Below are 1,153,433 nucleotides of genomic sequence, written 5' to 3'. Positions count from 1 at the left end.
AATAAGCTTAATATCACACGCTTTGAAAATACTACTCAAAATTATACAACAAAGACTAACAAAGAAGGCTGAAGAGTATATTGGCAATGACCAGTTTGGATTCAGGAAACAAAAGGGAACAAGAGAAGCAATCCTAGCTCTAAGAACAGTTATCGAAAGAAGATTTGAGAAGAATCAAAATACTCTGATAGTCTTTCTTGACTTGGAGAAAGCCTTCGATAATATTGACTGGAATTAAATGTTTCGCCTCCTAAAAACAATAAAGATAGATTGGAAAGATATCCTTTCCTTTAAATATATTTGAAGTCTTATCACGGAAGATGGAAAAAACCAATCAGATATTAAAGCATGAATAATCTTAGCCCAAAGAGCATTCTACAATAGAAGAAACATTTTAACCATTAAAAGACTTAGCATCCAGCTCAAAAAAAGGCTGGTCAAAACATACACATGGAGCATTGCATTATATGGTTGTGAGGCCTGGGCGCTAATAAAAGAAGACATCAAAAAGTTGGAGGCATTTGAATTTTGGTGCTGGAGAAAGATGATGAAAATTAGTTGGACAGAAAGGAAGGTAATGAAGAAGTTCTAAATATAGTTCCTGAAGAGCAGTCACTAATGAACCATCAATAAGAGAAGAAAACGCCTAATTGGACACCATCTGAGGCATGGGGGACTGATTACAGAAATAATGGAGGGACTGTAGAGGGGAAAGAGGCCACGAAGCAGACCAAAAATTTCACATATAAATAACATAATGATGCTAACTGGCACTAAGAGTTATGAAGAGATAAAAATGAATTCATAGACAGAATGTTCTGATGTGCTGCTATAATTGCCAATCTTCGGATTGATGCACTAAAATGTTCTCTTGCTAATCGTTAAATGATAAACAACATTCTTCACCTGCATAAACTTTGAATGTAACTATATAAATCCCAATGCCCTTATACAACGTGCCAAAATTATAAGAAATATTCTGTCCAACATCGCTAATTAAAAAATTTGAGGTGCATGATAAGAAATATTAGCAACCTTTGAATAAAAGCCAAAAGGCTATTTTTCTGGCAACCTTAATAATAATGAAGGGGATACAAATCCTTTGATGTTTATCTGCCAGTAAGCGAAACTCTAAGAACTAGGACTAAGATCTATGAGTTTCCTACCGTAAAGCTATCGGCAAATCCAAGTGTAAGTAACCACTTAGTAGTACAACACCAAGGCAACTCGTATCAAAGGTGGAGCAAGCTCCCTCACTATCCTTGATATTTTCTCATAATGTGAAAACACAGCCCCTAGGGGATGTAATACTGTAATTACATTATGAGGAGAGGTCACCACCCAGACCGGTTTCAACCTTTTTTGAGGTCTCATCAGTGAGCAGGTAGACCTGGAAGATAACAAGGTTTAAGTGAAAAGAACTTGCATACCTTCACTATACGAATGCCATAAAGGTGTGCTTGTATATTAAAACATAGAATAACACTTGGTAGTACAACATTTACATTGTTTACATTATGAGAAAATATCAAGGATAGTGAGGGAGTTTGCTCCCCCTTTGATACGATTTGCCTTGGTGTTGTACTACCAAGTGGTTACTTACACTTGGATTTGCCGATAGTTTTTCGGTATGAAACTCCTAGATCTTAGTCCTAGTTCTTAGAGTTTCGCTTACTGGCAGATAAACATCAAAGGATTTGTATCCCCTTCATTATTAGCAACCTTTGTTTAACTGTTGGTAATAAACAAACTTCTATTGCAATAATTAGCAGTTTTTTTTATTTTATATTTTGCCGAGTTGATATCATCGTTTACTGTTGACCAGAACTGAATTTTTTTTTGTAGGAATTTCCTCGATATCATCCAACTTTATGTAAGTTAAAGAGAAGAATTTCTACATTCCATTAATATCGATTCTTGGAAAAAAAAAAAAAACTAATTACAAAGACGAATAGCTTGTATCTATTAATCAAAAACTGCATATATTAAATAGTATATATATATATATAAAGTAATTCAATTATAGTCTAATGAAAATTTAGTTATGAGACTGCATTGCGTTTAATCTCTTTGAGAAGGCGTTCATTTAAAGCAAAACGTGCTCATTCATGCACTCAAAAGAAGTGCGTAAAACATATTGGATGAAATGAACACTTTTGAACTTGATGAAATTCTTTTTTGAAATGTCGCTACCATAACGATAATGGTTATATTTATTATGATTTTTTGTCCTTTTTTTATTTAGAGCATGTGGACAAAACCCTCCCGTCATAAATCATTTGCCTTCCCAGAAATTACTCCCACTCATAAATCATTTTAGTAATCATTCTTCTCTGGAAGAGCATTTTCAAAGGCTTCATAATAAGAAGTGATTCACTGCTGGGGATTCCGAAGAAATTTCGCGAGGATTTGATTTGATTATGATCTTTCAGGTTGTCAAAAAAGTAAAATAAAAAAATAACGTTCATGCTTTATATTCATCTGTATTTTAATTTCATCTTACTTTTAAGTATGTAATTCGCGAATTACAAAAAAAAAAAAAAGTGCAGTTTGAAGGAACAAAAAGTGGTTTGTAGGCAGAGATCAATATTCACGGATCCCAGAACTTTCTAAGTAAACCTAGAACTGCTTCATTCTAATGGCACTTGAGCAAAGCCAATAATGATGTTACAAAAAACATTCTCATTGAAGTGAATAACAGTTAAAAACAATTGCAACCGAGAAAAGTCTTTATTCCATGCGTTTCAGGACTCTGTTTAATATTTCACGTCTAAACCAAGTAAGCTTTCCAAGGTCGACATTACTGATTACTGCTGAAACACCAGTCTACCTCTTAAAGCCACTTGATTTCCGCAAATTGTGATCATGCCAAACACGACTAATATTAAGAGGTCCGCTCAAGATACTGGAAAGTATATTTACCATTATTTACCGTAACATCTTACCTGTCATCTTAACAACGTGAAATGCTCCGACTAAACTCGCCTCCATAAGGATGAACCACTGTTGAAATTAGACGAAAAGCGCATGCACGGCCCCACCCTCCGTCCCACTGCTGATGCAGTCGGGTGGTGCCGTCAGCGACATAATATACCCTCTCTGAGATAGAAGTGATGCTCCAAACAGACGCTCGCCATGTAGACGGAAGTAGTGGCAGCGTTCGTAGTGTGGGTGTAGTTAGGTCCCTTCGTCGTTATCTGTGTCGACTGTCTACTCGGTTTTGTTTTGTCCATGTGAAATTCGCATCATAGTTCCGGACCCAACCAGTAAGTAACGGCATCCATCTTTCTTCCATTTTATTCTATTTTTTTTTTACTTCCTTTCCGTTTTCTTTTCGAAAATAAATGATGACTGGAAACCCCCATGCGAAGTTGAGGACATTAACTTCGAAGTTGATTTAGAACTCTTTTTTTTTCTGTTGTAATAATACAGCGAAGGTTTAGCAAAGAAATTTTCTTCCCGCGCTGAATGATTTATTTCTGCAAAACTTCACTCGTCTCGTCACAATATCTTATGTAATTGTAGAGTTGCTCCATCCAAATTATGTAATAGTTAACGAGTATGGCAAAGGATAGCTTCCATTGTCGTATAGCTAGCATAACGTTTAGTTGGATATGTTTATTTGCTTTATGAGGGTAATCGTTCGGCTTAGAGTCGCCTGGGATGCAATCAAAATCACGCGGGACGATGGAACCACATGGGTACGTTGATGAAGTCCTGCCACAGACGTATAGGCTGTTTTCTCGGTGACAGCAGGAAATGCTCTATTCGCACGTGATTAACTCGCAGTCTTCTGCATTTTATGGCAGATTACATTTCATTAAGACGAATATTCCTTTTCTAAAATGAGTTCCTTGCAACATTTTCTTAGCGTTCTCATATATGTGAATGAAGTGTTGATATATAGAACGTGAACCCACATAAAATTCGTCCAACGTATAGAAAGCATCATCAATAATGAAAGTTGGAAAGTAACAAGAGGACGTTAAGTATTGATAAATTAATCAGTTTTAGAATTTCATCTGCATTCATTTTGAAATGAATTTGATTTTCAGTAATTCGACGGATATCTACTGAGACTTATGAACAAACCAGAAAAATGAAACTTAATAGTTAAGATCTTGGCGTTTCGTGGTGAAGATTTAAAAATATTATGATGAGGACTTAAAGTACACGCATTTAAAATAGACCAGTTTCGACAACCCCTCTATATATGTAATCACCATTAAAAAGTTCAGTGACATCAAAAAGAAATCTCCACTGAAAACTGATATAAGAATAACACTTTTGTTTCTCTCCTTGAGGCAGAAGTTGGTATTGGCTACTTGATCAGGTTTTTTCTTTAATAATCTCACTAGAATTTTAAAATATTAATGAAAGCGTATTCCAAAGAGATACTCTGCAACATGAGGTAATCAGACATGTTCTTGTTAAAAAAAAAATGAAGAAGAGTCATTTTTCAATTCTTTTAATTTTTTTTCTTCAATCAAAATCTTTAGAAAACCACAGCACAAATCAAATGAATAACACTCTGATATTATTAGATTCTTCCAAAGCAGATTACCAACATAGAAACCATTTAAATTTTGGAACATATAATAGACGATCGATTGGTGGGTTGCAAAGGCGAGTGACTTTTTTCCGATACACATCAGAGGATGGTGTGTAGAGGATTAGAGTGCGAAGGTAACGAGTGGGATGCACAGGGTTCCGTCACTACTGTTTAACCTTTATAGTTAGTGGAGTTTGGGGTGGACAAGCTGTTTGCCGATAATACAAAATGACGAACGTTATGAGCATTATTAAGTGTTATGCAGAAGGATGATTTGAGCGCCTCTAGTGATGGGGATACCAATTCAATGTAAAGTTTGGGAACTCCAGCGGAAGTGGCATTTTTCTTAATGGAAACTCGGATTTTCCATCACAAAATAACCAAACCAACCAGAAGAGCACTCAGTTTACCGACATTATACTGGCTTGCCTTAGTTGCTTCGGCTGTAATTCCAAAATAACAATAATGGTGGCATTTTAATGATATCGAATTAGAGGAGGAAAGAAATCTTGGAACGATCGTTCACTCACTACCTTTGTCAATACATACGGCACAAAGATAGTGAGAAAGATGCAGGAAATTAGCGTAGTGATGAGATAGGCATTGATAGGTCGAGAAAGAAGCGATAGTTCCGTTGTGTTAAGGCCTTGATTAGGGTGCACACGTGGGCTAGTGTGCATTGATTTGATATTCAGGGATGATAAGGGAGCCAAGGTTCCGAGCCAATAACAAAGATCGGTGTTGCGAAGTCAATGAAAAGGATAGATCGAAGAAATGTACGCTAGGAAGTTGACAAGTAGGAGAAGAGTAACATTATGGAGACATAAAAATGGTTGAGAGACTGGGGAAGGCCATGAAAATTGTATGAAGACAGATTGTACCCACCACGTCTGATCGCGTGAGAGATTCCGATTTTTTGCATGGAAAGCGGGAATGAATGAAATGCATGGCTGGAGACACTTTCGAAGCAGCTTGACAGTGTGAATATCAAGTTTTATATCTCCTAGGGAACCTTTCATTCCAAATGATGATAGTAGTAATCGTTTTGTGCATATTATTCCTTCGTTTTATTTTCTTTTTTATTTAAATTTTTCTCTTTTTACTTTCCGTTACCTATTGAGAATACGAAAATTAAAAAAAAAATTAAATATTATATATAACCTTGTTTTTAGTACTTTGGTTTACAATACTTTTATTTTCAGTACTTTTGTTTCTAGTTTTGACTGTCTGGTTGGCCGTGTGGATAGCAAACTCGCTTTAACCGCGGATTTAAATTTTGACTCGAATGTTTGTGAATGTCTTTAGGCTGGCGATGAATTTTTCTCGTCTGGTATGAGACCATCACCTGGTTTATTGGAGGCCTGAAGTGACATGAATAAGCACGGTCTCTACAGCAGGCTTTCCGGATTAAGAAAAATAAATAAATATAAATAAATAAACTTTATTCCCTCTATGGTACTAATAAACTATAGGTTAATACCTTTCTTGGGCGGAATTCGCATAAAAAATAAATAATTAAAAAAACAACTTGGTGATGATGATGCTTTTCATAGTGTTGGATTTGCAGAAAAAAGGTAATTTCAAGTTCGATTCTAATCACCGACTAGCGGAATTTTTCAGCTGATTTTGGAGTTCATCGATTTTTGAATGTCTTGTTTTTTCTCCACAAAAGGCACGCGTTTTTTAATCTCCAATTCAACACGATCACGGACGCACTGTACGCATACGTACAGTGCATACGCGTACATGCAAATTAAATACTACGTCGGAATAGAAATATCGGTTGTTGCTATTATAGGAATATCTGGAAATACATTTAGTGTCTGCGATGGTGATAATGTCGAGTCCGTTTGCCTAAAACAAGTTCGGTCTCAAAATGCTTCTTTGGGGATGATGCGCATTCGAGGATTTTTTGCTCGTCTTCATTATTGTAGACTGGGAGAAAGCAACATTAAGATATATTTACGAATGTATAAAAATCAAGGTAATATTAAAAAAAAGTAAAAAAAATCTCAAATTATGTTTTCTGAAAAGCAAAGGGATCCTCAGCAGCTCCGTCAATTTCGGCGATGCCGTTTGGTTGGAATACCTGGGTTCGAATCTCGTCTAGGACGCTAAGAAACTTTATCAGGACTTTCCTGTTCAAGGAGAGTTAGCCGGTGTCATACGTCGATGATGGTCCCCTCCTTCCGAAACTCGGGTTTTTCATTCTGCAAAACAGGGAAACCGGCCAGAAGAACACGCGCAGTTGATAGCCATAATACACATACAGACAGGATTAACCTCCCAGTCTGTGGTGGCTTGGCAAGCCATGGATGCCCACGCCTGGTTTTTTGAATATTTTGTCTTGGTGATATAAAATACTTTTTATCGCTGTAAATCCACGCTTCTTATAAGGGGGGAAAAATGAACTTAAATGTACGCAATAGGCAGATTTTATGAACAGTATAGTACGGTAAAAGATGCACCAGATTTTAAGTGTGCTTCTTTGATATGCATTTACAATGTCTTGCGTTGTCGACAATCAAAAGAGCTATCCTACATAAAACATAAATTAGTAAACGTTAGGTAAACTAATACAAATACATAAAATTCTTCATAAAAGAAGCAAATGGCATCAAACACCAGTAAATTGAATTCTCGATTGTTTTTCTCCTTATGCTTAGTTATCCCTGGGAAAAGAGTCTAATTCACCCGTCTATGGTTCAGCAGGTTTCAGAGGCTTTTCTTATTGTAAGAATGTTTCACAAAACCAATGCCAAATCTATAGAAACAAAAGCTGCTCTACCCGAATTCAACATTCACAACTCATTCAATAACTGACAGAAGAAGTGAACTATTTGCGTTACTAACCAAGCTTCAAATTTTTTTATGGTGACTAGAATGACTTTGCCTAGTCCCATGGGAAAAATACCTCTTAGTTGGAAAAACTGGGTTTCAATGTTCAAGAAAGGGAAATATTTCTTTGCCTTTTAAACTTCAGCGATATTAACCAATAATCAGAAGTCAATGATTTTTATTTTCTTTAGGTGTCCGTTTGGTGGATGAACAACCGGACTTGTTCTTCCGACACCTAAACATTTCATCTAAGAATACGCAATTTTATTTTATTTTTTTCTGCTAGCAGAACGCTCTTTAACCTACAGGCTACGGATTCGCTCTCACCACGGACGTGGATGTCTTCAGGCAATTTTCATCCCAAGTGAGACAGACCTTGCTTAATGGCGGCCTGAAACGTCTGATCTCCGGAGGATTAGGGTTGGGGCTTATTCATTTAATTCACCGCAGTCCATTTTTCGAAACACACATACACACACGCGCGCGCGTGCTATGAGATTTGACAACAAAAATTCTTATGCATCTTTTTAAATGTAACATCATTTTAAAAATGCTTTTTCAATCATTTTTAAAAATATCCTGACAATAAATTTCTTGGCCAATAAATCTTGTTTTTTTTTTTTTAATTTTCCATTTTTATCCCTCATGGTGTTCAAAAATAAACTTTATTCATAGACCAGGCAGTGATTAGCGATCTCAAAATAGAAGCGCTTGAGAGTATTCACCTTCGGTGAAGACTAGAAGTGACTTCTCACAGGTGAACGATCCTACGTGGCTTTATCTGGTTGGCAGAACGAAAACAACCAATCGATATTCGATAAAAAAAAAAAAAAAAAAAAAAAACAGACGTCAGAGCTAGTTAGGGGAATTCATTTGCCACTGAATGAGTTGTAACAATATATTCCGAGTTTTAATTCTCTAATTTTGAATATTTTAATGAAGCGAAGAATGGCGATCAGGAAAGATGAAGAAACCTTGGCGAGTACACAGATGATCGCTCTTGTCGAAACTCTGCGAAAAGTAATGCTTAAGAAAAAGGCCAAACGAGATATTTTATATATCGTCAGACTTTTTTATATTTTATATATATAATGACATGTCCCGTCGAATTTGGTATATAAAAAAAAACAATAAATTATTTTATTACCGGACAGGAATTTCATTTCTTTTTCTCTTCTCCCCTGTTTTAAAGGGCGAAAACATATGAAGTTCTGTCGATTTTTGTTTTTAATATTAAGTTACACAACAGAACTCATAACAACACATCAAAGCAAAGAAGGAAACTGTTGAGATGTTTCTTGAACAGTTGGAACTTGCAGTCTTTGATTAGCACAATGAGAGGAAGTCTGTTCCAAAGTACAAGAGAAAGATGAGAAGTTGGTTCGAAAGCTGGACAGTAAATGGATGCTAATCAACAGGTGCTCGTGTTTTCATAGGCTTAAGAGGAAAGCGCTCGAATTATAGCGGTTTGTTTCCCCTTATATTATTAAAATAAGGGGAAGCAAAGCGACGACTTTCTTCCAATAGAGAAATGAGAAGACTGTATTTTAGAAGCATGGGGATTGACAAGGTTGTCCTCATTTCTTGAAGAGTAACAAGAAGATCGCATTTAAGGCAGATCTTAATGTTCGAATATTGCAATATTTGGATAATTACAGCAAAACTATGGATAGAATTTGAGGTCATTATTATAGTATAGGATAAAGAGCGTGGGCGAAACTACGAAGCATGGGGTACGTTGGCATTGATCCGCGAATCGAAAACGACAAGAAATGTGTGATCTCCCAGTTACAAATGGCTGAAGACAGAACACTGGATAAGTGTGGTCTATTAATTATGGGCGAAGTCGAGGTGGTGAAATGAGATTAACTCCAATTGGTCACAGCAGATGGAGCATCTCAACCATCATATGGTTCTGGCACTTCTATATGGATACACTTCGCATCTATGTTTTTATTGACGCCTTTACACTATGGCCTGTACAGTGGTTAAAATACGTTACATAATAATAAAGGCATTCCAAGTGAAAAGTGAAATCAGTTGCATATTTTTTTTTTTGTATTTTGATGGCAGTTAGTAATTTTGTTACCATAACATTTAAATGGAAGAAGTAAAAAACATTTAAGATTTTTTTTCAGTAATTCTCCTAATCGCGGGTTATTTTTATTATTCGGTGGATCCACAGAATTTGCATAATTTCTGATGTTTACTGCCATTTTAATTCTTGAGAAGTGTCCCTTTCTTTAATTCTTTATTTGTATTTTCAGACAAACAAATTTTTTTTTCAAGGTGGCAGCCACTTACTTCAGGTGTTGCTAGTGTTTTTTTTTTTTTTTAACCACTCTAGTTGAATCTTAAGACCTGCAGAATAAAGTGCAAACCCTGGAATGAGGCGTTTATTCTATAAAGAAACTACTTCAAAATTTAAAAAAAAAAAAAAAATGAACGGCTGATACTGAGCCATAAAAAGTTATTATGAGGGAAAGATAAAATAAAAAGTTGAATTTTTAATAAGCCATACTCTTGATGGGTAGCTATAAAGCAAAATTGGTCCCATTTTGTTATTTCCATCACTTCTGCCGAGATCGTTTTGGTGTGGCATCTTCCAGCGTATTGAAAAATTATTAACAAATTATATGTTGAGAGTTTTTAGGTGTCGCCACCATTAATATAAATATAGAACAAAACGTTATTATATATATATCAGTAACTTTGCTATGCAGGCAATGTAATTTCATATCGATGGGATTTGCAAAGAAGAGGAGCACTGCAGTTTGAAGTATTTAAAAAAAAAATTGTTTTAATTTAACAATTTTACTCAGCTAGGTAATAAAAATACTCACATTTCAATTGTAAGTTATTTTTCCGAAGGATTATGACCTTCTTGTGAATTTTAATGGCCATTCTATAACAAATCAGTTTAACTTAAAATAATTATCAGACGCAATCATTCAGTGGTGGTAAAAATAGCTTTGGGGCGCGAGTGACTGCAACAATTTCAAAAGTCTCTCGAAGCAGAACAGCTTTGCACATCGACCCAGTTGCGATGCATTCTTCTGTTGCTCATTTTCTCGGCTTTTCCCAATCCTTTTTTTAAGTAGTTTGCTCTCACGTTCAATGTCTTCACTGGATACAAAGAAAGAATGTTACACTACTCATAGAACAGAATTCGAACATGGTTTGGGGTGAAAATATGTGATTTTCAGTGGTCTTTTTCACGTTTACCTTTATGACCAACAATTAAACGGCGTCACCAGTATGGTTCATCCCATGAATTCTTGCCACGTGTCGTAGCAAAAATGCTCTGGGAATAAACCAAAATCACCTTTGTGGTTAGTCAGGTTAACAAAGGTTTTTCTGTTTTCTTATGCCGAGCAGGAGAGCCATTACTATACTAATAATATATTATATAATCTGGTATGTCAAATCCAATCAACGAAAGAAATAGTGAACTTCGAATTCAATAGAAAAATAACCTTTTTTTTTTTTTTACTGCACAGACACTTCTACGGATCACATCACTCAACTGCTTTCAACAAACTGCAATGTGGTAACTTTTTCCCTTAATTTCAATTATCCAATCAAGTGAGAGGGTTGTTGAGGAAGAATTCTCTACTCTGCAAACCATCGAACGAAATGAAATCGTTCAACGGATTTCGATCAAATTTGGAAAATCGTTGTGGTATGGGAAGCAACGTTATTTTTTATTTGACTTCTATTCGACTCAGCAGGAGCGCTCTGCAAATTTGCTATTCATACTAGGAACAAAATTTGTTACTTACTGAAAGAACGCACACAGACACGCGTGCAGATGCCACGTGTCTCTTATTTTACTTAACATTCCGCGACAATATCAACACAATCTCTCGCTCACAAATCAGAAGGAGCATTTTTAGGGAATGGATTCCTTTCTAAACTGATACAGAAATTTTGTCAGCTTTAGATGGTAGGAGAGTTGGATATCAATGCCTCAGAAGACATCGCTAATATTAAGTATTTGCCTTAATATTTTTAATGATTTTATTTATTTACTTATTTTTGTTACATACATACTAACTGGAATTTATGCAGATATCCATCTACAGATGGGCTGATTTTGAATATCCACAAGAGATAAGTCTCTTGCGCTTGAAATTTGTTTCCTCGAGAAAAAAAAAAAAAAATTTCCACTGAGTGACTTTTTTATAATTTATTGAAAAGGTCCAACTAAAAATTCAGAATGACACTTATGCTTTGGGAATCTGCCATCGAGCTTTAGTTGTATTTGTTTGACAAGTGAAGTTGTTCTTTTATTATTATTATTTCAAGTAATAATTAGACCTCTTCATATTAATAATACGAAATACGAAACTGTCCAAACCCTACATTTGGTTTCAATGCACCTCATAAATGAACCTCATAGATTCTTTATTGCCATCAGGCAATATTGATTACCTGAATCAAAATGGCTTAAATTGCCTTTAGGCCACGTGTTACATTTTCTCCAGTCTATGCCAAAGGAAGACCACCCACGTAACAAATGGGAATGCGGTACAAAAATCTCTTTAACACACACGTGTATGCACGCACGCGCGGAACGTATCGAGAGAGAGAGAAATGAGCAAAGAATACCAGAAGACCACAAGAATACACAAGAAATTAAATAACTGAATGTGTAACAACTATTGTGTTATGAAGAACTAAGCAAGTCCTGTTATCTCAATCCCAACAGCCTGCACGTTCGATTATTAAACCTCTCTCATTTGTAACACGAAGTTTTGTGAAATAATTTCTAAGCAATTGATGTTCTCGGGAAAGGCATTTCTTAAAAGATAATGACACACAGACACGCTCAGGTATCTACACATACACACAGACAGACAGACAAATAGCCTGCAGAAGTAATCGATATTTAACCATTAAAAAGGAAGTTACTTGAACTGAAGCGCCCTCTCACATGTGAGACAGCTGGTAAAATAAAGTGGCAATTACTGGACGTTCACCTCGTGTCAACCAAAAATGATGTTTTAGGGAATAGCATCCTTAGGACGCTCCTGCCTTCTTTATTTTAACTGGCAGGTAATCAAAAATAAATTGCAGCTCTGAGAAGACAATGACCATGGGTAATGCATAAATGGAAATTTAAGAAAACAGCGGTGTATAATTTAAAACCTTTAACTGGTCCGCGACTTGACGAGCTCAGTTTTACCTCTGACAATGGGCTACTAAAGTGAAAACACTACAAAGGGGGGGGGGGTCTGAAAAGTTCTGATAAACACGCAGAACAAAAACGATATTAAAGCAACTGATATAACCACAAGAAAGAACATATCTTAAAACCCTTTAATCCCATGTTTCATCAAACTGTAATAATTTGTTCTTTTTCTTTTAGAATATATGAGATGACATATGGTTCTACCTCAGTTCGTTCACGGTGATTATCACAACTTTTCAACACACCCTCGTAAAATGAAATACGAACTTGTTCCTAAAGGAGGGCAACCTTTCCATTTATTGCATTAAAATACCGAAGCAGTTGGTTCCAAAATCATAAAGACGATTTTTGAAGAATTTGTTACTTACTGAAACATGTTGTAATCTCTGCAATAACCTCTACCATTTCTTTCAATGAATGCTGAATTCCACTTCTTCAAACTTTAAAAAAGTTACTGGTAAATACCACTCTAATTATCAGACCTTGCTTTAAAAATATATTTAGTATTCGAATTTCCAAGTATTGTATTTAGGAAAATTTGTAATTTATTTGCTTCTGAAGTTCATAAACAATTCAGACGTCGAAATCTTCAATGTCCCTCGATGTGTACAGCCTGTGGTTTCGTTGATCACTGTCGTTGACCACTCGACACTGGCATCTAATTTGCCACAAATACGTGGTTCATCCTTTCATTCAGTCGCACTTTATGAAAGAAAAATATTCGACTTAGAATATAAATAATAATCTGCATGATTGGGATCAAATGCCATGTCACCGTGGTATTGAATTCGGTTCAATCATAAACAAACAATTAGTGTGTTCAGCCAATCGATGAGTACAGATAAAGTGACAAATTATAACCTTCCCATGTGAAGGATGTCAACTTTTTTTTTCACAGAAATTCTACCTTTAAATATATCTGCATCTTAGTTCAAATTTCTTTCATACCATAAGAATGCGTTTAAAGACAGAAAGGAAGATTTCCTCCGGGGATCATCTTTCTCCGTGTTGTTGTTAGTTTATTTGAGTTATGCACACACACAGAGAGAGAGAGAAAGAGAGAGAGAGAGAGAGAGATCTAGAAACTTAACTCATTTGCATACCAAAATTCATAATAGTTATAATATTCTTTCAGGAAAAGATATTATCAGTGTATTCTGATAATATCTTTTATCTGAAGATGTTTCTCCGAAGTTAGAACAGGGTTTCAGCAGATGTTTGGATTTCGCTTCCGTCAAACGAATATTTGACCAGTTGCCTGCTGAATAAACCACCAGGATTTATTTTAACACTCAGTGAGACATCTTAATGTTAACAGACTCTTATTCATTATCAGGGCCATGTTCATGGGTGTGTGAACTGTGCGGTAGCACAGGGCCCCGCGCCAATTGAAAAAAAGAAAATCAATTAATTTTTTTAAATTATTATATGAATTAATATTGTAATTATTATATAAAAATATTCTTATATAGAAAAATATATTTATATAATTTTACAATCAACTATTGTTATAGTAAGCGAAATATTTGTATGTATTTTCTTGGTAAAATAAATACCGAATTTTTCATGAAAATATATTAAAATTATACTGATAACGGCGCTTCGTTCTTTCGTTGGCACTGCACCGTTTTTAAGATCAAAGGAAACGCAGAAGCATTGTTTGACGCGTTTGGTCAAACAATGAGTACTGAAGATCCTAAAACTGAGACACCAGAGGAAGGTGAACTATTTACTATTGATGATCCAGCAACATGGCCCAAAATTTTGAACAACGCAACACTAGCACAAATTGTACAACTTGGTCCACCGTCTCCTCTGACTGAAAATGATTTCCCAAAAGATGACAACAGATGTTTTTCCACAGCTCACTATGTTAGGACAATTACAAACGAAGAGAAGCAAAACAGAAGATGGCTTGTATATTCAAACTCTTCCAACACTATTTTTTGTTTCTGTTACAAATTATTTTCTTCTGATGAAAATTTTTTATCTATTAATGGCTTTTCTGACTGGCGACATGTAAGTGAAAGATTAAAGTCGCACGAACGAAATCCAGTTTGTATGTGTTCATGGACACAAATGGAATCTAATTTAAAAAATCACAATACAATTGATCTGGCAAATCAAAATGTCATAAAATTTGTAGCAGAACGGTTAAGAAATGTTTTAAGACGAATAGTAGCAGCAATTCTTTATTTATCCGAACATAATTTAGCTTTTAGAGGTAATTTTGATACTTTGTACACAGCCCATAATGGTAATTTTTTTGTAATCATAGAATTAATTGCAGAATTTGATCCACTTTTAAAAGATCATAATGCGATGTTTGGGGAAAATAATTATAGTCTTCTTCCTAACATGGAATTTAGGCCAAGTGGCCTGTTCCGGTCTCATGCCATCTCTTTCTTGGTCTTCCGATTCTTCTTTTCCCACTTATTTTGTATCTGTATAATATTTTTGGTAGTCTGCTGTTGTCCATTCGATTTTAATGTTCTAGCCATTTTTGTTTATACTGTCTTATGTAGTAATTAATTGGTTTTATTTTCAGGGATGGTAAGATTTCTTCATTTGTTTTGTGGTCCCACTTGGTATATCCAGCTGTTTTTCTGAGGAACTTCATTTCTGCTGTTTGAATTCGTTTTCCATCTTTCCTTTTCATGGTCCATGTTTCGCTTCTGTACAGTAGAGTTGGTTTTGACAAGACATTATATAGTCTGATTCTAGTGTGATTTTGTACCAGGGATGGCTTAAATATATTATTTATTATGCCATTTACTTTGACAAAGTTTGATATTTTAGTGTCTGTCTTTTTCTTCTTCGTATGATAGATCACATCCCAAGTATCTGAAAGTGTTTACTTGTTCTAGTATTTTATCATCTAGCACTATTTTACTTCTTATTGGCTTTTGTTTTTTTTTTGTGGATATTGTCATATTATATTGCTTTGAGATGTCATTTAATGATTTTAATGATCTTTGTAAGTCATCTTCTGATGTAGCTAATACTATTTGATCATCTGCAAATAGTAGTGTATCTATCTTCATTCGCGGGGTCATTTGTATGCCAAATGGGTTATGCTGTTTCTAGATTGTTAATATTTCATTTATATATATATATTGAAAAGCAGAGGTGAGGGAGTGCATCCTTGTCGTACTCCTCTTGATACATCTTTCCATTCTGAGGTGTGTTCTAATTTAACTGCTATTTTATTTCCTGTCTATATTTCTTGAATAGATTGTAAAAGTTGGTTCGGTATGTTTAAATCGGTTAATATTTTAAACAATTTTTGTCTACTAATTTTGTCAAAAGCTTTTTCATAATCAATAAAGGCCACGTGTGTTTCTTTTTGAAATTGTCTTCTCTTTTCTATTAATAATTTTAAAGTAAAAATTGGATCTATGCAGGATCGGCCTTTTCGGAAACCATTTTGTTCTTCTAGTAATTTGTCTTCTACAATGCTGCTTAGCTTCTCTTTTAATATTCCTGCATATATTTTATATCCTGTATTCAGCAGGCTAATTCCCCTATAATTATTGCAATTGTCTTTATTTCCTTTTTTATAGATTGGGATAACCAGTGCTTTTTTCCAAGAGTGAGGGTTTTTTCCCGGACGTCCAAACTATATTAAAAAATTTCAGAAGTCTTTCATTAAATTTTTCACCTGCATTTTTGTATAGTTGTATATTTATATTGTCTTCTCCTGGCGTTTTACTATTTTTCATCTTCTTTATTATATTTTTCAGTTCTAACCTTGTGATATTTTCTATTAGGTCATTCTTTGTCTTATAAAATTTTAATTCATTGTTCTCATCTGTCCAGAGATTTTGGAAATAGGTCACCCATTTTTCTAAATCTATTATTTGTATTTTTATCTTTTCTTTTATTTCTTTATTCTTGTATTTTATTACTTCATAGGTTTTGGGTTGTGGCTTAAATAAATCCTTTTCTAGTTCTGTTATGAAATTGTTCCATCTTTCTCTATGTTTTTTCCTTACTTCTCGTTTTGCAATTGCACTATTTCTTTTATACTCTATTTCTGCTTCTATTGTTTTGGAATTTAGCCATTTCTGGTAACTCTCCTTTTTGGTTTTTATTATATTTTCTATTTCTTTGTTCCAGTCTCGTAGTCCTCTTTTTCTAATCCATTTGTGCTTTATTCCTAAAGTTTCTGTTGCTGCTTTTGTGAGAATTTGTTTCAAAATTTCCCGTTCATCTTCCATGTCACATGATTCATGTGTGGTTTCTGTTTTTAAGTTTGTGCATTTTTGATATTGTAGTCTAACTTGAGGATCCTGTAATGAAGAAATTTTGTAGCTTTAATTTTGGTTAGAATTTTCAATTTTATGTGTTTTTAGCCACTTTGGTTTAAAACGAATATTTGCTGATACCATATAATGATCAGAGTTTAATTCAAAACCTCGATATGCTCTTCTAAAATTAACTCCGCTAATTTAAAATTTGTGATAACGTAGTCAATTACTGATTTGTATCCTTTTGCTGACCAAGTATATTTATGTATTTCCTTGTGTTTAAATACGGAATTCATTATTCTCATATTATTATAAATGACAAAATTATAGGTAAGAAACAAAATTCGTATCTATCACCCATTGCTCAAAATGAATTAATTGTTGATATGGGAACCAAAATTCAACAGATATTGTAAATATGATACGACAGGCAAAGTACTATTCAATAATTCTCGATTGTACTCCTTATGTTAGTCATCAGGAGCAAATTTCAGTAATGTTTAGATTTTTACATATATTTGAAGCAGATATTGAAATTCGTGAACACTTTTTGACGTTTTTAACAACTACTGGTAAAGGTATATATGAAAATATAAAATCACTTTTGAATAAATTAAATCTTAAATTGTCAGATTGTAGAGGGCAAGGGTATAATAACGGAGCGAATATAAAAGGAGTATATAAGGGAGTCCGTCCTTACATTTTAAATGAAAACGAAAAGACATTTTATACTCCTTGCACCTGTCATAATTTAAATTTTATTTTAGGGAATGTCGCAAAATCATCAATTATAGCAATAAACTTTTTTAATGTTATACAAAAAATACATGTATTATTTGCTGCCTCAACTTCACGTTGGGATATATTAAAGAAATTTGTTAAACAATTAACTCCAAAACCGTTATGTGATACAAGATGGGAATGTAGAATAGAATCAGTTAGAGATAATACTATCAAAGTAGAAGTGGTTTCAATGTATGAACAAATAAATTCATTTGAGTTTATTCTAAGCCTTGTAATTTGGTATGAGCTTTTGTCTCAAAAGTTAATTTAGTAAGTAAAGTATTACAAAATGCAAAAATTCCCATAGACGTAGCAACTAAGCATATTAAAGAGTTAGTGCTGTACTTTGAAGAGCAGAGAATATCAAGATTTGATAGCTGTTTTGAGATTGCTAAATAACTGTTCAAATCTATGAGAAATTAAATTTAAAGAAAGTCCAGTACGTCGAAGAAAAGTATTTTTTGATTATGAAACGCCTGATGAATCACACATAGGTGATAAGAAAGATAATTTTAGGATAAATTTCTTTTTTTTTTTTTTTGTAATTTTAGATACTGCTCTACAATCTGTCAAAAAAAAATTGAATTGTATGAAATTCACAAAAAATCATTTGGATTTCTTTATGATATGAAATTAATAAGAAAAATGACAGAAAAAAAAATGAATTAAAATTTTGCTGCAAACAGCTGTATCAAAAATTAAATAGTGATATTGATGAATCTGAATTTTACAATGAATTAATCATTTTAGAAATACTGTTCCAGAAGATGCACCCATTAATATTTTAAAATTCATAATTGCAAATAATTTGTCGGATATTTATCCAAATATTACTACGACATTTAAAATATTATGGACCAATCCAGTTACGGTGGACTGGTCCATAATATCTGCAAATAGAAAGCATCAGCAGAAAGGTCATTTTTCAAATTAAAATTAATAAAAACCAATTTGCGATCTTCTATGTCTCAAGAACGTTTGTCTTCCCTGGCAATAATATCTATAGAGCATGAAATTGCAAAACATTTGAATTTTGATAGCGTTATAAATGATTTTATTGATAAGCGCATTAGGTTAAATAAAATTTAATATATTAAGATTTCTTTTAAATCTTATAAGTTGTTATGCTTATATTTCATTCGTTATAGTAAAAATGGATATTTTTTTCATATTTTTATATTACTATTTATATTATTAAATAAATCATTGTTCTGGCGTATTTATATGATAATGTGTACTTACATAATAAAATAATATATCATGTACATACAAACACATTTTTTTTTACTAATTTTTTCCCTTTACTTAAATTGATGCTAAAGAGCATACTTGTTTATTTATGTGCATAAATATTTTTCATATTTGATTTAATTAATTAATTAAGAAGATATTCTTCCATTTAAAATTTCCATAAATGTTACTAACTTTCAGGGGCCCCGCTTTTCCATTTCGCACAGGGCCCCGCAAAATGTAGAAATGGACCAGTCTAGTATGTACGCACGCAAGCGCATCTCTTCCCCAGACATGTCTAATTACGTGGACTGTTTTCCCACTATCACATAATCCTCCTCTCCCCCCCCAGTCCAAAGAGAGAGAGAGAGAGAGAGAGAGACAGAGAGAAAGAGAAATATCAAGAATAACGTTTAAGCCGCAACTGTAAATGATGTGATGTTCTTAGTCATAATTAATCTCTAATGGAAAACAAAACGAGTTCGCTTTCTAACCAACAGACTTGGGTTCAAATTCCACTGCGACGTGGATTCTTGTGAATGTCTTTAGGCAGTAGATGAATTTCATCACTCGGTTTGAAACCACCCTGATTATCGAAAATCATTATTGAAGTGACACGGGAAGAAAAAAAAATCCATGTTTGATACTAATCGTTGACCATCCGTGGTACTAATGTATGATATGTTTACCACCTTTCACGGGTGAATTCACTTTAAAAAAATATATCAAATCCAGATACGAATTGTGGATATAAAAAGTGAGACGAGCCAGTCCTAATATCTGCACAACATTGCATTGCAAATCCGCTGTTTCCGGTATACTAGCAAGGAACGAAGTTTGTCTGATGAACTGGAATTCATGATTAATGAATCAGAAAATCTGGTTTCTGTTAAGGAAATTTACAATTAGAAACCACGGAACAGATCGTTCAATTGATTAGTCTATTGACAAGCTTCGTTTCCTTCCTGGTGTACCCAAAACAGCTGATTAGCGACATGACGTTGTGTGGATATTATGGCTACTCCCTTACTTTTGAACTCATTTTAGTCTGAATGGTCGTTTCTCACACGAGGTGCACTGATCAGCATCTGGACGGCATTGTGCACACGACACACTCGTTAACGTGACTGAAGTCATCAATTATTGCAATCGATGGCGTTTCCCCAGGAGAGACCGAAGATGAGTATCGTGTAACCCTAAAGAAGAGAAATTATGTCAAGGTTTACTCTGTGTGTGTGTGTGTGTGTGTGTGTGTGTGTGTGTGTGTGTGTGTGTGTGTGTGTGTGTGTGTGTGTGTGTGTGTGTGTGCGCGCGCGCGTGCGTGCGTTAAAGATAGCGAGAATAGCTAAATGACAATAATTGAGCAATTTCACACAAACATATAAACATTCGTTCGACATAAATTCCTTCGACTTTAATTCTGGTAATGAATTACTTCAAGAATCATTTTCTTTTTGAATTAAATAATAATAATAATCATTTAGAGAGGTTGAATGTTCTAAACAACGCTTGTATAAGTTTTTATTTATTTTATTTAATTATTATTTTATTTTCTATTGATATAACAAGACATAGAGGCAAGAGGGGTGCACTGTAAATAACTTTAGTTCCATATACTAGAAGCAGGGTGTGGTTTACTCATTCATAAAATTCCTGCTATTATAAAATTCAACACGCATTTTTATTTTTCATCAGTAGACAGTGAAGCAAGTCGTACCATATCCACAGTTTTCCTCTACTTGGCAGTTTTGTCTCACATACAAATATCTATATCACGGGATTCAACTCTACATTGCAAACCCGCTCAACAAACGAACCGATTTTTATTTCTGGGTGTGAGATAACGCCCTGCTTATTGGGGACCTGAAGTGGAAAACACTCCATGTTTGATCAAAGCAGGGCTTGCATAACCATGAGCACAACTACAGTACTAACATGTAATAAGTTTACGACTCATGGATAAGAATGAAAAAAAAATTGTTTTTGAGTTCCGATTTACCATTTCAACCTATCAATTTGATATTTGCAAAAATTTCCAGAACAGCACACGCGCGCGCACACACACACGCACACACACACACACACACACACACACACACACACACACACACACACACACACACACACACACACACACACACACACGTGTTATTTTATTTTTTCGAATACTACCCACGAAAAATTATATAGTTGTCGTACATTAATAACATAGGTTCGCTAAGGAATAGAACAATACGGGAACCGTTCTCTAGAAACTAAACAAGAAATACTTTCAAGACAACTTAGGCTTTCGATAATGCAGAGTGGTAAGTAGGCAAGTAAGGCAATGAAATTATTTTACCTTCCGAAGATATTGATGAACATTCATGTTCACTATAGGACTCGAATTCTACACTTAGGGTTGGAGTCGGGCACACTATCTACTTCACGAACCAGGCCGGCCTGACTCACCGGAATAGGATGAATAAAATAGTGTTGTCCCGCAACTTTCCCATCATACAGTTCGAGATGATGAACTGGGCAACGAAAATGTTAAAAAAAAAATATTTTTTTAAATCATTAACTCCTACAGTACTGTGATACCGCAGAAGATATCGCATACTACATGATGACGGTGATTCGTATATTTAAATCTAATTCTCATATCTGAAAGTTAAATATAAAACATGACTTTTAAAAAATTCATTTTATATACTTAAGTTTGAAGTATATGACATTATTATTATTATTCCTGGATATAAAATTCAGTTCAACTAAGCTTAAGGTAAATAAAACCGCGGTTATATTTTAATGTTTAATAACTAGAATTGGACGTTCTGAGGAGGGGGAGGAGTAATAGTCTCTCTAGAAAATCTGGATACGCAATAAGTAAGCCAAGTCAGGTCAATCGCATTTTGTTTTGTTAACCTTTATTAAGTTTTTCATGAACATTTTGAACTTATATAACCTAGTTCCTTTATTTTTTATAATAATCAATTCATTATAAGTAAAAATTCCTCACCGATGTATGGTAGAAACGTTTCTCTCACGAGGAGACGCTATTTTTATTCTAAAGGTACTCGCAAAATCAAACAAACAAACAAAGAAAAAGCCTGCTTGAATTTAAAAGTCAACTGCTACTATATTAGGATTCACTAATCTATATTTCTATGTGTACTTCAGCTGTTTTGGCTTTCTCTTACTGTAGTCAGAGAGAAAGAGATGAAGTGTTCTGCCTTTTATTCAAGGATTGCTACATCACGATGACAAAAAAGATTAAAATGGTCCACGCCTGTTCTCTAGTTGATGCGAAACTAGCTAATTCCATCAGGTCGGAAATAGCATCCATCCATTAGCTGTGTGCAATGACTATTGTTTATAGGATGATATACGGTTCCTATGTGACAGACTGTCCACGCCCACACGAAAATAGCTTGCCCACCAGGAACCTTGTGAGTGACAGCAAAAAGGATAGCACCGTTTTGGTGATAGAACGTCAGATATCTATAACACTGTTGTAAACAAGGACTAATTTTAGCTTAAAGCCAATTTAATATTATATTATTTTATTTTATTTAATCGCATCCTCTCATTTTTATCCTTCATTTCAAAAATATTAAATTAAAATTCTCAAATTTAGTTGTCCATTGACAGTATTTCAAGCGGGATATCCTCGAATTGGTGACTCATTCACATTTTGCTAATCAGAGCAGATTTCAATAGAGAATGTTTTATTTCATTCATCAGAAATTAATTATATGCAAGGCAACCCACTTTATTATTGTTATGCAGAACAAAAAGCACTTTCGGACAAAACCCGACTCCACGTACAGTGAATTCCTGCGGCATATTTCTTTCAGACTCCAGGGCGCTATGGATGAGGAACCAGATGATGAAGATCTGGAAGCCTTTCTCCGAAGCAGCTTAGGTGAAAGGAGAAGAAGCAGATGGGGGAGACAGTCCCTGAGGAGACCTTCTTCACCCTTTCTGTCCGAGGCCAGCAGGAGACGTCGGCTGTCCTCCTTCACAACGTCATCAGGAGAGTGAGTTTAGTTTCAGTCATTAATATTTTTCAGTAATATAACAGCATATTTTCCAATTTTCAATATAATGCAGATGAATTTTTAGAAAGATAAAAAATAGCAAATCTTTATACAGTGGTTCTCTGTTGTAAAGCCGTCTCATACAATGTACTACAATTTAATATTATGTTACATATGAAACTTAATAAGATAATAAAAATAATAAATCAGCTAAGGCCATTTTTGTTCCCGTATAAGCGGTAGGCGAGGTCGTTTTAGCCCTATCTAACTTTTGAAGACTGAGTGGGCAGTTAAATCTCCACTGGTAGCCAATCAGAGATAGCTGGCCCAAGGCTATCACTAATTAATCGCTACGCAGTGAGGAAGGCCATCTCGTAGTCCCTAACCCTAAAACTATATTTTTCACGTCTCAAAATAGTATGGGTTTGAAGGCCGATTTTCTTGAGTTTACGGGACGAAAAACCCGCTTGTCCGTGCCAGAGATCGACTAATTCGGGAACCGGTCGGAAAAAAGGGTCAGAAAAATTTCCTCTAGTCAACAGATTTGAACCATCAAGCCTTCCTTCGTGCGGTCAAGCGCCTTAGAGTGCAAAGCCACTTCTACTGAGCTACACAGGCTCTTAAAAGATAATTTAATAAGATAATTTAATATTAAAATTAAAATAAGAACTGTACAAACTATTGCATTTGTCATTCTAGAAGGCGTCTTCTTTATATCGTAGCAGGCATTTTATTGATGAGTCCTCTACTGCAGTGCTTCCCAAACTTCTGGATGTCAGGGCCCCCCTTTGCAAATTAAAATATTTCACGGCCCCACTCGAAAAAAAATCGTAATAGAGAGATATATTATTATAATATTTATTGTATTTATATTCAATACAAAACATACACAGCGAATATTGCAAAAATCAAATGCATATAATACATTTTTTGCTTCTTACCGTTTGGTTCTGAAGACGATGCGGGCTGTTCTGGTAAAATATGAAATACTGTCCTTTTTTTTAGTCTGTTTCTGCTTCTGATTGTTCACGGGATTTTTTTTATTATTTTTATTTTTTATCAACCACTTATCCATCTCAGGGTTAAAGTTTTTAACATAGAATAGATCAAATAATATCACCACTTACCGATACTGGCACACCACAGAGTGATAACATGAAATTAGTGAATATTACCTGAATAAGGGAATCCCCGGACAAGGAACATTTTTCTCTTTTGTGACTTTTCTCCCTTTACGGTAATTAAGCCTAACGTGAAACAGACAGCAAAGGCAAGTTATTGAAACGTGCATATGATTGGTGCGGTATTAACAAAAGATCGCGCAACCGAAAGATAAAAGCATAGCTGACAATTGAGTTGAAAAGCTAACTCTCTTCAACCGAATTCCATATGTGAAACTGCCATAACATTCATTATATATATATATATATATATATATATATATATATATATATATATATATATATATATATATATATATATATATATATATATATATTGAATAAAATTGAATAAAACAATAAAATTGAACCGAACACGTTCGGTTCAATTTTATTGCTGCCTTGGGAAATCGAACTCACACACATCTAATTAATAACAATAGTTTTTAGTTAGATACTGTGTTTGCCCATGCAACATATGGTTTTGTTTCAGTCTATATATACAGCATAGTTTCTGTATGAGGGGACATGTGATGATTCATTACTTAGTGTGTTTTTATCCCAGTTGTCTCTAATTGCACTATTTGTTGAGAAATATATTACACAGACTGCTCATACCTTATTCACTGGCATAATAAAAGTACTTGTTTTTATTGCCTCTGCAGTATAGTGGCTGTTAGGGGGCGTTGTTTACCACTGCAAGCGATTTACTATCTTCCCACATGAACCTGTTTAAGCTTTTTTTCATGTGTGAAGTATATGCGAAACTTTTATTGGTAACAGAAAACTAGCTCGGATGACACTGATAATATAAAACGCGTTTTGATATGTATATAAAGTCAATATCAACAGTCCCTGATTCGGAACGCGTGATGAAAGGAACAGGAAGATTTGGAGCTTCCCTGGAAAGCATTCGAAGTAAATACAATTAACCACTGCTTTGAAACGAAACATATGAATAAGCAATATTTACTAATATTCGTTAAGCGCCGAAATACGCAGGAACCAAAGTTTGTGAACCAACATCAATGTGTGAATTTTTGCATTAAAATATAAAAAATAACAAAAAAGAAATAATAAATAATAAAAGTTAAATACGTTTCTTTTAAAATAAAAAAAATCTACTTAGTCTTAAAACATTTTAAATTTGTTTTCATTATTTCACGCCCCCCCCTCAACAAAACCTACGGCCCCCCAAGGGGGCCGCGGCCCACAGTTTGGGAAGCGCTGCTCTACTGCATAACAGGGCGCCGTCGTGGTTACGCATTTCAAAAATAAACCAGTCTGAGTTCTATGTTGATGCGATTATTACATCTTAGCAGTGTAGATGTAATCATTAAAACAGTGCTCATTTCTTTTTCTTTTTTTTAAATCGTGAATACACGCAAGAGAAGCTTTCTTTAACAGGAAAATAAACTGCAGGTTGTTGCTATGTTGCTGGAGGTAAAACATTTTCTCATTTGGACTATGATTTTGGGAGGGATGATTAAAAAACAATAAGAGGAAGAACATTAAAATATTCATTACAACTTTTTATAATAAGCATTTCTACGTTTTTAAAATATGTTTTATTAATTCAATTCATTTCAAAGTTACTAACAAGATTCATTTCATAACTTTAAGTTGTATTAATGAAAAAAAAGCATGCTCTTCGTTTTGATTACTATTTCACTGAAATTTAAGATATTTTATTTTGATTCCTATGGCGAGACCTCCCACACATTCGTCACTGGAATCAAGAATATTTTTTCTTAAATAATACGTATTTCGTAACTAGACTAAGAAAAAAGAACGAATGCTTTATTTGTTTATTGAAGAACTGAGGTTTCTGATGTCACCTATCTTGTTGAGTGAGAGAATTCTTTCAGTCTTTCGTTACAGCCCTTAATGGTTTCTTTGACTCGAAACCTCTGTAGAGAAGCAGTCGGAAGAATAATATTTACCCTTTGGTAGACCTGGTTTCGAATTTCGCCAAATAAGAAGCGAGGAATATTTTCCAGATCTTTTCATTCTACCACTGCTGAGTTATCTGGTCTCAGCAGTGGTAGAAGGATTTTGTTGTTGTTGTTTCCCAGAAAGTTAGGTTTCCTCTTCCGGCTGGAGAATGGAAGCAGTTCGTGGCCTTAACCACCGCACAACTAATTGAGCATATCAGTATTGACTTCGAAAAAAATATTTAATAATTTGTTGAATTTTTAGAAGTACATCTATTGTTTATTAATGCAGCTCTTTATAGTGATAAATATGTGAGGTTTCTGAATCATGTGGTAGCACTACAAATATATTTTTTAATGTTTGTTTTCAAATGAAAACATTAATAGACAAATATCTAGTTTTCACTTTTTTGTTATGAAGAATATTATTATTATTATTATTATTATTATTATTAAAAAATATTATTATTGCACATCTCCAAGGAGTCCCAAGACTCATCGAGGGAGGGCACCTACTCTACAACTCTCTGTCTCCACCACTCAATCCACCAACATCATCTACACCAACGCCATCTACTGTCTATCACATTTTTATATTTTTAGGTTTTGATGGAAGAGTTTGCTTCAAAAAATAAGACAGCAAGCGCTCTCATGCGAGGGAGTTTATTCTAATACAGGTACATGTATAACGACAGAAGTCGACTTTGATACACTTTTTGGCACAATCATGGTCATCCTTATGATATCCGTATCAAATGTCTTTCCATTGTCATTGGATGCAAATCTCCTGCTAGCTAGTGTTCCTTCAGTGAGGCAAAGAAATTTAATTCGCTGTGTGTGAGATCAGGACCTTACAGTGGATGATCCAGTGTTGCAGCGTAGCAGGGGGTGTTCAACCCGTCGATCGCGGAGCGATTTTTGGTCGATCTCTTGTACATTCCTCCTTACTTACAAATTTAATTAAAACTGAAAACATAATATTTTATTTATCATTATTTTGTATTATTTTTAATTCGCTTTAAGTGTATTGCTATTGCTTATTTATTTTTTGTTAAAATTGTCAAATCAGTAATTTTCTTATAAGTCCGGCTAAATGAATTAATTTGGATCAGTGGAAGTCAAACAGCGAGCCGAGTGAATACGATTATAAGCAAAGTGTAAAAACCCGATTGTAGCTTAAATATTAAATATTACAAAGCACATTACATCGATTTTTTACTTAGGTTAACTCCCATGGAATATAGTAAAAAAATAAACTTTGTCTCGGTATAGTTTGTATTAGATGTTTTTGTAAATAACTCTTTTGAAGCTAACTGTATATACTGCTTTAATGAGAATATGTTACAGTGTTAAAAACAAAGGCAATGTTTTTAACACGCCGAAGCTGTACATGGCGGCATTAGAAAGATTGTTATTGAAACTTGTATGTATGAGAAAGGCTTGCAGGCTCTAAGTGTAAACATCTCCGAAGTCAGTCAGAAAGAGTTCAAACAACTTTCCGATGGCCGGCAACTTACAATCAAAAGAAAGCGGAGGAGAACAAAAGGCGTGCCGAACTTGAAACTTAAGATGAAAGACTCATACCGATTCTTTGGGGGTAGCCAAACTTCATGCGAGGGCTCAGAGGAGGCCTAATAAAATGGGACTGAAGCAAGCAGAAGGGGTTCCGGTTCCAGAATTGCTGTCAGAGAGGAGGGCCCCCCGGTCCAGAGTCGCCGTCAGAGAGACTGCCCGGATCCACGTTGCCTGAGAGAGGAGTTCCCCGCTTCCAGAAAGAAGCTTCTCGGTTCTAGAAGTAGTCGCTAGAGAGAGAGACTACTTTTAGGCCGCAGACAAGATTTCAAATTGTAGAAAGGAAGAGTTCCAATTGCTGAAGAAAAGTTTCCAGGCCAGGTTAGTGTCAGACGTTCACCAGTGTGTTGCGTTTTCATTACAATTTGATGAATCAAACGACTTCACTGATTTTGCTCAGTTAATGGTATTTATTCGCGTGGTATTTCAAGATTATTCAAGTAAAGAAGAACTTTTGAAAATTATAACATTATTGGGAAAGACTAGGGGAGAAGACATTATTTCGGCATTTGATGAATTTGAGAAACAACACAAACTTCCGCTTTTTAAACTTGTGTCTATTACTACTGATGGTGCTCCTGCAATGATAGGTAATAAATCAGGATTCATTTCATTATGTAAAAACGATGACAAATATCCAGCTATTTTAACCTACCACTGTATTATTCACCCACAAGTACTGTGTAGTAAAAGATTAAACACAAAAGATGTTTTGGATATTACATTTAAAATTGTAAATTCTGTTCGAGGAAAGGCCCTGCAACAGCGGTTATTTAAATTACAGGCCGATGATGATAGGGAACTTCTGTTGTACAATAATGTTCGCTGTCTCAGCACAAGTCAATTTTTTGAAAGATTTCTTGTATTAATTAACGATATAAAAATTTTTCTTGATGAAAAAGGAGATATTTATCCCCAATTGAGTGATAAAAGATGGTTGTTACACTTATCATTTTAGTAGATTTCTGTACGAAATTAAGCAATTTAAATTTAGAGTTACAAGGTAGAGATAAAAATTTAATTGACATGCTAAGTTCAATAAAAACTTTCCAACAATACTTACTTTTATTAAAGAAAAATATAAATGACCTCGAATTTAGACATCTCCCATATTTAAATTTTTTTGAACAAAATCAAGAAATGCTTCGCTATGATTTAAAAGAATTTATTCGTGAAATAGAATTAGTTGAGGAAGAAATAAATTCAAGATTTAAAGATTTTAATAAAACTGAAATGATTGTATCTTTTATCAATAATCCATTTCAAGAAAACTTGAACATCTCAGAAATTTCAAATAAAATTAGTGGGCTGTTTGATATAAACCAAGCTGAAGTAGAACTCGAGATAATAAACATTCAGATTAGTTTACATTTAAAATCAATAAACAATGAAGTCATTTGGAAGTCTGCACATGAAAAATTCCCAATATTAACTGATATTGCGCGAAAACTTCTGTCGTGTTTCGGATCGACATACTTGTCAGAATCCGCTTTTTCAAATATGACCGTCATAAAAAATCAATTAAGAAACCAATTACAAATGATCATTTGGATGATTGTCTGCGATTGGCCACTTCTTCATATCAACTTGACTATGAAAATATTGCAAGGTCCAAACAATGCCAAATTTCACGTTAACTTTTTTCTTTTTTTAATCGACCAGCATTTCCTGCAACTTGTGAGTTTGTAATCCATCTGTTGTTTTTTCTAACTTTGGTTTTCCAAAATAGAGAAATAAATATTTTATTCCAATATATTTGTTTTTTTTGCTGTATTAAAATATTTGTTGTATTAAAATAATTAAACGTGATAAATACATTTTAAATACCCAAATAAATTTGTTAGTCGTGTATTTTTTTTAGTTGTTTATTTTTAGTTGTTTATTTGTGCGTAATCAGATATCAGGTTGGGGGAACGTGATCTACATAAGAGAGTAGATCGCCGAATAACTTTTAATAGAAAAGTAGTAAAAAAGGTTGAACAGCACTGATCTATAGCATCCGGCATGCAGTCAACGTAATTATGAAGGCATTATGAATGTACATTGTTCTGGGGCAGTGTTATTCAGTTTAATACTTCCATCTTCTCTTGTGAAAATATCTGTGCATGCACCAAATATTATGGAATTGCATGGGAGTCCGATTGCTGTCCAACTTTAATATCTCCTCTGTAGATAGCAAAGATACCAACCTAAATCACGGTGTTTTTTTTTTACCGTGATATGGCAGAGGGTATTTGCTGCTATTATCCCATTTTGGAAATGTGTTCGTATATTTTTAAAACATAATCTATGTTTGTAAACAAGAATCTGTTTAAAAAATATAATATACATTTTTAACTGAATATTAATAATCCGTAAAGTAACATTCTATTCATCATTACTGTTTCTGTTATAAAAAAATCTCGTTTGTCATTTTCACCAAGAAATGAGAAATTTTGCCCACAATGATGTGTTTACTTAAAGCACCGATTTCGTTGAAACTCGATCTGCCGGTAAGTACAACCATTGCATCCAAGTTGTTTTCTCTAGAGCAACATGTGACCATGCGAGTAATCAACTTCATCATCGTCGACACAGTAATTAACCGTTAGTGAAAGCTAATTAGCCTTGACAGGCGGCGTCCATTCGAGGGTCATAAACGTTGTTTATCGCACAGATATGTAGCTGACTTGTTTGCGAAATTGTACTTTTACACTTCGTCAGCAGAGGGCAGCAGCTGACAGCAACGGAATGCATTGAATTTGTGAATGTTATTGAAAATGTGAATGAATCTAGACTCGACGTGCAGGATTCGTTATATTCAAATCCATTTTCTCATCATCATCATAAATGGAATTTGTATATCATTCGTTCTTCGCTTTCAGACCGGGCGTAACAGCAATTTCTGTTCCCTCTTCTTTTTCTCTACAAGCGTTTATTGTTGGGTAACTTGCTTCCATTGTAATCACCGTACTCTTATCCTCATTAGCATTTCCGTTGTGTTTTCTGTTCTCAAGCATTCCTTTGACTCGCGGTATTCACGTGTTCAGACACGTCTATCTCATTAAATATCCCATCAAATATCTATATCTTTCTTATAGATCTCTTTTAATTTTTCCACATAGCTCGGAACCCTTGGAGTCCACCATGTCCGACACCGGCTTGATCCGCCTCTGGATCTTTGAATTTTATTTCAAGCTTCGTGATCTTCATTGGTATTAAAATGTCTTAAATAAGCAAGTTCACCTTGTCATACTTTGTTAAGTGAACGCACTTTTTGACTGATTTTTTTAGTAAGTTTCAGTTCAAAATATCTTTCTGTCTGATCACACTAGTTTATAGCTGATTCCATCCACTCCCAGCAAAAAAAAATAAAAATAAAATCAGAATTCGTTGTATTATAATATCAGCGCATTTATGAAGGCTCTCGTAACCGCTTTTATTTTATAATAGCTTTTATACAATCAGAACAGTTTGTCTTCTGATTGCATAACGTTTTTTTTATTTATTTATTATTATTATTTTTTTTTTTTTTTTTATGGAAATGATGTTCGCAGCAATGTTAGATGCTATTGCTGCACATGGGAAATAGCAGTAGAGATAAGAAATGAAAATCGAGGAGAAATCGACGAAAAATGGGAGAGGAAAAATCTAACATTCAGTTAACCGCAACTCCACAGAGAAATAAAAAGCAATAAATCAACAATCACCTTTCGAATGCAATGAGGAACCATCATCACGTGAGCTTTGCTGGCAGATTAACAATCCCAATTCGCATTCAAATAATTCAGTTTTAAAAACACTCATTTCAGACAAATCCGAAGCGAACAAGTTTACGGTAATTGCCTTTGAACGTTAAAAGTGTTTCCACCTCTGCGCCCTTCATTTCTGCTCGTAAGGGAGATGAATGAATGTGGCGGAGTTGAAAACACGTTTGACCTTCAAAGGCATTACTACAAAATCATTCCTGTCGGATTTGTTTCTTCGAGTGTAATTCATTTCGCAACTTGCTTCCTGGAATACGAACGCGTTCTGGGAGATGTGAAAAACCGACTGACAACAGTAGCGATGCTTATTAGCATATGTGGCTGTCTCGTAGGGAGCATCGCCGAATGCCCGTCCTCTTCTAAATCGTGTTTTCTTGTAAAACGCTACTAGAAAATTTAAGGTCGAGTGTGTTTCTGCATATTTGCAGAAATCAAATGAGCAATCAACGCTTTCATTTGACGAGATAAGGAGGTGAAAAAGAACTTGTTAATATCGAAATAAAAATAGTGATTTATAACTTGCTTTTAAGAATAGTTTACTAGGAATGCATCAGCTTATCTAAGGGAAAAGTCAGAGGGGGGAAAATGCTAATATGAAGGAGGGGAAAGAATGAGCACAATTTGTCACGGGTGTTGAGTTCCAGAGGTTCCCACATTTATTTTCTTTCTTTCTTCTTCTTATTAATAATGTTATTCTTTCTTTTTTTTTTTTTAAGATTTTGTTTCTCCGATTCAATTCTCAAGTTATTCCATCGCTAAAAAGATAAGTAGGTTGCTATTCCCCCCCCTCCAGAAACTCGAGTTTTTAATGCTATATTTGTAAAAATCAAGTTAAAAACAGTTACAAACAACAATACAAGTGTTTGCGTTTAGAGTCACGAATTGGCCCCAGTTCTCTCTCTCTCTCTCTTTGTTTTCTTAAAATCCTTAATTCATTGACAGCGTGAACTCACTATCAATGAAAGCTTGAAGGATGAAAACTGGCTGCAGACCTGCTTTCAGAAAAGTGAGTTAAATTAGGCTGAAGGAAGTTTCGCCTACTTCCTTTAGGGAATATCACGTGTTAGAGGTTTTTTTTTGTTTTTTGCTATCTTTTATTACGTGACACCTCTATAAAATTGAAGGACTCATCGCTAGGGAGGGCGCTCTTACACCATACAACCTACCGTTAAATCGCTCCGCAGTACTCAATCCATTCACATCGACCATCCAGTTTGTAGGTGGGCGGTGGATGCGAATGGATGAAACAACATCCATGCACACTAAGCCATCTATTGTTGCCCATTGAAAATTCTGCGTTTCGGAGGGAAAACCCTCCCAAACTTCGGGGAAAGCAATGGTGAACTACGTGTAAAAATCTCACCAGGAATGCTTTATGGGCAATGCGTACAAAGTCACGTACGGTTGGAAACGACGGAAAGGGAAAATCAGTCACTCAGTATCACCGGAGATAAAAGCACGTGTAAACTTCGTCAAGGCGTTTATGAAACACCTTGGGTTTGCAAATGGAAATGATGCACAAAATAAAGCCCACGTGAGCGCCAAAATCTTAAGTTCACTCTTGATAACTTCAGCAGCAATATTCCAAAGATAAATTCCTTTACTTTAGTGAACAAAAGGAAAAAAAAAAAAAGAAAGAAAGAAAATGCCATCCATAAAGTGCCTCACTAACAAGTCTTCTTGAAAGTTGACTACATCATCAGATTTTTGAAATACAGCAGAGGCTGAATTATTACTTTTAGTTAGTAAAATAGTTCTCGTTAACAGCCACAGAAAAATGCTAAACGTTTTCCATGTTTAGATGCTTCTTAGCACAGGGCCTTTGTTAAGGGATCTTAGGTAATGCCCTTTGCTACGCTCTCGCTCCACTTCCGAGCACATATTTTCACCTAGGTGACTTTAACGTGTTTCTTTTTAGATTAATATTATTTGTCTTGTTTCACCATCGCTCCTACTATTCTGGGATAAGTATATTTAAATAATGCAACAGGCCTGTTCTTTAATCGAACGAATGTGTTAAACAAAGGGAGTAGAGGAATACAATCGAGTGTTTTAAGAGTTCATCCCTGCATGACATCGCCACGCCGAATGCGGTGAATCTATATTTTATGAAACAACTAATTTATATTAATTAGTTAAATACATATAACCAAGAAAATATAAGAAAACGAAAATCTAAATAAAGAAAGTTTGTACAAAAAACAATGGCATTTTTCTTCTTCTTCTTCTTCTTCTTCTTCTTCTTCTTCTTCTTCTTATTATTATTATTATTATTATTATTATTATTATTACCAATACAAAATAAGTGGAAAAAGAAGAATCGGAAGACCAAGAAAGAGATGGCATGAGACCGGAACAGGCCACATGGCCTAAATTCCATGTTAGGAAGAAGAAGGGAGAAGAAGATTATCATTACCAATAGTACTAGTAGTATATAGCACAAGTATATATAACGTACGTCTCTTTTGTATGAAATATGCCTAACACATTTTGAGTTGTACAGCAGTGCATCCCGGATTACGTGATTGACTGGTTGGTAGATGGCAAGGAAGCCTTTGTGGAGTACTCAGCGTATGAATGTTTCTAAGTTTTATCCGAATAGCCATCCTCAAATTGAATTTTATTGCACCGTGTGTAAAATGGAGATCAAATGTTGTAATTCACAGTATTTCTCAACAAACCACAATAACTATATATTTTTTGTAGTATTTTAAACACATTAACATTCAACTAAGTTTTTCTTAATTAAAAGTGGGAAAATTGTATAATGCAGATAGTCAAAACTTTAAAAAATGATCTGCACATACAAATGAAGTGAACTTATTATATGAATTTATCGAACAAAAGAATTTTTGTTCGATAAATTCATAAATTTAAATTACTAATATTATTAGACATCTTGTGTAAGATACTTTGTATGCTGATGCTGCCTCTGAATTTTGCGTTTACAACAAACGAACGACTCGTATTCAAAATAGCAGAATGCGCAAACAGAGAACAACAAAGAAAACATAAACCAAATAAAGGGATGGTGTCAAGACTAAAAAAAAAATAATAATAATAAATAAAATGGAAATAAAATAAAAACAGACAAAGAAAATAAAATAAGAAAAAATAAAGGACAAAAAAAATGAAAGAAAAAAAGAAAAGAAACAAGAAAAGAAAGCGAAAAAAAATAAAAAGTACTCGTGACGTTGGCATAAAAACAACGCCTTTCTGTACTAAATAAGCTTGTCATGAAAATGCTCATGCATTTTTAAAAGTACGTCATAAACGAAGTGGATAGACAGATACATTTAATGAAGGAAGGGTGGAGATGAAAGACGAAGACCTTGGAATACAAACGAAACTATGGCTGAGATGACACCGAGCATGAATAGACGTTTTCAGAATCCAATAAGAACTAAGTGACATGGCAGAGATCGCAACATTCGGGGGGGGGGGGATGGTCCCATTGGTTGTTTCTTATTTAGTAGCTGCCACTCAATACATCGGTGCAGCATCCGTTCACAACAGCTTCGATATTTTGCCTTTACCATCTTCGTCATGATTTTCTTTTCTTTTTTTTTTCACCATTTATAATTTTTTTTTTTTTACTTTGCTCGTTGCTTTGCATTGAGACGCCTGTCGTCCCACTCTCCAAGAGCTTTTCCTCTCCCTCTCTCTCTCTCTCTCTCTCTCTCTCTCTGCTTTTGCCATCAATAATGGAGAACACAGGGAGCTTAGCGGCGCCCCACCCAATTCGGGACTGCGCACGCTCGCATTCGAGCATGCCGCTCGTGCAGATTCGTGTAACCACACCCACGGCTCCGCAGTTTCAATGCTGAGAAACGCTGCCTGAGACGAGGGGAAAACCTCCTCGTCACCAGTATCCGTCTACGCCCTGCCACTTATAACGGCTAAGCGGATGTTCGGCGGAACAGCACAGACTCGACTGCTTCACGGGGGAGCCAGTCGCAGCCGTCTTTATTTCGAACGAATGCTCCCGCTGTTAGCATAATCGTGACACGATCGGGAACAGATTTCCCTTAATTTGAACAAAGGTCTGCGTGCAACTGCGCTCGGAAAAAATGCCGCTTAATAAAAAACGTGTTCTCTCTCCTCCCACGGCCCCCATGTTCACCTGCGGGCGAATGCGTAAATAATGGAGGGAACGTTAGTGGCGAAGCAACAGTTACTTTGCCGGTAAACTGAGCTTATTTTGTCAAAGTAGAATCACAGGCCCGCTTTCCTTTGCAAAATATACTTTTCCAAATGACTTTTACTTTAACAGGAAACCGAAACGATATCGTCATGTTTATTATTACGATATTTCAAACAATAGATTCGGCGCGTGCTGTTCATTCCACAGTGCAAAACCGGCCGCTTGGTTCGGATATTTTCCATACGGAAAGAACGTATGGAATTGTTTGGACAAGCCCCATACTTTTTTTATTTCTTTATTACGATTTCTGCTGTGCTGACAATGCGAAGCATTTAACGTTCAACCAAATATTCAAGAAAAGAAGGCAGAGAATACGTAACTACTCATAAGCAGAAAGAGAGTTCGTGGCGGGAATATGTTATTATGTTTATTTTCTTTAATGAAGACAATACAATTTAAAAAAATAAAGCAGATCTAGTTTTTCTCTTCGGATAGAAATAGCAAATTTGAAGGTTTAAATAACATAACTAAAAAGAAGGAAATTTTAGATTTATTTATTATAATTACGGCTATTTTGCCTGCTTCAGTTTAGGAGTGCCCCTGTTTAAATGTCATTGGCTATTTACTCATGGGTTCTTAGGGCATTGTAGATGTGAATTTACCAAAAAGTATATGTAGCATAAGGAAGAGAAATTTCCACGTACCTTTTTCTGGGTGTTGCGGCTTTTCTTCTTTCTGCGATGTCCGAAAACTACTGAGTGTGTGGAGGGGGGGCGAGGCAAGTTGGGAGAATTAAATTAGAAAAACCCGGATTTTTTTTCCAGTAATATATGTATAAACATATATATTATACTACTATATTATATAGGGTGGGGAAAAAGATGAAAGGGTTGATTTTTTATATAGGGAAGGGGGAAAAGGGGATTGACGGGGTGCGCACCGTTTCGACTAATTCTTGGTCGTCATCTGAACACACTGGGGAAGTGGATGCGTTGTCAGGTCGGGTAGGTGCTTCTGCTTTTGAAGTGTTTGTGTTACCGCCTATTGGTCGGGGTTGTGACCTCAATTTTATGTTGTGAAGCTTCCAAACCTCGGAGATTATGTAGGGCCTGTGGACGTTGATAGAGTTCGCGTCACATTTATGGCTATTGTTTCCGATATTCTTAGCATTGTTTCATTGTCTTGTCTGTCTACTATGATGGCCTTGTCGATCTGCGGAGTATGTTTTTGTTCAAGGGCGTGAACAGCTATTTCCGTTTTTCCTGTGCTTTGTATTCGGTTTTTCTTTTTGATGTTACGTTTTTTAGTGTTTAAATGTTCCGGAATAGGGATGTTACAATCACGGAAGTGTTCTTGTAGTTTTGCCCATAAAGACCTGATGGTGGAACCTGTGTAGGTGATATCACAGTCTTTTTGGCAGGGAAATTTATAGACTACATTGTGCTGTTCAAATATTTCTTTCTGTGTGTGAGGTTTGGTGGATTTTAGGAGATTTGCCAGTTTTTGGTTTGTGGTGAATACCAATTTGTAGTCAGTATGTTTGAAGATGTATTTATAAGCTTCGTATGTGTTTTGGGTGTATGGTAGTTTGATAATTTTTTGTGCTGGGAAGTTCGTTTTGGTACTTGGGTTGTTTGGCGGTTTTTTCGCAACTATCCTACACAACTGATTAACTACGCAAACAAGAGAAGGTTTTTGAAACTCAGGGGCTACACTGAGTGTCGAGTCTTCAAAATCAAAATTCGACTCATCAGAATTCAAGGAGAACCGGCCTACCAGTCCAGAACTCAGGGGAGGTTGGGCTCCAGGGGGGGGGGAGGAGCCCCTTTTGAATATTCGACACTCAGGGGCTACCCAGAGTGTCGAGTCATCAAAATTCGAGTCATTAGAATTCAAAGAGAACCGGCCTACCAGTCCTGAACTGAGGGGAGGGTTGTGCGCCGTACGCGCGAGGGGGCAGAGCCCCCTACCTAGTACACACACACACACACACACACACACACACACACACACACACACAGTCATCCCTCGACCTACGTCCATTCGAAAGATACGTCCGTGATCCCATAAAGGCATAAATAACATTTTCCACTATACTTTCGAACAAGACGCAAGCGAGCGTAAAGTAAAAAGGTTTTTATTTAGCAACAATGCTAAATTCAGCGGCAACCTCCGTTGATTTTGTGTTTGAAAAATATGTAATTTCTGTATTTATCGTTAAAAATGTCGCGATATTTTGTGCAACATGGCCCCTACACGCCCAATTAAAAAACTTAGCGAAAAATCACAGAAAAAGAGGCGAGCAGTTGATATATATATATATATATATATATATATATATATATATATATATATATATATATATATATATATATATATATATATATATATCATCATCATCATCATCATCATACGTATCAAGGATTTAGGCCTAGTATGGCCTGTTCCGGCCTTAGAAGTCATCGTTGAATCGTTTAAGAGGACGTCCTGGTTTTCTTTTTCCTAATGGCTTGTACTTTAAGGCTTGTTTTGGTAATCTTTCTGTTTTCATTCTTTGAACGTGTTCCATCCATTTATGTTTATATTTTTTAATTTTTTCTATTACTGGTTCTTGGTTTAATTCTTTCATAATATCTTCGTTTCTTTTGTGATCAAATAGGGTATACTTTGCAGTTTTTCTCATAAACTTCATTTATATATATATATATATATATATATATATATATATATATATATATATATATATATCAGTAATTGGAAAAGCTACTTCCATCATTCATAGAGGACCTGAACCAAAAGCGCATACCTCTTAGCACTATGACCATAACCGCTAAGGCACTAAATCTCTTCAACATGTTGAAGGAGAAAGCAGAATCCGATTACGACTACGAATTCAACGCTTCTTCCGGTTGGTTCATGAGATTCAAGCAGCATTTTGTACTTCAAAATGTGAAAATATATCCGTAAGTTCCGATGAGAAGGCTGCCAAGGAGTTTGTGGAGAAATTTGATAAAATTATTACGGAGGAATATTATTTGCCACAGCAAATATTTAATATGGATGAGACCTTCTTGTTTCGGAAAGAAAATGCTAGACCGGGCAATTTATCCATAATAAGCTAAATCTATGCCTGCTTTCAAAGTTCTTAAAGACCATTTACGATTCAGTTAGGAGATATGTGGCTGGATATTAACTGAAACCATTTGTGATATGGCACAGTGAGAATCCACGAGCCTTCAAACACATTAGGAAACATACTCTTCCAGTTCATTATCGGAGCAATATGCGGTGGGTGACTCAAAAAATCTTTGTGGAGGCCTTAATCAACTGTAATGCGAGTGAAATGAAAAGCTATTGTGTGAAAGAAATTGTAGAATTTAAAATTTTATTAATTCTAGATAATGCTCTAGGTCTTATTTCGGTGATCTTCATCAGGGTCAAGGTCATGTTTCTCCCTCCAAACACTACTTCATTGATCCAGCAGATGGATCAGTGATTTCTAGTAGTGTTTAAGGTTTATTATCTACGGAGAACTTTTTCGCAAGCTTTTTCTGCTAATGAACGACCAGACAATCTGAATCTCGAAGTGAATGATGACAACATAGTTCAACTCATAGAAAATGCCCCTGAAGAGTTGACCAATGAAGAATTGGTCATGTTGCAAAAGAGGAAGAACAAGAAAAGGAAGAGTGAAAAGAAAAACAAGAAGACGTAGTTAAACAATTCGCAGCGAAGGGTCGTGCAGAAATGTTCTCTGCAGTTAGATGCTCTCAAAATGGCTAAAGACATGGACCCCCAATGTTGAACGCGATACTTATTAGTAGAAAGGAAAATGCATGATGAGTTTGTTTGCTATAAACAAATTTATGGTGAAAAGAGAAATAAGCAAAGCACACTGGGCATTTTCATCAAAAAAAAAAAACAAAGGTTACACCAGAAGAGCCACAGCCTGGTCCTTCCTTTAGGGAACGTAACGAAGATGTGATTGTGGAGGAAGATTTGGATGATTATTCTCCTGTCAGTAACGCACAGTAAAGTTTTGTAACAAGGTTTTAAAACTTAAAATGAATTTCAAAACTTAAAATTTATACTTATTACTGTTAAGTCCCTAACCCCTATAACTCTGTTGATTTAATGTATCGACTTACGTCCGAACCGACACGTCCTGCCTGGTGGAACGGAACCTGGACTTAAGTCGAGGGATGACTGTATATATATATATATATATATAATATTCATCGAAGCTTGAATTGCTTCCTCAGACTTAAGAAAGGGCTGGTTATATTCCACTAATTCGAGCCCTACCCAAGGGCCTATGAGTTGTGGAAATACTTTCTGAAAATGAAAGCTGTGCCGACCAAAGCGGCCTTTTGCAGCTGCCCAATTTTTAATCCATCTAACTCGAGTGCTTCTAGATGTTCTTTCAATGTTTTAGGGATGGCGCCTAAAGCACCTATTATTATGGGAACAACTTTCGTTTTCTTTTGCCAGATTCGTTCAACTTCGACTTGCAAATCGCGATACTTTGTAATTTTTTCAGTTTCTTTGTCGTCAATCCGACTATCACCTGATGCTGATATTTCGATAAACTGAACACCCTTGGTTTCACTTTTTTCAACCACTTTTTTCAAGCTTTTGTCAGTCTGGATTTTGAAATCCCAGAGTATTATTTTAGCTTTTTCATTCTCAACCACTTTCTGGTGAACTTTATGCTTCCAATAGTCTTTAGATACCAAGTCTGGCACTGGAGGGCTATATGGTAGCCCTCCAGTGGCAGACTTAAGGAACAAATAAGTGATATTTTGAGTAAACATTGATGAATTTGCATATTATTTACATAGTATTGTTTAATTTTAGTATTTTAGCGAGTCTGGGTGATTTTTGTGTGTTTTTCGAGTATTTTAATAAGTAAATTGATAGATCAATTATCTGTGCACATGGCTCCCATAAAGAGGAATACAAAAGATGGCGTTCATGTCGCCATATTTGTCTAAAAATCTTAACTTAGAGGATTTGATTCAGTGTACCGTTTGCGAAATGTATGCATTGAGGAGAGCGGTTGGAGTCTGGTTAAACAACGATAGTGGAGTGAATGTGTGCAAAAAGTGTAAAAAATGCGAGGATTTAAAGAGTGCTTCAGGTCGTGTGAGTGATATCGTTGATGAAAGTGAGAATCTAGATAACAGTGATATTCGTGGTATGAATGGTGATATTTGCGAGGTAGTACCTGATAGCTGTGAGAGTGGCGTTGAAAGTGAGAATGAAGGTAAACATACAGAACGATTGAATGAATCATCGGAGAATAAAAATGATGACACTGACGCAATGAGTGAGATCGCTTTATTACGCGGAGCGATACATAAGGTAAATCGGCAGCTGGAGCATTGGCAAAAATGTTTGCCAAGCGTACCGACTAATAATCGGCAAAAGTATGATAGAAAAAATAAGGGTATGATAGTGAGTGTAAACAAAATGAAAACGCGTGTGTTGTATGGAGATTCGTTAGTAAGAGGTGTGTTAGTGGAGAGTTTAACAAAAACGTACCAACCCGGTGCGAACGGTAAGAATGTAAGCGAGTCAATTAGAATGCAAAAGCAGCGGGTGAATGGTGGTGGCAGGTACAAATGATTTGAAAGGAAACAAAAAGCTATCAGTGAGGATGCGAAGGAATTGCTTGAGGTAGCAAAAGAGAAGGGTGAGAGAGTTAGGATGGTGAGTCTGTTGCTGCGGTATGACAGTTAAGAGTATAGAAGGAGGGCCATAATTGCTAATGACTTTATGCGAGAATTATGTTTGATGAGTGGTGTGGAATTTGTGGATGTGTGGAATGAGTTCGATGGGCGAAAGGATTTATATAAAATGGATGGATTACATTTGAATGGATTTGGTGTACGGATACTTGAAAAGGTGTTGTCGAACGTTGTTCAAGTGAATGTGCAGAACCAGGGAAACTAGAGTTATTAAGGGGGGGGGTAGATATGCAGATTTTAGGGAGACAGTTGAGTACGTGAATATGCCCAAGCGAGTAGGAAAGACCACGCATCAGAATGAGATAGTTAGTATAAGGCATCAAAATAGGGATGGGACAAATAGGCTTCTGCAATTCATGTATACAAATGCCAGAAGTATTAGGAACAAGAAGGAAGAATTTTTGGCCTTGGTTGGCACTTCCAGACCACAGGTTATTGGCATTAGTGAAACATGGCTGACAGAAGATGACACAACTAGTGGCATTGAATGTGAGGGGTATGGTGTGTTCAGGAGTGACAGGGAGAATAAAATGGGGGGGAGGAGTGTTATTGATGAAAGCTGATGAGCTACAGCCATGAAGAATAGAAGTGGAACTGCAGGATAGAGAAAAGAGCACATTTGAGGCCATTTGGTGTGAGATTGAAACTAGTAGAACTGAATATACAGTTGGGTGCTGCTATAGACCAGGTGATGGAATAGATGGTGGAGATAGTATGCATAAGCAAATAGAAGAAATGAGTGGAAGGAGGGTAAGTATTATGGGAGATTTCAACATGGTAACATTGATTGGAAGGAGGAGAGGACACATGGGAGGAAGGAATTGGATTTTATGCGGTTATTAAGGGATAACTATCTGCGACAGCATGTAATGGAAAATACTAGGGGTCAGAGAGTTGACCTGGTAATTGCATCTGAGGATTTGGCTGTAACGAATATGACCACGTTGCCACCAATTGGTGAGAGTTATTATAGGGTCTTGACTTGGGAGGTGGCTAAAGGTGTGGAATTTACAATTAAGACCGGGTACATGTGGAATTATAGAGCTGGTAAGTATGACAAGCTTAGGAGCGTGATTGGATCAGTGCCTTGGCATATAAAACTGCAAGGGCTAGAAGTTGACAGTGCATGGGAGGCGGTTAAGAAGTGTCTGCATGAGGCAATGGCTGACTGTATACCTAGAGTCCGAATAATAAATCAAGTAGGGGTTAAATGGATGAATAACACCATTAAGCTTGAGCTGCAAAAAAAGAAACAACTATGGAGGGAATTTAAGGAGAAAGGTGACCGACAGGCACATGAACGGTATAAAGCGCAGGCCAGAAGGGTGACGAGTGTGGCAAGAAAAGCAAAAAAGGATTACGAAAGAACATTGGCCATGCAGGCTAAAGACAATCCTAAACAGTTTTTTCGATATGTTGCAAGTAAAAGAAAAAATGTATATGGCAGAATGATTTTAAAGAATGCCGATGGTAGGGAGGTAACTGAATCAGTTGATATAGTTGAATTACTGAGCCAGCACTTTGCAAGAATATATCTTCCAGGTGGTGACATTGCAGAAATGAATGAACCAATGGATTATAAGGGAATTGTAGTGAATGAAGTGGAGGTGAGTAGTCTATTGCAAAACCTCAATGTCAATACAGCTGTGGGATTGGATGGTATACCAGCTCATGTCGTACGTGAAGCGGCTAAAGAATTGTCAGTACCCTTGACCATTTTGTTTAATTTGAGTCTCGGGTCTGGGTTAGTCCCGAGGGTGGAAAGAGGGGAAAATAGTTCCACTGCATAAAGGAGGTTCCAAGACTGCTGTTGTAAATTACTGACCGATTAGCATTTCAGGAATCGTTGTCAAGGTCTTGGAGAAATTAGTCAAGAGAAGAATACAGGATTGGATAGATGATAATGGGATACTGTATGGGGGTCAACATGGTTTTGTGAAGGGTAGATCATGCCTCAGTAACTTGCTCACGTTTTATAACACAGTGACGGCTGAACTGGATAAGGGTAATGGGTTTACAGTGATTCTACTGGACCTTGCCAAGGCCTTTGACAGAATACCACATGGAACTCTAATCAGTAAACTGGAGCAGATGGGGATGGATATAGGGTTGGTGAGATGAATAAGAGGGTGGCTGATGGACAGATACCAGAGAGTGGTTTATTCAGGAGTGGAGTCCAAAAGAAGGCTTGTAACAAGTGGTGTGCCGCAGGGTTCTGTTCTTGGACTACTACTTTTCAATTTGTTCATTAACGATATAGGAAAGGACCTGAGAGGAAGTGTTCACTTGTTTGCTGATGATGCAAAGTTGGGTGGAGCAATTATGAGTGCACAGGATGTCAAAATTTTGCAGGATTATTTGGATACTTTGGAGGACTGGACTAGAGAAAATGGATGTCAATTTAATGTGGCTAAGTGTAAGGTTATGCATTTTGGAGTGAAAAGATTAGCAGCAGTATATCACATTGGTGGAACCGTACTCCAGGAGATTGATGAGGCCAGGGATTTGGGAGTGTTGGTGGATAGGGAGTTGAAGTTTAGGAGGCACTTGGTTGCTGAAAAATACTTTAACAAGCAGAGACAAACAGGTTATTGTTCCTCTGTATTGAGCCTTGATAAGACCCCATCTAGACTACTGTGCCCAGATTTGGGCACCAGGGTTTCTTCTTGATGGGGAGGAGGAGAGAATTCAGAGAAGAGTGACCAAGATGATAGCAGGTCTATGGAATGAACCTTATGAGAACAGGTTGAAGATTTGTGGGTTGCAAAAATTGGTTGATAGGCGGAAAAGGAGTGATATGATTGAGACATTCAAATTACTGAAGGGTTTCTATAGGATTAATCCAGAAGATATTTTTGAGAATAGGGTTGGTGGTGGGAGGACTAGGTCCATACATGGAAGCTGGGCAAGAATGTGATTAGCAGGAATGTTAGAGCTAGGTTTTTTACTTGGAGAGTGATGAATGAGTGGAATAAGCTACCAGAGTCTGTTGTGGGTGCTATGACTGTGAATGAGTTCAAGGCGAGGTATGATAGATACTGTGTGAATGTCAAATAGTTGTTCTTGACATGATGTTAGGACCTCCCTCGATGAGTCTGTCGACTCCTTGCAGTTGCCCGAAATAATAATAATAATAATAATAATAATAATAATAATAATAATAATAATAATAATAATAATAATAATACTTTAAATCCATACTTTTTTTACATAAATAGCAGTGGATTATCTTAGCTACGTTATCATACCTTTTACTGTATTCAATTTGTGCGATTTTGCTGCATCCACTTATAATGTAGTCTACCGTTTCTTCCTTTTCTTTGCACAATCTACATTTGCTGTCTTCTGGAATTTTTTGTATTTTTGCCTTCATAACGTTGGTTTTAATGGCCTGTTCTTGTTCTGCAAAAATTACCGATTCTGTTTCTTTCTTTAGTGCTCCATTTCTCAAACATTGCCAGGTCAAGTTGCTGTCAGCGCTGTCCTCTATGCTGTGAAGGTATTTTCCATGCAATGCCTTATTTTTCCATCTTTCAGTTCTCACTTTTACTTGGTTGGTTTTGTATTCCAATTTTGTCTCCATGGGTTTAAATAAACACGCTTTCCTTACCTCAATTAGAAATTTTCCTTTGTTTGCTGTAGATAATCATTCAAATTTCGTTTTCTTTTTCAATAACTTGCTTCAAATAATCCTCTACCTCCTTTTTTGCGTGATAGATAGAGCCTATCAACGTCACTGCGAGGATTGAGGGCATGGTGCATTGTCATTAATTTTCGAGTTTTTCGGTCTAAATCTTCCATCTCTAGCTGGGTCCATTCAACAATGATTGCTAAATATCTCAGAACAGGTGTGGCCCAGGTATTAATTGCTTTTATCAAATTTCCAGCATTAAGCATTGACTTAAGGAGTTTTCTTAATCGTCTTGTGTGTTCTGCTCTAGTTCTTTCTTTGATCTTATTGTGCAGAATTTGTGATTCTTCTAAAATTCCCAAATATTTTTGCGCAGTTTGATAACCATGAGCAGTTTTATTTAAAATTCTAGTTAAGGGGATTAATGACAATATGAACAATAGAGGAGATAATGAGTCTCCTTGAAAGATACCCTTTTTATGTTTACCTCTCCAATTTCTTCTCTATTCATAACTAATGTTGTTTTCCAGTTTTTCATGCTGAATTGCAAACATTTTTGTACGTTTTCACTAATACCGAATAGTTCTGTGCATTTTAAAATCCAACTATGAGGCACCGAATCAAACACTTTTTTATAATCTATCCAAGCCATATGAAGGTTGGTTTTTCTACGTTTGCAATTTTTCAGAATCATTTTATCAATCAGCAATTGGTCTTTTGTGCCTCTTGAATTTTTGCTATTACCTTTTTGATCAATTGGGAAAAGAGAATTTGCTTTAAGATAGCTGTATATTTTATCAGCTAGTATGCCTGTGAGTAGCTTAAAAATTGTTGGCAAGCAGGTTATTGGTCGGACGTTTCTGGGTTTGGACCTTTTTCTTTATCCTTTATGATCAAAAACGTTTTCCCTGCTGTGAGCCACTCTTCTTTGCTTTTTCCTTCTAGAACATCAAAAAATTGGTTAGCCAGTCTTTCGTGTAAGCCTGTTAGATATTTCAACCAGTAGCCATGTAATTCATCCTTCCTGGGTGTTGACCAATTTTTTTATCTTTTTATATATATAATCCAGATACTGTGCTGTATCTACGAAAAAATGTGGAACTTTTTCCAGCCATTTCAGGCCTCCTGCTGGTTAAAGAACCGGCAAACATAGTTGGATATGTTTATTCAATCTTGGACCAAACTTGCAAGTTGGCTCAGTTCGCTGCATCGATTCCAATTTTCTATCAATTCCTGAGATATTCGTTATATGAATTTATTGAGTTATACATTCAAACGTATCTTTACACACACACACACACACACACACACACACACACACACACACACACACACACACACACACACACACACACACACACACACACACACACACACACACACACACACACACACACACACACAAAATGTAAAAGGTTGTTTTAAATCACCAGAATCTTCACTAATAACGTATTGGCTGACAATACCACGTGATATTCATATGTTAACTTCTCTAAATAGCTCTCCCTTGTAGTTTTATAAATCTAAAGATCGTTTGCAGCAAAGACGAAAAAAAATAGTTCACATGAATGTATGTTCTGTTCCTTCCGATATTAGCTGTATAATTTTTTCCCTTCATGGATAAAAAGAAAAGAAGCAACCTTTTCTCTGAATATCTACAGAAATAATCTGTATGTGGCTAGGATTAACATTAGGCCAAAATCCCTGAGAATCTTTTGTCTGGAGGTTTAACATGAAACCTCGAAAACGTTGCCAAAAGACCACGCAAGCATTCGTTTACAGCATGAAATGTCAATATAATATTCTGGTTAAGACATCGTCCTTTTTTTTTTTTTTTTGGCACGAATGACCAACGAGATACAAATTGAATACAGATTTAACGCAATGAACGATTTCTCTGTTGGGAACATCACTGATATTGTTTTTCAGGGGAAAGACTTATAAACAGTATCGCTGTAATTTAGTTCTGGAAAATATTCAGATCGTTTCATTATCACATCTACGAGATGATGTTTATTGGGAGCTGGAAGAGTATGATTAATACGAACTCCACGTATAATGGAAAGCAGTCGGTGATTTAACTCGTGCCTTCCTTCACATTACCACAACTTTTCGAGTTCTTTATGATAAGAAGCAAATCAACAAAGCGATGCAGCAAATATTTTATCAGAATGTTGTACTTTAAAATCGTCCTTTGTCTTACATTGAACTATTATATGAGAAATCAAATGAAACAAGTAGGAAGTTAACTCATCTGATCTCCGAAGTTGCAGGTTCGATTCCTGACGTGGGCATGGATGTTTGTGACGAATTCTCACTGGTGTGTGACCCGATTGCTCTGCTTATCGCAGTGCCGAATAGCTCAGAAAAGTTTTGGTCTCTGAAGCCGCATTACGGTACTAATGTACTACAGGTTTTCAACCTTTTGTGGGTGAGAGGTTAATAAATAAAATAAAATAAATAAATAAATGACATTATTTTGAAAAGATATTTTGGATCTTCGTACCCGAGATTCAATAAATTCTGGTGTCATCTAATTGACGCATTTTTGTTATGCGATGTTACATAACACAGCGATATGTAATATCACTACTATTTGTCTAAGGTTACTTTATTTATTAACTCCTTTGTAGCCGCGCCTTTGTGATTCTGTTTAGAGTGTTGTATTAAAAATAACCTTTCGGTTACACAATGAGATCAGAATGCTTCTTTGACCTTCAGTTTTATCGCAACACATACACTTTGTATATCCCTTGTTTATTACCCAAATGTCAGATGTCGTCGAAATAATTATGAACACCAGTTAGAATTTCGAAAGTAATTAATAGTGGGGTCCTGTTTATATGAAGTGCGCAACACCTTCTGTAGGCGTTTCTGGTCACACCTAACTAATCTCGAGGGTGGGGTTTGACTTCTGTTTTCATCATATGGAAAACTGACAAAGCATTTCACAATAACTAATGAAATTCTTCAGGAAAACGCCGTGTAGCTTCCATAATCTTATTTTTTTTAATTCACATAACAGGGGAGTTTAAAAGTTCGCACATGCTACCACTAAGGAAATTGGTTACAAGGAGGAGCTTCTGATTTGACTATTTATAGAAAATTACGGTCATTATTTATGGCACCTTCATTAGATATGTTGATTAAGCAGAGATCGAGTGAAAGAGAACAGTTGCTAACTACGGCAAATCCTAAAATAAATACTTTCACAAATTAGTACGAAAAGTAAATTTACAAGACGCAACCCGCCTCGTGGTAAATTGCTGGAGGAATCCCAATGGAATTCGTGGTATGAATGTAAAAGTCGTTTTGGGTAAATTGAAAGTTTTGGTGATGTATTAGACATGTCCAAAAATGACAGAAATAATGCGATTTCTGCTTTATTTCTGTCATGTTTATATATTCACCTGCATGCAAACACAGATGACTTGATAACGAAGTGGAAACCTATAATAAATCCAGGAATAAACATTTATCAGCATACAATAAATGCAGGGCTCAGATGACCAAGTAATTATACAAAAATCAGAAGACCTTCAAATAACTTTTTGCTATTTCCATCTATCTATCTATCCTTCTCGTCCGTCCTAGGACGGGTTGATTACCCTTCTAATGAGGGGGTTACCGAAGTATTAATGCAGCCGGTTCGCCACTCCTCTGCTGCATCCCCTAAGGGCGATGTTCATGACTGTAATCCGTGTGTGTTCACGGGGGTCTGCTTGTGGAATGATAAACCCCAAACTTGGGAGAAAAACCCTGCTGTCCACGCCCAAGACCGGCTAACTTGGCTATGGCTGAGGAAGATGCTTGAACTCCTCAGGTCGTCGACGGGAATCGAACCTAGGACACTCCTTCCCCACGCATATGGTTGCGAAGAGCAAAGCCACTAGGATAACCGCGCGGACTTTTTTCTGTTTACTAACGAAATGGTGAATAAAACTTATTCATTTCATTAAAGAAAACTATGGCATTGTGGGGTAAATATCATGTGAACAAAAACGGTAATTGAAAACTAATCTTTAGGATAAGTAACACATTTTCAACATTTAGGATGTGGTATAATAGTAGATGTAGATGATGATGATGATGATGATGATGATGATGGAGTAAATAATCAATTACATAGTTTTCAAGCAACAAGTATCTAGCTTGACTGTTGTAAACAGATAACTGTTGCAAGCTACTGGCATCAGATCCATAGACACTATTCTGACAAAAGTGGGACACCTCACGTGCCATGCAAATTTCGGATGCTACCACATCATACGGGTGCTACTACAGGGAGTATCTGCGTAAGTCTGGTAATAATGTGCTGCATGTTTTGCATACCACGTTCAGCTGAACTGACAGACTTCCGACGTGGGATGGTCACGGTTGCTTATGTCATTCATAGAAGGAGAGTTGATGGTACTACCCCAGCAGGAAAATGCCCTGGGGGGGGGTCTGACACTCACTGACCGAGATCGATGAGCTCTGTCTCGGAATGTTCGAGCATCCCCCGCACCTCATTAGCAGCGGACCTCGTAGTCAACCTGGAAAATGCTGCGGGGACATCTGCCAGCATTAGGACTGTCTTCAGAGCTGCATGTCTTAGGTTACCATAAAGCTGCCACAAAAAAGCCACACATCACCCTCCCTCCCTCCCTCCCTCCCTCAACGCCAAACAGCATTTGCACTGGTGTCTTTCACATCATTCCTGGATCATTCGTGGATAATTGAAAAAGGTTCTGTGGAGCGAGGAGTCATGCTTCCAAATATCTCACTCTGAGTCGTGTTTGGATCTGGAGATTTCCCGGGGAACGGTTCCTGCAGGACTACATAATTCCAACTGTCAAGTTTGGTGGAGGCCCGGTAATAGTATGGGGGTGTTTCAGTTGGATGGGGTTTGTTCCATTGGTGGATGTACCCAAAACAATTACGTCAGATGGCTACCTGCAACTTCATGCTGCCGGCGCTGTGGAAGTACTTTGGCAGTGACCTTTGTATGTTTCGGCATGACGATGCTCCAAGCCATACCGCACTGCGTGTCTGAGACTGGTTTCCACAAAGTAAAGTTGAAGTGTTAGACTGGCCTGCTCAGAGTTTAGACCTTAATCCATCGAGCATCTGTGGGACGAATCAGAACGCCGAATTCGCTCCAGACCGCAGCAGCCGCCATCAGCATCAACAATAGAGGTAATTTTTGCACGAGGAATGGAAGGATATTCCTGTTGCGACGTATCAGAAATTGGTTGAAAGCGTGCCCCCGAAGAGTAGATGTTGCCCCATTCAGTACTAGAAATGTAACTGAAACCCATTTTTTTTACCATACCTTGGTGTCCAAATACTTTTGTCAACATAGTGTATTCACGAAATTGTATTGGTAACACTAATAAAGCACTTAAGTAGTGTTACCAATTCACAGATGTGAAAAAACAAAACACAAAAAACCCGTCTCGACAAGTTAGTTACAGGATAAAACAAAAATCAATAAGCCTCCAGTGTACGTAATACGACCAATTATGTCACTCTCAGCCCAATTAAAATAACTGTGCTCAACTACCGTGAAATTATCACGAGTTAAAAGAGGAGGACTACAAATACTTTGAAGAAACCACTCGTCTTATATATCTTTTGTGATTTGATAGCCAGATTCTTCTGGCTTGACGCTTTTTTACACGTGAGGGTGAATGATGGTTTATCACCGTATTTTCCGCGTGATGCTGTTGGAAGCATTCTCAAGTTCTCTCATGCGCTATTCTTACTCTGCACTTGACGACCAGTCAGCGATGGTAAAATCTGATTACAGTTTTGTTTATGGAAACACATCGCTTTTTTTTTTTCGTGAAAAATATACTTTACATTCTATAAACAAATAAAACTTCGAGGTTAGATAATACCACATTCTTAAATATCAGTCTCCCGATCCTTTTCTATTAAGGGAACAGTTTTCCTAGTTGACTTCAGTTCCGGAAAAACACCTTGCAGGTATTTCTAGGAAGAGATTCCTCTTCTTAAAATAACCTTAATCTAAAATTTCCATGAATATTTCAGGTAAAGGTATTCTTTTAGTTCAACAACTATCATATAATACGAAACAGTATTCACACATTTAATGCCGAACAGTTTTGTCCAAGAACCACCGATTCTGTTGAGATAAATAATAAGAAGAAAGATGTTACATGTGGGCGATTTTTTGTTTTACAACAAGTTTAGGAGAAAGTGAGAGAATTATAAATTAGCTCGGATCCCATCTGCCCGTGTTACATTCAGCGACCTGTTACTGCTAATTAATTTGGCTTCTTGATACCTAATTAATGTTCCTGTAAGGCTTTTAGTCCTATCTGCATAGTATAATGTGATTCTCATTACGAGTGTTCTTCTGTCCGATTCGTCTGTTTTGTGAGAAGAAATATCGGAGTTTCCGGACGGAAGAACCCTGACGCCGCCGCATGAGATCGGCAATCTCACCTTCATTTAAAAATCGCTGATAAAGGTTCTTCGCGTTCTAGACGGGATTCGAACCCAGCTCTTTCCAACCAAAGGACTACGTCAAAATTGAGCTACGAAGGCTCCGTTTATTTTAGGGTAAATTCTTAAACTTCCCAATATTACCGACCTTTCACATGCAGAGAATTTTAACAAAGCTAACAAGCACGCGAGAAAAAGGGTACACGTGATTATTATTTTTATTTTTTTATTATTATTATTGGAAATTCCATTGGTGCTACTGAATGGCCTACTTTTGCCTTAGGTGGGGCATTTTTCGTCGCGCGGAAGATGAGAATACGGCCGTTAGTTATTAAGTTGATTAAAGTGAAAACACGTGACACTGGCTGACATCATTGTCACGCGAGTGAAAGGAGAGTTTGGAAACGCGCGCGGGTATTAAAAGTATTTACAATGTACCGTTAACTCTAATAACATTTCAGTAATAGCACGACTGGTTTATGATCACGAGATGAACAACAATAGGAACACACAAAACACGATTGATGACACGTGATGATACTTTTATTTGTGTACCTTATTGTCATGTAGAGCACTCAGTTCACTTAGCGGGGCTTCCATTAGAGTAATTTCCGATGACAACAATAATGCGTCTAAATGTCTTCTCCTAAGGGAGATTAATAATCCACCCTATTTCTCTCTTTTATTATTATTATTCCTTTGTTGTGTTTACTTGTATGTAGCCTTAGGAATTCTTATACATTTTACCATAAAACCGTTTTATGAGGCCATTGACTCAAGGGGTTGTCCGACAGTAGAATGCATTTAAAATTCCTGAAACGTTTCGTGGACCCGAAAATATAAGCTTCAGATCCGTGAGCATTTAATGGGTGCGTGCACCGAGAAATTTCAAATGTGTTCTTTCTGTTGCTCATAGGCAAGTTGCATCTCCTTTAGGTGAGCCATCTTCATCTCTTCTTCTTCTTCTTCTTCTGTCTTTTTGATTTATCTTCATCTCTTCTGCCTTTCTGATCTTCATGCGTCTTCTATCTTTATCTCTACTGATTCCCATCATGCACCTTTATGATTCTTACTCTTTTGATATTTATTCCGTTCAAATTGTTGTCAGGATGTCATCTTTCTATATTTCATCCAGTCTGTTTTTGGAGAACTCTTTACGTGTTGCATGTTATGATTATTTAAAGAGCTTGATATCTTGGCTTTTTTTTTTTTCAACGAGGTTCTTGGAAAGTTTCTCAATGAAATTTGTAAGGAATTTCTTTCCTTTTTTTTATGTCAAAATCTAGCTCATCTGTTTCTAGTATGTTATCTGCATTCTTCGAGCTCGTATAAATAGATTTCATTTTGTATCTGCATTATGCTACACCCTTACTCTGCTGTGAACCGTGGATATTGTACATTGCCCTCCAAGTAGCTTCTGACAAGCAGTGCATGTAAAGTACATATTATTAATATTATTATTATTTTTTATTATTGCGTGACATTTCTAAGGAGTCCATGGACTCATTGAGGGATATTTCCCTGGCATCCCCAGCAAGCGATGCAATCTCAGGGATGTGCTGGTAAATTTTAACAACCGGCTCGCTATGGAGAAAAAAAAAAAAAAAAAAAAAACAGCTCGTCTGTATCAAATTCTGCTTCAAAGTGAAAAAAAAAAAAAAAAAAACCTGTTACAGAAATTTTCGAAAGGTTTAACTCGCTTTTGGAAAAAAAAATTATTAAATAGTTAGTCAAAGGAAAGGAAATAACTAACTAGAGAGATTTTGATTATTTGTCGGAGGTTAAAAGTAATTGATATCTATCTGCTTTTTTGAGGGGGGGGGGAATCTTGTAATTGTGCATTATGAATTGGTTTCCCATGTTGTAAAGCAATTGTAAAGACGGGAAGATGTTCGGTTAAAACCACCTGAGAAGTGCTTTTATTAAAGATCAATTTCTCCACCATAGTAATGCTCCCGCTCACTTTGCATTCGCCATGTAGGAATTTTTGATCCAAAACTAGAAGAACTGCTGTACTGTGCACTCTCGTCATTTCGTTCAGTGCAGCACAGTAATCTAGATTACAGTGCAGCACAGTAATCTAGTTCGTTGTTTATTTTCTTTGAGGTCCCCATGGCAGTACTGAAGGGTGGGGCAAGTGATAATAGCATCACGACGTGGAAAACGCGAACTATATTTTTCGAGATTCAAACGTATCGGAATTTTTCAAATGTTCTTTACAATGGAGAGAATTATAATTTAATGATAATTATATTATAAGTTCCCTGCATGAAGTCTCAAGAGAACTTCATCGAGATCAGAGGGGAGGGGAATGGACAGATTTCCTTATCTTGCAAGAAAAAATACAACCGGTGTTCTTCAACCGCTAATTACTTCATCCATCAAAGTTCATGATCTGCGCATGACATCCATAAATTCATCAACATTTAAAAAAAAACACGAATAATCCAAAATGCAATACAGTATTTCTTCTTCTTTTAAACTTCTATTAAAAATCAGTAGGAGTGTTGATTAGGAAATAAGTTTCGCTGTTATGAAATGAATAAAAAATGCCAAGTGAAAGGTCACCGTTAAAAGGAACACGCTTTTTACACATTTCACGATATTCGTGTAAGAAGTTGAGAGAGTAACATCGCACAAAAAAGTTTTTTCTTTTGAAGTCGATCGACCCAAACTGTGGCTCCGTTCAGCTGTAGAGAGTTGGCACGTTTGTTGTTCAGAACGATCCGAATAACTTCGTCGCTAATTGGTTACTTTCACTTTCTGTGGGTAGCACTTTGTTATTCGTACTTTCTGCGGAAACCTCTCATTCTGTAATTTCAATGCGTCACAATCCCACTTCATTCTAAATTACCACGAAAATGAATCAACTGCTGTTTTGTCTACCTTCCAGGAACAATGTGCTATCACGTGACCAAAAAAAAACTGTTTCGAAAGAAAGGGCCATTTCATCTTAGCGATTCTGTAAAATGCGTGGTCTTTTGACATCGTTTTCCCTTCCTCCACCGCGCACATCATCAAATTGTCTTCTAGGACGATTTAATAATAGATTAGCAAAGTGTGGACGCACATACAGAGGTGTCTGCTACTTTCTCGCGAAGGCAGGGTCATCCCACTCATGTAACAGGGCGTGGTTGACAACGGCGGAATAGATGGACGCCGACGTTGCGTTCTAAGTCCAGTAATCGCGAAACGTGGTCACAAGGTGACAACACTGCCCGCCTTTTATGTGTCCCGTAAATTATTGAAATGTCTCTGCTATCGGTGCCATCTGTGGGATTAATTGTCATCGACTTTCTTCATCTCGTTAGTGACGCTACTGTTGGTCACCGTGCGTCACACTTGATGACATCTCGCGGTCCTTGAGACGAAATGCGAGCTTTTAATGGGTGCAAAATATTCGTGATTTTTTGAGAGGAACTTCATAGACAAGCCAATCATAATTCTGCGTTCAGGCTGTGGAAAATGTTGGGGCTCATACATTTCACGAAAGTGGATGCGTTGCCTTTTGCACTATTTTGAACCAACACAACGGTCTTCCTTCTGATACTCTCACTCTATTGTTTTAGAACTGCCGTTAGAGGAAATCCTACCAGAATAATCAATAAATAAATGAAATTCATTATAAAAATAAATAAATGCCGTACAATGTGCTTGTAAATGGTCGCAAAATTCATTGAGAAGTGCTGTTTTGATAACAAATATCCCCTGGCACTTGTGGGATTGTTTGACACCAGTGCTTTGATAAGTATGCATCGTTCAGGATTAAATAACTGCCATAATGCTCGATTATTTTCTTCGTCCGCACGGTTAACCTTGTGGCTATGCACTTCGCAACCATATGCCTGGGGAAGGAGCGTCCTAGGTTCGATTCCGGTGACGCGAGGAACTTAAGGAATCTTCCTCAGCCATAGTCCAGTTAGCAGGTCTTGGGCGTGGACAGCAGAATTTTACCCCAGTTTAGCTGGGGTTTTTCATCCAGCAAGCAGGCAAACCAGCCCCGTGAACACACACAAATTAGAGTCAGGAATACTTAACCCCCATGAGGGGGGGGGCTCAACTCGCCCCAGTAGGGACGGAGGAGAAAAGGAAGGAAACTCCACACGAATAAATAAATAAATAAATTATTTTCTTCAAGTACACATCAGCACTTGATACAAATCTTGACTTAAAATAATAATCGCCGATTATTGACAGTAAAAATAAAAATTAAAATAATATTATTCCTTGAGGGTTATGGATGCATTTCATCCATTGGAATTGTAATGGAGCACACAGCGTAAGGAACCGCAGTGTTTATGATGTTTTGTAAGTGTTTCTTCTTGTATATCTCATGAAGGGAAACTGACTCTACCTTTGTTCAACGACTATATTAGTGAATGACATCTTCGTTCTGGTTCAATACCTCATTCTCTCCTTTACCGAGAGAAACTCTATCAGTGTTGGACCATTTGGTTTTATTTTCTCTGTTTATTTTTTTATTTTTTTGCTTCAAGCAGGTGTTTCCCTTCGCTCAACCCTTTATATAATGGCCTGAAGGAGATCTTTTTTCCAATTATGCGTGTTGGAAGAAAGAGGTTTCTGATGGCAACATCTTTGTCACGAAACAAGCGACAAAATGGGTAATCGTTTGCCACTCCGACAATGCCCCAAATATAGTTGATTACAGCGATGGCCATTTATTATTCATTGAGATTTATCGTTTTGTTGGATGGAGTTAAAGTAATGGATTGCGTTATGGATAAAACCAAAATCGTAACTTTGCCGATCATTCGTTCACGTCTCGAAATATCTGGAACTGTGAAATAAGCAGGATTGGAAATCCAAGGCTTCTCACGAATGAAAAGTATTTTAAATTTAGATGTTGGGTCACCTTTCCCCCCCTCTAAATATACCATCTAAATGACGGGGAATTGATTTATTACTCTCTCTCTCTCTCTCTCTCTCTCTCTCTGAATTAAATATTAAACTTTTTGAAAAAAACAGGAAATATTATAAAGTATTTTTCAAAATTATTTTTGGGAGCTTAAAATGCATAACGGGAATAGAAATATTTAGAATGATTAGCATCATCCAGAATTGCAGTTCCCAACTTGATCAAATATTAGAGCGTCGCTATATTCTAGAGTAGGAGTTCTCAACTTGTGGTAAGGTTATTATCCCTTGGGGGTACGTGGTAAATTTTTTTGGGGATACGCCGTGCAACTCTACCTTAGCAAGATCACCCCGACCATTGACGAACTGTGCAAGCGTAAATAAGCGCAGCCATCTCACTGATTACCCAGTAAAATGTTTATAATTTTATAAGATTTGTTAAATTGTTTATGCCACTCTTCGTGTATGTAATTTATGAACAGAAAATTGAATGCGTGTACGTTTTATTTTATTCCCATTGTCATACTAGAACTATAGTTTTATCAATCTACACAAGGGGTACGCCAGTTACGTACACATTTCCAGGGGGGTTCGTGAAGCATAAAAGTTTGAGAACCACTGTTCTAGAGAATAAACTGAAATATTTTTCAATTCAGTTAAAACCTTCATTAAGGGAGAAAGTGGTAAAACACACACACACACACACACACACACACACACACAGATAGACAAGTGGGCTCAGACGCGAACGGACGTGCCTGAAATCGCTCTTGCTTTTACCTTGATTTGTGCGGTATCTAACAGAATAACTGGATCTATCTGGTATCGACTGATAGCTTGTACAGTGATCTATCTAACAGTGAGTAATTTACTCTGTAGTTTCACACTTATAAGCGCGTATGAGTGAATTTTATTCTCTCTTTACGGACTGAATACTGCTGTTCTGATTGTATCTATCGTTCAGCTACCCTCAAAACAACGACCCGTGCATAATAGCATTAGCTGCTACCCTCCCAACTGCTACCACTGGAAACCGAATTCAATGGAAGCGTCCGTTCTAGGAACAAGCAGGAAAACTGTAAGTGCATTTTTCTCGAACTTTGTACATTAGAAAAGTTAGCTGTTCAATAGGAAGATATAATACTACAAGTTCGAGTAATATTAAAATGGCGGCACGGGACGAATTAGAATTCGAAAAAGCCCTAGATTTGCTGCGTAACGTAGCTAAAGTAAGCGGCAATTTAAGGAACGATTTAAAAAAGGACATACTAATGGCAGTGAGTGAATTAACAAAGGTTTTCAATAAAATGAAAAACGAAACTAAAGTATCATTAGAATTTTCACACTTAATTTCAGAACATCACTTTGATGCGAACAGCGAAAAACAGCTCAGCTTAGACAAAACGCTAGCCATTTGGGCATCGGCACAAAGCGATATAGACTTCCTTGCTTCTGCACTCTCATCAGGTCTGAAAAAATCCAGCGATAAAACACTCAGAACCACCAAGGAGCTAAACATCGATGGAAGAAAATCAGTACCGCGGTGGAACGACGAACTAACAGGCCTAAGAAAACGTGTCAACGCACTCAGACGATTATACCAAAGAACATACAATAACCAAGATTTAAGAGAGAACAGAAGACAGAACTACTATAAAGCCAAATACAGCTATCAGCCCAAAATTACAAACGCGAAAACAGAATCATGGAAAACATTTTGTGCAGTTTCAACCGTATCAAATCCTTGGAATTTCATATATAAATTAGCAGCAAGCAAGAACAAGGCAACACCTATACTATCAACTGTCAAGAAAACAGACGGCACCTACACTAAAAAAAAGTTACTTAGCAGAAACTGCAGCTATTATGATAGAGAAGTTTATTCCCGATGACGATGAATCAACAGATGAAGAAATCCACAAAACTTACAGACAAAGAATGGAAACAGATACAGACTTTCCTGACGACGACTCATTTGCAACTTGTGAAATCGAGTCAATATTAAGATCAATGGATCCAAGAAAAACTCCCGGAGAAGACGGAATAAGCAGCGACATACTCCTAACGAGTTTCTCGAATTCCCCGAATTCATAACAACAGTTTACAACAAATGCCTAAAAAGAGGACGATTTCCTTCGATATGGAAACACTCAAATAGTATACCTATAATCAAACCAAGAAAAGAAATATCCGACGAAATTAACAAATACAGACCAATCAGCCTCATAAACGTCGCTGGCAAGGTACTAGAAAAACTGCTAATAAACCGAATAATGCACCACGTCTACTCAAGAAACTTATTAAGCAGCAATCAATACGCATTCAGACCTCAGTCCAGCACAGTAGACTCAATTATGGAGGTTAGAGAGTTCGCAGAAGATATTCTACAGAAAAAAAAACGTACTACTGATCTCACTCAATGTGCAAGGAGCCTTCGATGCTGCGTGGTGGCCAGCCATAATCAATCAATTAATAGATTTAAAATGCCCTAAAAACTTACTCTACCTTACAAAAAATTATTTTTCAGACAGAAGAGCAACTATGACACTAAAATCACAACTGTAACTAAAAAAGTTCCTGCTGTGGGCCAGGTTTCTGGAACATCCAGTACGACTCACTTTTAAGACTTCCTGTCACTGCTGAAACAAAAGGCATAGCCTTCGCCGATGATAATGATTCGGGGACGCGCCGGCTTACAGTTAGAAGTAACGGTCAACGAAGAACTCTTTAAAATTGCAGAGTGGGCACGCGAGAAGAAAGTGACCTTCAATAGCACCAAGTCTAAAGTGCTCCACATCTCACGAAACAAATCAAAAGAACCTGTAACAGTCTTCTTAAACGGAGGAGTTCTCAAGGTAGCCAGTGAGCTAAAATATCTAGGAGTCAACAGACGAAAAATTCACCTTCAATAAGCACATCTCATATGTTGCTGAAAAAAGCTTACAAATAGTAAACTTCCTAGCTAAGTTGGCAAGGATTAAGTGGGGATTAGACCAACGAGCACTAAAAACGATATATACCGGTGCTATACTACCAGCGATATCTTATGCTGCACCTGCCTGGAAACATACACTAAAATCAAAGATAAACAGACAAAATCGGAACAGAGTTTAACGCCTTATAGCCATATACGTACAATTAAAGGATACAGGACAATATCTTTCGAGACAGCTTGCGTTATTGCAGCTCTAACCCCGATCTGCCTGAAAATACAAGAATTATCTGTTATATATGAAGTCACTTCCGGAAGATATATCGAAAGTTACAACATCGATCCATATTGCTACGAAAGTCCTCTTCACTACAGTAGGTGGCCTCGCCCAGCAAAGAGAACATGTATTAAAGAGAAGGAAAGCTCTGAAAGTGACGAATTGCAAATATTCACTGATGGAAGCAAAACCGAAAGGAACGTCGGTTGTTCCTTCACTGCATACAACAGACAGGCCATTATACAAGAACGCTGCTCTAGACTGCATCCTCTCTGTTCCAACAACCAAGCAGAACAACTTGCTATAGTTCATTCACTTACATAGCATCAAGAATTAGAACTCAACACCTCTCAGCAAAAGACGGCAACAATTTACAGTGACAGTAGCAGAACAACCATATTGCATTAATAGAACAGACAAGAAAACTGGTTCGATATCTCACTCTAGAATAGGTTCCCAAACTTTTTCGGGCCACCGCCCACTTTGCAAGACATAAATTTTGTAACGCCCCCCATTATAACAGTTTTCCTCGTTCAAGCCGTTTGATATTTTTGACGTAAATAGCAACTGATGATACATTACTGCTTATGCCGTTAAATTTTTAAAAAGAATATGTGCTTCATCTTGAACACAGTTATTGCTATACCGATTTTGGTGAAACGTAGCCCATATGCAAAGATTGTAAAATGTATGCTCGAATAACATTATGCACAGTTTCATACAATGGTTTAAATATGAAAATGTGGAATACAATTAAGAGATTGCATTGCATTAGTAAGAATCTTATTCTAATAATTAAAACACCATCAAATGTATTAGATGGTTTACTTCGAACTTACAAAGTAAAAATACAAAGAAAAAATAACAAATTAATGTGAAGGATGAGCCTGGTGCATTTTTAAAAGTTTGTTAATATCGGGTTCAACTTTCGTTAAAAAAGTCGTAAATCTCCATGCTCAGTTATATGCAATCAGTTCCTTTTCTTAGATAGTAAATTCACTACAGCACTAAACCCACGCTCAGCCAAATAAGAAGATGGAAATGCAATTAAAAATTTCTGCACTATTTCCCATGATCCAGGGTACAGTGTCGGTATTGACTTTTGAAGCCAGAACTCTTGGTATCTAGTTTTGAATTTTATTTTTAGTTCTTCATTTGTTGTGAGTTCTATGAGTTCCACTTCTGAATTTGATGATCCTGCTGTGCTTACATGTGAGAAAGGATCTAGAACCCAATTTGGTATATTCATGTTTAGAATATCCTTGAATCGCTCATTGAAATCAGCATTGAGAACCTCCAAGTGTTGGCAGTATGTAAGTAAATCTTCCTTTTTGAGAGACACTGCTGATAAATTTGAAAAGTGGCTATATTCCCCTCGGCCCATATTCCGCTTGAACAGAAGTTTCCCTACAAAAGCAGCAATAACGTTTTTACTTCAATTCAGTTCATCACCTTGTAGTTGTAGATTGACTTCATTAAATACTTTATAGAGGTATGTCAAATAAGCGATGTCATTTTTGGATGTAATCAGGTTGGCCCGCAATCCGTCGTCTCTGTTTTCTAGGAACTCTAGTACTGAATCAAACAAATTGTAAAATCGATTCAGACAAATACCTTTTGAAAGCCAGCGAACTTCTGTGTGAAGCAGCAAACGATTGAAATCTTCATCGTTTTCACTACAAAGTTGGTTAAACAATCTGTCACTCAATGAATTGCTTCTAATCTTGTTGACTACTCTGATAACGTACGGAGTGACGTGTGCAGGCGTTCGCTTAAATTTTTCGCAACCAAATGTTGACGATGAAGAACACAATGTATAGCGAGCACATTTGGTACTGCTCGTTTCAAATGCGCTATGAAACCTTGTGGCGCCCTGTCATTGCTGGAGCACCATCAGTAGCAGGAGACAAAATATTACGAATAGGAATGTCTTTCTCTTGAAAAAACTTATTCATGATATTAAACATAGATTCTCCCTTTGTATCCGCTTCCAAGTTTTTATCAAATAATAATTCTTGACAAACTTTTTCTTCTTTTATGAATCGTACTTATGATAAGAGTAGTGGTTCATTATTTGGGAGAGTTGATTCATCGAGTTGAATGGAAAATTGGCATGGACCGCCTGAACGACCCCAAATGCTTCTGATCCCACTATAGCCCCCTCCCCCCCCCAGAAGGCTTCAGCACCCGCTGGGGGGGCTGGAACCTATGCTCTAGAGGGATGGGAAATCAAGTTCTGCTGGGTGAAAGCGCTTAGTGGAACAGCAGGAAACGATAAAGCGGATCAGTTGGCTGAAGAAGCAGAGAGAAACGAACGGCTAGAAACAAGTTACGAGAAATTCTCGAAATCTGCAATAAAAACACTTGCAGAAGAGAAAAGCCTAGACATGTGGGAAGAAGAATGGAAAACATCAAAAAAAACGGATCAACAACAAAAGAATTCTTTCCTAGCATCGGAAGCAGACTCTGGCTGAAAAGACACGCCATTTCTCCAGGTTTAACCACGCTACTAACGAGACACGGAAAACTAAGACACTGTCTACACAGATTCCATATCCTGGAATCACCATTATGCATCTGAAGTCCACACCTTCAAGAGACTATTGACCACATACTTTACGACTGTCAGCTATTGGACTCCATCCGGATGCCCCTAATACAACACGTCATCACTTCCGGAGACAAGTGGCCATATGTCAAGACACAGACTAATCGAAAACTATTACATAGAATTAATTAAATTTGCTAATAAAATCGACTTCCAATTCATGTGATCTAACATAAATACTGATATTATGTGAATTATACTGTATAGTGTTAATATATGTATATATAAAAATATACAGTATGTAAATATGAAAATGAATACAAAAATATAAATAGAAATGATAATCAGTACTTATAAGCTATACATGTAATATAAGCAATGTAATGCAATGGAGCACGTAGGAATAAATTATCTCCTGGTAGGGTTACTATTGGGAGGAAAACGCAAAAACACACACACACACACACACTGGGTGATTTCTTCCGGGAATAAGATGCAACTATATTCTGATACTATTGAAATTCATTACATTATCGACATCCTACTTGAGAACGGTGGTGAGATTAATTTTTAAGACATTATGATTAAACTGTTTAAATTGTACGTCTAACCACACGATAGAGTGGCAAAACAGCTCCGTGCCATATTTGGATGACGACTACAGATATCAAACATACAAATTTATTGTTTTAATACTGACCATATGTAATGCGTACAAACATCTTACATTCTTTGTCTACCAGATTCGCTAGCAAACTGCCTAGCGTTTTCAAGGCATTGACGGAAAAGCATAAAAACTAGTAAATGCAAATTGAAAGGAACATAAAAACGTTGTAAACAATCTAGTAGCTAAGGTTACACGTTCGCGTGACAGAGACTGAGAGGACTTATTGTTCTTATTCATTATCACGCATGCGTGTTTGTTGTAAACGCGTAATGTGATTACTGGCTGGCTGTAGTTCAGATGGATTTAGAGAGAGGATCAGGTTTTTCCACGAATTGTTCACAATAGTACCCTGATTTCTGTTGAGGTTTCCGCGGTTATTAACACTATTGCGGCTTCCTTGAATAAACGATGTCTGTAGTCGTCATCCAGATATGGCATGGAGCTGTTTTGCCACTCTATCGTGTGGTTAGACGTACAGAAATGATGTGCTAAGCCGGAAGAAATACTTCTGTTGTGGTTTACATCACCAACATGTTCTTTTTGTCTGATCTCTAAACTCCGTGAAGTTTGTCCGATGTAAGCCACAGGAGACCACAGGAGCAAGGAATGTAATATACTCCTGGATATTTGTAGAATGGCACCTTATCTTTCTGGGATCCTAAAACCTGTCTGATGCTGGTGGTTGGTTTGAAGATCACTCTGATGTTATAGGCTCTTAGTATTCTGGCTATTTGATAAGAAATTGACCTGATGAAAGGGATCACTACAGTAGAAATGTGCTGGGAGCTTGATTCTTCTTGTCTGAGATTGTCACCGTATACATATTTTTTGATGTTCGGAGGATATCCATTTTGTGATAATGTGTTGGTTATTAGTGAGAGGACAAATTTCACGGAGTTTAGAGATCAGACAAAAGAACATGTTGGTGATGTAAACCACAACAGAAGTATTTCTTCCGGCTTAGCACATCATTTCTGTACGTCTAATAGAGTAGCAAAACAGCTCCATGCCTTATTTGGATGACTACTACAGACATCGTTTATTCAACGAAGCCACAATGGTGTTAATAACCGACAGAAACCTCAACAGAAATCAGGGTACTATTCTGAACGGTTCGTGGAAAAACCTTATCCTCTCTCTTAATCAAGCTGAACTACAGCTAGCCAGTAATCACATTACGCGTTTATAACAAACACGCATGCGTGATAATGAATAAGAACAATAAGTCCTCTATGTCAAACGAACGTGTAACCTTAGCTACTAGATTGTTTACAACGTTTTTGGTCAGTATTAAAACAATAAGCTTGTAAGTTTAGACATTATTATTATTATTATTATTATTATTATTATTATTATTATTATTATTATTATTAACATCACACCTCCAAGGACTCATCGAAGGAGAGTATTCTGTTCTACTACGTATAGCTCACTGTATCCACTACTTACTTAATCCATCAACTACAACTACACACAATGCCATATACTGTCCAGCACCAAGAGTATTTTTGTTCTGTAGTTTGCGTTTGTTCTGGCTGATTTGCTTGGGATAAAAAATGAGTTTTTGGCAGGAAAAAAAACTCTGCTACCTCCGTATGAAATCGGTTAATTCACTTTGAATTGAAACGTCCATATAAGCGTTCCTTTCGTCACGACGGAAATCAAACCTCAGGTCTTTTCCAGCTCGAAGGGCGCGATGTACCTTCGTTCTTCCAATCGCGTTACGAATGCGTTTTATTAGTTATGGAAGATCTTGAAACTTAAGTCACCTGGTTACAACAAGGGTTCTCAAATGAAGAAGAGGAATGAAGACTATGTCCAGCAACACTATTCTAGGATTTAAAGTAAAAAAGACATAGTTATTGATGCATAGGATGAAGATCGTGGTGAAGATCTCTTTCCTACACTGAGATATTCCAGCAGTGATAAAGAAATCTGATGGAACGAAGCCATCTATCGCGACATGCAATGAACAGTCAGAGTGGAACTCCAACTACGAAGAGCAAGAGCGACCATAAGATGGTAGTTGGGTAACAAAACATCAACGCTAGAGACGATCGGATGCCTTGGAAATATCAAGAGTGATGACATGAGTTTCTCGAAGTTTTTTTTAAGATATGAAAAGAGAAAGACGCTGGGATAGGAAAGAATAACAACAAAAAATAAGTAATTAGAAATATAAACGCGTATTTATTGTACTGGCTTGTTATAAAATGGGTCAACTCTCATTAAAGTGACTTGAATTTCATAATATGAGATGCAAGTCACATTTTCTCATTACAAAATTTTAAAGCGCACGAATTTCAGCTGGTCCTGTTGGCCGAGTGCGCAGCGTATTGGTGTTCCAACCAAAACGTGGCATTTCGAATTTCGCCGATCATCGATGTTTTGTGAAGGTTTTGAGGTGGTTGATGGATTCCCTAGTCCTACGTTTCGCCGTTCTTACTGGAAGGCTTGAAAAAAGCTTGATGTTTAATCTCTGAAGAAGGGTTTATGGATTATCTGAGCTTCTTAGCCTGTCCACGGTATTTCTACCAATACACGCAAAATGGAGTTTCTCTTATTTGTTTTCTTCTGTGATTTACTTCTCCAGCATTTCTTCGAAGTGATCTTGGTGTTATTATTTCTTGCTAGCGAGACAGCGATTTCCATCGACGAGGGAGAGGTGACTGAGGAAGAGATTCGTGAAAACATGAGAATGAACAAGCAAATAATCGAAACCATCAAGCAGCAGCCCTGGAGGATGAAGAAAAAGTACAAAATTCTAAGGTGGGTACTGTGAACGTTTCTTACTTTCCAAAGACTTTATAAATACAACCTAAAGTGCTCTCTAGAAAATCTGTCCTCTTCATAACTACTCGACAATGCAAATTTTCAAATATTCTGAGCATGCTTTGTTCAAAATGTGTACGATATAAAAAACAATCAAATGTGAGTGTGGTTTTTGTCCCAATAAGTTGAGGAGGGAAACGAAGCGAAAGTCTTAAGAATGTTTGAAATTTTCTGAGCAGTTACACAATGTTCCGATGATCTTTATCATCTATAAAATGAGTACGCACTCCATGTTTGTGTGACACACACACACACACACACACACACACACACACACACACACACACACACACACACACACACACACACACACACACACACACACACACACACACACACACACACACACACACACACACACACACACACACACACTATCAAGTATGTTTTTAATTCAAAATGAATTCAGTTTTTTTTTCTTTTAAATTAAAATCTTTAAAGTTTTGAATTAAACGTTTATATATATCAGACTTCTGTTCTGAATTAGTGTAACACAAATGTTATTTTAATATATTTCTTTATTGGAATGAGATTTTTCTTTATCTGTTGAAAATTTTCCATTTAAAATTAAATTGCTGAGGCGTACGTTAACTATTAGTTTTACTATTTCGTTAACGTTATCTAAATATCTAATTTCATTCGCTTATGCATTATTGCTTTCTATGTCTTCAGACGAGCCAAAACGTACGTTAAAAAGCACGAGGGTGAGTTAGCCCAGAGCAAGAAATCAAAAGACATTCTGGCAAAGTACAGAATCCTGTGGAGTAGGGTAAGATTTATTTATTTATTTTTCTATTTATATTTATCCAGTACAGAAAGAGATTCGTCGTAAATTTATTTCGTCATCCCAATATTCTTATTCGGTATTATTCCACGGTTCGTCGTAGTTAAAAATTCAAAGGTGCATGCACGGCAACGTTCAATTTCATTGAGACATTGAAATTTTAATTCCCCTGAATTTTTATAAAAGTGTGTTAATTTTCTCTTACACAAAGAATTTGAATTATACAATATCACTTTCTGTTGATTTTGTATTTTCGTTTATTTCATTTGTTTTATTTTTTTTTAAATACGAATAGGAGAAATCGGTTTCTCCTTTTCGTAAAGTAATCCGTTGTAGAATGGATAGAATTTTGTATGCTTTTTTTAAGGATTAAAAGTCTCCACTGATAAAAATGAAACACAGTCCCCAACTGGAAATCTGCTCTGTTTAGTACCGTTATTACCAGATAATTCAATTCTTATACGATAAATAAGTCATCCAGAAACAATGCTGAAAGAATCGCGTCTTAAAACATGGATTCTGCTTTTATCAAAGTGGTTTTTGTTTCATTAAATATCGTGCATTTCATTATTTCGGAATAAAATTAAGTTATTTAATTATATTATCTCAGAATCATTTAAGATGCTTTCCAAACCTGTAAGCAATTATTTAGGTTTAAAAAAATCGATAGGTACCTACCTGAGTAGCTTCATGGCAACGACCATGACGCAATCAACGAAACAAGAACCTTATACGTTCGAAATGTCCAGCAGATAGTAAAGGAATGATTTTCTATGCCATTTTCACTTGGTTTCAGAGTTAATCGATAAGCGATGCAGATAAGTAAGTAGGATTTCTTCCCCCTCCTCCGAATCCAGAAAAAAGCTAGTGGAACTCACATGATTTTTCGCAATAGTTAGGGTTAAGAAAACAAGATGGCGTCAGATGTCTGTTGTATCCGAGTGTGCTTTCGTCCGTGCACGTTGATCAGCGATTGCACTAATCTTCTGCTAGTGACAAACCTGGAAATCCGATGCTAACCAATTTTCAAAGCGTGGGCTAAAGTGTACTTACCATTGAGGGATACTAATAACAAAAAAATGTTTGGGGAATTTATTTATTGCTTTTATTTATTGAAAATTCAAAGTCGTTATAAAATCTTAAATATTTTAATTATATGATGCTTTTCTAATAAAAAGAAAACAGGATTCTACTTAACTAATTCGGTAACGAACAGTGATACCCTGTGATCTGGATTCGAATTTTGTCATTGAAAAACCTTCATTCTTTGGGGTGTAATTCAAAGCGACGAAACCTTCCAGACCAAACTGACTGTTGCAGATGTTGGATATATTTTTTATTTTATTATTTTTATTTTTTTATTTCACTTGATAAAATATACATTAGAAGATAGGTGACAAGGACTAGTTACATATTATAAGTATATATCTTACAGAGAAAGAAAGATTTTCCTTTTGGATATAAAATAGGAAACGCAATAAACGAATCAACATATAATTCAGTTTCACTCTTAGTTATCTTTCAGCTGAAGTTTCAGCTCGTCTGCAATCCAGAAGAGGGTGCCAGTTGGATTCCACTCCTCTATGAATTTCGCAACAGTTCTTGTTTCTTTGTAGTAATCAAGTTCCAATGAAAGCCTGCTTTGTACTTTCCGACGTTGGCTATACATGAGGGTTTGTTCCGATTCAGTGACGGATGGGTGCTGGTTATTCTTGTGTGTTTTAGGTAGAAGCTGTAGATGACGGCCTTGGCGCAGATGAAGAGGAAATTGCATATTCTGTGTCTGTTTTCTTCTGTGTGGGCTAAATTCCAGTAGTCGTCTTGGCTGTGTGCGTAGTTACAGGTGCTAGAGGCTGTATTCAGGGCGTAGGCGATTCATCGCTTTGTTTGCGGGACAGGTTAGATATGGGTGTGCCAAAGTACCTGAAACTTCGCAGAATAGACACAGATCCTTTTCTCTGGACTGAAATTTTTAGAGCCTAGAAGGGGTTGGCAAGATGTTATGCCATAGTCTCCACTATATATCGGAATCTGGTTTGGCACACTTCGATTTAGATGGAAGATCCCACTGAAAGTGCAGCCTTGTAGATGAGAGGGTTAAGAATGAATATAAAAAGGACGAAGTTGGAGGCACTGACATGAGGAAGTGGTATATATTTCTTGTAGTTGGAGGGAAGAATTGGAAGTGAGGCTTGAGATGATACAAGATGAAATATCATCTCCGAGCAGTTTCTAGAAGGAATACGAATTCTCTGAGGTGTAGCAATATCTGGATAGGCTTTTATAATAGCAGCTTGCATCTGTTGATCTTACTTTTTTCATTCCTGCCAGTTCCATGTAAGGAAAAGAAAGGGCTGGACAGTTGCGAGACTTGTTATGCTTCTGTTCGAAAATGGTCGTTCTGTAAATACAGCTGGCTCTGTTGATCCTGTCACTGTGTGATGAAGTTCCCTGTTTTTCCACCTCTGTAGAGCATCTCTGTAAAAATGAGATAGTTTAGGAGGAGATGGTGCAGGACTGGCCATTCGGAGGATTGTAGACAGTGTAAGTCCTCTGGTGGATGATTTCGTGATGTAATCGAAGGTGGTTACATAAGTATGATTGCGCTAAAGTGTCTTTAGGAGGAGGATTATCCTGAAAGATCTAATCTTGTTTTCAAGGGAAATCAGGCCTTGACCTCCCTTACTGAGTGGCTTGCAGAGTTCAGGGTATGTGTATGGATATCTCAATAGATAATCAGATAGATAAATGGATTTATATATGTTTTTCAGTTCTAGTTTTTAGATTTCAATTTTTAGTTTTTTTTAGTACTTTTTAAGTTCTAATCTGGAGAAGCTCAGTGACGTAACAAGAATTTTTCGGTTTTCCGGCATCGCAGGGTTTCTCGGAATGGCAGATATGCCACTGAAGAAATTCCTTTTTGCCTGAAGATATGGTAATTGAAAACTCATTAAGTGATTAAAATGAATGTATTTATTTAATGTATTTCAATAAAAAAATTTGTTTTTACTTGCCATCGCTGGTACTTGGATCACTGGACCAAGAAACCTTCAAACGGACAGTTGGTGTTCATTTGTCCTTCATTACGTGCATACCAAATTTCCTTCCCACTACTAGTGCATGCATACACAATGCTAGAATCATCTGTAAGCTTCTGAATAGAAATTTTTCTTACCTGAAATACAGGGTGTTCGGGATAAATTTGACAGTTTCGTAAGGAAAAAGAAAATCTTCTTTGTATCTATTAAATTTAATGAATTGACAAAAAAACATTACAGGCAGAGTTAATTACAATACTATCAATAAGATTTACTCAAAATAACCACCATTAGCATCGATCACAGCTTCAATTCTGCTTCGGAACCTCGAACAAGCTGATGCTACAGTCTCCCTGGGAAGGGCCGCAAAAACTGTTTTAATTTTATCCATTAACTGGGCTTTTGTATTACTGGAAGTGCGATTGGTGTCTTTTTCAACTGCGCCCCATACAAAATAATCCATGGGGTTAAGGTCTGGGGAGTTTGGAGGCCAAACATTTGGACTGGTGAAGTCGTAGAAATTTTCAGACAACCATTTTTGACTTTTCCCAGAGGTGTGGCAAGGGGCCGAATCCTGCTGCCATACATACGGCCTACCATTGGCTACCCTTGTTATCCAGGGCTTGACTACAGTTAGCAACTCCACGAACAAAGCCCGAATTCCAATGCCAGGGTTCTTCAACACCTGTTCCTGCAGATTTGCGAGGAATTCTGCTGTACGAACGCAATCAGATCGTCTGCTAGGGATCTTTCTTCTTGCTACATCCTCGTAGTCACCATTGCAAGTCTCTAGTTCATGCCTGATTGTTTTTACTGTATTCAGGGAGCATTGGGCAGCAGTCGTAATATCCTTATTTTGATGGCGGGCACGAAACATCATGATACAAGTTATTCTCTTCCATGATTCAGGTGGGTTCCAGCTATCCATCCTTTCTGACATCTTGTATATGAATGAAGAAGGGTCCAAACTTTTAAATGAAGAGAAGTGTGTGTTAATACATGTAACTTACGGAAAAATATAATTAATTATAAATATGTCAAATTTATCCCGAACACCCTGTAAATCAAGTACTAAATTAAGTCTCTCCCTCTTATTTGCAGGAACATCGCAATTCATTACAAGTGCGATGTCTTGCTTTCTTCAGTTGTTCATTCAAATCTCTAAACGAGAACGAACACACACACTGCAACAGGAACTGATCTAGCTACAAATCAAAAACGGTTTAGCTAAACACTTTATTATGTAACAGGCACTTCTTTAAACAGAAAAACACATTTAATTGCTATATCGATTAAATAAAAACCCACTAAAATCCATGGAGTGTTTCTGAAGTCACCAAAGGCACTCCAGAATGCAACTTTCAACCATTTAAATGGATTAATAACGAATTCCATTTGATCTTCGGCATTCACAGCAACTCAAGAAACTCATTCAACAGGAACAACAACAACATAAATGAATAATATCGTACTATTTTGACACTTCATGCAGTGTTTTATTTATTTATTTGTTTATTTCATATTTATTCATTTATTTATTTATTTGTTTATTTCGTATTTATTTACTTATTTTTATTTATTTATTATTTAATTATGTATTTATTTTCCCCAGAAACTTCATACCTGAGTTCTCTTGTACGTTAATATCGTTAGCCCAGAGGAGTTCCAAGGTATTCGGCATAAAAATAAAACTATTAGCATTAAATTGAGGACACACACTTTTTTATGGGTTGTATATCTGCAAATAATAATAATAATAATAATAATAATAATAATAATAAAATGTAAAACATATTATAAAGTGACTATATATGCATTTAAAACATAAGGAATTTTATTATAAAATAAACTGGGTTTTATTTTAGTCGTAAATACATAAGCTTAATGAAGAATTAGAAATTCTAACAACTTGTTCGCAACAATTCACAGAAATTCATACACAAATTCTATAATTCTGCTCCACAGCAAAATCCCGACATTCGTTACAGGACTTCAGTTTCCTTTCCTTTTATTGATAAACGTTCTGTGAAGATCACTAGCTCCTCCAAGCCTATAACATCAGGGTGGCTTTCAAGCCCATTTTAACTATATTGCGTTTCTTGCTTTCGCCACAATCCCTTCTACAAACAACTGGGAAGGGGGTCTATAATATTCCATGGTCGTGTGGTCTTTCGTACATAGGACAGACATCTAGAAGGTTTGAGATAAGACAGAAAGAACTCATTGGAGTCGTCAACAGAGAAGTCAACTCGAGCCTGGCTTTTCATGATTACACATACATACAACACTGAGTTGAATAAGAGCTCCATGACTTCCATAAAAGATAAGTTTATTGCTCTCAACACAAAAGAATCTACTGTGGCCATCTTTTCACAAGACACACTTAATAGAAACCAAGAATTAATCCTGTGTGATATTTGGAAATCGCTCATCAGATCTATCCGTACATGAGACCAATTTTTCAGCTAACTATCCGCACACAATGCTGAACGATAGCTAACTCAAGCCACCTCCCAGTTTCGTTTTCAGCTTCTATTGTAACTGTTCCTACATGGTTTGTCTTTTTACTAATGTTTTAGTTCACGTTTGCCTTTATTGTATTTATTTATATATAGTTTTAAACCCAGGAGAATCCACGAGTATTAGTGCCGAATCCAGTCGGTTTTATTATTTGTATATATTTACGACCAAAATAAAACCCGGTTTATTTAATTTTATAATTATACTTATGGAAAGTCGAAAAAAACTTAATCACCATTAAAATATTAATAGCTAAATCACTGATTTAAAGGAAAGTAGCTTAATTTTGGTTTTATAAGGATATTTAGTTTATTTTAAAATAAAAATGTTTTATTTCAAGTTTTTAATAATCGATATACTTTTCACACACTTATATTATTACTCTAGTTTTACTTTATTAGAATAAAATAAAAGAAATCATCTGTTTTAGGGATGGAATAGGTTCAAAAGGGAGGTAGCCAATTTTATGGTGTCCCTAACTCCATGGGAAATGAGGATCAAACGAATTGAAAGTAAGTTCTTATTTTGATATTGAAAACTGTGAGTTATGTAAAAAAAACTCATCACTTTACCAGATTGCTGTGTTTTGTCCTAAGATAATTTTATTAGCACGTTATTAGGAAAAAAATATTTATAAAAATGAATTTTGTTGTAGCACAATGCATCACTATTTTTTACGGATTCTACTTTTCTATAATAACAAGACGTTTTGTTTTAAGTTGAAGTGCTCCTTATTGTAGCATTATCTGCAAAATAAGACTTCAACTAATCATTTTTCATTAATCTTTAATCATGCATAGAGAACCTCCATAAGCAACCTTTTTCCAATCGAGGGGAGCAGGGATAGTGCTCCTCTCGATTGGAAAAGATCTGAGTTCGATTCTCATCATAAGAAGAAGAATCTTTATATGAACTAATGATGAGGTTTTCTTCTCCCCGAAGCTCGAGTTTTTTCATATCGCATACTGGTTAATCGATCAAATAACACAAGTAGTTAACAGATAAAAATACCCTGTTGGTGGGAGATAGACGGTATAATCTATAGATAGTAGTGTATTAAATATCACCCTGTATATATATATATATATATATATATATATATATATGTATATAAGAGATAGTCGGATTGACGACAAAGAAACTGAAAAAAATACAAAGTATTGCGATTTGCAAATCGAAGTTGAACGAATCTGGCAGAAGAAAACGAAAGTTGTTCCCATAATAATAGGTGCTTTAGGCGCCATCCCTAAAACATTGAAAAAACATCTAGAAGCACTCTAGTTAGATGGATTAAAAATTGGGCAGATGCAAAAGGCCGCTTTGTTCGGCACAGCTTTCATTTTCAGAAAGTATTTCCACAACTCATAGGCCCTTGGGTAGGGCTTGAATTAGTGGAATATAACCAGCCTTTTCTTAAGACTGAGGAAGCAAATCAAGCTTTGATGAATATTATATATATATATATATATATATATATATATATATATATATATATATATATATATATATATACAAGGTGATCAAAATTAAGGATCGAAATGCTGCGAAACTTTGCAGAAATGTATTATACGTCATGCGGAAGCGAATCTGAGAAGAAAAAAGTAGTTCCAAAATTTACCACCAAAGCTTTGTAATAATAAAATTATGCAACTCGGCAGGTGTTATGAGGGTCTAAAAAGATGGACACTGGATTTTTCCTTTCATTCTGGTTGTTAATACTGTCCACAATGGTGCCACTAACCATTCCCCAACGACCTTTGTTCGTGAAGCTGTTCTACCTAAACAACAGCAACGTTCTTGCTGCACTCCGCGAATTTCGTCACCTGAACAAATGTCGACGAGATCCACTATCTTCATGTACGCTGTTACGAATGATTAGAAACGGGATCGTTGGGAATCAGACCACCTGGCAGAGGTCGTAAACCAATCAGTTCACAACAAGTGAATGAAAATGCCACTGCCGTTGTGGAGCAGATCATCGATAACAGCGTTGGTTCCTGCAGTGCACGTGCTGTATTAAGACAGATGGATATGCCTTACACAAGTCTCTGGAAAACTCTACTGAAGATTCTGCATTTCTATTCATTTAAGATAACCCTGACACAGGACTTTGAAATCAACTGACATTCGCTTTAACATTCCTTGCTGGGGTGGAGTTGGAGGCTACGTGGTCGTAGATGATTTTGTGGGGCGGTGAGCCTCTCTTTTACCTGAACAGAGCTGTGAATACCCACAATTGCCGGGTATGGGTTACTGAAAACCCGCATGCAATCCAACAAATTCCTTTGCATTCACCCCAAGTTACTGTCTGGTGCGGGTTTACAGCTTCGTTTTATCATTGGACCATTTCTTCTTCGAGGACGTTTATCAGTCAGGTCCTGTGACTTGCTCAGTACCTGCCGAGAGGTATCACGATATGATAAACAATATTTTTGTGCTACAGCTACAACAGTTCCTGTTCATGGATGGAGTCATTTTCATGCAGAATGGGGTCCACACATCGGTTGGTCAGTAGGAGGTTCTTCGAGACGAGAACATTTCACGGAAGCAGAGTGATCAGCCGTGCTTTTCCCAATGCATGGTCGCCTTGCTCACCTGATCTGGTTCCCTGTGACGCCTGACTAGGGGGATTTCTCAAATACAGGTTTTATCGGGATCACCCAGATAACTTGTCAGCGCTGACAGACAGCATAACGAAGCATGTGCGCAACATCAGCCCTGACCAACTGCGTTAGGCCGTTGAACACACCGTGCACAGAAGGCAGTTTGTGGCACACCACGAAGGGCAGCACAGCTCGTGAATGCAAAATGGAAGTGAATAAAAAGGTGTTATTTATTCTCGTGCCGCTTTTCTCCTTCTTACTAACAGAAAAAATTACTATATCTACATTCGATACATCACACAATGAGCCCTGGTGGTGAATTTGGAACTACTTTTTTCCCTCAGATATCGCTTCCACATGATGCACGATGTATTCCTGTAAAGTTTTGCAGCATTTGGATCACTGGATGGTGCTCCAAGGTCTTAAAGACGGATGCTTTAATTTTGACCACCGTGTGTGTGTGTGTGTGTGTGTGTGTGTGTGCGTGCGTGTGTGTGTGTGTGTGTGTGTCCGCGCACACACACAAAGGCTTATTAACCGAAGTACTTTGCTTCATATCTAATTTATTATGTGTAAACCAATACTGATAGTATATCTAAGGTCTGTTTGTGAGGGGAAACATTACCTTTGGCAGAGAGCAACTAAATCAGTGCTCACAAAAATCGGCATGTGAACCCATATGTGCTAGGAAATCACCACAGTTTGACTGAGTCGATAATTCCTTGTAGCCTTTTGAATGTTGCATGCCTTATACTGTATATATATTTTGTACACAATGTCTCCTTCTCTCTTTCTCATCACTCGATATTTTGTTAGAAAAATATTATTACCATTATTTTTAGCGTAAATAATACGTCATTAGCAGGTCTCCCCTCCCCCTCCAGACTAAGGCACTCAAAAGATTGCATTAATTTGGTAAGAAATATTCTAATGATGAATTGGAATTCTGTAACGAACTTCTGCTGAGCCAAAACAATTACTTAATCGAAGCTAACCAAGTTGTTTTCACTCGCTCAACTTTTCATTAAATTATTATTATTATTATTATTATTATTATTATTATTATTATTATATGTTACCTTGGGGTGAAGAGGTGAATTTTATCGTACAGCGTGAGACCATCTTCCGATTTATGGATGATGGCGTAAAAGTTTGATGTTTGGGTTTGAATGTAGGATTTCTAGATTATGTAAAAAATAAGTAAAAATAACAAGAATCCCCTGTGCCCACCTACAGCAATCACGGACTAGGATTGGAAGTCACATTAAAAAATATCGGTATGTTCAACAGGGCTGGTATCTTATTTAATCGTCTTTTTATGATAATCCTGTTGAAGAACCTGAACTAGACAAAGATGGGGAAAAAGCGTTTAATTTGTGTTTTACTTTTTTTTTTTTTTGAATGTTTACGAACAGACCAACATTATACCATTTGAGCTTCCGAAACCAAACATCGCGGAATTCAATGGATTCAATTCGTGTTGGGTTGCCTTCCGCTGAGGAAACACCCAACTTCTAGAATGAGAAATCCTGTTACTCCTGTATGAGGTGAGGTGACAATTCACGTTGTCTCCCACCTTATTCCTCTCATCTCAGACGGACTTCGACCTCCAGTCTTTTCCACACAAAAAGTGCTGCTCGTCACCCGAGAGCGCTGCTCAGGTGAGGTCCAACCAAATCACTAAAGAGCGGTTGTAACCTCAATAAAGCGAGTCTCTCACTAAAAGTATTAATTAAAAAAAAGCTTTCAAATTTTCCATGTTCGGTCTTATAGTCGCGGTGCAAAACGATAATCTGCTCAAACGTAATCGATATTTTTCTAAAGTTTTACCATCTATTCTTATTCAATTATACTAAGTTTTTTTTTTAGATGATCATAGTGAACTTGTATGAGAGATTAATAATATTCACTTATTGATTTTTTTCTTTCCAGGTCATTTTGGCTCGGTAGTGGCTTCTTACTTTACTTTTCTCCGTTGGGTGTTCTGGATTAACTGTTTCATTTCTGCTTTCGTGTGCTGCTTCCTAATGGTGCCAGAAGTTAGTATCTCTTTTTTTTTAATTATATGTATCGTTTTCGGTTATTCTGGTTACTTCTAGAACCCATGGTTATGATTTTAAAACGGTAAGGTTATTATATTTGACACAAACAGCCCCGAACGAAAATGATCGGAGAACCCAAACAAAAGCACTGCTTGCGAAATACTTCAATAAAGTGTGTTTTTGTAAAGCACGCGAAGTACTTTTGTAGCTCTTCGGAGAGGAGGGATGATTTCGGTGCGTTCTTCTCTGTCGAAACACACGCTGCGCAGTTAACACTGGGAGTTAATTTTCATTTCCGATTATAATAAGAGAAATTCAAATATTCGTCTTGTGTAAAAACTTTTGCTTAGAAGTTCGAGGTGCAAATTGTGACTCGCATATCTTATGTAATTTCAAATTTCCGTACAACTAAGGATGTGTCAACCGCATGTGTCTTCTTCGAGGGAAAAGACATCCCGACTAATTCCACACTGCTCTCCGTAGAGTCTCTGTAAAAGACATTTTGAACCCTTCGCTGAATTCAAACATACAAAATGCTTTCAAATAACAAGCATTCCTTCTACAGAAATTGTAATTTTAAGACGTGGCATTAGAAATTGAAATGATGTAATACTGATCTTTTCTGTCGTACTTTGGCGTGATTGCCATTGTAGGCTATCTACAGTACAGAACGATAACTATCTACGATGAGAAATGCACGATAGGTTTTCAAACTTCCGATCATGGGTTCGAATTAAAATATATTTACACATTTCCCAGTAAATAAAAATATAATAAAACGTAAAATGAATTAGTACATCATTAATTCCGAACAGGCTTGCATCAACCTGTTCCAGCAGCTTGATTTTCACGAGTAATAGTGCATGTGAAATAGATGCTACAACGCATGCTCAATGAGATTTTATTTGAATATGATGATCGAAAGGGATGAATGAATTGAAGTCAGTAGAAATATTCTGGAAATAACATGGTATTAATCATGCTTTAGGTGTTCCAAGTCTCTGTGTGTGTGTGGGGGGGGGGATGTGATCATATGTTGACGCATCTGATAAAATCCTTAGAAATAGCATGGGAAAGAAATGCGATCATTATCATATGTTGGAGCACCAGATGCTTCGAGGGACTGTAGCATTCTCCATCAGTGGAGGATGACAAATGCAATCCCTTTAGAATAAAACATCATCCTCTATGATCGCCTGAATTATCATCACAAGAAAAATTAAACAACCGTATTGCGGTTGTCATATTTTTCCGTTTCAATTACGGACTAACAAGATAAACTTGGATGCAGTCTTAAGCTCAGTTCGTTATTGTAATCAGATTTTTATTTTTATTTTTTATTTTTTTATTCTGAACTCCCGGCTGTGCTACTGACAATTGTTCCAAAGCACATCGCGATGCTTGAAATGAGGGCTTTCATAGTTCCCTGAAGGTTTATGCAAGCTAGTTTCATAATCCTTTTTCTAGTTTTCTTATCGAGCTGGAATTCTTCTTTTGATCACGTGGGACCAGAAGGATAAGACTCATCAACAACTGCATCTGCTCTTAGTTACATTTGCTGTGCAGCAATTGATGTAAGATTCGGTAATGAATGCCTAGAATATAGCGAGCAGGTCATTCTGTATAAGTTAAAAGTAATTCACGCGTCAAATTGATCATTTGCAATTTATGATTAAGAATAACTATTTGACGCAATTTAAAAAAAAAAAGGTCATTAGCTTCTGTTCTGAAATGGTAAAAGTACAAGAGATTGAATGGTTCCATCTGCTAATCTAATATCCACGTGCACATCTGAATGGTTTGCCATTTGATATACCTAATGGATTGTTTTGTGTATGTTAAATGATTATGTTCGTAACGTTTAAATTCCATTTAGGAAAATTCTCTCACCCAAAATCAATATTGCTACTGATTTTCTGGTTTGCATTTCTTGTTTAATCATAGATATAGTTTTTCTTACATAACTCTTAATTCAAAGTAGGACTATTAGATTTTCAATAGTTATAAAAATTGTTGTTGTCTGTCTCTTTGGTATTTCATATAATAAATAAGAAAAAATACTTATAATCAGGTGCTCAGGGGTGATGAAGATCCTGTTGGAATGAGGAAAGAACTAGAGAGCGAAGAACAAGACAGTGCCCTCAATTTACAGGCTATTTGGGATTTTGAGGTGAGTTTTGTACTTGCATCTCGGTTGGTGCAAATGTATTAGAATTCGAGATTTTACTTTCAGATAGTGAACTGTAGTTCTCTTCCGGTACACAAACGATATAAATATTTATGCACCATAAAAATATACTCAATCGTGTCACTCATTGAAAATATACGAATAAATTTTGTCACTCAGAAATCAATTCACATTCATCCTTTCATATTATTTTCGAACATTCTTAATTTATCTTTGAAGAAAATTACACTTAAGTACTTTTATAGTTCAGTGGTCATTACTTTAGTATCCACAGTAACTCGTCTACCAAATTAAATAGACAGTAATAAATACATCTTGAACCAGAGTTGTCTTTATGTTCTTCCGGGTAGCTTGGCCATTATTGAATTAAAAGAGATTCAAATGATTCAAGGTTTTATGGTCTTCAAAATGTCGCTCTTTAAGGTTATTGCTAACTGTTTTGCTCTTATTTCTAGGGTTACCTTAAATATTCACCAATATTTTATGGATACTACAGTGATAGAGAGAAGACAGAAGAAGGTTATCGACTCCCTTTAGCATATTTTCTCACCTCACTAAGTGTATATATATTCAGTTTCTTTGCTATTTTGAGAAGGTAAGGTCACATGACTGTAAAACCGTTGCATTAATTTTGATTCTGTAGATAATTTGCTATAGAATAACTGTTTCAGGTGTTATAATAATTAAACAAAAATAAAAGCAATTGAAATGAGTGCGCTGTAAAAAGCATGAATCTCTTATGAATTTCTCGTTGAGTTTATGTTTACTTCCATCTAGTTTAATATTGCTCGCACTTTGCAGAGAAAACTGTTCGTCTGATTGCTTTATTCCAGAATGGCTGAAAATGCCAGAATGAGTAAACTCTCCGAGAAGGACGACGAATGCACGTTTGCGTGGAAGCTCTTTACAGGATGGGATTACATGATCGGCAATCCAGAAACAGCCTATAATAAAGTGGCCTCTCTAGTGATGGGGTTCAAAGTAAGTGCGCATTAATGAAATCTGTATAATATGAACAATACTTATTGACTTCGAGTGTTTATCGTTTCTAAGTGGTGTATACTTAAGTAACATGTTCATTGAACTTATCGCAAAGAACATCTGTTAAAATGCAAAAATGTTAACAAGTAACATTATTGAATTACCTCATCAAGTACGTATCGCAGATTGACATCTCTTCAAACTGGTTATGACACACGTGGGGAAATTGGTTATTATTTTTTTTTTCATGTAGGATGACTGGATCATTTGTATATGAAGTGACGTATAAGTAGGAACACGCAGTCCACGTAGTACATGAACGGAACTTCATTTGAATCAAAGCACGATTTCCATTCATAGGTGCATCTACTTTTGCGATGTACTCCAAAAGGTAATTCAGGTATCGGTTACAGCGTGATATCAGTGAGTCCTGTAGTAGCTTAGAAATCCTGGTCATGTGCTCCAAACACTGTCAACCGTTTCGATGAATTGTGCAATCTACTTGAAACCAGCGATTATGAAATACTTCTTAAAGATGACAAAAAAAAGATGATACTTCCTAAAGACCAAGGTATATGTGCGTGTGGGAGGGGATGTTTGTAATGTTCCCATTCAAATTCAGTAAAACGTTTACACCAGTGTTCAGGAAAAAAAAGGCCCAAAAATCCACTTTAAGTATATATTGCGCTGTAATAAATGTCTTCACCGACATGAGTAATTGGAAAAGTAGCCTACGTGTTTGAGTCCCATGTATACACGTATGTCTGCATAGTCTTGTTTCAAACAATGTTTAGTTAGTGCAATATTAATTGTTTTGATAATAAAATTTAATTTAAACATTTCACTTTCTTGATCCAGTTAAATTTTAACTTGTTGATTCTGATCTCTTTAGTTCCTTTGTGAACTTGGGAATGATACGATAGAAATAATTTAAATATTTTATTTTATGTTGGGATTATAATTACTGCGTTATATGAGAAAATAAGCAATTTCGTGAATAGAGAAAAATATGCAGACAAGAAGCTAACCGAAAAACAAAATCATGAACGATGAAATAGCCTTTGGTTTCGAAATGATATTTTGCATCACTAAGAATTCGGTTTCTTATTCAATCTTTGAATTTTGTTTTCTCCGAAGCCTTGTGAAGTGAGAATTGAACGCGTTGAAGGAAAATTAACTTGTGTTTCTTTGGCGTTTTACATCAATGCATCGATCAGTATTGTCTTGACTTTTGAACTCAGACGTCTTGGATCGACTCCGTGTTTCCTCCTCGAATATGAGGTTTACAATTTCTTAACGTAACGGTGGTTGTCTTATAAAGTTTGCAGAAAAGTACTGATGCACACACAAGTTAATTAGTCTTATGCGCAAATATTTTTTTTTCCATCAAGGTTACGCCATAGATCAAACTGTCTACAGAACCCACTCTCTCCGATGCCTTCGAGATTTAGCTCATCAGAAAGGACCTCACAAATGATGTTTTGATGCTTGGCTTTCCGCTGTTATTTTCCGAGGACAATGCCTAATGTCACACAGTCTTCAATGTCCAGGAATTCTTAGTCCAGCATAGCATCCCTGCAAATCCACTGTTTACTTTCTACATCTGGCTACTTGCGGCCTAATCATTTGTCTCCGAGGTTAAAAAAGCAACACGATTTATCGACATCGCAAATATACAACTAAATACTAAATACAGCGCAGTAGCTGTGCTGTATTCAGTTGGCTGCCATTTCTAAACAGGCGTACTGGTGGTGCATTCAACAGCGGAAAGATTGCAGGAATAACCAGTCAGAAGGATCGAAGGAGATAACCCAAAGCAACCTGCGCATACTTTAATATCCTTACACAAAAATTGTATATTTTTGATCTGTACATCGTAATACCGATACGCTTTTATGCTGTTCCTTATACAAATCAATTCTTCTGAAAGGCCTTCGCTTACAATGCACATCGCACTGTACTGATTTACTTGGCGTTATTTAAATTTCTGGTATAATTCTGGAAGAATTAAGTAATCTGAGCGATATTCTGGTTTCCGAAATCAGACAATATGTCGTTGAGAATTAAAGTTGAAATTGTTTATATTCCATGCAGATTCTCCTACTCAAAAATAAATAAATAAATAAACTAAGTTTACTTTTATTAGAAGCTATTTAAGGATACAAGCGAATTCTTCCAGTACAGTATAGTTTTGGCTTTTTTGGTGTTCTCGTATGAACTATACTACACACAAATATGGCTCACTTCTTGTTACTCTGTACAACTCGCATCTCTGTTATTTGTATAGTAAGCCAAACGCTAATTGAAGCTCCTTATCTGCACAATCGATATAATGTAATACCTTAAAATACCAATGGGAACATAAACAAATTTGTATTTGAAACAAATGTATTTATGTTCCTGTTGATTGAGACATTGGAAACATTGATTTGCAATCAATAATTAGAACAGTAATTGCAAAATTAAAATGTATTCGAATTACCTAGAAGCACTTTTTTAATGCCGAAATTAAATTATATTTATAGGAAGCCATCCTAGAAGAAAGGGAAAAAAAGAAGGAAACCCGAAGGTGAGTTTAGTTCACATCAAAACAGCCAATCATTCCTTGGGGTGACTTTTTCTTTGAGGCAACTTTCTGGACACGGTTTCAAGCACTGCTTTTTAAAGTGCATACACGTTTCCTTGGTTAGCTTATCTTATGTTGAAATGATTTTATTTTAGAAAAGGCATCTTCTTATAGGCATCAAGACAATAATCATTGTATTGGAATAAAACAGTTGTCAAAATTATTCTGACTTGAATCTCTCTCTCTCTCTCTCTCTCTGTACTATATTTAGGTTGGGTTGTTTGTAATAAACAAACAACGTTTGTTTATTACAGATATGTTTGTAATAAACAAATTCGAGGGCTCTGAGGCTTTTTATTATGTCTGTTAATTGAGTGCGCTTTTGTGGGACTTTGCCTGCTTTGTGGACTGAAACACTGGAGTTTCGGGGAGTGCTGGTGAGCAGCGAATTATTTTTGGTTTTTATTATGAACGGTCTTTGTAAAACATGTGAATCTGGGTGACTTAGTCACTTCTCTTTGATTCATCCAGGTTTACGGTGTAGACATGGGTCGCAGTTTCCTTTCTTCTTAGAAACTCGCTTTTTTCATTGCGCTGAACACACAAACTTACCTCTCGGTACGTAATGATAGACATAATATACAATTGCTCAAAAATCATGGAGTCTTCGCTATTTTTACGGTAGGACATTTACTGTTCATTGGACAAAAATTTGGATCGAATCACGTTTAGAACACAGTGAACATGTTTATAAGGGATTATTAAGTGAAGTTAGGTGGAAGGGTCGTTCATACAAGTCACCTTAAATCTTCAAAAGCAATTAACAGACAAGTTGCAAAATGTGGAGCCAAATATTCTTAGTTGCTTTAGTTGTAGGTCCAACTAATCATTCGCTCGAATAGCCTCGGTGTAAAATAACACTAATCTAACTTTAATTTAAACCTTAAACCTTTAGCGTATAAACAGTCCCAAGTTTCAAGATAATTCCTGAAATCACAGCGCTCAAGAACCCGCAAAGCGATACCAAGAAATCTGATTGCGTACCTCAACTAATTCGGTAATAATGACCATATCATATCACCGAATTAGTTGAGTTTCCTCCTACGTCCATGAAGAATTCCGCCACAGATTTCTGACCAATTTTGTTCCTTCTTGAAAACAGAAAAAAAAACAATTGAAGGATAACAATATACTTAGCTTCACCGATATTGCAATAGGATGAACGGCATATAAAATCCAGCAACATTAATTTAGTTTTTCTTACTGTAAAGTATGGAATGTCGCTTATGGTAATCATTTCTCTTTCTGCTCTTCTATTTCAGCTGGAAACTCATCGGGGTTCGTGTAGCTGCCAATTTTTTTGTGCTCATCCTCCTCGCCTCAAGTGCATACGCTGTAGTTTTAGTCGTCGAAAGGTCCCAAATGCCAGAAGCAGAGAATTCGTGGTATAGACAGAATGAGGTAAATATCGCCGAAAATATCCAAGAATTGCTTTCAAATACTGACGAGCAAAACTGAGTGAAAGTAGCAGATTGTGCGATTAGTTCGAACCATTCTCAAACCGTCACGAACAGCAATCCCATATTTATTTGAATTAAAATTACTACTTCATGTATGCCATACCTAATCAAAGGTCATCAGTCGGAACGGTTGCATTGAACTATTCCGACTTTCCTCTGAAGATGAAACTCCGGTGCTGTCTACGGCACCAAATAATGAAAGATGCTAAATATTTGCATTCTTTTAAATATTGTAGAGCTTTTTTAAAGAATCTATACGTTATATATATATTCTTCAACTCTGACTTCTGGTTTGAAACTCATGTATAAGTTAAGATGTTACAACCGTTTTCTCCTCTTACCAAATGAGTTTGATGAGATCCTCATTACGTTCCCGTGATTTTTCGACTATTTGTCGTCAGTTAAAAACCTGATCTTTTGGCCGCGGTATCCTTTTTGTTCTTCACCAATTTTGCCTTCAACAATTTATCTTAACTTTCCCTCGAATATATTTAAAACACCTTGGCTCAAAAAATGAAAATAGACTTTCCTCTATAATTTTCATTTGCTGTTTTAATGACTTTTTTTTTTTTTTTTTTGATAAATCGGTATGACGAAGAAGCTCTCTCAGCTGCAGTCATAATGGAATTCGGCGTTGTGACTCCAAGCATTCCATTATGCAATGTAGAAGTTTATAATAGAATAGAAAACTTTATAACTTAATACCAGAATTTTCAGCATTTCAATAGATAATATGCGACTGGAAATATCAAATATGATCTACTGCAGCTGCCTTCCAAAATTACAGGCTTCTGATTCCCCCCCCCCCCTTAAGTATCGATGCATACCCCTGATTTCATTTCTGCTTGAGTTTCAATGGATTGTTTGTTACTTTATTTAATATCTTTTCCAAAGTAATTAATTACTCCAGGTATTCAAGATGGCTTTATCTTCAGTTTTTATATACCTTTATGGTCTTGGGCTTCTTTTGTGATATTTTTTCTTCCATTTCTAAGCTTTCTTAATAATCTCCAAAACATTCGGGCACCTTTGTGGTATTTATTTTTTATATCCAATGTATTTCAAATTAAAGTACCCCTATTCAGAGCAATCTGTAGACAGAACCAGTAGAAGAAATACCCTCAGACTTGGTGGGTGTTCTAACCAGATCATGGGGAAAGATTTGAACGATGAAAAAATTAGTTCGAAATGGCTGATAGGGGAAATATGGCGTTGTGTGGGCAAATTTTGTAGGCCACATGAGCAGTAAGGGGTATAAATGGAGGAGCAAAACGTACTTTAGAGTAATTCGTCTGCGCAATGGGTCTCACTCATCCTGAACGTACCTTGCTTGTGAAGTATTTCTATAGAAATGGGGAAAATAATGCAGTAGCACTTCGCTGCTGGGCCCAAGCAGCGTCACCGAGACGCTGCTTCGACCCAGCCGACACCGTAATCGTGTACCACTGTCAACAGCTCATCATCGGGCATGCAGGCGAAGGGCTGAATTTAAAGGACAAATCTTTCCACCTTCTTATGACATAGACTATCGTTCGAATCAGGTCCTAGGGGGAATTCGAAATGAATTTGAGTCTTTTTTCCAGCCAAAAGACTTCGACCAAAACGACAAGCTTTCCACGGGTACTTTTTAAGTGATTTCTACTTTTCATGAACTATTTATTTAAAATCTTGTTCGCCCATGGATTTCGTGATCTACCTGTTTTTGCTACAACTTCGTAGCTTCCTACAAAAGTCACTTAACGTTTTCTTCAGAACTTGACTTTAGACATTTTTCTTCTCAATGACGTCTTCATTTTGAAATATGTACACACACACACACAGTAACACCCACCTTACAACTTATATATATAATTAGATACTATTATTAATTATTTGACAGCATACATACTTATCAAATACCTCTTAGATACAATATGTAACTGCAATTTTATTGTTTTCTTAATTGAATCAGATGTAATAAAACAGTAGTACTAGATCTTGTTTTAAATTGCTTAGAAAAAGCCAAACTACTATAGTTGTTTTATATTTTTTTCCCAACCAGGTAACGCTGGTGATTTCCATGATATCCATTCTGTTCCCAAACTTATTCGACCTTATTGGTATCGCAGAGCGTTATCATCCCCGAGTTCAGCTACGATGGCAACTAGCGAGGTAAGATTGTTTATTACCAGAGATTACTTCAATTGTCCAGACTTCTTTCGTCGATCAAAACAATTAAAGAAAGCAGTTACGGGCTAAGATTTAGATAATCTTGGAACCTTGCTCCAAACAGAAAACTTCCTCGAGCTACTTTCAGCCTTTAATAAGCTGAGGATCATGAAAATCAAATATTACCTGAAAACATTTCAAGGTGTTAAGTGGTAACCATAGCTAATGAGTTAGAAAACAAGAACGATCATGCACCGACCAATCAGAATGCAAATCTGTACTTAGATACTTTTGCCTATTTTCTGTTAGAAAAAAAAACAAAGAGATAAAATAGTATTGGGGATGAGAATAGGAGAACTTTACATCTCATCTTATTGATTTACTAATAAATGGGAGAGATTATCCTTACCTTCTCTACTTAAAGGATCCTTTTTTTTTCTCTCATTAAGCATCAAAATATGAAATCAGACATCCAACTGGAGAGTCGAATGCAAAACCTTCGTTTGGTCCTCAGCATGCTTTTATCCGGTGCTCCATAGGAGACGTGATGTTATGACATTGAAATTAATAAATAGGATCACTTTCCCTCAGTCGCTAGGCTGTCAGCGCATCGGGGCGTCCGCTCGGTGGTGGATGGGGGGGGGGGGGGATGATTGGGTGGCACTACTTTGTAGGCCTCCTGGCTAAGTCCATGAGACCCGCTAACCAATAACAGCTGCGGTCCTCCATTCATATTGGGGGTTGGATGGTTCTGGCGGTCCATTCCGTAAAAAAACGCCGCTATGTAAAGCATCATGTCTAAACAGAAAAGAAAAAAGCCCGGGTAGTCTCAATATGCCCGGAACGGTGGTGTCAGGCCCTGCGGTATCGTCAGTCCGTGACTGCTATAGAGAAACTGAACGCAGAAATTGCTTGAATATTGCTACTCGGAATGTAAGAGGATTGAATAAATACGGGAAATTGGCTAATGTCATGAGAGAGAGATTGAATATTAGTATACTAGGAATAAGTGAAACTTTTTGGAAAGGATCATCAGATTTTGAGTCGAAACTTCCAAATGGCAAGATGTATAAAATATATTATACGTCAGGTGGTGAAATATCAAGAAGAGGTGTAGCGTTTATTATAGAGAAGAAAACTAATAAAAACATTATCCATCTCATCAAAAAATCAGATGGAGTAATGGCAATTCTAGTGAGGTCTAAACCTAGAGATATGCTGATCATTCAAATATATGCTCTTACAGGACAGAATGAGGGAGCAGAAATAGATATCATGTATGATGAAATAGAATGGTGTATAAAGGAAGTCGGAGGCAAGAAAGATCGAATTATTTGTGCTATGGGTGATTGGAATGCAAAAGTCGGATCACATAGAACACCTACACACGTGGGTCCATTTGGACTCGGAACTCGAAATGAGAGAGAACAAAAACTGATTGATTTCTGTAACAAGCACAGTCTCATCACAACTTACACTTATTTTGAGCAAAAAACAACGGCAAGATGCACATGGGAAAGTCCAGATCGAAGATAGAAAAAATCAATTAGACTATATTGTGATCGGTAAACGCTACTTCAATGGAAGACGGAACTCAAAGGTGATGCCAAGTGCTCACTGTGGATCTGATCATAGACTGGTCTTAATGAAGATGAATATCTTCATTAAGACCAGTGAAAACAATAAAATTTAAAGAAGTCAACCCCTAAAATGAGATCTGTAGATGATACAAACTCCGATATTAAAATCAAAATTTAAAGAAAATATTTCAGAACTGCTGTCTGCACAGTTGCAAAACGAAAATGAACCCTCTCAGTGGAATAGACTACAAGCAGCTATCATAACATCTGCTAAAAACCACATCAACAAACAATGGATAACACAAGAAGTAATCAACCTTATCGATGAAAGAAGAACATGGAAAAGAGGAGCAAATGAAAAAGAAAGGTTAAGATATAAAACTTTGGATAAAATAATCAAACATTTAGGTAAAAGATTGAAAGAAAACTGGATGAATAGGCAGTGCACTGAGATAGAAGAACTATAAAATAGGAACAAAACCAGAGGAGCATTCCTGAAAGTGAAAGAACTTAATGGAAAAGCAAAACGTACACAGTCTAATAACATCAAGGACAAAGATGGAAACATACTCCTTGATAAGGAAAAGATAACTGGAAGATTGGTGGAGTACTTATCAGACCTCTATGATGATTCACGATAGATGATTCACGATACCCTAAGCTAAACGTAACAACAGATACCACTCTACAAACAAGAAAGTAGATAGAATACGTAATTGAGAATCTTCCTAATAATAAATCCTCTGGGTGCGATAATATCCCAGTTGAGCTGCTGAAAGCTTTGACTGGCTATAATAACAACTTTTTAGGAATCCATTCAGGACATCTATAAAACAATAGAATTACTTGAGGGTTTTACAACATCTATCTGCATACCAATTCCAAAGAAAAATAATGCACAAAATTGCGAGTATTACAGAACTGTGAGCCTAATATCCCATGCATCTAAAAGTATTTTAACCATTGTTAACAAACAAATTGAAAGATCCTTAATAGGTGAATTGAGTGAACAACAGAAAGGCTTCAGAAGCGGAATGGGAACCATTAATGCTATCCTGGAACTAAAAAAACTAATAGAAAGATCACCTGAAAGAAATGGGAATATTTACATATACTTCATAGACCTTTCCGAAAGCCTTTGACCGGGTAAAATAATAAAATTTTCAATATATTAGATAAATTAGACATAGAAGGTCATGCACTTAAGATTATAAAAATGATTTACACCAAAGAGAAAATGCAGCTGTTTAACTCTGAAGCTTCTGAAGTGAAAATAAAAAGAGGAGTTAGACAAGGTTGTATCCTTTCACGAAATCTATTTAATATCTATAGTGAGACAGCGATGAAAAAGACTGAAAAAGACTGAAAACAAAAAATAGAAATTAGTATCAATGACATAAAATACAACAATCTTAGATATGCTGATGATACCATTCTAATAGCAGAAAACAGAAACAAGTTAATCAAATTACTGCAGCTGCTAATTGAAGAAGGTAAAGAATTTGGATTAGATATTAATGCAAAAAAAAAGACCAAATTTATGAAAATCTCAAAAGAAAGCAGATCCGAGCCAGAAATATTCATAAACAATATGAAAATTGAACATACAACAGAATACAAATATTTAGGCACCTACTTTACTGCAGATGGGAAGCAAGATAAAGAAATAAAAATAAGAACAGCCATAGCTAAAGATGCATTCTGGAAAAATAATGATCTGCTCAGAAGTTCTGTGTGTATCGAGACAAAGAAAATAATGATAAGAACATTAGTGTGGCCAATTTTCACATATGGAAGTGAGACCTGGATATTCAAGAGGAGGGTAAGGCAACAGATAATGGCCTTTGAAATGTGGTGCTATAGGAGAACTCTGAAAATCCCATGGACAGAACATGTGACAAATACAGATGACCTACAGAGAATGAGAACACGGAGATCTTTATTACAGGAAATGATCCAGAGAAAGATGAGATTGGCAGGACATGTACTGAGAGGTTCAGCAGGACAGAGGATACTAACAGCTTTAGAAGGAAAAATTATGGGAAAAGGACCAAGAGGCAAAAAACGAAGGACATGGCTTGAAGATATAAGATCATGGACAGAATCACATGGCTATGCAGAAACAAAAAGGAGGAAAGCCACCAACAGAGAGTGGTGGAAGGACATGGTGCTGCACCCCCCCCCCCCTCACTGAGGAAGCTACATGAAGAAGATCACTTACCACAATTAATTATTTCAAACTCAGTTCAAGGGATTAAGAAGATTTAAATATATTCATCGTAAAACTGTTACTTCTTCTTAATAATCATAAATGGTAAAATAGTACATCGCTGTTATGCGCATTATACACTGTATAAATGTAATAAACAATATTCAAATATTCTAGCATGGAGAACACTTTCCTTGGCTGCAACAGAATCTCTTGAATCACTTGAGATATCAACTTGCAAATGCAAATCACGTTCACGTTGTTGTTTTCATTAAAAGAAAGTGTGGTTGCTTAAAATGTAATTTTTTTCCTTGATGTTGATTAGATACATATCATCTTTATTTGTTTTTATTTTATGTTTTTTATATAATTGAAAAAAATCAATTACAAATGGATCTCGCCAAAAGCATAGACACCTATTGGATTCTTGCTATCCGCCCGTAAGCTAGTTATTTCAGGACTCTTGTTGGATGAATTTTGTTGACATTTGGTTTTTATAATCTTTACAAACATTCGTCATCCGTAGGAAGTTTGTGTCATTTTTGAGAGCACAAAAGAACAAAAGTGTCAAAATTATTTACGGCTCTGACTCTTCTCCGGCTGTTTGGAATTCAATAAAATTTTATTTCAATTTAGACAGAATTGATTTCGATTTTAAAGGAATTATTTTTAGTAGCGAAATTTGCAAACTCACAACAATACCTGGACTGGCTGGATTTGAGATTTCTATCGAAATTTATAGCAAAATTCTCAACGAAATTATATGTCGCGGTTAAATAGCCCAAAACGGACAGACATATCGCAAACGTGGCTTTTAATTTTGACACACACACACACACACACACAGTGGATTTGTCGTACCAAAGTAGCACCATTCCATACCTAGCTTATTATAGACTGAATAGCAATTCCTTTTTTAATTTTAAAGCTCGCTTTTGTCCAAATATCTAATGCAATATTAATCTAGAAGACAAAGCATTAAAAATAAAACTTGCAAAAACTAAAAAATAAAGGAAAACATAAAAATAAATAAAATAAAATGAAAAGGTATATTTGTCTGGAACATAGAAGTTTATTACTTTTATTGGCCTGCTTATTGAGGTAATACTCTTCATTCGGGATGATCACTCTAAAATTGACATTTAGATCGCATTTCTAGAAAGAAAATAGTATCGTCAACTTGAACTTCAACGTCGATTCTAAGAATATCGTCAGGTGCCATCGTTTCCGCCCTATAAATAAAAGAAAGGATGGAACGAACTTTCCACACCTACTACATGTGACTTGTGACACGCCGACAAATACATCAAAACTAATAACAGCGAACAACAACAAGTTCAAAGACACCTGTCCCCAATCGTGCAAACGTGCTCGATCAGATTTATCATTTGCACAAAGGGAACAAAGACGTCGGCTTCGAAGACAACTAGAAGAAAAACGTCAGATGGTGACAACAGTTGGATCATCGACTACAGACAAGATAAACTGCTGAAAAAACCAAGTGACGCCACTAGCAGCCCCCATGGAGACCAGCATGCAAGCACCGCATAGGAAATGTGCAAGACCCATGCGGTCCAACATATGACTAACAAAACCCTACACATCCACTTCACCAACATCCGTAGCTTAAACTCCAACCTGAATAGTGTCCACTACCACCTTCAGTCTACCAAACCCCAACTACCCTTTCTGGCAGAAACTCAAATCTCACCTCCCCCAACACTATTTATCTCAACCTTTCAAACTACTCACTCTTTAACAACTTTCGTCTCAAGGGTGGTGCCAGCACATACATCTGCTCTGACATACCTTGCCAGAGAGCACCCGACCTAGAATCACCTAACTTTGACCTTCTTTGGTTGAAAATATCCCTTCCCCACTCAGTCAAATTCATTTGCTGTCTCTATTGCTCCCCCCAACACAACCAACCACCCTGAGCTCTTTAATTTCCTCTCCTTAAAAATTGACCTTCTCCAATCCCACTTCCCCAACAGTGAAATTATCCTCCTAGGAGATTTTAATGTCCACAACGCTAGCTGGCTTTCCTGCTCCAGTTGTACAGATCTTGCATACAGAGATGTCGAAACATTTGCCATCACTAACGACCTTACACAACTTGTTCAGATGCCAACCAGAATACCAGATAATCCAAACCTCTCCTCAAACACCCTAGATCGCTTCCTCACCAATGACCCTTCCAAATACACAGTGAAAGTAGTGAGCCCCCCCTGGGTAATTCAGACTACAATCTAGTGCTCATCTCCTCCCCCATGCAACAACGCTTACATAGACACTCCCATACTAGACTAGTTTAGGATTGTAACAGTGCCAAGTGGGACAGCCTCCACAACTTCTATACCACATTCCCGTGGTTGGACTATTGCTTCTGGCCTTCCAACCCAAACATATGCACTGAACTTATGACCAAAGTAATTCTCACCAGCATGGAAACATACATTTCACACAGCACTCTGAACTGCCATTCCCTAACAAAACCCTGGTTCTCCAAAAGATCTGAACATCAGATGAAACACCAGACATACCATAACTGGCTGAAATCAAAAAACCTCATCTCCCTTTAGAACTTATACCGAAGCCCAAAATAGATGAAAAATTACAATAAATGCTTCCAAAACAGAGTTCGAAAGAGCAAAAAGCAGGAAACTAGCAGCCTGTACAAATGGCAGCCAAGTCTTTTGATCTCTCACCAAAGCAATTGGCTGTAACTTCTGCCCAACACTGTTCCTGCCCATACCCTACCCAGATGGCTGTATTGCATCATCACCCACAGAAAAAGCCAATCTTCTAGCTTCACACTTTGCTTCCAATGCATGCATAAGTGATCATAGTAAATGTCCCCCAACCATTCCAGACACCCAGCATACAATGTCCCTATATCCTTTTGCCAGGATGAGATCAGAAAAATACTGTCCAAATTAGACACACAAAAAAAGTCTCCTGGCCCTGATGGCATTCCCCCAGTTGTCAGGAAAGTTTGTGCACTAGAATTGACTCATATCCTATGTCGCCTATATATACTCTCTTACTCCACTGGAATCTGTACCACAAACTGGAAATTTTCCTATATTCAGCCCATTCCCAAGAAGGGTGACAAGTCACTGCCGTCCAACTACCGGCCTATCTTGCTCGCCTCAATCCTATCTAAAGTAATGGAAAAAATCATCGATTCCCAACTCTTACACTACCTTGAAGTTACCACCTAATAAACGACGGCCAGTATAGATTATGTCGCTGCCGATCAACAGGAGATCTGCTCACGTGTGTCACCCATCTCTGGACAAATGCCGTGGAGAAGTGTGGCGAATCTCAAGTAATTGCACTTGATATCTCCAAAGTCTTTGACCAGGTCTGGCACAAAGGCTTACTAAGCAAACTGCCATCATTTGGTCTGACCCAGGAGTTGGATTGCCGCTGAACGCACACTGTACATGATGGTGGACGGCTCCCTATCCTCTCACCATTCAATTAATGCTGGGTTTTCACAAGGTTCTGTCCTCTCACCAACCCTCTTCCTGCTATATATCAACGACCTACTTCAGCTGACCTCCAACCCAATACACAGTTTTGCAGACGACAACACATTGCACTCCTCGCTTTCATTTGATAAACCCTACCCTACACAAGTCACCTCAACCTACAGAACATCAACCACCACCCTCAATTCTGATCTCCAAGCCATCCTGCAATGGGGTTAAGATAACCTCGTCAATTTCAATGCTAATAAAACCCAGTTCTGTCCTATTTCCCATAAAAAGAATCATTTTTTCCCAGTATCCTTTTTGACGATATCCAAATTTCCAGACAGCTTGAGATCCCTCTCCTCTGAATCATCCTCACATCAAACCTCTCCTGGCATAAACACATCACAAGCATTGCATCCTCAGCTTCCAAACGCCTAGGATTTCTCTTTCACTCAAGACGTTACTTCACCTCTAAACAACTGTTAACATTATACAAATCACAAATCCGCCCAGCTATTGAATACTGCTCCAACATATGGGGTGGAGCCCCTAAAAGCTCCCTCAAAATGCTTGACTCAATGCAGAGGAGAGAGCAATTAGCCTTATTAATGACCCATCCCTTACCAACCCCCCCCCCACTTTCACACAGACGTATGATTTCTGCAGTATGTATATTCTACAAATATTTCCATTGGAAATGCTCATCTGAAATAGCATCAATAATTCCTCCACTCAGTACTAAGCTCGCTGGAACACGTGCAGTTTCTTCCCCACATCCCTTCACAGTACACCTAGAAACAAACAGAGCAAATTTCTTTTCCTCCTCCTTCATCCCTGCAACTGCTGCACTGTGGAACAGTCTCCGACCTGCTGCGTTTCCCATGGAATACAATCTACCGTCATTTAAATCAAATGTAATCCTCCTCTCCCAACCCACTACGCATACACAATGTGCTCTAGGTTAATCAACCAACCTCTTGTGTTGGGCACAACATAAAAAAAGAACTCCGGTGTTATTTGTTATTGCATTTAAGACACTTATTGATAACTTACTGTTATTGATTTAGGCTTTAGATATTTCTTCTTATTTTAGGCACACAGAAGATTTATATGTTCGTCATTTCTCAAACGATGCGGGTGTTTTCACTTACTGTGAGAATATTTTGATGATCGGATAAACGGGCAGTCATGATGAGTGGATGGCACGGAATGAGCTAAGGAAAAGGCACTCACTTAAAAAGCATTTTGTACAATTCTTTTTCGTATCCAGGACGAGAACTTTCTTGTGTTCCATTTGCTATTTGTGTGTGTGTGTGTGTGTGTGTGTGTGTGTGTGTGTGTGTGTGTGTGTGTGTGTGTGTGTGTGTGTGTGTGTGTGTGTGTGTGTGTGTGTGTGTGTGTGTGTGTGTGTGTGTGAGAGAGAGAGAGAGAGAGAGAGAGAGAGAGATGAACATACATGCAAAGACTGGCAGATTGCGTGCTCGCTGAGATAAAAGAGATTACTTCCTTTGAATTTGAATGAAAATGGAAAATAGCTTTTGATACATTTTTATATATGAAACTTGACGTAGATTCGTCAGCGAGATTTTGAATTTCACATTTAGCTCTCTTTAACTAATACCATCATCATCATCGTCATGATAATGACGATATATTTACTCTGAGTGAAGTAGGAATTTTACTCACTTAAACCTAATAACAGACATAAAGCATAGACTTTATTTTTGATTTTTTATGATATGTCAAACCTAAAGCAACAGTAGTTTATCTGTGATGCATATCAATCTCCGAAATAAAAAGATGGCCTCTTTCGTATGCACACTAAGATTACCAATTGGCTTGAGAAGAAATGACAGCTGCACTGTAAATGAAAAGTGATGCTATGCTTGAGACAGAAATTGTTGAGAAAAGCTAATTACATGGATACTGGGATTGACCGAGGCTGTCTCCAGAACGTTTGTAGGAATGATGTGCGAGTGAGAGAGACCATAGCTTCTTTGCTTGGAGACGATCAGTGGAACCCATAATTTGATGAGTGACGCAGACGGTAGATCAAGTTTAAGACTCAGTATGACGGACATTCCTATTGTGCATATCAATGAATATGAGTCTTTCACTTAGGGGGGGGGTATTTCTAATACTGTTACCACCATCGCCACTAATGATAATCGGAAGATTAATTTTTTATTTTGTGATGTTCTTATTTTACCATTTGCTAAACCTTCTTGGAATCTTAATGAACATCTCGAAATATTCCATGGTTCCGATAAACCACCAGACGCTTCGAGATTTTAGCGATTCATTATTGATTTTTCTCACGGTAGACAAGCCAAACGTGCAGAATTAGCACTAAAAGGATTGAAATTTGTTTCTATAATTGATATCGCTTCTACCAAGAGTATGGATACAGAGATCTTACAAATTATTAGAAGATGGATACATCAACTAATTGCCACGTTATTCGCTCACTTTTTTAATCGATTAATAGTAATTATTAAATGAATTATGTGCGAGTTAATGTGAACAGCAAGCTCGTCCTTGTTTGAAAAATCGTGAAGGTTATTTTATACAAAAAAATAAATAAAAAGCTTTCCCTGTTACACTTTATTTTATTCCTGCATAGTTCTTGGGTAGAATTCAATTTATGCTCTTCTTTCTTTGCTAAAACTACTTACTTCGTTTGATTTATTATTTTAATCTATTCGTTTCAGGATACTGTTACTCTACCTCTTAAATCTCTACACTCTCATCTTCGCTCTGTTCGATAAAGTCGATAAAATGGTGAGGAACGTTCTAATAATTTTTGTTATATATGAAGTTAATAAAGATGTAAACTAAGCATGTATGTTCAATCTATGATTCAAATAAAAATATCAATTAGATTAACCTTCAGAAAGATGCTTTGATTTATGCTATTCACTTTATTCAAAATCTCTTGTTTTTTTCAATGCTGGCAAAATAAGATTGTGATAGACAAAAATCGAACGAAAAAAAATATTGATGGAAGACCCTGTGCTGATACGTTGTGAAGAGATATACGAATTAATATGATTTTTTATTTAAAACATAGATCACTAATAAAATTATTTATTAATAAATACAGTTAACTAATGATAAATCACGTGCATAAATATATAATATAATGCGTTACTAAATTGGTATGATTTGTATGTATTCACGACATACTTTCCTGCTTTGAATTCATTAATAATTATTCTAATCTGGAAACATCTCAATGTCGCTGAGTTTTCAAAATAAGCAAAGTCTAGACTTAAAGGTCATTCTGGATTTTATTTTATTTTTTAGACCATTTGGAAATCTTTCTGATCTGTTTTCAAGATTTAAAATAGATTCTGTTAGTATAAATTCAAAGCTTTTACATTCACTGTGTTGACTAGTTATGTTAATGTCAAGATTAATAAAGAACTTGAATTGATGACTTTTCCGTGAAGATCCCGAAATAGGACAAGGAAAGTATTTTTAACACGGCGAACCAAGACAAGTTTTATGAGGTGCTTATTTTTTCTATTCGAGATTGAGTGTGCACGGTAACTGTTTGTATCATGCACTACCATATGTATAACAGCGGTTCTTAAAGACTGGCAAAGAAAGAGTAATGACGTAGAAATACTAGCTGTTCTCCACGTTATGTTACAGTTCTTTTATGATAATCTCGTACGGGAGAGGTTGGTAAACCTGCAGTAGTCTGTAACCCAGCAAAACAGCTAAAACTGATTAAACAGAATGCCCACATTAGCATGAAAATATATGCAAATCGGATTACACTCTTTGATATAATCTCTTATGTTGTTCAACGGGAGATTTCGACATATGGCTTGCAAGATTATTATAACTCACTCATAATATTGAGTGAAAACAAATTTTAGAGACATAACGGATAGCCAGTTAGAAAAAAAAACAAACAGACAAATTAGAAATAAAAAAGAAAAACTAAATTACTGTCTTCATCCTCATTTTACCAAATTCCATATGGGTAAAGCATATTCGCTTAATGCACTTTCATTTTACGCAAATCTTATTAAAAAGCTCACGAGATTAAGTTAAACAAGAAGTCGACACAACTGCAGTCAAGAAATATTTCAAACCGTACGATCCTTAGTTGCTTAATAAGTTACAGAAATGATGCGACGTACATTTTAAGATGACCAGTCCAATTGAAGGCAGAAACATTTGCTTTATTTTTTATTACTTCAAATGCGGTATTCACTTTCTTGCTTTGTCGACACCAAGTAAGAACAAATAATTCGGATTACTAAAGCTTAAAATCATTCTTATCCCAATATTCGTTATCCGAACGAATCTATTCCACTTAGGCTCACCATATTCTGCAACTGCAGAAACAAGGCCTGTCTAGGTAGGAATTTCCAAAGGCGATGAAGTCATCGATGTGTGGCTGTCAGTCGGGTGTGGCTGATTGGATGAAATTTGCGAGTTTCCTGGAGGAAAAACCTAGTTATATCCGTATGAGACCAGATAACTCACTTTTTGTCGAAAAACACCTTATAAACGTTTTCTGTGTCCTGAAAGGGATTCGAACCAGAGGATAACGTAGATATCGGCAGGAATGAATACGGGATTCTTTCACGAACCGTACTTGTAATTCGAAATGGCTAACCTTACCCTGACAGTGGTGTTTCAAGAATGCAAGAATACTTCATATTCACTCTCTGAACATTATAACTAACCAGGAGTGTAATAATAATAATAATAATAATAATAATAATAAAACATTCTACTAATATTCCATGGCGTACTTCACGAATGTGTTTATTTATCGAATCCAAAAGAGCAAAATAATCAGAAGAAGATTTAATTGCTGTTCAATTACAGTTATTGTCGTGTTCAGATATCACGCACGTGCTGCGTTGTTTTCATCTGTTCCGCCGTAAATTTCAGGCTTTTTTATGTAGGCTGACCCACATAAAAAATCCTAAACCAAAGCACGTTTAGTATAAATCCCGTATTTGCTCCACTGGTTCGGAATCCTGATATTTCTTTAAACTTACGAATATACATTTCATTTAATCCATTGTATTCTTTTCATTCCTCACATAATTTGCTGTTTCTCGCTCGTAGTGCGTAAAGCCAGGTCCTATTTACGTGATTTTCGTTTCTCGATTTCCTTAACCTGCTCTTCCATTCGTATTTCTCAAGAAAATTCCTGTTTATCCGACGTAACATGCACCACACACGCAGAATATCTTAAATACAGTGTGGAAAGAAAAAAAAAAAAACTTACTAAGTAACTACAACGATATATGGCATGGAGTAAACAGGTTTATTAACAAAGAAATACACATGATGAACCCACAACTGTTGGTGGAATCTTGGCCGAATAAAGCATTAACGATGGCAGATTGCGTGCTAGAAACGGACACCTTGTCTTTCAAGACAGGCTTCGTAGTGCATGGGAAGGTTCTCTGTCGTCTTGGAGAACAAGGGTACGGACATCTGCTGGACATATCGCGTAATTTTATCGCTTAGTTCGTCGAGGTTTGAAGGCGGGTTAATATCATTCCTTCAACACACCCCAAATGAAGGCATCGAGCGATGTGGGATCAGCAGAACGTGAAGGGTACTGGAATCCCAGTACTCCCGGAATGAGGACACCATTGCTTGGGACACGGGCCCGGAATCGTAGGCTTTGACCCTTTGCCCTTCCAACTCCGTATCAACGAAAATAATGCTCAAAAATAAACGTCTTTCCTTCCAATTGTAATGGCGTAGACTCTACACGTGCTCTTCTATTAACCTGCCTGCAGTCGAACGGCATATCTCATAGCATTTGTGCTGAAAGGGGGCGTCGAAGTTCAGTACTTTTTTTTTTTTTGCGCCACCATACTGTACATCTTCTGAGATGGGTGGGTGAGGTTGCTTAGGAGATGTTAATATACCAGTGGAAGTTTTCTGCACTGGTATGAAAGCTACTTTGGCATCGTACGGTTTCAACACCACAGCTATTTCACATCCAGTGTTCTTGATAGAAGGTAGTGACTGCACCGTTTTGTTCATGTTTTTTTTTGTTTGTATATTTATGGAATCGTTGGGTGTTTATTATAGAATATTCTATTAACGGCTTTTTTTTGTCCAAGCCATCTCCCCCCCCCCCCCCAAGACTCCATTCATAATCCATTTCTCGTTCCTTTTCTTTCTCGCCTTTTGTTTGTTGTTACAGCAGCAGCTCTGTCTTCAAGAGCTTTTATATCTGATTTCTGAACAGGGGGACGGTAAGAAGTCATAGCTGAGATTATTTCCTGTATATTAACATCCGCATCTGTTTTTCGCGGTGAGTCAGAGACTAACACATTAAGGAATGGAATTTAACTTAAATTAAGAAATTTAAACTTTTCTTTTTAACTTATTACTTTAATTTCCTTTTTAACTTAAATTAAGAAATTTAAGTATACATATAATGAAATCGTTTGAGTTCTTGATGCAATTGTTTTGCCCACGTAGGTATTTGTTGAGTGTTCAGCTAGGTAATATGTTGGAGACCGTCTTCCATATACAAATAGTCTTAAAGGAACCTTGCTTATAAATTTTGGGAGAACTATAGATCATCGAGATAATAGGATATTCGATGTTAGTTAATTTAGAACATGATTTATATAAAATAAGACCCAATGTATATAAGATTTTGAAACACTTAAATGCAGATACCAAAGAAAACATAAAATCAAACACTGAATTGAAATTAGAAGAATTTCTAAATTACTACACAGAACTGTGGACAGACAAATATTTTAAAAAAGACAACTGGCAAACAATTAACGAAAATGAAAAGGAAATAACTGAAGAAGAATTAGAAATCAGCCTGAAAGAAACAAGAAACGGAAAATCACCTGGAGAAGATAAGCTAGGTTCAGAACTATATAAATATGCAGGAACAAGATTCAAAGGAAGACTCTTATTATTTTTAAATAAAATTTACTCAACTGGTATCCCCCCCCCCCAATAGAATGGAAAAAAGCAATTGTGATTCCTATCTTTAAGAAAGGTAATAGAGATGACCCTAAAAACTATAGAGGTATCAGTATACTAAATTCATGTTACGAAATATACAGCAGAATCTTAAATAACAAAATAATGAAATATTCCGAAAACTTTATTCTAGAGGTACAAAATGGATTTAGAAAAGGACGATCATGTATTAGACCCAGCCTTCTGCCTAAAATTAATAATAGAGAAAAGAAGAGAATATAATTTAGAAACACATATTGCATTTATTGACTTTGAAAAAGCATTTGACAGTTAAAAGAAACATATTATTTAACATATTAAAAGAAAGACAAATACTAAATAATATCCTAAAAGCTGTCACAAGTATATATGAAAATAATCAAATACCAATAAGATTAAATCATGAGCTATCATGTACAAAAGAGATAAACCAAGGGGTCCGACAGGGATGTCCCCTCTCAGCAACTCTTTTTAATATCTACTTAAATGAAATAATAATAAAATGGAATAAAATTTACATCAAGGAATTAAACTTTCTCCTACGGTAAACTTAAACACTCTCCTCTTTGCAGACGACCAAATAATAATTACAAATTCTGAAGATAACTTACAGAAAGCTATTTTAAATCTAAATGAGATATCCAAAGATTATGGTATGATAATATCAACAGAAAAATCAAAAACTATGGCCTTTAAAGGATAAGATCCAGCAATAACTAAAATAGTAATAGATAACAAGATCTTAGAACAGGTGAATTCATTTAACTATCTAGGATGTATGATCACATATGAAAATGAAAAAGATATAAACATAAAAATTGCAAAATATTTAAAAATAACAGGAGTAATTAACTCTATATTTAAACCAAACCTAGTTCAAAAACAAACCAGACTAAAAGTATACAATACATTAGCCCTACCGGTCTTAATGTATGGAAGCGAAATCTGGACAATAAAACAAAAAGACAAACAAAGATTAACAACAGCAGAAATGAAGTTTATGAGAAAAACTGCAAAGTATACCCTATTTGATCACAAAAGAAACGAAGATATTATGAAAGAATTAAACCAAGAACCAGTAATTGAAAAAATTAAAAAATATAAACATAGATGGATGGAACACGTTCAAAGAATGAAAACAGAAAGATTACCAAAACAAGCCTTAAAGTACAAGTCATTAGGAAAAAGAAAACCAGGACGTCCTCTTAAACGATTCAACGATGCCTTCTAAGGCCGGAACAGGCCATACTAGGCCTAAATCCTTGATACGTATGATGTTAGTTGATCATTGATTTCCTTAGGATACTTACACAGGTCCTTGATAAAATCATCCGTTTAACTGTAGGTAAACCAAGTAAGGTCATTTTCCAAACGTCTGTAGGTGTCGTTGTCTCTTAGTAGGTCTATCGTCTTGTTTCCATAATCATGATCATAACCTAAAATAATGCGGTAGCATTGCTTTGTTGGCCTTCATTATCAAAATGTCGTCAGTATTGTTAATGTGGTTGAGGTGTTGGATAATGTTTATGGACGAGAGGAAAGTTAGGGTCCCGGGTAATGTTTTATGCTTAAAATTAATTAAAATTGCTGCTGTTTTTATGGAGATTATGCCACCTATGTTTCTGCGAAATCTATGCAAACCTATTTCGATAATCACCATTATTTTACCTTTGGTGTGTTATTAGGGGTTATAGCGAAACTGAACTCAGTGAAAAAAAAATACCGTTCAGGTTGAAGGCGAAGATTAGTTGACGACGACTTTGTCAAATGAGCAAACTTGTTTAGATTTTCTGAATTAGTTTCCTTTCGCAAATTGAATTGTTTCCCATTCATCTCCAATGACTTTAATAAATTTGATCTGTCAAACCAAGTCCCGAAATCCTGACTATAGCTCATCGGAAGATGTGAATAATAAGAATATAACCGGATATCACTAACAACAACTGCAGAAGTTTGCTGTCTTTTGTTTAAGTGTTGCCAAAGGAAGAAAAAAGCAATGTGTTAATTTTTTACTTCACTTAATTATACAACTATTCAATGGCATTCCAATACTTAATATTGTTTTCTTTTGGTTTCAGACAACTGCCCTTGTGGAAATAGGAATTAATATCACCACTAAGGCGCAAATGACGGAAGACACAATAATAGTCAACGCGTCATCCTCAAAGCCCTCATCACTGTTATCGAGCTTAAATTTGGTGCTGGCTCAGGAGTCCCTTGTGATGAGACCCACTGCCGTCCCCACAGACTCTGATTTTCAAAACTGTACTTTCATCATAGTTCAGAATTGCACCCTCGCTTTTTTAAGTACCACTCTGGATAGCACTTCGTCAGTAAATGCCACAGACATTCTGGACGCTCTCAACACTCCTTTTGTTTCGATGTCCCCGACCACCATCCACCCGAGTACCGATGGTATGGACCAAGAAGCCGGGTACGACTCCATATTCTGGAGTATCATGAATCTCACTGCATATGGGGTAGCGAATTGGACAGCATTTGCAGGGGGTCCTCACGGTGCTTTCCCTCCTGTGATTTTAAATAATTTCTCGTCCGTTTTGGACACAATTCACAACATTCCATGGGACGCTACGTTCGACTACAGCGACGAATTAGCAGATGTGTTCGGAGATTTCAGCTCCACGTTTCGGACGGTTTTTGGTAACGATACGACAGAGACGCCCCCTTTCTTAATTAGTCTGAGTACCGTGAGCACGTGGTTGGCGAACGGAACCAGGACTACAAATGATTCTACCGAAGGCTACACAGATGCAGATACCACCGCGACTGAGATTCCAGACGAAGACTGCACCGTGATTATTCCAGTATGTCCTACAACCACCCTGTACGGCACAGACCCATGGACTACGGATACACCGCCATGGATGTACGATGAAAATGGGACACTTTCCACCACCACCGACTTGGATGGTGTTAACGGTACTGCCACGGGTACAATGCCAGATAACGAAACGGGTACAGTTTGTGTGGGACCAGATTGTCCTGCTGTAATAAAGGTCACTACAGAACCTCCCTGTCCCCTGAGATGTAGGGATCCTACTAAACGACTTCCTCCCCCGAGCATTGAAGAATTGATTAATGCGGATGAGGCCACCAAGGAAAGGTTGAGGAAATTATGCTGGGAAACGATGTTTGGACAGGTGAGTAAAAGACTTCGTGTCCATGAATACTTTCCTGATTTTTTCGACTTCATAAGAGAAAAAACGAGCGCGCGCGCGCGTGTGTGTGTGCGTGTGTGTGTGTGTGTGTGTAGGAGTCAATAGGAATTCTCTATAAGGTGATTAATGGTGTGTGTATCGTTCCTTGCAGAACATTTGCATGAAGTGAGAACCATTCCAAGAAGAAGTCAATAACACACACACACACACACACACACACACACACACACACACACACACACACACACACACACACACACACACACACACACACACACCTCATTCCTTCAGCATAGTTTCTTTGTTCATGGACAAAAGTTTACGAGATAAACACGAAAACACAAATATTGAAGAATGAGAATCATTTCTTTATCCAACCAACATTTTCTTCACAAGCTTTACTATAACGCTCGAATGTTTCCTGTACAAAATCCGTTCAAGCTACAACACTTTTGTATGGACTTTGGTTCTCTTTTGCATAAAAACCGTTTACAAAATAGGATGAATTAGCCTGCAAAAATGAACGATATTACGATTTTGGCAGAAATATTTCTGCACACAGCAAAAAACGACTTCTGTTTAAACTTCAAGAGCAGTCAGAATATCATTCAATAGACAAAGTTGCAAAAAATAATTCGTTTATTTTTACATCAGTCCTTATCGTTTTGCGCTTACTCCTAGACCCACCCGTACTATACAGGATTTTAAAACCGGACCCGACGGAATAGGATGGTTAGTCCTCATTCCCGTAGTGTCCTGTGTTTGTATATAGCGTTGTTCTTCTGGTCTAGCCCTGTTAAGACTTCGTCCTAAAGGGCATTCGAAGCCACGTACGCTTACGTACTTGCTGCAGAAAAGTATTCGAAACCACCCGAGTGTTTCAAAAACTTCGAATAACTCGTCGCTCGCCTAGGAACGATTACAGATGTTACTCCCTCCTGGGTAGACGTTCCAGAATATAGAGAGAGAATGGCAGTTAGTTTCTATGATGAATTTGAAGGTGTCGATTTCGTCCTTAACGGTGTTTTGACTCCTCCTACCGCTCTGAAGTTTCCTCGGTTCCCAGTGCTTTCCACATCCCTTGCAGCTTAACATGGTGCGTTACTCGTTTCTAATCCACCGCGTGCATTTCCACTGGTTCTGCAACTAAAGAATGTAACACGAATATGTAAAGCAAATTATCGTTTTCTGTACTCCAACGCCCATTCCTTTTTTCGCTTTTCCACTGCCGGGGAACAATCGCAGATTATTTCAGGCAGTGAAGAGCTGTTTGAAAGAGAGCTTTGATATTTATATTAAATGCCGGCCTGCCGCTGTAGCGGACAGTATCTTGGTGAGGTTGAATCTTACTGCGATATAAACGTTCGTGAAAGTTTTTAAGTATGTTAACTGACTTTCATTGCCCACGAGCCACTTTGCTTAGGGGAGGTGGGAAGTAGCCTGAATATTTTCTATATTTGGCCTCTAGGGCACTTTCTGATTATCTCACTCTTAATAACGCGTTATATTAATGAACTATAGTTTTAAAACCTTTCGTGAGCGGGTAGATTATACATAAAATATTTTTTAACGCGGTGTCATCACTTAGCATCGGTTTACAATCAGTATTTGTAACCAAAATTAGGGAAAAAAAGTGAAAGAGCAGAAGCCGTGTAAAATTTGACTGAAGAAATATGGGGGAATGCATAATGGAAGGAACCCAAACAGAATGCGTGTGTGTGTGTGTGTGTGTGTGTGTGTGTGTGTGTGTGTGTGTGTGAGAGAGAGAGAGAGAGAGAGAGAGAGATTTTGCTTTATACAGGTACGTACTATATTGAAATAAAAACGGTATTTGTGAAATGGCTATTTTTTCCTAATTCCATAAAATATTCATAGAAGACTCAAAATTGTGGAGAAAATTTACAACCCCATTGAAAACACAATATTTTAGGAGCTGGTGAAGTTGACCGTGATGGATCTTGTAATGACTGTGATCACCACCATCCTCATGGATTTTCTGAGAGCGTTATTCGTTCGTTACGTCAACAACTGCTGGTGCTGGGACCTAGAAAAGAATTTTGTAAGTTTCACTTTTTTAAATTGTCATAATGACATTTTAATCCTGCTTTTAATAATACATCTCATGCGGAAGCAGAGCGCTTAGTGCAAATATCAGTTATATGATATGTAACATCTTAAGTAGTTCTCAATTGTATTAAGTTTAAGATTTTTCAAGGACATACTTTTCCGATTAATTTTAATTACTGTTTCAAAAACCCTCTATCAAATATGCCTTCCGTTTTTAAGTAAAATGGCAAATGCAATGGCAAACTCTGCCTGAATGGCACTGATACATTAATATCGAAGCCTCCTCCAGAGGTATAAATTCCCATTCCTCTGGTTTTAAGAGATGGGGGGGGGGGGTCTGAACAATTTTAAACATCTTTGAAACCGCTCAAGTGAGTGCTTTCAAAGAACTCATACATACATACATTAAGCGGTAATCTAAAATGAAAATAAATCCCTATAATATCATGCCAGATATCTCTGAAGTTTCCATTATGCATATCTGATAGAAATATGTTATTATTGCAGCCTGGATACGGAGATTTCAAAATTGCTGAAAATATTCTCCATTTAGTTAACAATCAAGGAATGATCTGGTAAGTACGGTAATCCGTCTCTCTCTCTCTCTCTCTCTCTCTCTCTTTTTCTCTCTGTATATTCTGCCGTTGATTTGCCTTCGCTTAGTGCACATACACTTGGCATTGTAGCATGACAGTTATTATCGCAGTTGTGTGCTATGATACGAAATACGCTGTTTATATTCGACATTATTACTCTCTAAATATTCTTAGAATTGCTAGAATGTAGGATTACATTTTTATTTCATTTTAGGATGGGAATGTTCTTTTCTCCGGGACTGCCAGCTATAAACACCGTCAAATTATGCATCATGGTGTATATTCGGAGTTGGGCCGTACTCACCTGCAACATCCCTCATGAAACTGTATTCAGAGCATCCCGTTCCAACAATTTCTACTACGCTCTCTTGCTGATCATGCTCTTCCTATGTACTTTACCCGTAGGATATGCCGTAGTTTGGCTCGAACCATCTTGGCACTGCGGCCCATTCAGGTAAGAACTTCTCAGATTGTTTCACAGAGCGAAATGTGATCATTTAAATTTGTTAATCTACCAATTATACTGCAGATGTGATTTCTTTTCGAAGGAATTATTTAATTTATTTATTTTTTAAAAAAGTAATATCACAAGACTATTTCAATCTAATAATCATTTATTATTTTAAAGAATATCACTTCGGTATTAGTTCCGAAATTAAAGAAAAATAAAACCACTTTTTCCAAGCTCGTTTTTCATCTTCTGCAGCGGATACGAACGCATTTATAAAGTGTTTACAAGTTACGTCGAGGAGTCACTTCCTTCTTGGATGAACAACATCGTGGAATACTTAACATCTCCAGCAGTGGTAATCCCTCTTCTGCTCTTATTAATGTGAGTAGAACGCCACCTATGTACTATTTCCATAACGTTTCTTAACTTAATTCTGGACTTTTATTATCATTAACAAGAGCTCTTATTGTATAATATGTTCATTAATTTCCGATGAATTCCAAGTAATTCCAAGTGACGTTTTTTGTAAATATCACGCAGCATCTGAAGTTTACATTACGTCACTTTAAAAAATGTTAAAATAATAATATGTTCAATATTGCATTCAAACGGCTTGAATCATTTTCAAGGACAGAAATTGCAGGTCATTTCAAACATTAACAACAGCGTAATTAAAAAAGAAAGACGCAAGACCGATAAAAAACAAAACAAAAAATCTCTTCGGCTCAAGAAGAATGTAACAGAAATTGAACTATTCGGTAATAATTTTATTTTTTACACATAAAAATTTCCGAAATTAAGTTTAGGCCTAACGAAGAAAGGCCATAAGAATAAGGAATATATTTTACAAATGGTGGTTAACCTTTGAGAACATTCTCTAATTAAATTCTTTTACTTAGCGTATTCCATGTAATTGATCTCGTGTAAGAAGTTCGAAGGATCTTCTGAAGGACCCACAGGTGTGCACTTAAGAAGCTAAAAATAACCTTCAAGGACTGCAGATCAAAGCATTTCGGAAAGCCAGAATAAAATATGCAATCTTTTCAACCGACGGGAGAAAATGTCATATTCAATCATTGGGTGCATAAAATGGTGACGTAGGGGGGAAAACATGCCTCTAGACATCTTCTGAGCAAAATGTGGCTCTCTCAAGGAAATGCTGCCTTCATATTTAAGGAAGGTATTCCAAACAGGTTTTTTGCAATATAATATGAATACGTTTGGGTCGCGTTGTGAATGGGGAAGGGAGGAGGGGGCAAACATAGCGTAACTCATGAAGAGGAACGTGATTTATGTTCTAATTCAACAAACAAAATCTAAATATGGAAATCACACCTTGTATTGGCAGTTCTTTACTGACCTTTGGAAACAAAGCGACATCACCTGCAATTACTGTTACTTAGTTATCCACATCCATATAGTAATGACGTTCAGCTGACGTATATTCAAGCGACAACCTTTTTTTATTCCAATTGGTACAAATTGAGGATTGCAATATTTCAGAATCGAAAAAGCGATGTATTATGGAGAAGAAACTTAATGTTTTAAATGACACCCAAATACTTGACTCGCTCACAGACGGCAATAATTTTGAATAAGCAAGAAATGAAACTGGGTTAGAACTATACAAAATGCGTTTGTTTCTAGGAATAGAAATGCATCGCAAAATGAATGAGACACAGAGAATGCCGTTCTTGCTAATAATACAACTCCTCTTCCTACCATCTATTCCAAATAAGTATTTATTTGTAATGAAATTAGATCATGCGGAAATAATTATGGTTTAATTATTGCCCCATAAGGGGCAATCATCTTGATTGTAAGGGAAGCAGCACTCCCATGGATCAGACCCCTAGCTGGGTCTATCTCCTCTCCTTCTACTACTTTGAGGAATCCACTTACTTTAATCTTTCCTAGCCTTATTAGCCAAGTCTTCTTATTTTATGACCCCTATGCTATTAGAGTACTCGAGGGCCATGGGGTCTTTTCATTTCTGACCTTACAACTATGCCCTCTCTATAAACCTTACTGTAATTCTTCTATAATCTACTCTTTCCGCCTTCAATATACCCTATTCCTACTATGGATTTAAATTCGGAAGAAAGCTAGTTCAGAAGCTTTAAGGTAGCAGCCCTACCACTGAACTATTCCATCGTCAGGCTAGTCCCCTGACATGGAGAACATAATTCTACTAGTAAGCTGACAGAAAAAGATAATCGGATTGAATCTATAGAAAACGACACTAGAATGGAAAAGGTAAAACAAAAATGGAAATGACAAAATATAATATACATAACAAACTGGAATGTAAGAGGAATAGCATAAAAAGAAATAGAATTAGAGCAATTATTAAATGAAAGAAATTTTAAAATAGCAGTAATCACTGAAACAAAATAGAAATTAAAAGGAACCATGAGAAGTGAAAATTTTAATGTGATATACAGTGGAGTCGACAGAGACCAAAGAGCACAAGCAGAAGTCATAATTTGGATTCATAACTCCCTTTCAAAACAGTTAAAACATTATAAATTATGGAATGAAAGAATAATAGAATCTGGAATAAAATATTGTTAAATAGAGGTTATTTAACAATAATTGGTTTATATCCCCCAGAAGAAGGAAGAGAACAGGATAATATTGATTTTTATAATAAGCTACAAAACATATATAATAAAATAAATAAAAATAATTACGTAATTTTGGCAAGGAGACTTAAATGCAAGAATTGGAAACACGAAAATTAATAATAATATAGGAATATATGGAGAACATACTCTAAACAGGAATCATAAAAAAATGATTGACTTTGTAGTTTATAATAACCTAAAAATAATGAATTCCTTCTATAAACATAAAGACATACATAAATATATTTGGGCAGCAAGAGGATGGAAATCAATATTAGATTACTTTATACTAAATGAAAAGACATCAAAATTTTCACTAGATGTTAGAGTTCACAGAGGATAGGAAATAAGCAGTGACCACTTCCTTGTTAAAATAAAATTAAGATTACCACCTAAATGGCTACAAGTAACAAGAACAGAAAGAAAAATTGAAACATTTGTTTATAAAACTAGACTATTGAATGACACAAATGTACAATGGCTATATGAACAAAGAATTAACCAATATCAAGACAAAATAAAACAAAATGAAGAAATAGAAATAGAATGGCTTAATATAAAAACGATACTAAATGCAGCAGCAAATGAAAGCTTAGGAAAGACCAAAAAATTCTATAAAAGGAAAAAACTGAAGATCTGGGATGATACAATGAAAGAAATAATCAAAAAGAAAAAAGAAGCCTATCACAAATGGTTAAGCAGTAAAAGATTAGCAGATGAAATAGAATATAAAAGAATAAGAGCCATAGCTAAAAGAGAAGTCAGAAAAAGACATAGAGAATCATGGAATAAATTTGTTTCTAATTTAGAACATGATTTATATAAAATAAGACCCAATGTATATAAGATTTTGAAACACTTAAATGCAGATACCAAAGAAAACATAAAATCAAACACTGAATTGAATTAGAAGAATTTCTAAATTACTACACAGAATTGTGGACAGACAAATATTTTAAAAAAGACAACTGGCAAACAATTAATGAAAATGAAAAGGAAATAACTAAAGAAGAATTAGAAATCAGCCTGAAAGAAACAAGAAACGGAAAATCACCTGGAGAAGATAAGCTAGGTTCAGAACTATATAAATATGCAGGAACAAGATTCAAAGGAAGACTCTTATTATTTTTAAATAAAATTTATTCAACTGGTATCCCCCCCCCCAATAGAATGGAAAAAAGCAATTGTGATTCCTATCTTTAAAAAAGATAATAGAGATGACCCTAAAAACTATAGAGGTATCAGTATACTAAATTCATGTTACAAAATATATAGCAGAATCTTAAATAACAAACTAATGAAATATTCCGAAAACTTTATTTTAGAAGTACAGAATGGATTTAGAAAAGGACGATCATGTATAGACCCGTCCTTTTGCCTAAAATTAATAATAGAGAAAAGAAGAGAATACAATTTAGAAACACATATTGCATTTATTGACTTTGAAAAAGCATTTGACAAAGTTAAAAGAAACATATTATTTAACATGTTAAAAGAAAGACAAATACCAAATAATATCCTAATAGCTATCACAAGTATATATGAAAATAACCAAATACAAATAAGATTAAATCATGATCTATCATATACGAGAGAGATAAACCAAGAGGTCCGACAGGGATGTCCCCTCTCAGCAACTCTTTTTAATATCTACTTAAATTAAATAATAATAAAATGGAATAAAATTTTACATCAAGGAATTAAACTTTCTCCTGCAGTAAACTTAAACACCCTCCTCTTTGCCGACGACCAAATAATAATTACAAATTCTGAAGATAAACTACAGAAAGCTATTTTAAATCTAAATGAGATATCCAAAGATTATGGTATGATAATATCAACAGAAAAATCAAAAACTATGGCCTTTAAAGGATAAGATCCAGCAATAACTAAAATAGTAATAGATAACAAGATCTTAGAACAGGTGAATTCATTTAACTATCTAGGATGTACGATCACATATGAAAATGAAAAAGATATAAACGTAAAAATTGCAAAATATTTAAAAATAATAGGTGTAATTAACCTATATTTAAACCAAACCTAGTTCAAAAACAAACCAGGCTAAAAGTATACAATACATTAGCCCTACCAGTCTTAATGTATGGAAGCGAAATCTGGACAATAAAACAAAAAGACAAACAAAGATTAACAACAGCAGAAATGAAGTTTATGAGAAAAACTGCAAAGTATACCCTATTTGATCACAAAAGAAACGAAGAAATTATGAAAGAATTAAACCAAGAACCAGTAATTGAAAAAATTAAAAAAAATAGAAACACAAATGGATGGAACACGTTCAAAGAATGAAAACAGAAAGATTACCAAAACAAGCCTTAAAGTACAAGCCATTAGGAAAAAGAAAACCAGGACGTCCTCTTAAACGATTCAGCGATGACTTCTAAGGCCGGAACAGGCCATGCTAGGCCTAAATCCTTGATATGCATGATGATGATGATGATGTGATGATGATGAATTATGGTTTGATTTTTTATTAAATCACAGGCGTCTTCGATAAATTCATTTCAATGCTTCTTAAGATTAAATAAACTTCACTTAAATCTCTTCTCTGTTTAATAAATTCATCAAATTGCAAGTAACCAACCGACTTTCATAACTATCACCATAAAAACTCTCTACACACGTGATCAATTCAATCTTCTCTGAATAACTTCGATTTTCTTGGCATCAATTAAAATTCTCAGTGAGCAAACCTCGGAGCCAAAATCCAAGCCTGACTAAGGAAGTGACCTTCGCAACGATATTAAAACTCCCTTTCTCATACACGGGAAGCATATTTCAATTAAACCTAAAACTGCCGAGCTTTACTGGGATCCTCCACAGCTCAGTCGGTATCGATGATGCCGTTTGTTTGGAAAGACATAAGAGTCCTAATCCCGTCTAGGATGTAAAGTTTTCTAAGGGATTTTCGTCTGAATGTGTCGGTGGTAGCCTATCGGGTAGTAGGGTTTTTCTCCCGGAAACTACGTTTGCCTGTTTTGCAGGATGAAAAAATCAATTTTCCGGGAGGAAAAAACCTAAGAATACACAAAATTAACAGATATCCACTGGTCTCATAGCCCGAGTTGTTACGGCCGTAAATCGGAAACAAGTGGCATTTAGTAGCTGTCTTACCAATAATATTCCTCAACTTAAATTCCTTGTCAATCAAAAGACCAAAACAACTTTTTCTCCCTGAAGCCTGCCAGTCAACGCATTTCTTCACATTCGGTTTTCTTCACAACAAATCTTTGAAGACCGTTCTGCAAAGAAGTGAGTAATTTACTTGGTGCAGGAAACCACAGAAACTCGTTAATGGGTCCTCGTGTGGAGTCTTTATTTCATTACGTTCGCAAATATGAAAAATTGGTATTAAGCGGAAAAGATTTCTATTTCTTAAGTGGAGAAGATTTATACGAAAAATAAGTGACTTAATTATTTTAATCCACCAACACGTCAGGTCATTATTGGTGGTCTAACATGAAACGATTCACAGTTAAACCTTTTCGTTAACATCTGCGCGTAATTGGGTTCACAGAATGAATTAATGGAAAACTGAGTTTCAGCAATAGAAATCAGCGCGGAATGTAAAAGAAGGAACACGAAAACGTTTCTTTTTTTAAACAGAAACAAGCTTCAGAAAATTGAAGCCCAATCTCCGGATACATGCATATCCAATGCTGTTCAGTTTTGTTTTTTTTTATCTATTCGATTTGATTTTGGCTTTCCTGATATATCGAATAAGGACAGACGAGTATTACAATTGGTTTCTCACTTAATTTACTCATTTAGGCTTTAAGAATTCGCATACAATAATGTTTTAATGAAGTCAAGCATGCTCTTCATTTAATTGTGTTTTATTTTCACAGCCTTGTCATTTACTATCTTGTTTCCATGACTGGATCTTTGCGTGAGTCGAACAATGATTTGAAGATGCAACTCAGAAGGGTAAGTAGGAGGGATAGTTTTATAAAGAAAGTACATTCGGTGCTGCTGAATTTAAAGAGTACTGAATTCACAGGGTAGTTTCTTCGAAGAACGAATAAACAATCTTATATAAAGTTTTCTCGCATAAATAAATCATTCGAAAAGATATTTCGTTATGGCAGCGAACAATTACAATATTAATGTAGCGAGGAATCACTGTTAGTTAAACAATTAAGTAAATCTACATAAAATATCTTGCATTAAATACGACTCAAAAGACGGCATTTATTCTGATTACAAACTGACGGCTTATAATTGGATACAAAAAATCAAAAACACTTTTATTTACCAGAGGAGGTTCTCAAAACGTAAATGATGTACATATGAAGGAAGTATTAGTTGTGGGGTATAACTAAGGAACTAAAATTATTTTGTAAAAAAATCTGTTCTGTTTCTTAGCTAGAGGAACGGCTGTCCTTACAGACTAAATATGGAACTTGACGAGCGTTATTAAGCAGCTTACTTTAGCTTTATTTTAGTCTTTAGAGGAAGAAATATGCTTAAAAAGGGAATATTTCACCATCTGAATAAAGGTTGGTCGATTGGTAGATCCTCTGCTACTAATGGCTCAGTTAAGTAAGTTTGAGCGCGGTTAGTAGTTGGAAGGGGGACAATCGTTCGATGCTGTCGGCACACTCTCCCTCGATGAGTCTTTGGACTCCCTGGAGGTGTCAAAATAATAATAATAATCCTCTGATTTTCTAATATGACCGATTGTAATGCATGTGCCTTATATTTTATAAAAATATTATAAAAGCGAAATTATTATCGTAAATAGTAAACCCCAAATCTTCAGATAAAAAGTAAATATCACTCTCTATTTTCATTGAAATTCTTTTTTCATAATTTTTTTAAAATTTAAAACAAGTGTATTACATTGCTGGGCGTCCTTTTCCATGTAATTTAATAATAATTATATGAAGACATTTATTGCAACTATTAAAAGGACTAACCTCGAAAACTGCCGCTGAATTATTTGCAATTTATTCTTAATAGGAAAAGAATGAAGATAAAGAAAAAGAAAAAGTCGAATTTACGAAAGCCAAGGAAGGTAAATGTGAAAGATTTCTTATAAGGTTATTTAAAATATGCGTGCTAAGATTTTTGATGTTCCAAGAAGACGGAAGTATAAGTAATAGGCACAAAATAAGCTTTAATTCATACACTGCTTCTCGAATTTACATTTCAGAGTACTCCTTGCTGTAATTCACAAATAGGAAAAGCAGAATTCACACATCCCTTCATATATCGAGGATAACCCGTATACCGCTAAGAGAACATGCTTTGATTTATAGTGACCGTGTCTGCTCCTTTCTCTTTTTTTTTAAATAATTAATTTTGAAATACCGTTAATTTTCCGATTTCATGGAAATTTTTCATATAGGAGATGATAAAAAATATTGGATGTTAAGAACGTGTTCAAAATTATTTATGTTGAAATATTTATTCACCATTTCAATTTTTGTTTGCTAAGGAAATGTATAATGATAGAGAATACATCCTTAACGTTAGGGAGAAAAACTCCTAAATTTGAGACTGACTCTCTCGATGCAGCTTATTACTTTATGAGAACTATGGAATTTCCCTTCATTCTTCCAGTTTCAAGTGTTTCCTTCCTATCGATCATACGAATCGTGCTGGAATTATTATATCCAATATTACTCCAACGTTTTTCTACACTTATTTACATTTCCCATATGAGAGACAGGCACGAAGAATCTAATTTCAAATACAGTAAATAAACGACATGCATACTTGTTAAATCCATAAAAATCTAAGCAACTGCAAGGCCAACGAGGCAAAGGGTGGCAAACACCATCGAAAACAACAATGGATGATTACAGAATGGCATCCAGTTCTAGAAATCAGAGTTTATTAATTAAAACGAGGATATTGTTTAAAGTAGGACTGAAAATAGGACAGAAATAATGATTAAAGTGTATTTTGACCAGTTAGTGAAATAAATAGATTTAACAGAAAAAAAATCAAATTTGCTGCTGACTGCAGTAATTTTTTTGTAATAATTCTAATGATCTAACATCAGCAATCAATAGGGTTACGGCTACGTACAAGTACCGAATGCATTTTATAAAATCCATCTCATGTCATAAAAATGGTCACTGTATCATTAGATCATCCATTTGCGTAATATTATAAAGAAAGATTTGAGCTTTAAAAAAAAAGTCGTTTGCAAGTATTAAAATAGTCACATTGGTGTAACACATTTGATTTTCAAATATCAATTTTAATATAAGTAATATGCTATGTCTTGTCGAATTGTAATGTTATTAATAATTGACACTTGCATAATAGTTTTTGATGTATAAATTGTGATAATGATTCAGGAAATGTTGATTTTCCTCCTTGCTGTTAACAGTTGAAAAAGCCGTTTACTATGATTGCACTGCTTTGATGTTTCAAAGATTTGCACATGGGGAAGATACTCATAAGTAAATGGACACCTGAGCAAAAACATTAAATTAATTTTATAACCTACGATGATTTAAATTACAAAATATGTTTTTATTTTATTTATTTTTATTTTTTTTGAGGTCCCTTTGTTTCATCTGAAATGTAATAACGTTCGCAACGGCAATTGATTGGGAGTGGAGCTGCAGGCTGTCCATTTACTCGTGACATACTTATTTGTAACAAGCATTCTGATTACTTCCTTCTAGTCTGACTCGCTTCTTCTTTTCTCTTTTCTGTGCACATAAGCTATCATTCGTGTTGCTTGTATTGTCTGTGTTTAGTGTGTTCAGCTTTTCCTCTTCTGTCTATTGCGGTGTCCAGCTGGCATGGCACATTAATGTTAAGTTTGGTATGAAAGTACAAAACTGTTATGTCTCTAGGCCAATCTACTGAAGGAGATAACACCGATGGTCCTTCCACCGGCAAGTGGACGTCGGCCAGAAAGGTCCTACCAATCCTACCGAACAAATTTCGTTCCTGGAATCACGTGAATGGAGACGAAGAACGAGACGGCTCCCACAACGGGTCCCTATCCGAGACGGGTGACGGTTGTAAGTGGCTCCATTTTCTAGTTGCACGAGATGGTGTCTGGTGAATCTATGTGTGTACCAATTATGTACCAAAAAGATGTTCAACCACGATGTTCAGTATAGTCTTAATATTTGCAGCATTTCTTATTAAAATCACTGAAGCATCTTCATGCGTTGCAGAGAGGTTGGGCTATTAACATCAAAGAATAACACGAGAAATTCGTATTAATTGGGCGATAATTGTAGTCACTATACAAATCATGTATATATTTACAGAGCTGATTATCTAAAATAATCCAGTATATTGATTTGAATATGCTTTTTTTCGTTTCAGACTGATGATATTTTTCGAGTAGTTTGCTCATTAATAACAAGAATTGTCATAAATCGAAATCAATTCTCGTGAGGTTCAAGCAACAATCCTGCTTCTGGATATGCAGAATTCTTATAAATTTTACTGCTCTACCCTCTATCGAGTACCCTCTGACGCGTAAATTACTACGTCAAACTGTTTAATTGCCAAAATAATAAGCTATACTAAATCAAGCCAATCTTTGTTCAAGGTGTCGGTACGAATTCTTTGCTAGAAGAAAAAAGTTGAAAATTAAAACCAGACTGCCTCCGCATATCACTGTTCATAAAGATGCCGGACGCCGCACCGTACTAACACTACAATGTGTGGTGTTAGTTACCCTTGAAATAAGAAACTATGTTTATTACAACACGGTCGATGCAGATAAGTTTGCAAATAAAAAAACAATGACACGAAAGATGTCTCCTCTTTGCAAGTATAATATTAAAATTCAGATTTGACGGTGATCTGTTTTGCATCACTGCACCTCAAAGTGAAAGAATGATATATCTGGCGATGTGTCCTCAGGCTCCTTAGAGGTGTTTTATACTGCTACTACTTTTTAAGCACTTTATTATGTCTTGCATACATATAATAATTACATTATAAAATTGCAATATTTAAAAATTCTAAAAATTACATTTTTTTTAACAGTAATAGCATTTTATTTATCCTCATACAGAGTATTTACATTTATACAATAAAGCGTGCTATTACATTTTCTGTCCAGTACAAAATGTAGAGTACAGTGATTTTTTTAAATATAAATGTACATAATTTTTTATTCAATATCAATATCGTAGCTTATTATTATACAGCCTATTTACATATACACAATTTTTTTAATATCAGTATCTTCATTATTGTTATACACCTTACTGACTGTTTTGTTACATAATCTGCAGTCTTTGATTATAAGGATTACGTGTGGATGAGTGAGGTATATTAATCCCACCTACTTCGAAGCTTGGTTAGCTTTTATGAAGAGAGTAGGATTTAGCCTTCATTATTTGTGTTGTTGCTGCTGTTTATGCATGGGATGTAGGCATTGGATGTTAGTGATTTGCGATGTGTATATTAGTGTTAATCGTTTCTTAATTTTGTTGGTATATTTTCCAGAGTTCGTTTTTTAATGTTCTGTAGTTATCTACGTGTTTTAACTTTCTTGGTAGGTTGTTGAGTTGCGTGGGTATCTGATGTGATCTCACAAAAGAACCGTATGAGTTGTTGAAGGGTGTGGGGATGTAGAGAGTTGTTGTAGGTCGTGTTATACGATATGTGTTTCTGTTGTTTCGATAGGTGATGTTGAAGTAATTCTTGTTAATGTCAAGTAGTGTTTCAGGGTTTTAATGCTTATGATTCTGTGTATAGCCATGTGCTTGTCGGATATTGGTTGTTGCGTGTAAGGTGTCCAGATCACTGTTGACACAATTTTCCTATGTAATATTTCTAATTTTGTTAGGTGGTTGTTTGATGTGTTTGCATAGACTTTATACCGTATCTGAGTAGGGATTCGCAGATACCGTGATATGGGAGTTTTTTTTATGTTGGATGGAATAATGTCTTTAACTTGGAAGAGTTTTGCTGCGATGGTCCGGAGTTTGGTATGTAGGTATTCTATATGTTTTGTCTTTAAGGTGGCAATCTATGTAGAGACCAAGATATTTTGCATGTGTTACAGGTTTGATTTCGAGATATTGGGTTTTTTTTTGTTGTTAATGTAGCGGTGTGTGTCACAGTGTATCGGTAGTTTTGCGGGGGCGCATGATTCTTGGGTTGTGTATTATCAACATCTGTGTTTTGGTGGAAGTATGTTGTGATTTCATTTAGGTCTTGTTGTGCTTTGCAGAGAGTTGTGTTAATGTTTGTGTGGATTGCTAGTAGTGCAGTGTCATCTGCGTATTGAAATATTTGACTTCTTATGGATATGTTATGAACATCGTTAATGTATATGTTGAATAGAGTGGGTGATAATATGGCGCCTTAAGGGACACCGTGTTTTACTTGTATACTCCGACTGTGACATGTACCTATTTTTGTTACTTGTGTTCTGTTTGAGAGGTAGTTCCTGAACCATGTGTGCAGTGTTCCTCTTATACCTATTGAGTATAGTTTGGTGAGTAGTATGTCATGTTCAAGTGTGTCAAGTGGTTAAGTCAAGCAATATAAGGACGGTGCACTTGTTTTTCTCGAGAGCTTTGTTTATTGCGTCGGCGATGTGTTCTGATAATGTGGTGGTGCTTTTTGTTTTCTGAAAACCGTATTGGTTTTGTGAGATGATGTTGAACTTCTGTAAAGAGTTCTGTAGTCTGGTGTGTGTGTGTGTGTGTGTGTGTGTGTGTGTGTGTGTGTGTGTGTGTGTGTGTGTGTGTGTGTGTGTGTGTGTGTGTGTGTGTGTGTGTGTGTGTGTGTGTGTGTGTGTGTGTGTGTGTGTGTGTGTGTGTGTGTGTGTGTGTGTGTGTGTGTGTGCGTGCGTGCGCGCGCCCGTGCGCTCGTTGCTACAAGTTTTTTAACGCCGCAGCCATGTAATGTGGCTCGCGACTATCATGTACATTGCGCAAGTTCCATATAGAGACTTTTGTTTATCCAAAAAGTTTCTATTCCGAAAAAGAAAAGTATTATCGTGATGAAGTATTTTTCGTGTCAGAGAAATTAACATTTATTTTGGTCATAATCCGATTGGAGACATGAATATCATGTCTGCATTCCGAATCTTTCTCTTCGGAATACTGCAAATGGACTAAGGCTTTATCCTAATTTGATTTCAAGGATTGGGATATTGGGAGTCATTTTAATCCGAATTGTTCTGTTTATTCTTTCATCTTTTCCAGGCAGAATCCAATAGAGCCAAATTCTTTAATCCATACTCTAACACAAAGGAAAGAAAATATGTTTCTGTGATAAGTGATTTTCATTTGTTTGTGCGAGAGTCTGTTATTAGAACGAGTCTGAAGTGGCTTGGAAACGTTCTTTCTTGTGGAGAGGACTTTGGATTATGAAACCGAACCAATAGTATGGGGTGGGATCATCGTTATTCTTTTTCTCTTTCTCTCTGTGTGTGGAGACTTGGATAGGTGTGGGCGCGCATGCGCATGTACTTAAAAACATATACAGAAACATCTCTGTAAATTTATATAAGTTTTATATTCTTTTATTTTATACGAAACTCCAGAGAGCAAATAAACTATCTTTAAGCTTCGTGATCTCATATTTCATGGGCTGATTTCCATTTGTAAGAAAATGCTTTTTAAAATCTTGTAATTATTCTTGTTATAAATCAATGCATCCATAAATAAGAGACGAGAAATAACCATCAGTGATTTCTGTGATGGAAAAACGGGGATAAAACTTCTTAACAAAATAAAATAGCAGCGCTAAAAATACCGGCAAAGTTATTTATATATAGGAATCAGCATATGCCTTTGTATTTCGAAGCGTTTGCATCTTTCAATATCACCACCAGAGGGCTCTCTACATCCCAGTTTATTATATTTCCAAATGGGTAGCTCGAGAGAGAATTATTTGACAAATAAAATTTTACCACTTTGTTTTAAAGCTTTGAAATTTATCTCTTTTGAATTTATGTTATAAAAGCGTAGATCCTGCATGCAGGTGTAACTGCTATTCGTTGTATCTACTCAATCTGAAGTGTAGATGAATAGAATCTTTTGAATAATGAATATGCATCGGAGGCTAAATGACAAGGTAATAACTCTCCAGCTTAAAAGTTTTCCCCACTGGTTAGTGATTCAAATTTGAATCACTTACCAGAAGAACCAGAAGAATGGCAAACCTATCGGTTTGTAGGGCTTGACAAAAAAATAATCTTTCTAAAACAGCATCATTACTCATCGAGTAGATGAAAACACAATAACATGCCCCCAATATCGGTGCCGTAGTTAAGGTGTGAACTAGTTAGCGAATAAATTTATTAACACTTCGAAGCCTTGACTAGCACATTTTATTTCTAACTGAAACATATTAGCTCTTCGGTATTTAGATACCGGAGATGTCCAAATTTTGTTGTTATTCGGTTTATTAATAACATTACCATTTCATTTTTATTCGTTCTATTAAGAAAATTACATATTACCATTATGTTTACTAACCTCCGCAGATAAATAAACACACACCGAAGACTGAATACGACATTGATAATTGCAGATGTATTACTTGGTTCGTTCAATTACATACTTCTAAATGAGTTTCTTTTTAGTTAATTCGTCATTTTCTTATCATATAGACAAGAAGGTTGTGCAATATGACATGACATCAGAAAATGGACGAGAGGAGGAAAAGATGGAAGACCAAGATGATTCGACCAGCACAAAACACTCAAAAGAACAAAAGAAAAAGTAAGTACCCCAGTGACCCTTTGCTTTCCCAGTATGTCTTCGACGTTAAATCTTTTCTGTTAACATCGTATTAATTATTTATTCATCTTAATGGAAAATTATCGAAAAAATTTACAAAGATCACAAATTCCAAACTTTATTCCCCCCCCCTGCTAAAATTCTCCACCTCAAGTAGCTCTATTTCCTGAATATGCGAAATATACAATTAAGCCTTTTTGTTCTTTCTTAGCAACAAAAAAATCGAAAAGTTAAAGACTTTTAAGGATGGGAATAATAAGCCGCTTCTAAGGCAGCTTGAAACTCAAAGGTAACTTTCAAGGAATCTGTGTGTTTGGTAGATCTCCTTTATGTAGATGTAAAAGCGTTTTCAATAACATTACGAGTGAGTGATTATTATTGCTTATTTTTATGTGGGGTAGGAACATAGTCTCAAAAAAAAAAAAAAAAAAGTCGGTTTCTTTAGAAAATAATCTTTTTACATACGGTGATGTCGTTTCCCTGCAATACTGGAGTGCATCTGGAGAAACATACTTGATTCTATGAAATGTACGTCAACGTGAACCTCTCCGTGCAAGTATGTTAAAAGCAAAGGGAAAAGTGCGCTTACAAGAGCCACTTTAGTCATGTAAAACGTTAGTATTATTGAACATCGCTAAATTATTATGGAAATGTAAAATATGAGAATTCATATTTAACATATCGATAGTGAATCTTTCCTTTCATCTTAAGCAAATCCAGTAAGTCTTTCTATGCGAAGGGTTCACTGCAAATTCTTAAGGGAACACCGGAGCGCTAATGTTACGTCAAATTCATTTTGAAAGCAGAGGAAAGATTGCTAAACGTTGGCATCGTTCTAGCATGGAAGAAAACTTGAGGAAGTTATTTGTCTGTAAGCCCACTGTTGCTTTCCTTCACTTCACACTTAGGAAGAGATTCTTATTGTCTGATTGCTGGAAGTTCATAAATCTTAGCCTAAGTGTTAATTGCATTTATAACACGACTGTTCCAATATGGGACATAATACGACGTCCAATGTCCAATATAGGACAACAGACGTCGAAAAGTAAAGACTTTCATTTAAAAAAAGTTTATTTAACAAAGTAATCTCGGATACTTTTCTTAGCTCGGGGTCTTAGTGCTTGTCGTTTAGCATTTTTATCTCATAACGATGATGTAGGAACCGACTTCCAAAATCATAGGAAACTTTTTATTGCTTATTTTTATTTTTATTTGCAGATAAAATGTACGGCGATAAATATGCAACTTAACCCGTTGTAAATGGCACCAGTTCCTACTCGTGAACAAACACAGGAACACGAGACAACGCAGATATCCCCATTTATGCTGACTGAAAACAGAGCCCACAAAGTGTGAATGAAATTTTCAAACGCCTGACTCAAGTTGTAACGAAAAAACGAATTGAACTAAACCGACGTTTGTGTTTTCCTATAAGAATATTATATACGACTGTTTAATATTCCTTTACGTCATTTTTATCTTACCAAAAATAAGTATGGCTTTAGAAGGATATGAATAGCAAAAACAGTTTCTTCTTCTGTTATCTTACGAGGTTTTAGTTTGATATCACCTGATAATAGTAACGAAGTAACGGTTAAGGCTAATTACCTAAAATGGGACATTTCAAAATACAAAATAAAATTTTACATCTATTTTCTTCCTGCTTTTTGTAAGTCATCCTTTTAAAACACGCTCTTTTATATATACAACCCCCTTGTTCTCTTTCCAATTACATACTACTTGTATTCTTTGTAACAGACCTCAGAAACCACTTCCAAAATCTGTGGAGATGTTAAGGAAAGGAGAAAGTTTGGAAAAGAAGCGAAGATCAAGAAGAGACAGCTCGACAGGAAGCGGGGAAGTTCCCGTTATAACCATCAGCCAGATATCGGAAAAAGCAGGCAAAGGTAGAACTTTTGAAACTATTAACACTTTAATTGATCAGAAAAAAAATACTCGCCAGACATTCCGTGAAACGTCTCGTTTCTATTCAACAGATAAGATTTCAATGCATGTTTACTGAGAATTTAATTTGCTTTGATTAGGTTTGCATCGCAACATGAACACTCCAGAGAAAAAAAGCTTCCTACACTTCTTTAAAATAATTTTTCGACTTTTGTTTCCCAATTTGTCTTCTCGAACAGCAGAAATAAAAAATAAAATAAAAACATAAACGATTAAAACAAATAAAGTTTTATGTATTTATTTTTGTACACGCAGCGTGCACTTTTGGCCTGAGTTGTGTTAATGGGAAAATCGACACCATTCGCTTGCTTAGGATTCGAGGCAGCGTGGAAGATTAAGTGCAATGCAGGTTATTTTTCATAAGGCCAGCTGTAAACTTGACCGTTTTTTTTTTCAGAAATAATTTTCGAAATCCCAGTGAGACATACCTCCCTGGAAGTTTAAACTCCGTTAAGTTAATTCAACTTCAGTTGAAATTCATTTAATTTTAGGGTTTAAGTCCTTGTCATAATTGCTGATGTGGACAAAGTCAACAAGCATTTCATTTCTCCGAGCGGAATTCGTCAAGTTTTTGATCAGTAATTCTCTTGAACCTGAGATCACGCAACTTCCTGTCGTAAACATTTGAACTCCGTCTTCGTGTTTCGTCGAGGGGTTTTAGACAAAGAAGGAAGAGTTATAACTACGAAGACTACGCATGGACTATAACTATGCATTCCTATATTTGTTGGTTGTTTCTTTCTATCAATTTTCGTGGTATTCCTGATTTTCTAACTATTGCGTTAACCACACTTTTCTACTTCTCCACGATGCAGTCTAAGGTTAACTGGAAACACTTACCATTCTAGTCCAGCTTGTTTGAAACTTCATACGAACTTTGGTTTTAATGATATAACTCTGACGTTCATCCTGTTTTAGTCCATCCAATAGACTAAAAAGAATTGCAAGATTATGTACAGCTCCATTCCGTGCGTATCTATAATTTTTCTTTCCTTCTTTGCATTTACAAGTTTCTCTGGTGAATTATTTCGAGGATGTGCTTCCATGTGGTGGCTGTTTCAAGAGAGTCGCATTTGCATAATACCATTCAATCAACATAATAAAAATGGCGTAAAGTTATTTCGATTGTAATCGCGGACGTTACGATTTCCAAAGGCAAGCTGTTGGTGTTGTGATGCCGCTAGACTGAGGCAATGAAGCAAACATCCTATTGCAACTGCATGCTTTCGTTTTGAGCAGGATTGGCCTTTTCCGAGAAGGAAAACCCTACTACCCTGTGATGCGTTTTGTAAGCCAACCAAAGTCTTCATTAAAATAAATGCTTTCGATTTCATTTCTCACCTTTTCCCATCCATTTCATTCCCATTATGATATTTATTATGTTCCAAACTGTTCAAGCATGCTATTTTTATATTACCGGAGATATTATTGTATATGTAGACATATAAGACGATATATGTAGTTTTTTAAAAAAAGGCTAAATTAGGGGTCGTCTTATACTCGTGGTATAAAATCTGAACCTTAGAATTCGGTGATGGAAAACACCTATACGGAACATTGCTTCAGAAAATTATGAAGCGATCCTCTCGTTCCTGCAGCAACGTACTGGTGTCGTGATGTTGGGTTACGCGCTTCTACTGCCTTCTAATATGCTTTTGGTATGCTAATATACTAATGTATTAGTACGTTTTATGCATAAATATTTGTATTTAATAAATTTATTCCGTATCGCAGCTATGTAGGTTGATTTGTTATTAGTCGATATAAAATAAAAAGTACTGGCTTCCCAAATGGACAGTCCAACCAGTTAACATGCCCTATTGACTTCGTGCTACACGTGACCTGAAATACCGTTTATTCTCTTTCTAGATTCTCCGAAGAGCAAAGAGAAGAAAGAAAAATTTAGAAAGAAATCGGATTCAAAATCATCTGTCGATCTTCAGAAAACAAAGAGTGGAAAATTTGCCTCCAGCACATCTGGAAGCGAAGGGGATAATGGGATGGATCTCCTCGACCCTGGTACAGAAGACGACAATGAACTCTCTAAAGAAGATGATCGAAAGTCCATTTCGACTCTTCAGATGGCGTCCGGGTCACCTTCGACGCTTCGTTTAGAAACCATAAACCTACAGGATCTGGCTGGGTCATTTAAAGATGCCGATGCCAGCTCCAGCGGAAGCCAAGAAGGTGCTTCAAGGAGCAGCACCAAAACTCGCTCTGAGCTTACGGAAAACGAAACGAAAGAACAGACCGAGCTGGATGATCTTAGCCGTCCAGGAACAAGCTATGATGGATATCGACACGATCGTGGCTCGGAAGATACTCTTGATGATGACGTCAAGAAAAAAACTACTTTACCGATAGGAAAGGCAAAAAAAAGCAAACAGGACACGAGCGCTAAAGCCATGCGTCAGTCGTCTTTCCAACGGTCGCAAGCAGTTGGGGAGAGCAGCAGTGGGAGCCTGGATTCGGGGACCGAGAAGCAGTCCCCTGCGGAAGAAGAGGGAAAGTAAGTGAAAATTTTACCTTACATGTAAATATATTTTCGCCACTCGGTGTGGGACGAACCTTCCTCCTAATACACAGGAGGTTGACGCGTCTACAAAACCTACACCATGTTTGGTCTATAGAGCTTGATTTCGAATTGTGTAACCTTCATCCTGTCCACGTATTAAATAGATGGTGGGTTTACAATTTCGTGGTTGAGAATGATCTTCATATAATCTAGCTGATACTGGTAATGGACAAAACATGGAAAAAGTGACACGTTTCGATTAATATGGTGTCGCACAGTGTGAGCATCTAGTACAGTCTGTTTTCTTCGAGAAAGAGACTCTGTCAGTGCTTGGAACTCAAAGGAGGATTTTACACCATTCGTCCGACAGAAACTGGAGCAACTCGCCTTTGTCCTTTGGAGGTGGAAAATTTAGCCCGAGAGCTCGCTCCAAAATGTCACATAAATGTTCTGTAGGATTTAAGTCTGACAATTGGGATGACCATGGCAGACAGGACACCTCACCTTCATGTTCCGCGAACCACTGGGTGGCCACATTTGCTCAATGAAAGCATTATCCTGTTGAAACGTGGCTGTCTGCGTAGGAGAAAAGTGCCAACCTGGGATGAATGATTGAAAGATAACGTGCAGCATCCACTTTGCCTTCCAATGCAACACGTGGACCCAAGTCATTCTAAGAGAATGCATCCCAGACCATTACAGAACCATTAAAAGCTTTCACAGTCGGCTGGTAAGCTTCCTTCAGCTAACTCCACACACACACACATATTCTGCAGCAAAAAGTGTGAACGTGAATTCATCGGACCTTATCACATCTTTCCACTCTTCGAACCATTGGACGAGACAACGTGGTTTATGGGAGCGATCAAAAGCTTGTGTCATGCAACCCGACCTCGACTATCTAATTCTGTGTAGTTCCCGATGCAGGATCTTTTTGTTAAGAAGAGTTTCTTATGACCGGTGTTGAATTTTTCACACAATTGTTCAACAGTAGCCCGCACATTTTTTGTGGTACAGCGCAATAATGCCCAAACTTCCCTTTTTTGTAGTAAGCGCTTTCTTCCACAGTTGCATTTCGCTGATCCTGTCGACTGCCATGCTGATATAATCTTAGAGACTGTTCCTCAGCTAACATGTGTAATTTCAGCTGTTCTGGTCACAGATGCACTTGTCAGCCTGGCTCCAACAATCACGCCATTTTCAAAGTCACTGAGGTCCTCTCTGGATTCCATTCTAACATACAATAAGCTGCCAAGCCTCCGTTTTTATACACATGTCCTTAGCAGTGGTGTAGCTAGAGCTTTTGCCGCCCGGGGCGGTCCCTGAGTTTGTCGCCCTCTCAATACACACCAAAAATATACTACAAAAAGTCAAAACGACGTATGGGGAAATAAAAAATTAAAACACTATATTTATTTTTGAAGTAAAACTTTAATTTCTAAAATGTTATTTTTCTTGCTTTTCTGTTAGCAAAATCGTCGATGACATTGGCGAAGTCTATTTCATAGTAATGGAGGTAATTCATAAACAATTTTAATTTAGAAAAACTCCTTTCGCAACTAGCAACACTTACAGCAATTGTGAGGAAAATTCGCAGTAGGATTACAGTATTTGGAAATGAGTTCTCGAGACTATTTTAGAATTAAGTACAAAAGTTCAAAAAGGTTCGAAGTGCCGCCTGGGGAGGACCTCCCCTCCACCCCTCCCCTCTAGCTACGCCTCTGGTTCTTAGGAATGTTGGGAGCATATTTGTATATCGACTGCATCTGGGTTTGGTGCATCTTAGACGCTCCATAGCAACTACCGATAGATCGGTGTTTCCATTTTTTGTCCATTACCTTGTATATTATGCAAAATGAGACCATTCTGCCTGAGTCTATAACGAACATTTGCAGTGTTCATTTTCATGTAAAATAGCAATAGTTATAGCAATAGCAATCGTATACATAGTAGTCAGTTTGTCTGTTGGTAGGGGGAGGTGGAAGAAAGTGATTCAAGTTTTGATGTAAATTGTTGCATTTGAAGTAATCGCCTATCTATTTAGGAATGAAGCTCAATATTGCTTATTTTTGCTTTATTACCAAAATCAAGTACTTTGACCCTATGACAAATAAATCTGAAAAAATATCCATAACTTATTTTGTAAATTTGATTTATATATATCATGATGAGAACGGTATTAATAGTATACTTCTTTTAACACTAGATGGCATCACAAGTTCATTTTTGGAATGTGAATAGTTCAATGTTTTCTTTCAGAGAACCGTAGAAATATTAAATATTTGGGTGATTTTAAAATGTTCTTTTTTATTGTATTCTGTTTCAAATCGGGTTACTTAAAATTTAACTACAATAAGAAATACGGCAGAGACATTGTAAAAGAACTGAAAATGACATTTGAAGGGTGATACTTAACACCCGAACATATCACTGCTTGACCCAACTATTTGCTCGTTAATTGTTTAATAAATATAATACTTGTTTAGTTATTCGGTTTAGTTTCAATGAAAATCTGCTTAATAGAATATTAAGCATCTGCGTATGAGGACCGGATCACTCCCTTTCCTTTGACAAGCCCTCGTAAAGGTTTCTTCTTTAACCAACTTTCAGTCCATTTTGCGAAAAAGATTCTCATAAAATCAATAGGGACACAAATGGAGCCATTGACATCAAATCATACGGGTGAATTAAAATAAACAAATACGTATGATTGCGATAATAGAAACTTTTCGTAGCACGTGCTTGAGATATTTCAGTTCAGCAAAGCGGCAACATGCTCATCCAGGCTCAAAACTTTCAAATTTTATTGATAAAATTCGAGAACTAGTCTTGAGCTTGATGGGTTCTCGACAGTAACTGCCGTATGTAAAAATGCATCCGAACAGAGTAATTTATAATCGGTTATAATTAATGATTTACTTAAGGATCTGTGATGCAGGTGGAGCTCTTCTTTAAGAGCTCCACCTACATCACATTTCGGAATTATTCTTCTGGAAGAATAATTCCGAAACTACCTAGACGAGCTGAAGCTAGACTTGTCCATACGTTTTTGGTGGAAATCAGTGCAGCAGAAGCATCTAAAAAGCAAAATAGTTTTGAACAAAAATTAGCGACAGAAACAAAAAAGATTTTTGTATCTAATTCCGTCTCTAATCATATACTATGAGAATTTCTGAATGTTCATCCCTCAAGACAAGAATAAAAACTGATCGGAGAAGACAAAAAAATGATTGCAGATAAAGAGAAAGAATGAATCATCCTATCATACAGTTCATTACATTTCTATGACCGAAACATGTGTAGCATATTATTATTTTTTAATGTATCATCTCAGTCTGGTATGTGTAAACAGGACAGTGCAAACCCTATTATTATTATTATTATTATTATTATTATTAAGAGAGACCTCCAGGGAGTCACAGACTCATCGAGGGAGGCCACATACTACACGCACCAGCTATCATACTTATTCTTGAATTCATTCACACTGCTTTCACTCACGACATCCAATGGCAATCCATTCCAATCACGCACCACCCTCTGAGAGAAAAAACTAGCCCTCACACCCTTCATTCTCGGCATCCAAGGATGCCTTCTCGTCTTTTTCCCACCCTCCATAAATTGAAAAATTCCATCAATTGAAATCCTGTATGACCCAATCATATCACCCCTCTTTCTCCTGTTTGATAGTGTCTGCAGTCTACAAATTCTCAATCTGTCTTCATAATCAGTATTCCACAATCCTGATATCATTTTTAACACTCTCCTTTGTACTCTCTCCAGTATATCAGAATCACAACGGAAACCAGGAAACAGACCTGCGCACAATAGTCCAAGTGAGGTCTTATCAAGGCCTTGTAAAGAGACAAAGTAACATCCTTATCTTTACATGTGAACGTTCGTTTCAGCATTGCAATTATCTTTTGAGTACTTGCAATCTTTGCCACATGGTCCCTAAACTTCAACTTCTTATCTATTAACACTCCAAGATCCCTAGCCTCATCAGTTTCTTCTACCATAATCCCACCAATATAATACGACATTGGATATCTAATCAGTCCGAAGTGAATGACTTTGCATTTACTGACATTGAACTGACACCCATTTTCCCATGCTCACAATTTCATTCTGCAAAAACTGCATATCAGCAGCATTCTTGATTACCCTACCTATCTTTGCATCATCGGCAAATAACTGTATGTCGCTTGTCAAATCCTTCCCAATATCATTAATGTACAGATTGAATAACAGTGGACCAAGCACTGATCTTTGTGGTACACCACGTATTCTGTCAAACGCCTTAGCAAAATCCAAAAGTATCATGGTGTATCCATTCCCTTGTCTAGTTCAATGGTAAACATTGTTATAGAATGTGAGAAATTTGCTAAAAAAACAATCGTCAGATATTCAACAACCATCTCTTTTAAATTCAGGGTACCAAGAGATTATACACTTAGCTTAATCCTTTGAACCATGTGTAAGCAAACAACGTTTGCGCCTGAAGTTTTTTCAGGACTGGGGCAACTCGTGGTAAAGGTGGTATATGATTTCATGTCGCTTGCCTTAGAATCCCATAATGCAAAGCACATCTCCTTGCAGACATGTATAATGGTATGCATATGGGAAGAGTCACACTTTCTGTAGAATTCCATAATGCATAGCATTATACATGTCTGCAAGAATATGTGCTTTCCATTATGGGATACTAAGGCAAGTGAGGTGAAATCACTAGCTTCTATATACGAGTTGCCCCAGTCCTGAAAATGGTTCAGTTGCAAACTTTGTTTGCTTACACTTGGATAAAGGATTAAACCAAGAATATAATTTCTTGGCATCTTTAATTTATAGTATAACCAAGTGGAAAAACTTCCATCAACTATCTGCTTTATTTTCTGTTACCTTATTCTCTGTAGAATCTCCTGCACAACAACATTCTGTGCCTATGGCTTTACTCCTCGGGCTAGTTCCTCTTCACATGGAATCCCTGTATTGAACTGCTCAGAATTCTCACTTAATTAAGTTAGAGGGCGGTAATTCGTGTCCACAATTCATAAAAAGTCACGGGAATTCAAATGGAACATAATAACACATTCTTCTCCCTGCTTGAACTAAAAGTTCGGACAGGAGAAACATTTTCCTGTCTATTTTCGTCTTATTTTGTCAAACCATCTGCGTACCTTTAATGAATATTATCCCATGTCATTGCATGGAAGGTATGCGTCACACAAGGATTAGTTTCCTTTCTGCTTCATTTTATTTAAGTCATTTTTATAGATATAGGAAGGTTCTAACTGGTCAGTAAGGATGGTTGTGATGGGTGGAAAGTACTGGGTTCGAACTCTGTATAGAACGCGAATAATCGTTAAAAGGGCTTTTCAACTTTTAAGAGTTAAAAAGGTTTAGTTTCATTGAAACTAAACTGCTGGTCACGGCTGGTCTTGCATACAGATTGTAAGGGTTTTTTTCGCCTCTAAGAAACACGCATTTTTTTCCATCCCACAAAATGTTTAGAATAACACACGCAATTGAGAGACATAAAACTCTTCTAAAAGGATTTTATCGAAACATACTGAACCTGAGACTTATATTTTTATAAAGTGAGTAATTTATACCTTCTGATCTTTTGATTTACAGGTATTATATAAAATCTATAACAGTCCTAATACATTTTGGATTATAAAATGGAAATGCACTTGGTTTTATGGTCGTTCGTGATAGCAGATAAGAAAATAATGGATGAATCCTCGTGGCTAGAAACACGGGAAACAACAAATTAACGCCTTGTAAATTTTAATCCATCCTCTCGAAAGTTTTTAAAAAAAGAAGTCAGAAAAAGCTAATAAATGGTATTGAATCTTATTCTGTTAAAATAACAGAGACTTTATTATGGCAACGTACAATTTTTGATTAAACCAATGAGACGTAGAAAACGAAAATTCGTGCAATAATTTTTATCAGAGTTTTTATTTACGAATGAGGTCTGTCCATCCGATCCTTTATGGCGCTCTACTGGTTTTATGATGCTAGACCGCCAAGAAGAAAGACCATTGTAGGTTCGATTCTGGTGAATGACCAGAGAAACTCTTTCTGGACTGTTTTTTAGCATTTCTCAACCTTTTAGCGCTTGTCGGTTTTCTCCCCAAGGGAACTCTGTTTAACTCTGTTTAACTCTGAAACACACAAAATTCATCTTAGAATTCATGCCGTTTTGGACAACAATATTTATTATGATTTAGGATCATGAAATGGAGGCAGTTATCTGCTCTACCCTCGTCCCGAACCGCTAAAATTATTAGAAGCCGTGAGTTCAACTTCTGGTGATGAATAAGAGAGAGGAGGAGATTAGTTGCTGACACCGATTCCTAAAAGTTAATCAGCTCTACCCTTCGCTACCCTTCGGAGAATAAAAATATGTTAGAGCAGAGTATGCTTGTTACTGCATTATTTTTGAAGTGGGTTGTGAATTCGTTAATTTAAAACGTGAGTTAGAATATTAAATTGCTTTAACCACATAAACGATATCTACGATTCGGCTTCACCTGTAGTGAAAATATGGAAGCTTTCATGTGTTCGGCACAAAACCTTCAACTCAAAAATGCACAAATCAAAAGGGAAAACCAGTTTTTTTTTTCAGTGTCACATGGGATGTCCTTTTTATTAGGAATCTTTTACAGCTGTTCTTTGTCTTAAGAATAATTAAACTCAAACGCTTAGAGGATGATAGATGCAGATTGAAGATTTAAAGTGTAAATATGCGACAACTATAACGAACAATAGACTGTGAGATGTTATAGATGAGATTTTCCAACTCATAATTGGGGTCAATCCTATTACGGAAGTCATAATATTCCACTTGCGACTTTTCGATGTAATTTTCGTGAGGTCAGCTGAGATGGTGAAAAGGCAACTGTGTCTCTATATTAGAAGATCTTGTTTGCATGCTTCTATAAACGACTCTTTGTGGAAGTTTTTTTTTTCGTGTACGTATTTAGATTGCAATACTCAATAAAGTTAAAGCTGCTTCTCTGCATCTGAGTTTTAAAGAATATGTAAATGATCAAGCCGGCTATTTAGTACATTCTTACGATATATTTGAGAGAAATGGATAATTAAAATTTCGTTTAAAAAAACGTTTGGGAAAAACCAATGCGGATATTAAGGCAATGTGGTAAGAAATACTTAATCGTGGAGGGGAAAAAACACATTCTTTTATTTGAATTGTCATAAAAGTAAAAGAAAAACAATTCAACGGTCACTAACATCTTTCATTATTCTATGGATTTTTGAATTTGATATTTTTCTTTCTTTCTTTTACCTCTGCTTTTTAGAAAAGCATCGATCCAGAGGCTAGACACAGATTCCTTATGAACTGGAAAGGTAAGCCAAATGGATGTCGTGTTAATGGATGTGTAAAGTGATGTGGATTTTTGATGTGAATTGTTACGTAACACACTACTTTTATATTAATCCAGACATGGGCAACCTTTCCTAGTTCGGGGGCCAAATTATCATTCTATCTCCGAGTCAAGGGCCGGACCAAATTATTAAATAAAATAAATTAATATTAAATGAATTAAAACAAGTCGCTACTTCATATTTCATTTATTTATAATATAATGCTTTGGTATAAATCTCTACAAATATTTTATAATATAATGAACGATATAACATTTAATGTGAAGATTGGCCTTGTACTTCAACTACGAGACTATCAATATTGACGTTAATATTACTTAAGGATAATCGCATAGAATTTTCGAGGTTTTCGTCCGTTATTCTTGTCCGAATTTTTGATTTATTGTATTTCATCCTCGGAAAAAACTGTTCACACATATATGTGCTGCCGAAAAGACAAATGATTTTTCTTGAAAAGGCGCGTAAATTTGTGTATTTTTCTTCCACCAAATAAACTTTATAAAACTCCGTCAAAGCAATGTTGTTAAATTGTGATTTTAGCACTAATTTCGCCTGAAGCTCAATAAGTTCCATCTGTAAGTTTTCTGGCACATTATTTACATCAGCATCCATAGGACGAGCAAATTAGTGAATGTGGAGTCTTTGTTTTTGAAGTCGGCAAACCTTGTATCAAATTGCTCTATTAGTGCCTTCAATTCATCTCCATAACAATTATAAAGGGATATTTTTCTGAGTTGCCAGAGTAGGAAAATGATAACAATTTTTAGCTCTTATCTGACTTTCCAACAATCTTAGTTTATTACAAAAAGCTTTGACATCTCCATGCAGTTCATGAACCAATTGTCCTTGTTTTTGCAATTTAAGATTCAGTTCGTTTAGGTATCCGGTGACATCTACAAGGAATGCTAAATCACACACCCACTCATCATCTTTTACTTGGTTAATTGTGTTTCCTTTTATGTCCATAAAGTCTGCAATGTCTTGTCTCAGATCATAAAATCTTTTTAACATTTTACCTTTACTCAACCACCTCAGTTCACAATAATAAGACACATCTTCATAATCCGAAAATAGGTCTGCCAAATACTCCTTAAATTGGCGGTGATTAAGTGCACATGACTTAATAAAGTTATTACTGGCTACTACAACTTCCATAGCATTTGTGAATTTAATCGATTTTGCACACAGATTTTGTTGGTGGATAATGCAGTGAAAATTTGTTAAATTTTCCGGATGGATCTGTAGTTCTATTGCTCTTTCATGAACTATTCCAATAAATCCCTTCTGTGCACCAACCATTGCAGGGGCTCCATCAGTGCATATGCCAGATAGTGAACTCCATTTAAGCCCAAATCTCTCGAAGACTGTGTTGACTGTTTCAAATATATTTTCACCGCTAGTTGTTCCTTTTAACGGCCGAGCGCCAATAATTCTTCTGTGATGTTGAAATCCCATCAACTCCTCGAATAAATATTGCTAGTTGTGCTGTATCGGGGGCATCGGTGCTGTCATCCAAAGCAATTGGAAATGCTTCCAATCTAGAAATCTTCCCTTTTAAACTTTTTTGATATCATCAGCCATAATTTCTATCCGTCGGACAACAATACATCTCGACAAACGAATATTCTCGAAGTCTTTTTTCTTTTCAGGACATATTATACTTGCAACATCAAGCAGACATGCTTTGATAAATTCTCCTTCATTAAATGACTTAGAATGCTTAGTGATTTTTTCGCTTACCACAAAGCTGGCTTTGACAATGCTGTGGTGCTGCGTTCTTTGCTTGTTGAACATTTGCTGCTGGGTATCCAAGTTCTTCTTCTTCAACTTCAACTTCTGTATTTCATCTTTTCGTAGTTGTCCATCAATTTTTGGGTGATCCGCATGTCTCGAAGTAAAGTGTCTCTTCAAGTTGTATTCTTTGTTGACCGATACGGATTTGTTGCACAGCAAACATACAGGCAAACCTTTATTCCGAATAAAATAATAGTCCCCATCTAGTTGTCTTGAAATTGACGATTCTCTGCATCCACTTTTCTTTTTTTTTTTTGCAATAACCCCTTGACATTGTCCCAAATTTATAAGCGATATTCAGAACTATCAAACAAAACTGTCTTCTACACTGCAGGCACTGAACAGAACACAACATCAACGCAGGCACCAAACAGAACATAACATCAATGCAGGTACTAAACAAAGCACAACACCAACGCAAGTACCGAAATGACACGTTGTAACACGTTCACACAGCCGCTAGTCAAAGTGAGAAAGAGACCTTGGTTGGAGAAAACATAGTGTGTTTTGCGCAAGTCATATGACGTCAGCTTAAGGTGAGTTAGTAGAACACACCATGTTTTCTCACACCATGAATCAGACGAACTTCGCTGAAATAGATTAGGGCCGGATCAAAAGAAGTAGAGGGCCGGATTCGGGCCGGAGGTTGCCCATATGTGTATTAATCCCACATATGATAGGTTGCAATGCCTTAAGCACATCAGTGCCGCGTGGTGGAAGTGTACCACATTAATAGCGTTAATTGTTCACAATCCTCGTCATGTGTGAGGAAGTTAATAAACAGTGATAGCAAAAGCTCGATGTAATGTGAAAATTCCGTTGACTTCACTAATAGCTCAGATTATTATATAATTTGGTTGGCACAAATAATAATTGTTTATTTTTCGCCTCATTAAAAGGTGCAATGAAGAAGTTTGCACCTTTTACATTTATATGGACAGAAATTTCGTCCATATCAAACTCATGTTATAAAGCTTAACTCTACGATTTTTTCTGAAATATATCTAAAGATATTTTCATAAGTCAGAGATTATCATTTAAATAAGCAATTTGCAAATTTGAAAGAATCTAGTCTAATAAAAGTGTAATTCTGCAAGTGTTAGAAGCTGACTTCAAGCCATTCCAACCATTTTCCGAGTGTGTTTTTTTTCTTTCATGAATTATAAATATATTAAGAAATGGTCAAATTCAGATAAGTCTGCTGTGATAAATTTGAAAAAGCTGATAAGTCTGCTAAGTTTCAGATAAATCAGATCAATAACCTTGAACTGTGCACTATTTGTTAAGCCTTTTTTCCACAATCAACTGATGAACTCTTTACCATATTGTTTCTTCAATTTTATTTTCCAGGAATACGTAATCTATCAACTCACCGAAGTCCTTATCTTGATGACATGGTGTTCGGGGTAACTCAACTACCGTCCTCCAACATGACGCTGATCGACTGCCTGCCCCACCCATGGAGTGCTGAGGATAGTCTTTGATTCCTGCGCCACTTCACAATTTCTACGATCAAAGAGAACGTTTAGGGATAGACTTTTATACTGACAACTCTCAAGTTTACAGCCCACCTGAAGCAGCTTTCTCTTCCATTATTCTACTTTACTGCAGCCTTTAAAGACTAGATTCGATTCTAAGCCCGCAACACCAGCAATCAGTACGGTTTTTCGTTGTTGAAATCGGAATTCAAATTCCAGAAAAGTAAGAGTTCGCTAATTTTATCACTTTGCAAGCGAGTTCCAAATATATTTTGATGAAAGATACTCTATTTGAACACTCGCTGTTTATCTTACGGAGTTAAACTTACTTCCCACTCACCCGTAGCAAGAGACCACCATCACCAATCTGCGCTTTCTCTTGTAAATAATTTGATGTTCCGTTTTCGTCTGGAAGTGATCCCACTTTGTGTATCTCCTCGCCGCATCCACCAGTGTCACACAGGATCGGTCAACAAAGCGGAAACGTCAATCTGAAATGATCGGTGTAGTTGGAAATATGGACGTGCGATACAATCGGAAGTATTCGGTTATGACGTCATTCAAAATATCTAATAACGAAAAATATGTTAATTATGAATTCATTTAGAATATGCTAATTATAGAAAATTCAGATGACGTTGAATTCGCGTAGTTAGCATAATTAAGATTAATAGCAGATGATTAAAGAACCAAGATGGTTTTGATGATGACATAAATAGGTGAACCTGAAAAATCCAATTTTAATTCATTTTTACTTAACAACAAAATGTCAGCAGTTTTCACCTTCTGTGCACACTCCAAAACAGTCTTTTGAATCTTCTCTGATGGTATTCGAAACAATATTAAACTAGGTAGAATGTGTTTCCCTTGGCACAGACTTTCTCTTTGTCTAAACACGACGCTGCATCGTATTTGCTGCAGACGTTTAGTGCTGCGATCGGTTGCAAGAGGTTCATTTAATAGCGAAACAGGAGAACCCTGATTTCATATTAGAATATTAAATCAGCGTCCTCTTAACAAATCAGACTTTCCAACGAGATTATTAGATAAAATTCATGAATCCCGGATGTTATATATCACCAGTTCCAATTCTCTACCAAAACATTAATTCGAAATGTAATCTTTAATAATTGTAAGAAACAATACCTTTTAGTCAGTGCCTTTAAAAACGGGAAATAAATGCTACATTTTATAATAAAAATCATAATTGATAAGTGCGCAACCAACCGGAGAATCTTGGAAGTACATTTTTCTGTATAATAAAACATTTTTTAGCAGGATGTGACGTTGTTCTGTATTTTCACAGTACTAATATCCTGCTTGCGTATACTAGATACAAACGTATTTACGTTACATGACGTATATTATCAATAAATTGTGCTACAAAATAGGTATAACGTTATACGATGTGTTAGTAATTTAATAATAATGACTTAAGACACAAAAATTAGAACCGAAATATTAGCAGTGCTACATTTTCAGAGTCGCATCTAAAAGCACAGTTTGATATTAAAAGTTAAAAGTTTTGTTGTGGAATCAGTGACTAAAATCGCGCTCGTGTGAATCATAGGTGTGCACTGCATGTAGCGAAACTGAACAGAGACAGTATGATTTCATTAGGAGTGTTATGAGGCAAGGTAACAAGCAATAATACATACTGACATGTCTTTCTTAAGGAATAGGCAGCATTGGGTAGTGGATAATAGGATGTTTCCTTTAATCAGCTTTATAAGACACACATCCTTGTTCTGAGTGCGATTTGTCTCAACATTTTCTGTCCTTGTCTTTTAAGATGAAGGAATGTGTTATTTTTTGTGTTATCTTTACCTGAAGAGCACAATCACCTTCAATAGTTCTTGAAAAAAATGAAAAATCCTCAATATTACAGATTTCACCAAGACAAGCTCTACGACACGAGGTAGTCAAAACGTTTTTGTTTTGACTCGCATTTGCATTTTAATCGCTTCCATCGGTTCAAGTTCATTGATTTCTTTTAATAAATACTTATGACGGAAACAAAAGCTAGGTGTCGGGAATCTACCATCCTATTATCCACTATCCACAATTAGATAACTTAATTCTCATTTTGCTTTACCATTCTTCGCTTGGAACGAAAAATAATGCACGAATCAAGAACTTCTTTAAGCTGTTTACTATGATCTACACAATATTCTTTCCTCGACTCTTATATGCAAGTCTTCCAGAACACGTGCACCCCCTTAGAACAAATATTCCGATGTTTTCTTACAGAATGTATAAGAAAAAAATAACACATTTTGAAAAGAAGGGGGCGATTTTTATCATTATACACACAACACTAGAAGTGAGGTCAATAAATTGTATTTGATATTAAGGGAGTTGAGGAAGGAATGTTTTACGCTGACATCCTTTCTGATCAAACATTTTAGGCAAGGCTTAAACATCTATTTTTATCTGCATTTGACCACGTCTTAAGTACTATTCTGCCTTTTTTGTATTCTCCTCACAAAAGCATTTTACGTAGAGGAGATTTCTTAGAGATGCGTGTCCTTATTTGACAGCATTCTCGTGAAATCAATTCACAACAGTCTCAACAGCTGCGATTCCTTGACACTATTAAGACGCCTTGACTCTCGGCTAATCCTGTGTGACACTGACTTGTTTATTTAGTTGTCTTACTTATTGCTTCCTTCACGTCAGTCGTGTTGGGTAACGCTCTCTCATCTCGTGGACTGCATGTAGATTTCGGTAAACCTTTTTTTTTGCCGCGAGATGTCATGCACCTGATTTGGTGTGGTGCTCACGACCCACCACTAAAATGATTAATCTTTCTCTCTCTCACACACAGACAAGTTTTTCATTGACTCCCTTTGTGTTTATCTCTATTTCAAATAAATAAAATTCTTGTAAAAGTCTGTTTGATTATTTCACATGATGCGACATGCTTTGAAAGTGAAAACTCCATACTGTACTGTCCGTGGTGCTCATAACACATTATAACTGACTGAATCTGCAGGCGCTGAACTTAATTATTAATGGCTTCTTAATTATAAAGACAAGAAGCATGTTTGCTTCTTCAGCTTGACCCATCCCTATAAAGCTTTTTTTTTTGTTTCGTTAAAAACAAAAGGTATGTAAGTGAGAGGAGTTTTCTTCCTTAGTTTTGTTCATAACTAATTAACTTCGTGTATATTAATGGGATTATCAGTTTCGAGATATGAAAAATTTAGCATATTACACTACGACTCATTTAGTGGGCGGTAGATGGCGCTGGGAATGGTGGGTTGGGTTCAATAGCGTGTACTCATGTGAATAAGCACTCAGATTCCTTGTAGGTGCCACGTCTCATATGACGTTCAAGTGGTTGATGATGTCTTACGAGATGAAAGACAGAAAAGTTTGTAAAAAGTTTACAATTTATAACTTTCAGACAACCAAACCAAAAAGCTATTATTAAATGATATAAAATTATACAAATGCAAATTATTTGTGTTTAGGGCATTCCTTACTTTTTTCACCTAATTTTTTTCTACAGTTCGGTGGTAATTTAAATTCTATCTTAACGTTAAATTCAACTGTCGGTTATTTTACGCCAAGACAGAGCTCGAATCTTTTCCTCCACGTGACTTCGGTTCATTGATTGGCTCGTAATGGAAAAATCTTGTACTTGATGAATTCAACAAGAACTAAAATGCTTCGTCCACGAAAAAACGGAAATAAAAATGTGAGGAATGAAAGATGGATCTCTCTTAAGCACATTTTAAACGAAACTCTATGAGAAGTATTCTATTTTCTTCTCCCCCCCCACAAGGCAGTCCCGCATTTAGTGTGATTGAGAAGAAGAGAGAGAGAGAGAGAGAGGTTGAGAACATAACGATGATTCCTATTAAAGACATTCTTCTCCGTTCTCACAAAAACCAGACTTTGCTTTAAGCGAATTGCAGTGATGGCCGATTGTGATTGTTTCGGATGAGGCAACTGAGGCTGTGGAGCCAGTGGATTACAGCAAGTGTTTACTGGCCGTTTTATCTATTTTGCGGGATGAAAAAAGAATTCTAGTGACGCTTTTTTCATGTTTCTCAAAATTATCTGTTATATTCCATCTACCAGTCCATCTACACGCAAGTTATTCCTCTATTTTAATTGAAATGAATTATTTTGAAATTCAGTAGAAGCGATCAAATACAAAATATTTGGTTTGCCATATTTTGTCACTAGAAATAATGCGACTGAAATCACTCGACACATTTTAACGCAGAGTAGAAATATCCAATTCTACTAAATGGCATTCAGCCAGAAATATTAGATCAGTTCGCACCTGATGGATTTCTGTTCAGAAAACGCGCCCCTCATTATCAAGGTCATGTTTCAATATGTCCGCGCGGTTAGCCTGGTGCCTGTGCGCTTCGCAACCGTATGCCTGGGAAAGAAGTATCCTGGGCTCGATTCCCGTCGACGACGTGAGGAGCTGAAGGATCTTCCTCAGCCATAGCGAAGTTAGCCAGTGTTGGGCGTGGACAGCAGGGTTTTCCCCCCAGTTTATCTAGTGTTTTTCATCCCGCAAAGCAGGCAAACCGGCCTTGAGAACTCAACATTACGGACATAGGATACACCGGGGCGTAGGGCTGACCACCTTATCCTGTGAACGGTCTGTGGTTTAATGATTAATAAACTCTCGACACCGCAAGGTAAAAGAGGGAAAGGAAGACGAGATGAGATGATTCAATACGAAGATATGCAAAAATCCACATGAAGAGAAGACTTTGGAAATAAGACAAGTCTCACACTGATTATGTTATGAGCGATGGCGATATCTTCACGTTGTTTTAGGACACAGGAGGTTCGTAAGGAGTTGTAAAATAAAAAGTGTTCACCATTAATTTTGAACGGGACGATCACAACTCACATCAATTGCTTAGCGTCTCAAAAAAAGAACAAATATACTACTAACAGTTCCTCCAACACGTACATCGATGGAGAGAGAGAGAGCAGCGTCCTCTTACACAGGTCAAGATGCTAGTTTTCCACCGAAGAGCAATAACATGTTTTTATAGCTTCACCGATAAAGGCGCATTCCTACTGTGGGGGACTTCACCCCATGGGGACAGCGCTGTATGAACCGATATATTTGGGGAATTCAGAAAAAAAAAAACTTTTCATAAGAACTGCGTAACTCATTCATGATAGAAGGATACAAATTCATTATTTCGCGCACATTTTTGAGTATCTCGTTTTAGGATTAGGTTTGCGCGTGATGAAGGACGAAAGGTTTTAAAGAACTTCGCAAAAATTTTAAGTAAATATTTTACAGCACTCGCAATAGAGAATATTCAGATGGTATCGGGGGAAGCAAGTACAGAATAGTAGATTTGGAACTTTTTGTATGTCACTCTCTCTCTCTCTCTCTCTCTCTCTCTCTGCATGTCTGTGCCACGTAAAATGAGGAAAACCTCGTCAATAGTAAAGTACAACAGAAACTCCCAAGATGTTCTTTCTCTATCTAGTTTGTAGTATTTCAACGAATTATTCAAAAATTAATTTTGAAGATTTTTTGCATACTACTGGCTGATCGATCCCATTATGAAAAATGATACGCACACCAACACTAAGCAAACACTCTAACTAATAGGTAAATTTTATTGCACAAAAACAAGTTGTTAAAATATCCAGTACAACAATAATTTATTTCAACAAGGATTCTACTATGGAGGTCTCATTCAAAAACGAGGTACTAAGGAGGAGAAGATACCTCCAGGGTCTTCAAAAATTGCCCAAACCTTAAAATGATAAAATCATATCAAATGGAGGAAGCAACCCTATCATCTTATACCAGGAAGGGTTGTGGGTTAGAATTACCAGAGGTGAGAAGAACTGTGCTGAATGAGGACCAAAGTAACTAAACTGTGATACCAGTTTATCATGTGTATTAATTGCACGTGTTCTTTGGTCGGTCTGCTTGTTTTGCCGGAGGAAAAATTTAAACGTCCTGTAGTAATTATTCCTTTCACTTTCGTACAAAATCACCTAATTCTTCCTTCAGTGGAAAATTTCTTCGAAATGTTATTTTCTTCATAAAAGGCAATGGAATATGACCAAACCAAATGGCAGGTGAGCCTTTAATCCTTTACCAGGGTGCAACTCCTTCCCTTCGATGCTCCTGAGTCTTTCGCATCTGGATGATGCCATTGCAAAGAAATTACTCCAATCATTTAAATTATCTTTATCTTCAGCGATCATATCATGTTTATCACCTTCTTCGATTCCTTTTGCAATACTCTTTTCTCGAATTTTCTCTAAGTTTTTGCAATACTGTAAAGTAAAGATCCCAAGAAATTATATAGTTGGTTTAATCCTTTATCCAAGTGTAAGCAAATAAGGTTTGCACCTGAAGTATTTTCAGGGCAACTCGTATATAGAAGTTGATGACTTCACATCACTTGCCTTAGTATCCCATAATGCAAAGCACATATCCTTACGAGTATGTATAATCCTATGCATTATGGGAAGGGCCACTATCCAGACCAGTTTCGACCTTTATTGAGGTCTCATCAGTGGGAACTAGACACAAAGGTGATACCAAGTTTGGAGTAATGTAGAAGTCTCAGGCGCAAACTTGACTGCTTACACTTGAATAATGGATTCAACCAAGTATATAATTTCTTGGTATCTTTAATTTATAATATAACCAAGTGAAAAACTTTCAACAACTATCTGTCTCTAATCCAGAGAATTTTAAAAATAAAATGTGACGCCTTTTGGAAACTCGTCTATGAAAAATATGACTTTTGCATTACTTCAACCTTGGTATCACCTCTGGGTCTAGCTCCTACTGATGTGTTTTTGTGTGCGGAAGTGTTGTGGCAAGGCTGTAGCCAATGAAGTTTTAACTGAGGCTCGAGTATTGCTGTTTCCAGGTCTGGCTCTCAAGGATGTGCTTTTGCGCAGAAGGGGCGGTGCTTTCTCTGAGATATGAGCGGCTGTGCTTGGGGGTAGGGTTTTTACCTGTCTCTGAGTGGGGCCCCCGCTGAGATTATGGCCCTGCTCGGTGGTGGGTGAGTCTGATAATGAGCGGGAGCCAATTTCTTCTGAGGTAAATGACCACTCAGGTCGCTCAATGTTGGGTGATCGCAGGAGTTTTTGGAGCTGTAATCCCGCACTTAAACAGGGAAACCGGTTGGTGGTTTGATTCCGGGGGAGCAGAGTTTTTGCTTCATTAAGATCTTGGGGGGCTTTTGAGCATCCAGAATTTGGATCTGTTGGGGTGGCGTGTATTAGGGCTTCCTTGGCTGATGCTTTTCCTGGAATGTGAGCGTTCTGCTTGGTGGTAGGGGAGCCTGTCACTGAGCAGAACCACCGCTGAGCTAAATGATCACTCAGGTCGCTCATTGTTAGGTCATCTGAGTGATCTCCGAGGTTTTTGAAGAGGTAACCCCGCACTTAAACAGGGAACCCGGTCTCAGTAGTGACCCTTCCTATAATGAATAGCATTGTACATGTCCGCAAGGATACGTGTTTTGCATTATGGGATACCAAGGCTAATGATGTGAAGTCATTCCACCTTTACTGCGAGTTGCCCCAGTCCCGAAAATGGTTCTGGAGCAAACTTGTTTGCTTAATAAAGGATTAAACCAAGTATATAATTTTTGGCATCTTTAATTTATAGTATAACCAAGTGAAAAAACTTTTTGGAATACTCTTCAGCATATTTTGTTACCTTCCTGATGTTTATTTTCTTCATTCTTACAAAAGACTTCCAAAGCGTTTGGTTTTGATAATTTTATACACAGTGCTTCCCTTTCTTATATGTCTCTTTATTCTCCTAGATAACAAGACGACTATCGATACGTTACTCTCCTTGAGAGTAATCTCTTTAACTTCCTGAGTCCAGCTTGGAGTTTTGATTTTTCGATCCATGACGACAACCTCACTGCATGTCTCTGGCCGAAACAGTCCACATGTTTTCTTCGTGATCTTGATCTGCATCGAACTCCAAGGTTGGGCTCTTGTTTTCGACCTCTTTCATTTTTTTTTCTTGAATGATGTTTGTTTATTTGAGCCTGCAGTTCATCTCTGAAACTCGCTTAGTTTTTCTTCTTTTCAATATGACATTCCACGTGATTACTTCGTATTTTTTCCAATAATCTGGATCTTCTTGTGCTCTTGAACCAGCATGACGACATCACCAAGGAGGCTTTCTTATAAATCGTGTCTTCTCTTCATGTGAATTTGCGTACATCTTTGAGTTGCAACATGCTGTTAGTAATGAATAACAACATCTCTTGAACAGAAATCCGAAAGGTACTTTCCTGTCAACAATAATTATAACTAATTAGCTTTATTGTTTTCTAAACATTTTCCCAACATTTGCATATATTTTGTAATGATATCCTATTCTATTGTTTAAATGTTCAACAAGGAAGAACTTTTCGGTTTTTTTCCTTCTTTAATGATTTCCCCCCCCCCCCCCCCTTCATTACGGTTCCGTCATATAAACGTCGTCTTCTAATATGGAAGAACTTTCGCAATAAGTTGCCTACCGATAAACTGCATGCGGGTGAAAAGTACACAGCAAAATGTTTAATATATTTCTATTGTTTTGAACTATTACTTCCCTTGAATGAATTATTGTTATTTTTACACTTGTCGGTATCGTTAATTCAGCGATATGGTTAGGAAATGTATCATCACAACAGCCTTCATAGGTGCGTTAGAAACTGTACTATAATCAACGTATTGGGATCATGATGCAATTGATTAAATTATGACTAATCAGGATATAAATTCCCCGATCATTTGGCACAAGTTCATTTTCAGTAAAAATTTTAAAAATTTCTCGATATTCGAATTTTCATGTAGCTTATCCATTTACGTCTACAGTACCATCGATATGTTGGTTATTAAATAACCAACTCAGTATTTGTGGAATTTCAAAAAATAGACTAACGGGTGGGATATTTGCACCAATAAGTAGTCGAGAGTATTTTTAACAATAATCACTCGAAAGTAAACGACGAGGTTACGCATGAGCTACATATTTATTTAAGCAATTTCCTTATAGTCCTTATAAGGACTGGCTTAAAGGGGCGAAGCAAGAATGCTTTTCATCTTCCGCGTTATCTGTAGAGGACAGTGTAGGGATAAGGTGTTATTGAGCAATTAAAGCTCTGATCATGGCAGGAGGGTAACAGCAATAGCCGAGCCTCAGTTAGAGCTTCACTGGCTACAGCATTGCCATCCATTACCCTCCAAGGGTATTGGATTGAATGAATCAATCATCGCATCTCACGGTCGATTGATTTATTCCTCCTTAAGCAATTTTTACTAATGAAATGAAATTTAAGAAGTATTGTGTAAAAAAATAAATGGTGTATAAATATAATTCTAAAATATTCAAAGAAATTAGAAACATCAAGAACTTTTCTATTTCACTTAACTCATAATTAAAGTTTAATCAGATTTATTAGATTATAAAACGGTGTTTAACGGAAACCATTTTATTATATGGAAAATTAAGAATTGAAGAGCAAATTGCCTCGGTCAACTTTCTTCATCGGCCAGGATAGCTAACGTCGTTTCAAACATCTCTTAAGAAACACTACTGCAAAACATTACACTCAACGTTAAGTAGTTTCGTCAAAAAAAACTCTAAACAGCGCATTTGGAGACTCATGTGAATGTATAATAATCATTTCTAAACAAACCTCGTTTTGCAGTTACAAAGTTTCTCAAGTCCGACCCACTTATTAATCTCAGATTTAAAAATCGCAGGAACCCTGAAGTATATTGACTTGTAAAAGAAGGTTATTAGCTCTTAATTAGAGCAAAGGTTAACTATTTTGATTACGCATAAAAGAAAAAAGACGCAACCAGAAAAGCATCTCTGAATACTTCCCTGTTTTAATGAGAGCTGACAGAAAAGAAAAGAGATGAAAGGTGTACTCTTTTCCACACCACCTCGGAGGTAGAGTACCAGGCGCGCTTTTTTTTTAACGTGGTATCCCCGGTAGGCCTAATCCACGTGATAATTTTAAACATTTGTCAATTTATTTTGTGACAGAAGAGCTAAATATCGTTTTTCATATCAAGAAAAAAATGATATTATTAATATAAAGACTGATCCTTGGAGTGCAGCGGTGGTCACCTTAAATCATGGAGACTCACATTCCCCAACACCACTTTTTGATGTTGTTACGCAGCCATCCTCTTATCCAAACGGTCATTTTTATTCCAATTCCAGATATCGTCCACTCATACAACAGCCACGAGTGCGTAATCCTGTCAAAAGCTTTCGTCGAGTGGAAACTTCTCGTGGTGTAACCGTTCGCCTAGTCCAGTGTTTCTCAACGTGAGGAGTACGCCCCACAGGGGAGCAATTTGAATATTTTGGGGGGCAATTAGAAAATGTACATGCACATATTTATATTATACTTTATCAGAACTTGGCTGACTATTATGCTAGGGGGGGGGCATCAAGATCAGGTGGGACATGATCCATAAAACGTTGAGAAACACTGGCCTAGTCTAAATCAGCCGTGATGTTATTATATAATGCGAGAAAATTACGAGCACAAAATTTCTGTCAGCCAGATTCTGTATGTGGTCTCTTACCAACTTTTTCGAAATCTTCACCGCCGCTCCAGAGATTTTTTATATCGATTATTCGACGTCTTTTTACCACTCTTGTGCATCGTGATTCTTCTTATTACTATTCTCATTACGTGACGCCTCTAAGGAGACCAAGACCTCATCGCAGGAGGGCGCTGTATACTACTGTGCTACACGCACACACACACACACACACACACACACGTCCCACCGTGTTCCCTACTATTTAATTCTTCAACTACACACAGCGACACTGCTACTACCATTAACGCTATCCACAGTCCATCATCACCAACAGCAATTTTTTTTCCTGTAAATTGTGTGTGTGTTCTCGTGGCCAATTTTCCTGTTCGACCGATGAAAAATCCGAGTTTCTGGGGAAAAAAATCGAAGTGCGCATAGGAGCACTTCCATTATACTATTATTCTTATTATTATTTGACACCTTCAGGGAGTCCAAAGACTCATCGAGGGAGAGTGTGCCAACAGCATCGAACGATTGGACCCCTTCCAACTACTAATCGCGCTCAAACTTACTTAACTGAGCCATTAGTAGCAGAGGCTCTACCAATCGACCAACCTTTTATACTGTACCTGTTCAGTAAACTGAAACGCCAATGCTGTGGAGTTTGCGTGCGTGCGTTTAGATAATTCTAAACAACCATCAAAGTATAGAAATTCCTTGTGATCAGGTGATATTATCAAGTAGGTAAAATAGCCTACAAAGAGTAATATTTATGTTAGACATTATTGAAAAATAAACACCAATAAAGGAATAAAAAATCCAATAGTAATGAAACGATAGTCTTAATGAGAATTCAGTTCTTACTTCAGATATGAAAGATTATATGAGAGTGAACGTAATAAAGAAAACAAAATTGAATCTTAAGGCTTGATAAACAGGGTTGTTAATCAAAATGTAGCACAAAACAAATCGTATTTCAAGATATGGTTTCGCATTTTTCAGTGTCACATCACAATAGAGAAGAAAACATTCTCAAACAGTATACCCATGAAATAATATATTTCTGAGAAATTAAATTTACAACAACTACAAAATATATCGCAGTTAATTAAATTTTTTTGGAAAAACAGGATCCGTTCCAGCTCTAAAATAAAAATATAACTTTTTCCAATACAGAAAATAATTTGCAAAAATGAATTCGAATATCATAACTAAAATATCGCACCAAACGTATTCATAAAAATGTTCATTAATTTATCATCACAACAGATTATTTTTTAATATAAATTCGTTAATCATATGAAGGCCAAATTAATATTAGAAGTTATTTAACAAAGTCTACTCTCCTATATTCATTGCCTATTCTTAAGAGATACAAATTATATTCATATTATTACTGCCAAAGAAGAATCGCATTGGGCTACACTTCATCACATAAACACGAAAAAACCTTTCAATGTAGATTCGAAATGGACCAATAAATGCAGCGCCCATTTTCATTACCTCTCTATAGAAATCTTCTTCCTCAAAAATAGATTGAGATCGTTGAGGAAGAATATTTAATATGGATTAAGATATTTGATACGTGTCTACCATTCATCGAAGTGAGATCGTAAGCATTTTTTTTTAATCGATTGTAAACGAACTCGCTCTCATGCTGCAGGATAAACATCAACAGAATGCAAGGAATCATCTTGGTGCTAAAGAGCTGGCGTTATTTCACGAGCACATATTTAGTGCGCTATCATTGGGACTCATCTCCACTAGGCTAAGCAGACATCTTCTGGAGGAGAAGGGGGAGAATAGGGGTGATGGAGTTAGGTGGGGGAGCATTGCAGGGAAGACCTCTGTCACCCTCTTGACGACCTTTACACTTCCACCACCTAATGATATTTTCCCCCTATCTCAGCAATTTCGGACATATGAGTGAGAGAAATAGTCACATGGTCTAACATCAAAAACACTTTTTGAGGATAAAATACTTAACATAATAAGGACAAATAATATAGAATACCCTTCGAGCCACAGAGATAAGATTTGCCCTATGATGTCTCAAAGTAAGATAATCTCACATCAACATCATATCCGACAGCTTGTAGAAACATGCCCATGAATCATCTGCACGAAAGTTTCATTTTGTAGTTATGGCAATTCGTTCAACCCCCTGTAGCTATCGTATTGAGTTGTGGTGATTGGTATCCAGGAAAGTAAAGTAAAATAATGGGTGAACCACAAAAGTCGTTGTAATTTTCTTTCTTCAGGAAAATAGCATGAGACAAAACTCTTCACCTAGCTCTAAAAGGATGGAACCGATTATTATTTTAGAAGAAACATACATTGTGATGTATTATTCAGGACCACTTGGGAAAAGTTATGCAGGAAGTGGTCTGATATCCTTGGCTACTTGCAAAGAAGAGTTGACTACGAGATAGACCTCAGTGATTGTTATATTCTGAAATGCCAAGATGGGGAACTAATACTTGATGATACAGGAGCTGGTGGAAGTAAAGTTTTTTCTATTAGTTGTGAAGAAGCTGACAGATTTTCACCAAAAATGTGCAACATTGATAATCATTTACTATTTTTGGAAACTGAATTACCAGCTATTCGTATCATGGGGAAAATTATCACTAATCATTTAAATTCATCAATGGTAAAATTAGACTTTCCAGATTTTATCCAATTCGATAAAGAGTCTTTATTTTGGAACATTTATGAACATTTTACAAAAACTTTGTGTATATTTGCTGACAAAAGAATACACAGAATGTTTAGGGAGGCATGGTGTCATTTCGAGACTGACACAATATCAAATGTATGGAAGTGTCGTTATCATGGTATCTGATTTAAAAATTCTTTTGCATGACCAGCTATTTTGATGTAATGTAACCAAGAAACAGTGAGTAACAAAAATTTTATTCATTGAACTCTTTGGAAAATATTAAGAGTCAAAATTAAATATTGTGAAATATTTTTAGGTAATTACATGTTTCGAATTTTTCTCAGTGAATATACTTGTAAATAGTATTTCAGCAAAATAAAATATGCATTTGTAAACTTAAATGAACAAAGATATGTACTTTTGTTGTTGTGTTTTTCCACAGTGAATTTTTTACTCAGTTATTCTGATTAGAACTTGATATTTAAATCCACAACTTTATATCTCAATGCAATTCTGTTTAATTATTTTTAAAAAAAATCACAACTGTGAAATTAATGCCAGGAATTGGAAAAAAAGTGTTGGAAACTGATATCCATGTATTGATTATTTTAGAAATTGTCTAATGCTACCCATTGACATTGTTTGAGTTATCTGAAAACAATTCGTTCACATAATCGAAAATCCGAACTGTTAGAATTTGGTTGTTTAACAGAGAGATAGCAGATAATTAACCCAAAACATGACTTTAACTCTTAAAGTTTGGTATAGAAAAAATGCTTGTACTCTCCAGATAACACATATACAAATTTTACCTTTCCCCACACAAAGTAAGATAAAAACACACCAACAGTATATCCAGCACCATGTGAAAACATATCGTTGAGTCATCTGCACAAAAGGTTCATTTATGAAGGAACGGTCAGGGTAGGGCATGGTAAGTGTAAACAGTACCATAAGAAAATACCATAGAGTCGAGTGACTTTGGATTTAAGGTAATCGTTCATCCACTGCAGTTGCTGTTTTGTGTTGTGGTGTTTTGTGTTTGGTAATGTAAAAATAATGGGTGAGCCACAAATTCTTTGAAAGTTTCTTTGTGAAAAGTTCTAATTGTTTAGAATTTTGTAACAGAAAGTTAACATAAAATATACGATCAGAGCTAATAATCAGTGAAATAATAATAATAAATAACTATTTATTTGTGGTGCCATATGAAGTGATCTAAGAAGAAGAATAAAGGAAAACGTTTATGAAAAATCGACAGTGGGTGAAAAATACGAATTTTCAGTTATCATTGGGATAATTGATTGCCAATTTCTCTTGAATAAGAGTTCAAATTTATTTCCTAAAGAAATTTGTATTTCTGATGGAATTATTGTAAGATATGCATTGACAAAATCACCTTGTAGTTGGAAAGAATTACCTGAAAGAGTTAAAAAACAGAATTCTTGGTTAATAAAATATAACGATCAGCTGAAGTGGAAAATTCATTCACTATCTCTGGACAAACTAAGAAATAGGATGATAGAATCAACATGAAAATATCAAATATTATTCACCAAAGGAAGAGAAAAATCAAAAACATTAACGAGGTAAATAGGGAGGCCTGTTCTTGATTTAAATGAAATCAGATACCCAAAACGTGAAAACATAACGTGTACTTTTAAATGCATTTGGAAACATAACGAAAGATTCTGTGCTTTTAATAATTCTGAGAAGTATATGTATTGGTTTCAAAAAAATAAATATGCAACCCTTAATTTTACTATAGTAATAAATTCCCAACGATCACCAAATAAAAAATTAACTTTCAGATGAGAGTCACATTGTCAAAAACCACATGATGGCAATTCCACAACCATGGGAAGAAACTTTGATGTATTTTTCAATTTATTTATTTTCTGTATGTCAGATTCAGTAAATACACTTTGTAAATAATATTTCATTCAAATAAAATGTGTAAATTTAAATGAACAAATTGGGTGTCATTGATGTGTTATACAAATTTAAGTAAGACCATAACATTTTTTTCCTTGTGAAAATTCATGCCACAAAGTAACAAGAGACTTTTTTTGACTCAGTGAATTAAAAGTCTTATTTGTTCATGCAAGCCCTCAAATATTTCATGAAACTGCCAACTCTTGGAACCAAAAGGAAAAATCGGATATTAAATTAATAGCCAGAATTTTAGTGGAGAAGATTTCTCCTGAAAAGTTACAATACTGTAAGAATTTGGCTATTTTACAGAGCCATTTGTTAATAATATTACAGTGAAATAAAAGGTAACATAGAAATTAACAAAGTATATATTACAGAGCTAATATTCATTTGAGATAATAAGAAATAACTTTATTTGTTGTGCTGGCAAAAGAAATTTCTAAAAGAAAATGCAACGGTGAGTTCAAAACCATGTTTGTGGCATATCCATTACTTAAAATTACTAATGCTAAAGAAAAAAAAAATAAAATAAATAAATTTCAGTTACAGAAATAGGTTAAGAGCACAAGGAATTGCAGGTAAAATTAATAGTCAATATTGGTTTTAAAAAAATAAATGTAAGCATTAATTTACTACGGCAATAATTTCCCACAGGAACGAAGAATGAATACTTTTAGGATGTGTCATCACAATCATGTGAATGCTAAACACTTAGTCATATTTAAGTATTTGAGAAACATCCAAACTTGGGAAAATGATACCTTTTGAACAATACAGCAATTTACGGATGGCACTCACATCATCTTCATGAAAGACCCATTTGAAGAAAACCGCAGTTTATAGTAACCATTCTCTGGGGGGATGTTGCTCATGACTATAACATAGCATCTATGGACTGAAATCTAAAGGAAGAAGTACTCAACTATTTCGGGTTACAGTATTTACAGAAATTTCGTTCTTTGTGGTTTTTGTGTTTGTGTTGTGGTGTGGATATAAAATTCAACTATTTTGATTTTTTTTTAATATTCGTATTTAGAAGAGCCATTCTGGGAAACTGTAAGTAATTTTAAATTATCATTAGAATTTCTAGAATACATACAAAAGGTTTTGCAATTGATTTAACTGTCCGTTTATTTTAATTTATTTATTTTAAAATGGCGTAGAGACACCAGCAAATAATTAAATTATTCAGAAAGCTTGAAATACTGTCACCGTGTAAACTTAAAAAAATCAGCATTGAGAGAGAGGAAACAACTGATAGCTGGCGGATATATATGTCACCAAAAGACAGGTGTTGTGAATATATGTTAGCCCCAGTAACCTATAATGAAAAGTCAACTGCATTTTGAGACCTGTGTTTGTGTTCTGTGCTATGAATATATGTTTAAAATCAACAATTTGGAATATTCAGAAAAGCATAGTACCAAGATGTTCCCATTCTGGAAAGAAATGTAAGTTAATTTTTTTTAACTTAAACATAAGGTCGCTTGGTGTCACACGGATTAGATCGTCGGCTTGTCGAGAGCTCCTGAAAAGATTAGTATTATTTTGTGTTAACATTAGATATTTTACTAGAAATTTAAGTAGTATTGTTTGCTTTTTGTTTCTTGGTGTATCTGTGCAATTTTGGCGTGTTTTCTGTTATTTTAATTATTATTTTTAAGCAAAGATAGTGTACACATGGCAGCGATAAACAAAAAAATGGCGGCCAGGTCGCCATGTTTGTTTAAGAGTTGATGTAAACGAATTTATGCAATGTGCTGTCTGTGAGATGTATGCCTTGCGAAGAGCGGTAGCAGTCTGGTTAGAAAGTGATAGTGGAGTTAATATGTGTAGAAAGTGTAAAGAGAATGAGGACTTCAAGCGTGTTTCGTAGACGCGCTTACTAGAGAAGTAAGAGGTGTACTAGAGAATTGCGTGGTAGTGCCAGATAGGTGTGAGAGCGTCGCTGAAAGTGTAAATGAAGGTAGAAACACAGAAAGAATGGATGATCTGATCGATAATGAAAATGGTGAGATAAATGCGAGTAGCGAAATTGCCCGTTTGAATGGCGCGATAGACAGAGCCAAAAGACAACTGGAGCATATGGAAAAATGTGTGTTGAACGTACCAACAAATAACCGGCGGAAGTCTGTGACGGCAAATAATAGAATGTTCGTAAACGTCAATAAAATGAAGGAGCGAGTGCTGTATGGAGATTCGCTATTAAGAGGCGTAATAATTGAGAGTTTAACGAAGTCGTACCAGCCGGGTGCGAACATAAAGGACGTCAGCGAATCTATTCGACTGCAAAAACAGAGGGTGAAAGAGATGATAATCGTGGCAGGAATGAATGATTTGAAAGAGGACAAAATGGAAATGATAGAGGATGTGAGGGAGTTGTTTGAGGTAGCAAAAGAGAAGAGTGAGAGAGTTAGGATGGTGAGTATCTTACCGCGGTATGACAGCGAAGTGTTTAGAAGGAGGGCCATAATTGCCAATGACTTTATGCATGGGTTATGCATGGAGAGTGGTGTAGAATTTGTGGATGTGTGGAATGAGTTCGATGGACGAAAGGACTTATATAAGATAGATGGGTTACATTTGAATGGAGTTGGTGAACGGAGACTTGAAAGAGTGTTGATGAATGATGTGGAAGTGGATGTACAGACTCAGGGAAACTAGATTTATTAAGAGGGGGGAGTAGATATGCAGACTTTAGGGGGGGAAGTTAAGTGTATGAATGAGTATATTATGCCCGGGCGAGTACGACGGACAACAAATCAGAATGGGATAGTTAGTATAAGGCATCAAAGTAGGGATGGGACAAATGGGCTTCTGCGATTCATGTACACTAATGCCAGGAGTATTAGGAACAAGAAGGAAGAGTTTTTGGCCATGGTTGGCACTTCCAGGCCACAGGTTGTCGGTATTAGTGAAACATGGCTGACAGAAGATGATAAAGCTAGTGGGATTGAATGCGATGGGTATAGCGTGTTCAGGAGTGACAGGGTGAATAAAAAGGGGGAGGAGTGTTATTGATGATAGCTGATGAGCTTCAGCCAAGGAGTATAGAAGTTGAACTGCAGGATGGGTAAAAAGCACATTTGAGGCTGTTTGGTGTGAGATAGAATCTAGCAGAACAAAACATACAATTGGGTGCTGCTATAGACTGGGTGATGGAGTGGATGGTGGGGATAGTATGCATAAGCAAATAGAAGAAATGAGTGGAAGGAGGGTAATTATTATGGGTGATTTCAATTATGGTAACATTGACTGGAAAGAGGAGAGGGCACATGGGAGGAAGGAATTGGATTTTATGCAGTTATTAAGGGACAACTATCTACGGCAACATGTATTGGAAAATACCAGGGGCAGAGAGTGCTGGACCTAGTAATTGCAACTGAGAATGTAGCTGTAACGAACATGACCATGTTGCCACCAATTGGTGAGAGTGACCATAAGGTCATGACTTGGGAGGTGGCTAAAGGAGTCGAATTTACAATTAAGACAGGGTACATGTGGAACTACCAGGCTGGTAAGTATGACAAGCTTAGGTGTGTGCTTTGCTCAATGCCATGGCATGTAAAACTGCAAGGGCTGGATGTTGATAGTGCATGGGAGGTGGTTAAGAACTGTTTGCAGGAGGCAATGGTTGACTGTATACCAAGAGTCCGAATAATAAATCAGGTAGGGGTTAAATGGATGAATAACACTATTAAGCTTGAGCTGCAAAAAAAGAAACAATTGTGGAGGGAATTTAAGGAGAATGGTGACCATCAGGTGCAGGAACAGTATAAAGCTCAGGCCAGGATGGTAACAAGGGTGGTAAGAAAAGCAAAAGCAGATTACGAAAGGAAATTGGCCATGCAGGCTAAAGAGAATCCCAGACAGTTTTTTCAATATGTTGCAAGTAAAAGGAAAAATGCTCATGGTAGAATGATCTTAAAAAATGCTGAGGGTAGGGAGGTAACCGAATCAGTCGATGTTGTGGAATTACTGAGCGATCACTTTGCAAGAGTATATCATCCAGGTGGTGACTTTGCGGAAATGGAAGAACCAACAGCTTATACTGGAATTGTGATGAATGAAGTAGAGGTAACTAGTCTATTACAGAACCTCAATGTCAATATATTTGTGGGATTGGATGGTATACCAGCTCGTGTCGTACGTGAAGCGGCCAAAGAATTGTCAGTGCCCTTGACCATTTTGTTTAATTTGAGCCTCAGGACTGGGTCAGTCCCAAGGGGGTGGAAAGAGGGGAAAATAGTTCCACTGCACAAAGGTGGTTCCAAGGCAGCTGTTGAAAATTACCGGCCAATCAGCATAACAGGAATCATTATCAAGGTCTTAGAGAAAATAGTCAAGAGGAAAATACAAGATTGGATAGAAGAAAATGGGATACTGTATCGGGGACAGCATGGTTTTGTGAAGGGTAGGTCATGCCTCAGTAACTTGCTCACGTATTATAACACAGTGACGGCTGAACTGGATAAGGGTAATGGGTTTACAGTGATTCAACTGGACCTTGCTAAGGCCTTTGACAAGATACCACATGGAATTCTAATCAGTAAATTGCAGCATATGGGAATGGACATAGGGTTGGTGAGATGGATAGGAGGGGGGTTGACGGAGAGATATCAGAGAGTGGTTTACTCAGGAGTAGAGTCCACAAGACGGCCAGTGACTAGTGGTGTGCCACAAGGATCTGTTCTTGGACCACTGCTGTTTAATTTGTTCATAAATGATATAGGAAAGGATCTGAGAGGAACAGTTCATTTGTTTGCGGATGATGCGAAGTTGGGTAGGGCAATAGTGAATGCAGATGACATCAAAATTTTGCAGGATGATTTGGATAGATTGGAGGTCTGGGCTAGGGAGAATGGATGTCAATTTAATGTGGCAAAATGTAAGGTTATGCATTTTGGGGTGAAAAGATTGGAGGCAGTTTACTGCATTGGTGGAACCGTGCTCCAGGAAATTGATGAGGCACGAGATTTAGGAGTGTTGGTGGATAAGGAATTGAAATTTAGGGGACACATTGCAAAAGTGGCCAAATCAGCTCATCAAATCACTTGGTTGCTGAAGAATACGTTGACAAGCAGAGACAAGCAGGTTATTGTTCCTCTGTATCGAGTCTTCATAAGACCCCATCTTGACTACTGTGCTCAGATTTGGTCACCTAGGTTTCTTCTTGATGGGGAGGAGGTGGAGAGGATCCAGAAGCGAGTGACCAAGATGATAGCAGGTCTGTGGAATGAACCGTATGAGAACAGGTTGAGGATTTGTGGGTTGCAAAAATTGGTTGATAGGCGGAGGAGGGGAGATATGATTGAGACATTCAAATTACTGAAGGGTTTCTATAAAATTAATTCAGAAGATATTTTTGAGAACAGGGCTGGTTGTGGGAGGACTAGGGGACATCCATGGAAACTGGGCAAAAGTGTGGTTAGTAAAGGTGTCAGAGCTGGGTTCTTTACTTTTAGAGTAGTGAATGAGTGGAATGCGCTCCCTGAGTCTGTGGTGGATGCTGTGACAGTGAATGAGTTTAAGGCGAGGTATGATAGATACTGTATGAATGTCGAATAGTTGTGATGAATATGATTTGGGGCCTCCCTCGATGAGTCTAATGACTCCCTGGAGTTGCCCGTAATAATAATAATAATAACAATTGATAATTGTAATTTCAATAATCACTGCTTGTATGTTTCGGTAAGCGCAATTCTAATACTGAATAGTTTTTATGCATTCGTGATATCTGTAAATTCCTATTTCCGCATATTGCATTGTAAATAATATCTGTGAAATAAATATGTAAACTTAAAAGAACAAACATGATGTGTTATGTATGTTTAAGTAAGATCACTTTCGAAATCGCCGTGAATTCGCACACGATTTGATTATCTATTTATTTATTGAACTTTAAGATCTTAATTTTAGACAAATCAAAATATTCGGATGAATTATGAATAATGTATGAATTTGAATTAGAATTTGAATATAGAAGAAAATACAGATGAGCTATGGGAAAAAAGTGTTTGTTTGTTTGACAGACACCAGTATATAATTAAATTATTCAGAAAAGCTCAAAAGACTGCCGCCATCATGACTTACTCTAAGAATTCCCACCCTTTTAACAGGAGAGAAATACCCCATAATGTATTGGAAATTAGTAAACCCATCTATAGACAACCAAACAAAACATGACGACAATGTCGGATGTGTGTCACCCTGGGAAAATTCCAAGATATCTTATCTCAAAAACATCGCCCACAATTCCATAGCCAAACTAAAACACCATGTGATATCACAGAGAGACATATGTTACCCAGAAATTTCCAAACACATAATCACGATTCTTATCTCTAAATATCACCCACAAGGCAATAAAAGAACCCAAAACACCACGTGATGTCCCTGACAGACGAGGGCCCCAGCGAAATTCCCAACATTCCAAAATCTATAATAACAAACATCCACGTCACGATTCCTTATCTTATCTTGATCTTGATATTGTCAGAAGTGTCCCACCAATCACAATTCCTTATCCACTAATATATCTCCCTTTCCCATTCAAAACAATAACGTCACTCATTTACAACTAACAAATGACGTAACTTATCTACATCTCATAACAACACCCACCCACATCACAATTCCTTATCTTATCTTGATCTTGTTCAGAGTGCCTACCCTACTACTCGTATGGTTTTAAATGTGTTCACGTAGTATAGATATTTTAGACTGGGAAGCGAAATTCCCTTTTGGTTAGTTTTAAGTTTTAGGTATCCTTTCCTAGTTTCATGCTTCCTATTGTTCCAGAAAAGATCCATTAGTGGGTTAAGTTGATTTTCTTGAACTTCTGTTATGTTCGTTACGTTAATCGCAAGCATGAGCACTGGGGTGATGATTATTTTTAATATAATATAGCTCTAACGAAGAATGACAAATAACTGGTCTTAAAAGGCTTTAATTTTCCGTTACAGGAGTCCTGTAGTTTCGGACTGGCCAGAAAAGGGACGCCAAGTACTATAAGAGGATGTACTAGCGGAGTTAAACCATATGGAAGACTCGTTAGGTGGAAATTTCCAAATATTTTAATTTTTGTTTTTGTTGCGTTTACGTGTAGACCACTGATCGTGCTGAATTGCTGCAATATGCCAAAGTAGATGCAGACAGAATCAATCTCGTGGCGTTGGAACTACACCATCAGCATATGCCACAATCTTGCTCTGTCTCGAGACTAGAGGTGACGGTATTCCTCTGACTGCGGGAGAGTAATCTATTTTTTTTTGAGGAAGGGTTCCAAAGCTAGTGAAAAAAGTAGGGGGCTTAGCAGGCAGCCCTGCCTTACTCCTTTTTTCATACGAATCGGTTTCGAAATAAATCCGTTTATAGCTACGTAGGTGGAGGCTTCTGAGTAAATATTTTTGATTATTTTGCGCAGCCCAGGTCCCACCTCACTTTTTTGAAGGACGTGATGCAAGTAGCCGTGCCTAACACAATCAAATGCTTTTTCCAGATCAGTTGAGAGACGTGCAAGTGGATATTCCTTGTTTTTGGCGAGACGGGTGAGATCCAGGAGGAAAAGGAGATTTAGTTCCATTGATCTACGCGGAACGCCATAAACGTGCGGCCTAGTTATGACATTCTGGATGCCTAATTTAATGCGGGCAGAGATAATTTTTGTGAAAATTAGGGAAATTAGTTGCCAGCTATTTACTAAAGTGCGATTTCGGTCATTTTTTGGAATATGCGAAAACAGGGAAACCTCATTCTACCGGGGAAAATTTGCTACTTCCAGCTATGAAAGATGTGGTAAAAACTATGTCTGGCAACAAGTTACTAAAAGATGTTGATTTGACTCCTCTTTCAATGACACTGTAGGTCGCAGAATTAATGAATATTCATTAATAATGAATAATTAATGAATACAGAAATAATGAATAGCAGGAACGTAGAATCTCAGTTAAGCGAAAGAGTTTAGAAGAGCTGTTATTATGTATTACAAATAATCAAGAGTGCTGATGTTACAGATGATGCGCAGTTAATATGCTACGTAAGATATGCGCATGATAACAACATTCATGACGATATTCTGTTTTGTAGAACTTTGCCATCCCGAACCACTGGAGAAGAAATATTTCACACTCTCAATAATTACATAATACACAAAGGGATCCAGCGGGGAAAATGCATGGGCTTCTGTTCGGATGGAGCTCGCGCCCTTACAGGCAAGCATAGTGGGGTTGTTTCTGTGGTCAAGGAAGTGGCTCCGGATATGAATTGGGTACATTGTTTCGTGCAGAGGAAAGCGTTAGCCTCCAAAGGAATGCCACCAAAATTTAAAACTGTGCTATATAACGTTGTAAAGCTAGTTAATTTTATTAAAGCTCGACCGTTAAATAACAGGTTATTTTCAGTACTCTGCGACGAAATGGGCAGTGAATATATATTAATACAACTTTTGTTTCACTCCGAAATTCGCTACTAACAAGGTCATTTCAATTAAGGCACGAAGTTTTATTATTTATAAATGAACGTAATTCTGATTTTGCATCACAACTTGTTGACGAAGCATGGTTATCAACACTGTCGTGGACATTTTTTTGAAATTAAATGAACTAAATCTCTCCCTTCAGAGAAATTCTTTAATTGTTCTTGATGCCAACAACAAAATAAAGGCATTCGAGGGAAAAAAAAACTGGTTTTATGAATTAATTATGTAAAAGACAGACAATTTTCCCCTTTCCGACATTGGAATCCTTTTTAGTGGAAAATGATATTTTTGGTGATTCTGAGTTTCTGGAAAGGGTTTGTGACCACCTCAAAAATCTGAAACGGAATTTTGAAACATATTTTCCGAATAACTTGTATAAGAAATTTCTGTGGGTTCGCGATCCATTTCAGACTTGCAGTCATGAGAATGACCTTTCGTTATCGAAAAAAGAACAGTTAATTGAGCTTTCAATTGACAGTGGGCTTAAAATGCAATTTCGTGATCTTGGTTTGGCTCGATTTTGGATCTCGCCTTCAGTGAGGAGTGAATTTCTCGAATTATCTGCATAAGCATTGAAAAGCATTATGTAGTTCTCTACAACCTATCTTTGTAAGAAAAGATTTTCATCGCTCCTTCAAATAAAAACAAAATACAGAAATCGTGTTCGTGTGTGTGCCGATCTTCGACTGAATTTGACCCATATTAAGCCCGATATCCAGCAACTCTGGAATGGCCGAGAAGCTCATCCATCTCATTAAAAGTAAGTAGTAAAATAATTAGATCATATTATTTATTTGTTTAATAAAAATTAAAATATTGTTCATTGATGATACACTTTTAATCGTTTACTTCCAATTTAATTAATTATGTTTCCATATGTATTCAAAACATGCTTTTAGATTTATTATGTTATAAATGGCACAGTTTTTCCGAAATGTTAGTAATTCCTACTTAGGTTTTTAAAAAAATTACGAAAAGTCAAAAGGACGTATAGGGAAATAAATTAAAAACACTATGTTTATTTTTGAAGTAAACTTTAATTCCAACATTCTAAAATTTTTTTTCTTGCTTTTCTGTTAGCAAAATCGTCGATGACATTGTCTATTTCATCACTCATTGCTGTTTTATAGACAGTATGGCAAGATTTCTTAAACTCGAAAAAGTGCCGCCTAGAGCGGATCGCCCCTCCCCCTCTCCCAGCTATGCCTCTGTAACTTAGTGGTCCGTAGAATTGTTTTCAGCATTTTACTGGTCCTTGGCCTTAGAAAGGTTGAGAAACGCTGCTCTGTACGGTTCCAATCACCCGCTACGATTAACTGTTGCGTCCCCAATAGATACTGTTCTAAAGAGGAAAAAAAACATTTCGCGTGAGGACTATTGGGCGCATACATTGTGAGAAACCGAGTTGTTCGACCCCTGTACTTCCAGTCAATGGACACTAGACGTCCAATAGCATCCTTTTGTATGTTAAAAAAATCCTCCCAGAATGGGGGGAAAATAATTATCTCCGCTTCCCTCGAATGGAAATCCCCAAAACACCAATAGCTGTTGACCGGGAGCTTCTCGAGAAGTTCTCCACGTCCCAATGTTTATAAAAATGTGCTTCGGGTATGCAAAGTACATTCATTAAAATAAGTCTCCAGACAGCCCTTTGCACAAGAGGACTGCGAAATAATCCCTTAACATTAAGAGTGGAAACTCGAAATTCTAGTTGGTTATTCATGGTTTAGAAAAAATGGTGTAAAATGTAGCCCTTCGCTAACTGAGTTAATGTGCTCTACAGGGCTAATATTTCCTGTTCACTCAGGTTTGCGGCCGCATTGGAAAATTTCTTAAACTGTTCAGGAGTGGCTGTTTTTAGGTCCCGTACGTTAAGGGGCCCCCATTCAAAGCCCATGCTATTCACAGAGGAGTCGCCCCTCCTGGAAACCTGGAACACGAGCTATCCTAATTTATCTATTGCTGTTAGCAGTTTTTCCAGCGTCACTGAAGATCCTTAAACGATCTTATGACGATTGGTGCACCTTTAACGCTGTGCTTGGTGGTGTTGCTCTTTTCTTTTTCATTCTGATGAGGTTGGGTTAATTTTTTATGCTTCTTCATGCTCTGAGATGTTGTCAGGGAAGAGCACAGATTTGATTTCTTTGTATCTTGCCTTTCATTGTCCCCTGGCCTCTTTCGTTGTGACACTTGGGATTTCCGTATCTTCTTCTATTCTATTTTCTAGTTTTTTTCTGCGACCTGGGTGATAAGGGCATCTTTATTTGTGTTACGCTTCTTGATCTTTCCCAACGATGTTTTCGTGAAGGCGATTTCGCTTTCTGCTGTGTCGCCTTTCATGGTGGTGCCTGAAGAACTGGAACTTCTTCCTAAGCTTTTTGTGGCGGAATTTTCCACTGTTGTAGATAAAATAGGCTTCATAGCACGCCCACTCTTTCAGCATGGGTTCTGTGTGGGCAGGCGTCCACCTTATGATCATTATTACCACATTTGAAGCAGAATGATGAACACTGTTCCAGTGCATGCCCTGTTGCCACGTAGTTTCTATATTTATTTCTCGAGCAATCTGCCCCAGATGTTCGTATGACCCTCATCTGAATCACTGTCTTCTGACTCCAGGATAATTAACAACTACCATGACAAAACCTATAAACACGAAGTTGGGGACAGGTGTTTTCATTTCGATTGTAAATATTACTTTCCGGATTTCCTGTCAGAGTTGTTCATGTCATTCGACATTTTAATATCGCGAACGACACCCCACTTCGAAAATACCTTGCGAATAACTTCGTCACTATTTTCGATATATTCGAGTGGGAATCTGTCAATTTTTACTGTTCGAATGAACTGGGAAATTTATTTCACCATCACATTCAAACCCTTCTAAGAAGCTTATCTCTGGTTTGGAAATCTTTAAGCACAATCTGATGTCTTTACTCCGCACATGGAGTAAAACCGTATATTTCGAGAGCCTACGCTTGTTACCAAAGTTTTCCATCTTTTGGTATCTCCTTCAAATCCGAGCGTTTTAAGTCTCGGCAGAAGAGACTTTAAAAAACTAAAAAGACGATTAAAGAAAGATTTCAGAAAACTCAGGCGTTTTCCCTTGATTGCTGAGAATTCAAACAAATCCCGTAGACTAAATGTCTACCAGCAGAAGAAATCCCGCACTGCCTTAATGGTAGTGCCAGCAAATAGAAGCGAGTTTGAGATCCGGGATGAATCAACCTTCAAACCGCCAAGCGTTCCTCGTCAGCAGAAATCTCCTACGAGAAGCGGAAGACGGACACAAGGCGCGGAACTAGAACCAGTTAAACCAAGATAATGCAAAGTAAACAATCTTACCAAACCAGGCTGTTGCCTCATTTAAAGGAAAACTTGACCTCGAACAGATACTACGATCTTTTCATACCGGGTCGTAGACTCTTCGGCAGGAAAACTGGATTTCGAACAGATACGACACTATTGATCTTAGCCAAAAGGCCGAGAATCGATCGGCTTACTGTTCGATGATGATTGTTAAATTAAACTTTGTCCATCGAATAACATCAGAAATGATCTCGAATTGAGCTGCTTCTATTTGAAGGAAGTTTATGTAAAACTACAATTGGTAAGACATGAGTATTATTTGTTTTATAAAATTAAAGAACTACTTAATACATTTCAATCCTATAAATAATTTAATAAGAGTTTTGTAAAAATTTTAAGAACATTTGGAAATATTATTCCTTTTTCGCAACTGAGACCACATGTTTAATAAACAATAAAAAATAAAAGAGTAAAAAACGAGACAAGTTTCGTTCGTCGTAGGACTTTCCTCATCAGGGGTAATGCTGTATAAAAGTTGCACACAACAACCAAATTAAATAGTCAATTAGATGTCTTTTTTTTGACTGTTCATTAATTGAGAACCCGAATACAAATTGATACGTTCGTTACTGTATGTTAGTTGGAACAATGCTAGTTGTCACGTTCTGTGGCTCACGCGTGTTGTATCCGAGGCAGTTAAATTTTTGAGGAAGGCAGACCAGATTTGATGTAAAATCAAGCCTTAATTTTTATTGCATTGTATTTCGTGTGTGTGTGTGTGTGTGTGTGTGTGTGTGTGTGTGTGTGTGTGTGTGTGTGTGTGTGTGTGTGTGTGTGTGTGTGTGTGTGTGTGTGTGTGTGTGTGAGAGAGAGAGAGAGAGAGAGAGAGATACCTATCTGTGAAGATATCCAGAAACCTCACTTAGGGTTCCGAGTGAGGTCGACTTGACAAATTATAAACAACTTCTTCCTGATAACGAAACAAAAAGTCTAAAAATATACGAGTCTGAAAAAAGCCTGAATATTCTTGTTGAAAATATAAGCTGAGCAAAAAATTACTCTGATATCTGGAGATATTTCCAGGATGAGAAAGAGACAGATGATTTTTTTTTTTTTTTTTGGCTAGATGGGTGAAGAAAGAATGCTTTCATATTCCCCGTTATCTGTAGAAGAAAATTTATGGATGGGGTAATACAGAGCTATAAGCTCTGATCATGGCAGGAGGGTAACAGCATAGCCTCAGTGAAAACTTCATTGGCTACAGCACTGCCATCCATTACCCTCTCTGGGTACCCATTTTAGTAGCCTTGTACGACATGCATGGGCTGATATGTAAGTAAAGCTTCTTTAAAAATTAGAACGATCTCTAGATCACTCCACAGTGGCCAAGAGATCACCACTGAGAAGAACCTCTCATATTCCAGGGAAAAGCGTCTACCGACGAGGCCCCTCACGGGCCACGCTGGAGAACACCCTCCTCAGAGACTGAAAATGCTCTCCCAGGACAAACCCCCCGAAATCAAGCCCCACTCATCGGGAGCAAAATTCCGGAAGAAACCTGAGAGAGCAAAACTCAGCGTCTATTTCAGTCGCCTCTTACGACACGCATAGGTTCCGTTGGGCTATTCTTTCTCGGTCACCACACGGGGTAGAGCTCTGATCATGGCAAGATATTTCTAGGCGATTATTTAAAGGAAGTTTATGTAAGACGACAGTTGGAAAGATATGATTATAATTTTTATAAAATTTATTTTTATAGTTTTTTAAATTATTTAAAGAAAATTATAAATACTTAATAAATTTCAATCCTCTAAATAATTTAATAAGAGTTTATAAAAATTTTAAGAAAAATTTGAAAATATTGCATTTCATTTATTCTTAATTTGTTTTTTTATCACTTTCGCATTGAATTGAACATCAAATTGCCATTTTTACCACAAGTTTTGTTCTTTTCTCACTAATGTGAATTCTGTTATTATTATTATTATATTGTTTTTGTTGATTTAAAAAAATAAATAAATAAAAGCCTATTGCTAAAAGAACACTTTCGAGCAATGGACAACCAGTACAAAATTCAAGATTTTTAAATGATTTCTCCAAATAGAATGAAAAAAAATGTCTGCAATCTTTTTCATATAATATAAGCATGCGCGATTGTATTACTTAAAAGGTACATTTTGATGTTTTAACTCTAAACCACCTACTCATACGGAAAGTCTTAAGTTCGAACCACGCATCCGGAACTTTGATTAAGTCCTTTCTGGGGCATTTTCTTCTCTATTTTGGGACCACGGATCAAGCTGGTCCTCGCGCAGAGATTGTGCCCGAGTGGTATTATCCGCTATGTAATTACATTAAAACGTTTATGGCAGATGGTATAAACGTTCTTCAATTAAAATCACAAAAGTTATCCTCGGAGTTTTTTCAGCTTTCTAGATATGACACTCCGCATCTGGGAACAAATGAGGAGGTATTATTAACAACATCAAAAATAGTGGGGACAACCATTTCACCGGGCCTGGAGGATAGCCTATGGGCATCTTCCAGTGAAGTGGGTAAAGTCGCGATGCAGACCCGGACCGTGCGATCCGTTCTGTGACGTTTGCCAGAACGTTTAAAAGGTGGGACATTTCTTCTACTTCTGATCCCCCGCTCAGCATATCTGGCAAAGACTCAGTAATGTACTAGGCATCCCAATGGTGACCTTTACGGAGATCTTGTATTTACAGTTCCCGCTATCTGTTAGAAAATTGCAGAAATCTAAATTTTCCCAGTAAATTGCTGAAATACCACATCTGGAAAGTGAGAAAAAAATCCCAGATAAGGGACGAAAATAGAAGATACGAGAGAGTTCTCAGTGGGTTTTATTTTTACTTGCGTGGGTTCTCGGCACAAGAGAACTACATGCTAGGGGATGGAAGGTTGTTCAACAAATGGTGCAAGCCACCTATTATCTGTTTCATGCCAGGTTTTCCCCCCCCCCCCCATTTTTCTGTTCATTTGGTTCTCTAATCAATGGTCTTCCTGATCGCTTTGCCCCTTTTGTTTATTTATTTTGAATAATTCATGTTTATTTTTCATTTTTAGCATTTTTAGGACAGGTGTGAGAGTGATGTTCCAAGGACCTTTTAGCCACAATCTCACGGTCATATAGCTAAATTGGTCGACTGAAGCCTCTTTTGGAACCTTCTACTGTCATACTGTACCTTTTGACCTCTTCCGCCTCTCACTACTTGCTGACCCTCAGCACTCTTTTATACTATAAAGGCTGATGATGAGAGACATGAACTCCCAAAATATATGAGCCATTCTTGCCAGCAAATCGTGTTTTCCTAAGATTAAGGATCGCAGTGATGATAATGTAAGGATGCAAAGCGTCAGGGTGAAAGCGATGCTTACTTTGGCAGGTACAAATTATTAATAGTGGACAAGTCTTGTATGCGAAAAGATATGAAAGAGTCGCTTGATGTATGCGAAAAAGAAGCGCGAGGAAGTAAATGTTGCGAGTCTGTTACTAAGGCGTGATTAGAAGCTCAGTGAAGAAAAGCAATGATCGCGATGAGTCACCTGAAGATTGCACAGGAGGTATGGCGTGGACTTGTAGAGTGACTTTGATGGAAGGAAGGATTTATAGAAAGAGGATGTCTTCAGTCTAAATGGATTTGGTGTTAGGAGTCTTGAAAAAGTGTTGTTTAGTAAGAATTCCGAAGTGCAAAGTCAGGGAAAGTAGAATGCAAGTGAGTGTTGTAAAATGTAGCGCCACAGACACTTAACTCTATTGCGCTAAGCAACACAAGATGTAAAGAAGGTTGTGAGGTTAAGGGGAGGGGGGTTTGCAGTTTAATTTTACTAATGCCACAAGTAATCGAAATAAGGGTGAGGAATTTTTGACATTGGCTTGCCACACACTTGCCCAAAGTGATGTGCATCAGTGAGATTTGGCTGACCGAAGATCATTTAGTCGTAGAAAATAATGCAAAGTGTCTCCAAAGAGGACAGAAAGAACAGGATGGGGAAGAGGGGGGGGTTCTAATAAGATCGGACGAATTGAAGCCAAAAAATGTAGAAGTGCATCAGGAACGCGGAGGGAAGTTCGTTCGAACTTCCCTCTACGTTCCTGATGATCTACGTGTGAGTAGACGCGAAAAGACGAAATGTGCAATTGGCTGCTGCCATAATTCAGTGGTCGTACAGGAGGATGTAAATGGACATATTAGCATGATGAGTGCAGGTTGAGTAATTATTATGGGGATTTCAACGATGGGGACGTAGATTGGGAGAAGGAATAGTCACAGAGAGGCAAGAAAATAGAATTATGCATCTGCTGAGAGATAATTAACTGCATCAGATCAGAGCATCGGCGAAATTAACACTTTCCAATCTACAGGACTCTTTAACGAAATATCCACGATTTCCTTATTCTAAATAACTCCGTCTATCGCTAGTACTTATAAAACAAAGCTGCACCATAAATTATATCAGTATTATTAGTAAAATATTGGGGGGGGGGGGATGACTTATCTTTCAGCAATACGAACCAACGACGTTCACCAAATATCCTCGATCTCAAAAGCGTGATTAGTTCTTTCTCCTTTTCAGCACATCCTGTTGCTCCACTATTAAATAACATCCATTTCATTAGTAATTCTGATCCTTCTAGCAAAGGGGTCAACCTAATTTCATATAATTTTCGTCCTATTCAAAACATACAAAAGTAAACTCAGAAAAAATAAAACGAATTATGGGTTAACTGAACATTTGACTCAAAAGTCGCTCAGAGTTCTCATTCTACGACTTCATTTGTCTGTTCGAAAGTCTATTTGATTCAGAAATTGTAGAAAGATTTGAGAAATACTGAAAGGGAGTTGTTTTATAATCGAAATTATTTTGCCACTAAAAATGTTAGAAATATTTTCCGGAAATCATGGCAGGAAATGGTGAGAAATAATTTAAAGTGATTTCGTGAATTGAAGAAAAAACCACAAACAATAATGTGAAATCCATACGAATGAGGGTAAATATTTTTCAATAAATTTTAAACAAAATTATAAATAACTTTAATACAAAGAACTATTTAAGCTTAAATAAGTTTAAGAATTAAAACTTTTATTAAAATTTGTTATAGATTAATACACCTATTTAGAAATCGAAGAGATGTTTTATAACTATCTGTAGTGAGAAGTCATTTCGAGAGACTTCTCTTCTCCTCTAGGGTCATAGATGGCATTTCGTTGATGACGGTTGTGGATTTTCTTCTAGATAGAACGTGTTAATCAAATATGAGATATGAGAAACTTTGGTTTTGTAGTGTAGCAGCTAGATTAACTAACAGAGACGTGATTAAAGTTATTCAATTACGGATTATACTGTATTTAAGAACAGCAGCAAAGGTAAGTGGATTGTAATTGCAACGAGGGCGATTCGTTAGGCCTAACATCCGTTAGAATCGCCATTGTTAGCACAACTATTTCAGATCCACATATTTGCAGGAATTACTTGCATTTATACGCAAATCGTTAATGATGAATGTGTTAGATTTGGACGCCCTCTGGATGAAGAGCCAGCGCTTATTCTTGTAAATAAACTTCAAAGAAAGTTTAAGCTCAAATGGCTATCAAACGATAGATCCCGACATCATTATAGACTCTCTAGGTAAAGGACTGGCATTCAGCTTCACAAAGAAACTCCTTAAGAAGTTCGAGCTTGAATGACCCGGCTTCCTAAATTTTTACCCTTTACCCGAGACTGATGAAGATCAAAATTAAGACGCTCCTCAAATGGAGGAAAAATTAAATCTAGTAAACTCGGACTCTACTCATTCAGATTAAGGAGAGACGCACGCGCGCAAAAAACGCAAAACTCTCGCCTCGGAGTCAGCAAAGGAAAATGTCAGGGATGAAGATGCCCCAACACAGATTCCTCTGCCTTCACCAATGAAAAGGTGCCGCCAGTCATTCTTAGGGAAAAGCAGAGATGGACAGCCTTAAGAACCACCATGGCCAACCTGCAGATAAATTACTCCACTGCCAAGAACACAGAGGAGGGCATCAAAATTCAGCCCGCTACAGTGACTGACTATAGACATTTAACCAAGGAGTTGGATGTAAGAGGTATATATTACCATACCTTCACACTTACCTCGGAAAAAAATTTAAAAGTGGTACTCCGAGGAGTATCTGAAGACATTGAAAACAGCTGAAATAGCTGCTGACCTCAACATGCAAAATCTGCCTCCCATAAAGTTCAGCAGAATGTACAGATCAAACAAGACCCCTATGCCTCTGGTATTGGTGGAAATACACAATATCTATAAAAATATTTATAACTTGAAGAAAATCTGTGGGCTTAAGGTCTCACTGGAGCCACTTAGGAAGAGGGCCTCTTCTGGGCAGTGCCATAGATGCCAAAAATTTGGTCATGCCCAGAAGTTGTGCAAAGCTCAATACAGATGTTTAAAATGTGGTGACACCCACCCCCACACATACCTGCTCCAAGCCAAAAACCATTCCGGCTAAGTGCGCTAATTGTGGTGATCCCCACCCTGCAAATTACAGAGGGTGCATTTGCCACCCAAAAAACAGGCAAAGTGAGTTAATCAGTCAATCTACCTTATTATCAGAAACGAGAGCCCCAGAAGCTCAAGTTCTTCAGGCTCCTATTAGTTTGAACAAGATGACAGGTGTTCACCCACCATCAACTGAGCCCCCCCCCCCTCAAGAAAATAAATCTTCAACACCAAACAAGAACATATGCTGACGTAGTCCGCCCCAAAAAAGCAGTCCATGACCAGAATATGCCAAATCCACATTCAAATATAACAGACATCATCACCTCTTCTCTTGTTAATATGTTACAGGATTTCAGTAATAACGCAAATCCATCACTAAGCACTACAAAAAGTTTCTTGCAGCAAACACAGTCCATTTTATCTGCACTCTCCAATGCATAGGAAAAAATTTACCCCAGATTCTCTAATGATTATTGCATGGAATGCCAACTGCCTTAAAAATAAAATACTAGAAGTGCAGGAATTCAATGACAAATATAATCCGCATATATTATTAATTAATGAAACTCATCTGAGACCTGCTGACAATCGTAAATTCAAAGGATATCAACTTTACAGGAATGATAGGCTGGATTACAGAGGTGGTGGTACAGCCATCCTCATCAAAAATCACATCAATCATTCATGCTGTAGCCATTCCTACAACCACTAATCTCGAAGTCACAGGTATCAATGTCATCAGAAACTCTGCGGAAACATAAAAATCTATGCTGCTTATAACCCACCATCAAAAACATTGCTGACCACAGATCTGGATGCTATCCTCGGAGTTAAACTACCGGTTATTATCGCCGGAGATTTAAACGCAAAACATCACGCCTGGAGCAGTAAGTCTATAAATAGGAATGGCCGCATCCTCTTTAACTACACAAGCTCAAATTGCCCAGTTGTGGCTGTCCCCTCAGTGCCAACTCACCACAGTTCCACTGGCTCATCCGACGTCTTGGATATAGCTGTCCTTCAGAATGTCAACCTGCAGTACACCCTGGAATCATTGATTGCATTATCATCAGACCACAATCCTATTCTGCTCCAACTGGATTATCAGAGGGGACTTCCCCCTTCGCCTCACACTTCATTCCCTGGGAAAAACTATCCAAAATGCTTCCAAACTACATTGATCCCGTCCCTCATATTAATTCCAAGGAAGAAATTGATTCTGCAGTCAATAAACTTACTGATCAAATCAACACAGCCATAGCATCTGTCACCTCAAATTCAATTGCTTTCAAGCCTAAACGACTACCAGATGACATAATGAACCTAATCAGGGAAAAAAAATAAAGCAAGAAAAAGATACCACAACACCAGAGCACCCGAAGACAAGAAATATCTCAACAAAATGAACAGTGCAGTGAGAGATGCACTTAAAGTCCACACAAACAAATTATGGGAAGACAAATTAGCCTCCATATCACATGGTGATCAAACCGTCTGGAAGTTCCTCAGAAACATCAAAAACAAAAACAAATCTCTTCCTCCTCTCAAATCTGACCTGAACATTGTTTACACAGATGCAGAAAAAGCCGAAATTATAGCTAAAAATTTAGAAAAACAGTGTTCTTCATACAATAATCTAAATTTCAATCATATTTACAAAGTCCACCGCAACGTCAGACACGTGTTAAAACTGCCTGATACTTGTACCAGCCAACTCACACCTACTTCCCCAGCTGAAATTTATGACATTATAAAGAATTTAAAGAATAAAAAAGCTCCAGGGCCTGACGGCATATCCAACAAAGTTATTAAACTTCTACCCCGAAAGGGTAGAAGTTTAATAACTTACATATCTTACAACAATAATAAATGCCATGTTCAGGTTTAAGTACTTCCGCTCTGCATGGAAGTTGGCAGACGTAGTTCCTATATACAAGCCTGGAAAGGATCCTCAGCAGCCTCAAAGTTATCGTCCCATAAGTCTGATTTCTAATTTGGGCAAAATAGCAGGAAAAAGCTATCCTTTCCAGAATTCAACTTTCAGTAAAAAAATTAAACATCCTTCCTTCAGAACAGTTTGGTTTTCGGCAGTTTCACAGTACCGCCCAACAAATTCATAGACTAATCGAATTCGTTATCACAAGTTACAATTGGCACCAATACACTGGAGCAGTTTTTCTTTACTTAGAAAAGGCGATCGACAAATCATGGCACTTTGGACTACTATACAAGTTGATTTAGCTGGCATTCCATTAGATCTAGTCCAAATTATAAAGTCATTTCTTAGTGACGGACGAATGCAAGTCAAACTAAATGATATATTATCTACTCAGCGACGCATCTTAGCAGGAGTGCCTCAAGGGTCCCTACAGGCACCGATACTTTTCACGATTTACATGGCGGACATTCCGCACAATCCGATGTCATCCATCATTGCCCTATACGCAGACGACACAGCTACACTAACCAAATCTATTAAACCGCACCTTGTCACCAAGAAACTTCAAGAAAACCTGCAGAGATTAGAGCACTGGTTCTCGGAATGGAGATTACAAGTAAACCCTCAGAAGAGTATCGCCATGCTCTTCACTAAAAACTCAATATCTCCCAAAGATGACATCTTCCTATTTAATATCAAGATTCCCTGGAAAGCAGAAGCCAAATATCTGGGTGTACTGCTGGACAGAAAACTAACTTTCAGTTCACATATAAAAGCCTCATGTACAAAAGCATGAAGTCATTGCACAGCCTTACCCGCTTATCAATAGGAATAGCAAGCTGGATACCAAAATAAAACTGCTCCTTCATCAGTTGATGATTCGACCCATTATTACTTATGCGTCCCCAGCCTGGAGCCACACCTCAAGTACAAATATCCTCAAACTACAGAGAGTGCAAAAAAAATGTCTCCGCATGATCTTAAACGCACCATGGTACGTCAGAAATGTCCAACTTCACCGGGATACAAATATCCCCTACATCTATTCTTTCCTGCATTCTTCAGCAGTAAAGTTCTTCTCAGCATTCTCTTCACATCCAAATGAATTAGTGCAACAAGCAGCAAATTATGATGAAACTGACTTCTCAAAATACAGGAGACCCAAAGCCATCCTACTTCCAAATGAAGATCTTTAAATCGCACCCACTCAGGCAGAGCACTTAGCTCATAAACTTTTCCTCACACAGCAACCTTATCAGATAGCAGGGATTATAAAAGCATTTTGCTTCGCCCTTATAGTCAGCAACGTCTTGCGTCTTGCAGTTCTGAGATTTTTTGATTTCATTATCAAAAAACGCTATCAAAAAGATGAATTTCTACTTCATTTAACTTGTAAATACGATTTGTACATAAAATATAATTGCATTTATACAATTATATTTTATGTACTTTGTGTTTCTTAAAATGTATATGTGTTTCTTAAAATACAATCTTTTAATTTGTAATTAAAAGAAAGTTAGAAGAAAGAGAGAGAAGACAGCGTTTTTGTGTAATTCTAACTCGAATCGCAATTTTACTCGAGCGATGTCAGTTTGTGCGTAACAATGCAAATCACAACTTCCCGCAAGATTTACAATCTCGCCATCTAGCGAGAAAACACAGAAGTAGCGGAGTTGTTTTGGTTTGCGATGGAAAGAGAAATGCTAACATTATTACAGTATAACAATATCGTATTATATATAATATTTTCTTAAATCTGTTACGATGTCGACATTATTATGTGAAGGAATACAATCAAATACACAATGAAAATATTCAAATTCCTCAGGAGATAGAATATCCGGGATTTAAATCAAAATACCTGAAATTTCTCATTTCTATTCTATCTTTTATATATTTAACGTACCAGAAAAGTTACCGGGAAAGATTAGTTACCGTGGATATTTCCTTTCTTTGGTCCAGACAGATATGCGTCCTGAAGTGTAAGACAGTCTTCGAGTGTCTCTGGAAGGGCTGCGTATTGACTGCAATGAAATATGATGAATTATGGTTCCCACTCGCAATAACAATCCCGGAACTTTAATTATCTGTTGATTGATTGTTAAAGCACCTTGTTAAACTAGAAATAGCGTCATTATTACCCACAAATCACAGAAACCGAAATAATCAATGCCTAAACACTATCAATAAACAGAACCAAACAAAATAAACAGTATGCGTATATATTAGAACAATAAATAGAGGGGGGGGGAAATAAACGATATCATATTGACGCAATCAACAGAAACAGCAGGAGAAGGAGAACGCATAAAGAAAGTATAAATTTCGGAACAAATGGACGACTTAAAAGTCACTAAACGGGAAAAAGAAATGCTGTTTTTATTTAAGTTAAGGGATATTATATCCTATAGTGTTTCACAACTAAAAACTGTTTTTTTTTAGATTGCAAAATGATTTCCAAAGCGAATGCAAGCATGTCGCGTATTAAACCACCTCAGAATAAACCAGTAAGATCCGTTAACATATCAAAAAACATAAAATATTATTTAAAAAAAAAAAAACTAATAAGCAAACTGATCTTTTTAAGATTATCCTTAAGCTTCTTCTTCTTCTTCTTCCTCTGCGCGTTTTTCCCGCTTCCATTGCAGGGTCCACGTGTTACGTAGATACGACGATTGTTAGTACAAACCCCAGCCGGCCTGCCGCTGAGGGGGAAATGTATTTTTTGACTGTAGCAGCGTGTGTTCACGGGGCCGGTTTGCCTGTTTACGGGATGAAAAACCCCAGATAAACTGGGGAAAAAACCCCGCTGTCCACGCCCAAGACCGGCTAACTAATCTTTGACGGGAATCGAACCTGGGACACTCCTTCCCCAGGCATATGGCATTTAAGATTATCCTTAAGCAATAAATATTAATTTTAATAACTGACGCTAATCATTCTTGTTACGATTGCTACATCACGATCCACGCATGCGTAAAAACTTCAACAGAACATAATACAATTAAGACAAAGCAAAATTAACCAACACATCACTTCGGCACTCCATAAGGGTATCGAATCTTGGATGCGCTTTTAATGTATAAATCACGTGTACAGAAATTAATCATTACATTTGCAATAGTTATACTAATGATAATAACCAAGCTAAAACCAAGTATAATATTCGCAATAAGCAAGAAACAGCAACAAAACGCGAATTTAAGACGGATTCATTCGAAATGCTGGAATTTTTAAGGAGCATTAATAAAGCAAATAAAGCAGCCATCCTACCCATTCTTCGATCATCTCTCTCTCTCTCTCTCTCTCTCTCTCTCTCTCTCTCTCTCTCTCTCTCTCTCTCTCTCTCTCTCTCTGCTTCAATAGATGTTTTATGGGGCATTGTACATTCATCCGAATCAAAGAAACGTTTTGTAATATATCAAAACAAATTACTTTGTTTTGATATATTTATTTCACAAGGTGTATCATTAGTCGCAAGTAGAACGACCACTTGGCAATAGAGTAGCTGCTCACCTGAGGATGCTGCAGCCAGAGCGATTTTACGTTGGCTCCTCAACTTAGCTAATAGCAAATTTAGTAAAAATGTTTTCCCAGAGTGCCGCCTGGAGCACCCAAGAAAAACAGTTTCGCTGATTGATTTCCACAGCTTGTTAACACATTGTGAAAAACTTCATCTTAATCGGAAGTTAGTGATTGCTCGTGCCGACAATAAATCCCGAAGTTCATTGAAATTGTACGCGGTTTCCCGAATTAACTGCGTATACCTAGAGGCAAAGGTATCGGAAGACCGAAATCTTTAACACTTTGTTAAGTCATTTATTGACTTAACAATTGATCGAAGTCTCATTAATGCCGCATTACACATTGCTTCATTAAGCCGAGCCTGAGAATCAATCGAACTTTTTTGGCGTGATATATCTTCCGAAAAATGATTTTTATAAATTGTCCGCAGCGATCGAGGGTCAGTCATGGTGCAGCGAACCAACATTACCGCTAACTAAAGGAGCAAAGATGACAGTAAGTTTGAAATCGCCGAGACAATCGGACCAGTGAGAATCATCTTCTATCAAATTCAAAGCTTATATATATATATATATATATATATATATATAAATTGTTATATATAGTAATGTTATATAAAAGTTATATATATATATATATATCCGAGTGAAAAAAAAAACCCCGACCTCCGTATGAGACCAGCTAATTCACCTTTAGTCGAAAGAGAGCAGCTAAAGGTTCCTCGCGTCATGGACGGGAATCAAACCCAGTCGTTCCGACCAAAGGGCTTCGTCTATATCGACAATAACAATAATAATAATAATAATATATTTATTCATAATACATATAGCCATACATTCGATATATATATATTTTTTTAATTTTTCATTAAAGCGTTTATTTATTTATTTTAATGAAGTTGTATTGATTTATTATTCTTTCTATTGATCCCAGTTGAAGTGTAATGTCTGAGCTTCTGTTCTCGAAGCTTTCATTAAACTTAACTGAAGAGGACATCGGTTAGTTATTGCTTATTGGTTTGATTGCTGTGTTGGAAGTAGACTGACGCTCGATAGCTTTGGTATTGATCACAACCTTAAGATATGAAATTCATCCACATCATATTAGGAATGCCGCGATGATTTGAAGTACTCCAACGTGATGCGTTGTAGTACTGAAAATCCTGAAATACTACTACTACTACTACTACTACTACTACTACTAATAATAATAATAATAATAATAATAATAATAATAATAAACAATTTCCTGATATGCACTCTCAATGTTATCTTCGGTCAGGTGCTTTATTTCTAGCCCAACTCTCAGATCCACAACTTAAAATTGGTTTGAACATTTTACAAACTGCTAGTTTGGTGTTTTCTCTCATTTCTTATTCCGTATAAATTTATTCAGTTGGTTTCCCCTTTCCAAGAACATTATTCATTCTGCTGTCTATTTCCAAGTTTAATTCGCCATCATCACTAAAATCTGTGCCTAAATAATAGTAATAATAATAATAATAAACAGAATCAGAGACCTCTCCGAAACACAAGCCTTTAACTGAAGTACTTATTCATTGCGAAGTGTGTGAACTTGTTCAAAAAAAAAAAAAAAGATCTGAAGTCCTCTTATATAAACAAATAAATAAATAAAAACTGTTTTTCAAAGATGTTCTGCTAAGTCCTGTACGACTTAGCATAAGTGTTCTGCTAAGGTAGTACAGGACACTAGAAGTGTTAAAACATTACCACTTCTCGTGATTGCGAAAATGTTCTTCAACGTACGACTTAGCGTCAGTATAAAGCTTATGGCTTTTCAGATAGTTAAATTTAGAAGAATAAATAGCAAAATTTCTTCTAAATTTACGAATGACTAACTCGAGATTTATGTAATCTTATTAAATTGGTATCCATAACAGCTTATTATGATATAAAAGACAAAATTTTCAAAATAATCAAACTGTTCGCAAGGTGACAACACGACATTTTAATCCGAAGTACGTAGGTGACGCATGTTCCTGTGATATTTTGAAAGATTCTCCAATTTACGTATATTTATGTACACTGTGGAGTTCGCATATTTATGGAAAGGCAGAGGGGGTAAGAGAACGAAATAATACGAAATTGTAATAGGAACAGTCATCACCGCTGCAAGCAATCTTCAATTATTCGGGAATTCAATTGCATTTCGAAATCGCGTAGAATAGAAGTTAAGCGCTTACTGCGTATAATCTTCGTCTTCATTTTCAGCATCTACGAAATCTTTTCTTTTACTTTATTTTTTTATCAAGAACGCTTTAAGTTACCTTGCAGAATAATCTCAGCAGTTGAAGCAAATGCTCAACAATTAATCCAAAAAACGAAATTTCTGTAATGAAATACTTACAATTGAATGCGTTGTTTTGGTGTTCAGCGTATTGTTGACGAGATTTTGGCGGTTATGTTCAGATAATTGTTCCACCTGAATTCAAATTCTTAACAACAGCCACATTTCATTAGAGGAAGCCATGTTAAGACACAACATTTTGATTCCTAGTTCAATAACAACGAGTGCATTTTATTTTATTTTTTTTCACGATTTTCAGTAGAAATTTTTTTTGTTTGTAATTTTTCACTCATTAAAGGGTAGATATCTTTTGTAAAAATAAAAAAAGTACGTTTAAAAAATTAAAATATTGCGAAAAAATAGGAAAAATAGCCTTAAAAATTAATTTAAAAAAATAATTTGTGAAAATATAACCGTACAAGCAAATTAACCATTACCATTATGGGTGAAGCACTAGTGCGTTTCATATTCCCCTTTATCTGTGATGAGAGTTGTTTGGGAATGGGAGGTTTGTGAGCAATTAAGCTCGCCCTCTGAGGGCAGTTGTGTTAGCTATATTCAGTTGAGAGAAGAATAGCCATTGGTCTTTTGTGTTTGGTAGTAATTAGCTTCATTGTAATTGACAGCTTGTGCGATCAGTGGGCTTGAATGTAAACTTGACTTCACGAAGAATTTTTCTGCAAGATCATGAAGAAGGGAGGAGATGTATGGAGTGCCAGTTTCTCGGTGAATCTGTGAATTTCTGACGAACCACAATGCATCCAGGATCATCGTAAGGCATTTGTTTTGGATTCTCTGCAATTTCGAAATGTTTGATCTTGAAGTGTGACTCCATGCTGGTGAGGTGTAGGTAATGACTGGACGTATTACCATTCGGTAAAGAAGCAATTTATTATGTAGGTTCAATTTGCTCTTGCGGTTGATCAATGGGTAGAGCTGTGCTATTGCTTTGGAAGATTTGGAGCCAATGAGATTGATGTGCTTCTTAAAAATGGGTTTCTTATCCATTAATACCCCACGTTATTTGGTCTCTGATTACCATGGGATCTTATGATCAGAGAGCAGGATGTCTTCTTTATTGCAGACCTTTCTTCTTGAAAACAACATGGCTGAGCTTTTGAGGGTGTTCACTTGAATCCTCCAGTTGGTGAACCAGTTTGCTAGCTCATTGATACTTCCTTGGAGTCTGGTGGGGGCTGAGCGATCTTGCTAGAAGAGCAGTGTCGTCGGCATAAAGGGCTGTAGTGGTTGTTCTTGAAATGAGAGGAATATCTGCCATGTAAGTTGTGAAAAGTATTGGGGCCAGGAGAGAACCCTGAGGTACTCCCGCCAGAATTTTGCGCCTTGATGACACAATTCCGTTGAGTTTTACTTGCATGTATCTTTCACTATATGAGTTTCACTAGTTTAATTGGGATATTGTTTTCAATTAGTTTGAAGATAAGGCCTTGATGCCAGATCTTATCAAAGGCCTTAGCAACATCTAAAAATACAGCTGCAGTGTGAAGGTGCCAGTTAAAACCATGGGTGAGATGTTATGTTATTCGGTGAATTTGTTGTACTGTGTTGTGAGCTTTCGAAACCCAAATTGCTCATTTGGGATTATTTTCTGTTTGTCCACTGCTGATTGTAGTCTTTATAGGATGACCTTTTCTGTTACTTTGCCAAGACAGGAAAGAAGACTGATGTAGCTTTGGGGAAGTTGTGGGTATTACCAGGTTTTTTCAGATGTAGGTTCAATTTGCGACAAAATGTGTAAATGTCAGCGATTTTTCAATCTGTGGGAAAGTACTGGAATCTTAAAATGGAATTGGTAATATTAACTAGATGAATTATGGCTTTCCGTGGGAGTAGCTTTATTATTCTATTGGTAATGCCCTCAGAGCTGGGAGCCTTTTTGTTCTTCAGATGGGAAATAATAATTATTATTTCTGTTGGAGATGTGAGGGGTGATGGTTTCTGAATCATCCTTAGGCTGATTTAATGCATTTCTAACTTTACGATGAACTTTGTAAATGAGATTGATATTTAAGTTTACGTAAGTTGGGCTGCATTGATTTTCCAGATTGTCAATTAGGGCTTCTATTTTTTCTTCATCTGAGTGTGCAATTCCAAGATTGGTCTTCAAAGGAGGAAGGGGTTGTCTTTTGGTACGAAGAGATTTTACAAATTTCCACATGGAGTTATCTTCTAGGTTGATTTCCATGAGTTTGGATTTCCATTTGGAATTCCTGTGCATCTGGAGGGCTTCTCGAACCTGTCTGTTCACAGTGTTTAAGGTTGTTTTGTCCTGCGGGGCTCTAGTATTGTGATATCGCTTTCTGGCTTTATTTTTGGCCCTAATCAGGTCCATTATCTCTTCTGGGATCCAGTTGGGAGCGTGAAAGACAGCAGTTTGAGTGACTGATGCTATTGCTGTGTTGATTTGCCTAGTTAAATTGCTTACAGCTTGGTCTGTTTCTTCTTTTTTTACATCGGGGGCGGACCGATGTGGACTGGGAAAACCTTAGAGAGCTTGTCCCATGGTAAGAAAGAATGATGGGGAGAGAGCTGATCTTGAAGTCCTAGCCTGAGCAGGATGGGATTATGATCTGATATGGTATTGATATTTTATGTTTCTGAGGATAACTGTGTCTAATACATCAGAACTTCCTGATGGGCTGTAGTGGGCGGGCTCAGTGGGTCCAGTTACTACTGATGAGTTGAGTGATGTGTAGTTGAATAATGTACGGCATTTGGAGTTGATTGACGAACTGAACCAGTCCGTATGTTTGGAGTTTAGGTCTCCTGCTGTAATTATGGAATCCGTGGAGCCGAGGATGGAGTCTAAGTCTGCTGTCAATAGTGGAATGCTTGGAGGATTGTACGCTGCATAGATTTTGAGTTTGCCTGCGTTATTAGTGTGCACCTCCACACCTGTCACCTCAAGGTTTAGAGTTTTGGGGGGTTGGTCAACGAGTTGTGGCTCAAATAATTTTTAATAAAAATAGCTGTGCCGCCTCCACTAAAGTTAAGTCTATCTGTCCTATATAAAATATAACCTCTTAGTTTTGGATTGTTTGATGGTCTGAGGTGGGATTCACTGATCAAGATTATGTCTGGATTGTATCTTTTTGAGAATTCTTGCAGCTCGAGAATTTTATTTGTTAAGCCATTGGCATTCCATGCTGTTATCATGAGGAAATTCGGTTTAAAATTTTTAAACATTATAGAGAGCTGTTAATATGGATTGGGTTTCTAGATAGAATCTCTTTCTGGAAGATGGTGAGGTGCTTGCTTTGCTGAATTCATGCAGTATTGTTGCAAGTGACGAGGTTAAAGTGGATGTGAGTTTAGAGCTTGTTTGCTCTTGCGATGAAGGAGTCTGGGTTCTTACCGCTTCCGCATATGATTTGGACATGGACGAAGGTCGAGTGCCTTCCTGTGCTGCCGAATGTGAGGTATTATGATCTGGAGGGTGACCTGTTTGGTTGTTTGTGTCATTGCTTGGAGGAGCATGGTTCGTTCTTGTTGATCTACGGTTTTTTGGATGGAAAAGACGTCCCTTGTAATTAGCGGGATGTGGTCCTCTACAATTGGCACAGCAGGCAGGTGTGGATCTGGGCTTGGTGCAGGAGTTAGTTTGGTGACCCTTACCGCATTTTAGGCATCTGTAGGCAGTTCTGCACAGTTGTTGGAAGTGCCCGAACCTCTGGCATCTGTGGCACTGCCCTGCAGATGCCTTCTTCCTTAGAGGTTCGGTTGTAATTTTAAGCTTACAAATGTCAGTAACTCATGGATTCTTTTTTGTGTATTGGAGATTTCGACCAACACCAGCGGCATTGGTGTTTTATCTGTCCTCAGCATCCTACTCACTTTGATTGGGGTCAATCCTTGACTGATGAGGTCAGCTGTGATCTCATCAGTTGTGATGCCCTCAGCCACTCCTCTTAGAACCACTTTTAAGTTCTTCTCGCTTGCTGGTGCAAAGGTGTGGAAGGGCATTTTAGAGTTGTCCAGCATTTTCATCATCATGCGATAATCTGTGACAGTGGTAGGATGAATCTTTACACCCTCTTCAGTAATTCTTGCCCAGGAGAAATTGATATTTTGTTCCCCTAGGGATCTTGAGACTGAGGTCCATTTATCTTTATCTCGAAGGATAACTGGAGGGACCTTTTCTTTTCTATCTTGGATGACCTGATTTTCGTGAGTTGTTACATCATCTTCCATTCCATCTTCCGATGTTCTGCGTCTTTTATTAGATTTTTCCTCCTGTGAACAATCGAACTGTCGGGAAGTCTTTGTAAGTGGAACAGGTGTAATGTCCTCTTCGATGTCCAAATCATCGTCTTCGATGTCATTTACTGAAGAGATTCAAGCAACCAGGATAATCCGTTTCAAATTTCTTTGGAATGAATTTGAGAATGTTAAGTGGGAATATCTTTGTTTAATGTTGAATGACGTCCTTGATATCTTTTACATTCTCCATCCTTGTGTACAATGAAGGAATATCCCGATGTCTTTTTCCTGACGATCTAGGCTGGTCTATTAACAAATCCCTTAGACTCACGCAAGAGTCTACCAGCTAAGCAATGTGCAATCACAAAAATAGTCAAAAGGAAGAAAGCTTACCTCTAAATATATCTTTCTGAAGTCCCAACAATATCACACTCGTAATCAATTCACTAATTAACCGTACAAGCAAATTCAAAGCAACATTCTCATATATTGACTTCTTAATGAATACTAAAAAGGATGTTTTACTATTTCTAAGAGAATTTTCAGAAATTCTAAATTTAGATCAAAATCTTTAAGACTTTTAACGTTTCTCTATTTTATATTAGTAATTATTGACGATTGATAATATTACTTTCAAAATAATGATTTATATTGATGAATAAATTGCAGAATGACAGAGCACTTGAGGGGTTAACCCACGATTTCCAAAATGTTTAAATATTAAAATTTTGCTTTACAATTTTTTTCTGAACTTTCTTATAACTTTAACTAAAAGAGCTCACGTGTTGATAAACGTGAACGAGATTAAAAAAAAAAGTGAAAAGGATCCTTTAGTATGTCGATATTTCAATATTCTCTTCAAAAACTAAATTCTGCAGATTTTTTTTTTCAGTTTTCTTCATAATGTTATTTAAAAAAAATAATAATAATAAAAACGTTATCAGTGGGGTACCATCCAGACGCATAGATTCTTCACTTGTGCACAGACAGCGTCGAAGTTCCGATGAATGGAATTCTTTGCATACACACACACACCAAAGTCAGATTGTGTCACGAACAGGACGATTTCATACCCAGAAAACAAGCTGGCTACATTCTGCTCACTGTAGATGCCCACAGAGATAATCCTTGTCGTGATTTACTTCAGAATAGTTTAGTTCCGATTGCTAACTGCGGGCAGTTGAGTCCTTAGCCACTCTCGTCGTAGAATAACTCGACTGCAGTTTGACAAGTTGCTAAAAGTACCACGGAGTTGGAGCTACGATCCACAGAAAGTTCTCATTTCTTCCCCGCAAATATAAAACTGACTTTCAGCACATCTGATTACATTCTGATATGAGTAAGGATTTCCACATTTGTTGGAGTTCATGCCACTGCCGCTCTTGATGGGCAAATCCTCTAGCGAAAGGCCTTCTATAATAATAACAATAATAAATTTACTTATAGAGCACAGATAAAAAAATACCTGCAGTTCGATTATGTGCATCCAGCTTCAGAATAATTAGAAGACTCTGCAGTAAAACTTTTATACCTCGATTTGAGTATTTTTGCTTGAATATTATTTACTTCAAGGCCTGTGTAGCTCAGTGGAAGTGGGGCGTGCATCTTCAGCGCTAGGCCGCCCGAAGATAGACTTAGGTTCAAGTCTAGTCGCCTACTGGAGGAACTTTTTCGAAGCCTTTTTCGACCGGTTCCCGAGTTAGTCGATCTCTGGCATGGGCAAGCTGGTTTTTCATCCTATAAACTCAAGAAAATCGACCGTAGAACCCACATTAATTCAGACAGTAACACATCCTGTTAGGGTTAGGTACCAAGAGATGGCAGCACTTGCTTGCCGGTCTCTTCGTCGGTCTATTAGTGATAATGCTGGCCCGTGAGTATTAGTGATAGTCACGGGCCAGCTAACTCTGATTGGCTACCAGTGGAGATTGAACTGCCCACTCAGTCTCCAAAAGCTAGACAGGCCTATAAAGGCCTCGCCTACTCCCCCTAAGGGAATAAAAGGGCGTTAGCTTATGATTATTTACTCCACCTGCCGTTCCACATTCCGGGTTCGTGACGGCTTTTCTTGCACCCCTTACTGAATGAATTCCTCATGAATATCTTCTAACACCTTCTGTCACTTTTGTTTCCTTTAGGGGCCTTTTAGAGTAGTAACTCCAGACACAGAATAATTTTACCTTCAGCTTTCATCTGGCCTTCGTCATCTATGATTCGTTTCTTACTTTCTTCCACTTTTAAGCTCCTTCGGTACCCAATAATAGTTTGCCACCTACCTAAGAACATAGAAAGAGCGAATGCAAGAGTCAAGCATATTAATACGAAACCGGCTTTCGCATCACCATCTTAAAATCCTAGAAATATTTCATGAAGATGTGACGTCATTAATAGTAAACGTGACGCGAAAACCGAATAAAGTTATATCGTAATATAAGGGAGACCGGAAAGTAATCAACTACATTTTTAATATAAATTTTGTTAAAGAACAAATTAACATTATTCAATTCTGTAATCGCCATCGTTAATTATAACTTTGTTCCAACGATGCACTAAGTTTAGAATTCCTTTTTTGAAAAAAGTTTTTTCTTCGGAGGCAAAAAATGATATCAAACTCCTTTGGACATCATCTTGCAAACGGAAGGTTTTATTTCTTATGCTGTGTTCTAAGGACCTGGATAAGTGATAGTCACTAGGGGCAATATCCGGCAAATATGGAGGATGTGGTAGAAGTTCTCATCCTAACTGCCTAATTTTTTCTAGAGTCATTCTTGCAGAATGTGGTTTTGCATTATCTTGCTGCAAAATTATCCCTTTTCGATTGACAAGCGCAGGACGTTTGATTAACAATGCTTGATGTAGTCGCTCTAATTGTTCACAGTAGATGGCTGCTGTGATAGTCTTACCTTGTTCCATGAGTTCGTAATGAATAATTCCACGAATATCCCACCAAACGCACAACAGAACCTTTTGTGGATGAAGTCCATCTTTAGGTGTTGGAATTGAGTTTGATTTGGAGAAAGCCACTGTTTTTTGCGTTTATTATTCTTATACAGCATCCACTTTTCGTCACCAGTTACGACTCGTTCCAAAAAGGGGTCATTTTTTTGTCTGGTCAATAATGAATTTCAAATCGCCCGTCTCTGTGCTTTATTGTTTTCCGACAGTTCATGCAGTACCCATACACCCTGTTTAAGAACCTTGCAACTCTTGTGTAACTGCTCTCGGAGAGTTGACCATGATGAATTAAGTTTCTCTGCTAATTCTTGTATGGTTCACTTTGGATCTGATTCAACGAGAGTCTTAAGAGCATCGTCATCTAGAGTAAGAGGTCTTCCAGATCGAGGACGATCAGAGAGAGAGAGATCAGAACTTTTTTCTGCAAATCTCCTAAACCGTCGCTGACATTTGTTAACCTTCAATACGTCTCTATAAGTTGAGCAAATGATTTTGGTAGTCTCATGATTTTTATTACCCAAATGATTTTTATTTAAATATTAGTAATGCTAATATTTAAATAAAAATCAAATTTAATAATTATGTGTTATTTAAGAAAAAACAATCGGCTAAAAATGACCTATTAAAAATAATTGATTACTTTCTGGTCCCCCTTATATAGTTAAGCATATGATTCAACGCTTTTCATTTTGTAATTTGTAAAGAATTCAGATTGATATTTGAATTCGTATCCATTCTGAACAACTGCATTTGATTATCGCAACTTTTATGGGTGCTATGTCTAAAGGAAATTCATGGAATTTATTCTTACAAATACTCTTTTAATTTAAAGTACGCTCAACGATACCTAACAGCCACATTGAATTACAATAAGAAATCTGTATATAAACCTACATTACCATGACGTTATCGAAGAATGTTTGGCAAATTAGAGATACCAAGAAAATATATACTTGGCTTGATCCATTATCCAAGTGTAAACAAACAAAGTTTGCACCTGAAGTTTTTTTAGGACTGGGGCAACTTTTTCTAATCCAGAGTATTTTAATAATAAGGTGAGACACCGTTTGGCAACTCGTATAGGTAAATATGACTTCTCCACTGCTTCCACCTTGGTATCACCACCTCTGGGTCTGGCTCCCACTGATGAGACCTCAATAAAGGTCGAAACTAGTCTGGGTAGTGGCCCTTCCCTTAATGCATATAATTATACATGTCCGCAAGGAGATGTGCTTTGCATTATGGGAGATACTGAGACAAGGAGTGATGAGAACTTGATCCACCTTTACCATGAGTTGCCTTAGTCCTGAAGATACTTCATGTGCAAACTTTGTTTGCTTACGCTTGGATAAAGGATTAAACTAAGAATATAATTTCTTTGACATCTTTAATTTATAATATAACCGAGTGAAAAACTTTCAACAATGTTTGACAAACTTCACTTCACACTCAAATAAATTCAGGCATCTCATGAATCACAACACTGTGAACTTCTTTGGGTGATGGAATGAGTCCTTGACTCTTCATCCCTTATTTAAGTCCTTGATTGTAGAGGAGAGCTTAGAGTGGGTATTTTACCCGCTCCTTGTGAGCATTTTGCGTAATTTCGGCTTTCTTTTGCGATGAATCTGTAGCGAAGTAGGTTTTCTATTGTGTTTATCCATTGAGGATTGCTGAGAATAGTAACGGAGTAAGGATGATGTCCTTGGCTTCTTGAGAAGGGGTTGGTTTGTCGAAGTTCTGATAGCATTGTTCCGATGCAGCTTGTTAAATTTGACAGGTCAGGTTCACTGGAATTTTGGGGGAAGTTTGATAATGGTATGGGGAATTGGAGATAAGTTGGTCTTAGCATAGCTGCGACTGCATAAGATTTTCTGCTTGTTGTGGAGGTCGTGGCTTGTATGGTGTTCTATGTTCTTGTGGAGTTTACTGATATGGGGGTTGTCTTTTGGTTATGTGGGAATGCAGTACAGACGCTGCAGTTTGCGGGAGTGGACCTCCGCAGTTTGCACACTTTGCTGGTTGTGTGCGTGGTTTTTGGCATTCAGTCGTTGCATGTTTGTGTCACCGCATTTAACGCATCGGTAATCTGCTTTGAAAGAGCGTTGTGAATGGCCAAACTTTTGGCAGCGACGACAATGCGTCGTTATTGACTTGTATTTTAATGATTCATTCTTTATAACTAAGACACAAATAGTTTGGAGATCGTAGATGTGTTTCTACCAGTACCAGGGGTGTGGTGTTTTGTCGGCTCTGTGCATGCGGCCGACTTTAACAGATCTAAAACCTCTGTTTTGGAGGTCTGATGTGATTTCATCTAATCTAATTGATTTTGTTATTCCTCTGAGCGCAACTTTAAGGTTCTTCTCACTATTGAGTGCAAATGTGTGGTACGATAGGTTGCTATTATTATCCAGTAATTTGGTTAGTTTTCTGTAATCGGGGAAGTTTTTGGCTGGATGAGAATTCGCTCTTCTGTTTAGGTGGCTTTCGTGAATGTTATTTCTAATGTTCGGAAAGAAGTGACAACGGATGTCCAGTGATTTTTATCTCTTGGGATGACTGGGGGTATTCTTTCTTCTGAATTTGTATTATTATCCATTTCCACGGGTTTGGGTGTGTCTCTGGAAATGGAAATTTTCCTTTTTTTTATTTAAAAATAAAACCTAATTGGAATTCCTCCTGTGTGTCAGCTGCATCCGATATAAGGTGGGCATTGGTTTGGAATTTTGTCGTATCCTCAGGGTTTAGTGACTGGTCTGAGCCCGAGCTGGCGTTTAACGCTGTCACATTCTCGTGGTTTCGGTCTTCCGGACTGTCTTCTGTGACGACTGTGGGGGGAAATCTCATAGAGCTTTATTTTTCCTGGCCAGTTATTATTAAGTACTTCCCCTAATCTGATGAACTCGATATACACGTCTTCGAATTTCGTTTCATCGATTAGTTTTTCCGTCTATCAGTTTGTTATTTGTTAAGACTAAAACGTTTCCTTACCTGCGCCAGTCGTAGCTGCACTTTTAATGCGATTCATAATTTAATCCACCAACCACTCTGAGTCAACCACTAATCCACCAACCATGAATCACAACACTTATAAGGACTGGCCTAAAGGGACGAAGCAAGATTGCTTTTCATATTCCCCATTGTCTGTAGAGGACAGTGTAAGGATAAGGTGTTATTGAGCAATTAAAGATCTGATCATGGGAAGAGGGTAACAGCAATAGCCGAGCCTCAGTTAGAACTTCATTGGCTACAGCATTGCCATCCATTACCCTCCCTGGGTAACAATTTTAGTCGCCTCGTACGACATGCATTAGCTACATTGGTGCTATCCTTATCCCGGCAACCACACGGGGAAAGCCTTCTCTACACACACAGCAACAGCCCATATATATTACTTCTATAACTATTTAAAAAAGGTGTATTAATATTATTCAGAAATTATTCTTAACATTTCCATAAAGCTTAATGTTTTTAATAAAATTAGATTCATATTAAAATCTAATATATGATTCCTAATAACCATTATTATTATCAAAAGGAATGATTTTTCCAAATGATGTATTACACGAAAGCAGAAAGAGAGAGAGAGAGAGAGAGAGAGATGACCATAATTTAGTATTTGCGAAACGTCAGTATAAGTTAAGCCACTGAAAATTGCTGATCATCTGTTGGAAAAACATCTTCAGCATAAGGATTTAGGGAGAGAATTCCAAGTATGGTTTCTACATAGATACAAAGATAACAGCGCTTGTTGCTGCCTCTGCTCCCAGAAATCAGCCCGACCCCCAATTCGCATTGGAGGATATTCCATACGAAGTCCTGGAATTTGACCAGCTTCTAACAATATTCCGAAAAGTCGTCCTGATGCTAAACACAAAATGACTCGGTAGAGTCCAACTTCACAAGATCCTGCAGTACTTACCGGAATACATCCCCCCCCCCGCGGCTCCCCTTCCGGCACCTCACAAAGCGACCCTCGAAGCCACAAATCAGCAACCGAAGCCCTTCCCTCGGACACCTGGAAGAATTCCATGCAATCAGAAGAAACAAGAAACCAAAACAAAACATTCGGCACAGAACCTGAAGTACCAATGAACACACCTAACTCGAACAAGGAGCGCATCCCCCCCCCCTCCGTAGTTCTCCGAGCGAAGGAACAATGGGCAACAGTTACAGACATCATGAAAAGCATAGACATCAAATTCTCTTCAGCCAAATACCACAATGAAGAAGTCCACATCCAGCTGGAAAAAGCAACAGACTCCCCCAAGCTCACTAAACATCTGGACGCCCTTGAAATCCCAACCACACCTTTCAGCTAAAGAGCGAGAAAAACCTAAAAGTAGTACTGAGGAGAATCATCGAATCAATAACAACAAAGTAGATCGAAAGAGCAAGGCCTATAGAACACATATGTCTCCCGTATGAACAGAGCCGACAAACGTCCCATGCGACTAGTCCTCGTGGAAATCAGCAAGCAGAAGCGAGAGATCTACGATGTAAAAAACCTTTTGCCATCTGGTAATCAAAACTGAACCCCCCCGGGGGAAAGCATCATCAGGCCAAAGCCACCACTGCCTAAAATACGGCAATGCACAAAAACTCCGGAATACAGATGCGTCAAGTGCGGAGTCAAGGACCCAACATGCTCCAAACCGCACTCGCTAAATTCCCAACTGTGGTGGTCCGCATCCGGCGACGAACTACAAAGGCTGCGCACACCACCCCGATCAATCTGAAGAAGACGAGAGAAGCGGAAACTCCATCAGCGCAGAAGGGAACGACGCGTGCCGAAGCAAACAACCCGATACAGGCGACAGCACCCACACCCTAAGCTGCGGAGGTCACCGGAAAAGCTGTGACGCCCGAACTCATCCGTAACAGCGAAACACAAACGTCCAAAAGCTGCTCTACCCCACAGCCCACACAGGGCGAGCCAGGGATTCACTAACCCTTCCTCTACAGAATTAACTCCCAAGCGATAAAGGGATTAAAATCCAAGGAAACGAGATCCACCTAGCCAGAACAGTCACTTGGTCAGGTGATAACAAGGGTCGCCAATTATATTTTTGATGGACGAATCGTTTTCCTAATTTTTTTGCGGTCTTAACAACGATTAGGAAAGTGAAGTTATATAATAAGGGTATTCGGAAGTTTTTCTCGAATATTTTATTATTGTAGTAGAAATTTCAGTTTTGTTTAATTTAGATCATCTCTTGTAGTACCAGAAAAGGGGTACGTTTTGCATGTTTTCAAATCTAATATGGACTTGAACAATCTACTTCAGAATTTAGATCGTCAACAGGCTTTGAAATTGTTCATGAAATTCATTCACTTATCTCGCGATAAATGGTCTGGATATCTCAATTTATACACCACAACATAAAATATAGAATGCCATGAAAGCTACTCAGATAATGAAAATATTAATTTAAAAATCTTAATTTAAGCTCCTCAGTTAGAATCTCGGGAAGAGCATGTAAATAAAAAGAGAGAAAAATGGAAATTATTGCCACGGTAAAAGACAAAAAAGATAAGGGTGCTAATACACTGATGGCCAAAAGCTAAGAACGAACTACATTTTTTCCGTGTATACGAAAAGAAATTCATGACTGCAGCCAAATGTGGACATAAATTATTGCCAGCATACAAATGAATTAGATTACACAGAAATGTGTTCTAAATTTCGTACAAATTAAATAGCGATACATTTTGACAAAAGTTACAAATTTCTTAAGGATGTAGTTAAGAAATTAATGTACGGTGCTTGCAGAAAACTATGCGGAGAGATATTTCGGTATGGAATATGTTCACCTCGAACTGCGATGCAGCCCTCACAACGTCCTACCAAGCTCGGCACCAAGCGATTCCGGAGTTCTTGTGGCAAACTGATCCACTCCTCCTACAGAGCAAGAATAACGCCTTCTTTGTTTTCTGGAGGGGAATTTCTAGCAGCAGTGAGTCTCTCTATTGCATCCCCCCAAACTATTCTATGGGGTTGAGATCTAGGGAGCGTACTAGCCACTCGATTTTATCAATTTCCTCGGTCTCCAAAGGTTTCTCCACTGCTCGCATGCGATATGTTGTCATTCATAAAAATGAATTCTTCGCCTACAGTACCACGGAACGATCGAACATGACGTTGAAATTCGTTGCAATATCGTTCGCTATTCATAGTTCCTTTTTCCAGCACTTGTAGCTGGGTGCGTCCATTAAGCATAATACCTCTCCACACCATGACCCCAGCAACGCCATATCTATTGTCTAGAATCGTGACCAAAACTGCTCTCATTTGTAAAGAGTGCATCAGCCCCACCCGTGTCCTGTCCAATTTTTATGGATACAACTCCATTGAAAGCGCTCTACAATGAGCTGTGGATGAAGGGATGCAGACCGCAGTCCTTCAGGCGTATTGCCACAGTTTTTCGAGCTATTCGCGTAGCTGTGCTTGAGCGGTGCCGACTTGCAAGATTACATTTTGCTGTTAAAACTAAAAATTTGTCTTCATGCAGAGCGAGGGCAACTTCTTAGCAAACATCTGGAACACATTCCATTGGTTTGTAATGCTGTCCACAGTCTGGATACAACGCTGTGTGAGATTCCAAACTCTCTGCCAATATCAGTAATTCTGAGGGCTTCTTCAAGCTTTCCACTAATGCGAAATCATCTCAATGATGTCTTTGAGACATACCTAGATGACATCCAAGGTTGTTGCAACTTTCTTCCTTCACGAAAAGCCTTCCTTCAAACACAATTCACCTTAACGTAGCCTTTGCCTTTTATCCTGTTGAGTGATACCATGTGACCCATTTGCGCGCGATTCAAAAATCTGAATGTGCACTCGCTTTCTACTCAAAACCGTCAGTTACATAAATTTCCAAAAGCAGATTCGTCTAAATTTTCGGTTTTAATCTTTAGAAGTAGCGTTCGTCCTTAGGTTTTGGACACAAGCGTACTCGTACTGTCGACCAAAGTTCTTCCAATCATTTTACGTGATAAAATTGTTGGACAAAAGATCTGTCATCAAAGAACAAAAAATTAAGTTTTAATGGACAAAAAACAATACTAACGAGGGTATCAGAATACAACCGACTACAGTTTCAGATTATCGCAATCTGACCAAGACTCTTAACAATTTAAAACTTCTTCATTACACTTTTCACAGCAGCCAGAAGAAGTTGTTTTAAGAGACGATACAAAACCAATTTCAACAGAAAAGGTACCTTCAGACCTAATTAACTCTATCGAGAAACGAGTTTCGAGAAACGTCCAGGGCCACTTGTTTGAGTTGAGATTAGCAGAAACCGAAGAGAAATATGGACATCACATCAATGTGCGGTCTTTCTATCGCTCCCCAGCTTCCAGCCGGATGCTCTTAATACAACACGTCATCGCTTCCGGAGACAAGTGGCCAGTGCCAAAACAGAGACTTATCCAAACGTATTATTCAAAATTAATTAAATTTGCCAATAATCCAGTGGTTGTAATCTAACATAAATTACTGATATTGTATGAATTATATAGTGTAAATATATGTATATATAAAAATATAAAATAAATATGGATGCAAAAGTCGGAATATGTACATCTAGATGTAAAAATATAAATGTCCATATGAATATTGATACAAAAATGTAAATGTAAATCAGTGCTTGGAAGCTGCGTGTAATATATCCATTGTACGCAACGGGGCATGGAGGAATAAATTACCTCCTGGTAGAGTCTACTCCAGTGCTTCCCAAACTTCTAGATGTCAGGGCCCCCTTTGCAAAAATTAAAATATTTCACGGCCCCCCTCGAAAAAAAATCGTAATAGAGAGATATATTATTATAATATTTATTGTATTTATATTCAATACAAAACATACGCAGCGAATATTGCAAAAATCAAATGCATATTTTTTGCCTCTTACCGTTTGGTTCTGAAGACGATGCGGGCTGTTCTGGTAAAGTATGAAATATTGTCCTTTTTTTTTTTGTCTGTTTCTGCTTCTGATTGTTCACGGGATTTTTTTTTTATTTTTTTATTTTTTATCAGCCACTTATCCATCTCTGGGTTAAAGTTTTTAACGTATAATAGATCAAATAATATCACACTTATCGATACTGGCACACCACACACACTGATAACATGAAATTACTGAATATTACCTGAATAAGAGAATCCCGGACCAGGAACATTTTTCTCTTTTGTGACTTTTCTCCCTTTACGGTAATTAAGCCTAACGCAAAACAGACAGCAAAGGTAGGTTATTAAAACGTGCATATGATTGGTGCGGTATTAACAAAAGATCGCACAGCCGAAAGATTAAAGCATAGCTGACAATTGAGTTGAAATGCTAACTCTCTTCAACCGAATTCCATATGTGAAACTGCCATAACATTCATTATATATATATATATATATTACTTAGTTTTAACACTTTTACGAATTTTAACACGTTCGGTTGAATTTTACTGCTGCCTTGGGAAATCGAACTCAAGGCAGCAATAAAATTAATAACAATAGTTTTTAGTTAGATACTGTGTTTGTCGGTGCAACATATGGTTTTGTTTCGGTCTATACAGCATAGTTTCTGTATGAGGGGACATGTGATTCATTAATTAGTGTGTTTTTATCCCAGTTGTCTCGAATTGCACTATTTGTTGAGAAATATATTACTCAGACTCCTCATACCTTATTCACTGGCATAATAAAAGTACTTGTTTTTATTGCCTCTGCAGTGTAGTGGTTGTTAGGGAGGGGTGTTGTTTACCACTGCAAGCGAGTTACTATCTCCCCACATGAACTTGTTTAAGCTTTTTTTCATGTGTGAAGTATATGCGAAACTTTTATTGGTAACAGAAAACTAGCGCGGATGACACTGATAATATAAAATGAGTTTTGATATGTATATAAAGTCAATATCAACAGTCCCTGATAACGAACGCGTGATGAAAGGGACAGGAAGATTTGGAGCTTCCCTGGAAAGCATTCGAAGTAAATACAATTAACCACTGCTTTGAAATGAAACATATGAATAAACAATATTTACTAATATTCATTAAGCGCCGAAATACGCAGGAAGCAAAGTTTGTGAACCAACACCAATGTGTGAATTTTTGCATTAAAATATAAAAAATGACAAAAAAGAAATAATAAATAATAAAAGTTAAATACGTTTCTTTTAAAATAAAAAAAAATCTACTTAGTCTTAAAACATTTTAAATTTGTTTTCATTATTTCACGGCCCCCCTTAACAAAACCTACGGCCCCAAAGGGGGTCGCGGCCCACAGTTTGGGAAGCGCTGGTCTAAAACACACACACGCAAAGCAGCTCTGCCATCCATCTTATCATGTTTTGTCTCTCTCAAATTTTGCCTTTCATTTGGTCAGAGAAATTAACAATTCCAGAAAACATTTTTCATTTCAGTCAAACCCACTCTTTAAAGAATAAAATGCGATTTAAAAATATTAATCGAAATTACTTTTCTTAATACTCTTTACTTACGACATCGTGTGACCGTCGCTAGTTTCCCCTGCTTAGTTTAGTAACTGATGAAGTAATGACTGTGCTGAGTTTAAAAAAGAAAATCAAACTCGTACATCAGGAGGATTTTCGGAATGCACCAAGCCAAGAAATATTCGAAGTTATAACTGCGAACTGGACTTCGCAAATGGGGAGTTTGGTGCATCTCACTATTAGTGAGTAGTTTAGAGTGATGTGAAAACGGTAATATGAAGGACTAATCATGATCGTAATGGAGCTGCAGTCGTAATCAAAGATGGCTTAAAACTAGGTCGTCTAACTTGTTTTAAAGAGGTAAAGCGCGGCTGAGTTATGCCTTATTTCGGTCCTCTTCGTTCAATCTCCACCGAGATCTGCTAAGGGATTTCTAGCTTCAAATATATTTCAGTCGTTCTTTTATAAAGTTCGTCTGTCTGACTATAATGCGGTATCAGGGTCTGAGCATTAGATGGCCGAACAGGCTGTCGATGAACCTTGCCTAGGATAAAGGTGGACCGAAGTGTGTTGAGGATCGTACGTTTTACATACAAAGATAACGCAATAAGTTAATTATTGCTTTGCGTTCAGGAGAAACGCTACTATAAGTTTAATGTAATCTAACGAGTATCTTGCAATGTATTCGATGTGTATCCTGGAGGAGGCATAAATGCTCAGTATTTGGAACCCACAGTAGCCTTTATTGTGTTACTCGATATTCATATTAATCCGTCAAATGCTCCTCTGGAATTATTCAAGTGGAGGAAAATCCAAAAAACTGAAAATTTCGCATTACGAACTCGAGCATTCTTACGAACATTCGGATTAAATATGAAGCGTCTATTCGCAAACTGCGAAAAATGCAATTTCAAAAGAAAGAGAGCGAAAAAATCCATCACAATGAGTAGAATGCACTTTGTTAGTCGTGAAAATATCTTTACTTGTCACAGTTAGAACTTTGTTAGTCACACACAATAAAAATATGGGAAAGAGTAATTGAAGGAAGGATATGGCGTGAAACGAAAATTGGTGAGGCGCAGTTTGGATTTATGCCAGGAAGAGGGACAATGGATGCGATATTTGCGCTAAGGCGATTGATGGAGAAATATAGAGAGATGCAGGTGGATCTGCACATGGTGTTTATAGACCTGGAAAAGGCATACGACAGAGTGGCCAGGCAGGAGGTATGGAGGTGTATGAGGGAGAAGGGGGGGTGTCGGAGAAGTTCGTGAGGTTGGTGAAGGAGATGTATGAGGGAACAGAAACTCAGGTCAGGTCTAGTGTCGGCATGACAGAAGGGTTCCCCATTGTCGTAGGGCTACACCAAGGGTCAGTTCTGAGCCCCTACCTCTTTGACCTGGTCATGGATGTACTAGTGGAGGATGTCAAGAAGGAGGCACCATGGAGCATGCTGTTTGCCGATGACATTGTTCTATGCCCGGGGTCGGCAACCTTTTGAGTCGGAAGAGTCAAAAATTACAATTTACAAAATTTCAAAGTTTTTAAAGAGCCACAAAATTTTAAAAAATTTTTAAAGAGCCACAAGATCTTATTGTCTTCAAGGCATTTTTGCACGGCATTCGCTATATCTTCCCCTCTAGTTTGTCCTCCCGAGAGCGGTAGCAATCCTAGAAGTTCTTCTTTTGGACCTTGGGAAGACGTATACCTGACAAAAAGGGCAACTTGTGCCGTGTCTTTTATGTCGCAAGACTCATCTATAGCAAGTGATAAGGCAGAAGAAGGTTGAATATCTTCCACCTGCAAATATGTTACATTTGAAGACATTTTAGCTATTCTATCTTGTACTGTTTTAGCGGATACGAGAAGCTGGGCATAATGAAATATAATTTATCAAAAAACATTTCACAACGATATTTCCCCATTAAAAATACCTACCTAAATAAAATAAATAATTCTCTAATAATTTAATTATTAAAATAAATAATTTAGACCCGAAACACTGTTTGTCTCACTCTCTCACGTACTGATTGACTATAAGTACATAGTTTCGTCGCATCTGTGGTCGCCTCCCGTGTGCGGTGATCGCCGACTGGCACGAACGGACTTGTCAGAACGTGTTTATCACGGCGCAGTCTGCACATTTTAGTTTTTTTTTTTAATTTTGGCAAATATTAGATACTTAGTTTACGAGTAAAGGTGTTATGCCCAGCTATGCCGAAATCAATGAAAATTGCCAAACATATAAACTTCCGAGAGCTTCCGACGGACTGACGACAGTGACGATGCGTGTCACGGGGGAGGGGTGCGGTGAAAAGCGAGTACAAGTGGCTGAGAGATAGAATCGGTGCCTAATCCTCGTTAATCGATTCAGAACGATTTTTAATTATTTTTTTTTTTGATAAAATAAATAATATTTGCGTATGGAACTAAAGAGCCGCAGCTTCACATCCAAAGAGCCGCATGTGACTCGCGAGCCGCAGGTTGCCGACCCCTGTTCTATGCGAATCATCCCGAGAGAAGCTTGAAAATATCCTGGAAGAGTGGAGAAAGGCATTGGAGGAGAGCGGCATGAAAATTAACCGGGTGAAGACTGAATATATGTCAACGGGGAGTGACGAGGATATCGTCATACGACTCCAGGGTGAAAGGCTAATTTCAGGGAAGAAATTCAAGTACCTTGGGTCGGTTGTCGAGAGGAATGGTGACCTGGATGAGGAAATAACATGGGGTTGGATGAATTGGAGGAAGATGAGCGGGGTCCTGTGCGACAAGAGAGTGAGTTGTAAGAGGAAAGGAAAGCTCTATAAGATGATGGTGAGGCCGGCGATGCTCCATGGTGCGGAGACGTGGCCTATAACCAAGGCACAGAAGAGGAAGATGGAGGTAGCGGAGATGCGGATGTTGAGATGGATGAGTGGTGTGACAAAGAAGGACAGGATAAGGAATGACTACATCAGAGGGACGGTTAAGGTGGGACCAATTGGCAAGAAGATACAAGAAAGTAGGCCGAGGTGGTTTGGACATGTTGAGAGGAAGGGTGAGGAGTATGTTGGTAAACGAGGGGAGTATATGGAGTTGGAAGGAAGGAGGAAAAGAGGCAGGCCCAAGCTCAGGTGGAGGGATAAGATGACAGAGGATCTTAGGGAGAAAGGATGGAGTCCGAAGGATGCCCTGGACCGGAGAACTTGGAATAGGAAGGTTAAAGATTGGTGCGCCGACCCCGTTTAACATGGGTAAAGGCAGAGTGAAAGAAGAAGAAGTTAGAACTTATGGTCGTTAACTGCGTGATAACGCAGTTACCACGCAGTTAACTAAAAGTATAAGTTATGAGTATAAGTTAACGACTATAAGTCGTTAACTTATAGTCGTTAACGTTAAATGCGTGGTTTTAACTTCGACGACTCGATTTATTTGGCTTTTTCTGAGTGATAATTTTTGCCCTTTCAAGAGGATCTGAAGTGGATTTGCGATATCTTGATCATACAGAGAACTAGGAGGATATCCTTTTGTGCTACGATTTGTGACTTGATCTCTTAATTGGGAATTTATATTTCCGCACTCATGTTCATCCTGATACACAACTTATAAGGAGTTTTTCTAAGTCATTCCTTTCTGGTTTGCCTTCCTCAATTCCGCAGCCTCTTTTTTGCACTCGAAGCAATTTTAACCGCGAATGAAGATAAAAGTGAAATTATTCGTTTGGGGGGGGGGCGTTACTGTTCTCTTCAGTTCAGCTACATTCTTAAGATTTTGACTCCTCCTCCTCCTCCTCCTCCTCCTCCTCCTCCTCTCTCTCTCTCTCTCTCTCTCTCTCTCGTGTGTGTGTATGTGAGTGCAGTTCGGTATTGGGCAAAATAATTGTGGCATTATTACGTGATTGTTCTTTAATATAATATATTTTAGCAAACGAATATACTTAATAAACGTTAGCAATAAAATTATTATGTTTACTAACGTTAAAGCGCTGATTTCCATAAAGAATTTGAAAGGTGTCTTTTTGTACCGTAGTCTCGGAGAAAAGCTTCGCACTTTCTCGGTCGGCACACAGTGAGACGGAGCAATTAGAGCCTGTAGATGTGTATCAGGGAAAGCCCTGAAGTCTACACGATAACTTAAGAACCGAGGAAATAAGGGATTTCGTTTCTTCTTTAATGTGCTTTTGTCGAGGGCTAAGAAGTATGGCGAGTACTTCTTAAACTCGCTCCGAAGGACAAGAATCCTTCTGAATTGAAAAGCGGTTCTAGAATGCATGTGTTATCATATACGTTGGTACTGTTCGTTTTTTTTCTTATCAAACAAAAATAATACTTAATGTAAGAAGGTTTCATAACAGCGGTCATGCAAGTGGATTGGTTTCAATCTCGCATTAGATTCAATAGCAATGAATAAACGTTGAATAATGGAGCTGCAAAAAGTATATAATTTGCTTATTATTAATATGAACCTTTAACGCACATTCTCAAATATTTTACAATGATACATTTAAAGAATAAAAAAGGTCATCCAAAGTTAAGATGATCCATGCATAAAAACATTGGTTTGTTATATCTTTTGGCTCAACTACTTGTTTGTAAATCGTTCAAGAGATGGCAGCACCGTCCATTTTTGTGGTTCTTGGAACTGTTCGTTATGTAGACCGGAGAAGGCCATTCTTTTTAATCAAAGACATGCCAATGAAGTTATTTGCTTCCTAATAAAGCTTTAGAGATATTTCCAGGAGACCTTTTTCTCTTTTAAAATGAAGTAAGACACATTTGTAATCTGAAATTATATAAAATTGAAGATGAGAATTACAAAAGAAAGAATTTTCCTTATTGTGTTGCAAGTAAGATTCATGTAGGTGTTGCGGAAACCAGGTTTTATTTTAAGAAAAATAGTTGAGAAATCATGGCAATATAACAAGGATCTCAATTTCACTTCGGTATATATTGAGGAAGGATATGGTAAAGCGTCATGCAAAAAAAAAAAAAAAAACTGTTCAAAGCCCTAATGTATGGAACTGGCAGAGATTTTCATTCAGAAAATTCGTGTTTACAAACCTTTCAAAAAGATGAATGTGCCAGAGAATGTACGCGATTCGTAGACATAATAAACCTTGGCTTATTGTTTAGGCTTTAATTCTAAACAATAACAAAAATAACAACACTAAAAATGGAACGGCATAAAGAACAACATTAAATTCGCATTTATGTCGCAACTTGGAAGCTTGAATTGAATCATGTACAGGAAGACGAATCAGGCGTGAGTCAGGCGTGGTGTTAGTAAGCTGATTTATATTGTGCAAACTAAAGTCGTGAGCACCGTCTATTATGTCTGTCAATTACGTCGATTTACTAGCAGGTTGGTTCTGCTTTTCGTAAGGAGAATAAAAACCGAGATTTCAGAAGGCAAAAAACAAACCTAATTCCATAATTCCACTATGGAACCAGCTAACTCACATCCAATTGAAAATCCTTCTTACGTATTCCTCGTTTCCTAAGCGGATGTGAACCCGGGTTTTTTAAAGATCTTGTCCCTGTGATGGTCTCTCGCATTATGTTAAAAAAGCAGTGCAAAGCTATTTATCCATCTGCGCTATTCATCCATATTTATAATCCATATCTTGAAAGTTATCCTAATCTTCCCATAAAAAATTGAATTTATTAAGCTCGGTTTATCGATGATGTTATCCTCTTAAATAAATTCACTATACATCTTCAAGACTCTAAACATCTGCTGTAACAAACATGGAATGCAAATCAGCAATAATAAAAAAAAAACGATGAAAACAGACAGTAAAAAAACAACAACATGGATGAGTTTTCCATGGTTAAAAATAAACTCTTTAAGCTATTAGGAATTTAATTTTCAGCAGAAACATCAAAACAAATATAGAAATATATAATGGAATAAGAAAGCGCTTTGGTGAGAGGTCGCTGGAATCAGTTACATACAACAAAAAGAGAAATCAACCAGAAGATCGAGCTACTAGTAGAGAATCCAATGTTCACTTATTTTAAGTTATGGAAGATGAGCTAGAAATAAGACAGTTAATCAAACCACGAGATAAAAGTGCATTAGGGAAGTAAACAGAGAGCAGAATTATAAAAACGAAGATATTTGAAAGGAACTTGAAGTACTTACTGTTCAAAAATGAGTAAACAAGGTCGGTAGCAACTGAGAAGATAAAAGCTTACCATAGAGTATGAGCTGACCAAATTGGAGGCTTGAGAAATAGTTGGTCAATTTGAAAGAAAACTGTCGATGGGTAACTGATGACTCTTAATTGCGTTGGATCGTTATATTATCTCTAACAGTCCTAATGTATAATGATGGATATTAGTTTAAAAACATTCTAATAGATGGCAGGACCTGCTATACAGGACTCTGTGGATAATGTTTAAATTTTGATTATGCAGCAATTATACCATACTGCAATCTATCGTTTTGAAGGATTCAGTCGTGAAAACGAACATGGGGAAATCCATGAGAGCATCAAAGCAGCGTCAAATTAGATGCATTTTCAAATACAGCATTCAGATACCAAACATTCTCTCAATTTTGTTTTAATAGACTCGATATAGTTTTATATTCCTTCGAGGGAAAAAAAAAGATTGCCATCTCCCTTCTTTTAGCAACGGGTCCACACTTCGACAGCAACAAGGAGAGAAATGTTTATTTGGGTAACATACGTGGGAAAACAGGCAAGTTGCTCACTCCGTTCATTTCCTTTTAGCATGGATGACAAGGCTGTGGGAAAAAAACTGAAGATATGATCAGATGTCTAACTTCCAAAATAAATAAATAAATAAAACAAAATAAAATTTTAAAAAATTGATTCTTGTATTTTTACTAGACATTCTCACCACTTCTAACATCGCCATGGTGACAGTTTAGACGCCACTGTAACCTGAGCAACGCAACGGAAATGATGTCATTCACGCGGTGGCATACGAAAATTGATAAAATGCATCACATGATACACCAAAGAGTAGAAAAATTGTGCAACTTAAACCTAACACGATTAGAAGTTTTTTGGCGCAATAAAAAGTTTTTAATTGCGTCACAGTTGGATAGTCAGAAGAACACAGTGCCTTTTTATATGCATCCCATTCACGGTGCATTTAATACCTTTATTATAAATCGGTGACTTTGTTCTATAAACCAAACATTGAGCTTTTCAAGCCACTTCCGGTTTCCAGTAAGCAGGGTGGTAGGAACACCAAATCGTTCTAACCAAACTGGAGGTTGGAGAGATTTGGATTTTTTTTATTATTATTATTCGTGTGGGGTTACCCCGTTCCTCGACTTCCCCTTAGGACTAGTTGAGCCCTCCAAATGAGGGATAAGTACTACATCCTATGTAGCCTGTGTGTTCACGTGGACGGTTTGCCTGCTTTGGGGGATGAAAAACCCCAGATAAACTGCGGAAAAAACCCTGTTGTCCACGCTCAAGACCGACTAACTTGGCTATGGCTGAGGAATATCCTTAAGCTTCTCACGTCGTCGACGAGAATCGTTCCCAGGCATATGGTTGCGAAGCGCATTGCCACTAGGCTAACCACGCGGACGACGGTTTGGATTATTCAGTACAAATGAGGGAAACAGTCGAAGAACAAGTATAATACAATCAATACAATGGTATGACTATAATAAGGCAGCTAAGGTATAATGCCTTAGCTGCTGTGTGCTTCGAGCAACTGCACCGAGTTTGTTTTAGTTTTGCAGCCCAACCATAATATGACACGTAACCATTTTGAGTAAGGCTGAGTGGTGATCGAATAACCTGGAGAAATTAAGAACCCCGGAAAATTTATAATACAAAAGCAAAGCAGATGCGACATGATGATCGCCTTCCAGTTAAGGATTGCCGAAACCAAATCAAGTAAACGTGGGATGATCTTGTCGGATTACGTTTCTGTCCAACTAAACCTAAGAGTGGCCGTGATTTGTCCTATTTTCTGGAAAGTCACGGCGACAGGGATTTTATTTTTATGACCTGGTAATGGTCGAAAACTTCTACAACGCGTTACGTAATTGTACTAAGGTAATTGTTCTCAAATACAATCCATCTAAGAAGAACTTGCGGATGTCGAGATTATTAAAGAATATTTAAGAAGGCTCGGGAAGAGTGGCTTAAAGATATGTGTTGACATAACAATTAAAGTCACATCTTAGACACCAAATCCTAAGTAAATGAACAAATGATTGACCAAAAGCGAAAACATCGTGCCTCATTACACGATGGATGTTTCTCGAAATAAAGAAATTTAAAGAAGCAAAAAATTCTAGATTCATGATCTTTTGATAAAAGTACGCACTAACAATAGTAATAATTATGAATGAGAAAATCATTAATTATTAGTATTTGTGTTTGAAAAGTGCCTTCTTCATTTCACTCATCAACTAACACCTGACTAACACCTCGGCGGCATACTTTTTCTACACACAGCGTTGTCGTGTCAAAGTCACAGTCCTGAATAACAGTTTCGTTTTTAATCAAACGGTTGCTTATCATCCTTCCAGTTTAAAAAATGTTAAAGGATCGTCGACTCGGAAAAGAAATCGTCAACAAATCCTTGTGATCTTTATTATTATTTTTTTAAAGTATTATCCCATAGTATTATTACACCAGATCATAGAGGTTAAGTTCATGTATTTTATACAGCACCTTTTCTGGGTTGTTATAGAGTTCACATTTGGAAATATTCATACAGTTTAGCAAATGCATTGGTGATGCTTCCTCGATGTTACAGATTTTGCAGATGGGGAAGACTTTTATGCCATTGCTAAACTTGATTGGTCCTGGGTGGCCGGTCTTGAGGCGAGAGATCATGGTAGTGGCACTGCGATTAAACTTGGAGTTGAGGGTAGCTCCTGGATTTTCTGCTGAGTACCAGTGGTGAATCATGTACTGGAGAATTGTTATTTTTATGTTTTCTTTTTGGGTGGTTTTAAAAAGATCGAAATCTGTGGTATCACTTGATGTTGCGGCCATTTTTGCTACTTCATCTGCAGTTTCGTTTCCCTTTAATCCCACATGGGATGGAATCCATTGGAAAATTATTTCGAAATCCTTATGTAGTTTGTTTATGTTTTTTGCTATCTCTCTAAGTATTTCTTGATGGCTAGTGTAGCAGTTCTTAATAGCTTGAAGGCTGCTAAGGAATCTGTGAAACATACAAACTCCTTCGGGTTTTGTTTGTCCAAATATTGCAGTGCTGTGTTAATGGCTATTAATTCTGCTAGTTGTTTTTAGTTCTATATTATGAGAGCCATAGATGAGTATGTCACTCCCAGAATTGCCATTTGGATTTTTGGCGCCATCTGTGTAGATCTTTATTGAATCAGATCCATATTCCATTATTTTTGAAAGAGCTAATGATCTCAAGATTTCAGGGTTTTCTAGGCTTTTTTTTTCTTCTCATGTTTCCCTATTTCAGAGTTGATAACTATATTTTTTCTGTCTTGATTTGCAGGAAATGCTGGGTAATTGGCTATTTTTTTTTGGACAATCCAAGGGAATTTTATTTTCTATGATTTCATGCATTGTTCATTTTTTTCTTTATTTTGTTTGTTGGTTTCCAGTTTTCAAAAAGTTCACTTGTTCTATGATGTGCAAGGTTGGCTCTTTTTTCTACAAATTTGGTAAGATTTTCTTGCCACCTAAGTTTTAAAGGAACAAGGTTGGATTCGAATTCATCTATTTTTCCAGGAGTTGTATTCCTTAGTCCACATATGATTTTAGCTGCATTTTTCTGAATTTTTATAAGCTTGGCTAAACTGGTTCGTGATGTTTTCATCCAGATAGGCGAAGCATATTCCATTACGGGACGGATAATAGAGGTGTATGTGACTTTTAAGGTTTTAGCATCGGCTCTCCACTCTTTACCTGAGATACTTTTCATGATATTTAGTCTTCTTTTTGCTATGACTGCAACATTGTTGATATGTTTATTGAAGCTTAGCGATGGATCCGGAGTAACCCCAAGGTATTTGGGGTTTTCATTAAATGTAATTAGTTGACTGTTTAGCTTAATCTTTGGTCTCCACTTTTTGAGGTGGTTATTAATAGTAAAAACACAGATTTCTGATTTAGTAGGGTTAAGTTTGATTTTTTGGTTTTCACAGTATGTAGATAAACTTTCAATGGCTTTGTTTAAGTGACCTTCTGCTGTTTCTGGGTTGTTGTAAGCTGAGAATAGGACCAAAACATCAGCAAACATAGCTATCTTTGTTTCTTTATTTATATTTTTATCTAAGTCATTTAAGTAGATGGAAAAAAGGAGTGGGCTCAAAATACTACCTTGAGGGAGTCCCTGTCTTATTTTCACTTTCTTGGAAAAGGTATTATTTATTCTAACTGAAATTGTTCAATATCCTAGAAAGTCATAGATCCAGTTAAGAACTTTCCCTTCTATTCGAATATGACAAAGTTTGGAAAAGAGTTTCTGCCTCCACACCTTGTCAAAGGCATTGCTAAAATCTATAAAAGCTGAAATTGTGGATTTGGTAGGTTTGGTCTGGAAGTTATCTTGAATTGTCTGAGTTAAGTAGAAAAGTTGATCAGTTGTTGAGTGATTTCTTCTAAAGGCAGCCTGAAAATGTGGTAGTATACTATTTTTGTTAAGATAGTAATTCAAACGTTGGAGTATCATTTTTTCCATCAATGTGCCTGGAATTGAAGTCAGTGAAATTCTTGCGGTTTGTTAGGCTTTAAGATTGGCATGATTGTGGCTGTCTTCCAGTCTTTTGGAACTTTTCCTTGCTTTATGCTATTGTTGTATAGGCGAAGTAGCCAATCTAGGGCTAGGGAAGGAAGATGTTTGATCATAATTCCTTGTATGTTATCTGATCCACACGATTCATTTATATCTAATCTCTCCAAGGCGTCTCCCAATTCAAAGATTGTAAATGGATCCCAGAATAGTTTGTGTTTATATTTTGGGGAATTTGCAGCGTTTTTCTGCTGTCGAGGCTGTTTTTGATATTTGATGATATTTCCAATTACCATCTCTAGTTTGCTTATATTTTGAAAATGAAAGGCCAAGGTATTTGCGATCTCCCTGTCTCTAATTTTGATATTTCCATCTGGATCTTTTAGCATGTTAGTCTCACTTGCCCTTGGTAGTTCTCTTTGTAAATTAGCAGTCAGTTTCCAAAGTTTGGTATCTGGAAGTGTTTGGATTTAAGTTGTGGCAAAATTCTTGCCACCTAGTTCTTTGTAATATATTATATTTTTGTTTAATTTCGGCATTTATCTTGTTGTACTCGATCCTGGTTTCTGGAGAGCTTCCAATAAATATTCTTCCAAGTTACGTAGTCTTTGTCTGTCATCATGGTATGTGTGATCTTTCAGCATTTTACTTACTTCCTCTTTGTATTTCTCCCGGTTTGCCTTCTGGAAGTTCCAATGCTATTTTCTTTTTTGGGTGGGTCTAATCATTTTTGGGTTCAGATTGATTTGTCGTGAAGATCTGGAGACACCGCAGTAATATCTTGGGCATCTTTTGTACCATAAGAATGAGACAAATAAGTAGGTTCTCCACTGTGGAGAGTTATTAGTCCTGTTTCATCTAAGAAATTACTTAGGTTTTCTCCTCTTGGGTTTATTTCCTCAGAACCATAACAGGTGTTTGCTATTCATGTCTCTTAGTAAGATAATGGAGTTTTCTTCAATGAGATGGGATAGGTTGGAAAGATTTGGTCCGGGTTTGTTAGAAGGACGATACCAATTGAATGTGTTTAATTGCCTTTTACTTGGTTTCAGTATTTGGATTCCTTGTATTTCAGTTCCTTCTGATACTATGTCTAACTCAACAACTTTATATGACAAGTTTCGGATTAGTGTCAGAAGCTATTTTGGTCCGTAGGCCTATCTTGTCTTATGATTTCAGAGTTTTTAATGTTTAGTCTGTTGGTTTGTCGAAGTTTGGTTTCCTGGATGCAGATAATATCAGCATCATGTTTGTCAGCTAATAGTAATAGTTCATTTATATTTTCTTTGCTTGCTGCAGTAACGATACCATTTAAATTACATTGGATGAGATTAATATTTCTTGTAATCGGTGGAATGATTTGCTCATTTCTCAACTCTGACATCATTTCCAAATCAAGAGTCGCGTCGGCTTCTCCGTACGCGGTAGCATAAGTATAATCACTGAAATTTGTCTCCATGACGGGAAAAAGATTAAAAAAAAATGTAATTGAAATCAAAATAGAGGATTAATCTTATTCTTCATAGTTTGGCATAATATCGATCAAATTCTAGAACTCGCGGAACGAAACTGCATCCACTGCTCTCATTCTGTACAGGGAAGAAGAAGAAAAGAAAAAAAAAACATCGTCCGAAATGCAGTGTCAAATAGTTGCAACACCCTTAACGATCGGAGGTTGCGTCAGACGCATTTTTTCCCGAAAGACTTATGCAATCATTTAAATGTGTGTAATTATGGATGGAAACAAAGATCGTAAACTATCTGGTGACCTAGTTTGCGCCTGTCCGAAATGAATCAACTGCTTCTTCCTTAAAACTTCTTCTTTGCCTGCTGGATACGTTCATGAGGGATTCGCATCAACACCGATCGAGCGTTTTTCATTCAAAATAAGAACTGGAATGTGTACGTCATACACGTAGTCGTACTCTAAGCTAAATGTGAAAACCAAAATGATTTTTTTAGTGCAGTCCTCTTTTTACAATTCAACGCTTCACATTTCGAAATAGTAAACATGTCTGATGTCACTTTCATTAGAGAGGTGACGTCATCGTAAAATGCTTTAATGTGAGAAATGAAAATGGCACGCTTAAGATTACCACACATCTAAAAAAAACTGAGAGGACCTTCAGTGCACAACGTAAGCCATTTCCACGTAACGAACTTGTGCTATTATATTTTAACCTCGTCATTTCTGTTTGGAACCACGGGGATTGTCTCAATTACCTTGGGAACGAATAGACAACGTCACATCAGAAGTCGCATTTTCTTTCCGTACACGTACTTCGAGTCAAAGAAATTGGAGCACGTTTTAATTCCGGACAGGTCCTTCGGGGGGTAACACTCACGTATGTTACTCATTTTTCGTGGCCGTTCTCTCTTCGATTTCTCCGCTGAGAAACCGAACCAAGTGCGATTTAAAAACATTACAATGGGGTTAAATGAAGGGGTTAATATATGGAAATACTGGCCCAAAAGGGAAGTTCTTAAGCTGGTCCCTGTTCTACGTTCACTTGGAAAGCATACTCTTATTCCACATTTCATTATTTTGCATCTTTTAAATCCAAGTTCTCATTATTTTCTCAGCCTCCTCCAAATTTCGCTCCTATCGCAGACAAATCGCCCCTTCATAGAAGCACGTTCATAATCCGCACCCTGTACTCAAGCACTTTACGAAAGCTAACCTTACATTACAGAAATTTATTCGTTATTGATAAAACAAAACTATATCACGAGAGATAGATAGATAGATAGATAGATAGATAGAGAGAGAGAGAGAGAGAGAGAGAGAGAGAGATTATTTCTTTAGTTTCAGGACATCAAGTTTCTTTATGCCCTGAAAGTATGCATTGGACGAAAGGATAGCACATCACTACTAAAATAATAGCAAGCGAATCTCGATTTACAACCTTCTGTACCTCAAGTTACTGCAGAAAGAAGGGGGGGGGTTCAAATAAAGTTAGGAGCTTTCAATATGGGATGGATATTCAATTGAGTTTATTACGAGGAGGACACGTTTGGGTTGGAAAGTTCTCGATTGTAATCCCGTCTAAGACGCATCAAGCATTTGTAAGGGCGTTTTTTTTTTTTTTTTTTTTTTTTTTTTTTTTTATTCAAGTACTTTTGTCGATCTTATATGCAGCCGGGGGGGGGTCACCTGGAAACTCGGTTTTTACTTCTGTAAAACACGCGAATTTGCACGAGTCAACATACAGACAATTACAGTACAACAGCCTTAGTTAATATGGGATGATGAATCCAATATTATCAACGGTTTCGGAACTGATAATTTGGTGAATTGACCAGAATTGGAAAAAATGAAATTGCTCTTTATTTTCAAATGATGAATCCAAGAAGAGCTCCATCGAATTCTTTGTAGTTTTTTTAAATTATTATTATTATTATTATTATTATTATTATTAGCAAAAATAAAAGCAAAAATAAAAGCAAAAATAAAAGCAAAAATTGTAAAATATACATAACTTACTGTTATACTATAAATGCTGTTAAAAAATGTAACCTGATCCAATTGCAAACTATAAATGACCATCCATAGTAGCGCAATTTTGAATACAAAAAACGGAAAATTTGTTTGAAATTCACTGTAAAAATAATATATGTAATATGCGTATATATGTAAATGTTCTGTAAGATGATAAATCAAACGTTATTACAGAATAAAAAAAAAATAATAATAAAATAATAATAATTTTTTATTTATTTTTTTTTTTTATTGTTCTTTCAAATATTTACATATGTACAATGATCATCTATTCAGTATATTATTTTACAAGGTTCAGCACTTTGTGCTACATATAATGAGATATTTAAATAGTAATGATGATAACAGTTTTTTTTTATATAACAATCATAATAATAATTTACAATTATATTGTTCAGAGTTACATAAGTTGTATAATATTACATGTTGTGGTTTACTTTTTTTTTTTTTTTTTTTCAAGTTTGAAAAGGTGTGATTATACAACAGTATTTGCACATATGCAATCTGAATATTATGTGTCCTTATTTTCACAAACATACGGTGTAAACTCATGATTTACTTTTAAAATAATTTTTTTTTACATCGCATACATTTGTTACAGTTATTATATACATTACATACATTTGTTACAATTATTATATACATTACATTCATTTGTTTACATATGATATATTACTTACATTTGTTTACATGTGATATTTACATTACGTACATTGGTTTACATATAATACATACATTGGTTTACATATAATACATACATTGGTTTTCTTGTGATACGTACATTACATGCATTTGGTTACGTATGATACATCTTGGATGAGAACTAATTTTTGTTTCCTTTCATCCTCGAAGCTTAAATGTAAGCTTATCTGAGGATGACACCAGTTGGTTATTATATATATATATATATATTTTTTTTTTTGCTGTGTTAGGATGCTGCGGAATCTATGATTGAGAAATTCGCGCGCGCACGCACGCACGCACGCACGCACGCGCGCGCGCACGCACGCACACACACACACACACACACACACACACACACACACACACACACACACACACACACACACACACACACACACACACAATAAATTGGAATGTATTGATGCGTCGCTGAACTGGAAGCCTGAGCGAATATATTGTGTTTCATTAAGTTTGTATGGTATTTTGGGTGCGGGTTTCTTGTTCGTAGTATGTCCTTAGAGCTCTTTTCAGGCTATTGTAGTTTGTAATGTTTCTATATTCAAAAGGTAATTTGTTTATCATGTCTGGGATGTAGAAGTTTCGCGTGGCCTTTCCGTAGTGATTATTGTATTTATATGTGATATAATTAGTAGTCTGAGGTCTTGTTATACGGTATGTATTTCTAACTGTCCTGTAGTTGGCATCGAAATAATGTTTTAGCAAGGCTGCATAGTGACATAAATGTTTTGCTGTCAGTATTTTGTGTTCTACCATTGCAATGTTTATAAGGTCGTGATTTTCTCTTTGTTCCCAAAAGATCAGTTTTTTTCATTTTGTATTGTAGCGACATTAATCTATTTAATTTGTAGGGTTCACAGAAAGCATACGTTGTAATCGCGTATCTTAGTATATTTTGGCATAGTGCTTTGTATATTAGTGTTTTTAGGCGTATGGGAACTATGCCTTTTAATCTGTAGAGTTTGCCACTTATTGTTCGGAGTTTGTTGTGTAGATGGTTTATGAGGCTATTCCAGTTCGTATCTGCATCGAGGTAAATTCCAAGGTATCGTATTGTTTCAACCTGAGTGATTGTAGTGGTTTTGCTGTTCTGTGTGTTTTTTGTGTTGGAAAGTGGATGTTGGATGGTTATATATTTGTTATCAACTGGTCGAGTCAGTGGATTTCTGAATATCATTAATTTTGTCTTTTCTGAGTTTAAGTGTATGGAGTTTTTCGTGAGCCAGTCTATGATCAGATGTTGCATATTTGTTTAATAATAATAATTGTTTAATAATAATAATAATAATAATAATAATAAGACCGCCAGGGAGTCAGGGGCTCATCGAGGGAGGCCACATACTACACGCACCAGCTTGAATTCATTCACACTGCTTGCATACAAGTTTTAAAAGAGGTATACTGCGAGTAGACATATCGATACAAAATTAATAACGGAAAAAACTCACGTAGAAAGATTATTTAATAGTATAATTTTCGCTTGTGTGTCACAGGCATCTTCAGTACATTAAGCGCAAATTAAACACTAACTGACAATTCCAAAAATCGCCACCTAAGTAGCTGGTGTAAGATAACTCAAAAGGTCAATAAATTTCCTAAAAAAAAATCAATACAATAAAAAAGTTAGGGAAGATTAGCTGATTTGCAAAGTACTACTCCCATAAAGGGGATTGACGTAAGCCGTCGGATCTGTTTAAGTTAGGAGAATGAAGTAGAGTTCCACATGTTTCTTTATAAAGGCGTTCCATGAGAAACTGACTTTTGTGAAGAACTCTTGTCTTTCTCCAATGAACTCCGTGTCTAGTGAAGATGGCATGTTCAGAAAGTCCAGACTTTTCAGGTTTAAAGTATTCAATATAAGATTGGTGTTCTTCTAGCCGAATAGAGGCAGATCTTCCCGTTTGTCAGAAATAAGATAATCCACAAGAGCACGGAATCTGGCAGACACCTGGATGATTAAGATGTGGAAGCTTGTCCTTAGGAGAAGTGAGAAAGGTGGAGATTTTTCTAAACCGTCGAAAAGCAACAAAAATATTCAATCATCCAGGTGTCTACCGGAACCGTGCTCTTGTAGATTACCTTATTTCGGTCAAACGGGAAGATCTGCCTCTATTCGGCTAGAAGAACACCAATCTTATATTGAATACTTTAAACCTGAAAAGTCTGGACTTTCAGAACATGCCATCTTCACTAGACACGGAGTTCATTGGAGAAAGACAAGAGTTCTTCACAAAAGTCAGTTTCTCATGGAACGCCTTTATAAAGAAGCATGTGAAACTCTACTTCATTCTCCTAACTTAAACAGATCCGACGGCTTACGTCTATCCCCTTTATGGCAGATAGTACTTTACAAATCAGCTAATCTTTCCTAACTTTTTATTGTATTGATTTTTTTTAGGAAATTTATTGACCTTTTGAGTTATCTTACACCAGGTACATAGGTGGCGCTTTTTGGAATTGTCAGTTATTGTTTAATTTGAGCTTAAAATGTACTGAAGATGCCTGTGACACACAGGCGAAAATTATACTATTAAATAATCTTTCTACGTGAATTTTTTCCATTATTAATTTTGCTTGCATCCACAACATCCAATGGCAATCCATTCCAATCACGCACCACCCTCTGAGAGAAAAAAACCAAAAAGTTAAAGCACAATAATTTCTACTTGAATAAGAACTGAAGGATTGTTCATTGAAAAGCACTTCGTTTCAAATGAGACACTGGATTTGCGAAAAGATTCCACAATCTACCTAGAAACGAGACTGAACCAATTATTGATATTTTTAATCCTTCAGGTGTCAGAGGAGTCGCCGTGTAACAGGGATCGAATAGCCTCGAATTCAAAACTCCAAAATTATATTCAACATAATTCAAGAGGAAGAATTCGTCTTTTCTGCTATTTTGACATTTTTCTGGATTTTCAAAAGTTGGCGGCTCTTTTTGGTGTGTTATCCACGCCACTGACATGCGTCACCACTGCAGGAATGGAGAAACTTATTGAAGGCCAGAAGTGGCTTGAAAAGTTCCATATTTGGTCTTCAGAGCAAATTTTCTTTCCGGATTATTTGGTCCACTCGCGGCAAAAATGCACATCACCACCTTCAGTGAGAGTAATGTACGTCTCTTTCTCTGATACTTCCATTCAATAATAATAATAATAATTACTCAACACAGGTGCACATAAGAAGTACCTTCCTGTCACTTCAAAAAAAATATAAGAAAGTATTTTTCAAATAATCATGCGGAAGTTTCTGTGGTTAAGAAGTTCAATCGAATCATTCCGGTTTTGTGACCACATTTTTATTTAAAAAGACTATTTTTTAAACTAAACAAGTGCTAAAAAACAAACTCGACGTTTCGTTAGTCGTCAGACTAACATCTTCAGGGGTAAAGAGAACTAACAGTTAAAAGCACAAATTACAAGAAATTCCGGAAAATATTTGTTGGTATTATGAACATCAAAAAAGTTCGTTAAAAAACCGAATAACAGATCTATTCTATACAAACTTTCTATCCAACCGTTAATGCGTGTTAGCTGGAAACGATGCTATTTGATGTCGCGTTCTGTGGTTCACTCTGTCCGAGGTCTGAACTGGGTAAATGTTTAATAAACGCTGACCAAACTTAATGTAAAATCAAGCCTTGATTTTTGTTGCATTGCGTAGGAATTTTGATCATATTTGCTGCCTCTTTGAATTTTCTTGTGAAACAGTTTTTATCAATGTAGGACATGTTTGTTCTGTCCCAGAGTACATCATGACCAGTAGAAGTTGCGTGAAATGCCAAACCAGACTTATGTTCTCTCTTTTTTTTTACCTCCCATTGATGTTCGCTCATGCGGATTTCTCCTGATCTCCCCGTCTGGCCTGCGTAGCAGATGCCACAGGAACAGTGAATGTTATAAACGCCTGGTTTTTTCATTCGATGATGTGGAGGTTTCTTGATATTTTTTGAAGCGGCAGGAAAGTCACTTTTATGTTGTATTTGTGGAGAAATTTGGCTAATTTATCTGTGACATTCTTGATATAAGGAAGGGTGACTGCGTTCTTGAAGTCTTGTTTATTTAAGTTTGCTGTTGGTGCTGCATTGAGAATTTTCTTAATTCTCTTAGTTTTGAAAGCATTCAGTTGTAGGATCTGTGTTAAGTACTGTATTTCTTCTTTCCGCTTTTCTTCTGTACTGGGGATGCTTTATTCCTTAAGGGTTTTTTTTATGAGGCCGATTTTTTTGCGTGGGGTGGTGGTGTGAGGTCGCATGAAGGAATCTTCTTGTGTTTGTTGACTTTCTATAAATGAAGAATGATAACCTGTTTTTTCTTTCATTTATTTCTGTAAGGATGTCTAGGAGAGGAAGTATTTTTAAGGAAGTATTAAAGTATTTTTCTATTTTCTATATTTAAATTTCTTAAAAAATTTAATTACTTCGAAAGTACTAACGTCTGTTAAAACAAAACGAAACGCAAGTAAACAAACAAAAATATCTTTCAGGGATATTTTGAAGATTGCCTTTCTTACCTGAAGAATGAATTACAGCAAAGGATAAATTTTGGGGGGGGGAAATGAGAAACACAAGAAGACATAAAATCTTTGCCCACAACTTTCGCTTATGTTTTACATGATGTTCTTTTGGGTTGTTCTTTTGAAAACTTGTCTTATGTTATGCCACGTGGTTAACGGCTACCCCCCGGAATCTGAGATAATTATGAATTCTTTTTTTGCCTCATTTAAACGAGGCAAACATTTCAGTGATATTTATCGGTCTGTACAAAAGGTGAAAATCGGGATTATTTAAAAAAATATATTTTTATGCATTTCACCCTTTAAAAATAAGGACAAGGGTTGCACATCTCACGATGTGCACTTTACCCTAAAACACTTACTTGGACAATCCGTATGCTGTTTATTCACCAAATCTGAAGTCGGAAAAATTGTGGCATGGCATATGAAAGAGAGCGGTCTTGTTTACGGAAATCTGTCATCGTCAAGGTATCTTCCGGCTATTAATGGCTTTATTTCCCCTTCATGAAGGTGGACAGAAACATCGTGGCAAGTAAGTAAACGGTATTTCATGTTAATAGAATGCGGCTGCTTATAAATATCATTAACATAGTAGGTAAATGTTAGAAGGTGAACTGAATGTATTATAATGAGGGCAATTCATTTAAACGCAGGTTATTTACAGCAGTGCTTCCCAAACTGTGGGCCGTGAAATAATGAAAACAAATTTAAAATCTTTTAAGACTAAGTAGATTTCTTTTATCTTAAAAGAAACGTATTTAATTTTTATTATTTCTTTTTTGTTATTTTTTATATTTTAATGGGGAAAAAAATCACAGATAATTTCACAAATTTTGCTTCGTGCGTATTTCGGCGCCTAATGAATGTTAGTAAATGCATGTTTATTCATAGAAGTTTCATTTCAAAGCCGAAATCCAAGAATTGCAGTTTCAAATATCTCACCTGATATTGACACTTTGTGTAGCAGTATTGAAGCACATCCATCGCATTAAATTATTATTAAACTTCTTTTATGTTTTTAATTCTTTGTTTATTACTAATCGTTTTACGTTTCATGTGCTTGTACTGCAAATGGACAATAACAATATATCTATCCGTATAAAAATATGAGATAATGTGCCATGCCAAACGTGTATGTAAGATGCTAAAAATGTAATATTTGCATTTGATTTTTGCAATATTCGCTGCGTATGTTTTGTATTGAATACAAATATAATAAATATTATTATTATTATTATTATTATTATTACCACGGGCTACTCCAGGAGTCCTTAGACTCATCGAGGGAGGCCCTAAACATCATGTTCACGCAGCTGTTCAACATTCTCACAGTATCTATCATACCTTGCCTTGAACTCGCTCACTGTCATAGCACCCACTACAGACTCTGGCAGCTTATTCCACTCATTTACCACTCTAAAAGTAAAGAACCTAGCTCTAACACCCCTGCTAACCACGCTCTTGCCCAGCTTCCATGGGTGTCCCCCCTAGTTTTCCCACCACCAGTCCTGATCTCAAAAATATCATCTGAATTAATCCTATAGAATCCTTTTAGCAATTTGAATGTCTCAATCATGTCACCCCTTTTCCGCCTATCAACTAGTTTCTGCAACCCACAAATCTTCAACCTGTTCTCATATGGTTCATTCCATAGACCTGCTATCATCTTAGTCACTCGCCTCTGGATCCTCTCCACCTCCTCCCCATCAAGAAGGAACCGAGGTGACCAAATCTGGGCACAGTAATCGAGATGAGGTCTTATCAGGGCTCGGTACAGAGGTACAATAACTTGCTTGTCTCTGCTCGTCAAGGTATTTTTCAACAACCAAGTGAGTTGATGAGCTGATTTAGCTACTTTCGCAATGTGCCCCCTAAACTTCATCTCCCTATCCACCAACACTCCCAAGTCCCTGGCCTCATCAATCTCCTGGAGTACAGTTCCACCAATGTGGTATACTGCTGCTAATATTTTCACTCCGAAATGCATAACCTTACATTTTGTCACATTAAATTGACATCCATTCTCCTTAGTCCAGAACTCCAATCTATCTAAGTCATCTTGCAAGACTTTGACATCTTCTGCATTCACTATCGCCCTACCCAACTTTGCATCATCAGCGAACAAATGAACTGTCCCACTTAGACCCTTCCCTATATCGTTAATGAACAGATTAAACAGCAGTGGTCCAAGAACAGAACCCTGCGGCACACCACTCATCAAAGGCCGTTTTTTGGACTCTACTCCTGAATAAACTACTCTCTGATATCTCTCCATCAACCACCCTTATATATGTCTATATTACACAATATATGTCTATATTACGATTTTTTTGAGGGGGGGGGCGTGAAATATTTAAATTTTTCCAAAGGGGGCCCTAGCATTCAGAAGTTTGGGAAGCAAAGCACTGGTCGACAAGATATAAAACTGGCAAAATTCTTAATCGTATACATTTATGCATCTACTTTCCGCCTAATCTCCGTCTTTCTTGCAATTCTTCCACACCGCAAACAAAAATATTGTGCCATTTCAATTTCGTAATTAATATTAACTTGTACCGCACGTAAAAGAGAGAAGCAGAAGATTGTTCACAGTTTTAACAGCAGCTGCTTCGCCAACGTTATTTGCAATAATGAGCGATGCTCTTTTGCTGTCGAGCTGAACTTTTGGAGGATTCTCAGCAATGGAAACAATAATGGAAGCCAAGCGATTTCTCTGAATTGAAACCAACTTCCTGGTACTCAGTACGTTGCTCAATATTTTTATATGCGACGATGTTTTTATGAGATATCGTCTGTTTTTAATGGAGTAGCCAAAGAAAATGGACTCGTTTAAAAGTTGAGAACTTTTAAACGATTTATTTCTAATTTGTTCACATAAGAGGAAGAACCTCGAAGATGGGGAAGGGAAGAAACCTGAACGAAAACAGAAGTTACAAATAATTCGGTTTTGGGCCGATTCTTAACGTTCGTGTGTCAGACTGTCACGCGCAATTCAATGTCCATTGGTGTTTGATGGGCGGAGCACTCTCGTGTCTCGGAGGGCTGATTTTTTATTTTTATAAAGAAATGTTTTTAAACCGATTTCTCGGGATATTCTCGAGGGACGGACGGATGAAAACCGTCGTGGACTGTAGGTTGGACAATCCTGCTAAGAAAACGTTTTGGGCTTTTGTAATTCTATCGTTTATCTTAATAACCCATCCCACTTGACAACAAACCTCACCGTGCGGATTTCATCGCGTAAGATAAATCATGATAGAGACCTTAAATAGAAAGGGGTTGTTTACATGTCTGGGACGCTTCGAAAACACTTTTGCTTCTTCACTTCTGCCATGACGCGAAGTCAGTTCAGCAGCTTTTCCTCCTGACCGATTTCGTATTTAGAACTTGAACGCGAACTTTCTCATTACAACAACTATTTACTTTAATCACTCTCCAATCGTCTTGGAGATTCTACATTGCGTTTACATCGTTCAAACCACCTGTTTGTGCGCAAAATCCCTTGCTCTCTGACCACTCTGTCTTTCGCTATTTCCCGTCTAAAATCTTCCTCGCATGAGTTTGTTGCAGTTGTTTGTTTGTTTATTTTTATCGTATGAGGATTTCTGGTCGGAAATTCACCACCCAGAAGACCGCTCGCAATTTCTCTAGGCAGATTTTCCTCACACTGCACGTGGCTATTCCCAGAAATCATGACTTCGGTTACGTCCGTCAGTTGCGTGTGGACCAGTTTGCCTGTTTTGCGGGAGGAAAAACCCAAATTTCAAGGAGAAAAACTTTTGCTAATTTTGTCGAAATTCGCAAAAGTTTTCGACAGAATTTAGGGTTTCGACGAAATTAGCAAAAGAAAAGAAGTTTTCGTTTTTCGGATATTCTGGCTTTATTTATGTCGATTTCTGTATCATTCTTTTGCGATGTATATGTACATGCCAAATGAAATCCCCTTCGTAAAGGCTGTTGTTAATTCCCCCCCCCACACACACACACCTTAATAGTTTTATATTTCTGATGAATGAGATTTTAGACCCCATTGGTAATAAATAACTGTTTCGTAATAGGACTAAAATTTTAATTGGCCTCATGAGTGTGTGTGTGAGTGGTAATTTGCTAATCTTTGTGTTTCCTAGAACCGAGTGCTTATTTAATAAAGAGCCACGAGGCTATTTTTCCGGCGGCGTACATTAAATAACGAGGGATTTATTATCCCCTTTACTTAATTCGAGTGTTTATTTATTTCGGTGTTTTATTTATTTCGTATGAATAAATAAAACACTGAAAACGGCCGTCAGCCCCATTTACGGAGAGGTATGGCACTGTCTATTCTCCCTAATTTTATCCGGGCTCGGGACCGGCATAGCTGACGAATCAGGCCTACGGCTAGGTCTTAGATATTCCTCACTGTAATCCGTGTGTGTTCACGGGGCCGGTTTTCCTGTTCTGGGGGGAGAAAAACCCGAGTTTCCAGGTGAAAAAATCCCCTACCTCCTTATGAGACCGGCTAGCTCACCTTTCGTCGAAAGAGACCCGATAAAGGTCAGGGACTGGAACCAAACCCAGGTCTTTCTTAGCTTCGTCTACACCGACGGTGCTACAGAGGTTCTTATTTCAGTGTTCAGCTATCTTACATCATTTATTTATTTATTTTTAGCCAAGAATATCATTTCTACTGTTCAGCTGTCGCACTGCTTGTCGACTTCGGGTATGTTTCATTGCAAGGACTCGAACTTCGTCTCGCAATGCATCTCAGTAGAGCAGCACCTCATCTGCAGAATTCCTATTTCGCTTCCCTCTCAAGCAAAGGCTGATAATATTATTATTATTTTTTAATTCAAACAAGTAAAACTGCACTCTTTTGTTTCCGCTCGAACCTTTGACGATTTCTTTTTTCAGTTTCTGTTGTGAGGTAAAGGGAAAAGCCGTACTTATTTTTATATTTTTATTGAAATTCCATTCCTTAAAAGATTATGAATATAACAGGTTATTATCATGGATGAAATAAGTGCTGGTTAATCCAAGAATTCTGCTCTAGACACCAAATACGAGTCTGTTTTAAGCCACTTCAGGCCTCCAATAGGCGGGAGAGTGTAGCCTCACACCGGGCGATGAAATTCATCTCCCACCTAAAGGCAACCGTAAATATCGATGCCCACAGCGGGATTCGAGATCATATTTGGAAAAAAAAAAATTAATTTTCCGAGGGCTATTGCTGTATGACAGTTTTCAACCCTCGCCTGAAATGATCTTAGAATAACGAACTTCCTTTTTTTAATATCCACCACGAAATGTATGGAAACAACTAACGTATCCGTGCCTACCTTTTATGTAGCTGTCTGAACATTAGACATGCACACAACCTCTTGTTTATGAGAACAACAAAATGCAATAAAGAAGAGCGCCACCATTGGGAAATCCTACGTACAGTGAATTGATAAATTATAAATCTAATGATTCTGATTTATTTATTCTGTTTCTTTGTAAAGAGTCCGATGCTGTTGGAGAGAGGATGATTTAGGAGGAAAAAGAAGACGGAACTTTATATATATATATATATAATTGAAATTAGGATTGACTCGGGATGTATACATTTATGAAAATAAATTTAACTGACTAGAACCCGAGAAAGTATAACAAAAACCTTTAATAAATCACGACTAGTTTCATCCGTGTTCCGACTTCTTCAAGTGAGTAAGAAATAACATAAGACTTATAAAACCTAACAAGTTAAAAAACATGGACTTTCCAGCTTAATGAAAAGAAGTAGAATAGTAACAGTCATATTTGAATAGGTGACCGCGTGCTACCGTTGGCATGAGTTGAATGTGTGCGACAGCTAATTTTCGAGCGCCAGTACTGGATTACTGCGCTATGGGAATCAGGCAAATTGTAGCTTAGATTGTTTTTCAAGTGTGACGGGTCCAGAACTATTTCTTTGGATTCTACAATTCGTCTTTCAAATTCATCCTTGCATATATATAAATTGGTTGTGCGGTCCCAATCAACTTGGTGTGGCCGTTCTTCGAGGTTATATATGTATATAAGCTCAATGAAATACATGGCAGACAACTTATAATCAGAAGCGAACAACCAATCGAGACACCGGGATCATTAACAAGCGATTCAGTCACCGTGCTGTGTCGCAAGATTCAACCCGTACACGGGTCTATAACAAAATCTCTCTTGCACTGTCTACACACACACACACACACACACACACACACACACACACACACACACACACACACACACACACACACATTACTGAAAAAGTATCGAGTCTGGATGGGCGTGTGTGACGAGCGTATGGGATTTTTAGGCAGTCATTGGAGCGACCATTTACACGCTTCGCGACAAATAACCAAACATACAACGGACATCTTGCGTACACTTTTTTTTCCCCAGTTTGTTGATGGTAAGTAATTGAGGGTAAATATCTGTGGCGATCCAAACGCATGCTTATTTTGATCAGATAGATACGTTCATTAGGTCGTACTTAACGAGCAACAAGCGATTAAAGGTCGGTTAGGCAGACAACCGACACACACAACAGAAAAACAACTCTGCCGGGCAGATCAATAATATCGCTGCGTAGAGGTTAACTGTAGGTAAAAACGGATATTGCCCAATAGAAAACTTCATAAGCATTGCGAATTCGAATGCATGAAGGACGCAATGACAGACGGCATACAAGAGAACAAGCGGGTGTGGAGCAACTTTGGCGTGTTTCACATCCGAATAGTTCATGACCGAATGACGAGAAGGATCGGCCTTTGTAATTATAAGTTCATTAAACCAAAGACAAACAGCGGCGGTAATTTAAATCACTACCAAAGCGAAGACAGAGAAGAGTTCGCCAGAGGCAAGTGGAAAGAAACAAATAAGGAAATGATCTAGACAATCATAAAAAGATTTCGTAATTGTGTTTTTGTGTAAGTGACGCCATCCCTTATCATAATTCTGGAGCTGCTTTTAGATACGTTTGCAAAAGCGCATGTCTGTACCTCCGTCAGTCTGTACCCAAGTTATTTTCGGATCTGGTTGGAAGCATTTTGCTCCAGTTTTTGGTATTCGCGACCCTTACAAAAATTGGTGAAGCCATCTCAGTTTTTCTTTCTTTTTTATTTTTTTTTCTCACTCCGATTTTTGCAGCAGCGTAAAGAGAAAAATATGTCGAAATAACATATTCCAAATAACGCTGAATGGCTCAATGGAATATAATTAATTTCAATTTAGAATTCATATTCAGTTTAGAATACACACACATAAAAAAAGAAGCCCCGTGTTTCAGTTTTTTATCAGACAGAATTTGGTAAAACAAAATTTCACAAAACTTGGTAAAACTATTCGAATTGCTTTAAAAATTCCACACGTTGGCTTAAAATAATTTAATGAAGATCGTTGATCAGGATCTCTGTTAAAATGTATCGAGTTATTTCAATTTTTGATTTCAATCCGACATCATTTGCGCTGTGAAAAACAGAAAAGTATACGTCTACATTACGTAAGCCAAAAATGGGCGGTGGGCCACAATATCTTTCGATAAAATCATTAGATTTTACACAAGTACCCTGCTCCACAGAGCTGTAGGCATGTAAGAATAAAGCCTACATCGTCATGACAGCTTTCTCAAAAAGATCATATCGACTATCGAAAAAGCTATTCTAAAAATATTTAACCTTTATTAGTTAGAAGATGAACAGAATGCCCATTTCGCATAATGCGGGCTGGATAAAGATAATTCTCATGGATAAATCAATCCTTGGTTCAAGACTTATCGATACGAGTCTCTTGTTATTCGATTAATTTTCATTGCATTCCTTATTTTACTGGGAAAGGAGAGGAATGATAGAAAATGGTAATACGGATGTTTTATCAAATTTAGTAAGGACTTAAAATTTGAGAAGTCAGTGGCACAGTTGAGAGAGAGACAGAGAGGGATTGGGAGAGTACTCTAAAGTGATAATGAAAGGTGTATAAAAAGTATTACGGAAAATATCCTTTTTTTTATGGAATGTCTTCGGTAATTTTATTACTTCTTCGCATGTGGATTCACTTAATTATACCATTAAAATGGTCCTTTGGAAATGGCTAGAAATTCGACCAGAAGTCTGTTAACGTGCTACTGAGGCATTAATAGAATCTTAAATGTTGAAAAAAAATCACGATAGTAATTAAAAAACAAACAAACAGGGCATAATAAGTTCGTCATAATTACGCTATTACTAATTATAATTTCTTCTACCTTCCCTGCAGCCATCACACACACCCAACTATTGCCGGAGGGTATTTTTATTTCTTCCATCAAGTTTATTTACGGAATTAGCCACAGTTTTGGAAAGCTTAAAATAATTTTTATCAAAAAAAAAAAAAAAAAAAGTACATTTTCACTCCACCCGAAACAGAAAACATAACTCTAACAGAAGTAAAAAGGGGGAAAAAAAAGAAGAAAAACAATAGGGTGCAATAATTCCAGGAGGAATAACACTTTGGTGTGCATTCTTTGTTATCGAAAAAGAGACTGAAGTTTTTTGAGCTCAAAAGTTTATTTAAATAAGCTATTTAGTTTTTGAAGCATTAAGCTTAAAGTACTGAGATGAATGATGGAGCGTAATTTCAAACCAAGTCTGCATTTCATTCCAAGTAGAGAAAGCTGATTCACGTGTGGATGGTATTAAAACAAAGGCCAAAGGTCATCTGTTGAGGTCTGTAGTAAAAGCTTAAGAATTTTATGTCCAGTATAACTAACAGGCGCAGTTTTTAATTTCCCAGCGGGAGGTTTTCGCCAACCTTAACCCTTTAATTAAAGGGTTGGCTCGTGTGAATACAGATTGCCGCACCCGTTTCGATACACAAGCGCGTGCGGTTGCCGCCGGTTTTTGTATTCTGCATGAAGATTGGTGAAGCGTGGGTGGTTCTTCTTGTCACACAGGATGGATCGCCGAGGGAGGGAAAAAGAGCAAAGTCATATTTTCCGTCACTTTCCTTACACTGCAGCATTTTTTTTTTTTTTTTTTTTTTTTTGGCAGAGAAAGTGTAAGTTTATCGACCAGTGAGACTACGATCCATAGAGAATCAGTTTCCTCCCCTTATCTCCGCTCTCCCTCATCGAAGAATTTCGTTCAAATTAAACATCTTCGCTAATCTCTAGACTTAACAAAACAAAGGGAGCATCTTCGTTGAACAATAACTTGAGATAGAAGAATAAAACAAAGTTACATTGAATGCGTGTGTTGATAAACAAGAGATGATATCGATGGCATGATAAACAAGAGGAGATTTAGTAAGCGATTTCTGTCTTCATCACATGGAAACGAACTCCGTGACTGATAAAGAAGAACTCTTGCTCTGATTAAATGAAAACATTCAGGTACCGACTGAGACAAATGGAGAGAACGGATTCTACCGAGAAGCACGATGTTCTTCTCCAAGTAGCAGTATAAAAGGGGTTCGAAATGTGCCATTAAGAGCATCCCGTCCAATTATTTGCAACGACAGCCATAAGCCAAAAACAAGTGATGGTCCCCGGAATAGCATATTGCACTCGATGCTCCTATTTCATTTCATGCATCAGTGTAACAAGCCACGTTGATCGAGTTTGAGAGTCGGTTCTTTCATTGGAATCCACTTTGGCCTCAACTATAATATGAAAGTAGGGCAAACACAAGCAAACTTTCTACTCTTTGCAATTGCAGCCGGCATTTTTTCCTTTCTCGTGACATCAAAGAAAGACGTAAAGTTACCGCGTTTTCTTTTATGCGTCTATTCAGATCAATCCAAAATTAATCAAGGTAGTGACGTCAACGGGAAAATTGGGATCTTTACAAGTAGTATGTCGTGCCTTTCCAGCCGCAGTCACCTGCTTAAAAAGAGAGAACATATCTTCGGAAACTATCAGTACATTCCGCTTCTAAATACATTTCTGCATTATTGTGTAAACAATATTCATTTTATAGTGGTGAGGTTAACTTTAGTAAATAATTCTACTTGATTTGGAAAATGTTTAATCTTCAAGCAATGCCGTTTAAAATGACTTCATTTGCTGACATTCCTGACTTAAAGTTAAATTTTCTATAGAAAATTTAACTTTTCAAAGTTGGAGGTTTTAGTTATTTAAAGAAGAAATAGCTTAAAGGAATGGAATATCTCTTTGATGTACACAATGAGAATGATACAAATATAGATCGAAACAGTTTATTTTTGCCTCTATAAAATACTTCTTTTTGTGGCATACTCTTCAGATTTCGGGATCTCTTTGTCTCTCGGAGTTCCTGTGTTTCGCAGTCCTTTCGTTAAGTCACTCAATAGAGGAATTCTTCGGCTATTTACAACCGGTCTGTTGATCATTTCAAACGGCTGTTATGTTGACCCATTCCATCATGCTGGAGTGGATGTTACTGTTCACATCGCAGAATTCCATCATCGATATTGCAGATATAGAACTGGCAAACTAGGCTTTCAGAATAAAATAGGCCATCACAGACAATTTCGAAATACTGCTGTTAGGTCATTGCAGTTGTTTAGAGCCACTTACGAAAGAAGCAACCAAGGCTATCACGTTATATTAACGAAGTACTAACGAAAGGCGGTATGAGGGTTCTTCAGGGATCGTGACATTTATGTACAATAGAAAGCTACACCAAAGGTGCAGAACTTATTGCAAATTCCCTGTCGAAGTGGCATACTGATAACATGTCTGTGCCGTTGAAAATTTTGGGATTTTATATCCATTTTTATATAATGCTGTATTAAAGAGAGAATAAGGTTTTGAAAAATGCTTCTAATTTGCGTTTTGGATCGAAATAGGAGATTTTACAGTCCGCATCCGAAGATCACGATATTTCGATACCTTTTGAATTATAATATGTGGCAAAGAGGCCACCTTGAATGAGAAAGTCAAGTTCGAAATATAACCCCGATTATGTCTGTTCCCCAAACGTAAGAGAAATATTGAATGTCTTGGAATGCTTTTTAAGCGATTACCGAGGCCTTGTTTGGGGAGAACTCACCGCACGTTTTATCAATGCGAAATGAATTAGCTGCACTTGGGAATCTCCACCTTCTTAATGCAAAGCATGGAGACGTTGCGAATACCGGATTCCACAGAACATCGTAGAGCGAAACCAGGAAAATGACTGGCAACTGCGAAGTTTACGTAGAAATTTGGAATACGTTTTATTATAATACATAAACCTCGAATTTAGTGGTACAAAACCACTGAATTTGAGTTTAAATATAGTTTAAAATTTATATTTAGATTTTACACAGTTAATTTTTCCATTTTATGTTTAGAAATTAAGTCGATTTTCCTACCGTAAAATACGAAATTGCGGCTTGCATTCAAATCGTGTTTGGAACCAGAAAAGGAAACAAATGATGATGAAAATATTCCACGTTGACCTCCTTCACCATCCACAAGATAAATCAGTATACACATAAAGTACTATTTATATAAAGTATACAAATAATTCTAAAAAATCGGCAAATTCATTAATAAGCGATAAATTATTAATTTTAATAATTATTAAGAAATAAGCGCGCTGATTCAATAGTTCGCTGTTAATGACGGCTTCGTCGTTGACACAACACGCACTAAAACGTTTACAGTATTCAAATTTAGTCCACCTGGCAGTCGATATTAACAACCTCCCAGCAATTTCACCGAATTACAAAAGTCAACCAGAATCTGCATTTGGGTTGTTGCTTGAAGAACAAAATTAAAGCTGTTTTATTTTGTCTGGCGGATTTAGAAACAGTGCGAGAAAATATCAGTTCTCCTCGTAGCTCTCTTTTTATTGTTTTCGATTTAGGATGAAACATTTCTTATTGAAATTTAATAAATAAATAAAAAAAAAGTACTGAAACAGAAATGAAAAACTGAGAAATTCGCAGCTCTTTATTTCGTTCGTGTTTGTTTATCATTCTAGCGCAGCCAATAAGAGCGATTGGAATAAATATTTCTGCTAAACTACACACATCAATTAGCTGTCGTACACTTCTAAACGACTACTCGCGCACGTACATGTGAACATCTACAGCCAATCAGCGCTTGCCTTCGGGGAGAGATCGTCCCTCTTTGACAGTCACATTGTCGCAGTCCTATTTTCGCGTTTTGTTGTCAAATATTTTAGAGGAAGAATGCAAGAATTCCTCCAGTAAAATGCATAACTGTTAATCGAGAGCATTTTTAAAAACGTGAAAATTAACAGACTGAGGCTGATGGAAGCATATAAATGCTCGGATAACGTCTGTGGTTCTTTAAACTCACCCAGTATAATATGCAACGTATAACGAGCATAATATTCGTAAGTGGCTGCTACCCACGAAAGATTGTTTGCAAAATTATTTTTTACTTTACTTAATAAGCGATTGTACAGAACCGTAAAATTTGGCAACATTGCGTCCACTTTCCAATTGTATCCTGGGTGGGCTAAGGAATTTTTTTATTTATTTTTATCAATTTTATATTTTTTTTGTTGAATTTATTTTTGCATAGTCTGAAAACTGCTCTCGAGACCAATCAAGGAACTTTTTCAAGCCACTTCAGGCCTCCAAGAAGCAGGGATGTGGCCACCGGACAGTGAAATTCATCCCCCATCGGATTCTTTCCCGTAATTCTGAGAATATCTGGAAAAAACAGTTCGTGCAAATCACGACGCTAAACGTTTGATACATCAGTGGTAATAAGTTACTGCGTTTTGATAAAGTTAAGGCGCACATCATGTCGTGTTATCCATGGATAATCTTAAATAATTGAGAATTAATTTTATGTTACTTGACACGTGATTGTGTTGAGTGCAGAGCAGTAAAACTTGTCGACATCGCGTCAACTTTTCAATGTCAAAAATATAAGCGCCAACGATTATCCTGAGTAAAAAGATCGATCTCTATGGTCAATGCAAGTTACGCATTGACCCATACTCGACGACGCAGGCTACTGAAACCGGATCCGACGAATTAATCCTTATTAGGGTAACGTTTTATAGTTGTATACGGCGTCTGTTTTTCTGGACGTTTGTGGGATGAACGACCCAACTTTCCTGGAGAAAAACACCTCCGTGCGAAACCATCAAATTCTTGAAAATCCGTGATAAAGGTTCTCTGCATCCTAAACTGGATTCGAATCCAAATCTTTCCAACCAAAGGGCATCGTCAAAACCGATTGAGATCAGGAAAATGGGACATAAAACATTATTTGCGTCGGTTTTACCTTCTTAAATTTTTTCTTGTTAATTCCGGGACTTTTCTTCGATCCAGACATACCGAATACCTTGCATAATAAGAAAGTACCAGCATGACCTCTTTTAGCGCTTCTTTAATTAGCACTCTCCTATTTCGGGAACGAGTGCGAGGCGAAGGCATTTTACTGCATTTCGCATAACAGCGTTAGCGGACTGAGGGCTTTTAATAATTAAGTTAAAAGGCTTAGAATGAAGGTTGAGTATCATCGACAGATTACACTAAAGAAAAATGTTTACATCGTGTTAATAATAACGATATTTACTGACGCCATTAATCGGAGATGTCAGTAAAAGCGATGGGTTGCCGTGCCGGTTATTTATTTCGAAAGCTCACTTTTGATTAATCGATCAAAGCGATCTCAGGTCAGATTGGAATCGAAAATCCAATAATGTCTGAAACCATTCCGTGCGTTTGTTTGGAGAACCGTACAGCTGCAACTGTACTCTGCTGCAAGGTTTGATATTCCATTTATATATGGCGAAAGAAAACAGATTGAATCCTTTGTTTAGATATTTGTTAACAATGTAGAGTTTAAAGGGATTTTTACATCACCGTTGGATAATCATTGGCGCAAATGAAGCGAATGGCGCGTGCAATAAAAATCAAAAACGAGGTGCACGTTTGTCGTTTTGCAAGTAAAACAACACCATTTTCATTGTTAAGTAGGAAATTAAAATAAGTTTAATATACCTTTTTGTAATTATATAATTTTGTGTCGCTTCGAAATTATGAGTGAAAATGTGCCCGAGTTGACTACGCCCATCTATCATGTGCGTACAGAGGGAGGGACAAAATGAATTTATAGGATGCTTTACAGACTCCGTTGCAATACTCTCGATATTATTTCACTGATGTAGTTCCTCCTACTTTCATCTATCCCTTAATGGGTCGATGGCCAGTCACGACCAAGTAACATGGTTTCTTAGAAACCTAATCAGTGCATGATGGGGAGGCGAGTAAATCTTCAGGCTGGTTTGTTCTATTGTGAGAAGTGAGAAATTTGAGTTTCACGGAGAAAAAACTCCATATAAGACCAGGTATCCGTCGAAGAGCACTTAAGTTCTTCGGTAGCCCCTCTAAATGTGAAATAATGAATGCATAATGGCGGACGCTACGTGAAAAATAACAGCGAAGGTAGTTTCACACTGAGAGATCGAGAGTCGCTACTATTTCATGTTCGGTGGGTTGCCATTCGATCTTTTGCAGTTTAGTGTGGTCCAGACACTCGACGATTAAAAATTGTTTAAGCAATGTTTAGTGTACATACCGAAGTATATGCGATGAAATATTTTGTATTTATTCATTCATGCGTTATTTGAATAAAGAATTCTAGTAAAGAAAGAAGGCAGCGATAGAGTCAAATACGTATAGGGATCTATAAAAATGAAACCAAGTTAATTTATTCTTGCATAATTCTGATTATTTCAAGCATACATCGAACCCTTCATGAAAATAACGACCATGGATACTATCATCTCTGAAACGGCACGATATTTGCACACGCAAATGATTTTTGAGGAGAATGACGTTTGAAATGCACAGATACAAAAGCCCGTTATTAACAGCGGTGACACATACCTGGAACTTGCAGTCGTCGCGATGATGAAATACTCTGAACAAACAACAGAAAAAAATGTAAGTGAGCTGAAAATAGTTGCTCCAATTCTCAGTTCTCACTCAACATGTTCGGTTGCGCCATCTTGTCGGACTTTTTTACCTACTGATGATAACCTAGGGGCTACAAAATCACGCAAGATTAGAACAAAGAAAGTCAGCGAAGCACGTGGAATGCCGGGATCTGCTCTTCGATCTATGCTCGCATATATCGCCATCCCTGGATCTAGTAACTTAGTCAGTGTAAATATTCTGTGGTCTAAGAATATGCGGTGTTTCAAATCCAGTGAGTCGTGACTGTTCTTCTTTTTCGTACTATTCTTGCATCCCTCGAATGCGTTAATAACAATTTTGCACTGATTTCATCCACCACTTATCAAAGATTCAACTTTAGTGCCGAAATGCGAAACTTATCTGAATAATATCGATGTTATTGCACGCACTCAGCAAGTGCAACATCGTGTATGAAGACAATTCAGCAATAAAATTGATTTTTTTCCTTATGAAATCGTCGGTTATTCTTATGTTTGTCCACTAATTGAATGTTTGGATGAAGCCGAAATAGCATCCAAGATCATTCAACTATCCACTGTGAAATACACTCTCCATAAAATTAAGAAAACAAAATATTTTCGAATAACATCTCTAACACCATCTCCGAAAGTGAATATTTGGCATGGCGTTCTGACATGCTAATTCCTGGTATTCACTAGAAAGTAATCTATTGTTCAATAGGTCCGCGCACGATGAAATTTAATCATGCCAATAAAAACAATTCTTCACTTCATTCCTGTTTTTTTGGCTAATTTTGGCAATGGCTTAGCCACACCCCGAACCACTGCAGAGCTAGTCGAAACTGGTGGCATGAACATGCGACTTGGAGCCCTAGCAAATGGGAATCTCTGATGTTCTCTGACCAGCCCCATTTTGGCCTACTAACGAATTATAGGTGATTGAGGTGATATGGAGAGAACTATGTACCAAGAAGAGATCCTCGAACCTTGCAATACAAAGTCGCGCATTTGGTTGCCCTGGATTTTCTTTTCATTTTTCATACATGCCAACGCCACTACCCATACGGTTCAAGTGATGGAGGAGGATCTCGAAAGTGAAGGTATTCAACGACTGCTGCAGTCAGCACGATAACTAGACTTAAATCCGATCGAACATATCTGAGACGCCTTTGGACGTCGCATTGCGCGCCGACAGCTACTGCCTCGGTCACTTGAAGGGCTAAAGTCTGCTCTGGTGAAGACCAGGATTTGTTGCTACAGAATTTTATAGACACCGCTATATCGAGTACGGTTCACTGCTTTCAGGTCTGTTTAGCTGTTAGAAGGGATTATTCACCGTACTCATGTTATTACTAATTTAGCAAGAATAATAAAATGAAAGAATAAAATGGATTGAACATGTGGAGAGGAGAAGTGAAGATAGAATAAAAAAAAAAAAAAGTCTGTAGTTGGAAACCAAAGAATAAGAGAAGAACAGGAGGACCTAGAAAAAGATTAAAAGATACCATTAAAGACGATGAAGTCTTGGTCGCAACAGATGCTACATCCAATGCTTGAAGAAGAAGAAGACAAATGTTATGTGTTTATATTATTATCTGAGACCTCCAGGGGGTCAAGGATTCATCGAAAGAGGGTATACATCACCCAAACGAGCTGTCATACTTTCTCTCGAGCGCATTCGTAGAGGCAAACTATTCAACTCACTGCTCTGTGAGAGAAAAACCTATTCTTACCCCTTTCTTAGCGGCGAACAAACAACTTCCATGGGTTCTCCCGTGTTCTCTCCCCGCCTTCCATATAACGAAAATTTTCATCAGACGACATCTTATAGCACCTATTCAGAAGTTTATAAACTTCTATCATATTCCCCCCTCTTTTTTTTTCTTGTTAAACAGTCTGCAGTCGACATACTCTCGATGTGTCCTCATAATTCACATTCTATAATCCCGACATAATCTTTGTAATTCTTCGTTTTATCCTTTTCGCAGCTTCTTTATCCCCCTTTGAACCAACGAAACGACCAAATCTGCGCACAGTAGTCCAGGTGAGGTCTGAGCAAGGCCTTGTAAAGAGGAAAAATGACTTCCTTGTCTTACATGCCAAGGTTTGTTTGGATATCACAAGTATCCTGTGAGTTGCATTTGCAATTTTTGCCATTTGATCTTCGGACTTCAAATTCCTATCCACCATAACGCCAAGATTCCTACCCCCCGTCAGATTCTCGTGGCATAACCCAGCTAATATAGCGTGCTGTTAGAAATCTCATCACACCAAAATACATAACTTACAGTTACTAACATTGAACTGAAAGCCATTATTATTTGCCTACGTTTCCAGCCTATTCAAATCAGTCTGTAAGTGGTGGTAACCTAACCTAACCTAACCTGCCTATCCTTATGTTATCAGCAAACAGCTGAATATCTCCTATCCGATCATTCCCAATATTATTAATGTATAGACTGAACAACAATAGTTCAAAGAATAGATCCCTGAGGTAGGTACATCTCAGGTCATCTGAAATCCGGCAGATTTACACCCACCGTATACCACTTTTTAGATGGCTGTCGGTCAGCCATCCACTTATCCAACTGAAGAATTGATATTCTCAGTTGAATGAGTCATCCTATCAAATTCCTTAGCAAAATCCAACATACCATCCGTATGTAATGTCCCCTGATACGTATCGGACGTTTATCGCTGTATTCTAATTTCGTTGTTATTCTATACACCACCATTCCGAATTTTATTTCAGGTTCATCGCAAACTGCACGAATTAACCATATTTTCTAAGTGATTCGTTAATTTTTGTCGAGCAGTGTAGTATTACGCACACACAAGACTGTTTATGTGCAAAAATATCTTTTTGTAGTGCTGGCCACACAGGACAACAAAGAAACTGTCCCTTCCCTTGCAGCGACTTGATAAAACATTTTATATACGTATAGACTAGCATTCCTATTGCTTATTTAATTAATTATTACCGGTGTGGAATGGTCCAACCATCCTTTTAGAAGTAGAATACTCACCCGAAACAAGACTTTTTCTACCGCTCTATAAAGAACTAACATACACCCCCCCCCCCCCACACACACACAAAAAAAAACCTCTGGCACTTTGCAGTTAATAAAAGATGAAAGAACGCGGTTTTGTCACCAGGGAAAAGTATAAACAAAACTACGCAACGCTAAACATGTAGAACTCAAAAAAAGATAAAAGGACCATTGAAGATGAAAGGACAGCTTGGAATAAACCACATGAGAATAACGTCTTTGAGAGTCATATGAACCACAAATCATAGCGGAAATGTTTCGCTCTTATTTTATCGAATGCTCTGCAAAATATTGTTGATTATTCTGCATTTGATAAAGAATGCCATTCTGAAGGAGACAAAAAGCGTTGCAAGTAGTTTGAAGTGATATCCGCATCAGATCCGTGTCCGGGTTGGTTGTAGACGAATATCGGAAATGCCTACGGATGCTTTGTTCGCGTTGCATCTAGTGAGGATATGCAGTCATGATAAGAGTCATCGATTTGGATCCTGCTACACAGAATAATTTGAAGCTCAAGTACATTAGCCGATTCCAACCTGGAGGATGGTCGTAAAACATGCGAACCAACATGCGCTTTGTTAGAACTGACCGTGAATCGATATGGAATTATCACGAAATCTTTTTTTGTTGTTGTTGTTGTTTTTCCAACCACCGCCCCCCCTCATTTCTATGTCTGTCTAACCCAGGGGTGACCAAATTATGGCGCATGCGCCAAAAGTGACGCATTGGATCCCAATGATGATGATAATAAAAAGTACGCCGATGCATGCAAAAAGTGTTAATCAAAAACCGATTTGTAGAAAAAAAGCTAAAACTCTGTAATCATTTTTAGCAATTTTATTGTTTCGTGCACATCTTTGGCACGTTCACTTGTTTGGTCCTCAGGCGCCATAGCAACAGCTGCGCATCGCAGGTTTTTGTCAGTCAGTTTACAAGTGATACTCGTGTGCTACGGAGTTGTGCCTTCGTTCGTCCTTTGTGAACAGTTTTGTACTTTTTGGAAAGTTAAGCCTTGTTTTTAGATTCAGTTACCCATCACAGTGCAAAAGGATATCAGCAAAAAGAAAAGCAGAAGGCGTGAACACAATGAACAGTGGGAAAAGAGTTCTCATTTATAGCGAAAATTGCTTGTTAAAACTCACCCTTTCTCACATAATAAAAGACGTGATTTTAATAGGCACTATAAAACGTATTATCAGTTTTATAGTTTGAGTGACAGAGAGAATACGTGATTAAGAAAAAGGAGAAATCAAAAGAAGGCAAAATATGTTTGTTAAAAGAAGTTCTGAAAGTTTGGCGACGATAGAAGCGTCCTAAGAAATTGCTTCAGCAATGGTTGGCCAAAAAACAGAAATCTTTCTCTGAGGGAGAAGAAATTGTTCTCCAAATATTTGCGAGATGTCTTGGTGATAAAATTGTCGAAAGGAAAGTAGACGGAATGCTCTGTCAAAACAAACCGTTTTGACAAAGTTACAAGACCCACCGAAGAACTCTCTCATGATGCAACTGAAAGACCTCGTCCGTGCTTGTACTTTCTTTTCTTTAGCTTTGGACGTACCTGCTGACATATGTGATGTAGCCCAGTTAAGCATTTTATAAGAGATGATAATTTTAACATTTCCGAAGAACTTATCGGTCTTGAATCCTTTATGGAAAAATGCGAGGATCAGACATATTTGAGAAAGTGAAATCATGGCTAGAAAATCTACAAGTGGATTCTAGTAAACTCGTCAGTGTTTGTACTGACGGAGCGCCGTCGATGATAGGTCACTGGGACCACAACTATGCGGGAAAACTTTTCTGCCGTCTTTTACTGAAATGTGTGGAAAAACATAAAATTTGCAGCAGGTTATGTTGTGGAATGCGTGAATAAAATTAGAGCAAGCGGATTAAACAGAAGAGAATTCGGAGATTATTGTGAAAGGTTCGATTTGGAATATGGCGAGCTCGTTCTTCATTGGGAGGTGCGCTGGCTGTCTAGAGGCGAGGTTCTGAGAAGATTTTAGATACTGAAAAATACTGTTCAGAAATTTTCTAGAAGAAAAAATGAGCGGCCCGAGAAAAGAGCCTTTTATGTGATAACAATTGACTGTTTGAGTTAGCATTTTCAGTTGATGTTAGCAGCCATTTCAATGATGTAAATTTGAAACTGCAGGGCGAGAACAAATTGCTTCCTAGCTTAGCGAATGATATCAACGCGCTCAAGAGGAAGTTTACCTCTCAGTTAGAAAATGAGGATTTCTAACTGAGAGGTAAACACGTAAACTCTTTTCTAACACTTAAAAGAGCAGGGTGAATGTGCTGAAGACAATTTTTCAAAATATACCAAACAAAAAAATCAGGTGATTGCAAGAGTCAGTTGAAAGTCGTTTTCGTGATTTCGTTAAAGAAGAGGAGAGGACTGCTCGCTCGCATTTATAAACCCATTTTCACTTCCTGAACAAAAATTCATGAAGATGCCCAGTAACATACAAATGGAAGTTATTCTACAAAAATTTAATATACAAAAATGAAACTTTACAATTTTATTGACTTAAAAACAAATTCATTACTGAACATGAAATTTGATGAGCTTCCCTCAGTCCTAATTTCTGGCGAGCATTGCCCTGTGAGCATTTTCCACAATTAAGAAAATTTTCCCAGAGTTCTATCTGTCGTTTCGCAATGATGCGAACAAGCATTTTCAGCCATGAAATGGATTAAAAACAAAGTGCGGCCGCGATGGACTGATTCAAATTTGAAGAATTCTCTACTGCACTCAGTAACTCCGAAACATTAAAAGCTTGGCGAAATTAACCAGTTCATTCATTCAGAAATGTTCAGTAGGGTTGGGATCAGGGCACTGCGGAGGCCAGTCAAGTGTGGTGATGTTCACAAACCATGCAGGTACAGCAGCAGCAGCAGCAGCAGCTTTATGACATTGTCTTGATGAACTTGTAGAAACGCCACAAAGTAGGAAGCATATTGCATTGCCCAGAATGTTCAGATCCCTCTCAGTTCAATGTTTGGGACACCCTAAACAGAGGTTAGGGGCCAAAACACAAAAACAAGACAAATACCATCACACAGCCACCTCAGAATTTCATAGTTTTGGTCACGCACTCTGGTGAGAGATGTTCACTGGGTATCTGCCACACCCACACCCGTCCATCTGCTCGGCAGAGGGCGTTACGTGATTCGTCACTCCATAATACAGTTTTCCAAGCTTCCAGTCTGCACTGTAAGCTGTTTGCACCACTGAAGACGGCGCTGCATGTTGGTTCGGGTAAAGTGGGACTTCCATATTGCGGTCCTACCATGGAAACTCATATTGTGAGGTTCTCAGTGTTTTTGTGTAGATTCGTGCTCCAGAATATGCTTGGAATTCCGCATTCAATGTTCCAAGCATATTTTTTGCGGTTTTTCATAATATTTTTACATAGTTGAACTGATTAGAGCCTAATCAGTTCAACTGTGTCCTAGTGAAATGGCTGCGACAGTTCCTTCTCGCACCATTTCACTAGGACAGAGTTGAACTGACTAGGGAGCATCGTATTCCTCCAATTTAAACCGGCTAAAAACACTTATTTGACTCATTACTTGGTACACTGCACCTTGCCAAGGGAGTGTCCGTTGACTTCTTTCCAGCGGTGGAGATATGCTATTAATGATAACATTTTAATAACTTTAGTTTAATCCTTTATCCAAGTGTGAGCAAACACAGTTTGAGCCTGAAAGCATCTTCAGGACTGGGGTAAGGTGGTACAACACTGGGTTTCTCCACTTGGGCCTGGCTCCCACTGAAGAGACCTCAATAAAGGTCGAAACTGGTCTGGCTAGTGGCCCTTCCCTTAATGCATAACATTAGACATATCCGCAAGGAGATGTGTTTTGCATTATAGGAGATACTGAGATAGGAGTGTTGGTATCTTGCTCCACCTTTGCAACGAGTTGCCTGGTGTTGTACTACCTTACCCCAGTACAACACTGTACTACAAGGTAAGGTAGTACAAAACTGTACTACTAGGGTAAGGTAGTACAACACCATATTCAGTTCTGAAGATATTTTCAGGCACAAACTTTGTTTGCTCACACTTAGACAAATGATTAAACTAAATTTATTATATTTCTCTTTCTTTTAAGGTTACACGGTGATCAGCATTCATATTTATGAATTTAGGGACACAAAACACACGTGTTGAAAAGATTATTTTACTGATTAATAATAAAATAATAACTTTACTATTATAATTACGGCTATTTAGCCTGCTTCAGTGTAACATGGGAGTTTTTCCAGAAATAATATACATAATAACTTTACGTTTCGACCCCTGTATTGAGGTCATCTTCAGAAGGATACATGCGTATAAGAACAAGCTACATGCTGTTCTTATACGCATGTATCCTTGTTAAAAATATTACACTCTATACAAGTAAATTACCTCTCAGGGGACCCTGTAACCCCTTGAGAGCGCGTCCTCCGGTGGCGGATAGGGGAGCCCATCATGTGTGTGTGTGTGTGTACATGCGCATGCGTGTGTATATATATATATATATATATATATATATGGTGGGTGGTCCGAATATACTGAATAAGGAATCGTGGACCAACAGGGCCATAAGGGGCAATCATCTTGATTGTAAGGGAAACGGCACTCCCATGGACCTCTAGCTGGATCTATCCTCTCCTTTTTCTACTTTGAGGAAGACCCACTTACTTTAATCTTTCCTATAAGGCCTTATCAGCCAACTCTTCTTACTTTATGACCCTTGTGCTATTAGAGTACTCGAAGGCCATGGGGTCGTCTTTTCATTTATGGCCTTACAACTATGCCCTCTCTATAAACCTTACTGTTATTCTTCTATAATCTACTCTTTCCGCCTTCAATATACCCTATTCCTCCTATGGATTTAAATTCGGAAGAAGGCGAGTTCAGAAGCCTTAAGGTAGCAGCCCTACCACTGAACTATTCCATCGTCAGGCTAGTCCCCTAACATGAAGAACATAACCATACTTGTAAGCTGACAGAAAAAGATAATCGGATTGAATCTATGGGAAACGACCCTGGAATGGAAAAGGGAAAACGAAAATGGAAACGACAAAATATAATACACATAGCAAACTGGAATGTAAGAGGAATAGCATATAAAGAAATAGAATTAGACCAGTTATTAAATGAAAGAAATTTTAAAATAGCAGTAATCACTGAAACAAAAAAGAAATTAAAAGGAACTATGAGAACTGAAAATTTTAATGTGATATACAGTGGAGTCGACAGAGACCAAAGAGCACAAGCAGGAGTCATGATTTGGATTCATAACTCCCTTTCAAAACAGTTAAAACATTATAAATTATGGAATGAAAGAATAATAGAAGCTAGAATAAAAATAGATAGAGGCTATTTAACAATAATTGGTTTATATGCCCCAGAAGAAGGAAGAGAACAGGATAATATTGATTTTTATAATCAGCTACAAAACATATATAATAAAATAAATAAAATTGATTACATAATTTTAGCAGGAGACTTAAATGCAAGAATTGGAAACACGAAAATTAATAATAATATAGGAATACATGGAGAACACACTCTAAACAGAAATGGTAAAAAATTGATTGACTTTGTAGTTTATAATAATCTAAAAATAATGAATTCCTTCTATAAACATAAAGACATACATAAATATACTTGGGCAGGAAGAGGATGGAAATCAATATTAGATTACTTCATATTAAATGAAAAGACATCAAAATTTTCACTAGATGTTAGAGTTCACAGAGGATAGGAAATAAGCAGTGACCACTTCCTTGTTAAAATAAAATTAAGATTACCACCTAAATGGCTACAAGTAACAAGAACAGAAAGAAAAATTGAAATATTTGTTTATAAAACTAGACTATTGAATGACACAAATGTACAATGTCTATATGAACAAAGAATTAACCAGTATCTAGATAAAATAAAACAAAATGGAGAAATAGAAATAGAATGGCTTAATATAAAAACGATACTAAATGCAGCAGCAAATGAAAGCTTAGGAAAGACCAAAAAATTCAATAAAAGAAAAAAACTGAAGATATGGGATGATACAATCAAAGAAATAATCAAAAAGAAAAAAGAAGCCTATCACAAATGGTTAAGCAGTAAAAGATTAGAAGATGAAATAGAATATAAAAGAATAAGAGCCATAGCTAAAAGAGAAGTCAGAAAAAGACATAGAGAATAATGGAATAAATTTGTTTCTAATTTAGAACATGATTTATATAAAATAAGACCCAATGTATATAAGATTTTGAAACACCTAAATGCAGATACCAAAGAAAACATAAAATTAAACACCGAATTGAAATTAGAAGGATTTCTAAATTACTACACAGAACTGTGGACAGACAAATATTTTAAAAAAGACAACTGGCAAACAATTAACGAAAATGAAAAGGATATAACTGAAGAAGAATTAGAAATCAGCCTGAAAGAAACAAGAAACAAAACAAGAAATCACCTGGAGAAGATAAGCTAGGTTCCGAACTATATAAATACGCAGGAACAAGATTCAAAGGAAGAATCTTATTATTTTTAAATAAAATTTACTCAACTGGTATTCCCCCAATAGAATGGAAAAAAGCAATTGTGATTCCTATCTTTAAGAAAGGTAATAGAGATGACCCTAAAAACTATAGAGGTATCAGTATACTAAATTCATGTTACAAAATATACAGCAGAATCTTAAATAACAAACTAATGAAATATTCCGAAAACTTTATTCTAGAGGTACAAAATGGATTTAGAAAAGGACGATCATGTATAGACCCAGCCTTCTGCCTAAAATTAATAATAGAGAAGAGAAGAGAATATAATTTAGAAACACATATTGCATTTATTGACTTTGAAAAAGCATTTGACAAAGTTAAAAGAAAAATATTATTTAACATATTAAAAGAAAGACAAATACCAAATAATATCCTAAAAGCTGTCACAAGTATATATGAAAATAATCAAATACAAATAAGATTAAATCATGAGCTATCATATACAAGAGAGATAAACCAAGGGGTCCGACAGGGATGTCCCCTCGCAGCAACTCTTTTTAATATCTACTTAAATGAAATAATAATAAAATGGAGTAAAAATTTACATCAAGGAATTAAACTTTCTCCTACGGTAAACTTAAACACTCTCCTCTTTGCAGACGACCAAATAATAATTACAAATTCTGAAGATAACTTACAGAAAGCTATTTTAAATCTAAATGAGATATCCAAAGATTATGGTATGATAATATCAACGGAAAAATCAAAAACTATGGCCTTTAAAGGACAAGATCCAGCAAGAACTAAAATAGTATTAGATAACAAGATCTTAGAACAGGTGAATTCATTTTACTACCTAGGATGTATGATCACTTATGAAAATGAAAAAGATATAAACATAAAAATTGCAAAATATTTAAAAATAACAGGAGTAATTAACTCTATATTTAAACCAAACCTAGTTCAAAAACAAACCAGACTAAAAGTATACAATACATTAGCCCTACCGGTCTTAATGTATGGAAGCGAAATCTGGACAATAAAACAAAAAGACAAACAAAGATTAACAACAGCAGAAATGAAGTTTATGAGAAAAACTGCAAAGTATACCCTATTTGATCACAAAAGAAACGAAGATATTATGAAAGAATTAAACCAAGAAAAAATTAAAAAATATAAACATAAATGGATGGAACACGTTCAAAGAATGAAAACAGAAAGATTACCAAAACAAGCCTTAAAGTACAAGCCGTTAGGAAAATGAAAACCAGGACGTCCTCTTAAACGATTCAACGATGACTTCTAAAGCCGGAACAGGCCAAGCTAGGCCTAAATCCTTGATACGTATGATGACGACAAGTAAATTACATCTACGTTGTTAACTAATCTTTTTTCTTAGCTTGCCCTCTAGTGATAAAAAAAATAAATAAATAAAATAAAATAAAAACTACAATAAACTCTGCTAAAGTCCTCACGTACTAGGATTCTTCTGGAATTATACAGTTCATATTGTTATATTACGATTATCTTCTGGATTTGTACAGTACAGGTTGCTATTGAATGTTCAGGAGGGAAAGAAAAAAAAAACTTCACCAAGCCTTCTTGTATTGAGATGTTTTTCTTCGTGGTTGCTATGAAGGTTGTAGATGGGTCCTCCACATTCTTGGAATTGTTAGACCATTTCATTTTTATTCAGATTCGGATCATGTTTGAGCATTTCACATGCTTCCTTGAATTTCCGCTCGAACCAGGTTTTGGTGCGGTGTAGGGACTTGGTACCTTTCCAGTCAATTCTGTGGTAGGTTTGGAGTGCGTGGTCAGAAAGGCCGGTTTTTCCAAAATGGAGGTATTTTATATGACGTTTGTGTTCATCCTTTCTGAATGGGATGGTTTGCCCTCTTTCCCCTATGTATGGTATGTTACATGTGCAATCTATTTTGTAAACCCCTGGGTGGGCTAAGTGTGGCAGGGGATCCTTGGAAGAACTGAGTAGGTGTCTTAATTTTGCCGAGGTTTAAAGGTGGTTTTGATGTTGTATTTGTGTACTGTTCTATTTTTTCTGAAATGCCTCTAACATAAGGTATAGCAATAGCATTCTTGAAATCTTTTTTGTTATTAGTGGTATCTTTGTGGAGGATCTTGCGAACGGTTTTTATACTGTATCCATTTTGTATAAAGGTATGTTTGATGGTCTCATATTCATGGTTAAGAGCTTGTTCATTTGAACAAAAGGTTTGAGCTCTGTGTTTAAGGGTGCTTATGACCCCTAGTTTTTGTGTTGGGTGGTGATAAGAAGGTTTGTGTATGTATTGGCCTGTGTGTGTAGGTTTGCGGTAAACTGAGAAGGAGAGACAGCCTGAAGGAAGACGCGTGACAAGTGTGTCCAGGAACGGAAGAGTTGTTTTTTTTTTCCAATTTCAATGGTGAATTGGATGCGTTCGTGTTGTTTGTTCAGGTGGCTAAGGAATGTATCTAGTGCTTGGCGGCCGTGGGGCCAAATGGCGAAAATATCGTCGACGTATCTGAGCCAAATTTTGGGCTTTAGGCACGCCGATTCTAGCGCTCGTTGCTCAAAATCTTCCATATAAAAGTTCGCCATTGGTCGTTCAGTGTAATATTTTTAATTTTGTTTATGAATTGTTGTGTATTTTTTATGTAGGAAGGGGAATGACAAAAATGATACAAAAATGAAAAAAAAAAATACACAATTCATAAACAAAATTAAAAATATTACACTCAACGACCAAGATCTATTAGTCAGCTTTGACATAACTTCCCTTTTCACCAATGTCCCAATCAATGATACTATCCTGCTCTTACAGAACATATTTCCACACGACATCACGGCCCTCTTTGCCCACGTACTCCGCTCCGGATACTTCGTGTGGCAAAACAATTTTTAGCTTCAAAAAGAGGGTACGGCCATGGGCTCTCCACTCCCCTCCCCCCCCCAAATAGCGAACTTTTATATGGAAGATTTTGAGCAACGAGCGCTAGAATCGGCGTGCCTAAAGCCCAAAATTTGGCTCAGATACGTCGACGATATTTTCGCCATTTGGCCCCACGGCCGCCAAGCACTAGATACATTCCTTAGCCACCTGAACAAACAACACGAACGCATCCAATTCACCATTGAAATTGGAAAAAAAAAAACAACTCTTCCGTTCCTGGACACACTTGTCACGCGTCTTCCTTCAGGCTGTCTCTCCTTCTCAGTTTACCGCAAACCTACACACACAGGCCAATACATACACAAACCTTCTTATCACCACCCAACACAAAAACTAGGGGTCATAAGCACCCTTAAACACAGAGCTCAAACCATTTGTTCAAATGAACAAGCTCTTAACCATGAATATGAGACCATCAAACATACCTTTATAAAAATGGATACAGTATAAAAACCATTCACAAGATCCTCCACAGAGATACCACTAATAACAAAAAAGATTTCAAGAATGCTATTGCTGTACCATATGTTAGAGGCATTTCAGAAAAAATAGAACACTACACAAATACAACATCAAAACCACCTTTAAACCCCGGCAAAATTAAGATACCTACTCAGTTCTTCCAAGGATCCCCTGCCACATTTAGCCCACCCAGGGGTTTACAAAATAGATTGCACATGTAACATACCATACATAGGGGAAAGAGGACAAACCATCCCATTCAGAAAGGATGAACACAAACCTCACATAAAATACCTCCATTTTGGAAAAACCGGCCTTTCTGACCACGCACTCCAAACCTACCACAGAAATGACTGGAAAGGTACCAAGTCCCTACACCCCACCAAAACCTGGTTCGAGCGGAAATTCAAGGAAGCATGTGAAATGCTCAAACATGATCAGAATCTGAATAAAAATGATGGTCTAACAATTCCAAGAATGTGGAGGACCCATCTACAACCTTCATAGCAACCACGAAGAAAAACATCTCAATACAAGAAGACTTGGTGAAGTTTTTTTTTTCTTTCCTCCTGAACATTCAATAGCAACCTGTACTGTACAAATCCAGAAGATAATCGTAATATAACAATATGAACTCTATAATTCCAGAAGAATCCTAGTACGTGAGGACTTTAGCAGAGTTTATTGTAGTTTTTATTTTATTTTATTTATTTATTTTTTTTATCACTAGAGGGCAAGCTAAGAAAAAAGATTAGTTAACAATGTAGATGTAATTTACTTGTATAGAGTGTAATATTTTTAACAAGGATACATGCGTATAAGAACAGCATGTAGCTTGTTCTTATACGCATGTATCCTTCTGAAGATGACCTCCATACAGGGGTCGAAACGTAAAGTTATTATGTATATTATTTCTGGGAAAACTCCCATGTTACACTGAAGCAGGCTAAATAGCCGTAATTATAATAGTCAAGTTATTATTTTATTATTAATCAGTAAAATAATCTTTTCAACACGTGTGTTTTGTGTCCCTAAATTCATAAATATGAATATAAATTTATTATGGTTTGACCAAGTGAAAAATAAACTTTCAACATCGATAACCTTTTAATTTGCATATTTGGTGTTATGCAGCAAAAGCATGGAGACATACGTAGAATGCAGGCAATGGAAGTGAAAGTTTGAAAACAAGGATGGAAAATACAAGGAAAGACAGAATACGAAATATGAAAATTAGGAATATTTGGGGATTAGAAGGTGTTGAAGAATTGTTTGGAAACTTTCGCTTAAAGTAGTCATTTAGACGTGGTAAAGGAAGGAATTCGGAAAGCGGAAGACCGACGGGAAAGGTAGATAGGCTAGATAAGAGACGACTTAGGGAAAGAAAGGAATGCTCATGAAGGTGAAGGAATAGAAAGAAACGGGACCGTTGAAGGGGAGAGCTGACAGTCTGTCTGTTAGAAGTTGTTCGTGATGATTATGTGGAAACCAAATAACATGAAATGTTCTTAAAAACAACGCAATAGAGCTTCTTTCGATAAGCTGTGTAAAGAATTAAATACAAATTCTATTTAACTGAAGTGTGAAATTCTACTTTAAAAATAATGGAAAGTGCGTATTCCATTATGTTCTTACTGAACTACTTCGAGATACTTACAACACTCGAGTCACTTGCTGATATTCTGTCTGATATTTCACAGCAGTATTTATGAGATTCGTTGCAAAACTAGGAAGGTTCTATCTCCATGAATTCTAGGAAAAAAAGAAAAGAAAATTTATTAATCTGAAAAATATTTCATGCAAATAAGAAGAGGGCCGATTTTGAATGGCTTCTAACCTTTGCAACCTTATAGCAAACCCTTTCCTGAACGAAACATTTTGAGTACTACGCGCTGTGCGAAACGAATTTTCAGACTGAAATCAGGCTCCATGTTCCTGAGGAAGCATTTATGGACAGTGAAAATTTGCTATTAGACTTTCATCATTTTAAACGTGCAGACATTTCAAATTTAAGTTTCTCCATTGAGTCGAACGCTTAGATCTCTTTGGCTAGCAAATGCGTGTCGTATTCAGTTCTATATCCCCGACGTCTAGAAATTGTTTTCCTCTTAAGGTGCTTTATAGCCTCGAGATGAAGTAACAGTGGGACAAATCTGATGAGTAAGTTGGTTGTACGACCAACGGAGTTGCTCTGCTTGGCTAAGAATTCCTGGACACCCAATGATTGATGGCATGGAGAATTGTCATCGCAGAGAAACCACAAGGCGGAAGCTGTTTGTAAGACTCTTTTTAAAGGTCTGCATCTCGAAGTATTGGAGAATCGTTGTACAGACAGTCTGATTCATGGTTGGACCTCAAGGGAGAAATTCCTGATGCCTCTGACCTTCCATATCAAAGAAAGCTACCACAGGTGCGTAATATTTTTATGTCAAGGCAATGCTGACCGCTTTATGTCACACGAAGGAAATCAATCAGATACAAAAGGAAAATATGCTTGCACTTTTGATTAGCTCACGACGGAGTCAAATAGGCGCCTTCTTTTTTCCTTCAGTTGACGTCAAGAGATGTTGCGAAATATCCTTCTGTGATTGCCACGTCCACATTACTGGTAGCTTCCTACAAAATATTCTCTTCCGGTAGTTTTGATCAGCCCTCGTACGTGGCAGACGTCAACGGGATATACCAAATTTGTAGGTCCTATGCTACATGCGTTTAAAACTGCGGCAATTCAAATACTATTAAATATTTAATTATGAAGGGAAAACATGGAAGGTGCACTCTGTCAAAATAAATACTCCTGAAAGTATACTCGGATCAAAATCATTTTTAGGAAATGAATGCGAACTCAATTCCAAGAAAAGATTTTTATATTACCGTTTGGGCAATGAACGCGCCTTAGTTTACGGCATGCATAATGAGATTTCCCTAATAGGAAGTTGCTGAATGGAGCAGTTAGGGACCAACAGAATTTCTGTGAAACGCAACACTCCCTCTAATTCGTAGTTTTTTGAAGGCATTTATTAAGAGCTTATTAATAACGACCTTCTTCAATAATGCAAAGCAGATATAAGTAAAACCCTAAGATTCGTGCAAATCCTTACCTAACTGGTGCAAAATCTCTAAAGGAAACCCACTGATGAGTCAAAACATTATAACCATCTACGTAGTAGCGGGATGAGTCTTGTCTGGCCACCATAACCACTTGCATCCGCCTTAGCAACGACTCCACTAGTTCACGTAGGATGTCCTAAGGTATGTTTTAGAGATCAGCGACCGAGCGACACTGCATTCTACACGATCCTGCAAATGTTCGGCGAGATTCAAATCAGGAGAACTGGTGGAATGGAAGTAAACAGAATTCTTGGATGTGCTGTTCGAACTATGCTTGTACAATGCGGGCCTTGGAACACAAGGGTTGTCTTAGATCCGACTCATAGGTCATACTGTCATCACGTAGGGCAATACCTGGTCCAAAACAAACCTCAGATAAGAATTAGCAGTTATAGTGTGTTCGGTGGAGATGAGAGCACCCAATGACGTTCATAAGAACAATCCCTATACCAGAGAACATACCCGACACGGCTACCGGTGTCCTGTTTCCGGGCAACCGTGCTGTCTGGTTGGCCGAAAATGGCAGGTAGTCATAATGTTTTGGTGTCTTAAGTGTGCAGTTCCTCCTCACCCAGAAAGATGTATAAAGAATGTATGGAGATAATGAAAATCAAGATGTTTTATAACTGAGAGAATTATTTAATTATTATTGTAATTAACTTTGCCTTTTCGTTGATTTTTAAGCTAAGTGAGGATGAAAAACTTAAATAATCCAAACTATGAAAGTTGTTTTGTGCACTTCGCTTATTAAAAATCATTTACTCATCATTTACAAAATCTCTTGCCCGATGGGAAAGAGATTCCGTATCCGTAACTCTTGGAATCGAAGAGCTTCTATTTTTTAATCACTAAGTGCGGCAGCTTAAATTTAAGCCCGTTGACAATTAGAGAGTTTTGTTTTCCATCTCTTCGAAAAAATTCAACATTAATTTTTTTGGATTGGGAACGGTGGAGGAGTAGACGGAGGATGAAATGCAAGAAGTAATTTCTCTCTGAAGTAAGGATGAGTCTGAAGAAAATTAACTAGAAAAATAACTCATTTACTACGGAGAAACAGTCGCTGATTACAGCGAGCCTCCATTTTATTTATTTATTTATATATTTGGAGTAAATCTGTTCTTGGTTTATATTTTTTCAGGTGGTTTGACAGCATTTTTTTTTCCATTTTTTAAGTCAGTTTCGTCTTGCAGTTGGATGAATCGCAGTTATTTGATTACTAATTTTTCCTTATTAAATATTCCTTTTTAGTATATCCGAACCTGAAACTTTCCCAGATTTATGCGTAGAATTTATCGGGCAAGAATTAAAATGCTCCGGTGGATGGTGATCACTCATCTCGTCGTTTCACGCAGTAAATGAAGATATATTTTATGTTTTAATGTCCTTCAAAGTTTTCTTAGCATTATTGTAACGAGAGAACTTTTGGCTTCTCAGCAGGCAACTTGAAATAGCATGATGCGAAAAATTATAGATTGGAATTCATTTATTCTAATAAAAAAAGTTTCTTGTGTGAACAGCTCTGTCTGTTTCGATGAAGTCGTCGGGTTGAAAGAACCGGCTGTGACTCCTGTCTCGGGTGCGAAAAATCTCTATAAGGATTTTTCAACTGAACGCGACTTAACCGGTCTCATGTGGAGATGGCAGGGTTTTTCCTGCCCTATCCGTAACTGAGCACGTGCAATTTACGCACAAAATCATATGTTTAGGCATAAAATGAACCGCTTTATCCTAAAATTCCAAATTACTTGGCAGGTTGTGAGCCTTAATTGAGGTCTCTGAGTATTGCGAATTATTATTGTTATTAAGGAAATATTTTGTAAAAAACGATTAAATGTTTTCCATTGCATCATGGCTTTAATTAATACCGATACTTTACATTATCCGGTAGAAAATAAGTTGAGAGCTTGCAATTTATGTCTTACGAATGATTTTGCATTTTGGTCATGAGAACGACCGACTTACTAAGAGGTGACGTGGGGAGTCTGAAACTACTGGGATGCTCGAATGCGTGAATAAAAAATAAACGAATCGGTTATTTTCATGAGAATGATTTCTTTCTCATTCATAACTATTCAGCTATCGAGTGATCCGTTTAGAAATCCAGACGGCTTGAAATAATAGAACGTTTAGATTATTTTAATTATGTTTTTTCCAGCACCAAATAAGACTTGGATATATTTGGACAATAAGTAGCATTATCGTTCTTTTGTTTTCCATTCCTGGGTTTTAATTTGCAGGAAAAATGCTCAAATATGATAAAAATGCACAATATTAGTGAATTACTGATGACACTAATATGCGAAACGGAAACAAAAGTGAAATTACAGAGGGATAATCTCGCTCCTGTCTGCAAACTTTAATCTAATATTATGCTAAAAAGAGTCTTACCATGTGCCGAAGAAAATCAGGTGGATTCCGAAGAAACAGGTTCAACGTTCACCAGACTTTTACACTAAGATAAATATTAGAAAAATTACAAAGGCTAAGACAAAGATTTTAGAAAAGCATATGATAAGATATGACCTTTGGAAAGTGTTAAATGAATACGGAATACCTCATAAGATGTGATGGTAATACTGTTATTTTTGACCACACGAACTGTAGGAGAGAATAAATATACATCTCTATATATATTTATACATCTTTTACCCTGATGAAGCCAGTAGCCACAGTTGGTGAAACTAGTCGGTATAACTTTCTTTTAAAATAAATTTAACAAAAAAAAAAAAAAAACGCAAATAGCAGTCATTTATTCTCTCCTATACCTCATAAGATAATACATTTAATCAAAAGTTACGCATGACAGAAGCAAAGAGATGCCCTTTCACTCAACCTGTTTAATTTAACTTCAGAAAAATGTATTAGAGAAACTACAAAAGATCGCACAAGTAGAATAGTAATAATAAGGTATGCAGATCATACCTGTCTAGTTGTAGAAAACGCTAAAGATATTAGAATGACATTCAGAAACTCAAAAACATCTGCCGAGAGTGACCAATCGAGAAGCTGAAATTTCAACATGGCATTTCCTTCCGATATCTGGGAACATTGATTACTCGATATAATAAAACGAGTCATAAGCTAGAACATGCCTCCAATAATTCGACAATTCTCCCGAGTAGGGTTTAAATAGAAATATCCAAGACAACCATTAGAATTATAGTTTTCCATGGAGCAGAAAACCCAGATAATAACAGATCGCACGCAAAAGCCTTGTAGCCCATGGAAAATAAAATCCTTAGAAAAGTCTTGAACCTGTAAGCGATAACAAAACAGGAGAAGAAAACACAATCAAGAACTATCAAGGAACTCTATAGATCCTCGCTACAAACTGATGAGTTTGCGGCGTGAGATGGATTGGAGACGTCTGGAAAAATTGGACGAAGAAAGAATGGCTAAACAAGTTCACAGCGAAGCCTGATGGAAAGCGACTTAGAGGAAGACCACGGCAATGGAGGAAGGAGAGCATCCAAAATGACGATTGAGATGGGAATCCTAGACGGAACAGGAAGAGTTCAAATAGGGCAAGAATTTGGTACTTTCAGCAAAGAACTTCAGAGGTTCAATAAGCTGAAGAAGAGAAAAAGGAGAAGACAATACATCAGTGTAATGACTGATGCTGTTTGTGTGAAACTCATTCATGTACATCTTCGGGAGGGGGGTAACAAGAAATTAGTTTGATCTCTCTCAACCAAAAGACTGTTGACGAACGTTTTCACGAACCGTGAAAACGTTCGTCAACAGTCGTTGTCGTATCTTTGTTGACAGTTCGTCAACAAAGATACGACAGCCTGCTCGTTCCCATGATGTTCTGCCTGAAGGAAGAAAAATATCTCGAAAATACGAGTTCCAGCTCAACCTTTCCAGAGAACTGGAGTTTGCTTTTGTAGATGAATTGAGGTCATTTAAGGTCAGTTTATACTGGGATGAGCACGAGTACTCACAGAAAAGATCATACTGCGAAGCAGTACTTCGCTCAGCTCCAAGGTGAGTCCGGAATTAAGGAGAACCCTGTAGTTATTTATGAGACTCGAGACGCCGACTTTTTCCGCACAGCAAATGAGATCCTCTTTCCCTTCACCCAGGACAATGTTTTCTTCTACCACCTTTCTTTTGCACGTAACTCGCTTGATAAAGATGATGCTTTGGTTAGAAAAACCTGATTTCGAATCCGACCAGGACACCAAGAAAATCTTTATAAGGACTTTTCGATTAAAGGTAAGTTAGCCGTTCTCATTTTCAGGGGCGTAAAGATTTTACGTTCCAAAAACAAGGAATTTCCATCCCTCAAAGCCAAAAAACATAACACACGCAATTAACAGACATAAATATACTCATCTTGTAGCCTTAGTTGAATCCTCCTCCTTAATGTGTGTGTGTGTGTGTGATCTTCCTTTCACACACACATTAAGGAGGAGGAGGAGATTGCCATAAATCGTGGAGTGGATTCGTAATTAACAGAGATATGAACGGGGGAGGGGGGAGAATAATCCCTTTAATGGACGCAATAAAGTTTGCATAACAATTATTCCCCCCCATCTCTGCTTTCCCTATCAGGTTTTCGCTTACCCCTTTAGGTGTTCGGGTGCAAACAAGGTGACTTTTCACCAGCGCTTCCATGCAGAACCGTCTCAGCGATGTAGCGGTGTTTGTTTTCCCGGCCGAATGTGGCGTCATCTGACCACAACAACAGAACGACGCCATGAGGGTGGGGCTTCGAATCCACCACGTTTAATGTGGCTTACTCGCGGGAAAATATCATCCCACTTTTAACAATTCTTTACATCTCAAAGGGTGTGTGTTTCGTATGAGAAGGTGAGCGTAGGTTAGTTTTTATTATTTTTTATTTCGCGCAAGAGCGAGTGTGAACGCTTTTTACTTTCCGTTCGCTGTTCTGGGCCAGCATTCGAAGTCAGTGCGGAATGACAGATAACCTGTTTTTGCTTCCGATTACTTCTCTCTTTCTTTTAACCCTCTCTCTCTCTCGCTTTTCCTACCAGATAATCTCGACACCAGCGTCATACGCATACTTTTATTTGTGCTAGGCCATAACGAGCGAGCGAATATTTACGGATAAGTTGTTGACATATCTTGGTAACTTTCCTCGGTGATATCGCTAGCACGACAGAAGCGCCGCCTAGCGACAATCTTGTAATGAGGCCAGTCTACCGTTACACATGGAGTCATTGCCCCTCCACTCTGGTTAGCAGATCCAATACTACGCGCGTGTGCGTCTTATGGTGTTCGTGTGTGACTCGACTTTTTTGTTAACGGATCCTGATTGTTTACCCTTTCGTCCATCCACCTTACTGAGGATACGGATCGGAGCGGAACAGGAGAAATGTGTCGGACGTCGAGACCGCCGCGGGAGAGTGGACGGCTGCGTTTACCCGCCGGCGCTGCAGTAAGTAGCCAAGTGATACCCGTTGTATGTATGTGCGTGTGTGCGTGGTTTTATGACGCAATGCATCCTGTTGAACGGGACCTATATTTAGGGGTAGTTGTTTGCTCGCTGCGCCGCTTTCAAAGACGACGGTGTCGGGCTGTGTTTATGGCGACGCATTCAGTGAAATCGCAGGCTCACCGCATAACGGTTAGTGGTCGATAACTCTTTCGGTCCCTTAAAGAGGGGGGGGGGGAGGGTCATATTTTATGACACAAAAAGTGTGTACTTGGAATTAATCGTGCGCAGCTTCGTGTTTAAACAGGAGAGGGGTGGTTCACCTTCCTGCCACATATACGTACGCAACGAATCTCCTTCCTATCCACACCGGATCAGAAAGCGGAACCCACCAGGAAGTTCTTCGACAACGATTTAATCCACCCCCGACATCCTCATTTCAGGATTGATTCGAAAAGAGTCCGCTGCCTGCAACTTTCTATTGTACGGAAATCGCCGACTTTCTATCAAGTGTTTCCATGCGAGTGTTTAATTCCGGGACTCCAATGTCGGACTACTGCGGATCACTCTTTGACCTTCAAAGAGTTACGTGGTGCCCCAACACACCATCGTTGTTCTCAGGTGAAATAAATAACCCGCCGCTTCGTTGGTTTCTTGTTCAGAGAAGACTCGATCGATTCTGGATAGAGGGCGAAAGGTTGTTGGCATCTCTGCCTGGTTTATGACTGGCTGCTATCGATCCGCTCTTTTTCTGGACTTTTATTTCCGCTTCCTTCACTTGGGTCCTCGCAAGTAGTAGTTATAGGCGGTGGACAAATTCGCTTTTCATTTGATGTTCGTTCCAAGGTTGCCGTTCTTTGTGTTGATACTCTGAACCAGCAAAAAAATTTAAATTGGGGGAGAAATGAGAATGCGTCCAATCATTAAAAATAATAATTTAATTTGGAAACACGTATGGAAGCGAATTACGATAAAGTACTAAACCAAACAATAACAAGAAAATTTTTAAAATGCCGTAAGAATGGAAGGAATTTTTAATTCGGTAGATATTTGGATACTTTCTTCGCAATTAATTTTGTCTTTCTTGAGGACTACCGAGAAGATGCCAATTGTTTTTTGTTTGTTCCTTGAAAAGAGAAGCATGTGTGTGTGTGTGTGTAGGGGGGGGGGGATATGAAAAGCAAGCATATCTCGATAAATTCAGATTTGTAGTTGTAATTTTCGTGATTATTATTATGAAGTGAGTTATTTGAGTGATGTTAAATTCGTATAAAGATGATTATATCTAAGAACATCTAAACGTCTTCCAATTTTCTGATGAGAATAAGTCGAACCTATCTAAACAATGAAATGTGTAAATTAGCTCTGATTTCAGGAAATACCCCACCAGATACTTTCCTATTTTATCTTCCTTTTTTATTGGAGTTGAAATTGTGTTTAGCCTCCATTCGGCGGGGTAGTGAAGGGTCCCAACGTTTTGAATCGTGTGAGAAAAAGTAATTGCACAAATATTGAAATTTTTTGTCATTCATTACTGTATTGGTTTGTTTCTCTTCTTCGTATTATGCAAGAGGGAAAAAAAGAAACAAATAAAAGAATAACAGGAAGTGTGCTTACAAAACAGCTTTTGTGTTTAAGTTCAGTTTTTTTTTTCCTTTAATTTTCATGTGTTCAAACTCTAAAAACGTATTTTAAGGAAGAACTTCCTTTATATTAGGAAATGAATCCATTTGGAAATAAGATTAGTCTAAGAATTGACATTTTTTCGTAACATGCAATTCAGGTACAATTATTTGGCATCCTTAGCTAGAGAATTAGCGTGAAATGAATTTTTAAGGATAATTTAGGTCTTCCAAATATAAATAAGTAACATGGAGATCACCCTCCATTTAGTGAAGCACCCGTGCATGCGCTTTTCGGTTGAAAAAGACAGTTTAGTTCTCGTGACGAGAGGAATCTTTACGTGAACGCTTTTCAACTGAAGGTGAGTTAGCCGATCTCATACACAGCTAACAGGATTTTTTTTTTTCTCCCAGCAACTAGGATTTTCCTTCTCAAAAAATAGACAAATTGGAGATGCTCACAAAATTACCAGACAAAAATGCTATGCAGTGGGAGTAGGTAGGAGATCGGGTTTCGTGTTGATAATGGATCGTGTAGTGTCCAGTGGCCTCCTGAAGGGAATTTGTACTCCATAGAAGTGTCATGCAGTAGTGATAATAACAATGTGTACTCAATATACAGCCATTGTTATCGATGAATCCTAGGATTCCATGGAGGGGCGTCATTAATAAGTAAATAAATAATAGCAAATTTTAGGGGAAACAAAACGAATGTGTTGTACACTCTTCTTGTTCGTGGTATTTGATTTTCTTGAAGTATTTGTTATAAGTACACGGAGGGCCATTTTAATATTTATAATAATAAATCTGAAGATATCTGTACGGAAGCGAAATTCTCAATGGCTACAAAATTAGTTCTTTCATGTCTTCACAAATTGCCTGAGAAAAACTGTAGGAATTGGAATAAGACCAAGACCCGTCAGCCCTTGTAAAAAAAAAAATGATTCCCACGTGAGAATTCGTTCCCTTGGCAAAGGGGGGGGGGGGGCATAATGGTTTTTGCGAAGATTATTAAAATGGACCTCAAAGCAAAACAAGGAGATATTATTGTCACTGATTTGTTATTTCCAAGGCACGTGGAGTGATTAAAGCAAATAAGTCGCCCTTCACTCTTCAAATCCATCAGCTTTCTGAAGAAGAAGACCTAGCCGAGTAGAAAAGAGCACAATACTTAGAATACAACAACGTATAAGACCGGAGAAAGATTATTCCTTAAGGGTATTAAAAAAATAAAATAAAATAGTAATCATAATAAAACTAACTAAAGAACTTGCTTTATAGCTGGAAAGGGAGACAACTGAGCCAACCTCCACGCGGTGTCTCCTGGGTAACGCTAATAGGCTCTAAAACAATCAAAATTGAAAACGAAATGCATCAAAGCGTGAAAGATGCTAACGTGCAAGATTTTCATTTAGTTACTCTGCTATGACATCCAAGGGAATAATACTTCGATAAAAATTCCGCAGGTTCGATTTTACGCGATGGCAAACTTTCTTTGTGATGAAGAAATGCCGAAACTGGCTCTGCATCGAAGTGTCCTGTGATTAAATAATATTTGGGTCTTCCAGCAATTTATTATTCGTCATAAAAAGTCCTCGAGAAAAAAGACTCTGAGGTACGATACACATACTGATGGAACTCATTGAGATGGATATGTTACCCATCTGTCAATGGGCGAACACAACTATTATGCTTATGCACAGAATGACCACCCCTTATACTCTAATTCCAATGTCTCTTGAAACGAGTGTGTGATCTCTGATCGGTTTGGCAGTCTTGGGAAATGAAAATCTTGAGTTTCTGGGATTTTAAAAAAAAAAAAAACGTCATTTTCACATCAGACCAATTAGCTCACCTTCAGCTAAAAACCCTTTATAAAGATCATGTTGCAAACCAAATCTTTCTAACCAAAGACAAAGGTCGTTACATGTTAATGACCGAAGACCGATGCAAACGTGTGATGGCTGCAGGTTGCAAAAACTGAGCTTTAATTTTGGTTTATAATTTATTTTCATTCACCGTTTTTTTTTTTTTTTTTTTTTTTTTGTTCTCACAATATTGTTAGTAACATTACAAATTTTGGGGAGATGTTCGCTTTTACGAAATTAATATTTGTTTATCAAAGTAAGAACGCGTGTTGAAGTGGGTCACATGCATCAGTACCATCTGTCTCTACAAAAGCGTTTCGAAATTTAGCATTGAAAATCCGCTTGAAACGATAAAAGTCGAGAATGAGGTATTTCTTCCTTGGAACGATCTACTCACAGGAAAGCGTGGCATCTTCGCAGTTCTGTCTTTTCCTTGATAAGAACTGAGCTAAATTTAGATCCGATCTCATGCTGGTTAGAATACGTTCTGCAGCCTCAAATTCGGCGGAAACAATTTTTAAAAAATCCACCGACGAGAGGTTGTAAACCTAAATGCTGTGGGCGGACCAAAGATTGGGTAATCCGGTAACACTTCTTTAGAGGCCAAACGGTATCTTTTGGAGCCCCTCCAGGCCTTGAATAATTACGGATGATGAAAATCACATTCTACCTGAAAGTCGGACATACAAACGAATGTTTCCGTGGAAATTTATTTATTCAGACGGTGAGTTTTCCATTCTTAGGGTTGTCCATTGCTATTGGCAGCTACATAACTGCTCCTAATGTTAAAAGCTGGTTCGTGTTTTTAAATCCTTCATCCTTTTGGGACACCTTCCAATTCAGTTCGTTTCCTTGAAAGAAAAAAAAAAACTTTAAAATATCTTTTTTGATGGGTGCGATTTGAACTTAAGTTCTTTTTCCATGTAAACAAGGGCAGAAACGCACGCTCTTTGCCAAGTGTTGAGATTATGTTAATGGGAGTAGTAAATTTGGATTATGTGACATGGGAATGGATGTTTTTTCCCCTCCCTCGAGTAAGTTATTGATCGATGATTAATAACTTACGAAAGATTTAGTGTTGTGTTATTTTCGGTGCGATGCTGAGAGGATGTTAGTAAGACCTGGAAATCTTTTCTTGCAATCAATAGGATGTCATAAAAGTACATACGCCCACCCTTACAACAATAATAACGACACAAAAATATAAAATAAAAAAATACTGGAACAAGGATAAAGCAGTGACAATATATATATATATATATATATATATATATATATATATTTTTTTTTTTTTTTTTTTTCAATAATAATTCTAGCTCACCCGGACAGGAGCGACGGGAAAATATCGATACCTATCGCAGCCCCTGAAGTTCTTTTTTTAAGGTGGCGTCCTACCTTTACAAAAATCACAATTTCTGTACACTCTTTTACTGATTACAGTACTGGAAATAACAAGAAAATAATAAACAAAACAGATTTTTTTCCATATAAGCAGGAAATGTAAAAATATTTCAGAGAATTTTTATGACATTTAAAAAAACATTATAAAAAAAAAGAATGCATGAAAAAACTAGTTAGGAGAGATTCTCCAACAGTCTATGCGTGCTGGTATCATGCACCTGTTTGTTTATTTATTTTAAATATAATACAACTTTTCGTATTTATTTCAGTGTGTGTCGCATGTAAATGGTAGTAGGGTTTGCATCGACTTCAAAGCTCTGTTGTGTGCCTGCGTGCTGCTACCGTGGCAGGTGCGGTATTTAAGCAAAGAAAGAAATTGGCTATTCGGGGCCAATAGCGCTTTTAACCACCGCTATTTGCTTATTTTCCAGCCTAACATGAATAATCCTATCCATCGCTAATTATGGTATTGCTCTAAGGCACGCCCGCACGTAAAAAAGAAAAAAAAACTTAATGTGGTTAAAGATTTCGAAGCTGCGACTACACGCATTCTGATTAATTACAAAAATGCACATTTCAAAAGGGAAAAACCCCCAAAGGAAATTGTTATTCCCAACTCCTTTTTGCTTGTGAACTTTCGGCGATTTTCTTTTTTTTTTTTTTTAATATTCACTGCATATTTGCATCGAACCAGAAGCGCCAAGTAAATTTAAGGATATTCCGAATAAATAATTTTGTTAAACAGGATTCTCCACTCACTGCCATGAAACAATTTTGATACCAATGGTTTAAACCCGCTTGTTAATGTCTTTTTATAACCCAATCGTCTTTTCCTCTTTTTTTCATATTCGTTTCGAGAGCAGAGGGCCCCTTAAACCTTTCGAAAGGATAATCTTCATTCCATTTTTAGGCAACCAGTGATTAAGAAGTGTGCGATCGCAAGATAAAGTTTAATGCAATCTCGCAGTAGCTTACCAGGAAACACAACAGGAGATTAAAAAAAAAGAATCCAAGAAATGTGATTCTCTCTCTCTCTCTCTCTCTCTCTCACACACACACACACACACACAGAGGAGATGAAAGATATTCTGCTGCTCTCCTTTTCAGCCACTTCAGCCTCCAGTAAGCAGGAGTGGTTCCATAGATCTGTAGGTATGAAAGCGAAGACGCTTCCATTCGACCAGTAAGGAATCAAAGAGTTATAACATACATAAAACTGCTTTAAGACATAATTAATTCAAAAATTATTATTTATTTTATTTTTAATGTTGGGCCCATATACGAGAGGTTGGCTGGTCAACCTATAGTCCTTTAGTACCGTATATGGGTAGTGGGATGGGAAAGGAGGAACTTGTTAACATTCGATTTGAAAGCCTGTATATTGTATTCCTTGGGAAATACGTCAGGGGGAAGACTGTTCCACAGTATAGCAGTAGCAGGGATGAAGGAGGAGGAAAAGAAACTTGTTCTGTGGGTTTCAAGGTATACTGTGAAGGGGTGTTGAGAGGTGGCTGTACATGTTCCAATGGGTTTATCACAGAGTGGGGGAATTATTGATGTTGTTTCAGATGAGCATTTTCCATGAAAATATTTGTAGAATATACAAATTGCAGAGACTAAACGTCTATGTGAAAGTGGGGGGAGCGAGTCGGCAAGAGATGGATCATTTATCAGTTTAATTGCTCTCCTCTGTATTGAGTCAAGCATTTTGAGGGAGCTTTCAGGAGCCCCACTCCAAATGTGAGAGATAGCTGGGCGGATTTGCGATTTGTATCAGATTAACAGCTGTTTTGAAGTGAAGTAACGTCTTGAGAAAGAGAAAGCCTAGTTTTTTGGAAGCTCAGGATGCAATGGTTGTGATGTGTTCATACCAGGCGAGGCCTAATGCCAAGGTAATTCCGAGAAGAGAAATTTCATCTTGTCTGGGAATTTGAGTGTTATCAAAAATAATACTGGGGGAAAATGGTTCTTTTTTTGTGGGAAATAAGAAAGAAGTGGGTTTTACTAGCGTTGAAGTTGACGAGGTTATCTAAGCCCCCATCGGAGGATGTCTTGGAGATCGGAATTAAGGGCAGTGATGGTGGTTGATGTTCTGTGGGCTGAAGTGAGTCGTGTAGGGTAGGGTTTGTCAAATGAAAGGGCGGAGTGCAATGTGCTGTCATCTGCAAAACTGTGTATTGGGTTGGAGGTCAACTGAAGTAGGTCATTGATGTATAGAAGGAAGAGGGTCGGTGAGAGAACTGAACCAAAACTGAATTAATTAAGACAGGAATAATCTAAATAATAGTTTAGATAATAAGAGAAGCGAAATTATAGCTTCATAATATTTTTATAAGCTTCTGGACTGCATTTTTTTTCTTCTTCAGAATTTTTGCAGTATTCCACTAAAGTGAGGACCGTGGCTGAGGAGAACGACTCTAGAGAAAGCAATAAATGAATAATGTCTGGTTGTCGGAAACTAACGAATGAAAAGCAAAATTCTCTTTAAAGTTTTGTTTATGACAGTAAGTGGGAAATGACCACCTCACCTCGCCTCCCTGCTTATTGGAGGCCTGAAGTAGCTTGAAAAAAGTTCCATGTTTGGTCCCTAGAGCAGGGTTTCCAGACTGTGTAAAAATAAATCAAAATAAAAAAAGAGTATAAAAATCAATAAAAATAGGAAAAAAAAAGGTCCTTAGGCCAAACTGTGTACTGGGACTGAGATGCGAACGTTTTTCCATCGTAGACCACACAACTCCTTAGAAGAGGCGGGCGGAAGTTACGTGTCCAGAAAATTGGGAGATGACAACAACGCGCCCGTAATACTCGTAAAGCGATTAAGGAACATTTTGCCTTAAGAGGTTTGGTACATCCGTGATTTTACAGAATGATTAATTGATGAGCTCCATTAGGATACTTGTTGCACTCGATTTCATCTGAATCACTTGAATAATAAAAGGCCTTGGACGAATCTTTTAAACGACATACCTTTCTTTTCTAGTTTCTATCTTTCAAGAAGCTTGAATCAGACCGGAACTCTGCTTACATAATCCTCGGACTGCCAAGAGTTTCTAAATAGTCATAAAAATATCTCATTTTATTTTAATCGACAAATAGTAAACATTTAGAAATTTTACGGTTTCACATAACTTGTCTGCTAACCCTTAGATTAAACACAAACAGTAAATGAACCAAAAGTAAACATATTTTCGCATGGCTGTTCATCTTGTGCGTGTGAATATTAGTCCCAATGGCATCCATTCCGTATTTATGTGAGAAGCATCACACAGAAACAGATATAGTGGAAAGTACAAAACAAAGGAAAAAAAACAATCTTTGGTATTATTAATTTTCTACAGGGACCGTCCCTCCTGAAACGGAATAAAAACCTTCAGTCATGGAGGAATGCGTGAATTTCTCGCAGATGCATTGCCGTGGCAGTCGCTGCATAAACACGTTAGCAAGGACACCGAATTGCATAACTTAAAACCAGTTAAATAATAAACGGCTGGATAATTAACTTCGTTCGGCGTCTTTTTCCTCAGACTACACAGATGAACAATTGGATACCAACCCTCCCAGTATATTCTTTCGTTACCCCGGCAAAAAAATTCCAATAAATAAAATGACGCGTCGACGTTTTCCTGGATGTTCGCCTCCGTTGTCGCTTATTTTTCCAGTGATATTTTGGTCCCAACGCGAGTGTTTAGTAGATTCGACGTTCGTTGACTCGCCAGTGTGTCGTCATATAAATAATAATAGAGCTAGCAGCAGCAGAAACATCACCAAGACTATAAAACCGAGCTCAGGAAGGACGACTTCATAAACAAGTACGTTTCTCGTTGCAAATCTGAAACAAACACATCGTTGCGTCACTAGTCCGAATGACTCTCGTTGTTAGTGGATGCAGCCAGCCGAATAATCATTACCACGAGTCGAGAACACGTGACCAACTTCTTCCATAGACCTGTTTACAGTATCCGAGGGTAGAGTTTTGTCGCATGCCGTGTTTGTTAACACACGGAAACATGACGATACAGTTATCGTACGTGTACCTTTTGGCACTTAAAGGTCGCTGTCACTCCTCCCGCATTATGACTTCCGACAGCGTCTCCCTCTAGAACCACTTATTATTTTTTCAACTCATAAATGCTGCTTTAGTCATTGTACTTCTGAAGATAAGAACGGTTGACCCCTTCTAAATATACAACTGAATTCCTTCTGCGATTGTCCTACCGTTAGTTGTGTCACTAGGAAAAGCCTTCAAGGGATTATTTTAAATCACTTCGCCTCCTCCTCCTCCTCCTTCTTTGTAAACTGTCAGGGGTGGCGAAGTATTCATATCGAAGAATTAAACAGAGGGTTAGTGTGTGTGTAACGTAGGCAGGGAAAAACCGGTCAATCTAGTGCGGCAGGCGAAACTAAATTGTACGCAGTTAACACTTACCGCTTAAGGGAAAGGGGGGGGGGGGGTAAAATAAAGAGAGAAAGTGCGTTCTTTGTTAACGCGTGATGCGTACTTGTAAAACAGCGTCTTGTTATCCGTTTGATTTTCAATAAAGTCGTTCGAGCAATGATTTTAAAACATTCGTCTTTCGATTTAACGCTGAAGTATTAAATGGGACACACAATATTTTACATAATAATAGTAGTAATAATAATAATAATTAAATGCAAAATCATTCAATGAAGACTTGATCCAATAATGACCTATCCATCTAATATCGGAATAGCTTGCGAAGATGGAGTCGCACATTTCAAGATTGGTATTCTGTTTACTACCAGAAACACTAATTTCGTGATGATTTTCGTAAAAGCTTCGTTCGTGACATTATTGCAACCTCCCTTTGAAGATTCATAAGTCCCCAGCAAGAATTCGGCTATTGAAATATCTTTATTCTTTCTTTGCACTATTTTTTAAAAATTCTTTATTTATGCATCCTGGTTCTAAAGGTCCATTTCCCCCCCCCCTTTAAACATAACATGCAAAAATTTGAATGAACTCTTTTTTCCCTCGGGTGTATTTACTTTCGTCGTTTTCGGATTTCGATTTGAATATGCTATTATCTTAGCATATTCCAAACTAGCCCAAAACAGACTTGATGATCTAAGAAGCGTGAAGTAAACTTTAACCATCTAAAACGTATCGAATCACAGTTCAAAATAGGAGGTTTAAGCGTATAACTTTGTGTGAATGAATTCCTTCTCTGACTCCTCCACCCGCTTAAGTGGGCGCCAAACGTTTTCTTCAAAGTTTTCAGTTATTTCTGATATAATTGGGAAACTCTTCTCTAGAAACCAAACATGGAACTTTTCAAGCCACTTCAGGCCTCCAATAAGCAGGCGGATGGTCTCACACCGAGCGATACATTCAACTTCCATCTAAAGATAACCTCGCGCATCCATACTTAATGCGAACTTCGGACCCGCACCCTGTTGGTTGGAAAGTGGATACGTTAACTATTCGACTAAAAATCCTTTACTCTGTTTATGGTTTGTCGTCTTAAATAGTTCTTTTAACAACGTAGATGTTTCTCGTTTCCTTCTCTTTAAAATGTTAATTATCACACCATCATGAAACAACGCGCTCCACCAGTAGGCAAAAATGCTCATTCAGTCAAGTGAATGCTTATAAAAACAGCAGAAATTCTCATTCTTCATTTTAAATGGGGATCAAAACTTGCATCCCCCACGTAGCTAGTTGGTTACTATGGTTGCGTGTCCTTAGGTTTCTCTTTGCATTATCACGAAAGCTGCGAGGAAATGTTCTCTCAGATGGCCATTCAGCCTTAATTTGTACGAAATCTTACGGTAACCATTATAATGGAATTAAGAATTAAATCTTTGCTCTGATTGAAGGAAACTGCAGCTTAACCAGAGTGGGGGAGGAGGATGATTTAACAAATTTTATCAGAAAGAAACATTAAAAAGCGGAACAGATAATTTTTTGAAATGTAATTTTGCATGAACTTGGTCAGCGAATCCGATTATCTTTGTTTTGTCTTACTGAAATATACTCGAGGATTCAAGTTTTGCAGTTTAGTAGGCTGATGCCCCCCCCCTCCCCCGTAACGTATGGATTTGTTGTAGAAATTTTGCTAATGCTGTCTGTGGCTGATAACAGAGTTATCTTCTCGATAACTCTGTTCTTGCTAAACCCCAATAACTTTTTTCAATCTCTTGTGAAATCTGCTCCTGCGTGAATACTTTGGTGAAACATAACCGATGAGTTTATGTTGTGACAATCATGTTTATGTGAGGGAGCCATAAATTTCTGCTATGGTAAGGTGTGTGTGCAATGCTAATAAATATTAGCATTGCATATTGTCAGATTGTAGAAAGACTGTTTCTGAAATACAGCACGATATGGCAAGAGGAATGATTGTAGGTTCGATTCTTCTTGTTCGATTCCCTAGTAACCACTACAGAAACATTTTTTCAACAGGTTTCTGAGTAAGAGGGTCTTTGATGCTGATAAGTAGGCTTTTCTGTTTGAAGAAATTTGGATTTTCAATCGCACCTCACAAAAACCAACCAAAAAAGCCTTATGGTAGGCAAAGTCGTTATCGTTTGTCCCCCCCCCCCTCTGCAAATCCTGTAGTAACATCAAGCGACTTTCTTCTTAGACTTGGCTTAACATTTGCACGCCAAGTAAATAAACAACTAGCCGTGCTTTCTTTCACGAAGGTGATTATATGACGGTGTTAGCTGGAATGAGCCATTTCTTGTTGTAGCAGAAACGCGCTGGGGTCCTCCTCAATTTGCAGCAGTACCGAAATGTCGGGGGCACTCCTGGGAATGATAATCCTGTTATTGCTTTTGCAAAAAGAAAAAAAAAAGGCTCATAGCTTGTTTACAATGTCCATTAATTTTTGAGCAGTTCCGGGATAACTCAATACTAATAGTACGTTATCAAATCCCCAGATTATCTTCACATTATTCTAATTGACCATCCTCGACAAATGTCAAAAAAAAAAAAAAAAAAAAATCTCGCCTTCGAACTTCGTGATAATTTCAGAGCAAAACATAAAATAGGTTCATCTTGTTGTTGGCCGTTAGTGGGACTACAATTATTCTCCCCTTAACATCAAGCGTTCAGTGAATCCCTCGAGGACTTTAAATGGCCCTTTTTATTAGAATTTTCGTAGTCCTGACTGCTCTCGTTAGGCCACTAAGCATCACCTCTTCAGGAAGCCCTGGAATTTACTTCCCACAGCGATTTCAATTTGTTCATCTTTGGCGTAAAAGATCTTCCCTACAGTTAGTTGCGGCATCTATAATTCTTCGCTCAAGAACATTCGAGTTCCTAAGAAATGTCCAACTACCCCCCCCACCCTTCCCCTTCTCTCCAAAGCGTGTTCGAATAGTGAAGGCTTCAGATTCGAATAGGAAGCCTTTTTCTTTAAACTGCTCACACCACGAATAGTGGAAGGCCCACACGATGATGGTACATCGAATCCCTTTCGAAACCAACTCTGAACATTATGAACAACCCTCTCTGCTTCCGAGTTGTACCAAAATTGAGGATACGTCAACTTATTACAATAATAAAAAGTTGGAAAACTGTTGGTAAGAAACTACGGTTCTTGGTAATGCTTTATTTCTGAAAGTTTTTTGGTTTTCGTTTCGTTTAGTCGACACTATTTTCAAATCCAAAGATACTTTTCAGTAAAGGTACTTCGTACTCTTGCGCAGAAGTACTGCTTTGGCTAGAAATTTTGTGGAAACACATTTCCAGATCACAAAGACCTCGAGCAATTTTTCTGAAAGTAGAATATTGCTTTCAAGTGGTTAAATAGATTACGAATATTTTATTATTTAATTAGCATTTTATGATTATGTAAAGCGAGCTGTTCCTATTTTACCTGATTTACGTCTTTTCCTCTCCGCATCTTTAACCGTACCAGATGGCATCATATCCGTAGGTGGTTAAAAACAAACAAACAGATTTTACTACAATGTGTTCTAAATTTCATCAAAATTCGTCCACTCGCTTTTTCTCTGATATATGTTTAGTGCAGGGTAGAGACACTTGATGCATTTCTGTAAAAAAAAAAAAAAAAAAAAAAAAAAAAAAAAAAAAAAATCTTATTTCTGATATTTCGCGCTATTTTAAAGATAAAGGAAAGAATAAAAACCAAAACAATTTATTCGTATTTATTTATAAATAAACTAATTTAATTTAATTGTTATAATTAAAATCCTGCTTATTTCGATTATGAGTGTCCAATATTGGCGACTTAGCGGCATTCTCTCCTGCATAAGACTGTGAAGTTTAACAGTCTTCACACAGGTTCAACGTAAAATCATCACAACCAGTATATTAAAGGATATTTCGTAACAATGTTATCTGTCAAGCCTTCATCAAATGAGACCATTTTCTTTAGGTTTCCAAGTCGAGGTTTTAGTCTATGACACGGCCGCCATTTTCTATCTTATTTGACGTACGATAAATCCGGAGTTTCTCTGGCATCGTGCCAACGTGTAGTTTAATGAGAAAGCAAATTAAACGAACTGAAAAGTTAGAGCATTTTATCAGAAGTAACAGTTTGCCTGTTGACAGATGTTCACTACGTGCACTTATTGACGTACCGTCAATGGCTCAGTCGTATACCGTAAAGGATTCACTTCCAGAAAAAGCGAATAGTAACAGGTCCTTGGTTTGCATTCGTGGTAAGCTTATGATCGTATTATGAAGCTATCAGTAAACGAAACACACACCCCGAGATGCGGACTCATACAAGGTCTTTAGCAGGGTGCACGAGTAACAGAATTGCGGAACACCGCGTTGGAGAGCTGCATAATAAGTTTGAAAAACTACGACAGTTGGAATTACAAAAAGGAGGAAGTTTGAAGCAGGGTAAGATTTAAGCACGTGTGAAAAAGTACGCGTCATAAAGTTAGCACTTTCATTGCTGATTTGATACTTTCATTATTTATTTGTTCTTACTAGTTGTAGTTACTTAACCGCAACTTGATCAGGATTACGTTTAGATTTAGTTATAGATTTCGTATGCAGTATTATTACAAATAATCTTTAGACTTTGAAACAATCATAAAAATAACCAAATCTTCTAACGCCCTTTTGTTAAACATATTTTGCATAAAGAGTAGCCGAAACTCTTTTAGGTTTCTGAATTCGATAGAAAACGTATCTCTCCCTCCCTTTCATCTTCGCTGATAGTCGAGTTCGTTGTCACCAATATTTTTAGACGAAAAGTGCCGACAACAAGGCAGACAAATGCCGCGATACCGTGTTTTCAATTTCTAGCTAGTATTGTGGTGTGAATATCTATGGCAATTATTGTGTGAATATCTATGGCAATGTGGCAAATATAGCATCTATGGCAATTATTATGAGTTGTAGGTGTTAAGAACACTAGTTTCTTTCTTTTTTCTTTTTCTTTTTTTTTAAAAAAAACTATATTTACTTACTCCAAAGATTGAATTATCCTGAAATATGTTAAAAAAAAGTCTCAGTTATATACGAGGGTGGTCTGAAAAGTTTCGGACTAACAATGAAAAACGAATTTATAATTTCAAAATTATTTTTATTTTTCAATAGAATATCCCTTGAGATTAATACATTTAATCCAGCGATGCTCCAGCGCCATTATCCCGTCCTTGTAGCGGTTCTCAGTAAGATATGCAAAGTACCCCTGCATTCACCTCTCGATTCGAAGAAAAACGTGGACCAGCGAGGAAGAGTTTTACTTTTGGGAAGAGATAGAAGTCGGAGGAGCCAAATCTGGGGAATAAGGTGGATGTTCCAGCAATTCATAGTGCAGATCCCTTAATTTTCATATGGCCAAAACACCTCTGTGTGCATCCTGATAAAAGATGATTTTATTCTTCTGCAAACTGGGGAATTTTTTCATCTACTCTGGTTCAAAGATCGGAATAATATTCCCTGGTTATTGTTTTACCTTTTTTTTAAGATAATTAACAAACAAAATGCCTTTAGCATCCCAAAACACCGATGCCATAACCTTTCTTACTGATGGAACCGACTTTGTCTTCTTTGGCGCTGAATAACCTGCTTCTGTCCACTGTTTTGACTGCTGTTTGGATTCTGGTGTGTAATGGGGAATCCAAAAAATCAGTTTAATTCTTGTTAAGACGCTCCAAGCACTGTTCAGAGATTTTCATGCGAATGCGTTTTTGACCTGCTGTGAGCAAGCTTGGCGCCCATCTTGCACAAAGCTTTTTCATTTGCAATTCTTCATGCAGAATATATCCTACACGTTCTTTTGAAATGCCTATAGCGTCTGCAATTTCAGGCACTTTTACTCGCCGGTCATCCAATACCATATCGTGCACTTGATCAAATTTCTGGTGTTGTTACACTTTTTGAACGTCCTTCATGTGGATCATCCTCAAGGCTGGTACGGCCATGTTTAAACTCGAGAGTCCATTTCTTAATTGTCAAAAACGAAGGAGAAGAGTGGCCATAAACTTTTATGAAGTTCGAATGAATTTCTTTGGGCGTTAAACCGTTTTTTACAAAGAATTTTATAACCGCACGATACTCAATTTTATCCATTTCAAGGGATACAGACAATACTTTTGCTTCAGACAGCTGTATAAAACAAACTACTTGATAGAATGACTTGCAATTTCATATGGATGCTTATGACAGATGTACCAACTTAGGGAAAAAAATCTTGCCGATAGTGTTGCCATCTATGGTTAAGGCCGAGAACTTTTCAGACCACTCTCGTGTGTGTGTGTGTGTGTGTGTGTGTGTGTGTGTGTGTGTGTGTGTGTGTGTGTGTGTGTGTGTGTGTGTGTGTGTGTGTGTGTAGGATGATGTTTCTATCTTAGAACATCCTTAAATACTGAATTCTCATATTCTCAGAGCAGCAATACGCACTGTATTTTCTACTGATGATAGGAGTACCAAGTAGCCAAGAGAGAGGTGTTACATCAACTGTCGTTGATGTCTTAGAAAATTCGAAGGAAAAGTTCTTAACAGTGCAAGTTTCGTGTCAATCTTCCAGTTTAAAATAAATAAACGAATAAATATTTCAAAGTATAAAAACAAGGTAGGGGAAAAAATTGAGGACCCTGAATTTAGATGATCACGTGTCTAGTTCAAGGTGTATCATTCCATATAGTGCGTCATGTGTTTGTAGAAATTGGAGGAAACTCCCAAGTCAGTGCAACTGCGTCCGGCGGGTGAATTGGCTGCAAGAAGGAACTGACAGAGTTTGAAAGAGGCGTTCTGATAGGATGCCATGTTGCAGGCGCCTTTCTGTTCGGCAAATTGATGACAAATTGGGCCATCCCAGGTCAACAGTCAGGGATACCATACTGAGATGGAAGTGCAGAGAGTCAACTGCAAGTGGCCGACCCACCATACTCACTGAACGTGGCCCTAGAGGACTACGAAGGATAATAGGTAAAACCCGCCATTCGTCGAGCGGCACGTTGAATGCGGAGTTGCTGGCATCGACTGGAACACGAATCTGCACAAAAACGTTCAGAACCTCACAACTTGGGTTTCCATGGTAGAATCGCAATATGCAAGTCCACGTTACCCGAACCAACATTCAGCGTCGTGTTCAGTGGTGTAAAGTGGAAGCTTGTAAAGCTGTGTTATCGAACCACCAATCGCACCATCCTCTGCCGAGCAGGCAAACTGACGGATGTGGCGGATGCCCGATGAATGTCTCTCACCAGAGTGCGTAACCCTAAGTATGAAAGTGAGGTGAAGTATGAGGGGCGGTGTGATGGTATGGTCCTGTTTTTCCTAGTTTGACCTCGGACCTCTGTTTGTGGTGCCACGAACATCGAACTTCGAGAGGTATCCCAACATTTTGGACAATGCAATGCTTCCTACTTTGTGACGTTTCTACGGAACTGCCTCTTTCAGCAAGGCGATGCACCCTCTCATAAGGCTGCTGCTGTAACTGCGTGGACACGAACGTCACCACACTTGACTGGCCTCCACAGAGCCCTGATTTCGACCCTATTGAACATCTGTGGGATGAACTGAAGCATTGGTGAAGTCAAGGGATTCTCCCCCAACAGTTTAGGACGTCATTACATACCTACAGGAAGGATGGTCCAAAATTCCCATTGATCGCTATCGTAGGCTCGTGGAATGCATTCCCCCATAGGATTGCTAAAGTCATCGCAGCGAAACGAGGTCCAACATCTTATTCGGATGGGTGCCATGGCTGTTTGTTCCTCATACTGTGGGTGTCCGTTGACTTTTTCCAAGCAGTGTATATCTAATATAGTTGAGAAAAGTAACTGATTGTTCATCAAACGATTATTCACTAATTTGTTACAGAATTTTACATATTTAGAAATGTTCTGTAAGGCATTAATACTGTAAGTGGGTAAGGACTTATTTTTTAAATGATTTTGTATGTTTTTTGCATTTTATATATTTTTGCGTAATCCCAAACCGTGCTCTAGAATCTAAACATGGAACTTTCTCAAGCCACTTCAAGCCTCCAGTAAGCGGGTCGGTGGTCTTGCATCGGGGAATGAAATTCATCTCCCACCTAAAGGCAATCACAAGCATCTTATATGCCCACGGGGGGGATTCGAATCAGCAAATGGTTGGAGAGTGGATACGCTAACCACTCGGCTAACTAGAAAGGAAATTTAGAAATATATTAAAAACCACAATTGTACTTATGCAAAAGCATCGATTACTCTTAAGAAATTATATATTTGAGAGGATTTCCATGCCATGATGTATAAATAATATTCGTCGTATTTTTTATGTCAATCGCAACCATGAAAAGTTGGAAATCTACAGAATTCAAGTTCGTGTGGTTGGGAGAGGGGATTGAGATAATCTGGAGACCTTTCTTGCAGAGATCAAACAAGCATTTCTCAAGCCACTAGAGGTCTCAATTAATCAGAAATGATAGTCTTACACAAGACCAGACATGAAGCCATTCCAAATGAAATTCGAACCCATACGTTGTAGGTAGGTGGCGGATAGAGATATAGGTTTAATTAACTTTCGTATTTCCAAAGAATTTTTAGCAGTTTTAGAGCGTTCTTTGCTGTGTAAGTGCTGATCACTGTTTTCAAAGAAACTCGAGATCTCTTCGGGTTGTGTAGTTAGTTCAACCTATGACTGTAAATTAATACACGCTGTGCTTTTTGTGTGCGAATAAATGTGCAACAAACTCCAGTGTTTATGTGTAAATCAATCTGTAAATAACAAACGTAATCTGCTGCTTTGAGTTAGTAAATTGTGTGTGCAGTTTTCGCAACATTCCGGACGTAAACAGCGCCATTGCAAAACAGGTCAATGTTAATATATGACTAGTCGAACACGTCAAAAATGAAAAACGGAATCCCTAGTACTGAATTGTAAGAATCCTTCAAATATCTTAACGAAACATTATTTTTTTTATATATATATTCGCCGCTTCTCACCCTGTGCAAGTTGGTTGTCCCAATTTACAATATGATGCGATCATTTGCGTCCCACCCAAATGTCGACATCGTGAGGAAGGTGTAACAACCCATATGCGTTTAGCAGTGTTTGGCATCTGTTAGCTGTTTGGCAAAGTTCCAACTCAACTGCATAGCTGATCCTGTTTACTATATACGTGGAAAACCATAAATCATGGCTTCGCTTTAGGAGGAGCGTTTACTTATTCAAATGGCTTACTGAGTATCTACTTCCTTCTTTTTTCTTGGTTTCGTTCTGGTTTACAAACAACCGGAGAAAGTGCAAAAGAACTCATTTTATCGCTTTCTGATTATATTCTCTCTCTTCTTACTTGACTTCCCTCATATAAAGTGAGCAAGTCCGTCCTTGCTCATGACTTTTTTTCTCTTTTTTTGTTTAGTTTTCTGTTTTTACCTGACGCCGTAAGTAAATAAACCAATCAATATGCGAGCAGAACTTTAGAAAAAAAACTGGTTATATCACTTAAGGAAACTGCACTGTGTCTTATGAATTTAATTAATCTTTATTATCATCGGCTTTCGTCAGCTGTTGAGATGGACGTTGCAGAAACACTTAAGACAATCTTATTAATTGGAGTGAAAGAAAGTGCTACAACTTTTAAAAACAAAGGATTCAGTGTGCAGGTGAGTGGCATGCAGTGGGATGAGAAACAGACTCACCCATTACTTACTCGACGCTTGTGACCTTTTTGAAGAATGTCCGCCTTTCATTTCCCAAACAGCACATCAAAAAGGCAGTCTGTTGCATGTAGCAACTTAGGAAGGCATAACCTAATTAAGATGTAAATTATCTGAAGAAAGATCTTAAATAGTTACAGTGAATATCTGAGTCTAACAAAAAAAAAAAAAGTGAGTTGACAAATTTTGGTCATCCGGGCATTCCCTTCAAACTTTACTTTGCTAAGCATGCATTTCAATGACGTCATCCTCTATAGTGACAAATAGGATCTGAAGCTGAGGAGCCTGGGTAATATTTCGTTCTTTACAGAAAGTAAGTAATAAGCTGGAGATAAAATGGATTAACATCCGAGGGATTGAACGCATAGGCGACTTTACAGGGGATATTGGGATGCTTGTTCGAGTTGATAATAAAGAAAAATGGTGGGGGGGAGCAAAAGAGAATGGAAGATCTTTAGTTACGACACTAAGAAAGTTATCCCTCAAAAAAACAAACAAAAAAAAAATTTAATGATTAAAATTTAAAAAAAAAAATTAAAAAATAGATATACTGCACATTAAGAATTGGGCATATTTCAGAGAACAAAGTATTTAAATGGTTTTAACAGAATCCTTCCTGCGCTAATAGGAGCAGCTTCGTTGAATAGAATAGGATGGGATTGCCTCATCGATCGCGTTCAGTATGCGACCACAGTGTGATTAGCTTGTACACATGCTGGAGACATCAGGGAGCGCCACCTGGCGATGCGCTGTGAGAATATAGTCTGCAAGCTAGACACAACCAAGTGGGAACAGCTGGGGAAAAAATAACAATTCTTTTCATCGAATTGTTAATTTTTTCTGGTACGCTGGAATAGAGTGAACTTTGCAAGACAGGTATTGAGGGGAGAGGGAGAGAGAGAGAGAGAGAGACGCTTCCGATTTTGGGAGGGGAAGCTCTTAAAGCTCTTAACAAAAAGGACCAGCATTTGATAAGCATTCCAAACTGCACCATTAATTGAAAATAATTAAAAACGGAAAACTTGATGAATTGTATTTACATAAAATAGGGATGATAAACTGAGTGTTGAGAGTGCGGATGTTTTTGTTATAGCTGAGAAATATGGATTACGCCAATCCGTATAAGTCGTGTGTCTATATATTGGTGTGCTCTTCGGGTAGTCTGTCTGTTTTATAGAACGAAAAGCTCGAGTTTCCAGGAGAAAACCCCCTGCCACGTCCGTATGAGGCCGACTAAGTCAGCGCCTTAACTGCAAAGTGGATTCTTCGCATCGCAAACGGAACTCGAATCCAAGTCTTTCCAACCAAAGGGCATCATCGCAACCGACTGAGCTACGGAGGCTCAGATTAACATGGCATTAACATTTTTATTTCATCGAATGCCTTCTTCCACAATCTTCTATCCTGGAAAACAATAAGTAAAAAAAAAAAAGAAAGTATTTTCAGCTTTTGAAACGTCATAACCTAAACGAGCTTTAGTTGATATTCTTCTATGCCAAAATAGTATCAAATTATTTATTTTCGCTGTGATGTATGTCAACTACACTTATGAGCCAAAACAATACGACCACATCTATTCTTGCCAACCAGGGTAGCAGAAAACAGGCCGATGGTGAGGGTATCTTGCTTTATGGATTGTTCTGATGGAGATCACCGTGTCCTCTCATCCCAGCGAAAGGCAATTTTGACTTGGAGATTCTTTCGGACCAGATAATGGCCTCCATGGTGCGATGAGGTCCGATGGAGCTGGACTCTCCCAGCAGGACCACGCCTCTCATCGCAAGGCTCGCATTGAGTAAGCAGGGTTTAAAGATTCTTTCAAGCATTCCGTGCGTTACTTGGCAGCCTCTAATTATCCTGATTTGAAGGTCATCAAACATTTGTAGGATCACGTGGAAAGCAGTTTCCGCAAGTGCCACGCTCAGTCGCTGACCTATGGGACGTCATTCTGTTTACTTGATCCAGAATACTTCAAGGTACCTTCTGTGGTCTCGCGCAGTGATTCTTAACCGGTGGGCCGCGGAAAATTTATAGACGTTTCTAGTTTTGAAGTCACTTAAAATAATTATTTTTTGCTCATTATTTTACTTTGTTTCCAACTTGTATCGTTTTGTATTAGTAATCTGCAGTTTAATGCAGTAGTTTCTTTTGTGGTGGCGCCACAAGCCGAATTTTCGCTGCCAGCAACACTGCAAGTCGTGACATCTGCCTACTGGAAGTGCGAACGTGTGATTCTCTGGCTTTAAACAACGCTAGTACGAATGCATAGAACTTAGCGTTGTTAAGTGTGCTACTTGAACGCAATTACTTTTCGAAACTTTCAGTGCTGAAATACTGATTTGTTATTTCTTAAAATTTACGTCCTTATAAGCAAAGAACATCGTTTGATTTCCTAAATCTAAATACAGTAAAATTTTCGCAGTAATAAGCAAAATTGATTTCTGTTTTCTGATTTTTTTATCATTGTAATCAGAAAGTAAAACCACTATTTTTTTTTTTTTAAAAAAGGTTAATTATCATTATTATTATGTTATTACAAACTAGGGGGGCCGCGAAAATATTTTAGGACACTTAGTGGACCGCGACTACTAAAAGGTTAAGAGCCACTGGTCTGGTGGAGTCCGTGCCAAAACGTGTACAAGCGATTATCGCGGCCAAAGAGGTCCAACACAGCACCGCGATCAGAATGTTTTAGCTCGTAAGTGCGCTGTCTTCTTGTTGGATGCATTTGTTCCCAGATATTTTGAGACCGAGTGGAATTCAGCCGCTGCTAACCGATATAAACACGTTAGAAATGAATGCTTATCGGAAACAAGGTCTTCCAAACAAGACCGAAAGCATTTCTCCAAATTACGAGGACCGAAATTTCAGAACCAAAGTTATTTTTAGTATCGTTCGTTCGCCGTCAAAAGTACAGAAGTTTGCAATAACCTTTTACATAAATGCTTTTCCATGTCAACAAACAAATCTTTTTATTTTGTCATTTGGAAAAGTTTTCTCACACGATTTATTGTGTCTTTGTAGCGAAACGACTGAAAGATACGACAGCGATTCTCCTCCGGCTTACATGACATGGATCAGGGAAGACGCTGCGTAGATGTCATGGTTATCGAAATGTTTCGGTTTCCTTTGCTGTTTGCAGTTGTTTTGTCGGCTGCATCAACTAGTGAAGCCACGTTACCTTAGAGACCGTTCTACACAGCGGAGTTAGCTTTTTCCTGCGGGTCTCGTTTATGGAGATGACTGCTGCAGGTGCTTCGGTTCTTTCGCAGTCCAAATATGGCAGAAGTTAGGCATTTGGACTCGATTCATCTTCGGCCTTAAGGGCTTTGGGTTAGTAGGTAACAGAGATTCGTTTTGCAGCGAAAATGGATTGATCTCGAATTTCTAATAAAGATGTTTTGGGACATGAGTTCGAACATCGTATCTGCACTAAACGGGCATTTTATTAGGAAATCGCGTGCATTGAACCGACTGTTAATAACGTTACATAACTTCTTGAACCCGTCCTACCCCTTGGGACCCGTTTGCTTTCCGGGACTCGTGTTAGTTGGTCCTTCGACGTAGATTTTTGTATTTCCTCCTTACTGAGAAAACAACCTTCGCGTGTATAAACTTTTCAGTCACGTGCACACACACACACACATGTGCACGTGACCGCTCGCGGATATTTTAACAAAACCGTTTAATCGTGGTGGGGATGTTATGTGCCACATGATGCAAAGCAAAGATTTATTAACTTTAAAAATACTTCTCGGATTTTTCCAATAAATTCGACGAAGTCTGTGCAATACTAAGCAATGCTCAGACTGAATTCTGCATTTCACAGGTCAATTTTGCTTACTCCAGAACGGATTTTTTTTTTTTTTTTTTTGCAAAAAGATTCCTAGAAACAAACCAACTAGAAAAATCTGTTTTTGCGGATTATTTCAATTCTGATATTCTGCACCTCAGTTTCCCCCCCCCCCTTACTTTCTCATTAGGTTAATATGCGCAACATCCGTTGATGTTGCACACATTAACCATTCGGAAATCACGCGATTCCGTATTATTGTTAATTTCGTGCAGTTTTTTCCCATATTGTTATACCTGAAGGAAAGAAAAGAAAGCGTGGTCTTCTTTCCATTCTTTTTTATTTTTGGTGATGTGAGTTTTGGTCGGGGGGGGGGGGGTGTATCCATTGGACGCAGCTTCAACCTTTTTTAGCATCAACTTTCCATAGATTTCTAGAAATTATCGTCTTTATTCGTATTTCTATTAGATCTAACGTGTTATTTCTAGAAGTATTCTTCACCAAATTAAGCGGTTGCACATTTTTAAGAACCAAATATTGAGCAGCGTTGCTAAAACAAAAAATCTTCTGTTTTTGGTTCTTAATATTACCAATTCGGAAACATTTTTCATTAGGACAACCTTCATGGATTCAATGCTGAAGACGATCTAATAACTGAGATGGTCTTCAGCACACATTTCTGGACCTTGTCAAGACTTTTGTCACGATGAAAAGGGCAAAGTTGAGCGAACGTTGATTTCTTGGTAGCGATGCCCATTTACCAAAATATTCTCTAAACGAGCTCACTTGGGAAAAATCCGACCTACGCTAAACTTCGCTTTTTCAATCACTACCAAAGTATAAAGGCCACTCTCGTACGGAAGTGACAGGATTTTTCCTTCCAGAAACTCGGGATTTTCTTCCCTCAAAATAGACAAAATGGCCAGAGGAGTGCACACAGTTAGCGAACATAACGCCTTATAGCCTGAAGTGGCTTTGCCTGTCCTTCCAAACAACAGCCAGGTCTAAAGTTGGACAATTCAAGAAGTTCCCTTTTAATGGTCGCCCACCTAAACATCACGGTAGCGTTTTTTTTTCTGAAAAAAAGTAAGACATATTTAACGTATAGGACAAAAAGAATGATACGTAAAAATGTCGCGAAATGAAATCGCCTATGAATGTCTAAAATAATTAATAAACTCAATTAAGTCAGTTCAACTGCAGTCAATATTATATTTGTGTTCCTTTTTGGATAAGTGTGATAAGCGTAAGATGAACTGGAACGCTGAAAGTGACAGAGAGCGCCCCCCCCCCCATCTCAACAACAAAAGCCGAATCTGTTGCCATGGGAACATGATCACGTCTATCTGGGACACACGAAGCTGATTATATATAAATTAGGTTTCTCTTGAATACGATAAATAGAAACCACACACAAAAAATAGCCCTTTAATTTGTTTACATATTCAGATATAAACATGACAGGCCTTAGTAGCTGTACGACGATAAAAGCCGCTGCGTGTTCACAGGGGATTGGAATCCCACCCTGCCAAACTCGTCGAGCGTAATTGTAAGGCTTGCGCCATCCCACATTAACGTGGTAATCAGAGTTTTCTAACCGTGCATGTAATACGGGTAAATCCCATTCCCTCATAAACGAACAAAAATGCAAAATATTATACAAATTATAATTACCCGGAAAAAGCTAAAAAAAACAGCGGTTCATGAATATTTATATAGTATATAGAAAAATGGGTCCAAGCTAATGTAACTTGCAACCTGGTTAGTTGTCCGTACTTTTTCAGTATTGTAAACAATCCACGAAATCTTCAGAATTTTTTAATGCAATAAACAAGAGGCAGGCATTCCCGCCAACACCAATTGCGTCAATGTCGTTCTTCCTCCCCCCCAATGCATGCACGCGATGACTGTTTTTAGTACAAACTTTAGACTTCAAACAATAAACTGTTGTTTGTAGTCTCGACAGCAGTCTCTCTGAATGGATATTTAGAAAGGTTTCGCATTGAATAGTCAAAGGAATGCTATGAAGCAAACAGTATTATCTTCCCAACTGGTGGCGCTTTCAACATACAAGAAATACGCCGAAGGTTCTTTCGATGTAGTGTTTTCTTTGGTTCCGTTACGCATATATTTTAATGCGAAGAGGAGAACGCTTCGTCTGCGTTCTCCAAAACTTCGAAAAAAATATCAAATTGCCATCAAGACCGAAAATGTAATTAATTGAGGTGAATGTTTATCACACTTTAAATCATGATTTTTAATATTTAATTTGTTTATATTAAAAAAAGTAAGTTTTAAATTAATTTTTTCAATCGTGGTTTAAAATCTCGCGTATATTTTATGTAAATGAATTGCATTTTCGGTCTGAGGGAGAATTTGTTTCATCGGCTGCGTGTGGATGCATTTCAGGTTTCTTAATCCTCCTTTTTTCTCAGTCACTGGATCGCATACTTATAATCGACTGCTGCTCACAAAAGAATGCCCCCCTGAAATGTTTACGTAATTTATGGGTGAATCCCAACTGGGTTAAAGATTTTTTTGTTCTTGTTTTCACAATTCCAATCGCTTACTTTGTAAATCCGGATATTTGTTCTGATTACGGATCTGTAATTATTATTATTATTATATTATTATTACGAATCTGTAACTCCCTTGTTGGGAGGAGTATCAGATAATATTTTGATATGAGAGACAACATTCCTAACCCTTAATTAATAGACGATGACAGAGAAGGGACTTTTTCGCGTTTTTGTTTGCACAGCTTCAGGTTAGATAATTAGAGGTGGGAGGCTGTTCCAAAGAATAAAGGGGAAGGAAATGAATGAGAAAAAAAGGTTCTGGCATGATGTTGTCAAGCTTCTATCTTTTTAGTGCGTACGTAGGAAAACTCGGAACTGCGTGTTGTTCTGTATTATTCTGCCAATGAAACACGAAATAAACGTCTTCAAGAAATGACTCGATTGTTTTCGCATAACCAAAAGACTATTTTAGTGTGTGGATGATGCACAGTTCTGTGGATTTAATGAAAGGTCGAAGCCCTGTTCAGTCAGAGATATTTTGTGAATATACCGCGCATTGAGGTTGTGCACGTACGAGTACTAATCCATATACTTAACGAAGTATTCCCATTCCGATTAAATCGTCTTCGTGGGAAAATAATTAAAAAAGGCAAAATCTTCACATTTTGCCTTTTTTAATTTCATTAATTAAAATTTCAATAAATGACTTTAAAGCAATTTTTTCTTATTCAACGTATGAAAATGTCTTTGTAGGAACGCGCAAATGATCGGAGAATTAAGAAAACCTTAAGCCGGGGTCGTCATGTAGAGCCCACACGTGTATTAATGACATTTGAATCCAAAGTAATACGATTGTAGTGTCGAGAAGATATTTGTATGGACACCATGCCAGTGTTTCCAAGTCCTTAGTGATTTTAAACAGTGTAGGACACAGAAATGTAGGGATCGTTTTTGTGGGGTCCCTAATATCAATAACATAATGACGTATTGAAAATATACGATATTAAACAATAGTCGATATATTTAATTTTGAATGATTACACTTTACAAAAAAATAAATTATAAAGATATTTTTCTTGCTTTTTGTTCCAAAATTATATCAAATTTTAAATTTCTGGCTTCATCACTTAGCGCGGGGCCCATTAAACCCAACAGGCTTAATGCCGGACCTGGTTGCGAATTATCCGCTGTTATATCAAGATGACCCCTGATGGTGACGTCCTGTTTCCAAAACCATCGTCTCGAAAATAGTCACCGAGTTTCCGATGCAAAGTTAGCAAAATACGAAGTAAAGTACTTTGCACACGATCGGAAAAGCTCCGCAATACATAAAACTTGATATATTTTTACCACCTCCGCAACTGCTGCCGTTTGAAAACTTCCCCGAGTGTTATTCGCATTCCTTTAGTTATCGCCGACAAATGTTGGTCACTGAGTCGGGTAGTGAGAATCTGGTCCAACCGAGTCAGGGTTTAAATGCTGGAAACACGTCTTTCTATAGGAAATAGTTTTGTACTCCTTTTCGTTCGAAAAAGAAAGCGGAAAAAAGTTAAACCTTCCCGTTTCCTAAGGATGAACAGGCCACAGTTCGGCTCTCTGACTCGGTGCGCCTCCCATTCTGTCCCAGACACGTCTCTAGGCGAAAGGTCGCAATAGGATCGCAGACAACGAACGCAACGTATCTTTGTGGTATGCAGGCAGTTGGGTTTGCTCGGACTGACTATCGAGGAAAAACCAGTTATGGCTGAAATGGAAAATCTTAGAGGAATTACAGTATTCGTTGCAGACAATCCACGTCTAAAAATTTCGTGATGAAATTTTGAAAAAATCTCGCATCCAGTGGCGCAAACCATAAATGAGTGAAAACCACCAATTCACTCACCGATGAATCCGGCAGTTCTACTGCACGCATTCATAGGGGTAAAATCTCCACCCACAAAATGGTCGTTAATACGAAACTGACCGGGAAGATTCTCAAAAATTGAAGTGTAAATGAAATCGGTGCTTCCTTAAGTCTGCAGAAAAACACCCACTTCCTGTTACGCTATTCTTATCCGAGCTCGTATGCCTGCTAGCGAATAATGGACTAACGGTACACGGAGTATTACATGGGAACAACAAGGCCATCGGACAAGAGCAGGTTTTGTGGGTAGTCATGGTTGTCAGCCTTGGCAAACTGCCGACAGGTACGTATCCAAGGTTGCTGCTAAGCGAGTGTGAGATCGCAGGGGAAGAGGAAGTAGTGACCCACCGACTGTTAGTAATTTCGCCACTTTGAATTAATGCGCCCCCCCCCGCTCTCATCTCTGACTAGCGGTGGTGTTTTGCAAAGATGATAATTCTACAGACAATCGATAAATGCGAGCCAGACAACATAAGTCACGGTACAGTTCGTTCCTAAAAATAGTTACGCCAGCGTTAATTGGCCTCCATCTTTAGTTACGAATCCAACAGCCCTTTGGTTTCTTGTTACATACGAAATATTTTCTGTCAGACTTGAAGGTTTCGGGTCGAAATCCCTTTCCATTAATTGTTATCTATTAGAAAGCTATAGGACTGTGAACCCTCCCGCTCATCCCCAAGCCACACCACATACTCAAATAACTCGTAGACTCCGAGGCAAAAGGTATTCTGATTATTATCTGATTGTGATCCGGCTACAATCTTCCTACTGTCACGAACTTCTCTATATTTCTACAATTCGCATTTCGAAGGATGGAGAATTTTTTTTTTTGTCAATTGCAGTTGAAGAAACATATTGCTAATTTTAGTTTATGATCACACCGAGAATATTATTATTCTTACGGCATCCCGAAGCAATTTCCATTTGAAACTCTCAATAGATGTTTTAAAATCAGTCGCGAGCTACATCCGAAAACGTTTCCAGATAAACGAGGAATTATAGCGTTCAAAAAAGCAAAGCGCGAGTCTCAAAAGATAATTAAAAGCCTGTGAACCAGACTGCTCCGTCGCACAACACCCTGTCGAAATTCCAGAGACATCCGGATAAATAGCGTCGTCCATTTCTGATAAGCTTCTCACATCAGACATGTCCTGAATTGTGCGGAATCTTGTCGTCCTACTCTCGATAGTTTTTTCTTCTTCTTTTCTTTTTAATGCCATTATTCACCACACATCGGCATTGTCGGAACCATGTAACACAAAATGACGTCACCTGCCTCGAATACCTCCTGCACTATTTGAACTCAAGGCAAACATGAGGGTCATTACATCAGATAGGTGATACTGGCCCAGCTCGGTGTTTGTTTTCGAGCACAGACTCGCTACCAGTTAGATAAGGTAAACTGCTTTACTAATATTTTCCCAAGGACGCGTCTACTGCGGTTAAAAAAGTAATAAAGAAGTGAATACTCTTAGGGGTGATACCGAAATAATTAAAAAATAAAATAAATAGAACGATAATCGACGTGTATTTTGAACGCCAGTGGTGCAGCATAAGGGGGTTGTGGGGGGGGGGGGGGGGTGCAGACCGAAAGGAAGAGAGTATAATAAAAAGAAAAGTAGTGAACAAATATGGTTTTGACACGTTTGTTTGTAGTCGAATGTTTCTTTCCTTTGAACTTTGAATTCCATAAATTGATGATACGAATAGGAAAGGGTTTCCTAGTACATCAAAGCGCTATTTTATTTCTTTAAATTTTTCTTTAATTTTAAGATTTACGAACTCAGAAGCTGCTCCCTGGGTATCGACGATACCCTTTGGCTGGAAATATCAAGGTTCGAATCCAGTCTGGATTGCGAAAATCGTTCGAATGCGTCGAGTTTCTGTTGTGCATCTTTTGAAGTTCGTCAAATATTTATTAACAGTCTTTAAGCAAAGAGAATGCCACCGCCTAAACGTTGAGAAAAAGGTACTCGCGAAATAAATGCAATAATAAGTAAGTCGGATACTAAAAGTTTTATAGTGGAGTAGTGACGGGATACAAAAGTTAGAGCGAAGCCAAAATGTCCATTTTTACCCAAACTGCAGACACTAAACGTTCCGACAAAATAAAAAAAAAAGGGGGGGGGGGGAAGCCAATATTCTTTTTGTTTTGCTACAAAACCTCGCAAATGAGTATGGTTTTAGTATCCCTTTTTTACGGCTTTGAAATCGGCATGGCGGTAACTTAGTGAAAAATAAGGAACCATCCACCCTTTCTCCTTTTCCTTTCTCCTTTTCCTGTTAAGAACATTTCTTTGATGGATATATTTTTTTTTATTTTTAGTGGAACTCTGCTTTAGGGAGCAACACTTCAGACACTGAAAATGCATTTACACGCACGCACACACACACACAGGTGGCATTTATTTATAGGCGACCTGTAAACATCAAATCCCAGCACCATTGAAACCATCCTGAAATAATTTTGTAACAACACAAAAAAGGACAAAATAAACGCTTTTAAAATAAAACAGAAGAAACTAAAAGTTTCTTAGAAATCAATTTTTCTTAGAAGTCAATACTTCCGCATAAAGTGAGATGCTTTCTGCCAATTATTCATGACGTACATAAAAGCAGACCTTGGCTGCCGATAACTTAATAAAGGGGGCATTTCTTTAGTTCTAGGAAGGAATAAAAATGCTCCCCAACAAAACACACAAATATTTTCATTTTAAGTGCTTCAACTCCCTGACTTAACTTCGTTTCCTGCTTTCTTCTTCCTATTCACAGCCTAATTACAGAACTGTTATTTTGATTTAACGTAGCGAAGCATTCATTTTCGAAAATGCTGCAGTAATTTAGTGCAGAAAAACTTAAAAGCCACCAATGAGATTAACTAAACAAATGCTCGGCATTTTCGCTGCTTTATTTAAATCCTTGGTGATTAGAAAGCAACTGTGCAAGTTAGAAAATATGAGAGGAAGGGGGTGAACTTAATTTTAGTGAGACTCTGTGAATAATGGGATGGAGGATAAATGACCAATCGAAGAAATATTTTACGATAATTACATTTCACACAGGTTCAGATAATATTCCTTGCATCGTAACCACCATAAACTGACGTCACCCATCTTTAATATATTTTTTGAAGTCGCCCGCTTAAGAAAGATCGTAAATGTAGAGTTCATCGGTGCGTGGGTGGGTTAAGGGTTGGATAATTCAGCGGTATTGCTCTAGCAACGACCAACCACAGAACTTTTTTTCAGCCCACTTCAGGCATCCGATAAGTAGAGTGGTGGTCGCGCACCTAAAAATGAAAGTCATCCACTATCTAAAATACACTTTTGCTGAATGTGTTATATCTGAAATACACGCTCACTGAATTGGATCACAAGTAGAAATCGGGCTGTAACCATTCTATCGAATGCTTCGATCCTGCCTGATACTAGGCCTTGCTGACCTGCTATTCGGGTCTAACCATTCGATGCGTTTCATGAAATGGGGCGTGAGAAATCCTAACATTTATTATTATAAAGAAATGCGAGGTTTCCGTTACATGCTTTGTGTAGTTCTTGAAGCTCGTGACTTAATGTTGTTGAAGATTAATGTTACAACTTAATGTTGTTCTTAAAGCTTGTGACTCTTGTCAAGCTTCAAGAACTTTCTTCCCACGTAGTGAACCGAGAAACTCACTCCTTCGTTCCCTTCCTCACGATGAGCTCTTCAAACGAAATCATTTTTGGAACGAAACCTCTCACTTTCCTGCGCACAAAAAAAAAAAGATCACATCACGTCCATGATTCCCCCCTCCAAAAAAAATTTTTTTTTTTTTTTCAAGTAAGACATGACTGCTCGCGCTATCCGCATTCCAGCTTTTTCCTATTTTAGACTGCTTTGTTCTCACATATTTTGAGGATTGCAACAGAAATTTTTGATATTACCAAGAAGAGTCGGTTAAAGGATGATCGGTTTCTGCATTGTGCTTCCAGAGGACCTGATCGCCATACTGCTCAACTGACCACCATCATTCCTCCAGGTTCAAGTCTATAACATGCAGCTGTAGGATTTACTATAAACCTACCGAACCAACTTCTCTTCCTCTGTTTTCATCCCGTCTTATCTCTGCTCTTTCAAACAGCTTTATTTATTATTATTGTTATTATTTACTGTTCAAGCTGATCACGAAGTGCCACTCGTATATAAGGTTGAGATTATATACTATTCCAGCTTAGTTAGTAGAATATAGAATATTGTTTCTGGTTTTTTAACCTGTGGGTGCTAATCCCACTCTCGTACAAATGTTTGTGGGCATCTTTAGGTTTGGTGGATGAGTTTCATCGCCAGGTGTGAGACCACATCTTACTTATGGTGTCTTGACGTGGTTTTTAGAGCAGGGTTCCTGCATTATTCTTCTTTATGTGAAATGTGCTCACGAAAAGTTTTAAAATTAACCTATGTTAGGTTAACCCTGTTAGCCCTGGGTGGGCTAACAGCTAGATAATCTGAAAACGCTGCTCTTAAGATTAAACATGGAAATTTTTAGTTACTTCGGGCCTTCCATGAGCACGATGGTGGTCTCACACCGGACTGTAAAATTCATCTACCATTTAAATTTGAATTCATCCGTAGTACTAAAATGCACTTTAGGTTTCCAGCATTTTTTTGGTTGGATTGCATAAAAAAAAAAAAAAACATTTCATATTATGATATTTGTGTTGTTATTCGTGTGTTTTTTTCAAGGATCGCAATACTTAAAAGGGTCAACAATTCTCGGTTTGCGGCAGTTCAAAAACAGGTCGATAACATGGCTAATGTGAAAAAGAAGATACCTGTAGTGTTTCATCTGTGTTTTATAGTTTGCTAGTTACTGTTAGTTTATTTTTAGCAATTAAACGAGACACACCGTGGTTTCTTTCAACAGCTGAAGATACCGCCTCCCATCGACCTCTTCGTCACATGGGCTTCGACAGGCTCCAAATGTTTCCATTCAAACGTCACCTTCTCTTGTTACTTGAACGCCAGAAATACGCAACGATGTAGAGCAAAATTTTTTTTTTAATTATTTAATGCTCGTTCTTGCTAAATGGAGCAACTGGTTTTTATTAGACATGCTGTTTCGGTTAGTGGTGCTTTCAAGAAGGAGCCGCACAAAAAGTTCTGATCAGTTGAATTTGCTTTAAGTTAGTGAAACGTGAATATGATTGAAAATAAAAGTAACGCAACTAATGCAGAAGTTGTGTGCGACTTAAGCTGGAACCTGATTTTAAGGTCTGGAAAATAATTTACGACATTCCTTTAAGCAGTGCAAACCATGCTTTCTTTAAATCCAACAAACCCGCCAATCCTACATTTTTACAGAAAGAAACAACCTGAGAGTCGTAACGTGCGAATCATCTCGGAGTATTAGTTAGAGAATCGCGTAGGGTGGTAGAGGAGCCCGCTAAGAAAATACTCAGCAGAAATGTGTGAATAAGGTGCAGATCACAACCTTATGGCCGCAATCATTAACGCTCTGCAATTGATGCACGGTGGTGGCTTTCAAGTTGAAGAATGGATGATCATTCGCAAGTAGTTTTGTACTGTTAACATTCGCGAGCTATCTATGACCCTCGAAAATCGTTTCATTGCAGTTATTCGACTCCACTACTGTAGAGTAGAAAGGCATTTTCTAGCGCACTGAATCCCTTTGCATACGATATTTGTGAAGTAAATGCATCTAAATCTGAAGATAATTAGGTAAACGAAACTTCACTGTCGTAACTATAAAGAACGGCGGTGGATTTGCTTAGCCTATTATGAGGGTGCTTTTCGTAGTGTGGCAATACAACGCCGGTGTTTACTGACAGTACAATAACAAACTCACCTTATCTGTTCATATACATTACGGCAAAGGCCTCGCATGTATCACTGAAACGATTTTCATTGTCTCAAACCCGGATGAGGAATTGTAACTTTCCAGAGAAAATCCTTTAGTAGCCACTTTCAAAGAGATGACACAGAATAGCATTTCCACTGAACCTGACCAACAGACAAACGTATGCCATCTAAGTGATGTCCTATACTACAAGCCACTATGACTGAGAAGATATATTGTTATAATGGATCGGCGTTATATTAAAAACATCATTATAATCATCCGTTCAATTTTTGTCACCCGATACTTTTGTAAGCTCGTGTATGTATGCGAAATGGCATTTACCCAGAACGTGCTCTACTGCCACATAACAAAAACATGCAGCGTTAATGGACTGGCTGGCAGGCATATTTCCTAACTTATGACTACCCTTGATGGGCACGTCTAGATGCACGTCCGTAATTGCCGATGATTTCTCGTGATAAGAACAGAATGTCACAATGTTTCTCAGCGCCCGATTCCGTAGTTTGGAACTTTCCATTCGAATCCCTCAGCTGACCGTAAATGGATCGTTTGGCTTGGTAATAATCACTGCAGTAATCGTCTTGTGTGAAGCTGATACGATTGCGTTTGAAGATAAGGCACGTGTTGTTTGTGATGAGAAGCGATCAAACCACACCTCGGTTGAATCGTGATGTCGATTTGTTTTCAGCTTTGAGAAGAAGCAACTCAGAAATGCTATTTTTCTGAGTTGCTCCAAACCAAACGTTTCTCCAAATTTGTTTTCTATGATTTTTTAAAATCCACAATATTAGATCACAACAAGACTAGCTGGTCTTTATTGGCGTGTTTTTTTTTTTTTTTTTTTGTTTCACATTCATTCTTTGATATTTGGGAAGTAGAACGAAGATCTTTCAACGGTGCTTCCATTCGCAGTTAACGATTAGCTTAATATTAAATGCTCTTTCTTTTATCGAAACAATAATGTTGAGTCGGAACAAGATCGAAATCACTCTGTTAGTTGCATTATTCTGCGAAGCTGTTTCATCGTCTTCATAATTATAAATTTTAGCTAATTAATTGAATTATAATTTATTATTAAACTTATAATGTAATATTTTAAACGATATAAAATAACTTATAATTAAAATGTATAATCTGTTACACTAGACGAGCTGTTGATGGAATTTTGAGTTTCATAAAGACAAGGTTTCTTTCGAAAAGTTCGCATGGTTTGTCTTAATTTCAAAAATGTTTAGTATGATTTGAGCGAGTGTGCTCGAGGATGGAATAATGTTACGAATGTATTTTTCCAAAATTTAAATTAGCCTTCAGAATATCACAACGTTTCTCAACGACCGATTCGAAGCGTAGACTCGTTACCCACTTCACTTGTGAAGAATGCCTGATCCAGTTTGGATCAGGCATTCCTCCTATGAAGAGCACAATTTTCTCTCTCTCTCTCTCCCTCTCTCTCTTCATACGGTATGCAGTTGCACTACGTACCTTTTCTCCCTTTTTTTCCCAGTTATCCCAAATAAATACAAAAGGTCATTCACCCTTCAGTCCTTTAGCACCTCAGATGGGTGAAAGATTGAGGACAAAAAAGAAATTCATTAACTTACATTTGAATACGTACAGCTTATACTTTTTAGGAAATACGGGGAGGGGAATAAGGAGGGTGCTCCAAAGGGTACAGTAAAGAAAAGAAATGAACAAGTAGGAAAAGTTCTGGAATTTCGAAATTGAACTGCAAATGGATGGATCGCAATTTTTATGGCAATCCCACGCACGAAAGGTCGTGAACATGTAGCCGTTATTACCGTCCTTGGATGGTCCGAGGATTAGATTATCCAGAAGCCGTTCTCTAGAAACAATTCTTATTTTTTTTCTGTCCTCAACAAGCCTGGCAGTGCCGGACAATAAAAGTTTTAAGGAGACAAAAAAAAAACGTTTCGTTTATATTTCGTACTGGCGATAATAATTCTATCTGATAACCTTGTCTGAGGGCCTCCCGTAGCTCAGTCGATATAGACGAAGCTCTTTGGTCGGAAAGACCTGCGTTCGATTCCCGTCCATGGTGTGAGGAACCTTTACCTGGTCTCTTTAGACAGTTAGCTGGTCTCACATGGTAGGGGGGGAGGGGGCTTTCCACCTGGAAACTCGGGTTTTTCGTTCCCATGAACACATTTTATCCCAGCCCGGATAAAATAGGGGGGGGGGGGAATGGTGAACTATCCTGTAAAAATCTCACCAGAAACACTTTGTGGCAATAACACTTGCCTACGAAGTTTAGCAAAACGTCGGACACGACCGAAGAGTTAAATCATCATCAATTTTGTCTAACAGTTTCCGTCGTGACTGTTTTTTTTTTTGTTGTTGTTATATTGTGGAATGTAATAGTTAAAGCATCCAGGAACTCCATGCGAATAGTAGTAATAATAATTTATTTGGTATTACGATCCATAGACGAGCTGTGATGAAAACATCCTCAGTAGGATAAGGTGAAATCCTAAGCGAAACAGAATTATTTCCTAGTCTGATCCTTTTGTTTGTCCCAATTGTAATTTATACCACATTATCTACGTATAAATTCCCATCATATTCTGGTATTTTATATCCTCAGGGGATGTACCAGATATGACAGTCAGATAAAATTAACATGACAACTTTCTCATCAACACTTCCTTCTAAAGTGATCTGTTTCTTGTTCTGATTTGTCAGCTCTTAAAATTCGATCTTCTAAAGCACCTCTGACTGCACACCAATCTGCCTATATCTTGATCTTTCTCTGGGTCTTTTCCTTAACATTTTGTTCCATTCCGATTACAGGATATATCCTAATCCTGCTGATGTTTTGACTCAAAAATAAACAAGCTGTTCTTAGAAGTCGTGCATTGTGTAGTCTTTTATCACTGATCGTAGAGATGATTCCAAAAATAGTACATCAGATATATCATCTAATTAATTGGTCAAACGTGTATGCATATGAATATAGTTAGAATCAAGAAACCAGTATCTTTCGAACAATGTAAAAATAAATAAATAAGATAAATAAATAAAAAAACACGTCAGCAAGGCAGCGCTATAAGCGACAAAGTTACAAAACAGAGGCATATGCGATTAGCTAACTATATGCTGTTGCGTAGTTTGGCTATGTGCCAGTTGAATAAAAAAAATAATAAATAAAATAAAATAAAATAAAATAAAAAAAACTCCTGTGAAAAGCACAGGTGACGACTCAGATTGGTCGCAATGGTGAGTTCGATGTCACCTATGACAGAGGACCGTCTTTCTATTTCTAATTATGGGATGTCTTTTTAAGCTTTTATTTCTGAAATAGTTGATGATTCACCGTTCTACCCTCGTAGATGTGGACGGTGATGATGCAACTCCGAGAACGAATAAATAGTTCTATTATGTTTCAAACAGGTCAATCTAAAGTTTCGTCAGACATTTCGGATGCTTTTCTATTTTTGATCCGTCTGTCTCAATTGTAACCTTACTGTGATTAAGTATTGAGGTGAACATTACGCCAAATGCTGGCTTAATGTTATTATAAATGGGGTGTCCCGTTTATACGTCATAAGTAAGGCAAAGCGGTCTCGTTGCTTCTTTCCTTCAAAACAAGAATAAAAACCGACACAGCATTGTTATTTCAAGGCCTGTGGAATTGATGTTGGCATTCTTGCGCTATGGGAAACGTCGTCCGATTCTAGTCTCCGAATAGAACTTAGAACTTTTTCTAAGTCTTTGTTTTTCTAAGCGTTCCTTGGGAACAACTTAGAAGAAAAGTTCTTCTAAGCCGTGCTAGAGTTAGCCCATCGATCCCGAAAACTCTGGTTTTTAAACCCGTAACTCAAACGAATAGACTGGAGATCGCACACCATTTCCAAAAATAATTTTAGTGTTAAATAAATTAGTGCTGACACTATAATAATATTGAGAGTTTATTTTTCACTTGGTTAGACTATAATAAGTTTAGTTTAATCCTTTATCCAAGTGTGAGCAAACAAAGTTTGCGCCTGAAAGTATCTTCAGGACTGAGCTAAGGTGGTGCAACACCAAGGCAACTCGTTGCAAAATGTGAAGAAAGCTCTCATCACGCCTATCTCAGTATCTCCCACAAGCAAAGCACATCTCCTTGAGGATATGTGTAATTAAGGCAAGAGCCACTACCCATAACGGTTTCAACCTTTATTGAGGTCTCGTCAGTGGGAGCCAGGCCCGGTAGTGGAGACACCAAGGCAGAAGCATTAGCAAGGTCATCTCTACCTATAGGAGTTGCCAAAAGGTGTCTCACTTTATTATTAAATTATTCTGGATTTAGAGAAAGATGTTGAGAGTTTATTTTTCACTTGGTTAGAGACCTTGTTTGCTCACACTTGGATAAAGGATTCAACTAAACTTACTATAATAATATATTAGGGACACAAACACTGTACATTATTACACAGTGTTATGAACCAACAGGTGGCGGTAGTGTCTGGCATTTTTTCCTCCTGTATGCCTATTAAAATCATTGATTGGCTTGGGCCAGCTATCTGTGGTGGTTAATGTAGATTGACTGCCTATCACTCTTCAAAAGTTAGGGCTAAGCGGCCTCTTTTTAAAATAATAAAATTTTCCAGGGTTATTTCTCACACCGGCATGTCGCAATCGGTATCTCTTGCAATTTATTAGGCTGATGACAAAGCGATGCACATCGTTGCTTATCCAGAGAGACCACTTTTCCAATACGCTCCTTTCCGTAACTCAGAAAAGATCTCTCGAGTTTCTCAATGCACTATTTGGAATGTTTGATATTTCTAACTAAAGATAATTGCAGAGATGAAACATTCATGTGGAAATGGGAAAAAAATTAATATCAAAATTACGCGTATAAGTGTTGCTGAAATAGTTATTAGCCGTGAGATGGCACGCATTTCGTTCGGGATTGCTGCACTTTAAAGTTTGTAATTTTTTGCTAAATCAGAGGTGGGGGGGGGGGCTTTTTGTAGTTATTTTTACATTTCTACCACTCGGTAATCAGTCAAAATCAGTCTGTTTTTGGCACGAGCTGTACTGCCTCCTGGGTAATGTAAGTTCTTAAATGTTTCTTTTGTATTTAATACAATGCAATACCAAATGGGAGTTTAAAACAGGATACAAGGCCTTAAACAAAATGGGTTGCTCTTAGTCTTGACTATGCCGATCCCGATATCAGATAACAGTCACGAAAAGAAATTGATACGGTACAAATAAAGTCACGATCTTAGAAGAAAAAAAAACATCGTGAATTAAACAAGAAAATACACGTGATTTAGCTGTTGTGGAAGTTATTTCACCCTGTGGTAGGCAGTGGATTTAGTAAAACGTTTTCCAAAGAAGTTTGGGTTACTTAAAATGAATAGCAAAAGAAAGCTCAAGCCATGACGTAAGTAGAGAATTTTTTTTATCTTATGTCTGTTTTGCTGCAGAAAAAGGAGTCGTTTATGGGAAGGAAGAAGCACCTTCCATTTAACCAGTGGCTTAATCTGAGGGTATCGCATGGGGCGCCACAATCCAGAGGGCGGCGAAACTAAGAATTGATTTTGGTTGCAACATTCGTGGTGTGACCAGCCCTGAATAACTGTAATACGAGGAGGAGGTCCGGAAAGGTCTGATGAACACCTAGAACAAAATTTAATTAATTTTGTCTTCTTATGTATCCTAAAAGAAAAGACAGCTTCTGAAAGAACATTTTTGAAAATAAGATTTTTATATGAAAAAAAATGATGAAAATTTTTATAGGAAAAAACATTTTTGTTCTAGGTGTTGATCAGAACTTTCCAGCCCCCCTTAATAAATCTCATTCTTCAAGTAAAATGCGTGCGTGTAAAAATAAGAATGACCAGGGAGAGAGTATGAGAATGACAGCACCAATCACTTGGCCCAGGCAGCAAATTATCTACGCTATTGCATCTGCAATTGTAGAGCTCAGCTTCAGTTTATTTATTTTTTTGCTGGTGTTGACTGTTCAAAGCTAAAGTGTCCTTCAACACTACTTGGAACCCTTGGAGTATCACTTATTAATAACCAACCTACTTAACTTACCATAAAAGACAATTTCGCCGCACGTTTAAACGTTCCTGCCTTCTACCATCATTGATTCATTCGTGTGTCAAGTCCACCGGAACCTGCACTTAGGCTTAAACTGTTTTAACTGCATCTCTGACACTATAAATTTACTTGTACCTGTACTGAAGGTTCGAGTCCCGTGCGTACCAGGTGAAACAGACTATTTTTTTATGTCAGTGGACACCTCGTTGAGTAGTATTGGAAGCGCAATTCAGGTGAAGATCGCCTTCAGTTCGAACCCATTCTCTTTCGCTGCCACAGCGAGCTCAAAACAGCTCTCAACATTTCCCCGCACACCCTCTGATGTTTCTTGAACAACGGGGCTTATAATTTGTAGGGTGCCATTACATCAGTTTCCCGTGAATTATGTTTCGTCTTATAAACAGAGTTAGAAACTTCATATTTTTCGCATCCTTCCTTAAATTGAACTCCCACTCGCATCACCTGAATGACGCCAACACGCACGAGCTTTTCCCTACTTTCACCCACTCTTCACTCTGTGGGTTACTACGTTGAAGCAGACAAGAAAATATTCATCATGATGGCGATCAATAATTTATTCAGCAATCAGGACTGCTCACTTACCTTGGGGTGGCTGAGTTCCGACACGACTTCCGTCATCACCCACTTATTTAATGTGCTCACCAACAAGTAAGACTTGTTTTGTTTTTCATGTTTCGTTTAAGTGTATTAGCCATAAAGAACAGAAATACGTTGTCTTCTTAGAGAAATTCCAGTCTTGCTTTCATAGAGCTAGATCCAGTTAAGGAAATCGTCATTTCCGTCCCTCCTATACCCCCCCCCCATCGAATAGCCCAGTTCACTAACAACGAAGGTAAGTTCGATACCATAAATAAAGTTTCTAACTGAATTCTACTTTTATATTGTATACAAATAAAAGTAAATAGAAATTGCGATATAAAACCCCAGTACAAAACCTTAGCAAAGAAAGAATCAAATGAGAAGTCAATAAGTGTTTAGCACCTACTCAGTAAGCAAACATTAAACAAAGGTAAACGTCAAGAAGCACGTTCCCAAGGGAGGGTCTACAACAGTGTTTCCCAACGTTTTTTTGGATCATGCCCCCACCTCAACGCCTCAAAGATTTTGATGCCCCCTCTAGCATTAAAGTCAGCCAAGTTCTGAATAATATAATATAGTATAATATAAATATGTACTTAAAATAAAAAAGGTAAAACTGTTTTTAATTTGACTGTTTAAAACTGTTTTTAAAATTTATACTCTTTCTTCAATGAATATAAATTTTATATCACACTTTGTATATTATTAAACATAAATCGAACTGAACTCGGGAAAATAAAATCCAAGTTAATGCGATCCTTGAGCTTGATGTCTGCTGCAAAGAGTTTTTATTTGAGGTACTGATTTAGTCATTTTCCATCTCAAATCCCCACGGTTTGTGATGATTTCTTTTTTTTTCAGTAGCAAGTCATTCACAGCACTAAAGCCACATTCAACTAAATATGACGACGGGAAGAGCAACAGTATTTTTTTTCCCACAAAACTAGTTGAATTTCGGTATTTCGTTTCTGTGCCATTGTTCCTTTTATGTTGAATAAATTTCTAATAGACTAACATTTTGCTTTTCTGAGCGTTCTTCTTGATACTGCATTTATGTTGGCTGCTGAACTAGTGATGTCAGCTTTTTTTCTGTCAGGGTTGCAACATCGACAATTTATCGCCGACAGCGGTGAGTTTTTTGAGTATATCGGTGATGAGGTGACGAATGCAACGTCATTTTATAATTGCCCTCCCCCCAAAAAAATATTTAAATTGCCCACGTTGGGAAACACTAGTCTACAATAAGCGAAATTCTCTTCCTCTTGTATATCAATAATTGTAACTTAACAAACGCTGGTCAATTTTGTCCCGGATTTGTATTGACCCACCGTTCTTGTCGAGCATCTCGCCTACGAGGCCCTCCAATTTTTTGGATTTCCACATTGAGGAATTTCCAGCTAAGGGAATTACACCGATACCTTTCCACTGTCAATTCCTTAGGAACCTTCCATCCTTGTCTATTTGATGTTTACTTTTCCTTCTTTCTATGTCATTTGTTCCAGCATTATGCAATACACATATCATTATTGTATTAATACATTTTGTCATGTTTTATATAGTTTGTCATGTTTTATCCGTCTGGATAAACCTACTTCATCCATCCTGCTCGCATAACATATTCTCAATTTCCGTTTCACTTAGCCTCTAAATAAATTGAAACTGTCGTACATTTTTATTTCACCTTAATCTTTTTCATCTTAGATTTTTCCGCGCATTCAATCAATTGATTTGTCACATTTGTTACTGGAAGTTCGCGTGACCTGTACAGAGTTTTCTGATTGGAATAGAAATGGCAGAATATGTCTTTATTGCTTCCAGAATTCAATTGATTCTCCAATCGTTCTTTTTGTTACCCCTCAAGTAGCATGCCCAATACGCTACTCATTCTTTATGTCAAATTAATGTTTTGAAGTATTGTATATATATATATATCAGGGGCGAATTCTCCATGCTTGCTATTCTTGCTGCGCAAGCTCATTAATTGAGAAAGAAGTACTATTTATTTGTTAATAGATGCATGCATTTATAAGCATTCCATTTAGGCTTTTATTTTTGTAGACAGAAGACGTCTTAAGCTTGCGCGGCAATAATTGGGCTTTGCGTTGTGTGTCGAAGGCCGATGCTTGCTCGTCTACTCAAAACTACCTTGGCTTGCTCGGTTGTAGGAGCTTCCAGGTGCTCGCATCAGCACCGTGATGATTTCATGGGCGCGTATAGCCATTTCACGTCGTCTCACTCTGTTGCTTAAACACAGGCCATACGCAGTCAACGTAGCTCTAGCCAGTGAGCTTCAGCCAGCCTTTACAAGCGTGCGTGTTGCTTGGGAAAATTAAGTGACAACCAACTTTTTATGACGATGTTATTGACCAGTTCGTAAAGAAGAACCGGAGGGTAGAATTTGTATTCAAGTAGCTAACTTGAAAAAGATAGAATATCATTTGTAAAATAAATGTTGTATTTGTTTGATTAAATGTACATAAATTTCTAAATATTTAGTTTTAAATGGTCAGTAATTCATTATTCCGCTAATCACACCTCTCACTCCATGAATGATAACAAGAGCAAGCGTGAATTTCAAGACCAGCATTCGCCACTGACATATATATATATATATAAAAGGGGGAACGCAGTATCATGACACGAAATTTATTTAATTTTTAGTTGCTTTGTGATGCCTATTGCCCATATTCAAGGTACATGAAGTCTACATTAAAATGCTAGCATATTAAAATATTAATATTGTGTATCATGCGATGAATAATGTGACTTGATCGATGCATTTTGAGGAACATCGAAATCCTACTGAAGACCGCTGATCTGTGGGTTTCATTATTGCTATGACAAGTCGTAACCTTTTAGTTCATTCTACCGTATTGAAAGCTCATCGCTCAAATCTCTTACGATTAACGTTATTTAGAATTAATAATGAGACCGCAAAAGGCCTCGGTGTGTATTTATGGTGGTGCTATTATCAATCGCTATGTTTACTCTCATCCGGAAGTGACGTCAGGGTTTTCATCTCGGAAAACTGGGCAGGGAAAACATTTAACACGGAAAGAGGATGTGGATTAATAGTCATAGTTGCCTCACCTGTGACTATCAATATGTAGTTGCTTCAACCGAGCCTGTTGGCTTGATTTGTTGGCGGAAAACTCCCTCCACCTTCATCTGAGACTGGTTAACTCAGCTTCAGCTAACGGGCCTATAATTTTTTTGTTAGGACTGAGCACGATTTCTGTTCTTCCCCGCTCTTCGCTCTATTTCTTTTAGTATTGCTATTATCGAAGTTTTCTTTGGGAATCTCAAACAATTTTTCTCGAGACTTAAATTTATAGCATCCAAACGGCTTACGAAAAGAACGTTCATTTTTTAAGCGCAAATTTAAATACAATGAAGCTTATTCGGTAATGACGATTCATATTTATCAGTGAATTTGCTATCGCATAGTTTAGGAAGAGCCCAGGGGACCATCTCGGGATATTTTGTGAATTTTATGAAGCTTAAAGATAGAACGTTCCTAAAATGATGAATAATTTTTTTTAAGAAAGGGGGGGGAATAATTTTTAAAATGATTTTCCGTCTTCAGAAGGGTGAATCAGTTCTCTTTCATTTGTCCTTCTAAGTATAATCGACTTTGAACATACAGAGCGATTCCGCACCTTCGTCATCAACTTGAAAGGCGTATTCCACACCACAAATCTAACAGCAAAAAATCCCAATAAAAATGCGTCAGGAAACTCGCATTTCCGAGTCCTTCATAGGGGTAGCACGAACCGGCAACACACAAAGAAGATAAATGCAGCTTAATGAATCACGTGATTATAAACAACCAGAATTATATGCAAAACGTGCCTGGAGTTGCTTTCAATCGATGTTCGCTCTGAGCAAGTGGAAATGGCTGTTTGTTTCGGCATTTGTAAATCAAACGTCGGAGTCGTAGAGGGCGAGTTCACGTTAACCCAAATTGGCTAATATACTCTTTCATTATTAACGAGATAATGGAAACGCACGTGAAGCACACATCCGCCTTATCAAAAAGGGTTTCCCTGCGTCGTCGAATTAAACGCTTTCGAACGTTCCCTCGTATTTCTCGCCACCCTTGTCAGCATGGCGCAGTTTCTGCACCACCAAGTGAACGAGGTAGCAAAGAACCATCAGGAAAGATGCGTCTAATGGCACTGACACACGGAGGACCGCAGCGGAAGATGGTCTCTCAAGCAGTTGCATGGAGGGTCCTGCGTGACGTCGATCATCATCGTCGATTAGTATTTTGCCAATGGTTGCTACAGTATACGAGCCCCAACGATTTCAAACCCGAAGCATGAGGATCGGCATGTGGATCATCAGATGATGCACGCTTCAGTTATGGAGCCCGAAGATATGTTGATCAAATGTTTCTTGAAAACTGGCCTGATGGAGGAGGACAAATTGCAGGGTCGCCTTGATCAAAATCGTGTGCAGTTTTATTTCTAGGACCATTTGAAATCACGAGTGTACTCTACCTCTCCAGTGAGGAATGTTAATGAATTGAACAGGAATGCCCTACCGGGGCATTGTCAATAGACACTACCAGGAACTCGACTCATGAGGCTATCGATGGTAAGATGTCTCAACAATTACCTCGTTGACAACAGAAGTTATTTTGAATACCTGCTGAAGTACATTCATCTTTCTTGGGCCCGTTGCCAAAGGATTTGTGCATACATATTTCTTGATATTTTGTCTTCTGCCTGCATCGCAGGTTGTTTATATTCGTGTGCTGCCACTTAAAAAGAGTTGTGCCTCGGAATCAAGGACTCGTGTTTATTGGAACCGTTCCGATAGTTCTTAGGTGTAGAAGAAAGATGCTTTGAACGTTCGTGAGAAGCGCGTGCAATCACATTTGATGAATTTACAAAAACAAGAAAAAGCGAAGTAAAACGCCGAAACTGTGAAGCACGATTCGCATGATCAAAATAACGGAAATATAGCCAAATTGCAATTATTATTAGCGTTACATAAATTTACCGAAAATCAACCTCTAAATCTTCGACAAATAACGAACATTTATTTTATATTTTTTAAATATGTTCCAAAATAACCAAAAAGGATGTACTTAAAGTGATGCGATTAGTTCACAGGCAACATGAAATGCGTTTAAAAAGATTTCTCGAAACAGAAATTGCTTTTTCGAGCCAAAATATCCTAAAAGCCTCCAAAGATTTTAAGCCAATCAAAACCCAGGAATGATAGGGACAGGTTTCGCCTTTCGTTGTGAATGTTGCTTCTTTTTTTTTTAATGCATTTCCGGTTAGATTAAGGTGATGAGCAGTTGCTCCCCTGAACACAATTGTCACGTGCATTGTAGCTTCCTTCCTTTTTAGCTTCTTATCGTTAAAGAGAATTTCTTTCTACGAAATATAAACTCGTTATTATTCCACGACTCTTTATTTTATAAAAAATAAAATACAGAAAACTATTACATCACAAACAAATGATTTTTCCCAAGCAAACCATTTTCTTCTTTCACTCACTTATGATACGAAAGCTTTCTGTTTTCTTTCCAACACTCGCATCTGCTTGTCTTTCTTTTCATGTTATCGAGAAATTTAAATGCAGATTAAGAATGTGTGAAGTTTCAATCTAGTTCAACACTCGGTCTTAGAAATAAAGCCCTTTTTTTGTTTGTTTGTTTGTGAATGTTAGCGGTGAATGCGTTTTTGAACCGTAACGAGAACGCAAAGTACAATCCACACACTTCTCGGTTTCCCTACGCAAGCATTCATCGACGACGCTTTTCGGACATTACAAAGGACTTTTCAATCGAAGGCGAGTGTCAATAAGAAGGTGATCGTATTTTTCTTGTAAGAAACTCAGGATTTTCTTACTACCAAATAGTCAAACTAATCAAAAGAACACACGCAGTAAACATCCCTAATACATTGGCCTCGCAGTCTTATTTGCTTTGGCTGTAATTCAAAGCAACCTAACCTCACGACCTTGGTGCGAGGTATTCTTGATATGCCAGCAAATGTCAGTACGAGATCTAAACAAGTTTAAACATCACTTAACAACAAACCATTTCTATTATTAAAATGCAATACGGGATGCTATTTTGAAAGTACTGTAATTCCATCACAAACTCGGCTGTGATTATACTGAAGTAGCCTGATTAACAATTCGATCAAACTGCTTGATGTGATCCCAACACAGTTCTTGATGGAATTATAGTACTTTCAAAACCGCATCGTGTTAAGCAGTATTAAATAAATAAAAAATTATTACTGTTAATTAGACAACTAATTATCATGTTTTATTTATTTTTATAACGGAAAATAAAGTCTGGAAGTTTAGGAACCTCCGAATAAACCCAAGCACCTTTTGATACTTGCGTGTACTAATCTGAGTCCAACAGCCTCGTTTTCTTTGCTCAGTTTTGACCGTCTTTTAATCTTGAAAAAACATGTGCGAGCGTCAATTTGCACGTCTCATTTATTCTTACTTCGTTTAACCTTCCAAGAGGTTTAAACGAATAACTCAGTCGTTTTCAGTAATATTTGAGTGAACTCTCTTTAAGAAAACAGCACAGATGTGCACTCGCTTTCCTTCTGCGTATGACCCAACCAAGGACAAACTACCGTTACCTTCCTTTTTCATGTGACGTCACAGAGATATACGCGCGCTGATGACATCACGTTGGTGTCCTGCCCTTTACAGGAGTTGTGGTTACAAATCATCGCAGTTCAAGAATGCTTTTGAATTTTAACTCGACTGAAAATCTTTCGTATACCGAATATCAGTGGAAAAAAAACTGATTTTATTGTTAAAATAAAGAATTGTATAGATTTCCTAGCCAGCATGTTTATTGTGCATTTATTTGTTTCTAATTTCTTGCTTATCTTTTTTACAATAAAACGTCCCGTGCGATTTCTTGCAACTAGATCGTCTGTAATACAGCATTTCCCACCTTTTTTCTTGGACATAAATGCATATACAAAAAAGGACAAACGGAATTCTGCAGTGGCCTTGCATTATGTTGCATTATACGTCTGTGATAAGTTGGTAGATGCCACTGACCAGCTGTCCACTTTCTGTCCAGTGCGGCTTTAAATTAAGGCGCAGAAACTGCACCTTCAAAGTTTCGGCCTGGTCGTTAGCCTTTCTCTGAACAAAAAATTAGTCAAATTATGAATCACAAATGAATTATACAAAGAAGGATGAATGGGGAAAAAAAAGTAAACATAAAAAAAATTGAGGTAGGTGAAAATAATTGGATATTGGCAAAGCAAACAACGCTATTTAATTATAATTCGTTGAACACTACAGACGGCTTGGAAATTCTAATTCCACGAATGAAAATTCGAGTTTTACAGCAAACAGAAGAAGAAAAAAAACTATTAATACTTCCAGCGCAGTGTGAGATTATCTCGTGTTTTTTATTGTTCGCGTCCCCATTTATTGCTGTCTAGAATGTGTCCTACATCATCGAAAGGGTTCACGCTTACTGCACTCCACGTGGCAGTTTGGCCTACATTCCATTTCTCGCTCACTTCACACACTCTCACACGTGTGCTTGAGAGAGAGCGATCGAAAAAGAAAGTATATTCAAGTTGCGTTAAAGTTCTGTGACACTTTTAAATGGCTATCTCCTGAACACAGAGAGAGAGAGAGAGAGATCGACACACATCAAACCCGAATGTCATGTCTCGGTAATAGGAGTGCCGATCGTGTTAACATATTTTGTTTCTGAACGTTTTCGCCGGGACTTAACCAAAAATGAGACAGAGATGAGAAGCTTCACTCCCCCCCCCCCGTTAACCCTAAAAGTGGTACATGAAAGTCGTTCTTGTTGGTGAGCAGGATGTTGGATGATGAACATGGCTACCTCACGCTTTAAGATGTCCACGCCTGTATTTTCGGGTAAACCGAAAACCAGGATTGTTCAGTACCAACTGCCCATCGCGAAGGAAGCGGAATGAATCGCCGCGCTGTTCATTTATGCGGGAAGAGAAGACGCAGTCGTAACCAGCCAAATCCAATTAAGTACATCTCCTATAACGTGAATGTTTCCAATGTTATCGAGACCTGGTTTGGATGCTTAGAAATACGACCTGGGTCTGCTTGTTTCTTTTCCGTATAAAAATCTCCTTTCGGTAAGAAAACCCCTTCACCTCCGTGCACACCGATTTGCAAAGCTTAGAAAGATTCCTCGCATCCTGGAGAGAAAACAAGATGTTGTGATCACTGATGATCACAATTTAAAGAACATCTCGAGCCGAGACCGATCTCTATTTCGTAGTTTGAAACTGTTAATAATTCTAAATATATTTTTGCACTTTTTTGATATCTTTAGAAATAAATATCAAATGGATTCGAGAGGAACTTTTCCAGGATATTTTAAGCTAGTTCCTGAGTGAGTCGCGCATTGGTACAGAAAAGTGGGATTTCCTCTTGTAACTCGGGTTTTAACTCTTTAAGTCGTAAGAAAATCGACCGTGGAATTTACATTATTTCAGACAATAGTGATATGAGTAGGGGATACAAGATGGAGACATTTGTTTGCCATACTCTCTTTCCCAGATGCCTATGAAGTCACTGGTTGCTTTGGGTCAGTTCTCAGTGGGAAAAGCGAAAGATGGAAAACTGCTGCCCGTCGTCATCGAAAAAGTTAGGCCTAGCATGTACTTCCTTTGGGAAATAAAAGGAGTTTTTATTTTTTAATTTTCATCCTAACGAGACTTCGTTTCTAACAATAATAATACATTCCTATTATTTTATACTTTGGAAGATGGGCTAGAAGTAGAAGCAAGCGTACACATGAAAAAATTCGGACAGTTATAGGCTTGGAGATTTTTATCAACATGACTGTAGATCATCCAACCTTTTGGCTTGCCTGGGCCCCATTGAGTGAAGAGGAATTGTCATGGGTCGCATATAAAATGTACATTGTAGTTAATGTACACCTAAGTAACAAAACTTCCTTTATTTTTTTAATTTTTTATTATAACGTTTAACAAAAGAGGGCAGCATAAACACCAAACTAGTGAGATATTTGGCCTTGTTTACCTGAAACTAATGCATCAATGTCTGGTTCGATGGAAGTGGTTGCGATTCGTAGTGAGCTCTCAAGGTCAGAAATTTTTGATCTAACTTCGAACGCTTCGTCTTTGAAAATAGCTGTTCGCAAATACCAAAAAGCGATGACCGATGAATAAAGCGTGATTGTGAAGCGAAGGATATTTTTCTCTGGGAAGAAAGGTCTTATAAATATGTAGCAAAGAGACGTGATCAAAATTTTCTTCGAGTCGAATATCTGATTGCAACTCTACGCATTCCATTTGAAAATTTGAAGGTCATGTATTTATGTCGACTGAAAATGGAGTCGCAAACATACAAAAAAAAATTGATAATTTTTTTCTGAATGTTAAAACCTATTCTCCAATTCCTGTAACAAAACGGAAAGAATATTTTTCGCATCACATAATAATGTTAAAAGTTTAAGATCTTGCGAGTCTGCATTACTAACAATCCAAGAACCCACACGGATCGCGGGTTGGACACTCCTGCTCTAGATCTCCCTAAATTTACAAGTAGAGTTCATTATCTACTAGCAAACCCAAAGCGATCCTTTCATAGCTGATGATTTTGCAGAAACGCACCCCGATGCGACGTGCATTCGGGGAAATTTCTCTAGAAAGTTGTGAGCACTGTCTGAACCAGTTTGGAAGAGAGTGACAACCGTCGATTCGTCAGCTAAGTGGCGATGGTCAGGTTCGCCTTATGGGAGGGATCATCTCACCTATTCGAGTACGATGTCCAACCTATCATTCTCCTCAATTCGCGAGCGAAATTCAAACCCCGAAGATTATCCTCCTTTGACATCTTCAGGACGCCCTTCTTTCTTCCGACTCGTGGCCCTGATGATCTTTTTGCAACAAGAATGTTTACTTCTTCCTCATCGAGAATATTGAGCTATCTGAGCCGTGCCTCCACCAGGCTTAGACGGTATGCTGTGCACCAGCAATGTCGGTGTGTGTCACTGATATTTTGAGAGCTGCCATAGCAACACGCAAGTGACATTTGCGGCGGTTTGGTATGTAGTAGTCGAAAAATCACTCAGTATTAGTGTTGGCAAATGAAATTACTAAAAACAGCTAAATCTTAAAAAAAAAGAGCTAAAAAGGAGTTAAAAATAAAAATTTGAAGCTAACATTTTAAAAGTTGTAGCTGATACTTTTAGGGTACTTACTTTATTCAAGTTGAAGTGATACTTGCATATAAGTGCATATAAATTCTGTGCTTAATTCACCCACGTTTTCACTTAGATTTTCAGCTTTATTATACGTGGCCATCGTTCCAATATTACTCAGTGTTGATGCTGGTAAATGATGGTCTGTACAGCACCTGTTGTTACGCCTGAGGCCATACTTGACTGACAAAATAGCGTCAGCATTGGCAATTCCATCTTGCTTCTTAATTTAGTTTTAACTACATTCATGAAACTAAAAATTCGTTCAATTTCCGCATTAGAATTTGGCAGTATTAATTAATAAACTTATTGTACGTTATTGCAATTTCTTTAAATGGATTCATTCCAAATGCATCTTTATACTCTCGTGCTTCAGTCCAGAATAGCTCGGTGTTTTCTATATTTGTTCATTTATTTAAGTGGATAGTATTGTACTGGTATTCAGTAGCAGCAGCAACATCTTTTTCTGTTTTCAGCATTATTTCTAAGATGGGAGTAGCAGGTTATTTTATATGTTTTAGGATATTGTCAACAGAAAAAGAAGACATCATTCTTAAAATATTCAAGTTTTCAGGCAACCTTTGCTTAAGCTGTTTGAAGAGACCAACAAGAAACTGTCTTGCTCTACTTCTAAGATTTCGCTCATCATTTTGCGTTATTTTCTTTTGTATCATCAACTCTGAAATTTTTCTTTCAAATCTGTAACCAAGATTTGGACTGGGATCCAAATAGTCATCAATCTCTGACTCTAGAGGGTCGACTGTGGATGATGGTAACATTAACATATTAGCAATAGAGCGAATCAGACGAGAAAGGTCTTCAAATAATCTCATCTTATCCGCGCTGTTAGATGCGAAAATTTTGTTAACTTGCTGAACTTGAACTAGAACAGGATGCAAAATAAAAGGTACAACAGATTCCTTTCATCTTTGTACATCTCCCACAAATGAGCTTTGTAACATTTCTCAGTCACATTCACGACTTCGAAGTGAGTTTTTAATTCCAACCACTGGCTGAGAATTCTGTCTACTGCAGGTTCAACGGAGAGCCCCCTTGTTGCACAATTGCTTACAATTTTCAGAGGAGCATCATTTTCGTTGATAGATTGATACAGCGCTTTGTATGCTGCTTGTCTTGAAGAAGAATGTGAAAACCACTCGTAGGTTTCGGCAACTAAAAATTCTAATTTTCTTGGGAGAGATTCCGCACACGTGTGAGACATTGCCAGTTGTAATGAATGGCATACACATCTAATTAAAATTAAGGAGGGAATGTATGCCTTCGGTTGTTCATAAACGCCATTGTTGACACCAACCATAACACTGGCGCTGTCTGTACCAATTGAAATGAGATTTTTATGTCCAGTTTCTTGGTCAAGCGCTCTTTTTTCAGTGCAGTCACAATACCACTAGCGTCACTCTTTTCTAGAACCCCCATGCTCAGAAATGTCTGCATAATTTTGTTGATTTTCCTGCTATAATAAATGATGGCCATTCCTAAAATCTTATTCACTGTGATATCATTCGATTCGTCCATTAACAAGCTGAAATGTTCATCTCCAATGTCCGCAATTAGATCTTCTTCGAAATGCTCACTTAGAACGTTCTTTTCAATTGCAGAGCACTCGGTTCCGTGCATTTTGATCTTTGGCATAACTTGACTGTCTGGGATGATATTTTTGCAAAGATCTACTGGATGATCGCAACTGTTGAATGGCGAGTGACAACAAAGAAAGGATGCTAACCTACCTTCAAAGTTGGCGGTCTCATCAGACTTTTTCACGAGCATATTTTTAATAGGAACAGCCTTATATGGAACTGCAGCAAGATGTTTCTTAGTTTCGCTATGCTTTACAAGCTGACACTATTTAGCAGCTAGATCACATCTGCAAAACTTACAGCGGCCTTTTGTAGCGTCACCAGGAACTTCACACAACCATTTACTAAACATTCCCATTTGCAACCACTCCCTCCTAAATTTTTGCTTGCAAGCTTTATTTTTCTCTTTGCTCATATTTGAAGAAGGGTATTCAACTCTTTACTGCGACGAATTACGATCAGTCTTTGAAAACTTCCCACTCGCTATCGTAACTACCAACCAGAACACTGTGCGAAGACTAACTTGTAGCGGTGCTATCAACTTTAAGACGACAAAATGGCGGACTGTTGGGCCACGTCGTGACTGACTGACGTCATCATGCATTTGAAACGTGCACGATGCTCGTACCAAACGTACAATACAATTCCTTATCAAATGCGAACATCTGGAAAACTTTTAAAACAATTTCTTTAACAGTAAGTTATAAAAACAACTAAAAAGAGCTGAAACTAGTTCTGAAGGAGCTAGATTGGAGCTAGGTGCTAGATTAAAATGTTTGGCGCTAGGGAAGAAAAAAATGAGCTAGACCTAGCTCCAAAAGAGCTAAATTAGCAACAATACTCAGTATGCTTGGACAACTGACTTTTCTGACTTCCTATTCGAAGTGGTGTCCCGACAAGAATTTTTCGATTGTTGGCTGTGAACGAACGGAGTAGTTCAGCAGTCACTTCAAGTGGAGATTTTGATCGACCAATAGAAATGATTCGTGCAGTCCACAGAACATAAATAAACGAAGCCACTAAAGATTACAGGGGGAAAATTTTTTTTTTTTTGCGTGGTGTTTCATTTTAAATGAATTTCGTAAGAGATGTAGTTGCGGGCGGAATGCAGTTGTTGTGCACGTCTTCAAATATCGGCCACTCGTTAAGTAAACATACCGTAGCGCGAGGTATAAGACAAAGACATTAAAAGGCAAAATTAGTCATCAATTAGTTCCTGCGAATCCATTAGAATTTCACATTTGAGATCGGCTAAACTGGTATTTTTAAAAGATGGACACAATCAGGTGAAAAGAACCCCCTCAAAAAAAAAAAAAAACTTAAACTACCGATGGGGACAAACGGGAGAATGCTCAAAAGGTGTGTGCGTTCCCCCGCCCATACAGGAATTCTAGGAGGGGAAAACAGCGGAAAAGATTGCGGTAGAATGTTACGTACTGAAGTCTGTAACTTCAAGTTCCATAGAAAAGCTCCCATGGAGAAGCTGAACATCACTTCAAGCAGTTTGTGCGTGGCGAAGATTTCTTGGTGGGTTGCTACTCGTAAAACACCGCGTATGAAGAGGCAACTGATGGTGCGCACTCTTCAAATCGAAAGAACGTTTTTGGAAAGGGATGGCAGGTCGGAAAAGGAACAGCGGCCAGAGTGGGACCGACCCTCATAAATCTTTCAGTCCTGGACCTATCCAGGAACAAATGAACACCTAATAGGCGGCGTTGCATGGCAGGGATTGCGAAGAGATGCATTGAGGAAATGGAGTGTCCATCATAGACTGCGAGGTACCAAACTCCAGATTTGTACCCTGGAGAGCTCATTTGTTAAGAAACTAAACAACATAATTTAGAGAGGGAAAGAGACCTGCGACATCAAGGAATCGAGTGCCATTCTGATGGAAGAAGGAATCCCTTCTAGGTATCGTACCCGAATAGGTGGGATGATACCTCCCGTATTGTAGGTGTTCCCTTCAATGAAAATCAGTGCGATGTTTGCTAATGATTTTGAAGTGCTTCGTAAATCCTTGGATAAAATAAAGGAATCTGTACAACACTCAGGTGTCCGTATACTCTTGCAGTATAGTGTATTCAAGTTCCACAAAGTTGAAAATTCCATTGACGTAATCTCAAAAGTTAATCCTTAAATGCAAGAGAATTAATCCCTCGGAGAAAGTTTTGTTTTTATTGCCGAAGCATCGAATTTTTTAAAAGAAAATTCTAGTAAATAATCTTTTTATTCAAATGCTTAGAAGAATTTATTCACGTCGTATTCATATTTGCAGGGGAAAAAAAAAAATTGTGGAATGTGTACGTCACTTGTCTTCACCCACTGAACACGAATGTCGCGTTTTCGAGCTACATAAATGTAATAATGTGATGAACGTTTACGCAGAATCTCTTCTGAGACAGTTACATATGTATTGCCTCATCAACCGTGAATTTCTTTATCTTTCAAGAAAATCAATACACACTTTCTCAACTCATTCTCTTCATAAAATAAGAGGGGGGGGAAAAAGTCGTATTTTTCCTGGTGACCTTGTTTACATCATTAAAATGATTTGTGCAAATATCTGTGCAGCTTCCTGGTAAGGAGACTGTAAGAGATATTTCTTTCGTTATAAACTGGCCACTGACCTAATAAGAGTTGGCGCTTTTTGTTATTCCTTTCGTTTCATCGCGGTACTGGGCTAATCCTCGGACCTTATTCGTTGAATCCCAGCAAACAGTTTTATTTCCGAACCCCTGGTTTTTGTCAGTCAACAAACTGTTCCTACAAGAGCCTATTAAGGACGTTTTTGCGTAATGGTGGACGCTTATTCCCTTAAAAATTATTTCTCTGAGTCACTGGCGCAAAGATATAAAATAAAGCGCGATTGAAAATTATTTAAGAAAAAAAATTGCTGCACTGATTACAGATGAAGTAGAATTTATGTATTAAAGTACTTTTTATAGAAAGTTTTGCTGCGTAAATACTTTTATTGAGAAAAAATAAATCGATATTATTCGGCAGCAAGAAAGAATCGCAAAACTAATCTCCGCCAATAATGGCGGTGCCTCAATTTGCCATTTCAAGTCGTCTGCTGCGTGCATTTACAACGCAAGCACTTCGCGAGACGATATTTTAACGTGCGTGTCCCACATGAGGCAAGTAATAACAGGATGAAACCAGATTACTGCCAGAGTGGGATGTTGACGGTGGTAATGTTTACGCGTCGCGATACGAGACGCAAAAGAAGTTAATGAAACGCATTTTGTGAACAAAATGTTCTACACAAACATGGAATTGGCGTTCGTGGTTTCCTGTTTAATGCAAGATTAATGGATTATTATTAGTATCGATATTAATATAATTAATAAAAATAATAATAATTATGATCCTCTGGTGTATTAAACATCGCAATTACTTTTTCACTGCTGAATAAATTCTAGTATGGAATAGCACGTTAAATGTGTGGGTAAAACTTAAACTGAGAAATACATTTGGAATATTTCAGTTCAATATTTTTTAGCCGATTTACTGAATATATTCAAGAACTTGGATATTACGACAAAGACAGGAGCTTATCTCCTTTGATAAATGAGGTTGAATAGGATACTTTTGTAACGTCGACGACAATGACGTTTCGATGACGTCATTATTACTCATCATATCCGGGCATTGTTCGAATTCACAGACTCGAGTAGGGCTGATGTTAAATGGCTTCATATTCATTACCATTTGGGATTTTTTTTACTTGGCTTGGTTAATAATTAACAAAAATCAGCGTAAACAAATAATGAAATATGTTTAGGAAAAGCTTTTATGTAAAAGCTTTTCCTTGTAAAAGCTTTTATAAATAAGAGGGAGAATAATTTCTGCACGACTCTCTTTTCATGGATAAGAAACACATTCTTCATTTTCTTTTTAATTTATTTTGTAGTTAAGCGATCTGTAAATTGTGACCGAACGGGAGCGACACCATCATGGACCACCGCACTACTTCCGAAATTTAGATGCGAAAAAAACTGCACAAACATCGCCGTAATGAATTAGATTTTCATCGCTATAATTTGGTCACTCTATTTCGCAGCGTACGAAAGAACAATCACATGACAGGAGGTGTACGGGCTTCTTTAAAAACATAATTATAACAACAACTATTATTATTATTACATTGAATTTTACTACAGCGAATATTATTTGTAAATAAACAAAGCGCATTGAAATTCATTCTGTTTCTCCAGAGGGAATAAAGGTCAATGAACTTCGATTTCAATTCGATAAGGAAACGAACAAAAAGCTTCTTAATAATACGGACACACACCACACGGTGCTGCCCCTAGAAAAATATTGAGACCGTTTTTGATTGTTTTCTTGTCGAAAACCTCTTATTAGAATGAGGGAAACGCTTTCTCGGGATGTCGAGATTATATTAACGTTATTATTTTCTGCCTCCTTGGAATGCTTCGAAAGTCCCACCTTTCGCATGTGCGATTCGAGAGTTGGCAGTCGTTCAACAGACGCAAGAAGCTGCGTTGTTATCGATGGTGTTCGTACGGGATGGCACATCCAGGAAGTGATGATGAGGATTTGTTAGTTACCTAAAATAGCCTTCTCTGAACTTAGTTCGTTGCTCTGTCGTCGGATAAAGTGCATCGAATATGATAAAGCATACAGAGAAGTCTGATCGAGAAGAAATTCTATTTTTTACTGCTCTTCCAACCTTGCTTTCCAAGAGGCACAAATTTTCTTGGAGAACAAAATTCTTCCCAGCCTCTAAATTTCAGCAGAAGACAAAAAAAAAAAAAAAAAAAAAAAAAAAAAAAATTCGAATTCTTTGCAATGCGATAAGTTAAAATAAAATAAACCACAAAATATCACTTATGATATAATCTGTTGGATTAACTGCACGTCCTTTTTCTAGGCACGCACGTGCGTGATGGTAGTCGGAAGAACGACTGGTTGGTTGCTTTTTGGTTGGGGGGGGGAGGGGGGGGGGGCTTGGTTCCAATGCCGTCAAGGAAGTCAAGAATTTTTCTAGGCCTTTTCAACCGAAATACCGATCTTCGATGGAAGTGGAAGGATTTTAATTATTTTCCTCTTGGAAGAATACCATTTGGTTGGAGAATGCATGCAGTTGATAAGTATAAGCACACCAAGTACACGTTCTAAGTCACTTCTGGAGAGAAAGAAATCGACTCGAATCACTTAAAAATAAGAAAATGTCAATGAAAAATACGGTTAAAAGCGATCTTCATTTGATGTGAATCAACTTCCACACGACGATGCTTGAAATGGGTTCACCCAACGATGTATCGCGTAAACAGTGGATTTCACCAGTAACCAACAGATGTCGTTTTGAGTGAAAAAACAGTACGTGTCTGGAGTGAAATACAAACTGGGGAAATTATTATTTATATCTCGCGTTTATTTTCCTATGTAAATCGAAATATGAAGTTCGAGATTTACGGCGTGTATTTTTAAATTATCAGCGCCGTAATTTGAGGAGCAACTTTTACTTTTCATATTTCAACAGAAATGTTTATTTATCAGATTAAAGTTCAGAAAGCTGGAAATCATTTAAGTGACGTCCCTCTTTTTGTTTTTATCTTCCTTTCTGGGTTGGAGAGTAGCGAAGCAACCGTCTGAAATGCGTTTCGCTCTTTTATGTTGGCATTTTTGAAATATTTCGGCAACCACGGCGAAAATAAAACGCAATAAATAAATATACTAAAAGAGAAAGAAAACAAAAGAAAAATATCCCTAGAAAAGCTGTAATCACCGTTCTGCGAATTTTACTAATTCCGTCTGTTTGGTTTGAACTCGAAATGCTTTCCGTGTGTTGCATCTAATCTCAAAGTGGCTCTTCTGACGTCATTGAGTAATCAACAAGCTGGGTCTGCCAAAATAGTTCACCCGCTCACAATATCGATATTATTTACTTCGCCGACAGAAAAGAATTGTTATTATTTATTTCTAATCATTTTTACTTAATTTCGTCAGAATTTCAAAGTATTCTTTAAGCGCATTCGAAATTACATTTTTCAACGTCTTTGATGGCTGGAATCAAGCGCAGCCGTAGATAAATCAGAAAGGGTTAAGTGATACTGTTTCGTTGGGTGGTGTCTTCATTATCGACCCACTTCTGGGTTAAGACCTTCCATTAGTGTTCGAACCACTGGATCCTCTGATTTTTCTCTCCCTGCTGGGCTTTGACTACCCCACTAATTTCTTCTTCCCACTTGATCCCCTACATTTTTTTTTTTTTTTTTCGTGTTGGGAAGGTTTCGTCTTGACATGTTTTGCCTGACGTCGTTTTGAATTCTTTAAGGCGGTGCAAAAGCAGCCCGAACTCAGGTTTTATGTAATGTTCTGAAGGTTCATTTATTTGTTGTAGTTAAAAATTTCAGTAGGAACCCCCGCGCCCCGACGTCGATTATCTGAGTATCTTGCAAAGTATCCGAGACTGAAACTTTTCATTCAAATTGTATTTTCATGCAAGCCGTTATCACGCACGAATTCGCGTAATTGGCAGGAGCAGAGCATTCCTCAATTTTGGGGATTCACCACGAATTGAGTTTCCTTCTTCAAGATTTACTCCTCTCCTAGTGACGCGATGGCACTACCTGTTGAAAGTAGCAAACATCATACTGTTCGGATAATTTACTCGGGTGATTCATCCCTACGGATATATTTCCTAGAATCGTGTTATGTCCGTAAACCAATAGAAAAATTAAATGTTGGCTTTTAAGCCTGATTTTTTACTCAGCCGGTATCAACAATGTCCTATGGGCGAAAGATCTAGGTCCGAATCCGGTATTGAACTGGAAGAACCTTTATAAAATTTATTTTTCTTATATTATTATTACGTACACCTCCAAGGAGTCCAAAGACTCATCGAAGGAGGGCACCTCCTCTACAACTCTCCGTGTCCACCACGTAATCCACCAACTACACCGAACCGACAATTATTTATTTTCACTCCTGAAGATGAGATGGAAAGTCGATCCGCTAAACAGGAAAAATCCAGGAACAGTCTAAGCGGACATAACACGCTTGTCTTTAATTGCTTCGACCGAAATTCAAAACCAATAACGTTGGTTTCTTAATACGGTACCAGACTTAACTGTGGGTCGTTTCGCATTCCCTTGTTTTGCATAAGCGGGGTTTATCATAAAGCCGCCGTGGTTATATTCGTGTAGTCCAAATGAATTCCCAGAATTCGCTGGCAATAGAACTCTTTTTTCAACGTGACCCGAAATGTCATCGAGTGTCTTGTTCGCTTCAGCGCAGATAGAAATCCCGCAGTGAGCTTGTTTCTCGGCGTCCTTTAGCTGTCTCAGATAAAATCCAGACTTCTGGGTGAGCTCTGATTCATCGATTTCCTTTCAGCTAGAACGTGTGGAATTGTGAAATTCTTACATTGTTCTTTAACCGAAACCACGACGGCTTAAATCCCCCCTCCCCTCCCCTAGTGATGAACCGGAAAGACTACTTTAAGAATCATTTTCTTGTTGTTTGACTCATGGAAAGAATTCGGCTTACTTCACTTTTAAAATAGCAAAACGATAAGTGCGAAATATGAGCAGGTTTTGGAATTTCTCTCCTTTGATTACTCGGCATTGTAATCAATAATTACAAGAATATTGATGAGATTTCCAAAACCCAAATTTGGTCTCAGCGATTAAAGACAGGGGCGTGTTGCAATATTTTTTTATAAAAATATGAAGTAAGCTGGAAAAATAAGAAAAATATATTCAAAATAACATTCCTTACTTGAGTAAGAATTCGGCACACGCGAAGTTCGGTATTGCAATCCATATTACTGAAGGGTATTCTTACCTTTCGCGATTATTCCCATGACTACGGCCAAATTTATTTCTTCTTAAACTACAAATCACTGAGATGAATAATGCGACTTTCTCAAACCAAGTGCTATTTGCTAAATTGTGATAATTCTTACCGATTCTTGCCATTTTATGTACTACACATAAGACAGGAAAGATTTCAGTGACTTGAGGGAATTTATACTCGCTTGTTACTTCGAATGAATCATTTTCAGGTACACATCTGACCTCCGCAAGAGTCACCGCAGCTCAGCTGATGTCGACGGAGTCCTTTAGTCAGAAAGACCTGGGCCCGAATACCGTGCATGACGCGAAGAAACCTTCTTAAGGCTTTTCGATCAAAGGTGAGTTAGCCGGTCTCATACGGAGGTGGAGGGGTTTTCGTCCCTCAAATCAGCCCCGTGAACCCACATGTCTACACACACAGAGAGAGAATACTATTAGACAAGGAAGCAACGGTTGCATTCTTGTTGCACAATAATTTCCTACTAATGTAGTATGGATGCTCCACAAACCATTGGGCTGAGGGAAAACACACAGCTAACCTCAGTATTGACCTCTATTTTAGGCACTTTTGCAAGGAATTTTTTTTGTCACTTATTATAGTTATCATAACTATTAAGGACATCTTGTTCGTTAGTTCGTACTCATCTGACAGCGCACGTAATGGCTTGACGAATTTTGATGAAAGTTGTTTCTTGACTGAAATTTGTCAAAACATTTTAGTTTTAGTTGGGATCGAACAGCATCCATAATCAATATGAGATGCGGTAACTATAATGCGATGGTATCACTTTCTAAAGAATGCTCGGATATTATTGTCCCGTCAGTTGACAACTAGGTTAGGAAGCAAAAATTCGTTCATTTAGAGGACCTTCGTAAATCAAATCTCACTGGAAAACCCTCATATCATCAGTGGGTTTTCTTATACCAAACGAAAGCGATCGATATGAAAAGGCATATTCGGTTATTCTCGAGGTTCAGGGTTGTCAAAGCTGTCTTCGGAACAAACCAGTTTCTTGATTACGTTTTCTTATTAACGACCATTTCAAATTAACGAGAAGAATCATCCGCATTTACATCCAAACTATAACGAACAAGTTTTTATTATATTTTTTTAAAAATAAGGTCGTACATGCGCAATAACATCAGTGCACCTTTTGTGTACTAATTTGCTCTCAAATACAAGAATAAAATGACCCGAAATGACCTTACACGATCCTTCGTGGTGTAATAATCATTCGCGCTGTGAAGTTTAAATTCAAATAAGCCCGCGTTGTTTCTGCATCAATCGCATTCATTATTATGGCAGTGCAAAATATGTTTTGTACACGCTTCGACAAGTTAAGACATGTTATGGGTCATTTATTATAATACGATGGATCGCTGAGGGTTAATTAATGCAGGGACCCTGCTCTACAAACCAAACGCGGAAATCGTTTTCAAGCCACCTTCCAAATACGCAGGTTGGTGGTTTTACGCTGGACTATTAAATTCATATAATATATTCACAAACCCTCCCCACATTCGAACCGCTGATTTAAGAGCGCTGGGAGAACCAAGATGGCGTGGTGCCAAAAGCACATTTAGCATGATTAGTAATGAGATTTGTCCCATGGAAAACTCGAACGCCTCAAGTAGATCTTTCAAATTGATACATGACAAGAACCAGACAAGTTACTATGCGCAGATCCGATTCAATTTTGTGAATTTCTAAACTGCTGATATTAGACAAAATTAATCATCAGTAATCAATTCTTCTTCTATTTTTTATCTTTTTATTTTTCAGATTTGCAATGCTCGTAAAAATTTGCTAACAAATCACCTTCGAGGAAAATGTTGGCTATGCCCGGTGGATGTCTCTACACACACACACACACACGGGTGCGTTTTTTTTTTTTTTTTTCATCTAGTAATGCCCCGGGTCGATTACATGTTATGTCGGTTTGTTCCCAGCTTTTTTTTTGGGGGGGGGGTAATCCCCTAAGTCATGGCTGTCCAATCTTAGGTAATCCGAGGGCCGCATTGAAAAAAATATTTATCCAAGGGCCGCATCCAGACGCGGGCAGTGCTTTGGACAGCCCTGCCCTAAGTGATGAAAGAGCGATAATTCAAGAGCAATCAAATCGTCTAGAGAACCGCATCGAGAAAATCTGGCTTCCGTGGAAAAATCTCATAACATCCCATCCACGCATGCGCCCAGACATTCATTTCGTGCACAAGCGGCGCCCTGATGAACCTTCAGTACATCAGGGCGCCGCCCTCGTTGTACTGAAGGTTCCGACACAAAGGGCGGAACCGTTAGCAAATCACCCTGTCTGTACTCAGTACGTTACTGCCGGAGGATAAACAAAAGTCGCGGCTTAAGACTTTGTTTCCCTTGAGGGAAAGGAAGAAAAGTGAATTCTAGTTTGCCGTTAAACGGGTAGTTGATTTAATCGCCCCTTTTGGATTCTGTCGCGTACTTGAATTCATTCAAAATATATCGCTTCTTAATTCCACATGCATGCCAACGTTATTATTAATATGTGTGTCACATGCGGAGGCATTTTAATTGGTTGTGCCGTCGAATCGAAAAGAATTAGGACGATTTGTTTTTATCATTTTAGTCATTTACCGCCGAATGGAAATCTAAGGGTGTCGGCCCGAATGTTCTCGTGAGTCATGTCTATCCCAGCGATAGAAAATACGAAGAAGGATCTTGGACAAATCTTTCTTACAAATTATAAGATATCTTTTATGGGACAATAAAAAGCAGCAGTTAATTAGAGGTTGGCTTTCGTCCGCGTATTTCATCTTCGCTTTTATTTTCTTGCTGAAATTTGCCTCCGAGGAGTCATTCGTAGACAAGCAAAACAATAAACCGATCGCAGTGAACTCACACACACACACACACACACACACACACACTGTTGACACGTTAGACAGCTGGATACGTGCGTGCAGCGAGGTAAATACGGAGGCGACTTTTTTTCGCCTCCAAAACTGCACCCTTATTGAGTAAAATATCACTATTTGCATCATCCTTATCGTGACTCCGAGAAATCTTTCGTAAATACGTTTTCTCGAACGATAGAATAAACAGCTACGTATTGTAAATATTTTCGCCAAGAGGTGACGCCACCAAACTGTATTGTGAAACTGTTGTGTGAGTGGAGACTAGACAGTAAAATTAAACATTTACGCAAAGGAAGATCGATGTGGGTGTGAAACACACAACGAAATGCAGATGAAAATAATAAAATTAAAATAAACATCCAGTGATACAAAGATAAAACGGTGAAAGGAGTTAATTAGTTTGTCCCGCACCACGTCTTGATATTCTCCTGGTACCCCCCCCCCGCCACCAAAAATAACCTTAATTTTTAAAAAATGCTCTCTCTCTCTCTCTCTCTCTCTCTCTCTCTCTCTCTCTCTATATATATATATATATATATATATATATATATATATATATATATATATATATATATTCCCCTTGTTAAATTATGAAGCTTTCGTTGTTTTAATTCATTTCCCTTTTGACTCTACAATTTGAGTCACTTGGGTTTCTTATTTAGAAATCTCAGACTGTCTTAGAACATTGTTTACGTGTGTGCTCCGTTTCAACATAAGTCTGCTCTGCTGTTTACCACTCCTCAACTTCTGAAATGCAATTACCTCTGCACAGTCGCTGACGGTGTCTTCTCGTTCGTTGCTTCTCTGAAATAAACATGCCCTGAATAATTATCAGATTTCAATCTCGGGGTTTTTTTCAGTGTGTGTGTATGAGACAGAGAGCGAGAGAATATTTGAGCAACCAATGTGTATCCTTTTTTTTTTTAATACCAATAACATGAGAATATTTGTCATTGATTTATTGTACGAGCAGAGAAACAAAAACTGTTTTTGTTCTGATCGTACAATGAACAGTTTTAATGGCAGTTATAACCTGATTAACGTAAACTGATTTTTATCCCAGTCCTCATCGCTTTTGGACATTCAATCTCAGACACTTTTTTTTTTTTGGAATCCGGGCATTTTACCTGATTCGGAAATGTTTCCTTGATACATCTTTTGTTGTATTTGGAGTTATTTTTGTTATTTAATTTTATAAATTCGCTGCTTAAATTTATAATCTCTATTTATTAAATTAAGCTTTAATTTATAAGAATTTTAAAACCATAAGACTCGCGTGTAAGATCTTATATACATCAGATCCCACCCATGAAACGTTATAAATCTAGTGTGCATTGCTATCGGTGCTGTGGGGTGGGTTAAGGGCTGCGTAATCCAGAAATCTTGCTGAAGAGACCACGTGCATTTTTCCAAGGATGTTGAGACTTCTGATGAGCAGCGTCGTGGTCCATCACCGGGCGATGATATTCATCTACCATCTAAAGCCATTCATAAAACATCCATGAGAGTATACTGGGATTCAAAACCCAGCTTGTTGTTTGGAGAATGGATGCACCATCTACTCGCCCAAATCAGGCCGGTAAAATATTTGTTTATTTATTTATGTGTTTTCGATCGAATGTCATTGAAACTACAAAACATAGAAGAGTATATAAGTGGGAAAAATATTCTTTTAAAGTCTCATTAAATGAAAGAAATGCCATGCTAATATTTTATACATGGGATTTTTGAAAAATAATAATAATTTTCAATCTGCGTGTAGTAAGCAACTTATACTGATGGAGTACCAAAAACGAAGGAGTCCCAAAATGTCTCCACCCGGTTCTGAATATTTTCACAACGGTTTAGACTGGTTTCAAAAAAGCCGAAGAAAGTTTTTTTTTTGCAAGTGAACCGCTGTGATGTTCGTAACTCTTTTCCAGTGCAGCATTCAATGTGCACGTCAGAAAAAACAAAATCAATAAAAATAAATAAATTTAAAGCTTTCAAACATTAACGGCATTTTGTGGGAAGAAGTTGGTAGTCCATTATATTATGGGGGAGAAGAAATTATTATTATTATGACTTATTAAAATGCGAAACGTAGCATTAGGTAATTTTTAAGCAAGCCTTTCTCCTTCTTGGAATCTCTCCTACAAAAATCCAGTTCATCTCCCGAAATTTCCTGACAGGAGAAAAACCTCGTTTCTCCATTTGGCCTTCGCACCACTTTTCTTATAGCACACCCTAATGTGTGGGGGGGAAATTTTAACTCCTAAGATGACAGTAATGGTGTTCTTATCCTATATTAGGGAACATTTTAAGACCGTTGCGACCCTCGTTCACGTTCATCCGAAATCAACGCTTTTATAATCCGGTGTCAGTCAGCATTCTCTTAAGGGTGACTTTGCTGCACACAAACGAAGGCGTAGAAAAATAGCGATAACCACGTTTCGCTTTGCCAAGCCTTGTTCTCGTTCGGTGCAGGGTTAAGAAACATCCGGTGGATTTCCAGGTAATTTGTATTCTTATGAAAACTGAAAGGCCGTTGTGATAAGACTAGCTTTGCATTTGTCGACTTTGACCTTTGCTGATAATTCAGTTTCGCAATGGAAACCAAAGGTTAACCTTCTCACAATCTGAGGCCGTCATCTGAATAAGTGTTTTTGTTCTCCGCATTGCACACCGACGTCGCTAATCTTAAACAAGAAAGTTGTGAGTTGTTTATTGTAATCATCTCTTGACGGATAATTTGATTTCCTCTTTAGAAATATTCGAAAAAGGCAGTTTACATTATCACTTAATGAAAAACAAATTGAAATATCTGGTAAATCATTTCCATTCTTCCAACTCACCATACGACTCGTTTCCAAGTATATGTAACGAGTTATATGAAGAGTACACATAAACTCTCACTGGATTAATTATCCAGTTTTCCCTTTTGAGAGAAGTTCTTTCGTGTTAATTGGCTATCCGGTTCGATTCCTTTTCCTAAGTCATTGTCCTGGTCACACATCGTTTTGTCGTATTACACTTCCGTCGACCCTAGTAATAATAACCATTGCTTCAGGGCTCGACCAGGAGAAAACCCCAACAAATAAATGGTGATCTGTGAAAGCCTTTATCGAACTAACGCTGCTGGTCCAGACTGCGTCTTTCAGTTAATGTTCTCAGATAATTCTGTGCTGTTAATTCTATCGGTAAAAAGCTCGGTTAACCAGCAACTTTACTGTGTTTTTTTTTTCCAGATTTTTTACTCGTGGTTTTTCAGTAATATTCCATAATTTTCCTGAATCGTGTCCCCATGACTTTACTAGAAATTAAAAGAATGTTGGTAAACACAAATACGAAAAAAACTCAAAGTAAACAATACTATTCATAAACGTTTGATTTAAATTATGTTATTCGTTTAATCCATCTGCATGGACTACAAATGCAACAAACCACAAAATGCGATTATATACAGTTGATGGGGGTACTTTGAGGGATTATTAAAACTATATATATATATATATATATACTGTGACCACGGTATGATTTATTCTGGCGCTGCTGTGCTCTCTGGAGAAATCCTGTCAACCTCGACTTGCAGGGCTGCGCCTAATTAAAAGGCTTGTTTTGAATACTTCGTCTGAGTATGGAAATATACGTGACGATGCTTTATAAATATTAGAAGCTGTAAAGTAGGTATTAAATGAAATATACAAGTCTAATGTGTATACTTACTTTATATATCTTCTTCCTAACGTAAGAAAAAAAAATTCTGCCTATATCAAAGATCAATCTTATGTAAAATGCATTTTATATAAGCTTCGTTGGCATAAAGCCTTATGCCAGTAAGGTTTTGTGGCTTAGCATAAATTAGCCCAATGTAAATTGCGTGTGAAGTTTAAAAATCTGTTTATATTCAGTGCATAAACAACTACTAAGAGATGGACGAATATACAGTTGTATGGATGGGTATTATTTTAACGATGTTGCTAAGTGCAGTTCGAATTATTCACAGCGTTTATTTTGGTCGGTTTTCATTTCGTTGGCTCTCATCGATAAGTGCTACCAAAAGTGACATCGTCGCCATGCCGTGGAGGAGATCCTGAGGGTGGGAAAAATTGAGGCGATGACCTTCCCTTTAAGTAATCCGAGTGGGGAAACATAATAAATCACCAACAAAAACAAAACCTCCTGCATTTATGCACATGTAAGTAAATCTAAGTAAGCAAAAATCGAAGTAAATAAAATTAATGAGATAGGAAGGCTTACGAAATCGAATAAGTATTTATTATTAAGTCCCTTAAAATCTCGATCGTCCTGCTTATGCCCCTTAAAATTAAAATTCAACCCTGCCTGTGATTTCTTTACAAACATGTCGATGATATTATCTCTAACTTTGAGTTTATTCATCTTCCAAAATATACAAATAAACATCCATGGTAAGTTAACCGTACGTTAACCTCGAGTTACCCGCAAATAGTATAGTTAACTATACTATTTTAAAAGCCCAGCGAAGGCTATCTCGTAAGTCTTCTTCGGCTCAATTACCTTGTCTGTGATAGTTTTGTTGCAACAGATATTGACCACCCACGTTTCGGATTAGCTAATTATGCTGTGGGAAAACGATGCTAATAACGACCTGTTGGTGGCTTTGTAATACTTATTAAGCTCGGAATAAAAGCAGACAAGAATTTCAAAATCATGTCGGCGTTCTTCGTCACATTAACAGCTCTTCACTTCAGGGCTTTGAACCTCGCATCTGAGCAGATGCAGTAGCAACCTCGGCATCGAAATTCTGAATTTGGCTAAATTAAATCCTCCCCTGAGAGTAAACGTGAAATAATTTCAGATTTTGGTATTTGGACCGCCTTCCCGCGATGAGTCTTTGGACTCCTTGAAGTGTCAAGTAATAATAATAATAATAGTAATCATTTCAATATCGTGAAAAGAAAATTACGACATCTGAGTATAAGCTCGCATGCAAATCGAGATCTCGGTAATGAGCGTTCTAGTATTGAGGTAAAAAAAGGAAAGTCCGTGTGTTTGTATGTTATCTGTCGACAAGTAAAGCAGTCGAATGCCACATTGCAGGGATCAGTGCTGAACGGATTTTGAATGCTCCCAACTTGTAATAGAAAAAAGAATGCTCGTTTGGTTGGTTGGTGGGTCGGTCGGTTGTTTAGGAACAGTCCAAACAAACGGATGTCATTCTGAGATCTGCTTACCGCTGTTCAAAAGAAACTAGCTGAGGTCATTATAGTATATCCATGGTACGTATAAAATCCCTCATGGCTTCCCGTCCTTTAACTTAAAAAAAAAAAAAAAAAGCGAAAGTGTTTACCTCGTGAAATCCCTCATTAGCAGGAATTTTGCAGGTGTTGAATCCCACAAATAGGGGCCCTCGCTGATTCTGTAAATCTTAATAGATGATTATAATGACACCGTATCAGACTGTAAAAGGAGTTCGGTGGCAATCTCAGGAGCGGCAAAAGCTCATTTCATCTGATGGGAAAATGGCCTCGATTGTCCTGATTTTTTTTTTTTTTTTTTTTTTTTCCCAAATGTAAAAGCATGGCGGAGGTGCATTGTTAAGGAAACTTTTCATAGTATGTCAGTGGAACGCTGATTTTTGGCGATGTATAAAGTCATTATGACCTATTGAATAACGTAGCGCGACCATTTTTCAGTAGCATTTAAGCATCGTGTAATATCATGAATGGGCATCAACTCTATTAATTAGATGTGTAATGAGAAATTACGAGCAGGGCAATTTTATTGGCATTTATTAACCATCATTTTAAACTAAACTTCAAACACTGCAGATGTAGTGTTGCACTATGCAAGGGGGGGGGGGGGGAGACTGAAAAGTTTTGAAAAACACTTAGAACAAAAATGATATTAAAGCAACTCTTCTTAAACGCCCTAAAAGAAGAAAGAGAACGAATGATTGCAATTGGATGGAACATTGGGGTTAAAGGGTTTTAAGATATGTGGTCATATGCTCGGTGGCTCAAATATAATTTTTGTTGTAGGTCATCAGAACTTTTCACTCGCCTCCCCTCCAATATGGAAATATTCATTCTGTTCAACGTTGTTACTGCGATAGTCCATCAGCAGATCCTTTTCTTAATCTGCAGTCATAGATCTGTCTGTATCGTATGTCAATAATATTGTAATCTCTGCATTTCATTTTGATTACTTGTTTAAAGGGAATTTCGGAATATTATTGGGATAAAACGAGCGATCAAATACCAGAAAAATTAAACAAGGCATTTATATCTTTTTTTCTGAAGTTGGACTGAATTTCCTGGTCTTACTCAGAGATGGTCGACGTTTTTTTTAAAGAAATCACTGATTTTTTAAGCAAGCAAATCTACTTTCGCAAAGCAGAAATCTATTGACAGATCGCTAACTACAGTTAATACGAATAAGACAAAAGGTTTCCATTCGTGTAATTAAGAAAAGATATTCTTGTTTTTGTGGATTCAGATTCTATTAGAATGGAACTTATCACACATTACGTTTTTTCTTTAAAGAATAAGAAGAGATGGTTGTGGATAGTTGGATCTCTCAGAGACAGCTGAAATAGTCCACAGGCCAAACTGTCCGTGATATTTAGCAGTATTTTGTTTAAATGATTATTTCATTGGGGATTAAGTCGATTTTTCTCTGAAGAATGGACCTGCTGAAAACAACCAATAACTCAACAAATTAAAAAATGTCTTAATTCTGTTTTAAAGCCGATTTTAATGGTTTTGTTAGCAAGTCCATCCCGCTGATTCAATGATGATTAAAAGAATTTGAAAAGCAGAACAAAGCAAGGACACGAATGCAATAAGAAGTTGATCAACAGCTTTGCAGATCGTCGAAGGACTTCGATGTAAACTTAGTTGTTTAAATGTTTCTACTTTCTCAAAGATTTCAAAGCAAACAATTGAGCAAAACGCATGCTCGCTTACAGCACGTGCAACGAATATCGGAATCTTGATTCTTCCGTGACTAGTGTTTCGAGAAAAGTACTTTGCAGAATAGGAGAGATAAAGAAAATATATTAGCATATATGTTATAGAATAAGCAAAACCAAATCGTATCTGCAGAAGTTAAAACAAGGACTTTTGATTTTCAAAATATGGAGCATTTGATATACAAAATGTGGAACGAAAGCAAATGATTATAAATGCATGTAGACCGCCTGGAGCAATTTAATGATTTTCTCCGAAATAATGATTACAATGCTAGTTAACATTAAAGTTTCAAACGTGTTATGTCTGACACGTCTACGGTGGAGAAAGGTTGATCTTTGCAGGGAAACCTTTAATCTCATTAGGTATAATTATACCGGAATGGAAAAAAGAAAACAAGACTATAATGGTGTCATTTCCAGGTAAGCACGCCCAAGTCTGTCTGTCAGGTGCAGACGTCTCGACATCAGTGGGGATTTTGATCATTTTCTCCCCTTGCACCGTAAATAGAGACACTTAAGTGTTTAAATAACAAATGAAAATAACGGAATCTGAGCTTTCACTAAAAGACTGCGACAGACCAGTTTTAAACTCACCGAGGGATCCAAAGTGCGAAGTATACTTTTTTGTGCAAATACAGTTTGCAGCTTTAAACATTGTGGATGAAATGAATAAAGTTTGGGGAAATAAAAAAACACTTTGACTTTTTCTTAAAAGATAGGAAAAAAGGAAAAACAACGAAGCATCCCTTGATAAGGACTATTCTCCATAACGAAGCATCGGGTCAACTGGTGGAAGTTAAAATCAAGTGGTACGTATAAGTTTGCCAGAAATCTAAAACACACAAAAAAATTGATTTTTGGCAACCCTCGATATTATACGGAACTATTCGAACTGTTCCGGACACGAAATGAAACTAATATGTGAAGAACTGGCATAAGAAATACTACGCGAGTGAATCTGAAAAAAAGATCAGGCTTATCATATTCAGTCATGATTTATGATTGACCAGAGTTTCGGTTGTGAATTGTACACGAGACGTGAATTCCTAGCGTCACATTCAATAAAAGAATATGCATTTGCATTTATTTCTCTTCGTAAGCAATTTACCATTGGCTGCAATCAAACCGCTCTTTAACCTCTTGCCAACACACCTAAACGATTTTTTTAAAATACCTTTACAGCTTTAGATAGTTGTAAGAGTGATCTTAAAATTTTTTTCTGAAAGATGACTTCAAAATCTTGCTGAAAAAAATTATAAATTTTAAAATCCTCGGCGTGCCAAGATGGGCATGTCGAGGATTTTCAGTTGAATTTCTTAAAATAAAAATATCCGACGAAGGAAAGCAGTAAGTCCATTCGTGTATGCAAAAATGTAAAATGGTGTCCAAAATCTTAAAGCAGCATCGGACGGGCCACAGATAGACCAAAAGTGAAAACGAGGACTGGATCGGAAGGGATGCAAACGATGTAACTAGAGGGAGAGAGACCAGTTGTTTTCTTGAAGGAGGATGGAATTCCCCATGAAATTAAAAAAAAAATCCAAATTAGATTAATTTCTTTTAATACGGTTGCTATTCACTATTTCATAAACGTTTATATCAAAACTGGTTTTCTTTACGGTTATTTTTTGTGTTTTGTTTATAGTGGTGCCGCTAGAAAAAAATTGTCGAGAGGCATCCGTACAGGGAAAACTTTGGCGTGAAATATTCGGATTCCCCTGCCATGGTTTTACAGTTACGAGAGACAAAACCTAAGCGAAACGCAATAACATTCAGAATTATCACAACTCAACGAGAAGCAAAGTGCGAGGCCCAAAGGCTTCGATTTGGCATTTTTGATATATTGCAATAGGGGATGTTATGAATTCTTCGGCGTCGGAAGGTGCCTTTGCTTGCACTACTTAAAAGACACGACCTCTAGTAGCCCGAATATCCTCTCTCTCCTTTGGTAAATTTCGAGTTTCTTTCTATAATTGGCTATAAAACGGATTTATAATATCAACAAACAGCTCTCTTTGAGTAATTTTTATTTATGCAAATGTTATTTGTGATCACTTTATAACTTGATCCAATCAGATGGAAAATTTTGTCTATTTGATTAATCGACGTATTCGTACGATTAGTTTCTATGAAAAAATTAATAATAATAAATAAAAACAATCCGAACAGGAAAAATAGTCGCACACGATTTGCAACGATGATTGAAGAAGCCAGCTGATCTTATTGCGAATGTAAGAAAGTTTCGGAACTGAATTGGACAGCACTAAAAGAACCCAATCCGTATTAAACACTTCTGAGTTTATTATCTTGTTAACATTAACCCTTCTACGCGGAATAAATATTGCGCGGCAGCGAGGCAAAGTCTTATCTTTAAACGACATGATCTGCATCTGCGTTGTCTTCGATAACGCTGAAGAACAGAGAAAGTGGCAACAGTCACGTGCTTCCGATAAAATATAAAAAAGGCAATTCGAAACTTTCACCTAAATATGCTCTTTTTTATTTTATTATCTGCTTTTTTATTTTCCAACTATTATTCGTTTCCTTATTTTTTCGTGTTAGAACTAACAGGTAATAAATTTTGGTTTAATTATTTATCAAAACTCTCGGACTGAATGTGCGTAAAAATAAGAACTAAATTTACTGGAACAACAATTCCAGTAAGACTGAACTGAATAGGGGTTTAAAAAACTTACTGAAAGTTCAATCCACTACTAATAGGATTCGAATGCAGAGTTTTACATTCGGTTGGCCAGCCAATCTCAGATTTATCGGAGATCTTCATTTCGGTTGCAATGTGGAAACCCATAATTACCAGAAATGCAGCGCCCCCTTGTAGCTCATTTGGAAGCATAAAAGCTTTCATAGGAAACACAAGCTCACGTTCTACATAAATTTTCTGTCCGGAAACGCAGTTCTTCTCCCCAGAAAAACAGATCAACCAGCGAGAGAATTCGTCTCGTGACCTCAACCGATTCCGAGTAATCCTAAGAGAATAGGTCATGCGCAGAACGTGGAAAGTGCGCTAAAAAGGAAAATATTAAGAACTACCCGAGGTGACGTCACTTAACGACTGACGGAGAAATTAAAAATGAGTGACAACGATGCAAATGACTGCGAGGAATCACGTAACTAGGACTGTCATTACCACGCATTTAAAACGCATCCACATCCTATAAAGAAACGCTGTCTTCGTCAGATCAAAAAATCGCGTGCAGAATTCCAGTGAGAAGCATCAACTGCAGAAATAAGCAAAGATGGTTGAACAACAAACGGAGTCGAAGTCATTTGTTCCGTGGAAAGATTTTGATAGCAACTGCGTTCTCTGGTTGATTGCACGCTGAGAATTTTTTTTTTAGAATTCTTGGCGACATTTATTCTGAAGAGACAGATGGACGCACAATCAAGTGGATACCTCGGTTTAAATCACAGTCTCAAGAATGAATATCTTTTCCTTCCTTATACGTCTCGAATCCCTTTTTTTCTTAACCAAAACGGGGGAAGAAAGTAAGACCAGATGCACGTGCGAAATTATGCTGAAACAGAAAGGTCAACTATGCATTGAGTCATGCATAATCGTGCGAGTGGGTTAGTAAGTAAACGCTTCCGGTAAACCTGTTATATTTGGGAACTGGACGCGCGCTACCAGGAAAATAGTCCCATTTTTTCCTTCATTTTTTATCAGTCACCTTGCGCTTCAAAATAAGTCATCCGGAGTACAAATCTCAGAATTAGAATTCACGACAACACGTACTACGGACCGATAATTTCCTCGTTACCAGAAAAATTCGCTGGGGTCACTACGTAGAGCCTTCAGTTCTGCTCCGCTATCGACTGCCGCCAGGGTTATGGTGTTGGTTACGTCAGCGAACTGTTTCCTTACAAGACTCGTTACTCAACTCTCACTTGAGTGACGTCACGCGATGTGCCACCCAGCAGCACAAACCTACTGTCCCATTTCCTGTGGGGGAATAAGGTGTTCCTTTTCCGTAGAGGGGCCAAGGTGGCATTTTTTTCTTTTTTTTTTATTACTGAAAATGTTTCAAGTCGTTCGTCTTATTCGATATAGCCTTGAAATTCAAAGAAGTAATTTGGTTGTCTTTATACGTATGCCATCTGGAAGGATATAAGTGTTATTCACTGATCCTGATCTTTCGCAGCGGAGCACATTCGTGTAACTGCTCTGAAAAACAAAAACATCGAAGTCATCACACGTAAATCTTTCTTATTAGATACACAAAATGCATAAAAACGAGAGTGTGTTTCCAAAACTAAACAAAACAGCTGCTAATTTCTCATTACTTTTTGGCATTCAGTTTAATATCTCGTATTTCACCCTGTGATCCAGGAAACTCAATACCACATGGCTAGTTTTTTTTTTTTTTTTTTTCTAGGTCAGGTCGAAATCAACCATGGAGTTCTGTCGTCTGTCCTGGAACAGAGCGGATGCTAATTATAGAGAACTATTCCCCCCCCACACACACACACAATAAATTATAAGCAAATGTTGAACACCTGAAAGTTCCCATCACTTGTGAGACTTTGATCTGACTTCACAAAACCCCCTTACGGAACTCAATAAAGCACTTATAGAAAACTCATATTTAACCTAAAAATGGCGTCTGCGGGAAATACGAAAGCAACTGCTGAAAACTGTCAGAACTTTGTTTGAAATGCGTTCTGTTATGGACGAAAGACACCCCTGTAAATCTACGTACCCAATGCAACAAACCCTCCCATTTGGGGGGGGGGGGGATATATGAGAAACGGCACTAAGCTTCATCGGAATAGGGAAAACAGTTTGAAGGCGGTTCATTACTTAACTATTTTCGTATAAACTTACTTTTTTATTGCTCGTCTCAAACTGAATCATTAACATTTCTAACACTTTTTCAAACTGCTTTTAGATTTTTTCTGTAAAAACAGTAAAATAGCTTTTGTTGACTAAGTAAATGATTTTATTCAGAGACATGAAATTCTACAGTTTCTATTATCAATTTCCTGAACCTCGTGTACCTCTAGGGAAAGCACGCGCGCACACACACACACACACACGAATGATGATAGCTATCAACCCGATCTAGATTCTGCTAATTGGCTCGGACCCAGTGAAAGATGCAAGATTCATTCATTATTGCTAACTTGGAAAATTGTCTTAATTTCATTCCAGTGGCTTATTTGGATCAAAACTATTCATATTCAAATTTCTGAGTTAGCAATAATGAATGAATCAACTGGGTCCGATCCAGTTAGCTGAATGTAGATCGGGTTGATAGCTATCATCATTCGTTTCCATCTCTTTTGGCCTTGTGTGACCTTACTCTGACCTTACAACATCGCTCCATTTGCTGAAACAGTGTCGGTTAGTTTAATTTCGAAAACCTCCTCTGATATTATGCATAAACACTAACGCACGTGTGGGGTCAATGCATTACATCACCGAAACAGCCTCTCCTGTAGACCAGCATTCTATTGCCCAACACAATCCGGAGTTCACCAAATTACAAGTGACTTCATTTCAATGCATGATCACGTTCTCCTTTTATTTCTATCTGAGATCACTTTTTTCTTTCTTTCCCCATCTAATGCGATCGGTGCAAAGTTCTATGCAGGAATATTTCGAAATTGAAATAAAACTGCTGTGGAAATAGTACGGAAACAATGCATGCGATAGATTTTGGCCTACGTGTGTTGTTTTGGTAGAATCACGGGGCCACTGAGGCCATGAGTTTGTTGTGCCTGTAGATTTCGTGCGTTTCTCTGTTTTGTTGTATAAAATTTTCCTGTTTTGTGGAATAAAATCCACAGTTTCTGGGAGGAAAAAATCTGAGCAGCTCCGTATGAGACCGGCTAACTCACTTACAGCGGCTTTGTTTGTTTTGAGAGTCAAACTCACAAAATATCCCCCCCCCCTCTATGAGGCAGGAGATATTTTTAGTTGGAAAGCCGTTATAAATATTATCGTCAGTAGCGGAGTAGCGATAATCCCACTTTCGAAACAACAGATCTGTCGCTTAGAATCTTACAGTGGCATGAATTTTACAAAAGCATTCCGATAGTCGATCATTTTCATCGCTCGGTGTGAAATAATCTTCCTGCTTATTGGAGACCTCAAGCGACTCGTAATAAAAGTTCCGCGTTTGGTTTCTAAAACAGGATTTCCAAATGATATAAACCTTTAATCAATGAGCCTCAGTAGCTCAGTCCGCAGCGACAAACACCCTTTGTCTGGAAAGACTGGGTTCGAATCCTGTCTAGAATTCGAACAACTTTTAGAAGGGCCTTTTAGTCGAAGTCCTGAGAGTGAGTCTCATTCCGTCGGATAATTTTTATCCGACAAAACGCGAAAACAGACCAGAAAAAAAATAAAGCAATTAAGAGATAATAATTGCAAAGGACAGAAGCGTACCGAAAAAATATTAATGAGCTATATTTTCTAACATTTTCCGAGGGGAGAGTTTATCGCAAAAGAAATATTCTTCACATCTTAGACACGATTAAAACGCAGGGCGTATAATATCGGGATTTGATTGGAATACCTTTGTGTGAAAGAACTGCTTATTTCAACTGTTTATCTCGAAAAACAAAACGGTGCTTTACGCACTGAAAATCGTTTGAGTGCATTTTGATAGATTTAATGGAGGCGGAGATTGAGAATGCGACGCCAACTTCATGAGAAGATTGGATGGGATTTGCTAATTCTTTTACGACAGCACATCTTTGATTCACCATCGTGACTTGTGTGCTACGGTGAGCCCATTGTGAAATTACAGCCGGTATATTGGACCGTGTTGGTAGTGACAATCCTTAAATTAAAAAAAAAAACAATTAATGTATGGCATAACTCAATTCGAATTAACATAATGTTTTGATAAAAAGGGATTCTGTTCATTTAACAGTTCATTTTCCTTAATTTCACTTCCATCTATAGACGTTTCTTCAATGCCACCACGCCTGTAGTGACTTGGTTGCAGGACTTCCCATGTCCTACTTCCGAACTAAAATCTTGGTTAAGAACCTAACCCGTAGGTGGCTTTCTGATTTTTTTATATTTTTAGGCATACCAGAAAATGTGTAGTAGTTCACCTATTGTCTTATAGATGGCGATAGCGTTTTCGCTTGGAGTTTTTTTTCGGGAAAGAGAGAAAGAAAAACGAATTAGCTTAGTAACGAAATCTTGGCATATCCAAAATTAAGTATTCGATTTGCATTTTCATGAATATTTATTTTATTTTTTTATTCTTATCATACGCAAGAGGAAATGACATATCACATTCAGGTATATTCTGATATTCATCCAAAAGTTTTGAACTAGATCGTCTGCGTGTGCAAAGAATTGAGCAGATAAAGAAGGCAGACACTAAGGATTGCGGAGCTTCTGTGGTTTTAAAGATGTTTTGATTGACAGATGTCACGTCAATCGTTTTGCATTTAATGTTGCAGTTATCTTTCCAAAGTGAAGAGAATCGATATAGTAAAGGATAGAGAACCGAGGGTATTACAATTAATTAACAACGATAATAATACGCAGCTTCAACGAAGAAAATTGTCCCCAACTGTTCATCACGGCCAAGCTTACAAGACCTACATAAAAGCAACGAACGTGTTGACCTGATCATTGTGTAGCGAGACTTGTCGCTCCCTAAAATCTATTTCCGGAGTCTAAGAATGTTGAAGATCGTCTAAAAAAAAAAGCGCTATTTAAAACGTTGCATCGTCCCAACAGTTCATTGAGATTAGTTTAGAGTGCAGATAACTTCCAATGCCATGTTCTGTCAATTCATTGCAGTCACATTCCTTATATTCCATCACGAAAATGCTGCATCACATAACGTTTCTAACTCATTTCACTTGTGTCTATGCGTTCACTGGGCATTCGCAGAGGCCGTATGGTCACTCCGGTGCTCGGTGATGTGCCACACCAGGCCGCGCCACGTAGTCCTGTTGTTTGCTTTATCTGGCGGCCTCAACTCTCTGAGGATCACTCACTCCACACACACACACCATCCATCCACTTCATTGATGGTCTACCCCTTCCTCTTTTTCCAGGAACTTTACCTTGTATTACTGTTCTGAGAAGTACCCCCTTCCATCCGTTCAATGTGTCCAAAATATTTTAACTTTCTTCTGTCAATATCCTTAAGGAGCCTTAAAGTTAAAGTTCTACTAATCTTTTCTAACACCCATTCATTTCAGTACACGACATTCTCAACAGCCTTCTGTAGCACCACATCTCAAAAGCAGATATCCGTTTCTTGTCTGATTTCTTTAGGTTCCAAGTCACTGTTGGTCCATAAGTCGCTGTTGGAAAAACAACTGTATCCAAAATTTAGACAAGTCTCGATAATAATAATAATAATATCGAGAAATACATTAATATAAAGCGTGTTCCAATAATTAACATCTTTAAATCTCTCGACTGAGAGTCTGACACAAGTCAAGTCAGCAACCGTTCAAGGATTGGAGAAGAATTCATATTTGACTTCCCAAAGTATAAAGAAAGCGCCGCAACGTTAAATAAATGCCTTCAAACAAGATGGTAATACAGATGTTTATTCGAGAATTTCTTGTTTATTGATTGCATTATGAAGTGGTGAATCATAATTGGAATCGTCACTGGATATCAGAACTCCCAGTGTGGTAAAACATTAAATAGAATTTGAGAACCACAAATTATATTTTACAATAAACCACACCGTGTTTATACAATAAACACGTGACCGCAATAAAACTCGTATTTTGGGAATAAAAGTCCGCCCAAGAATAGTTGTAAACTGGGTGGGCTAAGGGGAACATACTTGGGAAATCCTGCTCTAAAAACCAAACAAGTTTTTCCAAACCACTTCAGAACTCTAATAAACAGGGTGGTGTCCCACCGAGATTCGAACTCGCATCCTATAATTTTCATTAATCGTTTTCTTTCTTCGACTCACCACAGGTGATTATCCGCTTCAAACGTAACACATTTTAGAATAAACGCAGGACGGAGGAGAATCGACGTTCTGCATTTAACTCTTGTTAAATGATTTCAACGTGGCGAAACATATTAAACTAGCATTACTATTACATTCGCAACAGCAGCAGTCTCAATCGTAACACATCTCGAGGGATTGACTATGTTTGATGGAAATCAATATTTAGCAGCCATCACTGACTCCTTGAGAATATCACTCGCATATTTCACCAAAAAAGAAAGAAAATTATTCTTGCACGCTGTATTCTGTTGCTGACACATCGATCCCTAAAATCCCTGAACGAGTGGGATGGCTGTGATTATAACGAAAGCAACCGTGGCTATAAAGCCAGTGTATCATAACTATTAATTGCGTATATTCTCTGGTTGATCGGCCTGTTTTGTGGGATGAAATTAACCGAGTTTCTGGAGAAAATCTGCTACCCCAATAGGACAGAAGCTGTCACTTCCATCATTTAAACCAGGATTCAAACTCGGATATTGCGACTGCGCTACCTGAACTCGCTCATAAGTGAAAAATAGCAAAGCACCTGGAAATAAAATGATAAGGGGGGGAGAAAAAAATACAAAATCAGCTGGCCTTTGATCTCTTCATCAATGAAACCACTTGAGTCGATTTATGAGTTGCTTCATGGGGTCTGAAAATCTTTCAGTATAACTCTAATAAAACGGTTTCAGAAATCAATTAGGAGCTCAGTGACAGCCACTCGGAATCAGTTAAATCGCTTTCTGGTTTGGTTTGATTACAAATATCGTAAGGGCGAAAAGATAGAATTTTGAATTTATTATAAATAACTCAACAAAATGTCAATTGGATATTTTTGTGCACTTTTTTTCCTTTCTGTTTATGACGCTGCAATAGAATTCGAGGTAAATATTCTTAACTAACTCGAAGGTAATTCGATGCTGATGTATTTAAAGAGTTTGCGTGCTTCCCAAAGGAATATTTTTAGCCTTTTAAATGGATATCTTGAAGCTTCTTCCGGGCAACACAGCAACATCATTCTAAGTATAATCTTTGATTGTCACATGTCTCTGACATTACGAAATAATACGACTAAATGTGACACAAGAAAGCGAACCGCAGATAATTAAAAAATTAATTAAAGTTGGTAATAAAAAAAATCCAATACGATATTTTTTGAACAAAAGAAAGTGACTCATAGTCTAGTCCGGTTTTGACTTTCATTGCTAAATTGGTCAACAAACTAACTAATCAACATCAAATTTTGGATTCAGTGATGAAACTGGCTGGTACTGTCCGCGTCGTTTTCTTTAGTTGCATTTCATTCGAATAAAATCCTTTGCCAGGCATTTTTTTTGTTGTTGTTGTTGTTGTTGAGAGATCAAATACTGTGATAATGATGATTTTTTAGCATGACAGATGAGAAATTTATTTTCAACCTTAGAAAAAAAAAACGATTGCATGAATGAAAATGAAAATAGCCCGCAAAAATGATTTTTGCGGGCTATTTTCATGAATAAAAATACCGACTGACAAATATATTTTCGCTTTGTGTGCAACTACGGAGACAGGAATTTTTTAGATCTGTTATCAAGCGAACATCCGGTTTGAGAAGGAAGCAGGATTCTTTCTCTCCTTAATAGGATTCTAATCGAGATTTTTTTTTTTTTTTTTTTATTTTGGAGAACAGCAAACCAACACGTGTAAAGCTGTATTCGACAGATATAAGACTGCAACACAGCGTGTATCCCAATCCTCAAAATTAGGTTGACATTTACAAACTGGACACTTCTGAAGAATTGATCGTGAAGAAAGAGCGATGAATATTTATTTATCAGAATTAACATACTATACTGTAGTGTACGCTTATGTACAAGTTAACGTAAGGACAGACGACATATCGTATCTCAGTGCACGCCGAACTGCCTCAGCCAGCTGATTCGTTATGAGGGATGGACGATGTGGGGTTGTGGAGATGCTAACCAGAATGGTATTCAACGCTTAGAAAATCCTTTCTAACGTTCGGTACTCAATCTGCTTTCATTCATTTCGTAACCTTGATTTACTATTGTTGGTATTATTATTATTACTTTTTTTTTAGTTACCTCGTTTTCTGTGCATCATTACGCACCTCTTTTATTTGGGAACGGGGAAAGTCCAGCACCGCCGAACACGATCGACTCCTTATCAGACCCGTTATGTCAAAATGGCCGTCAGTGACTCTTATGCTGTACCCGCCCGATTGTTTCACTGTCTGGCTGCTGCTTCCAAGAATCGTCCCGTACGCTGTCGTGCACCTCGTAGGACGGTTGAACAATTCGAATACTTCGATCGTGCAATGCGGATGTGACTAAAAACTTGGGATCTGAACTGCCTCGACGCAATTTCGGAGTACGTTGGCGTCATCATCGCTAAACGGTTGACTCAGATGGCGCATCTGTTTTATTACTCAGAGTTGCTCAATGAACAAACACACGAAGAGAGAGAGAGAGAGAGAGAGAGAGAGTAAATCGTGCTTGAAAACGACGCTGAATGAAGGAATTGAATTGAAAATGAAATTTTGTTATTTTTAGAGCATGAGCACTGAAAACAGATCGTACTTTGAAAGCTGATAATTTTTCTGTTGAATTATTTTCAAGTCTCTCTTTCTCTCTCTCTCTCTCTTCGCCACTTCCAATCATCTGAAATATTCCCCGTAATTCACGCACTTCGCAAGACAGAATGTGATATTTTGAAGTCACGCACACTTTACAAGACAAAGGTTTGGTCTCTGCTTCATGAGGCTCATTATCTGTTCATGATTAACTTAAAACGTCAATCATGAATATTCCGCACGCCCACCCACCCACCCACCCACTCTGCTTGCTTTTCCTGTTAACAGCAACAATGGACTTCGCTGAAAAGATTACTCACCAGTTACCAATAGGAAAACTAACGAATTCTTCTGTTTAGGATATAAAAAGTATTACTTGGAGTTTATCCTCTTTCTTAAATTGAGATATTTATCGGAAGAATATACTATACACTTCTGTACAAGTTAACGTAAGGACACCCGCCGATGTCATTCATTTGCACTGAAGAATATTATACATTGATTATTATCTAATAACCACTAGATGGCGACACGACAGCAGAAAAGTTTGCAGCATGGGAAAAAACGATCACACGATTGCAAATGAAAGTTCCATTCTGTAATCCTGCCGAGATGGGCTAAACTTCCAGAGGACGACATCATCAAACGAAACTAGTTCAGGTATATTTAAAGGGCACGTGCTCGTCGCAGGTTACTGACTCCGACCCACAGAGGAAGAAAGGAGAGGATGGCCTGTAATCGGCTGGCAGGTCGTCCTCCGACATCGCCGTGAATGCCGCGGCGAAGCAGGTGGCAACAGGCTGGTAGAAAATTAGGGCACGAGGATACTGACCTCCCTCGCCAGCGAAATTTCGACTTCCAGCCGAGCGATGAGGCCGGCTTTTATTGGCCATGACCGGGCATGACCCACATACGACTGTCGAACCGCGTGGCGCGCGCGCCTAGCTTTTGCTTGCCGTTACACTTACCGTTACTGACGGTGGGCGACGACTCACTGGACGGACCGAGAGTTTTCTCAAACTGTTTCGCGTGCGTGTGTGTGCGCGCGTGTGGTTGACAGTTAGTGCAGGTGGCGTCGCGGAGTCATTGTACCCAGTGGCGGAGCGCTGTACCCACGCTTGACCGAAAGTGTGCCTGGAGAGTTGCGACTTTACTTCTCAAGGACTAACACTATGCGGTCTACGAACGTGCGGCTAACCCTTCCCGGTGGTCGGCACCGCTGGAAGTTGCAGCTGTAAGTACAAACAGAATGAATCGCTTTGTAGGCTTATGTTTTAAGTGTGTGTGTGTGCGTGTCTTGCTGGAGTTGTCACTTGAACGTTAACCTTAAACGGCTCCTGCGAAAATTGACGAATGGTCGTATTTTGCTTTACTTCCTGTGACACCGAATCGTTTTTCTATGCCCTTTTCCATCTTTGTAAATCAGAAGGTTGACCCCTTTGAGTATTCTGATAGGAATAACTGCTATTAAATAATTAGTTGAAGGAAACGCGGTTTTATCGAGCATTATGGAATTGGCAATGAGGACATGAGCGATCACAACGCCACTCCAACACCGCAAGAGGAAAATGAATTATTTTTATTATTATTTTAGCATCAGATGTTAGGACAACTTTTGTGTGTTGTGCACATCTCGATGATATAGTTCTGAAATCAAATGACTAAAATTTTATGTTGGCGTAAAAATAATAAAAAAAAAAACGCATCCATGAAAACAAACTGTGGACTTGGAAGTAGTAAAACTGTACGCGATGAACTGAAGGTTTAATTTTGTTATTTTTTAAAAATTTTAATAACCAGAAATTGTGACTTAGTCGATAATTTTCATATTAATCCTCTAAATTTATTTATATAATGAAGGAATTTCCATTTATTGCTTTCTCTTAAGTAGTATTTGAGTTTTTATTTTAATTTTCGTAATTATTGTACATTTAAATGGAATATAACACCGAAGGTGAGATAAAGTGCTGTCTGAGCGTAGAGATTTCTTTTCAATAAACGTAAAAAAGACAGACAATGTAAAATATTTATATTTGCGAAAACTGTAGTTTGCGGAAGTTCCGAATCACTTCATGCGATCGTAGGTGTTGCATCCAGCGAGTCAACCGATGTCCTTTAACGCAGAGGAGTGCTTGTCACAACAGCATCGACATTGGCTGGCTGCCAAAAATTTTGTCTGACATCACTTTCCAGATACTATTTATCGTGTGAACTCGTAATCTCACTACTCCTCCAGATCCTACACGAAAGCAGTTACAAAAATAAGAGGGTTTTTTATTTAATTTTATTTATTTTTTCTTTTCGTTTTGAAGTTAAGCAGAATTTCAATTAATTGCATGTTTTCTTTCTAAGGTGGGCGTAAAGCTTGCCGTGTGTCAATAATATTCGCCATTTCTATCATCAGACCGAGAAAGAAAAAAAAATGGTGACGTATAGTCGCCGCATGCCTGTGTGTTACTGGTGGAAATCCCAGATGTTAGTCATAAACAGTAATGTAGAACGTGCAAATACTTTGAGTAATACTATCATATAGAACACACGCGTGTAGTAGATGTTCTGACTATGAGATCGAGTTAAAACTGTACCAGAGGCAGAGGGGGGGGGGGGATTACTATCGCTGCAACTGATTGTAATAATTAACATCCTGTTGTCGTGTTAGTATTGTGGATTAATTAAAAAGTACCGAAAAAACAATTTCGTTGTAATTTTTAAGAAACATTCGTGAAAATCAGTTGTGGGAAAAAAAAGAGATAAAAAAAAAGAATGAATAAAGAATAAGAAACTTATTCCGATGAATTTAGAATCTGCTGTGAAGCGATGGAGCTGCGGTTTGCGGTTCAAAGAATGTGGCGCGTGATAGATGAAGAGTCGAATATCCGTGGAAGTATTTATAGGGAAAAAAAGCTACAACTGGGCGTGAGCGAAAAATAACAAAACTGAAGCGAGGATTTAAGACAAACTTCAACATGCTCAGGTTTTAGATTACTTAAGTGATGCGCTATTGTCGAGTCACAGAGCCGTTTCCTCCCCGTAATTCTGTGATCCAGAATGGATACGTACATATTTTGTTGTTATCAAGATGAAGAAAGCATCGCTGCTGTTTATATTTATTGCGATCAACAGGGGGGGGAGAGAAATGGTGGCCTTCAACTGCTCCTCGAGTACATTAGTATCATCCGTGCAGTCACAACGTTGTCCTGAAGACAAACATGATTTTATGTCACTTCGTGTTGCGTTATCCACCCCTGTTTTGTTTTATTTGTTTAGTGTAATGAATTCGCAGAGGCCGGAAAGCATTTTGAAAGCATCTTTGTCACGGCGAAATTCGTGTTGATTTAACTTCATTCAAACCCCCAGAATTTGGTGTATTTGACACAGAAAGTTTGCTGTCGTTTGTGACACTTTGTCGATCCTGAAGTACTCGACCTTCGTAGGTCGAGTACTTCCAGGATGCATGAAAGTTTTCCAAAATGATTTGACTAGATGGAAAGATAGATAGCGGATAAGACCCGCACTCGCTCCCACATGCACGCTTACACCATGATGAGGGATTTCACCACGATTTTCTAATGAAACCTTCTTTTTTCCCTCCCCGGAAATGACGTCACTACTTTCATTGCAGAAGGCTGTCTCATCAATGGGCCTTCAAATCCAGCAAATCGTAATTTTTAATTAAATAAAAAAAAAAAACGTCATTAAGGAGTACAATACAGCAAACGTGAAAGAATGAGAGAGAGAGAAAAGCCTGTGAATGATCAGATTGACGATTGAATGTATTTTGCATATACCACTTTCCCTATGAAAGAAATGGGGGACTGACTCAAGGTCAAGGGCGCTTAGAAATGGGGACGCATCGTTCCGGAGTGGCCAAAATTTAGGGAAGCGATGCCTCGTCGAAACCAGTAATAAAGATCTTAAAAAAATAGTAAGAATAATACGTACGATTAAAAAAAGAAAAGAAATGGGCCGGGACGGTCAAGTGGTTTAAAAGAGAATTGTGTGAGGGATCATTTGCCACCCTATAAAAAAGGGGGCGTTTATCCGTCTGTTGAAAGATCAAAATTACCATTTATTTATTTTATTTAGTGGATTTTGATATCGCACTGATTCATTTTTATTACTTTGTAATCATATTTGACATCTTAACTCACCGCTCATGTCCTCTTATGTTTCACAGCTTTTTATTAACATTCAGAAAAGAAAAAGTAGGGGGGAAGGTTACTGACACATTCGGACCGTAAAAAAAAATAAAAAGCCACAGAACCATATTTGAGAAATCTTACATATTTTTACGTGTTTTTTTTTTTTAATGAAAACAAACAAAACTCCGATTTAAAGAAATAAGACAAAAGTATTAAAAAAAAAAAAAAACTGTGTTTATAGTGAATTCTCGTAATTCATTTAGCAAAAATTGTTGCAATTGTCGCTTTAACAGCAGCGGGTAAGTCTTAAAATAAAATTAATAAAATTAATTTATGAACAGCTGAGGTGCTATAATTCTAAATCTGCGCCAAAACCACAGCACGTACAAGCTGCGTCTCAAATGACGGTGCGAAGCGAAAATAATTTTACTTTTGAAATTGACAAAAAATCATTTGGTGAAAAAAAGAATTGAGTAGCCGGAAGTAGACAATACAAGGGGCCCCTAAGTCGCGAATGGTTTAATAACTTTTTTTTTATTAATTATTCCTATTATTTATTGTTATAATGAAATAAAGAACCTGCTTAGGAAAACAAACCACATCGTGTCAGTGCCTTCCATTTCGGCTTCACATACGACATTCCCCTGTTCAGGTTGTAGCACCTTCATTTCCACGCAAATGTTCTCCTTCAACTGTCTGTTTATCTTTTCCTTCAGAAGAAGAATGCTGATTTTCAAAATAAAATCGCACGATTTGGGTTCGTTGTTGGGTAGTGAACTTTTCCACGATTAATTTCCCGAATTTTTCGTAGAATATCTAAAAAGAAAAAACAAAAAAGTGATTCGCATTTTAAACCCTTATGGGACACCCCGTGCATCGATCTGGTTACCTCGCTGACGAAAAGAATGACAGTTTTCTTATTTAGGAAAATCAAGTATTTCGTGCTTCAACTTCTAACTAGAAACATTAACAGACAATTCTTGTGCAAAACACTTTTTCATTGGATTTTTTAGCATAGAAATATGCTGTGTGAATGGCAGCCATTCAAATGGAAGTTCTGTGGTTTTCGTGCTATTTTTAAAAGGACCTGAAGTTTTAAAAAAATCATTTTTTCAATAAGATTGTAATGATCATCTTTTTTGCGGGGGCGGAGGATATTTCTGTATTTTTCCAAAAAAAAAAAAAACAAAACCCCCACCTTTCAGAACGCAAGTTTGTGAAATGAACAAACTATTTCTACTCTCATAGTTATCACTCAAGGATGCCAAAGGCATTCACACCATTTAATGCACCAAGTAACACTCCCATTCGGCATAATCTTTAAAAAAAAATTACTTTATACCAATGTTCATGCTGTTGTTCAACAAACTTCCCCATCAACTTTTTAATTTGGTAACAACTAAATTTCATCGAATAATGACTTTTTTTTTTTTTTTTGTCTAAATAAATGTAATGAAAAACAAACAGGATTTAAATTTATTTATGAAATGAATCCAAGTGAAAATCCTTTGCTGCCTTACCTAACAAAGGTAGATAGTTATTGATTAGGCAGAAATGCAAAAGCAAAGTAGGTCAAAAGGGAGGGAACTCATTGAGAAAGAAAAAGGAGAGACCATTTCTGAAAAAGAGGGAATAATTGGCCAATTCCGTCAAACGTGCTAAAAATAAAATAATGTGGAAGGCAAGCTATAAGAGCCAATTATAGTTTTGCCTCCTAAGTATCAACATTTGATTCAATTAGATCATACGTGGATCTCAGTGTTTTTTAATATATATATATATTCTCATTATTGAAGTTTTCTGCCTTAGTTTATTGATATATATATATATATATATATATATATATATATATATATATATATATATATATATATATTGTTTTTTTTTTTTAATTTCATATTTCTTTTCATATATTAGGATTTATTCTGTACGATTTCATACATGTTGACATTGATGAGGTAATACTTGGTTGGATACATCCAATATTATGAAAAAGTATAAAAGAAAACACAAGCTAAACGATCTAACTATTTTCAAATCATCATTTTTATTATACTCGTGGTGTGTATGGGTGTGTGTGTATATATATATATATATATATATATACACGAGTATAACAAAAATGTTCTCTCCCGTTGTATCAAGGATGTACCATATAGCTCAGAATCAAGTAATCTTGATAGTAAGACGAGAATAATTTAAATACGTTCTCTAAGCTGTAAACTGTACCGTATGTCTTACAACCGAACAGGAAACTGCCAATTTTGACATTTTAGCTCGAGCAGTCATGAACCCATACTACAAGTGCCTGTTGCGAGTCCAAACACATAAAAATGATAATCAGTGAGAACTATTCCAGTGGCAGAAGATATCTCCGGTGACATTTTAGGGTCATCGAAAACACGACAAATAATTTTAAAACTAATCACTCTTTATATTAGGTACTAGGCATGGCATTCGGAATTTCTAGTTCTTTTTACAGGAAGCTTCTTAATGGGATCCATTTTCGAATAATATTTTTCGAGCGGAGTTTATATGAATAAAACTCTTGATCGAATTAAGGTTTTTAACCGAAGTTATTGGTTATTGGTAAGTGACTACTGTATTGTGATATTTCTCAATCAAGCCAACGAATCGCATCTCATGTTACTTGGTTATTAATTCTGTGCCATTGGAAAAGTATGTCGAAAGCTATGCATGATCATTAAGCTTGCTATACATAGCAACGCTTCTCAACATGCCTTTAGCTGTCCCACTAGCTTGTGGCGAGAGGATTTAACACAATCCTCAAATAACAAACTGTCTAAATATAGATTTAACTGGTTTCTTCTGATTTTTTTATGATCATTATAAAAATTTTGTTGTATTCTCTTCTCCGCTATAAAGTACATGATCGTGATTCCGTAATAATCGGCAATTGTTTCAACAAAAACTGACCTGTGTATGATACAGAGATGGTATGAGTCATCATGAAAGATAACAGTGAGAGTGATCTAAGTTCAACTCGTTCAGTACAGATAAAAAATCGAGAAAATTCGTATGATGATAAATATCAAATGGACCAAGGATTTGCTCTGAGCAATATTTAAACAAAAAAAAAAAAAAAAAAAAAACGAACTGGCAGCTTTGTAACTAACAGTTTTTTATTTATTTATTTTTTTCTTACTCTTGCTCAGGAAAGGTCGTAGACCTGTTAACATTAACACCGTAGGTGGCGCTAAGCTTAGAGCGATAATCTGCTCTAAGAAGCAAACATGAAACTTTTATTTTATTTATTTATTTTTTCCCTACAACACTTTAGTCCTGCCATAAGTAGGATGGTGTGTAGAGGGAGGGGGGGGGGTGAAATTCATCGTTCACTAAAGATATTCACAAACCTGCATGTATGCAATGGAACTGGAACCCGCAGTACGTTGACAGAAGAGCAGATAAGCTAACAACCCCTCCCCCAATTATACACGTACATATTAAAAATGAAGCATCCTACGAAAGCCTTTGATGGCTTCATTACCTCCATGCTAATCTAAGCAGTCGTTTATTACACGATTTAATTCATTTGGAAACTCGCATACGCTTAAACGAATTCTCGGCATTACGCCGATTTTCACTAAAACGATGGAAATATTTTTAACCTTTAACTTCTTCGTTGAGTCACCGCCAGATGTCACACCATTCTCCAGGCAATGATTGATCATAAAGGGAGGTAATGTTACTCGCTTTTTTATTTTTAATTTCGGATTTATTATTAAAGTAGACCATCCAGAACATTAACCGTATCGTGTAATCAAACAGTACGCATCTTAAGCGAACATTATAATATCTTATCGAGTTCAATGGACGTACGGAATATCGAGATGTATTTCTTTATCCGACTCAGCGTGACGTTTTTTTGACTTGGTTTAGTTGAAAGTGAAGGAACAGTTTTTCTACTTTAAAGTTGCTCAAGTTTGATGCAGTTTGTAAAACTTGTTGTTTCCATTTACGCGTCCTTGATTGTTATGGGTTTAGTGATCGTTGCGAAATATAAAGTGTTTTTATATTAATTACTTTGTTTTCTTTACGTAATTTATGTGATTCAGTAGTCAGTTTCATTAATAATCAAAAAGTTGGCTAAGTGGCAAGTCTTCTGGCGATGATCGAAAGCACAGAATTGCGAAACCTAAAACTGAACACAGAAACGTTGGAGAGTTTTAAATAGCGACGTTGTGTTATTAACAACCAAGTTGAACACATTAACGGGTGAATCCGGGTTAATAACAAACTGGAAACGTTTTCCATTCTTCAAACAGAACTTGACTATTTTTCTCTAAATTTTAGTAGAGGAAAGGTAATATTACCTTTTGCTGTATGCAAATTATTATAAGACATGTCCGTACTTTTACAATTATTCAATGCTTAGAAAAAAAAGACAGTTTTCGGTGCTAAAATGCTACCGACGATGGAGAAAAACAAAATATTAAAAACGTAAACGCAGAATTATTGGCAACATAATAATGTATTAAACAAGGATTTCATTTGAACTCAATGGATGAATTTGGATTATTCCAAATTTCATAAAATTTGGAATTTTATGAATTTTATCATTTTTTATTATTTATTTATTTTTTTCAGTTGATATTCATCTAAGGCACTGTTTCTCAACGTGGGGCGTACGCCCCACAGGGGTGTACTTTGAATATTTTGGGTGGCAATTAGAAAATGTACATGTACATATTTATATTATACTTTTTCAGAATTTGGATGACTATTATGCTAGAGGGGGGGGCATCAAAATCTTTGACACGTTGAGGTGGGCATGATTCAAAAAAGGTTGAGAAACGCTGATCTAAGGTCACAAAGCTCTGATCAAAAAAAGAAAAAAAAATTAGATGACTGTCAGGTACCAACAACAAGGGTTCTGTAAATACGTAGCTATAGAATAAATAAATAACAACAATTTGCTGTTTAAAAATAATAATAATAACTTTTAGTTCGGTTTTATTTTGACGAGCAGAAAAAATGTCCGCATGCTCTAATGTAGTCTGGCTGTAATTAATTCTGCAGTTTAATTAACGAAGTCGATAATTGATTGATATCCACAGTAAGGAAATCCGAACGTTGTCCCGAACTAAAGACTGGCGAGCAGGTTTAAGCGAAAATCGTTCTGTTAATGAGCTCATGAAGAGGCAAACTGTGCCCAAGACGACGCTGCACATAACAGCTCTTTTGAAGCTGACAATGCAAACACTTTGTAATGCGAAGGGATCAGCAGTTAGCTGTCAGCATTAAACATTTGGCTGCAAGCTTGAAGGGTTCCAAGATCGTGGTCAACATGCAGGTCGTGCATTGGAAAGAAATGCACGACTTACTTCTGCAGATTGAAGATTTTCTGCGGGAATGAAAAAGAAAAAACAAACCCGATAAGACACCTTTGTCAGTGACGTACTTTACGAAATACATAAAAAGAAGGAATGCCTATCGATGCAAAGAATCTTTAAGATACCATTTCTTCCGTTCGCAGGTCATTGAACATTCTAACTATCAATTCCTCCGCTACCATTAACAGGCGATTTTTAAGAAGCAATTGTCACCATATCGAAACCTCACAAATCTTCGGAAGAGAATGATTCTATTCAACGAGTTTTGTTCATTTCGAGTTGAGTCCGATGAAGAATGAATCGAGAATGAGAATCCAAAACACTGAAATGCAAATTCAAATTTTTAAAAAATGGTTGGATGGAAGAATGGCCCAAAATTCCGATTGAGCGCTATCGCACGCTTGTGGAAATCATGCTTCGTAGGATTGCTGCATTCATCGCAGCGAAAGGAGGTCCTACGTCTTATTAAGGTCATTGCTGCTTGATCCTCACACTACGGTGTCCTTTGCTAGGTACAACAGCAATTTGCTTATTATTATTTTAGAAAATTAAACAGTACCGAAAATAGAATTTTGATGACTGACAGGGATGGATGTGACGCAATATGGGGTTGGCAACTAAGTTTCAAATTTAGTACTCAGTTTAAGATCCGCACAACTTCAAAACATTAAAAATTCGAGTTCAACAACTGAAAGTTTAAACGTTTCAGAATAATGAAAGCCGACATAAATATTGCTTTAATAAAATGAATAAAAAACCGAAGAAATTGGCGAGATACTCTTCGCGTATAAATGGAGAGTTTAAGATAAAACTCCAAAAAAAGTATCTTCCAATGCCTTTTTTATTTGCTATAGGGAGTACGTAGAACCCTTTACCCTTAACACAGTTTCAGAAATCGTGAAGCCGATAATAGATCTCGTATTTCAAGTTCATAAAGGCAACCGAATGAGAGCGCGATACGCAATTGCAGCCATATTGTGATCCTAAATCCAACTTGTATTGCTGTCTGAAATAGTGCGAGTCCAATTTTCTGAATTGCGGTAGGGGACGAGAGGGGTCCTACTTTACTGCATAAAGGATGAACTGATGCGAAAACGCTATTAAAAATGGAAAAAGTTCGTCTAATCGGCGACTAGAAGTAAAATCTAATCCATACCTGTTTTTTTTTTCTTTTTCGGCACTCTAACATTATGAAAATGCAAAAAAAACTTCCATGTCTGCACGTACACGATGTACAGAGAACAACAGTACGTACTGATTGTACACCACCAGCAAGTTTTTATTAGAATAAGTTTGCAACTCTTGTTTGGTTCGTTAGGCTGCAACAATAATGAGCTCGTCCAGTATAATCGATGCCAAATATAATCATTGCTTGGTACGTTTGAGAGTGTAAAGCTCGAGCTGATGTTTAGATTTCTTCATCATCACTTTCGCTTCCATTGATGCGTATATCAGAAAACCCGAATGGAAAAGTGTTCGCACCTTCTTGATAATCTGCTGACCTCCTACGATGTTCAGATTCTCATTGTAAATATTTGAGTTGTTAGAATGTGTTTTCACCACGTGGCATTCGTTCTTTTGTATTAGTTGGTTTTCTCGTGTTATTCTTCACTGAAACAGAATACACCCGACCCCAAATCTTGCTTCGGTTTCTCCTGGTTACTGGATAGTCTCTTGTTCTTTCTTTCTTTCTTTAAAGCGATATATTCTACGTGTGTGTGTGTGTTTCTCTGCTCATTCTCGTATAGCGGAATTTTTATATTTACTGAACTGATTTCTTCTTCTAGAATTTCTCTGAAAGTGCGATTAAAACTCCCCCGGGCCATTTGAGAATTACTTTGACATAATTTATATTAATCAAGATTTTTTACAAAAGTGAAACCTTAACAGCCAAGAATGTTAAAGAATGAAAAAAATATAGAAGGATGACAAAGATCTTACTGAAGCAGCAGGAAAGATACATTTGGTTTGGGGTCGTTCTATCATCATGATCATCATCATCACATTTTTGATATGTACTCTCAAAGAACGTACAGGACACTCTGAAAGTACTCCACGATTCAGTTTGTATTAGTACTTCATCCTCCAAATAACCTCTTATTGATCACAACTCCAATAGTGTGAAATCTTATCTTTCGATCTTTCAATGCGCTTCTAACTGCATTAATCCACATAATCTTCCTCTCTTTTTTTTCCCCTGCATCCTGGCACGAGACCTCTCTCATTTTCAAGTGACCAACACACCACTTGGATCAGCTCTGTTCACACGAACAATGTCCCGTCCTTCCTAATATCTTGATTTTAATATTATTCTGCTACAGATATTGCTATTCCCCCCCCCGTCGTAATGTTTCTTTGAACTCTCATTTGTGGTCTCCAATCTTCGATCAACTGTTTTATTTCTAACCCAGCTCTCAGATCCATTAGGATTGCTTCGAACACTGTCTTGTATACAATCAGTTTAATGTTTGGACTAATTTCCCTCTTATTTCATACAAATGTATTCAGTTGACTTCGTATCACACCGGTTTTTCTTATTCTATTTGCTATTTCCAAGTTTAATTAGCTTGCTTCACTAAAATTGCTCGTAAAGGGCTTGAAATGTCTTATTTTACTTGTCTGTAGATTTCCCACAGGGGGCAGATCTAGACAGGAGGAAAGTGGGGCATTTGCCCCGGGAGACAACTTAATAAGATAGCAAACGCGAAACAGAATCAAAATTAGAAATACGTAAAATAACAATCCTAATCGCATCGCCTTGTAAGAAGATGAACTTGGTGGCTGTGATTTCGGTTTACTCTCGTCAAATGAAAATTTAATGTTTGACTTTTATCATTCGATGCAACGAAGCTTTTTTTTTTTAAGTTTGTAGTATTGCCAAAATAACTTATAAAGGAAAAAATTCGCTCAAATGATTTTTGTTATAAGATAAAATGGTATTTCAATTAAAACAAACACACGTAAAAAAAAAAAAAAAAATGGTATTTTATAAGAAAAATATTACAAGGTGGTATTTTAGGCGGTTTCTGGAACAGAGGTACATATGGGATGGTCATCTTAGAAGTTTTGTTTTTTTATTGGCTAATAAGACAGAATTCTTTGTAAATATTCTGAAATTTGCTTACTAAAGAGTATAAACGTAAGCATTCACGTAAATAAAAAAGGAGGAATTATAGCACAATTATTGTTTTATTTGAAACCGCCATGCAGGGTGTATTTAAATTTCCAATGAAAGAGCAAACGTACTTCATTCACAGGCACAAATGATCACGAAGAGCGAGTATTCATTTACACGATTGTAAACGGAAATGACGTGCGCCAGTTTCTTGATAAAAGTCCATAATTAAAAAGAAAATATCACTATGACCAAATCATAGATTCGTTCGTCGAGTAAACCCTCAATTTAAAATTATAAAAATACTTTTTTTATATTTTTTGCTCGCTTTGTACTTTTTTGTTGTTGTTGTTGTTCCAAATCCAATGTAAGAAATGTGTAATTTCTTACACATCTTCCTTGGCCCGAAGTGCAAAAGATTTTTGCTTTAAAAAAAAAGTTTTGAAACTTGAGGATAAGGGCGACAAAAATTGGTCAATACCCCTTTCCACCCCCTGTAAACTCTCCAAGCCATTTTTGGTTTCCCATGCAGGAAGATTCTTCTCAATGTTTCTGTCTATTTTCACAGTCTTTGTCTTTTTGTTAGGTCTTCTGAATTATGCAAAACGTTTCCAGTGCATAATCCATTTTGGAGCATTTCTGGTCGAATTTCATCCACTTCAGCTGTCTTTCCACATTTCAGGCTTTTGATGACTTTTTCCCCCACCTCGAATATTGTAATTTACTCCTGATTGCATTTCTCTTGAATATTTTCTTCTGTAACTTCTTGTTTCGTGGAATAGTCTTTCAAAGTAATTGCAAGCATCCGGAATATCTTCACCTTCAGTTATAATGTAACCTTAATAATCTCCGATTCCTTTTGCACTTCTCTTTCCTCCACACACGAGGTTTTTTTAACAGCCTCTGGAACATTTCCCCGCCTCCCTGATTCTATCTTCTTAGAGTCTTTCCCTGAATTTTGTTTAGGCTACTTTTACACAGCTTTCTCACATTCATCTTTGTCTTCTCTCAGACTGAGTCAATGAATGTTTTCTTCAGCGTCTGCCACTGAGTCTTCAGGGTTTGATTTTTGTTTTCAATCTCTTTCTCCGTTTCTTGCACAGTATTTATGTATTTGAGTCTACAATTCACCTCCAAAGCTGTTCGACTCTGATTCTTCTTAAAACTTTTGCGCATATTTTATTTTTAATGAGATGATATTAATTTTTCAGCTCACAACTAAATGGTGGTTACTTATTGTTTTAAATGTCTTGTATACTCGAGTGTCCGGAACCAGTGTGAAGATATCTCTAATATAATAAATAAGACTTCTCTTACTTCTTGGTGTCTTCTTTCCATTTGAATTTCTGCATATCTTTATGTTGGAATATGAGATTAGTAATAATGACTCCACGTCCTGAAAATAAATCCAGCAGATATACTTACCAGTGTTATAAGCTTTGCCGATTTCTCTAAATTTTCCCAAAACATTTCTATGTATATCAAGTATTAACTTCCTACTCTGCTATTAAGACATCCAACGAGGACCAAATGTTCCTTCTTATTTATATCGACTTCCTTTTAATGGCTCGAAAAATTCCTCTAGTTCTTCTGTGAGACCGTATCCACAAATAAGTGTCATTGTTCAATTTCCCATTTTGATATTTGCCCGCCCATCACTACTTGATTATGCCTACAATTAAAGAAGATTATCCTCGTATTTAGTGTTGAATATTACTCTTTACTTTTCCCGTTCATTATTGTTTGAATATAACATCTTGCAGTTGTTTTTCGAAGAGTTCACCTGTTTCTGTCTTCTTTCTTTCACTAATAACATTAACTGGGTATCTATAATACTTGTCTAATTCTTCAGTAATTCCTTTTCTTTCCGTTGATATCTCGAATTCTTCCGATGACAATATGTTTGAGTTTGTTTCAGTAGCTGATTTTCACGGTCCGCTCAGGTTTCCAGATGAAAATAGCGGCGGGGTGGGGGAAGGAGCAGTCGGCATGACATTTTCATCTTGTTCCATAATCGTCTTTTGATTTAAGCCAATTTATATTTAGTCAGATAAGTCCCAAATTGCCAACCCATCTTCGTTCATCCAGGATTCAGGTGGATAGCTACCAGCAGAATGCACCGCGAGAAGACCAAGATTGAACATTAGGGCAGAAGCCTCAGTCGGTTCTCCACATTCCTTAGAAGACTATATGTAGAGGCCTCCCTCCAGTTATTTGGCTTCGATCTTTAAGCTGCCCCATTCTACGTTGAGCTGATCAAATGTTAAGCCACACAGTTTTTTTTTTTTACCTGAAGTATGAATTGTAATGGTATATGAAAGTAGTTTCCTGCATATGTTACATTAGTTTCGTGTATATATATTTCCTGTATATATATTATAAAACAGATTTCCACACGATCTTCCAGCGAGTTGCAATGCCGTTCTGGTTGGCTGAGTGAAAAGCGCCTTCGCTATTTCAATAGGTTCTGTGTTTAAATTCCATTGCGAGCATCGATATTTGGGGTGTCTTTAGAGGGGAGGGGGAAGATGAACGGAATAATTTGAGACCATCACCTTGTTTATTGGAAGTTTGCAGTGGCTTAAAAATGTTTGATGTTCGGTCTCTGGAATAAAGTTTCCAAAATATCTTAGCTCATCCACGGACTAATGTAGTATAATATTTTGTGGTTTACATGAAAGAAGTACATCCTCCTCATTAACATGCAGAAGTCTGCAAATGCTAGATGCCAAAGCTATTTCTGAGATGCGTATAGCGTTGCTAGGTGTGTAACGATTTGCGGAGAACTGGCATTTGTATGGAGCTGCTTACTTTTTTTTCCCCATAGAGAACTAGATCTTGGCCACTGACTGTTTATATTATGTATTAACTGTTGTAGGTTTCCCACCGTGTATTCTTTGATAACGAAAATATAGTCCATTATACCTGAGCCAACATTTCGGACGACGAGAAGTCGAGTTGATTCTATAAAGAAAATACTGAGTGCATCGCTAAGTCATTTAGCTGCTGTCGTGTCTTTTGCTTGCAAGGAAAATATTTTACCCTCTACACTGCTCGAAACGAGTTCCTTGTTTCTTTCTTTACGAACTTCGGTGTATTAGGTGCTCTAGGACTGTTAGGACTCACAATAAACAGCAAGTAGTTAGTTGTGCAATCTGAAAGCAAGTATTAGATTCGTTTCGTCCTTCTATCTATCTAGATTTCACTGATATTCAGAATCTGGAAATTACTTATTAAAATTTTATTTGAATTTTACTTCCCCAGGGGGGGTTCATTTTCATTTCAATACATTTATTTTTATTGACAAAAAGGTTCGAAACTGCATCCATAATCCAGCAGGTGGCGAATGTAAATGAATAAAGTTTTGCATTTCGGATCTCGATTAATTAAAACGTGTTGGGTTCTTCCAGTTGGGCTTTTTGTAGTGACAAATTAAGAAAAACAAAAATATTTGTTCAAGAAACGTATGCTAAAGAACGATTCGACATTTCTCGAACCGAACTACTCGTGCATGCGTTTCTGCCACCCACAGAGTTCTTTGAATAGCGGGAATCAGACGCGATCACAGCGGATTCTTGCGAAAGCCACGAAAATATCGACGAGTGAAATACCACAACCAGAGTCCGTTTTGAATGTGTAAACAACTGTTGTACTACAATCCTTTTTAACCTTATGTTCAAGACTCGATGATTCTCTCTCTCTCTCTCTCTCTCTTGCTATTCCTGAACTGTTTTGATATCAAATTTCACCAAAACAATTCGAAGTAATTATTAAACTCTGACTGGGATAAATTCAAGGAAACTTTGGTATTTAGAATCTCGACTGAAACTGTTCGAATAATCTCAATTTTAACTTCAGTCGGATAATTTTTCGAGGCGAAAGTTTTGCGCGACACAAAATGACGCCTGCAATTCACGATGCGTAAAGAGCGTTTCTGGATTCAACTGTTGTGAATGAACGCTATTACCAATTGCTTTTATTTATTTATTTTTAATTTCTGTAACTGTGTTACAGAAATTAAAAAAAAAACATGATCAGGACATTTCTAAATGATACGCGCAATATTTCGCTGTAAAAGAATGAGTCCTGAACCATTACGGAGTAAAACTTTTTTACTCTCGAAGTAAAAAAAAAGCCTCGTTTATTTTATTTTATTATTATTTTTTTAATAAACAGACCAGTGTGGCTCCGCAGTCGTTCGTAATCACAGGAGAGAACATTTTGGCAGTTCGTAGCAGAGATGCTTTCTAGTGGAAAACCTCCTTATAAATATGGATCCGAAACGGTTTTATGGTGTTGCCGTTGTTTGAATTAAAAAAAAAAAATACAAACGATAGCAGCTTTATGACCCTTCGGAATGGTACTCATGTTTACGTGATGTTTTCTGCTCAAAGTTTTTTTTTTACTCGAAACCTGCTGTTTCTCGAGTTAGTCTTCATATTCGACGTCATCGTTTTCCCGCATGTATGAGATGATTTGGGTTGTAGATAGTGCTTTTTATTACACAATTTCTTCGTGTCCAGTAGTTCATTACATATATTTGGAATTTTTCATGTTGTGCTGTGTTCGCTGTAATCACAAATATGCCACCAATAAAACAAAGAAGAACTACTGGACACGAAGAAATTCCTTTCACGGAGTACGTCATCAACTGGGTTGGTGGGTTAGTTGAGCGAGTTGCTGGAGAACCAGAGGTGCGGGTTCTAATGCGAATTCCTTAACTGAGATCCCAGTTCTAGGTTCGGCTTCCAGGCACCTTTCGATATTTTACGATTTCTAAATTATACCTTAAATCAGCTTTCTGATGGCATAAAAAGGCAGAAAAAGCTAACTTCCAAACCTAGGATCGCACTTTGAGATTCTGCCTCCTTACACTGTACGGAAAATCTCTTATGAGCCCACAGAACACTCCTGCTATGCTTCGTGAGTTCTCATACGAAAATTGAAGGGCTTTACTACCCGAAAACTTCCCTCCCCCTTATTAAATCAAGAAGATAGAAGTGAGAAAAACAAATGACTGGTTAATCCCAAACGAGGGAACGCCTTCCCCCCTGTGGGTGCAAGGATGTGACAACACCAATTGTAGAAAAGCAGCTCGCACAATTCATCCCAATATGTAAATAAAGTGACAAGAATTAGGCCGCGTGTTCGGAAATGATGTTATACAAAGTTCGAACAAACCGGAAATAGCAAAACAATCGGGTTAATTTTTCCAAAAAGCCCTATTAATATTCAAAACATCCATTATTATAACGAAAGCGGTCGCTAATTTACAAGAAAACGTATTAACCTTTTTGTTGATTTAAGTGGTGCGATTTCCTCTTTGACTGGTGCAACAAGTTGCCCAACCGTTACTTATTATATCTTTCCTGGTATCCTTAAGCACACACGAAGAGAGAAATGTTGATGCAGCTTTCTCTTAAACATATTCCTTGTTTACGTGTAGTACTTGTAGGAAAGGTCGTGGGCAGGCGGTTCATAAGCATACAGAAAGGCGTCGCAGACGAATAGTTTGTGTTTTCTTCGTCAGAACAACAGTTTAAGCAATCGCTTTCAAAGCATTTCGTGCATTTAGGCACAGCGATCAATTACAGTCTCCAGACTCCCTCATTGATCTTTTTCCTCTGGGTATAGCGTGGCATTCTTTTGGAATATGAACCAATGCCGTATTTTTATTTAGATCATTTTTTTCCGAATTCCGTAGTGGGTTCGATTTTCAGTTCCTTTAATCTGGATTTCACTTTTGTCCAAGACTGTGTTACAATCACATGCTTGGACAAAACATATCGAGATGTCTGCTGTTCTTCTCACGAACTCTTTTTACCTTGTAGCAATTAGACCTCGTTTGCATGACCTGTGTTACTTCAGGTTCCCTTAAATCTACACAGACAGTATTGATCAACATCCTTCGCTTCAAAAGCAGCTTCTCTCTCCTCTTTTATTCCATCCACCTCTGTTTTTTGGATTAACTTTCCTCGCACTGTTTTCCCCCAAGAAATAAAACCTCCGGTTGTTTAAGAACTATTAAAAGGTTCATTCTTTCTTTCTAAACACTTGCTCACACGACCAACGAATAAACTTCCCCGTTTAGCTGACTGTTGTCGTTATTCCGTTTCTACCGATGGTCCAGCTTTGTTGTGGAATATTTCAGCAAAAGTGTTTCGACGATAACTTAAAAGCACTTTACGTCTGTTTATATTAAGTACGTTCTTTACTTTTGCGTCTCGTGCAATCGCTAATGTTGATGCACACCAGTTAGTCCTGTGTGTGGCCATCCAATTGTTCTACGTTCAAAGCCACGCATGTGGACACGAATCAAGTACAGGCAGGATTTGTGATCTTAGTGATATGGAATATATATATATACACGATTCAATTTATATGTAATCATTATAATAATTCAGTAGTAAACAGTGCTGACGTATATAACCGACGCTAATAGAGATGCGACCATCGCGTCTATCCCTGCTCGTTTTGCAAAGTTGTTTCAGCTAGCACGGTAAGAATTACACAATACAGTAGGATTAGTATATAATTTGTTTTTTGTCGGACTTCCCCCCCCCAAAAAAAAAAAACATTTCGGACTGTAATCTGGTGTGTATTACACTCGCAATGTAGCAACGATCTACATTTAGCCTTTTACCTACAACACCTACAGGTATTTTTCTCGCGGTTATTACAAATAATTGTTTTAAAATTAAAAAAAATTATTTGTAAAAATCTTTTAATATAATCTCATACTAATTTCGTATCAGAAGTTAATACGATGAATATTATAGCATAATCATCTCTGTCTGTTTAAATACTTGCGTCTTCATTTCAGTCTTGAGAAAAATGGTAAGAAATTAATCACAAACGAGGCTTTCTCACTGGTGGGGGAAGGATATTAAAAATATCCGGTGCAGGGGAGCGATTTATTATAACATGCAAATACATGTTCTAAGAAGTTGGGGACAGTATATTCATAGATGGTATAATACTATAACATCCCTTAAATCCTGTGCGTGGATCCCATCCATAAAAGGTTGTTAGCTTATCGTTAAATTTTAGTACAGTGGATGGACAGATGTTAGAGAATCCGGTAGCTTTTATTGTCAAGACCACACGTGGCACTTTTTCAAACGACTTCGGATCTTCATGTAAGCGGGGGTGAAGGTCTCATGGCGAGCAACGAAATCGTCTACCACCTATCTTATACTGAAAAAACGTATGTCAGGCAGGATTCAGACCTTTTAACTTGCTAGTTGAAGAACGATCACGTTGAAAAAAGCTTTCAAAGGTTGTTGCATAAATCAATTACATAAAATACAAATACACCAATAAAATACTAAGCAATCCATCCCTTCCCCTCTACACACAAAGAGAGAAAAAGAAGACGAGTGATCGGATAACTTCTGATCAAAGATATCGTGTTCCTGATTTGCTCCGAAACGAATGAAGCGAGGTGTAAAATAACTTTTCATTAGTTTCGGCCTATTAAGTATCGAATGAAACACATTTCATAAGTTTGGCTGTATTTGTTTACTTAAAACCGAATGCTTGTAAAGATATTCAATGGTCGGTTTACCGAGACGCTCTATATTAAATATTAACGAGAACCATCTTCAAATAGAGATTCATTAGATACGCCTTACATAGAAAGATATATCAGCTAGCATTTAGTAAGCTGATCCTCTGTCTGAGAACGCAAAATTAGTGCGGGCTATTCTAAATAATAACATGCACCGAAGCTGAACATTCCCTGGGGATATACCGCTTGCGAAATAACGACCTGCTGCGTTCTCCTTAAAGGGTGTAGTCTAGATTCACCGTGGCCCCATTCAGGGTAAGGTTGAAGTTCAGTACAACACCCCAGCTCGGCGATGCAGAATAAAACGCTTCTGCCCTTGTGAGGCACCTGTTGGGAAAGCCTACTTGCGATCGAGGTAGCAGTGAGTTAACCCGTGTTCGTCTCGGATTTTTCGAAGTATCTTCCTACGTACATTTCTGAATGTCTAACTCTTGCGCAAGAAACAGTGACATTTCGGCACGATCCCTTTACAAGCGTGGGAAGCTCCCGATCTCGTTGGCTGAAAATATTAATCGGAATACTATAAAGAAAATGTGAACGGAGTGAATTCTTCCAGTTGGATGAATTTGGATTTTGTCTCGAATATCAGTATTTGAATCCGTTCGCCATAATTCAGTTCAGTGGTGGACTCCCAATAATTCCACGTAGAATTTCATCTGTAAAAGGGATAAGCAGGAACTCGAAGTAATATTTTGGGTATAAAACGTTTAATGATCTTTAGATGAAGTCAACTTCGTTATGCTAGCGAGATCCAGAACTTGACTTCCGTGTTAGCCATTTATTTATGGGTGGTGTCAATAATATCCACGAAATAAACGAGCAGTTACGTAACGACCGCCGTAAACGGTGATGGTGGGTGGAACGTCGTTTGAACTTTATCATCTGATGAATGATTTCAGGTTTTGTAAAGTTTCCCGCGCCTCTTTCACGAGTTGTAAGTGGGTGACCAACGAGGAGGACGTTCCCCCTCCAAAAGCGTACGTGACATCTTCGATCACTTGAATCGGGAGTTCCCATTGGATCGCGGCAAAAGACTGCCGGCACCATTCGATCGCCTTCAAAGAGCTTCTCAGAATGGGATTTCGCTTTTGTAACGTACAGATGATCTCGTAGACCTCTGCCGTCATTAGCGTGTGGGCGGCCGACCGAGTCGGGCTGGCACCAGACAACGCGACGAACTATTCTATTCACGTGACCTGAGATGTTCAGGATGTGGAGTAGTCGCGTCCCTTACTTTATCTTTCTTTATAGACAGGCAGCGCACTAAAGGCATTCTTACTGACTGAATAGTTAATATTTATAGCGCAGAGGAAGATGAGAACGACATTCCAATAATACCCGAGTGGCACCAGCGTCTTGCGTAAAACTGCATTTCAAACGGAGAATGAGATGTTACGTACCGTGCAGATAATAGCTTCGTTTCGAAACAGGTGCTCTCAACGGTTTAGTATAATACTTCCCCCCACAGAAAACGACGTGGTGTCTGGAGACACGAGATCTTAATATTCCCTTGACCCTGACCAAATGAACAAAAACAGCCTTTTTACTTCTCTACGAACGTCACTACGCACGAAATATCTCTTTAATAAAATTGGATCTTACGTCAAACGTTACGCCATCTTCTTTTATCTTCTTTTATGTGTTTTGTACGGAGTAATAAATTGATGCTCCACGCGGGTAATTCTATCTTTCCTTCCTGGATGCTTGAAAACATCACACGTGTATCAGTATGAAGCGACCTGTGGTGATGAGTTCTCTGAGAAAATAAGAATAAATATTATTTTTCCGAAGATGTTGGGTAACAATCACTCGACGCAGAACTGGACCTAAGATTCACTCTGGATTATTATCATCGCCTATGAAATTGAGATCTGCCCCAAAAAAATATTTAAACTTTTCCTTAGTAGCATGTTGATAAGAACGAGTCTATTTCCACCGAAAACAAATATTTTCGATACAACATTCAAGCAAGTTCGAGTGAATCTAACTGGTAAAAGCGTAAAATTCTCGATAAAAATCTCAGGATCTTACTGTGCTTGTCAGAGTCTTAACATTTTGTTCTCATTTCTAATAAGACATCACAAAGACATCTTGTGTCTTATTAGACGGAATGAGAAGCCGAAAAGATGAAGAACTGATTCCTTCATGAAAGAGTTTGTAGCGGGGGTGATTTAACAAGGAAAAAAAAATCAAAATTGCAAAATTTGAATAGCGTCAACAGTTAGCTTTAATCGATGTGCACTTCCAGCAAAAGTATTTCGATAATGTAGTCGGATAATTGTAGCAATGCCTCTAATTTGGATAAAGGCTTGGTTCGATTCTGTGACGAACATTTTCTCAAAAAAAAAAAAAAAAAGGCGAGTTAACTAGTTTCATGCGAAGCGAAACAGATTTTCTTCCCTAATGACAAGGTCTGCGTACAAACAAACAAACAGACAGTAAAATTAGACAAGAATATCGCATGTAATGGCCTGAATAGAGTGTTCGTTACTAGCAGTCTAAAGCAGCGCTTCCCAAACTGTGGGTAGGTTTTGTTGAGGGGGGGGGGGGCGTGAAATGATGAAAACAAATTTACAACGTTTTAAGACTAAATAGATTTTTTTTCTTAAAAGAAACGTATTTAATTTTTATTATTTCTTTTTTTTTTTATTTTTTATATTTTCATGAAAAAAAAATCACACATTGGTGAGGGTTCGCAATTGCTTCGTGCGTATTTCGGCGCCTAATGAATGTTAGTAAATATTGCTTATTCATATAAGTTTCATTTCAAAGCCGAAATCCAAGAATCGCAGTTTCAAATATTTCACCTGATATTGACTTTTTGTGCAGCAGTATTGAAGCACATCCATCGCATTAAATTGTTATTAAACTTTTTTTTTATGTTTTTAATTCTTACTTTGTTTATTACTAATCGTTTTACGTTTCATGTGCTTGTACTGCAAATGGACAATAACAATATATCGATCTATATAAGATAACGTGCCACATCAAATGTGTATGCAAGATGCTAAAAATGTAATATTTGCATTATTCACTGAGTATGTTTTGTATTGAATATAAATACAATCTTCTTCTTCTACGCGTTATTCCCGCTTCCCATGCAGGGTTCGCGTGTTATTTAGATGCGACTTCTTTTTAGTACTACTCCCAACCGACCCGTCGCCTGGTCTGCCGCTGGGGGGGGATATGTTTTTGACTGTAGAGGCGTATGTTCATGGGGCCGGTTTGCGGGATGAAAAACGCCAGATAAACTGGCGGAAAAAAACCCTACTGACCGCGCCCAAGACCGGCTAACTTGGCTATGCCTGAGGAAGATCCTCAAATTCCTCACGTCTACAACGGGAATCGAACCTGGGACACTCCTTCCCCAGGCATATGGTTACGAAGCGCAAAGCCACTAGGCTAACCGCGCGGTCCTTTGAATATAAATACAATAACTATTATAATAATATATGCCTGTATTACGAATTTTTTCGAGGGGGGAACGTGAAATATTTATATTTTTTCATAGGGGGCCCTGACATCCAGAAGTTTGGAAAGCACTGGTCGAAAGGATAGAACCAAGATCTGTGCTGGGGTGGGATTGACTAGGTATGAACACCGAATTACAGGATAGAATTAATGTAGACCCGATCTAGGACAAAGAAAAAGTAAACCTCGATTAGTTTCCCTAAAATAGGAACTTTAAACAGTGGGGTTCATAGGTCTGCGAGCCAAGTTGTGGGCCGTCTCGAGATCCATATCCTCCCCTGAGCACAATGTCCACGGAACCATTTCTAGCAAATGTATGGCAGCGGCGTAATGAAGAACAGAGTATTAGTCTTCACTGTACTCCTCTCTCTCTGTGTGTGTGTGTGTGAGAGAGAGAGAGAGAGAGAGAGAGAGAGAGAGAGAGAGAGAGAGATTCTTTTTAAATAAACTATTTTTTTTTTAAGAATATGCTCTCTACTAGTAGCAACAAAATCAACACGTTAATTGCACGAGAGTTTCAAACTGACCTTGATCAATTATCATTCGGGTGTGCTGATCCTATCTTCGGAAATGTTTTTTTTTTATTATTATTCTCCTGGTTTTCAAGCCATGCTTGCAGTTTCGAGAGACTGTATACGGCCAGTTATACAGAGACCTGTAAAATTAAATCCGAAGCAGAACCTAAATTCCTAAACATGTGAATAATCGCAAACACGGCTCATAAACCAGTATAGTCGTTAAAAAAAAATTATTGAGGTCAGTTTGGAAATCTTGTTACATTGTTGTTTACTAGCTGATAGCATATTTGTAGACAATAGCAAAAAACTGGATTTAAAGAAAGTTACATTTCTCTCTTAATAAAATTAGCACTCACGTGTCTTCCACTCTTAGGAAAATCAGCATACTTTAAAACTGTGGTATTTATGAAACGAAGCTGACGGCTTGTCAAACCGATCTTCCAGCTCCAGTTTTTATTCTAAAGTGACTCTACTGAAAATAGTAACATTTTGAATCCGGACACTATTTTTATTTCGAAATTAAAAAAAATATTGTATTCAATTCGAAAGCTTTAGGTTGCGTTGTTTCGAATTCATTAGATCACGAGGTGAGATTGCCAACCACGTCGAGTCGAGTCTTCACAGTTCAGGATAGGATGCGAACCTCTAGAATAATTTTTCAACTCAAGATAAGATGTTTCTTTTCTTTTTTTATTGGGACCGCTGGTATTTACGGCACAGGAAAATTTTTATTGAATAACCAGCATTCCATGAAAAAGATCTGCAAAAGAATTTAACTGAAGTTCAATCCGCTCTTGACTCGATTAGAACTAACTACTTTATATAAAATTTCCTTCGCGAGTTTTATGCGTCTAACAGTAATAGTTTAAATAAATTTTTAATACTTTATATTCAAATATCCCGAAAAAAAGAGAATAAACTATTGTGAGTGAGATTGCCACTCAGTTTCTCCATAAAACACGAAAGTTGAATCGCATTAAAATCTCGCAGTCTGCTGAACTACAAGGAATGATAATTCAGTTATTAAAGTATTTATTTTCAATCCTGTTCCATGCAGTTATTTTTTAGGAAAATGTCGACATGGGTGAAGTGAAGAGATCGGTCTGCAGCTATTCCCGAAAAACCTTGCGGAAAAACTGGCGATAAAAAAAAAAAAAATGGAGATTTCTCACGAATCCAAATGATTATATAAAATAAGTTATCGACTTTTTTTATTATTATTTTCATTCTGTTGTTCATCTCATTCATAAGTATTTTAGTTCTTTCTTTCTTTTATATTCTTAGCTTTGAGGTATTGCTCATGGCAGTCACGAATTTCGTAGTAATCTGCTTGGAGAATGTCGGCCAAACTCGATAGCTCGATTTTTCAGATTGCGCATGCAATTCTTTGTAAATTTCGCATGGCAGATAATCGGTTTGTGGAGAGAAAATTGCTTAATTAAAGGGAAAAAAGTTCACTAAATGTGCCACTTGACCAGGGTAGTTAGTGTCATCAGTATAATAAAAATGTATTCAAATTTTCCCTCAAAGTCGCGAATGTTAAGTTTCAGCAAGATGGATTCATTCGAGGACGGATGGACACACATGACCAATATAATAGGTTTATTATTATTATTATTATTATTATTATTATTATTATTAAAGTATTTGAAGTATTTGATAAGATTTCTCTCAACAAAAGCTGATCATGCAGCATTTTCTGTAAACAACTTGGCTACTTCTATTACAATAATTAATCATATTTGCAATCTTGTGTTTATCGAACGACTTTTAAAAATAACGCTTGGCTTTCTTATAGGGCCGAGGTCTCCCGCTGGGCGACGATTGGCGTGGGTCTACCACCACGTTTTTACCTCCTGCAAGCTTTGGGTTTTGCCATCACAGAACAGACAAACTAACCAGACGCAATTATCAGATAACCTTAATTACTTTGGCGTGATCTTGAACAACAACAACCTCTCTCTCTCTGTCTGAGCTTGCCACAAATATGCATTCAGACTTTTTTTTATTCAGAAAGAAACATAGGAATAAGACAGCAAGAAAAAAAAAATGTATCGATTCTAACAGATCTTTATTTCCGTATGAACTTTGAATGCTAGCAACGCAACTGCAAGTTCTAGAGCTTGTAATAGAGCATGTAATGTTAATAATAAAAATCAAAAATCGAAGTTGTAAATATTGTTCCCAACTTTCATTGGCGCTTATGAATGAGCGAACTTTTCCAGGAAGTCTGTTTATTGGACGAAACATGTTACTGCAGTTCTAGAGCGATCGCCACGACTTTTGCTGCCATTTTAGGTCGAAAATCATCCCCAGATAGAAGTGCAGCTTAAATTTTTAACATTTACTTATTACCAACAGCACATTACTCTCTTGACAACGCAAACGAGCATTTCATTGACGGAAGCAGTCGATAGTTGATTTTCCAAGTCACTGCAGCTCCTTATAACTCAGTGCTGTCATCTGCTGGCACAAAAGAGAAACAGAACACACGCAGTTGCTTCGAATAATTCGTTAGTGTTCAACGATGAAAGAACGATTGTTCTTCGAGGTATGTTTGAATGAATTCAGAAGCGCTGTCACGAAAATGTACAAATCGCGAGATACGATTGATACAAACTGCTCTAAACAAAAGTTGTTTATAATAGAATTGCATCAGCAGCAGAACACGCGCCAAGTTCACGTGGACTATCGCAAATCCACTCGTTTCGAGATACCGTTTACGCGCTGTTTCTTTCCTTCGCTCTATGAACTCATTTAGCTTTAGAAATCGAGAAAGGAGTGTAGGAGTGTGATGAAATATAACGTTATCTGTTGTAACGGGCCGTACTATTTTAGTGCGTGTGTAATGGGTGGGAATCAGTTGCGCGTGATACGAAAATAAGAGTGATTTTGTTTTTACTAAGTACTGATAAAGTCGATCGCACGAACTTGCACTGTCTTCAAGCGAATATTTCGAGTGAAAGAAGATGGATTAATGCGATGCGTTGACTTTAAATGATTCAGCTCCTTGGTAGGTACTTGATCATAGAATTCCAGGTTTTTCCTTAGATCACGCACGAACAGTCGATGGAATATTTTAGTGTTTCCAAATCGCGAGATTAGAAAGAACAAAATCGAGTAGTCCACTGTTGAATTTCGAATAACCTCCGCACAAATATTAAAAAATATTGTTGCGTTCCTTCCGAGATATTTTAAAAAATTCTTTTTCTCGATAAAGAGATCCTGCAATTGGTTTCGGAATTTTTCAATCGAATTCACAGGAAACACGTGTCATTCAAACCGAATCACGTTTAGGTGGAACCAAATGCTGGTAAACAGAACACGTGCGTAGCTTCTACGTCAATGAATCAAAGGGATGGACGCCACACACTCCAAGAACATTCCATTGCTTATCTTAGGCCTTATGATGATACTAATTAACACACGTGGAAATTTATAACATCGAATTCTCACAAATTTTACGGCAAAGGTCGAAGGGACTTCTGTTCTTTGTTTTCTCTTCCTTGAGTAAAATGCATTTACTTGAAATAATATTCTCTCATTGCTCTATCGTCCTTTTATCTCCAGGACGGTTAATTCCATCCGCATAGCGTACAGAGTCTGTCAACTGCGTATATTCTTCTGGCGGGCTTGCAGGTATGAAAAAAAAAAAAAACTTTCGGTATTGAAAACGTGCCATCTCCTTACAAGATCGACTAATTCGCCTCAGCTGAAAAGTCCTTACACGGATTTTTCGCGCTCTAAACGAAATTCGAATGCAGATCTTTCCAGCTAAAGACATCGTCGTACTTTCTCTCTCTCGCTCTGTGCAATCTCATATGCACAAAATGGAGTCGTGTTTTGTAAATCTTGCTTGCGCTCAGGAGTGTAGTCAAAGCAGTCATTTTTCAAACTAGTTCTACTAGAAATTCGCAACAAAAGGAAATTAGGTGACAATGATTTAAAATTTTAGACTTGTTTAGCAACTAATGACTGATAAAACAGTCCAAAATCCTACGAGAAGCGTGCATACCTGTAAATAAATCACTGTATGATGAAATCCTGGCAGGGGTTTTCTGGTTAATATAGTCCTTCATATTAAATTTTGGTCCAGGATTGAACAACTTAGTTAGCAATTTTCAAGACTGCATTGCTAGTTCTATGTACATCTGTGTTTCTAACAGAAAGACATAAACTATTATTACCATGACAGTGCGCAGTAAGTGATTATTATTAGTACATAATATTTTATTTAGCAAAGAATCGTTTGTCTCTTTTCTGCCCTTGAAATTTATTTGAGGAATATTCAAAGCAATGAGATTCTGTAAAAGAAAATGTTTTTCGAGGATTTGGACTAAAGTTCTAGGCATATTTCATAAACGGAAGATATATTTTAGCAGATCAACATAAATGACTATAACATTGTTTTTAATCTACAAACAGTCTTTAATACAAATCCCATCCCATCTTCCCTTTTCGTGTTAGGCTCGATGGTCGGCCAAGACCAAAGAACTTGGGATCCTTCAACCCTGATCAGGAGAGGGCAGATAATCTTGCTGCGCTGTCTTTAATTTATATGTATTCATTCGTCGTAGTGGTTTGCCTTGTTTGAGGGATGAAAAACCCGAGTTTCCCGGAGGGGGGGGGGGGAGAAACCTTTCACCTCCGCATGAGACCGGCTAACTCATCTTCCATTGAAAAGCCCCGATGAAAGGACTTCGCATTCTGCACGGGATTTGAACCAAGCTCTTTCCAACTGAGCTGCGGAGTTCAGCGCGATACCCGTGAGATATTAATAATAAAATCAAAGTAACAAGAATTCGATGGCGCCTTCAACTGGCTAAAAGTTATTTAAATGCCGCGTTTATGAATAGCAAAGTAATTCCTCAGTTACATCGATGACTGATTTTACGCTGGAAAGTTTTAATAATTTCGCCTCGGTCTTCTTTTCGGATATATTGATAGGTAGAACGAAGACTGTGATAAACACGGATCTGAAAGGAAAAAAAAAAAGAACCAATTGATTCCGGTCCAATAAACTTGGTCTCACGTGATGGAAAACAGAATTCTACGTGTAAAATGCAATATGAAAAACCAATTTCCCCAAGCGATTCGTCTCGTACAATTGGAATTGCAGAAGTCCTCCAAACAGTCAATGTCGAAATTGAGGACGCGACGATTTATTTTAGTTCAAATTTAGCTTAAGTTAGAAATTCTAAATCAGCGATCCAGTTAGCTCAGTACGGATTGCGTTAGAAAGTTTACTTTTTTAACGATTCCTAGATTTAAAAAAAAAAAAGGCTAAAAGACATCGCATAGTTGGGAATGGAAGCAATTGGGAAGAGATTCTGTGCGGGAAAATCCAATTTCCACCAGAAAATCCTTTCCCATGTGAGACCAATTCAGCTAAAAAGTCCTCACGAAGGTTCCCCAGACAGGACCGAATCCAGGAATTTGCAGCCGATGGCCAACGACGCATCGTTTGCCGTCGGCTGCAAATCGGATACACCACGCTTACAAGAGGAGTTTTCCGTGGATACAAATCTTCCACGGCCTGAGTCCGGGTTCCACCCTATTTGGAAACTTTTATTTCTGCGCGCATTATTTGTTTAAAAAGGAATTTAAAAATAAATCAATTCGGACGATTTGTTTTTCAACTGTGAATAAACGGGGGTATCGTAAATACCCTAAAGGGTACTGACGCGCTTCTTAAATAATTGTAAATTTGTACCCTTCATAAAACAAAAAAAATACGAAATGAACGTAATCACTTCTAACTCGGAATATGTGAAAAACGTACGTTTTTCTAGGGAGGGGCTGCTCTTCGATTACTACCAAGACAGAGAGTGGGGTGCATCAGCAGGTGAGACGGTAAATAACGAAAAAAAAAGTGACGCGATTGGAAGTTATTCGAAAACTATTTAAATGCACAAAGTTATTTAAATGTGTCAAGTTATTTACATTAAGTATAATTTTTCTTACGTATGATTGTGTGCGTGTGTGTGTAGTGCTTTTTAAGAGAACTTTTCGTAACGTGGAATAGAACGCAACTCAAATTAACTTTGTAAATAACGATGGTATAAACAACTGCGTGTAACTTGATGCCTTTTGTAACCTGAAATGCGTAGTTATTTCGGAATGTCATCGACGCTACTTTGGTTTGTTTCTTTATCGGTTTCTTTCTTCGTCGTGTCGATTCGTAGCATATCTTAATTTTACTCTGTTTTGCGTTCATGCCCTTATAATTAAGAAACTTCTCCTCGATATCAAAAAGAAGAGGATGAAACGTTTGACCTTCTGGGGATCTCAGCCGACTAAAGACGCTTTCTTTACTCGAAATTGCCATAGAAACCACCATTTCTGTGTCAACCTATTCGGAGTTCAATTATTCGAACATGGAGTGAATCTGATCATTTACATCTCTAATTTAGACGAAAATCGACTTACCGGAAAAGAGGAAGCTAAATTAAGATACTCGACGACGTCTTTAAATGGGCACTAAAAACACCGAATTTCATATTTTTTAATAATGAAAATTTCTGACTTCAGAGCATGCGCAGTTTCACACTCCCACCCAAGCAATAATCTCTCAACGTATAATCATCCCATTCTGCCCAATTAAAATACAAGCGCTTTATACTTCAAACTGCTCGCCAACAAAGCCATGAACTTCCGTGAAGGTCATAAAAGATGCGTCGTTGATGCATCTCCTTCAAATGGCAATAGAGTTGTTATCATCATAACATTTGCTTTCACCAGAGTGGAAAGTCCAAAATTTTCCCCATTTTGAATGTCGAATCGTTTTGATAAAAAATAAATGAAGGCAGCACCTTCAGACGAGAAAGAAAAAGCATTTTGAATTAGTGTTGTAATCGTGTAGGTATTGGTATATTATCTAGGGAGAAATTTTTGGGGGAGAAGTTGTTTGAATGTCTATAGCGGTTATATTATTTCTTCTATCTGGGCAGTTTTTTTTATTTTTATTATCACGATCATCTTCGTATTTTATTCCTATTGTCTACAACATTACTGAACATAAACCAAATAATAATCTCAAGATGTAATTATATCTTTATTTTTATTGTTTTCATTATTTTATTTAATAATCAACGATAACTCAAGTCAGGCAGAACTGCTTACTAGCAACAGTTGATCAGTCTCACTACAAACGATGCATTAGTTCGAAGTTCTAGTGAAATATCAAAAAAAATGTTTTAAAAATTGTAAAGCTAATTGTATTCGATAGCTTTAAACAAATCGGTGTAAATCCAGTTTGGGGGAATTTACAGTACCGCGATGAGATCATTTCAAAGTTTGATATTTAAATATTATTCGTGTTAAGAATTATCATTAAAAAAACCTTTTAAATATGAAAGGAGTTGGCAACAGCCCTGGATGCAGTCGTTCTGTGGATTAATAGCGATTATAATTATTTTGGGAAAACGGTTGCAGAATTCGCCCATCGTTTGACTCCAACGAACGAGTCTCAGAGCTTCCTTTCGTACGTATCGAAAGCACTTTTAATTGCCCACCCCTCAGGAATGTTTTGCATCTACATAAACAACGCGATGGTGTGAAAACTAGTCTTATCTGCAAGCGTTTCACGCGGGACTCACGTGACCACTAGGTGGCTCTTGGATCCTACTAAACCAGTCGCTTTACTGGGTTATAGAGTAGCTGGGGGCTCTGTGATCGTACCAGCGATGTCGGGTGACTGCGCTGCTAGTGAAACTGGTTAGATCGAGCGCTTTCGTTGCCGGGATCTTGGCATTTCGCCAAGTAGGTCACCACGGCGGCGATAAAGGGGTAACGACCTCAGAGTCTCGTGCGGGTAGCCAGTTCACCAACTCCACGTTCTACGCGCATAGTTGTTGCCAACGCAGACTTGTTGTTACCGCGTTTTTAATGCGATGCCTTTTGACCAGAAATGGCTGCGAAGCTTTCTTTGCCAGATTAGAACCGTTTCAAAAAATATTACGGAAGCTCAATTCATCTGATCACGAAGTTTGATTTCCGGATAATACTGGGTTTAAATTTAAAAGAAAAAAATAACATAAGGTAATAATTTTTTTTTTTCGGAGAGGAGCCATGAGACACACCCTAAAATTTATTCATGAGTACGCGCACACACACTGGCGTCTTTTTATTCCTTTTCTTCTATAATATAACTTTCTGAGATTTTAGGGTTTAGGGGGTGTTGTAGAGCAGCTAAATACCCACATTAATACGTGTTTATTTAAGATGTGTAGGTGTTTTTACTCTTTTTTTTTATTGTTTGTGAACCATTTATGTGAAATAGATTGAAAATACCCCCCCCCAAAAAAAAAAAAAAATTGCCATTTATTCTCTAACGGGAATTGAAATTAACTAATTGACAAAAATTAGTTGATTTCATTTCCCGTCAGAGAATAAATGCCATTTTTTGTTTGCTTTATGAATACAAATATATTTGGTTCTTTACAACGAAATAACAGGCGAATTGCTATTTTACTCTCCTGTAAAATTCGTAAAAAAAAAAAAAAATAATAATGAAAAGATTTAAATCTGTTTATATAAAACGGCACGTGCTCCTTGGCTATACGATCTGTGTTAGGAATAGTGACATTTCACAACAAGTTACTCTTCTAAACATAAATTAAAAAGAAACCCATAAAAGGGGAACTTTGCATAAATGTGAAGAGCTGAACTGCGAGTGGGTTTGTCTCGCTCGCCTATTCTTTGGACGAAACACCCGCCACGAGATCCTCTAACCGCCTTCGGTTAAAAAGACAAAATGGCTATTCTATTAAATATCGCCGATTGCAATTAACCTTTTCTGTTATTTAATTCTAATTCAACTAATTTCAACTGTTCTTATTCAGTTTATTAAAGCGAATTAAGTTAAAACGTCATCTTCACGAAAAAGAAAACATCAATTTGCATAATAAAGAGTTATAAACGAAACAAAGTAAGACATTGAAGCGAAAATGCAAGCAAATCTTTTCAGTAAACCTCAGCCGACTGCGTATATTAGCGGAGCTTTTTGCGATAATATTTATTTCTTACGATAAACATTTACTTATAACCTATTTGCCATATAGGAAAGGGTGGAAGCATAACCTTGACTTACAAATTCCAGATGCCACAACGCTTTTTTCCCCCCCCTCCTCATGCAGTCCTGTATCCTTGATCTCTTGACTTGATTCCAGCAGGTTTGCTTTCATTAGATGAAGCCGACAAGAAACATTTTAGAATGTGCAGATGAGTTATGAAACCAGCGAGAATTGAAACAAATCTTTTACAAGACGTAAACGATACTAAATCTAATCAAAAGCAGCAATATTGTTTGGGATAAGCAAAGCTATTTTAATCACATCGCTTTCTAAGACACCATAGTTTAATTTTTGAAAGGAATTAAATTACTTAGGATTTAATTAGTTAGGAATTAAATTAGTTAGGTTTTACAATCTTTCGTGGCGTTCAGAGATCGTCATGAAAAAAAGAAGAAGAAAATATTTAGCTGCGTCGGTTTGTTTACTCTTCCAATAATATTTTTTTAGAGGTGAGAAGTTAAATGCGGTTGAGAGGTTTCGTTCACTTTTGCAAGAAAACATGCTCGGTGATTATGCAATGTATCTGTAAGATAACTAAAAAAAAGTCACTTTCTGTAGATTCGTGATTGTATCCTAAGCTAATTTAAAATTCTCAATATTCTTATCGCTAATACACTATTGCATAACGTCAAATGCAAAGGGTGAGCGCTTGCTTTAAAAATTGAAATAAAATATCAATTGGAGTACATATTTTGCATTTGCTTGCTGAGCCTCCTTCGCTCAGTTAGTTTCGATGTAGCCCTTTGGTGAAAGACCTGGGTTCGAATCCCGTGTATGACGCGAAGAACCTTTTGCAGATCTTTTCAACTGGATGTGAGTTAGCTGATTTCATACGAAGGGGGTGGGGGGGTAGGGATTCCTTCCAGAAACGTGGGTTTTTCGTGCCTGAAAACAGGCAAACCCGTGAACACATAATATCTACAGACATAAAATACTACTGGACAAGGAAGGCAACGGAAACTCATCTTGCTCGATAATATAATTCCCTGGCCTAGTAGAACAATATCTGCCCCACCAACCACTAGGTTGAGAGGAAACTCGCACACAAATATTGGCTACACCACTTTGCACCAGCTTCTACGCTATCAGCGGTAGTACGTGAGCCACAAATTGAATTACCCTGAAATAGCTAGACGGTGACACCCAACTGCATTTCATTATTATTTTATTTTATTTTTATTATTTTTTTTACTAATCAATGCTGAATTAATATGTTTTAAAAACATTAGGAACTGCAGTAGGAAAAAAAACAGTAACTAAAGTTGGAACTGCCTACAGTTTCCTTTTCACGAGAAGCAAGCACTATGCAGACTCTGACAACTACAGATCTCTACGATGCTACATGGCGACGTCAGAAGTGAAAGTTTTAAGGGAACTACCACCACTACACATTTTCGAAATTCACTTAAAGATCTTGATATAATAAACACATTCTATTAATTAAAAACAATTTCAATAATTAAAATGTACTAAATATTATATTTATAAAATGGTTTCAATCTCACTTAAAATACTAATAAGAAATATTTTATTCATGCTAATTATGAATGAATGCATAAATTTCACTTCACTCAACAGCAAGATCCCCCCCCCCCACGACAAGGTTTATTACTCAAGTAATGTTCCAAATAGGTCTGATTCATTTTTGCTCTCTTATTTTTAAAATTGTTCATAACACCCTCTCTCTCTCTCTCTCTCTCTCTCTCTCTCTGAGACACACACACACACACACACACACACACACACACACACTAATGAAATTTCACTAATGAAAATTTACCACAGTTTATTTCTAAATGCAGAAACTGCGTTACATTAATCTATTATTAAGCAATCTTTTTTTTTTCTTTCTATTTTCATATCTGATGTGTTTAACAGTTAACGTGTACAGTAAAGGAAACTAATCTTTCAAGTCAGATACGAAACCTTCTCAGGAAATGTTTATGAATGTTTTTGTTTCTTCAAGCAGTTCCCACACTTTTCAAAGCGCTTACTCCGTGGTTTCGCAATTAGAAAATGAAAAAGTTGAACAACACCCGAAAGATCATTGTCAGCTTCTTCCACTTGAAATCTGTAACAAAGACCTTGAGGTATTTATCCGTGTAAATGATGATGTTTATTCATTTACTAAGATTTATGCTTTCCCCTTATAGTAGGGAGTCCATCTTGCGTAAGACATTATTATGAATGTGTTTATTTTATTTTATTTTTCAATCCAAAGCGTTATCTTTGAAGAATTCATATGTTGCGATATACCTTCAATATCGGTTGAATCATCACTCGCGAGGACATTTTTCATTTAGTTGGTTTAGATTTATTTTTACAGCAATATCAACACCCCGGTAGAAGTCTTAACGGTGAGAAAATCAGTTCGCATTAGATGGGAATCTTCTTGTAATTTTCGAGAAATGTCAGCAACAGGAGTGTTAACAATGAAAATTATGAAATGCTACCAAAACAAACTAATTTTCTTTTCGCTGCTTTTTTTAATATTAAATTAGCACAGCGTTTAAACTCGATAACTGAATCTTCTTATTCTTTTCTTTATTACAAAACGATTCTTATTTTAGAAAGTTTAGCCAGTTGAATGAAGTTAACAAAACAAATCAGTATGAGTCAAACGTATGCAAATGAAATCCGAAATTCATCATCATTTATACCTTCTTGGCCTGTGTGGTTGGATTAGAGAGCATCTCCGCTCTCTAATCCATAGGTTGTGGGTTTGAATCCTGCTCCGGGCATGGGTATTTCTGATTCATTTTAGGTGGGATATGAATTTCATTGCCTGGAGGAAGATCGTGACCCTACTTATTGGAGGCTCGAAATATTCTATTTGTTTCGAAATTAGTGTTTACAGGTTATGTGAAAAATAATGAAATTAAAAAAAGCAAAATACATAAGGACCACGATGCTAATATACTCTATTACTTTACAAACTTTCTTGGGTGGGAGTCGCATAAAAAAAATTTAAAAAAATACTGCGTTAACTGCGCCAAGTCTTCTCCAGCAAAGACATGGGTGGGTTTCAGCGCATCACTTTTCAGTAATGTGTTATTATCGCTGTAAGAAAGAACTGAAAAGTTAAAATAAAATGGACCGACCGAAATGCAACTTACAAATATGGGCCATATAAATTTTTTAACACGCATTTCTCGACTCTATTTCTTTCAAATAAAAAACAGGGTTCTCATTTCCAAAAAGCATGTTCATGAAAGTCAACGCATCGATGTTCTCAAAAAAAAAAAAAAAAAAAAAAAAAAAAAAAAAAAAAAAAAAACCCTTAAGAAACTTTGAATTAAGGGATAGGAAAGTGTAAGCTATCTGTTCAGTGCGTATATTCTCTTTTATATGCTTTCCATTTCGTTTTGGAAAGCACAAAGCTGGGTTTTCGGAAGGTAAAATCCAGTCACTTTGGAGGAAACTCAGTTTCATTTGAAAAGTCCACAGAAATGTTCATCGCCACTTGAATCTCTCTCTCTCTCTCTCACGCATCCAGTTATCATGATGAACCGTTTCCATTACATTAACCCACACTTGCTATCTTTTGCAAATTTACGGATTTTATGCATTTTGACATAAATTCACATTAAAATGGGATTGATTATTATCGTCATTATTAAGGGACTCAAACGCCTCATCGCGGGAGGCCCACAGCATAATTCGCAATGTACTTATCATCAGTGGTTAAATTCCACCGGGACTCGGCCACGGAACTTTTTTTATGCACTAGGCCCGAACCTGGAACATTTTTCTGTTTTGTGACTTTTCTCCCTTCACGGTAATTAGGCCTCCGTTGTTGTGTTATTATCCAACAATTGTTTACCGTTTTGAATGCGTGTATAAAGTCAACAAGAACAGTCGTCTGGTTACGAACGACTGCGTTATCTTGCAGCGATTGACAAGCAAACATTATTGCAGCTTAGTGTAGCGGAATTTTGATAGACTCGTAGCGATATTTTGTCTCTTCTGGATGGCAACACAGTCAGCAACAATCTGTAACCAACAATGGAACAGCAGATTAGCAGTTGTTTATCAGAGCTCGTGATTGTGAGATGCACAAAGAAAATCGCGTAATATTTTTGTGTTTATTTACGTAGGCCTACTAATTGAACAGTGGATAAGCACATTGGTACCTTCTTTAAACGGGAAAAATAGCTCGGATGACAGTGATAATACAAAACGAGTTTGTAATGACAGTTTGAGTGTAGTTCCTGAAGATGGCTCCGAAGCTTATTCGTTTAGAATTTAACCGCTGCTTATCATCCCATCCACAGTCCCATCAGAATTTCACCATGGGAGGGGGAAGCTAACCAGTATTCACGCAGTTCCTATCATAGCTCTCCTCAAACTGATTCACTGAAGAAGAACTAACAACAACCGCAGGCAACCCCTTCCACTCATTCACCACCCTCGTAGCAAAAAATCTCACGTTCTTTCTAGCTAAAGTTTATCAACTTCCAATGAAGACTTTTGTTCTATCCTCGTCTGTCATACAGCGAATAATTTCTTCCACTTCCATTGTATAAAACCCTTTCAGTAACTTGAATAAATGTAAAAAAACAAACAAACAAAGCGAAACATATATTCATTTCAGAAATAAAGTTCTGCATAGGTGAAACTAAATAAATAAAGCTGAAATACAAACAATTATGAAGGACACCAAAAACTAAGTATTGTGTGTGTGTGTGTGTGGAGGGGGGGGGAACTAGCCGAGTTGCCCTTTAAGTCAGTTTGTTTAAACTTCCTCGGTAACGTCATGTATGAATATTATGTTAATATTTTGAATGCGATGTTGAAGTGTTGTAAATCCGCGGTTGTAATGTGTCGTTAAAGGTGAACTCCCTCGATTGCCATGGAATTTTTGGCAACTCAGTAAGCGATGAGCAAAGAGAACTTTTCCACAAGGTCATGGACACTACGGAGAAACAGTTTCAAGATAAAATTCCATCATATTAATAACGATTACACTTGGCTAGCTTTTTTTTTTATCGGTAATATGCTTGCAAATGAAAAACATATCAGCAAATAAACAAATAAATAATAAAAATTACTAATATATGTACGATTACTAAATATTGTACACCTAATATCTTAACGATATACGTAGCGAAAAATGTAAATTTCATTTAATTAAAGGCCTTCGTGGGGGGAAAAAATCATTTATTGTATTTCATCGCAATGTCTATTTTTGGAGCTAATCTGGCACCGTTTAAGAAGTACAGCGCGATATAACATCACCAAATACGGGGTTGATAAAATCTGTACTTCCTATAAATTGTCGGAAACTGAACCATATCGTCGTGCGTCATCAACCTTTTGAATATTGCCTGTTTCTAACACGAGGCGCTGCATAAGTATCCGAATTCTGTCCTAGGTGCAATAACCTCTGAGCTGTGACGTATTTACTTACTTGAAAGAAGAATTTCATTTACACGAAACTGAACTTCAAATGATCCATCCTCAAGAAATCAAGCTTTACTTAAATGTTTCACACTATTTGAATAACAGTACTTTGATCATTTGATGTTATTTAAATATTGCAAATTTTAAATATAGAATGAAATTTTTGAGAAGGAAAATGATATTGGAATCAATTATTTCGAAAACATTCAGGAAACGTGATTCATAAACAGCTGCGCGACTTGCGTAACGATCTTTCCATAAACATTGCCGGAAGCCGGATGAAAATACACGTGTTGCAACCGAACTCGGGGGTGGAACTTAACAGAGATAATATAGCTAATTGGCTGTTACCCCTAACGAAGCTGCGTGCAAAAATATGTAATAAATGACGCGCTTGGGTGAAAAAAAAAAAAAAAAAAGCAGCCTCTCGTTAACACCAATTTCTCTCGAATCTTTAGACGTAACTTCTCCATCCTTTCAGTGAGTACGTTTAAAACCTAAAGCTTTGCATGTGCCTTACCCACCTTCTACACACCCCAATACACCATTCTATTACTCGTAGTTCTCGTCTGCATTACATCAGTATCCACAATCTATCTGTGTGTGTGTGTGTGTGTGTGTGTGTAGGAATTCAGTTAGTTTTTAAAAGTAGACGGACAGTTGTTCTCACTCACCATTTTCCCCTCTGATCAAGTTGTTATTCCTGGATTTTTTTCCCTTATATTTACACTTTTCCTTGTGAGTCAATTTTCTCACAATAGTTTTAATATTTCCTTCTTGAGTCTCGCTTTCTTTCACTTTTCTTTATTTTTTTTATCCCCTCTGTTTACTTTCCCGCTAGAATAATAACCAACACAACTTATATTTAATCACTTACCGAACCTTGGAAGGCCGGACGTGATTGCAAATATCGCAGGAAAACGTCCTTACACTTGCGAAGAATTCAGGTCGCAGTTCTTTACATAATAATAAGTATAATAATTCAGACGAAATCGGGAGAACGAATAAAAAAGAGGAAGAAAAGAAGAAGAAATAATTTTGCGAATGCTTCACGACTGGCAGATCGACTGCGTGACTAAGGATTAAGTCGACTAGGAATTGATTATCTCAGAAATGCAGTAAACAAAATTAGTGCTCTATGAAAACGTTTGGATTGAAAGACTCGAATAGATGGAAACCAAACATTTTTCTTTCTTTCTGTTCTCTTTTTTTTTTTTTTTTCCCACATCTTTTGTCCACATGTATATCGAGAATTAGTAGTGGCGGCTTTTTATCATGAATCATTCTACCGAAGGCAATTTATGACGGAGTCTTTTTATTACACGGATTTTCTTTCTTTTTTTATTGGTGGTGAGGGATTTTACTAAAGAGCTAATTTTATCGCAGTAATTTGTTCTTCGAGATGTCTCAATCACAATATTGCTGTGACTGCTTACTGTTGTTGATTTATTGGCCGACAGCAATAACAATGTCTCTGAAAGTGCAATTTCGAATTAATCTAGTCTCTTTTTTTTTTTTGGAAAAAAAATGTGTGCATATTTTATTATTAGCATTTCCTGATTGTTTGCATCATTGTGATTCAGTTCTCATCTGCTTTCAGTGTCATTTGTCGAAGATTTGTACAAGAATTTCACGCCTTTTGTTATTTCCCACAATAACTTCTTTTAAACAAATTAACGCCTTTGATGAAATTTGGATATATTCTATACAGCGTACGTCTTCACACTTTCATATAGCACTCAAAATACAATGATTTATATACCTCGAGAATGTTCACATTAAGTTGTCAACGTAACCCCCCCCCCCGTGAACCATTTGTTAAAAGGAATTATTGCAGTTTTTTATAATCTTACAAATGTTTAAATATAGTACATGTTCATATGAAAACTAGTTATGAGAAATAAATATTTGAAAGTTTCGATTAATTTCGAAACACCTTGTATTTAATGGAAAAGTCGTCTTTCTTTTTTGCACATTAAATTGCAAATAACCAACCTATTCGATGGAATTCGAATTAGCGACTTCAGTTCTAGTAAACAAGGGAAACGAGTTAGATTTAAATTCTTTTGTACCTTCCGTTGCTTTATTATTACTGATTCTGAGTGGATAATTTACTATTATTATTATTATTAAATATCTGGATCCCGTGTTGCCTTGTAAAAATGGAATTTGCATCCACAGCGCCAGGCCGCCCGAAGAAACACTGTTCTAAGTTCGATTCTAGTCAACACCTGGAGGACTTTTTAAAACCTTTCGTCGACCGGTTTCCTAGTTAACTTGATCTTTGACAGAAGCAAGAAGGGTTCCCTCCCGGAAACTCGTGTTTCCAGGATATTTATTTATCCTAGAAATGTAATTAAATAAATTACAAGGAAAATCTGGAAGAGCAGAGTAATTGTAATAAGTGTATAGCACTAAAATGGTTTGCCGAGTCAAGAAGTAATTGTAGTTCAACTCTGTGACTGCCTTATGGACCATTTTTGGAACAACGTATTGGTTCGGTTTCTCACTGTGAGAAACGGATCCAATCTGAAACTTTTTTGAATCGATGGATGGACGAATTTTCATTCTAGAAGACGCCATCATGCACTGTGCATAATCGGCTGCACAAGAGTGGAAGATATCCTTGCGAAGTTGCACTCCATACAATCAAGGACGCCACAACGTTTTTATGCTCACCTAAAAAGGACCATCGCAGATCAGCCACTAACTTGAAATAGGGATAAAAATTCTTCTGTTGTGAGCAGATCAAACTCTGTGATCTCCGGACGCTGCTGTAGGTGGTATTTCGGTGTTTCATGCGACGACAGATGAGTTTTCCGAAGAAACACTCGGCTGCAAATATCTTGTTCACGTGTAGCTTATTCTTGACGCACGGTCCTCTTTGATACGCATGACACCGCGAACACTGTGGAAACCTGAGAATGTTTTGCTTTAGCATGTCGCCGTTACTTTTAGAGATCATTCCTGAGATCTGCAGGGCCTGTGCACGAGGTCTCTCTCTCTCTCTCTGGAAGTCACTAGTCGACCGTTGTTCTCTGTGCTGCTTTTATAACTTAACAACAGGGTTAGCAGATTTCTACCACTGGATTAAAGGACACTCAAAAATGATTATGCTAACAGGCTCTGACTCTCACCCCACCCCACCCCACCCCACCCACCCCAAAAAGTAAAATGGGATGATTTTTTACTTAATAATGAAACAGTTTGTTTATAATTTTTAGATTTTTGATTTAAAAATGATACTTTTCATGTTGATTATAAATATTTGCAAATTTCAGTTTAATTTAGAATTTAAAATTGAGCTTCCGTAGCTCATTCGTTATAGACGACTGAGCTCTCTTTGGTCGGAAAGACCTGGGTTCGATTCCCGTCAGTGACGTGAGAAACCTTTATCTAGTCTCTTTCGACTAAAGGTGAGTTAGCCGGTCTCATACGGACGTAGGGTTTTTTTTAATCCGGAAACTTGGGTTTTTCGTCCCCCAGAACAGGCAAACCGGCCCCTGTAAACACACACATCTACAGACATAGGACACACACACCGGGAGGCACAGCGCTAACCGCCTTAACCTCGAGTTGCGGTTGCGAGAATAAAACCGTAAAAGAGGAGGATTAAGTAAGTGGAATTTCAAACATTTCATGGTAAACCATGGCTTTCTATAGGGAAGGATAGTAAGCAATAGGGATGGTATAAAAAGCATGAATTGATCCAAGTATTTCGATGCAAGTTTAGTACATTAATTGATATCAAGCTAAATTAACGTGTTTTCGAAAAAAATAAAATTAAAAAAATTACTGCTTAGCTAGAAATAATTCACTTTTATGAATAAAAGTGAACATTATTTCTTTAATTGAACTTTTATGAATAAAATTGAAATTGCGAATTCTTTCACAATTCGCAATTTTCTAACCCTATTTCGAGGCTATGCTGCCCAATGAGAGAGTATTTCGCCTAATTAATGTCCTGATCGTTGCAATGCAAAATTAAACCAATGCCCCCGATAAATAGGAGAACGTTTGTCGAGGTTATTGAACCGATGACCAGCTCGTTCTTCGTGTGTTAAAAGCTTTGAGATAAAATTATAACTTTCGTCGGTTTTGGAGGCGCAGGTAGGGTCCGAAGCGTACGCCTGCACGGAATACACAAGCATTGAAAAAAAAAAAAAGACAAATTGAAATTGTCTTTTTCCTTTCAGTAAAAGACAGTTTGTTAAAATAAAGGATTGTCCGTTGAAATAAAGGACGTCAGGCAACCCTACTTAAGAATGATATGTGTATTTAAATACAGTAATCCCTCGATTAATGCGCCCCCGATTAGTGCGTCATTTTTTTTTTCGATATCCAAATTCGATTAGTGCGCCTCTAAAATTCGATTAATGCGCCTATATACATCTTAAAAATAAATGTTACAGATTTAAAAAAAATTGTCTGTACATTTTTATGGCTAACTATTTCAAAAAAATCACTCACCAGAATGAAATAAAATAATTTAGTTATCGATTTAAAACATTTTACAAAGTTATTTTTAATGGCATACTACACTACTTCCATGTACACTATGTTCCAAATTTTTACCGCCAAAAATTATGTCGTCTGCTATAGTACGTCCACAGATTCGAGACCCTTCGACACTTCTGCGCATGTCACAAAAAGGAGAATCCATTGAGATAATAGGGTAATCAATCCGTCTTCTGGGATGAGTTGCTTATTATTACACGTCGGAAAATTAACTTCTCTTTTATGGTCATTGTAGTTTTTAAAGTGTAACTATTTTGCTTGTATAACAGTTGGGAAATTTTATCTGTAAAGCACGTGATTTTGTGTTGGCGATCACGTCCTCCATTTCTTTCTCCCCTCCAATGATAACGTCCGAGAGGTAATTAAATCTCTTTCTGAAGAATTGAGTGATTCCTACCTGCTAAATGTAGATGCATAGCGGGAAGATCCCGAAGAATATGAAGAAAATTTAATCACTGACAAGCCAAAAGAGATTTCACAGAAACAATTGGAAAATATTTTTCGTACAATCGAAGTTTTTAAGCAGCAATGCTTCGAGGCTGACCCTGATGAAGAGAGAAGCAGTAAAATTTGCAGAAGAGTAGAAGAGGCAATGAAAAAAAGAAATAAAATGCCCGCCAAACTACATTAGCTGAATTCTTTGTTAAGAAGCAGAATAATGAATTTATATTCTGAATATGTTTTATTGTCATTCAGCTTCATGGTTTTCCTTTAACTAGACCATGAGACATACCTTAATTCTTTTATAAAAAAAATTAAGGTTCAAAAAAAGAAATTTGAGGAACGAATTATACATTTCCCATAGGTTATTATATTCGATTAGTGCGTTTTCGATTAATGCGACTGTTTTAAAGAACGCATTAGGCGCACTAATCGAGGGATTGCTGTGTATGCATTCTCACCCAAATGACTGTAAAGCAATTCTTTTTTTTTTCAAGGATGAGTAAATAAATTCTTGTGTCCTTTGACCATTGCTTGTGAAACAAATGTTTCATCGTATTCCTTTTCAATTTGTCCAGTGATAGAGTACGAATAGTAATGAACTGAGAGGGAGGGAAAGAAAAAAGAAAAGAAAAGAAACACTGATGAGGAATATAGGGTTAGTATTCAGGGAATGGGGAGGGAGGAAAAGAAAAGTAAGGCAGTATAAATTGAATATTTGAGTATCTAGAGCACCAATCCAGTGGATCATCAGTATGCAATCGTCCTCTGGGAACAACTTCTTCTTCTTCTTCTTCTTCTTAGAGGTGTAAAAGTCAACATCATAAAAACATATTTTTTAAGAGTGAAGACAGTGTTGAAATTTGTCCTTTATGGATTATATATATATGTGTGTTAAAGTTACCAAGCTATTTTAAACCTGGTTTTACTCCATTTCCCAAGTAAGCAAACAGACAAACAAGTCAAGTTTGCGTAATAATATTCACTATTATTACGCAACCTACCTAATAATATTCACTAACTCTACGCTCACAGTGCAAACGTTTGAAGAACGGGTACGCTCGAAGAAACAGGGAGGCATATTCCATTATATCTCAGGAGCCTCAGCTCAAATTCACGATGAATCAGTCTCGTTTCTTTCTATCGATACTGACCGTGCCTTACTCGTTTAAGGAGTTTATGCACCGAGTATTTATGTTCGGCCATGTAAATATACACATTTGACTGTATTCATGTCCTCTTCACTCTGATTTGGTTCTCCACGAAGTAGACTGAACTCAAATTGTTATGCAAAATTACAATCATTTTTTTACAGGATATCTTTTCCCACAGATATCTTTAGACACAATTAAAATAATATGTTTTATGATTAATTCGGAGTGTAATTCATAAGATCACATATCACAATGATTTGTAATGTAACTTTGTGGATAATGTTTAAGTAATCTTGAATCAAATTTCTTTTCAGATTTATTCATAAAGAATAATTTGAAACATTTTCTAACGAACGTAGAAAAAAAATAAATGTGACACGGTAACTAGCAGTTGTTATTCGGGTAGTACGTAGAGTTCGTCATTCTTTACAAAGAAGTAAAAGATCACGTTTCAATTCAAAAATGTGTAGGAAAAGTTTGAATCTTTCTTACTTTTTCACGATGAATACTGAGAACCAATTTTTAAAGAAATAGAAATTATAAAAACTATCAAAAATTTAAAATACGTGTACAGTTTTGAACATTTCACAAGATTTTATACGAACTAGTAAACATAATCAATATAGGCTTAAGAATGCATACCAAGAAAATAAAACGCATTCTCCAGATGCGTTAAAGTTTAAATAAATTAGGATAAGAGAGAATAAGCGAACTCGTTTGTTTGAGATAGTTTAAGTATCACCACCAGAGTGCATGAATGATTCGCAAGAATGAAATGCTGCTGACAGTCTTATGCGAACCATTCCCAAGAATCACAAGGAATGCCGTTTGTACTAAATTTTAGTACATTTAGAATTTAGAAAGTGTTTTAGAACGTTGTGCATATCACATGATTTATAAGAAAATATTTTTCTTGCGATTAGTCTTATTTAGTCCCTGATAATTACACCGAGGCAAACTTAAAAGTTCTTTGCCAACATTTGCATTTGAAATATTGGAGTGTTATCGATATTCCAGAATACACAAATGATAGATGAATCCTTGGTGTGATTTCTTCACGATTTTCTCCAGTAGGTAGCTACACTGACAGGCTATTAAGAGATTTTTAAACATGACGTCTCTCCTCTCTGTTTACGTCAGAGGAACAACCTACAAAAATTATTTCTGTGGTCCGAGAACATCATATCGAGTGACATTTATCAGCAGTTGGCTTCTGAATATGGCGAGAGATGTTTGTAATTACAGACGATATATTGGTGATTGCGAGCAAGCAAAAATCAGCACAATATCAAACGTGTAGAAAGCTCTGATCGATTAAGATCTTCGACCACTCCGTACAACAGCCGTAAATGCTGTCATTCAAAAAACAGACATGTGAAAATCAAGGACATTGGTGACGATCTTCACATTTCGTACGGAACCCTTTACGATATCATTCACGAGTGCTTGCCTAACAGGAAGGTGGCAACATAATGGTGTCAATAGCTTGGGCAGTCGGTCATCTTCTGTGATAAAAAAAAAATCGTGAAACGACGATAGGATAGACATTTCAACAAAAGTGGAAGTTATTAAAAATAAAAATCACTCTTACATTTGTACACTTTAATATGTTGATGACAATAAGGCAAATAAAATGTTGGGAACGTGTTCTTTAGTTTACTCTCCTGCCAACTTCTCCCAAATCACCTCTTATTCTACTTTTGCAACCTTTGACTATAAGCATTTTCTTCATGGGTTATTAATCTTATTGCTCTCCGCTGCACTTTCTCTAACGCATCAATATATTTTCTTATATAAGAACTCCACTGATGTGTATTCTAAATGAAATCTCCATTGTTTTATAGAAATAAGTACAGCTTCGCGTATGTCCTTCGACGAAAACATTTTCAGTTGTGGTTTCCATAATGAATTGTTTAGAGTGTTGCATATCTCAAAGTTGTAGGATGGAATTCCACCACACGCATAGTTGATCCTTATCCAAATAGCATTCTATTCTATTGGATTTTCATCTCGAAGAATATCAGAATTAAGAACAAATAAATAGTCCAATCGAATGTATTTCGTGGCAATAAAAATATCTTAATTTCAAAGTTAGAATAATGCATTGAGATTGTACATTTAGAATTATTTTTAGATTATTTTTTAAGCTATACTTGGCCGTTATAAAGAACTTGGATTGGAATCATAAAGAGAGAGATCCAATAAAAGAAATTTTTTTTTTTTTCGTATGTTGTTGTGTAGAATGATAAAATTCTTTGGAAACCAAGTTGATACAAATAAAGTTTGTTTTTATTTTTAAGAGAACTTTCGATACTTATTTTTATTTTAAAAAAAAAGTGGCTAGCTATTGTGAACAGATAATCAGAAATTTTTTATTAACAAGCGACTTAAAATTTTTACTGTAGAATTGAATGGAGAGGGCGAAGAATGAGGCAGACTGGAATGTTGATAAATTCTCAAGAGTGGCTAAAAACGGAGAAAGTTTTTAATCTCTAGTAGCCAAATTCCTTGTAAATAAAGCAACCTGAAAAAAAGGGTGGGGGGGTAGGATCTTTGTTAAAAAACCAAATGCGGACGACAAATATTCGTTTCCCCTAAATTTTGTACTCTCATTCAACTCAAAATTCATGTTTTCTGACAACCTTCTAAATATCCCAGTAGGTAAAGCTAAAAAGCACTTTACAAGAAACATCACATAAGTTGTTGGATTCAAATTATTTCTAATCATTCATAGATTTTCTGAGTTATTTAGGGAATGAAAGGTAGTTAAATTTTGTTACCAATCTCAGAATGATTCATTTTAGAAATACTGGAAAAATTGCATCTGTAGAACTCTGTTAAAGCGTTTTTGTTAATCTTTCAAGATTAAAATGGTTTAATCCAACACCTGTCAATTAGTCTGGTGCTTTCAACTGTGGTCGTAAAGTAAAAGGAGAAACTGCTATACACACACACACACACACAGCTGGAAGATCGCCAGGTTTTCTAGAATCAGTTCGTACAGAGAGCATTTCTTACATCAGTTTTCGTGTCCTGAGGAGCTACAAATGCATAAGAATAGCCAAGCTGAGCGGTGTAAACAAGTGTTAAATATAGCATGCGCGCACGTGACTGCGTGTTTTGAGTCTCTACGCTACTCTACCTAGCAAGCACACGTACACCGCTGCACACTTGGAACGATCGCATACCTGTTGTGTGAGCCTGATATTTACATTTGCCAAGTTCACGCGAGAGTTAGTGGACCCTCTATTAAGTGAAAAATAAATTTTTTTTTTTTAATTTTTTCACTTAACACAGTGGATTCTGACTAATTTACTAATTTAATATAAACCTTTTTAATTTACATTTGGAAAATATGTTTACTATGATATAATAGTTAACCATGCCAAATAATTACATTTCAATCGTATTTCATAAAAATAGTGAACCCTAACTAATATGCTTAACTTCGAGTGCCGTTGAATAGTTTGTAGATTTTGAAATTTTAAATTCAAATAAATGTATAAATATATATTTAACCTTTTAATACATAAATAAATTTTTAAATATATTTACTTTTTTATATATAAAGTATAAAGGAAAGCCTCCACTTCCATTTATTCCTTCCTTTATCTGCAAACTAGCTTTGTTTTCTTTTGTTTGGAATACGAAAATGTTACACAAGCAAATACAAATTTGGAAACGCGTTTATTACACTTACATTTGTGCATCACGTGCTCTCCATATTTGGGGACCTCTTTTCTTCCTTGTCCCTGAACCGACATCTCTGAAGTTCTTTTCCGTATGCGCATATCCAGTGAAGAATTCGACATTTGCTGCGCTGCAAGAAGCTGAATGGAAGTCAAGATAGTTTCTCTTCCTTATTTGCAGAATTTTAAATGAGAAAGCGAAGAGTGTAATGTTTTTTTATTATTAGCAAAAATATGGATGAGGTTTTAAGTAGCTCCCTCTCTTTCTCACTCTCTGAGTACACCACACACAATGATGAAAAAAAAAAAACTGAAAAGGAAAACCAATAGTGCTGAGGGGGCTTTATTTTTTGCTTTTTAGCAAAGGACAGTATTTTAAACCGATTTTTGAAAATGTCACAGAATCAGAATTCTTCTATAATACGACTGAAAGATAAAAAATTCCGATACGAGCGAAAGAGGGAATGTATATTTCGATAAACACCCTAACCTTACTTGTCTGCTTGATCATTCCTCTCTGGGACATTCATAACTCAGAATGCGTTCTGTACTCCATTAATCCGACCAGGCTGGAAGAAATTGACATTTCCCCAATAGAATACCTGATAATCCTTTTCGTTATCCCAACACCCTCCGATTCCTTTTGGTAACTCGGCCATAATCTCATCCAAGTCTCCTTCCTTGGTCCAAGTCTCGTGTCCTTTGGTCACAGTAGTGTCAAACGAGATGAGCTGCGTGATTGGTCTCGCTACTGTTTTTCGTTCTTCTGATCCAAACGTGTGTGTTGTGCCAACTGAAATAATTCTTACTCGAATGAAGTCGAAATCTTCCGACACTTCCAAAAGTCCAAATCAATATTCAAACTTTTTTTTTTCCAACAAGTGTGCCAAGGCAGTCCAATAAAATCATTTGGCACATCGCAGGTGGTTCGAAAGAAATACTCTTGGCCAAAAAAATAAGAATGTATCAGCTGAAGAGAAATCAAATCAGACTTTGAAAGAGCCAAGTGCAGAAAACCTGCCGCGCTTTAAGCTTATGCACCAGAACTAACGTGCACACAATACTGATCCATATGGACAACATGGAAAGATCCTAATTTCAACCCATCCAAAAGAAAAGAAATAAAATTAACCATCAAACATCAACAGTCACCTCGTTCGTTACCTGGAAGCCCACTAAAGTATCAGTGAACATCAATTTGGATACGCTACTCTTGATGCGTAACAGATCCTCTTGTTAACATAATCCATCTACGGACACACGCTGTGGAAAGGTTAGTAAGACCCACGTAGTCGGCCTAGACGTTTCTAATACATTAGAATGGGTTTGGCACAAAGAACCAAACGACCAGCTCATGGTTTAGCATTCACCTTTTGCAATTGAATTGAAATTTCCTCTCTGGTCGTTCACCAAGTGTCATGGTGGACGACTTCCTTTCTTAAGATTTCCCCCACTAATGCCGGAGTGCCTCACTGTACTTTAGCCCACGCTCTTTCTCCTATTTATAAATGACCTTCTAACACCGACTTTAAATTCTGTCTATAATTTTGCCGATGAGAATACTCCACTTCTCTTTTTCGTTTGAAAAAACCTTGCTGAGCTCTACATCCTAAGTTGCAACACCTTCCTTAATATTAAACTCTTATCTCCTTGCCATATTTCAGTAGAGCGACGAAAATCTTGTCAACTTTAATGCCACAAAAACACAATCGTGTCTCGGTTCGGACAAGAAAGGTTACACGTCACTTCTCCACCCCTCACCTTGATTAATACCCAGATTTCCACGTAAGGTTCATGAACTAACTTACACTTCTAGTCACTCCTCGCATAAACACACCCCATCCATATGTTCATTTGCTTCTAAAAAAAACATTTTTTGTTCAGGGCATTACTTCTCACCTACCTGCGTAACTCCCAACGCTGAATAAATTTCAAATCCACTCTATCTCACGCACCACCTTACAATACTGATCTCACATATTGGGGTGTTCGCCAAACACCTGTCTAAAATGTTTAATACCGTTCAGAAGAGGAAAATCAGGTTGATTCCCCCCTCTCTCTCTCTCTCTCACTGACTCACTATTTCATAGACACTGTTTCCGTCTTATGACTTTTCTGCGGGTATCTTCATGTGAATTGTCCCGTTGAACTGGTTGATACCATTTCTCTACTTTTCTTCAAGGCAATAAATAAATCCATCTGCAACTGCTAGTCAACATCCATTCACATCTAAAAGGAACTTCGCGCTCTTCTCCTTCATTCCATCTACGCCTGCCTTTGGGAACAGTCTTCCTCACACAATTTCCTCCGAGGAACTTCCCGTTGTTCAAAAACATTTCAAAAGATTTCTTCTTTCTTATTGACTTCTTGGCTACTTGATCGGATATGGTAGTGATGTGCTACAAGTTTTGCAACTTCTCATGTGTGGGGTTGACAAAACATTATTCCCTTAATCATATATTATAAGGAATATACTGGCAATTGTTCATTGGATAAACGGTTTTTGGTTATTAATGAAGTTCGCTATTATTTTAGAACGATTTAAATTGAGAACCATTGGAATGATATTAAACTTTTGTGAATTAATGTTTTTTTTTTTTTTTAATTTAAACATGAGAAGGAAAAGATCTCAATCATACTCCTTTCTTTTAGTGTTGCACGGTGATCAGCATTGATTTTAGAAATTATGGACTTTACATCCGCGTTATAAATAACTGGTTTAATTTCCCGACGTTTCGACCTTCATATTAAGGTCATCATCTGTATTATATACACATATACAAGGACAAGCTGAGTTACATTTCACACAGTAAGCTAGAGAAACAATGATTTGATCACAAGTTATTCTACTGGAATGACCTCTAGTGAAAAAAAAATTACAAATTAATTAATTATTTAGAAACTACATCAAGCTAAATTCTATTTAAGATAGCAGGATAACAATATAGTTTTATTGTAGTCTGGTTTATCTTTGTTTTTTATTGAGGTCTTGTAGAGAATTTTGTTAATAGTGTTTTGGATGTAACCACTTTTTAGAAAAGTATTGCTGATAACTTTAAATGAAGATCTGCTCCAATGAACATGCACTCTAAAAAATGGATACAGCCAAAACACTATTAACAAAATTTTCTACAAGACCTCAATAAATATCAAAGATAAACCAGACTACAATAAAACTATAACCATTCCTTACATTAAAGGGACACCAGATAAAATAAACAGAATACTACAGTAATACAACCTCAAAGCCACCTTTAAACCTCCTGCAAAATTAAAATGTTTACGCAACTCATCCAAAGACCCACTCCCTACGGTGGCCCGCCCTGGAGTATTTATTGCACCTGTAATCTACCATACATAGGGGAAACAGGACGCACAATTCCTATCAGACAAAAGGAACATAAACGACACATTAAATATAATAACTATGGTGAAGCTGGCCTTTCTGATCATGCTTTGAACAGTTTACACAGAATTGACGGGAAAAGCACCAGTTGTGTACATCACACCAAAACATGGTATAAACACAAATTTAAGGAAGCCTGTGAGATTCTTATCAACCACCCTAATCTGAACAATAATGATGGTCTAAAAATTCCAAGCATATGGAAGGCACATATTCTACCCACAGAACCTTTCTCTCTAAGAGTTAACTATAAACAGGACTGTAGATAATCCAGAATCCTAAATCTAATATAACAATCCTAATGTTAAAAATAGGACATCATTGTTACTGTAAGAAAACTATCTATAAGAAAGAATGTTTCTCCCATGTTATCTTAAATAAAATTTAGCTTTGATGCAGTTTCTAAATAATTAATTAATTTGCAATTTTTTTTTCACTAGAGGTCATGCCAGTAGAATTACCTGTGATGAAATCATTGTTTCTCTAGCTTACTGGATGTAATGTAACTCAGCTTGTCCTGTATATTTGTATTTGCTCCAGATGATGACCTTAATATGAAGATCGAAACGTCGGGAAATTAAAAGAGTTATATTTATAACGCGGTTGTAAAGTCCATAATTTCTAAAATGAATCTCGATCACTCCTAGAGACCACGTGATTCCATAATATTAACATTTAGAAAGTCTCGGTAGACATATGTTGGCCAATTCTACAAGTAAAAAGTCGTATATTGACTGCATTATATGTACTAACATGATATGAAGATGAAAGGCACGTTTATTTGCACACATCACTCGAAAATGACTGCACGGATTAACGCAGGCTTCCAATCGTTAACTTGTAACGACTCTGCGAAAGTTATGCGCAAAGTTTTTAAATAAGTTTTCAAACTTTAAATAAGTTTTCAAAGTTTTCAAACTTTTTAAATAAAAAGTTTTTATTTAAAACTTTTCTTGATATAAAAAAAATAAATCCTCTCCTCAATATTTATGCAATACTGAAAAATAATTTCACGAATTAACATCACTTATTTTTTTTTTATGCAGTACGTTATGAAAGTTGAACATAGCAGTCATAATTCTGTGTTATAACTCTCGAGCAGTTCCACAGAAGAACGAGTGCGTCCTGCTATGCTAAGAAGGTGCAACACGATATATCTGCTGAAAGCAGTAATTCCCCCACGTAATCATAATAAATGCAATAACAGGAACAACACCAACTGTAAACATAGTGCGATAGCATATAAAGAAAGTTTTAGATTTACACAACGTGCATATAAAACTGAAATTGAAATAATGACAAATTAATATTGACAGTATATAAGCTGACATGCTCTTATATGCATAGCTGATTTTCTATTGAATAACAGAAATAATCACTACATCTAAAAGAAAATTAAATGAAAAACAATTTCGGTGATGAAAGGCCGTATTGCGCTATAATTTAATAGTAGAACAGATTTTTTCACCTTGCGTTTTGCCGGATCCGCTGGTTTACTTTATTTATTTCAATATCTGAATGGGTGGGCAGATGCTAATGAAGGTTGATGTTTGGAGCATTTTAATTGTCGTTTCATCGGACCATACGCAGTGGGAAAAAAATATCAAGCTTGTCGTTGTTTAATGGCATTTGGTATTTCAGACACTTCCACATGATTTGATTTTGGTTTCAACTCGATCATTTTTATTGGTCAACTTATTCGAATTGATAATAATTCCTCACCGGTTGGTTGGAATCTAACGGAATTCGATAATTTAGGACTTGGATTAAATTTTCGTTTCAGTTCAGATTTCAATGGAGACCCTTTGTAGCGGAAAAAATGGACAAAACAAATTATGTATCGAGTTACGTATAGAGACCAAACGCAAGTCCTCATTTCGTATGCGTGTTATAATTTATGGCATCTGACACACTGGTCGGATTTTTTTAAAGAAATTCACATAGCGATGTTACCCCTCAGCAGTGGTCTATAAATAAGGAATTTTGTCACACATAATATGCAAAAAAATTCACTTACGATCAATTTTAAACTGTATCTGTGCAAATAATAAAAAAACAGCTACTAGGTAGGAGTGTAGTCATAGAGATAAGCAACGCAGTCACTGTTAAACCAATCTTGGGCTTCAATTTGGTTGAGAATTTGTTTTTCGTTATAATTTCATTTTTATAGGCAAAATGATTTGATAACAATATTAATTATTTATTTATTGTTTTCTTCACTGTATTTTGACAGTTTATGGTGGAAAAATGAGAGAATTGAATGAAATTTGATATTTAGGAATCATTAGTCGTTGCAGTCGAACCCTTTTTATGGCAAAATCAGACCAAAATAAATATGCTAAAAACGGCTCCATTTAATTTTTGTCATTATACAAAAACGCTTTTTTTTTTTTTTTTGTATAGCGCACTTTTTAATGATTATTTGCAATTATTTCCTTATTTCTTCGGTCTAAGAAGAACGTCTAAAAGTATAGCGCACTATTAGCTCGATAGGCTAACAGTTAGATAATCCAAACTGTAGAGACGAAACAAGGAACTTCAAGACCTCCAGTAAGCAGTCTCGCACCACCATGAGATGCAAATCATTCGCTATCTAAAGATGTTCACAAACATCCATGTCAGAATGAATTCGAATCCATGGTCTGGAGATTGGAGAGCAGAGACATTTTCCACTTGACCAACCAGGGGAAGACAACGATCACTTGAAAGAGTCTATTTTCCAGTAGCATATAATAGAGCAAGTACGAAACAAGATGAGCGCCTTCATTATGGCGGCATTGCCTTCCATGCAAAAGCTTTCAGCAAGAATGATAAAATGCCGCCGTATGTCCTCCATCAGCATATTTAGACAATTGGCTCAACCAAATTTTTGTGTGAGTCACGAATCTCTTGGAAGAAAAGCTGAACAAAAACTTTGCTGCTTAGCTTTCGAGTGAGCGTTTTCTCAATTCGAAGACCTCTGGAAGAGATTTGCTATTTTAAGAAAATTCTGAGCTCAACAATCCCTTCTTTTCTAAACAAGGAAACATTTTAGGAAAAATAAATCTAAGTTTAGTTCGTTGCTCAAAATTTTACCTTAAAGCGATTCAGAACTATAAAACAACGTTGAAACAACACCGTTCGTTTTATTGACATGCCATACTACTTTTTAAATTTCGTATACACGTTAAAAACTTCATAAATAACGAATTTACTTAAATGACATTTGCATTAGTAAATCTTACAATTCTCGCAGGTTCGTGTAGTTTACAATAAAACAAATGAGCTTGGTAAGTTATCAACCGCTTTTATATTCATTAGTTGATGAAATCGCGATGAAACAATTTAAATCAATCATATGAGTCTATATAAACAATACGAATATGCTTATACTTCTACAAAACTTCAAAAGGAAGTGCGCTCGCACACACGAGGCTATTTGATTTCTAAATGGGCTAAAAATGGCAAAATGGAAACTACGATGATTATTAGTTTCACGTGTGAACTTTTGTCCAACAGAAATGGATGATCTCATTTCTTAGCAGAACAAACCCTAATAACTGGTAGTTATTAGGTGAAGAAGCGTATTTTAACTAAGCGGTATATATACAATCCACAAACAGCAGCAGCAGCAGAAATGTGTTTTGCAGGAGTTTTGGAGTACGCCGAAGTATGTTACGGTCTTTTCTGAAGAGACAACAATTTAATGGCACTGATGGCCATATCAACTTTTCTTATCTGTAAATCAACAAATTTGATATCGCTAGATACGGTCAGTGGCTCCATGCTATAAATTGCTGTCATACCGATGAGTGTCGTATTTAGAGGCTTTCATGGGTGAAAAGCAACTGTAGAAGCTACTGCTGCTCTCTAACTGATATGGAAACTGGTCAGTGTGTTTCGTGGAAGACCGATGTTTTTTGTTGCACTACGCGCAAACCAGAGCAGACACTTTTACTGGTTGTGACACCGCTGGTCACCGATGGAAAAAAGTCCAGAATGGCTATGATGAAATTTACATTTCTCATTTTGTTATAAACGATTTTTTTCGTGTAATGGAATGCGCAAGTTGATTGGGTGATTACAGGATTAAGAATTACCGCCCGTAGAAAACTTACGTGAACTGAATGGAATTATGGATTTAATAGAGACAGACAGACAGAGAGAGAGAGAGAGAGAGAGAAAATAGTAAAAGCCCGTTTTACTTCGAGATACTGCGAATTTCTAAAGCTTGTTTAAATAAGTTGTGATATTTTGACATCTTAAGATGTTCAAATTTTCTATGATCGTGTTTCCAAAACCTACATAGCTCAGTGGAAAGAACAGGCACTTGTTACGTGAGATCTGGATTTGAATCCTGTCCGGAGCATTCACAAGGGCTTTACAAAAGAAGTCTCGACTCTGCGTATCATGGGGGAGACCTTCGTCCAGCAGTGGACAGAACCAGAAGGTTAAAGAAGAAGAAGAAGACTGTGTGTAGGAGACAATGTTCCTCACTTCCCAAAAAATCCAAAAACGATAGCAGAACGTATGAGTTCAAGACACGGTGTATTTCGAGATAGAATTCACTGCCCTGTCATCGCACAAGTTAAGTTCACGGAAACTACGTTATCTAACCAGAACAGACCACTGAACTTGATAGGTTAACCGAGGAGGGTAACGCTATTGTTGACTGTATATACATTTGCAATGCATTAACGTCAGAAAATGCAATTCATGCTTGCTGGATAGTGGCCAAATGAGTAAGGAATTTAAACCCATTGTGAAATGTCGTTACTAATCATTAAACCGTAGGCGTGTTGATATATTTTCTTTCCTTCTCTCTCTCTCCTTCTCATCCGTCAGTGGTTTTAGCAATCTTGTATCAAGAGTTAACGATACCCTTGGATATGCATTCAGAATGCCAAAATTAGTCGGTGTTTCCATTCCAAAGTTAAAAATGGAATAATTAAAGCTAACCATAAACGATATGATATACCAGGATTGATACGGAGATTCTGAATGCCAGTAAGGACTTAGAAGGTCATATTTCTTGATGAAGCACTCCCCTTAGCGCAACTGGAAGAACAATCCTTCGAATGGAAGGGATCCGAGTTCGATTCTCAAAGTAACGACAACAATCTTTCCACGTATGTTTTTTTTTTTTTTTCCAATGGAAAGTGAGTTAGCGATATCATGCTGAGGTAGGTTTTTTTTAAATCCGCATACAGACAAATCAGCCAGAGAACAGACGTAATTTGAAGATAAAAATACTATTGGGAGACGGTAGATGGCGTTGTTTGTGACGATTAAGTTGTGGAAACGGTGAGTGGAGTGGAGCGATCTCATGCGATAATCTTTGGATTCCTTGACGGAGTCACGCACTAATAACGATAATTGCGTTAGATATTAAATTAGTCCTCTGTGCATAGTTCAAATGTAATCAGTGTACGCATTCAAAGAGATAATTGGGAAATTTAAACAATTCTATTGCGAAAATCTTGATATCAGTTAGCATATAATGTTTTTATATAAGAACTTTCTTATCTAGAATTGCAGGTGATGTTACAGGTGCGACTTACGTTTCCGCTTTCGTACCTAAGCGAGATCATTCGAACGTGGCTAAATCCAATCAAATTAATTGCTATATTGATTTAATTCTTTAAACTCGGATTATCTCTTGTTTCACGGATCAAGTGCTTATTATTTTTAAAATAATTAAAGTAAAGGAAATTATACTTTCCCTTAGGAAGACGGGATGCAGTTGTATTTTCTTCTATTTTTTTTCTCTAGGAAAAGTAATTTAAAATAAAACAACATATGCTTACAAATTGGTAGAAGAAATAAAATTTCGAGTTCGTTGCGTACCAAATTTCGGGATAAAAAAGAAATTGTTAAATAAAACATTGCGGGAAAAGAGGGAATGAATTACTTAAAGAGCCAATAGGCTTCATTTCGACGATGTAACATTATTTCTTTGAGTTTCTGAATTTAACATCTTTGAGAGTTTCTTATTCGGTTTTGAAACAATGTGGGAGAGAATTAATGTTTATATATATATATATATATATATATATATATATATATATATATATATATATATATATATATATATTAAAAATAGAGATTATTCGTTTTAAATACTTTATTTAAAACATTGTGTTTAAAATAATTAGCACTATGATCTGCGATCTTCATTTAGCCATGCAAAATAAATTTAGCTTTGGAAAACGAATATGATCACTTATATTATTCGCCCATATTTGTTTGTTCAAAATGTGCACGCACCATGTAACTAACAATGAAAGCCGTCTCATACGATAAACCGTATAAAATAACTAGAAGTAAAAACTATAGGGGGCTGTCCCAGCTGTGAAGTTCGCTGAACAGTTACTTCCGGCAACTACGCGGGTAGCAATTAAAACCCGTTTCAAGTGTTCGGAGGTAGGAAAACCTGTCTGAAGGTCTTAAAAGCAGGAAATATGCAGTGTTTGTCGAAAAGTATTGCGCCACCCTTCAGTTATATGCAAATGTGACTTCATAAGCATGCTCCAGAACCGGTTCTAGCCTAATGGACGTCACGGTTACACACAACAGAAAAAGAAAGTAGGGAAGTAGTTATAACGGTGAAGCTGTCAGACCGGAAAGGCATTACTGGCATACTGTAGATTAGACATCTACCACTGCAGGCACGCTGGGATACTTTCACTCACCACCAACCATAATATGTAACCGGGCAAGAAACAACGTCTATGGCCGACATAACAATACCGTTCATATGGTGATATGCTTTTGTTTAAAACTATAAATATACGCTTACATAATATGCAATTATAACTATCGCAATACTTATCGAAATAGTTCATATTCTCTTTCCACATAAGATATAGAAAGGTAGCAATTAATTCAGAACACTATGCTAAAAAGGAAGCCTGTACCCCCTTTAAGGAATATCCTCCATGGTTGGAGTTAGTTACTGCTCTTGGCATATTTGGGGCTTTCGATCAGATAGGGGTCTTCTATGCAAGAACCTATCTCCTGGTCATCCTTTTGTAATTTGCTCTTAGGTTTCGTTATGGCCACTTATTCTAAACTCACCTTCCCTAAAAAGTTTCCGATGAACCCATTGAAGTTATTTTAGAAGGTAAAAGTATTTAAATGGAAGATAAATTTTCATGGCCAGGTGTGAGACCATTCTCCCTAGCTACTGCACCCTTGAAGGGGCTTGAAAAAGTTGCATGTTTGGTCTGTAGATCAGGGTTTCCAGATTATGTAAAAATAAAAATAAATAACAAATTAAAAAATAAATAAAAACTATAGTACTCTAGATTTTCCAAGATATAAAAGTTAACTGTAAAGTTACTATTCTATGTGCTATACGTGAAATGACCATTGAAAACAAACAAACACAAAAGTATATGCTTATTCATCTCAGTATCAACAGGCGTATGTACTTAGAAATTAGCTTATTTCTAAACTAATTTACTGTCACCGTGATTTGTAGTCCTGGTTGATTAAATTTTGTAACTTCAGTTGTTTCAGAGAACTTATCGAAAGAAATTAATGTGGGGATTATCTCACTTCAAAAATTTGAGCCATTGACAGTCTCCCAGAGCTCGTAGATTTAGCAACGATGAGTCCAGTTTCATTACAACTAGGAAAACTCGAAGTCTAGAGGATTAATGACAAATCTGCCCGCTATCTTTCTTTCAAGTAATCCTATGTAAACAGTAACGCGGCTATTTAAACTTCTCTGCTATATAAGTTTCATTTCAAGAGCTCCATCATCGAAATTATAATGAAAATGGTAACTTTCATGTTGGGAAAATTATGAAAAATGAAAATAAACGCTTTGCGAAGTCTTCTAAAATATTACAACGTTGGTCTTTTTTTGTATATTTGTAAACCTAATTATAAAATGTTAGTATGTTAGCTCCTGCAGAAGTCCAGTTCTAAAATTCTCCCCCAAAATTCACATCTTTGGATGTTTAATTTGTTTATGTTTTTCTAAAAATAATTTTCATTTCAGAAAAAAAAATCGTTCTTGAACTGTTTTCAGAAATATGATGAAAATTTCCAGTATACCTGCATGTCTGTCTCTATCCGTAGCTAGCAATGTTTTCTAGTGCTTTAACTAATTTTCGTTATCCATTAATAAATAACTATTAACCACTCAAATTTCACTAACAACTAGTACTCGATTGTACTTAATTAACGTTACTAAATTACGAATACCAATTTTATTATTAACGGTTTTCCTCTTTTAGCAGCCGAGCATTCTCATAAAAATGAATAACGCTCGCAAATAGCATCCAATATTGCCGATAGATGGCAGTCTTGTAAGGTCGGAGTATTTTTAGAAGCTGGGGCTCACACGAATGGTTGCACGAGATATTGTCAAATTTAATGAAACCAGTCATTATCCCTGAGATCTGCACTTCCGATTTACTTCTCTTCCATTCCTCCATTATGTTGCAAGTGCAAGCAGGAAGTTGGAGTCTGTGGTGCAACGTCAGGTTTTCGGGTTTTCTTTTCGCCTAGGCTACTTCCATTTGGAGTTCACCATTTATCATAAAGAACTGTAAGTACAGGATGTAAAATGCCTTATTATATAATGCTTTCGTTTTCCACGAAATTATATGAATATCTTTTTACTAAAAAAGGAAGAGAAAAACATGTAAAGAAAATTCATAACTCCTTCGGGTACAGATAAGAAGCACTTGCTATCCATCCAAAAACTGCACGAGTGGGTAAATTAAACTTTCGACGTTTGTAATAAGTGAGAAAAGGATTTCTGTAACTCAGCGGAATCTTTAAGGAAGTCGTTCATACGTAAACAGAAAACTTATTTAGGCAGTTTGCATAATTATCCCATAAACAAATCGCATCCACGTTCGTGCGGGAGGTGTCACTACTAATAAACAAGCGAAGACCGATTTCCCTGTATTATAATTCATTTTACTTGTAGTTGCCATACGAAGAGAACGCCAGGAAAGAAAGGCTAGAGAGAGAGAGAGAAACAAAGGCGCAAGCAGCGATACTGCTCCAGTCCGCTACGGCGAGGTCAATGACCGCGTGCTGCTGATTACGGCGTGTAACGGGTACAGCTGTAGTGGAGGTGCGGCGCTGGTGACATCTGCAGGGTGCCGTCACAGAGCAAGGCTTGGAAATATGGCGCTTCTTTTCTAAATCTGTACTCGGAGCTTTCGTTTTCCTTGGTGGATGTCTAGTGTGTCAGTAGGAGCCGATGCAAGGGACTGGTGACTCGGATCGTTGTATAAAGCGATATGTGGAGGGCAGTGTCTCTACGGCCGTCGCTAACTGCTCGAAGAGAGCACAGTCAAGTCAAGTATGGCAGCCCACCAGCGGACCTTCCGACCTCCTGTCGGTGATGGAGAGAGCCTGGCCTCCTCGGGACTCGTTAATATCAATGTACGTTATCCTTAGAGTTAAGTTTAGCAAGTAGAGAAAACCTAGAAAGTGTATATTTTGTGAATATAAAACGGTGATAGAGGGAGGGAGGGAGGTAGAGAAAGAACGATAGAGACTTGCCTGTTGGAGAAACTAGGTTAGTTCTGAGGTGTCTGACCTTCTCCCATAGGTTGCTGACTTCTTCTTATGACCGGTCAGCTTCATCAGATGGTTAAAAATAGCGACCACTCTGTAAATATGGTAACGTGTGCTGTTTCGTCCGAATTACTGCAATAGTTAGCGATATGTTGTTGTGTACGCTGGTTAGTACGTGCTCTTTCATGTTTTGTGGCGTTTTATTTATCTGGAAGGAAACATCCGGTTTCAGTAAGGTACGTTTCCTACATACTAAAGCATTTTAGCACAAAAATGTACACCGAACGAAATACTTAAGCAGAGAATTTTTGTGAGGAACAACTTTGCGCATGCGTAGTAACGCTGTTTGTATGTCCATATTTACTTTCACGTACGATATTGGAATCCCTATTTCTTTATGCACACACGCAAAATATTCTTTTATTATCTTATACTACACACGATTAACTGTATTTCAACCATTTTAGCCTAATTGGAAAAGAGAAGTAAGTTTATAATCTCTGAAATGAAAGTCAGATATTTAATCGTTGTACTTCCGGAATGAGTGAATCTTCAGAAGGAAGTCCATCATCAGCCGTTTACGAGCTCAGTTTTTGTGGAGTTTACGAAATTACTGTAGATATTAGTATTTACTGTTCACTATTGGTTACTAAACTTGTGAAAGTGCAGCAATTCGAAGAAATAATTTTCATTGTAGCAAAACTCCTAACCCACGTACAGTGGAAAATATTACGTGGCGTCTAGTTTAGTAATAAAGTGAAAGTCAAAGGTCTGTTCGTGTATTATTGGCGTACAGGAGGGTCATGGTGGTTTGGACTGTCCCCTTCCAATATTCCTCTAGATTAAAAAGTTCAGTAAATCAAAATAATCAAATACTAACTTACCCACGATTTTGCATTCACTCGTGTGTTAAAAATCACTGCCAAGTGTTCTGATTTATTATCATCATTTCGGTAAATAACACGATAAGTAATTTTTTTCCCCAATAAAACTTATAATCGCCCATTCCACGCACTGATTTTCCTACTTTCCCCTTAGGAATATCCTGCGTGCGACACTTTTATATAGAAAAATACAATGGAGAAATATTGATGGGTTGATAATCAGGTTTTACAGTGAATTCTCCCTGTTACGATGATCGGTCAGTACTCGAGTTACTTTTATAGTTTAAATTGCTTTTTGTGATCTAAGGAGTAGTAAATTATAACATTACTGTTTCGATGTATAAAGCGTTTGCAATCTTAACTCAAAAAGGTGATGACGTGCAATTAGCACGTATTTTAGGACTGTTTAATAGTTTTACAATATTTCATTTGAATTACAGAAAATTCAAATGAAGAATTTTCTGTAATTCTCAAAATATAATTCTCAAAAAATCGTAAATTTAGCCAGGTAAGCTGAACACTGATCTGTCTCTAAGGGAGGAAGGGATGTAATTTTTATCTAAATGAAATTAATCGCTCCAGGAGTGCCATTATAATCCGTTTAGAAGCTACTATCGAAATTATAACAAACTACATATTTACATAATTTATTTTTTGATATATAGGAGTGCAACTGTTGTATGTATTATTAGGAAACTAAGTACAGATATTTTGAATAAGGAAAAGAAGGCATACTACAATACAGCTGTTCGATGATTTACATTTTGGAATATGCATAATAATCCGTTAACATTAAAATCAGGATAACAGATTTTAACCTGAGGAACAAAATGGAATTAATAAAGCACCAAAGAACGTAATTTGAACATTTGAAACAGCGAAGTTATGCGTTGTAGAAACTAACACTACTCAAATATTAAAATCTGACTTTCGTCTCGATCGGTTACATTATATATATATATATATATAGAGAGAGAGAGAGAGAGAGAGAGATTACAGCAAACAGACTTACTTGTCTGTTTACTTACTTGGGAAAAAGGATTAAAACCTAGCTTACATAAAATTGCTTGGTATCTTTAACGTATATTATACCCAAGGTAAAAAACTTTCTACATATATATATATATATATATATATATATATATATATATATATATATATGCATTAAATTAATTACTAGAACAGTTTGGCGGCCAATTCCTTACTGTAATATAAACTTCCTAAAGATGACAAATAATTATGAGAACATTTAAATATAATTTACAATGATTTGACTTTTTTTTATTATTAAAAAAGAATGTAGCGTTCATTTCTTTAAAAATTTATTCCAATATCGTTTAGTTGTTTCTCTCAATATGTTATTTTGTTTCACTGATTTCTTACTCTGTTTTCACTAAATTTTCTGTTTACTCTGTTTGCTAGACTTACATTGAATGTACTGGAGGGTCACTGCATGGCTGGGGTGGGGGAGTACTAAGATTATGCAACCTTGGTCTAAATCAGCGTCTCTTAACCTGTGGTCCGCGACTGTTTTTATGAAATTAAATATTTTCCCACAGATTAATAACACACACGACATAAAGTTTCCGGTAATTCTATTAGTTATTCACCCTCTGAAGTGTATTCAAGTCTCAAAATAGGCAAAATAAACACTTGAAAAAGCTTGATGGAATATTGCCATATATGGTTCTTAATATTTAGTTTACGGGTTCAAAATCTCGTGTAGTAATTTAAAGGATTGCTGAGATATGCTCAGAAATAGGCGAGTGAGTTCAATGCGCTGTAAGGACATTTCGCAGAGTGAGTCAAAATCTATTAGCATTGGTTCCTCTTCCCGTCTTTTACGCGCATTACAGATGCTCGAACCGGACGAAGTTTGATGAAAACTGGTGCTTTTCATCTTTGCTAAAAGTTGTCGAACCGCAGTTGCGGCTCGTTGCCATGGTAACAGCGTAGGCTACTGACTTCCTAGATTCTGGAGACGTCTCGTTCACATATTATATTATTTACTAAATACTGTAACACGCGAATTCGCAATTATAGCGTAGTATTAGACTATGCATTGTAGTGCTTAACCCTTGTATTATAATTAGTAAATACTCATAGCAGGTAATATGAATTCAGTGGAATCTAGGTAGTTAGTAGCATTCTCTGTTACTATAGCTCAAGGGTGGTGGCTCGATGCTATTTCCGGTCAATTTAAAGTCGCTCTATCTCTTTGCGTATTGTAATTTGATTATTTAGGATTCTTAAGTTGTTATATTTGACAACATACTTCTGTTTCGATTTGAATTAGACAACTGAAACGCCACCGATCAATAGTTGCTGTTTGTTCGTAACCATATAATAGAATCACTCTGACATTTGAATTTTGATTAAATTCATTATTTCAAGTCGCTACTAAATTTTGCTCGAGGTGAGACTGCTTTAAAACAGAGTTGGGGAGAAGCGCATATTTGCATTAATTACGATGAGTTCGTTTTGCAAATTGTCAATGTACTTCACATTTTTCAATGACTGATAATATCAAGAATGCGCTTGGCTGTAGTATCGGTTAATTTGCATTAACACCACTGTATTCATTATTTCTGATGAATACATTACAAATAATGAATTCTATTTCACTTGATATCCACTGTTTATTAAAGAGAGCAGCTGCATGTTGAATTGTCATCACCGTCTCCACATGCTGGGGCATCGACTCCAAGAGGTTGCGGAAACAAAACATGTATCCTACTCCAGGCGGACACGATTTGATTCCAGCAGTTCTGCCAGATTTCTGACGGTGATGCCTGTCATGAACATCTCCCTCCAATATATCTGAAAGATGTTCAATGGAATTGAGATTAAACTACTAACAGGAAAAGGCAATTCATTAAGGTAAAGTTGCCACTGGGTTCCTTTCTTGAATACGATGTGTCAGTATGACATAGAACGTTATCCTGTTGAGTGTTCATCACATGTGAGGGAAATGGTTTACATGAATGGGTGCACCTGTTTAGCATCTATGTTCAAGCAGGTTGCACCATTCAGTCCTAGTCCGTTTCTACGAAAACGCACCTCCAGACCATCATTCCGCCTTCCTTGCATTGTTCTTAACAAGCATGATGGACTGATTTCGTGTTGTCTTCACGGTACCTTTTGTTTTTCTATTACTTGAAATACAGGAACTGGGAAGTATCACTCCATGCGACCTTTGTTTGGTGTCCAATGCTGATATTCCTTCGCCCCCACCGTAACTATTTGTGCAGGATAGGTGTTATATCGTCTTCTGTCTTCTTTTCGGTAACATCTTCGACTGATGACATTTTCTATTCATCACATTGTTCTAGATATCGATATGCTGCTATATATGGCATTGAGGGGGAGGGGGGGGGGCTGTTTTTGAAACCCTGTTTCGGCCTGATATCACACCAAATGTCATTTCCAATTCGAAATCGATCAAAGCACGACCTTTGTTCATTACAAGATGCGTTTTATCCTTTGTAAATTCTGTTCATTATTACGTGGATTTCTTCTGGATTCACATATGCTGCTTATTCCCAAAAAAGTACAAATAAGTGCTAAAAATTGTTCATATTATATGAGCATTTAGTGAAGGATATTATTTTCTTAAATATTAGCCTGAATTTTGTTACGGGAAGGAGAGTTATTTCAAATAAGGAGAGTCTAAATTTCTTTATATATGAAATTATTGATTAAGACTACAAATAAATGCAAGCAATAATTAGGACCTTAAAATGTGCCTTTGCCAACACATTAAATGATAAGAAAGAAAAATCAACATTGGTTGCCCTTTAAATCGTTTTGTCCGAATTTTCTTGGCAAACCATTAAGTCTGCAATTCATTAATAATGTGAATGCTAAAAATCAATGGATTATAAAATTTCATCAAAGATGAATTTCTCTGATCTGGAATTCTTCTGGATCAGATGGGACACAGCAAGCGATGGGTATGGTGAAAGGATCCTTCAGGATATGGTAAAGGATTCTAAGGAAAATGTAATTCTAATGTGCTAGCTAAACTAAGTATGTTTTTCAGAGAAACTCCACAAGGTACTTACCAATATTTTGGTAAGTACTTCAGCAAAAAATACAAACAAATTATCCAATTGTGTCATAATTATTATGTTTTAGTGTTTTTTTTTTTAAGTTTTATCTGTATTTCAAGTTTATATGCTTCCCTTAAAAAAGTGGAGGTACAAATTCTACAGTTAAAATGGAATTTTCATGGATACCTGAATTATAAAATATCACGTGGTTCTCCAAATGGTATCTGCTGCTTACCGTATACATGCACTTTATGTATATGTTCACACATGATTCCATAATCCCAATGGGTGATTATGATGTGCAATTCAACTTCAGGTTATGATGCCTTCATTGAGTCTTAATATTCACTCGTTGTGCAATGTATAACAAGGAGCAATTTCTGTACAATATTTGTATAATGTGGAAGTATTTACATTGGGAAATCAGAACATTGGCGAATTTATTCGTATTTACAATATTACCTATTAATAATAGGCAATAAAAAAAACAGGGCCGTACTTACACTTTCCCCGAGGTGCTAGAGTGCTCCGGGATCCCTCCCTCTTGTTCGGGGCCCTTAAACTGATTCTCATTTTTTGGGCCCCTCCAGCTACAGCTTCGTGTGCCTATGCATAAGTACGGTCCTGCCTATTATATTAGGTACATATTATACTAAGACCTTCCGTAGTTCAGTCGGTATAGACGAAGTGCTTTGGTTGGAAAGAACCTGAATTCGATTCCCATTTAGGACGCGGAGAGACTTTATCAGGGCTTTCAGCTGAAGTTAACCCGTCTCATATGGAGGTTCTAGGGTTTTCCTCAGAAAGCCAGCGGCATTACCTTGCCTACACCCCTAATCAGAGGACTCAACTTGTCTCGGACGGACGAGAATTGAATGGATGGAATGGACATACAGCGTAATTCATAATACTCTTCCTCACTGTAGGTAACCATAGTTTAGGAAGTCGACTGGAGAGAAGCAAAATGACTGCTGCACGATTTGTCCGCGGATGACCATACTTTCATGAAGTAGCCGCGAATGGATGTAGAAGGAAGTAACAACTAAATTTTCATGTTATTTTTTATAATCAGATTATAGGTGCATTCTGGATTAGAATTATTTCAAAATATCTTGAGGAGAGCTTCGCAGTCATAGCGCAGAAAACGAATTAGAATAATAGCTAGGATAATAGTGAACGAACATCATTCACTAGAAGTCAGAAGCGCTAGTGAGTAAGGGAAAGTGCTCCTCGTTTATTTTTTACATAAATCAAATAACCCCATAAAACAAAAGTGACCCAATCATCCCTCTTTTGTTCATAAAAAAATTGAGGATTACAGATTTATTTTTCCAACTTATTTATACTGTGGCGATTTCAAGTTAGAGATTTGAAAATGCAGTTATTTTTCTCGCTTTTGTGAGTGAGCCAAAGACCAATAATTGTCTTTTTTTTTAGTATTCCATTAAAAAAAAAGTTTTCCAACTTGCTGACGATTCCTGATAGACGACTTCGGTGTGTGTGTGTGTGAAGAGAAAGGAAAGGAAAATCCTGTTCATAAGAGCTCTGCTGGTTCTCCTCTATACTGTTTTCTGAATATAATTGTGTAGTGTCGATTTACTACCATCCTAGATTTTTATTTTATTTTATTTTATCAGACAGCAACATGACGATATCGATTTCAGTTCATTTCATTTGAAGCAGTGGAAATCGCTCATATTTTGAATTATTCATATTTGAATTATTTAGTTTCTTGTAACCAAAATTCAATTCGACTTGGTTTTTGTTAATTTATTATGAATAGAGAAGTTTTTAAAGAAGTAACATTAACGCTTAAAGCAAATTATCTGCGCTTACTTTAATTATATGCGCATTTATCTTTCCTGTTATTGATTGCCACGATATACTGGAAACGCGTAAAAATCATCATTCAACTGACGTTTGTAGTACAATCGGATGAAACTGAACGTTAGTTCTCAAAAGCAAATACGTCATCACACCGTTGGATGTTTTGGTCGTGGATTTTTTATTTTATTTTTTACGCTCAAGGTTTAGTTACCAAAGTACTCTGTAATGAGCCAATAACCTTCCACGAGAGCAGTGGTGTCTCTGTCCGTAAGTATACAGCATGGATGATCTTTGGACTTCCTGGTGTAACGGGTGACCTTGGGTTGCAGAGAGACCGGATACACTGTATATTCGATATCAGAATGGAAAATCTAGTAAACTCATAGGAAAGGAGGGAGGGGGGGGGAATAGGGATAGTCAGCAAGACATGTAGATTGCTCGCAAACAGGAAACAGGATAACCCAACCTTATGTGTTGTTCATACATTACTAGTAGGTGGAGAGAAATCACCGTGACAGTCATTCAATGTTGCTACACGAGATTCCTTGACCTCCTCTTAGCTGTCATTCTCACATGCACATTTATCACCTTCAGCGTTTTCTGTAGTACAAATTATTTTATTACTCATCCCGAGGGGAGGAAAACCATGAAGAAAATGAACATGACGCCGATACAAATGTAAAGTTACGTCGTCCACTGTTAAATATAAAATTTTAGTTTTCAATAAAATTTAACTTTTGAGATTCTAATTTACGAATTATAATTTTAGAAATTATTAGTATTTGTTAGTTATGCGGTAGTTATATTAGCAATTATTTAATAGTTATATTTTTGGCACTTGCGCATTATTTAGTACATAAAGGTGTTCCTAGAACTTCGCAACATTCGAGTGTTAAAAATCCCCATCAGGGCGCGGTGTGATCTGCAATATTATAACCGAGTGTTATAGAGACGTGCACTTCTGTGATACAGCATGTACATATCACAATTATCTGAATTGCTGCGAGTCTGGTAAAGATAAATCTACCTGTTTCCTCACTACCAAACGAATGAATTTCTCTGATCATCATTTCGACCACTGATCAAGAAAGTCCCGAGTTAAAAATATTCGTAAGTCACCATGGCCGTATGACGGATAATCATATGCAAATTATTGGCTTTTATTGCTGTACCTCACGCAAGTTGATCAAATTGTAAAACGCCTTACAAATTCATATTCTCATTAAGTGATAAAAATTAAATTCAATGCATTTAGTTTGTGTTTGCTTAAACAGCCATTCGATTTAAAGTTTTTTTTTTTTTTTTTTTTTGAACTCTAACATTCTGAAAATGCAATTTACTCATATCGATCTTAGTTTGTTCCGCATGGAAGAATGAATTTACGATACTATTGGTGAGAGGGGGCCCAGGATGTAGGGAAAGAGATGTAAAGCATATTGGACCAAAATCAGTTAGCGTCAAAAACTATGCAGATTATTTTACACTATGAGATGTTGCCATTTTTCATCCACGATACAGGTTTGGTTTTATTGGAATTACGGCCAGAGCAATCCTGTTTTCCATTTTGGTTCAATTATGCAGAAATTGTCAGATGAACTTAACAATATAAGAAACAATAATATTCCAAAGTTGCTCGAAAAAGATTGAACCACGTAATCTGAATTTTTTTGTTTGAGAGACGAATTATAATTTCAGAAATTATTAGTATTTATTAGTCATGCGGTAGTTATATATGATTCCCTTATCAGAGGTCCTTGAGCAGTATATTCTAAATTTTGTCGAAATCCATTGAAACATGCAACCGGTAGAAATGTCTGCGGCATAGGATAATTAAAAAAAAAAAAAAAGAAAGACAGAAAAAGAAAAAGAAAAGAAACGCATTTTGGGCTTCGCTATCTTCAAGGTACACTAATTTTTCTTTTTTTTTTTTTTTCGAGTAGAAGACACCAGTTTATAATATTCAACTTAGAATGACTTTTATGCGAATCCCACCTACGAAAAGCAGTTGGCCTGTAGTGTATTGGTAATAGTCCGAGGTGAGTGAAGCATTAGGTAATCCGGAAATTATGCTCTTATATACAAAACAAGGTAAATTTTCAAGCGACTTCAAGGCCTCAAATAAGCAGGGAGAGGGGGATTGGCTCACACCAGGAAGGGTTTGAAATCCATCGACTGGATGGATTACCTAAAGACATTCACAAAACTGTCATGACATGGTTGGAATTTATAACCTGAATTTTGGCCCTATAATATTATATTATATTACTTTAGATATTCAAGCTCAGTGTTTTCTGTCAGTATTTTTATTTTCTTTATTTAAAACCCAACCCAATATATTTTATTTATTCTTTATATGCTATGCTTGTATTAATCAGCGTTTGCAAAATGCATCATTGGAGCCTCTTTAAACAAATAAATTATCACAATTATTTTTGAAGATGCTAAAAAAACATCGGAAGTGATGTGAGAATTATAGAAGTTGAAGGGAACGCAAGACGAGCATTTAAAGTCTCAACTTTTCAGAAACAGAATTCCTCGCATTAGTTGGATGCAATGGATTCCCATCTCAGTCGACGAGACGGATACTTGATATACATATGGTGGTGGCTGTACAAATTTTGGCGATCCACATAACGTTGCAATCATTTCAATTACTGTCGTCTTCTGTTACATTTCTACGTATTTCACACTTTATGTTAATTCATCTCATGCGTGTTTAGCGGGAAAGGAGAGAACCTCTGGACATGCTCATTGTTACAGTGTTCTTATTTTCTAGCACTGCTTATGACACTTGTTTGGCCTGTGCAAAAGACAACTTCTTGTGCCACTTTGTCTTCGAAGTGATAAGTCGATCATTGATCGCAGCCGTAGTCTTGGCCGTGTATGTAACGATAAGCTTTCCTTCGCAGGGGGCATGCCAAAGTGTGGCGAAAGGTTTTATTGATTACCTTATATATTATGATTTCCTAGAGGATGCTATGAGAAATAGCATCCTCTAGGAAATAAATGATGTAAAGAAAAGGAACGACAGGTAACCAGGCAAGGAAAGGCTACACAAATTAGAGGAACGCATGTTCACGCATATTGGAGATGGTGCTTTTGCTCTGTACGGTTTTGAATTGAAATGTTTTTACTTTTATTATTGACCACCCGCTATCTATTGCGCACAACAACTGCACAAATTGCGTTGATGTGCTCGAGATAATAGACAAAGCTGTGGCATAATTGACTTCCAAGGGAGATGATAATTAATTAGAGACAGATTGACTGGTAAGATTATTCCGGATACCGTTGCTTTTCTAAGGTGACTGCAATAGGTATAAAGAAAACAGCGTGATAATCAGAAAATATCCAGTCATTGTCAACCATGTGAGATAACTGAAAACAGCTGATCGATGTGACACATATATGAAAGAATGACTGCTTCGTAAGGTTAAACCTCATATATCGAATATGATCGAATGAAGGTAACAGCAGAGGACCACTGAGGAAACCACAGTTGTCAAACAAAACTAGTAGCAACTACTATAATAGCCAAATAATATCCGCGTCGGACACCAGGTAGCCGAAAAAGGGTCATATGGAGCGAGACCGTTGTTAGGGTATAAACTTCTCCATATTGCCGCCCCTAAATTCAAGAAAAAATGCAACTGAAAAAAAAAAAAAAACCTTTTATGGGTGAAATAGTTTTGCTGCCCTCCAAACTTAGTAATCCTAGGCATTGTGTTACTTGCTTAGTGGGTCCTGTCTGTTAAAAGAAAGGACAAGGATAGCGAAAAAACACGAGGAATGCACGACTCGACTCATCCCGCTGGCTCAAACAATTCAAAACAGTTGCGATAGAGTGAAGGTCTCTGAGGAAAGATTTTGGGAAAGGACTTTTTATACCCCTTTACAGTAGTACAAGGAAAGCGTACTGGCGAACCTACGTGGACATTAATGACAGCCAAATATAATCATTGATCTCGAAATTTAGTCTTCACCTAATTCAAACAGCTTCGGAAGGACAGCGTGTTTTATCACAGGTTGTCCAAGAATGAATGCAGGAACATGAGAGTAACTTGACCCATTTTTGTTTATTTTATTTTATTAAAAAACAAGCCTTATAAGGATCTATACAAGCTCGTCTAGAGCAGGCGTTTACAAACACCCATGACTACGATGGGACTCGAACCTACGACCTGTTAGTTGGAGAGCGGGTATACTATCCACTACTCTAAGTATGCCGGAAGTAATGGACTGAACCTTCCTTCAACCACTGGATATTCATGACGACAGGGACCCATCGCCAGCAAATTCAATGGAATTGCAGGAATTCATCACCGCTTAAAACGGGACACTTGTGTAGTGTTTTCAAAATCTCGTTGAAGATTTGCGAGGAAAGCACTTTTCCTCTGAACACACTTTAAGTGGATATCTCTAAAACTGACCGCACAGTTTAGTTTATTCCATTTATGAAATATGTTTGCAACTATCGTTAGCATGATATTCTTAGCAAGAAACTGCAATTAAATTTCTATGCATTTAAGTGAAGCAATTTATCAGCTAAAGGTGAATTAGCTGTTCTCAAATTAACCCGGTAATTTCTTGTAAAGAAATTAAAATTTGCTGTCTGACAATTCTCGTTTTAACCTTAGTATGACCTTTTGTTTTTCAAATGCGTCTCATCCACTGAACACATACCTTCAGTATGGCATCCAATCTTTATTCGTCTTTTAAAAATAGATTGAATTCTCATTTAGTGCAATTTTCATGTCTTTCTGATGATCAAGATTCACAATACTAGCAATTCTTTTCCACATTCTTGCAAAAAGCAAATATGAAAAAGGGAAGACTCTCCAAATGCTGTCAGAAGTGGAAAATAAATAAAGATGAGAATTCTATTAATAATTAGACAAAGTGTTTTGAAAAGCCCTTTCTAAACTATGTTCAAACAAACAGTTCTGTTATTTTTAAATTATTGTCAGTATGTGTCAACGAACCCCGAACAGATGTGAGAAGTCGAAAATATAGTTATTGCTGCTGTTTTTTATGAAAAAAATATAATTATTAAGTTATACACATGCTGCATAAATCTTAAACGGCATTTCTAATCAATAATTTTAAGCGTTAAAATACCGAAAATTACTCAGAGTTCATTATTGAATCTTAGGTTCATGTTGCTGCTTCAGCTTAAACATAATTAATATAATATTACTTTTTGGCACTTATAAGAATTAAATATCTTAAAGTAAATGTATGAATCTCTCTATATATAAATGCATACATCTATTTAGTTAGATATAAGAGAGAATACGAGAGGCTGCAGGCAAAGTATTAGACAAGTACTCGTATATCATAAGCTTATGAAGTTAAGACAAAAATGATGTGTACACTGAATGAAAAATTGCATTTCATGTAGGCGAGTTTTTATGGTGAAAACTTCACGAATCATTCTCGATAATTCCACGTTACCTATACTTGCAAGACACTCCTGATATCGAGAAATGCATTACCGTTCAAGGTAGCATTTCATTAAACAAATGACAGAAGACAGAATCATTTAAATTCTCATTGGTTGGTTCCTCCTCCTTAGATAGCGAAAGGAAGTCACACTTAAAATATACACTAATTTCAATCCAGAGCAAACTTCTGTTAAACTTCACTTTACATGTTAAATTCAAGTTAACATGTAATTTTGTCTATTTCGCAGGACGAAAAATCCTTCCACTTCATTATGAGGAAGTATAACCTACCTTCAGTTGAAAAATCTGTTGTAGATTCTTTGTGTTCAAGATAAATAAATTTAGCTTACTACGGAGCTGTTGACTTTGGCTTTGCAAAAATGTGGATATATGCACATGTGCGTTTTAATTGCTGTATCCATATAAACAGATTTGAAAGAAGTGAGTTTAAATATTATTAAACGTACTGTTTTCAAATCTGTTAATAGGTATACGATGCAAAATGTCACTAGTTACGAATGAGTAATCAAGGCTCAGTTCACCAAATTACGACTTTAAACGTATTTCTGATTGAAAAATGGTTGAATCCTTAAATCTGGGGTAACTTTTGTACAGTTCGTCAAGTGATCAGAACTGTTTCAAAGATACCGTGTTATTGAAGGCTATGTTTTATAGCATTGAACTCTTAAAATTTTGTGACCACAATTTACAAGAACGATTTTTAAATTCTCACTCTTTTGAAATTTGTGACTTAATTTCATTCATTAGTTATAGCTTCAAAATGTCTTCTGCTGGGTTAGAGATAATTACGAAACACCATGCACGAAGAACTTTTTTTAGATAACCATTTTGTTAGAGTGCATATTTTTCCTGTCAGAAATTTATCCAAAATTCACTTATGAACCGAAAAAATGTGTATTTCTTGCAAAGCAATCTGGAAAAAAAAAAAAAACAAACAAACATAATATATATATATATATATATATATATGTATATATTGTATATATTCCTGAAATAGTTTTCGAAAATTAAATGAAATGTGTTAAAATCTAAATATCAGTTGGAACTACGTGAACGGAAATAGCAGCGTCCGTGGTAAGAAATTCACGTTGGACAATGCGAAGTAAAATGCACGTAACTGTTTTATAGTTCAAACCTTTCCACATTGCACGTCCATACGTCAATTAAGAAAGAGTACAAAAATACAGTGTAGTTTTCTATACATTATAAAGGCCACTACTAATATAGTACTATGATTTAGAGCAGCGCTTCCCAAACTGTGGGCCACGGACCCCCTTAGGGACGTTAGTTTTATTGAAGGGACCTTGAAATAATGAAAACAAATTTAAAATGTTTTAAGACCATGCCAAACGTGTATGTAAGATGCTAAAAATGTAATATTTGCATTTGATTTTTGCAATATTCGCTGTGTATGTTTTGTATTGAATATAAAAACAATAAATATTATAATAATATATGTCTGTATTACGATTTTGTTTTCGATGGGGGCCGTGAAATATTTTAAGATTTCCAAAGGGGCCTTTACACCCATAAGTTTGGGAAGCACGGATTTAGAGCACACATACTCTATCGTACAGGGAAATAACTGATACGAGATACTCGTATGGCATCGTCCGACAAGGTTGTAACTAACAAACCGATTAGTCATTTGAATCCTTAACCTTAAGTAAGAGAGAAAACTCGATACTTATTTTGGGCTACTTACTTAATTCTATCTTCACGTCAACAGAGAGAGCTAATTGTCCATCTTTATGAATCAGCAAGAAAGGTTTCAGAATTCAATAGGTTTTGTATTATTTTAATGAAGTGAGGCATGCATTAACAAAAAAAAAAAAAACACTATATTTACAGACTGAAATTTATCCACTTTATACTAATTCCTTTCCCATTTTTCTTTTTACGTTTTATGTGTGTGGTTTTCCTCGCACCGTCCGGAGAAAGGGTAGTATTATTTTCTCACACCTGTCCCTTTTCCTCACCACTTCGTAAAAATATTGCTTTTTAATATACCAACAATATCTACTGAAAAATCTTAAATATTAATTCCTTAAAAATAAGCTAGCTGGCTGTCTAAACTTGAGCGGCACTTTATCTGTCCCAAAGAGATAAACAGCCGAGCCATTAAAACCCTGAAGAGTTGGGTCTACTTCTCTTAATTTGTATCACTGAGAAATTAAGGAGGAGGAGGATGGTACCTACCTGTTAATGATTAGATGTGTTGGTTGGCATTGTAGAGAAAGTAAATAAATCTGAATCTGTGAGACAATCTTATTAATTGCACTAACTTCATGTATTTCCCAGTCAGTTTGCTTTTCTTTTTTTTTTGTAGGGTGAAAAATCTGAGTTTCTGGAGGGAAAGTCTTTCCACCTTTGTATGAGACCGACTAACTGACCTTCAGGTGGAAATCTTTTATAAATGAAAGTTCCTGGCATCCTACTAAGGTCATTCCAACCGAAGGGAAATGTTTCGCGACTGTCCTACATTGGCGTTATCCATTAAGGAGAATACCCTCTGTAAAATTAATGTAGTTGGATGGTCATTCTTATAGGATATCTATTCGCTAAAACATGTATCGCCTATTTGTGGCGTATAGCGGGTTTATGGCAAGTTCCATCAATTCCTATGAGTGAAAAATATCAATGCATATATATACATGAGCTCGAATTCCTAGATATTGTAGAAAAGCACGTTTATGAGTGCATCTGTTTTCTCTTTGTAATTTTGAGCTGAGAACTTTCTGGCAATCCTCTAAATTTCAGCAAATTACTGCGGCTGTAATAAAGCCAACATAATTTTACCTTATAGTGACTGTTTGAAGTGAAAGAATCTATAAAAAATAATAGTGATGTCAGGAAATGAGAATTATCATATATTTTCTATAAGAAATCAATAAAATTTCCACAAGGATGAGATAGTTAATTCTATTGGAACAGGTCTAATGCCCGTTATGCCTTTTTGACCATTTCCAAAATCTGCGACGCTTTATATTCTTTCTCCCATCCAACATTTCTGTAATTATCTTACATAATCCATCATTTTCAAAAGCAAGTTCAGGTTCATTCTGTTCCTTACTCAATTTTTATAGAGAAAAGATGCTCAGCTCTTAATTTAATTCTTTTTTTAACTTAATTTAACTTAACTTAATTTAATAAACGACCCCCGAGATCAGTGAAGAAAAAAAATACAGAGGTACACTATATTCAGGATCTGAGGAAGAATGAAAAAACAATTTGGATGGAGATCATTAATTAGTAGCCAAATTGTTGATTAATCCTACTTTCATAGTAGCGGAGAATGAGAAAAACTGAATAAAATAAAATCTGGAATGTAAATTCGGATTTTTGAGCAGTCACTGTTAGCTGCAAAAGCAATGCGTGTATTTTCGTTTGTTACAAATGTGATGAGCTATGTCTATGTATCTGTCTCCGTCGCTCTAATAGGACACCTGTGCTGTAAGTCGTTTCTTTTCCAACAGAAAAATGTATTATTTATTCACGCCAGTAATGACAAGTTTTTCATAATAGCAAAATATATCTCTTCACATCATCTACACCAGGTTGCGGCTAACTGCAAAGTGTAGAACTTCGCAGAGCGTCATTTTTTTTTTTTTTTAATTCGCTAGTTATAGATTGGTTTCATTTTATAATTGGCTTGTAGATCAGTAACTTTGTAATTATCTGTGTAGCTCATTATGCTGTAAGAGACGCTATGATGGATTGAGGGTGCAACCATACGTCATCTATTCCATATAGAATACGAGGGGAAGTGATAGGCTCTGTCATATGTCACTACTTCAAAATGCTGTTGTGAATAATAAGATCGTGAATCGCATACGAAGTTTGCAAATTCCCATTTTGTTCATTAATATAGCGTTTATATCACTGCTACGGAAAGAATAAATTAAATTTGTTCAGTATGCTCGTAGGAGAAGCTACGAAAAAAAAAAAAAAAGTGTGCATTAACTTCGATCAAGTACGAGTATTTAGAGCTTTCAGGGTTAGGAGTATAGCGGTATAGCGGTCAATTTGGAATAAAGCTGGAACAAAACTGCTTGTACGAGTTTGTTAGATATTATCAGAAGATAATATCTAATAAACGTTCATGTATGCCAAATTATAAGAGAAATTCTTGCCATATTAAATACATAATAACATTCATATGACGTAATTAAGAGTAGAGTGGCGAACTGAAATAGACAATGGACAGTAGTAGTACACAGTTATATAAAGTGATGTTGCAAGCATTGATATAATAGCCAGTTGTTACTCCTTAAGGTGTCGCATTTACTGCTTTCCGTTGCATGTAGTGCATACTTTTTTCAGACTACCAAGCCTATTTTTCCACCTGTAATTAATGCTTTAACCACAGACTAACGAAAATCATAAGGCGTAAAGTGATAAAGAAGCTGAAGATATTTATATTGTGATTGATATATATATAACTTATTCTGCTTATTTAAATTAAGCCATTCAGGCTACTAGCACTTCCCAAAATTTCCCTTAACGAGATAACCTTGTCTGAATGGGGGCCTCTGTACTACCCACGTGTTGTGAAGGGATCGTTTCAAGGTGCACTGCCCTCGGGGCCGTTTTTAGTCAGCTCCCTTTCTTTTCTTTCCCGTTATACACCCCGTCATTGAACTTGAAACTAGACCACCGAAGCAGGTCATTGGCCTTGAGCAAGAAAGAGAACCAGCTCAAAGAACGAGAGAGAGAGAGAGGGCCTCCCGCTTAACATGTGGGCCGCGAACGAAAAAAGAACTGTTACGGCTATAGATCTGGATGAGGAACCGCTAAGAGACATCGGAGATATCTGTTTTTGGAGGCAGAACCAAAATACTAACGTTGCAAGGAAAACACGAGAGAAAAATTGATATGCAAGCATGTCAGATTCTTATTTGTGAACATACATACGAACATTGCAAATTCGAATTCAACATGCAGTCCTTGAACTTAGAAAGTGCAACTAAAATGTCATCAAACCCGATCTATCATATTCCAACAGTACAGATACAGCGCTAGACAGATTTAACTGCACAATTAAAAAGTGGTGGATTAAAGCTCACAACAGAAATTCGTCGCTTTTTTTTAAAGTAAATGCAAAAATAAGGAATGATACTGGTATTTAATAATATTTGGATAGTAACACCACATTTTAAAATGAGTCCTTTATTCGCTCAAATGAAATAATTTTCAAGCAACGAAAGCGTCATATAAAAAAAAACCTTCAAGCAATAAGATCATCGTATAAAAGGTAAAAAAGCAATCTACAATTAGCTTAACTTCGATAAACACATGTTACTATGTTATTACTAAACTATCAATGCTGTTCTTATATGGCATGACAGCACTAGATACTTCTTTTTTTTTTTTTTTTTTTTTTTTTTTTAAAGAGTAGCGACATTTTTTTTTACAAAATTATTTATTGCATTTATTAAAATTCCAATGTAGGATTAAAAATTGCTAAAAGTTCATAACAGTCTCGTTTAAAAATTAATGTTTCATTCCAAATATTTGAAAATTGTCATAATATTTTCTGGATTAAAATCGCTGCAAAGGTATGCGAGCAAGCAATGAATAATGAGAGATGCATGGATAAGAGTGGTCATTGAAAAAGGATATAAAAAAGGTCAAAGAAAAAGGTATAGAAAAAATTAAAAATAATAAACGTGAAGAGGGAGATGATGCGGTGCTCCGTGTCCTTGGCTACTGCTGTTGAATTTGCGATTAATATTGCGGGCGGTTTGAACGGATATATATGAATGTGTGCATTGATGATGATGATGATGCCAAATTGGCGAGAGCGAGAAGTAATGGCTCTGGCATAGTGTCCTGCAAGATGGCTTTAATAGACGAGTAGCATGGGCAGAGGATAATTAATGATAGTTTTATTGTTGCCAACTGTAAAAATGAGGAGATTCTGTATTGGTATTGTGAATTGAGGACGGTACAGATCTTGATTCCTGAGTGGGAAGAGAATTGAAATTCGGGATGCATATTACAAAGGTGGTAAATTTAGCCAATGCAAGATTTTATTGAGAGGACACTTAACAGGACATTCAATGGGATCAGATTAAGGAACTGTGGATTGTACAATTTTCATTTAAGCGAAACATAGGGGATATGACAGAAGCGTATAAATAGGATTCCATAGGATAGATACAGGGAAGATTTCTCAATGCATATAAGGAGAAGAAAACGACCATAGGTTGTCCTGGAATTTTAGTGAGCATGCGATTGGAATGGGAATGAAGAGCAGGTTTTTCTTATCAAGGGTGGTGAATAAGTGAAGCATGTTGCTGAAGTTGTGTTGAGTGCAATGACGGCGAATGATTTTAAAAAGAAATAGACAAGCGTCGATTGAGATAGAATACACTTCCCGAGACACTTTCTAGGCCTTAACGGATATATCCAAATAATAATGATAACACGAGTATATCGTGTGTACGAACAGGAAAACGCATTTAATGTCAAAATGTGCTCACACGTTTGAAATTACATAGAAACTTACGTTATGATTTTTTACTTAGACTTCTTGAACAGCCTTATAATATATCATGCAGATAGACACAATTTATAAAATACAGAGTCCACATGGCAGATTCCTGCATATGACACCCCAAGTTGAAGTCTTTCTGTGATTGAGTTAAATCTCTAGTGTTTAATATTGATGACCGTAGCCAAGTAGATCAAGAGTACAGCATACTCAAAATAAATAAATAAATAAATAAAATCGTTTGGTTTAGTGCAGTGTCTTACGTTAATCTTTAAATTTCTGGATTTCTCTTCTTAATTTGAAAACAAAAATCAAACATACTGTTAGTTATACAACATATCGCAATTATTTTATAAATTACCAAAGAAGTGACTCCAAAACAGATTGCTTCTAAATAAAAGTTAAAAATAAAATTGAATTAAGTAAGGGTGATCGAAGTCTTCTGAATTTGAACAACAGTTGCCGTATATGTTAAGGATATACTAAAGTGGTATTTCAGCTCTTCATTTAAATGCAGATTGCTTTAAACTAGCTTTCGCACGTGATGGAGATACTCAATGCAGAGAAAGCTGAAATGGTTACTAAAGAAAGTGATGTATTAATGTTCAAACATCATATCTAAGGACAGTAAATGAAAGAATACGATTATCTTTGAAAAACAAATAATGGCTTTATCTTAGTAATATGCAAATTTAACGGATATATCCATTGATCAGTCTGAAGAGGAGAAAATAAACACTGGAAAGGTACTAAAATATCTCCTAATTTGGCTCCTAAGTAATATTCCAAAAATAATTATTAAGTCTTTGTAATGCTCTTTTCACTTAATGCAATTGATATATTTAATATCCAAAAGTTGCAGCCATAACCAGGAGGTGGCGCTTCGCTATCCTCTCACTCTCGACAGATAACTAGTTCCTGAATAACGGGGCTGGTGGGTTTCTATATCCACAGGTTACCGCCCGTCACTGGTGACCCAGGCTGGCGGTCAATAACCCTCTCTCTCACTCGTTTCTACTGGCCTATAGCCTACGGCATGACAAGTTCGCCCAGGTGAACCCGACCGAGAAAGGAAGCGACACTAACCAACCTAAAGTTTCCGGTTTCTGTATATACTAGCTATAACATTGCCCTCCTTAATCTGGAGGCATTCACTGTTTGTGTTGTGTTTATGTTGGCAAGCTAGCAGGAACGGTTCGGTGCTCGTTCTGCATTGAAGCTATTAAGCATGCATCACATCAGATTTTTTTTAAGATAAACTTTCTCAAGTGGACTATAAAGGCAAATACTATGTTAGGTGGTGTTAATTATATAAACACATAAAAATATTTCGAATAATAATTTAATATTCTAATTGGATTAATGTTATCACATTTGTAAAGTATATAGCGCATAACTAATGACAGTAAATGAAAGAATACGATTATCTTTGAAAAACAAATAATGGCTTTATCTTAGTAATATGCAAATTTAACGGATATATCCATTGATCAGTCTGAAGAGGAGAAAATAAACACTGCAATATATTAAAAGGCTGCAACAAGTTATAAATTTTCCTAAAATAATTTGGGATTAATAACCGTTGCAGTCTGGGATCAATGCAACGTTGGCTATGCAAGAAAATAAAATAAAATAAACATGGTCTGATGTTAATCTCAGTAAAGAGCAAAAAAATTATTATTATATACAAGTGTCTCCATGGAGTCAGAAGACTCATTGCGGGATACTGTCTATTGACACATTAGGCCATTATTCACACAATACTTATCATACCTCTTATTAAACTCATTCACAGACAAAGCGCTCGCAACCACCTCTGGAAACCAACTCACCACTCTCCAAGCAGAAAATCTGAAGTTCGAACACCCTTGTTAACCACACTCATATACAATTTCCAGGGGTGACCACTCGTTTTCTCCCCTCTCCAATATACCGAGAAAAAGTCATCAGTGTCAATCCTACAAAATTCCTTTAATCACTTCCATGCTTCTATCACTCTTACGCCTATCACTAGTTTTTGATGCCCACAGACCTGCGACAATGTTTGTCACTCCTATGAATCTTCTCCATCACTTCTTCATCAGCAAGGAATCCAGGCGACCAGATCTGCGCACAGTAGTCAAAATGTGACCTTACTAATACCTTAAAACGTGGAACCATAACTTTTCTATCCCTGCTTGTCAGTGTAATTTGCTTTGCTGTTTTGACCACCTTTGCAATATTTCCTCTAAACTTTAATCCCTGTCCGCAATCATTCCCAAATCCCTTGCCTCGTCAACTTCTTGCAGTTCAGTCCTATCAATGTAGTAGACAGCATATGATCTCATCCTCCCAAAGCGCATCACCTTACATTTGGCCACGTTAAACTGGCAGCCTTTTACCTCTGCCTAGCATATCTAAGTCATCCTGCGATATCTCTACATTACCTTCGTTGACTTGACTATTGCTCTTCCCAGTTTTGCATCATCATCAGTAAACCAGCGAATATTTCCGGTGAAATTATTTCCAATGTCATTAACGTACAAACTAAACAGAGGACCAAGTATCAAACCACAAAACTAATAAACGGAACATACCTTAAGTTTCATGTGGAAGTACTAAGAGAACAGTTCAAATGGACGTAAAGGGGCTTACTCCGTATACGAGAAACCAAATCTTCTGAAGTTTAAGATGCGTTCTGTAACACGTGTTCTTAATCGGTGTACATCACTGTCGAATTTTCAAGAAATTTTGTGGTAAAACAATAAATAAAATTATTAAACAACGGTGTGTGTTAAATCGTAGGTAGCTATTATTGGGTTATTTTTGCTATGTTTATTTACTCATATTTTATTCCATTACTTCGGAGCTTCCGTAGCTCAGTCGTTATAGACGAAGCCTTTTGGTTGGAAAGACCTGGGTTCGATTCCCGTCCATGATGTGAGGAACTTTTATCTGGTCTCTTTCGACTAAAGGTGAGTCTCATACGGAGGTGGAGGGTTTTTTCTCTCGGTAACTCGGGTTTTTTCATCCCTCAAACAGGCAAACCGGTCCCGTGAACACACACACATCTACAGATATAAATGCACATTTCTTCAAAACGTGAGGCTCTGCGACAAGTCGGTTGGGATCGCTTAAAAAAGTCGCATCATGTAAAAAGGCCTACCCCGAATACAATGCATAGGATAAGGCACAATAAGAAGATTTTATTTCATTATTTTCAAGTATTAGAAGGCATTAAGCTAAGGCGTACCGCGACGAAGTGAACCATCCTCGTGCAATACCACGAACAAGGTTGAGAATGACTACTCTTTCAAACAGTGATTTAAATATCTTTCGATGCTAAAAAGGTTGTTTGTTCACAAGACAGTTGATTCAATATAATTTATGTTCTAGACAAAAATTGAATTGATTTGTTTTTAAAAATCGTTTTGAAAACAGCGTGTTATTTGAAGGAGGTTAGTATTTATTTTGAAACTGGTTTACTAAGTTATTTTCTGGAATGATTACTCTGCGAATCCATATCGCAATTATTAGTTATCATAGGATAGACGCAAGATCTCGGCTTGGTGTATTAATTTTTCATACAATTAACCTTCAGTCTATGAGAGAACTATCGTATAATAAGGCAAATTCCATCTATCTGAGAATTTTTGTTAGCAAGTAATAGGAACATGTGTGTGTGTGTGTGTATATATATATATATCCTATTCCATCCTTTCATGTTAGGATTAATAGTCTATCACGGCCAAATAACTTGGCATCTTAGAAACTTGCTTACTGCCTATGATCTCCCCCTGCTCCCGATTTGAAACCTTTGGAAACTTTAAGCAATTTAATGCAGCTGGCTTGCCAATCCTCTGCCACATCCCTCTAGAGATAAGTATTTATGTCTGTAGAACTCCGTCTTCACGGTTTTCCTGTTCTGAGGTACGAAGAACTCGAGTTTCTGTGAGAAAAAACCATCTACGACTCTTCACGTCGTAGACGAGAGTTGAACCTCTTTCAAACCAAAGGGCTCATCTATATCAACGAGCAATGTGGGCTCCTGCCTATGATGGAGGTTAATTCTAATGCATTGTCTACTATATCTGTAAATTGTATGCGTATGTTCTTCTGAACGGGTTTGCCTGTCTGTCTGTGGGATTAAACACTCGAGTTTTGGGAGGAAAAAGACTATCACCTATATTATATATATATACGAGTGTGTGTGTGTGTGTGTGTGTGTGTGTGTGTGTGTGTGTGTGTGTGTGTGTGTGTGTGTGTGTGTGTGTGTGTGTGTACACACACACACATATTTGCCATTAGAAAGCAAAAGTATTTTTGGGGAATATTATAGTTTGTTTTTCTGTCTCATTTGTTCGAATATAAATTTTCTCTTAGATAAATCAATAAATCAATTAACTTTATATTATGAAGAGATCAATCACTTTGCTGTCGTCAGGATGGGCAGATATCCAGTCCCTAAAAGGGAGATAAAAGTTAGCCATCAAACTACTCCTGAAAGTGGTAAAAAGACATTAATAACATCCAGCTTCTTGACTGTCTGCACTCCCATCAGTTAATAAGTGATCACCAATATGAATTCCGCCACTCTTGTTCTACAGCAAACTTCCTCGCTAATCTTACCCACTTTGGACAGGCTATGGAAAGATTTTGAGAAACTTCCGTGACTCCTCTTGATATTTCCAAGGCTCGTGTCTGCTACCAGGGAATTCTCAAACTACCATCGTATGGTGTTCTTTGTGAGTGGATTGCCAGCTTCTTGTTTAGTTGTTCATTGTGTATCATGGCGGATGTGATCAGATTTCTTTATCAGTGCTCTGCAGGGCTCTGTGTTCTTCTCTGCGTTCCTCCTACCATCTCTCTCTCTCTCTCTCTCGCTGGCTCTTTAACCTCATATCGTATCCACAGTTCTGCGATGACAGTCATCCTCTTCATTCGAATACCTTGTACTGCTCAAATGATTCAATCTTTAAGAACTCTAATCACTGTCTTGAACACTAATCTCATTGTGCTCAAGTAGATTGAACATAATCTAGCGAATTTTAATGCTATCAAAGCACAATCCTGTCTTTATTTCTCGGAAGAAATATCTTACTTCACTCTCTGTTACTTTTGAAAATGTGCATCTAGTCAAGATCAGTTTTCTCTTCTTAGTTTACGTTCCCATCTAGTTCATCCTGGCGTAAACAGCTTTCTGACACCTCCAAGAAACTACGGCATTCTTTTTCGTTCGAAACGCTACTTCTCTCCTGTTCAACTCCTAACATTCTATAAATCCCACCGCCTGACATTAAATATTTTTGTCATATGTGGGGTGATGAATCCAAAACCTCCATAAGAACCGCGATTATGCACAGAAAAGGGAAAGTCGCTGAATACTTATCGACCTCCTTACTTTCTGAAATACGGCCTTTATCTGCGTCATGTCTTTTTTGTGTAGGCACTTTCGTGGGTGTTGCTTCACCGAATTGTCCACTACCATTTCTCCGTTTTCTTCTAATCATGTAAGAACACGAACAGGTACTGGCCAACATAGTTCTTTGGAACAGTCTTTCCATATTTTGTTACCAATAAATACAACCCCTAGCTTTTCAAAACGCATGTTAACAAAGTCTTTGCTCCTTAATCACTTCCCAACGCACTGCATCTTGTTATGTTTTGTGGCCTCTCGTTTTTTTTTTTTTTTGTGTGTATGTGTGTGTGTGTGGGGGGGGGTTAATTGGGTAAAAAAATGCTTTTGATAGTGATCATATGCTGGTTTTTGTATTTTTCTGGGCATTAACTTTCTGTATTTTATTTATATATTTTTATAAAGTGCTTGCAACAAAATTAAAAAAAAAACAATAAGGAAATGATCGCAGGGAATCATAAAATGATGCGTTTCTTAATTGCATTTTGATACACTGACACAGTTTATTTCCTTAACTAAATCTAATCTACTATAAATATATAATAATGTTTTGTTTAGTTTTCCCCATTGAAAAGTGTCCAATTGAAATAGGTTTTAAAAGTGATTCTATATTAATATCAAATTTAGACTCGCTCTTCAATTCTTAAATTTTATGAAGTAATAGGAGGAACTGTTATTATCAATTCAAATCATTTTGCTGATAAACACAGGCCAGTTACAAAGAAAAGAAAAAAATATGATTCAAATCATTTATCAATAAAATTAATTATAACGAAAACAAAAATTATTTTCCATCTCGAATGGTTTCGGTGAAATCTCTACAATGAGCCCGTAATTGTTTTCATTCAATTACAGCTTGGAACTGTTCACACTTTAATTTCCTGTTATTATTTCCGTAACTTTTGCGAGAATAATCATGATGTCTATAAGAAATTTATTCGAAAAATTCTAAAAGTTATTAAACTTGAACCAATTTTTGTATTATGTACTCGTAATTTTTTTCCGTTTAATTTTGCAATCACAAAGAATCTAAACAGAACTCTAAGTTGAAATAATTTTAATGGAAATGCTGAATCCTAAAGGGCTGTCAGTGCGGAATTATTAATATCCCTTCGAATAATTTTTATCAAACTTGCCAATAAATATCTGAATGAAACCAACATTGGATTACATGGAATCTCATGGGTATTCAAAATTCTAAGTTTTACTCAATTCCATCCAGCAAGAGTCAAGTTATTGTAATATATTTACGTTTCCTACTCTGTATAGCCTCGGGAAAAAAATAAATAAAATAAAAAAATAAAAATTTGGAATGCGAAACAAATTTTCATAAAGATTCCAAACACTAATTATCAGTAAACTCTACTCATTCAGAGTCAGAATGCCGACGGTCATACAACGTCCTTTGGGTGGAAAGGCCTGGGTTCGAATCTGAAGAACGCGAAGGACTTATTAATTGTAAGAGCTATTGAAACGGAGGTGAGTTAGTCCATCTCACACGGGCTGCAGGGTTTGTGTCCTCTGAAACTCGGGATTTTCATCCGGCAAAACAGGTAAATTTTGACTAGACGAACACGAGCCATCTGAGCTTTCACTACTCCTGCAATAATTCTGAAACAGCAACAAAAGAGTTTCTGAATAACTTGCATATGGAAGCAAGGAAACGAATTACTGTAATAATACATTTATTTTGTAAAACGTACTTTAAAAAACGTTAACACATTCTTATGTATTGGCACCCATCGATAATTAAGTTTTTTTTTCTTTTTTTTTTGCATATCTCCGGTAGACATTTTATTTTTCCTGATTATACGCTATTAAATAGTCCACTTCATATGAGCTGTGAACGGTGATCCTGAATATTAAATTTCATTATATTTCATCAAGCCAGAGATGTATTATTACCTCATTTCAAATTGTTTTGTCAATTGTGCACATTATGTGCAATGCGGTTTCATTTCTAAATTGCATTGTACCAATTTCGTTAAATCCCTGTGCAGAATTATTAAATCAGTTCATTTTGCCAATCAATTGCTCCAAATGAAACCAGAATTAAGCTGCTTAAAATTGTTATGGTTTTCTTGTTAGGTTAGATTTTCTGGTTAAAAACTGCTAACAACAAATTTGAGTCATTTTGTTCATCAGCTCGTTTGCAAGTTAGTATAGGACTCTGAATTGATTTTTACTGGAATTTGCTATTAGAATCCCTATGACAGAATCTTATATCCTTATATCTTATTCTTAGAATCCTTATATATTTCTTATAAGAAGAAATTAGTCGGAACACTAAATTAGCTGTATACAAGACGGTGTTCAAACCAATTTTAACTTATGGGTCTGAGAGCTGGGTCAGAAGTAAAACACTTGACCAAAGACTGGAGGCCTCTGATATGAGAGTTCTGAGCAAGATTAGTGGAGTGAACAGATAGCATCAGTGGCAATATCACATTAAAAATGAGGATATTAGGAAAGAATTTGACATTGCTTCAATTGAGGAATGCGTTAGCAGAGCTAATCTCAGGTGGCATGGTCACTTAAAGAGAATGGGTGAAGAAAGATTAGCAAAACAAGTGTTCTTTGCCAGATTGGCAGGGAAAAGACCCAGTGGAAGACCAAGATGTAGATGGATTGATACAATAAAAAGACATAAGACATAAATATAAGACTTAAAAGACATAAATATAAGATCTGATATTAGAATCTTGACACAGATAATAGATCAATTTGGAGGAACAATGTTAATCAGAATGGTGTAACTTTTTCATGTGCTATCATAATTACATCGTACCCCCCCCCCGAGGATACATATCAGGAATTTGATTATGATGATAATAAATGTGCTGAGACGTTCCCATTTTTCTTTTCATTGGACCATATGCATGGACAAGGCGGGGGGGGGGGAACGTATCGATGTACTGTAACAATTTCGCTCTGGCTAGATAAAATTTATTACAATTTGGAATTTTGGATAGACCGAGATTTCCAGGGTGGTTCGGTATTTGGTTTAAGCTGGATCCTTTGTTGTGGTAAAATTAGCGAAGCGAATCCAAATTTATAGCATGTCGCAATCCAAAACTGGTCGGAATTTAACAGTGCGCGTTATTAACTATTGACAGACTTCGGATTTTTACAGAAGTATCATCTTATGCTAGTTTGAACAGACTAGTATATGCGTCTGTTCAAATGGTCATACTACTGGGCGGTAGATTTTGTTGTTCTTTCTTCAAATTGCTTAAAGAAAAAAAACGTTTCCGTAATAATTCCATTAATATGGCAAACGATAATATAATGATAATAATATTTTTATCGCTATAACTGTGTGCTTTTAATGTCATATTAAGTAAAATAAAATTATGACTGCGGTTCTAGGTTCAATTGTGATAATGAATGCTGTTACTATCAAAGAATGTGATTTCGAATTGCCTAATTTTATTGTTAGGATGGTTTCCATTGCTTTTTATGGGGTTACCACCTACGAAAGGTTATTACTAGACCTATAGTACATCTGTACCGTAGTTGGGTTAAGGATTTTTTTCTATTTTTGTCAATTTTATATGTTTTCGTAATTATTTATTTTTTACGTGGTTCGGAAACCCTGCTATAGAGACTAAACTTGGAACTTTTCAGCCACTTCAGGCCTCCAATAAGCAGTGAGGTGGTCTCACACCGGGCAATGAAATTCATCTCCCACCTAAAGGACAATCACAATGAGACAATCTATGCCCACGGTGGGATTTGAGCCCACGACCTGTTGGTTGGAGAGCAGCTGACACCAGGCCAACTTGTCTATATCGGAGATAGCAATTTTTTAAAAAACTGAATTTCCCCAAAACGGAGTTATTCTGATGTTTAATTTCGATATAATTTCATATTGTCCATTTGTATTCCTGAAAATGGTTCTACAATTTTTTTTAAGGATTTCATATTCAAAATCTAAATAAAATCCGTCCAACCAGTCCTGGAGTAATTTGTGTTCGGACACATACAGACAAAACGAATGCTATAAGTGCTTACGACGCTATATTGCAAAATGCGACTTTTAAAAAAAGTAAGCATACCAAACAGAGGTTTATACAGCTATATTGTATAACAGTATCTAATCAGGTCCTGAGATAGGAGAAAAGGGACCGAGTAAAGCGATACAAATACTGTTGATTTTCCCTAAATGTAGAAACTGAATTTTCAGTAGTTTGAAACGAAATACAAGCAAGAACTAGAAAGTTCAGATCAATAAGAAGACATAGCTTTATACAGTACTGATATACTATATAATTGTATCTGAAGCCTTAAACAGGAGAGGAAACGGGATACTAACTTTTTTTCCTAAATATAGAAATTCAGTTTTTTTTTTCTATTATTTTTTTCCGAAATAATAGAAATTCTATTATTGCCTGCTTGCATCGTTAACAAAAATATAGTTACTGGCTAAATGTGGTTACTGATAATAGCAGACCAAACGTGGAACTTTTTGCACCTGCTTAGAACTCCAATAAGCAGGATGTCAATGGGATTCGAAACTAGCCTGTTGCTTGGAGAGAGGAGATTTTGTCCACTTGTCAAGCCATGAAGATGGGTAAATTGTTTATTGTAAATAGCAGTAAATTATCTGGAAATTAATGGAATAGAAACAGAACTGCTGCAGAAGTCACGCAGTAAAACACACACACACACACCTACTAAAATCAAAAGGCTATACCGTCATATTTATTGCTCGGTCTCATGCATTTAATGGTCTGTGATTAAGAAGTCCAGCGTGTGTATTTTCTCATACATTATCAGCTGATAGAGTTTTTATGACAATCCCGTCCAATGTATTCAATATATTTCGCAAAGGAATTTGCTCCTAAGATGTCTTACTTTTTTTTTTGCTAAAAGTGTGAGGCTATCTTTCAGCACGTGTACCATGGTCTTCTGATCCACCCTAACCTAGAGACCAATTTGACGACTCACTCACTGCCTTATCTTTCCATTAAGGGATGCAATTCCTATCAGTGAGGAAGGAATACAACTTCTTACATCCGTGTCAGGATCGTTTCGAAAAGATCATGACAATACTTTCACTCACCGAGGAAATTCATTATGGAAATGATTCATCTCTCTGGATTCATGTGAACCATATGCACATTCGGTACATGATATTCATCTTGATCCATAAGTATTGTCCAGTTTTGTAAATGGTTTAAGATTTATTAGATCTGTGGTTTAAGATTTATTAGATCTGTGGTTTAAGATTGCTGATTAGTATTTTCTACCCTTAGTGAACGCTGCACAAATGTCACTTTGCAATATGACTAATGTAAACCTGCTGACTGACACGCACAAGCCTCAGACATTTTCGAATTGTCGGCATTTATGATATTGCAACTATTTTTCGCTACCCTCGTACATAACTTTAATTTCAGATTTTCGTATTAGAACAATGAGTTCAGAAAAATGAAACCATATAAAATACTCCATAGATAATAGCTAATGCATTTTATGGCAATCCCATTCAGTGCCTTCAATATGTTTCAACATAACATAACATCACATTACACTGTTTTCATATATTCGTTGAGGGATAATCTCTCAAAATGAACCTCTCGGCGGTAAAAACCTTGAAATCGGCTAGCATGAAACAAAGACAGGCTTCAAATGTTCAAAGAGAGTGCCAGAGTTGTGAGTTGACAAGGTGCTTTAATGAAGCTGTTTTACCTTCAATAAATAGCTTTTGTTGAAGATTTACAATCAGTGAAGTTTCAAGGTTACAGGCAAATTCATCGAAAAACAGTTAATCGAAAGACAATTCATCGAATGCAATTCATCGAACAGCAATTCATCGAAAAAGCAATTCGCCGAACGACAATCTAACGAATGGCAATTCGTCGAAAAGGCAATTCATCGAATGACCACAATTCCTCGAATGACAATTCATCGAACGACAATTCGTAGAAAATGCAATTCATAGAAAAAACAATTCATCGAAAATTTTTCGATGAATTCTTTCATAATTCATCGAAAAGTCATTTTTCTTGCAAAGTATTGTTTAAAAATATTCAGCAACAATGCGGAACGTTACTCATGATGACAACATATTTAAGTGGTCATTGAAACATAATTATTTTCTTGCATTTTAGAGCATTTAATATAAGTGTACATCCTGCTTCATTGTACAGTTAGCGATTTATCTGTACAGAAGACAGGAGTACCACATGCACTTATCTCCCGAATAACCTCGAAAACATGTAATTGCAGTTAATAAGGGGAGGAATAGGCTAAGAAATTCGTTCTACCAAATTTTGTCACAATAAGTCTAGTCGATTGAAATTAAAAATTTCATTAAATTTCATCCAGTCAGAGCGAAATTGCTAATATCATTTAGGAACTTCTTTACGGAAATGTCATGATACAAGTGATCCATTACGAACTAAAACTGAACCGTGCATTCAGCTTCTTGTTCTGAAAACTTCTGCGAATTCAGCTAAGTCTGCGAGTTATTGTATACATAATTTCGACACTATTCTTTGTAGCCCCGAATATAGCTGAACTGAAAACTGGAAGGGTTCGACATTTTTTTGTAAAAGTTTGAAATACGGAATCCAAATAAAATTTTTTCATTAATAAATGTAATAAATAAATAAATTTACTAACGTAAGTTAGTAGGCCTAATACTGAGATAACTAGGCTTTTCCTCCTGGAAATAGGCAAATCAGACAAGAAAAACAATAAGAATCGATATTGTTCTGTAATTATTCCTTAGTAAAGCAGCATTGCTATACCAACAATCATTATATTGAGGAGGATGAGGGAAAATAGTATTAATCATTAATATTACAACTACTACTACTAATTATAATAAATTGATTCTTTGATGTAAATATTTTTCACAATATAATAATAAAATATACAGGAATTCAGAGTAAAAATATTGGAAAACTTGAAAAAAATTCATTCCTGAAGATTTTTCAATCACGTTTCACTTATTTACTCCTGTTTCTGTTATTCCTCAACGACAGGAGTGACACGTGCACTTATCTCCCGAATAACCTCGAAAGCAAGTAATTGCAGTTAATAAGGGGAGGAATAGGCTAAGAACATTGAAGAGTATATGTGTGGGTATATTTCTGGGTTTTGAGGAGGTGATCGGTGCAGTTTGTTAAAAAATAAATAAAAGGTTAAAATATTGTCTAGGAAAGGAAAATAATAAAATAAGGAATGATGAATAAAGAGTCTTAAAAAACAAACCTGTAAACCTTTTAGAAGCATACTCATCTGGTGTTATATTTAGATGAGCAGCGATTGGAAGTCTGATTCGACTTCTGAAGGATGCCAGTGGTTCGGCAGATCATAGTTAGAAAACACAGTGCTAAAGGAAATTGGAATCGGGTTGAGTTGTTTTGAATTAAGGAAGAAGCAACTGGCCTTAAATCCCTGCGTGTTTTTCCAATTCGGTTCGCTTGTTTTTCGGCAAGAAAAAAACCAAGTTTCAGAAAGGAAAAACCTTCCATCGTCGTATGAGACAGGCTAACTCACCTTCAGGTTAAACGCCCTAATAAAGGCGCTTGACATCCTTGATAAACGTAGGATGCTGAAGTCCTTTTCAGCAGTTTCATTAAATGAGCTGTAGAATTTTTCTCTTCTCGGTTTCTGCAGTTTTGTAGAAAACAAGTTTAGGATGGAGGACTTTTTTTTATACATTCACGCCAAGTTTTTTTGTAGTCTTCCATTTTCCAGAGATGAGATGTTTCTTAAAGTTGATTTTTCTGTTTTGGAATTTTCGAGTTGGTTCGAAAATATGGCTCAACAATGCGATCATGCATGATCGCATTGTTGAGCCATTTTTTCCATGAGGAGACGATTACGAGAGTGGCATACCTAAATATGCTAGAGAAATTTGTGTTTCCCCAGATTGAGAATGTGTAGAGCCTCATTTTCCAACATGATGGAGCAACTCCACATTATGGCGACTGCGCGTATCCCACTGCTTATGGCCACCGCGCAGTCTCGATTTGATTCCGATAGATTTCTTCTTTTGCGTATATTTATATTTGTGTATAAATAATTAAGTAAAAGAGTTTTTTTTAAGGCGGAAAAATATGCTACTGCACGTGGCGACAAAATTTCTAGGGCCGGCCCTGGGGCCAGTCCTGGTGAATATGGTGTTTGAGGTAGATATTGAAATCCCAAGTCGTATATTGTCTGTTGGATTTCATAAGCAGGTGCATTGTCCTGCAAAAGCAACACGCCTCTGCTTAGTTTCTCGAACCGATTTTCCTTCAGTACCTCCTTCAATTCCTTCAGAGCTGCTGTAACAGTTTCACCTTTCTTGAGGAATTTTTGGTAAGGATTACACCATCCATATCCTGAAAGATAATGGCAAGAACTTTCCCTGCTGACTATTTGGTTCGAAACTTCTTTGGCCATGGAGAACCGTTGTGTCTCCACTCCATTGACTGTTGTTTGTTCTCTGGGTCATAGTGACGAAGCCATGTTTCATCAACGGTTAGAATATTCGCTAAAAATTTCACGAGGATGAAATCCCTTTATGAAATGTTCTTTTAACATCTCAACTATACCCGCCTCAGTGGATATCATTCACTGCAACCAGTATTCCCCGCCAAAAAATCGCTTTCCGAACGAAGTAGGATAAATAGTAGTTATAAATAGTAGGATAATAAAAAGATATATACCTCTCAAAATAATCCAAAACAAACCAAAAAAAAAAAAATGCACACACATCTTCGCCTCCACACGCCTTATAAATTCATTTTTCGGTGAACTGTATTTTTGATGAATTGCGTTTCGATGAATTGTCTTTTCGATTAACTGCTCATCGGTGAATTGCTTTTTCGGGGAATTGTCTTTCGATGAATTGCTTTTTCGATTAATTGTTGTTCGATAAACTGATTTTCGATGAATTGTTGTTCGATGAATTGTCTTTCGGTAAACTGTTTTTCGATGAACTCTCCGTATATCAAGTTTCAAAGGTTGTAAAATCTCCGTAGAGCTTTGCACAGTCGTAATCGTTCGCTGTTAGCTATCTCGTTTATTTTGCAATATTGCACAGATGGGTTTCTTGAGAGTGTGTGGAGTCTCGCGTACCTCGTGAAGAATTTGTTGTTGATTATGTTCGATAAATCCGAGAACCCATATACTCACCTAATAGAATCATACTCCGTCTGTCAGAATCAATTATCTGGTTTTTGCATCGCGAATCATATCCCATGAAATATTGGAAGTACTGAAGACGGCTGATGTGGTTCTACACCAGTAAATAGCGAACGCAACTTTATGGGGGGGGGATGCCTTTTCAATTCAGATTTTTTTTTTCCCGAGTATCTTGCAAGATGAACCAAGAGAAGTGCTGTTCTGTCATAAAAGCTTCCTTGGCGATTGTTTATCGGCATTGAATGAATGTCCACAAGCACTTTCGGCCGTCCAATTTTTGAAATGCAACTGCGACACTCCTAATTTTTTCTTTCAAGCTGTTGTACAGGTTTCTTTCGAAATCCTACCGCATATTTTCTTAAATATTTTGTCCAGTGACTCTTGCCAACTTATGTAAGGAACACAACAGGCATCACTTTCAATAATATCTATAAACCAGCGTTACCCTTTCTTATCTCTACTACATCGAACGTATTGTATTATTTTCATGTCTCCACAGTCTCGCCAAACACAACTAGAGAGAGCCACTAAAACTGTCCTTATGCCTCAAGTAGTCCCTTAAGCTTATTCCACGTTAAGATAACTAAGCTCGTCGGATGTATTACACTCACAGTCTCCATGCAAACAATCTATTCTTCGTTCGTTTGCTTACAACAAACTCATGCAATATATGTTGGGTTCTCAACCTATCCTATCCACCCAAAACCACACGCGCGCGCGCATATACGCTGCTTATTAATTCATTTCTCTTCCTTTCGCTTCTCGCATTCATATCTTTTTTTTCATAGAGTTTTTCTCTTGAAAATGAGGACCTGTACGTCAAAAAAAAAAAAAACAACAACAGATAAATTAGAGAGCAAATACAATTGACAGAACTAGGGATTACATACAGACGGGCCCTTTTCTTATTTTACATCATACCATCTTCTTATACATCCTTCAATTCTAACTGTTAACTTGTAACTTCGCTACAGGCTATATATATATATATATATATATATGTTAAAGATACCAAGCAATTTTAAACCTGGTTTTACTCCATTTCCCAAGTAAGCAAACAGACTAAAAGTCAAGTTTGCGCCTGCAATTGATGCAAGTCTAACTGATCCCACAGGTAGTGCAGGACCAGGGCAACTCGTGGCAAAGGTGGAACAAGCTCCGATCACTAATCTTAATATTTACCCTTAATGCCAAAACACATCTCCAAGAAGGGGATGTAAGATGTTTTGTATTAAAGGCAAGGGGCCACTACCCAGACCGGTTTCGACCTTTATTGAGGTCTCGTCAGTGGGAGCTAGGCTAGAAATACCAAGATTTAGCAATACAGAGCTTGTAAGTATTTCGCCAAAACAAGTTACCATAAGGTGTTTTAACCTTATTAAATAAAAATCTCTGGAGGAGATATAAATATAAATGTAGAAAGTATTTTTACCTTGGGTATAAATATGTTAAAGATACCAAGCAATTTTAAACCTGGTTTTACTCCATTTCCCAAGTAAGCAAACAGACTAAAAGTCAAGTTTGCGCCTGCAATTGATGCAAGTCTAACTGATCCCACAGGTAGTGCAGGACCAAACTTGACAGGCGCAAATTGCAGGCGCAAACTTGACTTTTAGTCTGTTTGCTTACTTGGGAAATGGAGTAAAACCAGGTTTAAAATTGCTTGGTATCTTTAACATATTTATACCCAAGGTAAAAATACTTTCTACATTTATATTTATATCTCCTCCAGAGATTTTTATTTAATAAGGTTAAAACACCTTATGGTAACTTGTTTTGGCGAAATACTTACAAGCTCTGTATTGCTAAATCTTGGTATTTCTAGCCTAGCTCCCACTGACGAGACCTCAATAAAGGTCGAAACCGGTCTGGGTAGTGGCCCCTTGCCTTTAATACAAAACATCTTACATCCCCTTCTTGGAGATGTGTTTTGGCATTAAGGGTAAATATTAAGATTAGTGATCGGAGCTTGTTCCACCTTTGCCACGAGTTGCCCTGGTCCTGCACTACCTGTGGGATCAGTTAGACTTGCATCAATTGCAGGCGCAAACTTGACTTTTAGTCTGTTTGCTTACTTGGGAAATGGAGTAAAACCAGGTTTAAAATTGCTTGGTATCTTTAACATATTTATACCCAAGGTAAAAATACTTTCTACATATATATATATATATATATATATATATCATTTGTATCATGTAACTGTAACGCTTGGAAGACTTTTACTCTCAGAAACTTCTTATATTTTATCATGCCATATCTACACACTGTACTAATTTTTGCATTATTTCGTGTGTGTGTGTGTGTGTGCGTGTGGCCGCTTTCAAATGCCTTTCTAAAGACCTTGTTATATTCTCCCGATTTCTCAACTCTTTGTTTTAAGTAAGTCAAAAACATATATAAGCAAGACAAATAGTCTCAACCGCTTGTCTGACTGGCCTAATTGGCTTAGTGGACAGTGTTTGTGAATGTCTTTAGGTGGTCGATGCATTTTATTACTTGGCATCAATCCACTATTATGCTTACTCGAGGCTTGAACTGGCTTGAAAAGTTCCTCTTTTTTTTTTCTCTCTTTCTAGATTAGGGTTTACGTATTGTGTGATACTTCGCCTATTCATACTAATGCACGATAGGTCTACAAACCTCCCTGGGTGGGATTCATACATAAAAAAACAACTAAAAAATATATAAATAGGATTCTGATATCCACTATTTAGCCTGAACGCAGCTTGCACTTCATCAAATTTCTTTTTCTTATTATTCTTTGCCTCTTGTCAAGTATCCTTGCATAAATTATACTTGGAATACTTAGTAGGGAAAATTCCTCTGTAATTCACATTCAGTCTTTTAGAGATGGTACTAGGAAATATTCCAACTGCAATTCTGACCACAGCTGAATTATACGGTGTAGTGTAGCTACTATAAAACATTTTTACCTCTCTATTTGAGAATTTCTTGTTGAATATCATCTATTTCAACTCACTTCCATATTTCAGGTTTCGAACAGATGTTTCTAATCCCATTACTGAAATGTTCTCATGAGAACATTCCTTCTGGATGTTTTTTACCACTTTCCTGCTACTTCTTATTTAATTTAATAATTTTTCAAATTAATTACTACAGAATCCAGAATATCGTTGTCTTCCGTTTTGTCACCTTTGGCATCTCTAACTCATTTTGCAGCATTCTTCCCTTTATAAGCTTTTTTCAATAGGTTCAAGACCATTTTTCCACCTTCCTGATATTCACCTCTATATTCTTTCCAAAGTTTTCTCATGACTTTCCAAATAGCTACTTTTACATTAATATAATATAATATAATATGCCGGCCTGCTTGGCCGAGTGGTTAGCTTATCCGCTCTCCAGCCAAGAGGCTGTGGCTCGAATCCCGCCAAAGGCATTGATGTTTGTGATTGTCTTTCATCTTCATACATTCATTCATCCAAATATATAATATATATACACTTTCCCAAGATGGACTGGGTCAACACGGGAGAAGTAGACCCAATTCTCCCGCAATTGGAGAGGCCTTCACCCTGTAGTGGGTAGAAAACAGGCTGAACATCATCATCATAATACTATATAATACAAGTATATGCGAAATTAATTGCCAGGAATTTTTGATTTCTTCTTTCCATGTTTTCTTTAGAATTTTGTCACTAAGTCTTAAAGATTTATTTTTTGTTTGCATACCTTTTCACTTTTCTTCAAAAATATTGGTATGTTTCAGATCTGAGTTCTGAAATAAAAATAAAGAATATTAATTAAAAAACCTTATGAACCATTAATGGTGATCACTTCCCAAAATTTGAATATTGGCATACCGTCTGATCGATTCATGGTTCGGACGATTTGATAATGTTTCACATGTTTCAAGGAAGAGACGATCGAATTTGAACTTGCTGGAGTGAAAAAGGTTCGTCCAATTGCAAAGAACTCTGTGCCTGGTGTCAACAGCTTGAGAAGCAAGGCCACACTTGTCAGATTCCAAAAATGCAATATAGTCTTGATGTTCCTCAATTCTAATAAAGGCAGAACGGCCAGTCTGTCCAAAACAGGAAAGATGACATGAGCAGGATACATGATAGACACCTTGTAAGGAACGAGGTGGTAATGTATCCTTTGTTTTGTTGATGGTAGGAAGGAAGAAGAGATTTTCTGAGCTGGTTTGAAGCATATAGATTGAATTTATGAAAAATCCATGCTATTTGTTCCTAGGTTCCTTTAAGGTAGGGTATTGAATTTCTTTTCACATCGGATTGTAGTTTGGTAGAAAGATGATAATTATCAATAATTTTTGAATGGCAGTTTTCTTGTATGCACTGCACGTCAGATTGCTTTTAATTTTATTCAGTTCATCTAACAAAAGGGAAATCAGAAGAGCAGATCACATGAGCTCTGCGCACGACTCTTGATGACACCCATTTTTTGTGATGAATGATGGTGGGAGGATGAGTGAATGTATTTTCAAATCAAGGTAAGCTTCCGATAAACTGAAAATTCAACATGACCTTGTAGGATTACAAATTATAACGGTATCCAAAAAAGGGTAATTGTTATTAGATTCACGTTCAATAGTAAACTTGATACGGCAGTACAAAGAGTTTTTTCTCCATGAACTGAAGTAATTCGTGGGACCAGATTGCAAATACGTCATCAACAAAACTTAGCCATATACGAGGTTGAGGGAATATAGTGTCAAAGAGTTTTTTTAATTAATAATTATTTTTTATTATTTTTTTATTTTTATTTTTTAATCTACGCAACTTATTACAATAATAGAGGAATATCATTTACTTCAGCTGCGACCGAGACATGAGCTAATATACGCATGATTTATGACTGATTATTTTGTTTCGTCTTTTGAAGATACTTAACGGTCTATCTCCCTGACAATGTCTACGTAACGTTGAATGAAATATAGTGGAGTTTTCGAATAAAATATATATAATTTTTGTTACATGTGTAAGCCGTGAAACTTACTGTCTAGTGCACATGTTCCATTAAAGCTATTAATTGAATACTTATAGTCTCCGATAAAAAAAATACTGCGTACAGGAACAGCGTAACTTCCAGAGATTGATAGGCAGTCTCATGAAGGCTTTTGCCACACTTTTAATGCGTGAATGTGACTACTGACTGTTGATCATATCCAACTGAAACTTCACTTCCCGCCACGAGAAAGCCAGCCTGTCTTTACCAATGGTTGCAAAGTATTCACGATACGTGTCTCGGATCCTGGCGTTCTCATCTTTGCAGAAGCATATCCTATATTTATATAGTCTACACAAAAGGATAAGGAATGCATGCATAACAATACATTTTGTCTCTTCTAAAGTCGCTATGTTGTACGCATCTTGTAATTTGTGGTCCCATGATTCTCAATTTCTGACCAGTCCAGCAGTAGGATGGATTGTTTTATGAATTCCCTACCAACTGCCATGCAAACTTTTATTTCGTATTAATGAATGTACCCAAACTTTTTAGCTCATCCTCTCCATCTTTGCGTGTGTGTGTGTGTGTGTGTGTGTGTGTGTGTGTGTGTGTGTGTGTGTGTGTGTGTGTGTGTGTGTGTGTGTGTGTGTGTGTGTGTGTGTGTGTGTGTGTGTGTGTGTGTGTGTAAAGAGAGAGACAGAGAGAGAGAGAGAGAGAGATTTTGAGAAAAGATAATATGATGTGTATTTCACATTCTCATATGTGATCTTACAACGCTTTTTACATTAAACAAGCATTTATTTATCCCAACTGGTTAGCGAATTTCTCACTGCAGCACATTGTCTGAATCACTCATGTTCTGCTTCTCCAGGATTACATCTATCCACCTTTTGATATATAAACTTATTTCAAAATACATTTCAAATGTATTTTGAAATGTGTATTTGAAAATATTAGTCTAACTTAAATTATTTTATAAAGTAAAAATATTAAAATAAAATTTCAAAATAATCTGAAAATGAATTTTAAAAATACTTATGCGTAAATAAAATAATGCAAGGAAGATTGCCATATGTATATAATGTTATCAGATTGGAATAAAAGGCAAAAATATGAGAGAGTTTTTAAAACTGAATTATTAAGTAAATCGTGTGAGATATCCTGTAATGACACTTGAACTCATATCAGCAAAACTGGAGAGTGAAAGTCGAATATCAAGTAAGGATAAATGATCTCTGACAAATTATAAAAACGATGTGTTTAATAAAAGCATGATTTTATAAAAGTTTGCCTATGTAAACGAACCAAATAAAAAAAAAACCTGAGATGGATCGAGCGCGAGAAACTTTAAAATATTCGTCCAGTTGGACTCCAAGAATAACATACATAATGAACGAACAGACAAACGGACAGTCAGAAACGAACGTCCACATGTAAAGATAAGGATGTTATTTTGCCTCTTTACAAGGCCTTGATAAGACCTCACTTGGACTATTGTGCGCAGGTGTGGTCTCCTAGTTTCCGCTGTGATTCTGATATATTAGAGAGAGCACAAAGGAGAGTGTTAAAAATGATATCAGGATTGTAGAATACTGATTAAGAAGACAGATTGAGAATTTGTAGACTGCAGACACTAGCAAATAGGAGAAAGGGGGGGGGGTGATATGATTGAGACTTACAAACTTTTGAAAGGGTCATACAGGATTTCAATTGATGGAATTTTTCAATTTATGGAGGGTGGGAAAAAGACGAGAAGGCATCCTTGGATGCCGGGAATGAAGGGTGTGAGGGCTAGATTTTTCTCTCAGAGGGTGGTGCGTGATTGGAATGGATTGCCATTGGATGTTGTGAGTGCAAGCAGTGTGAATGAATTCAAGAATAAGTATGATAGCTGGTGCGTGTAGTATGTGGCCTCCCTCGATGAGTCTCTAACTCCCTGGAGGTCTCTCTTAATAATTTTTTTTAATTGATTGCTAAAATATTTACACATACAATAAACATCTTGAGTGACATTGCAACTTATAATTTTACAGAATTCAGCACTAAGTGTGCTGCATTTTCTACATTGGATTTCAATTAAAATTTTTAGTAATACTTTTATGCTTCTATATTATGCATTTACAACACATGTTCTTCTAATATTAACAATAAAGACTATACAGAATTTTTGAATACAGAATAATAATAATAGTAATAATAATTGAGAAAGAGTGATTAAACATACAAATTTCTGCATTTGCTTATAAGGATTACTTGTAGATGAGTGAGGCAAGTTAATCCCACCTACTTCGAAGCTTGGGTTAGCTTTTATGAAGAGAGTGGGATTTAGCCTTCACTATTTGTGTTGTTGCTACTGTTTATGTATGGGATGTAGGCATTGGATGCTAGTGATTTGTGATGTGTATATTAGTGTTAATGGTTTCTTAACTTTGTTGGTATATTTTCCAGAGTTCGTTTTTTAATGTTCTGTAGTTATCTACGTGTTTTAACTTTCTTGGTAGGTTGCGTGGGTATCTGATGTGATCTCACAAAAGAACCGTATGAGTTGTTGAAGGGTGTGGGGATATAGAGAGTTGTTGTAGGTCGTGTTATACGATATGTGTCTTTGTTGTTTCGATAGGTGATGTTGAAGTAATTCTTTGTTAATGCCAAGTAGTGTTTCAGGTTTTTAATGCTCAGAATTCTGTGTATCGCCATGTGCTTCTCGGATATTGGCTGTTGCGTGTAAGGTGTCCAGATCACTGTTGACACGATTTTCCTGTGTAGTGTTTCTAATTTTGTTAGGTGGCTGTTTGATGTATTTGCATAGACTGTTATTCCGTATCTGAGTAAGGATTCGCAGATACCGTGATATGGGAGTTTTTTTATGTTGGGTGGAATAATGTCTTTAACTTGGAAGAGTTTTGCTACGATGATCCGGAATTTGGTATGTAGGTATTCTATATGTTTTGTCCATTTAAGGTGGGAATCTATATAGAGACCGAGGTATTTTGCCTGTGTTTCAGGTTTTGATTTCGGAACATTGGCAGATATTTTTGTTGTTAATGCAGCGGTATGTGTGACAATGTATCGATAGTGATGCGGGACGTATGATTCTTGGGTTGTGTATTATCAACATCTGCGTTTTGGTGGAAGTATGTTGTGATTTCATTTAGGTCTTGTTGTGCTTTGCAGAGAGCTGTGTTAATGTCTGTGTGGATTGCTAGTAGTGCAGTGTCATCTGCATATTGAAATATTTGACTTCTTATGGATATGTTATGAACATCGTTAATATATATGTTGAATAGAGTGGGTGATAATATGACACCTTGAGGGTACACCGTGTTTTACTTGTATACTCCGACTGTGATATGTACCTATTTTTGTTACTTGTGTTCTGTTTGAGAGGTAGGGTAGTTCTTGAACCATGTATGCAGTGTTCCTCTTATACCTATTGAGTATAGTTTGGGGAGTAGTATGTCATGTTCAAGTGTGTCAAATGCTTTGGTTAGGTCCAGCAGTATAAGGAGACGGAGTATTTGTTTTTGTCGAGAGCTTTGTTTATTGTGTCGGCGATGTCTTCTAATAAAGTAATGGTGCTTTTTGTTTTCTGAAAGCCGTATTGGTTTTGTGAGATGATGTTGGACTTCTGTAAATAGTTCTGTAGTCTGGTGTGTGTTATTTTTTCTAGAATTTTTGAGATGACGGGTAGTGTAGCTATTGGTCTGTAGTTCTCAGTATCGTTTCTTTTGCCGTGTTTGTATATTGGCGTAATTACTGCAGTTTTTAGTTGTTGTGGAATAATGCCTGTGTCGAATATTATGTTCACGAGTTTCAAAAGTATTGGATTTATTTGTTCAAAGTGTGTTATAAGGTCTGAGTCTTATTTTGTCTATTCCTGGAGTGGTCTTTGGTTTTAGTTGTAGGATTGCTTCTTTCAGTTCCTGTTTTGTTACGGGTGGAAAATACGTCGTTTGTTGTTGACTTTGTGTCGGTAGTTTTTTGTTGATCGTTGGTAGTTTGTCTTTTTTGTGTGATGTTGTTTGTGAAAGCATGGTTGAATGAGTCTTTTAGTTCCTCTTGGTTTGTGTCCTGACCGAAGCTTTTTGCAATAAAATCTTGTGCTGAAGTTTTCTTTTTTCGGGTTACTAATTCGTTGAGTGTAGCCCATGTTTGCTTAATGTTGTTGTTATATTCCATGAATTTTTGGAAGTAGTAGCATCTTTTTGCCCTACGAATTTTTGTTGTTAGTTTATTTCTTGTGTTTTTGTATAAGGTTTGTAAATGTGTGTTACTGGGTGACTTTTTAAGTTTTTTCCATCGATTTTCTTTTACAGTAATAGTATTTAGTATGTCGTCATTTATCCATGGATTGTTGTCTGTTTGTCGCCTCGTTTGTGTAGGTTTTGTTGCTTTTTTGTATATTTCTGTGAACTTTATTTGAAAATTCTCGTATAATGTTACAGGATCGTTTATTTTAAGTAGGGAATTCCAGTCTGTATTTTTTACTTGGTTATCGACAGTGCTCTTTAGTATGATCGAGTTTTGTCGACTTTTGTGGTGGTGGGAGGGGGGGGTAGGAAACGTAATAAAACGAAGTTGAGACAAAGTAGTGATCGGCAATTTTGACGTTAATTACTGATGATGTATATGTATGGATGGGAGCGTGTATGTTGACATGATCAATGTATGATTGTGTTAGTGAGTTATTGAGTATTTCTTCTCTTGTTGGGGAGTTAATGGTAGGGTTTATGTTGTACTGACTTAGTATATCAAGATATGTGTTAGTGGTTGAGGACGCGTGGTCTAGAGTATTTATGTTAATGTCTCCTATTGGGATAAGTCTGTGTGTTGTACGTGGTTCGATGCCGCTTAGCCATGTTTCTAACTCGTGAAGAAAACTGAGTGGATTATTATCTGGGGGTTTGTATATTGTGTTTATTGTGTACTTTATACTATTGTGGCTATTTGTGATTTCCAAAATTAGTGTTTCCGCATGTTCGAAGTGAGTTTGTTTTTCTGTCACATCGTATTTTTCTTTGATAAATGCCACAATTCCACCTCCTCTTTTGTTTACATAAGAGGAGGTGGTCTACATAAGTTTACATAAGTAAACTTATGTAGACCACCTCCTTTGGTCTACATAAGTTGTAGGTTTGATAATTATTTATGTTGTATGCGTAAATTTCTGTGTCGTTTATTGCAACTTCGGTCAGTATTAGCGCATCTATGTTTATCATGGTATAATTGAGCTGTGTTATCAATGTAAGCCAGTGTTTTTTTATACTTCTTATGTTTGCGTGTATGATAGTGAAGTTGGTGTTGGTGGAAATGTTGTCTGACCATTTCTCCAAAGAGTCAAAGACCTTGAAGTTTATGTTGTCTGACTGGATATGTTCGCCTATGTTTGAGATCTCCATTATATAGTTTTTAAATGAGTTCTAATCTTATTCTTAAGGATGTAAAGAGTTAGTGTTTTATATTGGTAGGCTGCGTAAGTTGGATTCACTTGTAATTATGTATACTCGAGTGTTTTCATTCTTTCTCAAAAATATCTGAGAATTCTTTGATAATAATGATAAAGAATGATAATAATAATAATAAATAAATAAATAATAATAATAATAATAATAATAATAATAATAAACAAATATAATAAATACTTAAGCCTTTTGCAAACACATCTATAATGCTGGATGAATTTATCCACATTTGCAATTAGTATTTTCAGAAATTAGCAAACGGGAGTATCACACGAGTATGTGTGCAGATGTCACTTTCATAGTCCAAACTCAACTGTGATTTGAAAGTCCTCATGAGGATATTTGGACAGTCCGCTGTTTATATCCCCCAGAATTTCCTGAATTGAAATCTTGAAATAATAATAGTTTGTACAAAAATAAAAAAATACTATGCGATCATAAAAAACACCTCGGTCAGTATCGATGATGCCTTTGGTTGGAAAGACTCGACTTCGAATCCATCTAAAATGCAAAGAACTTTTATAAGGGTTTTTTTCATCTGAGGTGAGTCAGTCTCATACGGTGGTGAAAGGGTTTTACCTCCTGGAAGCTCCATTTTTTTTTTTTAAATTTTATTTATTTTTTAATCTCGCAAAAAGACAAACCGGCCAGAACAAACCAGACACAATTTACACACAGCGTCATAGCTTTCGTTACTTCGGCCATAATTCCAAACAACCGCAGACCGATCGTAAGGAAAATTCTGAGCGGGCAAAACAAATTCTCGCATAAAACGCATATTATGACTCCAATGAAAGAAGTCAGAAAGTTTAAGCCAGATGTCATATGATAAAATCTGTATACCACTTTTCCACTCGTTAAGCATAATACTGAAATTAGAAAGCACTACAAATGTTAAATTTGAATTCGGCGGCTTTCCTGGTCTTGGAATTATTAGAAACCTTAATGTCTCATATCACAGTGGTGTAATGGCTAAACTTCACAGAATAAAATCGAACGTTCCAATGATTTTCCAGCAGTAATCAACAATTTTTTCTCCTAAAATATTCTTTTGCTGGAAATCAACAAGAGCAACAACAAGAAGTGAAATAAAGCCTTTATAATAAAATTAATGATGCAATTTTAATGTTTTTGTTATAAAAACGCACGAATTGCTCAGTAGAAGATATAAAATATTAATTCTTTTAATGGATTATTATCACCCATTCTTTGGCCAGCAGTGCTCTTGCTAAAATCGGTGTTTTACACCCGAGTTTTTTTGTGATCGACAAAATCGTTTTAGAATCGTCTGATCATTTATAGCATTTACGAGTGCAACCTATTAAGGCAACTCTATTATTACTCAGATCATCTTAAAAATTGTTTGTATATTTAATTTTGTATTTTGTTAAATATGATGGAAATTTGCGAATGCATATAAATAAGATGAGTAATAACTGTTTGGGGGCGACTTCGAAGTAAAATAATATTAACAATAATAATAATAATCGCTATTATCAGATTCCTTAAAGATGCAGATAGATATACTGAATTCTATTAAAACGGGCAATAAACACACACACGCACACACACACACACACAGTACCTAATTATGGACGCATTTAATCAAGTATTTAATCTTATAATAAGTGTTCGAAGTCATTAGTCAGGGTATGTGTCATTTACAATATGTATTCTGTCTTTCACCGAATATAATTAAATGGGTTTAAGTGTTCTAATGTAAGCCATCAATATGCTTGCCAGTATTAAAAGATCTACGAAAATATAGAAAATATACTTATTAATATTATACTTTCTGGTATTATTTTGTTATGCTCTTATTTATGAGAAAACAGGGGGGTGGGGAATGGAAATCGCTGTCGTGTTCTTCTCTATCAAGCTGTACTGTTAATAGACAACGCTCTTTTACCGGCGCCTGCGAGGTCATTGAACTCCAGGGTTCGAAAGTCGTGAATGAGCTACGAAGTGAAGATAACACTAAGGCATATCTGCAGATTGCTACCCACCCCTCCTCTGCCATGTTTCTAGCATTCTCAGGTCCAAAATAGATTTCATGAATTGTTTGATTACACAGATGAAGGAAATCGAAATAGCTATTTAAATCTGAATAACTGTCCACATTTATATTTTATTCACATTTATCAGCATTCATATATGAATAAATACACCGGTTTGTTAAATTAACTGGTAACAACCTTGTGATGTGTGATAGCTTTACGGCAAGCATACGTTCAGGTAAACTGCACTGTTCCAGTTTCGCTCAACTGAGCAGACAGTCACTTTCTCTAATTTTCACCCTACAGTGCTTCTTACGTCGCCACAAGCTACTGCGTGTATATTCCTATAGCGGTAGGAATCGAGCATGTGAAGCAGCGGCCATTGATCCCATATCTTTAGCGACCTATTAAAATAACATATAATGGTCTTTTTGTTGATGGTGGCTCATGCTACTCGCTATAGAGGATTAAGGAAACGAAATGGCAACATCGCCCTAAATATCACCAATGCCGACAATTTGAAACAGCAGATGTGGCGTGAAGCTGGCAAACGAAGTATGTGTGCATGCTGCGCAGCCACAGTTATAGCTTTGACAAGCACAGTGTTTAAGTTGAAGGCAGAGTGGATGGTAGCCTATTACAATTTATAACAGTGAGTTATAAGTTCACACTACTACAGTAGGATGGCTATATTCATTTCACCTTGTTGACAAATAAGTCCCTGTAACAGGAGATGCTACGGCTTAAAGTATCATGTATATCACGTTCTTAAATGGCCAATGTAGTGAATTTCTGTGAACAGAGAACAAAAGATTGAGGCATATTATCAACATTTTTCCTGCTAACACGCACTTAGTGTTCGTTTCCTTACTGATGTATCCTTCGTTTCCAAACTTGTTGTACAACTTCTAATTAAGTTGGCTACAGTGATTTCATCCCATACCTCCTTCTGAAGTGTTGCTCAATGGTCATAACAGATGTCATATGAACAAACAACAGTGTTTTTTTTTTTTTTTTTTTTTGCACTTTAGAGCCATGTCTTCAGTAACTGTGGCCATTCTCAGTTGCTAAATGGCTAAATTCGTAGTCGTCAGATAAAACTTTGTAAATTTCTATTTTTTTACTTTTTTGTTTAAAGTTTCTATTTGCAGCCATCTCGAATATAACCTAACTTCTTATCACTCACTTATGAATACAGCCCTCCCTCTGTATATAATCAGTGATCCTCCTCCAACTGAAACACTTTTCCTAAACACACGCGCATGCATTTTTCGACTAAATAAACGGATTATTCAACTGAGTTAGGGGTGGTGTAGTTTCTTACAGGAAGCTCGAAATTTTCTTCCTAAAACAGACAAAGTTACCAGAGACCGTATACACTGATGGACAAAGAAGACCATGCAGATAGGATTAACTAACCTGTCATAGCAAAAGTTCATATGATTCCCAGTTACTCTGTCGTACCATTGAACTTAACACGTTAAGAATAGCCTAAGCTCTGGGTAGCCTGGTATCGAGCAGAACATAAGTTAACTTCCTCAGTTTCAATAGTTCCTCGACTGGAAAGATCTGGTTTTCAGTACCATTTAAGATAAAAAAAAATAACCGTCATAAGAGCTTTTTAATGAGTTAACCAGTCTCATATGGAGGTAGCGAGGGTTTCCCCCCCCCCCCCCCCCCGAAACTGATTTTTCATTTCCCAAAGCAGGCAAACCGTCCAAAACATCGCACGCGGTTAACAGACATAAGCCGTTGCCTCGCAGTTGCGTCGGCCGTAACTCCAAATTATAACAAAATCAGCTTTCAAATCTAAGGGCTTCTCTTTCACTAAAGTGTTGTTTTTTCTACTGTATAAGTTGGATAAGAGGCTTTGTCCGAGATCAATCTAAATTGCATAGAAGTCGAATAATGTTTTTTTTTTTTTTTTCACACTATAGTGCTATTCCTAAAAACTCTAACTCCTCTCTGTAGTTGAATGATAAGCAATTAATTTAATCAATGATCTCTCTCTCCCATCTAAAATGACTCTCTCTCTCTCTCTCTCTCTCTCACACACACACACACACACACACACACATAGTCCTTTACTTTCTGCAGCCTTCCTTTTCGAAGTTTTTCGTCCAAGTCGTAAATTTGTAGGCAGAAATGGAGAAATCTAACCCTATTTGTTTACTCTTTAACTCCGTGCACCTCGAATTAAGTTTTCTTTATTCTACCACTGAAATTCTCAATTCATATACAGTATATAGTACTTATTTGAAATTGTGTCGAATAAATATTCAATAACCCAATGTTTTTGATGAAGGGGGCGGGGGGAATGCGATATTAGGTTTTTCTCGATTCTGAAATGTATCCCCAGAACTCAAGTACATATAAAATCAACATCCTTTCGTTTGGAAGTGAAGTACAATGCAAGTTCATAAAAACCGTGTAAAATTTAGAATACATTTTGTGTAAAAAAAAAATCTCGCACGGTTTTTATGAACTTGCATTGTACTTCACTTCCAAACGAAAGGATGTTGATTTTATATGTACTTGAGTTCTGGGCATACATTTCAGAATCGAATATATTAAATAATAAGGTTAATAGTTTGATTAAATCTAACTGTTGCATTACATTTAGGTTGGCTGTTGACTTGGTTAAAATTAGTTCGAGATAAAAATAACCGCATTAGTTATCCCCGCCCACACAAACACACCCAAAATACTTGCTATACTCGGTTTTTCACTGGGCTGTAGTTGTTTTGAAATTACGCTGGAAGGAATTAAAGCTATTTTCCACTATACTACTGCTGTAACTGGCGCATGTTCTTCTGAGTTGTTTGCCTGTTTTGAAGTATCAAACACACAACTTTCCTCGTCGATACTGACTGAGCTACGGAGGCTTTTCCACAGGAGGTCTGTTACGTCTCCCATTACTATAGATATAAGAGAATAGTTAATATAATTGATCCAACCCTTTCAAACCAAACCCTTCAGTAGCTTTGTTTGAATATCATCGTCATGTGAAATAATATGAAGAGTTAAGCAATAACGATACAAGAACAGTATATAGGTTTTACTATGTAGGAAACTATACGTTAATAATTAAAAAAATGCCTAAGAATATCAAATAGTCTACTTATTGCATCTGTAATATTCTGATGTTACAGTAAATCGTTAAATGATGTTATTTCACATGACAATCGAGTCCTACTGTATGTTCTGATAAAGAAAAATGAACGAAATACCAGCCAGATGGAATCGGAACTTTCATGCTTTTATTGGGACACTCCGATTCAGCGAACCGTCAACTGAACAGTTTATTAACAGTACAGGAAATACATTTTCAATCAAGATACGTAATATCGTGTTAAATTGAAGGTGATTCTAATGGAAAATGTGAAATATCGAGATGTAGATAAGTTGAAAATTGAACCACAGAGGCTTGTATTATAGTTATAACGATGATTCTCTGATAAACAAAGAGCCAGTTTAGAAACAAATGCAAAGGCTTAGATTATGATTGCAGTATTTGCTTTTAGATATTGAATTTTGGCGAGATTTTAGTGTATGTGTGTTGTGTGTGTGTCTATATATATATATATATATATAGTGATATAACTTAAAGGATTAGTCCGCTCCCTCATTCACCTAATCGTAATCCTATTGAGCTTTCTTGAATCGTAGTGGTACGCGATGTTCCTAACACGAACCCATCGACACGAAATCATACGAAAGGAAAGTGCAGGAATTACTTATATCTGTCTGAAATAATATACCGGTGGAGTGTTTCTGGAATTTCAGGAACTCCGATGCTCCGTCTAACAAAGCTGTTCGACAAGTTCACTGTGGTCCTTCCGAGTTTCGGTGGAGAACTCTAATAAACTTGCGCGTAGTGTAGTTTTTTTTTAAACAGATTAACCAAACGTGTTTCCTTTTTTTGTGAAAGAGCGGAATAACGAGCTTTAGAACGGAAGAAATATGAATTACACACACACGCACGCACACAGAGAGAGAACAATTTTTTCTATTTCATAATTGGTAACTTTCTAATTTTCTTCTGAATTTTATTAGGATAAGGTCAGTAGTTTATCATCAACATAGATTTGTAATTAACGTAGCTGTAGCTAATAATTGTTTGTAAGAAAATTATCGATTTGTAAACAATTTTTAGAGAAGTAATTTTTAGAGAAGTAGTTTACTAATTGCCCACTTATTTCTACAACTATTCCTCAAACAGTAGGCAAAAATTCCAAGAAATATGTGGTTCTATACGAAAGAGGACATTTGTGAGGAATTAGCGAAATAAAATCTGATAATCGGGTACTTTACTCATCATCCAAAAAAAAAAAAAAAGAAAAGAAAAAGAAAAAGAAAATGAAGATTACCACAGTTTGGTAATCTTCAGACTATCAATACCAACTGTCTTATGATGCTAGTCAGCGATTGTGATAACTGACCTATTCAAAATTATTATTATTATTATTATTACCGGCGACTCCAAGGAGTCGACAGACTCATCGAGGGAGGCTCTAACATCATGTCAAGAACAACTATTCGTCTTTCACACATATCTATCATACCTCGCCTTAAACTCATTCACGGTCATAGCACCCACAACAGACTGGCAGCTTATTCCGCTCATTTACCACTCTCCAAGTAAAGAACCCAGCTCTAACACCCTTGTTAACCACATTTTTGCCCAGCTTCCATGTATGGCCACTAGCCCTCCCACCACAAACCCTATTCTCAAAAATATCCTCTGGATTAATCTTATAGAAACCCTTCAGTAATTTGAATGTCTCAATCATATCCCCCCCCCCCTTTTCCGCCTATCAACCAATTTTTGCAACCCACAAATCTTCAATCTGTTCTCATAAGGTTCGTTCCACAGACCTGCCACCATCTTGATCACTCGTCTCTGGATCCTCTCCACCTCCTCCCCATCAAGAAGAAACCCTGGCGCCCATATCTGGGCACAGTAGTCGAGATGGGATCTTATCAGGGCTCGATATAGAGGAACAATAACTTGTTTGTCCCTGCTCGTTAAAGTATTTTCCAGTAACCAAGTGATTTGATGAGCTGTTCTAGCCACTTTTGCAATGTGCCTCCTAAACTTCAACTCCCTATCCACCAACACTCCCAAATCCCTGGCCTCATCAATCTCCTGGAGTACGGTTCCACCAATGTGATATACTGCTGCTGATCTTTTCACTCCAAAATGCATAACCTTACACTGCCACATTAAATTAAATCCATTGTCCTTAGCCCAGTCCTACAAACTATCCAAATCATCCTGCAAAATTTTGACATCCTGTGCACTCACTACTCATTTACCCAACTTTGCATTATCAGTAAACAAGTGAACACTTCCTCTCAGAACCCTTCCTATATCGTTAATGAACAAATTGAAAAGTAGTAGTTCAAGAACAGAACCCTGCGGCACACCACTAGTCACAAGCCGTCTTTTGGACTCTACTTCTGAATAAACCACTCTCTGGTATCTCTCTCCATCAACCGCCCTCCTATCCATCTCACCAACCCTATCCATCCCCATCTGCTCCAGTTTACTGATTACAGTTCCATGTGGTATCCTATCAAAGGCCTTGGCAAGGTCCAGTAGAATCACTGAAAACCCATTACCCTTATCCAGTTATAAAACGTGAGCAAATTACTGAGGCATGATCTACCCTTCACAAAACTATGTTGTCCCCCATACAGTATCCCATTATCATCTATCCAATCATGTATTCTTCTCTTAACTAATTTCTCCAAGACCTTGATAACGATTCCTGATATGCTAATCGGTCGGTAATTTACAATAGCAGTCTTGGAACCTCCTTTATGCAGTGGAACTATTTTCCCCTCTTTCCACCCCCTCGGGACTAACCCAGACCCGGGACTCAGATTAAACAGAATGGTCAAGGGTACTGACAATTCTTTAGCTGCTTCTCGTACAACACGAGCTGGTATACCATCCAATCTCACAGATGTATTGATATTGAGGTTTTGTAATAGACTACTCACCTCTACCTCATTTACCACAATTCTCGTATAAACTTTTGGTTCATTCATTTTGATGATATACTCTTGCAAAGTGCTCACTCAGTAATTCAACTATATCAACTGATTCAGTTACCTCCGTACCATCGGCATTCTTTAAAATCATTCTGCCATATACATTTTTTCTTCTACTTGCAACATATCGAAAAAACTGTTTAGGAATGTCTTTAGCCTGCATGGCCAATGTTCTTTCGTAATCCTTTTTTGCTTTTCTTACCACTCTCGTTACCCTTCTGGCCTGGGCTTTATACTGTTCATGTGTCTGCCGGTCACCTTTCTCCTTAAATTCCTTCCATAGTTGTTTCTTTTTTTGCAGCTCAAGCTTAATGGTGTTATTCATCCATTTAACCCCTACTTGATTTATTATTCGGACTCTAGGTATACAGTCAGCCATTGCCTTATGCAAACACTTCTTAACCGCCTCCCATGCACTGTCAACTTCTAGCCCTTGCAGTTTTACATGCCATGGCACTGTACCAATCAATCTCCTAAGCTTGTCATACTTACCAGCCCGATAATTCCACATGTACACGGTCTTAATTGTAAATTCCACACTTTAGCCACCTTCCAAGTCAAGACCCTATGATAACTCTCACCAATTGGTGGCAACGTGGTCATATTCGTTACAGCCAAATTCTTAGATGCAATTACTAGGTCAAGCACTCTCTGACCCCTAGTATTTTCCATTACATGCTGTCGCAGATAGTTATCCCTTAATAACCGCATAAAATCCAATTCCTTCCTCCCATGTGTCCCAATTATCAGAACTCTTGATAAAAATATCCGAAAAACAGAGATTCCACCAGAAATAACTTTCAATATTAAAATGAGATCGGCAATAAATTTGGGCAGTTCAAAAACCTGTCAAGATGTCTCGGCCATTTGAAACAAATAAAATATTGTATATGTTTAGAGAAAAACATCTAACTTTAAGCATGGCCTGAGGAATCATATAAAGGTACATTACGCGCTTATGCGAGCTTCATTTTGTTAAGCAGAAGAAAAGATTCTCAAATGCAAATAATGAAAACTTTAATACAGTATATGCAGGCAAAAACTAAATTAAATAACTTAAAGAGCGTAAGGGACGGTTCCTAATACAGCTTGTTAACGTACACTTGGGTTTATGTTCCCGCTTCCTCTGTCAGTTGGAATCCAACAGTTCAATAATTCAATTCTGAAAATGAATTATAAAATAATGTGGGCCACAAGTAATCTCGACTGTTACTATCAAATATTGCAAATTATCTTCGGTGAAAGTTAGTCTCGGTAGCACTAATTACATTAAATGACAAACCTTATTATTTTGTTTATAGTGCTATTGACGAAACATATAATTCAAAACAGTGTTGATTATGGTCAAAGCAACTAAGTCAATGAGGCCTGAGTATTATATCAGTTAACTGCTTATGTTCTTCGCCAGCGTGCCTGTTATATATATAACTTACCCACTCTCCACCATGTGTACCAATGTTTGTGATTGTCTTTTTCTGTGAGATTTGGTCTCAAGAGGAGCGGGATGTCCTGATTATGTAAAATTATATAAATATTTAAAAAAAAAACTTAAAAAGAAAGAAAAATCCTTAGCCTGTCCACGGTACTAATGTACTAGAAGTTCATAACTTTTGTGAATGAGAGTCGCATTATATGTAATGATTATATAATTATTTTAACTTATTATTACCTAAATGTGTGTGTGTGTGTGTGTGTGTGTGTGTGTGTGTGTGTGTGTGTGTGTGTGTGTGTGTGTGTGTGTGTGTGTGTGTGTAATTTAAATAACTGGTCTCTCAGGCTCGTGTTCGAGCTACACAGGACTTATCAAAGATTTTTATGCGGCTGCTCTCAGTATATTTCATCATCGTCATTAGTTTCCTGATATGTACCCCGAGGGGTGTTCAGGTTACTATGACAGCACTACATGATTAAGTTTACATTATTATTAATCTACTATCAATAATTTTTCTCCAAATTAGTCCATTAATTGTCAATACTGTCATATCTAACACCCCGTGCTTCTAGGGCTCTTCTGACAATCAATCCACCTAGATTTTGGTCTTCTTCTGGGTCTCTTTCCTGCCATCTTAGCATCAAACACCTGTTTTGCTAACCTTTCCTCATCCATTAAATGGCCATACTACCTTAGATTAGCTCTGCTGAATAATAATAATGTCAAGTTCCTTTCTAATATCTTCATTTTTAATATGATTTTGCCACTGATGCCATCTGTTCATGCCCCTAATCTTTCTCAGGACTCTCATATCTGTGGTCTCTAGTCTTTCATCAAGTGCTTAATTCTAACTCAACTCTCAGATCCATAACTTGAAACTGGTTTGAACACAGTCTTGTATATTGCTAGTTTGGTGTTTTGGCTAATTTCTCTCTTATTCCATATAAATATATTCAACTGGCTACCCACAGCTTTGCTTATTCTGTTGTCTATTTCTACATTCAATCTGCCATCTTCACTAAAAACTGTGCCTAAATAGCTGAAATATTTTACTTGATCTATAGGATCTCCATTCAAAATGCAGTTGAAGTTTTCTATGCTACCGCCTATTTTCATAGTTTTGGTCCATCTTTTTGTTACAGATTTTCATGTCAAATTTGTTACAATTGTTATTCAATTTAGTTAGAGAATCAATCCTGGAGACTTATCGGAGTTTTATTCTCCAATTCTAATATCAAGCCTGATGCCACTTGCTTTCAAAATGCGATTTATATAGATCATGAATAAAAGTGAAGATAATGTGCATTTTTGTCTTATTCTGATTTTACATCAAAACATCTTCCAGTATTTCCTTCAATATTCTAACTGCTGATTAACAACTTAAATATGGACTATGTATTGCTCTGTATAATGTTTCATTGACCCCATATAATTGTAGTGTTTTGAAAAGCTTTTCTCTGGCCATTTTGTCGAATGCCTTTTCCAGATCTACAAAACTTAAGTACAGATTCTTGTCATATTCCCGATTTCTCAACTCCTACCCTATCACTGGTCCTAACAAGCATTTAAGAGCCCACGACCTTTCCATGTATTCTTGGAGTTCGCAATCGCAACTAGAGGATAAGGTGGTAGTAATTGCTTTAACATCTATCTTCAGTTTTCGTGTCACCTTTACCATCATTGATTCCTTTTACAGTATTTCTCCATCTCTAAGCTTCTTCAATAACCTTCAGAATATTGTGCCACCTTCCTGATATTTATTTTCAATTTCTCTGTATTGTTTTAGGGAATCTGCCGACTTATTTGCTAGGAAATTTTGGTATGCGTTCTTCTTTCCGAGGACTGCTTCTTTAACTTATTGTGTCCACCATGGTGTTCTTATTTTTCTATCCTTGCAGATAACTTCACCACATACGTCCTTAGCTGAATCAATCAATCTCTTCTTCAGAGTTTGCCACTGAGACTCCAAGGTTTGGTTCTTGTTTTCATTTCGTTTAATTTTTTTCTTCAATAATGTTTGTATAGTCGAGTCTACAATTTATTTGTAAAAATCGCTCAATTAATTCTTTTTTAAAACTTTCTTACATACTGTTCTTTTTAATGTGATATTCATTTTTATCCTGCTTCTTACAAAGCAATCGTCACTTCCAGTTTCAAATCCTCTGTACACTCCTGTGTCCAGCAGAATGAGCATGATGATATCACTATCAACAATGACGTGTCAATGAGGATTTTCTTATTTCCCGTGTCTTCTCTCCACGTGAACTTGTGCACATCTTTATGTTGACTCAGCATATTTGAATTTATTTATTAAATGCAAAATGTATTAATATCCATCTGGAAACAATTTCGGATGAATTTCATGAAAATGTGCCATATAATCTGCGATCGAATTTTAATGCTCAGCCTGTGTACGATTTACGCAGTAAGATCAGAAACAGAATCGGAAGGCACTAAACGTCTCGTTACAATTTACAAATCCCTTCATTGGATCATTGCCACACTTCGAATTAATCCTTTTATTGTTCAAATTTTCTTCTTAGTTTGTCAACTTTTTTAAAAAAAGAATTAAACACGACAAAGCAAAATTTTTTACCAAACGATGACCAGACAAGGAATATTCTCTTTGTCGTACTTGATTTAGAAAAAAAAAAAAAGAAGTTGACAAACAAAAAATTTTAGAATAACAAAGGAATAATTTAAAGTGTAGCAATGATCCAATCCGAATTATAAACGGACTCAGCATCAAGTCTTTAGAATATATCACTATGATTGTTATATCCTAATATGTGGGGTATTAATGATAATTGGAAAACTATAATCTTTATTTTTCTAATCTCCAACAAAGAAATCTCTGGTCTACTGCAGTTACTGAGATAATAATGATGTTGTTCTTGCAGTAGGGTGTCACTCATAATCACAGCAACGCTTATACTTGAACGTTAAATATCATTTGAAGTTTGGATAATAGCATATAATTTAAGGCCACTTAAGTTGTCCTGTCTTTAAATTAGTGTTTTCATTCTCAACTCTCATTTGTTCACTGGCTTGGGGTCCCAGGTCTACATTTAAGGAGCCTGAGAAAGAGGTCTTTTTAAAGTTAACTTAAGTTAAACTAACCTGCAATTACCTTAGTTAATTCCAAGGCAGTAAAAGTCATGAGCTAAATATAATTTAGAGACACACTCTGAAAAATTTAAACCAAATATGAAAATTATCGACAGGATTTAGTAAAGTAATCATAGCAACTTTCATCAAAATCTATCGAGCCAGAACGATGCAGTTATATGTTAAGGGTGGACAGAAATAATAGCATGGATTTTAAGCATTCTGCGAACCGCATGCAAAAAACTATTTCAGAAAGTATTGAGGAAAATATTCAGGTGTATGTTGAGACATGAAAGTACATGTATTGTACATTAGAAATATATACACGTTAGCACAAGAATAATGTTTAATTTGCCAAATATTTCGGTCTGAATATTACAGACCATCTTCAGTGGCTATATAGGAATAGTTTTAAAAACAAAGTGGAATACGAACAATTGATCATTCATACATAGAACGCGCCGCGTGATGTCATATCGCTAAGTATTAAAAAAAACATAATTTAAAGATATTAATTCAGAAATTCATATAATGATCTTAAATAATATTATCCTGATTAAAAAAAAATTAATTTAATGTGTTATCCTGATTAAAATTTCCCAAATTTTTGATATAGATATACAGTCATTACGATTCAAGTTAGGACGTTGAAGTAAGGCCTCTACACTTTCTTTAAATAAACGTTCAAATTTGTATCGACATCTGTGTAGGAGGAGAGTCTTGGACAAAAGGATGTTGTGGTTTCTTTCTAATCCATGCTGAGCTAATCCAGATTTCTCAGGTTTGTTGTGTTGAATTGATGACTGACGCTCTTGAATTCTTTTTTTTATGGAACGTCCAGTTTGTCCAAAGTAAGAAAGATTACAATTACAAGGAACTTGATACACACCAGGCAGAGACAAAGTTGAGCGTTTATCTTTAGATGAAGGAAACTGGGGGGTGGATAATTTGTTAATAAGTGTATAAGTGGCTGTTAGATCATATTTCTTTAGAATTCTTGAAATTGGTTCTGAAATCCCGGAAATGTAAGGAATTGGAACTCGACGTATTGAATCTTGGTTGTTCTGTGTTGGTTTGTAAGAATCGAAAAGATGTTGTGTACTCTTTTCGGAGAAGCCATTTAGTTTCATGTGATGTTTGATAGTTGAAAGTTCCTTCTGTAATAAATGGGAAGTTGAACTGTTAGTTTTTGCTCGTCGGATTAAACATTTTGTGATTCCTGTTTTTTGACAAGGGTGATGAGCAGATTCTTTGAGAATATAACGACCTGTGAAAGTTGGTTTTCTGTAAACTGTTGTTTGTAAGAATACCAAAAGGTGAACGGATGAGAAGGACGTCTAAAAAGGATAACTTCTTGTCTTTTTCAATTTCCATGGTAAACTTTATACGAGGATGTAAGGAACTGATACTGCTTAAAAAGGAAGGTAAGGAGTCTCTGTCGTGAGGCCATATAGCAAAGATGTCGTCTATATATCTAACCCAAAAGGATGGTTGAGGGAATATAGATGAAAACAGGACTTCTTCTAGATGCTCTAAATAAAAGTTTGCAAGAGCAGGAGAGAGTGGACTTCCCATGGCTATTCCTTCCACTTGGTTTTAAAATTTATTTTGACATAAGAAATATCCAGAGTGCATTACGAAATCAAAAAAGTTTTATAATATCTTGTGGGAAGATGTTAGCTAGTAATTCCAAAGTGGTCTTTGAGAGGTACATTCGTATATAAAGATTCTATATCAAAGGTAACCATAAGATCTGTATGTTGTAAAGAGAAGTTTTTTAATTTATTTAAGAAATCAGAAGGGTTTTTCAGAAAAGAGCGTGAGTTGCCAATGTGCGACTTCAATAATTTAGATAGATATTTGGCTATGCGATAGGTAGGAGAATCAATACAATCCACTATAGGGCGAAGATGAATATCTGTCTTATGTATTTTGGTAGAACATAAAACCTGGGAGGACTTGCAAAATGTGTTTTTTGTCTTTCAATAGTGTCTACATCTAAACTTAGAACATAAAACCTGGAAGGACTTGCAAAATGTGTTTTTTGTCTTTCAATAGTGTCTACATCTAAACTTATGACCTCATCTAGAAGGGAATTTAATTTCTTCAGTTGTCTGCTGGTTGGATCGTAATCGAGTTCCTGGTATGTTGAGTGATCTCGAAGTAAAAGGGAAAGTTTTCTTCTATAGTTTGAAGAGTCCATAATTACTGTCGCTTTTCCCTTGTCAGCTTTGGTAATGATGAGGTGACTGTTGTTTCTTAAGGAACGTATAGCTTTCTTTTCAGAAGGAGATATGTTCGAAGGAGGAAGCTTGGCTTTAAGTAGTGAAGAAGCAACTTCTAGACGGAGAGCATTAGCTTTTTCACTTGACAGATGAATGAGGTTTCGTTCGATATTAACTAGAAAATCTAGATATGGAATCTTTTTTGGAACAATAGAGAAATCGTGTCCTTTTGAGAGGATGAGTGTTTCATTATCGGTTAAAGGCCGACCGGATACGTTGACGATCCAATTATCTGGAACTTGGAAAGGCTTGATTTGTTTAGAAACAAGAACATCATATTTGTGGTTTAGATGTTGATTCTGTTTTTTATAAGAACGTTGTAAAGAGCGTTTAGCTACATCCAGAACTATGTTTGAAAGATGTGGTTCTAAGTTTGTGGAGATATAGGTACGGAGATCAGAAACTAGCTGAATGTTAATAGCCAGATCATGTTTAGCAGCTTTGAGTTGATTACGGATAAAAGATAAACTGGTGTTCCTGTAAATATTATGAGCTCCAGGAGATTTAATGGTTTCTTTAATCTTAGCGAAATTAGGAATTATCTTGTTGTCGCGGCATTTTTTAAAAAAGATGATCCTCGCTCGTAACTTACCTTGAGTTACCGATAGTTTGCCTAATTTACCGGGTTTTTTTGTGAAGTTTTCCCCGTGAAGGAATAAAATTTGATTTTTTAACGATACTTGTGAAATTAAACATTATTCTTGTGAAATAAGCACAAGAATAATGTTTAATTTGCCAAATTTTTCGGTCTGAATATTAGACCATCTTCAGGGGGCTACATAAGAATAGTTTTAAAAACAAAGTGGAATACGAACAATTGATCATTCATACATAGAACACACCGCGTGATGTCATATCGCTAAGTATTTAAAAAAAAAAAAAAACATAATTGAAGATATTAATTCAGAAATTCATATAATGATCTTAAATAATATTATACTGATAAAAAAAATAAATAAATTTAATGTATTATCCTGATTAAACTTTCCCAAATTTAAAATTTTTGATATAGATATACAGTCATTACGATTCAAGTTAGCACGTTGAAGTAAGGCCGAAGTAATAAACGTTCAAATTTGTAGCGACATCTGTGTAGGAGGAGAGTCTTGGACCAAAGGATTTTGTGCTTTGTTTCTAATCCATGCTGAGCTAATCCAGATTTCTCAGGTTTGTTGTGTTGAATTGATGACTGATGCTCTTGAATTCTTTTTTTTATGGAACGTCCAGTTTGTCCAAAGTAAGAAAGATTACAATTACAAGGAACTTGATACACACCAGGCAGAGACAAAGTTGAGCGTTTATCTTTAGATGAAGGAAACTGGGTGGATAATTTGTTAATAGGTGTATAAGTGGTTGTTAGATCATATTTCAGATATGATTTCAGAACCAATTTCGAGAATTCTAAAGAATATGATCTAACAGCCACTTATACACCTATTAACAAATTATCCACCCAGTTTCCTTCATCTAAAGATAAACGCTCAACCTTGTCTCTACCTGGTGTGTATCAAGTTCCTTGTAATTGTAATCTTTCTTACTTTGGACAAACTGGACGTTCCATAAAAAAAAGAATTCAAGAGCATCAGTCATTAATTCAACACAACAAACCTGAGAAATCTGGATTAGCTCAGCATGGATTAGAAACAAACCACAACATCCTTTGGTCCAAGAATCTCCTCCTACACAGATGTCGCTACAAATTTGAACGTTTATTTAAAGAAAGTGTGGAAGCCTTACTTCAACGTCCTAACTTGAATCGTAATGACTGTATATCTATATCAAAAATTTGGGAAAGTTTAATCAGGATAACACATTAAAAATTTATTTATTTTTATCAGTATAATATTATTTAAGTTCATTATACGAATTTCTGAATTAATATATACGAATTTCTGAATTAATTAATTGTTTTTTTTTAATACTTAGCGATATGACATCACGCGGCGCGTTCTATGTATGAATGATCAATTGTTCGTATTCCACTTTGTTTTTAAAACTATCCCTATGTAGCCACTGAAGATGGTCTGTAATATTCAGACCGGAATATTTGACAAATTAAACATTATTCTTGTTCTAACGTGTATATATTTCTGATCATTATGTCACAAATATCGTTAAAAATGTATTGTACGTTATCTCTCAACATAGTCCACCTGATTTTGAGTACGCTCTTGCCAGCGGTATTCAAGCTTGTGTATGAGTACAGAGAAATAAAAATAGTCGGGCAGCAATCGCGTATACATTAACTCCCTTCATCTCCTGAGAGCTGACAAAATGATTATCTTTCAAAGCATTTTAGAGTAGCCCAAAGATGCAGTAATCCAAAGCGAGGTTTGAACTTGTAACTGACGCTCTAGGACCTTAAAAAGTAATGTCTAGAATACTTATACTGTCAAGTCCGCAGCATGAGGATGAACATTGCCATGCAACAACACATTTTATACTAGCAGTCTTCTCTGTTTATTTAGAAAGGCTCGCTTCAGCTTATCACATTATCTCAATGTTACCCGCACCGCTTACCATTGTATAATGTTCAAGTGTGGGTCCTTGGTGAAAAACCAGTAAAGTGTAAGATCTCTTTTTGCTGAAGGCTTTAATACGAACCTTTTTTTTTCTTAGAAGATGTAGTGTGTTTTCATTTCAAACTCTGTCATTTGTTCTTCGGCTCGTAATGGCGTATTCATATTTCATTACCAAATACACCTAAGAAAAAAACGTCATCTTCTTCAAGGTAACGAAAAGGAGGCTACGTGAATCTAAATGGTTTTGCATATGCTGGTCCGCAACGTGTTTGGGAAACACTTGAACAAATTTTATCGAAGAGAACCTGAGAGAGAGAGAGAGAGAGAGAGAGAGAGAGAGAGAGCCGCAACTAATCTGCACTTGATTTGCTATTTCATCGATAGTAACCCAATGTTGTCGACAAAAAGTACGCGAGAGAACAAGATTCATGCTTTTATCAATTACTGATGTTCATGAGAACAACCTGTTATCCATTAGTAGCACTTATTCGACCGTTTTTGAACATGGGAATCCATTCATATATGGTACTGCGCAAAACACTGTCGTCATATTGTGCTACAGTCTTCGATATATTTCTACATCTGTTGATACTTTTAATCCGCAAAACTAGACTCATTGTACAATGTTCTTCTTTGGTAAAAGTAACAGAGCAGCCATATTTGAGCATCGTATACTTCAAAAAATTAACTGACGTAAATAATAAGGTTTCAATGTTTCGTGTTTGTTTGTTTCTTTCTAAGAGCATTCGACAATGTGATCAATACTATAGCCAATACTTTCTAATATTTTTAATATTCATACCGAGAGGTCACAAAACCTATAACACAATAGTGTGCCGCAGTAAGAAAAAAGGAATCGAAATTTATTAGCATCTTTCCTGAAAAGCTGAAGGTTGTATTCATTGGGAAAAGCAGTATGAGGAAGGCTTTCTTGATTCCTTATACCTCAGTTCCAAAGAACCAAATAAAGCAATTAACAACACATCCAATATTTATTTTAATATCAATAAAAATCATATCCGAGAAAGTTTCAGAGTCTAATAATGTCTTGAAATATGACTTAAGAGAAAGTCTGTTCATCTGGGTAAAGAGTTTAGGGTACGACCAGAGTTTAACAGAAAATTAATGTTAATAGGATTTTAACTGTTCTGAGATTATTGGGATTATTAGATACAAGGTTAAAAAAACAATGTCCATGAGGCTATCTGTAGAAGAGTAAGAGAGAAGATAAGGACTATTTATATGCCAGAAAGTGAAATGAGTTAATAGCTGCCTTTATGTTTCACGACAGTGTTTATTCAGAAGTGGCCTAAACAAGATCTCCTGTGACTGAGGTCTGTATCGATAATCATTAATTAGAAAGGAAAAGTCGGATTCTAAGTAATGAAGTTGACTGTTGATGAACTTTTCCATTATTTTAGAACTAAAATGAAGACATTACGTCTTCGCGTAGTTGACATGAATTTTGTCACAAAAAATTAGGAGCAGAAATTAGAAAGTGGGCCAATTTCGAAGCTAGCGTTCTTCAAGGAGTTTAGTCTAATATGAGAATATGAAAAAGAGCCATAATACAGTTAGTTATGGAGCATGGAGGTTTTGAAAAACCAATGAAGGAATACCATCAAAGTTAGTGGATTTTTTTACAAATAATTTCTTTGCCACTCTTGTAGGAATTTTCGGGAAACTGTCATTCTAGGCTGCACATCTATTATTTTGTGACGTTGGAAATTCATTTAGATGCTAACTGAGATGGGCAGAAGAATAACTGTTGCAAGGATCCAAAGCACTGCCATTTCTGCATGATGCAAGTTTTGCAGTTTTGACCCTTTCGGTCAATTTCATCGTTGATTATATTTTTACAAGTGTTCTAACTTTCGTACAATTTTAAAGAGAAAGCTGCGAGGGAATTCCGAAAAGGAAGAACAGAAATTCCGGAGATTATCCCATTTAATATTATATGCTCAAATGACGCAAGAGCCTCCATGGATACGAAAAATATGTTGCATGAGAATGCCCACTAAGTCGTGATTGAAATTATCTATGAGAGAGAAAACATACGAGGCATTATTGGAAGGATCGAATTATCAGGAAATCTGCTGATTCCGTGTAATACTTGTAAACTCAATGTGGATAATTATTTCCAGCATTTCCAGCAGGATCGGCAGCAGTCAGAAAATGAACCAGTTAAAGTTGTGGACATTAAAACCACCACTAAGAAGAAGAAGAAATACTTCGCTATCAGGATAGCTACAACTGCTGCTATATTTTAGATTTTAGGAAAGTGAGTAGAGTGATCTGAATGGTTTGAGAGCGATAAAGCAGCACATGTAAGGACGATTTATGCTAGCGTAGATCAAAATGATAAGGGAGCTGAAATTTTACTTTTTGTTAAAAGTAGTAAATATGGCTTTAAGGCTGGGGAGGTGGGACTTCATTAGGTTGAAATTTAGAGAAATGTATATTGGTGAAGTTGGCAAGAATTATTAGAATTATTAATGGATGCAACTTAAACAAGGAGATCAGGAAAGAATGTAGGATTGCAAAAGAACTATGGCTCAACAACAAATGCAAGGAAATTGAACTTCTGGACAAAAAACACAAAACCAGAGAACTTCCTGAAAAGGTTAACTAGCAAACCTTGCAACAGGTAGGCTCTCATTGCATTGAAGATACCAGTGAAAACATCTTAATGGCGAAAGACAAAATAGGGGATAAATGGGTAGAGTATTTAAAGGCACTCTACAATCATGATAGGATAGATAAGCCAATGCAAGAAGATTTGGAGGGGGGAGTAACAAATGCTATTAGGAAACTGAGACCAGGAAAAGCTCCAGGAATGGATGAAATTAAGGCAGAATATCAAAAGGCTTTAGATGAAAAGGCTAGAAGATCACTGAGTGACATATGTAACAAATTATACGAAACTGGACACCTGCCAAAAGATTCTAAGCACCCGACATTCCTACCAATACCTAAAAAATCGAAGACAATCAAATGTGAAGAATACAGAACGATCAGTCAGATAACAAAAGTTATGTTGTAATATATCATCCTAGAAAGAAATAAACAAAATCAAAATGGAAATTAATGAAACACAATCTGGTTTTCAGGAAAATAAAGGAACTAGAGACGCACTCTTCAACATTAGAACTATTATAGAAAGATATCTGGAGAAGCAGAAAGAAGTCTACTTATGATTTTTGACTACATAAAGGCCTTTGACAATACAGAACATGATTAACTAATCAAATGCATCAGAAATTTAGGAGTAGATGGTAAAGATACCAGATTACTGATAAATCTATATTGGGAGCAAACTGCCTCAATAAAAATATCAGGAGAAATCTCGGAGGAATTCCCAGTAAAGAAGGGTGTCAGACAAGGCTATGTGTTCTTTCTCCTATATTGTTTAACCTCTATACTGAAAATATCTTCTAACAATTAGAAGAATTTAAAGGAGTCAGCATAGGAGGCAGGAATATAAACAACTGAAGATATGCAGATGATACAATACTGCTAGCTGAAAATAAAAAAAGATCTTCAAACCTACTAGAAGAGACGCTGCAGCTAAGTAAAAAATATGGAATTTAATTTCAACTTCAAAAAAACCAAAACCATGCTGGTAACAAGAGAAAAAGGGAAAATACCCAATATAAATATTAAGATCCGAGGAAATACTTTAGATCAAGTAGAGAGTTATATATATTTGGGTCAACTAATTAAAGAGAATGGAAAGTATGATATGGAAATATTAAGAAGGATAGAAATTTCATGCATTTTAGCATGAAAAACATTCTGACCTGAAAGGAAATTCACACAAAAACAAGAATTAGGCTGTCCAAATGCTACATATGGTCACTGTTATATGGAGCAGAAACCTGGACAATATCAAAATATTGCGAAAATAAACTAAAAGCCTTTGAAATGTGGATCCTCAGAAGAATTCTTAGTCCCATGGACTGCCAAAAAAACTAATTTAGAAATATTAGAGATGATTGGAGAAAATAAGACTCTGTTGAAAACCATTAAGAAAAGGAAAACCACCTATCTTGGTTACATACTAAGGCATAAATCATAAAAAACACTTCTAGAAGGAATGATACAAGGAAAAAGAAGAAGAGGAAGGCAAAGAACAGATTGGATGGGAAATATTAAGGATTGGACCTTTTTGTGCTATGATGCAAAAGAGAAGCACAAAACCGTACATGGTGGAAGCTCATGGTAGTCAACCTTCTGGAAGGAGATGACATCTGACAAGACAAGTGGATGCATTATTTTAAGAGCGTTTTTTCTTTTTTCTTTTTATTTTCCGCTAAAGATTTTTATGTATATGTCATTAGTATTTTGGTAAGAATATGATGTTTAGAAGGAGGGGGGGGGGGCTCACCAATAGAAATATTATTAAAAATAATGAACTACTTTTACCCTTGATGACAATATTAATACGGAAACGTAGCATATTATTTCTATTGCAATATAATTCTTGCTTTAATCTGCTACTTCTTACATAAATTATTATCTAGCTGTGTGTGTAAACCAATCCGATCCCTGTTGCATCAGCATGATTGAAAGCTAGACTGAGGCTAATAAATCTCTCATACCAGAAAAAGTATAACTGAACAAACCATTATATTTAACATGAAGTCTTTAAGTTTTTATCAGAGGTTTTTCATAGCCCATCAATACAGAATGCAGTGGATCAAATTCTCAGATCATCTGATAGAATGTTTGTTAGTTTTTAATTATGACTGGATAAGCTATTCCGAAAAACTTTTACCTACTCTGGATTCACTCCCGATGTTTTAGAAAGTGAGAACGAAAGTCTTTCCTCCCCTAAATTCTCCAGTCCCAAAACCCTAATGGCATTCAACTCTGGATACATAACTTGATAAGAAGTGCTTCTCTTACGTCATAATACACCATATGAGAGTGTTACATGAAGGCGTATTTGAAGTACTACGCCACCACAGATGAGTACCCATTCTTGAAACTTCTAGCACCATCTAATGATCATACAGTGTAGCTCACGGTGTTCCACACACACACACATTTGTAATGCTATGCAAATACCCAAGCCTGATAAGAACTCCATGTTTAGATTCATTATTATGATTGGAAACATTAATTAATATTAATCGGAGCTGTCACAAATAGCAATAAATATCAACATCGAAATTTCAAATCGTTTGGCTAAATTTTGTAATGAAAAATGGTTGTATCGAAACCAAAATTTATATAATTTCCAACTTCATTCAATTCGATCCCACAGACGGGATTTTTTTAATTTTATAATTTCCAAATTTTTCTACTGCAAATTGCTAGAATAAAGAATACCGAATTTCAATTAAAATCTGTCTAGCCAAAGCCGAGAAATAACAGGCGTTCAGACCGGATGGATAAACGCTGTTGGTATCAATTATGGCCTAAGCAAGTAAGGCTATGTGGCTAATATATTACTCAATTGCCTGTTCTTTTGGTGGGTTTACCTTTATAGTGGGATGAAAAATCAACGCTTTATATCTCGTTTTTAGTTAAACGCACTTAAAATGACCATAGGTGTGATAATGGATGCTGGCTATGCTGTTACGAAGTGCGCGTTTTATAACTGTCGTAAAACATTTGCTTATTTGTTGGCTGATGATGTACTGTAGATAAATAATTCTATTGTGTCTAATTATGCAACTAAATTTCTGTAGAGATTCTAAATATCAAATTTCATTAAAGTCCGTCTAGCCAGAATGGTGTTATTACTCAATATCATTTTGAAGGGAAAAAAAATACTGAAGTTCAATAAAACCTGTTCAACCAAACTTGAAGAATAACATTTAGGAGGGACAGAGAAAACGGATCTAATAATATGTTTTTCGAAAATTGGTAAAGTGGATAATAAAGAAAATAAGTAGTTCTTTTCTTGCCATTCAGTCGGTGCAATTTTTCTTGTATCAGTTAATTAGCGGCATCTTTTTTTCATTTTTGTCACAACTAAGTAAACATTGTTTTTTAAAATTGCTTTTGATATCCTTGGCTCCTCTAAGAAAAGTTCATAAAGATAACTCAAGACTACTGATAATATCCTTTGGTTTGAATTTTCGTAGAAGTTTTAAATTCTCGTGTCCAGAAATTTCAGGGTCATCACAATGCATGATGTAAATCTTTGTTAAAAGCAGACACTTTTCGGATTGAAATAAAAGGCCTATCTAATGGAAGTTGAAGTAGGGGGATGGAATTTTTTCAAAAGATATCATCACCAAATCCGAAATTCACAATCTATTTCACACCTCGACACCATCTCTGATTGTCATACACAGTTTTGTTGAGGAATATCAAACTCCAGAAAATGAGCAATTTCAGACTTTCATATAGTTTTCAGTTTTATGAAATGTTCATTTTGGATAAAGTCTTTTATATATATATATATATATATATATATATATATAAGAGACCTTTTTCTTTTCAGGATACCACGTTAATGACTGCTAGTTTTCTAGGCTGTTTATTCAGAATATCTAAAGCCATGCATAATATGACTCGAAGTTCAAAAGACTTCTCAAAATGAACATTTGGAATCTTCATTAGAGTGCAGAGTATAAGATCATCCTCGCAAAAAAGAAAGGTTTTTCTTGTCATGTTCTAACCCACACATCGCACCGCTTCGTAGTAGTGTAGTAAATGCATCCGAGTCGCGAATATCGGACCTTCCGTTAATTAACGCATTCGTTTTGATCAAAATCCAAAATGCAAGAGCCTACATAATTTTTGAATCATTAGCCAGCAGTGCATTTATTCAAATAGCAACTGTTCTCATATTAACTTTTAAATTTTAAAACGCTGACAATGTGGACGCTAAAACACACAGAAAGAAATTACAGTTAGGGTTAGGTAGAACGCTTCTTATCTAGTACGTCGTGGGAATGCGTTAGTGTCATGGCTTGGCTTCGTGATCTCATAGACAGGAGGATGAGGTAGACATCGGGAGGGGGGGGGGGAATAAATTTGCTTGTCAATAAATCTGTCATTCACCTGAATCACGCTTTGCTAAAGTATTTGTTTACGATATGTGTCAGTATTTATAATACAGCAGGATTTTTCACTAGGACTTGAGTTATTTTTCTTCTTAATGGGTGCTTAAAATATGGGTTTGGCTTATACAGAGTAAAAGCAAAAGAAGGGAGATTTAATGAATTGCAATTTGTCTGGTCAAAAATTACGCAGAATTAAAAAGATTTGCAGAGAACTCTGTATTTGGTATTTTCATAGTGACTGTATGGCTAGTTTTGAGGATTCCTCGTAGCATTTTTGAGTCAAGAAATAAACATTTGCACCGTTCCCTATTAGACACATTGGTATTTCCTAGATGCTTCGTCCGGTTATTTTTCCTACTTTCTTAGGGGTGATTCTATTGTCTCTACTTCCCAACTTACAGGAATATGGATTCTTACTGCGCCACAGATATTTCCGATAGATATTTGCGTTCATTTTAGACAGTAGGTGATTTTCTTATACCACCATCTAATTACTGGGGACAAAATGAATCGAAAGAGTTTAACTTTCGATCTGTATGCGGGGGGGGGGGGCTACCAAATTATCAAAAGTAGCATGCGATGAACAGACATAGGTATCCTGGCTTAATACTCTACTATAAATTTCTACTGTAGCAATTTACTACAACAGTGGTAAATTCCTGTAGTAAAGAAACATGTTGGTCTTGCCTTAGACAAAGTTCCATCTCCTCCCGAAGGTGCTCTGTATGGCTCAAATCACAACTTTGTTCTAGCCAGTCTAATCATCGAACTTCCATATCCTCCACCCACGTTACTACAGTCCTTAAAGTATGACTTGGGCATACTTTAAGGGCCTTTACCATTTAAACGCTGGTGGATTCTACTTCGGATCCATAATACCTACGCATACGTACAGCTTTACATTATCGTATTCATAAAAAACTTGGTTGTTTCCATACACTATCCCAGGATGTCAGTAGAGCATTCAATGTTCATTTCTTCGGACACTGTTAATGCAGCGGATTCTGAATCAAATCCAGCTTCACTATTTATAACACCATTTAACACACGTAACAGCAGGACACGTAACACTCTGCTAAATGCAATTTCCCTGAAAGCAGAATTAAACCTACCTATCTGATATGAAGACTGTGATCGTGATTCGTCACTCCATAGCTTTCCAACAACAGACAGCTGAAAAGTTAAACCCCAACATTTTTTTTTTTGGGGGGAGGGGATGGTTGGCTTATGCGGTCTATGTAGTTATCGAAACCGAATCTGTGGTTTAGCATATAATATCTAGCACAAATCTTTACACTTATGGCACTCCGAATTATCCATTTCGCCATTTTTCTTTACATTAATTTATGTTTGGTCTGCCTCTTTCTTGGGTTTCTTTCCACCATCCGGTTTCCAAGTTTTAACGATGTCAGCCTGATGCTTTTATTATGTTGGTTGTTGAACAAGAGCTGATCGATGATTAATATGGCAGCCTATGATAAAAACACACCTCTAGAAGTCACTTAACTCAATATGTCCCATTTTAGTATGTACACAACTGTATTCATTTAGGGTTCATCCATTACCTTTATACCACGTGGTGTTTCATTGGTGTGCCAGTATTTGTGAGAAATGGGAATGCCTGTATAGTTTTTTTGTAACATATGTTTTGATTATTAGAAAAACTGGTTAAGTTCTTCTTCGTCTATGATCTCTTATGCTTTTAAGCGTCGAGATTTTGCCAAAGAGATTTCCATGCCGTCCTGTCCAAGGTTTGTTGTTTTGCTTCTTTCCAATTAATTCCCTTCTTTTCCAATTTTTCTTTAATTTCCTTTTGCCAACCTTTCCTGGGTCTGCCTATGTTTCTTTTTCCTATTTTCTGGCTTTCGTATACAGTTTTTGCTATTCTTCCTTCTTCCATTCGATTGCGATGTCCAAACCATCTCATTTGGGCTTGTGTTATGAATTGATTCAGAGGTGCAACTTGAAGGCTGTCTCTTATGGTTTGATTTCCTATTCGGTCTAGTCTTGTTTTTTGTGCCACTTTCCTGAGATATTTCATTTCAATTGTTTGTAGTTTATTTATGTTTCCTGTTGTTAAACACCAAGACTCACAACTGTATGTTAATGTTGGTAGAAACACTGAACGGTACACTGCCATTTTGGTATTTTGGGTGACTTCTTTCTTATCTAGGAGCGGGCCTTTCATTGCATAGAATAGCTTTGTTCCCCCTCTTATCCTGTTGTTAATTTCTGTGTCTAGTCTACCATCTTCTTGTATATATGATCCCAAGTATTTAAAGGAGTGGACTTGTTCCAGTTGGTGATTTTCTATGTTTATTGTGTGTTTTTGTTGATTTCTAGATATGATCATTGTTTTAGTTTTATTTATATTTATGGTCATATTCCTTTTCTTTGTCTCTTCATACCAAACGTTGATATTGTACTGCAGATCTTCAGCTGTATTTGCTAGAATCACTACATCATCTGCAAAAGCCATATGTGAAATCCTAGTTTCTTTCAGTTTCCTGTATCCTAAGTGGAACTTTTTTGTTTTTGTTTGGCATGCCTTTAAATTTCATCCATTACTACGATGAAGAGAAGAGGGCTGAGAATACAGCCTTGCCTCACTCCTACATTTGTTTCAAATTCTTTTGATCTATTATTATTACAGGTTCTTACATAATTTCTATTACTTTTGTAGAGGCTTTGTATGGTTGCTATTAAGTTATCTTGTATCTTGTTTTTCTTTAATGTTTGCCATATTAAGTGTCTGGGAGCTCGGTCAAAGGCCTTTTCAAAATCTATAAAACATGAATGTAGTTCTTTTCCATATTCCAATGTTTTCTCTGATATTTGTCTAAGACTTAAGATAAGATCCTGTGTGCTTCTATTTTTTCGAAAGCCATATTGCATTTCATCCAGCGTGTCCTCTATTTGATTCCTAAGCCTCGCTTCTAAAATGCGGGTATATAATTTTCCTGGAACGCTTAAAAGCGAAATTCCTCTATGGTTTTCACATTTGCGGTTGTCTCCTTTCTTAAATATGGGGATTATTATAGCTACTTCCCAGTCTTTGGGAATAATTTTCTTTTTCCATACAACATTGAATAGGTGTAAAAGAAATTTTATGGCTTTCGTTCCTAAATTCTTTACCATTTCTGGTGTTATTTGGTCATGGCCTGCTGATTTGCCCAGTTTTATTTTATTTATTGCTGCTAACAGTTCATTTGCATGAATTTCTTCACTGATCTTCTATTTTGCTTGTGTGTCTTGCTCTTAGGATTCTATTTTTTCCATTTCCTGCATCTTCCAATAATTCTTGAAAGTACTGTTTCCATCTTTCCATGATGTCTTCGGAATTTGTGAGTAAACTGGTTAAGTTAACACTGCATTTTCAATACGTGGCGTCCTGTAGTTTTGTACTCTGGTAATCAGACTTTTTATTATAAAAGAAAATGTTCTCCAGACTCTACTGGATATTCTAAGTTGCAGATTATTTTTATCGCAGGATATATCTGGCTAATAAAAGGCCTGAAGTTGCATAAAAATTGGTTAGTCTCCAGATTACAGTTGGTTCGCAGGGAATTAGTTAACTCTCGCTATCCTGCAGTATTCAACAGTTTTTAGTGGATGGAGTTAATATGTATTACTTTTTCATTTTACTTCATTCCATCATTTTTTTATTTCACATTTATATTTTCTTTTTGAAGGTTTGGCCAGGACATGTTAACGGTAATTTTTGACTTGCTATTTTAACTACTCATTGATCTGACTATTAACGATGCAGACTTATTACTTTGCTTTGGATTAGTTTGTCGCTCTGAGGAAGAAAAAAAAAGATTCCAGAGAAAAATATGTGTTGCTTCTTCCTAAGAACAGGTAAATTAAATTTGTTCAAAAAGACCTAGGAAATTGCTTTCGTCATTGATAGGATTTGGACCTACTTGGCGCCAAGTAGAGAGAGAGAGAGAGAGAGAGAGCATAATATTAAAAAGAAAAATAGCATATTGTGAACTTCATTAATGTCAGCATGAACAGTGTGAAGCGACAAAACAAATCACGTAAAATACGATTCGTAAGCATACACTGTATTACACTCGCTGGCTAAAGTGTATATAAGCATTATAATCGAAGATGTAGTGATTACAATAAATTCTTACTTCCTTTCTTAGTCCCAAACATTTTTAACTGTGCAAGCTTTAAGTTAACCGTTTTGGAAGCAGAATAAGATGTTAATAAGTGTTAACTTATTCCACTTATATAAGTGTCACGTGTGCTTACATAATCAGCCACAGTCGAATTACGAAGTCGTATACGATGCACTTAACTGTTAGAATTAAAATGTCGACACAGCTAATTCGAATTAAATAAATTTCTCTGTAAATACTCAACGAATAGAAATACTATTAATATTAAATCATTAGTCAGTACTTCAAATATAATATATATATATGCCCATATGTTTCACGCCGATCTATTCTTCACGCATTTTTTTTAAAATCGAAATCACTCGTATCTGTTTAATTCAGTGGTTCACTTAGCTGCAGTGAATCTGTAGTAATAGAAATTAATTATTTCGTAATATTCACATTTATTTCTTCGAAGAGTTTAAATTGTATCTTACCTAAGAGTAATTTGGTTTATCATCGATATGTATTCCCTACTCAGCACTCGGTTTCTCTGGAAGAAGGATATCGTAATCCTTTTTGGCAGACGAAATGTAACTACAGCTATATCATATGCTGCCACCTGGTGGTACACGAATCTGCGTATTTCTTCTTTAATAAAATATAAATATTACCCAAAACATGAGAGAAAACTAATATTTTTCGTGGAATGTTTATGCTCAAAAATATAGAAAATTTTAGCAGCATCGAAAATAAATATAAAATATACATAGTGTCAGATTTCAATATTCTGAATTTCTAAATAAAATTGAAAGTGTTAATGAATTTCGTATAATGAATATTTTCTCTGTCTCAAGCAATCGTCTTCGATTAGTTTTGAAAGTAAAGGACGATTTATTTATTAGATAATATTTGCTTATTTTAGAATTTTAGAACTTATTTTAGGCTTGAGATAAAAAGCACATATCAGGAGAAGGTAACATTTGTGAGCTATCGACCACTTCAACTATTGTATTTTAAATATCAGTCTAAATTGCAGTTCCTTATAATGTGGTGTCAGATATTCTTAAAATTCCTTTCTACCAAATTATTACATTAAAATGGTTGGGGTACATACGTTGCGATGTAAATTTAACAATACAGCAACAGCTAAGTTAAATAAATTAAACAAAATAGGAAGCATTAAAATTTATATGAATAAATGTAAGAAATAAATGTTACTTTTTTCCTGCTAAAGAAATGAGAGAAAAACAAACACCTTTATATATATATATATATATATATATATATATATATATATATATATTAGATAAACTATTTTGTACTTTTTCCCCCCGAATACCTAGAAATGCTTAGCTGTGTACTATAGTGTTGATATCTATCTTCTCTAAAACAACACTTCACTAATCTTTGAGAATCTTCGCTTCCACAGGAGGATTTCCAGTTTATCTAACCCGTGACATACCCACGGTAGTAGTGTGCGCTATAGGTCTCAACGTTCCTTGAGCGAAGTTGCCATAAACAAATAAATTAATAAATAAATGAACTCGCGAATTTCATTTTAGATAGCATGTTATTTTTGAAATATATGTAACATCCAGTTAGCAGCTATTGGATGAGTTATATGATAAAGTTTTTTTTTTTTTACCTTATAAGAAGTACATATTGACTGTTTACATTTCCAATATACCTGACTTGTAGTAAGATCTTTTGTTCAGAGAGTTATCATATAAAACAAATTGATAATTTATTACCAATTCTTTTAAATCTCTGAGAATTATTTTTCCGATACTTCGGTACACACACATTTGTTATAATTCTATGCCATAATATTGCATTTGGCATTATTGCATGCATATTCAACTATAATTATGATGCATCAGTCATACTATCTAAGATTCGTAATATAGGCCTAATTTTTTCATTAAAGAACAGTTCTGGATGGTAATTGAAAGAAAAAAAGTTATGAGATTATACGCACTTTTACAATTGGAAAGACAAAGAGCTGAAATTCGTAGGTAAAATACAAAAATGGTTCCCTTCTCTATCGGCAGCGAGATGTTTATAAAATATAATCATCATTAGACTATCATATAATTGTTTCTAAAATTTATTTAAATCTTTTATGTCGACCTCCAACTTGCTTCAGCGATATTTGGATTAAAATGCCATTTGTCAGTAATAACTTGGAGAAGCAGCGCAATTAGACTCGTTTACCGTTTAAACGCTGGTGGATTCTACTTCGTATCCATAATACCCACGCATGCGTATAGTTTTACATTATCGTGTTCATACAAAACTTGGTTGTTTCCATACACTATTTCATTATTTGTTTATGCTCACATGAACACAAAATAAATCAAATTTGCGAAATATTGGTGACGTTGTTTGGAATACAATGGACTCTTTTTGCACTGATATTTTCGCTGAATATGGCGAATACGATGTTTGAAAATTATTTATTGTCCGCATTTGAATGAATTTACCGATAAATTCGAGACAGGCCCAGTCCTAAAGAATGATATAGCACGTAAATTAGTGAGGTACCCGAGAGGTTATATGGAGTGCATTGGTTTTGGTGACTCAAGTTAAAAAGTAATAAAGAAGAAATATTTCAGTATTTTTAATTGAATAGATGGCTTTCTCGAGAATGATAACAGAATTGTGAAGCGTATGTTTGAAGACATTGATGCTGGCTTGTGGTTAAAAGAAAATGTAAGATTTCTAAAACAGAAAATAATTCATTAGTTAACAAAACCGTTCATTAGTTTTCATAAAAAAAAAAAGTAGAATGCGATTATTGGGAAATGAATGAAATAGGATGTTAAACTGGACAGAATTGCAATCGATGAGTGAATGCTAATATACTGTAATGTTAGCCACTTAGGTATCCTCGAATAGTTAGAATTACCCTAAATCAAAAGCCTCAATAATTCAGTGGACTTCGACGAAACCCTTTGGTTGGAAAGACCTGGGTTCGAATCCAGTCTAGGAGGCGAAGAACCTGTACAAGGGTTTTTCATCTGAAGGTGAGGAGGATAACCATCAGTCTCATATGGAGACTGATGGTTATCCTCCCGGAGCCTCGGATTTTTCAATCAACAACCAGGAAAACCCGGCCGGGAGAACAAACGAGTTTACACAGACATAAAACTAATGCTAATCCTAAAATAACAGTTACTAAAATCAATCTGATCGAGGACCTTATTTAGGCCTGCAAATAGTATCGATTATTAATTATATGAAGAGCCAAAGGCTTCAATTCGGCGACATATAAACTCATTTAAGTTAAGGGATATTACATCCCATATTGTTTCATAGCCGAATAAGAAACTCAAAGAGTTTCATGCCGAATATAGTAAATATATAAAGTTCGGCGAGTCCAAGCGTAAGAAAATACCTGGATAGTGTTACAACTGACCTTTCAGGGAGTGCAACACTGAGGCAACTCATGTCAAAGGTGGAGCAAGATCCGATCACTATTCTTGATATTTCCCCATAATGTGAAACCCAGCATTTATTTAAGCAATTATTTAATATTATTTAAGCAAATACCTAGATAGTGTTACAACTGATATTTACAACAGGTGACAATAGGTATTTGCTTACGCTTGGACTCGCCGAATAAGAAATTCTTTGAGTTTCTTATTCGGCTATGAAACAATATGGGATGTAATATTCCTTAACTTAAATAAGTATCGATTATTATTATTATTATTATTATTATTATTATTATTATTATTATTATTGTTAGGATATATGACGTATGCTATAGAAACTGTGGCCCTGAGGAAAAATAACATCAGCAGGATGGAAGTAGCAGAGATGAGAATGCTTAGGTGGATGTGCGGTGTGACCAGAAAGGATCGTTTCAGAAATGACTATGTCAGGGGAACAGTGAAAGTTACGAACTTAGGAGCGAAGATACAGGAGGCATGGTCGAGATGGTTTGGTCATGTGATGAGGAGGGAAGAAGGGTCATGCATGATGGATGTGCAAGGAAGGAGGAAGCGTGGGCGGCCAAGGAAGAGATGGAAAGAGCTGGTAGAAGAGAACTTGAGGATGAAGAACTTGGATGTGGTGACAGCCCAAGACAGGAAGGTGTGGAGGAGACTCATAACAAACAGTGACCCCACTTAAGTGGGAGAAGCTGCAGAAGAAGAAGAAGAAGATTATATTGTTAAGATGCATTATATAATGTACCGTATTAGTTTCCCATTGATGATGATTGAATAATCTGGATATATTAGGTATATTACATAAATATAAGCATTTTATTATTTAAAAACAGATAACCATCCAGAAAAGCAATGAAATCACATAATCAGGAGATGTTGACAACCTGCGAAACTTCGTACCTGCGCCTTGGAATTATTTTTGGTGAGAGGTGGAATGTAGAACAAGAAGAATCAAGACGTTCAATTGTAGCGAGGTAGATGCGTGGTAGAATGGAATCTTTTTATGAATTTGTTATTTATTGGCATTACTGAGCGTCGTTAACCTGAGCAAAAAAGGTCAGTTCTGATTTTCGAAATCAGGAACAGATGAAATAAAATGTTTTGTGGGATAAATTGGACGCGAGGACACACTTTTATCGACACATTAATAGCAGATGAGTCTTCCCTTAAAATATCACCCGGATTGGCATTAAAAAGAGCTTTCAGTAGATAATTCTAAAATCGAACAGGTGTAGTTCTAAATTTGCAAAATGACAAGGAATTCGATACAAATCTGTGAACGGAATTCGCATTCATCATAAGTAGATCATTTATATACGAGGGACGGTACGAAAGTAATGCCTCCTCTTTTTTTTTCTTAGAAAATACAATTGATTTAACGTGGATTAAACCTCTCACTTTTCCGAGAATTCTCTTATTTTTCAACAAAGTTTCCATTCCTTCATTCTCTAGACACTTTTATCATCCCTGAGTAAGACGTGGTAGGCCGATCCCTTAAAAGTCTTTACTCCGATGTTGCAGTCGTCACTAAAGTTCTTCGTCGTATACAAAATGGCTTCCTTGGAGTGCACCCTTCAAAGGGAAGAGCAGGTGGTAATCATAGGGGTACCAATTTAGGACTGTGAGGGGAAGGGGGAAGTGTTCAGCTGGTGCTTAGAGACTGCGACGTCTCAACGTACCATTCTGAATCGATCGTGGTGTGCCCCTCTTCCAAATTCTTAAAATGTCTTGTCCAGCGTCTAATTGTGCTCACGTCAACAGTATCCTCTTCGTACTTAATTTTCAGATGAATTTCCATCGGATGCTCATCTTCCTCAGTAAGGAATTCAATCACTACTCCCTACTTTGTACGCACATCTTCGAACGACTGTCATTTTGAACTACTTGTGTGCTACGCTCACGTGACTTATCGCATCTCCACTCGCTACGGTGGAGATGCGATTGTACAGTCAGTGACAAGTAAAGCATTCTGCCGAAGAAAAAAAGAAAGAAAGAAAGAAAAGAAAAAGCGTTATTTTCGCACCGTGCATCGTATATAGTATGAAAAGAATGGGTAAAAGAAAAGAGCCTTGGATTAATCCAGCTGCAATAGCAATAGTGAAGAAATTAAAGTAGCGTCCATTAAATTCCATTTTCTTTCCCACTTCAGTAATTAGAAGCGAAATTTCCTTTCCTCACTCAATAAACAGAAGCGAAACCTGATTTAATCATTCAGTTTGCAACAGAATACCATCAGATGAATTTGTACTTTGGACGCAAACTCGATCCAAATTTCCGTGACAAGAAATGTCAAAGAGTATTCAGTGGTTTTCGAACATTTATTATATTTTTACAAGGATGCGCAGCACATAAGTGAGTCGGTCAATGGCTGTAGAATCCACAGAAAAATGCTGGGGATATTTTGATGTTTTTAATACACGAATGTTAGTCAAGTGAAATCCAGACATTATAAAGAATACCCCATTATTGAAAAGAAAATAAGAGTAATATAACGATGACAAGAAGGGCGCAGATGCGTCTTTCTGTTTTTAGGAATACGGTTACAGAATTTCCGAGACAAAAAATGGAGAAAAAATTAAAAAATGAAAAAGACACCAAATGAGAGTTAACGCTGAGCACAGGGTTTCAAAAATAATTTAACAGGTGCCATCGAGATCAGAAGATTATTTTACTATCAGATTTTATTTTATTCTATTTTATTATACTGTACAAGCTGTGATTTCAGGTTATTCGACGCATGGGCTTATGTTTAGTAAAAAAAAAAAAATTTTTTTTTTAAAGTTGATGTGATAAAATTTAGCTTATTATAAGACGGTGTACTTCTAAGGGTGACTGATGTGAAAAAGCCAAATTCTGAGGAGTGTTTGTTTTGAGCATCGCTTGGGATTTCGGAGAGTATTTACAGAATGTATGTGTACAGAATGTTTGCAATAGAATATACTTGGGCAACAAAATCTGCTGGTTGGTTGGTTGGTACAGGTGACAGAAAAAGGAAGCGAAGTTTAAAGCGAACATTTGAATGGCATTTATTTGTTAACTGATAACCAAAACAAATTGTAGACACTTTTGTAGATTTGAGGCAGAGAAAGGTGGAGCAAAGGAATTTCTTAGGGCGAACAAATTCAATTAAATCTGAAATGAAGAAATTCCATGCTTGACGTTATCATGGAATATCAGAGATTATGCACCAATGCTTATTTCAAAATGAAAAGATCGTGCAGTATGTGATTGGCAAAACGTAGATGGGCAGGAATTACGAAAGCTGAAAGATGTATTTATTTAGGAATAACGGTTCTAGATTATACAACTTCAAATGATTGTATGCGATGGTATACAATATGTATACAAGGGTTTGTGTGTGTGTGTGTGTGTGTGTGTGTGCGCGCGTGCGTGCGTGCGTGCGTGTGTGTGTGTGTGTGTGTGTGTGTGTGTGTGTGTGTGTGTGTGTGTGTGTTTCACAGCCACGGTAGAATTTCTATGTTATGGGATTAAAAGTGTTCGAGTATCTTCCCGAATACTCATAAAAGTTTCTTTAATTGGCAATACTGTTCTTCTGTATCTCATTACGGATTTTAATAAGAGACAAAGCAAGCCGCTCTCATAAAGTCCTCGTCCAATCGACCTCCTTGATAGATAATGCGGAGATCGTTATTCATGAATTTCATCACAATGTCAGTTGTTATTGGTTAAAAAAAAATAAACGTAAACAGATGAGTGGATTTTATCGTAATTATGGCGCTCTGTATTTTGAACTTGGGATTTAGTAGTTTAGAATTTCAAGGCTATTGATTGGCAGTTCATCTGAAACGCATTTATTTATGATACGTGTTTAGTTTTTCTATATAGGATCTAAGTATCTAAGTCTAACGCTGAGGTAATTAAAAAAAAATTGACGCTACTAAACTAATCTTATTTTATACAGAAACAGTCAGAGTAAATTTAACAATTTTCGAAATATTTATTTCTTACATTGAATTTTGACTGTTCTTACTATTATTTTATTAATTTCCAATTTTATTTTAACATTAATGGCGCTAAGAACTAGAAATTCGCTGGCGATGAATACCATATATATATATATATATATATATTAATCCCCTCTTTCCACACACTGTGCTGTCTGAGATGCTTTATATGTTAAGAATAGCAACTTATACTGATAAAAAGAAAACTAAAAATGAAAATCAACACTGTTCGATAGTTCTTCTCATAAATGAAAAAAAAAATAAATAAATAAAACAGTAGTATGGTGTGGGGAGGGGGGGGGGGAGTAACCTTCACCCTCGAGGATGAGCAGCACGAATAAACACCATAATGTACTGTGCCCAAATCCAGTGGCAAAACCAAAGCAAGCTGTTTATCACAAACTTAATCGCAAGAACAAAGGTGCGTTGTGGTTTATTATTCACACTCCTTTCCCATTAATCGTCAATGTTTTCGCATGGCGAAAGTCCAAGGAAACAGCTTTTCTGAGTGGCGAATGATTCCAATAATTCAGTTATCGTGAATAGGATTGGATAAATGGAATGTAGGAGGACATGCAGAGTTTGAAAAGAAACTCAAAACTCGTATTTTCTTTTAGGTTCTGAAAGTAAATATGGATAGGATGACTATAACCTCAAATCCATAGTCATTTTTCTCTCTCTATGATTTAAATCCTCTCGTTCTTCTCAATTCTAAAATAACATCAAATGATAACAGTCTAGTCCTAACTGGTCACCTCCGCTAATAATGTTACCGCGTCATTGGATAAAAGTATGAAAGGACGTCCCATTTTGGAACCTAAAAGTTTTTCAGTTTTCCAGGAAAGGTAGGGTAACTCATATTACAGGGCGAATATATTTTGTAACTGAATCTTCAACAATACCTGAAAGTTGAATTTAGTGTTTGGAAAATTTGAGTTCCATTGATTTATGTGCTTCAAAAGAACGTAATTAATATTACTGCCAAAAATATTTTTTTTAAAAATGCCACTTTAATTGGTGAAGAAAAGAGAAAAGAAATGATGATATTTTTTACTGTAAGTGATATGCAGTAATTCTTAATCAAATCTCTTATTATTTACTACCAGCGAGCCAAGTTATCAGGTCAGCTCCGACGTGAGATATTACACTGTACACTGTCCCAAAACATTACTGGAATAGTAAATAAATATTGTTCTACAATCGGCTTCAGTCAGAAGAACAACGCACATTCCCTAAAAGTACAGATTGAAATTTCCTCTAGACGGGAGGCACATTTTTTAACTATTCAAGTGCAAGGGGGATTAACTGGATTCGTGCGGAGATGGTTCTGTTAAACAGACATACTAATCCGAAAAATTCATGCCGTTGATAGACATAACAGACTGTCTATAGGAGATTAATCACTCGATGAAAGGATTCATGGAAGACAATTGACTTATCTCGTTTTTCTTTCTTTTTTCCCCCAAATTTCTATTATTTCAGAATTTCTTAAGCCACAACCTCATAAATGTTTTAATTGGCAAAGTACAAACGCTAAAAAATAAAAACAAATTAAAATCTTCACTTTAATTCATAAATTTCAGTTCGGATAACTAAATTAATTTTAAAAGTCTCCTTGTCTTCACAGACTAATTGAATAACTTAAATTAATGTTCATAACTTCGACACTCTCTTACTGGAGAGGTTTTTCATCCCGGGAGTAAAGCACTAGCAGAGAATCCATTCGTTGATGATTCAGAATAAAATGAATAATTAAAGAATATAATTATTCGTTATATTCTATATGTAAATGTATTCTGTATGTAAATACATTTTTACTAGATGTGGCGATAAATTTATCATCAATTAAATTTACTTTAAATTTGCATCTGCTAGTAATTGGAAGATGGAGCGATACATTTATTCTCAGTATGGGAAAGAATTAGTAAAGACAGAGAGAGCGGATTTAAGTCTTAGGATCCCATAGGCACAGTATAAAAGTTCTCTACCCTAACCACTTTAAGAAAATGTGATAATTGACACCTTTTGTAATTTGATGTCATTTGCCAATATTGCACATGATGTCCTGATTCATAGAGCAAGAAGAAGTGACGTTTTATGTCACTCCTACCGGTGCAAAGTTGTAAAACCATACTAGTACATACAGTTTACAGACAAAATATACTCTCCTCAAGAGATGTTGCTCCATCTTCGCTAATTTCAAACAGACAATATCACGGAGCCTTCGTAACTCGGTTGCTCGAGTCCTTTGATTAGAAAGATCCCGGGTTCGAATCCCGTTCATGACGCGAACCTTTATCAGGGTTTTCCATTCAAAAGGTGAATTAGCCGATCTCATAGGTAGGTGGGAGTTTTTCCCCCTGGAAACTTGGGTTTTGTATCCCTCAAAAACAGGCAAACTGGTCCGATGAACACATCGATGAATCTACAGACACACTGGAAATACTTACTATTGGCAAAGAAGGCAACAGAAAATACCTTGTTCTATAATCACTATTCCCTAGGAGAGTAGCATTTGCCATTTAAACTTAATTATTAAGTTAATTAAAGTATCTTGTATAAATGGAAAACCCACTCATTTCTTTCTTAACTGCTCTTACACAAAAGAACCTTGAATATCTAGAGTCACCCGCCCCGCTCCCTATGTAAAATATTAATTGTGTGTTTAGTGTCTGCATTCTATTCAAACACACAAAACTGAAAGAGCAAAATAAAATGTAATCCAAATAACGATCAGTTTTTATCATGGAAGAACATTTGTCCAAATCACTGATAAAAGGAAATTAACATTTTCGAAACTTAAATTCAATAATTCAAGTCCACGTGGTCAAGGACGAAATACAAATCAAGAGCGCATGGTTATCTTCATCGTCTCTCGTCGCTTATGTATCTGCGGTGAGATCATATAAATATTCTAATTAAAAATACTACAAAATGTGAACTATGACCAACTATTGGCGAAATGGAGGTCAAAGATTAAAAAAAAATTAGCCGCGAAGGAGTGGTTTTAAATCTACTGTCAGGTTTAGTTTCTTCTTAAAAAAATAGCGCATCGGCGATTATAGAAGCAGGTAATCCAGTTAGTTATTCTAAAATTAAATTTACTTTAACAATTGTTTAGTTAGTAACTTTAGGCTTAAATGTTATAGACTTATGTGGACGATTCAATGGTCCTCGTGTGAGTGGATTTAACTAGAAATCCAGTAGTCACGCCATCAACTATATGCGTGGAATATTTGCACTAGTATTATCATATGTACTTTATATTATATCATCTTGTTTTCATTATGTAGTCTGCATAGTTTTGTTGTTACTGTTTCACACTACTAGGTCAGAGTTTCTATAACCAGCACGGTGTGTTTCGCATGCAGAGCTTTCTAACTTGATTGAGTTTTCCAGTAATCTTTTCTTTTGTAACTTATTCAAATTCTTGTTGTTTTCTCTCCTTTGTTTTCGTCTTTCCGAATGCTAGTTAATTATGGTCTTCGCATACTTTGCAATGTTAAAGAACAAATAGAATTTACTCGAGCACAGAGTTTTATATGTTGAGTTTCGATACCATCTTAAGTAAGCCACATAAAGAAAAAGATCCAGAGATCTGTGTTATTTTATATTCCCAAAATTTCTTAATATGACGAATATGTTGAATATAAACCACGTTGCAAATATTATTCTGACTTCCCATTTTCCGCGAATACTACATGGCACAATAAGACGTAAAGACTACAGAATTACAATGACTGTGGTTATGTACCACACTTGAAACAGGTGTGGTCCGGAGTTAACTTCCAGCAAGGTCTTGTCACAAGCTGCAAGTTACTCATTTGTGGCTATTACAGCACATTTAGACCATCCAAGATCAACTGCTAGTGACTTCATTAATACACAGAAACCTGGTGGTCAACAGGTAAAACAAAATCCCAGGGAGAGTCAGATAGACTATATACACCGATGGACATTGGCAAAAGAGTGCTGAAGATTATTGCATTCCTTGAATCGTGCATCAGTAGATTCACTCAACCGGGACTTAACATCGAAATTCCATGACCCCGTTTTTACATACGTTTCGAATACGCCCAAATCTCATGTTCATCTTATGTGCTACCTTCAATTAGAGTATCAACATTTATTATACAAAGACTGCAGCAACATGATTTGAGAGAATGGGAAGGTAGAAGTTAGAACGACAAGTACGAAGTCCCAATCTGCTCCCTAAATATCACCTTTGGGAAGAGTTAGTATTTCGTTGAAGAAGACACTGACATATCCAGCTTTATTAAAAGCACTCTTTACTGTCAGGTGGAAGAACAGATCAAAATATCTGTCCGTGTGTTTTCTATCATTTAGAGCAAATGATAATGACCAAAGATGAGTCAATGATTTATTCTGATTTGTGAAAATAATCACTTTGTGAAAGACTCAATGCTGTATAATTTTTGCAACGTAGTGTACGTGAAAAATATACGTACGATATATTGGAATTAAGCCAATTTACAACTTAATAGCAAGTATGACTATATTGCAACAAGGCTTCACAGCACACTGTCTGTCAACTTACTCCTTGTGTAACGTTAGTATGATAACGATATTACCATCAACCACTTTTTATACATCTGTTTGTGAAAGCCACGTGTTACTAGGATGCGTTATCTAAATTCAATGGTTATTTGCCTATGCAGCATTTTTTTCCTCAAAAAATACTGCTGATAAGTTAGCTAAAAAAAAGTTGATGAGATTGGAAACTGTCTGGAAGCTTAACTTTATTAGAAATATTAATTTACAGGCCTCAAAATCAGCCAATAACCCAGAAAATTTAGAATATACCGACGTTTAAGGCTTACTAATACTTCAAACAGCCAAGGTTACAAACATACGTGTCTTCGCATAAAATAAAGGTGTGTGTGTGTGTGTGTAACATCTTTACTTTTATATGTTTACTCTGTGAGAAATAGTTTTGTTTCCTCTCATTCTATTCAGATTTCTTGAATTAAAAGGGAAAAAAAAGATTTTGACTTCCCCTTAAATATTTTCGATTGGCGAATATAATATGTGGCGTACTTCTCAATGAAATAGTCATCAGGCTCTACTGGTTCAAGAGCTAGTAACTGTGTTGAAAAAATTGCTGCATTTATTAATAGTTTAAAATATAGGTCCTTTTGTGAAATCTGCGTGTTAAGATTAGCATGCACCACACGAAGCACAATAACCTCAGCAATAAAAATAGAACAGCCCATCGAAAGATTGGTCGGGAACCTTTTCATTTTAAGTGCGCTAACCTCTAAAATGATAACGTGTGTATAAGAGTAAATAAGCGCATCTCCTTTCGTTTTTCTTTAGAACTTGTAGAATTCTACAAGTTTTTGACAAATAACATTCATCCGGGTTACCATATAATGCAATCGTATACTACAGAGCAGAAGAAATACGGGCGCAGATCTGATGTATCTCTCTCTCTCTCTCTCTCTCTCTCTCTCTCGGTACCAAAGTTGAGAAGATGAGGTTAAGCTTGGTTCATCTTTCGTAGTCTAGTACGATCCATGATGTCGTTTACATATATCATAAATGTTCTCTCTCTCTCTCTCTCTCTCTCTCTTTCTCCATCTACCTTCCACTTTTGATCTTAACTGAGAGAGAGGCATTGACACAAAAAGTGAATTTTAAGCAATATTTCGCTTACTTTTGTCAAATAACTTTATTTATCGTCATCATCATCCTCATAGTTATACAAATATGAACAGGGAAATGTACATAGACATATGCATATAACAACAACTTATGGAGATAAATGATATTAAACGAATGTGACCAAGTTGTTTTGTGGTGTGTCAACTGATAAACGTCAGTTCATGAGTCTCATTTCGAAAAAAAGAATTTTGTTTATTTATTGCCAAAACTGTTTTCTTGGCCTTCCTCTGTATCCATTAGTTGGTCTACGTATAAGGAGCCAGAACATTGAATGTAGGTGAGGATGGATGTCTAAGTTGGTGTCCCAGCTATCTCAACTAACTTTTTGGATTGTTTCTATTAGAAGTCTTAGCAGGGTATATCTCCAAGAACGACAGACAGTATTAGGAATGTGATCTTCCAAGTGTATCCTAGTATTGTTCGAAGGCATGTTGTTCGAAGGCGATTGATGATATCAACCGCTCTTTGAGTAGTGGTGTTCCATCGTCTGTGAACCATTATATAAATATGGTTGACTGGTGGTTTTGTACAGAATCACAAATGTTAGTATCTGAGGTGAAGGATTTGAATTTCCAGATATTAGCTTGACTTCTATGGAATTGAAGAGCTTTATGTTTTCTTTTCACTATGTCAAAGTATCGATATAAGACACTGAAAATCGTTTACCTCTTCAAGAGGGTGGTTCATTTGGCTTCATATTTTTTTATCTTCTGTTTTTAAAACTTTACTTTTACTGCTCTTGACTGCCAACGTAATCAGTTATGCATTTCCACGTAAATGGGTAGTTTTGGGTAGTCTGAATGTCAGTCAGTCAGCACGACATCAACAAAGCAGAGACTGCTTATGTGGGTTTGTCCTGCTGAGATTACGAGAGTTAATCTGTACCCATTTTGTTTGAGTTTGAATACATAATCACGGTTGATGATAAAAAGATCTCGTGCCAAATAGTCTCCCTGAAGAAACGCCAGTGGAAATAGGAAACATCTCAGTCATCTCTCTCTCTCTCTCTATTACCCTTTCATGGTAATTCCAGTGTGGTTCCGCTCTTACTTTAATTATTTTCAAGGGTATGCACATAAACGTTAATGATGTGCAATGATTTTTAAGATATTATCGCTTAAAAATCACTTTTCATCAGCGGTTTCATTTTTAACTAAAAATGTAGGGATATTCATCTAGACCATCGGTTCCCAACCGGTGGTACCCGTACCCCCGGGGGTACATGCTGAGCCGTTAAGGGGTGCACGAAAAATAATCAGTAATGGCGAAAAAAAAAAAGTAAAGTAAACAAAACGCAAAACGTTAGTTATGGAACAATAAATGTCAGTATTTTAAAACAGCTATTTTTTAAAAAAAGGGTACAATTTATAGAAATGGGTTTAAAAGGGGTACACAAGTGGAAAAAGTTAGGAACCACTGCTCTAGACTAAGGTAAACTTCTGAAGTGTATTTTGTACAGTTCTTGCAAATTGATCTCACTATTGTTAATAAAGCCTCGAAAATAAGCGCAGTTTCACTTTGTATGCGCTAAGTTTTTCATTACGAAGTAATGAAAATTATAAGATACTTCAATTGATTATAAAAAGAAATGGAAGAATAGGACAAGGAAAACAAAGAAAATCTTGGACGGCAGACATCAGACAGTGGACTGGCATGAACTCCGAGGGGCTGTTCGGAGTGGCTGAGGATCGCTCAAAATTTGCCAAGATGGTCGCCGACCTCCGATAGGAGATGGCACTTAAAGAAGAAGTTTTTCAGTAAAGAGAAGACACTCGAAGAATATTGAAATTGTTTCTGGCAATTGACATTCTGAGAACGTGCGACAGCAAATGCTGATAGATTGTAGCTGACATTTAATTTTTATTCATTCGTACAGAAAGGTGATCATTCATAAGAAGATTAGAGTAACCTCTTTGGAGAAAATTATCATTGAGTGTACATTTCAAAATTCGTCTTGAACAAAGGCCAGGATTTTATGTCCTCATGGAGAAAAAAAACGAAGAATCAGAAGAAATCCACGCAACATTTGTTAATATCCAAGTAATTCCAAGCTCAACATAATATGCCAGGAAAACTTTTTCAAGGCAATTGAACTCTCATCATAGGATTAGCAATCGTAGTAACAGGTCGTTAATCGAGCTATGCAGTCCTTACAGTGTTAATGCACACATACAAATATATTGGACATCGTGTCTGAATTTTCATTGAAAAGTGATAATTTATTGCCCTAATCACCGTCTGCCACCTCATACAAGATATCTGATCGTACGGGGTGCTAGACGATTAGCGCTATATTAATGGCTAGCGATTAGATTAGCAAATGAGAAGTAAGCAATAGAAAACCATGTCAAAGAAGACCAAAAGTACTTCGTATAAGAAACAACATAAATAGATGGTTTATATTTCTCCCAATTGATTAACAGTAAAACTTCTATTATCAAATACAAGCCGATGCATGCGTTACTTATCTTGATAATGGATGAAAATAAACGATGAATGTGGACGAAGACGTTGCAGAATTCTAACGTTAAGGAATTTTTCTTTAGTGGCAAATGAGCGGGCAGTTGTCTCGAATAGTTTCTCATTGCCTGCTTATAAGGAAGAATTTACCTCCCATGCGTGATATAATTTACGAATAATTTTTGGGATAAAACGTACTTCCTCCAATTGGTGACCGTTATTTAATTACTTTTCCTGAATTGTAGGCATTTTTTTTTTTTTTTTTTTGCATTCATGTGGGCTGCTTATTCATAAATCGAACTCGTAGTGGCCACAGGTTTCTGCATCTCGAATGTAGCAACAATAAGACTGTAGCTTGTAAAGTATTTCAAAATGTTATTAAATGTGCTGCATCCTATTACTGATATAAAAACTGCTGCAGAATTATGATAATGACTGATTTCTGTGGCAAAAGAAGAAAGATAGAGTTTCTTACTCCTTCAGGGATTGAATAATATGCAACTGATGACTCTTAGAAACTTGCTGAAAGCCCTGATGTATGTATGCGTTTTATTATAATACTTCAGCTTTATTTCGTGATAGCTCGAATGTGGTCCTGCAAGAGGACTTCGTTACATTGAAGGAGGATATGACTGCAGAAGCTAGTTAGTTCGGTGCGGTAAAGTTAAACGGTTTGTATATTTTTCGAGCATTTAGTAGGATTTGTGTGGATAGAGAGCCAACCAAAACATGAGGCGTCCACGTGTTGCTGTTGTAGAGAGCCTGTTTGTCTGCAGAAAGAATGAAAAAAAAAACTTCCGGTTGTATTTGAAAATGACTAATAGAGTCTCGGATCTGGATGGTGAAAGAAAACATACGGAATGAATGGAAGGAAGGGCGAGTTCCTCATTCATTAAGCGATTTAGGTAAACAGACGTGAAAAGTGACGATGAAATACACGCGCTGTTTAAAAGGGGGGAGGGGAATGGTAAAAAGTCGAAATGTGGAGTTGCGATCTTCTTCCTTCGGTCCATTTGCAGACGATATTGGTGCGCGCCAATACATCCTACTCTCTAAAATCTTATCAGGATGTTAAATAACGCTGAACGAGTGCGAATGTGGTCCGTAGATAAGGTCAGGAAAGGTGGATTTGACCAAATTAAAAAGGCTTGATTATAATAATAGCGTGTCGTGATTAATTCATTATATTACAACTAATTAATACTCGTAAATTCACCGGATTAATAAACATGTTTTAGGATAAAATTGTTTAATTATAATTTGACTCGTTTGCCATAAAATTCTGCCGTTCAATTAATTGTATAGGGGAGGAAGGGGGGGGGGATAATTATGAGAAAGCGTAGTTCGGGAAAATCCAGATCTTGTGAATATGAAATTAAAATTTTCAGTTTCCGAGATCGTATCCAGACCCGTTTAACTGGGAATGCGTCTGCCGTTGGATTTTCACTGAAAGGGAAAATAACGCTCATTACGGGATAACTGAAATTACTGCGTGGTTAAACCAGTTTGGATATTTGCGATTAGATAAACTTGCCTCTCTGCATAACAACGGCTGCAAAATATCCAGCGTTTTGGAGTTCGATTCTCGGAACGTGAGTATTCGTAGACGGTAGGGTGCGACATATCGCTGGCTGGTAAAACGCAGAGGTGGGGTGGGGTGGTCACTGCGACTCGTCATTCCCAAAGATTCTTTTGTTCTAGAAATTGAAATTTCCAGGAAAATGTCAAATAATAATAATAATAAAAGAATAAATGCATCTGTTTTTATATTTCAGTAGATGTGGTGTACAAAACTAAGAAAAACCCAAACTTTAAATTAACAATAAATTCTCTACAGATTTTTTCATTTCACAAATGAAGTTGACGGAACTCTAATTAGCAATAATTTGTGTTATAAATAATTAAAATGATGTAAATAAATAATTACTTCTTTCAGGTATATATACTGTTCCCTTTAATCATGCGTTATTTTTATTTTATTTTATTTATTGATAAATAAAAAAAAAAATTAAAGTTTTTTTAAAAAAATTTTTTTTTTTTTTTCTGCCGATATAATGTCGTGGGAAATGATCACGGACTACAAAGACGTTAACCAACTACGCAAGAGCATCAAAAGCTTGATTATTGCTGCTTTTGATGCTCTTGCGTAGTTCGTACATTTGTAACCCCGAGCCTTTGATTTTAATTAAAATCTTCAACAGAAAGTTGAAAAGCATTCATTTGGTACTGATGAGTATTTCTTGGATTTATGTATTTGTCCAATTCGTGTCGTGTACAGAAATTTAAACTCCTGTAAATTTAGTCCATTACGTAGCGAAAAAATAATAAGTTAAATAAAATAATATTCTGAGAAAGCGTCGTCCAACCATTTAGTCTGGGATGGGAGATTTTTCCAAACTCATGACGGACCATCTGCTTGGTAATAATATTTACAGGACACTTGACAGCCTGGGTAGATGAATGGATGCCGTTAATTACATTGTGGATGTTTATTCGTGAATATTTTCATCGCCTGACGTGAGTCCCCCATCATGCTCGATTATGAGAGTCACTTGAAAAAGTGCCATCTTTGGTTCCTGGAGCAGGGCTTCTGGAAGGCCTCACCTTCAGCCTACCAATGGTATTAAAATGCAAATGGAATTATGTAAAAAATAAATAAAAAATACAGAAAATGAATAAAATGAATAAAAGTAGGGGAAAAATCCATACCTCACCCATCGTAAGAATGTACTAGGGATGTTGGCGAAATAATCCTTCGTGGGTGGAAACTACATAAAGAAAAATAGAAAAATAATTGACATTTTTACTTAGAAATATGGGAATTCATACTCCCAGTGTTAATGTTCTTTCTTTTATTAATCATAAAACCGATATAAGAACGGACGCTGAACAATGCGATCCGAAGAGATTCGCATATCACCGAGATTTATTGAAGCAGTTTTCCTGCTTTGTACACGAACTAAGTGTAAAAATCGGCATAAACAAAAGATGGTTTTATTAAATCGTATTATGAAAAGATAAAATTGATTTATTCGAGCGTAGTAATAATAATAATAATGACGATGCCACCAGTTTTCTATTCACTTATGATTAACTAAGTATAAAATTTCGAAACTTCCTGCTTGAACTTAAAGACTCGAGTGAAAAGAAAAGGTAATGCTTTAGAATTCAAGTCGTATATTACGATGATGTTTTAAAACGAAGGTAATGTTATCATGCTACTTGCATATTACAGAAATCTGAAAGTCATTCTGATTTGAGCTCGGTTGATCCACTCCATGGGCAGGTTGAACACCACTAGTTTATATGAAGAAATTGTTTTAACCGAAGAACTAATGCCAGAATTTTTTTAAACGTCATTTAAAGCAATTAATAAAAAAATTCTTGAAATAATCCGAGAATGAAAGAAAAAAAAAATTATAATAAAATTTCTTGTCAAGAATCGGGGAAGATATTAGTGTGGAGGTAACATGAGGAAAATATTCGATTAGATTGCAAGCAGAAGTAATGAATGCAAAAATCTGTGTGTGTGTGTGTGTGTGTGTGTGTGTGTGTGTGTGTGTGTGTGTGTGTGTGTGTGTGTGTGTGTGTGTGTGTGTGTGTGTGTGTTTATTTTAGAATTTATTTATTTATTTATTTTAGAACACAGAATTTAAAAACAACCAGATGCTCTATTTTCGACTTCAAATAATGTTTGATTTATAAACTAATACATTTTTATCTACTATTGGATTTCAAAAGAAATAAATTCCGATTGAAAAAAAAAAAAAAACGCTTACGCATGGACTTACACCGTACCAACAAGCTTTGGAAACTAGATCCGATGGAATGGGTGGTTCATCCTTATTCCCGTGATGTTTAATGTCTGCATATTGTAGCAGTTAAATTAAAATTGAGGGACTTGATCAGTAAGGTTTTGCATTGCAACATGAAAAACTCCTGTTTGATGTGTGCACAGATTTCTATCAGCGGCAAAATTAAGAAGTGAAATCCACTAAGTTATAATGACATCAGGTTTTAAATTAAGCGCCTGGTTGACCGAGCGGTTAACGTACCCGCTCTCCAATCAACAGGTGTGAGATTCGAATTCCACCATGCCAATGGATGTTTGTGATGGTCTTTAAGCGGGAGATGAATTTCTTTGCGCGATGTGAGACCATTTTCCCTTTTACTGGGGACCTGAAGCGCACCGAAAAGATCCAGTCTGATCTATAGGACAGGGTTTCCGAATTATGTAAAATATAAATAAAAAGAATATAAAAAGAATAAAGAAAATCATGCACCCTCCCACAGTACTGATGTACTACTATAGGACTAAAATCTTTCATCGATATGATTCACATAAAAAGTGTTGTCGGTGGAATTTAGGAATAATAATAATAACAACGAAACATAGCGTGGACATGAACTTGATCTATTTAAGAATTAACCCTAACTTATGGTTACTGTTTAGGTTTAAACAACAGAAGGTTTTAGGTTTGTTATAATCTTGAAAATGAGAGACTGGTTCTTGTTGTAATTTTCTCATTAGTCATTTTTCTTCCGGACCTTCGCCAAAACAAAACAAAGAAGAAGAAAAAAAGAGCTAGAATAGCTGATTTAACATTCAATGACCAAATATGTGCAGTATGGTTTGGAAATGGAGTATATCGAGCTGCTATAGCTTAACTTATCTCATTTTCAATGAAACTAGCAGAGATGTCGGCACCTACTTTCCTCTCTGTGCTCATTAACTTATCAACAAAGATAAAAACTGAACTAAGAAAAAGTTCGCCAGACTCCACGACTTTCCCTAAATGGGCAGCCACTCGTTAGAGTTTTAGTGCTTCCTCGACAAACCCGTTCCTGCCACCATAGGAGTTCAAGTCCTACCCATCACTTTACCTGCGTTACTATGGCGATGACTTCCATTGTTACTGCAACCGAAGTCCGGTCTGAAAATGGGGCAGCAGTTATCAAACTCAGTAAGAGATAGTAGCTATGGCACACCCCTTAGCAAAATGCCTCCCCTCTGAAATTCCTAAGGTCAACGAATCTCCAGAACCCGAAGGGTTGTTGTGTTTTTTATCTCTTCGTTCACGTACTACATTTTGAAGTATTGTGATATTCCTTTCATGGAAACAGTGCCACTCAGGGACGGGTACCGCTGGGTTATTGCCCAACAAATGCCCCTTTCTCATATTAATTTTCTACGAAGTGGGAGGAAAACGTCTCCCAATGAAATTAGTTATGGGAATTATGGTCATGTTTTCGAAATCTGACAGCTGGCAGTTTTATTTTCTGTTCTGAAATGAAAGAAAGCAAAATAATCATTCGAGTGTAGAAATGTTTACTTCGTTGGTTTTCAAAATGAAAAAAAATCCCACCCACGCTTGAATTTCTCGTTTAACTTTTTTTTTTTCGTACATTCCAGGCTTAAACCTGTTATTTCAAATTGTCCATTCCAGAAGAGTTTCTGGACGAGAGAATTAAATGGCTGTTCTTCAAATAACAGCGCACTGTTGTGTGTGTTTTGACTTGTCTCGATATCATTCACGATCTTATCTTAGAAATGCACGATGGATTCATAAGCGTTCTTAAAAAATAATCGCATGTTATTATCTTCCTGAATTCAAATACGGTTCTTGCGTATTGAATACGATGAGTGATGCACACAAAACTGGATAAAATCTAAGTACTATTCATAAATTATGTAATCTGAGTGCCTCGAATTTCTTTTTGCGTAATCAACAGACATTGCTAAAGGACATTGACTTGCATTCCGTCCTTAACATGTTGCTCCAGTTTGCGATTGAAGCTGGCAGTCGAAAGGGCACAAATCTTATTTCAGAAATGATTTCGAGGGAAGAACCCCCGTGGGAAAACACCCGAGCTTGCCATCTAATGGAACAACTAATTCAATGGTTACATTATTTTTTGTTACAACACATCGTAGTATTTCGAGTAGGTTATTTCAAGAAACGCTTTGATGTTGACAATATCTGTCCCATAGTCAGGCAATGTTACCTTACCTGTCACAACGTACTTGATTCTTGTGACAAGGTTCAAAAAATTTACCGTGTGAGCTTTCTCTTCACAACGCGAAATAAATTTGTTTTTGTTTTGATGTGTGGCTTCATTGCTGAAGTAGTCTCCTTCACGAGGATTTCGTCCTAAGATTGTTTCAGATGAAATGACAGCGAGTTTTCTTGCATTTAACTCTGGCAATGCTGAAATATTCAACCGAGTACAGAAATGAATATTCATTCGCTCTTTGTTTACTTAAGGCGTTCATTAGGGATATAAAACAACAACAAAATAACTGTTTTTAAATCTGATTTTAGATAATAATGAGCCTGATAAAAAGACAAAAAATAGGTAAAATATTTATTACATTCTCAACGACTCAACATTTCATGTATTTTAGGCGTAGTTTGTTTGTTTTTAAAAGTGAAAATGGCGAATTAAAGATAGAAATAGAATAAGCAAGGATAGTATGAAGATGGAAACTAATTGAGTAAATGTATATGGAATAAAAATATGTTAGTTCAGAGTGCGACGCGCAGCATTCAAACCACTTTTAACTTCATCTGAGTCAGAATTAAAACAGCGTTGATCAAAGCTTAGCGAGCACGGACACACGAGATTTCCGAGAAAAATTATGGAAATAAAAACCTGTCATCAGAATCACGTTAAAAATGAGGATTTTGAGAAGAAATTTTGACATGGTTAGCACTCAAGAATGGGCGAGCAGAGCTAATCAAAAACGGTGTCGTCATTAAACAGAATGGGAAAGAAATGACCCACGGGAAGACCAAAATCTTCGTGGATTTATAAATTTCGTCAGAAGACTGGAATATAAGATCTGACGGATAGCAGAGTAATTGGAAAGAAAATTGTTCATAGAAAACTAGTAGCAAGGTGAAGTAAACTGTACTGTTAAGTGTTATATTGTAATCCATCTGATAACTAACTGGTGGTGTGTTCTGAGTCAGTTTCTTCTGAAAACCATTTCTTCGATTCCTTATCAGGTTTTAATGTAATTAATTTGAAACCTTTGATGAGTGTTACAAATTAAATACGGAGTAAGTGGGTTTGTCCGTCAGTCCTGCTAGATTTAACTCGCAAGCTCCTTGAGACAATCGCTGTACTGGCCTAGTGGAGCAAGACTGAGGTCCCCATCCACTACAGATGGAACCAAGCGATAATAAATACTTTCGTAAGGGGCGGTCGAGAAACGGGGGGAAACCCCACACGAATAAATAAATAAATGCGCAGAATATTATTGGATGATAGGAATCGCCTAGCAAAATGCTTCTACACGAAATTACTGCCCGAAATCTTTCCGATAGCAAAGGAAACTATCCACACTTTTTTCTCTCGTCATTAATATTATATTTCAATCATCTGTTTATCTTACTTGTAAGGAGCATATTTTATTCTCTAAATAAGAGGGCCACTACACGGAAATCTGTCGTTGGTATTACATCCCCTAGTTGCTCAACGTCTTTTTGTTTATTAAGAGCCACTCACCTTATTCATCTTTACTTGAAGAAATAAGGGAACCCGCATTATTGATAGCACGTTCATGATGTTATCGCAGGTTATTGAAGCCTGCCAGTCCCTGTTTTGCTCGTATGGGGATTCAGTAACGTTGACGACGCATCAAACAGGTTCTCTCAAAACATTTCGTAAACAAGATAATTTTCCATAAACTGAACAGTCTTCGTCGTCTAGTTTAACTGCAGATTCTTTTTCATTATGGGATTATTTAAAAATAAAAATTAACGCTGTTTATCATTCATATATTTCAGGGGTGCGATATTCAGAACTGTGATCGATCCTTTATGAAACGGTGCATGAATCAGCTGTCTTAAATCAGCTGATTCCCGCAGTCGTAGCAGCTACTTCGTGTCGATAATTATCTCCTTGTTAATGAAACTAGTAAATAATTTATGGTGTAAAATAAAATATTGAAATATAATTTTGTATATTTTGTTTATCCAATACACACCCATAGGAATGTGTATTATTGCGAATCTGAGTGCGATCTAGCCAGGGATTGTAAAAGCACTATCAGGCCATTATTTTGATAACCCTCTTCATATTGCGTCACAGCAAAGCATGCTGACTTATTTGAAAGGTTGAAATCCATTGCACATTAGTATCAAGAGGGACTAAGGAGTGAATAGTCCGTATATCATTCTCCGGAGACAAAACATGAACCGTTTTTCAGCCACTTAAGGCCTCCAATAAGCAGGGTAGTGATCTTACGCTAGATGATGAAATTCATCTCCCACTTAAAGACAATCACAAACACACATGAGATTCGAGTCCATAGACAGACAGCGGAGAGATACCATACCATTCAGCCAAATAGTCCACTCAATACAAGGAAGCGTGTGATGTATTAATATGCAACTCAACAATCACCTTCCTTGGGTGTACGCTAAATGTCATTGGCTTTTGTTATTCTTAAGCGCGTTGGTTTCATAAAGTAAATTTATTTGAGAAGAAACGTTTGAACATACTTGGAGATAAGAGCTCATTCATTTGTAGCCTGCTCTCCATTTAGAAGAAATTTTGTTAAGGGAAGTAAAGAACAACTAACTCATCCCACTTATATGCGCATATACGGATATAGCATAAGGTGTTGCGAGCCTATATTGAACTCATAATGAGTCCTCCTTACTCGCAACTATATTACTCCTAGGAAATAAACCATCTGACTCTTTTCATTCTCAAAATGGAGTAGATGGCACCATTTTATCATTAAAATTTTAGATATCAATATTTACCTCTCGATATTACCTATCCGTGATAATCAAGAGATGATGTTCCTAATCCTAATTGGTAATTATACATAAGGGCTTTTACAGTGGGTTTTGCTGATTTGTGAATTAGAAACTTGAGTACTTTCTGGGAGAAAAACCATGCTTACCTACCTCAAAATCGACTAAATACTGGAAACAAATAAAAAAAGCCTAAAGAGTTCCTCTAGTCTGTGATTAGAAACGAACCTGTAAGCGTCTTCTGTAGAACTGTCAATATGAAAGTTACGAGGCTGAGGCATCGAAAAACATACTCTCCGTCAATAAGCCTAGTGATATGTTATCGGTGATGACCTCCACTGCCTGCTGCAATCTTAAAGTATCCATTGTATTAACGTTATTGAGTAGATAACTCCTGAAGTTCGGTGAATATGACTTAGGAGCTAAGCTGTTTTTTGCATACCTAGTAGTCCTTTAGTTAAATGGTTTCTAGTGACCTTAGGTTTTGCCAGATTCAAAAGAATTGCTGAGCTATCTAAATGTTGCAGAAATAGTTAACTGACTTGAGCATAACGAGATTTCCTATTACTCTCTGTATTTATGGACTTTTCAGCTGAAGGTGAGTTAGCCAGTCTCATAAGGTGGAATGATTTCTCCTGTCAAAACTTCGAATTCTTCATCCCACAAAAAACAAGCCAATCGGCTTGAAGAATACACGTAATTAACCTCATTAGCTTTAGTTGCATATTCCAGCGCGACGTTTTCACACTGCTTAAACTCATTACAATTAGTTCATATGATGCACGAAAGGTGCCTCTAGACGAGTCACGAGATCTTTTAGTCAACTTCAATAACAGCTTACAAGTAAAAGAAAAATTATTCATAGAATTAAACCTAATTAAACTCTGTGAGATCAAAAAAGTAGTATTCGATTATTCGCATATTATGCAAATATCCAAAGTCTTGACTGGAGCCGCCTCCTAACAGATCACCGTGGAATAAAAAAAATCGATTTCGTGTCAACCACTCCCACCTGCCAGACGTCAATTATTCCAAATGTGGCAAGTAAGATGAATGGTTATAATCGTGAGTAAATCAAACTGCTGAAGGTGAAAGTGAAGTTGTTTGTATTGCGAGGTCTTAAACAGATGGTCTTATTGGTTATTGATTACGAAGGCAGTTTCCTCAGTTTCATGGGTGCGCCGTTATTTATGAACTGCGTATGTGTTCATTAAAATAATAAGTGGTGTAATTAATCACACGCTCTACCATAAAATGGGACTGATTTCCACCGTCTAAGAAGCATTCATTTTAGTGAAGTGGACGTTCTTTGAATGGGACTTGCCACGCATTGACCACCGTCCATTCTGTCACCAAAGTTTCGTTCATAAAAAGTTCAAATCAGCAGATGGAGCAGAACTTTCTGCTGTCATCTGGGGAATTCTATGATGATATTTTGAAATTATAAATTTGGCTTGTAAACGAAGTTAAACCTGTTTACGTTGCCTTCAGAAAAGTTAGAAATGTTAATCGGTTATTTTAAGAACGGGAATCGAAACTCGTCTGACGGTAATCCTTCAGATGGGTTGTCCGCGTTGGAATGAATGTTGAAGTTATGGGCAGTAGAACCCATTCTCCTAGAGATTCTACAGATGGTTCACAGATGATTATAAAGATTATTCTTAAAATGGTAAACATCCCTTAAACGTCTCTTACTGCTTATTTCTCTGTTTTTATTGAGGCCATCCACGAAACGATAGAAATCTCTAATGCACGATGGAGGAACGATAGACAGTCCAGGGGAAAGCTTCTCAAACACGAAACTTTTTAAAGTTCCTTTCAGATTTCATTAAACTGGTGTCTCACCTGGCGATAAAATTCATTTACTGTCCTAAAACGCATTTGGAACCATTCATCTCGCTCAAACCCATAGTTCAAAGAGATGCTCATCATAAATACACGAATTGCGGGTTTATATTCTGACTGCACTCATCTCCTTCTCCGAACTGTTAAGTAAAGATGACTTAAATAAGAGACGAAATAGTAGTTGCTAAGCAACTCGGAATTGTTCTTACAAAATTTTTTAAAAAAGGCAGAATTTCTCGATATCTCTATAGAAAATAATTCATGGGTTTCAGGTCCAAGAAATAAACATTTTGGTCATAAAAATATATTACTCTTTCCTTATAGTCAAATGGGGAAATGATGCACAATTTGATGCTCGTGGGCCCAACGATATATACGAATATTTGTATGTTTATATTTCTTATATGCAATTTTGTATAGAAATTTGTTATAAGGCGATTTTATTTATTGAAGTAACTTTGATTTGTTTTCGTCTTCTTTTTGTTAAAAATAAAAATTGTTTAAATGTGAATTGTTATTCACTCAGAATTTAGTATTTAGTTTGCTTCTAAAATTAAAAATGAATATCGAGTATTATTCCCATTGTAATCAATTATGCTTAATGTGAACTTTGGTATACGCGAATTGCGTTTTATATTACTTTGAATATTCTTACTGCAACTCATCTCCTTTTAAGTAACCCTGTTTTGCTTTGGAAGTTTTCAGCATTTCTTTCTGCCTGTTTGCAGATTCTAAATGAGGATTTTGCGAAGAAACGTGTTCGGTAATATTTGCTAAGATATGCTTGTCTGAGGATTTGCCTAAAAACAGTTTTGTAATTCGTGAAAGAAACCATTACTCAGTGCCATTTAGCTTTTCTGCATCTGTTTTATTTATTGTTAAGTGAGTCAGCAAGGTGTTTAGAATGCTGATCTTGTAAACTAGAAGCAGATAAAATCTGTGCAAATTATTCTTTACACTGCTAGCATGTAAGTAGGTCATCTAAGCCATAGCAGGAAGGTGGAGTTCTTAAAGACAAGGAACCACTTCTACCACGGTGTGCACATACTTTATCCCGTCTAGCAATATTTTTCAGAGATTTTAAAATAGCACGCAGTAGGAGCGCGCCAAGGGTGACTGTCTCCGAATGCAAGATAATTTTTGCTACCCTCCAATTATGTTTAATGACATTAAATTAAAATGGCTCGCCACCCTAGAGCCGTGCGCATACCAGGAAGCTGCTGGTGGTGCTAAAATATTTTTTAAAAATACAGTTATTAAAGGCGTTGTAGGTTTTTGAAAGCATTGAATATAAAGGTAGAAACTTCACACTGCGATATATTATGCTGCACATGAACACCGTAGCGGTGATGGTAGCCTGCAAAGTTGTGGTAAACGTCTTGGTTCAACCATTATGATGAGGAGATCAGGAAGAAGAAGAGAATCTTCTAAAAAGTGTTACATTCAGGTGCAAATAGAAATGCGATGTGAATGATCAGTTAGCAGCTAATCTGAACTTGCAAACCATCCAAATAGATCATTTGGATCTAATTGGACAGGAGAAAAATCCAACAGCGATAACCAGTCATACAGTTCAGTGAATAAACGTGCTGCAATCGGTAGATAACTCTGCTAGATTTTCCAGTAAATCTCTGATCACCGATAAAACATTTGTTGTTTCCGATTATTCGAGTAGTATTTCTACTGTGAATACGTATTTGCATTTCCCCCTTATTTTCTAGATTTATTTCAAAACTGAATTCAACTTATTAAAAACAAACGACTAAATTGGACATTTCGAGTAAAAATAAAAACTTGTAATGAAGTCTTGTCTCCAGTTAACAATTCGGACTTCTTGCTGACGTAGTCAGTATCGATGACGCCCTTTGGCTGGGAAGATCTGATTCGAATCCTGTCTAGAAGGCAAAGAACCTTTATAAGCGCTTTTCAACTGAAGATGAAGTCTCATACGAAAGTTGTTGAGTTTCCTCTCGTGGGAATATGTGGTTTTCATCACGCGAAACACACAAACAGGCCCAAACAAATGCATTTCACACACATAACACGCTTCCTTCATAGTCTTAATTGCTTTGACTTCGTTTTTCACGGGACCTACAAATGATGGAGTGTGGTAAAACTAGAAAGCATAACAGCTTGCTCAGCAGTCATTTCAAACGCCAATATTTTAATTAAAATAAGCCATAATCCATATCCGAATTCTGTTCACTCATTAGAATAGTTTTCATTGCATCCATTCAATAAGATTATTCAACGCGATTCCAAGTGAGAAGCTTTCAAAATCATATCGGTTACTCATTTCTGTTTTCTTATGGTGTCTGTTCGCCTACTGTTTAACTACTTTAACGACTGTATTGTTCATTTGGCCTTCGAATGCTTATGCTAAGCAAGTGCTTTAACCAATGCTTAAAAAAACTAAAGAAAATCTCTGCGCATGACGGTTTGTTCCTTCAACACATGAAGCTTCAGTGATGCTTCGCCTTGTATTGTAAATTCTCTGTGTGTGTGTGTGTGTGTGTGTGTGTGTGTGTGTGTGTGTGTGTGTGTGTGTGTGTGTGTGTGTGTGTGTGTGTGTGTGTGTGTGTGTGTGTGTGTGTGTGTGTGTGCGTGCGTGCGCGTGTGTGCGCGCGCGCGCCATTCACTCTTATCAACTTTCCTTCTTTCTTTCCCTTCTGCTTCTTTTGGGCATATGTTACAAATGTTCTTTTTAATTTTGAAAGTAATGATCACTCGAATGTGTGTATTTGCCATTCCTAAACTGATGATGTCCTTTGTTCTTGCAGGAAGTATGATTCTGCTGCTTCTGCAGTGCATGCATAAGATGAGCTTATTTCATAACCTGAAGTTAAAACGACGGAAGGTAGATTCAAAATGCAACAGTGACGGAGAGATCATCGCAGAAGTTACCATGTCATCCCAAGACAGCAGACCAGAAACGGAATTCATCAAAAAAGAAGGAGTAGCAGCATCGGGAGTAGGAGATATCTCGGCGTCTTTTCTTATCTCTGGATCCGAGGATGGGGGAGAGATATCCCCAGCTTTCATCTCATCAGAAGGCGAGGCATTTTTTCCTGATCCAGATATCAAGCGGGAGCAACCAGACACTAGTGTCAGAGAAGAATTACCCTCCTGTAGTCAAGCCACCCCCAGCACCACCCCCAGGAGGATATCTGTAGTGCACATGAGCAGTCGAAAGCAGTCCCGAGAAGGTGAAAGGTCAACGGAAAGTCCGCAACGTGAGCGTCGAAATAGCGTGTTTGATGGGGGAGGAGGGGATAACGAAGTGATCGAAGGGAGGTCGGAGCTCGGTTTGGACTTGAGTGCCCCTGCACGGCTGCGGGGAAGCAGACCCGAGCTCCTTCCTCACATGAATACCCAGCGATGGGCACCTTCTAGTGCGCTTTCCTATCGAAGGCACTTCACTCACGAAGAGCAAAGAGAATCGCAGGCCCTCTCCTCGACCTCTCTGGAGGAAGAGCAGAGCTTACAGTTTTACCACGGAGTGCCCAGAACGCCATTAATGGGAGAAATCCCCAGTTCCGGCCGAGGAAGGACTATGGTATGGACAGGAGCCAGTCAGACTCAGACGTTGATGAGCCAAAAAAAAGAAAACATCGCAACTGCCACCAGCCTAGGAGCCGACTCAGCAAGTGTGAGACACCTGTCTGGGTCCGACTCAACCGCCACATCCTCGGAGAGTCAAGAAGTTCTCGTGCAACCGCTTTCGCCTCAAGCTTTCTCACTTTTCACAACTTCTGTTTCTTCTCCGACCCCCACCATTTCGACGCAGTTCCTCAGTCAGACCCCGGTGATTACCTACTCGTCAGCCCCTAAAGAGTCTGTGGTCAGCAGTCTGTCTTACGGACCGAGTCCTCCCAGCAAAACAGCGTTTCCTGGAATCACTTTGGATATCAGGCGAGGGAGCGAAGAGAGTACGCGAACGTACCGACCTTCTCCTGCGAATGAATCCAGTTCTTTAAGATTCTGGCCACAACCGGTGGAAAAGTATCAACCCGTAGCTTCGTCTTCCGCCACGGCCCAACCTGACTCTCAGGCTTTGAACTTAACCGTGGTTCCTTTAGGTCGTAAAGATGTATCGCCAAATCTTCAAACTGTCACTGCCACGCCCTCTACATCTCGAGGATTAGGGGGCGAAGAAGAAGAAGACGATCAGCCTATGGTGTGCATGATCTGTGAAGACAAAGCTACCGGTTTACACTACGGAATCATCACGTGCGAAGGGTGAGTATTTCTCGACCAAGTTCCGTAAGTAATGCTCTCTTTCTCTCATCACTTTTGGCTCCCTGGTACTCGCTCTGAAGGTCCCTTCAGAGTGAATCATTAGGCCCCTTAAGTTTTTAGTGACCTCAGTTTCTTTGTATAGTGACAAATGAACAAAGAAACTGAGGTCACTATACAAAGAAACTGAGGTCACTAAGTTTCTTTGTATAGTGACCTCAGTTTCTTTGTATAGTGACAAATGAACATTTTATCTTTTTTTTTTAAATAGTTTCTTCATCGAGCTTTTATGAGAGTGGAAATGTGGTTTTCCGAAATTGACAAGAAGAGTAATTCTCCTAGCAAAAAATAAAATAAAATAAAGTAAAAGCCATACTTTAAAAAACTTTCGACATGTGATGACTAGCAAACAAAAAATATTTTTACGTGTTTTATTTCGTAGTCATGAAATGTGAAGTCGTTTTTGTTGTTTTTGCCACCGAATTTCTTACCGATTCACTCGATTGCGACATGAAATATGACAGATGCTGTTTATCTGAAAACAAATGACAACATTGAATCCAAAGTCGAACAAATAGCCCGTTATTAATATATTCCTGCAACAACAGTACATGAACGTGCTAACTGAATAAGATGTGGACTCATCTATTTATTCCACCACATATTTTATTGAAAAATTAAAAAAAGAAAAAAACGATTTGGAAAGGATTCGCTGAGCTTGTTGTTAAATAAATAGAAATAAAATATTTGTATTCCACGTGAATATTAAAATGTCCTTTTTGGTTCCAGATTTCTTTCCATTGCACTCCTATACCCCGCCAGATATTTATAGAAATATAAAGTAAAAGTCCTGAGAGATTAATCCTATTATGTTTCCTAGACAGAGCGAATCACAAAGCTTTCTGAGGGGATAAGATGAAGCTAACACGAGGTTGGAAGTAGTTTTAATTTTTTTTTTTTTTTTTTTTGCTGGATAAGTAAAACTCACTGATAGAAGCTTTGGAGATCCAAGATTTCGAGATTTTAGTTTCTATCTAGAGTTTTGTAAAAAAAGCTACGAATAGAAACAGCTGAAATCGCAGCTAACATCGTAGTTCTCTTGTTTACTACATTGGTTGGTTTGTCTGTTTCGTATGGGGTTTTGCGCATAAAAAGTTTTCCGATCTCTCTCCTGAGGTTGACGAACTCAGTACCTACAGACACCCATAGAATATTCTTCCGCTCGTCAACGATATTTCTTTCCGCTTCTACCTGCCCTCTTTTCAGGCACTCCGCTAAAGCTGAGATCCTAAAGAATATTCAGATGAAGCCGTCTATCGAAATATGATTCTCATCCTGTTCATACGACATACTTTTATTTGTTTATTAAAGTTGTTCTTAAATGAATAAAATAAGATCTAAGCCTTTGTTAAAACTGCCATGAACTTTTAAATATTCCTGTTGCTGGGTGTGAGACGTCAAGGTAAAAATATATTAGTAGCGTATCCATCGGTGGAGAAGTAGGGCTTGTGGCTTTTTTCATTAATTATCGTAAGTGATTTTCTGTTAATGATTTCTATAGAATTGAGTGTACCCTGTTCGCTTTAATACTATTCAAGTGTGTACTCAAATAATGTAGGTCTTTCTAACTTGCACGCTACTCTCGGCATTGATCTATAGAGAATCTCTATAAAGGATCTTTCAGCTGAAAGTGAATTAGTCGATCGCATACAGCGCATCAAGATTTCTCTTCTTCTTCTTCTTCCAATATAAGCGAAACTGAATGGGGAACACACACACACACACACACGCGCGCGCGCGTAATACCTTTCAAAGTTTACAACTTCAGTGAATAAAGTGGATTTGTTTGTTGATTCTTCAGTAACTTGTGACAAATTATAGAAGGGCCGTTAAACAAATAACCAGATTCATACTGTAAACATCATTAACTTTTAGTAAAGTGATCACCAGCCAACACGTGAAGCATAGACGATGCAGTCACGTGATCCAAGTACTTCCCCCCCCCCCTTTCTTTAAAAGAATCTCCATAGTGCAATCGGTTTCGACGACGCCCTTCGATTGGAAAGACGCTGGTTCGAATTCCGAACGGAGTGAAGAACCTTATCAGGACTTTTCAACTGAAAGTGAGTCAGCCGGCCTCAGACAGAGAAGGAAGAGGAGAGGGGGTTTACTCCCGGCAACTTGGGTTCTTCATCCCACAAAACAGGCAAACCAGCCGCGACACTCATGTGATATACGAAAATTAAATGCGAACACCGCATTTAATTTTGCTCATCGCGAATGACAAGAAATTTTCGACACTTTTGATTTTATGATTTGACGCTTGATTGTGGTCAGTAGCAAACATTAGAAATGAATCACAGACGAGTAATACTTTTTGGCCAATTTAAATCCTGCATAGATTAAGAACTGCTACAGGAACCTGTAGTGTTAATTCGCATTTTTTCTTATTATATATTTAGTGGCGACATCCCCATGCCAAATGGATCCCATTCATAACACGTGGCTTATTCAAAGCAATGGGTATTTTTTAAATGGGGTAGGTTGTTCCTCTACGAGAGAAAATGTGTGAATTCAAGTGTTTGCGTGATAACGACAGAAGTCGTGGCGTCACTTTGGATTCTGGATTGGTTGGAAGAATTAAGATCGAAGGAATTAAGGCTCAAGACAGTATATAACATCTGTTCTTTAAGTGTGGTTTCCGGCTGGTTTGCCTTTCTTGTGGTATGAAAATCTCTGAATATGAGGTGGAGAAGCAACTCCGCATCCTTATGAGACCGACTAACTCACTCTCAAACGAAAAGCTACGGTAAAGGTTCATCGTATTCTGCACGGTATTTGAAACTCAGGTCATTCCAACTGAATGAAAAACGTCATGTCATTCTTCGTGATTGCGCTACGGGAATTCTCGCTACGCATATCTTGAAAAGTTTTGCATTGCCAGTAATCATGCTAAAACGAATGCGATAACAAGAATGGTGTGAGACAAACAGACAACATGAAGTCCAACTAAACTGCAAAGTCCAATACGACAGTTAGTTAGATGATTGCGCGATACAACCGAGTACAGCGAGGGAGAATGTATAAACTTATCATTCCCGAACTGTCCCAATTGGGTATTACAATTAACGATTATTGAGAATAATACGCCATGTGGCATTTCGTTATGCGATGTCTTGAAGCAATTTATTCTTCAGGGCACTTTTCTGTAGGGGAAAAGAAAAAAAATGTCGTAGAATACATTCGGGTGAGTAAAGTGTGGGAATGACAGAAATGCTGTGCTTGGGTAAGCCTCCCCTGGATACTTGTGGATGCATAACAAAGCCATGGTACGTTCTTGTGGAGCAAAAAACAAAAAGAGGAAACCCTCCCATTTGTAAGGCCGTTTCCGACTTACTTCATTCTTCCATGAAGACGTTCAAGAATACTTCTATATAAGACTGATTCATGGTCTAACCCTGGGGAAGAAATTCCTGAGGCACGAGATCCTCCATGTCAAAAAAAGCGATCAGTATTGCCTTGACATTTCACCACTGAGATGTCTTGGATCGTCTAAATAATTTTTCCCAGAACATATTTTGTAACATCGTTTCCTTTGTTAATTTACCGCCTTTATAACAGAACTAGATGAACGCACTCTCGTTGCTGCTCCAACGCATTCAATTCACAATGAGTCAGAGGGAAAATATGCTATCATTTTAGATCCGTTCACTCAAGGCTGAGTCAAGATGCTACCTTCTTTGTCAGTAGGTGATGACAAGTATCAAACTTGACTGTGCCTTCGAAACTATTGGTAATTTTTCCGCAAAAATCTGTGTGCGCAACCTTTGTTAGGTTCTGAAGTACCCGTTTTGGAAAAGCGAAAACCTGATTAGAAGATCCACTATTCTTTCAAGTTTATCACAATAAAATATTTTTTAATAAATTCACCTTTAAGGTTTCCCAATCAGATTTGTTGTCGCAAGTATTCCACCAAATTTTTATTCAGAAAGTTCTAGATACTGAACCGTTTATTTGTTTAAAAACCAACAGGTGCAGCTGTATTTTCAGTATGGCGTGAATGCTATAGTTTTACTAAGGGAAACTTGTTTCAGAGATAACTTTATTATTCGTGGATAATAATAGATTCCGAGCACCTAGTAATGGCGAGCGTATTTATAAAATTTCACCTTTCTCGTTACACCAAACGCCGATAATGATATGTTGATGTTGTCTGCGTCACTTGAGCGGACAACTTAATAAGGAATTTATTCCTGCCGAATACCTAATGACAGGCCAAGGAAAAGTAAACAAAAAGAAAGTGGGTTACTAAAGTGAATGATGCGAAGAAAATTGCTGAGCGTGATAGTTCTCGCACGAGTGGTCACCTGTGCAGGGTTGTAAGGCATACCAGGTGGTCGGCTCGGACACGGATACGCAAAGAAAACAGGATTCGATGGAGAATAAGAAAAGAGTTGATGGTTTATTCGCGATGGGTCATCAACACCTTTCAAAGGATGGCTGTCGAGGAGTATTCGGAGAGGTCATTAAAAAAAAAAAAAAAAAAAAGGTTGAAATGCTTAAAATCATCAGCATTCCAACCAGGAAAGATTTAATGAAAGCTGACGGGGTTGGAAAAAGGAAGAAAGGGGTTGATTGGAAATGAGCAGAAGTGGAGGTCGTCCTTTGAAGGTCACATGAGTAGTGCAAGTGTCAAAGAAAAGGGGAAAGATTCTAATCTACCGAAGGTCTGATACGTTTTTTTTAGCAGTTCGTTCCCAGCCTACTCGACGTTTTTCAGTGGAACTAGAACCTGTTTATTATGTCAAGAGTCCTCACCGATGCCAGTCATCGGTGAGGACTGACATCGGTGAGGTCAGTCATCGGTGCATCTCAAGAGGTATTCTGGGATCACTTCAATAACAAATCGGAGATTTAAAAAAAAAAAAGAGTTTTTTCCCATAATCATAAGATCACGGCCTTAAGATCTCGAAGTCAGTGGTAGTTGAAGCGAGAAAAGTCAATGATATTAATGACTTTTGTTTGGGTTCGTCTTTTGCTTCCTCATTTCCAATTTCAGTTCCGGGTTAATATCAAAGCAAACAATCTCCAGGTGTCGTAATTATTAGGAAGTAACCGGAAGGCGAGAGCCTCCTTCTCTCAGTAGGTTTTGACGATGCGCTCCGATTGAAAAGATCTTGGTTCGAATTCCATTTCGGATGTAAAGAATCTTTATGAGGGTTTTCAAATGGTCTCATACGGAGATGGGGAAGTTTTTCTCTCCCGGAAACTGAGATTTTTCATCCAGCAATCAAGCAAACCGTCTAAGAGAACACACACGTAATTTACATACAAACTCCACTTACAGGCGTTGGGCTAATCATCTTATCCTAGAAATCAATATGCAAGTACTTTTACTAAAACTGTAAATATGTCTCATCAGTTCATATAATTAAAGTCCAAACACGAAACATAATACTGAGTTGAAAACAGCGCTGAAATCAAAAGGCTCTTTATCCGATGCAAGTTGCACTTGGAAATGCATACATACTCAGGGGGACCATGGCAATGCAACATCGCAGCGAAATTAAAAATGTTAACTACTTTTGAAAACAAATTTCGAGTGGCGGTGAAACAGACATTCAGCCTTTCTTGTTTATACTACGATGATGTGGGAAGGACCTCACAAGATCGTTCGTTTTGTAACAGCTCCTGCGTAACAGCTGTTTGGAATTTCGACCCAAGGCTCTGAGATCATTGTATTTTGTCTGTTAGTTGCACGTATTCTATGGCACCAGTTGTTCCCTTGCTTTGCTGATTGAAGCACCGAACCTTCCCAGAGGAACAATTCTCCAAATGAGACCGGTAAACTCAACTTCCATTGAAGAGCCCGTACAAAGTTTCCTCGCATGCATCGAAACCTAAATTCGATCGCTTTTTTTTCAGTCAGAAGGCATCGTCGATATCGATTGAGCTACGGAGGCACCTCGTGCTGAACCATGTCAGAGGAACTTACTTAATTCTGTGGTAAATCAATAAGGTGTGGTCGGAAAGATTAAATTTGCCTAAACGGAGAGCCTGACGTAGTTTGCTGTCTTCTGATTTCTATCCATATACCTGTTCGTTGGAAGTATGAGTTTGCACTAACAAAGTATTTCGTGCTTTCTTAGCAATGAGCATCGACGAAGAATGTCTTTCGAAGAAGCGAAAAGCGCGAGAAAAGGAGGTTTTATTTTTAATTCGACAGAATATTATACATAGGATTCATTCTTGGGGATGTGAGGTAAGGTTGTGGAGTGTGCGCAAAATTATGTGTTCGTCTGATGAGCAAAAGCAGTGACATGTCTAATTACTTACTAATAGAGAAGTACAGCTTTTGGGAAGGTAAAGGTGGGTTCGCATATGTATTTAAGAAGCTTAGGAAAAATGTCCGCAGAACAGTTGATTATACAATCAAGAAAAGGTAGTCCACTATTTGATTACTCTTCAGTCTGGAACTTAATCCGCACATGGATATTATCAATCTTCTTCTAGAAGTAGCGGATATTCAATTCCGAGAAACACCAAACGACCTCATCGAACTGTTTCATGAGACGCGGAAGCTACAAACAGTTCAATCTGCGGTGGCTGTTAAACACACGAACTTTAGTACAATTGTAAAAACTTTATTTTCGTTGTATGTAATAACAGTTCCAATTTTACAGAAGGCGGCTTCTATACTTTTCAGAGTTCATTTGGAAATATGATATGCCTGACTTCTTTAGAAATATTTCGAATTTTTTTGAGTTTAAATGAATAAATGACTGCACTTCTTGAGAGAGGTTAATCGTTGAAAAAAAATGATAATAATTAGTGCATCGATTTCATCTTCGTAGACCAACCTATATTATTATTATTATTATTATTATTATTATTATTATTATTATTATTATTAAGAGAGACCTCCAGGGAGTCAGAGACTCATCGAGGGAGGCCACATACTACACGCACCAGCTATCATACTTATTCTTGAATTCATTCACACTGCTTGCACTCACAACATCCAATCGCAATCCATTCCAATCACGCACCACCCTCTGAGAGAAAAATCTAGCCCTCACACCCTTCATTCTCGGCATCCAAGGATGCCTTCTCGTCTTTTCCCCACCCTCCATAAATTGAAAAATTCCATCAATTGAAATCCTGTATGACCCAATCATATCACCCCTCTTTCTCCTGTTTGATAGTGTCTGCAGTCTACAAATTCTCAATCTGTCTTCATAATCAGTATTCCACAATCCTGATATCATATTTAACACTCTCCTTTGTACTCTCTCCAGTATATCAGAATCACAACGGAAACCAGGAGACCAGACCTGCGCACAATAGTCCAAGTGAGGTCTTATCAAGGCCATGTAAAGAGGCAAAATAACATACTTACTTTACATGTGAACGTTAACGTTCGTTTCAGCTTTGCAATTATCTTTTGAGTTGTATTTGCAATCTTTGCCACATGGGCCCCCTAAACTTCAACTTCTTATCTATTAACACTCCAAGATCCCTAACCTAATCAGTTTCTTCTAGCCTAATCCCACCAATATAATACGACATTGGATATCTAATCATTCCGAAGTGAATGACTTTACATTTACTGACATTGAACTGACACCCATTTCCCCATACCCACAATTTCATTCTGCAAAGACTGCATATCAGCAGCATTCCTGATTACCCTACCTATCTTTGCATCATCAGCAAATAACTGTATGTCGCTTGTCAAATCCTTCCCAATATCATTAATGTACAGATTGAATAACAGTGGACCAAGCACTTGTCCTTGTGGCACACCACTTGTTACCTTAAACCTTGCAGACTCAGATCCCCCATATACCACTTTTTGATATCTATCAATCAGCCATCCTCTTATCCATGCTAATATTGTATAACCCAAACCCATTTTCTCCAATTTATGCAGCAGTCTACGATGCTGTATTCTGTCAAAAGCCTTAGCAAAATCCAAAAGTATCATGGTGTATCCATTCCCCTTGTCTAGTTCAATGATAACATTGTTATATAATGTGAGCAAGTTGCTAAAACATGACCTTCCATTAGCAAACCCATGTTCATTGCAAAGATTCACTTGTAGAGATTCACTGTCAACCTATTTCTGAATGCAGGCCCTAACCAATTTTTCCGAAATCTTCGTCACCACTCCTGAGATACTAATTGGTCGATTGTTGGATACATCGGTCTTTGCACCATCCTTATGCAATGGAATTACCATACATTCCTGCGGAATCTTCTCTGTTCTGAGACTCATAATAAACATCCTTGTCAAAGGAATGCCCAGTTCAGATGAACACTCTTTTAGCACACGTGCTGATATTCCATCAGTCCCTATTGCTGAATTCTTATTCAGTTTGTGCAACCGCTCTAATACCTCGGCCTCACACACCTGCGTTTCTGTGTGTGTGTGTGTGTGTGTGTGTGTGTGTGTGTGTGTGTGTGTGTGTGTGTGTGTGTGTGTGTGTGTGTGTGTGTGTGTGTGTGTGTGTGTGTTAAAGATACCAAGAAATTTTATACTTGGTTTTAATCCTTTTCCCAAGTAAGCTAAACAAAGTTTTTCGCGTGAAATATTCACGTCTGAGCTACTTGTATATAGAGAATAATGACTTCATATCACTTGCCTTAGTGATATGTATCCCATAATGCAAAGCACACCCTCTTTCAGACGTGTATAATGCAATGCATAATGGGAAGGGCCACAATCCAGACCGGTTTCGACTTTTATTGAGGCCTTTCAGCGGGAGCTAGACCCGGGAGAGATACCAAGGTTGAAGTAAGGTAGAAGTCATATATATCTCATATACAAGTAGACAAAAGGTGCCTTGACCTTCATAATATGAGATATATATGACTTCTGCATTACTTCAACCTTGGTATCTCTCCCGGGTCTGGCTCCCACTGAAGAAACTTCAATAAAGGTCGAAACCGGTCTGGGTAGTGGCCTTTCCCATTATGCATTGCATTATACTCGCCTGAAAGGTGGTTGCTTTGCATTATGGGATACATATCACTAAGGCAAGTGATATGAAGTCATCAGCCTCTATATACAGTTACCTCAGCTTGAATACATTTCACGCGCAAAACTTTGTTTTGCTTACTTGGGAAAAGGATTAAAACCAAGTATATAATTTCTTGGTATCTTTAACGTATTTTACACCCAAGGTAAAAAACTTTCTATACATATATATATAATTCAAATTTATAAAAGTTTTAAAATTTTCAAGACAATTTCATTTCAGTAGGATGATTGAAACCAGGGTCAGCAAAATGAACCTTTTTTATGATTCTTGCATTTTCACAAGTTTTTCGTTTTTTACTTTTTCTTTAATAATAATGTGTGATTAACAGGAATTCCTGCTGATGAGCAGAGAGAGAGAGAGAGAGAGAGAGAGAGATTTATGATCTTCCAAAAGATCAAAGAAATAAACTTTCTAATGTTATTGATTTTAAAAGATCTTCAGTGTTTTGGATTATGAGAAGGCGTTGCACAATACTGCGTGTGCAATGTTAATCCTACCCAGTACTGAACCTCAACGATATCTGAATACCCTGAAAGGGGAGGAGTGTTCAGCAACACTTTTTGATTCGTCCATCGATTCTATTTGTGACGTATCACAGAACGAAGATATTTGCTTTGTCCTATTCTAATAGGGAGAGTTGTCTTCATTTTTAGGCGTAATTCACAAAATGTATGAATTCTAATTAGATCCCTTTTATCCTCCTGAGCCCCTATAAAACCTTTGCTCTGGTTCTGGGTGAATAGATTTTAATGAAATTTCTATGTGACATCTACTGAACTTTGCAGAATCATCTCAATTTTGGTTTCCGTTCGTCCATTTTTAATGGGAAAACCGCTTGAAACAATACTGAATTATATGTTACAAATGGCAATAAATAAATTGTCCACAGAGGGCGCAAGGTTCAATAGCTATGATAATGAATGACTTCACCCTTACAAGAATACTGATATGAAACTCTTTAGACATTTGCTATGTATTTAGCTTACCATAGTCGAAAAGCATTTTTATAAATTATTAATCACGAATGAGGGCCCAGAGAAGTTCAAATTTCTTTCTTCATTGGACAAAGGAAATAATTTTGGCTGATAAAAGCGTATTCATGGAAGAATGTAAAGATTGAAGCAGAAAATCGTGTTCACGAAAATACTTTATAAACAGATTCTAAATATTGATAAGAAACTTTTTCGTAGCTAAGATTTCAGCATCACACTTGAACATGTTCAAAAATTGCACTTCTTTTTGAAAGGGGTAAAAAGCAAAGAGGTAAACATCAAGCAACATCAAGTATGTAGCATGCACAGAAGTCGTATGACATCCTCTAACATCGAGTTGCAGCAGGTTAATTTTTCATCAAGTTATTTGCATGAAATATCAAGTAGAAAATCAAGTAGAAATATGCAAAGTAGCGTACTTCTTTATAAAAGGGATTGCGTAAGGAATTAAGTAAGTATTAGTAATCATCATGTTACTAATATCTACTTAATGCGTAGCACAGAACATAACGACGGCGCCATCTGGATGGAAAGATCCGGATTTCGATTCAGGTAAAAGATGCGGGGAACTCTTATAAAGCATTTTTACTAAAGAGAGTTAGATGGTCTCATACGGTTGGGGTAGAGTTTTCCCCTGGGAAAATTCCGTTTTTCACCCCCACGAGACAGGCAAACCTACCAGAAAAAAACAAGCTATTAACAGACAATACACTTTCTCGTCGATTAAGTTGCTTTGGCCGTAACTCCAAATTAACCCAATAACCTCTGATGTCACTAGAAAGGAAACTCAGTAGAAAAGTAGAACCCAGACCGAGGAGGCTTATGTTTGAGCAAAAATTGCTAAATTTATCTCTTAAAACGAACGAAGAAGAAAGACAGGAAATATTTTAAGTTTGGCCAAAGTGATGTGTTGATGATGTAACTGCGTCCTAAATTTTAATGAACCGTCAAAAATAGTAGAAAAGGAAGTTAAAATGCTGCACGATGTTTACACGGGAAGGTTCAACGCACCTTGAGAATTCCTGCCCTGAAGTCTGTTGCGAGCTGAGAAACGTACGGCAGTAAATTGAAAGTGCTTCGTGCTTGAAGCACTGCGAAGAGCTCTTTAAAAAAAAAAAGAAGAAATTTCCATTACGGCCACCAGTTGCGCGATCGCTCTAGTGATCGATATGTTTAGTTGGACCTCGATGTCAACGACATGAGCAAGTCGTACTGTAAATGCTTTTTTTTCTTTCTCCAGATGTGAAGAATAGCGGGTACCAAGAAGGGAATTGTAATCGAGTGAGTTTTAAAAGGCTGGTGATTGATTACCATTAATCTAAAATTGTCAAGAAGAGAAGGCGGTTTGGAAGCGTACGCACATGCACAGTATTAAATAAAGATGCTCCATACAAAAACGACATGAAATGTACAGGAAGAAAGAATACTTCAAGTATTAATTAGTACTTGACAAGTTCTAATTAACAGCGTGTCAGTTAAATGCATCATCCATTCCTTGTTCGTAGATTACATTTAAACTCCAACTCAGTTTGTTTTCTAAACTGCATTTTAGACGGTTTATCATCCGTTCTACAGTCTCTATCATCTGCAGACTATACAGTCATTTATATTCAAAAATGCCAATTTGTTTAAGAAATAATTGTAGATCCACTTTCACATTTCGCTTCCATTTCTAAGCAAGAAAGGCTTCTCTAAAGAAGCATTATAATAATTTAATTACAAATATGATACGATACCTCTCAAGTATACTCAAGTCTATAAACTGGCATTATTTAGTAGTTGACGATGAGGAGAATTGACTTCGATACACTGAAGGGTATTCGCAGTTGATACATTCATGATATCCGATGTTTAGCTGCTTTGTCATCTGGTGAAGATTTGAACTTTGCAGAGGAGAAAACAATAGCGTTATTGAAAGAGAGAAAGAAGTAGAGAAATATATGACTATATATTTTACTTGTTTAACTTTTGTTTGTATTTTCGTAATTTCTGTGCTCTGAAGTTCATTGATCTCAAAACAATGCGCCAACAGTTATTGTTGTTGCTTGGATGAGTGCCAAGTGGTTAAAACCATCAAGACTCTCCATGTACGTATTTTGTTTTCGAGTGCATGATTCCGAAAAGAGTTAACTTAAGAAAAATGGCCTTCCTTCCACTCCACATGAGCGAGTCTAATTTAACCCTTTTGTGAAAAGACGTAGACAACATTTCTTGCATCTTTGAGAGACGAATACGTTTAATTTTTTCCTTTACGAAATCCCTCAGTATAACATGCGATTTTTGGACTAACCATCAACACATATCATATACAAATGAGTGAAACCAGGATAGTCAACAAATGAGTAAATCCATCAATACATCTATGAGCATCTAACAGTGAAATTAATGGAAACCCATCTCGAATGACAAAGAATTCCATCCAAGCTTATTCAACCCCCAAAACGGAAAATATTGCATCGTTTGTGGATTAAAAAAAATGCTACAATATCATCCACGTAATCGAAAATGGTTTCAGAAATAAGAAAACTAGAAACCATAACAGATTATTTGGACATAATGCAGACAAAGTTTTCCCAACACTAGCGGAAATGACGTTTTGTCGATTCTTTCTTTTTGTTTGTGAGTACCTCAACATCCTTCTGGTGGTCTTCCGCTTGTATTGAACGTAGGAATCTAAGAAAGTTGGTTTAAAATTACTTTCCGAGGGTTCTTCATGCTTCATTTGATGCAGACGTAGCTGCGTAAGAATAGCGAAGTGGAATGGAATGTCAGTGGAGGGTAGAATTCGTTAAAAATATACAAGAGACTTATCAATGTGCAAGACTGAAGCAAGATATTTTCGTAGCTTCAAGAGAACAAATTGCTTTTCATCAGCCCCTTCTTCTTCTTCATACACCTTGGGTATATGCCACAACGAAAGGTGATTCAATGGCAGATTGCAAATCCTATTGCAGTCTTTTAGCACATCCTCAAAAGTGATGAACATTTTAGTTTCACCGTGTTAAGTTATGCGAATTCACTATTTTATTCCAAGCTAAAAGCGTGTTCTTGAAGATTTCGGTTTTAAAATTCAATTCACAGTTGAACTTTAAGGCAGACCTCTCTTAGTGTGAACGATATTCTCACTTAAGATAAGCGCGGTGAAAGACAAATAATTCAGCGCAGCACTTTTATTAGTTAGAATTTAGTACTTATTATGGTAATAAAATAATTAATGTGCTAATTCTATAACAACGATTTTATAAACCTGTGGAAAAACTCTCTTGTGGTTAGAAATTCATTTTAAAAATATCTTGCTGTACAAAACATTATTGAAAAATATAGAACTGTTCAGATATTATTTAAACGTTGCTTCTTCTCCCATCTGTTTTCTCTCGTTGTTTTAAAATATAAACTGGCTTTATAAATCAGAATTACCTGGAAACAATACTTCACATCCAAGTGGAAGATGTATTCTTCTTCACTTGTACTCAGGAAGATAGATTGAGCATTGAATTGTACCGAGCAGGACGATCAGCTTGTCTACTTCACAAGTTTTCAACTTCTGGGAATTGAGCTGCTCTGTAACTAACAAAAACAGATATAATAACCGCTGATGCAGCAGAACTAATTCTCTCTGATAAAGAATTTGCCCTGTCGATCATGTCTGGTCAGTTTTACTTCTTAAAGTATATTTTTAAGAAATTGATAAATTTGATCGCTGAGCGCACAAATAAAATAAAATCTATCAGGTTGAGATTCTGTCTTTATTATTATTATTATTATTATTATTATTATTATTATTATTATTATTATTATTATTATTATTATTATTAGTCCCCTATCCACATAAAAATTACTGATATCTGACTTTGATTTCAATTCAGCCTGTTTTTGAAGAAGTGTTTTTTTTTAAATAGGAGATTTACTTTCAAAATTAAAAAAAAAAGGCTCTTTTTATTACAGAAATAATGATACGCATTTATTCTAATTCTTCTACTTTTATTTTCCACTAACAAACAGCAGATTGGTTACGTTGGGGAACCCACGAAAGTAACTAACACTAAGGAACAACAAAGTCCGTTAATAGCGTGTGTTGTCCTGCCGATTTGCTTGTTTTGTTGGATAGAAAACAAATGAGGAGGATGGATGCCAGTTAACATTTGCCAATTACAAGGCTCGAGATTGAGATGATTGTAGCTAATCATCTCAGTCTAGAATCTCTTGTAATTGATGACATTACACTGGCGAGACTACGCTCAGTGAGATTTAAGGAACTTCTTGGTAATTTCAGAATTTGAGGACCAGTCTGGATAAGGAAATACTTTTATTAAAGCTTTGAAACGATCTATTCTGTCAGATCTGATCTATTGGAGGTGAGGGAACATTTCCAGTGATCACACGAAATTAAGATGGTAACATGATGCTCGATCTATGGAATGTTTGCTGTGAGGTTCGGTTAAGGTTTTGTACATTGCAGAGTTTGTTGATGGGAAGAAAACAGGAATGAGCATGGCAGACTAAGCTGGACAGGGTATTTTATAGGATAAGGAAGACTTTCGATATGCAGTAGGAAGAGAAGGATCTAGGAGTTATTCTTAGAAGTTACTCAACTTCCAATGATAACTTCTTGGAAGAATGAGTATGAATGTAACTTAACTCACAAAACCTTAGGGTCTCCTTATGGCAAGTGGAGATTGAATCGATTATGATGCCAGCTGGAGTAGTGAGTGCATTGATCAGTAGTTTTATAATACTTTGATAAGCATTGTGTGGCTGGAATGGAGACCTCTTCGGCGCATTCTGAACTCCAAAGTGATGAGGATGATGATGATAATTTTTAAAGCTCTTTCGGAAGACACAAAAACTCCTATTTGTTCTATAGGCTCTTTCTCCTTGACGGAGAAAGACTCTATAGAACAAATAAAGTGATCAAACCATTTAGACAGAATTTTTAGCGAAAATGCATGCGTGAATACATATTTGAAATTAAATATGGAAATATATAATAGAACTAGTTTATATTGAAGGGAAAAAAAATAATTAAAACACCGAACTAGCAGTGCACAAGATAGTGTTCAAACCAATTTTAATTTGTGGATCTGAGAGTCGGGTTAGAAATAAAAACACTTTCATTGCCAAGCCAAAAATTGGAATTTCGTGTGGTGGCCAAATTTATTTTATTTTTTTATTTAGTTAGCGGCGTCCACGCGATAACGCGTGATCGGCCGTTTGGTGAGGGCTCGCATCGCGCGATATCGCGTGGTTGGCAATGAACGTGTTAAACAACCACTGGAGAACACAGATAGGAGTGCTGAGAAAAATGAAGGAATCGAACAGATCGCATCAGTAGCAGAGTCGGATTAAAAATGAAAATATCAGAAGGAATTTGACGTTGCAACCATTCCGAATGTGCGAGCGGAGCTCAGGGAAGGTTAGCAAAACAGGTGTTTGACGCCACGATGGTAGGAAAAAGAACGAACAACATCTGGGCGGATGAACGCAGTTAGAAGAACACCTTAGAAGACAACGAAACATAAGATCTAAGAACATTGGAGTGCTGGAATGAGCAGATTGATTTGGAGGAAAATTATTAATAGGAAGTTAGTAATAATGTTAACCTAATCATGCGGTGCTCTCCACTTCAGGAATTCAGTGTTGATAAAGGTGATCAGAGAAAGAAGTCTCGTTTGGTATCGAAGTCCTAGTCTCGAATACCACGAAGGTAAGAAAATGATTGTTTTCTTGACAAATCGGTCGGTAAGCAGACATAATTTAGCACAAATAATAACTTTTGAATGTTCACTTGATCGGTTACCTCTCTTGTCGTCGCTCATCTAACTACTGATTTTTCTGTTTTTAATCGGCAGGTTATTTTTCCACACTCACTCTAACGTAAGGCGTTCTTTTCTTTCGCTTTCGTTCTTTCTCATGAGATAGTCTCCCAATCACTTTACTTTTTTATGTCCGGTGATCTCCAAAATGCGGTTTATTAATTCATTTTTTCATAATTTGAGAACCGTTTACTAAGCGAATATTTCAAAAAAGACACGAACGAATGTCGTATTGCGTAATCTTAAAATTTTTGAATTCCTTCAATAACTCTTAAATCAACCGGTCCAGTCTGGAATTATTTTAACCCTATTGAATTCAGCTATAAGAACGGCATAACAAGAAACCTGTCGTGAAAAAAATTTCTTCTCGTATAACAGGTTATATAAAATTTCTTAACTAGTGGGTGAATGAAATGTCCTCGGGCTATTATCAGTTTCAAATGACCCCTCCTTCTCCCTGTAAGGACCTTCGCGTTGTCCCACTAATACGGTAGAGCTACAAATGTTGACGGAATTAAGAACGGTCGTCGCTGTTCTGAGCTTGTCCGCCCATCACTGCACGAAGTAGGATGAAATCTGTCAAAATTTATCTTTTGTTCAACAGTACTCCAACTCCATCTGCTGGCAGATAATGTTTCGACTCGTATTTCAATGTGTAGTATCAAGTCGATCCAGTATACTGGACGAGATCGCTGATGAGAGACACTCGAATATTATTTTTCTCTTCTTATGAACAACCTAATTATACTCGCTTGTATGTAAATGAAGTTGAAATTTCAGCTGACTTTATCAGGTTATGTTATGGCATCCCGGCAAATCGAGCTCGAGAAAAACGCTCCACCTCAAGACTAATGTTGGTGTGTGTAGCTTATCTTTAATATGCTGGAAACCAAAATTAGACGACTTTATTAATGACAGATTTTTATCAAAATATTTTCACCCGAAAGCCGTTAGACGAGTGATGATAATTTTCAAGTATTTTATTGACATTTGTTGCAGTCGCCATTTAAGCGTTACAACTGGCTCATTTAAAAGGGGACATCACTTTTGCAAGAAATGCATGCTGCAGACTTTTGGTATTGAGCAGGATGACATCGCATGACATTTAACTGATCATCCGAAGTTCAGCAAAGTGTTTGAGCGTAGTATACTTTGGTATGTTAACTGCGTGCATATGTGTGCGTTCTTCGGCCTGTTTGCCTATTTTGTAAGACAAAAGACGAGTTTTTTGTGTAACGAATTACGAGGGATTGTGTCTCCCTCGTAATTTCTTACAAATACTGAAGGATGAACAAATATTGCAGAGTGAAGTAATGAGCAATTAGGAAAGTCCCCTGTGAACTAAAATACGTATATTAGTTTATTGTAGGGAATGAAACCCATTTTGTTATTTTGGTGCTAAAACACACACACACACACACACACACACACACACACACACACACACACACACACACACACACACACAAACCATTTCTTCCCAACAAAAATAAAAAAAAGAAAAAGACATTTGAAGCAAAAGGAATTCCTCCTACCGGCAACTCCTGCACACATTTAAGCAGAAGACCGCTCAGCCAATTGAGGATAAGAAATGCGTTCGGAGATGGGAGAGCATCTAATATAGTTTCGCTAAAAATGCCACCTACAAGTTTCTTTCAGGACAGTCGTAGAATTCGTTGCCTTCTGGTTAGAGAACAAATACAGTTAAGAGAAATAATGCTCATCCCCTTTTAAAGGTGCAGAGAAGGGAATTATTTGTGGGGTTAAAATGAGAATTTCGTTTGACTTATCTCTTTATCCATCACTGTCCACCCTTAGGAGAGTTTTCGCAATTTGCTTAAAAGTGTGAGGATGAATTCATCAGTTCGACTCAGGGTTCGGTAATTTCGTTTACTGGCTGAAGTTCGGTCATGAAAAATTCATCGCGGAAAACTCATTATTGATCGAAATTAATGAGTGCCGCCTACATAACGCCACACCTGTCGGGCTCAGAATATTACTGTTCCAGAACTGGTTATCACCGGCTACACCGCGTAGCTGACGCTTTTCAGTCTATTGGCTGAAACAGAAGAAGGAACGTAAGCGAGGGCAGGGGTTCCAAAAGAAGCTAATATTTTCCCGTTGCAGAATAATGCGTTCGTATAAAAATCTTCGACTTAAAAAAAAAGAAAAAAGAAAGAAAAGAAATGCGACTTGCATATTTCAGAGGATTATTCCAAAGACGACTCGACCACTCGACTTCCAAGGATTGAGTCAACTTTGGACTCATTTGGACGTGGGCTGTTCTATATATGTATGGGTGTGGTTATTCAACTGAAAGTGAGGTAATCCCTCTTCTCATAGGGGGAGGTTGAAGGTTTTTTCCTCTCGGAAACTCAGGTTTCTAATCCCTGAAAACAAACGGACCAGAGAATACACGCAGTTTACAGAGAGAATTCCGTTCCATCAGTTGCCAGCCTGGTCAGCCTAGTAGTTTGTATTATATCGGCGAAGAAATTTTAGATACATTTCTTCGCCGATGTAAGACCGCTGCTCCGCTTATTGGACTTCTAAAAGTTCCATGTTTGGTCTCTAGATCAGGGTTTCCCGAGTATGTAAAAAGTAAATTTAAAAAATACAAAATGAGATACAAATAGAAGATAAAAATAAACTTTAGCTTGCCCGTGGTGATAAGTTTGCAACCTTTCGTGGGTGGAAGATACAGTAGAAACTCCGTTACAGTTTTGTAAAGAGGTGTTACAAAAATTCGTACGTTATATGCGTTCGTTTTTTGTGCCTAAAATACTATTCAAGAATTGAAAGACGTTTGCTTCCCAAATGGAGTCGAAATATAAGCGTGGAAATATGGGGGGGGGGGGGAGCTAAACACAAAGCATTAGTTGACGAAATCTCTCATTGCTGCCATTTACTTTATTACTAGCTAAGTTCATCCCACGTACTCACAGGTCGTACATGATAAGCAGCTTGTAAGTTTACGACAAATCATTCTTAAGTAGCGGCAAACCTTTAACCACCCACCTCTGATCCCATCTGACCTCATCGTCATTTTTTCGATACGTAATTTGTGATCAATCGCCATAGCAGGAAAACACATCATCTGTCTTGCTTGTTTCCGTTCTGGTGATGATTTATTTAAAATATCTGCATGGACCAGCGAGGGAACCTGTTTCGCTAATGGTTCAATTAATTCTGAAATAAAAGTTAAGAGAAGGAAATAATATTTTCCAGTTTCCTTCGCTTGGACTTATTTGGCGATGACCTGGACTATTGATGGATCGTTTGTTGTTTTCGCTGGTTCCTTCTTCGTGTTTATTGCTTCGAGGTTCGTTACTGGCGAAGTATATTTGGCCCAAGTAAAATTTGGCCATCTGATTGAGAGTAGTGAGGAAACGAAAAGTACGAGAGAAGTACTATTGACAGGAAATACTAAGTGATAACGAGGTGAGCAGTCCTGCAAGAAATTTGTCATTTTAGTATGTGAAATTACGAAAACATTTAGAGATTACAACCACCCCTCCTAGATTTTCTCGTAACAGAGCGGTAATAATAAAATAAAAATGAACCCCACAAATATTTCAATCCGGTTGCCCTCCCTAATCAAGTATGAATATTAAGACGAAAATAAGATTAGTTTCTTATTTGTCAGAGACTTATCCCGGAAGGAAAGCATTCTCCGTAACGGATACTTGCTGATGTTGGAAAATATTATCAACGGATGGGGGGGGGTTCTTTTGTTGTTTCTTGGTGAACGTGCAGTGCATTCATATCCTGGGTAGATTAAGTATTTTTATCTATTTTAATTAATTTAATTTTTTTTCGTGTTTTTTCATTTATTTCTTACCAGTCTGGAACCCCTGGTCTACAAATCCAACACGAAACTTTTTCAAGCCACTTCAGAGGATTTAATTTACTGAATAATCATAGACACGAGATTCCCCTCCCCCCGTTTCCCCAAGTAGAGATTGGCTTGTGCAATCTCACCAATTCACATTTCCATTCAAGTCTTTCTTAAAACTATCCAAATCCTCTTCTAATGTTTGTCCCTCCGATTTACCACTCGAGATTTTTATTCTGTCATTCTACATCCTAATAGAACGTCATTCAGCAAGTGCAACGGACTCCTACTATCTGAGCTGCTTGTCCCCCCGAACATAAATTTCAATTAAGTCTCTCTCTCTCTCTTTCCGTCTCCCATTAGCTAAACTCGGAGTACATCGCAGCTGACCAGTCGATTGCCGTAACTCTTACGATGGTCACAGTCCTTAGCAAACTTGTTGCATCCTCTTTGAACTGTTCTCTTAGTCTGACCAGAGGCTCTCATGAGGTTCTCATGACTTCGTGCAAGAGAAGATTTTTCTGTTTTGCCAGCTAAGAAAGCTGGTAGATCACTACTTAGAAATCAAATGAAAAACATACAGAATAGGCTTCGGAATTCATTCGGAACCTTTTCAAATGTTTCTGAAAATATTCTGAAATTTGAATATTTCTGATATCAGAATATTCTAAGTATTTTTAGAATTTCAAAACATCTAAGAATTCTGATTATTTTCAGAATTTCATAATGTTTCTGAATATTCTTGGAAATAATCGGAAACTTCGTTGTGCAAATCGGTAATAAATTAGCAGTTTACCTCGAGAGAATTCCTCCTTTAACAATTCGTTCCATGCAGATGGGCGCCATCTTGGCTATACTTGCGAGTCGTTTGTTTCACGTAGTTCATAATTAACTACGCTTGTTCTAAAACAAAGCAAAATGGACGTTTTTGCCTTGAAGTATGTTTTTTACACGCGTGAGCAAAAACTGGTAAACTAATCGGCACCATTAACTGCACTGTGGGTTAGAAAAAATGTCAGTCAAGTTAATGAGCCGAAGTTCATTGACGTTCTCTTGGGGCTTGATACTGTCGAAATTTCCACGAGTTTTTGTTCTTAAAGACGAAATGAGATGAATCGAAACTCTGTCTAGAGAATAAGATCTTTGAAAGCGGAAAGAAAATACCGAAACGAGAATCCTAAACTGATTAGAAAATCTCCTGCAGCGCAATAAACAATCGCCTTCGAATAGGAAAGCTCGTTCGAACATTCTCGTCTTCCTGCTTTTTGTATTTCTATAGCATGTTAAGAGTTTTTTCCTATCACTTAACGGAAGATCGAGCGAAAGGATCAGAAAGATGAAAACCGTCACAACTAAGCTTTTCACTATATAGTTTTTATATAAACAGTCTAAAAACTGTGCGAGACCTCTTCCGGAGGTCCTTCTCAACCGGTTTTCTATAAAATTTTTCGATACAATCAGAGCATGATGTCAAACGCATAATCTTTATGATAAACTTCAAGAAAACTTTGTGATGAATTCTAAGAACAGGTGAGGTATTCCAAAAATAGCTGATTAAACTATTGGATTTTTAAGATGCTTAAAACGAAGTAAGAAGACTCGATTGCAGCACCAAAAAGTGAAACCCATTCCAGAGAAGGAATCAAGATAGAGAGATAGAAAGAGAGAGACTGAAAGACTTGAATATTACAAAATTCATATCTTAATTTTCATTTAACTGACTGGAGTCTAAAGCAAAGGTCTGAAGCTAGGGACTCGGACCCCAGCTTCAATTGTGAAGGCCTTTCCTTGATGTGATTTTAACATTTGGATCGGAGAGTTGGGAAACTCCTGGTCTGAAGAGAGCGCGTCAGGCGTTTATCCCTCTTCTTTCAGATCTAGTTTTTTAGGGGAATAAATAAATAAAACCTTCAGCGAATAGGTAAAATGCAAATTTTTATTAAACTGACTTCTTTCTACAACAGCTGTCTTCCTTTATCATTTGCGAAATTGCTTTCTTAAACTTTTTTGCAGGTCATTATTCCTACCGGGAATTTTTACGAAGTTTCATAGCAGTTCCACGAAAAGAATGTTTTTATGTAGGACTGCCTAGTCTCTAAAAGTTCAAGACTTTAAGGTTTAGACCACGTCTCTATTAACCATAAGAATGATCCCTTAAAATATCGTAGGTTTATTGCGTTTACTACGACTGTGTTATTACTCCATACAATGGACAGATTGAAACAGCCGTTGAATAGCGTATTGAAAGAGCACGTCAGAGACATTGAGTAACAGACTCGACATCACAGTTCGTTTAAGTCACACACACACACACACACACACACACACACACACACACACACACACAGAGAAAGAGAGAGAGAGAGAGCATAGCGGACATGTTAATTTTCAAAATAGACCCAAGTTTTAATGCATTGATGTGGGGTGATGACTGAGCTACGTCGCAAGTGAAAGCACGCACCCATACATAATAACAGGGGACAGAAGGGTGTTTCAAGTTGTCAGAAACCTGCCTAATAACTCATTTGTTAATACCTCGTGTACTCTTTTGTATTAAACAACTTCCAGTGCAATTTCGTGCATCCGAAGAAGTGATAATAACGATGAACTCGCAGTACTTATATCAGTATTAATGATTAACTGATCTGCGTTTTCATAATGAAATTTTAATTAGAAAAATGAGTCTCCTCAATAATTTAGCCATTTTCTTCGTGGAAGAACAGACTGCAAATTGACAAGGGCCAAGCCTGCTGTATCATCATAATCGCAGTACTTTGAATTCAAAGGACTGCGACTCACGTTACCAACAGCAACCAGCCAAAGATTTACGAGCACAACCGAAAAAAATCCACTATTGGAAGCAACAGACAACCTTCCTGCCAGTTCCTTTTGTAGCCCATCAACATTTCATTTCCTGTTCCGCCGATTCTATTTATAACCTTATTTATTTCGCTGAAATGTCTGGCTGTTGTCCTTTTCGCTTACTGGAAGATTCCCAGTGAAGTTGTCGACACGGTGACGGCGTTCATCCTAGAGCCAATGGCAGTCGTTGGGGTGGTGCGAAGGTGTTTAAACTTTATCTTTCCGCGGATCAGTTGTTTATCCATTAGTCCTTCAAAAATCACGTAAAAATCCTCCGAATACTTTTCTCTCCAACCCCCCCCCCCTCGGACGCAGTAAACTTGCTTTCCGCAAACTGCCGCTTTCATTTCGTTGCACCTCTTCGTCGGCTGAGTGAGTTAATGCGACGTGTTTGATGGATCCAACGGTCGCGTCCAGAGGACCCTAAAGTGGAGCGGAGTGGATTACGAGCTTAGTGATTGGGGTCATAATAGCACCTGTGCCGCTCCCCTTCTCCGCAGGGAATGGGAAAGGAACCGTAATAGCTGCACGTTCACCACATTTTCGGTGTTTCTGTTCAGATGATGTGAAGGGCGTTTTGCTTGGACGCCACACTGTGACAGTAGTGTTCAGGGCGGCATCAATCTACCTGTTCGAAGTCGCTTTTGTGAGTTGCGCCGCACTACACTCGAGTGTTTTGCATTGTTTAGAGGTAAGATTTCCTTTCCTAACTCGGTCGGATGTCGACGATGCCTTCGGTTGGAAATACCTGCGTTCAGATCCCATCCAGTTCGCAAAAAAAGTTTTTTTTTTTTCCATTGGAGAGGGATGAGTTAATTAAGGGGTTTTCATCCCATAAAACAGTCGAATCGGCCAGACGAACACATGCAATTAACAGATATACTTCACTGGGTTATATAATGCACTCACAGCTTGGCTATTTGGCCGCGATTCCAAGAAACCATCAGATAAAATTCGGATTGAGCTGATCTGCTTCGCAATGTTCCCTGCAGTTGCCATTAAAAATGTTCCCATTTACAGTTTTCAGTTTGAATCTAACAATTTGATAATAATAAAAGCCATTAACTACGTTAACCAATGAGCTTGTTGTTTAACTGCTCGGTTGTTTACATGGGGGTTCCCGTACCAGCTGTTGCACTGAAGGTGCGCGGAGCATATGCCATTTTAGGCTTTATGGCTCACGTAAAACATCGGTTTGTAATTAAGCATTTCCGCCTGAAAATTGCTGAAAGGATTAAACGACCAGATCGCCATTACCAAAGGTTTCCGTCGTTAATTTAGAACCGCTGACCAGAAAGAAGACAGCCAATTAGTGACTCGTCACTCAAGCAAACTTGATTTTAGAATAAAATATTTGAGTAGCAAACTAAAGGAAAGCATGGATCGCCTTCATCGCAGTTCATACAGAGACGAAAAATCTTACTGAACACACACACGTTCCACAGCTATCACAATTGGATCGACATTGGGTGTCACTGGAAAGGAAGCGATGGGAAGAAATGGAAAATCTTTGAATTGAACGTGAGAAAGCACAGTCCATCTACTTACACAAAACACGAAGCTGCACAACAATACTGAAGAATAGTATGTTTATTAAAGTTGGCTTATTTAATTCTTCGTTATGAAAAAAAAAACTACTTCGTCGTTCACTAACTTCATTGCAGTCCAAGCTAAATCCCTCGTGGGTTTTTAACTGATTCTCTCCCTATCGAAGCCATAAAAACGTTAATATATTTGTGTAATCTTTCTTTTACTTGTGTTCCAAGTATTATACGCATTCAGTGCATCAAACCTAATTTACTATTATATTTTTATTCTTTTATTTATTATTTATTTTGTACTTCCCCACTGTTAATTTCCAATTTCTACTTCCAGTTCTTGTCTTGTTGGTTTCAGCAGTAAAAGGTGAGAACCAAAAAGTACCTCCAAACCGAAATGGGAAAACACTATTACAGCATATCCTTGTTATTTATAGGTGTGTGTGTGTGTGTGTGTGTTGTGTGTGTGTGTGTGTGTGTGTGTGTGTGATTTCTTTCTTTCTTTTTTTTCGTGCGTGTCCTAGACGTCTCTCCTTGTCATCTCTCCTTACCAGAGCATGGATATTTATTTTTATTTTCTGAATTTATTCATATTTTTGGTCATTATGTTTATGTTTGTCATTTCCCGAAGATGGATGGTCGGAGAACGCACTACCACTTCGGCAATACCTGTCTGCTGAAAGAGAAAACTAAAAATCGGCCCTAACGTGTTGAAAAAAAGGATTTATGTTTCTAGAGACGTAAAATGCTTTCAACTCTTCTCCCAGTGGAATAAATGCATCTGCTCTGAAGGGAAGAACTTATAAGCAGTACAAGGTTAACGCTTTTCTTGGTTGGAAGAGGGTTCACGAAGTTCAAATCATCGTTTACTCAGATGGGAATTCTGACAAAAATCTTCATGAATCCAGTTAGTCCACTTTTTATTTTATTTTACTAGTTCTAGAGTTCGATTCTTTGCAGTTTGATAAAAATGCTTGCTTTGTTGTGAAGTTTGTCTTCGAGAATTTGAAACAGCGAAATCAGCAGTGGCTGTGATGGCGAAAATCTCCTGAAATCAAAACCCCTGAAAAAGGGGAACTGAAATCTTAAAAACTACATTAGGAAATGAACTTTTATGTTGGATGCATAAAGACTCGAAAGAACGATGAAATTAAACTGCAGGCTGACTGGCCTTGTTGGCCGAGTTCAATAGAGTCTCCGTTCTCTAACTATTCGAGGTCTGAAGTGGTAACCCTTAATACTCCTGTACCTAAAGTCGCATTTAGTACAGGGGTATTAAGGTAACCCTTAATACCCCTGTACTAAATGCGACTGGTTTAACCTTACGCGGGTGGAAGCTTAAAATAAATATTCCATAATGCACAGGACTTCAGTTAAATATTTCAGTTACGAATTAAAGGAAAATGGGATCGACAGGAAAAATCGAGCGACGATTCTTATTCGACGCAGCATTTAAGCTAATTAGATGCATTTATATGCTTTATGATCTGTGGAATGAAACAACGGTGCTTCGCGAGTTTCATGAGTCAGTTGAATCATCTTTTCATTGGTTGTTTAGGATTCTGTAGCATCGGGAGGGTGCGCGCGCACACGCACACACACGTGTGTGTGTGTGTGTGTGTGTGTGTGTGTGTGTGTGTGTGTGTGTGTGTGTGTGTGTGTGTGTGTGTGTGTGTGTGTGTGTGTGTGTGTGTGTGTGTGTGAAAATCCATTGTTTTTCATCAGTTTATTGCAGGATATTCTCAACGAAAGCTTTCTGGTGCAACGAACTTCTTGAAGTTTGTAGCAGCCTCATGTTGTAGTCCAAGTCTTATTAAGCATTTATAAACAAGCAATCGAAGAAAGTTGTCTTCTTACTTTACAAACAGACTTTCCAGAATTGATTCTTGGGCGGTTCACCACTTTTATGTGATGTGGTTGACCTTCCATAGATTTCTTCGCCAGCAAGCTTTCGTGTACTTCTTTTCCCATTTCATTACAGCAATTGGGAGTTGGAACTTCTACCGAAAACACTTAAACGGGCGATGAACCCGAGGATCGAAAACTCGAATTCGGTTATCTGAAGTAAGCATGTGACTTTCTGCTGCTTCTGCAGGTGGCCATTGGATGGATACCCACATGTAATCGAAACAGCGCCTGAGTTCGAATCTTGTGTAGGACGTGAGAAACATTTAGAGGGGCTTTTCAGTCCTTTTGAATGTCTCGCTGGCTTGTTTCCAGGTCGTTACACTCACTTTATGATTTTATCTGCTCAGCATAATCCTAAAGCATAACAGTAGATAATCGTCTACATTACGTTCATTCTATCGATTATAAAATTAAAAACGAGCAAAAAAACTAAGATTTCTTTCTGCTCTGATAGTACAATATTTGATTGCATGCTCTAGGTATGACGTATTTCAACTGATTATATTAATGTTTTCTAAAAATTCAATTCCAATTCTGTAATTCTGTTAATGTCGTAATTAAGCATTTTCTCCATATATCGGCAATTTTTGTATAATTTTATATAAAAATGTAAAAAAATATTTAGAAAATATAAAAAATCCTCAGCCCACCCATAATACTAATGTAATATAATTTACATTTGTGGGAACCACATAAAAATAAATAAAGAAACATCAGCATTTAATTCGATTCTAGTCATCTAGTAGAGGGAACGTTTTCTAAATCTGTACTTATTTTTCAACGAAACTGCTGTTAGAGTGGGGGTGGGCGACCACTTTTTTTTTCGAAGTTACAGAAATAAAGAGGGAAGGAAAGAAATAAGTATAATGAGAAGTCTGTGGACAACTTCGCTGAATCGCAAATCCACCAGAAAGATTTGAGTGATCTTATCAGTATTAACTTGCATTTTAATGGCGGATTAGGATTAGGAACAGCAGGTCAAGCTGTTTCTTCATAATGATCGTGCAAGATTGATTGCAACTATAGTGATACGCTGTGAATCACTTAACTTCATTGATTCATCGGTTATTGTATTCGCATTGTATGATTATCTACACTCGGAATCTGGAAAGGACTGGTGGTAAAAAGTACTCTTGGGCTACAAAGTATTCCTCGAAATGCACAAAAAATATGCTACGCATTCTCTGATAAAGAAACATTACTTTAGTTTCGTGTATTTTTATTGTTGCCAAATATTACTGTCTTCGTTGTTGGCATCCCCAGCAAAAGCCGTTGTTACCATTTACCAATTTATTACGTCCTCATTATTGGTACACATTGGGAGAGGTTTCTATGATTAAGGCGCAGCAGAGAAAGCCAAGAGCTTTCGCATCACATCAAACCTGATGAGAAAAGCGATGGTTGCGTTTTTTTTATCTTTTAAAATGGAGAAGTGCGTGCTCGTGCTCGCTATTCAGGAGAAATAACTGAATATGGAGAACAATAATGTTCCTACCAGTTTACCGAAATTATTTTCTCGTTTGTTACATAAGAGAACTCAATTGTGTCGGAAGATCTGAATGAAACTCGCCGCGCAGTTTTATCTTTCTAATCTCTGCATTTCAATCTGCGGTTTCGATTATTGAAGAAAGTGGCGATTAACCGAGTTTTCACTTGGCAGAAATGAGGAGCGGACTCGGAGAGAAAATATCTTACAGATGCAGAGTTTGTTCTTCAGAACGATGGTACTGATACGCAGGCAGATAGCCGGAGTACCCCCATTAAAGAGAGGGGGGGGGTATCAGAAAGAAAATTACCTAAATAAAATCTAAGAGAAACTGCAAATGCCTCAATGGAGATGCATTCACATTATGAGTCCAAAGGAAATCCCTGAAACCAATCTCTTATAATTGCGCGCATTCTTTACTGTCTAAAATGAAAATCACATTTGAAGGAAATATTTTAATATTGGATTATTAATGTCTTCTCTTATGTCTATTACTTATAATTACTTATATCTTTATAAAGAAAGAAACACCCGGTTGGCCAGTGGATAGCTGAGAGAAGTGTGTGTGTGTGGGGGGGGGGGGGTGAAATAAGGCAACTCAGTTTAAAAGCCCTTTATTATTATTATTCAAATTCAAAAATTCCGTGTAATCTTCATTGTTAATATTAGAAGAACACGTGTTGTAAATGCAGATGCAAAAAAGTATTACTATCACAATTTTAATTCAAATGCAATGCAGAAAATGAATCACATATGCAGCACTGTGTGCTGAATTTTGTAAAAATTACAACTTGGAATGTCACTAAAGATGATTATTGTAATTGTGTAAATATTTTAGAAATCAATAAAATAAACAATTATAAAAAATTATTATTATTATTATTATTATTATTGATACACAGTCAAAACAAGATATCTTACAAACAGGAATTTGACTGGTGATTCAGAGCAATTCAGATTCTACCCGAGAATCTAAGAATAGTCCGTCAGGTAGCGTCGTAAAATATGGACTGTTCCCATAATGCTGTTTTTTGTAGGTCATATGGGGTCACTTCGTTCATGTTTATTTGCTGTAAATAGTTGGACAGCTTCTTTGAAGTTGCACCAAGTGCACCGATAACTATTCGGATGGCTTTGGTGTGTTTACGCCACAGCCGACCAACTTCGATTGCCAGATCTCGATATTTAGTAATTTTTTCCAGTTCTTTGTTGTTATCACTGGGTACTGCAATATCGATAATCCAAACCTGTCGATGTTCGATAATTGTGATGTCAGGTCTATTATGTTCCAAATGCCGATCAGTTTGTATTTTAAAGTCCCAGAGAATTTTTGCTGTTTCGTTTTCCAATGCTGTCTCTATTTTATGCTGCCACCAGTTTTCTGATGTAGGAAAGCCATATTTTTTTGCATACATGCCAGTGAATTATTTTGGCTACTTGATCATGGCGTATTTATAATCAGTTTGAGCTATCTTGCTGCAGACATCATTATTATTATTATTATTATTATTATTATTGGCACCGCGGCATGAACTCTAAAATTATTAAGATTCTCATTTATTCCTTTGCAGTACATGTAGCTATTATCAAATGGATTCGAATGTTTCGTCCTTTATGTTATAAGTGTTTTGTGTTTAGGTAGGATTCGAGTATTCAAAAGGAGACGCAGATCAGCAGTGTTGGATTCATATCGAATCACTTAATATTTTAATGCTTCGTCATCTTGCATAAAGATGATATTTTCAGGAAAAGACTTATAATTTTCTTATTTAAAAATGAGATTCAATGCGTATTGCGAATTAACTCTGTTCTGTGTGATCTCAATTTTGTAGTTCTACTTGATTTATTCATTGCAACAGCTGCCTGCTAGACTGAGCTATTAGCTTCCAACATATTCACTTCTTCAGACAAGTGATTTCCTTTTCTGTATTGCTTTTCCCACTGTTCTATTTTTGCTTTCTTCAGCTAGCTTTATTGTTCGAGAGAGAGAGAGAGAGAGAGAGAGAGACAGGTGTTTGTTGCAACTATTCCTGCTAATCCATCATAGTGAGCTGTTTTGCCAGCATTCCAAATTCTTTCCAGTCGTTTACTGTATTATTTCTGTCCTAATTCACCCTATAAACAGGTTTGTTCGTATCAACAAGGTCACTTGTGGTTTCTGCTCCAAGTGCTCTTGTCATAACTCTCGTAATCCTTTCAAAAAACCATCAAACCGTTCCCCTTTTGATGCGTCATCCAACCACTAGAGGTCATTGTTCGTTTCCTTGTCGACACGGCTTTTACAGCGATCTCTACCAACTACCGAATCACAGCTCTTTGCGATAGCTTCAAAGAGCGAGATCAAGTAGAACCAGACCTGAGGCGTGAACTGCCAAACTAAATCAATGGCAACGAGAACCCGACACTGTTTTTCACACAGTCAGGTGACAACAACGATTCTTTTATGAAAAGAAATATTGTGCACAATAGAAGCCCGTCCTTAAGGCCATTTCGCCGGTTTCTTGTTGGGTGATTGGAGAGCGAATAGGGAAAACCCCAACTACTTGTTCTCTATTCAAGCTGTGCTGATCCACCTAATGCAGGAGAAATAACAAGTTGGGCGGGTGTAAACTTGTCTTTACCAAACTTGTATTTCTTCTACTACATTAGGTGAATGGTCCTTTGATTTAATTAGTAAGCTCGCCTGATGTAAAAAGAGCTTGCCAATCTCTCATTTTATTCAAGATTATTTGTCATTAATAGATTTTTATTAAAATGTAAAATGATTCCTTACAGAGCTTAGTTGAGCTCTAGGATTACGTAGCATAGTGCATTTCAGTGGAAATTTTGATGCGGCAACTTATAGTTTGAACGCAACATAATTCAAAGCAGGAGAAATTGGGACACTTAAAAAAGAAACGTTAGAGACGTGTTGCTCTTCGCCTCTTTCAAGCAATGCTATTTGAAGGTTCTGTGTTCCAAGGGGCTTCGTTATCATGTGATCGACGAGCACCACATTTCCTTTATTTCATTACTTGGGTAATTACAGGGAAAATTCTATTCCCTTATAAAATCGTAGTATTCAATGAAATCTAAAATTAATATTAAATTCGGACTTCTATCGTTAAGAAGGAGATTCTATGATCTCCAAGTGTGAGGGATGTTAAGAAAGCAATACGTCTCCACATATAAGCGACATCGATGGTCTCACATATTTATTATATGAGCGCATGATTATCTCAATACCATCTTTGGATTCAACTCTGATTATTCGTGATTTTTTTTTTTTTTTTTTTAAGAAATGGAAGAAAGTCGGAAAGAGTAGCATATAAAATTAGACACAACTAAGGAAGTAAATAAAAGGATTCTCCAAAAAGCTTAAAATAAAGAGATGAATGTCTGTTCGCATTTGGGAAGCGTGCTGAAATATTTCTTTTGTATTTCCCCATTGAAAAAAAATAGAATGATATCAGTGGCATAAATTGAACTCAAACGCGCGACGTCTGAAAGCAAAAGCCAGTATAATTAACGGAAACGGAAACGCTGTTGTTGGTATATCATTGTTGTCTTGGAAACAGTACGTCACGTCCGTCTGTTGTTTCAAACGAAGCTTTTTTATTAGGTATGAGAAAAGAAACCGCACCTGTACTAGTCTATAGATTACACGTGTTCTTTAGTTGGAATGATCTCGGTTTCATTCGCATTATAATGCGACTAGAGCGACCTTTCGAAGGGTTTTTCCACTGAAGCCCAGTTAGGTGACCTTCTCTAAACACACACACACACACACACACACACACACAAGAGAATAAGAGAGATGCCGTGCGTAAGGGATGAGGTACCAAAATTATATTTTAAAAAGAAAAACATTGACAAGGTCACAGCACCCAAATTCTTTCATGAATGTGTGTTCATCGCTCTCTTTGCTGTTCTGACATGTTTGGTTTTGCTATTTCAGGTGCAAAGGGTTCTTCAAGCGGACCGTCCAGAACAAAAGGGTGTACACGTGCGTTGCAGATGGAAACTGTGAGATTACCAAAGCCCAAAGAAATCGATGTCAGTACTGCCGTTTCCAGAAGTGCCTCCGACAGGGGATGGTCCTTGCAGGTGAGATTATACTAAGCCATCAGCAAGTCTCCTCGCGTGTGTCAGATATTTTTCAGTCCTACACAGAAGCCAACATCCTCTGCCACCATACAGCCATGTCATAACAAAGACACCGACTCCCCTCCGTCTTTTGTCTTGTTTTTAAATGGAGAAAAGAGGGGGGGGGTAAATATCACTGTGAGGACAAAAGAAATCGAAAGACGTTTTTCAAAATATTTCATGCCTTTTCGATGTTTAATGAAAGATATTTCAAATTCTAAAAGAAACAACAGTCGGTGGGAGACCCCCCCGCCCCGTTTATTGCAGTGGCTTTAAAAGAGGTTCAGATTTGGTCTCTAGAATAGAGTTTCTGCGATTGTGTAACCCTTAGCTCATCCAGTGCACTAACACAAATGTAGTAATGGCTAACAGCCCTCTGTGGATGGAATTCACATAAAAAATAATAAATAAAATAAATAAATAGAAAGGAAAGCGTTGCTAATTGTACGCGATCACCAAAGAGTTTGTGATCGTGCAGAAGTTGTCATAATAACATTGTATTGATCATTATTAGACATTAACTTCTTAATTTAATATCCGTATAAATTCTTCAGTTGTTTTTTCCTCACTTCGGCGTATTAATGAAATGCATCAAATTTCGAGGCTTTCAATGCGATGTTTTTTTCACGGCGAACCAGATGACTACGGCATATATTAATTATCTTGTTTTCGTATTTACTTCAAATTTCTTAATTAACACCCGCTCTTTAAGCATTCTATCCATCTATCTCATGCATTTTCTATTCCCGGTCAGCTATAAATAGTTTCACTTTATTCTGTATCAATTATTTAAGATGCCGTCTGACCATGTCAATAATTGTTCTTGGGTATCTTTCAGCTCGCCATATAATTACAGGACTGATTAAGTCCACTCAGACATTTGAATTGGTGTATTCTTAACGCCAGATCTGTTAAAAGATAAATCACCTGTCTCGAAATGTCCGGATTGCAGCCTTTCGCTGTCAATACAACAAGCAGAACAGGTTTTAGCCAAGCAACGAGTGCATGTTTTTTGTTTGTTTGTTTGTTTGTTTAGGTTTCTCTTCGATACAAAAGTGTTGGCTTTATTTTACTTTTAAATTTCCATCATCGCATCTGACCTAATCAACGTTGCGTGTTCTAATAATTCATGGCTCAATGACTACCAAATTGGTTATTAGCAGTTAAATTAGCATCTTATTGTCATTATAAGATAATTCAAAACAATTTCCCATGCGAAAAATTTGTTGCACACAAACGACCGTTAAAACTATATACTGTGACCTTTGCCTAAGGTGAATACGTGTGAAATTTATAATAATAATAAAAAAAAAAAAAAACCGCGCTGATTTATACGAACGAGCGTGCCGAGTCATTTAAGCTATCGACTCATGCCTTAACTGACACATTCAATTGGTTTAAGCATTTCAGCAAATCGTAAATTGGATAAGTTGATGAACGGTTCGAACTCAGTTGAAATGAATTCACACACAATATCGACAATGAATAACAAATTTTAAAAATGCAGTAAATGGATGTATTTGCTAATGCTTCTACTGAAGGCGAAAAGTTATCGGATGCTTCCGTGATGTACCTTAATTCAGCGGTTGTCAATAACAGAAACGTCTGTAAAAGTCTCCCGGATCAATTGCAACTGTCAGAAGTGATCATTTTTGCATATCCACTTAGTTTTTCTTATTGGATTACTTCCTGGAGATTTGAATTAAATTATTTCTGCTCGCTTTTAGCGTCTGTTTATTGACTTTTTGTCGGTTTCGAGTTTTGACAAATTTACTTCCTGGTGGAAAAATTGCCTAGAACATGTACTGCTGCTTGGAACGTCAACCAATCTGCAAAATGTGAGCTCAGCTCTTCGGTGTTGTATCTGAATACACATCGTCTGAGTGCTAACATTTCGGTTTTTGAGTTTATTGACCTGTATGAAGACTGATCACATAAATAAACAAATAATATGATTACCATAAATAATAAAATGACAAATACCGTCGTGTCATTCAACAACATAAGCAAATTTTTCAAAAATGTTTTCTTTCACTGAAAATTTTGAGTGATTATCCTTTACTTAGATGTTAGCAGAAACATGACACACACACACACACACACACACACACACACACACACACACACACACACACACAAATTTAGAGGGCTTCGGCCCTTGATGTTCATGACGCACCTCTGTGCTATTTACTACGAATTCACTGCAACTATTAAATACGTAAATTCTTACAGAGGAGGGGGGAGGGGGGGAAAGACTGACTCACCCTTAACAGTTCCGGTATTTTTTTTTTTCTTTTTTCAAAGATACGATCATTGTAAGTATTTGATACTCCAGGACCCAACGCCTCTTCGGCGCTTGCTACTACCTTTGCATTCTAACACTAATGAGATGTGTCGTTGGCGAATGTCTTCTAAGGGAACATCGCTGTATGTTAGGTCTTGACCGCAACAGGAAGTCGATTGTGTCATTCGCTCACCATCTCTGGTTTCAAGCGTGCTCAATGGAACATTCGTTGAGAGAGTGTGAGGCTCATTGACGAAATGTGAGGCTCTTTAGTTCATGAACTGCAGTCGTCCACTTAAACACTACGGACATTATTTCTCAAGTCTACACATCCATCTGTCACTCTGTTTATGGAACTGCCTGAAATATCGGGGTGTTAATGCTGCGAGATCCCAGAACAGTTAAGAATTTATTTGAATCAACTGCCTTGTTCCAAATGTTCCACTGCTTGTTAAATATCTAATTTGAACTGCCTTAAGTTTTCGTCTTCTAAGACAATTTCATTGATTCAAATTTATGCTGGTCTTTCTCTGACGGTTTGGAAGTGAAAAGCCCACTCTTCTGCGAAATATTTACCTTCTCATCGTTCATAGTTGAAGCGGCATTTCGAATTGATTTCACTCACCTCTGAATGATGTCAAGTTCTTCCCTAATATGCTCCCTTTAAATAGGATACAACCATTGATGCCATCTGTTTACTTCGCTCCCCAAATTTTTCTCTGTGGTCTTTGATCAGGTGCTCTATTTCTAACCCAATTCTTGGATCCATAAGTTGAAATTGGTTCGAACACTGCCTTACATATTGCTAGCGTAGTGCTTTGAATAATTTCTCTCTTATTTTATATAAATTTATTGAGCTGACTTTTCACCATACGAGCTAGGCTTATTTTAATATTCATTTCCATGTTTAATTGCTCTCCTTCCATTCTGTCATCATTTGCTGTAAAAACTGCGGCTCGGTAGAAATGTGCTGCCTTGTCTACAGGTTCATCCATGGTGAGATGCACTCATTTTTTCCTTTGCTTTTTTCACTTTTGGTAATGAAAATCCTCTGAAAATGATCGTAGAGGAGTTTTTGATGAAAATGCCATCGGCGTACAACGGGGGGGGGATTTCCCCAATTTCTAAATTAATTTAAAAAAAAACTTGTATAAATATTCATTATGCGCGTTAGATTGTTCATTTCGAGATATTTCGAAAAATAAAAATACGTAATAAATAAAATAAACGAATAGGCCTAAGTTCGATTCTCGTCGCGACGGGGGGAATCTTTATCTGGACGATTCAATCGAAGGTGAGTTAGCCGATCTCATACGGAGGGAGCAGGGTTTTTTCTCCCGCATACAGACAAATCGGCCCTTCAGAACACACGCAATTTACAGACAAAAAATACTGGAAGTGGTGGTGGAGGTGGGCGTTGATGGAGATGATTCGTAGTAGAGGTTCGGTGTAGTGGTTGAGACAGTTGTAGGTGTCCTCCCGCGATGAGTCTTTGGACTCCTTGGAGGTATCAGGAATAATAATAATAATAAGAGAGTAAATCATATTTTTTCGCGAAAATAGCAAATTGAATTATAATCCCGTTAGTAATACGAAAATAAAAATTCTATAAAATATAAAACATCTGCGTAGCCTTTCTAGACAAGATTTGGGTTTCTAACCAACCATCATCCGTTTCGACCTTTAAATACACACAAGTATATGTTAAAAACTACTCGTTATGTTTACGAACATTGTTTTTGTCTATTATACTGCATGCGATCAAGATTAGCCAATTTTGCTAAGGATCAGGCAGACTGCCTTTTATCGAGCACATCAGAACGATTGCGAGTGGGAAACAGGCTGCCTACCGATTTCCAAAAATATAGAACGAGGGCGTATCGCACGCTTCCCCTGAGAAATTAAATGAAAATATAAATAAATAAATGGGAATTTGTTAATTTATTTTTAAAATGTTTTGTTCTTTCTGTCTAATAATGCATTATGAAATTATTTAGAAAATAAAAAATAAAGCTTTTCGAGAACCTTGGGTGTAAAGGAGACTCGTGACGCTACTGAGTTAACACGGGCGACGAAAAGAATTATGAAACTGAAACACAATCGGATGACTAATGTTTGAAACTTGCAGTGTCGTGCTGAGAATAGCTCTTGTTCGGTTGAAATAATAGAACCAAAACAGAAACCAACTGTATGCTGGGCAGAGCGCTTTTGTTTTGTATCTCTGGTGCCAAAACGATTTCACAAATGCCTTTTGTGTGAAGGCAAAGACTTTAGCTGTCGACAGTTGCTCTGTCTGAGGAGAAGAGTTGCAATCAACACGGGACTTGTTGAGCTGACTGGCCACTCGCTGGGTTTGTTTGTGTCTATGGGGGGGGGGGATTAAGATCAACGCAATCAGAAGACTTATACATGAATTCAATTAGTTTTTATTAATAATAGGATGGTGAATTTAAAATAAAAATATTTATCGAAGATTCTAAAATTATTTCCCCATTTTCATGAGTGATTTTAATATTTGATTACATACCTCAAAGGATGTTATAAATGCTACTAATAATTGTTTTTTAAAGAAGTGCGGGAATTTTTTTTATCATCTCCTGTTTAGAAAAGAGAGAGAGAGATTAAAAGATTAATTTAAAAGATCTATTAAGATTAGAAATAAAAACGCTACATATAGAAATAGGATGAAGTGTGCACTTCAATGCCATTTTGACTTACTAAAATGAATTATGCCTGCATAATATTATACTCCCGAATGGTCGATTGACTGCTCCGAATGAAAAAATATTGGAAGCATCTAAGGATCTTTGTGGATCCTTAGATGCTTCCACAAAGGATAGGAATACGAAGTCATGTACAGTTATGTCGACAAGAAATGTATGTGTTTTCATCATAGATGACTAAATAAGTGTGTTCCCTTAAAAATATGCAGAAATGCAGAACGCAAAAAATGTTTTATCGCTGGAATATTTCTTAAGAAAACTCTCAGTGACTCGGGACAGTTTTAGTTCTCTCTGGATTCCCCATTCAGTTATGGGAGAATATTAACATTCTTAGATGCATTAATACAACGATGTCGCAAGGTCAGTTAATGCAGCAATGCTTCAACATATCGAGCTTATAAGCGGGTTGACTAATTGCGAGTGCACAAAGCAGGCATTCGCGGTGCCAGATAGTTTAATTCTGCCACAGGATGTGTTGAAAGAACAGATGGAAGGGGTGGTTTTTCTGCTCTGGCACCTCTTTCTTTTGCACGAATCTTTGTATGCCCTTTAAAAAAGTACTTAAGTGTGTGTGTGTGGGTGTGTGGGTGTGTGTTTGTGTGTGTGTGTGTGTGTGAGAGAGAGAGAGAGAGAGAGAGAGAGCCTGCAATGGCTAGACTGTGAAAAACTCTAAAGAGCCGCCTACTCCAACTGTGTCTTTTTTAGAGTTAATGGCCGCTCCATCTGCATTACGATTACAACACCGCGTAGGAAACCAAGTTACCGTCCTGTAAGCAAAATGGGGATGCTATAAGTCTTTGTGATTGAATAACTCGGTCAGAACGTGCGCAGGACGAAGGCCGGGTAGTAGTTTTACGACATACACTCACGGCTACAAAAATACTAATCTTGATAATGTAATAGAAATTATGAAGTGCTTGTTCCGATGCAAAATTGATTTTTATAACCATAACTAGAAAGAAAACTATTCACTTTCATAAATGGCGTTATGCATTTATCATCATAACGCTAATTACGGGTATGGACCATATTGGTCTGTTCCGGTCTCATTATCCACCCAATATCCTATTTTGAGGTCTACCCTGTTTCCAGTCGGCTTATATTTTAGTATTTGTTTTGGATGTCGGGTGTTGGCCATTTGGTGTTCAATCCATTTTTGTTTGTATTTGTTTACTTTTTCTTGTATTGATTTTATTTTTAGTTATTTTAAAATGTCTTCGTTCCCTTTTTGGTTTAATAATGTGTATTTTGCAGTTCTTCTCATAAATCTCATTTCACTCGTTTGTTTATTGCCCAAATTTCACTGCCATATAATAACGTGGACACTGCTAAAGTATTGGATATTTTCAAGCGTGTTTCTTCTTGAACTATGTTTGGGTTGAGCGTTCTATTTATGAGGCCTAAAATCTGTAAAAAGTTTTGAAGTTTTTAATTTTATGTCTTTCTCCTTCACATGATATTTCACATCCAAGATGACTGAAAGTCTCTATTATTTTATTATTAATAACTATTTTGCTTCTAACTGGAGTTTGTCCACAAAATGCCATTGTTTTAGTTTTATTCATGGAAATTTTCATTCCAAACTGTTCTACTATAATGTTTAAATTGTATATTGCTCTTTGTAAATTGTTTTCCTTATCTGATATTATTATTACCCGATCATCTGCAAATAATACTGTATTTATTTTGTTATTCCGGGAAATTTCTATACCTTGATTGTTTAAGGTATTCCACTGTATTAATATTTCATTAATGTAAATATTGAAAAGTTTGGAGACAGAGGACATCATTCTCTTACTCCTCGGTTTATAGATTGCTTTTCAGACAACTTTTCATTTATTTTTATTTCATTATCTTTATATATATTCAATATTGCATGTAGTAAAATACTAGGTATATTTATTCTTTGTAATGTATCAAACAGTTTATATATTTTTACTTCGTCAAATGCTTTTTCGTAATCTATAAACTAAAGATGACTTTTCAAATTAAATTCTCTTCTTTTTTCTAAAAGTAGTTTTAAACACAGAAAGCTGCATCCTTTTCTAAATCCATTTTGACATTCTAATAATATTTTTTCACTGTATATTTTTAGTTTTTCATTAAGTATTCTGCCATATATTTTGTAGCATGTATTCAATAAACTAATACCTCTGTAGTTAGCAGGTTTTGTTTTATCCCCTTTTTTAAATATAGGTATTACTATGCTTGTATTCCATTCTATTGTCTATTTGTATATATTTTATTTAAAAATTTTATTAATCTTTGATGAAATTTTTTTCCAGCAAATTTATACAGTTCGGAGTTTATCCCATCTTCTCCTGCTGATTTGCCTTATTTTTATTTTATTTAGGTTGTCCTTTAATTCTTTCATTGTTATCATGTCATTTAAGGTATTTTGTAAGTTTCTGGTGTAATTGTTTTTGATGCCAGTATTATCCGTCCAAAGATCTGAAAAGTAATCCAAGAATTCTTTTACATCGATTTCACAATTTATATTTGCAGTTTCTTTTATATCTGCATTCAAGTATTTTAGTATTCTATACGCATTGGGTCTTATTTTGTACATGTCATTTTTTTAGATACGATGCCAATTTTTCCCAGCTTTCTCTCTTTCTGGTTTCTCTTTTGGCTATTACTCGTCTTTTTTTATTTTCAATTCAATTTCTTGTTTTTTTTTTGCTACTTAACTGATCTTTTAAAAGCCAGCTTTTTATTTTCAATTATTGTTCCTAGACTTCCATATGCTGCTGATGCGATAATTTCTTTTATATTATTCCATTCTTTCTCAATGTCTTCATTTTCTTGTATTTTTTCCTAAGTAGTTGTTAAACCTCTGTTGGTATAAATTTCTTATACTTGAATCAATTAGTAGTCTTCCTTTGTAATTAGATTTTGTTTCTCTAGTTTGATTATTATTATTATTATTTATTTATTTATTTATTTTGTATTTTTTCTGGCCAGTTCGGTGGAAATCTTAGTTTTGCCTGTACTAAATAGTGATCTGTGTCAATTTCTAGCCCTCTTCTAACTTTAACGTCTAGGAAGAGGTTTGCTGCTTTTTCATTTGCTATAAAGTAGTCTATGATTGATTTTTGTCCTCTTGCACACCACGTATATTTATGTATATTTTTATGTTTTTAAAATGCATTCATTATTTTTAAATTATTATGTATTGTATAATCAATGAGTCGCTTTCCATTTTTGTTTATTGGTTCTCCAAATTTTTGTAATTATTATTAATTTTTTTCATTCCTATTCTGGCATTAAGATCTCTGGCTATAATTATATGATCTGTTTTATTTAATTTTTCATATATTCCTTGTAACTCTTCGTGAAAGTAATCATTTTCTTCTTCTTTTCCTTCTTCAGGGGCATACACTCCCACAACTGTTAAATTTTCTTTATTTAATTTTAATCGCACTTCTAATATTCCAGTATGTATAATGAGTTATTTGCTTTAATTGATTTGTGGATCCAAATCATTACACCAGCTTTTGCATGTATTTGTTGGTCCACTCCACTCCACTCTATATGATATTGTAGTTAGCTGTTTCTTTTGTTTAGCCTTTTTTAGTGGTCACCCCCCCCTCGCACTCGAATTGCTCTAATAGCACTGGGAGGGGGGGAGTCTCCAGATATGATATACCAAGTGTATATTGTACGAAGTAAGGTCAGGTGTAGCTTGGGTATCTCGGGTTTGCCATGCCCGTACTCGCCAATGTGAGCCCCTGCATTTATAAATGCGCTAATTGACATTTCATTTGTGGAAATACTTAGAAGTAACATAATTAACATAACTTGTGATTCGCAGCAAAATTTTTCTTCCTCTTCTTTCCAAAAAAATCTCGAATTTTTGGAATTTTTCAGATATGATCATAATGGTGATACATTTAGGTGCTGTTATGTAATAAATTATTCATAGAATATAAACCAAATTACGTTAAAAGCATCCATTAAAATTATCCAATGTAATTCAGTATACACTGATTCCTTGAGATTCCATGGATTCAACAATCTGAATAGGGAATTATAACAACTTTAAATTAGCATCACTTCATATAAGCCATACCCATGGCTTTTCCTTTTAAATTAAGCCATTAATGGGTTAGCCTCGCCATGTAAAATGAAGAAGGTTATCCCAAGTGTAAATTATGTACTTGTTGACGTATAAATAAACTGACTCAAGTTTATGTTAGGTTCAGCATATGAAAAACAATAGGAATATTTGGCGTACCCACTGGAGTATACAAAACTCTCAATTTGGGGATTACGGACGTTAAGCTGATAGGAGTTGATTGTTTCTTTCAATATAAATTTTAACCTGTTGTGTATGAATGTGGGGGTGGGTATGAGTGCTTGCATATCCCGGAAAACTGGATCTCCTCTTAAGAAACCCAGGGGGGTCAGTGGGAATCACTTTCTCCCTGCTGGTATTTTGAAACTCAACCTACGCTGGAAAAATATTTGTGTTTCAGGTTACGGCAAACAACTTACAACCCGTTTTACCACCTTCGGTAGCACTGCCAGTGAATTCTTGTACTTCTGAGGTTGCAACCGTTTCAATTGTTATGCAAAATATAATTAATAGAATCGAGCCCTGACCCAGCTGACAGGATCAAATGAAGACGTTTAAAAGGGAGGGGGGGTATGTAATTTATGCTTCTTGATCATTTGAGCATGTTTACTACGTGGGGAGTGAGCATTATAATAATGATGATGAAAGAAATTTACTCTTGCGTGGGCTCATTCGCACAAATAAATGCTTCAATGTCAATATAAGAAATCAGTGACGAAATAACTGTGCGTGTGTTATCATTGGAATTTTTTTGCTGTTTCCATGGTTATATTTATCTTGTTTTATTTATTTATTTTTTGCACAATTCCATGGCGGCAAATTGATTACCAAGGTAGGTAAAAACCGGTTACGAGAGGATCAGGGTACAAAAATAAAAGGCTTAACAAGATCTCAAGAATTAATACAATATCTGAAATTCATCGCACGCAAAACAAACTGCGTCGAAATCAGTTTTAGAAAACTGGTTCTAAAGAGATCAAGGTGAATGCGAGGAATTTGAAAGATATTGGACATATTTATGTGAGAGTAAAATTAATTAATTAGTTAATATTAATGCGCTTGAGTAATTAATGCGCTTAACGCAAAACACACATTTTTTATTGGTAAGTAATCTTGGAACCAGTTTCTGTTCATAAAACATCTTGGAGAAGCCTTTGATCTGATAGAATTTTAACCTCGAAATCTTAACCTCTGGTTTCGAAAATTATAATGGATGACAGAATAATCTTAAAGAGAATGAAAGAGAGAGAGAGAGAGAGACTCTTGAAGTTGATATAAAAATTCCATTTCTGGACTCAGTCCAGAAATGGTCATATTAGCCCAGCAACATTTGCAATTCAGGCGAACCAATAACAGAGCTCTTTGTAAAAGCATCCCCACCCCCGCCCACAGACGAACATTCATTAATCATATGGAATTCTTTTGATTAATTCTGTTAAACAGGATTTTTTGTGCATCTAATTGTATTGATCATTTGCTAGAGTGGCTGTGAATCAAATACGAGCCGAGATCGCACATCTCTAATCGATAACTAAGAATGCGTATTAATCCGAGCAGCAAACAGTATTCGCGGAATGTGATATTAAACAGACCCAGAGAGAGAGTTTTGGCCATTTTTCATCGTCGTTGTGAACAACTCCTAAACACTGATATAATTGGCACTGCATACCCATCGGTTGTGCTTGCTATGATATTTTCTTCAGAATTCCAGTTACCAGCGTTTTATTTTTCCAGAGTCAGTAAAATTAAATCCGAGATTGGGTTAATAGACTCTTGTGACCTAACGTCTATTCAACCAGATACCTGAGCGTCATCCGTTGCTAGGCGACCAGAATGTAGTCGTATATCTGGTTGCAAACGGCTTATTTTGCGTCAGTAAAAGTGAAAAAAATATAAGAGGCGGAAGAATGGAGCGCAGCATTATCCACATTTAAAATATTCTGTTTACTACACATGTCGTGTCTCTGATGTAACTGAGCATAATAATTACACGTCCTTTATTTTGTAAATGTTGACCCCCATTGACCTAATTATAGAGCTAAATGTTTTGTATACTTGTCAATTACTCCTTTTTCAGATGCGGAAGTTTTCTTTTAGTATTTTAAAGGCACAAAAAGAAACTTCTGATTACAAAATATTTCTTGGAGAATTAACGAGCAGAAATGAAGCAGGAACAGCCTCAACGCTTACTTGCTAATGAAGTAAGATGATGACGTATTTCCAGACCATTTTTTTTCAAGGAAATCTAGACTCCGGGATTGAGGGGATCACAGTTATCTCTGTGTACGCTCGCGATCTTCCTATTTCAAAATGGGAAGCAAAAGGGTGCTGTTAATAAACTAAAATACGTTTGCGTTGTTACTTGACCTTCCACGATAGAGGAAAGGCACTCCTAAGTGTAACGGAAGTGTTCGGATGGAAGAGAAGGGGAATGATCTCAGAGAACTTGCCGAGCATTTGGATTAAAGAACAAATGCAGGTTCGTGTGGAGAAAATACAGAAAAGGGAAATTCCTGCTACTCACCGTCACCAACGGAAGAAAAGTATGAATCGTTTCCTAGTCACTCCGCTGCAGTCAAGGAAGACATACGGGAAGAACCTCTAGTTTGAGATTTTCCGTTGATGGCCACGTTCTATGTGGTTGCGATGAACGGAGGCTGGATAAATGGCGAGATTCGTGCTTGGAGAAAATAGATCTAGAGCTCAATTGTAGGGGGGAGAGAGAGAGAGAGAGAGAGAGCGAATTCTGAAAGGGCGAGAACGACCGACTTTCTTTAAAATTTAAATCATTTAGATTTTATCTAAATTAAATTTAGATCATATTTAAAAAATGATCTTTCGAAGTGATTTAAAAATTAACCAGAAACAACAAAAAAAAATAATCTAAATCATAACTTGCCGATGCTAAATTAATGCGTATTCTTATTTTATTAAAAAATTTCCCATTCTACTGAAAAATTCATTCCATTTTCCCTTTATTCCAATCACATTTTGAAAGAAGCGTAACTAACAGCAGAAAAAGTAAAATGTGAAGCTAAAGCAGACAATTTTGTAGCAACTGTGCTTCGGCCATATTGGCAGAGAATAAACAAATAAGAAACGAACGATTGCTGGCATTAATTTCCAATACGAATTTTTAAAAAATATGGGATTAGAAAAGCGAAAATTATGAGCGGAAATTAAGAATAAAAATCGGAATCTACTTTCAAAGTACAGTTCTTATAAGATGTGATTGGTCGAAATTAATTAATGCAACTTATAAATTATGTAACAAATGTAAATAAATCTAATGAATTCAAACTTAATCGTACTAAATAAATCCAATGAATTTATAAGGAATCTAAAGAAATAAATCAAATAAATAATTAGAGATTAGAAAGGTTGTAATAATAAATACCAAAACATAAATTCAGCTTCAGCACAACACAAGTTAATAACAACTTCAGCACAACACAAGTGACAAGTTAATAACAGGGCCGTGTGTGTGTGTGTGTGTGTGTGTGTTATTAAAAACCTTGTAGTTATTAGCCGGCCTGAAAGAGGACTCTTCAGATTTGATCTGTCGTTTCTACAGCCATTAAAAAATAGCACATTAAGACGAAATCTCCTTCGCAGTAGAAAATACTTCGATGAATAAGAAATGCGTTTTCTTTTAAATGAAAGGGGGGAAATATAAAATCTTGAGGCGTAACAAAATAGCTACGAAATAAAGCACAAGGAAACGTTCTTGAGCGATGGCACCACTTGTCTACGTTTACGGGATATAAGAAATGTATTATTAACGAATGCCACAATTTGGCGTGCTGGATGACTGCGAGGCGGGGGTGGAAAGCAACCTCAGCTCAGAAGGGAAATGCCTCACTCCACGTGGCCTTGTCCTCGCTTTTTTTTTTTTTTTTTTAATGATGTTTGAGAACTCTAAGGCTTCCCGCGCCTCTCATTGTCGACCTTGACCCGCATCACTCGTATACATACCCGAAGGGTTTGGTGGTCGCATTTTTTAAGTTGAACGGTAAGCCTTGGGGAGAATTTAAAAAAAAATTCACTGCCAGCATTGCTTTAGCGAAAAAAACAAAACTTTTTTTTGTGTTTGCAAATGTTTACATTTTGTATAATGTAAACTATAAATAACGAAGACGTTTTCCCCCACTTTATATTCTTAGGGAGAATTTTCAAACACTACCCGAATGAAAGTACAGATATCTAATCAATCAATTCGACTCTGGAGAAAGAATTAGTTTCAGTTGTAATAATAATAATAATAATAAAATCTTAAAATGCGTTCTTCAACCGATGTTCAACATGTTTTTTTTTTTGTATTTTATTTTTTATTTGAATTCCACCCAAGAAAGGCTATAATCCATAGTTAGCCTATAGTCTATAATGTTAGCCTATAGGGAGGACTTAGAATAATGTGGAACGTGTTTGTTATCGTGGAGAGAACAAACATAGAATGGAATGCTTTTTTTTTCCGTCTTCATTCTTCCGATAAGCCAAGTGGTATCTCAAACTGAGCGATGAGAGTCATCTCCCCCGCGAAGACTCCAATATACCATTAAAGTTCCCTTTAAATATTCTTATGATATCAAAATCTCTCCAAAATGGTTCGTGTTAAACATACTAAAGCCGGACTAAGGTACCAGGTATACCCGCCCCATTCCCTGGTATTAGATTCGCCAAAAATACGGACGAGTAACTAACCATGTTCAACTCAACCAATTTTTAGTGAAGCGAAGAATTTTTAGCCTTTTTGCCGTTCCTGCATTTACGAAAAATGCACAGAACTCGTGTTTGCCACCCCGTTAACAGTTATTTCTTATAATATTTGTTACTGACAAGAATGCCGTGAGAATTCAAATACAGAAGAAAAATCTCTGAACGTTGTTTCTAACTATCTCGTTTGATTGGTGAAGTCTGAATAAACATTTAAAATTTTCATTCATAAATCGATCAACAGAATTCTAAATTACTGCACAATTTTAAAATTACTTTTAATTAAAATTATGTGGTTTTGTTTTTAATTAGTTTTTATGGAAGCGCATCCTTCCACATGGGCAACTCCTGTACTTGATACACTTTATCATTTCATGTTACTGATTCAGAATAATGTAATTTGTATAATTAACGATTTTCTTATTTGCAGCCGTCAGAGAAGATAGAATGCCCGGTGGGAGAAATTCAGGAGCAGTCTACAATCTTTACAAGGTATAGTCGACGTATTTTTTTTCAAACAAAAAACAGCAATGTGTTTCTTTTTTAAAAAAATACAGATTCTATTAAGGATATACTGTGTTATGTGTGTGTGTGTGTGTGTGTGTGTGTGTGTGTGTGTGTACTTGTTTCACTATGGAAAACCAATGGTATTCATTAGAAAAACAATTGGAACCTTGAGATCAGGCCTGAAGAAGTTTTTTTAATTTATATTTATTCTAGTAGTTTCCTAATATGTTTGGATCATTATGTGAAGTGAATTTTTTTGTCTAAAATTCCTTTGCTTTTAGATCGATGTTCTTCATGATGTTCACTTTACATGGACGGATTACACAGAGGTTGCAGTAATAAATTTGAATTAAAGAATGAAATATCATTTAAATGTTGAAAATAGCATCATCTATCAAGGAACTGATTTTTAACAAAGTATAAAATTCGATGATTTTTTTGTTTCCGAAATTAAAAATACCTTTTACATTTATATTGCAAAGTGCTTGTGTTAAGCATAAAATTTACGGCTAAATGTGTCCTCCAAAAGATGCAACTATGCTATATGACGTCATACCTACCTGAAAAAAAAAAAAAAAAACAGTAATACTTTGAGAGACGCTGTTTTTCATGGGAAAGCCTTATCATTACATCTCCCTTCATTTATTTTTACTACCGTTCGAACTTGGAAAGGTAATCCGCGAAACACCCATGAAGTGTTAGCCTTTGAACTCTTTTTGTCTTAGGATAAGTTTTTGCGACCTTTTTTGCAATCCCCATTTAAGCAACCCTTCCTTGTAAACAGAACTTATTTAAAGCAAGGCCATCGTGAATCGTTCAAGGCACTCAGCATGTCCTTCGTACGTACGATGCTTGGAATTCCCCAAGGATCTATTGTCTATCCCGAGAAACCGCGTGTGACCTAAAAAAGCGCAGCATCAGTTGCTGAACTAAGTTAATGTGTCTCAAGGATGAAAACGTAAGAAATCAATTTGTCGGAAGAGTCTTTGAAAAGGTAAAAAAAGCTAAAAAACGATGAATATTTGCCACATCGAGTAGGGCACAAACCGTTCAAGCTGCGATTTATCGCTTCTGTCGGGTTTTTCTGAACTGGCAATTAAAATATGAATACAGCACAGTTTCTTCGAAGAAGAAGAAAATACATTCAAAGATTAAGAAATATTATAAGAAATATAATACATATAAGAAATATAGAAATATCAGGAGGCAATAATACCACCCATTAAGAAATAATCCCCTCATGATTTTCAATTCGAATTACAAGTAAACCATGCTTATTTTAAAAATGTGGATCCCGTAGTAAAAATAAGAGAGATTTTTCTAATTATTATTATTATTACAGTCCTACTTCTCTGAAAGACTGTGAACCTATCGTGCATTAGTATCGTGGATAGACAGAGTGAGATATTTTGGAAACCAACGAGATATGGTCTTTAGAGAAAGGTTGCGCAATTGTTTTAAACCTTTATTAATTAGAGCAGTAGTTTCACATCGGATGATTAAAATCATCTAACAGTTGAAAACGTTCAAAAAATATCCATGCCATAGTGAATTAATTCTTCTTCTTCTCATCAAGGATTAAGCATTTGTCAGTTCCGGCTTCACTGATATTTCGATTTTGTAGCTGCTCTCTCTCTCTCTCTCTGTCTGTCTTTGGTCCATAATTACACACTTCTTCCGTCCTATATAAATCCTCTTTCCATTTCTCTCTATATTGTTTGATTTTTCCTTTACGTTGTGAACACCCATTTCTCTTCTGATCTATTTTTATGTGGTCTTCTGTGCTTAGCTCAGTTGGTACAGACGAAACGAACCTTTTGGTTGGAAAGACCAGAGTTGCAATCCCGTCTACGACACGGGGAATCTTTATCATGTCTTTTCAATCAAGTGGTGAATTAGTACGGTGGCGAATGGTTTCCCCCTCCGGGTATTTTGTCCCAGAAAATAGGCAAACAGCCCACCCAGTGAACACACGAGTGAATACACGAGTGAATGCTTTCCCTTAGGGGATGCAGCAGAGAATGGCAAGACGGTTGTATTAATCATCTAAAAGTCCTAATTAGGGGACTCTCCCCGTCTTGGATGGATGAGAAATGGATGGGATGGAATTTTGTGCATCCTTTAATTGTTCTTAAAATCTCATCTCTGCATTTTATCTTCCTCTTTCTTTGTTTCTGAACTACACAGTAGAGTGGTAGCGACCATCACTTGTTAAAATTTCAGTTCGATTTGTCATCTTATTTTTTATTTAGCGACCTTTTAATTGTTCTTCCAGAGATTTTCTGAAATTTCTTCTTTTTTTTTTTTCATCTATATCTTTATTTTTTAGATAGGTTATTATGCAATCTAAAAAATTAAACTCTGTCATCTGTGTCATCTATTATTTTATCTTCTGTAACTATTTTCGATGTTCTATGATTTCCACCTTTCATGGCTTTCGTTTGTTTTTTGCGAAATTTCGAAATTGTTATTTTGTTTAAAAGTGATTTTGGAAGGCCATTTTCATTGATATAATCCGATCACCTGCTTACAGTATTGTATCGATGATAGACTTCTGGTTAACTGAATACCTTTTTTTTTTTCTTTTCTTATATTTTAATAATTTTCTCAATAATAGTGTTCGAAATAAACTACATCGCTGTCTTACACCTTGATTAACTTCGATTCTTCTGTTAATTTATTACCCATTTGTAACTTTATTTTTGTATCTTTATATAAACTTTGTGTAGCTTGTACTAAACGTACTTGTTTTGTTTTTTTTTCATACATTTTCGCTGTGCATTTTATCAAAAGCTTTCTCATAACCCACAAAGGAGTCTCTAAATTCAATGTTTGTCTTTTTTCAATCGTTTGTTTTAACATCTTGTCAATACACACGATCTTTCATGTGTGAAACAATTTTTTTCATCTGAGAGTAGATTTTTAAAATTTGTTTTATTCAGAAAGTTACTTCGTAACCTGTATTTAATAAGTTCATTCTTCTTAATTTCCATAATCATTTGTCTACTTTCTTAAATAAAGATGCAACCTCTTAGCCAATCTGATGGAACTTCGTATTTCCTCCAACAGTAAAGTATTAACTTTAAGAATCTGTGATGTATTTCAACCAGTTGGGTTTCTATTTTTTCGAAGCTTCTTTCAGTTCTTCCAGTACTGATTTTTTCATTATTGCTTTCTCTCCGTAAATTTGGGTCATCCCGTAAATTCTACTTCATCCCGTAAATTCTTATACTGCTCCATCCATCGTTTCCTCTTGTATTATGTTATCTCTTTCTTCGTTGTTCAATTTCCTTAATATTCTGAGGCTTGTCTTCCGTGTTCTTCTGTTTTATTTATAAATCTTTCCCAGGAATCCTGCTGAGTTTTCTTTATTATGATTTTAGTTTTTTTTTCCCTTTTGTTTTTCGCATATTTCTTCTGTTTCCTTCGTTTGCTTGTGAAAAAATGACCTTTGTTTATTCATTAAAAGACAAGCAATTATGCTAATTGTTTTTCTTTTATTAAATTTTCTATATCTCTGTTCCAAATGTTTAATATTTTTTTCTTCTTAATATAATTTAATTTTCTTTCCAAGTACTTCAGAGGCTGCTTTGTGGATTATCTTTATTAAAGTTTTCCATTCTTCTTCTTCTTCTACATCTTCGTTGATTTCGGCTTCTTTCAGATAATCTGTTAATCGTTATTGGTAGAGTATCCTAATGCTTTCTTCTTGTAATAGATATGCTTTGTATACTTGTTTGTTTTTTATCATTTACTTCTTTTCTCCATTTCGTTAGCATTTCAGAAACTATCAAGCGATGAGCTGAAATGAATTCATTTCCTCTGTGAACATCCCTCACACGTGGAGCTAGTTTCCGATTAGGAATGATCCAATCAATTACAGATCTTGTTCATTCCAATTATATTTATTTATATTCTTTTTTTTTTTTTCGAAAAAAGAGTATTAGTTATTTACAAATGATTGAAAATCCTGAAGTCTCATATTCCTTAGCCATTGTTATTTATGCAAATGTCTCCATATTTGTCTAATTGTGTGAATTGGAAAGCATACACGCGGCCAAGCAGACCTTTCCAAAGCATAACAAACGTTAAATAACTAGAAGAGTAAAAAAAAAAAGAAAACAAATCAGAAGCAATATGTGGTAAAAAATATGAGTTAGCTAGTTAATGTTATATTTAAGGTATGCAGTTATTGTTCAAATGTGAACCGAAGAACATGGAAGAGGACGCTGCCAAGAAGTGTCTTCTCCACTTTCTCTTATTGTGGTACACTCGATGGACTGTCATCACGGCCTACTAACCTAAGTAGCTGCATAGAAACATAATCAATGCTCTGATAAATAAATAAATAAATTCCGTGTGATGATACAGCGTTCTCCCTTTTTACGGGAGTTCACGGTACCATCTAGTCCCCCAAAATTTTATCCCGGCCCCGGAACCGGCATAGGCTGACGAATCAGACCTATGGCTGGGTCAGTATTCCTGACTGTAATCCGTGTGTGTCCTCAGACCGGTTTGCCTGCTTGCGGTATGAAAAACCCCAGATAAACTAGGTGAACAAACCCTGCTGTCCACACATACCAAGACCGGCTAACTTGGCTATGGCTAAGGAAGATCCTTGAGCTCCTCACGTCGTTCACGGGAATCGAACCTAGGACACTCCTTCCCCAAGCAGATGGTTGCGAAGCGCAAAGCCACTCGGACATCGATGCTCTGATAAAACGGTTAGTGCCCTTCCTATGCATTAGTCTGCTTAAATTCTCGGCCCTATTTGCTTGTGTTTGTTACGGCGATGGAAAACAGCCGTACGAGTTCGAATCTACTCGTCTAGAGTAGATCCGAACCTAGATATTTTCAAACGTAGGGTATTGTCATCATGGACTAGGCCACGGAAGTTCTTCAAAATCGTTCCGTAATCTTTAATACGCGATTAAAGTTTGCTTAAAATAGTCAATCCCATCTTCAGGACAGCAAAGCTTAGCAAGTAAAAATAAAAAGGATTACATCGGGCTAAAAGAGAAACCAAAAAGAAATATCGACATTGTATAAACACCTCGAGGTTGTCTCAGGAATTGATACATTACTATACACTATTTGAATAACTCGGATAAATAGCTGATAAATAAACGATAGACTAAAGGAAAAGAAAGATAGAGTAAAAGGCAAAAAGAGTACACACGGTCTATTATTCACGACATGATGAAAAAAACAGACTAGCAATAGAATCGTATCACGCTTATATTAAAATCAGAATGGAAGTAGTTTATAACAAGAAATGCACCAAAACGGAAGTTGCTCCTCGTCAAATACGTGCAATAAAATAGTAAATCACGCAAATGTCTCTGACTGGCAAACCCGCTGATAGGACACCCCTGGAACATCATCAGTGAATCTCGTAGTGTTGTTTCTTGTTTTGGTTATTCCGAATGTATATTTGTTTGTTGGTGATTGGTTTATGAGTAATGCGTTCTTTTCATATTTTTGAAATTGTTTCAGTTCGTTCTATCAGAATGGATGAAAAAGATGTCTCCGAGTAGGCAGAATGATCGTAAAATTCTATACTTGAGGGAAATTTGATTTATTTTCGAAATTTAAAGTCATTCCGAAGACCGCGATAAACATTTGCAGTAATTCTATAATAAAATAAAATTGTGAAATTAATACGTAACAATAATTGGAAATGCGTAAATACTAATTAGGAAATGCTTTCCGTTCTGTTTAACTCAGCCGTGGCTGGCATTATTTTGATGCAGCAGAAATGTTCGGAGTGTTGACATGTTTGCATCCCTCGTTCATTAAACGTCACGAATATCATCAAATCAGTCATTTTGTTCGTGGCGCTGGACAGCCAGATCGTTGACGTGAATATCACGAACTGGAGTCTATTTGTACGATCAACTAACATAAAAGTCGCGAATTTGAAACACGAATTTGCATAGAGATCGTTGAGTTTACTTTATACCATCAGTATAATCTGCATCCGCATGCAAATTCGTATCGCAATCCATGTATGACGCATTTCTAATTCAGCACTCACAGACATTGAATTTCCAAATTATCATTAACAAGTAGCGTTAAAATCCGATATTTTGGCAATGACCGTGTTAAACTTTTTGTCTTTAATTTACTGAGGTAAAACAAGATAAAAATGACCGAAATAATTCTTTTCTTGAAGCAGTTTGTGTTCTTCCCTCAGGTAAAATACAAGAAACAGAAAAAAGGGCAGAAGAACGGTCACCTTCGGCAAGAGCAGACACCAAAGCCCCAACAGCGGTATCCGACCCAGGACTGGGCTAACGGCCAGATCCTTAAAACGGCTCTTACGAACCCTGCAGACGTCATGCATCTGCGTCACCAACTGGAGAACTGCGTCACGAGTTCGCGCGATCGTCAGATGCCTACCGAACAGGCCGTGGCCATGATTAGCCAGCTGATAGAGTGCGACGACTTCGAGGACGTAGCAACCTTACGAAATCTTCAGGAATTGATGGACGCCAAGGCCGAACTCAGTGACAAACTCTGTCAGATTGGAGACAACATCGTCTACAAGCTCGTGCAGTGGACCAAGCGACTGCCCTTCTATACTGAGCTTCCTGTGGCCGTCCATACTCAGGTAAAGAAAATAAATAAAAAAATAACCTTCGTTCTTGTACTCGCAATCACATCAGCAACAAAGTCCCGTCCTGTCACCTTCGCACTGATTCTTTTTTGTTTGTTTGTTTGTTTCTTTCAATTTTTTGGCTGTCTTCGTTTAACTTTTGTTTCTTGTGTTTGCCGTTTATTCGTTCGCGATCAACAGCGTAGTTAGGCTTTGGCTTTTAGCTTCTTGTCAAATTCGTAGCTAAGAATCTTTTAAAAATATGTTCGTTTTGATAATTGGCAAAGTGGAACTTGCGCCCTTTTAACACCTTGGCTACTTCCTCAATGCCAACAAAGTCTTCTTATGCTACAGTTTGGGATTTCTTCTTCCCCCCCCCCCCACCACTGAATTTCTTTAATTAACACCAATGGGAATAATTTAATAGATTGCATTAAATAAACGCTAATTAATTTAACTGGAAAAATTTTAATGAAATATGCGGCATATATTTAATTTTGTAACACCAAACACGAAGAGGTTTTTACCATCTGATAGAAATAGAAACAAAACAAAGAAAAAAAAACTCTTCAGCAAATTCCAATTTCTTATTCAACATGGATTTACTAATGACTCCAAAAGGAAGACATTTGTAACTGGGCTTTTCTCTTAAAAACTTATTTCAGACTCTTCTTTTGGCCAAAACTATGAAATTAGCCTCTAACTTACAACAACGAAAAAAAAAAATCCTCCCCCCCGTAACAGTAACCAATTTGGAATCAAAATCTCCTAGAGATCGAATATTTAGCAAATGGCGGGACCCTCTAGAGCCCTAGACTCATAGTTCCACCGAACTTGTAGCAATTGAACCGCTCGACTACTGTGCTGCAGTTAATTCAGCGCTTTCTTGTAGCTGCTGTCCCAGGGGATCTTCCAACAGTCTTTCGTCATCCTGCAGGGTCGAACTGAAAATCGGGCGAACCAATTTCGCCACTCCTTTCATTCGGACACTGAACAGCCTTTCTCATCACCTGTGAATATAACCTTTAACTATTTTAAAAAAATGTCAAAGGTTACTTCTCTCTTTAGACGCGCGCAAATCGCCATAAGTTCAGCGGCTTCTCTTGCGCGAGATTATTACGTAATAAATTAATAGATGGCAGTAATGTCGTTTCACACAAATGCTGACCTCAAATATAATTCAAACATTCTTTTAAATAAATTAGTATGACGTTCTTTCATATTCGATATATTTTTATCCCTTTTCACAGGAATTCGTTCATCCTGCGAAAATAAATCCAGAAATCGGTTTAAAAAACTTTACACAAAATCGCACTCATCAGAAAAATTATCACGATGTGCGAGCTATTTTTTTTTAAATTTTGACATTTAATATTTTAATAAAAATAAAAATACCATCTCTCTCTCTCTCTCTCTCTCTCTCTCTCTCTCTCTCGCTTTTCTATATTTTTGTGCATTTTATTACCAATCTTCGGATATCCCCCCCCCCCTCCTCAATTTTGTATGTGAATTAAATCTGAAAAATTTTTTTATTATTTTTAGCATTCAATCTTATTTGGGTTTCTCAATGCAAATATTCCTGCAACCGTCAAAGGCCTGTTTATTCGTTGCTTTTATTTTTATTTTATTTTATTATTCAGCTCTAATTTTGAAACGCGATTATTGGACATAAAGACGTTTTTTTCCATTCTGGAGTTCGAAATACCTCTTTTGGCGTTCAGTATACTGTACGAAGTATTTCGCTATCTAAATTGAAATGCTTCGACGATCCGAGGCAATCGTATTTTATTATTTTTGATCCGACAAATTCATGAAGAAATATAAATAGCTATCCAACAAATAAAGTGCTTACTCAAATTGTAGAGGGTGTCTTCAAAGACACCTAATAACGTTTTAAATGTCGATTATTTTTATCCTTTGCCGAAATAGAATCCGGCTAATTTAATTCGTGTTTCACAAGGGCGGTTAATCAGTGAGAGAATTCCAATCATCCGAATTGCCCCTGCGTTTCATCATCGAAATAATGACACAGTCGGCACTTGAAACAGTTTCCTCGTTTTACGCCCGCTTTAAAAGAAACACGAGTCTGATGATCGCCATTTCGTACTGTTACAACGAAGCGGCGGACACCATTGCAAAAATGGGGTTGAAAATACACCCGAAGATTATGAAAAGTGTGTTGTTATTCGATTCAAAAGAGAAATAAAAAAGAAAATATAAGCCATAAAGTGCAAAAGTTTGCGTTTATGGATTGATGACCCATCTGGGGATCCACGAATGAAAATTGGATTAAAAAGAAACGAAACTGGAGGAAATTTTGAATTCAATGACAGTTATTTCATCGCCCCCTTTCTTTCAATGGCCATTCGCTCTCAATATCACCCCTTTTAGTACCTCGTTTCCAATTTCATAAATCTCGGTGACCGTTTTTATAGTAAGCAAAGTTAAACGATTCTTAGCATAATCAAATGGTGAAATTTCTTTTCGGTTTAAAATCCGAACCTATAATTTAATCAGTTTATCTCAATATTACGGTTTTATTCTTCACTAAAGCGATTCTATTTTGTATTGTAGCTCCTTACACACAAGTGGCACGAGCTGCTAGTACTCACCACCTGTGCGTATCAGGCAATCCACAGTAGTGTCCAAGAGGTATCGGATCCTGAATCAGAACTCCAGATGGAGATATCTACTGGACTAATGACTTTACAAAACTGCCTAGCGGCCATGATGGGTCGTCCTATTACTCTGGAACAACTACGGCTAGAAGCAGGCCCTCTAGTGGAGCATCTAGCCGGACTCACTGCCACGTTTCGGAGAATGGTTCTGTTAATAGAAGAATACGTGTGTCTAAAGGTGGTCATCATGCAGAGCCAGGGTAAGTCGTGGTGTACCATGTCAGTAAATGACGTTTGCAATATTTCCCATAGATAAAATGTTTTTGTTATTTCGATTAAAAAGTACATCATGTTAGCATATTTGAACAGTGTATAGTTTGGTTGGTGCCTTATAACTTAAGGACTTCAATGCCTCCAGAAGAGCTGTGGCTTTATTTCCTAAATATGCCAATGGCATCAATAATGTTGAATTGTTTTCGTATATTATTTCTTAATTTGTCTAGTACTTAGTTATCGTTAAATTCTTAAGCATTTAAATTAGCGAATCTTGTATAATATGTGTGTTTGTGTGCGTTTGGTATTCCTCACAATCATTCTTGTAACTAAGAGTAAATCTGACTCCAGCTAAAAGAAACAAAGTTACTTCCAAAACCTCACAAAAAATCAAAATGTTAATTTCTATGATATTTTTGGAAGTATCCGATTTTAAAATGTGCCTCGAAATCCTCTACACCAAAATTTCCATTTTGGTGTAGAGGATTTTGGGGAAGTGAGAGCGCATCGAAGTTAGGAGACATGGCGCTGCATTTAGTTCATAAATGAAAGTAGGAATCGATGTGTGTGTGTGTGTGTGTGTGTGGACTTAAACAAATATTTGTTTTTATCGATCTATTTCTATGGTAAAATGTTTGCATGATTTATCTCTTTTTGGAAATGATGGTGTTATTACAGTGGATTGTACCTTTAAATGCATACAGTAATTATTATTCCCACTATACTTAAGAACGGCTGTGCACTATGAGATGCATTTGAGAAGTGCTTATTACAAGGTGAATACGGGAGCAACTTCCAAAGTCTGCTTATTTGATTAGCTCACTTAATAGATGCACATCCTCGCTTTATTTTTAGAAGATCTAAAACTGTTCCCATTGGTCAGAGTTACTGATGACGTAATTCGCTTTTAGAGAAGAAGCAACCCATGTAAATACATCCTAATGACAGCGCTGTACTCGGCGGTGCGATAAATCAAGGACAAAAACCTAAGTCTGTCTTCTTAATGCTACTCTAAATTCCTCAGGTCAACACTAGAAATTTCGTAGCAATGGTATGCTTTTTTTTTTTTTTTGCCACCACTCTCTTCTGCAACAAGCTTTCGTGAAACTCATGAGACGTTGAAACATTTTGCTGGTCTCTTCACAGCCTTTATGGATTTTCCCCAATTTCTTCGTGATTGGGAAACTACTACTTTGCAATCACGCCTCTGGTACGTATTTTTCGAAAAAGAAGACGCGTTCTTGGAATTCCAAAGCCAAAGGCAAACCCTGTTTAAGTACTGTATTAAGTGGTGCTAATGTGAACTGAAATGACGAAAACAATCTTGAGTTGTGGTCCACCCTTGCCAAGATTTTGTTGCGACATTTTTGGCTAAGTAGACAGCTCCACCCGCAACCTACAAGCCGTCTGTTCACCTCTAAGCACGGATATTTGTGAAAGTCTTTAGGTGGTAACGGATTATCACTGCCTGAGGTGAGACTTCCATCTTGCTTATCCGATTTTTTTTTAATCTAGAGCACAGTTTCTGTATTATCTATTCAGTCCATTCACTCTTCTAGTATGAGATAAATTACCTTGTTTCGTAAACTATTTCGTAAGTATAATTTTATATGATATATGTAACTGGTGAGTGTTTTGAAATGCCAAACAGCATACATATTTATTACGAGCTTTATTTTTTTATTTATATACGCCAATATTATATCAAATTCTGACTGTCTGTCTAAATATATAAATTTTCTTTTCTTCTTTTTCTTTTTCTTTTTCCCACAGAAGACGTCCAAAGTCAGAAAGCACTCGAGACCATACAAGAACGCTACCTAACGGCCCTACGAGTATTCGTCGAGAACCGCTTTCCTGAACAACCAAATCGTTTTAGTGATCTGTTAGCTCGCGTGCCGGAAGTGCAGGCTGCAGCAACCCTTTTGTTGCAAAGCAAGATGTTCTACGTGCCCTTCTTGCTGAACACGAGCATCAGCAGGTAGCAATTCCGACGAGTGAATCCAGTGGGTTTTTGAAAGCAAACGATAGAGGGCGTTACTGTGATGATAACCGTGGGCAGTTTTGAAAAAAGTGACGGTGACCCTCTTCTCCTCCTAGAAGGCCATCTCGACTGTGATCCGACTGACGGTCCCTTTCCCCCTCCTTCCTGCTTCGGGACCAAAGTGACAATATCTTAGTGCTCAGGAGTGGCATCTCTCTCACCGCTAGAGGGCTCTCAGTGTAATGAGCATCGCGGGCAGCGAACATCAGCCTTAAACGGCGGGCCCTTAGCTAGTCAGCTGAGTCCAGTGGGTGGCTGTGTGAGATCGGAAAAGTACACGCCCAGGCCGGAAACTCTCTCCTGTGCAATACACGGACCGCAAAGAGTGTATACGACGTGCATAGACCCAAGTGATATTTCTTTGGAATAAGTTCTCCTTGGCCGAACTTTTAGCTTTATCTTCCTGCTCTGGCAGATTAAAGTAATTTACACCTCTCAACCAGCTTCCTCTGTCGTTCTTTCTTTACCTACAGAAAACAAATTCACCACTACACCGTTGTTATAATCAATGTTTAACACCTCTGAAAACCGCGAGGCCGTTATTTACCCCGGTGACTCTGGAAAATACGATGAATGCGATGTGCTCTCCTGAAAGTGTTCTCGAGAAACCCCTGTAAGTCACACAGGAACGACAACGCCCCTCGAGGTTTTCCTCCCACAAAACAGACAAACCAACCACAGCACATACATAATTGGCAGACTACAGATAGGATTAATTGTAGCATTAATTAGATTCCTACGAAACCAAGTTACTTGGAGCGATGACCATGGTATGCAGAAGATGAGATCGAAAGCTTCTTGGGAATTTAAAAAAAAAATCTACACCTAACTTAGATTCGGATGAAGATTGTTCTGAGCCAAAATACAGTTCTTATTTCGCATGATGAATGAAACAAGAAAGAAAGAAAAAAAAAACAGTTGAGATTTGTTTTCTTCAATATTTAATAATAACAATAATTCTCACTATTTATGTTGAGACGACTAATCCAGATTGACTTTCGTAACCATTATTTTACGATAAGGTAGTTAGTCTTATGGTTTAAGATTTTTTTTTGCATAAATTGTGTTCTCCTGTTTGGGAGAAAAACTCGATCCAGGATGAAATTCCCTGCGACCTCCATTTGAGACCGGATACTTCACCTTCAGTTGAAAATACCTGATAAAGGTTCTCCGCATCCTGGAATCGAGATCTTTTCAACCAATGGTCTTCGTCGAAACAGACAAAGCTACAGAATATTTATTGCACCAAATAAATGAAGATGCGTCTTCGTTTGAAAAGAAAACCAACTTTGGCTTTGGATCCATCGAATGTGTTCCCTGCCTTTGATCTACGCCCAAGTTTATCAGTGAAGTGTAAGAAATTCACAAAGCATATCGAGATAATGGATAAGATGACGAAATTTAGTTTAGTTTCTAAAGAAACCAAACTAAATTTTGCCATCTTATCCATCTTCTAAGAAAACTACAAGTCTGAAGAAAGAGACAGGAGGTGTGCTTAGATATTATTGTGAGACGTCAACGACCACAAATTCAGTCCCACATGCTGGAACTGGTTTTCCATAAATGGGTTCTCGTCTTAAAATTGCAACGAAATGGGAACAAGCTCGAGGAAGTAAAAGGCAGTTGAACTGTTCACTCTCCTTTGTTAAGTTTATTCAACCTTCCCTTTGCCGTGTGGGATAAACTTGACCTGTTTGCTGAACTAACATGCGATGAATGGTCTCTGTGTGAGTTTATTCCTCCCCTCCCCCTCCTGATATTTGATCCACAAGGAAAATATGTTAGTGTAAAGCTTTCATCACATCACTTGAAGAATTTTATCTCGGAGAATGGGAAATGGGTCTGCTTTTAGGACACTGAAAGGCGAAAAGTATTTTTAGTTTTATTGTATTTTTTTAAAAAATTGTCATTTTTACTTCCTAAATCAGGCAAGAAACTCAAGGGATTGGTTCAAATAAGATCTATTAAGAGGGTGATTCCATTGCTGTGTACAAGTTCGACTCTGGGTTTAATATGAACTGTCGCTCGACTCATTTTAAAATCGAGAAAAATTGCGGTACTTTTTGTAATCAATATTTCATGTAAAAAAACTACTTAAATTTCCAGTCCATAATATGGTTCCACGTAATTAACAGTAAAAATAAATGAAGTGATGTCGAATTAAAACCTAGAATGCGGTCATCTGGATTACATCAAGTTCTGGAAGTAGAAGAAGAAGGGGAAAAAAAAAAGCACGTGCAGTTTGTGGTTCCAAATTTTAGGGGGAAATCACCGCATATTTCTGATCTGGAAATGGTGTGAAACACCTGCTTGGGAACCACCGGAAGTTCACAAAATGTCGGTCAAGGAGTCAATTGAAACCCATGGTCACGTGTCATAAGAAACTCCAAAAGAGAGAGAGAGAGAGAGAGAGAGAGCAGGTGATTTGAGGTTCACCTGCGTTCCAAGCATTCTCTTATCGTAGGGAGAAGAGGTGGGGGGGTTAAGAATTGCGTTACCCCCACCTATCCAGATGATTGTTCAGCCTTTGAACTTTTCTCTACCGCAATATATTTAGCTTTAAAAAAAACGCCCCATTTTTTTCCCCTTACCGTTGAAACAGCAGCACGTGCCTGCATTCACCCCCACAATAACAATAAATCGAGTACGTGTACTTCCTGCCGTTAGCTGAGCGACTCGGCGTTAGGTAGCGCTCGGAGAAGAAAGTCTCACGCACAATGCAACCTTCCCTAGGCACTCGGCAGCAAAAGTAGGTCACTAGGCTATTCACCCCGGAGAACGGGGACAACCACTAGCTCGTGACCTCGCATTCATATCTCCGCAACATGTAAACAAGTTGGCGCAACGACGTTTTTTGAATATAACCTTCGTTAACGGATTGCAGTCGGGAAAGTGTTAGCCGAATTAGCGAGTTTCTCCTTGATCTTTCCACCAATGCCAGTTGCTTGTCTGCATGCGTCTGTCGCTCACAGAAATAGCAGCGAGGATTCGGCATTGCTAATGTCAAGGCTGGAATGTGTATGTGTAGAGAGAGATCAAACGAATAGAATGAAAGGGAGAAAAATCAATATCTTAGAAAGCCGATTTGAAGATCAAGTCGGTGTCTTCTGTATTCGCCATCATTAGGCGCCATCTTGGTTAAACAGTAATATTTGTGGGCGACGATCGATTTCTCCTTCACCGCTTCATTTAGAGGTGTCGCTTCTATTTATTAAAGTGCTTTTCATTTAAACTCGCTGTTTATTTATTTATTTTTGTATGAAGAACGAATACATGGAAACAAGGCTTGATGTTTTTACAAAGTTTGCCATTTTTACTCAAATAAAAAAGGAGGAAAAAAATGAATATTCGGTTATCATCTTTCTTTCTTTCTTTTTTGTTAAATAAGCAGTCGAACCCATCTCTTGTCATTTCGTCAGCAGGTTTGGTTTGGATTTTATGTTAAAAGAGGTCATCTAGTCTTGGTGTGTAGCTGTTGGGCCAATTACAGGTTCGTTGTTCAGGTCTCTCCGTATTCGGAGTCCATCACGTTATCATCAGTAAAGTTAAGTTCTACCACTGTCCTATCTGTAAACCCAAGTTCTTTCTGTTATCCTGTAAGCCGAGTTCTGCCCATTATCCTATTATACTTGAAAGCTAAGTTCTATCTTCTCCATCCATCCAATGCTCGTCCGCCCGAGATGGGTTGCTTCCCCTAATCAGTGGCTTCAGACAGCTTAATGAAGCCGACCTGCCAACTGTCTATTACATCCCTCTAAGGGAGTGTTTCTTAACGTGGGCAATTTGAATATTTGGGGGGGGGGATAATTAGAAAATAATGTTGCATTCGTCACCTCATCACTGATATACTCCAAACACTCACCATTGTCGGCGAAGGGGGGGGGGGCATCAAAATCTTTGAGGCGTTGATCCAAAAAACGTCGAGAAATGCTGCTCTAAGGGTAAGTACTTTATATGAGTGCATGTTCACTGGGTGGTCGCTTAGCCTGTTTGCTGAATGTTTCAGGAATGAAAAAACACTCCCGTGTGAGACTGGTAAAACTCACCTTCAGTTGAAAAGTCCTGATGAAGGTTCTTCGCATTCTAGATGGGATTCGAACTCATGTCTTTCCATCCAAAGGGCTTCCTTCGTCTATACCGACTGAGCTAAGGAGGCATCTTCTAGAGTAGCTACTATTCGAATTCCATCTCCTCAAACAACACACAATTACTCCCCCCTCTTCACATAGATCGTTTTTTTTTTGTTTGTTTGTTTTACGTGTCCATTCTACCGTTATACTGTGAATTTCGGGTTAGTTTTGAGGGGAACACAGTTTTTATTTTTCCGAATCTCGAGACTGGTTAACTCACTTTTCATTCAACGCCCGCACTCTCGTTTTATTATTTATGCGCGTGCTTTTCAGGTTACTAATAAGAATCGAACTGAGGTCTAACATTTCTAAAGTAATGTGCGAACTACGTACCTTGTGTCGTCGGAGGCTTTCTCTTGTGGGGGTAACCATCTCATTGTCTTCTGTTTAGAAGGCGGTGCTCATTCGCACCAGCGTAGATTCCCTTTTCCGAGTATCTGCATTAATAACAGCGGTAGGATTTGCCAATATGGGCCAGCTGGATTCAATGTACTGCACATCATGCCTGTCGGAACAAAGAAAGCTCGTTTATTTTTCTGGTCCTGACTGGTGCAGCTCCGAAGACGGGAGAAAGCGAGAGAGGGATTATTTTGCATCTTAAAATGTTTCTCTGGAACCGCGATAGGGAAACACAACGAGGTCATTAATCTTAAGAATGTTTGCCCATAACATCCGCACGCGATTGACAGAAGACGAAATATTTCTTGTTGGGTATTCTCACCTCCGGGACTGAACTGCTCATCATACGTACGAAGAGATTTCTGGATTCTACGACTAAGTAATTTCTCGGCATAAGTAGTTTCTCAGTTGGCTTCTATTAGTTTTTTTCTCACCAAAGATAAGGAGTTTTTGCATCTTACAATGATCTCTCTCTCTCTCTCTCTTTCTATATCCTGTTCTTTTGGTGGATGGACCTGTGGAAACGGGGCCCACTTTCCATTTCTTCCAATATTAATTGACCTTATTATTTAGACTCTAACTACCTTTTCTAACACCATTACGATATAATTTTGTGCATCTTTTAATTGTACTTGAGAATCAATCTCATTTCTTCTGTTGTAATTCGCCTTGATTTATCTCTTCAACGGTCCACATTTCTGATCCACGCCAACAGTGATCGTTACTGAATAAGCCGTGGGTTTCTTGTCTTTCTTATTCAGCGTGCTTTTAATTGTTCTTTGTTTTCGATAGAGTATTATCTACAATCCAAAGATAATCTAAATAATTTAACTGCGTCACTTGGTGGGAAGCTCGTTCCATAAATTAATACCGAATAAGAGAGAAATTTGACAAAAATCTAAACTAGCGGTGTACAAGACGGTGTTCAAGCGAACTATTGATCAAAGAGTTGGGTTAGAAATAAAACAGTGTTGATCCAAGACGACCACACGTGTGAGAATTCTTGAAGGCCTTGCATTACTTCATTCTGTGTTAGCAGAGCAAATCTCGGGTGGTACGATCACCCTTAGAAATTTCTTAGAAGATCTGATAACAATGGAGCGCTGACAAGTAATAAACTAATTTAGAAGAAAACTCTTGTAGAATATTAGAAATAATGTAAATTTAATCCTACAGTATTATCATATTTCCTTTACACCCCTTGAGGGCACATATCAGGAAATTAATGATGATGATGATCTATGTATTGAGAGGTTGTTACCTTTCCTTATTTTTGCATCTTTTTATTAGCTTTTTGTTTCTGTAGTAACGTAACTATGTGGTTGTGCATTATGCTCCATATTTTTTTCTCTCTATAGTTCATCAAAAACTTTCTCATAACCCACAGAAGATAAATGCATGTCGAAATTAAATTGTCTTTTTCTTTTAAGACATGAATATTATCTATAGGTAATATTTATTGTCTTGAACCGTTTTGTTCTTCCAAAAGCAAATTGTTTGCAATATTTTGGTCTTTTATTCAAAAGTTTACTCAATACTTTATCACCTGTATTTTATAAGCTTTTTCTTCTCTTCTGTTTATTTTGGAATCGTTGATGTATTCTCTTAATCCGGATTCTGTTATTTCTTTTTTGTCATTTATTTCTTTTCAATTTTGTTTCTCTATTAAAGATGTTCTATTAAGCAATGCTCTTAAAAATTTCATTACCTCTTATAGTTTGTGATTAGTAATAATAGTTAATTGTGGATCCAAAATATTTATATATATATTTTTTTTAATTCTTAAATTATCGAAAATGCAAAAATCCACCAGTTTTTGTCCATTATACAAATTTCTTTCTATTTATCTATGACATTTGGATTATTTCCAACTCTAGCAAAGAGTTCTCCTCTCATCAATATGCAGTCATCTTTATTTCACCTATTTTTTCCTAACTCCTCGTAGTGCTTTATGATTCACTTTTCTACCTTCTTTAGGGAAACAGAAAAATACTTCTATAATATTCAAACAGTCATTTTTTGTTTTATCATTCACAAAAGAAGTGTATTTTCTTTTTCTATTGATTATTATGAATGAAGATATGTTGGTCTACTCCGCTGTATACCGTATAGATTTTTCGTTATCATTGCTACATTAATTTTTTTAGTTGTTTTACTCTTCCTTTGTTATTATACACGTACTTACATTCCACCTGTCTTTATGAATGTTCAACATTTCTAATATTTTATCTTGACCTTAATCATCTCCTTTCCTGGTCTTAATCCGTTGTTAATCCAATGAATTTTTCGTGTGGAGCTTTGAGTTGCAGAGTTTTATTTGGTAAGGTAACCCTCCTTACACAAAACTCAGGCATATCTTTTAATCTGGCTTCGTAATCTGTTCAGCTAGGGAGATCCTACCAGTAGTTTAATTCCCATTGGCACTCGAGGTTATGCTGCACACAAGTTTCCTTACCACTTCAGGGCGAAGATACCATCAAGGAGGTCTTCTGCTAATTCACCAAAATCCCTGTTTCTCTGCTTGCGTTGTTGCACGTTTGATTTCGCCACCATCTTTAAGTACAGTAACACAGAGAACTTATAAAACATGGCATACGTTTAATAAATGCATGCCATAAAAGTTTTTTCGATTAATTTTTTTTAAATTAAACATATTCAGTATTTTCATTATAAAGTATTGAAGTTCTTAAGTGCAAAGCAAAGAGTTGGAAACAAGCGTAGCTGAATTACTGAAATATTTAAATAAAATTCAAAAATTATTTTTTTAATTCTCATTTCAATTTCAGTTTAATTAATCCCCCCTTTTTTTCAGACACTTGCGTACAATTGTGTACCTCCCTTATAGACAGTCAGGCACATAGAATATCGACTCGTGTGGTATCGTAGGTGCCACTGTAATGGAATTATTTTTCTAAGTCGGAACACTTTAATAAAACCCGACTTGGGGAAAAGTTCTATAATCCACTTTAAAACTATCTATCCTAACTACGCTCCATAAATCCACCACAATGTCGATCCTTATTGTGAATTTAATTTAGCTTCTCTGAGTCTCAAATTATTGACATATCCATGAAATAAAAGGTCGTGACCACCCCAGCAGATTTCAGATAATCGTTTGGTTCAGTTTGAGCAACAAAATTAAAATTTCCAGCAGGAATCCGGAAATGAAGGTCCTGATAACAGTCGGAAAAGAGTTTTTCATTTTTTCCCCACCAGTCTTTATTTATTGATTTGTATTTTATTATTATTTTGTCTGATCACTAGACTTTATTTTATTCTACTTTATTTTTTCTAATATTCTTAGCTGTTGTATTATTAGCGGGTCTGTATTTTGTCAATCCCAAATGGTTAGAAAATAAATTTCAGTTAGTCCTGGGTAAATTGCTTGCTTTAAATAATAAAATCCTTTCTTCTTCTTCTTCTTCTTCGTTCATCTCTTCCACTGTTATTCTGCACTTCCGTTTAATATTTGCTAACAAGCCATCTTCGGTTAAAAAGATTTAATGTTAAAGCACTACGGGTCAGGTAGCCCAGAATATTTAAGATTACCCTAAAAAAAAACAACAACAACCCTAGATCCTTCGTAACCCAGTCGGCTTCGACGAAACACTTAGATTGGAAAGACGTGGGTTCGAACCTTCTGGGACGCAAAGAAATCTCTATAACGACTTTTCAACTGAAGGTGGATTAGCCAGTCTCCTGATGCGACGGAAAGGTTTGTTCTTCGTGGATTTCTTCACACAAATGGTTAAATGTACGTTGCACATTCTATCATTGAACAGAAATAAAACGAAATCCTTGTGTTCACGAGGAATTACATCAAAATAAATACAGTTCTCAATAACAAGTTTTTGTTGATACATACTTCAAGTTAATAGTAGGAAAAGGGAGTACCACGTGCAACATTTTCTTCACAATTCAACTTTAACTGTTAACAATAAAACAAAGTTTCACGGTGTTGAAATTTACAGGCGACAAGTGTTGACTGGCCTCCGAACAGAAATGCCATTCGACAGGATTCTCCTTCTCCTGGGTTCCACTAAATATCACCAGAAGAAAACTTGGACATCACTTAGAGCAATACAATGGAAGCAGGCAAGTTTGTAAACTCCCGAAGTTACTCCTAGGCGAGATACTAAATTTTGGTTTTTTCTTTTTGGCGCACATTATACCACGATAATAACAGTTTCAACTATTTCAATCACTAGCAAACACATGCTTTTGTTCATGGGCCGAGGATGTGATATCGTCTCCAACTAGCTACTTCGTAATACGTATATCGATTTCCACTGTAAGAAGATGTGTTTAAAATAGACTGGGGAATTGGGGAGTATTAGTTAGGCTAGGTAAACAAATAAATCACTAAACAGTAGAGGGAGGAGTCTGTAACGAGCCAAAGCATGTGACACCTATTCAAAAAAAAAAAAAAAAAAAAAAAATTAAAACTCCCATAATACAGCTTGGGATTAAGTTCAACTGCTCGTATAAAAATATGCAGACAATAACAATTAACCTTGTTGAGCACGTGCTTGTCGCTAGACAACCACGAATAGTTCTTGTTTAGCAGCCTGCATGTCTCTTATGTCTGGTAAACTGTATGATAATTGCCCGCCTGCAGCCCTTGTTATTCTCTTTGTGAACTTGTAAGTCAACGGGGAAAAAGGAAGGTTTAAAACATCATTAGCCTGCGGTATGTTGCAAAATGATGGAGAAACTTTCTATCGGTCAATGTATGCATATAAACGAAAAATAGGTTGTTTTAAGAATATAAGACGAGCGGGTTATCTCGTATTGCGTACCTTTTAACTTTCTACAACTATTCCTAGAGAATCTGCTCGACCAGTTTTGTTTGTGATTATTAAAAATAAAATAAAAAAAACTTGGAAATGACGTAGATTTGCCAGAGATCAGTTTCCAAATGTTACCGCGGTTCAATATTTTTTTTTTTTTTTCATAGACGCTAAATTTGGAAACTTACTGATCCAGTTCTAGAGATCTTTAAGGTCGATTTTCTTCGTTTGTTCCCGTATTTAATGAGCGCCGGAGTTGCCTGGATTTTCACCCAAGGTCCATTCCGTAATCCAACACTCGTTCGCTCATTTCGATTTCCCATAACAGCTGATTCTGAAAACTTCATCAAGCCGGGTTGCAATAACACCATTAATAAGCGTTCGCAAATAACCGCGCAACATTCATGTTGGTGCATTGCGCGAGGGAATATTTCCCGCATTCAAAACAAAGTGGCGTCAGATGCCGTGAGATACGCTAAGCGACCAGATTGATATTCGCTGATTTCCTCCAGTCCGGTGCTGGTCTTAAGCCGATTGGGCCAAATGGGGGACCAAAAGTAAAAAAAAAAAAAAAAAAGGAACGATTTTTCTGAACCAAGAACGATTTTGTTAGAAGTGGTTCCTTTTTTATAAATGCAAACACATCAGTGAGTTTATTGTTTATTTTTAATATTGCAGGCATTCGGAACCGAAATCCTACGGAATGGGTTGGTTACTCCTTCTTCCTGGAGGTGGAGCCAGTTTGCCTGTTCTGGGGGACGAGTTTCCGGGTGAAAAAATCCCCTACCTCCGTATCAGACCGGCTAACTCACCTTTAGTCGAAAGAGACCCGATAAAGTTCCTCATGACACGGACGGGAATCGAACCGAGGACTTTCCGACGAAAGGGCTTCGTCTATACCGACTGGGCTACGAAAGCTCGGCACATATTACCGATACATAATTATCTCGTGTTAGGGGCTCCACCAAAAGATCCCAATTGGGTCTCGCATTTGTAATGTCCAGGATTGATCCATTCTACATATTAACTTGATTTTCTATTCATTTTAATTTGGAAAAAAAAAAAAAAAAAGGAGGAGACTCATAAATGCAGGGCCAAAGGTAAAGGGGGGGGGGGAAATGTTCAAGACTGAATTAAAAGTTCGTACCGAATAAATACGAGTAATGTTTGGTAAGTTAGATGGGAGATTTTCACTGTCCGATGTGAGATCACCTCCTCGCGCCTACTGGAGTCCCGAAATGGCTCGAAAAAGTTCCACGTTTGATCTCTAGAGAGACTACGTAAAAAATAAATAAAAATGCAAAAATGTATAAAATTAATAAAAAAAAAAAATCCATAGCCCATCCATTTAAATAATTAAACGGATTTTTAATTAACTTTTAGGTTTTAAATTTCTTCTCGCCAGGTGGCATTCTTCTCCTAACGTGTTGTAAAGCCTACTTTTATTTTCCACAGTTCCGAACGGGTCTTCAGCAATTGAAAAGAGTTTCTAAGAAAACTTCCAACATTCCTGAAATTGCGAATCCGAGACGTGAAACTTCTCCTTTCTCCGTATGATGTTTCCATGGTGATTAGCAACTCGCCGTACTACCGTGTTGTTTAGCGGACCGTGGACATTCATGCGCCCACTACGCTACTCACGCAGTGGGGTGTCGATATTTCCGCTTTCTGACAAGCTCATTCCGCGTACAACCTACGAACGCTCTATTGGCCTACTTTCCGGCCAATGACTCAGTTTAACGGCCATGAGACTTTCTCCGCACACGGACTGCTGTTCAACGTTCCATGGCAGACCTCACACTCCACGACGTGAAAACTCACGTCGAAGCGATTCGTGGGAGAGCAGGTTACGGGAAGATGGAAGCCATCTCTTCCTGCTTATGGAAGCGTACGCCTCGTTCGGGAAAGACAGGTGTGTGAGTATAGCGAAGCGACACCTGCCGAAGCTTTGTTTGCGACTCAGTTCTGTGCGGATGGATTACGATGATGGGTTTTTAAATGCATAAGTTGGTCGATGAGGTACGAGAAAGACACGAAGCGAAAGAATCAAAATAATATTTGAAATACTTCACTAAAAACGTTTCAAATAATTTATTTATATTCTTTCTCTTGATTCCGATTAGGAAAAATCGGTCTTTTTAAGGTTATTTCTGGGATTATTTTTAAGATATTATTTCTGGGAGTTTTCCCAGAAATAATATAGAGTCGTTTTAATTTATTTTCCGTAAGACTCTGTACAGATGTTGTATTATAATGCTCATTTATTATTATTATTTATTTATTATTAATGCGACTGCATTTTACTGTTATCGCGATCCTAACAGGAGTTTTTAAGTACTTCCAAATTAATACGAAATAACGCAAAAAAAAAAAAAAAAAACCTCCGATTCATCGTTTACACTAGGTGGTATTCGCAACCTTTCTCGTGAATTAGTGAAACGTTAATTCACGTAGGTGAATCAACGTTTCACTAATTTGCATACGAACATCTTCGCCGCTAATTTGCATACGAACATCTTGAAACAATTGGACGAATATCTGGGACTAACTCATTCTGTATGACAAGCTTAAGTTGTCAATTAATATATTGTTTGTAGAAATATTATAATAAGCAGGTTATAATTAAATTTCTCTTCGCATTTATTTTATAATAATATATATATATATATATATGTATTATTATTTCATAATTTCATAATAAAATTTCAAAATTATGAAATAAAATTATTTCATAATAAAAATTTCATATATATATATGTGAAATTTTTATTATCAGCAAATGTTTATAAGATACAAAAACATCTTTTTTTTTTCTTTTTTTTTCAAGAAAATTTAGAGATATCTACGGGACAGCGTGCGGCCGTTAACACTGCAAGGCGTGCAATGAAAATTATTAATCAGAGTCTAATTATAACATAAAACTCTTATCGCGTCATACGAATAGATTCACAGAGCGAACTAAATTATCTTGAAAATATCTTTAAAGTAGGACGATAACCAAGAACTGATTTTTTTTTCTTTTCAATTTCATTTCAATACTGAGGATCCCCCTTCCCACGAAAAAGAGGGGGGAAATTGACGCTATCATAGAAGTAAAGAATTTCGTACGAATCAAAATGAAATCTGGAATTTAAAAAAGAAGTTGATTTTTTATGGACTTGATTATTTTCCATTTACAAACATTCTAAAAATCCCCTTGATGATGTTCTTTTCGGGTAAAAATAAATAAACGACTGTCATTAAGACTCTCGTAATGATTGAAAGATCAATCTTAAGTTCTCCGTTGAAGCTACATAACTGGGAAGCAACCTCTACTCATCCTAAAAGGATCGCCAAGAACCTCTTTTAGGATTTCCATCTGATTCTGACACCCCCGCACAGCGCAAATTATTACGCAGCTCACATCGAAATAGCCACCGACACGAAAACGTTTGAGCCCCTCTAATGCGAGTTGATAATGAGGGGCCCTTTCGGAACCCCTCTGGATTGGAGAAGTTTTAGAAATGGTTGAAAGAGCGTTCCTTAAGTGACACAAGCGAAACTTCACGAGTTTTTCGATCTCCACATTATAAAGTACTGCAGATCCACACCTTCCTGGTTTAAAATAAAAAAGTAAAGGGGAAAGGTATTAAAAATATCATCAAATTTCTGATACTCTTAAGGGATGATAGTACTATGATGGTACTACAAGATTAGGAGTACTTCCTATCGGCAATTTTCCACTAAATCAATCTACTATTTGTCAGGTCTGCACTAATTTTATTCTTCGCTGCAACGATCCTCGTAGATCTTCTGAGTCTTTTTTTCAAGCTCCAAATACCCGTTTGTTAGTTTTTATCTTTCCTCTCTCACTCTATTTCGGTTTTCCGATATTACTATCCGATATTAGCTCTATTAACACGGTCTCGCAGTTAATTAAGTTTATTTTCTGTCTTCATTTTAAATACGAAAAGGCTTGCGTTCAATTTTGGTGAAGACGAGAGATTTCTTTCGTCACGACTTTATATGAACTTTTTCAATTGAAGGTGAGTCAGTCGATCTCATAAGGAATTCGAAGGTTCCCCCTTCCCGGAAACTCGAATTTTTCATCCCGCATACAGACAAATTCGCTACGGAACACACGCAATTAATTATTAAAAAAGCTACTTAGTAGGCTGTAGATGGCAGTGAGGATGGTGGATCATGTAGTTCATTGGCTACAGATTAAGTAATGATGAGGTGTGGGGATGTAGAGGACCCTCCGCGATGAGCCATTAGACTCCAGGGGGGGGGGATCACATATTCTATTATCTCTTTCCACATTGAATTTGCCATCTTCACCAAATATTGTGCTTCATAGCAGAAATGTTTCATTTAGTTGAATGAAGTGCATCTTCAATTTCTAATTGAAGATGCACTGAATGTTTTCAATGTTCCTGCTTTATTTTCATCGTTGTTGACTCCTTTTTTTTTATTGCTGATATTCATACTAATTTATTGCAGCAGTTACTTAGTCAAGGAATCTAAACACTTTTACTGGATTTATTTAGAAGTATAACATCATCTGCATAAAATAAAGAGTTGAGATTAACATCGCCAAATCTGATATCAGGTTTAATACCACCGTCTTTCATAACGCGATCCACATAGATGATGAATAACGGTGGAGATAATGTGCACCCTTGTAGCACACCTAATTGAACATCAAACCATCCTCCTTCTAACTGCTGACTTTCAACTCAAATACAGAACACGCACTGTTCGACATATTGTCCATTTGCACTATTAATATTTTGAACTCTCTAAGCACTTTATCATTTGCCTTTTCCAGATCTAATAAACTTAAACAAAATCCTCTTTATGTTCCCTCGATTTCTTAACTGTTTGTCTCTTAAAATGAATTTTGATCCTAACCATCTTTATTTGGCCTGAACCCAGCTATTTCTTCTCCAAATTTCTCTTCCATATTTTTTCTAAGCCTCTTCTCAAATGTATGCTTGCATAAACTTACCTGGAACACTCAGTATGGAAATTTCCCTGTAAAACCTCGTCTGATCCCTCCCATCTGAATTCCCCATGACCAATTCTTCTGCACTTTGCACTGGTGGATATTTGTACAGCTTCTATATCCTCCATATGTGAGCATTTCGAATATAATCTACACCAATGGCCTTTTCGCGTTTCAGGTTTCTGATGGCCTTTCTTACTTCAAATTGGTTAGTCAAAGTGGTTAGTAAAGGTGTTAGAGCTGGGTTCTTTACTTTTAGAGTGGTGAATGAGTGGAATGGGCTGCCAGAGTCTGTGGTGGATGCTGTGACAGTGAATGAGTTTAAGGCGAGGTATGATAGATACTGTATGAATGTCGAATAGTTGTGATGAATATAATTTGGGGCCTCCCTCGATGAGTCTAAGGACTCCCTGGAGTTGCCCGTAATAATAATAATAATAATAATAAAAATAATAATAATTCCTTTCAAAGTACTCTTTCCTCCATTCTTAAGCTTTTTCAATAGCTTCCAGAATATTTTCCTACCTTATGATATTTGTCTGCCATCTTAAAATTCTACTTAGGACTCGTTTAGCTAATTTTTCACATAACTTGAATTTTCTTACGTTCTGTATTCTACAATAGGATTTTTACATTCTTTCCATAGGATTTTTTCTTTTCCAGGAATACTTCTTTTGAGTTCTTGAGTCCGCCACGAAGTTCGAATTTTTTTAATCTTTGGAAATAACTTCCCCACATCTCCCCCTTGCTAAATGCATATTCTCTTCAGAATTAGCCTTCGGCTCCCCAAGATTCAGTTCGTTTTTGTTGAAAGTTTTTCCCTTAGTTACAATATAAATTAAAGATGCCATGAAATTATATTCTTGGTTTAATCCTTTATCCAAGTGTAAGCAAACAAAGTTTGCACCTGAGGTATCTTCAGGACTGGGGCAGATCGTGGTAAAGGTGGTATGACTTCGCATCGCTTGCCGTAGTATCCCATAACCATTAGTAACCTTAATATTCCATAACATGACCCTTCCCATAATGCATAGCAACATACATGTCTGCAAGGAGATGTATGCTTTGCATTATGGGAGATACTAAGACAAGGAGTGATGAGAACTTGTACCAGCTTTACCACGAGTTGCCTCAGTCCTGAAGATATTTTCAGGCGCAAACTTTGTTTGCTCACACTTGGATAAAGGATTAAACCAAGAATATAATTTCTTGGCATCTTTAATTTATTTGGTTTGTTTTGTTTTCTTTTTAATATTTTTCTACAATAATATTTGTTTTTATTAAGACTACAATTCACTTCTGAAAATTGACCGACTTTTTTTTTAAAACTTTCGTGCGTGTTTAGTTTTATATTCGTATACGACGCCCTATCTTATGCAAATATCGTTTGCCTTAATAGCTCTGGGATTCCCGAAGAAAGATTCGATTCTAGAAAAGCTTTTTCTAAGCGTTTCTTCTGCCGTACCCGAGTTAGTCCTGATCTGAGTTAGAGTTTGGTTCAAGCTTGGATTGTATTCCTTCCTGAAACTCGGATTTGTAACCCCACGGTTCAAAAATCGATCGTGCAGCTCATTCTATATTAGACGCAGCTGTTAGGATTTAAGACCACGAGATGGCGGCACTTGTTTTCAGTGTTCTTTCTCCCGAAAGCAGCCTTGATTGATGGGTGGCCTCGAGCTCGCTAATAATGATGGTTGAAGGTTGGGACAGACTGCCCTGTGATCTTCAACAAGTTAGGGCTAAAGGAGCTCCGCCCACTCCCTTGTGGGAATACAAAGAATTTTTATGATATTCATTTTATTCTAACGAAAACTAAATCTTTATCACTCCAAATTCCCTGTGCTGAACGAGTTACTATTTAGCAGCATCTCACCTATTTTAGTGCTCTTCGCGTCCAGAACAACAGTTATGTCGACATTCGTTTTCTGTATTTCTTTCTATTTCCTCTGCTGGTTCCATTTTTCGTAATGACAGTGTTCAATTTTGTCAAAGTTGAAGTTGTTTCATGAGCTGACGTTTCCGTTCTCCCTTTTGGTCTCGTGATATTTATCTGTCATTTAAGTCGATACACAATTTCTTCGGCTAAATGTATTTCTATTTTCATAACTTTCTCATTTTTATAGCTTTAAAACATTATCATAATACTTTGGACGCTTCATAATTTCAAAATATGAAAACACTTCACTTTTTTTTATCGTGTTTAGCACTTTTTATATTTTTGCATTTCGACAATCTCGTTTCAAATTCCTTTACGATTTTTACAGTTTTTTAAAATGCTGTTTCAAATCTAAAACGATTCCAAATTTTTCTTTAAAACTGGCTTGCCTTCATTGAGTCAGCGGGCAACCTTTTCTGGACCGATTTTCTAGTGGAAAATGCGAGTGCTGAGTTACTGAAATGACGTGCAAGTCACGTGCAACAAGTATTTGAATGTTCACCTCTTTGATAGTTTGGCTTTATATAAATAACTGTAAAACCAATTTCTGCATATTCTCACTGACGGATTAAACTGTTCGCTGCTTAAAATGTATATTACCTGTAGGATCACTTTGTCTGTGCGCACGTAATATGATAGAAGGAAAATTTGTGAAATTTTGAGATATTTAATAAATTTTATCGATATCGTTCATGTTAGATTAAACTAAAGAATTGAAACTTCAGCTACCACAAGAAACCCACTTCCACAGGATGATTTCTATATCTGTGGGTACTTCTTTCTGCAATTACTGGGCGCTATTAATAACTTGGTCTTCTACAAAAACCGAAGCAAACTGACACACGAGTGAGCACATAAGTAAAGGAAAATGATTTTTACTCTGTCTTTCAAAGGCTACTTCATTCAACAGGTCAGTGAGGACTCTCTCTCGGTCCAGATGACATCTTATCATGATGGCTGTTCTGAGCTGAGAGGAAATTCGAAGATGAATTTCTCAGTGCAAACAGAAAAGGGATGTCTTAGGAAAGTTTCAAAAGTCCTTTCCATAACTACGCAGCAGTCCAGAACTGAAGCTTAACCTAGAACTTAATTCCCGGACAGTTCGGACTTAATGGCATTCCAACTCGGTTTGAATCAAGAAACTGTGGGGAAAGTAAGAACACCTTGAAAACATCTTGTTTAACACCAGTTCTAGGCACACGCCGTATATCCTTGGCTAAACCGACGGATCGTGTATTTATTACACCTGTTCGGTCCACGCCTGTTGCGAAACCGCTTGACACCTTAACAGCACCTTCTTACGGGCTCCAATCAAAGAGCGTGATCTGCTCGAGCGGGTTGTTATTACACTATAATAAGGTATCAGCATTTTACTTAGTCTGGCTCGGCATAGATAGCGTGATTGATTATGATGGAAGGCAGCTAATGTTACTCAAGGGAAGCAGGAAAACCATTGGAAAAGTGGCTTAATTATGCAAAGCAGGGTTTTCAACTTCCTTTTCTTGCTTAAAGGAATTGATTAATATCCAAATCACTTTTAATAAAATTTCACCTTTGAGATTACTAAAAGGTCGTGTTTGATATGGGAAGAGCTTTCGTTGTTATTATTTAGAATTACGTCGAAGCAACAAAGTTTATGAGACCAACGTCTTGTGCCCCGTCAATCGAGTGCGTTTTTCCGACCACTTTGTTCATTTTCGGCGTCATCAAACCACAGCTTACTTACGCGAACAGAAACCCTGATACTTTCGCACGAAATCGACTAACTCCTCTCTCCTTCAATTCCAAGAAACTGATAAAGATTTTTCGCATCTTAGAGAATTTGAAACCGAATTTTCCCAATGAAAAGGCATCGTCGAACCCGACTTAGCTACGAAGGTAGCTTAAGCAGGTTTCGACCAAAAGAGCCAGCTAACATTTCTCTTCCTGCTTCAAATACATCTCGGAGTGGATGATGTCCTGTTTGCCGAATGTCAAAATGAGGCCATTTGCAATTCAACTTGAACGTTTAAAAAGCAAATCATTTCTTTAAACGCACTTTCGCACGTAATCGTCGCAGGACTAATGAAAGACACTCGGAAGAAGATCTCATTTCGAGATGAACGACTTTCAAGAAGGCCAGGGGGAAAATGCAGAAGGAATTCCATAAAATAAGGAGTCGACACAACTGAAGAATTCGACCAGAACAAACATCTAAATATAGAAACGGAAAAGGATTTTTGTTGCGTTTTTTCTTATTTGTTTATTTATTCTTTTCTTTTCAAATGGCAAATAACATTTATTTTGATTCCCACACGTGGTTTTTTTTTCACAATTAAATGTTTCTAAAAATCCAGTAGAGTTACTTAAGTATAAAGAGCTAATAAGCTTCATTTCGGCAATGAAAACATTACTTAAATTAAGGGGATATTAAATCCGGCATGGTTTTAAAACCGAATAAGAAACTCAGCAAAGATTTTATTCGGCAAGAAACTCTCTTTATTCGGTTTTAAAACTATGCGGGATTTAATATCCCCTTAATTTAAACAAATCCAGTAGAGTTATTTTTCTTTTCGATGACCTATCATATGACCATTCCAGCAAATCGGAACCGGTGTCAACCTTTGACCGAGCAAGAAGGCATCGTCTCCAGCCAGAGTTGTAGAGGGGTCCACATATCACAAATAACAAGAAAAAAAATGAAAGAAGAAGAACAGAATGAAATATTCGGATTCAGTCTTATGAAATACATTTTATGGAATAAATAATAATAATTTCTGAATATCTTTTTTTATCTTTACTTTATCTATTGTATGTCTTTATTTTATTAGTCATTCAAACAGCGTTGGCCGATCAATAAACCACCCAGACTCGTGCAATAAAAAATTCAGTCACTTTTGATATTTTGCTGACTTCCAGTCATATAAAAACCACAGCTTTACGTTTTTCGATTATTTGCCGTTAGGAAGGTATACTAGTCAAGGTGGGTGGACAGAACTTTCTTTATTTAACAGTTGGTAGCTTGATTTATAACTTTTAAATATTTAGACATATGGCATGTGGGCCTCCATTTGTTCTCTTGCCGCAAATGTTAGAAGCAAGCCTGATTGCACCTTCCTTTTACTCAAGTCTAACCTTTGTCGTTTGTCAGAATTGTTTTCTTTTCTTCAAGCATATTGAGAGAGGGCCCAATAAAAGATTTTTAAGTATAGTTTTTAAATCCAATGCAATAAGCCGAGGACGTCCAGTTTAATTTCAATGAAATACTTACTTCCTGATGAGTTAACTTTATGTAATAATTAAGTATTCTATCAGAAGAAAAAAAAAAGACTCTAATTTTATCCTTAATTATGAACTGGGTAGCTGAACCCCTTAGCCATCATTGACAGCTGACCCAAGGATTTCAGTGATCTCATAGGCATCTAGGGAGAGGATCACGGCACGAATCTGGCGCCATTTTGTGGTGTCTATTACTAATACTATATATTATAAAATATTATGATACTTTATAATATACACTGTATGTTATCTAAAATGGTGCGAGTTGTAAGATTGATTTTTTTCAGTTTTGAGTTGCGGGGTGAATTCTAGTTTCTGAAAAAGAAAAACTCTACTTGCTTGTGCTAAAGATCGACTAACTCTGAAAGAGACTGAAAAGATATCTTGAAAAAGTTAGTCTGGAAGACCGACCTATTTATATTGGTCTAGCGAAAGTTAGACCAATTCATTTCAATTAGAATTGAATTTCTATTGGTCCTTTCTGTGGAAGTCTAGCGCTATGGAAAGAAACTCTTCCTACATGGTCACAGGTACTTCTGTCAGAGTATTTTAACACGTGCATTGCCAATCACGCGATATCGCGCGAAGCGAGGTCTCACCAAACGGCCGATCACGCGTTATCGCGTGTACGTCGTTAACTAAATAGAAAAAAATAAAAAAAAAAGTTGGCCACCACACGAAATTCCGATTTTCAGCTTGGCAATAAAAGTGTTAACTGATAGTTAGATCGTATAACAAGCCTTGCTCCAGCTGCTGTTGCTGTGTCCATTCGCGATCCCTGTGTTCATGTCGAGCAAAAGGTGAACCATGTATTGAGGAAACAAGAGAAGCAACTATAACAGAAGTAACAACTATTCGCAATTATTATGCGATCTCTAGAAGTGTCTGGAATATTCATCTTCCTTTCTTTCGCCATTTCTAGTTGGTCTTCCATGCTGGTCTAGTAATACAGAAATTGCTCGGGAATTTTAAAAAACACACACACACACAAAAAAAAATTATATTTAAAATATTGTAGAAAATTCATGAAACGATATGAATGTACAGAGTCTGAGTAGGAAGAGACCACCTTTTCCTTTTCGTTTTAATCAAATTAGCCTAAATTTCCCAGAGGATCTTATGCAATGATAGAAACAGTTGCTTTCCAAATTTAGTCGAAAACGATTTGAATGACAAACACGAAGGTGGTCTGAAAAGTTCTCGGCCTCGGCCATAGATGGCAACATTTTTTCTAAGTTGGTACATCTGTCATAGGCATCCGTTTGAAATTGCGAGTCATTCTATCAAGTAGTTTGTTTCATACAGACGTCTGGAGCAAAAGTGCTGTCTGTATCCTTTGAAATGGATAAAATTGAGTATCGTACGGTTATAAAATTCTTTGTAAAAGAAGGTTTAACGCCTAAAGAAATTCATTCGAAATTCATAAAAGTTTATGGGCACTCTTCTCCTTCCTTTTTGACAATTAAGAAATGGGCTGGAGAGTTTAAACATGCCTGTATCAGCCTTGAAGAGCCACGTGAAGGAAGTCCAAAAACTGTAACAACACCAGAAATCATTGATCGAGTGCACAACATGGTATTGGATGACCGACGAGTCAAAGTACGTGAAATTGCCGAGACTATAGGCATTTCAAAAGAACGTGTAGGCTACATTTTGCATGAAGAATTGCAAATGAAAAAAGCTTTGCGCAAGATGAGTGCAGAGCTTGCTCACAGAAGATGAAAAGCGCACTCGCACGAAAATCTCTGAACGGTGCTTGGAACGTTTTAACAAGAATAAAACTGATTTTGTGCGTCGATTTATTACTGCGGATGAGACTTGGATTCACCATTACGCACCAGAATCCAAACAGCAGTAAAAACAGTGGGAAGAAGCCGGTTGATCAGCGCCAGAGGAGAAAGACAAAGTCGGTTCCATCAGCAGGAAAGGTCATGGCATCTGCCATTATATTTTTATCAGACTAGACGAAAAAATTCGTGAGAAAAGACCCGGTTTGCAGAAGAAAAACATCATCTTTCATCAGGACAATGCACCTGCCCACAAAAGTGTTTTGGCAATGAGAAAAATTAAGGGATCTGCACTATGAATTGTTGGAACATTCACCCTATTCCCCAAATTTGGCTCCCTCTAACTTCTATCTCTTCCCAAAACTAAAACTCTTCCTCGCTAGTCAGCGTTCTTCTTCTTCGAATCAAGAGGTGATTGCAGCTGTAGAGGGGTATTTTGCAGATCTTACTGAGAACCACCACAGGGACGGGATAATGGCGCTGGAATAAATGTATTAGTCTTAAGGGAGATTATGTTGAAAAATAAAAATAATTTTAAAATTATACATTCGTTTTTTCATTGTTACGCCGAGAACTTTTCAGACCACCCTCGTATGTGGACATCCATAATTGGCATTGTTCTACTGTTTTCGACCACAGGAGGTAGAATCCTCCCCTAGACAATTCCTCTTTTGTTTTAACCCTATTAGGATGAAAAGAGACCTTTTGGAATAAGAAATAGCTGGGAAGTGGAAGGAATAGTCCATAATTGGTGGATTTTTTTTTTTTTTTCGATTTACGGCGGAATCACGAAGTCTACGAGGTCGATGTATGATGTCTGTAAATTGTACGCGTGTTCTTCTAGTTCATTTGCTTGTTATGCGGGATGAAAACCCTCTCTCCAGTTCTCTATTAGTCCGGCTAATTCAACTTCAATTAAAAGCTGCGATGACGGTTCTTCACGTCCTAGATTGTATTCGAGCCCCGGTCTTTCCATCAAAAGGGCATCTTCGAAACCGACTGACCTGCGGAGGCTGTTCTCCATAGTTGTACCGATCTATGATTTATAAGCGTAAGCAGTTGTTTATTGCTTAGAAGGGTGGCCTATATTTTTGAAGAGACCGAGGCAGCTGTGGATGGATTTTCATGCTAGAAATTTGCAACTTCTATTACTTCGGAAAAAGAAATTTTTTTTTTTATGTGAGGAATCAAACGTGAGATCTGCTGATGATAATTCTTTTTTAGTGCATTTCAAGACTACGTTTAGATTTGCAATCGGGTCCAACGTGCTTTGTTCGATGAGCTGTGGTCACATTAATTCTGCTTCATAACAGTCACAATTAAAATAGTTTGACTGTGGATTCTAGCATCAATCAGGTGTCCGTTTATTATCTGTATTCAATTGGGTATTTCCCAATCCAAGTTTCTTATGGCTGTGGCCTCAATGATGAGCCTGTCAGACTTAGTTTTCTCAGAAACGGGAGGAAATTAGGAAGTCCTTTTTTTCATGATTCTCTTGGACCTGTATAACGCACAAGCACCTGTTTAGGTCGTTTCGTGTATGGCTTTACCATCTAGTCAAGTTAAATTTAATGAATCTATTTATGTATAATCATAACTTTAGTCGATACAAAATAAATAACGGAAAAAAACTCACGTAGAAAGATTATTTAATAGTATAATTTTCGCCTGTGTGTCACAAGCATCTTCAGTACATTAAGCTCAAAATTAAACACTAATTGACAATTCCAAAAAGCGCCACCTTAGTAGCTGGTGTAAGATAACTAAAAAGGTCAATAACTTTCCTAAAAAAAATAATAATAATAAAAAATATATATAAAAAAAATAAAAATTAAAAAAAAAATTAATACAATAAAAAGTTAGGAAAGATTAGCTGATTTGTAAAGTACTATCTCCCATAAAGGGGATAGACGTAAGCCGTCGGATCTGTTTAAGTTAGGAGAATGAAGTAGAGTTTCACATGTTTCTTTATAAAGGCGTTCCATGAGAAACTGACTTTTGTGAAGAACTCTTGTCTTTCTCCAATGAACTCTGTGTCTAGTGAAGATGGCATGTTCTGCAAGTCCAGACTGTTCAGGTTTAAAGTATTCAATATAAGATTGGTGTTCTTCTAGCCGAATAGAGGCAGATCTTCCCGTTTGTCCGAAATAAGATAATCCACAAGAGCACGGAATCTGGTAGACACCTGGATGATTAAGATGTGGAAGCTTGTCCTTTGGAGAAGTGAGAAAGGTGGAGATTTTTCTAAACGGTCGAAAAGCAACAAAAATATTCAGTGGTTTTAAAACTTTTGCTATACGTTCACTGATGCCTTGTACATAAGGGATAGTAATGCGCGTTATTTCCTCTGTGAAGAGGAAGACATATTAAAACTACTCAAAGTTCTTTTAATGAAGCAATTCTTATAACCATTAGATAGAAAGGAAGAAGTTATATATTGTAGTTCTTTCTGTAAAAGATCGTCTGTAGAACAAAAGGAGTGGGCCCGATGAACCAGTGTTTTAATAGTTCCTGCCTTTTGACTGGGATGGTGATGAGATTCCGCATGGATATAATGGCCTGTATGAGTCTTCTTTCTATAAACTGAGAAATGTAGGTTACCATCTGGTTGGCGAAGAATTAGAAGATCTAAAAAGGCCAACTGCTTATTTGATTCTACTTCTAGGGTAAACTTGATCTTAGGATGAAATGCGTTTAACTTAGTGAGAAATTGTTGAAGTTCATCAGAAGAGCCATTCCATACAGCAAAAATTTCATCGACATATCTGAACCAATGAGTAGGTCTGGGAGAAATATTGTCAAAGATACGTTGTTCAAAATGTTCCATAAAGAAATTGGAGATAGCAGGAGAAAGAGGATTACCCATTGCTGTTCCTTCAATTTGTTGATACAACTTATTTTTAAAGGAAAAATAACCAGAATTTATTACAAAATCAAATATGTTTACAATGTCTGAAGGAAATTCCTGTGTAGTAATTCAATACTTTCCGAAAGAGGCACATTTGTAAATAAAGAAACAACATCTAAACTGATCATGATATCAGAAACGTCCAAATGAAGATCTGAAATTTTATTTTTGAAATCCAAAGTATTTTTTATATAAGTATCAGTTCTTCTAGTTGAAGAGGAGAGTAAATTTGATAAAAATGTTGAGATTTTTTAAGTGGGGCAACCTATGCAATCTACGACTGGTCTTAACAGAATGCCTGGTTTATGAACTTTTGGAAGACCATACAATCTAGGTGAACGACCGAAGAAGGTTTTAAGTTTTTTCTTTTGATCTTCATTCCATGTAGATACATTATCTATAAGAGAATTAAGTCTCTTCAATTGACTCCGGGTAGGATCCGATGTAAGAGGCGTATAAGTTGAATAGTCGCGAAGTAAAAGAGATATTTTTCTCTCATATTCCTTCCTATCTTGAATCACTACAGCCTTCCGCTTATCAGCTTTCTTAATTATTAAATTATTGTTATTCTTCAGTGATTTCAATGCTTTAAACTCAGAGTAAGAAAGATTAGGACGAGGAGGCTTGGTTGCTTTCCGACCGTTTAGAAAAATCTCCACCTTTCTCACTTCTCCTAAGGACAAGCTTCCACATCTTAATCATCCAGGTGTCTACCAGATTCCGTGCTCTTGTGGGTTACCTTATTTCGGTCAAACGGGAAGATCTGCCTCTATTCGGCTAGAAGAACACCAATCTTATATTGACTACTTTAAACCTGAAAAGTCTGGACTTGCAGAACATGCCATCTTCACTAGACACAGAGTTCATTGGAGAAAGACAAGAGTTCTTCACAAAAGTCAGTTTCTCGTGAAACGCCTTTATAAAGAAACATGTGAAACTCTACTTCATTCTCCTAACTTAAACAGATCCGACGGCTTACGTCTATCTCCTTTATGGGAGTAGTACTTTGCAAATCAGCTAATCTTTCCTAACTTTTTATTGTATTGATTTTTTTTAAAATTTTTATTTTTATTTTTTTTATTTTTTTATTATTATTATTTTTTTAGGAAAGTTATTGACCTTTTTAGTTATCTTACACCAGCTACTTAGGTGGCGCTTTTTGGAATTGTCAGTTAGTGTTTAATTTTGAGCTTAATGTACTGAGGATGCCTGTGACACACAAGCGAAAATGATACTATTAAATAATCTTTCTACGTGAGTTTTTTCCGTTATTTATTTTGTATCGATATGTCTACTCACGGTTTACCTCTTTTAAAACTTATAACTTCAGTCGATGTTATTGCTCAAGAGATAAATTATTAATTAGCAGACCTTCGTGTTCCATATTTATGGCAGTAATTTAAGGTATTTGTTGCTGCATAAGACATCGTGAAGCAACACAATACCGCACATGTTAAAGTCATACTGGAAAAATCGAATTTCGCCAACAAAAAAACAACGAAGATACAGAAAGAGAGAAATGGGAACGACAATATTCAGATCGCATCCTCCTTTTGTTCTGGTTTCTTAGTTTATTTTTAAAATATTTCAGCAAAAAAAAAATATCATTCTTATTTGTTTAATAAATTAATTTTCTTCGAAGACGCCACATCGTTTCTCAGTTTAAGGTCTAAAACACTCTGAAATCACCATTTTCCTTCACATCTATAAAAAGAGCCACATGAAAGGCATCGTATAATAAACAAGCAAGGAAATTATTGCATTTCATCATAAAAAAGGTACTTTTCATAACAGCATTTTTTAATTTTTTTTTTTTTTTTTGGTATAGTGACGTCATTCGTTGTCAGAGCAACTGAATAATGAGCTGCTTTTGGCTTACCTGCTGCAGACAAGTTATTTATCAGCAATCGCGAGGCATAATTTTAGACCATTTTGAAACTCTCAGGCTCAATTTTTAACTAAATTTGGCGTGGCTTAAATTTGGCAGTAATTTTTAGAAGGAATATTTAATACCGGATTTCATTAAATCTCATTCAACCAGAGCAGCAGAATAAATCTGCCCGCAGAAGACAAAAGGAAGCGAATTAAGTGTGTCATTTATGTCTTTTGTGAAACGCATAAAAAAATTCAGTCCTTTACGTGATAAACCAGAGATTGTTGGCAGATCAAAGAACCCATTTTTCCTCTAATTGTACCAAATTCATTTTTCTTTTCACGTACTTCGACTTATGAGATCATCAAGGACATTTTGTTCTTGAGGGTTCTGTTTGTGTTCTCACATCGATACTTGATAAGCTTTGCTTACTTACATCGGATTAGATATTAATACTGATACTCGCTCGTACAAGGACGAGGCTCGATCACGTTCTCGTGAGGCCATCTTTCACATCGTTAACTTAATATTTCCATATGAGAAATCTAAGAGACTCGGTTTGATCCTTATGAAAGAGAATTACTGTCTTGATGCAGTTTTTCCTTTAATTTTTACATGACGAGGTTTTTTTTTCTTTCTTTCTTTCGCAATATAGGATTAGGAAAGAAAGAGAAAGAAGAAAGAAATCTATCGAATATTCCATGAAACAGTGATGATTATAGCTTCAGTTGACAACACTGTCTCTCTCTCTCTCTCTCTCTCTCTCTCTCTCTCTCTCTCTCTCTCTCATAAAAGATTCATTTCCTGATCTTCTATTGACACCAGTTTTATTTGATATTACGAATATCCTGTTGACAACAAGAACGAAAGCGGGGTTTATCATTCACCTGGCCTAATTAATTAAGATTGCGCTAACTATCACGGATGGCATAGCGATGATAGAAGAAAGCCAATTAAGTCGCACAACGGTCACCAGAATGCCATCTGCATGCCTTTGTCATCGGTTCAGCAATGACAGCTGTGATGCAGCCTCTGTGTGACAGCAAACTAATCGGAAACGAGAGGGTTGTTAGGCTTAAAGATGTCGCAAGAAACGGAGCAAAATAATGACGACGTGTCTCAAAGCTTCAGTAGGAAATTGTGAATCGCTTTTTATGGCAGGAAACAGAACAGGACCCGATTGGGCATCTAGTTTTACAGAAAGAGAGGTTCTCTAGAAAAATATTTCTGTGACACTTGTACATCTGCTGTTTCTTCCTTCGCTTCCTACTGATGTTTCCACTTGTATTCTTTCCTTTCTTCCTGATACATTCATCTTTCTCTTTCGCTTTCCAGTGGGGGAGGGGATGATGATCATACAATTCTGCCTGCCTACTCAACGTTCGTGGTTAAGATAAACCTCCGCATACGTTAGAGTGACAGTTCTTTCATCATTCAGTTACCGTAAGGCTATCATTAAACACCCCTGGCTCGCATTAAGACCAGTTCATCAAGACCGATGTTTTCGTTACCCTCCCTTGTGGGTGAGTTAATCAGATAAATCTTAACATATCACACTTTATGATAATTGCGATGTCAAAGGGCAAAGAACGCTGACCAACGATTGTCACTGGTGTAACCAACAACCTTATCAGTGACACTCGCATTACCAGCTAACGCTTATCTCCTCGTTTCGCACTTGAACATGCAGAAAAATTCACACACACACACACACACACACACACACACACACACACACACACACACACACACACACACACACACACACACACACACACACACACACACACACACACAACAGGGAGATATTATTTATCACGGACTCAACCAATTCAGGGCTTCTCGGTACTGATTCGTACAGGTTTATTCTTTTCTTTTGGAAACATTTCTGACTCCAGCACTGCGCAGAATGAATCATAGAACGACAACAACACAAAAGAATCGTTTGAGCAATTTACATACGTTGAGCGACACGACCAACTCGAATGTAATTTTTGGGCTACAGAACAAAGGATTACGAAGAAAGGAAAACAGATTTTAGGTCAAATGAGGCAGCAGCTGGTTTCCCAATTATTATAGTCTGCTCGTTGTCTGTAGCAGCTGCGCTATAAAGGAAATGCTTGCTTATCCTAGGAGATTGAATTGGTGGGATGTTGCCACTCCAAGTATGAAAGACGCTCAAAAGAAAAAAAAAATGCAAGTTAACTTAATTTTTTTTTTTTTTTGGAAAATTGTAAGAAAGAAGCATTTATTTTATTTTCGCTCATAACATAAAGCGTTGTATCATTTTCATTTGTTTGACCATTAAAAGCATCCATCTGAATCTAAGGCAGAGGTGGCTATTCCACACAGCCCAATGCGGAAGGATTATAAACGTAAAGATGAATACACAAACGTCTGCAAGAATTTTCGATGCCTTTTCCGAAATTCAATCAACAAACAACCAAACAACAGTTATTGTAATAACACTTCGTTTGTGTCCACTGAACGGGGAAGTTAACTCAATTCAGATAATAGAAAAGCGAAGTGTACTAAGGAAGAACGAATACGAAAATAGAAATGAGCAGCAGTCATTAAAAGCTAAACAGAAGAATTTATCATCAGCAGAAAAGCAACTAATTAAAAATATAAATACTAATTAAAGTTAACAATTAGAAACTTAATTAGCTGGAAACGACTTGAAATCACTTGGATGACGTAATATTACAGGGAAAATTTAATTATAGGAAAGAATTACTAATAGCCATGAAGACTGGTTGTGCAAAAACCACAAAGGAAATACACTCACATAATGTAAACACACACACACACACACACACACACACACACACACACACACACACACACACACACACACACACACACACACACACACACGAGGAAATGCAAGAAGCTTCTTGTAAAGAAATACCAATTGATTCCCCATTACTTTGCTGACCGATGTTGAAAAGCAGTTGAACGCAGTGATTAAATAAGCGATGACATGTAACACAAATTTCCCTGATCCTAGTAGGGGGTCGTCAGCCGTAAGGTTGTTTACAAAAATGATTGAGTTCACAGGTCAATATTGTCATTTGTCTTCTTCCCCTTACGCGAAAGGCGGAAAATCAAAATGCGGAACTGTTGGCTGCGGCACAGCTAGTTGGGTTCAAATAAATGCCAGTTCATTGTTTTCCATTAAGTTCTTTTTTTATTATTCCTTTTTTTTTACTTTTTTTTTCTACGAGATCCGGCAGCGTAGGTTGTGTGTGTGTGTGTGTGTGCGCACGTGTAATCACGTGCACGATAGCTATACAAAACCGTTTGGGACAGACACCTACAAATCCCCATTTTGTAAACATCTTGAGCAATCGAGTTGGCAGACAGCCAAGGTCGTCTTGTCCTGAAGGTGAGTCAATTCTCCGGTGAGTATGCGGTGAGTGTTCCAAGAAATACTCGTTTCTTACCAAGCTGAGCACAGACGGTTGTCCTCGGTTGAAGAAACACTCTCGATAGTCAGGAAAAGATGATTGCAGGTTGGATGTGAAATCGAAATGGACGTTTTCCAAATCTGAAATATGTAAAATAATTTGGGTTAATTAAAGTATATCGACGCATGCGTAGTTCGGTCGAAGGAACGACGCGTCACAGCACAGCTGGTCGGAAGGACTTCAGTCTGAATGCCGCTGCAGTACGATGATTATAATGATTGTACAACCGAAGGTGAGTTGGCCGATCTCACAGGGGGAATTTCCCCTATGGGAAACGTGTTTTCTTTCCTACATAACAGACGAACCGGCAGTAGAACCCACACATAGACTGGCAGATAAGACACATGGATGAATCGCCCTATCCTGGTAACGATGACTTGATGAAACAGCGAAATTCATTGATGTAGAATTAAAAGCGAAACTAGTAGGGCGGAGAACCTCCAGATGTACTTATAAGTTGAGAAAGATGTTATTAACTTAATATTGATTGTAGTGCATTTAAGTATACGAATCATTCGAATTTACAAGGAAAAGTGCACGCCTTTGAGACATTGACTTCTGTTCCCTTGTACTTCGCAATATAATACCGGAAACAAATTTATTACAGTAGCGATTTCTCTCTTTCTCTCTCTCTCTTTTTTTTTTTTTTACTTTTTTGCTGCTGTTAATCTCACATAAGCTCCAAAATGTGAGATCTTTTCTTATCGTATTAGAAGAGTTCCTTCCACTTTCTGTAAAGCCAATCAGGACTGTTACGTAACTGGTAGATGAAACAGGAAGTTTATCCTGAGTATAATCCGAATTGGTTTACGGAATAAATTATTTATGTCGCTTTACTAATAACACGCACATCCCAGAAGTGATCGCAAAGCAGCATACTTGGCCACATTCAATGTAATAGCGAGCATGCTGGAATGTGTCACAAAAGAGGAAACTCAAAGTCGGCTGACGCATAACAAATGTATCTTCGTGAAAGTCTGATGAATACTAGTTTTCCTGGTAATAAATAGCAGGACTTACTTCTCTTATTCTGTTTTCCAGGATCAACCTGCGACTTTATAAATCGGGGTTTATTTAAATGGCCTTGTTTAGATGGATGTGAGGGATTCTCTCCTTCTCGACCCTCGCGCAAATAGGATGACCAAAATATTCATTTGGCATATTAAACTGCAGGGGGACGAAAAAGAAACGAAGAGAAAAGGAATCTAATGAGGAACCAATCTGTGAAATGGTTTTCCAATATATATAAGAACAGATTATTTCTATTTTTTTTCCCTTTTTCTCCCCCGTCCCTATTGGGGCGAGTTGAGCCCCCTCATGGGTGGTTAGGTTTTTGTGGCTGTAGATCCGTGTGCGTTCGCGAGGCCGGTTTGCCTGCTTGCGGGATGAAAAACCCCAGATAAACTGGCGGAAAAAACCCTACTGCTCGCGACCAAGACCGGCTAACTTGGCTATGGTTGAGGAAGATCCTTAAGTTCCTCACGTCGTCGACGGGAATCGAACCTAGGACACTCCTTCCCCAGGCATATGGTTGCGAAGCGCACAGCCACTAGGCTAACCGCGCGGACGCTGTAGTCAATGAGTATATCATCACAAGTGGGTGAGACAAGTAACTGCAAATCCAACATTTGTGAACTTATAAGTTTCTTCGAGAATCTCCACTTCACAATATGAAATTTTTCTATTAACTACTCATCTGTTGAAAATAAGAAGCAATTTTTAAGACTGTCATTTGAAATTATCCAGTCCCATAGGTACAGTTCTCTGGGATTTCTCCTCTTCTTTCTCTCTATAAAATAGGCAAACCAACCGAAGCACGCATGCAATCCGTTAATGTAATAATCGTCTCATGGCCATACCTCGTCGCATTTCACATCAGTGCACCTTAATGAATGTCATCTCGTTTTACTTTGCAGATAAGACCTTTCGAAAGATTAGCTATATATTTACCTCATCAAGAAATGAAAGCTCATTTGCACGCGAATAAGAATTATTATTATTATTATTATTATTTGACACCTCCAGGGAGTCAAAAACTTATCGAGGGAGGGCATCTGTTCTACAATTCTGTCTACACCAACTCATTCCACCAATTGACCGCAACTACACGCAACGTTTAGGGGATTTAAGATCCCCTAAACTTTATAATCCTTATGGTGGGGGGAGAGCTCCAAACCTAGAATTTTTATTTTCATTTTTTGCTCTTCAAACCTGAGAGGCCCTCTGATCACTTGGAATGTTCATTTTTGAAGTTTAATTTCCTGCACTCCCACCACTCCTACTGAACAACGCCAACAACAAAAAAGCAAGTGCGTCTTTTCCTCGGAGACTTCTTTGCTGTTGATGTAATGAAATTTATGGATTAAATTAATTTATTATTATTAAAATAATGATCGTTCTTCCATAAAAATAATTTATGGAAGAGCGATTAATCCTATTTGCATTGTGTATGCAAATTGCGCGTGTTCCTCTGGCTGATTTGCCGGTTTTGTGAGCTGAAAAATCCGAGTTTCCGAGAAGGAAAACCACTTCTGTAGAAAATCGGCTTACTCACCTTTAGTTGAAAATCCCTCGTAAAAGTTCTTCGCGGGGTAAACGGGGTTCAAACCCAGGGATTTTTAACCAAAGGTCGTCGTCTCTACCAACTGAACTACCGAAGTCTCCATAATTTATGGAGACAACAAAATTTCTTTATGTGTTCAGTTAAAATTATTTCTAATTAGCCAAACAGAGAAAAAAAAGCCATCTTTCATTAATTCACCTTTTTTGTAAGATTTTTCTCAATTAAATCTCCGAATCTGCGCAGTTTATAACTAACGAAATGTAATCGTTTTAACGCCCTTGTTTGGCTTTGAACCCCTTTAAAAAGCCAACTCTTCGACTTCGAAACGATTTTTAACTTTTCGCAGATGCATTCGTGCTACTGAAAAGCGAGTTTTAACGTACGAGGTCCACGTACGAAGATGATAAAACGATGATATCGAGAAGAATTTCTTATTTTTCTTCAACTTCCGAAGCGGTTTCATTTTCATTTCACAGATTGCTTTAGCTGAGACTGCGTAGTATTTTTCCTCTTCCGGTAAATTCTGGTATGCTACACAGATGTTATCAGTGAAACTGCTTATGACGGAACCTTTTTTTATCATCTCCGTACCATTTCGAAGTGATTGGAGAAGCCCCCCCCTAATTACAGCGATCAGCAAATGGAATTATTTTTCCTTCGCTGAGATTACCATTTTAAGCAAAAAAGAGATTCAATATTAGTAAAGTAATGATATATTTACTACATTACTTCCTTCTTTATCTCCCCCCCCCCCTTAAGGCGCTATAATTATAGCACCTTAAGGGGATAACACTGAGACAGGATACTGATTATAATCAGTATCCTGTCTCAACCTGGAAATCTGGCTTCACATAAACTCCATTTATCTTAAGACGGACGGTTAAACCTAACTCCATAATCTTCTATGCTTGTCAGGTGTGTGTGTGTGTGTGTGTGTGTGTGTGTGTGTGTGTGTGTGTGTGTGTGTGTGTGTGTGTGTGTGTGTGTGTGTGTGTGTGTGTGTGTGTGTGTGCGCGCGTACTCTCCAGGTAGTCTTACTTTTTTACACGATGGAAAAACTCGCGTTCTGGTCACATATAAGAGCAGCTAGCTCACCCTCTGGGCCTAAAAAGTTCATGAAAATTCTGCCTTTTAAAAGGATTTGAACCTCGGTCATTCCAAATCAAGGTATTCTTCATATCAGTTGAACAACAGACGCGTCTATATTTTCTACGCATGCGTCATTATTAATAGTCTATTATGGCTGTACTTATAATAACAGGTTTTATTTTGCAACATAATAGAATGAATGAATAAATTAAAATCAAGACCTTTTTTTTTTCACTTTCACTGCACTTTTGCAATGCGTCAAGAAATTTACGTAAGAATATTGAATCCAGTTAGCCTCGAACTTATTCGAATCTGTTCCGAAAACAAAACAAAAAAGAACAAGGCCGCGAGACGAGTGATGTAAGATGGTGAAATATGCAGATTCCGGGAGGGTTTCGTCACGTGAGGCTAATCAGTATTTGTAGTTATGGATGACCTATTTCTCACGTTCTTTCAGCCAATCCCATGGAAAGAAAGAAAGAAAGAATCTGAAATTATTTTAATTTTGTTATATCACGTCGGCATCAGAAACGCATTCGGGAAAAAAAAAAAATAAATAAAAACGACTTTACGAATTATCAAAGATTTTATGATCTGGAGACCATGTTTTCGTCTTTATTTTTGAATATTCTCTCTCTCTCTCTCTCTCTCTCTCTCTCTCTCTCTCTCTCACACACACACACACACACACACACACACACACGGTTTTTCTCCCAATATACAATCATGAATGGCTTTAGGTAAAATGTGTTGCTAAGTCAAGAATATCGCGCTTATAAACATACGGCTTATCAAACGATTACAGATCGTCCAAAGTGATGTGCGGCTGCTTAATACGCGCGTTGTCGTTGGAATTCAACAGGTTTATCTGTTATCGCCCAGATTTGTTTACATACGGAGAGTATAAGTTCCCTTGACCCCACACTCACTAACCTGCTATCATAACAAGAAGATCGAGTTGTTTACGGCGCTGCAATGATATCCGATGATCTTGGCACACACACACACACACACACACACACACACACACACACACACACACACACACACACACACACACACACACACACACACACACACATTTGCCAAATCAACGTAACAGGCATAAAATGGAGGAAAAACCAAAAATATTGTATTTATATTCGCTACTAAAAATATGCTGTCATTAATCACCCATCTAAAGATGAGGCGTGCTATTCTATTCATTCAGACTACTCCGCGGAATTAAAAAGCCAAGTTTTCAAAAGGCGAAACCCATTCACCCCCGCATGACACTGGTTAACCCATCCACAGTTGAGAAAAACCTATAAAAGTCCCAGAGCCTTATGTTCGAAAATTTCAGTTTTCACAACCGAACGAAACTTTTGTATCATAGATACGAGGGGATCGATGATGCAAAATATACACGCGTGTGTATATTTTGTACACACACACGCTAGCCTCATAAACTTTGTTGCGTCTGCTGTACAGTAACTACAACCAACACTAGTTCTGTTAAAGGGCACGTGTAATTTTTACAAAGTACCCTACGGAGGTTCTCAAATACACTGATGCTAATCTGTCAACTGAAAGTGAATGGAAAAAAAGAAGAAGTTTATTTTATGCAGCATGGAGAAGACGGAATCTGTTATGAAAATCTCTTCGTAAAAAAAAAAAAAAACTTTGGATCCAGTTCTTAAACCGTAAGATACCCTTTTTGACTTATTTCAGCTATTGATCTACAAATATCTCTCCGAATAAACGAACTTTTAAAAGCACAACGTTTTTCTTAAACTAATATAAATACGCAGGAGATATTTTTTCTTAATTTTATTAGATTATATTATTTCTTAAAGTGTTCTTAAATATTGCTCTTGTAGGTTAACGGCATATCAGCAATGAAATTGTACACTTTTCTTCCCTCGTTTCGTTAGGCGAAATAGAAATAGTTTTTTGCTCCAGAAACAAATAATCGGCCGTCAGGTGAGCATCCTTTGGGGAATCAGCCTTTCTCACCAGGAAAGAAATTCTGCATGACCATCTTTGACTTTTGTCATCCTGACTTGAATGAGTGGTCTTGTACATGCTAAGAAGAAAAAAAAAGTCACCATCCATTATAGAAGAATGGAACACCTCCAGACCCTTTTATTATTGAAATCGGATAGCCTGGTTGTACAGTTCACTGATCATATCAGAGAAAAGTGAAAAATGACCCTTAATCACATTCTTTACTGCTCGATATCTAACCGCTCGGCCAGCCTGGTTGGCCGAGTGGTTAGCGTATGCACTCTCCAGCCAAAGGGCTGCTGGCTCGAATTCCGCCGTGGGCATTGATGTTTGTGATTGTCTATGGAAATAGTGTGGTGGTGGTCAGCGCGGTAGGTGGCGTTGGTGTAGTTGCTGTCAGTTGGTGGATTGAGTGATGGAGACAGAGTTGTAGAGCAGGTGCCCTCCCTCGATGAGTCTTTGGACTCCTTGGAGGTGTCAAATAATAATAATAATAATAATAATAATAATAATAATAATATCTCTTGCATTATGGCGTAGAAGAATCATGGCCGCATTGTAAAACAACTCTGGTACAATGTCTCGCCTTGAAAAGTGTTTTTGAAGACAATACAAACACTATATTGTTTTTTTTTTTTTTTTTCAAAACAATATAGTGTTTCCGATTCATATTAAACTCCGCACTCAGTCCTCTTATTCTTTCCAGCTTGGCAATCATCACCAAAGAGCAGCAGTGATTGATGGTACTACAAATTCCAAGATTCGGATCCGTCTGTTGTAACCACCGAGCTCTCTTTCTCTTTAATGATAAACAGCAACAAGCGTTTTCTTCTTTTTCGAAACAACCCCTGACATTTAATTAATTCCTGTCTTTTATCATTTCGGGACAAAACGCACCAGCATCCCATACTCTCTTATTCCTAAATTTCTTACTCTGAGATTTAGGAATGTGTGTGTGTGTGGGTGGGTGGGTGTGTAGGTGGGTGGGTGGGAGAGAAAGAGAGGAACAGGATGATGATGATCTTAAGTGCTACTCAGAATCTTTATAAACTGTTAAAAAACAAATGGGTGATGATGGTACCAAAAATCCTTCCTTTATCCTCTCCATAAGTGTGTGAACAACAACAACAAAAAAAAACATTCTTGATATCTTACGCAGTTCGTTTGTGCTAGTAAAACAAATGACTAAATAAAACAAAAAATTAATCCACCATAGCACAGTAATCTATAAGGGATTTTTGTCACTTTTCTGTCTCAAGCTCTTCTCGTTTTTTTTTTTTTTTAGCCTTGAAATTTTAAGAACAGATATTTTTAGATCGAAACATATATTTTATTAATAAAAAATACAGATAGTTAGCTGCATCTCCTGGTGGTGCTGTCTGCTTTAGTGTATTGGAAATCAAGTAAAACTGTGATGACAAGATGGTTGTGAAGTGAATGGTGTGATTGCGCATGGATGACATTGTATTCTTCTTCTTCTTAATGCAAATAACCGCAGGTTACAAGATCGTTTTGTTATTAACGAGACAGTCCAGGTAGATGTGCTGGAACTGTTCGGCACATCTAGGTGGAATTTAATCCAAACATCAATGGCCTAATAAGTCTGGATTAAATTTTGTATAGTATGTCCGAGTGGGGTGGGCATTGTGCCAAATTTTCCATTTTATATCGGCGTCAGGTTTTATAGCGCTACTCCTCATAAGGGTGTTTGCTGAGGTGAAGCCGCTTGCCGTATCCCTTGGATTAGTACTGCATGCAACTTACGCATGTTTGAGAATTTAACTTCCACCGAGGTGGTATTGGATTGTAAGAAATATATAAGCATACAATCTCCTTTTATTATTTCCAGAAGGTCCTTCTTCAAATGTGATTTCTAGCATATGTTCAGCATGGCTTCCATGTTACAAGACTGATAGAAACTGAGGGAAGTGTCTCGTGAGGCTTCTTTCAACTTCGTAGATGCACACCCAGAGAGAGTCTACCATCTCTAGTCCATTCAGTATTCAGATTCAATCCCAATTTGAGCGCCTGTTACGGTGATAAACAAAAACCACATGGGAGTCGTGTAGGGGTAAAAAAAGAACTCCCAACTGCAAAATCTTGCGCATCACAGATGGCTATAAATTATGACGGACATCTCTTAGTTTGTTGTTGATGTCCTAATATGTAGCGCTATGAGACCAGTTATTTTATGTCAGGTAACTACATACGCTCTCCCACTAGTTTTTTTTTAGGGAGAGGATTTAAAATAAGTATTTCTGTGAGGATAAATCCTACTTTCTTTGGAATATTACACCGCCAAAAAAGAAATTTGCATTTTTTTTTCCCAAACAGTAGTGAACCTCATTAGACACTTTGCATAAGTTATATGCATTATTATACCTGCTGCAACTGTGTGTGTGTGTGTGTGTGTGTGTGTGTGTGTGTGTGTGTGTGTGTGTGTGTGTGTGTGTGTGTGTGTGTGTGTGTGTGTGTGTGTGTGTGTGTGTGTGTGTGTGTGTGTGTGTGTGTCTTCTGAGGATTCTGTTGGATAGCTTCACCGCTAGATTTCAAAACAAATTTTAACTGAATTGTGATCCAATATGGCTGCTGAAGAAGCAGTAATGAATACATCGGGTAGTTCCAAGTATGGCTTAGGCTTAGGACTGAGTGAAAGTATTGTCAGTAAATGGTGACTGACGAGCCTATCATAGCAAACGAAGTCAACGACAGTTTCTTTTTTTTTCTTTTTTTTTGTGGGGGGGGGAGGGGAGGATGAGGGGAATTGAAAAGGTGAGAACATCGATAGCTGAACAGCATATAGCAACGCAAACCTCTCATTCGCAGGATAAAGAAAAAAGAATTCTACACTGGCTTTGTCAGTGGAATTCTTATTTTCAGTTGGTTTAATCCAGGACGCATTCAATTTAAATTTAATGTTAAAACATTTCATTAATTAACCTTAACCTTAAGGCCTGAATGACGAGTTTGGAACCTCGTCGTTTTGTGCCACCTATTTTTTCCTACTCGTATTAACGACAATTCATAATCTTAGCCAATACTGTCTTTCAGTGTCCAGTTGTTCTTCATTTCTTGTCGGTTGGAGACCGATATTTGGCATCACTGCGGATACGAACCCTCTTTTTTAATTATTTTTTTTCGTGAGGTGTATTATCATCTCCTCACAGAACGGAGCGTTGCTTAGTTACGCGACATCTTCGAAGATGCGCGGTCACGTGACCCGCACGAAACTGTAAACCCTGTTATTAAGCGAACGAAGATCAATGCGTCTTAATTCCAAACCCTTCTAATCCACCCGAATGAGACATTATTTCCGCTACTCCTTAATATCTCATGAATCGGCAATCACGACCCCACATTTTTCTTTTTCCAGCTCAATTCCTCCCACTGCTCGTCCGCATTCACATCCGTATTCATACGACGGGACTTCAAACGGCTTCCGCTTTGAACACCGTCATTCGCTACCACTTTCATCCCTCCCTTTTAGCACGTTCTCCGGGCTGCAGTGAGATCGGGCCATCCACGTGTTTGACACCTAAACGAACGACTAACGCCAGGAACTGCTATTGTTCGAAGCGACACTTGTTGGACCTCTGCCGTCTAGAAGAAGATTCCTTAACAGGCCTTGAGATTTGAATTCGTCGTCCCTCCCACTCCTTCCTTTGCCTCTTATTTTTTGCTTTCTAAAACTGTCCTGCAGAAGCTAATTGAAATATTCTTGCATGTAATATGGCGCAGTGTCTTTTTGTCGAGAGTATTTGCGGGGGTATGTCGACGGGTAAAGAGAATCTTCTTTCCCGAACGATGCAAAGTATGTCGTGTAATATGCACGCATGAAAATTGTACGAGTTATTTAGTTTATTATTGAACAAGTAAGCTAATTAATTTGGGTGATTCATTTGAGTCCTTTTATCTGGAGGTGTTCGAGTCATATTACAATCAATACTCAGTTTGGAGTTCAGGGAAGTGAGAACTGATACTGCAGATCAAATACTTTTTGACGTCATTAAGACCTTACAAGCATGCATGAACTCATTTCGCTTATATCGAAAAAAATGGAGACGGGGAAAGTCGTATTTTAAACTGGAATTAAAAATCAAATTAATAAATGCAATAGATGTAAAAGTATCTTAAAATTCAGTTGATTTTCAAATGGCATATGTAAGAAAAAGAGAAGAGTGGGTGTCCAGGATATTTGGCAGAATCCTTATCTTAAAAAAAACTAATAAAGAATGAATAAAAACTCGGAGTTTAAGATTTGTGCTGCACCAATACAAATGATGCGTGTCCGTCCGCACAATTCATCATCGACCATTCATCGCGGAAAAATTCTTCCGAAGAAAAATCTTAAATCCTATGGTCATATGTCATTCTCATATATGAAAAAAATAAAGAAAGAACTATTTTATTTATTATCTCGATTATAATTAGCGTTCTGAGATTCCGTGTAAAGTTATTCATATTCTTTCTTACTACGGGCTCTGTAGATGGAATATTAATTGTTACTGGGATAGGGAGAACATACTCGAGGATATTTAGGGATAATAGTTATTTCCAACTACTATTTATAGTTAACTAATTACACATCCCTATTAACTATTCTAACTACTAATAGTTAGAATAGTTATTAAAGTTTTTTACTTTGGGTATAATAAATGTTAAAGATACCAAGCTATTTTAAACCTGGTTTTACTCCATTTCCCAAGTAAGCAATCAGACAAACAAGTCAAGTTTGCGCCTGCAAGTAGTGCAAGTCTGGGTGACCCACAAAGTAGTGCAAGTCTTAGGCAACTCGTGGTAAAGGTGGATAAGCTCTGATCACTAATCTTAATATTTACCCTTAATGCAAAGCCCATCTCCTGGAGGAGATGTATGATGCTATGCATCAAAGGCAAGGGGCCACTTAGTGATCAGCGCTTATCCACCTTTACCACGAGTTGTCTTGACTTGCACTATGTGCGGGGTCACCCTGACTTGCACTACTTGCAGGCGCAAACTTGACTTACTTGTCTGTTTGCTTACTTGGGAAATGGATTAAAACCAGGTTCAAAATAACTTGGTATCTGTAACATATATGTGTGTGTGTGTGTGTGTGTGTGTGTGTGTGTGTGTGTGTGTGTGTGTGTGTGTGTGTGTGTGTGTGTGTGTGTGTGTGTGTGTGTGTGTGTGTGTGTGTGTGTGTGTGTGTGTGTGTGTGTGTAGAAAGTATTTTACCTTGGGTATAATAAATGCTTAGGTATAATATGACTTGTTTGTCTGTTTGCTTACTTGGGAAATGGAGTAAAACCAGGTTTAAAATAGCTTGGTATCTTTAACATTTATTATACCCAAGGTAAAATACTTTCTACATTTATATCTCCTCGTGAGATTTTTATTTAATAAGGTTAAAACTCCTTATAGTAACTTGTTCTGGTAAAATACTTATAAGCTCTGTATTACTAAAATCTTGGTATTTCTAGCCTGGCTCCCACTGATGAGACCTCGATGGGGGTCGGAACGGATGGGGGCTGGCTTTGAGAGGCTCTGCTTGGGGATAGGTTTTTGCCTGTCTCTGAGTAGGGCCACCGCTGAGATTATGGCTCCGGCTGGTGGTGGGTGAGCCTGCCCCTAGGTAGAGCCAATGCTGAGAAATTCTTCTCGGTGACGGGGTGAGCCTGTCACTGAGTGGAACAACTGAGTTAGACGGTCTTTCGGCCGCTATAGAGTGGTCTAGGGATCGTCCTAAATTTTTTAGAGAGGTCTTTACTTAAATACACCTCAATAAAGGTCGAAACCAGTCTGGGTAGTGGCCCCTTGCCTTTAATACATAGCATCATATGCACCTCCTCAAGGAGATGGGCTGTGCATTAAGGGTAAATATTAAGATTAGTGATCAGAGCTTATTCTACTTTTACCATGAGTTGCCTTGACTTGCACTACTTTGAGGGTCAGCTAGACTTCCAATACGTGCAGGCGCAAACTTGACTTGTTTGTCTGATTGCTTACTTTGGGAAATGGAGTAAAACTAGGTTTAAAATAGCTTGGTATCTTTAACACACACACACACACACACACACACACACACACACACACACACACACACACACACACACACACACACAGACACACACATATATATATATATATATATATATATATAGAGAGAGAGAGAGAGAGAGAGAGAGAGAGAGAGAGAGATACATGCTCCCAAAGTGAAATACATAATTAATTACTTCTCTTGTGAACCGTTCAAAAATAAACTGTAATCAGAAATATATCATGTCGTTACCAACCGACTAGACGCGTACCCTTTCCCACCAATGAGCTGGGGATTCGAAACGAGCTGGAATGTTTGTAATTGTTTTTAGGTGAGAGATAAATTTCGTCGTTTGAAAATACCAGCATTTGAAAAAAGGTAAAGATTAGCATTGCAGCCGCAGATGGCAATTTAGTTTATGCTGATTTACAGCATTATGATAGCATTTACGTAATTTCATCGTGTTCTTTAATCTAATTACTCGAAACTGTGATCTTAAACGGTCTGCAAACGATAACAACGTGCAACATATCTTTCCCATGTATAGAAAAGTGAAGTCATTTTCAAAATACACGTGCATTCAATAACTGAAACACCTCATCTTCTGAATTAGTGCAGATAAAATCTATATACAGGAAAACTTCGCTTAACGCGATTAATGAATCCATCAATCAATGTGCGTTAAGCGAAATCGCGTTAAACTAATACAATAACCAATAAGAATCATTATAATTCATCCATCAGTTAGCGTAAATTTGGAAACAAATTACAGTATAAGCTATATTAGAGGATAAAATCACCAAACTTAATAAAAATCAATTGCTTAAATTTTTACTTAATGCCTAAACATTTGATTGAGCTTCTCGTTTTACTTAAAAAATGAAGTAAAGAATCGTGCTCGACTTTTTCATGCAACTTGCGATATCTGGCGATGGCTTTATCAAGAATTCAGAGGACTTCGAAGCTTCGTTCCATATCAGGATCAGCATCAAACACAATTTCCTTAGCATGCTCAATGGGATTGAAAACTAGCTCAGTTCTTTTGCAGTTCGCTTCTTAGTAGCAACATTCTCTTCTTGTTCGCACTCCTTACTTTCTTCTTCTTCTTCATATGCACGCTGTTCTTCTAGTTGAAGGAGATCATCCTCGCTTAACTGTTTTGAATGGGAATCGAGCAAGTTTCTCAGTGAATCTTCATTATTCATTAAATCCAAGTTTTTTGTTCCAATTGTGCTGATTTCTTCAATAATGTTAGATCTTGAATTTCGTGTACGATAAACTAACTTAAGCTCGAGTTTAAAGTCGCCTTCTGCATTGCCTCTTAATAAAAGCGTAAGAAGATCTTTAGATACTTTGTATCCTGGTTGAGATGCTTCAGCTTTAGCTGGGAAAGGTTTTGTTGGGACGACCAATTTCATCGACGTTGAATATTTGCCGATCATCATAATCACCCACGTGAATTATGCTTTGCAATTCTTCAGGAAACCGCAGACTCTTTATCAGCACTAGCAGATTCCCCATTTATTCTTACGTTATGCAGTCCAGTTCTATTTTTAAAACGGTCAAACCATCCTAAACTCGCAGTAAAGCTTTCACATTCCTCTTGAAATTTGGTCTCTTTCAATGAGATAAAAATATCGAGAGCTTTGCCTGAATATCCCCTCTACTAAGGGGTATTTTTGAAGATTATTTTTTTGGTTCTAATCCTCAATCCAGAGTGATAGAAGACGCTCCATCTCGATCATTAAATGGCTTCTATTTCGGGCGATCTGTATGTTTAAAGAAGCAGCAGCAACTTTTCCTTGTTCTTTGTATGCTTTGCTCTTATTGAATGTAGTCCAAATTCGCTGTATCCCAGATCTCGCACAATCCTTGTATTACTAGCGCCACTTTCATGTCTCTTAATGACTTCCAGCTTTATTTTATATATAGCAGAAATTAGGAAACTCACCGATCAATAAAATATTACTTTCACTGTGTAAGAATAAAACTATTATGAAAATCTAATTAAAATCTGTGAAATTTATCTTGCGCTGCATTTACTTTTTATATATCAGCATCAATGCAATATCATTTCGATTTTCTAGCGAACAACGTTTTCCGCGATGAATTGTCCACGAACCCAAATTATGAATGATAAATATTTTGAAATAAAAAATTAATAGTAAGATTTTTTTTTCCCTGACTTCTCCTAGGCATATAAACACAGCACTTGAAACTACGTGGTTCCACATGACCACTCCTTTCACGTTGTATACTCGAGGTCTTGAACGCAGCTTTAGGTGTTATGAGTCTCACAATTTAAAACATGGGATCTATTATTAACTTAAAAATAATAACATTCACTTTTAGGTAGTCTTCTCAAAAATATAAGCACCTATTAGATTAGTTCTGTCTTTTACGCAATTTATTCCTGGATTTTAAGCTGTAATTTAGCATCGAAATCCTTAAAATTCCGTCCATTCCCCTCAATTTGTATCAGTCGAACCAATTGCAAGGACGGAAAACAGCAAAATGCTTTGATATTACGTTTAACCATAATTCAACTCTGGCTGGATGGGGGGAGAGGTAATACACTTTACAATATCGAACATCCAGAGGGGGGAGAATGGAGATTTCAATTATTTTTTTTATTTACAAAATTTGAAAAAGCAATTTGGAATTACATTAATCCGCATTGACTAGATAGAATATAATAAAATTTAGTGGGCTTTTTGTTTAACTATACTGTTCAAAACAATTATTGGTATTTTGGTTTTTCTTTTAAATTATAAAGAGTTATAAAAATAATTTACAAATGTAACCAATTTATTTTAAAATATTCTTAATATACAACAGTGCAGAACACGCAACCGAGTACAAAATCATGTTAAGACTTGTCGAAACGTGTCTTAGCCGTATTAACATGTGGGGAGGGGTATAAAAGCGTGGCTTGTTGCTTTCACTTCCACAGTGCATAATTATTGCTTCGATTGTAAACTTGTGTCACTTACCACCCATTATTTTGTTAAAAATGGCAGAACAACATGATATCCCGGAATCCATGGCTTGGAGAGCCATTGGTCGATTAGAAGCTGGACAAACGCAGCAAGTTGTCGCTCAAGCGTGTCGTGTATCTCAAAGCGTAATTTCGCGACTTTGGAATCGCTTTCTGGAGACGGGAAATGTTCGAAATTGTCTTCATGCCAGAGGTTTATATGTTCGAAGACCAATGGTTTGCATTCCACTTACTGCAAATGATAAAAGAGCCCGAAGAATTTGGACACAAGAAGTGGACAAATGAGGATTTGGCTCGTGTACTTTTTGGTGAGGGGTCCAGGTCCAGTCTTCAACCAGATATAATGAAATTGAGTATTTAAGATCGTCAGAGATTTGAGAATGGGTTGATCAAAGATTAGATTCATTTTATCTTCGTTTTGTTGGCGAAATTATTTGATATACTACTACTACTACTACTAATAATAATAATAATAATAAATTTACTGGCTGAATGTAATTTAATGAAATATGGTAATTTAGGACCATTATTAAAATTTACTGAGTCGTTTCAAAAGACTCCAAAACGGCTCAGTTGTTGCGATAATGAAAGACAACACTGCACAAGATGGTTGTTATAACACACACCTTTTTTGTGATTACCTGCAGTTCCTTACTTGTTTTGTTTGCTTTCTTATGATGTTTTACGAAGGGGGTGGGGGGTCTGAAAAGTTCTGATAAACATCTAGAACAAAAATGATATTAAAGCAACTGATATAACCACAAGAAAGAACATATGAGCATATAAGAACATAAGTTACCTTCATCACTCTGCTATTAGTATTCATATTTACGAATTTAGGGACACACGTGTTGAAATGATTATTTTACTTATTATTAATAAAACAACACTTGACCTTTCGACTCCTGTATTTGAGGTCATCATCAGAAAAATTCATGCGTACAGTATATGGAAACAAACTACATGCTCTTGCACTCTTCTTCTTTGAGTGCCATCTCCTATCGGAGGTCGGCGACCACCTTGGCAAATTTTGAGCGATTCTGAGCTACTCTGAGCAGTCTCTCAGAGTTCATACCAGTCCACTGTCTGATGTCTGCCAGCCAAGATTTTCTTCGTCTTCCATTTATCTTCCCTTTTATAATCAATTGAAGTATCTTATATTTTTCATTACGAAGTAGGTGACCAAGATATGCAGTTTTCCTTCTTTTTATGGTATCTAAAAGTTCACGTGATTTCCCCATTTGTTCCAGTACTTCCTGATTGGACGTTTTTGTTGTCCATGAGATTTTTAACATTCGTCTGTATAACCACATCTCAAAGGCTTCGAGTCTTTTTATTGATGTTGTCTTCAAGGTCCAAGTTTCTGCACTGTACAGCAGTACAGACCATTCATAGCATTTAACCAAGCGTACTCTAAGCTCTAAGTTTAAACTGCGGTTACACAGTGTTGATTTCATCAAGAGAAAAATTTTTCTTGCCATTTCAATTCTAACTTTTATTTCCATTTCTGGATTGCAATCTTCATTTAACCAGCATCCGAGATATTTAAACTTTGCCACTCTTTCTATTTGTTTCCTATTTAAAGAAAGTGCTAAATTAAGAATTGGTTTCTTACTTATGACCATGAATTTAGTTTTGTGATATTTATTTTTAATCCCATTTTTTCACTCTCTGCATTTATTAGCTCCAAAAGATTTTGACGATCCTGAATATTGTCAGCCAGAAGAGCCGTATCATCGGCATATCAGATGTTGCTGATGATCTCACCATTTACACTAATCCCTTCCTTTCTTCCTTCCAAGACTTTTTGAAATGTGGCTTCTGAGTAGATGTTAACAAGAAGAGGTGACAGCACACATCCTTACCTTACTCCTCGTTTGATGAGTCTGTAATAATGTCATCAACTTGAACAGATGCCTTTGGGTTCCAATATAAGTTTTCAATGATCCTGATGTCTTTATCATCTAATCCAATTCTTTTTAATAGTACAATCATTTTAGCATGTTATGTTGGACTTTGTCAAATGCTTTCTCGAAGTCGATGAAGCAAATGAATATTATCTTGTTTTGGTCAATACATTTTTGAAATAAGATCTGAGAACAGAAAAGGGTCTCTCTTATTCCCAAGCCGTTTCTAAATTGGGTATCACCATCAGTGATACCCAATTTCCGAATTGGGTATCACTGATGGTGTCTTCACATTTTCTGTATATTCTTTTTTTTTGAATTATTTTCAGAAACATTTTGAGAACGTTTTTGAGACTCATTAGGCTGATCATCCTATAGTCATTACAAGTTTTCGCATTTACTTTTTTAGGTAGTATGATGAAGGTCGACTGTGACCAGTCTTGAGGGATTATGCCTGTATCGCAGATCTTATTAAATAGCTTTACTAATATGTTAATGTTGTCACCTTCTAATAACTTTACTATTTCTGCTGGTATTCTATCTGGTCCTAGGGTTTTACCATTTTTAGCTGAGTTTAGTGCACATTCTACCTCTGATTTTAGAATGCATGGACCTTCCATATGTTCATAAGTATTTTCTGGGTTCTGTCTGTTATCAGTAAAGAGTTCTTCTATATATTTCACCCATTCTTGTATTTTGTCATCCTTTTTGGATATAATTTCTCCCTTTTTGTTTCGAAGGATACAGAATTGTTTTTTCTTACATATACCTGAGGTCTCTCTTTCATCTTTTTTTGTAGATTAAAATTGTCATGCTTTTCCTGTAGAATTTCTATTTCTTTACATTTTTCTTTCATCCAGATTTCTTTTGCTTCTTTGATCTTGTGTTTAATAATTTTCTGAACCTCTGTATATTTTGTTGGATTATGATTTTTATATGATCTGCGTTGATCCATGAGAGAAAGAATTTCATCAGTCATCCAATCTTTCTTTTTTACTGCTCTATAAGGTATTGGTAAATTTCTCTATGAAGACATATTTCAATTTGTCCCACGATTCATCAACCCTCGTGATGTCATCATTCTTGATAAGTGCTAGCTCTTGATTCAGATCTTGACTCAATTTGCTTCTTATCTCTGTGTTTTTTAATTTTCCCAAATCAAACCTTTTTTGTTGATGTTTCTTAAGTATAGCTTTCAGTCTAAGTTGTAACTCTGCCACCAGTAGGTTATGATCAGAAGCAATATCTGCACTAGGGTAGGTTTTTGTACTCTTTATAGAACTTCGAAATCGTTGATTAATTAGCAAGTAATCAATTTGGTTTCTGACTATATTCCCATTATTATCCTGTGGTGATCGCCAAGTATACAAGCTTCGAGGTGGTAGCTTAAACCATGTATTTGTGATTATTAGCTCCTCTTCCTGGCAGAATTGAAAAAGACGGTCACCTCTCTCATTTCTTGTGCTCAGTCCGTGTTCGCCAACTACATCTCCACTTCTACCTTTTCGAACTTTAGCATTGAAATCACCCATGACTATGTTAATATCATGCTTTTTTTGTGTTTTTCATTAGTTCTTTTAATTGATCATAAAATTCTTCAGTCTCGGTATCACTCTTGTCAGCAGTAGGGGCACAGACCTGTGTAAGATTAACATCTAGTGGGTGGTTGTCCTTTCAGTTTTAATAACATCATCCTATCTGAGTGAGGGATGAAGCTCAACAGTGACTTATTGATCTCTTTGTTTATTATTATTCCAACTCCGTTTTGATGGTTGTTTTCACAACTTCCAGAGTGATACATTGTCATGTCATTGACTTGAGTTTTGCCTGATCCTGGTCACCTAACTTCACTCATTCCTAAAATTCCAATTTCAAGTCTTTTCATTTCTTGGATAGCATTTCTTAGCTTACCTGCTTCATACAAGGTTCTGACATTCCAGGTTCCTAGTTTTACTGAGCACACCATGTTGAGCCCGGGAATTCTTCGCACCCCTCTCCCATTTAAGGGACGCCGGTAACTCGGGGCCATTTGTGTAGATTTTCTCACCATGGTGGTTAGTCTGGAGAGAGAATAGAGCAGTAGTTTCTCCCTTTGCTTTCTGCTCTGCAGTATTACAGACGTACACAATAAACTGTATTGCCATCTGCAATTTTCTAATCACAAGCTTTACCGTCATCATGAGACTTCAACCTTGTGTCAGTACTGACAAAGCTGCTTCCCTTTGTCAGAGGATTGAATCCTTTATTTTTCCTTGTAACCCTAGGTAGGGGCCATAACCGGGTACTGACAGCCGGAGCCTGCTGAGCCCCGGTTTTTTATAGAGGTCTGCTCCCCTGAAGATTCTTCCGCAGATTTCACTGTTGGGATACGAATCCTCTTCCAATGATTTGTCTGTTGTCCTTCACAGAGGCCCGTTAGCATCCTTGTAGGGAGTGTACCCTACGGAAGGTCCCAGGGAGCACGACGTGGACGTGGACTTGCCTCACTCCCCACTCTTGCACTCTACAAAGGTAAATTGAATCTGCGCTGTTAACTCACCTTTTACTTAGCATGACCTCTAGTGGTAAAAAAGAACTAAACCTTGTTAAAGTCCTCCCGTACTGAGATTTTCTTTTGGACTTGTACAGTTCAGGTTGCTATTGAGATTGTGTATTGAGATTTTTCTTTGGCTTGTTCTGGTTGCTATAATGGTTGCAAATGGGTCCTCCACATTATTGGAATGGGTACACCAACATTTTTGTTCAGGTTAGGATTGTGTTTGAGCATTTCACATGCTTCTTTAAATTTCCTCTCGAGCCAGGTTTTGGTGCAGTGTAGGGACTTGGTATTTTTCCAATCAATTCTGTAGTATGTTTGGAGTGCGTGGTCTGAAAGGCCGATTTTTCCAAAATGGAGGTTTAACGTGTCGTTTGTGTTCATCCTTCCTAATTGGGATGGTTTGCCCTGTTTCCCCTAAGGTTACATGTGCATTGTATTTTGTAAACCCCTGGACTGGTTAGGTGTGGAAGAGGATGTTTAGGAGAACTGAGTGGATGTCTTAATTTTGTCGTGGGTTTGAAGGTGGTTTTGTTGTATTTGTGTAGTGTTCTGTCTATTTTTTCCGAAATGCTCTAACATAAGGTATGGCAATGGAAATGTCAGAGGCATTTCAGAAAAAGTAGATAGTCTGGTATGTCAAGTTTTTATTTATTTATTTTTTATTTTTTTTATTTGCTTTAGAAAAAGTTCAGTTTAATGTCCGTAAGCAACTCGGTTTCTTTTTCGATTTTTTTTTTTTTTTTTTGAATAGGGAAAAAATAGAAAATCGTAACAATTCAGCAAAGTACCAACTTACAAGACATAATAACTCTCAATGATTTCTGAACTTCCTTGTCAATAGCAGAGTGAAGAGATCAAATCTAAATTTGCACGGAGAGATGACACCTCTTCTCTCTGTGAACGATATCTTGAGAAGTTCTGGACATTTTCTGTTTCTATAAACCGATGATATCGTACAAATGAATTTATCGTCAATTAGTGAGTAGATTCACCTGAATCCTTGTTGCCCAGCACATCAGCAACTCGAATTTTAAACATCATAAAACACGCTGAGCATTTGGTTGAACTGTCTTCATACCAACTGCTTACGATGGGATGGTTTTGTACCGAGGGTTTTGTGTATCAACGTTTGGCTAAGCAAATGAAAACAACTCCTGTTACTTTTTTTATCTTAAGGAGCGTCGATTAGATTGGTGAAATCTTTCAGAAGCGATGTTATTTCTTTATCCTTTTGAAAACTATACGGCGTTTTCGGGACGATATGAAATTTTTAATTTGGTTGATCGTCGATAAAGTAGCAATGGGATTATTAGTCGCTTTGGATATTTTTTCCATTGTATATGATTTGAGTGAGTTGTCTTTGATGTGTCAGGGGTGTACATTGCTCCTAAGATTATATTTAGCAGTTTTACAATAATCGGATCTACGCTGAGTGCCTTTTAATATCTATGGTCTTGATTCCGTCTATCAAATCCTTAGTTGGAGTTAATTTGACGAACTGTTCTTCTGTATAGAGAGAAGAGTTCTTCCTTTTCAAATAAGTTTTTCTTTGGAAAGAATTTGTTTTCATAGCTAGCAAAGGGAAATAAATCTTTCACCCAGACTTGCACTATTTGCAGGCGCAAACTTGACTTATTTGTCTGTTTGCTTACTTGGAAAATGGATTAAAACCAGGTTTATATTTAAATAGCTTGGTATCTTTAACGTATATTATACCCAAGGTAAAAAACTTTCTACATCTATCTCTCATCCTGAGATTTTTATTTAATAAGTTCAAAGCACCTTATGGTAACTTGTTTTGGTAAAATACTTATAAGCTCTGTATTACTTAAAACTTAGTATTTCTAAGCCTGGCTCCCACCGATGAGACCTCAATAAAGGTCGAAACCGGTCTGGGTAGTGGCCCCTTGCCTTTAATGCATAGCATCGTACATCTCCTCAAGAAGATGGGCTTTGCATTAAGGGTAAATATTAAGAATAGTGATCAGAGCTTATTCCACCTTTACTACGAGTTGCCTAAGACTTGCACTACTTTGCGGATCTCCCAGACTTGCACTATTTGCAGGTGCCAACTTGACTTACTTGTCTGTTTGCTTACTTGGGAAATGTTTGCTTACATTTATAGCCTGCAAGCCTTTCTCATACATACAAGTTTCAATAACAATCTTTTTAATGCCGCCATGTACAGCTTCGGCGTGTTAAAAACATTGCCTTTGTTTTTAACACTCTAACATATTCTCATTAATGCCGTATATGCGGTTAGCTTCAAAAGAGTTATTTACAAAAACATCTAATACAAACTATACCGAGACAAAGTTTATTTTTTTACTATATTCCATGGGAGTTAACCTAAGTAAAAAATCGATGTAATATGCTTTGTAATATTTAATATTTAAGCTACAATCGGGTTTTTACACTTTGCTTATAATCGTATTGATTCGGCTCGCTGTTTGACTTCCACTGATCCAAATTAATTCATTTAGCCGGACTTATAAGAAAATTACTGATTTGACAATTTTAACGAAAAATAAATAAACAATAGCAATACACTTAAAGCGAATTAAAAATAATAAAAAATAATGAAAAATAAAATATTATTTAAATTAAGGGGATATTAAATCCCACATTGTTTTAAAACCGAATTAGAAACTCAAAGATTGGAATCAGGGAGTTTCATGCCGAATATAGTAAACTATAAAAGTATCGGCGATTACTAGCGTGGGTAAATGCACATAGTCCTAGTAAAATGTGGGATTTAATATCCCCTTAATTTAAATAATGTTTATATTGCCGAAACGAAGCCTATTGGCTCTTTATATTTAAGTAACTTAATGGGTGCACCTTTTTGACAACTCGTATAGCCGAGTATAAGTTCTTTTCGCTATACACTTTGGTATTAATTTGGTCTAGCTACTCACTGATGAAGCCTCAAAAATGGCTGAAACCGGTGAGATTGCTAATATAAGTTCGCTCTCTTAAGGTTTTTGCCTTAAGGGAGCAATTTGAGTCTCCGGGGAAAGTGTTTTTCGGCACGGTCCAGTGAGGGGCTTTGTCGGTGAATGCTTTTCTTCGGAATTTGAGCGGTTCTGATCGGTGGTGGTGGGGGGTGGAAGGCCATCATTGAGTAAAGCCAAAGTTGAGATGGACGGTCTTTCGCCCACAATTGAGTGGCCGAGGGATCGTCCGAATTTTTAGAGACGGCTTTACTTATTTATAAGGCTGAAACCGGTCTGGGTAGTGACCTCCCACCATAATGTAATAACAGTATACATTTCCTAGGAAATGTGTTTTTACATTATGGAAAATACCAAGAATAGCGATCAGAACTTTCTCCACCTTTGCTACGAGCTGCCCGAGTTTGTACTACGTACTAGGACTCCTTGCATTAGCTCACGCCAGTGGCTGCCGATACTTTAATAGTTTACTATATTCGGCATGAAACTCCCTGATTCCAATCTTTGAGTTTTTAATTCGGTTTTAAAACAATATGGGATTTAACATCCCCTTAATTTAAATAATGTTTATATCGCCGAAATGAAGCCTGTTGGCTCTTTATATTGAAGTAAAATATTATGTTTTCAGTTTTTATTAAATTTGTAAGTAAGGAGCAATACACAAGAGATCGACCAAAAATCGCTCCCGCGATCGACGGGTTGAACACCCCTGCAATAAGCAATGACCAGAAAATGATCGGAAGTAACGTAGAGGATTCTGACTTTACTTTCTGAACTTGGGCCAAGTAAATGAGCGTTTGTTGTTGTTTACACCAGGGGTATCCAACCGCTGGTGCCAAGGACCAAAACAGATAAAATTCCGAAAAGTATTGCATGCAGTGGCTAAGAATAGTTCCTTATTGTTAATTATGTTTTTTTTTAACATTCTTATTACATTGTTATAATAATAATACGTGTGTGAAATGCACCCGTACGCGACCTGGAAAATTCTGATAAACGAAGCTGATCTTAAAGCAACTGATAAACCACAAGAACCAGCAGCAGACTCTTTCTTTTAAGGTGATCAGCATTCGTATTTACGAATTTAGGGACACAAAGCACGCACATTCACCCCATGTACAATTAGATAGGGTGAATGGAACATTATGCGAGTACAGAGCAATGGTGGTGGTGGGGATTTATTCCTTTCAGTCGTTTCCAACCTTCGTTGCTTTTGTAGGCATTGCTCACAATGAGTTCCTGGTGAAGTTTTCACAAAGTAGTTCACCAATGCTCTCGCCCCCCCCCCACCTTATCCGGGCTTGGGACCGGCATTCATGACCGTAATCCATGGGTGTTCAAGGGGCCAGTTTGTCTGTTCTGGGGGAAGGGGGCTAAAAACCCGAGTTTCGGGTGAAAAAACCCTCCCTCCGTATGAGACCAGCTTACCTCTAGTCGAGAGAGACCAGATCAAGGTTTCTCACGTCATTAACGGGAATCGAACCCAGGTCGTTCCGACCAAAGGGCTTCGTCTATACCAGTGATGGCGAACCTATGACACGCGTGTCATAGGTTCGCCATCACTGACATACTTGAGAGTTTCTGAAACCCTCAAGTATGTCAGTGCATAGCACTGACTCACTTGAGGGTTTCAGGTGACACACCTTGGATGTTGAAAAATATTGGTATTCTGATGAAAAAAAACTGCAATAAATCGTGTATGATCGTTCTCAGTTAAGGCGAAGGTAGGTGTGTTCATTGAAAGAGCTTTATACCAGTAGTCAGCAACAGAAAAGTCATTAAATGTAATGTAAGTTTGTAATTTCAGTTGATTAAATTAATTGTATAATATGAATTCATAGATTTTATATCAATGCCCTATTAAATAAATAGCCTAATATGATATGATATGTATAAGTCACCAACTATGATTATGTAGTTACATTTATAATGCATGTATGCAAGTGGCACATCAACAACGTCAATATTTTAATAAAAAAAAGTTTGACACACCTGGGTAAAAAGGTTCGCCATCACTGGTCTATACTGACTGAGATACGAGGCTCATACAGAGCAATACATAGTCTATATTTAAGTTGTTAGTCAGCAGTTAGAATTTACGGAAATACTGGAAGATGTTTAGATGTAAAACCAGGAGTAAGACAAGGATGCACACTATCTTCACTCTTATTCATCATCTTATATGGATTGCATTATGAAAGAAAGTGGCATCCGACCTGATATTAGAATTGGAAATGTCAAGCTTAGTTATTTGTTGTATGCAGTATGCATGTTGTACTCCTAAATACATCTGGTGCAAGTCTCCGGGATTCCCTGACTAAATTGAATAACAGCTGTAACAAATCTGGCATGAAAATCAGCAATTAAAAGACCAAAATTATGAAAATAGGCATAGAAAACTTCAACTGCATTCTGAATGAAGAGCCTATAGAACAAGTAAAATGTTTCAGCTATTTTGGCAGTTTTTAGTGAAGATGGCAAATTAAATATGGAAGTAAATAACAGAATGAGCAAAGCAGGTATGGTGTGCCATCTGAATAAATTCATATGGAATAAGAGAGAAATTAGCCAAACTAGCAGTGTTCAAATCAATTTTAAGTTATGGGTCTGGAAAAAAAAGGCGTAGACAGATGTCATCAATGGCAGCATCCTATAAAAAATGAGGATATTAGGAAGAAACTTGACATTGTTTACAGTCGAGAATATGTGATCAGGAATAATCTAAGTTAGTGTCGTCATTTAAATAGGATGGGAGAGGAAAGGTTAGCAAAATAGGTGTTTGTTGGCAGGAAAAAGACCAACATGAAGACCGAGGTCTAGAGGAGTGATGGTTCTCTAAGAAGTGCTTTAATGAACGAAATTTTAGATACAATATTAGAGTGCTGACAAGTAATTGACTCATTTGGAGAAAATTGTTCATAGGAGATTAATAATAATGAGAACTTAATCATGTATTGCTGTCATAGTATTCTGAGCACGTACCCCTTGAGGGTTCATTTCAGAAAATTGATGACGATGGGAAAAAAAAGCTTAACCTTTATTTATACATTTAGTTGAGATTTATGCAATTTTAAATTTTTTCTTTTCTTTATACAATCTTTGAAACGTTGTTTGCTAATTTTTGATCTGTTTCAATCTTTAGTCCACTGGCTCTCATGCAGAAAACCGTTGCCACTTCAGACACGCAGACAGATATGAGAATAATTTGATGTTTTTTATTTTATTTTTTCGTGTTGTTCGCTTTTTTAAAAGTGCGTCTCTTTTACATTGCAAATCATCGTCTTCGAGTTTTTGTGTGTGTTTTACACACCCGTTTCAAAACTGTGCACATATTTTTATTCAATATAATTTGCTTTTGTGAAGTAGAGGGAATTTTCAAACCCTCCAAAATTTATTTCTTTATTATTATTTCTTTATTTTATTATTTTTGTAGCTGCCGTTTGCAAAAGGCGAAAGCACTTCATTTCTGTGTTTCGGATCGAATAAGCATGCGAACTGCCCTTCTATAATTAAAACACACACACACACACAAAAAAAAACTTTTCGAGATTGTAGTGACCCCTACCAGATGCTATATCCCATTATCACATTCTTAGATACCGAAAGAGGCATATTTTGTGTTTGTGTCGATCAAAATTCTTTTTCATGTGCGAATGTATGAATATGTGGTGTGCTCCTGCATGCTAAACTAGAGATCAGTGCGCAGTTAAACAAATACCCAGCGTGCGTGCGTGCGTGCGTGTGTGTGTGTGTGTGTGTGTGTGTGTGTGTGTGTGTGTGTTGTGGACACTGCATCTATAGCGACCCAAATTCATCCTCAAATACGCTTGTGTCAAGCGTATTTGAGGATGAATTTGGATTTCTGTTGATAGCAAACCGCATTAATAAAATATATATATATACTATATTGTTATTGGGTACTACTGTAGTCTATCATGGTCTGCCTAAGCGCCTCTATCACGCGAAGATGCGAGATCTCTTTCAGCGGATTCGACCTGAGTTTGATCTTCATATGGACGAGAAGAATCTTCGCATGACCTGCTTTCAATTGAAGGTGTGTCAGCTGATCTCATACGCAGCTAAAAGTTTTTTTTTCCCCTCGGAAACTCGGTTTTTCATCCCGTATACGCGCAAGCGTCTCTGGTATATGCTCGAGATTTATAGACAAAATTGTACAAATTTAGTGACGGTAGATGGCCCTGTGTATGTTGACTGATGAACTCGGAAGTAATTATATTACACTACTTCGTAAATGTAATCGTGTTGTGTAAATTATTATTATCATTATTACAGTTGTGTTGTGCGTTAGATGTTAAAACGTAATGTATAATATTTCTTTATACACATGCATTATAATAATTATTGTGTCAAAAAGTAAATAAATTAAAATTAATGCTGGACTTCCACGGTGTTACAAGATTTATTGTGGGAGCTTCCCTCTAACTTGTTCCTATTCTCATCGTAACTCGGTTTAAATTTAAAAAGTTAAGAAATGTAGGTACAATGCACAGGGACACTCGCGATATTGAAGAATGTTAATTATGAATCGTTACTTCATACTTTATAAACAAAAGGTTAAAAATAGATCGAGAAAATAAGTAGAATATTTTTACGAGACTCGCCAAAAAAAAAGTATTGGCTGGCAGAAGAGTTTCAGAAAGTTAACAAGTGGAAACATCTAAAAATGATATTGGTGTCCACATTTTGAACAAAAGTACTAAATACTCTCCATCATCACCATTCAATGATTTTATTCTGAGTCAGTTTCATTAATTCTGCCTTTATTGTTTTATTTTTTATTACCTTTAGATAATTCGATTTTGGGAAGATATTTGCATTTTGATAATACCACAAAGAATATTTTTTTTGTATGTTCACTTATTTTAAGCTCTGTGAACTCAGAGACGTATAGCAAAAAATCGGGGGAACAACCTAGTTGATGCATGAAATTGAGAAACTACAACTGCGCCCTCATGCAACACACTTTCACCCTCGACTATGACTGCAATTCACAGTCACTACTGAATACTTCATATAATCGTGTAGCGCAAAAATGGAACTGATAAGGAGGGAGGGGGGGGGGGGGTGAGCTCCATTAAGAATAGTATGACATGGCGCTGCACATACAGAACTCCATGTAGATTGAGAGGGAGAGATGATTTTCTTGGTTTTATTAACTAATTCAGTACAGAATTTGGTTATTTAGGAACCATTATAATTATACAAATAAGTATATCGAATACTTGATTTGTACTTAATGGAAATGGTTGATCCCAAACCAATCTCATTTCAAAATGGCTTCATTTATTAGTATTCTCGACTTTGAGCTCCGAGCCTTAGATTATCTTTTAAAGTGAGGAAATTTTAAATTAAAAACTCCAACTTAAATATAAGCGGCTCTTTGATACAAATTGCGAGGAAGCCTCTTCACTTCCTATTATTCTCTTTATTAGTGACCTAGATTTGTTTTCTTTTGTGAAATCCAAAGATGAGGGGAAGGGGGAAAATCAAATATGGGAATGGCGAAAAAAAAATTTATTTTTCACCCATTACATAATCTTTTTTTTCGCGTACACTCCAAATTTAGGAATCATCCTTTTTATATTGCTGTCCTGCGCTTCCTTCCACTATGATTCTGCCTTCATGTAATCCTCTTAAAACAACAGCTCTGAAGACTCTAAAAAAATGAATAACAAAATTAAAATACCAGCATGGATTTCAATTGATCAGAAATCTTTTTTTCACACTTATGATACTAAGTTGTATGGAAAAAATTCTGACTTTTTTTTAGAACAATTTTATTTGCAAATAAAAATGGTTCATCTTTTTATTGATTGAAATCTGTTTGATAGAAAAACTTTCTGCTTGGCCTAAAAATTCTTAAATCGGCATTTTTCTCGAAAAAAAAAGAAGTGAGTTTAACTCTTACATTCTTTACTTTTAAGATAACTTACCTGTCATAAAGCATTCTCTTTGATTTCCGTTACTGTTCCATTCTTCCTTCCAGGAGAACGAGATCAAGGCATTTTGAGCAACCAGAGTACTTTAGATCCAGACTTTAGTTGGAGATTGATGGGAAATTATTAGATAGGACGACTGAGAAATCAGATTTTCTAACATTTTGACATATTTAACATTCAAGATTTTATATTCAATATATAGTTTAAACATTGCAGTAAAACAGTTTAGAATGCAAATATCCACAGATGAAACTAAAACGATGGCATTTTGTGGACAAACTCCAGTTAGAAGTAAAATAGTTATAATAGTAATAAAATAACAGAGCAGATAAATACTTTTAATGATTTTCGATGTGATATATCAAATGATTTAGAAAAACACTTCAAATTACAAACTTCAAAACTTTTACAGATTATCGGCCTGACAAGCAGAACCTTCAATTCGAATCTTGTACTAAAAAGAAACACGATTAAAAATACAGAGTACTTCAGCGTACCTGCATTATTACGTGGCAGCGAAATTTGGGCAGTAAATGAACAAAATAAACAAATGAAATGACATTCATGAGAACTGCAAAATATATAGCAAAAAAAAAAAAAAAAACGATGAAGATATTTTAAAAGAACAAAAAATAAAATCGACAAGAAGAAAAACTAAACAAATAGAAACAAAATTGGAAAGAACATGTAAACCGAATGGCCAACACCCGATATCCTAAACAATTAATAAAATATAAACCGACTGGAAGGAGAATGCTGAGTAGACCTCGAACGATTAAAAATGAAACCTCCCGAGTTGAACGGGTCCCATCCCCGTATTTAGCGCTTTGATGATGCATCCATTTCAAAATGCATCTTAGAATTAAAATACATAAATAGATAAGTAGCGTAGTAATAACAGCATTTGCGCGGAAAAAGACCTGAGTTCAGATCTCGTCTGGGATACGATGAACTTTTATAAGGGATTCCCGAATGAAGGTGAGTTTCGTATGGAAAGAGCCTCTTGGGAGAGAGAGAGAGATGATATTTCTTCCTTGCCCTTCCCTTTTCTGGATCCATCCCTGAACACGCATGAAGTACAGACAGTGTGAATTGAAATGGTGGCAGCAGAAGATGTAGGTTCAATTCAACTGAAGGTGAGTTAGCCATTTCATAAGGCGGGGCCCTTCCAAAACTGGATTTTCATCCCGCAAACGGCCAGAGAATACACGCAACTGGCATAGTACATGCAGTTTGCAGATAGGATTAAGCATCCAGTGACAACAATATTAGTTTCTAAGAAGCTAAGTTAGTTGGCTCTGATAGGTCATTGTGAGGAAAAGACCAGATGAGAAGTTAAATGACTAACATTAAAGAAAATAAGAAAAAATAGCTCTGGATATAACCAAATAGCGGGATGGGGGAGGGATTTTGCGTAAAAGTTTAATTACATTTCATTACCAACACACACACACGCACGCATGCACGCACGCGCGCACACACGCACACACACACACACACACACACACACACACACACACACACACACACACACACACACACACACACACACACAATGTGGCTGTGAAACATGGACACTACTGAATGCAAAGGAAATTCAAAAATTAAGAACAACACGATTTAGTATGTTTTGATAGAATTTTGTGATCCAATTTTTATTGGTATCACAAAATTGGTTCACAAAAGGAACACATGGATAAGAAATCAAACCAAAGTCACATAGGAAGAGTAAAACATCTGAAGTGGCAATGAGCTGGACATATTACTCGAAGACAAGATCAAAGCTGGACAAAAGAAGTACTGGATTGGATTCCACGAGAGGAAAAACGACCACGACGCCGACCTAAATGACGGTGGATTGATGATATCATCAGATTTGCAGGAGTGACATGGAAAAGGAGAGCCATGGACAGACAGTTTTAGAGTAATCTTGGAAAGGCCTTCATCCAGTAGTGGATCGACAATGGTTGAGGACGATGATAATATATATGCATATTATTATTATTATTATTATTATTACATCAACTCTCCTGGAGTCTGGGACTCATTGAGAAAGAGAGAGTTATAACATTAACAGTAATAAATAATAATAATAATAATAATAATAATAAACCCTATTTTGTTAGTCCGCCGCAGAATTCTAATAATGATAATAATCTGATGCGTATTTTGTTCAGCGTTAGCCCTAGGGATAACATTTTCCTCATTTTTATCTTCACATAACTTGGACAATTTAAGCAGTAATAAATACAAACGCCCATATCAGTACTACGCCACCCTTTCTTCCGATGAAATAAAATAAACCATCCCCTCCGTTAACACAACCGTTTTCCCTGTACAAAAATGCATCAGTCCGCCAACATGAGTCGCTGTAAAGAGAAAGCAGGAAGTCTACGCAGGCTGCGCGCGCTAGGATCGACCAGTTCCGTGTTTATCGTTCCTGTTCCGTGGTCGTTGACCTGACCGATTAATTTCGATGTCCTCCGCAAGAGGTCATGCTTGCGCCAATGACGTCTATCTCGTGTCACGAATAGCAACGGAATTCTTCGTAAACAGCGCTGTATCTATGATATGACGCTACACACGTGTACGTTCCTAATTTCTGAAGCGCCACCTGTACCTAATCGTGCCACTAGCTTTGTAAATAACATTTCTTTTCACTGAGCAGGTAATTTAAAAATAGCATAAAAACTAGAACAATTGCAATATTCCACTTGTAGACCAGACTAAAATGTTACCCCAGAAACAAATAAAAATTAACTACAGTGGATATAACTCGTATGATTTATAGAGGTGATTCATAAAAGTTATATTTCATAACTTTTTTAGATCAGAATATTCGTTTCAGCGAAATGAAAGTGAACTATTAACCAATCGATACATACCTCGCATCAGACAGCAATTAGAACAAAGCTGGAAGCAGACAACCTGGTTTCAAAACTATTCAAAAGAACAAAAATCTTTTCGTACTATCATTTTTAATAATTAGTAAACAGCTGCAAAAACATAAAGCGAAGAAAAAGCTGATTTATTATATATAGGATTTATTATATATAGGATTTATATTTCTAACGCTCTTTATCATTTTAAGAAAACAAAGCAGTTCATAATAAAGCAGAAACTACAGTTTTGTTACTTTTGTTCTCGATTAAGGAATACCTGACATTCCAAAAAATCTTCGTTTTCCTATTTTCTTTTTTTTTTTTTTTTTTTCTTTTTTTTTTTTTTTTTTTTTGTTTCTTATATAATTTTGAAATTTGTTACTACAACTTTGTTGGCAAGTAGCATGATTTATAAAGTCGGAGACTTTTTCTTTCTTTTTTAATTTTAAGGCACTTCCAACAAAGAAAAAACTAGCCAGTTATAACTGGACAAATCGTTTAATGTACAACAACAACTGATTGTGTGAACAAAGTTACACAACTGAAATAAGTCTTGGAACTATACTTCAGATTAATGACCATTACACATCTCAATAGCGTGCGAATCCTTTGTCTGAATTACACGTTCCATCCTTAGATTTAGGCATGCTCTCCACTAATTTGAGATAACAAGAATAAGGAAATTGGACCATTCTTCATTACCGCCAATCTACTTGCTATTGTTAACCGCACTGATGTGTCCAGGACCAGACATTCCAGTTCTTCCAAAAGGTCGAAGTAAAAGTTCTATATAACCCAATTAGTTTTCCCCATCATTTTTCTCCAACCACGTCGAAATAGCTGCTGAAGTATCTAATGGTAAATTGTCTTGTTGAAAGATAAGATACAAACAGAACAACGTGAATGAAATATGCAGATCAGATCAGGATTTTTAGATTTTGGTTGGAGTATAAGAGGATGGGATGTGAGTGTGACTGAGATTTCATCCATTTTCCGTTCTCCTCCACCATCTAAATAAAGACCACATGAAAATTACCATGGAATCTTTATTTGGAGGGCAAGTAGGTCTCTAATAGAAAGGAGTTTATATGGAACTACAAGACAGTTGTTATGAGCTACAACATGAACTGTAGATGCATTTGAAAGAAGAGAAATTAGTATTGAATAATAGTTGAGAAATATCTGATAATAGCAGTGATAAACGGCATTGCTAGAGGAAGTGGATGAATACATTTGAGGTCAAATGGATTGCTAGAGAGATCAAACAGGAACTTCAAACATTTAGAAGGTGTGAGAAATGTTGAAAAATAGTTAAATACTGTAGTTTCATGACGAATACATGATTTAATCTAGGAAAATGACTAGTAAATAGTGATAGAATGAAAACTAGAATATTTGGGAACTTCGTATTATGTCAAAGGAGAATCACAAGGAGGAATTTCTTTATGTGGCCATTTGGAAGGGAAGTATTGTGAAAGAATAATTTACTTGATGGAGAGGGTAATCAGGTGAAGGATGGAGATGAAATAACCGAGCTGTTTAACAACCGTTTGTCATCTTCCTCTCGTGCTGATCGCAACTGGATTTTGTTTCTTCTCTGCTATTGCTTCTCTTTCTTTTCTTCTTGATGAATGTAAATATGGACATCTATCCTCATATAAGGAAGCACTTCAAAACGTTGTTATTTTCCTCAATCTTTTCTTTATTCGTATCAATGAGAGATATGAAAAATCATATGAAATATCAAAAAAATCAAAAACTACGGCCTTTAAAGGACAAGATCCAGCAAGAACTAAAATAGTAAGAAGATCTTAGAACAGGTGAATTCATTTAACTACCTAGGATGTACGATCACATATGAAAATGAAAAAGATATAAACGTAAAAATTGCAAAATATTTAAAAATAACAGGTGTAATTAACTCTATATTTAAACCAAACCTAGTTCAAAAACAAGCCAGACTAAAAGTATACAATACATTAGCCCTATTAGTCTTAATTTATGGAAGCGAAATCTGGACAATAAAACAAAAAGACAAACAAAGATTAATAACAGGAAATGAAGTTTGAGAAAAACTGCAAAGTATACCCTATTTGATCTCAAAAGAAACGAAGATATTATGAAAGAATTAAACCAAGAACCAGTAATAGAAAAAATATAAACATAAATGGATGGAACACGTTCAAGGAATGAAAACAGAAAGATTACCAAAACAAGCCTTAAAGTACAAGCCATTAGGAAAAAGAAAACCAGGACGTCCTCTTGAACGATTCAACGATGACTTCTAAGGCCGAAACAGGCCATACTAGGCCTAAATCCTTGATACGCATGATGATGATGATGATGATGATATCAATGAGAGTTTGATTTTCGTAAGTTCCATTCATAACTTACCTATTAGTAGTAGTAATAAGAATTCTTTGTTTTTTTCGGAATTTAACAGAACTGCAAGATTTGGACCAGCTAACTCTGATTGGCTACCAGTGGAGACTGAACTGCCTACTCAGTCTCCAAAAGTTAGATAGGGCCAAAACTGCCTCTCCCTATATGGGAATAAAAGGCTTAAGCAAGTGTTTTATATATAAAAAAGGAAAAGACGTAGGAAATCTGCTATACAGATTTCATATAGGATAGCATGCCGTACAGGAAGCCTAATACAGATCTGTATTATGGCATCCGTCAAGTGCAACAGATATAAAAAAAAATCGATGAATGAGTTTTTTAGTAAAAAATATGAGTTATTTTTCTAATGATAGTGTCTCTGGTATATCCTTAAATTAAAGATAAACTGCACGATAAAAAATGTTTTGCATCATGGCTCTCACTTTCACTAATTTCTCTGATTTGATATCGCGTATTTAAGATTTTTGATAAACTTTGCCAAGCACTTCAATTTTCATTGAAATTGTAAACTTCTACTACTAGAATTGAACAAAATAATACGAAATTAGATATTTGCCACATTTTAAAACGAGTGAAATCTGAATGTAAATGATAATTCATTAAATTTGTGACGCTATTATTATAAAGCCAGATGATCTGGAAGAGGAAACTCTCCATAGCGATAGGGACCTCTCATTATTATTATTATTATTATTATTATTATTATTATTATTATTATTATTATTATTATTATTTGTTGTTGTTGTTGTTTGTGGTGGTGGTGGTGGTAGTGTTATTTTTCCTTTTACTTTTGTCACGAAGTGCTATATATATATATATATATATATATCGGTTTCAACCTAATGTAGGGAAAGCCCTGTATCCTTATCCAACCGAAGTCCTTATATAATTAAAGGATGAGCATTAATGAATGAATCACTCGGAAGAATAACCGTACTATAGCAATTACTATGGAATTGCTGAAAGTGTGTATATAGACTTCGAAATGTCGCTTATTATCATAAATTGCTTTTCATTTTGGATCTCCAAGGAAATTCCAAACGGTGTGAAGAAGCTTGCTGAAGAACATAAGTAAACTGAATGCAAGAAGAGAATGTGAAATTGGCTGTAAGTTTGAAGCTGAAACAGCGCATGAATGTTGACCAGTGTCGTGTTTTGACATGCTGAGAAGGAAGCGGAGGATGAAGTTTCAAGTTAGACCGAACAGGGACCATGAAAACACCTATAGAAACGTCATAAGACAGAAAACAGAAAGTCTTTGAGGGAGAAGATAGAGAAAGAAAAAATGATCAGGCATTTTGAGGGATGTTTTTTGGTTCACCATTCCAAACCAAAATGTGAGAACAGCATTCTATAGTTGGGATTCATGTAATATTCATAGTGAATATTATATATTCACTATGAATATTATAAGTAATAAGTAATGTAATAAGTAATGTCTTGAATCGAGGAGGATATTCAGTTTAGGCGGCAGAATAAGCAGGGGAGGTGATGCCTTTGTGCCATAAAAATTACAACTGTAATTCAGCCCAAGGAAAGATCCGATCTGGTCTTGTCATCTGGATTTATCAGAGGGAGAGGTGTGGTCTTCTTGTGACACTAAGAAGACATGGCTGTTTCAGAAGCACTGAAATCGGTAAGATCATTAGGACAAAGCGGTAAAGTGCGGGTTCCATACTTGATACTGAATTTTACTTCAAATATCAAAATAATTGCAATTGTGTACATGACCGAATTGAAGATTTTATGCTCAGAGCTACTTTCCACTCCCTTCCTTCTCTTCATTTTTAAAGATACAGTAAAAAAAAATAATAATAATCTTTATTTAGATATTATCTTGAACAGAAGTTATTTTTTGACCGCCTATTACATGGTTATAGGAAAATAAAAATAATTATATGAAATGAAAATCATACGACATTTAAAACAAACAAACACAAAAGCGTAACCATTTGTGGAATTTCATAATTCGGGACAATAAGCAGCTACCTAGTTTGTCCATGAGTAGATGCAACACTGATTATACATCAAATAAAAATAATTTTCCATTTATTAGCATATTAGCAATAGCATTTCACCAGAAACTGCAAATAACAATTATACAACAATAAACGAGAACGATGCTGAGATGATAATAGACGGTAATTTCACTAATGCATGTGTTTGGTTCGCAATGTATCTGCACTTGGCTTTGGCGCCTCTTTTGATTCAATACGTTGTAATGACTATTATGTTAGTTCCTCTTCTCACCATCATCCCTTTATTTATGTATATAAACGAATGTTAAACAAATTTAATAACTATTTCTACTTCCTTAAAAAAAATGTCGATGTTCTGCATTATTTTGCATAATGCAGAGCACATAACGACCTAAATGATTGCCATCTACAGATAAATGACGATGAACATAAAACTGACGTCATCGATCTTTTTCGTCTAGACATGCTGTCAGTATTAAGCACGAAAAAGGAGTAGGTAGAAGTGATAGCCTAGAAACCTAAACCGCATATGACTTATATCGCTTAACGTCCTCAATTTTGAAACGAGTTTTCTCTTGTGCTTTGGAATTGTTCAACTCATGACAGATAAGATTATCCTTACGTCATTAAAAGACGGATGAGTGGAGATGCTCAAACTAGAAATCTCAGGTAAAGATCTAAACAACTGGTGGTAGAGAAAGTGGCTCGATTTACGTTGATGACTTCCGGTTTTTATGTCAGTGATCAACAGATCGTGCAACTGGTTACGAGATACAAGACAACAAGGTTTCAAACGGTTTGTTGCATTTACCGCATAAATTTCATGATTTTTTTAAATAAATTTTTGAATTTTAAAAAGACAGACTGTTCGTTTGGGTTAGAAATATATTTGTAATTAATCTCCTACCGAAAGATCACGCACATCCATGCCCACAGGGGCATTCGAACGCAGCCTGTTCGAATGAAGGAGGATACTAGGCCAACCAGATCGATAATTAAATATAATCATTAAATTATTTTTTATTATTGTTTAAAACACTTTTTCAATAATCTGACTTGCTCAGGTTTATTTTCGATGGCGTACTAACTGGAATGCAATGAATGATCTAAATACTCACCGACTTTGCAGATTCCCAGCTCAAACGTGTGCAACACTACTTGAAATCGACTAACTATTATTTACACCTATGATTGGAACTGTAAACATTAAAAGTTCATTCAACTGTAGCCATTTCAAGAATAATCCTGAAATAGTTCAGCAAATCGTCACTAGAGCTCTCTCATTTCTGAATTTAATTTAATTTAGTGAACTCTCAGGAAGAAATCTGGATAGGTGGAAACTCTTCTTTTCTGTATAGTGTGAATGCAATTCAGAATTCATACGTAGCTCATAAATGACAAATCGCCAGTGAACCATATCAGTGAGGAAAGCAGTATTAAATCGGATGCGTAAATAGGCGATATTTATCGTATTTATTTGTTTTCCAAAGCAGGATGTTTTCCTTCTTAAAATTTCAGCTACTGAAGCACAATAGTTTATGAAGGGAATAAAAGCCGTTAGCGGAGCGAAAATGGATAACAAACTAAGCAAACCCGATATGTGGGGAAGTGACAGGTGAATAAACTTATATGGCATAAGACAGAAATCAGTCAAAGCACTAAATTAGCAAAATATCACAAAAAAAAGGGGGGGGGAGGGTACAAATGATTTTATCTTATTGTCAGAAAATAAATACACTTTCTTAATCTTCATGAATGTGTAAGCATAGCTAATCGAATATTGTACGTGAACTTTAAAAAGAACTCGAGATGAAAGATTAACAAATCAAGTATGAGCAAGCGTAGCAGAAATATAAGAAATAAGAAATAGCAGAAATCACGAGGAAGGTCCAAGGCTCTGAGTCTTTGTAAAAAAAAAAAATACACAAAAAAGTTGTTATATTAGTTGTTAAATCGGAAACTAGGCCCGAAATTTAAGTTAGTTAGGCTTAACTTAAAGGGCCTGTGTAGCTCAGTGGAAGTGGCGCTTGCGCCTTCTTCTCTTGGTTCATCGAAATTAGACTTAGGTTCAAGCCCAGTCGCCGACTGGAGGAACTTTTTCGAAACTAAGCCTATTTTCGAGATTCCCGAGTTAGTCGATCTCTGGCATGGGCAAGCGGGTTTTTTCTCCCGGAAACTCGGGTTTTTCGTCCGGTAAACTCAAGAAAATCGACCGCAGTACCCACATTATTTCAGACAGTAACATATCCTGTTAGGGTTAGGTACCAAAAGATGGCAGCACTTGTTTGCCAGTCTCTTCATCGGTGGCTGCCTATAATTAGTGATAGACATTGGCCACCTATCTCTGATTGACTACCGGTGGAGATTGAACTGCCCACTCAGTCTCCAAAAGCTAGATAGGCCTATAAAGGCCTCGCCTACTCCCTATAAGGGAATAAAAAGCGTTACCTGATTTTTTTAAAACTTAACTTATGTTATATCCAACGAGGGTATAACGATGGTGTAAAGTGTTCATTTTTATTTTATTACAAGGCGTAGTGATTCCTAATAGGAACTTATTTTTAATTTTTTATAGTTTGTCGATGTTATCATTTTTGTAATTATCAGAGTTCTAAAATTATTAAAGAAAAAAAATCAATCAATAACGATTTTTTATGTTTGTGTTGATGCTACTTCAAAATTTACTAATTTGCATTTGTTGGAAAATCATACTGACTTCAATGCGCGGCCTGTATTAGGAAATTTACTGAAAAAACTTACAGGAAGATTCGAAATACTGCAAAATAATACAGAAAACTTATAGTTCATGAAGCCAAGAAAGATAATGGGGATATCCAATCATTGTGAACACCAGCAGCTGATAAACTACATTATATTGATTGACCAGGAAATACATCCGTTTCGCTATTCGAAATATGGGTAAAAACCAGAACATAATACATCATGTTAATGTGGGATGCCGAAGTGTGTCAAAAAAAAAAAAAAGGTACGCGGAGATCAAACTTATGTAATAGGTCTTTTTATAGTAAGCTGAAACATTATCCGTTTTCCGGTCACCTGGAAATGTAGATATGGAAAGTTCAAATGTTACAGGAAAAAAGAAAGAACTCAGTAAAAATCAATATCTCGAAACAGTTGCTTTAATAAATGTGGCATTTATTTTATTTTTTATTTCTTTAGTTGAAGAGCGTAATTGGTTTTTCTGAAATAACTTTATATTAAGACTAAAAAGCAAACAAGTTTTGAAAGCTGAAGCAATGAAAGGTGCGTTGGCTCGGAGCACAACAGTGAGGATGAGTTTTTGCGAGAAAATAAAGTAGGTGCGAATTTTCACACTAGAAACTACTGAAAATAGAATAAATATATACACCGAAGAATAAAAAAAAAAAAAAAGTCGCAAATACATATAAAACTTGCAATCGGTAAAAATATTTCTAAAATAACAAAAAAGAAATCGATTTTTTATGAAAATGAAATTGCGCCTGAAATTACACCAATCAGTAAAAGATATTTTATAAGGAATTTTTTTTAAAAAAAATAACATTTCATTTAATTCCCCCCCCTTTCTTTTGATACCCCACTCACACACGAAAGTCACATGACCTATTATTATTATTGTTATTATTATTATTATTATTGCCCATCATTCTCATTTGGATAAGATGGTTAAAAGAAAGAAATCTATTGATGTGTATTTGGAACATCTGAAAGTCTTTGAGGGAAAGAAGACAGACTGAATGGGACTGTTCAAACTAACAGAGACAGAAAGATGAGGTGGTATTTGAAGCCGCACTGCAAATGAATGCGAACAGCAGCTACTCTTGTTATTCTGGTTTTGGAGGAGAGTGACCAGTTGCAAAGAAAATTGTCCATGAAAGAACCAGTAGAAGAGACATAAAGCAGAAACTGAACTTATGTGAGAGAGAGGGATTATCAAAAGAAAGGGGGGGGGGATTAAATGGAATGTTATTTTTTTTGAAACAAATTTAAAAAATAATAATACCTCGAATGCTCATAACACACACACACACACACACACACACACACACAATTCAACAAATAACATATTGTGTTACGGTGGGACTGCGAGATGGCGGCAAGAGTTTGAGAATAGGAACCAAACCTCGGAGATTCATTGGCAAGCCCTGAAGAAAACACTGATTGATTCTGCCAGAGAGGCATGGTTGTCTGCAAGGATAGAAAAATCAGAATTCCATCAGAAATTCCTGGCATATAAGTCAGCTTGTGCTCTTAGAGAATACAGAGACAAATGTAAAAAAGCTAAACACTGTGTAAAAGTAGCTAAATAAAAGTCATGGGAAGACTTTGAACATAGAAAATAAATATCAAGAAAGTGGCAAGATCTGGAGGTTGTTGAAGAAGCTCAGAAATGGAGAAAGAGTGCTGTAAAAGGAGTTAGAGACAATTAAGGTGATATGAAAACTGGAGAAAAACATATCCTCGAAGTATGGAGTAATTACTTTGAAAAAATTGCTACAAGCAGTGATAGCACATGGTAAAAACACTCAACAGGGATGCAGTCAGGAATACATATCCATACTTGAAGTAGAAAAAGCCATCAAAGGCCTGAAATGTGGAAAGGCAGCAAGAGTAGATGATATTCGACCAGAAATGCTCAAGAATGGAGGTATTAAAGTCTTACAGTGGCTGCACTGTATCTCTACTGAGTGTTTCTGGTAAAATTTACGCACGTATACTTGAGAAACAGTTGACAAGAATTGTGGAAGAAAAGCTTGGTGAAAAACAAGCTGGATTCAGGCTATATAGAGGTTGTCAGGATCAGATTTTCACTTTACGACAAATAGTTGAGAAATCGTGGGAATATAACAAAGATCTGTATTAAAGTTTTGTAGACCTGCAAGAGACATATGACAAGGGGCCAAGAGAAAATCTAATCAAAACATACAGTTATATGGTGTCAACGGGGCATTATATCAAGCAATACTTAGTCTTTATTTGAGATGTAAGTCAGCAGTTAGAATTGAAGGAAGTACAGGAAGATGGTTTGATGTTAAATCTGGTGTCAGACAAGGACGTACATTATCCCCTCTGTTATTCATTATCTATATGGATCAAATTATGAAGGAAAGTGGTATTAAACATGATATCAGAATTGGAGATGTTAATGTCAGCTCTTTGCTTTATGCGGACGATGTTATACTTCGCTAGAATAAATCCGCTAGAAGTCTGCAAAATTCCCTGACTAAATTGAATAACTGTTATAATAGATATGGTATGAAGGTCAGCAATACAAACACAATGAAAAATAGGCAGATGCATCGAAAATGTCAACTGTGTTGTGAATGGAGAACCTATAGAACAAGTAAACCTTTTTAGCTACTTAGGCATGATTTTTAATGAAGATGGTAAATTAATTATGGAAGTAGACAACAGAATAACAAAAGCTGGTATGGTAGGAAGCCAAATGAATAAATATATCTCTGAATACAGAGAGAAATTAGTCGGAATAGTAAATTAGATGTACACAAGTCCAAACTAGTTTTAGCTTATGGATTTGAGAGCTGGGTCAGAAGTAAAAGACTCGACCAAAGACTAGAGACCGCAGATATGAGAGTCCTGAGAAAGATTAGAGGCGTGAACAGATGCCATCAATGGCAATATCATATTAAAAACGAGGATATTACGAATGAACTTGACATTGTCACCATCCAGGAATGCGTTATCAGAGCTAATCTCAGGCGGTATGGTCACTCAAACAGAATGGGCAATGAAAGATTAGCAAAACAAGTGTTTTCTGCCAGGTTGGCAGGAAAACGACCCAGAGGAAGACCAAAATATAGGTGGATTGATGCGGTACAAAGTGCCTTAGAAGATAGAAATATAAGATCTGATAATGTTGGAGTCTTGACAAGTAACAGACTGATTTGGAGGAAAACTGTAGATAGGAAGTTAGTAATCATGTAAATTTTTCATGTAGTACTATCATATCCTGTACACCCCTTGAAGGTACATGGCAGGAATATGATGATGAAGAGATTAGTGGCTCTTTGATGTTTTCTTCATCGTTATCTCATTTACAGCAAAAAGAGAAGAGCTGCATAAAGGTGACCATGTTTTGAGTAAAACAAAAATTCAGCTAATGGCTTTTAGTTCCGTATAAAGAGTAGATGAGGCCGCTTTAGCCCTATCTCACTTTTGGAGACTGAGGGAGATGCTCAATCTCTGTGAGTAGCCAATCAGAATAGCTGACCCAAGACTATCACTAATTATACATGCCATCCTGTGAATAGAGGCAGCTGAGAAGTGTCGCCATTTCGTGGTCCCTAATCCTAACACTACGTTCAGTGTCTGAAATTAGTGTGATTTCTACGGTCGATTTTCTTCAGTTTGCGGGACGAAAAAACCCCAATTTCTGGGAGAAAAAACCCGCTTTCCCGTACCAGAGTTTGACAAACTCCTGAACCGGTCGAAAAAAAGGCTTAGTAAAAGTTCCTCTAGTAAGTGACTGGAATAGAACTTGCAACGCTATTTCTTCAGACAGGCTTGCGCCAGGGACAGCACACACCACTTCCACTGAGTTACCATATTTGGGCTATTTAAAGCAATTCAGTAGGTTTGGAAGAGCTTCCATTGCTTGTTTAGTATAGACTAATCCCTTTGGTCGGAAAGACCTGGGTTCGATTCCCGTTCATGACGTGAGGAACTTTATCTGGTTTCTTTGGGCTAAAGGTAAGTTAGCCAGTCTGATACAGAGCTAGAGGGTTCTTTCACCGGAAACTCAGGTTTCTCCTCCCTCAGAACAGGCAAACCGGCCCCGTACACACGCTGCTGCAGTCAAAAAAAACCTACTTAATCCCTCATTAGGAGGACTCAATCAGTACATCTTTACATGTAAGAACTTGATAATAGCCCCAAGGACATCAAGAATATCCCATGCTGATATTACACCTCTGAACGAATTTAGAATTTTATGTGTAGTTAGTAGAATGGATGTTTCTCCAGTGGAGTAGGCCAATTTTGTGTTAATAAGGGTATTTATTTGACATTTCTTCCATCCGTGTCATCTAATTTGTGTGTGTGTGTGTGTGTGTGTGTGTGTGTGTGTGTGTGTGTGTGTGTGTGTGTGTGTGTGTGTGTGTGTGTGTGTGTGTGTGTGTGTGTGTGTGTGTGTGTGTGTGTGTGTGTGTGTGTGTGTGTGTGACTTCTAGCATCCTTGAAATTTCCACAAAAATTTCCAGACTTTATCAACCAGAACAGTTGCCATTTTGTCTTACCGAAGGATTATGAAATAAAAACGCCGTACAAAGATCTATCTTAAATAAAATTTAAGAGCACAAAAAATAGTTAACAGTGAGAAGAATTAACGAGTATTAAAGAGTAAAAAGAGATAGAATTTTCAATACGAATGTAACGCTATCTACTAAGTAATATAAGTGTGAAGCGTAGCAGATGCATCTCTTTTGCTTAACGTGTGATGCATGTCCTTCTTAGTAATTTCCAAATGGCTGATTCAGGAATAAAATGGATCCACAGTTTGGTTAGAAGTTATTTGAAGCTAATTAATTGCTAAAAGCACCAAGATGTCATCAAGTGAACGTGTTGTCATTTCTCAAAAAAGGAATTGAAAGGCTTATAGCACTAATGTAACTCCGCTTGGTCTGCCTAATGGAACTAACTTTTTGAAAAGACAGATTGTTAATAGCCAGGCTCTACCCTTCATTTTTTCACCGATACTGTGCCAAACCTATCAGTGAAGTAAATCACTTGAGAGAGTATGACATACAGCTTCCGCCTACTCAAGGCATCAGATCCAAACACTCACATTATTATCTGCAATAGTGTGAATTGTACAATCTCTTGGGATGTGGGGCTAAAATTCCCAGTTTATGGAATTAAAAATACGACCATCTGATCGTCTCAAAGATCAACTATCTCGGGTACCTGCTAAAATAGCCCAAAATTACAGCGATATGCTCGCGCTACTGAAATACATCATTATTTAATTAGCACGTGATGTGCAAATACAAATTTAATATACCAAGCGACTGATCACATGTAGACTGTTTAGTCGAGTGGATATTTGTACTCACTAATCAAATGGATGCGGATCCGAAAAACACTTTGACACGGTTGTTTGCGAATGTTTATTGGAGGCCCGAGATGGCTCGAAAAAGTTCTATGTTTGGTGTCTAGAGGTTTGTCCTGGACACATAATAATGAATAGTAGTTAATCCCACTTAGGTCACCCATGTATTACAGCATCTGTTCGTGAGCGACAAAGGACAAAAATCCACTCAAAATGCGCACAACAAGCATGTTGCACTACAGAGAGAAAAGAACTTGGTCACTATGTGGGTGTTAAGCATGAGCAAGAAACGTTACTAGACATTATTGTGTTAGCTCAGCTTCAAACCCACGTCTTTCATGCTCCTTAAAATTATACTCGTGGAAGTATACCTTTGGAAACAGACAAAAATTACCGGCGTACTGGTCAAGACATGTTCTGGACAGGCATATTCCCAGATTCCAAAAAAGGAATATTTGCTTTCATCATAATCATTTTGAAGTCTTCAAGAGTCGTACTACGCATAATAATCACTCGGCATAGGTTCTATGCGTTCCTTTTTCTCCCAAATGGATCGACTTAGGATGTGACATGGACAGGCCTTTTTTATCTTCTAAACCATAGGTGGCCAACAGCAGGTCTGCGGGTCGCATGCGGCCCGTAACGTGATTTTGTGCGGCCCTCGGCAGGATAAAAACTATATTAAATTATACGTATTATCAATTTAGCTATTAGTTTCGACCGCAGATTTTCTGATTGATATACTATAGTTATATTCATCATTTCTGATGACGGAAACAATCTATATTCTCAACACGAATCAAAAAAGATTACTCAATATGCGAATGTCCTTTCTCAACGATGAGGGCGGTTAAATCGTCACAAAGAAGCCGACTGACTGATGACCACCTTCAGGATTTGTTACGAATATCGTCATCGTCGTTGAAAATCGACTTTGATGAACTTGCTGCCGCACATGAACGCCCACAGTGTTCTCATTGAGTTGTGTTACATGTTAAAAAAAAATATATGTAATTCAATTTAATTTAACAACTTATATTTAAATCAAACAAGTATTTTATATTGTTCTCCCAGTAGTAAAATGATTTAACAAATATAGTAATTCAATACAACTAACCATTGCCTTGAAAAAATGCAGAGTTTATTTTTATTTAAGTTCTGTCTAAAAGTGTGCGGCCCGTGATGCTACTACTCATCATGTATTGGCTCTCGTGTAGAATGAAGTTGGCCACGCCTGTTCTAAACTCTACTTAATTGCATTCTTGCGTTTTTTAGTCTCTTTTCATTAAGACCACGTGCTAATTTAGGAGGCAGAAAGTTTCGTGATTTCTGTTTACCTGAATCTGTACCAGCAGTGTCACGTGCCCATTTCGGTTGGGGGTGTTGTCGTGGCTTATGCAACCGTCCAAAAAATTTACGCCGATTTGACCGTATGATTGCAATTTTATCGAGGTACGAAAGTTTGAAGAGTGTGTAGTACATCAGGGACCATCTTAATGGGTCCAATGCAATTAATTGTACGATAACTTTTGAATACTTGAATTTATCAATTAATTGAAACGAAATCTACACAAAGTGGGGGACAACGTGTTTGTTTCGAGATATATTAGAAAACAATAATGAGGGAGAATGCTATATTTGGTTGGTATATAAGTAATTTGTAAAAGGTACGATTTGTTAATGGGAGATTAGTTATACCACCATGCACAAATTATCATAAAGTTTATCTTTCGAAGATTCACAACTCACTACAGCATTAATAAAGTTCTGCAGTGTTGCAAGGAATGTACATATACACCATCCATCCATCGATCAGTGGCTTTAACAAGCACTTAAGCGCCCACAACCTTCCAAGTATCCTTGGACTTCCCAACCGTAATACGAGGATAAGGCGATTAGCCCTATATCTAAGTATTCTTGTCTGCAAATTGCGTGTGTTCTACTGGCTTGTCCTGTTTGAGGGACAAAAAATTCGAGTTTTCAAGAGAAAAAATCCCCTCTACCTCCATATGAGACCGGCTAACTCACCTTTGTCAAAAGAGGCGAGATAAAGGTTCACCACGTCACTGACGGGAATAACCCGTGTCTTTCCGACCACAGCGCGTCGTATATACTGACTGAGTTACGGAGAGTGGTATATATATATACACACACACACTTTGCTTATATTATTGCTATGTAAGCGCAATCAAGAATAAACCTTTTTTCAATTCTTTCCCAACATTATCTCTAGAAGTATATAAAAATTGCCAATAAAATGTATTAATTCATGCGCTGTCCTCGCTTCAGCATTAATTTACAATACAGCTTTGAATCCATCGCACTGACTATTCTTCCTGCTCTGTTATCAATGTTGCTATTGGTTAGTCAATGAAAAGATCATGAACTGACAATGCTTGAAAAGATCAGGAACTTTTGTTGTTTCTATATTCGGAAATCGAAACTCTTGTAGTTTCTCTATTCGGCTTTGAAATAATGTTGGATTCGATATCCACTTCATTTGAATAACTTTATAAGAGCGTTTCTTCCATTTCACAGGCATTACAGGTATCCCTCGTTATACGCGATCTCACTTTACGCTATAAAGCGATTTTAAAAAGTTAATTTAAAAAATCGCAACTGGTAGCAATTTCGCAGTCACCGTGACTTTGTGCGCGCACCGCTTTGACAAAGTGTCATCGTGCTGCATATCAGTCTCACAGAAGGTGTACAACTAGTAAGCTCCATTGTTGGAGTCTTCTGCAAAGCAAACAACATGGAAAAAAGAGGTAATTGGGATCAAAATACTTCCGAGACTAAAAAACAGAGAAAATCTATAACACTGGAGGAAAGATTTAAAGTTATAAAGAGGTACGAACGTAATGAGCGCACAGTCGACATAGTCAGAGCTACAGGAATTTCAGAATCCACTTTAAGAACAATAAGCAATCAATTCACATTGATTATCCAGGCTAAAGCGAAGAGTTTGCTTGATGATTTGAATGCTATAGATCCTGGTCCTAAAGTGCAATCTTCTGCTGCAAGTGCTTGGTGGTTTGTACGTTTCGAGGTGCGACATGAATTCCATAATCTCAAGCTGACTGGCGAGGCTGCGGGAGCTGATGTTGTTGCTGCTGAGAACTTTCCAGCAAAATTTCTAAATGTAATTGGAACATGGAACAATTACTGTATTTAAATTGGAAATTTGGAAATTTGGAAAAATTGGAACAATTATTTAAACATTATATGTTTAAATAATCCATTCATTAAAATTTCTTTTGCTCACAGGTGTAAAGTTTTCATTATTATTAATATTATTATTATACATGTATCTTCATGGAGTCAGAAGACTCATCGTGACAGATCCATTTATTCACCCACTAACCATTAGTTCATACTTCTCAAATTAGTTCTCTGATGAAGCACCCACAACCATCTCTGGCGACTCATTCTACTAATTCACTACCCTCCAAGCACACACACACACACACACACACACACACAAAAACTATTCCTAACACCCCTTGCTAATCACACTCCACCCGCTACAACTTCCACTGGAAACCCCTTGTTTTCTCTCTTCTTGTCTCATGTACTAAAAAAAAAAAAAGGTTTTAAGTAACAATCCTAAATCTCATAAATCGTCTATAATCCTGTAATTTAACTGCTTCCAGTCCGCAGACTTTCCACAAACTTTGTCACTCAACTCTGGATCCGATTCACTTCATCAACACGGAATCCAGATCTGTGGGCAGTAGTCCAGATGTGGCCCTCTCTATTTCTGACTATTAGGATATTCTTCACCAACTATAATTTTTGTCTGATGTGCTGTTTTGGTTAACTTCGCAATATGCCCTCTAAACTTCAACTCCCTGTACTCGATCGCCTTAGCCTCATCAGTTTCTTGCAGTTCGTTTCCGTTAATAATTAGCACACAGCTTCTGATCTCTTCCCTTACACTTGACCACATTAAACTGGCAGCAGTTAATTTATCTTTGCCCATACCAATAAATGAAGGTGATGCATCTCTGCATCGCCTTCATTTACCATCGTCAGCAAACAACTGAACATTACTTGTCAAATCATTTCATATATTATTGTTTTACCAAAATTTTGCTAAAGTCATTCTTCCATGGTCATTCCTCCTTTTACATGCCATATAGCGAATGAACTCCTTAGGATTTGTTTTGGCTTCGCCAACTAGCTTTCTCTCATAATTAGCATTGTCCTTCCTTACTATACCAGCCACCCTTCTTGCCTGCACTTACTACTCAAGGGCATGCTGATTACCTTTTTTATTTATAATCCCTTCACAAGCTTTTCTTTGTTTGCAACTCCAGCTTAGTGAAACTATTCATCCATCTAACTCCTACTTAATTTATCCTTCTGATTCTACTGCTTTCTTCAAACATTCCTTGACCACCTCCCATGCACCAACAACATCTTTCCCCTCCAAATTCTTATGCCATTGTTCTTCTGAAAGCTGTCTCCTCAGCTAGTATTAATTGCCCGCTTCGTAATTTCATACATACTCCTATTTTAATAGAAAATTCTGCATGTCTGGCAACTCCTAGGTCAGTGGTGGTGAACCTATGGCACGCGTGCCAGAAGTGGCCCGCCAAAGAATTTTGCTGGCACGTCAACGATTTACATATGATATACATTTATACGCTTATAAATTATTCCGCATTTTTTTTAATTGTACAAGTTAAATTTTGTTTTACAGGAGAGAGCAGTTATTATGAAGACATGAATTTGATTGGTGCATATTAACAAAAGATCACGCGACCCAAAGACAAATGGAACCGGCAATTTTTGAGTTGAAATGCTAATTCTCTTCAACCGAATTCCATGACATCTACAACTGTCATAACAATATTGACTATATAGTTTTAAGACATTCACGACGAGGTGTCGTTTATTGTTCCGACAGAACTTCTCATTACCGGCGGGCTCAACTCACACAAAGTTTCAACCCTTGGTTGATTTTTATTGCTACTTGTTTGCGTTTGAGCTGGAAGGGGAACTCACACAAGCATTATATGACATGTTTCAATTCGTGGTAGAATTTTATTTGAAGTTAGTCTTTGATCTGTCATAATGACATCGAGAATTTCAAATGCAATCAAACAAACACTTATTTCATATAATTGAAAAATTGGACAATAGTTTTAGTTAGATACTGTGTTTCCGGTGCAACATATTGTTTTGCTTGCCTATACAGCGCAGTTTCTCTGAGAGGGGTACATGTGATTCATTAGTTAGCGCCGTTTTTATTCCAGCTGTCTCCAATTGCATTATTTGTTGAGAAATATATTACACAGACTCCAAAAGCCTCTGTACCTTATTCAGGGATACAATAAAACTATTTTTTTTTCTTGCATCTACAGTATATAATGGCTGTTGGGGAGGGCATGTTGTTTTTTGTGTGGGAGGTATATATGCAAAACCTTTTAATGTCTTTTTTCGTAAAGTGAAATCAGGGGTGCCAGTTATACGCGAGGGCAAGTTATATGCGACGGTAAGCGTTCGCTGACAAGTCAACATCCTTCTGCTGCTTCCCCTGCTCTGCTGACTTCTATGGTGAGTTACAATGCATAAATATTTTTTTTTCAAACCAACGTCATTAAAATCAATTTAATAATGCAATAATCAATTTTATACTGAATAATATTATAAATTTTTGGTGATCAGAATGGGACATGCCAATGAAACTTACCAGAAGTTAATTTAATGATGTTGGCCTGTGGAAACTACAATATTGTAGCATTAGTCCTGTGATTGATAACTAATTTAAATGCGTACTTTTATATTTGTCGACATGCTACACCGTATACATTAAGTGTATTAATACTCTTTATGATTATGCCATAATTAATTATTAATACTTATTTACTAAAATAAATAGCCAAAAGGCTTCAAATCGGTGATACAAAATTATATAAATTAAGTGGATATTAAATCCAACATTATCTCAAAGCTGACTACAGAAACTATAGACGTTTCGTGCGAAATTTGACCAAAGATCTTACGGGAATACACTCGCCGCCATACTACGAGTTGCCCTAGCCGCTAGAGCAACTGGTAGTATGGCGGCGAGTGTATTCCCGTAAGTTCGCTAGTAAAATTTCCCACGAAAGTTCTATAGTTACTGTAGTCGGCTTTGAGATAATGTTGGATTTAATATCCACTTAATTTATATAATATTAATACTTATGTTAGTTTAATGTATGAACTTTAAAAAAATGGGAACGGTATTTACGAGTAGGTTTGTTGGGACTGAGCCCTCTAATACAGTAAGAATAAATAAAAATACAGTCTATAGAAAAAGAATTGAGAACGACTGATCCTTAGGATTCCCTGACTTTTCCCTTTTCTACTCGCACGTGCGTTTATTATGCATTTCGCACCGCGCATCCGCCAGTAGGCAGAAATAAGCATCGGCAAGTGCATTATTGTTGCGCATGTGCTGTTTTGTTTTGCTACTGAAAATGGGAATTATAAAGATAATTTAATTTAGGCATGTAATAAAATGTTGATTTTTTTGAAACTATAAAAAATGCATTTGATTTAAGTTGTGAATTATTTTGTTACAGTTCTACCGAACATGGCTGGTGAAAATAAAAAACGAAAATTATCACAGTCAAGCAGCAGGGAGTTCCAAAGCTGGTGGACTGAAGAGTATGGCATGATTAATAAATACAATAAAGCAATATGCGTTTTATGTTCCGGGACAGTGTGTGCAGAACATCGTCAGTAAAACGGCATTATGAGACAAACCATAAATCGCTCCTTGAGAAAAGCAAGGACGAACAGAAAGAATTTATTGCTCGAGCAAATAAAAATAGGAATATCCAGTCAACAACCCTAATGAAATTTATCGGCAGTCGTTCAAATATAACTGCTACTAGTTTTTTTTTTTTTTTTTGCCTCAAATGCAGTGGCGTAGCTTGGGGGGGGGGGCACTTTGAGCCTTTTTGAACTTTTGCAGTTAATTCTAAAATACAGTCTTCAGAACTCATTTCCAAATATTGTAATATTACTGAGATCCTCACAATTGCTGTAAGTGTTACTAGTTGTGAGAGGAGTTTTTCTAAATAAAATTGATTAAGAATTACCTCCATTACTATGAAATAGACTTCGCCAATGTCATCGACGATTTTGCTAACAGAAAAGCAAGAAAAATAACATTTTAGAATGTTGAAATTAAAATTTTACTTCAAAAATAAACAGTGTTGTAATTTATTTCCCTATACGTCATTTTGACTTTGCGTAGTATTTTTGGTATGCACTGTGTGTATTGAGAAGGGCGGCAAATTCAGGGATCGCCCCTGGTGACAAAAGCTCTAGCTACTCCACTGCTCAAATGTAATTGCCAAACACGGGAAACCTTTTAGTGATGGGGAAATATATAAAAGAAGCATGGTTAAAATGCGCTCCAGTTCTCTTTGAAAATTTTGAAAACAAGGAAAAAATTATTCAAAGAATAAAAGATATGCCTTTGGCTAGAAACACGGTGAAAGATAGAATCATAGAAATGGCTAAAAATATAACTCATCAGCAAAAAACAGGTATAAAATCTTCTGATTTAATTTCTCTTTGTCTTGATGAGAGTACTGACATAACTGGATCAGTTCGTTTAGCAATTTTTATTCGTTATTGCGTTGAGGATAACATCAAAGAAGAATTGATAAGTTTAACACCATTAGCAACAACAACAACAAAAAGAATAGATATTTGCAACGCAGTTGTAAATGCACTTGCTGAAAGAGATATAGATCCCTCCAAAATTGTATCAGTAACTACTAATGGTGCTCGTAGTATGACTGGAGAGGAAAATGGGTTCGTCAATTTATTTACCAAACGTATTGGACATTCAGTTCTGGGTTTTTATTGTATTATATATCAACAGGTTTTATGTGCAAAGGCAAGTTTCAAGCCACTGGAAGATATGATGAGCATTGTAACAAAATTGGTCAATTTTATATCGGCACGCGCTTTAAATAAACGAAATTTTATAGTCTTCTTTCTAAAGAAAGAAAGAAGACTGCGATGGTTTGGCCATGTGACCAGAATGGGAACAGAAAGACTACCATCTAAAGCCCTGAATACAACGATGGAAGGAAAAAGATCCAAAGGACGGCCCAGAATTAGATGGATAGACAAAATAAAAGAGGACCTGAAAACCAAATCACAACAAGCGACACCAAACTGGACAGAATTGTTCGGACTCTCCCGGGACAAACAGAAGTGGTGGAAAAAGTTCATTCGGCCTCATCATCATCCACATAGATGATGGAAGAGAGAAGAAGAAGAAACTTTATAGAATTATTAAGTGAGGTAAACTCGGTGTACAATGGTTTACTTATGTACAACAACATCCGATGGTTAAGTCGTGGGAATGTTCTTCAAAGATTTGTTGAGTGTTTAGATGAAGTCAGACTTTTTTTACATAATGAGAAAATCATTGAAAAATACAATCAATTAATGAACGTCGAATGGCTTTCGAAATGAATGTTTTTTTACTGATTTGTGTTTACCTTTAAATGAATTAAATGTTAAACTGCAAAGTATTAACAGGAAAATTATTGTCATGTTTGATTTAATCAAAGCATTCGAAGCTAAATTACCAATTTTTAATCGTGACATTATTTCCAATACCTTCCGATATTTTCCAAATACAAAAAAAATTCTTTGCAGATCTAGAATCCCATGAAAAAACAGATCAAGTTAAATTGACAAAAGAGTTTTCCACAGTTATTCAGTCGATAATCAACGAATTTTCTTCAAGATTTACGCAGTTCAGGCAATTTGCAGAGACATCAAAATTTATTTTGCATCCGGACACAACATCAACAGATAAACTCAATTTGGAGATTTTCAAGAATTTGGAAGATATAGAAATGCAACTAATCGATTTTCAATCTAGTTCTATAGGGAAACAAAAGTTTGTCGATTTGAGAAATGACTTGGAAATAATGGAAAATGATCGATTATTGGGGAAAATTAAGAAGAATGCAGAAGAGGAAATATTGAGAACTTGGAATGCCCTTCCTGAAACCTTTTGTTGTTTAAAAAAACTAGCGATGGCTATATTATCAATTTTTTCCTCTACGTATGCTTGTGAGTCATTATTTTTCGAAATGAATTTTATAAAACAGTTTAAGAAATAGAATGACTGATGAATCTCATTCGGCGTGTGTATTACTAACAGTGACAAAATATGAACCTGATATAAAGCATTTGGCATCTAATGTACAACAGCAAAAATCTCATTAATAAATTGATATTGATAAATTAATAAATTGATAATAGGTTGATATTGATTTGTATACGACAATGTGTATGTCAAATTATGAGTTCATTTTTATGAAACTCTATGTTAATTTTGAAACTTGTCTCAATAAAATTCTGCAATTAATTTTGTATTAATTAATGTTAATTAATTAGTTTTGTATTAATTAGTTGCTGACGTGTCCGGCACGTCAGCAACTCGATTTGTAAACTTTTGGCACACGGACATAAAAAAGGTTCGCCACCACTGTCCTAGGTTAAGACTATATGATCCTTTCTCCATGCGAATGCAACGCAGCTAGATTGGTTAGTGTGAAGTTCTGTGATGCGATGATCTGATCCTGAACTCGTAAACCTCATGTCCACTCCTTACATGTTGCCTCAGGTAATTAACTCTTAGCAGCTATATAAATTAAATTTCCTTTCCTGCCAGTGACCCTTCATCCTCCCCAATCTGAAATATGCCATAATAATTATGCGACCTATACTCACCATGCTAATTTCGGAGTGTATGTTATGTATATTCTCCTGTATACTCCCTGGATTATAACAGCAGCCAATTATATATTTAGCCATTTTGGCCTCTATTTCAACCAGATATCCTCAAATGAACTTCTCCCTGTCTTCCTGGTGTTGTTCTACTCCTGCTGGCTTTAATCCATCTGCTATCATTGGCAAATCCCGTTTCCCCGTCATGTTCCTACTTATCTCTCTGAAGACACTCTATCCCTTGCATTCTATTCCCATAACCATATCATTCTCGGTCAACCACGTCTCACTAAAGCCGATGACTTTTGGTCAAGATGTGTTAACCAATTCCAAAGACTCCTCAAGTTTAATTCGAATACTTCTGGTATTACACCTCCGAATCAAAAAATTATAATAATCAAATGAAATGTGTTGAATGATTTGCAATTCTAATTTATTAGCAAATATGAATTAGCATAATCTAATTCTATGTAGAACAACTCTATGAAGACAAAGACCGAAACATTCAAGAATCATCTATGGATAACTCGAGTGAGGAAGGACATGATGCCCCTGAGATCTCACAAAGTGAAGTGGAAATGGCACTGCGGGAAATGAAGAATGGAGAAGATGGAATTAAGAGAAGATGGAATTAAGGTAGACTTCTTAAAACTGGGAGGAAGCCCTATCATCAAACAGCTGACTAAACTCTTTAATAAATGACTAAAACAGAGAAAAATTTCAAAAAATTGGAATAATTCACCTCTAATATTAATTTTTAAAAATAAGGCAATAAGGAAGAAATTAAAAACTACAGACCTATTAGCCTACTACCCACCATATATAAAGTCTTCAACAAAAATTATAAATAAAATAGAATAAAATCTAAACTAGAGGGAATGCAATCCTGTGAACAAGCTGGATTTAGAAAGAATTACAATACTTTGGATCATATTCACATTAAGACAGCTCATTGAAAAATCAATTGAATACAATAAACCCTTATGTCTGGCCTATATAGACTATGAAAAAGCATTTGATTCAGTTAAAACATCTGCAACACTAAAAGCACTTGAAACTCAGGGAACTGAGAAACCATATATTGAAACACTAAAACATATTTACAATAATGCAACTTCTGTAATTAAATTATATAAAAACAGTGAAAAGTTCCCAATACAAAAAGGCATCAGGCAAAGCGACACCATATCTCCTAAATTATTTACAACTGCGCTAGAGGAAGTCTTTAGAAGCCTTGATTGGGAAATAAAAGGAATAAACATAAATGGAGAAAGGCTGCATCATCTGAAATTTGCAGATGATATTGTCCTAATAGCAAATAATCTTGAAGATCTGGAAGAAAGGCTAAATCGGCTAAATGAAGCCTCCAAAGTAATTGGATTAAAAATAAATAGAGAAAATACAAAAATAATGATGAATAAATACATAAACCATAGAACTATCAAAGTTGAAAACCATGAAATAGAACAAGTTAATTATAACCGATTAATCCAAGGATAATATTTGAACCAAATGTTATCCTTTGAGGATTACCAAAGAAAAGAGATTGAATGAAGAATTCACCTTGAATGGATGGCTTAAGGGAAAATGAGAGACATATTCAGAAGTGACATCCCTGTGAGTCTAAAAAGGAAAGCTTTCGACCAGTGCATACTTCCTGTCCTAACATATGGAGGAGAAACATGCACTTTAACAGAAGCCCTAAACAAAAAGCTGAGAACAACACAACGTCGCATGGAAAGAAGTATGCTAAAAATAACATTAAGAGATAGGAAGACAAATACCTGGATAAGATTTCAAACAGGTGTCATGGATATTGTAAAACACATTAAACAGGCTAAGTGGAGATGGGCTGGTCATATTGCCAGATAGAGTGACAGGAGATGGACTAGAAAACAACAGAGTGAAGATCAATGGATGGAGCAAGACAAAGAGGAAGACCGAGAAGAAGGTGAAGGGATGAATTGGAACAAATTGCAGGAGTGAGATGGATGGGAGAGGCAGAAAACGGAATGATCTGGAAAATCATGGGGAGACCTTCGTCCAGCAGTGGACAGAACCAAAAGGTTGAAGAAGAAGAAGAAGAAGAAGAAGAAGAATTCTACATAATTTTGTAGATTATATAACCATCTAAACAAAAATGTAATATAATTGTTAATTGAAAACATTCACAAAATTGGAATAATTTTTAACGTGGTTCAAAATATTAGAATATTCCAAATTTTTCCGATTGGTTTTGAGGAGAGCATAGAAATAATACATATTTCAGTGGCTGTGGGACTAACTTGTGTGTGAGGAATCGTTTGCGCGTTGATTTCGGTTACTCGTTTGTTAAACATGGGTCGAACGAGTGACATATCGGAAGCTAAGAAGTTTCGCATTCGCATGGTCAAACTCAACAGTTTATAACTAAGGAATTGAAATGTTCTCAAGCAAACGTGAGTCGAGTATTGAGACACTATTCTAATAACAGGAGTTTTCAAAATAATCACTGTAATAGTGGTCGAAAGGTAATAACTACATCAAAAGATGAGAGGAGATTGAAGAATATCGTGAAGAAAAACCGCTTCCGAAGTGTAAGGTATTTTCATGGGAGATGGAAAGAACTAGGTGGGAATGTTTTTAAATCTTCGACGCCGAGACGATTTCACAAATTGGCTTTTAAATCACGTGTTCCTAAGACGAAGCCGCTTATGACTTCCAAACAAAAGGCAGCTGGAGTGCGATGATGTAAGCAAAGACTGTTGGAAAAAGGTACTTTTTAGCGATTAAAGTATGTTTTGGCGTCCAATGGTCATCAAAGGATACGTGTTTGGCGTCTTAAGCAAGAAGAATTTGATAAAAGAATGCATGAAACGTTCGGTGAAATTTGCAACCTCTGTCATGGTATGGCTTGTATGACCGCAGAGGCTCAGGTAGGTTGTGTATTGCGTACGAAAAGTCAATTCTAAAGTTTACCAAAAAATTCTTGAGCACTTTATGTTACTGGCTTCGGAAGATTTATGTGATGGTGATTTCCCTTTTTCACTAAGATTCAGCTTCTTATCACACTTCCAAGACCACTATTAGATATCTCAAAGAAAGGTAATTCCATGGCTGGTAAACTCACCAGATTTAAACCCCATTGAGAATTTGTGGGGAATTATGAAGAAAGTGAAATGAAGAAAATGAAAAAGAATTATGAAGAAAGTTAATTTTTGTCTCTTCCCCAAGAGACAAAAATTAACTTGTTTCTCGTCTGCAGATCATATGGGCATGTTTTGATTAAAAAAAAAAAAAGGACCTGCGAACTGCTAGTAAATAATATGCCCAGCCGTTTACGAACGGTCAACATCACCCTAAAAGCGAAGGGAGATGCAACAAAGTACTAATTATCATGCTGCTTCTCTTTGACTAATTTTTGTGCATTTATTTTCGCATTATTCTAATAATTTGAACCACGTTAAAAAGTATTCTAATTTTGTGAATGTTTTCAAATAACAGTTTTCTTATAATTTATATTACATTTTAATGTGTTTACAGGGTATATAATCTACAAAGTACGTAGATTTAGGTGATGCTAATTCATATTTGGTAGTAATTATTTTATATGCAATATATTAGAATTGCAAATCATTCAACACAGGTGTAGTATGCATAAACTGGAATATCCTGTCCTTCATCCCACAACCTCCCTTACATTTTGTGTTACTTGGCTGACTAAATTAAACTGGGGTGCTACATTTTGCATCATGTAATCACTCTCCCACTTACTAACCTCCAGGTTGCTTGAACCCAAGTAAGTGATAGATTTTCTCAACACTTTCTCAATATCTCCTGCCAATAAATCCCTTTAAATACAAGCTATCCACCTACTTTATATAAATCCTTCCGTGAAACTCGCTCTGCACGATTCCTCCTACATAATTTGCGCACTCATGATCATTCATGATCTTTGACTTTCTGAGTCCTAGGGATCCCAGACGTCCTGTTGTCTGGGATCGTTACATTATCGTGATTCCAATTATCGTTACACGAAATAAATGCACTGCGATCTAACGCCGATATTCGTTTGCGCTTGTCATTGCTATTGATACGAAACTTTTATTATTGGTGTTTGTTCGTGGTGAGGATGAAATATTTTTAATAAAGCAATTTTTGATATGTAAATTTATTTATTAATAAATTCGTTACTGATTAGGGAAAAAAAAGTTTTTTTTTTTTTTTTTTTTTTTTGTATATGCAGCACCGCTACTTCAAATTTTCACCGGCCACCGCTGGGGTGCATAGTAAACCTTACCACACACACTTTGAAATTTAGAATCATTTTGTAAGACTGGCATATGTGATGGATGCGCATACTAAACTTTTACTCTCAATCACGTGTCCCGTATTTTTTCAATCTATCTGGGATCCCTAATTTTGACGAACATAATGAGTAACATGTAATGTGACGAATGTAATGAGTAGCATCATTCCTCACAAGTTTTCTTAAAATATTTTATTTATTGAGGATTTTTGAATATTTTCATGCAGAATTTCTCTTTTAATATATATTTACAAACGGACATTTGCACCATGAGACGCACCAGTTTGCCACACACCCTTGGCCACAATGTGACTAGTGGTGATGGGTTGGGTAAATGGATATATTGAGCATCTGGGAGTGTTTGTCTTCTTTTGCCACAGCCAGAAGAATAAGAATGTAGAACATTAGTCGCACTATACGAGATAATCCTTTCACATTTCAGGGGACCATGTTTAGACTAAACAAAACAAGGTGCTGTAATTTGATAAAGGGAATGAACAATGTTTTGATTTTATGCTAGTGTTTGCTTCTATGGAGCAACAGACAAAGCCTGCCGTTATAAAAAGGCTAAGCGGGATGATCTTTATGACTCATTTCCTTGTCGAGATTGTTTTCATTTTTTTTTTTTCAAATATTTGCAATTAATATATCACAAAAACAATTTTTGTTGGTATGGAAACATTTATTCCACTCTAAATTCTTCTCCATTATCTAAGCCTTTCTGGAAATCTTAATTTTCTAATTAAGATCAAATTTTGCACTTAAAGCGCAAAATGAACCCTGCAAATAAACTATCAGCACATCCAAAACTGATTTTGAAAAAAAAAAATAGTAATCTTGCATCGTGTCCAAATAGCAGTCATATATTCTGGTCTCTTGTACAACTAATTCCACTTCCTCGATTACATTTGAAGAGTTATATTGCATGGCTACCCACAGAAAAGGTCAATTTTCTGGCTTCTTATTCTTGTGTGTTAAGGAAAGTGCTACTGTTACCTTCAACGCCAGTGAGTACAATAAGAAAATTGATATCATTCTTAGAGAATGCTGCACCTACAGACCCCTTTAGATTATGATCCACAAAATCGCAAATCAAGAAAATAAAATGATTCTCCCTGCTATAAATTATTGTCCAAACAGTTAGCAAAATCTCTTGGCTCCCTTACTGGTTATACCACATCATACATAAAAAATTCTTCCCATTTTAAAAGCTCCATTTAAAATAATGGTTAATGATACAAATATCCTGGTGAGTTTGACATCACCTCATTGTTCACTAACATTCTCTTAAATGACACTGTATTGCTTTTTTTAAAAAAGTTTCTTCCCTTGATATCATTGACTTCTTTTCTTTTGCTATCCATTCTGGATATTTCTTCTGGAAGAACAAAATTGATAAATAGATAGTGGGTACCTCTACAGGGGTCCCCCTCCCTCCTTGACAATATCTTTATGGAAGATTTTGAAAAATAAGCTCTTGACTCAGCCGCTCTCAAACCTTCTATCTGGTTGAGATCTGTAGATGTCTTTTCTATTTGGTCTCATGGCCCAGACAGATATTTTTCTATGTCATTTCAATAGTCTTCACCCTAGAATCTAATTTACAATGGAAAAGCAACCTAATAATAGTCTGGCCATTCTAGACACCTTGGTCACCTGTCCTTTTCAGTAAATGAGACCCACTCACACAGACAGAACCCAGACACTAACCCAAAAAGAGCTAACCTTTGTTCCAATGAGACCTCTCTTGCAACAGAACTCCACCCTTTTATATATCTAATGGCTAGTTCCCACAATATCAAAAAATAATCCACCCGTCCCACAATCCACAACCTTCTCTTCAGAAAGATTTTAGTAATGCTGTCACCATCCCTTATGTCTAAGGCACATCAGAAAAAAATATCCAGAATCTTAAAGAAATACAATCTTTGCACTACTTTCAAGCCCACTTAACACCAGCTACCCTTATCTGCTGCATTAAAGACAAACACCCTTCCCTCTCAGTTCCAGGTGTATATATACATATATAGAGAGAGTTTTGTTTCTGCAAGTTGGCCTACTATGGACAGACAGGAAGTCAGCTACTATCTCAATGGAAGAACATAAAATACATCTGCAGTCATGACTATAGTCAATCTGGTCTTGCAGACCATGCTTTGGATACAGCTCACAGAAGCAACTGGAAAAAGACCATCATATTCTATCACAGTAAATTTAAAAGAGAAAGACTTTAAGTTAAGGGGATAAAAATTCCTTATTGTTTTTCAGCCAGTAAGCGAAACTAAGATCGAAAACTACGATCTGAACGTTTCTTGCCGACGAACTGTCGGCGGATCCAAGCGTAAGTGACCACTTGGTAGTGCCACACCAAGGCAACTCGTTGCAAAGGTAGAGCAAGGTAGATGGTAATTAGTTAAGCTTTGGAATATGCAGGTAGGGTTCTTTCTTCCCCATTCCTGCAGAAACTTGGATTTTGCAAGGTTGTTGATTAAAAACCAATTTCTCACCATCACTCAATTTTTTCATAGATATTCTGATTCTGTTGCTGCTCTTTGCATTTTCTATATTTCCACTGTTCTTCGAAACTTGCATTCATAATTCTCCTGCTCTCTTTTAAGTTAGTTAAGACACACGTTACAACTATTCAACTTCATAGTTCAATTCCAAACTTAGAGAACAATTTTTCTTCTTCATTCTTTCTACTGCTGTCTATTGTAACAGTGTTTTCATGTATTTCCTAGATCTACAGGTCTTCAAATCCATTGTTAACAAAGTTTTTCTATCATTCACAGCACTAATGTACTATAGACCAGGGGCACGTCGGCATATGTGCAGTGTGTGCGAAGCACACAGGCGCCAAAGATTTGGTATGATATTTTAAATATAGTGAATTTTGTCAGCAAAATACTGCAGTCTTTATCTATGAATCTCCAACTTACTTTAGATGCATTGAATGATCTAAATCAATTTTTAAATGATTATAGGTCTGATGAAACTTTCAAAGAAATTGTAGTAGCAAGTTAAAATTAATTGCAGCAAAATTTGATGCAGAATCTGTATTTTGTAGTAGTAGACCACTAAGGCGACGTAAAAAGACAACACAATTTGATTACGAACACGAAAATATAGTAGACTGAAATTTCATTTAAAGTAATTTTTTTTCTCAGCATAATAGATCAAATATTACAATCTTTGAAGGAAAGGTTTACTTTATTAAAAGAACATATGAATTCATTTCAGTTTTGTATTTGTTAAGTACTTCACGAAATAAAGAATATTTATTATCTTGTAAAAAGTTACGACAAAAATTAACACATGAGAATCATTCGGACATTGAGGCAGATGATTTATGCGAAGAAATATTACACTGTCAACCATTTATTTCTAATTTTAAAAACGATATATTTATTCAAAAACGGCTTAATCACAGTTTATCCAAACTTTACAATTACTCTCCGGATTCTTTTGTCATTACCGATGTCTGTTGCATCTGCGGAACGGTCCTTTTCTAAACTTAAAATTATTAAAAACTACGTGCGATCCACAATGGTACAAGACAGACTTTCAAATCTTGCCATTATATCAATAGAGTCAGATATTTTGGATCAACTTGATATACATGATATTATTCGAGAATTTTCATTAATGAAAACTAGAAAAGTTCAATTTACTAAGTGATTTCTCTTTGTTTAAATATTTATTTAACTATTTCTTTACCCAATAATGTTTAATATGTTCCTATTTTATATACTTGTAAGTTACTGTTATTTATCTTATTTACTTTATTCTTTTTTTTTTCAAATTATTTTTGTTATTTTTATACCCTTCTTGTATGTTGTTTTTTATACATTTTTTTTTGTAATTTCTGATTTTTGTTCAATAAACTTATAATTAATATATTTCGTATTTCATTTTAACTCACTGATACGTTTTTATCAAGTGATTTTTTATTGGAGGAGGGGGTATAGGGGCACCAACTAAAGTTTTGCACACAGGCGCGCCTCTGCTATAGACTGAACCAACACTAATGGATAGGATTCCTAAATACATATACAAGAAAAATTGGATGGTTTCCTACAGCTAGAGATTTTTTTTTTAGTTTTTTTTTTTTTTTTTTTTCATCTAGTTCATTTTATATGGAGGAAAGAAAGCACACCATTCATCTCTAGTTCAGTAGTAAATTTTATGTAAGGAGCCTTAGTTTCTGATGTCTGGACTGTGGCTTCAGAAGACATCAATAAATCAATGAACTAGAGTGGATATGTTTCTAATACTTTCTCTTAAAATACCATCATGATGATGATGATCAGCCTGTCTTTTCAATCCACTACAGGGTGAAGGCTTCTCCCATTGCAGAAGGATTGGGTCTACTTCTCTCATGGTGACCCAGTCCATCTTGAGAGTGTGTATCTATACTTTGGATGAATGAATGTAGAAGACACAAACATCCACGCCTAGGCGGGATTTGAACCTGCAGCCTCTTGGCTGGAAAGCAGCTAACCATTCGGCTAACCAGGCCGGCAGAATACCATCATACAGATGTTAAATAGACAAGAGATATCCCCCCCCCACACACCTCTGGTCCAATCCAGGGTTGTAATGATATCTGTTATATTTCAAGCAGTAGCGGCTCGTGGCTTGAAATCGTGGGGGTGCTGCAACTTTCGAAATATACATACACACTGTAAATACAGTGTATACGTGTTTGGATAAAATATCAAAACTATGGTAAAAATTTAAAAAAAAATTAAACATGAAAAAATATTATCGATAAAAATTATACAGTTTCGTACAACTCAAAATTACTTGAAAATAAAAAATCCATTATCATAACCCCAATAATGTTCTAAAATAAAAACTATACCAAATGTTCAGTCTTTAATTGTAATGTCCAAATATTTAAAGAGATGGAGTAAACATGATAAACACTCTACTACTGGCGCAAACTGCATAAAAACAACAGTGGAACTGCGCAACAGACAGCGCCGCATTAGCTAATAGCTGGCATCTCACTGTGACGTGCATATGCTTACGTGTGTAGCAATATGACACCGTGGTAAACACAGTGATGCTAGCATCCTTCGCCCTAATAAGTGCTACAAGATGGATTTTTATTATTTTTCATACAAAATAAGAGAATTGTATAGGATTGTTGATGATAAAATTAAATATTACAAGAAAATATAAATAAATTAATAAATATATTTATATATCGAGAAAAATTAGGGGTGCTGCAATTCTTCCGCAGTGCCTATGCATGAGCTGCCCCTGATGTTATGGAATTTTTTAGTAGGACCATGAAAATTGGTAAAAAATCTATCTACATCTATATATATATATATATATATACACACACACACACACACACAACAAAACTATGTTAAGACATCAGTATGCTGGCCTGGTTGGCCGAGTAGTTAGCGTACTCGCTTTCCAGCCAAAAGGCTGTGGGTTCGAATCCTGCCATGGGCATGGATGTTTGTCATGACTGTCTGTGCAAAATACTAATGGTGGCAGTGGAAGGTGTTGGTGTAAATGTGGTTCACTGTAGTTGGTGGATTGAATAGAGATGGAGAGTTGTAGAGTAAGTGCCCTCCCTCGATGAGTCCCTGGAGGTGTCACATAATAATATAAATTATATAAATGGTTAAACACCAACGTTGAACGTGTCCTATTAATTCAGTCAGCACAGGATACTGTGATGGGGTACAATAGTACCCCATCACAGCATACAGAATACTATGAATACATAGTATTCTGTATGCCCCTTCCGGATAAGCGCCAAGAGTTTGAAAATGAATTCAGGGCTAGAAATGGGGTGGGTGGGTGGGTGGGGTGTATACAGGAATTGCAGATGAAAAAGAGGTTATGGAAGACATATCAAGAGAAAGAGACATGAGGAGACCAGCACTGTGATCCAAGGAGCTCTTTCACAATGTGACAGCAGGAGGAGAAACAACTGTGAACAAATAACCCTGCTGGATGGAGATGGTGGTCAAGTGACTAATGCAGATGATGTAGTAGAGATGTTTAATATCACTTATTAAAGTGATATTACACTTTATACTCTCTGGTGGAGCTATACTGGAGGAAACGAGTGATATTGGGTGTGGTGTAGATAAATTTAAAGTTCCAGGATGTACTACAAAGGTTGAAGATAACAGAGAAGAGTGCCACAGCATTGACAACACTAACCAGCAGAGATAAGAAGGTTGCATCCTTGATCAGGCAATATTTGGATTATGTGCTCAGATCTAGTCAATGGGATTTGAAGGGGATGAAATAACTTGAGAGGATGCAGAGGCAGATAACAAAAATTATGGGAATTGCAAAACATTAGTAATGAAGATAGAATGAGGACGTGTAATGTGCAAAGTCTGGTAGAGAGGAGACAAAGAAATGATAGAAGTAGCCAAGCTACTGACCAGATTGACACCAGGGGAAGATTTTTCATCTTCATTTCATTTTTTATCCATAAAAGTTGCAAAAAGATGTATAAGAAAAAAATAAGTGAAAGAAATGCCATATCCTAATGCAAAGCACCCAAGTATATAATTACTAAAATACCAGACAATCCTCATTACCCTTCCAACACCTATGATTTTTTTTAATTCTCCTTCTGAGTATACTCTGGATATCAGCTCTCTTCTTGCTAATCATGACAAAATGTCATCCAAGTTTCTGGTGCCATTTCCAAAAGAAGTTCTAATATTCTTCAACCTGTATTCACAAATACCGAGTTTAGCACTTCATTAATTTAAAAATTAAAATAATATATGGAGTTATTGCTGTTAATGTTGTTTATTATAAATGTTATATTTTTTAAAATGTACAAACACAAGTCTCAACCATTTTTCAAGTATTGCACTTAGAAATTGACTACAAACCAAACTCAAAGTTAACTTTTATTAATTCTGAAATTAATTATAATCCAAATTGGAAAATATAAAAGTCAATTCTGAACAAATAAAACAAGCTAATGGTGTTAAATGTGAATCTGCATTTTATTATTACTGAAATCAGAATAAAAATTATTAGAGCTAGAGAAACCCTGTAACTCCAATTTGTTCTAAAGTATCAATATGGCAGAGTTATTATTACATGATTTAAAGAAATTAGAAACTAAATAAGAATCACCAAAAATCTAGAGAAAATATATTTTTAATAACCAATAAGATACACAAAATCAAGTGAATCTGAATAATAGTGTATGAGAAACAAAGATGATTGAACTGCTGAATGAAAAAAGAAAAAATTACAATATATAAAACTTGAGATTATGAATTACTATGTAATTAGTTCTGTATTGTTAAATGCTTGCCATATTCTATTTCAATATAAGTATTAGTTTTACTGATCATGTTCAATTTACTCTGCAAAATTCAAACACCCTTATTTTTTCCTTATATTTCTGATATAATATTCCAGTGAATAGATTAAAAATGTATGCACTCAGTAAGCACAGATTTCATCTAATTCTTTTCGATTCTTCTATCCAAAGGAGAATTATTAAATCATCCCATTAAATTTACTGATAATTTTTATTAAATTTAATAATAATGTCAATTTTCTACAGCACACAGTTATGGGTTTAGTACTACTGAGGAACTAATTATGAATTATTTTCTGCTTCAAGTGTTTTTATTCAATTTTATAATCTAATGTATTATAAAATTCAAAACAGGAAAATTCTATGTCAGTTTTTAAAGAACTGTTTGTTAGTACACTACAAAAAATTCATATACTGTACTTAGTTGCAAAGTACCACTAAAATTAACAAATAAATACATTAAATTAATATTCAAATATTTGTTCCTCTGATCAACAATTTGCAAACTCACTAATTCAGTAAACCCTCCATTTTTTTCTTTCTTTCTTAAAAAAGCTGACAAAATACACATTTATACCTTAAAAAAAAAAAAACTTTTATTGAAAACAATACAAACAACAAAATGTAGATTTTTTTGTGTGGGAACAAAGTAATGGAATGGTATTTATACGTTTTTTTTTTTTTTTAAATATCATAAATAAAAAGAAAACATATAATCTCCTGTTTTTCATGTATTATTTTCAAATAATTTGGCTAAGGAGAATGGATGTCAATTTAACGTGGCAAAATGTAAGGTTATGCATTTTGGGGTGAAAAGATTAGCAGCAGTATACCACATTGGTGGAACTGTACTCCAGGAGATTGACGAGGCCAGGGATTTGGGAGTGTTGGTGGATAGGGAGTTGAAGTTTAGGGGGCACATTGCAAAAGTGGCTAAATCAGCTCATCAAATCACTTGGTTACTGAAGAATACTTTGATGAGCAGAGATAAGCAAGTTATTGTTCCTCTGTATCGAGCCTTGATAAGATCCCCATCTAGACTATTGTGCCCATATTTGGGTGCCAGGGTTTCTTCTTGATGGGGAGGAGGTGGAGAGGATCCAGAGGCGAGTGACCAAGATGATAGCAGGTCTATGGAATGAACCTTATGAGAACAGGTTGAAGATTTGTGGGTTGCAGAAATTGGTTGATAGGCAGAAGATATTTTTGAGAACAGGACTGGTGGTGGGAGGACTAGGGACCACCCATGGAAACTGGGCAAGAGTGTGCAAGGTTAGCAAGGGTGTTAGAACTAGGTTTTTTATTTGGAGAGTGGTGAATGAGTGGAATAAGCTGCCAGAGTCTGTTGTGGGTGCCATGACTGTGAATGAGTTCAAGGTGAAGTATGATAGATACTGTGAATGTTGAATAGAGTTGTTCTTGACATGATGTTAGGGCCTCCTTTGATGAGTTTAAGGACTCCTTGAAGTTGCCCGTAATAATAATAATAATAAAATACCAATATAACTTTTCCAAGATTTTGGCTTTTTCTATGAAGTGCATATTTTCTATTTCAATATTAAAAACAGCAAATCAATGTTTTCAATTAAACTACTCATAACAATGTAAGCTAACATGTCATTCACATGATTACATAATCTGACTCTAACACATTCTATGTAATTTTTCTATTGAAACCTTCAGATTATTTCAATCAATTTCCATCCTTTCAAGTATTAAGGCAAAACATTTTCATTATTTCATAATTTAATTCACAAAGGAGGAAATTCAAGATGAACAAAATTACACAGTTTATTTAAGGTTATAAAACAAATATAAGGTTTTTATATTTTGACAGCAGTGAAAATAGTTATGTAATATTTCATATATCATTAGTATTTTGAATAAAGCACATTTCTTCATTTTGATAAAGAAAACAAAAAACAAACAGCCAATTCATAAGAGAATAATCTTCATATTTTACAGTAAAAAGAAACAAAACAAAATTAAAATCTGTTGTTATATAATAATTATATTCATATTGCTGAACATTGACACTAAATTTACATATTAACATAAAGTTATATTTTTAAAAGCATTAATGTTCAACAAAAATGGAAATCCTACATTCGAAATATTTATGTCTATAATGTAAAATAAGTTTTTTCTGATGAATAAAACTTTATTTAGCTTACTTAAATATTAGTTCAAGTATAGTTTACTACAATTACAGTTCAAATTCTCTTTAATTATACAAATATAACATGTATAACATGCACATACACTATAAATTTAAAACAACTATGCTTTAAATAGAAACATTAAGTATTAGGTATATCGACAGATATAAAGATGACTTAGGATTAATTCTTGAAATTTCAAAATTAAACACACAACTTACAGTGACATAAAATTTTTATTCATGCACCCTACTTGTGTTTGTTTTTAAATGTTTGATGTTAAAAAGTTAAAAAAAATACTAAAGGCATTTCTGAGATATTAGAATGTATATATCACTCAGAAGACAGTTCTAATTCTAGTCAATACTAAATAAATTTCTCACTTAAATTGTAATATTATGAGGGAGATTTAAAAAATAAAATCTTGGTTTACTGATTTATTTTATATCAAAATTACAATTTGGCTACTTTTTTCTTTCTTTTTTTTTTACTTCTCATTTTATCTAAATTGGTATATTTTAATAATGTTATACCAAATGAACATTTTCTCACTTTTATCTTTCTTTCAGATAAAAGATATGCACATAATTTAAAGTAAAACACACAGACATATATTCATAAGGAGTGCTGTGCAGTACCATTAACAGCATTAGTTCATTAATACTGTTTACTCCTTAATAATAATAAAAAAAAATAATAATAGAAAGTAAACAATTTTATCTGGCAGTTTAAGATATGCCAGTATTAAAAATTAAATTTTTTATTTTTTTATAAATGACCGTGTATTCCTAAAACACGGAAAAGAAATATTTAAAAAAAAAAAAGAAGAAAAAAGTGATTATATAAAATGATTCTATATACTGGAGAGAAAAAAAATGAAGCATTTTCTTCCCATGCATATCAGATAAACTAGTTATGCACTGCACGGTTATACATTTCACATAAACTTAGATAAGCCATCTATTATTCGTGCTGGAACAGAAACCTCTTTTACTTAATTTGCTTTGGCTTGGTGGGAAACACTGCATTAGTTTCCCCATCATCACTTCTCTCCTTTGCTGCCGGGTATTCACAGCACTATTCTGGTTAGTGGGCATCCAGCTCTACTGGTGAAGCCTTGGCTGCATATTTCCAGCATTGTATAGGCATTTCCTGCAAGGCTTATTTAATTCAATCACTGTGCTGCACTGTCACGGCGTTGCTTTTGCTGCTCTAGCAGTCTCTCTAGTGGCGAAGGACCAGGACCAGACCAAAGGCTCTATAAAGCAGAATTTCATATGTGTTAGTTAGCCATATCAAGTGTTTATTATTATTATTATTATTTTTTAAATAAACTGAGTGGCTTCAAAAATCAAAATACAATTTTTCAAAACTCTTAAGATTCAATCAGGACATACAACCAATCATTTCAATTGATTAATATATAGGATCATCTAAACAAGATTTAATACTACAGTAGTGATTATGGGAGATGTTCCTATAAAAAAACATATGTAACACACTCCCTGTCATTCAATATACCATTTGTTGATATCAACTAATATAGTCTATAGTTATAACAAGTGTTTATGCTTTCTTGCACAGTTGTAATTTCTGACTTCAAATCTTCAACTATATATGGATTAGTCTTATACAAACTGTCCTTCAGGAATAAGAAATAATCATAAGGACTCATATCTGAAGAGTATGATAGCAAAGTCAATTCAATTATAAATTATTTAAGATATCCATTAGAAATGGACATCAAAAAAATGCTTTATTGTACAATGAAACCTGTGGAAAATTTATGACTAAACAAACATAGATAATAACCACAATAATAAGTTTTAATAGGTAAATATTTCATCCTAAGTATCATAGGACATCGTCAGTACAGTTAATTCAAACAATACTAGGAATAACACACAGTTAGGGCACATGATTACAATGGATCATAACTGTATGTTATTCCTAGTATTGTTTGAATTAACTGTACTGACGATGTCCTATGATACTTAGGATGAAATATTTACTTATTAAAACTTATTACTGTGGTTATTACGTGTGTTTGTTTAGTCAAGAAAATGCTTGTTCAGGAAATGGAGAACCACACTTGTCATATGTGGTCTTGTCCTATCTTGTTGGAAAAATGTTACTTCCACACTCACTTCCCTCTCCTGAACTGCTATAACAATGTGGTCTTGAAGATTTTCAGATAGTGTTAGCTGATCAAACTGTATTCTGTATTTGCTTAAATGTTGGCCTTGTTCAAGTGGTTTAACATATCTGTTCTCCAATTGCTCACCAGGAATGTATCAACATGTATCAATGGAAAAGAAATGCCACATCAATATAAACTGGAGTTACTGAGCCAAATTATAATATCATATTTAGATAACAGAGATCAGGGAAAAGGAGCAGCAATGATATTCAACACTGAGCATTGAGATAAATTTCTTCAGTGGCAAGCAATTTCAAGTAGACTGAGGTGAACAGATTTCTAAAGGGGGGGGGAATGGATAATAGACTTATTTAAACATATAGTAACACAGAAAATTCTACTAAGGAAGAAATAAAGATGTTTTTAATCATTAGAGAAGGCAGTTAATATTAAAAAAAAAAATGGAAAAGATGGTGTTTTTTGGGAGATATAAAAAACCATAGCTGGCAATGAATATCAGACATAAAGATATGTCTTGTGAAAATTAGGAGAAAAGAGCAAAGTTAATAATAATGGAACCTGCTGGATTTATGTTGTAGTTGGTGGACTGAGTACTAGAGACAGAGAATTGTAGAGTAGGTGTCCTCCTCGATGAGTCTTTGGACTCATCATCTCACATAATAATAATAAATACTCTAATAATATTGCACTGTTAATTACTTTATGGAACTTTTAATTTATTGGGACATATAATTAAAAATGGGAGGGGGGAACTCTGGTGAGTACATTTCTTTCATAGGATTTTGCATAATTTGCAAAATTACTATTATTATTATTACTATTATTACGGGCAACTCCAGGGAGTCATTGGACTCATCGAGGGAGGCTCCAAATCATATTCATCACAACTATTTGACATTCATACAGTATCTATCATACCTCGCCTTAAACTCATTCACTGTCACAGCATCCACCACAGACTCAGGGAGTGCATTCCACTCATTCACTACTCTAAAAGTAAAGAACCCATCTCTAACACCTTTACTAACCACACTTTTGCCCAGTTTCCATGGATGTCCCCTAGTCCTCCCACAACCAGCCCTGTTCTCAAAAATATCTTCTGAATCAATTTTATAGAAACCCTTCAGTAATTTGAATGTCTCAATCATCTCCCCTCCTCCGCCTATCAACCAATTTTTGCAACCCACAAATCCTCAACCTGTTCTCATACGGTTCATTCCACAGACCTGCTATCATCTTGGTCACTCGCCTCTGGATCCTCTCCACCTCCTCCCCATCAAGAAGAAACCTAGGTGACCAAATCTGAGCAGAGTAGTCTAGATGGGGTCTTATCAAGGCTCGATACAGAGGAACAATAACCTGCTTGTCTCTGCTTGTCATCGTATTCTTCAGCAACCAAGTGATTTGATGAGCTGTTTTGGTCACTTTTGCAATGTGTCCCCTAAATTTCAATTCCTTATCTACCAACACTCCTAAATCTCGTGCCTCATCAATTTCCTGGAGCACGGTTCCACCAATGCAGTAAACTGCCGCCAATCTTTTCACCCCAAAATGCATAACCTTACATTTTGCCACATTAAACTGACATCCATTCTCCTTAGCCCAGACCTCCAATCTATCCAAATCATCCTGCAAAATTTTGACGTCATCTGCATTCACTATTGCCCTACCCAACTTCGCATCATCCGCAAACAAATGAACTGTTCCTCTCAGATCATTTCCTATATCATTTATGAACAAATTAAACAGCAGTGGTCCAAGAACAGATCCTTGTGGCACACCACTAGTCACAGGCCGTCTTGTGGACTCTACTCCCGAGTAAACCACTCTCTGATATCTCTCCGTCAACCACCCTCCTACCCATCTCACCAACCCTATGTCCATTCCCATATGCTGCAATTTACTGATTAGAATTCCATGTGGAATCCTGTCAAAGGCCTTGGCAAGGTCCAGTAGAATCACCGTAAACCCATTACCCTTATCCAGTTCAGCCGTCACTGTGTTATAATACGTGAGCAAGTTACTGAGGCATGACCTACCCTTCACAAAACCATGCTGTCCCCGATACAGTATCCCATTTTCTTCTATCCAATCTTGTATTTTCCTCTTGACTATTTTCTCTAAGACCTTGACAATGATTCCTGATATGCTAATCGGTCGGTAATTTACTACAGCAGTCTTGGAACCACCTTTATGCAGTGGAACTATTTTCCCCTCTTTCCACCCGCTCGGGACTAACCCAAACCCGAGACTCAAATTAAACAAAATGGTCAAGGGTACTGACAATTCTTTAGCTGCTTCTCGTACAACACGAGCTGGTATACCATCCAATCCCACAGATGTATTGACATTGAGGTTATGCAATAGACTACTCACCTCCACTTCATTAACCACAATTCCCGTATAATCTACTGGTTTATTCGTTTCTGCAATGTCACCACCTGGATGATATACTTTTGCAAAGTGCTCACTCAGTAACTCAACTATCTCAACTGATTCAGTTACCTCCCTACCATCGGCATTCTTTAAAATCAATCTGCCATGTACATTTTTCCTTTTATTTGCTACATATCTAAAAAACTGTTTAGGATTCTCTTTAGCCTGCATGGCCAATGTTCTTTCGTAATCCTTTTTTGCTTTTCTTACCACACTCGTCACCCTTCTGGCCTGTGCTTTATACCGTTCATGTGCCTGCCGGTCACCCTTCTCCTTAAATTCCCTCCATAGTTGTTTCTTTTTTTTGCAACTCAAGCTTAATGGTGTTATTCATCCATTTAACCCCTACTTGATTTATTATTCGGACTCTAGGTATACAGTCAGCCATTGCTTCTTGCAAGCACTTCTTAACTACCTCCCATGCACTATCAACTTCTAGTCCTTGCAGTTGTACATGCCATGGCACTGAACCAATCAAACTCCTAAGCTTGTCATACTTTCCAGCCCGATAATTCCACATGTACCCTGTCTTAATTGAAAATTCTACACCTTTAGCCACCTCCCAAGTTAAGACCCTATGATCACTCTCACCGATTGGTGGCAATGTGGTCATATTTGTTACAGCCAAATCCTCAGATGTAATTACTAGGTCAAGTACTCTCTGACCCCTAGTATTTTCCATTACATGCTGTCGCAGATAGTTATCCCTTAATAACCGCATAAAATCCAGTTCCTTCCTCCCGTGTGTCCTCTCCTCACTCCAATCAATGCGACCATAGTTGAAATCTCCCATAATAATCACCCTCCTTCCACCCATTTCTTCTATTTGCTTGTGCATACTGTCACCACCATCTTTTCCATCACCTGGTCTATAGCAGCACCCAATTGTATATTTAGTTCTGCTAGCCACAATCTCACACCAAATGGCCTCAAATGTGCTCTTTTCTCTATCCTGCAATTCAACTTCTATTCTCCTTGGCTGGAGCTCGTCAGCTATCATCAACAATACTCCTCCCCCCATTTTATTCTCTCTGTCATTCCTGAACACACTATACCCATCACATTCAATCCCACTAGTTATATCATCTACAGTCAGCCATGTTTCACTAATACCTATAACCTGTGGTCTGGAAGTGCCAACCATGGCCAAAAACTCTTCCTTCTTGTTCCTAATACTCCTAGTATTAGTGTACATGAATTATGTTCAGATTTCCTGAATATGAGATAAGAAAAATTAGAGGAGGGAACTGATGCTACCAATGGGAGATTCATGTGAAAAATGGATGATATTAAGAAGGAACTTGACAGTATTGGCATTCAATAATTTGTGAGCAGAGCTAATCTAAGATGGTATTGGTCACTTAGACAAAATGGGAAAGGAAGGGTTAGCAAAACAGGTATTTGATGCTGGAATGGCAGGAAAAAATATCTAGAGGAATGTCAAGATCTATTAGATTGATGCAGTGGGAAGGCTTTAGAAGATTAGAAAACTAACACACTAGTGCAAACCTGAAAAATAACAGATTAATTTGGGAAAAAATTTCTAATAAGACAATAGTATCCTGTAAACATGTTGATAATACCTATCAGGAATGGGAATTTGATTATGAAGAATTTGCTGCAGTTTATTTGGTTAAGAAGGGATATGTGGGTATAGACTGTCAATATTTGTTGATCTGGCAGAAAGTTTAGCCATTGTCTAAGAAGATATTTTGTATGTGATTTAGTTCATCAGAGAGCAAATCAACTCCATTGTTATCCAAATGATGGACAGTATACAGTAGATGCTTGCTATAGTGAACTTCTAGGGAAATAAAAATACAAGAAGGTATTGACAATCATTGGGTAACTATAGCTTCTTGAACTTATCTCACACCAAACTTTAGTAGGTCTCTTGGGATCATCACTCACAATTAGGAGCACATTAATATGTTCTTAATTTATTTTTTCCTAGGCAATGAAGAGTTTTCAAGTATTGTTAGAGAGTAATACTGAACTATTTTAAACTCTGAATAACCACTGAACAAGATCTACTAAGGAGTAATAAATTTTAAGAGAAAACTGAATTTTAAGTTTGCAAACAAAGGAAATGATGAAAAACAGAACAAGAAAATGAAAGGAAATGGAATACAAAGAAAATTGCAAGAAATTATCAATATTATTTCACAGGTGTTTAAAAATAGTGAACCTAATATATTGTCCAAAAGGTTTAATTTTGTGATATCTCTGCTCAACATTCAGAAGGTGGACATAATTGTTAACAATTCTATTCTGTTAACCAAAGATTTAATAATGCCATACTGTTGGGGGGAGGCTACTGGTGCGCAGTAAACTTCTAGGGAAGTTAAAAGAACATATCCACAGTAAAAAAGTTTAATTAAAAGTACAAATTAGATACAAATATTTTGGCTTGTCTCATAAATAATCATCAATGTAATGAAAATGGAAAATTCAAAAAGAATAAAGGTAAGTGCAAGGAGAATGGTATCTTTTCATGTGTAGTTGCACTAGGTTAAAAATCACTGTGCTATTAAGATCCAATGCACATATACTACAAAAAGAAATACAGCCAATTGTTGATTTACAACACATGCAATCTACAATCAATCATACTTATGAGAGCCATCTCATTACCTGCTCAGTGAATACCACCTCACTCCTATAACCCATGCACCAAGGTATTATTGTTGTCTTCAAGGTACGAGGGTGGTCTGAAAAGTTCTCGGCCTTGACCATAGATGGCAACACTACAGGCAAGATTTTTTTTTTTTTTTTTCTAAGTTGGTACATCTGTCATAAGCATCCATATGAAATTGCAACTCATTCAATCAAGTAGTTTGTTTTATACAGCTGTCTGAAGCAAAAGTGTCTATATCCTTTGAAATGGATAAAACTGAGTATCGAGCGGTCATAAAATTCTTTGTAAAAGAAGGTATAACGCCAAAAGAAATTCATTTGAAGAATATAAAAGTTTATGGGCACTCTTCTCCTTCGTTTTCGACAATTAAGAAATGGGCTGCTGAGTTTAAAAGTGGTCGTACCAGCCTTAAAGATGATCCACATGAAGGACGTCCAAAAACTGTAACAACACCAGAAATCATTGATCAAATGCACGATATCATATTGGATGACCGGCGAGTCAAAGTGCGTGAAATTGCTGAGACTATAGGCATTTCAAAAGAACGTGTAGGATATATTTTGCATGAAGAATTGCAAATGAAAAAGATTTGTGCAAGATGGGTGCTGTGCTTTCTCACAGCAGATCAAAAAAAACACTCGCATGAAAATTTCTGAACAGTGCTTGGAGCATTTTAACAAGAATAAAACTGATTTTGTGCGTTGATTTATTACTATGGATGAGACTTGGATTCACCACTACACACCACTGGTGTGTAGTGGTGAATCTTGGGATACATTTTGTTTATTAATTATCTTGAAAAGGATAAAACAATAACTGGGAATATTATTTCAATCTTTTAACCAGACTAGACAAAAAATTCGTGAGAAAAGACCCAGTTTGCAGAAGGAAAAAATCATCTTTCATTAGGACAATGCACCTGCCCACAAAGGTGTTTTGAGGGATCTGCATTATGAATTGTTGGAACATCCACCCTATTCCCAAGATTTGGCTCACTCTGACTTCTATCTCTTCCCAAAACTAAAACTCTTCCTCACTGGTCAACACTTTTTTTTTTAATCAAGAGGTGATTGCAGCTGTAGAGGGGTATTTTGCAGATCTTGCTGAGAACCACTACAGGGACAGGATAATGGCGCTGGAGCATCGCTGGAATAAATGTATTAGTCTTAAGGGAGATTATGTTGGAAAATAAAAATAATTTTGAAATTATAAATTTGTTTTTTCATTGTTATGCCAAGAACTTTTCAGATCACCCTTGTATATTATTTAAGAAATACTTTTGCTCAGGCTACTGCTGCAACTGAGGGTGAGAAAATCCTCATAGACTTCCACAAGGAATATAATATCTTACACTACAGGAAATGAAGATGCAGCACAGTGTGGGGTGACAGTAGAGTATATGAAGCTACTGAAAATATATGTTTATACATTCACAAGATTCGACAAAGAGAAGGCCTTAAAAGAGATTGGTGAAATGACAGTGCTGACAGTTACAGATCTTGGGGAAGAGGAGTTTTCAAATGAAGACTTTACATAGCTAGAAGAACAGAAAGTAGTAGATGAAGAAGAGAAGAAAAAAGCAGAAGCTGAGCAACTGAAAAAATTTAGAGTAAAAAAAAAAGAAAAAAGGCAGAGGCATCTAACTCTAAAAATAAAGCAATCTGGTTGGTTTTAGGAAATGAATCCCCTCCATCTCCAACATGGAGAGATTTAGCCAAGTAGACAGAATGATGCATGCTACATTTGCTTCTACAGAGAAATTTATACAGAAAAGAAAAGCAAACTGTGCAGATTGAGTTGGATCCTATCCCATCCTATGATGAGTTGAGTGTCCCCCCCCCTGCAATGAGGGGATTACTGATGAATTAATGCAGCCAGTTCGTCACTCCTCTGATGCATCCTCTAAGGGCAGTATTCATGACTATAATCTGTGTGTGTTCACGTGGCCGGTTTGCCTGGTTGTGGGATGAAAACCCCCAGATAAACTGGGGTAAAAATCCTGCTGTCCATGCCCAAGACCGGCTAACTTGGTTATGTCTGAGAAAGATCCTTAACTCCTAACATTGACGATGGGAATTAAACCCAGGACACTCCTTTTCCAGGCATATGGTTGCGAAGTGCATAGCCACTAGGCTAACCGCATGGACTTGGATGTGATGTACAAAATTTTAAAGACATCCATTCCTGCTGCCACTTTATCTCAACCCATTCTTCCCAACAAAAATGAGCCTAGACCTTCAATTTATGCATTTGATGAAGCATCCTCAGAACACTTTGTTGCAATTCCTGATTTTGAAGAATATGTCAATGACTGAATCTCCCCTATCTACTCTGATGAATCATCCAATTAACAAATCAACAGGTTTGAAAAATTACTCTTACTCCAGGTGTTCCCAGTTGATTATTTTACTGGAAAGTAATTTTATGTTATAATTGGTATATATTAATTCATTATAAATTTAAAGAGTAAAATTTAGTAAAAATTTGTTAAAAATACAACAAAACAAACTCACACATTTTACCATCTGATGCTTATGTTTATTTAGTTCAATATAAGGACTGTTTAGAAATATGTTTTATGATGGAACAGACAATTTGTTCAAATTAGGATAAGTTGCAGTGCTGGAATTTGATAGCAATAGCTCTGTACCTTTATCTTTTGGAGAAAGTAGAAGGAACCTGATTTGGTTGATGGCTGCAAGATGAAATTTCTTTAAGATATGAGCAACACATTCATAGGTGATAATTTGGAAGGGAACATCCATTTGTTTGTTGGTGATACCAACTTGGAACCTAAGTTTGTAATGACTAATTCATATCCTGAACAGAAATCTAGTAGGTCTTCTTCAAACCTGGATCAATTCACTGCTAGATGAAGGTCTCCCCCATTTTCTCCAATCCATTCTGTTGCAGCTTTTCTCATCCACTGCATTCCAGAAGTCCTAACAATTTCATGCTCTTATGTCTTCCCCTTGATCTACTATCATCCTTATGTCTCCATTCTGTCAATAATTTAGGTTAGGCCATCTTGCGTTGTTATATCTTGTAATGTGTCTAGCCCATCTCCATTGATTAATGTAACTGATGATGTCCTGTACATCTGTTCTCGATCTCATCAAAGAGGAAGGTACCCTGTTTTTAAGCATCACACTGAGTACGTTCCTTTCCATTATTCTCTGGATAACTTTCAATTTGTGAATCATGTTTTGAGTTAAGTTCCAGATTTCACTTCCATATGTAATTACAGGTAAGACTCACTGATTGAAACTTTCAAACTAATGGGAATGTCACCTTAGAAGATATTTTTCATACTCCCAAAACCCATTTAATGTAGCTGTATCCTTCTTTTTATTACTTCTATTTGTTAATCTTTAATTTTTATGATTTTCCCCATATAAACATATGAATCTACTCTCTCTCTTCCACTATAATTCTTCTTCTTTTTTGGTGTTAAATTGTCATTAATTACTTTTGTTTTATTTAAATTCATCTTCAATCCAATTTGAGTGGACACTTGAGCAATTCTCTTAATTTTATTTCTAGGCTTTCTGTATCTTCTGCTGAGAGAACTATATCATCAGCAAAGCATAGATGAGTTAGAATCTGTCCATTAATTTTAATTCTTCCAGTTCAATTCATGAACTTCCTCTAAAGCATATATAAAGAATTTCAGAGATATTGTATCTCCCTGCTTTATTCCTTGGAGCTTTTCACTTTTCCAACTTTTCACAAAAAAGTGGGGAAAAATCTAGCAGGTATTCACCATTATTATTAGCTTTATTCTTTTCTCCAAATTTTCCCAAAACACTTCTATACATATGGTGATCATTTCTTACTCTGCTGTTTGATCTACAAGGGCTAACCTTTTTTTCGTGTCAGTTGCCTTCTCTAATGCCTTAAAAAATACTTTCAGTTTCTTTAATAGAGCCTTCAGTGGTATCATAACCACAAATATGTCTCATTCTCTAATTCTCCATTTTGATATATGACCTGCTAAAGCTTCTGCCTGGTATCTCAACTTGGGCCTGGCTCCCACTGAAGAAACCTCAATAAAGGTCGAAACTAGTCTGAGTAGTGGCCCTTCCCTTAATGCATAACATTAGACATATCTGCAAGGAGATGTGTTTTGCATTATAGGAGATACTGAGACAGGAATGTTGGTAGCTTGCTCCACCTTTGCAACGAGTTGCCCTGGTGTTGTACCACCTTACCCCAGTCCTGAAGATACTTTCAGGCGCAAACTTTGTTTGCTCACACTTGGATAAAGGATTAAACTAAATTTATTATACTCTAACCAAATGAAAAATAAACTTTCAACATCTCCATTTTGATATTTGTTCAATTTGTCAAGATTATCCTCGTACTTTAGCATTTAATATTATAGCTATTCAACATTCCTCTAAGAGATTCTTCTAAGCAATAAACTTGTATGTTGCTTAGAAGAATCTCATCTGTTTTGGACTTCTTTGTTTCGGTAACACTTGTTATGTTGATCTGATATTTATCCAATTCATCTGATAATAGTTTTAAATTTCTTTCCCACTGATGCTACTTATGTTAATGGTACCAATCTTGAACTCTGCTGATGGTGAGCTGAAGTTTGTTCTAGCAGCTAACTTTTTGTCCTGATTCCCTGACAAAAGTAGTAGGGATGGCTGGGGAACTTGTATAACCAGGCAACACCCCTGTCACTATGAAATCTCATCACACTGTACCATCATTTTTTTTTTTTTTTTTTTTGGTTTAAGCCAATAGGAATATAACATGGTCATCTAAATCCCAAATCACCAATCCACCCTCATTCGTTTGGTATCCAGGCAGATACCCACTGATGGGGTATATCACAAGAAAGTGAGGATTGGACATTAATTCAGAATCCCCCAGACTGGTTGGTTTATAGTTTACTGGTGCAAAGGCAGCAATGGTCACACCATGCTACGTCATAGATGGTAGCAGCATACAAAGTATTAATAAATAGTCATAAAGAAATAAATTACTAAATATGTACAAAAAAATTAAACAATGCAGCATCTACATATTAATAGAATTTATAATCAAATGAGCTTGTATAAATTAATTCTTTGTAAAAATGTCAAAAAGTCATGCAATTTGTCCATGTCTGATAACACCTGTCTGAATGTATATATCTCAGCCAGATAAGTAAAAATTTCATTCCCCTCTCGCATGTGAAGTGCTGGCACTCCACCAGAATATGACAGTGAGGTGTATATGTGTGTTGCAGTTTTGGTACACAGATAGATCATCAGTCCTCAGTAAATAAAAATATGTAAGATGACTGTAACCTATGTAGAGCCTAGCAAAAACAACTTCCTCTCTTCTGTTTCTACGTTGACTAGGTTGCTAATACTTATTTTCACGTAATTTGTTTGTAATTACTTCCTACCATGATGACTGCCATTGAGCAATCAACTTTGATCTTATAAACTGTCTACAAATGGTAATGTCAAATAGTATGAGCTGGTCTAGTAGCTGCACCTGCAGTCTCATTTCCCTTAATTCCAATGTGGCTAGGAATCCAACGCAACTGAACATCAAAATTAAGGGTCTTCGTTTTGTACACTAGGCATAACACCTCACACAAGCACTAGATGTGGATTATACACAGGAGAAGAAATAGCCTGTAAAGAACTCAATGATTCTATATAAATTACACACTTTTGGTAATAGTACTTTTATATGCGCAGGTGCAAGCTGAATGGCATGCAACTCTGCTGTATAATTACTATAATCAACTTCGACATGGTTGGGTATAGTAATATAAGGAAACACAACATAACAGCCAAATGAGGTCTTCAGATCTTGAACATCAGTATAGATAGCAAGAAATCAGAAGGGGGGGGGGGGTTGCTCTGTGTGCATTAAACAATTGCAGATAGACAGATGATGCAATATGAGACTTCTGTAGCTGACAAAGTGAGAAGTTGCAGGATGGAGTGCAAACCTTACATGGAGGAGGAGTGCTGTTATGTTTGGTGAAAATAATGTTATCAACGTGAATGCCAATTGCTTGCATAATCTCTTTAAAATATATATCAAAGGGATGTATGGATCCATGTGTAGTATTGAGCTTCCTAATGCAGAGGAAAGATATTAGTCCATGTAGGATGCTCTCAGGAAGAAGCTTAATTTTTAATTAGTTGTCTCTTAATTTTTAAGAGACAACTGCTTCCATCGAAGTGATAGAGATAGTTCATTTGATTCAATACTTCAAGTAAAGACTTTGAGTGGGCAATGTACAAAAGACATCAGAAGACATCACAAAACGGATCTAACTATCTCAGGCTACTCTACCTTGCAGAACCACAGATTTGAGACACACACACACAATACAGCTTTGAACATATAAGCACAAGATAAAGAGAAGCAATAAGGATTGATCTGCACCCCCATTCAGCAGCGGATGGAGTACAAAGAAGATGCTATGATTTCTTGCTCTTTTTTGTTTTTTCTTAGTTGACAAATGTATGCAAGGAATGTAAGTTTTCTGTCAAAGATAAGTCCCAAGAACTTGGCTTCTGTTACCACTGGAATAACAGTTTGTTCCATTCTTAACTCAGGATCTGAGTGAAGGGGGTATTTTCAACAAAAGTATACACAGACACTTTTTTCTTTTTTTTTTCTCCAGAAAACCTGAACCAACTACTAACAGCCCATGGAGAGACACAATCAATTGCTTGCTGAAGTTAACTTTCAATTACCCTCACACAAGAATGACAGTCAGTTATGAAGTCATCAACATATACAGCATTGCCTACAGCAGGAGGAAGCAGTTTAGTGACCGAGTTAACTTTGATTGCAAAAAGTGTCACACTTAAAACAGAACCTTAGGGAACAACCTATTCTTGATGATATAGCTATCCACTTACTTTCCACTCACTTTGGAAGACTCAGTAGACAGATAGTTTTTAATAAACACAGGAAGGTGTCCTCTGAGACCTATGTTATAGAGATATTTTAATTTGCCATATCTCCAGGCTGTGTCATAAGCTTTTTCCATGCTACAGAATAGTGAAATCAGATGTTCTTGTTTCAGGAATGCATCTCTCATACAAGTTTCTAAATGGACTAAATGGTCCAAACTTAAATGATGTCTATGAAAACCACATTGTGTATTGGAGAGATGATCGTGGCTTTCTAAATACCAGAGAAGTCTGGTATTAACCATTTTCTCTAATATCTTACAAAGACAGCTGGTCAGAGCAATATGTTAATAACTGTTTGTGTGTGTTGGTTTTGGGATGGCAATGACAACTGACTTGTGCCAAGAATCTGGAAACTCTTCTTCTGTACATATTCTGTTGTATATTAAGAGAAGGAAATCCATAGCATATAATAGAAGATGTTCTGTCATCTTCATAATGGATGTCATCAGGACCTATTGCACTGGATGAGTAAAAGATGTCTTTTTAGTTCCTCCTTAATGAATGGCTGACTGTATGGCTCTAGCTCACTGGTAGAAGAGCTTAGCTACCATTTTTCCTACTGAGGTAGAACTATACAGTGAACATTGTGAACACATTCAGTGAGCTAGAGCCATAAAGTGAAATTAAGAGATCAGGAGAATACACAGCTGTTGCTTAGATTCTGACAAACGTTTCTTCCAAAGTGTCTGCAATAACTTTGGGATCAGCAACAACACATTCATTAGGTCCAAGGTAGATAAACAATGTGTTCTGTATCTACCTTTCATTTTCCACATTTTATCAAAGAAAATTTATGCACCAGTTATTTGATTAATCAAAGATGTAAATTGGATCAAAGATTGTTTCTGACTCTGACATCTCACATAATGTGCTTTGGCCTGAGCACATTTAAAAGCTATTAAGTTTAATGTGGTGGGGTATGTAAGAAATATACCCCACACTCTATCTCGATCTTTTTTGACTGATTGGCACTCTGGGTTCCACCAAGGTTTTGGACAAAGTGGAAATCAAGGAGATGTTTCTGGAATTAAGGCTGTTGCTGCCAGGACAATATAATCTGTTACGTACTTCACTGCTTCATTGTTAGGTGTTTGACTGACTGCTTCAGCATTAAAATTTGAAATATGGGAAAAAATATTCCAGTCAGCCTTCGCCATTTTCCACATGGGCATCCATGTAGGAGAACACATTTCCTGTGAAGACATATTGCAAATAATAGGAAAATGATTGTGTCCATAGATGCTCTCTTCAACACTACACGAGCAGAGTAAAAATGACAGGGGAATAGAATGTAACATATATTGCAGAATACTAGTGAGTAGGCATATGGAAGAAGGTGACTCCATTATTAAGAAGGGAGAGATCGTGATTGTCAAGCATTCACTCAACAATACACCCTCATCCATTCATTTTGGCACTACCCACTAAAGTCATAAGCAGTTGCAAGATAAGATTACCAAGATAAATTTCATTTAATTCAAACCCATTGGTAAATAAATGGAACATACTGTAATAAAAAATCCTGTGGGTAGGCAAATTGCTACAGCTTCCAGGACAATAATAAGCTGGACTCATTGGAAAGGAGTATGAGCCAACTAGGATCACTACTCCACCATGAGCAGGATCATCTCCAGTTCTGTCCTTATGAATAACAGTGAAATTCCTTAAGGCAGAGTCCTCACTGGGTTTTAAATGCTTCCTGCAGACAGAAACAGAAGGGCTTGTGTGTCTGAAGCAGAATCTTGATATCATCAATATGTTGGCAAAACCTATGACAGTTCCATTGTAAAAATTTTCCTGTTGTTTTGGTTATTTAGACTTGTTTGATTTCCAAGAAGTTGAGAATTACCTTTATCTGATTTATATTTATCAGCTGATTTTGGGAAGAATGGATGATCAGTGTCCATCACTTCCTCCAGAAAAAATTCAGAAAGGGGTGGGGATCATAGTAGTCTTGCACTCTGGGATGGCTTGGTCAGGCCATCCAGGACTGCCTGTCTTGATGAAGCACAGGCCAAAGTGGTGCAAGAGTACCAGGATCCCCCACCTCCTTTTTCAGATGTCCATGGGCTGTGTTTGCCATGAAATGCATGGCAAACACAGCAGCAGGGTGTTGGATCCCAATAATGGTGTTCTGGAAGAATGGATTTAAAAAAAAATTACTCGGAATTAGAGCAAAGAATCAGAATCCCCAGAGGGCTAATCAGTTATCCTGCTCTGACACTTAAGTGACTCTGATGTCGTAATATATATGATCATTAAGATCCAAAACCTAAATTAACTTGATAGTAATTATGGTATATTTACATTCTTAATAAAATGCTAATAATAATTTGAAACAAAACAAAAAAAATAATAAAAATAAAATAAATCTTGCTAAAAACTGAAAGGATACAATTATTGTTTGAAATAGTCCCAAACAACAACTAAAAAAAAAAGATAACTATGTAGAAAACATTATGATCATTACAATTACAGTGTTGGCTTACTGTAGGAGTAAATACCTTTTGAACAAATTGCATTTCATTTGTTTGATGTGCATGGATAGTTGCTGCATGATTAACTTATGAATTAATACAGCACAAAGATTCGAAGGTGATGATAAATATAAGCCATACCTGAATTCTTGGTTGCATAAGTAAAGGATCTACTCCACCGATGGTTGTAGTGGGTCTTGATCCTATGACATGTTATAAGAGACACAGTTAGCATCCCCGTGGATACTTTAAGATGGAATAAGAGTCTCAACTATATATTCATATTTAAGTATTAGATGTTTTAATATACTTAATTCAGATATACATTAGTTACTTAACTCAGCACCCAGCATGTTCTGCATCTTTTTTTTTTTTAATTGCAAAAATGATTAAAAAAAAAAAAAACTAAGAATTTTTTTAAAAAAAAATCAAGATTTTTTACTATAAGCAAAGAGCCTAAGAAGCTTCATTTGGCCTAGTAAGTTATTAAAAGGATATTAAATATATATATATATATTTTTTCCTGAGAACTTATGAAAATATAACCTTTGGCATAGGAGTTGCCTTAGTTTGCTGGTTTGTATTACTTAAAAGACAATGCACTCTGCCCAGGACTCCATATATGTTAATACTCGAATTAGGTTTCACTGGGCTGACAGCTGTTTCAAAGAGTCAATTCTCATCAGAGACTAGGCAGAAACCATAACAGGGCAAAAACCCTCTATTCAACTCTATTCCCTTGTCAGAAAGTTATATTTTTATAAAGAGCCTAAAAGGATTCATTCTTACTTTTTATTATATAAAACGATATTAAATATTCATTCTATTTTTTTGTCAGATTCAAATTTTTTCAAATTTCAAAAGATCAACTCTCAGTTTAAATGCACTCCAATAAACTGAGCAGTAGTCTGAAAGACTGAAAAAATTCATACGTGTCTCTGGAGCAGGGACCAGGGAAGTATTATTATAGGTGACCTTCAGGTTGTGAAGAACTCATTAATTGAGATGAAAAGTCGCTCGCACCAGCTTTCATACCTTCTCTTAGTCATTCCCAATAGATGCATTCATCACTTCAACAGGCAAGGTATTCTACTCACTCACTACTCTATGAGAGAAAAAACCTAGCTCTCATCTTTTTCTTAAATGCACACAAACCCAATTTCCATAGACCCTCACTGTTCTTCCCCCATCTTCCATATAATGAAAATTTTCATCAAACGGCCTCTCATAACAATTTTGGAAGTTTATAGATCTCTATCATATCACTTTCGCATTCTACTGCTTATCAGTGTCTATAGTACATACACTCCCACTTATCAATAAAATTGGTTAAATTTTTTGGCTGAAACATTCTTTTGATATAATTGCAGAAATGCAATGAAGCTAAATATTTTAGCCTTTGCATCAACAAGGATCTTATTTGCTCCTTGCAGTTGTTTATTTAACATATTCAGTTTTTCAAAAATATCTGTCAAATAACTCACAAATGCTTGACCATCAACTGTTTGAAGGAGTTTCATTTCAGGTTTGTCATTCAAAAACTCATTAAGAATATCAAATAATTCCATGAATCTTCTCAGTCTTACACGGTCAGCAGTTTTATCCTCACAGAATTGTTTGAAGAGACACTCATGTTTGGCATTAGCTTTGATAGTGTTGATATATTTTATAATTGAATTCAACATCTTATTTAGAACAGGTGAAAGTTTAACACAATGCACAAGCAACGTTTAAGGATTGTCATCCTCCATTATTTTTAAACGGCCATGAGCACCATCTAAATAATTTTTGAGTTTACTGTATATTACCAATTGCAGTAGCGGTGGTTTTCAATGATTCACAGAATAACATCTCTTCAATATATTCACCATTTTCAATATATCTTACATATGCCATCAATACAATCTCACTGTCTCTTACAGTTGATTCATCCATCTGTATTGAGAATTTCCTTGATCTCAACTTTTCAACAAATTGTGTTTCCACATCTTTAGCCATCTCATCTATTCTTTTGCTAACAGTGCTATTGCTCAATGGCATTCCTTTGACATCTTTCTCCAGAACTGTTTTGAGAAAAGTTGATATTTCTGGCTTAATTAAATCCTCCCCTATAGTATGATTTTTCCCTGATTTAGCTATGAGCAGAGAAATTTCATAACTAGCTTCAAGAGTATGATTTTGAGTAGAAGTTCATACAGAGAACAATGAATCTATTGTTGATCTTTTCTCAAACTTCTCCTTTGGAGACTTAAATTGGTTCAAATCATAGTTCACATAAGCACTATGTTTTACCTTCAAATGTGCTTTGAGACTACCTTTTTTCATTGATTCATTGGTCAAACAGTGTTCACAGAATAGACAGAATGGCGACCGTTCATCCTGAGCAACAGATATGAAACCGAACTTCAAATCATCTGAATACTGATGAACTTTTTTCTTCCTTGCACTACTCATTTTATGCATTTTATTGAGGAATCTTGGGAATATAACAAGGATCTGTATTTAATCCTTTCTTTTAAGCTTACACGGTGATCCGAATACATTTTTGAAAATTATGGAGACAATTACCGTGTTTGAATAAAAACTTTAGTTTAATATAACTAAAATCTACATTTGACGTTTCGACCTTTATGTCAAGGTCATCTTCTGGAGCATACACACTATACACAGAAAACAAGCTGCACTACAATCAAACTGGTTTGTTAAAGTTACTGACCAACCGCTACAACAATTGTTGGCCTGACCTCTGGTGGAAAAAAAAAAATTATACATCAACGCTAGAGTCCTATTATTAGTGTTATCTGTTGGTTGTAGAAATACAGTGGGCGCAACAACAAGTCTATGTATCTATCTATATACATATATTAACCATCATGATTATACATGTACATTCCAGCCAGTTGGTATGGAATGATTTCTAATACTAGCTGAAGATTGGCTAGAAAATTCATATGGCATGAAAATGTTGGGATTCTGTTGATTTTTTCTGATCTGTTGTAGGATTCTGATCCTACAACTCAGAAAAAATCAACAGAATCCTACAACATTATAACCTCAATGCCACCTTTAAACCACCCACTAAACTTAAAACCATATTCAGCTCCTCTAAGGATCCTCTCCTCCCATTGGCACATCCTGGAGTCTATTGCATCCGCTGCACCTGTAACTTACCGTACATTGGTGAAACAGGACAGACAATCCTATAAGTAAGAAAGAACACATAAGACAAATTAAATATAACCATTATGGTGAAGCAGGCCTCTCAGATCATGCACTCAACATCTTACACCAAATCAACTGGAAAAGCACCCGCTCTTTACACCATACAAAAACCTGGTATGAAAGGAAATTTAAGGAAGCCTGCAAAATCCTGATAAACCACCCAAATATCAACAACAAAGATGGCATGAAAATTCCAAGGATCTGGATGGCACACATTCAGCCTACCTAATATATAAGATCCAGCATGTCAGGACTCTAGCCAATCTTCAGATAGTATTAGAAACCATTCCATACCAAATGGCTGGAATGTACATGTATAATCATGATGTTAATATATGTATATAGATAGATACATAGACTTGTTGTTGCGCCCAATGTATTTCTACATCCAACAGATAACACTAATAATAGGACACTAGCGTTGACGTATAATTTTATTTTATTTTATTTTTTTCCACCAGAGGTCAGGCCAGCAATTGTTGTAGCAGTCGGTCGGTATTTGTTTTCTGTGACATAAAAGTCGACGTTTCGACCTTTATGTCAAGATGATCTTGACATAAAGGTCGAAACGTCGAATGTAGATTTTAGTTATATTAAACTAAAGTTTTTATTCAAACACAGTAGTTGTCTCCATAATTTTCAAAAATGTAAATGGATCTGTAAGTTTTATAGATCTGGAAAGAAGAGAAAAGCTCTTCACAACAGGAAACTGATTTTATGGAAAATCAAGAGCATAGTAATGAGGTAACCTATTTCCACTTTTCATCATCTACATGAATCACATTAAACAGGAAATTGTCATTAAACACTATATCAAAAGCTAAATTAAACTAAAGAGTTCAGTTTAAACTCCCTCTTTAGTTTATAAGATGCTATACTAATAAAATGATTTCAGATAATAAATAATTTTGAATACATATAGATTTATTTAACTAAACTGACTAGTTGCTGCAAAAAATTTATATGAAAAAGAAAAAAAACAAAAACTATAAAAATAATAGGCAGGAACATGGATACATCAACTGCATTCTCAATGGTGAACATATAAAACAAGTAAAACAATTCACCTACTTCGGCACAATTCTTATTAAAGAGCAAAAAACATGGAAACAGAAAACAGAACAGACAAACATTAAACAAAAAGGGTTAGAAATAAAACAGCTGATCAAAGATGAGAGAGAGAGAAGAAGAAAATTAAGAGAGTGAATATATGGCATCAGTAACAGAATCATATAAAAATGAAGATATAAGAAGTACTTTGCACAATTAGCATTCAAAAGTGCATGAGCAATCTAAGAATGGGAGAGGAAAGGCTAACAAAACAGATGATACCAGGAAATATATCTGAATAGAACACTAACTTAGTGGATGCATTTGGTCGTGAATTAGAAGACCAAATGCATCCACTAAGTTAGCGTTCTAACTTAGTGGATGCATTCAGTTGTAAGATTTGATAATATTGAAGATCTGACAAACAACATATTAAAACAGACTAAAATTATTTAAAAAATAATTTGAAATTAATATTTCATGTGAAATATAAGATTTAATATGATATTTAAAATAACTGTTCTGTAAATGAAATGAATGTATATTCTCAAATTGACTACTTCAATATAATAGGTGTATTGACTCAATTAGGTAACAAAGCTTTAAAGAACTTTTTTTTAGATCAACAGTTAAATTTTCCAAGGCATTTGATAAGGGGATACCATAGAAGACCGATCACAAATTGTCACTGTATATTTTGCTGTCCATCCTTTGCAACCAGCCACTTTTCTCTGTTGAGATTTTTCTACACATGTAGATGTCACTCATAACTCTGTTATATCACACAGACATCCCTCTCTCTTATATAGAAAAGACTTTCTTTCACTGACTTCAAATCCTATCCATGATATTTCTGATGAATGGTAAAAATCTATTCCTCATACTCAGTAAATTATACTTGTCAAGAAATTACTCAAGAAATACTCTTGTTTAATCCTTTGCTCAAGAGTAAGCAAACAAAGTTTTGCACTTAAAGCATCTTCATGGCTAGGCTAGGTGTATGTAGTGCTGATAAACTGACAACAGCAATAAACTGTAGAGTGGCACACTTCAATCCACAATAGCTAGTGGCATTGATCTGGCAAAGAGGTTAGCTAACATTAATTTTTTTGCAAGACCTTGAGACATTCTTAAAGAATTTTCATTACTTTTAACTGCACTTCGATTATAATCAACTACCATTCAGTTAGTTGATCATGATCGAAGCCCAAAAAATAATCAAATGCACATTAAGAGCTTTGGAAATTTTAAAAGTTGGTACTGATAAATGTAAATCTCAAGATGAAGATTTGATTTGTTGAAGATAAGTTTAAAGTTATTTTGTTTAATAAAAATAATAAATTCAATACTCTTCCTAGGAATATGTTACTAGCAAATAAATTTACATCATGTATCAGATGATGAAAACATTTAAAATCATTTAAGTGTATTAGAACTGTCTATTTGGCCTTATGAAGAACTAACTTCACCACGGACAGCTCGTGCAAAAAAAAAAAAAAAAAATTACCGTTTTAATGAAATTTTAAAATAAGAACCTGATTTGAATGATTTTGTAAATAATGTGGAATCAAAAAATGTTTCAATCCTTGCAGGTATTCAAAGAGCTAAAAAGATAGCATTACTGCAGTATTGATGAAGCTGAAAGAGGTCTCAGTTTATCATAATTTGTATGAGGGTGAGAAATGGATTACATATTGGATTTAGTGATGATAAATTTACTCAGAAAAGAGTTAGTGGATTAAGATGCAACTCCATTTGTCAAACAAACTTGAACTGACCATAGAAATGATAGTAAAGAAATTAATATTTTATTATTGTTTGATTTTGCATTCCAGAAAACACACAGACAGTATACACACATATTTTTGGGTTTTGTAAGTGAGCCAGTGGTTAAAAATTTATCAGCATGCCACTGGGTGTGAGTTAAAATTCTGTTCAATACCTGATCTTGGATGAACAGCAACAATGGATAGGTTTTTGACAAGAGTACAAACAAAACACGAGGAGCATGGGTATTAAGCAGCAGTACAAAGGAATTAAAATCAACAACATATAATGAATCATTATTCAGTATCAAAAGTTAAATGAGTGGTGCTAAGGAATTACCGCTGTGTATAATATGATTTTATATATTAACAGCTGACAGCATGAGAATTTACAAGCTAAAACATAGCATTTCTTAAAAACATTCTGAAATTAAAATCAAACCTTAAAATGAATAATACACCTTTTTACTAATTGTATATGGAATTATATAACTTTTGCATTAATTCATTCTTGGTATCTTTCTGGGTCTGACTGCCACTAATCAGACCTCAATAAAAGTTGAAACTGATCTGGGTAGTGGCTCTTCTCGTAATGTGTAGCAACATGCAATCCAAAAAGAAGTATGATTTGATTATGGGATACTGAGGAAAAGGCTGCAAAGTCAACGGCCTCTCTATACAAATAGTAGCCCAATTGTGAAGGATACTTCACACACAAACTTTGTTTGCTTATAATCAGGTAAAAGCTAACATGAGAAGATAATTTCTTAATAAGTATAATTTACTTTGTATTAAGTTGAAAAAAACATAACTACTATAAAATCTCTAGTAACTGGGAATACCAAAACAATGGCGCTTTCGAAGGTCAAAATTTAAACCTGAAATTTAAGCCCATGAGATAAGAAAAATATGCAATGGGCTTACATTCTGGCAACACTGTCATCTATACAGCCGAGTAAACTCTGCCTATCCATTATCAGGCACAAAAGAACACATAGATGGATTGTGGCATAATCAAAGAATGGTTTCATAGTGTATTCGTGCCCAGTATGAAGGAGCATTTAAGGGAAAAGGGTTTATCACCAGACAGAAAAGTGATTCTTTTGTTGGACAATTGCTGCGCCCATCTCCCAGCTGAAGATTTAAATGTGGAAAACATTTGGATTATGTTTCTGCCGCCCAGTGTAACAAGCCTTATCCAACCAATGGACAAAGGAGTCATTGAGAATATAAAGATGTACTACCGTTCCCTTTTCATACGTCGATTTGTGAACTTTGAAGGTAGTGTCCAAGATTTTCAGAAACAGTTCACATTGAAAGATGCCATTTTTACTTTGTCTCTTGCCTGGAAGAATGCAAAGAACATTACTTTACATTGCTGTTGGCATAAATTATGGCCAATGATCATGTTTGAAGATGATGAATCAAGTCATGAAGATTTTAGTGGTTTTAAAACACATCTTGTGTCCAACATCTTGGATTTAGTAACACATTTGGAGAAGGTTAGTGTTAGTGAAGAGGAGGTGCAGGCTTGGGTGGATGTAGACAATTCAGTTCCCATCACCCTCTCTTGATGACGACGAAATAATCAAACATGTACTGGGAAAGTAGAAAGATGATGAGGACGATGGCATGCAGACCACGAAAGTTACGTGGAAGGAAGCTGACAAAGCATTGCAGATTTTCATAAGATTTGCCGAGCAATGTTCATCTGTCAGCACATGATGTTATGAAACTTTGTTGTATATACAGTGAATTTTTAAAGCTCCGGCAACAATCTTGTAAGTAGGCAGATATTCGAAGTTATGTTATGTCGTCACACTAAGAAATTCACAACTTTCATGTGATAATACGTACTGTAATTTTTTAAATGCCGTTTAAATTTGATTTTGTGAAATATAAAATTATGTGTATGTGTTTTAAATTTTAAGAAATCCATATGATTTTTGATGTTATTTATTTAGTTATGGCCGGTAGATCTAAAAACACGACCAACGAACTTCGTATGCTGCAAATTTAGCAAAATTAATGGGCAACTTCTCGAAATATATATTCATTATCCAGCAAAATCTCATATCCGGAATCAGCTCGTTGTTGTCCTGTTGTTGCCAGTTAAGTAGGGCCGGTGTAAGAATATCTGATTCCCCTAGGCAAAGAAAATTTGCACAACACACAAGGACACGTACACCTACACATGTGGATATTTATAAAAATAATATCATTATGAACATTAAAAAAATTTATTAATCAAAACCAATACATTTGTATACATATATGATTACTCCTAATATCTGTATAGCAAGAAAATTATTACATCTTAAATATAAAAAATTATGAAAAATTAATGTTTCGGGCTTTTGCTTTAGCAAAGTTTTGAACTAATTCAGCTTTATTGATTTTAGATGCAATTTCATGCTCTATAGATATTATTTTATTGCTAGACTAGTGAGTCGTTCCTGAGCCATCGTAGAGCGAGTGTAAGTTTTTGTAGGTTTGGAGGAGAGTGTGTTTCAGATACTGAGAACTCTGGATGTCAATAAAGCTTTTGGACTGGATGGTATTTCACCACGAGTTTTGAGAGAATTTGCTAGGGAACTGACAGTGCCTTTAACCTGGCTTTTCAATGAAAGTCTGTCTTCGCCAAAGGTGCCCCAGGGAATGGAAGGAAGGTAAGATAGTGCCATTACATAAGGGTGGTAACAGACTGGAAGTGTCTAATTATAGACCAGTCTGTGTGTCATCAGTAGTTGTTAAGATCTTGGAGAAAGTAGTGAGGGACCGTATACAGCACTGGGCAGATGAGGGTAATGTTATCTGTGAAAGTCAACATGGATTTGTGAAAGGGTGCTCTTGTTTTAGCAATATGCTAGCCTTTTATAATAAAGTTACAAGAACATTAGATGAGGGAAAGGCATATACTGCAATTTTCTTAGACTTAGCAAAGGCATTTGACAGGGTGCCATATGATAAGCTGATATTTAAGTTGCAACACATGGGTCTGGATGTCAGATTGGTCAACTGGATTCAGGATTGGCTGTCTGATAGGTATCAGACAGTTGTGTATGGTGGAGCAGTTTCAAGGAGACAGAATGTTACAAGTGGGGTCCCACAGGGCTCAGTACTGGGACCTATATTGTTTAACCTTTATATCAATGACATTGCAAGGGGATATTCAGTTGTTTGCAGATGATGCGAAGCTGGGAAGGATTATTAGTAATAGTGCAGATGTGGTAGCCCTACAAGAGGATTTGAATAAGCTAGATAGATGGGCAAATGAATGGGGGTCAGTTTAATGCAGCAAAATGTAAGGTCTTGAGGTTTGGGAAACATCGATGGGATGCTGCATACTCTGCGGGAGGAGTTATACTGGAGGAAGTTGGGGAGACAAGAGATCTGGGGATTGATGATTGATAGAAACCTGAAGTTTAGGGGACATATTGCAAAGGTGGTGAAGGTAACACAGAGGATTGCTGCAATTATGAGAAGGACACTGACCTGCAGAGATAAGAGGGTTACCATTCCATTGTATAAGTCTCTGATCAGACCACACTTGGATTATTGTTCTCAGATTTGGTCCCCAGGATTTGAAGGGGATAAATTAACAGTGGAAAAGATACAAAGACGGATGACAAAGATGGTCTCAGGACTGTACAAGGATAGTTATGAGAATCGACTGAGGGAATGTGGACTGCAGAGTTTGGCGGATAGAAGAAGGAGAGGTGATATGATTGAGACTTTTAAACTGTTGAGAGGTGGTTACAGGGTTGACACTGGGGAGTTCTTTCACTTGGTTAAACAGCGGGAAGGAGTGATGACAAGAGGCCATCCCTGGAAGTTACGAAAGGAAACTGTGAGCAAGAGGGTGAGGAGTGGTTTCTTTGCATGGAGGGTGGTTGAGCCGTGGAATGCATTGCCTGATAGAGTGGTGAGGGTGAGAACAGTCAATGAGTTTAAGGAGTGGTATGATAGACTTTGTGTTTCTTAGGGGGAACCTCCCCTCAATGAGTCTTGACAGACTTTATGTTCTTAGGAAGGACCTCCCACGATGAGTCTTTTGACTCCATGGAGGCCTGAATAATAATAATAATAATAATTTCGAGAAACTCCTTTCTGAAATTGCTACCGATACTGGCAATGTCGAAAAAATTCTCAGAGCAATAAACACATTTGTAACACTATTTTATAAATTATTTTTGCATATTTGTGACAGGACATCCAATGAGGACATGTAATTTTTTTCGAAGGTTGTAATTTCCCCCCGAACTATGTAGCAAAATCTGGCGCCCCTAGGCGATTACCTAGGTTTGCCTAATGATAAAACTGGCCCTGCGGTTAAGAGAGAATCTACTGTATAACACTCCTTCTACTCATTTGAAAAACCTCACAGTTTTCAAATCCTAAGCTTCAAGATCTTCTAAAACTAGTGCCCTAAACACTGATTTCATGTGATATTTCAATGGGAAGTTCGACAACCAAGTCACCTTCAATGGTACCAAAAATATAGTCCTATCTTTCTGATCGCAAAAACGATTTTCACCTCTCCTTACATTTGTTAATGCTCCCCTCTCTCTCTCTCTTTTCATGTGCAGATGTTTACCTTTAATCTTTCTTAACAGAAATATATCAATATCAGCAATTTCTTCAACCTCCAAAAAATCACCAGATTTTTTGGAGGTTGAATGTTGATTTTCACCTATCCAGTATTAATGTGGTGCAACTCCTCAATCCACATGACCCCAAAATACTGTTCTCATATTTCAACTTGCATCATCAAAAAATCTCCCTAAAGTTTCTTGATGAGGTTCAAAAGAAGGCTGTTCAACCAAATGATGATCTCACCTTAGAGATGGGCTGTTTCTGTTTAATGCATTTTCCTACAAATACTTACTTTTGTGGGTGCTGCACTACAAAACCGGCATCCATCAGTCCCCCTATTAATTTTATTTTTGTAATAAACTGACACATGAATGGTTGCAAAACATAGTACATCAGTACTATGTGTGAATAAGAGGTTTATATAAAAGAAGGTATCTGTCCACAGGTTTCCTAAACAGTTGAAGCTGTATTCTTTGAATAAGACAAAGTGAGGATGTGGTTCCAAGGAACAGAAGTAAATGAAATGAAAGGAATGAAGAGAAGTTCGTTTGATAGTTTTCAATCTGGACACAATAAGTAGAGCTAACCAACAACTGCTCATGTTTTTACACTCTTGGGAAAAAAAGTGGAGGAAGGTGGACTTTTCATGGATAGAAGAAACACAAGGCAGAAACAAAAAAAGAGAAATGTATGAGACCATTTTTAGAAAGCTTTTAGATGCACTACTTTGTATGTGTGGTATTCCAAGTTTGGGTGGATTTAGGTTTTTTATTTAGAGTATCAGCAGTGTCAAAGTTGAGAAGTACTGTCTTGAGAAAAAAATCCACCTATTTTTTTTGAAGGTTGAAGCAGCTATGGAAGAGATGCGTTTATACAAAGAAAAGGAAATGCCAGAAGTGTATGAGAAATTTGGTCATGTATGGAAATTTGGATGTTATCAAGAGTAAAGGGGAAAGGAAGGGAAGGGAAGTGAAGCGAGAACTTGCTTGCAAGATATTAAAGTGGCTAAATCAGCTCATCAAATCACTTGGCTTCTGAAAAATACTTTAACAAGCAGAGACAAACAAGTTATTGTTCCTCTGTATTATTGAGCCTTGAAAAGACCCCATCTAGACTACTGTGCCCAGATATATGGGCACCAGGGTTTCTTCTTGATGGGTAGGAGGTGGAGAGGATCCAGAGACGAGTGACCAAGATGATAGCAAGTCTGTGGAATGAACCTTATGAGAACAGGTTGAAGATTTGTGGGTTGCAAAAATTGGTCGATAGGCAGAAAAGGGGTGATATGATTGAGACATTCAAATTACTGAAGGGTTTCTATAAGATTAATCCAGAAAATATTTTTGAGAATAGGACTGGTGGTGGGAGGACTAGGGGCCATACATGGAAGCTGGGCAAGAATGTAGTTAGCAGGGGTGTTAGAGCTAGGTTTTTTTACTTAGAGAGTGGTGAATGAGTGGAATAAGCTGCCAGAGTCTGTGGTGGGTGCTACGACCGTGAATGAGTTCAAGGCGAGGTATGATAGATACTGTGTGAATGTCGAATAGTTGTTCTTAACATGGTGTTAGGGCCTCCCTCGATGAGTCTGTCGACTCCTTGGAGTTGCCCGGAATAATAATAATAATATTACACAGGACTGTATTTTGCTAACCATGAAGTTATCCTAATCTCACTTAAGAATAGCAAGATTAGAGTTTAAAGTACTGGTTATCTTTAAGATCATAATGACTGTGCACCAAAAGTTCTTCCAAATGAAGAAGAGCAATGGAGCATACTTCATCAGCATTTGTAATCAGTGAGAGAAGGGTCCATATATATATATATACAGAAGGAAAAAGGAAGGTGAAAGTATGGACTGCACGGGTGGAGAAATCTGAGAAGCCTGGCAATTCAATAAAAAAGGATGGAAGACAAACTATTGGATGGTAGTTTACTGAGTAGGCCTCTATGTCAGATCCATTGAAACTGCATGAGTTTCTCCCAACCTTTCCATGGTTCGAATCCAAACCTGAAGACTATTGTGGCTAGGAGATTGGCTATGGATTAAGAGTGGAAAAATCCATACTGATAGTCATTAATTACCTGATGGGTTGCAGATTGTAAAAAAAAATGGGTGAATGTGAACTTTTCCATGATTTTTTAAAGAACTGAAGCCAATATATGAACACAATTGGAGGATAACAAGTTAAATTAATACAGGTTTATTTTCATGTTGTAGGGTAGTAAGGTAAGGTAAGTTGCAGGCCTGAAGTAGCTTGAAAACGTTCCATGTTTGATTTCTAAAACAGTTTCTAGATTATTTTCTAGATTATAATATTAAGCCCATCCATGGTACTAGTACTAATGTATTATAATAAGCACTCTACCTTTCATGGGTAGGATTCACATAAAAAAAAATAAAAGGATTAAGAAGATAATATCCCCCCCCCACACACACACCAGTACACATTTTTTTAGCATAGTATAGTGGGGATACCATCAAGAGATGACTTGTTGGTGGCTAAGCTATTCAAGGATTCTGATTTCTTTTTCATAAAAGAGTAGGGACGAGATGTAGTGAGCTATTCTTGGTAATGTAAGAGGCAATTAGATGAGGTTGTCTGTGCAGGTTTTAGAGGAGAGAATAATGCTGACGGATTGAAGGTTATCTGATACTGGAATTGTATCATCAGGATGAGTGAGATGAAAGAAAGAATTGTAGAAAGTTGTACTATGACAATGAGGAAGCCAATGGTTGCAATATCTGATCCTTTGGCCTGGTCTGCCAGCCATTTTCACCAGTAGGCAAGTTTTCTACATTTGGCCCTTTCAAAATCAGATTTGGATTTGTTGGTAGTTGCTGCAGTGTAGTAGGATGAGTACAACGATGGGGATTTGGTGTCAAGCCAGCCACTTGTATTTATTTTTTTTTTTTTTCAGAATATGTTGGAGAGAAACCAAGGTTTACATAGAGGAATTTTGGATAAAATAGGTGGGGGGGGGAGGGTGAAGAGCTTTATTCCAGTTAGTTATTTCAATTAATTCAGTCATAGTATGTGGATCAGGATTATGAAAACAGTAAATCAGATCAAGAATAGGAGTAACTGAAGTCACATAAGTCATCCTATTTGGCACCACCGTCATAAAAGAGGACATCAGATTAAATGTGGTTGGGTGTGGAGCATTCATAGTAAAGGAAAATTGGATGAGACTATGGTCTATTTCAAGAGGGAAACTGGTTATGAAAAGGTCATGGGTGTTTGAAATTATGTAAGGTCATTACTCACAACAAATACCTTACCATCCGATTACTGCTTAATTGGCAAAAAGAGAGAAAGGAAACAAGTTTTGAGTTGTGTATGTTGAAGACTCAAAGGAAGATAACTTTAATGTTCTCGATGTTTGGATATTTGGACTGAAGGAAATTAAGCTTTAGGTAACCAAAGAGATCATAACAGTTATCAACATTTGGGGAGTAACAAAGATAGCAAACAAATGCCATAAAAGTGTGCAGCAAAGAAATTTTGAACCAGACTAGATCGAATAGTGGGATTCACAGTGAATACCATTCTTCGACATGGGATATTAAATCTGACAAATGCACATGTACCGGGAATAAGGAATAAAAATTTCTCTTTAAAAGTAATGTATATAAATCTATATATAATTATAAAGGTTAGTCTTTTGCAGAAATTAAAAACACATTGTATATTGGAGAAATCAGATAAAATCTGAGTGTAAACCATATGCAGTTCATGGAGATTATTAAAGGTGTAAAAATAACGACTATGCTCATTTGACAAAATAATAGCAATTGATTAAAGTATACATGATAGATAATACTGAATCACAGTACTCACACACACACACAAGCAGTTCATCATCCTTCATAGGAAAGAGCATGTAAGATGGCTATGGCCCATGAGGAGCCAACTTTCTCTTTGTGAATCCTGAGCATGCTAGACTGCTCAGTTTAATTTTAAGCTTAACCTGGTATATTCTGTTGTCACTCTCTCTATTCCATGATGTTTGCCACTGAGACATTAATTTTTGTCTTATAATCGGCCTGTAATCTCTGTTGGGGACAGGTAGCTGATGGTGTCTTAGGAAACAGACCATCAGTTGCATCACTTGCAGCCTCATTTCTCTTGAATCCCATATGACTCGGGATCCAACAATGGCAAATGCCTGGATGAAACCACTTTATCTGATAGAACAAATGTTGGATCTGAGACACACACACGGAGAGAGAGAGAGAGCATCTTATACCCATATAAATAATGCACCTTTGTAACATTTTGATTTTATTTTGTTTAATGTAAGCTCTATTGCATGCAGCACAGCAGTATAGTTGGTATATTCCTATGGGGCCTGAAGATATTATGTTGTCTGGGAAGACAGCTGACCCCCCCCCCCAACACACACAAAAGACCGAATTTGAACTGTCTATAGATAGGAAACAGCAGTTGAAAATGAAAATGAAGGCAGCTTTCAGCTCTTCTTTATTGAATGGCCTCGTGTAATCTTCATGATAGTTTAAAACGAAGAGAATTTGATGTCATTCTGCTTTGCTGTTTAGGGCCAGGAATTCTAGAGTGTAGGATGTTGCCCATGTTTTGGTAAAACTCTCCTAAGCATATTAGCAATTGCTTAAGGATTAATAATGGTACATCCATTTTGTTCCAGAATCAAAGAAAGGTGAGTGAAATATCTATTTCCTGAATTTTGTCCCAGACCTCCTTGGTGTTTACTGACCTGGTGACAGAAGATATTAACTGCATCCATGAGTCCTTTTGTCTCCAAAACAAATACACACCCAATTCTCCATTTACATAGTAGATTGGTTCCAGAAAAAAACGTGTAAATGAAAACCATGTAAAAAAGAATACAGTGCATATGAAAAAATAGAAGAATGGTTCCAGATGTGAAAACCCAATACGAATAATAAGTTATTTCCAAACAAAACATATATATATATATCCATACATACAGGTAACCCTCGTATAACGCGGATGTTAGGTTGCACAGAAATGCTGCATTATATAAATTGCATTATGCGAGACTCCAATCACACAGAGTTGATATGACCTCTGACTAAGAGGAACTTTGGAATGATGGAGAATTCCCTGCAATGTTTAAGGAACGTTAGGTGGTTCAAAAGTTTGGCCTTTCTGCATTTTTCTCTTTCCATGCACCGAACTTTGTGTTTCATTAAACTGTTTAAACTAAACATATTTGGTCATTTTATAATTAAAATACAAACTTATTTATTACTGACCATTTACAAAACAAACTTATATTAGAGCCTACCAGTTTCGCCAGCAAACTGTCTGGCAAAAATAGTCAGAATACTAAGAGCCTACAACATCAGAGTGGTCTTCAAACCAACCACCAGTATCAGACAAGTTTTAGGATCCCCAAAAGATAAGGTGCCTTTCTACAAATATCCTGGAGTATATTACATTCCTTGCTCCTGTGGTCTTGCCTACATCGAACAAACTTCACGGAGTTTAGAAATCAAACAAAAAGAACATGTTGGGGATGTAAACTACACGATAGAGTGGCAAAACAGCTCCATGCCATATCTGGATGATGACTACAGACATTGTTTATTCAAGGAAGCCACAATAGTGTTAATAACCGGTGGAAAACTCAACAGAAATCAGGGTGCAAACCTAAACAGTTCGTGGAAAACCTGATCTTCTCTCTAAATCATTCTGAATTACATCTAGCAAGTAATCACATTACACGTTTACAACAAACACGCATGCGTGATAATGAATAAGAACAATAAGTCCTCTCTGTCACGCAAACGTGTAAGCTTAGCTACTAGTTGGTTTACAACGTTTTTTATGTTCCTTTCAATTTGCATTTACTAGTTTTTATGTCTCCGTAAACACCTTGAAAAAGCCAGACAGTTTGTTGGCGAAACTGGTAGGCTCTAATGTAAGTTTGTTTTGTAAATGGTCAGTAATAAATAAGTTTGTATTTTAATTATTAAATGACCAAATATGTTTAATTTAAACAGTTTAATGAAACACAAAGTTCGGTGCATGGAAAGAGAAAAATGCAGAAAGGCCAAACTTTTGAACCATCTAACGTTCCTTACGCGTTGCAGGGAATTCTCCATCATTCCAAAATTCCTCATATCAACTCAATATCAGCTAAAAAAATTTATCTACACACTTCATTCACGCTTGTAAGAGAAAGGATTCAACACACGAGATACAAACTAAATAAAATTGATATTAATTGCCGCAAGGTATTTGACGACATATCTAACAATTTAGAATATACCATATGGAATCAATTAGATCAAATGATACAACGCAGTTATGAAAAAACTTTCGAACTTTATAAGGACAAACAAATTAGGAAATTCAATGAACTTTACAAGAAAAAATATCAGACACAAAACAACCTCCCAGACGACAAAGTGATTTTTAATTTGTCAAATCACAGTCTCATAAAAAATGAATCTGACATTCTCAAAAAAGGTTTTAACTTTGCGATTACACCCAAACACATTTCTAAAATGGATTTCATGTGTGGAATTGAAAAAGTCCTATATCCACTACTGTAAAAGATAGTCAACACTATTAGATTCAAAAGTACGATAATCCTAGTCAAAGCCAAACAACCTATTCCAACATGTCTCCTTATGATAGAAAGGCAATTCTCAACTTGAAGAAAAACAAAGATATCATTATTACAAAGGCTGATAACGGAAATTCTACAGTTATCTTTAACTCTAAAGATTATTATGATAAGTTAAACGTATTACTATCAGACAACTCCAGCTATTAGATCCTAGACAGAGACCCCACAATAAAAAATCATAATGAAACAAACCAACTAATCAGAAATTGTAACATTTGGCCAGAAGAAGTGAAGAGAAGAATAAAATCCTCACATACTATCACTCCAAGACTATATGAGACACCTAAAATACATAAACAGGATATACCTCTCCATCCAATCATTGATGGAAGATCATCACCAACCTACCTTTTGGCAAAGCATCTTGCAAACTTATTAAATAATAAAATAAGATCAACAGAATCTGATATCAAGAATAGTCAACATTTTGTAAATAAACTCCAAGCCATTAAGATTGCACCAACAGACATGCTAGCCAGTCTAGATGTTGTATCCCTCTTCACCAATGTACCAGTAGAAGAGGTAATAAACATCATTCAAGACCTCTTTCCTCTAGACATCACACAGATGTTTAGACACTGCCTTCAATCTAATTTCTTCAAGGTTAACAACACCATATACCAACAATTAGAAGGCCTAGCAATGGGAAGCCCACTATCACCATCTTGTGCAGACCTTTTCATGGAAAAATTTGAAAAAGAAATTCTATCCACAATCTCCCCTAGACCATCTACATATGGTGGAAATATGTTGACGATATCTTCATTATATGGCAAGACAGCTTAGAAAACCTAAAATCGTTTGTGAATAAAATCAACTCAATACATAACAAGATAAAATTCACTCTGGAAGTGGAAAACAACAACCAACTGCATTTTTTAGACATCTTGATAAAGGAAACAATCAGATAGTGTCAAATTATCAATTTACAGAAAGCCCACAGATACTGGAAATATCTTGTTCATTATACTTCAAACCATCACAAGACACACAAACTGAGTATTATCCACATGTTGAAATATAGGGACAGAAAGTTTATATCAGAAGAGGAGGATACACAGACTGAATTCTCACTAATAGCCAACACATTATCACAAAATGGATATCCTCAAAACATCATTAAAAAATACCTATACGGTGACAACCTCAGACAAGAAGAATCACGCTCCCAGTACATTTCTACTGTAATGATCCCTTTCATCAAGTCAATTTCTTATCAAATAGCCAGAATACTAAGAGCCTATAACATCAGAGTGGTCTTCAAACCAACCACCAGCATCAGACAAGTTTTAGGATCCCCAAAAGATAAGGTGCCTTTCTACAAATATCCAGGAGTATATTACATTCCTTGCTCCTGGTCTTGCCTACATCGGACAAACTTCACGGAGTTTAGAAATCAGACAAAAAGAACATGTTGGTGACCACAACAGAAGTATCTCTTCTGGCTTAGCAAGAAGAGATACTTCTGTTGTGGTCACCAACATGTTCTTTTTGTCTGATTTCTAAACTCCCGTGAAGTTTGTCACATCATTTCTGTACATCTAACCACACGATAGAGTGGCAAAACAACTCCATGCCATATCTGGATGACGACTACAGACATCGTTTATTCAAGGAAGCCACAATAGTGTTAATAACCGGTGGAAACCTCAACAGAAATCAGGGTGCAATCCTAAACAGTTCGTGAAAAAACCTGATCCTCTCTCTAAATCAATCTGAACTACAGCGAGCCAGTAATCACATTACATGTTTACAACAAACATGCATGTGTGATAATGAATAAGAACAATAAGTTCTCTCTGTCACGCGAATGTTTAACCTTAGTTACTAGTTGGTTTACAACGTTTTTTATGTTCCTTTCAATTTGCATTTACTAGTTTTTATGTCTCCGTAAACGCCTTGAAAAAGCCAGACAGTTTGCTGGCAAAACTGGTAGGCTCTAATGTAAGTTTGTTTTGCAAATGATGAGTAATAAATAAGTTTGTATTTTAATTATAAAACAACCAAATATGTTTAGTTTAAAGTGCACAGTAAGTAATAATTATGGGAGACAAACTATTAACAAACAGACTGGAAGGAGGAAAGGACACTTGGATGTGCTAAATATTTGGTTTTGCTTTGGTATTCAGTTGGATAAAGCAGAAAATTTCTGTTACATGTGTCATTACAATGAATCAGGAAAAAGCTTCCCCCTTGGCTTGTGTGATTATATACTTAGGCTCACTGTGTTTGCTATAGGTAGCTAATTTGGTGTTGTCTGTCTTTTTATTTTAGTTTATATTATGCTGCCTTAAAATTTTATGAGGTCTTAAAACACTGAAGAGAAGTACAGTTTTGTCAATAAATAATAATAAAAAAAATATCTGGAAAACTTTTACAATTTATGTGAAGATTCAAATGTTAGAAAGTGTAAAATATGCAAAAACAGTCAATCTATCAGGGAGTGGGTGGTAGAGGAAAAATGCATGTACAACATCTGTGATTAATCAAGTAAAATACAAGCACAGCAATGTATTTATAAGACAGAACAGTGAAATTGAAATATTAAACCACAATGCAAGAAAGTAAGCAATTAGATGCAAAGTAAATCTATGAAAACAACAAATGTCATTTGACATTATACAATAATCTAAAAAATGGGATGGAGATGACATACAAAAAAATCTTTGCATTACATCATAGCTGAAATGACTGCACTGAATAATCTGCAATACTTGACTATTAAAAATAATATGCTAATGTCATTACACCCCTTAACCATACCAATATTGTTAAGGGGTGTAATGACACTGAAATTATAAACATCCCATGTTTTATTCACACACTACAGTTAGCAACAACAGACTATTAATACACAGATATTGATATGAAATTTAACAGCAAAGTGTAGAAAAATAAGACATTTTAATCATTCTCTGGCTGCATGCTCAAAATTAAAAGATATTCAAAATGAATTAAAATTACTTCTAGATATACCTACTAGGTGGAACTTACTTTTTATATGCTACAAATACAAGAAAAATACAAAAATAGCATGTCAAATATTTAGGAAATTGACAACAATTTAAATGCATTAAGCTCAAATCAGTGATCATTAATGAACCCACTACTAAGATTTTTTTGACTCTTTCAAAGAAGTTACCAAAACCTTGAATCCAAATGTTGCTTTAATTTCAGAAGTGCTCTTCTACCTATCTTCTTCCTACCTATTACCAATCCGACTGTGGTAATAAAATTTCTTTGTGAAGAAATTAACAGAAGATTTGATACTTTATTCAAAATAAATATATTTTTTCTAGAATATTAGATCCACGATTTAAACTACCATTTTCAAGTCAGACATGATTACGTTTAAAGAGTTCTGACTAATGAGAAATCTGAATCTGATAATATCAAATAATAAGGTCAATAATATTTCTTTATTAAAAAAAAATAAATAAATAAAAGGAGAGACTGGCATGACAAAAAGAAAAATAAGAAGTAAATTATGGCAAATGCTTTGATGATATTACCTCCTCTTCTACTGCAGACATAAACATTACTGATTAGATGAGTATATATTTTCATAAACCGTTACTAAAAAAAGAACTGTGACACATTTCATTCATATGGTAGCAAAAATAAAAAATAACTTTGCCCATTTTGAGTGAAATATCAAAAGAAAATTTCTTTTCGCACTAGCTACCAATGTATGGTGAAAGAATTTTTTCAGAAACCTGAGATATTTAGAAAGAAACCAGATATAGACTTCTTTCAAAAAACAAACAAAAAAAATACTCATAAAACTGTTTTTCCTACATGACAACTGATCACAGCTGCATTTTAACTGTTAAATCTATAATTATTCTCTTTGTTTAACAATTTAAAGTCAAAGTTCCATTAATATTTTATTTTCTTATTTAAAGAAATAAGAACAATGTTTTCCCCCCTCAATTTCATGCTGTATTCTTTTCTTTAATATATTTTCCTTGTAAAATTAAATGACTTGATTACAACTTAAAGAAAGTAAAATTATATTTTTTGCATTTTAATGTGGTTATGCTGTTTAGGTGAAGTATTATCACGTTTTTTTAAAATAATTTTTAAAAATAATTTTAATTAATTAATTAATTTTTTTATTTGTTCACTATCTATTTCTTAAAGTTTTAAAGAAATAAAAAAGTTTTACTCACACACTTTTTTTGTGTGTGAGTAAAACTTTTTAATTTTTTTTTTTGTAAAGTAAAATCAGGGGTGTGAGATATACATGAGAGCAAATTATATTCGAGTAAATACAGTAAGACGAGATAAAAACATAGTAATAATCAAGGCAGATAAAGGAAATGCAAGTAGTTATGAATTCAGATGAATACGCAAGAAAAATGAACAACCCATTAGAGGATTCCAATACCTATTCATCCTTAGACAGGAATCATACATGGCGCACACATAATAAAACTAATGATTTGATCAAAAAGTTACCTAATTAGCCAGAAGAATTAAAAGAATCTTTATCATCAAAACATCCATTGGTCTCAAGAATTTATGACACACCAAAAATTCACAAAAGAGATATTCTGTTACGGCCAATTGTAAGTGGAAGAGATTCTCCAACCTCAAGCTTAGCAAAATATCTGTCAAAAATGATATCACCACACATATGAAAAACAAAATCATTTGTAAAGAATAGTTTTCATTTCATTGAAAAGATATATATCCTTCAGACATCTTAGCAAGTTTCGATATAGTCAGTCTCTTCACCAATGTATCCAGAAATGACACAGTGAATCTACTTGGAAATCTTTTCCCACTGAATACTGTAGGACTATTCAAACACTGCATGGAAAACACCTTTTTCATTTTTCAAGACAAGTATTGGGCTCCCTTTCTCCAGCCCTAGCAAACCTGTTAATGGAAAATTTCAAAACTAATGCATTAAAAACCTATCAGAAAAAACCAAAAGTTTGGCTATGTTACGTCGATCATATTTTTGTCATTTGGTCGGGAATGGTGGATGAGCTGAATGCTTTCAAAGATTATCTGAACAACTTGCATCAGTATAAAATTCACTCTTGAACTAGAACAGCACAAAAAATTACCTTTCCTTGATATCCTTGTTGAAGTAAACAAAGAGGAAAAAAGGTTATCCTTCTCCATATACAGAAAACCTACCACGGCAGGAAGATTTTTAAATGCCGATTCACATCACCACCCATTGCAAAAGATAGGCATAATTAAACTTTATGAGATAGGGCATACAATACATCTAGCACACCAATTAAAAGAAATGAAGAACTGCACTACCTGACACAGAACCTTGCACTTAATGGTTTTGAACCATTACACAAAAACATTCTTAATACATCTCCTGCAACTTCCTTACTTAAACAAGATTTAAGAATGCAATCAAGCTGCCTTATATCAAAAATGTCATGGACAAAGTGGCTGCATTGCTCTGCAAGTACAACATAAAAGTGGCTTTTTTATCTTTACAAAAAAAAAAAAAAAAATATCAAGGTTCCTACATCCACGAAAACCTTCACATCACCCCCCCCCCCCCATGAAAAGACCGGCATCTATGAGATTCGTTGCTCTTGTGGCATTTGTTATGTAAGTCGGAAAGGAAGGTCGGGAGAGATCTTCATGTCAGAATACGTAAAAGATGTTGAAAAAAGAAGAGAGCATAAATCAGGTCTGGCATTCCAAACAACAAACTCAGACAACAAACAAAATGTCACATATTGATAATAACAACTGTTTCACAAGAAAATTTAAAGCAGCCTCACAAATGCTTAGGGTCCCTACATAATAATAATCAAGCTTAATTTTACATCAAGTATGGTTTGCTTTCATCAAAAATGTAACTGCCATGGACCTAGGATAAAGGCACGCGTAATATGATAGAACGTGATAGCAACAACTAGCAATGTTCCAACACGCATGCAGTAATGAATGTATCATTTGTATTCTGGTTTATCAATTATTTAACAGTTGTGAAGTTATAATCTATTTCAAACCAGCTTCTTCAGAGCACAAACATACAGTTGTTACAGAGTGCTCACTCAACTTGCAATGAGGCAGTTGAAGAAACAATTCAAACTGTCAGCCTGGTTTGCCAAGTGGTTAGCATACCTGTTCTTCAACATACAGGCTGTGGGTTCAAAAAAACCTGAGGTGGGCATGGATGTTTGTGATTGTCTTTAGGTAAAAGATGAATTTCATTGCCAGGTGCAGGACAACTTCCCTGCTTATTGAAGGTCTGAGTGGTTTGAAAATGTTCCATGTTTGGTCTCTGGAGCAAGGTTTCCAAACTATGTAAAAAATAAATTAAAAACAGAAAAAATATATACAAAATTGATGATTATAACATTTTAAAAGTAATTTCACTTTATCTTCTGCCCCAAAAGAAAGTACAGCAATAGTTATTGAGGGACCAAAGGTCACTAAACCAACCATAAGTACTTGAAGCATTTCAAAAAAAGTTTTCCTATACGTTAATATCAGCCATAGCAAGTGTTAGCAGCCAACACGTAGCCATGCTTGCAGCACAAAGCAATGCAGGCAGCAACAACACAGAGTGATAACAAAGCACTACAAGTTTCACTGCCACAGACAGAACTCTTGAAGCTTTAAAATGCTGAAGATGCAAACTAGACATATAAGGAACAGAGTTTGTGCTTGAAGTATTTTCAGGATTGGACTGGGGCAACTTTCTCTATCCCAGAGTAATTTAATAATAAGGTGTGACACCTTTTGGCAACTCGCATATGAAAATATGACTTCTGCATTACTTCAGCCTCAGTATCACCTCTGGGTCTAGCTCCCACTGAAGAGACCTCAATAAAGGTCGAAACCGGTCTGGGTAGTGACTCTTCCCATAATGCATAACATTATACATGTCTGCAAGGAGATGTGTTTTGCATTATGGGATACTAAGGCAAGTGAGGTGAAGTCTTAGCTTCCTTATACGAGTTGCCCCAGTCTTGAAAATACTTCAGGTGCAAACTTTGCTTACACTTGGATAAAGGATTAAACCAAGTATATAATTTCTCGGTATCTTTAATTTAAGGAACAGAGATTATGTTGAGATTTCTACTGCCAGTAGACTCATGCGAATTGTGCTTGGATCGAAGAACTGTAACTTAAACTCCTAAGCACTCTCTCAGCCAGCCATTTTTCTGTTTCCCGTGCCTCCCCACTGTTAAACAACTCCTAAACCTCAGCAAGCACATGGATAGCATGGAACAGTGCCTTATCATGCTTGACAAAACCTTCGCCCAGAAAATTAACACAAATGAAAAAAAAAAAAGCTCAAAGCAATCCACAATCAGTGTCTTGAAGCAAACATGCTTACTGCAGATGATACCAGCAAGTTTCACGATCTTATTGCTTCAACAATTCAAGACATAAAATAAGAAGCCATGTTACCATACTAAGCTTCCATTCAGAAACCAATGCAACATAAATGGCATTTGCAGGCTCACTGAACAATGCAATTTTGACCGCAAGAAAACTGTCAGGTTTCATTTTGGGCCCACAATCTCATGGAGAGATGGAATGAAAACTTCCTGTGCTTAATAAAAGTGACATGCAATACCATGGCAAGCTGATCAGGGTATTACATGCCATTCAAGTGTAATCCACCTGCAAGTACAAATCCTTTCTACCATCAAAAACATTCCATACCTCAATATAATGCACCCCCATTTCTCCTGCACAGTCTGCACACTGAATTCATATCAGCCATGAACAACAAGTCAGAACGCACCAACCCAACATCACATGTACAAGCCCAGTCAGATCTGACCTATGCACAGTGAGAAAAAAAGGTGGCAATTAAGAAAAGAACTGAAAGATAAATGTCAAAATCGAAAAAGAAACATGAACAATCAATTACAAATAAGGGATACTAATGAGAAAATTAAACTCTGTAAACAACCGGTGTGAAAACCTGATCTCAAACACTGCACAAGAAACATGTGGAATACATGCAGCAAAAAAAAAAAAAAAAAAAAAAAAAAAACCCTTTCTTTTAGTGTTTCACAGTAATCAGCATTCATTTCAGAAATTATGGACTTTACAACCGTGTTATAAATAACCATTTATAACAAGTTTTTTTAGCGTTGATGATCTGCTCCAATGAACAAGTGCTGAAAGATGAATTTAAAGTTATCAGCAATACTTTTTCTAAAAAATGGTTCAGCCAAAACACTATTAACAAAATTCTCTACAAGACCTCAATAAAAAACAAAGATAAACCAGACTACAATAAAACTATAATCATTCCTTACATTAAAGGGACATCAGATAAAATAAACAGAATACTACAGTAATACAACCTCAAAGCCACCTTTAAACCTCCTGCAAAATTAAAATGTTTACGCAACTCATCCAAAGACCCACTCCCTACGCTGGCCCGCCCTGGAGTATTTATTGCACCTGTAATCTACCATATATAGAGGAAACAGGACACACAATTCCTATCAGACAAAAGGAACATAAACGACACATTAAATATAATAACTATGGTGAAGCTGGCCTTTCTGATCATGCTTTGAACAGTTTACATAGAATTGACTGGAAAAGCACCAGTTGTTTACATCACACCAAAACATGGTATAAACACAAATTTAAGGAAGCCTGTGAGATTCTTATCAACCACCCTAATCTGAACAATAATGATGGTCTAAAAATTCCAAGCATATGGAAGGCACATATTCTACCCACAGAACCTTTCTCTCTAAGAGTTAACTATAAACAGGACTGTAGATAATCCAGAATCCTAAATCTAATATAACAATTGTAATGTTAAAAATAGAACATCTTTGTTAATGTAAGAAAACTATCTATAAGAAAGAATGTTTCTCTCATGTAATCTTAAATAGAATTTAGCTATGATGTAGTTTCTAAATAATTAATTAATTTGTAATTTTATCTGTATTTTTTTTTTTTTTCACTAGAGGTCATGCCAGTAGAATAACTGGTGATCAAATCGTTTCTTTAGCTTACTGTGTGAAATGTAACTCAGCTTGTCCTTGTATATACTCCAGATGATGACCTTAATATGAAGGTCGAAACGTTGGGAAATTAAATTAGTTATTTATAACATGGTTGTAAAGTCCGTAATTTCTAAAATGAATCTTCCAGATCCATTTCACAAATATATGCAGCCTCAGTTCTAACTTCAATTATGATCACTTCCACCTTCTGTCTGCAAAAACTTGACCTACTTTTTCTAACAGAAACTCAAATCTCGACCTGCTCAAACACTACCCATCTCTGCTTTCCCACTACATACTCTTTAACTCCTTTCATCTCAGAGGTGGATCTGTGCATTATGTTTGTTCCGATATACCATGTTAGAAATTATCCAACCTGGAATTCCCAATTTTGACCTCCTTTGGCTAAAAATCACCCTGCCTCATTCTATCCAATTCATATGCTGTCTCTACTGCTCTCCTAATTCCAACAACCACCCTGAACTCTTCAATCACTTTTCCTTAAATGTTGATTTTCTCCAAATAGTTAAGTCACCTTGCTCATGGAACTTCAATGTCCACAACACTAGCTGGCTGCCTGCTTCGAATTGTGCAGATTAAGCAAGTAGAGAGGCCGAGACTTTTGCTCACACAAATTTGACGGTCTGATTGGCCGAGTAGTTAGTGTATCTGCTCTCCAGCCAAAAGGCTGCAGGTTCAAATCCCACCATGGGCATGGATGTTTGTGATTGTTTGTGAAAATACTAGTGGTGGTGGGTGGTAAATGGTGTTGGTGTAGTTGCAGTTCATTTTAGTTGGCGGATTGAGTAGTGGAGACAGAGAGCTGTAGAGTAGGTGCCCTCCCTCGATGAGTCTTCGGACTCCCTGGAGTTTTATATAATAATAATAATAATAAAATTCGTCTAAATGCCCACCAAAATATCAGATAATCCCAACCACTCCCCCAAACACTTTGGCCCTCCACCAATAACCTGTCTAAGTACACCGTGAATGTGGTCTGCCTTCAAGGCAGTTCAGACCACAATGTAGTGCAAATCTCTTCCCCCCCATGGAGCAATACATACACAAACACTCACAATCCATGCATTACATGGCATCACCAGAAAGCTAAGTGGATCTTCACAACTTCTAATCCTCAATTTCCCTGATCAGATTACTGTTTCCACTCACCTGAACCCAAACCTATGTGCAGAAAGAATCACCAAAATAATACTTATCAGCATGGAAACATTTATTCCCTACTCCACTCTAAATTCTTGTCCCCTATCTAAGCCTAGGTTCTCCCACAGGTGTGCCTAGGTTGTACAAAAGAAGATTTAGGCAAAACTCGATCTTCCTGTATAGCCTATACCAAAGCCCAAAACAGTTGTAAGAAAATTATCACCACATTGAAAACTGATTTTGAAAAAGCTAAAAGCAAGAAACTTGCATCCTGCCCAAATAGCAGACATGCTTTCTGTGCTCTAGCTAAAGCCTTAACTTCTGCCCAACACTACTACACCCAGATGGTACTACTGCATCATCACCCATAGAAAAAGCCAACCTCCTGGCTTCCTACTTCTCCTCGCTAAATCTTGCACAGCTGACCATGGTAAATGTCCTCCAACCATCCAACACTCAATGCCATGTTTTGATCTTTCACCAGAAAGAGATCAGAAAAATTTTGCTCAAACTGGATATTAAAAAATCTCCTGGCCCTGATGACTTCCCTCCAATTGCTCTTGGGGGGAAGCTACTTATGCTACCTATTTACGCTTTCTTATTCCACTGGTATCTATCCTACAGTCTGAAAACTAACCCATATACAATATATTCCTAAGGAGGGTAACAAATCTTTACCTTCGAACTATCATCCAATTTCTCTCACCTCAATTCTTTCTAAAGTAATGAAAAGAACCATCAATGGCTGACTCTTACACTACCTTGAACAACTCATCTAATAAATGACTGACAGTACAGATTCCATCACTGTCAATCAACACGGGATCTGCTATATCTCATATGGGATACATACTAAATCAAGTGAAGTGAAGTTATTAGTCTCTATATACAAGTAGCTCAGAGATGTGAATATATTTCACATACAAAACATCGTTTTGCTTCCTTGGGTAAAGGATTAAAACAAATTTTAACTTTTGATGTATAATAGAACCAAGATAAAAAAAACTTTCAACATCTTTCTCTCATCCAGAGATTTTTATTAATAAGGTTTAGCAACTTTTAGCTACTTGTATATGAGATATATATGACTTGTGCATTACTTCAACCATGGTATCTCTCTCCCAGGTCTGGCTCCCACTAATTTTTTTTTTTTTTTTCTTCATCAGGTGAAATGCTACAACCTACTAAATTAACTGCCTTGCCTATACAAATATTTCATGTGAAGAATTTTAAAAAAAATTACCAACTGACACTTTTGAGGAAAAAAAAAACAGTAAGTTACATTCAGGTTTTATTTAGGTAGTATTTCTGTGATAGAATAATATCTTACTGGAAACAATAAGTATGCAATGTTATCCAAAGTTAACAGCAATTATACATTTATAATAAAGATTTAAAAATGGCTGAATCATCCAAAAATGATTAAATTTATTTAAGTGACATTTATAATTTTACTGACTTAGTAGTTTAATTACGGCTGAATATTGGACTTTAGTGTTCAGCCAAAGTTAATAGGAATCTGAGTCACATTCATGAAACATTGTGAGCAATACAAGAATGCATAATCTCTCAATCTTTCAGGATTTGTATGAAAATCAATTTTGGTTTTTAAAAGTAAATATTATAGTACTGTATTTCTAATGTGAGTTAATTTAAACTTTAATCCAATTAAATTTCTGTTTGTGAAGTTAGCTCTGAAGTCAGAATATAAATCTGCTGTTAAAATATTTACGTATATTTACGTACGAAATATTTACATATAACATGTATAACCGTAAAGAATAACATGTAAGAAAGTTTTAAAGTGAATAAAAGTTGAGCAGCTCTCAGATGTGAACTGTAGACTAAAATACAGAAAGATTATTGAAAAGAAAATGAAAGAATTTGAGAACAGGAATCAAACCTTGGAGATTCAGTGGCAAACTCTGAAGAAAACATTGATTGATTCTGCCAGAGAGGCATGTGGTGAGGTTGTGTGCAAGGATAAAAAAAAATCAGAACTCCCTGGTGGACACAGGAAGTTAAAGAGGCAGTGAAGGAAAAGAAGAAAGCATATCAAAAGTTCCTGGCAAATAAGTCAGCTTTTACTCTTACAGAATACAGAGACAAATGTAAGAAAGCTAAACAGTGTGTAAAACTAGCTAAACAAAAGTCATGGGAGGACTTTGGCAAGAATATAGAAAATAAATATCAAGAAGGTGGCAAAATATTCTGGAGGTTGTTGAAGAAGCTTAGGAATGGAGGAAAGAGTACTGTAAAAGGAGTTAGAGATGATAAAGGTGACATGAAAACAGGAGAAAAAGATATCCTTGAAGTATGGAGTAATTACTTTGAAAAACTGCTAAATGAAACAAGCAGTGATGACAGCATAGTGATAAAAAACACTGACCAAGCATGCAGTCAGGAATACATATCCATACTTGAAGTAGAAAAAGCCATCAAAGGCTTGAAATGTGGAAAGGCAGCAGGAGTAGATGATATTCGACCAGAAATGCTGAAGTATGGTGGTATAAGAGTCTTACAGTGGCTGCACTGCATAGTTCAGAAAGCCTGGACTGAGGGACAAATTCGCGATTATTGGAGTAGAGCTCTCATAGTACCCATATATAAAAAGGGAAATAAAACTGAATGTGAGAATTACAGAGGTATTTCCCTACTGAGTGTTCCTGGCAAGATCTATGCAAGTATACTTGAGAAACGGTTAAGAAGAATTGTGGAAGAAAAGCTTGGTAAAGAACAAGCTGGATTCAGGCCAAATAGAGGCTGTCAGGATCAGATCTTCACTTTACGACAAATAGTCGAGAAAGTATGGGAATATAACAAAGATCTGTATTTAAGTTTTGTCGATTTGGAAAAGGCATATGACAAGGTGCCAAGAGAGAAGCTATTCAATATGCTGCAGTTGTATGGTGTCAATGGGACATTATATCAAGCAATATTTAGTCTTTATTTGAGTAGTAAGTCAGCAGTTAGAATTGAAGGAAGTACAGGAAGATGGTTTAATGTTAAATCTGGTGTGAGACAAGGATGTACATTATCCCCTCTGTTCTTCATTATCTATATGGATCACATTATGAAGGAATGTGGTATTAAACCTGATATCAAAATTGGAGATGTTAATATCAGCTCTTTGCTTTATGCGGATGATGTTATACTTCTAAATAAATCCGCTACAAGTCTACAAGATTCTCTGACTAAATTGAATAGCTGTTGTAATAGATATGGTATGAAGGTCAGCAATAAAAAGACAAAGACAATGAAAATAGGCAGAATCATTGAAAATGTCAACTGTGTTGTGAATGGAGAACCTGTGGAACAAGTAAAACATTTCAGCTACTTAGGCACGATTTTTACTGAAGATGGTAAATTAAATATAGAAATAGACAACAGAATCAGCAAAGCTGGTATGATGGGAAGTCAATTGAATAAATTCATATGGAATAAGAAAGAAATTAGTCGGAACACTAAATTAGCTGTATACAAGACGGTGTTCAAACCAGTTTTAACTTATGGATCTGAGAGCTGGGTCAGAAGTAAAACACTTGACCAAAGACTAGAGACCGCAGATATGAGAGTCCTGAGAAAGATTAGAGGCGTGAACAGATGGCATCAATGGCAATATCATATTAAAAATGAGGATATTAGGAAAGAACTTGACATTGTCAGCATCCAGGAATGCATTAGCAGAGCTAATCTCAGGTGGTATGGTCACTTAAATAGAATGGGAGAGGAAAGATTAGCAAAACAAGTGTTTTCTGCCAGGTTGGCAGGAAAACGACCCAGAGGAAGACCAAGATATAGGTGGATTGATACGGTACAAAGCGCCTTAGACGACAGAAATATAAGATCTGATAATGTTGGAGTCTTGACAAGTAACAGACTGATTTGGAGGAAAATTGTAGATAGGAAGTTAGTAATGATGTAATTTTTTCATGTAGTACTGTCATATCCTGAACACCCCTTGAGGGTACATGGCAGGAATTTGATGATGATGATGATGATATTTACGTATTAAAACTTATCACTGTGGTTAGTATGTATGTTATTTAGTGATTAATTCACCACAAGTTTCATTGTATAAAAACATCTTATTCCTTCATGGGGAACTGACAGCACAGAAGACCGACTTACTAGGCAAACTTCAATTAAAACAGGGTAAGCTACGTGCTAGAATCTCTTTTTTAAAAAAGTGCAGATACGATAAACTCATTCCAACTTTTGCAAAACTAAAAGAAGTCATAAAATCTCCAGGTACTCATAAAATCCATCAGAAAGCAAGCCATTCCTTACTACTTAATCAGTTACGAGTTTCTAAGCATGAACTGGCAACAAATAATTTAAAAATCATGGAACTAGAAGCAGAATTATCAAATACGTCAAATCAAGATCTGCTACAATTGATTATAAGTGTCTCAAAAAATTTGGGGATAAAAGCAATATTAATCTACATAATAAATACCTTAACTTGCTAAATCGATCTAAGAAGATCCCTAACAAATTACCGACAGAAAAATGGGTAGTCAATTTATCTAACCATCCACTAACAAGAAACGAATTAAATGTTCTAGCAAGAGGTCATAAATTTGCGATTTCACCTAAATGTTTCCCATACATGCAATTTACAGACATAGGATAATAGTTGTAGTGGTAGGTGGGCGGCAGATGGCGTTGATGAAGATGATTCGTAGTAGAGATTCGGTGTAGTGGTTGAGACAGTTGTAGGTGTCCTCCGGCGATGAGTCTTCGGACTCCTTGGAGGTGTCAGGAATAATAATAATAATAATATTTAGATTTCATACATAACATAGAGAGAAACATCGGCCATCTTTCCAGTATTGAAGCCGACAGTTTCAAGGTAGCAAAAATAATCTATGATGCCAAACCTTCGGACTTAAATATCCCACCATCAGAATTGAAGGCTCTTACCTCCTTAAAACGTAATAAAAACATAATCATTACCAGAGCTGACAAAGGAAATACCACTGTGGTTCTTGATACCAATTCATATGACTGAAAAATGAATTTACTACTCCGAGATCGTAATACTTATGCCAAACTGGATTATGATCCTACAAAACGTCAATTCAGGAAACTAAATAAGTTACTTGATGAAACCTCCTCCTTAGATGAAGAAACAATTAAAAAACTCAAGACATACCATGCTAGACCTCCTAGAATTTATGGCTTACCTATGCTTCACAAGGTAACACATTCGCTGCCAACTACGAGTATACTCGTAGTTGGTATATGAGCATCACAAGCCGACTACGAATATACTCGTATGACGCTTACCGCCGGCAACGAGATTACCCGTACTGACCGTGAAGAAGTGAAAATGCTTGGCGTACGGTAACAAACTATGCCCAAGTAGCGTGACAGCGAACGTGTTAATGTTCCACTCAGACCCGTCGTAGATTCTATTAGCAGCCCAACTTACAAGTTATCAAGATTCTTATCTAACCTTCTCCGTTCTCACATATTCCACTCAGCCTCTTCAATCAAAAATTTCACAAAGTTTCACGCAAAAATAAAAGACATTCAAGTGTTAAAAACTGACATGCTAATTAGCTTCAACATTGTCTTCCTCTTCACTAACATTCCCCATAAAGAAACAATAGAATTATTAACTCAAAAATTTCTGTCTGATATAGTTGAATTATTCAAATTTGTTATTACATCCGGTTACTTCACTTGGAAAGGGAAAATTTACAAGCAAGAAGAAGGAACAGCAATGGGGTCTCCTTTATCACCAAACTTAGCAAACCTGTTTCTAGAACACCTGGAAGAAAAAAATTTCACTTTTGAACCCGAACCAAAAATTTGGCAATGATTTATCGACGACGTTTTTGAGGTCTGGGATCATCCCGAACATGAATTACACTTGTTTCTAGATAAAACAAACCTTCTTCGCCCTAGCATCAACTTTACGCACTAGAAAAAGAATCTCCACAGGGTATCTCCTTTCTGGATTTACACATTCAAAGAAAAGAAGACGGTTCCATCGCCACGTCTGTCTATCGCAAGCCTACATTTTCAGGTCGCTACATTCACAATTCTTCCACTCATCCATCTCAGAAATTTGGCATCAATAAATCACTAGTTACCAGAGCACACAAATTCTGATCCTCTGAAGAATCACTAAACCAAGAACTAGAAATAATCAAAAATACAGCCATACTAAATAGATAATCTTAAAACAACTCAAAAAATCATCAGTCACTTCTGCACAAAATCATCAGTCACTTCCGCATCAATCTAGACAAGAAGAAGCCCATAGAATTCCAATACCTTATGTCAAAGGCATCTCTGAACGTCTTTCAAAAACTATGAAGAAATACAATTTTGCCACTACTTACAAACCCATCAACCAGATCTATAAATTGTTACCTTCTGCTGAAAGTTTATTTTTCACTTGATTAGAGTATAATAAATTTAGTTTAATCCTTTATCCAAGTTTGAGCAAACAACTAGGTTTGCACCTGAAAGTATCTTCAGGACTAGGGTCTGGGTGTTGTACCACCTTACCCTAGTCCTGAAGAAACTTTCAGTTATGCAAACCTTGTTGTTTGCTCACACTTGGATAAAGGATTAAACTAAATTTATTATACTCTAACCAAGTGAAAAATAAACTTTCAACATCTTTCTCTAAATCCAGAGTAATTTATTAAAAAAGGGTGGCACACCATTTGGCAACTTCTATAGGTAGAGATGACCTTGCTAATGCTTCTGCCTGTATCGCCACTTGGGCCTGGCTCCCACCGAAGAGACCTCAATAAAGGTTGAAACTAGTCTGGGTAGTGGCCCTTCCCTTAATGCATAACATTAGACATATCCACAAGGAGATGTGTTTTGCATTATGGGAGATACTGAGATAGGAGTGTTGGTAGCTTGTTCCACCTTTGCAAGGAGTTGCCCTGGTGTTGTACCACCTTACCCTAATCCTGAAGATACTTTCAGGCGCAAACCTTGTTGTTTGCTCACACTTGGATAAAGGATTAAACTAAATTTATTATATTATGTTACCTTCTCCTAAGGACAAACTCTCACCTCGGATGTTACCTGACATTTATGAGATCCCATGCTCCTGGAATTTGTCTTACTTTGGATAGACAGGTAGATCTGTTCAGAAACGCATCTCGGAACATCAAAACCACATTCGTCTTTTCAAAATGCAGAAATCTGGTCTCTCTCAACACGGAGTTGAAAACCCAAACCATAGGATCCATTGGGAAAAGTCAAAACTTTTACATAGATCTTTATATAAACATGAATTTATATAAAGAAAGTGCTGAAGCCCTACTACACAGATCAAATTTAAACCGCAACGATGTTCTTACTATTCCTAAAGTATGGGAAATTGTCATACAAAATTTTGTAAAATAGTCTTTTTATATATGTTATTTAAAAAAAAAATTTTTTTTTTGTTCAGTTATATTTTAATTTTACTATAACATGTTACTGCAAGCATACTGAGATTCCATTGTAATCATGTGCCCTAACTGTATGTTATTCCTAGTATTGTTTGAATTACTGTACTGAGGATGTCCCAAGATACTTGGGATGAAATATTTACATATTAAAACTTATCACTGTGGTTAGTACATGTGTTTTTTAGTGATAAATCTGCTGTTAGCTTCCATTGTAATTCACTCACATCCATATCATTTCTCTTTTCCACAAACAATCACAGAATCATCTTACATAGTGTGATCTGTGACTAACACAAAACACAGATCGTTACATATGATACTTAAACTAATATAATAGAAATTATTTTTGAAAACATAAAATATGATATGCACTTTTACATTACACCAATATTTTAATGAAAGATGATTAACAAATTTAGCATTTAACTATTTGAATATCTATCACTCACCTTCTTTGTTTGGTCTTGTCAGGCTTACTCTTCCTTTGAAAAATTTTTCTTTAAAGAAAAATTTTTCACACTAGACTCACAAGTGGAGAAAACTGGCTTCTTATCTTCCTTCAAGGTTTAAACAACACTTAGTTTGAACATGATTACATTTTTTATTACAGTCTATGTATTTACCTTTCTGAACTTCTCCACTTAAGTTCTTGTTGATTTTATCATAGGGAGAATTTTGATTGCCACACTTATAAAGTGGTAATGTCCTTTTAGGGCAGAGGTTCTGTTCTCCGTCACTAACTTCTAGCCTCAGTTGTCTACCATCTTGGTAATCTGTTCTTTTAGTCCTTCTTTTGTGATCACTCATTCTTTTGTATCTCCACTGATTTTCCAAATTTCTAATTTTACTACTTAAGGGAGTTACCTTGACAAAATTTACTTTAACTATTTGTTGTTTATTAGTGCCAACATCTGAATTAGGCATGGATATTTGTTGTTGTGATGGCTCATTAGTATCTTGTAGTGTTTCAATCTGACATAGCACATCAGAATTCACATCACCATCTTTTTTAGTTAATTGACTTACAGATGACTTTTCTTTAGTAGATGGTCCCAATTCATATGGCAATTTAAACTGCTTTGTCTGGTGTCTAGTCCTATCATAATCATGATTTCCATTTCTTCTGGTATATCTCTTCTTGTTCATCAGGGATACTTCCCTCTTAGAAAAATTACAGGAGAATTGATACCTTGCTAAGAAGTTTGTTCCTAAAATAATGTGGGAGCTTAAGTTGGATGTCGTGGGGACAACAAGTAAATCTTGCCACACACACAGTCCAAATTCTGGTAAGTAAATCCTTGCATGAAGTTTCTCATATGCCATGAAGCTTGAGTCAGAGATAGTATTAATTCTTACAGGTTCTCTCAGCTTGGCAGTGCTTTTCCATAATTTGTTCTTTAAGGTTAAGAAATAATCCATTCTGATGGTAGAGGCATTGCATCCTGTATCTAATAAGATGTCACATTTAGAGCCCAGGATATCTCCTCTAATTCTCATCATTCTTTCATTAAGTGCTTGGTGTTTCTGAATTCTATTATTTCTTCTGTAGGGTATGTATCCAAATTTTGAGTCCCATCTGCTATCAGAGTAGTTTTCCTTGTTATGGAAACAATTCCTGGCATAATGTCCAACTTTGTTGCAATTATAACATTTTGGAGGATCTCTTTGTTTTGTCTCTGTCTTAGATTGAGGGATAATAGACATCTGTTGTTTAACATTATCTAGCCCTTCAATTACCTTATCTAGACTAGTTAAAATGGGTTGACTTTGTTTTTCCACTTCATGTTTAATTATCTCATTAATTTTATCAGTTGTGGGGTTTTGGTTTTCTTGAGACTTCAAAGTGATAGCTGATAATTGTCTCACAACCTTATTAAGACTATCCATTATTGGCTGATTTAACTTATTTACTTCCTGGTGAATTAGAGTTTTCACTTCTGTCATCAGCCTTTTGTCAAATTGTTCTTTACTTTCAGTTATGCAATTAATACTACTTGAACTTTCTCCAATATTCTTTCCATTTCCTTTTTCATCCTTATTTTTCTTTTCAACTTCAGATTGGTTCAAGGAACAACCAGTCTTATTTACAACATTAACAAGACCTACACTGGGTGAGGGATAAAGGTCTCCTAACATTTGTTCTTTTTCCTTGACACTTTTGAGACACTCTTCTAAGGTGGAAATTTTCTTCTTATAGGATGTTTCTCTTAATTCTTGCCTAACACCTTGTCTAAATTGTTGGAATACAGCCCAATCTAAGTGTGGTTTATCCTCATTAGTCACATTTAAACTGTTGGCTAGTGTGTCAACAAACGATTGTGAAAATCAGTAACAGTCTCTTTATCTTTTTGTAAGACTTTCTGTAACTTCCATAAATTTGGGCCTATACTTCTTAATTTTGAGAACTGAGAAATAAGATTGTCTTTAAATTTTTGATAATCTAATGTTTCTTTTAGCACTGGAGATGAGTACAAAAAAGTTTTTGCCTTGCCAATTAATTTGCTTCTGAGTAAAATTAACAGTTGAAAATCTGTCCAATTAGCTATTTCTCTAAGTTTTTCAACATAAGTAAAAAAAAACAGTACATTATCTGATTCTTCACCTGAAAACTGGGGAAAAATCTGTTGTGGGTTTACTGTACGAAAAAATTCACTATCTTCCATTTTAGAACTAGATGAAACAGCCATATTACTCTATTAACAATAACTTTAAAAAAAAATAGAATCCTAAAATAATTTCTCTGTTTGCCTGATTCTAGTTTACAACCAATTCACTTGATTCACTTAATTTATCTTTAAATTCTTTTTACTATTACAAATGTTAATACTTAATATTACAATCTTTATTAGTGAATTCAAATCCTGTCGACTGCACCATTTTGTTGGATCCTACTTCTTAATTTATACTTTGGATCCAACATGTTAGTCACTATGATGTTCTTAAACAAAATTATAAGTTGCTAGTTGATTTCTAATTCAATATAGGGAAAATTTATATTTATAGACTGCGCCACTCTATATCTGAATTAGTTCAAGAATTGAAGAAAAACCAACTCACAAGTATCCTCTTTTATATGATGTTATTATATATACTGGCTGAGTATATTTAACTTACTTAATTTTCCCGCTTTGGTTCGAATATTTTATGAATGTTGCAGTAAAAGAGATTCAGGCAAAATACAACTTTTCATTAACAAAAACAAACATTTAATTTTAAAATTATAAATTTTACACTTAACTTCAAATCAGTAATTAAGATATCACAATCACTTCAGCTTCTCCGATAAGTACAATCAAACTCTGACAAGATAAATCTGTTATCTCTATATCACAGTCTCTTCACAGTTCCTTAAGTTCCAAATACAATAAAATTTTGTAGTAATACCTCTTCATAAACAGACACTTTTAATTTTACACTTTTTTAATTCTCCGCGATAGTTACTGTTAACATCAGGGAATTCTAAGATGAAACTCACACACTTCTCTGAACAGAAATATTAAAGTTGGAATAATCTTACCGTTAAGCTTCTTCCTTCATCAACATACACACAAACACTTTTTATAACTGTAAACACTTTTAACAATAAACAGCACTCATTAAAATAAATCTAGCATTAACTGAATTAATTTACGGGCACAATACATATAATCAGATGTTCTTATATGAAGCACTACTGATTACTCTTAAATTAGGGCAATACACAATAATTCTTTAACTTGGGGTTTTATATGTACAGATGTTCATTCCTCTGGCATTCAAATAATTCTTTAGGCACTATAATTCTAAACACCGCTATTATTAAACACAACCCTGTTGCCTCTATTTATTCTCTAGTTACTTCTTACTATGCTTCACGTTTCAGCGTGTCCTTGAAAGGTCGGCCCTGAAAATAAATCTCAACTAAAATATCGCTAGTCATTCAGTAGTCACTCAGCTATCTTCCGTTGCTTTATTTGTTATTCAGAAACTTATTAGCTAACTTCTTCTCAACTTGTAGACTTTATTTAGTTGCTTGAGTGACTTGTCGACTCGCTATTATCGCACTGTGATTGCCGAATGCCCGATTCCAACCTAATGCCAATCCTTCTCTCCCTAATAAATCTCTAAACTCTAATTAATAATTCCAGCGTTCGTCGCTTATATATCTGTTTTTCCCCCTAAATTGCTCACGTCATTTCTTTCTAAAACTCTTTTCAATAAACCTCACGTGGTGTTCCAAAACGTGCTCGCTCACTTACATACGTTTCCATGACAACAAAACAAAATATAATAAAATTGAGCTATTGCATAACGTTAAACTTTCACAAACGGGAATAAATAAAGAATATTTATATTTCAATTAATGCGCAGTTAATTTATCAGATACAAATTCCTATAATATTGACATAACAATAAATAAAATAACTTATTAATATTTAATACAGTCTTTTCATTATTCATACATATATCTTTGATTAAATAATCAAATATTAGACAAAATTAAGGTAGTTATATGAATATTCAATTTTAAAATAAGTTGTTTACATTAAATAATATTTACAATTGTAGCCTTTGTGATGGAAGATCATGTTGGATTCTGAAGCAAGTAATAATTACTTTAATCTCTACATAATCAGAATCCAACACTTACATATGATACTTAAATTAATATAATAGAAATTATTTTTGAAAACATAAAATATGATATGCACTTTTACATTACACCAATATTTTAATGAAAGATGATTAACAAATTTAGCATTTAACTATTTGAATATCTATCACTCACCTTCTTTGTTTGGTCTTGTCATAGTTAGTCCAGATGGCCAAGGTGAATTAAAAAGAGAATATGTGCTTGTTCCAAGGTCAGTAATGGCAGTGGTTACAACTGGTGATGAATTCTGTATAGGTTGTGTGCTTGTCTGAAGGGTTGGGTTAGCTTGTCCTACTGCTCTTCCCACAACCTGAAAAGTAAGAAAGTGATTTCTTTCAGCAAAACAGATTTACAAAACTCGTTTATTTCTTGGTATTTTTATCACTTAAAGTGTACTTGGAATGGTATTATGTTCTTATACACTAATGTACAAAACTTAATGAACAAGTACACATGGTTTCAATTATTAACTAAAGAAATTAAGCTACATATAGTAGAGATTTCTGAGTCTTGGTCTAATGATGATCTTGATATTGAAGTGTATTAGGTAATTAAGATGTCATCTTAATTACCTAATACACCTAATACTCCCCATAGGTAATTAAGATGTCATCTTAATTACCTATGGGGAGCATGTTACTGCTTATTAGGGAAAATTTAGACAATGAGATCAACAATGCATAAGACAAGAATTGAGGAGTTTAAACAATACTGTATTTCTCTGGCTAAGGAAGCAGAGATAATATTGGGGACCTGTTACTTTAAAATATAGGGAAAAACAAAATATTGTTAAAAAGGTCTTTTAATATAGGAGATAATGAACAGAAGAATGAAAGCATTGATAATCCAGTAGATGGTAAATTTTTGAGCAACTCTGTGATAGTTCTCTAAAACAACATGTTTGTGAACCCATCTGAGGCACAGGATCTTTGATTTCATAACAAAAGGAATTAGTGGACTATTTTAATTAACTGTAACCTTTCTGTGACAGTTGATCTTGGAAAAGTGATTAAAGCTAATGGAAGAAATGATAATTAGAAAACATCGGGAAAAAAAAAGGAAGCTAACTGTGAGGGTATGATAAGAGAACTAAGAAGTGCACTGGTGTCCAAAACCTAAGGACAAACACTATTTCTGAATATTACAACTGCAAATTCAGATGAATCAGCTTTATGGTGTTGTGGCCCCGTTTTTTCTTTACACTAACATTTACATTTAGAACTCAGAAAATTGTCCAAAAGAGTCACGTGGTACCTCCAAGCATAAGGGTTGTCCCTGAATAAAGGTAACTCTGCATGGATACTTCTGTGGAATTACATCTCCTATAACTTTAGGAATATTTATTTTATACTGTGCCACCTAAGGTAATTATATTAAGTTGGGAAGTCTTAATCAGGAGATGATTCCAGAGATCTACAATATTAACTCTATGGACTGCAATCGTGGCCTAAAACCTCCTAACCCTTTTGTTTCCCGCCTAGGTTTGTATGCTAATCTTTTCGTAGGCGGTCCAACGGATTCTATCATGCAGAAAACACAAATTCTCAAAATTTAACATGGATTTAATTGACACACAAATATAATTTACAACTCATATAAAATTCATACTAAGCACTAATTATTCCTTATACAAGAACATCATTATTAGTTAAAATTAGCACATAGGTCCATTCATGTGGCAAATTTCTACAGTCTGCACATAGACAAATTTTTCTTCTTTGGGAAACAATTATTCCCCACAAATCAATACTACACTTTCTTCCATTATTTCAATGATATACTCATTCATTCAACGTTAATAACACATCATGATATATCAACTAAAACTCTCTCTCTCTCTCTCTCTTACACCTTATGCAATGCCATAGCCAGTTCGTAATTCATTTACCAAGTTCTCTGTAGGATATATCAAGCATTCCTTTTCTTAGCATGCTACTGTCCTAGCATGAAACTTTCCCGTTATCAGAAACACACGTTCCCCAATGTCTCTGGACCCTTCCTATAACAAGTTTGAAACCCACACACACATAAAAGGATAAAGAAATTGTAGCGATACCATTCACCAAGGCTTTCACACAGTATTTTGTAGTTCCCTGATGACTTCTGGCTGAATCGTGTGTCCTACTGCTCAGACTGGTTGGCACTCATAGTGGAAGTATTCTTTCAATCCTTGTGAACTGCTTGCACCACTCTGGTATGGCTAACACCCTTCTGCTGTATCCGGACCAGGCGGGAAGTTGACTCTTCCTTCATATAATCAGGAGAATGAACCTTTGTTTCAGCCTTTCATCCGACAATTGCCAGCCTTCGTCCCTTCAAATAACTCCCTTTCCTTCCTTTATTTATAAAGTAGAAGTACACACTCAGAAGCAAGCATTTTTCTAAGGAAATTTTCCCCCACCTCCTTTTTTTTTCTTCCACCCCCCCCCTTTTTTTTCTCTTGTTAAACTGTGATACATTCAGAATTTTTTAGGAATTCTGTTTAATCAAAGTTTAACAATGGCATTTATAGCTAACAATTTCGAGTAAAAAGTACATTCAAATTTTTGAATCACATACAAAGGGTTAAATAGTAACACTCAACAGGATAAAAGGCAAAAAACTGCGATAAGCAAATTGTGTTTGAGGAAGCTCAAACACAATTTGCAAAGGAAGCAAACTTGGATGTTTTGTAATGTCTCAAAGACATGATCTAGATGATTTCATGCAGGGAAGAATTATTGGAAAGCTTCAAGAAGGCTGCAGAATTACCAATATTGCCAGAGAGTTTGGAATCTCACATAATGTTGTATCCAAGCTCTGGGCAGTGTTTTAAGCCAATGGATTGTGTATCAGATGTTCGCTAAGAGGTCATCGCCCTTGCTTTACCATGGAGCATGAAGACAGATTTTTGGTTACAACAGCAAAACGTAATCGATGCACTATGTCAGGTTAGCTTCATTCAAGCACAGATGTGCGGTATCTCGACAAACTGTGGAAAGATGTCTGTGATAAATATGCCTATATGCCCTTTAGTCTGCATCCCTTTATCCACAGCTCATCATAGAGCATGTTTCAGTGGTGTTCTATCCATAAAAATTGGACACAGAAGGCACCAATAGGCTAATGTCCTCTTTAGAGATGAGAGTCATTTTAGTCTTTCCTCCGATTCTAGATGACACTTGAGCTGGTATGAAAGTGGTACTGCATGCCATTACGAGAATGTTTTTGTTCTTGAGAGGGATAGATAAAGCAGTGCTGGGGTCATAGTGTGGGGGAGGCATTATGCTAAATGGATGCACTTCTCTATGAGTGCTGGTAAAAGGGACTATGACTGGTGAAAGATATTGCAATGAAGTTCTTCAATGTCATGTTTGGTTGTTTCATGGTGTTGTAGGTGAAGAATTCATTTTTATGGATGATGGTGCTGCCACATCACATCACATCGTACAAAGACAGATTGATGGGAATACAATCTGTAGAATCTAGCACACTACAAATAGGAGGAGAGTGTGGGAGAGGATATGACTGAGATACATAAGCTGATATTGGATTATTATCATATTAATGTGGATAGGGTTTTTCTTAGAATGGAGGAGACAGAAGGAGGTAATTTCTAGAAGCTGGATAAGCAGGAGGTAGTGAGGAGTAGGTTTTCCGCATAGAGAGATTGGAATGTACTGCCTGAGAGTGTGGTGAATGCAAAGACAATGAATGCATTTAAGACATAGTATGATGAAGAGAGAGAGAGTGTGTGTGTGTGTGTGTGTTTTGGATCCATGGAGGTCTGATGATGATAATAAATTGAACGGAAAAGACAGAAATTAATGAATATAAGGATTTGGATATTTTGGTAGATACAGAATTTAAGTTCAGGAATCATACTAGTAAAGACAACTAGCAAACTCGGCAGATTTTATGATTTAACTAAGAAAGGAAATTAACTATACTCTTCTACAAGTATTTGATTAGGATAGTATTGGGTTATGATTTGCAACATCATTCAGCAAGATTTTTCATGATGGATTCAAGAGACTAAGTATTTAGAGAAGATTCATTAAATGTATAGAGCAGGGGTCTTCAGCCTTTCAGACAGTGCGGGCCGCATTAAAAATTTCAATGAAGCCTGCAGGTCACTAAGCTATACTGCAGTATTTAGAATCATAAGATGGTTTCCAGATTCACAAGAAACGCTGTGCACTTGATACTTGACATAAAATCCTATAAAAATAAAAAAACTCAGCTTTAAGAGTGTAGGTAGGAGTCTGGTTCATGATAAGTAAATACAATCAATACTTGCAAAAAAAAAAAATAATTTAATGAAGAAAACATTCAATTTTTACAATGTCAATGGGCAACTTGGCAATGTTTTTCCTTGACCAGCTTGTCGATGTTGGCATCAATGTTGGAAGACGCTATGCACAGAGTATTCTTGAGATGTTAGTTCGTAATCTGAGTTCTTGTCTTGGACTTCACATGTTTCATTCTGGAGAAGAACCGCTCACATAAGTATGTGCTTCCTAACAAAGCACACATCTTCAAAGCATGCCGACAGAGATTAGGGAATGCACCCTCAGAAATGTAGTCTTTGTAAAATGTAAGCAAGGGCACATTAATTAATTTTTCTCTCAAAGAGTTGTTTTGGAGTTCAAGCAGCTCCATTTGTACTGAGCTTGGCATTTCGGCAGCATTAAACTGATTGGCATTGAAAAGAAATCTAAAGAAGACTGTTGGTTACAAAAATCACTAAATCTCTCTTCGAACTCATTTTGCAACACGGCTAATTTTATAGCTTATTCATCAAGAGACGAACAGTTGAACTCAGCGAGAAGCTGAAAATGAGTTAAGTCTTTTTTTGGGAGTTGTGCCTCCCAAAGTTTGAGCTTGACCACAAAAGGTTTTGTGGTCAAACTCAATGCCGACAGAGATTAGGGAATGCACCCTCAGAAATGTAGTCTTTGTAAAATGTAAGCAAGGGCACATTAATTAATTTTTCTCTCAAAGAGTTGTTTTGGAGTTCAAGCAGCTCCATTTGTACTGAGCTTGGCATTTCGGCAGCATTAAACTGATTGGCATTGAAAAGAAATCTAAAGAAGACTGTTGGTTACAAAAATCACTAAATCTCTCTTCGAACTCATTTTGCAACACGGCTAATTTTATAGCTTATTCATCAAGAGACGAACAGTTGAACTCAGCGAGAAGCTGAAAATGAGTTAAGTCTTTTTTTGGGAGTTGTGCCTCCCAAAGTTTGAGCTTGACCACAAAAGGTTTTGTGGTCAAACTCAAACTCTGTGCACACTCTGTTTGATGTGATCAAACAGAGTGTGCACCACTTAATCTTTGGAATTGTAACCGCATATTTAGGTCATTCATATGCAACGAGATGTCGGTCACAAAGGCAAAGTCTGTCATCCACATTGGATCATTAAATTCCACAATCGGATTCCCCTTGGTTTGCATGAACTGCTGTATTTTGCTCCTTAAGTCAAAGACGCTTTTAAGAACCTTCCGCCTGGTCAACCAATGCACATCACTATAATAAACTACATCGCCGTGATCCGCTTCACACTCTTCGGTCAAAAACTCTTGGAATTGATGATGATTCACTCCTCTTTCCCTAATAATGTTGACGACAGTCACAATAACTTTCATGACATTTCTCAAATCCAATAGTTTTCGTGCAGAAATTGTACTGGTGGATTAAACAGTGGTAATGGATGAAAACTTTTCCTTCTAGTTCCGGTTCTTTCTGTAACAGCACAACAAACCCTTCATTCTTTCCCACCATAGCAGGGACACCATCTGTTACCACACCCTCGAGGTTGGTTAAGCTGAGGTCAAAACACTAGAATGTTTTCTTGGCAGCTTCAAGAATATCAGTGCCTTTCGTCATTCCCTTCATAAGTACGAGCACTAGAAGTTCTTCTGTCGCATTGAATTGCTGATCAGTGCCATGGACAAAGATAGCCAGTTGGGCTATATCCTTCACATCTGTGCTCTCATCTAAAGCAAGTGAATATGACGTAAATTCGGACGACTGTTTTTTTAAAGTTCCTTTAATGTCATTGGCAAGTTCTTCGACACATCATGCTACAGTCACTCCAGACAAACTCGGTTTTTTAAACACTTCCTTATTATTTGGACACAAAATATCCCCAGCAGTGATGAGACACATTTTCACAAACTCGCCATCCAAAAAGGCTTTTGATTTTTTAGCAATTTTTTCAGGTATTACATAACTTACTTTGACACACGCTTCGCTCTCTTACCTCTGCCTCTTAAACGTACCCTGCTAGCATTTTAAATCAATTTGGAGACGGTTTATTTTTTGTTCACACAAAGCCGCCCTTGAAGGTGATCGAAATTGGATGCATGCATTGTCTCATAGTGCAGTTTTTGTGACTCACGACAAATTAAATACACTGGCTTATCGTTGATCGGCACAAAAAAGTACAAATTGGTCCACTTTTCATTAAAAATCCGACAAGAATCACTCGATTTATGCTTTTTACTTGTAGACGCCATAGTAATGGAAGGTGAACCCAAAAAAATTATCCAAAATGGCTGTGTAACGGTTATTATCCATTGAATATGTCTCACACTAATGAAAAAGTCTGGCAATATAAAATCATAATAGGCTATGGCTGACACGGCAAACCTGGGTGTGCTTATACATGAATATCACAATGTTCAAGACTGACTGTGGATGAGATCCTCTTGTATTTATATGAAAATAACGAAGTATCGAGAACCTTCGAGATGTATCTCAAAGGCATTAGACAGCATACTCGAACGAACTACTGCTTCAGCCATCTACCTGCGACGTTAATACATTAAGTACCACTTGGCGCTGGTAGATGGCTGAAGAAGCATGTCTATTTAATATTTATTTTTATAGAATTTTATGTAAAGTATCACATACACAGCATTCCATGTGAATCTGAAAGGCATCTTACTATTCTAAATCCGCAGTATACATAGTGGCCCACGGGCTTCATTGAAATTACGTTTTATTTAATCACGTTTTAATGTTAAGTAGGTAAAGAGCTCTGCAGGTCCCCTGTGGCCAGCGGCCCATGCATTGAAGACCCTTGGCATAGAGGATACCATCACAATAGTTTTGAGAATTGATTTATCGTGTTAGTAGGAGATAAAGAGGAGACTTAATCAGAGTTCATAAGTTAGTTCAGAACATACATACATAGCACAAATAGTAGGGGCACACTTGGCTGAAAGATTGTACTAGAGAGTAATAGAAGACATAAACATACGAGGGTGGTCTGAAACGTTCTCAGCCTCGACCATAGATGACATCACTATCGGCAAGATTTTTTTTTTCTAAGTTGGTACATCTGCCATAAGCGTCCATGTGAAATTGCAAGTCATTCTATCGAGTAGTTTGTTTTATACAGCTGTCTGAAGCAAAAGTGTTGTCTGTATCCTTTGAAATGGATAAAATTGAGTATCATGTGGTTATAAAATTCTTTATAAAGGAAGATTTAATGCCAAAAGAAATTCATTTAAAGTTCATAAAAGTTTATGGGCACTCTTCTCCTCTGTTTTTGACAAAATGGGCTGCCGAGTTTAAAAGTGGCAGTACTAGCCTTGAAGACGATCCACGTGAAGGACGTCTAAAAAGTGTAACAACACCAGAAATCATCAATCAAGTGCACAATATCGTATTGGATGACCGGCGAGTCAAAGTGTGTGAAATTGCTGAGACTATAGGTATTTCAAAAGAACGTGCAGAATATATTTTGCATGAAGAATTGCATATGAAAAAGCTTTGCGCAAGACGGGTGCTGTGCTTGCTCACATCAGATCAAAAATGCACTTGAACGAAAATCTCTAAACAGTGCTTGGAGCGTTTTAACAAGAATAAAACTGATTTTGTGAGCCGATTTATTACTATGGATGTGACTTGGATTCACCATTACACACCAGAATCCAAACAGCAGTCAAAACAGTGGACAGAAGCCGGTTGTTCAGCACCAAAGAAAACAAAATCAGTTCCAAGAGCAGGAAAGGTCATGGCATCAGTGTTTTCGGATGCTAAAGGAATTTTGTTTATTAATTATCTTGAAAAGAGTAAAACAATAACTGGGGAATATTATTCCAATCTGTTAACCAGACTAAATGAAAAATTCGTGAGAAAAGACCCAATTTGCAGAATGAAAAAATCATCTTTCATCAGGACAATGCATCTGCCCACAAAGGGGAAAATTAAGGGATCTGCAATATGAATTGTTGGAACATCCACTCTACTCCCCAGATTTGGCTCCCTCTGACTTCTATCTCTTCCCAAAACTAAAACTCTTCCTCGCTGGTCAGTGTTTTTCTTCAAATCAAGAGGTGATTGCAGAGGGATATTTTGCAGATCTCACTGAGAACCACTTCAGGGGACGGGATAATGGTGCTGGCGCATCACCGGAATAAATGTATAATCTTAAGGGAGATTATGTTGAAAAATAAAAACACAGGTAACCCCCGTATAATGCGGTACTTATACAACGCGGTCTACAAATTGCAGTAACTCTTGTTGAACGCGGTACTTATACAAAGCGGCTTCGATATAAGATGGTCTACAAACTGTAGTAACCCTTTATCTTTTCATATATTTTTCAAAGCATGACTTAAAAATCAAATTTTCATCATCATTATCAAATTCCTGACATGTACCCTGAAGGGGTGTACAGGATATGATAGTACTACATGAAAAAATTACATCATTACTAACTTCCTATCTACAATTTTCCTCCAAATCAGTCTGTTACTTGTCAAGACTCCAATATTATCATTATCAGATCTTATATTTCTATCGTCTAAGGCACATTGTACCGTATCAATACACCTATATCTTGGTCTTCCTCTGGGTCATTTTCCTGTCAACCTGGCAGAGAACACTTGTTTTGCTAATCTTTCCTCACCCATTCTTTTAAATGACCATACCACCTGAGATTAGCTCTGCTAACGCATTCCTGGATGATGATAATGTCAAGTTCTTTCCTAATATCCTCGTTTTTAATATGATATTGCCATTGATGCCATCTGTTCACGCCTCTAATCTTTCTCAGGACTCTCATATCTGCAGTCTTTAGTCTTTGGTCAAGTGTTTTACTTCTGACCCAGCTCTCAGATCCATAAGTTAAAACTGGTTGGAACACTGTCTTGTATACAGATAATTTAGTGTTCCGACAAATTTCTCTCTTATTCCATATGAATTTATTCAATTGAATTCCTATCATACCAGCTTTGTTGATTCTGTTGTCTATTTCCATATTTAATTTACCATCTTCAGAAAAATTGTGCCTAAGTAGCTGAAATGTTTTACTTGTTCCACAGGGGACCTGTGGAACAAGTAAAATGTCAACGGTGTTCACAACACAGTTGACATTTTCAACAATTCTACCTATTTTCATTGTCTTTGATTTTTATTGCTGGTATTCATACCATATCTATTACAACAGTTATTCAATTTAGTCAGGGAATCTTGCAAACTAGTAGCGGATTTATTTAGAAGTATATCATCGTCCGCATAAAGCAAAGAGCTGACATTAACATCTCCAATTCTGATATCTTGTTTCATACCACTTTCCTTCATAATGTGATCCATATAGATAATGAATAACAGAGGGGGATAATATATATCCCTGTCTGACACCAGATTTAACATTAAACCACCTTCCTGTACTCCCTTCAATTCTAACTGCTGACTTACAACTCAAATAAAGACAAAGTATTGCTTGATATAATGCTCCATTGACACCACACAGCTGTAGCACTTCGAACAGCTTCTCTTTTGGCACCCTGTCATATGCCTTTTCCAGATCTACAAAACTTACAGATCTTTGTTATATTCCCATGATTTCTCAACTATTTGTCGAAACGTGAATATCTAATCCTGACAGCCTCTATTTGGCTTGAATCCAGCTTGTTCTTTACACAACTTTTCTTCCACAATTCTTCTCAAACATTTCTCAAGTATACTTGCATAGATCTTGCGAGGAACACTCAGTAGGTAAATACATCTGTAATTCTCACATTCAGTTTTATTTCCCTTTTTATATGTGGGTACTAGTAGAGCTCTACTCCAATCATCGGGAATTCGTCCAGTTGTCCAGGCTTTCTGAACTATGCAGTGCAGCCACTGTACGACTTTTATACCACCATACTTCCGCATTTCTGGTCAAATATCATCTACTCCTGCTGCATTTCCACATTTCAGGCCTTTGATGGCTTTTCTACTTCAAGTATGAATATGTATTCCTGTTGAGTGTTTTTTACCGCTGTGCTATCACTGCTTGTTTCATTTAGCAATTTTTTGAAGTAATTACTCCATACTTAAAGGATATAATTTTCTACTGTTTTCATGTCACCTTTATCATCTCTAACTCCTTTTACAGCACCCTTTCCTCCATTTCTAAGCTTCTTCAATAACCTCCAGAATATCTTAACTCCTTTTTGATATATTTTTTTTCTATGTTCTTGCCAAAGTCCTCCCATGACTTTTGTTCAGCTAGTTTACACAGTGTTTCGCTTTCTTACATTTGTCTCTGTATTCTCTAAGAGTAAAAGCTGACTTATTTTCCAGGAACTTTTGACATGCTTTCTTCTTTTCCTTCACTGCCTCTTTAACTTCCTGTGTCCACCATGGAGTTCTGATTTTTCTATCCTTGCAGACAACTTCACCACATGCCTCTCTGGCTGAATCAATCAGGGTTTTCTTCAAGGCTTGCTACTGAATTTCCCAGGTTTGGTTCCTGTTCTCAAACTCTTTAATTTTTTCTTTAATAATCTTTGTGTATTTTATTCTACAGTTCACATCTAAGAGCTGCTCAACTTTTATTGTCTTTAAAATTTTCTTACATGTTATTCTTTTCAATATGAAATTCAATTTTATCCTGCTCAAGACTAAATAGTGATCTGACTAAATCTCAAGAATAAATAGCTCTGGTGTCTTGCACCAGGGAGAAAACATCACTATCAACAATAACATAGTCAATGAGACTTTTCTTATTCCTTGCCTCTTCTCTCCATGTGAATTTGTGTACATTTTTATGTTGGAACATGGTGTTAGTAATAACCAGTCCATGTCCTGAGCAGAAATCCAACAGGTATTTGTCATTATTATTAGCTTTGCTCTTTTCTCCAAATTTTCCCAAAATATTTTTGTATGTCTGACAATCATTTCCTACTCTGCTATTTAGATCCCCAACAAGGACCAACTTTTCCTTTTTCATTGTGTCAGTTGCTTTCCCTAAACCATCAAAAAATTCCTCCACTTCTACCTTAGTAGAACCTTCTGTTGGACCATAGGTACAAATAAGTCTCATTGTCCAATTCCCTATTCTGATATATTTGCTACATCACTCTACTTGAGACTGCCTGCCATTCAAGAAGATTATCCTCATATTTTATGTTGAATACTATGGCTACTCCTTCTTTTACTTGATTGTGATTTCCTGAATATAACATTTTGTATTTATTGCTCAGAAAGATCTCACCAGTTTTTGTCTTTTTTGTTTCAGTGACTATTATGTCGATCTGTTACTTATCTAATTCCTCAGCTAGCTCCATTTCTTTGCCATTCAGGCTTCTTATGGTGATAGTACTGATCTTTAACTTTGGTGATATTGAGTTGGGATGTGCTTTCAGATTTGTTCCAGTAGGTGACTTTTTGCTGTTCGCCCTGGTTCCCTGGCGAAAACAACAGGGGCTTTGTGTAACCGGGCAATGCCCCAGCTGGCATGATTTGTCATGTTTTACCATCATTTTCTATATTGGTTTAAGCCAATAAGAATACAATTTGGTCGGCTAAATCCCAAATTGCCAGCCCATCCTCGTTCGTTCAGTATCCAGGTAGATACCCAACAAGTTGCACCACGAGAAGGTGAGGATTGGACATTAGTTCAGAAGCTCTGGTCGGTTCTCCGCATTCCTTTAAAGGCTATAAAAAATCAAATTTTATCTTCTTTAAATTTGCGTCTGCCCGTATCACGTATGTATGTAGTTATAAGTAGCAAATTTACATAAGGTACAATTTATAATTTTTTATAATTTTATATTACGTATTTGTTTCATAGTTTATTTGTTTTCTTAACTTACATGAATTACCTGAATTAAATAAAAATATTTTTTTTGTTGGATATGTCATTGTTGATATAATCATAAAAAAAAAAAAAAAAAAAACGATTTCGGAACCTAACCCTATTTTTTCTATGTGATCTTAGTCTCGCATAACGCGATTTATTTAACATGTTATTTTTGTGGAACCTAACATCCACATTAGACGAGGGTTACCTGTAATATTCTTTAGTACGCATATACATAAATTATTTACTGTATAAAGTATTTATTGTTGAAAATTGTCTTCGTTTTCTGCCAGGAAAGCGCATTAAAAATAAACGCGTTAATCTCAAGCTGAGCACTTTATTTTTTGGTGAGTTACATACAATATGTAATGCTTTTTTTATGTAAAAAAAATTTTTTTTTATAGTAATGGCCACTTAGAGTGCTTTTGGGATATGGCTGAAAATGAAATTAATGAATTAATTGATGGGGAAATAGATTTAAATGAGGAGGAACTGGTATAATTAATAGATGACGTCAAACCAAATGGCAGGGAAAGTTCTGCCAAAGATTCTGATGAATCTGCTAAAAAGAATTCAGTTTAAAGAAATTAGCAGAAGGATTGGACATGGCAAGAAAGTTATTTTATGGATAATGATCTCTCAATATAGCCCTCCGGAAAATTCACAAGACAATTGGATATTTGTTTAGTTCCATGTTATGCACTTAATAAAAAATTGCAGCATAGTGGTAAGCAAGATCTTATTACTGACTTCTTGATAACTAAACCAACCGAAGTATGCAATGAGAATTATACAAATGATGTCCAAGAGATTTCAAGTGATGACGACGTCCGGCCACTCGTAAATAAAGAACATCTACGAAATGTTAGCTTTGAAGAGAGTGATGACGATTAAAATATACACTTTATTTTATTTTGCTTAAAACATTTATTTATTATGTGCAATGAAGTTTAGGTACAATTCATAATTTTTTATAATTTTATACTACGTATTTGTTTCATAGCTTATTTGTTTTCCTAATTTATGAATTACCTGAATTAAATAAAAATATATATTTGTTGGATATGTCATTGTTTATATAATCTTAAAAAAAAAAAAAAAACGATTTCAGAACCTAACCCTACTTTTTCTATGTGATCTGAGTCTCTCATAACACGGTTTATATAACGCGGTATTTTTGTGGAACCTAACATCCGCATTATACGAGGCTTACCTGTAATTTTGAAATCATAAATTCGTTTTTTTCATTGTTAGGCTGAGAACTTTTCAGACCACCCTCGTAGATAGCAAAAAAAAAAAAAAAAAAAAAAAAAAGAGCTAACTAAACAAATATAAGAATTTTGAATTTCATTATCATTATTACACAGCAATCTCCATGGCATCAGAAGACTCATTGAGGGAGACCCATTATTCACACATTAGCTGTTATTCACACTATACCAATCCACTCCTTAAACTCCTTTATCGACGAAACACTTATCATCATCTCTTCCAACCCATTCCAACCATTCACCACAATCCAAGCAACAAATCTAGTCCTAACACCATTGCTAATGCACAATTTCCAAGGGTGATCCTTTGTTCTGTCCTTTCCTGCCATGTACTCAAAAGTCTTCAGTGTTAATCCTATAAATGCCTCATAATAACTTACATGATTCTATCGTGTCTCCTCTTTTCTGCCTCTCAGCTAGTTTTTTTGAATCTTACACACTTTCAATTTATTCTCATAGAGAGCATTTCATAAACTTGTCACTCACCTCTGGATCCTCTTCATCGCATCTTAATTTCTCCAGAATCTAGGTGACAAGATCTGCATGAAGTAGTCCAAATGTGGTCTTATTAAAGCCTTATAAAGAGGAACAATAACTTCATTATCCCTGTTTGTTAGTGTGTTCTTCAACAACCACATAACCTGAAGTGCTGTTCTGGCTACATTTGCAAATATGCTCTCTAAACTTCAACTTCCTATCCACAATCACCCTCAAATCTCTGGCCTTATCAGTTTTCTGCAGTTCAGTTCGATCGATATGGTACAAAACTTGTGATGCCTTCTTCAAAGTGCAAAATTACCTTTACACTTGATCACATTAAACTGGAAGCCATTTACCTTTGTCCATATTGCTACTAGTCTGTCATCTTGCATGATCTCTGTATTGCCTTTGTTTACTACTGCTCTTCAGTTTTGCATCATCAGCAAACAATTAAATATTTCTGTAAAATCATTTCCTATGTCATTGATGTGCCAATTAAACAACGGAGGCCAAGTACTGAATCTTACAGTGATGTAAGGTTCATCACTAGTAACCTGACTTCTCCTGGATTCCTCCATAAACTACTTTTTTTGATATCTGTCTATCAGTCACCCTCTAATCCAAATCACCAGATTCATATCAATCTGCATTTGCTCCAATTCACACAATAGAGGTCTATGTGAAATCCTGTCAAATGCCTTTGCAAAATCCAGCAGTATCAACGAGTAGCCATTTCTCTACCCCCCCCCCCCCACAAAACCATGTTGCCTCTTATAAAGTATTATATTCCTATCCACCTAGTCCTGAATTCTAATTTTTGCCAATTTCTCCATTATCTAAACTACCATGCATGAGATACTGATTGGCCTAATAATTTGCTACTTCTGTCTTGGAGCCTCCTTTATGCAGTATGACTATTCTGTCTTCTTTCCACTCCACTGGCACCTTCCCAGTACTGAGGCTCAAATTAAGAGGTTTGGTCAGAGGAACTGTTAATTCCCTTCAACATTCTTGTAACACACAAGCCAATATGCCATCTTATCCCATGACCAATATTCTAAGCACCTCCATTTCTTCAACTACTTTTTCCAGCAGTCAATGTCACATCTGGCACTGCATGAACATACAGCTTGCTAGTGCCTTGTACAGGCAAGAAGGATGATCAGCATGGCCATGCTGATCACCTTTTACTTTATATTCCCTCCACAACTTTTTCTTTGCCTGCAACTCCTGCTTAATGATGCTATTCATCAAACCTGATTTATCCTTCTGACTGGGTATACAGTCCAAAACTACTTTCTTCAAGCACTCCTTGACCACGTCCCATGTACCACTAACAACTTTTCCCTTCAACTTCTTATTCCATGATACTGCTGAAAGCTGACTCCGTAGTTTGTCATAATCACCTCCTTTGAAATTTCACATATATCCCATCTTTACAGAAATTTTCACATATCTGGCAATCTCCCCAGTCAAGCCTATATGATTACTTTCCCCAACTGAAGGCAACTAGCCAGATTGGTTACTGTTAAGTTCTCTGATATTATGAATCCAGCACTCTCAAACCTATATCCTTCCATTACATGCTGCCTCAGGTAATTATCTCTCAGCAGCTATATAAATTCCATTTTCTTCCCTCCCTCTATCCTTCTCCCAATCTATGTCCCAAAGTTGAAATCCAATAATAATTACTCAACCTGCACTCATCATGGTAATTTATTAATGCATGTCATCTACATTCTTCCTTATACACCCTGAATTAATGCAGTTACCAATTATATATTTTATCCTGTTGGCCTCCATCTCATACCAGACAGCCTCAAATGAACTGCCATCTGAATCCCTGTCCTCATGATAATAGTTTTACTCTTTTTGGTTAAATCATTCTGCTATAATTAGCAACCCCCCTCTTCCAAATGCTGTTCCTTCTATCCTTTCTGAATAAACTATATCCTTAGCATTCTATTCCTATGACTACATCATTGTCAGTCAACCAAGTGCCACTAATGCCTAACTTTTAGCCAAGCTGAGCTAACTAATGCCAAAAACTCATTGCCATTATTCCAAATACTTCTGGCATTAGGATACATAAACTGTGATACTCCCTTCATCATATAACTTTTCTTACACCTTGTATTGCTTAGCCCACTAAAGTTAAGACCCTAGGTTGCTACATTTAGCATCATGTGATCACTCTCTGACTTATCAACCTCTATGTTACCTGGACCCTGCTCACCTGCATCCCTCCCCCTCCAAAAAAAAAAAAAAAAAAAAAATTAATTTCCCTGACTCTACGCTTCCAAACCCTCACTGACAACACTTTCTCAAGACTTCTGATCCCAAACTCTTTCAAATATAAGCCATCCACATTATATAAATCCATCCTGTTATCAAACGCATCCACAAATTACACACCATTCCTCCTGCATAATCTGTGCACTGACTCATTTGTGATCATAACTCTCCATCACTCTTTCATGCCATCCTGAATACCACACTTGTCACCTACTAAATCATTTGTACCAGCCAAAATAAACATTTCTTTCACCTTCACTCTATGCATCCTTATAGCAATACTATTATCCTTAATCTTGGCACTAGGAAAACATCACATTCTCTTCAAGCACTTCTTTTACCAACAAATCACCAGACAAAATTCATTATAAGTTTTAAAAAGGAACAACAATGGGTAATCCTCTTTCTCCTGCTATCTCCAATTTCTGTATGGAACATTTTGAACAATGTATCTTTGACAACATTTCTCCCAGACCTACTCATTGGTTCAGATATGTTGATGACATTTTTGCTGTATGGAATGGCTCTTCGGATGAACTTCAACAATTTCTCACTAAGTTAAACGCATTTCATCCTAGGATCAAGTTTACCCTAGAAGTAGAATCAAATAAGCAGTTAGCCTTTTTAGATCTTCTAATTCTTCGCCAACCAGATGGTAACCTACATTTCTCAGTTTATAGAAAGAAGACTTATACAGGCCATTATATCCATGTGGAATCTCATCACCATCCCAGTCAAAAGGCAGGAATTATTAAAACACTGGTTCATCGGGCCCACTCCTTTTGTTCTTCAGACGATCTTTTACAGAAAGAATTACAATATATAACTTCTTCCTTTCTATCTAATGGTTATAAGAATTGCTTCATTAAAAGAACTTTGAGTAGTTTTAATATGTCTTCCTCTTCAAACACAGAAGAAATAACGCGCATTACTATCCCTTATGTACAAGGCATCAGTGAGCATATAGCAAAAGTTTTAAAACCACTTAATATTTTTGTTGCCTTTCGACCGTTTAGAAAATCTCCACCTTTTTCACTTCTCCTAAGGACAAGCTTCCACATCTTAATCATCCAGGTGTCTACCAGATTCCGTGCTCTTGTGGATTATCTTATTTTGGACAAATGGGAAGATCTGCCTCTATTCGGCTAGAAGAACACCAATCTTATATTGAATACTTTAAACCTGAAAAGCCTGGACTTGCAGAACATGCCATCTTCACTAGACACAGAGTTCATTGGAGAAAGACAAGAGTTCTTCACAAAAGTCAGTTTCTCATGGAACGCCTTTATAAAGAAACATGTGAAACTCTACTTCATTCGCCTAACTTAAACAGATCCGACGGCTTACGTCTATTACCTCCCCTTTATGGGAGATAATACTTTACAAATCAGCTAATCTTTCCTAACTTTTTATTGTATTTATTTATTTTATTTTTATTTATTTATTTATTTATATTTATTTTTTATTATTATTTATTTTTATTTATTATTTTTTTTTTATTTTATTTATTTATTTTTATTTTTTAGGAAAGTTATTGACCTTTTTAGTTATCTTACACCAGCTACTTAGGTGGCACTTTTTGGAATTGTCAGTTATTGTTTAATTTGAGCTTAATGTACTGAAGATGCCTGTGACACACAGGCAAAAATTATACTATTAAATAATCTTTGTATGTGAGTTTTTTCTGTTATTAATTTTGTATCGAAAATTCATTATGGAAAATTATGGAGACAACTACCATGTTAGAGTAAAACTTTAGTTTAATATAAACTAAAATGAACACTCGCTGTTTCGACCTTCATATCAAGGTCATCATCTGGAGCATACAGATATATATACAGAGAAACAAGCTGCACTACAATCTACATGCCAGACCTCTGAAAAGGTGAAAAAAAAAAAACATATATATATACAGGGTGTTCGGGATAAATTTGACAGTTTCGTAAGGAAAAAGAAAATCTTCTTTGTATCTATTAAATTTAATGAATTGACAAAAAAACATTACAGGCAGAGTTAATTACAATACTATCAACAAGATTTACTCAAAATAACCACCATTAGCATCGATCACAGCTTCAATTCTGCTTCGGAACCTCGAACAAGCTGATGCTACAGTCTCCCTGGGAAGGGCCGCAAAAACTGTTTTAATTTTATCCATTAACTGGGCTTTTGTATTACTGGAAGTGCGATTGGTGTCTTTTTCAACTGCGCCCCATACAAAATAATCCATGGGGTTAAGGTCTGGGGAGTTTGGAGGCCAAACATTTGGACTGGTGAAGTCGTAGAAATTTTCAGACAACCATTTTTGACTTTTCCCAGAGGTGTGGCAAGGGGCCGAATCCTGCTGCCATACATATGGCCTACCATTGGCTACCCTTGTTATCCAGGGCTTGACTACAGTTAGCAACTCCACGAACAAAGCCCGAATTCCAATGCCAGGGTTCTTCAACACCTGTTCCTGCAGATTTGCGAGGAATTCTGCTGTACGAACGCAATCAGATCGTCTGCTAGGGATCTTTCTTCTTGCTACATCCTCGTAGTCACCATTGCAAGTCTCTAGTTCATGCCTGATTGTTTTTACTGTATTCAGGGAGCATTGGGCAGCAGTCGTAATATCCTTATTTTGATGGCGGGCACGAATCATCATGATACAAGTTATTCTCTTCCATGATTCAGGTGGGTTCCAGCTATCCATCCTTTCTGACATCTTGTATATGAATGAAGAAGGGTCCAAACTTTTAAATGAAGAGAAGTGTGTGTTAATACATGTAACTTACGGAAAAATATAATTAATTATAAATATGTCAAATTTATCCCGAACACCCTGTATATATATAAATACACACACACATATAAGACATGTTCAAAAAAGACTGAACTTTTGCTATAAAGATTTTATTGCTTATTTTACAACATTTTAAGCACTTTCCCCTTTGAAGCTCTACTGGCGATACACCATTCCCAATGTTTATTCCGTTGTTGGAATGCACTTTCTGTGATGGCACACAGTTCTCTTATCACATTTTCCTGAATCTTCTCTATGGTTTGGAAACGACGTCCTTTCAAAGTGGTTTTAAGTTTGGGAAACAGGAAAAAATCTGCTGGGACTGTCTGGAGAATAGAGTGGATGGGGCACAATGGATGTCTGATGTTTTGCCATATAACTGCCAATGAGGAGAGATGCATGAGCTGGTGCATTGTTGTAGTGCAACATCAAAGTTTGGTTTTCCCGCAATTCAGGCTCTTCCTGTGCATAGCATCCCTCAAACATGCTAAAACTTTCTGGTACAACTGTTTGTTTACCATCTGACCACGTGGTACAAATTCATAATGGACAATGCCTTTCCAATCAAAAAATGCAACCAATATTACCTTGAACTTTGACAACTCATCTATGCTTTTTTTTGGTCGAGGAGTCCTCCCTATATGCTTGGTTAAGGAAATGTCTCTGTAAAATTTTTACCCAGTTTACAGCAAAATTTCACACACACATTGTTCTTCAAGCTCTTTTATCACTTTGTCACTAATCCAATGAACAGCTTGTGCATGTGCTCACTTCAGTGGATGTAACTTGACAACTGATGCTCATAGAAGAATGGGGAAAATGACAGTTTGTTGACAAAATCTGCCGCTAGGTGTGCTCAGTAGTGGCAGTGAGCTCTCTGTACTGGTTGGCACACTGTTTAAAAAGTTTGGTCTTTTTTTTTAATACGGCTCGTGTATGTGTGTGTGTGTGTATATATATATCAATATAAGCCCTAAATACAAGGTTGCAAGCCCTATGACAAGACATTGCTGTGCATGGTTAGAAAGAAGGACAGAATTTGTTGATGCATTTCCTGAGGACTTAAGGGTTGTAATCACTGGGAAAATCAGTATGGGGAAAAGACTGCTTCAAAGAGCAAGTCATAGGGAATGAAGAAACATAATGAACACGGCTGCATGTGTTCATACATGATTAGAGGAAAGTGGTGGTATGGTAGAGGCCAGCTCGGCACCCATGGAGATATAAGCAGCAGCAAAACATCTATGAATAAGTGACTCAAGGGAAGGAGAGGGAGAGAGAGAGAGAGAGAAAGGGTCATCAATTAAGTAAATTGCTCTCTTCTAAATACAGTCAAGCATTCTGAGGGAGATCTTAGGTGCACCACCCCAAATGTGGGAACAGCATTCTAAAGTCAGGCAGAATTGGGTTTTATAGTGTCAGGAGTTGAGGAGGCTATGAACCTGATGTGCTAGTGTCAGGATAGAGTATATGTTAAAGTTAATCCAAGAAGGAAAAATTGATCTGTTGGCAAGCAGAATACTCAGAAATGAAATAAAATAAGGGGTGGTCTTTGTTCTGTGAAATGATACAGGATTGTATTTTTTTGGGATTAAAATTCACAAGATTACTTTTGCTCCACTTGTGAATGACAAGGAGATCAGTGTTTAAGCTGCTGATTAAAGAAGATCTTGAAGTGTGAATTATGCACTACAAGTTTTGAAAATGAAAAAGAGTAGTAAAGAGAGAGTACTATCAGCAGCAAAGCTATGAACAGGATAGGATTGGATTGGATAAGAGAGAGAGCATTGATGTAGTTCATCAGATTTTTCAAGCAATGCTAGTATACCCTAGACTCCTAGGGTATACCAGCACTGCTTGAAAAATCTAATGAAAGGAAACCATTAACCATGACCTACAATAGAGAGGAAGCTGTAATCCATTCACAAAGAAAAGGACCATAAGATGGTAGCTGGGTAAGAAGGCCAAATGCCTGATTTAATCAAATGCCTTGGAAATACACTGGTTCCCATAAATTAAGGAAGAAAGAGAGAAGTTGAAATAACTCAGGAAGAAAAGTAAAACAAATATATGAAAGTCAGGTACATTATGTATTCATTTTGGTGATTCTTTTCCACTTACTGGGGCTTCTGACTTAATGACCAGTCCTCATCTTCTTGTGGTGCACCCTGTAATATTATATATCAACCCAGATACTGAATGAATGAGGATAGGCTGATACTGTGGGAGTTAGACTATCAAAGTGTATTCTTATTGGCTTAAACCACAATGTAAAATGATTGTACAACATAACAGAATTACATACTGGCTGCAGTGCTGTACCCCTATTAAACAACCCCCCCCCCCTTGTTTTCATCAAGAAACCAGGACAAACAGTGCAAAGTCAGCTACTGGAATAAATCCTGGAACACATCCCAACTCAAAATCAACAGAGTTCAAGATCAAGATTAGTACTATTAAGAAGCATCAGTGAAAAACAATGTGAATGTGACTCATTCACAGCAGGTGTTAGGGTCAGGTGAGTGGAAGCAATTGTCAGACCAAGGAAAGGAGGAGTAGAAATTCCAGAGATCATCCCAATTGGCTCCTTTATGGATGCAAGGTTGAGAATGGTTGGAGGAGAGATATTCTGTGAGAGTGAGGAGACGTGTACGAGATTGTGGTCTGAGTTGCCGAGAGGATAGGTGATCTCTATGGTGTATCTGGAAGGAGAACTGGTCAAAAAAGAGATCCAGAGTATTTGGAGAGTGAAGAGGGTTATCAGGGATTTGAGTGGGTAGATGTACAATTTGTGTTAGGTCATTACTTATAGCAAAGACTTTTGTTGCATTTACTGGTCTCCAAACACTAATAACCACTGAGATCTTTTCACATTCCATGAAACTTGATCACCTGCAATCTAGCTATCCAAATAGTGAGGTCATCTTCCCCTACAGTTTCTTGTCATGCTTGGTTGCTGCTGTTGGAGTAGGGGAGCCAGTTGGAATTGTGGATGTTGAGATAGACTAGGAAGATGACCTCACTATTTGGAGATAGCTGGATTGCAGGTGATCAAGTTTCGTGGAAAGGAATGTGAAGAGATCTCAGTGGTTATTAGTGTTTGGGGACCAACAAATAAAAAATTTACTAAATATGGCAAGGAAACCTTGAACCAGAAAAGGTCAAAAGTTGGGGATTCTAAATTAGCCATTCTCTGGCAAGCTATGTCAGATTTCATAAAGTCACAGGTGCCACCCTTGTGGGGAAAAGAATTGTGAAGTGTCTAGTAAAGTGGAGATGCGAAAGTGAGTTTTTATTGAAGATATAATGGCAATGATGCAGAGAACCCTGACATGCAGAAACAGAGAGGTTATGACCATTGTATAAGGCCTTGATCAGGCCTCATATCGATTATTGCGCACAGATTTGGTCGCTGGGTTTTCATGGTGACGAGGATATGTTGGAAAGGGTACAGAGAAGATTCACAAATGTAGTCAGTGGTCTTTGGAATGTGGAGTACAAGGACAGATTGAGGGAATGTAAGTTGCAGAGCCTCGTAAATAGGAGGAAGAGGGGGGGATATGATTGAGACATATAAACTGGTCAGGGGGTTGTTATCAGGTAGACATGGAAGAGATTTTTCATAGAATTGGAGAGGGGAGTAGAACAAGAGGCCATTGCTGGAAACTGTATAAGGAATCACAAAGCAGTGAGAAGCAGGTTCTTTGCATGGAGAGTGGTTGGTGAGTGGAATGCATTGCCTGAGTGTGTTGTGGATGTGGACACATTGACTCAGTTTAAGACGCAGTTGGATGAGCATTATATGCAATAGTGAGTACCTTCCACGATGAGTCTCTGACTCCATGGAGGTCAGGTGTTGATGAAGATGATAATAATAATAATAATAATATTCTGGTATGGTTCATATATTGTAGCTGGTTGTGATGTGACTTTTTTTGATGGGATCAGTTTATGAGGGAGATTCACTTTTGTTTTTGCTTCGAGCTTTACCACCAAACTCTATCCTATCACCTGCTCTCCTTCCCCTATATGAGTCTCTGACTCCATGGAGGTCAGGTGTTGATGAAGATGATAATAATAATAATATTCTGGTATGGTTCATATATTGTAGCTGGTTGTGATGTGACTTTTTTTGATGGGATCAGTTTATGAGGGAGATTCACTTTTGTTTTTGCTTCGAGCTTTACCACCAAACTCTATCCTATCACCTGCTCTCCTTCCCCTATACATAAATAAATGATATACTCACAATAACCATTAATCCCATCCATGGCTTTGCAGACAACAGTACTCTCCACTCATCCTACTCATTTGACAAACTCTGAAGTACTCTGACATCCTAGGCAACAAGATCATCTACAACTAGTGCCTTAAACATTGATCTACATACTATCCTCCAATGGGGCGAAGACAACCTTGTTATGTTCAATGCCACCAAAACAGAGCCCTGCTATTTCTTGAGTAATATACAAATTACCAGACAAGATTAGATCTCTTTGCTTAGACCAGTGGTTCTCAAAGGGTGCGCCCTAGAAGATTTCTGGGTGTGCCCTGTGGTATTCCAGAGAAATATGTGTCCAGATATAAAAATAAATATTGTTACTCTATTATACCTTTACATTACGGATATACTGCTCTTTTTGTCAACACATCATTATTATGTTAATTAACAGCAGTTTTTCTTGCAAAGAGAACAAGAATATGGTTTATTCTTGTTGTGTATATTATTTATTTTAAAAGTGTTGGAAGTGGATGTTATGTGCATATTACTTATTTTCAGATAAATACACCCAAATAAAATGGATAGATTTCTCAAAAAGAAGCATGATTTCATATTGCAAATATATGAAAGTTATTTAAGCTTTGGTTTCACTTGGACCGGAAGTGAAGATCATCCTTTGCCGCTATGTTTAGTATGTGGATGTAAAATGGCGAATCATTGCTTCCTAGTAAATTGAGTAAACATTTTAAAACTATACACTCTAATTTACAAGATAAATCTGTAAGTTTTTTCAAGAGATTGTCTGAACAGCAAACAAAAGCAGCAAATTCTTTTAAAAGTATAATGACTGTTTCTGATAAAGCTCAAATCGCTTCTTATCAAGTCTCAGAACTGATAGCAAAAAATATGAAAGATCATACTTTAGGTGAGTCACTTATTTTGCCTGCATGCAAAAAAATGGTCATGACAATGCTAGGAAATGAAGCAGCAATGAAAATAAGCAAGATTCCTCTGTCCAGCGATACAGTTCACAGGTGTATTATAGAAATGTCTTCTGATATCAAGAAAAATGTATGCAGTAATAAACTTCAGTATTCAAATTTTGCATTGCAAGTTGATGAGTCAACAGACATTACCAACAAGGCGCAACTCTTAGCATTCATCTGTTTTATTAATGAAGATCAAATAGTAAATCAGTTTCTTTTTTGCAAAGAATTAAGTGTATCTACAAAAGGTGAGGACGTTTTTAACATTTTGAATAGCTATCTTGATAAATGGCAGTTAACATGGAAGTCGTGTGTGTAGGCATTTGTACAGATGGAGCCCCTTCCATGGTAGGCTGTGTTAAGGGCCTTACATCTTTTGTAAAAAACAAAATGAGAATGTTATCATAACTCACTGCTTTCTTCATATGGAGGCCTTGATGGCAAAAACATGGGAGAAAAATTAAGAGAAGTTTTAGATCAAGTTGTTCAGATGATAAACTTTATTAAAACAAGACCTGTCAAATCGCGTTTATTCGAAAAGCTTTGTATCATATGGATTCACAACACAGACGGCTGCTTTAACACACTGAGGGGAGGTGGCTGTCAAGGGGAGAAGTACTTACCCATGTACACGAGCTACGACAAGAACTTCTTGCGTTTTTTGAAGAGATGAAACAATTACATTTTTGTAACCTCCTTCGGTGCGAATTTTGGATTGCCAGGTTATGTTATTTGGCCGATATATTTCAGCAGCTCAATATTTTGTATACTAGCATGGAAGGGAAAGAAGAAAATATTCTCACATCCACTGACAAAATGAAAGCGTTTCAGAGAAAACTACAGATTTGGAAAAGAAAAGCTGTTGAAGGTAATTTGGAAATGTTTCCATTGGTAAGTAACAATAATATTAAATAACAATAATAATAAATGAAACACTTCCAATGATAGTTGAACATTTAACAAGTTTAGAAGAAAAATTGAGTTTTTATTTTCCATCACTTAACACTGAACAATACGATTGGATTAGAAATCCATTTATGGAAACTTCAAGTGATTTTGGTTTAACATTAACAGAAGAACTGGCAGCTATATCCACTGATCGTGGATTGATGATTAAACATAAGGAATTGTCTCTTGAAGCCATTTGGATTTCTATAAAAGAAGAATATGTGTCAATATCTAAAAAAGCTTTGAACATTTTACTACAATTTTCAACATCATATTTATGTGAATTAGGATTTTCTACCCTCACCACAATTAAGTGTAAAAAGAGAGAAACTCTTCAATGTATTGACGAGGAAATGAGAGTTTGCCTTTCAAATATATGTCCAAACATTGAAGCAATCGCTAGGACACATCAGGCTCATGTTTCTCATAAACACAAGAATGAATAAACTTAAGGTATGTTTCATTTTTTTTTATCGCATTATTTTTTATCTGTAATATTTGACTTAATTATTACAACATATTTCTCAGAAATTTGTATATAGTGCGCCTACAATTATTTGTAGGATTTTAAATGCACGCCGACTTCAAAAAGTTTGAGAACCACTGGCTTAGACTAATGTTTACCACTAGTCTTTCCTGGCATAAATACACACAGCAATAGCCTCCTCAGCATTCAAGAGCCTACTTTACACCTAACCAACTCTTCACTATATACAAATCCCAAATTAATCCATGTTTAGAATACTGCTCACATGTTTGGAGTGGTGTACCTAAAACTTCCCTTAAAATCCTTGATGCCATCCAGCCCAGCATTCCTTTACTGTGCAACTGCAAACACACTGAACCTGATTCTATTCATCCTCTTTTATCTTTTATTCTGTCAACCTCTCTCCATCCCTCCTCTGGAATAGCCTTCCTCAAGAAATATTTATAAACAACTACAGGAGGCAACTTTTCAAAAAACTCATATCTCAGTCTTCACCTGCACCCCCACACATCTCATGTATGGGATCAATGTATATATATAAAAAAGCTGGATTCAGGTTACACAGAGGTTTTCGATCAGATTTTCATCATCAGATTTTTAAGACAAATAGCAGAGAATTCTTGAGAATATAACAAGATTTTGTATTTTTAGTTTCATAAATATGAGAAAAGCATATGACAAGGTGCAAAGAGGAAAGCTCTTCAAAATGCTATTATATGGTGTAAATGAGATATATTTTTGAGCAATAATATATAGTCACTCTTTGAACTGTAAGTCAGCAGACAGAACTGAAGTAAGTATAGGAAGATAGTATGATGTTAAATTAAGTGTGCGACAAGGGTGCATATCATCTACACTGTTATTATCTATATGGATCACATTTGAAAGAAAAAGGTATTAAATCTGATATCAAAATTGCCGATATTAATCTTAGCTCTTTACTTTATGCAGATGATGTTATACTTCTGAATAAATCCAGTACAAGTCTGCAAGATTCACTGACTAAATTGAATAACTGTTGTAATAAGTTTGATATAAAAATCAGCAATAAAAAGACAAAAAATAGGCAGAAACATTGAAAACATCGACTGTATCCTGAATTGTATACAATTGAACTGTATCAATTGTACTCTTCATGATTTTTAGTGAAGATGGCAAATTAAATATGGAAATAGACAACAGAATTAGTAAAGCTGGTATGGTAGGAAGTCAAATGAATATATTTATATAATCAAAACATTAAATCAGCTGTATACAAGACAGTATTCAAAAACCAATTTTAACTTATGGATCTGAGAGCTGGATTAGAAATAAAACACTTGATCAAAGTCTGAAGACCACAGATAAGAGAGTTCTGAGAAACATTAGCAGAATGAACAGATGGCATCATCATTATTATTATTATTATCATTACCACCCCAAGACCTCATGGAGTCAAAGACTCATCTGGGAGGTCCTTTTATCACACACACAGCTCATTATTATATTATATTATTATTATATTAAAAATGAAGATACTAGAAAGAATTTGCCATGAAATGTGTTAGCAGAGCTAATCTGAGATGGTATGGTTACTTAAAAGGAATGGGAGAGGAAAGATTAGCAAAACAAGTGTTCTTTGCCAGGAAAAAGACTCAGCGGAAGACCAAAGAAGTAGGAGATTAATATAGCAAAATAGTGCCTTAGATGACACTTTATAAGATCTGATAATGTTGGAATCTTGACATATAACAGATTAATTTGGAAGAAAATTGATGATCAGAACTTAGTAATGGTGCAACTTTTTCACGTAGTGCTATCACAATATCCTGTACACCTCTCAGGGTAGTACACCGGGAATTTGATGATCTTTTCCATTATTTTTGAGAGTACAGTAAACCCTAGATTTAACGAACAAAATTTCCGGTCTGCACCGGGAGGAAACAACATAATTTACTATCACAAACTTACTAAATCTATGCCTAGAAGAAGGGAAGATAACAGAAAATTGAAAAATGCTACTCTGATACTGTTATTTAAAAAAGGGGACAAAGAAAAAGTAAAGAACTATAGACCAATTAGTATTCTAAGCATAAAAAACTAATTGTTTAATACTGACCATACACAAATATTTTAACATTCTTTGCCTACCAGTTTCGCTAGCAAACTGTCTAGTTTTTTCAAGGCATTGACGGAAAAGTATTAAAAATACCAGTACATGCAAATTGAAAGGAACATAGAAACATTGTAAACACTCTAGTAGCTAAGGTTGCACATTCGCGTGACAGAGACTGAGTGGACTTATTGTTCTTAATCATTATCATGCATGCGTGTTTGCTGTAAACACATAATGTGATTACTAGCTAGCTGTAGTTCAGATGAATTTAGAGAAAAGATGAGGTTTTTCCATGAACTGTTAAGAATAGTACCCTAGTTTCTGTTGAGGTTTCCGCCAGTTTTTAACACTACTGCGGCTTCCTTGAATAAACGATGTCTATAAATCGTCGTCCAAATATGGCATGGAGCTATTTTGCCACTCTATTGCGTGGTTAGACGTACAGAAATGATGTGCTAAGTGATGTGCTAAGCCGGAAGAAATACTTCTGTTGTGGTTTACATCACCAACGTGCTCTCTCTGTCTGCAAACTCCGTGAAGTTTGTCCGATGTAGGTGAGACCACAGGAGCAAGGAATGTAATATACTCCTGGATATTTGTAAAATGGCACCTTGTCTGTGGGCTTTTAGTATTCTGGCTATTTGATAAGAAATTGACTTGATGAAGGGAATCACTACAGTAAAATTGTGCTGGAAGTTTGGTTCTTCTTGTCTGGGGTTGTCACTGTATAGATATTTTTTGATGATGTTTGGAGGGTATCCATTTTGTGATAATGCTTTGGCTATTAGTGAGATTTCAGTCTGTGTAGCCTCCTCTTCTGATATAAACTTACGTGCTCTATTTTTCAACATATGCATAATGCTTAGTTTGTGTGTCTTGTGATGGTTAGAAGTATAATGAAGGTATCTTCCAGTGTCTGTTGGCTTTCTGTAAATAGATAAATTGACACTATTTGATTGTCTTTTTATCACGATGTCTAGAAAATGCAGATGGTTGTTGTTTTCAACTTCCAGAGTGAATTTTATCTTGTTATGTATGGAATTGATTTTATTCACAATGATTTTAGGTTTTCTAAGCTATCTTGCCATATAACGAAAATATCGTGAACATATCTCCACCATATAGATGGTCTAGGGGAGATTGTTCAGAGAATTTCTTTCTCAACTTTTTCCATGAAAAGGTCTGCACAAGATGGTGATAGCAGACTTCCCATTGCTAGGCCTTCTAATTGTTGGTATATGGTGTTATTAACCTTGAAGAAATTAGACTGAAGGCAGTGTTTAAACATCTGTGTGATGTTTAGAGGAAAGAGGTCTTGAATGATGTTTATTACCTCTTCTACTGGTACATTGGTGAAGAGGGACACAATATCCAGACTGGCTAGTATGTCTGTTGGTTCAATCTTAATGGGTTGGAGTTTATTTACAAAATGCTGAATATTCTTGATATAGGATTCTGTTGATCTTATTTTGTTATTTAATAAGTTTACAAGATGCTTAGCCAAAAGGTAAGTTGGGGATGATCTCCCATCAACGACTGGACGGAGAGGTATATCCTTTTTATGTATTTTAGGTGTCCCATATAGTCGGGGAGTAATGGGATGTGAGGATTTTATTCGTCTCTTCACCTCTTCTGGCCAAATGTTGCAATTATGGATTAGTTGGACCTTTTCATGGAAAAAGTTGAGAAAGAAATTCTCTGAACAATCTCCCCTAGACCATCTATATGGTGGTGCAGATATGTTCACGATATTTTCATTATATGGCAAGATAGCTTAGAAAACCTAAAATCGTTTGTTAATAAAATCAATTCCATACATAACAAGATAAAATTCACTCTGGAAGTTGAAAATAACAACCATCTGCATTTTCTAGACATCTTGATAAAAAGACAATCAAATAGTGTCAATTTATCTATTTACAGAAAGCCGACAGACACTGGAAGATACCTTCATTATACTTCTAACCATCACAAGACACACAAACTAAGCATTATCCATATGTTGAAAAATAGAGCACGTAAGTTTATATCAGAAGAGGAGGCTACACAGACTGAAATCTCACTAATAGCCAAAACATTATCACAAAATGGATACCCTCCGAACATCATCAAAAAATATCTATACGGTGACGACCCCAAACAAGAAGAACCAAACTCCCAGCACATTTCTACTGTAGTGATTCCCTTCATCAAGTCAATTTCTTATCAAATAGCCAGAATACTAAAATCCCACAACATCAGAGTGATCTCCAACCACCAGCATCAAGCATTTTTTAGGATCACCAAAAGACAAGGTGCCATTTTACAAATATCCAGGAGTGTATTACATTCCTCGCTCCTGTGGTCTCGCCTACATCGGACAAACTTCACGGAGTTTGCAACGTTGGTGATGTAAACCACAACAGAAGTATTTCTTCCGGCTTAGCACATCATTTCTGTACGTCTAACCACGCAATAGAGTGGCAAAATAGTTCCATGCCATATTTGGACGACGATTATAGACATCGTTTATTCAAGGAAGTCGCAGTAGTGTTAAAAACTGGCGGAAACCTGAACAGAAACCAGGGTACTATTCTTAACAGTTCATGGAAAAACCTCATCTTCTCTCTAAATCCATCTGAAATACAGCTAGCTAGTAATCACAATATGCGTTTACAACAAACACGCATGCATGATAATGATTAAGAACAATAAGTCCACTCAGTCTCTGTCACACGAACGTGCAACTTTAGCTACTAGAGTGTTTACAACGTTTTTATGTTCCTTTTAATTTGCATGTACTAGTATTTTTTATACTTTTCCGTTATCGCCTTGAAAAAGCTAGAAGTTTGCTAGCGAAACTGGTAGGCAAAGAATGTTAAAATATTTGTGTATGGTCAGTATTAAACAATAAGCTTTTTATGCTTAACTTTCAAATGACCAAATATGTTTATTTTGAACAATTAGTATTCTCTCTAATCTATACAAAATTCTCACAAAAGTAATAACAAATAGGTTAACGCCTCTTCTAGACTCAAATCAACCAGTAGAACAAGCAGGATTCCATAAAGGCCTTTACACAATTGATCATATTCATGCAGTAAAACCAATAATAGAAGAAGAAAACCATTGCCTCTCTGTTTAACCTTCATTGATTATGAAAAAAGCATTTGATTCCATCAAAACTATTGCAATAATCAAATCACTCCAGAATCAGGGAGTTCCTGGAGAATATATGGACCTCCTCCATGCAATATACCTCACTGCAACAGCAACAATCCAACTTCACAAGAGTAGCAATAAAATATCAATAGAAAAAGGTGTCCGACAAGGAGACTCTCTATCACCCAAAATCTTTACAGCAGTCCTTCAAGAAATATTTAATAATATAAACTGGACAAACCTTGGTATAAAAATTAATAACAAAAACTTAACACACCTAAGATATGCAGATGATATCATAATTTTTGCACACACTCCAGAAGACCATAATATAATGATAGAAGACCTATATCATGAAAGTAGAAAAGTCGGTCTAAAGATAAACAGAGAAAAACTAAAATCATGTTTAATCATTCTGTAACACAAAAAACATAATAATAGAAAACAATTTCTTGGAGTCTCTTCGTATACATATTTAAGTCATCTCATTGAGCTAAACTGTGGACTTCAAAAGGAAATAAATAGGAGAGTTCAACTTGCCTGGAGTCCATTCAGAAAATTTAAAAGCATTTTTCAAAACAATGATGTCCCACTCTGTTTAAAAAGGAAGACATTTAACCAGCTTATACTTCCAGTCATTTCATATGGTTGTGAAACTTGGTTGCTAACAAAAGCATTGGCAAATAAATTAACAACCACTCAAAGAAAAATGGAGAGGTTAATGCTAGGCATCATAATAAAAGATAAGAAGTGAAAAAAACCTGGATAAGAAGCCAGACTCGCATCACTGACATCATTCTTCACCACAAGCAACTAAAATGGAAATGGGCCGGACATCTATCCAGAAGAGAAGATAAGCAATGGACCACTATACTAATGAACTGGATTCCTAAAGAAGGGAAACGAGGCCAAGGACGTCCTAAAAGAAGATGGAGTGATGAATTGTCAAATTTTGTTGGGGAAAATTGGTCAACCATTGCCAAGAACAGTGAAAGGTGGTGAAACGATAGAAGAGGAGGAGGAGGCCTTCATCCAGCAGTGGACAGAAAATGGCTGAAAAAAGAAGTGTCACATGTGAAAATTAACACCCTGTTAATTTTAAAATGCTTTTAACCAAGATTTGTTTATAATTAAATTAACAGGTTATTTTTTGTTATTAATTTCCTGTTATTTTTAACAAATTTTGGCGAACAGGCCATCATATGTTGGAAAAACACTGTAGTAATTTAGCTGACATGAGTCACTGCTCATAAAACATGTTCGCCGAATGATTAGGACGTGATCACACCAATCGCACCGTAATTGGTTCTTTTGTCGCATGGCGTGATTTTCCGCAGCAGTTTTATTACACACATTTTTGTAATTTTAGGGAGTTAATTATAAAAAAAACAGCAGAATTTAAAAGTTCAAAAAAAGCTTGATAGTTTTTTCAAAGCAGGATTACCTAAACCAAGCACCTCAACATCGAACATTAACTTATCTAAAAGTGTGTGTAAAACAATTTTTTTTTTTGTTATTACAGTGCTAATATTGATAAAACTGCAGTATAATGTTAGATATTTTTATTTTAAAAAATTCATGATTTAACAGGCTTTCGATTTAACAAATACCCCTTAGCCCCTATCAGTCCGTTAAATTGAGAGTTTATTGTACTTAGGGTGGAGTAATAGGGCAATAGTTTAATAGTTGATTTTTAACTCCCATTTTTGGGAACATGCCGGATAAAGCTTTCTTCTAAGCTGACAAATAACAGATGAATATAACAGTTTGAAGAGACGATACAAGATGGGTGTGTGAGTTCTGGACCACAAGCTTTCAACTACAACTGAAAGGATATTATCATGGCTGGGAGACTTATTTATATCAAGGCTACTAAGTACTTTTCTGGTATCCTTCTGGAAAAATTTCAGAAGAGGCATACTGTGGATACCTTGTGCAATAGTTGGAATCTACCTTGGTTGTCTGTACAAAAGTTGGAGGAAAAAATAGATGCCAAGAGATCTGGCTCCTTATCTTTAAGAGATGTTATCATATCATTAGGGTGTGAGAGAGAGAGAGATGGAAATATGGAAGGAAAGAAGAAATAGCATAGCTAGGTTACTGGTGCCCTTGGCAAGTTCATAGCTATGCATCTTTTTTCAGTGTGGCATTTCGATAGCTGTTAAAATATGATGTCACTAGAACCCTTGTAGCACAGTCACTTTGGCAACAGCCCAATGCCATAGCATTCCTACACCTGTGGACAGAGGCTGTGTCCCACAGCCTTGATGAGAGAAGAAAGCTTGACTGCCATTTGGGCAAGAGAAAAGCTTAGTGCACTTGGCCTTTACAAAGTTTGCTTTGGATAGTGTTGAAGATTTTTTTGCAGTTGTTATGAGCCATAGTGTAATCTGAGTGAGAGGCTGGAATTTTTGACTTCATCTGTTATTAGATTAGAGCAGGTTTTAGGATTTGAAGAGCAGAAGAAGCAATGAGACCATGGAAATAAAGAATAAGTCTCAAAGGTCACCCCAGTTTGCACCACTGGTGCTAGAGGACTGAGAATGACTAGAGGAAAAGGATGATCTGCAGAAAAAAGAGATAGTGACAAGGTTATGGTCAATGCTAAGAGGAGAGATAACATCAAAGGTGTATTTGGAAGAGCTGGTTAAAACACGATCCAGTATTGGGAGATTGATGAAGATTATTTGAAATTCTGATGGGTTGGTGAACAATTTGTGTAAAATCATTACTAATAACAAGTAGTTCAGCTTCTTTTCCAGCTTAGTTCTGTAAAGTTGGAGAAAGGAAGCTTGTCGGAGTTGTGGATGTTGAAATCACCAAGGAGGATTGTCTCACTGTTAGGATAATTAGACTATATGTGATCAACTTTCAGAGATAAACAGTTATATAGGTCAGTGAAGTCACTGGAAAATGCAGAGGCAGCAAATGATGGCAACAAAGTGAAGTAAAGAGATCTTAAGCCAAAGGAGATATATATAGGTGATTCCAGTGCAAAGACACTGTTGTCACTAAAACAAGAGTAGAGATTCAAATTTCTTTGATATAAAGACTAGGAATAGGTCATGGTTGGAATGTTCCAATGGTAATTTTAATTACTTGATGGGGGAATCCAAACACAGAAGTGCACTATTTCATACAGAAGCATAGGACTTCGAACCGATAATCAAGTCAATGGAATAAGTGCACAAATGATGCTAAGCAATATTGGTCTGCAATTCAGTAGATGGAAAGGAGTATGAATTCACTGCTATTTCATACTTATGCTGCAACTGATGTATGTGTATTAGTTTTTTGTCAAAAGTGAGTCAGAAGAACTGTGACACAACTGGAATTATTGTTTGTCCTAGTCTTGGCTCTGGATCATGATGTAGACTATGTCTGTGGTAGGAATACACCACAAATAGTCTTCCATTGTGAACTTAAACCCATTTATGCCCAGGTAAAAAGGTAGTCAACAGTTTGCTACAACTGACAATCTATCACCCTTATATTGCAGTAATGAAAAAAGATGGTGAAATTACCCACATAGAGGGTGAGGGTATGCTTATGGTAGGAGGAAGTTGTTCTGTTACTGACTTTGAGTGCAAATAGCATGGCACTTACAATTAATCTCTATGAGACTTTTTCTTGATGGAAAGGATGATATATATATATATATATATATATAGAGAGAGAGAGAGAGAGAGGGAGGGAGGGAGGAAGGAAGGAAGGGAGTGGTTCCCTCGGTCTTGAAAGATTCAGTTAGAGAAAAAGTTAATGATGAAAAGAGGGGGTTTCCTTCCTAAGACCAAAGTTGTATGGATCTTTCAAAGAACTGACAACAGCTGCTCATTTTTAAGGAAAGCATCTTTAATGGATGTCTCTGGTTTAATGAGATGATCTAATGCTGAATGATGTTTTTGGATGGTGGACTGCATTTGGCAAAAAAAAACAAAAAACACCTCTCTCTTTAGATACACAAAAGATGAGAATTAATCATTTTTTCCCCAATCATTTTACACAGACAGCTAGTCAGAGTAATTGAACAGTAATTTGTTTGAGTTTTTGAATTCTTGGTATTACTTCAGGTATGAACCCAAAGTACAAATTATTTAATTCAACAAGTTTCTTATGCTCTCTGGTACACTTCATCAGGAATAAAAGGCTTTAATTTGAAAATATATTAATAGATGGATTCCTAAAACATAAACTGTCATATAGCACAGCTCAAAAATGAGTCACATGTCTGAAATCTCAGCAAGATGTGCACCATTAATTTAATGACAATTCTATATATGGGAGGGAACCACCCAATGATTATAATTATACTGGTCCTTTTCATGTTTGTTTCTATTCTTTTCACATTCTTCATTCTACTTCTCCTTAGTCCTTTTTACTCTCCTATCTTCCCACTATTTTCATTACTTCTGATAGTTTCACATGCTGAACACAGTTAAAACCTTTAGAGTAGTCTCTGAAACACAGTAGTCTTTTCCTATGGTAATCCATAGGAAGGCTGAATTCGTTATACTTTTCTATGATCTGTTGTTTAAGGCAAAGGATCTGATCTCTGGTACTCTTTATCTTTCTTAGCACCTGCCCGTTCCTCTTGCTTGCATGAGAGATTAAACTAATAGTTCTATAGTTCTTGCAATCCTTCATACCTTCCTTCTTTGTACAGGTATGATTTGGTTGGTTGGTTTATAGTTTATTTGGCACAAAAACTACAAAGGTCATACTGTGCCATACTAAAGGTTACAACATTAGCATTTACAGAAAATTGTAAACAATATGTCTGTACAAGAATCTAGTTTCACAAAGCAGCATCTCTAGGTAAACAGAACTGCTGCAGAGGGCACAGCAACACACAAGGTCAGAGGTTATTACAGTAGTGCAAAAATAGTTAACAATATAAGTTAATACATAATATATGAAACACTAAGCCAAGGAATGCAGTATCTACATATATGTAAAATTATAGTAGATGCTTTATAGCAGTACAAAAATAGGCAAAAAGGGATTATTATATAATATGCATGGATAAAAATTAAATTTAGCAATGCAGTATAAACAGAATTTAGCAATACATATAAACAGAATTACTAGCAGTACACAAATAGGTAAGATGTCCTACAGCACTACACGATTATTAGAAAAATAAAGTAGTAAATAAGATGCATACACAAAATGTATGTTAAGTGATGCAGTATCTATATATAAACAAAATTACTGCAGAGATTTCAGCAGTTACAAAACAAGTCAAGGAAAGCAGTGTCTACATATAGTAAGATTACAACAAACATTATTATACTAATGTTGTTTATTATTTTAACGGTATAATAGAACACAGAAACTAAGTAAATAATTGATTTATTAACTTGATGCTGATATTTCGCTTGTATTATAACCAGCATCTTCAGAGCACAAAAACACTGTTTGTCACAATACGCGAGACTAAAACAACATGGTGTACATTAACAAAATTGTAGCAGCAACACAAAGACTAGAGTCCTGATTTTGGCGCCCTCTATCTGGAAAAAAAAAAAAAAAAAAAAAAAAAAAAAAAAAAAAAAACTGCTATCATATATTGCTAGAGTCCTAGAAAAGTGCTAGTTTTTCTTTAATATGACTGTCTCCCAGATCTTCGGCAAGTTAATACAGCCATATTTGTTGAGATTTGGAGTGTGTTTTAGGGCTTCTGTCGCCTATAGTCCTAGAAAAACTAGCACTTTTCTAGGACTCTAGCAATATATGATAGCAGTTTTTTTTTTTTTTTTTTTTTTTTTTTTTTCAGATAGATTTTTCTGATATTTCGCTGGTTATAATACCAGCGAAATATCAGCATCAAGTTAATAAATCAATTATTTACTTAGTTTCTGTGTTCTATTATACCGTTAAAATAATAAACAACATGTTCGACGAACACATAAGTCTGTCCACACATTATTATACTAATACTTAAAAGAGTCAGAAAGGAATTACTATACAGCATTGATGCATAAAATTTAAGTTCAGCATTATGGTATTATTTATATATTATATTAACAAAATTACAGCAGGGTGACACATATATACACGATCAAGGCCTATGGCAATACATAATTGGTCAGATTAAACCTAATGAATAATATGTATGTATAAAAGTTAAGTTAAGCAAAAAAAGTATTTACATATAAACAAATTTATGGTCAAATGTGTTTGTACAAATTAATTCTTTCTAAAAAATTAAAAACATCATGCAATTTGCCTGAGTCTGCTAGCATTTCCCTGAGTGCATATGGCTTGGTTAGATAGGTGAAAATTTCATTCCTCTCTCGTGTAAATTTTTGACAATCTACCAGAATATGATGAATAGTGAGATGTGTGTTGCATTTTTCACATATGGAAGGGTAATCAGTTCTCAATAAATGAGAATGCATAAGGTGACTGTGACCTATGCAGAGCCTGGCAAGGACAACCTCCTCCCTTCTTTGTATGTTGACTAGAATGCCAGTGTTTAATTTCAGGTTTAATGTTATATAATTTGTTTGTTGATGCTTCTTGCTATGTTAACTACCACTGAGCAATTAGCTTTGATCTTATAAGTTGTCTGTAGTCTGTATATGGAACTGTAAAACAGTATGTTGAGAAGGTATGAGCTGATTTAGCAGCTGCATCTGCAGCCTCATTTTCTTTGACTCCGATGTGGCTGGTAATCCAGCAGAACTGAACATCGAAATTAAGGATTTTCATTTTGTGAAACAGGTGTAGCAGCTCATAAAGTGCTGGATGTGGATTATACATAGGAGAGGAGATAGCCTGTAAAGAGCTCAATGAGTCTGTTTAAATTATACATTTTTGGTAGCAGTTTTCTTTTATATGCACAAGTGCAAGCTGAATGGCATGTAACTCTGCTGTATAATTACTGCAGTCTGGTGGGATCTGATTTGAGATAATAATGTCAGGAAACACAGCAGCACAGCCAACAGAGGTGTTAGTTCTTGAACCATCAGTATAGATGGGTAAGAAATCAGCATGTGCTGCTCTGTGTGCATTAAACAATTGCAGGTAAATGGATGATGGGATATAAGATTTCTGTAAGCTGACAAAGTGAGAGGTTGCAGGATAGTGTGCAAACCCGCCATGGAGGAATGCTATTATGTTTAGTGTAGCTGATGTTGTCAACATTTATACTAACAGCTTGCACAGTTTCTTTAATAGGCATACCAAAAGGATGTATAGCAGTTTGATATGTGTGATATTGAGCTTCCCAATGCAGAGAGAAGATACTATTCCATGTAGGGTGATCTGGAAGAGATGTTATTTTTAGGGCATAATTAAGAGACAACTGTTTCCGTCGAAGTGATAGAGCCGGTTCATTTGCTTCAACATAGAGACTTTGAGTGGGTGAGGTGCGAAAGGCACCAGTAGCTATCTATATATCCTGATGACGGATGAAATCCAACCATCATAGGTTACTCTGTCTTGCCGAACCATAGACTTGGGACCGATAATCCAGCTTTGAACATATAAGTGCACGATAAAGATGGAGCAATGAAGCTCGATCAGCACCCCACTCAGTAGAGGATAGAGTGCGAAGGAGGTTCAAAGTTCTTTTGCACTTTTCTCTTAGTTGACAAATGTGTGCTAGAAATGTGAGTTTTCTCTCAAAGATGAGTCCCAAGAACTTGGTTTCTGTAGCTACTGGAATAACAGTATATCCCTTTCTTAGTTCAGGATCTGGGTGATAACTGCGTTTTCGACAGAAGTGTACACAGACACTTTTTTCTGTTGAAAACCTAAACCCATTATTAAGAGCCCACAGAGAGACATGATCAATTGCTTGCTGAAGTTGTCTTTCAATTACCCTCATGTTACGTGAGTGATAGTAAATTGTGAAGTCATCAACATATAGAGCATTCTCTACAATTAACTCAATCATTGTTCAATGATTGAGTTAATTTTAATAGCAAAAAGGGTTACGCTTAAGACAGAGCCTTCGGGAACACCTTGTTCTTGATGATATGGTCGAGATAGCGTACTTCCCACTCTGACTTGGAAAGTTTCCCTGGACAGAAAGTTTTTAATAAATATAGGGAGGTGTCCTTTGAGACCTAGGTTATCATCATCATCAGTTGCATCAGTCTTGGGACTGGTAGCTCAGCAGCAATTTCCTCCATTCCGCTCTGTCACTGGCTTTCTTCTTAACCTCCTGGTAACTCCTCAAACCCATGCTGTCTTTGACTTGGTCAAGAAAGCTTTTCCTTGGTCTGCCTCTTCTTCTTTTCCCCTCTATTTTACCTTCAGTTATTCTTTTCACAAGTTGATCAAGTCGAAGTATATGTCCAAACCACCTATCCCTTCTAATTTTGATCGATTTTATTAGAGTTCTTGTTTCGTTTATCTCTCTCAGGACTTGTTGGTTTGATTTTTTTTTCTTTCCATTTTATTTTGTTCATGTGATGCCAGCACCACATTTCAAAAGCCTCCAATCTTCTTACATCTTCTCTGCCTAGAATCCAGGTTTCACATCCATACAGTGCAATGCTCCATATCAATGTCTTTACTAATTTTTTTTTTCAATTGTAGGTTGAGGTTTCCTGTTAAAATGCTTTTCATCTTAGAGAATTGGGCTTTTGCGTTGTTTATTCTTGATCTTATGTCTTCTCTTGTTCTGCCATCTTCTGTTATTAGGCTTCCTAAATATTTAAAGCTTTTCACTTGTTTTATTTGTTCCCCGCTGATGTCTATATCCTCTGTATTGATAGGGATTTTGCCTGTAACAATGATTTTAGTCTTATCTGTGTTGATTTTCATTTTATATTTTTCAAGATTATTATTTAGTAATTCTAGCATTGTTTTTAACGTTCTTCTGTTTTCTGCTACAAGTGCTATGTCATCAGCAAATCATATACACATGACTTGCTCACCATTTATCTTTATGCCACTATTTATTTTATCTTTAGTTTCCTGAATGGCCTTTTCAATATATAAATTAAATAAAAGTGGTGAAAGTATACATCCTTGTCTTATTCCACTCCTGATATTTATTATTTTCTCCTTATCATTGATTTTAATCCATCCATTTTGATTTTTGTAAATTTGATAAATTATTTTCTTATTCCTCAAATGTATGCCGATATTAGTTAGATAATTTAGGAGTATTTGCTGGTTTACTTTATCAAACGCTTTCTCTAAATCAAGGAAGCAAATGTAAGTATTTTGACTAAGGGCTAATCTTCTCTCTATTATTGTTCTTAAACAGAGTATTGCCTCTCTTGTTCCTTTATTCTTTCTGAATCCAAATTGGTCTTCATCCAATAGACAATCTATTTCTGAATAAAAAATTTGAAAAAGAAAAAGTTGGTCCTTGTTGGGGATCTAAATAGCAGAGTAAGAAATGATTGTCAGACATACAAAAATATTTTGGGAAAATTTGGAGAAAAGAGCAAAGCTAATAATAATGAAAAATACCCGTTGGATTTCTGCTCAGGTCATGGACTGGTTACTACTAACACCATGTTCCAACATAAAATGTGCACAAATTCACATAGAGAGAAGAAGCAAGGAATAAGAAAAGTCTTATTGACTATGTTATTGTTAATAGTGATGTTTCCCCACTGCTGCAGGAAACCAGAGTATTCAGAGGATTTGAAATTGGAAGTGATCACTATTTAGTCTTGAGCAGGATAAAATTGAATTTAATATTGAAAAGAATAACATGTAAGAAAGTTTTAAAGCGAATAAAAGTTGAGCAGCTCTCAGATGTGAACTGTAGACTAAAATACACAAATATTATTGAAGAAAAAATGAAAAGAGTTTGAGAACAGGAACTAAACCTTTGAGATTCGGTGGCAAACTCTGAAGAAAACATTGATTGATTCAGCCAGAGGCTTGTGGTGAGATTGTCTGCAAGGATAGAAAAATCAGAACTCCATGGTGGACACAGGAAGTTAAAGAGGCAGTGAAGGAAAAGAAGAAAGCATATCAAAAGTTCCTGGCAAATAAGTCAGATTTTGCTCTGAGAGAATACAGAGACAAATGTAAGAAAGCAAAACATTGTGTGTAAAACTAGCTAAACAAAAGTCATGGGAAGACTTTGGCAAGAACATAGAAAATAAATAACAACAAAATGGTAAGATATTCTGGAGGTTGTTGAAGAAGCTTAGAAATGGAGGAAAGAGTGCTGTAAAAGGAGTTAGAAATGATAAAGGTGACATGAAACCAGGAGAAAAAGATATCCTTGATGTATGGAGTAATTACTTAGAAAAATTGCTAAATGAAACAAGCAGTGATATCACAGTGGTAAAAAACACTCAACAGGCATACAGTCAGGAACACATATCCATACTTGAAGTAGAAAAAGCCATCAAAGGCTTGAAATGTGGAAATGCAGCAGGAGTAGATGATATTCAACCAGAAATGCTGAAGTATGGTGGAATAAAAGTCTTACAGTGGCTGCACTGCATAGTTCAGAAAGCCTGGATAGAGGGACAAATTCCTGATGATTGGAGCAGAGCTCTAATAGTACCCATATATATAAAAAGGGAAATAAAACTGAATGTGAGAATTACAGCGGTATTTCCCTACTGAGTGTTCCTGGTAAGATATATGCAAGTATACTTGAGAAACGGTCGAGAAGAATTGTGGAAGAAAAACTTTGTTAAGAACAAGCTGGATTCAGGCCAAATAGAGGCTGTCAGGATAAGATCTTCACTTTACGACAAATAGTTGAGAAAGCATGGGAATATAATAAAGATCTGTATTTATGTTTTGTCGATCTGGAAAAGACATATGACAAGGTGTCAAGAGACAAGCTATTCAATACGCTACAGTTATATGGTGTCAATGGGGCATTATATCAAGCAATACTTAGTCTTTATTTGAGTTGTAAGTCAGCAGTTAGAAATGAAGGAAGTAGAGGAAGATGGTTTAATAAATCTGGTGTGAGGCAAGGATGTACATTATCCCCTCTGTTATTCATTATCTATATGGATCACATTATGAAGGAAAGTGGTATTAAACATGATATCAGAATTGGAGATGTTAATCTCAGCTCTCTGCTTTATGCATTTGATGTTATGCTTCTAAATAAATCCACTATAAGTTTACAAGATTCCCTGCCTAAATTGAATAACTGTCGTAATAGATATGGTATGAAGGTCAGCATTAAAAAGAAAAAGACAATGAAAATAGGTAGAATTGTTGAAAATGTCAACTGTGTTTCGAATGGGGAACCTGTGGAACAAGTAAAACATTTCAGCTATTTAGGCACGATTTTTACGTAAGATGGTAAATTAAATATGGAAATAGACAACAGAATCAACAAAGCTGGTATGGTAGGAAGTCAATTGAATAAATTCATATGGAATAAGTGAGAAATTAGTCGGAACACTAAATTAGCTGTATACAAGACAGTGTTCAAACCAGTTTTAACTTAGGGATCAGTTCAAACCAGTTTTAACTTATGGATTATTCTGAGCTGGGTCAGAAGTAAAACATTTGACCAAAGACTAGAGACTGCAGATATGAGAGTCCTAAGAAAGATTAGAGATGTGAACAGATTTCATCAATGACAACATCATATTAAAAGCGAGGATATTAGGAAAGAACTTGACATTGTCAGCATCCAGGAATGCGTTAGCAGAGCTAATCTCAGGTGGTATGGTCACTTAAACAGAATGGGCGAGAAAAGATTAGCAAAACAAGTGTTCTCTGCCAGGTTGGCAGAAAAACAACCGAGAGGAAGAACAAGATATAGGTGGATTGATACGGTACAAAGTGCCTTAGACGATAGAAATATAAGATCTGATAACGTTGGAGTCTTGACAAGTAACAGAATGATTTGGAGGAAAATCGTAGATAAGAAGTTAGTAATCATATAAATTTTTCATGTAGTACTATCATATCCTCTACACCCCTTAAGGGTACATGGCAGGAATTTGATGATGATGATGATGATGAGGATTTCTGAATAAATTCTATTTTGAATAATTTTTAGCAGAATTTTGCTAACATGTGGGATTAAAGCTGTTGTTCAAATTGGCTGCATTTGTTTGCATTATTCTTTTTTGGTATTGGTATTATGGTTGATTTCAAAAACTCCTTTGGTATTTCTCCTCTATCATAGATTTGGGCTATTAATTGATAGAGTAAGGTTTCTGTCTCATCACCTAGATTTTGTAGCAGTTCTATAGGAATATTGTCTACACATGGACTTTTTTCCCTTACTCATTTCGGACAGTGCTTTATCAAATTCTTCACGCATTATTGGAGGTCTTAGATTATCTTTATTTTGATTTTCTATGCTGATATCAACATCAAGTTCGTTGCCATTATAGAGATTTTCAAGATACTTCTTCCATTCCACCTAGGTTATAGACGTCTTTTAATATGTCATATCTCCAGGCTGTGTCATATGCTTTTTTCATGTCAAAAAAGCTGAAACGAGATGTTCTTGCTTCAGAAATGCATCTCTTATACAAGTTTCTAAACAAAACCAAATGGTTTAAAGTTGAACGATGTCTATGGAAACCATATTGTGTACTGGAGAGAAGACTGTTGCTTTCTAAATAACAGAGAAGCCTGGCATTAACCATTTTCTCTAGTATCTTACAAAGACAGCTGGTCAGAGCAATGGGTCAATAATTATTTGCTTGTGTTGGATCTTTTCCAGGTTTTGGGATAGTGATGACAATTGACTAATGCCAAGAATTTGGAAACTCTTCTTCTGCAAGTATTCTATTGTATAATAAGAGAAGATCCATAGAAGATGATGGTAGATATTTTATCATTTCACAATGGATGTCATCAGGCTCTAGGGTGAGATTGTTGGAGAGCTCTTTTTAGTTCCTTCTTAACAATTGGCTGATTATATGGCTGAAGAATGTTGGTAGAAAAATTAAGCCTTTGTTTCTTTCTGCTCTTTCAGTATTAAAAATTAAGGAGAATATGATGCTGTTTCTGAGATTTTAGCAAAAGTTTCTCCGAAAGTATCTGCAATATCTTTGGGATCAGCAATAACACTTCCATTATGGTCTAAGGTTTGTGTACTAAGATCATCATCATCAAATTCCTGCCCTCAAGTACTGTACTGTCATATCCTGTACTGTCATATCCTGTACCCTCAAGGGGTGTACAGGATATGACAGTACTAAATGAAAAAATTACATCATTACTAACTTCCTATGGGTGGAGGCTGTTTGTGTACTAAGATATAGTACACAAACAATGTGTACTATATTGCCTTTCCTTTTCCGGATTTTATCCCATACAATTTTTGGACTGGTGATTTGATTAATTGATGTAGTAAATTGGATCCATGATTATTTTTGACTCTGACGTCTCACATAACTTGCTTTGGCTGGAGCATGCTTGGAAGCTATTAAGTTTGATGTGGTGGGATATCTACGAAATATATCCCATGCTCTGTGTTGATCTTTTTTAGCTCTCTGACATTGTGGGTTCCACCAAGGCTTTGGATAGAATGGAAACCGAGATGATGTTTTCGGGATGGAGGCTGCTGCTGCCTGGACAATGCACTCTGTTATATACTTTGCCGTTTCATTGATAGGTGTTTGGCTGATAGTATCAGCATTAAATTTTGCAAGACGAGAAAAACTATTCCAATCGTTTTTCTCGTCTTGAGTTCTTACATGCCTGGTCCATTTTCCATATAGGTATTCGTGTGGGTGAACATGGTTTTTGTGAAGACATTGTGCACAGAACAGGGATGTAATCGCTTCCATATATGTTCTCTTCAATGTCCCATGTGAGCAGGAAGAATGGAAGGGGAACAGATTGTAAGATCAATTTCAGAATATGAATGGGTAGGCATATGAAAGAAAGTATTAATTTTATTATTTAAAAGGGAGAGGTCATTATTATGAAGGACTCTTTCAATGATTCGACCTCGTCTGTTAGTGTTGGCAGTACCCCACAGAGTATTGTGACCATTAAAGTTACCCATCAAAAGTATGGGTTCAGGCAGTTGCAAGAAAAGATTGTCACGATCAATTTCATTTAACTCAGCACTCGGTGGTAAATAAATTGAACATACTGTAACAAGAAATCCCACAGAGAGCCGAATCGCTACTGCTTCCAGAGTAGGGTATTAAGCTGGACATGGTGGAAAGTAATATGACTGCCCACTAGGATAGCTACTCCTCCATGAGCAGGACCACCTTCAGTTCTGTCCTTACATGCAACAGTGAAATTCCTAAAGATACAGTCCTCAATGGGTCTTAAGTAGTACATTTCCTGTAGACAGAAACAGAAAGGTTTGTGTTTCTGCAACATCTGGATATCATCGATATTCTGGCAAAATCCACGACAGTTCCATTGTAAAAATTTTCCTATTCTTTTGGTTTTATAGACTTGTCTTCTTTTCGGGAGGTTGAGGGCTTACCTTTGTCAGATTTATATTTATCCATTGTTTTAGGAAGTATGGACTGCCAGTGTCCATCTCTTCCTCTGGTAGAGTGTTGAAAACATCAAATGTGTTAGGGTCAGTTGGTAGGTTTAGTTTACTTTCAGTGGGTATCGAGGTATCCATTTTTTCTGTGCGAGTGTCTGGTTTATCTTTGAGTGATATCTCCACTATAATTTTTTTGACATGTGAGTTTTCATCGAATGGGACCATTTTTGAAGTTGTCTCTGGAGCAAGGCCATAGATATTGTGATTAATGCGCTCAACAGAGAAGTACTTGCGATCATAAAGTTCAGGTATGGTGAAATTATCAGATGGTCGAACAGGCATACATGTTTGAGTTGCTGCTGTTACTTTTTCAGCATAAGAGGGTCACAGAACAAGTGTAATGGTGGCCAGCTTTCTTTTTGCATCCTGATATGTTATGTTTTGTTGTGTTTTGTTTTAAATTTTTGTATCTCTTTTTCATCTTTCCATTTCTGGCATGCACGAGAGTAAGCTGGATGATCTCCCTGACAGTTGACACATTTAGCTTTTTTTTGCACAGCAAGATTTGTTATCATGTTCTTTACTACCACATCAGGCACAGGTAGTAGAACCACGATAGGCAGTTTGGGCATGTCCATATCTCTGATGTTTATAGCATCTCAGTGGGTTAGGGATGTACATTCTAACAGGACAGCTGAGATACCCTGCTTTTACAGATGTCGGAGGCCTAGGTGTATTAAAAGTAAGGATGGTGTTCTTGGATGAAACCAGGCGACCATCCCTACGTATCAGGATGCGCCTCACACCCATCCTCCTTGATCTTTAAGCTCTGAACATATCCTCATCAGGAACATCAAGGAGATCCCATTCTGATATCACTCCTCTACTGGAATTGAGTGTTCTATGAGGTGTTACTGCGATTTGTATTCCACCTATTGTCGTTGCTCTCAGTAGTTCTCAGAATGTTGCTGACATAGTGTTATCGCGAGGATATCACCAGAACGCAATTTCATAACAGTTTTAGGAGGTCCTGCCAGTACTTCTAAACCTTTTTGGATAAAGAAGAGTGACATTTTCCCAATTGGTTTTTCACCTGTTGCATGAATGATTAAAAAGGTTGGTACATTTATGTTAGTATTCGATATCTTTTGTTTCTTACTTCTGTTTCCATATGCTGTGTCTATATTATCAGTACTTGGTTGGGACTTTGTTAGGGTCCCTGAAACATTTGAGGATGAAGAATTCATATTTAAGGAATTTTTAATTCGGCAGCAGAGCTCCCTCCCCACCCACCACAGAGACACACATGGACGCCCACTACCCGGCAAGCAAAGACTGCGCTCAGGAGTGGAATGCCAGTGCTACCCTGGACGCTATACTGGCACTGCAGCAGGTCTAGGATCCCGACCCCAGACAATGGGGTGAGAGACTTACTGCAACACCGTTGACCCTTGCAGGCAAGCCCACTAGCCGAATGATCCTGGCTGGGCCATCCAGGACCACCTGTCTTGCCGAAGCAGGGGCCAAAGTAGTGCAAGACTATGAGGATACTCCCTTTCCGGATGTCCATGGGTCACACCGCACGGCAGACACAACAGCAGGGCGTTGGATCCCAGTGATGGTGGTCTGGAAAAAGGATAGTGAAAAAGACTCAGGAAAAGTAGAGCAAAGAATACGGGAAGAAAAGCAATGAAAAAGAGGAAGAATGAAAAGGGCTAGTACCATCACTGGGAGGTCCCCTCCACCACAAACAGGTGCCCCACATGGAGGGGGTAGAGGTATGAAAACTGCCTTCTAGTTTCTAGGCTGTGATCATGTCTCCCATATCCTTGTAATCAATCTATGAAACACTCTTGTCCCTCCATCCCCTGTGGTCTTAATTTACTCTGCTGGAATTCTATCTGCACCTGAGGGTCTTACTGCTGTTAAGCTGTTTAACTGCTCTTTCAACCTCATGCCTAAGTGGAGGAGGTTCCAAATGAAACTTTTCCTGGCGAGAGGGCTTCTCCAAATTTTCGTTATCCTTTCTGCTGTATAGTTCCTCAGAGTATTCTGCTTCAAGTGCCAGAAGTACAGGTATACTCAGATTGCTTATTGTGTTTCTGCCATCTGTGCCCAATGCAGCAGTAAAGAGCATAAAAATAGATTACAAATGCGAAACAAAACACCCAATTCTGCTAACTGTATGTGTGTGTGTGGGGGGGGAGAAACTTACAAGCATGCCAAAGATGGAAAGATGAGAAAGAGCTTCAGAAAATCAAGCTAGGTCAGGATGTACCATTTAGAAGACAAAGTATACAACAACAATATCTAGTAGATAAAACCTCTTATGCTGTGAAAGAAAAGTAAAAAAAAAAAGTATCTAAAGGGATATTAATATGCATGAGTTTCTCACCTCACAATTACATCATTCTTGAATGGTAGAATTTAGTTTGAATCTCACTAGAGTGAATCAAATTAAAAAAGAATATGACCTTACTCATGAAAACACACCAACAATAGCTCCACTTCATGAAAACGCTATGGTAAGAAAAATAATGGAACAAGTACAAAAGGATTATGTTGCTGATGTGCATATACTGGTTAAAGGTATCTGAAATGCATCTATGATTTCCTCACCCCTTCCCAAGTGGGTATTTCTGTTGTGGCAAGTGAATTTTCTGAGTTAAGAGAAGTCAAGTAATATCAAATCAAATTAATGTTTTTGTTTTCTATTCGAAAATTTCTCCTTCGCCCTTTGTTTTTCTTTCTCTCTCGATGCCATAAAACATTGTGGTGCTGATGTGCATACACTGGTTTCAGGTAGTATAGTATGCCCACAGATAGGAGACCCTTCGACACTTCTCCGCATGTCAACAGAAGGAGAATCCATTCCGATAATAGGGTAATCAATCCGTATTTTGGGATGAGTTGTTTATTATTACACATTGGAAAATTAACTTTTCTTTTATGACCATTGTAGTTTTTAAAGTGGTAACTAATTTGCTTGTATAACAGTTGGAAAATTTTACCTATAAAGCACGTGATTTCGAATGTTTTGACCAATTCGTCCATCGCCTTATTTCTTTCTCCCCTTCAACATGAATTGACTCTTCTTGGCAGTCTGCCAACGAGAGCTCTCGCTCATGTGGTCAGACTATACCTGAAATATGTAAATTACCCCCCCCCCCCCCCCACTCCAACATAAATTTGACTTCTAATGTGACATCAAGTGAATTTACTATGGATTATGTGAAACTAAATAATCTCAAAACCAAATTTTTAAGTATTTTTTTTAAAACTCTTGAATCTAAAATAATAATTTCAATCCTAATTTGATATTATGAATCAGATTCTACAACTGCTGTTTAAAATATAAATGAAACTTCAGTATTCTTGCTAAGCACTCATTCAGAGCACACTCAAATAATATTTGAATATGAATGAGGTAGAAGAAATGTCCTAGGATATTATTGAAAATGAAATCATTAAGACTTATTAGAATTACAGGTGTAGCAAATATGAGTGAAACATAGAAAGGGCTAATATCATGTCATCCTTGCACTCAAGAATAATATGATATTTACCGTTCAATCTGAATCCATGGAAAATAACACCCAAACACATCATTCTTTTGCTTATATATCTGGATCCAGTTAAGAGCAATTAAGAGTAAATAACTCCTCTTTCTCTCTCTCTCTCAGAAGGCAAATTTTGCTAAGGAATTTATAACTTCTATGACTCTATATAACTGTCTAAGTTTAAAAATTGCTGTAGTCATTAAACTTCTGCATTTGCCAAAATCCTGCTCAAGCAGTTTTTATCAATTTCATATATAATCCAATCATTTGCATAAGAAATCACAGATAGTTCCTTTGCACAATGTTAGGAATTTAAAAAGAAGCCATTTATTGAAAGATACTTTAGCTTCCCAGGCAGAAATAGATAATACAATTCACAAAGGATATAAAAAAAGAAGCAGTATATGAAAGCTACTTTAGTACAGATTCTAAGAACTACTGCTGCATTAATGGAATGATCAAACAAGAAACTCTAAGGAAAGAAATACTCTGCTATCAATAATATGGAATAATAACCTATGAATCAGCTTCAGCCTTGACACAAAGTCATGGATAATGCATTAGTGAGATGACCAGGAGATTGGCATCACTAAACAACTGAAGATGTAAATATATTCAGAGAGTTATATGGAGTGGTGCTGATTTAGTTTCCTTAAAGATTTAAATAGTAATTTGGCTTGGATGAATGAGTGGGGCTCTATTTGAAAGTTAATAAGTTTTTGGCATAGCATTCTGTAGTGACAGAGCTATGTACTGTATTGGTACTTCAGGAAGTGGATCCACTTTTCCACTTATGTTCCTTTTTTTTCTAGTCATGACTACGTTGCCACAGTGCACATGCAGTAAAAATTATTAGTGTATGAATACAAATACATAACACATCAGTGTTCAATAGTGGATGCTGCTGATGCTGCTTTGAGCAAGACTGAGGAAGGCACATGCACTGCACGGACTACCTGCCTTGTGAAAGACCACTGTTAGGTGGCATGTGAGTAACACAGGTGTCTTAAGGAAAATTTTTATAACTTGAAATTTTTATGCTGACTTGTATAAGTGTGAATTTATGCCAAGATGGGGTCTGCTTCAGGCTTTACTATTCAGCCAACATCTGAGAAAATATTTTAGGTTATAACAAATTTTTGTTTATTCAAAGTTATCAGACACATCTTAACCAGTTTGTTTTTCTTAAATTTCATTTTTTGAATATAAATGAAATGGGATTATTTATAAAGGAAATAAAAATGTAAATATTCTGCTCTTGTTTTTTATATGCCTTTATTCTGAAAGAAATATAAAAACATTCCAGTTTACTCAATTAAATTCCAGAAAATATATAGATGTTAGTCATAAATTATCAAGATAATCTAGATATTAGTAATAATCCCAAGCATTTGTCTTCGTTCTAACTTTTAAAGTAGCATTTAAGTAAAATATGGATTTATATATATATATATTCTTACAGAAAGTATTTCTATAAAAAATGTCCAACTTGAGTTTCATAAATCTAATATTCACATTAGAGTTGCAATTTTTTAATATGGAATGTGACTAAGTGCATATAATTAAATAAAATAGAACCAATTAAAATTTACTTGCAAATATAAATTATTTGTGATCAAATTATTTCAAAAAAGCATTTAAAAAAAAAAAATTTTTTTTTCTAAATTTTTTGACTTGGCCTTGGACTCATGAGTCCAAGGCCATGTCTAGGCTACACATGGCCTTGGACTCATGAGTCTCAAAAAAGTTTGGCTGGAAGCCAAACATGAAAGGAAAGATGAGACAGGATGATGTATAGTTGCAATTTGATATATATCTGCTCTTTTGATTTAAATTCGGTTTTACTGCTCTACATTTAGATGTGATATTATTTTTTAACCATTTGTGGTTTCTAGTAATTTAGGAATGTTCTAAGTTTTTCTCGTACATTTTTCTTTTGATGCTGTAGGTCGATTACTTTTGAAGTAAGTCGATTATTATTAGGTTTTTCTCTGCTTTCTGTAATGTTTGCTTCATTGGATCTAAGATTGCATGTTTTCTTTTTTTTTTCTTCCAAATTCTTCTGTTTTCAAGAGTTCGAGGTTCTCATTTTTATGATTAATTTTTTTTTCTTTAAGTGCATTCTGTATATTCAAAGTCTTTTAATTTTGAGGTGTCAAGAATCTTTTCCAATTGATGGGAAAAGATTCTCGAGAATTTAAGCTTCAGTTTTGCTAATAGAATTTAGTGTTCATAATCAATATTTACTTTCATCGAAGTTTCTACATTTTAGAATGATATTTCCCCTTTTTTGTTGACTAGGCTATAATTAATATATTTTAACTTTTGCCATCAAGTAAGGTTCAGATGTAATTTTGATTGTCTCTATAAAAAAAAGAAAGTTTTAGTAATCACTAATCCTATTATTCTAATGTTAAGCTTATTTGTTAGTGGTTATTCATAATACAGCAATTCTTCAATTATCTATGCACAGTGACAGAGCAATCCAGTTGAATAACTGAAGGTATATAATTACATGGTGCCATACAAAAATCAGTTGGCATACTAGTTCATTCATTTTATGGATGGATAAGTGAGAGATCACTGTAGTACTTTATGGTATAAACAACACCAGAAGGACAAAATAAATAATTTAATTACAACTGTTTAATTACTTTAGTTTAGTTATCTTGTTACAAGAAATATGATTAGAACATATTCACTAAAATGGTCAAGATTGAATCCAGATGAAAGTATAGAATTTCAAGCTACTTCAGGATGGTGTAATCGTTTTATGAACAGACAAAATCTGGTAATATGACAAAAAACGAAAATTGCTCAAAAACTACCAGCAGATCTTGACCACAAACTTACCAGTTTCTATAAATTTATTATTCAGTTGAGACAAGAACATAAATTTCTATTGTAAAATATTGGAAATATAGATGAAACTCCTATGAGCTTTGATATGATAAGCAATAAAACAGTGGCGTCTAAAGGTAGTAAGAGTGTGCTAGTTCGAAGTACAGGTCATGAAAAAAGATTTCCAGTTGTGTTGTCAAGTTTGGCTGATGGAACCAAGTTAAAACCAATGATCATCTTCAAATGTAAAACTAAACCTAAGATAAAATTTCCTTCAGGTGTTTTTGTACATTTTCACGAAAAAGGATAGATGGAAAAGGAAAATGGTGTGAAATTATGGATAAATAATGTGTAGAACACACGACAAGGAGGTATAATGAAGAAATGCAGTTTATTAGTATGGGATATGTTTCGTAGTCATTTAACTGAGAATACTAAAAGTCTTCTAGAAAAATAACACAAAAATTGCTGTTATACCAGCAACCAATGTTGTGCAATTTTGTGATTAAAGCTGATTTTCATTGACATAAAGAAAAGTAGAGACTGTAATAAAATCGTTTAAAAAGTGTGATATCTCTAATCTTATAGATGGTACGGAAGATGATCTGTTGTGGGACACTGATGACAATGAAAACAAAATCAATTCACCGGATTCGAACTGGGATCCATATGACGATCATTTAAACCAGCATTTCCCAAACTTTTCCTACGACGGAACACTTCACAAATCCTGAAATTTTCATGGAACATCTTGGTTATTTTGTAATGTATTAATTAATAATGAATTGTTAATTTAGCTGATTTTTTATTATTAATTAATAATTAATTAAACATCAATTAAATAAACATCATTAAATTAATTTGTGCTGATTTTCATTGACATATCCCATTCTGATCACCAAAAATTTATAATATTATTATAAGTACTTACGAATGAATGCAGACTTTTTCTCCTGTGTGCTGGTAGTTTTCTCCTCCTTTTGTACATCCTGGAGATCGCTTTGTAGGCTGGTGGTGGATGACTCACTATCTGTTACATCACAAACATCTTCAATAAGAGTTCTTAATACCAAAATTAAACAAAGTCCCTTGTCTCTTATTCATATTAAAATTTAAATCAGCAGGCACCTATTACTTTTAAAAAATCATGGCACTACGGTTTTTCGAAACTTTCACACTACAATACAAACTTGCGAAGAAAGTATTCAGTATTACTAGATTTGAGACCGGATACAGACTACCTTGATCTTCAATTTTAGTAGAAACATTTTCTTTATACTTCCTTGCTGATTGGTCACTAACATTTGCAACACAGATGTTATTTCTTTCAGTTTTGAGAACAGAGGATACACCACCCATTGTTATAATCCACTTGCAGGCAATTTTTATGACCTGTCATAAAAAAGGTATTCCCTTTATCAAATGTTGAAAGGTTTCGATGTATGAAAATTAACGATAATTCATGAATACTTCCACGTATTCATGAATACTTCCACGTATTCATGAATTAGTGAATTAGTGACCAAGCCGTGTATTTAAAAATACATGGCTTGGTCACTAACATTTGCTACAAAGATGTTATTAGGTGTTCTAGGTCTGAGCTTTTCGACATATTCACGAATATTATTCTCCTCAGAATATTTCCACTATAAAATATTTATTCATGAAAAATGCTTAGAAAACTAAAATGACTAATTCCAGGAGAACTTCTCGCAGAACACTTATTCACCTTCCGCGGAACACAATTTGGGAAACCCTGATTTAAATAATGAATCTGAAGAACTATTTTCAACAGATGATGAAGAAAATTAAGATGAAAATTGAGGTTAATAATTATTATTTGTTTTTAAGACTTACATCTATTGTAATATTTTAAATAAATTTATGTAACAAAAAATTAATCTGATTTGTTTATAAATACTGCCTATTTTCTTATATAACAATGTGTTGTAACTACCCGAATGTTCATCCAAGAAATAAAGCTTCCCTTTTTATACTCGCTGTATAAGACGACTCATGATTTCGAGGGTTTTTCTGTAGTATTTGAGAGTTGTCTTATACGATGACATATACAGTAACTATATTTGCAATTGTCTGAATGGTAGACCATGCTCTGGATACTCCTTCACATGGGATTAAAAAAGATATCAGTGTTGCAAAGATGTCTCTATAGGTTTGAGAGACTATCCTTAAAATCTGCATCAGCTAGGAAACATTTCCACAACCTTAATACAAGGTGCTACTCAAAAGTTTGGAGAACTTGAATAGTGCGCACAAAATGGCTGTAGTGCGGCCTTCTACTCCTACAAGGGGGAACCAGTACCCTTCACAAATTAGTATGTCAACAGCCAGCAAGCTGAGCGACTGCATTCTTGGGTTATGCGTGTTTTTGTAACATCATGTTTTAGTGGTTTGGAGATTTTCTTCTCCAACTGAAATGGATTTTAAGGTGCAAAGAATCTTCATCAACTGCTGCAGAAGCTGAGGCAAAACAGCAATAGCCAAATTTACCACAGCTGAAAAAAGCATGTACAATGTACTAGCAACTATTAGTAAGCATTTCAAATACCTAAATTTCATCAAAATTCATCTTTACCATGATGTTTAATAGTGCGATTACATAGAAAGAGCTAATTATGGAAAGAAACAAAAATAATGATTATTAATATGTTCACATAATAAGGAAACAAGACACTTAATAAGGACATAAAAACAAAGGGGGATATATATATATATATATATATACCTGAGCAGATAAATGGGGAGCTGCCTTATTCTGTCCTAATGTCAAATGTCCAGTTGTGATATCACCTACTGAACCTCTTGTAACTTCCTGTTGCCAACTTCTGGTTGAAAGACTCTGTCCTGCCATAGGGCCTTGCAGAAGGGGTGGATGGGGTACTTGCTCAGGAACTTGTTCCCTAAATAACACTGAATTACCACCTGCATCCTGAGATGTGCCATGACTGACTACAGTAGTGGATGCTACAGGACCAGTAGCTCTGAAATTATGAAGAAGATTGGAAGGCAGAGTTTCTAACTGAGGTACTTTAGGTTGACCACCCATCATGAAATATCCTCCCTGCTGCTGTTGCTGTTGTTGTTGCTGCTGCTGCTGCTGTTGTGTTGGAACTTGAGATAGGTGAGGACTCTGAACCACCATTTGATGACCAGTAGATGAATTTGGACAGGGTTGTTGATATGGAGGTACAAAGCTCAAATAATTCCACATCATCCCAGTTGGTCCAGTGAGATAGGCATGTTGAGGAGTGGTTACTTGCTTACTGCTTTGCTGCTGTTGCTGCTGCTGTGGTGGTTGTGGTGGTGGTGGTTGTGGTGGTTGTGGCTGTTGTTGCTGCTGGGATTGTTGCTGTTGTTGTGATGGTGGAGGTGGTGGTGGTGACTGTTGAGGTGGTTGGTTTAATTGAGCTTGATGAAAGGTATAATCCATTGCTGAAGCAGGTAGCATATGAGGAAGCACAGTCTGCATGTAACTGGGAGGCACTGAGTTGCTTCTTACCATTGGACCAATAGGAGCAACACCACTCCTAAATGAATATAATGACCAAAATGCATATAAGATTTGCTACAAACATGTAATACAGATAATTTCTAAAGATAATCATTAATTTATTAACTAAGCACAATGATTTGATATATTTAATCATTTGAAGCACATTCCAAAAATCATATCACACTACTAAACTGAAATCTACATTTTTCCCTTCAATAATTTTTCACAATATATGAAACTACTCCATAATCAAACTTATATTATGATACTGAAATTAGAATTTCAAAATTCCAGAATTAAAATGTCCATATATATCATATATGGATTCTATCATTTAAATATTATTTAAAACATCACTAGCCTTTTCATTGCCATGGCAATGAGCCAGCAGGAATTGCAATGCTTTGTCATGATTCAAATGAGATTCTCAATTAATTGACTAACTTATTTGCATTAGTGTTATTTGCATTCTTGATTAGTGTTATATATTCATCCATTTTGTTCACCAAGGAATTCATTACATCATCAGCATGTGCCAATTTCATTTTCCACGTTCAAAATCAATTAAATGGTAGCTTCCCACTTTTTTTTTGATGAACAATGGCATGCTCTTTTTAATGTGAAGTCTGTCATTTTTTGATGGTATGGAAATTGCAAGTATCACTGGTGTATGAAAGCAAGCATATGCAAGAAAGTGATGTAAGACTTGACAGCTGAGTTTGCGAGGATGAGGCAAGAGACAAAGCTTATGAATAATAAACTTTGGTTTCGTTCCACTGAATTCTGTGTTTTGTAATATAAAGCATGGTTTGCTAAACTGGATTTGCACAAATGTCAAACTGCACAAATTTGTCTGGAAGAACATCAGGAATACATTTCTCTTAACGAAACCAAGAAATCCGGTTTAGCAAACCACATTTTATCTACAAAACATAGTATTCAGTAGAACAAAAGCAAAGTTACACAAAAGGTACCTTTCTTCCAAAAGACTCTACAAAGAAAGCTGTGAAGTACATAGTCATAACCCGAATCTAAACAAAAATGATTGCCTAAAACTTGTGCAATTTTGAGAAGTTATATAAACCAATACTCACAATTCATGTGTTTTTTCATAATTGAAATTAAATTTTGTTTATAATTTAAAAATAATTAACTAAATCAATTTATTGTTTATTTATTTATTTATGCTTATGGCTACATGACACTGGTAAATGAAAAGTACAATCACAATTTCCAGAAACAAATGATGAAAATCTTAACATATAAAAGTTCATTACATAAAAGGAACAACCTGCTTTCTAAGTCTTTCTTTTTTTTTTAAAAAAATAAAGCAAAATAACTTGTCATAATCAAGCCATGGATAATTATCGCCCTGCTGCAACAAGTATGACAAGGCTGCATGTTCTCACAACACTTTCACAACATAAATGTAGCTGTATCTGAGGTTTAAGTAGAGAGCAGTTGTGTCTTGTGTGAGAAAACTTGATCCATTAGAGGAGGCCCATTTCACATTGTATCATCATCTTCTAACATGAGGAGGAGTTCTGCTGATATTATGATGAGGACTATGAGAGTGACTACGAGAATACCGTCTTCGTGGTGAGACGGGACCGTGATCTTCTGTTTCCTCTGTAACCACTGCCACCACCATACCAACTACAGGTCAAGATCCAGGCTGGAAAGCCTGGATTTTGACCTGTAAGGCTTGAAAGGCTGGAAAGCCAATTTCAAGGCCTCATCAATAACCTTGTGGATGTCCTGTAGGACACCACCATGAAATTGGCACCATGTACAGTCGTACACAATATGAGTTTGTTGGACCATTATTCTCTCCATATGTCAGTTATTGATGGCAGCACAGCTGAAGAGAGTTCGTCCATGGACCAGAGAGGCTTTCTAGATTTGAGGCGAAGCTTGTCTTCTCCGTATGTGTGGTGGAGCAATGTTAGATAGAACAGGCAGTCAGGAGTGCTTCTCACTGTCCACTAATTGGCGCATGGTAGAGTTTAGCTGGGTGTCTATAATGTTAGTGTGTGTACTTCTTTCCCAGACAGGGGCACAATATTCTGCTGCAGAGAATGCAAGGGCTAGTGCAGACGACCTTAGGACTTCTGCACCACAACCCCAGGTTGTTCCAGCTAGCCTTGAAATGATGTTATTTCTGGTTTTAATTTTATTGGAGAGGTTAATGATGATGTGCCTTTTATAGGGTAGGCTTCTGTCCAGGCTCACTCCAAGGTATTTTGGGTGAGGCTCGTGTTCTACCATTTTTCCACAGAAAGAAAGGTTGAGTTGTCGATTTGCCTCTTCATTGTACAGGTGAAATACTGAGGACACTGTTTTCGTTGGATTTAGCATCAAGTACCACTGCTTGAAGTACTCTTCCAGGGTGTTCAGGTCTGTATTCAAGGTTGATTCTAGGTTGGTAAAGGAGGTGGATTGATGTAAGATCGCTAGGTCATCAGCGTACATATACTTGCTTGATCTAGTATGAGGTAGATCATACACGCAGATGTTAAAAAGTATAGGGGATAACACAGAGCCCTGAGGAAGACCGTTGTGAAGGAATCTGGGTCTGCTATTTTTTCCGCCAATATGGACCCGGATCTTTCTGTTGGAGAGAATAGATTCAAAAAGTTGTAAAGTTTTTTACACTTTATAATATTTCCTAGTTTTAGGAGGAGGCCCCTGATCCAGACAGTGTCATAAGCAGATGTTAGGTCAATGAAAGTGGCTCCAGATTTAAGCTTCTTCTGGAAGCCTGCTTCAATTTGAGTTGTCAGTGCCAGGACCTGGTCACAGCAACTTCTTCCTGGCCTGAAGCCAGCTTGTTCAGTCGGGAGTGCTCTTTCGATGAGTTGTGAAATTCTTTTAAGGAGAATTCTTTCAAAGAGCTTAAAGGTGGTGCAGTGCAAAGCAAGGAGATAGGTCGTAGGTTTTCCACATCATTTGGATCTTTCCCTGGTTTGGGCATGGCAATTATTTTGGCTTCCCACCACAGCTTTGGTAATTTACCAGTCATGATGATTTTTGAGAAAAGGGGGCAGCCAGCCATGTTTGGCCATGTTGACCAAGATGTTTTAGGAACTCAGAGAGTATGCCATCCACTCCTGCAGCTTTGCCATTCTTGGTAAGTTTTAAGGCTATTTGTACCTCTTCCCGAGATACTGGGTGTACGAGTTCAGGAAGCTCGGGTTCCGCCTTCAGGATGTGTCTGATGGAAGCTTGTACAGCAATTTTCCTGGTAGAGCTAGGATGAATCTTGGAGGTTTTCAATAAATGGTTAGCCATTTGATCAGGAGTTATCCCTGTTGTTTTGTGTGTCGTTGGCTCTGCTCCACCTAATTTTCTCAGAAGTGACCAGCTTCTCCAACTAGATGTGACGAAATTGAGTTCATTGATGGTTGAGATCCATCTTTCCTTTCTGTTTTTATCTAGGGTTAATATGAGCTCCTTAGCAATAGTTGGATCTTCAGTTTCCTCATATTTGGCTAGGAGTTCCTCACTTTCTCTTCTCCAATATGGGATATATTGTTTACTGCAGCCTCTAGGGATAGAGGCTTTTGCTGCAGATTTGAGTAGTTTAACAAATCTAGGATAGCAATTAGGAGTGGGTGGAATTGCTCTAATGGTTTGCTCGATTTGTTTCTGAAATGCAGACCAGTTGGACCTGTGGAGATTCCATTTAACGATCGGTGTTCCGCTGATAACTGGGATTGATGTTCCTATCTCTATTAATGTAGGACAATGTTGACTATTAGGGAATCTGTTAAGGATGGTTCTGGTTGATGGAAGAGGGTGGTCTTCGGAGTCTTTAGTGACTATGCACAGATCTGGAGTGTAGGTTCTGTTCCATCTGGCTGAGTAAAGAGTGCCATCCTGCTTGGCATCATAATTCAAATACAAGTTATATGTATCCATCCAGTTAGCTAGATTATTACCATCCCGGTTGTTAGAGGAATAGCCCCACATGGTGTGATGGGAATTGAAGTCACCAACATAGATAGCAGGGTGAGGAGGAGGTCGGTCCATCTGATCAGGCCAGGATTGTGATGGAGGTTTGTAGACATTGGATGGTGATATTTTGAACTTTAATACCTATGGAGTATTCTGTATCAGGAACACTTTGAGTTAAATTTATTGTAATTTATTTTGAATATCTATTAATGCAGATGGAGCTATTATCCTGCAGCCGATATTGTACATAATAACATGTGCTTTCAATTAAATTGTTCTTTTTTGAGTTTATATATATATATATATATATATATATATATATATATTTTTTTTTTTTTTTAACCAACTGTTTTGTTTTGCTAGCAGCAATGGGATCGCATCTTTCAATTTTCCCCAATATCTACCAGTTTATTCATGAAGATGAAATCTATTTCTGAAAATCAGCAACACAGGATGATTGAAATGCTTAGGAAACATCTTGGCATTTCCAGCTTGTTCACATCCAAGTATCTGACCAACTTTTTCATTTGAAATTTTGAGACTAACTTCTTATTACTTTAATAATAGACATGCATCATCAATTAATTCACAATATTCATATGGGTTTTATAAGAGTCCAGTATTTTGGGTCTTATGAGTATATCTGATTCCTAGACATGTGTTTGTGTTCTGTTTTGACTGAAGTAAATACTGTCTGCATTGTCATGACTTTTCAATCTTCTGATGCACTCCTAACTACATCAATCTATTTATAACTGCCTTTTTCTCCTGGTCTTTTACTCTGCCATTTTCACTTCACATACACATTTTTCTAAACTCATTTCCCATTCTAAATTTCCCACTCCAAATCAGCTCCAGTTACCCATTCTTGAATATTAATAATGTCATATTCTTTTTCTAATATCTCCAATCTAAGTAAGCATAATGTGTCTCCTATGTTGACAGTGTGTTTAACATCATTCTCCTTGCCTATATGGATTATGTTGGATTGGATTTATATAGATAATGTCATTTACATGCGTTGAGGAAATAAATAAAGATAATATCATAAATAGGAATAAGAAATGAAATGAAAGGACTAAATCTAAAACTCTTGATCTTTGTGTTCTCTCTGCCTCACAGTTCTTCCACCGATGGAGCTACCCAAGTTGATTTTGAAGATTATTATAGTCACCTGTCTTATAATTCCGCATAATTTTTTTCTCTTTGATACTTCTGCATGTCTATTCAGCCTCCAAGTCAAGAGTGCATGGTTAAGCTCACTGATGGGAGGGGTAAGACTGATATTTTGGTAACAATCAATTAGATCCTCTGGTGAAAGGACCAAATCTAAAACTCTTGACCTTCTTTGTGTTCCCTCTGCTATATGTTGCCTGAGACGTTTATTCCTCAAGAATTCCAGAAATTCTATACCTTTACTACTGTATGCTACTTTCTCTGCCCAATTTATATTGCTATTATGATCCATAACGATTGCTTGCTTTGCAATTGTCAGACTGATCTGCATAAACATTTCTTGCTCATCACTCTGTGTTCTCCACCCTGACCTATAGCACCATCAAACTAAATATCTTGTCCTGCCCACCTTATACCATATTCAAAACTATTAGTGCCATTTCTTTCTAAATTCTCTGCAGGACTCAATCTGCAACCACATTTCACTGATTCCAATAATCTTGGGATAAGGTGAAGCTATCAATGCTACTAATTCACTTTCTTTACTCTTGTCATTTGTATAATGAAACATCAATGCATTGTTACCATTGCCATACCTATTATTATTTCTCCTCCAGACTCCAAGTGGAAAAGTGGAAAAAAACTTCCAATATCTTTCTCTAATCCAGAGTAATTTAATAATAAGGTGTGACACCTTTTGACAACTGACATATGGAAATATGTCTTCTGCATTGCTTCAACCTTGGTATCACATCTGGGTCTGGTTCCCACTGAAGAGACCTCAATAAAGGTCGAAACCAGTCTGGGTAGTGACCCTTCCCATAATGCATAATATTATACATGGAGATCACTTTCCCTAGTATCCCATAATGCAAAGCACATCTCCTTGCGGAGATGTGCTTTGCATTATGGGATACTAGGGAAAGTGATCAGAACTCAGTCCACTTTTTCCACGAGTTGCCCCAGTCCTGAAATACTTCAGGCACAAACTTTGTTTACTTACACTTGGATAAAGGATTAAACTAAATATATAATTTACAAGTTATGTTCTCTTACCACCATTTGAATGTTTTAATTTTTCTCTAATTATATCATAATGTTGTGCATTTTCTTCTAGTAAAGAATTATCTTATAAGGGAGGTTGAATTAATAGAATAATAACAAAAAAAAATATATATATAATACTATTTCCTATGAAGTTTATTCTGGAACACTTTCTAAATTTATGTGTATAATATATGTACTCTTTTCTATCTCTCAACCATATTTTGTAAAATTTCAATCTATACTTATAAGGAGAATTTCACAGTCATTTCACCATCCTGGTCATTCATCTTCCACACAACTTCATTGTTCTCAGGAAATGCAGGTGATCATATATGTGCACACAGTGGTCTAGATCCATATCAAAGCCTCCTTATAAAGAAGAATTATAACATCCTTATCTCAAACTTGACTGTGCATGTTTTTCAAAATTCAAGTGATTTTTGGAGCTATTTTGTCCTCTTTTGCAATATGCTAACTGAACTAACTTCCTGTCTATCGTTATTTGTTATTTCCTTCCAGTCCAGTTCCATTAATATAATACACAGCTTTTGGTCTTTTTTTATTTTAAAGTGTATACACCTTTCCACAACGAACTTGCAAACATTATTCTTTGCTAAAGTGTCAGGATATTTAAATCAGTTTAGGATTATCAGCAAAAAACTGGATATTTTCCATATTCTCCATGAAATCATTCCTTATATTATTAATGCACAAATTAAGGAGCATCAACCAAGTATGACACAAATGAATAAGTAGCATCACTGTATGCCACATCAAGGTCATGTGCATTCTTCTTGATTTAACTCCATCATAAACATCACTTTCTGATGTCTGTCCATCAGCCACTGTCTTCTTCATGTCCAGCTTCATATCCAACTCCACAACACAGTTCTGCACAGTATTCTATTAAATACCTTCACAAAGTCCAGCAGTGTCATGATGAAACCATTTCCTTTATCAAATTTAACTGTCACTATATTGTACAAAATGAGTAAATTACTAATGCCAGAGTTAATCTTCACAAAGCTATGCTTCTCTCTCTCTCTCTCTTCCCAGAGGAGTATCATATTCTCTAGCCACTAATCCTCAAATTCCAAACTTAACCAACTGTTCCAATACCTTAACTTTTCTGGACTGGTAGGCTCAGTGGTTAACATATGCACTCTCCAGCCAACAAACTGCAGGTTCAAATCCCACCATGGGAATTGGATATTTGTGATTGTCTTTAGGTGTGAGATGAATTTCATTGTCGCATACCAGACAATGAAATACTGCTCTGTTTATTAGAGGCCTGAAGTGGCTTGAAAAAGTTTCATGTTTGGTCTCCAAAGCAGATTTTCTGGACTATATAAAAAAAACATTAAAAAAATAAATAAAAATAATTAAATATTTTCCCTTCACTTGTTTAAGTTAAGGGATATTACATCCCATATTGTTTCTTAGCCGAATAAGAAACTCCAAAGAGTTTCATGCCGAATATAGAAATTATAAAGTTCGGCGATTCCAAGCGTAAGCAAATACCTGGATAGCAGCAACTGACCCTTAAGGTAGTGCAAGCTGAGGCAACTCACAGCAAAGGTGGAGCAAGCTCTGATCACTATTCTTGATATTTACCCATAATGTGAACTTAGCTCCTAGGAGCCGTATTACTGTTCAACATTATGAGAGAAGGTCACTACCCAGACCGGTTTCAACCTTTATTGAGGTCTCATCAGTGAGTAGGTAGACCTAATTAATTAATACCAAGTTTGTAGCGAACAGAACTTACATCCCTTCTATGAGAATTGCCAAGTGGTGTCCTAATAAACTATTAAATATATGAAGAGCCAAAGGCTTCAATTCGGCGACACATAACTTGTTTAAGTTAAGGGATATTACATCCCATATTGTTTCTTAGCCGAATAAGAAACTCCAAAGAGTTTCATGCCGAATATAAAAATTATAAAGTTCGGCGATTCCAAGTTCTGCAATCCACACACCTTCAATCTATCCTCATAGGGAACATTCTACAGGCCACTAACCATCTTGGTCACTTGCCTCTGAATCCTCTCCACCACTTCCTCATTCTCAAGAAACCCAGGGGACAAGACCTGAGCACAGTAATCCAGATGTGGGTGTATCAAGGCCTTATAAAGAAGAATGACAACTTCCTCATCTCTACTCGTTAATGTGTTCTTCAATAGCCAAGTAATCTTATGGGCTACCTTAGCAATATGTCCTCTAAATTTTAACTCTTTGTCTACCACCACCCCTAAATCTCAGGCTTGATCTATTTCCTGGAGTACAGTCCATCAATGTGATACACTGATTTGAAATAAAATAAAATTTAAAAATAAAAAATAAAAATAATTAAAATGGGGGAGGGAACATTATTGCTTGCCATTTATGAGAATGAGACTCTCCAATTCTGTAGTAAGATGTACTGGATGGTATTTAATTCTTGTTGGATAGCTTGGGAATTGGAGCAGATAACGTGCTCTGTTGAGCAAAGATTTGAAGATGCCTATTTTTTGAGATGGATGATGTGTTGAATCTTGCTGTATATAGCAGCCTGTAAAGGTAGGTTTACAATGAACAGAAGTAGCAAGTATTTCAGAAGATGATAAGGAAAGGAGTAAGTCCAGGAAGGATAATTGTCCATCCTTTTCATTTTCCACAGTAAAGTTAATGTGTTGGTGTAGGCTGTTGATTGGGGTTAAAAAGGCAAGTAGAAATCTACTGTATTCTCTACTGTAGAGAAGAGAATAGGTATTCTTCATGATGCTCTAAGTAGAAATTAGCAAGTGCAGGTGACAAGTTTACCAAGGCAAACCTCACAATAAACAGATGGGTTGTCAACATATCTGGACATTCCCCTACTTCTACAGAAACTTCAGTTCTAGCTAAAGGATATGATTTTGCTCTAGCACCTAAGAGAATTCCATATCTGGATTTCCTACATAACATTGAGAGGAACCTATCCATCCTCTCAAGTGATAATGCTAATAAACTCCAACTTGAAGTCTCCTCAGTACTACACAGAGTTAAATCCTTCACCAAACTTATCTCTAGCTGAGATCAAGGCTCTAAAATTGTTGAGACACAATAACCATCTCACCATAACTAAAGTAAACAAAGGTAAAGCTGTGGTTATCATGGACACTGCTGAGTACAACAAAAAATTTCTCTTCTGTTACAAGATCAGTCCACTTACCAGGAGATTTCCCAGAATACTACCAACAGCCAAATTAACAAACTTAATTCCTTACTCAACAAAGTGATTAGTTGGGATTAAGACACTATCAAAAAACCAAAGACCCATTTTGGTAGGCATCCACATTTTCATGGCCTTTCAAAAATACATAAGGAGGTCCATTAAGTCCCATCTTTTAAGCTTCTGCACTGGCTGTGAAGAATTCTTCACAAACCTCCATGAAGAATTCATCAGATTTTTTTGATAAAAATAAAAAACTTAACCCTTCAACCTACAGACCCCATGATTAGCTTTGATATCCAGTCCTTATTTACTAGTGTACCTCTGGCTCACACTAAATCTGTTATCAGATGAGTTTCCTCCAGATATAGTTAAAATGTTCAACTTTGTTATGCATTCAGGATATTTCATCTGCAGGAACCAGTTGTACAAACAGATTGAAGGAACCACCATGGGAAGCCCCTTGTCACCTGCACTTGCTAATTTCTACTTGGAGCATCTTGAAGAATCCTTACTCTCTTCAATACAACCTCAACCTTCCATTTGGGTTTGATATGTAGATCATGTTTGCCATCTGGCCAGACTTGGAAGAATCTCTACTTACCTTTTTTAACCAAAATCAACAGCCTGCACTAATGCATCAACATTATTATGGAAAAAGAAAAGGATGGACAATTATCCTTCCTGGACATCCTCCTTTCCTGTATTTCAGAAGGGGGTACACAGCAAGATTCAGCACATCATCCATCTCAAAAAATAGGCATTTTCAAATCTTTGCTCAACAGAGCAAGTAATCTGCTCCAATTTCCAAGCTCTCCGACAAGAACTGAACATCATCCAGTGCATCTTACTAAGAATGGGAGAGTCTCATTCTCATAAATGGCAAGCAGTAATGCCCTCTCCCCCATTTTAATTATTATTATCATTTTTTAATTTAATACAATGCTGTCATTTGATTATGTAATTAAATTAAATTTTATTTCAAATCACTTAATTTTAAATGTAGGCCTTAATTGTAATCTTATTTTATTGTAACCACCTACTAGGTAGTATCTGGCATGTGATTCAGCTCTGTAAATAGGATTAACATTCTTTGTTGTAGCTTCACTTTGTGATGATGCAGATGACCAGATAGTTTCTGGTTGAATATTTGCAATAATAAAATTACTATATTCTTGTGTATAAAAAATCAACTATATATATATGAGGGTGGTCTGAAAAGTTCTCGGCCTAACAATGAAAAAACGAATTTAATTTCAAAATTACTTTTATTGCTCAACATAATCTCCCTTAAGACTAATACATTTATTCCAGTGATGCTCCAGCACCATTATCCTGTCCCAATAGTGGTTCTTAGTAAGATCTGCAAAATACCCCTCTACAGCTGTAATAATCTCTTTATTTGAAGAAAAACGATGACCACCAAGAAAGAGTTTTAGTTTTGGGAAGAGAGAGAAGTCAAAGGGAGCCAAATCTGGGGAATATGGTGAATGTTCCAACAATTCATAGTGCAGATCCCTTAATTTTCCCATTGCAAAACACTTTTGTGGGCAGATGCATTGTCCTGATGAAAGATGATTTTTTTCTTCTGCAAACCAAGTCTTTTCTCACAACTTTTTTCATCTGGTCTGGTTAAAAGGTCGGAATAATATTCCCTGGTTATTGTTTTACCCTTTTCAAGATAATTAATAAACAAAATGCCTTTAGCATCCCAAAACACTGATACCATGACCTTTCCTGCTTTCCTGATGAACCAACTTTGTTTTCTTTGGCGCTGAACAACTGGTTTCTGTCCACTGTTTTGACTGTGGACAGAAACCAGTTTTGACTGCTGTCTGGAGTCAAACAGCAGTCAAAACAGTGGGTAATGGTGAATCCAAGTCTCATCCATAGTAATAAAGTGATGCACAAAATTAGTTTTATTCTTGTTAAAACGTTCCAAACACTGTTCAGAGATTTTCATCAAGTGCATTTTTGAGCTGTGAGCTAGCGTGGCACCCATCTTGTGCAAAGCTTTTTTTCATTTGCAATTCTTCATGCAAAATATATCCTACACATTCTTTTGAAATGCCTATAGTCTGAGCAATTTCACGCACTTTGACTCGCTGGTCATCCAATAACATATCATGCAATTGATCAATGATTTCTGGTGTTGTTACACTTTCTGGACATCCTTTACGTGGATCATCTTCAAGGCTGGTACGGTCACGTTCAAACTCGAGAGTCCATTTCTTAATTGTCGAAAACAAAGGAGAAGAGTGCCCATAAACTTTTATGAACTTCAAATGAATTTCTTTTGGCATTAAACCTTCTTTTACAAAGAATTTTATAATCGCATGATACTCAATTTTATCCATTTTAAGGGATACAGACAACACTTTTGCTTCAGACAGCTGTATAAAACAAAATACTTGATAGAATGATTTGCAATTTCGGATGGATGCTTATGACAGATGTACCAACTTACGAAAAAAAAATCTTGCCGATAGTGTTGCCATCTACGGTCAAGGCCGAGAACATTTCAAAACACCTATAATAAGCCAAAAGGCTTATTATAGTATTATTATTATTATTATATATATTATAGGAGTTTCGTACCCGGTTATAAAATAAAACGGGATTTACCATCTCCCTTTAACTTAATTTCAAAACACCATTGTTTTTTTTTTTCTCCCCTGGCTGCTATCTCACACCGGATAGCTTCAAATGTATCCACAACTTTTGTCTACTCTTCACATTTCAACTCTTCTGTTATCATCATCAGTAAACCCCCCCATTTACTCTGCAAGGTCTCTCTATACTTCCTGAAAGTAAAATACTCCTTATATTCTATTTCTATAACTATAGTATCCTCTATCATCAACAAAAAGTTAATGCCAGCAATTTAAGTCAAAAACAATGCCTCAAAATCCTCACCCTTAATCCTGATGTTTCCGAAATTTGTACACGTGAACTGCGATATTCCCTTGTGCTCTAAGAAACTATATTCAGCACATTTTAATCATTACTATTCTCCCACTCACTTGCCTCAAGGTTGTCTAACACATGCTCATCTGCATCATCCCTAAATAGTTCTAGTTTCCCTGATTTTGCACTTCTAGTCACCCAGTGAAAACAACATTTTCTTCAACCACTTAACTCCACTCAAGTCTGGTCTAGTAAGCTAATTGGTCAGTGTATTTGCTCTCTAACCAACAGGCTGCGAGTTTGAATCTCACCATGGACATGGATGCTTGTGATTTTTTTTTTTTTTTTTTTATGTGGGAGATGAATTTTATTGTGTGAGACCAATTCCTAGCTTACTGGGGGCCTCGAGTGACTTGAAAAAGTTCCATGTTTCATCTCTAGAGCTGAGTTTCTGGATTAAACAAAAAATAAATAAAAATACTAAAATGACAAAATTAATTTTAAAAAATCTTTAGCTCACCTACAATACTAATGTACCTTAGGTTTATAATCTTTTGTGGAGATGGGAGTCACAGAAAGTCCACAACTTTATTCCCACCTGTGCTCTTCCACACATCATATTTTCATGCCTTACTTCAGCAACAGTTACCAGGGTGCTACCTTGCTTGTTACGTGACTTACATTTCTGACACTTACTTTTGGCAGACTCTCCCACTTTTGGTCTTAGTAATGAATCTCTGCTTCTCCCCCCCCCCCCCACATGCAGTATCTTACAAAAATTCTTGTGTAGAGGCTTAAGTGCTGTGAGGACATTATGTTGGAGGTTTAATGGATTTTTTACAACACTCAAAAAGAATTAAAATAGAATTTAATACTTCCTATATTTCGTCCTAGTCACTAGGACATCTACGGGGATTACAAAGACAATTAATGTAACATGCACACAAAAACTTACAATACTAAGCCCAACCACGTGGGTGACAATAAAGTCCTATCTAGGTGGAGCGCCTTCTAAGGGCAGTAGTAGGTGGCCTGGAATGTAAGGTGGGACCTCTGGTGATGACTGTTTCCCAAATCTTCGGAAGCTTAATGCAACCGAATTTGTTAAGATTTGGTTGGTTTCTGAGAGCTGCTGCTGCTTCTAAGAAAAGTCTCTCTTTCTTGAATTTGCTGTGGTGGAGCATGGTGGTTTTCTTCCATGATACTCTGTGGGTGGTGTCCAAAACATGGTCAACCAAGCCTGAATGGCCATAGTTGTGTTTAACGATGTACGACTTAGGAGGGTAGAGGAGGGAAAGATCAGCGCCCTCCTCTCTCTCTCTGCCTGGAGTTTACAAAGTACCCTGTTCCTGTAAGCTTGCGTACTTTGGACAGACAGGCAGATCAGCATCCATCCGCCTGGAGGAACACAAGTCGTACATCGTTAAACACAACTATGGCCATTCAGGCTTGGCTGACCATGTTTTAGACACCACCCACAGAGTATCATGGAAGAAAACCACCATGCTCCACCACAGCAAATTCAAGAAAGAGAGACTTTTCTTAGAAGCAGCAGCAGCTCTCAGAAACCAACCAAATCTTAACAAATACGGTTGCATTAAGCTTCCGAAGATTTGGGAAACAGTCATCACCAGAGGTCCCACCTTACATTCCAGGCCACCTACTACTGCCCTTAGAGGGCGCTCCACCTAGATAGGACTTTATTGTCACCCATGTGGTTGGGCTTAGTATTGTAAGTTTTTGTGTGCATGTTACATTAATTGTCTTTGTAATCCCCGTAGATGTCCTAGTGACTAGGACGAAATATAGGAAGTATTAAATTCTATTTTAATTCTTTTTGAGTGTTGTAAAAAATCCATTAAACCTCCAACATAATATCTTACAAAAAGTCTCATATGAAATCTCCAAACAATGACATCTTTCTTCTGTTGTGAATTGATGTTGTATAACTATATTATCTGAACAACATACAAATAACAAGACATACACTAAGCAAGTCCTCTCAATTGCACACATCTAAAAACAAAGAAAGACTAATAAAAAAAATCACACAACATTAATTCTTGTAGAAAAATTGCTTATCTTTCTGCAGTGTTAACTAGATCTGCTTTTGGATATAAACACTGCAGGCATATAATTTTGTTCTGCCTAATTGTATCATTAAAAATGGCCAGTCAAACTGAAACAGACTAAGGTGAAAAGGCAAACTGTAGTATGGAATCTGAATTTCATTTCATCAGTTCAGAAAATTATTATTATCATCAATGAAATTGCCAATTAAACAAACCAAAATTAAACTGAATGAACATATTTTAGTGGCCACACTAAATTTTAAATTACTTTAAATTATATTTGACCAGAGCAAAGTTATACATGTAATTTAAAATTATTTTGTCATATTTTCTCCTCATCAATAGGCCTTTGTAGCTCAGTGGAAGTGGCGCTTGCATCTTCTTTCCACTAGGTCACCTGAAGATCAACTTATAGTTCAAGTCTAGTCGCCGACTGGAGGAACTTTTTCTAAGCCTTTCTTCAACCAGTTCCTGAGTTAGTCAATCCATGGCATGGATAAGTGGGTTTTTTCTCCCATAAATTCAAGAAAATCAACCAGAGAACCCACATTATTTCAGACAGTAACATATGCTGTTAGGATTAGATACCAAGAGATGGCAGCACTTGTTTGCCGGTCTCTTCATCAGTGGCCACCTATAATTAGTGATAGACATAGGCCAGCTATCTTTGATTGGCTACTGGTGAAGATTGAACTGCCCACTCAATCTCCAAAAGCTAGATAAGATTTAAAAGCCTTGCCTACTCCCTATAAGGGAATAAAAGGCGTCAACTTATTATTATTATTCTCCCATCAAATGGCCAGACAGCAACAAAAATTTCAATGCCATGACAGATTTTAAGAATTCCAAAATATATCCGAGGTCACCAAGAGTGGAGATTTATAATTCCTTTATATCACACAGCAAATTTCGTATATTGTCTTCAATTTTGAATGATTTGAAAACCTAAATATCACATAAATCTCACATTGCACTCTGTACAGGTTCAAAGCAAGATACCTGAATGTAGACCATCTCACATAACCTGCAATAAACGTGGGGAAATTGAAAGGCTTCTAGACAAAATGTAAATCTGCAACTTCTCACAGTGCACCCCATTATTAGGTTTCCATATTAATACTAGAGGAATGAGAATGGCTGTAACATGGGACTAGATAACCAAACTGCATTCTCTATTGGTTTAAATAATACATAAATATGATAGCACAACATATCATGCTGGCTGAGACATTGTCCTGTTGTTTAATAAAGCTCCTGATATTTTCAGTACAGAACCAGAACGAACAGCAAAAAGTTTGAATGATGGCAAGCAATCACTGGAAAAGAAATGAAGTAGGACATGAATTACAAAAATACCATGTTGACATTCCTGGTTTCACATATACAAAGAAGAGGATTACAAACAAGTGAGATAATGTTAAATAACTATATTGTTATAATGTGGTTATAATTTTAAATAAGTATAGATGTTATTATTTTTATGGCTATTAAGTCTGTCTGTTTAGGAGTACCCCTTTTTATAATGTCATTGGCTTTTTACTCATTTTTTGGGCATTATTGATGTTTTAAAGACAGATATATGAAGCATATATAGGAAGAATAATTCAGACATATCTTTGTAGGATGTTGCAGAACAGAAATAGGTTAAGTAGCCATATTTACTTAGACGAGTAACATGGAAATTTTTCCAGAAATAATACCTATAGATGTTATATTCGGTAAACAGTGATCGGAGAAAAGAAAAAATAGCTATAATATTCAAATTGCAAATAGTGTAAATAGTCAAAATAGGAAACTGGGCAGACTCATTTATCCCTGTGATATGATCCCATAGAAGATTCTGGCAGGAAATGTAGAGAAATTTTGTTGAGTCATTAGACAGACAGAGAGAGAGAGAGAGAGAGAGAGAGAGAGAGAGAGAGAGAGAGAGAGAGACAACAGTTGACATAAAAGAAAACTGATGGAAATATAAACAGCAGAGTACGAAATGAATAACAGACAATAATATGAACTTCTGAAACAACTAACTTTCATGTAACTCCTAAATTTTGATATAAATATAGGATAACAGCTAAGCTTAGTGGTAATAGAGTTGCCACAATGTAACTAGTCTGATAAAACTAACAGATCAATAAGTTAAAATTACTGATTAAAATTTATTTTGGAAGGAATACCAATAAAAAAAAATTTGATCACATACTTGGTAGAATTTCATATTTAGTTACTTTGAGGATTTTTTTATTATTCATTTATATAGTTCCACCTTACAATGAGTTGAAGAGAGTATAAAACTGAAACAGGAGGTTAAGAACCAAGAAATATACATCATAAAAAAAGTAAGCATATAAATACAATAAAACTTAAATTTCAAAATAAATGCAAAATATAAAAATGGACATCAAGACTAACAACTGAAAAAAAAAAAAAAAAAAAACATGCACAACAAGCCAGTGATATTAATTATGATATACTGGCCATTTCAGGAAATTCATCATCAACTTAAAGAAGAAGGAAGAGAAAACTAGTAATGATCTTGCCATGAAGCTACAAATCAGTAGATATATTGAGTGGAATTTGATTGGTTTAAGAGTAAAGGAAAGTAATTAATTTTATTTAATTTCATTGTGATGAGATTGTGTAAAGTCTATGTGTGTTGTCAGTTCTTATGGAGTAAGAATTCTGAGCAAAATAATTTGAAACTTTTGGCTGGAGTTTTGGTCTCAAACCATTTATGGTATACTAACTCTTTTACTTGGACTGCCTTGGCACACTCGGAGAACCAAGGTTTAGATAGTGGTTAGGAGAATTTTGAGCAGAATGGACAACGAAAACTTTTATTGCAGTTAGAATTTCTGAAAAGAGCTAAACAGCTGTTTGTGAACAGTTCCAACCTCAGAGTAAAGACTTTAAAATGGTTAGCATATAGCATTTCATTCAGCAACAGCAAAAAAAAAAGTGTATAGAAAATGATTTTTTTCCCAGCCTGTTGGCTGAGTGTTCTCCAACCAGTATCTGATGGATTAATGCAGCCATAATTGTTGAGATTAAGCAAGTGTTTCCTAGCTGTTACTCACACTAAAAATGTCTCTAACTTGTGATGATTTTTATATAGTACACTGATTTTTTTCAATCTGATCCTTGTGAATGGGGGAGGGGTTCAGAGTATGGTCTGCCCAGTCCCAACTTATCGCAGGAATATCTGCCAACGTCTGTCTCAGAGAACTCAAGAAATACATTTTGGTTGATTAGTATATCCCCATTTGTTGGGATTAGATGAGTATCTTATCACTGTTGCCAACTCTAAAAATAGGCTTTCTGACTTGGTAATGATTCTGTATTGCACACTCACTTTCCTCTAGTTGATCCTGTGCAATGGAATTTCCTGAGCATGGTCTGCCAGTGCCATCTTGCTATAGTGATGGTAGCAAATTAGCAAGATGGCACTGGCAGATTATGCTCAGGAAATTCCATTGCACAGGATCAACTAGAGGAAAGTGAGTATGCAATACAGAATCATTACCAAGTCAGAAAGCCTATTTTTAGAGTTGGCAACAGTGATGAAATACTCATCTAATCCCAACAAATGGGGATATACTAATCAACCAAAATTTTGAGAGACAGCTACTGATACACAATTACAGAGTACCAAATTAGAACCTTAGGTCTTTTATCTGTTATAATTTGAAATATTTCCCATACTCACTGTTGGCTGCACATACTTTAACAAGTAACTGTGCTTTGAAAATACTAGTTTGAAAGCCAGTGAAATAAATATAAATCAGTTAACAGACATGTTTTATGGTTGTTGTAATACTGTGAAAAAGAATGACTGCTGTTTTGTGATAATGATAACATTTATGAAACTAACGAATATGTTTCATGAGCCTCTGTAGCTCAGTGAGTTTCAACAATCCCCTTAGTTGGAAAGATCGACTTGAGTTTGAATCTTGTCTTGGGTACGAATCCTGAAGAACCTTTATCAGGGCTTTTCAAGTGAACGTGAGTTAGCTTGTCTCATACCGAGATAGCAGCCTTTTAATCTCCAGGAAAATCAGGTTTTTCATCTTGCATACAGACAAATATGCAATTGAAATACAAAGTAGACTTATAGGCGTAGGGCTAACAAGGGTGTTTAAGGGTTCATTAAGAACTGAAGAAAAACATTGAATACATTTAAAACAATTGGATTACTATTTACTTCACCAAAGTCAAACTGGCAGCATCCGGTATTGATAATAAAGTAAAGATGAGTGCAAACAAGCACTATATAAGTGAGACTGAAGCAAAGAAACAGAACAAGTGGCCAAAGTCCTAAATTGTACTTCTTAGTAGGTATGATGACTGGGAGGTCTTGGCTATTGAGCTAATGGTCTAAGGATGAGCATTTCTCAGATGTTAGACAGTTTTGTGAGTCCATATTCAATTATGGTCAGTGTGGCCAAAAAAAAAAAATAATAATAATAATAATTTCACTTTTCAATTTCTCCTGTTCAAGTCTTTCTTTCGTATTGCTACCCACTCTGAATGTTCACCATTATTTGATAACATGCTACACAAATAAAACCAAAACCAAAGTATGAATGGAAAACAAAATTAGAGAGATGTAGTAATTAGGAAACATTCAGCCATGTAAACTTTTTTTTGTAATGTTAGCAGGGGCGGCTCATGCGCAGGCACTGCGGAAGAACTGCAGCAGCCCTAATTTTTCTCAATATATAAATATGAATATATTTATTTATATTTGCTTATAATATTTAATTTCATCATCAACAATCCTATACAATTCTCTTATTTTGTATAAAAAAAAAAAAAATCCATCTTGTAGCACTTAGACAAGCGAAGGATGCTACCATCACTGTGTTTACCACAGTGTCATATTGCTATGTGTAAGCATATGTACATCATAGTGAGATGCGAGCTATTAGCGTAATGCAGCACTGTCTGATGCGCAGTTCCACTGTTATTTATATGCAGTTTGCACCAGTAGTAGAGTGTTTGTAGTGCTTATCGTGCTTACTCTGTCTCTTTAAATATTTGGACATTACAATTAAAGACATAACATTTGTTATAGTTTTATTTTAGAACATTATTGGGGTTATGATAATGGATTTTATTTTTAACCCTTTAACATATAAAGACGTCTGTGACACATCTTTTGTTTATTGCACCAAAATTGATTTTGAATTTTGGTTTCACATATAAATACAACCAAATATACACGCTAGGCAATCTCGTGCCTATTTCCTCTCAGCCGAGAAAAGTTGCCAACGGCGTGTATCGGCTATTTCGTTTGCGTTTGCACAAATTCTTCATTATTTTTCAAATAATGATGAATTTGGCCCAGCAAATCACTCTCACCTAAAACATTGGCAGAAAAACGACCGCTTTCTGATTTTTAATTGGTACGTTAAAGGGTTAAGTAATTTTGAATTATACTAAACTGTATAATTTTATCGATAATAAACAATATTTTTTCATGAAACAAAACGAGAAGAATATATTTTATTTTTAAGTAATTTTGAATATATCAAACTGTATAATTTTATCGATATAAACAATATTTTTTCATGTTTATACCATAATTTTGATATTTTACCCAAACACGTATACACTGTACTTACAGTGTGTATGTATATTTCGAAAGTTGCAGCATCCCCAGGATTTCAAGCCATGAGTCGCCACTGAATGTTAGTAACTCATAATACCATATAACAGTAAAATAAAGGACTTATCAAGTTGCAGATATTTTGTTGAATTCATACTAGTCTTTAATGCCACAAAAAGAACTTATCCGAAAATGAAAGACACTATAATCGATAACTAATGAAAAATTACTCAAAATTATAATTTAAAAAAAAATACAAATGATAGTCACAGCATGCACTTTCTAGAATTGGATATTTGGGTAGGCTATGATAGCTATTGGGATAAAGAAATGATTCAATGCTGAGACTTCAAAAACAGTCATCTGTGTGAAAAGGATTTGTATGTTTTGGGTTTAATAGCACAAGGACAGCTAGAGTCATGCTCTACCAGTACACAACGTAATAAATAACTGCCATATATAAGTCTAAAAATCTGTATATAAAAACAAATGAAACATTTCTTAGCAGTACACAAATTAATAAATAATTAAACAGGCGTAAATAGATAAAAGCAGTGTAGAAAAACAGATGTAAAAAAGGAGTATAAAAAGTGAAAAAAAAAATCATAAAATATTAATAAAATAACAAACTTATGAAAGCATATATACAATAAATTAAACTAACAAAACTAATATGTATATAATTTATATAAGATGATAAACACTGATGCTCTGTAAAAATTTAAAAACCAGGATGACACTTGATGAATCTGTTAAAATCTGTCTAAATGTATAGGACTCAGGTGGATTATGAATGTGATTAAAATAATGACTGAGCTTGTTGACAAATTGAGTGAAGTCAATAAAAACATACCTAATAGTTATTCCTGGTATTACAGAACTCATAGACACAGGCATGTCATCATCCCTCAATAATAAGGAGTGTGTGTGAGATGACTGTGACTTATGTGGAGCAGAGTAAGAACAACTTCATCTTTATGGATCTTGCACAGTGTAGACTGCCACAATTTAATTTCAGATTTCATTTGGTAGAACTTATTATTTCTCTCTCTCTCTATTTTATGATGACTGCCATTGGTATGCAAGTTTATTTTTGTCAGTCTACCAGTAGTCAGTGTATGGGACAGGCAGATGATGGAGGCATGAGAAATGAACTTGTCCTTGACTTCGCTGCAGTATTTGCAGCCTGATTTCCCTCAATCTCAGCATGGCTTGGAATCCAACAGAAGCACATCCAAGTGCAACTTACCTAACTGACAGAGAGAGACATTGGATTCAGGAGAACCCTGGATGTTTCTGCAGCTTCTGACACCTTATTGCCTGTAGAGAACTTTGTGAATCAGAGTATAATATACACCTTTGGTAGTGATGCAATTTTATGTATTTTAGTGCAAACTCTATACCATATTGCTCAGCTGTAACGTTATTATATTCTAGTGGGATATGAGCAGATATTATGTTGTCTGGGAAGACAGCAGAATATCCCACTAGTGCCCCTGATTTTGAACAATGTAGAAGTGAACAAAATCAGACTATTCAATTTTATGAGCTTGAAAGAACTATTGGTAGACAATAGGAGGGGTGGAAAATTTAGGTTACCTGCATAAAGAAGTTACACGGTAGTATATGTATGAATGTCACTGAGAATGTGTATCTGGTGAAGTGTATGCTATGTTGTTTACTATGTTGTTGTGTAAATTTTTGGTATCCTAAAGTTTATTAAAATTTGTCTAGCCAGAGAAGATACATACAGAAAGGTTAAAGCATTGTTCGTTATTCATTATAGTGCTTCACCAAGCAGTATTATAAACACCACCACGAGAAAAAAATATATAGTTAATTTATTGCACTTAGTAATATTTCACTGATTTTCTATCCAGCATCTTCAGAACAAATTACAACTGTGACAAACACACAGCAGTCAACTAATTCATTGCAGAAATAATTCAAATTATATTCTGAAAAATGAACTAATATTCTAAAATGGCACCCTTTATGGGATAGATAACATCAAGTTAACTTGGAAAAGTCAAATTATCTGGTCTCAGAATGACTGCCTTCCAGATCTTTGTCAAATTAATGTAGTCATACTTGTTGAGGTCACGGAAAATGCCTTATGGCTAATGCTAATTTCAAAAATAGTTCAAAGGTAATGTATCTATGACATAGATCCCCCCCTACCACCACCACTACTAGACAACTTCTATATGGAACATTTTGAAAACCAATCACTTAACACAGCTAAAACCAATAGCTTGACTGCACTATATTGTTGATATTGTGTTGGCTATTTGGCCTCATACCTTAAACACATTGGACACATTTTTAGTGCATCTTAACAGCCAATATCACAAAATTTAATTAACGATAGAAAAAGTAACAATTGTCTCCCCCTTTCTAGACACACTAGCGACACAGCCACCTAATGGTTCATTATTCTTTTCCATATATAGAAAATCTACACATGCAGGAAGATATTTACTTAAGCAATTGCATCACCACCACCCATCCCAATGGTATGGCATGGCATCCTCAAAATACTTACACTATCCAGACAGGGCTATTCATCCAAATGACACAATCCTTGAAACAGAGCTCAGGTACCTTTACAACCTTTTTTTTTCCCCTAATGGCTGCAACCCCTATAACATACTACATGCCCTCCCCCTCTCCCCTCCCCAATTCATTCCTCCTGTAAACCAACACACATGACCAAAGCAAAACCATTCCCATCTATGGAAATGTAAAAATAGTAAATATTCAAGGTACATCACAGCAAATACAGTGGTATCTCACTAATCCGAACTCATAAAAACTGTGCTCGTTCGGAATAGAGAAATTTCTCCCCCAAGAGACAACAATAACTAACGTTTAAGACAAAAATAATCAGATTCTAATTGTACATCAATTATCCTGTAAATAAATGAAGTAACTGATAGAAAAAAGCTACTGTAATGTAAAACTTAAAGAATAATACAGTACACAAGTTATTTTAGTAAAAAATTTAGTTTGTATGTACCTGTATTGTTGAGGATTCTGATTTAATAAAATTGCATAGTTCAGTACTTAATTTGTGTAAAAAATATCACTTTCTTGTACACCAACACAAAAAAAAGTTTCACAAAATATCACAATTTTTTTTTTATTTCTTTGTAAAAAAGTCACTGAATTTCTTTTGCTTCTTGGAAACTAAACTTTTTTCAAATGCTTCTTCTTAGCCCATTCTATACACATTAAAACTGTCAACTGCCTCTTCACGTTTTACTTTTTTTTTTCTTCGAGTTCTTTATCATCAAAGAATTCATTCTATAGCGTCACATTTATAATTTCAGCATCTGATTTGATTTCGAATTCACTTTTGGTTCTACCTGTAATCCATTCCATAAAATCTGTTTGTGAAATTTCAACATCTGGATTTATATTTTTAACCCAATTATGCACGTTTTGAATTTCCTCTTTTTGTGAATCACCATAGTTATCTTGGTAAATTCTAGAAGGCCACAGTTTTTTTTTCCATGATGCTCAAATTGCTTAGGTTCAACAGCTTTCCAAGCAGCAGCAACTGAGAATGCTACATCCTTCAAATTTATATTTTTTATTGATGTGGTAATGTCATAATTTTGGGAAATTACATTTAAAAACAGGTCTTTATGATATTTTAATTTAATGGATTGTATCATGTTCTGATCCATTGGTTGCAACAATGGAGTATAGTTTGGAAGCAAAAACATAGCCGTAAAATTTCCATCCTCACTAATCAATTCATCTGTCGGAGGATGTCCAAGACAGTTATCCAATAATAAAAGTGCTTCCTGTTCTAAATTCTGGGATTTTAAATAAATTTTAACAGATGGTATGAAATCGTTGTAAAACCAGTTTGAAAAAAATTCGACATTCATCCATCCTTGACTTCGGTACAAAATCCAAAAGGCAGCAGTTCTTAAATGGTCTTGGGTTTTTTGATTTTCCAGTTATAAGTAACTTTAATTTATGTTTTCCTGAGGCGTTTGCACAAGGCATGATCGTAACACGCTCTTTGGACATTTTTCGATCAGGCGACGAGGCTTCATTTCTGTGAACTAGAGTTTTTCTCTGGTCATGATCTCGAACAAAGACCACTTTTGTCCGCATTATAAATTTGATCATTGGTTAAATTTAATTCAAGAATTTTTTTCTAAAAACAAGTTTTTGGAATGGTTCTATGGCAGAAACGTCACTAGATAGTTTTTCCCACTGATATTGATAGATATCGAATACCATGGCATTTCTTAAATTTTTCTAGCCAAACATCACTTGCTTTGAATTTCTGATCCAGGTAAATTTGTGAATAAAAATGCTTAGCTTTGAAATTCGGTTCAAATTGTTATTTATTTATTTTTTTTTTTTCACATGTGAAAATCAAAACCCATAGGCAGGCCACACAAAATCGCACTGCAGGCTGCATGCGGCCCGTGGGCAGTGCTTTGGACAGCCCTGCTCTATATTAAATGGAAGAACATGTCAGTATTACACAAAAGTTGCTATAGGTCTGAGAGGCTATCGGCATTGGCTATGAAGCACTCCCTTAACCTCAACAAGTATGGCTGCATTATTTGTCAAAGATCTGGGAGACATTCATTCTCAGTCTGACTTCTCCAAATTAAAGAGAATTGCAGCTAAAATACATTGTGCAGTTAAATTAACTGTTTAGAACATTAATCAGATTTCAAAGAAGCCAAGTTAATTGGCAATGATAAGCCACTCACCTAACATACACTAGGAAATGGGGATGGGATGAACCTATATGTTAATAACAACTACAACTTTTGATATAGAGAATAAAAGTATATGCTACCTTAACTTTCATTTCTCTCCTTTTATCTATATCAGATGAGCAATGATTATTATTACCTATTTCTACCCAAGGAGATCTGATATGTTAATACACATGTTTACAAAATAATATACTACAAGGCTCGACAAATACACTTGCCCACTTGACTGGGATAAGTAGATTTCATTAGGCTGGCGAGTAGCTGCAGAATGAACAAATTAGAATATTTTTTATTTAATAAAACTAAATAAATAAATGAATGACTTCTCTAACCACGATACTGCAGTATTAATCATTTTGTGGAACTCCTACTGATTTATCATTAATGGATGATCTCAGCGAGTAAATTTTTTGCATGGTGAGTAAGGTTGCATAATTTGTTGACCCTTGATATATTGTATATATAAATATTAGTAAATGAATTTTTAGTGGTTAATATTTAAAAAATTGCAATTATGTTATTATATTATTCAATAACATATATGCTACTAACTGATGAATGCTATAGGTCTGCAACCAAGGGCCACTATCAGGACAGTCCCCATGCTGAAGAGTATTCTGAAAAATACAAAAAAAATATATATATATATATATGTATATATATATATATTGATAGAGTAAAATCTTAGATAATTCAATATTGTTTAATTTGAAATAGTTATATGATAGGGAACTAACAAATACAACCCTCTCCAACTCAATTAATTTGATATATAATTATTCTCGTAAATTACATCCATCATATATTAGAAATAACTGAACACAAAGAAGATTGAAGACAATATATACAGAATTGGGATAAAGAAGCAAAAGTGAAGAGAATAAAGCAAAGAACGAAGGACAAGAATAGTAAATGTGACATAATTATTATTTGACACCTCCAGGGAGTCCAAAGACTCATCGAGGGAGAGTGTGCCAACAGCATCGAACGATTGGGATCCCTTCAACTACTAACCGCTCTCAAACTTACTTAACCGAGCCATTAGTAGCAAAGGCTCTACCAATCTACAAATAATAGGAGTAGAGAAGTTTCGAATATTAATATATATATATATTAAAGATACTAAGCAATTTTATAAACTTGGTTTTAATTCTATCCCCCCACACACACATATTCCAAGCAGGTAATTTTAAAACCTTGTACAATTACTTGTGGTAGAAACAAATAATGAGAAGTGAAATTTCTTAATATTAAATTTACAGCAAACAAACCAGAAAACCAGAACAAGATGTAGTGTCAGATAAAAATCTCTACACTGTCGATAGCAAGCCCATTTCAATCAACTAAAAGAGAAATAAATGTCTGGGATCAAGTATTTAGGCTTATGTGCTGGTTTAAATTAATTATTAGGTTTAATGGAATGAATACAGCGCAGAAAAATTATAAAACATAAGTCAGCATTTAACTGATCCTATATTTCATCTTAGTCACAGAAACAAACTTCAAGTCATATTGTCACCACCATGCTAAACTAGCAAATGTGAAATTTTGGAACTTTTCAATGGCACTTTACATAGTACAGATGGCAGCAAAACATTGTATGTTTATTGCATGTAGCAGTAAATTCCAAAACCTGAAATAACTGGTCTTTAATTCAAGAATGAAACTTTGTTCTTTTTTTTTTTGCTCTCCTGAAAAGTAGCCAAATCCAGATTCACTAGCTTAGCATAAGAGCATATGAGGGGTAATTACTTATGGAATTACAAACAAATGACTAGAAATCAAATTTCTTAAGATTAAATTATACAGATAAAAACCTCTACACCCTTGATATAGTACACCCACCGTTTGTAGATAGATCTCTGCTTGGCATTTTGCCAAGAATAGTCAATTCATGCTGAAGGGTAGAAAGAAATGAAGGATGTACGAATTGGTCGCCAACATGCGAAATCACGTGCTTTCTTGTCTGTCGCTGTTGTTAAACGTTTCAGTAGCTCTTGAAAAAGAATACTGAATAATGTGCTGACATTCTGCGAAAAAGAATCATTAAAAGGCAGTCTCCCTGTTTCCCCTTTCTCAAGTCATAAAACGTACAAGTGCAATTGCAGGCGAATCGAGGTCGACTGTTAAAAGAATTCATAGGGAATCAAAAGGTGAAGGTAAGCCAAAATTTAAATTTAGGTTGGTCGATTGGTAGAGCCTGTACTACCAATGGCTTGCAAAAAGATAAGCAAGTTTGAGCACGGTTAGTAGTTGGAAGGGGATCAATTGTTCGATGCTGTTGGCACACTCTCCCTCGATGAGTCTTTGGATTCCCTGGAGGTGTCACAATAATAATAATAATAAAGCAGCAGAGAAAGAAAACCATCAAAACCGTAGCTTTGAATGATTTTGATGTAGATGTTATAAGAACAACTATTCACGAATTTTACGTGGTCGAGAAAAGAGTGCCAACTGTTTCGAAATAAATTAATTCCTGTGTTTAAAGAAAAAATTAATTTTCTTTGGAAAAGAGAAACTTTAAGGAAAATACTTTATGAAATCGGATTTTGTTTTAATGCTATTGAGTAGTTTTAATGTTATTGCTATATAAATGCTATTGAGTATGTTTGGGCAGAAGTGAAAAGTTTCATATGCCATTGCAACATAACTGGGGATATTGACATGTCGAAACTTTTTAAGCTTTCAGAACAGGCGATTGAAAGTATTACAGTTCAAAAGTGAGGAAAATATTGCTCTCATGTCACCTCATTGGAAAATATGTATTGGGACAGAGACAGAATTATCGAAGAATTATGCGAACCTTTGGTGATCAGTTTAAGTGAAAGTGATGGCGATACGGACACCGATTCAGATGACTATGAAGATTAAAAGGATTTGATAATGGTATTTTTTTTCCAACCTTTTTTTTTGCATGGGTTTAGTAAAAGACTCACAACAAGTCATAAATAATTAATTAGTTTAGGACATTAAAGTGTCTCAGTTCTCTCAACTGTAACTTTAGAATATCTAAGTTCATTTGAAAAAAATTTCTGTTTTTCTGTATAATTATTTTCATTTTGTAGAAAACTTTCTTAAAAATAAATTTCGTTAAATTTTTGTTTTATGCTATACCTTTTTTTAATTTTGTTAATACTCTAGGTAGATTTTTCCAACTGTTATACAAACAAAATAGTTACACTTTAAAAACTACAATGTTCGTAAAAGGAAAGCTAAATTTTCCAACCTATAATAATAAACAAACTCATCCCAGAAGGCAGATTGATTACCCTATTATCGGAATGGATTCTCCTTTTCAGGACATGCGCAGAAGTGTCGAAGGGTCTCTAATTTGTGGGCGAACTTTTTATAACAAGCTGCCAACAAGAAGGCCTAAAAATTATAAGTTTCTCAAATCTTTAGAAGTTTAACACAAACATAAAATCTTTTATGTTTATATATGACTTTTTTTCATTTTACTGTTTTAGCGTTTTTGTGTGTGCTTTTACAATTTTAAGATTGTATCACACAATAATATCTTTGTGACAGACGAAATATAGAATTTGTTTAACTTGTGTTTGTTTCTTTGTGCTGTATTAACTCCATTAAATTATTAAATATTAATCTTCTTCTTCTGCAGCTTTTCCCACTTAAGTAGGGTTGTTGTTTGTAGTGAGTCTCCTCCACAACCTCCTGTCTTGGGCTGTAGCCACATCCAAGTTCTTCATCCTCAAGACCTCCTGCACCACCTCCCTCAATCTCTTCTTTGGCTGCCCGTGCTTCCTCCTCCCAAGCACATCCATCTGCATGACCTTTCTTCCCACATACTCTTCCTCCCTCCTCATCACATGACCAAACCATCGCAACCTTGCCTCCTGTATCTTTGCTCCTAAGTTCATAACTTTCACCATTCCCCTTATATAGTCATTTCTCAGATGATCCTTTCTGGTCACACCGCACATCCACCTAAGCATTCTCATCTCCACTACCTCCATCTTGCTGATGTTATTTTTCCTCAGGGCCACAGTTTCCATAGCATACGTCATAGCTGGTCTCACTACTGTCCTGTAGATTTTGCTTTTTAGATTGATCGGCACCTTCTTATTGCATAGCACTCCAGCTAGCTCTCTCCAGTTCCTCCATCCTGCATCCCACTTCCTTCTCAGCCTCATCATCCTCTTTCATTATTGAACCTAAATATCTAAAGTCACTGACCTTCCTGATGACATTTCCTTCCAGCTCCAGGTCTGTCTCCTGGCTGCCATCCACTTTGCAACGCCATCCACATATACTCTGTCTTACTTCTGCTCAGTCTCATACCTCTTTCTTCCAGTACTTTCCTCCAACTTTCCAGTTTAGCTGCCACTTCTTCTCTTGATTCTGCACACAGCACGATGTTATCTGCATACAACATAGTCCAAGGCACGTCTTCTCTCACTTCCTCCGTCACCACCTCCATATTAAACAGGACGGACTTACTGACCCTTGATGCAAGCCAACTGTCACTGGAAAACTTTCTGTCTCTCCCAGGCAGGTTCGAACTCTTGTCTTCACAGTTCTGTACATCTCCTGCACCAGTCTGCCATATTTCTCTGGTACCTTCTTCTCCCTCAGACTTCTTGCCTTGGCACTCTATCATACGCTTCTCCAGATCAATAAATACCAGATGTAGCTCCCGTTGCTTCTCTTAGAAATTTTTCCATCATCTGCCATAACCCAAAGATAGTATCTGTCGTCGATCAACCAGGCATGAAGCCAAATTGCTTCTTTGGAATCTTCACCTCCTTTCCCAGTCTTCCATCAAGAACCCTCTCTGGGATTTTTGTGTGGAACATCAACTTTATATTTCTGTAATTCTTACAGTCTTGTGCATCCCCTTTACTCTTGTAGATGGGGACAAGAGTACTTTCCCTCTATTCCTTGGGTATATTTTCCCGTTGACAAACTTTTATTAACAGGTCAATTCCCCCAGTGCCTTCCATACCTCCACTGGGATCCTGTCAGGTCCACCGATTTTCCATTCTTCATCCTCTTTATGGCCTCCTTCACTTCCACTCTACTAATGTTCTGCACCATCCCCTCATAAGGCTCCTCATCTTCTCTGTGAGTCCTTGCATTCTTCATTCAAAAGCCCTTCAAAGTATATTCTCCATCTGTTTCTTATATCCACATCCCTCCTTAATACCCTTCCTCCAGAGTCTTTGATCTGCCTCACATGTACGATGTCCTTTGATGCCTTATTTCTACATTTTGCGAATCAATAAATCTTTCTCTATCCTTCCTTTGTTTCTAATTGATCATAAAGGTCTTGATATGCCATGGCCTTCACCTGTGCAACAACTTTCTTGGCATCTTGCTTTTGCTCTCTGCCCTCTTCTACTCTTGACTCATCCCACTTCTGTTTTGCCTTCCTCTTAGCTGTCACTGCTTCTTGTAAATTATTATTCCACCACCAACCCTCCTCCTGTTCTCTAATCTTACCCAATGTTTCACCAAGCACCTCAATTGCACAGCTTAGAATTGCTTTTGAATTATGTCTCCACCAATCTTGCACACTTTCTAGTCCATCTGAAATCCTCTCTAACACCTTCTCCCTAAAACAGTTCCTCACACTCTCTTCTTTTAAGTGAAACCACTTAATTGTCTTCCTCCCATGGCTTCCAAAGGTTCTTATCTTTGACCTTATTTTAAAGTCTGCACACAGCAGCCAGTGTTGCTGTGCCACTTGATCTGTTGGGATTACCTTACAATTTTTTACTGCCTTAAGATGTTTTCTTCTAGTCAAAATGTAGTCAATCTATGAACTGTTGTTGCCACTTCTAAATACTCTTTCCTCTTACAGAAAAAGGAGTTCACAATTGCCAGATCAAACGTTACTGCAAAGTCCAAAATCCTCTCTCCTTCCTGGTCATCATTCTCACTCCATGGCCACCATGCACCCTTTCACAGTCCCTATTCTGTCTCCCTCTTAAGTGTCTGTTCATCTCGTTTTCTTCCAGTTCCCTCATTTCTTCATCCAGCATGTTCCAGAATTCATCTTTCTCTTCTGCTGTACAGCCAACTTGTGGGGCATATACACATAAGGCAACCAGTTACTCTTCTCCAAGACCCAGTTTCATTCGCATGATCCTGTCGTTTCTCCAATCCACTTCTGGTACTTTACCCTTCGTTCTGCTACACACCACAATTCCGACACCATTTCTTCCCTCTTTATTCACTCCAGACTAGAACAATTTATACCCTTCTCCTAGTTTCTTCGCCTTTCCCACCTCGTCTCCTGCATGCATAAAATGTCCAACTTCCTCATCATGTCTGCCACCTCTCTTCCCCTTCCAACATTCAATGTTCCCACTCGCAACATTCTCTCCACTTGCTAGGCTCGCTTCTTTAACCACACCCGCCCTTGATGCGGTTATTAATATTATTAAATATTAATAATGAGAATAAATGTCTACAATCATATTATTAACCTATTACTCTCACTTTAGAACTTCTAAAGTAATGGAGAAGGTCATCAACAGTCATCTTCATCAACTGTAGAACTGCCAATAATCAGTAACTAAAATATGGAATGTGCCAATTCAGATCCTTGTGAAGCAAATCTTTTCACCCATATTGCAAACCTCTGGACAACACATGAATATAAAGACTTTGAGAAACCTATAATGTTGTACTTAATATTTCTACGGTATCTGATAAAGTGTGGCATACAGGACAGAACAGTAAACTTCCATCTTAGTCTACATACCACTTTTGTAATTGCCTTCCAGTTTATAGTCACTGTAGATTATTAATGAATTACCATCATCAGATCTCCATAGAGTAAAAAGACTCATCGTGGGAAGGTCCACACTCTCATGCAAGAAATCATCAAACATTGCCTTTAGCCTATTCACAGTAACTTTAATTACTGATCCTCATTCCCTTACTCATACCCTCCTTATACAACTTCCAGGGATAACCTCTTGCTCTACTCTAGGAAAATTTCCTCCACATTAATCTGGTAACAACTCCTCACCAACTTATTCATCTCAATCATATCTCCTCTCCTATTTACAAGACTGCAAGTTGCATTCCCTCAATCTGTCCTCACATTCCACAAATTATAACTTTTGAACCCTCTCTGGATTCTGAGATATCCTCCTCCTTGAAAACCAGGTAACCAGATCTGTGCAGCATATGCAGCCTGATCAAGGCCTTATACAGGGGAACCATAACTGTTTTTCTTCTGCATGTCAAGATCCTCCTCCTCATCCTTGCTAAAATTCCATATAATGCCCTTACAATTTTAGCAATGTAACTCCTAAGTTTCCAGCACCTGTCCACAATCACTCCCACATCTCTCCTCTCTTCCACCTACTTCAAAATTTCCTCATTAATTCTATACTCTCTGTCCAAATCTTGCATACAAAATTTCGAGAACTTACACTTTGCAACATAAAACTGATAGCTCCACTAAGACAGTCTATTGTGATCCTCCTATAAAAGGTCAAAACACCTGCTCTGATCCTCACAGTTTTTCCCCAACTTTGCATTATTGATAAACACCTGTTATCTACAGTTAAGCCAATTCCAACATCACTGACACACACACACAAGTTAAACAATGATGACCCAAAACAGACTCCTGAGACACTCTGCTAGTGACTTTCCTTTTTTGGGATATCACTCCACCATACACAACCTGCTGATACCTATTTCACAGCCAATCACTTATCCAATCCCATCCATTTCAATTTAGTTACAATCTTCTCATGTCACAAATTATCAAAGCCCTTTGAAAAATTCGAGTATACCGCTGTATATACATCATGTTTTTCCAGCAAAAATTCATCCTGGTTGTAGTTCATAAGTAGATTGCTAAAAACATTACCTCCCCTTAACAAATCCATGTTGACCATCAATAGAGAATGATGTTATAATTAACCCTAATTTGTATCAAGTTTTTTACCTTGGTATATACTATGTTAAAGATACCAAGCAATTTTATAAGCTACATTTTAATCCTTTTTCCCAACCCTAATTTTTTTTTTTTTTTTTTTTTTTTTTTAAACAGCTGCACAGACCTGCTACCCCTCTGAGTATTTTAAGTTTTATTTTTTATTTTTTTGTAATGTTGACATGCAAAATGACATTTAACGATGTCACAGTCATACAGAGCTTTGAGTCTATCTGACATAAACTCTGGTTTCTGTCACTAGATGACTCTAGTAAAGCAATTGCTTTCCCATCTATTTGAAAATAGGAAGGGTGCCTATTTCATTCCTAATGAGGCCCTCAGACCAGTCAAGATCACATTACCTAACTGGACCAATCCGAACAGCAGTTGATAAACCAATTAGAATACATGGAGCATCAGGAAAAGAAAGGAAAGCAAAAATAACCATGTAAATAGTGCTCGGGAACCAGCAACGTTTTTAAAAGAAAATTTCAGCTGCACAGCAACAGCCGCATGCTCACGCAGCTTAGAGGAAAAAACATTGCTCAACAGCTTTTCTAACACATTAACCACAACCTCTGATACACATATTGGCTTATGATTTGTAGCCACATTCTTATCCCACACCTCTTAAGAACACAACAAATTCATTCTCTTTATTCTCTGATGCTCTATTTAATTCCAAATGATAATGCAAAAATTAAAATCACCTTTCTCCTGATCACTAAGCCAAGTTGCCTATACATGCTTTGTCTACACTCTCCATCTCCAGCCTATAGCAACACTTAACTAAATATCTCATCCTATCAATCATTGCCACTATTTTCTTCTTGTGTTTCAACCTTATGCAAACATAATTTTCTGGCTATCATTTGCAGCACACCTCCTTCTCCTTTCTTGTCCTTCCTATCTTCAAGAAAAACATCATATTCTTCCATTTCTTCTCCCATCAGGATATCATTCTCAGGGCTGTCGCCAGATTAGATCAAGCCCTGAGGCAAACAATTAAATATCGCCCCTGATGGCTTATAAGACAAAAATATAAGAAAATCTCCAATTGCTATTTTGTTTTTATTGCAAAAGAAACATTAATGCAAAACGATTACATAATGATATTAATTAAATGTTTGCTCTTCAAGGTATAAAACTGTTTATAAGCTCTTCTAAATTTAAATTATAAGCTATGTCCGCCTCTATCAGTATAGTTGCTAGACCAACCAATCTTTCTTGGGTCATTGCTGTTCGCAAATAATTTTTAATCAGTTTAAGCTTGGAAAAACTTATTTCCGCAATTGCTACGCTAACAAATACTGTAAGTGTAGCGACGTCGCCTACAGTAACATGGCTGAACAAGCACCCTTATTAAGCCACGTGTTGAGGCAGGCTGTCTCTATGCTATACCCTGTCGACGGTACTGATCATTCTCAATCATGTTTCATTCAACAAATGAAACAATTTCGTCTCCCTTATTTCTGATAATCCTGGGCATTTATAAATAAGAATAACAATTCATTTCATGGTCTATAACCAGTCCTACCCATGCTATCCCTTACCTGTGACTTCTCCACACCTGTTCCTGTCTGTGCACCTTTACATTTTGTCCTATCTGCCCAGACTCCACTACTCCCCACAAATCCCAGGCCATTCCATTTTTATGCTAACTATCTTCATACATGCTGTAAAAACTCGATGTAGCTTGGAAATACCAAAGTGCTTTTACATCGATTTTCACAGAGGTCAAGTCCCATGAGAACTGTAAATAACCTTGTTTGTTTCTATGTTTTTTATGCTAGATATTTTTGTAAGTAACCCTATGGGAATTAATTGTATTTACTCTTTTAACTAAAGTTTCTAGAATGTCAAAAACAAAGGCAATGTTTTGCCATCGGAACCTTGTGTAACAGCAATGTAAAAAGAGTACAAGGTACTTGTTTACTATTAAGTGTGTGTAAAAGTTGTTTACTTTGTATAATAGCTATGTATAAAGAGCCCAAGAAAGTTGTCTTACACACAGATAAAGTGTGTGTAAGAGGTGGTTGTGGGCTCTGAGCATAAACATTTTCGGAGTTTGTATCAAAGAGATCCACTAGTTTCAGAAAAGCTTCCGCTGCCCAACAAAACAAGGAAAAAGAAAGAACGAGCTGGCCTTATCAAAAGGATCAAAAGGAAATGCCGATTTTCTTTGGGGGTTTACAACCCTTAGTGCAAAGTCCGGAGAATGGGAAAATAAAAAGGGACTGACCCGAACATTGGGAGGCAGTTGTCAGCAAAAGAGGAGAGGAAGGCCCCAGTTACTAAAGAGAGAGGCAGTTGGAACCACAGCAGAGGATAGTTGGAACCAGAGCAGAGGCAAGCTGCAGACCATAGGTGGAGTCCGAACCAGAGGCAGTCGGCAGAGAACCAGAAGTTACGGCGAATCTGAGCCAAGAATGTCAGATGTCCTTTTTGCCATGGGAAGTCAACTGGAGTCAAAGGCCGCGGAATGCAGAAACTTCTTGCCTCAGCTTTTTGAATACCGGAAAAATTGTAGTCCAAGGCCTGCCAGTAATTCGACGAACCCCCTTGAAGCAAGACTCTCCAGATGAAAGCTAAGGCCTGAGGAAAGAAAAAGGCATAGAAACTTTAATGCAGAACCTTTTGAAGAATGTGTGACAAAGAGCCTCTATAAGTTCAATCTTTAATGTACATAGATGTCATAGATGGACTGATAAGAAATAGAAATATCTAATCTCTAGAGTCCTCTGATTTGTTAACTGGAATATAAATTGTAAGATAACTTGCCGTAGCTAGATAATCTCTAGAGACCTCTGAATTGTTGTTAACTGGAATATAAATTGCAAGATAACTTGCCATAGCCAGCTAATCTCTTTATGAGTAATTTAATCTCTGCAATTTGATTTATTTTTAACAGAGAAGTAATAGTGTAATTATATTGTATAGTCATTTAGTATTGTAAAGGAAAAGTTTGTTTCTTTAAGCTAAAAGTCTAAAGGATAGGTAGACTATCACTTATTTAATGTACTTTGTTATTATTGTAATTAAATGTGTTTTATTTATATGCAAATAGAGTTTTGCTGCCTGATTTTTTTTATTTTACAACTGCACTGTTCCTAAAAAAATTGGACTTGTGAGCTGGAAACAATTAAGGCATTCAAAGCACAGTTTAAGTACTTAAGAACCACGACTGTTTATGTAAACTTTGTTGAAGGAATTTATGTTAGAGAGATCTACTGGAAGTACTACTAAGTCTTCTGCCAATAAAAAAAATACTGGTGGAGCAATCTTAGAAATAAATTTTCCAGTGTTCATAGGCATACAATTAGTAAATACGGAAGGTGGATAAACACAATACGCAGTAGAATAAGTGAGAAAGGTTATGAAAGAAAAGAGTGCACTGTTAACTAGAATAAAGAGAGTAAAGAGATATTAATAATAATAGCAAATAACACTAAACGTTATTACAATGCATTCATTACTGCTTCCAGAACCTGCTCTTTTTATACTGCATTTCTCTGAGCAACATGGCTCCTGCCATTTCCTGTCTGACTTGCATCCCTGTTCTCACATTCTTATCTCTCACGTTACTCTCAACTCCAAGCATAAACACTTCAAGTCTCATCTGATCCACTCTCCTGATCATTCACATTACCTCTGACTTCTGATAATACTTTGTTCACATCACTCATTATACTTCATTCTAGCTGATTTACACCAAATTCATTTAAATGTAATCGACCTCTTTTATACAGTTCCATTCACTCCTCGATCTCATTCCACACATCAGTTATTTCACTCTCCTCAATAATATCCTGATAGTCATCCTCACATTCTCTCTATTCCTACTAACATCACTAACTTCCTCATATACTTATTTACTTCTCACATACAACGCAACAATTACCCTGCTCATCCCCCTCCACCAGAAAAAAGATCTTGTGCACCCTTTCATCCACCAAACCTTTTTATAACAGAATCTTTGCATAGCACTACTCTTGAATTATTTGCCAGTTCTTTTTCTCCACTATATTTCATTTTATTCTTTTGCACTCTTCCATTCATGTGTAGCTCAGTGGATGTGACGTTTGCACACCACAGCACTTGACTGAACGAAGGAAAACTTTGTTTAGAATCTAGTCGTCGACTAGAGGAAATTTTTCTAAGCCTTTTTTCAACCAGTTCCCCAGTTAGTCGATCTCTGGCACAGGCAAGCAGGTTTTTTACTCCCGTAAACTCAAGAAAGTCAAACCGTAGAACCCACATTATTTCAGAAATTAAATATATTGTGTTAGGGACCACGAGATGGCGGCACTTGTTGAGCCGTCTCTCTCTTCACTGCGTGCCGTTTAATTAGTGATAGCCTTGGGCCAGCTATCTCTGATTGGCTGCCAGTGGAGATTGACCTGCCCACTCAGTCTCCAAAAGTTAGATAGGGCTAAACGGCCTCACCTACTCCCTATACGGAAATAAAAAGGCATTAGATGATTTTTTTCCCCCATTCATATCCACCAAATGCCTAATCTTATTTTGCCTATGCCTCATCTCTTATCTTAATCATTTCAATCTTCAATCTTGCATTCCAGAAATTATGCTGTCTTTCAGGATGATCCTAAAATGATCATTTCCCAAATTTTGAGTAAATTAATGGTTCTCAAAAGGTTTCACTATCTTTTTCTAACAGAAAGCTAACATACACAAACTGGAAGATACAAAAAAATAGTCATGCCATCATCTGGTACAACAATATGGTATCCTTAAAACGCTGACACATAGGGACAGAGTTACTTGTTGATATGACATAACTCTTGCCTAAAAACTTGACTACAATTCCCATAAAATGGATAAAATACTGCATGCCCTCCCCCCTCCAACATACAATATGCAAAACTATTTCCATCCCTTTGAGAGATATCTGAAAAGACAACTGAAGTACTAAATAATCTTCACGCCAGTTTTAAACTACAAATCGAACTAGCAAACATTATCCACCTTTGACACATGAAGATATCTAAAAGGTGTATATCTTATGAGTGCAACCTGATATAGGAAAAACTTGTTAACCCTGAAGAAGCACTGTCATCATCATTGCAAGTTAGGGGACTAGAAGACCATGTATCTGAGATTCCTTCACACAGAATGAAATGGATAAATTATAATAATACATAGAGACGATTACAAGTAAATCTGAGAAAATATTTCTGGAATCAACATCAGCAGTGAATCACTCTGTAAACATCAATAAGTATGAACACATTAATGTAACCAAAACTGAGATTTTCATTTTAAAGGTCATCTTCAGTCACATAGACTACCTTAAATACTATACTAGGGGACACCATGATATTAGTTGATCGGGGTGATGCATTCTGTTATTCTGTGACAAACATTTCTGAATTATACATTTAAATAAACTTACTACAAGTTTTTCAAGACTTTTTTAAATTAAACTGAAAAACTGCAACAAATTTGGTATGAAAATCAGCATTAAAAATTATGAAAATAAGCAAGAACATGGAAAATATAAAATGCATTCGCTACGGGAAACCTAGTGAATTAGTAAAACATTTCAGCCGTTTGCCAAACTGGTTGTCTGAGTAGTTAGAGTATCTCTCCAATCAGCAGGCTGCGGGTTCCAATCCCAAAATCAGCATGGATGATTGTCATTGTCCTTATGTGGGAAATGAATTTCACTGCCTGGAAAGAGAACACCTCCCAACTTATTGGATGTTGAAAAATAAACTTTTTCAAGCCACTTTTTCTTTGGTATCTGGAGCAGAATTTCCAGATTATGTAAAAATAGAAAAAAATTTATAGCCCACCCAAGGTACTAATGTACTATAGGTTTATAGTTTCATAGATATATGTCACACAAAAGAGAGAGAGAGAGAGAGAGAGAGAGAGAGAAAAGGCACAGTATGAAAATGGAGTAAGCAAAACAGTATAGTGGAATCCAAATGAATAAGAGAGCAATTAAACAATAATAAATTAGCAACATACAAGACAATATATAAACAAATCTTGCTTAGAGATCTGAGAGTTCAGTCAGAAATAAATGAGTTGCTCAGAGATTAGAAATTGCAGATATGAGACATCTGAGAAACATGGGGGGTGAACAATGCCAATTACAGAATGATATTAAAATGAAGATATTGGAAAAGGACTTGACATTATTAGCATTCAAGAATTAGTAAGCAGAACAAATCTAAGGTGGTAATGTTAACTTATATGCAAAATGCAGAGAAAGGTTTGCAAAATGACAAGGAAAAAAGTCACAGGAATACTAAAAATCTAGATGGTGATTCAAATAACATTAATTTGGAAGAAAATTGTTGGTAGGAAGCCAGTAATAATAATATATTATCATAATATCCTATTACACCCTTGATTAGATATCAAAAACTGGTGACCTTTTTTTAATACTAAGTACAAAAAAATCAGATTAAAAATTGAAAAGAGTTTACATGTAAATACGTTTACACACACACAGATAATATACAAGTAAATAATGCCAGGCTACTCTTATATAACAGTATCCTTTCACAGTTTTGAATTTTGATAAATGAAATGCCATGCCATGTTGTGAGGCATGAAACACCAACCAAGAGTTGTTGTTTTTTTTTTTTAATACTAAGTACAAAAAATCCAATTAAAAATTAAAAAGAGTTTACATGTAAAGCATTACATGTTTTACACAGCATTACACACAACACACGTGTGTGTGTGTAATGCTGTGTAAAACTTGTGTAAAAAACGTGTGTGTAGCATTACTACACACACATACAGGTAAATAATGCTAGGCTACTATTAGGCTACTCTTATATAACAGTATCCTTTCACAGTTTTGAATTTTGATAACTGATTATTGTGAAGTTATCAACTTGGTTATGTGCAAATTTTATAATGCTATCTCCAGATCTAACACTCTCGAACTCATCAGCTTACACAGAACTTCCATTTTCTTTCCTCCATGTGACCTTTCTTTTTTTCCAATCTACAGCTGAAGTACCCCATCATGATTACTCACCCTGTGCTCACTTCATTAATTTGTTGATTCATGTCATTCACATCTCCTTTTGCACCTCCTAGCCTACAGCAGCAACCAAATATATATTCTATCCTGTTGGCTTTTATCTAACTTTAGACAGTTTCATATACATATCTTCCTAAACACCACCTTCTGTCAAACTTCTACCCTTGCTTGTTATATTAGCATTGCCCCACCTCCCAACCACTGGTTATGTTCTATTTTCCATGTATTCCATATATTCTATTTCTGTAACAATATCTTCCTCCATCAACCAAGTCTCACCAGATGTCTGTAATTTTTGGCCAAGTCAAGCTAACTAATACCAAAAAAAACTTTTATTATTGTTCCTGATGTGACTAGTATCAACATACAAGTATTACAATATTCTTTTGGACATAGAGGTACTATACACTCTTACATCTTTTAATGAGGGTGGGTCCCATTCAGATTTTGAGAGTTTAGGAACTACATTCAGAATTCACTGATCTTTCTCATTCTTAAACACACTCATTCAACTCACACATGCTCCTACACTGCCGTGTTCATAACAGCTTTAGTTCCTTGATTTTACACTTCCATTCTCACTGAAAAACTTTCTCTAAACTCACAATGGCATCATTCAAGTGCAATCTGTCAGTCATGCACAAACCCTTCTATCCATCAAATTCACTCCAAAAATGTAAACTCTGTATACCATTCCTACTACATAACCACATTGACTCGTTTGTAATTATGGCCTGTCTTCAATTTACTCCTGCTGTACCTGACAACAGACTGACAAACTAATCTCTCATGCTTCTTTTTCTTTTTTCCAGTAGCTCTTTCATATTCTTCTCATATTCAATACTTTTTACCTTTTAAATCATTCTTTCCAGAAAAAAACTATTAACTCTTTATCAACAGTTTAATCAAATTCACTTATTTCTTTTTTTTAATAAAAGTGTTCACCTTTTTATTAAATTTCTCAATATTAAGATAAAAAATAATTAATATTTTATGATGTAAAAAATAAATAATTCATATAAAATACATGTCTTTTTGTTTTCTTTCACAGAAATAAAACAACAAAATCAAACAGATGTTGACTAGATTTTAACGGTATAGATGCAAACACAGATTGATAAGAAAATAACTATTTATTGACTTAATTGCTAATATTTCGCTGGTATTCTATCCAGCATCTTCAGAGCACACAAACAAAGTTTGTTACAGTAGCGAGACAACCACAATCCGGTGTAACAGTGGGACTAGTATGAATAATTGTAGCGTGCAACACAAAGACAAAAGTCCTAATTAGGCGCCATCTATGCTGGAAAGAAAAAAAAAAAAAATGCGACAGAAAAAGCAGGTATTAATTTGGTCTTAGGATGACTGTCTCTAAAATCTTTGGAAGATTTATACAGCCACACTTGTTGAGGTTTGGAGTGTGTTTCAAGGCTTCTGTTGATTCCAGGAACAACCTCACTGACTTGTAAAAGCTTCTGTGCAGCACTTTTGTTTTTTCCAATTGATCCTGTGTGCAGGGTATCCAAAGCATGGTATGCCAGACCCGACTTGCCATAGCGAAAATGCCAGATATATTTTTTGTGTTCACTGAGGCAGATGTCCACAGTTCTTCCTGTCTGTCCATAGTAGGCTTGATGACATGAACAGGGCACTTCATAGATTCCTGGATGTGATAAAGAAGAGAATCTGTCTTTAGGTCAACGGATGAGAGTTGCCAATTTCACATAAGTTTAAATACGGTGTGTAGTTGATAAACACTCTAGATATCTTTTCAGATGTGCCTTTAATGTATGGGATGGTGATAGTTTTGTTGTAGTCTTCTGTGGTAGACGGGGGGGGGGGGGATTTTTGGGGAGCATTTAGTATTTTATCTATCTTATGGGGATTATAGCATTGGTCAGGAAGGTGTGACATAGGTGAGAAAGTTCAGCAGTGAGAGCAATGCCATTGGAACCAATTGCTCTAGTTCTATGGGTTAGTGTTTTTAAGATATCATATTGTATCTTCTGTACCCTCTGTTACACTGAATTGCAGTTGTCTCGCTACTGTAACGAACTTCGTTTGTGTTCTCTGAAGATGCTGAATAGAATACCATCAAAATATTAGCAATTAAGTCAATAAATAGTTATTTTCTTATCAATCTGTGTTCATATCTATACCGTTAAAATTCAATCAATATGTGCGACGAACAGATAAGCCTTTCCACACGGTTAAAAAAATCAAACAGAAATACATGTTTGATTTTGCATACCTGAATCCAATGCAAGTTCTATTTCATAGTGGGTATTGACTTTAGAAAAAACCATTTGACAGAAAAGTGTGTAAATTGCATTTGATATTTCTCATATATCAATGATAATTTTATCTTTCTTTCAGTGTTACACAGTGATCAGTATTCGTTATGAATAATTATGGAGACAATTTTTTTTTTTTTTTTTTAAATTTGCAGAACACCTTCAGAGAATACTGAAAAACACTAAATTACAATGCTTTTCAACAGTCATTTTTTTAAAAAAAGCACCACAGGTAGTAAAAAAGTAATATGGGAACTGATTAATCACATTTTCCTTTAATTATATATTTGGTTTTATCCTTTATCCAAGTGTAAGCAAACAAAGTTTGATCCTGAAGTACTTTCAGGACTGGGGCAACTTGTGGTAAAGGTGTATAAGTTCTCATCACTTAGTATTCCATAATGCAAAGCACATCTCCTTGCATGTATAATGCTATGCATTAAGGGAAGGGTCACTACCCAGACCAGTTTTGACCTTTATTGAGGTCTCATCAGTGGGAGACAGATCCTGAGGTGGTGATACTAAGGTGGAAGTAATGGAGAAGACATATTTACCTATACGAGTTGCAAAAGAGTGTCGCACCCTATTATTAAAATTCTCTGGATTAGAAATAAGTTTATGGAAGTTTTTTCACTTGGCTATGCTACTAATTATATATTTGGTTTTATAAAACCAAATATATAATTAGTAGCATAGCCAAGTGAAAAAACTTCCATAAACATTTTCCCTTGTTGAGACTCAATGGCTTATCACAGCCAAGCAAACTAGCACCTTTGAAATCTAATTAAATGCTGTGCCAGAGCAGTCAGTCTTATGTGCATTGTGTATTATGCTCAATTGTACATGTCCTGCTGACTGATTTGCCTGTTCTGTAGGATAAAAAACACAGCCACCTCCATATGAGACAGACTAACTCACTTTTCACTGAAAAACTTGGATAAAAGTTATTTGCATCCAAGACATCCCATTACATGCAAAGGTCTTTCCAACTAAAGGGCATAGTTGAACCAACTGAGTTACAGATGCTGTAGTAATTAATTTTATGTTTTAACAATATTAACTGGTAGCCTAGTTGGATGAGTAAATAGCATCTTAAATGTTATTTAAATGTACAGGTTATGGGTTTATTTTATTTATTTGAATTTTCCTTTGTAATACTTTTTATGAATGCTCCCCTCCCCCTTTTTTTTGTAGCAGACAACTTTTATCATCTCCACAAAAAAAAGGGGTTGAAAAGTTCCTGTTTAGTCTCTTTTGCCATGAACACAGCATTTTTACACTCCTAGATGTATCAGGAATACAGTTTATGCTTAGGAAATCAGATAACGGTGTATAATTTTTGATAATTTGTTTACAAGTGAAGATTTATATTTATGGGTTATCTTTCAGACACACCCCCAGATATAAAACATAATTTTATGTTTAATGGAGGGTGTAGTACACAATCTCAATTTTTATGGTGAGTAAGGACTAAAAGACCATGTTGGGCATGCCTGCACACAAGGTTAGATAATAAAATAAACAAACAAATAAATAAAAAGCCACATAAAATGTGGTATACATTTAAGAGATTGTTTTTCCAACCTGATTAGCCAGAGTGGTCAGCACATCCGCTTTCCAGCCAACAGGCCTTGGATTCCAATCCCAATGTGAGCATGAATGATTGTAGGTGGGAAATAAATTTGATCCCCTGATATGAGACCACTTACTGAAGTGGCTGAAAAAGTTCCATGAGTGTTCTCTAGAGTAGGAACTATTTTCAAACTATTTAAAAAAATAAATACAAAGAAATATAAAAATAAATAAAAAAATAGAAAAAAAATCAAAAGCATAAGCAAACACTTCTTCAATGCCAGCAAATATGGTTACATTAATCTGGCCAAAATTTGGACAATTTTTGTGAATACCATCTTTAGCCAAGAGCCACAGACTATATACATATATTAAATAAAAATTCGATGGCATTATTTTGAACTTTCCAACAGAAAATGAAAAATCACTAAAAGAAGACATCATCAGATTAGCAGAAGAATGAACATTGACTCTAAAAATATCATCAAGTGCCATCATTTCAGACCATTAATCAAAGAAGGCTGGAACAAACTTTCCATGCCTTCTAAAAATGACTTGTAACACGCTGACAAGCACGTTTAAATTAATAACAGTGATCAACAACAAGTTCAAAGACACTTTTCCCCAATCCTGCATACAACTTGGCGAGACCTACCGTTTGTCCAGAGGAAACAAAGTCATCAACTTTGAAACCAACTAGAAGAAAACAATTGGATCATAGACTTCAAACAAGCCAAATTAGTGCAAAAATCAAATGACGTGGCTAGTAGCCACCATAAAGACCAGTATGCAGGCACTGCATAGGAAACATGCAAGACCCCTTGCAGTAAAAATATATGTCTCACAGAACCTTGCATATCCACTTCACCAACATCTGTGGCCTAAACTCCAACCATAATAGTGTCCACTACCATCGTCAGTCTACCAAATCCCACCTACTCTTTCTGGCAGAAACTCAAATCTCTCCCCCCCCAACACTATTCATCGCAACCTTCCAAACTACACACTCTTTAATTCCTTTCAACCCAAGGGTGGCGTCTGCACATACATCCGCTCCAACATACCTTGCCAGAGAGAATCCAACCTAGAATTGCCCAACTATGACCTTTGGTTGAAAATATCCATTCCCCACTCAATCAAATTCATTTCCTCTCTCTATTGCTCCCCTAATGCAACCAACCACCCTGAGTTCTTTACGTTCCTCTCCTTAATTTGCTGATTTTCTCCACCTTCCCAACAGCAAAATCATCCTACTTCAAGATTTTAATGTCCACAACACAAATTGGCTTTCCTCCTCCTGTTTAACAGACCTTGCAGGCAGAGATGCTGAAACATTTGCATCACTTTGCCTTACACAACTTTTTCAGATGTCAACCAGAATGCCAGATAACCTGAACCACTCCATGTCCTAGATCTCTTCTTCACCAACGACCCTTCCAAATACACAGTGAATGTAGTGCCCCCCCCCCCCGTAATTCTGACTACAATACGAGGGTGGTCTGAAAAGTTCTTGGCCTCGACCATTGATGGCAACGCTATCAGCAAGATTTTTTTTTTTCTAAGTTGGTACATCTGTCATAAGAATCCATGTGAAATTGTAAGTCATTCTATCAAGTATACCTAAACCTCTTTTTATGCGAGATACGTTCCTAAAAATTACGCGTAAATAGAATTTGCGTAAAAAGAACTACTGACTCAATAGAAAAAGTGAAGATTGGTTCCAAACCTGAAATATAAGCAAAATAATGAAAAAAAACAAACATTAAATTCGTTAGGATCATAAGATTTTTATTTACATTTCATGGAGAACACACATACATATAAACATATTCATTTCAGTTGTCTGCTAAGGATTCTATAAAAAAATTATGTTATTTGCTATCAGTTTCTGACAATAAACGCGAAAGCTTTCATTTTTACGAGACTGTAATATCACTAGATCTACTAGATATGGTATTATCATCATCGACTTCTGCCTCAACTTGTGGAATTCTTCTTGTCATGTCTTGAACAAAAGTACCACTGGTTGTTTTCAGTAGTTTTAGGCATGAACTCAGTTATTAATCACTATGTTGATGCTTTAGATCATGATATAATTCTCTGTATGAAGACATTAACAACTTAAGCTCAAGTGAAAACTTCCCAGCATGTTCTTCATTTGGATCATGTCGGGCAAAATAATTGCCTAAATTACTGGCCAGTTTAAGACCTCCTTTAATTATATCAGCAGTAAAAGTAGGATTATCTTGATCATTATCATTATTATCATTAACTTCTTCGCTTTCAGGAGTCTCAGAAACAATCTCCACTATTTCGTCTTTGCTAAGAGGTTTATCAATTAACAATTCTTCGATATCTGCCTACGTAAGATCATCAAATCCTTCGCCGCCCATTTCACATGCCAAGCTTATTATATTGGGGAATTCTGCAGTATGATTGAAGGGAACAGGAGCATTCTCTTTAATACATACAGGCCAAATAGCTTTCCAGCATGCATTCATAGTTTCTGTTCTCAATTCAGATAACGATAATTGAACCTGATCAATACAATCCATAATTGAAAATTTTTTCCACACATCCATAACTGACAGTGTTTCATCATCATTTAGCTTGTTCAAAACATACTAAAATGTTCGTCTGACATAATATGTTTAAAAGTCACAATTACATCCTGATCTAGAGGTTGTAGCAATGATGAGGTATTGGGCGGCAGAAGAAAAAAATGCACATTTGGATGTTCTATGGCAGGATGACCGGATGCATTATCAAGAATCAAAAGCACTTTAAATTTGAGACCCTTGTCATTCAAATAGCATCTAACTTCTGGCACAAAATGTGTGGAACCACTCAGTGCAAATATCAATGGTCACCCATGCTTTTTTGTTGGCCATCCAATGAACTGGCAATTTTTGAAAATCTACGCCTTTCATTGGCCATGGTCTTAATGATCGATTTATGAGCAGTGGTTTTAACATCTGATCTCCTAAAGCGTTTGAACAAAATAGGAGTGTTATGTAATCCTTTGCTGCTTTGAACCCACCAACAGTTTTTTGCATTTTTGATAAGTAAGTTCTGTTTGGCATTTTTTTCCAGAAAAGGCCGGTTTCATCCATATTCCAAACTTGTTCATGAGTGTAACCTCCATCTTCAATTATTTTAGCAAGTTTTTGTGGAAATGCTTTAGCAGATGTTTCATCAGCAGAAACTGTTTCACCTTTAATTTTTATATTATGAAGAGCATGTCTTTTAATAAACTTAGCCAGGCAACCATTGCTTGCATGAAATTCATATTTTTTTCTCGATTGAGATGAAGTATCTGGCTGCAGTTTTTTAATCTGTTCATAAAATCTCAATGCTGATTGCTTGATGGAATTTCCGTCAACTGGCATTCTTTTTTGTACATTATCTTCTATCCACATAACTAAAGCTTTTTCAGCCTTTTCTAGAACAACATTTCTTGTGTATGATGATAATTTTGCACTAGATTTTGTACAAGAACATACCGCTTTTCTAATAGCCTCTTCATTTTTCTTTATAGATCTGACAGTTGATTCACGGACTCCAAAATGTTTACCCACAGCTGTCGCACCTTCCCCAGTTTGAAGACGATCTAAAATTTGAATTTTTATATCCAAGGAAAAAGCTTTCCTTTTTTTTTTTAGTTATCGGCAACATCATGTGAGGGCTGGATTAAAATCTTCGGTTAATGAAATGAAAGTCTGAAAATTACATATAGCTTACCATTTATTATTTCTTGGCAAAATTATTAATTTTATAATGCAATTTTTATTTTAATTTCACTTAAAAAATGCAAATGCAAAAAAAATGCGGTAACCGTGTTGTCTACTCAAACACCAAATTCAAACTGCTAAGAACTGCTTTTTTATGTGCAGTCAGTTATGTAATTTGGAGAATTCCCAATAAATGAAATTCGTAAGAATTTAGAATTTTCTTAATTGAAATGAGAATGCAATTCTACAAAATTCTCAGAATTTTCTTGAATTTACGGATTTTTTCCTAACTTAGACTTTAGGTTGGTCGCATAAAAGTGAATAAAAATCACGTAAAAAAAAAATTATTTTTGATATCCCAATTCGCATAAAAAGAGGTTTAGGTGTAGTTTGCTTTATACAGCTGTCTGAAGCAAAAGTGTTGTTCTGTATCCCTTGAAATGAATAAAATTGAGTATCATGCAATTATAAAATTCTTTGTGAAAGAAGGTTTAATGCCAAAAGAAATTCATTCGAAGTTCATAAAAGTTTATGGGCACTCTTCTCCTTCGTTTTTGACAATTAAGAAAAGGGCTGCCGATTTAAATGTGGCCGTACCAGACTTGAAGATGATCCACGTGACGGACATCCAAAAAGCGTAACAACACCAGAAATCATTGATCAAGTGCACGATATGATATTTGATGGCCGGCAAGTCAAAGTGTGTGAAATTGCTGAGACCACAGGCATTTCAAAAGAACATGTAGGATATATTTTGCATGAAGAACTGCAAATGAAAACGCTTTGCACAAGATGGGTGCAGCACTTGCTAACAGCAGATCAAAAATGCACTCGCAAGAAAATCTCTGAATAGTGCTTGGAGCGTTTTAACAAGAATAAAACTAATTTTGTGCGTCGATTTATTACTATGGGTAAAACTTGGATTCACCATTACACACTAGAATCCAAAAAGCAGTCAAAACAGTGGACAGAAACTGGTTGTTCAGTGCCAATGAAGACAAAGTCAGTTCCATCAGCAGGAAAGGTCATGGCATCGATGTTTTGGGATGCTAAAGGCATTTTGTTTATTAATTATCTTGAAAAGAGTAAAACAATAACTGGGGAATATTATTCCGATCTTTTAACCAGATTAGATGAAAATATTTGTGAGAAAAGACCCAATTTGCAGAAGGAAAAAATCATCTTTCATCAGGACAATGCCCGCAAAGGTGTTTTGGCAATGGGAAAATTAAGGAATCTGCACTATGAATTGTTGGAACATCCACGCTATTGCCCAGATTTGGCTTCCTTCCAAACCAACTAAAATTTTTCCTCGCTGGTCAGCGTTTTTCTTCGAATCAAGAGGTGATTGCAGCTGTAGAGGGGTATTTTGCAGATCTTACTAAGAACCACTATTGGGACAGGATAATGGTGCTGGAGCATCACTGGAATAAATGCATTAGTCTTAAGGGAGATTATGTTGAAAAATAAAAATAATTTTGAAATTATAAATTCATTTTTCATTGTTAGGCTGAGAAATTTTCAGACCACCCTTGTATAGTGCTGATCTCCTCCCCCATGCAACAACGCTAACTAAGCCACTCACATACAAGAGTAGTTTGGCATTATAACAGTGCCAAGTAGGACAGCCTCTGCAACTTCTATGCCTCATTCCAACTCAACATAGGCACCAAACTTATCACCAAAGTAATCCTCACTGGCATGGAAACATAAACCTCCATGTGACTCTGAACTGCCAGTCCCTAACTAAACCCTGGTTCTCCAAAAGATATGGCAAGGCAGTACAAATCAAAAACCAAACATACCATACCACAACTGGCTCAAATCAAGAACTCCATCCTCCTTTAGAGCTTATACTCAAACTCGAAATAGATGAAAAAAATAAATAAATAAACTGATACTTCCAAAACAGAGTTCGAAAGAGCAAAAAGCAGGAAATTAGTAGTCCAAATGACAGCCAAGCCTATTGGTCTCTCACCAAAGTAATTGGTCGTAATTCTGCCTGACTATTCCCACCCCTATCATACCGAGATGGCTCGGCTCTACTGCATCATTACCTTCAGAAAAAGCCAATCTCCTGGCCTCACACTTTGCTTCCAATGCATGCATAATTGGCAATAATGGTAAATGTACCCCCACCATTCCAGATGCCCAACATACAATGCCCGCTATATCCTTTTGTGAAAGAGATCAGAAAAATACTGTCCAAATATTAGACACACAAAAAAAGTGTCCTGGCCTTGATGGCATTTCTCCAGTTGTCCTGAAAATCTGTGCCAGAACTGACTCCTATCCTATGTCACCTGTATATACTCTCTTACTCCATTTCTATACAAGAGCCTGGAAATTGGCCTAAATTCAACACATTCCCAAATAAGTCACTGCCGTCCAACTACCATTCTATCTCACTCACCTCAGTCCTGTCTAAAGTAATGGAAAAAAATCATCAATTCCCAACTCCTACACTACCTTGAAGGCACCCACCTAATCAATGACAACCAGTATGGATTCCGTTGCTGCCAATCAAAAGGAGATCTGCTTACATATGTCATCCATCTCTGGACAAATGTCATGGAAAAGTTTGGTGAATCTCAAGCGGATGCACTTGATATCTCCAAAGCTTTTGACTGGGTCTGGCACAAAGGCCTACTAGGCAAACTACCATTGTTTGGTCTATCCCAGGACTTCTGCAGTTGAATTGACAGCTTTTTCGTCTGGATGCTCACTATGTGTGGTGGTGGATGGTTCCTTATCTTCCCACCATTCAACTAATTCCAGTGTTCCACAAGGTTCTGTCCTCTCACCAACCCTCTTCCTGCTATATATCAATGACCTACTTCAGTTGACCTCCAATCCAATACACAGTTTTGCAGATGACAACACATTGCACTCCTCCCTTTCATTTGGGAGGAGTGCAATTCTGATCTCCAAGCCATCCTACAATGGGGTTCAGATAATCTAGTCAACTTCAATGCTAATAAAATCCAGTTCTGTCTTATCTCTCATAAAAAAGAACCGTTTTCTCCAAGTATTATTTTTGACAACACCCAAATTAACAGACAATTTGAGATTTCTCTTCTTGGAATTATCCTGACATCAACACATCACAAACATTGCATCTTCAGCTTCTAAAAAACTAGGATTTCTCTTTCGCTCAAGATGTTACTTCACCCCTGAACAGCAGTTAACTTTATACAAATCGAAAATCTTCCCAGCTATTGGTGGGCAGATTTGTGATTTGCAAACCTGCCCAGCATACTGCTCTCACATATGGGATGGGACCCCTAAAAGTTTCCTCAAAATTCTTGACTCAATACAGAGGAGAGCAACAGACTTATTAATGATCAATCTCTTACCAACTCACTCCCCCTACTTTCACACAAACGCCTGGTTTCTGCACTGTGTATTCTACAAATATTTCCATGGAAAATGTTTATCTGAAATAGCATCAATAATGCCCCCACTTAGTACTAAGCTCGTTGGAACACATGCAGCTGCTGCCCAACATCTCTTCACAGTGCACCTTGAAACCCACAAAACAGGTTTCTTATCCTCCTCCTTCATCCCTGCTACTGCTGTATTGTGGAACAGTCTCCCCTGATGTGTTTCCCAAGGAATACAATATACAGTCTTTTAAATCAAATGTAAACAAGTTCCTCCTTTTCCAACCAGTACCCATATATGGTATTAATGTATTATAAGTTGATCAACCAATCTCTCATGTATGGGATCAACATAAAAAAAAAGAAAAGGTATGGAGATCTGATATGCCTTCAATCCATGTTTCCCTGCAACATACACACCTCATTGCAATTTTAAATTATTTCTACCAGTTACAATGAATATTAATGGATTTAATGAATTCGTAGTTATATGTATACACACACACACACACACACACATATATATATATTATTTTTTCATGTGAATCCCACCCTGAAAAGTTGTTAGGACTACAGTACATTTGTATTAAAGTGTGAGTTAGATAATCCAGAAAACTAGAGACCAAATGCAGAACAATTTCAAGCCACTTCTGTCTTGTAGAGAATTAAATTTAACTAGTATTATAATACGTTGATACATATTTCTAGTGTTACTAACAGAAGAAAAACATACTTCTGTTAAACAATGCATAATAATCAGTTCATCATTAGAGAATATTGATCAACATATACTAAGAGATTTACAGAAATATGATTTTATGAAAAATAAAGATGTAAGTGGAAGACAAAATGATAAGATCAGTTACAGAATAACACTTAAGAAATATACTTTGCTTAATATATACAGAATTTTTGACATCTCACAACCATTTTCAATGAATACATAAAAAACAAAAATTAACAATTAGAATAGCACTTGAAATCTCAGTGCATGTGACAATACAGAATATTATTTGCAAAGGAAAACTTCATCTTTTACTATTACAAGTCAAAGAAATAAAGTTTAAAAAATATAATAAACCGTCAGACACAAGAATAAGGATTATTACTTAGGATGACTTCCCAAAATTGGAAAAGTTTAAGACAGTTTTTCTTGTTGAGGTTTGATCTATGGATATGGGCTTCACAACTTTCTTTATAAATCTTTCAAGTGAAAAATAACTTTCATGTAAACTTTTAGTTTTATTTCAATGAATAGTCCAGTAGATAAAGCATGGCTGGCTTGACCACACCAATCAGAATCATGAAGTAGGATATAACCTTGATGTTCTTCTAGACGAATCTGTGCAAAACAACTCATCTGCACATAAATAATAAAGACTGCATGAGCATGGAATTCTATAAACTCTTCCTGAAACAAAAGAATTATTACACAATGATTTTCCTCTTGATATTGTAAAATTATTCAATTTCATCATAAATACAGGTTATTTATCAGTGGTATATGTAGGTTATTTTTCTTGTCAAAACAAACTTTTTAAAGAGATAGAAGGAACTGCTATAGGTTCTCCTATTTCTACAACTTGAGTCAACTATTACATGGATCATTCTGAACAACATGTCTTTGGTCTACTTTCCTAAGCTTTCTATAAGCCTTAGATATACTGATGACGTGCTTGCTGGCTACTCTTCTTTGGTGCAGCTTTAAGAATTTCTAGCAAAAATTAATTAATTCACCCTGAAATTAAATTTACCCTTGAAATAGAAGAAAACAAGTTCCTACCATTTCTGGACATCCTCATCTTACAACAAACTGATTGCAACCTACAGTCTATGTATACAGAAAACTAACTCATAATGGAAAGTATATCAGTTATGTTACATCATCACCCATACCAGAAACATGGTATAGATTACACATTAAAATAACAATATAATTAATAATTATAGCCTTCATCCAAAACCTTCAACCAAATCTTTGAGGAGGAAAATCATTGCATAATAATTCTATTGTATCAGCAAGTAGAATAACAAAGACTGCATGGGCCTAGAATTCCATGCCCATGCAGTCTTTGTTATTATGGGAAGGCAGGTCATTCTGTCAGATTTGTCTTGATGAATACCAAGATAATATGCTACTGTATGATTCTGATAAGTCTGGTCTAGCCAGCTGTGCTTTATCTACTAGGCATAGAATTCATATATTTTTTAAAATTTATTTCTTTGAATTCTAATAGTTTTTCTTCTTGCAATTCATATTCTGTGTTGTCACATGCACTGAGATTTCAGGAATTATTCGAATTGTTTATCTTTTTTCTTGTATGCATTGACAAAGCTGCAAGACAGCCAAAATTCTGTATGAATTAAACAAAATATTTTCCTTATGTAAGTGTTATTATTCTTTAATTAATCTTATCATTAAAAAATATGATTTATTGTTTTATGCCATTTCAGGCTTCCACTAAGACTGTTATAGTATTGCATCAGATAATGGAAAGCTACTATCTGGCTTATGAAAGATTAAAGAAACAAGATATCTGATGCAAAATTATAGAGAAAGGTGCAGAGAAATTTGAAATGTCACTTAGAAACAAAGCTATAGGAGCTAATGAAACAACAACAAATAACAAACCAATCTGGAATTAAACTGCTGACAGGGACTACAGAGTAATAAAATTTCACTGTCCTGGGCTATAAAAGTATCTTTATACCCTTGAGGGGTCATTCCAGAAAATGATAACAATGATATATATTTTGATAAAAATAAAACATGTATAATTTTAAAATAAGATGCTATTTTTACATCTGGTTTGAATTAAATTTCAAATTCAAAAATGCCTTAAAATTATTAAACAGAAAATATTTAAGCATGTTCAATGTAAGGTGTTAATTTCTTTAAGACCAGTTGTGCTTTTGTTAATGTTTTAATATTATTACTTACAGCAGGATGTGACTGCTGCTGAAGTTGACTATATTGATCAGCAGTTAGGTGCCGGATGGCATTTCTGTTTACCTGAAGCAGAAAACCATTTAGGCTCAACCAATGTTTTTATGTTTCTTATTTCTATTAACAAATATAAAAATTAATCTGAAATTTCAGAATTATTCCTGACAAGTTAATTATATATCAGTGGTATATGCAGGATTTTTACAAGGTATGTATGTATGAATTGAGGGGAGGGGAGGGGAATGCTTTTGCTAAACACAGCAAGAAGAATCTGGTACTCTAATATTTTTGATTTCTCAAAAGTTTCCATTAAACTTTTTATTTATTAACAAGTAGCAACAAAAAAATTCTATGGAAAATCTGCCCAAATGGCAGCAGTAAATAATCATTTTGTTGTACTGATTCTTCTGAATGAAAAGTACACATCCTTAGTAGGTTCTAGGGGAAAATTCTTGGATCCCATCCTGTCTATGACACTAATATATATCTATATAAACACACACAGTGATCCCTCAATTATCTGACCTTCAAAAGATCAAGTCTTCAAATAACTGACCTCTAAATGGATTAGCACGTCAACCAACTTCTCATACCAGTTATCTAATCTTCAATTATCTAATGGCCAAATTGCTTTCTCACTGTATTTGGATAATTGAGGGATGACTGTTTATAAAAATTAAAATGCCACATACATTTAACATAAAATTCTTAAATGGCTTTCCATGACATTAATTTAAATATACATAGTGCCAGGAGTTCAAAAATTACTGACTTTTCAAACACACTTCCATTGGATTTTGAAATTTTCTTTTTTTTTTTTTTTAAACAGTATTTCAAAAAAAACAAAACAAGGAAAATTATAAAGCAAAAATGCTCCAATATTTTATGCTGATTATTATTTTTGGGTGTTTTTGCTGAATGATCACAAGCAAAACAGACAATCTGTAATCATGATTTTTGGTAAAAATGCAGTCAGAAACTAAACACTCTTGAATTCAAAATAGGTTCAATAAAATGTTTAGAAATCATAATCACAAAGCTGAAACTATTTCTCATCTGCTTGAACTGCATCTCACTAATCTACTGCAGTTTCTTTTTAGCATTGTATCTTAATGTATAAATTTCTAACATAATTAATATTAAAAATAATAAAAACTGGAAAACTACTTTTAAAACAGCAAATGTATCAAAAAATTCATTAAACATTTTATAATTAGCACTAAAAGTGATTATTTTTCAAAATGCTGCTTAATTAAATTTTTCTTAGAATTTAGAACATAAACATCATTTCAAGAAATAAAATATTTGTATAATAAATCCCATTTGTATTGCATCACTATAAAACAAAGGTAAAATAATGCTTTAAATGGCTTTAGCACGTTATTTTGAAATTTATGGCAACAGTTTTATTATAATTTTAATAATAGCACTAGAAATGTTATTATTATTGTTAAACACAAGATTTTAGTCTTCAATATTAATTTTTTTTCATTTACTTAAAACATCATTACAATAATAAGCTGAGATTTTATATATATATATATATATATATATATATATATATATCCTACATAAAAATATCCCCTGTTGCAAGTGTTGCTGCACTGACCTCTTTCACTGCATTTTTTATTCCTAATCCACATCAAATACAACTTGCTTTTATTATTATTATTATTTTGTTTTAAGTAAATGGAGATTTATTTCTGCTAGAGCATCTTTTAACTTCAACATAATCTTTGACTGAAATTATTCATTTCATCTTCCAAATTACTTTCTATTAGAGATTAAGGATAGTACCACATCAGACAGTAAAATATACTAGTATAATATAATTTTTATTCACAACAGTTGCTATTGCACCTGTGGAGCAAATTTATAGAAAAAAAAAATGGCAACAGAATTGACAAGACAAAGACAACAACACACACGCATTTAAATATCAACAGTTGTAAGAATTTTTTCTGAAAACCCATATCATAAAATTAAGAGAATGATATCTAGTTGTTTCCTATTAAGCCTGTTCATATTGTTATTATCATTTGTCAAGTAGCTTCAAAAAGCTCTAGGAAATAAAATGAAGGTCCACTTTAACTGACACAGTGTCCACAGTTGATGCACTTAACTTCTCTCGCTCTCTCTCTCTTTTATACCCCCTCCCCACTCATGAAAGGTTATAAACCTATAGTACATTAGTACTGTGGGTGGGCTAAGATTTTTTTTTTCTATTTTTATTAAATTTCATATCTTTTGTATTTTTATTGATTTATTTTTAATCTAATTTAGAGACCCTGCTATAGAAACCAAACATAATTTTTTCAAGCTACTTCAGGCCTCCAATAAGCAGGATGATGGTCTCACACCAGCTGATGAAATTCCTCTCCTAAAACTTGCCCACACAAGACATCAATTTATCATAGGTTCTGCAACCTTTCATGCATGAGTGATGTAATAACTTATTCTAACGATCTATGCTATTCTTTCACCACTGGCAGCCAAATCAGTTTGAAAGCACCAGGTCTTGTCTGATCAATGAAGTTTATTTATTTATTTCTATATTTACAATTAAAGCCAATTAGACAATCTTTTTGCCTACTTACTAAACTTTACCTTGATATACTGAGTATGGCTACTGCTTTCAGGGTCATGAGTCCACAATCTCTGATATTGTCCATCTCTGCATGTCTCCTTCACCACTACCTCCTCATCTTCCTCTCCTACTCCCAAGTTATTATTATTATTACTCGACCAAATGTGAATACAGTGGTCAGGATACAACTATATCAAGGTGTTAGGAATGTAACTTTTTTTAAAATCTTTATTTGTCTTTCTCAATATGGCAGTAACCCTTTGAAATGTTTTAGCATTTACACAATGTGTCCCTGAACTTTCACTCCTAGATTCCTTACCTCCTCAGTTTCTTGCTGTGAAGTAGTAGAAAAAGAGTTTATAATTCATTGATTCAAAATACAAAATGTTACACCTAGCAGTAATGAAATGAAATCTACTATCATGTGTTAAAAGTATCAGTCAGTTCAAATCCTACTGTAGACTCCATATCAGAGTCATTTCCAATAATCGCCTTCACAATTTAGCATTATCAGCAATCCAGCATGGATAAACAGATGGCTGCCAATCACTCACCTGTTTATCCATGTTCTGACAGCTTACTATTTGTCATATTTGCTCAATTTAGTATCAATTTACCTTATCCAGTTCAGTTACCCTTTTATAAAGATCAACCCACACACAAGATGTTGAAAAACCTATAGCACAACAGCGAAAGAAAAAGAAGAAACCTGTTGATCATTGATATGTTTTTTGAATAACTGGAGGTCATAACACCTAAGGAAAACTGCACAGGGAAGACTGTTCCAAAGAACATAGGTAGATGGAATGGAAAAAGAAGAATGTGAAGTTGGTTTGGAAAAGTGGAGAAATGGTGCTCCATTTGTTCCAGTCAACAGGCATTTACACAGTGCACATAAAAAATACCCATAAAAGAGGCACTAACGCACTATTCCTAACTTTTCGTAAAGCCTATGAACATCTGAACAGCTCCTTGGGAACATCCATTCTCTCTCACTCCTGCTCCACATACCAAACTAACTTCACATTCTTCTAATTTTTTTTTTTCCCCCTACCTATGAGATATATATATATATATAAAAAACCCATTACACTTATGAGACAGTAACTGGAGCGAAGTCACCACTGGATGAATGGCTTTTTTGAATGACACCAAGCATTTTTAGAGGGTTTTTATGCACCACACCATATGTGAGAATAATATTCTAAAGTAGAATGGATTTGGGATTTATACAGTTAGAAGTTGTACAGGTTGGAAGTAATGTCATTAGCTGACAAGGACACTTAGTTTTTCAGAGACAAAGGAAAACATGGATGTGATATGACTTTTATAATTATGTTCATAATTAAATATATGTTCAGCATATCTCAAGCCCCTTGAGATATGCTGAATTTTTTCCTTGGGCTACCACTGTCATAGGAAAACCAAGGTTTGGAGTATGGTATGAGAGTCATGAAGGATTTCATCCTAGCAAGAATTATTTCAGTTGTTTGGTTGGAGAAGTTGTTCAGATCATCAGTGACAATAAATGAAAGGAGGAATAGAAATCCTGGAAGTCATTCCATTTGGCACTACTACAATACCAAAGGATGCAAACTGAGAGTGGTTAAATGCAACACATCCTGCAGGAAAGGAGACAGGGATAAGATTATGGTCAGAGTTAGTAACAGGAGACATCTACAGTATGTTTATGAGAACTGGTTAAGAAGAGCTTAAGTGTGATGGAGAGAACTAATGGTATCCTGGTGGGTAGATTGGCAATCTGCAAAGGATCACTGCTGATGGCAAATAACCCCAGCATCTCTTCCAGCTTGATCAGTAGAATTGGAGAAGTGAAGTAAGTTTGAGTTGAGAACGCTGAAGTCCCAAAGAAGACAGCTGCAATGTTTGGATATTGGGAATGCAAAAAAATAGACTTTCAGAGACAAATAATGAAAAAAGTCAGAGCTGTTATCATAACTTTCTGAAGAGTGATAGAGCTATCAAATGAATGCTTGAATAGTGATAAGTAAATTTTAATTCAGAATGAAAAAGAAGGAATTCAAAGTTTAGCATTTTCTGATACAGGATGTCAGAGTTGATCAATGTAAAGGTTTTCATTCTTATGGCAGATGGAATCATATAAAGTGTAATTTGGAAAGTCAAAGTTGACAACAGATATTAAGGCTGTCAACTGAAGGTCTGTTAAAAATAACAAGCATAATTCAGAAGTCTGTAAGTGGTGGTACACATCATTTATATTGGAGTTAAGACTACAAAATGGTGCGAATGTGAATATATATATATATATATTTATTATTTTTTTTTTTTTAAAGATTTTGTGATGTTTACGTGATTTTTTTTTTTATCCATATTAGTATTTTCTGAGAGAGTTTTTGATAAGCAGCATTATTGAAATTATTTTTGCATGACTGAATACTGGGGAAGAGGAAATTAAAGAACAAGGAGGAATGCAGTGTGGGATGAAAGAACTGCAGATATATCTCACACACAGATAGCATTCAGTTTCCTGTCTACTGCACAGCCTTAACTAGTCACCTGCACACACCACTGTAATAAGACCCCTTCCAAGCATGACCAGGTAGAATAAATAGCAGATGGATGATTTGTCAGATGATAAGGAAGCTTCCTGATGTATCACCATTAGGTTTGGTCCTATGTACTATCTAGCAGGCAGCCTGTAACTGTTGTATCACTGAGAGAGAGAGAGTGGGGGTAAAGTGCATCTAGGATGTCCTTGAGGCTCTCATTCACACAACATGGAGGAGGCAGGAACCCTGCTCTAGGGAATGAACATAGCATCTATCACTTCAGATCTCAAATAAGCAAAATGGGGAATGCAGATTCTGAAGATGAAAATGCCATGTGTTCCAATCTTCCTCCCCTCAACACCCACATAAAAGATTCTCAAGTGCTGCCAATTCTCCAACAGCAACTTAGTAAGGGTGCTGATAACCCACCTAATTCTGTTGCTAATATCCACATGAAGATTTTGTAATAAAGAATTGCAAAAGAAATTTAATAATAGAAATAAAAGAAATTTTAATAATAGCATTATTAAAGAAATAATGCTATTATCAAATAAAGAAATATTCACCTCTATTTTCTCAACTATTCTCTTCACAGCATCAGGTACTATATTATTGTAGAAGATATTTCCATGATTAGAAATTACATAACTGAATCAACCTTTTCATTTCTTCGCATTTTGAGACAAGCCTGTGTAGCTCAGTGGATGTGGCATTTGCATACCATGGTGCTTGATCGCACAAAGGAAGACTTTGTTTTGAATCTAGTCATTGACTAGAGGAAATTTTTCTAAGCCTTTTTTTGACCGGTTCCTGAGTTAGTCGATCTCTGGCACGGGCAAGCGGGTTTTTTCTCCCGGAAACTCGGATTTTTCGTCTCGTAAACTCAAGAAAATTGACCGTAGAACCCACATCATTTCAGACATTAAATATATTGTGTTAGGGACCACGAGATGGTGGCACTTGTTGAGCCGTCTCTCTTCACTGCGTGCCGCTTAATTAGTGATAGTCTTGGGCCAGCTATCTCTGATTGGCTGCCAGTGGAGATTGAACTGCCCTCTCAGTCTCCAAAAGTTAGATAGGGCTAAACGGCTTCACCTACTTCTTATATACGGGAATAAAAAGGCGTTAGCTGATTTTTTTTTTTTTTTTTAATGATATAAAGACCAATAGATTTGATTACACTTATGATATTATCTCGATGTTATCACTGCAACAACAACAACAAAAAATCTACAAAGAGAAACAAAATGACTGAACAATACACAGTTGTTTAAACCAAACAAAGGTTCCAAAATTATTTGTTGTTTCACTGTTAAGAGCTCTACTGCATGTCTAGTGCAAACCCAGCATGCTTTCTCTTAACATATTCCTCCATTTTTAATGAGTGCAGGATAGAAGATTAAATAAAGCTTAAGTTAGTTCCATACTTTGTCCTTTTGTTTTTCCAAGGATATTTTTTATCACTGTAGAAAAACATAATGCAAGAAAAACTGTAAGACCTCCTTTTCTCTTCCTTTACATCTTCTGCGACAATCATGCATTTATGTATCCAAGTGTATTTTTAGCATTCTTCCATATTATTGTGCTAATATTTGCTCATATTCTCTCCCATTCTCTCGATAAAAAACACATTTCTCTCTCTCTCTCACACACACACACACACACACAAAAAGGACTTCGTAGAGGCTTCACTAGATTCTTTCAAGTCATTCATATCAGAATTTGCTTCTGGACAATATTTTTTCTCCTAATTAAAGGTCCAATATCCATTTTTAAGATATTGGACCTTTAATCAAAATCCTATGTTCCTACAGCTAAACTTTTATTGATCCACTTACCTTTTTAATATGTTTCATTTTGGACAGACAGGTAGAGTGACAATTTCTTTTGTAATAGCAAAAAGGATTACACTGTAATTGAAAATGAGCAAGTAAGGGCTTGCAGTTCATTGTCAATGTTATCTTGTATATATTATTGCATGGAAACCATCGTGGAATTCAAAGACTTATCACAGGAGATTCTACACTATCCATACAATATCTATTCTATCATCCCTTGAATGTGTTGACCAACAAATCATTTAAAATAGACTCTGGCAATTCTTTCACCATTCTCCAAGTAAAACATTTAGTCCTCACATACCCTTGCTTACTACACTCTTATTTCTAGGGCTCCTTAGACTGCCCCTTTAGCCAAATGCTGCAAAATTTTCTCTGCATCAGGTCTATGAAACCTATTTAGTACATAAATGTTTCTATCAGATCCCCTCTTTTCCACTTACCAACCAACATCAGCAACTCACAAACCTTAATCCATCATCATAAGGGAGCATTCTACATATCATTCATTTGATTCATTTTACACAAATTATGGACTCTACAACTGTGTTATAAATAATTATTTTAATTTCCCAATGTTTCGACCTTCATATTAAGATCATCATCTGGAGTACACACACACACACACATATATATATATATATTATATATATATATATATATATATATATATACACACAGAGATAAGCTAAATCATATTTCCCATAGTATGCTGAAGAGACAATGATTTGATCAATAGTTATTCTACTGGCCTGACCTCTAGTGAAAATAAAATAAAATTACAATAAATAAACAAAATAAAATAAGTTAACTACATCAAAGCTATATTCTATTTAAGACAACATCAGAGAAACATTCTTTCATATAGATAGTTTTGTTACAGTAAAAATGATGCCTTAATTTAACATGACAATTGTTATATTAGATTTAGGATACTGAATTACCTATGGTCCTATTTATAATTAACTCTCAGGGAGAAAGATTAAGTGGGTAGAATATTTGCCTCCCATATACTTGGGATTTTTAGACCATCATTATTGTTAAGATTAGGGTGATTGATAAGAATCTCAGAGGCCTTCTTAAATTTACGTTCATACCATGTTTTGGTGTGATGTAAACAACTGGTGCTTTTTCAGTCAATTCTAAAAAGGAACAGATCACTCATCATCTTAGTGACTCACCTCTAGATCCTCTCCATGACTTCCTCATTCCCAAGAAACTCGTATGACCAGACCTGTTCACAGTAATCCAGATGTGGCTGTATAAAAGGCCTTCTAATGAGGAATGATAACTTCCTTCTCTCTACTTGTTATGTATACTTCGATAATCAAGTAATCCTATGAGCTACCTTAGCACCACCACCACCTACACAGTATGTTGTGATGAATTTGAACTCCCTCTCCACCCCCCAAAGCACAAATGTCATCAACTTCATAAAGTACACTTCATCAATGTTTTTATCCCAAAATGCATTCCTTTATACTTTTCCATATTATACTGGCACCCATTATCTTTTGCTTATATTGAAAGCCTATTTAAATCATCCTGCAAACTCTCTACATCATCACGATTAACTATTATGCTACCCAATTCTGTATCACCAACAAATTGAATGTTTCTCTTCAAATCATTCCTATATCATTGAAGTCGAAATTAAACAGTAGTAGTTCAAGCACCGAGTCTTGTGGCACACTTCTAAACAATTGTTTTCTGCTCCTCCATATACTACTCTTTGGTATCTGTTCATTGGCTAGTTTATCTATATAACCAGTTTCACATCCATCCCTGTTTGTTTCAATTTGTGTGCCAGAGTTCCATGTGATATCCTGCCAAATGCCTTCAGAAAATCTAGCAGTATCATTATGTAGTCATTTCCTTTATCCAACACAGCCATCACACTGTTATAAAAAGTGAGTAAATTACTAAGAATGACCTACGCTTTACAAAGACATGCTTTCACTCCCACATGCTACCATCACCACAGGCCATCATACTGTTATGTACATATTCCTGAATTCTGTCTTTGACTAGGTTTTCCAATACTATCACTCTCCAGATACTGGTCAATAATCTGCTTCAGTCTTGGAGTCTTGCATGAATGAACTATTCTGCCCTCCTTTCACTCCCTTGGGACTTCAAGAACTGAGACTTAAGTTAAGCAACATAGCTAGAAGCAATTCCAATTCTGATGCACATATTCTTATAACAAATAAGAACTGAGACTTAAGTTAAACAATACAGCTAGAGGCAATTCCAATTCTGATGTACATATTCTTATAATACACATAAGCTAATATCCCATCTAATCTCATGGCCATATTTGCATTGTAATTCTGCAATATCCCAAGTAATTCAATTTCAACTTCTATGTCAGTTCCTGTCACAGCAACATCATCACTTAGATGAAAGAACCTCGCCAACTCTCGTGGTCACTCAACTCTCATGCACTTCTGTCACCTTGCTACCATCAGTACTCATTATAACACATGGAAGAAACCTGAAATATCACAGTAGCAATGCCAGAAGGAGGTTTGCTTTATTTAGATTTACAGCTGAAACAACTCATGAGCGATGAGGTCCATTTGTTCTGAGGGACAAAAAAACCCTCTACCTCCAGAAGAAGGATTAAAGAATCTAGTGAAAACAAACTCCCAATAAAAACAAATATATATGCTATTCTCTGAAATTCTAAGAGAATTTTGTGGAATGATAAATAAGAACATAAAGTTCTTATTTATCATTCCACAAAAAATAAGAACAGCCAATGTAAATTTCTACAATGCACTGGATATTGCAAATGAATTCTTAATAAACATTTTGTTTTTCTACCTACGGTGAAGTTTTCAATAATTAGCTTAGATGTATTTTTTTTTTATTTTTCTCAACAGAGAAAGCATAGATTATTATAATTCAACAGAAAATAATTATAACAACTTTATTTGTTGCTCTGACTTAATCTTTATTACAATTTGCCAATCAATATACAGTTGTAATGATTCATCAGTCAGTTCACAATGGACTTTTTTTATAAATCCACTCATTCCAGTTAGATATACACACTATAATCACTTTTTGTAACTATAGTTTCACAGTAGTTTTAAACAGACAGCATCAAAATCAAAAGTTACATTTGTAGATATTTTATTACAATCACCTAAGGAACGTTTTTACTTATAAGGAAGGGTCAAAGCTGTATAACTGAGAGGAGACCTCCACATAGCCTTTAAAAGAATGCAGAGAACCGACCAGGGCTTCTTACCTAATGTCCAATCCTCACCTTCTCATGGTGCACCCTGTCGGGTATCTATCTGGATACTGAACAAACGAGGATGGGCTGACAATTTGGGATTTAGTATTCTTATTGGCTTAAGCCAATATACAAAATGATGGTACAACATGACAAATCATGCCAGCTGGGGCGTTGCTCGGTTACACAAGGCCCCCGTTGTTTTCGCCATGGAACCAGGGCGAACAGCAAAAAGTCACCTACTGGAACAAATTTGAAAGCACATCCCAACTCAATATCACCAGAATTAAAGATCGGTACTATCAACATAAGAAGCCTGAATGGCAAAGAAATGGAGCTAGCTGAGGAATTAGATAAGTACCAGATCGACATAATAGGGGTGACTGAAACAAAAAAAGACAAAAACTGGTGAGATCTTTCTGAGCAATAAATACAAAATGTTATATTCATATTCAGGCAATGACAATCAAGGAAAAGAAGGAGTAGCCATAGTACTGAACATAAAATACGAGGCTAATCTTCTGTAATGGCAGGCAGTCTCAAGTAGAGTGATGTGACAAATATCAGAATGGGGAATTGGATAATGAGACTTATTTGTGCCTATGGTCCCACAGAAGGTTCTACTAAGGTAGAAGCGGAGGAATTTTTTGATGGTTTAGAGAAAGCAACTGACACAATGAAAAAGGAAAAGTTGGTCCTTGTTGGGGAACTAAATAGCAGAGTAAGAAATGATTGTCAGACATACAAAAATATTTTGGGAAAATTTGGAGAAAAGAGAAAATTTCAATAATTTAGTAGAAAGGCAGAGTCTGAGTCTGCATTTCAGATATTTAGATTCACTCCTTTAACTAGAATAAATATTACTTCCAAAATAAAGCAGCATTCTGCATAAACCATAACATCAAGTCATAAGTTAATGTGCATAAAAGTCACTGAAAACAAAATACTGAACAATTCATTGAAAGTAATTCACAATTCACCAAAGAAGAAATTCTTTGAAAGACAACTAAAAAACCACAGGACATGAAATAACAAGTCATAAAAAAAAAAAATTTTAAAAAAAAAAGTATATAAATCAAGTGGATATTAAACCCAGCATTATTTCAAAGCTGAATGCAGAAACTATGAAATGAAAGTTTCGTATGAAATTTAACCAGAGAGTTTACGGGACTACACTTGCTGATATTTATGAGTTACCCTAGCGCAGACCTTATAGAAAAAAAACGATTGCTTGATTTGTATAGTTTTGCATTGTCAAAATTAAGCTTTGGGATCTTTATTTTAATTTAAAAAAAAAAATAAATAAAAGAGTGAAAAACAAATCAAAATGTCAAATGAACGACACATTGGTGGCAGTATATTATTTTAAAATTTTCAATTTTTCCTGCAATAATTTATCCAGAAGACAACATAAGGAATCGCTATCGTGAAGTGAGAATATTTACAATTCAATGTGAGGTACGTGGGGTGCTTAAGGGTCAAAGCTGTATAGCTATGTGGAGATCTCCGCTCAGTTAGCGGAGAACTGACCAGAGCTTTTAACCAAATGTCCAATCCTAACCTTCTCGTGATGATTGGACATTTAACCAAATGTCCAATCCTAACCGTCTCATGATGCACCCTGTTAGGTATATACCTGAATATTGAATGAAAGAGGATAGGCTGACAATTTGGAATTCAGCCGACCAAATTGTATGCTTACTGGCTTAAACCCAAAATATAAAATGATGGTACCACATGACAGAATTTCATGCCAGATGGGGTGTCGCCTGGTTAAACAAGACCACAATTAATTTTGCTAGGGAACCAGGGTAAACAGCAAAAAGTCAGCTATTGGAACAAATCCGAAAACACACCCCAACTCATCACCAGAGTTTAAGATCAGTACTACCAACATAAGAAGCCTGAATGGCAAAGAAATGGAGCTAGCTGAGAGGAATTGGTTAAATACCAGATCGATATAATAGGGGTGACTGATACAAAAAAAGGCAAAAACTGGTGAGATCTTTCTGAACAATAAATACAAAATGTTATATTCAGGCAATGACAATCAAGGAAAAGAAGGAGTATCCATAGTATTCAACACTAAACGCAAAGAAACAACACAAAAATAAATGGAGCTAGCTGGGGAATTTGTTAAATACCAGATCGGTATAATAGGGGTGACTGAAACAAAAAAGGCAAAAACTGGTGAGATCTTTCTGAGCAATAAATACAAAATGTTATATTCAGGCAATGACAATCAAGGAAAAGAAGGAATATCCATAGTATTCAACACTAAATAGGAGGCTAATCTTCTTGAATAGCAGGTAATCTCAAGTAGAGTGATGTGGGCAAATATCAGAATGGGGGAATTGGATAACAACACTTATTTGTGCCTATGGTTCTACGAAGATAGAAGTGAGGAATTTTTTTGAGGCATTAGAGAACGCAACTGACACAGTGAAAAATGAAAAGTTGGTCCTTGTTGTGGATCTAAATAGCAGAGTAAAAATTGATTGTCAGACATACAAAAATGTTATAGGAAAATTTAAAGAAAAGAGCAAAGCTAATAATATTGGCAAAAACTTGTCGGATTACTGCTCAGGACATGGACTGGTTATTACTAATACCATGTTCCAACATAAAAATGTGCACAAATTTACATGGAAAGAAGAGGTACGAAATAAAAAAAGTCTCGTAGACTATGTTATTTTTGATAGTGATATTTTCTCTCTGGTGCAGGACACTAGAGCGTACAGAGGATTTGAAATTGGAAGTGATCACCATTTAGTCTTGAGCAGGATAAAATTGAATTTAATATTGAAAAGAAGAACATGTAATAAAGTTTTAAAGCGAATAAAAGTTGAGCAGATCTCGGATGTGAACTGCAGACCAAAATACACAAACTTCACTGAAGAAAAAATGAAAGAGTTTGAGAACAGGAACCAAACCTTGGAAATTCAGTGGTAAGCCCTGAACAAAACAATGATTGATTCAGCCAGAGAGGCAAGTGGTGAGGTTGTCTGCGAAGACAGAAAAATCAGATCTCTACAGTGGACACAGGAAGTTAAAGAAGTAGTAAAGGAAAAGAAGAATGCATACCAAAAGTTCCTGGCAAATAAGTCAGTTTGTGTTCTTAGAGAATACAGAGACAAATGTAAGAAAATAAACACTGTTAAAACTAGTTAAACAAAAGTCATGGGAAGATTTGAACATAGAAAATAAATATCAAGAAAGTGGCAAGAAATTCTGGAGGTTGCTGAAAAAGTTCAGAAATGGAGGAAAGAGTGCTGCAAACAGAATTAGAAATGATAAAAGTGACATGAAAACTGGTGAAAAAGATATCCTTGATGCATGGAGTAATTACTTCGAAAAATTGCTAAATGAAACAAGCACTGATGACAGCACAGTAGTAAAAAATACTCAACAGATATGCAATCAGGAACACATATACATACTTTATTACTTTATTGTATCACACATCCAGGGAGTCCAAAGACTCATCGAAGGAGGACATCTACTCTACACTTCTTTGTCTCACTACTCCACTAACCTTCATCTAACACCAACGCCATCTACTGCCGACTACCACCACTAGTACTTTCACAGACAATCACAAACATCCATGTCCAGGGTGGGATTCGAACCTGAGCCTTTTGGCTGGAGAGCGGATATGCTAACCACTCGGCCAACCATGCTGGCCGAGTGGTTAGCTCGGCCAGCCTTGAAGTAGAAAAATCTACTCTTAGTAGAAAAAGCCAAAGCCTGAAATGTGGAAAGGCAGCGGGAGTATAAAATTCTTGCAGTGGCTGCACTGCATAGTTCAGAAGGCCTGGACAGAGGGACGAATTCCCGATGATTGGAGTAGAGCTCTACTAGTACTCACATATAAAAAGGGAAATACAACTGAATGTGAGAATTACAGAGGTACTTCTCTACTGAGTGTTCATGGTAAGATTTATGCCAATATACTTGAGAAATGGTTGAGAAGGATTGTGAAAGAGAAGCTTGGTGAAGAACAAGCTGGATTCAGGCCAAATAGAGGAAGTCAGGATCAAATTTTCACGTTTCGACAAATAGTTGAGAAATCATGGGAATATAACAAAGATCTGTTAGTTTTGTAGATCTGGAAAAGGCATATGACAGGGTGCCAAAAGAGAGAAGCTGTTCAAAGTGCTACAGTTGTGTGGTGTCAATGGAGCATTATATCAAGCAATACTTTGTCTTTATTTGAGTTGTAAGTCAGCAGTTAGAATTGAAGGAAGTACAGGAAGGTGGTTTAATGTTAAATCTGGTGTCAGTCAAGAATGTACGTTATCCCCTCTGTTATTCATTATCTATATGGATCACATTATGAAGGAAAGTGGTATTAAACATGATATCAGAATTGGAGATGTTAATGTCAGCTCTTTGCTTTATGCGGACGATGTTATACTTCTAAATAAATCCGTTACAAGTTTGCAAGATTCCCTGATAACTGTTGTAATAGATTTGGTATAAAGGCTAGCAATAACAAGACAAGGACAATGAAAATAGGTAAATACATTGAAAATATCAACTGCGTTGTGAATGGAGAATCTGTGGAACAAGTAAAACATTTCAGCTACTTAGGCACGATTTTCAGTGACGATAGTAAATCAAAAATGGAAATAACAGAATCAACAAAACTGGTATGGTAGGAAGTCAACTGAATAAATTTATATAGAATAAGAGAGAAATTAGTCAAAACACTAAATTAGCTGTATACAAGTGTTGTGTCGGAAAAAAATGATGAGTCACTTTTTCCCCACCCAACATTGTTGTCTCAGAAGGAGTGGATAAGGACATGCTTATGCCTCCGGATGGGAAATGTACCGACTAATGTCCCAGGAACATGTAAATATCCAAGTGTGTAAGCTCTGAACAGTGTTAAAATAACCCATGAGTTTAATAGAGAATAGTTGTAAATGAATTAGAATATAAAATCATGTATAAATTGCCAAGTAAATATGTATAAGCTAGAGCATGTTTTAAGCCATGTAAAAACAGTCAGTGGCTTATAATCCTTTTCAATACTAGAGAAATACTATTATACTATTAATAGTATTTCTTTAATTAATTAATTAGAGAATAGTATTAACTAATTAATACTATAAATACTATTAAAGATATACTATAATTTGTATAATAATGTTGCTTGTATATATTCTTTTCAGGTAGATTATACTAATGTAAAAATCCACACTTCAGAATTCGTCATTGCAATATAAAAATATAACATAGTAATATAAGATTTTACAGACTTTTGTGAGTTAGATTCACATAAAAACAAAGTCATATTTTTTGGTCTCTTGCCTAAGCTATTGGTCATTTGTTCTAATCCTGTTTTCATATCTTATGCACACAGATGGTTCTAATCATTACACAAAACAGACATTGAAAGAGCCAAGCTTTTGGCTTTGTGCTTTTCTTACAATTCTTACAATGATATTCTTGGTAAATGTCTACCTAACATTCCAGTCACATGATTTTCACAAATAACTCTTGTTTTGCTAGAGAGAAATCATAATGCCTTTGCAATCTAGAAATTTAAAAAAATCTGCTTTTCCTGATGACATTTCTGAGACAGTTTGGATAGTATGCACTCCAGAGTTGACTCCTGTATTGTGCCATCTTTTCACACATACATATTCTAAGTATTTATTCTGCAGCTTGGTTATTAGCTAGACTAATAACCAAATAGACCATGTACAAGTGTATCGACGTCACCACAGCTCCATCTCGGATGTGAGGTTTCAGAGAAGCAGATGGAGATAGCAACCATTATCTGGTAGCCTACGATTTCAAGCATAGAATTGTGGTCCAGAAGCTGGCACGTCCTACCATTAGAGAAGTCTTGTCCAGGTCCCATACAATCGGCATGGGACCTGGACAAGTTGAAAACAGCGGAAGGCAAGCTGGCTTTCCAGTTAGAGTTGCAGAATCGTTGTGGGGAGTTACAGGATGATCCGGATGGGATGTGGGACACCATCAAAAATACGGTCGCGTTAGCTGCCTCGAGAAAGTTTTCTTTTCTTTTCTCCTCCTCTTTCTCTGTGGGAAAGAGAAAGAGGAGGAGAAAAGCATGGTTTAATAGAGAGTATGAAGAAGTAGCGAAACGAAGGGAAGCACTATTGAACTACCTAACGGATAGCAGGAAGAAAGCTGCATATGAGAGGGTGAGAAGAGTGATGAATACATGCCTACGCAGGGAAAAGCGGAAGTATCTTAATGAGAAAGTGGCTAGTATAGAGAGAAATAGGATGACGAATAATGGACGGGAGATGTACCAGACGATCAAAGTCATGCAAGGTGCCCAGACACAAGCGGCAACCATAAGAGATGAGGGTGGAAATATATTAACAAACTCAAAAGATGCTCTCGCTCGGTGGCATAGATATTTCGTGAACTTGCTGAATGTTAATGCTGCGTCAATATCGGAGGATTATACTCCTTATCAAACTGCTGAACCATTTATTGAAGAGCCAACATTTAGTGAGATTACTCGTGCTATCCGCATGCTGAAAAATAATAAGGCTCCAGGAGTGGACTGCATACCGGCGGAGCTCCTGAAGAATGGTGGGGACGTCCTGCTAAAGCAGCTGCACCAGCTCATCTTGATGATCCTACGAGAAGAACGGCTGCCAGACGAGTGGAGGGAGTCGCTGATCACCCCAGTATATAAGAAAGGAGATAAGGCTCAATGCGGCAACTATAGGGGCATTTCACTGCTGTCGACTGGCTACAAAGTGCTGTCTAACATCATGCTAATGCGCCTCACAGCATATGCAGAAGAGTGCCTTGGTGACTACCAGAGAGGCTTCAGGAGGAACCGTTCTACAATAGACCAACTCCTCACGCTGCGCCAAGTTTTTGAAAAGTGCCAAGAATATAACCGGGAAGTTCATAATATTTTCATAGACTTTTCTAAAGCCTATGACTCAATAATATGCCCCATAATATGGCAGGTGTTAGAAGAGCTGGGAATTCCTTGAAAACTCCGTATATGGTGCAGGTGTGCATAGCTGGTTCAAGAGCAAGAGTGAAAGCAGAAGGTGACCTGTCGGACCGGTTGAAGCAGGGTGATGGGCTTTCTCCGATTCTCTTCAATCTAGTGTTGGAAAAAGTAATTAGAAACACACAGCAAGTTGCAGGTGGAGTCGACATGGGGGTGCAAGTTAGGATTCTTGGCTACGCGAACGACCTGAACGTCATGGCGCATCAACGGGACGATGCAGTGCCATTGGTTACTGCTAATGAGGAAGCTGCAGAAGAAGTTGGCCTGAAGATAAATGCCGAGAAGACAAAATACCTTTTTATGAGTTGCCATGCTGCTCAAGATCCAGAGGGAGCTGCACAGTTTCAGAGGGTGAAGGTATTTAGGTTCTTTCGTGACTGAAGACAACAAAGTTGAGGCTGATGTCCAGAGTCCGGTAAATGCTGCGAATGTGGCCTATTATCAGGTGCGTCCCCTTTTCGCCTCGCGCTTGCTGTCTTGGATTACAAAGGTGGGACTATACAAGACTTTGATCAGGCCTGTTCTCCTCTACGGTGCTGAAGTGTGGACTCTCACGGCAAGACAAGCCGATCACCTGAGAGTATTCGAGAACAAGATGCTACGATGTATCTATGAAGGGGTCATGGCAGACGGAGTCTGGAGGAGGCAGTACCATACACGCTTTATACAACTCGGCAGACGTCTTGATGGAACTGCGAGCCCGGCGTCTTCAGTGGCTGGGTCACCTGTACTGTACGGCCCCGAAAGGACTGTGAGACAAGTGTGGGAGGCCCAACCCCGATCAGGGAGATGGGCGGATCAGGAGAAGAAAGATCTGCAGGCTGTCGGGCTGGAGACCAGAACGTGGCGGACAGTCGCAGAGGACCGTGCCCAGTGGCGACATGTGGTGCTTGAGGCCAAAAGTCCCCCCGGGCTGATAGCACCTGGCTAATGTAAATGTATGTAATAACCAAGCAACCAATTTTTCCCATCAAATTATCAATAAGCTGCTCTTCATAATTCATTCTAAAGTAAAGTAATGGAGAAACGCATTAACAAGCAACTTCTATACTATGTACAAGCTGCTTGCAGAAACCTATAAAAATTTGTGAATAAACCCTCATCAGTATGAATTCCACCACTGTTAATCACTAGAAGCTAACTGCATCACCACTGAACAGATGGCATGCTAAAATTTGGAGTAATTCCAACAATTGTTCTGGATATCTCTAAGGCATCTGATCAAGTATAGCACAAAATATAATAAGTTCAATCTTTCACTGATAGGTTGATACCCCCCCCCCCCCCACCTGGTTTCATTTTTAAAATTCTTCCTTCCGAATACCACCAAGCTCTTCCAGTTGAATGTAAATCCCATCCACAGCATTGCTGATGATGTGTCATATTTCTTATATGAAAACTTTGCACTACACAAATGAAGGAACATCTAGAATATCTACCTCAAATGATCTCTAGACTATTCTAAACTTTAGATTTAAATAATGAACAAGTACAAAATAAGGAACTATTAAATCATTCCACACTTGAAGTTTTTCCAAATGCTCTGCAGTTTTAAAAAACAATGAAAGATTTTTCTTGAATCCTCTTCTACCCTTCCCTCAAAAAATTTAGCTCAAAAACTGACATATATCTTGGAGATGCATTCTTAGGATTTGGCCTAACAGCCAAGAGGTACTAGTCGTACCCATTAAGTTGCATCTTTTAGGATTGTAGGCATTGCTTCATTTTTCTTTGTATCAGTCTTTCTTGCCATCTAGTTTCTTATCAACACACAGGCATGCATTGCTACATACTTGTATACTGTTCTCTGATGAATTCAATTTGACGTCAAGAAAATATTTTAAATAATAATTAATTATTTAGGCACCAATTCATATACATTCTCATCATCTTCCTAAAAACACCTGCATATGTGATATGCTGGTGTGGTTGGCAAAGTGGTTAGCATATCTGGTCTCCAACCAACAGGATGTGGATTTGAATTCTACCATGAGCATTGATGTTTGTAAACTGTCTTTAGGTGGGAAATGAATTACATCTCCGGTGTGAGACCACTGCCCCACTTATTGGAGGCCTTGAAGTTTGAAAAAGTTTCTGGTTTTATCTCTAGAGCACAGTTTCCATGTTATATAAAAAATAGATAATTAAATATTTAGGCACCAATTCATATACATTCTCATCATCTTCCTAAAAACATCTGCATATGTGATATGCTGGCCTGGTTGGCCAAGTGGCATATCTGGTCTCCAACCAACAGGATGTGGATTTGAATCCTACCATGAGCAATGTTTGTAAACTGTCTTTAGGTGAGAAATGAATTACATCTCCAGTGTGAGACCACTGCCCCACTTATTGGAGGCCTTGAAGTTTGAAAAAGTTTCTGGTTTTATCTCTAGAGTACAGTTTCCATGTTATATAAAAAATAGATAAAAATATATAGAATTGATAAAACAGACAAAAAAAATTCTTAGCTGACCCACCGTATACTAACATGTTATTGATCTACAACCTTTTGTGGGTGGGGATCATGTGAAGAAAACAATATATTGACTTTGCCAGCCTTGTTGGCCAAGTGGATAAGAATACTTGCTCATCAACCAACAAGATCTGGGTTTAAATCTCATAACAGCATGGATGCTGGTAAACGTTTTTATGCAATATACAATTTATGCTATTTAGTGTGAGACCACCAACTACAACTCTGCTCATTACAGGCTTAAAGTAGCTTGAAAAAGTCATGTGAGGTGTTCCATGTTCGGTCTCTAGAGCAATGTTCCTGCATTATCTAGCCTTTAGTCTGTCCATGATACGGTTTGATCAGCTGGTTTAACAGGTTGTTGAAAGAAGGCAATATTATCAACACTTTGGCACATTATTATTATTACGTGACACCTCCAGGGAGTCCAAAGACTCATCAAGGGAGGACAACTACTCCACATCTCTCTGTCTCCACCATTCAATCCACCAACTACAACTAACCACAGTCAGCGTGGTTAGCCTAGTGGCTTTGCGCTTCGCAACCACATGCCTGGGGAAGGAGTGTCCTAGGTTCGATTCCCATCGACGACATGAGGAACTTAAGGATTTTCCTCAGCCATAGCCAAGTTAGCCGGTCTTGGGCGTGGACAGCAGGGTTTTCCCCGCCAGTTTATCTGGGGTTTTTCATCTCGCAAGCAGGCAAACTGGTCTTCTGAACACACGGATTACAGTCAGGAATATCGACCCAGCCATAGGCCTGATTCGTCAGCCTATACGGGTTCCGGAGACCGGATAAAATTTGGGGGGACTCAGATGGTGCTGTACTTACACGTAAAAAAAAAAAAAAAAAAAAAAAAGGGGGGGGGGGGTACTGTAACATCACATGGAAAGAAAGGAACTAACCAAAACTACACCAACGCCATCTACTGCCCATCACCAGCACTAATATTTCCACAGACAATCACAATAATGTTAATATTATAATAATGATATACTTGTAATGATAAGTGAGTTACAATCATGCCATAACTTTTATATTTATTATTATTGTAAAAATACTCTCACATTTCTAATAAATGTTTGCTGTCAATCACATATGATATTCCATTCCACTGAAATTTCATTGAAACAGCAATGAAATTTGTGTACTAAGATCTATTCTCTTTTTGTTTGTGATGTTATTATGATACATCACACAAAAATAATAATTATATACATTATATATCCTAACATGCAAATAAAGGAGAGGGGCGAGGGGAATGGAAAAATACCTCTGGAAGTAGTGGTGAAGTTAAGCAATTTCCATCTGTCCCAGTCCTTGTATGATGGGATACGTGAGTTCCTTCAATGTGGCTGGCTGATCGAGAAGGTTGCCTGTGACTTCCTCCAAGATCTTGATGAAGCTAAAAACAGCAGAATATTAATGTCACTCAAATTAAAAATTTACATTAAAAATACACTGGGTGGCGCTGCCTGCTTATTAGGATTAACTGGACCAAAAATCACCTTAGTAAGTTAATTTCACAAATGACTAGGGATAGGAAGAACCAGATTTTATTTTTCAAAAAAATCATCTAAATTGTTGTCAATAATAATAATGTTGCTAATAATTATGATATATGCTATTATAATGAGAATGCTTTAAAAAAGGATATGTACAAAAAAAAAAAAAAAAAAAAAAAAAAAAAAAAAACAAGCAACTCATTGTAAAGATTTGAATTGGAGTAAAAAATTTATTACATCTATATCTCCTCCAGAGATTTTTATTAAAAATAAAAACACCTTGTTGCAACTTCTATAGGTAAAGTTGATAAGGCTCCGTATTACTATAACCTTGGTATTTAGGGTCTAGCTACTCCCTGAGGAGACCTCAAAAAAGGTTGAAACTGGTCTGGGTAGTGACCCCACCCATAATGCATTGCAGTATACATCTTCTAGTGAGATGTGCTTTACATTATGGGAAAATACTAAGAATAGTGATCAGAGCTTTACCCACCTTTACAATGAGTTGCCCTGGTGTTGTATCATCTTTAGACTTGAACTTTGTTTCAGGCACAAACTTAATTGTTTGCATACTTGGGATTAGGATTAAAATAACCAAGTTTATAAAATAACTTGGTTATCCTAATATACAATATCCCTAAGGTAAAAAATTTATTACACACACACACACACACACACACATATATATATATGTGTATTCCTGAGCTTCTACTCGGTTGTAATGGTAACAATGGTAATAACAGACTAACAAATCTGTTGAATTTCGTATATAGAGGAGCATAAGAGAGACATCTCCTATAAAAGATCACATGCATCTGCCCTATCCAGTCATGTTCTTTTCTCAAACAATCCTCATGATGATCTACAGAGTCACTCAGTTTGCTGGGATAAATCCGAAAACATTTTTCGCTGCAGTGATGAGTTTGAAAGGAAAATCGTGGAGTCCAGAGAAATCCTCCTTAATCCTGAACATTTGAACAACAATTTGAGTTACAACATCCCTGATAGCAATGCTGCAGTTGTTCAATACTGGCGTTCAAGAGAACTTGCAAGCTCGCATGCAACAAACAATAGCGCGTTAGATAGAACAACTTGAAAAATACAACGTTTTTGTGTCAATTATGTATTGCATTTTTTGCCTGTAATTCTCAGTTTTTTGTAACTTCAATTTTTATTACTGTTTTTTATTACTGGCTCTTTCTTTTTTCTGATAATTACCATTATGAACGATTGAGAGTTCACCTATGAAAAATGCCACCCTCTGACATAAGATTGCTTTGGAACTGAATACAGGTTTTTGCTCTCTGAAGTGAACTAACTAGTTCAAAACAGTTGTCAGGCTAGTGAGACCTTTATCAAAAGCAATAATAATAAGTAGATATATGGATGGCTGGGCAGTGCCTGTGTTTTTTAAACAGTGCAGGAGAAGGAAACTCTGATGCTAAGGACTATATTCTCATAAGATCTGGTCAACTTTCCAAAACTTTAAAAGTTTCCACTGCATTTTCAGTTTTGAAATAACGTTGGATCTTTAATATCCATTATTTCTAATTTACATCAGTGAAATGAAGTCATATGGCTTTATTTCATAATTACCTATGTAAAAACTGATCGTTCATATATGAAAAATACAACTCTCTAAACATAGCACTGCTTTGGTATTAAATGGGGAATTTTTGCTCTCTTAAGGTTTCTGCCTGATTTCTGAAGAGAATCAACCAGTTTGAAAGAGCTGTCAAGACAGTGAAACCTTTATCATAAGTCCTAATAAAAGGTGAATATATGGATTGCTGGGCAGTGCTTGCTTGCTTTGCTTCCCTTCCCTTTTAAGGAGTGCAAGCTAAGGCAACACTGATGCTAATGATTGTATTCTCATAAGTTCTCTGATGTTAATTTTATAAAACTTTCAAAGTTTCTACACGTATTTGGCTTTGAAATAAGATTGGATCTTTAACATTCCCTTATTTCTATGTAAAGTTATACATTTTGGAGTGATGAGACCTTCAATCACAATGATGGGAAGATCATTCTAGAAGAAACTGATCAGACTAAGGATACTATAGTTTGAAAGATAGGAAGCTGAAGTTCAAGAGTCACATAGCAAAACCTGCAAATTCAACCCAGAGGATAATAACAATGTTGAAATGAAGTGTGACTTGCAAGTATAAGGAAGTGGTTTTGCTTCCCTTGATCTAACCTCACCTGGACTACTATACCTAGATCTCGTTTCCTGGTTTTTGATGTGATGCAGATATAGTGGAGAAAGTGCATAGAAGTTCAAATTATGTAGATTACAAGTACAGACTGAGAATGTGTGAACTGCAGACACCCGCAATAGGTCAAATTTTTCATTTTATGGAGGATAGAGAGAGGATGACTGAGCATCCTTGGAAATTGTGAATTGACTATTTCGGAAATGTTGATCAAGTATCTGAGAAAAAAATATTTTAATACCAACTAGTTTCCCCAACTAAAGCTGTTGGCATCTTCAGAGTACAGGTCTGATGATAGGAACTAAAGCTAACAAAACATGTTACAGACTAGACATTAACAGAATTCTAATTATAAATTACAAAACAACACTGAATGTGTGCAATACACGTGTGGCACGTACATGATTTCACTTGTTGTTGTTTAGGAATGTTTTATAGTTGGTACTAAAGTTCATTTCTTGTGTGTTTAGAGATCTAATTAGGGTCTTCCAGATCTTAGATAAAATTAAACCTTGGTTCCTATTAAGATTTTCTACAGAACGGGCGACTGTTGTGGCTTCTTTAAAAATACGAGTGCGTAATCCTCTTCCATGTAAGGAGTACAGCTTTATCCCACTCAATGACATGGTTGGTTGTGGAGAAATGGGAAGATAAGTCCGATATATCTTGTCTGTTGTTTTTGACATATCCGATGTGCTCTCTCTGTCTTATCTCAAGGCTTCTTGAAGTTTGGCCGATGTAACTTAAACCGCACGAGCATGGGATATTATAAACTCCAGCATATTTAAAGAAAGGATGGAAGTCTTTTGGAGATCTTAAGAGTTGTCGAATTGTATCTTTAGGTTTAAAGGTCACTCTTATTCTATGTGGTTTGAGGAGTTTAGCAAGCATGTTAGAGGCACGTACGGAATGACGATTGTGGTAATATATCGAGTGTCTTCTTGTTGTCTTTGTGGTGGATCAGAGAACAGAATCTTGTTAACAAGTCTCCGGGGGTAGCCATTCAAGATAAGGTTGTTGGATATCAGTGTCAATTCATCTTGGAGATCTATTTGGTCTGTTGTAATCCGGACAGTTCTCTTCTTTAACATATGTACAATGCTGAGTTTTTGAGTTACATCAAGGCTGGGAAGTATATCATTTTCAGAGATAGAGATGTTTTTTATTTTTTATAAAATGTTGAGAATTTTTAATATAAGTATCTGAATTATGGATGTGTTGTTGTAGAATTTTAGCTAGATATTAAACAACATCTCTATCTCTGAAAATGATATACTTGCCAGCCTTGATGTCACTTCCCTGTTTACCAACATTCCAGTGGTTGAAGTTATCAACGTCTTAGACAATTTATTCCCACAAGACGTCTCTTCATTGTTCAGTCACTGTCTATCTTCTAACTATTTCATATGGAAGAAAATAATTTACAAATAATTAACCGGATTGGCCATGGGCAGCACCCTCTCACCCTCTTGTGCTGACTTATTTATGGAAGATCTTGAAAGTAAAATCTTATCTCAAATTAATCCAAAACCTAAGGCATGGTTCAGATTTGTTGATGACATCTTTATCATTTGGAACCACAAAAAAAAAAGGCAGAGCTATTAGATTACCTAAACAAAATCAATATGTTCCACCATACTATCAAATTCACACTAGATCTTGAAAAGGACAAACAACTACCATTCCTAGACAACATAATAAAGAAAAAAGAAAATAACAGTGTCAACTTATCAGTTTATAGAAAACCAACAAATACTGGAAGTTATGTAAATTTTAGCTCATCACACCACATCTCCCAAAAACTCAGCATTATTCATATGCTAAAGAAAAGAGCTATACAATTCACCACAGATCATAATGATCTACAAGAAGAATCAAATAAAATATCTAACGATCTACTCCTAAATGGTTACCCTAGAGGACTTGTTAACAAGATTCTCTTCTCTGATATACCACAAAGACAAGATGACACCCAATATATAGCTACTATAACTATTCCATACGTTGGTAACATCTCCAAAAAACTAGCTTGCCTCCTAAAACCACACAATATTAGAGTGACCTTCCAGCCAGTTGAAACTATCCAGAAATTTCTAAGATCAAAAAAAGATTTCAATCCTTTCTACAAACATGCAGGAGTTTATAACATCCCTTGTTCCTGTGGTCTAAGTTACATTGGTCAGACATCTAGAAGCTTCGAAGTGAGACAAAAGGAACACATCAGCTATGTTAGAAACAACAGACAAGATATTTTTGGCCTTTCTTCCCACTTCTCTACAACCAACCACATTATTGAATGGAATAAAAGTCTTATGCCATATATAGAAGAAAACTACCGTTCCAGAATCTTCAAAGAAGTTGCTAAAGTCGCCCGTTCCACAAATAACCTCAACAGGAACCAAGGTTTAATCCTACCAGATATATGGAAGACTTTAATTAGATCAATAAAAACACAAGGAATGAACTTAAGTGCAAACTACAAAATGCACCTCAACAAGTAAATCATGTATCTGTGACACACGTATTGTTTCATGCGCACTACTATTTTGTTATTGAAATAGAATTGTCAGTTAACGTTTAGCTTGTAATTTTCGTTTCTTTGCTTTCCTGATTGTACCCTGATAAAACAGACAGCACAAGCCAGCGAAACTAGTTGGTAATTAAATTAGTTATTCACCTACACTTGACCAATATCTAAATAATAGTTAATTTTCATTAATCTTTGTGGTCAAGAATTAACAATTTCTAATTGTGGTGGTTCATTTGAAACAAAAGAAAAGGCTTTCTCAACTCAGGAGTTATTTTGATTCATAAAATACATAACTCCATGCTGTTGCTCGAGCAACTAACTGCTTGCACAATTCAACTGGGAAGTATTCTAGTGCCCACTCTATAGCTCTGATCTAACCCAGTGACTTTCATCTTTTTTTCCACTTGAAGAAATTTTTAGCAGTTCTAAACAATTCAAAAGTGATGATGGTGTGAAGTGAACCATGAAGAATAGGGTCAAAATACTGGCACCCGACTATTTCAGTATGAGGAGATACAAAAACATGTGCCCCCAATATGACAGATGTCTCAGTGTAGGCACAAATTTATGAAGTAGATGACATTATGTGTAAAATTGTGATAATTAATACTGAAAATGTCATTTTTTTTTATTACAACCAATCAGAACTGCTTTCTGGGCCTGCCTTATAATTAAATTTTAATTTGGAAAATAAAGCTATAACAAAATTTAAATTTAAAATTCAAGTCTTTCTTCTAACAGTCAAACCAAGGACTACTTTTCCTTTAATGCTACATGATTAACATATTCATTTTAATAAATTATGGAGACTACAACTGTGTACCTTCTTTGTGCAGGTAAAAAGTATTTTTGCGCACAAAATAACCAGAACGTAGTACATGGGTAAAGAGTGCATGCCATGATATTGGGCAGTATAAGAAGAACTGTGTCATTGATTGGGACTTTTGTGAACAGGACAAAGTTGTTCAAAATTGACTAATAAATCACTTTTATCAAGTGTGAAGTCCTTAATTTTGTTTACAAAATGTGTGTATTTTATATAGGAGGGGCATGACCTACTAACTCCTTGAGTTAATAGGTCATGTTTCTTAGCTAGATAATAAATGGGGCTGTTGATATCTTCAACTATTGGCTGAAGAGGTACATTCTACTTCTCATGCAAATTGTAAATTCTCGGAGAACAAGCATAGTGTAGAAGTAGTTTTTTAATGTATCAGTGAGCCAGGAAGTGATTAATTTCCATAATTCTACTGTTTTCTTTTTAATCTGATTAGTTGGGTTATATTTCACAAATTGATAAGTGTTGCTGTCTGAGACTAAGTGATTAAGATTTTCAAGGCAAGTTGTTCAGTTTAAGATAACCATGGTATTGCCTTTATCAGCTATAGTAATTATGATATCCTGACTTGCTTTTAAAGATTTCACAGCTACTAATAGTACTAAACCAATAACTAGCATAATTACTAGTTATTGCTTTAGTAGTATTGAAAATGTTAGAGGTTTCTAATTGTATTTTATCAGCTATTGTAATAGTTGAGAAAAATCTTATGCTTCTTTCAGTATGGTATATAAAGCCTAATTTATTAACTGTTCTGGGTGCCACAGCAAAGTTTATGCCTTTACTAAGTAGCGAAAGTTCATCAATGTTCACGGCATAGCTTGAAAAGTTAATTGCATAACTGCTCAATGAAGGCCATTGGTTGCTCCTGTTATCACTTATTTCTGGTTTGATCCTCTTTTTTTAGTAGTTGGTTGCTCTTGTTATCACTGGCTTGTGGTTAGTTGTTTTCAAAGACATTCAATGATGATAAATTTAAATTTTTCCATTGGCTGCTTAAATCATGCTGCTGCTGTTTCATTCTTAAGAAATTTGGCTATAAGTTTTACTTTGTTTCAATGGTATGTTTAGCTGTACAGTAATCCTCTCAAGGACATCCCAAATATCTTCATTTAAATAACAGAAACGTTACAATTTTAAATTTAGAACCTAATTTTGACTAAATTATTAGTGCTTTTGACAGAATCAATTTCCTTTTTAGCTTGATGCAGTTAGGAATAAGATTGCTGTCTTTTTAAAAATGCTAGTTGATTAATCAAAAAAGTAGTGATTGCAACACTCATGTACTAAATCTCCATGGATTATGAGAATTCTTTCCTTTAATGTTACATGGTGACTGGCATTCATTTTGATAAATTATGAGGACTAAAACTGTGTTAAGAATAATTACTTTAATTTCCCAATGTCCTGGCCTTCATATTAAAGTCCACATCTGGAGTGTACATTGCATGGAAGGAAATCAATGAACACCACAGTTTTTGAGGAACAAACAGCCACAGTGGCCACCTAAATAAGATGTAGGACCTCCTTTCACTGTGATGCCTACAGCAATTCTACAGGGTATACTTTCCACATGTGTAAGATAGCGATCAGTGGGAATTTTGGACCATTTTTCCTGCAGTCACATAATGAGTCCTAGACTGTTGTGGGAGAATGTCCCTTGACCTCACCCAATGCTCGAATTATGTTTAATCGGGTTGAGTTCAGGGCTCTGTGGAGGCCAGTCAAGTGTGGTGATGTTCATGTCCACAAATCATGCAGTTATAGCAGCAGCAGCCTTATAACATAGTGCACTGTTTTGATGAAAGAGACAATCACCAATTCTGTAGAAATGCCAGAAAGTAATAAGCATGGCATTTCCCAGAATATTTACATATCTCTCGGAGTTCAACGTTCGTGGCACTACAAACAGAAGTCCAAAGCCAAACCAGGAACAACAGAACCATGCCATCACACAGCCACCTCTGAATTTCATAGTTTGGGTTACACATTCTGATAAAACATGTTCACCAGACATCCACCACATCTACACCCATCTGCTTGATAGAGGATGCACTTGATTCATCGCTCCATAACAATTTTCCAAACTTCCATGTCTCACTATTCATACTCTTTGCACCACTGAAGACAACACTGATTGTTTGTTTAAGTAATGTGGGGGCTTGCATATTGCGGTCCTACCATGAAAACCCATGTTGTGAGCCTCGGTTCTGAATGTTTTTGTGCAGATTCGTATTCCAGTCGATGCCCAGAACTCTACATTCAATATGTCTGCCGACAAATGGTGGTTTTTACATATTATCCTTTGTAGCACCCTATAGTTGCATTTGGTGAGTGTGATGGGTCATAGTACTTGCAGTTGACTCCCTAAGCTTTCATCTCAGTATGGTATCACTGACTGTTGACCTGGGATGTTTAAGTTGTTAACAATTTGACAACATACAGATTGGCCTGCAACATTGCATCCTATGACAATGACTCTTTCAAACTCTGTCAGTTCTCTTCTCACAGCCATTTCACCCAGACACATTTGCAATGACTTGGTAGCACCATGTTCCTCCAATTTATACTGGCTACAAACATGTGACTTGTTACATATCACAATGCACCTTGCCAATGGGAGTGTCTGTTGACTGCTTTCCAAGCAGTGTATATACAAAGATAAGTTACGTTACATTTCAAACCAAATACCAAAGAGACTTGAATGAAAAATGATTTGAACAATCATTATTCTACTGGCCTGACCTCTAGTGGGAAAAAAAACTGTCATGTAGACAGGCTTCTTTCCCACTAGAGGTCAGGAGGAGTTGGTAGGTCATTCCACTGTCCTATAAAAAAAAACACACAACACTTTCTAAACAAAATTAATGACATCACACTTGATAAAAGTGGTTTATCAGCCAGTTTTGATGGCTTTGCCCTTTTCACAAATGTCCCAAACTGTGACACAATTCTTCTTTTACAGGACAATTTTCTGCCCGGTATCACAGTGCTCTTTGTCCATGTATTACATTCTGGTTATTTTGTGTAGCAAAATATGTTTTACCTGCAAAAAGAAGGAACAGCCATGGGCTGTCTGTCATCACCTCTAATTGTTAACTTTTATATGGAAGCTTTTGAGCAAATGTGAGCTACGTTCCTTTACTTTAAAACCCAAAGTCTGGCTTAGGTACATTGACGATGTTTTCATGATCTGGCACCAGAGCCTACAGACTTTAGACTCCCTCCTCATCAATCTAAAAAACAATATAAACACACAAAGTCATCACAACTGAAAGTCAGAACACACTTTCATTTCTAGATACACTTGTCAAAAGTTTCAGAAGTCTTCTTTCCCTGTTTTGCTAAGCAATACATACTGGCCAATATGAGGTGTGACAATTTAATTCCTGGAATGCACCTGTAAAAAACCTATGTTCAGAACTATACATTAGTGGCTGCTGTCGCTTTCAAAGTTGTCATTTATACACTGGTTTAGATGGTGTTCCCATTTTTGGAAACAGGCCTGAATTCTTTTTTCTGGAATACTCTTGAGTTCATTTATCACATTATGCTGGATATCAGCGATGTCAGAAAATCTTCGTCCTTTTAGCACAGTCTTTAATTTTGGAAAGAGCCAGAAATTACAGGGAGCTAAGTTGGGTGAATAAGCAGGATGACCTAATTTAGTAATTGATTTTTTTGCCAGAAACTCTCTCACAATGAGTGAACTATAGCTTGCCGCTTTGTTGCGATGGATGATTCACTTGTCAGGACACAACTCAGGTATTTTTCTCCAAACAGAATCTCGTAATCTTTTCAGCACCTCTAAATAGTATTATTGGTTGACCATTTGTCCCTGTTGAATGAATTCATAGTGGACTATCCCTTTGTGATCAAAGAAACACACCAGCATGGTTTTGACTGTGAACGTGACATGTGTGCTTTTTTTGGACATGGCGAACTAGGGGTTTTCCACTGTATGCCCTGGCATTTTGTTTCGGGATAGTACTGGAAGCACCAGGTTTCGTCACTCATAATTAATCTCAGAAACATGTGCTTATTTGCAGAAAGATCAGTCGCAACTTGAAGCCACCGGTGCTTCTGTTCATTCGTCAAGATCAGAGGCAAAAACCATATTCAGTTAAAATTACCCTGACTGTCCCTCGATTCATTTGCAATTCATCAACCATTAATCGCACACTTAATTGTCTGTCAAACCAAACCAAATCTTGCACTCTGTTCACATTTGTGTCCGTCATTTTTGTTTTTGGCTGCCCACTTCTGGGGTCATCGTTCATATCTTCTTGCCCACCTTTAAATCTCTTATGCCACTCAAAGACACTTGACATTTTCAGAGCATCCACACCATATGCTACTTTCAATAGCTCTAATGTTTCAGTAGAAGTTTTGCTGATTTTCACACAAAATTTGATGTTAACACACTGCTCCAAATTTTGATCACACATCAATCATGCAAAAGTTTACATGCAGATCTCTATTGTTTTTGCAATAGCCAACTAGCTCTTTCGGCTTGAGGTTTACACATATTAGTTAAAACATGCACAAAGACGATTACTCACGTGACTCCAACCAAACCACCACACGGGCGACACTACACAGCCATTCCAGTACTTAAATTGTCACACCTCGTAAATACACATAAGCTCTTACCATTACCCCATACGAAAAATAGGTGTTGTTAACACACTACAAAACAGGGCTTTAAAGATTTGTTCCATGAGCAAGTACTAAAAAGTACAATCCTAAAAAATGGCTACAGCAAAAATACTACAAGTAAAATTCTTCACAAGACTTCATCTAATAATAAAAATAAACAAGATTATAATAAAACTGTAGCCAATCTATACATAAAAGAGATATCAGATAAAATAAACAGAATACTTCTGAAATACAACCTTAATGGCACCTTTAAACAACTTGCAAAATTAAAAAAAAAAACTTTTACTAAAATAAAGAGACAAAGGCTTTAGTTCGGCGATGCAAAATTATATAAATTAAGTGGATATTAAATCCAACATCATTTCAAAGCCGAACACAGAAACTATAAAAGTTTCGTGCCAAAATTGACCCGAGAGCTTGCGGGAACACACTGCCGCCGTACTACGAGTTGCCCTAGCCAAACCTAATAGGAAAGGCATGAATGCTAAAAGCCCGTATATTACCTTCTATTGGTCCATTTTAATAGGTTTCACTAGTCTGGCAGCTGTTTCAAACTCATTGGTTTTTGTCAGAGACTAAACAGAAACCTAAGAGAGCAAAAACTCTCAATACTAGGGAACGTGAAGCATCGGAGAGGTGTATTTTCCATGAGCGAACTCTCGGTTGGTGCCTAGTCTCGGGCAAAAACCAATGAGTTTGAAACAGCTTTCAGACTAGTGAAACCTATCAAAATGGACCAATAGAGGGCAATATACGGACACTTTTAGCATTCATGCCTTTCCTATTAGGTTCAGCTAGGGCAACTCGTAGTATGGCAGCGGTATATTCCTGCAAGCTCTCTGATCAATTTGTTGATTGGATTTTAAAGGTATAGATGTGAACACAGATTGATATTTCACTGGTATTATATCCAGCATCTTCAGCGCATACAAACAAAGTTTGTTAGAGTAGCGAAACAACTGCAATCCGGTGTAACAGTGGGACTAGTATGAGTAATTGTAGTGTGCAACACAAAGACTAAAGTCTTAATTAGGCAGCATCTAAGTTTAAAAAAAAAAATAATAATAATTTGGTCTCAGGATAACTGTTTCCCAAATCTTTGGTAGATTTATACAGCCATACTTGTTGAGGTTTGGGAGTATGTTTCAGGGTTTCCGTTGATTCCAGGAACAACCTCTCTGACTTGTAAAAGCTTCTGTGCAGTCCTTTTTTTTTTTTTTTTTTTTTTTAATTGATCCCGTGTCTTCTTCTTCAACCTTTTGGTTCTGTCCACTGCTGGACGAAGGTCTCCCCCATGGTTTTCCAGATCACTCGGTTTTCTGCCTCTCCCATCCATCTCACTCCTGCAATTAATTCCAGTTCATCCCTCCACCTTCTTCTTGGTCTTCCTCTTTGTCTTGCTCCATCCATTGGTCTCCACTCTGTTGTTTTTCTAGTCCATCTCCCGTCACTGAATCTGGTAATATGGCCAGCCCATCTCCACTTAGCCTGTTTAATGTATTTTACAATATCCATGACCTCTTTGAGATCTTATCCATCCATCCAAGGTGAATTCTTCGTTCAATCTCTTTTCTTTGGCACTCCTAAAAGGATAACAATTGGGCCAAATATGCATATGAAGTAACTTGTTCTATTTCATGGTTTTCAACTTTGACAGTTCTATGGTTAATATATTTATTCATCATTATTTTTGTTTTTTTCTCTATGTATTTTTAATCTAATTACTCTGGAGGCTTCATTTAGCTGATTTAGCCTTTCTTCCAGATCTTCAAGATTACCTGCTATTAGGAATACCATCTGCAAATTTCAGATGCTGCAGCCTTCCTCCATTTATGTTTATTATTCCTTTTGGTTCCCAATCAAGGCTTCTAAAGACTTCCTCTAGTGCAGCTGTAAATAATTTGGGAGATATGGTGTCACCTTGCCAGATGCCTTTTTTTTATTGGGAACTGTTCACTGTTTTTATATAATTTAATTACAGAAGTGCAGGTATCCAAAGCATGGTCTGCCAGACCCGACTTGCCATAGCGAAAGTCTCGGATATATTTTTTTTGTGTTCACCGAGGCGGATGTCCACAGTTCTTTCTGTTTGTCCATAGTAGGCTCGATGGACAGACAGGAAGAACTGTGGACATCCACCTTGGTGAACACAAAAAATATATCCGGCACTTTCGCTATGGCAAGTTGGGTCTGCCAGACCATGCTTTGGATACCCCTGTACACAGGATCAATTGAAAAAAAAAAAAAAAAAGTACTGCACAGAAGCTTTTACAAGTCAGAGAGGTTGTTCCAGGAATCAACAGAAGCCCTGAAACATACTCCAAACCTAGAAGTATGGCTGTATAAATCTACCAATTTGATTTAGAAGACAGTCATCCTAAGACCAAATTAATATGTTTTTTTTTTTTTTTTAATTTAGATGGCACCTAATTAGGACTTTAGTCTTTGTGTTGCACACTACAATTACTCATACTAGTCCCACTGTTACACTGGATTGTAGTTATCTTGCTACTGTAACAAACTTTGTTTGTATGCTCTGAAGATGATGGATATAATACCAGCAAAATATTAGCTTTAAGTTAATAAATAGTTATTTTCTTATCAATCTGTGTTCGCATCTATACCGTTAAAATCCAATCAACATGTGTGACGAACACATAAGCCTTTCCACATGATTAAGTATTCTCTGGTCAATTTTCGCATGAAACTTTTATAGTTTCTGTATTCGACTTTGAAATGATGTTGGATTTAATATCCACTTAATTTATATATTTTGCATTGCCAAAATGAAGCCTTTGGCTTTTTATTTTAATAAATACTTTACGCATCGACCGAGAGTTCGCTTACAGAAAATACACCTCTCTGATGCTTCAAGTTCCCTAGTACTGAGAGTTTTTGCTCTCTTACGTTTCTGCCTAGTCTCTGATGAAAACCAATGAGTTTGAAACAGCTGTCAGACTAGTGAAACCTATCAAAATGGACCAACAGAAGGCAATATACGGGCGCTTTTAGCATTTGTTCCTTTCCTATTAGGTTCAGCTAGGGCAACTCGTAGTATGGCGGCAGTGTATTCCCACAAGCTCTGGTCAATTTTCGCATGAAACTTTTGTAGTTTCTGCACGAAACTTTTCAAATGATTTTTTTAAATCATTTCAAAGCTAAATAATGTATTCGGCTTTGAAATGATGTTGGATTTAATATCCACTTAATTTATAAAAAAAAACTTATTCAACTCCTCCAAGGATCCGCTTCCTCCACTCGTCACTCTGGAGTATATTGTATTTACTGCACCTGTAATTTGCCTTATATATATGAAACTGGATGCACAATTCCTATCCCAAAAAAGGAACATAAACGATGCACTGAATTTATTAACTATGGTAAATCAGACCTTTCTGATCATGCTCTGAATACTCTACATAGAATTAACTGGAAAGGGAAGTGCCACCTGTTCATTACATCACACCAAAATGTGGTATGAGTGCAAATTTCAAGACGCCTATGGAATTTTAATCAACCACCATAATCTTAATAATAATGATGGTCTCAAAATACCAAGAATATGGATGGCACATATTCTACGAGCATAACCTTTTATTCTAAGAATTCATTATCAATTAGGGCTGTAGCAATCTAGAATCAGCCTTCATATAACAAACACTTATGTTAAACGATTGATTTGGCCACCACTACTGCTGTATTGAAAGTATTAACACAAATTTATTCTCTCTGACCATGTAATAAATAAATAGGATATAGCTTTGATGTAGTGTTTTTTTCCCCAATAACTAGAGGCCAGGCCAGTAGAATAACAGTTAATCAAATTATTGTCATTTTGGCATAATGTTTGAAATGTAATGTAGCTTGTCTTTGTATATATATGTGTGTGTGTGTGTGTGTGTGTATACTCCAGATGATGACCTTAATATAAAAGTCAAAATGCCGAGAAATTAAAGTAATTATTCTTAACATGGTTGCAGTATTCGTAATTTATCAAAATCGAGGATTACTTCAACAATTAAAATCTATGCAGTATAATATTCATTCTACCACATGTGAGTGATGTCAGGGTTAACATCTTGTAATTATTTATACAGAACATAGAATTAAATCAATCAGAGCTTATTCAACTTGATATTTCAATTTTGTCGATCTGGAAAAGGCATATGACAAGGTGCCAAGAGAGAAGCTATTCAATACGCTGCAGTTATATGGTGTCAATGGGTCATTATATCAAGCAATACTTACTCTTTATTTGAAAGTCAGCAGTTAGAATAGAAGGAAGTACAGGAAGATGGTTTAATGTTAAATCTGGTGTGAGACAAGGATGTACATTATCCCCTCTGTTATTCATTATCTACATGGATCACATTATGAAGGAAAGTGGTATTAAACATGAAATCAGAATTGGAGATGTTAATGTATGCTTTTTGCTTTATGCAGACGATGTTATACTTCTAAATAAATCTGCTACAAGTTTGCAAGATTCCCTGACTAAATTGAATAGCTGTTGTAATAGATATGGTATAAAGGTCAGCAATAAAAAGACAAAGACAATGAAAATAGGTAGAATCGTTGAAAATGTCAATTGTGCTGTGAATGGAGACCCTGTGGAACAAGTAAAACATTTCAGCTACTTAGGCACGATTTTTACTGAAGATGGTAAATTAAATATGGAAATAGACAACAGAATCAACAAAGCTGGTATGGTAGGAAGTCAACTGAATAAATTCATATGGAATAAGAGAGAAATTAGTCAGAACACTAAATTAGCTGTATACAAGACAGTGTTCAAACCAGTTTTAACTTATGGATGTGAGAGCTGGGTCAGAAGTAAAACACTTGACCAAAGATTAGAGACTGCAGATATGAGAGTCCTAAGAAAGATTAGAAGTGTGAACAGATGGCATCAATGGCAATATCAAATTAAAAACGAGGATATTAGGAAAGAACTAGACATTGTCAGCATCCAGGAATGCATTAGCAGAACTAATCTCAGGTGGTAGGTCACTTAAACAGAATGGGTGAGGAAAGATTGGCAAAGCAAGTGTTCTCTGCCAGTTTGGCTGAAAAACAACCCAGAGGAAGACCAAGATATAGGTGGATTGATACAGTACAAAATGCCTTAGACGATAGAAATATAAGATCTGATAATGTTGGAGTCTTGACAAGTAACAGACTGATTTGGAGGAAAATTGTAGATAGGAAGTTAGTAATGATGTAAATTTTTCATGTAGTACTATCATATCCTATACACCCCTTGAGGGTATATGTCAGGAATTTGATGATGATGATGATAATGGTCTGCATAAGTTTTCCATAAATTGTTCTGAATGAAACCAAAACTGAAACAATTTGTCAAATTTTAATGGAGATAATAAATACTACCTCCTTAACCCCCCAACCAGCCACGACGTCTATAGACGTTTAGCTGAATCTGGATACGAAGCTCTAACACCCATTGAATAACATGGATAAGAAGTGCAATTTGGTGTCACTATTTCATCCACATCGGCCGGTAGGTAGGGAGGTTAATGGTAACCCCACCTTGACATGTTAAGGAGGCTTTTGTGCACGAATGACCTCAAGAGCTATGCCAGCAGTGGCTAAGCTACTGCTGGCATAGCTCTTGAGGTATAGCTTTGACCTATTCAGCTAGGGAAGCCCTAGCTGAATAGGTCAAAAGTAGGGGCCAGACTAAGAGAAATACCCTGGTTCTCAAGGTTGGGAGTTTTGCATAAGACTGGCTACCTTATCAAGTAAAAAATTTCTATAACTCAGCCACTGGAACTGGTAAATTCATCGGACCGAAACAACAGAAAATGACCAAGAAAGAATAAAGGTAAATGATTAGGAATCTTGGACATTTTAAATGTAGCCATGTGGAATGTGCGAAGTATTAGAATTAGGAATTAGAAATGATAACACAACTAAAATCTAGAAACAGAACATACCATAGCTTCTATTCGTGTGGCCATTTTAACTTATAATAAATGGAAAAACAGAATATGAAAATACAATTTTGTAAATGATCGAAGTATAACAGTTAAAATAAAAACAAACAGAAGCTACTTAGCTATCATAGGAGTATATGTCCCTGAAGAAGGTAGGAAAGAGGACTCCAAACAATTTTATGAGAAATGACAAAAACGGTTAAATAAATGTAAAATTACTATATATTAATAGTATCAAAAATATAAGACTTATTGATAAGCTGACCATAGATTTTTAATTTGTATGTATGTTCGTATAATATTGCCTACCGGTTTCGCTAATAACTGACTGGCTTTTTCAAGGCTTGCACAGTAAAAAAAAATTATAAATGCAAAAAAGGTTTAAGAATACAAAAAACATTAGTACCTGTTAGGTAGCTAAGGTAACACGTTCGCGTGACATGTCTGTATGAATTGTGACTTTCTACTAAGTATCATGAACACGCGTTACATGCAAACGCGTAATATGATTATTCACGTACTATAGTTCTATTGAACTGAGAGAATTAATTAGATTTTTTTGAAGTATCGTCCAGTATGGCCCCTTGATTTCTGTTTAGGTTGCTGCCTGTATGTAGCACTACTGCTGCTTCTTTGAATAATCGATGTCTGTAATCATCAACTACGTAGGGCATAGAGCTATAGACTGTTATCCCAGTCTATAGTGTGGTTCGAAGTTGAAAAGTGATGTGCTAAACCGGAGGTGATCATTCTGTTGTGATTTACATCGCCAACATATTCTTTCTGTCTTATTTCCAGGCTTCTCGAAGTTTGTTCAATGTAGGAAAGACTGCATGTGCATGGAATATTATACACACCTGGATATTTATAAAATGGAACACTGTCCTTAGGAGATCTTAGAACCTGTCTGATGCTAGTGGTTGGTTTAAATACAACCCTGCTGTTATGGGCTTTTAACAATCTTGCAATTTTGGTGGAAATTGAACTCATAAAGGGGATGACTGCTGTTGAAATTTGCTGGGAGACTGTTCTTTCTTGTTGTTTATCTTCGTATAGAAATTTGTTGATGATGTTTCGAGGATAACCATTTTGCGATAGTGTTATAGCGATTTGGGACAGTTCTGTCTGAACTTCTTCATCGTTGGAGATAAAGTTTCTGGCTCGATTTCTCGACATGTGGATGATGCTCTGTTTATGTGACCTATGATGGTTTGAAGAGTAACGTAGATATCGTCCAGTGTCCATAGGTTTTTTGTAAATGGACAGTTTGAAATTGTTACCTTGTCTTTTAACTAGTATGTCCAAGAAGTGTAGTTGTTCATTGTTTTCTACTTCTAGAGTAAATTTGATTTTATTGTGGAGCGAGTTGATTCTATTGACAAACATATGTAGGTTTTCCATGTTGTCCTGCCATATGATGAAGATATCATCCACATATCTCCACCATATTGAAGGTTTAGGAGTAATGTTGGTGAAGATTTCATTTTCAAATTTCTCCATGAAAAGGTCTACACATGGTAGTGATAGAGGGCTGCCCATGGCTAGGCCTTCTAATTGTTGGTATACCTTTTTGTTAACGTTGAAGAAATTTGATTGTAGGCAGTGCTTGAACATCTTTGTAATATCAGCAGGAAAGAAATCTTTGATAATGTTCATGACTTCTTCAACTGGTACATTCGTGAATAAGGATACTACGTCTAGACTGGCCATTATGTCTGTTTGTGTTATCTTCACGTTTTTAAGTTAACAAATTGATGAGAATTTTTTATGTTGGACTCTGTTTGTCTGATTTTTCCCTTAAGTAAGTTAGCCAGGTGCTTAGCCAATATGTAAGTGGGGGGAAGGACCTGCCATCTACAATCGGACAAAGTGGCACTTCTTCCTTATGTACTTTAGGCGCTCCATACAGTCTAGGAGTGATGGGATGTGAGGATTTAAGTTTTCTTTTTAGTTTGTTTTAGTTAGTTGTTGAAAACAAAGTGATTTTCAACATGTGGAATCACTGCCTTTCCAAACAGGAATCAGATATCCTAAAGAAAGGTTTTAACTTTTCAATCACTCCAAATTACATTCCTAGAATGGACTTTATGTGTGGAATTGAAAAACGTCTCTACCCGCTACCACAAGCTGTAGCTAACGATATTAGATTCCAAAGCACGATTTCCTAGCAACAGCAAAACAACCAAAACTTAATACCATTCCATATGATAGGAAAGCTATTCGGAACTTGAGGAAGAACAAAGAAATAATAATAACTAAAGCAGACAAGGGGAATGCCACCGTCATTCTAAACTCAAAAGACTATTTCAAGAAGATAAATGACTTACTATCAGACAGTTCCACGTACAAAATCCTCAACAAAGATCCTACCATGAAGAACAATAATGAGACAAACTTCTTGATTCGTAACATGAATACTTGGCCTGAAGAACTAAAAAGAAAGCTTAAATCCTCACATCCCATTACTCTTAGACTGTATGGAGCTCTGATTGTATGTATGGAATTGTCCAGTTCCCCATTCTCATATTTGTCTACATCACTCTACTTGAGACTGCCTGCCATTCAAGAAGATTAGCCTAGTTAAATTAAGGGGATAAAAATCCCTTATTATTTTACAGCCAGTATGTGAAACTCTAAGATCGAAAACTGCGATCTAAGAGTTTCATGCCGAAGAACTATCGGCGAATCCAAGCGTAAGTGGTTGTATTACCAAGGACCCTTGGTAATACAACACCAAGGCAACTCGAAGCAAAGGTGGAGCAAGCTCCCTCACTATCCTTGATATTTTCTCATAATGTAAAAACACAACTCCCAAGAGATATAATACTGTCATTACGTTATGAGGAGAGGTCACTACCCAGACCGGTTTTAACCTTTTTTGAGGTCTCATCAGTGAGTAGGTAGACCTGGATGATGTCAAAGTTTAAGTGAAAAGAACTTACATACCTTCACTATACGAATGCCAGAAAGGTGTGCCCATACATTATATATAACTAAGATGAAAAGCCAACCGGCTATTTTTTTCTGGCGAAGTTAATTAAATTAAGGGGATAAAAATCCCTTATTATTTTACAGCCAGTATGCAAAACTCCAAGATCGAAAACTATGATCTAAGAGTTTCATGCCGAAGAACTATCAGCGAATCCAAGCGTACGTGACCACCTAGTAGTACAACACCAAGGCAACTCGAAGCAAGAAAAAAATAGCTGTTTGGCTTTTCATATTAGTTATATATAATGTATGGGCACACCTTTCTGGCATTCGTATAGTGAAGGTATGTAAGTTCTTTTCACTTAAATTTTGATATTATCCAGGTCTAGCTACTCACTGATGAGACTTCAAAAAAGGTTGAAACCGGTCTGAGTAGTGACCTCTCCTCATAATGTAATGACAGTATTATATCTCCTAGGAGCTGTGTTTTTACATTATGAGAAAATATCAAGGATAGTGAGGGAGCTTGCTCCACCTTTGCTTTGAGTTGCCTTGGTGTTGTACTACCAAGTGGTCACTTACGCTTGGATTCGCCGATAGTTCTTCGGCATGAAACTCTTAGATCGTAGTTTTAGATCTTAGAGTTTCGCATACTGGCTGTAAAATAATAAGGGATTTTTATCCCCTTAATTTAATTAACTTCGCCAGAAAAAATAGCCGTTTGGCTTTTCATCCAAGATTAGCCTAGTATTTAGTGTTGAATACTATGCCTACTCCTTCTTCTACTTGATTGTCATTGCCTGAATATAACATTTTGTATTTATTGCTCAGAAAGATCTCACCAGTTTTTGTCGTTTTTGTTTCAGTCACCCCTATTATGTCGATCTGGTACTTATCCAATTCCTCAGCTAGCTCCTTTTCTTTGCCATTCAGGCTTCTTATGTTGATAGTACCAATCTTGAGCTCTGGTGATGTTGAGTTAGGGTATGTTTCAGAATTTGTTCCAGTAGCTGACTTTTCGCTGTTTGCCCTGATTCCCTGGTGAAAACAAAGGGGACCCTTGTTTAACCAGGCGACGCCACAACCAGCATGAAATTCTGTCATGTTGTACCATCATTTGAAATTTTGGTTTAAGCCAATAAGAATACTAAATAAGAATACTAATACTAAATAGAATACTATTAAAAGCTAAGGTTATATCTATATTTAAGAAAGCAGACAGAGATAATTGTGGAAATTACAGAGGAGTAAGTTTATTAAATACAGGTTACAAAATTTACAGTAAAATCCTGAGGCATCTACTCTCAGAAGAACAAAATGGTTTCAGACATGCAAGGTCATGTATAGACAATATTTATGTACAAAAACAAATTATTGAAAAAAGATGAGAATTTAATTTAGAGACTTATATTACACTGAAAGAATGAAGGAACCATTAGTTTATACTGGAATTGTGATGAATGAAGTGGAGGTGAATAGTCTATTACAGAACCTTAATGTGAATACATCTGTGGGATTGGATGGTATACTGGCACAGGTCTTATGTGAAGCGGCTAAAGAATTATCAGTGCCCTTGACCATGTTGTTTAATCTGAGTCTCGGGTCTGGTTTAATCCCGAAGGTGTGGAAAGAGGGGAAAATAGTTCCACTGCATAAAGGAGGATCCAAGACTACTGTTGCAAATTACCGACTGATCAGCATATCAGGACTCGTTGTCAAGGTCTTGAAGAAAGTAGTCAAGGATAAAATAAAGGAATGGATTGATGAAAATGAGATACTGTATAGGGGACAGCATGGCTTTGTGAAGGGTAAATCATGCCTCAGTAACTTGCTCAAATTTTATAACACAGTGACGGCTGAACTGGATAAGGGTAATGGGTTTACAGTGATACTGCTGGACCTGGCTAAGGACAGGATACCACATGGAATTCTAATCCGTAAACTGCAACATATGGGAATGGATATAGGGTTGGTGAGATGGAGAGATATCAGAGAGTAGTTTATTCAGGAGTAGAATCCAAAAGACGGCCTGTGACTAGTGGTGTGCCGCAGGGTTCTGTTCTTGGACCACTGCTGTTTAATTTGTTCATTAACGATATAGGGAAGGATCTACGAGGAACGGTTCATATGTTCGCTGATGATGCAAAACAGAAAATTATTTATATTTGGCATCATAAAAATAGTTTAGTGATTGCTTTTGTCTTTGATCTTTGAATTGTAGGAATAAAATAATGTCGGAGATCATGTTATTAAAAGATTAGAAAAGATGAGGAATGATGGATGCGATGGAATTATCAGAGCTTCTGCCGTATGCCAATCTTCTTTGAATGGAGTCATACTGTTAACAAATGTCTCAGCATCTCTATCAACCGAACTAGTAGACGCAAAGAATTTAATTTTGGAAAATTAAATCAATCAAAGATCTTGACTTTGTTATTAATTTTTTTTTTTCTGATATCTAGTCCTCCTACAGCACAGGATTTAAAAAAAGAAAAAATCAACAGCATTGCCGTCAAATTATTTAATCCTTAGCCCACCCACAGTACTAATAGTGATAAACTAAGACCAGCCCATTAGAGGTTTACCCTTTCGCAGGTGGGATTCACATTAAAAAAGAAACAAAATGTGGAATTATTATCAAAATCCAAAGACAGTATAAAGTACGTAAACTTTATAAATGATTTTACTGTGTGTGCAGTGTGAGATAACGCTGAAATATCTATATTGATACAAAAATGAATAACATGTGAGCTATCATTGTATCCAAATTGTTTTAAGAGAATGAATAATGTATGCGAGAGGTAAATCATCAAAAAAGAATAAAAATTTAAAAAGAAAAAAATATTATCCACACTGTTGTCTAATCTCATTCATTTTGCTTTAAGTGGGTTTACTTGTTAATGAATGACAAGTGGGTTTGAATTTTAGAAAATTTAAAAATAAGGAACTCTCTGAAGCGAAGTATTTTTCACATGCAGAAAATTCAGAGAAAAACTATGGAATATAATGAAAAAACAAGAATACCCATTACATTTGGTACAAGCTATACAAAGTTCATATAAAAATAGAAAAATGCAGTTACAGTTAGGTAATAAATTAACAGAAGAGACTGAAATAAATCCGAGTGTCAGACAGGGATGTTGTTTCCAACTATCAAACAATTAGTATCTCAGGAGTGATGGCGAAGATTTTGGAAAAATTTGTTAGGGCTCACATTCAGAAATGGGTTGACAGTGAATCTCTACTTTGCAGCAACATGAGTTTACCAAGGGAAGATCATGTTGTAGCAACTTGCTCACATTCTATAACAATGTTACCATTGAACTAGACAAGGGGAATGGATATACCATGATACTTTTGGATTTTGCTAAGGCTTTTGACAGAATACAGCATGGTAGACTGTTGCATAAATTGGAGAATATGGGTTTGGATTATAAAATATTAGCATGGATAAGAGGATGGCTGACTGACAGACATCAAAAAAGTGGTATATGGGGGATGTGAGTCTGCAAGATTTAAGGGAACCAGTGGTGCTTGATCCACTGTTATTCAATCTGTACATTAATGATATTGGGAAGGATTTACAAGCGAAATACAGCTATTTGCTGATGATGCAAAGATAGGTAGGGTAATCAGGAATGCTACTGATATGCTCTACTTGCAGAATGATTTGAATATGCTGGAATTGTGGGCTTGGGAAAATAAATGCCAGTTCATGTCAGTAAATGTAAAGTCATACACTTTGGCATGATTAGATATCCAATGTTGTATTATATTGATTGGCAGATTTTGACCGAATACAGCATGGTACTCTGTTGCATAAATTGGAGAATATGGGTTTGGATTATAAAATATAAGCATGATTAGATATCCAATGTCATTTCTAATTGACATTGGATATCTATATCCAATGTCAATTAGATTGTCAATAATACATAATCCAGTCAATTATATTGACTGGATTATGCTAGAAGAAAATGATCAGGCTAGGGATCTTGGAGTATTAGGAGACAGCAAGTTGAAGTTAATGGCCAAGTAGAAAGATTGCAAATACAATTCAAAAGATAATTGCAATGTTGAAACAAATGTTCACATGTATAGATAAGGATGTCGTTTTGCCTGTTATCACCTGGACAACAGTCCAAGTAATAAGACCTCATTTAGACTATTATGCATAGGTCTGGTCTCCTGGTTTCCGTTGTGATTCTGATATAGTTGATAGAGTGCAAAGGAGAGTGTTAAAAATTGTATCAGGATATAGAAGTCATTGTGCCTCTTTACGAGACCTTGATACAAATGTACCTGGATTATTGTGCGCAGATTTGGTCAACTGGCCTTCAAAGGAATAAAAAGAAGCTGCGGAAAGGCTGCAGAGAAGAGTTACAAAGATGATATTGGGATTATGGAATGCAGATTATGAGGACAGACTGAGAGTATGTGGACTGCATACGCTGGTAGAGAGGAGAAAGAGCAGTGATATGATAGAGGTCTGTAAACTTTTGAGAGGGTGTTATAGGATATCGATTGATAAAATTTTTCATTATATGGAAGATGGGGAGGGGACAAAGGGCATCTGTGATAGTTAAGTTTCTGTGCAGTTAAGATGTAAGAGGTAAATTTTTCTCTCATAAAGCCATGAGTGAGTGAGCGAAAGAGTTTTGCCTGTTGAAGTAGTGAGTGCATCTAGTGTGAATGAGTATAAGAAAAAAAGGTGTGACAGCTGGTATAGATGATATATGGTCTCCCTCAATGAATCCTTGACTTCCTGGGGGGACTAATAATAATGATATTATTAATAAAAAAAGAAGAGAGTAAAATCCAGAAACAAATATTGCAGTTGTGGATTTAAAAAAATAAATAAATGAATAAAAATAAATAAAAATTATAAGGTAAAAAGAAACATTTTATTTGACATACAGGAAAGAAAAATAAATAACATTCTAAGAGCTATTACACACACACACACACACACACACACACACACACACACACACACACACACACACACACACACACACACACACACACGAGGATAATGAAATATGCATACAACTGAACTTTGAACTATCTATCACATTGGTGAGAATAAACCAAGGATCTAGATTGGGATAATGTCTGTCTGCCATTCTATTTAATATATACAGTGATCTCTGAATTATGTGACCTTCATTGAATAAACCATCAATTAATTCACCAATAAATTTAATATATCAACTGACTTCTAGTACAACACCATATAAATGTATCTTCAGTTATCTAACCAATTCAATTATCTGACTAGTAAACTGTTTTTTTCACTGTGGTTGGATATTTGAGGGATTACTGTATTTAAATGAAATGCACTAGAAAGAAACCATTACAGTAATGACCTAACCGCTAATATGAATTTAAAGACTCACTTTTGCAAATGACCAGGTATAATTAATGATTCTGAAGACAAATTTTGAAAAGCTATTAGTTCTGAAAAAATAATCCAAGATTTTGGATTGATAATCTCATCAGGTCAAGATTCAAGTATAAGTAAAACAATACCAAAATAAATAACAAAATTTTGGAACAAATCAATTCTTTTACTTATTTAGGATGCATGATTTCGCATGAAGCTGAAAAAGGGCATAATAGGAAAATTAGAAAATACTTAACAACAGGTGTAATAAATTCTGTGATTAAACCAAACATGGTACAGCTAGATTAGAAATTCATAATATATTAGCTTTATTCAACATTACTTTATGGAAGTGAAATTTGGACAATAAAACATTTAGATGAGCAAAGATTAATAGCAGCTTAAATGAAACTTTTGCAGAAAACAGTGAAATATACCTTATTCGATCATAAAAGAAATGAAGAAATAATGAAATAACTACATCAAGTGCCAGCAATAGAGAAAATAAATATAACTGGGAAGAGCATGCAGAGAGAGAGATAGAGAGATGCTGATGGCTTCTGAGGCCAGAACAGGTAATAAAGTGGGATCAGATGGATATAAACTGAATGGGAAAGATGATTATAAATTAACACAGAGAAAAACAAGCTCACATAATTAGGATTAATGTTTTAATTGTACTGGAACTAAGGAGGATTATTATAGTATAATTGACTCCTAGTGTGTTGGTGAATAGATGGTCTTATTGTAGCTAATAACAATTTATTGGTTTTGAATATCTGGAAATCATCACTGAATACAAGGATTTGGGTATATAAGGAATTTAAGTTCAGAAACATATTGGAGACAACTAGTTAAGTACTGTGGACTGTTGGTATGATTAAAAGAAAATTCAGTTGCAGAAGAAAGAAAGTTATGATACACTTCTATAATTCCCTGGTCAGGCGAGTTTAGGATTACTGCTCTCAGCTTTGATCACACATTTCTAATGAATGTTTATAGAATGAACATGAAAGTATATTGAATGTATTTGAGAAACTAAATCACAAAAGTTGCTTTAGAGATTTGCTTTGCAAACTGCCATTTGTTGAGCTTAACTAACTGAAGGAGAGAAGACTTAATAGAAGATTATAAATTAATGCATAGAGAAAAACAAGTTCACATAATTAGGATTAATGTTTTAATTGTACTGGAACTAAGGAGGATTATTATTATAGTATAATTGACTCCTAGTGTGTTGGTGAATAGATGGTCTTATTGTAGCTAATAACAATTTATTGGTTTTGAATATCAGTTGGATGATTAGAGTCTGGCATTTACTAGTAAGGGATGTTGTGGATATTATTTATAAATTTTGAATGACAGTTATTATAACATGTATAGTTCATATGCACATCAGATAAAACATTTGATGATAATATGCAATTAATCAATTGAACATATTAATACCGCTATTGATGTATGTGTGAAAATGAAAGAGAGAGAAAGAGAAATAAAAAATAAGCAAAAATAAAAAGATGGGAGCAAATGAAAGAGAAACATTAATTAATAATGAATGTGAAGAAGTGCAATCTACCATCCTATTTAAGCTCAAGAATTTAGGAAGACAATTATGCGTTTTGGTTATTGCCAGTAGTACAATCTAGTACACCTTTTTAAGTAACTGAGAGTTAATTCCATAACCACCCTTGATGGGTGCAAGTTTTCTGATGGAAGGCAGAAATAATAATAATAACTAAATTAATTAATGATATTAGAAAATAAAAAAGTCATTTAAAGATAACTGAAAACTTACTCCTACACGATCCTTTGTAATATCATTATTATTATTTCTGTTCTGAGAATTAGTAGCATTCTGTGCTGCTCGTTGCTGCAATATTGCCTGCAAATGAATACAAGCATGTTATTTTTAAAGTTCCATTAATTAAATGTATACAATCAAAATTACACACACATGCGCAAAAAAAAAAAAAAAACTATCTTGCCATGTGATTTCTTTTAATTCTTTTACCTGCATTGCAACATTCTGTCTTCCCATTCTCCTTTCTCTATTGCTACCAGATACAGATTCTTTGGAAGCAGATCTACGGTCACCTTTATCACCACTGCTGCCTTCTCTATCTAAGCTTCCTTTATCAGGCTGATCTTTTTTCTTCTGAATTTCATCTAATTTAAATCTGACTTCTTGCTGTGCAGTTCCTTCAGGATGGGGAGTTTTCAAGCTTTTTAATGATGATGGGTGCTCTGTATTGTTTTGAGTGCAAACTGAAATCAAAACATGAAAAGGTTACAACCTAAGTATTTTAAAATCCTCTCTAAAGTTTACATGGACAGCTAGACATAAGCACATCATATGCAAATAAAGAAACCAGTAATAAGACTAGTAGAAGAGGTTTAAGTAGAACAATGCAATACGCTACATTCATTTCTAAATCACTTAAGGCATTGACAACGTAGATAAGAATATAAATTAAATTACACTTTAATAAATATTTCCAATATTTTGACAACGTCACGTTGCCATCTTCAAAAGGAACTTATAAAAAAGCCATGTGCACATAGGCACTACAACACAGTAAGAATGAAGTGTCTTACTTTGGCCAAACAGACAGGACAGCGAATATCAGAATTTCGGAACAAGGACTACATCCGTTTTCACAAGTACAGCCACTCTGGTCTTGCAGACCATGCTCTGGATACACACCACAGAATGCAGTGGAAGAAAGCTACAGTAATACACCATAGCAAATACAAATTCGAAAGACTATTCATGGAATCAGCCTCAGCCCAAGAAACTCTCCAAACCTCAACAAATTTGGTTGTATGAGACTGTCCCAAATTTGGAAGGCCTACATCAGTAGACCTTCAGCCCAACACCTACTTAGCCTGCTAGGGGGCACCATCAGGACTTTTAGGAGAACAATAGCTTCATCACTTCATTCTCAGTTACTGTGTTGTAGTGCCTACATGCACGTGCCTTTTTTTGTAAGTTCCTTTTGAAGATGGCAACGTGACGTTGCCGAAATATCGGAAATATTTATTAAAGTGTAATTTAATTTATATTCTTATCTATGTTGTCAATTCCTTAAGTGATTTAGTAATGCATAAGCCTGTCTACGAGAATTACCACATTCATTTATATACAAAATATGCCACAAAATGTGTGAAACTCATTAAATTCAAATGGAGATAAGTTTGAATGTTCAGTGGAATGATGAATGCTGAATACTCAAGTTCTTGTTGAAAAATGCTTTAAGGAAGCCCAATCTTGGTCTTCCCTTAGGACTTTTTCCTACTATTCAAGCATCATTACCTGTTTTTTGCTAACTTTTCAAACTGATCATACCACCGCAGATTAACTCTCTTAATTTATAATTTGGCAAACTAAATTTTTAACAGAAGAGTTAGAAAGGTAGTTACATAAATTGCCAAAAAAAAAACCAATGTCCACAGCTAAAGAAGAATCAAAAAGATCCAGTAACATACAAGAGAGAGAAGTCCAGTATGTGTATAGCATGCAGGAACATGATCTAAGCAGAGATGAAAAAGAAGGGAAAATAATGTAATTACTTCTCTTTCACATACCATGTCTAGCAGCTGGAAGTATAACATGGCATGAGACCTCCAGATAAAAAAAAGAAAAAAAAAGGTTTGATTCTCATCATGACACAAGAAATCTTTACAAGGACTTTAATGGTGGGTTAACCACTTTCTGAAAAACTTGGGTTTTACAGGGGGAAACAAAAACAAAAACATTTGTTGGACAGACTGTGAATAACAACATTCTAGAATATTATGTGGTAAGTTTCTTCTTCATCAGCTCTTGATATACTGTATATCCTCAAAGGATGGACATAGTACTATGAAAGTACTATATAATTAAGTTTGCATTAAGCTTCTTGTCAACAATTTTCTTCCAAAGTAATCTTCTGTTTTTTGATAGGTTTCCAATATTGTCAGATCAAACATTTTGGTCTCCTAAGAGTAAAACTAGCCCAATCTTGGTCTTCTCTCGAGTCTTTGTTCCTACTATTCAAGCATCAAACACCTATTTTTCTTGCTAACTTTTCTTATTTCATTCTGTTTAACGGATCATACCACCACAGATTAACTCTCTTAATTTATGATTCACTCTTCTAATTTTTTCAGACAATCTGTATCTGCAGTCTCTAGTGTTTGATCAAATGCTTCATGTCTAACCCAACTTTCAAATTAATAAACGAAAATTGGTTAGAACACTGTATACTGCTATTCTGGGCTAAGTTTATTCATTTATTCATTGAGCTCCCTACTACACCGAGTTTGCTTACTATGTTATCTATTTCCATATTTTGTTTGTCATCTTCACTAAAAAAAGTGTCTAACCTTCCTGGAAGTTAGGCATCCTCCATAGCATGTTTATATCCAACAAAACATGGATGTGGAGCAGACAATAGTGTTGAAGAAACATGGATAAGAAGTAGAAGCCAGAGAAGTGATAATCCTTCACACTCAGAACCTTAACCAGATTAACTGGCATTGTTATCTACATCTGAGTGAGTGAGTAAGTGAGTTTACTACTGAAAAGATTTCTTAGAACTTCTTAGAACTTTATAGAGGATAATTACTACTTCCATGAAACATTTATTTTATAAAAAAAAGTAATCACACCTGTATAAGTTTCAAAAAGATCATTGTTCCTTCTACATTGACTTTTTTTATTCAAAATTCTAGTTAGCATTCACTTCATAGAATGCTTAATAGTTTCCACACTTGCAAGATGAAAAAAACAAAACCTTCTCAAAATACCACAATATTCTAAAATGTATCTGCAAACTTTCAGCTGCAGTCCCTCTACCTAATTTCTAAGAATCAGACATTACAAATTGTTTCAGCTAATATCTCTATGTAATGTTTAACTAAGACAGTGTTAATATTAACATCATTTTTATAAGTATTTTTGATGTTCAGTTGGAAAAATATAGAAAGATTATTATTATTATTTGACACCTCCAGGGAGTCCAAGGACTCATCGAGGAAGGGCACCTGCTCTACAACTCCCTCTCCACCATTGAATCGCCAACTGGCCACAACCACCAACACCATCTACCGCTGACCACCACTGGTATTTCCACAGACAATCACAAACATCCATGCCCACAGCGAGATTTGAACCTGCAGCCTTTTGGATGGAGAGCGGATACGCTATCCACTGCCAACCAGGCCATTATGGATATGGAAAATATTGTCTTGGAACAGAATGTGGTACAGACCAGCTAGTAAAGGCCAAAATAACACTAAGACTCCAAAACCTTCCAAGTTAGGCATGTCTCACCAGACTGAATGTCAGAGAAATACCTAGTGGGTTTACAGAAGAAATATCAACTCAGATGGATGATCTTTTGGCTCTCTTGGAGACTAGTGAGGAAAACTCGCACCTGACTCCTTCCCAAAGTATTCAAGTCTTCTAATATAGCCAAGAAGTATCTCAGCTGAATTAGAAGACCAAGAAACCCATGCATATCAGATCTGGATCTAATCAAAAGAAGCCCGTTAGAGAAACAAAGAGAATCTCTTATATGTAATCTCTTATATTCTTCAGTCCCAAAGGGACTGAAGATTACAAAGAGAAGTCAGAAGAGTCATCAGGCAGGACAAGGGAAAATTTTACACTAATAAATGTAAAGCGATAGAGTTCCAGATGAGGAGGCACAATTATAAAAGGATTTTTTATTTAGTTTATGACCTAAAGCATAAGTTCAAGTCCAAATTGAATGTCATCAAAGACAGGGATGGAGCAGTACTAACAGAACTGGAAATCAAAAAGTTTCAAAGAATACCATGAGGAAATGTACATCAGACAGGATAACGAAAATTTGGAGAAGCCCTCTCACCAAGGAAAATTTTATTAGCTCACGCCTAAGTGGAGAGGAATCTCTCCACTTAGGCATGAGGTTGAAAGAGCAGTTAAACAGCTTAACAACAATAAGGCCCTCAGGTGCAGATCGAATCCCAGCAGAGTTAATTAAGACCACAGGAGATGAAGAGAAAAGAGTATTTCATAGCATGATTACAAGGATATGGGAGACAGGATCACAGCCTAGAAACTGGAAGAAGTCAGTTTCATACCACTACATAAGAAAGAAGATATGAAGGACTGCAAGAACTATAGAACTATTAATCTCTCATGCAAGCAAGAGGAACATGCAGATGTTAAGAAAGATAAGGGTACCAGAGATCAGATCCTTTGCCTTAAACAGATCATAGAAAAGTATAAAGAATTCAGCCTTCCTATAGTAATCTATTTCAGAGACTACTCGAAAGCTTTTGACTGTGTTCAGCATGTGAAACTATGGGAAGTAATGAAAATAATGGGTTTTCCTCAACACACTATGAGGCTGATAGCTAACTTGTACAGTGAGCAAGAAGCCACAGTAAGAACAGGTGTTGGATTAACTGACTGGCTTCAGATTTGAAAGAGAGAGAGTTAAGCAAGGATGGCTGCTTTCTTCTCACCCGTTTCGTATCTATTCTGAGGACATCATGCACGTAGCATTGGATGAGCTTAAGACAAGAATTAGGATAGGTGGTAGATTGATCAATAATCTGAGGTATGCTGTTGATGCAGTGCTCTTCTGTAATGACAAGGAAGAACTAGGACAAATCCTTGAACAAAGTTTGTGAGATCAGTAAGAACAGTGGATTTCAGCTCAATCCTAACAAGACAAAGATTATGTTTCTCAAAAGAAATACAGAAGGGAAGCTCCTGAGAAACAAGCATACTTTAATGGAAAAAGAATTGAAAAAGTCAGCAAATGCAAGTACCTGGGATCCATTATTAGTGTGAAGAACTGCTGTTCAGATGTTAGAAGAAGATTAGAAATGTCTAAAAACAGCAGTCAGAGACATCTAAAAATGTGGAAGGATGGATCTGAGGATTCTGGATGTAGCTGTTTTTTCAACAGTGACTTATGGATGTGAGACTTGGAACCTAAAGAAGAAGAAGAAGTCTGGTAGGAAAAGTATAGTTGCTTTTGAGATGTGGTATTACAGAAGGCTGTTGAGGATATGATATATTGAAAGGCAGATAAATGGATGGTGCTAGAAAGGATCAGTAGAACTTTAAGGCTCCTTAAGGATATTTACAGAAAAAAGTTGAAATACTTTGAACATATTGAAAGGATGGAAGGAGGACTTCTCAAAACAGTAACAGAAGGTAAAGTTCCTGGAAAAAGAGGAAGGGGTACACCATCAATGAGATGGATGGATGGTGTGTTTTTGGAGTGACTGATCTTCAGAGAGTTGAAGCCTTCAGAAAAGCATACAACAGGACCACCTGGAAAGGACTGTGTGGCACATCACCAAGCATCTGAGTGACCATACTGCATCTGTTGATGTCCAATGAATAGATAGATAGATGGATGGATGGTGTTATTATCTTTCTTCTAACCTTGCAGACAACTTCACCTACCTGAATCAATCAATGTTTTCTTCAGTATGCCACTCAGAGTTCAAGGTTTGGTTCAGGTTTTTGAATTATTTCATTTTTTCTTCAAAGTTTGTATAATTAAGTTTACAGTTTACCTGTAAAAGCTTCTCAACATTATTCCTTTTAAAACATTGTTATATTCAAATGTGTAGCAAGACTTATGTGTGTGTCGTACATGTTGTTTAATTTTGATGGTATATATCAGAACACAGAATTATAAGTAAATAATTATTTATTGACTTATTACTGACATTCTGCTGGTGTTATAACCAGCATTTTCAGAGCACAAAAAAAACACAGTTTGTCACAGTATGTGAGACTACAATAACATGGTGTAACAAAGGGACTAGTTTGTTACAAGTGCAAGCAAACAAAGTTTACACCTGAAGCATCTTCAGGACTGAGGCAACTCGTGGTAAAGGTGGACCAAGCTCTCATCACTCCTTGTCATAATGCATAGCATCATACATGTCCACAAGGAAATGTGCTTTGCATTATGGGAGATACTAAGACAAGGAGAGATGAAAGCTTGATCCACCTTTACCATGAATTACCTCAGTCCTGAAGATACTTCAGGCACAAACTTTGTTTGCTTATACTTGGATAAAGGATTAAACTAAATTTATTATAGTCTAACCAAGTGAAAAAAACTTCCAACATCTTTCTCTAAATCCAGAGTAATTTAATAATAAGGTGAGACACCTTTTGGCAACTCGTATAGGTAAATATGACTTCTCCATTGCTTTCACCTTGGTTTCACCACCTCTGGGTCTGACTCCCACTGACGAGACCTCAATAAAGGTTCGAAACCAGTCTGGGTAGTGGCCCTTCCCTTCATGAAATAGCATTATACATGTCTGCAAAGAGATGTGCTTTGCATTATGGGAGATACTAAGACAAGGAGTGATGAGAGCTTGGTCCACTTTTACCAAGAGTTGCCTCAGTCCTGAAGATACTTCAGGTGCAAACTTTGTTTGTTTACACTTGTATAAAGGATTAAACTAAATTTATTACAGCAATAAGTCAATAAATAATTATTTACTTATAATTTTGTTCTGATATATACCCTCAAAATTAAACAACATTCTTATGTTCATTTATGTAATATTCATTTTTATTCTACTTAAAGCAAAATGAGATCACTTCCAATTAAAATTGTGTGTATACTGTTATATGTGTGAAGATATTGCTCTCAACAATAACAGAATCAATGAGGCTCTTCTTATTTCATGTGTCTTTTCTCCACATGAACTTGTGCATATAGAGGATAATTATTATGGGTGATTTCAATTATGGTAACATTCACTGGAAAGAGGAGAGGGCACATGGGAGGAAGGAATTGGATTTTATGCGGTTATTAAGGGACAACTATCTACGGCAACATGTATTGGAAAATACCAGGGAGCAGAGAGTGCTGGACCTAGTAATTGCAACTGAGAATGTGGCTGTAACGAACATGACCATGTTGCCACCAATTGGTGAGAGTGACCATAAGGTCATGACTTGGGAGGTGGCTAAAGGAGTCGAATTTACAATTAAGACAGGGTACATGTGGAATTACCGGGCTGGTAAGTATGACAAGCTTAGGTGTGTGCTTGGCTCAATGCCATGGCATGTAAAACTGCAGGGGCTGGATGTCGATAGTGCATGGGTGGTGGTTAAGAACTGCTTGCAGGAGGCAATGGTTGACTGTATACCAAGAGTTCGAATAATAAATCAAGTAGGGGTTAAATGGATGAATAACACTATTAAGCTTGAGCTGCAAAAAAAGAAACAATTGTGGAGGGAATTTAAGGAGAAGGGTGACCATCAGGCGCAGGAACAGTATAAAGCTCAGGCCAGGATGGTAACAAGGGTAGTAAGAAAAGCAAAAGCAGATTACGAAAGGAAATTGGCCACGCAGGCTAAAGAGAATCCCAAACAGTTTTTTCAATATGTTGCAAGTAAAAGGAAAAATGCTCATGGTAGAATGATCTTAAAAAATGCTGAGGGTAGGGGAGGTAACCGAATCAGTCGATATTGTGGAATTACTGAGCGAGCACTTTGCAAGAGTATATCATCCAGGTGGTGACTTTGCAGGAATGGAAGAACCAACAGCTTATACTGGAATTGTGATGAATGAAGTAGAGGTAACTAGTCTATTACAGAACCTCAATGTCAATACATCTGTGGGATTGGATGGTATACCAGCTCGTGTCGTACGTGAAGCAGCCAAAGAATTGTCAGTGCCCTTGACCATTTTGTTTAATTTGAGCCTCAGGACTGGGTCAGTCCCAAGGGGGTGGAAAGAGGGGAAAATAGTTCCACTGCACAAAGGTGGTTCCAAGGCTGCTGTTGAAAATTACCGGCCAATCAGCATAATAGGAATCATTATCAAGGTCTTAGAGAAAATAGTCAAGAGGAAAATACAAGATTGGATAGAAGAAAATGGAATACTGTATCGGGGACAGCATGGTTTTGTGAAGGGTAGGTCATGCCTCAGTAACTTGCTCACGTATTATAACACAGTGACGGCTGAACTGGATAAGGGTAATGGATTTACAGTGATTCTACTAGGCCTTGCTAAGGCCTTTGACAGGATACCACATGGAATTCTAATCAGTAAATTGCAGCATATGGGAATGGACATAGGGTTGATGAGATGGATAGGAGGGTGGTTGACGGAGAGATATCAGAGAGTGGTTTACTCAGGAGTAGAGTCCACAAGACAGCCTGTGACTAGTGGTGTACCACAAGGATCTGTTCTTGGACCACTGCTGTTTAATTTGTTCATAAATGATATAGGAAAGGATCTGAGAGGAACAGTTCATTTGTTTGCGGATGATGCGAAGTTGGGTAGGGCAATAGTGAATGCAGATGACGTCAAAATTTTGCAGGATGATTTGGATAGATTGGAGGTCTGGGCTAAGGAGAATGGATGTCAATTTAATGTGGCAAAATGTAAGGTTATGCATTTTGGGGTGAAAAGATTGGCGGCAGTTTACTGCATTGGTGGAACCGTGCTCCAGGAAATTGATGAGGCATGAGATTTAGGAGTGTTGGTGGATAAGGAATTGAAATTTAGGGGACACATGGCAAAAGTGGCCAAATCAGCTCATCAAATCACTTGGTTGCTGAAGAATACGTTGACAAGCAGAGACAAGCAGGTTATTGTTCCTCTGTATCGAGCCTTGATAAGACCCCATCTCGACTACTGTGCTCAGATTTGGTCACCTAGGTTTCTTCTTGATGGGGAGGAGGTGGAGAGGCGAGTGACCAAGATGATAGCAGGTCTGTGGAATGAACCGTATGAGAACAGGTTGAGGATTTGTGGGTTGCAAAAATTGGTTGATAGGCGGAGGAGGGAAGATATGATTGAGACATTCAAATTACTGAAGGGTTTCTATAAAATTAATTCAGAAGATATTTTTGAGAACAGGGCTGGTTGTGGGAGGACTAGGGGACATCCATGGAAACTGGGCAAAAGTGTGGTTGGTAAAGGTGTTAGAGCTGGGTTCTTTACTTTTAGAGTAGTGAATGAGTGGAATGCGCTCCCTGAGTCTGTGGTGGATGTTGTGACAGTGAATGAGTTTAAGGCAAGGTATGATAGATACTGTAAGAATGTCGAATAGTTGTGATGAATATGATTTGGGGCCTCCCTCGATGAGTCTAATGACTCCCTGGAGTTGCCCGTAATAATAGTAATAATAATAGTAATATTTTTATGTCGGAACATGGTATAATAATAATTATTATTATATGAGGATAATCTTGAATGGTAGACAATATCAAGTAGAGTGATGTGGGCAAATATCAGAATGAATAATTGGATTTATGTCTATGGTCTCACAAAAGATTCTATGGAGGAAAAATTGGAGGAATTTTTTGTGGCGTTAAAGAAAGCAACTGGCACAAAGAAAAGTGAAAAGGTGGTCCTTGTTGGAGATGTAAACAGTAAAACAGTATATGACTACCAGACATATAGAAATGTTTTGGGAAATGTGAAAAAAAAAGAGCAGAGCTAATAATAATAGTAAGTACCTGCTGGATTTCTGTTCATGACATGGACTAGTCAGTCCTAACACTGCATTCCAACCTAAAGATGTGCATAAATTAAAAATACAGTGAAGATACAAGAAAAGTCTAATTGATCATGTTATTGTTGATAACAATATCTTCATGCAGATTCAAGAAGATATTGTTATCAACAGAAGAGTATACAGTTGGCCCTTGAACAACCCAGATGTTCAGGGTGTCAATCCTCTGTGTCGTTTGAAAATCCACATATACCTTTTGAATCCCCAAAAACTTAAAACTACTAATAGCCTACTACTGACTGAAAGCCTTATCAACAGTCGATTAACACATATTGTATGTTATATATATTATATACTATATTCTTATAATAAAGTAAGCTAGAGAAAAGACTGAAAGTCTTATCAATACAAAAACAGTCAATTAACACATATTGTATGTTATATGTATTATATACTATATTCTTACAATAAAGTAAGCTAGAGAAAAGAAAATCATAAGGAAATGAAAATACATTTACAGTACTGTACTGTATTTAATGATACTGTTAAGTTTACATTGTCTGTTTATTAGATGAATCATATATCTGTCAGTACCTACATCAATATTGTCTTATATGATACAAAACACTGTAGATGTTATACATATTACTAACACTAGACGTCAAAAATGAAAAGATAATGTGAAAAAGAAATGATTTTTATTATGTTTAATTACAGGTATAATGATTCCTGCATTGATAATGAAGCAGCAGCAATATGATTGCTTTATGGTAGCATAGTGCATGATACAACTGCTTTGGAGTAGCCTAGCCTATACACTAATGAATGAATCGTTATGAAATTTTTATTTCATGCTAATTAATTAATTTAACTAATTAATAAGTTAATTTTATGCAATTATGATTTAATACTGCATCCTTACTTTTGTTTACATTTCTCTCAACTGTGCATAGCCATGTTTGTGTTTGTAAGTTTTGATACATTTTAACTTTTTATAATAGATTTGTGTATACTTTATGGTAGTAAATGATAACACAGACTAGTATCTACATATATTTTATGCATTTATGACATACCTAACTTTTTCTTAATTTTTTAGATATTTCTAGGCTATTTCAAATGTCAAAAAAATTTCAAATATATTATTCATAAAAAAACTGCATATAAGTGGAGCCATGCAGTTTAAACCCCATTCTTCAAGGGTCAACTATACAGATAAGAAATATGAAGTGATCACCATTTAGTTTTAATAGGTAACAGTAGATAAAAAATGAATATCATACTAAGAAGAAAAGTGTGTAAGAAAGTTTTAAAATGAATCAAAGTTGAACAAATTTCAGAGGTGAACTTTAAACTGAAATACACTGCTTGGAAGGAAGTCAACAGACAACCCCCATAGACAAGGTGCATCATACCATATAATGAGTCGTGTTTGTAGCTGGTATAAATTGGAGTAATATAATGCTCCCACATCATTGCAACTACGTCCTGGTTGAAATGGCTGCGAGAAGGGAACTGACAGAGTTTGAAAGAGGTGTTGCGATAGAATGCAATGTTGCAGGCAGTTTTTTCTAATCAGCATATTGTTGACAAACTGAGCTAACCCAGGTCAACAATCAGTGATATCATACTGCGATGAAAGTGCAGGGAGTTGACTGCAAGTGCTGCAAACAGTGGACGACCCAACACACTCACTGAATGTGATCATAGGGTGCTACAAAGGATAATATGAAAAAACTGCCATTCGTCTGCTGATACATTGAATGCAGACTTCCAGACATCACCTGGAACATGAATCTGCACAAAAACATTCAGAACCAAGGCAAACCACATGGGTTTCCATGACAGAACTGCAATATGCAAGCTCCACATACCTGAACTAATATATAGTGTCATCTTCAGTGGTGCAAAGAACATATACAGTGGGACATGGAAGTTTGGAAAGCTGTGTTATGAAGTGACAAATCACACTACACCCTCTAATGAGCAGGTGGACAGGTGGATGTGGCAGATGCCCAGTGAACATCTCTTATCAGAGTATGTAACCCCAACTATGAAATTAGAGCCTCCATAGCTCAGTCAGTATAGACAAAGCTCTTTGGTTAGAAAGACTTGGGTTTGATTCCTTTCAGTGATATGAGGAACCTTTATCTGGTCTCTTTCGACAAAAGGTGAGTTAGTCGGTCTCATACGGAGGTAGAGGATTTTTCTCATGGAAACTCGGGTTTTTCGTCCCTCAAAACAGACAAACGGCCAGTAGAACACATGCACTTTACAGACAAGAATACTTAGAGGCATAGAGGGTAATCGCCTTATCCTCGTATTACAGTTAGGAAATCCAAGGATACTTGGAAGGCCGTGGGCACCTAAGTGCCTTTCAGAGCCGCTGAAAGATGGATGGATGTTGTAGACATAAATGCAATGCAACACCTTGTGGAATCTATGCTAAACCTCATGTACTGTAATTTGGAAAGAGGTCAAACAAGGTATTAAATAAAAGTTTCTAATTCGGTGGCCAGTATGCATAATATATTGGTGGGATTTAATGAAAGAGAAGACAGGTGACTAGCAATGTACCACAGACATCATGGAACTGCTGCAGCTCAGTTTGAACATCGGTGATATTGGGAATGATTTGGTAGTAAGTAAGACAGTTGTTTGCCAATGATGTCAAACTGGGAGAGCAGTAGTTAATAAAAGTGACATAAAGATCTTGCAGGATATCTAAATAAAGTGGCAGTTTGGACAAAAAGATAATGGCTGCAAATTCAAAGTGTCAAAGTGTAAAATTGTGCTTTGGGATAAAAAAATAATAATAAATAAATAAATAACTATAGTTTGTGTATTGCATAGATAGAATTGCACCAGAAACTGCCGAGGCTATGGATATTTAGGGGTAATGGTGGACAAAGAGTTGCAATTCAGAAGATTCTTTCTTTTAAGGTTACACTGTGATCAGCATTCATATTTACGAATTTAGGGACACAAAACACACGTGTTAAAATGATTATTTTACTTATTATTAATAAAATAACAATTGACATTTCAACCCCTGTATTGAGGTCATCATCAGAAAGATACATATGTATATGAAAACAAGCTACATGTTCTTGCACTCTACAAAGGTAAATTGAATCTACGCTGTTAATTGATCTTTTACTTAGCCTGATCTCTAGTGGTAAAAAAAAACTGCAATAAACTCTGCTAAAGTCCTCCCGTACTAAGATTTGGACTTGCACGGTACAGGTTGCTATACTAAGATTTTCTTCTGGACTTGTACAGTTCAGGTTGCTATTGAATGAAAAAAAAACCACTTCACCAAGTCTTCTTGTAGTATTGAGAATTTTCTTTGGCTTGTTCTGGTTGCTATAATGGTTGCAAATCAGTCCTCCACATTCTTGGAATATTTAGACTGCCATTTTTGTTCAGGTTAGGATTGTGTTTGAGCATTTCACATGCTTCTTTAAATTTCCTCTCGAACCAGGTTTTGGTGCGGTGCAGTGACTTGGTACCTTTCCAATCAATTCTGTGGTATGTCTGGAGTGTGTGTGGTCTGAAGGGCCGATGTTTTCAAAAATGGAGGTATTTAATGTGTCGTTTGTGTTCGTCCTTCCTAATTGGGATGGTTCGCCCTGTTTCCCCTATGTATGGTAGGTTACATGTGCATTGTATTTTGTAAACCGCTGGATGAACTAGGTGTGGAAGAGGATCTTTGGAAGAAACGAGTAGGTGTCTTAATTTTGTCGGGGATTTGAAGGTGGTTTGATGTATTTGTGTAGTGTTCTGTCTATTTTTTCCGAAATGCCTCTAACATAAGGTATGGCAATGGCATTCTTGAATCTTTTTTGTTTTTAGTGGTGTCTCTGTGGAGAATCTTGTGAATAGTTTTTTTTTAGTGTATCCATTTTTTATAAATGTTGATGGCTGATCTCGCATTTTTGGTTTAGAGTTTGCTCATTTGAACAAATAGTTTAAGCTCTGTGTTTAAGGGTGCTTATGACAATTAGTTTTTGTGTTAGGTGGTAAGAATTTTTGTAAATGAACTGACCTGTGTGTGTAGGTTTGCAGTAGACTATTATGCTCCTACAAAACATATTTCCACATGATATCATGGCCGTCTTTGCCCACATACTCCGCTCCGGATATTTCATGTGGCAAAACAATTTTTACCTTCAAAAAGAGGGTACAGCCATGGGCTCACCCCCCCCCCCCCCAATAGCTAACTTTTCTATGGAAGACTTTGAGCAACAAGCTCTACAGTCAGCATGCCTAAAGCAAAAAATTTGGCCCAGATACGTCGATGATATTTTCGCCATTTGGGCGCCACAGCCGCAAAGTACACTAAATACATTCCTTAACCAACTGAACAAACAACACAAAAGTATCCAATTCACCATTGAAATTGAAAAAAATAACTCTCTTCCTTTCCTAGGCACACTTCTCACACGTCTTCCCTCAGGCTGTCTCTTCTTCTCAGTCTACCAGAAACCTACACATGCACAAAAATTCTTACCACCACTCAACACAAAACCTAGGTGTCATAAGCACCCTTAAACACAGAACTCAAATGATTTGTTCAAATGAGCAAGCTCTAAACCAAAAATACGAGATCAACCATCAACATTTATAAAAAATGGATACAGTAAAAACAACTATTCACAAGATCCTCAACAGAGACACCACTAAAAACAAAAAAGATTTCAAGAATGCCATTGCCATACCTTATGTTAGAGGCATTTTGGAAAATATAGACAGAACATTACACAAATATAACATCAAAACCACCTTCAAACCCCGACAAAATTAAGACACCTACTAATTTCTTCCAAAGATCCTCTTCCACACCTAGTCCATCCAGGGGGTTTACAAAATACAATGCACATGTAACCTACCATACATAGGGAAAACAGGGCGAACCATCCCAATTAGGAAGGACGAACACAAACGACACATTAAATACCTCCATTTTTGAAAAAAACAACCCTTCAGACCACACTCCAGACATATCACAGAATTGATTGGAAAGGTACCAAGTCAATGCACCGCACCAAAACCTGGTTCGAGAGGAAATTTAAAGAAGCATGTGAAATGCTCAAACACAATCCTAACCTGAGCAACAATGACGGTCTAAACATTCCAAGAATGTGGAGGACTGATTTGCAACCATTATAGCAACCAGAACAAGCCAAAGAAAAATCTCAATACTACAAGAAGACTTGGTGAAGTGGTTTTTTTTTCATTCAATAGCAACCTGAACTGTACAAGTCCTGAAGAAAATCTTAGTATAGCAACCTGAACTGTGCAAGTCCAAATCTTAGTATGGGAGGACTTTAGCAGAGTTTATTGCAGTTTTTTTTTATCACTAGAGGTCAGGCTAAGTAAAAGATCAATTAACAGCATAGATTCAATTTACATTTGTAGAGTGCAAGAACATGTAGCTTGTTTTCATATACATATGTATCTTTCTGATGATGATGACCTCAATACAGGGGTTGAAATGGCAATTGTTATTTTATTAATAATAAGTAAAATAATCATTTCACACATGTGTTTTCTGTCCCTAAATTCGTAAATATGAAATTCAGGAGATGTATTGCAAAAGTGTGGGGTGTAAAAGATCTAAAATATCTCAAAGGATTACGTGTATGTTAAGAAACCAAATAAGAAGCAGGGATAAAGAAGTTATCACCCATTCTCATATGGTTTCGATAAGACCATATCTGGACTTTTATGCAGAGAAACCTATGTTTCTTGGGGGGGGGGGGGGGGTGAAGATGATTCAGAGGTTAGTGACCAAAATGGTGACTGGTTTGTGAAGTGCTCCTCCCCATGAGAACAGATGAAGGTTTATGGATTACAATGTTTAGATAACAGGTAGAAAAGAGGATCATAGAAACTTGTGAATTATTAAAGGGGTTTTGCAGAGTATATGAAAGAGAAATTTTCCAATAAATAAATGGACAGAAAAAAACAAAAGGTCACACCTGGAAGTTTTGCAGTATAGTTAGTAATGGAATACTAGTCATGTAAGTGGTTAGCAAAGGTGTAATTTTTTGTGTAAGTTGTGTATTTCTTAATGAAAAGATACAGTAGAATTTTTTTAAACAGTTGGAAAATATATTAATCTTGATGAGAAAAGATATTATTCTTTACATCCTTGATATTTCATGTACTAACTTTGTTTGTACATGAAATATCTTCACAACTAGGCTACTTGTATACAGGGCAGTTGACATCATATTAAGTTCTTTATATCCCTCAATGCAAAGTGAATTTCCTTCTCAGATTTGTATACACTTTGCATGTAGTCTACTTGCAAAGATATTTCCCTTTCAAACTTTTAATAATGTAAAATACGAATAAAAACTAAGAAAATAATTTTCGTTAAGTATAATACATTTTCAATCCAGTAAAAAATTTGCTACAACTACTTTAATTCCAAGTATCATAATAATATGGTGCATGACAAAGCATTTTGCTACTGTGTGTGTGTGTGTGTGTGTGTATATATAAAACCTTCTGACATCAAGATAGCTGTCAGTGTCCCCATGAATCTATCCACCAATGATGAGAGCACAAATAAAAATGAAACCTGCCTAGGTAGTGCAATTTTGATGCATGGCACCACACTTGCTCAAGAATAGAGTGTGTTGTACACATGGGATGCAGAGCAACTTGGCAAAGTCAACTGTGCTTCAAGTATACTGTGAAATTATTTTGCACAAATTTTAGTTTGCTTAGCCTTGGGTAAATAAGGACAAAACAAGAAAATAATTTTTAGTCAAGCTTAGTAGAATTTTTTTTTTTTAATATAATAATAATCATAATCTCCTCATCTGAGACACTAGAAACCTATAGCACTAATATTAGTACCTTCAGCAGGATAAAGTAAGATAAACTGTGAATCCTAAATGAGAGGTCAAACATGGTACTTATTTTTAAGTCATACTAGTCTCTAATATGTAGGGTAAGAATCACCAACAGGGAAATATTTTACCTGTCTTTTTCTTCTCTAACTAGACCTACTAAATCAAACATTTAAGTTTGATTTATTTTCACATCACATTTTATTTCTGCATAATCCCTCAACAAAAAATCTTACTATGAAATATATTTTGTTGAAAATGCACTTCAGCACAAAATGAAAAGGAATCATTACAACTGCCAAAAACATCAGTTTACAATAAATAGAAATATCACTTACTATTTGAAGTGCTCTCTTGTAATTGCACATGTGTAGAAGTTGTACTGCTAGATACTGTCAATTCTTGAATTTGTTGCATTACTTGTTCAGAAAGAGATTCTGATTGTTGTACAGCTTTAAACTGACGGTGACCATTTGACAAGCTAACTGATAGTAGCTTTAAACTGCAAGAGAAGGTCTGAATAAATGCACATGTTAAGTTATTTAATATGGGTGGAAGAGACTTAGATGCGTCAAAATGCTTCAAACATATATTATTTTAAAGTTAGCAATAGCTATTAACTCAGAATAGCAAGCCAAAGCACTAAACCAGATGTAGAAAGAAGAGTGAATGAGATAGGTTATAGGTCTGGAAATATAAAAAGAGGTTACAGAGATACAGTAGAGGAAGCATATAGGAAGAGTAACTTATATTAGTGTGGTTGTGAGAAGAGAGGACTTCCATCCTTATGCTCTATAGCAGAGTTTCCCAAATGGTGGGTCACAACCCGGCACCGGGTAGCCTAAAAAAACTCTCGAAAACCTAGGTGTTTCGTTTTTTGGGTTTTCTTTTTTTCACGAAACTCTAAAATACAAGTAAATAGCATTTAATCAGGACTAATGAATAAATTCACAAGGACTAATGAATAAATAATTTAATTAATAGAGATGAAAAACGCACTCTGTCCACATCGCCATTTCACAGTCTTCTCTTTGTTCGTGCTAAAGTAACTCTATGAACATTCAAATCTGTTTTATTTTACCTATTGGCCATAAAAATTTTAGTGGGTCATGAAGATGAAGTATTAAATAACTGGGCCATGGAAAAAAAAAGTTTAGGAAACCTTGCTCTAGAGCATGATCAAATCTGGTGATAAATGGAATACAAGATTAAATCAGATTCTTGTAGTTTCAATTAATGGCAGATTTTTCAATGGAACAAAGTTCAGCCTTGTGTCACATGGAACTACAAATGAATGACTTATGATTTCTAGTTTTTATTTCAGTGTCTGATTATTGTTTCTGTTCTGCCAATCCAAACACCTGCTCAATCCACACAAAACTGAATCAATACTAAAGCCTTGATTTTCAAACTAGTGTACCAAGGCACTCCTTTAAAAAAAAAAAAAAAAAAAATCTGACAAATCACAAGTGTCTTGAGAGACCAAAATCCCAGCTTCAGCTTATGGTCATTCCAGATGTGAAAAGACAATCAACAAATTCAAATTTTGAAAGGGCCATGCATAGACAACTTGCCACATTCTAAAATGGCAGATGAGCTATCTAGTACTTTGCAAATACTACTGGGCAGTTTCTGCCCTTCCATCTTTCCACCTCTCTCTCTCTCTCTCTCTCTCTCTCTCTCTCTCTCTCTCGCGCACACACACACATCCTGATGACACTATCATATTACCAAAAGACAGGGCTAGCATTATTCTTTGTCTTCTCTTCCTACTTGACCAAGAACAGCTCAGTGTATGCCTCCTCTGATCTTTCATCAGCAAAACACAAGAAGAATTCTGAATAGTGTGAACTAATCCTGACTGTGTCCCCAGCAGTAGTGCTCAAAACTGGTGCTCCAGAATTAACACTCATTTTATAATATGCCGTATTTACTATCTTTCATACTCATTCAACATCTTACAGCATATTCAGCCAATTTCAAAAAGAAATAAGTCAATTATTAAACTATCATCCCATTGCCATCACCTAATTTCTTTCAATAATAATGGAGACCAGTGAATTAGTCAGTGTTAAAACAGATTCTACCACTCTTACTACACAGCTGCTCTCCGAGATAGTATTACCTACCTTTGGAAAAACTTACATGATTGCTCTTAATATTCCCAGAGTATTTGATTGGATCAGGCATAGAATCATACTTACTCAGTTATTATCTCATGGTCTGCTATCTGTCCCAGTTTTCTCTGTGGTCATTAACCATGTAACATAGTGGACAGTTTCCACTCGTCAGATTTTCACAGTGTTATGATTCCCCCTTGTTCTTCCTCCTAACTATTATTGATCTTCTTTCACTAACATTATTATCCTATCCATAGTTTTGGAGTAATGTCAGTATACTCCATTGGTATTTTTCTTGATCAGTTGGAAGATCTTTCATAACCAATATTGTATACCTTGATCTCACTGTCATTTTTCAATAAAGAACAAGATAGTGTATTTGAATGCCACAAAACCAAGGTACCACATTATTCTCGTAAGAAAGCTTATTGACAATACTCAGATCTCCAGTCAGGATCAGTTTCTTGTTTTGGGGCTGACTTACATCTCCAGCCTTTCCATGTACAAACACAACCTGTTCAGCCTCCAAAACACGTAGTGTCCTTTTTTTTTGTTCAAGATACAACTCATCTACATAACCCCTAACATTATATAAATACCACATTTCCCAAACCTTATAATACTGTTCTCATATGTGGGGTGGGGTGGGCATTCAAAACCTTTCTATAAATGCATAATGCTATCCAGAAAAGGGAAATTGTTTAATAGTCCTCTCTTAAATACTTACTCTACTGCTCTCCAAAAGATGTTCTATTTCTGCTTTATAATTCTTCCACTTTCTACTAAGCATATAACAAAGCACAAGAAGTTCAGCTTCAAGATTAGCAACCAACTTCTCACTCATTTCTTTCATTTAGTCCACCTTTCTTTGGAACATCTCTCCTTGCTATTTTTTTGAAGACAACTTCCAAATATTTCAGAAATATATTAACAGGTTCTTCCTTTTCTCTCCTTACTACTTACTCACAAACATAAAAGTGTTGTTATAAATGTTGTGTGAACTCGTGTGTGTGTGTGCAAGTGTATACGTGGTTGATATAACATAAAAGGATGGGGAGCTAACGTTATTGTGCTATTGTAAAAATCAGTTGAAAATTAATGTCGTCAGTATTCAAATGAGGTATAATATATGGGAGTACCTGGTATGTATGAACAGTGGTTCTTTCTTGACTGCCAGAGATTCCATGAAGAATTTGTGGCACTCTGTAGGGTATTATAGTGAATATGTCAATATTAAATATAAAGCTGGTTTCAATTATACAAGCAAATAGCTATAAAAAATGATTTTGTTCTGGGAACATGACGAGATAGATTTGATTTTTTTTTTTTTTTTTTTTTTGTAAAAAAAGCAAGCTAATACATGACATCATAACTTTCCTGATAACTAATTTATTAATTGTTCTGCTAGTAGATATGGATTTCTATCAGGATCATTTAACATTGCTATATCATGCGTACGGTGGGTGAAGAAGATAGAATATTCACTAATGCTGTGAGTGGGTATGTATGTAGGTGTGTGTGTGTGTGTGTGTGTAGGGGGAGGAATTGGATTTGTCACTGAAATAACAACTATTGCTAGCCTTTAAATTTATACATTTATATATAAAATACAACAAATTAAACAAATTATTTGCTCAGATTTTTTCAAGTATTGCTAATTTCTTTTATTCAGAAAATAAATTTTGTGTGAGTCACTTAAAATATATGATTAAACGTTAAACTAGTCTCCTCACAATTCTTATTAAGGAAACTAAGGATGCTAGTGAAAAAACAACAACAAAAACAACCTCAAGCTCACTAAGTGAAGATAGGTATTATCAATGTAAAAGCTTCAATGAAAAAGAGGTGACACTAGAAACAAAGAAAACTAAAATTGAGATATTCTAAATAACAACTATAAGATTTTATATTCAGACAACAGAGATCAAATAGAGTAATGTCAGCAAATTTCAAAATAGGATATTGAACAATGAGAATATTTGTGCCTGCAGTACTATAAAAAAATTCTAGTAGTGAAGAAGTAGGGGAATTTAGGGCAGAAGAGTAGAAAATGAATATAAGATATACAGAAACATTCTGAAAAAATTTGAGAAAAGAGCAAAGATGACATTGATAAATTCCTGCTGGATTTTTGTCAGGCCATGGGCTTGTCATTATTAACACCATGTTTTCACATAAAGATATAAATAAATTCACATGGAGAGAACAAACACAACTTGAGAAAAGCAGAATAAAAACTAATTTCACACTCATGAGCCAAAACATTATAACCCCCCTATCTGAGTCTTGCACCCATCTTGGCACTGATTCTAATAAACCATAGAAGGCGTCCTGAGGTATTCTGGACACCTACTAGGCAGAATAATGTCCAAGAGGCCAGCAACCAGTAAGTGCCGCATTCCAAATGATCCCACAAATGTCTGATGAGATTCAAATGAGGAGAATAAGGCAGCTTGGTATGCTTGGATATGCTCTTAGAACTATACTTGCATAATTGCAATACGAGTCATGTGACATGGGGTGGGGGGGGGGAGATGTCTTGATGAAAGTGATAAGGCAATAGCTGGTCTGCAGGAAAGAATTAGCAATCAAGGTGTATTTAATGGAGATTTGAGGACTTAGTAAATGCCCATACAAACAATCCCTGTATATAGAACATTGCCACTACCAGCCTGTTTCAAACTTTCTTGCCAACCTAACTGTGCAGTATGGTTGGCAAGAAAGAAGCTACGTGATTATAACCTTTTAGCTTGTGAGTGTGTATATATATATATATGTTACCGCTAAAGTGCAGAAATCAGTTATTCTGCAGATTATCTAGGTATTGTGAGATTAACTACGGTGATCCGTTAATGTGCGGAAAATTGTTTCATTTCTCAAATTACCTAGGTAATCTGCACATTACCTACTAGGTACTCGTTAAAGTGAAAATAAGATCTTTGCTGGAACAACAGCAACGTTTCTGTATGTTTAAATTAAGATAATGTTATTTATTTATTTTTTGATATCTAAAGAATCAAGTTAATACAATCAAACAATCAACAAATTAGTTGATAGAATCAATCATCAATCAATTAATATAATACAAGGAATCAAATGGTTTTAAATATTATTACAATTAAGAAAAAAAACATATGATAAAATTATGTTTACTTATTAAAAAACCAAACTAAAAGTGGAGGGAGAGGGGGGAAGGAGTAGGGAAAGGAAATGAGAGAAACAAACTTTTGAACTTTAACGATATGGAAGCCGTTTATGTGCACATTACCTAGGTAAAATGCAGAAAACTCTTGATTCCGCACGTTAACGGAGCAAATCAGTTAATCTGCAGATTAGCTAGGTAATGTGCACATTAACGGCTTTCGAGCTTTAGCGGTAACATATATATATATATATATATATATATGAACATTTTCTGTAAAGAATCAAGCTGAGCACCTTACAGGGGGTGAAGTGCAGACTCAAATATACAAATATTAACAAATAAGAAGTGACAAAAAAAAAAAAAGATTGAATATAAGAATTAAATGTCAGAGACAAATTGCACATTATGAAGAAAACACTGAGTGATTCAGGTAGGAAAGGATGTGGTGATATTGTTTATAAGGAAAGAAAAGTCAGTTTCGTGGTGAACTCAAGAAGTTAAAGAAGCAATCCTTCAAAAGGTAAAATAATAATGAATATTTCCAACAAGTAAGACAACATGTGCATTTAGAGAATATAGAGAAAAAAAAATTAAGAAAGCTAAGTTAAAGTGGCTAAACAAAAGCAAAGAGAAGACGGAAAATTGCAGAGATAAATAAGAAGACAGAAGAAAAAAGTTGTGGAGACTATTTACAAAACTTAGAAATGGAAATACAATAAAAGAAATCAGAGATCATAAAAGTAACCAAAACTGAAGACAAAGATATTCACAGTCTTACAATTTACTGTAAAATGATATACACAATAGCCCACTGAGTTTAATATCTCAGCTCTTTACTTTATTCAGAGGCCATTATACTACCAAATAAACTGCTTAAGAGTCAGAGCTAGATAACTGGAAGGAAACTTCCAATAGCCTTCTAAGGAATATAAAGAAGAGACTATAGTGTGTAACCTAATTTCCAAACCTCACTTTCTCAGGGTGCACCCTATCAATGAGTATCTACAAGATTTGAATGACCAAGAACTGGCTGGAAATTGAGTATTTAGTGGACTAAACTGTATTCTGTACTGGTTTAAAACAAAAAATAATGATGGTATAACATGATGAAATGTCCTGCCGGGTAAGATGTTGTCTGGTTAAACAAGGTTCTCACTAGAAAGTTTTTTATCTTGGGTATAATATATGTTAAAGATGCCAAGCTATTTTAAACCTGGTTTTACTCCATTTCCCAAGTAAGCAAACAGACAAATAAGTCAAGTTTGTGCCTGCATGTATTGCATGTCTAGGTGACCTGTAAAGTAGTACAAGTCTAGGCAACTCATGGTAAAGGTCAAATAAGTTCTGATCACTATTCTTAATATTTACCCTTAATGCAAATCCCATCTCCTTGAGGGGTTGTATGATGCTATGCATTAAAGGCAAGGGGCCACTACCCGGACTGGTTTCAACCTTTATTGAGGTCTCATTAGTGGGAGCCAGGCTAAGAAATACCAAGGTTAAGTAACACAGAGCTTACAAGTATTTTACCAAAACAAGTTACCATAAGGTGCTTTGATCTTATTAAATTTAAAATCTCAGGATGAGAGATAGATGTAGAAAGTTTTTTTACCTTGGGTATAATATATGTTAAAGATGCCAAGCTATTTTAAACCTGGTTTTACTCCATTTCCCAAGTAAGCAAACAGACAACTAAGTCAAGTTTTGTATTGCAAGTAAGTCCTTGTAATACATGCTAGGACTTATAAATAAGTCCTAGCATATATTGCAAGTCTAGGTGACCCGTAAAGTAGTACAAGTCTAGGTAACTCGTGGTAAAGGTCGAATAAGCTCTGATCACTATTCTTAATATTTACCCTTAATGCAAAGCCCATCTCCTTGAGGAGATGTATGGGAGATGCATGATGCTATGCATTAAAGGCAAGGGGCCACTACCTTATTGCCTTTAATGCATAGCATCATACATCTCCTCAAGGAGATGGGCTTTGCATTAAGGGTAAATATTAAGAATAGTAATCAGAGCTTATTCGACCTTTACCACGAGTTGCCTAGACTTATACTACTTTACGGGTCACCTAGACTTGCAATACATGCAGGCGCAAACTTGATTTATTTGTCTGTTTGCTTACTTGGGAAATGGAGTAAAACCAGGTTTAAAATAGCCTGGCATCTTTAACATAAGGATATCACTGTTTTCATTGGAAAACCAAACTAAACAGCAAAAAGTCAGCTAATGGGATAAATTTATAGTCAGCATTCGAACTCGGCAAAATTCAAGCTACAATCAACATATGAATGGAAAAGAAATGGAATTGTCAGAATAAATAGAGTATTATCACATCACATAATTGGTGTTACTGAAATAAAGGAGATTAAAAGAAGGTGAGATTCTTCTAAATAATAACTACAAAATGTTGTATTCATGCAAACAATGTTTAAGGAAAGGAAGGAGTACCTATAGTATTCAACACTAAGCACCAAGTTCATTTTCTTGAATGGAAGGCTATTTCAAATAGTGATGAAGGTAAACATCAAACAGGGAATTGGACAATGCAATTATTTGTGCCTATAGCCACACAGAAGGTTTTATTAAGGAAAAAAAAAGAAACTAAGAAATTCTTGGTCATTAGAGAAAATGCAGCTCACAAAAAAAAAAAAAAAAAAAAAAGTTAGTCTTTGTTAGAGTTCTAAACAGCAGAGTATGAAATGAATACCAGACATACAGAAATATGTTGGAAAAAATTTGGTGAAAAGACCAAAGCTAATAACAAAGGTAAACTGCTGAATTTCTGTTCAGCACATGGACTAGTCATTATCAGCACTACATTCTAAAATAGAGTTGTGCAAAAATCCGCATAAAAAGTAAGAAAGTCTCATCATCTTCTTCTTCCTTTCCAGGCTTATAGGCCAAGTGGCCTGTTCCGGACTCAATTCCATCTTTTTAAGGGTCTTCCACTGCATCGAGTACCTTTTGGGTGGTAATTTAGAATTTGTTTGGGTATTCTGCTTCTATTCATTCTTAGTATGTGTTCTTTCCATTTTTCTCTATAGCAAATAACTGTTTCATTTATGGAGGTTGTAATTCCAAGTTTTTTTCTGATTTCGCTGCGAATCAAACCTTGGAGATTCAGTGGCAAACTCTGAAGGAAACATTGATTGATTCTGCCAGAGAGGCTTGTGGTGAGGTTGTGTGCAAGGATAAAAAAATCAGAACTCCCTGGTGGACACAGGAAGTTAAAGAGGCAGTGAAGGAAAAGAAGAAAGCATATCAAAAGTTCCTGGCAAATAAGTCAGCTTTCACTCTTACAGAGACAAATGTAAGAAAGCTAAACAGTGTGTAAAACTTGCTAAACAAAAGTCATGGGAGGACTTTGGCAAGAATATAGAAAATAAATATCAAGAAGGTGGCATAATATTCTGGAGGTTGTTGAAGAAGCTTAGGAATGGAGGAAAGAGTGCTGTAAAAGGAATTAGAGATGATAAAGGTGAAATGAAAACAGGAGAAAAAGATATCCTTGAAGTATGGAGTAATTACTTTGAAAAACTGCTAAATGAAACAAGCAGTGATGACAGCACAGTGATAAAAAACGCTGACCAGGCATGCAGTCAGGAATACATATCCATACTTGAAGTAGAAAAAGCCATCAAAGGCTTGAAATGTGGAAAGGCAGCAGGAGTAGATGATATTCGACCAGAAATGCTGAAGTATGGTGGTATAAGAGTCTTACAGTGGCTGCACTGCATAGTTCAGAAAGCCTGGACAGAGGGACGAATTCCCAATGATTGGAGTAGAGCTCTCATAGTACCCATATATAAAAAGGGAAATAAAACTGAATGTGAGAATTACAGAGGTATTTCCCTACTGAGTGTTCCTGGCAAGATCTATGCAAGTATACTTGAGAAACGGTTGAGAAGAATTGTGGAAGAAAAGCTTGGTGAAGAACAAGCTGGATTCAGGCCAAATAGAGGCTGTCAGGATCAGATCTTCACTTTACGACAAATAGTCGAGAAAGCATGGGAATATAACAAAGATCTGTATTTAAGTTTTGTCGATTTGGAAAAGGCATATGACAAGGTGCCAAGAGAGAAGCTATTCAATACGCTGCAGTTATATGGTGTCAATGGGGCATTATATCAAGCAATACTTAGTCTTTATTTGAGTTGTGAGTCAGCAGTTAGAATTGAAGGAAGTACAGGAAGATGGTTTAATATTAAATCTGGTGTGAGACAAGGATGTACATTATCCCCTCTGTTATTCATTATCTATATGGATCACATTATGAAGGAATGTAGTATTAAACCTGATATCAAAATTGGAGATGTTAATGTCAGCTCTTTGCTTTATGCGGATGATGTTATACTTCTAAATAAATCCGCTACAAGTCTGCAAGATTCTCTGACTAAATTGAATAGCTGTTGTAATAGATATGGTATGAAGGTCAGCAATAAAAAGACAAAGACAATGAAAATAGGCAGAATCATTGAAAATGTCAACTGTGTTGTGAATGGAGAACCTGCTGAACAAGTGAAACATTTCAGCTACTTAGGCACGATTCTTACTGAAGATGGTAAATTAAATATAGAAATAGACAACCGAATCAGCAAAGCTGGTATGGTAGGAAGTCAACTGAATAAATTCGTATGGAATAAGAGAGAAATTAGTCGGAACACTAAATTAGCTGTATACAAGACAGTGTTCAAACCAATTTTAACTTATGGATCTGAGAGCTGGGTCAGAAGTAAAACACTTGACCAAAGACTAGAGACCGCAGATATGAGAGTCCTAAGAAAGATTAGAGGCGTGAACAGATGGCATCAATGGCAATATCATATTAAAAATGAGGATATTAGGAAAGAACTTGACATTGTCAGCATCCCGGAATGCGTTAGCAGAGCTAATCTCAGATGGTATGGTCACTTAAATAGAATGGGAGAGGAAAGATTAGCAAAACAAGTGTTTTCTGCCAGGTTGGCAGGAAAACGACCCAGAGGAAGACCAAGATATAGGTGGATTGATACGGTACAAAGTGCCTTAGACGATAGAAATATAAGATCTGATAATGTTGGAGTCTTGACAAGTAACAGACTGATTTGGAGGAAAATTGTAGATAGGAAGTTAGTAATGATGTAATTTTTTCATGTAGTACTGTCATATCCTGTACACCCCTTGAGGGTACATGGCAGGAATTTGATGATGATGATGATTCAATTCTTCTCTCATCTGCTTTTTTTGTTGTCCATATCTCACTGCCATAAAGTAAGGTTGGTTTAGCTACTGTATTGTAGATTCTTATTCGTCTGTGTTTTTGTACATAATTGGGTTTAAAAATTTTATTTATAATGCCTGTTACTTTTAAAAAGTTTGATATCTTTGGTTCTATATCAGCTTCATTTTCATATGACATTGTGCAACCTAAATATTTGAATGTATTTACTTGCTCTATTATTTTGTTGTTTATTACTATTTTGCTTCTTATTGGATTAGCACTTTTGAAGGCCATGACTTTTGTTTTGCTGGTTGATATTTCCATACCATATGTTTTTATCAGATTATTTAAACTCCATAATGATTTTGTAGTTCATCTTCATTATTTCCAAGGATTATTTGGTCATCAGCAAAAAGAAGAGTAGCTAATCTGGTGTTACGGTTTATCTTGAATCCTCCTTCATTAGTTATCTTCCATTCTTTTATGATTTTATCTATGTATATATTAAATAAAATTGGTGAGAGAGGGCAACCCTGACGTACTCCTTGATTTATTGGTTTCCAGCTTGATGTTGAATTATTGTACTTCACAGATATTTTATTATCTGGATATATATTATATAAGGCTCTAAAGAGTTGGTTTGGTATTTCATATACTTCTAGGATTTCCCATAGTTTTTCTCTGATAATTTTATCAAATGCTTTGGTGTAATCTATAAAAGCTATGTGTGTTTCTACGTTCATTTCTCTGTGTTTTTCAATTAATAATTTTAACGTAAATGCAGAGTTTATGCAAGACCTGCCTTTTCTGAATCCATTTTGTTTTTCTATTAATTTTGGGTCTACTATACGTTTAAGTTTATATGCTAAGATTTTTGCATATACTTTATAACAGGTACTAAGTAAGCTGATTCCATGATAATTGTTACAATCAGATTTGTGTCCTTTTTTGTATATGGGAATAACTATTGCTTTGGTCCAATTTTGTGGGCATTTTCCTTCTTTCCAGATCATATTATAAAAGTTAAGTAACCTGAGTGAGAATTCAAGTCCTGCATATTTGATAAGTTCCAAGTTTATATTGTCTTCTCCTGGAGCCTTTCCTGTTTTGCTTTGGGTTAATGCTTCTGTTAATTCTTCTAGAGTGATGTTTTCCAAGTTATCAGAGATGTTTACAAAGGGTAGTTTTCTGTTTTGAATGTTTTCATCATACCATAGATCTTGGTAGTAATTTTGCCATGTTTCTATTTTAATGGTATTAATATCTGCTTTTTCTCTAGTTTCATTGCTTAGATCTTTGAGGATTTTATATGCATTAGGTCTTTTGAGCATACAGTCTCTCTCTAATTTTGTTACAAAATTGTTCCATCTGTTTCTGTTTATTCTTCTGCATGCTGCTTTTGCTATTGCTTTTTTTCTGCTGTATTCGATTTTTGATTCTACTGTTTTTAGGTTGAGCCAGTTTTTATATGCTTTTTTCTTCTCTTCAATAATGCATTTAATTTCATCATCCCAGTCCGTAAGGCCTCTTTTTATTTTCCACTTTTTCTTTGTTCCTAAACTTTCTTTTGCAGCTTTTGTCATTATGGTTTTTAGGCTTGACCATTCTTCTTCTATGTTCTGATTTTGTTTTATACTTGTCATCCAGTTCTTTATTCTTTTTTGGTACAAGTCTTTAATACTACTGTCGTCCAAAAGTCTAACTTTGAAGGATTCAAAATTTTTATTTTCCTTATGCTTTTTTGTTGTTTTCCATCTTGGTTCCCATTTTACTTTTCCAATTAAAAGGTAATGATCTGATTCTATTTCAGATCCTCTGTATACTCTTGCATCTATTATCATTTCTGACATTTTGATATTGCTGATTATGTAATCAATAATGCTTCTTGTGTCTCTTGCTTCCCAGGTGTATTTGTGGATGTCTTTATGTTTGAAGAAGGTGTTTATTATTTTAAGGTTATTGCTTATAGTAAAATCTCTTAATCTATTTCCATTTCTATTACAGTTAAGTGCTCCGATAGGTTCTATGTTTGGTTTATATGGTTTATTGCCAATTCTTGCATTGAGATCTCCTATTACCAAAATGTGATCCTTAGGATTGGTCTTATTTAATATCTTCTGCAGTTGGATGTAGAAGTTTTCTGAGTCCTCCTCTTTTCCTTCTTCAGGTGCATAAGTTCCAATTACTGTCATATAGCCTCTGTCTATTTTAATTCTCATTTCTATTATTCTATCGCTTCAAAAGTTGTAATAGATTATATTGTTTCTAAGAGATTTATGTAGAAAGATCATTAATTATACCAGATTTAGCTCTCTCTTCTGCTTTTTACCCCACTGTATATATAGATATAATTTTCAGTTTCGTCTGTTCCTCTCTGCTTTTTTTTTTTTTTTTTAGATTCTGTAATTACTGCTATTTTTACATTTCTTTCTTCTAGTGCTTGGTCCAGTTCTATGATTTTGTGGTGGATACTTCTCACATTCCAGGTGGCAATAATCCAATAGGTGTATTTCTACTTTTTTTTTTTGTTTTCGGTAATTTTCTTCTCAAATCCTTATTCCAAGCCGGTTCGTTAACAAAAAAGTCTGTCCGTTTACTATCTTCATGAGTCTTTTTAGTGGGTTAAAATTTTGACTGAGAGGGTTACTGGCCATCTGCAGTCTAGCTTGGTGATGGGGCTGCCATCTTGAGGCCTTCAAGCTTGCCTTAAGTGGTAGGAGAGATTTTTAATGAGGAGACATAGAGATAGAGTAGAGATAGAAACAGAATGACCCATCATCATTATGATTATATAACTAGAATTATTATTAACAATTAACTACACTATTCATAATGATAGTTATTATTTGGTCTTTTTTCACTGAAATTAATATATAATATTGGATTTATTGGACCATGGTTTTGATAAACATTTATACATAATCGTCGACTAGTTTTTAGACGAAACTAGTCGACGATTATGTATAAATGTTTATCAAAATCATGGTCCAATAAATCAAATATTATTTATTAACTACACTATTGTTGATAGCATTATCTTGATTATGTTTTACAGATATCTTCTTTTCATTTGATCAGAAAAATGTAAATCATGAATTAAAAAGAAAAATATGTACAAAAGGGATTTTTTATAATAAATTTAGTTTAATCCTTTATCCAAGTGTAAGCAAACAAAGTTTGCGCCTGAAGTATCTTCAGGTCTGAGGCAACTCGTAGTAAAGTTGGACCAAGCTCTCATCACTCCAGTCTCAGTATCTCCCATAATGCAAAGCACATCTCCTTGCAGACATGTATAATGCATTAAGGGAAGGGCCACTACCCAGACCGGTTTCGACCTTTATTGAGGTCTCATCAGTGGGAGCCAGACCTAGAAGTAGTGATACTAAGGCCGAAGCAATGGAGAGGTCATATTTACTTATATGAGTTGCCAAAAAGTGTACCACCTTATTATTAAATTACTCTGGATTTAGAGAAAGATGTTGGAAGTTTATTTTCCACTTGGTTAGACTAATAAATTTAGTTTAATCCTTTATCCAAGTGTAAGCAAACAAAGTTTGCACCTGAAGTATCTTCAGGACTGAGGCAATCTTTACTACGAGTTGAGGTGACAGAGTTTCCGAACAATTACAGTACAACCACTCATGAGTGGTGTGCACAGTAGGGTTCGTATACGTCTCGTATTTTACAGGATTGTCCCTTATTACGAGTTTGTGTCCTGGCGTCCCGATAAAACTCTTCCGGACGCAGAATTGTCCCGTAATTTGTGGTTAACATTCCCATTCTTAAACATAAAACATGTAATTGCCAAGAAATCGATATGAGTTATTGATCATAAAATTGTCTTATCAATTGACAATACTGACATGTTGCGAGAATAGTGCAACTAGTGGACGTTGTAATAACTAAGCACGGTTTATTTGATATGACAATGATCTGTTACGAAACGTAATTAGTTTTATTATTTTATATTCCTTTAAAATGCCGAAGATAAGGTGTGTTCTCACAGAAAAGCTAAGGACTGAATACCCTTTTATTATACCCTGTAAGTGTGATGGCAAAGTTGACGAGAAAGTGAAATGTACACAATGTAATGCAATATTCAGCATACAACACATGGTCGGTCAGACATCACTCAGCACATCGCTACGAAGAGACACAAATTAGCAGAAAATGCAAGTGTATGTAGTAAAGTGTCAGATTATTTTTCTAAAAAAACAATGGGTGAAATGGAAAGAAATCTTGCAGCTGATGAAGCTACATTTGCATATCATGTATGCATGCACAACCAGAGTTTCAGTTTGATGGACTTCACGTCGAAAATAATCTGGAAACTATATGACAAAAAGTTCACTTGCGGTCAAAAGAAGACTCAAGCTATAATTGTGAGCGTATTAGCACCTTATGCAATGGCTGTTTTCAGAAACGAACTTGAGAAAGCTAATTATGTGTCAATAATGATAGACAGTTCTAACCATGGTGCTTTGAAAATAGTTCCAGTTCTAGTTCGATACTTCATACCAGAAGAGGCCATCAAAACTATCATTCTAGAGTTTTTAGATTTACTGTGTGAAACTGCAGACCAACTTACAGAATATGTATGGCAACTAGTGACAAAGTGGAATATTGAAAAGAAAGTTGTTGCCTTGTCAGCAGATAATACTAATACAAATTTTGGTGGAAGTTCCAGAAGAGGAAAGAACAATGTTTTTCATAAATTGAAATCAAAATTGAATCGTGCATTGATAGGAGTTGGTTGTTCATCCCATATGTGGAATCAAAGCATAACGGTGGAAGACAAAATGAAGCTAAGTTTTCATTACTGCATTTAGTATTTCATTTTATTTAGTTATATTTAGTGTACTTAAATGTTTTGTTTTGCTTGTAATTGTTTGTACTTTTTTTTTCTTATTTATTTAACGGAATTTATTAATTGAATAATTATTAAAGATTACGCTACTCGGCAGTAAGGAATGATGGCAGATTCAGCTGCAGTCGCAAGTGGCGTATTGCCAAGTCCTCTGCCATTTAAGAACTCTATTATAAGCAATATCATAAGGGACTTTGTGGCATGCAGTACTTGCGGCATGTATGCGTCTCAGGAATTGGATATGTGGCTTATGAAAGAGAGTGTATGTGCACAAAATGCAGGCAGTTGGAGGAAATAAGTGCATTAGAAATATCAATATCCGACCTTGTTGCTCCAGGAACGGGGAATGAATGTAGGAAGATAAGTAGTGTGATAGGATAGAATGAAAAAAATATATATATATATGAATGAGAAAATAATAGTTGATAGTGTGGAAGGTGTGAGTGACTGTGAAAGTTTAGGAGATGGTTTTGTTTGGGAGAGTGAATTTAGATTAAAAGTGACTAACCTGCAGAGGGAGATAGATGAGCTGAAAGAGGAGAGGTGGAATGTCTTGTGAATGAGAGCAGAAGTATGAAAGATAAGATTAGGAGAATGGAAGAGATAAATGCAAGGCGAATCAGAGTAGGGGAGAGAGAGAATTTTGGGAGTGTTAGAAGAGGAGAGAAAGGAAACAGTAGAAGAGAGGGAATGAGAGAGAGGTATGGGAATGCTAGCAGACGAGAGGATGGAAACAGTAGGAGAGACGGAATGAGAGAGAGATGGAAGTGCTAGAAGAGGAGAGATGGAATGAGAGAGAGAGGAATGGGAATGCTAGAAGACGAAAGGATGGAAACAGTAGGAGAGACGGAATGAGAGAGGGATATGGAAGTGCAAGAAGCAGAGAAAATGGAAACAGTAGGAGAGAGGGAATGAGAGAGAGAGATGTATGGGAGTGCTAGAAGAGCAGTAGAAACAGCAGTAGAAGAGAGATGTATGGGAATGCTAGAAGAGAGAATAGCACTATAGGAGAGGGAATGAAAGAAGAGGAGAGAATGGTAAGAGGTATAATGTATGGCGACTCAATGATCCGTGGTGTTCAAGATAGGATGCGTGAGGAGTGTTTGGCAGGAGGAACAATAGAAAGGGTGGCTATGGCAATTAAGAGAGGTGAAAGGGTGGATGAGATGATTGTGATGGTAGGAACAAATGACTTGAGTGGTAATGTAAGTTGGACAGCGAGAGATATGAGATTTTTGCTTGAGGCTGTAGGGAAGAAGACAAAGAGAGGAAAAATAGTGTGCGTGTTGCCTAGATATGATAATGACGAGCTGAGCAGAAGAGCAGTAATATTGAATGGCATAATAGCTAGAATGTGTGACAAGAGAGGACTGGTATATGTGGATGCTTGGAGTGCGTTTGAGGAAAGAGAGGAATTGTATGCGAGAGACCGCTTACATTTGAATAAGGAAGGACGTAGGCATCTGGAGAGATTGCTGTTCTGAACGAGTCAGTGTGTCCCAGGGAGGATGATAGCAGGGGTGGCCTCTTGTGGGAATGGATACTTGGGAGAAGGGAGACAACATCAGGTAACACTGAGCCCAGTGGAGTCTACAGGGGATAATGCTGGGTATAGAAACAATGGCATTTATATGCTTTATACTAATGCCAGGAGTATCTGGAATAAGGAAGAGGAATTGGTGGCGCAGATAGCATCAGCCTGGCCAAAAATTATTGGGATCACTGAGACGTGGTTGACAGAAGAGGATATAATAACAGGAATAGAAATCGCTGGGTACAGCATTTTTCGGCAGGATAGGAGGGGGAAAGCGTGGTGGTGGGGTACTGCTTATGATAAGTGACGACCTATGTCCTCTAAGAGTGGAGGCTTTGGAAGGCAGTGAGACAAATGATTTTGAGAGCATATGGTGTGAGGTAGACAGGACAGGATATTTAGTGGGGTGTTGCTACAGACCCAGGAGCACAGAGGATGGGGACCAGGAGATGTTTAGACAGTTAAGTTTGGCAAGTGCAAGAAGAATGATTGTTATGGGAGATTTTAACTACAGTAGTATAAATTGGAGAGAGGAAGATGCATGTAGCAATAGGGGAATGGAATTTCTAGAATTCTTGAGGGACAAATGTCTTAGGCAACATGTAACAGAAGGAACAAGAGGTTCAAGAGTTTTGGATTTGGTTATAGCATCAGAAGTCAACTACGGGAAGTTTCATGGAGGGAGGAATTGGAAGGCCAGGATATCATTAATGCGTGGGAAATTGTGAAAGAATATTTGTTAGCAGCAATGGTAAGTTGTATACCACGAGTGAAGAAGAGGACGCAATTTGGAGTAAAGTGGATGACAAACAATATTAAACAGGAATTGCATGCGAAAAAGAGGCTATGGAAGAGATATAAGGAGACAGGTGAAGAGAAGATGCATGAAGAATATAAGACACAGGCCAGACGAGTGACTAGTGTGGTAAGGAAAGGGAAACTGGAATATGAGAGGAGATTGGCCCTAAGTTCCAAAGAAAATCCTAGGGAATTTTTTAGCTATGTAGACAGTAAGAGGAGAAATGACTGTGGAAGAATGATATTGTGGGATAAAAATGGGAATAGAGTGACTGATGCAGAGGACATAGTGGAATTGTTCAATGAACACTTTATTGGAGTATTTCATCCTAGAGGAGTCAGTGTTTTAATGCTAGAGGAATAGGGCAGGTTCGAGGTTTAGAGGTACAGGAGGAGAGTGTGTTTCAGATACTGAGTACTCTGGATGTCAGTAAAGCTTTGGGACTGGATGGTATTTCAGCACGAGTTTTGAGAGAATGTGCTAGGGAACTGACAGTGCCTTTAACCTGGCTTTTCAATGAAAGTTTGGCTGTGGGAAAGGTGCCCCAGGGAATGGAAGGAAGGTAAGATAGTGCCATTGCATAAGGGTGGCAACAGACTGGAAGTGTCTAATTATAGGCCAGTTTGTGTGTCATCAGTAGTTGTTAAGATCTTGGAGAAAGTGGTGAGGGACCGTATACAACATTGAGCAGATGTGGGTAATGTTATCTGTGAAAGTCAACATGGATTTGTGAAAGGGTGCTCTTGTTTTAGCCTTTTATAATAAAGTTACAAGAATATTAGATAAGGGAAAGGCATATACTGCAATTTTCTTAGACTTAGCGAAGGCATTTGACAGGGTGCCACATGATAAGCTGATATTTAAGTTGCAGCACAGTCTGGATGTCAGATTGGTCAACTGGATTCAGGATTGGCCGTCTGATATGTATCAGAGAGTTGTGTATGGTGGAGCAGTTTCAAGGAGGCAGAGGGTTACAAGTGGGGTCCCACAGGGCTCAGTACTAGGACCTATATTGTTTAACCTTTATATCAACGACATTGCCAGTGGATTGCAAGGGGATATTCAGTTGTTTGCGGATGATGCAAAGCTGGGAAGGATTATTAGTAATAGTGCAGATGTGGTAGCCCTGCAAGAGGATTTGAATAAGCTAGATAGATGGGCAAATGAATGGGGGTCAGTTTAATGCAGCAAAATGTAAGGTCTTGAGGTTTGGGAAACATCGATGGGATGCTGCATACTCTATGGGAGGAGTTATACTGTAGGAAGTAGGGAAGACAAGAGAGATCTGGGGGTTAATGATTGATAGAAACCTGAAATTTAGGGGACATATTGCAAAGGTGGTGAAGGTAACACAGAGGATTGCTGCAATTATGAGAAGGACACTGACCTGCAGAGATAAAAGGGTTATCATTCCGTTGTATAAGTCTCTGATCAGACCACACTTACACTATTGTTCTCAGATTTGGTCCCCAGGATTTGAAGGGGATAAATTAACTGTGGAAAGGGTACAAAGACAGATAACAAAGATGGTTTCAGGACTGTACAATTTTGGTTATGAGGATCGACTGAGGGAATGTGGACTGCAGAGTTTGGCGGATAGAAGAAGGAGAGGTGATATGATTGAGACTTTTAAACTGTTGAGAGGTGGTTACAGGGTTGACACTGGGGAGTTCTTTCGCTTGGTTGAACAGCAGGAAGGAGTGATGACAAGAGGCCATCCCTGGAAGTTACGAAAGGAAACTGTGAGCAAGAGGGTCAGGAGTGGTTTCTTTACATGGAGGGTGGTTGAACCGTGGAATGCATTGCCTGATGGAGTGGTGAGAGCGAGAACGGTCAATGGGTTTAAGGAGTGGTATGATAGACTTTGTGTTTCTTAGGGGGGGGGGGGGGGGCTCCCCTCGATGAGTCTTGACAGACTTTATGTTCTTAGGAAGGACCTCCCATGATGAGTCTTTTGACTCCATGGAGGCCTGAATAATAATAATAATAATAATAATATTATAAATAATGCTATACAATGTGCAGCTGATACATTGCCCATGGACATTCAAGCTGTCATTGAAAAATTATATCAGCATTTTTATATCTATACTGTTGGATTGCATACACTCAAAGGTTTTTGTGACTTTTTAAATACTGAGTACAAGACAGTGTCAGGGCACTCAAAAACACGATGGTTGTCTCTGTACCCTGCTCTCTCTCAAAAGGATGAATGAGATGTACGAAGTTCTCAAATCATATGTTCTTTCACTTGATAAACCACCATTGCTTCTAAAAAATTGCTTCTTTAGTAATTCAGTTTCAGAGCTAACAGCCACATTTCTAGAATGCCAATCTGAAATGTGTCATGCAACAATTTGTGCAATTGAAGGTGAGAAAGTCACTCTTGCTGAAGCAAAATCCATTATTGAAAGCCTCTTAGAGAAACTTCAGCAGAGACGAGATAATGATTTTGCAACAAGGAAAGAACAGTCCTTACTGAAGGCATTAATTGAAGATGGCCTCATCACCGAGAAGAATTATGGTAATTATAAAAATGAATTTTATAACACTTGTATAGAATACATCCAAGAATGATCTTCTGACACTCTTACTTTTGAAAGTTTGTCTTGGATTTTATTGAAGAATCCAGAAGCCAGTCTCAGTTGGAAAAGTGTGCAGAAAAGTGTAACAACTATTGAAGAGGTCTGCCCAAACACAAAAATCAATGAAACTGAACTGTTTGATGAAGTGATGATCTTGATAAAGGCAATTACAGAGAAGAAAGAAGAAATTAAAGCAAAATCTACAGGAGAAATTTGGTATGAATTAATGAATTAATAAATTTGAAGAAGATTGTTGAGTTCTTCTGCTGCATTCCTGGCACAAATGCTAGTATTGAAAGACTGTTTTCCCGGATGAACTCCTTATGGACAAACGAAAAGAATAGGTTATCTGTAGAAACTGTGAAAGCTATGCTCATTGTTAAAGTGTTTTTCAATAAGGACTGTGTGGAATTTCATAACTTGGTAAAACATAATCATTCTTTACTTGAGAAAATACAGTCATCTGAGAAGTATATCACAGGCAAAGATCAATGATTTAGTATTGTTTAAAGTTCAATTTCAAGATTGCTATAATTAATTAAATTCATTTCCCTTTGCTGATGTTCGTAAGTAAGAAAAGCAAAAAAAATTTCTTCATTTATTCAAACCGAAAGTGTCCTGTATTTTTTTTCCAAAAATATATGCACCCTAGTGCACAGTGTGTGTGTGGAGTAGCATTATTGTGCATCAAAATCACGCTGCTTGTGAGGTATCCTTGTCATTTGTGTCAAACATTGGCTTTTGGTCTATCCAATGTTGTTGCACAGTATAGCTCTGCACTGATTATTCCTCCCTTCAGCAAGAAGTCCACAAACAGAATGCCTTGATGATTCCCAGAACACTGTGGCTTTTTGCTCTCCTGGTTAAAGTGATGAACCCATGGTTCGTCTCATGTGATTAGACAAGCGAAAAAATCCTCACCTTAGTCGCTGTATCACATCAGATTCTCTAGACACATCCCCCATGTGTGATGCCTTGTACTCTTCTGACAATTGTCGGGGCACCCAGCAGAACGCATCTTACGAAAGCAAAGGACATCATGAATAATTTTGTAAACAGTGGACTTGAAAGTTTATTTTTCACTAGGTTAGACTATAATAAATTTAGTTTAATCCTTTATCCCAGTGAGAGCAAACAAAGTTTGCACCTGAAAATATCTTCAGGACTGAATATAGTGTTGTACTATCTTACCTGGGTAAGTAGTACAACACCAGGCAACTCGTAGCAAAGGTGGAGCAAGCTACCAACACTCCTATCCCAGTATCTCCCATAATGCAAAACACATTTCCTTGTGGATATGTATACTGTTAGGCCAATCCCTTACTGCATAACAGTATACATATCCACAAGGAGATGTGTTTTGCATTATGGAAGATACTGGGATAGGAGTGTTGGTAGCTTGTTCCACCTTTGCTACGAGTTGCCTGGTGTTGTACTACTTACCCAGGTAAGATAGTACAACACTATATTCAGTCCTGAAGATATTTTCAGGTGCAAACTTTGTTTGCTCTCACTGGGATAAAGGATTAAACTAAATTTATTATAAACAGTGGACTTACTCAAGTTCACTACTTGTGCAATTTCATACAGTTTCACTTGCCAGTATTCAAGAATAGTGCACTTAATGCACAAAATGTTTTCTTCTGTCTTTCTCGATGAAGGCTTGCCCACCTGATGTTGATCTTCAATGTAACTATGGTCTGCTTTAAATTCATTGCAACAAAAACACACATGCTTCTTTGACATAGATAAAAATTAATTTAAAATAATTATTAATTTAAAAAAATAAGAACATTTCCCAAAACTTGGATATTGGTATACAGTCCGATCGATTAAGATTCAGATAATTTCTTAACATTTCCTATGTTTCAAGAAAAAGACAATCAAATTTGAACTTACTAGAGCGAAAAAGTTTTGTTCAGTTTCAAAAAACTCTGTGCCTAGTGTCAATAGTGTGAGAAGCCAGCAAGGTCAGACTTTGCTGGCTTCTATATAAAATTCTATATAATTTGTGTTTCATGGCTTACACATGTAAGCCATGAAACATTAATAGATTATTCAAATAATCTATTAATTTTTTTTTTTTCCATTTCAGATGTAAGACTGTCACGTTTATGGATAACTGTAGTATTAAATAGTGTAGCACTTTTTGCTTTGCTAAGAATTTTAGCTTTTGTTTATAACAATTGTAACATCAATAATGAAAGGTAAGTTTAACCTGCAGCCTCTCCCAGTGTTCACAGCACACTATCATTACTAAATTTAATTTTAAATTATAGCATATAATGTAAGACGTTTATGCATCTTCTTTTCACTGGCACAACAGCACCCTTACTTTGAATTTTATTTATCATTATTAACAATAAAATAAAATGTTATAAACAGTTTATAATTCAAAGTAAAACAGTGAAACAACAAGATGTGCAGCGATTAAAAAAATAAACAAACTGAGTTTACAAAAATTGTTATCAGTTGATTCATGGCAGCCTCATGTTGCTAAAGGTATATTATGAACAAATGTAGCACTGTATAAATGGGCACTGGTCATAACAGAAAAGTGCCATATCAGCATATCATCATAAAGTGAAGCATCATGAAGGAGTATTACTGTGTATATCACAGTTGATACCCTTCTTCCTAATTCTTCAGTTTCTGGTGGATATTACCTCCACCACTAGTCTATTATACTTACAGCATACTTGACAATAGAGCATAAAAAACATTCCTATTACAGTACATTTTCATTTTTTCAGCTTTTATTGGCTACCATCCATACTGGTTTGTTTTAATTTATATGTATAGTTATATAAGTAAAAAATTTTTTGTGTGAACATGTTGCTCTCTAGCTTAATTTAATTTAATTATGTAACCTAATAGATAATAACATGACTCTAGCTTTGATGTAGTAAGTTTTTTTTTTTTTTACCAGAGGTCAGGGCAGTAGGTTTAACAGTTGACTAAATCAATGTAACTTCAGCATACCATGTAGACTGTAGTGCAGCTTGTTTCTTTGTATATACTCCAGATGATGACCTTAATGTGAAGGTCAAAATGTCGAGTGATCATTTTGGTTTATATTAAACTGAAGTTTTACTCTAACATGGTAGTTGTTTCCATAATTTTTGAATGTATTCTGCTCACTGTGTAAGAATGAAGGAAAGGATTCCTATTACAGAGTTTAGTTACAATTAGTAATTTCTTACAGTTCTTCAATAAGCCTTTTTAATACAATTAGTTACTTTAATAACACACTTTTTCTTCTCTCTTACCCATAGTGAGAAAAGACTGCTTCTCTCACTATAGGTTTAGGAATAAATTCTCTCTCTCTCTCTCTCTCTCTCTCTTTTAAGGTTATAAAATGCTCATCTACTGCTTTCCCTCTTTTCTAATCTGGATAATAATTTATGTGCAAGCAAATGAGTTGATCCCATAAATTATTCTTGCTGGAATGATTTCTATTAAAACAAATAAAATAACTTGGGGCAACAACTTACGAGGGTGGTCTGAAAAGTTCTAGGCCCAACAATGAAAAACCGAATTTATAATTTCAAATTTTTTTATTTTTTTCAACATAACCTTCCTTAAGACTAATGCATTTATTCCAGCGATGCTCCAGTGCCATTATCCCGTCCCTGTAGTGGTTCTCAGTAAGATTTGCAAAATACCGCTCTACAGCTCAATCACCTCTTCATTTGAAGAAAAACGCTGACTAGCGAGGAAGAGTTTTAGTTTTAGGAAGAGATAGAAGTCAGAGGGAGCCAAATCTGGGGAATAGGGTGGATGTTCCAACAATTCATAGTGCAGATTGCTTAATTTTCCCATTGCCAAAACACCTTTGTGGGCAGGTGCATTGTCCTGATGAAAGATGATTCTTTTCTTCTGCAAACTGGATCTTTTCTCACAAATTTTTTCATCTAGTCTTGTTAAAAGATGGAATAATATTCCCCGGTTATTGTTTTACTCTTTTCAAGATAATTAATAAACAAAATGCCTTTAGCATCCCGAAAGACCAATACCATGACCTTTTGACCTTTCCTGCTGATGGAACTGGTGGTGAACAATCTGTAAAATCTCGATGTAGCTTAAAAATACCAAAGCGCTTTACATCGATTTTTTACAGAGGTCAAATCCCATGAAAATGTTGTAAAAATAACTTGTTTGTCTCTGTATATTTTGTACTAGATATTTTTGTAAATAACCCTTTGGAAGTTAACTGTATATACTCCTTTAATAAGAATATTTCAGAGTGTTAAAAAATAAGGCAATGTTTTGCCACCGGAACTTTATGTAATAGATCTACATGGCAGCATAAGGAAGATTGTTTATGAAATTTTGTGTGTATGTGAAAGGCTTACAAGCTCTGCACGTAAACACCTCCAAAGTCAGTCAGAAAGGTTCAAACAACTTTCCGATGGCCGGCAACTTACAATCAAAAGAAAGCGGGCCAAACTTGAAAGAAGATGAAAGAGTCATGCCGAGTTCTTTGGGGGGGTTACAAATTTTGTGCGTGGTCTCAGAGAAGGCATAATAAAAAGGGACAGAGCAAACATAGGGAGCTTCCTGGTTCGAGATGTCGCTAGAGAGAGAGAGAGAGATACTACTTCTAGGCGAGAGAGAGAGTTTCCAGAGGCTGCAGACGGAGCTCCCCGCTCCCAGCAGTTGCCGGAGAGGGGCTTCTGGGTTCCAGTCCAGAGAGAGAGCTTCGAGTTGCCAAAAGGAGAAGTTCCAATTGCCAGAGAAAAGCTTCCAGGCGAGAGAAGGATCCCGGTTGACAGTTGGCGGCAATTACAGTTTCTTAGAGGCAGGAGTTCAAGCTACTTGAGACAGCAGTCGTTCAGGCATTTTCGGCAAGCCAAAGCAGAGGAGAAAAGGCGATGTAAATTACCCAAAGCAGCTTCGCTCGGAAGTTTTTCTTTTCGCCGTGGGAGAACAACATTTTGTGGGGGCTGTATGAGTACCACAGATCGCTGTTTACAGCCTGCTATTTTTTCGGTGAGATACTACTGAAGCCAAATTTCCTGAAGGAAACTTGAGATCTGAGATGAAAGAATTGCCATAGAACCTTTAGTTAAAGACTTCTGACTGAATGTGCGATACAGAGCCTTTGTAAGTTATACACTTTTGTATATTCCCTCATATAGTTGTTATAGAAGGATGTTTAAGATTTTTGTTTAATAGTGATAAGAAGTGTCATTAAGAGAGTAAATTGGCATGTTGGAAACTGATATCAAATTTGTAAAAATAACTCTAACCTCTTTGCAAGTAAACTAGGAGTTTAGTAAGTTGAATTTGTAAGCACAGAGTTTATAGGTTTTTGAGTTAAAGAGATTAATTAATAAAGTAAAAAAGGTTCTAATTTGTGCTCAAGAATTTTTATAGATGGATACAGAAAGCAATCTCCCTATTGTTTAATTCATGTATATTTCATAGTAATGTAAATAAAATATGTTTTGATTTTTTTTTGTTAAAGGAGTGCTGCCTGATTGTTTATTTTTATAACTGCACTGTTCCTAAATAAATCGAACTTGTGAGCAGGAAACTAAGTGAGATAGCCGAAGCATAAAGCTAAGTAAAAGAACAGACCATGACTGTTTGTGTAACGTTTACTCTACTGCGTACTATGTTTATCTACCTGCGAAGGGTAGATAAACATAGTATGCAGTAGAGTAAATGAGAAAGGATAAGAGAGAAAAAGCGCATTAGAGTAAAGCTATAAAGAATTAGGAATAGAATAAAGATAAATATTTTAGAATAAAGATAAAAAGATATTACTAATTTAGGCAGAGTATGAAAGGAAAATATATAGAAAAAACATGTAGAATAGTAAAGATAATAAAATAATGCATTAAAGACAGCAGAAGATATTATAAACCTACTTCTGTCCACTGTTTTGACTGCTGTTTGGATTCTGGTGTGTAATGGTAAATCCAAGTCTCATCCATGGTAATAAATCAATGCACAAAATCAGTTTTATTCTTGTTAAAATGCTCCAAGCACTGTTCAGAGATTTTCATGCAAGTGCATTTTTGATCTGCTGTAAGCAAGTGAGACACCCATCTTGAGCAAAGCTTTTTCATATGCAATTTTTCATGCAAAATATATCCTACATGTTCTTTTGAAATGCCTAGTCTCGGCAATTGCACGCACTTTAACTCACCGGTCATCCAAGTACAGACATGTTTAAACTTGGCAGCCCATTTCTTAATTGTTGAAAACAAAGGAGAAGAGTGCCCATAAACTTTTATGAACTTCAAATGAATTTCTTCTGGTGTTAAACCTTCTTTTACAAAGAATTTTATAACCGCACGATACTCAATTTTATCCATTTCAAGGGATACAGACAACACTTTTGCTTCAGATAGCTGTATAAAACAAGCTACTTGATAGAATGACTTGCAATTTAACATGGATGCTTATGACAGATGTACCAACTTAGGGAAAAAAAATCTTCTGATAATGTTGACATCTATGGTCGAGGACAAGAACTTTTTAGACCACCCTCATAAGCTTAAATTAAGCACACATCATATGCAAAACACCATCAATAAATCTGAATCTGACTGTGAAAGGTTCAAATACAGAAAGTTTGCTATCTCTACAAAATATGGTCTTTCCTTCTGATCCTTCGAAAATGCCATCAAGAACAATTCCTGCTCATCTGTGTTTCAATCCTCTGCCTCTCTCTGATTTGGAGAGCGCTATAGTAAGAACACTTAAAGATAAATATGACTTTCTGGCATCATTCTTATCCATAGGCTCCTGCAAAGATGAAAGGCAAATCATCTTCATCCATACCAAAAACAATATAGCATGTGCCGTATGCACTCTTTTGCCAGAAAGACATCAACAGAAATAACCACTATATATATATATATATATATATATATATGACTACTACTATTAACTCGGGGTTGGGATATGTTCATTTTTAATATAAACTGACTAAAAACCTTACTATGGCCAAACGGAGAAATCTATTCTCCTACGTCTCAAGGAGCACCAGAGAGACATTGCTTATAAGAGAACCAGAGCAACTGCCCTGTCAGGCCATGTCCTGTTTTCAATAAACACGAACAACGAAAGCCGCCAACATGAAGTAAATTGGACAACAACTTCAAACCTACATGTTTGCCATGATGAGGTAGAACGCTGCATTGTAGAGTCAAAAGAAATCACCTTGGACCCTCTTCATATGAACAATAATCTCAGCTATAATTTGCCTGACTCTTTCAGCTCTACTATCAGATACTGGAGATCGCGTGGTTCCACACACGCAAGAGTGTACAACAATAGAACTTTAACACGTACTATAGCTCAAGTTCATAATAACTGTAATTTACAGTCGAATATCATAACTTTATAATTGTATAGATTTAGAGTGTCTCAATGTTTATTTCAGTGTCTTTTAATATCTTTCTATGTTCTTAACGCCTGATGAAGTCAATCTCGACGACACATGTTGCGTTTTCAAATAAATCTCAATTTGTTATAATTCTCGGGTTTTTAGTCAGTTTATATTAAAAATGAATATATATATATATATATATATAAAGAAGGTTTTCCAGTCCTTATGCCCTCTTGTACTAAAAGTTGTGCTCTGAAATCAACACCCATTCTGCATCATTATGTACACATATGCTCAGCTGACATCAAGTTCACAACATGAAAGCAAGCTGATACCAAGCACATTCCAAATAAAAGGAAGATAAAAAGTCAGCCATTAAACTATCAACCCAGTGTCCTCACCTATCCTCTCAAAAATAATGGAGACATTCATCAACAGACAACTCACTACCTGGAAACTCACCACTCAATAAAGGAGGATCACCAGTATAGATTCTAAATGGTAGTTCTCCTAACCTACATCACTCATATCTGGACAATGTTATGAAAAATTTGAAGAGACCTGTGCTATTATTCTTGGCATTGTTTCCAGAGCATTTGATTAGGTCTAGCAATGGGGCCTGATCAGCAAATTGCCACCCTATTTTTCACTTCTGTAATTAGGTATTCAGTTTTCTCACTAATCAATCATAGTGAATGGTATCCTCTCTTGGGGATTCTCTACCAATGGGACACTACACAATTATGTCCTATCACCTGTTTTATTCTTCAGACCAGTAACCCTATCCATTGTTTGGTTAGATAAATCACTCCATTCCACCTCCTCACCTAACAAACCTTACAGTGCATAAACATCACAAGATTGGAGATTTCTACAACCAGTGCCTTTTAAGTATACCTTCATGCCATTTTTCAATGTAATTATGATAACCTATTTACCTTAAATAAAACTAAAATACCACTTTTTCTGCTCATAATGCTAATTTTCACTCATTCAGCTACTGACTCAGTACAAAATCCAAATTTGACCAACCCAGAGAATACTGTTCTCGTGTTTTTTATGGATGTTTTTTGGTCCAATCCAAAAAACATCCATAAAAATTTGCGACAGTTTGAATAGCAGGTGATTTTCTCTCTCAATGACTAACTTCAATCACCTATCTCACAAACATACTAACGTTTTCCTACAAGTACATTCACATATAATGTTTTACTTCAATGCTTTACAACTAGTATCCTTCATCCCTCTCAATCCCACTAAACTCACTAAAGCAGGAGTAGCAGCTGAATAACATCTTTGAATGAAATAGAAGGCAGAAAATCTGCTTTGTCTTTTTCTTTTATTCTACTTACCTCTGTTCCCTAGAACAGTCTTCCTTACAAAATGTTTCCTAACTACAACTCCATCTTTTCAAAAAAAATATCAATACATTAATAGCCCTTATTCACAGAAGACACTATAGTTTTGCAACCTTACATATGTGAAATTAATACACACACACTTTTTTTTTTAATTTCAAAGTTTCAATACATTCTATTCAATACTTTCAAAGTTTCAATATATTCAGAACTTCATGGTAAACACATGAAGTTAAAGAGCCAGTGAAGGAAAAGAAGAAAGTATCAAAAATTCCTGGCAACTTAGTCAATTTGTACTTTTAGAGAATAACAGGGGAAAAAAAATGGAAGAAAGTGAACTATTGTGTAAAACTAGGTAAACAAAAGTCATGGGAAAAGTTTGGTAAGAAGTCTTTGGTTCTATTGTTTAGTTTCTTGGGTAGGGTTTCCAGACCTGGAACACAGGGATTGGACTCAACTTCTCCTCCCCGGATTTGAAAATACAGATTTAATTAAGACAAGAATTAATGGCTTGCAACTTGAACTCATGCAATTTGGGAAAAAAGTGATGATGGAACTGTAGGGTAGGCTATCAGAGCAGAAAAACTTGGATCATGTTGTTACGGCATAAATGGAATACATGTCATAAGAGAAAATGCAACAGTGTGAGTTAAGAGAATAGGCTGAAGAATAAAGGCTGAATAACAGTAGCAGACTCTACTACTGGACTAACAACAATGGAGTAAGAATGCCTGATCATGTAAGCAAAGAGAGAAGCTGAATCAGTTCTTATCAACACACAGGTTGGGAGACCATTCATGAAAAGTTTAAAGTTTCCTGTATGCTAAAAACCAAGACCTGATGGGTCTACTTCAAGAAGAATACCAAACTTTACTTCTGGACCTATATTCTTTAGTCTTCTGGAATATCCATATTTAGAAGTGAACGGTAGCAGCAAAGTTATATATGTATTTTTATATCAACCCTGCATATGAGACGTCTCTAGATGAGAGTGCCATGTGTGGGAAAATGAAGAGAGAAAAAAGGAAACTGTTAATGTGCTTCTTGAGGAGCTGCGAATTGTATTCATTGGGAGAGAATGGTATGAGAAAGACTTCCAAAGGAAGGCATGTGAAGTAAAGGAAAGGTTCATTCAGTGAGTATGGAGCTCAAATGCATAAGGATGTTAACCAGCATATGCTCATGTTAGTACATGATTAAAAAAAGTGAAAGTGGTGGCCAGTTCAGTTCAGTAGAGCAGTATCCATGGAAATACCTACAGAAAAGAAAGACAGCAGAAATAGGAGCATATATATGGAAAAGAGAGTGGAGGGAATCAGACAGGAGATTTGTTTAAGTGAATAGCTCTCTTCTACAAGCATTCTAAGGGGGGGGGGGGCTGAAGAAGCTATGGGACATGATGTGTTTATGCAGACCAGACTAGAGGCAAAATTAGCCCAAGAACAGAATAACTGCTCTTAGATGATGAGCAGAATATTATCAAAAGTAAGGGAGCATCATGATCTCTTATTCATAAAATAAGGCAAGATTGTGTCTTGACAGTATTAAAATTTAATAAATTATTTTCACTCCAAATGAGAATGGCTAGATCAGTATTTAAGACACTGTCTATAGAATTTCTTAAAGCTTGAACCAGTGAGTACTACAAGATTTTATGAATGAAGAAGAGGAATGGAGTATAATGTCATAAGCAAGCTATGAACAAGACTGGATGTAGATCAGGTGTTAGTGAGAGAACATTCATGTATTAACCAAAGAGTGTGGGTGAAAACAGAGAGTCTTGGGATATGCCTGCACTGATAATTTTTATGTATTATGATCAATTAACTAGGGAGTATCAATAGGGAAACTTAAGATTCTCCATATATTTCTAGAGTCTGTATCCAAAGGTGGGTAAGGTTAGCAAGAAGGTCTACTGTAGACGGAGAATGGCAGAATCATACTGGCAATCCTAATTAAGTGACAGGTTTCTAGGTAGTAAGGAATCTGGTCAATGCCATCCTTCGTCATTATTTTTGAGACTATTAATAAAGGACAATAGATTGACAGATGACCTTTATCTCCTTTTTTTTTTTTTATTTTTAGGAGCAGGCTGGATAAACTTGTTTCTAGAATGCTAGACAAATGTCAGATGAATGGAACAGCTTGAAAAGGCCATAGAGGATGGGTGTTAGTTCTCAAACACAAACTTTTAGTATAACTGGAAGGTTGCCATCTAGGCTAGTGGACTATTTGTATCAAGGCTACTGAATATTTTTCTGATATCTTTCTGAGGAGAGATCAAAGGATGGTTTATGGAATATGGAAGACAGATTTACCTTGGTTTGCCTAAACAAGAGTAAGAGGAAAGAAGACCAATACCAGGTCTGCCTTATCTTTAAAAGATGTTATCATTGTTCTGTGGAAATGTAGTAAGGACAGAAGTTTTACACAGTCTAGGCAAGGGCTAGTGCTATCTAGCCCTTGCCATCTAGGCTAGTGGACTATTTGTATCAAGACTACTGAATATTTTTCTGATATCTTTCTGAGGAGAGATCAAAGGATGGTTTATGGAATATGGAAGACAGATTTACCTTGGTTTGCCTAAACAAGAGTAAGAGGAAAGAAGACCAATACCAGGTCTGCCTTATCTTTAAAAGATGTTACCATTGTTCTGTGGAAATGTAGTAAGGACAGAAGTTTTATACAGTCTAGGCAAGGGATGAGAAGGATGGACTGTCATTTGAGCAGGAAGCATGCTTAGTGCATTTGGACCTTACAAGGTCTACTTTTAAAGCAGCTGATGATTTTTTTATATAACTGCTATGAGCTGTAGTGTAAGATGAGTGACAGGTTGAGTCTTTAACTTGAGACAATGAGCACATGCTGCATTTTTAGTTTTGACTGGTTTGGTGCATTTGTTGTAAAAACCAAGGCTTGGATAAGAATCAAAGATTTTGAGTGGAATGGCAAATAAAAGCACTCATCTGAGTTAAAATAATTTCTATAATTTCAGTTATTAGATCAGAGCAAATGTTTGGATCTGGAAACAATAATCAGACATGGAAAAGAGGCATAGAAATTCCAAAGGTCATCCCAGTTGGTATCACTGTGGTGCCAAAGGATATGAGATTGAGAGCAGCTAGTAGAAGGATAATCTTCTAAATTTTTAGAAAATGACAAAGTAAATTTAATCATTAATTATAAAAACTTTAATTAATAACTACCCATATTTCAGCAATGGTACAGTGCCATCTTCAGGGATCACAAACAATAATATATGCATGCAGGCACTCACACTAAGCAAATGAGGCTGAAGAAAGGCAACTGAAGTCAGTCCTAAAAGGTGCCCTCCCCCCCCTGCCTAAGTGGGATAAATTGGGTTGTCTTGGCTGTTAGGCTGACTATCTTAGAATGTATGCTTCCCAAATTTTGGACAGTCTCGTGCACCCAAATTTGTTGAGGTTTGGGAAGTTTTTCAGAGCTGAGGCTGATTCAAGGAATAATCTTTCATACTTGTACTTGCTGCGGTGTAATAGAGTGGCCTTCTTCCAGCGTATTCTGTGGTGGGTGTCCAGTGCATGGTCAGCAAGTCCTGAGTGGCTGTATTGGTGGAACTGGATGTAGTCCTTGTGTTCGGATGTCTGGATATTGGCTGTAGTAGTAGGACAGTTTGCAACTGCAAGGGATCCGGTATACTCCAGGTAGGTCTAGGGGAAGTGACTGGTCTTTGGTGGAGTGGATAAGAGATGCTAATATCTTATGTGGTTTGTAACTAGTTGTGAGGTCATATTTTTTTTAGGATTTTTGTTAGTTTTTCAAATGTGTCCCTGATATATGGAATGGTGATAGATTTGGAATAATCTCTACTATCAAGAGGAGGTAAGCTTACCTCTGTCCATTTGGATTTTGAAGAGTTAATCTTTCATATTCATTCTTTCTTTTACTTGCAGCATATCGATAGAATTCTTGTGGGTTGTCTTTAGCACACAGAGCCAGTTTCTTTTCATACTCAGACTTTGCTTTCCATATGCAAACGGTATTCCTTCCACATCGTCCTTTTTTCTTACGAATCTCTTGCTTAATAAGATTACACATCCATTTGACTCCTACTCTATTTATTCTTTGAACTCTCGGGACACATTCTGATATTGCATCATTTAAGTATTGTTTAAATGCTTCCCATGCTCTGTCGATATTCTTTCCATCCATTAACTGATCCCATTCCACTGAACTCAGTACATCAGTTGGTCATAATTTCCGGCTTTGTAGTTCAGCATGTAACCTTTTCTGAATGGAACATTCATAAACTTAGTCACTTCCCAGGTTAGTACTGCATGATCAATGTCATCAACTGGAGGCAGAATAGTAACATCTTTAACTGTTATGCCCTCTGACACTATAATCAAATCTAACACTGTTTGACCTCGAGTTCCTTCTGTAACATGCTGCTTGAGAAAGTTGTCCCGCAACAGCTCAATAAATGCATTTTCATTCTTCTCATGAGATTCTACTGCTACCCAATCAATATTTGGATAATTAAAGTTTGCCATTATGATTACTCTTTTCAAGCTCATCTTTTCTATTTGGTGATGCATTTCTTCATCACTAGCAACCGATCCACCGGGTCTATAACAACACCCCACAATGTACTTTTTCTTGTTAGATTCCACCTCCACCAGATGGCTTCAAACACACTGCCACATGAAATATTGTTAGTAATATTACTACAATCAGACTCTAACTGGATTTAAGTCATCCGATATCATTAGCAGCACACCCCCCCCTCCTCTCCTATCCTTCCTAAAAATACTGTACCCATGACACTCGGTACCAGTTAGTAGGTCCGATTCTGATAGCCAGGTATCACTAATACTTACAATCTGAGGCCGCAACATACTGACTAAGGCAACAAACTCTATCCCTTTGTCTCTGACGCTCCTAGCATTCAGGTTCAGACATTATAATCTACCTCTTTGCTCTTTTGTATTGTCTTGTCTGCAGTCTGCCTGACACAGTTGGACAACTTGCAGATCTCTATTCTTCTCTAATGTCTTATACATGTAGACATCTTTGCACACATGATGGGTCTGAACCAGATGAACACAAACCTGAAATCATTCTTGCCTCATCAACATTTCCATGACAAAGTCCATTCCTGTCATTAACACAGTTATATAACATTGTTGCTCTTAAGCTCACATTTGCCAACTCCTCCCTTTATAATTTAGTTTCCCTGACTCTCTGGTGTTAGGTCTCATACCAGTTATTAGTTTTTCTAGACTCCTGATACCAAACGCATTCAGGTGTAGGCCATCCCTCTTATACAAATCCAATCTTCCCTCAAACTCACTCCACACATCCAAAAACTCACATCCATTCCTTCTACATAGCCTACGCATCGAATCATTTGCCATCATAGCCCTTCTTTTTAATTCATTTTTATCATAATTTTTATCATAAATATATATTTGTTGGATTATGTGGATAAATTATGGATTTTTAAAGTGGAAGGAAGGAGAGTGTGACTTGAATGTAGAGTTGAATGTGGTAATGTATTGTGACTGAGGGTGACAGTAACAAGAATGTAATGAGAAGAATGAGTGCTCATCTGATGGCAAAGAGAGATACTGTGAAAGATCAGAGTGTAATAAAACAGAGGAAGATACAAAAAATGGTGGAATGGTAGAAAAACAAATGAAGAATGGTAATGAAGCTAGCATGAAAGATATGAATGCAAGTGAAAATTTTAAAAAATAATTGATAAGACTGAGGAGTGAATTGAGGCATGTGCAGAGTGAGACAGTGTATTTAGAGAAGAGATTGGTAGTTGGAGTGTAAGAACAAAGGTGCCAGTGGCAGTCAAGTCTAAGATGAATGACTGAAGTGGAATAGTGGAAAGTAGTGTAGTACTATCTGGAGAATCTATGGTGAAAGATGTAAAAATGGAGCAGGCATGAAAAGTATGAGAAGAACAACAATAGGAGGAGTGGATGAGAAGTTAGAGAGGAGAGGAAATGCAGAAGTTGACTGTGTTGGTTGGAACAAATGATTTATATGTATGAATGAGGTAGCAAGTGATTTACAAGTATTGCTACAGACAGTGAAGTGAAAGAGCAAGTTTCCAAGGTATGATAGTAGAGAGAGAGAGCTGATGAAAAGCGTAATGATCACATATGGCATGACAGCTAGAATGCAAGCACGGGAAGAGAGGATCTGAGTTTGTGGATGCATGGGATGAATCTGAAGGTAGGAGAGATGTTTGCTGCAGACTGTCTGCATTTGAGTGAGAGAAGCAGTGTGAAACTGGATAGATTGTTGATGAGAGGACATGAGTGTATGTGTTAGGCAGAAAAACAAAACCTAGACAGTGAAGTATATCTCACAGTGTATCTCACAGTTCTACTGTGAGATATACCAGAAGCAGTGTGAAGTAAGGGACAAAGGAAGACAAGATCTTTATCTTGTCTTCCTTTGGAATCAGAGTCAAATTACTTGAATGGTGGGATAAAGAATTGTGTAAAGGAAAGGGGAACAAGTGGAAATATTCCCAGTGCAAGGACTATTAGGAATAAGGAAGCAGAGTTTGTGGCCTTGATACAGTTAAGAATACAAATCATTGGTATGAGTGATTATAAGATAGTTATAAGAGGATGATGTACTCATGGGAATAGAATATGAGTTAAAGAATTTTTTTGAAAAGACAGAAAAGATAAAAGAGGAAGTGAGATATTACTGATGATTTCAGAACAGTTGAGACCTCTCACTGTGGAACTTGAAAGCAATAATGATAATAGTTTTAAGACCATATGGTATGAGGTCAAGGTTAGCACAAATTTTAGATATTTAGGAATGTTGTTATAGGCTAGGGAATGCAGAGAGAGAGATGATTCTGAGATGTTCACACAGATGAGACTGATGAGTGAACAGGAAGGTGATAATAATGGGTGACTTTAACTATGATAGCATTGAGCAAAAGCAAGAAATATCATGTGCGAGTAAGGAGATCATATTCTTTTGGCTACTTAGGAACAATTATCTGATGCAGCATGTAGCAGAAGCAACATGTGAAACAAGTGTTAGATTTAATAATACTGTTTCATACAGTCATATGGTATGAGGTCAAGGTTAGCACAAATTTTACTAGGGAATGCAGAGAGAGATGATTCTGAGATGTTCAGACAGATGAGACTGATGAGTGAACAGGAAGATGATAATAATGGGTGACTTTAACTATGATAGCATTGAGCAAAAGCAGGAAATATCATTTGCAAGTAAGGAGATCATATTCTTTGGGCTACTTAGGAACAATTATCTGGTGCAGCATGTAGCAGAAGCAACACGTGAAACATGAGTGTTAGATTTAATAGTACTGTCTCATACAGTGATAATAGAGGATGTCACCATAATACTAACTGGGGAGAGAATTCCATTGGTTTTGATGAGGAGGAGTGGGAACCAGGTATATACTTCATAAAACAAGAGAGATAGATGTATGGAATTAAAGAGCAGGAGACTAAGATTAAAAACATATTGGTGATGTGCAGTGGCATGATAGTTGAAGGGGTGAGAAATCACCCCTTCAACTCGGGACTTGTTCAGGAATCAATTACTTATAACAATGTCAGATTGTATTCCTGAAGTTTGGAGATATGTAAAGTAGAAGTGAAATGAATGAATCATAGAATTATGCAGGATCTTCTAAAAAGAGGTTGTTATGAAGGAGATATAAAGAACAGAGTACCCCTCAGTAGCATAAGACCTTTAAGGTGCAGGCTAGGAAGATGACAAGAAAGAGAAATTGGCATATGATAAGGGATTGGCAGAAACAGTAAAGCAAACCCTAGAGAATTCTGTAGTTATGTTGCTAGTAGAAGAAAGAGTGAATACTGACTTGAAAGGGGGAAGACTGACTTCAGTTGCTAGAGATGGCAAATGAGTTACACTTGCTGAAGATACAGTGGAAATGTTCAATGAGTATTTTGTTAGTGTGTTTCATGTGAGGTGGAGTGCTTAGAGTAGTGTTGAACAGCAATAGGAAGTGAACAAAAGACTGACAGTTCAAGAATGGGAAGAATTTAGAATATTAAGTAACCTTGATGTTAACAAGGCTTGGGGCTGTATGGGATATCACCACATATATTAAGGGAATGTGCAAAAGATCTGCAGTGCCCCAGACTTGGTTGCTGAACAGAAGTCTGGCAAACAGGAACAGTCCTAGAAGAGTGGAAAGAAGGAGAAATAGGTGTCAATGCATAAGGGAGAATTAAAGTCAATGATGTAACGATGTGTATATATATATCAAGTGTAGGCTGATTAGAGCAGAATATGAACCTGGATTGATGAGAATGGAAATCTTTCAAGAAAACAGCATGGATTTGTTAAGAGGAGGATATAGTGAATTTCATGTCATCTCATAACATGAAAGGGGTAAAGGAATAAATATCATGCTTTTAATTTTATAATAATGTGACTAGTGTACTGGATGGAGGGGGGGGGTGCTTATATAGTGCTTCATTTGGATTTTGATAAAGCATTTGAGTGAGTACCACATGATAAATTATTGTTGAAATTGAGCAGGATGGGGACAGATAGTCATTTGGTAGATCAGTTACAGGGATGGTTGACTGATAAGTACCAGTGAGTTCTGTACAGAGATAAAGCATTCCAAGAAAAGAAGATGACAAGTGGGCTACCACAGGGTTTTGTTCTGGGACCACTGTTGTTTAACTTATATATCAGTGATACTAAATTAGAAAGAGAAGAGCAATGTCAGGAAGTTTTGATGTGTTGTTATTGCAAGAGGATATTTGAATAGATTGATGCTTTGAGCTGAAGAGTGGAGATGTCATTTCAATGTTGCTAAATGTAAAGTAATGCACTTTAGTTATGCCAGAAAAGATGGAATGAGGTTTACCATATTGAAGAACTTTGCTTTGTGAGGCAGAGAAGGCACAGGATATGGAGATCTTAGTTGACAGGTAACTAAAGTTCAGGGTACACATCACAAAAGTTGTAAGGGTTACCCAAAAAATTGTTTCTGTAATATGAAGAATGCTGACATGTATGTTATATTACGATAGTTCCACTATATAAGGTAGTAATTAGGCATCATATGGATTTCTGTTGCACAGATCTGGTCACCTGGCTATATTTGTGATAAGGGAAACATAGTATAGAATGTAGAGGCAAATAACCAAGAACGTCCCAGGACTTTGGAATATTAAGTATGAGGACGGACTGAGAAAATGTGGTCTTCAGAGCCTGGCAAATAGGAGGAAGACCACATTTCCTCAGTTCTGAAGACCACATTTGATAGCTTCTCTTTATGAATGAGATGTATAAAGAGAAGCTATCAAATAGATGCAGGGGAATTATTGCATAGGATAATGGAAGATGTGAGAACAAGAGATCTTTTATGGAAATTTCAGAAAAGTCATGTGAATAAAGAATGAAAAGAAGATTTTTTTTTGCTTGGCAGGTAGTGGATGAATGGAATTCATTGCAAGAATGGTTGGTAAGTGCTCTGGAGAGTGGATACGCTAACCATTTGACCAACCAGTTTGCAGGAAGGTTGGGGTTTTGCAGTATTTTATCAATTTTATATTGCTTTAGCCACTGTCTAAAAAGTAATGCAAAGTACTTAAGTTCATTAATAAGATGTCTGTGTCTTTTGAAACTATAGACCTGGCTCTGTGTGTAAGCATTTTGAGGATGTCATACGGTTGAAATGAATGATGGTGTGATTGCTTATAAGAAAGCTTCTCTTTATAGGAAACCCAGACACCTTCCAGTGTGTATGGGTTTCCTATAAAGAGAAAAGAATAATGAATCATATGGTAATTATGTAACTAAGTGTGTCTAGGAAGGAAAGGCAGTTGTTATTTCTTTTTCAATAATAAAGTGATGTGTTGGGATGTTGGCTGTTTAAGTTACTAAAAATGTATCAATGAGGCTATATAGCAAACACATTTACATAGCATACACTGAAACTGCTGATTCAGTGCCTGATTTTCTTTAGTTATGTATATATTCTTCCTTTTCATAAGAAATAACTTGAATAATATACACTCAGTGGCCAATTTATTAGGAACAGCATTTAATAATGAGTGGGACTCCCTTTTGCCTTAAGAATGGCCTGTATGCTCTGTGGCATTGATTCAAGTGTCTAAACAGATTCCTCAGGGATGTCTCTCCACAATGGCATTATTCAACCACTGCAGATTGGATGGTGACATGTTGCTGCTGTGAACTGCTCATTTCACTTCATTCCAGAGATGTTCTATTGGATTTGGATCTGGGAACTGAGCTGGACACTGAAGTAAAGGAAACTCACTATCATGTTCCTCGAACCACTTCAACACATTATGTACTTTGTGGCACAGAGCATTGTCATGCTGGAAGTACCCATCTGACAATAGGTAAACTGCAGCCATGAATGGGTGAACATGATCAGCAATGATGTTAAGATAGGATGTGACATTAAAGTGGTGTTCAACTGGTATCAGGGTACCTAACCTGTGCCAAGAAAACATTCGCCACACTATTCACCCCACCACCACCATTAGTCTGAGCTGTTGCTACTTGGCAGGAAGGATCCATGGCCATATGTTGTTGCAATATTCTGGTTCTGCCATTAGTATAATGCAGTATAAACTGGGACTCGTCAGACCAGGCGATGTTTTTCCAGTTGTCAATTGTCCAGTGTTGGTCATGTGCCCACTGAAGCTGCGTCTTCCTGTCCTTAGCTGACAGCAATGGGACCCAGGATAATCATCTGCTTCTGTGCACCATCTGTTAAAAGCATCTGATGAACTGAGTTACCCCCCAAGATGTTGTACTGAGCTGTGATTTGACTTGTTTACCTTGTTATCATGTTTTACAATCTTACCATTCTTCTCTGACCCCATGCATCAATCAGCTGTTTCCATTCACAGGACTGCCATTGGCTTAAAGTTGTCTGATTATTACATACAAGTAGCCTCTCCTGGCACACTCCAAACACCACTGTAGGTGAAAAGCCCAGCCCAGAAGAGTAGACTTTTGTGAGATACTAGTACCAACAATCATACCATGGTCAAAGTTGCTTAAGTCATGGCTTTTTTTCTCATTAAAACACAAAAAACAGAACCATCAGATGACTGTCTGCCTGCTTTATATAGCGAGCTGCAATGATGTGATTCAATGTATTCTGGAAAGGTCTATTTTTCTAAACAGGGAGGTGAGGTTCTGATAATAAAATAGCTAATCAGTGTATGTGAGAAGGGAAACTGGCTCAATAAGGTCAAGGATCTTTGTTATTATTATTAAGAGAAACCTCCAGGCAGTCAGGAACTCATCGAGGGAGGCTACTATTTGCACAAACTGCCATGACTGTTCTTAAATTCATTCATGCTACTTGCACACACAACATCCAGTGGTAATCCATTCCAATCACGCACCACTCTAATAGATAAAAATACAGCCCTCACCCTCTTCTTGACAGCATTCTCAACTTCCAAGGATTGTCCTTGCATCCTTTCCATACCCTTTATAAAATGAAAATTTTAATTTACTGAAATTCTGTATAAACCTTTCAGAACTTTGTAACTCTCAATCATATCACCCCTCTTTCTCCTGTTTGCTAGTGTCTGCAGTCTACAAATTTCAATATGTCTTCATAGTCAGTATTCCGCAATCCTGATATCATTTTTGACACTCCCCTTTGCACTCTCTCTCTCTCTCTAACTGAATCAGAATCACCATGGAAAGCAGGCGACCAAACTTGCCCAGAATAGTACAAGTGTGGTCTTATCAAGGCCATGTAAAGAAGGAAAATGACTTCCTTATCCTTAGCCTGATCAGTCTCTTCTTTTATTAACAATATTAATAAATGACCTTACATTTATTAATATTGAATTGACAATGTTTATGTATATTGGTAAACAAAGCAGTATTATCAAAGCTGACCATCGTGTCAGAATCCTTCAGGTTAAGGTTTTTAAATTAAAGATTTAAAGTGAACAGAATTTTTAAAAGAGGAAAAGTTACCAGGGAGGAGAGGGAGAAGTGATTTTGCTATTTGTCTGGCAAGTTTGTAGATGGGGATTGTCTATGCTATCAACTATTGGATAAAGGGTTTGTGAATTTTTAAGACCTCACATATCCAAGAAAGTCTGACATTTTGAGTTTTTTGGTAATATCTGTAGGCCACAATGCAACTCTTTTTAATAATTTATACATTTTTTTGAGATTTGGTGGGATCAAATTCTATAATCTAATACGTAGAAGAGTCTTTAAGAATACTCTTCATATTTCTGCTATACTCTGATTCATAATAACAGTAGCATTTTCCTTATCTACTTTGGTTATAAAGATTTTTTTATAACCAAAGGAAAAGTTACCTGCACAGGTTTTTTAAGGCTAATATTTCCTTAAAATGCAATGTTGGGGAGGTTGGATTTTGTAAGACTGGCCATGTCCAGATAAATATTATTAGTTAGTGGAAGTGTAGACGACAGATACCAAGTTCGATCTGGTGATGATTTCTAGAACAGGTACATTTGTCTGGGAGAGAGATGGCAAAATTAAATACCTATGCAAATGAACTAAGTTACCTACTTTCACAACACTTTTAGCCAATGCCTGTCCTCCCACTACCTCCTCCTGAAATCAACACATGAGATCACAATAAAACTATCCCTACCCCTTATATTCAAGGTACTTCAGAAAATATAGCTAAAGTTCTCTTCAAATAATCTTCATACCACTTTCAAATCACACATATCTTCATGAGCACAAAAAATATACTAAGCACATCCACGTATGCATACAACAGCAGGAAGGCAAACGCATACTAATTGTAAAAGGTGAGCTGCTACAGTCCTAAGTGGAGCCCCTCTATGGATGTGGTGATCAACTCTTGCTGAAGGTCTCCCAGATTTTGGGGAAACCTTCCAGAAATAGTCTGATTTACATCTGCTTCTGTATAAGTTTTTCCCACTGGATCCAGTGATCTGTATCCATGGCACAGTCAGCCATTCTGGAAGAGCTGTAGTGCAGGTGATGGACATTGTTACTGTGTTCTTCTAGACAGACATTAGCAGTTCTGATATGCCTGAAGTATGTAAGTTTGCAGGAGCAAAGGATGCTATAGATACAAGGTCAATCTAAATGATGAAGAGGATCTTTTGGTGAATGGATGAGGGTAGTTAATTGTTGGTATGGCCTGAAAGAGATCTATGTGTTAAACCTTTTAAGAATGCATGGAATTTCTTCTGAGGTGCATCAGATGTAGAGGATGGCAATGGATTGTTTGTGTTCTAGATATGGAGGAGTTGGAGGATAAGCAAAGAACTCTATTGGTTTTCGGATATGGGAAGCTATTAGCTAAAAAAAATTGTCCTGAATGTGATTGATTTTAGTGGAGAAGCTAGTGTGGCCCAAGCAGATGGAACTGACCACAGCATTACAATATCCTCCAAATCAAAACAAATTTGGTTACATCATTACTAAAAAATCTGAGAAATCATCATTTTGAGACCTTCAGCAAGATTCTATCATCACACTCACAGAGGGGGCCAGTTAGCACTGTAGGAGCCTGCCTTTTGCAATCAATCTGTGTCTGCCTTCCTGCTGGTATGCCTGAATGCACGTGTTTGGTTTATTTCTTTGTGTCCATGAAGATGTCTTGGAAGACCAAGGTGAAATATTGGCTTAGTAATCTAATTAGCAAAATAAATTCAGAATAAATAAAATTCATAATTATTATCTTTAGATGAGTGTTTTCTCCATTAAACATCATCATGAGCAATAATCATGCAGGTCCTTGCAGCCACCAAACTTCTTTGGTGGTGGTAGGAGCATGTATACAGTAAAACCCCGAAGTTACATGGTAGGAGGGACCAACAAAAAGCGTGTAAGTCGAATTCGCATAACTCAGGGTATAATTTTGCATGTAATTTATATATACAAACATACAAAATATTAGTTAATTGGGACCAAAGGTTTACAAAAACACCTATTTTTTTAAGAAATGTAATCATAATTGTAGTTTTTCGTACATAAAAAAAGAAAGTTATTTCGATGTCGATGGTTTCATAAAATCTAATAGATTCGTCTTACGACATGTCTTTTTCTTGTCACGCAAAATTTCTTCATAGCAAGCCAATGATTTGTTTATTCCTTACCTTGTGGCTACAATTCGTTCCTCATTAGAATCTATGGCCTCCAAAAATCTGTAAACCTTTCTTAATTAAGCTGAGACCTTCTGTTAATTTTGCAATTGTCATGTGCTTTTCTGGTAGAACTGGATCTGAGGTGTCGGTTTCTTCAGTAGCGCTTTGCTCATGCATCTCTATAAGCTCGTCGATTGTAAGCTCCTTGTTATGTGAGTCTAACAGCTCACTGACATCTTCACTGTCGACTTCTAAATCTAATTGCCTGGCAAGGTTGACAACTTCTTCTATTGCCTCAGCAACTTGATCAGTTTCTGGCAACATTTCTGTTTCGCATTTAAAAAAGGATGAACAAAGTTTTTTCCAGACAATTCAAAGTTTTTGGGAAATTTTTCACCCCAAGAATCTCCGATAATCCTTACAGCATCTAAAACATTAAACTGTTTCCAATACTCTTTAACAGACAGTTGCTCATTTTGCCTCATAGCTTCATTCAGACTCGCAAATGAATGCCATGTGTTGTACGCTTTGAATGTTTTGATAACTCCTTGGTCCATCGGTTGCAGTAAGCTGGTTGTATTTGGAGGCAAGAAAACAACTTTTACACGTGGATCAAAATCAATTAAAGTTGCAGGAGGGTGAACAGGTGCATTATCAATAATGAGCATAACTTTAAATGGAATTTTTTTAAACTGGCAATAACGTTCAACTTTAAGTATGAAGTGGTGATCAAACCTGTCTTCAAAAATAGAAGCTGTCACCCAAGCTTTAGAATTTGACTTCCAAATCACTGGCAAGCCAACTTTATATATTTTTTTAGAACTCTTGGATTTTCGGAGCGATAAATTAAGAGAGGTTTTAACTTGCAATCACCAGCTGCATTTTCACCAAGCATTACTGTCAACCGGTCTTTGGAAGCCTTAAAGCCAGGAAATGTTTTTTTTTTTCAGTGCGATGAAAGTTCTCTTAGGCATCTTTTTCCAGAACAAGCCCGTCTCGTCTACACTAAATATGGTTTGACTGCTATAGCTACCTTCCTCGATGATAGCCTTAAGTGTCTCAGGAAAAGAAGACATAGCCTCTTTATCAGCGCTTGACGCCTTTGCACTCTCTGTGATGCTGTGCCGGTTACAGCGATTTTTAAATTGGTTAAACCAACCATTACTGGTCACGAAATTTTCTTCTTTGGCCGCTTCTCCACCTTCTACTTTTAGCCTCTCAAAAATCAGCTTGGCTTGGCTACATATTGTCGTTTGATCAACTGAACAATTTTTTACTCTCACTTGATTATCATACCATAATTTAAGCATCGTATCCATCTCACCAATAATCCTATGACGTTTACGAATTATGCTTGAATTTTTAAAATACTATTTTTACAGTTCAGGTGGTCCACACCAGAAATCTCCCTAAAAATGCTGGTTGCTATACAGATTCAATTCAGTCACTTTCTCACAAATATTGTTTCTTCCTTATGCCTCTTCTATAGATATAGGCACTGCTCTTGTTATCGCTATTCCTCCACTTTCCCTTAAGCCTGTAAACATGAGCAATCGTTAGTTAATACACAGCTTCAAAATTAATAAACCAACTTCTTATTTTCCACTTTCATTCCCTCTACCCCTCTGTTCTTTAAGATTCACATTGCTTTCCCTAAGTATTATATTCTGTAGGTTTTATTCTGCAAAAAAAGCATTAACAGGTTCCTTCTTTACTATTTACTACCAGTCAAAAGTTTTTTCACTTGGTTATACTATAAATTAAAGATACCAAGAAATTATATTCTTGGTATCTTTGGTTTCATCCTTTATCTAAGTGTAAGCAAACAAAGTTTGCACGTGAAGTAACTTCAAGACTTGGCTACTTGTATATAGAGGCTAATAACTTCATATCAATTGCCTTAATATCCCATAATGCAATGCACATGTAACATCTATCTCCAATCCAGAGTATTTTAGTAATAAGGCATGGCACCTTTTGACTACTACTTATATATGGAAATATGACTTCTGCATTACTTCAACTTTGGTATCACTTCTGGGTCTGGCTCCCACTAATGAGATTTCAATAAAGGTTGAATCCAGTCTGAATAGTGGCCCTTCCCATAATGCATAGAATTAGGGCAGGGTTTTCCAAACTTGTTCTGCGGAAAGTGAATAAGTGTTCTGTGAAAAATTACCAAAATTAATATGAGCGTGGAATGGTTTTAAATGCTGCGACAAGTTCAAACATGTTTGAAAATCAAGCACTCCTCATTTTGGTGTGGATGTGGCCAGTGCATGCTGGCTCTTGATTCAGCCACCAACGGTTGTCAACATCTCCAAGCGCAAGTGAAGTATGGAGGTATCTATTCTAGGAAACATGCGGTCACAAGCAAGGTCGATGTGCTGCGATGTGGCCCGGCACACCTGTAGTGTGCGCTGTCACATTTTTGCGATGCAATACAGCCTGCTTCGGTGATAGTGTGCGCTTAGCTTTACAGTGAATACGAGACCGATGATACTCGACTCTAACCAAGGTATTCCATTAAAATTTCAGGATTTGTGAAGTGTTCTGTTGTAGGAAAAATTTGGGGAATTCTGCATTATGGGATACTAAGGCAATTGATGTGAAGTCATTAGCCTCTATATACAAGTAGCCCAGTAGTGAAGTTACTTCATGTGCAAACTTTGTTTGCTTACACTTGGATAAAGGATGAAACCAAGAATATAATTTCTTGGCATCTTTAATTTATAATTTTACTATAGCCCAACCACAGAAGAGAGAGCTCTCGTTGGCAGACTGCCAAGAAGAGTCAGTTCATGTTGAAGGGGAGAAAGAAATAAGGTGATGAACGAATTGGTCAACCATATGCAAAATCACTGCTTTATAGTTAAAATTTTCCAACTGTTATACAAGCAAAATAGTTACCACTTTAAAAACTACAATGATCATAAAACAGAAGTTAATTTTCCTACATGTAATAATAAACAACTCATCCCACAATATGGATTGATTACCCTATTATCGAAATGGATTCTCCTTCTGTTGACATGCGCAGAAGTGTCTTGTATCTGTGGGCGTACTATACCTGTCAGTGTAGCACTGTAACTGTGTGTAATGGCTGACATATACATAAAACAAATATGAATATGGCATGCTAGCTTGACAATCCAGAACATTAGTTTACTATCCCTCTTATATAGTTAATACTACTCAATTGAAAATTATGTTAAGCATAGCTTGAAGTATATTTGTTTCATACCATGTAACACAGATACACATAGAATATCTCCACCCCACATATTTAATTTTCAGTAACTTGAGTTCCCCCACTTGAATTCATTGCTATCTTACCATGAATTACTCCTTGCTTCCATCACACATAACCTTATAACCTAAATGGTGATTAAAGGTAGATATTATGTCATTATGATGACAATGATTTAAGTGTCAAAGTGTTGAGATTGTCAATATTTGGTTCTCAATGGAGAAAACCTACAGAACAAATTACAATACTTCAACTATTTAGGCACAAGTTTTAATAAAGGTGGCAAAATTAAACATGAAAGAAGATTACAGAATAAGCAAACTTACTCTGTTGGAGCAGATTGAGTAAATTTATATGGAATAAGAGAGAAATTTTTTGACTTTGTAAAATGGAATAAGATGGTGGAAGTAACGGAAAAGATGGTATAGATTGGAAAGACAGAAGGCTAATTATTTCACTATATGTGGGACAAACTGCCATGGTGAGAGACATATATGGCAACAGAACTAGGTGTCATTGGACAAGGAGTAAGACAAGTCTGTTCTCTGTTACCAATTTTGTTTAACATGTATTCCAAAGCAATGTTAAAAGAAGCACTGGAGAATTCGGAAGAAGGAATAAAGATTGGAGGTAGACAGATATTTGCAATAAGATACGCAGGTGACAAGGCATTATTATCAAATACTGAAACAGGACTACGGCATCTGTTGAACAGATTACTGGAATCCTGTATCAATTATGGAATGAAAATTAACATCAGAAAAACAAAAGTAATGAAAATAGCAAGAAAAGAGGCAAATATGGATATCAGAATAAATGGGGAAAAATTGAATCAAGTAAAGACATTTAAATATCTAGGAAGTGTTATTAGCAGTACTAGAATATGTAAAGTGACATAAAAGCAAGAATAGCGATGGGAAGAGATGCCTTTAATAACAAATGGAATTTATTCAGAAGTAAAATGGATAGAAACCTAAAGAAAAGACTAATAAAATGTTATGTGTGGAGTGTTGCCCTCTATGCAAGTGAAACTTGGACATTGAAGAAAGAAGAAATTAAGATTTTGGAAAGTTTTGAGATGTGGATTTGAAGAAGGATGGAAAAAATCAAACGGACAGATAAACTAACTAATGAAGAGGTCTTAAAAAGAGTAGAGGAAGAAAGGTCTGTTAAGGAGGATAAAAAGAAGAAAGGGAAACTGGATCGGACATATTCTGAGAGGGAATGGAATCATCAGAGATGCCGTCGAAGGAAAAATAGACAGAAAAAGACCCAGAGGAAGAGTAAGGAAAACAATGCTAGATGACATGCTGAATGGAGACAGGTACACAACCTTGAAAGAGAAGGCTCACAACAGAAGAGAGTGGAAGAAAAATTTTTGCTACTAAGAGAAGAACCTGCTCAATTGCAGAATACTCAAGAAGAAGAGCGAAGTTAGCCAAAACAAACTAACAGCATACAAGACAGTCTTCAAACCAAATTTATACTATGGAACAGAGAGTAGCGTTAGAAATAAAACAGTTAAATAAAGAAAAGAAACTACAGATAGGAAATTTCAGAGAAAAATTAGAGAAGCAATAAATGGTATATGGTAAATGGATGGAGGAATCATATTAAAAATGAAGACACTAAAGGAATATGATAATGTTAGCACTGAATTATGTGTGAGCAGAGTTGAGGTGGTATGGTTACCTGAACAGAATGGGAGAAAAAACATTAAATAATAGGCATTTGATGCAAGGATTACAGCAAAAATCAGTGCCTCAGCAGAACACCAAAATGTAATAATTGTTGAATAGGAAATGACAAATATCGGATTAATTCAAAAGAAAACTGTTCACAGGAAGCTAGTAATAATGCAAAGTTAATTATTTGGTACTATCTTTGAACTATACACCCCCTTAAGGCTACATAATAGGAAATTACAATTAAAATACAGCTCTATTAATTCCCTATTTATGATTTATTCAAAGCTGTAACTAGAAACTTTTCTCCACATTCTTTCATAGAAGAAACTTTTACAAATGCTCACTACTTTTGTGATGACCAGCATGTATATGCATCAAATAGTGCAGAAGTCATGTGTAAGTTGATCAATAACTTTGATTTACTGAATATAGCCAATGCTTTCAGTTTTCTTTTGAAATTAAGCTTGTTTCTAATAATTTAATAATATCCACCTTTAAATGTATATTCCTTTCTATCTTCACTTTTTGAAAAAAAAAGTGAAAACAAATGAAACAATTTGAAAACAAATTTAAAACTAAAAAAAAAAGCCTTTTTCTTAGAAATATTTTAAAAATGTTCATTTTTCAGGCCTATCATGGCTTCATTTTATCGATGTACTTAGTATCCTGAATAATGATTGCTGAGATGAAAAAAAAATGTAGTGACACTTCACTTCTTTTTTCCAAAAAGTCAAATACTACACATATTGTTTCATATTTGATGTTGATGATGAAAGAATGTTGAAACAAACATTGACATGTTTGTTATAGGATGAAAGCATGTTATAGAATTTTAATTTGATGAAATTTTTCATTATATAGAAAGTGAGGAGAAGATAAGGAGGCACATAAAAGTTGACTTTTTGTGTGCAGTTAAGAAAGGGGTGAGAGCTTGATTTTTTACTCTCAGAGCAGTGAGTGAGTGGAACAGTTTGTCCTGAAATGGTGAGCACATCAAGCGTGAATGAGTTTAAGAGAAGGTATCACAGCTGACCTCCCTTAACGAGTCCTTGACTTCCTAGAGTTCTTAGATGATAATAATTAACACATAGATGATGATGAACAATATACATTGCATTAAATTACATTTCATTAACTGACTAGTTTTATCAATACTTCACTGATATCAGAAATCAAAGTATATGAGCACATGCAGAAGGACCTTACACAAAGAAAATTCCTGTTGTTACAATATGGCAAACACATCACACTAAATCATAATTATGATGTTCCAGAAATATCTAAAATGACCTTACCCTGAATCCCCATCCTCACTAAGACTCTGCCCTATTTTGCACAACCGAAATGCACAGATCCAGTTACAATCCTCTTCTGAAGGTGATTCAACTTGCAAGTTAAACTTTAGGTTCCTGTTTAAAATATTAATTTGGACATTTAAATATTAATCAACACCCCTCCCCCAATAACAAAAATAACTAAAATTACTAAGATAAAAAAAAAAAGCATGAGGTATGAAAAAAGCTTTGAAAAATTTCAGGAGCATGCAGATTTTTTAGTTCATAATTTTCAGTTATTTGATAGAGCAACTCTGAAAAAAAAATTTACTCTGCCAAATCTTGAATACCAGATTTTGAATGCTCTTATATATGCTTAACTAAATTTATATAAATATATAAATTTTTATAGCATTTTGTAACATTTTTAGCTGTTTCTAGTATCCTGAAAAAAACTTTTGCCAAAACTTCACTTGGTAGTAAAAAGAACATTTTATGACATCACCATGATTCCACAAATAAGTGGAATATACTTTTCAGGTTCAAACAAAACTTTTGTATTTATTTTCAATAATGATGTGAATGCTAGGCTCACTGTATAGTCATCACTAGAGCACTAATTTGAAGGAAACGGTTTGATAATGGCATTTACCTATTATTCCAGAGAGAAAATAAAATCTTTAGAAAGATTTTGATCAAATCTCAGATAATAAATATGATCTTGTCTAGCTATTTTGTTCACACTGTTGTTTTTAAATTGGCACTGAAATATGACTGTAGTGCCTGATAACTAAGAAATAGAATAATGTCATTATAATAAAATGGATCTTAGTTGTGAAGCTTAGGATGTCCAATTCATGAAACAGTAATCTGCAATCAGTGGCCATTCTCAAGGGAAAGAGGATAAAGATGACCAAAGTACACCAGAATATGTTAAGGTGGTTTCGAAACCAGAGTAAAGAGTTCTTGAAAAAGATTTTGGCCATTACTGCTGATGAGAATAAAAAAAAAAAACCTTTCTAAAATTTGAAAAAGTTTTAATTCATCATTCTATTGAGGTTGGTTCGTGGAGCAATAATCCACAAGCCATTCTGACCAACTTTTCAAAGAATTTTGTATGATTTTTACCTTCATCTTTTTCTGCTGAACCCTGGTGTGTGCGTGCGTGTGTGTTGACTCTGCATTCTACATGGCTAGAATTCTAAGGTTCTAAATAATATATATTTCTGATGCTCATCTTTGTTTGTATATGTATAGTCAACATCTCATCTGACTATGGCATATTAGGCCACAGAAACAATGTATTGTAGGATAATGGATCAAATTTGTCTTTAGGTATCTGTAGACAGACCAACACTGTAACACTTGACTAAAGGCACAGACTGGCATTGTGTACACACTCTTCTGACATGGTGTGCTGATCCCATTGATATCCTCTCTTCTTGAAGAACCAAGTTTCCTATTGGTTATATATTTGTTTTGTAGATGATGTCAGCTTAGCAGCCAATGGTTGTTTTATTATTTTTTGGTGTAGGGAACTAGGAGCATAAGAAATTGACTCTGCGCTTTAAATATAATAAATATTTTTGTCTTTAATGATAACAGATGGCACTGATGAATCATCCAGACATGTAAGCCAGTTAATAAGAACTATTTGTCAGCCAAGTGGTTAGAGTATCTGCTCTCCAACAGAGGCTGCAGATTTGAATCCCACCTTGGGTATGGATGTTTGTGATGGCCCAATTTAAGTGAGAGATGAATTTCATTGACTGGTGTGAAACCATATCCCACTTATTGGAAGCCTGAAGTGGCTTGAAAGAGTTTTATGTTTGGTCTTTAGAGCAGGGTTTCAGGATTTGTGTGCTCTAGGTTTAAACAGAATATATTAATTGGGTTTATTAAAGAAGAAACACTAAAGAAGAAGGCATAACTTATGAAAACACATAAATGTGGTTATGTGTTTTCTTCTTTAATTATGGAAATTACACAGGCTGCTTTACATCGAAGGAGAAGCTTCTGGTTGTCTCCACACTAACATGTCCAAAAAAGGAATGAGAGACTGGCTACTTCTAATGCAAAGTTCATTCTGAAATGGATACAACTGATTTTTTTTATTTTTTGAGAAACTTGTTTAAGACTATGAAAAAACATCATCCACATATTTTAGCCAACCTATGAGCAATGGAAAATGGAGTCAAAGACCTGTTGTTTTCAAAGCACTCAATTCATCAGAGTAAGGAAATATAGGTGATCCTATAGCAATGCCATCAATTTATTTATAAAATCTATCATGAAAGAAGAAGTAGCTTCATTTAGGGGTTACTAATAACTGATTCATCATAACTCTGCATGAAGGTTTACTAAAAAAGCTGAATCTTAAATTGACGAAACTTTGTTTTTAAAATTGAGTTTTTTTTAATTATTTTTTTTTTAATAATAATAAAGGTAAGAGTGGGCAATGAGTAATGATGAGCTATTGGATTACTATTTAAATATATATTTCTTTATTTTAATGTTTCGTAGACATAACATCTACAATTAATCAGAGCAAGACATCTGATTTGTGTTTCTCAAAGGATGTAAATTCTAGATAGTTTGATGATATATTTTGGTTTGCAAATGAGGTATTGGTCCCAAATGATTATAGTGTTGTGATGACAGCTTTTCACTGAAACAACCCAAACTATATGTGTGAAAGTGATTTTCATATTTTAACATGACCATACATGTGAATAAAAATCTATATAGAATTATATCATATTTTAATGAATGCCAACATTCATTTAAATTACAGGAAATTTCAGTATTTCTTATAATACTTATTATAATCTTTACATCTATGAAAAAATTATTTCTTTCTTCAGTGGAAGGAGATATTACTTTAACATAATAATGTGATTTTTAACTGCTTAACTCATATTTCAATATTACTTTTAAACTAACATTATGTAAAATATTAATATCAAAACAGGACTGATTGATTGCCACAGACTTACAGAAACCATCAGAAAGCAATACAAAACTGGATCAGAAATGCTGTAGCTATCATGTGTTCTTAGATAAAACTAGCTCTATGAGGACACAATAAAGATAAAAAAATTATTTGTAAGAAGTTGTCATCTGCATGAATGATGACAACTTCTTACAAATAATTTTTGTTTGTGTCATTAAAGAAAATTGTCATTAAAGTGGTGGTGGCGATAGATGGCGTTGGTGTAGTTGTAGTCAGTTGGTGGATTGTGAGTAGTGGAGACAGAATTGTAGAGTAGATGCCCTTCCTCGATGAGTATTTGGACTCCCTGAAGGTCGTCATCATCATCATCATCATCATCAAATTCCTGCCATGTACCCTCAAGGGGTGTACAGGATATGATAGTACTACATGAAAAATTTACATCATTACTAACTTCCTATCTACAATTTTCCTCCAAATCAGTCTGTTACTTGTCAAGACTCCAATATTATCATTATCAGATCTTATATTTCTATCGTCTAAGGCACATTGTACCGTATCAATCCACCTATATCTTGGTCTTCCTCTGGGTCATTTTCCTGTCAACCTGGCAGAGAACACTTGTTTTGCTAATCATCCCTCACCCATTCTTTTAAATGACCATACCACCTGAGATTAGCTCTGCTAACGCATTCCTGGATGCAGACAATGTCAAGTTCTTTCCTAATATCCTCATTTTTAATATGATATTGCCGTTGATGCCATCTGTTCACGCCTCTAATCTTTCTCAGGACTCTCATATCTGCGGTCTCTAGTCTTTGGTCAAGTGTTTTACTTCTGACCCAGCTCTCAGATCCATAAGTTAAAACTGGTTTGAACACTGTTTGTATACAGCTAATTTAGTGTTCCGACTAATTTCTTTCTTATTCCACATGAATTTATTCAATTGACTTCCCACCATACCAGCTTTGCTGATTCTGTTGTCTATTTCTATATTTAATTTACCATCTTCAGTAAAAATCGTGCCTAAGTAGCTGAAATGTTTTACTTGTTCCACAGGTTCTCCATTCACAACACAGTTGACATTTTCAATGATTCTGCCTATTTTCATTGTCTTTGTCTTTTTATTGCTGACCTTCATACCATATCTATTACAACAGCTATTCAATTTAGTCAGAGAATCTTGCAGACTTGTAGCGGATTTATTTAGAAGCATAACATCATCCGCATAAAGCAAAGAGCTGACATTAACATCTCCAATTTTGATATCAGGTTTAATACCACATTCCTTCATAACGTGATCCATATAGATAATGAATAACAGAGGGGATAATGTACATCCTTGTCTCACACCAGATTTAACATTAAACCATCTTCCTTACGACTCAAATAAAGACTAAGTATTGCTTGATATAATGCCCCATTGACACCATATAACTGTAGCATATTGAATAGCTTCTCTCTTGGCACCTTGTCATATGCCTTTTCCAAATCGACAAAACTTAAATACAGATCTTTGTTTTATTCCATGATTTCTCGACTATTTGTCGTAAAGTGAAGATCTGATCCTGACAGCCTCTATTTGGCCTGAATCCAGCTTGTTCTTCACCAAGCTTTTCTTCCACAATTCTTCTCAACCGTTTCTCAAGTATACTTGCATAGATCTTGCCAGGAACACTCAGTAGGGAAATACCTCTGTAATTCTCACATTCAGTTTTATTTCCCTTTTTATATATGGGTACTATGAGAGCTCTACTCCAATCATTGGGAATTCGTCCCTCTGTCCAGGCTTTCTGAACTATGCAGTGCAGCCACTGTAAGACTTTTATACCACCATACTTCAGCATTTCTGGTCGAATATCATCTACTCCTGCTGCCTTTCCACATTTCAAGCCTTTGATGGCTTTTTCTACTTCAAGTATGGATATGTATTCCTGACTGCATGCCTGGTCAGTGTTTTTTATCACTGTGCTGTCATCACTGCTTGTTCCCTGAGGTTGTTCCCTTGTTCCCTTGCTCCCTGAAGGTGACAAATAATAATAATATTGCTTACTGTCATGAGAATTTCTTTATATAATTTTCTGTAACCTGTTATTAGACTTCGAGTCTGGTTACTCATTTTTCTAGACCATGCATGGCAAATGTCATTCATATATATCATTATGAAAATGCATCTTTTATATAAATTTTATTAGCAATGTTAAACACATGCAGCTTGTGTATTTTTTTTAATTTATTTTTGTTAATAAGCAGTTTTGAAATCTGACAGTTCTTGAAGAACTGAAGATACAAATGTAATGCAGTTAGGATAGTTTAATGACTTTACAATTATGAAAGACATTGAATCGGCCTTAAAAAAATATCTTAATCTCAGGAAACTGAGGAATATTCTTTGTGAAGAAGCCTAATGAGTCCACTAAACATTGTATTGTAGGATTTGAAGCCTGTGTATTAGATTTACCTGTGTATTGTTCCCTAAAGATGCAAATTTGACTTTGAGAAAAAATGGGAAATAATAATACATAATAATCTAATTATTTTTGTTGTCATCTGTGTTGTAATCTCACTAATATATCAGTATGATTTCTTCATTCTCTAATAGCATGAACAAAGGGGGAAAAAAAAGTAAGATTTTGAAAATGTAGTGTCACAGTAAAAAATTTGCTTTTTTTTCCCCTTATTACTGATAAAAGATTATTCAAGGCACAAAGAAATAGTGTATAACACAAAACATACTCAGAGGTTCAGTAATTACTGAAAAAAAAGGATACAAAAAGAAACTAACAATTGTTTTTGAAGTAAAATTTTAAAGGAATTTATAGTTTTATATTTCAGAAACATTACTGATAACAATGATCATCAAAAATGCTGCATATATACTTGATTTTGCTTGCAGTTGCAAACATTATAAAACACCTTCTTAGGTGATTTTTAATGTTTGCAAAAAACATTTTCTTAGTCATCAATGCACCCCCAACTTTTGGATGCATTGATGACTAAGACAAGCAATCAAATCCTAAGTCCAGACAACATCTCTGAATGTTTGTTCTTGTGCTTCACTGACTGCTATGTGAACAAGGAAATGCAATATTTTAACAGGAATCACATTCTGGTTGGTATTAATAGTATTCAGGGTAGCAATGATTCTATTTTAAAATTTATTTCATTAAAATAATCGTTTTTTGGAGCAGTATGGCATGCTGATATGTACTCTTTTAATTAGTGATGAAGTATGTTTGGACACATACCCAAGCTATCAATTCATGAATTGTAATAATTTCACTGCAAAAATCATTTGGAAAAATAACAATATTTGGTTAACAGGTGTGCTTCATTTCTCTGAAATAACTGGGTTGCAAAACAACTAGCATCAACACCATTTTGTAAATAAATTGCCATGTCAGTTGTGAGCATTCATGTTTTTACTGTGCTTCAGAACAGTGATAATCTAAAATATGTCTATGTTCATCTTAAGACATGTGTGGAATTAAAATTTTCATTATATTATTATCAGTTGGAAATGTATTTTCTATGTATGTGAATCCCACCCATAAAATGCAGTAGATCTATAATACATTAACATTAACAGTGCAGGTGGGCTAAGGGTTAAATAATTGAGGACGTTGCTGTACAGATCAAACATGCAACTTTTTCAGTGATCAATGCCTCTCATCTATCACTTAAAACATTAGTAAACATCCGTGCCAATGTGGGATCTGAAACCACAGAATGCTGTTTAGAGAGCAGGTGCTCTATCCACTTGGCAACCAGTCTAGCAAGCCTAATGAAAGTCTCCAGCTAAAATGACTCCACTCATTATATTGTGATTGCTGCAAATGTATCTCTGAGAGTTTGAATAAATACTTCTGAGGCATGTTTATGAATCAGCATGACATTCATTCCATATAATTAGTGAAACATATCTGGATCAAGAGTAGAAAATCAAAATCTATACTAGTAATTGCTAACTGATGGAAAACAAGTAAGGTGATAAGATGAGAGTTTGATGCTAGATATAATCTTCTCCAAATTTCCTTTTCTACAGTGTCCTTTGACACCACAGTATTGCTAAGTTAGATATTCTTCTGATCCAAACACTTACCCTGACACTGGATCACAAAAATAATTCTTTCAGGTATGAAGGCTTTATCCACCATTTTATCCAAGCCATTTCTCTATCCAAAGTCTCAGTTATCTAACAAGTATTACAGAGGTGCAAGAAAAAAAAATTCAGTATATTACAAGTGGCTGGTAAAAATGATGCAGAAATCTTGCATCCTGTTCAAACAAAGGCCTTGCCTTCTTCACTCTTGCAAACATTTTTGATACATCTTCCCTTTATGTCTCACTCACTCAAATATATGCACTCTGACATAGTATCAGGAGCCTGTGTAGCTCACTGAAAGTGACGTTTGCACTCCACGGTGCTTGATCGTAGAGTGCAAAGAGATCATCCAAAGGAAGACCTAGGTTCAAATCTAGTCGTTGACTAGAGGAACTTTTTCTAATCCTTTTTTCAACCAGTTCCCAAGTTAGTCGATTTCTGGTATGGCAAGCATTATTTTTTTCTCCTGGAAACTCAGTTTTTTTGTCCCATAAACTCAAGAAAATTGACCATAGAACCCACATTATTTCAGACATTAAAAATGTCTTTGGATGAGTTAATACTTATCAAGAACAAGAAATGAAGTCTAGAGTATATTTGGAAACAAACTGGTTAGTAAGATTGTTGACAGAATAGTAAGAATTACTCAGTATTTGGTAAGATGACAACTGATATTAGGTCATTGCTAAAACCAAATATTTTGGCCTCTGTTCCAGCTCAGTCAGTGGAATTGAAAAAGGAAAGTCAGGAGTTTGAATATGTAAGCTGAAAGTAAAATTACTTCAATGTTTGAACAGCTTGAAGTAAAATTCAAGCATCAGAAATTATAAATGTCAGACTGATTATAAAGACAGTAAACGAATTTGACAGAATGGAACAAGTGAATATAATAGAAGAGCAGATTCCATACCAGGTTTTTGTAATCTTTAGCATGAGATTTTGGAATACACAAATGCATAAGTATCACCTTGAAAGAATGAGTCAAGCAAAGTATATTTGAAAAGTGAGGTAAACAGTTGTTGTTGTAGGCCCCAAGCTGAGGATCAGCAAGTATTAGGAAGTTATGCCAGCTGTATTAGCACCTGGTTAAACAAAATCCTGATGTTTCTATAAATAAAGCCTACAAAAGGAGTTTTTTTTTTTTTTAATTAAAAATATCTACTCCTCATAGACTAATTTAATATATGTTACCTCTGTGACTTTTTCATAGGCAGGAAACACTGAAGATCCCAATCTTCTGGTAAGGGCTCATTTTCACCTGAAAAAGTTTCTGTCATTAATAAATTACCTCAATGCTTTTAATGCAATTTAATACACTGATGACACTTATTTAAAATCTTATCTTGTCCTCTTGCTTTCAGAAACACAAACATGCTGAGTGTTACTGAAGGTGAAGAAAAGTATATAACGCCTCTACTGTTGCATGAGAATGGCTAACCCTTTACTGAAAATACTTGTTTCTCTCACACTAAACTGAAAATCAAACTCACATCTTTCCAGCTAAAGGGCATAACACAACTAACACTGTACTAGAGAAGGTACTTACAGGAAGACAAGTACAAATAATGTATGGGCAAACTAGATGACTCATTCCTATCCCCTAGTGCAAGCAGTGCTAGTACCTCAAACATGGACTGATACATTACCAGTGGTACTACTGTCTTGAGCACTGAACAGTATGAATACAAAATAATTGCTGCACTGCTGTTAATTTTGTCAAAAATATTTACTTCCCCTTTTTGTCAGCAAAAGCCATCCATTATAGGAAAGATAATGACCACATACACACAACTGTCAATCAAAGCAATTGCAAAGATGATGGCTTTCAGATTATAAACTATTTGATGGAACACATAAGTTGTTTGATTTTAAACAAATGGCTGATTTTGAGATTATGCTCAAAATCATTATCTTGAACTTAAGCATATACTGAAATTTTTGGCTATGACATTGTTTGGTTTTGCTTTAATTTTCCTCAGCATAACCAAAATGCTACAGGTGAAAATAGATCAAGTCTACTCCTGTTTGAGACTGTCTCGCCAGGCACTATTATTATTCAAATATCATATAAAAGGATACAGTCATCTTCTTTTGGCATAGTGCATACTGAAACACATTATTCACCTGATGAAAAATTATCACTACAGTATTTGCAAACATACAATTTTTCCCACAAGAAAAAATGATTAAAAGACTATAAGCATTTTTTCTTGTGGGAAAAATTGTTGATTCATACTGTTCAGTGTTCTCTTTTTCAGAACAGAGAGAGTGTTCTGAAAAAGAGAACACTCTCTCTGTCTTCTCATTACATTCAGCTTTATTCCCTTTTTGTTTTATAGATGGGTACTATGAGAGCTCTACTCCGATCATTCGGAATTCGACCTTCTGACCAGGCCCTCTGAATTATACAGTGTAGCCACTGCAAAAATTTTATACCTCCATACATAAGCATTTCTGATTGAACATCATCTACTCCAGCTGCCTTTCCACATTTCAAGTTTTTGACAGCTTTTTCTACCTCACGTTTTTATATATACTCCTCTTTGCATTCCTCTTGAAAAATTTCTAGTATGGTTCTGTCACTGCTTAGTTCGTTTTTACAGTCTTTCAAAGTAGTTACTCCAGACATCTAGGATATCCTTATCTTCAGTTTTCATGTCACCTTTATCATTTTTGATTCCTTTTACAGTACTTTTTTCTCCATTTCTAAGCTTCTCCAACAGCCTCAAGAACATTTTGCCACCTTCCTGATATTTATTTTCTATATTCTTAGCAAAGTCTTTCCATTACTTTTGTTTACCTACTTTTACTTAGCTCACTTAACATTTTTCTCTATATTCTTTTAGGGAATCTGTGACTTAATTTTCGAGGAATTTTTGTATGCTTTCTTCTTTTCCAGGACTGCTTCTTTTAACTTCTTGTGTCCACCATGGTGTTCTTATTTTTCTATCCTTGCAGACAACTTCACCACATACCTTCCTAAGCTAAATCAATCAATGTCTTTTTCAGAGTTTGCCAATGAGACTCCAAGGTTTCATTTTTTTTTCAATAATGTTTGTATAGTCGAGTCTAGAATTTACCTGTAAAAAGCTACTCAACTTTAATTATTTTTATAAAGTTAATAATTTATATATTTTATAAATATATAATAAATATAATATATCATATTTATTATATATTTATTATATTATAATATAATAAATAGATTATATTTTATAACTGTTTTTATAAATGCAGTAGAGCCCATATAGCTCAGTGAAAGTGGTGTTTGCACTTCTCAGCACTAAACCAACCGAAGATAGACTTAAGTTCAAGTCTAGTTCAAAGGAACTTTTTCTAAGGCTTTTTTGACCAGTTCCTGAGTTAGTCGATCTCTGGCACAGGCAAGTGGATTTTTTCTCCTGCAAAATTGGGTTTTTTGTCCCGTAAACTCAAGAAAATTGACCGTAGAACCCACACTTTTTCAGATATTAAAAATATTGTGTTAGGATTAGGAACCATGAGGTAGCAGCACTTGTTGAGCTGTCGTCTCTTCACTGCAGGCTGCTTAAATTAGTGATAGCCTTGGGCTACCTATCTTTGATTGGCTACCAGTGGAGACTGATCTGCCCACTCAGTCTCCAAAAGTTAGATTGGGCTGAAACAGTCTCGCCTATCCCTATATGGGAATAAAGGGCATTAGCTGATTTACACACACACACACACACACACACACACACACACACACACACACACACACACACACACACACACGTATACTCATATATGTGAATACATATGTACATGTTTTAGCTTACATGCATAATGCTTACCAGAAATATTATACTCACAGAAAACCATGTTCAAAGTGAAAAATGATCACTATGACATTTACAAAAATAAAGTGTCCATCACACCTTTTGAAAATAAACAGGCATTTCAAAATATGCTTTTAAAGAAATGAAATAAAGATCTGCACTGTCTCTTTAAAATACATTCATAATAATAATATTATGATTATTACAGCACCTCTAGAGAGTACAAGGAATTCATGGAAGGGAACTTTTTACTAACTCATACCTAAATACCCATCATATCTCTCTATGAGTATATTAATAAGATGCACTCACAACATCTAACCGTAGCCAATTACTGCACTTTTCATACACCATGAAATGAACAGTTCTTTACACCCTTAATCAGCTTCCAGAAATGCTCTCCAGGTTCTACTTCCACCTGTCACTAACTGCAAAACCTCATGAGTATCTATATGATCTGTTTGCTAACATATATGTTTCTATCGCACCTTCTCTTCCTCCATCCATCCTTGAACTCAGAAGACCAGATTTCTTCAATATCTCATCATATGTGCAATTCAATAGGCCAGCAGTTATCATTATCTTGGTTACCTACCACTAAATATTTTCAACAGTTTCCATGATCCATGGAACCTTGGTAACCACACACACACACATAGTGAATTAGGCAACACAGATGGTGGGTTGTGTGTATCAAGCATACTATCCACATAATTAATTCTTGGTCTCCATGGAGGTGTCACATAACAGTACTACTAATAATATCGTGCACAGAAGTCCAGATATCATACTATTATTTATATTTAGTTAAAATAGGCTGTTTTTTGTGTGTGAAGAGGTGCTGTCATGTCAGCATACTGGGAAAACACATTGGCTAAGTGTTTGACTAATTTGTGGATGGGTAAAGAAAATTCTGTCCACTTTTTAAGTCCAGTAGGAAAAAGAGAAAACCTTATATCCATCTCATTGACATAATGCTTAATTTGATGTTTCCTTTTTGTTCATAAAACATCCCACTTAAAGACACCTTGAATCATACCACCTCCTGGTTAATTACTTTATGGAGACCTCTAAAGAGAAAGCTCTAAACTCCCACACAAACCTACTGATTAGTTTTTTATGTAGATATGCTCTCCATTTGGCACATAGCCTTGATGATCTCAATACCTTTCTACCACATCTTAACAACAAACACCAAGAATCCTATTTACTTCAAAAAAAGAAAATTTCTAGATACCTTGATTATACATCAACCTGATGTATAATCTGATTAAATACCTATGCAAATGGACATACATTCCCTAATAGTAACTCCCTCCCAACAGTAGAGAATTATAAAAACATTTTTTTTCAACAAGGCAAAACTGATCTGTTCTAACAATATCCTCAATATGAACTTGACCACATTCACAACACCTTTTTAGCTAATGGCTATAACCTCCTTCAAATAAGACAAATATTAACATCCCTTCCAAAACAAAGACTACAATAAATCCATCATCATCCCATATATCTGAACACATCTGAAAAGCTGGAAAATATACTAAAGATCAGCTACAGTACCTAGACCTGCCTGATGTATGCCAAGTACCCTGCACTTATAAGCTGTCTGACTACAGTCAAATAAGCAGGACAGCCAACATCAGTATCTCTGAGCATCAAGACCACATCTGATTTCACCACCACAGTCACATATGACTGGACACCTACCAAGAGTACACTGAAAAAAAACACTTTACTTCACTGTAGCAAATCAAAATATGAGAGACTATTCCAGACATCCACGGTGCATTATGAAATTATCCAAACCCCAACAAATTTAGATCCATGAAATTGCCACAAAATCAGGATCAGGTGTGTTATTGGCCAATGGCCAGTGTTTTCACTACTTTGAAGAACTATACCACTAACCAGTTCATAATTCTTGTGAACTGGTTAGTGGTATGAACAACTTATCTCTAATCTAGAGAAAGTTTGCAAACTTTGTTTGCTCACACTTGGATAAAGGAATAAACCAAATATATAATTGGTAGCATAGCCAAGTGAAAAAACCTTCCATCAACTTATCTCTAATCCAGAGAATTTTAATAATAAGGTGTGACATCTTTTGCCAACTCGTATATGGAAATATGACTTCTCCATTACTTCCACCTTAGTATGACCACCTCTGGGTTTGGCTCCCATTGATGAGACTTCAATAAAGGTCGAAACCAGTCTGGGTTGTGACCCTACCCTTAATGCATAGCATTACACATGTCCACATGGAGATGTGCTTTGCATTATGGGATACTAAGGCAAGTGATGAGAAGTTATACCACCTTTGCCATGAGTTGCCCCAGTCCTGAAAATACTTCAGGCGCAAACTTTGTTTGCATACACTTGGATAAAAGATTAAACCAAATATATAATTGGTAACATAGCCAAGTTAAAAAACTTCCATCAACTGATTCCTCTACCTTGACATTTCTTGGTCCAAGGCAGAGAACATCATGCTGCCTTCTCAATTTATTATAATCATCTGTGTTATACTGAAATATGGTATATCACTATTTTCCAACTTCCTATTAAAATACTCTGGATGAGAGATAGCTGAAGTGTTTTTTTTTTTTTTCACTTTGTTAGAAAGTAAATTATATCATCATCATCAAAACCCTGATATATATCCTCAAGGGATGTACAAGATACTATGATAGTACTGAACAAATAAATTTATATTAATACTAACTTGATATGATCTTCCTCTCAAAATAAGTCTGTTGTTTGTTGTGACTCTAATACTGTCACATCTTATATTTTTGCCTTCTAACGCTCTTTCTAATTGCATCAATCAATGCAGGTAAGTTTGGTCTTCCTCTGAGGATACTACTATTTTGAAATCAAACACCAATTTTGGTAACCTTTCCTTTACCACTCTGTCTAAACTCTGCTGATACATTCTCCAATGATAACAATGTCAAGTTCCTTCCTAATACATTCATTTTTAATATGATTCTGCCATTCATCACATCTGTTCACTACCCTGATTTTTCCTCAAAATTCTAATTTTTGTAGTCTCTAGACTTTGATCAACTGTTTTATCTCCCATCCAATTCTCAGATTTGTAATTTAAAATTGGTTTGAACTCAAGAATCTCCCCAATATCATTAATAAGTTAAAAACAATTTTCCTGCTGAGTGTTTAATTTAGATTTATGCAAGCATTTGTGGTTTGGGCTTATCTTTATCATCTTTTTCATTTCCTATCTTGACTAAAAATTGTGCTTAAAGTTGAAATCTTTCACTTGATCTCTAAATTTTTCATTGACAATGTAGCTAATGCTGTCCAAGTTCCTGCTATTTTTTAGAGTTTTGTCTTTTTATTTCTCATTTTCATACCAAATTTGTTAGAGAAGTTATTTCATTTAGTTAAAAAATTCTGAAGACATGCACTGTATTTTGTTTTTAAGAGTATAACATCATGTACATAAAATAAACAGGCAACATCTTTAATTTTGATACCGGGTTCAATGTCACTTTCCTTCATACATGATCCATACAGATGATGACTAACAGTGCAGATAGTATGTATGTATAGATTATGTACTGCTCTGTGTAATGTCCCATTTATAGAACATAATTATAACTTTTGCAGCTTTCCTCTTGGGAGCTTGGTCCTTTTTTCTTTGGACAGCATCCAATGTCTTCCTCAGGCTTCTCTTCCATAATTTTTCTTAGTCTATTCTCAGAAATGCTTGCATAAATCTAACATTAAACACTCAGCAGGAAAATTCAAATGTAATTCTCACATTCACTTTTCATAGAGAGTTTCTTCTACAATTATCTGGAATTCAACCTTCTGAATTATGCCATATAGTAACCATAAAACTTTTAAAAATTCATATATCTGATTTTCTGTCAAATATTATCTACTACAGCAGCCTTTTTTTTACTGCATTTCAGGTTCTGATGGCACTTTCTACCTCAATTATGGATATGTAATCAGGATTGCATTCCTCCTAACTATTATCTATTGCTGTTCTGTCACTGGTTATCTTATTTCAACAATTTTTCAAAGCAATTACTTTAGATATGAAAAGTATCATTATTTTCAGTTTTTATGCAACCTTTATCAACTCTGATTCCTTTTACAATCTCCTTTCCTTCAGTGCTAAATCTTTCAATAGGCTCCAGAACATTTTGCCACATTTGTGCTATTCATCTTCTATATTCTTACCAAAGTCTTTCCATTATTTTGCTTATCTACTTTTAAAAATTATGAAGAACAAAATGGCTTCGAAAAAGGATGACCATTTATTGACCCAGCTTTTAGATTAAAAATCTTAATGGAGAAATATCGTGAATTCAACATAGAAGCACACACACACACACACATAGCATTTGTAGATCACAAGAAAGCCTTTGAACAAACTGGACCATACATACTCAAGAATCTAAATATTCCAAGTCAGGTGCTTGCAGTAAAAACCAACATGTATCAAAACAACCAAATAGCTGTACAATGAAAAAGTTATAGAATGGAAATCAATAAACAGAGAAGTCTGACAGGGATGTCCAATGTCATCAATCTTATTTAATATCTATATAGATGAAATAGTAAAGAAATTGAAGACAATATAAAACTAGCATTTAAAGTGGATCATAGAACTATACTTAATATCCTTTTTGTTTGCAGATGACCAGATAATCATAGCAAGCAAGTGAAGATGAACTCCTCTTCTCACCTAGAGAATTTGGTAATTTGTTGAGAATTTGTTGATAAAGAATATCAACAGACAGAACAAAAATCATGGCTTTTAAAGGACCATCTCCAGTTAGAAGTAATATCATATTTGAAAATAAAATTTGAAAACAAATTAGCTGATTCAAATAACTTGGATGTGTTGTATCATATATAAAAGAAGCTGACAATGATATCAGAATTTTTAAATTCCTAAAGATAACAGTAATAGTTTAATAGAATAGGGATAATCAGTAATAGTTTCAAACCTAACCAAGTTCAAAAACCTACAAGAATAAGAGTTCATAAAGTTTTGGGAAGACCTTCTCCACTGTAAGGAAGTGAATTATCGACCATAAAAACTGCAAAAGAAAAAAAGAATAGAAACTGAAGAAATAAAATTCCAGCAAAGGACAGTAGATTATAATCTCTGGGACAAAAAAAAAAAGAAGCACAGAAGTATGTAAAGAACTCAAAATAGACTTAGCATTGGACAAAGTATACGAAAGCTTTTAGAACATATTCGATCTACCAAAAGAAGTAGATTGAACATGTTAAAATAATTTAATTCAAGACTACCACTAAATCAATGAGTGTAATTATAATTCCATATACAAGTAAAAAAATTAAGTATCTTCGTATTCTTAAAATACTTTGGAGGAGATATAGTTGTAGCAAGGTTTTTCATTTGAAAGTAAATTATATGAGACAAGAAACTGTATTCTTATTTTCATTCAATACCCAAGTATTAGCAAAGCAAATTCTGCAAGTGAAATAACCTCATGAAGCTCAAAGCAAGAGAGCATGGGAATTGTACATTAAAAACAGCTATTCTGACTATTTGTTAACTTGCTTAAAAACTCCCTGCTGTATGAAAATCTTGCATGTTCTCCTACACAGGAATCTAGTATTAATAGAAACCTAATAGTTAACAATATTGGACTAGAAATTAATTTACTTGGTATAAAACAACTACATGTTATCATATTATAATTGATCCAGCTAGTCACCTATTTCAAATGAGAATCAAAAAGATATGAACAAATTCTGGACAACTGAAGTTGTGAAGCAAGATATGGATATCCTTCAAAGAAATAAATTCTGACCTAGTTGGCCAAGTGGATGGTGTCTCCGTTCTCCAGCCAACAATATTCATGACAGAGTAACATCAAATTCCACTGATAGTGATTCTATATGTACAAGGCTACTAATCTGGTTATCGGAGAACTGAAGTTGCTTCAGTTCTCCAATAGCATTTACAATATTTATAGTATGTAATCATCTATATATATATATATATATGACAGAATGATCATTGACTCGATTAACTTACATAGTTTTATGAAAAAATTGAATGACTAGAACCGAGATTTAATTAAAAAGGTTTTAATATAAACACACTACTAGTTTCGCCCTGTAACAGCCTTCTTCAGGTGACATTATAAAAGAAAAAACACTAAACATTGAGGGTTAAAAGACTATGAACAACATAGAGAGTCTTTATACATAATTACCATGAAAACGTTGTAGTTGTATTTGAAGCTGTTCTTTCATTTGTTGCATTGTTGGGAGAGTGCGTGCTTGCTGCATCACGTGAACGCCAGTACATGATTACAGCTGAATGACTATCTGAGAGGTTGTAGCTTAAGTTGTTATTTAGATGAACAGGATTGAAGATGATTTCTCTCGATTCCACAATTTTTCTCTCTATTTCGTCACTGCAACAGAAGATGTTTGTAGATTTTTCCCAGCAGACTTTGTGACTTTGGTTATCATCATTAGGATTAGCCGAGAAAAGGATATGACTTGATAATGCACTCGCTCGCTGTCTCTTGTAAGTAATGTCTCTCATGTGTTCTTCCATACGCATTTCGAGAGATTTGTCTGTCTGCCCGAAATAAGGAATATCGCAGTCACATAATATTTTATATACGCCAGGGTATTTGAGTTGATGATGACAAGGTTTTGGGTGGCTAATTAAGGAACGGATCTTTGGAAGTGGAGTGAACAAGGTTGTGATATTGTATTTTATTAGAACTTTTGCTAATTTATGTGAAACAGTACTTATGTAAGTACTTATGTAATTCCTTCTTAATCCTCCTAGACATCACTCAGAAGAAACAAATAGATTCAAAAGCAATATATCTATTCCTTACATAAGTACTGTTTCACATAAATTAGCAAAAGTTCTAAAAAAATACAATATCAGAACCTTGTTCACTCCACTTCCAAAGATCCGTTCCTTAATTAGCCACCCAAAACCTTGTCATCATCAACTCAAATACCCTGGCGTATATAAAATATTATGTGACTGCGATATTCCTTATTTCAGGCAGACAGACAAATCTGTCAAAATGCGTATGGAAGAACACATGAGAGACATTACTTACAAGAGACAGCGAGCGAGTGCATTATCAAGTCATATCCTTTTCTCGGCTAATCCTAATGATGATAACCAAAGTCACAAAGTCTGCTGGGAAAAATCTACAAACATCTTCCGTTGCAGTGACGAAATAGAGAGAAAAATTGTGGAATCGAGAGAAATCATCTTCAATCCGGTTCATCTAAATAACAACTTAAGCTACAACCTCCCAGATAGTCATTCAGCTGTAATCATGTACTGGCGTTCACGTGATGCAGCAAGCATGCACTCTCCCAACAATGCAACAAATGAAAGAACAGCTTCAAATACAACTACAACGTTTTCATGCTAATTATGTATAAAGACTGTCTATGTTGTTCATAGTCTTTTAACCCTCAATGTTTAGTGTTTTTTTCTTTTATAATGTCACCTGAAGAAGGCTGTTACAGGCCGAAACTAGCAGTGTGTTTATATTAAAACCTTTTTAATTAAATCTCAGTTCTAGTCATTCAATTTTTTCATAAAACTATATATATATATATATATATATTCCTAAAATTAAACACAATATACTAATGCTTCATAAAGAGGACACTTTCATGTCTTTTTCGATATGCAAACACTGTATCACAATCACGTTAACAGCCCAGGTGTGCAGTCACAAATACAGACACCCTTGAGTCCCTTTGAACAGACTTATAGATGCTGCAGCGGGTCAAATTCTTAGCATTCCAGTTGTTTAAAACTACCCATAAGGTAAGGCAGGGTGTGCGTTGAGACATCAGCACACAGAAATCAGTGGCTGTGAATGGTTATTATCAACCAATCCAATTAAAGGTGGTCATTTCTCATAAGTTGTTGTTTTTGTTTTCTGAGTTTCATCTGTTTTGCGTGAGTGAATGTGAACTGACATGTTTAGGACACCAATATAAATAAGTTTTTAACATATAATTTTCTATAAATAATTTATAACCTTTTTGCCAATATTTACAATGAGAATCAGTATTGACAATCTACTGAATGTCCCGTAAGTTGCTAGAGCTTTCGCGGATTGTATGATAATAGCCGAAGCAGGTTGGAACTTGCATATAAATAAGTAAAACAAGTTATTTCAGCTTTTCTTTGGTTCAATCCAGAAAAATAATAATTTCCCAAATGATTACTTTTTCCAATTTCTGTGCATTATATAGCTGTATTTAAAAAACATATCAAAATTCAAATTATCCCTGTCTCACTCTAGTATTTGTCAATGATAATCTAAGATCACCAAGCATAAATCCTTTGTTCCTCTCACATAAACAACACACATGAAACATAGCTATTGTTCATTTGACTTTTATGCTTTCCATATTTAAAATTATATTAACTGATAAATTAAAGTATTCAAAGTTATCCTACAAGTAATTGCATTCGGACAACTGAGATGAGTGCTGATGCACTATGCACTCTTAAAACGTTCATACATCAATAAAAAATACAATCGATAAAAAATGTCAAATTGATGTGAATTTTGTAGCGCAGGCTGCATAAGCCATACGACAATACACATAACCTAAATGGGTATGCGATGCCACTGATGTATATATATGATGATGATGATTCATTGCTCTGGTCATTTCCGACCCTAGGTGACTTCGTAGGCTTGCCCACAAATTGTTCCTGGTGAGATTTTTATAGGGTGGTTCACAATTGTTCCCCCCCCCCCCATTTTATCCCTCAAGACCGGCATGTCTGTGACATATTCATGACCGTAATCCATGTGTGTTCACAGGGCTAGTTTGCCTGTTCTTAGGGGCGAAAAAAAACCCTACCACTGTATGAGACCAGTGTAAAAATAAAGATTTTTTTATGTTGTTCTTTAATTTTTTCTACTGCATACTTGATTCGAAATATATTCAATAATTATTCTTATCTTTCTTATTTTTTACTTCTAAATTTCTTGTCAGTCATAACTCCGAGTTGTAATCATTGCTTGAGCTAGTTCACTTTTAATCCTTTATTCTACAATTTCTCCCCCCCCCCCCCTCTCAAGGTCGTAGTTATGCTACTTTCACATGTGTGCAATATAGATTTTAGGAATTGCTTTTGGCTGGAACCAATTCCATTGTCTAACTAGCTAGCTTTCTCTCAGATTGATCTTTAAAAATTTATTTGTATTAACGACTGCGCAAGGAATTGTTTCTCTTTCCTAAACATGCAAGAGAAATGCTCAGCGGAACATGGAAATATCTCTAAAAATTCAGCTCTAAATCAAGCAATGTTTGAAACTTACTATTAGTCAGTCGTGGCTACTTTTAACTTTAAGATGACACGGGTTCAATCTTTTTATGAGAAGTGCATTGGTAAGTCGAAATCAGGCAAGTTATTTAACAAACAAAACAATTTATTCATACTACTACATGGTAATTACAATTTAAAAGAGAAAAGATTTCACATATATCAAATTTATCAGGCTCTTATCAATTCTGCCAAGTAACAATGTAATGCATGCGTTTGGTTATCAACTTACTTAAATCAGTACTTCTAGCCTTTAGCTTAGAGACAATGACAAATATTTACGTTCACATATACATCAGACACGTGGTCAGTTTCACACACACACTTCAAAACTATTTAACTTGGCTCAATATCAGAATTATATTTAACTAAGCTTCACATTTAATCTCCCTTCAAACATTAACTCTTAACTCTAAAAAAATGGCCTTTTAACATTAACAATTGCTCAGAATTCTTTAGACAATTATTTCACAATATTTAAGAAGTAAGGTTTTCCCGACTTCACAACTTTACTTTATGCTAGCAACTATAAAATCAACATTCCCTGCTCTAAGGTTCACAATCCATAACAGTTCTACATTAATCTTGCTTGATACATTTCTCAGCCAGTTCAGCATTCACGATCCTAGAGATCACGAATATAACTTTCTTCTTTCCCATTAGAACTGCAAACAGACATTATTCCACGGCAACAACAATACAGCATTTTCCGAGATTGCTTAGGGAACTTCGCGACAGGACTTTCTGGAACAGGCCGACGGCGCTGTTACATATCTCCTATCATGGTTGAAATACTGCTATTGGGAATTTCTTTCCCCCATCCTTGGAACGGCTGGATATAGGAACCTTTTGCGGCGTGACACCGGAACGAGTCAGGAATAGAGAGACCAGATGCAGCTGCCCAAAAGCCAAAAAGTCAGGAGCAGAGCGCCTGCCCCCTTTTTATTCTCCCTTGACGGCCTTGGAACTTTTTTAGATCGAGTGCCCCAGATGTTCTACCAGGGGTACTTTCCCCCTATGAAATTGCTGAGTCAGGGTGGGAAAACCCCGTAACTCGTTGACCTTTGCGCCTGGCGATAGCCTCAGGTCTACATTCTAATTCTGTCTGGGCTATCTCTTTGTTTGTACAATTTTGGCAGTCAAATAACTAAGCAATTCATTCTAATATTTTTACAGATTACATATTGGTGGTTAAATAATTTAGCAATTCATTCTAACACTTATGAAAAATTGTTAATTTAACTAGAAGTATTTTACATTGACTTTCTTTCTTAAGTAAAATCAGTATATAAGAATTCTGTACAAAATTCTTTCTATACAAGATTTTACACCAGCTAACTCATATTTTGTCGAAAGAGACCAGATAAAGGTTCCTCACGCCACTGACAGGAATCGAAGCCAAGTTTTCCAACCAAAGGGCTTTGTTTATACTGACTGAGCTACGGAAGCTTGATATGTGTGTGTAAAATCAAATATATGTACTCTTACACTGAAACTGAATATGAAAAAGAAAAAAAAAAAGATGTCATGTTGCAAATAGGATGAAATGAATCTGTCATACATAACTGTACAAAATGCCAAACTGAAAATATGGAATAAATGAACAATTCCTAAGAATAAAAAATTAGATTACATAATAATTTAAATGACCAATGTCAGCAAATACCTACATTTTTTATGGTCCAGTCCATCTGGTAGAGAAATTTCAAGGTCATTCAAAAGTTTACAGAAACCATGCCAAATTCTGAAAGAATAAATTTAAATAATCTTAACCTGCAGACATGATATTACATCATTTATATTATCATCCATGTTTAATAAATGTGGCAAACATTTCATAGATTATTATATGATATTTCCTTTTTCTTTCTATGCATATTATTAGATTTCATTGACAATTAAACCTGGTCACAATTAAATATCCTATATATTGTATTATCTTAAGATTAACTAAGCCTCCATAACTCAGTTGTATAGACGAAGCTTTTTGGTTGGAAATACCTGAGTTCAATTCCTATCCATGATGTGAGGAACCTTTATCTGGTCTCTTTTGACTAAAGGTGAGTTAGCTGGTCTCATACAGAAGTAGAGGGTGTTTTCACCCAAAACATGGCTTTTTGACTCACAGAACAGGCAAATCGGCCCTGTGAACAATGTGGATTTACAGCCATGAATATTTATGACCCACCAAAGGCCTGATTCATCAACTATATGCCAGTCACAAGCCTAGTTAAAATGATGGCCGGGGGGGGGGGGGGTATGGAAACTGAGTATGAGTGTAGTAAGCAAGGGTGCAAGGATCAGATATTTTGCTTGGAGAGTGGTTAAGTGGAATGGATTGCCAAAGTCAGTTGTGAGTGCTTTGTCATTTGTCAGTGAGTTCAAGGAGATGTATGATAGATATTGTGTGGATAGTTTGGGTCTCCCATGATGAGCCTTCACGCTCCATGGAGGTATCCATACAATAATAATAATACACTGAACTTTGTATTATCCGAACTTCAGTTAACTGAGTACCCTGTATAACTGAATTACAAATTTCAGAGCTGCCTAGTTTTGTGCTTCAACGTGTCCAGAGGCATTATGTGCTCTGGTATTGGTTGTTGTAATTTGTGTGCAAGTTTTTAAGAGCAAACTGATAACTGCAACTCTTCACTTTTTTTTTTTTTTTTACATGATTAATTTTTAATTTCCATCCTGAGATTAGAAGTGTTCAAATTAAACTATACTACATCAAGTTTAAAGGCATGACGATTGATGTGAAATATTTTCCATTTCATTTATGCTTTTGTGCTAAATGTAATACTATTCCATTTTTAGTATGATAGTTTTAGTTTGAAAATAAAATTTGCATATGTTCCATTTTCAAAGATGCTGTTTTGTGTATAAATCATGTGCTACATGCGTGTGCATGTAAACATCCATGGCAGAATTACTATCTTTATAATTTTTGATTTTTGTATCATATAAATTCAATTTCACAAATATTTGGGGGATTTTTCAATCTGCATATTTTCCTCGTCTACTTTCTAGGTATCATCATTAACACTCAAAGAGTTGTTTCCATTCTTTCTTTTAAGGTTACACGGTGATCAACATTCATATTTACGAATTTAGGGACACAAAATGCATGTGTTGAAATGATTATTTTACTAATTATTAATAAAATAACACTTGATGTTTCGACCCCTGTATTGAGGTCATCATCAGAAGGATACATGTGTATAGGGAACCAAGCTACATGCTTTTGCACTCTATACCGATAAATTAAATCTACGCTGTTAATTAATCTTTTTCTCAGCCTGACCTCTAGCAATAATTAAATAAAATAAAATAAAAATTGAAAAAATAAATTAAAAAATAAATAAATAAAATAAAATAAATAGATAAAAAAAATTAATAATTAATAAATTAAATAAATAAAAAACTACAATAAACTCTGCTAAAGTCCATGTACTAAGATTCTTCTGGATTTGTACAGTTCAGATTGTTATACTATGATTTTTATCAGGAATTGTACAGTTCAAGTTTGCATTGAATGTTAACAGAAAAAAAAAAAAAAAGAAAAAAAAAAGAAAACTTCAAGTCTTCTTGTAGTGGGATTTTTCTTCGGCTTCTTCTGGTTGATATAAAGGTTGCAAATGGTCCTCCACATTTGGAATGGTTAGGCCATCATTTTTGTTCAGATTTGGTTTATATTTGAGCATTTCACATGCTTCTTTGAATTTCCTCTCGAACCAGGTTCGAGAGGAAATTCAAAGAAGCACGTAAAATGCTCAAACATAACCCAAATTCAACCCCTGTATTGAGGTCATCATTGATGATGATGACCTCAATTGATGACCATCATCAATGATGACCTGTATTGAGGTCATCATTGATGATGCCGACCTCAATACAGGGGTAGAAATGTCATGTGTTATTTATTAATAATTAGTAAAATAATCATTTCAACACGTGTGTTTTGGATCGCTAAATTCATAAATATGAAAGTTGTTCCATTGTTTTTCACTTATTTACTGGAAACAGCTGCAATCATTCAGATGGAATGAAAACATTCTTAAATACATGAGAAGAATGAATAAAACTATTAATTCAATTGCTTAGTTACACTATTACTTGTTAGATCTTCATATTTTTTTTCTCCAGACAAAACTGCATTGTATTACCACTACAAGTCTTTGTCTCTATTTTTATTACCATTTTTTAACACCACTTTCACCATGCCCTTATGGAAAAAAAGAAAAAAAAATGACATAGAGAAAACCTCATCCATTTCTATGAGCAGATAATATTTGATAGTTTTGATTCTGTGTAAATTTTGCTGTTTTGTCAGTTTACCTATATAATAAAAATATAGTTAAAGCATTCTCTCTTTTTAGCACATAAAATTACAATAACAGAATGTTTAGCTGCATGTTTTAGATATGGGCTTTCTCTTTTAGTAAGAGTGCTCATTGTTCATGATATATCTGTTCACTAATTAATTTCATCAATCGGATTTCTCTCTTAAACTGCTATATCTACTGTGACTAGTCTTGTATAAACAGCCTCATAAACACCTGAACTTCTAATTGATTTCCTATCTATAACTGTCTTAGCATTAATTAAACAATGTGCAGTACACTTCACTTTTATTGAATGATAAATAGGAGAAGTTTATTTCATGGGTCTATGACCATGGTGTTAATTATCCTGCAGTTCGCTGTGGGATCACAGTGTTAGCACATGTTACTGGATAGCAGCAACTGATATTTAAATATGTACTTGTTGCAGGTATATATTCCAATCATTTCCCTGTATTGCAGTTTTTTGCATTAATGAAAATATAATTCTTGAATATGTGATTAGATTAATTTTAAATCAAGATAGTTTTAATGAAAACTGATTTTTCAGAATTTCATCATTGTTTAAAATAAAACAACAAGAATGAAATTTTAATCTGGTGCAATATTTTGCACTAAAGTAAAGTATAAATCTGTTCAATGTTAAAGTACATTTTTAATATAGTTATAATTTCATGCTGTAATTCACACTTGGACACACTCATGGGCAAGTATGTATGACAGGAACTATACATACTTTGTTCTATTTTCTTATTTTTTAAATAAGAAAATAGAACAAAGATATAAGAAAAACTAGCAGAGTATGAAATTATAAAAACGAAAATGCAGAATTAATAAATTTTGAAATTTATTCATCTTAAAAAATAATGTCACTTATGTGAAATCTTCATAATGAACTAAATACGTGCAGATTGTACCATTAAAATCAAAAATTCTACATCAGAATAGTTTTTTTTTTTTTATCTTAAGGATAAAGAATATTTCAAACACAAAATGAGCTATTATTACCTGCACAGACTTCATAACTTTTAATTAAACTTCAAATTAAAGAAATACTGTATACTGTGCCATGTTTCTTTATAGTTACAGTATCGATTTATACCAGCTGTTTGTCACTCACTCTTTGTCCAGTTAGAAAGCTGTCTTGTTCACATCAGCTGTACTAATTACTTTTCTTTTCTCCTAAAACTGACTAATGCAGACTAATGTTTCATCACTTGAAAATTTATGCAGTCAGTCGAAATTATAATTCGTTACGTTACCTTCAATTACAAAGAGGGAGGCGACCAATTATAAAGTTGACTGAATGTGTAAGTTTTCATGTTATTTTGATTTTAGTGGTACAGACTATATATATTTAGTTTATTATAAAGATCAGGTAAGTGACATTAATTTAAGCTAATGTCATCATCATCATCAAATTCCTGATATATACTCTCAAGGGGTGTACAGGATATGATAATACTACATGAAAAATTTACATCATTACTAACTTCCTATCTACAATTTTCCTCCAAATCAGTCTGTTAAATGCAGTGGCGGCCCATACATAAGCACTGTGACACTGCAGCACCCCCAAGGAAAAAATGAAATTTTTTTGTGTTTATAAATAATAACAATGCTTACAATATTATATAAATACAATACAACATGTTAAAGTCTACAGCTTATGTTTTGACACTGATTGAATAGTTAATAATTGGAATTGTTCGATTAACGCTTTAGATTATGAAACAGTGTCAGAATTATCACGTTCAACCAATTGCAGCCAGACTCGCCGATATTTGTTTGCAACGCTTCTCATTGCACGTAACTAGTGAATCTGACACTGCTCTTTGGGCAGTGTATGCTTGCACTTGTTCGTAGTGAGGTTGAACTATTTTTTGTAAATCTTCTTTTATTCGGTTAAAATAACATATAATTATTTATTTATTATAGATACAGGGCTGAATTATGACGAGTGTCACTGCTGAAAATATAAAAAGAATTATATTTTTTCAATTATCGTTACATGAAAAAAATACACTACGATCTAACGCAGTGTGAGAACGATCGTGCCAATTGTAGCTAGACTCACCGATATTCGTTTACGCTTGACACTACTCGTTCGGGCAGCGTATTCGATGCTTGCATTCGTGTATCGATGCGCGTTATTTCTGTGAAATATGAAACTTTTATTATTGGTGTTTGTAAGTGGTGAGGGTGAAATATTTTTAATAAAGCAATTTTTTAACATGTAAATTTATTTATTAATAAATTGGTTGCTGATTAGGAAATAAAGAATTTTTAAAAATTTTTATTTTGTATATGCAGCACCTCCACTTAAAATTTTCACCGGCTGCCACTGGTTAAATGTCAAGACTCCAATATTATCAGGTCTTATATTTCTGTCTTCTAAGGCACTTTTTACTGTATCAATCCACCTACATCGTCATCTAGCTCTGGGTCTTTTTCCTGTCAACCTGGCAGAGAACACTTGTTTCGCTTCTCCCATTCTCCTTAAGTGACCATACCACCTGAGATTAGCTCTGCTAATGCATTCCTGGATGCTGACAATATCAAGTTCTTTCCTAATATCCCTGTTTTTAATATGATATTGCCATTGATGCCATCTGTTCATGCACCTAATCTTTCTCAGGACTCTCATATCTGCAGTCTCTAGTCTTTGGTCAAGTGTTTTACTTCTAACCCAGCTCTCAGATCCATAAGTTAAAATTGGTTTAAACACTGTCTTCTATATAGCTAATTTAGTGTTTTAGCTAATTTCTATCTTATTCCATATAAATTTATTCAGTTGACTTACTACCATACCAGCTTTGATGATTCAGTTGTCTATTTCCATATTTCCAGCAGTTATTCAATTTAGTCAGAGAATCTTGTAGACTTGTAGCGGATTTATTTAGAAGTATCACAGCATCCTCATAAAGCAAAGAGCTTAGATTAATACCTCCAATTTTGATATCAGGTTTAATACCACTTTCCTTCATAATGTGATCCATATAGATAATGAATAACAGAGGGGATAATGTACATCCTTGTCTCACAACAGATTTAACACATTAAACCATCTTGTTGTACTTCTTTCAATTCTAACTGCTGACTTACAACTCAAATAAAGACTATGTATTGCTTGATATAATGTCCCATTAACATCATATAACTAACATTTAGAAAGGTTCTCTCATGGCACCTTGTCACATGCCTTTTCCAGATCTACAAAACTGAAATACAGATCTTTGTTATATTTCCATGATTTCTCAACTATCTGTCGTAAAGTGAAAATCTGACCTTACAGCCTCTATTTGGCCTCAATCCAGCTTATTCTTCATCAAGCTTCTCTTCCACAATCATTTTCAACCGTTTCTCAAGGATACTTGCATATATCTTACCAGGAATACTCAGTAATGAAATGCATCTGTAATTCTCACATTCAGTTTTATTTCCCTTTAAGGCTTATTAGGCTACATGGGTACTGTGAGAGCTCTACTCCAATCATCTGGAAATCGTCCGTCTGTCTAGGCCTTCTGAACTATGCAGTGCAGGTATAACATATGGAGGTATAAGACTGTTATACCTCCATACTTGAGCATTTCTGTCGAATATCATCTACTCCTGCTGCCTTTCTGCATTTCAGGCTTTTTTTACTTCAAGTATGGATATGTATTCCTGACTGCATGCCTGGTCAGTGTTTTACCATGTCATCACTGCTTGTTTCATTTAGCAGTTTTTCAAAGTAATTACTCCATACTTCAAGGATATCTTTTTCTCCTGTTTTCATGTCAGCTTTATCATCTCTAATTCCTTTTACAGCACTCTTTCCTCCATTTCTAAGCTTCTTCAACAACCTTCAGAATATCTTACCACCTTCTTGATATTTATTATCTATGTTCTTGCCAAAGTCCTCCCATGACTTTTGTTTAGCTAGTTTTACACAGTGTTTAGCTTTCTTACATTTGTCTCTTTATTCTCTAAGAGCACAAGCTGACTTATTTGTCAGGAACTTTTGATATGCTTTCTTTTCGTTCACTGCCTCTTTAACTTCCTGTGTCCATCACGGGATTCTGATTTTTCTATCCTTGCACACAACCTCACCACATGCCTCTCTGGCTGAATCAATCAGTGTTTTCTTCAGGGTTTGCTACTGAATCTGCAAGGTTTGGTTCCTGCTCTCAAACTCTTTCATTTTTTCTTGAATAATATTTGTATATTTTAGTGTACAGTTCACATCTGAGAGCTGCTCAACTTTTATTCTGTTTAAAACTTTCTTATATGTTCTTCTTCTTTTCAATATGAAATTCAATTTTATCCTGCTCAATACTAAATGTTGATCACTTCCAATTTCAAATCCTCTGTACACTCTGGTGTCCTGCACCAGTGGGAAAATATCACTATCAACAATAACATAGTTAATGAGACTTTTTTTTATTCCTTGCCTCTTCTCTCCATGTGAATTTGTGCACTTTTTTATGTTGGAACATTGTGTTAGTAATAACCAGTCAACGTCCTAAGCAGAAATCCAGCAATGTATTTGCCATTACCTAATTAAGTTAATGTAACATTTCAAAATTTAAATGCTAATTCTGTATTTTCGTTTTTATAATCTAATATTCTTCATATGCATTTGCGCCTTCTCATGTAATTTTGGGTACTTTATGTATGGTTCCTGCCATTCTTTTGTGTTCTGTTATCAATATATAGTTCCCACCATTTCCTATCTTGCATATGGTTCCTGCTATACATAAATGCTATTCATAAACATTATGGTGTATTTATGTTTTTTGCCATATATAAATATTGTTTTGTCATCACTCCATTTCTTCAATTATTGTTTCCAGACATTTCTTTTATTCTGTTATCTGCCATTTTCTTTGTTTCATGGGAATGGAGTGAGGATCAATGTTTTTTCCCTAAATTCACTATAGCAATTTAAGCCAAAACTTTTCAGTAGTTTGTAAAAGAGAATTCCTTTATTGTGATGATGCTTGCTCTGACAAGAGTTAATTATGTGCGATGAAGAATTTTACAAATATTCCTCAATGAACAACTGGAAACTGAATAACAAAACAGTTAATAAACCACATTTTAAAAATATACATTACTTACTGAGGTCTTCTGACAAAAGCTTCATGTTGTAATACTTTTGTGGTTTGTAACAGCCAGTCCAAAATCAGCTTTACAGCAGGCACAGTATAATACTTTGCTGTCTCCTTAGGCTCCAAAGAGGCATGGACAGGCAACAAGAATGCATGTAGCATGCTTGCTGATTTAAAAATAAAAATATTTGAATGCATGTCCAGTTATTTTTTTTTTAATTATAAATTCCACACACAAGTCACTTAAACATTAAAACTATATAATTATAAAATTTCCGTATAACATACAAGCAATACAGAGAACATAGAGAATGCAGAGAGGTTTCTCATCAAATATCTCATTACAGAGTTACCCCTCTTTCTAAATAAGTATTCATTTGGATACTGAATAAACATGTCAAATGGAATATAGCCAACTAAATTGTATAATGCACTGTGTGGAAAAAATCAACATATTCTACTAAATGGTGGAAAACAACCATTGTTGGGTGTTTTACAAGGCATGATTTGGTTTGTAAAACAAAATGTGGAAAAAGCAACTAACATGAATGGTGAAAAGTAACATAATGGAAAAAACATATCTTATTTTTCACTAAAATAAGCTATTTTAGTGAAAAATAAGATAAATACAGATTTGTTTAATATTTATATTTAATATTTATTTATGTAGTGTGGTTTCAGTACTTTTCTCTACTTCCAAGTACATACTTGTTGCTAATAGGCATTATCAAATTTCATTCATTTGAACTAAAAATGGAGGAGGAAATTGCATACCTTGAAAAATCGTGGGTCATGTGAATACAGCTGTGCTTAAAGAAGAATCACAGTAATGCCAGTTAAGTATAACTGTGACATTAACTGTAAGTGGTATCCACATTAGGTAGACTGTACTTAGAAGGATCTTGCATATGTTAATCTTCTTTTTTGTCTCCTCAACACCACTTATGTTTGGTATTTTCGTAGTTTATCTATTAGTTCTGTTTCGATTCCATAGATGGTTTGTATTAATAAACAATACAAATTAATGGAAATGTGTACATGCTCAATAATTATGCCATTCCCTAGCCTACAGGAGATGCATCCAAATGTTATCTTTCAACAGGACGGAGCCTCCCTCATTGGTCTCGTGATGTTTGCAATTGTCTTAATCGAGAATTCCCAAATCGCTGAATTGGCAGAGATGGTCCAATCCCATGGCCCCGAGATCACAAGACATTACACCCCTAGGCGTGTTACCGGCGGTACACATGTTGAAGTTGTTCATTGACTTTTTATTCTATATGTTAGGCACTGAAGTCTAACTTTGTTCCATTTCAAGTATCCACTGAAGAGTTATAATATATTATAATCAGGGTAAACAATTGTGGGTACCCTGTATTTCTTATGTTTTCTGAGATGTCAACAGATCTGTCAACAAGTAAGGCTGTACCAATTTACGAAAAATCTGGAAGACAATCACTTTAAGATCAAATTAATATTTGTGGAACTCTTTCTTTATCCAAAATAGATGATGCCAGTTAGGACTTTAGTTCTTTGTGTTGTCTGTTACAATTTTAAACTGTTCCCAATATTAATTGTTGCTATTTGCAAACTGTGACAAACTGTTTGTGCACCAAAGATGCCGACTATAAAATCAGTGAAACATCAGTAAATAAGAACATAAATATATTGTTTATTTTCTTATTATCTATTATTTAAGTCATAACTCATGTTATGAATTAAAACAGTCATAAAAACTTAACATGAACTGCCAATAAGCCTCTCTACCTGTTTGAGTTCATATCTTAGACTGAGTATTCCCCAGATTCACACAAGTTAAATTTTTGCCACCAAACACAATGTCATGAATTCAATCAATATATCACCATTTTATCAACACTTTTAAGATGAAGTATGCTAAGTTCATGTTTTCAAACAATAGTTCATGTGAGTAATGGAGAAGGTAAGAAAAGATTAAAACAATTCTAGATGAGTTATAACATTAGAGGTGCTATATAAACTTGACAAAATGTGAGAGCATAAGCTAGAAATTATTGTCAGCAACATGAAAAAAACCAAATTCTGCCTGATTTTGAAGGATTCAAACCCATTAACAACAAAAAGAAACAAAAGAAGGTATTCAATGGTAGAAAAAGGTATTTAATAGTATATTCAAAGAACTCAATCTAATAGTAATACATTTGTAAAACACCAATAAGCAGTCAAAAGTTAAAGTGCAGTTAATGAAACTCTGATCGTCCATAATTTGTTTTAGTACAGTAAACAACATAATTTTGTTTTGTCTAATTATTTTTTTTTCCTTAGAAATACTCCAATTGAAACTAACAATGAACTGGCTGGACAAATTTATTTGCAAATATTCTAAAACTATGTTTTATCAAATTTCATTCTGAGATTGAATTATTAATATCAGTTCAAATCATTTTGTCTAAAAATTATCTGACTCTAAACACCAAATTTTATTTATCCAGTTTATATACATATATGAATACAGGTATCCCTTGATATAGGCAGTTAATTAATCCTCGATGGACACCGCATATATCAAAACCGCATTATTCAATGTTAATGGGAATAATTATAATGAATCCTGCAAAATATAAAAATTTAAACATCATTTATTTTTTAAGGTGACATGTATTTATATATTTTATTTATACATATTTGTTACATAAAAACTTATCTAAATATTTATTTTTTATAAAAAAACTTATCTAATGTAAATTGAACAGTGGTAGCTTTTTTTTTCCTCCTCCATGATTTTGTGATAACAATCAATTTGTTTATCTAAACTGTGACTAACGTTCATGCTTCTCTGTACATTTGGATCTATCTCTAGTATAAGTTCTTTTGTCTTCTCAATTGTCCTAAACAATTCTTCAAGTTCTTTGATAGTGATTTCTTTAAATACATCTTCCATTTCTTCAGTTTCCTTTTCTTCTTCCTCTTCATATGCCTGTTGATATTCGATTCCAAGAAGATCTTTGTTACTTAGGTCTTTCGAATGTGATTCCAACAACTCCCAAATATTTTCTGAATCGACATTCTCAAAGCCAAGAGCTCTTCCGATGTTTGCTTTGCTTTCTCCGTTATCAAACCTTTTAATAATGCCAATTTTAGTATCCAAAGTAATAAGTTTTCGTTTATTACTCTTTTTCGAGACCATGGTTACAAAGGGTAATGCTTTACATAATTTGAAAATTACGTGATATGCGGATAGGCCGTAAGCGTTCACTGTAATACATATATGTGTATGTACGAGCCACACTCTGCTGATAAACTGAAGCACTGAGACTGAGGCTGAGAGTGAGTCACTAACGTTGGAGCACGACTCGTACCACGTGATCTGATCGGTTTCATTGACCAAGTCTAATGCTTTGCTTATTTTCAAACTTTTTGGGCTGCACTAATCAAATTTGATACCACATATATCAAGTTTATGGTCACAATAATTTTTTGTGCACTAATCAAGACTGCATTAATCAAAGCCGCATATATCACGGGATACCTGTATATATCATTCTGAAAATTTTCACCTGAAAATGCTCCAAATGAAACAAAATTAAACAAAGATGGACTGACTGTATTTTTTTAATTTTTATTTAATTTTCAATTTTATTATTTTTATTATTATTATTTTAGGATTATGAAATTCTGAATTTCAATTATATCAGTCCAGCCACAGTCCAGCAACTTGCATCAGTAGATAAAAATGATGCAATAGGCACATAAAGCATTTTTCAAAATGCACCTAGTATAGTGCATGCTTCATAAAAATACTTAAAAAAAAGAAAGCATACTATCTTTTAAGAGAAATTTCAAATAGAAAATTAAAGTGACTACATATTCATCTCTGTAACAGAAGAAATAAATATCTTACCCATAAGTTCTAATATAAATGAAGCAGCCTTCAGCTCATCATCTGTGAGGTCAGATTCAACCTTTTCTTTCCCTTTTTCTCTAGCACCAGTATCCCACTCTAAAATTCCCCAAGAATGCTCAACTGCAAACATACAGACAGCCACCATTTGAACAAGTTGCCAAGTTTCAAATTTCTCTGCAATAATTAAGGCTGGAAGAGAAGCTGTCAACTGACATAACATCCGCTCTGCTTTCTTTAGATCTAGGAACACAATGAAAACAAATGCAAATTTTAATAACAATGCATTTTTAATAAATCTTAATAAATTCAAAGATAGAGAGGCCCATAATAAATAGAAAAATAAATAAAAGATTAGTAATACTCATTGACTTTATAAGAATCAGTAACTATTTCAGAAGGCTTAAATTATCAGATGTGAAAGCAGAGATGTAAACTTCGCCATTATATGGAGCTTATTCCTTTTGGTTATAATGGCTACTGCTCATGGGCAAAGGCTTGATAATGCTTATAGTGCAAGTTTCTTTATTAAAAAAAAAGACAAAATGCAACTTTAAGAGCTTCTGCTGTATTAGTATCGTGTCCATATTCATTGATGTAATGAACTTATCTAGTTAAGGGAATACCTGTTACTTAATTACAGGTAATGCTGGCCTGTTGGCAAGTGGCTGGCACCTGCGCCTCAACCAACAGACATTTGTGATTGCCTTTAGGTGGGGGATAACTTCATCACTTGGTGTGAGACCACTTTCCCACTGAACAAAGAGGAAGTGTTTGAAAAGATCCATTTGGTCTCTAATGTGGAGTCTCTCGATTAGAAACTCTGCTCTAGAGACCAAAAATATATAAAAATAAAAATAACCTAAAAAACCTTTAGTCTGCACATGGTACTAATGTAGTGTAGGTATTCAACCTTTTTGTGAGTGGGAGTCGCATAAAAAAAATTAATTAATTTGAAAATTCACATTTTGGAATTATATCATAGCCATTCTCAGCAGTAATGGAGGACAATGGATTAAAATGCTAAACTGTAATAAATCAAGTGACATTCCAACTAGCTTGACACCTAGTCATTAACAAAAATCATGTTAAACTTTGAATAATACAAAAAAGACAAAAAATCATAACTTCAGAAAGAATAAATAAAATATTAGTCTATATAGGAAATATTTCAAACTCTCTAGAATTCTGTACACTGGCAATTATTTAATGTATATCAACAACATGTTGATTGAACAGATAGTCAATGGTGAGTCTGAAAGACTTTAACTGTTGTTATTCTTTGTCATTTTCTGTCCACTGCTGGATGAAAGTTCCTTTATCCTAAAATTTTTCCACTTTTCTTTATGCTGAGTTTTTTTATGCCAGTGAATTCCTGCCATCTCTTTAATCTCATCTTCCCACCATATGTAGACTTCCTGTAGCCTCTCTTATTATGCCTCGGATACAATTTGGATATCATTCTAGTCCATTTTCAAGTATTGCTTCGTGAATTATCATCACATGTAATATACCTGGATCTTGAAAGTGTTTGCATCATTATGTCTGTAGCTGTTGGTGAAAGATAAATTAGTTTCATGCTTCCTTGATTATGATAAAGATGACTTTTTCCAAAACTAGCTAATCTCTATTTGTTTATAGTTGGTAGAACCTAGAATCATAACACTGTTATCTACTGCACTTAGTTGAATCTTGAGTCATAATGATGATATATGTATTCAGTTGAATGAGTTCTAATATCAATCCACTTAGAGTACTATTGCTAATATTTGCTGAGCCCAATAAACCAGCCATCATGGTAATCCTTTAACCTGACTGGAAAAGGATCATCCTCATAACTAGGTATGAGCATAAGCAAACCTTAGGTTTGAAAAACCAATAATTTGGTTGATATATAGTTATATTTGGTTAACAATGCTTGCATAGCTCTGGATTAACTGTGAAAATGCTTGGTCTGTAGAAGAAAAACTTACAGGATTGATTATAATCACCAATTAAAGAATTTTTTTTCTAGATCTCTTTTCAGCTGTTTACAAAGTTAGTTATCTTTGGTACAGGTAGAACCACACAGATATTTTTCCACTCCCCACTTCACAACTTAGCAAAATCAACTGGATAACACAGATAAGCACACACAAATAATATTAACTAACATTTGTGTGTGCTTATCTGTGTTAGGCTATCTTTTCTCTAGCATACCACAAAAATGCAGTGACTAGCTTCCTACTGAGTTCAAAAAAAGTGAGGGCTAAAATTATAGCAGGAGAAAAGGCATTAGAAGCACTACAATATTTATTTATTTATATTGATAGGTCATGTGGATCACATATTTGCAGTTTGCAGCATACCTCCTTTGGAGAATGAAAAGGCATTAGAAGATTTATTTAGTTATCAATAAGATATTGGATGACATATTTGCAATTTGGCCTACTATACCCTATCTACTTCCTCAGTTACATGAAACAAAGGCATTCAACTGAATACCTTTGTTTTCAAACTGAATGAATGCCTACTGAACTGAAAGAACAAAAAATTTACTTAATTTTCTTAATACATTTATTTTCTCATCTACTTGCTGCTGTCTATCTCTCCCAAGACATTCATATTAATTTTCACTATGATCCTTCTCAGAAATTAGGTGTAATTCACACGCTAATAAAAAAATGTCTTCTTTGATGAACTACTCTTATTTCTTAATTCCATAGGGAAAATTATTAATAACAGTTATAGACCAAAAATTCTGGCAAAAATAAAAAAAAATTAATAGCATACTAAAGATGTTTCTGAGTTAAAAAGAAAAATATTCAGTATCAATATTATTCATAAACAGTCCACAAAACTTAATATTTCAGCTCTACCAGAAATCCCGTTCCCACAACTTTTCTCACTCCTACATAAACCATAGTAAATCTATATAAAATTAAATGAACACAGCATCCTATCTACAGGATGCTGTGGATGTATTTGGTGAGAATTTTCATGATTCTAGGTCTTTCGATTAATCCAATATTTTGCACTATACAGAATTCTAAACCAATATTTATTTTTTTTATAAAAATCTCACCCTTGAGAGGGTATCAATTCTTACCTTTTTCAGTATTACTTTTATGGTTTAAGAGAGATTCTTTCAATACCTGGATGTCAGGCTAACTGAATTGCAAATATTAATTCATTGAGAACTGTGTTCTTATCCTGCTATGTGCTAGTCCATTGTGATTATTCATTAAAATGTTAATTTCCCCATCATTTTGTTGTTCTTCTTATGGCTCAACAGGCAAATCGAGCTTTGGCCTACTGAATTTGTATCCTCCAACTCTGCCTATCCAAAACCTTACATCTCCAGTTAGACACGGTATATGATGTTGCTGTATTAACTAACAATATCTATCCATTTCATTCTCAGTTTTCTTACTGGTCTTTTACTGAAAATTTTACTATTTACAGTCTTCTTAGGAATATAGTCATTTTCCATTAAAAAAAAACATGTTCTGCTCTGCAACATTTTGAGTATTATTAAATTAGCTATTGTAGTCTCTTTGTAGAGTTAGTATAACTCATGGTTATATCTGATCCACGGAGACCAATGTGAATCACGGGGCCAAATATATATATAAGGATTTTCCTTTCAAAACCTAAAATCAATTCCTCATCCATGCTGCAAATATCCAGGTTTCACATCCATAAGTAACAAATGGATGAATTATTGTTATGTATACGTGTACTTCAGTCTTCCAATGAATATCTTTCGACCTGAATACACATGAAAGAGAATAAAAGACCTGATTACCCCTCTGTATTTGATTTTCAAATTCTACCATCTCATCTGGTTGGCTTGTAATTATTTCTTCTAAACATCTAAATTGTTCCGCATTCTTTATTTTTAGGTTCCCAATTTTCACGCTTGTATCAATTAACTAATTCTGCCTGGTATTATTCATTGTTTTAGTTTTTGCATATTAATTTTAATCCCTGTCTTATGCTAATTAATCTAATTCCAAATATGTTTCTTCAACTTGCTGTTTGGTTCTTGATATGATGTTAATGTCATCTGCATACACCACAATCTGCACTGGTTTATTTATTACGGTGCCTGTAGTATCTACTGACAAGATATGTAATTCCAGAGCTGTTAAAAAAAAAAATATTGGAACTAGATTATCTCCATGTTTTAATCCTTGAGTTATTAGAAATGATCTGTTAAATCATTTTGTATCTTATTATTATTATATGGGCACCTCCATGGAGTCCAAAGACTTGTCACAGGAGACCCAATCTATCCACATGATCTATACTGCTCAAAACAATTAGGGGATATTTTGCTTTTCTTGTAAATTATAAAAATAATTTACAAATGTAATATATTTATTTTAAAATATTCTTAATATACAACGACCTTTATTGAGGTCTCTTCAGTGGGAGCCAGGCCAGAGTTGGAGATACCAGGAAGAAGCAGTAGCAAACCTTTTTGGCAACTCCAAAAGGTAAAGATGACCTTGCTACTGCTTCTGCCTGGTATCTCCAACTCTGGGCCTGGCTCCTACTGAAGAGACCTCAATAAAGGTCAAAACTAGTCTGGGTAGTGGCCAATCCCTTAAAGCATAACAGTATACATATCCACAAGGAGATGTGTTTTGCATTATGGGAGATACTGGGATAGGAGTGTTGGTAGCTTGCTCCACCTTTGCTACGAGTTGCACTACTTACCCAGGTAAGATAGTACAACACTATATTCCGTCCTGAAGATAATTTCAGGTGCAAACTTTGTTTGCTCTCACTGAGATAAAGGATTAAACTAAATTTATTATAGTCTAACCTAGTGAAAAATAAACTTTCAACATCTCCTTGAACCCATTTACAGACAAAGCACTCACAACTGACTCTGGCAACCCATTCCACTCATTCACCACTCTCCAAAGCAAAAAATCTAGTCTCCTCACACCCCTACTGACCACACCTTTATTCAACTTCCAGGGATGACCCCCTTATTCTGATCCCTCAAGTGCTGAAACATTTCCCCTGCATCTATCCAATAAAATCCTTTAAGCAACTTAAATGTTTCTATCATATCCGCCCCCCCCCTCCTTTTCTTCCTATCAACCAGCTTCTGCAATCCACACAGGAAACATTCCACAGGCAACTAACCATCTTTGGTCACTGGCCTCTGAATCCTCTCCACCGCTTTCCTCGTCCTCAAGAAACTGAGGGGACCAGACTTGAGCACAGTAATCCAGATGTGGGAGTATCAAGGCTGTATAAAGAGGAATTACAACTTCCTCATCTCTATTTGTTAATGTGTTCTTCACTAGCCACATAATCTTATGGGCTACCTTATCAACCTTAGCAATATGTCCTCTAAACTTTAACCCTCTGTCTACCACCACCACCGCTAAATCTCTAGCTTCATATATATATCCTGGAGTACAGAGCCATCAATGTGATACACAACTTATAATCTATTTATCCTAAAATGCATAACTTTACATTTTTCGACATTAAACTGACAATCATTAACTTTTGCCCATAATTGACAGCCTATTTAAATCATCCTGCAAGCTCTCTGCATTGCCTTAACTATCAGGCGCATCAACAGACAACTGAATATTTCCTTTCAGGTTATTTCCTGTATCATTTATGTACAAATTAAACAGCAATGGTCCCAGCACTGAACCCTGTGGCACACCACTAGTTACTTGTTTTTGCCTTGATTCTGCCCCTCCATATACTGTATTTACTCGAATATAACTCACCCTCGTGTATATCTCGCATCCCTGATTTCACTTTATGAAAAAAAGAGATTCAAATGTTTCGCATATAGTTCACATACGAAAAAGGTTTAAAACTTGAAGAAATAGTGAATGTTGTTATGTCAGTTTCAGTTATTTCGGAATTCAGATGAAAAGATTCAGATCAGCTCAATAATCGTCGACTTGCCTTTTCCGTTGAGTCATGCGATCTTTTATTAATACCACACCAATAATATGCATAGAGATGGAAACAACCAGTAGAGAAAGTGTGGGTGTGAGAGCATTGGGAGTGGATTAAGAGATCATCATTAGAACTGTTTTGCAACTGGATTTTGAGAGCTTGGGAGATGATTTTGCCTGAAATAATTAATTTAATTACAGAAGGATTGTCACTAGAAGATTCAAATATATCAAGTGATGAAGGTGAGCAGCTGATCGGGTAAATAATGTTGATAATTAAAATTTAAATACATTCATTTTATAAATAATGTTGGCAATTATAAAATATAATGAATACCGAGGATTTAATTATAAATGTCAATTTAGTTTTTTCCTGAAAAACTTTAGTTTCCGAAAAATCCCTGCATATATCTCGCATCACTATTTTTTTTAACTTTAATTTTAGGGAAAAAAGTGCAAGTTATATATGAGTAAATACAGTGCCACTTTTTGATATCTATCTGGCAGACACCCTCTTATCCACTTAACCATTGTCATATCCATCCAGATTTGTTCTAATTTGTGTAACAGTGTTCCATATGGTATTCTGTCAAATGCATTTGCAAAATCATCGTGTAGCCATTTCCTTTATCCAGCTCAGCTGTTACTCTATTATAAAAAGTTAGCAAATTACTAATGCATGAATGACCCTTAACAAAGCCATGTTGACATTGTCATAATATAAAATTATGAATATTTTTACAAATTGTTTATGTTAGTACATTATTAGTTTTGGTTTTGTTATATCAGCACTTGAGATGTATGTGCCCGTTACTGATGTTATTTTGTCAAAATGAAAATGTAAAGCATTTAAAAAATTTAGGTACTTACTGGATTTGTATAGTTGTGTTACTTTCAGAAATTTTATTGTAGTTTAAAATTAAGTGCTGTGTTTTGTAAAGACATTCTCATGATGCTAACAGGGACAACACATCAGCCATTATACCTAACTTCTTGCTTGTCACTTTCATGGAGTGCACATGCTTGCAGAGGAGTTTGATGGGTGATTGACAGCTGACAGAGAGAGCGTTCAGTATCAATTAAAGAAAAAAACAAGAGCGAGCTAATGGAAGCTTAAGAACGCAGACGGAGGAATTTTGTTCTTACAAAGTTTATTTAGTTGTATGTGACAGTAGGAAGAATATTAATAGAAGATTCTGAAAAGGAATCATAGAACTGTGAGTCTTTAAATTGGAGGAGTTGAGACTGTCAATAAGTATTGGTAAATAAAAGAAGATACTGTAATTGACATTCTAAAGGAATGTTCGAGGAAACGCTGATTAAAAAGTTTCATCTGTCTTAAGGATGCCAGATCTATTTGTTATTTCTACTGGAAAAGGGGGATGGAATTAGCACAACTTAGATAAAGTAGTTGTTTATAAAGCAATAGAAGAAACCTTTTCTGCTGGTACAAAAATTAGCAAAATTGAACTGCAAGAGGTAAGAGTACTTTGGTAAATTCAGTACATTTATACTTCAGAGACAGGAGGAATAATGTGTGCTACATAAGGGTGATAAGAAAAGATCCTATGGAAAAGAAGAAGAAAATTTTATATCTCCAGAAAAAGGCCTTAACAAAGAAACCGACTATGAACATTTTGTTATTGTGTAAATAAGGTGTTTAGTTTGGTAGATGTGATTAAGTATATGTTAAACAAACCAGTAACAGAATGAGTTAGAGAATGGGTGATCTATAAAGTGTAGGTTTATTTTAGAAGGCCTTGGATCCAGTACTTTGTAGTTATATAATTTTATTTAAGTGTATATATTGTTTTAGTTCTATTAATGTGCATATTTTTTGTATTTTGTCTTGAGTCAGTGATTTTTCTGGATTCTGAAACAAACAGTTAAAAGTCATTGCACCAACTGGAATTGAACCCTTGTGCAATAATAAGCACTCGGAATTAGAAATTATCATTATAGAGATAATCTCAAAACAAATGGTAATTAATAATTATCATAACAAATGAGGATTGATAATTATCAAAACAATTGGCCTAGCCAATATAATCAATAATCTCTTATCTAAACAAAATGGCACAGCCGATAGAATTGATAATTATCAAAATAAATAAATAATCTCTAATCATATAACAGTATCATATTTTTATTCATCCATTTCTGAATTCTCTTTTTTACCGATTTTTCTTGTACTTTTACCACCATGCCTGAGATACTGATTGATCTATAATTTGCAACTGTACTCTTATAACTTACTTTCTGCAAATGAATAATTTCGCCCTCTTTCCACTCCCTTGGCACTCTATCAGAGCTGAGACTTAAATTAAAAATTAAATAAATTAATTTCTTAGTCAAAGGCATCAGTTCCCTTCCACATTATCACAAAACCTGAGCTGATATCCCATCTAATCCCACAGCTGTATTTAGAGTTAGTTTCTGCAATATTCTTCTTCTTTCTTAGCCTTGGTCGGTCCACTGCTGGACGAAATGGTAGTTTTGGTGTGTTGAAATCGAGGATGATGTTCCTGGTGAGATACCAGGTACCCATCCCCACATATGAGGATTCTTCTTATGGCTGTCACTCCTTGGTCCCTCAGTTCAGAGATCTTCTCATTGGAAACATTGATCCCACACCAATATTACAATATTGTGAGTAATAACACCATAACTGGTATTACTCAAATAGATGTTGCACAAAGTAATTTTTTTGATTGTGTTACTGTTGCTGCTTCAATAAAAATATCTCCTGAACGGAGTTTCTTCACAAATTTTGGAGATTTGCCCCAAACCTTTCTGGATGAAGGGACATTTACTCAAGTATCGGATGTTCCTCCATCTAGTTGAATATAGCATCAAGAAAAGTGGTGTATCTGTTGCTTCTGATGTTTTTTTTTTTTCGTTTTTTTATTTTGATTTTCTGTTGATATTTCACTGGTTTTTGAACATGGCTAGGACTTGTTGAGGGTCCTGATAAACAAGAGAATGAATCATTCTCAGGAGTAAGTTGGTTTGGCACCACAATTCCCCACCCACACACCATGAAGTCGCACACATGGACACCCGCTCTCCGGTAAGTAATGACTGTGCCTGGGAATGGAACAACAGGGTTGCCCTGGGCACCATACCAGCACCACAGCAAGCCTTTCACCTCGCAGGCAAGATTATTCGTTGACTGATCCTGTCTGGATCATCCATGACTGATCATCCTGCTGAAGCAGAGACCAAAGTGGTGCAGGACTACCAGGATGTTCACAGACTGCATACACTGCATAGCAAAGATGGTGGTGAGGTGCTGATCCGAGTGAAAGTGGTCTGGAAAATAGGATTGTAATAAGGATGCCAGAAAGTAAAGAGAAAAATATGGGAAGAAAATCATAGAAAAAGAATAAGAATGGAGAGAGGGCCAGTACCATCATTGGGAGGTCTACTCCACCAAAAACACATGGTAGAGAAGACTACACATAGAGGGATCCTTTGAAATTATTCTGTTCTGTTGCAGCACCTAAATGTACATTTTATCTTGTTAATTTCTATCTCATACCAAACAGCTACAAGTCACTCCGTATTACTCATAGTACCATGACTGATAGAGATTTCTACTCTGGATGGATTTAATTCTTTTACAATCTTCTGCAAAAGAGCCTGATAGTATTAGGAGAAAGAAAAGACAGACAGTATCAGGGATAGAGAAAAAGGCTCAGCTCTTTTATATCACCATATAGCCAAAGGCTATAATTTTTCTTTTTCACCAGCTTCATGCAGCTGAACAACCAAAAGACCAATTGAAACTAAACTGCAAAGATGACTGATACCCAGGTGGTTAGCCTTATCTGAGTCAACTGCCTTGTGTTAGACTTCTCTACCTGGGTATGGTCTTCTCCAGTCATCCCTGCAATTGACCATAAGACCACATTGAACTAAGAGGATGGAACCATTTTAAAAAAATTCTCATAGTAAAAGACAACAGAATTTTATATCCCTCTGGCGAATATTGCAAAATGTGGGTGGTCAGCTAGCCAAAAACTTGAAATCTCCTTAGAATCTTCTTCTTTCTAAATACAAAAATTCTGACTGAACACTAAAATTTCCAAATACAATATGCAAAGCATTTGTATGTCATATTGCTGGTTTTCAAATCCATGTTTCTTTCTCGCCTTCCATAAATGATATTTTAATTCATTAATTATAAAAATCAAAATTCTCTTCCCATTGCTGACAGGTGATGGATACTGCAAAAAAAAAAAGAAAAAAAAGAATCAGTTCCGTTGCAAGTAATGGAATGCCCAACACATTACATAAGCTGTTCCAAATATGCAGGGCATGAAAACAGCTAGAATGCATGTTCTACTGTTTCCAATTGGTAACAGATGTTACAGATTGGCTCTCCAATGTTAAAGTACCTTACCTCCATTTGATGATAATTACTGGAAGGCGACCAAATGCAATTCTCTAAGCAAGATCCCTCCTATTAGGGTATCCTTGGAACTTCAGTAAGTTATAAAACAAAGCATTGTTATCAGTACTCAACTGTGGAAGTTGATGGTGAAAGAGGTTAAAGATTTCTTTATACCAAATTTTACTTTTATTAATGGAAAGAATGCCAATACAAAAATTATGTAGTAATCTTGAAGCCAAGCACAGAATTTTTAATCATTTACTCCAAATAGGGGAAGATGAAACCAAGGTAGTACCAGAGAAGGTCTGCACATATGTGATTAGTCTGCAACGTTTTATGGATATTTGAAGCTGTATTGCTTAAATAGCAGAATTCTAAGACTAAAAGCCCAAAGCCTCTATGCTTCTTTGAGAATTGAAGAAATTCCTCTTTAACTTCTAGGTACTAGCTGAACCACAAAAATTGCACAGGTTACTATGCAATTGTTTTTCTTCAGCTTCTGTAATGTCTGTAATATTTATTATGTACAACTGTGGGGAATATTATGGTTTCAAGTACTATGGCAATAAAAGAAAGTTCATTCACTGTTTGCTTACACTAGGATAAAGGATTAAACCAAGAATATAATTTCTTGGCATCTTTAATTTATAGTATAACCAAGTAAAAAAACTTTCAATATCTATCCATAATTCATCATCAAATTCCTACCATGTACCCCCAAGGGGTGTACAGGATACGATAGTACTACATGAAAAATTTACATCATTACTAACTTCCTATCTACAATTTTCTCCAAATCAGTCTGTTACCTGTCAAGACTACAACATTATCAGATTTTATATTTCTATTATCTAAGGCACTTTGTACGGTATCAATCCACCTATATCTTGGTCTTCCTCTGGGTCGTTTTCCTGCCAACCTGGCAGAGAACACATGTTTTCTTAATCTTTCCTTGCCCATTCTGTTTAAGTGACCATACCACCTTAGATTAGCTAACGCATTCTCGGTTGCTGACATTGTCAAGTTCTTTCCTAATATCCTCGTTTTTAATATGATATTGCCATTGATGCCATCTGTTCACGCCTCTAATCTTTCTCAGGACTCTCATATCTGCGGTCTCTAGTCTTTGATCAAGTGTTTTACTTCTGACCCAGCTCTCAGATCCATAAGTTAAAACTGGTCTGAAAACTGTCTTGTATACAACTAATTTAGTGTTCCGACTAATTTCTCTCTTATTCCATATGAATTTATTCAATTGACTTCCTACCATACCAGCTTTGTTGATTCTATTGTCTATTTCCGTATTTAATTTACCATCTTCACTAAAAATCGTGCCTAAGTAGCTGAAATGTTTTACTTGTTCCACAGATTCTCCGTTCACAATGCAGTTGACATTTTCAATGATTCTGCCTATTTCCATTATCTCTGTCTTTTTATTGCTGACCTTCATACCATATCTATTACAACAGTTATTTAATTTAGTCAGGGAATCTTGAAGACTTGTAGTGGATTTATTTAGAAGTATAACATCGTCCGCATAAAGAAAAGAGCTGACATTAACATCTCCAATTTTGATATCATGTTTAATACCACTTTCCTTTATAATGTGATCCATATAGATAACACTGGGCAACAAAAAAAAATTTTTTTTCTGCTGATTATGATCTGACACTTGTTTTTTACTAATTTGGGTACGCTGATTTCAAATATCAAAAACTTACAAATTCAAATTTGTAAGTTTTTGATAGTTTTAAGGAGGCAGTACTATTTAGAGGATCAAAAAAATCGATTTTTTAATATTATTTTCTGAAAGTATGTACTTTTAAAAATCTGTTCCTAACTTTTTATCAAGAAATTTGAAAAATTCCCGAAGATATAGCCTATTATTCAAAGCGGTGCGCAGATCAGATTCGGAGCGGTCACCGCTCTCGCTTGTTAGTAAACGAATGTAAACTTTTTGCTAATTACAAATTAGCAAAAAGAAAATGCCATAGAGGAAAAACCTGACGTGATAGAGAAAAATGGGTTTGATATTTTAAATCAGCGCAACCAAATTAGTAAAAAACAAGTCTCATATAAAAGTCAACAAAAATTGTGTTGGACTGTGTAATTAATAACAGAGGGGATAATGTACATCCTTGTCTCACAACAGATTTAACATTAAACCATCTTCCTGTACTTCCATCAATTCTAACTGCTGACTTACTACTCAAATAAAGACTAAGTATTGCTTGATATAATGCCCCACTGACAGCATATAACTGTAGCATATTGAATAGCTTCTCTCTCAGCACCTTCTCGTATGCCTTTTCTAGATCGACAAAACTTAAATATAGATCTTTGTTATATTCCCATGCTTTCTCAACTATTTGTCGTAAAGTGAAGATCTGATCCTGACAGCCTCAATTTGGCCTGAATTCAGCTTGTTCTTCACCAAGCTTTTCTTCTACAATTCTTATTCTTCTCAACCATTTCTCAAGTATACTTGCATATATCTTACCAGAAACACTCAGTAGGGAAATACCTCTGTAATTCTCACGTTCAGTTTTATATCCCTTTTTATACATAGGTACTATGAGAGCTGTACTCCAATCATCGGGAATTCGTCCCTCTGTCCAGGCTTTCTGAACTATGCAGTGCAGCCACTGCAAGAATTTTATACCACCATACTTAGCATTTCTGGTCGAATATCATCTACTCCTGCTGCCTTTCCACATTTCAAGCCTTTGATGGCTTTTTCTACTTCAAGTATGGATATGTATTCCTGATTGTATGCCTGTTGAGTTTTTTACTACTGTGCTGTCATCACTGCTTGTTTCATTTAGCAATTTTTTAAAGTAATTACTCATACTTCAAGGATATCTTTCTCTCCCGTTTTCATGTTACCTTTATCATCTCTAACTCCTTTTACAGTACTCTTTCCTCCATTCCTGAGCTTCTTCAACAACCTCCAGAATATCTTACCACCTTCTTGGTATTTATTTTCTATGTTCTTGCCAAAGTCCTCCCATGACTTTTATTTAGCTAGTTTTACACAGTGTTTAGCTTTCTTACATTTGTCTCTGTATTCTCTCAGAGCACAAGCTGACTTATTTGCCAGGAACTTTTGACATGCTTTCTTCTTTTCTTTCACTGCCTCTTTAACTTCCTGTGTCCACCATGAGGTTCTGATTTTTCTCTCCTTGCAGACAACCTTACCACGTGCCTCTCTGGCTAAATCATTCAGTGGTTTCTTCAAGGCTTGCCACTGAATCTCTAAGGTTTGGTTGCTGTTCTCAAACTCTTTAATTTTTTCTTCAATAATCTTTGTGTATTTTAGTCTACAGTTCACATCTGAGAGCTGCTCAACTTTTATTCTCTTTAAAATTTTCTTACACGTTATTCTTTTTAATATGAAATTCAATTTTATCCTGCTCAAGACAAAACAGTGATCACTTCCAATTTCAAATCCTCTGTACACTCTGGTGTCCTGCACCAGGGAGAAAACATCAATATCAACAAAAACATTGTCAAGGAGACTTTTCTTATTCCTTGCCTATTCTATCCATGTGAATTTGTTCACATTTTTATGTTAGAACATGGTGTGAATAGTAACCAGTCCATGTCTTGAGCAGAAATCGAACAGGTATTTGCCATTATTATTAGCTTTGCTCTTTTCTCCAAATTTTCCCAAAATATTTCTGTATGTCTGACAATCACTTCCTACTCTGCTATTTAGATCTCCAACAAGGTCCAACTTTTCCTTTTTCATTGTGTCAGTTGCTTTTTCTAAAGCCTCAAAAAATCCTCCACTTCTACCTTAGTAGAACCTTCTGTGGGACCATAGGCACAAATAAGTCTCACTTCACTTCCCCATTCTGATATTTGCCCACATCACTCCATTTGAGATTTCCTGCCATTCAAGAAGATTAGCCTCGTATTTAGTGTTCAATACTATGGCTACTCCTGCTTTTCCTTGATTGTCATTGCCTGAATATATCATTTTGTATTTATTGCTGAGAAAGATTTCACCAGTTTTGGTCTTTTTTTGTTTCAGTCACCCCTATTATGTCAATCTGGTACTTATCTAATTCCTCAGCTAGCTCCATTTCTTTGCCATTCAGGCTTCTTATGTTGATAGTACCGATCTTTAACTCTGGTGATGTTGAGTTGGGGCATGTTTTCAGATTTGTTTCAGTAGCTGACTTTTCACTGTTCACCCTGGTTCCCTGGCGAACAGCGAAAGTCGCCCAGTTAAACCAGAACCCCGGTGCGGGGGCCTTGTTTAACTGGGCGACGCCCCAGCCGGCATGAAATTTTGTCATGTTGTACCATCATTTTGTATATTGGTTTAAGCCAATAAGAATACAATTTGGTTGGCTGAATCCCAAATTGCCAGCCCATCCTTGATCGTTCAGTATCCAGGTAGATACCCAAAAGGGTGCACCACGAGAAGGTGAGGATTGGACATTAGGTCAAAGCCCTGGTCAGTTCTCCACATTCCTTTAAAGGTTATGTGGAGGTCTCCTCTTAGTTATATAGCTTTGACCCTTAAGCACCCCTATCCATAATTCAGAGTATTTTAATAATAAGGTGTGACATCTTTTGACTACTTGTACATGGGAAATATATGACTTCTGCATTACAGGAATACCTTGATTATTGCGGTTTCGATTATCGCGGTTTATAATTTGATACCAAAATTCCAATCATTGCACTCCAAATTTGAATTATCGTGGCAGAGAGATGTAGCCCACTACGTATGCAACCAGTTCAAGTCGCCACTCTCGAGGTATCGCTCTCTTGTAGCGCTTCGTTTTTATCAGACGGTGCCTGCTTACTGCTCACCAGTAACTGTCCACCTTTGCCTGAAGTACAAGTGGATATTTATTTCTCTTCTTATTTACCCCTACAATGAATGCTTAAAGAAATAAGGATGATATCTAGTCTACAGCAATCAAGAAGAAACATAGAATGATCAGCTTAGATGATAAGTTGCATATGATAAATTTGAATGAAGCAGGCATAACCAAAGCCAAAATTGCAAGAGAGTACAGTCTAAATGAATCAACTGTTCACCATATTTTAGACCATGCTGCAAACTATAAGCAACTAGGACAAAGTGCATTGACTTCGTCTGGGTCCCAAACTATGAGTAACAGAAGCCATCTTATGATTGATATGGAAACGCTATTGTCAGTGTGGATAGAAGATTGTAACAATAGAATTCCTCTTAGTCAAAAGACTATAAAAACAAAAGCATTGAATTTGTTTGAAACTTTAAAAAGAAAACAATTAGAAAGTGAAAATTATTCGGTGTCAGTAGTGGAAGAAACTTCCTCTGCAAGTTCAGGGTGGTTTGATCAGTTCAAAAAGCTATTGAGCATTCATAGTGTTCGTGTACAAGGCAAAATTGCAAGTGCGGATGAAAAAGCAGCAGCTAGTTTTCCTGGTGAATTGCAACAGATCATTGAAGAAGGAAATTATACCGATGATCAGATATTTAATGCTGATGAAACAGGCTTATTATGGAAAAAAATGCCCACTAAAACATTTTTAGCAAAAAATGAAAAATTACAGCCTGGCTACAAGGTTTTGAAGGAGCGTGTAACACTTTTACTATGTGGCAATGCTTCTGGAGCCTCTCTTTATTTATCATTCACAAAATCCTCGCCCGCTTAGAAGTCTAGATAAAAATTTTCTCCCTGTTCATTGGCAATTCAATAGAAAAGCTTGGATGACAAAAACTATTTTTGAGGATTGGTTTAAAAACTGTTTTTGTCCTGAAGCTGAAAGGTACTGCAAGGTAATCAAGTCATTAAATCTTGATTTTAAAATGTTGTTGATATTAGATAATGCACCTAGTCATCCAACAGCACTGCATGATTTGGGCAAAAATGTAAGTTATTTATTTACCACCTAATACCACTTCCATCATCCAGCCAATGGATCAAGGTGTAATAGCATCCTTTAAGGCATATTACCTACAAAGAACTTTTTCACAAGCAATAGAAAAGACTACAGGAGATGAAGCTATGACTTTGACAGAATTCTGGAATGCATTCAATATCAAAAATTGCACTGAGAATGTCAAGGAAGCATGGAGCGAAGTAACATCTAGCAACCTGAGAGCAGTGTTCAAAAGAAATTGAAAAAGTCGATGTTCTGAACATGCTTCAGTCACATGATAAGGACCTAATTAACCTCGAGAGAGAGAGAGAGAGAGAGAGAGAGAGAATGTGCTTACGATGCTCAAATCGATGATAATGACGAACAAATTGATGTGCCACCGAAGGAATTTACCCTCAAAGAAATGGACGAAATGTTTAGAATTGCTGAAAATTTTAAAGAAAAAATCTTGAACGGCGATCCTAATCTTGAGCAATCGATGAAAGTTCGTCAGGAAATTGAAAATTCCATCTGTTGCTACCGAATTTTATACGAAGAAAAAAGAAAGAAAAAAATTCACTAGACAACTCTACACCAATTTTTATCCATGAAAGAATAATTGTACTATATGCTCCTTATATATAAATAAAGATTAAAGAATAATCTTCTTTTTCTAAATGAACCTTCATTTTTTACTTAACACGTTTAACACATTTCTTTTTTACTTCATATAAAATTTAATTAATAGATTTGAAAAATCCTTCGCAATGATCACCCATTTTACACGCATTATTTATCCTGATTATTGCGGTATTTTTCATGGCAACAATAACTGTGATAACGAGGTATTCCTATACTTCAATTTTGTAAATTAAAGATGCCACAAAATTATATTCTTGGTTTAATCCTTTATCCAAGTATAAGCAAACAAAGTTTGCACCTGAAATATTTTCAGGACAGGATAACTCGTATATAGAAACTAGTGACTTCGCATCACTTGCCTTAGTATCCCATAATGCAAAGCACATATCCTTATGGACATGTATAATGCTATGCATTATGGGAAGGGTCACTACCCAGACTGGTTTCAACCTTTATTGAGGTCTCATCAGTTGGAGCCAGACCCAGAGGTGATACCAAGGCTGAAGTAATGCAGAAATCATATTTCCATATACATATAGCCAAAAGGCGTTACACCTTATTATTGAAATACTTTGGATTAGAGATAGTTCTTGGAAATTTTTCCACTTGGTTATGCTATTTATACTTCAATCTTAGCATCTCTTCTAGGTCTGACTCCTACTGATAAGATCTCGATAAAGGTCAAAACCATTTTGGGTAGGATGTGTGTGCTTATTTATTTCATACGGGGATTCCTCCCTTTCCTTGCCCATCCATTAGGATGGGTTGAGCCCTCCTAAAGAGGGATTAAGTATTTTATGACTGTAGATCCGTGTGTTCATGGGACCGGTTTGCATGTTCTGAGGGACAAAAAACCTGAGTTTCTGGGTGAAAAACCCTCTACCTCCCTATGAGATTGGCTAACTCACCTTTTAGTCAAAAGAGACCAGATAAAGTTTCCCGATTCAGAAGAAAGATTCCAGTTTTGCGACCACGTGTTTATTAAGATAAATAACAATAAACAAACTCAACAAGTTTCGTATGTCGTTTGCCTTACATCTTCAGGGGTTAAAGTCAAACGATATACGAAACTTGTCGGGTTTGTTTATTTTTATTTATGTTAATAAATATGTGGTCACAATACCAGAATCTTTCTTTTGAACAGCTAAACCACAGAAACTTACACTTACAAAAAGTTTCCTGATGTCATGGATGGGAATCAAACCCACGTCTTTCCGCTCAAAGGGCTTTGTCTATACTGACTGAGCTACAGAGGCTCAGGGTGTGTGTGTGTGTGTTTTGCATTATGGGATACTAATGCAAATGATGTGAAATTAGTAGCCTCTACGTACAAGTAACCCAGTCATGAAGATACTTCACACACAAACATTGTTTGGTTACACTTGAATAATGGATTAAACCAAGAATATAATTTCTTGGCATTTTTAATTTATATTTTTCAAGTATGCCTCTTATCATGAAATTCCCATATCTTTTTTGTATCGTGTTTTTTTCTTAAACCTTCCTTTACTTCTTGACATGTTTTGCCACCTTTCCTGCTATTTACCATGCTTTTCTCATCTCTCCAACTACTATGTAACATTATGTACCACTTTCATTGTAATCTTAAAATCCAAATCATACCAAACTTCTTTTATCCTATTTCTTGACAATCTTCCTGCATTCAAACATCTCCACTGCTATTCACATTCCAGTTAGTATGTATCACCACTTGTCATGGCAATTCAACTATTCCCTCATTTTCACTTCTGCTCACATTCAACATTTCGTGCTCCTCAATCTGCCAATATTGTAATATATAAAAATAATAATAGGCAAATAAGATGCTTTTATTTTGAAACATAAGCAGTTTGTGTTTTAATAGAATTTTTTTGGGAAGTACATGGTTACCAATGACATTGTATCAGCTTATAACTTAGGATCGTTTTGTTAGGTTACCAAAACAAAGCCTTGGCTAGGTGATTTGGACTAGATCACCAAGTGTGTTGGATAAACATCCATTAAAACAATGAGTGCTAATCATGACTTATCAATACACATCCTTCAGAATAAACTTGGAAAATAATCAAATACAGGATCATAGCTGAATGTTACACTTTGAACTGATACAGTGACGTTATAGTAAATATTGATTATACAATTGAAATTTACACTTTTAAGAAGAACAACTATCAAAGATTTATTTACAGCTATCCAATGTGAATGTTTGGTGCAAAATTTATCAATGATCTTTTCAGTTACCAAGTGTCCAGTTTGTAAACTTTGCATAAGCAATCTCTTTCCATAAACTGCATACACCAGAAATAAATACAAAGTGTAGAACAAAAGTTCTAAATGCACTTTCTATTAATGGGTCACTATTTACTGACATGATAACCTGCATACTAGTAGCTAAGGTTAGGGTTACGTTAACTCTTGTACATGTGTTAACTTACACCAAAATTCTTCTTAATGTTGTAAATTTCCCTTTTTGTTGATAAAACATCCATTAAAACAATGAGTGCTAATCATGACTTATCAATACACATCCTTCAGAATAAACTTGGAAAAAAATCAAATACAGGATCATAGCTGAATGTTACACTTTGAACTGATACAGTGACGTTATAGTATTTTATTTGCCTATTATTATTTTTATATATACAATATTGGCAGATTGAGGAGCACGAAATGTTGAATGTGAGCAGAAGTGAAAATGAGGGAATAGTTGAATTGCCATGACAAGTGGTGATACATACTAACTGGAATGTGAATAACAATGGAGATGTTTGAATGCAGGAAGATTGTCAAGAAATAGGATAAAAGAAGTTTGGTGAGATTTGGATTTTAAGATTACAATGAAAGTGGTACATAATGTTACACAGTTTTTTTTTTTTTGGGGGGGGGGTAATGGGGGGTATCCCTCAGCACTCACTGCTGTTGTGTTTCATCTTGTTCCACTTTAATGTGCAGTTCACTGCTTTGCTACTTATGCTCTAGGTTCATTACACTTCAATCTTATAACAAAAACTCATCAGACCAGTGCATTCACGCTTAATAATGAAAGGAAAGAATTAGAGACAGTAATAAGGAATAGTTATCTGTGTATACAGTGATTCTGCTATATCTTGAATTAATTATATAGTGAAGTGATAATTTCTATCAAAATTAAGATCAGAAAATCTATCACCAAATGCTGAAACTCCACAAAGAATTTAAATACATTGCCATGGTGACCCTGTGCTTATGCACATCCCAAAGGTCAACGAGATTCACATCCTAGGAAATGTAGGGGAGAGAATGATTTGATAAGTATGACAGTGGAGACTTAAGTATCCATTGCCAAACTTCTCAAATCATTCTTATATTTTCAAATAGTTAATAAATTGCAGCACTCTTCACTAGAAGGATTCTATTTACTTATTATCGAAGGATTTCGTGATATGCACAACTGTGCAGGTACCTCCTTTCTCTGAAGTTGCTGAAAAACTTAATAGTTTTTTGGAAGCAACGTATATCCCAGATAATAATTTCTTGTACTGGGGAGTCACTCATGTGAGATTCATGACTATTTATTAATCTTTAAAGATTAATAACTATAAAATAAAGCATAACTATAAAATAAAATAAAAAAATTTAAAAAATGATAACCACAGTAATAAACTTTAATGAAGGGTACAAATATTTCGTATGAAAATAACAGTACACATGGAAACAACAAGCAAATTAAAAACAGGAATAGGGTAAATACAGCAAATGGTTTACCAATTAAAACCAGTTGCTGTATGCTAGAAATTAATATTCAAAATATTAAAGTAAGTTTCATGGCTTATACATGTATGCTGCAAAACTTGCTTGAATATGTTTAGTGCACATGTTCTATTAAAGTTATTAATATTAAAAAATAAATAATATTAAAACTATTTTCGATATTTATCAGATGAGAATCTCTCAAACCTTTGAGAGAGAGAGAGAGAGAGAGAGAGAGAGAAAGAATTGGAATGTAGGAGTCAATTATCTGTTGGATTTGATGAGGGTTCTAACCATTTTGATAGTGAGAAATTCCTGTTGTAGGTCTGAGGGAGTGGAGGAAACATTATGTGCTCTATTAATTAATAACTTGATAATACCATGTTTTTGGGAGGTATAATGAGCAAACTTTTGATGAATGCGTCCATCAGTAAAGGTAAGTTTCTGATAAACAGCAGTTGACATAGTTGACTTTTCTCCATGGTGAAGTGAAGGTTACTGATCCGATGTGGGAAGGTACTAAGTATCAAATATTTGTACTTTTCAAAGTTTATTACTATGGTTATCACATAATTTTTGTTGTTTGTGAGTTTCATGCAGTTGTTGGCCTCTGGTGCCAACAACTGCATGAAACTCACATTTCAATATCTCAAATTTCTTTAAATGCTGCTAACATTTTCCTGCCATCCTACTCTGAATAGATATGCATATGAATTCGGTGATACATGACTATATAGCACTTGCCTTAAACTGTATACACACCAAAAGAAACGCCTCTCTGTCAACCATTCATTTAGTCCAACTCTCCCTATAAATCTTAAAAAAACCTATGGTTCATTCATACTTAGTGTTTAGATGGGAACCCTGTTCTAAAAACCAAACATGGTTTTGTGAAACTTAAATCTCCATTAAACATACATGATGTTATTTGAGATGAAAACTGGGAAATAGTAAAGATTTTTATCTAGGCAATTTTGAAATGATAACAATAATTAATATATTTTGTTTTCTTTCAATATTCAACAAGTTATATGATCTTATTTACATATACTACAGAATGTATACCTGAAGAGAGATGAATGATGGCATGAAATTGCAAGAATCCACTAAGGTATTCAAATGCAGACATTCGAGACTTTCCTTCAGGACTATTACTATAATATAAAAACGTATAAACAAAATTGAAAATCTTCTACTATTAAAAAAAAGGAGTAAAAACAATAAACAATGCTACTTTTAAGTTATTAGGATGTAGTTGTTCTCATTCTCATGCTTAAGAATTAATTTAAATATTGCAAAACTCCATAATAAAACAGATTATCACTGAACAGATGATATCTAAAAGTCAACTAAATGCATTTCTCTAAATGACAAAGACAAAACAATCTGTTCCAATTTTTATTTCTAATATCATCATCATCAATTCCCACAATTGGCTTCTCAAAGGATGGGGATACGATAACAGAACGAAACATTCACCTGATTTTCTTAAAACCTAATATATTATTTGTTAGATCTCCAATTTCATCATGTCTTAATTCTGAATCTTCTACAGCAGCTATCATATGGATAATCATTTTTGACTTACTAATGGTTACATAGTGGTCACTTTTTATCATATCTCCTATACTAGTGGTTGAAAACAGTGGCCCATATGAAATCCTTATCTTCATTTTATTGCATCCTGCAAAATGCCTTCAAAAAAACGTTTCATGATTCTCTACTACTGTGAATCATGAAACATTTTTTGAAGACATTTTGCAAGATGCATAAAATGGAAATAAGGATTTCATATGGGCCACTGTTTTCAACCAGTTATCTTTTTCCACTTCTTCCTAATCCCCAAGAAACCCAGGAGACCAGACGAGCACAATAATCCAGATAAGGCATTATAAAGAGGAATAACAACTTCCTTATCTCTAATTGTTAATGTGTTCTTCAATAGCCAAGTAATCTTATGGGCTACCTTAGCAATATGCCGCTAAACTTTTACTCTGTCTACTACCACCCCTAAATCTCCAGCATCATCTATTTCGTGGAGTACAGTTCCATCAATGTGGTACACAGCTTGTAATCTATTTATCCCAAAACGCATAACTTAAATTTCTCCACATTAAACTGATACCCATTATCTTTTGCTCATACTGACAGTCTATTTAAATCATCCTGAAAGCCTTCCACATCACTTGATAAACTATTACTCGACCTAATTTTGCATCATCAGCAAACAACTGAATATTTCATTTCAGGTTATTTGCTATATTACTAAAATAAAGAGCCAAAGGCTTCACTTCGGCGATGCAAAATTATAGAAATTAAGTGGATATTAAATCCAACATCATTTCAAAGCCGAATACAGAAACTATAAAAGTTTCGTGCGAAAAATACAGGTGCTTGAGCCAGCATTCGTGTCTCCTATAAGATTTGGCTAGGGTAACTCGTAGCATGGCGGCGAATGTATTCCCGCAAGCTCTCTGATCAATTTTCGCACAAAACTTATAATTTCTGTATTCAGCTTTGAATCGATATTGGATTTAATAGCCATTTAATTTATATATTGCCTATATTTTATGTACAAATTAAACCAATGGTCCCCACGTTAAACCTTGAGGCACATCACTAGTCACCTGTTTTCATATGATTCTGTCACTTCATATACCACTTTTTGATATCTGTCCAGCAGCACACCCTCTTATACACTTAACCAGTGTCACATCCATCTGCATTTGTTCTAATTTGCATAACAGAGTTCCATGTGTTATTCTGTCAAATGGCTTTGCGAAATCCAGCAAAATCATCATATAACCATTTCCTTTATCCAACTCTGCTGTTATTCTATTATAAAAAGTGAGTAAATTACTAAGGCATGACCTATCCTTCACAAAGCCATGTTGCCCCCTCATACAGTATCATATTTTTATCCACACATTCTTGAATTCTCTTTTGGGGCAATTTTTTTTTTTTTTTTCAATTTTTTCAGTACTTTTACCACAGTGCCTGAGATACTGATTGTTCTTAATTCTCCCACATTGCCTAACCCCCCACCCCCACACGCACAAACAGTAGTTCGGACATCGCAGAAAGAAGAAAAGCCACAACACCCATAAAAAGGCATGTGTAAATTTTTCTTCCTTTATGCTACATATATTTATTGGTAAATATACATCTACAATGCCCTAAGAATACGTGAGTAAAAAAGCCAATGACATTTAAACAGGGGCACTCCTAAACAGAAGCAGGCAAAATAGCCGTAAATATAATAGTTTGTTAAGAGGAGTAACAGGGGAGTTTTCCCAGAAATAATATCAATAGATTTATTTGTTTTCTAATATTATCTATTTTAGATATATTTTATTTATCAGGTAAGTAATTTTGTTTTAATTTATTAACTTATTTTATAATTAAATCTATCGTATTTCATTCTAGAGTATGACTAGTCATAACAGAGATTATTATGGAAGAAAATACCCAAGTGGGCAATACTCAAACGAAAGAGAAAACAAGAAAAAGAAGCGGCTGAGGAACGTCAAAGAAATTCGCTGTTTAAATTTATGAAGTTGAATTCATATTTTTGTTCAGATATATCAGTTGATAACAGGAGTTCTGAAATAACCAAACAGTTCTTCGGCTTCAATATTAATTAATAATGAGAGTTCTGAAATACTCAAAGGAAGAGGAGAACATCACGCGTTTGGTAAAACAATAAGTATTGAAGATCCTAAAACTGCGACACCAGAGGAAGGTGAACTATTTACCATTAATGATTTAGCAACATGGCCCAAAATTTTGAACAACGGAACATTAACACAAATTGAACAACGTACTCCACCGTCTCCTCCGACTGAAAATGATTTTCCAAAAGATGACAACAGCAGGTGTTTTTCCACAGCTCACTATGTTAGGACAACTGCAAATGGAGAGAAGCAAAACAAAAGATGGCTTGTATATTGAAACTCTTCCAACTCTATTTTTTGTTTCTGTTGCAAATTATTTTCTTCTGATGATAATTTTTTATCTAATAATGGCTTTTCTGACTGGCAACATGTAAGTGAAAGATTAAAGTCACACAAACGAAACTTAGTGCACATGAAATGCATGTATTCATGAACACAAATGGAATATAATTTACAAAATCACAATACAATTGATCAGGCAAATCAAAATGTCATAAAATTTGAAGCAGAATGGTTAAGAAATGTTTTAAGACGAAGAGTAGCAGCAATTCTTTATTTATCTGAACATAATTTAGCTTTTAGAGGTAATTTTGATGCTTTCTATACAGCCCATAATTATTATTATTATTACACGACACCTCCAGGGAGTCCAAGGACTCATCGAGGGATGGCACCTACTCTGCAACTCTCTATCTCCACCACTCAATCCGCCAATTACAATAAACCGCAACTATCATCATCAATAATGGTAATTTTTTTGGAATCATACAATTAATTGCATAATTTGATCCACTTTTAAAAGATCTTTAATGCGATGTTCGGGGGAAAAAAATTATAGGTAAGAAACAAAATTTGTATCTATCACCCATTGTGCAAAATGAATCAATTGTTGATATGCAAACCCAAATTCAACAAAATATTGTAAATATGATACGACAGGCAAAGTACTATTCAATAATTCTCGATTGTACTCCTGATGTTAGTCATCAGGAGCAAATTTCAGTAATTTTCAGATTTTTACATATATTTGAAGCAGATATTGAAATTCGTGAACACTTTTACCAACTAATGACACTACTTGAAAAGATATATATGAAAATATAAAACCACTTTTGAATGAATTAAATCTTAAATTGTCAGATTGTAGAGGCAAGGGTATGATAATGCAGAGAATATGAAAGGAGTATATAAGGGAGTCCGTGCTTACCTTTTGAATGAAAACGAAAAGGCATTTTATACCCCTTGCGACTGTTATAATTTAAATTTGATTTTAGGGGATGTCGCAAAATCAATTATAGCCATACATTTTTTTAATGTTATACAAAAAATATATACATTATTTGCTGCCTCAACTTCATGTTGGGACATATTAAAGAAATTTGTTAAACAATTAACTCCAAAACTGTTATGTGATATCAGTTAGAGCTGTACGTTTTCAAATTCCTGAATTTTTAAATGCACTAAAAGAATTATTTAAAACTGCTTCAGATAATACTATCAAAGTAGAAGTGGTTTCAATATATGAACAAATAGATTCATTTGAGTTTATACTAAGCCTAGCCTTGTAATTTGGTATGAGCTTTTGTCAAAAGTTAATTTAGTAAGTAAAGTATTACAAAATGCAAAAATTCCCATAGACGTAGCAACTAAGCATATTAAAGAGTTAGTGCAGAACCTTGAAGAGTAGAGAATATAAGGATTTGATAGCTGTTTTGAGATTGCTAAAGAACTGTCAAATCTATTAGAAATAGAAATTAAATTTAAAGAAAGTCGAGTACGTTGAAGAAAAGTATTTTTTCATTATGAAACGCCTGATGAATCACACATAGGTAATAATAAAGATAATTTAGGATTATTATTATTACGAGCGACTCCAGGGTGTCCTTAGACTCATCGAGGGAGGCCCTAAACATCATTCCACACAACTATACGACATTCTCACAGTATCTATCATACCTTGCCTTGAACTCACTCACTCTCATAGCACCCACAACAGACTCTGGCAGCTTATTCCACTCATTTACCACTCTAAAAGTAAAGAACCCAGCTCTAACACCCTTGCTAACCACACTCTTTCCCAGCTACCATAGGTGTCCCCTAGTTCTCCCATCACCAGTCCTGATCTCAAAAATATCCTCTGAATTAATCCTATAGAAACCCTTTATCAATTTGTATGTCTCAATCATATCTCCCCTTTTCCGCCTATCAACTAGTTTCTGCAACCCACAAATCTTCAACCTGTTCTCATAAGGTTCATTCCATAGACCTGCTATCATCTTGGTCACTCGCCTCTGGATCCTCTCCACCTCCTTCCCATCAAGAAGAAACCTAGGTGACCAAATCTGGGCACAGTAGTCAAGATGAGGTCTTATCAAGGCTCGGTACAGAGGTACAATAACTTGTTGTCTCTGCTCATCAAAGTATTTTTCAACAACCTAGTGATTCGAAGAGCTGATTTAGCCGCTTTTGCAATATACCCCTAAACTTCATCTCCCTATCCACCAACACTCCCAAGTCCCTGGCCTCATCAATCTCCTGGAGTACAGTTCCACCAATGTGGAATACTGCTGCTAATCTTTTCACCCCAAAATGCATAACCTTACATTTTGTCACATTAAATTGACATCCATTCTCCTTAGCCCAGAACTCCAATCTATCCAAGTCATCCTGCAAGATTTTGACATCTTCTGCATTCACTATTGCCCTACCCAACTTTGCATCATTAGCGAACAAATGAACTGTTCCTCTTAGATCCTTGCCTATATCGTTAATGAACAAATTAAACAGCAGTAGTCCAAGAACAGAACCCTGCAGTACACCACTAGTCACAGGCTGTCTTTTGGACTCTACTCCTGAGTAAACTACTCTCTGATATCTCTATCAACCACCCACCTATCCATCTCACCAACCCTATATCCATTCCCATATGTTGTAGTTTACGGATTAGAATTCCATGTGGAATCCTGTCAAATGCCTTAGCCAGGTCCAGTAATATCACTGTAAACCCATTACCCTTATCCAGTTCAGCCGTCACTGTGTTATAAAACTTGAGCAAGTTACTGAGGCATGATCTACCCTTCACAAAGCCATGCTGTCCCCGTACAGTATCTCATTTTCATCAATCCATTCCTGTATTTTTCCCTTGACTACTTTTTTCAAGACCTTGACAACGACTCCTGATATGCTGATCGGTCGGTAATTTGCAACAGTAGTCTTGGATCCTCCTTTATGCAGTGGAACTATTTTCCCCTCTTTCCATACCTTCGGGACTAAACCAGACCCGAGACTCAGATTAAACAACATGGTCAAGGGCACTGATAATTCTTTAGCCGCTTCACGTAAGACCCATGCCGGTATACCATCCAAACCCACAGATGTATTCACATTAAGGTTCTGTAATAGACTATTCACCTCCACTTCATTCATCACAGTTCCCGTATAAACTAATGGTTCCTTCAGTTTTTCAATGTCACCAGCTGTATGATATACTCTTGCAAAGTGCTCGCTCAGTAATTCCACTATATCGACTGATTCAGTGACCTCCTTACCATCATCATTCCTTAAAATCATTTTGCCGTGTATAGTTTTTTTTTTGCTTGCAGCATATTGAAAGAACTGTTTGGGATTCTCTTTAGCTTGCATAGCTAGTTTCCTTTCATAATCTGCTTTTGCTTTTTTTACCACACTCGTTACCCTTCTAGCCTGCACTTTATACCATTTGTATGCCTGCAGGTCACCTCTTTCTTTAAATTCCCTCCACAGTTGTTTCTTTTTTTGCAGCTGAAGCTTAATGGTGTTATTCATCCATTTAATCCCTACTTGTTTTACTATTCGGACCATAGGTATACAATCAGCCATAACCTCCTGTAAATGCTCCTTGACCACTTCCCATGCTCTATCGACATCCAATCCTTGCAGTTGTACATGCGATGGCACTGATCGAAGTAATTTCCTAAGCTGGTCATACTTGCCAGCACGGTAATTCCACATACACCCTGTCTTAATCGAAAATTCCACACCTTTAGCCACCTCCCAGGTCAAGACCTTATGATCACTGTCACCAATAGGGGGCAACATGGTCATATTCATTATCAAATTCTCAGATGCTATTACCAGGTCAAGCACTCTCAAACCCCTAGTATTTTCTATTACATGCTGTCTCAGATAATTATCCCTTAATAATTGAATAAAATCCAGTTCCTTCCTCACATGTGTCCTCTCCTCCTTCCAATCAATGCTACCATAGTTGAAATCCCCCATAATAATTACTCTCCTTCCACTAATTTCATCAATTTGTTTATGCATACTATCTCCACCATCTATTCCATCACCTGGTCTATATCAACACCGAACTGTATATTTTATTTTGCCAGTCTCAATCTCACACCAAATACCCTCAAATTAGCTCTTTTCACTATCCTGCAATACAACTTCAATTCTCCTTGGCTGCAGTTCATCAGCTATCATCAATAACACTCCTCCCCCCATTTTATTCTCTCTGTCCCTCCTAAACACGCTATAACCTACACATTCTATCCCACTAACTATATCATCTTCTGTCAGCCATGTTTCACTAATGCCAATAACCTGTGGCGAGGAAGAGCCAATCAAGGCCAAAAATTCTTCCTTCTTGTTCCTAACTACTACTGGCATTAGTATACATGAAATGCAGAAGTCCCTTTGTCCCACCCCTATCTTGATGCGTTATTCCGATTTCTTGTCCTTAGTACTGGCTCGGGTACATTATATACATTCTTACACTCAACTGTCTCACTGATGTCCGTATATCCACTATCCCCCCCTCCTTGGTAGTTCTAGATTCCCTGGTTCTGCACATCCATTTTCACTTCATTCAGCAACACATTTTCCAGTCTCCACATACCAAATCCATTCAAATGCAGGCCATCCATCTTGTATAAATCATTTCGCCCATCAAACTCATTCCACACGTCCCTGAATTCCACACTACATCGTCTGCATAACCTGTGCATAAAGTCATTTGCGATTATGGCCCTCCTAAACTCCTCTCTGTCATACCGCAGCAACAGACTCACCATCCTAATTCTGTCACTCTTTTCTTTCGCTACCGTTAACAATACTTTCGAGTTCTCTCTCATAAAAAATTTATCTCCTTTCAATTCATTCGTACCTGAAAGTAACTTTTCTCCAGGTGAGGCTTGAACTCACAACCTCGGCATAACTCACAGATACTGCATTATAAGTACCACAAGCTAACCAACTGCACCACTGGGGAACCATTTCCATTGAGGATAAATTTCTTTTTTGTAATTTTAAATACTGCTCTACAATCTGACAAACAAAGATTTGAATTGTATGAAATTCACGAAAAATCATTTGGATTTCTTTATGATATGAAATTAATAAGAAAAATTACAGAAAATGAATTAAAATTTTGCTGCAAACAGCTGTATCAAAAATTAAATACAGATATTGAATTTTACAATGAATTAATTATTTCAGAAATATTGTTCCAGAAGATGCACCCATTAATATTTTAAAATTCATAATTGTAAATAATTCGGATATTTATCCAAATATTACTACGACATTTAAAATATTATTGACCAATCCAATTATGGTCGCATCAGCAGAAAAGTCATTTTACAAATTAAAATTAATAAAAACCTATTTGCGATCTTCTATGTCTCAAGAATGTTTGTCGTCCCTGGTAATAATATCTATAGAGCATGAAATTGCAAAAAATTTTAATTTTGATAGCGTTATAAATGATTTTATTGATAAGCGCATTAGGTTAAATAAAATTTAATATATTAAGATTTCTTTTAAATCTTATAAGTTGTTATACATATATTTCATTCTTTATAGTAAAAATGGATATTTTTTTCATATTTTTATATTATTAAATAAATCATTGTTCTAGCATATATATATGATACTGTGTACTTACATAATAAAATAATATATCACATACATACATACAAACACATTTATTTTTTAACTAATTTTTTCCCTTTACTTAAATTGATACTAAAGAGCATACTTGTTTATTTATGTGCATAAATATTTTTCATATTTGATTTAATTAATTAATTAATTAACAAGATATTCTTAACAAGCTGGATTCAGGCCAAATAGAGGCTGTCAGGATCAGATCTTCACTTTACGACAAATAGTCGAGAAAGCATGGGAATATAACAAAGATCTGTATTTAAGTTTTGTCGATTTGGAAAAGGCATATGACAAGGTGCCAAGAGAGAAGCTATTCAATACGCTGCAGTTATATGGTGTCAATGGGGCATTATATCAAGCAATACTTAGTCTTTATTTGAGTTGTGAGTCAGCAGTTAGAATTGAAGGAAGTACAGGAAGATGGTTTAATGTTAAATCTGGTGTGAGACAAGGATGTACATTATCCCCTCTGTTATTCATTATCTATATGGATCACATTATGAAGGAATGTGGTATTAAACCTGATATCAAAATTGGAGATGTTAATGTCAGCTCTTTGCTTTATGCGGATGATGTTATACTTCTAAATAAATCCGCTACAAGTCTGCAAAATTCTCTGACTAAATTGAATAGCTGTTGTAATAGATATGGTATGAAGGTCAGCAATAAAAAGACAAAGACAATGAAAATAGGCAGAATCATTGAAAATGTCAACTGTGTTGTGAATGGAGAACCTGTGGAACAAGTAAAACATTTCAGCTACTTAGGCACAATTTTTACTGAAGATGGTAAACTAAATATAGAAATAGACAACAGAATCAGCAAAGCTGGTATCGTGGGAAGTCAATTGAATAAATTCATATGGAATAAGAAAGAAATTAGTCGGAACACTAAATTAGCTGTATACAAGACTGTGTTCAAACCAATTTTAACTTATGGATCTGAGAGCTGGGTCAGAAGTAAAACACTTGACCAAAGACTAGAGACCGCGGATATGAGAGTCCTGAGAAAGATTAGAGGCATGAACAGATGGCATCAATGGCAATATCATATTAAAAATGAGGATATTAGGAAAGAACTTGACATTGTCAGCATCCAGGAATGCGTTAGCAGAGCTAATCTCAGATGGTATGGTCACTTAAATAGAATGGGAGAGGAAAGATTAGCAAAACAAGCGTTCTCTGCCAGGTTGGCAGGAAAACGACCCAGAGGAAGACCAAGATATAGGTGGATTGATACGGTACAAAGTGCCTTAGACGATAGAAATATAAGATCTGATAATGTTGGAGTCTTGACAAGTAACAGACTGATTTGGAGGAAAATTGTAGATAGGAAGTTAGTAATGATGTAATTTTTTCATGTAGTACTGTCATATCCTGTACACCCCATGAGGGTACATGGCAGGAATTTGATGATGATGATGATGATATTCTTCTATTTAAAATTTCCATAAATTTTACTAACTTTCAGGGGTCCCACTTTTCCATTTCGCACAGGGCCCCACAAAATATAGAAACAGGCCTGCTTCCAGTCTATATATCCATAGTTGAAGTCCTCCATAATAATCACTCGACCTGTACTCATTTTACTAATTTGTTGATGCATGTCTTCCAGATCATCCATGGAACTCTGTAGCCTATAGTGACAACCAAATGTATATTTTATCTTACTGGCCTTAATCTCACACCATATTAGTTCAAATGAACATCCCCCCCCATCTCTACAACAGTACTCCTCTCAAATTCTATCTTCCCTGAAAATACTAAACCCTTCACAATCAATCCCTGTAACTACATCATCTACATCATAGCCAAGGCCCACTAATGCCTATAACTTGTCCCTCTTGTTCTTGATATTTCTGGCATTAGTATATAGAAACTGTAGCATCGCATTTAGGCTCCCACCCACCTTTACTTTCTGAATTGACAACCATATTCAATATTTTTGCGAGACTAGATACGTCACTTGGTCATTTTCGCACTGACTCGCGTCATGGATATCTTCAAACAAACTCACCTGCTTCCATCCTAAATGCTAAGTTGCCCTGAATTTGTGCTTCAGCATGCATGACAAACAAAGCTCTCTCTCTCTCTCTAGACACTTAACACCAAAACCATTTAGATGCACTCCATCGCATTGTACAGACCCGTTTCTCTGGCGAACACAAACCATCAGATCTGTGCCAACCAAGCAATCAGTTCCTTCGCTTTATGTTTTTGCATCCAGATGGCATGACTAATATTGTGAATTTTTTCATCAGGGAAACATAATTTTGTCACACTTTTATTAAGTACTTCCTTGATCACCGAGTCTCCATACATAATTCTCTCCTTAACCTGTTTTTCTTGTTTGTACGCTCTGTCTTTATTACTACTTCGGACCACCTGCTTCTTTCTCTTTTCAGACCTGCTAACCTCTTTGTCCTATGAAGGATAACATTCCAGTGCACCATTGCTTTATTAATGTCCATTTCCTTCTCCTCTATTTCCATGGCAGCATGTCCGATATTAATTCTGACATTTTCCATCCTACCGTTGACACTATCCATTCTATTAACATTTGTTTCATTCTCATCACCTAACAGGCACTCACTTCTGAAACATTTAATACACACACACACTCTCTCTCTCTCTGCATTTCAAATTTCTTCCACATATCCTTTAATTTCCTTGAAGAATACATTTCACTCACTCACTCTCTCTCTCTCTCACACACACACACACACACACAGCACAATTAGAAAATTGCAAAATTAGAACAAAAACAGCATAGATGGTGGCCAGTAAGGACTGAAATTATTGCTTGGATCTTCTAAAGTAAGGATTTGCTGGAGAACGTGTGGGCTCAATGTGTGCCATCCAAATTCTTGGAATTTTTATATCACCATGATTGTTTAAATTAGGATGGTTGATCAAAATTTCATAGGTTTACTTGAATTTGTGTTTCCTATCAAGTTTGTGTATGATCTAAAGCAGTGCTTCCCAAACTGTGGGCCGTGGCCCCCTTGGGGGCTGTGAAATAATGAAAACAAATTTAAAATGTTTTAAGACTAAGTAGATTTTTTTTATCTTAAAAGAAACATATTTAATTGTTATTATTATTTTTTTGTTATTTTTTATATTTTAATGAAAAAAAATCACACATTGGTGCGGGTTCACAAATTTTGCTTCCTGCGTATTTCGGTGCTTAATGAATGTTATTAAATATATGCTTATTCATATAAATTTCATTTCAAAGCAGAAATCTAAAAATTGCAGTTTCAAATATTTCACCTGATATTAACTTTTTGTGTAGTGTAGCAGTATTGAAACACATCCATTACATTAAATTGTTATTAAACTTCTTTTATGTTTTTAATTCTTTCTTTATTACTAATCGTTTTATGCTTCATGTACTTGTACTGCAAATATACAATAACAATATATCTATCTACAGGGTGTTCGGGATAAATTTGACAGTTTCGTAAGGAAAAAGAAAATCTTCTTTGTATCTATTAAATTTAATGAATTGACAAAAAAACATTACAGGCAGAGTTAATTACAATACTATCAACAAGATTTACTCAAAATAACCACCATTAGCATCGATCACAGCTTCAATTCTGCTTCGGAACCTCGAACAAGCTGATGCTACAGTCTCCCTGGGAAGGGCCGCAACAACTGTTTTAATTTTATCCATTAACTGGGCTTTCGTATTACTGGAAGTGCGATTGGTGTCTTTTTCAACTGCGCCCCATACAAAATAATCCATGGGGTTAAGGTCTGGGGAGTTTGGAGGCCAAACATTTGGACTGGTGAAGTCGTAGAAATTTTCAGACAACCATTTTTGACTTTTCCCAGAGGTGTGGCAAGGGGCCGAATCCTGCTGCCATACATACGGCCTACCATTGGCTACCCTTGTTATCCAGGGCTTGACTACAGTTAGCAACTCCACGAACAAAGCCCGAATTCCAATGCCAGGGTTCTTCAACACCTGTTCCTGCAGATTTGCGAGGAATTCTGCTGTACGAACGCAATCAGATCGTCTGCTAGGGATCTTTCTTCTTGCTACATCCTCGTAGTCACCATTGCAAGTCTCTAGTTCATGCCTGATTGTTTTTACTGTATTCAGGGAGCATTGGGCAGCAGTCGTAATATCCTTATTTTGATGGCGGGGCACGAATCATCATGATACAAGTTATTCTCTTCCATGATTCAGGTGGGTTCCAGCTATCCATCCTTTCTGACATCTTGTATATGAATGAAGAAGGGTCCAAACTTTTAAATGAAGAGAAGTGTGTGTTAATACATGTAACTTACGGAAAAATATAATTAATTATAAATATGTCAAATTTATCCCGAACACCCTGTATATGAAAATATGAGATAATGTGCCATGTCAAATATGTATGTAAGATGCTAAAAATGTAATATTTGCATTTGATTTTCACAATATTCGCTGTGTATGTTTTGTATTGAATATAAATACAATAAATATTATAATAATATGTCTATATTACGATTTTTTTTCGAGGGGGCCGTGAAATATTTTAATTTTTCCAAAGGAGGCCCTGACATCCAGAAGTTTGAGAAGCACTGATCTAAAAAACAAGTACCTTTCCAATAAGTTTAGTATAGGGTGTCAAGGACACGATCCGAGAATGTGCTTTACCAAAATTGTTTAAGTTTAATGTCTCGTATGCATTTTTTTCTTTTATAGACTGGAAATTATACATCCAGTTTCACCAATATAAGGTAAATTACAGGTGCAATAAATTCAGGATGGGCCTGGGGGATCTTTTGCAGGAGTTGAATAACCCTAGATTTAATGGACTTCGGATTTAACTGACAAAATTTTCAGTCCATATGTCACATGTGAAAATTAACATCCTGTTCATTTTAAAATGCTTTTAACCAAGATTTGCTTATAATTAAATTAACAGGTTTTTTTTGTTATTAATATCCTGTTATTTTTAATAACTTTTGGTGAATAGGCCATCATATGTTGGAAAAACACTGTAGTAATTTAGCCGACATAAATGAGTCACCACTCATAAAACATGTTCGGCGAATGGACGTGATCACACCAATCGCACTATAATTGGTTCTTTTGTCGCGTGGCATGACTTTCTGTGGCAGTTTTATTACACACATTTTCGTAATTTTAGGGAGTTAATTATAAAAAAACAGCAGAATTCAAAAGTTCAAAAAAAAATAACTTGATAGTTTTTCAAAGCAGGATTACCTAATCCAAGTGCCTCGACATCAAACATTAACTTCACATTAATTTATCTAAAAGTGTGAAAATTGTGTGTAAAACATTTTTTTGTTATTATAGTACTAATATTGATAAAATTACAGTATAATGTTACAGATATTGTTATTTTAAAAAATTCGTGATTTAACGGACACCCCTTAGCCCCTTTAGTCCGTTAAATCAAGGGTTTACTGTGTGTGTGTGTGTGTGTGTGTGTGTGTGTGTGTGTGTGTGTGTGTGTGTGTGTGTGTTTTAACTTTAAAGGCAGTTTAAAAGTAGCATTAAGATTGTAATGTGTAGAATTCTATTTATTTTATCTGATAATATTTTTTGAAGTAACTGGAATATAATATGTGGGCAAAGAAATGCATGTAATTTTGGATAGAAATTTGTTCTGTAAGAGAAGAATTGTATGACTGATTGCAACATCTGTGAAAAGGGCCGAAACATTAAAATTGACTAATAAATCATCTTTCTCAAGCATTATGTTTTTAATATTATTTATGGAGCGCTGTGTTCTTTATATAAGAAGGGGAATGACCTACCAACAAGTTAAGCATTGATGCTAATTTCTTAGCTATGTAATAATTAGAGACAGTGATATCTTCAACTGGCAAAATAATTTTAACCTACTAAAAGAAGGTACAGCCATGGGCTCACCACTATTCCCCCAACTGCTAACTTTTATATGAAGCTTTTGAAACAATGTGCTCGATTCTTTTTACTTTAAAACTTACAGTTTGGCTTACATACGTTGATGATGTTTTTGAAAAGCAAAACTCACTTCCTTTCCTGTATACACTGGTCACTCATCTTCCTCATCTTCCCTTAGGCAATCTATCTTCCACTGTTTACTGCAAGCCTACACATACTGGCAATATATACATGCTAACTCTTACCGCCATCCTTCGCAAAAACTTGGAGTAATTAATACTCTCAAAAATAGACTATAACAATTTGCTCTAATAAACAAGTTCTTAAGCAAGAATTACAAATTATTAGCAATACATTTATAAACAATGGCTATAGAAAAAATACCATTAATAAAATTCTTTATAAAGCTTCACCAAAAAATTCAAATAATATAGATTAGAGTGAAACCATAGCTATCCCATGCATTAAAGGGTTATCAGATAAAATAAATAGAATTTTATACCATTACAATCTTAACTCTACTTTTAAACCACCTATAAAATTAAAAAACATATTAATTCCTTCAAAGATTCCCCTCCCCACCCTAGGATATACCAAATCCCACGTATCTGAATTTATTTTTTGAAACTGAATGCACAATTCCAATCCATGAAAAAGAACACAAACGACATATTAAATTTAACAATGTTAGTAAAGCAGGCCTCTCAGATCACACTGTTTAACTCACCATGCTGAACTGATTGAAAGGTACCTTTTCTTTACATTATACAAAAACTAGGTATGAAAGCAAATTCAAAGAAACCAGTGAAATTTTGACCAATCATCCTAATCTAAACAATAATGGTGATAAAAATCCCAAGAACTGAATGACACACATTCAACAGACATAAGTTCTTTCAAGTTCTCCAACAAACTCTTAGTTTAGGAGACTCTAAACACAATATTAATGGTGACCAATAAGATGCCCTTATTGGTCACCATCTATATTGTTTCCCAACCCCCTATCTGTGAATAATTGTGCAAGAGCAGATTGTAGTTTAATATACCTCTTAATGACTTGTAACTAAACAGATAACAGGACTCTAACTATGATATAGTAAGTTTTTATTTTTTTATTTACCAGAGGTCAGGCCAGTAGTGTTAATGGTTAAACCAATTAGTATGACTTTAGCATAATATGTGGCTTGTTTCTTTGCATATATATCTGTATACTCCAGATGATGACCTCGATATGAAGATTGAAACACAGGGTGATTATTTTGTGTATATTAAACTGAAGTTTTACTATAATGTAGTTGTTTCCATAATTTTTTAATAATGAAAAGGGGATTATGTTCTGGTATCATGAAAATTCACTGGATTATCTTCACTCCACTTAAAAATCGCATTAAAATTGTTTTTCCTTTAGTATTACACGGTGATCAGCATTCATTTCATTAAAATTATGGAGACTACAATCACAATAGCTGAATAATACGATTAGAAAAGTCAAAGATTTTAAATAATACTAAAGCAATAACTAGCAACCTAACTAAATCTGAATTGCCAGCTGTGAAATCTTTAAAAGCAAGTCAGACATCATAATTACTAGAGCTGATAAAGGAAGTGACATGGTTACTTTACACTGAACAACTTACCCAGAAAAATGAACTAATTGAATTAAAAAGAAAACAGAAGAATTACTTAAATCAGTCACATTCTGGCCCACAGATACAATTAAAACACTACTTCTGCCCTTATGTGAATTCTCATTTGATGAGAATTTATGGTTTGCCCAAGATTCATAAGCAGAACGTGTTACTTTGGCCGATAGTTGGAGATATCAACAGCCCCAATTATCATCTAGTCAAGAAACTAGTGTCAACACTCAAGGAGTTGGTAGGTCTAGTCAAGCAGGTCATTCCTACTCCTATATTAAAACCACACAATACTTTGTTTTGTAAACAAAATTAAAGACATCACACTAGAAAAAACTGATTTATTAGTCAAGTTTTGATGTCTCTGCCCTTTACATGAATGTCCCAATCAATGACACAATTCTTCTTTTACATGACAAATTCCCCCGATATCACAGCGCTCTTTGCCCGTGTAATATGTTTTGGCTATTTTATTTTGTCTGGCAAAATAATTTTTGAAGAAGGCACAGTCATGGGCTCACCGTAATCCCCCCACCACCACCTTAACTGCTAACGTTTATATTGAAGCTTTTGAGCAATGTGCTCTAGATTCCTATACTTTAAAACCCAAAGTTTGGCTTAGATACGTTGACGATATTTTCATTATCTGGTTTCATGGCCACCACACATTAGACACTTTCCTTGGCCATCTAAACAAACAACACAAATGTATTCAATTCACAATTGAAATTGAAAGTCAGTTTCTTTTTCTAGATACAATTGTCACGCGTTTTCCTTCTGGCAGTCTTTCCTTCACTCTTTACCATAAGGCTATACATACTGGCCAATATATACACATAAGCTTACCACCACCAACACAAAAACGAGGTGTCATCAACACACTTAAAAACAAGGCTTTGAAGATTTACTCCAGTGAACAAGCACTTAAACATGAATAAAAAGTTATCAGCAATACTTTCCTGAAAAATGGTACAGCAAAAATACTATCAACAAAATTCTTCACAACTTAAAAACAAAAATAAACTAGATTACAATAAAACTGCAATCCAAAAAAAGAAACATAAATGACACATTATATTTAATACTATGGTAAATCTGGCCTTTCTGATCATGCTCTGAATACTCTACATAGAACTAGCACCTGTTGCTTACATCACACCAAAATATGGTATGAGTATAAATTTAAGGAGGTTTGTGAAATTCTTTTCAACCACATTATCTTAAAAATGATGGTGGTCTAAAAATCCCATGAATATGGATGGCACATATACCCTAAGCCTCGGCCACAATTTTGCCACTGCACTGAAAGAAGTGCTGTTACTAGACCTAATGCACAACAGAATGTGGAATCTGTCCCTTAGCTCCAGAAATAACCAACAAGAACATCAGACTTGACATTGCCAATATCCTCTCCCAGTCATTGCCTCCTAAAAGTAATCTATCTTTTGGTCAACTCACTGTTCTCAGAAAGTTATGAAAAGATAAAAGTATTGTCATCACCAGAGAGGATAAGGGTAATGCCATAGTCATCCTGAATGCTACAGAATATATTCGAAAAATTGATATTATTCTCCGAGATCTTGCATCTCACCAAAACACAGGTTAACAAATTAAAAAGCCTACTTAAAAAAGTATCTTCCTGGCCACCAGACATCATAAAAAACTCAAACCCTTTGGTTTTCACACCACCCTCCCCAAATATATAGCTTACCTATAAGAGAGTTATATTCTTAATTCACAAACCTTATCCCCCACCACCACCAAGAACTATAGTAGTTGCCACTGATGCTCCATGCTACAAATTGTCAAAACAGCTGGCAAACTGTCTTACACTCCTCACTGGACTTACCACATCCTATATAAAAAACTCTATTCATTTTAAAACTTGATTAAAAATCTAACTTTAAATAATACGGGTATATCGGTAAGTTTTGACATCTCATTGTTTACGAATATTCCCTGAAATAAGACCTTAAAATTACAAACAGATAAAGGGAAACTGCTATGGGTTCCCCTCACCCCCCCCCCACCTGCCAATTTTTATATGGAAAATTTTGTAAAACAAGCCATAGACTCAGCTCCTCTCAAACCTTCTATCTGGCTAAATTACATAGATGACGTGTTTTCTATTTGGCCTCATGGCCCAGACAGACTCCTTCCTCAGTCACCTCAATAGTCTATATCCAAGAATTCCAGTTTATTATGGAAAAGGAAAATAACAATAGTTTACCCTTCCTAGACACCTTAGTGACATGCCTTCCAAATGATAAACCTCTTCTTCAAAATATATAGAAAATCCACTCACACAGGCAGATGCTTTCATAAACTTTCCCACCATCACCTCTCTCAACAAAATGGCATCATTAAACTTCTAACCAACAGAGCCTATAATCTTTGTTCAAGTGAGCTTCTCTCTCAACGGAACTCAACCATATACACAACACCTTCCTATCCAATGGCTACAGTGCTTACAGAATTAAAAAAAGAATCAGTTCTTTCCCCATTCCTCAGCCATCCCTTCAGAAGGATTTCAGAAATGCCATCACCATCCCCTACATCTGGGGCACACTGGAAAAAATAGCCAGATCTTTAAAAAAGGTACAACCTCTACACAGCTTTTAAGCCCCAATGGAAACTTGCTACCCATATCCATTCTACCAAAGATCAGCTTCCTTTTCTCTCAGTGCCTGGAATATATAAAGTACCCTGCTCCTGCAAGTTGGTATACTTTGGACAGACAGGTAGATCAGCCGCTATCTGTTTAGATTAACACAATTCTTACATCTGCAATCACTATGACTATGGTCAATCTGGCCTTGCAGACCATGTACTGGATACAACTCGCAGGATCTTCTGGAAGAAAACCACCATGCTCCACCATAGTAAATTTAAAAAGGAAAGACTGTTTGTGAAATCTGCAGCAGCACTCAGAAATTAACCTAATTTGAATAAATACAGATGCAGAAAACCTCCCAAAATTTGGGAAACAATAATTAGAGGTCCAAGTTTACATTCGAGGCTGCCTACAAATGCCCATAGAGGGTAGACAGGACTTTAGAGTCACCCATGTGTTTCATTAAGTATTGTCTTTGTGTGTGTGTGTGTGTGTGTGTGTGTTACAAGTATTATTTATACTCCCTGAAGATGTCTCAGTGACCGAGATGAAATATTAGAAGCATTAAAATTAAATCCTTTTCTTGTGCCGTCAATACTCCATTTTACTTAAACATGAAGAATTATAAATACTGAAATCTCCAAGAAGATTATCTCCCTATTTGGAGAATTAGACTGCATATGATCATTTTTCAGAGATAAATGATCTCTGAAGGATTTCCTCACTTGTTTTACCTAGTGCTGATTATGGACTCAGTAGTCCCATTCATAAAAAAACCATGGCATTTTTATATATGTGGATTCCTGTCTCAGAATTACATGTACATAAAACTCAGAAAGAATCACAAGTTAATCATTCATGTTATTTATATTTCATTTTATCAAGAAGTCAGGGTTTTCATTTGTCTCTTTTAAAGTGAATAAGAGCAAAAATAGACATACAAGGACTGAATAGAGGCTCCATTTTGTAGTGCCTGACAGGCCTTTTACTATTTTCTATGGTAAAATACGCATGTCAGACCATGTACTTCAAACATGTCACAGAATCAACTGGAAATGCATCAAGTCCCTACACTGCACCAAAACTTGGCATGTAAGGAAAGTTCAAAGAAGCTCATGAGATGCTGAAACATCATCTGAATCTAAACAAGAATGATGGGATTAGTAATTCCAAGAATCTGGAGGACCCATTTGCAACCAATATAGCATCCAAAACATGTCAGAATCCCAATACTATCATCATCATCATCATCAAATTCCTGCCATGTACCCTCAAGGGGTGTACAGGATATGACAGTACTACATGAAAAAATTACATCATTACTAACTTCCTATCTACAATTTTCCTCCAAATCAGTCTGTTACATGTCAAGACTCCAACATTATCAGATCTTATATTTCTATCGTCTAAGGCACTTTGTCCCGTATCAATCCACCTATATCTTGGTCTTCCTCTGGGTCGTTTTCCTGCCAACCTGGCAGAGAACACTTGTTTTGCTAATCTTTCCTCTCCCATTCTATTTAAGTGACCATACCATCTGAGATTAGCTCTGCTAACGCATTCCTGGATGCTGACAATGTCAAGTTCTTTCCTAATATCCTCATTTTTAATATGATATTGCCATTGATGCCATCTGTTCACGCCTATAATCTTTCTCAGGACTCTCATATCTGCGGTCTCTAGTCTTTGGCCAAGTGTTTTACTTCTGACCCAGCTCTCAGATCCATAAGTTAAAATTGGTTTGAACACAGTCTTGTATACAGCTAATTTAGTGTTCCGACTAATTTCTTTCTTATTCCATATGAATTTATTCAATTGACTTCCCACGATACCAGCTTTGCTGATTCTGTTGTCTATTTCTATATTTAGTTTACCATCTTCAGTAAAAATTGTGCCTAAGTAGCTGAAATGTTTTACTTGTTCCACAGGTTCTACATTCACAACACAGTTGACATTTTCAATGATTCTGCCTATTTTCATTGTCTTTGTCTTTTTATTGCTGACTTTCATACCATATCTATTACAACAGCTATTCAATTTAGTCAGAGAATCTTGCAGACTTGTAGCGGATTTATTTAGAAGTATAACATCATCCGCATAAAGCAAAGAGCTGACATTAACATCTCCAATTTTGATATCAGGTTTAATACCACATTCCTTCATAATGTGATCCATATAGATAATGAATAACAGAGGGGATAATGTACATCCTTGTCTCACACCAGATTTAACATTAAACCATCTTCCTGTACTTCCTTCAATTCTAACTGCTGACTCACAACTCAAATAAAGACTAAGTATTGCTTGATATAATGCCCCATTGACACCATATAACTGCAGCGTATTGAATAGCTTCTCTCTTGGCACCTTGTCATATGCCTTTTCCAAATCGACAAAACTTAAATACAGATCTTTGTTATATTCCCATGCTTTCTCGACTATTTGTCGTAAAGTGAAGATCTGATCCTGACAGCCTCTATTTGGCCTGAATCCAGCTTGTTCTTCACCAAGCTTTTCTTCCACAATTCTTCTCAACCGTTTCTCAAGTATACTTGCATAGATCTTACCAGGAACACTCAGTAGGGAAATACCTCTGTAATTCTCACATGCAGTTTTATTTCCCTTTTTATATATGGGTACTATGAGAGCTCTACTCCAATCATCGGGAATTCGTCCCTCTGTCCAGGCTTTCTGAACTATGCAGTGCAGCCACTGTAAGACTCTTATACCACCATACTTCAGCATTTCTGGTCGAATATCATCTACTCCTGCTGCCTTTCCACATTTCAAGCCTTTGATGGCTTTTTCTACTTCAAGTATGGATATGTATTCCTGACTGCATGCCTGGTCAGTGTTTTTTATCACTGTGCTGTCATCACTGCTTGTTTCATTTAGCAGTTTTTCAAAGTAATTACTCCATACTTCAAGGATATCTTTTTCTCCTGTTTTCATGTCACCTTTATCATCTCTAATTCCTTTTACAGCACTCTTTCCTCCATTCCTAAGCTTCTTCAACAACCTCCAGAATATTTTGCCACCTTCTTGATATTTATTTTCTATATTCTTGCCAAAGTCCTCCCATGACTTTTGTTTGGCTAGTTTTATACACTGTTTAGCTTTCTTACATTTGTCTCTGTATTCTGTAAGAGTAAAAGCTGACTTATTTGCCAGGAACTTTTGATATGCTTTCTTCTTTTCCTTCACTGCCTCTTTAACTTCCTGTGTCCACCAGGGAGTTCTGATTTTTTTATCTTTGCACACAACCTCACCACATGCCTCTCTGGCAGAATCAATCAATGTTTCCTTCAGAGTTTGCCATTGAATCTCCAAGGTTTGATTCCTGTTCTCAAACTCTTTCATTTTCTTTTCAATAATATTTCTGTATTTTAGTCTACAGTTTACATCTGAGAGCTGCTCAACTTTTATTCGCTTTAAAACTTTCTTACATGTTATTCTTTTCAATATGAAATTCAATTTTATCCTGCTCAAGACTAAATAGTGATCACTTCCAATTTCAAATCCTCTGTACACTCTGGTGTCCTGCACCAGGGAGAAAACATCACTATCAACAATAACATAGTCAATGAGACTTTTCTTATTCCTAGCCTCTTCTCTCCATGTGAATTTGTGCACATTTTTATGTTGGAACATGGTGTTAGTAATAACCAGTCCATGTCCTGAGCAGAAATCCAACAGATATTTGCCATTATTATTAGCTTTGCTCTTTTCTCCAAATTTTCCCAAAATATTTTTGTATGTCTCACAATCATTTCCTACTCTACTATTTAGATCCCCAACAAGGACCAACTTTTCCTTTTTCATTGTGTCAGTTGCTTTTTCTAAAGCCTCAAAAAATTCCTCCACTTCTACCTTAGTAGAACCTTCTGTGGGACCATAGGCACAAATAAGTCTCATTGTCCAGTTCCCCATTCTCATATTTGCCCACATTACTCTACTTGAGACTGACTGCCATTCAAGAAGATTAGCCTCGTATTTTGTGTTGAATACTATGGCTACTCCTTCTTTTCCTTGATTGTTATTGCCTGAATATAACATTTTGTACTTATTGCTCAGAAAGATCTCACCAGTTTTGGTCTTTTTTGTTTCAGTCACCCCTATTATGTCGATCTGGTACTTATCTAATTCCTCAGCTAGCTCCATTTCTTTGCCATTCAGGCTTCTTACGTTGATAGTACCAATCTTTAACTCTGGTGATGTTGAGTTGGGGTTTGTTTTCAGATTTGTTCCAGTAGCTGACTTTTCGCTGTTCGCCTTGGTTCCCTGGCGAAAACAACGGGGGCCTTGTTTAACCGGGCGACGCCCCAGCCGGCATGAAATTTTGTCATGTTGTACCATCATTTTTTATTTTGGTTTAACCAATAAGAATACAATTTGGTCAGCTAAATCCCAAATTGCCAGCCCATCCTCGTTCGTTCAGTATCAAAGTAGATACCCAACAGGGTGCACCACGAGAAGGTGAGGATTGGACATTAGGTCAGAAGCCCTGGTCGGTTCTCCGCATTCCTTTAAAGGCTATGTGGAGGTCTCCTCTCAGTTATACAGCTTTGACCCTTAAGCACCCCCAAAAACACCGCCCGACCTTAAAATAAGAGGACTGTAGAGATTGTTTAATGTAGTTCTGCTATAAAACTTTATTTTTATCGATCTAGATTGTTTTTTAACATCTGTATATTATTATTCTTAAAAATGTAATTTATTTTGTTAACTAATTTATATTTATGTATAATTTTTATTTATTATTTCATTTATTATATATATATATATATAGATAGATATATATTACCAGAGGTTAGGCTAGGGTAAACAAATAACAAAGAATTTAGATTTATCTTAATTTCATGACACAAGTGTCACGTAGCTTGTGTCATGTGCATGTTTTCCTGATGATGACCTCAATACAGAGGTCAAAACGCCAAGTGTTATTTTCATAATTATAAGTAAAGTAAAATCAACATAAGTGATATTAATAAATAAAATGCTCAGCAATAGGAGATGCAGCAAATCTTGGGATTCTTCTGTGATTGTTAATATAAGCATATGTTCAAAGAAACTATTCACTTTAAAATGTTATGCTCAGAATCCTAAATCACTAGAATGGGCTTTCCTTAAGCAGCATTTGGATGAAAAGATTAGGTTTAATTAAGATTATAAATCTGTCTGTCTGTCATAAGCAGTTTTTCCACAATAATACTTAAATATTATTGCACAGAATAGCACACAAACCACAACAGAAGAAGAGACTTGACCATGAGACAACATAATAATTATTTATATAGACATGTTTTTTTGTTTGTTTGTTAAGTGTCAGTGTTGTTTTATCAGTATGCATATTTTTAAACAGCCTTATCTCACTTTAATGAGGAAGAATCAGAAATATAATAACTTCCTCGGAAGAATCAGAAAAATAATAAAAGCCACGCGATTTTTAATTCATTGAGATTTCTAGTACAGTAAGCCCCTCTGTTTACATAATATGCATTTCAGAGACACCTGAAAAATTGAAACCTGCATAAGCAGAATATGATTTCCTTATTTAAGGTCGTAAAATAGGAGGAAATGTGTACTGCCACCAGAAAAATCTATAAATGATGCTTAACATACAACTTTTTTTTTTGTCAGTTTAATCATAGTATCTGTACAATTAAATCATGTCCAATGAAATTTTTCATTATATGGAAGGTAGGGAGAGAACATGGGAGCATCTATGGAAGTTTGTTTGCAGCCAAGAAAGGGGTAAGAGATAGGATTTTCTCTCAAAAAACTAGTTTCACAGAGCAGAGTAAATGGAATAGTTTCCCTTCAGGGGTAGTGAGTGCATATAGTGTGAATGAATTTAAGAGAAGATATGAGAGTTGATTTGGGTGATTTATAGTCTCCCTTGATGAGTCCTTGACTCCCTGGAGGTCTCAGATAATAATAGACATTTTAATTAACTAACTACATAAAACAATAAAAAACTTTTCTTGCAGAAGAGTTTATGCAAGTTATAAATGAAACATCAGCACTTAGTTCGACATCTTCAGCACAGAGAAATTCTGTGGAGAATGAGTCTTGCTCAACAGTTATCATATTTTTCTTGAATATCACTTCAAGCTGAGTGTGAAAATAAAATGAAAATTGTTAAATATTGAGTTATACAAGTTCAAATCTGCATAAAATTAAGGACATGTAAAATATCCTACTGTATTCTAATGTCAAGAAAAATTTAGTTTAAAACACCAACCCATCTTGGACCATCTTCGAAAAAAGATTCTGCAAATTAGTAGCAGCAGCAGGAAATGGATGTTGAACTGCTAAACTTCGCATATAAAAAAACACTGTAGACAGCTTTTCTCCACTAGCTGCCTCAAGAAGAGCTAATTGGTTATATGGCTGTCCTATAAATAAAATTTTATGTACACGATCAGAAGTATTAAATTTATGCTGAAAATTAATAGAACTTCAAAATTTTATGAGAACATAAAACTCAACAGTTTAATGCAAGTTCTGCCTTAAAAAATCAATTAGTAAATATCTTATTACATCAATAAATTCAAAAAATAAGAAATGTCATGACTGAACTTATTTCCTTTGCACAAAATTTTGAAAGTGCAACTACCCTTTTGATTAAAATCTATGAAAATTACTAGCACTAGGTAGTTTGATTGATGGAATGGATAGCTTCTCTGCCATCCAATCAACAGGAGACTTTGAATTCCACATTGGCATGGACATTTGCAAGTCTTTACATCTCACTGTATAAGGCCACCCCCATCACCCTCTCTACTGGATGCCAAAATGCCATGTAAAAGTTCCCTGTTTGGTCTGTAATCAGTGAAGTTCCCCAGATGAGGCAACTAATGAATTTGGCCAATTGAGCTTCTCATAATACTAACTAATACTAACTGCACTAGTGATTACCAACCTTTCATAGGAAAGAGAGAGAGTAACATAATTCAAGCAACATAATTTCCTCTCCTTACTCAGGAGAGGGAAAAAAAAAAAAAAATATATATATATATATATATACATATATAGTAATCTGCATTTATCCAACCCTCCAATTATCAGAATCGTAAGTTCAGATAATTGAAATACTATTACATGCTACTCTGTAGAGAAATCAGTTGACACGTAGGTAGTTAATTGAAGGGTCATTGTTTTAAAGTTCAAATAAATGGTAGATTACTTATATAATTGGAGAAATTGCTTCATAATAATAAAAGTATTTTAAATGCATTTTATTTATTTTTAATTAAAATACAGTGGTAATTAACAGAGACAGCTTGTTAGCTGAGCAGATAGTGTCTTTACTCTTAAATCGCACTATGACATGGATGCACGCAAAAGTCTTCAGGTAGAAGACAATGCATATCACCCAGTGTGAGACCACCAACTGAAATGCTTTTTAAATGTTCCATTTGATCTGTTGAGCAAGGATCATAGATTAATCAATCAATGAATTAACAATTAGACTATCCACAGATTACAAGCCTTTCATGGAGGGATGATTAATATAAAAGATCAGCAGAAATAACAATTATTTGAATTAAAAATATGATGTTTCATCCTAATTACATAGGATTTCTTCAGGGTGAACAGAAAAACTAGTAGACAAACAGTAAAGGCTAACAAAGGTGACAAACCACTATGTAGTTATACAAGAGACTGATGATTTTAAAATATTTCTAATTGTGCATTGCATTGTGTGAGTACATTAGAATGTTGTGTGTTTACACATTCATGCACATGCATTTGGCTAACAATGGCCAGGGTGTATTCCAACAAGTTGATACTTGGGTTTATATTTAGATGTTTTGGATCCAATGTCATTTTCAAGAATTCCCAAATTTTTCTCTTAGTTATGTCATAGCAACAGTGTAATACCTGAAATTCATCCCATAACACTTGACGTGTCATTGCTGAAGAAAGTACATGTGATGGCAAAGATGAGGCCTCACCTCTTCAGTATTCAATATCTTGGATGTGCTCTTCAATGTGTTGCTCAACAGATTTTTCTGTCTGCCCATAGTAAGATGAACTGTATTTGCACCACAGCCAATAGATATCTAGATTTTAAGTGGACCATGTGAGGTTTTGTAGATCAGAGTAATGATCTCATAATGATAAAGCAGTGAAAACTGTTTTGATTTTATGTTTTCTAAGTATTTTTGTAAGTTTTAAGGAAATAGAGCTAAGATATGAATAAGTAATGAAGTCTATGTTTTTCTTGTCATTAGAAATATCTCAAATCTCATGTTGGTTAAGTAGCCTAGAGATAATGCAGTCATTATGATCATTTTGAAGAAAACTGGAGTTATTTAGCTAGTCCATCCATCCTTGTATGCAAATCATTATAAGCAGATTTGCTAGAATAATAAATAATCAAGTTTTTAACCAATACATTTTTTATTTATCTAGTATAAATAAATACATCTAGCATAGATAAAAAATGTATACAAGTTAAAACCTGATTATTTATTATTCTAGTTCATCCTTGTCAGTAATGAGCAAGTGGACTGCTGCTCCCACTCGCTCATTGGTGAAAGAGTAAATCCACGGCTAGCCCAGAGATCTGTTTGTATGTAATGTTATTGTAATCGAAATATCCAAAGATAGAATGTTTAAGGAGTGACATAACCTTCTTTGATAATTTATCTTCTAGCAAGTTGAGGAGATCCTTGGTAGGAGTAAATATATTTACTATATCAAAGCTTGCTAAATGTCATATTCATCAAGGGCAATGTTGCTGATGCAAGTCCCATGTCCTCTAGAAAGATAGTGTATTTATGTAGGGGAGGGGATTTCAACCTACTGATATGTCAGAGGCAAGTTAAGAGTAGAGAAGCTCTTCTTTTCATGGTTGATAGGATAACTTCATAATCATTTTCATATGATCCATCCTGAATTATTTTTCTGCTGTTGTTCTTACTAAATATTAATGTGATAAAAAAATCTAATATTTCAAGTAGTACTCTAGGTATGCAGCATCTTGCACACCTCAGAATACTTCTCTACTGTTTATGCATACAGCAGCATCACCAAAAGAAGGTATAAATGCTACTGCAGAAAGTTAACTCCATACTGTATGTACAATATGAGTCAGGGTTGGAGGTCTCATTGGTCTTGGTAGATAAGGAATGAATTATATGAATCATGCTCCATTCTAATGGCCATACTGTTTGTGCCTATAGTGTTCCAAACTAAATTAAAAACATAAATACATATATAATATAAACAAAATAATATTTTCTCATAATAATAACATTATGAGAGAATATTAGGTCACAGAAGGCAATACACAGAAAGGTGAGATTTGCTGAATGCTATCTAAATACACATACTAAAATACTAATTACCCCTTCAACAACTATGTTAACTGATATCTTACTAATCCAAGATAAAACTTCCTTAAAAACACAGTAATCCCCCTCCACACACACACACACACACACACACACTTTTATGACTGGTATAAATTTTGTAATGACCATATGAAATGCTGGGTCACACAGGAGAGGCAACTAAGATAAGTATCCTTCAATAACAGGTTGCAGACTGACTGAAACTAGAGCTTACAAGCAAGTATAAAATATTAGATATATGAAGAGCCAAAGGCTTCAATTCGGCAACATATGACTTGTTTAAGTTAAGGGATATTACATCCCATGGGATGTAATATCCCTTAACTTAAACAAGTATAAAATATTGTAACAAGTATGAATGATTTCTCATAACTGAATCAACATGGTTTATTTTGATCCAATAAGTGAGTTTAATGTTTTAATGTTTATAAAAAAAAAGTTTATAAAATATTATAAACTATTTTTTTAAATAAAACACTGTCATGATTCACTGTGCCCAGATAAAGACAATCAAATATGAAGACAGTCAAATAATCCAAGAGTTCTGACAAAACTTTTCAGCATTTGGATGCTCTATATATATATATATATCCACAGAGATGCCTAGAATGAACTAGCTAAATCTAATCTGAGGGCATTTGAAAGAAACTCTGCTCAGAGATTGAATACTTTGACGGTTTTGAATCTTATTTGGAAAAAGACAATGACTGGTGGAGATAGCAAATTTCTGAAGCCTATACTGCAATTGTAAATGAATTGCTTAACTTGCATGAAAAGGAGCTCAACACTTAGGAATTTAACAAAATAGCAAAGCAATGAATTGATGAAGAAGATTATATTGTAAAACCTAATTCTATCCCTATTTTTACATTACAAAGACAGAGGATTTTGAAAAAACTGAATCCAGTGAGGAAATTTGGAAAATGATAATCTGATTTCTGAATAAAACAGAGCTCAAAGGTCAAAGTCAAAGTTAGGTTACTTTAATGCTACAATGAAATATACCAAGAAAAGGAATGACTCCATAATTCAAAAACTACATGTACAATCATCATCATCAAATTCCTGATATGCACCCTCATGGGGTGTACAGGATAATTATAGTACTACAGTGGTATCTCGCTAATCCGAACCTCTTTAGTCCGAACCCTCCAGTAATCCGAACTGCAGTTTGAAAGAAAAAAAAAAGTTTTATTTATTACATATTATTATTTTATGCACTATTATTTTTATTTAACAATTATTATTTTAACTATTATTATCACAGTATGGTATTTTTTTCATACTGTCGATTGTACGGTTATATTGTAGGCCTATTTTGATTTATTGTGTGTGTTCACGTTCGCTTTTTTATACTGTATAGTATGTACTGTATTGTTGGCATGAATCACTGAATTTGAAATCAAATCAGATGCTGAAATTATAAATATGATGCTACAGAATGAATTAGAAGACGATGATGACGATAAAGAACTCGAAGAAAAAAAAGTAAAACATGAAGAGGCACTTGACAGTTTTAATACGTGTATTGAATGGGCTAAGCAGAATGATACGCCATTCCACAAAATTTTGTTGCTAATGCAGCTCCAAGAAGAAGCATTTGAAAAAAGCTTAGCTTCCAAGAAGCAAATCAAAATCAGTGACTTTTTTACAAAGAAATAAAAAACTTTTTTTGTGTGTTATTTTGTGTTTTTGTGTTGTGTACAAGAAAGTGATATTTTTTACGCAAATTAAGTTATGTACTGAACTATGCAATTTTATTAAATCAGAATCCTCAACAATCCAGGTACGTACAAACTAAATTTTTCTACTATAATAAACTTGCGTACTGTGTTATTTTTTAAGTTTTACATTACAGTACAGTGGCTTTTTTTTCTATCAGTTACATTTATTTACAGAATTAAATTGATGTATCATTAGAATCTTATTATTTTTGTCTTAAACACTAGTTATTGTTGTCTCTTGGGGGGGAATTCGCTAATCCGAAAGACCAAGGTTTTTATTAGTTCGGATTAGCGAGATACCATTGTACATGAAAAATTTACATTACTAACTTCCAATCAACAATTTTCCTTAAAATTAATCTATTATCTGTAAAGATTCCAATATTATCATACCTTATATTTCTGTCTTTTAAGGTGCCTTTTACTGTATCAATCCATCTGTATCTTGGTCTTCCTCTGGGTCTTTTCCCTTACAACCTGGCAAAGAACGCTTATTTTGCTAATCTTTCCTCTCCCATTCTGTTTAAGTGACCATACCATTTGTAATTAGCTCTACTAACACATTCATGAAGCAGCATAAAGTAGAGGATTGCTTTGTAAGGTGAAGCACAGTGGGGACTACGTGTGCCTCAGGCCGATACAGTAGCCATGAAGGCAGAGTACCTTGAAAAATGGCTGACTAAAGGGACTCTGGTGAAGATGTTAGGACTAAAATGACATTTGCTGTTTCATCATTGCAGAAGAATTCATGTATCAAGGCAATGTGAAACAATTAGCAGGCAGAAGAATCTAAATACAGATCAACGGATGGCAGTTTGAGTTCCACGTATGCAATAGCTGGCTATTGCATACATGGAAGAGACTGAGGCCTCAACACGTTACTATCCTATAGTCGACCATGGAGAAATGGAAATATCTTACAAGCTATGGTTTGGAACCTCTGCAATGTCCCAAGCTGTAAATAATTCCAGGGAAGAAGACACCGAAACAATGAGCAAAACAAGCACTAAATGCACTCCATGATGATGTTAACTTAAATCCAAAAGGAAGGTCAGCATCTGATATTCCTCTTGAAAATTGGAACTTGGAATGTGAGAACATTATATAAACTAGGGAATTTTGACAACCTTATACAGGAAATGAAAAAACTTAAAGTTAATGTGATGGGAATTAGTGAAGCAAGATAGCCTAGAAAACTAGAAAAAGATGGCTTTACATATGTATATTCTGGGGAGAGGAGCATGAATATGGAATGGGTTTCATGATTAAGAAAGGCATCTTTAAATCTGTAATGGGGCTGTGGCCCATAAATGAAAGAATGATACTTATTAAATTAGCCGCAGAGCCTTTTAATATCACAATTATCCAGGTTTATGCCTCTACAACAACTCACAATGATGAAGAAATAGAAGATTTTGATAATAACTTACAAAAATCTATAGAATATGTAAAATCAAATGAGATACTCATAGTGATGGGTGACTTGAATGCAAAAGTTGGAGAAGGGAAAGAAAATTGAGTTATTGGAAAATTGGGATTGGGAGAAAAAAATGAAAGAGGTGAGAGATGATACAATTCTGCATTCAAAACAACCTACGTATAATGAATACTTTCTTTCAACATCCAAAGCACAGACTATATACTTGGATAAACCCAGATAACTCTATTCTTCTTCTTTAAGTGCCATCTCCTATTGGAGGTCGGCGACCACCTAGGCAAATTTTAAGCGATCCTCAGCCACTCTAAACAGTCCTTCAGAGCTCATGCCAATCTACTGTCTGATGTCTGCCAGCCAAGATTTTCTTCATCTTCCTTGTCCTCTTCTTCCATTTATCTTCCCCTTTATAAGCAATTGAAGTATTTTATATTTTTCATTACAAAGTAGGTGACCAAGATATGCAGTGTTCCTTCTTTTTATGGTATCTAAAAGTTCACGTGATTTCCCCATTTGTTCCAGTACTTCCTGATTGGACGTTTTTGCTGTTCATGGGATTTTTAACATTCGTCTGTATAACCACATCTTAAAGGCTTTAAGTTTTTTTATTGATGTTGTCTTCAAGGTGCAAGTTTCTGCACTTTACAGCAGTATAGACCAAACATAGCATTTAACCATGCGTACTCAAAGCTCTAAGTTTAAGTTGCAGTTACACAGTGTTGATTTCATCAGGAGAAAATTTTTTCTTGCCATTTCAATTCTAACTTTTATTTCCATTTCTGGATTGTATTCTTCATTTAACCAGCATCTGAGATATTTAAACTTTGTCACTTTTTCTATTCGTTTCCCATTTAAAGAAAGTGATGAATTAAGAATTGGTTTCTTGCTTATGACCATGAATTTAGTTTTGGTGATATTTATTTTTAATCCCATTTTTTTCACTCTCTTCATTCACTAGTTCCAGAAGATTTTGAAGATCCTGAATATTGTCAGCCAGGAGAGCTGTTTCATTAGCATATCAGATAACTCTATGAGAAATCAAATAGATTTCATAATGATAAATAATAGATACAAAAATAATATAACCAATGTTAAAACATATCCAGGTGCTGATATAGGTTCAGACCCTGTTGTGTCTACTTTAAAAACTGTACAACAAACACAATAATTATCAATCCAAGCTCTGACAAACAAAAAGAAAAATTTCAACCATAATCTTTGTAGAAAAGATCAAAATGGAAAAATGCTACTAGACACACAAGATATCATAAAAAGATGGAAATAATATGGAAAAGAACTGTATGACTCTGATCACACACAGACGCACCAGATATACAGGATATGGATGGTGAACCAACTACATATGAAGAAATAGAATACACTCTAAGTCAAATGAAAACAGGTAAAACACCAGGCCCTGATCAGATCACTATCTAATTGTTAAAGAAATGAAAACACAATTAATGACCTAAAGGTTATTTTTAATAACATCTATGATACAGGATACATCCCTAATAATCTAAGGTAGGGATGCACAGACCGCAGCCCGCATGCGGCCCTCAGTTGATTTGCTGGCGGCCTGCCTCGCGGTGTATTATTTTAACTTGAACAAATTACACGATAGGTAATTTTTAAAAATGGTACATGCGCAAAGCAAAGTAGCTGTGACGTCACGATTGCCTGTCTACTTACGATAATCGGTTAGTAATAATGTTAACAAATTTTATAATTCGTCATATGAGTATTTTGTTTTCGTAGGTGCGGTTGCTATGATTAATTATCACCCCTAGGAAACAGTAAAAAATAAATTCTACAATGGATAAAGCAGGGCCAAGTAGGAAATGCAAACTACAGGATGAAAAACGGCAGTTTCAGGATAGCTGGACCGAAAAATATGATTTTGTGCAGTCGTTTAATAATATTGTGTGCTTGATTTGCAAAAGTGCTGTAGCCATACCAAAAGAATACAATATAAGGAGACACTATGAAAGTCTGCATTCTACATTTTCAAATCTACCCGAAGAACTATGTAAACAAAAGATTTCATTTTTGAAATGAGAATTGACAGGTCAGCAAGTGATGTTTACAAAACCTATTCAAGATTCGGAAATCGCAACAGAAATAAGGTTTGAAATATCTCACCTTATAGCAAAAAGGTGCCGACCATTTACAGACGGAGATTTCGTTAAAGATTGCCTTGAGATAGCTGCTAAAAAAATTTGTCCTGAATCAGCCAAAAATGTTGAGAAAATTCAGTTAAACAGGATAACTGTGCAAAGAAGAATTACTGCAATGTCGGAAAATGTGAAGGACCAATTAACATCTTATTCAAAGAAATTTGCCTATTTTTCATTACCTATTGATGAATCAACTGACATTACTTCCACAGCCCAGTTGTTAATATTTGCACATGGAATAACGCAAGACTTTGAGGTAAGTGAGGAGCTGATTGGAATGAGTTCATTGTCAGATCAAACGAAAGGTAATGACATGTTCACTGGGCTTTTGGAACAGTGTTCCAAAATTGATTTAGATCTGACAAAATTATCAGGTATCACGACTGACAGAGCTCCTTCCATGATAGGAGCTAATTCTGGATTAGTAACATTATTGAAACAGCATTTGGGAAGGCACGACGATGAGTTGATACAATTCCACTGTATAATCCACCAGGAGAGCTTGTGCCCTAAGAAACTTGGATTTGAACATGTCATGAAAGTTATGGTTTCAACGATTAATTTTATAAAATCCAATGGCCTTAATCACCGACAATTTAAAAAGTTTCTTGAAGACATTGAAAGTGAATATGGTGACTTAATTTTTTACACAGAAGTGAGGGGTGGCTAAGTCGTGGACAAACATTGGAGCAGTTCCTAAATTTAATTGATGAAATTGAAATCTTCATGACTGAAGAAAATAAAAACGTCCCTGACATAAAAAATCCGGATTGGTTATGTGACTTAGCCTTTCTGGTTGATAATCATTTAAATACGTTAAATATGCGACTTCAGTGATAAGATCAATTGGTTACTCAACTTTATGGCCACATTTTGTCTTTTCAGTGCAAGTTAAATCTATTTTAAATCCAACTGAAGTCAGGGAATTACATCCATTTTCCTAATTATAAGAAAGTTCTGAAAAGTTCAATGTCAACTTCAAAACTGTGTATGTTGAAAAGATTGATAACTTGATATCAGCCTTCAAGGATCGGTTTACTGATTTTAAAAAAGTGAAACCATTGCTAGATTTATTGAGCAATCCTTTTGCAATTCTGCCTGAAAATGCACTAGAATCAGCATAGCTTGAACTCATCAACATTCAAAATGATGAGAGCATGCGAAATAAATTTAACGAAGGCAATTTATTAAACTTCTATCGTTGTGTTGATAAAAACAATTATAAATGGTTGCTAGATAATGCATGAAAATGTGCAAGCCTCTTTGGCTCAACATATATTTCTGAACAAACTTTTTCAGTCATGAATATTAACAAATCGAAAAATAGGAACTGCTTGACTGATGAAAATTTAGAATCAATTTTGCGGTTGGCTACTACAAAATTCGAACCAAATATCAAAACAATTGTCAAATCAATGCAATGTCACACATCAAATTAAATTCACTTACTTTTTATTACCTTTTTTGTAACAATTATGATAGGTATAAATAAAATAAACAACATATGGTAGATAACTTTCAAGTTTTTTTTGACAGCCCTCCCATAAGTAACAGTGGAACTACGCGGCCCTCAGCCTCAACAAGTTTGTGCATCCCTGATCTAAGGAAATCCATCTTTATCAATATTCCCAAAATTTCAAGAACTTTTGAATGTTCAGAATATAGACTAATAAGTTTAACAAGCCATGTTACAAAACTAGTACTGAGAATAATCCTAGAAAGAATAAGAGGCACTTTGTCAATAGAAATAGAAGACACTCAATCAGGTATTCAAAAATACAAAGGTAAAGAGAGAAGGAATTTTCAATTGAAAACATTATGTGAAAGAAGCCTCGATAACCAGAAAAGCATATATCTGTTTTATCGATTACACCCAAGCATTTGATATAATAAATAATAAATATAATAATAATAAAATGCTTTCAATAGATCACAATAGATCATAATACATAACCTATAGAATAATGGATTAAAAGGAAAAGATCTACTTTTCCTTTTAACCCATATAATTACAAATATATACTGAAATCAAATGGCCTCAATAAGATATAAAAATGCATATTCTGATAACTTTGAAATCAAAAAAGGAGTAAGACAAGGATGTGTGTAATCATCCTTTCTGTATAATATATATAGTGAGCAAGTTTTTAAAGATATTGCAGAACTGAAGGGTGTAAAAGTCAGGGGAAGGAACTTCAACACCAATAAATAAGAAAACTGTTAACCAAAAGAAAATTGAACAGGTTCAGTCTTTTATATATTTGGGACAAATGTTTACAGATGGAGGAAATTCCCTTAAAGAAATAAAAAGAAAAATAGAGATAGCAAGAAAAGCCTTTATTGATATGAAAAATATTCTAACATCCAGAGACATTAACATAGACACAAGAAAAAGATTAATAAAATGCTATATATGGTCAAGCCTTCTCTACAACAGTGAAACTTGAACTCTAAATAAAGAAGCAGAGAAAAAATTAGAAGCTTTCGAAATGTGGACCATCAGATGAATGCTGAAAATATCATGGACAGAGAAAATGAAAAACTAAGAGGTTTTAAAGAAAGCAAAATGAAAATAATTAAAGAAAGAAAACTTAAATATTTTGGACATCTAACTAGACAATAAGGCATCCAGAAATTAATATTAGAAGTGAAACTGGATGGAAAAAAAGGGAGAGGTAGACTCAGTAGAAAGTAGTTTGGAGACATTAAGGACTAGACTGGCTCGAATTACCATAAATGTTCAAGAGCAGAAAAAGATAGAAAAAGGTATGGTGACATGGTTGCCAAACTCCTTCTAGAGAATGACACTTGTAGAAGAGGAAGAACATTCATGAATGATAACAATGGCAAGTTCTTTCCTAATATCCTCATTTTTAATGTGATACTGCCACTAATGCAATCTGTTCATTTCACAAATCTTTCTCATAATTGTCATATCAGACGTCTCCAGTCGTTCATCAAATATTTTATTTCTATTCCAGCTCTCAGATCCATAAGTTAAATTAGTTTGAACACTGTCTTGTAAACAGCTAATTTAGTGTTTCGGCAACTGTCTTTCTCATTCCAAATAAATTTATTCGGCTGACTTCTTACCATACTAACTTGACTAATTCTGTTATCTGTTTCCATATTTAATTTACCATCTTCACTAAAAATTGTGCCTAAATAGCAGAAATGTTTTACTTGTTCTATAGCTTTGCCATTCAAGATACAGTTGATGTTTTCAATGTTTCTGCTTATTTTCATGGGCTGCTTTTTCATTGCTGATTATCATATAATCAGAAATTTGGTATTAAATACCAAATTTCTCACAATAGTTATTCAATTTGGTCAGGGAATTTTGCAGATTTGTACTGGATTTTTTCAAAAGTATAACATCATCTATATAAAGTAAAGAGCTAAGATTAACAACACCAATTTTTTTATATCAGATTTAATACCACTTTCCTTCAAAATGTAGTCCATATAGATAATGAATAACAGTGGAGATAATGTGCACTCTTGTCACACACCTGATTTTACCTCAAACCATCTTCCTGTACCTCCTTAAATTCTAACTGCTGACTTACAGATTAAATAAACTATGCATTGCTTGATGTAATGTCCCATTTACACCATATAACTCTAGTGTTTTGAAAAGCTTTCCTGTTTGCACCTTATCATATGCCTTTTCCAGATCAAAAAAACTTAAATACAAATCCTTGTTATATTCTCAAGATTTCTCAACTAATCGTCTTAAACTCAATCTGATCCTGACAACCTCAATTTGGCTAGAATCCAGCTTGTTCTTCACCAAGCTTCCCTCCCAGAATTTTTCTTAGCCATTTCTCAAGTATATTTGCAGAAATCTTACCAGGAACCTCAGCAGGGAAATATCTCTATAATTTTCACATTCAGTTTTATTTCCCTTTACATAGATGGGTCATCTGGAATTCGACGGTCGAATTCCTTTGTCAGAGGGTAGAATTCTTAGTCATCTGGAATTCGACCCTCTCACAAAGCATTCTGAATACGCAATGCAGCTACTGTAAGACTTTTATATCTCCATATTTGAGCATTTCTGGGCTGACTTTCATCTACTTCAGCTGCCTGTCCACATTTCAGGTTTTTGATGACATTTTCTACTTCAATTATGGATATAGATTACTGACTGCATGTCTGTTGGGTGTTTTCTACCATCATGCTGACACTGCTTGATGGTAGTGTCATTTAGCAATCTTTCAAAGTAATTACTCCAGACATCTAAAATGTCTTTATCTTCAGTTTTCATGTCACCTTTATCATCTCTGATTCCTTTTACAGTACATTTTCTTCCATTTCTGAGCTTTCTCAACAGCTTCCAGAATATTTTGCCACCTTTCTGATATTTATTTTCTATGTTCTTGCCAAAGTTTTCCCATGACTTTTGCTTAGCTAGTTTTACACAGTGTTTAGCTTTCTTACATTTTTCTCTGTATTCTCTAAGATCACAATCTGACTTACTTGCCAGGAACATTTGATGTGGTTTCTTTCTTTCCTTCACTGCCTCCTTAACTTCCTGAGTCTACCATGGAGTTCTGATTTTTCTATCCTTACAGATAACCTCACCACACACCTGGCTGAATAAATCAACGTTTTCTTCAGGATTTGCCACTGAATCTCCAAGGTTTGGTTCTTGTTTACAAGTTCTTTTATTTTTTTCTTCAATGATGTTTGTGTATTTGAGTCTACAGTTCATCTCTGAAAGCTACTCAACCTTCATTTGTTTTAAAACTTTCTTACACACTCTTCTTTTCGAAATTCAATTTTATTTTGCTAAAAACTAAATAATGATTACTTCCTACTTCAAATCCTCTGTATGCTCATGTGTCCTGAAATAATGGGACTAGTTCTTATTTCTTGCATCTTCTCTCCATTTGAATTTGTGCACATTTTTATGTTGTAAGCTTTCTATGTTGTTAGTAATAACCAGTGGTGAGCTATAAGGGGCTCACGCGAGCCCTTTGTTCTTGTTTACTTTTTCAAAAAAAAAAAAATATATATATATATATATATATATATTAAGCGACAAACTGATACGGTAAACCTAACAAAAATTAGCCTATTCGGGGTATAGACTATTTGGAATTATTGTTTCGACTCCTCTATAACGAATGCGCCCAAGTTTGAAAATAAAATAAGTGCATGCGCTATGTTTAGATAATATTTATTTATTATTTATAGATTGTTTGTCATAAAAACTTCTATCCCAAACAAAACAAATTTATTTTGTTTATAAAAAATGCGGACTCTTTCATATGTGTGATTATAAAAGATTTAATTCTTATTATATTTTGATAGTTAAATAATTTATTCTTATGTAAGATAAATTAACACAGATGATTGTGGCAAATATTTGCTGTTTAGATCATGAAATATTTGTTTTAAAATGATAGCCTTTACAGGTTCATTGTCCCTCATACCTTTTGATTGGCATTTGTACATAAACTGTATTAATAAAAGTTTTTGTGTGAAATACCGCTTTTTTTTTTTTGCTCAACGATGTGAGCCCTTTGTTAAAATTTCCATAGCTCGCCACAGGTAATAACTAATCATTTACTGAAGAGAAATCCAGCAGGATTTACCATTATTATTAGTTTTGCACTTTTCTTCAATTTTTGCCAAAACATTTCTCTATGTTTGGTAATCATTTCCTACTCTGCCGTTTAGACCTCCAACAAGGACCAACTCCTTCATTTTCAGTAAGCCAGATGCCTTCTCTAAATGCCTAATTCCTCCATTTCTTCCTTTGTAGAATCTTCTGTGGGACCATAAATGTAAATAAGTATCATTGACCAGTTCCCCATTCTAATATTTGTTCTCATCATTCTACTTGATATTGCCTTTTTTTTATTTATTTTGCCTGGGGGTGCTTAAGGGTCAAAGTGGTATAAATTGGATGGAGACTAGCGTGCAACCTTTCATGCATAACCCCAGTTGGCTCATCGAATTCCTTAGAATGCAGAGAACCGACTGGGACTTTTGACCTAATGTCCAATCCTCATCTTCTCGTGGTGCACCCTGTTGGGTATCTAGCTGAATACTGAATGAACGAGGATGCACTGGCAATTTGGGATTTAGTGAACCAAACTGAGTTCTTATTGGATTAAACCTCGATGTAAAATGCTGGCAATACATATAGAATTTTATTTGTATTGCCATCATTTACATTGTGGTTTAAGCCAATTAGAATACAATTTAGTCAACTAAATCCCAAACCAGCCCATCATTGTTAACAGTAAATTGCATAACTTTTTGCTTTTTTTCATGATAAAACAAATGTGTTTATTTATTATTTCATTAAGTATCACCTCAGTGTGGTATTATATAGTTCAAACAGTATTTTTAAGAACATAACCTTTCATTCATAATGCTGAGCTGCTGGGAATTTAGTATTTGATTTACAATGCTCAATAAACAATGCTTTTTTTCAAGAACCAATTAGATCATAAAAGCAGATCATATATGGCAGTGCAGTTGCTTCTGTTGATGATGATTTATGGTTTTAATGGTGCAAGAACAGTAAAGGTCATACTGCAGCATATCAAAGGTTATAGCAGTACACAAGGTAAGTATCACAGTATCACAAAGTCCATGCCCACAGTGGGATTTGGACCTGTGACCTGTTGGTTAGGGAACAAGCACACTAATCACTCTGCTAACCAAGCCAGCATAGTTGCTGAGAGAAAGCCAATATATAATATATATATGTGTGTGTGTGTGTATACACACACACACACACACACACAAAGCTTGACCAATATGCTCACCCACTCATCTGTAGCACTTTAGCAAATAGATTTTGTCAGCTGAAAGTAGCTGCTGAGTGGATAAAATAGACCTTGTCCAGTCTTTTTTTTTTCTATTTTTATTAAATAAAAATTATTTTTCTAAACAAAATCTTTTTATCAAACTCAGAAGAATATGTATAATACAAAAGACCATTTTATTAACAAAAAATTAATGTAACAAATTGTTCAAAAAAAATTAATGTTTTTGCTGTCCTTCCTAATCTTATTATTTATTGGCTTCTGCTTCTTGGAATGGTTCTCACAGACTGGAAATGGGTTCCAAACAACAATACAACACCATTAATCACTTTATGGAACTCCTATTGATTTACTGAAACATATCACAAAAAAACTGGAAGGGGAGGAAGGTTTGGATGAGTACATCATTATTTTTCATGGCAAGTAGGGTTTTGCATAATTTGTCAAGTTCTCTCTCTCTCTCTCTCTCTCTCTCTCTCTGTGTGTGTGTGTGTGTGTGTGTGAGAGAGAGAGAGAGAGAGAGAGTGTCTATGCACATGTGGTGTGTGTAATCTTAATAATTATTGTAAAATTCTTCTGCAAAACTTGTAAAGTTTTTTTTTTCTTTCTTTTTTCTACAGAAACAAATCAAATTGACACTGTAAATAAATATTTATATAAATTTCTTGAAATATACAAACATACCATTGCTTGGTACTAGATCAACTGCATGCCTATAAAATGTCTCGGCTTGAAGCGATTGCCCTCGGTATCTAGCTAAACATAAAAATAAATAAAAGCCTATTAAAACTTTTCTCCATATCACTGGAAATCCTTTTGTTTATAGTTACATGGTGATCAGCATTCATTTTTAAACATTATGGAAACAACTACTGTGTTATAGTAAAACTTCAGTCTGATGTAAACCATTTCACCCATTTGGACCTTCATATCAAAGTCATCATCTGAAGTATACAGATGATGATGAAGGTGATATCATCATTATCATCATTATTATCATATCTCAGCAAAGATGATATATTAGTCAGTTTTGACATTTCTGTCCTTTTCACAAATGTCCCAATCAGTGACACAATTCTTCTCCCACAAAACAAATTTCCACCCAAAATTAGCTCTTTTTGCCTACATACTATGTTCTGGATCATTTCGTGTGGCAAAATAATTTTTACCTGTATAAAAAAGTATGGTCATGGGTTCACCACTATCCCTCACATCCAACTGCCAACTTATATGGAAGCTTTGGAGCAACGTGCCCTAGATTTCTTTACTTTAAAACCTACAATTTGGCTTAGATGTGTTGATGGTGTTTTCATTATCTGGCCACACAGCCACCAAACTTTAAACACCTTCCTCAGCCAAATCAACAAACAACATGAGCACATACAATTTACTATCGATCAAGTTCTCTTCAGGTCTATCCTTCACTGTCTACCACAAGCTTACTCATACCAGCCAATATATACATGCTAAATCTTATCACTACCCTTCACAAAAACTTGGCATCATTAACAATCTTCAAATCAGAACTATAACAATTTGCTCTAATGAGCAAGCTCTTACACAAGAATTACAAATTATTAGCAACATATTTATAAACAATGGCTATAGAAAAATACCATCAATAAAAATCTTCATAAAATGTAACCAAATACAAATAATAGATTAGAATAAAACCATAAGTATCCCATACATTAAAGGGTTATCAGATAAAATAAATAGAATTCAGTCTTAATGCTACTTTTAAACTGCCTATAAAATTAAAAACATATTCAACTCCTCCTCTCCTTGGCCTGCCCTGGGGAATATCAAACCCATTTGTGCACCTTTAACTTACCTTATATTGGTGAAAGTGAATGCGTAATTTCAATCCATAAAAATGAACACAAACAACACATTAAATTTAACAATTTTGGTAAAGTAAGTCTCTTGAATCACACACTTAACACTCTACACCAAACTGATTGGAAAGGTACCTATTCTTTACATCATACAAAAACCTTGTATGAACATAAATTCAAGGAAGCCTGTGTAATTTTTATCCATCCTAATCTAAATAATAATGGTGGCATAAAAATTCCAAGAATTTGGATGGCACACATTCAATCCACATATGTTCTTTCAATTTCTCCAGCAAACGTTTACTTTAGGAGACTCTAAACAATAATTTCAGCAATTATTAGCCACCATCTATATTGTTTTTGTTCTAATTTATGTGTACATAATTATGGGAGGCATGCTGCTCTGTAGCTTAATATATTTCTTAATGATATGTGACCAAACAGATAACAGGACTCTAGCTTTGATGTAGTAAGTTTTTTTTCCACCAGAGGTCAGGGAAGCAATGTTAACAGTTGACCAAATCAGTCTGACTTGAGCATACTGTGCAGATTGTAATGCAGCTTGCTTCTTTGTATATATGTGTATACTTCAGACGATGACCTTGATATGATATGAAGTCAAAAGGTGAAGTGATTATTTTTGTTAATATTGAACAAATTCAACTATAACATTAGTTGTTTCCATAATTTTTAAAAATGAATATGACTGAAAGCATTCCCTTGTTAACAATTATGTATTTCCTTTATAGCCATTTTAATAAAAGAATAATGAAACCTTTTAGAATTAGAAATAATGAAATATTTTAAAGACATATTTAATTAATTAGGAATAATTAATTCGAAACTGCAGAAGAATTAAACAAATATGAAAGGGATCCTGAACAGTCATATCATGAGTAATACAGACAGCAGATTCAAGGTAGTTTGGTCAGAGGTAAAGTTTAGCAGGAGAAAATACAGAGCTGGTGCTGTTATTATGGGTCCTCTGAAGGCTATAAATTTTGTGGATAATATAAGCTTTCTAGATATAAGTACTTAAGGATGATTTAAATTATGGGATTCTGGAGGGGGATAAGAAATCATGCAAGATGGGGGGAAGGAGATTCATCATGGGCACAATCAGAAATTTTTATATGTTATTTGCATTTCTCTTTTCATACTGCAATTACAAGTCCTTTTTTCACCTAAATAAGGCAAGGAATAAGTGCACTGGATATGAACCCTTAGACAGGCCAAAGAAGAAAGAATCATCATCATCATCATCATCAAATTCCTGCCATGTACCCTCAAGGGGTGTACAGGATATGATAGTACTACATGAAAAAAATACATCATTATTAATTTCCTATCTACAATTTTCCTCCAAATCAGTCTGTTACTTGTCAAGACTCCAACCTTATCAGTTCTTATATTTCTATCGTCTAAGGCACTTTGTACCGTATCAATCCACCTATATCTTGGTCTTCCTCTGGGTCATTTTGCTGCCAACCTGGCAGAGAACACTTGTTTTGCTAATCTTTCCTCACCCATTCTGTTTAAGTGACCATACCACCTGAGATTAGCTCTGCTAATGCATTCCTGGATTCTGACAATGTCAAGTTCTTTCCTAATATCCTCGTTTTTAATATGATATTGCCATTGATGCCATCTGTTCACGCCTATAATTTTTCTCAGGACTCTCATATCTGTGGTCTCTAGTCTTTGGTCAAGTGTTTTACTTCTGACCCAGCTCTCAGATCCATAAGTTAAAACTGGTTTGAACTGTCTTGTATACAGCTAATTTAGTGTTCCGACTAATTTCTCTCTTATTCCATATGAATTTATTCAATTGACTTCCCACCATACCAGCTTTGCTGATTCTGTTGTCTATTTCTATATTTAATTTACCATCTTCAGTAAAAATTGTGCCTAAATGAAATGTTTTACTTGTTCCACAGGTTCTCCATTCACAATACAGTTGACATTTTCAATGATTCTGCCTATTTTCATTGTCTTTGTCTTTTTATTGCTGACCTTCATACTATATCTATTACAACAGCTATTCAATTTAGTCAGAGAATCTTGCAGACTTGTAGCGGATTTATTTAGAAGCATAACATCATCCGCATAAAGCAAAGAGCTGACATTAACATCTCCAATTTTGATATCAGGTTTAATACCACATTCCTTCATAATGTGATCCACATAGATAATAAATAACAGAGGGGATAATGTACATCCTTGTCTCACACCAGATTTAACATTAAACCATCTTCCTGTATTTCCTTCAATTCTAACTGCTGACTTACAACATAAATAAAAACTAAGTATTGCTTGATATAATGCCCCATTGACACCATATAACTGCAGCATATTGAATAGCTTCTCTTTTGGCACCTTGTCATATGCCTTTTCCAGATCGACAAAACTTAAATACAGATCTTTGTTATATTCCCATGCTTTCTCGACTATTTGTCGTAAAGTGAAGATCTGATCCTGACAGCCTCTATTTGGCCTGAATCCAGCTTGTTCTTCACCAAGCTTTTCTTCCACAATTCTTCTCAACCGTTTCTCAAGTATACTTGCATAGATCTTACCAGGAACACTCAGTAGGGAAATACCTCTGTAATTCTCACATGCAGTTTTATTTCCCTTTTTATATATGGGTACTATGAGAGCTCTACTCCAATCATCGGGAATTCGTCCCTCTGTCCAGGCTTTCTGAACTATGCAGTAGTATAAGAGTGGTATAAGAGTAGTATAGGTGGTATAAGAGTCTTACAGCCACTGTAAGACTCTTATACCACCATACTTCAGCAATGCTGGTCGAATATCATCTACTACTGCTGCCTTTCCACATTTCAAGCCTTTGATTGCTTTTTCTACTTTAAGTATGGATATGTATTCATGACTGCATGCCTGGTCAGTGTTTTTTACCACTGTGCTGTCATCACTGCTTGTTTCATTTAGCAGTTTTTCAAAGTAATTACTCCATACTTCAAGGATATCTTTTTCTCCTGTTTTCATGTCACCTTTATCATCTCTAATTCCTTTTACAGCACTCTTTCCTCCATTCTTAAGCTTCTTCAACAACCTCCAGAATATTTTGCCACCTTCTTGATATTTATTTTCTATATTCTTGCCAAAGTCCTCCCATGACTTTTGTTTAGCTAGTTTTACACAGTGTTTAGCATTCTTGCATTTGTCTCTATATTCTCTAAGAGCACAAGCTGACTTATTTGACAGGAACTTTTGGTATGCTTTCTTCTTTTCCTTCACTGCCTCTTTAATTTCCTGTGTCCACCAGGGAGTTCTGATTTTTTTATCCTTACAGACAACCTCACCACATGCCTCTCTGGCAGAATCAATCAATGTTTTCTTCAGAGTTTGCCACTGAATCTCCAAGGTTTGATTCCTGTTCTCAAACTCTTTCATTTTTTCTTCAATAATATTTGTGTATTTTAGTCTACAGTTCACAACTGAGAGCTGCTCAACTTTTATTCGCTTTAAAACTTTCTTACATGTTATTCTTTTCAATGTGAAATTCAATTTTATCCTGCTCAAGACTAAATAGTGATCACTTCCAATTTCAAATCCTCCGTACACTCTGGTGTCCTGCACCAGGGAGAAAACATCACTATCAACAATAACATAGTCAATGAGACTTTTCTTATTCCTAGCCTCTTCTCTCCATGTAAATTTGTGCACATTTTTATGTTGGAACATGGTGGCAGTAATAACCAGTCCATGTCCTGAGCAGAAATCCAACAGATATTTGCCATTATTATTAGCTTTGCTCTTTTCTCCAAATTTTCCCAAAATATTTTTGTATGTCTCACAATCATTTCCTACTCTGCTATTTAGATCCCCAACAAGGACCAACTTTTCATTTTTTTTTTTTGTGTCAGTTGCTTTTTCTAAAGCCTCAAAAAATTCCTCCACTTCTACCTTAGTAGAACCGTCTGTTGGACCATAGGCACAAATAAGTCTCATTGTCCAGTTCCCCATTCTCATATTTGCCCACATTACTCTACTTGAGATTGAATGCCATTCAAGAAGATTAGCCTCCTATTTTGTGTTGAATACTATGGCTACTCCTTCTTTTCCTTGATTGTCATTGCCTGAACATAACACTTTGTATTTATTGCTCAGAACGATCTCACCAGTTTTGGTCTTTTTTGTTTCAGTCACCCCTATTATGTCGATCTGGTACTTATCTAATTCCTCAGCTAGCTCCATTTCTTTGCCATTCAGGCTTCTTACGTTGATAGTACCGATCTTTAACTCTGGTGATGTTGAGTTGGGGTTTGTTTTCAGATTTGTTCCAGTAGCTGACTTTTCGCTGTTCGCCCCAGTTCCCTGGCGAAAACAACGGGGGGCCTTGTTTAACCGGGCGACGCTCCAGCCGGCATGAAATTTTGTCATGTTGTACCATCATTCTATATTTTGGTTTAACCAATAAGAATACAATTTGGTCGGCTAAATCCAAGAAGAAAGAATGCTTGGAGAAATTCAGTAAGCTCTTTAAATCTGTGAGGTGTTTAAAAACATTCCACAGAATTAAAGAGCTTACTGAGCTACATCTTAACAACACCTAGAGCTATGATTAAGGTTAACTCAGTAAGCTCTAAGGCTCTTAAGCTCTTAACAAATAATAAAATTATGTAACAATCTTCTTCTTTTTATGAATGGAACAGTAATGACCTTACAGCAATTTTTTAAGTATATTCTTGTTGAGAATTTTCTCGATTCTTTTTGATGCCATAACATTTTTTTATAAATGTTTCGCATATAATTTTATAATTTATTCTACAACACTTGCTCATCTGAACAAATTGTTATTTCTGTATTTTTAATTGTGCTTCTGACACCTATTCTGCACTGTGGAGGTATTAGGAATCTATGTGTATTGAGCACTACCTGAAGCTTTACAGTAGACAGTGGCAGCCAGCCAGATGGAAGATGTGTGACAAATCTATCAAAATATGGAAGTGCATTCTGGTTTTCGACTTCAGTGGTGAATTCCATATGTCTGTGATGCTTGTTTAGATGGTGTTTAACATCTGAGCAAACTTAGGAGCCAAATAATTGATATATGAGTAAAATTTTAGTTTTAATGTAATAGGGTGTAGAATATGTTGCTCAAAATATTCCATATAAAAGTTGGCTATGGGAAAATAGTTATGAGCAAGGTTAGTAGATTTAAATCATATTTAATTCTACTAGCCACAAAAAATTTTACTTCATGCCAGACTTACTTTTCACTCAGTCACATGATCTGCCCTTTGACACGTGATCTAACAATTACCTTCTTGCAAAGGTAACTGTCAGATCATGTATTGTATTTTTTTTAAATAATAGTATTAGCAAGCATTTTTTTCATTATGTAACATTTTCAAGTATTTAATTACACTAAGCTGAATACACTTTGTGAGCAATAAAAATAAGCTGCACTACAGTATTTAATTTCACTGTGCCAATTTTAATTTTTGTGTTGGGACTTTTGTTCCTTCCACTCTATGCATGTAGTAGAGCATTCATGGAGTGGAAAGAACACTATAATACTGCTATAAGAGAAAGAGGATTTTTGGAACTCGACAGCCGATATTTATAAAGCATTTCATATGTTTTATGATAATGATGACAGAACAACTGTTGAAGGAAGAAGAAGAAGATAAAACAAATTGAGTTTTTAATGACTGCTCATTTTTTCAATAGTCTTTCATGTTAAAAAAATAATAATAAAGATTGGAACCTTAATAGAGATAAAAGGAGAGAAGAAAGCGATGATTTGTTTACATTCTGACTTTCAGAGAAAATCAGCAATTAAAATTGCAAGTGTTTTTGTGATTCTTTAAAAAAAATGTTGTAATGTTTGAATTAAGGATTTCAGATCCAGTTGATTTATTTCCAACTCTCTGGAAATAAAACTCCTTTAATAAATTTGTTGACAGCCACAACTTGATGGTGAATGAGATGATGTTTTAAAATGAAATAAAAACATGGATAAATTATGCAAAGAAAATAATACATTTTGAGCATGTTTAGAACGAGGCTGAAAATTCACTCGTTACTTGTCTCTGATAACTTGCCTGCGGCAAGTGGATTTCTGAAGTCCTGGTTATATCCTTTTTTTTTTTTTTCCCTGTGAGTAAAAGTTATTTTACCACATAAGTAAACCAAATGTGTATAAGCAAAGAGAGCCTGTGAAATTTGTCCTGTAACAGGAGTTGTCAGTGATTGAAACATTTGTGAAAAGGAAAGACAAACCTGACTATTAAATCATCAATGGAGAGGGAATGAATGTTAAAGATACCAAGTTATGGAATGAGTTAATCAGTTAGTTTGCTTACTCTCTCTCTCTCTCTCTTTTAAAAGATAATACTTAGTTTTTATTTAAAACAATGTAACGATCTGTGATCATTACATCGTTTAATGGCTTAAATTCTACTCTTAAGGTAATCCATTTAATTATTTTAATTATAAGAATAACATCTTCTTAGCCTATAGATCATAAAGAAATCAAAAAAATTCTCAATAATAATACACCTAAAAAAATTACTAAGGCTATAGCTATTCCTTCTGTAAAAAGAATATTTAAAAAAAAAATAAGCAGATCATTATATAAATACAACCTTAAGAGCAAATTTAAGTTTATTAAAGTAAGTTTCAGGGCTTCCAATGTAACAAAAACATGAAGAACATCAAGACTACATGATATTTTTGGAATCTGACAAGTCTGGTCTTGCTTCTCATGCTTTGGACACTAAACACAGAATTCTTTGGAACAAGACAAACTTCACTTTGGCAAGTTCGAATTCGATTGTCTTTTCCTTCAAACGTGAAACACTAAGAAATCATTCAAGCCTGAACCAATCAAACTGTATGGCAATATCCGAGTTATGAAGTGATCACTATTAATTGTTCATAAGTTTTTTTTTTTAATTAATAATATTTTTTTTATCATATATGCAACTTACTACAATTGTTCCTTTGAACTCGAATAGTGTAATATCACACTTCAGCTGTGACCAAGACACAAGCTAATATATGTATGATTTATGGCTCATTATTTTGATTCATCTTTTAAATGTAGTTAACAGTCAATCTCCCTGATGATGTCCATATACCACTGGATGGAATATACTGAAGTTTTTGAATAAGTTCTATATAATTTTTGTTGCATGTGTAAGCCATGAAGCTTATTTTAATACGTCTAGTTCATATGTTAAAGCTATTAATTAATAAATTTGGGTGTTGTTAAGGGGACATTTAAAAACAGCAAACAAAATAGAGCTTGTTGAACTTCTCCAAGCATACTATATCCTTTGGCCTACACAAGGGTTCAAAAATCTAGTGCACTTATTCCTTGCCTCACAGAGGTGAAAAAGGACATATAATTCCAGCATGAAAAGAGATATATAAATGGCATATCAAAATTGCACTACTTGTGAGAAATTTCTGATTGCATTCATGATCTTTCATCTTTCATGCTTTCTCCTCACCTTCCAGAACCCTGTAGTCGAAATCACCCTTAGGTAGTTATATCCATAAAGTTATGTTATCCATGCAATTTACAGTCTTCAGATGACCTTCACCCATAGCAGTACCAGCTCTGTATTTTGTCCTATTAGCCTTTACCTACCACCAAACTACCTTGGGCCCGCTGCTTGTATTACTCATGACTATTCAGGATCCCTAGCTTTGTGTAGGCCAAAGGAGAAAGGATGCTTGGAAGTTCGCTAAGTTCTTGAATTAAGCCCTAAGATTAAAATAAAGCAAAATTATTAACACGGTTAAAGACACTTCACAATGCACCTGATGTGCAGACATGCTGTTATAAAGCTCCTGTGAGATTAGCGATTTTTGTTGATTTATTAAATGCTTTCTTAGGTTAATTGATGTATCTTTAGTATATTATTGTAGTTTTTAGTGTATTACTATGTTTAGTAACACAACTGTAGAAATATTGTTAGTTTTTCTTAAGAATGGCACCAAAAAGTCACCACAACAGGGCAGTGTCTAAAGTATAAGTAGTTACTACTGAGAAGTACCTTTGTCTGGATGAGCAGAAACATTGCAGTGATGACAATATAACCAAGGATAATCTGACATTGAAAATATCCCATTCAAAGAAATTATTAGAAAATCGACAAAAGTATTGAAAAAATGTAGCAAAAACATTAATGACACTTAAGATAATTAAGATAAAAAATATGATCAGAACAAGAAGGGCAAAGAAAGCACTGAACTTGGTAATAATAATAGCAATAACAATAAGGTAAGTCAATTAAAATACAAACAGAAAGAAGCAATATGATATGGGGATTCAATCATGAAATTTACACTTGCAATAAAGTCACTGCTTCTAGCTTCCCAGGGGAAAAAATTAAAAATATGACAAACATGATAGAAAAACAGAAAAGGAAAGAAAAGTAAAACAGATGGTAGTTCTTGTTGGAATTAATGATTTACACAGTGACAAATATAGTGTGAGAGAGGATATTAGAAAGGTGTGTATGAAGAAATGGATGCAGATTTTTAGAGGCATGGAGTGCGTTTAATGGCAGAAAAGACCTGTATAAGAGGGATGGTCTGCACTTGAATGGATATAGCATCAGAAGACTAGAAAATTACTTACTAGGATGAGCCTAATGCAGGCAGGGAAATTAGATCATCATGGGAGGAAAAGCGAGAATGTATGTGAAAGCTCAGCTATGGTATGCAAACATGATAAAGATATGAATGGCATTGAATATTGGCAAAAAGGGTTGAAATGTATGCTTTGGGGTCAGACATTTTGAGTGTGTCTCTGGAGGTAAACGAGAAAGTTGTACAACAAGCCAAGTAGACTGCATATCTAAGTATAAGAAAAGGCCAGGTGGTAATTTGTTATGCCAATACACAAATGATAGGAGCATCAGGAACAAAGGGGTTGAGTTTGTTGCTTTATTGAATATGTCATAACCTAAGATTATTGGCATTAGTGAAACCTGGCTATCAGAATCAGGTGTAACTGGGATCAAGTGTAAAGAAAATACTAATTTTAGGAATGACAGAAGAGATAGGAGAGGGGGAGGGTACTACTAATGATATCACATGATTTTGTCCCATTAAGGTAGAAATGTATGAAAGCAATAATGGTATTCTTGACAAAATTGTATTCTTATTAGCTTAGACCACAATGTAAAATGATGGTATAACATGATAGAATTTCATGCCAGCTGGACACTACCTGGTTAAACAAGGTGCCCGTTGTTTTTGTCAGGGAACCAGGACAAACAGCGAAAAGTGCTACTGGAATAAATCCCAGAACACATCCCAACTCAACATCAACACACTTCAAGATTGGTACTATCAAGACAAGCATCATTATGGAAAAGAAGTGGAACTAGCAGAAGAACTGAATAATAAGAGATGGACATAATAGGCATGACTGAAACAAATAAGACTAAAACAGGCAAGATTTCTCTAAGCGACAAATGCAAAATGTTATATTCAGACAATAACAATCAGGAAAAATAGGGAAGAGCTATAGTATTCGACAATAATTATGAAGATAATATTCTTGAATGATAGGCAATATCAAGTAGTTATATGGGCAAATATCAGAATGGGGAATTGGATAATGAGACTTATTTGTGCTTATGGTCGCATAGAAGGTTCTACTACCAAGGAAGAAATGGAGGAATTTTTTGAGGCATTTAGAGAAGGCAGCTGGCTCACTGAAAATGGAAGAGTTGGTCCTTGTTGGAGATCTAAACAGCAGAGTAGGAAATGATTACCAAACATAAAGAAATGTTTTGGCAAAAATTGAAGAAAAGTGCAAAACTAATAATAATGGTAAATCCTGCTGGATTTCTGTTCAGGACATGGATTAGTTATTACCAACACCAAGTTACAACATAAAAATGTGCACAAATTCAAATGGAAAGAAGATGCAAGAAATAAGAAAAGTCTCATTGACTATGTTATAGTTGATAGCGATGTTTTCCCACAAGTTCAGGACACATGAGCATAGAGAAGATTTGAGGTAGAAAGTGATCATTATTTAGTTTTAAGCAAAATAAAATTGAATTTCGAAAAGAAGAGTGTGCAAAAAGTTTTAAAACAAATAAAGGTCGAGTAGCTTTCAGAGATGAACTGTAGACTCAAATATACAAACACCATTGAAGAAAAAAATAAAAGAATGTATAAACAAGAACCAAACCTTGGAGATTCAGTGGCAAATCTTGAAGAAAACCCTGATTTATTCAGCAAGAGAGGCATGTGATGAGGTTATTTGTAAGGATAGAAAAACCAGAACTCCATGGTAGACTCAGGAAAGAAAGAAACCACATCAAACGTTCCTGGCGAGTAAGTCAGATTGTGATCTTAAAGAATGCAGAGAAAAATGTAAGAAAGTGAAGCACTGTGTAAAACTAGCAAAACAAAAGTCATGGGAAAACTTTGGCAAGAACATAGAAAATAAATATCAAAAAGGTAGCAAAATATTCTGGAAGCTATTGAGAAAGCTTAGAAATGGAGGAAAATGTACTGTAAAAGGAATCAGAGATGATAAAGGTGACATGAAAACTGAAGATAAAGACATTTTAGATGTCTGGAGTAATTACTTTGAAAGATTGCTAAATGACACTACCATCAAGCAGTGTCAGCATGATGGTAGAAAACACCCAACAGACATGCAGTCAGTAATCTATATCCATAATTGAAGTAGAAAATGTCATCAAAAACCTGAAATGTGGACAGGCAGCTGAAGTAGATGAAAGTCAGCCAGAAATGCTCAAATATGGAGATATAAAAGTCTTACATTAGCTGCATTTCGTATTCAGAATACTTTGTCAGAAGGTCGAATTCCAGATGACCAGAGAAGAGCTCTCATAGTACCCATTTATATAAAGGAAAATAAAACTGAATATATAGGTATTCTGCAGAGAAATACCTATATTTTATATAGGTATTTCTCTGCAGAGTGTTCCTGGTAAGATTTCTACAAATATACTTGAGAAATGGTTAAGAAAAATTGTGGGAGGGAAGCTAGGTGAAGAACAAGCTGGATTCTGGCCAAATTGAGGTTGTCAGGATCAGATTGAGTTTAAGACAAATAGTTGAGAAATCTTGGGAATATAACAAGGATATTCAACACAAAATACACGGCTAATCTTCTTGAATGGCAGGCAGTCTCAAGTAGAGTAATGTGGGCAAATATGAGAATGGGGAACTGGACAATGAGACTTATTTGTGCCTATGGTCCCACAGATGGTTCTACTAAGGTAGAAGTGGAGGAATTTTTTGAAGCTTTAGAAGAAGCAACTGACACAATGAAAAAGGAAAAGTTGGTCCTTGTTGGGGATCTAAATAGCAGAGTAGGAAATGATTGTCAGACATACAAAAACATTTTGGGAAAATTTGGAGAAAAGAGAAAAGCTAATAATAATGGCAAATACCTGTTGGATTTCTGCTCAGGACATGGACTGGTTATTACTAACACCATGTTCCAACATAAAAATGTGCATATGGAGAGAAGAGGCAAGGAATAAGAAAAGTCTCATCGACTATGTTATTGTTGATAGCGATGTTTTCTCCCTGGTGCAGGACACCAGAGTGTACAGAGGATTTGAAATTGAAAGTGATCACTATTTAGTCTTCAGTAGGATAAAAATGAATTTCATATTGCAAAGAATAACATGTAAGAAAGTTTTAAAGCGAATAAAAGTTGAGCAGTTCTCAGTCATATTGAAAAGAATAACATGTAAGAAAGTTTTAAAGTGAATAAAAGTTGAGCAGCTCTCAGATGTGAACTGTAGACTAAAATACACAAAGATTATTGAAGACAAATTAAAGAGTTTGAGAACAGGAACCAAACCTTGGAGATTCAGTGGCAAGCCTTGAAGAAAACCCTGATTGATTCAGCTAGAGAGGCATGTGGTGAAGTTGTCTGCAAGAATAGAAAAATTAGAACTCCATGGTGGACACAGGAAGTTAAACAGGCAGTGAAGGAAAAGAAGAAAGCATATCAAAAGTTCCTCGCAAATAAGTCCGCCTGTGCTCTTAGAGAATACAGAGACAAATGTAAGAAAGCTAAACACAGTGTAAAACTAGCTAAACAAAAGTCATGGGAGGAATTTGGCAAGAACATAGAAAATAAATATCAAGAAGGTGGCAAAATATTCTGGAGGTTGTTGAAGAAGCTTAGGAATGGAGGAAAGGGTGCTGTAAAAGGAGCTGATAGAGGTGATATGAAAACTGAAGAAAAAGATATTCTTGAAATATGGAGTAATTACTTTGAAAAACTCCTAAATGAAACAAGCAGTGAGGACAGCACAGTGGTAAAAAAACACTGACCAGGCATGCAGTCAGAAATACATATCCATACTTGAAGTAGAAAAAGCCATCAAAGGTTTGAAATGTGGAAAGGTAGCAGGAGTAGATGATATTCGTACCAGAAATGCCAAAGTATGGTGGTATAAAAGTCTTACAGTGGCTGCACTGCATAGTTCAGAATGTCTGGACAGAGGGACTAATTCCCGATGATTGGAGTAGAGCTCTCGTAGTACCCATATATAAAAAGTGAAATAAAACTGAATGTGAGAATTACAGAGGTATTTCCCTACTGAGTGTTCCTGGTAAGATATATGCAAGTATACTTGAGAAACGGTTGAGAAGAATTGTGGAAAAAAAGCTTGGTGAAGAACAAGCTGGATTCAGGTCAAATAGAGGCTGTCAGGATCAGATCTTCACTTTACGACAAATAGTGGAGAAATCATGGGAATATAACAAAGATCTGTATTTAAGTTTTGTCGATTTGGAAAAGGCATATGACAAGGTGCCAAGAGAGAAGCTATTCAATACGCTGCAGTTATATGGTGTCAATGGGGCATTATATCAAGCAATACTTAGTCTTTATTTGAGTTGTAAGTCAGCAGTTAGAATTGAAGGAAGTACAGGAAGATGGTTTAATGTTAAATCTGGTGTCAGACAAGGAGATGTACATTATCTCCTCTGTCATTCATTATCTATATGGATCACATTATGAAGGAAAGTGGTATTAAACATGATATCAAAATTGGAGATGTTAATGTCAGCTCTTTGCTTTATGTGGACGATGTTATACTTCTAAATAAATCCGCTACTAGTCTGCAAGATTCACTGACTAAATTGAATAACTGTTGTAATAATAGATATGGTATGAAGATCAGCAATAAAAAGACAAAGACAATGAAAATAGGCAGAATCATTGTGTTGTGAATGGAGAATCTGTGGAACAAGTAAAACATTTCAGCTATTTAGGCACGATTTTTAGTGAAGATGGTAAATTAAATATAGAAATAGACAACAGAATCAACAAAGCTGGTATGGTAGGAAGTCAATTGAATAAATTCATATGGAATAAGAGAGAAATTAGTCGGAACACTAAATCAACTGTATACACGAGAGTGTTCAAACCAGTTTCAACTTATGGATCTGAGAGCTGGGTCAGAAGTAAAACACTTGACCAAAGACTAGAGACCGCAGATATGAGAGTCCTGAGAAAGATTAGAGGCTTGAACAGATGGCATCAATGGCAATATCATATTAAAAACGAGGATATTAGGAAAGAACTTGATATTCAGGAATGTGTTAGAAGGTCACTATTATTTCAGTCTTCATGTCAAGTGATAGTTATTATTATTAAATTAAATAATAATAAGATAATTAAATTAAAACTACCTGGGAATTTTGCTTCCCTCTTATATATTAAGTTTCATCAACATCTTTTCATTGATTCATTCATAGTCGTTTCATGCTGACAGATTAATGAAGCTACTGTAGCGGTAGTTTTCTGTTTCAAAACCACCTTAAAAATTTGTGAAATTAAGATTTCTTTCAATTTAATTTATCTAACTTTTCTGAAAGTGCTTATATATTTTTATTAACTTATAGCTAACCACTTTTATTGTTTAAAAAGAAATAATTAAAACATTACCTATATCACCAAGATGGACAAGACAATACTGGCATATGTACAGCAATGAGGATTTACGAGGACGATGTATTGATGAATACTTGCTTATCCACTCTGAAAATAAAACAATAACTATTAAAAAGTAAAAAAAAAAATATTTTTTTTTACACTTTAAGTTATCTAATTTTTTGATTTTTACTGTTTTATTCATAGGTCACATGTGTGAGAGAGTGGTTTCAGTGTGGTGTATTAGTCTAAAGGAAAGGAATTAAGCACTTGAGCACTTCTTATCTTTCTCATAATTTCTTTCTTTTTTTCCTATCATGGAAAATGGTAGAATGACTGGGAACAAAAAGGCAAAGCAAGGAAGGAATATATCTGGAAGTCATACTGCAAATAAACGAGGATGGGAGTATAAGTGATTTCCTGACTTCTAAAGGATCAAAAAATTGAAATAAACTGCCACAGTGGACGTTACACTAATAGTTAGAATATATCCAGGGATAGATTTAATGTTCTAATATGGAAGTTAAAGTCGTCTGCTGCAATAAATCTGGTTGCAAATGGATCTTTTTAGTCAATATTTGGAATTGTAATTATTACTGTTTCCTCATATTAAATAGTAAAAATGAACTATTAACATTCCAGACTCTGGGAGTAGAGATTGTCTATATGATCATCAGAAGGGAATGATAACAAGAGTTTAGCAAAATACCTATTTGAAGCAGAAATGGCAATAAAAGAAGACTAAGATGCAGTTGCAACTATCTTAGAAGACTATAACGGGGGTTATTTTATTTGATAATGACAGAGCAATTTGGAAGAAACTGTTAACAGTAAATTCATGATTTTTAACTAAACTAGTTTATCAAAGTGCCTTGTACATTTTTGAAGGCGCATTGGATAAATAAATCATCCAATAGCTAACAAGTACTTTTCAAATTACCATACCTTGTCATATACCATAATAACAACCAATGTTATGGTTATTTGCTGACGTATACTGGTAAAACTCAGTTACGTGAAAGGATCAATTTTTTAATATCTTCCATTTTGAATGGAAGATATTAAAAATGATGTGTCATTTTTAATATCTTCCATTCATAGAGTAAGTGAATGAGTAATGAACAGATGTACAACACCAGGAGAAATGAAAAACTATATATAACATACAGCTAAGGCTGGTTAAATCACAAGCAGTTGACCAAACAACTGCTTGGAATTTTGAATTTTCTTGAGCACAAATGTCTTTCTTTTTTCGACTCCCCCACCCCCCAATAAAATCAATTTGTCTTTAGATGCTTAAAATGCATCTATTGGCTTAAGATTATATTTCATGTTTTTTATTATATTATATTACACACACACACACACACACACACACACACACACACACACACACACACACACACACACACACACACACACACACACACACACACACAGTCTTGCCATCAATACTGTTACAACATCTGCACACACACCCACACTACCCACAGAATTGTGTGAGCCTAGTTCCATTAGTGGCACTGTGCACAGCCAACATTTGCGTGTTTATCAGTAGAGAGAGAGAGAGATGTCTAGCTGATATGGATTAATACAGCAGGGAGATTATGAGAATTGTGTAGCTGTAACAGCACTTCACAAGACTGGAATACAGGCACCTGTTATTTTCAAATGCTAAAAGTACTCAGGATCAGTAGGATCTTTGTGTATTGGACTATTAACCATTATAATGATACAGAAGATATATATGAGGCAAAAATTACAGGTTGACCATGCTGCATTAGGATGCAACAGCTTGTGAGGGCTGTGAAGGCACGCCTCCACCATAATCGTGTGAGAATGCAGAACATGATGTGAAAGATGAATACTTCACAGAGAATGATGTCACATGTACTAACTGACCAGTTGGTGAGAGCTAATTTTGTTCTACTGACCACTTCCTAACACCACAACTGCAGAGGGTGATAAAATCAAAAGGCACTTTTTCAACAGTATGCGAACAACAGACAGAGAGATATCCTTTTCACTGATGAGATTTTCATGAAGCCATTTCACCACCAAAATGATCAGGTATATACCACAGATGATCGCACAGCATGTGCCATAGCAACCCTGGATTCAGAGAGATCATCACCCCATGTCAGTGATGGTCTGGTGTGCGTGTGTGTGTATGTGTGTGTGTGGGGGGGGGGGGCATCATATCTTAGGTATCCTGCATTTCTGTAAGAAAGGGAGCAAAACCTCCACCAAAGTGTATCAAGATGCTGTGGTATGACCCCTGAACAACACTGTTTTGCAGTAGGCAGTGGACCTTCCAATAAGACAGAGCCACTACATACAACGTGAGGATTAAACAATAGTGATTGGAGGCGAATGTGCCCAACCATATATTCACCATCTGATTGGCTGTCTGGAAGTCCTGATCTGAATCTGTTGGACTTCATATTCTGGTTGAAGCTTGAGAGAGTAGCCTGCAAGAAACAACACCCCAGCATCACCAGCCTGAAGGTGATGCTGGGGTGTTGGAGCAACATTTCCTTTGGATGTTTTTCATGTCTACATCGATATGTGGTCTCACAGACTTCAGGCATGTGTGTGAACACAAAAGGAGGACATTTTGAACATTGAGCACTGCTATATGCATGCTATACACATGGTTTGTATGTGCTGAAAGCTGTGAATAATTTACTGATAGATTAAAGATTTGTGTCGTTCAAGTTTAACAGTATATATGGCAAGATGTGTGTGTGTGTGTGTGTGTGTGTGTGTGTGTGTGTGTGTGTGTGTGTGTGTGTGTGTGTGTGTGTGTGTGTGTGTGTGTGTGTGTGTTATTATTGTATTATAGTTTACTCCCCCCACCACCGAATCCCAATAAAATCAATTTGTCTTTAGTTTTGCAGTTGCACTATGCATTTGATTATATTTTATGGTTTAATGGAATCCAGACAACATAAAGAAAGAACCTAAATGACAGATTAATAACTTCAATATTTTGTCTCGGTCACACAGATATTACTAGTGATATAATATGAAAAACTGTAACATGCACATAACACAATAAAGTGAAAATAATTATACTCAATGCTGTAGTTCTAGGAAGGACACTCTTTATGTCCACAGAGGGTGCCCTTCCTAAGACTGTAAGTTCCCAAAACTTCCTTGGAGGATTCAATAGGAGGTCGCAAAGAATTACTGTTTTCCCATATCCTGGAGTGGTTCACACAACCATATTTATTTGATGTTACAATGTTTACATCAGATGCTGATTCCAAAAAGTCCCCTATTTATACTTGCTATGATGAAGTAAGTATAAACACAGGAGACATTTTGGAATATTTTAACATTTCTGATTGAATGTTATCTAATCCAGACCCATTATGATCAATACTAATCATATGATAATAATGTCTGACAAAGAATACTACAGATATTCCCTCTCTCTTCTCTGAGTTAATATTAATGCCTGAATGAATTATATTATTTAAAAGCATCTCACCTGCTCTTTAGTCTGACCAACACCAATTATATCAAAATGTTTCTAGAATTCTCTTCTATCTCCACTCATTTTCTATTGACTCTTCTTATAATGATGGTGTCGACATTCAATTCTTTGAAATTTTTCTGGTAGATATTTTTTCACTGTTTTCATGTTCACTGACATAAACAGCAGAGACCACATATAATAAGGAGATGACCAGCATGTGGAAATTAAGTCAACACAAAACATAATGTGGTCAGCTAAATTTAGTACCAAGTTACTTGATCATCATTTACTCAGCATCCTGGTAGATACCTAGTACCAGGTTGCACTACAGGAAAGTTTAGCATTGAGTAAGAAAAGCCACAATTAGTTCTCCACTTTCTTTATAGGATGTCTTCTTCTAGTTATCTAATTTCAACTCTTAAGCAATTTCTGTCAGACTTGCATAAGGGTTGATCACTATTTGTTATAATGCAAATGATAAAACTGATAGGGCAAATTATTCTGAAGATTTCTCAAACTGTCACTCTGGAAAAATAACATGAATGTACTTTCTTTCTTCTCACCCTCTCCCTCCTAAATGGAGGGCTGAGAAGAAAGTGCATTCAACAACCAGTCAGAGCCAAGAAACTTAGCTTCGTGTCAACCTAATTATGTCACAACAGGGCAGTTAATCAGTCTAAGTAAACAAATACATGTATCCTCTGACCAGTTCTGAAGGATGAAAACACAGAATTTTTGGAAGGAATCCCTGTCACATCTATACAAGACCAGATAATCTTCAGCTGAAAGGACCTTAATAAAGGTCACTCATATCACAGTAGGATTCAAACTCAGTTTTTCAAACTAAAGGTCAATGATACTGACTGTGCAAAGGTCTCTTTAGTGATTACTATTTATATTCCTGAAAAAAAAAAGAAATAATAAGATTGCAGTTAATTTCAATACTAGAAATACTTGTGGATATGAAAAATTAGATATATGTTTTCTAATTTTGAGAAAGATCTATAAAATCTGTTGAGAAAGATCTATAAAACTGAAATTTAAAATCAAGGAGACAAAACATTAACTAATTTTCCTTTTGATACTGAAAAATTTAACAAAAATTTGTAAAAAGTTGGCTTAATTTTGTTGTTTTCTACTAAACGAATTACATATATGAGTATATTCACAATCTGCTCAAGTGAAATAATAACTAAGTGGCTCATGTCACCACTCTCCAATCAAAAGACTACAGGTTTAAACCCCCCTGTAGGCATGGGTGTTAGTGGAAGATAACTTCTGTTAACCAGTTAGACTACATCTTGCTTACTGGAGGTTTAAAGTGGCTCTTAAAAGTTCCACGTTTAGTCTCTATTTGAGGTTAGCAGATTATCTAACCCTCAGCTTACTTAAGGTGCTAAATATTATGTACTACAGATTGACAGTATTTCATTTCATGGGATACACATAAAAACAAACAAATAAATACATACACAAATAAACTGAAAATTAATGCCATTATAAAATATAGTTCACAATACATTGAACATAAATGGGCAAGTAAAATACAATACACAAACACTTACTGCCAAATGTCAACCCACCTTCTTATGACCTACACAAGGCATGTTTTAGAGAGTTTTACAGCATGATGTAAAACTGCCAATATTCAATGATATAACAGTAAAGCAGTTCCACAGGTTAGTCAACAGAGAGAACATGAAGAGCAAACATGGGATCTATATGTATGGGACTAACTAGGCCTGTTTTGCTAGCCTGGTTGGCAGAGTAGTTAATGTATTCAATCTCCAACCACCAGACTATGAGTTCAAATCCCGCTGTGCACATAGATGTTTGTGATTGTCTTCATCATTTTTGTGAGACAACCACTTTGCTTATTGGAGGTCTGAAGTGACTTAAAAAAGTTCTACATTTAATTTACTTAAATTTAGGGGATATTAAGTCCCACATAGTTTTAAAACTGAATAAGAAACTCAAAGATTGGAATCAGAGAGTTTCTTGCCGAATATAGTAAACTATAAAGTATCGGCGACACTAGCGTTAGCCAATGCAAGTGATCCTAGTACGTAGTACAATACTGGGCAGCTCGTTGCAAAGGTGGGGAAGTTCAGATCGCTATTCTTAGGTATTTTCCATAATGTAAAAACACATTTCCTAGGAAATGTATGCTGTTATTACATTATGGAGGGAGGTCACTACCCAGACCGGTTTCAGCCTTTTTTGAGGCTTCATCAGTGAGTAGCTAGACCTAATACCTTCCTAAGGGGATATTAGGTCTAGCTACTCACTGATGAAGCCTCAAAAAAGGCTGAAACCGGTCTGGGTAGTGACCTCCCTCCATAATGTAATAACAGCATACATTTCCTAGGAAATGTGTTTTTACATTATGGAAAATACCTAAGAATAGCGATCTGAACTTCCCCACCTTTGCAACGAGCTGCCCAGTATTGTACTACGTACTAGGATCACTTGCATTGGCGCATTGGCTAACGCTAGTGTCGCCGATACTTTATAGTTTACTATATTCGGCAAGAAACTCTCTGATTCCAATCTTTGTGTTTCTTATTCGGTTTTAAAACTATGTGGGATTTAATATCCCCTAAATTTAAGTAATGTTTTCATTGCCGAAATGAAGCTTATTAGCTCTTTATACTTAAGTTCTACATTTAAGTCTCTACAGCAGTTTCCAAAATAGGTAAAAAATAAATGAAAATATATAAAAAAATTATAAAATTAATTAAAACAGAAAAAATCCTTGGCTTACCCACAGTACGAACTTAATATAGGTTTATAGCCTTTCATGGGTGGGAATCACATATAAATTAAATAAATAAAATAAAAAAAACAGTGTGCAGGGAGAAGAACTGTCAAGAATACAAGGACTGTTATTGTCAAGGACATGTTATGGTAGGGTGAATGGGTACTTTTTTTTTTTTTTTCAACATGTCCTATCTCTTCTTCCTACTCTCTATTCAACCACTAATTGAAAAAAGGAACCACAGAACATAATCATAAGTGTCAGTGTGGTTTAAAAAAATTTCTCACAAAAACAATAATCATTTTTATATAAACATTACGCCATGCAGATCACCAAAACTTTCATCGAAATATCAACTACTTCTTTCACTATTAAGGTTAGCTGCTTATAGTGCCACTGTTTTCAAGACCATTCTTCCATCTTTGGCATAGTCTTCCTCTGCTTCTCCTCCCTATTTGTATCCAGTTCTTTAATTTCCTTGTCCATTTGTTATCCTGCATTCTTTCTATACGTTTTCATTCTTTTTTGTTTTTGGATCTAATCATTTATTGGATGTATTTTGCAATATTTTGATTTCCAAGTTCCTAATATTGTATAATACTGTTATACCTGCCATGACAGGCTATTGAGGCTAACAGGAAAGAAAGATGGGATGGGTTCCATTTCACCAACAATCTGATATCCCATGCTAAATCTAGAACATTTGTTTCTAATCCTCTCTGGTTTAAGATTTCCTTGTCCTATTCAGTAACATTCATTTGCTATCTTTACTGCTCTGCAGATTCTGAAAATCTCTGACAGTTAATTTTCTCCAGTCCAACTGCCCAAGAGTGAAGCAATCTTGCTGGGTGATTTTAATATCTGAAACTCCAACTGACTTCCATTTACAACTCCAAATGACCCTTTTCCAATCCCAGTGACCAAGTCAGAAGAGATGTGGGTATTTGCTGTAAACAATATAAAGATGTGTCAATGACAGAATGAAATATTGGAAGGACTAAACTGTTGTATAATTCATCCTTGTACTGTTCTCATTACATAAAACATCTAATGCAAACTCTTTCAATCCATTTGCTGTTCCTCTAAAAAAAGACTTTCTCAAGAAGTGTTCAATAGTCACAAATTCCAGCTTTTCAAGAAGAATATCAATATGTTCCTTCTTCACCATTGTATAAAGCACCAATGTACTATAGGTCCATCTGTAACCTCTCATGTGAGAGATTAGTACAAAAATAAAGGATTTTCATAGACATCTAAAGTACCAAGGTTGAGTGTATTATTTACATAATTAAGTTAGAAAGTTAACCAAGAGTCTAAGATGACTTCTTAAATTTTAGCACAATGAAAATGTAAATATGATTATCTCATATTATTATTATTATTATTAAGCGATACCCTCCAAGGAGTCCAAAGACTCATCGAGGGAGGGCACCTACTCTACAACTCTCTGCCTCCACCATTCAATCCACCAACTACAACGAACTGCAATTACCATCATCTAAACTAATACCATCTACTGTCCACCACCACTGGTATTTTCATAGACAATCACAAACATCTATGCCCACGGTGGGATTCAAACCCACAGCCTTTGGGTGGAGATCAGATACGCTAACCACTCGGCCAAACAAGTTTAAATCAAATAACTTTAGCTCTTCTTCGAACATATTTATTAAAGTTTTGATGAAAGATCTACTCCTACAAAAACTACTCACACTGAAATTTATTTCTCCAGTTTAAATCTCAAAAATACACCTTTAGTACTTTCATAAATTATTTAGCTTAAAATAGGGATAGGGTACTGCTGATGACAACAGATGAATTGCAGTTCTTTTGAATCAATCTGATATGAGATTGAGACCAATAGGACAAAATTTAAAACTAGTTGTTGCTATATGCCAGGGAGTGCCAGGGATGACGTGGAAGACATGCATCAGCAAATTAGTACAATGAGTGTAAGTCAAGGAATTATTATCATGGGGGACTTCAACTTCGGAGACATAGATAGAAGGAGGAAAGATCACGTAGCAAGAAGTAAAATGAATTTATAGAACCTCCTGTAGCTCAGTTGGTAGAGATGCCCTTTGGTCAGAAAGATCTGGGTTCAATTCCCATCTATGATATGAGGAAACTTTATCTGGTGTCTTTTTGACTAAAGGTGAGTTAGTCGGTCTCATATGCATAGAGGCTTTTTTTCATCTGTAAACTTGGGTTTTGCATCCCTCAGAACAGGCAAAACTGGCCCCATGAACACACACGAATTTACAGTCGTAATATATATATATATATATATATATATACTTAATCATTAGGAGGGCTCAACCCACCCTCACTCCAAAGGAACGGGGAAGAAAGGGGAGAGAACCCCATACAAATAAATAAATAAATGGAATTTATACACTTAATGAAAGATAATAACTTAAAAAAGAATGCAATGGTGGGATATGAGAGTGTTGGATCTGGTTATATAAGCAGAAGACCTGTCTATAACTAAGGTAGCTACACTGCCTCCAATTGGGGAAAGTGATCATGTGGTTTTGACTTTGGAGGTAGCAAAACATCTGGAAATTCCAATTAAGAACGGATATATGTGGAACTACAAGGCAGGTAATTATAATACACTTAGGAGGCAGCTTGAAGAGGTACCATGGCATAAAGATCTGAAAGGGAAGAATGTTCACAGTGCATGGGGAATAGTCAAGGGATATTTGGAGGAAGCAATATTACACTGTATATCCAAGATCAGGAGGGTAAATCAGGCAGGAGTTAGATGAATAAGTAGTAGTCGCATCATTAAGCATGAGTTGCAAAAAAAGAAAATGTTGGGGAGTGTATATAAGGAGATAAGTGACTAGCTAACTCATGAATAGTACAAAAGTCAGGCAAGAAATGTAACCAGCACGGTAATGAAGGCAAGATAATGAGAAGAAATTAGCGAAAGGAAATGCCAAAGAGTTATTTTGTTATGTGTCAAGTACGAGGAAGAATGACAAAGGAAGGATAACTTTAATGAGTACAGATGGTAGAGAGGTAACAGAGATAGATGAAATTGTTGAGTAGCTACTGAGTGATCACTTTGAAAGGCTATATCATCCAAGTGAAGATATTATGGCAGTGGTGACAGGGACTGATGTGAGAACAGAGGTTGGTGAACCGGAGGTACTTGGGATATTGCAGATTCTGAATGCAAATATTGATGTGGGATGGAATGGGATATCAGCTGGCATTTTTATGAGAATGTGAAGGGGAAGTGGCAATGCTTTAACTAGGCTATTTAATTTAAGTTTCAGTTCTGGCAAAGTCTCAAGAGAGTGGGAGGAGGGCAAAATAATTCCTTTGCATAAAGGAGGATCTAAGTCTGTGGTATCATATTATAAACCAATCAGTATCTCTGAAGCAGTGATAAAAAGTACTGAAAATGTTGATCAAAAAGAGAAATCAGAATGGGTGGATAATAATATGATACTCTGAGGGGCAGCATGGATTTGTGAAGGGTCAATGTCTTAGTAATCTACTAACTTTTTATAATAGAGTGACAGTTGGGTCTGATAAAGGGAATGGCTGCACAATGATACTGATGGTTTTCAATGGCATCTGAGGATTCCACATGAAACTCTGTTAAGAAAACTGCAACAAATGGGGATGGATATGAAATTGGTGCTATGGATAAAAGAGTGTCCCGATGGACAGATACCAAAAAAGTAGTATATACAGGAGCAGAATTCAGGATGGTGTGCTGCACAGATCTGTGCTTGGACCACTGCTGTTTAATTTGATCCATCCTCATCAACAAACACATTCAGCAGTTTGTTGATGCTGCAAAGCACAGTAAGGTATAGTTAATCAGGGTTATAAAAAGAGCTTGCAGGAAAATTTAAATAGGCTGACAGTATGGGCAAAACATAATGGATGTCAATTTAATGTGGAAAAGTGTCAAGTTATATATTTTGGGATAAAAAGATTCCAAGCTGTGTATCACATTGAGAAAACTGTACTCCAGAAATTGATGAAGCCAGGAATTTGGGGGACAGGAATAGACAGAGGTTTTTTTTTTTTTTTTTAATGGCACAAAGACATCAAAGGTCATACTGCTAATGGAAAATGGTTAGTAGGACAATCACAGAAAATATCCAAGTCCCTAGTTGGATTTGAACCTGCAGCCTCTTGGCTAGAGAGCAGATAGGCTAACCTACTGGCCAACCAAGCTGGCAGTAGATAGAGAATTAGAGTTTAGAAGGCCTGTGTATTAAGGCTTAAGTGTTGGGAGAAACTCATGTTAGAGGCTCCATGGAGTGAAACAGCACTGAGAAAGGATTAAAAATATTTAATTGTTCCAATATTTCGTCTTAGTCACCAGACATCCTCAGGGAGTATAATATGAGACTTCTAACACAAAGGCAATATCTTCTTTGGTAGGACATTAGTCTTCCACAAATGGAAGACTAATGTCCTACCAAAAACTTACTATCCTTATCCATTCTACTAAAGATCAGCTACCAGGCATCCCTACCCTATCTAGGTGGGGCACCTGTTGGCAGCCTAGAATATAAACTGGGATCTTGAAGTATCAGTGTTTCCCATATTTTGGGAAGTTTAATGCAACTATATTTATTCAAATTGGGCTGATTTCTGAGAGCAGCTGTCGATTCCAAAAACAGTCTTTCTCATCTAAATTTACTTTGCTGGAGCATGATGGTCTTTTTCCAATTGATTCTATGAGCTGTATCCAAAGCATGGTATGCAACACTTGATTGATCATAATCATGATTGCAGATATATTTTTTGTGTTCTTCCATGCAGATGGTGGTTAATCTTTCTGTGTGTCCATAAGTAAACCAACTTGCAGGAACAGGACACTTCATGTACTTCAGGCACAGAGAGAAAGGAGCTGATCTTTAGTAGAATGGATAAGGTTAGTAAGTTTTGGTAGGACTTGAAAGCTGTGCAGATATTTACATTTTGAAGAAAGGATTGTGCAGATATTGTATTTCTTTAAAGATTCTGGCTATTTATTCTGAAGTGCCTCTAACATAGGGGATGGTGATAGCATTATTAAAATCTTTCTGAAGAGAAGGTCAAGGATTGTGAGAAGGATGAATTATTTTTTTTTTATACTGTTGTAACTGTAGCCATTTGATAAGATGTGGTGTATACAATTAAATTCTACTGGAAGAGTTCGTTACTCATTGTAACAAATAGCTTCTGTTGATTAGTGTTTTAATGATACCATATTGTTGGGGGGGGATGGGAAAGTCTGTAAATATATCTGTCTGTGTGAGTGGGTTTCCTATATACTGAAAAGGACAGGTTACCACTGTTACCAAGGTGTCTAGAAAGGCATAAACTATTATTAGTTTCCTTTTCCATAGTAAACTGGATTCTAGGGTGAAGACTACTGAAGAGAGAGAAAGAGTCTAATCTGTCTAGGCCATGAGGCCAAATGGAGAATACATCATCAACATACAGTATCTTAACCAGATAGAAGGTTTGAGAAGGGCTGAGTCAAGAACTTGTTTTTCTAAATATGCTATAAAAAACTGACAGGAGTGGGAGAGGTTAGAGGGCATATTGCTAAAGTAGCCAGAGTAGTTCACAGGATTACTTGGTTATTGAAGAACACACTAACAAGCAGAGATAAAGAAGTTATAAAGCCTTGATATGACCACATCTGGATTACTGTGCTCAGTTCTGGTCACCTGGGTTTCTTGATTATGAGGAAGTGGTGGAGGGAATCCAGAGGCAAGTGACCAAGATGGTGAGTGACTTGTGGAATGTTCCCTATGAGGGTAGATCAAGGATATGTGGGTTGCAAAAGTTGGTTGATAGACGAAAAAGGAGAAATATGATATAAACATTTAAGTTACTTAAAGAATTTTATAAGATTAGTACAAAGAAAATATTTCAGCACTTGACTAAAGGGGGCAGGACAAGAAGCCATCCCTGAAAGTTGGGTAAGAGTGGGAGAACTAGATTTTTTTGCTTGGAGAGTGATGAATGAATGGAATGGGTTGTCAGAGTCAGCTGTGAGTGCTTTGTCTGTTAATGGTGTCAAGAAAAGATATGACAGATATTGTGTTGATAGTTTTAGTTTCCCATGATGAGTCTTAAGACTCCATGGATGTGCCTGAGAAATAATAATAATAATAAATAAAAGTGAAATATTTCATATCTTCATATATATGGATTCATAATTTTTAAGGATTTGCTGAGCTGAAGTTTTATTGATTATAGTATTAAAAAAAAAACTGGATATACATACCTCGACTAAGACCAAATGAAGAATCTCTCGGATGACAAGGTAAATCAATATCATATGCACAGCAAAGCTTCTGCAACAGCTAAGAATAAAAACATAAAAATTACATATATATATTCCATAAAGCATAAAATTGTCATCTAAAAACTGCAGCAATTCAGCACAGAATCACATTTCACCCTTGCAGAGCATCTTTTATTACTCACAAACAATGTTAAGAAATAAAACTTTTAAAAAAATTTAAATATCAACATCGCTAGGAAATAACTTTTGCTGATGGTTTTATACATTTCACAACATTCAACTTTTCATATATTTATTCCCTCCAAGTTTTCCAGAAGCGAATTATCTATGTCAAAAAGAAAGGTGCGTGACATTAAATCATATTATGTTAGTGTTGATTACTATACATCCTCTTCATTCAAAGAAAAACCATGGTCCTAATGATTTTGCCTTATTTTGGACAAAATGTACAATCAAATGACAATGCCATGCCAGTAAAATTAGGAAATGCACTAAAGAATATTAACATGTATAACTTCATTAAAAATAAAAAATAAAAATAAAAAATTCAGTTATTTAAATATAACTAACAATTATTCCCTATAATAGCCTACAGTTGACTTCCGGTCAACAGTAGGCTATTAACTTAACTAAGAGCTTACTGTTGATTGGAAGCCTTACCGATAACATGAACAGTCAATTAACACATATTTTGTGTGGTATGTATGTATTATATACTATATTCTTACAATAAAGTAAGCTAGAGAAAAGAAAATGTTATTAAAGAAATCATAAGGAAGTGAAAATACATTTACAGTACTGTACTGTATTTAATGATACCATTAATTTTACATCATCTGTTTACAAGATGAATCTGTCAGTACCTACATCAAGATCGTTGTATATGGTACAAAACACTGCACATGATATGCATATTACTAATACTAGACATCAAAAAAGGAAAAGATAATGTGAAAAAGAAATTATTTTTATTATGTTTATTTACAGGTATAACAATTCCTGCTTTGATAACGAAGCAGCAGCAATATGATTGCTTTAGGGCGGCCAAGTGAAATCAATATGATTGCTTCTCAGTAGCCTAACCTATACACTAATGAAAAAATCATTATAAAATTATTTTATGCTATTATGATTTAATACTGCATCTTTACATTTGTTTATATTTCTCTCAACTGCAAATGGCCATATACGGCCTGTAAGTGTTTGTGTGTGTGTACGTTTTAATAAATTTTAACTTTTTATAATAGATTTGTGTATACTTTATGGTAATAAATGATAAAATAGACTAATATCTACATATATTTTATGCATTCATGACATACCTAACTTTTTAATTATTTCGATAATTCTAAGCTACGTGGTTCATCTGCGAGTTTTTTCAAATTGTTGCAAATCTCCAAAAAAAATTTTCCAATATATTAAAAAAAAAAACGTATAAGGGGACCTGTGCAGTTCAAACCCGCATTCTTCAAGGGTCAACTGTATATTTTTAGTGCTTGCTGTTTAAATGTGCCAAATATTAGTTTATTAGTTTATGTATAGTGGTGTTAAGTGTTTGGTTTTCTAGATATTCTTAACAGTAGTGTTTCCCGACCTGTGGTCCACGGGATAGTTTATTTCCATTAAACTTTATCTTATCATGTTGCCCACACCTGGGATACTTGCAATGTATATCTCTGGCTCTTGAGGCCCATGGTTTAAGTAAAATTTAACACGAATGTTGGTACCGTTACTTCTTCCCTTTGTAAAGCAGAGGTGAATAACCAACCCTTTGTAATTTAATTTAATTTAATAAATTATAATTTATAATATTATATTGGGTTTGAGATTTATAATATTATAATTTATATTATAAATAAATTTCATAATATTATACAAGTGTGTTTTTCTCGGTTTAATATTCAGTTTTTCTGCTTTTGGTCAAATAATTGAGTTCACAACGAAACTTCTGATTTTCAATTTGTTCACGATTTTATTTAGATATGGATCAGTGGTTAAAGTGTGGATCGTTGAAACGCAAGACAGACGATAATCCGAGTGGATCTAGTGTGGTCGAAAATAGTACTAGTGCAGATAAAGTTTCTTCCCTCAAAAAATCACGCAAATATTGTCCATCCTATTTGCAAATGGGATTTTAAGTTCTGAATAAAGACGGCGAAGACAGACCACATGGTGTTCTTTGTTGTGAAGTGTTATCGAATGAATCTATGAAACCGTCGAAGTTGAGACGCTACCTTGAAACAAAACATGGAAAATCAGTTAATAAGCCAATAGAATATTTTCAAAATAAAAAACTGCAACTTTGTGGTTCACAGAATTTAGTAAGGTCATTGTGTGTGGAACAAAAAATAAAAAGGCTCTTCTTGCCTCTTATGAAGTCGCCCTTCTGATCGCTATAAATGGACAACCCCATACAATTGGGGAAGATTTAATTTTGCTTGCGACAAAAGCGATAACAAAGAACTTGTTTAGTGAAAAACATGTCAATGAGGTGTCTCTAATATCGTTATCTGACAATACTGTGAAAAGAAGAATCGACGAGATGGCTCAAAATGTGAAAGATATTTTGCTAGAAAGGTTACGTCATAGTGAATATTTTGCGTTGCAGTTGGATGAAAGCCACAATATTTCAAATAATGCTAATTTGCTAGCTTTTGTGCGATATGAACACGAAAATAAAGTTTGTGAAGACTTTTTGTTCTGTGAATCGTTACCTCTTCATACAACTGCTGAAGCCCTTTTCAAAGTTGTCAATGACTTCATAACTACAAATAAACTTCAATGGGAAAAATGTGTAGGTATCAGCACAGGTGGTGCTCAGGCAATGTCGGGAATACATAAAGGTTTGGTCGCAAGTATCCAGAAAGTTGCACCTCTTGTGAAATGGACACATTGTTGTATACGCTGCGAAGTACTAGCTACACACCATATGGCCTCCAAAATGAAAACCATTCTAGATGAGGCAGTAAAAATTGTCAATTTTATTAAAGCCCGTCCTCTTAATAGCTGGTTATTTTCTGCACTTTGTAATGAAATAGGAAATGATCACAAACACTTATTATTGTACTCAGAAATCTGATGGCTGTCCCGAGGTAAGGTTCTGATGCAGTTGTTTGAGCTTCGTGACGAAGTATGGTTGTTCCTCATAAACTCCAAATTTGAGTTAACACACTATTTAAATGATTTCACATGGCTCTCATCTCTTGCTTACTTGGCAGACATTTTTAACATCTTAAATACTCTTAACTCGAGCCTTCAAGGTACATCTGTGACCATGTTTTCTGTGCAAGAAACAGCAACAATCAAGAAGTTAAATTTGTAGTGCAACCATATCGAGAAAGGAAAATACAATTCCTTTCACATGATGAGTGATTTCATCGATTTCAGTGAACAACCCCTTTCTAGTGATGTTGCTGAAAGTATGATTGAACATATGAGGTCATTGGCATCTCAACTAAGTCTGTATTTTCTGCTTTGTCCTGAAAAAAACGACTGGATGAAAACTCTCTTTCTAGACTCGGAATATGAACTTCCTTCTGTCAAAGCAGAACAACTTATCGAGTTCTCCTGTGATTCAATGTTCAAAATGCTGTTTCCTTTGTTACCGTTACTGGAGTTTTGGTTCCATCTGTTTACCCTGAAATTTCCAAAAGGGCTGTAAGACATCTACAGCCATTTGCCACTACATATCTGTGTGAGACAACATTTTCTCATCTTGTATATATGAAAAACAAATACAGGAACAGAGTTAACGTTCCTGTATTTGTGTATGGGCATTGGCTAATAATAATCGCTGACAAGCTATATCTTGTCTTAATCCATCTAATAGGTTCCAAATGCTTGGGTGACTACTCAATGAAACAATGAGTTTAAGGCATTGTGAAAACCTTCACAATGCCTTAAACTCATTGTTTAAACAATTAAACAATTTGTAGTCTTAGGACATCTCTCAGCAGCAGCAGCCTCAAAATGATTCCATATTCTAATTGGAAAGAGAGGTGATGTTCCTGCAACTCATTCGATGTAGGTTGAGAAGAAATATGTGAGAACTTCATTGCAGTTATCCTCATCTGGAAATGTGGCAGCTAGTTGGTCAAAGACAGTTCTTACATCTGTTATTGGCACAAAGGAGAGAGCAGGTAGGGACTTCAGTTTCAACTTCATGTCAATATCAGACTCGTACACTTCCTTTAAACCAACACTGTTGATCTTCCTAATAACACTCTGGCAAAGGTGAAAGTAGCACCCTTTTACTTCTGCTTGTGGAAAAGCAACTTGAGTAGCAGACATACATGATTTTTCAAAGTCCAGCAGAATCTTTTGGGGTGTTATATTGGGCACCAATTGTTGCAATATGGTAAACATTCTGTTGTATGTATCCATATTCTTTTTTTGCAAAAGAAAATAAATACATGGAGGATATGAATTGCCAATCTTAGCATGCCATGTATACAGCTGAAAAAAACATGCTAGGTGCTTTATCAAATGTTCTGTCTCCATAAATGACATCCTTGTCTAATTCTGAGAGCAGATCATCATTCCCAATTGCCAATATTCTTTCTGGGTCATCAGCTCCCGTATCATACAAAATGAGGTCAGCATACTTCTCTAGGATAGGAAAATCAGTTGTAGCTGGATTGGGAATATAAGTAGTTTCTTTATGTTTAAAAAGACTTCGCGTGAGTGAGGATTGCTTTGGTAAGTGTTCCAAAACATCCCTATTCACTTCTGATAAAATATTTCCCATAACATTCCTCGGAGTTGCACCAACTGCCTTCATGTCTTGCTTCATCCTAGCCTTTAAAATGAGGATTAGAATCATGGCAGTGTGTTGTGGGACCTCTCCAATGATATTTTCTTCCAGTGTCCTCAAGAATGCCCTGCATGTGGTGGCAAAGTAGACTCTGCATCTCCAGGTAATCACTCCACTCTCGTTTTCCCTATATTTGGTATATTCATATCCTTGGTACAGTAGAACTTGATTTCCTTTCTGTGTCAGTGAAAATTCCATGATAATAGATCTGTTAAAAAATAAATTTATTATTAATTTTATATTCAAGCTTTGTCATAGTACTAAACTAACTAGTAAATTATATGGGCAGATAAGTAACTGCCGATATGATAATAAATGCGTATGAATGCTTACCTTGTGAATAAATTGTATGTCTACAGTGAATATGTGGAAGATGGATCACCCTTTTATTCTGGCAAACTGACAATACAATTGCTAAGACATTTTCACAACAAAAATTTAAATGTCACGCGAAATATCTAACAGAAGATGCAAAAGGACACTAAGTAAACGTGTTATATTGCAAACTTACTAGAAACTGCATTAGGGGCGTTGAGTGAAAGGGTACCTATTCCTGGTAAGCCACTCAGTTCTTAAGTATCCCTGTAATCACTTAGTGTTCTTGGAAATGTAGGCACACAGTTTATTTGTATTTTTGCTAGAACGAAAATGTTTCATCCCATTATTCCATCTGGATAAGTTTTGACAAAACCGATAAGGAGCCATGGGGGGGGGGTCGTGAAGAACTTGCTCATTTAAATGTTGTAGAACTATACATTGATGTTTTTATGCCGAATGGACAACCTGCAGTGATTAAAAATCTATACAACATATAGATACGACAATAATAAATAATAATAATAATAATAATAAAATAATAAATGTTTTATCTTTCTCCTGTTCTAATTTGTCATGGTTCTATTTGTCATAGTTCTGTTTCTTTGCTGTTCTGTTCGGTCACAGTTCTGTTCTTTCATGTTCTGTTTCTTCATATTCTGTACTTTCATGGAACCAATCATTTATATGTATGCTCTTACATTTTCTGTAGTTTGCACACAAAATAAATAAATCAGATCATACAAATTTTTTGCCTTCTCTTATATGACTACCCCAAACAAAGGCATGTTTTGCTGTTCTGATGACTGATCCATATAGCCAGCAATTTTTCCATTTTCTCACTTGCATTAGATCGCGATTTCTTACTCTGGTCACAATAAGATTCATGAACGATTAAACACTCTTATGAATTGTATCAACATTGTCACGAATGGTTCTTACTCCAGAATCTCAATTTATATGTATGCTCTTACATTTTCTGTAGTTTGCACACAAAATAAATAAATCAGATCATACAAATTTTTTGCCTTCTCTTATATGATTACCCCAAACAAAAAGCTAGTCATAAATTGCTTAACTATTGACTGCCACCATTTATTTATTTCTACTAGATCTTATGTATGTTCTCACACTCTATAGTCCAACAAATTTATTTGTTTTACGACTGCTCCAGTTAGACTATGTATTAAGTGCGAGATTATAAGATTTTTAAATTAAAGACAAAGCAGATATTGTTAGCTCTCATGGAAAGGCTTAGACGTTGGTTATGCATTTTCACTATATTATTTCAGGAAATTACAACGTACTAGGATATACATTAAAATAAATTTTAATATATTTCTATATTTCGGCAACGTCACGCTGCCATTTTCAAGAACTTAGGTACAAGATACGTGCACGCAGGCACAGCAAAACAATAAATGAGGAAGAAGTATGAAGCTATTATTTCTCCTAAAGTCCTGATGGTGCCCTCTAGTGGGCAATGTTGGTATTCTTGGGCAATTGGGCTGAAGGTCTTCTGATGTAGGTTTCCCAAATTTGAGGAAGTCTCATGCAGCCAAATTTGTTGAGGTTTGGCTCATTTCTTAAGGCTGAAGCTGATTCTATGAAAAGCCTTTCATATCTGTATTTGCTACGGTGTATTATCCTGGATTTTTTCCACCGTATTCTATGGCAGGTATCCAGAGCATGGTCAGCAAGACCAGAGTGGCTGTATTGGTGAAACCGGATGTAGTCCTTGTGTTCTGAAATTCTGATATTTGCTGTCCTGCCTGTTTGGCCGAAGTAGGACAGCTTACAGCTGCAAGGGACCTGGTACACACCAGGTAGGTCTAGGGGGGGGAGAGGTTGGTCTTTTGTTGAGCGGATAAGGGATGCCAATTTTTTATATGGTTTGTAACAAGAAGTTAAGTTATGTTTTTTAAGATTTTTGTGATTTTTTCTGAGGTGCCTCGGATATAGGGTATGGTGATGGATTTAGAGTAATCCTTGTTGTGAGGGGGAGGGGGGGGTTGCGGTTTACTGGTTTTAATATTTTTTGGATTTTTTTTTTTTTGGGGGGAGGGGGGTAGCCATTGGCTGAGAACGTGTTGAGGATGTGGTTTAGTTCTGTGGTTAGGGCATTGTCATTCGAGCAGATAAGTTTAGCCGTGTTGTGTAGTGTCTTAATGACTCCATATTGTTGTGAGGAGGGGGTGGGATTGTTGGTGAATGTATCTGCCGTTATGGGTGGGTTTTCTATATACTGAGAAAACCAAGGTTCCATCAGGCTGGCGGGTGACTAGTGTGTCTAAGAACGGAATGCAGTTGTTTTTTTTTTGTTTTTTTTTCCTCTTCCAGGGTGAATTTGATTCTGGGGTGTTGGTTGTTTAAGTGTGTTAAGAAGGAGAGGAGTGCATCGGAGCCATGTGGCCAAATAGTGAATACATCATCTACATAGCGAACTCTGCCCCACAAAAACCAACCATTTGGCTTCGCTATGTAGATGATGTATTCGCTATTTGGCCACATGGCTCCGATGCACTCCTCTCCTTCTTAACACACTTAAACAACCAACACCCCAGAATCAAATTCACCCTGGAACAGAAAACCCACCCATAATGGCAGATACATTCACCAACAATCCCCCCCCCCCCCTCACAACAATATAGAGTCATTAAGACACTACACAACAGGGCTAAACTTATCTGCTCGAATGACAATGCCCTAACCACAGAACTAAACCACATCCTCAACACGTTCTCAGCCAATGGCTACCCCCCCCCAAAAAAAAAAAAATCCAAAAAATATTAAAACCAGTAAACTGCAACCCCCCCCCCTCCCCCTCACAACAAGGATTACTCTAAATCCATCACCATACCCTATATCCGAGGCACCTCAGAAAAAATCACAAAAATCTTAAAAAACATAACTTAACTTCTTGTTATAAACCATATAAAAAATTGGCATCCCTTATCCGCTCAACAAAAGACCAACCTCTCCTCCCCCCCCCAGACCTACCTGGTGTGTACCAGGTCCCTTGCAGCTGTAAGCTGTCCTACTTCGGCCAAACAGGCAGGACAGCAAATATCAGAATTTCAGAACACAAGGACTACATCCGGTTTCACCAATACAGGCATTGCTGACCATGCTCTGGATACCTGCCATAGAATACTGTGGAAAAAAGCCAGGATAATACACCGTAGCAAATACAGATATGAAAGGCTTTTCATAGAATCAGCTTCAGCCTTAAGAAACGAGCCAAACCTCAACAAATTTGGCTGCATGAGACTTCCTCAAATTTGGGAAACCTACATCAGAAGACCTTCAGCCCCAATCGCCCAAGAATACCAACATTGCCCACTAGAGGGCACCATCAGGACTTTAGGAGAAATAATAGCTTCATACTTCTTCCTCATTTATAGTTTTGCTGTGCCTGCGTGCACGTATCTTGTACCTAAGTTCTTGAAAATGGCAGCGTGACGTTGCCGAAATATAGAAATATATTAAAATTTATTTTAATGTATATCCTAGTACGTTGTAATTTCCTGAAATAATATAGTGAAAAAAAGATATTGTTAGCATGCTTATGTTAATCTTTACCTTCAATTAGTCGTGGCTTGATTATTGATCACTTAAGCTTAATCTCATGCAGGTTCAAAATTTTTGGGATAGTGCATTGACAGAATCAGTCAATCAGTGAGCAACAATGTGTTGCTCACAAACCATTTAATTAAATCAAAAAGGAATATTTAGGCAGTCTGATCCACATTAACACATACACACACACACAGTTCAAAACAATTAGGGGATCCTGTTCATTATGTTGAATTTTTTTCTTGACAATTATTCATAAGACTATTACACTTTTTTTATAATCTTTGTCAAGTAGCTTTATTTTATCCTCCTCCATGTTTCGCCAATCTTTTTCTATTGGCATCCTCAGGGAATACAAACTAGTAAGCTAAAATGAAGGTTACAGACTAGGTTATAACTGATAGTTCTAATTCATACAAAAAATTGGTATTGTGCATGTCTCGTTAACGTGATTTATTCGTTATGGCTCATTACGTAATTCTTATGAAAGTTCATTTCTTTGATGTTTAATGATCTGATAAAAGTTTTCCAAATTTCTAGTAAAATTAGACCTTGATTCTTGTTTAGGTTTTCAGTTTTACGGGCGACTGTAGCTGCTTCTTTATATAATATACCTTGCTCATGTGGTATTAGTTACGTAGGTCAGACCTCTAGAAGCTTTGAAACGAGAAAGAAAAAACACATAGGATATGTCAGAAATAACAGACAAGACATTTCAGGCCTTTCATGCCACTTTGTCTCTACTAACCATCACATTGAGTGGGATAAGAGCCTTATGCCATACATAGAAGATAACTACCATTCAAGAACCTTTAAAGAAGCAGCTACAGTCGCCCGTAAAACTGAAAACCTAAACAAGAATCAAGGTCTAATTTTACCAGAAATTTGGAAAACTTTTATCAGATCATTAAACATCAAAGAAATGAACTTTCATAACAATTACGTAATGAGCCATAACGAATAAATCACGTTAACGAGACACGCACAATACCAATTTTTTGTATGAATTAGAACTATCAGTTATAACCGTATGTAACCTTCATTTTAGCTTACTAGTTTGTATTCCCTGAGGATGCCAATAGAAAAAGATTGGCGAAACATGGAGGAGGATAAAATAAAGCTACTTGACAAAGATTATAAAAAAAGTGTAATAGTCTTACAATTAGGGGATATTTTAGTTTCTGTCAGATAATTATAAATTTCTGCAGACAATTATAACTATTGGGTACTTTATACATGAATAAATATTTCTTACTTATGGATAGGGTGTAACTGATATTGTTTAAATAATCAATATTTATTACAAATTATGTTAAATTTGTAATAAATTTTGTTTATTTTAAATTTATGTTAAATATACCAAGTGGGACCATAAAACAAATGAAGAAATCTTACAATCCCTAAAAATCAAACCAATTAATTACTACATGAGACAGTATAAACAAAAATGGCTAGAACATTTAAATCGAATGGACAACAGCAGACTACCAAAAATATTATACAGATACAAAATAAGTGGAAAAAGAAGAATCGGAAGACCAAGAAAGAGATGGCATGAGACCGGAACAGGCCACATGGCCTATATTCCATGATAGGAAGAAGAAGATGTTAAATTTGTAAATTATTTTTATAACTTTATAATTTACAAGAAAACCAAAATATCCCATAATTATTTTGAGCAGTATATATACACAATAGCATTACAAGTCTTTGTTAATTTCAATTCTTCATGATTCAGGCTTAGTTCTATGTTTCTTCCCTTAAAATTAAATCACAATCTGGAATATCCTGCTAGTCATACATGCACAACTGAAAATAAATCATACCTTAATTTAGCATTATCTAGTACAGTATTCTTCTTGCTCTTACAATGATTAATTATACACAGTTGAGATTAAGACACACCTTGAGTAAGCTTATTTCAATATTAACCTACACAATCTTATTGTATCCATAAGTAGACACATCTGATGTACATTTTTGCTTGGAAATATCACATATATATGATATTATATGATTACAATTCTTGTTCAGCACTGCCTTTTACATGAATCTTTTTCCCTGCACAAAACTGCTCTTTTTTGTCCTTCTTTCCTTCTGCTGGCTTGTTTTTGACCTACCACCAAATGTCTTCTTTGTTCGAGTTGTTGATTATTCTATGCCCTCAGGACCCTTAACATGGTGGCAATGTGCAGTTCCTTCCTAGAGAGACATTCTGACAATCAACACAATATTTCGCATGGCGGTGGATCCAGGTAGGAGAAGACTGAGAAACCTCAGACCTACAATGCTTCTCTTTCGATTACTGACAATGGACCTCGTGGCGGCAGATCCAGGTAAGAGAAAATTGAGAAACCTAAGACTTACAACAAATTCCTTTCGATTACTGAAAGCAGACTTCACGTGGCAGCGGACCTAAGACAAAGTCCTTCTCACTGTTTTGCCTTATAAAGGCCCAAATTTCATTGTATTCATGTGCTTCCATATATGGTCACATATTGACATCCGACTATGATGACGTCATACTTTGTACGTCTTTTGAAATTGCCATATATGGACATGGGTTAACAGCATTACATAATGACATCATGCACCACATTATTTTAACAAAGGCCCATGGTTAAGTTATTACAAATGCAAGATTATTACAGACAAAAACTGACATTTATTTAAGCACAATTTCCTTAGAAAAACATGTAAAAACAAACATGATAAGTTACATATCATAAGAGATTTTACATCTTCACCTCTACCAAACTGATTCAGAACATCCAACTTTATCTCTAAAGAATGGGATTTCCTAGGCCTTTTCTTTATTTGGTTTTATTCACTTTTTCTTTTCACTCTCAGTTTCCATTGTTTTTCTTCTGTCAGACATCTTGCTCAAAGGGGAGCAGAGGTCATTTACAGATAAAGACAATATTGCAGGAACCAATAAGGCTGTGGATACACAAAATGGAGATTGAGCTACTGACAACAAGGAAGCAAGGCAGATGGACAGAAGCTTCCACTCCTTGGATAGGAAACAGCAATTTTCCTTGTCTAAAAATGCACATAACGAAAGTGCTTATAATGAGAGTTATCTGTATGTTCCTTCATCTTGAGAGGATTATAGTGACATCTAAAGAAAGGCAGGTCTTCTGGCACTAGTGTTCTCCTCCTCCAACTCTCATTTAAATGATCAAAGCAAATCTGCTAATATTCCACTAAAGCACCCACAGTATGCCTCCTGTGATCTTTCATCAGGACATCAGAAAAATACTGAATAGCCTTGATACTAGTAAATCTAGAACTAACAGCCATCCTGTATTGCCTTAGCAGTCATACTCATCTGGCATCTTTCCAATAGCACCAAAGCAAGCTTTTATCCAACCTGTTCCTAAAAAGGAATGAAAAAGAATACATACCAAGCTTTTTTTGGTGCAAAAAGCAAGGATGTGATATGTTTATGCGAGGATCTTGGTTGGTAAGCAGAGTATCAAAAATGAGGGTGTCCAGGAAATAAGATATATTATGTTATGATAGCATTAATATTTGCTAAATTATCCCTCCTCTTCCCCACTAGCCTTTATGAGTGGATTGCCAGCTTCCTGTTTCAGGTTCAGTTGCCAGCTTCGGTTCCTCTGTCATTCACTGTGTGTTGTAACAGATGATTCCCCTCCCCTCTCTCTCACACACACTCTCCTTCAAATTGCTTTTCTAATGACACTCATTTCTATATTTCTATAGGTATTTCCATGAAATACTTATAGAAAATATCTATACCTATATACCTATAATTTCGTTTCTATGATATTATGGGACATGGTCAGAGATTGTTTGGGAGAGGCAATATCACCACATATAAGAATAATTATGGAAGGAAGTTTTCCTTCCATAATTATTCTTTCTCTTACTTGCTATACAGAAAAAAAAAAAAAAAAAAAAACTATATTGTATTTATATTTGGCCTGCTTAGCTAATTTTCTATCATAATGTGATTTGGCTTTTCTTACTATACTAGTCACCCTTCTTGTATGTGCTCTGTATTGATTATGAGCATGCTGATCACCTTTTTGTTTATATTCCTTCCATGATGCTTTCTTTATTTATACTTCCTGCTTTATATCGCTACTCATCCATTTAATCTCTACTTGGTTTATCTTCCTGAACCTAGATATGTGGTGATATTACCTCTCCCAAACAATCTCTGACCATGTCCCATAACAACACCATTCTTTCCTTGTAGCTTTTTAATGCCATGGCACTGTTCTAAACTACCACCTAGGTTTGTCAGAATCAACAGCTTTATAGTTCCACATAAACCCTTTCTTGACTGAGAATTCTACATGTTAAGCAACCTCCCAGAACAAGATTGCATGGTCACTTTTCCCGATCAAAGGTAGAGTTGCTCCCGTAGTTATGGATAGATCTTCTGAAGCTATTACCAAATTCAACACTCTTAAACCCCTAATTCTCCTCCATTGCATGCTTTGAGTAATTATCTATTAATTTATATATAACTAACTTAAAAGCAGAATTGCATCTGAGATTTTCAGTATTATTAAGATAGTTTACAAACAAAAGTTAACCAGAAACATTCAACCTAGCATGCATACTGTATATTGAAAACATAAAAATGCATCCACCTTACATGGAGAGGACGTAATATAACATTAAGAGAACTCCTGTTTGAAGGGAAATGCTGAGGCACTGTCACATTATAAACTAATTACTTAATTCATGGTATTTTTGCCAAGAGTTGCTTTATTATTTCAAATAATGTGATTGCATAACAGAATGTGAACATACATACTGCACATATGTACTGTGAGCATAAGCATGGTGGTCCAAGCCACCAATAAATAAGCATGTGTTGACTAATTGTCTACTGCCTTATTATAAACATTTTTATATTAAATTATCCTTCAACATTGACTATGATAAAAGGAAAAGTGAAACAGTGAGTGCCAATAATAAAAATAAATTAGAAGTTATCACTTTAAAGCAAAAAACATAAATTAATTAAAAGATATGAGTGTGGTGATAAGAAAGGCAAAAACTGCATATAATTTTGGACTGAATGAGGCAACAGTGAGAAAGAACTCTTGCCTCATTCAGTAAATGTTTGGGGAATTATTAAACTTATATTCAGAAGAATTGAGTGATAATGACCTCATTAACATCAATGAACAATATACATACAAATAAATACATACAAATTGTTTTCAGCTGTTGAAACTTCAAAACAACAGCATATAGATATTGACCCTAATCTTGATCATTGTATGTAATTCTGCCAGAATATAGACAAAGTTATCAGTGCAAAGTACCTTGTTAATATTTATCATAATTTTCTTTTAAACAAACTTTATTAATTTTAAATATTTTAAAAGAATTTTATTATCCTTTATAGTAAAATCTGCAGAAAAAACGATAAAACCAAATGTCTTTTTTTAAAAAAAAATTTCGCAGGATATAGTAACTATGTACAATGAGGGATTCCTGTACTAGGAATATTTTCAAAAGAAAGGCAGGAGAAAAATAGACCGTCCATATAAGCTGATAAGAGTATGGTGCAAGGAACAGAAGAGAGAATTTTTGCATTTGAGGGGGGGGGGGGGGAAGAGATGAGAGCTGAGTGAAATGCACTGTTGGAAGTGTTCAGAATGAGTTTAAGCCACAGTGTGACATATATTACTAGTTCAGTGAGACTTCTGACAATGAGTCTACTAACCACACGAAAATCTGATGTGTTAATAATAATATAACATAGCCACAAACTTTAATGAAATATTAGCATGTTTTAAATAACTTACCAACAAATAAAATCCACTTGCAGTTTCCAGGAGATTTGTCAGGTGACTCTGAGAAAAGCCATGATTTAAGTTCTGCAAGAAAGTTAGGATAGAAAAAGTAATTCCATATATATACATATAAGCTATTTTAAAAATAACACTGAAGTATTGTTTAAAATGCAGTATACATTAATGTACATAACTCAGTATAACAAAGCTCTATATAGAATTCCCAAGCTATTTATTTAAAAGTCTCATTTCTTTGGCCTACAATTTCTGAAAATTCCTGTGGATCCTATAATTACAGCAGAATTTAGTGCAGATGCAAAAAATTGTAAGCCAAACACTGCTTATCTATCCACTTTCAAGCTAAGCTAAATATCTAGTTTAGTATACTTTCAATGAATTGAAATGAAATTATTACCGTATTTTTCGATAGACAATGCACACTCCCAACAACATGATAATAAAGTAATATCTATTAATATTTCCATATCGCTCTCTCTCTCTTTCTCTCTCTGTGTGTGTGTGTGTGTGTTGTGTGTTTGTTTGTTACAAGAGTATTTGAACAGGTTGGTGCTTTGGGCTGAAGACTGGAGATGCCGTTTCAATGTTGCTAAGTGTAAATAAAGTTATGCACTTTGGCCAGAGAAGATAAAATAAAGCATACCATACTGGAAAAACTTTGCTTCAGTAGGTGGAGGAAGTAAAGGATTTGAGCATCTTGGTAGATAGGAACTGAAGTTCAGAGGAAACACTGCAAAAGTTATAAGGGTTACCCAAAAAATATGTATGTATGTATATATATATACACACACACACGCACGCATGCACACGTGCGTGCGTGCGTGCGATTTAATAGTTCAAAGTCTGCCTTGTTTAAACTCAATTAGCAACAAGACAGTAAGAAAATAAGTTTTAAGCACAGTTAACATAAATACTGAGCAGAAGTCCAGTGATACTATACACCTAATAATATCAAAAGAGAACAAGATAAAAGACAAATGGAAGCTGCAGAAAGGAAGTTCCTACGACTGCTTGCAAGCCTCCATAGCTCAGTCAGTATAAACTGAGTTATGAAGTAAAGCCCTTCGGTCAGAAAGACATGGGTTCATTTCCCATCAGTGACATGAGGAACCTTCATCTGGTCTCTTTCAACTAACTCACCTTTAGTTGAAAGAGACCAGATAAAGGTTCGTCATGTCACTGACAGGAAATGAGTCTGTCTCATACGAAGGTAGAGGTTTTTCCCCTCACCCAGAAACTTGGGTTTTTCGTATCTCAATAGAAGTGAACACACACTTCTACAGACATAAGACACTCCTGGAATAAGGAGTAACCAAGCTATTTGGTAGGATATCAGTTCCGGCATAAGCGTAAATTAGGATAAGATAGGATAGGAAGACCGCTCACAGACTATAAAAGAATAGACAAGATAGGAAATGAAGAAATAAGAAAACGATTATCCATAATTAACATAACAGAAGACATCACACTATAGAAAGAACTGGCAAAACCATGAAAAAAGAATGAATGAGGATAGACGGCCAAATATTGCCTGGAAATATAAACCAAAGGGACACCAATCAAGAGGAAGACCCTGGAGGAGATGGGTAGAAGACTTTTTTTTAAACTCTTGAAATGTTATTACAGGCAAACAATTGCCTAATACAGGAAACCAAGGAGAAGACTGTCATGTTATTGTTTCAAAAGTGAAGAGAACAAGAGAACATTCTGTGGGAGGAGATAGACTAAGACATATTGTCCATACAGAGAGCATCTAATCTCCATGCTATAACATAGCCTTGACAATGCCTTTCACATACTGTTACACAGTCTCTCTCTCTCTCTCCCTGCATAAACTGGCAGTAAAATTTTGTGCCATCTGATCAAGACGCCACTAGTTTAGAATATATACTACCTACCAATAACTGTCTGGACACCTTAGCAAATTACAATTGATACCAGCAGGCGAACCCTAATATCAAGTATGTCCGCCTTTTGCTTTGATCACCTCCTGCACCCCTTTGAGAGAAGCTTTCCACGAATGTGCAGCAGATATTAGGTGATGTTTGTTTCCATTCCTCCATCAAAGCAGCACTGAATTCAGTGACAGATAAAGGACGTGCTGCTCTTGACCTCAATCACCACTCCAATTCATCCAATAGGTGTTCAGTGGGATTGAGGTCAGGACTCTGTACAGGCCAGGGCAGTCGTTTAACACCCATCACTTCATACATTCCATAACAGCTACAGCTTTGTGGTATGGGGGCATTGTCGTCTTGATAGTAACACGAGTCCATTCTATAAAAACTCAACAGTGCAGGCATCACCTGATTATCCAGAATATCATAGTCATGGAATAATGAACAACAACCAGTGGTCCCACTCCAAACCAGTTGAATGCACCCCACATGATTACTCCTCCACCACCAAACTTTACTGTGGGTACAACACACTGTGGTAACAAGCGTTCATCAGGCTGCCTCCACACCCACATCTTGCCATCAGACTGGAAACAGGTGAACCGTGATTCATCAGTCCAGAGTACCGTTTTCCAGTGGTCAATTGCCCAGTTCACATGCTCTTTGCACTAGGCCAGACAAGCCACCTTGTTCGTTGTTGTTGTGATGTTTGGTTTGAGCGCCACCTTCCATGGAAACCCAGTAAATGGAATTCTTTTCATACAGTATTAGTGCTCACCATGGTGCTCTGGAACTCATAACAGATTGTCTGTGCTGACTGTAGCTGGTTTTTGCTTACCACCCATTTGAACACCTTCCTGTCCCTGTCAGTCATTTTCATCAGCAGCCCTGGATATTTTCCTGCACTAGTGATGATAGAACATTTCCATGTTGATAACATTGCCAACTGTTGATTTTGGATGCTCAAGTTGAGCGGCAATGGTAGTATGGACATGCCACCAACGTGACAGCCCACAATGACACCTCTCTTGAAGTCACTGCTACGATGAAATATTAATTCCTACTACCTGTACACTGGTGGTTTTTATGTTATTAACAAACCTGAAATGTTCCATAACTTCAAATAACAGAGGTGTCTGGATTATTGGTAAATAGTGTAGCTTTGATGTAGTTTTTTCCCCCTTCATTGGAGGTCAAGCCAAGAATAATGGTTGATCAAATCATTGTCACACTTTGGTACTTTTGAAATGTAATATAGCTTGTCTTTGTGTGTGTGCGTGTGTGCGCACGCGCGCACGCACGCGCCAGATGATGACCTTAATATGAAGATCAAAACGTCGGGAAATTAAAGTAATTATTCCTAACAGGGTTGTAGTCTCCATAATTTACTGAAATGAATTGCATCAAGTACAATAAACTTGAACAGTTTGCGTTTGCAGAACATGAAATCTCTGAAATTCTGTACAAGAACAGATTTCTATTTCTGAAAGAAAGAATATACAAAGGAAGTTGTTAGGCACTGTTAAATCATCCTAATCTCAACAGGTCCAACAGATTATATCCTCCATCTACTCGTCATAACTTTTTTTTTTAAATCTGGATTTAATAATAACTCCTCAGTATTGCCTTACCAAAACATTGGTATCACACTATTCACAAAAATTTTACATTAACTATGATGAATGAAATAATCAACTATCTTAAACTTCATATCCATATTTAAACAAAACAAGTATGCCACAATAAAATAAATACTATTTATTTTATCATATCATAAAACAGCATATCATAAAACAGCATCAACATGAGCTGAAGAACAATAACAGAAATTTGGATACAAAACAAAAAAGAAAAATGCATGCATTACAATAGAATCCTTTTTTTTGGGGGGGGGGGTGCGTGAGTGTGTGTGTGTTAAAAAATTTATTTAATACAACTGAGGATAACAATTCTCCAAACCTCTGGAACAGAAAGGCAGTTCTTGCAGTTTAATTTAGGCTGATGGACTAGGGCTTCAGCAATTCTTTTAATAAAGATTTAAATTTAAAAGTAGAAGTATGCAAAAGTTTGGTAAATGCCTTCGATATCAGTAACAGGAGTTCTGAAGACTATGGTCAAGGAAATTAAACAACAAAGAAAGAGATACAGCACAAATCAACATAATACAAGAGAAACAATAGATAGAACATTATAATAATTTATGGTATGACCCAAAGTTAATAACAGAAAATAATAATGAAGAAATCAGCACTGATATAGAACCAATAAAATTGAAAGAACTAAAAGAAGTAATAAAAGTATCAAAAAATACAAAATCAACCGGATTAGATGGCATGAATGCAGAGCGCTTTCAAAATATGGCAGAAAATATTTATATCACAGATTCTTAAAATTAATAAATAACTATTGGAGGAAATGTGAGGTTCCATCAGATTGGTTAAAAGCTAAGGTTATATTTATATTTAAGAAAGGAGAAAGAGATGATTGTGGAAATTACAGAGGAATAAGTTTATTAAATACAGGTTTACAGTGAAATCCTGAATAAAAGACTTAGAAATATGGCAAACAATCTACTCTCAGAAGAACAAAATGGTTTCAGACATGCAAGAACATGTATAGACAATATTTATGTGTGAAAACAAATTATTGAAAAAAGACAAGGATTTAATTTAGAGACTCATATGGCCTTTACAGATTACGAGAAAGCTTTTGATAAAATACACAGGAAAAAGCTATGGAATATAATGAAAAAATAAGGATATCCATTGCATTTGGTACAAGCTATACAAAGTTTTTATAAGGATACAAAAGTACAGTTACAGTTAGGTAATAAATTAAGACTGAAATAAATCAGGGTGCCAGACAGGGATGTAGCTTATCTCCAGCTCTAATCAATATATCAATATATATATATATATATATATATATATATGTAGAAAGTATTTTACCTTGGGTATAATAAATGTTAAAGATAACAAGCTATTTTAAACCTGGTTTTACTCCATTTCCCAAGTAAGCAAACAGACAAGTAAGTCAAGTTTGCGCCTGCACGTAATGCAAGTCTAGCTGACCCTACAGGTAGTGCAAGACCAAGGTAACTCATGGTAAAAGTAGAATAAGCTCTGATCACTAATCTTAATATTTACCCATAATGCAAAGCATATCTCCTGGAGGAGATGTATGATGCTTTGTATTAAAGGCAAGGGGCCACTACCCAGACCAGTTTCGACCTTTATTGAGGTCTCATCAGGGAGCCAGACTAGAAATATCAAGATTTTAGTAATACAGAGCTTACAAGTATTTTACCAGAACAAGTTACCATAAGGTGTTTTAACCTTATTAAATAAAAACCTCAGGAGGAGATATAAATGTAGAAAGTATTTTACCTTGGATATAATAAATGTTAAAAATACCAAGCTATTTATTATACCCAAGATAAAATACTTTCTACATTTATATCTTCTCCTGAGATTTTTATTTAATAAGGTTAAAACACCTTATGGTAACTTGTTCTGGTAAAATACTTATAAGCTCTGTATTACTAAAATCTTGATATTTCTAGCCTGGCTCCACTGATGAGACCTCAATAAAGGTCGAAACTGGTCTGGGTAGTGGCCCCTTGCCTTTAATACAAAGCATCATACATCTCCTCCAGGAAATGTGCTTTGCATTATGGGTAAATATTAAGATTAGTGATCAGAGCTTATTCTACTTTTACCATGAGTTACCTTGGTCTTGCACTACCTGTAGGGTCAGCTAGACTTGCATTACGTGCAGGCGCAAACTTGACTTATTTGTCTGTTTGCTTACTTGGGAAATGGAGTAAAACCAGGTTTAAAATAGCTTGGTATCTTTAACATATATATATTGACCAGATTATTAAAATATGGAAAACAACAATAAAACAAAGTATCTAGTTAACCAGAAGAAGAACTGTTATCAATAACAATGCTGTATGCAGATGATCAGATTATATTAAGACAATGAAGATGACCTTCAAAAATCAGTTAATGAATTAAAACAAAATAAGCAAACAATACAATTTAAAAATTTCACAAAAGAAAACAAAAGTCATGGCATTTGAAGATCGGGATCATGTTAGATCAAAAATAGTTATAGAAAATAAAATAATAGAACAGATGACAGAGTTTAAGTATTTAGGCTGCATCAGGGACGGTTCTAGGATTAGGCACAAAAGGCACCGGCATAGGGGTGCAATGGCTTTGGGTGCCAACATCGCAAAAGAAAAAAGTAATAGTATCAGTTTTGTATTATTAGTGTACAGTAATAATACAAAAAGTTGCCACTTTTTTGGCAATAACTATAAACTGCTTTTAACAATAAAGAATTTTATGATGTCTATCTTGTCTTACAATGCATTGATAAAACTGTCCTAGAGGCACCACATACCCTCAAGCTGGCACTGGGCTGCATAATAATATATCTAAGAGATAAAGATATAGATGAAAAAAATAAAGAAATTTCAGAAAATCTGTGGAACAATTTAAAGGACAATGAATAAAAAAACAAAAGAAACTCAACTAAAATTTTATCAAATAATGGCCACTCCCACTCTGTATATGGTTCTGAAACATACAGTTAAAAAGAAAGATGAAAGTAAAATACAAGCTAGAGAGATGAGATTTTTAAGAACAATTAAAGGATTCACAAATCAAGGAATATTGAGAGAAATGGAAAGAACATCTATTCAGGATGGAAAGATATTGACTACCAAAAGGGGTAGATAGACCAAAGGGAAAGACAAAGAGAGAGAGGGGGGGGGGGGGAGATCAGCAACAAGATGGAAAGACTAGTAAAGTCAGAACAGGCAAATGCCTAATCCTTGAAGAGAAGAAGCAGATTTGAGTTTCCAATTCCTATTGAAGCGATACTCTGAAGGAGCAAATTTTATGTGCTCTTATTAATTACCATATTTGCCCGCATATAAGATACACTGGCCTATAAGATGCACCCTCTTTTTTATACACATTTTTTAGGAAAAAAACTTTATCACTGAATATTATAATGAATTTACAGTATTTCAAATATAAAGTAATAAGTAGGTCTACTTTCAAAAAATACCTAATCTAACTAGGAAAGAGTACCCATCTTTTAATTTTCTTCATCAAAACCCAGAAATTTATTGTAGGTTATGTTTACTGTGAGTTGCTTTTTTTTTATCCTCTTCCTGATTCCACCAAGTTCTTATCGTTTTCTGAGTTGGGGGTGGCCAGAAATGCCTCTCTGCAGCCCTGTTCCATGTTCTTTAGTATACGCTATCACACATAGCTTGTATGCAATATTGTAGCAATGCCAATGTTTTTCAACAATAATTTGCCAAGAAATTTAAAGAAAATTTAATGGAAGAAATTTATCACCATTCACAACAACTGCGACAACTGGAAAGTTTAAACGAACAGGAACACAGCTGTGATTGTTGATGACAGCGCATGCACATCCACTGAACTCCACGTAACTGGAATGCTCTCACACACCACAAGAAAGCAAGAAAGAAATTGTGTAACTTGGAACAGAGAAAATTTCCAGAAATGAAAGTAATAAAAAACTGAGTATCAGCATATAAGATGCACCCTGTTTTTCAGACCTATTTTCAAAGAAAAAAAGTGCGTCTTATATGCTGGCAAATAAGGTAATTAAAAAATAATTCTTATTTGTGATATGGTTGGTTGGCATGCAGATGAAATATGAAAACAGCTGCCCATAAAAGGCAGTTTATAGCAGAAAGAAGTTAAAATGATCCATCAGACTTTCATTTGATATGTATCCATATTATTATCTGAAAACGATATTTCTCCTGACAATTCTTTCTCTAAAGAATTTTATTCTAAGTTGCAAATTATAAATTTTATGTAGAAAGGAAAGGATGCTAAACCTTCTCTCTATGTAGATGAGGTTTTTGTTATTTGGTCTGGTACTAAATCAGAACTCCTTTTTCATTTACAAACTATTACCATTCCTGCTACTTGGTTTTTATAAAGTAGCATGTTCATGCAACTTGTCATATTTTGGTCATACACAAAGATCTCTCCAAAAAAAAAAAAAGAAAAAAAGTATTTCGAAAAACCACGGCTATATCCAGCTTATTAAGCCTCATAAATCTGATCTAGCCCAACATGGAATTGACAACACTGGGATCCAGTAATTGGATAATACCAAATTTTTGCCTAACTGTACTTTTAAACATGAATGTTTATTGAAAGAAAGTGTTGAAGCACTTACTCCATTAGCCTAACTTAAATCATCATGATCATCTTTCTATTTCAAAAGTTTGGAAAATTGTTGTCCATAATTATATTAAATAATATACAGGTAACCCTCATATAATGCAGATGTTAGGTTTCACAGAAATGGCGCGTTATATAAATCGAGTTATCTGTGACTCAGATCACATAGAAAAAGTAGGATTATGTTCCAAAATCTTTTTTTTTTTTAATTATATAAACAACAATGACATATCCAACAAATATATATTTTTATTTAATTCAGGTAATTCATGTAAGTTAAGAAAACATATAAACTATGAAACAAGTACATAGTATAAATTTATAAAAATACAATTTGTACGCAAACTTCATTGCCCATAATGCATAAATGTTTTAGGCAAAATAAAATAAAGTGCATATTTTAATCATCGTCACTTCTTCAAAACTAACATTTCATAGATGTTCTTTATTTACGAGTGGTTGGATGTCGTCATCACTTGAAATCTCTTGGACATCATTTGTATAATTCTCATTGCATACTTCGGCTGGTTTAGTTATTAAGAAGTCAATAATAAGACCTTGCTTACCACTATGCTGCAATTTTTTATTAAGTTCATAATATGGAGCTAAACAAATATCCAAATGTCTCGTGAATTTTCCGGAGAGCTCCATTGAGGGATCATTATCCATAAAATAACTTCCTAACTTTCTTGCTAAGTCCAATCCACCTGCTAATTTCTTTAATGATTCATCACACAATCAGAATCTAAGGCAGATCTTTACCTGGTTCGACGTCATCTATTAATTGTATCAGTTTCTCCTCATTTAAATCTATTTACCAATCAGTTAATTCACTAATTTTGTTTTCAACCATATCGCAAAAGCCCTCTTAGTGGCCATTATTTTAAAAATAAATTTTTTACATAAAAAAAAAGGCATTACATATTGTATGTAACTCACCAGAAAATAAAGTGCTCAGCTTGAGATTAACACACTTATAATTTTTAATGTGTTTTCCTGGCAGAAAACGAAGACAACATTCAAACAATTGATGTACATGCATGCTAAAGGGTATTTTCCCTAATATAAATTTGCTACTTATAACTACATGCGTGATACTGGCAGAAGCAAATTTAACGAAGATAAAATTTGATATTTAAGTCGCGCGGTGAAAAATATATGAAAAGATAAAGGGTTACTGCAATTTGTAGACCATGTTTTTATCAAAACCGCATTGTATAAATAGCGCGTTGAACAAGGGTTACTACAATTTGCAGACCGCGTTATAGCGAAACCGCATTGTATAAGTACTGCATTATATGAGGGTTACCTGTATTTCAATTTTTGTTAATAAATACACACATCTCAATACTGTTTTATTCTAGCTATTATGTAACTGATATTTAGAATGATTCTATTGCAATGCTCACATTTTGTTCTTTTGTCATTTCTATTATTGTTCAACTCACACATATGATATTTTATATGAAAAATGAAATATTTGTGATTAAGAAATAATATTTATTTTATTGTGGCAGATGTGTTTTGTTTAAATATTTAAGTCCTACAGGCATCTTTATACAAGATTATATCTAGTATTTCGATAGCATATCAATGATACACATCCATGTCTTATATGATGGAATAATATGTTATCACTGGTGAGGTGGTTAATTTCATTTTTTATTTTATTTATTTATTTTTTTTTTACATAAAGTATCCATATTATTATATTCTATTCCCAGTGTACATTAATGACACTGGGAAGGATTTGACATGTGACATATAGCTATTTGCTGATAACACAAAGATGAGTAATCAGGAGTGCTGCTGATATGCAGTACCTGCAGAAAGATTTGAATAGGCTAGAATTGTGGGCATGGGAAAATGACTGGTGTGATTAGATATACAATGTATTATATTGGTGGGATTATGCTTGAAAAAACTAATGAGGCTAGAGATCTTAGAGCTTTAGTAGACAAGAAGTTGAAGTTCAAGGGCCATATAGCAAAAATTGTAAATACAACTCAGAGAATAATGGTAAAGTTGAAACGAACCTTGACATGTGAAGATAAGTCATTTTGCCTCTTTATAAGGCCTTGATAAGACCTCACTTAGACTAATGCAAGCAGGTCTTGTCACCTGATTTCCGTGGTGATTCTGATACAGTGGAGAAAGTGCAAAGGAGAGTGTCAAAAATGATATCAGGAATGTGGAATACAGATTATGAAGACAGACTGAGAACTTGTAGGCCAGATACTAGCAAACAGGAGAAAGAGGGGGTGATATAATTGAGACTTATGAACTTCTGATAGTTATACAGAATTTCAGTAGATGAAATTTTTTATTTTATGGAGGATGGGGAAAGGACATGAGGACATTAATGGAAGTTGAGAATGAATGCTGTCAAGAAAGGGGTTAGGGCTAGATTTTCTCTCATAGAGTAGTGCGTGATTGGAATGGATTGTTGTTGGATGTTGTGTGTGCAAGTAGCATGAATGAATTCAAGAACAGGTATGGTGCAAGTAGTATGGCCTACTTCAATGATTTTCTGACTCCCTGGAGGTCTCTCTTAATAATATTATTATTATTATTATTATTACTAGCTTATATATGTCTACTTATGTTCACATTCTTAATAAAAATATACAGGAAATCGACATCAACGTAAACATACCTTTTGCTCTTTAGCCTTTGACTGAAATGTTGAAATTGGGTTTCTAAAAACAAAATTCCATAAGTCTTGTTCCACCTTTTTATCAAGGGCATAGTCAAGATCTGTTAACAGTAATGTTTCTAAGAGCTCACACAATTCTTGTCTTTTGGACCATGACTCAGAGCTAGACAGTGTTCCTATAAATATATGTAAATGCATGAATCACGTTAAAAAAAAATGCATATCAAAATATTTTTGAAAATTCCAATGAATCATAATAAAAAAATAAATTCACTATGCATAGTTTTTACAATGGATCAAGCAATCATTTGAGTTAGTGTTTGGATGTGATATCATGATTTACAAATATACCAGTAGAAGCTAATCATTTTGAAGATATGTTTTCATCTTACAGAGCAGAACTCACTAGGAACTCTCTAGGAATTTAATCAATGAACATGTGTAATGTGAAGAAGAGAAATATAAAGCAGCAGCATTATTTGATCTCAGATGTTATGAAAACCATATGGCACAAGCAAATGAATGATATTTTTGTTTGGTAATATGGTTTGAAGGATTTTAATAAGTTAATTTTATTAATTATAACTTAGACAAATCAATGAAACCAATGAGATGAAATTATTAAGAAAAATTGAAGGTATAATAATATTAAACAAAATCCAAAACTCACAAATCAGATAAATTTGTAAAATACAGCAAATAAATAATTGATTCAAAAATGGAAAGAAGAATGGAAAAAATCATATAGAAAGAATGTTGGATAACAGATTGGCAAAGCAAGTAAAGTACTGGATACCAAAGGAAAAGAGAAATAGGGGAGGAACAAGGCAAAGAACATGACAAAATAAAATTCACTGTATTATATTTGTTATTTCTCATAACAAATGTTATGAGAAATAACAAAAACTTAAAAATACTGAACTCAATAAGTGAAACAAGCATTAAAAAATAAAATAAATAAGATAAAGAAGGAAACAGCATATACCTTAGTTCATTAAACACTCACTCATAGTTAACACCTTCGTGTAAGCAGTTCAGTGTAAATGTTCTAGTTAATTTTGTTTATTACTGTTTTGTTTTTCTTCTACTGATTTTATGTTCAGTTCTTTTAAAATATCTTCATTCGTTTTTTTTTTTTTAGTCTAATAACATGTATTCTGCAGATTTTCTAATGAATCTCATTTCACACATTTTAATTCTTTGTTACTCTGGTTTTTGTTTATTGCTCAAATTTTACTACCAATAATGTAGGTACTGCTAAAGTATTGTATATTTTTAAGTGTTTCTTTTTGTATAAGATTACAATCAGAGTTCTATTTATCAGGTCTATAACCTGCAAAAATTTATAAGATTTTAATTTGATGCCCTTTTCTCCTTCATAAGATATTTCACATCCAAGGTAATTTAAAAGTATTCATTGGTTCTATTATTTTATTATTAATAAGTGATATTCAGTGATAATATAGTAAAAGTGATGATGAGATGATATAAGTGATAATACAATGATATTCTTAGACTTTGCAAAAGCATGTGATAGATTACCACACGATAAGTTGATGTACAAGCTGCATAGGATGGGAGTAGATAGTATATTGGTAAGATAGATCAGAGATTGGCTCTCTGAACGATACCAGCAGGTTGTGTATGATGGAGCAGTGTATCAAAAAAGAAGGGTAATCAGCGGCGTGCCTCAGGGTTCTGTTCTTGGGCCCCTGTTGTTTAACTTGTTCGTAAATAACATATCATGTGGACTGACTGGGTATCCTCAGTTATTTGCTGATGATGCAAAGTTGGGAAGAATTATAAGTAGCATTGTTGATGTTAATTCCCTTCAGGAAGATTTGAATAGATGTTTTACTTAGACAAAAGAGTGGCATTGTAGTTTTAATATCAATAAGTTCAAGATATTGCATTTTGGAGTACAGAAATATAAGCCTGTGTACTATATCGATGGTGCCGTACTACAGGAAGTGGATGCGATTAGAGATTTTGGAGTGATGGTTGACAGTAGACTGAAGTTTAGAGGGCATATTGCTAGTGTTGCAATGATAAGAAGTGCTCTAACATGCAAGGATAAAGAAGTGGTTGTGCCACTGTATAGGGCACTGGTCAGACCACACTTGGACTATTATGCTCAGATCTGGTCATGTTTTTAATGTCATGTGGAGACACTGGGAGAGGGTCCAGAGCTGAGTGACTAAGACAATATCGGGATTTTGGAATGCTAGAGAGAGACTGAAGGAATGTGGATTGCAGAGTTTGGTGGATAGGAGAAAGAGAAGTGATATGATAAAGACATTTAAGTTAGTGAGAGGATTTTATTAGATTAATCCAGAGGGGATTACAAAAAGAGTAGAGGTGAGAGGGGAAGAACCAGATGTCATCCCTGAAACTTATATAAAAGTGTGTGGAAGGGGGGGGGGGGTGAGTAGTAGATTTTTTGCATGGAGAACTGTCAGTGAATGGAACGCATTACTAGAATGTGTTGTTAATGCAAGGAGTGTCAAGGATTTTAGGATTCTATATGATAAATATGTTGTCAGTTGAATGAACCTCCCAAGATGAGTCTGCCAACTCCATGGAGGGTGTAATAATAATAATATTTTACTTTTAACTGGAGTTTGCCCACAAAATGCTATTGTTTTAGTTTTATCAATCAATAGATATTTTCACGTCAAACTGTGGCATTTAAATTATGAATTAATCTGTAAATTATCTTCCATCTGTGTAACTCTTCTTTGCACTCTTGCCTCAGATTCTTTGTCCCCCCCCCCTTAGAACCCAGGAGCTCAAATCTATACACAGTAGTCCAGGTGTGGTAAACATCAAGGCTTTGTAAAGAGGTAAAATGACTTCTTTATTCGGTTTAACATCACAATTATCCTCCAAGTCATATTTAAAATTTTTGCTACAAGATCTTCAACTTTTTTTCCACCATAACTCCTAAATTCCTAGGATTATCAATTTCTCTAAGCATAATCCCACCATATTATAATATGCCAAAGTGCATTACTTTAAACTTACAAAAACTGAGTTGCTGGCCACTATCATTTGCCCACAGTTCTAGCCTGTTCAAATCATTCTGTAAGTGCTGTATATCAGTAGTAGCCCTGATACTTTGCACACTCAGTGAAAAAATTAATATCCCCTGACAAGTCCTCAAAGAGTGTTAGATTTGATGTCAGAAGTGGTCTCAGTTAGGCATGTGACTGTTTTGCCACTAGTTGGTGAGAGTGCTGTGCTGACCTGGAAAGTATCAAAGTATATGGATGTTCCAATGAGGAATAATCACATATATAGATTTAACAACAATGGTCCAAGGACTGATCCCCAGGGTATCCCACTGGTCATCTTAAATTTGGAAGATTCACACTCCCACTCCATATACCACTTTGTGATACCTGTTCATCAGCCACACACACTTATGTAACCAAGTCAGCAGTTTATGTTCTAGTCTCATTATTCTCTAATTTATTCATATACCTTTCATGTGGTATCCTATGAAATGCTTTAGCAGTCCAATAGTATCATAGCATATTCATTCCCTTTATCCAACTCAGCCATAACATTATTATAAAATATAAACAAATTGCTCAAACATATGATCAAGTAGGTTAATAGACAAGCTGCTGCAAAGCATAGTTTATCTGTTAACCCAATTCCATATGTAAGTTCATACTAACTTTTCCAGTAGGATCTTTCCTGAACTGAGACTCAAATCATACAAAATGTCAAGGGCCTAATCAAGCATGCTAGATATTATTATTATTATTAAATACCAGATATCAACGGAGTCAAAATACTCATTGCAAGAGGCACACACACACACACACTGTTACAAAGCCCATCAAACCATGCTTTAAACTCATTCAATGTATCTGCATTCAACACGATGTGAGGCAATGCATTCCGCTCACCATGCAAAGAACCTGATCGTGTCATCAGACAGTTTACAGGGATATCCCCTGAAAGCTAATCACATCCCTTCTTTTCCTCCTATTCACCAGGCTTTGCAAACTGCATTCACTCAATCAGTCTTTATATCCCACATCTCAAAGACCAGTTACTGCATTAATCAGTCTTCTCTGGATTCTTTCCAGTATATCCTCATCATAACGAGTACAAAAGGACCAAATTCATGCATAATAATCCATACGAGGCCTGGTCAAGGCCTTATATAATGGAACCAGAACCTCTTTATTTCTGCAGGTGGTGGACAAGGCTCTGAACTTCAGATCCTTGTCCACCACCAAGGTGTCGTTTCCTCAACTTCCTCCAAAATTTCCCCATAAGTGTATACTTTGCATCCCATTGTCGCCTACCAAATTTCGGAACCTTACACTTTGAAACAATCAACTGACAGTTCCAAACTGTTGTCCACTCACACCATCCATTGAAGTCCTCGTGTAAGGCCATAAGAGCTGCTTGATTCCTCATTACTCTCCCCAATTTTGTGTCATCTGCTAACAGTTGTATATCACCAGTTAAACCCATCCCAATATCATTCATATATAAATTATCTAATCTAGCCATAAATACTGTTATAAATTGAACAGCACATAAACCTTTAATCTTTCAGTAAATCATTTACAGTTTTCAGCACATACATACTACACATATAATGCACACACAGGCACTCAATGTTTAAAATGTCCCTCTTTTGCATTCACACATGCCTGAAGTCTGTGAGGCCACATACTGATGGTGGCATGCACAACATTCAACGGAAATGCTACCACTGTTCGCTCCAAATCCAAATGACACCCAGCATCTCCAAGGCTGGTGATGCTGGGTGTCATTTCTTGAGGGCTACACTCTAAAGTTCCAACCACAATTTGAAGTCCAATAGATTCAGGTCGAGACTTCCAGACAGCCAATCAGATGGTGATATGCGGTCAGGCACATTTGCCTCCAACCACTACTGTGTGGTCCTCGCCTTGTGTGCAGGGGCTGAATCCAGTTGGAAGGTCCACTGCCTACTGTAAAACAAGGTGTTGTTTAGAGGACCAGACCACAGGTTACAGCATGGAGTCTTGATAAGCTTTGACAAATGTTTTGAAACCTTTCTTGTGGAAATGCAACTCAGATACTCCCTGATATGTCATCCCTCCACACCAAACTATGAGTTAAACAGGGTGATGACCTCTCTGTGTGACAATCCAGGACCCATACCCGATCATTTTGACAGTTAAATGACTCTTCAATGGTGAAAATCATCTCGTCTGTGAAGAGGTATCTGTTGTTCATGTACCACCAGAGAAGTGCTTTTGATTTTATCACCCTCAGGTCAGTTAGCCCACGTGACATCATTCTCTGTGAGGTGTTCATCTCTCACAACATCACTTTCTGCATTCCCAAAGGATTAAGGTGGAGGCATGCCTTCACAGCCCTCACAAGCTGTTGCATCCTAACGCAGCATGGATGACCTGTTCTTTGGACCTCAGATATGTCTTCTGTATCATTAAAATAATTAATAGTCTGATACACAAAGATTCTACTGATCCCGAGGGTTTTTAGCATGATGAAAATAACAGGTGGCTCCATTCCAACCTTGTGAATCACAGTTACACAGTTCTCATAATTTTCCCACCTGCATGTTAACCTCTATAGCTAGCCAAATCTCTCTCTCTCTCTCTACTGATAAACATGCGAATACTGGCTGCACACAATATTACCACTAACGGAACCTGGCTTGCCAATTCTGTTTGCAGCATGGGAGTGTGCACAGTATTTATGGCAAGATTATGTAATAACAATGGTCTAAAAACAGATCCGTGTGACACACCATTAGTGACTTTTCTCTCCTGAGACACTGCATCTACTTACACAACTTGCTGATGCCTATCCACTTCACTAATCTATCATCCAATTCCATGTGCTTCAGTTTAGTTATCAACTTGTGGTGTGGCAATCTATCAAAAGCCTTTGTAAAAACCATAATACTTCTGCCCCTATTGCTGAATTCTTATACAGGTTATGCAACAGCTCCAGTACCTCCTTCACGTGTTATTCTATCTTGTCATCTAATGCAGTAGTAGCAATGTGCACCATGTTGCATAAGATCAGAAGATCTTAACAAGGTGAGCACTCATTATCTGAACAATCACATCTGTGTTTGACACTTGAGCATCATTCTTTTTTTCACTTGCAGCATAATGATAAAATTCTTCTGGACTGCACTGTCTTCTCAGCCTATTTCTTTTCATACTCCAACTGATATTCCAATGCAATACTCATAACTTTTCCAGACTGTTCCTCTCATCCTTATTTTCTAGATATTCCTTCCACATCATCATCTTCTTATGGATCTCTCTCTCTCTCTTTAATAAGATTGCACATCTAATTCATTCCCAAACCATTTGTTTGTCAAATTCTAAGGATACATACTGATATTGCACCATTTAAGCATATTTTCAAAGCTTCCCCTGAAATGTTGATACCCTTACCATTCCGTAACTAATACTGTGGGATAGAACACAGTATTCTGCTGCATTTGTCATAATCAGTATGTAATAACCTTTCCTAATTGGAACATCCATATACTTTGCTACTTTCCAGGTCAGTATGGCATTATCACTCTCATCAACTGAAGGCCAAACAGTCACATGCTTAATTGACATCCCTTCTGACATCAAATTTAACAATTTTTAACCTCAAGTTCCTTCTTTTATGTGTTGCTTGAGAAAATTGTCTTGCAATAGCTCAATAAATTCTTTCATTCTTATCATAAATTTTCTCTGTTATCCAATCAATATTCAGATAATTTAAATCATCCATAATAATTACTCATTTAGTACTCATCAGGGGTAATCAGGAGTATATCTGACTCTGAGAGCCAGGTTTCAGCAATGCAAACAATCTTAAACTACAACATATTCATTAAGGCAACAAACTTAATCCATTTGTTCCCAATGCTCCTGGCATTAATGTATAGACATAAGTCTTTCTAGCTTTTTTATGTACTTATATCTGCAGTCTTCTTGGCTCAGTTGGGCAACTTTCTCTTTCTTGTCAACACACACATTCAAAATGTCCAGATCTAAAGCACACAAGTCTACACTACTCAACATACATTAGTCATGCTCTCTAACATTTATATCATTATGATGCTTACATACCTTCAATGAATTTACACACACACACACATTCTCACAATTCTTCCCACAATAACCTAGTTTTCCTGACTCACGGAATTAGATCTCACCCCAATATATAGTTTCTCCAGGCTTCTAATGCCAAATCAATTATATATATCAGATACAATAAATCCAGTAAAAATCACAATAACATACTAAAAATACACTAATTAGTCGATGAAGACAACACATAATAACAATAATAAATCAATTATCTTACCGAAGGTTGAAAAAACTATCCTCACTCAAAATAGCCACGAACACAATTGAGATACAATGACTATCTCTCTAACATACTTAGTTGTGACCTCAGCACTCAATGCTTCTATACTATAAGGCATTAGGGTCTCTGAGAAACCAGGTCTCAACATTCAAATCATTTTCAGATATCACAAGACACTATTTATTCCATCCCAAAAATATCAAATTAAAAAAATTAGTATTCAAATAGCAAAGTTTAAATGATCAGACTAGTATTATTATTATTACAGGCGCCTCCAAGGAGTCCTTAGACTCATCAAGGGAGGCCCTAAACACCATGTCCATCACAACTATTCGACATTGACACAGTTTCTATCATACTTTGCCTTGAACTCATTCACTGTCATAGCACCCACAACAGACTCTGGCAGCTTATTCCACTCATTCACCACTCTAAAAGTAAAAAATCCAGCTCTAACACCCTTACTAACCACACTCTTCCCCAGTTTACATGGATGTCCCCTAGTCCTCCCACCACCAGTCCTGTTCTCAAAAATATCCTCTGAATTAATCCTATAGAAACCCTTCAGCAATTTGAATGTCTCAATCATATTTCCCCTTTTCCACCTATCAACCAATTTCTGCAACCCACAAATCTTCAACCTGTTTTCATAAGGTTCATTCCATAGACCTGCTATCATCTCGGTCACTCACCTCTGGATCCTCTCAACTTCCTCCCCATCAAGAAGAAACCTAGGTGACCAGATCTGGGCACAGTAGTCGAGGAGGGGGGGGGGGGTCTTATCAAGGCTAGATACAGAGGAACAATAACTAGCTTAACTCTGCTCGTCAAAGTATTCTTCAGCATCCAAATGATTTAATGAGCTGATTTAGCCACTTTTGCAATGTGCCCCATAAACTTCAACTCCATATCCACCAACACTCCCAAGTCCCTGACCTCATCAATCTCCTGGAGTACAGTTCCACCAATGTGGTATACTGCTGCTAATCTTTTCACCCCAAAATGCATAACCTTACATTTTGCCACATTAAATTGACATTCATTCTCCTTAGCCCACACCTCCAATCTATCCAAATCATCCTGCAAAATTTTGACATCTTCTGCATTCACTATTGTCCTACCCAACTTTGCATCATCAGCAAACAAATGAACCGTTCCTCTCAGTTCCTTCCCTATATCGCTAATGAACAAATTAAACAGCAGTGGTCCAAGAACAGAACCCTGCAGCACACCACTAGTCACAGGCTGTCTTTTCGATTCTACTCCTGAGTAAACTACTCTCTGGTATCTCTCCATCAACCACCATCCATCTCACCAACCCTGTATCCATTCCCATATGTTGCAGTTTACGGATTAGAATTCCATGTGGTATCCTGTCAAAGGCCTTAGCCGGGTCCAGCAGTATCACTGTAAACCCTTTAACCTTATCCAGTTAAGCCGTCACTGTGTTATAAAACCTGAGCAAGTTACTGAGGCATGATCTACCCTTCACAAAACCATGCTGTCCCCCATACAATATCTCACTTTCATCAATCCATTCCTGTATTTTTCCCTTGACTACTTTCTCCAAGACCTTGACAATGACTCCTTATATGCTGATCGGTCGGTAATTTGCAACTGTAGTCTTGGATCCTCTTTTATGCACTGGAACTATTTTCCCCTCTTTCTCCCCCCCCCCTTCAGGACTAAACCAGACCCGAGACTCAGATTAAACAACATGGTCAAGGGCACTGACAATTCATTAGCCATTTCACGTAACACCCATGCTGGTATACCATTCAATCCCACAGATTTATTCACATTAAGGTTCTGTAATAGACTATTCACCTCCACTTCATTCACCACAATTCCCATATAAACTAATTGTTCCTTCATTCCTTCAATGTCACCACCTGGATGATATACTCTTGCAAAGTGCTCACTCAGTAATTCCACTATATCGACTGATTCAATGACCTCCCTACCATCGGCATTCCTTAAAATCATTCTGCCTTGTACAGTTTTTCCTTTACTTGCAGCATATTGAAAGAACTGTTTGGAATTCTCTTTAGCTTGCATGGCTAATTTCCTTTCATAATCTGCTTTTGCTTTTCTTACCACACTCGTTACCCTTCTGGCCTGCACTTTATACTGGTCATATGCCTGCAGGTCACCTTTCTCCTTAAATTCCCTCCACAGTTTTTTTTTTTTTTGCAACTCAAGTTTAATGGTGTTATTCATCCATTTAACCACTACTTGATTTACTATTCGGACTCTAGGTATACAGTCAGCCATAACCTCCTGCAAAAGCTCCTTGACCTCTTCCAATGACCTATCAACATCCAGCCCTTGCAGTTTTACATGCCATGGCACCCAACTTACAAAATCTCAAAATCTTTATCTAATTTACTCTCCTCTTCAACTAGAAGAACTGATACTTATATAAAAAATACTTTGGATTTTAAAAATAAAATTTCAGATCTTCATTTGGACGTTTCTGATATCATGATCAGTTTAGATGTTGTTTCTTTATTTACAAATGTGCCTCTTTCGGAAAGTATTGAATTACTACAACAGGAATTTCCTTCAGACATTGTAAACTTATTTGATTTTGTAATAAATTCTGGTTATTTTTCTTTTAAAAATAAGTTGTATCAACAAATTGAAGGAACAGCAATGGATAATCCTCTCTCTCCTGCTATCTCTAATTTCTTTATGGAACATTTTGAACAACGTATCTTTGACAATATTTCTCCCAGACCTACTCATTGGTTCAGAAATGTCGATGACATTTTTGCTGTATGGAATGGCTCTTCTGATGAACTTCAACAATTTCTCAATAAGTTAAACGCATTTCATCCTAGGATCAAGTTTACCCTAGAAGTAGAATCAAATAAGCAGTTAGCCTTTTTAGATCTTCTAATTCTTCGCCAACCAGATGGTAACCTACATTTCTCAGTTTATAGAAAGAAGACTCATACAGGCCACTATATCCATGCGGAATCTCATCACCATCCCAGTCAAAAGGCAGGAACTATTAAAACACTGGTTCATCGGGCCCACTCCTTTTGTTCTACAGACGATCTTTTACAGAAAGAACTACAATATATAACTTCCTTGCTATCTAATGGCTATAAGAATTGCTTCATTAAAAGAACTTTGAGTAGATTTAATATGTCTCCCTCTTCAAACACAGAGGAAATAAAGCGCATTACCATCCCTTATATACAAGGCATCAGTGAACGTATAGCAAAAATTTTAAAACCACTGAATATTTTTGTTGCCTTTCGACCGTTTAGAAAAATCTCCACCTTTCTCGCTTTTCCAAAGGACAAGCTTCCACATCTTAATCATCCAGGTGTCTACCAGATTCCGTGCTCTTGTGGATTATGTTATTTCGGACAAACGGGAAGATCTTCCTCCATTCGGCTAGAAGAACACCAATCTTATATTGAATACTTTAAACCTGAAAAGTCTGGACTTGCAGAACATGCCACCTTCACTAGACACAGAGTTCATTGGAGAAAGACAAGAGTTCTTCACAAAAGTCAGTTTCTCATGGAACGCCTTTATAAAGAAGCATGTGAAACTCTACTTCATTCTCCTAACTTAAACAGATCCGACGGCTTACGTCTATCCCCTTTATGGGAGATAGTACTTTACAAATCAGCTAATCTTTCCTAACTTTTTATTGTATTAAATTTTTTTTTTTTTTTTTTTTTTTTTTTTTTTTTTTTTTTTAGGAAAGTTATTGACCTTTTTAGTTATCTTACACCAGCTACTTAGGTGGCGCTTTTTGGAATTGTCAGTTAGTGTTTAATTTTTGTGCCTAATTGTACTGAAGATGCCTGTGACACACAGGCGAAAATTATACTCTTAAATAATATTTCTACGTGAGTTTTTCCGTTATTTATTTGTATAGTTATGTCTACTCACGGTTTACCTCTTTTAAAACTTTCATATTGATAGTTTTCTTACAGTAACAATGCTGTTCTATTTTTAACATGACAGTTGTTATATTAGATCTAAGATTCTGGATTATCTACAATCTTGTTCATAGATAGCTCTTAGGAAGAAACATTCAGTGGATAGAATATGTGCCTTCCATATGCTTGGGATTTTTAGACCATCATTATTGTTCAGATTGGGGTGGTTGATAAGAATCTCACAGGCTTCCTTAAATTTGCGTTCATACCATGTTTTGGTGTGATGTAAACAACTGGTGTTTTGCTTTTGAAGTCAATTTGATGTAAAGTGTTCAGGGCATGATCAGAAAGGCCAACTTCATCATAGTTATATATTTAATGTGTCGTTTATGTTCCTTTTGTCTGATAGGAATAGTGTGTCCTGTTTCCCCTATGCATGGTAGATTACAGGTGCAATAAATATGGTATACTCCAGGGTGGGCCAGCAGAGGGAGTGGGTCTTTGGATGAGTTGAGTAGGCTTATTAATTTTGCATGAGGTTCAAAGGTGGCTTTGAGGTTGTATTTCTGTAGTATTCTGTTTATTTTATCTGATGTCCCTTTAATGTAAGGAATGGTTATAGTTTTATTGTAGTCTGGTTTATCTTGGTTTTTTATTAAGGTCTTGTAGAGAATTTTGTTAATGGTGTTTTGGCTGTAACCATTTTTTTGAAAAGTATTGCTGATAACTTTCAATTCGTTCTTTCAATGCTTGTTCATTGGAGCAGATTTTCAAAGCCCTGTTTTTTAGAGTATTAATGAAACCTAGTTTTTGTGTTGGTAGGAGTTTATGTGTGTATATAGCCAGTATGAGTCAGTTTCTGGTGAACTGTGAAGGAAAGACTGCCAGAAGGAAGACATGTGACAAGTGTATCTAGAAACAGAAGTGTGTTCTGTTTTTCAATCTCAATTGTGAACTGTATGTGTTTGTGTTGTTTGTTTAGGTGGCTAAGGAAAGTGTCTAGTGTCTGGCGGCCATGGGACCAGATCACAAAAACATCGTCAACGTATCTAAGCCAGACTTTGGGTTTTAAAGGAGAGGAATCTAGAGCATGCTGCTCAAAATGTTCCATATAAAAGTTAGCAATGGGGGGATAATGGCAAGCCCATGGCTGTGTCTTCTTTTTGTAAGTAGAAAGCGTTTTGCCATACAAAATAACCAGAATGTAATACATGGGCAAAGAGCGCCATGATATCTGGAGGGAATTTGTTCTGTAAAAGAAGGACTGTGTCATTGATTGGAACATTAGTAAAGAGGGCAGAGACGTCAAAACTGACTAATAAATCATCTTTTTCTAATGTAATGTCTTTGATTATGTTTATGAAGTGTTGTGTATCTCTGAAATAGGAGGGGGAATGACCTACCAACTCCTTGATTGTTGCCGCTAATTTCTTGGCTAGGTGATAATTCGAGCTGTCTATACCTTCGACTATCAGCCAGAGTGGTGTGTTTTGTTTGTGTATCTTAGGTAGACCATAAATTCTCGGGGAACGAACATAGTGCAGAAGTAATTTTTTGACTGTATCTTCAGGCCATAGTAATTGATTTAAGTAATTTCTCTGTTTTCTTTTTTATTCTATTGCTTGGGTCATAGTTAACAAATTGGTATGTACTATTGCCCGCGAGCAGATTCATTTTTTCTAAATATGTGGTTCGGTTTAGAATAACGGTGGCACTTCCTTTATCAGCTCTAGTTATTACGATGTTTGGATTTGATTTTAATGATTTCAAAGCTGTTGATTCATGTTTCATTAAGTTGCTTGTTATTGTTTTCTTATAATTTATATTTAAAATGTTGGCGGTTTCTAAACGTGTTTTATCTGCTATGGTATTTGGGATGAATCTTAAGCCTCTTTCAATATTACAAATAAAATCCAGTTTGTTCATCGATCTTGGTGCTACAGCAAAATTTAGACCTTTGCTGAGTAGCGAGAGTTCATCTTTGTTTAAGGCATGGTTGGATAGGTTAACTAAGTTACTGTTACCTGCAGGCGATTGGTGGCTCTTGTGGCAAATTCCCTCCATGATATCTGGAGGGAATTTGTTCTGTAAAAGAAGGACTGCATCATTGATTGGGATATTTTGAGAAACATGGCCTAGATTCCTCTCCTTTAAAACCCAAAGTCTGGCTTAGATACGCTGATGATGTTTTTGCGATCTGGCCCCATGGCCACTAGACACTTTCCTTAGTCATCTAAACAAACAACACAAATGCATACAGTTCACAATTGAGATTGAAAAACAGAACACGCTTCCATTTCTAGATATACTTGTCACACGTCTTCCTTCTGGCAGTCATTCTTTCACTATTCACCAGAAACCGACACATACCGGCCAATATATACACATAAATTCCTACCATCATCCAACACAAAAACTAGGTGTCATTAATACTCTAAAAAATAGGGCTTTGAAGATCTGCTCCAATGAACAAGCACTGAAAGATGAATTGAAAGTTATCAGCAATACTTTTCTAAAAAATGGTTACAGCCAAAATACCATTAATAAAATTCTTTACAAGACCTTAATAAAAAACAAAGATAAACCAGACTACAATAAAACCATAACCATTCCTTACATTAAAGGGACATCAGATAAAATAAACAGAATACTAAAGAAATACAACCTGAAAACCACCTTTAAACCTCCTGCAAATTAAAAAGCTTACTCAACTCATCCAATGTATGGTAGATTACAGGTGCAATAAATACGGTATACTCCAGGGTGGGCCAGCAGATGGAATATACCGTATTTATTGCGCCTGTAATCTACCATACATAGGGGAAACAGGACACACAATTCCTATCACACAACAGGAATATAAACGATACCTTAAATATAATAACTATGGTGAAGCTGGCCTTTCTGATTATGCCCTGAACACTTTACATAGATTTGACTGGAAAAGCACCAGTTGTTTACATCACACCAAAACATGGTATGAACACAAATTTAAGGAAGCCTGTGAGATTCTTATCAACCACCCCAATCTGAACAATAATGATGGTCTAAAAATCCCAAGCATATGGAAGGCACATATTCTACCCACGGAACTTTTCTTCCTAAGAGCTATCTATGAACAGGACTGTAGATAATCCAGAATCTTAGATAATCTAATATAACAACTGTCATGTTAAAAATAGGACATCATTGTTACTGTAAGAAAACTATCAATATGAAAGAATGTTTCTCCCATGTTATGTTAAATAAAATTTAGCTTTGATGTAGTTTCTAAATATTTAATTAATTTTTTTAATTTTATTCGTATCTTTTTTTTTTTCAGTAGAGATCATGCCAGTAGAATAACCGGTGATCAAATCATTGTTTCTTTAGCTTACTGTGTGAAATGTAACTCAGCTTGTCCTTGTATATACTTCGGATGATGACCTGATATGAAGGTCAAAACATTGGGAAATTAAAAATAGTTATTTATAACACAGTTGTAAAATGCATAATTCTCAAAATAAATGCTGATCACACCATGCAACACCAAAAGAAAGGAATGTGTAAAAGCAGTTAAAAAAAGTCATGAATGAATACAAAATATTAGGAAGATTATGATGAAAAGAATTTTCTCAAGATCTTCAGGTTTTGTTTATCTTATTCTATTGTCTATTCCCACATTTACTTTGCTATCTTCACTAAAAAGTATGCCTAAATGGCTGAAATATTTTACATATTCTAAAGATTGTTATTCACGATGCAGCAGATATTCTCAGCGTATTATGAGAGCATTACTCCAATCATTGGAATGATGCTCTGAACAGACATTCTGAATGATGCAATGCAGCCACTGTAAAACTTTTATAATAATCATTCTGATAAAAATAATCTTTCCGATCTGTAATGACTTCTAAATAGCACATTAGTTTTCTTCCATAAGGTTACACATCTAATTTACTCCTCACTTGCCAAATAATCCAGTCCTAACTTGCCAAAAGCAAGTTAGAAACTGGTAGACCATGCTTTGGACGCCCCTTCACACAGGATTAGATGGATTAGATTATTTAGAAGTCGTTACAGATCCGAAATATTATTTTTAGAGTCAGCCATGGCTATGAAGAATTCTTCTAACCCAAACAAATATGGTTGCATTAATTTGCTAAAAATCTGGGAGAATGATCTTAAGATCGAATCCTACATAGCTGTAATACTTCTTCTTTAGCATTAGAGGGGGTCAAATTAGGAATGACTTTAGATCTTTTGTCTGTTATAATTTAAATTGTTTCACTTACTCACTGTCACGTATACATACTGCTCAGTATGTTCGACAACAGCCATGTAATTTGATGTACTGTTTTGGCCACTTTTGCAATATGCCCTATAAACTAGAGTTGTCTGTCAACAATAACCTTCAAGTCCCTTGCCTCATCAACTTCTTGTAGTTCAATTCCAATAATATAGTACACAGCATGTGATCTCATCTTCGCAAAGTGCAGTGCCTTACACTTAGCCACATTAAACTGATAGCCATTTATCTTTGCCCATACAACCAGCATATAGGATGACATGGAATTCATTCTGCTTCACAGCAACTTACTGGTCACACAATATTATCACAACTGTAAATTAGCTGTATTTGATTCTAATGAATGTATTTCTATCTATGCTTCTTCTTTACCTCCTTACATGTGGCAATCATTCACATATATATTTCCTACTTTCTGTTTTAGAGCCACCTTTATGTAATGGTGGTTTCAATTACTGGTTTCTAATATCTTCTAGAACAAACAGATTCTTTTCCGCCTTTATATAGTTCTGGTTTGGATGAAAGCAAACAAGCCATGATATGTGGCATACCCATCCAATACACAAAGAGAAAGTACAAGACAAATTCCTGTGTCCCATACCATAGGCAAGTACAACATGAGATGATTTGTCCCTGCCTGTCACAAACATGTCAACTGATTATATCACTTGCAGTTGGGATTTAGATTTGCTTCTGCATGCATTTTCAACATATGTTTTACATTAGTTTTGAAATGTCAAGATACAGAAGAAAAGGGTAGGGAGAATCAGATAAGGATTTAAAAGTTCTAAATGTGAAAATTTATAACAATTGTAGATAAATTTAATTAGAAAACAATTGGCACTGCCTCTGATGAAGTTGTTCAATCTGTCTCAGTTCTGGCAAGGTGCTAAGGGAATGAATGGAAAAAAAAAAGGGGGATAAGATAGTTCCATTACATAAAGGTGGCTCTAAGACAAAAAGTAGGAAACTACAGATCAATTAATAAATCAGAGTGGTTGTTAAAGTATTGGAAAAATTGGTTAAAGGTAAAATACAACAGTAGTGGATAGGGATATGACACTCCATAGTGGGCAGCATGGCTTTGTAAAGGGTAGGTCCTGTCTTTGTAATTTATTCACATCTTATAATAAAATGACAGTGGAATTGGATAAAATAACTACATCATGATACTGCTGCACTATGCAAAGGAATCTGACAGAATAATACACAAAAAACTATTACAAGAATAGGAGCAAATGGGAATGAAGCTTGTAGCATGATTAGGGAAGTGGCTGAAAGATAGACACCAGAGAGCAGTATATGGTGGAGTGGAATCTATGAAAATGAGGATGACTATTGAAGTACTACCTCAAGATTCTATGCTAGGGCTACTTACTACTCTTTAATTTGTATATCAATGATATAGGGAAAGATTTGGGGAAGGGGGGATATTTAGTTGGTTGCTGATTATACAAATACGCATGGATAGGCTTATGTGTTCGTCAGACATGTTGTAATAGGTTTCACAGTATGATAAGAACACAGAAATATTAGCTTTTAAGTTAATAAATAGTTATTTTCTTAACCATCTGTGATTATACAAATAGTTGATAAAGGTGATGCAGATATCCTGCAGGATGATTTAAATACATTGGCACTGGGGGGCAAAGGATAATGATTGTCATTTTAATGTTGCAAAATGTAAGGTTATGCACTTTGGGTTGAAAAGGTTGCATACTGTGCATCACATTAACGGTAGTACTTGATTGCAAGAAACTGATGAAGCTTGAGGGTGTACAGAGTCGAAGTTCAGAGAACATATTACAAATGCTGGTAAAATAGCTCAAAGGATTACTTGAATGTTGAAAAACACGCTAACAAGTAAAGATAAGGAAATTATTATCCCTCTTTATAAGGCTACGATTTAGCTGCATCTTGAATATTGTGCACAGATTTGGTCGCCTCAGTTTCTTGTGGACCAGGAAATGGTAGAGAAGATTCAGAGAAGAGTGACTAGGCTGGTGACAGGTCTGTGGAATGTTCCCTATGAGAATAGGTTGAAGGTTTGTGGGTTACAAAGTTTAGGTGATAGGTGGAAAAGAGGGAATATAATAGAAACTTTTAAGATATTAAAGAGATTTAATAAAATTGGAGCAAAGGAAAATTTTCAATATATGACAAATAGTCAGAGAACCGGAGCCATCGGGAGAAGTTGTGTGTGGCAGATTTTTTGCATGGAGAGTGGGGTAAATGAGTGTAATGCATTGCTTAGCTGTGAATGCCCTGACTGTGTATAAACATTAGTATGGGTCTCCTGCAGTGAGTGCCTAGACTCCATGGAGATACCATGTATAATGATCATAATAATGTTTCTATAGGTGTATCCTAATTGCTTATACCTTCAGCACTTAGATATACATGCAGTTTATAAACTGCATGTATATGTAGTATATAAGTAGCTCAAGTGATGTCATATTTTGTCCAGCCACTCAAATTTAAACAAATATGCAATTCTTTTCTGATTTATTTTTGACAGGGATATTTTGAGGGTTTAACACACTAAAACCACTAATGTAATATTTCTAGCTAATGTTGCACTTTTTTTTCATCTTGCTATATTCTGTAAAATTAAAGGCAGTAAATTAAATCTGCATAACTAGCCACAAAAATCCCAAAATATTTGCATAAGTGACAAGGCCGTTTGTACCGTCCAGACAGTAGACAGTGTAAACAATTTACCTGTACAACTTGCTGATTGGCATCGGTTCACCCACACAGCACAGGCTAAAAGTAACTAACTAGAGTGTATTAAGTTGGAATAGGTTAGAGTAATATTGGAGTGGGGACATAGGATAAATCACTAAATAAACCAAATGACAAGTATGATTTATAACATAAATCATATTTATGTGATAAATATTATTCATTTTTATAGTACATTCGAAAATTGACTGTAAATTAGAAATTCTGAAGGAAAAAAATTTCGTGCTCACAATTACTAGGCGTGTGCACTCCCTTTTTAGTCAAAGAAGATCAGCATTCCCTCTACGCCATGCATGTGCGCACACCAAAGAGGGAATGCTGATCTTCTTTGACTAAAAAATCTGTTTGCTTCAATTTTATTTGTAATCGCAATCACTCTACTAATGCCAACTTCAATTCTGAACTTTTTTGATTTCATTTACTTAAATGTTGATTTTCTCTGGTTCAACTCAGCTAATCAGCAACATCATCGTCTTTGGAGATTTCCCAAATCCAGAATATCATGTAATTCTGACCATTCTTTGCATCCTTTAAGAATACTATGGAGATTGTTAATATTCTAAGCAATTCAAATCATGACCTATTCTGATTTCCTCTGCATGCAGCAACACTCCTAATAACCATTTCATCCATATGTTGTTTAGCATTATAAGAACATTTAGTGGAACGATCTTCAAAATGTCTACACTTCATTTCTTTGATTGAATTATTGTTTCCAGTTTCTGATTCAAATATCTGTACTGAGCACATAAATGAAACAGTTCTTCATATATGAGCACATAAATGAAACAGTTCTTTATATATGAGGATATAAATGAAAAATTCACATCCCATGTTTATTTAAATTCTTGTCCCTTATTTAAGCCCTGGTTCTTGGCACACGTCTTGAAGATGTGTGCCAAGGCCATTCAAAGAATAATCAGGGATATCCCAGTTGGCTTTAAATGAAACCCATATCTTCCTTTTCTGCTTATACTAAGCAAAAAATATTTGCAAAGCAAATCATCAACATATCCAAATGAAATTTTAAAAGGACTAAAAGCAGGACACTTGCATCATGTTCAAATGGTAGTCATATTTTCTGGCCCTTTGTCAAAGTGACAGTGTATATCTTTTGTACAGCCTCATTTCCATCTCTTTGCACTTAGATGGTTCTATTACATCATTACTAACATAAAACGCCAATCTTTTGGATTCTTACCTTTCCTTCAATAGTTGCATTGATGATTTTAGGAGATTTCTTCCTACCATATCAAACTCACAATGTTCAATGACTGCTTTTTCACCAGAAAGAAAGAAATTAAAAAATCTTTTCCAAATTGAATAAAAAAGTCTTCCGATACTGATGGCATATCTCTGTTCTAAAAGTTTGTGGTGTTTTGCATTTTCTTATTCCACCAGTGAAATTCATCATCATCAGTTTCATCAGTCTTGGGACTGGTAGCCCAGCAGCAATTTCCTCCGTTCCGCTCTGTCATTTGCTTTCTTCTTAATCTCCTGGTAACTCCTGAGACCCATGTTTTCTTTGATCTGGTAAATAAAGCTTTTCCTTGGTCTGCCCATTCTTCTTTTCCCCTCTATTTTGCCTTCAGTTATTCTTTTCACAGGTCCATCATGCTGGAGTATATGTCCATACCACTTATCTCTTCTAATTTTGATTGATCTAATTAGACTTCTTGTTTCGCTTATCTCTCTCTCTTAGGACTTTTTTGTTCATTTGATGTTTTTTTCTGCCCATTTTATTTTGTTCATGCAATTTAACCAGCACCACATTTCAAAAGCCTCCAATCTTATTACGTCTTCTCTGCCTAGAATCCAGGTTTCACATCAATACAGTGCGATACTCCATATCAGTCTTTATTAATTTTTTTTTTTCAATTGTAGGGTGAAATTTTCTGTTAAAATGCTTTTCATCTTAGAGAATTGGGCTTTTGCATTGTTTATTCTTGACCTTATGTCTTCTCTTGTTCTGCCATCTTCTGTTATTAGCCTTCCTAAGTATTTAAAGCTTTTTACTTGTTTTATTTATTTAACCGCGCGGTTAGCCTAGTGGCTTTGCGCTTCGCAACCATATGCCTGGGGAAGGAGTGTCCCGGGTTCGATTCCCGTTGTAGACGTGAGGAATTTGAGGATCTTCCTCAGGCATAGCCAAGTTAGCCGGTCTTGGGCGCGGTCAGTAGGGTTTTTTCCGCCAGTTTATCTGGCGTTTTTCATCCCGCAAACAGGCAAACCGGCCCCATGAACATACGCCTCTACAGTCAAAAAATATATCCCCCCAGCGGCAGACCAGGCGACGAGTCAGTTGGGAGTAGTACTAACAGGTAGTCGCATCTAAGTAACACGCGGACCCTGCATAGGAAGCAGGAATAATGTGAAGAAGAAGAAGACTTGTTTTATTTATTTCCTAGATGTCTGTATGCTCTATATTGAAAGGGATTTTGCCTGTAACAAGGATTTTAGTCTTATCTGTGTTGATTTTCATTTTATATTTTTCAAGGCTATTGTTTAGTAATTCTAGTATTGTTTTTAACGTTCTTCTGTTTTCTGCTACAAGGGCTATGTCATCAGAATCTCAAACACATGACTTGCTCACCATTTATCTTTATGCCACCATTTATTTTATCTCTAGTTTCCTGAATGGCATTTTCAATATATAAATTAAATAAAAGTGGTGAAAGTATACATCCTTGTCTTACCCCACTCCTTATATTTATTATTTTCTCCTTATCATTGATTTTAATCTGTCCATTTTGATTTTTATATATTTGATAAAGTATTTTTGTATTCCTCAAGTCTATGCTGATATTAGTTAGACAATTTAGGAGTATTTGCTGGTTTACTTTATCAAACCAGTGAAATTAGCCCATTTTTAATCATCACATTATCTTTTAAATGCTCCCACTTTTTTTTATTCTTTCCAAAACTTAACATTTGACTTGTATGTATGCACTAGCTGGAAACCTTTCAGTTACTAAACAATCACAGGAAGGATTCTGTAATTTTATTTTTATTATTTTATTTATTTTATTTATTTATTTTTTAATATGCATAATGAAATGAATATTTTCCTTAGGTATTTAATCATCTATCATAATTATCAAAAGGACAACCAGGTTTGTCTCCTATGGAAATGCTATTACTAATCTATTAACTCAATTCAAAGAAAATTTAAACATGGTCTATTATATTTAAGTTAGTGATCACTCCGAGTATATTAAAAAAATATTTAATAAATCAAATATTATTTACTGTTATGATATACATGACATTTAAGGACAAATCATTCTATCAAGAATTAAAATAGTCATTCTCACACTTTCTCTCAATTAAATTGTACAAATAAAAGATAGATGCGTAATGAGTTCAACTAAAAAAGTTTAACAAACTAATAATGACAAATATGTAGAGCAAGATGTAACATTACAGTGCACTTTAAACAACTAGAAATAAACCTTCAGCAGTTTTAAGTGAACTAAGTAGAGCAGATAATTACATCAATGGACTGCTCTGCATTCAGAGTTCAAGATATTATTAATTAACCATCCATTCTCCCTTCAGCATGAGAGAAGAATTTAACTAAAGATACAAACCAGTACTACCTTCCAGTAAATGAGAGAAAATTCAGACTAAAACTGTTTCCATTCCAAATGCAGAATACTAGTTCTTGCATAACATAATGAAAGTAAGTTGGTTTCTTCTATTCCAACCACCATAGAAATTATCAACAGTTCATTTGCTTCAAGCAAACAAATAAACAAATTCCTGTAAGAAGTAGCATGAAATTATTGGCATTTACCATTTGCCGTTAATGGACTGTATGTCCATGCACTTAAATAAAATTTCAGTTTTATTCATAAATTTAATGAAAATTCTGGGTCCCAATTATTCCATACTTCAACGTTACCTCTCTCTCAATGCTACGCCTTTCTCAGCTCTTGAGCTGTCATTTTGCTCAGTGTTGTTGCTAGTCAATTGAAATGTTGCATGACATCATGTGGAATGTCAGTCACATCCGGGTTTTTTGCTTTATGTTTAGCAACATAGATGTTAATATGTGCTTTTGTCTGGAAGCGCTCGGCTCCTCTGATATCAAATAATGGCAAAAACTAACAGTACATATACTGTACATAATTATTTACATAATACATTCATTCCTGGACACTTTCACATATGTATATTTTGCAACACAAAATATGCATTAATGAAATAACTTTAAATATGTAATGGAACGTGTATTTTATATGAATAACTTATTCAAGAAATATACAATCATGTTACTGTCAATTAATATGAAATCTTCTTAGTTTTGTTATCCACCCAGCTTTGAACAAATGACATGGGAAAGGTTTGGACATATAGTGGTTGCTCTTGTTATCTCTAAAGCATTTGATTGTGTTTGGCACAAAGGCATATTAATAAGCTTTTATCATACACCTACAATTAGGTTGGCAACTTTCTCTCTTGTCACACATCATATACAATGGTGGATGAACCTCGATCTTCAGACTTTGCAACTAATGCTGAAGTTCCACAAAGCTGTGTTCTTTTGCTTGCTTTCTCTCTCTCCCTTCTGTATATCAGTGATCTTCTCTACTTGACCGCAAAATAGCATACAGCATCTAGTTTTGACAGCACACTGCACTCCTCTTTCTCACTAGCATTTCCAGAATACTTTTATGTTACTCCCACTCACAAAAGGTAGTAAATCCATAGCATTAGTATTATGAGTGGACCGATTTTTTTTTTTAATTTATTTTTTACATAATTCAGACAGACAACTCTGGAGACCAAAACATGGAACACTTTCAAGCCACTTAAGGCTTCCAATAAACAGGGTGGTAGTCTCGCACTAGCAGATAAAATTCTTTTCATACCTAAAGACAATGACAAACATCTGTACCTATAGCTGGATTTAAATCTACCACACCATGGTGGTTTAGAGAGCTGGCATACCATGCCAAGTGGTACATTAACCATTTATCTTTGTTGGCCAAGTGGTTAACATATCACCAGAAAACTGACTACTTCAACCCAAAACCGAGATCTCCAAACATTCTTCAAGTAGGGTCTTGCCAATCTATGATCATCATGTCCCCATGTTTGCAAAACTCATTTTAATTCTCACAAAAACTCTTTGCCTTACTTTTCATGTCCAAATTTATGGACAATATTTTTCTTCTTTACTTCTAAATTATTAACTCAATCCAAATCATAATCCTTCCAACTATTCTTCTCACATTTTGGGTGCTATTTCTCGCTTACTATAAGTACTTAATCATATTACAGAGGAGAAGAATTTAGTTTGATATTTTTGAAATGTTTGGTAGTGCTGATTGTCACATTTTCTACAAATTATTCCTCGGTCTTTTCATGAGGATTTGCACTGTAATTCCTCTCCTGTCCTCCGAATCTATTGGAGTACCTACAGTAGCTATTCAATACCTCTTTGTAGTTCAACTCCAAAGTCACAGAACAAATTTTTTTTTCCCTCTTTATTCGATCCATATACTATTCAATCTTCCTTCTATTAATTTTTTTGCCCATCCACATTCAATGTTTAACTATAGAATTATGTATATAGTTGTGTACTATATAATTATGTATGTACTAATGTACATAATTATATAGTTAAACAACACTTATAAATGTCAGATTACATAAAAAATAATACAGAATTAAAATCAACAAGTTCATATATCTGCACTCACAACTTAATGTCTCTTTCCTCAATTTTCTTATATATTAAGTATCATGGGCTTTTTCAGTTGAAGATGAGTTAGCCGATCTCATACGGTGGTAGTATGGTTTTTTCCTTCCCAGAAACTCGGGTTTTTCATCCCGAGTACAGAGAAATCAGCCTTCAGAACACACACAATTTACAGACAAAAAATACTGTTGTTGGTGATGATGGGCGACAGATGGCATTGATGGTAGTAGTAGTGTTGTAGTTGGAGAATTAAGTAGTACTGGAGAAGATGAGATGTATTTAGCGAAATAGAGTAGTGCACCCTCCCACGATGAGTCCTTGTCATGTGATAATAATAATATTTCTGTCTACCCAGTCCTAAATTCTATCTTTCACCAATTCTCTAATAACTTAACTATTGCTCCTTGATACTTATTGGCCTATAATCTCCCATTTCTGTGTTAGAGTCTCCTTTATGCAGCAGAACAATTCTGCCCTCTTCTCCCTAGATACTTTCCCAGAACTGAGGCTTAAATTAAACATCTTGGTGAGAAAAGTTGTCAATTAATTAAGACATTCCCATAATACACAGACTGATATTCCATCTAATCCAATGGCTGTATTGGCATTAAGGTTCTGCAATATCAGAAGCACTCCAATTCATCTCTCTATTCTCACCTTAGTCAATATCATGTGTGGCATTGCACTACCATCTCCACTTAGATGGGATACATTGCAAAATGATCATTTAATTGGCATTAAGGTTCTGCAATATAGCAAAGCACTGCAATTCATCTAACTCTATCCTCACCTTAGTCAATATCACGTGGCATTGCACTACTATCTCCACTGTGTATGTTAATTTTTGACAAAGGTCCAAGAACACAACTATACAAAGATGTGTGGTATTTGTACCAACTCTGTGGCTAGAGCTTTCAGAAGCACTTCATCAACTGGCAAGTTTGTCCTATGGTTTTTTTCTGGATATGCATGTCAAAATGTATATAACTGGCATTTTTCTCTTCCTATGACAATGAGTAAATATAATAATATAAATTGCTATATTAAATTGATGATTTTATGATTTTGGTTATGTTTTCTCTCATTTCTATTTTTTAAAAAAATGATGTAATGCAGGTTTGCTTGAAATGCAGTTACTTAAATTTTCCTTGTTTCATCTATTTCAGACTTTTTAAATTTTTTTTTATAAAGTATGGTGGTGTTATAAGGATGTTGTCATCTAGGTGCACTAGTATACTTCAGACCTGGTAGCTAATGTTAGAAGCTTAATGGAGTGAAACAGCACTGAGGAAGGATTAAAATATTATTTAATTTTTCCAATATTTTGGCTAAGTCACTGAGATACTGTCAAGGAATACAATATGAGATGTGTTACAAATCTCATATGTACTTTTTGACTCCCTATGAGACTTATAACACAACACACACAAGAGCAACACAAAACTAAGTGAAACACATGGACAAAATATTAGATTCCTAACTAAGTAGGGTGACCTCTGTACAGACCTGTTGACAGCTTAGAATGTAAACTGGGATCACAAAGTATTAGTGTTTCCCATATTTTGGGAAGTTCCATGCAACCATATTTATTTAAATTAGGTTGAGAGCATCTGCAGATTTTAAAAATAGTCTTTCTCTTCTAAATTTACTGCAATGGAGCATGGTGGTCTTCTTTCCAATTGATTCTTTGAGCTGTAGCATAGTCTGTAAGGCCTAATTGATCACAGTCATGACTGCAGATGTATTTTTTGTGTTCTTCCATACAGATGTTGGCTGATCGTCCTGTCTTCTATAGTAAGCTAACTTGCAGGAACAGCACACTTTATATACTCCAGGCACAGATAGGAGAGGAAGGAGCAGATCTTTAATGGAAACATATAAGGGCTGTAAGCGTTCAGTGTGGCTAAAGCTGTGTTCAGCTATTCTGAACACCGAAATCTGTACCATTCTTTTCTGATATTTCAGAAGACTCTGCTCAGAAAGAATTCTTAAAAATAAAAAATACAGTACAGCAATCAAAAAAGACAGGTATCAAAAAGTACAGCAATCCCTCGATTAATGTGCCTCTGATTAGTGCATTTTCGATTAGTGCTTCATTTTTTTTCGATACCCAAATTCGATTAGTGTGCATATATACATCTTAAAAATAAATGTTGTAGATTTAAAAAACTTTCTATCTATACATTTTTTATGACTAACTTTAAAAAATTTTTTAAAAATTTTAAAAAATGACTTAATTTTAAAAAATCACTCACTAGAATGAAATAATTTAGTTACCGATTTAAAACATTTTACAAAGCTATTTTGTAATGGCATACTACACTATTTCCATATACACTGTATTCCAAATATACTACCAAAATTTATGTTGTCTATTAATTATATAGCATTTTGCTGATCATATCTCGTGCCTCCTTTGCAATTGTTTTCCTTACTTTTTTTTATTTATTTTAAAGTGTTTTCCCAACCTTTCATCATAAGTAAAAGAATTAGTGAGCAAAAAAGTAGAAGTATGAAAGAGATTCGAAAAGTAATCTTATTGGAAGAAAAACTTGAAATAATAATTAATTTAATAATAATAAAAACTTTAAAGAAAAATGAAGAAGGCGAGTCCAGAGCAAAGATAGAACAAGAACACAAAAATGGGTGAATCAACTATAAGAGCAATTTTAAACAAAGCTGCTGAATACAAAGAGAAAGGTAAGGCTGCTTCAAATTCATCATGCATGCAATCGAAATCAAAGTATTATAATGATTAAATTAGAGAGACTTCTTTCTACATGGATCGAAGATTGTAACCAAAAATGGATCCCGCTAAGCACTGACCTTATTAAGTCAAAAGCATTAAGTCTCTTTGCAACCTTGAAAGAAAGGGCTATCAATAATAGAAAAGAAGAAGAATTCCATGCTAGTGCTGGGTGGTTTGAGCATTTCAAAAAGAGAAATAGCCTACATAATGTTCGAATCACAGGCGAAGCTGCAAGTGCAGATAAGGAGATGGCAGCAAATTATCCAGATTTTGAAGAAAATTGTGGAAGAAGGGGACTAATGTGACCAACAAATATTTAATGTCGATGAAACCAGCCTTTTTTTGGAAGCAAATGCCTTCCAAGACTTTTCTGGCCAAATCAGAGAAATCTTAGCCTTGTTATAAAGTCGCAAAGAAATTACTGCTAGCAATACGCGAGCTGTTTGGAAACACATTCTTCCACACTGTGCAAATGATTATAGAGGCTTTTCAAATGAATCTAAGTTAATTAAATCTCATTCTGAGAAACTGAGCGATTCTGACTTGCTAAATTTAGATGCACAGTGGGAAGATCCTAAAGAATACGAAGAAAATTTAATCACTAACAAGCCCAAAGAGATTTCACAGAAGCAATTTGAAAATATTTTTCATACAATGCGTTTTTAAGCAGCAATACTTAGAGACTGATCCTGATGAAGAGAGAAGCAGTAAAATTTGCAGAGGTAGTAGAAGAAGGAATAGGGCCATACCATCAGTTGTATGAAAAAAAGAAACAGAATGCCTGCCAAACTACGTTAGCTCAATTCTTTGTTAAGAAGTAGAATAATAAATTTATATTCTGAATATGTTTTATTGTCTTTCAGCTTCATAGTTTTCTTTTAACTAGGCCTGAGACATACCCTAATTCTAAAAATATTGAGGATCAAAAAAGAAATTTGAGGATCGAATATAATAACCATAGGTTATTATATTCGATTAGTGCATTTTTGATTAATGCACCTGTTTTTAAAGAACGCATTAATCGAGGGATTGATATACAACAGTCTTCTGGATTCTAAACATGTACCTTCTCCAGTTCAGTCTCTTCATACAGTAGTGAACATAACATCAAAAATGCTTACTGATACTGCTATCAGTGCCCTTAGTCTCTACCATAATTTTGCTGCTCTGAAACAAGTACCAGCATTAGACCTAATGTTCAATATTGAATGTGGTATCTATAATTTAGCACCAGAAATAGCTAATAATATTAGGCTTGATATCACCAGAATTCTTTCTCGATGTTCATCTAAAAAAAAAAATTTATCATCTTGCCAACTCAGTGCTCTCAAGAAACTATGCAAGGATAGCAGTGTAGTCATCACCAGAATTGATAAATGGGAGTGATACTGTTATTCTTAATACCAACAAATACAACAGAAAAATGGATATCATTCTCAGAGACTGCTCCACCTATAGACTTAGATTATGATCTCGCCTCACTGGTCATACCACTTCTTATATAAAAAACTTTCCCTTAAATGATATCTTATCATTTATAAAGAAAGTTTTTTCTCCTGACATTACTGATCTGTTTTCCTTTGCTATCAATTCTGAATATTTCTCTTTTAAGCACAAAATTTATAAACAGATGGAGGATACCTCTATGGGTGCTCCCCTCTCACCCCTCCCTCCTTTGCCAATTTTTTATGGAATACTTTGAAAAACAAGCTCTTGACTCAGAGCCTCTCAAACATTCTATCTGGTTAAGATATGTGAATGATGTATTCTCTATTTAGCCTCAAGGCCTGTTAGACTCTTTCCCTCTCACCTCAATAATCTTTACCCTAGAATTCAGTTTACCATGAAAAAAGAAACGAATAATAGTTTAGGCATTCTAGACACCTCAGTAAAATGCCTACCCAATGGTAACCTGTCCTTTTCAGTATATAGGAAGCCAGCCCACACTGGTAGATGCATTCCCAAACTTTCCCATCACCCTCCCCCCTCTCAACAGTATGGTATCATTAAAACATTAACCAACAGAGCCCAAATTTTGTTCCAATGAGTCCTCCCTTATAGTAGAACTTGATTATATATACTAGACCTTCTTATCTAATGGCTACAGTTCCCACAGTATCAAAAAAATAATCAATGCTTCTCCCAATCTTCAACCTTCTCTGCAAAAAAAATTTTAGTAATGCTATCATTTCTCTCTATGTACAAGGCACTGCAAAAAAAAACAGTCTTAAAGAAATTCAATCTCTAAATGGCTTTCAAGTCCCACTATCCTTCAGCTCCCTCCTCTCTGTGCCTGGAGTATATAAAGTGCCCTGTTCCTGCAGGTTGGCCTAATAGACAGAGAGGAAGATCAGCCAATATCCATATGGAAGAACACAAAAAATACATCTACAGTCATGACTATGGTCAATTGGGCCTTGCAGATCATGCTTTACATATGGCTCATAGAATCAGTTGGAAAAAGACCACTATGCTCTATCGCAGTAAAATTTAAAAGAGGAAGACAATTTTTGGAATCTGTAGCTGCACTCAGAAATCAGCCTAATTTAAATAAATATGGTTGCATGGAACTTCCCAAAATATGGGAAAAACTAATAGTTCAAGATTCCAGTTTACATCCTAGGCTACCTCACCTAGTTAGGACTTGAGTCTTTCCATGTGTTGCACTTGTATGTTACAAGTCTCATATTGTACTTCCTGACAATGTCTCAGTAACTGAGACAAAATATTGGAAGAATTAAATAATATTTTAATCCTTTCACAGTGCTGTTTCACTCCATTAATCTTCTAACATGAGTTTCTCTCAGCATTAAGCCTTAACACACAGTCCTGGTAGCATTAATTGAAGTGTTAGTGATGAAGAGCAAACTTGGAATTTTTAAAGCAGAAAAAAATTTAAATCCTGAACTGGAAGGAAATTTTACTCGATTAATACAGACAATATCATTCTGGTCTGTGTGTGTGTGTGGAGAGGTGAGAGATATATGATAGCCTTCAAAGTTTTATAAAAATTAGCAAGTAAGAAAACTAGAAATAAAAACAGGGTGTCCCAAAAGTCACTGCATGTTTTGGTAACATAGGGCAAATTTCAAACAAATGTCTTATTATTATTATTACTGACACCTCCAAGGAGTCCGAAGACTCATCACGGGAGGGCACCTACTTTACAACTCTCTGTCTCCACCACTACACCGAACCTCTACTACCAGTCATCTACATCAACACCACCTACCACCAGTGGCGGCCCGTACATAAGCACTGCGACACTGCAGCACCCCCAAGGAAAAAATGAAAAATTTTAATTTTGTTTGTGTTTATAAATAATAACAATGCTTACAACATTATATAAATGCAATACAACATGTTAAAGGTTACAGTTTATGTTTCGACAGTGACTGAATAGTTAATAATTGGAATTGTTCGATTAACGCTTTAGATTATGAAATAAATGCACTGCGATCTAACACAGTGTCGGAATTATCAAATTCAACCAATCGCAGCCAGTCTCACTGATATTCGTTTGCACTTGTGATTGCAGGTTACAAGTCATTCCAACACTGCTTGGTTGAGTAGTGTATCATATGCGTTATTTCTGTGAGATACAAAACTTTTATTATTGGTGCGTGGTGAGGGTGAACTATTTTTTGCAAATCTTATTTTATTCTGTTAAAATAACATATAATTATTTATTTATTATAGATACAAGGCTAAATTATGACGAATGTCACTGTTGAAAATATGAAAAGAATTATATTTTTTTCAATTATCGTAACACGAAACAAATACACTGTGATCTAATGCAGTATGAGAATTATTGTGTTTGGCGAAATGCAGCCAGGCTCGCCGATAATCGTTTGCCCTTGTGATTGCACGTTACAAAGTCATTCCGACACTGCTTGGTTGGGCAGCGTATCATATGCATCCGCGTTATTTTTGTGAGATACGAAACTTTTATTATTGGTGTTTGTTTGTGGTGAGGGTGAAATATTTTTAATAAAGAAATTTTTTAATATGTAAATTTATTTATTAATAAATTGGTTACTGATTAGGAAAAAATAATTTTTTAGTTTTTTATTTTTAATTTTGTATATGCAGCACCCCCACTTAAAATTTTCACCGGCCGCCACTGCCCACCACCACCACCACCACAACTAGTATTTTTTGTCTGTAAATTGCATGTGTTCTGAACGGCCAATTTGTCTGTATGCAGGATGAAAAACCCGAGTTTCCGGGAGGAAAAAACCCTGCTACCTCCGTATGAGATCAGCTAACTCACCTCCGATTGAAAAAGTCCATATAAAGATTCCTCTTGTCATGACGAGAATCGAATGTAGGCCTTTTCCAATCGAAGGACGCAACGTACCGTCGTTCTTCAAACTGCACTACAGAGGCACAAATGTCGTAATGATGTAATTATATGTATATTTTTTTATGCAAAAGACAAGTCTTGTGAATAAATGTTAAAGAAATGGATCTGTGACAAAGAGAGAGATCTGGATGTCTAAGGACACATGAGAGGGCAATGAATCTGTCTGCAAGTCTTCAACGAGGATCAGAAATTGTCAGTTAAGAATGCATCCTGCAGATTTAATATATGCAAAACAAATTTTCACAAAATCTTGCATTTTACATTGAAGAAAACAGCCTTACAGCACAGCAATGCCACATGCCTTGAGTGAAGAAGATATCCAAGAGGAACAGAATTGTTAGCACTTGGAAATTTTGTTTTGGAGGTATTCAATATGCATCCCTAGATGAATATCTGATCCTCAGTGAAGACTTGACAAAGAGATTCAATGTGTTCTTGTGCTGTCTTTGGGCATCCATATTTCTCCTCATTATGCATAGATCCAGTTATTTCATTTATTCACAATTGAAAATTCATATGTTGCATATAGTTATAATTATGTCATTAAGACATTTATCCTATTTCACCAAAATGTGCAGTGACTTTTGGGATAGCTTACAAAAGGATAAGAATAAAAACATAGTGAATACGTTTACGGCATGATATAGCAATCTAAGATAGGATTGGCATCCTGCAGTGAGTCTGCAATTAGAAGTAAGGGTCAAAACTGTATAAATGAGAGGAGACCTCCACATAGCCTTTAAAGGGATGTGGAGAACCGACCAGGGCTTCTAACCTAATGTCCAATCCTCACCTTCTTGTGGTGCACCCTGTTGGGTATCTACCTGGATACTGAATGAACGAGGATGGGCTGGCAATTTGGGATTAAGCCGACCAAATTTTAATTCTTATTGGCTTAAACTAAAATATAAAATGATGGTACAACATGACAAAATTTCATGACAGCTGGTGCATCACCCGGTTAAACAAGGCCCCCGTTGTTTTCACCGGGGAACCAGGACGAACAGCGAAAAGTCGGCTACTGGAACAAATCTGAAAACAAACCCCAACTCAACATCACCAGAGTTAAAGATCGGTACTATCAACATAAGAAGCCTGAATGGTAAAGAAATGCAGCTAGTTGAGGAATCAGATAAGTACCAGATCGACATAATAGGAGTAACTGAAACAAAAAAGACAAAAACTGGTGAGATCTTTCTGAGCAATAAATACAAAATATTACATTCAGGAAATGACTATCAAGGAAAAGAAGGAGTAGCCATAGTATTCAACACAAAATACAAGGCTAAACTTCTTGAATGGCAGGCAGTCTCAAGTAGAGTGATGAGGGCAAATATGAGAATGGGGAACAGGACAATGAGACTTATTTGTGCCTATGGTGCCACAAAAGGTTCTATTAAGGTAGAAGTGGAGGAATTTTTTAATGCTTTAGAAAAAGCAACTGACAAAATGATAAAGGAAAAGTTGGTTCTTGTTGGGGATCTAAATAGCAGAGTAAGGAATGATTGTCAGACATACAAAAATATTTTGGGAAAATTTGGAGAAAAGAGCAAAGCCAATAATAATGGCAAACACCTGTTGGATTTCAGCTCAGGTCATGGACTGGTTATTACTAACACCATGTTCCAACATAAATATGTGCACAAATCCACACGAGAGAAGAGGCAAGGAATAAGAAAATGTCTCATTGACTATGTTATTGATGATAGTAATGTTTTCTCCCTGGTGCAGGATACCAGAGTGTACAGAGGATTTGAAATTGGAAGCGATCACTACTTGTCTTGAGCAGGATAAAATTGAATTTCATATTGAAAAGAATAACATGTAAGAAAGTTTTAAAACGAATAAAAGTTGAGCAGCTCTCAGATGTGAACTGTAAATTAAAATACACAAAGATTATTGAAGAAAATATGAAAGAGTTTGAGAACAGGAACCAAACCTTGGAGATTCAGTGGCAAGCCTTGAAGAAAACCCTGATTGATTCAGCTAGAGAGGCATGTGGTAAAGTTGTCTGCAAGAATAGAAAAATTAGAACTCCATGGTGGACACAGGAAGTTAAAGAGGCAGTGAAGGAAAAGAAGAAACCATATCAAAAGTTCCTCGCAAATAAGTCAGATTGTGCTCTTAGAGAATACAGAGACAAATGTAAGAAAACTAAACACTGTGTAAAACTAGCTAAACAAAAGTCATGGGAGGAATTTGGCAAGAACATAGAAAATAAATATCAAGACGGTGACAAAATATTCTGGAGGTTGTTGAAGAAGCTTAGGAATGGAGGAAAGAGTGCTGTAAAAGGAGTTAGAGATGATAAAGGTGACATCATGAAAATGGGAGAAAAAGATATCCTTGAAGTATGGAGTAATTACTTTGAAAATTTGCTAAATGAAACAAGCAGTGATGACAGCACAGTGATAAAAAACACTGACCAGCCATGCGGTCAGGAATACATATCCATATTTGAAGCAGAAAAAACCATCAAAGGCTTGAAATGTGGAAAGGCAGCAGGAGTAGATGATATTCGACCAGAAATGCTAAGTATGGTGATACAAAAGTCTTACAGTGGCTGCACTGCATAGTTCAGAATGCCTGGACAGAGGGACGAATTCCAGACGATTGGAGTAGAGCTCTCATAGTACCCATATATAAAAAGGGAAATAAAACTGAATGTGACAATTACAGAGGAATTTCCCTACTGAGTGTTCCTGGTAAGATATATGCAAGTATAATTGAGAAACGGTTGAGAAGAATTGTGGAAGAAAAGCTTGGTGTAGAACAAGCTGGATTTAGGCCAAATAGAGGCTATCAGGATCTGATCTTCACTTTATGACAAATAGTTGAGAAAGCATGGGAATATAACAAAGATCTGTATTTAAGTTTTGTCGATTTGGAAAAGGCATATCACAAGGTGCCAAGAGAAAAACTATTCAATACGCTACAGTTATATGGTCAATGGGGCATTATATCAAACAATACTTAGTCTTTATTTGAGTTGTAAGTCAGCAGTTAGAATTGAAGGAAGTACAGGAAGGGTTTAATGTTAAATCTGGTGTCAGACAAGGATGTACATTATCCCCTCTGTTATTCATTATCTATATGGATCACATTATGAAGGAAAGTGGTATTAAACATGATATCAAAATTGGAGATGTTAATGTCAGCTCTTTGATTTATGCGGACGATGTTATACTTCTAAATAAATTCGCTACAAGTCTGCAAGATTCTCTGACTAAATTGAATAGCTGTTGTAATAGATATGGTATGAAAGTCAGCAATAAAAAGACAAAGACAATGAAAATAGGCAGAATCATTGAAAATGTCAACTGTGTTGTGAATGGAGAACCTGTGGAACAAGTAAAACATTTCAGCTACTTAGGCACGATTTTTAGTGAAGATAGTAAATTAAATATAGAAATAGACAACAGAATGAACAAAGCTGGTATGGTAGGAAGTCAGTTGATTAAATTCATATGGAATAAGAGAGAAATTAGTAAGAACACTAAATTAGCTATATGCAAGATAGTGTTCAAACCAGTTTTAACTTATGGATCTGAGAGCTGGGTCAGAAGTAATACACTTGACCAAAGACTAGAGACTGCAGATATGAGAGTCCTGAGAAAGATTATAGAAATGAACAGATGGCATCAATGGCAATATCCCAGAGGAAGACCAAGATATAGGTGGATTGATACGGTACAAAGTGCCTTAGACGATAGAAATATAAGATCTGATAATGTTGGAGTCTTGACAAGTAACAGACTGATTTGGAGGAAAATTGTAGATAGGAAGTTAGTAATGATGTAAATTTTTCATGTAGTACTATCATATCCTGTACACCCCTTGAGGGTACATGGCAGGAATTTGATGATGATAACAACAACAATAAGAGTAAAATTATACATTTTCAATTATAAAATTTACACATACCTGATAAAGTTGCCTTTAAAGATTCAGCCTCTCTAGAAAATTTAAAATTCACATGATAAGTAGATGATGAAAATTCCAAATACATTTTTAATAGTAGCAAATTAATGCCATACATGATTTTATGTTTATATTCTTCATTTTAATGTGGTATTTTACCCAGATCCATGTTCCTAAATTCTATACCATAATTGCATGTTACAATCATTAAAGCTTTTAAGTATTTCTTATTTTTATTCTGTTTAACTATTACCCATAGTTGATATTACAATATAAATATGAAAAGGGTATCCAAACTCGATTACCTCAAAATATGCAAACTGCAATTCAAATAAGAAGCAATTATGAAAGAAAACATTTTAGTTAGTGAGGGATGTATGAAAACATGGCCTCATTTATCAGAAGGATAAAAAGAGCAGGATAACCATCATGTCTGTTATCAGCATGTGTTGTCTGATCAATTTACCATTATAGAGAATGAAAAATGAAAAACCAACATTTCCAGGAGAATGTGATTAGTTACAGATGTAGCATGTGGATGTTAAAAGAAACTCAAGATTCTCGTCTTAGGACATGGGATATCAAAAAAATCATAAGAAATGAAGAGAAATCCTGTTTTTCAATTTTATGTTTGAAAGAACTAACAGAACTGATGTCAATTAGGTTATTCTTTCACACTGAAGACCAGACTAATCATCTGCATTTAAGAGCTTGCTTACGGATAATATTTCTTTGCAGACGGCTTGCTTTCTAAAATAAAAAAGGGAAGGTCATGTCAACAGCAAATCAATGAATATGATTTCCAGTCAATAAAAAAAGAACTCTAATACACAGAATGAATGCTCCAGCATTAGTGCATAAGTAGAATGATAAAAATCATTCAATCTGATATGGAGCAATTAGTGAGAACACTAAGCAGTAGAAAAGATTGTTATATAAATCAATGTTCAGACAGATGGGGGCAAGAATTTTATGTCTGTGAATGCAAGGTATTTCCAGCCTATTTGATTTGCAAAAGGAAAGACCTAGTTTTCAGAAAGGGAAGGGGGTGTGGGGGGGCCATTGCCACCAGCATCTGAAATTGACCAACACACTTTAGGTTAAAATTAGTTAAAATAGTTTTAAAATGTTCAAAGGCAGATGTTTCTGACCAATAGGTCATTCTTCTTCTTGTTGTGGCAGACTGGATACAGGCAAACTCTGTATAACATGTATTTCTACAACATAGTTTTAACACAAAGAATTGAGGCAATCACAAACAAGGAACTTATATAAAACATGGTTTTAAAATAACGCGGTTTGTAAATTGTGACAAACCTCACATAATGTAGCATTTTTGAGCTTTTGTGCAAAGAAAAAGTCTTGCTATTATGTAGGATGCATTTTTCAATTCATTTCTTCTTTCTGATGAATCCAACCTAATTCCCAATAATTTCCCAAAATTATTAGGAATTAGGTTCTGTGCTATTGAACTTGTGTGAGACCATTAAAAATTGTGACTCCAAAGCATGCAGTTCATAACTTTTAAGGTTTTTGTAAGGCTATTTTGACTTTTATTTGATAATTTATAAATTTTTCTGATTATGTATTGCTAAACTTTGTTCTTACAAACCATATTGGAATAATTTCTTTGTTGTGAATTAAATTCCAGCCCTGTATTAAGACTAATGAAAGTGGGAAAAAAAAAAAAAAAACATCACTCGAAAGAAACTATTTCTCTAGAATAAAAAATACATATTTGGATCATCTTAAATAAAAGGGAGAAAGATATCATGCATTACAAAAAGTTTAAACTTAAATAAAGCAACAATCCAGACCATAAAGAAAAATGAACAAAAAATTAGAACCACTGTTGCTGCAGGAACTTCCATTTCTACAAATATGACAGCTTGTCCTCAACCGTCAATAGCTAAGAAAATGGAAAAGTACTCAGCAGTTGAACTGCTGATAGCAGTAAAAAAAACCAGATTCTCCATTAGATGACAATGTAATTAAACAACAATAACTTAATAAAAATTAAATTTCTAATAGTTATGAAAGTAAAATGGTTTATTTTTGTCAGCTTTTGGTACATAACCCACTTTTTCTACTGGTTCTTAGTTCTGTATAATATGGTTTTGTGCTGCATGGGATTTTATAGGAATCTAACTGTTATATGAGGATTACCTGTACTTAATTGAAAATCTGGAAAACAACCATAGGATGTAGAAAGTTTTTTATCTTGGGTATACTATACGTTAAAGATATCAAGCAATTTTATAAACTTGGTTTTAATCCTTTTTCCCAAGTAAGCAAACAAACAGGTAAGTCAACTTTGTGACTGAAGTATTTTTCAGGTCTGCGGCAACTCGTGGTAAAGGTGGAGTAAGCTCTGATCACTTTCCTTAGTATCTCCCATAATGCAAAGCATGTCTCCTTGCAGACATTTTTGATGCTATGCATTAAGGGAAGGGCCACTACCCAGACTGGTTTCAACCTTTATTGAGGTCTTATCAGTGGGAGCCAGACCCTGAGATGCCAAGGTTGAAGTAATAAAAATCTCAGGATGAGAAAAAGATGTAGAAAGTTTTTTACCTTGGGTATACTATACGCTAAAGATACCAAGCAATTTTATTTAATAAGGTCAAAGCACCTTGTGGCAACTTGTATAGGTAAAATTTATAAGTTCTGCATTACTTCAACCTTGGCATCTCAGGGTCTGGCTCCCACTGATGGGACCTCAATAAAGGTCGAAACCGGTCTGGGTAGTGGCCCTTCCCTTAATGCATAGCATCATACATGTCCGCAAGGAGACGTGCTTTGCATTATGGGAGATACTAAGGAAAGTGATCAGAGCTTACTCCACCTTGACCACGAGTTGCCTCAGACCTAAAAAATACTTCACGTGCAAACTTGACTTACCTGCTTGTTTGCTTACTTGGGAAAAAGGATTAAAACCAAGTTTATAAAAATTTGCTTGGTATCTTTCACGTAACAACCATAGATGTTAGCTGTGCAAAATGTTTGCCTTTCTGCTAAACTGAATCAAGTATTTCAAAATATTAAAGTTTATGTCTATGAAAGAATTTAATTCTTTAATGGAAGAAAAACAGGAGTTTAAAAAAAAAAAAAGCAGCATTTTAAATTAGCATCATCTAAGCAAAATTGACATGAAATTGTAGGAAAACATTCCTATATTATATTGGTTCAGCATATGACTACAATATGGTGGCTACAGCTGTGAAGTTATCTCTTTAGAGGTGTATAATAAGAAGCATATTCTCAAGAGATAGGCTCTAGAGAACTTGACATTTTCATTTTTATGACATCATATTGTTACCTACCAGCCATTGCCAATTTTGTACTGTTGATTCTATTCTGATAATACCAGTTAAAATTAACAAAAAAAAATAAGGAAGAAGAATGTTCTTTTTTATTTTACTCAAGTCTTCTTCATAAAGAGATAGCCTTATCCACAGAACTTCACATTTTCCAGATATTTGCATCATATTGTTATATACATGCCTTAACCAATATTGTATTGTTGATTCTGTTATGATGATAAGAACAAAGTGTCTCATTTTTTCATTTTACATAATTCTTCATTAAATAATTAAATCACTAATGCCTATAATTATCTGAACCTTCCTATAGTACTTGTCTGAACACTGTGACATGCACGCGCACACACACACAAAAAAAAAAGCAGGACAGCTGCGGTGGCAGAATACAAACATTAATCTGATAAGAATATGAAATGATAAAAGTTGGTTGCTGATGAAGTTCTCTAAAATTGTGGAAAAGACTGAAGAAGAACTGGCAGAGGAATAATTCTGGCAACAATACCTTGTAATGGATGAAAATAAAAATCTCTATGTGTATTTAAATTATAAGCTGGTAACCTTTAAACATTAAGTTAGGTGTTACTATGATCATGAAGTCAAAGAAATATGGAAATGTATCAATTCCTTCACAAACATGAAACTCATATCTAGTGATTCTGCATTTGTATTCAACATAGCACAATAAGTTATGAATTTAATCATTTCATAAACATTTTAAAGCAAACTAAAAAAAAAAAAGACAAAAACACACGGAAAAAAACAACCAAAATGAACAAAAGTTTTGTGTAAAGAACAGATTGTAATGCACAATAAGTAAGTTAAGATAGCATGACCAATGTGCACAAACTATTAAATTTATCAACACATCTAACATTGGTTTTGAAACAGTCATAAGCAGGAAACATACAAGAGGTCCAAACACTCGGCTTGAAATTCTTCAAACCCTAATTCCACCTTTTTTTTTTCACTCAGATGACTATATTTACATCATTAGCGACAGAAAAAGTCAATCTCTTAGATCAGTGGTCAGCAACCTTTTTAATATGAAGGGCGCAATATTGCGGGTGCCATGACACTTGCGGGAGCTGTGTTGCCGACTCCTCCTGATTTAAATAATTAAACTTAAAATTACAATTGGCACGAATGGTTTTGAAATGTCTTTCTATATTACTTTTAGAAATAGCCACACTATTATTGCATAATAAACAAATATATTTGCCATTATGATTGATAAAGCAAGGTGCTCTGACAGATACATGGCAGTCTGATCTGACAGATACATGCCAATTGTTAACATGAATATTCTTTTCGTATTCATTTTTTATTTTTATGGTATTTTATATTCATTCATATGTGACAAAAATATGTTGTAAAAGCGAGGTAAATAAAATAATGTTAAAATTTGAAATCTCATTTTTCTTAAAAACAACTAATCATAGAATTTCTAAGCCTGAAATGAGAGAAAAAATGCCTGTGTCATGAGCCCTCCGTAATTTTCAAATTTTATATTGCGCTCTTCATATTAAAAAGGTTGCTGACCTCTGCAAGATGTGCTTTACATTTATGGAAAATACTAAGGAAAGAGGTCTGGAGCCTGCTCCACCTTTACGAGTTGCCCATAAGGCACTACTTATGCTTGCATCCGCCGAAACTTTTGGTTTCTATATATTCGGCATGAAACTCTTGTAGTTTCTATATATTCGGCATGGAACTCTTGTAGTTTCTATATTCGGCTATGAAATAATGTTGGATTCAATATCCACTTAATTTTTATCGTGTATTATATTTGCAGTGTTTTTTCTTTGTTTTATTGAATTTTAGCACATACTAGTAATGAACGTATCTCTCAAATATATTGCGATCTACGCTGCAAAATTACCGCTGCGAGCTCCAAAGCAGTTTACAATAATTTCTCTGAGGGCGCACTAAAAATTCACTGTGGGTGCCATGGAGCCCACAGGCACTGCGTTGCCGACCTCTGTCTTATATTCTTATTTTTGCTTCAATTCTTGCAATGATGAGTTTAGTAAATGGCCGCCTACTATTCCGAACTTTCAACATTTAAAACTGCGGTGATTTTTCATCAGAAACAGAACAAAAGAATCTTGTCCAAAAGTCATTTGATACTGATAGCATATTTCCAATTGCTCTGAAGGTTTGTACAACCATTCTGTATGCTCCTATTCTGCTGGTATTTATTCTGCAACTTGGGAATTAGTTCATATTCAACATGAGCTAATTTCCTAATTAGCTAGGAAAGACAAATTTTTATCATCAAATTATCTTCCAAGTGCTTTCAATTTGATACTTGCTAAAGTGAGAGAGAAATTAATATATATATATTATATAGTGTGGCTTTTGTTGCAAATTGTGCTACATGTTTTCAGTGATAGAAGTGTCCTTTCAGTAGCAATGTTATTTGAGTTTAGTTGTTGTTTATAATGTGTTATTTTTGGTTTATTCTTACTGAGAGGGCGAAGTCAGAGTTGGAAGCATTCGAATATAACAGAGAAGAAAAAGATAAGTTTTCGTTATTTAGTATAGTTTATACTTACGGTATCGCATAAGTATAGCTTATAGTAGAGTGTTTAGTATAGTTGTAGTAGTTCCTAGCACTCAGAACTATATGAATGATGGTGGCAGCCACAGCTCAAATTACTAATGCCGTGTCACCAAGTATTCTCCCATTTAAGGACTACATTTTGTGTAGCATACTAGGGGATGAATGATATAATCACGTAATCACAAGAAAGATATTTATTTAACCAAATATTTCGGTCTGGAAATAGCAGACCATCGTCGGTGGTATTACAAGAACAGTTTAAAAAATATACAAGCTAGAATACTAACAATAGATCGTTGAAATTAGAACATGCCGCGTGATTTTATATCACTAAGTATGAAACGAAATATTTTGAAGTAGAAACATGATTGAATTTGCTATAAAAAAAAAAAAAAAAAAAAAAAAAAAAAAAAAAAAAAAATTAATGAGTAATCTTGATTAGGCTTTCCCAGATTTTTGATATAGATATGCAGTCATTACGATTCAGGTTGGGATGATGGAGCAAGGCCTCCACGCTTTCCTTGAACAAACGTTCGAACCTATAACGGGATCTATGTAAGAGGCGCGTTTTGGACCAAAGGATGCTGTGGTCAGTTTCAATCCCGTGTTGAGCCAAACCAGACTTTTCAGGTTTATTGTGAAGAATGGATGATTGATGTTCTTGGATTCTTTTTTCAAGAGAACGTCCAGTCTGTCCAAAGTAAGAGAGATCACAGTTGCAAGGAATTTGATAAACTCCAGGAAGAGATAAAGTTGAGCGTTTGTCTTTAGGAGAAGGAAAATGAGAAGACAATTTGTTAATAGGAGAATACGTAGCTATTAAATCATATTTCTTCAAAATTCTTGCGATAGGTTCTGAAATACCGGAGATATAAGGAATAGGTACTCGACGTATTGAATCTTTGTTGTTTTGTGGAGGATTATAAGATGTAAGAAGACGTTGAATACTTTTTTCAGAAAAGCCATTGAGTTTCATGTGTTGCTGGATAGTAGAAAGTTCTTTCTGTAGATAATCAAAAGTAGAACAATTAGTTTTGGCTCTTTTGATGAGATATTTTATAATTCCTGTTTTTTGACATGGATGATGGGCTGATTCTTTCAGAATATAACGACCTGTGAATGTTGGTTTCCTGTATACTGTAGTTGTAAGAATATTTGAAGATGATCGGATGAGGAGAACGTCTAAAAAAGATAACTGGTTGTTTTCTTCTAATTCCATAGTAAACTTTATGCGATGATGTAAGGAATTAATACTGTTTAAAAAGGAAGATAAAGTGTTTTTACTGTGAGGCCAAATAGCAAATATGTCATCTATATATCTTACCCAAAAAGATGGTAGAGGGAAACTAGATGTGAAGAGGACTTTTTCTAAATGTTCTAAATATTTCGTTTCATACTTAGTGATATAAAATCACGCGGCATGTTCTAATTTCAACGATCTATTGTTAGTATTCTAGCTTGTATATTTTTTAAACTGTTCTTGTAATACCACCGACGATGGTCTGCTATTTCCAGACCGAAATATTTGGTTAAATAAATATCTTTCTTGTGATTACGTGATTATATCATTCAGTCTTATGTCGCAAGTATCCTTAAAACAACAAATACTAGGGGATTTTGTGGTATGTATGCATCATAGCAGTAGGATATGTGGCAGGTGAGAGATGGGGTAGTATATATATGTGGAAAATGTAGGAAATGGGAAGAACTTCGTGAGTTGGAGATTAGTTTAAAAGATCTGAGCAGCATTCCGTCAGAGGAGCAATGCTGCCACAATGTTGCATCAGAGGCAGGAGAATATCGACCTAGAGAAACAAATAGTGTGACAGAAGGTAAGGATAATGAGCGAAATATAAATAAAAAAATACAAGTGGGCGTGTGGAAAGTTTGAATTATTATGAAGTTTTTGGAGATGATCTTAGTTGGGAGGATGAATGGCGAGCAATAGTGGGTAGCTTGCAGAGAGAGAGAGAGAGAAAGGGATGCGCTGAAAGAGGTGGTGGAATGTCTCGGGAATGAGTCGAGAAGTGTGAAATATATGTGAGATTAAGCAAATGGAAGCAATTAATGCAAGGCAAGGGGAGAGAGAGAGAGAGTTAATGGGAATGACAGAAGAGGAGAGAATAGAAAAGTAGAAGAGAGGGAATGAGAAGAATGCAAGGGAGTGCTAGAACCAGGGATAGAGAGATACCAGGAACAGGTAAGTAGGGGAACAATAAGAGAAAGTGTTAGAGGAGAGAGAGAGAGAGAGTGATGCAGGTGAGCAATCAAGGAACAGAGGGGTAAAAGGTGTGGTGTATGGAGACTTGATGATCTGTGGTGTGCAAGATAGGATGCCTGAGAAGTGTTTGCCTTGAGGAACAATAAAAAGTCTGGCTATGGCAAATAAGCAGGGTGAAAAGGTGGATGAGATGATTGTGATGGTGGGCACGAATGACTTAAGAGGTAGTGCGAATCGGGTAGCGAGGGATTTCAGATTCATGCTTGAAGTGGTATAGAAAAAAACTCAGAAAGGGAAGACTGTGTGTTGCCCAGGTATGATAATGAAACAGAACAGAATGGAATTGTTAAGGGTGCTCTTGCTTTAGTATTATGATTGTCTTTTATAATAATGTGACAAGAGTAGTTATTAAGGGAAGTGCATATTCTACCATTTTTTTGGATTTTGCAAAGGCATCTGACATGCCAGGTTAGTCAACTGGATTCAGGATTGGCTATCTGATAAGTATGAGAGAGAGTTGTGTACGGTGGGGCAATATTAAGGAGGCAGAAGGTTACAAGTCGGGTCCCACAGGGCTCAGTACTGGGACCTGTATCGTTTAACCTTTATACGAGGGTGGTCTTAAAAGTTCTCAGCCTCGACCATAGATGGCAACACTACCAGCAAGATTTTTTTTTTCTAGGCTGGTACATCTGTCATAAGCATCCATGTAAAATTGCAAGTCATTCTATCAAGTAGTTTGTTTTATACAACTGTCTGAAGCAAAAGTGTTGTCTGTATACCTTGAAATGGATAAAACTGAGTATTGTGCAGTTATAAAATTCTTTGTAAAAGAAGGTTTAACGCTAAACGAAATTCATTTGAAGCTCATAAAAGTTTATGGGCACTCTTCTCCTTCGTTTCCGACAATTAAGAAATGGGCTACCAAGTTTAAATGTGGCTGTACCAGCCTTGAAGATGATCCACGTGAAGGACGTCCAAAAAAGTGTAACAACACCAGAAATCATTGATCAAGTACATGATATGGTATTGGATGACCAGCGAGTCAAAGTGCGTGAAATTGCTGAGGCTATAGGCATTTCAAAAAAATGTGTACGATATATTTTGCATGAAGAATTACAAATAAAAAAAGATTTGCACAGTCAAAACAATGGACAGAAGTTGGTTGTAAAGTGCCAAACAAGACAAAGTCAGTTCCATCAGCAGGAAGGGTCATGGCATTGGTGTTTTAGGTGCTAAAGGCATTTTGTTTATTAATTATCTTGAAAAGGGTAAAACAATAACCGGGGAATATTATTCTGATCTTTTAACCAGACTAGACGAAAAAATTCGTGAGAAAAGACCCAGTTTGCAGAAGAAATAAATCATCTTTCATCAGGACAATGCACCTGCCCACAAAGGTGTTTTGGCAATGGGAAATTAAGGGATCTGCACTATGAATTGTTGGAACATCCACCCTATTCTCCAGATTTGGTCTCCCTCTGACTTCCACCTCTTCCCAAAACTAAAACTCTTCCTCGCTGGTCAGCATTTTTTTTTTTTTTTAATCAAGAGGTGATTGAGCTGTAGAATGGTATTTTGGAGATCTTACTGGGAACCACTACAGGAACAGGATAATGGTGCTGGAGCATCGCTGGAATAAATGTAATTAGTCTTAAGGGAGATTATATGTTGAAAAATAAAAATAATTTCGAAATTATAAATTTGTTTTTTCATTGTTATGCAGAGAACTTTTCTGATCACCCTTGTATCAATGACATTATCAGTGGATTGCAAGGGGATATTCAGTTGTTTGCAGATGATATGAAGCTAAGGGTTATTAGTAATAGTGTAAATGTGGCAGCCCAGCAAGAGGATTTGAATAAACTGGACAGATAGGCAAATAAATGGGATATCAATTTAATTCAGCTAAATGTAAAGTCTTTGGGAGGTAGCATACTCTGTTGGAGGAACTGTACTAAAGAAAGTGGAGGAAGCAAGGAATCTTGGGGTGATGTTTAGTAGAAATTTGAAATTCAGGGAACATATTGCAAAGGTGGTGAAGGTAACCCAGAGGAATACTTAGAAGGATGCTTACCTACATATATAAAAGAGTTGTCATTCTATTGTATAGAGCCCTGATAAGACCACATCTGTGTAACAAATGCTGTCTGTTGAGTTATTGTAATATCTTCTTTTATTCTTTATTACTAATTAGCAGTGTGTGCTTTTTTTCTCGTAACCTTTCTTACTTATTCTACTGTGTACTATGTTTATCCACCTTCTGTATTCACTAGTCATATGCACACTGGAAAATTTATTTGTAAGACTGCACCATCCAATATATTAATATTCGGCATAAGACTCAATAAAACGTCCGGTACATATCTCTCTCTCTCTCTCTCTCTCTCTCTTACTAGCATAAATTCCTTCAACAAAGTTTACATAAACAGTCGTGGTTCTTAAGTAATTAACCCCTTAACGCACTCAACTGAGTTAACTCGGGTCCAAGAAACTGAATTTTTTCTGCGCACCCGAGTTAATACGTGTGACCGTGAATTTTGGTTTCACATATAAATACAACCGAATATACACACTAGACAATTTTTACGTTATATTTATTACTCTATCATGGACAGTGATCAAGACTGGTCATTTAGTTCAGAAGATGAAAACGGGAAATGCTTCGAGGCCATAAAACAATTTCTACATTTTTCAAATAATGATGAATTTGATCCAGCAAATCACCCTCGCCCAAAGGAAGGCGGAAAAACAACTGCTTTCTGATTTTTAATTGGTGCGTTAAGGGGTTAAACTGCACTTTTACTGCCTTTAGTTGTTTCCCACTCACAAGGCCGATTATTTTTAGAAACAGTGCATTGTAAGATAAAGGATCAGGCAGCACTCTTTTAACAAATAATTAAAACACATTTATTTACATTAATATGAAATATACATGAATCAAACGACAGGGAGATTGCTTTCTCTACCCATCTATAAAATTTTTAGCATAAAATGAGAACCCTTTTTCTTCAACACTAAATAATCTCTTTAACTCCAAAACTTATTTACTCTCTGCTTACAAATTCAACTTATTAAACTTCTGGTTTACTCGCAAAGAGGTCAGCTAACTCTCTGCTAAGTTATTTTTACAAATTTGATATCAACTTCTAACATGCTAATTGACTCTCTTATGGACACTTCTTATTACTATTAAACTAATTCTTAACAGTCCATATATAACATATCGCCTAGATTATAAGAGAAAATGCACAAAAGGATGAAACTTACAGAGGCTCTGTATCGCACATTTAGTCAAGAGTTTTGCACTAAAGTTTTTATGGCATTTCTTTCATCTGGAGTTTTAGGCTTCCTTCAGGAGTGTCTTGCTTCAGCAGTATCACATCAGGATATTGGCGGGCTTTTGGACTGAATCTACGGTGCTCGAATAGCACATGCAAGAGGTTTCAGCATATGGGCAAATTCTCCTCTGGATCCTATTTCGGGCACTTCTGTTCTAAATGCTGACCACTGATGACTGTAACTGCCACCGACTGGCTCTGGCTCTCTTCGGTAACAGCGCTTCGCCTCAGCTTTCTCAGCACTCGGATCTTGGTTCTCCTCTGCTGGCAACTGGACCTGGACACTCCTCTCTCGTAAATGGGGCCTTGCCTCTCTGCAGCCACTCCTCTGGTTCCGACTGTCCATCCTCTGCCGATGACTGGAAGTCCTTTATGCTCGGCTCAGTCCCCTTTTATTTTGTGATCTTGGGTCCTTGCACTAAGGGTAGTAAACCCCGAAGAATTCGGCATGACTCTTTCATCTTCTTTTTAAGTTCAACCCACTCTTTGTTCTCCTCCGAGAACTTCCCATTTTTTTTTTTTTATCTTGCCGGTCAGCAGAAACTTGTCTCAATCTAGCGGCACTCTTGGATACTAACTTTAAATGGGTTATGCACAGAGCTCGCAAACAACTTTCTCATACACATAACTGTAAACAACTTTCTTGTGCTCTTACACATATCTATTTACAAAGTTCCGATGGCAAAGCATTGCCTTTGTTTTTGATGTTAAAACAGCAAATACAGCCCTTCCCATAGGTTTAACTACATTAATATTTAGCAAAAAATTTAGCTACATTGAATTTTACATCTGGACTATTATGCTCAAATTTGGTCCCTAGGATTTGAAGGAGATAAATTAACTGTGGAAAGATTGCAGAGGTGGATAACAACAATGATATCAGGACTGCACAATGTTAGTTATGAGGATAGGCTGAAAGAATGTGGACTGCAGAGTTGGTAGTTAGAAAAAAAAAAGAGAGGTGAGATTAGGACTTTTAAACTTTTCAGAGGTAGTTCCAGGGCTGATACTGGGGATTTCTTTCATTTGGTGAAGCAGGGGGGGAAGGAACAAGGCAAAGGCATCCCTTGATATTAAGAAAGGAAGCTGTGGGCAAGAGAACAAGGTGTGGTTTCTTCGCATGGAGGGTGGTTGAACCATGGTATGCATTGCCAGATAGAGTGGTGAGAGCACAAACTGTCAATTAGTTTCAAGGAGTGATATGATAGACTGCATTTTCTAGGAAGGGCCTCCCACGAATGAGTCTTTTGATTCCATGAAGGCCTGAATCGTAATAATAATAATCTCTGCCAAAAATTCATAGTGGGATTTTATATCAATGCTCAATTATATCACCATCCTTATCAAAAACTTGGCACTGTTAATTCTCTCATCCATCTGGTTCACTCTTTATGCTCTAATGCAGTTCTGCTCATGAAAGAAAGAAATTATATTAATACCACATTCTCTTGTCTAATGGCATTCACCAAGTCCTTTGTTAACAATGTCATTAATAGTTATTATTACTATTATTACGGGCGACTCCAGGGTGTCCTTAGACTCATCAAGGGAGGCCCTAAACATTATGTCCATACAACTATTTGACATTCTCACAGTATCTATCATATCTTGCCTTGAACTCACTCACCCTCATAGCACCCACAACAGACTCTGGCAGCTTATTCCACTCATTTACCACTCTAAAAGTAAAGAACCCAGCTCTAACACCTTTGCTAACCACACTCTTGCCCAGCTTTCATAGGTGTCCCCTAGTTCTCCCACCAACAGTCCTGATCTCAAAAATATCCTCGGAATTAATCCTATAGAACCCCTTCAGCAATTTGAATGTCTCAATCATATCTCCCCTTTTCCGCCTATCAACTAGTTTCTGCAACCCACAAATCTTCAACCTGTTCTCATAAGGTTCATTCCATAGACCTGCTATCATCTTGGTCACTCGCCTCTGGATCCTCTCCACCTTCTTCCCATCAAGAAGAAACCTAGGTGACCAAATCTGGGCACAGTAGTCGAGATGAGGTCTTATCAAGACTACAGAGGAACAATAACTTGCTTGTCTCTGCTCGTCAATGTATTTTTCAGCAACCAAGTGATTTGATGAGCTGATTTAGCCACTTTTGCAATGTGTCCTCTAAACTTCATCTCCCTATCCACCAACACTCCCAAGTCCCTAGCCTCATCAATCTCCTGGAGTACAGTTCCATCAATGTGGTATACTGCCATTAATCTTTTCACCCCAAAATGCATAACCTTACATTTTGTCACATTACATTGACATCCATTCTCCTTAGCCCAGATCTCCAATCTATCCAAATCATCCTGCAAGATTTTGAGATTTTCTGCATTCACTATTGCCCTACCCAACTTTGCATCATCAGCGAACAAATGAACTGTTCCTCTTAGATCCTTCCCTATATCGTTAATGAACAAATTAAACAGCAGTGGTCCAAGAACAGAACCCTGCGGCACACCACTAGTCCCAGGCTGCCTTTTGGATTCTACTCCTGAATAAACTACTCTATAATATCTGTCCAACAACCAACCACCTATCCATCTCACCAACCCTATATCCATCCCATATGTTGCAGTTTACGGATTAGAATTCCATGTGGTATCCTGTCAAAGGCCTTAGCCAGGTCCAGCAGTATCACTGTAACAATTAGCCTTATCCAGTTCAGCCATCACTGTGTTATAAAAGTTGAGCAAGTTACTGAGGCATGATCTACCCTTCACAAAGTCATGCTGTCCCCCGTACAGTATCTCATTTTCATCAATCCATTCCTGTATTTTTCCCTTGACTACTTTCTCCAAGACCTTGACAATGACTCCTGATATGCTAATCGGTCGGTAATTTGCAAGTAGTCTTGGATCCTCCTTTATGCAGTGGAACTATATTCCCCTCTTTCCACACCTTCAGGACTAAACCAGACCCGAGACTCAGATTAAACAACATGGTCAAGGCCACTGATAATTCTTTAGCCGCTTCACGTAAGACCCGTGCCGGTATACCATCCAAACCCACAGATGTATTCACATTAAGGTTCTGTAATAGACTATTCACCTCCACTTCATTCATCACAATTACCGTATAAACTAATCGTTTCTTCATTCTTTCAGTGTCACCACCTGGATGATATACTCTTGCAAAGTGCTCACTCAGTAATTCCACTATATTGACTGATTCAGTGACCTCATTACCATTGGCATTCCTTAAAATCATTCTGCTGTGTACAGTTTTTTTTTTTTTTTGCTTGCAGCATATTTAAAGAACTGTTTGGGATTCTCTTTAGCTTCCATAACTAGTTTCCTTTCATAATCCGCTTTTGCTTTTCTTACCACACTCATTACCCTTCTGGTCTGCGCTTTATACCGTTCGTGTGCTTGCAGGTCACCTTTCTCTTTAAATTCCCTCCACAGTTATTTCTTTTTTTTTTTTGCAGCTTAAGCTTAATGGTGTTATTCATCCATTTAACCCCTACTTGTTTTACTATTCGGACCCTAGGTATACAATCAGCCATAACCTCCTGTAAATGCTCCTTGACCACTTCCCATTCTCTATCGACATCCAACCCTTGCAGTTTTACATGCCATGGCACTGACCCAAGCAATCTCCTAAGCTTGTCATACTTGCCAGCACGGTAATTCCACATATACCCTGTCTTAATCAAAAATTCCACACCTTTAGCCACCTCCCAGGTCAAGACCTTATGATCATCTCACCAATAGGTGGCAACATGGTCATATTCATTACAATCAAATTCTCAGATGCTATTACCATGTGTCCTCTCCTCCTTCCAATCGATGTTACCATAGTTGAAATCCCCCATAATAATTACCCTCCTTCCACTCATTTCATCAATTTGTCTATGCATACTATCTCCACCATCTATTCCATCACCTGGTCTATAGCAGCACCCAACTGTACATTTCGTTCGGTTAGTCTCATTCTCACACCAAACAGCCTCAAATGAACTCTTTTCACTATCCTGCAATACAACTTCTATTCTCCTTGGCAGCAGTTCATCAGCTATCATCAATAACACTCCCCCCCCCATTTCATTCTCTGTCCCTCCTGAACACACTATAACCTACACATTCTATGCCACTAACTATATCCTCTTCCTAAGATGAAAAGCCAAAAGGCTATTTTTTTCTGGCGAGGTTGATATAAGTTAAGGGGATAAAAATCCCTTATTGTTTTTTCAGCCAGTAAGCAAAACTAAGATCGAACACTACGATCTGTAACGTTTCATGCCGACGAACTGTCAGCGTATCCAAGCGTAACCACTTGGTAGTGCCACACCACGGCAACTCGTTGCAAAGGTGAAGCAAGCTTCCTCACTGTTCTTGATATTTTCTCATAATGTAAAACACAGCTCTTAAGAGATGTAGTACTGTTTTACATTATGAGGAGAGGTCACTACCCAGACCAGTTTCAACCTTTTTTGAGGTCTCATCAGTGAGTAGCTAGACCTAATTAATATCAGAGTTTATCAGAGTTTAAGTGAAGAAAACTTATATACTTTTGCTAAACGATTGACCGAATATATAAGTTAAGGGGATAAAAATCCCTTATTGTTTTTTCAGCCAGTAAGCAAAACTAAGATCGAACACTACGATCTGTAACGTTTCATGCCGACGAACTGTCAGCGTATCCAAGCGTAAGTGACCACTTGGTAGTGCCACACCACGGCAACTCGTTGCATTATATAAGGGGATAAAATCCCTTATTGTTTTTTCAGCCAGTAAGCGAAACTAAGATCGAACACTACGATCTGTAACGTTTCATGCCAACGAACTGTCAGCGTATCCAAGCGTAAGTGACCACTTGGTAGTGCCACACTTGGTAGTGCCACACTTGGTAGTAACACACCTTTCGGTCAATCGTTTAGCAAAAGTATGTAAGTTTTCTTCACTTAAACTCTGATAAACTCTGATATTAACTAGGTCTAGCTACTCACTGATGAGACCTCAAAAAAGGTTGAAACCGGTCTGGGTAGTGACCTCTCCTCATAATGTAAAACAGTACTACATCTCTTAAGAGCTGTGTTTTACATTATGAGAAAATATCAAGAACAGTGAGGAAGCTTGCTTCACCTTTGCAACGAGTTGCCGTGGTGTGGCACTACCAAGTGGTCACTTACGCTTGGATACGCTGACAGTTCGTCGGCATGAAACGTTACAGATCGTAGTGTTCGATCTTAGTTTCGCTTACTGGCTGAAAAAACAATAAGGGATTTTTATCCCCTTAACTTATATCCTCTTCCGTCAGCCATGTTTCACTAATGCCAATAACCTGTGGCGAGGAAGAGCCAACCAATGCCAAAAATTCTTCCTTCTTGTTCCTAATACTCCTGGCATTAGTATACATGAAATGCAGAGGTCCCTTTGTCCCACCCCTATCTCAATGCGTTATTCTAACTATCCCATTCCGATTACTTGTCTTCAGTACTGGCTCGGGTACATTATATACATTCTTACACTCAACTGTCTCACTGATGTCCACATATCCACTTCCCCCCCCTCCTTGGTAGTTCTAGTTTCCCTGGTTCTGCACATCCATTTTCACTTCATTCAGCAACACTTTTTCCAGTCTCTGCACACCAAATCCATTCAAATGCAGGCCATCCATCTTGTATAAATCCTTTCACCCATCAAACTCATTCCACACGTCCACAAATTCCACACCACACTATCTGCATAACCTGCACATAGAGTCATTTGTGATTATGGCCCTCCTAAACTCCTGTCGTACCGCGGCAACAGACTCACCATCCTAACTCTGTCACTCTTTTCTTTCGCTACCTTTAACAATACTTTCAAGTCCTCTCTCATAAAAAATTTATCTGCTTTCAATTCATTCGTACCCACCACAACTATCAATTCTTTCACCCTCTGTTTTTGCGCTCTAATACTCTCACTTACATCCTTAAATTTCGCACCCGGTAAGTACGATTTAGTTAAACTCTCATCGATCACACCTCTTAATAACGAGTCACCATACAACACTCTTTCCTTCATTTCTGAAACTCTTACACTTATTTTTCCTTTCAAACACTTGCTTATATCCATTAGCCAAGGCACTCTGGAAAGAGTTTTGCATGTGCTCCAACTGCCGCTTCGCACTGTGTATTACTCAGCGTAACCATGCGATCTCACTTCTTACAAATAATTCCTAATTTTTTTCATCATTTAAACCATTTTCTCTTTCTGTATAATTGCTTTCACTCTCTCTTTGATCACCGCTCTTATTGCCATCTTGTACATCATCGCAATTTCCTATCAAGCCACTATTTTCACTCACATTCTGGGTTTCTTCTATCACAACAACCTCACGACCTGACACATACTTCAATTCCTCACTTTCCTTACACTTTCTGCACAGTCTCCCACCACTATCATTTTCCATCCAAACTCCAGCCTCTTTCGGGAAAGCATACATCCCACACATATCACACTGGACAAACTCCCTCACATTAAAGTTTTTGAACAACTGCGTCGTATTTTTGGATGCCATTATTTTTCATCGCATTGGCGCCATGTGCTACACTATGAAACGTAACTTTAAAATACTAAGTTAAATAAAATGGAATTCGCACCAAAATCACACAGACACAACAAGCTACCAAAAATAAACAATACCACGTTAAGATTTAAACCAATATTCCAATTTTCACTCAAAATAATACTTAGCTTTCGGGAGCTTTCTGAAAACACTACACACCAAAACCAAACATCAATGAGTTTCTAGGTTACCTACCTAACTCCCAGGCAGTTATCAACTATATTGCCATCCCTCATATCAAGGATAGTTCTGAGAGGATTGCAAAACTACTTAGTTCTGTCAGACTCAATGTGACATTTCATCTGATTAATAAACATTCTTCCTTTCTATGCAAAGGATAAGCTTCTGCCTCTAGCCTACTCCAACATTAATCAGATATCCCACATTGTGGGCTATCTTACTTCAGTCAAACTGGAAGATATATATATACACACACACAACTGTTCACTGTGATGGCATTTCAACTACATTAAATTCCATGAGCTGGAACAATCTAGACTTGATGAAGATGTAATCTTCACCAAACATCAGATTCTCTGAAAGAAGACTAAATCCTGCACAAAAGACATTTTCTTTTAGAATGATTAGAGAAGAAAGCAGTGAAATCTTACTTCATTGTACAAATCTGAATATAAACAATAGACTAAAATTATCTCCTCCTTTACATGAAATTCTTCTTCATTCATCCCCTTAAACACAGACTGTGTAGGGAGATTTGCTTTAAAAAATTATCATTAGGACTGAAAAAGTAATTGACACTGTGTCATTTATGTGTGGCTTGCATGTTCTCATTGGGTCTTTGTTTTTTCCACTTCATCATCATAATCACTCTTTATCCATCCAGTGCTGGATAACGATCTCAAGAATAAGTTTTGTTACTTATTCTTGTTTATTTTAAATTTAATGCTGATGTTGGCCTTACTACTTGGGTGAAAATTCAATAACATTTTTCAATTATTATTACAGCATTAATTATGTCTACTTACATTACTAGAGCCTCTGTGGTTCAGTCAGTATAGATGAAGTCCTTTGGTAAAAAGACCTGGGTTCAATTCCTGTCCATGACACGAGGAACCTTTATATGGTCTTTTTTGACTAAAGGTGAGTTAGCTGGTCTCATACAGAAGTAGAAGGTTTTTTTCACCCAAAAACTCTGGTTTTTTGTCCCTCAGAACAGGCAAACCAGCCCCATGGAATGCAAACAGATTTGCAGCCATGAATACTTAGGATCCAGACATAGGCCTGATTCGTCAGCTGTATGTCAGTCCCAAGCCTAGATAAAATGGTGGGTTGGGGAAAGCAATGGTGTACTATCCTGTAAAAATCTCACTAGGAACACTTTGTGGCAAGAACACCTGCCTACAAAGTTACCAAGAGTCAAACACAACTGAAGAGTTAAATCAATCAAGCAATTACATTCCTATTGTGGGCTATCTTACTTCAGTCAAACTGGAAAATATATATATACAGTTGTTCACTGTGATAGCATTTCAACTTCATAATATGATTCTGACATTCATGCCAACTGTTCATAACCATCAAAACACTCATATCTACTGTCTCTAGTCTGTAATCAACTGACTACAGGACAAATTTCTTGTATCTTTGTTATCCCATTTAGTTAAGCAATCCACTGCATTTATTAGGAGATTAATACCACCTACATAAAGTAATAAGTGAAGCTGAATATCTCCAATGCTGATTAGATGGTTTGATCTCACCTAACAATAACATTTTCAACAGCTTTTCTCCTATGTGCATTTTAAAGACCTACAAAATGTAACACAGAGGCTTTTGTGTTTGTATGGTCCTTAAGCGCTAAACCTGACCATTCGAAGTCAGTAAAACAAACAAATCACCAACCCAATACAAACAAAAAAACATTCAAAAACATGAAAAAACGAATACCAGAAACAGAGTAAACAAGTACCAAACACCAGTGTCTTTCCAGATATGTTTTGGGTTCATTTGGTATGATTTGCATAGTGTTTTCTTGAATCTTGTGAAACCAGTGTTAATTTTAGTGGACCAACATTTATGTAAGACAAAATGCTTGTGCTCAAATTATACTTACCATGGTACATTAATTAAATGTCATTTGAAAGCAATAACAGCTAATATTTCCACATGAAGGAAAATCCCACATTGCATATTTACGTAAATTTGATGTTTTTCATACTGGAAGTGAAAAAATACTACCAGTGATATCTTCATCAATGACTATTCAAACTAACAGTCACTGTAACAGAAGAATATATAACATGTCATAAAACTTATTAGTTTTCTCCAGCATAATGATAAGCTTCTTGCCTTCAACTTTCAATTTACTTTGAGTTTAGCAGGAAGAAAATTAGTTATTTCCATAGGAGAAATTACTTTCAGGAAGGTTATATCCCAACAAAACAATAGCAGAGTGACAAAAATCTTATGCTTATATATAAGAGGAACAAAAAAAAAAAAAAAATTTTTTTTTTATACCCATAACAAATAGGAACAATGAAACTATTAATAGTTATTGATAGATGTTGAAAGTTTTTTTCACTTGGTCATACTATAAATTAAAGATAACAAGAAATTATATTCTCAGTTTCATCCTTTATTCAAGTGTAAGCAAACTAAGTTTACGCATGAAGTTAGTAGTTGGAAGGGGACCAATCGTTCGATGCTGTTGGCACACTCTCCCTCGATGAGTCTTTGGACTCCCTGGAGGTGTCAAATAATAATAATAATAACTTCACGACTGGGCTACTGGTACATAGAGGCTAATAACTTCACATCAATTGGCTTAGTATCCCATCATGCAATGCACAGATCCTTATAGACATTATGGGAAAGGCCACTACCCAGACCAGTTTCAACCTTTATTCAGATTTATTTAAGTGCAGGATACCTCTTCAAAAATCTGATGAGTGATCTACAAAATCACTAAATCTCACTGAGTGACCCTAAAGGATCACTACTTGTGAAATTATTTCCCATGCAAACTTTGTTTGAAGAACAGGTCTCTCAGCAGTAGTTCCACCCAGTGATAGGCAAAACCCACCGAGTAGAGCCTCTCTAGTCTCCAGGAAGCAAGAAACCCAATAATGAGCATTAATAAATGTCATCAGTAGGTGCCAGACCCAGAAGCAATACCAAGGTTGAAGTAATGCAGAAGTCATATATTTCCCATATACAAGTAGTTAAAAGGTGTCACACCTTATTGCTAAAATACTCTGGATTAGTTGATATGATCTGAATATGTTGAAAGTTTTTTCACTTAGTTATAAAATTATATTCTTGGCTTCATCCTTTATCCAAGTTTAATGCATGTAAGTAACTTCAAAATTGGGCTAGTTGTATATAGAGGCTAATGACCACATCAAATTCCTTAGTATTACTTCAAACTTGGTATCTCTTCTGTGTCTGGCTCCCACTGATGAACCTCAGTAAAAGTCGAAACTAGTCTGGGTAGCGGGCCCTTCTCATAATGCATAGCCTTATACATAACCATAAGGATATGTGCCTTGCATTATGGGATATTAAGACAATTAATGTGAAATCATTAAGCTCTATATACAAGTAGTCCCATCATGAAGTTATTTCAAGTGCAAACTTTGTTTGCTTACACTTGGATAAAGGATGAAACCAAGAATATAATTTCTTGGCATCTTTAATTTATATTAATAATTGCTAGCCTGGTTGGCCGAGTGGTTAGCATATCCGCTCTACAACCAAAAGGCTGCAGGTTCGAATCCTGCTGTGGGCAAGGATGTTTGTGATTGTCTGTGAAAATACTAGTGGTGGTGATGATGTGGTTGGTGGATGAGGTTGAGTGATGAAGACAGAGAATTGTAGAATAGGTGCCCTCTCTCGATGAGTCTTTGGACTCCCTGGAGGTGTCAAATAATAATAAAAACAATAATAATAATAATAATTATCATTAGTATGTTTACTTTTGTTGTGTACATATTTTAATAATGTCATGTTATTTTTATTATTACTTTATATGTGGAATTTTATATGGAATTTTATCTGGATTTTACTTGGCATGTTTCTTTATTGAAATTCATGTTTCCCAAATTTGCTGTGGAATGATCTGTACTTTTCTGCATGGTGGTGCATTTGTTCTAGTCTTACAAGCAGTGGCTTTTCAACCATAGCATGATATCACTTCCAGTGAAGCTGCCCACTAGGTCACATGATACTGTTTACATAGCAGGTATTAAAGAGCAGGATATCTTCTTATAGTTATACCAATGCTTTCTACCTACTCTTTTTTTTTCTTTTATTTCTTCCAGAAAATCTTTCACATCCTCTCTCAACGCATACTTAGCACCCTTCAAATCATTTGTACCTGCTAAACCAATCAGTTTCTTTTTTTCATTTTTCTTCACTGTACTGACATCCTTCATCTTCGCACCTGTAAAACACAATTTCTTCATGCTCTCGTCAAGTGTACTTTTTACCATGGAATCAACCTCTTTTGTCCTATTGCACTTGCCTTTCTCTTCCATCTCACCTTTCTTTTCTTTCTCATCTATAATATACCACTTAACGTTTCTGCAATCAATCACTTCAGCATTCCAACTTATAAAAGACTCCACATAAGCATGCATGCTCTCATTATAACGCAGGTAATAACATGATTCCAACAAAACTTGAAAACACGGTGATTAGCTAATTAATTCGGTTAATTTCACAATATTAAGGTGTCGGCGTTGTTTAAATGTTGTTGGCTGGCATTAATTTGAAATGGATTTCAGTAAGCAGTACGTTCAATTGATATGTTTAAAAAGAGTTAGGCGCCTTATGTAAATTTAGCTCATCTGTGACATAAAGTTAATTTCTTCCAACTATATTTTACTGCCTTTAATCAACCCCCAAAATCCGAGCAAGGTTCCTAACTAGCAATGCCAGCAGGGCAGTTCAATGTCGAGATTCTCTATCACTAACTATAACCATAGTATAGTTACTATAGTATATAAAACATCATCCATAAAATAATTATGGAAATAATAATACAGTTAGTAAAAAAAAAAAACGCTCACTTAAATATCTGGGGTACTGATGCTTTCATACTTTTCGGTAATTATTATGCCACTTGTCACATACGAATATTACAAATATCCTTTTAATAACAAACGCTTATAGAACTACACAAGATTTACAATAACAACAACAACTGAACGCCATCGGATGTACTTGCTGCCATCTGGTATCCAATTACAAAATGAGTCAAAAGAGAAATAAAATTAAGGACGTGATTGTGGGAGCTATGTGAATAATACCCGAAAGTTACTGTTATTTGGTAGTTATGTTCTTTTTTGGGGGGGAGAAGTAACTTTACTGTCACTTTGGATATCGTATGGTAAATACCATACAGCAGAGGATTTTGGGAGTGAAGTCTCAGACAGAAGAAGAGGTGGAAGGGCCACAACTCCCTTACCACAGAAAATTGGTACTTCCAGCGGAAGGATTCGAAACCGTAGGCTACTTTCGTCGGAGATCAAACAGAATACAACTACTAGGTCGGCAGGTATAAATTGTTTGTAAATAATTGAAAATTGTTGATAAGCATGTAAGCTGTAAAATACTACAAATTTCTGTCGCGGCACACCCGTATTCTTTCCTGGACTTTCATGTAATTAACCGTAAGTTTGTAGTATTTTACAGCCTACACATACAATACAATCCTTGGTACTTGATGACGCAATCATTGTCGTATTGCTGGTGGTCAATTGGTGGCACATTAGTTCAGCATTTGCAGGAAAATACAGCAGTGGCACATAAATGTTTCGATATTTATATAAGATTAATTCAGAGGATATTCATCGATCTGGTCGCCAGGATTTCTTGGTGATGCGGAAGTGGTAGAGAGGATTCAGAGGCGGGTTACAAAGATTGTTGCAGGTCTGTGGATTGTTCCCTATGAGGATAGATTGATGATCTGTGGGCTCCAAAAACTAGCTGATAGACGTAGGAGAGGAGATATGATAGAGGTATTTAAATTGTTAAAGGGATTTTACAGGATTGATACTGATGATATTCTTAAGACCAATACAGGATGTGAGAGAACGAGGGGCCATCCCTGGAGATTGTGTAAGAGTGTGGTTAAGAAGGGTGTTAGGACTAGATTTTTTACTTGGAGGGTTGTGAATGGGTGGAATGCTTTGCCAGAACTGGTTGTGAATGCTTCAACTGTGAATGAATTTAAGGAGAGGTATGACAGGTATTGTGTAAATAATGGTCAGTGTGTCAATGTCGGGTCTCCCGCGATGAGTCTTTTGACTCCATGGAGACACCGTTAAAATAATAATAAAAATCAAAAAAAAAAAAAAATCAGCTAACGCCTTTTTATTCCCGTATATACGGGAGTAGGCGAGGCCATTTAGCCCTATCTAACTTTTTGGAGACTGAGTGGGCAGTTCAATCTCCACTGGTACCCAATCAGAGACAGATGGCCCAAGGCTATAACTAATTAAGCGGTACGCAGTGAAGAGAGACGGCTCAAATGTGCCGCCATCTCGTGGTCTCTAACCCTAACACAATATATTTAATGTCTGAAATAATGTGGGTTCTACGGTCGATTTTCTTGAGTTTACAGGACGAAAAACCCGAGTTTCCGGGAGGAAAAACCTGTTTGCCCGTGCCAGAGATCGACTAACTCGGGAACCGGTCGAAAAAAGGCTTAGAAAAATTTCCTCTAGTCGCCGACTAGACTCGAAACCAAGACTTCCTTCGTGCGGCCTAGCGCGGTGGTGTGCAAACGCCACATCCACTGAGCTACACAGGCTCCCAAAATAATCAGAATAATATTTTTCAGAACAGAACTGATAATGGGAGGACTAGGGGCCATCCATGGAAACTGGGCAAGAGTGTGGTTAGCAAGGGTGTTAGAACTAGGTTTTTTACTTGGAGAATGGTGAATGAGTGGAATAAGTTGCCAGAGTCTTTTGTGGGTGCAATGACTGTGAATGAGTTCAAGGCAAAGTATGATAGCTACTGTGTGGATGTTGAATAGTTGTTCTTGACATAATGTTTAGGGCCTCCCTCGATGAGTTAAGGACTCCTTGGAGTTGCCCGTAATAATAATAATAATAATAGGCCAGCAATAGTTTTCATACAAATATAATCGTATAAATAGATAAAAATGCTTCAATATATAAAGGAGGCTCAAGAAAGGAGTGTGGTAATTATAGCGCAGTGTTTGTCAAAATATTTTAGCTTATGGCACATTTATTGCTTTGCTGTGTGGATTTTTTGGCACACCAGGACAGAAGGTGGCAGCACTGCATCAGAGTAATAGACTAATCTTGGTACGATAAAAAGAAATGTAATATCAAATCTATTACCATTAGACGTGCCTTTCCTTATTAAAATGGTGTTTTTATTCATAGTTATGGTCCAGTGGAAGAAAGTCGACCGTCTATGTACGCTTCTGGTAGATCTCTCTCTCTCTCTCTCTCTCTCTCTCTCTCTCTCTCTCTCTCTCTCTCTCTCTCTCTCTCTCTCTCTCCTGTTAACTAGGGAATCCCATCTCGTTTACTTAAGGGATCTACCCTTGAATACACAATATTATACACATTGTGTTAAAGAACATGAGATGGATGAAGGTGTCTGTCATGTCTCCTCAGTGGAAGCTGTTTAATATGATTCACAGCTTCATCTAACAATATCGGATTGGCTAAGGGTAAAAAAGGGCTGCTTCCTCTAACCGCAATAGTAAGGAATAAAAATGCTCTAGAATACTCATATTGGGAAATAGCAGTGTTTAAAGAATTTTTTCCCTGGTACTTTAATAGGAGAGCAGTGTGCATAAAGAACTAAAATGTAAAACTGAGAAAAGAAGGAAATTGTATTTTCAAATGGAAGATAAACAGTAGATTAAAAAATTAGCTGACGCCTTTTATTCCCGTATAGGGAGTGGGCGAGGCCGTTTTAGTCCTATCTAACTTTTTTGGAGACTGAGTAGACAGTTCAATCTCCAATGGAACCCAATCAGAGACAGCTGGCCCAAATCTATCAATAATTAAGCGGCACGCAATGAAGAGGGACGGCTCAACAAGTGCCGCGATCTCCTGGTCTCTAACCCTAGCATAATATATTTAATGTCTGAAAATAGTATGGGATCTACGGTCGATGTTCTTGAGTTTACGGGACAAAAAACTCGAGTTTCCGATAGAAAAAAACTGGCTTGCCCCTGCCAGAGATCGACTAACTCGAGAACCGTTCGAAAAAGGATTAGAAAAATTGCCTCTAATCGTCTACTAAATTGAAAACAAAGTCTTCCTTCGTGCGGTCAAGCGCTGTGGTGTGCAAACGTCACATCCACTAAGCTACACAGGCTCCTTCGCAGTAGATATAACTGAAGAAAAAAAAAGCTGAAAATCGATGGCTAACCAAAACAAAGGACGGATAATTTACACTTACAAACACAGTCGACTGGTATAAAGAAGGGTGTTAGGATTAAAACTAGAGACATCACCTCTGTTAATTGAGGACAAATAAGAAACATAGAGAGATCACCACCATTCAACCCACATTTTGTTCAAACAAAATCAGAGAGAGATACTGAATTATGCCAGTAAGCAAGAAAGCAACCGCACCACAATGACAAACATAGGCTACATCCAATCTACATAACAAAACACTGGATCGTACTTCAGTAACTTTTGTATCAACTAAGGAAAGCGAACTCAGAATAAACTCAAAATTCTTAAGTACCAAGGACTTATAAGTATTCCTGAGAATGGAAGATAATATTTCGATTCATGTAATTTCATACGAATCTTCTAACATTTTCCTAGTGTATGCTCTACACATTCATTATCCATTAGACAAGTTTTGAACCATTCCTTATTCTAATAACATGGCTATCATGAATCTAGGCGAATTTCGTCAGCTGAAAATTATTAAATCTAAAGTCTTGTGGTGTTTGATAAAGGGAATATACAAACTCTGAACTTCCTATCATGGAGACAGATATAAGCTGCATAATGAAATACTGACTTACATCGATAACACTGTTCAATAACGTACTGAAATATACTGAGGTATTAATCCTGTAAAACCTTTCTACCAATAAAGCAGATAATTCTGGATGCATCAGTGACCAATTACCACACATGTACAATGCTGGTAGTGAAAGTAATTTTACCACCAGTTACCAGTACTTTTACTACAATTGCATGGTGGAAAAAGTACTTGAAAAATTAGACAAAAATAGAAATCAACAATAGGTGGATAAGAGCATGACATTGTATGAGGGAAAACGTGGCTTTGTGGTGGATAGGTCATGCCTTAATATTTGACTATCTTTTAATAATAGAGTGACAGGTATTTGGATAAAATAAATGGCTACATGATTATTCTGATGGATTTTGCAACGCATTTGAGAGAATACCATATAGAACTCAAATTATGCATATTAGAATAAATGGGGGGAATTATACAGGTTATGTTATTAAGAGGGTGACTAAACAGGTATCAAATGTGGTATATATATGGAGGCACAAAATAAAGGCAAAAACAGCTGACAGTGGTGTGTAGTAAAGTTCAGTGCTAGGAAATACTAATGTATATTTTGTACATAAATGATACGAGGAAATAATTCTAAACAAAATATTCAGTTGTTTGCTGATGATGCGAAATTAGGTATAGGACGATTTAAATAGGCTGTGAGTATGGGCAAAACAAAATGAATATCAGTTTAATGGAGAGAAATGTAAAGTTATGTTTTTTGGGATGAAGAAATTACAAGCTATGTGATTACAAGCACATTGATGGAACTGTACTCTTGGAAATAGATGCAACTAGAACATTAGGAGTGCTGGAAGACAGAGAGTTAAAGTTTATATGACATGTTGCTAAGCTTGCTAAAGTAGCTCATAAGATTACTTGGCTATTGAAGACTACACTAACAAGTTGAGATGAGGAAATTGTGATTCCTCTTTATAAGGCCTTGATACGTCCACATCTGAATTACTGTGCTCAGGTCTGGTCTTCTGAGTTTCTTGGAGAAGAGAAAGAGATAGAAAGGACTTAGAGACAAGAGTGGTGACTGGTCTATGGAATATTACCTATGAAGATGGAGCGGGTGTGGATTGCAGAAGTTGTTTGCAACAAGAGGTCACCTCTGAGAGTTAAATAAAGATGTGATTAGTTGGGGTGTGAGGACTATAGTTTTTGCTTAAAGAGTGGGGGAATGAGTGAATTGGGTTGCCAAAATCAGTTGTGAGTGCTTTGACAGTTAAAGGGTTAATGGAGAGGTATGGTAGATTGTGTGGATTCTTTAGGTCTCTTATGATGAGTTTTCAGACTCCATGGAGATGCCCATAAAATAATAATAATAATAATAATAATAATAATAATAATAATTTCGACTGAATCAACGTCAGTTCTTTCATTCTCTCCAGATAAATACAAATGCAAATAATCATTCACCAGAAAAAGAAAAACATTCAAATTTTGGAAACCCATCTTGAATAATTCTATTGATCATAATAAAAATGACTCATGGATTAAGGAAATGGAATCAGAAATGAAATTAAAAACAAATAATAAATATCGGTATCACTAAAGAAATGGTCAGTGCACAAGCTAGAAATTTTTTTTAAAAAATGGAGCATAACTGGCAAAGATGATTTACGTAGATTTTGGTTAAAGCATCTAACTAGTCTACATAATTGAATGGCAGGACAATTTAATAATTTGTTTCAGTCAGGTTCAGCGGAAGACTGGATGATTTGTGGGCGTATATTTTATTGGACGAGAGTTAGTTGGGTGCCACCCAAGTAACTCTCATCAAATAACAAATCTACCAACTATGCTTAAGCTGTTCACTGCAATCATATCAGATTCCATATACCACTACTTATCAGATAATCAGATTTATCCGATTGAACAAAAAAGGCAATTTTCAAAAATCTAGAGGGGGGGGGGAAAGACCAGATTCTTATTAATCAAATGATTCTCAAAATTCAAAAAGACGAAAAACTAACTTAAATATAGCATGGATAGACTATAAGAAAGTATTCGATTCCATCCCATACTCCTAGATACTAAAATCGCAACAAATATTTGGAATTAGCAAAAACCGTTGATTTCTAGGTGCCGCTATGAAATCATGGAAATCAACTTTAATAGTCAATAATGAAAGATTCGGAGATATCAGCATTAAACGTGGAATTTTCCAAGGTGATTCCTTGTTACCATTGCTCTTCATCACTACTTTGAGATCTTTGCCTATAATTTTGAAGAAACCAATACTTCTGAAAAGAAATCAGATCACGCCTTTTATTCATATAGGGAGGGGGGCGAGGCCGTTATAGCCCTATCTAACTTTTGGAGACTGAGTGGGCAGCTCAACCTCCACTGGCAGCCAATCAGCGATACACTTAGTAATTAACTTAATCGTCAAGCAGTGAAGAGACCGCTAACAAGTGCTGCCATTTTACTGGCAGTTTACTTACGAGGTCGGAGTACAAGGCCTTTGCCTTCTCCCAGATCATGTTCTCGGTCACAGTATCACTTGCTAGTTGCTTCTCGTTTACCACACCAAAAGCAAATTTTCTACATCTTCCAGAATCCGTGGCCGTTGCTTTGATACTCTTGTGACTCCTTTTGCTACATCTATCCCCCTTAGTTCTTCTGTCTTCTTTAATACTGTGCAAATCGTTGACGTAGACTTCTTATAAAATCTTGCGATGGCGCCCACTTGCATACCTTGGTCGTGCTTCCCCATGATTTCCTTCTTAACTTCCGCTTAATCATCTCCTTCTTCTTACCGCCTTCCTTATCAACCCTTTTCTTCATTGGTACCATTGTCGTAGTACAGTTAATAAAGAACAGTCACTACATTTGGACAAAAATTAAAAAATACTTTACGCACACACACATGGTCACAACGCTAGCACGAATGTTGACTATACGAATGAGGTATGTCGACCGAGACCGCGCATGCGAGACGATTACCCACAATCCCGAGCGGCTTGCGATCACGTGACTCTCGGCAGACAAAGCGTATAGTTAATACAGTACTCATATTTTATTATAAATTTTATCAAGTTAAAATTTATTAAAACTTTTTGCTCGTCTTGCGAAACACTCGCAGACCAAGTTACTCGCAATCCAAGGTACCACTGTAACAATGTCGTATAACATAGTGTTAAATAGGGAAAAGTGCATTTTAAAACAGGTTTTAAAATAATTTAGGGATTTTTTTTTTATTTTAGTTAATGGTTTTATTAACAAGTAAGTATATACACGTACTGTCATGGCAATTTTTTTATATGACATTACTTTCAAAACATCTTAAAAATACATATTTTGTAAACTGGTTTTAGGTTATCCGATATCAGAATTTTCTTCAATAGCAGGTTTCAATCTATATTAGATTGAAACCTGCCTATTTATTTCAATTGTATATTTAAACGAAATATACAACTGAATATTTCGTTTAAAATTATTTCCTCGTATCATTTATGTACAAAATATTATCTATTTTAGATATATTGTCTTTATCAGGTAAGTAATTTTGTTTTAATTTATTAACTTATTTTATAATTAAATCTATCATATTTCATTCTAGAGTATGACTAGTCGTGACAAAGATTATTATGGAAGAAACTACCCAAGTGGGCATGAAAAACGAAAGAGAAAACAAGAAAAAGAAGCGGCTGAGATACGTCAAAGAAATTCACTGTTTATATTTTTGAAGTTTAATTCATATTTTTGTTCAGATATGTCAGTTGATAACGGGAGTTCTGAAATAACTAGAAACAGTTCTTCGGCTTCAATATCAATTAATAATGAGAGTTCCAAAATACTCAAAGGAAGAGGAGAACATCACGCGTTTGGTAAAACAATAAGTATTGAAGATCCTAAAACTGCGACACCAGAGGAAGGTGAACTATTTACTATTAAATATTTGTAAATACTATTTACAAATTACAAAATAGAAATTTAGGATAAATTTCTATTTTGTAATTTTATATACTGCTCTACATTCTAACAAACAAAGATTTGAATTGCATGAAATTCACGAAAAATCATTTGGATTTCTTTATGATATGAAAATAAGAAAAATTACAGAAAATGAATTAAAATTTTGCTGCAAACAGCTGTATCAAAAATTAAATACAAATATTGATGAAACTGAATTTTACAATGAATTAATAATAAAATAAAAATCAGCTAACGCCTTTTTATTCCCGTATACGGGAGTAGGCGAGGCCATTTAGCCCTATCTAACTTTTGGAGACTGAGTGGGTAGTTCAATCTCCACTGGTACCCAATCAGAGACAGATGGCCCAAGGCTATCACTAATTAAGCGGTACGCAGTGAAGAGAGACGGCTCAAATGTGCCGCCATCTCGTGTTCCCTAACCCTAACACAATATATTTAATGTCTGAAATAATGTGGGTTCTACGGTCGATTTTCTTGAGTTTACATGACTAAAAACCCGAGTTTCCGGGAGGTAAAACCTGCTTGCCCGTGTTCCAGAAGATGCACCCATTAATATTTTAAAATTCATAATTGCAAATAATTTGTCGGATATTTATCCAAATATTACTACGACATTTAAAATATTATTGACCAGTCCAATTATGGTCGCATCAGCAGAAAAGTCATTTTACAAATTAAAATTAATAAAAACCGATTTGCGATCTTCTATGTCTCAAGAATATTTGTCGTCCCTGGTAATAATATCTATAGAGCATGAAATTGCAAAAAAATTTTAATTTTGATAGCGTTATTAATGATTTTATTGATAAGCGCATTAGGTTAAATAAAATTTAATATATTAAGATTTCTTTTAAATCTTATAAGTTGTTATACATATATTTCATTCTAAAAATGGATATTTTTTCATATTTTTATATTATTATTTATATTATTAAATAAATCATTGTTCTGGCGTATATATATGATAATGTGTACTTACGTAATAATATAATATATCATGTATTATTATTATTATTATTCCTGACACCTCCAAGGAGTCCGAAGACTCATCGCGAGAGGACACCTACAACTGTTTCAACTGTCTCAAACTCTATAAATTTCACATTTCACAAGAGGACATCTCAATCAACGCCATATACATATATATACATATGTATATATAATTTATATACAAACATCTATTTTTTAACTAATTTTTTCCCTTTACTTAAATTGATGCTAAAGAGCATACTTGTTTATTTATGTGCATAAATATTTTTCATATTTGATTTAATTAATTAATTAACAAGATATTCTTCCATTTAAAATTTCCATAAATTTTACTAACCTTCAGGGGGGCCCCCGCTTTCCCATTTCGCACAGGGGCCCTGCAAAATGTAGAAACCGGCCTGCACTCGACCGTTGAATATACGAAAAGAATTAGAAATATTATGAAAACAAAACTCACTGGGTTAAATAAAATTAGAGCAATGACGCCTGGAATTACCAGTATCTAATACACTGCTGGCACAAAAGACTGAACAAAAGGAGACCTGGACAAATTGGACCGTAAAACTAGAAAATTAATGACTATGCATTATGCATTTCTTCCCAAAGTGATGTTGACCGGCTGTACCTTCCAAAGAGAATAAGTGTGTGGGGGCCTCCTGCAAGTGAGACAGACTGTAGAAGAAGAGAAATTAGTTTAAAAAGTAACATCGACAGTAGCTCTGAGCAAATGCTTCAAGCCATTTCACAAGAGGACATTTTAAGAGCCTTAGGAAAAAATCCGATTACAGAAAGGAAAAGCAAAATAAACGATGTGCGCTGGGAAAATAAACATTTGCATCGCCAATTTGTTTGAGATACTGTGGAAAACATTGACATGAACAGAATATGGCAATGGCTACAATGTGGACATATTAAAATAGCATAAGGATATTTTCTAGAGCTCAAGAGTAGGCGTTATAGGTTAATACAAGCATTATGAACATCAATAACAACAGGAAATGCAGATTATTCGATTAGAAAGATGAGACTCTAAAACATCTTTTCAATGCCTGCAGCGAGATAGCTCAAACTGATTATAAATTACGACATGATCAATTGGTTAAAATAATTTATTGGCATGTATGCACAATATGGATTTCCTACTTTTGTTAACTGGCATCATAAATTAGAGACATTATTGAAAAACGATACATCACAATTATTGAGCATAGACGAGTTGGTTCATTAACATAGTAGTACATAGTGATAATATCAACAACAAAGAATTGGAAAAAATCAATAAATATCGACATTTGGCAATAGACATTCGCCAGCTGTGGCTTAAATGCAAAATCATCCCAATAGTTATAGGTGCACTTTGTGCAATTTCAAAGAAGCTATCCAAATATTTACAAGATTAAGACATCAAAGAAACTCCGTCTGTAGTATTCAATGGGTGGAGTGAGTAGCTCATCGATACTGTTGCCGGTTCGAAACCCGGATATTGGAGAAGGGCTTGGCAATGGTCTAACAAACCACTCCTAGAAAACATATTTTGTTGAGAAGGCTAAACAATATGAAACCTGACTGACTCTACGGAAACGACGTATGCAAAGGAAAAGGTTAACGAGAAACGTTATGTAATTCGGAACATGGAAAGTCAGGACGTTATTACGAGCTGATAAAATGCAAAATGTAGCAGAAGTGTTATTGAAATATGATATGGATATTATAGCCTTACAGGAAATAAGAAGAAAATACAGGGAATATTTAACAGAAAACATTATAAGTTATATTTTAGTGGTCCTATAAAACAAGAAGAAAATAGAGTTGGTTTTCTTATATCAAAAAATTTCTACAAATGAATATTAGGATTTACACCAATAAATGAGAGAATATGTAAAATATGTATTAAAGGGAAATTTCATAACATTACATTTATAAATATTTATGCTCCGATTTAGAATGCTGATGAAATCGGTATTGCAGAATTTTATGATTATTTACAAAAGTCATGTGAAGGCATACGAAAAAATTACGCTATGATTGTATTAGGAGACTTTAACGTTAAATTAGGGAAGGAAGATATAAATAAATATACTGGCGGCCCAGTTGGCTGAGTGGTTAAAGTATCCACTCGCCAGTCAAAAGGCTGCGGGCTTTAATCCCACCTTGGGCATGGACGTTTGTGTTTTTCTGTGAAAATACAGGTGGTGGTGGGCAATAGATTGTGTTGGTGTAGATGACGAGGTATGCTTTAGTTGGCGGATTGATTGATGCCCTCCCTCGATGAGACTTTGGACTCATTGGAGGTGTCACGTAATAATAATAATAATAATAATAATAATAATAATAATAATAATAATAATAATAATAATAATATTATTATTATTATTATTATTATTATTATTATTATTATTATTATTATATAAGAGCCTGTGTAGCTCAGTGGATGTGGCGTTTGCACACCATCGCGCTAGGCCGCACGAAGGAAGTCTTGGTTTCGAGTCTAGTCGGCGACTAGAGGAAATTTTTCTAAGCCTTTTTTCGACCGGTTCCCGAGTTAGTCGATCTCTGGCACGGGCAAGCAGGTTTTTCCTCTCGGAAACTCGGGTTTTTCGTCCTGTAAACTCAAGAAAATCGACCGTAGAACCCACATTATTTCAGACATTAAAATATATTGTGTTAGGGTTAGAGACCACGAGATGGCGGCACATTTGAGCCGTCTCTCTTCACTGCGTACCGCTTAATTAGTAATAGCCTTGGGCCATCTGTCTCTGATTGGGTACCAGTGGAGATTGAACTGCCCACTCAGTCTCCAAAAGTTAGATCGGGCTAAATGGCCTCGCCTACTCCCGTATATACGGGAATAAAAAGGCGTTAGCTGATTTTTTTTTTTTTTTTATAATAATAATAATAACGAGGTGTTTTGAAGATATAGTCTACATGAAGAAACTAGTGATAATGGTAGTAGAGTTGCTCAGTTCGCAACAACTAATAAATTAAGAGTAATGTGCACAAATTTCCCCAACTTGGAATTCTCCAGCTACTGATGAATGTAATCAGATCCATCGTGTTTTGATTTCTAAAAGATGGGCAACATCAATCATTGATGTTGTCCATCTGCAACTCTGACCACATGTTGGTTGGTGCAAAATTGAGGCAAAGAATATCAATAAGAAATAGACAGAAAGCAGAAAGAATTAAGAAATAGAATACTGAAACTTCCACAAATAAAGAGACTATTAAATTATACAAAGAAAAACAGAAGCCATTAAAGAATTTGAAAATCAAAATAATTATGAAGATAAATGGAAGATGTTTTGTTTAAACAAATTATAAATGCAGCAGAAGAAATAATAGGGAAATATAAAATAATTAAAAAGGAGTGGTTTGATGATCAATGCAGGAGTAGATGAGGAAAAAAGGCTTATCAAGAATTCAGGAATACCATTATAGGAAAAATCTAGAAATTAATAATTGAAACATGTAATGAAGAAGAATTACCAGGGGTGATTTAACCAATATGTGAAAAGAAAGATAATCTAAATTATAGGAATTATAAAGGAATCACATTGCCAAACGTAACATATAAAATTCTATCAAGTTTAATAAATGGTGCCTTAAAATCATACAGAGAAAACATTTTAGGAGATTACCAATCTGGTTTTAGACCAAGGTGATCTACTACTGATAATATATTTATATTAAGGAATACACCTGAAAATGTATGGAATATAACGTAGAATTATATAATTTTTATGTTGATTTTCACCAGGCTTTTGATGAAATAAATACACAAAAAATGATTAATAACCTTTAAAAGATTGGGAATTCCAGAATTGGTTAGAATTATTGAAATAACACTAGAAGGATGTAAAGCAATGGTTAAAATACAAGATGAGTTAACAGAAGCATTTTAAAATAAATTCCTGAGAGACACATGGAGATGCAAATTTGATAAATTTGACACTTGGATATATAATAAGAAGACTCAATATATAGACTCAATAAGAGGCTATTTTAATAATAAATCTATACAGATTTGTGCGTATGCAGATGATATTGCAATAATTAGTCGAACCAAGAAAGATTTAGAAACTAAGTTCAACAAATTTGATCTAAATGCAAAAGATGTTGGTTTACAAATGAATGGGTGAAAATTAAATATATGCAATACGGAAGAAACGGAAATAGAATAGTCTATAAATGTAGTAAAAATGATTATAATTTTCAATCAATAAATCATTTTAATCAATAATACTTTAAAGGTCTTTAAAGATTTAATAAACTTTAATAATCATTTATTGAACTGTAAAGAAAGAGCCTCCAATGAAATTCCTCCCAAGACCAGGGAACGCCTATCAGCAAAGTACGATAAAACTATTCAAGAAAAGAAGAATACTGATAGATACAGGAAAAGACTGTTTAGAATATAAAATTTTCTGCAAGCAACTGAGGCAGAACATCAAAGACGACTATAATATATATAGAATGACAAATTTGAAGTATACTAGGCTCCGTAGTAGCCTAAAAAAGTAGAAAAAGGAATAAGCCTAAAGCAACAGCTACCGTCAACCGTCATACACAATCAAGTAAACCGACACGGAAAAAATAACAAAATCGTTTTATGAGAGCCTTTACTCATCTAAACAGGCAGTCTGAAAGGTGGAATAAACATTGATGGTGAAATTGTAAATATCCTATTATACGACGACGATGTGGTATTAATATCTCACTCCCTCGAACTATTATTATTATTTTATTATTATTGTTCCGGGAAACTCCAAGGAGTCGACAGACTCATCGAGGGAGGCCCTAACATCATGTCAAGAACAACTATTCAACATTCACACAGTATCTATCATACCTTGCCTTGAACTCATTCACAGTCGTAGCACCCACAAAAGTCGTAGCACCCAAAGTATCTTCTGGATCAATATTATAAAAACCCTTCAGTAATTTGAATGTCTCAATCATATCACCCCTCCTTCGCCTATCGTCCAATTTCTGCAACCCACAAATCCTCAACCTATTCTCATAAGGTTCACTCCACAGACCTGCTATCATCTTGGTCACTCGTCTCTGGACCCTCTCTACCTCCTCCCCATCACGAAGAAACCCTGGTGCCCATAGCTGGGCACAGAAGTCCAGATGGGGTCTTATCAAGGCTCGATACAGAGGAACAACAACTTGTTCGTCTCTGCATGTTAAAGTATTTTTCAGAAGCCAAGTGATTTGGTGAGCTGTTTTAGTTACTTTTGCAATGTGACCCCTAAACTTCAACTCCTTATCCACCAACACTCCCAAATCCCTGGCCTCATCAATCTCCTGGAGTATGATTCCACTAATGCGATATACTGCTGCTATTCTTTTCACCCCAAAGTGCATAACCTTACACTTTGCCACATTAAATTCACATCCATTTTTCCTAGCCCAGTCCTCCAAACTATCCAAATCATCCTGTAAAATTTTGACATCTTGTGCACTCACAAATGCTCTACCCAACTTTGCATCATCAGCAAACAAGTTAACACTTCCTCTCAGATTCTTTCCAATATCATTGATGAACAAATTGAAAAGCAGTGGTCCAAGAACAGAGCCCTGTGGCACTCCACTAGTCACAAGACGTCTTTTAGACTCCACTCCTGAATAAACCACTCTTTGATATCTCTCCTTCAACCACCCTCCTATCCATCTCACCAACCCTATATCTATACCCATCTGCTCCAGTTTACTGATTAGGGTTCCATGTGGTATCCTATCAAAGGCCTTGGCAAGGTCCAGTAGTATCACTGTAAACCCATTACTCCTATCCAGTTCAGCCATCACTGTGTTATAAAACGTGAGCAAGTTACTGAGGCATGATCTACCCTTCACAAAACCATGTTGTCCCCCATACAATATCCCATTTTCATCTATCCAATCCTGTATTCTTTTCTTGACTAATTTCTCTAAGACCTTGACAATGATTCCTGATATGCTAATCGGTCGGTAATTTACAACAGCAGTCTTGGAACCACCTTTATGCAGTGGAACTATTTTCCCCTCTTTCCACCCACTCGAAACTAACCTAGACCCGAGACTCAAATTAAACAAAATGGTCAAGGGTACTGACAATTCTTTAGCTGCTTCTCGTACAACACGAGCTGGTATACCATCCAATCCCACAGATATATTGACATTGAGGTTATGCAATAGACTACTCACCTCCACTTCATTAACCACAATTCCCATATAATCTACTGGTTTATTCGTTTCTGCAATGTCACCACCTGGATGATATACTTTTGCAAAGTGCTCACTCAGTAACTCAACTATCTCAACTGATTCAGTTACCTCCCTACCATCAGCATTCTTTAAAATCAATCTGCCATGTACATTTTTCCTTTTACTTGCTACATATCTAAAAAACTGTTTAGGATTCTCTTTAGCCTGCATGGCCAATGTTCTTTCGTAATCCTTTTTTGCTTTTCTTACCACACTCGTCACCCTTCTGGCCTGCGCTTTATACCGTTCATGTGCCTGCCGGTCACCCTTCTCCTTAAATTCCCTCCATAGTTGTTTCTTTTTTTGCAACTCAAGCTTAATGGTGTTATTCATCCATTTAACCCCTACTTGATTTTTTATTCGGACTCTAGGTATACAGTCAGCCATTGCTTCATGCAAGCACTTCTTAACTACCTCCCATGCACTATCAACTTCTGGTCCTTGCAGTTGTACATGCCATGGCACTGAACCAATCAAACTCCTAAGCATGTCATACTTTCCAGCCCGATAATTCCACATGTACCCTGTCTTAATTGAAAATTCTACACCTTTAGCCACCTCCCAAGTTAAGACCCTATGATCACTTTCACCGATTGGTGGCAATGTGGTCATATTTGTTACAGCCAAATCCTCAGATGTAATTACTAGGTCAAGCACTCTCTGACCCCTAGTATTTTCCATTACATGCTGTCGCAGATAGTTATCCCTTAATAACTGCATAAAATCCAGTTCCTTCCTCCCGTGTGTCCTCTCCTCACTCCAATCAATGCGACCATAGTTGAAATCTCCCATAATAATCACCCTCCTTCCATCCATTTCTTCTATTTGCTTGTGCATACTGTCACCACCATCTTTTCCATCACCTGGTCTATAGCAGCACCCAATTGTATATTTCGTTCTGCTAGCCACAATCTCACACCAAATGGCCTCAAATGTGCTCTTTTCTCTATCCTGCAATTCAACTTCTATTCTCCTTGGCTGTAGCTCATCAGCTATCATCAACAATACTCCTCCCCCCATTTTATTCTCTCTGTCATTCCTGAACACACTATACCCATCACATTCAATCCCACTAGTTATATCATCTACAGTCAGCCATGTTTCACTAATACCTATAACCTGTGGTCTGGAAGTGCCAACCATGGCCAAAAACTCTTCCTTCTTGTTCCTAATACTCCTATTATTAGTGTACATGAATTTAAGACCCTCATTAGTCCCAACCCTACCTTGATGCCTTATATTAACTATCCCATTCAGATTTGTTGTCCTTATTTGCTCTGGCATATTATATTCATTCTTACATTCAACTGCCTCCATAAGGACTGTATCTCTACTCTCCCCCCCCTAACAAATCTAGTTTCCCTGAATTTGCACATCCACCACATTCAGCAACACTTTCTCAAGTCTTCTTACACCGTAACCATTCAAATGCAAGCCATCCATCTTATATAGATCCTTTCGCCCATCAAACTCACTCCACACATCCATAAATTCCACACCACTCGTCATACATAACCCACGCATAAAGTCATTCGCAATTATAGCCCTCCTTTTAAACATTTCACTGTCATACCGTGGCAAAAGACTCATCATTCTAACTCTCTCACTCTTTTCTTTTGCTACCTCAATCAATTCATTCAGGTCTTCTGTCATTTCCATTTTATCTCCTTTCAAATCATTCGCACCTGCCACAACAATCATTTCTTCCACCATTTCCTTTTGCTCTCTAATAGACGCAGTTACGTCCTTTATGGTCGTACCAGGTTGGTACGATTTTGTCAAATCCTCTACTAACACACCTCGTACTAACGAGTCTCCATACAGCACTCTATCCTTCATTTTGTTCATGTTCACATTCATACGTCTATTTTTCCTGTCATACTTTTTATTATTGGTTGGTTCATTCAGTCTACTTTTGTTCATGCACTCTAGCTGCTGTTTTGCTCTTTCTATCGCACTATTCAACAACGCGATCTCACTCAATGCATCTATCTCATCTTTTTTGTTCTCTGAGAAACCATTTATACTATCATTCACACTCTCACAATTTTCATGTACAACCTTGCCGTTTCTTGTCATATCCCTATTTCCTTCATTCTGAAGGTTGACAAAAATATCACACTCACGATCCGAAATACACTTCAGTTCCTCATTCTCCCTACATTTTCTACACACATTCAATCCTTTATTATCATCTAACCACACTCCGACCGCACTCCGCAAAGCGTACATTTCACAGCTAGTACACTGACTCATTTCTTTTATGATACCGTTCTTTGATAACGATGGCGAACCTTCATTACTGGTCGCCATTTTCCTTCGCACAGGTGCCATCCTTATTTTCAACGTGTTTTGTCAAATTATACGCTATAACACACCAAAAATAGACGCACTGAAATACGCAAGGCAAACAAAACAAAACTATACAATATTAAGTAATTTGTATCGATAACTGAAAATGATACTTATCTTATCTGGAGCTTGCACGAACACTACACATTACGAATTCATCTAGCGGCGACTTCAATCAGAATCAATGCTGAATGACATAATCCAAAACTGCCAAAAATTGGATTGGTAATACATCCGGACAAAACAGGATGGATGAAAATCGTATACTGTAAAGATTATACAATCACGTTAGAGACCCACCATTGAAAAAGTTGAAGATTACATCTACCTAGGACAGTCCATAAAAATGAATATCGACATTTCACATGAAATAGCAAGGAGAAAAAGAATTGTTTCGAGAGCCTTCAACAAAATAAATTCAACAATCAACCAAAACATAGATATAGAAATAAGAGCCCACCTTTTCAATAGTCACATCATACGAGCATTAACTTATGGCAATGAAACACGGAACACAACTTTAAAAAAGAAACAAAGTTTAATAATATCTCAACGAGCAATAGAAAGAACAATGTGCAATATTAATAAAACAGACCACGTAAGACAAAAATCAGGAAGAAGTCTGGTCTTAAGGATGTAATAAAATCAATCTACAACAGCTAAAGTAGATGGACAAGACATCTCGCCAGAATGAGTGACAACAGGTCGACAGTCAGAGTAACAAATTGGTATCCAAGAGATACCAAAATTAAACATGGAAGACCAGCCTTAAGGTGGGAAGACCCAATGATTAAGAAACTTGGAAGAAAATGGAGAAGAAATGTCCAAGACAGGAATAGCTGGACTCTTTACGACCTGCTGTCATGGAGAAATCCTGCCTGAAACCACAGGTCCAAGGTAAATCCTTTTAAATATCTATGATCCCTAATAACAATAATGAATTGAATTTCAGATTAAATAAATAATAGAATAATAGTTGGAAATAAATGCTATCATATGCATAAAAGATTATTGGGTGGGAAATCTGTGGATAAGAATTCTAAACTAAAAATTTATAAATCGACCATTAGACCATTAATAACATTTGGATGTGAATTATGGACTTTACCCCAAAAAGAAGAGAATAGGTTAAGGATTTTTAAAGGAAAATAATGAGAAAAATTTATGGGTCAATTAAAGAGAAGAATGACACCTGGAGAATATGAACAAATAGAGAAATTGATGCATTTTTAAATGAAAACGATATTGTTAGATTTATTAAGGTACAAAGAATAGCATGGATAGGCCATTTATAAAAGATGGAAGAAAGTAGAGAAGTTAAAAAATATATAATTGGACAAAGAAGAAGAGAGGAAGACCTAATAAGAGATGGTTAGATGAGGTTGAAAAAGTCCTTGGAATTCTTAAATTTAAGAATTGGAAAAGTACTGCATTGCACAGAGCAGAATGGAAATATATTTTGAAGCAAGCCAAATTCTATAAACGGTTGTAGAACTAAAAGAAGAAGACATCAAAGAAGTGACCCTATATGATCTTGAAAAAACGACATTACTTGGAACAGTCCATATTTTTTGACGCCACTTGACTTGACAGAAATATTATCAAGCATTAACCTAATTTGAACATGTGGAATACTACTCTTAGATATTATACAGTATAGTGCCTCGGCAGTACAATTAGAAAATTAATAGTGTTATGTTATTCGGTTGGGAACACGTATACGTTCGATTCTCGTTGTAAGGAGAGGATTTTTTCCTTCTTCTCATTTAATGGTAAATTAGCTGATGTAGGGTTTTTTTCTCCCGGAAACTCTGGTATCTAATCCCACACACTAGTAAATCGGCCTTGAGTACATACGCAATTTACAGACAAAAATATTACTGGTGATGGGCAGTAAATGGCGTTGTGTTTCGCTGATGATGGCAGTAGCAGTTCTTTTTAGTTGGTGGATTACATGGGGGAGACAGAGAGTTGTTGAATGGAGTGTCATCTCTCAATGAGTCATTGGTAGGCTGACCATACGTACCGTTTTGAACGGGACAGTACTTTTTTTTTTCATATTTCTTGTCCATTCCGTCGTTTTAATAAAAATGTCAATTTTGTGACGTTTTTAATAAACCTTATAATTAATATTGGTAAATCATAAATTATCATTCATAACCTATAATCTTATATCGAATCATGGATACCAGTAATTTGTACTATGGAGTCGCATTGTTCGATACTAAATATCGACATCTGCAGTGATTTATTCAGAGAAAATAATAAATACATGTTGGCAACAATTGCGTGTGTCAAACGCGGCATCTGTTCTGCTGCAGCGTTAGTTTTTGTTTTGTCTGTATGCTAACAAGTAGCTTTGCTCTTCAATGCAGGTGGTTTAAATTTCGTATTTTTTAAAGTTTTATGTTTTATTTTTTAAAGCTTTGTGTATCCTTGTAAGTCATAGAGGCGAAACTGCAGTTTTAATGACGAACTCAAGAAAGAATTCGAATTTATTAAACTGGACAAGCTGTGTAGTGACGAAACAAAAGTGGTATGCCAGCATTGCAATGTCCATTTTTCCGTTGCTCATGGGGCAGAAGCAACATCAACATCTACATAGACAGAAACATAAGGATGCTGAAAACACTCTGGCTTCAGTTTAAAAAAAAATAAAAATAAATAAATATGAGCTCGTTTATGGTTAGACGTGATGGTGATAGCGAAAGTGATAAAATTGCAGC

The 1,153,433-nt window shown here is 36.1% G+C and overlaps 2 protein-coding genes across 5 annotated transcripts; one reads left to right on the top strand and one right to left on the bottom strand.

Annotated features, from left to right (window-relative positions):
* The first annotated feature begins 249,263 nt into the window (after positions 1–249,263).
* Positions 249,264–552,051, top strand: LOC150110720 (uncharacterized). Of its 3 annotated transcripts, none has more exons than XM_090395950.1 (7): positions 249,264–249,440; positions 492,716–494,174; positions 525,587–525,735; positions 540,003–540,064; positions 546,276–546,692; positions 549,252–549,555; positions 551,342–552,051. In XM_090395950.1, the coding sequence occupies exons 2-7, from the start codon at positions 492,721–492,723 to the stop codon at positions 551,551–551,553; spliced, it is 2,598 nt and encodes an 865-aa protein (XP_090252076.1). In that variant the 5' UTR covers positions 249,264–249,440; positions 492,716–492,720; the 3' UTR covers positions 551,554–552,051. The 3 variants fall into 3 exon arrangements, with proteins under 3 accessions (XP_090252076.1, XP_090252067.1, XP_090252085.1); XM_090395941.1 differs by lacking the exon at positions 249,264–249,440 and adding an exon at positions 357,330–357,359; XM_090395959.1 differs by lacking the exon at positions 249,264–249,440 and adding an exon at positions 391,150–391,421.
* A 93,636-nt stretch (positions 552,052–645,687) lies between these two features.
* On the bottom strand, positions 645,688–1,133,338 carry LOC150110719 (uncharacterized). 2 transcript variants are annotated; one of them, XM_090400398.1, is made up of 24 exons: positions 1,133,199–1,133,338; positions 1,110,162–1,110,193; positions 1,075,116–1,075,291; positions 1,064,311–1,064,382; positions 1,049,788–1,049,866; positions 1,037,302–1,037,394; positions 1,022,203–1,022,274; positions 1,006,274–1,006,427; positions 981,350–981,438; positions 959,726–959,968; positions 955,856–956,012; positions 948,077–948,150; positions 934,446–934,512; positions 926,218–926,331; positions 877,228–877,391; positions 860,551–860,804; positions 860,335–860,421; positions 833,794–833,925; positions 812,818–812,889; positions 784,501–784,565; positions 758,470–759,271; positions 704,300–704,474; positions 664,831–664,892; positions 645,688–649,291 (listed from the first exon to the last, which is right to left on the bottom strand). In XM_090400398.1, the coding sequence occupies exons 1-24, from the start codon at positions 1,133,225–1,133,227 to the stop codon at positions 649,208–649,210; spliced, it is 3,348 nt and encodes a 1,115-aa protein (XP_090256524.1). In that variant the 5' UTR covers positions 1,133,228–1,133,338; the 3' UTR covers positions 645,688–649,207. The 2 variants fall into 2 exon arrangements, with proteins under 2 accessions (XP_090256524.1, XP_090256533.1); XM_090400407.1 differs by lacking the exon at positions 812,818–812,889.
* Positions 1,133,339–1,153,433: the final 20,095 nt, after the last annotated feature.

This window comes from Typopeltis vanoorti, chromosome 1 (assembly GCF_054136105.1).
Source record: "Typopeltis vanoorti isolate ZY-2024b chromosome 1, IOZ_Tvanoo_1.0, whole genome shotgun sequence".
Lineage (NCBI taxonomy): Eukaryota > Metazoa > Arthropoda > Arachnida > Uropygi > Thelyphonidae > Typopeltis > Typopeltis vanoorti.
The sequence above is the reverse complement of the archived record's forward strand: the minus strand, read 5'-3'. Positions and strand labels throughout refer to the sequence as shown.

Coding starts and splice junctions, on each gene's coding strand:
- LOC150110720 (XM_090395941.1), top strand. Junction 546,693..549,251: donor CTGTGGCCGTCCATACTCAG/GTAAAGAAAATA, acceptor TTTGTATTGTAG/CTCCTTACACACAAGTGGCA. Junction 549,556..551,341: donor GGTCATCATGCAGAGCCAGG/GTAAGTCGTGGT, acceptor TTTTTCCCACAG/AAGACGTCCAAAGTCAGAAA.
- LOC150110719 (XM_090400398.1), bottom strand. CDS start 1,133,227: ATGAAAGCATCAGTACCCCAGATATTTAA. Junction 1,075,292..1,110,161: donor TTTAAAGGCAACTTTATCAG/GTATGTGTAAAT, acceptor ATATATTTATAG/GAACACTGTCTAGCTCTGAG. Junction 934,513..948,076: donor TGGACTGGACCATAAAAAAT/GTAGGTATTTGC, acceptor AAACTTTTTCAG/GTGAAAATGAGCCCTTACCA.